Source organism: Heteronotia binoei, chromosome 10 (genome assembly GCF_032191835.1).
Source record: "Heteronotia binoei isolate CCM8104 ecotype False Entrance Well chromosome 10, APGP_CSIRO_Hbin_v1, whole genome shotgun sequence".
In the NCBI taxonomy this organism is placed as follows: domain Eukaryota; kingdom Metazoa; phylum Chordata; class Lepidosauria; order Squamata; family Gekkonidae; genus Heteronotia; species Heteronotia binoei.
The window spans coordinates 82219769-83220385 of NC_083232.1; the positions used below are offsets into that span (position 1 = coordinate 82219769).

Below are 1000617 nucleotides of genomic sequence, written 5' to 3' on the forward strand. Positions count from 1 at the left end.
CTAGAAGTACTACCGACTAGCAGAACAGGTCTTATGGGATCCAACCCTTTATCTTTTCCCCCCTCTTACACCACCAATAGTTGGATCCTATAGTTTGCTAGAAAAGGGCATGGAGACACCATGTCAGTGAAACAGCTGTCTATCACAAACCACTCCTTTGCATTCTGATATCCAGGACAGTGTCTGAAAGCAGATAGAATGTCATACATGTTTAGGCTAGGGATGTCAAGGCGTTATCAGATGGATAAAGATACCAAATCCATTCAGAAGCTTGCAGTTTTTGTTAGAATCATACATACACACACATAAGAGTAAGTAGACCAAGAAAGCAAAAAGGAGCTAAGAAGGAACAAGTAGAGGCGTGTCAAAGTACTCAAGCTATAACCAAAAAGAAATATGTATAATGCCTTTGCTCGTCTTCTCGATGCTGGACCAAAGCTCAATGTATGTAGGTATATGCACATTGTATAGATATGGCTAAATGTTGCTGACAATCTTGCAATACTAAACTGTTTAATATTTTAAGAAAAAGAAGAAATACAGAAAGGAACTGCTCATCAGTGTTTTACCTCAGCACTCTACTTGTACCCAGCTCATGAGAACACTGAATTAAGGAATTTTAAAGAAGAAGAAAAAAATTCCATGTAAATGTTTGCCTGTAAAAAGAAATCCGTTTCAGTAACATTTTTGTACTGAGCTTTTTTGTCATGTAGTTTGCTTGTTTCCAACTTGAGATTATGTGGGGCACATTTGTTTATTTATTGTTGAGAAAGTGGTTCTTTTTTAGTTTACATTTTTTAAAATATCTATCTATATCTCTATATAAATATATTTTGGTCCTATGTGCTATGGGGCGCAGTCTGCAATCGCTGCTGCTGAGTCACCTCCGTTCCCTTCACCGGGTCTGGCGCAATGTTCCCACGAACGTCCAGCCCCTTTGGAGAGGGCAGAGGGGTTGTGCGGCAGCAGCACTTGGGTCGTGCGGCTCCCGTAATCTACAGAATGGGCACCAGGGTCACTGATGAAGCACTGCAAAAGAGACCTGCTTTTCCATGGATGGCACATGCGGCAGGAAAGATGGCAGAGTATGAAACGGATGGACTGTATTGTGTTCTGCGTTTGTTTTTGTTTGTTTTTTTAAACAAAAAGAATCAAAGGAGTTGATGTGGAGAACTTGTGACCACGACACCAGACCTGGTTATTTCAAGCTCCTTACTGTTCTGACTTTGAAACCAAAGCTGATTTACCTGCACAGGTTGCTTAACATTAAAAAAAAAAAATTAAAAACTGACAAAAACTGTACTTTAACTAGAGCAATATCTGTATGGTCAGTAAAGCTGCACTTTGTGTATTTCTTAACAGCTTCAGATCTGTCACTTTTAATTTGTACCATTAAAAAAATAAAGAATTGTTTGACATGAAAAATAAGCTTCCTTCCCGGGTTTGTCTTAAGTCTCATGAATGATTCATACGATCAGAGCTCCTGTAATTCTACATCCGTTCGATACAAAAATGGTTAAAAATGCGTGGAAAAACCTGAAAGTCAACTTTCCACAGCGAGACTGGAGACGGACTTAAGGAGTCGAAGACAGCATGAAAGACCCCTCCTGGTCTATAGTATACACACTTTTTCTTTTTTTTTGTCTTTTACCCTGTTGCCATATTTTTGCCAAATGATGTTGCAGGTTTTCTAGCTCTACAAAAATGTGTTGGTCCAGAAACTATACCAGAACAAAAGCTCTATTATATCACCAACTGATCCAGTCCCAATGTTGCCAGCCCCGCCTCCAGTATGGCAGCCTGGTCCAAGCACAACTTTTTATGAAGAACTTCTCATCCTGGTGAAGAACCAGGTGCCCCAAACTGATTTTTTGCAAATCTTTTAATGCCATCCTAAGCAGAGTTACATCCAGGGCTTTTTTTTTTTTGTAGCAGGAACTCCTTTGCATATTAGACCACACGCCCCTGATGCAGCCAATCTTCCTGGAGCTTACACTAAGAGCAATATCTGTAGTGTACCATTTTTGTCCTCAGAGAGGGATTTTTGTGGTCCTGGATAAGAGTGTCAGCTTAGTCAGGCTTTAATTTGTCCTTTAGTTAAGTTTTGGTGTTGGCTTAGGGAAATAAGCTTGTTTCAGTGAAACAAACAAGCATTCTGTTAAACGGCCCTGCATTCCTAACTGACGACTATGGAAAGATTCTGTGGAAAGGAGCACTATGTGGTAAAACAGCAGCCTTGAACCTAGGGTTGCTACTCCTCCCTAGCCACCAGTGGAGGGTGGGAGAGTATGATTGCCAGATCCAGGTTAGGAAACTCCTGGAGATTTGGGGATGGACCCTGAGGAGGACAATACCATAGAGTCTACCCTCCAAAGCATCCATTTTCTCCATGGGAACTGAACTCTGTAGTCTTATGTGTAAGCTGGCATCCCTACGTGAACCTGCTGAGGTAACCTATCTGGAGAAAGGAGAACCAAATTTTTCCTCAGGGCTTTTTTATATTAACTGGGGTTCAGCTACAAAATTGTTACTCTCATTGGGGACAAGTTTGCAACCTTTGGGTGATGAAGTCGAGAACCAGTTTTCTTGATCTATTGAAGCCACCTATACATAATATTTACCCTATTCAATATTTTATTTTCTCTTATCATCATTTGTGTCTTGCTGTCAAAAGGAAAGTGATTTATATTTACTTCACAAATAATTACAGCCTTAGTCTAGTTGGTTCCCAAATAAGAAACCTTTCAGAGAATATAGCATATACATTACCAATCCTTTAATTAAAGTTTGTGCCCCCCTTTTCATCTGATTGTGGATGGTTGGGATTTAAAGAATTTATAGAAGAGGTCAGATATTCTTTAGAGGGACTGGATATTCTTTTGTCCTTGAGCACTTTGCCCTTTTCCCCTCTCTCCCCCATGCACTTGAGGATCTATGTTTCATCAGGGAAGTTCCATCACTTGACAGGACCCATGGTGGACCCCTAAGTACTGTGATGTAAGGTCCTCACAGATTGGCAGTGGAACCATGCCATGATGTCTCCCTAAGCATTGTGGGAGGAATGGATTTTCCTCACTCTTGTACCCACATTCTTCATAAAACTCATTACTTCTGTGGCCCCTATACCAAAGCCTTCTTTCCCTAACGAGTAGGAAAAGAACAGCAATTTGCAAGAATGAAGAATTTTATATAGCTTACAGTGTTTGCCTCACTTTCACCCTTTAAAGGATTTTGGAGGCGGAGGGGATGTCCTGTCCCATTAAGGGAAGCCTGATGGAATTTTATTTACCTTCATGTCATGAAAAGCTTCATCCATCCATTTGCATACCATAAGCCTCTACTAAAGGGACTGGGTATTTTTTTTTTTCTCCAGGTCCATCAGCAATTCAGCTTTAAGACCTTTAATGGGACATCTGTGCTGTTAACTCCCATCTTTACAAAAGGATGCAACATAAAACTGGCATAAATTTATATGCAATCCATCCGATACCATATATATCTAAGAAGGAGAGGTTAATGGACTGTTGCCAGTTTTTAACTAGTCCTCCTTGCTCCAGTGCCTTTCTTAGATACATGGCCAGAAAAAGGCAATGTGTTGCCACTTTTCCCATCACAGTGCTAGAGAGATGGAAGAATCTGAACATGCTAAACTTCTCTTATGTTTTTACAGATAGTTCCTATGGATAAGTATAGACAGGGCTTTTTTTGAGCAGGAATGCACAGAAATGCAGTTTCAGGTGGCTTGGTATGGTCTAATATGCTAAAGTTCCTGCTGGGCTTTTTCTACAAAAAGCCTTGTGCATAACAATGGTGGTATAAGGGAGTGTAACCTAATATGCAAATGAGATCCTGCTGGGCTTTTTCTAAAAAAAAAGCCCTGTGTCTAGATATTCTTTTTGTTTAGGATGCTGGCTTTTGTCATAAATGTTTGTCTGTCTGTCTGTCTGTCTGTCTATCTAAACTTCTCCATGTCATAAATCTATTAAATATGAAACAGCAGTATGAGATGCCAGTTTCTCAAAAATAATTAAGGATCGCTTTATATTCCCAAACTTACTTATCTAATACATTTTTAGTCTTATCTAATACATTTTTAGTCTTCCCTTCCCCCACGGAGCTCTAGGCAACATCCATTAGGGTTGCCAAGTCCCCTGTAGGTTCATAGAGTTTACCCTCCCAAATTGCTAGAGTGTCCAGGAAAAACATAGAGCTTTCCAGGAAACTCCTAGAGTGCCCGGCACACTTCCAGATGACAACATCAGCAGGTTGGGAATCTCCAGGGTGGGGGAACCCCTGTCCAGGCCGGGGGCTTGGTAGCCCTAACATCTATAGTTGTCTTATCCTCAATTTTGTACTCACAAGAATCTTGCAAAGTAGGCTAAGATGTGAGAGAGTGACTAGCCCAAGGTCACCCAGAAAGTTTCAAGACAGAATGGGGATCTGAAGCAAGATCTCTCAGGTTCTCCTATGACAATCTAACCCCACTTAACTTTTACACTGACTTATCTATTTTATTTATTTATTTTATTTTATTTCTTGGATTTATATCCCGCCCTCCCTGCCAAAGGAGGCTCAGGGCAGCTAACAACAATCAAACCAAAACAATAAAACAGTAAATAAACAATAAACATTTTAACAATTAATTAATACTAATTAAATAATATTAAAACAGTTTAAAATGATTTAAAACAATTTTGGTGCGAGTGTTGATTTCATTAAGTTCAGTGATGTTGGGCATCTACATCAGCTAAAGGCAAGTCGAAATAGGGCTGTTTTACAGGCCATGAGGAACTGAACAAGGTCCCACAAGGCCCTTACTTCTTCTGGAAGGTGGTTCCACCAGTGGGGGGGGCCGCAATTGAGAAGGCTCTCTCTCTGTTTAACCTTCCCTCCAAGACACAAATCTTCCCTCCAAGACACAAATCTCAAGTTATGAGTATTCGTTAACAGAACTGACTTGTATATTCAACTATGGGTAAATTCAGCGAAAGGTCATGGTTTATTTGTGTGATGCAAGTGAGCGTGTTAACATCTTGAGAGCATTTTTTTGCTATGAGATGGCACTAAAACATTGTAAATGAATAAGTAAATGTCTGGCATTAACCAATGCCTTAATTCTTTGATGGGGAAGGAAGGAGGGACAAAACAATAGCTCTTGTTGACAAATAGCTCTTGCTGACAAACATCAAGACATTCTGCTGCTTCTTGACAGCAGCCACCCAGATGCCTACAGCCACAAAGAGAATGTAAAGGTAGATCCTATACCTAATTGCTCCACCATCTAGTACTTAGAGATGGTGCCTTCATGGTTGGGCGCTTGTCAAAAATTCTCCTAGTCCATGTCCTTCATTTCCAGTAAACAATAGCCCTAACTCTCTGCTTGACATGTGAATAGGAAGAGATGTGAACAAGTGCATACAAATCCATCAATTTGGGCCTCAGCAGCTTGTTTTTCTAGGAAGTCTTCCAGTTGTGAATTTAAGAGCTGGAAGGGTTTATGTATTTGATACCTCAAAAAAGCCTGGAACTTGTGACTGCTAATGATTGAACCTGGGTTAACTGGTACTGCCTGGCAGTGGCAACTGGTGAGAAATGGGGTAGACAAGGACTTCTGTATTGGGGAAGGGGGGGGGCAATCAGCATCCCTGACACAATGATGTCACTCCTCATGTGATCCAGAAGTGACATCATCACATCAGGGTAAAGCTCTAGCATTTGCCCAAAACTCTATGCTTAGGGTTGCAGACCTCCAAGTGGGGGCTGGAAATCGGGGGTGATAACTGATCTCCAGGTGACAGAGAACAGTTCACCTGGAGAAAATGGCCGCTTTTTAAGGAGGACTCTATGGCCTTATATCACATTGAAGTCCTTTCCCTTCTCAAACTCTACCCTCCTCAAACTATACCCCCATAATCTCCAGTTCTTTCCCAACTCAGAATGGGCAACCTGTAATGCGACTTCTGGATCATGCCAGAATCAACATTTTTATACTGTGGATGCTGATCATGCACCCCCATTTCACCCTGGCATTTTCTCCCACCACCTAGCTGAGCACTGGCAGGCAGCAAGAGCTGAGAAGAGGAGATCTCCTGCCCCCCATCAGGAAGCTGAACCTAGCATTGAACCTTTCTGGGATAGGCATAGACCTTTGGCCAATGCTTTACCATATGAGTCTCCCTGTGCATTGTAGGCAGGATCTCTGCCTCAGCATTTTCAGTCCGTCACCAGAGTAGGTCACAATCGGCTAGTCTTTGTGTAGCCAAAGGAAACATATTTGTCTCCACCCAATATTTCAGTTCCGTACGAGAAGGCAAAAGAGAAAAACCAGACACTGGGGGGAAATCTTTTCTTCCATTTCTTCTGGAGTCCCAAGAGATGGCATAAATGTGCCAGTATCAGGGAAATGATATAAAATGTATTACATGGTAATAACCACACTGGTCCCTCAACAAAAAAAAATCTGTTTAAATTATTGTGATGACTACAATGTTAGGAACATGCAAGTGTCAGGTGTATTTTTAAGGCGCCTAATCTTGAGAACTCAAAGAAATTCAGATTACAAACAAAACCAACTGCAAATTCTAACAATGGCAAGAACAAAACAGCCACTATCAGTAAGAAGGAAGTTCTTGAGAGCAAAACGTTGGCATCTAGGCAGAGTCAGGGAGCTCAGTGGTTTTGGGTAGGTCCAGAGACAGAGCTTGGAGCAAAAGTTGTCCAGGCGCTTTAAAAAATGCTGATATAGGAAGATTTTGGTTTTACCTTTTGTTTTCAGAATAGGGTTATGAACAGGGCTTTTTTTAGTGAGAACTTAGTTCCAGCTGCCTTGGCATCAGGGGGTGTGGCTTTCTCTTTAAAAAAGCTTTGTGTGAAACAATGGTGACATAAGGGGATGTGGCCTAATATGCAAATGAGTTCCTGCTGGTCTTTTTCTACAAAAAAAAGCCCTGGTTATCAACCTCCAGGTGGGGACTGGAGTTTCTCCTGGAATTGTAGCTGATCTTCTGATCAATTCTCCTGGAGGAAATGGCAGTTTCAGAAAATGGACTCTATGGCATCACATTCCCACCAAACTCCTTTCTCTCCAAAGACTGCTCTAACCAGACACTGCTCCCAATTCTCCAGGAATTTCCCAAACTGCAGTGGCAAACCTGCAAATGGATCTGAAGTGGTGGGGGGGAGACTGCCTGAGGCGATCTTAACTGTTACTACAAGGGATGTAGTCTAATAAAATGTTGCCAACAATAAACAGTTAGACACGATTCAGGTGAGGTTGCTGTGTTGTTCTGAAACAAGCAATAGAACAAAGTTTAAATCCAGTGGCACCTTTAAGACCAACAAAGTTTACCTCTGGGTATAAACTTTTGTGTGCATTCAATAGTTAGACATACCTTAGACATAATAAGGTCCACAGTTTATTTCCTAAAATGACTCTGTCTCTTTCTCATCATAGAAAACAATGTTCATGTGGATGGCTGGATCTAGTCTCTGGGCCCACATTGACTTTCTCCAGCCTTCTCCTGCGAAGTAAAAAGGGCTCTTCCCCTCCATGCCTCCTGATGAAAGGAGGTCCAGTTAGGGTGAGTTGCACACAGTACCCTGCATATATGCTCAGCGCTGGCGCTAGGGGTTCTGCCGCTGAAGGCAGCCCCCTGCGCAGCACCCCTCCCCGCCGGCTCCTTTAAGAAAACAAATTGTGTGCACATGCAAAGTGCTCACACAGCGCAATGACATCACATAAGTGATGTCATCAAGCAGGCAGGGAAAGCCAATGCTTCCTGTCTTGCAGGAAGCCTGATCAGGGGCGGGGGGAACCAATGCTCACGCCTTCCCTCTCCACCACCACCACAGCCTTTTGGCCACAGGGCCACCACCCTGGCTGTGTACCACCTTCCAAGCAGGGCTGCCACCGCCAAGGCATTCTTCTCTGCCCCCGGCACCTTCGCACTTTCTGGCCCTCACCTGCCTCGGCTTCCTCACTGCCGCAGCTGAGCAGCAAAGGCTGGAGGGAGGCAGGCAGGTGGCTGCGGCGCGGGTGTTGCACAGGTCTTCATCCCTGTCGGCATTCTGTCAGCTTCGGGAAGATCCCCCGACAGCACCCACCTTCGCTGCTCCACCGAATATGAGACCCGGGCGAAGAAGGCCATGGGCAGGGCAGGAGGCAGGGCCCAATGGAAGGGCTGCTGTCCTGGGGCGCTCTCTGAACTCGGAGAGTGCTCAGGAATGAAAGGCACCACGTTGATTCTGAGTGCGCAGGGGCTGGGAGAGTTCTTCCGGGCCCTGTGCACCTAGAAACAATGCACACACCCCAAGAGCCAGCACCCGAGGCAACCGCTGAATATTGCCTTATGAGCACACCGGGTCTTTATGCCCATATAGTTTCTACCGGGTTCACTGTGCAGGTTAAGAAACTTCTGCTTCCTGGGTGATGATGGTCAAGGACCTTATCTGGAATTCTAGGACTGGAAGGAAGTCCAGGGTCACTACACAGAGGCAGGCAATGGCAAATCACCTCTGAATGTCTCTTGCCTTGAAAACCCTACAGGGACACCATAAATCAGTAGTAATTTGATGGCACTTCACACACGCACACACACGCACAAGTTAACGCAAATCATAATTAGGTGTAATTTTTAAACTGAGCCAAAATCTTATTTTTATAGACTCTATGTTTATAAGAAGTTTAGGAACATATTTTGCATTTTATCAGAAACACACACACACACACATACTGTACAATACCAACATGCAGTGAGAGAGAGGGAGAGATATGACCTTTTCAGATGTGGTCGGTTGAGTTAAGCCTGAAATCCATTCCTGAATTGATGGCTGACCCATTTAGTCATTTAAAAGAAATGGTTTCTCTGTTATTTTGGGCTATAGTTGCATTTGTAAAGTACTTAACTCCTAAATTGGAACTCTGCATGTTTGGGGAATAAAAAGCAAACTGCAAGTAGTTTTCAGGACAGAATCAGTCAGTATCCCCATGAAGCGTTACTTGTATGTGTGTTTAAGAATGTTAAGCAGCACAACAAAACAGTTGATTGTTTTTATGGATTTCTCTCTTTTTTTTTATCTCACACAAATATGCAGTTGGTTTTCATCAACCACAGCCTGCAGCAAAAAGAAATTAGCTCCTAAAATAAATGACATAACCCATCCCCCCCAAAAAGAAATCCTCTTCAGATTCTTTACTTCTCATAGAAAAGAACTGCACACTTCTTATGCCCTCCCAATCATTTTAGCATCTAATAACTTCTACCAAAAAAGAGGCCTTTGTGAGTATTACACTTGTGTTGAAAGGTTAAGAGCTTTTCACACACATTATCTTCATTATTCTAACAATAATCTAGTAAGGTTGGCTAGTATTACAAGGTATCCCTGTATTGCATAGTGAATTCACTACAGGTGGAAGATTTGAACCAGGGACCTACAGATTCACAGATCATACATTCATAGTCCTGTATTGCTAGTTCTGCCATGAGTGTAGGATTGCCAGCCTCCAGGTGGGGCCTGGAGATCTCCCACTTTTACAACTGATCTCCAGCTGGCAGAGATCAGTTCCCCTGGAGAAAAGGGCGGCTTTGAAAGGACTCTATGGCATTGCACCCTCCCCTCCCAAACCCTGCCCTCTCCCAGATCCACTCCCAAAGTCTCCAGGTATTTTCCAATGCAGACATGGCAACCCTACATGAGTGGTTTCAAAGCATGGAGACAGTAGGTTGGTCCCAAAGCACCAACAGCTGAGTGGGACTTCCTAGCTCCCTACATCCCGCTGTGGCTCATTATCCCCCTTAAATTCTGCTCATGAGGGCCAAGGACCCCTCTGGAGTAGCATGGGAGTAAAATTGAGGTTTTGGAGGAAGAGAAAAAATCGACAATTATCCTCCACTCCAGCAGAATGGCACCTTTAGATGCAACTCACTGACATCTTTTATGAATGAAATGAACTGGTAGAGACCAAAATCATGTATTTAGAGTAATTCAGGCACAAGGGCAGGTTTTGATTAAATTATGCTTGTGAGGTCTGCCCAACATAAGGGGAGCCAGTTTGATGTAGTGGTTAAATGGGCGGACTCTTATCTTGGAGAACCATGTTTGATTCCCCACTCCTCCACTTGCAGCTGCTGGAATGGCCTTGAGTCAGCCATGGCTCTTGCAAGAGTTGTCCTTGAAAGGGCAGCTTCTGGGAGAGAGGCCTCTCAGCTCTACCCACCTCACAGGGTGTCTGTTGTGGGGGAAAAAGATATAGGAGATTGTAAGCCGCTCTGAGTCTCTGATTCAGAGAGAAGGTTGCAGTCTTCTTCTTCTACTTCTTCTACATAATCCATGACTTTGTCCTAATTATGGAGGCAGCTTGGCACATGGTTTGGCCATTTGGAGCTCAAATTCAAATGATGAGATAAACTATATTTGACATGTTTCTTCCTCTTCTGTTTATTCATATAGACAATGCGGAGTTCCATAAACCACCAGCTGAAGATGAAAGTGGTTAAGGGGTAAAAGAAGAGGCTATATATGGGAGTTTTGTTAATTATTTTTCTTCGAAATGTATGGCAGGAAATAAATAATTTGGCAAATAATTCTAGAGTGAAGGGGCCACCACCCAAAAGACCTGTTTTATTCCCTTCTTGACCTCTAAGGAGGGGTGTATATGTTGTGGTTGGTATGCACTGACCTGTTTTTACTTGCATAGTGCTGCATATTAGAGTTCTGGCCGGAATATTTTTCATTGCTACTAAAATAATAGCATTCTGTTGGGATTGGCTGTACTTTGATGGCAGATTCCTCAAACCCATTTCCAGAATGAGATCCTTGTCATCAAAGCTGTCTAAAATATGGATTGAAAATTGTTGTATTCTTTTTGCTTAGCTTTGTTGATGGAGATTCACAGATGTGGCTGTTTCACCCCCTTTTGTTTCTGCTGGACTTTTCATTGGGTTCAATGCCGTGTTTACTTTATATAAGACTGGAATGAGGGGTGGGTGGGGAGGATGACTTACTTTTTCCTGAAACCTTTAATGCATCTACTAAGAAAGGCAAATATGGATCCACTTCCACAAACGGCTTCTTCTGCCCCTGAACTCAGGCAGTAAGTACCACCCACAGCTGCAGCAAATGGATTGTCTCAAGGTTTTCATGGTTTCTCTCCTCCCCCTCCCCAAGGGCGCAAGTCATTAATGGCTCAAGCCCAACCTCACCTCTTGGCATCAGGAACATAAGATTTGGATGAACGCAAAGTGAATGATCCAGAGCAGGTCTTCAGGGGCCAAATGTCTAACAAACTAAAACATTCATCTGCTGATTGTCTTTGTCAGCTCTTAGGAGACAATGTTTTAAACATTTACAGGTAACAGAATGCTGCCATTTCCAGTACATTTGCAGGGAGATCCTCTCTCATCATTAATACGGATGACTTCTGGAGATGTTAAAATGTTCTTGACATTTCAGACACACTGGTTCTGATACTGACATACATTTTGGGGAAGCTTTAGAAATAAAGTTCTAATGTGCTTCTGTTGTTGTTGTTTTCACTTTATGGAGTTCAGCATGATTTTGTATTTTTATTGGTTTTGCTTCCCTATGAAGAGAAACTTGGTTTAGGTGAACAAATAAATAGAAAGGTAGATGTAGAGAGCTTTCTGTGATCCTAAGACAGGATGAAGACTGGAGAAAGACAATGTTTTCTTTCATTGTGCCAAAGGAAGCCAATGCAGTGTGGACTAGGGGTGTACACAAAAAACCCCTGTCATTTTTTGAGTTTGGGTGTTTTAAACCTGAAAAATATTGATACTTCCTGATGTTCCTGAACTCCAATACTGAAATGATATTCACATTCAGTAAATATTTGAGATTGCTGATTTGGGATGGGGGGGCTCCATTATACCCTTTGAGACTCAGAAGAAGGTGCCCCAATCCTTCATTGTTTCCAATGGAGGGGGAATGTAGTTCTTTTAAATGCCTTTTGCAAGCTGTGACTGAACTCTGAAGGCATTTAAAGGGCTTGCGGTCCCTTTAAATGCCTTCTCCAAGGTATGGCTTCACCTGGAGGATGTTTAAAGAGACTGTGCTCCCTTTAAACACCCTTTAACACCAGCTACCAATGGCCTTGAAAATTCTCATAGATTATCAGGGTTTTGGGGAACTCAGCCATATCAGATAGCCAGAGAAGTACCCTGGCTGATATCTGTCTGAGAATATTCCACAAAATACCAGTAAGTGTTGGTTATTTTCCAAGATCAGATAAACCAAATGCACACCCCTAGTGTCAGCTCTGGAGTTTGAATGCCCATTATAGGTCTGAGTCCCCACAGGGTTGTTGTGAGGATAAAGTGGAGACGGGGATAATAGACAGACAGACAGGCAATACCTTTATTTGGCATAGAGGGGATAATGATATGAGAAGCTGCTTTGATCCAGATGGCACAGGCTAAATTGATCTCATCTGGTCATGGAAGCTAAGCATGGTCAGCCCTGGTTAGTACTTGGATGGGTGACCACCAAAAAGGTCAAGGCTTGCTATGCAGAGGCAGGCAATGGCATATCACCTCTGAACTTCTCTTGCCTTGAAAATCCCTATAGAGTTGCTCTAAGTCACCTGTGCCTTGATGGTACTTTCCACCACCAAGCTGCTTTGGAGAGGAAAGCATAGTAGAAATAAACATTGGTGACAACATGCATGGGAGACTCTGATGATCGCCATGTTAGTGGAGCCACTGGGTGGGATCAGATAAGCTGACTGCCACAACAGCCTCTTGATTTTTAAAAACCCAGTCCTGTTTGATGTGCACTGTGGCAATCAGACAGCAGTGGCAACAAAGTCACAGTCCAATGAGGTCAGAACAGGCCGCATTCACACCATTCCTGTGCTTCCATGGTGCACCTGGGCTGATCACATGACTGGAAATTCACCATGGAAGCACCACAAAAACTATGCTACTGAGAAGTTCCCGGTGCTCTTTAATCTGTTCCTGGGGTGTCCTACAATGAGGTAAGGATGAGCAGGCCATAGGGGACAGATATGTGTATATGATCGCACACATTAAATCCGAAGGTGGAGTTAGCTATGGCAGGCCAAAAAGCACCCCGTGACTATACTATTTGAAGTTGAACTATGTCTCCCACCCCACATCATTTCTTTTTTAAGCAGCACTGCCCCTTCTCACACTTCCTATGAAAACGAGCAGCAAGAAGACCTAGTTTTGCTTAGAGAGAGCAATAACAGCTAAAAGAGGATCACTGTTGTTGAGTAATTATTTGCCCAGGGATTGGGACACTTCTTACTGTATAAAAGTTGGAACATTTTTCATAGTTCAGGCCATGATTATAATTCTTTATATCACATGACAGGAAAAGAGTGGCCATGTTGAATTTAAAAATACTGGTTGCTTCCCCAGCATTAAAAAAATTAGACTGTTTGTAGAATGGGAAAGGATACCAAAATTAAAATGACCAATGGACCGAATCACCTTCCATAAGGGGGAAAGTTTAGGTTCCAGCTTTAAAATAGGTGTGTGTGATTGATATTTGTAAAGTGGTGACTGGTTGGGAAATGGTTGCTTGGACCTTACCAGTTTTGCACTTGTTCTCTTCCCATTCTTTCCGTCCTCCTCCTCCTGAGCCTATGTGGCATTTGTCCACACAAGTCCCATGATCCCTGAATAACTTTTTCAGTGGCCAAAGGGGTCTTTCTACACCATCTTTCACTAATGGAAAAAGCTGGTAGGATGCAGCCCAATCAACAGAATCCGCCGTCCCCCCTCCCAATCTTGTATTACTAGAGCATGGTGTCTCTTGGGGCTTTTTTTATAGCAGAAACTCCTTTGCATATTAGGCCACACACCCCTGATGTAGCCAATCCTCCAAGAGCTTACAGTAGGCCCTGTCCGAAGAGCCCTGTAAGCTCTTGGAGGATTGACTACATCAGGGGTGTGTGGCCTAATATGCAAAGGAGTTCCTGCTACCTGTCTCTCAATAAAATTGGCAGCAGGCTGAGTACAGTCAATCAGCAATCAAAATTAATTTGTGGACATTGTTAGCTGTTAGTTTGGGGCACATAAATCCTATCATGTGTCTGGAGAAGGATGTATGTGGATGTGATTCTTTCCCGCCTTTCCTCTTCCCTTAGCAGCACCATGAATCTCCAAAATGCTGAAATTGGAGTTTGCAGGATTCTGAATGGACAAAAAAGCTTTGTGGGCCAGGGGGGACCTGGACTGAAGAGGGAGACCACCTCATGTGCAAATGTAATTTTTATCTTAAGAAGAAGGAGGGACAATTTTACCCCTTGCTTACCTTCCTCACTTCAGCCCTTTCTATATGGGCAGGCATTTAGTTGTGGGGTTTAAGCAAAGACTGAAATCATTTTTGTATTAAATTCCCCCCCCACACACACACACACACAAATATTCATTTCTGACCTTCTAGAAAAGAGAATAAATACATGTGGAATCACCATGTGAATCACTAAAGTTCAAGCCAGTGTGAGTTTGAAGTGATTTGTGGACAATAAAGACTGAAAACTCCAGAATTTGTTTCACTTGTTTAGATTGTTCTGACCCAGTAAGACTTTTCTGATATGCTTGGGTGCAGAGGTTTATTAACATTGGGTGTATTTTAACCATTTGAAGGTCTTCGAAGGCATCCCTAATTTGAAAGTGCCTTTAAGATCAAACAACAGTTGGTTTTGAAATTTCTTCAAAGAGCCAAAGCAGCCTGTCTGATTTCCCTTCCCTGACAGCAAATGCATGGTATTGTCTTTGATATGCTGGCAGCTGCAGAAGTTTGAAGTTTTCTATTAAGACAAGCACTATTTACTTCTATGGCACTTACACATAATAGAGCACTTTTGACTTCTATAAAGTGCATGTTATTAAAGCACTTTGCTAATGTACTGAAGGTGCTTTCACAAAAACAAGATAAGACAGAAGCAACCCCTTTTCAAAATGTCTTTGGGAAATGAGATGAAAGTAGGAGGGGAAAGAGGGGGGTAGGGTTGCAAAGCCATTCTTTAACAATAAGAAGAGCTGTCTTAAAATGCTGCAATGCATGATTAAAGCCATCACCTTTCTACTTACAAGTACTTCCATAAACATTTGTAACAATTTAAGCATAGTCTGCCATTCTTCACTGTTCACACAAGGGCCCTTCATTTTAACGGCAACCTTTTAGATGAAGCCGAGGGAGAAAGAAACATTTATGCAGCAGCCTTCATGATATTCCTGACAAAAGTAAAACAGTGTCATCAAAAAGATAGGCTGACACAGTTTGCATTCCTAGGTAACTATTGTTGTTTGTATTTACTGGGGATTGTGATTTTCATGTTGCAACTCATGTTGCCAGCACATCCATCTGGAATTAACTTCACCCATTATTTGGAACGACAAGAAGTGTGAACTCGAGATGCATAGCGATTGTATACTGCATTGGGCTTATCGCAATAACATATGCCAATACAATGGTGGTCAGCTTTTGTCATTTCAGGCAACATTCAGGGAAATTAACAGAGATCATCAAGCCAATGTTAAGATCTTTCAAATACAGTCTTCTTTGTGTACCCCTACCTACCTATCATATTTTTATCCCACCTTTCTTTCAAGAAGCTCACAGAGGCACCCAGAATTCTCTCTTCCTCTGTTGTTGTAACCTCACAGCTAAGGAAGTCACTGGCCCCAAATCATCATATGAGTTTCAAGAGTGAGAAGAGATTTGAATCTTTTTTCAACCATCATGCCACACTGGCTCTCAAGCCCCAGCTTTATTTTCCTCTCAATTCTTTCAGGTTTTCTTGCAGTTTCTTCAACAATTCCACTAGTGCTTAGGGCTTCCCACCTTTGCAAAGAGAAGGAAAACTAAAGACCCAAGTTCAAATACACTAATTTCACAAAATTATACTGAGTAAATAGTGATGCCACCCTCTAGGTGGGATTTGGGAATCTCCTGGAATGATAGCTAATCTCCAGAAGCTAATCAGTTCCCCTGGAGAAATTGGATGCTCTGGAGGGTGGACTCTATGGCATTGTATCCCACTGAGGTCCCTGTCCTACCCAGGCTCCATCCCCAAATCTCTAGGAGTTTTCCAACCTGGATCTGGCAACCTTTTCCCTCCCCCCGCCCCCCAATAATCTGCTGGTGGCCAGGGGAGATTTGGCAATCCTATATGGAAATTAGGATAGATTATCAGAAACTCTAATTTCTTCTCACGGATTATTCTGCCCTACTGACATTCATTTACTAACCTTATTTATCTTGTAGTCCTTCTGATGGTATGAACTCAGAAATATTGGTGGTCTTCTTTCTCTACCTTATTACCTATTCACAGGGAAAGGAGCTGGGACATCAGTCAGAGGTGTCTCTTGAATTCATAGACTGTGTGTTGCATGGCATGCATGTTAAGGTGTTGGAGAATCCAAGGTGTGCTCTGTTGTGATAGATGTTGTAGTGCCACATGAACTAAGTGGGATTTGTGATTTCTGTATGTCCTTGCACTCTCGCTTTCTCACTGTAATCTTTTTTATTCAACTTAGATCTGCTGTTTTCAGTGTTTATACAGGTCTGACTCTATGCTGCTTTTTGAAGAGTCTTTTCTGGTAGGCCTTAGCTCATTCACCGTGTTCTTGCAGGTTGTGGAAGTCAAGCCAATATGGATGTAAATGGGAAAGAAAAATTGTGATTGTGGAATTTATCTTTTATCCTATTAACAGCTCTACTGGGCTAAACCCATTTCCCAAGGATGTCAACAAATACACTGAGTGAGGTAGAGGTCCAAATATTTAGGAAAGAATGTGCTTTAGGAATATGTGTTCTATTTTGTAATTAGTCTTTGAAAACAATTGGCTGTAGGCAAAATGCTGAAAACCATAGGCTTCTGTATATCTCCTAAAGGACAGAAATTGGATCCCATTATCAGAGACAATATACTCAAAGATGCCAAATCAGGCAAAAATTTACTTCATATTATCAATAGCTACTCTTGGCATTATACAAGTCTGCTTAGCAACTCTGATAAATTCGGAGTTGTAGTTTTATCAGAAGATGGGGGAAAAGCCTGTCCAAATTTTTTGTCAGGGCCAATTTGAGAGGGTTGAGGGCGTTAACAACTCAGAAAGATTTCTTCTTATGCTGGTATAGGTTTCAACTGTTTGAGCAGACCAAGCCACCACACAGGCTGTTTTGCTTCTCTTTGTATTTTGTGATACTTTGATGACCATCATGCACTGCAGTATTCTGAAGACGTAATGTTGTAATCAAGAGGTTGTCAAGCACATATCTGCTGAGTCACTATCCCCCATTACCCCAGGAACTGGAAAATTAAAAACGAAATGAGAAAATGGAAAGTGAATGCAGAGTGAGACCACAGGCAATAAGTAACTTCCAGAAAAATGACCAAATTTTGTGTAGTTCACTTCAGTCTTAGTGTTGAAACTAATTTCATTCATTTTCTGGGGCTAACAATCAGGCTATGTTCAGTTTGATTAGGTACATTCCAAATGCACACCTGTATGACATCTAATTTTCTACTTAAATTCAAATACTTTTAAAATACCTTAATTCAACATGCAAATTGCAATTTAGCTCACAATCCATTATGTTCATTGAATGTATTTAAAATCACAATCCCATTGCATATTGAAAATTAAGGCAAAAAAAAGAAAATTGCTATCAATGGAAATTCATGCAACTGCTGCTCATATAAATTCAGAGAAAGGGAGCTGAAAAAAGGCTTGTAGATTTTCAGCCACGACAATATACACTACAGATTAGGATGTCACCATGGTTAATGAGCAGAGACAAGGAAGACATGATAGCTTTCTTTCAAACTGGGAGTCCTGCTTAAATAACATCAAATATCAGCCCAGACTTTAGAAAAACAAAATCTGAATGGCAGAAGAAGAGAAGAGAAGAATAAGCATAACATCTGTTCTTGAAGTTCCATTGCAGTAAAACAGCTACTTTGAGGTCACCCACTGAATGTCCTGGAAGGCTGAAGATGTCAGTTCTCTACATAGGACAAACAAATCAAACCCTACGCCAAAGGATAAATGGACACAAATCTGACACCAGGAATCAAAAACCTGAGAATTCTGTAAGTGAACACTTCAACCTTCCAAAACATTTTGCTGAATTACAAATTATTAAAACACTTAGAACAAACACCTCTCCAGGGCTCAACAGAGATATTGGGGGGGAGGGGTTTAATCTCCCTATATATGCTAAACTCATTCAGTCCTGCATTCCCACCAAGAAGGGCTATACATCCTCTTTATTTTAGAGTATTTCTTATTTGAAATAGCAGATTACTGATTGTAATTGCAGTGCAATGAATCAGAATGGTATTTTGGAATGTTGCTAGACCACAGGAGACAACACCAGCATCAAAGCTAAGAAAAAGATACTCTCAGTTACCTTCACACTTGAGAGGGGACATGACAACAGAGTCATATAATTAACATTCTTAACACCCTGAGACATTTATTTGCCTGTTTTCTCCTAGAACTGAATTTAAACTATAATGATCTTATGAACTTAGCTTGTTTGCATCTGTTAAAACATTCATCATATGGCATGCTTTTATGTTAATTTGCTGTTCAACCTCTACCTAATATATCTATGGACAGGCAAGTCTGATTCTATCCTGTTTGACAAATTGTGCATGCACATGAAAGCTCACAACCTGAATAAAACTTTGTAGATCTTAAAGGTGCTATTGGACTCTAACTTAATCGAGAAAGGGTTCATGGCGGATAGCCCATTGGAAACTTCCACTTATTGTGTGGCAGCAGACTTGGGACATCCAATGAAATTGTTGGGAAGTAGATCTGGAAGACAGAAAAGAAACTACTTGCTCATATCACACAAAATTAATTTATAGAATTCAGAAGACATTGTGCTGACTTTTAGTTTAGAAGACTGTTCAAGGAGACAGATTCATAGATGATAGGTCTATCGGTAGGTATTAGCCATGAAGACTACATTGATTCTGCATAACGATTTGCTGAAGGAGAGAAGAGTGAATTTGTTGATTGTTCTTATGCTCTGCCTGTGGGCTTCCTCGAGCCATCTGAGTACCAGCTGTGGGAAACAGTATGCTCAACTAAATAGATTTGCTCTGATCCAACAGGGCTGTTTTTACATATAATTCTGCACTCTTCCAGGATATCCTGTATGTATGATGTAGGGTTCCTCTGATTTTGGGGACTCCAACCAACCAGCACAGGATTAGGCAGCGGGGGGGAGGAGCTCTGTTCTTGAAGAGCTCCAATGACACCTGACATGCCCAACACAATAACATCACCTGGAAGTGCCAGGCACATTGTGTGGGGATGCTCTAGCATTTGGGTATAAAACTCTATGGCACCACAGAGTTTTATAGCAAAATGCTAGAGCATCCCCTCATGACATGCCTGGTGCAATTATGTCACTTCTGGGTGATGTCATCACAAAACGCATTTGCTTTGCGTGCACAAGGGAAGTTCCCCCCCTGGCAACCCAAGTATGATGTGATGTTTGAGTGGAACCCATTGACTTATTGTGCCTGTGGCCATACCCAAACTTCATATATGGAGACAGTAAGAGCAAACAAAAAAGCACAGCTTAGCCATTACAGCTGAAAGCAGAGCTCCTCCTACAGATGGTTACCAACTCTGGGTTGAGAAATTCCTGGAGATTTGGGTGTGGAGCCTGGAGACCTCAGCAGGGTATCATGCCATAGAACCCACCCTCCAAAGCAACTAGATCTTTTTAGTCAGGACATTATGATTCTGGGAGACCTCCTGGCCTGGAGGTTGGGAATCCCAGTTCCTCCCCATCTGTCATCTATAGCATGTAATAATTACTCCACTTCTATTCATTTAATGACTTCATAAACTGCAAATGGAAAGAAAGGATGGAGAAACGTATGCAAAGTGACTCCACTGAAGAGAGTGAAGTTCTGCCTGGGCCTGGTCTGGCCTGGTTTGTTCCCGCCTGCAACTCACGCCTCAAGGCTTGACATCACCAAGCGATGTGCAGGCATCTGTGATCCTCCTCGCCTCTCTTTCTCTCCCACTCCCACCCACACTCCTGCTATAATCAGAACAGGAACTAGCGCAGGGCCCCCCCACCCCTCCCGTGGTGCTTGAATGGCTTCTTTTCTTTTGTCTTCTTGCTTCTCCTCCCCTCCCTTTCTCCTCGAAGACAGAACAGACAGCAAAAGTTCCTTCTGTGAGTTGCCAAGGTGCTCCCAGACCATTGTGCAGAATCGTTGTCAGGTTAAATTAGGGAGTACAGACTCCATGAGTGTAAAAAAATCAATACTTGATGGAAGATTGCTCCCCGGAAAATCTGTTTTGATTCCAGGATTAATTCGCGACCAAAGGCTTCTGCAAAATGACATGCCATTAGTCAGAAAATGAACACATTCTACCCTTGAAATTGGATGGAAATATGTCAGGTGATTGACCCATTCATTCTCTGCGCTCTCTGGGCAGAAAAAAGTAGGTGTGGTAACTGAGAATTAGGCCTGTGAACCAGGTCCATTTTCCGAATAGTAACACACACAAAAAATAAAAAAAAATAAGTCCAATGTGAATTGCAAGTATTCTCTGGATCATTGTTGTAAAGCTTTTGCAAATGCACTCAGTCAAGGCAAATGCATTTGTCTGGAAGGCTCGATTCTCTTGTGTTTTCTGAATCTCAGAATAAACCATACTTTTAAAAAAAAAAAAATCTTAAAATAAAGCAGGGATATTTTTTTCAGTGTCAAAAAAAGAGGTTTGCAATATTAATGACAAATGTAATTTGTTGGCCTTACATAAAGTAACACAACATTCCACCATCACTGAGTACATTTGTATGTTTTTTTCCCCCACTAGAAAAACTTATAAGAGAGAAACTCAAGTTATGATTTTACCATTTCTAGGTTTCCAGTAATGTTTTCAATAAGCATTCGCCCTCGAACTTGAGAGCTGGGCTTTGTGCTTTCTTCCCTGCAGAGTTTGCACCCATCTCCTCCACAGAAGGGGCTGACATCTAGGACAAAAAGGGCATTTTAATCTCAATGTTTATATATTCTGGACATGAACTGTGGCCACCCCTAATGTAAAAACATGCTGAATGTGTGGAACTGAAGGGTCGCAACATTAGATATGTTATTATTTGTCTAATACAAGATCCACCAAGGTGAATGTAACCTCTTGGTGCATAGACGTTTTCCAAGTAGAGAAAGACATCCAATTCATCCAGTGGAGGACTTTGGGCACGCACATTTGAACCTCATATTAGAGGAGTGGAGATAATTTTCACTCGTGGTGGCTTTATTGCAATACTCTTGTGGTACATCAAATTGTGATTTTCTGTAACAGAACTGACGCCTGCCCTGTTTGTATGAGATAAACAAGGATCACCAGGAAAATCACAATTCTGCTGGTGATTCTTCTCTCAGAATAAGTGAATGTGGTTGTACAATGGTAACCAATGCCCAGAGCAGGTCATGGAACCACCATGGTGCATGGGTTCAGCTGCTGGGTTTGAGTGAAAGAAATCCAAGTTCTCTGCTCATCTATCCAGTTCTTGATATATTTTTTTTGTTTTGATGTTCCTCCAAAGATGTCAGAGTAGAGTATATGGTTCTCCATTCCCCATTTTATGCTCACAGACTCTATGAAGTAGGTTAAAGTTGGGCTGTGACTCAGTGACAGAGCATCTGCTTGGCATGCTGAAGGACCCAGGTTCAATCTCCAGCCCAACAGACTCCAGGTCAAACAGACCCGGCATCAGGTGATGTGAAAGACCTCTGCCTGAGACTCTAGAGCTCTGCTGCCAGTCTGAATAGACCATACTGACCATGATGGATCGATTGGTCTGATGCAGTATAAGGCAGTTACATATGTACACATCCAATTAAATTAAAGTGACTTGCCTAAAGGTCACCCTGTAAGCGTCATGTCTGGTTGTGGATTTGAACCCAAGTCTCTTAGATCCACACCCAACATCCTTGGGTAGCTCAGAAGCTCAGTAAAATACCTGTTTGATCTTCTTTGAATGCCTAAGAACTGATTGATCAGTCCTTTCAAAATGAATCTATTTTCTATTTTTCTTACCTTACAAGCCAATAATGATTGCTTGCAACATGATACAATGTTAGGCAAAAATTATTCTTGCGACCACAGTAATATTTAATACCAGACAAGTCCTATGTATGAGCCCTTATAAATAACGTATTTTACATGGTATAATGGAAATATAATTGCATCCAGTGAAATATACCATTAATCATGTGATACCATTAATCATGATAACAATCATCATCTCAGGCAGTCTTGTATGTTAGGGTGCATTAATGTGCCATGAGACAACTACCAATGTACCATGCAAAATAAATTAAATAATTGAAGTCTTCTGATTGCCCAGCACATCCTTCCACAGAGAAGTCAGCCTGTTGCTTCTCTGTATGATTTACTGCTCGGCCCTCATCTTCTCCTAATCAGCTTCTCTTGATTCTGTAGGATCTCTGCTTCAAATGTACCTGTATCGTTTAATTATTTCCAGTGTAAAGGTTCAGCAAAACTACCTACCCATAGGATATGCTGCTTGCCACAGCTCTGTATCGCTTGCTGTGTCAGGATGGCCTCCCTCTGATGAGATGGTACATCAAGACTCATGGAAAAACACATGGAGAGAGCTGGATCTGAATGCACTAGGTTCTACTACTGCTGCAGTAAGTTCTACTACTACTTTAAGGTTCTACTGTACTCACATGAACTCTTCCACTGCAGACCAACATGGCTACCCAGCTAAAACTATGTACATGGACAGAAGTTCTCTGAGGGCAGAGAACTTCACACATTCTGAAAGCATATGTTTAGGGTGTGTAAAAGGAAACTCTTCCTCACATTTAAATTCAGAAGGAAGTGGGCCACAGGTCTCCATCTGGACAAACTACGCTCTAATTGGAAGGTAAACGTTTCTTCTGGAATGTACTGAGGAAACACATTTTTGTGTGGCAGCCAGGTTTTTCTGCTGTTTCTGACAGAAAACTTGTGAAATATGAAGAACAGACCTACACCTGTAAACATATAGTAGTTCTTTGCCAGGCAAAGCTGGCGTTTCCTTTATAGAATTGTGACATGTCATGTAAAATGGGAACGTGGCTCAATGGAAATCCCTGTGGAGTGGTGGGGAGAAAACAAGTTTACCTAATTTCTTCTCAGTATACCCTGGGTACGGCAGATTCTAAACCTCGTTCTAGAACTAAGTTCATATGACCTCTCAGGGTAAGTCTACAAATTACCAGGTCTTTATTAAATACAGACATATTTAAATAATAAATTCTACAACTATGTATCCTGTACAAGTCTGGGGTGTGTGTGTGCAAGAAAGTAACTATTGCAGATTCATTCCAAGCAGACAACCCATGGCACATATGCCAAACAGGTGCAAGTCAGGCCATTTTGTTTGGCATGCAGGGTGAATTCTCCGATCAAGCCAAACTCCTGAGATTCTGGAATTGCTGCTGGGGCAATCAATGCAGGACACTGTTGTCCTCCTGGATCCATGCAACCATCTGCCAGGGGTGAAGTGAGGTCTTGAGGCACCAACAGTGCTCTCACTTCCACTGTGTCTGGACAAGTATAATTGTTTTCTCTCTTCTTCCTATGGTCTCCAGCATACAGGTACAGCCTGAAGATCTGCTGCTTTTAAAATTGATCTCCATACTGCAGAGATCAATTTCCCAGGAGAAAATGGCTGCTTTGGAGAGTGGATCATATGGCATTGTTCTCTGCTGAGGTCCCTTCTTTCCCCAAACCCTGCCCTCCCCCAGGCTCCACCCCTCCAAAAAAATTATAGGTAATTCCCAACCCTGAGCTGGCTACAGGCAGATCCCTGTATGCTGGCACACCAGTATCTTCTTCCTAGGTAGACATTGCAGGGTCATTTGGCACTCAGACCAAAAACATTGCATATCTCTGAGCTAACACAAGAACTGAGAATGCCACATTTGACTTAATTAAACCACTTTGTAGGAGAATAATTCAACACTCCTTCAAAAAGTTTCAATCCCGATGTAGAAATTTGTAGGGCAAGTTGAATACCATGGTCTGCTTGGCCCTTGTTCATCCACTATACTTTCCAGCGGAAGAACTCCGTCTTAAAATTCCACCTAGCATCGGGGATGCCACAGATTTCATCACTAACATATTCAATAGTCAAATTTACCATGTTCAAAGGTGTCAATCAAGTGTGAGCAGATCGGCCTGCCTGTTCCGTTCATGCCAAACAGCCACAAGTGCCCGCTGAAACATTTTGCATTGGGTTTTAGCAAAACCATTCATACGCAAAGATATTATTAATTCAAACCTATCTTCACCCATTAACATTTCTGGGGACTACTTAGTTTAATACCAGAGGGCTCATTTTATCAGAACTCATTTATTTACATGATTTGTGACAAAATAATTCTCTGTTTAAATAACTACCTGCTGAGCAAAGCAGTTAATGCAGTAAGGACAGGGAGACAGTAGAACTAAGTTGGGCTGCTCGAGAACATGTGTGCACCAAAGGCAAATTGCACTGTAGTGAATGACTAGGGAGGAATACCATGAAGCCACCTGCCAAACATCCACAAATGGGTTGATGTACTCCTCATTGAAAAAACTCCTCATTGAAAAACTGAACTCCTCATTGAAAAACTGGCTCCCTGTATGCAGCTGGAAACACAGGAATCTCACTGTGGCTATTCATCTCCCCACCACCATCATGATTCAGTCTGTACTTTTGTTTTAAAACATTACCTAGACCTCCTTCTCTTCCCAAGGATGGTGGCTCAGTGGTAGAGCATCTGCTTGGTAAGCAGAAGGTCCCAGGTTCAATCCCCGGCATCTCCAACTAAAAAGGGTCCAGGCAAATAGGTGTGAAAAACCTCAGCTTGAGATCCTGGAGAGCTGCTGCCAGTCTGAGTAGACAATACTGACTTTGATGGACCGAGGTTCTGATTCAGTATAAGGCAGCTTCATATGTTCATATCTCCTTCTCCTTTCCTTTGTAGTTCCCCCACTAATAGCCCAATCTTGCTTAACACTTCTCAGCTGCATTTTCATATTTATAATCCTACTTTATTCATTCCTTTTCCTATCCCCATTTGGGAGAAAATTAACTTTATATAGACAGTCTCTTGTCAGATTTGTTCAATCCACATTGAGTTGTTCTATTCAATCACATTACACTTTTCCTCCCAAGAGGTCATCCAGTGACTACTAATCCACAGGTGTTTACTGACCGACACCGCCATCTAGCTCCACCTTGCCTGTGCAAGAAATTCAGAGCTTCCCAGGATTCTCCCCTTTCTTGTGCAGAGGAGTTCACAAAACAGCGCGCATACAAAGCTATGCCTGCCATTGAAATCACTGGGGTGTCTGCCGACATTGTCACTGCATATACATGGGAATAAAACATTATTTCCAGAGTAAGTGCAAAATCAAAAGCATGATGGGCACAATGGAAAGGGCACAGTGCATTTTATTTCAATGACCCTTAAGTACCCTTACCTTTCTTTAGCTATTCATACTACCTTCAACCTGGGCATTTGTATTTAAATGGTCTTGGAAAAACTCTGAATTAAAATGCACTCATTTTCCCAGGTACCCACTTATCTCAATACTATCAGTGCTGGAGGGGGTGAAATGTTTTCAGTGGGTTCAACTAAAGCTCAAAGTCTTCAATTAAGACAAGAATACACATGATGCACACAATTGATGGTGGGCAAGCTTTCAAACAAGTTCTGCACAATGTGTTTTTTTTTTTAAAGAGTGCTTAATTTTCGACACTGTCGTTTGAAAAAGGTGAACTTTCCATAAACCTCGCCATCGCGGCTTGTGCATAAGAGTTCATAAGTTAATGATATTTTTCTTCTCTCCAATTTCACATAGAAAGAAACGCTAAGAGAATTTGTCTATCGCATGATAAGTCCAGTCAATACCTCGCTGCTTGTTCTGTCAATGCCATCAAAATATTGTTTAATAATTTAGAAGCAACCATGTCATTTTCTTCCCAAGCACTAGCAAATTAGGCACTTACTAAATAATTGACAAAAATACTTAATTCTAGGGATGTCTTGAAAATGTGCTATTATTAGCTGACAGTTTTAAAAAAAAACTTTTTTCTTTGGCTCTGTATTTTTATACTTTTATTTTCATATCAAACAGAAGCCAAGGACATTTCACAGCTGCAGAGTTCTTCCTTTTTAACCACTTTCTGCCATTTTTAATACAAAAACTAGCAGGCGGTTCAAACAGGAATGACATCTACAAAGCAAAGACATGCCAAGGAAAGATTTCAGTCCTATAAAGGCTTAATATACAACTCATAACAATTTGGTCTGCTCACTGTAATAACCAGTTATTTAAAACTACAGATTCTCAGGAGCTGTGAGGTTTAAGGCATACTATTAACTTCTGCTGGCTTGAGGGGAGGGGTATGCCTTGGTTGCCATATGAACCCGCAAGCGCTCTGTGCCCCAAAGCCCGGGTGGTAAATTCAATGCTGTTATCAATACTGTGATGCAGAATTTTTGTGTATCTTGCTGTGAACATTACTTTTTGCTGTAGCAGGATAAAACATTTGTCAAAAAGGCCCTGGCTTAGCAGTAAAACATCTGCTTGACATGTGTAAGGTCCCAGGTTCAATCCTTGGCATCTCCAGTTAAAAGAACTTGGTTGTAGATGTGAAAGACCTCTACTCGAGACCCTGGATAGCTGCTGCTAGTCTGAGTAGACAATCCTGACCGTGATGGACCAAGGCTCTAGTTCAATATAAGGCAGCTTCATGTGTTCAAAAACTGTCTTTTGGGGTGTATATTTTCATGTATTTGCATCTGATGTTACTGCTAAGCCACCATCATTTGGATTTTACTTGAAAGGCCTTCTGTGCTGCACGATCACAACCAGTTAGGGATCACACAATGAACATGATGTCATGATGCCATGTAGCCAACTGGTGCTTTCCACACATGCTAAAATAATGCACTTACAATCTGTTTAAGTGATTGTTTTCAAGTGAATCTTGCCATTTTACGCAGCAAAATCCAGTTGCAAAGTGCATTGAAGGTGGATCAAGAGTGTGTTATTTAGTGTGTGTGAAAGCGCCTTGTGTGATGATGTTTCTGAGGGCAACAAAGCCCACCAGCTGCCCTTACTCTGAATGGACAGAGGGAGGAGAGAAACACATCCCACCCTGTTACCCAGCCAACTGAGCTGGCAGCCAGATTTCTTTTTTTTTTTTTGGGGGGGGGGAGAATAGGGGCAGTTTAGAGGAGCCCCATGGCGCAGAGTGGTAAGCTACAGCACTGCAGTCCAAGCTCTGCTCATGACCTGAGTTCAATCCTGGCGGAAGCTGGGTTCAAGCAGCCAGCTCAAGGCTGACTCAGCCTTCCATCCTTCGGAGGTCAGTAAAATGAGTACCCAGCTTGCTGGGGGTAAAGTGTAGATGACTGGGGAAGGCAATGACAAACCACCCCATAAAAAGTCTGCCAAGAAAATGTCATGATGTGACATCACCCCATGGGTCGGTAATGAGCTGGTGCTTGCACCTTTACCTTTAGGGGCAGCTTAGCACGGTGGCTAATTACTGGAGCTAATTTAATTACTGGGGAGCCTCAGGCTTGCCCCCCTCAATCAACAACAAGGCTGCAAGGGCGACAGGGAAGAAGGGCAGCTCTGTGCACCTCCTGGGGAGAAGGACTGGGGGAGGGACAGGGCAAATTCTGGAGGGGCATCACCCCTAAGACCCCTGGCTATGGGCCTGAGCTGGTTGCTTCATTATCTGGCAGCATTTCACAGCAAGATTGTTTCCTTGATTCAGCTCTAATTGTGCATTGTTAGATCTGACTAACATACTTAGGATAAATGGATCTAGGATAGAAAGTACCTATTGGAGGGACAGTTACAGCAAAAAGACCGAAAGCAAAAGAATCCTATGAGAGATGCATCTTAGCTGACCCATGTGCTCAGCAGAGGGAATATATAAGATGGTGAGATCAGAGGGAAGCAGTTTTGGTATTTTCTCAGAAGCATCTCTTTGATGACTGGAGAAAAAGTGTAATTTCAGGTATGCAAAAGATTTTTAAAAAAATGGATAAGGAGAGGTGGTTCATAGGGAATCCAAATAGACAATGATATGCTACTGGATCCAAAGAAGCTGGTTTCCACCTTACCAATGTGGATTTGTTACCTGCTTTCCAATCCTGCACTTAACCCCCTAAGGAGAGTTTTATACCTTTTTCCAAAGGGGTGAGAAAAATCTCTCTCAAAAAGGGGAGGCTAATATATCCATAAAACGCATCTTCCCATTTTAACTTAGCACTAATTACTGGGTTGAATCCAGTCATCTTTCAGTCCTCCCCAGTTCCACTCCCTACTACAGTATCCATCCCACATGGTTTTTCAAGATAGGAGGTCCCATGACTCCCAGAATAACCTTGTTTTGTAGTCAGACAACCCCTCTTTCTTTTCTGCGAGTCAAATAAGACCACCTCCTTCTTCTTTGGTAGTCAAAGAAAACACCTCCATTTTTCATCAGCAGAAAAGCTGGTTGTTACCACTTGTCTAGACAGGATATAAAAGAGTGCAACTGGAGTTTCATGAAGTCAAACATGGTTGTCTACAAAAAAAGAAAAAGAATGAAACCAGCAGCAGAATTCTAAGGAATATTTAGGCTAAATGGATCTAGAATAGCAGGTACCCATTGGAGGAATGGTTGGAGCAAGAAGACCGGAAGCAAAAGAGTCCTATGAAAGATGCAGCTTAGCAGACCTATGTGCTCAGCAGAGGAAACATTTAAGATGGTGAGATCAGAGGGAAGCAGGTTTGATATTTTCCCAGAAGGATCTCTTTGATGACGGGTGAAAAAGTGTAATTTCAGGTACACAAAAGATAAAAAAAAATGGATAAGGAGAGGTGGTTCAGAGGGAAGCACAAGAAATAAAATAGTGGGCAACAGAGCAATCTTCTTGATAGGAATTATTCATTAAATCCAACTCCTGGAGAGAAAAAGTAGTCCAAATGTACTTCAACCACCATCACTACCACCACAAAAAAAAAATTCCGGTACTCAGGGGGATGCACAAAATATAACAGGTTGCTTCAATCTTTCGCTCCTTTGAAAAATACAGCACCAAAAGAGTAAACTGAGCAGGGATTTAAAGCCAATGCTGCAAGCGTCAAGAATTACCCAGTCCCAAAGGCTAACCTCTGAATTCCAAAGAGAGTTCTTCCATTTCTGCTTTATTCTCACTGCTACCTCAAAGGCCTTATGAATATCTGAACCAGGCTGGGTTGTTTCAGCTTGAGAAATGAGAAATTCCGAGGCTGCTGATTTGAGATGAACCCGAGCAGAACTTAGCAGCAAGAGCATCCACACCGGGTTCTCTCTTTACCCCCCTGCAACACAGACTGCTTGTTCCGGCAATCATTTTGTAGTGAAATCCCAGGCAGAACAACTAATAGAGTCACAGCAGTCTACCTGTATTATAACAGGAGGGAGCTGCAGACACTGGAGGTGAAGTTAAACAACTCAAGATTAACTGATGCACTGGCTATTCCAGTAGACGCGAAAAGATCTCCAAGGACCTGAATGTTCCGGGCTTCAGAACTATTTCCTGTCAGAGGAATTTTTTTCTCTTCTTCCCCTCCTTTTTGCCAGGCTCGGTAAGAGTGTGATGCTCATAATAAATACTCACCAAGCAATCCCAATTAACGCGGCTTAGCAATATGAGCACATCAACCCACTGCTATGCAGTACAACAGTCCTATCAATGGGACTTCCTTTATACCATCGCCGAGTGCACTTGACAAGAATATGCAATAATAAGAAACACAGTGGATAGTAGCACTCAGTGGTGTCTTCCCGCCTGCTTGGCAAGGTGTTGTTTTCATTTTGATCGATATTCTTCCCTTCCCTAATCAGAATCTAAAGCCTGGGATGTCGTTTCATGTTTAATATATGACCACCCCCGCACATTTAGATCTATTGTGGTTCAGATTAGAGGAAGCATTATTGAAGCACCAGCGGAGATTCAAAGGTACAGACACAGCCCAAAGAAAGTTAAGTGCACTTATCTGTGGCTGAAATCAATGGGACTTATCTCTGCAGGACTGGCAAAATTTGTGACCAGCCAGGGTGAAAGCAGTCCACCAGTCAAGGCCTGTCAAGTATTTTGACAATCTTCCAGACTACCGGGGTGGGGGAACCACAAGAAATGTTCTGTGCCTCTGGAAGGCTTTGATATGTAGCTAATGAACTGAAGTTGGGGTCACAAGTTCCAAATTACTCTATAAACTTAACTGATGGTGGAAAGTGTGTCCAAGTCACAAGCGACTCAGGGAGACCCATTATGGGGCTTTCAAGGCAAAAGACATTCAGAGGTGGTTTGCCATTATCTTCCTCTGCACAGCAACCCTGGTCTTCTTTGGTGGTCTCTCATCCAAGTACTGACCAGGGCTGACCCTGCTTAACTTCTAAGATCTAATGAGATCAGGTTAGCCTCAGTAATCCAGGTCAGGGCATTAATTTAATCACACTGAATGAAATCCCCCTGGCTGTACCTACTGCATGTTATCCCAATGGGCTTGCCAACTTCCAGCTGGAGACTGAAGTTAGTCTCCAGACATCAGAGATCAAATCCCATGGAGAAAATGGCTACCTTAGAAGGTGGACTCTATGACATTGTATCCTGCTGAGGTCCCTCTCCTCCCCAAACCCCACCCTTACCGGGCTGTACCCCCAAATCTCCAGGATTTCCTAACCCAGAGCTGGCAACCCTAAATCCATCAAACTGATGCTCTTTTAGAGCTCATTCATTAGATAGGTTGGACATATAAGGGGTGGACTTTGCTATGGAAAACACTGGAGGAGAAGATTTGCTTTTCCTCCACCCAGCCTGCATCACCCCAAGTCCACTTTGATTAGTGTGCTTGTATGAACCATTTTGTGGATGGAGCATGGGCAATTAAGGTAGGGTTCCATTGCATTGCTTTTTCTCCTTAGGGACACATGGAAGGAGCTTTCTGCCTCTCCTGTCTTTAAGAGAATGGAAGCAGGAGTAGAGAGATTAGATGTGTTGAAGCAGGGAGAGGCACAGCACTAGTAAGAGCCATTCAGTACTAGTAAGACAAGAATGGTTTCATTTCTGATTCATTCTTGCCTGCTGACTCCGTAGACAGAGTGGGCACAAAATGCCAGTATAAAACAAACAGGGATTAAGCTAGGACATAAGGTTGCCAGCTCAGGGTTGAGGAGATTCCTGGAAATTTGGTATAGAGCCTGGGGAGGGCAGGACTTGGGAAGGAAAGGATCTTAACAGGATGTGATGCCATAGAGTCCGCCTTTTAAAGCAGCCATTTTCTCCAGGGGAACTGACCTTTGTCATTGGGAGTTGAAATTCCAAGAGATCTCCAGGGACTGCCTAGAAGCTGGCAACCCAATGAGGATACCACATTCCTTCCTACATGAAACTGCAGTTATGACTAGAATGCAACAAAGAATGCAGCACGCCCATTCTTTTGTTGTTGGGCTTCCATTGTGGTCATTCTGAACATGAATTGTGGAGGTCCCTGGACTTTCTCCTTTATATCATTTCCACAGAAAATGGGGTGCAAAGCTAAGCTCCATCTTCAAAATGACATCTTGTTTTAGCTCATTAGGGCTTTTTTGTTGTTGTTGTTGTTCCAAAATGAGCTTCAGGGTAGTTTTAACCACAGCTCTGAGGGCCTAACTCTGCTTTACATTTCCTGCATATCTTTCCTGGGTCCATTAGGAAAGCTTTTGATCTAACATGCACTGCAGGTTTCTGTATTTACAACTCAATTCCCTGGCATCCGGAGCTTGATTAGGATTGGAATAAAGACACATGGGGAGAGGGGCCTTAAGCCTTTCCCCTGCGCCATTTTATTAACCTGAACATCCCTCAGCAGCCAGAGAAGCTTGCAAGTACTGATACCTATACATAGCTTTCCCCATTACTTCCCTGGGGTCATTTTGGTTGGGAAAACGGGATCCAAATTGGACCTTCACGTGCTGGGGAATCAAGTTCTGACCATGGAATTTCCAGCATTCATCTGCTCAAAACTCCTCCTGAAAGACCAGAGAGAATACAATGAAAATGGAATTTGTAGCTAGTCCACAAAAGAGATTTGTGTATAGCACAAAAAGAGGATGGCTTGGGGTACAGAATACTAGATCAAAAGATTTATCTTTGTGTCAGTATTGTAAAGTGAGTTCAGCCAGCTCTGAATCAACCAAGAACACTATATTGCAAGATGAAACCGTCACAAACAGCACAGGCACTTCACTCATTATATACACTGTGGCTGAATTAACACACTCCCTTTATCAGGCAACAGTTACTCCTATTGACTCACTCCAGAATCCTTCATTTGCATCTCTTTGTTACAAGTTGTTACATGCCTAGCATCCTGATTGGCCAGCTCTTCCAGGCTTCAGGATCCTGGTTTGCAAGGAGTGCCTGTCTCAAGCTCAGGCCTACTAACAAAGCAAATACATAACAGGCCTACTAACAGTAAACACAGCAAATACATAACACAGCAAATGCATAACAGTCAGGAAGCCAGGCAAGGTGCTACTCGGGGACAGATGGTGGTATATCTGTCCTGATCACCTTGAGTATTTTCTTTAGAACATGATGGGGAGCATCTTTGTCAAGGGGCCTGTGGTGAGTCTCAGCAACTCTGATAGGAGCCAAGAATGTTGAAGGGACTAGAGTAGCTAACTGTGGGATAAGCAGTAGGGTGGAGAAATAATTGCAAATAGTTTTAAGCTATCTGTTCAAAGAATTGTGGTCCGTGGCTCCCTCTTTTCCTGGGAGTGCAGGTTTCAAAAGGGGACAAGGATTATATCCACTGGTTCCAGCCATTCACAGATATTACTTTAAAAGTTGAAACTAGAGCCAACTATGCTAGATTGCTCACATTAGTAAGGACATTTTCATATCTGTCCTTGGAACAATAGAAGATTTACTGCATTACTAGCCTGACAGCACTTTTTAACCAGTCAATAAAAATGTGCTGGATTCTGCCTGTCCTAGGGTGGCTGGCAGGCTGATTGCTGGCCTAAACAATGTGAATTCATATTGTCTACCAATTCTGCAGAGATAATTAGGTCACCAGTGAGGGTCCCCCCCCCCCCCCCACTCCACAGCTCAGCAAAACAACAAATGCTAGATATTTTCATCCTGATGGCTTTAAAAAGAATTTTATTGATTCTCCTTCACAGGGCTTTTTTGCTTGAGTATATTATTATGAACATATTGCTATTATAAGTTTGGATGGAGTCACTCTGCATTTTTATTATTCTATGCCAGCCTAAGTGTCAGCAAGGAAAGATGGAGTCAAAAGCAATCCATGACAGGTTTTCCTCCGTGGGTGTGAAGGTACAAACCACCTGGCTAGGAACAGCTGCCCACAGGAGTATCTTTGAAAAACTTGTTTGTAAGCTCATGATGGTTTTATTTTGAGAGCCAGTTTGGTGTAGTGGTTAAGTGCGCGGACTCTTATCTAGGAGAACCAGGTTTGATTCCCCTCTCCTGCACTTGCTCGAATGGCCTTGGGTCTTGGGTCAGCCATAGCTCTTGCAAAGTTGTCTTTAAAATGGCAGCTTCTGGGAGAGCTCTCTCAGCCCCACCTACCTCACTGGGTGTCTGTTGTAGAGGAGGAAGGTAAAGGAGATTGTGAGTCACTCTGAGATTCAGAGTGGAGGGTAGAGTATAAATCCAATATCATCTTTTTCTTCTTCTTCTTCATGGGATCATTGTGTTGTTGCTATGGTTTATCTGCTAATGCAATGAAGATTGTAAAGATGGTGATGATGTCACAGCTTGCATTTATAAAATCTGACTTTTAGGACAGGAAACGGCTGCTGAAAAAAACATTAGGGACAACTTCTGTTCCCCTCCCCACCCCCCGCCCTTCAAATTTGTCCCATCTGATCTGGCCACCCAAGGCTTACCTGACTCGGGATAGATTCAGAATAACTACTGACTTTATGTTTGACCAATCCTGACACAAGCCATTCTTCAGCTACTATAGCTCTGAGCATAGCAGGGTTCTCAGAGATGTTAATAACTTAAGAAAATTATTGTTTCTTTAAGGAAGATGCTGAGAGGGAAAGCAGCATAGTGTAGCCCAATCTCGTCAGATCTTGTAAGCTAAGCAGGGATTGTACTTGAAAGGGAGACCACCAAGGAAAACTCTGCAGAGGAAGGCCCCTTCTGCTTCTCACTTGCCTCAAAACCTCGTTGCTGGAGCCACCTTAAGTCAGCTGTGACGTGATGGTACTGCACACACAAACACGAGGAAGATGTTTATTATAAACACTTCTGAACTTAAAACTGAAAATTTGCTTGTACATTTCTGACAGTAATAATTCAACAGCTATAAAAGTAGGCATAGATCCTTGAGTTCGGTAACATAATAGATGCTTCAGCTGGTACAAATAACTCACAGATTCTCCGTTCATCCTTTGGAGGCTCCACCTGGAAACATGAAAGTTCCACATAGTGAGGAAGGCTACATACTGCCCTAAGGATGTAAGTAGGACTTGAACCGCATTTTTGTAGTTTGGTTCAGTTCAGTTCGTGGCAGAACCACAAACCAATATGCTGGTTTGCAAACCAAATTGGTTCGTATCAGTTCATGAGCCATTTAAAGTTTAAACCCTTGCTTTCTGCTGGGAGCCATTTAAACTCCCTGCTTTCTGCACCCTGCCACGCAGCTGTTTTTCATGAAGAGCACAAAGAAGGGGCTTGGAGTCATTTATACCCCTGTGTTTTGTTCTTCATAAACCATCATGAATCGCCATGAACTGCATCAAAATTTGTGGATGTTCGAGGTGGTTCATTTCACGAACATCGCTTTGTGAAGCAAGAACCACCCAAAATCCTTGATGAACTTTAGTTTGTAAGCTGGCTCATGCCCATCCTTAGAAGTAAGAAAAACTTTGCATATATTGTCACATCACAAAGATAACACAGAGTTATAGTTTATTATATGTAATGCCTACTGAAATGTTGCAACTGCAGGGGGGGAAGCTATCTAGTTATGGCTTCAAGTTCTCTTTCAAATTTTACTAGCCAGAACAAAATTATTTGGCAGCTGAGCTAGGAAGCTGATAAAGCTCCATTGGGGATGTTTGGTTTTTGGATGGCTGGGATTACAAAAATTGGATGACTTGTCTCTGACAGGCCACAGTACATGCCTGGGGGTACATTGAGCTTGGCTGGTCACCAATTGGACAGGATTGTGTTAAAAAAAATAGAACATCATGTGAAACAAAATTTTCTATAAGGCTAAATATAGCTAATGTTCAACAATCATATATAACCAATTTTGTATTTTTAATGCATGTAAATATCAATTAGGACAAAATGAAAGAATAGAGTCCTATTAATGATGGTGGAAGACAGGAAGGCCTGGCGTGACTTGGTCCATGGAGTCGCAAAAAGTCGACTGTGCGAATGAGCAACAAAATGATTCTCATATAGTCTAGGGGTGGCCAAACTGTGGCTCGGGAGCCAAATGTGGCTCTTTCACACATATTGTGTTGCTCTCAAAGCCTCCACCACCCCACTGGCCAGCTTGGAGAAGGCATTTCTCTCTTTAAATCACTTCTCCAAGCCAAGCTAGCTGGCAGCTTGGAGAATGCATTTAATTTTCTTTCTTTCTTTCTTTCTTTCTTTCTTTCTTTCTTTCTTTCTTTCTTTCTTTCTTTCTTTCTTTCTTTCTGTAAATTTATATTTCGCCCTTTCCCAAATGGGCTCAGGGTGGATCACATCCAAGTAAAACCAGTCAAAGTTAAAGTTGTTTTCTTTCCACCTCTCCCTCCCTCCCCCTCCCTCACCATCTATTTTCCTTCCTTCCTTCCTTCCTTCCTTCCTTCCTTCCTTCCTTCCTTCCTTCCTTCCTTCCTTCCTTCCTTCCTTCCTTCAGTTCTCAAACATCTGATGTTCATGTCTTGCAGCTCTCAAACATCTGACATTTATTCTATGTGGCTTTTACATTAAGCAAGTTTGGCCACCCCTATAAGTCTCTGTTGATTAAAGCCCCACCAGCAATGGTGGGCTAGTTCACCTTCTGTTTCCAGAAATCTTCTTCAAGAACTTCATGCTTGCACTTAAAAAAAAAAGGAGTTTTTTTATCCACTGTAGTCTTATTGGAACTATTTCTAATATAAGAAAGCAGGCTGGTTTGCTATTGTTGCTATATTGTTCTTTAGAGTACGCACTCTAAAATGGATTAAGGAGGAATATGTACCGGCAACAGAATAGATGATCTGCGTTCTGTAAAAGCAAGCAGAAGTTCTGAGGTTGCAGATTCCTTAAGGTAGAAACAAGTGGGGCATAAGAACCTATTCTTCTCTTCTAAATCAAGCCTCAGTTTTCATTCAACTAGAGAGGTCTTTGATATGTTGTCTGATGGATATGTAATTTGTATGTATTACAACAAAAAGGTGTTTTTTAAAAAAAAAAGCTGAGGTGGGAGGCTTTAAACAGTAAAGCAGTAACAATGATGTTTCATTTCTCTTTTGGAACAAAGTGAAATGCTTTTTACAGCAAGGTTTTACTCACTCTAGAATATGTTGTATGAAGATTTTAATCTGTGACAATCAACAGCATTAGGTAACATACCTTTCTGTTTATACTGTAGACATACACTACATATTGTAAAGTATATAATTAAGTGTGACTAATTTCGTTCATATATTAATATGCTAAAATGCATATACTATAGTGTTGAAGAGTTCAGTGTCAAAGATGAAGTCAGTATCCAGATATGCTCCCAGCCTTATTGTGGTATTAGATTGTTTCTCTCCAAATGACACACACACTTTTCTTTGCTAAAATGCTTGTGCTTTCTACTTTCAAGATTCATTTTTGCCCTGCAGAAACTAAGGTACATGTGCTAAGATATTGCAGGGTGCAGCAGTTCTCAACTGTCTTTTATAGCATTGAGCAAATTTGCAGGTTTGCTTGTAGAAAACCAAGACATTCATTTTTGTAAATTATATAAATATGCTAAATAGTAATTTTTATATGCTGATTTATAAATTATGCATTTTATGTTGGTTTAGCCTTGATAAGCTATTCAGTACTGCATATATTTCAATTTTCTCAACCTTTCAATTAAAAATGTTAAATACAGGGTTCCTGCCCTCCCCCTGGTTTCAAAATTCCCTGAATTTTCACATCACTAGTACTTCCAGACATAACAGAGAAAGATGCCTGACAATACCATATCGCTCTGTATTAATCATGTAGGCCAGATTCAGTTCCACAAGACAGAGAATATATCAGCTGTTTTATACTGTGTTGGAAGAATATTAAACTTTCACATAGATTCATTGTGTCCCAGTGAATTCTGGAAGAGGACACAAGTCTTTAAATTCGAAATCGTTGAAACGAGAGGGTTTCATATTTCCGCGTGCAAGTATATAACCAACAGTTTCTCTTTGAACATGAATGTACTTATGATGCTACCTTTTACAGTTACCTTCTACACTACACCAGTTTGGTGTAGAAGGTAACTGTAAAAGGTAGCATCATGAGTACATTCATGTTCAAAGAGGAACTGTTGGTTATATATATGTTGGTTATATATACAGTTTGGTGTAGTGGTGAAGCATGCAGACTCTTATCTAGGAAAATCAGGTTTGATTCCCCACTCCTCCACTTGCAGCTGCTGGAATGGCTTGGGTCAGCCATAGCTCTCACAGAATTGTCCTTGAAAGAGCAGCTTCTGTGAGTGCTCTCTCAGCCCCACCTACCTCACAGGGTGTCTGTTGTGGGGGAAGAAGATAAAGGAAATTGTAAGCCGCTCTGAGACTCTGATAAATCTACCTTCTTCTTCTTCTTCTACAAAGGCAGGCCAGTGGCCAACCTGGTTCAGTTTGTCTACTTTTACCAGCAGGAACACTCCAGAAGAGAAAGCACTCCCACCCCCCACCCTCCCAATTCTTGAAGACACCAGAGACAAAACTTGCTACCATTTGTGGGTACTTTACCATTGAGCCTCACCTTCTCTCAGAGTAGTTTCTTTTTTCCTGCTCAAAAGCTTAGTTTCATCAAACCCATTACAGGAATATTAGATAATATATGGAACAGATGTGTTACAAACATCATTTAAGTTACTTGGTACCTTCCAAAAAATGCTCAAAGAGGTATACAAAGCAAGGTACATTGGGACTAGGGTGTGCGTTCGGTAAGGATAAGATGTGGAAAAAAACCCAAAAAATGTCCTTTTCGGTAACTTTAGGTTTTCATAAAGCCGAGTCAGATTCTCCGATCTGACCTGGTAGCCGAATTAAGCATACCAGAGAAAAAGCAAAAAAAAAAAAATGGGTTTTTTTTCTTCGGGAATAAAGAGAATGGCAGGGGGAAGGGGGAGAAGAATACTCCTTTGGCTTCAGGGGAATCTTTCATCTTCCTTTGTCTCTACAATTAGAACCATTAAGAGGTGAAGATTCTCAATGTGTTCCTCAATCACTCAGCCATCAAGTTAACCGTTTTATCAGTATGAACTCAATCAGGGCAATGGGGGAAGGGAGGGATTTGTTGCAGCAAGTTATTTTACTGCAAATAAGAATAAATGCTCTAGAATGGTTAATATTTATAATTTCACGCATACTCAGGAATAGATTAGCAAAGGAATGGACTTCTGAAATAAACCAATAGCTAAAAACAAGACTAGTATGTAATTTATCTAATTTATCATGCCTCTGTGTTTCCTTTAATTATAAAGTATACTTAAATTGCTTTCCTTTGTAAGGCCTAGCAGCCAGCAGGAAGAGGGGTGGGGAGGGAGAGATGGACAATCTGGCCAATTAGGGCCTAAGAAGTGCATACCAGTCACAAGGGATTTTTCACATTTTGAAAATCTTCTGTGCATGCCCAGAGAGCATTACCCTGCTGCTGAATTCATTGAACATTTCTGAAGGAATACCCCTGACTCCTGTCCTGTCCCTGGCTGCAGGAAGAAGACATCTCCTGGTTTGCCTGGCAATGCTTAAAAATATTTTCCTGTTAGGTCTTTTCCTGTTAGGTCCTAGTGGGTTAAAGGGAGGGCTGTTAAGGGGGGGGGGCTACTTTGGGTTGGGAGGAAGGCTGTTCTTGCCTAGGCATTTTTTAAAAAAAGTTTAATTGCTTTGTTGGGGGGCATAGTTTTGACTTCCAGAAGGTTGTTTTTCAGGGGCAAGCTGGTTGGTCTGAGAGTTGTTCAGTGGATGCTTCTGAGTTTTTACAACTTAGTTAGGGCTGTTAGTAGGCTTTTTAAAATAATTAGGGTCTGAGGCAGGAGATTCTTTGAGTAACATTGGCATAGAGCTTTAACACTGCCCCTGTAAGTAGACCAGATAAGAACTTAAAAACAGGAGATCTCCTGGCCCCACCTGGAGGCTGGCAACCCTAATTTAAGCAGCTGTTTTCTCCAGGGGAGCTGATCTCTGTCACCTGGAGAGCACACCAGCCCTCACCTGGAGATTGGCAACAATGGTTCCCCAAGAAATCCCTCCTACCCAATTTGATCTTTGTCCTGTTGGGTTTTTTGGCAATGCCATAGTAGCATTGCCTCTGCTGGGCGCATGCACTGGTTCTGCTGCTGACTGGAAAAACACTGGTTTTAGGTAAGAGATTCTCTTATTTGACGTTAATCATTTTTTCCCCCACAATTGAAACTAATGGAGTTTTTGCAGCCATTGATTTCAATTGGGATAGGGGCACCCTCTTTGGATGCCCATAGGATTGGACTCCCTGGTCCAATCTTTTTGAAACTTGGGGATTCTTTTGGAGAGAGGCTCCAGCAGGTACCCAGCAAATTTGGTGCTTCCAGCTCAAACCTCTTCCCCCTCCAGCCCATGGAATGCACTCTGAGGGATTTTGCCATTGACTAAAATGGCTCATAGAGTATAATGGAGCCAAAAAAATTGGGAATACCAATTTTTTTCAGGTTTTTTCCCCTTTACCTAATATGAGATTCAGCTTTCCAAGGGAATAACGATTTTTTTTTTTGTTTAATCAACCCAAAACTGATTTTTAACTAATTTTTTTCCCATGCACACCCCTAATTGGGACATCCAAATGATCAGTAAAGTGAACAAACCAATAAAAAAGACTCTTGGATTACTATTGAGCTTTAATATTAGTATGATTTGCAGAAATCCTCGGGTGAATTCTTTCAGAGCATAGATAAATATTTCCAGCCAATTGATCAGAAGCCTGTCAAAGTGTAGCTGGCCTAACTAGAGTAAGTATGCTCAAGTACAATACCTAGAACCATTTTGAGAGGATTTCCAGATCTTTCTCCTCAGTTCCCTGCCAATGCTTATAGGTAAATAGAAGCTTCTGTTTGTATAACATTAATATATTGGCACATATCCTACCATTTCATTTAGCAAAGCCTTCCTATCTAAGTAGCTGTTCCTACAGGCTAAGGTCCACTTTCATTCCACTTTAATCTTGCAAAAGATCTGTATGGACTTTGAGGCAAACATAGCAGTTTCTTTGGCGAGGACAAATTTAGCTGCAGAAAGATACAACAATTTTTCAAAAAGAAATACTCATAAGTAATGCTGTTGACATATTACCCGTTGGGGACAGGAATGCCTCATGAAGGGTTGGATCCCAAGGCAAAACATATTAGCTGAGCAGAGTGATAGGATCCTACCCATTGTTTGCATACCTCAAAGTAACATTAGTAGGGTAGTTGAAATGAAGAGTTTTGATTTTCCTGTCATTTGAAAGTGAAACCGACAGTCTCCAGGCCTGGCAATAGTTTAGTACTGTATCCAAAGTGCTTTAGCACCATCTGGTGTTCCCTGTGAAGATCTCATCCTCATCTGAAACCCTTCAGAAGTCTGTCAATAACGAGAAAAGTCACTGTTTGCTGAGGGTAAATTTCCCTGATTTCAACAAGATTTTTGTCTGCAACCTGCAGATGGCAGTTTTAGTTTTAAGCAAGATCCTGTTTTCAATCCTGCTCCACCTTTTCAAGATCAGCCTCGAACATTAACGTACAATAATATGCCTTTTTCTTCACCAATTAAATATAACTCTTTATTTCAAATGACAACATTGACTTCATCCACATATTCATTTGGGGGGGTGGGGGGATGATGGGGTTTCCAAGGCAAGCATCTTCCTGTGATGGACACGTCTGCACAACAACAGTCTTCCTGAATGGGTGTTCCCAGCAGACACAATGATGTTGTCTCCTGGGCTTTTCTGAAGCACATCCTTCTAGGGTTGCCAACACCTGGATTTGGAAACACCCGGAGATTTGAGGGTAGAACTTGGAAGAGTGGGGTTTAGGGAGGGAAGGGAACTTGGTAGGGTATAACGTCAAGCAGTCCACTTCCAAAGCAGCCATTTTCTCTAGTAGAAATTGAATAAATATTTTAAATGAATAATTGATTAATTAATAAGCATTTATGTCATCTGGACATCAGTTGTAATTCCACGAGATCTCCAGACCCCATCTGAAAGTTGAAACTCTATCCTGCTCCAATGAGGTAGAGGAAAACCAGGTGACACTCCTTCTAAAACAGAGATGGTGACAAAAGTCTAGCTCCTGTCCCTCTGCTCTCCCTTTTATTTTCAAATATACATCCTTCTACTTTCCTGGTGCATAAATGGATATATAAAAACATAACAAGCTGCTTGACATACCTAGCTCAGCCCTTAATTCAGATACCTTTCTTTAAAAAGGGGTTGCCTGTGTTCTCCGTCTATGGGAGCCAATAGTTACTGGAGAATTACTTTTAATCTGGCAAAGAGAGTGAAGACTGTTTTGTTTCCTTTGACATCCCCCTGTGACCAATGTTTTCAGTTGGGAGGGGCTGTGGCTCAGTGGTAGAACATCTGCTTGGCATGCAAAAGATCCCAGGTTCAATCCCTGGTATCTCCAGTTAAAAGATCTGGCAATAGGTGATGTGAAGGATCTCTGCCTGAGACCTTGGAGAGCCGCTGCTGGTCTGAGAAGACAATATTGACTTTGATGAACCTAGCAGGTGTAGAATTCTAGCAGGAGCTCCTTTGTATATTAGGCCACACACCCCTGATGTAGCCAATCCTCCAAGAGCTTTCAAGGCTCTTTTTTGTAAGCTCTTGGAAGATTGGCTACATCAGGGGTGTGTGGCCTAATATGCAAAGGAGCTCCTGCTAGAATTCCTCCCCGGGACCAAGTATAAGGCAGGTTCATGTGTTCATGTTTTTATGTTGCATATGTGTTTAAACTCTGTTTTTAAATTGTTTTTATCCTGTGTGTTTGGGGGAGGAGTTGGTTAATGGTTTCAAAATGTGATTTTTCTCATGTATGTTTTAAACTGTTAACTGCCTTGGTGACCCTTTGTAAGGACAGAAAGGCAGGATACACATTTTGTAAACAAATACATACAATTTTAAAACTTTCATCAACCCCTTGCAGCTATCTAAGAAAATTTAAAGATTCTGAGAGCTCTTTGTTGCAAAGTTCTCATTTTTGGACTGGTTTAGCTGTATGCCTGCCTCTCTTGGGTTACCAGTTACAAGTAACAATGCACACACACAAAGGCAGCATTGCAAATGTCACCTGACATTGGGGCAGTAATATTTGCCTTCTTTCCTTCTCCTCCTCCAGTCTGCAGATGTGCTTTCTTCTGTTGCCTGCCACTAAAATGACTGTTCTTGGGCCAACCATGGACAGCCCAAGGAGAATGAAATAGCAACTGAATGGAAATCAATGGTTCTACAGAATCCAATCTAAGCCCTCCTCAGCCAGCAATCAGCCAGTGTGATTGGTATAAATGTTACTTTGTTCATGTTAGCATAATCCTCTTGATACAGATGTGTAACACTGCTGATTGGTCAACATCCCTGTCAGATGCTTATTTGCTGATTCACTCATATTGCCAACTGTCATTGTGTGTGTATAAAATGCTACCAAGTCATAGCTGTCTTATAATAAGCCTGTAGGGTTTTCAAGGCAAGAGATGAACAGAGGTGGTTTATCACTCCCTGCCTCTGTGTAGTGAGCCTGGACTTCCTTGGTGGCCTCCCATCCTAGTACAAACCAGGGCTGACCCTGCTTAAGCTTCTGAGATCTTACAAGATTTAGTCCGGGCCATCAAGCTCAGACTCAGGACACAGGCTGTCATTAGCCAATCCAAATTTTAAAAATTATAACAACCGTACAAACTGACAAATACCTTAATGCATATTCCTATCATTAGGTGAATCCTGGTGAACGTCTTAATGTATATCCTTACCACTAGGTGAATACATGGCAAAGGTGAAATCTGAACTGGAAACTCCCAGGTATATAAACTCAATATTTTTGCTACTGTAGGACACTATGTGACACAATGGTTTCTCCAATTACTTTGCTACCAAATTTATAATAAGAGAGGCTGCAGGTTATGCTGCAGCCAATTCCCTCAGCTTCCTACTTGAGATTACTAGTAGCCCGTTAGAAGTCCAGAGCCTCTAGCAATTAGACAGCGCCTTTGTAGATTAATACTGTACTAGAAAATTCTTCCACCAGTTACCTCCTCCCTCGCTTTCGTTGGCACCCCCAGAAAGGAACAACACTACCTCTGCTTGCCTAGAAAAAGACACGTAAGACTGATCTGAACCAGTCCCTGGGATGTATGGCTTGCTGCTGTCACTCCTTTCAGAGGAGCCTTTGTCTGGTAGACAGTTGCTACTGCTAGCATCAATAATTTAAAGTCACGGATACCGTGGTCATGTAAATAATTTAAAAAACTATAATCCTTCATACTCAAAATCAACTGGGCTCCCAACTTTTCCCATGCACTGACGTTTGTCAGAAGGAATCTGTGCCACAGTCAAGCCATGGATGCTGAAAATAATGTAGATTTGTGTTTTATATTCTTGAAGAACTGGGCTTTGTTGTGTTGGGGGGGTGTCTCCCTCCCCCAAGCCAATGAAACATGAGATTCTCTGGTACTACCAAGACACAGCACATCAGAACGAGAGGGGCCGAAACTCTGCCTGTGGAACTATGCTATAGAAGAATGAGGACATCATTAATTTGAAGGATAAATAAATAATTTGGGGGAGGGAAATCCCTAGAGATAGCTTGCAGCTCCTAGAACATTAATGCTTTGTATGTATGCGGAGGTACCTGAACAGAAATCAAGAGAAAAATAAGATTCCAAAGTAACAGGTGGCCTGAAGCATGTTGAATATATAACATTTGAATGTTGAATATATAACATTCCTTGCGGGGCATTTTCTGACCCCCGAAATTCATTAGGAAGAGCCTTATGCTAAGTCAGAGCAATGGCCCAGAAAACTCTCTAGCATTACTGGTTAAGGGCACTCTTACAATAAAAAGTGCGTCCGTGCAGTTATCTGGACTGGCTAATATATGGTACGAAGAAATGCATTTTCCTCAAACTTTGGAGGTTTGAAATGAGCAAAACCTTCACTCTGAGTTTAAAAGTTTTTTCCCAAGAATATAGAAGGAACAACAGAGAGAGACAACCAGACAGAGAGTTCCAATAATACACTGTGGCTAATAGCCACTGATGAACCTCTGCTCCATATGTTTATCCAATCCCCTCTTGAAGCTGGCTATGCCTGTAGCTGCCACCATCTCCTGTGGCAGTGAATTCCACATGTTACTCACTCTTTGGGTGAAGAAGTACTTCCTTTTATCTGTTCTAACGCGACTGCTCAGCAATTTCATTGAGTGCCCACGAGTTTTCGTATGGTGAGAAAGGGAGACCCAAGCTGGCTGACTCTCTGTGTAGAGCGATTTTTGTTCTTTGTATTTAGAGACTTTTAATGGGTCAGGGGGGAGGCACTAGTGTGAACGTTTGTAAACATCTGCAGACTTGCTTAGTATAAATGTCCTGGGAGAAAACTGTGTTTTAAGGGTTCTCTCTCAGTTACAAAGAAAATTTCACAGCCAACTGTAGAATAACACTCTGTGTGTGCTGATAAGCAAGCCAAATGAAAACAGCCTCACATACATGGTAGGCAACGAGGATTCCCTTGGTAGAAGGGAAAGAAGAAACAATTATGAAAAGAAAAGTATTTTAAAAAATTCCAAGTGGCCCATTCATTCACATGCAGTCCAACTCTGCCTATTTTTAGTGTGAACTGTCATTCTTTCCTTTTGCATACAGTTCTCTTTGCACAGTCTCATCAAGTTAGCAAGGACTCACCATTTGTCACTACCACCACAAATGCAGAGGCATTCATACTGTCAATGAAACACCCACACAGAAATTTTGTGCATGCTTCTCTCTATTCGCTTCCATTTGTCTTGCATTTAACCCTTGTTCCACCACCAAAGGGCGCTGTTTAATTGAGAATTTTATAACATAATGTTATAATGATCTATTGCTCCAAAGCCTTTCCCCTTATAGCTTCCAAATAAAAACCGATAGACTTCCTTTAAAAAAAAACAACTCGGAATTCAGCAGATCATTACAATGTTATTGCACCATAGCAATAAGATTACGTAACATAGGAATAACCTGCTTTTCAGACAACCCCCAAAAGCCCTCTAGTGGTATTTGGCAAAAAAGGGAAGGTGAACATGGGGCAGAGACAAAGAAGGTGGCACCTATGCGGGCTGGGCCTTCTAAAATGTGCGGTTCTACAGCCAGGCCTCTTGCTAACATGCTTGAACTTTGTTCTTTCTGGAAACCAAACCAACTTCGAGAACAAGCTTTCTAAGGATGTGGCAAGCGGGGGAACCAAATTTAACAATTAGAGGATGATGTCACATAGATGCTCCAAAAAGCAAGACAAAACCCCAGCTGGAGTTTGGAAGCCAAGTTGGAAAAAAACCTCCATGTAGACACAGCCTCAGCAGAGGATGGCAGTAGTTGCAATAGCAATAGCACACCTTTATTGGCATAATGCAGTTGTATCTTTTATGCAAATTTATAACCATCAAACTACAGAGTCAGTAATTTTGCACACAGGTGAAGCTCAGCTGAAATTGCTGATAGCAGAAGAGGGACAACAATATTTTTCTAACCTGTTTTTAGCAAATAAGATCAGCTTTTAAATCATAGCAATACAAGCTACTGCAACATGTCCTTATTTCCACTTGAGAAAGGCAGACGTTTGTGTATTTAAACAGGATGCCTCTCTTCAGTCAGGTCGAGCACATTCCCCCAGTACTGCTCAAAGTGGTAGTAGGCAGCCCTAATACAGAAGAAACCAGATCTATGGCTGCCCTCTTTTTCTAGCAAAATTCCTGTGGAGGGGAAGCAAAAATTCAACAGTAAAAATTCTCCCAGCGTGTAGGTATAGACAGTATGGTTACCAGCTGGACTGGAAGAAAATATCCTGTCTCTTTAATAGAATTTTAATTTATGGAGATAGGCAGCCGAAGCTTTTCAAGGCATGGAGGTAAATAACATCACCTGGGAAATAATATCCCATTGTGCCTCTGCTAAAGGAACAGGACATTTTTTGTCCACACCTGTTGAATTTCCTCCCCCTCTCACTTAATTTTTAATCTCTCACATTAAAGTACCTACAGTTATAACATAACAGAGTTATTATTTATATTGTATGTACTGCCTTAGAAGTCATTGGGTGAGAGCTGGGCTTCTTTTGTGGTGGGATATAATTTTGGACTTTGGCTAAGAAATGGGCTGCTTCTTCTCTTGGTGGGGTATAATGTTTTTAAAATACATAATTTACAAAGAAAAAAGCCTAAACTGAATACATTCTACAAAAGAAGCCATGGTTCTTATTTGTTTACTATCTGAGCAAAAGAGAATGTTAGCCAATGAATGAATTCTATCGTTAAAGGCACAGGGATTCAGCCCAAAACGTGCATTGGCACCTCAAAGAAGCTCTGGCCCAAAGAAGGCTCTGCAGGATCAAAGCAATAGTCCTTCTGATTCAGCTGCCAACTCAACTTTGGGAAATCCCTGGAAATTTAGGGATGGTGCCTGGGGAGGATGGAAGTTGAGGATAGGGTTGCCAAGTCCAATTCAAATAATATTTGGGGACTTTGGGGGTGGAGCCAGGAGCAAGGGTGTGACAAGAAGAATTGAACTCCAAAGGGAGTTCTGGCCATCACATTTAAAGGGACCACACACCTTTTAAATGCCTTCCCTCCATTAGAAATAATGAAGGATAGGGGCACCTTCATTTGGGGCTCATAGAATTGGACCCTCTGGTCCAATCTTTTTGAAACTTGGAGAGTATTTTGGGGAGAGGCACTGAATGCTATGCTGAAAATTTGGTGTCTCTACCTCAAACCTCCCCCACCCCAGAACCCCGAGGATCAATTCTCTATTGAATTGGTCTCCAGTGCCTTCCCTCCATTGGAAATAATGAAAGATAGGGGCAACTTCATTTGGGACGCATCAAATCAAATCAAAATACCTTTAATGGCACAACAGTATTAAAAGATACATTGCAACATATACTTCCGGTGATTAAAATTCATCCAAAAAAGTACGATTCATATAAAAAGCTCATAGAATTGGACCCCCTGGTCCAATCGTTTTGAAACTTGTAGAGTGTTTTGGAGACAGGGACTGAATGCTATGCTGAAAATTTGGTGCCTCTTCCTCAAACAATAGCCCCCCCTCCAGAATTCCAAATACCAGATCAATTCTCCATTGAATTGGTCTCCTTAGGGAATAACGGAGTGCCCAGCAGACATTTCCTCTCCCCCCTGCTTTCTAATGACCCTGAAGTGTGGGGAGAGTCCCCAAACCAGGGGATCCCCTGGTGATTGGCAACCCTAGTTGAGGAAGGGAGAGACCTCAGCAAAGGTGTGGTGCCATAGATGTTCCCCCCTCCATCTAGTTGGAATGGACTTATGATGACCCAGAAGGGTTTTCAAGATAAGAGACACTTGGAGATGGTTTGCCGTTGCCTGCCTCTGAATTGCAACCCCAGTATTCCTTGGTGGTCTCCCATCCAAATACTGACCAGGGCTAACCGTGCTTAGTTTCTGGAGATTTGATGAGATTGGCCTAGCCTGTGCTAACCATGTCAGGGCATAATGTATGCCCTCCAAAGTGGTTATTTCCTCCAGTGGAACTGATCTCTGCAGTTTGGACATCCGTTGTAATTCTGGGAGAGCACAAGCCCCCATTTGGTGGTTAGCAACTCTAGCCGAAGTGTGTGTGTGTGTGTGTACATACACACAGAATATTTGCTTTTTGCAAGACAGGCAGAAAGTGAGGAGGTTCAGCAATGATGATACGGTCACAGGGCAGGCAAGGTTGCACCTGATTTATAATTACCAGGCGGCAGCTCTTAAAGGCACAGGATGTCTGCCCAGGAAAACTAGTCACAATCTTAAACCATAGGTGCCTCAGAAAGGTTCACCAGTAGATTTCCATTTATTGATCATATACAGTTATTGTGTCTCTGAAGATGGAAGTAATGGTTTGGGCTGTATTATCTAAAAGATGACATTTCCCTCAAAGTTATTTGGCTATCCTAATAAAGAAGGGTTGGTGTTGTTGGGTTTTTTTACTTCCCCTGTGCTTTCTTCAGCAGCTTTATGCCAGTATGGAGTGGTAAAGCTTTTCATAGTATTTAAGTGGCCTAGAAAAGCTTCACCTGCTTGATGTTGGCACCTCAGGCTGTTGTAAAAGACACAGGAGCAAGAACAATATAACTAAAGTTGGCAACCCGAGGCCTGAAAGACTGTCTCAGAAAGTCATGTGACTAACATGGCTCCTCTTTATTTAAATCTCTGCTAATCCCGGCAAGGAATCGATGCTGTTATCTGTGGGGGATATGGTGAGCAAATAAGGATGGCAGTGTCTTTATTTATCAAAGAAAAGGAGAAAGGGCTGCAAGAAATTAGTAAGTAAAATGGTAATAGAAATATGGTGGCTATTTGTAGGGCTTGTACATGTTAAGTTCCGAGTTTGTGACGAGAGGCTAACTTTTAAGGGGTGGGTAGGTTTCTCTTCTATATGGTGGAGTTTTCTTGGGTGCTCTAGGTATGGTACTGTAGTATTTTCAGCAGTTAAGATGTTTACTGTTTTAAGGCTGCAACTATTTCTGGGGGGAGGATTGCCAGTCTCCAGGTGAGGCTTGGAGTTATGTGATTTCCAGACTACAGATATTTGGTTCCCCTGGTAGGGTTGCCAATCCCCAGGTGGGGGCAGGAGATTCCCCCAGTTTGGAGACCCTCCCCCCACTTCAGGGTCATCAGAAAGCGGGGGGGGGAGGAATATCTGCTGGGCACTCCATTATTCCCTATGAAGACTGATTCCTATAGGGTATAATGAAGAATTGATGTGTGAGTTTCTGGGGGGGGGGCTGTTTTTGAGGTAGATACACCAAATTTGCAGTATAGTATCCAGTGCCTATCCTCAAAATACCCCCCAAGTTTGAAAAAGATTAGACCAGAGGGTCCAATTCTATGAGCCCCAAAAGAAGGCTCATTATTTCCAATGGAGGGAAGGCATTTAAAAGGTGAATGGTTCCTTTATATGTGATGGCCAGAACTCCCTTTGGAGTTCAATTCTGCTTGTCACACCCTTGCTCCTGGCTCCACCCCCAAAGTCCACAGATATTTCTTGATTTGGACTTGGCAACCCTATCCCCTGTAGAAATGGCAGCTTTGGAGAGGAGATTCCATGGCATCACATCTCTGCTGAGTTCTTCTCCAAAGTCCATCCTTCTCCGGTAAGGTTGAGAGCTCTGGGCTGGGAAATTCCTGGAAACTATGTGGGTATTGCCAGAGGAGAGCAGGGTTTGTGTATGGACAACAGTAGGGTATAATGCTATATAGTCCACTTTCCAAAGCAGCTGTTGTCTCTAGGGGAACTGATCTCTGTGGCCTGGAGATCAGTTGGAATTCCAGGAGATTTCCAGCCACCACCTGGAGGTTGGTAACCTTATCTCCTCCCCCCATCTCCAGGAATTTTCCAAACTACATATGACATCCTTATCTTGGCTATTATGGAGTTACAAATAAATAGTTTTGTTGTTTAAAAAATTGACTGCCCCTCATTCTAGTGAGGAGTAAGAACCTAGACCAATGGAACTCCCTCTGCAGTTCACAGAGAGACACATTTAGTTCTATCCCCTAGCATGATGCCTGTAGCTCAGGAGGGCTCATAGCGTTCCTGTTTCCTTTCAAGGTGGGAGCCACCTGCCAACAACAGGCCAGGTTGGACAAGGGCCTTGCTCCTTTTCCTGAAACATGGAACAGGTAGCACAATGGGAAAAGTTAGAAGAGCCACTAGTAGCAGGGTGAAGGGCTACTGAGTGAGAATCACTGACCTAAGCTCTCAATCTCGCCAGTTGAGTCTATGCTACTTCTGGAACCTTTAGCATCATTTACAAATTATTTCTCCTAAACTGGATGCAAAGAATGGGAAATGTCTGCTAGATATGGTTTCTTTTGTTGGATAATACAGTGACAGTGAAAACACCACTGAATGGCATTCTCTTTGTCTCTCTGTCTTACGGAACCCTTGTAGCTTGGTCTTTTGTGGGTTTCTTCTTCAACAAGTATCCTGGTCCCAGAGGAACTTTGGTATTTAGGAATTGCAACCCTGAATAAACATTGAGGAATAATAGGTGCAGTGTGCATAGGATTAATGTTGTTTATTAAAACATTTATATCCCACCTTTACTCATATCTCAAGGTGGTTTGTAACCTGTTTTCTAAACAAATCTGTTGTCTCATCATAAGTGGCCATGCTGGTTTATAGTCATGACAAGAGGGAAATGCTTGCATACTTCTAGAGTAGTTAGAATTCTATGCAAAGGGCAGAATCTGTATAACAAGCTAATAGAAGCGAACAGGTGTATTGACAGATGCCTAATGCAAGCCTAAATTCTCCCTAGAAGCTTAAGTAACTCAGTTGAGGCTATTGTACTTTGGACAAAACTCACTGGGAAAGACAAGAATGCTAGGAAACATTGAGGACAGCAGGCAAAGAGGAAGACGCAACAAGAGATGGATTGACTCAAGACAAGGAAGTCACAGCTTCCAGTTTGCAAGACTTAAGCAAGGCTGATTCCGCACTCACCTTTCTCCGGGGCAGGTTTCCATTCTGGGCGGAGTAAGCTGCCGATTTCGTGCTGCCATTTTGTGCTGCCATTTCATGCAGGGCAAATCCGCAATTTGCCCTGAAAAAACATACATAAAAAAAATAATGCATTTTTTATAAAGTCTCTCTTTCATTAAAAGCTGTGGTGAATAGCCTTACAGCTCCCTCTGGAGGCTGGTAAGGACAACCCCTCCCCCTATACGCCTGTTGCAGTTTATGGGTATATGTAATGCTACCTTCTATCACTTGTCTATCTCTAGTTTATGAGTATATGTAATGCTACCCTCTATCACTTGTCTATCTCTACATGGTCTGCTTTGACTGGCTGTAGATTTTGAACAGAGAAAGGTCTTGCCCAACACATCCTGCATGAGATCTTTCACTGGAGATACTTTTATTCTATGAGAATAAATTGTATTACATGGAACTACAGCATTGCCCAAGCTAGCCTGATCTCATCAGATCTTACAAACTAAGCAGGGTTGGCCCTGGCTAGTGTTTGAATGGGGGGAGGGGGGGAACTAAAGAAGTCCTATGTTGCTACACAGAGGCAGACAATGGCAACCCACCTCTGACCATCTCTTGCCTTGAAAATCCTACTCGATCACTTTACATTGGTTGAGATTTGATGGCTCTTTCTACCACTATTGTTGTAAACGGTGTCCCTGTACAGTGGTCACAAAAGAATTAACACCTAACAATAGGAATGCTTTTTAATGCTTCCAGATTCTTTTGAACCTATTTCCACAGCAGCTCTAATGGCAAGGCTGCATCTGAAATTTTCGCAGAGATCATGGAGTGGAACTGAAAACCTTGTTCGTGCTTACATGGTAAGAAATGGTAGAAGTTCTGTCGTGGAACTTAAAAGAGGGGATTATTTTTGCAACATATAAAAGATGTCTTGCCTTCTTTATCTGTGTGTGTCTTGAGGAGAATAATAGGATGTACAAAGTACAAACCCAGTTTCTCCTGCCTAGTATACTGAATATTCTACCAAAAGAAGTTTTGTTTTTGGTCTGTGACACCCTTTCCTAGCTGATAGTCAAAGGACAAACATTAATGAAGACTGTTCCAGTTGGTTGGTTGATAGAGTGAGTACTAGTCTGAAAGAGGGGTAGAAACAAAGACACGTAATGTCATAATATAAAGTCATAGTCTTCCTTGTCAAGTCAAAATTGCTAGTGCTGAAGGTATGTGCTTAGCTTTAATAATTGGAATAGGCTGGGGCTTCTATCAAGGTAGAAAAAGCCCAGAAAGAACTCCTTGGCATATTAGGCCACACCCCCGATGCCAAGCCAGCCAGAACTGTGTTCCTGTGCATTCCTGCTCAAAAAAAAAGCCCTGGACTAAACATTTACCACTTCTACCAAAAATTCCCTAACTGAACTGATGGAGATTGTTTGAGACCAGAAGTGAAGACCCCCCGGTTTTATTGTCGGGGTGGGGAGAGCATGTGCTTCAAATGTCTAAACGACATTTTTGTGCATTCCTGCTCAAAAAAAAGCCCTGGACTAAACATTTACCACTTCTACCAAAAATTCCCTAACTGAACTGATGGAGATTGTTTGAGACCAGAAGTGAAAACCCCCCGGTTTTATTGTCGGGGTGGGGAGAGCATGTGCTTCAAATGTCTAAACGAAGATCGCATTGTGTGGTGTAGCTTCCCATGCTGCCATGACATCCATATGGCTACTCTAGTGAGTACCAAATCTGTAGCTGGGGATGAGTAACAACTAAAAATTGAAAAGATGGGAGAGGGCATAGATTTGATGGACTAGCTGTTTGAAGTGTAATTTAACCATTTCTCTCCAATACAGAAGTGAACAGTCCTCCTTCTAGTTACGGTTCAGGAAATACATTAAAGAGACCTGGGCCCTTATGCTTTGGATCTTTCACTTCCGGTTGGTTTGTGCTCCTTTAGAAGCGCTGTAGAACAGTGACTCAACCAGCCAGTCCTTTAATTGCAGGCTTCTGGAGGATAGATCTTATATGACAGGTGAAATATAAAAGATAGTTTGTTATCTCCTTCATGCAATTTTTATCCAAGGATAGACCCAAGACTCGTTCAACTACATCAAAGCATTCCATATCCTCTTGCCTGGAGAAACTGCAAAGAGCCATAAATGGTAATTAAATTGAAGAAATGTCTTCTGTTGACCATAGAATATAAGCCTTTCCCTGTTCATTATATGTGCTGTTGTTACTCTTTCCATGCATGAGATCCAGATAGCTTCCAGTTTGGATTGTACCCAACCATACTGTTCCAAAGATTTTTGAGACACTTCAGAAATGAGAGGGGTGGCAATTTCTACTCATTTCCCCTCCCATTGCAGATCCCTGCTTTCTTCCTAAGCTGTTCCTTAAAGTCTACTGTCCTAAGGAACACAAGTTCAGGAGGCTCCACTGGGAGGGGGAGGTGGGCAGGTCCTGATCCATGAGGTTTCCTGTATGAGTGGACCTCATTGGATTCAGCTGTTATTTTAGGGTTGCCAGCTCTGGGTTGGGAAATATCTAGAGATTTTGTAGGTGGAGCCTTGGGAGGGCAGGGCTTCAGAAAGGGAAGGGCCTTGGTGGGGTATAATGCCATAGAGTCCACCCTCCAAAGCAGCCATTTTCCCAGAGGAACTGATATTGGTCATCTGGAGATCAGCTGTAGCAGCAGAAGATCTCCAGGCACAACCATTCCTGCAAGCTGCAAAGTAACACTGTATTGTAATGTGTGAGCAATTGCCTTTACAAGTGTGGGACTGTCTATGTCTTTCAAGCAAAGGAGAACTGAGACAGTGGACTGTAAAGTACTACCTTACGAGAGTGATGTGAAATAACATTCTGATTTTGAAAGTATTACCTTACCAGAGTGGTGTGAAATAACTGATTTTTCTATGGATATTTAATGAATTTTGGTTTGTAATGATAATAATATAATCGCATCATTATGAAAGAAATTGCTTAAGCATTTATTTGCAACATAAAAAAGCAGTGGTTTATTTCTAGTGTTTGCACAGCCTGGAGGGTGGCAACCCTATTTCTATTGCAGTTTAGACCTCGGGATGGGCACTAAAGCTTGTGATGAATTTTGTCTGGTTGTGCTTTGGCAAGTCAGCTGGCATGGACTTCCAAGCTGTCTGTGGAGGTTCATGACTGTTCATGAATGCTTGTATTTCCAGAAAGACTCTCTTTGCTCAATCTAAATGTTACTAATTTCAAAGCAACCAGGGGGGAGTGGAACTCGGAGGGCATGCAGAGGAGCATCTGGGCGAGGTCCCCTATGACTTTGAAGTCTCTATCTTGCACAGGATCTAGCGTGAACCTGCACCTGTCAAAATAACCACCTGGAAGGTGTCCCAGGAAAGTGCTTTCTAGGAAGATGACAGGCAGTCATTCCCCAGAAAGCACTTTCCTGGAGGCACTTTGGAGGGCGGTAATTCCAATCCTGTAAATCCAGTTCTCACCAAACTTGCAGGGCAGGTAGAGCAGCTGGAGATCCTTGTGAGTTTGGTGCATTTAGCACACTGGGGGGTGTTCCACTGGGCCACAAACCCTACAAGCTAAACCAGTTCATTTGGTGCATTTTCCTGGTTCATGCCCATCCATAATTAGAACATGTATTCTCTGATCATAGGATATTAAAGTAGTACTTGAGGAGAAGGTATTCTGAAGTAAGTATGCCAGAAGTTTTGTCCTGGTGTCTTTCAAAAACACCTGAAATTCTGAATTGTTAAAATCTTATTTCTGTGAAATCCAACTCACTAAATTTCTCATGTGTGCAGCTGAACCTTTGTTTGCTGTGACGAGGAAATTGGAATTATTATCTAAACAAAAGCGGTAAGTTTATTTTTAATGTGCATGAAATGTAAGAATACAAACTATATGTCCAAAGAGGGCTGTTGTCTGATCCACTTCAGCTTGTACTTTTCTAAGGATGTCAGCTCTGGCTTGGGAAATTCCTGGAGATTTTTTGGGGGGAGGCGCCTGCAGAAGGTGAGATCTCAGCAGAGTATAAATCCATAGAGTGCACCCTCCAGAGCAGCTATTTTCTCCAAGCAAACTCTGTCATCTGGAGGTTAATTGAAATTTTGGGAGGTCTCCAGGCCGCACCTGGAGGTTGGTAACTTTATTTATAAACCCTTTGCCGCTGTTGCACAGCACAGCCCATTCAAATACCAATACGAATTGACACACCTGCTGTTTTCAGTCCTCTCTAGTATTTTTTACTTCCTAGAAGAATCTGTTGCAGAACTGGTTCCACCTTCCAAGAGGTCTCTGACAATAACACTGCCCCCCACCTCAAAGGAAAGGATGCTATTAGCTAATTCCATGCTTGAGAGGAGACAAATAGAGCACAACAGAGTCTCAATTACTCTTAACATTTAAGAAGGATACTTTTACACATTAGTCTCCTACTTTGACATATTTATTGCTCCACTGTTTTCCCCCGTAATCAAATCCTAAGTTATTGTGACCTATAAACTTATATTGTTAATTGATACTTAGACTTAGACTTTGCATATATCAAAACGTCTTCATTAACTTGTATGCTAATTTGTTGTTCACCTCTGTAGAGGCATCTGCCTCTATACATATGAACTGTTAACTTCCATTTCTACGTATCTGAGCAGGTGTGCCTGCACACAAATAAACCTTGAATAAACTTTGTTGGTGTGGTAACAAAAGATTCCCTCATGCTGCTTCCAACGTTCCTGTGTGCTCAGGACAACTGACAATGGCAGTACTTCTCAAATAATTCCCATACGGAGTTGCCAACAGCCTGTGGTCTAGTGATCTCTCAGAACTACAGCTGATTTCCAGAAGACAGAGACCAGTTCCGCTGAAGAAAATGGCTCCCTTTCCACCTCCAGATCTCCAGGAATTTCCCAACCTGGAGCTGGCAACCCTAAATTCCCCAGGCCCATCTTGCAAAAACTTGAAGTAAACAAAATGGTGACTGAAATTGCATTCAGTCAGTTCAAAAGTTTAAATGGAAGCAAAATATTGTTATTAATATTTTACTTTCCTCATACTATAAAGTTAACTTCTTGTTTTGTTTTACCATATGGTCTGCATATCTAAGGGAAAGAAATAAACATACACAATTTAAGCTCTGTGTGTGTGTAAAATGAATAAATGGAGGCACTCAGTAACTGGAACAGTGTTTAAGCCCAACCATGATAGCTCTGTGTGAGTGAGGGCTTGTTATTAAAGGGCACTGAGCTCCTTCATCTATGGATGTTTCTGTGAGGGGGAGAGAGAGGACCTGAGGTATGAGATGGTTATGGCTCAGTATTTTAAGAGATGAGATAGGTGGCAAATGTGACACCTTGACCTACATGTAACCCTTAACCTGACAGAGAAGTTTAAAAGGATGGTAGGCTCTCTGTGAGAATAGAGACAGGGAATCACATAAAGACAGAGCAAAAGTGTTTGCCTTTATTAGGGGCATATTGGAGACTAAAGGCTTGTCATCACTGGCATGTTATTGGTAGATGTGTTGCTGTCGTTGTATAATCAGCCATGGACTGGGTGTAGTTTAGTTCAGTATTTAAATTATAGCTCTCTATGATCATATCCTTGAAAAGGACATTGTAAACAATATGGGAGTTGAGTTTGCTTTCTGTCTCTTGGGTACAAAGAGCTGACAGGCATGTCCTTTCAAAACCACTGATGCTCCTGCACTCAGTGCAAGGTACTGTGGAACAGAACTTCCTTTAAGAGCAAAAATGATTAGAGGTGCTTCTCATTGAAGTGGCATTTCATATGATACAGAAACAAAGCACTTGGGTTCTGAAGTTTAATATGGGAGTTCTCATGGCCACTGGGAAACCAGAAGTCACTGAGTGTACCAAGATGAAGTGGCAAGCGAATCTGCTTCACATTCTGTTGTTTTTTTTAATACACTTCTCTTCCCTTGCCTCCTTTCTTTAGACTGAACTGTCATACTAGCCCCAATGGAACTGCTTTCTATATCACAACTGAAATGTTCTACATAGAGATTCAGTTGAAAGCAGATGGAGAACCGATAGAGATAAAACTGGCTCACCCTGGAGAATCTCCTCAGGTAATGTTTACAGATTTGGGGGTGGGGGTGTTCTGGTTCAATAAATTCCACAGAGAAATAAAATGAAGAGAGGACTGATTATATGCAGGTTCTCCACAGTGTTCCCTTTAAATTGTGTGTGTGAGCAGCCACTCATTAACACAGGAAGCCCCGCTCAACAGCAAAGTGCCCATTTTCAGATTACAGCAGTTTTGTTCTGCTCAGGATGTGAACTGTTCTGCTCAGAAGGGGGGATGAAATTAGAGGGAACATTGATCCTTCAGCTTGGACTACTATTACTACAGCTGACTAAACAGCTTTATCCAGGGCCTTTTTTGTAAAAAAATCCCAGCAGGTACTCATTTGCAAATTAGGCCACACACCCTGATATCACTATTGTTTCACACAGGGTTTTTGGTATAAAAAGCCCAGTAGGAACTCATTTGCCACATCCCTGACACCAAGCCTGCTGAAACTGTTCCTGTGCGTTCCTACTCAAAAAGAAATCTCTGCTTATTAAATGTTGTGGGAATAACCTAGGGTTGCCAGCTCTGTGTTGGGAAATTCCTGGAGATTTGGGGGGGGGGGAGAGTCTAGGAAGGGTGGGGTTTGGGGAGGGACCTCAGTAGAGCATAATACCATAGTCCACCCTCCAAACTGGCATTTTACTTCAGGGGAATGATCTCTATTGCCTGGAGATTGGCAACCCTAGAATAATCCCTTCTTTCACTGTTTTGAACATGAACATTGCGCCCAAGAACATAAGCTAAGTATGAGCCTAAACTTTAGCAAATGCTGCATTCATACCAGTCTAAGATGTCATTTTCCCATTAGACAAAAGGTAGAGAGAATACACTGCAGTTGCTAGCTATACTTTGAAAATCAATTTATTTGTTTTCAAATGTACCTTGTCATTGAAAATTTATTCATGGGCTGCATCTTTGCAGCCCATCTGGACAGTGTGAGTTCCTCTTTGCTCATTTAGCTGTACCCACAAAGGTTCAGTTCATAATAATTGGGAAAGGGTGGGGCTGGAAGGGCACACCCACACTTCTTGCAAGAAGGAACTTTCAACTTGCAGTCCTAGAAATACAAACTCCTGGAAATCTACCTGCAGTGAACCAGCTCAGCTACATGGTAACTTAGCCACAGAGACCACCCAAAGGGTATTTATTTTATATATTAACGTTTATACCCTGCCGTTCCTTGTGGATTAAGGAAACTTATAAACAGTGTTCCCTCTAAGCTGAGTTAGTGTGAGCTAGCTCACAATTTATAGGATTTTCAAGGCAAGTAATGAATAGGGATGGTTTGTCATTGCCTTCTTCTATATAGCAACCCTGGATTTCCTTGGTGGTCTCCCATCTATGAATGAACTAGGGCTGACCTTTTTTAATCTTTCAGTCTCCAACAAGCTTGGGGTAGTCTGGGGCCTTTAGGGTTGCTAAGCTAACCTGAATTTATGCAGTTTGTCCTTTTTGCTGTGTACCAGTCACTGTTGTGGATTTTATAGAATTACTGTACAACTTCTATCCCCTTGTCTTCTAGAACTGTGAAGACCTGCTGCAGGTTCTAAGGTATGTGTGTTCCAGCCAGGTGGATTCTTGGCATTTGCAGTTGCATGTGTTTGTCATCAAAGAATTGTTTCTGTGTCACTTGCCAGGTGATTTTCTGTGGTATTTAGTTAGAATTTAATTTCAAGGGTTGCCCACCCCCACCAAGATTTAACTCTTGTAAATGTCATGATTCAGAGGTCCATAGTAAGAACATCCTTTTCCAGGATCTATACACAGGGTCATGATGGTAGATTCAAAGGAGACATCTGAACTAAAGAATAAGGCGGAGAATAACCACTCCTTCAATATGCCAGCCTAGCGGCAAGTCATATTTGTTTCATTGTTTTTAGATGTCAACAAACCAGCTCTATGGCATTTTAATATTAACTATTGGGCTTTTTTTTTAAAGAAAGAAAGATTATGATACCTTTGGAAAGATTTTGGAAGAACTTCTCAGTATTTACCAAATTCCAGGAAGCAGGTTAGTTCATTACTTTATACGTTCTCTTTCATCTAAGACCTTTCCCCTCCTTATGAAGTCTCTCTTTCTTTGCTAGCAAAACAAAAGCCAAAGTGTTTCTTGCCCTGCAGTCTTTGGAAAGAGACATCACTTCCCTGTCTCTTTTGCCCAGGTGAGTTGAGCAGGAGAAAATGCTGTCTTACATGTTTGGGTTTTGCAGGTGGAATGCTGTGGAAACAGCTATTTGTCGGGACAGAGGATCTTCTTATGACTGGAAATGTGGGTCTTTAAAAAATATTTGTATGAAATAATATTTGAGAGGTTTCAGATAGTGTGCTACAGTATTTCCCCCCCCCCCCAGCTTTCCACACACTCATTTTCAAAACTATTGAACTTCAAATGGGTTTTAAATTGAGAACTTTCTTAAATGCTAAATGCCAATTCCATTGCGGTCTATCTCAGCTCAAGGCAAAAATTCTGTTCTGGTGTGTGTTGCATCTTTCCTGGGCCTTGGAGGAGGGGGGGGAGGGCGGTCCTTGAGCACAGGGTTGCTAACCACCAGGTTGGGGGGTGGGATGGTCTGGAGATTTCTTGGAATTACAACTGAGCTTCAGACTACAGAGAACTGTTCCCCATGAAGAAGAAGGTTGCTTTGGAGGTAGACTCTATAGCATTATACCCTAATCAATCTGTCCCAACCCTTGCCTTTGAAGTGCATTGATTTCCAAATCATGAGAAGCAGAAAAAAAGAAATGTCGTCTTCATTTTTTTGGATTCAAGGAATGAAAGGACTGAAACAAATTTTGCTATCGCCAAAGTAATCTTAGAGTCACTGCCTCTAAGCAAATAAAACAGATTCCAAAGTATAGTGTAGTGCCTGATCCATAGTAAGTGGCATGATGACGAGGAGGAGGAGGAGGAGGATTTGTTAACACATTAAAGCAAACATGAAATGTGCTGGTATTATTAAGGTCACAGGGGAAGACTGTGTCAGAGTAAGGACAATTCAAAAATCTTCCTTGTAGAACCATGGAGGGTAAACTATACTGTTCCACTCCCAACTCTCTAGGAGTTGCCCAAACTGGATTTCCTACTAGGGTTTCCAAATCCTGACCCTACCCCCACCCCTTTTCCCCAGCCACCACTGCAGGCAGTGGTAGAAAATTAATCTAAAAATATTGATGTTGGGCAATGGTGCAACATCACTTCCTGAGAAAACCCCAAAACCACACCAGTCCTCTTTAGGAGTCACCAGAAACAGCTATGGTTTTATCGTAGAGTTTTCTGGGATTCCTAGACAGGTGTGACCTCACTTTTGATTTTTTTTCCTGGAAGTGACATCACACCATCACTGATGATGCTCCATCTGTGTGCCCACCACCAAGGTCCCCCACAGATTGCCAGGCATTGCTCTGCTAACTTGAAACATGGAACTGAATTTCTTACTTTATTCTTAGCTATGGCTGCTTCCGTAGTTGGACAGCTGCATGCTTCTGTCCTCACTTAAAGGGAGCTTCCATGTCACATTAGAGAAGAGCCTCCTGGGGCTCTCTCCTCTGGAGCAGGATCCAAGGAGGAACTGCAAACAAAATATCCACGTGGATGCCCAGCCTGTGGTCAGTACAGGGAGAGGATGAAACTAGGCTCTGCATTCTCCCCCCACCCCTTAACCAACCTTTTCTTTTCCCAGCTGAGCTGTGGTATTAACCCTATATCATTGTTCAGCTGGAAAATAAGAAAGAAGGGAGTGGGAGGGGGGGGGGGAAAGGAGAGGTTGCTGGCCATGCTGGGGCCTACCATAATGTTGCACTGGGGCTTCTGCATCAAGGACACGACCTGAAAGAGACAGGGGCATGAAGGACAGCAGCAAGTGACATGGGCTCAGGAAGTGTGGACTCCATTCGTCGTGCCGCTTAGGGTTACCAGGTCCTACCTGGCAGCTGGCAGGGGGGGGATCCTTTGTACTTTTGGGGATCTCCTCCCTCATGAAACTCTATGGTTTGTAGCCAATTTTATTATAGAGTTCTGCTTGAAAACTAGAGTGCCGCTGCACAACATTGATGAGGTGATGATGTTGCCTTTTGGGCCAGTTGGGGGCAGGATTTTTCCCTGCCGGCCTGTGCCCCACAAAAGCAGGTATTCTCCCACCTCCCGCAGTAGGGGTTTGACAACCCTATTGCTGCTGCTGATTCAGTGGGGCTGCGCTTCTGTGTGGAACTTGAAATGTGTTTTGAGGGCCCAAAAAACAGCCAAGGAGGTAGGGATGCGAGCTGCTAGGTGGGACTTTGGGATCCCCTGGAATTACAGCTCCTCTCCGGGCTACAGAGGTCAGTTGCCCTGGAGGAAATGGATGTATGGAAGGTGGACTCTGTGATATTGTACCGCACTAAGGTCCCTGATCTTCCCATGCTCCAACCCCAAAATTTCAAGAGCTTTCCAGCCTGGCTCTGGCACCCCTACCACCCCCATTCCCTGCCTGTGGGGGGGGGGGGCATGGCAACCCTACATGGAGGGCATTAGTGTTGCTCAAAGCCATGGTGCTGGGGGTAGCTGACTAACCCTTGTCTTCCTTATGCAGTTTCCCTGATCAAAAATGCCTCCGGGCTGCTTTAAACCTCAGTGGGAAAGAAAACATATGCACAATACCAGCCCTGCTGCTCATATTACTTTTAGTGGGTGGGTGTGGGGTCCATTTCCAATTCAAGAAGTGGTAGGGGGGCAATAATTAAACCCTCTTCCACAGGACCACAGACCAAATTTATATTGGCTGGTTTTTATATCACCAGATCTGATCTTTTAAAGTGCCCGTACTTAAATGTATGGGTTAAAAGGACTGCATGCACAGCCTTCTTGATGGATTCTTTTCTGCCTGCTTTTTAGGGGTGGGGGGGGAAGGAGCTGTGAGGTCAGATGGACATGGGAGGGGGGCAAATCAGCTGAGCAATTCCCCAGTTGCCTCTTGCTTCAGGTGGGCAGAAGTCAAGGGTTGGCCTTACCGAATATTGAGGATGTTCATCCTTCACTACTCACTGTGCATTCTTTAAAAACAGAGCACTAGATACAGAGAGAACCACCAAAATACTTCATGGAAAAATAGGATACCTTAGGCCAAGAACTGCAGGTACGTCTTTTTTCCTTCCGCTTTGGAAAGTGTCATCAAATTGCAGCTGACTTCTGGCGACCTCATTGTGTTTTTGAGGCAAGAGACAAATAGTGGTGGTTTGCCATTGTCCGCCTCTGCACAGTGATCCCAGACTTCCCATCCAAGTGCTAACCAGCACCAAGCCTGGTTAGCATCTGAGATCGGTCAAGATCAGGATGGCCATCCAGGTCAGGGCTGAACGTCCACTAAAAGGTAGCCTTGAGCAAATCTTGGTAGCAAGCCAACAAAATTTAACAACCTGAAGGCAAACAGCTGAGGGGGGTTGCAGGAGTAGGCCATCCCGTGAAAATCCATAGCAGTAGATAAAGGCACTGTTGTCTGTGATTTGCATGTTCTTCCTGCTGTTATCTATGAGCAGGGGTGGCCAAAGTTGCATGATGTAAGAGCCACATAGAATAAACGTCAAGATGTTTGAGAGCCACAAGTCATGAACATCAGATGTTGAAGCCACATAGAACAAATGTCAAATGTTTGCGAGTCACAAGACATGAATGTCAGATGTTTGAGAGCCTCAAGGAAGGAAGGATGGGAGGGAGAGGAAGGCAAATAGATGGTGGAGGGAGAGGTGGAAAGAAAGCAACTATAACTTAAACTGTATTCTCCACGCTGCCAGCTGGCTTGGCTTGGAGAAGTGATTTAAAGAGACAAATGCCTTCATCCATTTGGTTATGGGGTGGCTGATGGGGGGAGGGGCTTCAAGAGCCATAAAATATGTGTGAAAGAGCCACATATGGGTCCCAAACCACAGTTTGGCCACCCCTGCCCTATACATCATTGGCTGTATGGGATAGTTTCTGCTTATGAGTAGACAATTCATACATATGGTAAGGAATTTCTCTTGGATTCCCCCCTTAATTATTGGTCTGGGAGTTTCTAAATATTATGGGACTATCTGAATATTTTGATACTCAAAAGTCAACATCAGATTTATTTCCCAGAAGCTATAAAAGCAAATGAGGCAAGAGAAAACATAAGAGAAGCCATGTTGGATCAGGCCAGTGGCCCATCCAGTCCAACCCTCTCGGTCACACATTGGCCAAAACCCAGGTGACATCAGGAGGTCCATGAACAGGGCCAGAGCTCCAGAAGCCCTCCCACTGTTGCCTACCCTCAAGTACAAAGAAAACAGAGCATCTCTGCCTCAAACACAGTGTTCATCTTAGCAGGGGCTTCCAAGCGGAAGAGAGAGGAGGAGGGCAAAATTCCAGGGGTCTTTTCCCATATATCTATTGGTGTCATATTATTCACTACTGCATCATTGTAACCATGATTTATCAGTCTGTGGTTTTGGATTTTTTAAATCTTGTAGAAACACCTATGAGTCTCGAATTTTATCTGTCACCCATGCAAATCTTGGAAGAACAGCTCACTCCAGGTAATTGTAAACGAAATAAAGTAGGTAGAGTCATAGTTGAATTTCTTGCAAGAGAAAGCCAAAGCTGGAGAAAGTTGCGAACCAAGTGAAACATTCAAAGCTGTGCTGATCTCCTTGGTAATGCCAGTCCTCTTACTGCTTTTGCGGGGCATCCACTTGCTGATGAGCTGCATTCGGACAAAATGGTGAGCCACAAGTTCCCATAACGAGAATGACTTTTAGAAGTCCTTGTTGTTATTATTATTATTGATTTGATTGAATGAATGAATGAATTGCCTCATCCCAGCTAGTGCTGGGCTCTAGGCAAAGTACAACAATAAAATACATACAATAGTTGATAAAATCAGTTAATTAAAAACAAATTACAAACCCCAATAGCATAAAGTGCTACCAATTCCTGCTTTCCAGACACTGCGTTGGGAGCAGAAGACTCCCCTCAAGGAAAAAAGGATGCCAGCCCAGCAACCATTCTGTCTTCAAACAAAAGCCTGGCGGAACATCTCAGTTTTGCAGGCCCTGCAAAATTGCAGAATATCCCGCAGGGCCCTAGTATATTCCAGCAGAGTATTCCACCAGGTCGGGGCCAGGACTGAAAAGGTCCTGGCCCTTGTTGTGGGCAGTCAGACCTCTTTAGGGCCAGGGATCACCAGCAGGTTTTGACCAGTGGAGCTGTTCCAGGGACATAGTGGAGGAGGCAGTCCCATAGATACATTGGTCCCAGACCACTCAAGGCCTTAAAGGTCATAACCAGGGTGCTTTTTGTAGCAGGAACTCCTTTGCCTATTAGGTCACACACCCCTGATGTAGCCAATGCTCCTGGAGCTTACAGTAGGCCCTGTACTAACAGCCCTATAAGTTCTTGGAGGCTTGGCTACATCATGGACGTGTGGCCTAATAGACAAAGGAGTTCCTGCTACAAAAAAAGCCGTGGTTCGTAACCGAAACCTTGAATCTGATTTGGTACTCAACCAGAAGCTACTGTGGCTGGTGCAGCACAGGTAGAATATGCACTGTCCGTGACATTCCAGTCGGGAGCAGATGTAACTAGGGTTGCCAATCCCCAGGTGGGGGTAGGGGATCCCCCGGTTTGGAGGCCCTCCCCCTGCTTCAGAGTCGTCAGAAAGCGGGGGGAGGGGAGGGAAATGTCTTCTGGGAACTCTATTATTCCCATAGAAAATCATGGAGAATTGATCTGCAGGTATCTGGGGCTCTGGGGGGGGCTGTTTTTTGGGGGTAGAGGCACCAAATTTTCCGTATAGCATCTAGAGCCTCTCCCCAAAATACCCCCCAAGTTTCAAAAAGATTGGACCAGGGAGTCCAATTCTATGAGCCCCAAAAGAAGGTGCCCCTATCCTTCATTATTTCCTATGGAAGGAAGGAATTGAAAAGGTGTGCTGTCCCTTTAAATGTGATGGCCAGAACTCCCTTTGGAGTTCAATATGCTTGTCACAGCCTTGATCTTGGCTCCACCCCCAAAGTCCCCAGATATTTCTTGAATTGGGCTTGGCAACCCTAGATGTAATTTACAAACTCTACTAACTCATCTAGTGACCCGCCAGGGGGCTTCGGGTTTTCTGAGTGTTAACTGCATATTTAATATTTAACCCGACCCAAACAGAAATGCAAGGCGCTCAGTAACATCTAATAACATCACAGTAAACAGTGCTAATCAAGAATTAATAATAACGCCATCTAGGGATTAAAATTGTATACGTTTGAGATGTTTTAATAATTTATTGTGATTTTATTAACTTAATTTTAGGTTGTTTTAATTGTTGTTAGCTGCCCTGAGCCTATCAGGGGAGGGTGGGATATAAATATAATAAAATAAAAATAATATCTGTATCAGACATTGCATTACGTTGGGGTTGGGTCTTTTTCTGTTTCAAGTACATATATATGCACACCATATGAAGCTGCCTTTTACTGTATTAGACCATTGATTCAACAATCTCAGTATTGTCTACTCAGACTGACAGAAACTCCCCAGGTCTCAGGCTGAGGTCTTTGACATCGCCTCCTACTGGATCCTTTTTTCAACTGGACATGCTGTGGATTGAACCTGGAACCTTCTGCAGCCCAAGCATATGCTCTCCCACTGCCCCTTTTCCTAGTCAAATACTTTTAAAAAAACGATTATACAAAGCATGCATATGTTATGGCGAAGGATTGACTGTGTCTTGCAAACTTCGAATGGCAAATTAAGCAGTTGGGGGGGGGGGGGTTATTTTTTAAAAAAAGCCCAAATAGATTGCCCTATTAGAAAAGTCCCTGCCTCTGAGCAACAGACTTGAAAGTCCTTGGGTTTAATGAAGGGGGTGTGCAGATGTCTGACTTCTTGCTTCTCCTTTCCATCAGGCTTGCAGGTACCTGGCATGAAGGTGTTTGTAACAATTGGAGGGTCTGATGTAGCTTACAAACTTCCTATCTATCCACTGATAGGGAACTCTTTGACAGAAACTGATAGGTAAGACCAGGGACATTATTGATGCTCATGAAGGGGCTAAGAATTTCCAAATCTAACCAGGGGCAGCCTTCAAATGGTTTTGGCGGAAGCTGAGTTGAGTGATCCTTGTAGCACTGCAAGGGCCTCTCAGTTCAACAACACCAACAAGGGGGAGGGGGAGTTCACCCAGTGCTTCCTTCTGAAAAGTGGTGGCAGTGTGGCTTCTTGCTGCATCTGTGGTGACAACTGGGTATGCACACAACAGTTTTCCTGTCTTCTCCTTGTCTCAGCTGCTCTCCAACACGGCGGGGGGGGGGGGGGGAGCAAGGAGAGAGAGGAAGGCTTTTATCAAGATTTTTTTTTAAGTAGTTGACAGATTACTAAAGCATTGTAACAATATAACAGCCAATCGTCATAAGCTGCTTGCTCCTGTCTTTGATTTTAACAGTCTTTGACTTTTCATGGTAGAGCCATAAATGTGCATTATTTCTTCTATCCACCTATATATTAATATAATTCTTATGCCACTCTTCGGGAACCTGCCAAAGATGGCTTATGAAATAAAACATATTAAGAATAAGTTATTCAACCAAATCCAGAATTTTAAAAACTCAGACAGAACATTAAAAACTGGATAAAAGTTGCATGTGCTCACCCTCTCAGTCTGTGTTGGGATTGACAGGACTATCTCACAGATGCTAAAATGTAATGGAGCCATTATTTTAACTGACCATCTCAATAAGTCCCAAGAGAGCTCTTAACGGTGGTTATACACTCCAGAGTAATTGGTGGAAGGGGAGGTTTTATCTTTCATTTTGTATAATGAGTTGCCTGTTTCTATAATGAGCAGCATGCCCTTAAGTACTTGGAATCGTCTTTGCTAAGTGGTCTGTGTGGTTGGAATGGAAGTGTGCACAGTTGCTATTTTCTGCCATAGTGGCTCCATAGGCCCCACTCTGCCTGTCTGGTCCAGGGCTGGCCCTGCCACTAAGCAAACTAGGTGCTTGCTTAGGGTGCCAGCCTTCTGGGGGCACCAAATTGGGTACCCCCATGTGACTTAGTGACATTATCAGTGTGTGGGGGGGGGGTGCCAGAAGTTAGCCTTGCCTGGGATGCCAGACAGTCTAGGGCCAGCCCTGGTCATGGCAAATACTTCCACTTCTTCCACTTCCCAGAGGCAAAAGTTCTGTTTCTGTGTGGCTGGCTTTATTTAGATCAGAGGTCCCCAACCCCCGGGCCATGGACCAATAACGGGCCATGGCCTGTTAGCAACTAGGCCATGAGCTGTGTAGTTATTTCATTATATATTGCAATGTAATAATAGAAACCATCCCCCTTCCTTCCAGTCCGTGGAAAAATTGTCTTCCACAAAACCGGTCTCTGGTGCCAAAAAGGTTGGGGACCACTGATTTAGATCCTTCAAAGGATTATGACTTCAGGTTGTGCTACAGAAGCCTTCACAAGACCAGCTCCCTTTTAACCATTGATCCCTCCTACCTCTGTTTTCCAGCCAACCTGTCTTCTTGCCCCTGACTGCAAAGCTCTGCATGAAATTCTCAGCTTGCTTCTTCCTGAAGTTCCATCCACCTTTTCCAGTGTCTTCATCCAACATTGAGAAGCTACAGAAGCTTACAGGCAAACTGATTTAGTTAGAATTTTGAGTTGTTCGCCTCCTCCTTCCCTCCTACATGACTGCAAAATGTTTAGTTAATACTTCCTTATGAAGTCTTCTTTAACATAAATGTTAGTGTGTGGGGAGACCTATATTTTGCCTACAAGCGTATCCCAGGAACACTAGTAGTTTCTATCCACATTCAATAGATTCAAGAACAAATTTTACTGACGTGACCTGACTAGCCCAGGCAAGTCTGATCTCATCACATCTTGGAAGCCTAAGTAAGGTCAACTGGGGTTAGTAGATGATGAGAGACCACCTTAAAATACCAGCAAATTAGTGACTTTCAGACACAAACACACATCCAAATACAAAAAATACCTCCCAAAAAAGAGTTAAAACAACAAATTTCACTTACCATGGGGAAACAATCCATAAGAATCTCTACACATTATTATCTCTGTTTTTGTGTGTTTGTTCCAAGTTGCTCTTACACAGTATTATTTCCTACCAATAATTCCAGTGAAATAGCATTCCATTTTTCCCGTCAGATTAAGTTATGCTCTATAGGCAATAAATGTGTTGTTTGTTTCTCTAGTCATGTCCTGAATGGCCCTGACGTATTGATGGCCAGTGAAAGTAAGTGACGGCCACAAGCTTTAAGACTGAGTGAAATTGATGCATGGAGAAGTCCATTGATGGATACTAGGTTTGTGACTGAAGGGAGCCTCCATCTACAGAGCCAGCAAAACTCTGAATAGCAGCGCTAGGAGGCGGCAACAGTAGGGGAGAACCTTGGCTTTTATGCCCTGTTTGTTTGGTTCTCCAGGGCAACTGGTTGACCACTGCATGAAAGAGGATGCTGGACTCGATAGACTGATGGCCTGATCTAGCAAGCTGTACTTAGTTTCAAAACTTGTCGTAAGAACCTATTTGAAACTTCTGTGAACAAACCTGAAATTTTGACTGGATGTCCTAATTTATTTGTCTGCCTTTGGAGAAAGGAGAAGCTTTAGAAAAGGAGCAAAACAGCTAAAAGTTCACCTTGGCTAAATCTAAGTTTGATCCTGAACATTTTTACTTGAAAGTTGATCCTTGTCAATACTTGTTTCCAAATATGCTTAGCAGTTCAGTTTTCTGTTGGAAGTAAGGCCCCATGGATGCATTCAAGAAATGGGGTACCTGCAGGGGGTTTTTTGTGCCAGAGCCCACTGGAGCACAGCTCCACCTGGGATAACCAGGGTTCCAGCAGAAGAGGACAGCCACATGCTCCTAGGCAGGCAACATTTGCCAACTGGGCTCACAGGCCCAAGCCATGCTGTGGTATGGCTTCCTTAGGCCCAGCTCACTAGCTGGGTTCGTGGGGCTGAGCCATGCTGTGGCATGGCTTCCCAGAGCTCCTGCTGGGCTTTTTCTACAAAAAAAAAAGCCCTGGGTACACACAGTACACTCCTCCACTTGAGTTTGATGGTGGCATGGTGGAAACTACAATCAAGTTGCAGCTGACTTATGGCAATCCCATTCAATTTTCAAGGCAAAAAGACATTCAGAGATTGTCATTGCCTTCTGCCTTGCAATCCTTGTCTTTCTTGGTGGTCTCCCATCCAAGTGTTACTCAGGGCCAACCCTGCTTAGCTTCTGAGATCAGATGAGATCAGGCTAGCCTGGGCTATCCAGGTCAGGGTTGAGTAGAGTTTATACATTTCTAAATCCAATGAGCTTGGCCAGGGGTGGAATTCTAGCAGGAGCTTATTTGCATATTAGGCCACGCACCCCTGATGCTGCCAATCCTCCAAGAGTTTACAAGGCTCTATTTTGTAAGCTCTTGGAGGATTCGCTACAACAAGGGGGTGTGGCCTAATATGCAAAGGAGTTCCTGCTAGAATTCTACCCCTGGGCTTGGCTCCCTCAAAGGCCAGTTGTGTCAGAGAAGGAGAAAAATCTTCTTTGTCTTGGATTGACTTATTCTATGTCTCTGGAGTTGGTGTTTCTTTGAGGCAAGGCAATGCCAAAGACAGCCATCCTGATGAGCATGCTAGGGTTTGACTTCTGGTGAAGGTGTTTCACATCTGATCATCCGCATGAGCTTGCCTTCAGGGTCAACTGGTTCTTTCCTGATGTTCAGGAACTTGAAGCTCAGCCCACAGAAATGGAAGGGAGGAGTGAGCAGAAGATGCAGAATCTAAAGAAGAGGCTGAGTGAATAATACCCACATCATTCTCATGCCCACATCTCCTTCTTTTCATGCATAGTTGAGAGGGTGACAGAGGGGGTCCTCACATGAAAATAGGAAGGGCAGGAGAAGTGGCAGAGGAGAAGATGCAGAATTAATTAAATTGATATTTGTGGTGTGGTTGATGACAATCTTGACCTTTCAGTTGCATAACCTTGTTGCTCTGTTGGCAGAGACCCAGCAGTCTCCTGGTAATTCTGTCACCAAGGTGCACTTGATTTTTGCTTTGATCTTATGGCCTAATCATTGTCATAAGAAAAGAATTTTGTTTCAGGAATTGCAATAGATGGCTTGAACCTAGCTCCTCTTCATGAGTTGATTGTTCAGCACGCCCTTTCTGAAAAACACAAATATAATCCAGCAGTTAACAACTTTTTTGTTGTGGTGAGTACCCCACTAATAAGAACCAGGACCTGGATGAAGAGGGATGTAACAGTTTAAATCAGATGTGTTTGGTTTTTCCCTCTCTTTTGGGTTTGTTGCATTTTGGAAAGCCATGTAGATTTTTGGAAATGTGCATGTTAAATAGACTTCTGCGGTACAATGCCATGACCTCTGACTTAGCCTAACTACATCATCTAAATTTGTGGGATCTACCATGACTCTAAACACAGCTGCAGTTCTGTACACAGTTTTAACTTTCATGCTACCCCGCCCCAACATAAATTCCATTCAGACTTTAATTAACAACATTGTGCGCTGCTGAAGACTATTTGACCTTCTTAAATAGGTGAGATGATGTGTTTAGCACAAACACTCACACATACAATTTCTGCAGACTTTTAAACCATTCAAATGCCTTGAACTGGGGAGATACTGACTCGCAAAGGCCTTGCACAAACCTGTCTGAAGCTACTGTAATGACTACGTGAATTATAGATGCAGTTTGGATAGTTACGAAAACTTGCTGATGGGAACAAGTGACATTAGAAATGAAGAGTCAAAGGCTGCTACTGACAGGTTCATGATCATTCTCACTTACTTTGCTTGCATGGCTTTCTCCTCTGCAACACTTTTGTGTGATCTTACTGTTGTCATTTCTGGAGGTGGGGATTGGGGAATGGACACATTGGTTTTCCCATAAAAGTTGCTTGACTTTGTGGTTGATGTGCAGCCTGGTTCATCAGATCTAACACCACCACATATAGTATACCACTGTAGCACTTGTTTGCTTGCCTATTTCAATTCCAAAATGTATCGGTTTCATATTGCAATAATGAGAGAAGCTTTCTTTGGGGTTTATGCCTTGGGTTTCAGAGTCGTTTGTACATCCTTTTTCTTGCCCAATGGCTTTTTGATCTTGAAGGGAAGCACCTTCTACTTTCAGCCTGGATTGTTGATGGTTGAACAAAGCAATCTGGAGAATTTATTTTTAACCTTTTATGCAAAGTTCTTACCCTTACATCCTTGGAAAAATAATTGTGAATCCAAGAATAAATCTTGCAATATGAGGAATGTGCAGGTCATTGATTTACAACATTTATGTGGGAAAATTAATTGTAAACTCATGCCATATATTTGGAGGAGATTGATTAATTGGCTTGATAAAAGTGATTCATGTAATTGGGCCTATATAAGATAGCCACGCTCCACCCCCCCCCTCCAAAAAAACACCCCATCTTTCAGATGTGAGTTGCATGAGACTATCCAGTCTTTCTGAGAGCACTTTAGTGAGAATCTCAGAAATTGTATTTTCTCCCTTAATCTTAAAATAAATAGGATAAAGGATGATTCATATGTCTTTCTGTCTCTGATTTCATTTATATATGCAAGCATTTTTGTATCATTGTGATTCTTCCATTTGTAGTCAGTTCAAGAGCAGTTAGACTACTTTTTAAATAACTATCTTAAAAGATAACATGATTTTTGACTGAGCTACAAGGTTTTCACTTGACATTTGGAATAAACAACCTTCTGATTTCTCTTCCATCAGAGGGCTGATAACCTGCAGAGATTGGTTATTGAAGAAAGTAATCACCTTAATATAGCCTGGTGGTTTAATGTGAATGTGTTGCTTTGGAACAGGCAAAGAGACTCTTGGTTTCCATACATCTGTTTTAAAGGGAATGCTTCCTTAACAAGGGGGTGGGTGGGGGGAGTCAGTAATACACAATTACAATAGCACTTTCCTATGCTATGCTAAAAGCTGGGGGTCTGTGTTATGCTAAAAGCTGAGGGTCATTTTATATTTGGTCTGATTAAGCAGAGAATTGGTGATTGCCTTGAAGTTCTTCCATGATTGAAATATGTACTGCTCTTCAGTGTCTTCCAGATTGCCCAAAGCACTGTTATTACATAAACAATGGTACAGGAGCATCTTGTTTGACCGGTGCAGTGGTCAGTAAACTTCCATTCACGCATCTACAGTATGTGCCTGATATAATTGAAGTTCTCCGGCATCAAGCAGCATACAACACACTTGTTAGTAGCTGCATCTCTGGGATTGCTAACTCTGAAGGTATAATTTTTACCCCTCTTTCTGTCATGTCCTGAGAAGATTATATGGGGGTGGGTGGAATTAAGGATCTGTTTAACTACCAGAAGTGAAACTTAAGGGTAATAATTATGGCCAACATGTAAAAGCTGGAAATGATTTCACTTCTGGCTAATTAAGAACATAAGGGAAGCCATATACCAACATGTACCACCACCACTGACCACAACTACTGACTCCTCCCCAGCACTATCAGCCTATCTAGACCTTTGCACCAAGCAGGCAAGAAGCAGGGTTGCTTTTTATACCCCACCTTCCACTACCCAAAGGAGTCTCAAAATGGCTTACAATCTCCTTCCCTTTGTCTCCTCACAACAGACACCCTGTGAGGCAGGAGGGGCTGAGAGAGTTGTGACTGACCCAAGGTCACTCAGCTGGCTTTATGTGGAGGAGTGGGGAATCAAACCCAGATTCGTGTCCACAGCTCTTAACCACTACCTGTTCACCAACTGAAGGGGTTTCTTCTGAGAGACACCTTCCACTTATCAGCACGGTGCCTGGTTTCCCTTTGACCCTCATGCTTTGTGACAGCGGTGAGGCTGCCGTTCTCAGAGTGGGACACCTTACAAGTCCCTGAGAGTCTTATCCATTTGCCTAACTGTCTCTGTTTCTCCAGATCAGCCACCTTGGCCTCATGGGTGTGAACTTGTTCCCTGAGAACCAGGAGGTCCTTGCAACGAGCACACACCCATGATTTGTCCGCTAGGCAGATAGTCATACATATGCAATACTCGTTATACTCAGTGCAATACACTGGATAGCCCCCGACCTCCTGCTGGCATTCTACCTTCATAACTGCCTTTTTATTATTTTTGTCTTCCCCTCCCCGCTTTTTTTTTTTAAGTTCTATTTATGTAGATTTGTTTGTGGAAAGTGTGCTTACCCTTTTAGGAATGTGGAGAGACTAGTGCCCTGCCTTCTTCACCCTGCTGCTCAACTTGCACCCAATTAGTAATGCAGGACTAAGGCTACGTTATCACATATACAAGGGCAGGGTTCTGTGGCTTGCACATTGCACTGTATTGACAAAAAGTTTCGATACAGAGAGAAAACTTAAACAAAACATTATTGAACACAGTTTTGAATCCAACAAAGTTTAGTTCTGGGTATAAGCTTTCACATGCATGCATACTTCTTCAGGTACATAGGAACAGACTTGCAAAACCTTTACATACAGGTGAGCAGGTTGAGTTACCAGGAAAGGGTAGCTAGCTAGAGTCGAGATGCATAAGTAACTGGGTGATAAGTATAGCTAAGACAGCTAACATTATTGAGTCCTTCTGTTTTAACTTGCAAGATCATCTAGAGAGCTTTTGGTAAGTTAACAAAACTTTGCTTGGGTTTTATTTTGAGGGACACCTCTTTTGGTGCGCCTCTCTCTTTTATTTCCTTGTGGAATCTAATCTCTAATAAAATAACTTCCTTCCAGTTTCTTCAGAGCTACTTCATTTTGAAGTTTGTCCGGTGAAAGCCAATAGCTTTTCGGTTACATTTCAGCAGCCTGGGGAGGAAAATCTAGCCTGTGGTATGTGTAAAAAGCAGAAAGGTGGTGGAGGTGACAGCAACTTCTGTACTAAAAACTGTTAATGATAACTGTGGGTTAGGGTGTTCTTGCTTGGACCCTTAGCAGATTACCAGAACTGTTCCTCCAAAGGCTGTTAAGACTTCTTTTTACCTAGCTTTCCCATTTGTTTTCTTCCCTTCCCTGGTTGGAACACACAACCCCACTACTTGTTGACTATAGTGTAATGTGATTGCTATCTCTATGATGCCACTTGTTTAATTTCCACATCCATTGGGTTATGTAATTTCCAAAGTGTAAATTTCCAAGTTTAGTAAAAAAAATCCTAATTGCGTATTCTTCTCTCCCTCCCTCCTGTTCAGTGTTGATTGATGTTCCCAGCTCAAAGGAAGTCATATGTACTCTTTATACACTTTCTAAAGACAAGGTCTTAAATGGGATTGAGGAATTTTTCAACAGAGTTTTGAAGCGGTAAGTGATGTCACATCCAGGGCTTTTTTTTGAGTAGGAACACACAGGAATGCAGTTCTGGCTGGCTTGGTGTCATGGGGTGTGGCCTAATAGGCAAATTAGTTCCTTCTGGGCTTTTTTTTTTTTTTTTTACAAAGAAAGCCCATGTCACATCTAATGGCCAAAGTCTAGCCCCTACAATGCAAATGGACGAGTTCAGAGAATGGCACCAGCCACTGTTACTCTTTTGGGGCTTTGCGACCTCAGGGTGGAACCCCTCAGGTTTGCCCAAACATCTTAAATATAAAAAATTAAATTAACCCTTGCAAAGACATACTGACATCAGTGCTGATATTACAGAAACTCAGCCACTGAACAAAGTCTGAGTCCAGGGGCACCTTTAAGACCAACAAACTTTAATGCCAGGTATAAGCTTTTGTGTGTATGTATCTGAAGAAGTGAGCATGCACGTGAAAGCTTATGCCCAGAATTAAACTTTGTTGGTCTTAAAGGTACCACTGGACTCAAACTTTATTCTACTGCTTCAGACAAATACAGCTACCCACATGAATCCAAGCCACTGAAGGCTGAGTGGTTTTTTGGCTTGAGGAGAGGGTGATAGAGGCAACCAGCAACAGATAGCGGTGGGGGGCAGGGCTGGAGCTGGCAGTGGAAGGAAGGTGAAAATTTCCCTTTTTATATGCAAGTTGTCACAGGTACCCTTCTTGTTTCTTATTAATACTAGAACACGGATTTCCTATTAAAGAGAATCTTTGTAATACTGAGAATTAAGGACCAAACTTTGTGTTGTCCTAAACGATGTAATACTGTTACTACCCTTCCATTAGGGAAGACTTTATTTAAGGAGTATGCATTTAGCTAGTCTGAGATTCATTGCAAAGATGTATCTCTCTTTACCGAATAAAATTATATTGCATGTTGACAAGTGTACTGAGTGAAATCAAAATAGTTGTTGCAGTGCAGGTTCAATCACTGGGGCAGGGCTTTTTTTTTTTTTTGAGCAGGAATGCACAAGAACATCATTCCGGCTGGTTTGGCATCAGTGGGTGTGGCCTAATACCCAAATGAATTCCTGCTGGGCTTTTTCTACAAAAAAAGCCCTGCACTGGGGCAATGCTTTAAGGCATCCAGTGCCAAAGTTGGCTACAGAATTCCAGGGCCCTTGGGTCTCGGGAGCCCCACTGCAGCTCCCTTCTTCCCCTCAAGCCTTACAGTCATGGCTCCCATTTACCCACTTGCTCCAAATGCAGCTACATTAGAGGAAATGGAATATGATTTTCCTCACCATCTTTTTAGCACCATCACAACATGTGGACCTAAGTTCCAGTGAAGCTGCAGAGGCTTCAGGGGCAGCAGCTCAATGGTAGAGCATCTGCTTGAGATGCAGAAGGTTCCAGGTTCAATCCCCAGCATCTCCAGTTAAACTGCTCGAGATGCAGAAGGTTCCAGGTTCAATCTCCAGCATCGCCAGTTAAAAGGATCAGGTAGAAGGTGATGTAAAAGACCTCAGGCTGAGCCCCTGGAGAGCTGCTGCCAGTCTGAGAAGACAGTACTGACCTTGAGGGACCAAGGGTCTGTTTCAATATCAGGTAGCTTCATATGTTCAACTGTGATGGACTCCTGGAAGTAGTGATTATGTGGAATGATGCTCTGTATTCTTGGTGCTTGGCGGGGGGCAGCAGTGGAAGGGCTTCTAGTGCCCTGGTCCCACTGATGGACCTCCTGATGGCACCTGGTTTTTTTTTGCCATTGTGTGACACAGAGTGTTGGACTGGATGGGCCACTGGCCTGATCCAATATGGCTTCTCTTATGTTCTTAATTACCTTGCACTTTGCTTCCACTGGGAACTGGAAGATCAACACAGCATCACCAGTCAGGGTGAGCACATTGCTAGGCTGAATCTTGGCGGGTGCCTAATCATCTTGCCTAAAACCTGGTGATCTCTCATTTTCATGGGCATGTGAAAGGAAAGGTTACTAGATGAGCAGCTCAGGACACTTGTCCCGTGCTTAGGGTATATCGGGACTATCTGCTTGAACTATCGTCAGTCTGGAAATAAGGGGACAGAATTTCTGGGCTTTAATGCCTCTGTAAGCTTCTCAACTAGGACACACAGAATGGTGGTGGAAAGTGTCCTCATGTCACAGCTGACTTATGAGCACCCTGTAGGGCTTTCAGGGCAAGAGACATTCAGTAGCAGCTTGCCGTTGTTTGCCTCTGTATGGTGATCACAGACTTCCTTGGGGGTCTTCTATCCAAATATTAACCAGGGCTGAACCTGATTAGCTTCTGAGATCTAACGAGATGTAATGTAAATGTAATGTAAAATTTTATTTATATCCCGCCCTCCCCCGCCGAAGCAGGCTCAGGGCGGCTAACAGCATTTCAAGTAAACAATACAGTATTAAAAACATTAAATTCACATTAAAATTCACATTAAAATAAATCAATAATTAAAACATTCCTAAATCAACACTGGCGGTAACCGTTATTAATCTGGCGGTAAACATTAATTCAGTTATTGGTGAACGCCTGTTTGAAGAGGGCAGTCTTGCAGGCCCTGCGGAACTGGTCTACGTTCCGCAGGGCCCGCACCTCCTCTGGGAGTTTGTTCCAGAGTTGTGGGGCCGCAACGGAAAAGGCCCGAGTGCGGGTGCTTTGAAGTTTGACTTCTTTTGGCCCAGGGATATTCAGTCTGCTTTTCCCCACTGACCTCAGTGCTCTCTGGGGCTCATATGGGGAGAGACGGTCCCTCAGGTAGGTCGGTCCTTGGCCATATAGGGCTTTAAAGGTTATGACCAGCACTTTGTACTGGATCCGGTATACGATTGGCAGCCAGTGCAGTCCGCGCAGCCCTGGCCGTATATGCTCCCATCTTGGGAGACCAAGTAACAGTCTGGCCGCCGCGTTCTGCACTAGCTGCAGCTCCCGGGTCCGGTACAGAGGCAGCCCCATGTAGAGAGTGTTACAGTAGTCCAGTCTTGAGGTGACCGTCGCGTGGATCACCATTGCTAGGTCCTGATGCTCTAGGAAAGGGGCCAACTGCCTCACCCGCCTCAGGTGGAAGAATGCTGATTTGGCAGTGGCTGTTATCTGGGCCTCCATTGATAATGAAGGCTCCAGTAAGACGCCCAGGCTCTTTACCCACTGCGCCGTCTTCAGCGGCGCCCCGTCAAAGGCCGGGAGAGATATTTCCTTCCCCAGAATGCCACGACCCACATGGAGAACCTCTGTCTTCGCTGGATTTAACTTCAGCCCACTCAGTCTAAGCCACGTTGCAACAGCCTGCAAAGCCCGGTCCAGGTTCCCCGGGGCGGAGGCGGGCCGTCCGTCCATTAGTAGATAGAGCTGGGTGTCATCTGCGTATTGATGGCAACCCAGCCCAAATCTCCGGGCAATCTGGGCGAGGGGGCGCATATAGATGTTGAATAACATCGGGGAGAGAACTGCTCCCTGGGGCACCCCACAGTCTAGTGTGTGCCTCTGGGATCGCTCACCCCCAATCGCCACCCTCTGTCCCCGACCCATGAGGAAGGAGGAAAGCCATTGTAAGGCCAGCCCCTCAACCCCTATGTCGGCGAGGTGGTGAATCAGCAACCGATGGTCGACTGTATCAAATGCAGCCGACAAATCTAATAACATCAGTATTGCCGCACCGCCTCGATCCAGTTGCCGCTGGAGGTCATCCACCAAGGCGACCAGGACCGTCTCCGTCCCGTGGCCCGGTCGGAAGCCAGACTGGCACGGGTCTAAGACAGAAGCGTCATCTAAAAATCTCTGTAGCTGCAACGCCACTGCCCTCTCGATAATTTTACCTAAAAATGGTAAATTGGACACCGGTCGGTAGTTTGCCAATTCGGCCGGGTCTGCTGTAGGTTTTTTCAAGAGGGGGCGGACCAAAGCCTCTTTCAGAGGCGTTGGAAAATGCCCCTCTAGGAGGGATCTATTTATGATGTCCCGTAGAGGACATCTAAGCTCCCTCTGGCAGGATTTAATCAGCCAAGAGGGGAAAGGGTCCAAATCACATGATGTTGGGCGAGCAGCAGAGAGAATTCCATCAACTTCCTCCAGGCTGAGTGGGTTGAAGTGGTCCAGTACTAAATCTGAAGACCGGCGCGGAGCCTCAGTTTCACTTACTGTGTCTAATGTGATAGGCAGGTCTTGGCGGAGCGAAGAGATTTTATCTGCAAAATATTTCGCAAATGCCTCACAGCCTATTTCTAATTCCCTAATATTTGGTTTGCCTTGTGGCAATGTTATAAGATCTCCAATTACTCTAAACAATTGTGCTGGGCACGATTTTGCAGATGCAATCTTGGCTGCGAAGTATTCTTTCTTTGCAGCCTTGACTGCCATCTCATAAGACCTCATAAGTGTTCTATAGGATGTTCTCGTCGCTTCGTCCCGAGTATGCCTCCACGGTCTCTCTAGTCGTCTGAGCCCTTGCTTCAGCTGGCGTAACTCCAAGGTATACCATGGTGCCAGCCTCTTGCGAGGGCGCAGAGGGCGCCGAGGTGCAATTTCATCGATAGCCCTGGATAGCTGGCTCTGCCAGACTTCCACCAGGTCATCGAGGGAATTGCCAGTGGGCCAGGAATCCCTCAGGGCTGTTTGGAACCGTTCCGGGTCCATCAAGCCCCGGGGGCAAGCCAAAATAGGCTCTCCGCCCATACAGGGTTGGGGCAACGTCTCCATACGGGCCTTAAGGGCTAGGTGATCCGACCATGGAACCGCTTCAGCTGCGATATCGTTCACCAAAATCCTGGATGCAAAGATCAGGTCTAATGTGTGCCCGGCCTGATGCGTGGGAGTTGTGACAAATTGAGTGAGCCCCAGTGTCACCATGGAAGACACTAGGTCCATCGCCTGAGTGGAGGCCGTGTCATCGGCATGGACATTGAAGTCACCCAGGACCATAAGCCCCGGGAACTCCAATGCCCAGCCTGCCACTGCCTCCAATAGTGATGGTAAGGCGCTGGCTGGTGCGCTGGGCGAACGGTACACTAGCCAGATCGCCAACCCCTCTCCAACATCCCACGTCAGGCCGGCACATTCAATGCCATCGATCCTTGGAGCCAGGAGAGCCCGAAAGGTGTAATCCTCCCGTATGAACAACGCTACCCCTCCCCCCCGCCCATTGTTCCGCGACTGGTGAAAGACCGAGTAGCCTGGGGGGGTCATCTGGGAGAGAGCTACTGTCTCTCCGTCCCGCACCCAGGTCTCGGTCATGCAAGCCAGGTCCACATCCTGTTGGAGTAGGAACTCGAGGGTCGAGGTCTTGTTGTTGATGGACCTGGCGTTGCATAACACCAGTGACGGAGACAGGCATTTCCTCTTGGTCCCACTACCTACCACCGTTGGGATGGGAAGTAGACTGGAAGGTGGCCGAGCACCATTTTGTCTCTGTCTCCTTCTCTTGTGTATCTGTCTATTCCGTCATATCTTCCCCTCCCCAGGAGCACTGGAATCCCTTGGGCAGGCATCCGCACTTGTCTGGATAGCTCACAGTATAACCTCTCGCGATTGATCTCCTAATCTATCCCTACCTGTCGTTTAACTTATCCCTCCCCTACCAACTCCTCCTATTCTTAGCTGCTAACTCACTAATTACATCTTAATTTAATTAATTTAATAACCCAACCCAATCTCCCCTTCTGATCAATTAATAAGAAATTATAAATTCAATCGATTCCAGCAGTTAATAAATAAATAAATACTCCCTCCCACCATTCCTAGTTACTGTGCTAAAATTTGTAAATATAGATATATATAAATTAATATATAAATATATTATACATAATCAATCATTAATTAATTGACTAAAATCAAATAAATTAATTAATAACAGTTTTAGTGAAATTCATTAGCGGTTAGCAGTCAGTTGGTTCCTAGTTTATAAGTCCAGATAATCAGTAGAGGGTGGTAGTATATATTGTCAATGGGGTGCAGATGCTAAAGTCATAGGTTAGTCTTGGGTGCTGATAAAGTGCAAGTGCCAGTGCAGTTGGTGTGTAAATACATTCCTCTTTCCCAGTCCCTTGTGGCTTGACACACTCCTGGGCTCCCCTGAACCCCGCACAGGGCTTCTCTGTCGGGGAGTATCCAGGCCGTTGGGTCAGCCCCTCTAGATAGCGTCCGTGGATGGAAAAGGTGGTGGGGAGATCAAGCTAGCCTGGGCCATCCAGGCCAGGGCGTTGGGAATAGTTATGCTAATAGACAGCACAACCCAGCTCTAAGTGGGACAGAATTTTACGGCTCTTATTTATATCCCACCTTGAATTTCTTTCAATAAAAACATGGGCTGTAGGGGAATAATGGAAGAGACTTTGGGGACCTTGTTGCCTTTCCCCCTCCCTTTCCTGAAAAATAAGGTGGCCACTGATTGATAGTTGAGTTAGAAACTGGGCACAGGCTGATAAATGGAAAAGACTTGTTCATTCTTCTAAGCTCCCTCTCCACCCCCATTTATGGAAAGGCTGGCCATTTAATGGAGTCTCAGTGGGAGGGGCTAAATAGCAGTTGCCTAATGGGAAAGGTCCACTGCAGAATAGACAGCATAATTTCAGCTCATTTGAGGATGGTGGCAAACAGTGAATTGTTCTTTAAGGAAGCCAGCGGGCTATCTGTGGGACAGACAAGGATATACTGGTGAATTCCTTGAATATTCATAGGATTGTTTTCACTCTTCCTTCTAAGGTGCATGTCTGTCCCTATTTTTATGAGAACAGTTTTCAAAAAGGCTTTCAAGCTACAGTCCAATGAAGCTGTGCAAGGCATGGAAGAAACATCTGAACAAAGCCCACAGGAGGCCTCCAAGATGGCAGACATGGACGGCAGTGGAGCCATCTTGCAAAACACTGGACTTGATTGGGAATCTTGGAGCCCCGACATCCTAGAAAGTCTCCCTGACCCAGGTTTCCTAGCTTCACTGAGTGAGGCCATGGATATCACTTTTGCGGAGCCACTGGATGACAGGACAGAAGCAAACTCTTCCTCATCAAGTCTCCCACCGCTGGAGCCACTGGATGACAGGTCAGAAGCAAACTCTTCCTCATCAAGTCTCCCGCCGCTGGAGCCACTGGATGACAGGACAGAAGCAAACTCTTCCTCATCAAGTCTCCCGCCGCTGGAGCCACTGGATGACAGGACAGAAGCAAACTCTTCCTCATCAAGTCTCCCGCCGTTGGAGCCAATGGATGACAGGACAGAAGCAAACTCTTCCTCATCAAGTCTCCCGCCGCTGGAGCCACTGGATGACAGGACAGAAGCAAACTCTTCCGCATCAAGTCTCCCACCGTTGGAGTCACTGGATGACAGGTCAGAAGCAAACTCTTCCGCATCAAGTCTCCCACCGTTGGAGCCACTGGATGACAGGACAGAAGCAAACTCTTCCGCATCAAGTCTCCCGCCGTTGGAGCCACTGGATGACAGGACAGAAGCAAACTCTTCCGCATCAAGTCTCCCGCCGCTGGAGCCACTGGATGACAGGTCAGAAGCAAACTCTTCCGCATCAAGTCTCCCGCCGCTGGAGCCACTGGATGACAGGTCAGAAGGAAACTCTTCCGCATCAAGTCTCCCGCCGCTGGAGCCACTGGATGACAGGTCAGAAGGAAACTCTTCCGCATCAAGTCTCCCGCCGCTGGAGCCACTGGATGACAGGTCAGAAGCAAACTCTTCCGCATCAAGTCTCCCGCCGCTGGAGCCACTGGATGACAGGTCAGAAGCAAACTCTTCCGCATCAAGTCTCCCGCCGCTGGAGCCACTGGATGACAGGTCAGAAGCAAACTCTTCCGCATCAAGTCTCCCGCCCTTGGAGCCACTGGATGACAGGTCAGAAGCAAACTCTTCCGCATCAAGTCTCCCGCCCTTGGAGCCACTGGATGACAGGTCAGAAGCAAACTCTTCCGCATCAAGTCTCCCGCCGTTGGAGCCACTGGATGACAGGTCAGAAGCAAACTCTTCCGCATCAAGTCTCCCGCCGTTGGAGCCACTGGATGACAGGTCAGAAGCAAACTCTTCCGCATCAAGTCTCCCGCCGTTGGAGCCACTGGATGACAGGTCAGAAGCAAACTCTTCCGCATCAAGTCTCCCGCCGTTGGAGCCACTGGATGACAGGTCAGAAGCAAACTCTTCCTCATCAAGTCTCCCACCGCTGGAGCCACTGGATGACAGGACAGAAGCAAACATTTAATCAAGTAGCCTGCCGGTGTCCTCTTGTGAAATGGAAGAGCTTCTGCTTTTTACTAGTGAGGATTCTTAAGGGACAAGGTGGACGAAGGCACCACGGATGAGTCACAGACTTCACCCAACAGCCCAGAAAGAAAGGAAATCTAAAGGAGATGGCAGTGGGAAGTCCTAGTGTCTTTAAGCCTAATTTTTATCTTCTAATACTTGATGATGATTAAAATTACAATAAAGGGGTTTTGTTTTTCTTCACAGGAGTTCTTAGGTTAATTTTGTACCTCAGCAACATACTCGTCTAGACTTCTGACAACATAATGTAGGGAGAGGAAACCTGTGAGAAGTTGCAGGGCATAGGAAATCCTATTCTCCCCCCCCCCCCCATACACACACACGCATACACACACTGCTGCTGCGCCTCTGCTGTCTCGCCTATGGCCTTGGCTGGCTGGCATCAGCTCTCACTGTCTTTGTCTCCACTTTCTCCATTCCTTCTGGCACTACCTCCTTTCCTTTTCCCCACCTCAAAGCCCACTTTCTTTTCTTTCCCCACTTCTCTGCTCGTTTCCCGCCCCCTCACCTCCCAGTTGTATCCATGGCCAAGATCATGTTGGGTCCATTTTCCTTTTACAGCATCTCTGCATTCACAAACATTGCTACCACCATTTGGGGGAGGGAGTTTAAATACTCTTTATTATTTGTGGGAAGGTAAACACTCAGTCCAACTAAACTTTGCAGTAGAGACTGTAGGCAGGAGTAACTGTCTAAGGTGCTTGACCAAGGTACAGCAAGATAGAAAAGGAGGTTCTTTGTAGTTGTGCAGCTAAAGCTTTTTATTGAGCTGTATAAAATTTTGAAGTGTTAATGTATCAGGTGAAAAAGAAGTGGGCTTCTGCAGAGTCCAATCTAGTTCCTGTTTTGTACTGCAGAAGAGTGTAAACTAAAGGTGCATTCACACAGTGACTGTTTGCACGTGGATTTACTACTCTTACACAGTAAAATCCCGTTGAAAAGCATGTTATTTAGTGTGTGTGAACACAACCTAAGACTCTTGACTGGATCATGAACCAATAGCTTTGTTTGAGGGATTCAGTTCGTATCCAGTTCATTTACACACACACACACACAGGGAGAGGGAGAGGGAGGGAGAGACTCTGACTATGTGTTTCTCCATCTGCAGACAAGGTCAGTAAAGTTCTTCCTGAAGTCTCCAGAAATTTATTTCCTGAAACCTCTCTAGCACCTAACACCACCAAATCTCTGCTCCCTGCTTGAAGTGGGGGCTGGCCCATCCAATTGTCTCTACCTAGACCTATTAGCATTAGTTAAGAGGGAGCTGAGTCTGAAAAGCCACTGATCATCTTTTCCTCCTTGCCTGTTTTCTGCCCACAGGAAAAAACCTTTTAAAACTCAGAGTGAAGGCTTTGCTCATTTCAAACATCCAAAAGAAAAAATGCATTGTTTCAAATGCTATATAAACAATCTGTACCAAAGCATGTAGGTGCCACAAAATACTTTCACAATTTCATATGCGGCATATGCTGTTTACAAGTATTGCTTCAGAAGGTAGCCATGTTGGTTTGTACCAGGAGAGCTAGATTCCAGTCCAGTAGCACAGTAAAACTAACAAGATTCAAAAGTCAAAGCTCCATCTGTCTTGTTAGTATCCAAAGTACAGTACTACTGGACTTGAAGCAAGCTCTAAAGAAGCATGTAGATCACCAGTCCCCAACCTTTTTGGCACCAGGGACCGGTTTTGTGGAAGACGCTTTTTCCACGGACCAGGGTGTGGGGAGGGGATGGTTTCTGGATGATACAATTGTGCACTTTATTTTGGTGTGGTTAAGTGTGAGGACTCTTATCTGGGGGAACCAAGTTTGATTTCCCACTTCTTCACTTGCGGCTGATGGGATGGCCTTGGGTCAGCCATAGGTCTAGCAGAGTTTGCCTTGAAAGGGCAGCTCCTGTAAGAGCTCTCTCAGCCTCACCCACCTCACAGGGTGTCTGCTGTGGGGGAGGATGATTAAGGCGATTGTGAACCACTCTGAAATTTGGAGTGGAGGGCAGGATATAAATCCAATGTCGTCATATTATTATTACTACATTGTAATATATAATGAAATAATTATACAACTCACGGCCCCGTTGCTAACAGGCCACGGACCGGTACTAGTTCACAGACCAGGGGTTGGGGACCCCTGATGTAGATGACATACAAAGCTGCTTTATGAACTATCACATTAGCTAACTCTGTAACATTGCTCTATCTGTCTGGGGGGTGTTTCTGAATAAATGCAACTGAGAAGTTTGGAACTATGACTTTGAGAAGTTTGAGACACTTCTCAAGGTGAGAGACTCTGGAATTCCTTAGTCTCCCATCCAAATACTAACCAGGGCCAGCCCTGCTTAGCTTCCAAGACTGGGCTGGCCTGGGCCATCCAGGTCAGAGTGACAGGATAGGACCAAATACAGCAGGAAATACTCAGAATACAAACACAGCAAGAAAGAGGCCTCCAGTTCCATCTTAGCTGAGATGGATCCAGGGATTTGTTAGCAGCACAACTTACAGACGTAGATTTTTCCTTGCTTTCCTCCTCCATCAGTCCTTTCTGGCCCTGCCGATTTTAGCCTCTTCTCACCTGAGCCCCTCAACCTATGTGGGACCTGCAACCTTAGGCATCAAGCGTTCTGGGACTTGGCAAGACTGTTATGAGGGAGGACAACAAAAACAAAGCCACACTCCTTGCAGCATTGGATCCACCTTCTTTTATGTACAAAAGGGAGAATGCCTCACATGGCTGCTATCCAGTTTTTCTAGCAAATCCACTAGGCAGCTGAGGGCATGTACCTTTGCTGCATTTACAAGTTTTCCAGCTGACTAAATACTGCAGGCTAAAAACTGTACATCAGAGAATGAGCAACAATACATTCTGACAATGGGCTTTGTCAGGGACCACAGGTGCCGGGTTGCCTTGGTGTATCTATGCCAGGATCATCTGAGTGATCTTGTCTTCCCCATCTTATGCCTCCCCCTCCCTAACATCTGCCATTTGGCTGGCTAGAAATTTATGAATACATGGACACACTTCCCATCTCCCGTCTTGTGCAGATACCACAGGCCCTTATTCTGGAAAATTCTAGACACTCTGTCTAACACTATACGCCTTGAAAAATCCTACTTTGTTCAATAAAAGTTTAGTTCCAGATGAAGGTGCAGAGCAATGCAGTCCTTGCCTTCTTACTTAGTGGTCTGGGTTAGCTCTAACATGATGGAAATTATGTTTAGCATGGAGGGTATGCATGCTGTTCTCTATGCACAAGACCTGAAAAAGGCACTATGACTGTGCAAGACAAAGTTTTCTATTTTATAAAAGCTCAACGTTTGATTATAGCAACCATATTTGTTTTCATAAATCCCACACAATTTGGAATGTATCCATCTTAGGGCTCAGGAATTCAGAAGTAGCTTCTGTAAAAGATTGCACTTTATTCTCCATAAATGATTCCTATTTTCTGCAATAAATTAACTTTGCAATTCCTAGATGTGTTCAGGTGGGCTTGGAGGCAAGCCTAATTGTTCCATTAAACGGACAGTTCTTTCTTTCAGCCAAGAAAGGCCTGGCTTCCCAGAAGTTGTGTGTCCTTTCGATCTTCTACAACATTCACTTTGGAAAGAAGCAGTCCCACTATTTGTGCAATAGTGTCCACAAAACGGGGTACCATTTTCACCAGTTTGTTGATCTTGAGCTCTATTAGGCTGCTCCTCTGGAGAATGTGGATGACCAAGGTCCATGTCCTCAACTGTATCCAGTAAGTCCGTAAGACAGGGTTGTGAGTGCGTACAGTTAAGATCCTTAATTGTATCCTCTTCATATTTGTTTATTTCATTCAGCAAATCAGTAACTCTCTTCAGCATTGCAGAATCACGTTGGTTGTTGTGACACCAAGACAAAAGAGCACTAAAAAAAAAAAAGCAGACATTTGAGACCAAGTGAAAAGTTAGATACCTACTGCATCATGGACTCTCCTGGAAATGGGTATCCTTCTAGCAGATACCTGATGTCTCAGTGCAGGTGCTTGCCCTGCACGGCTTTTCTTCTGTGAATTTGACAATCCCAGGAAGCCTTTGCAGGGGTTAGAAGGGCCCCCCTCCTCTTTTCACCAGCAGAAAAGCTGACTGCATCCAGTGATTTTAAACAGTTCAGGAGGGAAGTGGGCTTGCATTTATGGTGGATCCCACTTTTCCCAGCTCCAGAAAAGATACAGGCTTTTCCAGGGTGACCGCCTTAGGAGATGTAACCCAGAGGGGGAGAAGCAGACAGGAGTTTTAAACAGGGCTGCAGCCTGAAACATCTACTTTAAGTTCAATGAGGCATAGGAATGGTTGGGGGAGAGGCAGCTATAATCAGCACAGAGACAGAAATACTCTTGATTTAAATAACCGCGAAATACTGATTTTTCAGAGCCTACATTCAACGGAACATACATCCTGCCTTCAAGGTACTTTAAATGTATGGGAAAGCATTTTCAAAAGTTATTGCTAACTGGACCCCAAGTATATATCTGAAATAGATGTTGGGAAAGACAAGCTTGTGAGTCTCCAGAGGCATCGGATCACTGCTGGAGTAGCTTGTGGAGGCTTGTCCTAAACCTAAAAACCCTTTTTGATGAGATCTGTCAATTTTAAAAAAAATACTTTAGAACTTACCTTACATTACCTTTGAGCTGACCACAAGTGAACATGATCTTTGCTGCTTCTTCATACCCCTGATTAAAACCCTGCTGAAGTGTCAGTTCTTTCCCAGCCTCAACTCCTTCCCGATAGCCTTCCTAAAAGCCAAGGAATAGCAACATTAGGTACAAAGAATAGCTTAAGAGCTAAAAAGCAACTACTGTACATCAACATCTAATTGGCTTATTCAAATTAATGAAATATCTGAGTTGCATACTGTCAAAAATAGTTGTATATTTATTTATTTTGGGCAATTTATAGTCCGCCCTTTCCCAAGGATGGGCTCAGGGCAGATAACAACATTCTAAAAACAGTATAAATACAACGGTTAAAACCAGAGCGATGTGGACAATAGTTTGACAGATCATACAAATTATAAATGGCGGCTCAGTTGGGCACATGTTATATGAACCGAAGATAGTAAATAAAATAAATTTATGTTATGTTATATGACTATTGTACTGATAATGTATATGTTAAAAAGAAAATCCACTTTTTCATGAAAAAGTGCATATGTATTAGGTAAAAGTATATCATATGTATTAGGCAAAAGTATATCACCCAGATCTTTCCAACAGAATGAGCTGACAACTAACTGAACATGCATTTGCCATGCAGACATTAATAAATTAAAAACTAAGATAAAAGTATAATGGTTATACTTTAACCCGTTTCTCCATGGTGCTTTTCCATTCTTTCTGTGCTATGCCCATCTCATCTGCATCCTCATCAAACACATCATCATTGGCCTGGCTCACTGCTGACCGTACCCAGGACATTTTGTCTGTGCTTTTAACACTGAGCTTTTAAGAAAGCATCACAGAAACTCCAAGCAACCAGATGAAAGAAGGAATACTGTCTGAAGAAAATATCTTCAACAAGAGTAGATGCTGATGATTCACGCTGATCACCAAAACAGTGTACCATCACAGTTGCCTGCAGGAATAAGTTTAAAAGTACCAGTTTACTAATTTAATAAATTTGCAGTTGTGAAAGTGATTTTTCAGAGCCTACATTCAACACAGCATACATCCTGCCTTCAAGGTACTTTAAATGTACGGGAAAATATTTTCAAAAGTTATTGCTAACTGGACCCAAAGTATATATCTGAAATAGATGTTTGGAAGGACAAGCTTGTGAGCCTCCAGAGAAACGGACCTGTCCATCTGGCTACTGCTGGAAAGATAATGCTGGTCTATCTAGTCCTTGGTCAGATCTAGCCATGTGATCACATTCTTATGCACAAGGATTCAGCAATGCAATTACATTGTTTTGATGGGCAGTTACTAAAATCAGTAATCTGCCAAGCACTATGTGATTGTCTGGTGAAGGGGTGAATTAAATCTAACTGTTGTAGTTGTGTCTTCTTCCAAAGTTTAACAGGCTCAACTTTTTGTAAAAAAAAAACACAGGAAGATTTTATGGGTGACTAGCACCCAAGCCTAGACCAAACACCAGTGACCAATCACTTGTCAAACACCAGTGATGTGAAAACTAATGGGCATATAAACCAAGCCCCTCTTTTAATTCCTCCCTAGTCTTCCACAAAGGCTAGACAGATGTGTGATATCAACATGGTTATAATTTATACCTGACTGACAATACATAAGGCCAAGAATTCACTTTCTAGGTTCAGTTAGTTATGTCTTCTTTCCTACTACTATATTTTCCTTTTTTTTCTCATGGAAACAATAGCTTCTGTGTGCCGTGTCCCCTAACTATTCTCACCGCTCCCCTACAGAAAAAACATGGCCAGTAACAGGTATGACCCTTCATAAAACTTCATTTTTCGTATGTACAGGACTAGAGTACCCAATGGGCAATAAGTATTAACATTCTGAGTTGCATGGCTATCCATCTGTGTATGTGTGTGTGTGTGGGGGGGGAGTTTTCCTGGAGCCTAATCCGTGCCAGGGCTCAGATCCTGAATCAGTTTTCGAGTATTTCTTTAAGCTGCCTTGGTCTATCTATCTTCCATCAGCAATGCGATCTCTGGCAGTATATCTATAGGGCCAAGCAGAGTTTTTAGGGTCGCCTGCCACCAGATTCCTGTAACCCGACTTGCCAAGCAGAGGCTCTACCGTTTAAGCCCCAGCCCCACCCCAGAAAACGAGAGAAAAGGGGGGGGGAAGAGATGACATACTCAGTCGGCCGCTTAAGACAACACAAGGCAGGGCAGCTCTTGTGACCCGTGAAGGGCCTAGAAGGGCCGCATCGGCGACCTATAATGAAGAAACTCTCCACCCCACCTGAAGGTAAAGAGTCGTCACCGTATCCCCACCCCCAGCGAGCAAGTGCTGCGATTCTGACGTGGCTTCCTACTCAGCTCCCAACATCTCCGATGCAAAAGAACGCGTCGCACAACGGCCCGCCCCTTCCGGTTCTGTGCTGAAGCGGAAAGGGCTGAGCTGGGGCGGCGGGGCGGTCCTAGAGCCGGCGCGGTTTGGCTACCCCCGCATAGGAGGCCCGCAGGAGAAGGAAGCTGATGCGTTTTTTCCGCCGCCCAGGAAGCAACTGCGGCGGGTCCGTCTCCGAAACGGGGTTCCCCCCAAGGCGGAGGAAACCACCTCTTTGAGCAACGCGGAAAACGGCCCTCAGTCGCCCCCGCGGCCTTCGGCGGGGCTTTACTTCCCAGTACCCGGGAAAGCAAGCAGTGCAGCCTTTCAACCCAATGCGGCGTCTGTTTCCCTGAAAGTAAACCCCATGGGTCGCAAATTTGGGGCTTATTTCCGAGGAAATGCGCCCAAGACCGGGTTCGGCTGGACGTCAGGCGGGGACGAGTTCATTTAGCCTCCTCTCGGTCCGTCCTCCTCCTTCCCTTTGCTTCCCTCACAGACGTCCAACGGAATCCATCGACTGCCAGCATAGACAGCTTCGGGAAGGGATTGGATAAATATATGGAGCAGACGTCCATCAGTGGCTATTAGCCACCCCCTGTCTGGGCCAGTGATGCTCAGTATTGGTGCTTGGGGGGCACAATGGGAGGGCTTCTACTGGCCTGGCCCCAGGGCCAGCTGTAGACTGTGTGGCACCCTAGGCAAGGCTAAGTTCTGGCGCCCTTCTCCTGCACTTATAACATCACCCAGTTATGTGAGGGGCACCTAATTTGGCACCCCCAGAAGGCCTGTGCCCTAGGCAATTGCCTAGTTTGCCTAGTGGCAGAGCCAGCCCTGCCTGACCCCACTGATGGGTTTTTTTGGCCACTGTGTGACACAGAGTGTTGGACTGGATGGGCCATTGGCCTGATCCAACATGGCTTCTCTTATGTACTTAGGCGGGGCTTGAGCGCCACCTAGACCATCAAGTCCAGGGAGAAGAAGGCTTGGGGGGAGGTGCTTGGCAGAATAAGCCAAGGCAGGAGTAAGAGAGTGGCAATGCTGCAGCACACCAGGGGAGAGTAACTGCAACGGGAAGGCAATTTTCGCTGCCACCTATGGTGAAATCCCTCCACCCATCTGCTTCCCCACAAAAAAAATAACTCCTCAACTGTAAACAATTGCTCTGACAAGAGACCTCGCCCTCTGTATAAATAGTCTCATCTCTCCCCATCTCCACACAGACGCACACAATTGTCTGTGTCAGCAAGTGGTGTAGAGGGCTTCTGGGAGTTCGTAGAGTACCTGAGAGGCATGGATTCAAATTTGGCTTCAAAAGCGGTTGAGGTGGTTACTCTACCTTACTTGCTTCACAGGGTGATTGTGAAGACAAAACTTGAGGGTAGGAGGAGGATGGGTACCATCCTATAGTCTTTGGAGAAGGGATGGGGTTATAAAATCATAGAATTGGAAGGGGACCCCCAGGGCCGTCTAGTTCAACCCCCTGCATAATGCAGGAAATTCACGAATGCCTCCCCTTAAATCAGCAATTTCACAAATACTCCCCCCTAAGTCAGTTGGCAATTTTTCTCCAGGCTAGTTTGGCAAAGGATCCTGGAGCGGTTTTCTTTTTCCTTTCTGGGCATGGAGCAGGGCTCACTGGGGGTGCATGTGTGTGCAGAGGGTTGGACTAGATTACCCTGGAGGTCCCTTCCAACTCTGTGATTCTAAGATGCGCTCAGTAAATACTCAGATGCAGTTCAAGTCCAGTGGTACCCTTTAAGCCCAACAAAGTTTTATTCAAGGTCTGAGCTTTTCTGGTTGGATTTCAGAAACCTAAAAAGCAGAATTGAAAATGGAGCTGAGACACAGCTTAAAACATTAACATGGCACATTAATGCAGAAATTACATAATAGGCTCATACTTGTAGCAACAGAGAATGCATATTATAGAAAGTCCACAGTCCCTGTACCTTTATGAGAGCATATTTCTGAAATATTTCATTACAGTATAGTCCTGCTACCCATATAAAAAGGCTCTCCTGAATAATTAGATTGTTAATAGTTTGAGGAAAGCCAGGAGGTTGAGGGATTCCTGACGTTATTAGGTAGGTCATTCCATAAGTTGGGAGGCCAACAGAGAACACATTATATGGACAGTTGTTGATCTTCCCCATTTGATGGGTGGCACCTGCAGAAGCCTCTGATCAGATGAGTGAAGCTGTTGTGGAACATAGGGGGAGGGTTAGACCTACAGATATGGTGAACCTAAGCCATGGCTTTGTATGTGATGCCAGTATTTTGAACTTGTACCCAGTGAGTGATGGTCAGTTAATGGGAACAATATACATGCCCCACCTAGCTCCTGATAATCAAGCCATGGTGTTGTGTACAACCCAAGTAGAGCAAATTGCAGTAGTCTAGTCTTGATGTTATTGTGGTGTAGATTCAGGAGGCTAGATCAGATGTGTCAAGATGGTAGACCATCTTCTGAGCTGGAAGAAGGTGTTCTTTGCAGCTGTATTAACTTGCTTCTCCAGCAGTTGTATAGTATCCCAATGGTTTTCAAAGTGGGGGGTATTGCCCCCTGGGGGATGACCTAAAGGGGTGCTAAGAGACAAGGGGGCAGTGGAGGGCACATTGGAGGTAGGTCCCTTCAACTGCATTGTTTGTTCATTTATGATTACTAGGCGATGATGCCATGTTGGTGTTGGAAAAGCATGACGGATCACTACAACACTATAATGAGTCAGCTGAAGCCCCTGGGCTATGATCTGAACACCCACCCCAGGTTCACAGAACAGATTATGAACATGTAAGATATTCTCCAAGAGCAGCTGGATATGAGGGGCACAGATAGAGATATTTATAACAACAATACAACATAGTCCAAACCACTGTCCTTGTGCAAAAATGTGCTGTTTGCATGATGCTTCTCAATTGCCACCATAAAATGTCACAGGATAATGGGAAACTTTTGTTCATCTGCTGACAATCTGGAAATTCCTAGACAAACCATCTTAAGCTCAGTACTCCACAGATGAAACCGTCATGGGTCAGCCTGAACCAGCCAATCCTGATGAGACTTACCATGCTATCAACAATAATGAAACAGCAAAGGCCAGCTCCAGCGCACAATTGACTGCTGACAGTGCAACCTCAGACTCCATGAGCACTGAGGCCATTGAAGGGAGGTTAGCTCCCTGACATCCTGGGTTCCTGATGAAACTCCAGAGACAATGTCATTACCCCAATCCCCAGATCCACTGGAATACAGGCATTGGAAGGCATGGTTAGAACTCCTCAAAAGGAGGCAAATCATATGTCTGATCTCCTGACAACATCTGGGTCTGACAACTCAGACCTCTATCCAGTTTGACCCCCGACTGTTTGGCCAAATATCTCTATTTCCTGTTTGGCCAAATATCTCTATCTGTGCCCCTCATATCCAGCTGCTCTTGGAGAATATCTTAAGTGTTCATAATCTGTTCTGTAAACCTGGGGATCACCTGAGGCTAACAGCTTGCTCATGAGCTCAATGAGATCCAGCTGTGAGCATAGAATAAAGAAGGAGGCAGCAGATGGGCTGGGTGTGGAAGCAACACATTATGCTACTGCTGATGTGTGGTCATTGCACTGGTCTATGTTCTCTCCTTAGCCTTCTGGACGGCCTAACTCCTGATCCTGACCTTTGGACCTGCCTAAGCGACCACAACTCTTGGACCTCTGATTGAATAACCCTTGGCTCTCAGACAATCTCTTGGATTTTGACTGGACCCTCTAGGTCAGGGGTTCCCCAACCCCCAGGCCATGGACTGGTACTGGTCTGGGGCCTGTTAGTAACCGGGCTGTGAGTTGTATAATTATTTCATTATATATTACAGTGTAGTAATAATAAGATTGAGGAAGAATCGTACTGCTACAGCACCAACCCCAAATCAGACTTTTCCCTGCAGCCACTGTGGCTGGACCTGCCTGTCCTGCATTGGTCTTGTCAGCCACCAGCAAGCCTGCAGCAGACGTGGACTACTGCACCTTTCTTAAATCTTTGTTCGCGAAGTCAAGCCGAGAAAGAGAGAGAGTAATAATAAGACATTGGATTTATATCCTGCCCTCCACTTTGAATCTCAGAGTGGCTCACAATCTCCTTTATCTTCTTCCCCCACAACAGACACCCTGTGAGGCGGGTCTCACAGAAGCTGCCCTTTCAAGGACAACTCTGCAAGAGGCCTACCCAATCTCCTTTATCTTCCTCCCCCACAACAGACACCCTGTGAGGTGGCCATTTCTGCTGCACCAAGTCAGTGAAGTTCATGGTGTCTACTCAGGGGTCAAATAGAGTGGGCCACTCTGGAGACTTGCCTAATTCTACATGCACATCAGGTCTTATTTAAAATTTCCTGTTTGGCCAGATAATACTTCTGCTGTATCTGATTTGATCTTAACATATTCTGGTTTTAGGCACAAGTTCCTGAGTTGTGTTGCAAAGGGGCTGAGGTAAGAGGTGGGGTAGCTGGATCCTGGTGCAGGCCCTGAAGCATCTCACCCAAGACTTCACACCTCAACAAGCACCACAGACATCCCACTCTTATGAGTTCACTCCTTCCCTTCCTCCAAGGGCAGTAGGCATACCTGCCTCCCCGTTTTACTCTCACACCATTCCTGTCAAGTTGGTTAGGTTGCTCAGGGAAAAGAATTTTAAATGATATCTAACACCTTGGCAATCCCTTTCTTTATAATATCTCCTAAAGGAAATTCTGATATGCAATTTCTCCCTGGTGGGCCCATCACCTAACCCGCAAAGAAGTTCACAGTTGCCTCTCTCCTGCTGCAGGCCTGGCTTGTTAGAGGGGGGCTTGTGTAATGGGTAATATGAGCACAGCTGCCTATGCTCTGTGATACGGGCTGCTTGTGGCTTCAGGGTATGCCCCACCCCCAGCCCTGAGAGCCCAGCAAACACGGAAGCCACTTCACTATCCTTACCTTCCCCGCATTCAAGCAAGGCCCAAGGATGCTGGGGCAGGGGGAGGAAACCTAGAATTGCACCTCTGGCCCCCTCAGCTCAAAATGCCATCATCTGTACCTGTGTCTTTCATGCCCCACAAGGTTCCTGTCAGTGTTCAGGAAACCCTGGCATGAGAATCAAACTATTTATTTATGGTCCATCTCCCTCACTGAGACTCAGGGCAGATTACACAGTATAAATCGTAAATTGATGCAATTCATAGGATGTGATGTCTAATAAACAATGGAACAGGGCTAAGATTACTGGAATCCGTTTTCTTATGGAGGATAATTGAGGTGGAGTCCTGTTTCCATTGGAATGTAATTCAAATGATTTTTCGTGTTACAGATAACTGTCAGCAGTAGAACCAGTTATGTAGGGGGTAGAGGTCACATTTCCCGTACTGGAGATATACAGTGCTGGCTAGTCACCTTTCAACAATGCTTTGGGTTAGGTTTCCAGGAAGTTGTACTAGATAGCCTACAAGGCCCCAACCAACTCTAATCTTGCACATTAACATCCCTAACATCCATGCCCTGTGGGACCTGATGTAATTCCACAAGGCCTGTAAGGCAGTGGTGTTCCACCAGGCCTTTGGTTGAGGACAGCAACGGTTATCCATCCTTGTTGGCAGTCTCATTCTCTCCCCCACCCCGCCGCAAAGTGGTAGCACCTCTGGAAAAAATTAACTGCCACCTGTTTAAATTGGATTGTTAATTTTTATTGTAAATTTAAAAATTTTAACGTATGTTATATGTTGTTTTAATGTGTTCTTGTACGCTAACCCGAGCCCTGCTTGCAGGGAACAGGCGGTATAGAATTGAACATAATGAATAAATAACTTCATTTATACCTCCATCTTCTCCCCAGCGTGAAGGCAAAGCAGCTTCCATTGTTCTCTCCATTTTATCCTCATACAACCCTGTGAGATAGGTAAGGCTGAGACCATGTGATTGGCCAAAGATCATTCAGCAAGCTTCCATGGCAGAGTGGGGCTCTTAACCTGGGATTCCGGATTCTGAGCCAAAACAAACACTGGTATTAATTATCGTCAGGTGTTCACCTTAATAGTATAAGAGCATAAATGGCCATCTACAGATAAAAATGCTCCTGGTCTTTTTTGCTTTTTAGCTCCTAGGGTTTTCAGCATAAGCCAAATTGTGATTGGCTGTGGTCTGAAGCATTATTGGTAGTGTGTCCTGTGGCGCAGAGTGGTAAGCTGCAGTATTGCATTACACGCTCTGCTCACAACCTGAGTTTGATCCCGGCGGAAGCTGGATTCAGGTAGCTGCCTCAAGGTTGACTCAGCCTTCCATCCTTTCAGAGGTTGGTAAAATGAAAATCCAGCTTGCCGGGGGTAAAGCGTAGATGATTGGGGAAGGCAATGGCAAACCACCCTGTAAAAAGTCTGCCATGAAAACATCGTGATGTGACGTCACCCCAGAGTCGGAACGGCTGGTGCTTGCACAGGGGACTACCTTTACCTAACCAGATCATACTGGAATCACTGATGCATACTAGAAACAAAGCAAACAGCAGCAGTGCATGAACAGAGCAGTCAGTGGGCTTAGAAGCAGTGTTCCCTCTAAGCTGAGTCAGCCTGAAGCTCACACATTTTTGTCTTGGCTCAGGAAAAATGGCGCCAGAGCAAACTGATTTATGCAGTAGCTCACAAAGTAGAATTTTTGCTCACAAGACTCCACAACTTAGAGGGACTATTGTTTAGAAGGGTGTAACTGTTTTAAGATTGCAGTGTAAATACAAGCTCACCTGTTGCCATCACCAAGTGTCTTAGAAAAAACCAAGAGTTAGTAGTAAGGCCAGCATAGGGAAGTAAGCAGCATAATAAAACTTTTGCAGAAAGGTGTACAAGTAGGGATGAGAAGTTAATGATTCTCCAACCTGTACAAGAAATATTAAAAGCATATCCTGCAGGTACGGTGAGAATCTGTATGAAAGTTAATTTGTGGGTGTGGAGAAAGGCTATGTAGATGTTAATTAAGAGCTACATGGTTTTACTTTTGTTGCCAATAGCATCATTCTCAGCCTCTCCTGAATCTGACTTCCTCTTGGAGCAGTTCATTGTTACAGGTGAAAAGGGCTCTCTTCTATTTGGCTAAGTGCAGCAGAGTGGAAAAAATAGTATTTTCTCCACTGCCTTGTAGTCGCTTCAGTTTATTAAGACTTTTCCCCATCACCAGCAGGGATTTCAGGAGCAATTTCCTTGCAACTTAGCAAGACTCCACCGAAAGGATTAGTGTTTCCTAGCAACAAGTGAGGAGCATCTGAATTGGTATTGATTTTTTAGTGACAATTACATTGTTTTGATGAATTCTTCTCAAAGCCCTGTGCTGGGGTATTTATAAAGGGCAGCAAACAGTGATTATCAGTGACTGCCATGGCTATAAACGTTACAGCATTTGCTATCCTTGAACTCATGCAGCCCAATCCTATGCAAGTCTGATCCACTGTGCTCAATGGATGTGGTTCACCCCAAAGTAAGCAGAGCCCCCACCTTCTGAGATTAGATAGGTATCCCTTAGCTATAGGCCCGCTGTTGTGATGCCCCAATTATAGAGTATCTTTATGGGAGGGGCCATAGCTCAGTGGCAGAGCATATGCTTGGCATACAGACGGTCCCAGGTTGAACCCCCAGCATCTCCAGTTACAATGATCTGGCAGTAGGTGATGTGACAAACCACAACCTGAGGCCCTGGAGAATTGCTGCTAGACTGAGTAGACAATACTGACCTTAATGGGCTGATGGTCTGATTCAGGGCTTTTTTTTTTTAGCAGGGACTCCTTTGCATATTAGGCCACACCCCCATGATGTAGCCAATCCTCTTAGTACAGGGCCTACTGTAAGCTACAGGAGGACTGGCTACATCAGGGGTGTGTGGCCTAATATGCAAAGGAGTTCCTGCTACAAAAAAAAAAGCCCTGGCTCTGGTTTAGTGTAAGGCAGTTTAGTATAAGGCAGCTTCATGTGCGTTCATGAGTATACCTGACTAGGGGCATAGCAGGACACTCAAATGCCTATGGAGGTAGCTGAGCTGAGTGGCTCCTGTGTTGCTGGCAGTGCTGCTGGGGCTGTTCCACTCAGACCTGGGCTGCAGTGGCAAGGCAAAGGAGCACTCAGCTTAGTCCCAGGCTGTGGGGGTTTTGTAATGCCATTTTTGCAGTGGCTCCAACGGATCTCTTGACCCAGCTTATTTTCTTTGCCCAGCTTATTTTCTTTGCCTGGGACCCTGAAATGTACCTGCCAGGCAGAAAACGCGGTACTAGGCTACGTGGGCAGTCTATGGAGGTTTGGGGGGGATTTACAGGTGCACACACAGAAGCAGATGGAGTAGCCATGTTGGTCGGAAGCAGCAGAACAAAGCTTGAGTCCAGCGGCACCTTTACCACCACCACCATTTTATTCAAGGTATCAGCATTCATGTGCAAACACATTTCTTCAGATACAATGAAACTGAAGTTACCAGCCCATATATCTAGGTAGAGGGTGGGCAGCAAACTAGCATACAACTAATGAAGATATTTAACAGATGCAAGGACCAAACAGGAATAAAAAGCTTAGGTTGTCATTTGTTTGGGTTAAATTCTGGGGGGAAACATAGTGTGAAGGAAATGAAAACCTGTTTAATATCTTCGTTATGCTGTATGCTAATTTGCTGCTCACCCTCTACCTAGATGTATGGACTGGTAGCTTCCATTTTATTGTATCTGAAGAAGTGTGCATGCTCATGAAAGCTTATACATCGAATAAAACTTTGTAGGTCTTAAAGGTTCTACTGGACTTTAATTTCATCACACTGCTTTACAGACTGCCAATATCGCTCTGGATTCTTGCCTGCCCCAATGTTCAACTTGTTGGTTTGGAAACAAATGTATTGCCAAAACACTGTAGTCCTCTAGTGTTGGAAAGTGCCATAAAATTGCAACAGACTTATGGTAACCCTGTCAGGTTTGCAAGATAAGGGATAAATAGAGATGATTTGCCATTGCCTGTCTCTGCATAGCACCCCTGTGCTTCCTTGGTTCCACCAAGCTGGTGGTCTTCCCTCCAAGTACTAACTAGGGCTGACCCTGCTTGGCTTCCAAGAGCTGACAAGAGTCCTCCAACAGTCCCACTTTAAAAAGAAACTGATCCTGTTGCAGTAGTCTCTGACGCTTCTACCATGTGGTGAAGCATACTTTTACCTTGTGATGGTTGTGAATTGACTGTGCAATCTCTCTCGGGAAAGCAGGCATCCTGTACTGTAGCAGAACATCAGGACACCAATCTGATATGATCCCTGTTCACAGTTTGCTTTTACCATCCACCCTGAGGGACTTGTTAGTATGGGTTGCTCCTAAGCAACATCCTATTTTTTTTCCAAAAAAAGGGACACAGTGGAACTTTCCACTTCCTGCTGCCAAGAAGCTACAGCTGTGGGAGACATTGCCCAATGCACCTTTGGAGCTGTTCAGTATAATAAAGCATAGAACTTAAGAGCTTGTCATAAAAGGAACACCTGCTGCAGATCTTACTTAACTTGGGGAGGTATTTTCATCAATATTGCATAAATTATGAAGATAATGATAAAGTGCTTGGGGAAAGCACTATTGAACACACATGAACACATTAAGATGCTTTGTACTAAATCAGACTCTTGGTCCATTAAAGTCAGCATTGCCTATTCACACTGGCAGCACCTCTCCAGGGTCTCAGGCAGAGGTCTTTCACATCACCTGTTGCCAAACCTTTTAACTGGAGATGTCAAGGAATTAACCTGGGACCTTCTACATGCAAAACAGATGCTCTGCCACTGAGCAATGGCCCTTCTCTGTTGTTTTACAAAGCCTGATCAGAAGGTCTGGGGGGCTTTGTCTCTGGAAATATCTTTCCTTCTTGGATCTTACAAAATGTGTACATAATTTAAAACTGTAATGTCTCTGTGGTGATTTGTAGCATCAGTAAATGGATCTTTCACTCAAAATATTGCTTGGGAGCAGTGTTCCCTCTAAGCTGAGCTAGTTCACAGTTTTCTAGCCTCTGGCTCACACATTTGTGTCTCAGCTCAGGAAAAATGGTCCCAGAAGAAACTAATTTATGCAGTAGCTCACTATCTTAATGCCAGTAGCTCATAAAGTTAGAATTTTTGCTCACAACACAGTTTAGAGGGAATATTGCTCGGGAGCAATACTGTGTAGAAGCTGCCTGCATTTTCCCCCTTCAGTTTTGATACAGAGGGGAGCCACTCTTCCATGTAGCACACTCCTGTTCTGGCAGAAAATGTATAAATTAGACATCTGCTGTTTCCGTGGGTGGAGCAGCCTTTCCGCTGAACAGTGTTGTTAAAATGTAGCTGTTTGTGGCTGGAGAGGGGCTAAGCAGCATTTCCTAGCATTATGATTCACTCTTCCTTTTTTTTATGACCTAGCACACAACTGTATTTTTAAGATGCCACACTGAGTTCCAGTAATTCTAAGACTCTGATTCTGCCTTCTGGCAAGGAAGGCTGGGACTGGACAGGACTGGACTTGTTAGCTGTCGCCTGTCCTGCCTGCTATGGTGTGAACCAAGCTGTTTTACTGAAAAAGAACTGTTTCTCTTTTCAGAGAGCTGGAACAGCACAATGGAAACTGCATCTAGTCTGGATTCAGGGTATCCCCAGATCCTTGGAGGAAGGGAAAGGTGCAATTAAAATGCACTTAAAAAAAGGTTTGGCAACTTGGGCTTGTCCGAGCTCAGATGCTAAGTAGGGTCAACTGTGGTTAGTCTCTCTCTCTCGGCTTGACTTCGCGAACGAAGATTTAAGAAGGGTGCAGTAGTCCACGTCTGCTGCAGGCTCGCTGGTGGCTGACAAGACCAATGCGGGACAGGCAGATCCGGCCACAGTGGCTGCAGGGAAAAGTTTGATTTGGGGTTGGTGCTGTAGCAGTGCGATTCTTCCTCAATCTCCTTTTTCCTCAAGACGAGCTATGCGTGCGTTCTCAAAGGAAGAGACAGCCTGGTGGATGGTGTGCCTCCATGCTTTGCGATCTGAGGCTAGGTCAGACCACTGGTGATGGTTGATGTGACAGGTGCCAAGGGATTTCTTCAAGGAGTCCTTGTACCTCTTTGGTGCCCCTCTATTTCGATGGCCGGTGGAAAGTTCGCCATACAGAGCAATCTTGGGAAGGCGGTGGTTTTCCATCCTAGAAATATGCCCTGCCCAGCGCAGCTGCGTCTTCAACAGCAGTGCCTCGATGCTTGTAACCTCCGCCCTCTTGAGGACTTCAGTGTTGGTCACAAAGTCACTCCAGTGGATGTTGAGGATGGTGCGAAGGCAGCGCTGATGAAAGCGCTCAAGGAGTCGCAGGTGATGACGGTATAAAACCCACGATTCGGAGCCATAGATGAGGGTTGTCATCACAACCGCTTTGTAAACATTGATCTTTGTGCTTTTTTTCAGATGCTTGTTGCTCCACACTCTTTTGTGCAGTCGGCCAAATGCACGGTTTGCCTTTGCCAGCCTGTTGTCAATCTCCTTGTCGATCTTGGCATCTGAGGAGATGATGCACCCCAGGTAGCTGAACTGCTGGACCGTCTTCAGAACTGATTCACCCACAGTGATGCAGGGAGGGTGATAATCTTCCTGGGGTGCAGGCTGGTGGAGAACTTCTGTCTTCCTCAGACTAACTTCTAGGCCGAATAGCTTGGCAGCCTCTGCAAAGCAGGACGTCATATGCTGCAGAGCTGATACCGAGTGGGAGACGAGTGCAGCATCATCAGCAAACAGTAGCTCGCGGATAAGTTTTTCCATTGTCTTGGAGTGAGCCTTTAGTCGCCTCAGGTTGAACAGGCTGCCATCGGTGCGATAGCGGATGTAGACACCATCGTCATCATCTAGATCTACTGCGGCTCTTTGAAGCATCATGCTAAAGAAGATCGTAAAGAGAGTTGGTTAGTACTTGGATAGAAAATCACCAATGGCAAACTATCTGTGCTCATCCTTTGCTTTGAACACCCCATTGGGAGGTTATCGTAATTGCTGCAACCGGACAGCACTTAATTATCATCATATTAAATGCCAGTTTCATAACCTTTCCCCCAATTTGGGTGGATTCTAGTTAGAACATTATGAGGACAACTCCTTGGTGCTACATTTGGCATTTTTTCATCCATTATTTTATGGGAAGGCAGGCGGTCAATGGTGTGATCCAGTGCCTTCAGTCAGAAAGGCCTGACAGAGATCCAGTTGCAGGTTTATTACCTTAACTGCTATCTGTAAGAACTAGGTCTTGGTCATACAAGCACAACCTTGATATCAGTGTACTTTTAATGCAGACAATGATAGTTAACTACTAACTGTTTGGGATTTTCAGATTTCACAAACTAATCTACCTAAATTCTCTGAAAATATACCCATGGGGTCGATCCCGGACTTAAAAATGTATATATTTATACCATGTTTTCCTCCCACCTGCAGACCCAAAGAAACTTGCAATCTCACCTCTTCTTTTTGTTTTCACAATAACAAGCCTGTGAGGTAGGTTAGGATGAGAGTGACTGGCCCAGGGTCTCCCAGCAAAATTCTATGGCTGAGTGAGGATTTGATCCTGGATGCTCTTAATTCTAGTCTGCCTAGAAAGCTCTGCCAACTGTAGTGAAGTAGAACAGAAGGTACTTTTGTGGCAAGCATCTTAATGGCAGAACTTGGTTTAATCAGATCAATTCATCAAAGGTGCATTCACACTACACTAAATAATGTGTTCTGCAACTGAATTTTTGCTATTCTTAAACAGTAAAAATCCATCCACAAAACACATTATGTAGTATAGCGTGAATGCATCCCAAGACATGGCAGCATTCCCCACTATTAAATTACTTTGCATCAGTCCCCACAAAATGCATAATTACTTCTTGGAGAATTTATATCTGAAGATCTACTACACTCTGATATGTTCACAGAGAAAAAGGAGGTCTGGAGGAAGCTGATTAAAAAAAAGAGATACTGAGGGTCAAAATTACACTAGGATAGTTGCAGAGTGAGCAAGTACATTTTAGTGCAGGTTGTTTTTAAGGACATATACAAGTGATGGGCCATATCCTGCTAGACTATTTGCAGGTGGGCAACATGAATCATAAGAACATAAGATGAGCCCTGCTGGATTCAGTGGTCCATCTAGTCCAGTATCCTGTTTCACACAACAGCCAATCAGTTACTCTGGAGAGCCAACAAACAGATGCTGAGGCCTTCCCGGCACTGGTATTCAAAGACTTGCTGCCTCCAAATGTGGAGGTTTCTTTTACTCACCATGGATAGTAGCCACTGATAGATAGGAAGATATAGTTTTTATTTATTGACAGTCCTAACTGGAGTTTTAAAACTATGACTTTTTATGTGTATTTATAACTGTTGTTTTCTTTGTATTGTTTTTAAATCATTGCTTTGTTTATACTGCAAGGCGCCTTTAGTTTCACAAGGGAGAAAGGTGGCTAATAAATACTTTAAATGAAGAAACCAACCTATCCTCGATGAAGCTAATTCCCTTTTGAAGCGGTCTGTGTCTATCACTACATCCTCTGGCAGCAAATACCATGTTTTAACCACTGGTCGTGTAAATTAATATTGTCTTTTTTCCATTTTGCTTCTACTGCCCATCAAGCTCCATTCGAGGCCCTCAAGTTCTGACATGGTTCTGCAGAATTGTTAAAAACATGAGAAACTTAGGTTCTGTGGTATATGGTGTGATTCTAAGTAAGGTAATGGACTGGTGTTTCAGGTTAGTGTTAACATTTTCATCAATATCACCAACTCCTGCTCTCTAATGCAGCCTTGTCCTTCATCCTAAAGGAAGCTTTCATTGCTGCAGTGTTATCGTACTGTTTTATTACAGAGTCGCCAGATTCAGGTTGGGAAACTCCTGGGGATTTGGGAGAAAAGCATGTGGAAGACAGGAACCTCAGGTACATTGCCCCAGAGTCCACCCTTCAAAGCATCCATTTTCTCCAGGGGAACTGATCTCTGCAGTCTGGAGATGAGCTGTAATTCCAAGGGATTCCCAGGTCTCACTCATAGGCTGGCAACCCTAATTGAACCAGGCACCTTCTGCATCCAATATAAGTGCTCAGTGGGCTGCAGCCATTCTCAAACAACCTGGGCTGAAATGGTGGGATGGGATGGATAAAGGGAATTCAGCTGTAACAACCATTTGCCTTAAGGAATTATAAGATTTCTTTATAAGAATTATAAGATTTCTTTATAAGACTTTTTGAGCTACTGGCATTAAAGATCTTGGAGAAGGAGGAAGCCGCGGGGGGGGGGGGCATGCTGCAAGCAGGCTAACTGCACGTTTCCTCCTCATTAAGATTTTTTTTTAAGAAGAAACATTTTCTTTATTTAAACTCTAATATCAGGGGTTACATATTCAGCAATAATACGGTATACATTTCCGTGGTTCAGTTAGTGATACAGATAATTGTATATACGTATGTATATATACTGGCACACAGACAATTATATAAGCTTAAATGAAAATAATTCTTTATAAAACTCATATTTTGGAATTATACCTTGTTCAATTAGGTACCCAACAACATGGTACCATATTGCCTGACAAGTATAGTTATTTCCTAATTTTGATGTTGACAGGTTATCTGCAATTTTCCCGATTAAGAAATATTCCAGTCCCACACTGGAAGAGGTGAATTTTGTCCCTCGGATTTTGTCCCTCGGTTTAGTTGCAATGACTATTCTTGTTATAGCAAGCAAAATGGAAATGACAATATCTGGTTTTTTTAAAAAAAAATTATTTATTGCTGGGTGAATCTGGCCAGGAATACAGTAAAACAATTTCTAGCCCTGCAGGTACTGCCACTCCGGTTATTACCTGTACCTGCTGTTGAATTTATTGCCAAAAATAATGTATATGGGACACAGCCACAACCAACGTAAAAAATCTGCAAATTGCCCGCAATGTTTCCAACATTTTGGGCTGACATTGGAATATATTCTAAAAACAACCGACTGGGAAGGTGTGTGTCACCTATATAGCAATTTATAAGAATTAAACCTGATATTAAAAATGGCAGATAAGAGACTTGGAGAAGAATAAATCTTTAGCCAGTGTTTATTCTGAATTCTAAAATTCCAACCTACTCAATGAAATTTTCATTGCTTTCTTTAGCCGTCAAAAGCGGCGACTGCCTCCATCGAGACTGCCCACACCGAGCACGTCTTTTCTCTGCCTGCCCCGCCAATGGGCGGCTTCCCGTCTGGCCGCCGCTCTGGCCCTTCCCCCTCTATGGAAATACCCTCTCTCGAAAACAGGCCCCTCCCCCTCCTAGGCCCCGCCTCCCCAGGGGCGCCCCCGGAAGGAGCCGCGCGGCGTTTAGGCCCCGCCCCTCCCCCGCCTTTCTTCTCTCCCGGAGGGAGGAGGCGCTGCCGGACGAGAAGAGGCTTCCCCGCTGCCGCGCCTTTCGGACCAGCCGCCTCGGCTCTCGCAGCAGCAGCAGCCCGGTCCGAAAGAGAGCGAGGCAGGCCGCGTGAGCTCCCCCAGGACCGGCTCCGCGCCTGGGCGGCTGCTGTTGCCGCTTTTCGTCCTCCTCCGCCGCCTTCCCCCAGGCTGGGCCCGGCCTGCCCTCGGCCAGGTGAGCGAACCTTTGCCGCTTTGCCTTCGGAGCCTCTCGCTCGGGGTGTGACCGGCGGAGTCTGTCGGGGCGGGGGCCGCAAAGGGAGCCTGGCCAACTGCAGGGTTTCGCCGCCTCCTCCTCCTCCTCCCGCTCTCTGCTTCTGCACAGGGCGGCTCGTCGCCTCTTCCCCCTGCTTGTCCCCCTTTTCCCGCCCTCTTGTCGTGGCTCCTTCGCTCTAGCCAGCCGCTCCCTCTTTTGCCTTGGATGAGAGCCACCGGTTTGAGTATGTATGAGGCGGCTGGGATGAAGTGGTTGGGTGGGGGTTGGCTGCAGGACTCGCCTTCTCAAAAGGGTCGTGGGGACGTGGTGGAGAAGGCTGGGTTCCAGGCTTGCTCTGCCCTTTCTTTTTTTTTTTCCTTCGGATGCTTCTAACTTCAGGCCTTTCCGTCTGCGTTGCTGAGCTTCTTTGGAGGGGACAGAGGGCACTGCTCAGACTAGTTATCTAGTGGCCAAGCAATGTTCCCACTAAGCTGCAGAATCTTGTGAGCAATAATTCTACTTTTTGAGCTACTGGTATTAAAGTTGTGAGCTACTGCATAAATTAGTGTGATCTGGGGTCATCCTTCCTGAGCTAAGACAAAAATGTCTGAGCCGGAGGCTAAAAATCTGTGAGCTAGCTCACGCTAACTCAACGTAGAGGGAACGCTGGTGGCCAATATGGGGCATGATATTTGACACTCTGATGAGAGAAGCTCCAGCTGTGTCAGCTCTAAGATCCACCTTGATGCCACCTGCTTGCTGTTCTGGGAAGCCCCCAAGCAGGGCATGAAGAGAACAGCTTTTGCTGTTTCCAGCAGTTGCTAGCCAGGTTCTGTGCCAATATACCTGGGCTTGGTCGCCACAGGTCAAAGATTGCTAGTATGCAGCTTGCATGAAAGAGACATACCTGCATGAAAGAGACAGCCCTGCTGGATCATCCTAAAAGGGTGCCTAGTGCCAGCCTCCTTCCTTGTTTCCAATAGCAGCAAGTTACAAACAGGACATAAAAGTAACAGCCTTTTGTGGCTGAGTAACTAGTCTTTAGGAGATACTGTGCCTCTCAATATAAGGTTTTCATTTGATAGTCATGACTAATAATACTCTATGAGTCTGTCTAATGTCCTTTGTCTAAAAGCTATTCATGATAGTCTGATTAAATATTCTGCACTTGGAGCTTGGTAAAGTGAAGAAAGGCACTGGATCTATGAGTGAGCTTGAGTCACGCTTGTCCAGAAGAAAAACCTTCTCTTCTCTCTCTCTCTCCCCCCCTTCTTCCATTTTTCCTACAGAGGTGGTTTGCAGCTCAAACTTACTCTAATTACTTTTCAGTATTTGAGTATTGAGGTCCTTATAATCAGGACGGGATTGTAGTGATGGCTCAGATAGCTTCTCATGCTCTGTGTCTACAAATCGTAATTGTACCACTGAACTCAGTTAATACTACTTCACTTCTGCCAAAGCTGACATGAGGACAGGATGACTGGAACCTAGATACAAGAATCTGCAAGATTTACAGGGCTCTTAAAGCTTGTCTGTATTATATTTGCCAATGGTAAAGATATGTCATGTGGGAATGTTGAATATTACTCTATTTAAAGAAGTTTATTTTAGGTGGTTTGTATATCATGCTGCCTGAGACCATCTGTATGTAGTGATGCATCTTGACTGGTATGTTGTTGACATTGTGGTGTTCTGGAGAGACTTTTAGCATTAAATCAGGGCTCTTTTTCTAGCAGGAGCTCCTCTGCATATTAGGCCATGCCCGCTGATGTAGCCAATCCTGGAGTTTACAGTAGGCCCTGTACTAAGAGCCTTTTAAGCTCTTGGAGGATTGGCAACATCAGGGGGCGTGGCCTAATATGCAGAGGAGCTCCTGCTAGAAAAAGAGCCCTTATCATAAGAATCTGTGAGAGAAGATGAGAGAACTTCATGAAGTTGGTTTGGAGGGTAGCTATGTTGGTCTGCAGTATAGTACAATTGGTCTGTACCTTATCCCCTCATCTGAAGAAGTATGCCTGCATACAAAAGCAGAATAAAACTTTGTTGGTCTTAAAGGTGCAACTTGACTCCTACTTTGTTCTACTGCTTCAGACCAACATGGCTGCCCACCTGGATCGATCTGCAGTAGAACAGTTAGATTGGAGCACCTTAAAGACCAGCAAGGTTTTCCAGGTATGTTTTTGATAGTCATAGCCTCCTTCATCAAACAGGAGTAGGAATGGAGATCTGTTTTGATCCTAGGTAGATGGAGTATTGTAAAGAATGCAAAGGTACAATGTATATTGTAATCAGCTTGATTAGAGCAAGGGGAAATGCTTGGTAGAAAATTAGCATCTGTAGTAAGATAAGTATCCTATGTGTTTATTCAGTGCTCGGGATTCCATTGTTCTGAACTTTTTCATCAATCTCCCATTGTAATTTCCCCTCAGAGTTTCTTTGTTTGGAGACTGCTACTCTTAGGTCAGCAATGAAATGACCTGGAAGATTAAATTGTTCTCCCATTGTTTTGTTTTTTGAGTATTGTGGTTTTTAATGTTGGGTTTATGTCAGCGGCCCCGTGGCACAGATTGGTAAAGCAGCAGTACTGTGGTCTGAACTCTGCTCACGACCTGAGTTCAATTCCGGCGGAAGCTGGATTCAGGTAACTGGCCCAACATTGACTCAGCCTTTCATCCTTCCGAGGTTGGTAAAATTAGTACTCAGCTTGCTGGGGGGAAGGTGTAAAAGACTGGGGAAGGCAATGGCAAAACCACCCCATAAAAAGTCTGCCGTGAAAACGTTGTGAAAGCAATGTCACCCCAGAGTCGGAAATGACTGGTGCTTGCACAGGGGTCCTTTCCTTTCCTTATGTCCATTTATTCTTTTGTGTAGGGACTAACCTGTTTGATGTAAAGAGTAGAAGGGCATTGCTGAGATCTGATGGCTTATGAAACGTTGGAAGATGAACAAGTAAATGAACCTGAGATGGTATGGCTGGTGTTGTTAGGTCCAGTTTTTGTGTTGTTAGAGTGGATATGGGGACATAATTGGCATCTTGGATTGTTGCAGGCACTGGTCCCAGAGTCCATGTCTATGTTAAGAAGGGTATTGTGGGTGAGAAGTTGTTAAGGTCTGTGTGGGCAAGTAAAGGTTTGCCTCCCAATGCATGGGAGAGAGGAGTATCATTCCCCAGCATAGACTGAAGGGAATTAATAATGCATTGAACAGGTTTGAGTTGAGAACTGTATGTGACCACCAGTGTTCCCTCTAAGTTACAGAGTTTTGTGAGCAACAATTCTACTTTGTGAGCTACTGGCATTAAAGTTGTGAGCTGCTGCATAAATTACGGTAGTTTGTGCTGGGGCCATTTTTCTTGCGCTAAGACAAAAATGTGTGAGCTGGAGGCTAAAAGTCTGTGAGCTAGCTCATGCTAACAGCTTAGAGGAAATGCTGGTGACCCCCTGTAGTGTTTAGACCTATTTTGTAGCAGGTTATCCCTCGGTATCATTCTGGCTTTGTTGATCTGTTTCCTTACCACGTCAAGTGGGTATTGATAACCAAGAACGTCTCCTGTAGATTCTGCATGTGAGAATTTCTGTCTGAAGGATCAGAGTTGTTGTGGCGGTAGCACAGAGCTTGGCTGTAGACAATGGATCATTTGGTGTGTTGAGGATGGTGACTGGAGGCATGTAGATATGTTTGGGAATCAGTAGATTTCTAGCATAAGGTGGTTTTTATGTTTCCATTATGTATTTATGCAGTGGTGTCTAGAAAGGATGTTTCTTGTGTGGATTGGTCTGTGATCAAGTTGATGGTGGGCTGGAGGATGCTTGAAGGCCTGGTGAAATTTCTCCAGTGCTTCTTTCCCATGTGTCCAAATGATGAAAATGGCCTCAATAAATCTCAGGTATGAGTTGGGTGTTAACAGATGGGAGCTCTGAGGAAGCACTGCTCCAGGTTGGCCATGAAAGTTTTGACATGTTGTGGTGCCATATGGGTGCCCACAACTGTGCCATTGATCTGAAGAAAGAAATCTTCACCAAATCTGAGGTAGGTGTGGGTGAGGACAAACTGGCAGAGCCTGGTAGAGAGGTCGGCTGTGGTGTGGACATAAATCTTGTTGGTCTCTAAGGTGCTATGGGACTCAAATCTAATATAGTTGGATTACTGTTGTCTGTGATTGCTTTATCCATACTTCAAAAGAGATTGTCCATCATCTTGAGGACTCCTTAGCTGTCAGGCTGAACTGAATGAGGCTATATGTTAATTGCACTATGAATTCTTTTATCGATTCTATGGCATTAGTTAAAGAACTTTCCCTCTGCAGATATTCGAGTGACCAGCTCTCATTCAGAGTATTTAAAACCATACAGCAATGGGGGTCAAAAAGTGTGCCATTTCAATAAATGCTGAGCTGTTGTTATTGCCTAGTTTTTTTTTCAGATGCGTGACCCGACTTCTAGTGCTGCTAACAATTTCAGGCTGTCATGGATTGGACTTAAAAAAAAAAAAAACAACTATCAAGTTTCTTGTGTTTCTCACCATTTTGTTAAACAATGTCAAAGCTTGAGACCCTGGAGAGCCGCTGCCAGTCTGAGAAGACAATACTGACTTTGATGGACCAAGGGTCTGATTCAGTATAAGGCAGCTTCATATGTTCATATGTCAGGTTGATCCATGTTGCCCAACTTGGGATAGGCTAGTCAGGAGAGGCAAACCTTGTAGTTTATAATGAACAGGAACAAATTGGGAGATCACAGGTGGGAATAACAAACTTGGAAATCCCACCCCTCAAGTCCTGCCCCTCCAGGGTTCTAGAAGCACTCTGAGCAACAGGCAGATCTCTCCCCCCCCCCCCAATATTGTGTATCTTCTGGAACACATTTAGTCTTTAACATGCTTGTTTTTAATTTTTTTTCTTGATTTACACAGTCACATTTCTTGTCATACATACATTCTTGGGATAATCCAACACAGACCCATGTCTTGTCTATGCATGGTTTTTATATCACCACACAAAGGGCAGTCAGTTGATTATTATTATTAATATGAATTCTTATTGGGGTTAGTTCTTTTCTAGGGTAGTGTTCTGTAATTCTTCAGCATATCTAATAGTTCCTTGTGTCCTGAGCTTCTCAGTATTATGTCTCATAGAATGCAAGAAAAAGCTTCTTTAAGGAGCTGCAAACTTATCCTTAAAATCAATTCTTCCACACCTTATTCTGCTAATAGGTGGACATCGTATGTCATGCTGGGAAAGCATCAAAAGAGGCTAATTTTTTGAGGCGTATGTCCATGTTTGTTCCCTTTTGGGGAATCAAAATTATTTTTGCAGTGTTCTTGATACTTGTAGTCCAAGTATGTGAAGTTTCCATATCTTCTTGTCCACAGGGTTTTTGGGGATGAGTACATACAAGAAGGATGAGTAGGTACTATCTTGTTGGAGCAGATTTAGAGATGCACTGCCCTGTGCTTAAATGATGATGATATTGGATTTATATCCCGCCCTCCACTCTGAATCTCAGAGTCTCAGAGCGGCTCACAATCTCCTTTATCTTCCTCCCCCACAACAGACACCCTGTGAGGTGGGTGAGGCTGAGAGGGCTCTCACAGCAGCTGTCCTTTCAAGGACAACCTCTGAGAGAGCTATGGCTGACCCAGGGCCATTCCAACAGGTGCAAGTGGAGGTCATTTAACCAATCCCCATGATTTTCATAGCTATGTTACATCTGTGTTTGCTCTACAGAAGGTGGTCAGGAGAGTGAGAGCTGAGAGTGATTAGGCCCAAAGCTGCACCTTTACTTCACAGTCAGGCTTGGATCGGAAATGGGACTTTTATTTGAGACCCCCATCTGCCAGATGACTCTTATTTAGTAGAAAACTCTCAAGAAGGAAATAGTCTCCATATGAAAATGATTTTGTTTGCATGCATTTGAATTAGCCAGATGTCAAAAATCCATTTTAACACAGTGTGGCCTGGAACACTGTGACCTTATGTTAATGGTTCAAATAGCCTATCTCAAATATATCCTGTAACATATACAGTCTTTTGGTTCAGAGCAAAGAAAGGCAAGTTTGAAGTATGCTAGCTGTTAACTAACAAACTAGATGGTTGTAATGAATGTTTATAGCCTTCAACAACATTATTTCCCTGTTAAAAGAGGAGCTGTAAAAAACCCCCCAGTTCTCTGCTGATGTTTTAAAAATGCACATTAAACAGTTCTAATGCTTATCATTATAATAGTTTCTTTTAGTTTCATTTATAGTATATTGACTTTGTGCTTTAGAGGCATACCTACCATAATATTTTATGTTGTCACGCTAAAAATACGTGGACAAAACTTGTCAAAGTCTGTACCTGCTAGCAATAACAAAAGAAAAATGGTCTGACTTCTCAGCTTTTGAACACTACACATATGTCCTAAGCTTGTGAAACTATGCAAGCAAGAACTATAAAAGACAGCGCATAAATCTCTGGTATATATATTAAATAATTCAGGTTGCCCCAAACATTTTGTGCTTCATTTCTCCAGAGGTTTCTGTGTCTCTCTCCCCCCCCCCCCAACTTCTAGACTTCTCGCCGCTAAGGGCAATCTTAAGGACGGACAGGTTTTTAATCATAATTTTCCTTGCAGAATAGTTTTGCAACTTCCTTCAGCTGCAGGAATATTTTCTATGTACTGTAGTGATAATGGCAGTTACAAACAAATTGGATTTTAAGAACATAGACATGGGCTATATTTGAGACACTTTATGTGGCAGCCTAAGCATGTCAGTGGTCCGTGTGTGGAAGAAAGATGCATGTCTCCAAACATGTAGTGAGTTGGAGATCCATGGTGAGAAACCTTGAATGTTTGGGATGCATGATGCTATTCATGTTTTACTTTTTATTGTAAGAAATATTAGTGTGCCCAGGCTGAAGAATCAATTGTGATGTGGATCTTAAGCTATGGATTTTTAAACTGTCATAACGAACATCCGTACCTAGGGCATGTTCACATCAACACAGGTATAATGATTCACCTTGAATCTTCAGCTACAGGAAATGAGTGACAGCCTTAAACTGATCAGTAAATGTCTCCTGTAATTTTACTTTTATTTTTCAAAACACTGATGAGCCTGCCTCAACGGGGAGGGTGGGGTATAAATAAAAAAATTATTATTATTATTAAAGTGCTCAGGTGAGAAAAGAGCAGAGTTACTTGGAGACTTAATTGTATTTCTAAAGGCTAATCTGTGAGGTTGCAAAAATAGAACTTGCTTTGCTTCTTAAAGTATTATGGAAAAGCTGAAGTTTGCCACTTCAGTTGCTTGCTTAGGGGCAGTTGGTAAGCTGCTGGCAAGTAAATGCGTGCTAAATTGTACCTCTGATTTACTTTTATTTATCTCTTGGATAGTATACTAGACTGAGCTGTGACTCAGGATTCCTGGATTCCCTTCTCGCCTCTACTGTACACTTAGTAGGTGGCCTTTAGGTGCCTACTCTCTCAGCTTCCCATGTGCAATAAACACCTTAGAGTTGTTTATAAAGATTGTAGCAAGATACTGTATGCAAGATGTTTTATGTACTGGAAAGAGCTATATACATGTTAATGAATCTTGGCATCTCTGTGTCCCCGGAACCTTATATATAGAGCAGTGGGTATAATCATTTGTTGGGCATTGTCCTAAACAAATTAAATATGTGCGTTTCGGTTTTGTTGTTAAACAGGAGTAGTTTGATAGCCATATCACAGCAGTTCCACTTTTCAGAATTGTTTGTTTTTATCAGCAGAGAAAGCTGCACTGGGCAGATAGGTGGGCAGATCTTTAAGATAGGTAAGTGGGGATGCCGAAGCTCTTGTGCTATGTGAGAGGGACTGCTGAAGCTTCTAACTATGTGTAGTGGCGTGAAATGGGGATTTGAACCTAAGTTTTCCATACTGAAGAATCTGCTCACCATGTCAATCTGGCTCTTAGCATGCTGTGCTCGGCTTGTCAGATTTCTTCTAGCATTAAGCACAAAATCCACAAACATAATTCTTGATGTTGTGGATCATAGAATCATAGAGTTGGAAGCAACTTTCATGGCTATCTAGTCCAATCTCCATCATAATGCGGGAAATTCACAAATACCTCCCACCCCCAGTAATCCCTGCTCCATGCCCAGAAGATACAATGAAAAAAGAGGGACAGGGAGAAAGAGAGTGATCCCTGATCCATGCCTAGAAGATGGCAAAAAGCCTCCAGGATCCCTGGCCAAAATGGCCACGGCAAAAAGCCTCCAGGATCCCTGGCCAAACTGGCCACGAGAAAAATTGCTTCCTGGCCCCAAAGTGGTGATCAGCATTTCCCTGGGCCTCTATAAGAAAGGGCCATGAGAACTAAGCACTGATGCAACCTTTCCTGCCCTCCCTCTCATGATCTGCCTTAGTTCACAGAATCAGCATTGCTGTCAGGTGGCCATCTAGCCTCTGTTCAAAACTTTCCTGAGAGCCCACCACCTCCCAAGGAAGACTGTTCCACTGAGGAACTGCTCTAACTGTCAGGAAGTTCTTCCTGAGGTTTAGCTGAAAACTCTTTTGATTCAATTTCAACCTGTTGGTTCTGTTCCGCTCTTCTAGGGCAACAGAAAACAACTCTGCACCCTCCTGTATATGACAGCCCTTCAAATACTTGAAGATGGTGATTGTGTCATGTTTCAGTTGTCTCCTCTCTTGGTTAAACATACCAAGTTTCTTCAACCTTTCCTTAAAGGACTTGGTCTCCAGACCCCTCGCCATCTTTGTTGCCTTCCTCTGGACATGTTCCAACTTGTCTATATCCTTCTTAAATTGTGGTATCCAAACTGAACACAATACTCTAGGTGAAGTCTAACCAGAGCAGAATAAAGTGATGCCATCACTTGGCATGATCTGGTCACTATATTTCTGTTGATACAGCCCAAAATTGCATTTGCCATTTTAGCTACTGTATCATACTGGTGACTCAAGTTCAGTGTAAGTAGGGGTCAGTGTAAGACCTCTAGATCCTTTTTGCACATACTACTGCCAAGATAAGTCTCCCCCAATCTATAATTATGCATTTGATTTTTCCTACCTAAATGCAGAACTTTACATTTAGCCCTGTTAAAATTCATTTTATTTGTTTAGGATCATGTGATGTTTCTTTATTACCTTGAAATACTAAATTTAATTCATGAATGTTGGGAACAGAAACTGAATAGCTGATTCCACTCCCCACCCCCCAAAAAAGCTGGAGCAAACTTGAGCGTGGTTATCTTTGCTTTCATTAGCTTGAATAATAATGTGGAGTTAAAGGGTGTGTGTGTGTATATACATTGTCGGCTTCCTTAGCTTCCTTGACATGGAAAAAAAATATACTTCCTTTTTCATTCCTTGGAAACTGGATGTTTTGTTTGTCCTTTATCATACTTTTCATAGGTTGTCCTGATTTCTTCTTTCTGCAGTCTTTAGATTCACCTCTCCATGAGAATTATTGCTAAGTCAATAGAAACAGTAGACCAGCTGGGGCTTGTAAAAGTATACGCAAGCATTACAACAGGTAGTTTCAGTATAGACTTTCTCTGAGCTGATTTTTTTTCCAGATTGTACTCATAACCATGATCTTTTGTGTAGGGTGTAAAGTTATTTTATTTGTGTGAAGTTCTTCCACAGTGTTGCCACAACTATTTAGATGCCTCCGATGGCAGAATAAGCAGTTAGCTGAGAATTACAGCATTGGCATTAATTAGTAGGTAGTTGATAGCATTACCTTTGCCTGATCTTGACAGTGTTGGGCAGGCATTCTGTGCCATCCCTGAGTGTGTGCATTAAATCTTGCTGTTCACTTGCAGTGCAGTAACTGTCTGCTGAGCTTGACTATGATTCTTGCTGGATCATGTAATTAGCAAGATCCGAACTCTAATATATACTTAGAATTTGTCTGTGTGTCAGTTTCTAGGTATTCACCTGCATAAGGTAACTAGGGCTTAGCTAATCTTCTAAATGGTAAGCTTATCCTTTGTGGTCACAGAACATCAGGTGGGTCAACAGTTAATACATTTGCCTGCTCCCCCCCCCCCCAACTGCCTTTCCTAAATGTTTGCTGACATAAACTGCCTTTACCAGAATAACTCATAACAACCATTGTGGATTGCTTGTGTGCATGAAGCCTAGGATTGGAAAAACACTTTAAATTTTGAGATGCAAGTACCTGAGCTTTACCTGCCAGTCTTGGGTGGAATCAAAACAAACAACCATATATGCGAACATCATTACAAGGCACCTGAAATATTTTCCAGATCTGAATGGAATTCTTATAAAGTTATAAAGTTTTCATGGTTGCAGTGGAACAGCTTGTTAGAAATGATCCCTTAAAACCCCTGTACATATTTATTTGTTTGATTTCTGTTCCATTCTCCCCCATGGTTCAGAGCAGATTATAACATAAATAGACAATATAAAAACTGTTAAAATCTATATGTATAAAATCAACAATTCACTAGATGGCGTGTAAAATATTGTCACTGTTCCTGGGGGAAGGGAAGAAGCAGAGGTCAGTTGCTGTGTTGACTGTTAAACTGCAGATGCATATAATCTTGGCTTTTATGTATGTTTGTATTTAAACATATTTATTTTAACAAATGAAGCTTGAGTTGCATCCATATAGAACGAAGAATATTACCTATTTATTTCGCATAGTTGTCTTTTCATCATTAGGAGGATGGTTTCAATAATAGATCCCACCTGAACCATTTGAAATTCTCTTTGGTCCCCAATGAGGTTTTATTCACACTGCCAACACATTTTGAGCCCATCATAAGGATGAGAAAATTGCTGTTAAAAATGAAACCTTAATTTCTTAGGATGGTGACTTCTGTGGCTGATAAAAATTCTTCCCTTGGACCCAGAGTATACAGCCTTGGTTACAGTAGACTCTTCAGTTCAGTGCTCCTCTTCATTTAATGTTGATTGTGTTAATTCTAATCCCTGTTGTATTCTATTTGCGAGATTGAGGGAAATCTGTAATGGCATAAGAGCTCTTTTTAATCGTTGCCAATATTTAGCCTCTTGTGTTCTGAAAATTAGTGAATGCTTTACTGATTACAGAAATATTTCAGTTTTTGTCACAGATCTGTTATTAGTAATTTGACAACCATATGTCCAGATTCTAAGGCCTCCTATGAATTTAGCATTCCCAATTACAAACAGGAAGCACAAGTAAACAGCTACATACCTAGAGAATGTTCTTAGCAATCTCTTGTACTCCTCAGCCTTTTCCTTGCAGTAGGCAGTAAATGCTGACCTTGATGTTAAATGGGGAAGTTGTCCAAACTGGTTAGGTCATGTCTCCTCTCCCTGCAGGCAGGGCTATGCAAATTTGTGTGGACTGTTTTGGCTCAGAGTGAGGCTGACCCTTCAGTCTTAGTGTAGCCCAGCTCCGTAATGGATTTTGTGTCTGACTAGATTTTTTTTGATTTTTTTTGTGGTGAGGTGTGAATGACTTCACCCCACTGAAGAGAAGAAACTTTCAGGTAAGTTCCAATGTTTTGTTGCCCTTCAGTGAGGATAGTCATCCAAACTGGTTTTATGCCCACGCTATAACTTGGGAAGGATCCTTACTTTTAATTTTTATTCTGTTCCACCAATGTGTTGCACACCTTTTTACCATATGGAGCTTCCACATATTTTAACTCATCCTACCTATACCTATAGTAGATGACTGGGGAAGGCAATGGCAAATCACCCTGTAAAAGGTCTGCCGTGAAAACGTTGTGAAAGCATCGTCACCCCAGAGTCGAAAACAACTGGTGCTTGCACAGGGAACTACCTTTACCTACAGCAGGGGTCCCCAACCCCCAGGCTGTGGACCTGCACCGGTCTGCGGCCTGTTAGCAACCAGACCGTGGAGTGAGGCAAAGACCTTTGCCTACACATTTAGAGACCCCTATGGGGGAGCAAGGATGGGGTGTGGATGTGGGGACAGCCTGGGGCAGCAAATACTCCAGCATCCTCACCCCCACTGATCTGTGGAAAAATTGTCTTCCACAAAATCGTCCCTAGTGCCAAAAAGGTTGGGGGCCACTGTGTCTCACACAGGTATAAAACGTTGACCAGGTTGCAGTTCTACAGATTTCTTCCACCAGAACTCGGTGGAAAAGATCACTGATATTGCTGCAGATCTGGTAAAGTGGGCTGTAACATCTTCTGGAAGTTCCAGACCTTGTGCTTCATATGCCTTTCAGATACATGGCTCAAGACCTTTTTACCTAAAGTCTATGAGACAGAAAATCCTTTAGCCTAATCTGTGCTATCCTTTTTAAGCAGGCGCACGGAGCCCTGCGCGTGTCTAGAGTTTGTGCCAGACTGTCTCTTTGGGATAACATGGTGTAGGACAAAAGGACAGTAGTATCCACTCTTGGTTAACATGATAAGGGGAAAATAGCTTTGGTACAAAGGAAGGATCCCTCCTGAGTACCACCAAGACCTTGCAGAATATACACAATTCTTTCCTGGCCAATAAGCCCCTCATTCAGAAATCCTATTTGCAGAAGTTGTCTCAGCAGGAAAAAACGTCTTCTGAGAAGGAAACTTTAGATTCTGGTTATGGTGACATTGGGGGTGTGGCCTAATATGCAGATGAGTTCCTGCTGGGCTTTTTCTATAAAAAAGCCCTGGGGAATACTCAAACCTGAAAAATACCAGATTTTTTTTTTTTGCACACTCCTAGTATACATACTGCTTGTTTAGGGAAAGGAGTGGTATTCTCAAACAGCAGTGCAAAAACCGCCAGAGAGACAAATGTGAGAAATAGTATAAGGGCACATGAAATGGTATATTGAAACAGCAAAATATTTATTTAGCATTTATTAAATGCATTTATATAGTGAACTACAATGCAATTTGAGTCAAGTAATTAGCAATGCCAGTTGTACTAGGATAGAGGCTTATACAGCACTGCCGCTTGCCCAGTAATTTTTCTGTGAATAAAACAGTCTAAAGTTGCTGTTACCCTCCACATAATTTCCTCTAGACACACAACAATGCCAAAGAAATAAAATTTTCCATGGAACTAAAATAATATGGAGTCCGATAGAATCTAAGTGAAGTACTTTCTCATTGGCAGAATTAAAGGTACCCATTTCTGATTGGGATGGTCATCCTCTTCCACCGAGGGTGCAGCTTTGGGAGGGAGGCACATGGAGCGGTGAGGGAGGTAGGGGACACCTGCCTAGCCAGCCAGATCAGCTGAATCAATGGGGTGGCAGATGCTGATCAATGAGGTGGCAGATGCTGCAGCCAGATCGTCCTCACATCCATCCATTTCTGACTTGATTGGCACCATAATATTTTGTTTTGCTTTGCCTAGGTAAAAGGAAGTAAAATCAAATATTACTGCTTGTGTTGAATGTCTTTTCTGCTCAGGGATGGGATGCTGCAGTGGACTGCTTCTTATAGCTTGGCAAAACAAAAAATCACTGCCCTCTCCTGTACGTCTAAAGAGAATATTTCAGCTCAGATTGTTTTCTAAACCCACTTCAAATGATGGTTTCTGGACTGGTGAGCAAGTGCTAACACTGGTTAGTATGAAACAGAGAAAGCTGTAGGCCATCACAAGTGAAAGAGAGCATGCAGGTCCGTGGCTCATTCCTGAGCATCTGGAACAAACATTAGAAATGAATACTTTGGGTGCCTATATTTGGCACAGCAACTTGCTCATATTCTCCATCCTTTAATAGGTAATTTTGAGCTACTTGGTTTTCACTTGTTATTTTTAATAGCTTCCTTCATAGTTTAATTGGCATTTCTTATGCATGCTGCAGCATGCTCTTATACATGCTTATTCAGAGGTGAGGTCCCATGGAATTCAATATGATTTGCATCCCAGATTAGTTTGCACAGGACTGCAATGTTTCCTCTAAGCTGCAGAGTCTTGTGAGCAATAATTCTACTTTGTGAGCTACTGGCATCAGATTTGTGAGCTACTGCATAAATTATTGTGCTCTGGGTCATCCTTCCTGAGTTACGACAAAAATGTGTGAGCTGGAGGCTAAAAATCTGTGAGCTAGCGCAACCTAACTCAGTTTAGAGGGAACACTGCAGGACTGTAGCCTAAATGAAACTTCTCTAAATTGTTAGGCCTTATAAACAGTTCTTGTAATCCAGTGATACTTGTAGCACAAGCACTCCATTAAAAGTTTGTCTGCTTTTCCATACAGGACCTTTATGTACCAACATTTTGTTTAGATCATGGGCCTTGATGGTGCATACCAGTCTTTTTGCATTAATGCTTGATGTTTGCAAATACACACTGCTGCTACAAGGAGCCTTTTTTTTCCATGGTTGGGGGTTAGTGTTGTTGCTGCCTCTTCCATCTCTACAAGGCCTTTTTCTCCACCTGTGTCTAACGTGAGGAAAGCACAGTGCAGATGCAATGTCCTAAAATAGCTCTACTGATTCAACCATCTTGCTGCATATAAACATCATTGCAACATATAATAGAATTAGGCCACAAATTAGTAAGAGGCTTCAGGATGAGGTATTCCTTGCTTGAACATTCCAAAATTACTAGAAGTCTAATCAAATTACATCATATGCATTAGTGGCTTTCTACACATGGATTTGTAATTAAAAGTTTTACACAATTGGAATAACTTCATCCTCCAGTTTTATTTGTAAGACACAGTTCAGTAGTTCTGAAGCCTAAGTATGGGAAAGGAGTTCATTAATTAGGGTTTGTAGAATCTTTCGGGCTCAAGTGCCGTGTTCTACTGGAGGAAGTTTTTCTTCCAGACGTTTCGTTCTCAGCTGCAGAGAACATCCTCAGTGGTGTTGCAGCTCTCCAGCAGCCCTGGCCTCAGTCAATCCACAGCAGCCAAGAAGGTCAGAGTGCCTGCTCCGGCTGCAACGCCACTGAGGATGTTCTCCGCAGCTGAGAGCGAAACGTCTGGAAGAAAAACTTTCTCCAGTAGAACACGGCACTGAAAGATTCTACAAACCCTAATGATGTTACCGGCCGTGAAAACCTGAACTCTTTGAGTTCATTAATTGTTGGTGTAAATGTTTCCTTTAAATTTTTTCTCGCATACAAGGAGCTGAAAGCATTTGCTCAGAATTTTTTTTTCTTGTATCCACTAAACTAACTGGTTGTGTCCCAGTTTATTTCCATTGAAGGAAGTATAAGGGGCATATTGTATGGAACTACATGGCTGTTGACTTCTTGTATTTTGATTACTGAACTGAATCCTCATTAATGAAAAAAAAATCTTTTTTATCCAGGTTCTTCCTCTGCTTGTGTGAAATACCTGCAGTCCCAAAATGGCAGCAAATAAGCCCAAAAGCCAGAATTCTTTGGCTCTGCACAAAGTCATCATGGTAGGCAGTGGTGGTGTAGGAAAATCTGCATTAACGCTGCAGTTCATGTACGATGAGGTAAGAACCTAACTTCCATAATTGCACTTTTAGTTAGTAAGTGGACCATCTTCTCAAGTTATGTGTGAACCAGGGAGTCAAGCAATTACGTTGCAGTTTGCTCAACTTTGGTAATGACTGATGTGGTTTAGGTTCAGGCTAAGAAATTTGGATAACAAGAGAATTACTCAATGCACATATAAATAAAAATTAAGAGTACGCATATTGGATGTGTGTTCTCTAGCTAATGTTTCTCATGGAAACTGTGATACTACCTATTATAATACTTGAGTAGTTGTTTCTCTGTTTAGTTGGATAGTATTTTGTGTGAAGGGGGCAAGTTAGAAATGGATAACTCCTGTAGTGAACATGGCCTTTCTTACTATAAGTGGTGACACATATATGCTTTCTGGGAAAAAAAAGATGAACCAAAAATATTCAAGTATGACCCCTGGCTACTTCTAAAAAACTATAGGGAACTTGAGGTGAATCAGAGTTTATTTTTGGTTAACAATTTTATATTACCCTTTATTTATATTAATTTAATTTGCTGTTATGTTCATACAGTATTATAAGAGAACATCTGTGCATAACTAACTTTGAAATGTAAATAGATGATAAGAACATAAGTGGTCCATCCAGTCCAACATTCTGTCACATAGTGGCCAAAAAAACCGAGGTGCCATCAGAAGGTCCACCAGTAGGGCCAAGACACTAGAAGCCCTCCCACTGTTGCCCCCTCAAGCACCAAGAATACAGAGCATCATTTGCCCCAGACAGAGAGTTCAATCTATACCTTGTGGCTAATAGCCACTGATGGACCTCTGATGATGGCATCCAAGTAATATAATGTCACCTTGGCTGTGTACTCATGGTAATTACATAGCTAAATATACTAGGAATGGGAGAGTGGAGCCTAGGGTGGGAACATTAGATCACTGATTCCCAATATCTTTGATGTGGTGATCCACAAGTCCAAATTTACTTGGTATGGCAACCTACTTAAAAAAAAAGAGTATTCACAAATAAATTAAACTATTAAAACCTGGTGCCCACTTTCACAGGCTCTGTAGTCTGCTTTAGGTTTCGGAACCCACAGGCTGGGAAATGCTATATTAGATCAACATGTTGCTTTCTTGGTGACTTGATAGCGATGTAACGTTACTGTGGGGGAGGGTTATACCGTAGCGATCTTATATTGCCTGTTTGTTAAATCAGTTTTAGAACTACCCTCCCTTGTAGGGCAGGGCTCATGAAAACTCTACATGGATACAGTAAAGAACTTAAAAACATAAAAATACAACAATAATACAGTAGTAATTATCAATCAGATGAAGTGGCCAAGATATGCCACTGCCTTTTGGGGGTGGGAGAGGCAGGAGAAACAGAGTGCCAGCCAGATGGAAAGCCAGTGCTGTCCTCAACCAAATACCTGGCAGAACATCTCTGCTTTGCAAGCCCTACAGAACTACATTAAGTCCTGCAGGGCGTGGATGTTACATGGCTGAGAGTTCCACCAGGTTGGAGCCAGGGTTGAAAACACCTTGGGCCAGGGACCACCAGCTAGTTCTTATCAGCTGAGCATAACACCCTTTGGGGGGTATACCAGGAGATACGTGTTTCAAAGATACATGGGTCCCTCACCATTTAGGGCCTTGAAGATTAAAACTATAACTTTGAACCTGATGTGGTACTCCACCAGAAGTCAGTGCAACTCACAAAGCACAGGGTGGATATGTGCCACGTGTGGAGTTCCTGAAAGGACTTGCATTGCCGCGCTCTGGATCAGTTGGAGTTTCTGGGTCAGACTCAAGTGTAGCCCTACATAGAGTGAGTTACAGTAATCCAATCTGGAGATGACCATTGCATGGATTACAGTGGCTGAGTCAGGGCGAGAAAGGCAGGGGGCCAGTTGCCCAACCTGGGGTAACTGGAGAAACGCTAGTCTGACAACATTTGCAATCTGGGCCTCCATTGATAAAGAGGCAACCAGAATCACACCCAGGCTCTTGACAGCTGATCTACCTTTACAATGTCTGCACTTTATTTCAGGAAAGTCCCAAAATATTCCTCAGCGTTCCATTATTTCACTTAGTTACTGGCATATACCGTATTTGCCAGCGTATAAGACAACTGGGCGTATAAGACGACCCCCCAACATTTCCACTCAAAATATACTGAGCGGAGCCCTTGGGTGAAAGCTCTGGAGACCTTTTGTCCGAGAAGCGGCCACGATGGTCAGCCAGGGCAGTCTTAAGTGCCGCCTGGGTTCCCTTCCCGGGTTGGATACTGCCGCGCAGCTGGTTTGGGGATCGCACCTGCGCTGCTCCCCTTGCCCCCCCCCCCCAGCCGCCAGATGCAACAGGTTCGAGGTGGGGGCGCCGGTGAGAAGGTTCGGCTGGTCTCTTGGCAGTCTTGCTCGCTTCGGCGGAGGGGAGGGTCGAAGAGCCCAGTCCACCCCACCCGAGGACTTGTAGGGCCCGGCCGCACAGGCTCCATGACGTGCACCCCCCCTCCCTAGGCACACCGGCGGCTCCTGCCACCTCGCCGCCGAAGTTTCCTCCTGGCCCCCGAGTCCCTTTCAGGGCCCGCTGCCGGCCTGCGGGGGCGGGGTGGCTTTGGACAAGAGCCGTCTTGAGTGGGAGTCAGTTGGCGGCAGAGCGGAGGGGGCGAGCGGCACGCACGGGCCCGAGAGCCGCCCCCGGCCAGGCTCTCTTCTCCCTGTCCGGACTCACGCGGCCTGCAGGAGAACAGCTGGAGCCGCAGCCACATCAAGGCCTGTGGAGCCACTTGAGCAGCCGGACGGGACCCCCAAACCGCTGGACCAAGAGCAAAGCGCGGCAGCTCCAGCGGCACTTCCAAGGCAGCCTCCCGAAAGCCCGGCTGCTGCGTCTGGGGGACGAGCAGGGAACCCTCCTATTCAACTGAAGTGCACCCGGCGTATAAGACGACCCCCCCACTTGGAGGCATGTTTTTCAGGGCAAAAAAGTCGTCTTATACGCCGGCAAATACGGTAATTTCTTCTATGATGTAATTGGTGAGCATTCAGGATCAGCCAATTTGACAGCCTTGTAAAAAAGCCAAATTCGTTTTTTATGTCTATTCTGACACTTCTCAAGGATTTTTTTCCTCCAAAGCAGTGAAGGATATACTGACTTGGACTTCTGATAATGATGGTGTGAAGCTCTATAAACAAAACTGTGCATATAAGAACAAAAAAAGCCTTGTTGGATCGGGCCAATGGCCTGTCCAGTCCAATACTTGGTCTGTTACACTACACTAAATAATCCGTTTTAAATCCAAATTTTTACTGTGTAATAATAGCAAAAATCCAGATGGAAAACACATTTAGTGTAGTGTGAATGCAGCAACTCTGTGTTACACAGTAGCCAAAATCCAGGTGCCATTTTAACAGATGCCTATGTACTGGTACATTCATACCATGTTTGGCGAAAAGTGCTCTTCTGCAGCTGTAAGTATATATACCCTGTTGGCATGGCATTACTTAATTTCTGCCCTTTCTCCCTTCTGGAGATTTGATTTGAAGCTTCTTTACAAAGAAATGCAAAAATATACTGGCAATATATAGTACACCTCTAACATCCTGGGTTGGCCCACGATCCACTGACTAAGCTCACTCAAGGTCACAGGTCTGTGTGTCTTAAGAGCCCAGAGCCCTTTGGCTTCTGGGAATATCCATATTTAAACATTTGTAATAGGGGAGCAGAAGCTGAGCTTCCCCTTAGCATACCCCCTTTGCTATTACTGAGGGTTACCTAGAAGTAGAATTTTAGTGGGCTGCAGTGTGTGTGTGGAGGGGTGTTCTGCAAACTTGGTATGACTTGTGCTACTCTGGACCCTACATCCTGTTTTTTCATAATGTAATAGTTACCGCACACACAGAACTGATTCTTTCCTTCCTTGCCAGTTTGTGGAAGACTATGAACCCACCAAAGCAGACAGCTACAGGAAAAAAGTAGTTCTTGATGGAGAAGAAGTCCAGATAGATATACTGGATACAGCAGGACAGGAAGATTATGCTGCAATTAGAGACAACTACTTCCGAAGCGGAGAGGGTTTTCTTTGTGTGTTCTCCATTACAGAGCTTGAATCGTTTGCAGCTACAGCAGACTTCAGGTAATTAGAGGGTAACAGGTTCATCTTAATTACTCATTTGTCTGTCTGTATATTTATTGCTGTATGTTGGAACTCTGCTTGTTACTATTTTTCCATTTCAAAGTTGCCTTGTACTCTCTCTCAAAATGCCGCTATCCATATAGCAGGGACATGGGCTGTCATTTTTAGAAGTCACGTGTACATGGAGTTTCTTCCTTTCTTCTGTTGAGGTATTTTGTTGGCAATGTATCCTGGGCTGCCATGAAATAGATGACATTACCGTCTACATTTCTTATATTTTTTCCCTTTTTTTGTCCAGTGAGCTCTCTTGTGAGTGTTCTAGCTTAGCATCCTAAACTGCACTCTCTTAACACCCCAGGCCACTGTTGCAACTCTGTCTTCTATAATTTCAGTTGACCTACCTCTAATCTTTAAGGGAAAAAAGCTATGGGAGAGGGATGAGAGGCAGGTCTCTGGTGAAATGTCATTCTCTAAACAGGACCTTTGTAAATTGAGAGAGCAGACTCAGCTATGTGAAACATCTACAGTGTCTGTCTACACTATTCCTGAGCTGTTTCACTGGCCTGGGTAGGAAGGGCACTATTAGAAAACGATGGGTCCCAACTCTGACATCCTATAAATTATTCTTTTGCTATGTTCAGCTGTGCTGTAAAGAATTGTTTTCCATGGTGGGCTATACATGGGGATCAGCTGTGCTGAGGTATTCCTCAGTGGGCGGACAAGTAAAGCTTTTGCACACTAGTGTTTCAATGTGGAAAAGGCAATTCATCATTTATTTATTTATTCAATTTATATCCTGCTCTCACCAGGTGAGCTCAGGGCAAGTTACAGATCACTTCAGTTGTGACAGTACAGCAATACAGTATCACAGCTATCTCATCAGTTAAAATGATAATAAGACCAGCATAAGCCATTGACTTGGTGGTGATGCTGTGATGTAGCCTTCTGAGCAGGATTGGTGGCATTTGCCACTGACCACAAGGCTATGGCTACTTGTAGGGAAGGCTGAAATATGGAGGAATTTGAATGCCCGCTGCCTTAACATAAAGCCTGACAGAACCGCACCATCTTACAGGCTGTGCGGAATTGTAATAGATCCTTCAGGGCCCTGATCTTGTAGCTTGTTCCACCAGTCTGGGGGCAAGGCCCTGGTTGAGGTTAGTTGGACACCCTTCAGACCAGGGACAGCCAGAAGGTGTCACTCCATTGAGCGCAAGAAGATCGTAGATTTATACCCCGCCCTTCTCTCTGAATCAAATTCTCAGAGCGGCTTAGAATCTCTCTTCTTCCCCCACAACAGACACCCTGTGAGGTGGGTGGGGCTGAGAGAGTTCTCACAGAAGCTGCTCTTTCAAGGACAACTCTTGTGAGAACTATGGCTAACCCAAGGCCATTCCAGCAGCTGCAAGTGGAGGAGTGGGGAATCAAATCCGGTTCTCCCAGATAAGAGTCTGTACACTTAGGCACTACACCAAACTGGTTCTACGGGGCACATATGGGAAGAGATGGTCACTGAGATATGCAGGTCTCTGGCCGCATAGAACTTTGAAAGTCAACACTAACACCTTGAACTGGATCTGGTACTTTATTAGGCAGCCAATACATTTGGCAGAGCACTGGCTGAATGTGAGCCCGCACAGGCATTGCCGTCAGCATCCATGCAGCTGTGTTCTGCCCCAACTGCAGTTGCTGGGTCAAGTTCAAGGGAAGCCCAGTGTAAGTTACAACAATCCAGTCTGGAAATGACCATTGCATGGGTCACTGTAGCTAGGTCCTTGGAAGTAAGATAGGGAACTAGTTGCTTGACCCATTACAACTGGGTTTCATAGAGGGGCAGAAAGTGCTGTCAAGTCACAGCATATTTATGACGATCCTGTAGGGTTTTCAAGGCAAGAGACATTAAGAGGTGGTTTGCTGCTGCCTGCCTCTGTATCACACCCCTGGTATTCCTTGGAGGTCTCCCATCCAAACAGACCCTGATGAGCTTCCAAGTCTGATGAGACTGAGCAAGCCTGGGGTCTCCAGGTCAGGGTGAGTTTCAGAGGTGGCCTTTGGCAGTCAGTTTCACAAATCTTAGAAAGCTTTTTAACTCAAAGCTGAAGTATTTATATTTGTGTATGTTTTTGGAAGAAGGGCTTATATTAAAGAAGCCTCTATGAGAGAAATTCCTGGCTTTGAACTTTTGGGTGAAGCACTGGGCTCAGCGAGAAGCTAAGAAACAAATTTCTAGGGATCTTACTCTTATGTGAATCAGTCTAGAGCTTGGTGGAGGTATGGGGCTTTATGTGTTATACAGCCTCTGTGACTCTGCCTTATGTTTTACACATATTTATGGCTCTGGCTCATTAAGGTAATGTTTCTTCCTAGAAAGTAGATGCAGGTTCTGAAATTCAGCAGGAATAATGGAATGTGATTTGGTCACCCTTCTGTTTTAGCTTGTTGTACATGCTGCCATTGCAAGATTCTATAGTAGCCTATCCTTGCCAAAATTACTTTGCTAGTTGGACGGCGTGTGGAGGAAAAGCTGCTCTGTGTACGTTTAGATATATACAGCAGTTTTGATGCTGAACTAGTCTAATTTTAAAACAACAAGGAAAACCCCAAATATTACCTTCATTTCTACTTGACATCTGTGAGTTGAAGCCAGGCCCATAACCACAGGGAGGGCCTGTGGGGGGCCCTGCTCCCAACTTCCTGTCAGGATGCCTTTACTCAGGGCCCCCAGCCTTCCTTCTCTCCCCCTCTGCTGCCACGTGGGAGGGAGGGGGTGGCCCCCACCCTCTCAGCTTTCACCCTTGTGGCCCCTCAGGAGGCTGCAGCAGGAGGAGAACTGTTTAAATTGCACAGGAGGAATGGCAGGAGCAGCTGCCAGCCTCCCACATCGTTTAAAGGAGGGAAGGAGTGGGAGGGAAGGGAAGAACAGGTGCTCTGAGTTTCACATCCTGAGTCCCATGTGGGGGGGAGGGGACTGCTAAGTGTCCCCGATTAGTATCTGTGCCCCTCAGCCTTTAAATCCTGGCTATGGCCCTGTTCGAAGCCTCTTGCCAGTTAGATTTTTCTTTTTGGGGTGGCAAAGTAAACTGTTACTCAATCAAAGAATTGTGATCCCCCCCCCCCAATACAATTTCACTCTGCTACAGTGTACCCTGATGGCTGCACTTCTGTATAAAATTTGCATTTGTGCTTCTTTACTTATTAAGCAGGATCTCCTGCATCTTGATGGTAGTGGTCCTTGCATAGTTTGAAATGTAGCCGCTGATCTCTGTGGGGGTTTTTCGCCAAAACTACAAAAACAGCTGCTGCCTGCTGAATAATGTGGTTCTTGTATGTGGATCATTTTTCAAGGGCAGATATGAGAAACTGCGGAGGTGAGTAATTGACCAGAACTACTGAGTCAACAATAATTACAGAAATAGACAGTATAGGGTGACTCATTTTTTAGCCAATTAAGTATCTGTGTTGCAGCAGGAATCGGGAGCTACACCTAGTGACATGGAAATAAAGACTGCTGGCTGATCTATGGCAGTCTCTTTCTTTTCCCTTAAAGGAGAGTGGATTAGATACAGAGCAATACATTTTAATTTTTATACCCAAATCCTTTCCCTTCACAAATTGGTGACTGAGGTGACAATAACAATAAAAAATCCAATATACCCTTTTAAAAGCCAGTATAACATCACAGTGCAGATGAGATTTAAAAAGAGCAATCGATCATAACAACTCAAAAAGATAAAATTTCAGGTTTCTAAAATCAGCATTAAAAGTTTGAAGCCACAGCAAAGGGCATAATTATCAGCATGGTAGTATTAAAAAACCAGAACTGCAGTTCAATTTAAAACACTTGTGAGGACAAAAATGCCCTCTTCTGGCACCTAAGCTTGGCATCAGGAAAGCCTTTATGGAAAGAATTCCACAGTATGGTTGTTACAAACAAGAATGCTGTTCTTGGCTCACACCTGGCTCCGGTATGTGGGTGCACAGAGTAGTCCTATCAGTTACTTCAGTGGATGGGCAAGTAAATATGTGATAAAACCCAACTGAAATTATATGGCACGAATAACATTATCTGACCCATATTTGATGTGCTCGTTCTATAATGATGGGTTGGAAAAAATGTACAGCTGGATTGGCAGTCAGACAAAAAGTGGGGAAGAGTTCATTGGTGTGAAGAGTTGGCATTTTGAACAGAAACTTCCCTGGTGATTTTTACTGGATTGTTTTGGAAACATTGTGAGCAGAGTTCTGGAGGAGGGGAAATTTGAATTGGTTTGGGTTGGATCCAGCCTGTTTTTTCCTACGTAACCTCACACAGTTCCGTTTCATATTACAGTCCATATCCCACATGTCTTTTGTACATGTGGGTCCCATGATCCCAATGTAGCCTTGTTTTGGTGGTCAAATATTACTCCTCCTTTTTCAGTGGCGAAGAAGCTGGCTGGACTTAACTATTTTGCTGACACTCTATGGCGCACTAGCAGCTATTTTTTCTTTTTTTGTGAACAAGTGCCCTAAAACTTTCTTAGTTAAATACTGGTGATATTAGTCATACTTCAGAAATTATTTTCTTTTGACAATATGTGGCCTCGGAACACAGATAAAAAATATGCTTGGATGAAAATATGCTTGGGGAAAAGAGTTGTGCTTGATGCATATGGAACACACCTCACTATCTTATTTGTGGTATTGGTGCATCACTCTGAGGGATTTTGGGCTTGTGCAGAGTCGCAATTGGGAACCTTTTAGTCTAGAAGTTCTAGAGCTGGCTTTTAGGCAGATGCAGCTGTGATTATGCATGTCAGGGTGGAGTTGTGACTTCCTGTGCAGCCCTTTCATCTGTTGCAGCAATGCGAGGGAACTTACCTATGAAACTTACTTTTTCCCCCTTTTGTGTTCAAAAGAGAGAACACTAGTAGTTTCCCCCTCTTATCTCCATTTTTTCTTTTTCTGCCTTTTTGCTCTGTATTTAGCTTTTGCACTGTTCATTCATCTTTTGTGCTCTGGCTCTTATGGCACAGCAGATTATGTTCAAATATTATTGCTAGAGTACAAGAAGACTCCTTTTGAAGGACAATCACAGCCATCATTTCTGCTGCCTTGGTGAACAGCATAAATTTAGCAGTGCGCACCAAATTTTTATGAAACAGACAACACAGAATTGTGCCTCTCGTTTTTGTGCTAAACTCTAGAAGTTTAGCATTGCAGCATTGGTGAGGGTAGTGGAGGCATCAAAATCATCACAGGTTTTCCCCTGCAACTTCTGCATCTGTTAAAACTTTTTAGCCTTTTAGGCCTGACCTGTAAAAATATCATGACACATCACTCAAAAGGCTCAGGAATGCTGGGCTGGCTTTCTGGTTCCATGGTCCACGCTCCTGAATTATCTGAACAATATTCTTGCTTTGGTCACCTGCCCAAACTTTTCATGGATTGCTTGGCGTCCTCTATAGATTCTCATTCTCTCATAATGTTTTGAATTTCATCAAATAACAGCCTTGCAGACCTGCAGGCTTTCACCAGCTGAAGATCTGAGATCAGATCTCTGACCAGGGGTGCAGCTCACACTTCAGTCTCAACAACCTGCTTCCGTCTTCAGATTCAGGGATTCTGACTCACAAGCTTCAGTAGCACTTGCTGTGATCTCTGCATTGTTGCTAAAGATGCTTGACAGAAGCCAACCTCCACCCTGCTTGCCTGTAAATGAGATGAAAATCTCTGCAGAGTTCAGCAGGAGGAGGATTACAGATTTCTCTCTGCTCATCCACCCATCGAGTTCTGCAGTGGCTGAAGTGCCCAAAGGTAAGGACGAGGAAGTGCCCTATTCTGTCCCTAACTGATGAGGAAGGCAGGAGGCTAGATAGTATCATCTTCTACCATATGTCTCAAGGTAGCATGTTACCAGCATTCTTGATGGGAAGAAATATCACCTGCACAAGACCACCTGTCAAATGACGCAAGCCAGTGTTTCCAGGCCACTGTTTTTTGGAATGAACCCAATCTGACCCTTTTGCATGAGGTGGGCTCTCACCTGTAGGAGGAAGATATAGAATATTCCATGATCTCAAAGGTTCTTCTCCAAATACTTTGTTGTTCCACAAGAAGATGGTCTTCATTCCATTCTTAACTTCAGTAGCATCAACAGATAAATTGAACCAAAGAAGTTCGTGATGGTGAGCCTGGTTCATTTCTGTCTGCACCACCTACTGCTAATATTGCCATTGGGCCTCAACACTGCAAATTTGTCCAGTTTGCTGTGGGAGTTGGCCACTACTGGTACAAGGCCACCACACTGTTTAGCCTTGCCACCACACTGAGGGTTTTCACTGTGGTTGCAGCACTGAGGATTATTGCTGGTTTCTCTGCAACAGAGGGCACCCAATCTCCAAAAATTCAGTACTGAGGATTACATTCTTCTTTTATAGCAGACTGGCTTCTGATCTGGCTTTCTTGTCTTTCGTTCCTTCATTATATGGGAACTACTCTGCATATTCCATCTTTGCTAGACCTTGGGATGAAGAGAAGGAATCCTCATCTTCACTCCACAAGACTTCAATTCATTGGAACAGTTTTAGACTTAATTTTGGGGCAAGTGTATCCCACCCCCCCACCCCAACAGAATCATCACCACTGTCAACATTATATTTCACTTTCTCTATAAACTAGCACAGAAAGTAAAACTGTTTCGGGACTCATAGTGACATCTAATGTCATGGTGTGTTTTGCAGGATTGCGGATGAAATCTCTACAAGGCTGGTTCAGCAAGAACATCTGCAACTAGTAGGGCTCTCAATATGAAAGTCTGCAAACTTGGGTGTTACGAGCTCTGATGGTGGACTTGCCATTGCACTGTTAAACCGCAGTGCTACCTTGGCATTGCCTTTGCAATACTCACAAGCGAGGTTTCCTTTTGGAGATGGGATGCAGTGGTGCAGGGAAACAGTTAACCTTGGTCTCCACTGGAAAGAAAGCTCTGTATCATTCACCTGCAGCTGCTAGTATACAAGTGACTTAGTTCCTTTCTTTCCAAGCTGCAGAGCAAAGTAGTACAAGTGGTCAGACCATATGGCCTCCATGCATTACATCAGCAAAATGTGCCAGAGCTTCATCTGTCACCCTCCCTTCATACTGGCTGCATCCACTTTGGTTTATCAAGTGCCTTCAAGTGGCAGGTGAAACATCCTTCTTCTGCCCAAGGTTCCAGATCACCTGTCACAAAACTCAACAGGATCCTATAAACAGACACTTGAACCTAGCCTAGTGGCTGGCCAGATACAACTGAGCACCTATACCCCAGTGTTTTAAAAAGGTTCTCCTGAATTCCAGGAAGCTTTTCTATGAGTGTAGATGAAAATAATTTTGCTAGATGAAAGTAATTTTGCTGTGGAACCATCCACTTGTCTAACCTAGAATTAGCACACTTATCTCTTACAGTCCATCTGACTGTCATGTCCGCTTCTCAGACTCTCATACTGTGTCATTCAGTATTAAGTCAGCTCCTGATGGTGTAATTCAAGAGTCTTGTTTGTCTCCATTTTCTAGTCAAGCATCCTGGAAGCTAATTCATTTGATGGGCAAGCCATTGAAACCCTTGGCCACATATGATCTATAGCTCCTTTTCCTGAAAGTGTTGTTCTTAGAGGTATTCTGTTTGGCAAGGAGGGCCAGTGAATTCTGCACTCCTTGTTTAGACAGTCCTTAAGGTTGTCTTTCACCTAGATATCAATTCTCTACCTAAAGCTAATTTGAAGTTGCATATATGAACCAGGATTTTTTTCTTTGTCGGTGTTCCCAACTGCAATCACAGAAGCAGAGAGGGCTCTCCATTCTTTGGTTTTTGTGCTGCATAAAACTTGCCTACTTTATACAAAAAACCTCAGACTTCTTTTCATGCCAAAAAGAAGGGTGACAGAATGCTTCCAGCGCTTCAGCCACTGGATCACAGAGTCCATCAAGCCTTTCAATCCTCTTCCTGGGACTTGGACTTCCTCATACTTCCTGAGTTGTTGCCACATCCTTCATTTTTAGCAAGAGGAAATCTGGGGGTGACCATGCAGATTGCAGCACAGTTGGATTTTTGGATGTTTCATTAGTCCAATCTTGATTGTCTTGTCCTTCCCTTCCATTGTTCCTCAAGTAAATTTCTTTTTCCTTCACTCTCCCCATGCTGCCATTGTTGGCTCTGCACATATTATGGCTCTGCATTCATGTTCACTATCTGTGTAATATCTCGCCGCTGATTTTTACACATCTCCTCTTCTAAATTATCCGTTAGCCATTTTGTAAATTCACCCAGTTCTATATTTTGCTTTCTGTCATGTTGATTTGTCACCAAATTTGTATCCATAAAACCAAATTCTTTTAAAATCCCCCCTTTCTCAGACAACCAATTTTATAGCTTTTTGCGTTATCTCCTACCTGTTACTTGTCCCATATTTTCATCGTAATTCTTCATTAGTGTCTTATGTTCTCTGCTGTTACTGTCTTAGATTATAATGGCTGTGGTGAGTGGTCATGCAACTTGCTCTGCATACCAAGCACAAAGTTGAAGCTAAATTTATGATAAATAGCAAAATGTCCTTACTTCATTGAGACTGTAATTCAAATATCATCTTGTTTGTTTATGTTCTGATCAGAGAGGATTAAATTATATGGATCTTAAATCTGTGGTTTTTTTCTTTCTTTTTTCTTCCAGAGAGCAGATTTTAAGAGTAAAAGAAGATGAGAATGTTCCGTTTTTGCTAGTTGGTAACAAATCAGATTTGGAAGATAAAAGACAAGTTTCTGTAGAAGAAGCAAAAAACAGAGCTGATCAGTGGAATGTTAACTATGTGGAAACGTCTGCTAAGACACGGGCTAATGTCGACAAGGTACAACTGGAACTTTTCCAAATACATTTTTATAAACAGCGCATAATTCTTGTTAGAGCTAGGGAATTATCGGTGGTTTCCTGTCGAATGACATATGAATGACTCATGCAATTACTTGTTTATGGCTTGCTCATTCTTCAAAACGAGTATTTTGACATATATATGAGTGACAGGTAAACTTTGTGCATTTCAGCAGTAAGTTTCTTCTGTGTTTTGTGGACTTGATTAACTTTGTTTATGCCCCACCTTTGGACCCAGAGCCGCTTATATCATTCTCCTCTCCTTCGTTTAATCAACTGTCAGGTAGGCTAGGCTGACAGTATAGTATACAAGTGGCCACAACCACCCAGCAAGCTTCTACAGGAGAACCTGGGTCTCCCAGCTCCCAACCTTTTTGGTGCTGTGGGTTTTTGACACAGCATGGTGGATGCAGCCTTAAAATGGTTGCCATGGGAGGCAGAGCCTTCTGCGGTGGTAGCAGCAGCTGCCAATCAGAAGCTCTGGTGGGCAAAAGCCCCACCCACTTTCTAGAAAACACTTAGTAGGCACCAGGGAAGATGTTGGCAGGTTCCAAGGCATTGATGGGCATCACACTGGGGACCGCTGTGCTAGTCCCAACACTCAAACTACTATGCTGTGTTTATCTCTTTATTAATTCCATTTATGCTGACTGTTTGTGTCAGGCCAGGTATGTGTGATATTTCCTAATTTTGGAGTAGGAAGTGGCAATTCTCCACAAGGTTGGTTCTGATTTTCTTCAGTCACAGGAAATACGACTTAAAGAATAGGCAAACTGAGCGGGAGCTGTGGACAAGGAACTAGTGACTTCCAAGACTTAACAGTTGCTCTGCAGTATTCACATTCTTCAGTTGAATAATTTGAGTGTACAGTCCCCATGAAGAATATTAGTGCAATTGACTGGAAGTCTGGCTTTGAGGTACATAAGAGTGGAATTTAATCTCCTTACTCGATGCTGGATGATTAATCAGGGACAAAGCTTTTTTTTTTCATTTTTAAAATATTACCGACTTTTTCGAATTGCCAGAGTCTTGTGGTTCGATGTACTAGCTCTTGCCTTGAAGAAAATCTGCTGTTTGAATGGCAGAAGGTTAAGGGGCTTAGTGGTTTAATATGCAAACCTCTCCTTTCTGACCTACTTACAAACCTGACTGCATAACAGGAAAGTCCTTTTTAAAACTCACATATGAGAAACTGGGTCAGCAAAATGTGACTTGGTTTAGTTACTCTACACATTGCAATGCTGCATTGTTACTGACTGTACTGTGATAACCAGTGTTTCCTAGAAGTTTGGTTTTTTAACGCGTAACTGGAGCAACAGGTTCTTACTCTCAAATGGTAACTTCCCATATTCAGGCTTGTATTAGACAGTCCCAGCTCACTTGGCATTTAAGTGAAACCATTCTGAACCATGCATGTTTCTATGCTTAGATCAGGGGGGCCGAACTCATTTGCTGTGAGGGCCGAATCTGACAGAAATGTGACTGGGTTGGGCCGAGCCATGTCAGGCTGGGCCATGTGTGTGCCTATTTAAGATTAGGTAGCAGAGATATAAACTTTATAAAGGCCACAAACTCAATTAAACATATATATATTTAAAAACTTAAAACATGCTTAAAATGTTAACACTAATTGGTCTTAAAGGTGCTTTCTTTGTATTTCTCCCATGGGATCCAGGGAACTGGGCAAAGGAAGCTGTGGCTCTTTCCTTCCTTCCCAGGGGACTGCGGGGGAGGGGGGAAGAGCCTCAGCCAATAGAAGGAAGAGAGACTTGGCTCTGTAGCTCTGCTGTGTAATTGAGAGAGTCTGGAAAAACAAGCTCTGCCTCCTCCCTTTGTCCCCAAGGGAAGAGCCTTAGCCAATGGAGAAAATAGAGGCTTTGCTCTGTAGCTCCTGTGCGATTGAGTAAGCCTAGCAAAGCAAGCTGTGATGCCGAAGGAAGCCAGAGAGGGAGAAGGAAGCAGATGACAGCCCGCTGCTCAGGGGGCTGATAGGAGCCCTCCGGGGGCCTGATTTGGCTCCCGGACTGCATGTTTGGCACCCCTGGCTTAGATCATGTGTAAGGTAGTCTAGCAAGCTTCTCATTTGTAGGGTCACCATCTCCTGAGCTTTCATGAGGGTGTTACATCTTTACAAAGTATTTGTGCTTTATTGGATTAAAAATGGGCTGCATGTGTGTATGCATTACTAGGTTTAAGACAGGTAGGTATTATATCACTTTCAGCAAGTGGACAAAGTTTTGTGTGAGACCTTAACATGTAGAATGGGGGTCTTGGGATTTTAAGTAGCTGAACAGAGGGGTGGATTCTAATCTGTGATTGCAATAAAGTGTTTTGACAGTCTAGACAGACAGTTCTGTGTTGTTCATGGTTTCTAAGGAATTATACTAGAGGGGTAGGGAAAGTTCCAAGATTCCAGTAACCATGGGAGAAAGGAATGGGGGGAAACCCTCTTATTGGCTTACTAATTAAAAGTGCAGTTGGATACCTGATAATGCAATATCATGTTCATGCATGTGTACTGACATCTGTCTTGATCTCTCTAGGTATTTTTTGATTTAATGCGAGAAATTAGAGCAAGAAAGATGGAAGACAGCAAAGAGAAGAATGGGAAAAAGAAAAGAAAAAGCCTAGCCAAGAGGATCAGAGAAAGATGTTGCATTTTATAATCAAAGCTCCACACTCTTTTCCTATTTTGACCATCCTAATAAAATCCATAACTTATAAGCATGCCATTTGAAGGCTCCTATGACTGAAGTTACTCTTAACAGTTTGGGAATTGTAGGGTACCACTTAAAGCATGAATTGGGACAGCACTGAAAGTATTTCACTGAAAGTTTTTAATGTGGCTTCGAGAGAAGCAGAATTCATCCCATTTCATAATTGGTTGCCTCCTATCATGGTTCTTCTGAATGTAGAGTATTTCCCGTGGGCAATCTGTCCTGAACTGTAAACAAAAACTTTTAACTTTCTATGGCTTCTCCTAAAATGTACACTTTTATATCACCAAATCTTCACTGTTGTCTTCTACTGCCTTGAAAACTACTGCGGTGGTCAAAAACTAAGCAAAGGTGGTCTTTTGGTGGTTTTTTGTTTTGTTTTTGCTATTATAAGATTATGCAAATTAGAGAAGAGAACTGGGCTCTGTTCTCTGATGCTTCTATTGGGAGTCATTTATACATGGAATTAGCTTAGGCAAAATAGTATGTAGACTCATATGAGGATATTTGAATATGCCTTAATTTAAAAAAAAAACACCAACCTAAAAATTGATGTAGTCACGGGTATAACTTCATTGTGGTGCACTGAGGTGTTTGCATCATTCTCTGAAAGTATATCCTTTAGGTTGGAGTGCAGTTTGTGAGTAACCTTGCAAACTCGCCATTTGCTAGCAGTATCTCTGATCAGAAAAGTGTGCCATACTCTGGGTCTGGAAAGCAATTCAGAGCATACTGTTACCTTTGATTTAGTGGAGAGAGAGCTTAAACTGAAAGGGCCAACATAACCCATGTACATCTGATATTTAGATTTAAAAGTGAAGAGGGTGGTAGAGCACACTTCTTTTTGAAGTAAACATGTCTGTCTTAATGTGCACATATTCTGAACCTGTCCTCTGGCAATTACTAAATTGGGAAGATTATTTCTCCAGGGCTGGATATGCAGTATGAATTTTCAGTCTTTGCAGATGAGGTCTTAAGGATGTCTGGGAAATTCTGACCGTTTCCCTTCCTCATTCTAAGCCTTTGAGAACATGGTGTAGTGATGCTAAAACTGTTGTGATGTTACCTGTTCATTTCTTAGTGGGAAAAGCATTTTGGCTACATCTTGCTAGCTGATATTGAACAATCAGTCCTGCTGAGCACTATAGAAAGATTTACAGTGTGCTTCCAGTACTCCACATCAAGACATGGAAAATACGTTGTCATCAAAACTCTTAACGCATTTGAAAATACTAGCACAATGTTAGTATGTGGAATTGGGCTAAAAAATGTTAGTATCTTTTGAGGCTTTTTGGAGGAAAGCTGGATCCGTTCCAAATAAACGTTTTATATACCTGTGTAAACTTAAATTGACAGTTGAAAGTGTGTCTGAGTAAACTAGACAACACGTGTATGTAATATGCTAACAAGTAGTCATTAGAAATGTGGCTCTCTAGAAAAACTCTTGTTATTTATCAAGGAATTTTTTTGTATGTACATTATCCAGTAGATGCTACCATGTGCAAAATTAGTTTCTTGATGTGCCTGGCCAAAGCAGGTTGGTCCTCATTTTAGTGTGTATCCATTTCCAGTCTATTTAACCAGGGAGTTTAACCACTAACATTGTGATGTTGTCTGTGTAATGGGAACCAAGGTGTTATGAAGCCAATGGACACACAGAAATAATTGTCATAGGCTGATGCCTTATCAGATTCTTTTTATTTGCTATTTGAGCCATTGACTATGAATAAACTTTCATTTTTTAAAAAAAAGTGTTTGTGGAATGCTAATTATGAAAAAATAACCTTTCCATTCTAGTAGAACAACTTCACCCTCTCTGTCAAGCTTGTCCAGTTCAAAAGTTGTATTGAATCTCATAACGGGCCGGGGGGGGGGGTGCTGTATGACAGAGGTTGTACCCTCTTCAGAGAGGGAGGCCCTAAATTTCTGTCTGGGAAACTAGCATTTATTTCACTTGTATCCCTCTTTTCTCCCCAGTGAGGACCCAGAGTGGCTTACAACAGTCTCTTTTTCTGTACTTTTTCCTCACAACAACCCTGTGAGGTAGTCAGTAATATGTGCTTATACTTGGCAAAATGCTGTGTAAACAGCTCCTTGCTTTTGCTTGTGGCCCCTTCTTGACCCTTTTCTCAACCAAAACAACTGAATTTCATTTCAGTAATGCAACTGAAACAAATTGCAAACTAATCTGTACAAATGTACCCTGATTTCCACTGGATTTTTAGTGCAGAATGTGTAAACCTTGGTTAAAAACAACTTGGTAAAACAGCAGTGTTGATACTTTGTTGGTAGAGTGGCCTTGGGAATACAGTAATGGTGTTCAGTGTATCATATTGGTATGGTATAGTGTTAAATTATATGGAATAAATGTTTTAATCACATGTTTTAGGCACAATTATGAAACTCTCAACAACCACAGGTATGTGTATGTACTGTTTCAGTACTAAATCAGGAGTGCTTTCCCCAACTACCCAATTTTTTTTAAAAAAAATTAATTTGACCAGTTTGGTGTAGTGGTCGGACTCTTATCTGGGAGAACCAGGTTTGATTCCCAACTCCTCCGCTTGCAGCTGCTGGAATGGCCTTGGGTCAGCCATAGCTCTTGCAGGAGCTGCCCTTGAAAGGGTAGTTGCTATGAGAGTCCTCTCAGCCCCACCCACCTCACAGGGTGTCTGTTGTGAGGGAGGAAGATAAAGGAGATTGTCAGACACTCTGAGACTGATTCAGAGAGAAGTGCAAGGTATAAATCTACCGTCGTCGTCTTATAAAATAATGCAATATTAACAAATAATTATTACTTCTACATTATAATGTTAAAAGCATTGATATGTCTAGAAATATATTAATATTTTATAATATGAGTTTGTTGGAATGATATCATGCTCTGCTATGTAATTCAGAAGAGGATACCATATTACTGTCACTTTAGTTTCATATTTATCAGTTGGTGAACTTGATATATAGACTAGTGTATACATAAGAAAATCTTCCCAAATTTTGTCATACCATTATTCTAAATTAGGTGGGAATGGTCAGTCTATTTTGAGGCTAAAATTCTGGCTGTAGAAATTAGGATTGAACATGGATTCACTTACACATATGTGACACTTCAAACCTACATGTGGATATCCATTCAACCCAGGCTTTGCTAAGTAGACTCTTCCATTGTTAAAAACCAGTGTGTACTAGCTACTGCCTATAGCTATGACAAAACTGTTTCTGATGCAAATGATACGGCCGGCACAGTATGCTCACGGTCTTTGACCAAAAGAGGTCAGGGTCTCTTATCCCATCTGATGAAGGAAATGATGAGTAATGGGTGGTTTAAAACAAGGAAAGAGCACATTGCACAGGTTTGTAACTCCACTTTTGCATCTTGGAGGCTCTTCTTTATATCATAACTTAATATGATGCTGTATTTCTAATAATATTCTGAAGGGTTTTTTTTAAAATCTGTCATTCCCCATCAATGAAGGAGAAAATTAGAACAGAAACATCCAGAGACAAATTACACTGCTGTAAAAACTGACTACCAACAGAAGTGGCCTGACTACTCTGATCTCATCTGAGCTTGGAAGCCAAGTAAGAGTTGGCTACAGTTAGTACTTGGCTGGGAGACCACCAAGGAAGACTAGGGCTGCTAGAAGAGGAAGCCAGTGGCAAACCACCTCTGATGATCTCTTGCCTTGGAAACCCCATGACCTAGGGGGTCACCCTGAATTGGTTGTGACTTGAAGGCACCCAATAATGAAGTAAATTCCATTTATAAGTAAAGTCCTCTAACTGCTCTGGCAATTCTAAACTTTTTAGTGTGCTTAAAAGATGCGATTATTGCACCAAAACATGGCTATTTCTTTGAATCTAGTTAACAATGTATTATGTTTCTTTTAGAACAGAAATCTATGCCAAATTTGAGTGAAATGAAATAGTTCCTATGGAGAAGTAAAAAGTAATTATGGCCTGACTTCCAGGTTTGGTGCCTGTTGGTTGAAGACCTTGTTCTGCATATCTGAATAGAATCATTCAATGCTTCTGGAAATCCAGAAACCAAGTAGTAGATCTAGGTATATAACAATCAGTGCTTCTGGAAATCCAGAAATCATCTAGTATATCTAGGTTCAGAAATCCAAAAACCATCTAGGTATATAAGCAGAATGACAAACTTGGGTTTAAGCCCTCAGTTTTTGAACAGAAACTTAGTAAGACAAGTGGTCCATAATTCTACAGAGCTGTAGTTTGGGTTCAGGAGTGTAACTGATGGATTACTGGAGATCAGTGTGCTTTTCTAGCCTGTGGCTTAAACCAATGCTGCCAGGTCTCAAAAAAAGGCTCCCGGCTTTGGCATGAATTCATTAGGCTAGATTCAACTTCCTTGCCTCCCACTACAGTCCACGGATCTCCTCAAAAGGCTACTCCTGGGGGACGGAATCTGGATAAACGACAGGGATGGGTTTTTAGGGTCATTTTTCAAAGAAAGTACTCCTAACTATTTATGAAACCAAAATACACTGCCATCTGCTGGCTATGATAACTTATAACCACCCTCATACTGTTTGCTGAGGAATATCAAGGTTAAAATACTGTCCTGGCAGTCAGCTTTGATAGACAATTGTTAAATATCTAGTAATGTTACAAAGAGACCTGTGCATAATCTGCTTGCCCATCTCAAACAACTGTCCCAAGCTGTTGGGTAAGACCTTTTTTTGCGCTTTGTCTGTTAGGCTGTTTTAACAATTGTCAGGAAGAAATTAAAGGCACAGCATAGTCCTCATAGGCAGCGAGTTATCTTTAAAGTGAGGCTGTTATCGAGATCTTATTTCACCTTGTCTTGCTGAAGCCCTGTAGCGTATTTCCTTGGGCTAGTTAAAAGAAAAAGAGGCTGCCTTTGACTTACAAAACCTTAATTCTCTGTTGGTTTTCCCCGAACTTCTCTCTAGTGCCATCTGTTTTGAACATGGAGAACTTCAGTATTCCTACTTTGGAGCACGGTGGCTCTAGGATCCTACTGAACATAAGAACATAAGAGAAGCCATGTTGGATCAGGCCAACGGCCCATCAAGTCCAACACTCTGTGTCACACAGTGGCAAAAAATTTTATATACACACATACACTGTGGCTAATAGCCACTGATGGACCTGTGCTCCATATTTTTATCTAAACCCTTCTTGAAGGTGGCTATACTTGTGGCCGCCACCACCTCCTGTGGCAGTGAATTCCACATGTTAATCACCCTTTGGGTGAAGAAGTACTTCCTTTTATCCGTTTTAACCTGTCTGCTCAGCAATTTCATCGAATGCCCATGAGTTCTTGTATTGTGAGAAAGGGAGAAAAGTACTTCTTTCTCTACTTTCTCCATCCCATGCATTATCTTGTAAACCTCTATCATGTCACCCCGCAGTCGACGTTTCTCCAAGCTAAAGAGTCCCAAGCGTTTCAACCTTTCTTCATAGGGAAAGTGCTCCAGCCCTTTAATCATTCTAGTTGCCCTTCTCTGGACTTTCTCCAATGCTATAATATCCTTTTTGAGGTGCGGCGACCAGAACTGCACACAGTACTCCAAATGAGACCGCACCATCGATTTATACAGGGGCATTATGATACTGGCTGATTTGTTTTCAATTCCCTTCCTAATAATTCCCAGCATGGCGTTGGCCTTTTTTATTGCAAACGCACACTGTCTTGACATTTTCAGTCAGGAAAAGAGTGCAGTTTAAGAAGCTGGTTATAATATGGCATATTAGTCTGGGCTTGAAAGAGTCTGAGGTTTCACTGTATATGTGAGCTCTTGAGTACTCGTAAATATGTAACCATTTGGATATAACTTAGATAACACTGACTGTGTTCAAGTACTGCTAAAACAAATGCAGCTGTGCACATGTTCTCATGTCCATGTAGCACAGTACTATATGTATTTACCTGCAGGAAAATCTCATTGTGTGCTTGGAAACCCTGTGGATTGTACCTGTTCTCTTTGGAGCATATCTGCTTGTGAGAAAGATCATCTGAGAAACTCCCTGTCCTAGAGCACGACTTGGGTGAAAAGGCAGCATTTTAATCCATAAATAATTGGATCTCCCTTAGACATGACCAGACCTGTCAGTGACAGCTTGCAGTACAACACTGGGACACACCTTCAATGTTATCAATGGCACATCAAATCAGTCTCCAAATGCATATTCTCAAAGTACATGGCTAAAGTAATTAAGAACATAAGAGAAGCCATGTTGGATCAGGCCAATGGCCCATCCAGTCCAACACTCCATGTCACACAGTGGCCAAAAAAATAGGAGGTTCACAAGTGGGGCTAGAAGCCCTTCCACTTTGCCCCCCCTCCCAGCACCAAGAATACAGAGCATCACTGCCCTAGACAGTTCCAATAATATGCTGTGGCTAATAGCCACTGATGGACCTCTGCTCCATGTTTTTATCCAAACCCCTCCTGAAGCTGGCTGTACTTGTAGCCGCCACCACGTCCTGTGGCAGTGAATTCCACATGTTAATCACCCTTTGGGTGAAGAAGTATTTCCTTTTATCTGTTCTAACCCGACTGCTCAGCAATTTCATTGAACGCCCACGAGTTCTTGTATTGTGAGAAAGGGAGAAAAGAACTTCTTTCTCTACTTTCTCCATCCCATGCATAATCTTGTAAACCTCTATCATGTCACCCCGCAGTCGACATTATAAATGCATAGAGCAGCAATTTTGTCTTCCTGTAGGAAATTGTTCCCTGGTTAAGTAGTTTCTTAGTAAGTAAAAACATGTGCACAAATGCCTGTCACTGCTTGGACAAAAATATACTTTTGTAAAGTTACTTTTTGTATAGGAACCTGGAGTCTAGCCAGAGAAGTGGAAAATATACATTGGATAGAAATCACAATCAAGTTAAAGCACAGCAACCTGCATTTCTACATATATAGCCATCCTGAAAGTTTATGTGGCTAGCTGTAGTTGCTTAAAATGGCAAACAGTATGCAAACAGGTAATTGCAAGGATGTATTTCTTCCTTGGGTATTTTAATCACCTATTTTATGAGAGCTCTTTAATCTTAACTTCCTTAACAGAGACACTAATGCATGCTTTAATGAGTCAATACCTAGCTAACTGATTTAAGCTCTAACATATGTTATCTTCAGTATTATAAGTGTTGTCCAACAAGGCTGGGCAGGGTAAAAGATCCTCCTGCTTGTACTTCCCACTGTGACTAGCAACCCTCCCCCCTCCCAAGTTGGGTCTTCAAGGATGTTTGTAAATCCAACTTGTTACAGATTTAAAATGCTTGGATCTATATACAAGCTATAAAGGTAGAAAGGTAGTCCCCTGTGCGAGCACCAGTCGTTTCCGACTCTGGGGTGACGTTGCTTTCACAATGTTTTCACAGCAGACTTTTTACAGGGTGGTTTTGCCATTGCCTTCCCCAGAAAGCTGGGTACTCATTTTACCGACCTCGGAAGGATGGAAGGCTGAGTCAACCTGAGCCAGCTACCTGAAACCAGCTTCCGCCGGGATCGAACTCATGTCTTGAGCAGAGAGTTCAGACTGCAGTACTGCAGCTTTACCACTCTGTGCCACGGGCTATACATGTTTGGAAACTGACAGAAAATGGACTTCCACAACATGGTATTGGGGGGGGGGGTTGCATTTGGCTTATGCTTTCTTAAGGCAGAAGCACAAATAGATTCAGATGGGTAGCTGTTGGTCTGGAGCCAAATTTGAGTCCAGTGACAACTTTAAGGCCAACAAAGTTTAATTCTGGGTATGAGCTCTTGTGTGCATACACACTTCATCAGATGAAGTATACATGCACGCAAAAGCTCATGTGTTGACCATTTAGTAGTGGCCAATTCTTGGCCATTCTATGGACCAGCTCTCTCCATGTTTTTCGAACTTGCACTGTTTCTTTGGGTTGTTCCATGCTCAGGATGGTGTCGACTTTTATGGTGTCTAGTCACCGTGTTCTTTGGCGGCCTGGTTTCCTTTTGCCACTAACCCATTGAAGCATAATGGCTTTTCTAGTGAATTCTTCTGCATAAAATGACTGAAATAAGTCAGTTACAGTTTTGTGATTTTTCCTTGTCTGGTTTTATGCATTCCAATACTTGTTTGTCAACTTTGTTGTCCAAGAAATGCGCAGGAGCCTTCTCCAGCACCACAGATCAAATGAGTCAATTTTCCTCTTGCCTTGCATCTTCATGGTCCAACTTTTGCAGCCATAAAGAATTAAATTTCATTGGCCTTAAAGATGCCACTGGACTCAAACTTTGTTTTGTGGCAACTTGCATGAATGATGCTCTGACAAGATCCAAGAACTTGAGCATCCACAGAAAGGCTGTTTCATTTATTTTATAAGATAAGTTGTGAGCTTCCCAGAGGAGCAAGCCTTATGTCAGGGATGGCAGTAAATGTGGCTCTTTTGGTTGACGGTGATCGCAGATGTGGCCCTCACTGAGCTGCTGAGTGAACACCATTGCTCAAACCATTACACACACTGACTTCCAACTGGACTGTTTCAAACTGTACCATGCTGAGTTGAAAGAAATGATGCACATTTTGATGTAGTGGTTAAGTGCACGGACTCTAATCTAGGAGAACTGGGTTTGTCTTCACCCAACGGGTGATTAACATGTGGAATTCACTGCCACAGGAGGTGGTGGCAGCTACAAGCATAGCCAGCTTCAAGAGGGGTTTGGATAAAAATATGGAGCAGAGGTCCATCAGTGGCTATTAGCCACAATGAGTGTGTGTGTGTGTGTGTGTGTATATATATATATATAAATTTGCCCACTGTGTGACACAGAGTGTTGGACTGGATGGGCCATTAGCCTGATCCAACATGGCTTCTCTTATGTTCTTATGTGACACAGAGTGTTGGACTGGATGGGCCATTAGCCTGATCCAACATGGCTTCTCTTATGTTCTTATGATTCCCCACTCTTCCACATGTACCTGCTGGTGTGACCTTGGATCAGCCACAGTTCTCTCAGAGCTGTTCCCTCAAAAGCAGTTCTCTGAGAGTGCTTGCAGACCCACCTACCTCACAGGGTGTCTGTTGTGGGGAGAGGAAGGGAAGGAGATTGTAAGCTGCTCTGAGACTCCCAGTGAAGGCCGAAGTATAAATCCAATCTTTTCTTTCTTAACAAGAGCCAAACTTGAGTCCAGTAGCACCTTATAAGAGAGCTTTGACTCCTGAAGTTCATATTGAGAAAATCTTGTTGGTCTCTACAGTGCTATTTGACTTGAATCTAGCTCTTTTACTCTACATGCTACCCTATGTGCCAACATGGCATGCTAATTTACTAAAAAGGTAAAGATAGTCCCCTGTGCAAGCACCAGTCGTTTCCGACTCTGGGGTGACGTTGCTTTCACAACGTTTTCACAGCAGACTTTTTACGGGGTGACTTGCCATTGCCTTCCCTAGTCATCTACACTTTCCCCCCAGCAAGCTGGGTACTCATTTTACCAACCTCAGAAGGATGGAAGGCTGAGTCAACCTGAGCCGGCTACCTGAAACCAGCTTCTGCTGGGATTGAACTCAGGTCATGAGCAGAGAGTTCAGACTGCAGTACTGCAGCTTTACCACTCTGCGCCATGGGGCTCTTCTGCTAATTTACTACCCACTCTCTATACATAAGAATGCCATCTCTGATTCAATTTCATCATCTGACTAAGTGTGCTTGCATGTTAAAGCTGCATACGTTGTTCTGCTGCTTCAGACCAATGCAGCTGCCCACCAGATTCTACAGCTGCCCTATGAAACTATACTTGTCCAGGTGTATGTTTCATAGCATCCAAGACTGACAGTGCACAATGACTGCACTATCCTACTTTTTTTGCTGTTTATGACTCTGGTTGCGAAAACAGTAATCAAGAAGTAAGCATTAAGTAAGCAGCATTCTGCTTTTCATGCAAGTGTCTTTCGAAATGGCTCATATTAATCAGACACAGGGTTCACTTTCTATAGTGTTAATGGGAGCTTTTCTGCCTTCTGAAGACCAGTAAACTCTCCAAAAATGGTTCAGCATTTCAGGGAGATTAGCAAACTGCAGAGCAAATTAATAAAGTACTAACAAAAACTCTAGGCACAGATTTTTTGGGGTGGGTGGGTGGGTGGGGGAGGACTAGACAATGGTTTTTCTAGGAAGGAAGGGAGCAAAGAGAAGGGGGTATTTGGCCAGAAAATAAAATGGGATTGCTGAGCAAATGTCTGACTGGTCTGTGATAAATAAATACACAGTCATAAATAAGAGCCCTGTGGTGCAGAGTGTTAAAGCTGCAGTACTGCAGTCCTAAGCTCTGCTCATGACCTGAGTTCAATCCCTGGTGGAAGCTGGGTTTTCAGGTAGCCGGCTCGAGGTTGATTCAGCCTTCCATCCTTCCAAGGTTGGTAAAATGAGTACCCAGCTTGCTGGGGGAAAGCGTAGATGACTAGGGAAGGCAATGGCAAACCACCCTGTAAAAAGTCTGCCGTGAAAACGTTGTGAAAGCAACGTCACCCCAGAGTCGGAAACGGCTGGTGCTTGCACAGGGGACCTTTCCTTTTCCCATAAATGAAGCAAAGAATTTATATAGAGCTGCAATGGGTAGCTGTGTTTGTCTGCCTGTAGTAATCGAGAAGCAAGAGTCCAGTAGCACTTTAAAATTTGTGACAGGGGATGAGCTTGCTCTTTTTTACTGCTGCAAGGGAAGGCTCACCAAAAGCTTTTTGTGGCATAGAATCACAAAGTTGGAAGGGGCCACACAGGCCATCTAGTCAAACCCCCTGCTCAATGCAGGATCAGTCTAGACTGAGTATCCCTGACAAGTGTTCATCCAGCTGCTGCTTCCAGACTGTCAGTGAGGGGAAGCTCACCACCTCCTTCGGTAGCTGATTCCACTGTCAATTCCCAGAGAAACTGTTCTGACTTTAAAGTTTACGGGTGGTGACTCCATGCCTACCAAGGGGTCAGTGATGGTTCTGAACTTTGTTCTGGTAGGTGTCTGGAGCACCATCATCCTAGATGTAGGTTTCTGCTGCTTAGTTGGTATTGCACACCATGCAGCAATAGATCAAAGTGCGGAGAGGAGATGCCAGCTTTTGATGGTGAGTGGCGGTAACGGGAATTGTGGTTGCAGTTGCAGTGGAGACAGCAAGCCCGTTTGTGGCATCTACTCCTTCAATAAACTTGTCGGGTTCCCACATTCCCAAAGCAAGAGTAAAAGTAAGCTGCCTTCTCAAAGATGGTGCCTTCAGGAAGAACAAAGGTAAACCATGATGGGCCTGCTTCGGTTTCATCAGGGTAAAGTCTGTTAAGCAGAGCTATTATAGGCTGAGTTGCTTTCTGACCTTTGATGTATTTTACTGCAATACAAATCTCCCCACCCAATTTGGGATAGGGTCAGGTGTACAGAATATCTTATTTCTTCCTTCTCTGTGAGTCCCCCCAAGGAATGCTCATTTCTTCTGATAATGGCACACTCAGCTAGGTATTGTCGAAGTTGGAAGCAGACACCTTTATTCACATTTTTTTTCCCAGATATCCCTAATTCTTGCTCAACATATTTGCTAAATGACCTTAGATTCCATTGTGTGTCAGAACTCTTTTCCCATATCTTTTTGCCATAAACTTTGTTCTCCATTTTTTTTTTTGGCCAGCACATTGCCAAGCTTAGTTTTGCATATAATTCCTTCTCAGATTTTTAGAATATCCTCAAAACTGGTTGGCAGTGTACCTCTGTGCCAGCTCCATGGCTGTATCAGCTGTATCCTGATTTTTAAAAATCCTTTTCGGCAATAATACCGCTGGGTTTGTTGGACGATTTCTCTCTTTTAACCCCTGAAGGGCCAGCTTCTACATCCATTTGGGTATTGCTATCTGCAATGGAAATGGTCATGTGAGCCCACTCTTGGATCAGAGAAAGGGGAATATTTACTCATCTGGCACTTGTATACTGGACTTTCTGGCTCAAATTAAACATTGTTGGTATTAAATGGGGGTGGCCAAATTGTGGCTTGGGAGCCCCATGTGGCTCTTTCACACATAATGTGTTGCTCTCAAAGCCCCCAGCACTCCATTGGTCAGACTGGACAATACATTTGTCTTTTTAAATCATTTATCCAAGCCAAGTCAGCTGGTGGCTTGGAAAATGCATTTAAAGTTACTTTCTTTCCTCCTCTCCCCATCTGTTTTCCTTCCTTCCTGCTCGCAAACACCTGACATTCATTCTATGTGGCTCTTACATTAAGCAAGCTTGGCCACCCCTGGTCTTAAAGGAGCCACGTGACTCTATTCTATTGCTTCAGACCAACAGGCCTACCCACCTGGATCTAACATAACTACTTAGGCGCTCTCAAATATCTAGGCACCTGTTCCTTCGGACCGGGATTTTCGTGGGAGATTCCACAAACTTCCGGCACTGACCTCGAACAGTAAGGCTGGGACCGGAAGTCCTCTTCAAACTTCCGGTATAGAGAGCTGGGAAGACAGCGCGAGAATGAGGGAGTCTCGCGAGACGCGGCGGGTTCCGCTCGGGGCAGGAGGGCCGCGAAGCCTGCCGCTCGGAGATAGGGTTCTCTTTGCTTACCTCAGCGCGGACGCGCAGGCGCAGTCCCGCCAGCCGCGCCGGCCGTCTCCCTTCGCTCGATCTCTGTGTGAGAGAGGCAGAGCGGAGCGCGGACGACGGAGACGGTTCGACGACGGCGGCGGCGGCTCTTTTCTTCCCACCCACCTTCGGCTCGCGAGGCGGAGGAGGAAAAGGAGAAGCGGCCGGGAGTAGCGGCAGCGCCGAGGGAGCCAGGGAGGCGACGCTGGCGGCAGAAGCTCCGTGAGGGAAGACGCGCAGGCCTCAGTCGGGGCCCGGCCGGGCGATGGGGCGCGTTTGTGTCAGGCGACGAGGCGGCCTGCGGAGGTGGTTGTAGGCGCCTGCGGGCGGCAGCTTCTCTGTGGCGTTTAATTGTTTGGACTCTTTCTCTGGGAGGAGGCCCGGATTCGTCCCGCGAGGAGGAGGCGGCCCTCTCCCCCGAATGGCGCCCTACCTCGCCGTCCTCCTCCCTTCTCCATCGCCTTCGTCCTTCTGCTGTTCTTTGTGGGCGCCTTGACGAGTCCTTCTCCTTTCCCGATGCCGAGCACCTCGGAGGCGGCGTCCGGAGGCGGGAGCGGCGGCGGCGTGCGGGGCTGGGGCGGCTCGGAGTCGCCGGTGGCGGAGAAGAAGCGGCTGCACCACCGCCGGCGGAAGCGCTACGCCTCGGCTCCGCTGCCGCCGCCGCCGCCTCCTCCTTCTGCCGGGGTGGCGGGCCCGGCCGTGACTCCTTCGCTGCTGTTCCCGCTGCTGCAGCCCTCGCTCCTGCAGCCGCCGCTGCCGCCGCAGTCTCTGCTGTTCCTGGCGGCCACCGGCGGCGCCGCCTCCTCCTGCTGCGGGGGGGAAGGGGGGGAGCGGAAGCGGCGCGGGAAGCGGCGCTCGGGCCCGCGGCACAAGCGGCGGCGCGGCAGGGTGGGGGGCGGCGGCGGCCTGCTGGCGGCCTCCGAGCGGCGCGGGAGCGGGGCGGGCCTGGGGCCGCTGGTGGAGGCGGCGGCCGAGGAGTACGACGACGTGAGCTCCCAGTCTGAGGGTCCGGGGGGCGGCGGGGCGGCCGGGGCGGGGAGCGGCGGGGGGAGCCCGGCCTCGTCCTCCCCCGGCGGGGGTGTTGGGGGCAGCCAGGCGCGCCCGAGCCGCTCGGAGTCGGAGCGGGGCAGCCGGCGGGCGCGGAGGGAGCACCGCAGCAGCAGCGGCCGGCGCTCCCGGGAGCGGCACCGCGAGCACCGCCGGCGGGGGGAGGACAAGGAGAAGTCGGCGGCGCAGCAGGAGGGGGCGGCCGCGGCCGCCAGAGGGGGAGTCGAGGCTTCCTCGTCCTCCTCCAAGTCCCGCAGCCGCCACAACCACAGCGGCGGCCAGGACCGTGAGGGCCCCCGGAGCAGCGGCGGCGGCGGCAGCGACGGCCGCAGGAAGGGCTCAGTTGCCTCGCCCAGCAGCGGAAGGAAGGACCGGGACAGTAAGGCCCACCGGAGCCGGACGAAAGCGGCCAAAGAGACTCCCTCGGCCTACAAGGACCCGCCCAAGGCCTACCGCGAAGACAAGGCCGAGCCGCGGGCCTACAGGCGGCAGCGGTCGCCCCCCAGCCCCTGCCGGGATGACAGCCCCCCGGCCCACAGGGCCTCGCAGAGCCAGCGGAGTCGCAAGTCGCCCAGTCCCCGCTCCTCTCTCAGCCCTTACCGCCGACGATCGCCCAGCTACAGCCGTCACAGCTCCTATGAGCGGGGTGGAGAGGTGTCACCTAGTCCCTACAGTAGTTGGCGCCGGTCTCGCAGCCCCTACAGCCCTGCTGTCAGGTGAGTCCCAGTGGGGAGAGGTGTGCTTGAGGGAACACAAGATGCAAGGGATCTCCCCCCCCCCCCTTAGTAGCTGTTAAAGTATGATAAGAACCCTCCCCCCCCCCTCAAGCAGCATGGATAGGCAGACTGCTTAAAAGGGCTTGCTATCAGTGGGGCTACTCTTCTATGTCTGGTATTTAGTTGGTGCAGTTTGACAGATTTGAGTTCCCATTTATTTTGACAGACAAACTGATGTGTTATCTGCAAACTGCCACAATTAGAGGGGGAGGGTCTTGGTAAAGCAGATCTCATTTAGGGTTGATTGTAAATGCAAACATATGCAATGTATTTTCTAAGGACATGCAGCAAAATAAAGATTTACTGATAGGAGTAATGTCGCTTAAAATATATAAAGTTCTTTTGGGAACTGAGAAACTATCTGTATCATTGCACTTTAACAGAGAGCTCAGTTAGATTTTGCGGCTGGAGTTCAGATTGCACTGCTTTACATTAAACTTCTCAGCCAACTCTAATGACCTAAGTACATTTTGTGTTAGTGATATGGTCTTAAAGCATAAGTTAAGTATAAATTATTTGTTAGATTTTGTCAAGAAGCATTGAAAATGTTATTCATAGAAGTAGTGGGATAGGGAAATTCTCTAAGCAATTCTGAGTTAATTGAATCTGTGATCGCTGGGTAGTTTTGACCATGTTATGTTTGATAACTTGTATATTAAAAAGTCTTTGTCTCTTCATAAGAAGATAACAATAACAAGGCAAGAAATTTGCTAAAAATGTGCAGTGTGATCTTGTGCATGCTTATTTGGAAATAAGTACGATTTGGATAGACCTTATTCCCTAGTAAATATTCATAGGGCTATAACCTTAGTTGAACAGGCTTTGAAATAGCCACAACCATAAAGCAGTGAATTGTTGATTTCCTGTCTTATAAATCGGATAGGTGCCTACTTTGCCAATGGATGTTGCTTTTTTCCCTTCTTGAATAGTGTCTCTTAATCTTTCTTCTGTATGCTGAAATGCCTAGGAATGATTTTGCTGAGCTTTCCACTGTTCTTTGGCCTGGTCTTGTCTTTTAGTTTTTCGGACTTTGTGATTGTGCTATGAATGGCAGTTTTTATTTATGGAACTGCCATGGAGGTGAACATTGTGAAATGCTCTGTATTGGGATATTTGAGCCTCTTTCACCTAGACATGCAATTAAATTTTCCTCATGAGCACTCACTCATTTCAACTCATTAACGATCAGAAGTCCAGAGAGTTAGAGAGGTGATCTTCAAAACTCTTCTGTATTACCCCCCCCCCCAAAAAAAACATTGATTTGTGCCTCCTTCATCTGAATTTTAATGGGTGACCATATTTTTATAACCAGTTTTAAACCCCCACTTGTGATTGAATTTTTCTGGTTCTGTAGAAAAAAGATAATAGTTGTCTAGCAAGGATGATTCAGTTTAGAGCATTCTTTTATCATTCAGTGGTTTGTTCTAAGTTCAGTGTATTGCAAATACAAGTTTGCTGATCTAAATGGGAATGAGGACAGTTGTTATTTGTATGAATTATTTTTTGCATAACGAATGGGATATGATGTGGGTGGGAGGAATGCAGCTAGAACTGATGTCAAGAACATCGTGTTTTGCGCTTGAGTATACTATTTAATCAGTGTGGATCATGCTACAACAAGGTAGGGTATGAGGGTAGACACCTGTGTTGGGGTAGATACAGTTTTCACATTTCTGCTGTAACTCTCCTTCCCCTTTCCACTTTTCTTCCTCCCAACACCACTAGAGAAGGTTGTTTATAGTGCCAGCAGATACTAAAAGTGTACACCAAAAATTGGTCCATGTACTAACTTTGAGTCATGTAGTACTACACACTAACTCCCCAAATACATTATGTTTAATTTGCCTTTGATCAGATGTCATTGTTTTCTGAAACATTTTACCCTCTTATCTAGTTAAAATCCAGTCATCTGTATTCTGTGTATTTGTTGCCCTAGAAATGTGTTGGAAATTAAGAAGATACAGGGGAATCTATTTGTACTATTAAATCTGAGGAAGTCCTTCCTGGCAAAACGTTTATTGTTCAGAAGTTTTTTTTGTAAGGGCAGCAGCCTTCAGGACAGGCCCTGATCTACTACATGTTTTTTGAGGGGGTGGCAAAATAAAATTTTGGCCAATTTGGTGTAGTGGTTAAGTGTGCGGACTCTTATCTGGGAGAACTGGGTTTGTTTCCCCACTTCTCCACTTGCACCTGCTGGAATGGCCTTGAGTCAGCCATAGCTTTCGTAGGAGTTGTCCTTGAAAGGGCAGCTGCTGTGACAGCCCTCTCAGCCCCACCTACCTCACAGAGTGTCTGTTGTTTGGGGGGAGGGGGGGGAGGTAGAGGAGATTGTGACCGCTCTGAGATTCAGAGTATAGGGCAGGATATAAATCCAATATCATCATCAATTAAAAGATGACACCTCCCTATGGGCCTATTCTATCTATGGGTCCATAGAATAGACTCCATACCTACTTTGGCGCGTTCCCACCCTCCGGCAGTGCCTGGGGCAAGAGCCCCCTCTGCTCCCCCCTAGATCGACCCTGCTTCAGGAAAAGGGCAGGGGAGAGGCTTTTGCATGCAGAAAGTCCAGTCCCTAGGATCGCCAGCTAAAAGGCTGTGGAGATATGAAAGACATCTATCTACCTGAGACTCTGGAGGGCTAGTGCTAGTCTGAGTAGACAGTACTGATCTTGAAGGACCCAATGGTCTGATTCAGTATAATGTGGGCTACCTGTGATTATGGGACTGTTTGACATGGTTGTCATAGCCCTGGGGATTTGTCCTAGGCAAACATGCTGGTATTTTGACAGTGCTTTCTTATAGTGGCTTTTAATTTCTTCCAGATGGTGGTTCTCTATGTTGTATTCTGGAACTGCTGTTTGCTTCGCAACTTCTTATTCTGATTCTTAACAGGGCTGCATGACCACTCAGCAGTAACCCATACATCTTGAGTGGCATTCAAAACTTACAGAAGTGGGGTTGGCACTCAAGACTTTTATTTGAGACTTGGGGAGCGTATGATGATACTGTCGGATATTTGGGCATTAGGTAATAGTTTAAACATGAAGACTCTCTGCACCAAGTTAAGATGTATGTATGTATGTATGTATGTATGTATTTATTTATTTATTTATTTTATTCGATTTATATCCCGCCCTACCCCACCGAGGTGGGCTCAGGGCGGCTTACAACAGTAAAAGCTAACAGAAATCGGTTTAAATATGATTAAAATTATACAATAAAAACATAAAAACCTAAAAATACATAAAACTCACATCGGTATACACTATGCTACATTTTCCTTAAATCAGTCCTTCAATTTCCAATATTCAGTAATCTGATGTTTGAGATTTAGTATTCGGCATTCTGATCACAATTAATTATATATCCTGAAGTCTTGAAAACATCCGCCTTGGGTTTGCCACATTGTTGATCAACAGAGGCCTTGTATGAAATGCTATAGACCTAAAGGATAACAGGAACTCTGAAGGGTTACTTTTCAGCCTGCACCCCTTCAGTTGTTCTCCCCTTGCTCCCAAACTATTGTATGGAAGTTGATGGCAATAAATGCTACACCACTGGTGTGCCAGATCACCTCTCCTTTGAGTATTTCATCAAGGTGAATTGTTGGAGGGAGATGGAGGCCACTTCTGAACTCCCATGTAAATGGCTCCATTGCTGTTTTTGTTTAATAAACACATCACCGTTTGATAAGATACTTCTTGAAATAGCACAACTAGAATGATAAATGTGTTTGTTTGTATAGAGTTCTATAAAATTTAAGTAAACCATGATATGCCATTCATAATGTAATTGAGTTTCTGGTCAGAGGGCCCACCCAGAGATGCTCTGTAATGTATTTTTAAAAAACACGTTCAGCTTTTGAAAAATCTTTTTCCTTTACCTCATTATTGAACTAGAGACATTCCTATGAATCTTAATTTGTAACAGTGTGAGAGAAGGCTTTATCTTGACTGCTTAATTCTTCAAGTAGGTAAAAGCATTCTAATGTACTTGAACAATGCCATGGTGTTAAATTGCTTGCTATTGTTCTTTACTAATGCTGATTTATCACTGTTATATCTAATCTGCTTTGATCCCATTTGTGAACTTAATTTTTGAAAATCATTTGCGTATTAGCTTTGCTTTGCAAAAGAGAACACCACTGTTCTTGAACATGCTTATTAAGAGACAAATTGGAATCTGCAAATTGTTTGCGTTTTTATGAATGAGCTCCACAAGTGTACAGTACATGGCGGGGGCAGGGCAGTGGATAGAAGTTCTAGAGCTGCTTCTTTTTTTGCCACTGGCAGCACTTTCCTTTGGATAGATTCTGATACAGAGTGTCTCTTGGCCTGATATTCAGAAGAAGCTGCTCAGGGAGGTGTGAGGTGCTGAACAGGGAAGTGGGACATTGAAGCCTTTTTTGCATGTGTCATTTGATTCAAGTCTCCACTGCGAAAGCAAAACACTTCATTTGGGCTGGATCATATGCCTCCTTTCTGCCAGGGCAAGAAGCATTCTGTTGGCAGAAAGGGCTGTTCTGATGTAAGAAACAGTACTCATTTTGTGTGGCTTTAGTCCGTGCAGGTACCTCAGCTCCTGGCATCAGCATTTCTGTGCTAAGTGGCTGCTGAGAGAAAGCAGGACATTTGTTCCAATACAGTACCTGCCTTCTAAGTATTAGCTTATATTGAAAGTATTGGTCACTGTTTAGCCAAATCTAAGCTGTTAAATCTTATTGATTTCAATGTAATAGCTGATGGTCACAGGGAATCCAATTCCAATTTTACTTAGAAGTAAGTCCCAATGAATTCTTATTTATTTATTTATTTATATTTAGACTTATATCCCGCCCTTCTCACCGAAGTGTCTCAGGGCGGCTGTAGGAACGAATCTGTTTGCATTGTGTTTCTTAATTTTATCATGTGTACACATGTTTTAGTCACATTCTCATAGTATTAAAATATATAATTCTGTTTAATTTTTGCAAAATATACTTTTTTCTATTACCGTAGTAGAAGATATGATGGAAGTTTTACTAAATTTGATCCATCTGAGAGATTACCTCCATTTACTAAAATGGTGCTAGTTTCAGTACAAAAAAAAAAGAAAAAAAGATGGCGTTCAATGATCTTAAGCATCCACTAGATCTAACATCTCGGTGATAAGCAGACTTAATAGCACCTCCACTTTGTTGGCCCTCATTCAGCCTATTATGCCCTCTCCAGGCACCTGTTTAGAGCAGTATAACATGTGAATACATAGTCCTTAAAATGCCCTAGTCCCATACGGTGTAGAGCAACCAGGGTACCTGTCAGCACCTTTCCTGGTGTCCACCAATTGTTTTTACAAAGTGGGTGGGGATAGGTGGGGCTTTTGCCTAGCAAGGCCACCGGAGATTTGATAGGCTGTGCAGATATTTTCATAAGTTGCTTTGGCAGCAGCTGCCACAACAGCATAAGGCTTTTCACTGTGTGACAGAAGGTAAGCTGTGGCTGCCATTTGCATTGTTGGCTATTTTGTGGTTGCACCCACCACAGTGTGTTGGAATTCCAAAAGTGCCCACAGGCTCTGTAAAGTTGGGGATCCCTGATGTAAAGTGTAAATAGTACTTTAAATTAGAACATTTGGTGGTCATCCATGTCCAAGTAGAATATATACCAGACAGTAATTTTACCAGATGGTAATTTTGCTGCTCCACTTGGGACTAGTGGAAGTTTCCAAGTTGTCTTTTATAAAGACACCCTCCAGCCACCACAGTATAGCATGTGAATGATCAGTATAGCACGTGGATGTGGATGATCATGGCCCCCATCACCCTTTTTGAAGGTAGGGCTGCATCCAGTGAACCACCTGAAAGATGACAAAGGTGCACTGTATGAAAGAGAGGATCTGAGCCTCCAATAATAAACACTGACTTAATAGCACCTCCAAACTGTGGGCTTGTCCTTTCAGGAGGAGTGCGGTCCCATCCAGAACAGGCTGACTCTTTAATGGCACCACTGTGTTGTACAGATTGAGCTTCAGTTTGTTGGCCCTCATTCAGCCTATTATGTCCTCTCCAGGCACCTGTTCAGAGTATCCACTTGCTTATTATTGTAGCTAAGTATCACAACAGACATGTTCAGGATAAGCTCTGGAGAAAGTAATCCAAATGTTGCAATAATTGAAATCCTTTTATTAGGATCAGCTAGCACTTCAGCAGGATAGTATGCAAGCTATCAGGTTCTCCAGAAATCTTCATCAGGTTGGATGTTCAGTATAGCAAATGGATGGGAAGGGAATCATGCCCTGACTCATTTGTTTCCTCATTGGGTTGTGTGGTGCAAAAAAAGTGAGGATGAGAAGTGGAAAAGGACATATGCCTCCCCTAACATTGTACTGAACTTACTAAAGAATTCTGGAGAACTTGGAAGCTTGCTTGCTACTGCGTGATTCTGGATTTAATAAAAGGTATTATACTACTGCTGCAGATGAAAATCCACAGCTTAGTGAAAGTGCACATTTTAGGTTCCACTCACTAGTTAAAGGACCTCAGGTAGCAAATGCCGGGAAAAGTTCTGTTTTGTCTGAGGTTCTGGAAAGCAGCTGCCCATCAGAGTTTACAGTACTTAAAGATGCCAGTGGTCTGACGGTATCAATTCTTATTTGAAGGGGGTTTTTTACCTTATGGATGAACATGGTTGCCTGCAATTTTTGCATGTTTCTTCGTGAAGGAATTTTGAGGAAGCTTTTCTGTAAATGTTAAAGTCATAAGATGAAGAACAGATTAATAATTGAAATTACTGACATGATGAGACCCTTTTAAAATTAACACCTGCAATGCATATAATTTTGTTGAACCCTAAAATTTGCTCTTTGCTTGTGACGTTGGAAGTACATAAATTGATCTAAGGTGGACTTGCATTGTTCAGGTATTGTTTATTGAACTCCCCTTAGATAATACAGTTTATTTTTATGTCTTGTATAGCACTGTGGTTCTGTTAATTGACATGCATCAAGCTCTTGTAGCAGCATCAACCTGAAACATCTATAGCCCTTACAATTATTTTATAAATTGAGTTTTAGTTAATGAAGACTCAGGTTGTAACTTCATTTCAGTAAACAGAGGATTCCTGATAAGGAAGAGAATAAATGGACTCAAGCATGAGCAGTGCTTAAGTCCTACTGAATTGCTCTATATGAGTGATTTTTAATAGATATTGATTTAAACCAGGCTTCAGGCTTCTTACTAAGGGTTAGGTATTTGACTGGTCCAAAAGGACTTTTTCAGTTTCCTGGGAACAGGTTAGTATTTTTAAAGCAGTAATCTTACTGGGGGAGTGGGGGCGGGGGCTAAAGACTGCCTCTCCCCATATATGCCTTGTTGAGCCTTGTGCTCATTGGATCAGCATTTACTGGTGATCCCCAGCCGAAAAGACATCTGTTTAACCTCAACAAGGGCCAGGGCATTTGTCTGAGGTTCTGGAAAGCTGCTGCCCATCAGAGTTTATAGTACTTAACTAAAGATGCCAGTGGTCTGATGGTATCAGTTCAGACCTTCTACAGTTCTTCAGGGCTTGTAGGATTGAGCTATTCTGCCAGGCTTTTGGGTGAGGCTGCGGACATCAAATGCCAAATACCATCTGCCCTCTCTGGTTATCATCTGTCATCATTTATAAGATCGACAGATGACAGTCCTCGTCTTGGCTTGGCTAAGAGCAGGGCATTTACTATCTTTTAAACTAGATGTTATTGGGACATCATTGTCTGAACGCCATCTTATTAGGGTGACAGTTTTATCAATTTTAATGTTTGATTTATTGTTTGACTCTAATGTTGTAACCCACCCTGAGCAGAATAGAAATTGAATAAAATAAATAAATAAATAACAACAGCCTATATGCTTGATCCGTTTGTTTTTGTAGTTAGCATCCCTATTGTGAAACAATGAAATTAACTTTAAAAATGAAATTGTAGCTTACCTTTGCCATTGCTGTTGTCCATATTTGGAGATGGCTGCAGAGAAAGCAGGCAGCCAGTAGAGAAATTGATATGTTAGGTTGCTCCTGCCTACTGTGGTTCAAGTAGCCCTCATTAACAAGTGCCAATAGTAAAAAGTTAAACTGTTATCTATACAGTGGCATTATTGACATAATTGTGTATTTGATGGTAGAAAGTGTGGTCACAGCCATCTTATGCTGACCTGGTAGGGTTTTCAAGGCAAGAGATGAACAGAGTGGTTTGCTATTGTGCCTGCCTCTGCACAGCGACCCTGGGCTTCCTTGACTCGGAGTCTTCCATCCAGGTATTCATCAGGGCTGACTCTGCTTAGCTTCCAAGATCCAATGAGAGCCTGGACCATCCAGATGTGTAGCCATTATATATTTGGTTCCACTTACATAATAGGAGGGCAGGTGACCAGCGTACCAATCTTATTCCTCCTTGAACTTAAGACATTTCTTCAACAAAACTGCATACTAATTACTTGATGGGCCACATTACAGTGATGATTGACAACAAAATATACCTTTGAGTGAACCATGAGAATATGCATATGCATATGTATTTTCTATACATACATTGTCTTTAAGGTAAGAGTATTTAATAAGGTGGAATCTGTGATTTGAATCCCAGCATCTGTAGTGATTTGGAAAACTTTGACATTAAATGAAGTCCATCATACAGTGTGTGTGTGATCTTTTGCAATTTCACTTCCAAAATACAAATAATTGTTTGCATATTTTGTTTTTAAATTATGTAGAAAAATAACTTTTATAATTCTGGGTCATGTTGAGGACATTGATTGTTTTAATATTATAAGTTTTACCTTTGTTTGTTTTTTGTTAAAACAATTTTCATTTAGTAACAGTATGGTAACAATATCTTATTCCTGCATCATTAATAACTTCTTTTTATCTATCCCATATATTACTTTCTAACCACCCCTCCCCCCGTTACTTGACCCCCGCCGGTGTTATTTACTTATAATACTAATATTAAAAGGTATCCTTAACTAATAAAAACAAAAATTTACATTCTTCTTCCTTCCAAGACTTAATGATCAAAAATTGTCCATTGTCCTTTTATTTTCCACTCTTTTTCTAAATATCTTCTGAACCTTTTCCACTAAAGCTTGGACTCTTTAGCTTGGAGAAACGTCGACTGCGGGGTGACATGATAGAGGTTTACAAGATAATGCATGGAATGGAGAAAGTAGAGAAAGAAGTACTTTTCTCCCTTTCTCACAATACAAGAACTCGTGGGCATTCGATGAAATTGCTGAGCAGACAGGTTAAGACGGATAAAAGGAAGTACTTCTTCACCCAAAGGGTGATTAACATGTGGAATTCACTGCCACAGGAGGTGGTGGCGGCCACAAGTATAGCCACCTTCAAGATGGGTTTAGATAAAAATATGGAGCACAGGTCCATCAGTGGCTATTAGCCACAGTGTATGTGTGTATATAACATTTTTTGCCACTGTGTGACACAGAGTGTTGGACTTGATGGGCCGCTGGCCTGATTCAACATGGCTTCTCTTATGTTCTTATGTTCACTCCATCTTAAAAACTTCTAAGTCATAGTCTCTTAAAATTCTTGTTAATTTGTCCATTTCACTCCATGTCATAACTTTTACAATCCAATCCCATTTCTCTGGTATTTTTTCTTGCTTCCACAACTGCGCATATAATGTCCTAGCAGCTGAAAGCAAGTACCAAATTATAGTTCTATCTTTTAGAAATTTTTCCATTTGTAATCCCAACAGAAAAGTCTCTGCAATTTTCTTAAATTCATATCCTAAGATCCTAGAAATTTCTTGTTGAATCATCTGCCAATACTTTTTTGCTCTTTCACAAGGCCACCACATATGGTAGAAAGAACCTTCATGTTTTTTACGTTTCCAACATCTGTCTGGCATATTATTGTTCATCTTTGCCAACTTTTTAGGAGTCATATACCATCTATACATCATTTTAAAACAGTTCTCTTTAATACTATGACACGTCGAAAGCTTCATAGAGTTCTTCCACAAATATTCCCAAGTTTCCATCTGTATTTCTTTATTTACATTTATTGCCCACTTAATCATTTGAGATTTCACTACTTCATCTTCTGTAGACCATTTTAAAAGTAATTTATATAGTTTTGAAATTAATTTTTTTATTGTCTCCAAGCAGAACTCTTTCCATTTCTGTTTGCTCTTTTCTTATTCCTTCCGTTTTAATATCATTATACACCAAGCTCTTAATTTGTTGCATTTGGAACCAATCATATTTATTATTCAGCTCTTCAGCAGTTTTCAATTCTATTTTGCCACTTTGTATTTTTAATAGTTGATTATATGACAACAGCTTTTCTTCACCCGTCTCAGCTGTTATTTTTATTACTTCTGCTGGCACTATCCATAACGGTTTTCTCTCATCTCCATATTTCTTATATTTCATCCATGTTTTTAGCAAATTATTTCTTATATAATGGTGAGAGAAAAAACCATCCATCTTTTCCCCCCCATAATACATTTAAGCGTTCCAGCCAAATTTATTTCCATGACCTTCCAACGTTAAGAGTTTTTTGTTTAACAGCATCATCCATTCTTTTATCCACACTAAACAAAGTGCTTCGTGATATAATTTTAAATCTGGTAATTGGAATCCACCTCTCTCTTTTGCATCTGTTAAAATTTTCATTTTAATCCTTGGTTTCTTCCCAGCCCACACAAACTCTGAAATTTTTCTTTGCCTTCTATTAAATTGTTTACTGTCTTTCACAATCGGGATAGTTTGAAACAAATACATTATTCTTGGTAGAATATTCATTTTAATTGCAGCTATTCTGCCCAGCAATGACAAATTAAGTTTATTCCATTTTAACATATCTTCATCCATTTTACACCATAGCTTCTCATAATTATTTTTGAACAAATCAATATTCTTCATTGTTATCTCCACACCCAAATATTTTACCTTAGAAGTAACTTCACAACCCGTTAGCCTCTGCAATTCATTTTGCTTATTTACTTGCATATTTTTACATAGAAGTTTTGATTTTTCTTTATTAATACAAAGTCCCACCAGTTTCCCATATTCTTGTATTTTAGCTAACAACAAAGGTGTGACTTGTATGGGATTTTCATTTATAAACATTATATCATCTGCAAATGCTCTATATTTGTAAATAAATCCTTTTACTTTTAATCCTTCTATTTCTTTATCTTCTTGGATTTGCATCAGTAAGATTTCAAGAGTCATTATAAACAACAGTGGGGAAAGCGGACAACCTTGTCTTGTACCTTTGCTAATTATCATGTCTTCTGTAAGATCTGCATTTATACATAGCCTTGCACGTTGTTCAGTATATATTGCTTTTATCATCCTTATAAAGTTTTCCCCCAACTCCATTTTCTCCATTACTGCAAACATAAAGTCCCAATTTAAATTATCAAATGCTTTCTCTGCATCCGCAAAGAATAATGCTACTTCCTTTTCTGGATGTCTTTCACAAGCCGCCCTGAGCCACTTGTGGGAAGGGCGGGATATAAATTCTAAATAAAAATAATATTCTACAATATTTACAACCGTTCTAATATTGTCTCTTATTTGCCTTTTGGGGAGAAACCCCGCTTGATCTTCCTTTATAAGACTGCTTTGAACGAACAAATTGGGACATCTTTGAACATCCAGACCTAGAGTGTTATACAGATACAGTTTTGGGGTATATGGCCCACTGTATTGATACTGTTACAACAAACAAGTGTATTCGAACCTATCCAAATCAAAAGCCATGGATGACTGGCACTGTTAGGTTTCTCTTGCATAGGAGATATAAGGCTTTTAAGTCTGGGGATGCCTCACTTTACAGTGTGGCCAGAGCAAATTTGAAGCGGGGTATTAAACAGGCCAAAGCTGCATATAAGGGCAGGATAGAAGAATGGCTTTCTCAGAATAATTTGAGACAAGCCTGGCAGGGGATTCAGCAGTTAACTAATTTCAAGGCGCTAAAGGCTAGTACGAATGGAAAGCAGGAGCTGGCAGAGGAGTTAAATACTTTTTATGCCCGGTTTGAAGTGGATCAAAAGGAAGCGGAATTACTAGTAACATCATCATTGGGGACCGAGCAAGGTGCTCCTTTCGTTGTGAGGGAGCACGATGTTAGGTGTATAATGAAGGCAGTAAATTCTAGAAAGGCTGCAGGTCCTGATAATATCCCTGGTTGTGTGGTAAAGGAATGTGCAGGGCAGTTAGCCGGGGTGTGGACTGAGATTTTCAATCGTTCTTTGTCACAATCCATTGTTCCCACTTGTTTGAAGGCTTCCCTTATTGTCCCAATACCAAAGAGGACGCCAGCAAAGGTTTTAAATGACTATAGGCCAGTGGCCTTGACTTCTGTGATAATGAAGTGTTTTGAACAATTAGTTCGAAAATATATTATTTCCTGCCTTCCTGTTATTTTTGATGAATATCAGTTTGCTTACAGGAAAAATAGATCTACTGAGGATGCTGTTAATACTGTTCTTTATACTGCTTTATCGCATTTGGATAAAAAGGGGACGTATGTTAGAATGTTGTTTGCAGATTTTAGTTCTGCTTTTAATACAATATCACCCCATAGATTGTTGTCTAAGCTTAAAGATTTGAAGCTGTCGGACTCTATATGTGAGTGGATTTTGAATTTTTTGTCAGGTCGTTCACAAAAGGTTAAAATGGATGGATATATTTCCTCCGTGAAGATCTTAAATACTGGCACCCCTCAGGGATGTGTCTTGAGTCCACTTCTTTTCACTATTTACACATCTGATTGTGTTTCCAGCAGTCTGAGTAACAAAATCATTAAGTATGCAGATGATACAACGTTGGTAGGGCTCATCTCTGAGGATGATGAGTCTGCGTACAGGAGGGAAGTTCAACAGCTGTCCCTTTGGTGTAAAGTAAATAATCTTATTTTAAATATAAATAAGACGAAGGAAATTATAGTGGATTACAGGAAGAGTAGTTTGGACACCCAGCCGTTGTTTATTGATGGTGTTATGGTAGAACAGGTGACAGAATGGAAGTTTCTGGGAATTACCATGAAACAGGATCTAACATGGGGGGCAAATACTTTAGCTCTAGAGAAAAAGGCCCAGCAACGACTATACTACTTAAGACTCTTAAGATCACTACAACTGTCAGGGAGTCTGCTGGTTGCCTTTTATCGTAGTTCCATTGAGAGCATTTTATCTTATTGCCTCTGCGCGTGGTTTGGGAGCTGCACGGAAGCAGAGAGAAGGGTGCTCCAAAGAGTGACGAGAAGAGCACAAAAGATTTGTGGATGTTCTCTCCCCTCATTGGTGGATCTGTATAATATGGCATGTAAAAGGAAGATACAAATGATCCTAAGGGACCATACACATCTGGGCCATTTGCTTTTTGAGATCTTACCGTCAGGTAGACGATATAGAGTGTTGAAGGCTAGGACAAACAGATTTAAGGACAGTTTCTATCCAAGTGCTGTGGTTAGGTTAAATGCAGGGTTATGAAGGATTATCTGTTTTAGATGTATTTAATGGTTTAAATGGTTTTAATGGTTTTATGAATGTTTAATGGTTTTATGAATGTTTATTTAATGGTTTAAATGGTTTTAATGGTTTTATGAATGTTTATCCGTTTTAGATGTATTTAAATGGTTTTAATGGTTTAAATGGTTTAATGGTTTCAGATGTATTTAAATGGTTTATGAATATGTGTGTTTGATGTGTTGGTATGTTTGTGGAAGAGCACCTCATTTCGTTGCTCTCTTTTTGTTGAGAACAATGACAATAAATTCATCTATCTATCTATCTATCTATCTATAAAATTTGTCAAATGTTGTTTAAGCCGTTCTGCCAAGATTCTTGTGTATATTTTATAGTCATTATTTAATAGTGAGATTGGTCTATCATTTTTTACATTCATGACATCTCTTCCTTTGGAATCAACAAAATAACAGCTTCCTTCCACGTATTTGGTATTTTCCCATTTTTTCTTATCATGTTAATCAATTTCTGACATTTCGGTATTAACTCCTCTTTGAAGGTTTTAAAAAATTTAGCTGTATATCCATCTGGCCCAGGTGCTTTTCCATTTTTCATTGCATTAATTGCTGCTTCAATTTCTATTTTTTCAATTGGATCATTCAAAACTTTTCCCATATTTTCTGTTAAGGGTGCTATTTTAATCTTTTGTAAATACTCCTCCATCTTTTCTTTTCTTTATTTTAACACCCTTAAATAATTTGGCATAATACTTAAAGAATTCTCTTTTTATTCCTTCTTGATCTACCACCTCTCTTCCCTCCACCACAATTTTATTAATAATTTTACTTTCTCTCTTTTTCTTCAGATGCCAAGCCAAATATTTTCCAGGTTTATTTGCTCCCTCAAAAGATTTCTGCTGCAATCTTTTCAGATTCCATTCCAGTTCTTTATTTAACAAATGACTCATTTGTGTTTGTAATATTGTAATCTCCCTCATAATTTTCTTTTTCCCTGGCCTTTTTCTCAGTTCCCCTTCTTTTTTCTTTATTTCATTTTGAAAGTCCAGCATCTGTTTTTCTTTTTCCCTCTTGTCTTTATTATTCAATGCAATCAGTATTCGTCTCATTACTGCTTTATAAGCATCCCACACCGTCTGAAATTCTGTATCTTCTTTATCGTTTATTTGGAAGAAAGCTTTAGTTTCATTTTCTACAGATGTCACTATTTCTTCTGTAGTAAGTCTTCATTCAATCTCCATCTTCTCGACTTTTTAGACAATTTTGTAATCCACATTATTAGGTTATGATCAGCCCCTATTTTAGGTAAAATCTCTATTTTCTTTGTTATAAGGCCTAAATCTTTAGTACCCCACAACATGTCAATTCTGGAAAAAGTTTTAGGTCTTGCTGAAAAAAAGGTATAGTCCCACACTTCAGGATTAAATTTCCTCCGTATATCCTCCAAATTTTCTTGTTTGACCAATCCAAAAAAAGACTTTGGCAATTTTCCTTCCTTATTATTTTTTTCCCCCAGACCTATCCAGTGTGTTCTTAATTGTTCCATTAAAGTCCCCCATTATCAAAACTTGATCATATGTTACTTCATCATGTTGTTGTATAATGTCTTTTAAAAAAGCATCCTTTGCTCTATTTGGTGCATACATTCCCAGTAACAACGGTTTTTTGCATTTAATATTATTTCTACCACTACAAATCTTCCATCTTTATCTTTAAACACTAATTTTGGGTCCAATTCTTGTTTAATATAAAAAAATCACTCCCCTTTTCTTCTGTTTAGCCATTGAATGAAATTCTAGTCCCAATTGCTTATTCCATAAAAATTTGTGATCCTTTTGTTTGATATAAACTTCTTGTAAACAACCTATATTACAATTTTGCTTTTTAATCCAATGAAACGTTGCCTTTCTTTTTTGTGGTGAATTTAGTCCATTTACATTCCAAGATAATAATTTGTAATCCATCATGGTGCAAATTCTTTATGTTCTTCATAAAATCCACGCAGTTCCTGTGTGCTTGTAATTGTAATCCTTTTTCCTTGTAGCTCAGAGCTCAAACCTTCAGGTATTATCCATCTATACCTCATTTCATTGTCCCATAATTTTTCTGTCAATTTCTTATATGCTCTTCTGTCATTTATCACTTTTCTTGGCAACTCCTTCATAATTCTTACTCTGTTGCCTCCGACTATCAATGTCTTTTCAAAGTTTTTATTCATGATTTTCCCCACCATTTCTTTTGTCATATATCTTATAACCACATCTCTTGGTAGATTATTTTTTTTGGCATATAGTGAGTTCACTCTATACATATAGTCATACATGTTTCTAGTCCCTTCAGGATCTTCCTCCAAAAAATTCTGCAATTATTTTTATTATATATTCTTTCAAATCAATTTCTTCATCCTCAGGTACTCCTCTCAAACGTATCTGGGTCTCCATCAATTTGCAGTCATTAATTGCCACTTTTTCTTGTATTTTTAACAAGGTGGAATCATGTACTTTCACTCTCCCTTCCACCTCTTGCACTTTTTTTTGATGTTACCACAGTCTCATTTTTGAGATCCTCTATATATTTTTTTAGCTCTTCAATATCTTTTCTGATTTCTTCTTTGGAAGCGGTTATCATCTCTTTAATCCCTTTCATTATCCTGGCTTCCATTGCATCTAATTGGTCCTGCATTTTCTCCAGTGAAGCAGTCCTTGCACGGGTTTGCTTGTGGTCTGACATGTAAAAACACCGAAAATTTTGACCTCACCAAATTAAATTTCAACTATCAGATTTAAAAGAGTGAGGCTTGCTCTTTCCAATAAGCTTAATTTCGCTGTCCTCAGAGCCTCCTGGGCTCAGATATTAATTTTTAAAGTTTTTATTTTTTCTAAAATGGCGGTCGTGACTTTCTGCCTCACTTTAAAAATTTATTCCTTTTTCCTCTAGAGGCTTCTAAAATGGTTATTAACAGTAATGTTCAATAGTATTTACCTTATAATCGTCACCTCTGTCGGCTCCACCAATTTTTAATGTCCCGAACACTTTAAAAAAATTATTTACATTTTAGCCTCCTAGCAATGGCTGCCGATGTTTTTCTATGATATTATAGTCCTAGAGTAGGCTGGCTGCTTCAATGATTTCCCTTTTCCATCTGATACTTCCTGCTTTGCTTGCCACCAAATCCTGTTTTCGCTGGTAGAGAGATCTCACAATACTTGACGTATTTCCTGTGTTGGCTGCGGGAGCTGCAAATCTATGATGATGGGGCTTTTTCTCCAAAACTGCAAGTAGACAAAACAATAAATTCCTTTCTAGCACTGTCCTTTAAATTTACAAAGTCCAAATTTTGCCCCTTCTCCCCTTCTTCCAAGCTTTCTAGATTTCAATTTCCCACCTTCTGATTTTATTTTGTTTAACTTTAATTAGTCCTGGAATGAAAGATAGCAATCTGTACCTTTTCTGTAGTTATCCAGAGCATCACCAGTCTTGTATAGCTTTAGATGTTTAGCCGTATCAATGAAGATTAGGATCCTGTCGAGCTTATGTCAAATAAATTACTCTGGAAACTTCTGCAGATGATGAAAATGCAACTCATCTCCGGAGACCCCTCAAAGGAGGCCCCCCCGGGACTTCCTTTTAGCCAAGGTAAATCTCCTCAAAGTTTCCTGTGCATATCTTGGACTGATCTCTGACTGAGAAAAGTAGGCAGTAGGCATTAGATTGCTTTCCACTACCTCGAACAGAAGTTCCAGCTTGCTCCCCTTCTGAGAAGCAGTTCAGCTCGGCATTTTCCAACCCCGGAAGTCTCCGTTTTACCTTAGTTTGTTGATGCAGTTACTAAATACAGGCTATTTTAAAGGTTTATAAGTAGCAGAAAAGCCTTTTAAATAAAACTCCAGTATATCTACCAGGTTTTCTTTCTCTCTTTAATAAATTGTTTTCAGTTGCTGTTATATAAAGATGTTTGCAAGTTACAATGATTATTCAAAAGACCTCTATCTTCTGAGCTAAAGGATTGTATAACATAAGTACTCTGACATAGCAATCTATTTTTTAAAAATCAAAATTCTTAGGTACTAAAAATTACTGAAGCAAATTTCAGATTTCAGGTTGGTTTCTGCTCTTAAGAATTTCAAAATGAGATATGTTCTTAATTTTCTGTCAACATAAAATCTGAGATACTTTTCCAATAGTGAGGCAGAGTTTAAAATAAATCAGAACTTTTTAATATCCCCAACTGCTGGGTAGATTTGGTAGCAGATTCCTACTTGCTAAATGATTCTGGCAAGGAATCCATTTCTCCTAAAGCATGGTAATTCATGGTTGTAAAAACTGTTCAATAAAGAATAAGACTGCTGAGTATAAAATGGACTGTAACTAAATCTTTACTCTTTTGAGCAGAAGATCAGCAAAATCCCGAAGCAGAAGCCCTTACTCGTCAAGGCACTCAAGATCTCGCAGCAGGCACAGATTATCACGATCCAGGAGCCGGCAATCGAGTATTTCTCCTAGTACTCTGACTTTCAAAAGTAGCCTGGCTGCAGAGTTGAACAAGAACAAAAAGGCAAGGGCTGCAGAAGCAGCCAAAGCCAACGCAAAAGCTTCAAATGCCTCTACGCCAACAAAGGGAAATGCTGATACTGGGGTGACCCTGCCACAAGCAAACAACCTAAAGGAGCCGAAGAAGCTAAAAACGGAACATGCACCTTCTCCTTCAAGAGGTCCAGCCTTGAAAAATGACAAGACAAAGACAAAAGTCCCAGTTCCAGAGGCAAAGGGAGAGAACAGTTTGATTGTAGAGAAAACTGTGAAGCAAAAACCTGCAGTGGTGAAGGAGAGTAAACCAGCCCCAGTGAAGCAGCCCACACCTCTGCCACCGCCACCACCACAGCCTGTTGCAGTAAAAGAGAAGAGCAAGCCCCTCCCTCCAAGTGCAACACCTAAGGAAAAGGAGCGACATGTTCCTTTGATGACTTCCACGCTGCCGCCTCTGCCCTTTCCTCCGATGCTGCCTGAAGATAAAGATACAGATAAGTGAGTTGCTGCTTGTTATGGTATAAATTCAAGTTGTGGACTTCTTTGTTTTCTGAAGATTTTTTTAAAAGTAAAATTGGATGCTCTCCTTTGTAATGAAGAGTGCTTCCGCTATGGAGGCCTTTGACAAACCTTCTCTGGTTCCAACTCCAGGCCCCAGATCCTGGCCACCAGTGTTTCTGGGGGTCCCCAGGCACATGGATGCAACTAATAATGCTCCTGCTCAGCCCTTTTACTGTCCAAAATCAGTGTCTATCAAAATACTAATTGTGGCTAGTGAAAGTAAGAATATAAATTTATTGACTTGGATTTCCAGTCTGATTTTCAACTTTGAAACCACCAAGAGTTTTCTCTTTTCCTCTTTCTGCAGCTTACAGGGGCACATGTCTGTGAAAGCAGTTAAAAAAGAAGTGGAGAAGAAATTGCGCCACCTGCTTGCTGACCTGCCACTGCCACCTGAGTTGCCTGGAGGAGATGATTTGTCTAAAAGTCCTGAAGAAAAGAAAACGCCTGCTCAGCCCCACATTAAAAAGAGGCCAAAGTACGTTTGTGTCTCCCTTTTTCTATAATGTACCTGGTTGCTGTGAAATACGTATCTAACTTTGACATCTGTATTTCACCTGTGGAATAAATATGGTAAATTGGTTATTCACCATCAGTGGGGCTTTAGTAAAGTTACGGTACCTTTCAATATTTTCACTCTTGCAGTAGGTAATTTCTGGATGTGCTGGCAGGCTGTGAAAGGCTTGTCATAGTAGCTCCCTGTGTTTTTTTCCTTCGTGCTCTGCCATTTATTGCCTTTCATTGTACCAAGGCTTTCTCTTCATTTTGCATCTATGGCTGTGAGCTCCCCCCTCCTCCCATTTTCAGTGCTGGAAGCTTAATTTTACAAAATGCTTCAACTCTGTCCTGTTTTATTTTAAAAATGTTTTGACTGGCTTGTTAAATGCTTGCCAACTGTGAGATTGTATCTTTTTTCTCTTTCTGTTTTGCAGTTCCAGCACACTGTATGGTGCTGGTTGCTTTTTGAGTAAGAAGGGAAGAATAGGATAGATACAAAGATTGAGACGTCTGGCAAATATGTAACGGAACAATTCAAAAGCTGTGACTAGGATTCAAGGGGTTACTTGGCCAAGTGCTTGGCCATGCTCAGGGAACTTACTTTTCTTCCACACTATTTCTGAAAATCCCCTCTATTTCAAAAATTACTTGCCATGCTTATGGGTTGTAGAGTAGAGAGCTGTTGGAGCAAAACAAGCTCAGAGGTGCATGAAACCAGTTGCATGATTTTCTGGGTGTTGGACAACAGTTAGAATTTTGCAGCAACGTTTCCAGTATTGTACTCAAGATGATACAAATCTAACAATCTTCTGAAGTTAGCTGTATCAGTAGTAGTAAAAGCAAATACTTTTTTATGATGTCACATGGAAATTGTCTTCTTTCTCTTTGTACTGTACTGTAGATAGTGTCACTTGGTGCTCATATTCAAGCGTTGATGTACCGTTTTCATGCTAGTATGTGAGAACTGTGATGTTATATTATCAGGGAGGAAAAATCACCAGTGGGAAAGGTTCTTAATGGCTTTTATCTAGACTGAAAGTATGTGTTGCTGTTTAACAGACTTTGGACTGTGAGGATGAGCATGATTTACATGGAGAAAATATGAAAATCCACTCATTAAGGTAGTGTCCTTGTTTTATTAGAATTTGTGGGCCACGCCATGGTGAAACAAAGCAAAAAGAAATTGACTGGGGAAAACGTTGTGTTGATAAATTTGATATCATTGGCATTATTGGCGAAGGCACTTATGGACAAGTTTACAAAGCAAGAGATAAAGATACAGGTAAGCACTGAAAATGTGATTCACACAGGAGAACTGAAGTTGAACAGGTTTTTTAATAGTCAAGATAATATACATCACTGTAATTCTTCATCGCTACAAGTAATCCCTTAGCTCTGCTGCTGAGCATAGGTAAAGTGTCTTCCTCAACAAAGCTATGCCACTGTTTTCGAAGAAGGGGGTGTGGGTATTCCACTGAACAGCTGTGAGCTCAGGAATACTGTATGTATTAGATAAAGAAATGTGAAGATTAATTCCTACATTAAAGCTGAGCCTGTCCACTGAAATTCCTGCAACCCAGTGTCATTTTTTTCTCTCCTGCAGAGGCAATTCCATCTGGTCATTGCGGAATAGTTTTGCAAATTATCTAAATGTTTATAACTGTGTTTGGTTATCTCCAGTTCCATGCTTATCTCCTGTCTCTTTTGAGTTGTGTACATTTTTATATTGTGGGCACTTTTAAATTATAAACCACTTTGGATGCACTAGTAGGAAGCCATATATCCTCAAATAAATGTCCAGTTCCATACAGTCAAGGCATTGGCTTCCCAGTACAATGCAAGACGAACAAATTGTGCAATTGGGATAGCTTCAAGAGCTCAGTGGAAGCATGAATAAGTATATCTGAATAAAACCGGTGAATGGTTTGTCTTATGTGAAACATGCAGCTGGAAGGCATAGAGAAATGCCACAGCTAAAATTAATATTTTCTGTTAGTAATTGGGGGGAAATATCTAATGTTTCTTCACTGGGGAAAACATGTTGATAAATTTGATATCATTGGCATTAGTGGCGAAGCCAGTTATGGACAAGTTTACAAAGCAAGAGATATACAGGTAAGCACTGAAAATGTGATTTTTGGTCATTAGCCAAAAGTTGGGATCTGATGAAACCAGATCTAAATACTGGACTTGACAAAAGACCTGTGATTTAGTGATAAACCTTTCTGAATAAACAGTTCAATCCTTTTGGAGGTCTGCAACTCTAAAATTCTTAGGTTCATGTTCCATACTACAAACCAGTTATTTCCACTTGCTGCATAAAGATATGTACACAGCTTTGGGCAGAAGCAGACAGTGGTTTTTGGAATCATGGTTATGTAGAAAGTTGTGTGCAAAACAACAACTTTTGTTATGCTTTTTTGTATGGTGGTCTGCAGCCACACCATGCACTCTGAAAGAAAATGAGGAAGTGATGATTTTGTTGCAGGGCCTGAGGGGTTTTTTTAAACTTATTTGCATATTTGTAATGCTGAGACTTGGTGTGTGAAGTATTCCTAACCATTTTTTGTTCTGCAAACAGAGTGGCCTGAGTAGGTAATAATAGTATTCTAGTTTTAAACATGACTTTGTTAGTCTTGTGGTGCTTTACAAAGAAGCTACAGGATATCCTGAATTTCATTAAACTGAATGCAGTTTTGTTACTGATTTTTTTTTTCTATAGGGGAAATGGTGGCATTAAAGAAGGTACGACTAGATAATGAGAAAGAAGGCTTTCCAATTACAGCTATTCGGGAGATTAAGATTCTTCGGCAACTTACTCACCAAAGTATAATAAATATGAAGGAAATAGTGACTGATAAGGAAGATGCTTTAGATTTCAAGAAAGACAAAGGTATGCTCACGAGCATTTTTTGGTATGTGTGTGGGGTGGTCTTTTAATGCTTTTATTTCACTTTAAATGTATATGAGCTGATAAAGCAGCAGCAGGCAGGGGTACGCTGTCAGGCAGCAGTTGGAATGCTTCCTTGTAGCAGGAACGTGTTAATGTCAGTCTCACCAAAACGGTTGATCTTCACAGTAGCTTTGCCCCTGCCTTTTGTGATAAAGGACAGTGTGACACCATTCTTGAGCTGCTCATGAAACTTACGTTAATGTAGCTTGTCTACTTTTCATGCTGCACAGATTTTCATGTTTTTGGGCTATGGGAAAGAGCTATCAGTCTTTTCTTCACTTGCTATAAAAAATTCTTCACTTGCCATAAAAATCTCTTCTTAGTCACAAAAAGCAAGGCTGTGGCATCATGATGATCCCAGGATTACCCATATGAGAATGCTGTCCTGTCATAATTCCATAATTAATTAGGGGAGGGATGGTGGCTCAGTGGTAGAGCATCTGCTTGGGAAGCAGAAGGTCCCAGGTTCAATCCCTGGCATCTCCAAAAAAAGGTCCAGGCAAATAGGTGTGAAAAACCTCAGCTTGAGAACCTGGAGAGCCGCTGCCAGTCTGAGAAGACAATACTGACTTTGATGGACCAAGGGTCTGATTCAGTATAAGGCAGCTTCATATGTTCAGTCTTGTCTAGAACAACATCATGGGGAAATCCTTGGGGATTTCACTAGTATTGAGATAAGATCTAACCTGGGTGTGACTGTACCAATTGTGCGTCTCAGGACTAAAATCTTTACATTTTTTTCTGTGGGTTGCCATGTCTGTGTAATGGCTTATGAATTTGCTTGTTGGTCTGGCTGTCCTGTATGGCCCTTTGTGGCAGACTATCAAAAGTTAATGCCTCACAGAGTTAGAGAACCTTTGAGTGACAGGCTGCTCAGACTGATTTCATTGGATAGCGGCAGTTAAGAAAAGAGAGAGTTGGGAACTAACTGTAGAAGACAGTTCAGCACTGACTTAGGAGGGGATCAATGGAGAGACCTCCCATTCAAGCTGGAAAAGGGACAGAGCTTCTAGTCTAGAGAACTAATTCCCTGCCCAGCGAAAAGGAGAATTGCTTTAAAGAGAGGAGTGAACCTTGGTTTATGTAGAGAGAAGGATTTTGGGGTACTTGGTTGTGCATCCCTGCCTTCTAAAACTTGAAGTGTCAGTAGAACTCATGAACTTACATTGGAGTTTTTAAACAGATACTGAAAATAAAGTCTCTCTCCTCAAAGATTCAAAGACCTTGTGAAAAGCTAAAATACATACTTGAAGGCAACAAATTATCTGGAGTTTGTTTAATTACTGTTACCTCCGTTATCATCCATTCACTTTAGACATCTTGACTCTGATTCCACCTAACCTTTTCCTCACCAAGTCAAATAAAATGTTATTTTTTGAACTTTTAAGAGCCTTTCATGTGGCATTTCAAAAGAGTATTAGAAGGTGATTTTGTCTCTTCCCTCAAATTCCTCAGCTGGACCATCACCAGAAGATTTAATAATGTGGCAGGGTGGGACAGCCATAAGAAGAATATAGACATTGGGGCTGCTCAGCAAGAAAGAAAGAAGAAACAGAGGGAGGGAAGAGGGCGAGATTGCCATACCCTCACATCTTGAGAAACTAATTGTTGAGAGATTGGGGGAGGCGGCTCTGTTGGATTTGCCTCTATTACTGTTTGGAAGATTAAATTGATTTGTCCAGTGTTGAAGGGAGGGAACAGCCATTAATGACATATGATAGGATTCATATGACCTTATGAAACCTTAGTTTGGAAGATGCCATTAGAGAATTGGAAGGAGTGAATAGTGAACTGCAGGGAGAGGAGGCCAACGTATATTTGGATTATAGTTAGGGCAATAGGAGTACCACTACTGTATTAACCCATTCTTTTGAGATTAGCTTTTCATTTTTGATTTGTAGCCAGAAGGAAGCCGTATTCAGAGTCAATAAGGAAAAAGGGAACAAAGGTAATAGTGAAGAGTACATCTTTCAGCGGATGACCTCTGAGTACATAGCTGTGTGCCTAGTACAGTTTTTCTATAGAATAAGCTTGGTTTGCCTGGTATTTGCTTGCAGTTTACCTGTTAATATTTAAAATATTTGTGTCACCATAATTTAAATAGCCCAAAACAGCATACAGACATGACCATAATTTGCATATCAGTTTTAAATAATGCAAGAGTCCTGTGGCGCAGAGTGGTAAAGCTGCAGTAATGCAGTCTGAACTCTCTGCTCATGACCTGAGTTCGATCCCAGCGGAAACTGGTTTCAGGTAGCCGATTCAGGTTGACTCAGCCTTCCATCCTTTCGAGGTCAGTAAAATGAGTACCCAGATTGCTGGGGGAAAGTGTAGATGACTGGGGAAGGCAATGGCAAACTACCTCGTAAAAAGTCTGCTGTGAAAACGTTGTGAAAGCAATATCACCCCAGAGTCAAAAATGACTGGTGCTTGTACAGGGGACTACCTTTGCCTTTTTTAAAAAATAATGCAGATATCACAAAACTCTCCAAGGAAGGCAGTATCTATGTTAATTGCTTGACAACAAAAGCAGTGCATTCTCAGGTTAAAAACATCACAAAAGCCAAAGCTGGTGAAAAGTTTCCCTGGCCACGGTTGCCGCCTGTTTTTCCGACAGGAGACCCAGGTCCAGGGACATCCACAAGTTATCAGTGTCCTCCTTTAGGGAAAGTGCAACCTCGTCTAGAACAGGAGATATTCTGTTTCCTGGGCAACCTTCCCCTCACCAATAGCAGCACCTCTGTTTTGTCCAGATTTAAGTTTCAACTTGCTAGTACTCATTCATTCCAAAACTGCCTCCAGGAACCTGCTCAGTTTCCACAGCCTCCCTGGCGTCTGATGGAAATGCAAGAGAGCTGAGTGTCATCTGCATATTGGTGGCAACTCATTCCATATCTCTGGATGATCTCTCTCAGTGGCTTTATGTAGATGTTGAAAAGCAGGGAGGGGTCAAGATGGAACTTTGTGGTACCCCTGAAGCCAAGAGGGAGGAACAGCAGCAATCTTCCATCGAGACATTTTAAAACTCACTTTTGAGGTAGGACCAGAACTACAGCAGAATAGTGTCTCTCAGCCCCAGCCCCAAAAGGCAGTCCAGAATGATACCATGATTGATGGTATCAAAAGACACAGAGAAGTCCAAAAGAATTAGCAGGGTTGCACTCTATGAAATTAGTGATGATCAACATTATCCTCTATTGTATGTATTATTTGAATGTATTATTTTCGAAGTGGTTTAATTCACATGTTCCCACTCATATGTTACGCCCTTCAATACTTCTGCGCTTCATTTTCTCAATCCATTCCACAGTATAAAAGCAAGCAAAGATGCCTACCGGAACGGAGAGAAAAACTTTTTCAAGGAGTGCCGTTGACACAGAGATTGATACAGGAAGAAATGATCTTTCAGATATGTAGGTCATGAAGGACGTTAAAGATCAAAACTAGCACCTTGAATTGAAATCAGAAGCATATCTGTTTCAGATTTCATGTTATGTGGCAGCTGGATTTCTTAAGTGAAAGTTTGGCCATATTTTGCGCCAGTTTGAAGGTTCTGAGTTATCTTCAAGAAAAGTGTTATAGGAACAGAGCTTGAAGGGGTATCCAGCGTTATCTAGTCCAACAGGAACTTCACAACACAGCAGGAAATTCACAACTATCCTCCCTACACTACCCCAGTGACCCAGGCTCTGTGCTCAGAGGAAGGCAAAAAACCTCCAGGATCCCTGGGCAAATCTGGCCTGAAGGAAAATCCCTTCCTGACCTCAAAAGGGGTTATCAGCCTTAAAAAGGTAAAGGTAATCCCCTGTGCAAGCATCAGTCGTTTCCAACTCTGGGGTGACGTTGCTTTCACAATGTTTTCACTGCAGACTTTTTATGGGGTAGTTTGCCATTGCCTTCCCCAGTCATTTACACTTTACCCCCAGCAAGCTGGGTACTCATTTTACTTACTCAGAAGGATGGAAGGCTGAGTCAACCATGAGCTACCTGAACCCAGCTTCCGCAGGGATCGAATTCAGGTTGTGAGCAGAGCTTAGACTGCAGTACTGCAGCTTACCACTCTGTGCCACGGGGCTCTTCTTTATCAGCCTTACCCTGGGCATATAAGAAAGGGCCACGTGAGCCGAGGGCTGGCTTATCCCTTCCTGCCCTCCCTCTCATGATCTGCCTAAGTTCACAGAATCACGTAGAGCATGCTGTAGTAATTCAGTTTGGGGATCAGGAAAAGCATGAATCTAGACAACTAGGTCAGCAGAAGACTTTTTTTGTATTAGTTGTAGATGAAAGAAAGTACTCCTAGCAACAACCTCAGTCTGTTTTTCCACTAAGGTTGGTCCAGCAGCATTCCCAGATTCTTTACCTTATCCATAAACGATGGAACAAAGTTTGAGTCTGATGGCACCTTTAAGTCCAACAAGATTTTATTTTGGGTACAAGCTTTTGTGTTCATGCACACTTCTTCAGATACATTGAGTCACAAGCCATTACATATAGGTAGAGAGTGAGAAGAGTATTGCCAGGAAGGGCCAATGAGAGTCAAGAAAGTGAGCAGTAAATATTGCTAAGACTGGATGAAGGCGATTGGTAAAACCTGTGAGTAGCAGCAAATTAGCATATAGTCTAATAAAGGTGTTTACAACAGATTCAGGGAAATGGCAAGTGAACCCTCTCAAGAGCCTTTGCTTTCCCAAACCAGCCTCACCTTTGTCTTTTCTGTATTCTGCTCTGTGCTGGGGGAGGCACTATTTTGCTAGATCAGTCTTGATTGGATGAATGAATGGTTGCGAGGGAGGGTTGTACTGGGTAAGTTTAGACTCTTCTCAGATTCTGATTTAGTAATTTAGCCTTTATTTATGTAGATGAATACTATTTACTATCAGTTACTATTTGTCAGTATAGGTAGTCCCACATGGGACAGTGCGTGCACAGGCCTGCCATGGAGATAACTCTGCAAAGCAGTAGAACATTATAATCTGTGAGAGCACTCCCCCCTCTTCCTGCCCAAAGTGGCCATGTGGCTGGAGGGGAGAGCAGCTGGTGCCCCAGGCCAGGCGCCCCTGCCACCCCTTGCCTCCTCAATGAAGGCGAGCTCGGTGGCAGCCGCCACAGGGATTCCAGGCTCAGCAGGTGTGCATGCATGCCGGTTCTCCATCCCTCGTGTATGTGCTTGGAAGCACAGACATGAGGGATGGAGCAACAGCGAGTGGTGAGCATGTACACTGAGGCCGGAAGCCCTGTGGCAGTTGCTGCCGAGCTGGCTATTTCCCTCACCTAACCAGCGCCCTCCCCCCAGGGCCGCGCTCCAGGCAGCTGCCTTAGGCTGACTAATGGTCATGCTGGCTCTAGGGGGGAGCAATCTCCCGTCCGTCTTTTGTTTGCTGCCATAAAGAGAAGACATCTACCAGTGAGCTCATCACCATGAATAGTTTCCTAGACTTCTAGAGTCTCTTGAGTATTTGAAGTTTAAGTTGTCTTCCTTATGGAATTATTCAAAAAATGTGCAGACCACATCATGAATATAGTCCTGTCTGATGACCACCACTCATACTCGCTATCTCTGGGGGAGCTGTACAATACAGCGACCTGTGAATTTTGTCTACAGTTCACCTCCAAAACCAGGCCAGAGAGAACCCAAAGGCTAAAAAGGCTACCCTGTGGGAGAAGGTAGTGGGAATTCAGTCTCTCTTGGCTGAGAAGTGCCTGCCTTTCCCTGAGAAAGTAGCCTCAACCTCATCTACCACATCTACTACGCTGGCCTTATGTTGGATCTGATGACTGTTTTAATGTTGAGGGCAGCTTCAGAGCCACCAGCTAAGAAGAGGAAGAAGTCCAAACATATATCTTCTTGATGCCGGTCTTCAACACTTTTTCTCTGAGGCTCCCCTCCTATTATAATTATTATTTATTAGATTTACTTAATCGCCCAATCCTGGCAAGCTGGGCTCTGAGTGATGTGACAGTGATCACTGGTTCTAACAGAGTCCTTTCCAAGAGTAAGGATACCTTTGCTCTTGATTCATATTTGCCCTAGATGAAGTTTTAGAGGTTCTGACAGAGACCTTGGAACTGACCAGACCAGAAGCTCCTCTGAGCCTTCCTTTGGATCAACCTCCATCCAGTTTTCCATGGAGATCCCAACAGATGGCCTGATTCCCGTGGTGCCTTCCCTCATGGAGCAGTGGGGCCTACAGTCTTTCTGGCAACATACTCCATGGGATCTGAGCACCACACCAGACCCTCCATGTTGAGGTCCAGCCAAGGCATTCCTCCTCTGTCAGAACACTATCATTCTTACTCCAAGGAAGTTATTGCCCATGGCTCCAACATCCAATCTGATGCACAGTCCAGCATGCCTCCAGATGTCACTGTGGGATCTGCCCTGGTATCTCCTACTGTGGACATATGCCTTAATGCAGAACAGCACTTGTGCTTGGCCAGAGCCCTTGACTTTGATGTTGTAGCTTCAGATCCTAAGCCTGTGGACCTGATACTGCCAAGTATTGCATACAGAGCAAATGGGACTGGTTGCCTTCCCTGTGCCCTAAGGACTCCTAGAGATGACAAAGAATGTTTGGGCCAAGCCAGCCTGAGCTTCTCCCACTGCACGCAAGATGGAAAACCTCTGCAGAATAAAAGAGGAAGGCTGTGAGTTCCTGATGCAACATCCACCTGCTAACTCACTGGCCGGTGAGGTGCTGTTCTCCAGATGTCATGTGGGTTCCCTTCCATCCCTGCAGGATAAAGAGGGCTGTAATTAGATGCACCAAGCAGAAAGATCTATACATCGGGGGTGATGGGGTTATGGGTCACCAACTTTCTGGCAGTGATGGGAGGATATCTGGGAGTGAATTAGCCGGTACCTGGATGTCCTCCCTGATTAAAAGAAGGCCGTGGTCTAGGTGATCCTTGCTGAAGGTCTTTATTTAGGCAAGCAGCAACTCAGTTGCATCAAGACATGTATTTGACTGCTCTGTCAGAGTCGTGACATTGAGCATTGTCTAACATGGTCACTCCTGCCTCCCAAGCATCAGCTGTCTCCACAAATACTAAAGCTAAGGTGGAGGATGTGCCTTTTGAAGGCAAAGACCTGCTCAGCAGCCAAACCAACACTGCAGATGAGGAAGAATAAATTCACTGCAAGATCTCTGGGCCTAACCATCCCTCCTATTGCCTTAGGCAATCTGAGGTACTTTCTGAGTCATGCTGGCCCATTCTGTAGACAGTATCAGAACCCACCTCTTCAGTATCAACTTCTGTGCCCCTCCCAGGCATACCAAAGCAGAAAACATCAAAATAAGCAACAGGGGGAAAAGTATGCTAGCCTTACAACAGAGCAGGCTGGGAAAAGGAAGTCATTCACATTACTTTCACAGGTTGCTGTATTGTTCACCAAGTTTTGATAACCATTTATTATAATTTGTTAACTGTTTAAACATTACTAAAGATTGTTGGGTTCTTTCTATAGCATCTAATTGTTATTTTCTGGAATTTGATTTCCCTTCTCCACATAACTGGCCTAATCCCTCAGTGAGAGTCCCTCCAGCTTTACTGGAGGACAAGTTAGCTCCCTTTTATCGAAGGGTGCAATTATAAAGATTTCTTACTGGAGGACAAGGTAGTTCCCTTTTATCAAAGGGTGCAATTATAAAGATTTCTGGGGAGTATGGTGAGGATGGTTTCTTTTCCAGATACTTTTCTTTATAAAAAAAGAAGAAAGGGGACTTAATGCCCACAGAGGTGGCAAAATTTAGAATGTTGTCTTTGCAGGACATCTTTCCCTTTTTATCACCAAGAGTATGGTTGGGGGTCTTAAAGGATGCCTATTTTCACACAGCCATACATGAGTCATGCAGGAAATTTCTTAGGTTCCAATGTGGCTCTTCATATTTTGAATACTGTGTCCTACCTTCAAATTGGCTCTGGCTCCCCATGTCTTATCAAAGTGTGCATTTGTTGTCATCTCACATCTCAGATCGCAAGGGTATATAGCGTATCTCTTCTTAGAAGACTGGCTATTTGTAGGGCCATCTGAACAAGGACTACAGTCCTCAATTTCGTTAGCATTACAAACCCTCACAGACCTTGGCCTTTTCGTTAATTTTGAAAAGTTTTGCCTTGACTCTGTCCCATGCATAGAGCTAATTGGAGTGAGGTTGGACGTGAAAAAGGCTCAAGTCTTCCTGAAGATGAAAGCATAGTTGCACTTACCTGTAACGGATGTTTGTCAAGTGGTCTTCTGTGCAGGACCACATCCCTCCCTGCCATGGGCTGCCCTGCATTCAGGGCCAGACCCGTACAGCAATGGTAGGAAGACTGAGGGAAGATTGCTCCCCCTCTCCAGTCATGGTTTGGGTGGGAAGAGCCGACTCATTGGGGGGGGAGTATTTGCAGATTAGAATGTTCTAGAGCTTTGCAGAGTTATCTCTGTGGCAGGTCTGTGCATGTGCAGTCCCATGTGTGCCTGCACCACTCAAGGAACATCAGTTACAAGTAAGTGCAACTATGTTAAACACTTATTGAAGTAACATCACTTTGCTGAAGTAATAAACCATGTTATCTAATGCTTATTATTTTTCCCCCAAAGTCTGAAAACACTGGATAGAAAGTTTTAAGAAGTTAGCATGTTGAACCGCTGTGAGAATTCAAGGTTAAAATTAATACCTAGTCCTCGTGGAAGGCTTTGGTTCACTTGCAAATCTCAGCTTAATTCCAAAGCATAAAGCTTACCATCATAGTGGTGAAGTGAATGTCTCCTACAGCTTCTGAAAGGGACTTCAGTCTTTGTTCTGTGAATAGAATTGGAACATCGTCCCTGTGAACTTTATACATTGCTTTCTTCTGCCGTCAAGTGGATTTTTGGTGGTTGTCTTGAAAGCCTGCAGCTTGGAAAGCTGCTCTGGCATCAGTCACGTAACCAACAGAGAATGCTTCGTTGCAGAGGGTTTTCCACCCCTCATTGTACCCTGGTTACTTTATTCAGGTCTCTCGGAACTCTGTTGGGGTTTGTAGTCACTCTGTTGGTGTTTGCATGGTCACTGACAATTGGATAGTCCGTAAGATGTTTTTATTCAGTAGTACTGTGAACATAAATGGAGGGGGGGAGTATAAAAGCAGTAAGTTTGTCAGGCTGTCATGAAACTGCTGCCTCTGACAGAACGTTGTGTGCTGGTAAAATAATTATGGAGATTTCTCCCTTACTTCTGCTTAGGTATGAGAAGATATACTTTGGGAAACCAGACCTCTGTCAGCAGCAGGCTCTGGGGGAAGTTAAAAATGTATCAGCTGGTCAGATTTCCTTTCTTGCTTTCTTTATGCCTCTGTTTCCTGTCAGTTAAGTCTTGATAATCATTTTAGAGAATAAATGTGAACTTAGTCTGGGTTGTTAGACTCTTTCGAGGGCTTTCAAGATCTAGTTGTATGATTTTTCTATATAATTTTGAGTATGACGGAAGAACAGAGATGCCTTTCTGCAACCAAAAATGTTCAGCAAATTAAATGTTACAAATTATAAACCCTTTTCCAAAACAGGAAAATGAAATGCCTTCAAATTGTCTGTACTCCAAGCAGGAACAACATTTTTAAACCAGCCGCTAGAACTGAAGACTCTTCTTTGTAATACCTTGTATTGAATACAAAGTGGGTACCAAAATTGGTACCAATTTGGCTTGATCCCCCTCTTTGACAGCAGAAAGTGACTTACTGATTTTTGTGGTAATTTGAACTCTAAAAGAGAGGTGCTGAACTCATCCTTTACAAGTGCTGGATCTGAAATAAATGTCACTTTGTTGGTCTGGACCATGCAGTCCATAAATTGTAAAACAAGGTACGAGAGATATAAACTTTATAAAGGTAATTTCAGATGTCAAATGGCAATAGTAGGTGAATGACAATAGTAGGCTTGATTGGATTTGGTGTGATATGCAGAGAGGTAGCTGGTGTGGAGAAATAAGCATTGGTAATAAGACAGGAAACCTAGGTCTCCGTTCCACCCAGGAGGATGCAAATAATAAATGGACTTAAGTCTGACATTAGAAACCACAACATTCAGTTGCTGACCTAAGAACAGCAGTGCTTTTACAAAGCAGTTTCAAAGAGAGATTAGAGAGACTGCTGAATTGCAATTGATAATGAAGCTCAAGGCCATCCTCCTGGACTGAACTGAGAGCTAGTTTTCCAATCTCTTTACCAATCTGTGCTATTATCATTTGGCATCTGAAAACACTCCACTCTCCAAAATATAAGGACTAGTCCAAGCATTCAAATTCCTTTCTGAAAGAAAATCAATCCAGATAGGAACAGAGAAATCCAGTCTTAAAAACAACTTTTTAGAATAAGCCAAATTAATTTCCTCAATATACACTGTACTTGTCAGAACATATCTACCCACTCTCCCTCCCTCCAAAGAAGTGTGCATGCACACAAAAGATGAAACCTTGAATAGAATATTGTTGGTCTTGAAGCTGCCATGGAAATCTTTTTCCTGCCCCTCCCTTCCTCCTGAAAAGAGGAGGAACAGCCCTGGATAAGGGAGCAGAAGCTCTGTGTGTGTGTGTGCGCACACACACATATACAATGGGGGGCTTGTCTTCGTATCTCTTCTGCAGGAAACAACCACAGAGCTCTCTGTGAGTCTGTATGTGAGAGAGGTGGGGAAGGGGAGGGAGGCAAGAATTAGGAAGCAAAGAGCCACTGAGGGAATTGGGAAAAAAGCAAGATGCAGTGTGGCTGCAATAGCAGCCCTGACAAAGGAAGCAGAAGGAAATTGCTTGGGGCCAGATTTTAGCCCTGCATGGGTCACATCTGTCTTTCTGGCTGCATGTTTGACACCCCTGTACTAAAACCTTGTGAGTCATGCTGATCCAATTCTGATTATTTTGCATTGTTTGTGAGAGGTCTTTGTTTAGCATTTGGGGATCCGTATCACAACACATTTGCGATCTGTTTTCAGTCCAAACAACCATCTTTATATGGAATACTCTTTATAGTGGAAAACCATGTTTGAAATGGTTCAGGGGTCACACTGATAGTAGCATGTTCTGTCATATTTTCAACTGTGCCTGAAAAAGACCTAACAGTGCGTGTCTGGGAGAAGTCTATTCATGATGGAGAGTGACTTGTGCCCTGAGCTGGCTAGGCATTTTTGCCTCTGCATTTCTGAAACCGTGTGCTTTGGTACTATTTGTGAGAATGAGTAATAGCAGAAAGGCAGAGATTATTGTAGTAAGTTTTGGAAGACACACAGTCTCCTTTTTGGCAGGTGCTGTGGTTGCACTGATTGCATATTTTTCATATTTTAATTTTCTTGAAATTTTTTATACTGTACTTTTCCCTTGTGGCTCATGATGTCATACAATTCCAAGACTGAAAACATACAAAATAAAATGTCTGCAGCTTTACCCACATTCGAAAAGGCTTTGCAAATAAGGCAGCTATACAGAGTCCTACTACAAACCATTCCCCCCTTCCCTTTCAGGAGGCTTGGGGACACTATAGAGGGAGAACGGATTCTAGTAGATGCCAGATGGGCTGCCTTATGCTAGCTAGAAGGTGGTAACTGGAACCATTTTTGTTGCATGAGTATATATACGAGGAAAGATGGTCCTTCTGCTGTGGAAGTATTAGACTGAGGGGCTTTAAAGATCATAACCTCACTACCTTGTATGGAATTTGGAAACAAAACTCATGGTTAGTGTAGCTGTTTTAAAATAGATGAGAGATATTCCGATCCTTTAGCTTGTAACAAAAGTTGGACTTCTGCATTTAGAACATATGGTAGTTTCCAGGTTGTCTTCCATGAGTAGCCCAATGCAGAGCATATTACTGTAGTCAAACTGCTAGGTTAAAGTATGACCTGGTCATCTGAGTTCAAAGAATGGGAAGTGCTGGCAAACTAAGCACAGCTGATAGAATACACTCTGGGCTGCTGAATTACCTTACTTTTCAAACTTGTTTATTGATTACTTCTGTTGTTTTTATCCTTGCTATGCTCTGGAGACCAGCTTTGGCCATTCGTTTTAATGCAGTATATCTATGGGCCCTGGCTTTATATATTTACACACACACACATAAAGCTTTTTGGTAGCTGGGATTTCTTTGTATATTAGGCCAGACACCCTGATGTAGGCCAGTCCTCCAAGAGCTTACAGTAGGCCCTGTAAGAAGATCCCTGTAAGCTCTTGAAGGATTGGCTGCATCAGGGGAGTGTGGCCTAATATGCAAAGAAGTTCCCGCTACAGACAGACAGAGTTAGCAATGTTATTTGATTGTAAAATCTTTTGTAAGCTGCTTTTAGAATAGTTGTTGAAGTCATAATATGATTTTTAAATACTGTTCACAATATGAACGACTGCTTTAATAATCAGGAAAAAAGTGTTCAAAACTATGATGTGCATTCCATGAAAATGTTATCTATGCTTGAGACTACTTGAGTTGTAGGACTGCTTTCTCCTTGTTTTTTATTGCATGGCTTGCAGTGTGTCTTGAAGAGCTGTACCACTGGTAACCATTATAACATGGGGGAAACTTCTCAAATCTTTATTATAGAACACACAATTAATGCATCATACAGGAGTTCAATATCTATGTTTGATTAAACTGTATGCTGGTTTTAAGACCGTAATAAACCAGTCAGTCATTCCAGCATAAGCTTTTGTGAGTCAGAGCTTACTTCATCAGTGCCATGAAGTGTCCACCCAAAATAGGTGCTTCAAGACAGGCAATAGTCCCGACTGAACCAGCATAAAAAAAAAAGTGAGGCTGAGATGGTATTCAGAATTTCTTTCTCAGTACAGATGGGAGAGGCTACATTGTTCAGGAGATGCACATGGTTGAATAAACCAGTTAAACCAAAGGTATTACTTTTTGCAATCAGTTAAAGGGTGCTGATGAAACTGATGTCCAACCTGAATGTGTGCAGTCAAGCTCTGAATACTGCAAAAAACAACAAATGTTTAGTGCGTTTGAGCAGTGTTAATTGAGTGAAATGTATTTTTGTATGAATTCTTTTTAAAATTGCCCAGGCACAGGGAATCATTAATTCATGGTCAGTGTGCAAAATGTACTGTGATGTACTCCAGAATAAACATTCATAAAACTTATTTAAATTTTCCCCAGGCGCCTTTTACCTTGTATTTGAATACATGGATCATGACCTGATGGGGCTCCTGGAATCTGGTTTGGTTCATTTTGATGAAAATCATATAAAATCCTTCATGAGACAGTTGATGGAAGGCTTGGATTATTGCCATAAGAAGAATTTCTTACACAGAGATATTAAATGTTCCAATATCTTACTAAACAACAGGTACGTATCCAGATTTAGCAATTCACAATCAGCTAGATAAATAATGGGCCAGTTCACATCTGATTTGTAATAGCCAGATTTCAGTTGCCTGAGTTGGCACTTCCTTGAAGTCTGCTTCACGGGTTAGACTTTCCTGCACAGAGCTCAGTCCCTCTGTCTGAAAGAGTATATTGTTTAAGTATACTTTTTAATATTGGAAGAGTAGTTCATCTGATCTCTGTTGCCAGTAGGACACTGATACAGCAGCTGATATGAACATACTTTTCAACACATTATATTGTTGTAGGAAACCAACATTTGAATTGGCCCTTATTGCAGACTAGTAAAATTACTTTCAGTTTGACTTATGTAATGTTTTGTGACATTTTTATATGAAATGCTGTTGTATCTATCTGTTGAGTGATATGAAACAGTTGCAGAAACTGGGAACGGGTTATTTTAGTAGTTTTTGTTCAAATCAAAGTACACAATCTAACAGTGAGCAGACAAAATAATACATGTAGTTTCATGTAATGGCGTTGGGAGGAGGCTCATGGGTCAGGCTGTTTGCATCTGTGTTGATATACCAATACAGTTGTTGTGTGTATCTGTGTTGATATACCAATACAGTTGTTGCATTTTGCTGTCAAGTCACAGCTGACTTACAGTGATCCCATAAGGTTTTCAAGGAAAGAGATGTTCAGAGGTGGTTTGCCATTGCCTGTCTCTACATATCAACCCTAGTATTTCTTGGTGGTCTCCCTTCGAAATACTAACCCTGCTGGTTTCTGAGATCTGACAAGATCAGGCTGGCCTGGGCTGTCCAGGTCAGGGCTATAGCAATACAGCTTGCCTGAGGATCAGTGCATTGATCATGACAGCTAAATGGAACCTCTCCATTCAGCAGCAGTATATCTCGAATGCCAGATGCAGGAGACAAACCATGGGAGAAGAGTGTTCATCCCATGTTTGTAGACCTACTGAACTACGCAGCTCTCGTTTTGATTCAGGAAAGTAGTTCTCACATTCTTCTTTTAGGTTCAGTTGCATACAGTGTTCAAGATATGCACAAGTTTGGTGTGCAGGAGGGGAGCCTCCTCTAGCGCATATGTAATGTTAACTGACTGGCTCTTGCCACTCTCTTCTACAAAGCTGGGAGCCTTGCTCAGAGTCTAATGGAGAAGAGACTTGTAAGAACCAACCCAATCCGGTGTGCATGTAAAGCATGCCTGTGCACTGTCCAGTAGCCAAAAGACTGCCTGCTTCTGCATATGTACCTGCTTGGGCATTTGGCAGTGCAGCAGAGAACTTCTGAATTCACATAGATTTCTTGATGTAATGGGAAGCATGTGTAAATGGATCTGCCCCTTTCCTTTTTTTCTATACGCCACGGGATCCTGTGTGGATCTCTTTATAAAAACAGGTTTTCTGTGCCTGCAGCGGGGGAGCCTTTGGGATTGGAGAAATATACTGATTTTGAAAATCAGCAAAGATGGTTTTTGTTTCATCTTACTTTTTGCAATTAACATTATTTTCACTGTACAGCTTTTCAGATGTTCAGTACCATTCTTAAGAGAGAAAAAATCACTGTTTCAAAATGCTTTTAAGTACCATTTATTCCTGCTTTAGGAGCATCAATTGCAGACAAGCCATCATGATTCTGAAGCTCCAACTAAGGTCTTGGTTAATGCCACAAAGTAAAGCTACGTGCTAGAAAGTGGAGCAACAAGTAGTCAGAATGGCATCTAACCATTGTTAACTCTTCCATTTTAATTTACAATATTTGCAGTAAGCAAGATTTCTTGCATCCTTTGTTTTTCAGTTTAATTTCTGCACGCCTAATTAAACACCATGAAGCATACAAAATAGCTGTTCAGACAATTAAGAATTGTGTCCTGACAGCAGTCAGATCATCTAATTGTTCTTTTTAATTTTTAAAAATTGTGTAAAATTTTTATTCTTTCCACTAGAGGGCAGATCAAACTTGCAGATTTTGGGCTTGCTCGGCTGTATAGTTCAGAGGAGAGGTAAGACAATATAGAGCAATAGCAGTAGTACTTTGGGGGAGTTTTCTGGGGAATATTTCATAAACATGTTTAAAATTCCAATGAACTGTGCTAACCATTTCTTACAGTTTTTAGGTTTTCCATAGCTTTGCTTAGATACATGATTTTAATAGAATAAGTTGCCTAATCTCATGTCAGTTTGCTCTATGTACGTTTAATTTAAGATAAAATTTAATTAATATTGGAGATATTTTGTGTTCTGGATTGTTATCCTTGTTAAACTAAAGTAGTATGATGCTGGGACACAGAATGTCTGCTTGCTTTGTAGACAGTTTAACTTCTTAAATGGATTGGGGGGGGGGAAATAGAACAGATTTTTAAAAATTCTTCAAAGCATGTTTTAGTTGCCACAGTTTAAAGTTGCTGTCTGCATATTTAAAAACCATCCTAATAGAATTTGAGGGGGGGATAAAAAGGGCAAGGTTTATTATGTGAATCTCTGGACAAAGTTGCATTCGAATCTTAGATTATTTTGTTACGTCAATGGAGTGTCATTCTTCAAAACTGTTCAGTGACTGGGGCTTCATACCTTCCTACAGTTGCTCCTGAGGAGATAAACAATGGGTCTCAACTTCACATCTGGTTGTGTGATGAAATGCTTCTCTGTGCAAACATTCCATCCACAGACACAACTGAATGTCAGGGAGTAGGATTTCTAGCCTTGGCTTGCCTTCCTCCTCCTGACATGTTGGTTTTCTGTGTCTTATGGGGGGGGGGGAGTGTTAACGTGGAGGGGGGCATTTCTGACATGTAAACTGAAGTGGTATTTTCAAGACACAGCTTTTATTACCTTAGTAAAACTGAGCCAGTGCTCCCAAAATTTCTGGTAACTGCAGCACCCCTTAAATTAAAATTAGAGGCGATTCACTCTTGCATCCAGAGAGGCTGGTTTTTGAGCATGAAAGTTGACAAATAGCTGGCCCTTGAATTTCTGCATGAAGTACTGCTCTGAGTGTGCCTCCTCAACTAGGAAGGAAAGAAGCCCAGAGCAGTGGCATCCAGAGGTACAACAGGTAGCTTCCTTTTAAAGACCAATAACAGTATTGGTAGTGATGTGGAATTGTACTTAATACCAAGAAGTAGCAGAACATGTATCATTTAATTGGGAGAAGACTGAGTAGTAATCATGTAGGGAAGTGGGCTGCCTCCCCTGGGAGGGAACTCATGTCACATTGGCATCCTGGCATACAGATGGGAGTTACTTTATCACATGTGCTGTATTCATCCACTCATGTAAGCAGCACAAGTCATTAACCGGTTAGATCTGGAGTTGCTTTTTGCAGCCAAGCTTAAATTAAAATACACTGCAAGTCATTTTTTCTATCAGCTGTCCCACCACAGAGAGTAACTTTCTCCAGTAGTTAAATATTTTCCATCAACGATCAGCGTGAAGAATTGTATATTTGTTTCAACGTAGCCAGCATTTATGTGCTACTATAAGAGTATTCTAAAACGGTATCATTCATAGCAGTAGCATGGAAAGGATCCCATTAAGAAATCTCTGTTAGTTTTCTGTAGGTGCAGTAGCATTGTTCAGATACAAGCTACAGGTCTTATGAAGCAATGTCTGAAAATTCCAGTCAGAAGCAAAAGAAGTTAACATCAAGATGTTTGTGGACCCAGCCCTGTTCAGGATAGTCTTCTGTGTCTTGAGTTTGAGTTGTTTAGGGATTAAGGCCGGTGTTACAAGAGGAACCTGTGAGAATGATTAGACAGCTACAATCGTATGCTTTCAATCCCACAGAGAGATTGTGGGGGGAAGACCATGGTCTAGCGAAGGCTGTATCTGTTCTCATGCTGCTTCAGGCATCCTCTGACTGTGGTCAGGAGCCCTAAGTGATACTGTTTCACTTTGAACCCCACTTAGATCTGTTTGGGGGGAAAAATGCAGCTTTGTTTTCTTTTCCAGTCGACCCTATACCAACAAAGTTATCACATTGTGGTACCGTCCTCCTGAACTGCTGCTAGGCGAGGAACGATACACACCTGCCATTGACGTCTGGAGCTGCGGGTAAGACTTTTGATTCAAAGAAGGTTGCGAAACAGTGTCAGAGCATGCCGTGATGATGAAACGGCTGTATGTTCTTTTTCAGGTGCATACTAGGAGAACTGTTCACTAAAAAGCCAATATTTCAAGCGAATCAGGAACTTGCTCAGCTGGAACTGATAAGGTCAGTTATGTTGCTTAACAGAAGTTCTCTGAGAGGCTTTCATTTTAAGCAAATTATCACCAAGTTTTTATCCCCAGTTGCTTTTGGAAGGGCTGGACTTTGGCATTTTTGAGGACTGGAAACTGAACTTCTCCTGTGAAGTCCCCTTAGTGTAGTTCTTAGTGGATCCTGCTTGCTTTTTGACTTGGAAGTTGCCATTTAGTGAGGGGAATATGCCATACTCCTCCGTCATCACCAACCTAGAAAGCATGTAGCAGATGCAGATGTTTAGAAATAAGGAAATTCTTAGAGACTCAGAGGCAGCTCTTTGTGTAACTTGTCTTGGGCTTCCAGAACAGGAGGAGGAATAATTTTCCCATTGCGGGCTGCTCATTGTGTTGGAAGAGAGGCAGGTATTTCTCTGCTGCCTCTGAGTTGTTTAGCCTCTTAAGTGGCTGCTATGTAAAGTAGTTTTTTGTATTTTAGCAACAGAGTGACTTCTTGTCCACCAATGACAGCTTGCATTAGGGTTCTCTCCAGGTTGCCTCTCTCCAGGAGATCTGAATCTAGCCTTCAGTGCAATGTGTATTAAAAAATAATCCATAAAATCCACGTTAGTGTGTAAGAAAATAATTTTCCTGTTGCTTCTTTATATTGAAATAACATTTTACCTGAAAAGACTAATTTTGGTTATAACCACTAGATGGCAGCAGAGCATTAAAACATCTTGGTTTTTCTCTTTGCTTTGTCTGGCTGAAAACAGAACTCTCCCCCCCCCCCAGTTAAATACCGAAAGTGTGTTCTTCATTAGCCAGCATAGAGTTTAATAATTTCATTAATGTGTCCGTAGATATCTCAAACCACCTTAAATGTTTACTGTAGCTTTGTTAACTTTAGTGAGTTTCTTACTGCCAAAAAAAGAAGCCTAGCTAGAGAAGAACTGGGAAGACTTCCACTTTCAGATAATCTCAGTATGGGTTTCCTTTGGTACAGCAGATCATCTGTTGCTCCCTTGATCTTCTCTTCTGCTAGCTCAAAAGACATTGTAGACTAAAAATGGGTTAGAATAAGACTTGATTGAAAATATTTCTGTACATTGATCCCAGTACATTTCATGGAACATACTCCTCACTGGTTTCAGTATGGCTAGGGTTGCAGTGTTAAATGCAGAAGAAAGAAACCATGCATAGAAGCACTGGCATACTCTGTATGTCACTAGAAGGGGGGTGCCAAGCTTTGTAGACGATATCAGTGTGGCTGATTCCTCCCTTTGGGAAACAATCACTGAATTAACACTTAGATCTTATGGATTTTCTCATGCTCTCCTTGACATATTCAGATTTTAAATCAGAAGAAAAGATGCGTCTCACTTGGGCCTTGTCAGATTCAAAGTCAACAAAAGATTCCTACTCAATGGGATAGTCTTACTATCCAAATTCAGTCTATCCTTTGTTTCTTTCCAGATCACCTTACTTATGATTAAATTAATGGACATGGTCATCATTAAATGCTTGTTTGAATCTGTAGCCTTTGGGAATTCCCTGAACCATTAAGTGGGGGAAATCCAAAGTTAAAGGAAAGTGACCCTTTTTCTGTATATATGAGGCCACCCACTGGAACTGCTGCACTATTGCTGGTTTGACTTTTCAAAGTCTGTTAATGGGATAGTTTTTGAGCTAATGCCACCTGGTGTTCCTATAGCTGTATGCATTCATTGTTTGACTTTGGTGTTTTTCATATAGCCGCATTTGTGGGAGCCCTTGTCCTGCAGTATGGCCCGATGTGATAAAACTGGCATATTTCAACACCATGAAACCAAAGAAGCAGTACCGTCGAAGACTGAGAGAAGAATTTGCTTTGTAAGGAGTGAGCCATTTAATCTGCAGTGTTTGTTGAGTTTAGGATTTTTGTTTGATCCCAAGTTTGAGTTCTGGATCCTATGTGAAAATGTGGCTCATGATGTTCTGTTGATCTGTCTGCAAATAACAAGGCTTATGGCTGGGCATAGAGTCACTGGAAAAGACAATAGAGCTAGGAAAAGCTGGAAGGCAGCCAGAAAAGAGGAAAACCCACCATGAGTTGGAGTTCGAAGTCACAGTCCTCAGTTTGCAAGACCTGAGAACAGCGGTTAACAACAGAACATTTTGGAGGACATTAATTCATAGGATCATCCTGAGTTGGATGTGTCTTGATGGCACTTACACACACAGGTTTGGGCATATGTGCCTTAACATTTGTTGTTTGTCCCCCCCCCCCTCAAAAAAAAAATAAGCATCATAATATTGCTACTGGATCTTCTTGTACTGCTGTCAGATTATAAGCATTCTGCTCTTATTCAGTTATTTTGAGACTGCCTTCTCAAACATTGTTCAGGCAAAGGCTGTTGGTGTTGCTTCTCACACAGCTGGCTTTTGAGCCAGGCAGGCCTTCAGCCAGTATGTGAGAGCACTTGACCGGCCTATAGGTCCCCCCTGCATGCTCAAGCAAGGGTAGCTAGTTTGGATGAGAACCTGGACATATGGAAGGCCACAGGAGCCATTTTTTTTGCTCTAGCCTAGCATGTCAGGGAGAAAACTGGTCCAGAACTGCCTTCCTGTTGTCTTCTGTGTTCAGGAGCCCGCACGTGCAATCTGAGTGAGATTGTCTGCTGGCAGCTTTATTACATTTCCTACTAGTTGTGAAAAGGGGGTCATATTTTATTTTTAACTTGGTCTTTTTAACTTAAGTCATAATCTTGGGATTCATTATAAGCTTAGAAGTGTTGCTGTATTTTGTTGTGTCATACCGGGCCCTGTGTAATTTAAACAAGTTCTCTCTCTCTCTCCCCCGCTGCCTGTCCTTCACACCATTCCTGGATGTCTACCCTTCACTGGGAACATAGCAGGCTGTGAGGAGAAAACAAAGTTTGCTTCTGCAAAAGTACCCTTTTATTCACACAAAATAGGATCAAGCCAATTTTTTGCCCATTCTTCCTACAATCCTCAAGTATGTAGCATCGAACCTCCACATGAAGGATGCAGGCAGAGGCTAGACTAGGGTTTTTAAAATGCGCGTTGGTTATGCATAAAAACAAGTAACAAAATGCAGCATCTTTTCCTGGATTCATTTCCTTCATCCTCTTGACAGTATTCCCTCAGCTGCCCTAGACCTCTTTGATTACATGCTTGCTCTGGACCCCAGCAAGCGCTGCACAGCTGAACAGGCTCTTCAGTGTGAATTTCTTCGGGATGTGGACCCTTCCAAGATGCCTCCACCAGAGTGAGTATTCTCTCTTGAGTGCCTCTGTTACAACAGGTTGCAGTGGTCTGCCAGCTACTAGTGGAACATCAGTGCATTGTGTAGCTGTGATATGAGCATATTGCTTAACTTCCTAAAAACCTGCCAAGTTTAATGGCCCTTATGCCAGTAAGAGAGTAGCTTTGTAGCATGCAGAAAAGAAATGCATCCCATATTGGAGTAAGAATTTGTCCTGATTTTATCATTAGTGTACTAACAAATAAATTTAGAATGTGGCATCTGGGTGAGAGCATTAGGGAAGTATAAAATCATGCTAGTGTAAATTAAAATACGGTACTATAGATATGTAATATTAGAAAACTTCACCAATAGGAAAATATGCTTAGTAACCTGTGCATATGTCTCAAAGATACTGTTGTGGTGCAGCTTGCTGCATATGATGTATGTAAGGCCTGTGCTTGCTCATAGAAGTATGGTGCTAATTGCATTCTTGATGTAAAGGTTGTGAAGTCTAGTATTAAAATACTATAGCTTCAGTACACATTTGAAGTAAGGTCCAGTAGTACAGCTGGCAACCAGAATATCATAGTGGTACAGTCTGTTACAGAATTTTACTGTCCCATAAGTTCCTTTTCAAAGTGTCCCCCTTGGCACTGGAGTATCTTTGTAAACAGATGAAGTGGTCATTCTTAGTTGTAAGCAGGCCTTGAATTCAGCAGGAGCTCACAGGAGTGCAGCTCCTGAACCTTTCTGAGGGTTCTCCCTCCTGCTACCTACCTTGTCCATTGAATAGTAGATGCAGCTGCATCACAATCCCTGGATGAGCTCCACCACCTATTTTTCTACAAAACGACCCCTGGTTGTAAGAATGCACCTTTAAAAGTGTCTCTCCTACATGTCATGGAGATATGTAAATGAAAATGTTGGTCTACATGCTGTTCCTACCCTTCTACAACTAAGGATAATTTTCATTGTCTGAAGTAATTTAATGTAGCCCCAGTCCAAAGAGAGAACTGGTAAAATGGAACGATGATCAGAGAGATCATTTAATTCTTGGACTATCCAGTAAGCAGATCGAGGATTGGCAGAGCTTGGCACTAGTACTCTTTAGACAGTTGGCCCTGTTGAAAGGTGGAATTTCTTCCATTTTGTAATCCCAAATTCATCATTGATCTCCTGTGTAGTCCCATATGGCTTACCATCGGGTAGGTCTTTACATCAGGTAGGCCTTTACAGCTAAAAGCTTCTAGAGGGTGCTGCGCGCTGGAGCCAGAAGCTTGTTCCTGCCTAGCAGTGCCCCCCCCCCAGACAGGAACTGACAAAAACCTGTGTCTCTCCAGCCTACCTATAGAAGGATAGAACATTTTTATAAGATAAAGAAGAAGTCATTTGACTATTTGACAGCTCATCCTCCTTGGTTACAGAGGAGATACAGCCAAACGGCTATTAGGCCTACCACTCTGCTCCCACAGAGAGGGAAGCGAGAAAACTGGATGTTCTGGGTCAAAAATTGTATTCTTCAGCAGCGTTAGGTTTCAAAATTGCTAACTATGAAACCATCGTGGCTGCTTATTAGCTCTTCTTGTGGGAGAGGATTATTCTGTTCCTTGAACTCCAGCCAGAAGATAAGCATCCCTTTGCTAAAGTTCTGCATATGGAAGCCATTAAACTTTTAAAGCAGGCAGCTAATACAGGATAATTCTGCAGATTCAGCTGTGTGAACCACAGCAAGCTCAGCAGCCTTGCTTATGGAAACCAGGCTTAAACCTGAGGACTCCCTTCTCTTTCAAGGCAGGCTAGATGCTTTCCCTGATAAAGAACAAGCAGACAGCTAAGTCCTTCGCTGTCCTAAGTCCTTAGGAGTCTCACAATTGTTCATGTTCCAATTTAAGCAGCGGTCCTTGGTGAGACAGCCCTTCAATGAGGTGTTTTGGCCAGTATCCTAACCCATTTACCTCGCAACAGGGTTACCCATAGACATAAAGGTTCCAATCACCCTAGGTTGAATCAGCAACCTCCCTCTTCCAGAGAGGTAACTTCATCCCAGAAGTCATCCTTCTGACTGGGATCGTTGCCAACCCCTGTTAAGTTCGGGGACAGGCTAGCTCACTTGCTACAGCCTTGGAAGGCTATTATTACATCCAACGAGTGTAGTTTGTCCATAGTTAGATTTGGTTACAGATTAGGATTTAAGTCTATTCCCTCTTGTCCAATCAAGCATCTGTTAGTCTTGCCCAGGTTTTGGCCTCCTTGATTGACAAGGACACCATAGAAGAGGTTACAGTGTTTCAGGGATGAGAGCGTTTCTTCTCTCATATGTTCCTAGTGGATAAGAAAGATTGGGCAACAAGGATTCCACGTGGGAAGATAAAGCCAAGGAAATCGAGACCAGATGGAACCCTTATTTAGAATGGATCTCAGGAGAAACAAGGAAGGACATTCAGTGGAAGATCAAGACTTTGTGCCCTTGGCTGAGGGGGAAAGACTAAGAGAAGATGGGGAGGGTTGGGGGGGGAGGGTTATTTGTAATTCCAACATTCATGCGTTGTAATGGTCAATTTTACAAGAGTCAATAAAACATAAAAATATTTATAAAAAAAAAAGAAAGATTGGGAGTTATAGACCCATTTTAGACCTCAGAAAATTAAATGATTTTCTTCATGTTTCTAAGTTCCATATGGTGTCTGTTCCTTCAGTTTCCGCAATTATTAAAAATTAATTGTTGGTTTATCGTTATTGATTTGAAGGATGCCTGTTTTCATATTTCAGCCTACCCTCAACATCGCAAGTTCTAAGTTTTTCATGTAGGGAATGAGTGTTTCAGTAGATTGCCCTACCCTTTGGTCTAATCACTGCACCAAGTTTTATTCAAAGTTTTTAGTCCCTTTTGTTGTTTACCTCTGCATGCAGGGTTGCCATTTATTCCTTTACTTAGATGATTTGTTATTTGTGGTGGATTCCAAGAGCTGATTGTTGAGTCAGTGCATTCTTGTCCTGGAGACCTGTCAAAGATTAGGGCTCCTGGTAAATTGGGATAAATCATGATTGGTTCCCATTTCAGAGAGTACAATTTATTGGAGCAATGCTAGATTCCCTAGTGGGGAAGGGTTTTCTACCTCCCCAAAGGGTATAGGCTATCTTTGCCTTGGTGAAACAGTTCAGATCTCACCAGTTCCAATCCATTTGGAAAGTTCTATTCCCAATTGGGAATAGGAATTGGTTTCCTAGGGGATGCATTTCAGCTGCATAGGCAGCAAAACCTGGTCAGTGGCAGACACATTTGTATGTCACATGCTTTGATCTGCAGGCAAGACTTGAGGTTCAAATGGACAAGGCAATTCTTTATTCAAATGAAGAGAGCAGACCCCACTTCCTGTTCAGTAACTTGCTACTCTCCCATGTGGGACTGCACAACAGATTGATGATGAAAACTATTGTTCATCAAGTATCTTCTGTGCAGGCACACATATCCACCCTCCTTCCCTGCTGTATGCTCTGGCTTCATTGGTGCTAAAGGTACTGAGGGTTTGGGGCCACTAGTGTTCTGGAGCATGTGGTCCCTGGGTGGGAACAAGCTTCTGGCTCCAGCATGCAGCGCCCCCTGGACGCTTTTAGCTGCAAATACCTATCCAGTGGCAGGCCTTCTCATGCGCAGTCCCATGTATGCCTGCACAGAAGATATCCAATGAACAATAGTTATAGGTAAGTCCAACTTTGTTTCCTTTAGTGGCAATAGTGTAAGATAGCTGGATCCCTTTCCTTGAACAAAAAGAAAGACAGAAGACTGTGCTGTAACCCTGAAAGTACTCTTTCGTTTCGGTTATGAAGTTTAGCTAAAACCAGAATATTATGAAATAATAAATGTTTTTGTTACAGCCTTCCTTTATGGCAGGATTGTCATGAGTTGTGGAGTAAGAAGCGCAGAAGGCAGAAACAGATGGGTATGACTGACGATGCCACTAAAATTCCAAGAAAAGATTTGTCTTTAGGCTTGGATGACAGCAGAGCCAACACCCCTCAGGGCATGCAGACCTCTTCTCAACTGAAAATGCAGGGCAACTCTAACATGGCACTTGGTCAGTAATTTTCATCGTTCTTAATTGCATATTTCTGGAGTAATTACTTATGGGGTGTAACTACATACAGTCCGTTACATTGTACTTACAATATTGTTGTGTGGGGGCGTATTCAACTGAATTGAGGGTTTTGGGTTTTTTTTTAGGATTGGAGCATTTATGAAGATCAAATTTTCTTGTCCCAGGATACTTTTGTAATTTCGTAACAGTGGTTCAAGTATCTTGGGTATCCATATTTTCTTCTCATTATAAGAAAATTATTTTCATGCAGAATATGGAAGTAACCTGGAAGTTTGAAGTTTTCTCCTGCAGGTTTCTCAGTCTTGTGATCCTTGATGTCAGATTTGTGTCATTTATCCTTTGGCGTAGGGTTTGACCTGTTTGTCCTGTGTAGAGAACTGAAGGGCATTGTTGGCATTTAATGGCATATACAGTGTTAGAAGATGAGCATGTGAATAATCCTGAGATGGTACCAGTGTCCATGTTCGAATTAGATGTTGCATTATTGTGGGTGAGTTGTTTTGAGGTTAGGGGGCTCGCTGTATGCAAGGAAAGCTTGCCCCCCAGTAATTGTGAAAGAGAACTGTCATTATCCATTAGAGGTTGTAAGTCGCTGATGATGTGTTAGACTGTTTTGTGCTGAGAGCTGTATGTGACCCCTGCTGGTGTTCCACTGTTGTCTCTTTTGGGCCTGTCTTACCACAGGTTTTCTCTGGGTACTATTCTGGCCTTGTTAATCTGTTTCCTGACTTCATCAGGTGGATACTTCATTTCCCAAAAGGTTTGTTGTTGATCCCTCAGGTGAAAATCTCTATCTGTAAGATTGGAGCAGATGTGGCTGTATGGTAGAGCCTGGCTGTATACAATGGATTGTTTGGTGTGTTTTGGATGATAGCTGGAGGCGTGTAGGCATATTTGTTGGTCATTAGGTTTCCGGTATAAGGTCATGTCTATGCATCCATATAAGCATCTAACAGTAAGTTAACTTTTTTGTTTGTGGCTTATGTAGGAGCATACTAAACTCTTTTTTGTTTGTCTTTAGCAAAAGGAGGCAGCGGTCAGCCATTGAATCAAAATGAAGTAGCTATTCTTCTAAACCTGCTTCAGTCTAAAACCAGTGTTAACATGGCACAGTTTGCTCAAGTACTGAACATTAAGGTGAACCCAGAGACGGAACAACAGCTGAATAAAATAAACCTTCCAGCTGGCATTTTGGAAGCAGGAGAAAAACAGCCAGAGCCACAGCAGTTGCAGCCACAGCAGGCACTACAGCCTCCCTCGCCAGACCAGGAACCTATAAAACCAACTGCAGCCCCTCCGCCTTCTGTGCAGTCCACTCAGTCGACCCAAGCAAAAGTTGACACTGAGGTCACTCAGGCGACTGTGCAGAATGCCTTTGCTGTTCTGTTATCTCAGTTATTAAAGGCTCAGCAAGTGAAGCAGAAAGAAAATGCGCTGGAAGAGAAGGAGAATGGGTCAGGGAATGAAATGCCATTACACCCCAGGCAGCCTCCAGAGCCAAGTACACCTGCATCTAGCAACTGGGAAGGTGCAGAATCTCCAGCATCCATTTATCCCCATCTTATTGAATCATTATACGCATGTGCAGGTATGATGGTTTTTGGCACAGGCAAATTTGCATGACTTGAGAATGTGTTTTTCCTTTGTTAACTGCTGCTTCTAGATGTACTTACCTGTGAGCTTCACAAGCTAAGACTAATATCTGAGGAGCTAATTACGGCTAGCCCAAAGACATGTGCTCTCACAGTGGGATTTTTTTTCAACTTTGAGCCCCATTCCATATTTCAAGCTTATTTTGAGACTTTTCCCACTTCCATAAAAGGCTTGGAATGCAGCACAGGGGTCCAAAAGAAGCAGCCCCCCAAAATCCATTCTTGGGACATGGGGATGTAGTTGAACACTCTATCAGTCATAGAGTTGTATAATTTCTTATCATTGTAGTCAATACGTGCATTCTGATGAGTGGCAAGATGTTCAAGTATCTGCAAAGAACAAGGTCTTGGGAAGAAATACCTTGTTTTAATCTCTGAACATTTGTGTCCAACTTTTCCTGCTTGCAGTAATTGAGACGATCATGTTATTACTGATATAACAGATAATGTACAACAGGCTGTCTGAAAGTGAAGGTTGGCCATCATGGTAACAATTATAATGTAATGTTTGTTGTAAGAATTCCTAGTTACACCTCTCACTCTAATGCCTTTTGAAATCCATTTAGGACAAGAGGAGTTGGTTAGGGAGCCTGAGATGAGGCCTCAGACACCAGAAGAACGACCTCGTATATTACCCCCGGACCAGCGGCCTCCTGAGCCGCCAGAACCACCTCCTGTCACGGAAGAAGACCTTGATTATCGGACAGCAAACCAACACTTGTCTTCTGTTAGTGGCTCTTCAGGGATGGATCCTCACGCTGGGGTGAAAGCAGCTCTTCTACAGCTGCTAGCTCATCATCAGGCTCAAACAACTGAGAAGCCAGCAATGTCTACTGTGGATTTCCAGCCAAGAGACTCCTTCATAGCTGCTCCAGACTATAAGGATAGCTTTGCGTCATCTATATTCTCTTCAGCACACTACAGTAGTAGCGATGGAATAGGAAGTGGGTCATCTGGGGCACTAGAAAGGGGAAATTTTGTTGGCAACTCGGAAGTTCAGCCCTTGGAGAACTACAGCACTGCTTCATCTCACTCTAGTAGTGCCCCTCCACCTCCTGCCTTCTCAGAATCATTTCATAGCTCAGTAACTGGTTATGGAGACATTTACCTCAACACTGGTCCCATGCTATTTAGTGGTGATAAGGACCATAGATTTGAATATAGCCATGGTCCTATCACAGTTCTGGGTAACAGTGGTGACAATTCTGCAGGGTCAGAAAGTACTCATTCTTTGTCCACAAAGATGCAGAACTATAGCTATGGAACTAATTTACAAGAGCCCCCTGGCAGCATCAGCCACCTGCATGGACAAACTTGGACTTCTCCCGTCCAAGGCCCTGGATATTCACAAGGATACAGGGGACATATTGGCACATCGACAGTCAGAGGTCGAGGCAGAGGACTGCCCTATTGAGCATCTATTTTGTTTTTCTTCCCCTTTCCCCTCAGGCACATCGTTTTTACCTGGAAAGACTTTGTAGCTGTGATTTCAAAGCAGCATCCAACAGACTTGAATAATGTTAATTCAACAGCTTTATTTTTATGTGGGAAAGGGTCTTGCGTACAATAGGAAACTGCTTACAATTCATGCTGTTCTGAGAAACCAGATAATTGATTGTACATCTTTGCAAATTCTAGCTATAAATTTTATATTTTGGCAATTTTAAGTCAATGCTAAATTTAGGGACATCAGCTTTTTATGGCACTCTTGTCAGTTCTGAACTATGCACACACTTGTGCTTTTTTTTGTAAGTTTGGACCAACTTTTATGTAAAGATTTTACAACAATCAAAGCAGGGCACTGATTTATTTGGTATTTCTTTTTACAAAACTACCTTTACTCAAAAAGTCACTGTCAGTCTTTGCACTGCTTTCAGTGTTATCTGTGGAAGGTGTTCTTTGTGCTCATTTCAGACAATAAAACACAGTCTCTCTTGATACAACAGTTTTATATATATTTTGGCATTGATTTGATTTACTTCAAAGTCGGTCATTCATCGAGTAAATTTTCCTGTCCATCTTCCCAGTGTTTGTATAAAAACTGTTTTACTTGAATGGTAAGTGCCTTAACAATGTAAGCTTAAGGTCTGAAGAACATTTCATTAAATTAAAAAAGCTGTTTAAAGGGTACTTTGTAGTTTAATACAAAGATGTAATATTTACACTACATTAATAGTAATATATGGACAGATGGGATAGATGGCATTTTTATGGATTCTCACAAGCCGTTGTTATAGGTGAGTCCAATTAAGAAACACTTAGCCTTTTCTTTCCTCAAATTACCATCCCTTACTAAATGAGAATGTGTGGACAATAAAGAAAGGTAGGTTTCCTTCAGTTTCTGTAAGAGCTTGTTCAAATTACTTTACCAAATAAAATTTAGTGTCCTGTTTTATTCAGTCTTATTATTTAAGGAGCAGCATTTTGTTACACATCAAGTTACAGTAACTAGTTCTGTGTTGGAAAATTGCTGTTTTCCAAATAATGTAACTAAAGTTACATAACCATAATTAGTTGAACAGAAGCAATAAGCAGCAGTTAAATTTTTGGAAACTGGGACTGTGCCAACCTGTATTAGATTATTCCACGGATAACTTGCCTCTTGATTTGGATGTTTTGGAAAATCCCGTCACATGTTCAACCTTAAAAGCAAAAATGGTTCCAGAAAGTATCACTGTGGCTCTATAAAGATTATGCTCCCCAGCATTATAAACTTGTTTTGTGAGAATGTCTTGCGTACAGAGTTAGGGCACTGGGTATGTTTTCCATGTACTGAAATGTTTTTAAATGCCCATATTGGAGAAAGTTTCCCAACTGATTATCCAGTTGACAAGCTAGTGCATATGTAGCTATTTTTAAAACCTGTAACGTTTCTATTAACTAAATCAACTGTAGTCTTGTTGGCAGTGATTTGAATCTTACAAAAGCGAGCCTAACAAGGTCTGCTTTAACTTCATTCTGATTTCAGTGATTACTGCATTGTAGGTGTCAGTTCTTTTGAAACTTCCCTGTAAATGACATTATGTCATCCTCAGTATCATTTAGAGAATCCTGACTGAAAATAAAAGCAGCTAAACTGGAAGAAATTATGTCATCTGAACAGCTTGTGTCGATATTTCGTATCTTTCATTTCATCAATCTTCCTGTGTAAAATAAGTTTCAGGCCCACTTAAGAGAGCAACATTGGCTTTGTAGTTTTTTGCTAAAATTAAAACTCAGAAGAAACATTCAGAAAAAAATAATAAAGTGTATGGCTGGTATCCAAAGTGTGTGCTTCTGTCCTGCAGCATTCCTGACTTTTTCTGACTGCAGTTTTGTGTTGCATTGGATGGAGGCAGCTTCAGATGGTTCCCTGAGTTTCTCTGGTGAGTTTTCCTGAGGTATAAAGGCTGGTGGGAAGGGGCATCTCAGAGTGCATGCAAATCCTCTGTCTTTTTTGGGGGGGGTATTCCTTCAGTTATAGCATATTGCAGAGTCGAAATGGAATTTTACATTGGCAAGGCTTCTAATGGCGGGTCTGAATCTGAATTTACTCTTAAAGGGCAGTCTCTCTGTACAAAGAACTCAAGGGTCTTTTAAGCAGTGAGCCCAGTTCTTTGTAATGCTCTCTCAGATCTGAAGGAGACAGGTGGAGAGTGGTGCACTCAGCACTCATAATGTTGGGAATAAAGGGCAATGACCTCCAAGGTATAGAAACCAAATATGAAAAGGTATTGTCATACAGTGAATCTAAAAACGTCTTGTTCAAAATCTGGTCAAATGCATATTTTAATGTCCTTAGAAGTTTCTAAGTCTTCAGAAAGTGGGTAAGTGAAACAGAAAGTACACTGTAAGGCGCAACTGCAAAACAAGCACTAAAGCTTTCAACACAAGGAAGCCATCTTTTCTGACTTCAAGGTAAGTGTTCTTAGATATTCCATGAATACCTAGAATGTACTGATAGGAATGAAACTTCAGAATGTAAGTTAGCAACAGCTTGAAAAAACAGCTGACATACAACTAGGATGTATTATAGCTGTGTGCACGTCCTGTTAATGCAAGTTGCACAATGAGTTTTTGAGAGTGATACTTCCTGATAAGGTTTGAAGTTGCTTCATCCTTTCATTGGGTTGGATTTGCTGGTTCCCTTCCAAGTAAGAAATCTGTTAAAGAAAAAACTCCACTATTCCCAATGTTTCACTGCACCAAAGGGTCCATTAAAACTATGAAGTGATGTTGATTATTTATAGTTCCAGTATTTTAACGCAAGACTCATACAATTAAGAAATTGTTTACATATATTGCTAGTCAAACACCTAACCCAAACACAACATGTCTCTCTGCAGCTTGCTTTGAACAAAGCCTCAATGGCTGCTTAGTCAATTTCAAAATCTCTTTCCTTTAGCATCTTTTGGTTGGTTATACAGACTATACTGTTAAAATACCATCAGCTAACAGCTTGCAGTAATAAGATGCTGTAACATTAGCCAAATAAAATTAAAGCTAACATAAAGGAAACTGAACAACAAAATACGATTGTGTGTGTGTCCCAATGCTTTAAACTAGTGTTTATCTCTTAAAAAGCAGAATATTCTTATAAATGCGAGTTTCATATGTATTCTCTCTTCAATAGTTGCAAAAGGCTGAATTGGGAAAATGTTCTTGTCTCAATGCAAAACTAGTTTTCTTGTTGAAACACTAACTGCAGATTGGTGGCTATTAGCTATTTGCAGGGCAGTCCCCGAATTTTGCTTAATAGGACACCAACATAGCTCATTTTCTGCAAAGCTAAATAGGGTTTTATATTGGAAAGTAAACTGAATTGTGGTCCTAAGTTCATTGTTCAAATAACTGGTGGAATAATTTACATGAGCACATTTGGCTAATACTTAATTATTAAATGAAGGCAACTAAAGGATTAAACATGCAAAAATGGGAGGGGGGTTAAGTACAGTGAATTCAAGAATATCTTTTAAATGCTTTGTACTTTTAAGTGTTAAATGTAGTTTCTACTCTAAGGGTCACAGTATAGTTTAGAATGCCAAAACTAACTTCAAAGCTTTGACTGTTTAACTGGCTGTATAGATGTAATCAGATAATTAGTTAATAAAATGTTGTAAGAACTTAAAACTTCTTGGCATTGTTTTCCCTTAGGTGCTGTGCTTAAGTAATAATGCTGCTTCCCTCTCAGAGGATTCTACACCTCCCCTGTTCCTCAGGCAGTCAAAGGATATGAAATCCAACTGGAGAGGGTTCCAGTTAGCAAAACTAGTTTCCAGGTTATTTCTGCTCATCCTAAATGGTTCAGTCAAGGAGGGCTTTCCTGGTGAACAGTGTTCCCTCTAAGCTGAGTTAGTGTGAGCTAGCTGACAGTTTTTTTAGTCTCCGGCTCACACATTTTTGTCTTAGCTGGGGAAAAATGGTTCCAGAGCAAACTAATTTATGCAGTAGCCAAGTTGCTTGCTCACAACTTTAATGCCAGTAGCTCATCAAGTAGAATTTTTGCTTACAAGGCTTAGAGGGAGTGTTGCTGGTGAATATACCTTTTGGTCTGGCTGAGGTGCCAGTATCATCAATTGTTTTAGCATCATACATGCTGTTAGATCACGTGCTTCATTTAAGAGTTGGCTCCTGGCAAGGTATTGATCATTTGCCAATAAATGTAGGATACAGATTTCAAAATATATCTGAGAAATTCAAGGCCAGAGGTATTCTATGATTTTCAGTATAAAAGAACCAAATGGTTGAATAAAGTAGACAAGCAATCTAAAGATTTCTTTAGTTCTGATAGGATTGGCCAGTTCCCCAGTCAAATGACTGTGACTGCTTACTCAGAGGTTCCCCCAGAATCCTATGTACAAATCAAATGATTGGTAAGATTTGTTTATGGCCAATAACCCTGCCCTGGAGCCTTCTCAGCCATGGTTTGATCATGAATGTCTAAGCAAAAAAACAACTAAGTTCGATAGCTATAAGACATAGAACTTGCCATTGACACCGCTTGTCCTATGTGCTTTAAAACAACTGGAGACATTCTACAAGCGGTTAATATTTTAAAGTCAAGTCAAAGAGGATTGTAAACCATCTGAACTTTTATTAATTAATCACAACCTTTTTTGTGTCATATCTGCAGATAATAAAAAAGCAAGTTTTAGTGGAAATATGCATGACAGAATGGAAAATTTCTGTACAGGTACAGCCCCCAAAGTCCTTTATTTCAAGAGTGAGATACAGTGCAATCCTTAGCAGAATTATTCAATAGGTTTAGACTGGAGTAACTGCAGAGAATAAGACTTAATTACTATAGGCTTGTGAAAGATTTTGTATTTCAGACCCTCTCTGCCTATTCTCAGTACCAAATTGGACTGCTACCATTTTGCTGCTGGATGGATGGCAATATGATATTAAATGAGTGTGATCTTCTATACAAACCCAAAGTATTTTAAGTAAAGAGTCTTGTCATCTTTAATTACAGAAGCATCATATTTAATTAAGCTTGCACATTCTCCCTGGCAAATAACTCACAGAGAAATGGCTCAGCAACTTTGCCCTTTTAAGATATTCATAAACAGTGGCTCTGAAGTGGACTCACTTCCTGTTTTCGTTCTGTTAAAGGCACTTCAGGCATAATTTTTTTTTCAAAATTCAGTTTTTCCATAGTGGTACTATTTTGTCCAAAACAATGTAACAGGTCTTTGTAAAGTACTAATCCGTGGAAGCATTAAAGTATTATAAGTGAGTTGTCCAGGCAATTGGCTGCACTGGAAAACATTTCCGTCAACCTGAACAGACATACTTGCTTGGGAAAGAAAAACCATCCCTCAGATACCAAAAACGTTAGTCATGATTAATTTTTAAACGGGTCTGGAATATTGCAACAGATGCTGCATTCTCCCACAAGCAGATATTGTTTGATATTTTACTACCCCCAAATACACTGGAAGTTGGCTTAGGATACTTTTAGTATAATGTGTATTTTTCACGCTTCCGCTGGAAGGCCTTCAAAACCAATAGCTGTTCTTCCATTTATTTGTACATGCCTTGTACCTTAGTAGCAAATCATCTGTCTTGATGAAGATAACAAGTGGAAGTTTTCTGGCTTTCAGTATGTTAAGCAGATTCACTCCCCTCAAGAGATTCTTGAAAAGCCAAAGGCATCCTATCTTCCTACTTATAAGCCTTGCTGTGTACTTTTTTGTGGTTGTTACATCTCGTTTCAACAGTGTACTACTGTATTCTATCCCCCCACCTATTTAAGAAACTCTGCATAGGCTTGATGACTGAAAGTTTAAGAGATTCACAAGGATATGTTCTCAAGACATGCTCATACCTAGGATAATCATCAGATTATGAAAGCTTCTCATAGAATGGCAAAATTAGAATTTCAAATTCCAAAGGATAAGATCTATCTGTTTAACACCCTGACTTTAATTACTGTATGTCATACAGGCAAAATTAAAATTGCTCTATGGAGATAAGATGAAAAGAAGGTACACGAGACATAATTTTGATTTGCCTGTTAGTAGATCTAAATTAACAGCATGTTACAAGGGATGTAACATTCAAAGCCACGGGGGAACTTTTTTAGAAACAAGTTTTTGAGTAGAGCCATTAAGTCTAAACTTGCTTTGCCACTTTAAACAAAGTGTTTAGTACATTTGGCATATTTATGAAATAAGGAGTATAAATGCCTTTGTTTTCTGCAAGCAATGTTGAAAACAACCAATCCTGTAAGGAAGTGCTGCTGCACTTAGAACAGATGTCTTTGTTCTTGCCATCTGAGACAAAAGCTGAAAACAAGATAAAAATTTGTAGTAAAAATGTCTCTATTAAAACTGCTTCTATTATGTGTATAACAGCATATATGGATATCAAGTTGAATTTTATAACATTGAAAATGGGGAATTCTTCAGTAGTGTATCATTATAGTGGACATAATTTGTATGCGTCTGCAGAATGCAAAGGAATCGTCTAATGCTGAATGGTATGCTAGGAGTCTTCAACAGCACATTCCAAGTGAGTAAAACTTTGAAAAAAACATTTCCGCCAGTTTCCATAAATTTCCACATTTTCTGTTGGGGAAAAACCAAAGTTGTGGGGAAGCGAGTCAGGAGCATTTTCCTAGAGCCTTCAGATATTCATAACTGACTGGAGATTATTTGAAAAATGTATTAGCTATGCTTCTCCCTTGCAGAATTCAAGGTGACAAAATACATCAGTGTCAGCTGATCAGAGTATACAATGCTTAATATAGTGAGCAAAAAACCCAGCAGCCTGGTGGAAGAATATATGGGTATTTTACAGCCTGTCAAAGCTGTTTAGATATGAGCTAACCAAACTGCATAGAATAACAAGAATACAACTGCTGTTAATGAAACACAAAAGTAACTTACCGTTTTTGTTAGCTTTCTGGAATAGCATTTTCATCTCTTTAAGAGGCAGCCTAATTCTCTTGGCCAGCTGTTTCAAGTTAATCATGCTAACCCAGTGGTGGCCAAACTGTGGCTTAGGAGCCACATGTGGCTCTTTCGCACATATTGTGTGGCTCTTGAAGCCCCCCATTGCCCTGTTGACTGGCTTGGAGAAGGTATCTGTCTCTTCAAATCACTTTTCCAAGCCAAGCCAGCTGGTCCCACTTAAAGTTGCTTTCTTTGTACATACTTTCTACCTCCCCTATTTTCCTTCCTTCCTTCCCTCCCTCCTTCCAGTTCTCAAACATCTGACATTCATGTCTTGTGGCTCTCAAACATCTGACCTCTATTCTGTGTGGTTCTTACATTAAGCAAATTCAGCCACCCCTGTGCTAACCTGTCAAATACTCAAGTTCCCCAGTATTCTAAAAGAGCTTTGCCCCAAGCAAACGAAGGTATACAATGACTAATACCAAAGAATGACCTCAATGTTTTGCTAGGCAGATTAACCACCACCTTCTGTTACAGGCCTTGAGCATGCTTTATGGCCAATAGCTGCTTGTCAGATAACTGCGTAGTAGGAATGTCAAAATCTACCTTGATGCAACTGAGCAGCTTTTACAAAGCAATCTAAACCAACTTGGTCCAAATCAAGCTCAAAATTTCCCATCTTCATTGTATACATTTTGAGCATGATCAAATGACTGTTTAGTATCATGGCAACTGTTCAGGTCCTTTGCTTCTTGATGTTCAGCAAAGATACTGTGCAAGATCACTCGCTTAAAAGTCAAGGCAGAAATTCAGCATAGCAAGACTTTCTAACCATGCATAATGAGGCTAAAAGCTACTGGTCCAGTCAGTGTTTCTAGATGTGATGTACAATATGGAGTCATTAGTAATTCTGAATTCAAAATAGGGCAGATCTAGGGTAATCTGAGCAGCTGAACACCTGCCAATCTCCAAGACAGTAGAAAGCCTATAGTTAATGTTTTGCATTTAGATTTTAAAGCAGGTTATTTTTAACTCAAGCATTTCCCCCAATCCGTGCACTACCATGCCTAATTCAGAATGGTGCAACTTTCTCATATGCAAGTTGCTACTCGGTTGTGCTCCAAGGGAAAGGGCCACAAGGCTAGAAGCCTGTCAACTGTATAACTAGCTTCAACATGGAGACTCACCTCATGGGGAAGAGGAAACATGCAACTTTCTTCAAAAAACTAAAACTTCCATGGCTTGAGCTCTTGAAACTTTGTGTTTGACCAGACAGAAACAAATGCTTGGCTCATGCTGACTTAATGGCAAGAGATTAGCGTGTAAACTACCACCAAACATTACTTGCCATTGACTAAAACACATGCTGCTTTAATCCCAACATCTTAATTTTCATTTCCCGCCCACTGGGAACATTTTATAACAGAAATCTAAAACAGCTGCACCCTGTTTGGTTTACCCAAGGAATAGCAAACAGTACCTACACTGGTATCTCCCATATAAAAATGAAACAGAAAAGCCGTAACTTTGAATTTCACAACTCAGGCTATGACAGAAGCACGTATGTGTACTGGTGTATTTCAGCAACTCAATTCATAGGCAATTGCTCTGTAAATGCACAAGTTTTCATGAACAATTCTGGCATTACAGGTGAGCTACTGAAACAAAGATGTGAGAAGTACATCCATCACTGGTATTCAAACATGACCAACACATTCTTTTCCTGGTAAATATATTTAATTCCTTCAATAGATTTAAATGAATAAGATTTTGTATGCTTTACATTCTAGCTGGTATGACCACAGTAGGTTATATACACACACAAGAGACAGCCATAAGTTACAATCAACAGGTGGCAGCAGCCAAATAAATTGATTTTACAAAGTGTTGCATTCTCCATTTACCAGCCTTGTTTGCAGTGCCATCTTAAGCAGAGTTACACCCTTCAAGAGACTTAGAAAGGTGTAACTGCTTAAGATGGCACTGTTAAATATCACAAATGGTTGTGCCCTCTTCCTCCTCACAGGCTGTGCCAAAACTGAGGACTGCCTGGGTTAGAACTGCAAACCGTTGTGCCATCTGACAAACTGCTGTTTGTTCCTTCCCCAAAAAATCAGGATTAAACCCTGTTAACCAACAAACTGCTAATGGTTCAATTGCCACATTTGCATGGCACAGCTTGTGGTTGAGTCTGAGGAAATCTTCATTCTTTACATGCAAAGAGAATGGGATGAAGGTGTGTGAGCCTGAGGGCTTGCTACCATCATGAGTCAATTGTGGTTTCTGACATCTACGTATTGCTTATGTTTCACTGCAGCAAAGTCTATTTTCTTGACAGTCAACAAACCATTACAAAACTTGTTATAAGATTTCTGTAAATTACATTTGAAGTAAATGATGTCACTCCAATTAACTTATTTTCCTGAGAAACTCAGTACACCTTTTTAAAATAAAGCTTATAAAATAACCATATGGTTATTGGTTAACTTTTTAAAGTATTTATCTCAACTGATATTTTAACCTGACAGAGATGCGGAACTCTTGCTACATTTCATTCTTAATAGGTTTGTTCAAACAAAAACTGTCATTTAATAAACCTAAAGAGTTACTTAATGCAGCCAGGCAAAATTTATACTTGTTTACCACCAGGTTTAAATAATTCTAAAACGTGTAAAGCATTCTTCTTTATCCATTGATAACTGGATGCAGGTTCAACTTAACTGTTTGTACACTGCAGTATCCTGCAGTAACCTGAATGGGTTATTTCAAAACAGAACTTGGAAATACAAATATAAGCAATTGTAAATATTTCTAAAGAGAATACAAGATTGCTAAAATCATTTAACACTAGGATATACAAGGCTGTATAAAAACATTCACCATAGCCTACAAAACTTTAAAGAAAGCACAAAATTTCAGTTGTGTACTTGAAGCATGGCTTAACAAAAATAGTGAAAGGTTTGTACATACTTACAAAACGCTTTATTTCAAAGCTGCCTTTGTTCTAAAAATGTTGAAAAATAAAAATATAGTACTTCCTAAAGAAGTTAACAATAGTAAACATATTGTACAGTCTGGCACAGAAAAGGTAAATCTCAGAAATGGTCACGAGAATTTGCTGGTGACTAAAGAATATTTTGTTCTTCACAGCTGGAAGGCCCCAGGAGCATTACGAGATCTCTTTACTGCTTTCTTCGCACTCATAAAAATACACAATGCAGTAAAAAAATGGTAAGTTAAAAGAACAGGCAGTTCAAATAAAAGCACTGCCCATGTCCTTGATTAGCTGTCATCAAGTATGAAGATTTTGTCCCAGTTTTTCACAACTGGTGTTAGTTCACTTCTAGAAATGTTAACTGAAATACCTCCCCTTTTTGCCAGTGTATGTTGTTTGCTCCTTGTCAAATTGCTGATTAACATCTGTAACAGATACTGGCACTAGGCCAGCCCATGGGTCCTCAAGCATTGAAGATTTGTAATAGCTTTCCACATCATTAGACACTCCTCTCTCTCTGCCACGTGGTGTACCAAATGGAGTAGATGTCTTGGGCGATCCCTTTGGGGGGAAAGGGCATAAGGCAAAAGAAAATAGATTAATTAAAACATACGTTTTCACTCTGTGTTCAGATCATGTAAAAATCAAATAATTTTTCTCTTTTGTAAGGTTTGATTCTACATTTTCCTGTAAAAAGCAGTGTTTTCTCTAAACTAGCATGAGTTAGCCACAGATTCTGAGCCTCCAGCTCACACATTTTTGTCTTAGCTCAGGAAAAATGGCCCAGAGCACACTAATTTATGCAGTCGTTCACAACTTTAATGCCAGTAGCTCGCAAAGCAGAATTTTTGCTCACAAGACCCTGCAGCTTAGAGGGAACACTGGTAAAAAGTTACATCTGTTGCGCAAGTATTGTGCTTCTTATTTATCCTAGTAAATAAAACCAGTAGAACAAGAGTGCCCAATGTGGTGCCCACCAAGTCCTTTTTGACAGTGGGCAGGGCTAGGCTTGCGCTTCTGATCCGCTGTGCAGATTAAAAGGCATCATATTAAACAGCTCTTCTATCTAAAATGTTGAAGAGATGCTGTTACAGTTATGTGTTTACCTCACTCGCCAAAATTTTGTGATTGGTTTCACCTCCTGAGGCAGCCGTTTTGTGATTTTGCCCTCTGCCAGAGAATACCAAAGGTGCCCACAGGCTCAAACTGCTGGAGACCTCTGCACTAGAACTAACATGCTCAAAGAAGGCCAATGCTAAAGCAAGAATGGGTTATAAACAGCTGCATTTATATGCTTTTATTATGTTTTACTTTGCGAGCTACCTACATCATCTTCTCTTGAGAGATTTCATAGAAATCATTCAAATTAATTAGGCACAGCTTCTATTTGCCCTAAAAACTAACTGGTGAATTAATTCTTAAAAGAAAGCCCACCATTCTAGCATTAAGCTAGTAAAGCCCTGTGTTAACAAAAACTGCTTAGCTGCTGTATGAAGCCAGACTATCTCTGATTCAGTAAATATTCTAAGTGAATCTTATTTTCAAATGGAAAACTGCTTAGTGGTCTTTGAATGTCTGCAAAGGTCAGCCCTGCTGTCTATTCAAATTTAAACACTCAAAAGAATGTTACAAGCATGTTTCTTACCACGGGTTCACCGAGTCCAGCATATCATCTCTACCCGGGGAAAGTCACATGCCATAGAGAAGCCAACAAACAGGACTCACAGACAGCAGCGATACCAGTTTTTCCTGGTGATTCATTATTTCTATGAGAACCCTTAACTGGTTAAAGTGCCAGGCCATCCAGCGCCCAGCCTTTTAATTGGTAATGTTTGCAGTGAGAACTGAAACAAACACACTTAATTTGAAATCATACTTAAGAAACCTGCAATTAATTTTTGTACCCTAAAATGATGGATTCTACTCAAAATCTGCTGCCTCGTGGCCAAATTTCATTACTGAACTAGGAATAGCTCTGCTTTTAATTCAAAAAGTCTTCTACCCATCAACAGGTTTACACCACAGCCCTTTTACAGGCTTTGATACATCCCACTCCAACAGCCCCCGCCCCCATAACATGCACCAGAGTCTCAACCACACAGAAAGTCATTTTGGGACAGGCTTTACAGAGCTCAGTCAGACTAGTGTTCTCTAACTTTTTTTCATATGACACCATTCTGTGCACTCACTTTTAAAACAGAAAGAGCCCCTGTACCACTGATTTTTAAAAACAGATGCAGAACCTCTGTTCCAAAATCCCCAAAGCATCAAGTTACTTCAGAAAGCTTCAGTGCAATGCACACAAGGACCACTGGAAGCTCTAGAGTGGTGGCTGCTTGACTTCATCAAGTTTTTTCATCCTGAAGGGATTTTCCTTCAGAATTAAATTGAACTGATTCCCAATTGAGCCTTCAAGTCCTACATGTGCCTCCCAGTAAGTAAAGGTCCATACCACATGATGAGATTTGACTTAGAAGTAAGTCCCGCTATGTTCAGCAGAGTTTACTTCCAGCAAATATATATTAAACTACTCATGACAACTGTTAGTCTGTGCAGCGCGTGTATACTTAGAATTGTTAGGCGAGGCTACTGCAGAATCCAACTGTGTCCCATTAAATTCAAAGAAGAAATTGGATTTATATCTCAAGAGCGGTGGCACTGTCCTTTACCTCTCCCTCCAAAGACACTGTTGTGGGTGGGGCTGAGAGAGCTCTTACAGCTGCTGCCCTTTCAAGGACAACTTCTGCGAGAGCTATGGCTGACCCAAGGCTATTCCAGCAACTGCACGTGGAGGAGTGGGGAATTAAACCCGGTTCTCCCAGAAAAGAGTCCACGGTAGCGCCCCGCCTAACGTCCACTGGCTTTACTTGCGAGTAAAGAGGAAGAGGACCGGATTCCACCTCTCCTTTCCTCGCCTGCTCCCCCCCCCCCCCATATATATACCTGGCTGTATCTCTGGTAGCCGCCCGAGTGGCGCTGCTTGTAGGGCCGGGACTGGTGGGCGGCTCCACTGGGGGACCAGCCACCGCTGTAAGGAGCGGAGTATCTGGGGCTGGCACTCTGGGGCCTGCGCGGGGTGTGCGCCGCCGCCGTTCCCCCCAGCCACTCGCCGCCTTGCTGGAAGTTGGCGGGACTGTCGTAGGGCCGCGGGCGGTGGCCGCAGGGGGGCGTGTGGCGGGGGCTCCCGTAGCCCTGGGGAGAGACTGGCGGAGGGCCTCCGCCTCCTGAGGGAGGGCTGCGGAACCGCCCGCCGCCGGCCAAAGAGGGAGGCGTCGGGGGACGAAAGTTCTGGCGGTACATGGCGATGGCGCAGCAACAGCGACAGCCGCCGCGCTCCCAACAACAACCGGCCTGAGGATGGAAAGGGCGCAAAGGATTGTGGGTTGCGGCAAGCGTGTAAAACCCCGGCGCCTGACGTGACGTCACAAACGGTCGCGGAACGTTCTGAAGCAAAGACGTTTCGAGAAGTCTGGCGGAAATGCAAAAGGAGACCGCTCAGTGGCTCTCGGCTCTGGCGGGGAAGGTGGAGTCCTCACACGGGGAAGGGATAAGCCTTAAACCTCCCACCTTTTAAATACTGAGTCTGATAACCAATTATGGAGGATTGGATAGGTGGGCTATTTGGGTTGGTCTTAATTTTTTTTTTTAAATATTAAATCCCTTTTGACACTGCTGTGGGATTCAGCAGGGCTAAGAAAACCACGGCCGTCAGAAAGCCAGTTTGATGTAGTGGCGAAGTGCGCGGACTCTTATCTGGGAGAACCAGGTTTGATTCCCCACTCCTCCACTTGCACCTGCTGGAATGGCCTTGGGTCAGCCATAGCTCTGGCAGAGGTTGTCCTTGAAAGGGCAGCTGCTGTGGGAGCCCTCTCCAGCCCCACCCACCTCACAGGGTGTCTGTCGTGGGGGAAGGAGATAAAGGAGATTGTAAGCTGCTCTGAGACTGATTCAGAGAGAAGGGTAGGGTATAAGTCTGCAGTCTACTTCAGTTTGCAGGACCTGAGCCAGGCCAGGCTGCTGATGATATAACGTTTTGGTGGTCATTAATTCATAAGATCGCCTTAAGTCGAAAGCACTTCACATACAGCCCCCAATCAACTTGGTTTCTAATTCTGCCTTGGGTAGGTTGATAGGTTTGGGGACTGGGATTCAAAAACTCAAAACATGGTGTTTGGCATCTTTTCCCTGCATAGCTGGACTCCTAAATGTGTTCATTCGGTATTCACACTGAAATCATTGGTGTTGTTGTTTTAATGTTTCTACAAGTATCTACACAGTGGCATACATAAATAACACCAATCCAACAATAAAAATCTTCTAAAACACAGTATCAGCAGCAACACTAGAACAAAACAAGTTTACTTCTGAATACTAACTTTGAAGGTCCTCATCTCCAACTCACACATAATTTCTCTATAAATGCTGAGTATGTCAATCAATAGAGCTAGCATATTTGGAATTCAGATTTTGTCCAAATACACTTGCAGGTTTCCCTGGATTCCTTAACTATATTCAACACCAACAACTAATTTGTACTCTAAAAGAACTGCTTTTTTCAGTAAGGGTTTGTCTCTCCAGCATCAACTCCATCTTCCTCCTTTGCTGCCCCTCTGGCCTGTGAGACCTCAGTCTTCGTGACAACAGCAAGTTTATAACTGAGCTAAGTAAATACTCCATGCATGCTGTGCAGAGTTACTCCAGTGGAGTAAGTGAATAGGATAGCCAGACCTCATTTTGGACAGGAGCACACAGAACAGAGCTCTGCTATTTCTTTCCTACCTCCCCGCTCCCTAAAAAACCCTTGCTTCTGAGCTCCATTGTTCAACTCCCCTGTGAGAATTTTGCTGAAGATTTGACCACCTTTCTAATATTTTTCTCCACAAAAAAATGGGGAAATAACTAAAACATATCAAGCAGGCAGATGGAAATTACTCCACTGTGGCCACATAGGAAAAAGTAGTTGAAAAAAGTATGATGGGAGTAGGGTTTGATTATGACAATTCTAATTCAAGAAGCATTTTAAGGTAGATGCTGAGCTGATATAATTCAGTACACCTTCCGGTGATGTCAGGGGTGTGTGGCATATGCAAAGGAGTTGTGCAAATGCGCTCTGGCACCTCTTTTCCTACAAAATGACCCCTGAGGATAGCTCTGTAAGCATGCAGGATGCACCTCTTTCTTGTCCCTTCCTGCGGGCTCAAGGCCCACACTTTACAGTTCACTGAGTAGTAAACAGGCACTCCCGTCTCGACAACCATGCGATAGAATGGAAAAACAGAAGCCGGACCGGCAACCTGACACCGCCCTCCGAGGCAAAAAAAAAAATGTCGAGATTTGCGCTTGCGCACTTTAAAGAAAACTTCCCCGCAGCCGAGTGGAGAGGTAAATTAGCTGAGCCCGGCGCACTTGCGCAGTGTACGCCTGTGCGGGCGCGTAGTCCAAGAGTCCAAAAGTTGAGCTGAGGGCTGATAGCAGTTGTTGGCCAGGCATTCCTCTGTGGCCGGTCGCAGCTGTGGCGGTGGGCTCTTTGTCAGCCACAGAAATGCTGACGGCTGTGTGGGGAAGGAGGCTCTGCGACGTGTACCGTCTCGGGAAGAGCCTGGGTCCGGCTTTACTCAGCAGCCTCGACTCCGTTCGCCTTCCCCTTTGCTGCCCCCAATCCCTCAGACCTCCCGCCTTCCTTGGCAGCTTCAAGGGACTGCGGCAGGAAAGCTGCCCCCATGCAGGTAGCCGCTTTTAAAATTCTTAAGCTCGCCCGAGCCCTCCAACTGCTAGTCGGGAGGGCTCCCAAAAACATTCACACGTGCCTGGTGTGAGGATGAGTCGGCACTGAGGAAGCACCGAGGTTTTAGCTACGTTTGCAGTCCCGTTCCAGACACAATGAGAATTTTCAAGAAGTTTTAGCCACGTTTGCAGTCCAGTTCCAAACAGAATGAAAATCTGCAGATCCTTTGAGTGAAGTTTAGAACTCTCTATTGTTGTAAGCCGCCCTGAGCCCGCTTGCGAGATAGGGCGGGATATAAATCTAAAAATTAAAATAATTTAGGACTGCAGAGCAACTACATCAAAGTTGTGGGACTGTCTTGTCCATGTCTACTTGAAAAGTTAATGGTGTTTGCTCCTCAGTGTGGATAGGATTGCAGCCCTATTTGCTACTTGCCGGAAGAAGACCACAAATAGATAGAAGAGCTGTTTAAATCCTCTCCTTTATGCTATGCATGGGCTGCAGTCCCATGTACACTTACCTGAGAATATGACTTATTGAATGCAGTGTGGTTTGCTTCTGAGTAGACCTGCTTAGGTTGCTCTCTGGTAATCCCTTCTGAATAAACCCTTAGGAATGAGTTTGTACATTACATTTAAACAATACTTGTGGCTGGAATCTAAGGCTAAAGTCATAAATTACACAGGGAGAGTAATCCAGGTGGGAAGCTGTGTTGGTCTGAAGCAATAGCACAAAGCTGGAGCCCAGAAGCACATTTAAGACCAACAAAGTTTTATTCAGAATGTAAGCTGTTGTGCGCTGAAAGCACACTTCATCAGACAATAGTATGGGATGGAATTAGCAGTCCTATATATCGAGAGAATGGGCAGTGAATTAGTATACAGAGTAGTGAAAATGTTTTTAGCAGATTAAAAGAGTAATCACTGGTTTGGGTTGACTGGTAAATAATTGGTTTGGTTGACTTGGAGTCATTGGTTTGGGTTGACTGGAAAAAACCCACAAAGGCAATAAATGTCAGTGTCCCCCATTCATACACATACCTAAGGAAATTTTACTGTAGTTTCCAATCCTCATCTAGCAGATTAGCTCTCTTTCAGTGTATTTTGGAACGGGGATTCTTCAACACATTTGTGATGGTGAGCAAAGAAGTAGATGGTGGTAATTGTTCAGACAAAAGAAAGCACTTCTTCACCTGATGCATAATTAACTTGTGGAACTCAGTGCCACTGGATGTACTGATGACTCCTATAAAAGAGAAGTTAAGAAAGGGGTTGGCCATATTCACAGGTAACAGCTACATGGAACCTCCAAGTTGAAAGATAATATACCTTTAAATAGTGATTATTGGGAGTAGCTTCTGAGGCACTTGATTTCTCTTTGTAGGCCTTCTGGGGCATCTAGTTAGCCTCTGTGGGAAACAGGATGCTGAGCTAAAGAGCTAAAACCTTTTATGTTCTGGATTGAATCATCTGCAATAAAGGCAGTATGACCTTCTATATCAGGGGTGGGGAACCTTTTTTCTGCCAAGGGCCATGTGGATATTTATAACATTGTTCACGGGCCATAGAAAAATTATCAACTTAAAAAAACAGTAATCCACGGAGGGAGAATGATTCAGGCCAGTAAAATTAATGCAAATAATTGTTTTTCTATTTGAAGTCATGTGGGGAGAGCCTAATCTGGCACACACACACACACCCGGCCCGCTGCCATAGGCAAATGCATAGGTCCACGGCTTTTTCATAGAAAAAGCCCAGCAGGAACTCAGTAGCATATTAGACATCCCTTAATATTAGCATATTAGGCCACACCATCTGGGATAATGAAGTGCAAACTGAACTGTGACAGTAACTTTTCCAGGCCCTGCAGCAATTCTGGCCAGCCAGCCAGGCCCCAGGGAGGCTGCCACACAGTACATCTGGGCCCTGTAATCCCTGCCTGGCCCTGGGGAGGCTGCTGCACAGCACGGCTGGGCCCCACAATCCTTGCTGGCCAGCCAGGCCCCAGGGAGGCTGCCACACAGTACATCTGGGCCCTGTGATCCCTGCCTGGCCCTGGGGAGGCTGCTGCACAGCACGGCTGGGCCCCACAATCCTTGCTGGCCAGCCAGGCCCCAGGGAGGCTGCCACATGGCTCGCTTTGGCCCAGCAATCCCCGAGAGCCACATCAAGTGACCTCCCTCGGAATGGGTTTTCCACCCCTGTTCTATATAAATACTTGCAGGTGGAGAGAAAATTCTGTGTTGTGAATTGAAAGTGTTGTTGTATTTAATAATTTGGAAATGTTAGCATAATTGTTTTCCGCTTCTCCTTTGTGCTGATTTCTTTTGAAGTTACCACTATTTATTTCTCATTCTGTGTTTTTAAAGCCATTTTAGGTTTTCATTCTTTACTTTCCAGTTAAAATTTTCCAAGGCTTATCTATTCTTTTGCAAAGCAGCCGATTAGTGGCTCTATTAGTATTTACCGGAAAACAGTTCCTCTCTCTCAGAAATTATTGGTATATGGTGTAGTAGTTAAAAGTGTTGCACTAGGGTCTGATTCAGATGGGTAGCTGTGTTGGTCTGAAGCAATAGAACAAAGTTTGAGTCTGGGGGCACCTTTAAGAACAACAAGGTTTAATTCCAGGTGTAAGCCTTTTTGTGCATGCACACTTCTTCACCCTTCTTCAGATCTTATACCCGGAATTAAACCTTGTTGGTCTTAAAGATGTCACTAGGGTTGCCAGGTGGCCTGGTGATGGATCTGGGGGGGGAGTGCATTCCATGAGTGGGCAGAGATGTCTCCACTCCACCACGATGGCATCATGTGGATGTGATATCATTGCATCAGCAATGCTCTACTGTTTGAGGCAAAATTGCCCAAAAAACAGAGCATTGCTAAGCAAAGTCACCTTCTCATGTTTGGGACGTGGCTGTTCAGGGCGGGATTTCCCCTGTTAGCCAGGGGCAACAGGGCTGGTGGTAGGGAGAAGCCCCCAAAACTGGAGGAACCCCTGCCTGGACCTAGGGAAGCTGGTTTGAATCCCCACTCATGCCATGGAAGCTTACTGGATGACCTTTGGCCAATCACACGCACTCAGCCTAACCTACCTCATGGGGTTGTTGTGACAATAAAATGGAGGAGAGGAGAATGAGGTAAGCTACTTTGGGCCACCATTGAAGAGCAAGGCAGGATATAAATGAAGTAAATGAATAAATAAATAAAATGAATATACAGAGCAGTTTGGTGGATGAGTTATATTAGTATGTATGAAAAAAATGACAAACTTTTTTTTTTTTTAAATACCCCTTTCTTTATAGAAGAGATCAAAAATACTAGTTTGGGAAACAATTGGACTATGTAGGCCTTTCAAGCCAGTTTGGTGTAGTGCTTAAGAGTGGCAGACTCTAATCTGAAGAACCAAGTTTGATTCCCCATTTCTCCTCCACATGAAGACAGCTGGGTGACCTGGGTCAGTCACAGTTCTCCTAGAGCTCTCTCAGCCTCACCTACCCCACAGGGTGTCTGTTGTGGGGAGAGGAAGAGAAGGTGATTTTAATCCACTTTGAGACTCCTTCAGGTAGTAGGGTTGCCAGCCCCCAGGTGGGAGAGGGGCATCCCCCAATTTCATGGGTTCCTGCCCGCTGCCAGCCAGCTGGCCTGTAGGGGGAAGCCTCAACATCAACAGCCACCATTGATGATGTCTCAGGTGTGATGATGTCACTTCCATGTGATGCCCCCCCCCACTTCTGGAAAGCTCCTCCTCACCCACCCCCACCCCCACTGGCAAGAACCTAGGACCTGGCAACCCTATTGGTTAGTGAAAGGCAGGGTATAAAACCAACTCTTCTCCTTCTCATCCTCACTTCCCACCCCTGTATGGCTTTTATAGATCTGTCTGCCTTTAAAAGAGACCCTGGCACAGAGTGTTAAAGCTGCAGTACTGCAGTCCTAAACTCTGGTCACAATGTGAGTTCAATCCCCAGTGGAGGCTGGGTTTTCAGGTAGCTGGCTCAAGGTTGACTCAGCCTTCCATCCTTCCAAGATTGGTAAAATGAGTACCCAGCTTGCTGGGGGGAAAGTGTAGAAGGCTTGCGGGCCTAGCTTGCCTGGGAAATTATAGATGTTTGTATGCAAATGCTAGAAGTGTTCGAAGTAAAATTGGTGAATTGGAAGGTTTAGTGTTGGGAGAAAATATAGACATTGTGGGAATTTCAGAAACTTGGTGGAATGAGGAGAATTAGTGGGACACGGTGATTCCTGGATATAAGTTATATCGGAAGGATAGGGAGGGAAGGGTTGGAGGTGGGGTGGCTCTGTATGTCAGAGAGAATATACAGTCCAGTAAGACTGAGGTCAGAGAATTAGATTCCCTTCTAGAAATGCTTTGGGTCGAAATAGAGGGCCCAAAAGGAAATTTAACTATGGGAGTTTGTTATCGCCCACCAAATCAAAAGATAGAGGACAATTATAATATGATGGAAGGATTAAAGATAGCGGCTAAATGTAAAAACTGTGTCGTAATAGGTGATTTTAACTACCCGCAGATTGATTAGATCAATATGTGTTCTGGTCGAGAGAAAGAGATTGAGTTTCTTGATGCTCTCAATGACTGTGCTATGAAGCAGATGGTCTCAGAACCTACCAGGGGTGGGGCGAGCCTGGATTTGGTCCTAAGTAATGCCCAAGACTCGGTGAGAGATGTAAAAGTGATCGCACTGCTTGGGAGCAGTGACCATAACGTTATTGATTTCACCGTTTGTATACATAGGGAGTTGTCCCAAAAGACCAGCACAACCACGTTTTAACTTTAAAAGGTAAAGTCTCTGAGATGAGGAGGCATGTGAAGAGGAAACTGAAAGGAAAGGTGAATACGGTCAAAACCCTTGGGGAAGCTTGGAGGCTATTTAAAACTACAATCCTAGACGCTCAGATAAAATATATACCACAAGTTAGGAAAGGCACAAACAGGTATAAGAAAAGGCCTGGTTAACAAATAAAGTAATGGAAGCTGTAAAAGGTAAGAAGGACTCCTTTAAGCGGTGGAAAACCAGTCCAAGTGAGATTAATAAAAGGGAACACAGGCTGTGGCAAATCAAATGCAAGACTGTGATCAGGCAGGCAAAAAGGGACTATGAGGAGCATATTGCAAAAAACATAAAGACCAACAATAAAAATTTCTTCAAATATATTAGAAGCAGGAAACCAGCCAGGGAAGCAGTGGGGCCCTTGGATGACCAAGGGGTAAAAGGATTACTGAAGCAGGACAGGGAAATGGCTGAGAAGCTGAATGCATTTTTTGCCTCCGTCTTCACTGTGGAAGATGAGAAGTGTTTGCCCGCTCCAGAACCACTAATTTTGGAAGGGGTGTTGAAAGACCTGAGTCAGATTGAGGTGACAAGAGAGGAGGTCCTACAACTGATAGACGAATTAAAAACTAATAAGTCACTAGGTCCGGATGACATACATCCAAGAGTTCTGAAAGAACTCAAAGTTGAACTCGTGGATCTTCTGACAAAAATATGTAATCTTTCATTGATATCTGCCTCCGTTTCTGAGGACTGGAAGGTAGCAAATGTCACCCCCATCTTTAAAAAGGGTTCCAGAGGAGATTCGGGAAATTACAGGCCAGTCAGTCTGACTTCAATACCGGGAAAGTTGGTAGAAACCATTATCAAGGACAGAATGAGTAGGCACATTGATGAACACGGGTTATTTGTCATCTGCAAACTTGGCCACTTCACTGCTCACTCCCAACTCCAAATCATTTCTGAACAAGTTAAAGAGCATGGGAAATGGCTGAGAAGCTGAATGCATTTTTTGCCTCCGTCTTCACTGTGCCGCAGGGGTAAAAGGACAAGTCCTCTTGTGGATCAAAAACTGGCTAAATAATAGGAAACAGAGAGTGAGTATAAATGGGCAGTCTTCAGATCAATAACCTTTTCTGTGTTTGATATCCAGGTGCTAATACTGTGAAGCCGCTTGATGGTGTGAGGATTCTCGATTTAACAAGGTATGTGCATCTTCTGACTTGTATGATAAGCACAATTTTTAAAGTTTCCTGTTGTGACGACATGAAAGTGATTGCTCTTTTAACATTGCAGAGTGCTTGCAGGGCCTTTTGCTACCATGAATCTGGGCGACCTTGGAGCTGAAGTTATTAAAGTAGAAAAACCTGGTAAGGTTATGAAGTTTACTGCTTTTCAGTACCACATGATTTTGGGATAATTGTTTGGTCCCAGGGAAATGGAGACAGAATATATAGTTAGAGGGCACAAGCCAACAGAGAGCAAAGCATGTGTAAACCCGTTAATTTCAGTACACTAAGTTCTTTGTTTTATGACCTATAAATTGGATCTATGAGCAGAGTTCTACTCATACGGACTTTCTTAATTTTGACCACAGTTCCAGTGTTTCTGAAACGTTCCTCCTGAAGTTCAGGAATAGGATGACGTAATGTCATTTTCCTCAGATGACAGTCCTTATTTGGTGGGCCTGCCCTCTCTTCCTCAAAATGTCTGGGTTTGGCTTCAGTCTCATGAGTGCTGCTGAAATGTGTATGTTTTTTCTTGGAACTTTTTCATAAATATTTGAGAGGCAGCCTGTCCCCCAGGGATCTTAGCTCTGCCTGTTGTTTCTGACACAGCTAGCATTATCAGTCAGTCAGTTTATTATTACAGTCATTGACCAGAACATGTAAGTCATTTAGAACAACCTTAAAAGTACCTTATAAAAAGTCCCACAAAGAGTCTACATATTAAGATTTGATGACTCGAGGGTTATAACAGTAAAAAGGAATATAAAAGATTATTATTTAACCCATTAAACCTTTTAAAAATTCACTTTAAAATTTTGTTAAAAGAACTAGCATTATGAATGCTAGCATTATAAACCTTTCACTTCAGAAAAGAGACAACAGAGGAGGAGGAGAGATTGGATTTATACTCTGCCCTTTACGTGGAATCTCAGAGAGGCTTACAATTTCCTTCCCTTCCTCTCCCCACAGCAGACTCCCTGTGAGGTAGTTGGGGCTGTACGTGGCCATTGGCCATTACAATATAAAATCACAGTATAAAAATTTACATTCAGAAATATCGTACTTAAAACCAAATCTTTAGATTAGAACTGTACTCTTCTAAAATTTCATGAGTACATCGTTGATATATTAAAAATCATAATAACCATGCAGAACTGTAGAGCTCAGTGTGATGGGTAGTAGGTTTAAGATGGACAAAAGGGAACACTGTTTTAATAGAGAGTGATGCAGACGTGGAATTCACTACCAGCAGATGTAGTGATGGCCACAGGAATAAACAGCTTTAAAAGGGCATCAGATAGATTCATGGAGGATAAGTCTAGCCATGATGACTGAGGGGAGCCTCTACATTCAGAGGCATCAGTGCTTTAAATCCCAAAGCCAGGAGGCAACACTAAAGGAAGGCCTTGGCCTCTGTTCTATGGTTGGCCCTCCAGAGGAACTGGTTGGTCACAGCGTGGGACAGGATGTTGGACTAGATGGACTATTGACCTAATCCACCAGGGCTCTTCTTATGTACTCATAAAAAGCTATATTTTTATTTACATTGTAGCAGCTATGTGTACCGTTTTAGCTTTGTAAATTAACATATGCTAACTTTGTCTTCTTTTGGGGTGCTCTTGAGTCCTTTTCTTGTCATCTGCAGATGGCCTATAACCCCTAATTAGGAACCCTTTGACCAGTTCCTTGGTAGCACTTGCTGCACTCCCAGGCTGCTGCTTTCCTCAGAGCAAGCGATTGATTCCCTACTAGTCACTCAGTGGCTGCATATTGACTTGCGGCTCCCTCCAATTTCCCTTGCAGCTTCTGGATCTCCAAAAATCCAGAGCAGGATTCTGCAAGGGAAATTGGTGGGAGCTGCAGATCAAAATATGCCTGGTGGGGAATTGATTGCTTGCTCCAAGGAAACAGAAGCCTGGAGGCAGAGCGACTGCTGGTGAGGAGTGGGTCCTAGAGTGCTATAATATGTGTGTTTGGGTGGAGGGAGCAGTAGTTGTCTTGTGCAAAGGAGTTATTTATATTTTTCATGTCAGAATGGACTATTTGAACAACTAGACCAAGAGTGGCCAAACTGTGGCTCAGGACCCATATGCGGCTCTTTCACACATACTGTGTGGCTCCCAGAGGTCAAAGAGGAACTTAATGCATGCTTTCTTTCAAATAAGCATGCCTAGCATTGGGATCTCAGTCAGTCTCTGATCCATAGGTAGGTGACTATTTCCACCGTATGTGAAGCAGGGAAGGAGGGGGAAATAAGCAGGCTTGCAAGCTCTTCACCACCACAGAGGTCGCCTGGAGATCTAGAGCAGGGAAAGAGAGTGCATGGGCCAAGGGAGCCAATAGAAGGAGGGGCAAAATTAAAGAGGGCAGCAGAGAGTTCCCCCTTAGTTTCATAGCTCTGATAGGAACTGTATTTACTAACTTTGGTGTCAAGGCAAAGAGAGATGCATAATGATGCAAACGGTGGTCAGTGTTTCCTTCTCCCACTGGAGCAAAAACAACAACAACAATTTCCTAGCCTTTCCCTATGCTGATCTCATGGGGACTGTTATTCCCAGCGTCTGTTTTTTAAAACATCTCCTAGCACAGTTGTCTTGTATAGTGCATACATATTTACTTTATATTTTGGTGCAAAGAAGGTATTAAGAGTTTTAGTAAAGTTGTGTGTATGTGATATTTGTTCATGTCTTGTGACTCTCAAACATCTGGCGTTTATTCTCTGTGGTTCTCTGCAAGTTTGGCCACCCCTAAACTAGAGTTTCCTTAGACTGATTAATTTATATAACACTTGGCTAATTATTAGATCTTCTAATTGCCTTATTCATGTGGTATTTGACTAATCATGATTTTTATCCCCAATATTACCAGTGCTTATTTACTGGCTCTGTTGGCTTTTGTTTTGCCATCTTTTAACTGTATTTTTAATTTTCTTAAAGCTTGCTCTTGATAAAAGAAGTAACATTCTGGCTGGCTCTCCAGAGCCATTGATGAGATTGCACTTTGGCGCCCTCTGCACCCTCGGATTAAGCTGGCGCCGTGGTATACCCCGGAATTGCGGCAGCTGAAACGAGGGCTCAGACGGCTAGAGAGGCAATGGTGGCATGCTTGAGACGAAGTGACTAGAACATCTTATAGAGAGTTTATGAGATGGCAGTCAAAGCCACAAAGAAAATTTGCTTTGCGGCCAAGATTGCGTCTGCAAATTTGCGCTCGGCACAATTGTTTAGGACAGTTCGGACCCTTACAACACTGCCTCAAGGCAGGCCAAATGCTAGGGAATTGGAGATAGGCTGTGAGGCTTTTGCAGAATTTTTTGCAGATAAAATCTCATCGCTCCGTTGTGACCTCCCCGCCACATTGGAGACAGTATGTGAACTCGAGGCTCCGTGCCTGTCTTCTGGACCAGTTCTGCATTGCTTCGACGTGCTCAGCCTGGAGAAAGTCGACAGAATCCTCCTCATTGTATGCCCAACAACTTGTGATTTAGACCCTTGCCCTTCCTTGCTAATTAAAGCTTGCCAGAGGGAGCTTAGATGTCCTATACGGGACATTGTAAATAGATCCCTCTTGGACGGGCTTTTTCCAACACCTCTTAAAGAGGCTGTGGTCCGTCCACAGTTACAGAAAAAAGTTACATCAGATTCGGCCGAATTGGCAGATTACCAGCTGGTCTCGAATTTACCATTTTGGGTAAAATTATTGAGAGGGCAGTGGCACTACAGTTACAGGGGTTTCTAGATGACGCTTCCATTCTAGACACCCACCAATCTGGCTTTCGCCCAGGTCATGGGACAGAGACAGTGCTGGTCACCCTGGTGGATGATCTCCAGCGGCATCTGGATCAAGGTGGCTTGGCAGTGCTGATGTCGTTAGACCTATCGGCTGCGTTTGATACAGTCTGACTCGCTGACTCGCCGTGGGGATTCAGGGGTCAGCCTTGCAATGGCTTTCCTCTTTCCTTGATGGTTGGGGACAAAGGGTGGTGATTGGGGGAGATCTGTCCCGGAGGCTCCCGCTTAATTGTGGGGTGCCACAGGGGGCGGTGCTCTCCCTGATGTTGTTCAACATCTACATGTGCCCCCTTGCCCAGATTGCTGGGGGGTATGGGTTGGGTTGTCACCAATATGCTGATGACACCCAACTCTATCTACTAATGGCCAGCCTGACTGTGTCCCAGAAAATCTAGATCTGGCACTGCAGGCTATGGCGCGGTGGCTCAGGTAGGTTGAAGCTGAATCCAGCGAAGACAGAGGTCCTTTGCCTAAGTCGAGGCGGTCTGGGAAAGGAAATCCCCCTCCCAGCGTTTGACGGTGCGCCAATGAAAACAGCGTGCAAGGTCAAGAGCTTGGGGATGCTACTGGAGCCTACCCTGTTAGTGGAGACCCAGATAACAGCCACTGCTAAATCCGCTTTTTTTCATCTTAGGCGGGCAAGGCAGTTGGTCCCCTTCCTGGACCATGACGACCTGGCAACAGTGGTCCATGGAACGGTCACCTCGAGGTTGGACTACTGTAATGCCCTTTACATGGGGCTGCCCCTGTGCCGAACCCGGAAACTGCAGCTAGTGCAGAACGCAGCCGTCAGGCTGTTATTGGGGCTCCCTAAATGGGAGCACATACAGCTGGGGCTGCGGGAACTGCACTGGCTGCCAATAGTGTACTGGATTCGTTACAAGGTGCTGATTATTACCTTTAAAGCCCTATATGGCTAAGGAACTGCTTACCTTAGGGACCGTCTCTCCCCATATCTTCCCCAGAGGGTACTGCGATCTGGCTTGCAAAATCTATTGGTAATCCCCGGGCAGAGGGAGGCCAAACTGAAAGTCACCAGAGAAAGGGCCTCGATTGTAGCCCTCCACTGGTGAAACCAATTGCCAGAGGAGGTGTGGGCCTTATGGAGCCTTGCCCAGTTCCGCAGGGCCTGCAAGACTACTCTTTTCCAGCTGGCCTATACTTAAGAAGGAATCTACTGTGGAAGGAATACTGTCACCACGGAAAAACTGTAGAATGCGTAATATCAAGATTTTAGCTCCAAACCAATTTAGATGGTTCTAATGTTTGATTTATAATATATGATTTCAATGTATGATTTATAATATGTATGTATGATCTATTATATATATTGCTTTATTGTTGAAGTTTTTATGCTCTCAGTCGCCCTGAGCCTGCTATGATGGGGAGGGCGGAATATAAATCAAATATTATTATTAACATGCTACACTAGTTTGTTTATTTTTCTCCCTCCTAACTTTTAAAAAAAAGTTCTGGCAATTGTATATTTTTGGAAGCATTAATAAAATTAAATATAGACATTAGACTGAAGATGGTCTGATGTAAAAATTAGCCACATCCTCCCACCATCCTAACAAATCGAGGAACTACAGATTATGCCCTTCTCCCGTAACCACCAGTGTCTGATTTTTTCCAGGCTTTGCTAGCAAAGGAGTATAAATCTGAACATGTATTTCAGTTTAATAAAATATATGCCCATACCCTGTAAGACACATTGCCTGGGATTTAGGAAGGGAAAGCAGGTGTTTTCCCTTGATGATATAGTAATAGGAAAATATACCTTATGAGTGAAAGCGTTCATATATAATTTGGATCAGAGGTATCCTTTCCTATACAGGAGGGCAGATTCCTTGCAAACAATTTGAACATATGAAGCTGCCTTGGTCCATCAAAGTCAGTATTGTCTACTCAGACTGGCAGCAGCTCTCCAGGGTCTCAAGCAGAGGTTTTCCACACCTATTTGCCTGGACCCTTTTAGTTGGAGATGCCGGGGATTGAACCTGGGACCTTCTGCTTCCCAAGCAGATGCTCTACCACTGAGCCACCGTCCCTCCCTTGTATGGTTTCTGTACCAGTGTTTCCTCTAAGATGAGTTAATGTGAAGTGGCTCATAGTCTTTTAACCTCTGGTTCACACATTTTTATCTTAGCTCAGGAAAAATGGCACCAGAGCAAACTAATTTATGCAGTAGCTCACAACTTTAATGCCAGTAGCTCATGAAGTAGAATTTTTGCTCACAAGACTCCACAGCTTAAAGGGAGCACTGTTCTATACCATTAAAATATAGTTAAACAAACTAGTGAGATTGAATGTGAAGCATAGTGGAAAGCGTACTTATTGATTGAGATTTTTGAAGCCGGAAAAAGCTTATGTGTGAAACAGGACATTAAACTGGTTTTGCCTGTTGCTATACAGGTTGAGTGGAATATAAAATAAAATATTTTTGGATGTCATTTGGAATTTATATTACTTCCTTTGGTGGAATATTATAAATGTGCAAATTGGAATTTTGTAGACCTGTGTGCTTGGGCACTCTGTGAGAAGTAAAACCCCATTTTCATATTGAAGAATTTTTTGTGCATTATTGGAATATTTGTTTGACATCATGAAGAGGTGTTTGTACACAGAGCCTTCGAGTTTTTGTTTTTAGTAACCTCCAGGTGGTGGCAGGAGATCTCCTGGGATTACAGCTGATCTCCAGGTGACATATCAGTTCTCCTGGAGAAAATGGCCCATTTGGAAGGCGGACTCTATGACATTGAAGTCTTTCCCCTCCTCAAATCCCACCCTCCTCAATCTCTACCCCCAAAATCTCCAGGTATTTCCCAACTCAGAACTGGCAGCTGTAGTTGTACTTAATTGTTTCTTCACTATTCTGGTCATAAGTTTTCTTAACATGTATCGTTAGAATTTTTTTTAAAAATAGAAAAGCAGCTTCAAGAGTTTTAGCTGTTTAAAAACCTGCTTTCTTATATGCTGCCCTACAGAGTTCAAAGTCTTCTTCTGTTCAAAGGAGGCTTCCTTCAATGGAAGTGGCTCTGGTCAGAGAAAGGCTCCAAATTTGGCAGGGTAGGATAAAGGAAACTCTGAAACAGAGGGTTGTGAGTAAAGCCTGCTGAAAAACGGGTGTGGTTTTATTAAAGAAATGCTATGGTGACTTGTTTGGTTGCCAGCAACCTGGAGAAAAATGTCCTGCCTCTTTAACAGAGGCTTAATAGGATGTTATTTACCAGGTAATATTATTTACTTCTGTGATGTGAAAAGCTTCAGCTGCCCATTTTCACACATGAAACCTCTATTAAAGGGGCAAATTGCTGCTTGCAGTCCCAGCGCTTAAAGAAGTGGAGAGCTCTGTGAAGGCAGTTGTGTATGTGGACCAAAGTGGAGACTATTATGTGTCTATTATTCCTGCCTGGCTCATTGGAGCTGTAAGGATTGAGCTTGGGGACTCAGGAACATTGGGCAGCAGGATCCAAATACCTGTTGCCCTGCTCCAATCACGGGCCCCCTGCCAGTTTCAACAATCCAATGGCGTGCTACTTCGGGAACCTTGAAGTGTATATAAGTTGGCCCCGTTGACCCAGTTCTCCAGTCTTAGAGTGCAGCCCTATATTATGCTGTACTGAAATAAAGAGCTACGATCACTACCACCTCGCCTCTTCCTTGCGTTGAACCCACTATATTATAGCAGTGGACCCCCCTTTTCCATAACCCATCAATAACACAATCATGCACAGCATTTGGAATAAGTATGGAATAAAATGGCCACAACTTTTCTTGGTTACAGGCAATATTCCCTCTAAACTTGTGAGCAAAAATTCTACTTGGTGAGCTACTGGCATTAAAGTTGTGAGCTACTGCACAAATTAGTTTGCTCTGCGGCCATCCTTCCTGAGCTAAGACAGAAATGTGTGAGCCGGAGGCTAAAAGACTGTGAACTATCTCATGTTAACTCAGTTTAGAGGGAACACTGGGCTGTAAGAAGCCTTGGCACAACTTGGGTCCACCAGTCCCACCATCGACTGACCAGCTGGGCAGTTGACATGCCCAGACCCACACAGTTTGCCAGCTTGGGTGGGGAGAGCCATGAGATGGCAGGTTGCTGGATCGCCCCTTGATGGTCTCCCCTGCCAGCTAAGCATGAGGGCAATCCGTTTGTTAGCCACCAAAGTGGGCATGCCCCGTGGAAGCCCTCACCCCAAGATCCCTTAAGGGGATTGCCATATGCTGGGAAACAGCACACAAGCTGATTTCCTAAAATGAATCCGGCCCCATGCTGACACCATCCTAAAGTTGTGACCAATATGTGGCCTCCCTGTCTGCCCCGACCAACCCACTGTCTCTCGCCTTTGCACGGGCCTGCAACAGGACCCATGGGTGAGTCAGGGTCCCCACTTCTCGAGGTTGCTAGCAACCTGAAGGTGAAAATCATGGGATGTGGATGTACAAAAGCCATGTAGGATGTATGAAAGGCAATTGGATGAGAAGTCTTGCTCAGTTTTCAGCTTTGTAGGCAAATATTTTAATATTAGGGAGTGCCACTTTTTTTCTTAAGCAACCGTGAGACCTCCCTCTGAAGCACAGCCCTCCATTTTCTGGAGTTGTAAGTCTCTGTGAGCTTCACACAAAGCGATTAGTGAAAAGGAGATTTGCTGGAGATAGGGCTGTGAGGTCTGAACTTGAAGATTCTGCCCTGTACTTTAAGAACTCCAAGGCAGGGAGAGAGCTGGTAGTCACTGAGTAACTTGTCCTCTTGCTCCCCAGATCCCTTTGTCCAGCAGGGGAGGAGGTAGGTGAAGGCACTGATGGGAAGCAACCTCAGTGCCTCCTGCTCATCTTGTTACCTTTGAGTTTTTAAAGGTACAGGCTCCCATAACTGGAAAGCTTGACTGCAAGAGGGAGATCCTGCTCCCCGTCCCCAGTTTTCTGTATTCATGTACAGGAATAGAGGAATAGACTGTTTGTTGTTTGTCTCATAATGTGTTTCTAGTTAGTTTTTTGAGCTATCAGTGATAGGTTAACAGTACTGTTCTAAAATGAGTGACATTTCTCTAAGCCCATTGGCCTCAGTTGGAGCCAGTTTGGTGTAGTGGTTAAGTGCGTGGACTCTTATCTGGAAGAACTAGGTTTGATTCCTCACTCCTTCACTTGCAGCTGCTGGAATGGCCTTGGATCAACCATAGCTCTCGCATTGCTCTTGCAGAGCTGTCCTTGAAAGGGCAACTTCTGTGAGAGCTCTTTCAGCCCCACCTATCTCACAGGGGGTCTGTTGTGGGGGAAGATGGTAAAGGAGATTGTGAGTCACTCTGAGACTAAGATTCAGAGTGAAGGGTGGGATATAAATCCAATATCACCATCTTCATCTTTTTCTTCTTCATAATTTAAGGGTGCATTCATACTACACTAATAATGTGTTTTGCAACTGGATTTTTGCTATTCTTACACAGTAAAAATCCAGTCTCAAAACACATTGTTTAGTGTAGTGTGAATGCACCATAAACGTTTGAAGATAAGGTCTCTGGTTTTTGCAAGTTTGCACTGCTGTGCAGAATTTATTTATTTAATTAATTTATACCCCACCCTATTCCATGAGTGGGCTCAGGGCACCTTACAATATAAAAACTACTGATGCTTCTGAAAGTATGCTAACAGGATGTTATAATTTCCAGGGGCAGGAGATGATACAAGATCTTGGGGACCACCCTTCATTGGAACAGAAAGCGTTTATTTTCTCAGCGTAAACAGAAATAAAAAGGTAAAAAATGGTGTTCTGATAATGGTGTGAAGCATTTTAGAAGTCTAGTTGTGCAGTCCTTGTTTTGTTTTATACACACCCACACACACCTACATATGCATTATTACTTAAAGAAATTAAGCCTTCAGTGCATCTCAAACATGTGCTGGAATTGATTTCTTTTTGTAATGATAGCTGTCAGAGTGACTTGTTATTGTAACAAAATTTTTATGATTTCTTTTTCATTGTTAGAGCATAGCAGTTAATATGAAGAATCCTAAAGGAGCAAAGATCATTAGAGAGGTATGTCTTAGATTTTTTTATTTTAAATCAAGTGTTTATCCTGTTGTAACTTAAGTTCCTTTTCATATCAACTGTGCAACAGTTACGGAATGGTTGCTCAAGACCCCAGCAGCATTCTGCCATCTAGTTAATCTGTTGTGGGAAAATTGCCTTGTCTTGAATCTTTGTTCACTCTTTTGCTTTAATAAGCTCAGTGTGGCTGTCTGAGAATTGTTGATATGTGTGTTTTACTCACTAAGCTGTGTTCAGCTATCCCGTTTATGAAACTCGGAACCAAGCCTTAGCTCAGATATTAACTACAGGCAGTTGCTGACCTCTACAGCAGAAAACAGAACTTTCATTCGCAGACACTAACAGCTGGAGTCTCCATTTGAATTGTCCATGCAGCTGAGCGGAACCAATGTTTTTAATGTTCTGCACTTGATTTAAATCCTGGTTTGTGGGGGAGTAGAAACACAGATGCCAGTTTACTCAGGCGCCTCCATTTGGATGTCGGTGCAAACTGGAGTTTGCTGTGAGCCTCTGCAAATCATGAAGATTTCATTTGCATTCCATGTGCACTAGGAAGAAGGAACCGGAGAAACAACGTGTGCATATAAGGTGTGGAAGCAACCTATGTTTGTGCCCATTCTGAAGAAACATTTGTTTGGCTATGTCATTGGAATGCAGCTATTAAGCGTTAATGGATAGCACCATTTTTCATCCATCCAGACGTTTAATGGTATAACGTACACATTTTGACATATACAGAGCAGTACCATTTTCCTTGAGGGTGCTAAGCTATTCTTCAGTCATACGCCTTGTTTTTCTCTAAGTTCCCATCTGCCGCTCTGAATATTTGTTGACCTGGCTTCTTCTTTCATCTTGAGGGCAGCAATACAATCCACAAGCTAGAGCAATAAGAGTTGTGATTGCTGATACGATGACACCGGTTTACAGGAACTGGTTCCAGTGTATTCATACTAATCAGCCAGATATGTGATATTTTCAAAAAGTAGGATTCCTTGGCCAATTTTAAATAATCTAAAACAGGTCACTTTTGAACAAAATTTGACCTTTAGCATGAATATACATATGTATATGCTGACTAGAAAAGGTACTCGAGCAGTGGGAAAGATGGCCTTGAAATGTTAAAATAATAGATTACTGTTTGGAGAAGGAAAGCATTGGTGTTCCCAGGGTAATGGGGGATAGAATTCTTGTAAAATCCAGGTGAGCATTTGTATCTGGTGCTCCTATTTCAGATACCAAAGGAGTCACAGCTGGGGAAGAATCCCAATAGGGTCAGACCTGTGCAGCCAGGTAGGAGGAGGAGAAGGAGTTCAGTTCTTGGTTATTAGTCTGATAAGATTCATGTGTTTACCTCTCATCTGAGCTTCTCAGGACCAGCAATGTAAAAAACTGAAAAACTAATTTTAAAAATACCTTATGTCCCCACTAACAGGTATTCCCTCTCTGCCCAGGCTTACACTATCCCATAAGATCTCAGCAACAGTTCTATTTGCAGTCGCACCTGAAAGCAAGGAAAGTAGGGGGCCCCTAGACCTCTTTTGAGTGGCTGTTCCAGAGGCATAGGGTAGCCATTGAAAAGGCTCAGGCACATGAATACTGTTTCTGAATATTCTTTAGACAAGGGGGTTATGGACAGTAGACTACTGGGAAGAGCAAAGCTGCTGCACAGGAATATGGTGGGGAAAGTAGCCCTCCAAGGTTGTGGGCACCAGACCATTGAAGGTCTTTGAAAGTCAGCACCAGCTCCTTGAATTGGACCCAGAAACCGGTAGCTAAAGAAGGATGCTCAGGAAAGAAGTGGCATCTCCAAATAGCGGTTCTGCACTAGCTGCAATTTCCAGATCAGTGGTATCACCATGAAGAATATGTTGCAGTAATCTAGCCTCAAGGTTATTGAAGCATGAAAGAAGCATAACTAGATCAGATGCCTAAAAATAGGGAGCCATTTTCCCAATATAGGTGCAATGGGAAAGAAACTTTCTTTCACTGTCCTGGATACCGGTTTCTTGGCAGGATGCCAAGCTCCTCACAGAGTCTTTTAACGAATACCACATACATAATAGGAAATGCGATACCCAGGGCCAGTGCCTGGATTTCTGGTGCCCTAGGCTCCGGTCCCTCCTGCCTCCGCACCTGCAGCGGTGAGGGCGAGCATGGCAACAGCAGGTGGCGCAGCATCTAGCATGGCATCTAGCACCTATGAGCACACCCGCTGCCATGCTGCCCCTGCTCAGCTTCCCAAATCTGTGCTTCCACCAGAAGAACAGACCCGGGAAGGCTGCACTCAGAGCCTGGCCCTGGTGCCCCTTTCCTGCTGCTGTCTGCCTGACCACAGGTAGGCAGCCAGGCGGAGGAGCGTGGTGGAGAGGCGGGTGGCAAGGGTGAGTGCGGTGGGGGGGGAGGTGCACTGGGGGCAGGAGGGGGTGCCCACCGACTGCCCCTGAACCCAGGTAGCACCCTAGGCAGCTGCCTACCTGGCCCTGGCAATATCATTTAAAGCAGTAGGGCTTGAAGCCAACATTGCCACTTCCATTTTATCTGGATTCAGCTTCAGTTTGTTCTCCCTCTACCGCTTGGCCACCACATTAAGATAGCAGGCTACGAAGAAGAAGAGTAGGCTTTTATACCCCACCTTTCTCTACCTTAAGAAATCTCAAAGCAGCTTACAATCACATTCCTTCCTCTTCCCACAACAGGGACCTTGTGAGGCTGGGGCTGAGACAATTCTAAGAGAACTGTGACTAGACCAACATAACCCAGCAGGTTTCCTGTAGAAGAGTGGGGAATCATATCTTATTCTCCATATTAGAGTTCACTGCTGACAACAGGTGGTGACATATTCAGAGTAATATATAACAAGCACCATGCCTATACCGATGCCAACCTACTTCACAGTTTCAGATGATCTCCTTAAGAATGAGATATTGGATTTATACCCCGCCCTATATTCAGAGTCTCAAAGTGGTCACAATCTCCTTTACCTCCCCGCCCCCCCACAGGAGATACCCTGCGAGGTAGGTTGGAGCTAAGAGAGCTCTTACAGCACCTGCCCTTTCAAGGACAACTCCTACAAAAGCTATGGCTGACCCAAGGCCATTCCAGCAGGTGCAAGTGGAGGAGTAGGGAATCAAACCCGGTTCTCCCAGATAAGAGTCTGTACAGTTAACCACCACACCAAACTGGCTCTCTGGAGCTTTACATAGATATTAAACAACATGGTAAATAACTGACCCTTGTAAGACTCCCAACAAGATGATTCAACATCTCCCACTGCAGAACAATAAGCAATACAAGGAGCATTTGTGAGCAATCTGATAGAAACGGCCATAACTGTCTCAATGCTGCTCCACCTAACCCACCTAGGTGCCTCACCAGTATAGCACAGTCTGCCATACCAAATATCACTGGCAGATCTTTCTTCATATGGTGGTGGAGACTAGGGCTAGGCATGAACCAGGGGAAATGGTGGTTCATTTCATTTCATGATTCATTTGATTTCTAACCCAGTTTCATTGGTTCATTTGATTCAGGTGGTGCAAAACTCACTGGGAGTCTTCAGCAGGCTCTCCTCCACCCACTCTCCAAGTTTGGCAAAGATTGGAATTGGAATGGCTGAGTTATAGCCCCCCAAAGTAGGTGCCCCCAGAAAGCTCAACTTCAGCTCTCACAACAACAACTCTATGATTGGCTCCTGGAGCTGCCAGCCAAGCTGCTGTAGGTGTTTCTAGGGCTCCTAGAAGTTTGCCCCCATCATTGCTTGGAATTGATTGAGTCAGCACCAGGCTGTCTGGGAAACTGATCTGCAAAAACGAATGAAATGAAGCACCAAGGTCTGGACCAGTAGGGAATGAACCATGAATCGGCCTGATTCATGTACAAATCACAGTTCATAGTTCATTTCATGCCCATGCCTAACGGAGACCATCCACAAGCTCCCCAAAAGCCATCTCAATCCCAGACCTGAAACAGATGGAAAAATGATATTAAAAGAATTGTTTCACAGCAACCTCTTCCTTGGTTTCAAAGGAGTCCAGTCTTTCTGAAGCAGCCAGGAAGATGGCTTCAGTACAAGCAGTCAGAGGCTCATGATGAATCTGTCCCAGCATGCTTTAGAGTTATGGTGTCTTCCCTGCCGCGTCTGCCCACTGGCAAGGAGCACTGCCTGCATTGCATTATCTGAATTGCATCCAGCTGTACTTTTCTGTGAGCGTTTGGAACTTGTTAACCTTACTGATGCTCAGCATTACAATTTTCTTGATTGTTTGCTAATGAAGTTGCTTAGATTTAGACTGGCTGCTGTTGGGATGTATCCAACCAGCTTTTCTGTTGGTGAAAAAGGGAAAGGAGAGTCTCCTTTGACCTACTAGAAGACATAGCTGGAGATCATGAAACCAGCCTGAACAAAGAGCCCATGTGACTGAAGCTGTAGTAAGGAGGGGAACTGGAGGATATGGGGCGGGGGGAGCTGGATGGATCCAACCCACTGAAGTGTCAGATTTCATACTCGTTCCTGTTGCTTGTTTAAGTGTTGATCACTTTAGCTCTTAGAGCATCCTGGCTCCAAGAGTCTACACAATGGGGAAATTATCCTATTTGAAAATACTAGCTATAATATTTAAGAAACCACTGTTGCCAATCATAGCTTTTTCATTAGTCAGGAAGGCACATTAATAGATGTTGTATTTTCATTCCACCTGCTCCAGATACAGTGATTGACAATTGCAATGTAAGCGCTTACCCTATTAGGCGGAGACAACCTCATGGCAAGTTGCCACAGTCAAGCCACTGCAACAGCATCTATTTGACAAATTCAAGATTTTTACTGTAGGATCCCCCTGAAAGGCAGACACTGTGTCTGCTGTGTAATTGTCCAGGGTGTAAAGGAAAGCACACATGCACACACAGTTGTTCAGGACTGTAAATTTTAATTATGCAAGACGTACTTGACTTGTATACCGCAACTATGCCGGAACGGTCTTGTTTACTGAAATTTTAAATTAAGTTATGTAGGGAACTTGTTGAACTTTTGAAGTTCATTAAGAATCTGACTCATCTTCATCTTTTATTTTAGCTTGCAGCTGTCAGTGATGTTTTTGTGGAAAACTACGTCCCTGGAAAACTGGATGAAATGGGCTTAGGATATGAAGATATTAACAAGATTGCTCCTCATATTGTTTACTGTTCAATAACAGGTATTTTGACTTGCGTTATGGCTCAGTGATAAAAGTATTTACTACATTTTCTTCATCCTGTCTGGTATTTTTCAGTAAGAAGTAAGCCATTCTTTTTTTTTTGTCACTTCCTTCTGATTTTTCATTCTCATTCAAATTAGTCGAATGGGGATTGCAAAAACAGAACTTGCCCCCTGAAAACAAATTTCAGAAATGCTTACAGTCACTTGATGTGGAAGCTTTTGTTCTGACACAAAGTCCAAGATGGAGTATGGCCATATTTTTGTCATACTGTTTTGGCAATGAGAACCTTGATGCAAGCCTTAAGTATCAACTGGGACACTTTTCTTACCTGATAATGTTGAGATTTTGAGAACCAATGTTGTTACTGCACATGTTCAGGAAACAAAATCTAGTTCAGGCTCACTTTGAGGAAGCTTGAGATTTTCCTTTTGTCACCTCTCCTTTGCTAAAAGGACCGCTGACTAATATTTTGCACCTGGTTTGAGAGGGTAAAAGACACACAAATAACTATGGGATCATTTCTGACACAGTAGTGAGTTCCCAAGGAGAGTAGTAAAGATCCCTAAGACCTGGATATAGTGAAAACAGAGTTCTTATTTAGGGGAATAGTAATTACATTCTAGCATACAAAAATAACATAAGATACTAGGATGCTGAGATGGAAATATTTCACACATCCATCAAGAAAGAGAGGCAGGGGTGCTAGAGAAGGAGAGCAGAGAACAGAGGCTTATGTCTACTTATCAGCAAGTTCTTGAACTGAGATTGCTCTGATAAGAGTCCCAGTCACCTGAGTAGCTAATAGTTCAGAAGGGACCTGTGGAACCACTTGAATGGGAGCAGGGGTGTGTGCGCAAAAGGAGATATTTAGAGCCAGAGCAAGATGCAAGAAAAATCTAAGCGTACATCCAAAGATGAGGGAGAGTAGAAGGCACTGGAGTTTGTCATCCAAGGTAGGATTGACCATAACAAGGGAATTTAAATCAGGATACATGGCAGAGCAGAGAATGAGTACACTTCAAGGATAGTTTCTGGCTTCAGTTATAGGCTTTGGAAATGAATGTAATTCTTTTGCCTGGACTTTGTGAAAAAGGAGGAGATTCCAAGGATGCTTCCACATGGAGATGATTGTCTTTGTAGCTGCTGCAAATGCAGAGGCATTCACTTGCCCTGCCTGAGTCCCTTGCAGTCTTTAGACACATTATGTATATCCTGCTGTATACCAGCTGATACATGGGAAGTGCCAGGTAACTAATGTCAAGTACTTGTAGAAGCATTTACAGCTTTTCCTTTCTCTGGTGCTTTTGGCCTCAGAGGCTCTAGTGCTTTCATGTGTCTGCGCCCTGTTTATCTTCATTTTTGTTATATTAAATCAAAGGAAACAATACAGACAATGTTTTATGGAACCATGGAACCTTGTGTGCCAGTGTTCTGTAAACATAATCCAGTTGCATACAAGTCTATTTGACTAAGGTCCCCCCCACCATTTCCCATTCCATAATAAGCCAGTTAGAAGAGGCACAGTCCAGATCTTTTTGTACTGGTCCATTATTGTTCCTGTTTATCTTTTTTTTAATCATGATGTTGGAGCAGTCAGTAGATGAACAAAGCCAGGATTCAGGCACATTGCTTTTGTCTGTCCCCTTTAATTTTGGTTCCCATGTATTATATCATACTGAAACTCTGGCCTGCGCCTTTCTTTCTGCTTTCTTGTTCCAGCCCCGAGCTGCTTGCCCTTTTTCACAAAATCTGTGCCATTTTGTCCATGTGTCCAAAAGCAAGAATATGTTTTAGCATTCATATATCTTCTTTGACACATCCTCTGGGCTGGATGACTTCCCGTTCATGTGTACAGTTGTTGGTGCATGTCTGTTGTTCATTGCTTCAACTCTGGAGGTTTCTGATCTTGGGTAGTCAGTGTGACTCTGGCATGTGCATGTAGGGAGAAGAGCTGGTGCCGAAAAGTCTAGTCCAGTTGCTGCTTTGATGCTTCAAAGGGTGTGGTTATCCCGTAGAGACTGCGCCAACCCAATGAATTCTTTCTGTTACTATGACAGGATTCCTCATGTAATAGCGAAAGAACTTGCACAGCTTCTAGGCATGTAAAATCCATTTTTGTTAAATCCCATTTCCAGCTTTTTAAAAAAAGTCTGACTTCTAGTTTGTAGAAAAGTTACTTGTGAAATAAATAAGATATGGAGACAAGAACTTATTTTTAATGTTTGTGTGTTAGGGGGGGAACCATGTGTTTGAATTTTAAAGGTACCCAGGGAATTGCTCTCAAAGTATTAAACTAGATTTGTGTGAGATTTAATCTCCTTTCAGTGTTTCCACAATTGTGTCGTCTTTTACTGACAACTTTCACTTAGTTATTACAGTGACTCCAGAGAACACTGTTGCTAAATCACTGCATTCCAATGTTATCCCTGTTGACTTTCTGTCTTTTAAAGACTCAATTAGTGGAATATTTCTGACTTCTAATGCAGTTGCAGTGTAAGTATTTCACGCATGAGCTAGGAAAATACTTTTGACTTAACCTAACGCGGAGGAATTGTCTGTAGTGGTCTGATTCTGTATATAAGGGAGTTTTCAGTGTTCTCATGTGCTCAAGGGACTTGACGGTGGAAGGATCCCTTCTGACAACTCACAGTTGCTGTTGAATTCATAAAGGTATCTGCCATAAAGGTAAATTTTGCTCAGATGTCCATACTTTCAGTAGTAACAAAGAAATAGAAAGAAAGTAAAAAAGAAGGAAGGCACTTACCAAAAGGTTTGAGAAGCAAGATGAGCTTTCGGTGGCTGTTTACGGGAGGAGAAAGAGCTGGGCAAACACTTGTGGAGGGGTTATACTGGTCGTATGACAAGACCAGTGAGTAAAGATGACAGTAGGAGTGGAGATATAAATGTGAGCCTTTCCAAAGAGATTAGAAGAAGGAGAGCATTGAGCTTGCTGGGGATGGTGAATAGACATGACCAAAGTTAGTTGTGGAAGGAATCTGGTTGCAACTCCTGAAGGAAAACCTGGTTAACTATCACCATGATGTTAAGGATGGTGCCAACGTAACATTTAACATTGCTTAATTTGTGTAAAGGACACACTTGAGAGGGCAGAGATATGAGGAAGGAGCACAGAAACCATAGCCTGCTTCCAACCTAACTGTGGAGCTCTAGGAGCATTACATCCTCACCACCCCTACATGAAATGGTGGAAGCATAGCAATTTATTTAACCTAAATTGTGTTTGTCTTTTTCTTGTAGGATTGGGGTAAAACAGTAAACAGGTGCACTTCAGTGTAAACTACTGAAACTGATTTCAAAATCCCTTTGTTTTAGGCAAAATATGCTTGGGTTTGCATAAGCCTACACTTTGGTTAGCTATGAAACAATAGCCTAATTGTTACGTTCCTGACACTTCAGAATGGATTCAGCACATCTGATCGGTCTAATAGGTGCCATCACTTTTTCTTCTGAAAGGGACAATGTGTGGATTTTCTGCCTTGATACTCACATACAAGATTCCTAATTTGGCATCTGGTATACACGTTCTAAAGCTGGAATATATGCATGTTGACCCTTTTGGAAGATTCAGCCATGCCTATTGGAAGGATCCCCTGTAACACATTTGTATTTTGCACAGAATCAAACACAACAACTGAACAGGACTAATGAAGTTTTAGAATAGGTTAATTTCTACTTTATTTGCTCTGCAGTAGTGGTGACGGTTGACAACCTTGGAGATGTGACATTTCAGAATGTAGAAGTCCTGTGTGGGAAAAAAACAGTTTGTGTTGGTAACCCAGATGTGAACTCCTTCTGGAATTTCAGAGATTTTGATTAGTAAACTCTTAAATGTCTTATCTAAATAAGCCTGATTGAATCTCTGTAGCCCCTTGCACTGATGATTGCTTCTATGCTAGAATTCCACGATCTTTCCCAGCATTCTTCCAGCTGTAGTGAATGTTCTCAGGGCTCTCCCTGCCTATTTTTGCTTACCGGTTGGCTCCATTAGTGCAGAGGGAGTAATCTTAGAAGCAGGGTTAGCTTAATATCTTCTGACAGCCCAGGGATCAATGTTGGTTTTAAGTTTACTGTGTTTGTCCAGATACAGTGACCCAGAGATGGTCACCAAGGAATGAATTGGTAAGGTTTGGTTTAATTAGAGGTTAAGCAAAGAAAGTAGATCTGTATACCATACTATAAAGTTTAGAGGGACAGCTTCAAATAATGATGTTCCTAGCTAAAACAGGTAGAATTTGGTAGATTTATCTATTTAAAGCATTTCTATGCCTCTTTCTAAGATAAAACATAATTAGATAAAACATAATATAAACACATAAAATATATAAACACATGGTTGGAGGAATCAACTGGTTAGTCTTTGGGACAGACAATAAAGATTCATAGTGGATCACAAGCTGAACTGGAGGTAAATGTTACTCCAGAACTAAGGCCATTTTCACACATACTGAATAATGCACTTTCAACGCAATTGGATTTTATGACGGGAAATTCCACTTGCAGATTATCACTAAAGTGCATTGAGGGTATTGAAGTGCATTGCGTGTTGGAACATCAGAACCATGCTTGACACAGTAGACAGTGGTCGCCCTGAACGACGCTCTGCTCTAGTTGCCCATGAACTTCTCAGGTTGAATATCGACATAGCAGCTCTCAGTGAGGTCCGTTTCCCTGAGGAAGGTAGTCTTCAAGAATACGGTGCTGGCTATACCCTCTACTGGTCGGGTAAGTCAAAGGCTGAGAGCCGCCTTTCTGACGTTGGCTTCATGATCAGGAACTCCATTGCCTCTAAACTCGAAAACCTGCCAACAGGTCACTCGGATCGCATCATGTCTATGCGCCTCCCACTTCAAAACAAGCAGCATGCAACCATCTTTAGTGTGTATGCCCCAACCCTTCAAGCAGATCCTGCAGAAAAGAACAATCTATGTAACCTCGTACGGAAGACCCCTACAGAGGACAAGGTGATCATCCTTGGCGACTTCAATGCCAGAGTAGGTAAAGACTCGGAAGCCTGGAAAGGAGTACTTGGCAAACACGGCATTGGCAACTGCAATGATAACGGGCGCCTCCTGCTAGAATTCTGCACGGAGCATCAGCTCACCATTACTAACACTATCTTCCAGGCACACCAGGCTGTCTCTTCCTTTGAGAACGCACACATAGCTGGTATTGAGGACAAAAGGAGATTGAGGAAGAATCGTACTGCTACAGCATCAACCCCAAATCAGACTTTTCCCTGAAGCCACTGTGGCCAGACCTGCCTGTCCCGCATTGGTCTTGTCAGCCACTAGCGAGCCTGCAGCAGACGTGGACTACTGCACCTTTCTTAAATCTTCATTCGTGAAGTCAAGCCGAGAGAGAGAGCATTGAGGGTAGATTAAAAGTGTATTCTTCTGCTTGTATGAAAGTGCGTAGTAATTTATGTTTCAGGGCTAGGAACTGAATTCTGTGAGCCAGGAATTCTCTAGATTTAATCTCATCTCTGTCAAAAGCTCACTAGACATATTTGGACAAGAAGTTATTCTCTCAATGTACATTGTACCCCACCCGATGATAGAGGAGAGCCGGTTTGGTGTAGTGGTGAAGTGTGCGGACTCTTATCTGGGAGAACCGGGTTTGATTCCCCACTCCTCCACTTGCACCTGCTAGCATGGCCTTGGGTCAGCCATAGCTCTGGCAGAGATTGTCCTTGAAAGGACAGCTGCTGTGAGAGCCCTCTCCAGCCCCACCCACCTCACAGGGTGACTGTTGTGGGGGAGGAAGGTAAAGGAGATTGTGAGCCGCTCTGAGACTCTTCGGAATGGAGGGCAGGATATAAATCCAATATCATCATCATCATCATCATCATCATCATCATCTTCTTCTTCTTCTTCATCATACTGTAGTGATAGCATTTATAATTTAGAGATGTTCACTGATAGCTGATGGTGTTGGGGAACTGGAAGTTTTGAGGGCTAGCACTAAGATCGCACAACTGTAGTTCTAGAGTAGAGTCCCCAGTGTCATGCTCATGGGTGCCATGGCAGCTGCCAGTGCCTTTCCAGGCTCTCACCAAATGTTTATGACAGAGCCAGGTGCAACTTTGGTCTAGCAGAGCTTCTGACTGGGCATTGGAGATCTGATAAGCTGTGCAGAATTTTAGAAACATTGCTTTGGCAGCGGCTTCCAGCACAGCACAAGAATCTTCACTTGTTAAAAAAAAATATGTTAACCGAAGCCATAGGTGGCTCCGCCCCCTGTGACAGCCATTTTGTGCGTGTGCCACCTTCCTGTGTCAGAATTATAGACTCAAGAAGGTTGGGGAGCCCTGTTCTAGAGCAAGGCTTCGAGACTGCTGTACATTGTCTTTTAGTTGCTATTCTTATTGCAGTTGTTTGAAGTCTGTTAGTCTTTCTGTGGACCTGGAAAATATTGCACATACTCGTCTCTCGTATGTGAAGTGCTTTGATGCGAGGCATCTGAAGTCCATTTTGCCCAACCTTCTCTCCACACAATGGACAGCATCTGCACTATATATTAATTTACCTCTCCTATAGACTCAGTATACATCATCTTGGCTTTTCCTTCTTTAATAGTTAAACAGAATTATTTATGTTTCGGAGGCCATGTCCTTTTATTTTGAAGAGAGTATCTTGCAATGCTTTTGTGGGGAGCTGTTTTTGAGCACAGATAAGAGGCTTGCTGCCATTTCTACCCAAAGGAAGCCTTCTCTTCATCCTCCCCTGCTAAGACTGCCCTTGGCACAGAGCTGAGTTGAAAACTTGAACAGCGGGAGGAACTCTTTGTCTCTTTTGTGCATAGGTCGAGAGCGTTTCATGCACATAAAGCATGGCGATAGCTTCAAACCAAAAATGAATACAGTAGTAGTAGGATTTAACCTACCTGAATATTTGTCATTTTAATATTTTAATGGAAAAGGTTTTGTGTGGCTGTGTTTGTTCTAAAGTACAAGTACAAGATGAGAACAGAACTTTTCAGCTGGGATAACCTGCTTCTGTGTTTCACAGTTCTCATAGTCACTGGCAATGTTAAGCCTTTGCCAATCTCCTGATCGTATTGAGGAGATTATGAGCATGCTGTGACTCATACACTTCTTTCCCCTTCCTCTAGTCATTTTGTTCCCAAGTTTCCCTTCGCCTTCCATAGTTTGCTCAAGCAGGTGTAGCATTATGTGTGTTACCAGCACTTAACATGGTAAATTGTAACCAGGGCTGCTCTTGTAACAAGGATTTGAAGTGGGCATACAACCTCAGGTTTGAGGACAGTCCTGTGCTACGTTCAAACTTCATTTTGTATTGCATATTGTGACACTGTAACAGTCATTTGCAACTGGACTGGCTTGTCCAACCAGGACAATTCAGTTGTGAATGGAATGAATGCTGTAGTGTAATATGATGCACCTGTCCACTTCCTTCCCTCAGAGGCAAGATTTTCTCTCTGCTTTTCTTTCCCTTTGTGACTGAGCCACCCTAGTTATCCATTTTCTTCTTTCCTGAAGAAGTCTAGCTGTCTCACATTGGTCCTTTCTGCACTTCCATTTCCTTCACTTTCACTGTGCATCACAATTGGGAGACACCCCCCCCTCTACATTCCCCTGTGCATTTCAATCACATTTTGATTTTCTTTTTGCATTGATTCCCGCCCCCCGCCCCCCTTTTAGCTCTGAGTCTGCTTTCAGTCTGCATTTCCCCCGGGGCTTCTCATAGTCCTTTTGTGACAATTTATACTTTTAGTTCACTTCCAAGCCTTTAAAAGCATACACATTTCCTTGGACTTTTTCTCCCCTTGCAGGTCAGTTGGCTTCTCCTTATTGGTCAATTTTGCACTAGGCATGTCTTTTGAAACAGGAGATACAGGAAAGTAATTGCCATTGTTTGCAGGAATAGCCAGTTAGTTTGTTAAGTTGCAGTGGTATTAATAGCAAGGTTTATAGTTTTATTCCCCCTCTGGCCATTTTTTTTGGAGGGGGAAGCTTTTCTGACCACAAACATTTTAAATGTGAGGATAGTGCTGTGGAATCTGCTCTGGGTCAGTTGCAGCCTGTTCCCAAAAAAAAAAAAAGTCTGTCTCAACATCTGGTCTTTTGTCTGATTTCCAAGTAACAATGGGAGGGGGGGACTCAGGCTGCAAAGCACTGATGTCTCCACCTCCCCTCTCATTAACCTCCACCAAGTGGCCACATAGCACCCTCCCCACTGCCTGTCTGGCTAAGTGGTTGGTATCTCCTCCCACTAAATTTTTAAAGCAGTCCCTGCCAACAATTTCCCCCCCTCCAGCAATCCCAAATTAGTGTTAAACTCCTTGACTACTGATGGGGGGAGGGGGGAGAACACCAGTGGCAATGCCATAGTCAATTCAGCTGGAAGAATCTCTTTTTTTCAAAAGACATGACCAGTGGAAAACAAACCAGTCAGGAGAGACCAACCCCACAACAGTACCCAGATTTCCTCATTGATATGCAGAATATATACTCTGCACTCTGAGAGAGAGAGAAAGATGCAGCATTCAAAGTAAACCCCAACCAACTCCACTTCCATGAAAATCAGAAGTAAGTTTGTATGCAGAAAGGACCATTGTCGCAGTGGCCCTTTCTGCATATAGAACTTCTGATTTTTACTGCTGGCTCAGCCCAGGAACCTGAGGGAAGCACTGAGAACCCCCTTTAACTAAAACAACTGAAATAGCACTTGAGGCTTTTGGAAGTTCAAAAATAACAAAATATTTTATTCAACATGGAGGGCGGGAGGTCAGGTGAAATCATGTAAAATTTCTGAGGTAACTTGAATAAATAACTCTGAGGTAAAATCAGTAGATGCTGGAACAACAACCACAAAGGCTCACAGCACCTAGAATCACAGTATGAAAGAAAAATGCTGTGCTAGCTGAAAAATAGTGCATTGCACTATATAATCATCGATGCTTATTATAATTTTACAAAATATCACATTACATCCCTGTTATATTTACAAAACATCCAGAACACTATGTCGGGGTGGCCAACGGTAGCTCTCCAGACGTTTTTGCCCACAACTCCCATCAGCCCCAGCCTGCATGGCCAATGGCCAATGGCTGAGGCTGATGGGAGTTGTAGGCAAAAAACATCTGGAGAGCTACTGTTGGCCACCCCTGCACTATGTCATATTCATTTCAATTGGCAATAGAACAAAAGTTCACAAAGGACCAATATATGCAACTCTCTATAATAATAGTAGTCCACAATGATAACTCCACATGTACTAATTTTCAACAGGGTCCAATAGGATCCAAAAGTACAATAAATCCAGTCTCTGTGTTACTTCTCATTTTGTTTCAGTACTTCACACATAAAGTACATATCAGACTTCCAGAATATCACCTGGACTACATTTACAAATCAGACTGTCAAAGCCAGAACCAGCAAAGCCAGAACTGGACTAAACGTAGTGTGGAGGACAGATATCTTTCCTGCTCTTCGACTGGCTATCAAGCCTTCCGTTGTGGAGTGAAAGTCCTCTCAGTAGATGCACAGACTACATTTCATATGTTTCTTAAGCTATTCACAGTGACTTAAAATCTTTCTGATGAGAGGCTTTTGTTGCACTGTTTCCCAAACACTCCAGCACACTTTCCTTGAGTATTCACTGACACTTTTGATTTCCAGAAGGCTGGGACACTATCCAGTACCCAATCTAAACACACTAGTACTCTTCTTGAGTTTTAACTGACTTAAGATTTCACAAGGCAGACTCTAACCAGACCGGACCAGGGACCTTTCCACTCTTCATAGCTATCTCCCTCTTTTTCCTTTCCTGGGTAGGAAAATTCTTCTCTCATTAGAAGAACTGCCCCCTTTCCTTGCCCCGAATGGAAGTCTTTGGCTAACTATCCACTAGCTAGAGTTCAACAATAGCAAGGACTCCACAGGAGAAAAGGAGCCTTGTGTAGCCAGCCCTGAGTTGACAGAAGCCGACAAGTAGGAAAATGAGCGGCAGGTGTGTCAGGATTTACAGCCAACAGCTGTTGCAGAGCCAGCACCATCCTCCAGCCCTGGCTCAGCTGGTGAAAATCAGTTGGCCATTCCCAGCACTTTGGTATTACCTACACCCTTAGAGCACTGCAGATGGAGGCTGAGAGCAGAGCTGCAGGAGAGGTGGCAAGGTGCACACCTCCTGGTCTGACACCAGCTGCTTGCTGATAACAAAGATGATTTATTGCAGGACCTTTCCTGAGTTAGCTAGGTGAAGGCTTGATAACTGAGCATACAGTTATAAAGTTGCCCAAGGGAGGCTGTTGGGTATAGACACAGTACATACATTCAACGCTGACCTGTTGCCACTGCCTTGCCTGATTCCTGGAGTACAAGAGGATGCAGAAAAGTGTCTGCATCTTGAAGAATCCATAGAGCATTCTATGTCCACTTCAGATAAACATACATTTTGTTTTATTGGAGACCAGAAAATAAAGGATGGCATGGGAACTAGAAGCTGAATGAACTCTGAATCATACCTTGCTGCTTTTGTTCCTTGTATTCATTTGCTCGTTCCCATTGTTAAATGAAACATCTGGTAATGTATGTTGGCAGAGAGAGATAAACAACGTTCCTGTTCTGCTAGGGAGCTAACTTGTTTGGCATGCAGCGGTAGATTTTAATATAGATGATGTTTCTCAGAGTTACTAGAAACCAAATGTGTTTTGCTATTTCTGATGATAAGCAGCATCATTTTCTGATGGATGAATATCAGGAATGTCCTGCAAAGCTGCTGAGAGGCATTCTTATAACTTATGCTTTTCAAGAGTTCCACAGATAAAACTTTAACTTGCTGAACAAATGTTGAGGTCCATTTTTATAATGAACTGAAGTGGAAAAATTAACAGTTGGTCAGATACAAATGAATCTGTCACTCTCTTAGTGGCAAAATTGATAGGCACAATTATCAAGTACATGTGAAATACTATGAGTTAGGTCTTTTAAAATAATTTTTGATTCTAACTTCTGCTTAAGGCAATAGGTATATAAGTGATGGTGGGTGAGTGGACAGACAGACAGACAGACAGACAGACAGACAGACAGACAGACAGACAGACAGACAGACAGACAGACAGACAGACAGACAGACAGACAGACAGATAGATAGATAGATAGATAGATAGATAGATAGATAGATAGATAGAATTGGTCATGTTGTATGACCTTTTCAGAGGTTACATCCATGCAAACCAGGAGCCTCTCGGCTGTGTGTAGAATCTTCCAGTAGAAGTGGTTGTCATGTTACCTGAACAGGGGCAATGTGTTGTTGTTTTTTGCATGTGTGTACAGCTTCAGTATGTGCAGACTGACCCCTGGATTTTTAAGCATTCTGGTTCACATGTAGTGAAGCTATATACACCTGCCAAAAATGTAAATTGTTCCAGTTGGATTACATGATGATTGTATGTATTAGGATAAAGGAAAAAAGAAATATGGTAGGGGACTAAGAGCCAAATATAGAGAGCATATGGAGCATTTTTTTTATGAACAGCAAGATATGTGAATGAAGGGAACAGATATGGTCTTGGTATTTCCACATGGATGTTTTCCTCCATCTTGGCTTTTTTACAACAGTGCTGTTTGTGGGGGCATTCACAATGCTGTCCTCTGTCCTGCTTTTCTGTTTCCTCCTTGCTTTGCTGCTATCTTTCCCAAACCTGATCTGGCACAGTGTTTCTGGAAAGATTGCAGTCAGAGTGTCTTTCAATACTGTGTGGGTGGGAAGGTGCACATTTTTGCAAGTCCAGCCCACATCAGTAGTATGTTCCCTCCTGCCCCATACCATTTTCCCCTGTCACCAGAGGACTAGCAATGGCTGACCCAAGGCCATTCCAGCAGCTGCAAATGGAGGAGTGGGGAGTCAAATCTGGTTCTCCCAGATAAGAGTTTGAACATTTAACCACTACACCAAACTGGCTCTCTCAAACTGGAGGGGGGAAGCTGCTGTTTGCTCCATAGCCGTTGCATTTCCAACAGCAATGAGAGCTATGCTGAGAATTCTCTCTGTATGGGAAGCAACCCCAGGTTGTTTATAGAACGGCATGGAAAGCCCTCCATATTTTCCTATGGAGAGAGAGGCTGAGTTTCAAACTACACATTATGTTTTATTTCATGATAATTTTGAAACATGTTGTGTTCTTTTAAAAATATTTTTCAAATGCAGGACGAAGGTTGGTAAGGAACTGTTCAACCTTATTTTTTCAATTAAAAAAGACACAAGAGCTGCTTGTAGACCTGTAGATGAAATAATGTGGGTTCCAGTAAAAAATGATAATGAAAAGAATAACACGTAACTCAAGCATGCATATGTACAGTTAGTTGAATGAGAAGCAGTTTAATAATAAGAATAGTGTGTTCATAAAACTCTCTTTAGTTACGGACCAGCAGGGCTTTTTTTTAAGCAGGAATGCAGTTCCGGCTGGCTTGGCATCAGGGGGTGTGGCCTAATATGCAAATGAGTTCCTGCTGGACCTTTTCTACAAAAAACATTGTGTGAAACAACGGTGCTATCAGGAGGTGGGGGCTAATATGCAAATGAGTTCCTGGTGAGATTTCTACAAAAAAAGCCATGCAGACCAGCATGGCTTTTTTTTGTTATACCAATCAAACAGTAGGCATGTTTGCTTAGACAGTATATGAGTTTCAAAACAGGAAACTTCATTTGAGTTTGTTCAGTAGAACATAAATTCAAATGCAAATGCATAGTATTGTGGCCTTATCCTTCAAGTAAGTCATCTTACTTAATAGCCTTACATTTGAACAGAAGAGCCAAAGAGAAATCTGTCATTTTTATCTTAAAGGGATTTTTTTTTTTGAGCAGGAATGTACAGGAATGCAGTTCAGGCTGGCTTGGCATCAGGGGGTATGACCTAATATGCAAATGAGTTCCTGCTGGGCTTTTTCTAGAAAACTCTGCCAAGAAGGTATAATTTTGTAGCACAGATGGTATTTGTGGCCAGAGGTTTTGGGTTCTGCTTCTAGGCTGCACAGAGTCTCTTTTTAGTTGAAAAACAATATGTTTTGTTTTGCAGAACAGTCAAATACCCTTATTTTAAAAAATATATGAATTTCAAAATGGAGAACTTGATTTATATAGTTTTTATTTCATTCTGGCCACCTTCCCTGTAGCCCTTTCCTAGATCCATGTCCACAATTAGTTTTCAAGGTTTTTTGGGTGTGTGTCTTTGTTTATGTTATTTTGTGTTATGTGTGAGGGTATATAAAGTAATAGGGCTAATCCATATTATCTTTTTCACAGATTGAGAGACAAGTCACAGACAGTAGTTTTCCTCAGGCCTGGCCCAGGCAGCAGCGCTGAGGTGATAGAATGGACACTACCACTTTAGACAGTGGGGGTGGATTACATGTTTCAGAACTCCCCCCCCTCTTTAGTAATTCTCTATAAGAAGGCTAGTAAAGCACTGTAAAGAGCTAGGCCGCAAACGTTTTCATGTACTGCCCCTTTTTAAAATTAGTAGGGTGTTATTATATGGGGAATTGGGGGGGGGGGGGGGTGTGCATTGAAACGTGACTTCCCTACCTCCATTTGAAATGGTATATCACATTCAGTTACCTCAGAATTACATCACCTCAGTCTGCTGTGTCTGTAGGCCAGGCCTAAAGGTTATGGCTGAGCTGAGGCTTGAATTGGCTGCTTTCTTAGCTCAGGGAAGGGAAGATTTTATCTTCCTGGGATTTACCAGTCACAAAATGGGGGCTTAGTGGGTGGAGTCTGTGGTTTGGACAAAAAAATTAAAGCATTTCAGAGCAGGTCTGCGTTGCTTGGGTGAGAATAACTTTGGTTTGCTGCTTTTCGAAAGCAAATTGCCTTTACCTACTCCACATTGTAACTTGCCCTTTTCACATGTTATGCAGTGAATACACATACATCCTGCTTGTGCATATGTACATTTATTTTATTTTACTTTTTTTTTTTAATTGCACATAAGAGGCAAAGCATAATCACTTTACAAATGAAACTAGGGCCCAGTCCCTGGATAAATGTAGGTTTTGTTCAGCTGTATATGCATTGACTACTGTGAGAATTACTCAATACGTGTATAAAGAACAATCAAGTGTACACTGTATACATATTGTGCAATACATGGATTGTATGTGTATTCATTGTGTATTGTGAACAGGGCTCTTTTTTTCCCTGGAGGAGGGATATAGCAGCTTTGATTCAGGGGAGAGAGTCAATAGTGTTCCTTTCCAGAGAAAGGGAGTATATATGTACATATAAAGGAGGTAGAGAAGAAGAAATGCCAAATTTTTGTGAACGTTCAAATAAAAGACAGTGCCTTTTAATTGCTTGGAACCTGATTGGTCCTTCTGAGTGACCTTCTGCCAACCCATTATAGCTCATGTGTTTATCCAAATGCTGCACCAGCTCTGGTATCACAATGCTGAGGCCTGGCTTTCAAAGCATATCCATGATTTCCCCCTGATTCAAATTAAACCCAGATTAATTTTTCCACAGGTCACACACACACACTTTATTCATTAGTTCATCTCTGTAGTTTAGATCATTGTGCTTGTGTCTGTTCTGTGGTATTTAGGCCTGCTTTTCTAGAACATTCTACTCGTTCTTTGTAGAGATCAAGATGTGACCAACATTTTTTAAAAGCAATTTTTCATTTGAACGTATTTGGCAGCTCTGTAATTATAAGGATGCATTTGCTTAGAGTTTGGTTTTTCTCATCATGGACCCATTGCTTGTGTTTTTCCTTATTTTATTAATCTTTATTAAAGAAAGATGTAGTATGCTCATAATGGATAAGGATGATATTTGGCAGAACAGCAGGTTTTAAAGGTGTTTTGTATTAATTTGGCAGGATTATTTAGCTTTCTGGATTGAATCTGGATGGTAATACACATACCTGTTTGCAAAAATATCTGCATCAGATTCTACCATAGGCTTGCCAATCCCCAGGTCCCAGCGGGGGTTCTTCCGCTTTCCCAGGCTCCTTCCTGCCCCCAGTCAGTTGGCCGGTGGGGGGAAGCCCCGCCCCCAAAGCCACCATGTGACTTCCCACCTCCGGAGGCTTCAGTCTCTGATTGGAAAGGCTTCCTCTTGGGATGGTGTGTCTGTATTACTTTGAAGAAGTTGGCTGCAACTCATGAGTAGAGATGCCATTCACTTGTTTCAGAGTTGCCAGAAATGGGAGGGGGGGGGGGGGAAGGGAAGGAAATGTCTGCTGGGCACTTCATTATTCCCTATGTGGAGATGAATTCTCATAGGGTATAATGGGGAATTGATCTGGAGGTTTCGGGGGCTCTGGGGGCTGTTTTTTTTAGGTAGAGGCACCACATTTTCAGTATAGCATCTAATGCCTCTCCCCAAATTACCTCCCAAGTTTGAAAACGATTGGACCAGGGGGTCCAATTCTGTGAGCCCCAAAAGAAGGTGCCCCTATTTTTCATTATTTCCTATGGAAGAAAGGCATTTTAAAAGGTGTGCTGTCCCTTTAAATGTGATGGTCAAAACTCCCTTGGAGTTCAATTATACTTGTCACACCCTTGCTCCTGGCTCCGCCCCAATGTCTCCTGGCTCCACCCCCAAAGTCTCCTGGTTCTGCCCCCAAAGTCCCCAGATATTTCTTGGATTGGATTTGGCAACCCTATTCTACCACCACCACCCCCCCACACACACACACTGCAAAAAAACCCTCCACTATTTTCTTGTGCAACAGCATCTATTTGTGTAACGATACCAGAATGTAAAATGTATATTGCATGAATTGTAGAGGGAGCATATTTATTATTCAAAGAATACCTTTCTTAAACTTAAGAGACTGCGACTGAAAAGGAACTAGGCCTCCATTTTGTTTCAACAAGCAAAAAATACATGTTTGTCTTTTCACATTTGATCTGCACTTTCGTCTTTCCACTTGGGTGTCTCTAACTAAGTAGGCTAAATGTACTTAGAAAACAATTTGGTCCCATTGCACTGAGAGCAGTGCTCATTTTTATGGGGGTTACACAGAATGGCTTTCTGGTGGATTATGTATATTATTCCATATTTTTTGGCAGGAGTGTCACAAATGGTATAAATGTTAGGTGGTTTTGTAGCCAACCCTTCTTCCTCCTAGCCTATAGGAAACTACTAAAATCTACATCTCCCTCCTAGGTAATTTAGATCAATCCATCCTAGTTGACCTGAAGCACACTTAACCAAAAAGACTGGTTACCACTGTTCTATGCATTCTGCTTTAATTGTGTCCTTTCTTTGTTTTAGGCTATGGTCAAAGTGGTCCAAAGTTTCAGCGAGCAGGCTATGACTCTGTTGCAGCTGCTGTTTCTGGCCTCTTGAATATCACAGGGCCTGAGGTATAGTACTGCAAATTTTGAAGGGTGTTTCTTTTCTTATTTTAAAACTTGCTGCAGGGTATGATGACATGGTGCAAGACAGTGGACAATATGCATGAGGTTCTGGAGACAGAAAAGCATGAGATAAAATAACACCATTTGGCAAGGATAATTTTGGTATACTGTCATGATACAGTACAGTTCTGTGCAGGGTAATTCCAGTAGGCTTAGACTGGAGTAACTCTGCATTGGATTGCAGTGTAAACATCTAAAATGTGGTACTATTTTCAGAAAAGAATAAAGTGCCATCCATTAGCAAAAGAACCTTGATAGTAGTGCTAAGAACTGTAAAATGAGTGGATGAAGGCACTTAAAAATTCACCTGGAATGCTGCCCTTTCAAGGGCACCTGAAAGCAGGGACAACTGCAGATATATTTGGCCTTTTGGCACAGGGTGCTTATAGACTCCACACACCTATTTTATACCTCTAAGGTTACCAACTCCAGCTTGGGAAACTCTTGGAGTTTTAGGGGTGGTGCCTGGGGAAGGGAGAGGGGGCACTGGGATTTGATGCCATAGGGTTTGCACTCAACAGCTGCTATTTCCCCCTGAGTAGTCTGGAGATCAGTTGTAATTTTGTAGAACTCTAGGGCTCAACTTGAGGTTGGTAACCATACATCTGTTCCCACATCCCTCCTCACTGCTTACTGCCTTTTGCACCACTAGGGGAGTAGTCACTTGACAACTGACTGCCCTTCCCTTCTTTTCAGCGCTCCTTTTCAAATAGTGTGTTCAAGATGGTGGAGGTCTATGTGGCACAGAAAACGACTAGCAGGATCAAACATTTTAAAGCATTTTTTTTTTAAAAGTCCACATGCATATTCTTAGCACAGCACCAGATTGAGCAAGAGATTCAAAAGAAAAGGGTAAAATGCAGTTCCTCTGTCCCTACCTCTGTACATGCCCTATCTCTTATTACAGCATCTTTTTTAAAAAATTAAACTTTTAAAAATGATATCCAACAAGTGCAGTCAAATATTCACAAACCTAAGGCAGGCTCCTTGGTTTAGAAAGCCACCAGATGTTCCTTTACCTTCAAGCCAGCACGTGGCAATGGGCACCTCCTCCAGACTTCAGTTAAGAGTTCTATCTGATTTGATGAAATCAGCACCCAAGAGGCCCTCTTTCTTGCTTCCAGGAATTTTATCCTATCTCTTTCTCCACCCATGATCAAATCGGGCTGGGTCAAATAAGCTTTTCCTGAAGTCCTTCTAGTACTTAATACCTTCAGATCTCTGTCTCCTGCTTGGAGCGGGGAGGGGGGGAGACTGGACCATCGTACTGTCTAAACCAGGAGTATCAAACATGTGTCCCATGAGCTATGTCTGACCCATGCAGGGCTCAAACCTGAGCCCTGAGCAATTTCATTTTTCTGCTTCCTTTTGCAGAGCTGCTGCTGCAGTTGCACAGGAGCTTGCTTCCCCTACTAGCTCCCTCAGTGGATCTTTGGTTTCTGCTTCCTGTTTCCTGCCTCTTGCCTCCCTTCCCTCTCTCTCTCTCTTGCTCTCAAACACATACACACACAAACAAGAGAGCTCCATGGCTGCTTCTTGCTTTTTCCCGGAGAGATACAAAAAATTTCAGATGGATGGCTCCTTAGAAAGTGCTTTGGGCATCAGTTATTCTTTTTTATATAAGGGATAGGTTGTGTGAAAGTGGTCATATGCCTGTGAGCCAGGAGAATTTTCTCTTAAACATGATTGGCTGATGGCATGTATCCTTGGGAAGACTAACCTTCCAGCCTTTTACGTGGAAAGCAAAGAGTAAATAGCTGTGCACTGGTGTCGCGTGGAGCCGTGCACTGCGCCAGAGCTTCTGTGCCACTGGAGCTGAATGACTGGGGGCAGAGAAGGGCCCAGTGTACCACAGATTGCATTCACCCATGGTTGGTTATTGTGCTGTTGGGTGCAATAGTAATTACCCACCACTAGATATTCCTGTGCAGAGACAATCTCATAATGAATTATTGCCAGGAGTGCAATATCCAGTGATGTAAGAATATGATCACAGTTGCCAAGGATGTGAAGAAAGTGGTTAATAGGTCAAATGCAGTGGTGACCTCCACCACCAAGTGTGGCCCAGTGATGTCATTGGTTTGTGATTCATTTCATTACTGGAACCCATTTTGTTCCTGGGCTATTCATACCCTTCCTCACCCTTCTGTCTTTGCCTCAATGTCACAATGTAAAGATAATAATACTGATCTACTTACAAACATCTGGGAAAATGTGATACACTTTAAACATCCTATGGTAGGGCTTCCAGACATCCCACTATGGTGGTAGGCCTCCTGCCATCAGCTGCTGTTGACCACTGCTGCAAGTAGCAGTGAGAGAATTTTTGTTTAATTAAACATTGACTTCCTGCAGGCCACTATGTCACTTCTGGGACAAAAGTGATGTAGTGGCCCAGAGGACATTATACCCCCTCCATATCTGCATCCCCAAACCTCCCGCTTGGCCTAGCAACCCCTATGCTACAGTGGTATATGGATGCTAAATATTATATTCCACACATCTTGAACTAAGAACTTCAAAACAGCTGCTATGTCTTTGTAAGAGGTTGTCTGTCTATGCAGTGGTTAGGTGTTCCGTTTCCCCCCCCCCCCTGCATTGTCATTGTTTAGAAATGTAGTTCATGCATATATAGAGCTGATTACGGATGATGATTTAAACTTATCAAAGGTATGTGGAATTCTAAACAGTGTTTATAAAAGAATGGAGAAGACAATCATCCTATATGCAGGAAACTCATCTAATCATACAGAATTTTGATGGCATTAAGAAAATATGTAAAAACTTTTCTAAGAAATTATGAATCTTGAGTTAAGAGGTTTACCCTTGAAAAATGTATATATAAGGTAAAACAATATGCTATTTATGTAATACATTTAAATGGTACTTTTACTTGGGTGAGGAACTTTCATAAATAAATAAAAAATCTTGGGCAAGTGTGAATGCATTACAAAAGCCAGTATAAAAAGGTAAAGATAGTCCCCTGTGCAAGACCCATGAGGTGATGTCACGTCAGGATGTTTTCTTGGCAGACTTTTATGGGGTAGTATAGTGGTTAAAAAGCTGTGGACTCTAATCTGGACAACTGAGGTTGATTCCCCATTCCTCTGCGTGAAACCTGCTTGGGGCAGTCCCAGTTCTCTCAGAGCTCTCTCAGCCCCTCCTACCTCACAAGGTGACTTTTGTGGGGGAGAGGAAACAAAGGCGATTGTGGGCCACTTTGAGATTCGTTAGGGTAGAGAAAAGTGGGGTATAAAAACCAACTCTTGTTCTTCCACTAGAATTGATCCCAATTGAATTGGATCAGACTTCTAGGTAAAGTACAGATGATTCTACATCTGGTATTATCATTTGGTTATCAAACTTCCCTGCAAGGCTTTGATCTTGAGCCAAAAAAAATTGGACAAAGATTAAAGTCAAAGCAGGATGGTCTAAAATTCATGAAGAAGAAAAATGGTGGCACACTCAGAGAACGCAATAAATCCAAAAGAGAAAATTGCTAACAGTTTCCAAGTCTGCTTCTCTTGAGTGTACCTTTCTAATGTTTTTTATTAGTAGTAGTACTAGGAGGTTATTATCTTATGAGCGCATTAACCTATAGTAGTACCATGAGTAACTAATTGGTTTGAAATGTTCACATGGCATCATTTCTTTTTAAGGTTATTAATTGTGTTTAATTATGAAGATGACCACATAACTGATGCAGATGCTTTTGTTTGGCTCCTGGCCATTTAAGAATAGCTCACAGGAATACAGCCTGAATGATGCCATGTACTGGAAGCAATTTTAAACACTCCAGCCCCAGCTATCATGACTTCCCATGTTGCACTGGTTTTCCCTTCCATGTGTGCTGTTGGTTAGCAAAACAAGGGCTGGGATTGATATGAAATTGGCTTCTAAATCTGATTTTCTGAATGATGACTTGGGTGTAAGACAGTGAAGCAAAGTACAGATTACCTTTTCCTCAAAGCATTTGGCATAACATGCTAGTTCTCTTATCCCCTGCCCCAATGAAACCTTAAGTATGTGTAAATGTATTTACTTACTTTCAGTCTCTGTTATTCTTCTTTCTCCTTCCCCTTATTCTTTCCTTTAATTTTTGAAATTTAGGTTGAGTTTTATTGCATTTAATGAAATTGAATGCACTGATCTTTCTTGTTTATTACATGTACATAAATGTGCTTTTGTACATGCACTATATATATACTATATACATATACTATATACCTGGAATCCCTTTTTGCAATTTGACTATTAATACCTACACAGTCAACTGAATTTTCTCTTGCACTTTCTGATCCTCCTTTCCCCTATGGTGTTGTGTGTGTGTGTCCCTCTGTCCTTTTCTTTTATTAAATATATATTCCTTTTTCCTACTGCATGGATCAGTGGTCCTATTATGCTGTTATTGTTGTTGTTGTTCAGTCGAGTCCAACTATTTGCGACCCCATGGACAAAGTTACGCCAGGCCCTCCTGTCTTCCACCATCCTCCGAAGTCTGCTCAAATTCGTGTTTGTTTGCTGTTATACAAAGAAGAAATTGTAGTTGGAGATGAATGTTTTAGAGTTGAAGATGATGTAAATTGAGTTTGGTGCCTGAAAATAGAGTGGTTGTTTTGTAATGGGCCAGGAAGGGGGGTGGGTACTGTTGTTATGGTCTGTTTTAGAATTTTAAAACCATATTTCAGTAAAATAATTAATAAAGGAACAAAGATAAATAGAGAATAATTTCCAAAGGAGCAGAACCTAGAGATTGCCTGGAATTGCAACTGATCTCCAGATGACAGAGATCAGTCCTGCTGGAAAAAAAACAGCTGCTCTAAAGGATGGACTCCATGGCATTATACCCCACTGAGGTTCTTCACCTCCCCAGACCCCACCTTCCTTAGGCTGTACTCCCAAATCCCCAGGAATTTCCCAGCCCAGAGTTGCCTACCCTATGCTCAGGAGATGTGCAAGCTCTCCTCATATTGGGATTTTGAACACTTCCTGGATGTGGGAGATAAAATTAAAAAAAAACACTTGTCAGATGTATAATAAACATGTGAAGAGGGAGCCATTCTATTTAACTATTTATTTGTTCATCCTCCTTTCTCAGATCTTAGTCGGACAACTCTGACCACTGTAGTCATAACTGAAGTCACTGGTAGTATTCTTGGATGGTGCAGGAAACAAAGTAGTCCTTTTCAATTCTTGATATAATGACAGCGTCTTGTGATGTGGGATTATTAAGGTCTTATAGCGAGCAGTACAGTGCATAGTATACAGTACCGAAATGTCAGTTCTTCCTTTCTTGTTTTCTTCATTTAGGAAGGTGAGCCAGTTAGACCAGGAGTAGCTATGACCGATCTTGCCACAGGACTGTATGCATATGGAGCAATTATGGCTGCACTTCTTCAGAGTCATAAAACAGGGCAGGGTATGCACATGGATTGCAATTTGCTGTCCTCTCAGGTAAGGGCTTACTTTGCTTATTGGAATCTTAATACAGAGGCTTGAATCAAAGTAGCATGAACAAAATCAAGCTTAATGAAGGCAGTTTCCCAGCCTCCCCTTCTCCCACCACAATCTTCTGCATTCCCCCCACCCCACCCCAAATTGTTATTCTGTGAATCAGTGAACCCCAAGGAACTGTGTGCGGTTGGGGGTCTGTAGTGAGGGGGAAGTAAACAGAAATTGCTCTCAAACATTTCAGGTTTTCTCGGCTGGTAACATCATTAGGGTTTGTAGAATCTTTCGGGCTCAAGTGCCGTGTTCTACTGGAGAAAGTTTTTCTTCCAGACGTTTCGTTCTCAGCTGCGGAGAACATCCTCAGTGGCGCAGCCAGAGCAGGCGCTCTGACCTTCTTGGCTGCTGTGCATTGAGTGCACAGCAGCCAAGAAGATCAGAGCGCCTGCTCCGGCTGCAACGCCACTGAGGATGTTCTCCGCAGCCGAGAACGAAACGTCTGGAAGAAAAACTTTCTCCAGTAGAACACGGCACTTGAGCCCAAAATATTCTACAAACCCTAATAGAAATTGCTCTTCTTGCACCATGAATGGAAATACTATTTTTTTAAAAAAATTCTTAAAGAAAGGTAAGCTTTAGTGAATTTTATCCCTTGTTTTCATAATAAAACATATATGGCACTGATTATATGCATGTTAATGAGATTCCAGAGCTTAATTGTGTACTAAGGATTTCAGATAGTAATACCTTAGCCACTCCACACTGAGCAGGCAGTACCATGATGAAGGGTCAACAGCAGTATAAAATGGATGAACTGCCTGAAAGTGAGGCATGGGAGGGCACCACCTCAGGATGCTGTTTAGCAGAAACCAATAAAATTAATTTCATTGTGGAATTTTTATGGAAAAGAAAAATTTAAGTGGATTTGGAACTGTGATCCTCAGTGAGAGGGAACAGTATGAGTTTTGGAGGTGGGATCATCTGGGGGCGAGGGGAGACTATGTGAGTGGTAAGAGGAGAAAGAAGAGAAATTGGATTTATACCCTGCTCTTCACTTAGAGTCTTCAAACAGCTTACAGTCTCCTTTCTCTTCCTCTCCCCATAAGAGGCACCCTGTGAGGTAGGTGAGGCTGAGAGAGCTCTATTGAGAACTGCTCTTGAGAGAACAGCTCTGAGAGAACTTGTGACTGACCCAAAGTCTCCCAGCAGCTGCATGTGCAGTACTGGGGAATCAAATCCGGTTCTCCCAGATTAGGGCTCATAACCACTACACCAAACTGGCGAACTATACAAAACTGGGAAAAGGGAAGGAGGAAGGAGGGCATGGCAACCAAAGCCCATTGGAACTGTGGGTTCAGGTAGAGTGTGTTTGTCTTGTTGTTCCTTTCCCCATAGTTTCTAGTTGTCTAGAAGCTTTAGGCAGTAGTCAATGGATATATTTTCATAGGATAGCCATGGTCTGAGGTAGCTTTGAGTCTAGTAGCACCTTATACACCAACAAGATTTTTGAGTGTTCAAAGCTCCCTTTGGCAGATACATCATTAACAAGTCTGAAAGTTGTAGCATTTTAAGTTTCACCACCAGAGTTACCCTGTGAGATGCTTACAAGCACATCTTAATATTAACAGTTAACCATAAATATGGAAATCCAGCTGTCAGATTTGTCTAGAGTAAAGGATATATTATTTGCTAATTTTAACTGCATTTTGTAGGGATAATAAACTCTAATGTCAGCATTCAAAAATGTCTGTAGAAGCCACTGCTCTGTAAGATTTTTGCGATTATGTGGATTTAGCAAAATCAAACCATGGCTGAATAGTGCCTGATTACTAATTAAGAACAATGCCTTATCCACAAAAAAGAATGAAATCAAGATTCTTTTTAGAAAAAGGTCAATCCTAAAACAAAAGCTGTGGGTTTCCAAAGGGCACCAGCATTACATGGTCTCTTGACTATGAACTTTTACCCTTTGACTTAACATTCCTTTGAAACCTTTCCCTAGAACTTGATTTAGGATAGTGAGCTCCAGTCCTTTTCGAGTCAGCATCTAAACAATAATCTTTAGATGATGGTAAATAAGAAGGAAGCGGTTTCTGGACTTGTTTCCAATTATAAACTGATCGATGTCTTCTGTTGTGGCCTGAAAATAGCTCTTGGAAGTTTTTTATATCAATCCTGCATTTGATTATAACCAGTTGAGGAACCAACAAATGAAACCAAAAAAAGACCCGAGCTATCCCAAACTCCTGCATCAAATTAGTGTGCCTTCGTCTGACATTAAGTAAGAAACCTTATGCTTCCATAAAATACAGTCCATGTTCAGAGGCAGTGTATATTGGAATACCAGTTGCTAGAGGGAAATTGCTTCTTTCCTGGCTTCTGGAGGCATCCAGTTAGAGCCAGTGGGAAATGGGGTTGCAGACAAGGCTCTTCTCACGTTCTGAGCATTCTGTCTTTCAGGTGTCACAAGACTTTTAGATATATTTGCCACCGCTGTGACATTTTAACCGTATTGTGCATTTTCGGAGATTGTACAAACAAAAGGTTTTGGCCTTCACCCACAATTATGCCCTGTAAAATGCCTCCATTACAGTTTTCAGGAAGCATATTTTCCTTTAACCCCTTGTTACAGGCAGGCTGCCTTTTAAAACTTAGGTGACTGTCAGAAGATGTTTGCAGTTGAATTGAATAATAAATAAGTGCAGTATGGGATTTCAAAGAGAAAAAAGTCAAAAGATGCTGGGGCATACATAGGCCTTTGGTTTCCATGAAGGAACTCTTGGGATTGTGGCCTGTGGTTAGTATAGTTTGTGTTACATGATTGCTGCTAAGCCTCTTCTCTGCTTCTAATTATTGAATCTCAACAAGTTTACATTATTAAAAATATATGTAGTATCTTCTTTTAGTTATACAATAACCCTGGGGAGTCCTGACAGCTTACAATACATTTCTTACCCTTGGTAGAACTTTATTGGTAAATATTAGAACTGTCAGCTGGCTAAAGATTTTATCAGACTAGAAATCTCTGCTGCAATTAATCAGTGTTTCTCTCTCTCTCTCTCTCTCTCTCTCTGCATGTATTCTGGAACCCCCAAAGATTATAGTTTTTCTGTGTTGTAACAAAAAGTAAAATAAAACCATTTGCAACTTTACCACATAGTTATAAATAAATCTTTTTTTCCTTAAACCATTCTTTCCTCCTAGTAGGTCCAAGTGGGCAGCCATGTTGGTCTGAAGCAATTGAACAAAGTTGGAGTCCAATAACACCTTTAAAACCAACAAAGTTTTATTCAGAATGTAAGCTTTCATGTGCATGCACAATTTGTCAGACAATGTCTGACGAAGTGTTTATGCACACAAAAGCTTACATTCTGAATAAAACTTTGTTGGTCTTAAAGGTACTACTGGTCTCCAACTTTGTTCCATTCTTTCCTCCCTCAGCTTTTTGCTTTACTTCTTTTCTGCTATGTATTTCCTCTTTTACACTGGAAAACTCTGTGGTCTGTAAAGGAAATCTACAGTGCCTTTGTACAGCATACATATAAACACCACAGTGAGTACATTCCAGTCCTTTTACTTACTTTTCTACAAATTTATCCACACATATGGGTTCTTTGCAGATAAACTTATCTGTTGGATCCTACCAGCTTTTCTTCTGGTCCTAGTAAAACCCTATTCACCAGTCTACAGTAAGGTTGTGGGATCCATGTGAACAAAAGTTGTGCAGACCAGGGTGCTGCAATGAAGAGAATCGAGTGAGATCACCTTTCTTCCTTCTTGTGTAAGGGGAACAGCTGTAGGATACAACCTAGTCTCTCCTTAATTCATACTCATTCCGTTCTTGTTTTTCTCTCCCTCATCCACATGTGCAAAGGTGTGGTTTATGAAATCATGACATTGCACTCTAAATGAATGATCAGGGGAATCCTTGGAAAATCCCCTCCCCCCCATTAGATAAAATACAAATATGAAGTTACTGATTTATATTTTGCAACATTTATGTGGAGCATTTTGCTGAAAGAAATCCAGGGAATGGCCAGGAACTGTCATTCAATAATATCTTTTCAATTAAAGAATATCTTGGCAAAGACAGAAGTGAAAATATAGGCTTGGGGGGAGTGTGACAATCTTTTTTTGTTTTTGCTGCTGATAATTTGGGGCTTTGCCAAGAATGATATCACTGGAAAATGCCATGGATATAGTTTGACTTTGGGTGCAATGAAAGTTAATATTAATTGAGTTATCTTCCAGATCAAACGGAATCTTAGATGGCACTTTTCTTTGAACAGTGCTATCTTTTGACATCTGAACAGCTGAAACTGTATTTGTTCTGAAGACAACACAAAGCATTCAAAGAAATGTGAAAGAGGGATTGAACAGTGGGTGTTCATCAGTGCTGCAAAGATGTAAAGCTGAATTTCACACTTAAAAAAAAACATGTTCTATTTAATATATTTCACCTGCTTCCAGAGATATGTTTTGTGTTACAACGGGACAAAAACTGCTTAAATAATAGGCCACTTTCAAGTGCCTTTTTAGTTTTAAAACTACTTTATGTTCATTCAGCTATCACAATGTAGGATTTCCTTGAATGCCTTGGGCTTCCTTGATCTCTCTCCCTATATATCTGTAGTGTGAAGCAAGAGTTTGTAGCACCATACTGTGGCATAGACAGTTGAAAGTAAATTTCTCTTTAGAAGTTCTTCTGAAATATTTCTCTTAAAAGGTGTTCAGTTTAAAGCAAAGGTTTGTTGGCCTTTGGTGATATTTAACTATGGGAAGATATTGCCAGATTAATGGAAATAAGCCAAATTCCTCCGCAGATGAAGATACATGCTATGGAAAAACTGACCACGAGTTTAAGTTCACCACTAAGCTAGAGTATGGAAACATTCAAACACAAATTACTTCTTTATCTTGGTTTTAATCTGGGAATCTTCTTTGCTATCTACTAGCTATTATACAATTTCTTTTACACTACAGTTATAAGCCATTCCCTGTGAGGCAGTGATATTGGTGTCAGTACTTCATACATGATTTACTAACCCTCATGTGCAGTGCAGCCAAATGCAGATGTTGCTGCAGTCACATAGACTGGAACTCTAACCATCTGTAAGCGGTTTTTGGCAGCAATCTTGCAGTGTTGTTTGAATCAGCTACATACCAGCAAGGAAAAGTACCACACGTCCCTGCATGTGATACAGAAGATGCACCTAAATTAAACATTCTAAATTTAACCTCAGTATCACATTATTACAGGTAGCATTCTGAGCTCCAGATAGAATCCAATAATATAGAATAAAAATGGTTCTTGTCCTCCTTGTGCAATTGAAGTGATATTGTAGAACTTTGGTCAGCAGATAGTTTTAAGGGGGAGACACTTTAAGGAGGAGATGTAAAACAACAACAACCAACAAGACTTTTGACATAGCTATCAATGCCCTCCGTGTGTCACTTGTACAATTAGTACTTTTGATGAGGTCAGATTTGCCTCTGGGACTTCCCAGTAGCTGACTGTTATTCCAGAATATTCTTTGCAAGACTTCCAACTATAAAAATTAATTAGGCAATATGCCATTGATATATTTTGGGGTTCCCTAATGAAGCCTGCCAGTATGAGGAATGGCTTAAAACAAACTTGAATATAAAGAATAACTAAAACATTTTATAGCAATCTCTGAGTGTTGTTCTAGAGCTGGTTCTGTGAGGAAAAGACCCCTCTTTCCCCAATATCATAGTCACCAGCATGGTTGCCAGGGCGCCTGGAGAAGTGAGCTCGCATACCTTTGGCCAGAGGGTGTGAGCAAAACCATCCAGGGACTAAAAGGGACTCATGTGTGCAAACAGCCTAAGTGTGCAGGCATTCTAAACCAGTATAGAGTGCTTGCCAACGTGCACGGACGTTTCCTGTCACTGCGTGGGTCCGCCATGGTAGGGAAGAAGCTGTGCCACCACGGAGCTCTCCAGGCGACTGGTGTTGAAGCGTTGAGCATGGAATCCACTGTGTCTCGCTAACACCACTTGTAGCCATCTTCCTGCCAGGCTGGACTTCATTCCTTCATAGTGGAAAGCTCACGTACACACCTTGAGTCACCCTTAGCCCGCAAGCAACCCATTTGCTCCATGAATGGATTAATAACTCAACTGTTAGTCCTGATTGCCTAGCAATACCCTAAACAATAACTCTTGCCCAGAAGACAATGAGAAAAGAGGAAGAACTTCTCCCGTCACAACCAAGTCCTTTTGTTTCCACCGGGGATACCTAGGTCAACATTTGATTCCCTATTGTCACCTTCCCAGATAAGCCCACTTAATCCCAAGTACCTAGCCATTTCCATACTGACACCTTTGGAGCCACCCCAGGCCCTGTCGCAACCTGGAAGTTTCCAGGGTGCCCAGGACGAAGGTGAAGTTCATTGGTCAAAGCGAACACCCAATCAGGTGTCACCAAAGGACTCGCCATTGGCTCTGCTAATGTCCAGCCTTCATGGTCATCACAGAGCCTCCCATTCCTCCTCCCCATTGCCTCCCATCCCCTAAGGGCTCAGGTGAGGCCTTATAACCTGTGGACTAGCTACCCACAGGTGTGCTTCTATTCAGCAACCCACCTTCTGCTGCATAGATCCATCCCCGATTCCTGATCAGTTTCGGGTCCTCCCCCATTCCCTCAACTGTCGCCACCGGAGCCTTCCTTGAAGTCTGCAAGAGGTAAATATTACCCTGTCTGTATACCCTTATATGTTCCCCTATCAATCTATCTGTGTTTCTTAGACCTGTGTGAATGTGTGATTGTTTGTATTTTTTATCTTGTGTGGAAGAACTATTATTCTAAATAAATTACAATTGGTTTTATCAAATTAGAGTCCTTTTATTGAGCAATTACCCTCTGGATGGTTGAGCCTGGTATAAACTGGTAAAAAGATTCCTAGTGAGCCAGGTGCCCACCTAACTAATTCCCCAACCTCGTTTTGAGGGCATTTTGGCTAACAGTTCTAAATTACTAGTTTGATAACACTGTTAAATATAAGGGAATGTCTCTAAATTATTCCATTACTGATGGCACATGAATATGGAATTGTGAATGTGTTTTTGCAGTGTTTCTTGCTTCTCTGAAACACATTGAAACTTTTGTTAATTCTTCTTTATATACGAAGTGATGTGCTTCATTCCTTTGAATATGTGGAAACAAATCTATAGGACTTGCAGAGTGATACTGTACTTAGACGCTGAGTGTTCATATGCCTTTGTACTGTCAATTGTGGTTGTCCGGCTGAAAGGAAATAACCATTTGGAGCTGGAGCCCACCAGCTTTTCTGCTTGTGAAAAATGAAGGAGGAGTCCCTTTTGACCATAGTCAGAAAGACTATGCCAATAATTACAGGGTCTGAATGAACAAAAATTATGTGCAGTGGGATCTCTTGTATGAAGGGGAAATGGGTGATGCTGAGTGAAAAAGCTTGCTGGATCCAACCCTTGGGGTTTCATCAGTGCATGTGAAGAAGCAGTAGGTAGCCTTTGGTCATGGAGCTAATAACAAGAAAATGTAGTACAATTATTATTACGCCTAGACATCTGCAGTCTCTCATCTGATATAATGAACTTAGCTCTAACCCAGGCACATAACACCTTAAGATCATTGAGATGGTGTGAAGCCATTGAGGATAAAGTGAAAGTACAAATGGATTTGATAAAAACCAGGTATATAGGTTCCCAAAAAAACTAAGAACATGGGAAATCTGGGGGTTTTTTTTACCGAATTAATTTATTCTTTTGAGCCTCCTCTGGTAACAGCAAAACCCATGGGGCAGGGCACACCCAGCAGAAATAACTGGTATGATTCTGACTGTAAGGTACTTAAAAGATCAATCCAGGAGCCTTCATAGACATCTGAGCAGAATAGAGGTATTGCCAAGTATTCTGAAATTGAAAAAAAAAGAACACTAAAATTATTTAAATTTTAAAAGTATGAGGCCCAGAAAAGAGATCGGAAAAGCTTACCATTGGCCATAAAAACAAGCAAACAAAAAGATAAATTTTTCTGAACCTTTATTGCAAAAGGATCAAATATACGGTACCCAGAACCTTGTCATATTCTGACAGTTGTGTGGGAAGCGTATAGAAATATGCAAATAGAAATGGAGATATACCAGAAGGTAAACTGATGCTGCCACTGGGCACAAAGAAATGGTCCCACTAAGCTTGCACAGGGGGACTACCTTTACCTTTTTAACAGCCAGTGAGGTTAGGGCTTTGATTAAACAATTAAAAAGGAGGAAAACACTTGGCCCTGATTTAATACCAGCAGAATTATTTAAAAACAACCCAGACTGGTGGGCACAGATTTTGGCTTCAGTTTTTACTGATATAAATTAGACGAGCAGTATTCCCAAAGCCTGGCATGGTGCAATAATTGTTCCAATTATAGAAAGGGGGATCCGATGGATCTGATGAACTTCTGCCCAGTAAGCTTGCTGTTTATCACAGAAAAACTATATGCCGCAATGCTTATTGAAAGGGAATAATATTCTGGGAAATGAACAGGCTGGTTTTAGGAAAGGAAGCACCGTCGACCACTGCCATACTCTCCAGTACTTGGTAGACAGATAGGCATGTTTGCAGCTGCTCTCATAGATGTTAAATCAGCATTTGATAATATTTCTAGATCCTGGCTATAGGGAAAGCTGAAGAACTACATCATTGAACTGTGTCTTCTTTACCTAATCCAACAACTTTTCAACTACCTTACTGCCTGGGTTAGATGTGGGGGAGTCAGGTCAGCTATCAGCTATAGAGGAGTTAAGCAGGGATGTGATGTTTAATTTATATACAAACTCTCTTAGATCCTGCCTCCTGAGGGAAGCTTGTCATCTTCCACATTTATCTAAGTGTGATGTTCTAATCTTTCTATATGCTGATGATGCAGTGATAATGTCCAGATCAATTGTGGGCCTCTGTAAGCTGCTAAAAACTTACAGTATTACTGTAACCGTGAAGACTTGTTTATTAATGTAGTGAAATCTAAGCATATACCAGTTAGTAAAAAGAAAAAGGGGAAATGTTTAAATGGGACATAGGAAGTCAATCTATGGAACAGGTTAATTAATTCAAATACCCGGGAATCCATTTTGAAGCATCTCTCATGTTGAAAATGCATCTGGACCTTGCAAAAAATACCACCTTGAGTTTGGGGAGGACAATTGTAAAATATGTATATATAGTGGGAGGTAAATTTGTTCCCTCAGCCTTAAAGGTATATAATGCTAAGGTTTCTAGCCAATTCTTGTATGGTGCTGAAATCTGGATTCAGGCTGCTTCTGAGAAAATGGATTACATCCAGCATGATTTTTCCCAGGGCTTATTGACTACTCTCAGGTGCATCTTGGGTGTAGCATTGAGAGCTGAATTGGGTGATTTTTTTAAAGGTTTATATCTGCTTTATTTTGATTCATATTTGTGTATAAGCAAATCCAAGTATTTAGTTGTTCATACAATAAGTACCAATATCAAGGTAAGGAGAATTAAAACAGCACAATATGATTAATAACATAAATAATAGTTGTGGTTAACCAACCTTATAGTAGTTGGTTAATCACAACTATTATTTATGTTATTAATCATATTGTGCTGTTTTAATTCTCCTAATTATTGTCAATATATCATGTTAGTAGTGTCCAAAGTCAATGCATGCTGATCTTTAGGTGACAAATATTAGAAGAAAGAGAGCCATGTAGATAGAAATTTTGATATTAAGGATTCAGAACATTGAGATAGAATTGACTCAGTAAGTAAGTTTGTCCAATATGCAGAACTCACAGACCTTGTCCATCCAGGTTGAGATTGATAGTTTTATTTGTTTTCCACGATCTGGCTATTGTGCATATAGCTGCTCCACATATTGTCTGATGAAATGTGCTTTTAGCACATGAAAGCTTACATTCTCACTAAAGCTTTGTGGGTCCTAAAGGTGCTAGTGGACTCCAACTTTGTTCTATAGAATTTGTGTTAGTTCCCTGTGACATGAATGACAAATTTAAAAGTAGTATGTTAGCTTCCAGATAAATTTTGAAAGCCACGATGTTATGAATGTGTTGAGCAACTAGATGCTAAAAAGAATGAATATATGTGCAGTTCCACCAGCAATGCAAGTACAAACCAACTTCCCCAGAAGTCTTGCCAATAAGCTGATAAGGGTGTTGTGTTCCCATTAGGTGGATGTCTACCCATCTGTAACTGGTTGACAAATCGCACCCAAAGAGTGCTTGTGATGGTTCCTCATCCTCTTGGAGAGGAGTGACAAGTGGAGTGCCTCAAGGATCCAACCTGGGACCTGTTTCGTTCAACATCTTTATAAATGATTTAAATGAAGGAATAGAGGGAATGCTTATTACATTTGCTGATGATACTAAATTGGGAGGGGTTGCAAATACAGTAGAAGACAGAAACAGGATACAGGATGACTTTCACAGGCTGGAAAACTGGGCTAAAGCCAATAAAATGAATTTTAACAGGGATAAATGTAAAGTTCTGCATTTAGGTAGGAAAAATCCAATGCATGGTTATAGGATGGGGAAGACTTGTCTTAGCAGTAGTATGTGCGAAAAGGATCTCAGGGTCTTAGTGGACCATACGCTGAACATGAGTGAACAGTGTGATGCGGTGGCTAAAAAGGCAACAGCAATTTTAGGCTGTATCAACAGGAGCATAGTGTCCAGATCATGTGAAGTGATGATATCGCTTTGCTCTGCTCTGGTAAGACCTCACCTGGAGTATTGTGTTCAGTTTTGGGCACCACATTTTAAGAAGAATATAGACAAGCTGGAACAGGTCCAAAGGAGGGTGATGAAGATGGTGACGGGTCTGGAGATCTATGAAGAAAGGTTGAAGGAGCTGGACATGTTTAGCCTGGAAAGGAGGCAGCTGAGAGGTGATATGATTACCATCTTCATGTACTTGAAGGGCTGTCACCTAGAGGATGGTGTGGAATTGTTTTCTGTGGCCCCAGAAGGTAGGGCCAGAACCAGTGGGATGAAATTAAATCAAAAGAGTTTCCAGCTCAACATTAGGAAGAACTTCCTGACCATTAAGCGATTCCTCAGTGGAACAGTCTTCCTCGGGAGGTAGTGGGCTCTCTTTCCTTGGAGGTTTTTAAACAGAGGCTAGATGGCCATCTGAGCAGTGAAGATCCTGTGAATTTAGGGGGAAGTATTTGTGGGTTTCCTGCATTGCGCAGGGGGTTGGACTAGATGACCCTAGAGGTCCCTTCCAGCTCTATGATTCTGTAAGAAATTGCTATTGGGAATGAGTAAGAATGAGATGCAGTCCTTATACCAGTACTTTGTCTAGGATGGCACTGGAGGATATTGAAATCTAAGTAAGATTGATTATAAGGTAGAAAGTAGATGTTTATAAGATGTCCCTGGTGTTTTCATCACAACCTCAAAATCCATTAATGGATGTGACAAACCTGTCTTAATGCTAGGCATGTTCACTAGATGAGCAAGTTGTAGATACTGGAATCACTGAACCTTAGTTTGAGATTTGACATCAAGCCCTGCTTTTTCTAGAATTGGGCAAATTATTGATGGATACTAAGGCTTGGATGTAGGCATTTCTTTTTAGAATAAAGATTTTTAAATCTGAAGGAGGGCCTACCTTATGTGGTCTTATTCAGACAGACAAATACAGTAGTCAGTGGGATCTACTTTTGGAAAAGCAAATCAATAACTAGGAGTAACAGATGACATGGTTAAAAACACAGAAGCTAAAGATATAATTAGGCAAATAAAAATGTGTGTTAGACATACTAGTAGAGTTCAGCTTCCTATCAGGCTATTTAGGGTATGTTCAACACTTTATGTCCTCCTGATGAAACTGCTGAAGTGTTTTTTTTTTTCATTTGACAGTACCAAAGCTCAGAAGAGCTTTTACTTTGGCAAGAATAAATGCCCTTCCCTTGGTGATTTTGGAGGGTAGATATAATAAAGAACCATACACAGATAGAACATGTAGATGTTCATATAACAGAATCCACTAAGCATATGATTATAGATTGTCCTATATACAATGAGTTGAGGACTAATTTAATCACTCCTTTATTTAAAAATATGGAAATGCTTAATACAAGAGCCCAGGTGACATGGCTACTATTGGACGCAAACGATCTTGTCACCCTTTCGGTGGCAAAATTTACAGGAGCAATAATTAAATACCAGCAAAATAACATTAAGTAAGGCCTTTTCAGTTTTTATTTTAATTTCTGCTTAAGGTGATAGCTGTATGAGCAGTAGCAGATAGACAGGAAGAAGAAAGGAAGGAACAAGAAAATGGCTTGTTTAATATTATTAATATTATTCTCAGGGCTTTTTTTTTTTTTTTTTTGAGCAGGAACGCTCAGGAACGCAGTTCCGGTTGGCTTGGTGTCAGGAGGTGTGGCTAATATGCAAATGAGTTCCTGCTGAGCTCTTCCTACAAAAAAGCCCTGCAAAAAATAATGGTGATGTCATTGGGTGTGGCCTAATTTGAAAATTAGCTCCTGCTGGGCTTTTTCTACAAAAAACCCCTGATTATTCTCAACTAATGCTACAAACTACACACGTTTATGGGGTGGTGGTTTACACATCTTATGCTGATGAAATCAATTTGATTACTGTAAATTCTGCTTTTTGGAGCCTCTTGAAAAGCTATCCATCTCTGCTGTCTAGTTCTCCCTTTGGACACTTCATATTTTGTTTCCCTGGCTGATTGTTTTTGTTTCAGCCAAGTGGTGATGCTATGCTTTCATATTGCTGTATGTGTTACTGTATGTTACTGTGTGTGTGACTTGATCATCTTTGTGTTCACACACAAATAATTCAAGTGTGTCTGTGTGTGTGTTCTCTTCACTGAATTTAGAGAGAATGTTGGGAAAAAGTAGACAGATGTGATGATACATATTTACAGCAGGTAGATCTGTCTACACCAGTGAATGAATGCTGAGACTGTGTCTTTGTGGAACATCTGTTTTAATGTCTAAAGGCCACCCTTGTGGGGTGTTTTTCTTGAAACGGAAATAAAACATGCCTCGTAGGCTTTAAAGAAAACAGTACAACCTGCAGACTAAATAGCATTTAGTAATGAGATGTGTTATTTTGTCTTCTCTCCTCAAAGACTGCAAAGCATTTGGACGCACTGATGAATTTCAGTGCTCTCTTTTGGCACTATGGCAGGAGGAAGATAGTTGCTGGAGAACTGGGCTCACAAATCTAAAAAAGAACACATTTGTCACAAAAAACATTTTTTTAAAGAGTACCAAGGGTTTCTTCCACAAATTCCTTTCTCGTAGAAAATGAAAGGCTGAGATCCAGTAGTGTCATAATAGGTTCTGGGAGACCACCCTCTGCAATAGAAATTTGCTGGGTGATCTTTATTTATTTTATTTATTTATTTATATTTACATTTATATCCCGCCCTCCCCGCCTAGGCGGCTCAGGGCGGCTAACAACATTTCACATATTTAACAAAAGATAAAACTTTAAAATTTAACAATTAAAGAAATTAAACATAAAAACCAGTTAATTAAGTTAAAATAATTAAAATACATGATTCATTACATAGAATAAATCTGGCAGCAATAAACTTGTTTGGCGCTGGTTCTGCCAGTTTAGATGGTTCCATAGTCGTATAGTAGATGGCGGCTCCTTATTCTTGGCAACTCAGCAGATATCAGCATAGGCTTGTCTAAAAAGAGCGGTCTTGCAGGCCCCGCGGAACTGGTCAAGGTTCCGCAGGGCCCGCACTTCCTCCGGAAGCTGATTCCACAGTACAGGAGCCGCGGCTGAGAAGGCCCGAGTTCTGATGTTTTGAAGTTTGACCTCTCTCGGCCCAGGGATAGTCAATTTATTTTTGCCCATCGACCTCAGTGCCCTCTGGGGTTCATATGGGGAGAGACGGTCCCTTAGGTAGGCTGGTCCTCGGCCATATAGGGCTTTAAAGGTAATAACCAACACTTTGTACTGGACTCGGTAGGTAATTGGCAGCCAGTGCAGTTCGCGCAGTCCCGGCCGTATGTGCTCCCATTTTGAGAGCCCCAATAATAGCCTGGCCGACGCGTTCTGCACCAGCTGCAGCTTCCGAGTCCGGCACAGAGGTAGCCCCAAGTAGAGGGCATTACAGTAGTCCAGTCTTGAGGTGACCGTTGCATGGATCACTGTTGCGAGGTCGCGACGCTCCAGGAAGGGGGCCAGCTGCCTTGCCCGCTTCAGATGGAAGAATGCTGACTTGGCAGTGGCTGCTATCTGGGCCTCCATTGACAATGAAGGCTCCAGTAAAATGCCCAAACTCTTTACCTGGCGCGCGGGTTTCAATAGCGCGCCGTCGAAGGTTGGGAGAGCTATTTCCCCTCCTAGGGCGCCGCGATCCACGCAAAGGACCTCTGTCTTCGCTGGATTCAATTTCAGCCCACTCAACCTGAGCCACGTCGCTACAGCCTGTAAAGCCCGATCTAGATTCCCTGGGGCGGAGCCGGGCCGGCCGTCCATTAGCAGATAGAGCTGGGTGTCATCAGCATATTGATGGCAACCCAGCCCAAACCTCCGGACAATCTGGGCAAGGGGGCGCATATATATGTTAAATAACATTAAGGAGAGAACTGCCCCCTGAGGCACCCCACAATCAAGTGTGCGCCTCTGGGATCGCTCCCCCCCAATAGCCACCCTTTGTCCCTGACCGGAGAGGAAGGAGGAAAGCCATTGCAAGGCCAACCCCCCAACCCCTATGTCGGCGAGGCGGCACTTTAGTAACTGATGGTCGACTGTATCAAATGCCGCCGACAGGTCTAGTAACATCAGTACCGCAGTGCCGCCCCGATCCAGATGTCGCTGGAGGTCATCTACCAAGGCGACCAGCACCGTCTCCGTCCCATGGCCCGGTCGGAACCCAGACTGGCACGGGTCAAGGACGGAAGCGTCATCTAGGAACCTCTGAAGCTGCAACGCCACTGCCCTCTCAATGATTTTACCTAAAAATGGTAAATTGGACACCGGCCGGTAATTCGCCAATTCGGCCGGGTCTGCTGTACATTTTTTTAAAAGAGGGCGAACCAGCGCCTCTTTCAAGGGCGTTGGAAAGTGCCCCTCGGTGAGGGATCTATTTATGATGTCCCGTAAAGGACATCTAAGCTCCCTCTGGCAGGATTTAATCAGCCAAGAGGGGCAAGGATCCAGATCGCATGTTGTTGGGCGAGCAGCAGAGAGGATCCTATCGACTTCCTCCAGGTTGAGTGGGTCGAAGTGATCCAGCACCAAATCCGAAGACAGGCCCGGAGCCTCAATTTCGCTCACTGTATCCAAGGTGGTAGGCAGGTCTTGGCAGAGCAATGAGATTTTATCTGCAAAATATTTCGCAAATGCCTCATCTTGGACCAGTTACACACATTCTCAGCTTGACTTACCTCACAGGATTACTGTGAGGATTAAATGGAAGAGAGGAGAATTATATAAATCATTTTGGGTCCTCATTGAGAAGAAAGGCAAGTCATAAATGAAGTAAATCAGCAGATAAATAGAAATTGAAAAATAGGGAAATTATCACACAAAGCAATGAGGTTTAAAGTTCCTGATTCTGTCTTCAAGGAACCCTTTGCTAAATCAGTTGATCTTCCAATTAATTCCTGCCTGTTTGCCTAAGAAAGAATAGGCACTAAAAGAGAATTATGATGCAGTTTAGGGTTTATTCTCGGTGTACACGGGGTGAAGGGTACAATGAGTATAATTCTTGGGCCAAGCTGTTGATTGATCTAAGATCAAGATACCTTAAATATTTTAATGAAGCAGCATATTGCAGCCCTATGGAGAGTTACTCCAGTTTAAACCCATTTGTTTAATGGATTTCTGGTTGTATTCTGCAGGACACAGCTCTAGAATATTATAAACTTGTGTTTCCTTATGCTTTCAAGGAGGCAACATGGCCCACCTTACTAGAAATGTGTATCCCTACAGCTTTTCATTCTGAATCCTTGAAATCCTGAGCTACAGTTGGGGATGATGGTGTGTAGAGTTTGGATTTTTACAGCATTGTAAGTGGCAGGCAGCAGAGATGATAGAACAATCAAAGATTCTGACCTTTTGAATGTGTCCCCTATGGGTGGCAAGAGAGCTATCTGGAAAAAGGCTTTTTGGGGGGAGGTTTTTTTTTTGTAATTTTCACTGTTAAATGTAAGGAGCTGGGGAACCAGAGACAGAGCTTAATAATACTATTATCAGTATTGCCCAGAGTGATCAACAGAGAAACAAATATTGGGGAAACGTTTTAACTTGCTTTAGAACATAAGAAGAGTTCCTGCTGGATCAGACTAATAGTGCACGTAGTCCAGCATCCTGTCTCACACGGTGGCTGACCAGTTCCTCTGGACAGTCACCAAGAAGGAACAGAGGCCAAGGCATTTCCCCTGATGTTGCCTCCTGGCTGTGGGATTCAGAGGGTTAGTACCTCTGAAATGTGGAGGTTCCCGTTAGTCACCATAGCTAGTAGTCACGGATAGACTTGTCCTCCACGAATCTATCATATTCCTTTTTAAATCCCCCTAATAATCTTTGTTGTCTTGTTCTGTATTTTTTCCAGCTCTGCAGTGTCCTTTTTGAGATACAGTTATTGCATTACCACATTTATGTTTGGCTTTCTTCCTTAAAACTGAATTGTTGGTTCAGAATGAAGTGTTTGAGGAGATGGATTTCAGCCTTCGATGTTTAAGTGTTTAACTGCATTTTAAACTTTTTATTTACTCTCTATTTATGTCTTCAATTAAATAAACAAAATATTCATAATTTACAAAATGCTAGAATCAGGTAGGTAATCATTTTGGTCTGAAGCAGAACAAAACTTGAGTCCAGTGGCACCTTTAAGACCAGCTCCATCCTCCCCGGCCCCCTGTGGCTTCTAGTCAGTTTCACTGGAAACTGAACAGAAGCAGGGGTCAGGAGAACAGAGCTGCAGCATCTAGTCAGTTTTACTGGAAACTGACCAGAAGCACATGGGCTGGGAGAGCAGAGCTGTGGCGTCTAGTCAGTTTCAGTGGAAATTTACCAGCATTGCAGGCTCTGGGTTGATCGGAGCTGCCACTTCTAGTCAGTTTCACTGGAAACTGACCAGAAGTGCAAGGGCTGGGGAATCATGCCAGTGCCAGTCTGTCTGGAAAAATGAAACAAACGCGAACCAAATAACATGCCAAGAAAATGGCTGGTTCATGTTCGGGTGCCGTGGGATCAGATTAACCAGTTTGGAAGGAACCACCAATTGGCCATTTTTAGCATGAATCATGATTTATGATTCAGTTCGTTCCCATCCCTGATCTTCACTCTGCGCATTACTAAAAATAGCTTATAAGCTAAGTGAAACTGGGCATGTTCCTTGAAAGATCTTAATTCTTCCTGAGATACTTGAAAATGCCTGGGAGGCAAGCAAATGAGCAAGCAGAAACTTCTAATGGGATGTTAGGGATCTGGACAGTCAGTCTATTCGTTGTTCAGGAAAAAAAAACCAACAGGCCTGACCTGGAAGTATTTATATCCAGGCTAATAGGCCACATGGGTGGAATACAATTATACCTGGGGAAAGAATATTGCTCCTATTTCCTTTATTCTGCATAGGTTGCACAAGTGGTTTGAACCCTAGCTTGTCCTACAGATGCAATTTCTTAAAGTGTCTCCAGTGACACTATCCAGTTCTGTGGTTTCTGAATTCTGGGTCACCACTTAGAATTCTGGGACACTTATCTCTCATAACCTGAGACGGCAGTTAATGCCTGGATGGAAAACTTTTTGACCAGAATCTGGAGCATAGATGCAATTTTGAGTTAAAGATGTTAAGAGTGTGTGGGGCATATTCGTAGGGCCCCAACATTTGTCTTAATGTGTATTTTCTTATTTCTGCAGGTTGCCTGTCTTACTTACGTAGCAAGCAATTTCCTAAATTGTAAAATGGAACCGAAACGATGGGGCACGGCTCATGCCAGTATTGTTCCTTACCAGGTAAGTAAATGCGAATCTCTCATTTTTGGGGGCTTTAAAGTAATGTTAGCATGGAGAAATGCCTTGCTTTCTGAGATAGCATTCAGAAACCCTTCCTTGTCTGGTTAGAACAAGATTCTGTTCTTTTTGAACTTTGCATTATATTCATCCACTGCAAACTAGTGATAAGAAATAGCATTTGAATGGATCAAAGAAGTTAGCTGAAGTTTAACTGATGATCATGTATGAGTGGGTAGTCTTAGCAGAAAAACTGAGATATTGGAACACAGGTGAAGATTGTTCCTGTTGTGGAACTTTTGTTTTGAATTCATGATGGTGGACATTCTTTTAATATTGGTTTTCGATGAATTCAGATTTTGGGTTGTTATAGTGGCGTGACTTTGTCCATGGGGTTGCAAAGAGTCAGACTCAACTGTGCTACTGAACAACAAGTTCTCTGATTTATTCCCCGAGTTTAGTCTGCTAATTGTTCTGTTCATTTTGTATTTTGTTCTCTGCTATGATTTTAACCTATTGTAGTTTGCTTGGGTTTTTTTAATCAAAAAGAAGGGCGAATTTATTAACTTAATGAATATGTTGCTAAGCAGTTTCTGTGTACTTCTATGAGCCAAGCAGATGGGAAAAGTGCAGTATTCTTCATCCCCTGACGGTATCTAACTTGTGCTTCATGCCCATGGCGATGATTCTCTATGGTTCAGACACTGTGGCATCCCAGTGCTGAAAATGAATTCATAAATGCAACAGAGAGCCCGCATGGGGATATTCTTTATATTTTCCTTGGCCATCCCTATGTACATCCTTGTCTCTGCATCACTGCATGGCTTTTTAAAAGGATAATCTGTTTTTAAGAACCGGCAAAAAGCCCTCTGGTGGAATGGGAGGGGAATGGCACCAGAGGGCTTTTCATTGACTTTTTTTCTTTAAAAGATAGCTCAAGATGGGTAGCCGTGTTAGTCTGTCTGTGGCAGTAGAAAAGAATAAGAGTCCGGTAGCACCATAAGGACCTCAAAATTTATGGTAGGGGATAAGCTTTTGTGAGCCACTGCTCACTTCTTCAGATACAGCTAGAATGTGAGTCCACCTGTTCTATATATTGGAAAGTGGAGTGATTTCAGATGCCAAATGCCATTAATAAGCAAATGACTAGCAGGTGTGATTGGATTAGGTGTGATTGCAGAGAGGTAGTAGGTGTGGAGAAATCAACATTGGTAACGAGAAAGGAAATCTAGGTCTCGATTCAGTCCAGTTGGATGCATTGTTTTGAGCTTCATTATCCGAAAAAGAGAGACTACTTCATTGCAACACTCTGAATCTACTCTTTTCTACTAAAAAAGGATAGCTACTACTTATAGAAGCTACTTTTTAAAAAGCTCTCCATCAGCATGAGGAGAATGGCAAGTGTGTGAAAGGATGATAGCAGAAAATGTTGCAGATTTCAGTAAATTGTTCAAAAATAAAGTTTCCTATCAACATGGCATGGTTACCCACTTTGACTGCAGTCTTTCAGGAAGGGTTATAGCAGAGCAGGAGAAAAAACTGAGAAGTAGTTGATTAGTGGACAACATTGTGTGTGAATGCTCTGGAAAACACTACTATGCCTTGGACACCTTGGCAGAACTGCTAAATGGTTCTTCCATTCTCACAAATTGCTTTCTCAGGAGTCCCTTTGTTTTAGAGTATCCACAAGGAGAGAGCTTGTGTGTTCAGAACTTTGATCCCTGGCCCTGTACACTAGTGGCAATATGGCAAAGGGCACTATATACTATAGTATGATCTATTCAGGGTGAGCCCAACTAGTAGATTTAAAAGATTATTGGAAGTTCATTGAATTATCCCTTGGTTGCAGATCCTAATGAGCACTGCAAATATTGCAATTGCTAAAAAGTGTTCAGGTGATGCTATGTCCAAGCCATTCTATGTAGAATGAGAATTTTTCAGCATGATTGATGTGGTGAGCCATCTGTGAAAGTGACTGTACTGGCAGCAAATTTGGATTATTTAACAATATTTTGGATATGCTCTTGGGAGGAGATAGTTAAATGTAGAAAGAATAGAGAGTTTAAAGTTCTTTCTCAGTTGTCAGTAACTATAAAAGAACTGTGCAATGTAGCGACACTGCTGTATAGAAGAATGTGTTTTGTGACAAATGTGAAGTCCAAAATGGCTAGGAAAGGCTATATTTTAATTTATTAATTAAAGTATTCATACTGGGCCTTTTCTTTTTGGCTCAAGGTGGCTTTCAGATTTATATTTAAAACATGCATGGTACAGTAAAACCCCAAATAACCTTCTCCCTGCACATAACTGAAGCATTAAAAGCCATAGTATATAAAGTATCTTCACAGTGCCTCCTGAAAATCTCCAGAGACGGAGCCTCCCTCATGTTCTCTGGGAGCCTTTTCTGTAGGGTGGAAACGATCACTGGAAATTCACAGGCTCTGATAAATGCCCAGAGATCTACCACAATGTACCTTAAGTGGAGGAACAGTGAGTAGGGGATAACCTGAAAATTTAGTTTTATTTATTTCATTAAGTTTCTATATTGCCCTTCCCACAAAGCAGGCTCAGGGTGGTGTACAACAGAAACAAAGAAAAGTTAGAACAATCAAATATATTGTCACAAAACACAAGCCTAATGGGGAAATAGACCCCCATTAACATTAACATGGGGGGAGGAGAGTGAGGAGGCAACTGATAGATTTGATTGCTGTTAAAAAGCCGTTGCTGTCCCCCATACTTGGTGCATGGGGACATATGGGGGAGGGACAAGCAGAACATTGTCCCGTTAGAGAGAAATATGCATGCAAAGGAGAATTCACTATGCTAGATAAAGAATGGTTTAGTAAACCTAGTATGTGTGATTGGAATGTCGGGTCTATGGAGAGAGTTTCCATTTCATGGGCAGGTGTAAAATTTGGAGAGGAGCTACAAAAAAGAAAATCCCATCAGACCATACTGGTGTAGCAATGAGTGATGATCATACAATGGATTCTGAAGGTGAAAAAAAGACATAATTATCTTGGACCCAGAATGTATTGCACTAAGTAGGGCTGTATGAACTGCCTGAGGATGGTGCAGTAATTTGCAGGGGAAGAATGTGGAGTTTTCACGTCTGCGGTTCAGATAGATGCTTCCTCTGTCCTAGATAAAATGTCTCTGCATTCTTTTACCAGATGGCTGTACTGAGGTTCAATGAGTCTGTGACCAGACAAAAGTAATGAGTTAGTCTAGTGCCTTTTGGAATAGAATCTAAGAAATTTAGTTATATTCCCCAAAGATAGGATTCAGTATATGCTACCTTTTGCTTCCTGAAATATGATAGTGTTTGGAGATTATCATCTTTTAGGAAAACATTTGTTTTCAACTGCTTTGAGATGGCAAAAAGTTCAAATAAGCTAATCAAATTTAAAATTATGCAGAATATATACCAGCAAAGCTATTTTAAATCTAACAGGCCTATGCAGAATTCCTCCAGTCTACTTTAATCAAGGCTTAGGCTGGAGAAACTATAAAAGATTCCACCATAAGAAACTCTGAAGAGAAATGAGTTCTTTGTTTTTTAGAAACTTTTTAAAAAATTTAAAATTAGCATGAGTATGCATTCGGACAAGTTTTAAATTAGAATTGTGAAAAGATGTCAGCTTTGCTATGGTACTTCCAGAATGTCAGAATGTCATTAAATCATAGAGGATTAGGAAACTTTTGGGAATGGCTTTTTAACAGATGTTGAGATATTTTAAAAAGTCAATATTTTCAACATCTGTGTCTCTGTACATGACAACTCTGAACAGTGTCATATGAGAAAAGTGTCCAGTACTAGCATTATTTAACTCTTGAAATGTGTTAGCGATTAACAGCTGTGTTTGTCCTAATTAGTCCTTGATATTATTGAATATGTTCCATTTTATGTACAAAATGCTATCTTGGTTCCAGTTTCTCTGAACTGGGGAAAGCTTAAGGGAAACTATAATAGAAATTGGAATGCTGCAAAATGTGACATGCAACCAAGGGAGGCTCAACAGACCGTCCCTCCCATTGCTGTCATCCTCCCACCCAGAGGAGCTAATCCCCATTCCCCGGCTGTTTTAAACACTACAGCAGGCCACACATGCCCATTAAACCATCCTGAATACTCATCAGAATCTCCCAAGATTTCTGGAGGCCTTTTTGGATATGCACTTCTTGTGATGTGTTTAACACAGAGGTGGATTGAGGAAGGTTATCTGCTCTGATTCGGGAGCAGGAGCAGCAAGGAGGGGATAGGAACGCCTTGTTATAGACTCTATAGAAGCCAACCCTAGTGTGAAACTTGTTATCTGATGGGACTCCGACTCCAGCTGAAATATAATTTCTTCTCTGAACAGTTCCATATTTGTGGCCATGCTGAGTATATTCATACCAAGTCTTTTCCCCATCCTATCAATTACTCCCTGATACCTTTCTCCTTCCTAATACCAGTTCTAGGTGCCGGGTGGTTTTCATTGAAGAAAACAAATTAGAATAAAATGGAGAAGAGAATGATGTAAGCAATTTTGGGCCCACATTGGGGAGAAAGGTGAGATATACATACATACACACATTCATTCATTCATTCATTCATTAATTCATTCATTCACAGGCACCATCCCCAAATCTCCAGGACTTTCCTAGACCAGAGTTGGAAACCCTACTTAGGCTACTTGTTAGCATTGCCTAGAGTGGCCCTCCCACTAGCAACATTTCAGAAAGAATTCTGTAGCTTACTAATAGTGCAAAGTCCATTGACTTTAGTGGACCTACAAGGGTGTAACTCAGTTTAAGATTCCACAGATAACCACAGCTTTCTGCTATTGAAAGCTTTTAGTTAAACATTTGTTTTGATGAAGTGGGGTTGTCAGTGCATAATATCATTCTGTGGAGCTCTTTCAATTAGCTCTTCAAATATCACTCAGGGGATATAAAAATGCATATATACCACTCCAGCCTATTTCCATCTCGGTCTGTAATAATGTATTCCCACTAGGAAAAAGAAAGGCTTAGGATGGTTGAAATGACAGTGAATCAGCTAGGGACCAGGACTGCCAGATGCAGTGAGGCATGCAGCTGTTTGCAATCTTTCTGACAATTGCAGTCCTCCTGAGCCATTGCTCAATGGTCACCCGGATTTCACTTTACATTTTGACCCAAGCAGAGCATTAGCCTTGTTGTAGAAGACCTCCATTTCACAAAGTTTTCTGTAGTTTCCTTTTATTGCTGTTTGATTTGTCTCTCTCGCAGGGGAAAAATGATAGTTGCAATCCCATATTCCCTTAACGTGCTAGCAGTGATATGATTCTCCTTACAAAGGAATTTACTAGGTGTTTCCAGGCTTGCTCATCGCTTCAAAGCACCATGAGTGGTCTTGGGATAAAAATGGTACTTTCTCACACAATGATACTGAAGACCTGCTTGACTTGCTTTCTTTGTAACTTTATTGTTGTTGTTGTTTCTAGGCTAAAAGCTCTGTCCTGTATGGATTCATTCATTTTAGTGTGTGTGACATGATCAGGTCTAAATGTATGAGGCTGCCTTATGCTGAGGAGTCATGCCACTGATCCACCTCGCCCTGGTGATTTGTACAACTCACTGATCACAACCTTAGGTGGGTTGTAGAACCGCATTTGCTGGGCTGCATGGCCTTACAGAGCTGTCTTTTTTGTTGCTGATGTTTGGAGGGATCTACTGGTACAGTGCATGCCTAAGGAGCAAAGGTATCATACTTCTGTGTCTACTTCTATGTGCTAAGAAGAGCAATAGAATGACAGAGATGGGATCATTCAGTGATGGAGAGGGTTCCTTTTTAGTATGGACAGGCTTCAGCTCCTCCTCCTCTTGCTGTTATTGTTATTTGACTCTATCTCACTCATCTGTCATGATTTCTTGTTTCTTGATTGCCAGGCTCATTCTGCCATCTTGGAATTAGAGGTGGTTTTCACACTTAGAAAGGTGGAAGACTGCTGATCTAGCTCATTATTATTGACTTAGACTGGCAGTGACTCCCACGGCATCGGCCCATGAAAGTTCTCTTTGTGATGGTAGGTTAGAATTAGGAGTATTGTTTGAATTATACCCACGATTAGAAGATGTAAGACATAAAATACTCTGATGTATGGTTTGTAGGCTGTTAAGTCATGGGAAGAGGAATGAAGGACTGAGAAGTTGCAAAATGGTGTTTTGATGCTTTGCTGTAGCTACTCTATGGAAGAGCAAATCTGGTGTTCAAAACCATTGCCAAAACAACAGAATTCTAGGTTCCCATTATATCTCTCCTATGTTCCCATTAGAAGAGACAGCACACTGGCTACTTAATCAGTAGTTTGTTAGTTTCTGTAATTTTTTAAAATAGAAACATTTTTCGTTGCAGTATTTATGGCAACCTCCTCTATTTCCATTTCTTAAGAAACTGTGGAGTATCAGTAATCTTCCACATTGGCTAGTTTGCTCATGGTAGCTCTTTTGAGCTGAACAAAACATCTGTGTCCCGAATTCTAGATCCATTTCATACCCCTCCCCAGGATTTTATTTGTTCTGGGTTCACTTTTTGTACTAGGGAAGATTTTCCTGTTGAAGTACAGGATGGCCAAAGTAATATCATCCATTTAGAAACTTTACACTCTGTAGTGCTCCATGCATCACCAGAGATTGCAGCTGCTTGGCTGTTTCTGTATCCTGCCTTGAGGAGTATCCCAGGGGATTGCTATTACCATACGATGCAACGTTTGTTAGTACTTTCTCAAGTCAGACTCAGTAAAGAACAAAATAAAAACAGAGTGCTAAGTCTTCTCACTCAGTATGGAAGCTGTTATTTGTCCTTGAAGCATGAAAGTTTTTTTCTCCTAGGAGTAAAGGGCACCCTTCTATTTCCATCCTGTTGAATTATATTCCTTAGAATTGAGGCAGGCTAGGGGTTTGGACATAGGCTGGGATTCAAATGTTAGACATGACCCTTGGCCCTGCCCAGTGGGTTTTCTTTGAATAGCAGACTTACATTCTATCCCAAGCTGCTTTTGAAAGCTCTTGTCAGTTCTAACTTCATTCTTCACTGTTTTTGGGGGAGTCAGGGACCAGCAAAGAGAAGACTGAGGAGTTAGCCATCCTGTGTTTTCAGAGCAAACAAAATTAATTAAGAGTTTAGATGCCTGTAAATTTCGTTGAATGTCCCATAGGTAGCAGACTGATGTTATAGATATAGATAGATCAGGCAGAAGGATTCCTTAGACTAAAACTTAAAATTAATATCTTATATATGCTAATCACCAATGTATGGTGAGAGTGTTTATTTTTGACATGGCCTTCCCTTGTTCCCCTTCAGGTCTAAATATCTCATTCATGTCACGGGGAAAGGACCATGAGGCAAAAAATGAAGACCAAGTGCATGGGTGCAATTTCTTGCCAAAAGTATAAGTGGCTGTAGTGGGTTGCAGATTATTCTTAAACTACCATTTTCCACCCTTCTACCATTTTAAAATTCTCTTAACCCGAATAATTTGGTCCATTTAGAACATTTTCAAGGCAAGAGACCTCTGCCTACTGCTCTGAGAAGATCAGTACATTTCAAAACAAGTAGGCATTTTTATGGATTAAGTGCAAATATTTTGTAATTTTTTCTCCTTTTTGTTGGATTGCCTTGATACCTCTTTGTGTTTACTCTGGGATTTCCTGCTGCTGTAGTTTATCTGTATGCAAACTGAAGTGCAGGAAAAAGCTTTCAAATTCGGAGAACTATTGATGAAATCTCATCCTAGCCATTAGAGATGATACAGGATGGATAGTTCTGGCTCAGCTCTATTAATGCTGAAAATAAACTGCAGCATGTAAATTGATCTGAGATCCAGATTTATATAGCTGTGATACTGGTGCCTGAATAAGAGCAACTGTTGTGTGGCCAACCAAATGACAGCATTGTGAAGATTCAGGTTTAATGTTGAGAATGTTACTAGCAGAGATGAAAGACGCCCCCCCTCCTTTCTTTTTCAAGTGAGTTGGAATAGTAACAGATCTGCACTATTTCAATCTAAAATTTAATTTGATTTTTAACTTCGATCTGGAAACAATTTGTCTCCTTTTTTTAATATACAGTATCTTGCTGGAGTACTTAATTGTCATGAAGCAGTATGCCCACTAGATGTCATTCATGTAATCTGGTATTGTAACAGTCATTTTGTGATTGAGATTTGTTATCAGGGCAATGACAGAATTACCAGATTTTTTAAAATACAACTTGAAATTTGAAATGATATATTATGAGTGAATAAATATTATTATTCTGCTAATTATTTCATCTCAGCAATAGAATATTGGACAGTACGTTAAGTAACTGAACAGAAACAGTTACCATAATGTCAACTTCAAATCGCCCCCCCCCAAAAAAAAATGTACTAGAAATTTTAGTTTGAAATGCAGGACAAGAATTAATTTTGATTCTTACAGTGGCTGTTGAAAGGCTCAGCTTGTGAGTCACATGCAGAACTGGTATTAAATTAACGGGGGGGGGGGATTGCTCAGTTGTAGAGCATCTGATTTTGATGTAGACAGCCTAGAGATCAGTCTCTGGTGATGGTGTAAAGTTGCAGTCAGCTTATGGTGATTCCGTAGAGTTTTCAAGGCAAGAGACATTCAGAGGTGGTTTGCCATTGCATGCCTGCCTCTGTATAGCAACCCTGGACTTCCTTGGTGGTCTCCCGTCCAAGTACTAAGGCCAACCCTGCTTAGCTTCTAAGATCTGATGAGATCAGGCAAGCCTGGGCTATAAAGGTCAGGACCAGTCTCTGATTTGCCCAGTTAGAAGGATAGGAAGAGATCTGAAAGACTTCTGGCTGAAGCCCTGGAGAGATGCTGCCAACTGGAGTAGACACTACTGAGCTAGATAGGCCAATGGAGGCAGCTTCATATATCCGTTAGGTGGTTTGACTTACAATGGGCAGAACTGACAATATAAGCGGAAAGTGGACTTTTTATGTATTTAATTTCCTGCCTTTTCTCCAAGGTGCTCAGAGCAGCATACCTTTGATCCTTAAAACAATCCTGTGAAGTAGGTTAGGCTGAGACAGAGTGATTGGCCTATGATGACCGAGCAACCTTCATCTCAGAATTGGGATTGCAACCCTGATCTCTCAAGTTTTTAGTCTAACGGCTATATCACACCTCACATAAGATATTATATTTATAATACATCTCACATGAATGATGAATGAATGGCTATCACTGTGCTAGAAAGTTTTAGTCAGACAAATTTTGGGCATCTTTGAAAAGTTTATTATGCTATTAGCCTAGATCAGAGTTGCCTTTTAAAATTGTTGTGCTAACACCTGTTAAGCTCTTAGTTATCATTTTAAATCTTACATTCGAGGGGCTGAAGATTACCAGTGAAACGAATTTCTGGGAAGTTCGTAAGACCCTGCAAGCAGAGTTTGTGCTTTACCTTTCATAATGTGTGAATATTAAAAATAAGTATTTATTTAAGAAAAGTTATTTTAAAAGCACAGTATATATACTCTGTTAAGTGATCTTTTAATCATATTTCCTGTTTCTAAATGCATCTTTGTATCTTCACTTGCCTGCTGTCTTCTCCCCTTCTTACTCAGTGGCAAGTTTGTACTTTTTAAAAGGTTGGGATTCTAAATTACACAAGATTGCTGTCATGTACTGTTCATTTTAAATGTATTGGATTTGTGGTTATGCCGTCACAAACATTAGATAAAATTTTCTAGAAATTCCTTTTACTAGCTCTTTCTGCTTTCCGCTCTGAAATTACTAACCAATATTTTATGTCTATATTCACCTTTCTCGTAAACATCTCTCCAACATCTGCTAATCTCATCTCCTCACTTACTTTGAATCTCTCATCCTTTGTGTGTGTGTTTGGGGGGGCTTGGCTAAATGCCCCAGATAAAGTTCTCATTTCTGTTATGAAATCACTTCATTAAGAACTTCTCTGCTCTTAATGTAAGGGAATGAAAACACATATCAGACTGCGTTCTTATTTGATTTATTCAACAACCAGCAAAATAAATACAATAAAATATTAAGATAAAAATGCAATATTACAGTTATGTATACTAAGAGTCATTTTTCAGCATTAACATTTAAAAAGTGCAGTATTCATTCTGTTTCTCCAATGAGGCTTGGAAAGATATTGCTTTAGTACAATACTTTGCAACTTTCATATTTTTATTTGAGAACAGGACTTTTTCCCCTGGAGGAACGCAGTGGAACGAAGTTCTCAAAAAATGTTTAAAGGTTAATGAGGGGGCACCTGTGTATTTCTGCTTAATTTCCCTCTTGAGAGTTCGAGCCAAAGATGGTCTGTCCACTAGGCAGACCCACCAAATTGGGCCCTCTCCCCACCTCCTGGATGATTAATATCGCCCGGGAGAAAAGGCCCTCTCAGAGCTGGATTTTTCTTTTCTGGAAAAAGAGGTGCTGGAATCAGGGGAGGCCCTAGGGTGTCTGGTGCCCTAGGCATGGACAGCAGCACAGCAAGACTCTGAGTGGCGCAGAGAGGTTGCACCGCCCAGTTGCCATCGCTCCACTTCTGCTTCTGGAAGGCAAATTGACAGTGGCCAGGTGGCTTGCAGCCTCTCTGTGCCACTCAGAGCCTTGCTGCGCAGCTGTATGTGCCCTCCCTGCCCTCCGGTTTTGCCTGCAGGGGTGGGAGTGGGGCCTTACCTAGGGCAGAAGACACCCTAGGGCCTCCTCTGGTTCCAGCACCTCTTTTAACAGAAAAAATCCTGTTTGAGAATAAGTCCTACTAAACTCAGTGGCACTTGCTTCTGAGAAAAACTACATAGTATTCAGTTGTTTTAGAGATCGGCAGTGTTGGTCTGTAGTAGAACAGTTAGATCTGAGTCTATTGGCAGAGACTAACAAGATTTTTAGTATATAAGCTTTCAAGAATCAAAGCTCTCTTCATGAGATGGGAGTTGGAATTGAGTTCCAAGTCTTTTTATCCCACTCAGAAGCTGGGAGGGATATTGTAAAGGATGCAGAGATGAAATGTATATTGTAATCTCCTTGATTAGAGCAGAGGGGAAATGCGTGAGAACAGAAAATTAGCATCTGTAATGAGATAAAAATCCTGAGTCCCTATTCAGCCCGGGGGGGGGGGGGAGGGTGTCTGTTCTTCTGAATTTGTCAATGAACTCAAGTTCAGCAATCTAGTGTTGTAATTTCCTTTGAAGTTTCTTTGTTTGAAGACTGTTACTCTAATGTCAGCAATGGAATGACCTGGAAGATTAAAATGTTCTCTTGCTGTTTTGTGGGTGATGTGGTTTTTAATGTCAGAATTATGTTCATTTATTCTTTTGTTTGTCTAATGTAGAACGTGAAAGGGCATTGCTGCTATTTGATGGCATATACAGGGCTTTTTTTGAACAGGAATGCAATTCTGGCTGGTTTAGTCTCAGCGGGTATGGCCTATTATGCAAATGAATTCCTGTGGGGTTTCTTCTACAAAAAGCCCTGTGTGAAACAATGATGACAGCAGAGGATGTGGCCTAATATGCAAATGAGTTCCTGTTGTGCTTTTTCCACAATAAAAAGCCCTGGGGATATATAATGTTGGAAGATGAACAAGTGAATGAACTTGAGATGCTATGGCTGGTGGTTAGGTCCAGTGACTGTTTTGTTAGACTGGGCATGGCAACAGAGTTGGCATCTTGGTCTGTTGCAGGCCGTCGTCTCAGAGTTTATGTCCATGTTAGGAATGGTATTGCTGTGGTAGCATAGGATAGAAAGGTAGATTGCATACAGTTTGATGTGGCACTAATGCAGAGGATTTCTTCAGACTGAAGATGTTGAGTGATTTATGCTGTTTAAAGGTATCTTGTCATCCATGAGAATAATTTGGGGAGGGCATTTTGTGCTGCACCCAGGTAGGGAAAGGTGAGAAAGTCACCCTGTGCTTGCAGAAATCTTTCTGTCTACAGATTTTTTTGGGATCCAAGCCCCTCTGTCTAAAAGCAAAGTTGGTTGAGACAGAATCCTGATAAGATGGAGGTTCTAAGGCTGGGTAAAGGAGGCACAGGTCTGAGAGGCTGACTCCTGGCTCTCGATGGTGTGCCCCTATCACCAGCACCCACTGTCAGGAGCCTGGGTTTGATTCTGGATGCCTCCTCAATGAAGGCCCAGATCACAAATGTTACCAAATTGGCATTCTTCCAGCTGTACCATGTCAGACAACTGGCCCCTTACCTGTCTGTTTCACCCTTAGCTAGCTACATTAATTCATACATTGTTCACCTGCAGGTTAGACTACTGTAACTATGTAAGATGGGAAGCTGACTGGAAAATTCCAACTGGTCCAGAATGTGGCTTAATGATCTTTACTGGGACCCTGCTCATGGCACGTATTCAGCCTGTGCTGCACAAGCTGCACTGGCTTCCAGTGGAGTACTGGATCAGGTTCGTTTCTGGTGCTATCCTTCAAAGCCTTTGGAACCATCTACCTGGGTATACCCCCAGAAGAGATTTACGCTCAGATAAGAACTTCCTGGTGGTCCCTAGTCCAAGAGATATCTGGCTGTCCTCAGCTTTTTTTGCCCTGGCCTCTACCTGGTAGAACTCTCTGCCAAATAATATCTGTACCCATGTTGCCATTCCGCAGGCCATGTAAGGCAGAGATGTTCCACCAGACATTTGGTTGAGAACAATGATGGTCCTCCATCTAGTCTAGTCTCCATCTAGCTCTCTTCTTTCTTCCCTCGCCCCCCTTCTCTATGAGGCAATGATATTTCCAGGAATCTATTGCCGTCAGACTAGCTTAGGCTGCTGTAAGTTGTATTTTATATATTATTTTTTTATTTTCTTTGTAAGATTTGTAAATTTAGTATGGTTGCATGCCACCCTGAGCCCTGTTTTTTGGGGGAGGGCATCTTAAAAGTCAGATTTAGCCAGTTCTCATCATCATCATCACTATCATTTAGTAATATATAAATTGTGCATAATTTATTTCAACAAAACCCATAGTGGGATCAATTAAATGCTCTGAAGGCTGTCCAGTTCAGGTGGTATTGTCTATCCCAAATTCTCTAGGTAGTGACTTATTCTGAGCATCGTAAGTCTGGTGGATTTTTTCTCAAAAAATTCTGTAATGATTCATATCTCTCTTGTCATAGCAGTTTAATGAGCCGGTAGTACACTTGGTACATCCTGCAGGTCTACTATGCTCACCACAGCTCTCAGGGGGGTTATCACTGTTTTAAAAGTCATTTTGAAGTTGAAGGGCCGGACAGCACATCAGATCATATTGGAGACAGCTGTCTTGTGTACCAAGGGTTCTTAAACGTCACTAATGCTGAGAAGCATCAAAGCTGAAACTGATTTTTGAACTGTTGTGATTTGACTACTGAAATTGTATTATGTCTTTATTTTAATTAATTTTATCATAGAAGTACTCTGGACACATGAAAAGGTTTTTAAAATGAAACAAAGCAGAATATAGCATTGAAGGTAAATATGACCTAGCTTTTTTGCAATGCCAGAATAATAGAATCATAGAGCTAGAAGGGACATCGAGGGCCATCTAGTCCAACCCCCCCACCGCACAATGCAGGAAATTCACAAATACCTCTCCCTCACATTCCCAGTGATACCTGATCTATGTCCAGAAGATGGGGAAACCCCCACCACTACCACACACACAACCCTTCAGGATCCCTGGCCAAACTGGCCAGGAGAAAAATTGCTCCTTGACCTCAAAGTGGCAAACTGCATTTCCCTGGGTGCATAAGAAAGGGTCACAAGAACTAAGCACAGATACAGCCCATCCTGCCCTCCTTCTCATGATCTGCCTAAATTCACAGAATCAGCATTGCTGCCATATGGCGATCTAGGCTCTGTTTAAAAACCTCTAAAGAAGGAGAGTCCACCACCTCCTGAGGAAACCTGTTCCATTGAGGAACCACTCTATCAGGAAGTACTTCTTAACATTTAGCTGAAAACTCTTTTGATTTAATTTCAACTCAGTGGTTCTGGTATGACCTTCTGGGGCAACAGAAAACAACTCCATACCATCCTCTATGTGACAGCCTTTCAAGTTCTTGAAGGTCATATCACTTCTCAGGCTAAATATGCCCAGCTCCTTCATTGCCCTCCTCTGGGCATGTTTGGTGTAGTGGTTAAGTGCCAGTTTGATGTAGTGGTTAAGTGCGTGGACTCTTATGAGCCAGTTTGGTGTAGTGGTTAAGTGCGTGGATTCTTATCTGGAAGAACCGGGTTTGATTCCCACTCCTCCACTTGCACCTGCTGGAATGGCCTTGGGTTAGCCATTAGCTCTGGCACAAGTTGTCCTTGAAAGGGCAGCTGCTGTGAGAGCCCTCTCAGCCCCATCCACCTCACAGGGTGTCTGTTGTGGGGAGGAGAAGATATAGGAGATTGTAAGCCGCTCTGAGTCTCTGATTCAGAGAGAAGGGCAGAGTATAAATCTGCAATTCTTCTTCTTCTTCATGTTCCAGCTTGTCTATATCCTTCTTAAATTGTGGTGAACAAACTGAACAAACAGGCCTGTGGCGCAGAGTGGTAAAGCTGCAATACTGCAGTCCGAACTCGGCTCACAACCTGAGTTCAATCCCGGTGAAAACTGGGTTCAGGTAGCTGGCTCAAGATCGACTCAGCCTTCCATCCTTCCGAGGTCCATCAAATGAGTAGCCAGCTTGCTGTGGGGAAAGTGTAGATAACTGGGGAAGGCAATGACAAACCACCCCATAAAAAGTCTGCCATGAAAACATCATGATGTGATGTCATCCCAGAGTCGGAAACGACTGGTGCTTGCACAGGGGACTACCCTCTTAAACTGAACACAATATTCTAGGTGAGGTCTAACCAGAGCAAAGTAAAGCAAAAGCATCACTTCTTGTGATCTGGACAAGGCACTTCTGTTGATACAGCCCCAAATCACATTTGCCTTTTTAGCTACCACATCTCACTGGTAATTCATGTTCAGTGTATGGTCTACTACAGGGGTGGCCAAACTTCCTTAATGTAAGAGCCACACAGAATAAATGTCAGACGTTTGAGAGGTGCAATATTTGGATGTCAGGTGTTTTGAGAGCCGCAAGATGGGAAGGGGGGGAAGGAAGGAAGGAAAATGATGAAGAGGCAAAAAGAAAGTAACTTTAACTTTAAATGCATTCTCCAAGCCATCAGCTGGCTTGACTTGGAAAAGTGATTTAAAAAGACAAATGTGTTCTCCAAGCCGGCCAGCAGGGTGAGGGGGGCTTTGAAAGCCACACAAATGTTTGAAAGAGCTGTATGCGGCTCCCGAGCTGTGGTTTGGTCACCTTGGTCTACTAAGACCCCTAGATCCTTTTTGCACATACTACTGTCACAACAAGTCTCCCCCATCCTGTAATTACACATTTGATTTTTCCTACCTAAATGCAGGACTTCACATTTATCCATGTTAAAAATGCATTTTATTTGTTTTAGCTCATTTTTCCAGCCTCTCAAGACCATCCTGTATCCTGCCTCTGTGTTCTACCATATTTGCTACCCCTCCCAATTTAGTATCATCTGAAGATTTAAAAAGCATTCCTTCTATTCCGAATCATTCATGAAGTTGTTGACCAAAACAGGTCCCAGGACTGATGCCTGAGGAACTCCACTTGTCACTCTTCTCCAAATGGATGAGGAACCATTCACAAGCATTATTTGAATACGATCTGTCAATCAGTTACAGATGCACCTAACAGTAACTTTCAGAGAGAGAGAGAGGTTAGTCTGGCATGACTTGTTTTTGAGAAACCCATGCTGGCTCTTAGCAAGCACAGCCATCTTTTCTAAATGCTCAAGGATCAACTGGTTGATGATTTGTTACTTTTCCAGGTATAGACATCAAGCTGAAGGTTGGTAGTTACCTTGAGCCTCCTGTTTCCCCTTCTTGAAGATGGGGACAATATTTGCACGCCTCCAATCTTCTGGCACCTCACCCGTTCTCCAAGAATTCTCAAAAATAGTAGACAGAGGCCCAGAAATTACGTCTGCAATTTCCGTTAGTACCCTTGGATGCAGTTCATCTGGCCCCAAGGACTAGGTGTTTATGTAAGAACATAAGAACATGAGAGTAGTCATGTTCTGCCCTCTCTTCATCATCAGTTACAATTTCATTTTCCTGTCCCCCATGTTCTTGCTCTGTTTCTTACTCTGAACATCAGAAAAGAACCCTTTTGGGGTTTTTTAGCACCTCTCACTAGCCTAAGCTCATTCTGAGCTTAAACTTTCCTAACTTTCTCTCTGCAAGCACTGGTTATTTGTTTCCTAAATGAATCTTTTTTATTTCTCAAGTCCTTAGAAAGCTATTTATGGAGCTACCTTGGCTTCTTTAGGCTCCTCTCATTTTCCCTTCTCATAGGAATTGTTTGTGATTGTGCCTTCAATATTTCACTTTTAAGAAGGTCCACCGCTCTTGAACTCTTTTCTCCTTAAGTATTTCTAGTCATGGGATTCTAAACCCAGCATAACTTTAAGTTTGTCAAAATTTGCTTTCCTAAGGTCCAATTTATATGTCTGACTTCATACAGCTACTCCAAATTCCAAATTCTCATGGTCACTACTACCCAGGGTGCCCACTACTTTCACCTCATCAACCAGTTGAACGTACGAACATATGAAGCTACCTTATACTGAATCAGACCATCGGTCCATCAAAGTCAGTATTGTCTAAGACTGGCAGTGGCTCTCCAGGATCTCAAGCTGAGGATTTTCACACCTACTTGCCTTGACCCTTTTTCGTTGGAGATGCCAAGGATTGAACCTGGGACCTTCTGCTTATCAAGCAGATGCTTTACCACTGAGCCACCTTCCTCCCCTTCTCTGTTGGTGAGAATCAAGTCCAAGATAGCAGATCTCCTTGTTTCTCTTTCCACTTTCTGGAAAATGTAGTTGTCAGCAAGACAAGTCAGGAACTTGTTTGACCTTTGGTTTTTAACCGAGTTGGACTCCCAACAGATATCTGGGTAATTAAAATCTCCCATAACCACTGTGTCCCTTCTCTTTTAGAACTTCATAATCTGTTCTAGGACAGCCTCATCCAAGCCCTCTGCCTGGCTTGGTGGTATATAGCAAACCCCCATCATAATATCGCTATTCTTTCTTTTTTTTATTTTTACCCCAAGATTCTCAACTGAACTTGCATGCTCAAATTCCTGTACTTCTTCACAAGTTTATACCTCTTTTACATATAATGCAACTCCTCTGTCCTTCCTTATTTGTCTGTCCCATTTAAATTTAAAGTTCCTATTTGTCTGTCCCATATAAAGTTCCCCATCCCACTTTTCCACACATTTTGGTGGGACTGGGCAAATATTTTTGTCCAAGGATTCAGAAGTGTATTTTCAAGGAAAATAACAGCCCAATCCTAATTTAGGTGGCGCCCAGCCATGGCATAAGTGTGGCACCACTAGTAGACACCCAAGGACTTTGGCCCACTTGGGCATGGGGGCAGGTGGAGGGAAGAAGTGTAGCTAACCACATGGGAGACCGTTGCCATGGCAACACCACTGGCATGGGACCCCCGGTGCGTGTGAGGCAAAGGCAGCAGGAGGGTCGGGCCAGCACCGGCTTCCCCGGATTGGCCAGTCCTGGCACAGGTGCTGTGGCAGATGACAGTCAGGGGTGTGGAAAAGATGCCCTGGAGAGGCTGATTGCCGTCCCCAACCGACCTCATGGCAAAGAACTGAGCCATTCACAGGCAGACGGGCAAGGCCAAAGGAGAGAGGTCCCACTGACATGGGGAGTGGAAAGGAGTGAGGTGCAAGAGAAGCGTGACTCGCTGCCGGGGGGGAGGGAAGGGGAAGGCTGGAGATGCAGGATTGGCCAGTCCAATGTGCCAGTGGCAGGCAGACGAGCAGAAGCATGTGACTCCCTGCCAGCGATAAACAGGAAACACAAAGTGCAGGAATCTACATGCAAAGACCCCAGGCAAAATGTCTGTTTTGGAATGAGCAGACAGAGTCCAGGCATGCCACCAAGCCCCACAGGGAAGCCGTGCCTGGCATGGACTCGGAGTCCCTCCAGGATGCCCTGATGCCCCCTGCTGTGTGCATTGAACCCCTCCCCCGGGGCCCACAGAACTCAGAGTGTGAGGCGATGGCCATACAGCCACTCCATTAGGGCCCCATCGCTCATTGTAGGCCAGCCCTCCTCCCATGAGATGAGTGGGACAAAGACCCCCCCCCTCCCCTGTCCAGCCCTGCAGTGGCAAGGTGGCTCATAGTTTGTTCACCCCTTGTCCCCTCCCCAAGGAACGCCGCCCTCCAAGACAGTCCCTTGGGGAGCCTACTGACAGAGTGGTAGAGGGGAGTGGGAGGGGCACTGTCACGGCTGGGGCCGGGTCAGGCAAAGTCCAGAGGCAGTCCGAGGTCTGTAGCCAGTAAGCAGGAGGGTCTGAGGCGCCAAATCCAAATCAGTGTACAAGTATCGCAGGTCCGGGGTCCAGAAGCCGAGGTCAGGGAGTCCAGAAGTCAAAAGCCAAAGTCAGGGAGTCAGGAACCAAAGTCAAGCCGGAGTGGATGCTAGGATGTCAGGGAGATGACTAGTTGCTTCCACAAAGCCTCCTCCCAAAGCCCACAGCTATATAGCCCTCTGCTGGCTGTTGCCCGTTTGGGCTAATTGCTGGCTCAGGGAGGCAGCCAGGATCCTGTCATAACTCAAGCATCCTTGCTCTTAGGAGGGCCAGAATCCTCTCAGAACTCAGGGCTCAGGGAGCGTCTTGCTTGTGAGCGTGCCGCCCTCCTCCGATCCCTGAGGTCCTGCCGGAGGCGGTCACGCACACGAGCCACCCGAGAGGGCGAGGCAGGGGGGCTGGGATCTTCTCCAGCAGGAGGCAGGGGCACTGGTGCAGGTGGCAGGGGCACAGTTTCCTCGTCAGACTCAACTTCCTCTGCAGGGTCCCCAGCACCCATGACACTATCCCCCCCCCCAGGGCCCCCCTCTGTCGAGGGACCTGGAAGGTCGGGGTGGTCGTTGTGGAACCGGTGCACCAAGTCCGGGGCATGAAGATTGTCCTCGGGCTCCCAAGACCGGTCTTCTGGGCCATATCCCTCCCAGTCCACCAGGTATTGGAGGCCTCCACGATGGTACCGGGAGTCCAGGATCTGGCGCACCTCATATTCTTCCTCGTCATCCACCAACACCGGTGGTGGCGGCGGTGGGCAAGGAGGCCGAGCTGGGTCAGGGGGTGCAGCTGGAACAAGGAGGGAGCGATGGAACACAGGGTGAATGCGGAGGTGGGGTGGCAACTGGAGCCTGAAGGCGACGGGGTTTATTTGGTCCGTGACGGGGTAGGGTCCAATGAACCGCGCATCCAGCTTGTGAGACCGACCAGGCCGGCGCAGGTAGCGAGTTGAGAGCCACACTTGATCCCCTGGCTGGATTGGGGGGCCTTCCTGCCTCTTCCGGTCCGCAGCCAGTTTATAGGCTTCCTTGGCCCGCTGTAGCTGCTCCCGGAGCAAGTCTTGGCTGGCGCGGAGTTCTTGCAGGTAGGCCTCGACGGCGGGGACATTCGTGGGTGGCAGGATCGCCGGGAAGAACCGAGGGTGGTACCCGTAGGTTGCAGCAAACGGGGTCATTTGGGTGGACGAGTGGACCGCGTTGTTGTATGCAAACTCCGCTAGCGGCAACAGACTGGTCCAGTCGTCCTGCTGGTAGCAGGTGTAACAGCGGAGATATTGCTCTAGCGTGGCATTGGTGTGCTCTGTCTGACCATCAGTCTGTGGGTGGTAGGCTGAGGACAGGTGCACTCGAGTACCCAGGCTGGAATGGAGGGCTTGCCAGAACCGAGAGGAGAACTGGGGGCCCCGGTCTGAGATCAGGTGGGCTGGGAGTCCGTGCAGACGAAAGATGTGTTGCAGGTAGAGCTGGGCTGTCTCCTGAGCTGTGGGAAGTTTCGGACACGGAATGAAGTGGGCCATCTTGGTAAATAGGTCGACGACCACCAAGATGCAAGTCTGACCTTTGGATCGTGGGAGTTCTGTAATGAAGTCCATCGAGATGGTGTCCCAGGGTCCTGAGGGTGTGGGCAAGGGCTGTAACAACCCCGAGGGTTTGGCCGGGACGTCTTTGGCCCGCCGACAGACATCACAGGAGCTGACATAGCGGGCAACATCGGAGCGCACTCGTGGCCACCAGAATTCTCGCGTCAGCAAGTGGGTGGTCTTATGCTGTCCAAAGTGCCCGGCGGGTAACGAGTCATGAGTCAGGCGTAGCACTTCTGCCCGCAAGGGCCCGGGCGGCACATAGAGGCGTTCGCGGTGTAGCAAGAGACCGCCTCGAGTCGTGAACTCGCCTGCTGAGTCGTCTTGGAGTGCCTGGAGGTGTTGCTGGACCCAGGGATCGTTGGCCTGGCTAGCACGAATGTCCTCCACGAGTGTGGGTGAAGTGGAGGTGGCTGCAAATACTGAGGGCGGCAGGATGGGAGCAGCGGGCGCGGCCTCAGTTGAAGCAGGGGCGTATTCCGGTTTCCGGGACAGCGCGTCTGCTTTCCGGTTCTGGGTATGGGGGATGTAGGAGATCCGGAAGTCAAAGCGAGAGAAGAATAGGGACCACCGGATCTGGCGCTGGTTGAGACGGCGGGTGGTCTGGAGGTGCTCTAGGTTCCGGTGGTCAGTGAGCACTTGAACAGGGTGGCGAGCCCCTTCGAGGTAGTGCCTCCAAACCTCAAAAGCCGCCTTGATCGCGAGCAACTCCCTCTCCCAGATGGTATAGTTCCTTTCCGCAGCCGTGAGCTGGCGCGAGTAATAGGCGCAGGGCTGGAGTGGCTGAGACGGCTCCTCGCGCTGGGACAGCACTGCTCCCAGGGCCACGTTGGAGGCATCAGCTTCCACCGTAAAGGGAAGCTGGGGGTCAGGGTATCTCAGGAGTGGCCCGGTGGCAAAACGGGTCTTCAGGGTGGAGAAGGCGTTATCGGCCTCTGGGGACCAGCAGAAGGGTTCTTTGGGGCGGAGTAGTTGAGTCAGGGGTGTTGTCAGGGAGGCATAGGCTGGGATGAATTGCCGATAGTAGTTGGCAAAACCAAGGAATCGCTGCAGGTCTTTGCGATTCTGAGGAGCCTGCCAGGTCAGGACCGCTTCTACTTTTTTCGGGTCCATGAGGATCCCTTGCGGGGACACAATGTGACCGAGGAACTCGACTGAGCGCAGGTCGAAGTCGCACTTCTCCAGCTTGGCGTAGAGGCCATGGGTTCGTAGGCGCTGCAGGACCTGGCGGACGTGCTCGGCGTGCTGGGCAGGATTGCGGGAGTAAATTAGGATGTCATCTAGATATATGATTGCGAAGCGGTCGAGCAGGTCCCGGAATATGTCGTTCATGAACCTCTGGAAGACAGCGGGGGCGTTGGTCAATCCGAAGGGCATCACCAGGTGCTCGTACTGCCCGTACCGGGTCCCAAATGCGGTCTTCCATTCGTCTCCAGGTCGTATGCGCACCAAATTGTACGCTCCACGGAGGTCCAGCTTGGTATAGATTTGGGCCCCCTTTAAGCGATCCAAGAGTTCAGGGATCAGTGGTAGAGGGTACCGGTCGCGGATGGTGATCTTGTTCAGGGCCCGGTAATCATTGCACAGCCGGAGCTCCCCACTTTTCTTCTTCACGAAGAGGACTGGAGCAGACAGGGGAGAGGTTGAGGGTCGGATGAAGCCGCGTTTCAGGTTCTTATCTAGGAAGTCTCGCAGAGCGGCCAACTCAGGCTCCGACATTGGGTACAGACGCCCCACCGGGAGTGGTGCCCCAGGTACCAAGTCAATGGCACAGTCATAGGGCCGGTGAGGGGGAAGCTGATCCGCTCCCGTCTCTTCGAAGACATCGGCGAAATCCGCATACTTCTGAGGGAGCTGAGGACCACCACTCGGGATGCCAGCTGCCAGAGTGGTGGGAGGAGTCAGATGGGGGCATGGGTTTTGGAAACGTAGTTCCTGCTGGGCCCAGTCCACGATGGGGTTGTGCAGCTTCAGCCAGGAAAGGCCCAGAATCAGTGGGAAGCGAGGCATGCGGGCGACATTAAACTGCAGCTGTTCTTGGTGCTGCTGGACGTGGAAGGTGATGGGACAGGTCTCCTGGGTGACAGGCCCAGAACGGAGGAGGCGCCCGTCAATAGCCTCCACCAGCGACGGAGTCTCTTTTGTCTGCACCGGGATCTGGTGCTGTTTTACAAAGGCGGCATCTATAAAACAGTGGGCTGCTCCCGAGTCCAGCATGGCATACACGAACAGCCAGCGTTCGTCAGGCAGACGGAGTTTGACTGGTAGCAGGAACGGGCCCGGGGTATCAGCCCGCTGTTCGGAGGACCCAGCTAGTCGCCCCAGGCTGGGGGGTCCACTTACGCCTGGGGCTGCCCTTTTGGCGGCGGTGGCGGTGAAGGCCCGGGTATCTGATGCTTAGCAGGGCAGCCAGAGGCATAGTGGCCTGCCGTGCCGCAGTAGAGGCACAGATTCTGTGTGCGGCGTCTGGCCTTTTCCTCTGGGGTCAGGCAGGGTCGAGCAGCTCCAAGCCGCATAGGCTCGTCCTCGGCGCTGGTACGAGCTGAGGATGGGCGAGGAGCCAAGTGGCACGGCGCAGGGAGCTGGCGCCCTCTGATCTTGGCTTGGCGGCGACTTTCCAGGCGGCCATCGATGCGGAGGCAGAGGGTGATAAGTTGTTGAAGCGTGGGTGGTGGCTCCACCCTGGCCAGTTCATCCAGGACCTCCTCTGCCAACCCCTCGGTAAACTGGTCCATCTGGGCAGCCTCATTCCACGCCAAGTCTTGGGCCAGGAGCTTGAATTCGGTGGCATACTGAGCCACCGAGGATTTGCCTTGTTTCAGTGCCCTGATCTTCCGGTTGGCTGTGGCTGCTTGGACTGGGCTAGAGAAAGCAGCAGACAGGTGGGCCTCAAACCCTTGGTAATTAGTTAGTAGGGGAGAGGATGCGACCAGCAAGGGTGTGGCCCATTTGGCCGCCTGCCCCTTTAACAGACTGATGATGAAACACACCTTTGTCTTGTCATTGAGGAAGTCCTGTGCTCTCAGTTCAAAGTACAGCCGACACTGTGCTAGGAAGGCAGGAAATTCTTCCACGGCACCCCCAAATCTGTCAGGTGGGGAAACTGGGCACTTGGCTGGAGCACTGGCCGCAGGTTGTTGCTGCAAGTGCACTACTGCCTGTGTTAGCTGCTGTACCTGGGCTTGGAGCGCAGCCAGTAGTTCTGTGGTTTCACTTGCTTCAGCATCCATCCTGTGGAGTGGGTGGTTGTCGGGTGGAAGCAATCTGTCACGGCTGGGGCCGGGTCAGGCAAAGTCCAGAGGCAGTCCGAGGTCTGTAGCCAGTAAGCAGGAGGGTCTGAGGCGCCAAATCCAAATCAGTGTACAAGTATCGCAGGTCCGGGGTCCAGAAGCCGAGGTCAGGGAGTCCAGAAGTCAAAAGCCAAAGTCAGGGAGTCAGGAACCAAAGTCAAGCCGGAGTGGATGCTAGGATGTCAGGGAGATGACTAGTTGCTTCCACAAAGCCTCCTCCCAAAGCCCACAGCTATATAGCCCTCTGCTGGCTGTTGCCCGTTTGGGCTAATTGCTGGCTCAGGGAGGCAGCCAGGATCCTGTCATAACTCAAGCATCCTTGCTCTTAGGAGGGCCAGAATCCTCTCAGAACTCAGGGCTCAGGGAGCGTCTTGCTTGTGAGCGTGCCGCCCTCCTCCGATCCCTGAGGTCCTGCCGGAGGCGGTCACGCACACGAGCCACCCGAGAGGGCGAGGCAGGGGGGCTGGGATCTTCTCCAGCAGGAGGCAGGGGCACTGGTGCAGGTGGCAGGGGCACAGTTTCCTCGTCAGACTCAACTTCCTCTGCAGGGTCCCCAGCACCCATGACAGGCACATGGAATGTGCAGCAGACGCCAAGCACCAGTGACAAAGTAGGGCACATTTCAGACTTTATTGTTCAGGAACTGAGTGCAGCAGTTTCCCAGAAACAACCTGGACCGTCTTGCAGGGCATGAGGCTCCACTCCAAGAGGAAGGCAGGAGCAGCTGACCAAGTAGAGTGCAGGAGGGGGGGTGGTTTGAATCACCACACACGCAAGCTTCTGTGTTGAATCCCCACCTGCAATACAGAGACAGAGATCAAGAGCACTCAAAGGGGCGGTAGCTGCAGCAAGAGGCTGTGTCTTGGTCTTAAAGGGATGGTCTCTGATCCACCTCACCACAGGCATCAGGGCAGCTGTCAGATCCCCTCCTCCCCCAGTGCCCTGCAAGGGGTGGGAACAAGGCAGAGGACAGACTGGGGGGGGGGCCCTCCAGCAGCATGCAGGGGCCGCAGCAACCGGTCCCTGCCTGAGCTTGCAGTCCAGGTCAAGTGCCGGAGATGCTGTCACTCTGCCCAGCTGTGTGAGAGGGGAGGGAGGAGGAACTTTGAGGTGCAGTCACACTTACCTGTTCATGTGCGACCACCGTTGCATGCTGGAAACGAGAGGTTAGCTATAGAGGAGAGACCTTGCTCTCTTCCTCGCAAGTCATAGAGCTCACCCTGTACTGCCTAAGCACGCTCGCTGTGCAGTGCCCGTCACCAAAGTTCTTTATTAGAAAAAATATGAAAATTGAATCCTGCATTTCTCTGTACTCAGAAACACTTTACTTACAAATGTATTCATAAGACAGAATTTAAAACAAAAGCTCTTTGGGTCAGAACAGGAGATTTCATTCTCTTCTAGTGGTGGTGCCATCAAGTCACAGCTGTCATGGCGACCATGTAGGGTTTTCAAGGCAAGAGATGTTTAGAGGTGGTTTGCCATTTGCTGCCTTCATGTCACAACCCTGGTATTCTTTGGAGGTCTCCCATCCAAACAGTTGCCAGGGCCCACCTTGCTTAGCTTCCGAGATCGGGCTAGTCTGGGCTATTCCGGTCAGGATCATTCTTTTCTGTGAGAATATGAAGAACAAACTCTTCTTCTTTCCCTCCTCCTCCTCAGCCAACATTGTCTATACTGTTATTCTTCAGTTTGGTAATGACAAATTTTAAAAATGTTATAGCACTAGAGTACTGCCACGGATCACTGAGTAGTCAGGCAACTGTGAATTTCATTGCTGTTCTGCATCCCTGTTTCTCAAAATGAGTGGCAGACTCTTCAAAGTATAGACAAGCAGTTGCTTAAGGCAGAGAGAGTTTACCCCAGACCTTACCAAGAGCCCCTTTATGATGTCCCTTCAAAGAGCTGGAAAGTGGATAAAGGCTTTTGGGAGCCCAGTTTTTATTTTAACAGGCTGCTGCTGTGCAAATAGGTTGTTTTAATTGACTAAGCAGGTTTTATTTATGTTCAAATCATGATTATGTGACTTAACAGAATGGTTTTATGTACTCATTTACTGTATGTCTACTTTGCTGCAGATCCCAATAGACTTACAAAAACCACAGTCAAGAAGAAAATATCAACAAAATCAATTTTAAAGTAGTAGCACATTTTCCCTCAATAAAACAGACTCCATAGTTAAATCAATAATAAAAAATAATATTAAAATAGTTTAAAACAGCAACATAACATGGGATAGAATACCTACCCATTCAAACACATAGTACAGCAGTTTGCCTCACTCTCTGAATGTATGATAAAATAAAATAAAAACTTAACTAATTTCCATAATGTGAAGATAGAAATTCCTTGGAGAGGGAATTCCAGAGAAGAGGCACTACTGTTGAAAAACTCTGCTCTTTTTTATCAGTTTGCCTTCATATAAAGATAGGGCTTTAAATAGAGCCTCATTTCAAGATTTTGGTGTTCTGACTGGTTAGACCTTCCTGTGTTCAGATTGGCTTTCAATGTTGTGACATCTCTTCTGGGAAGAGCCAGGAAATGATGCTAGACCCAGGTTTGATTCCCCACTCCTCTACATGCAGCTGCTGGGTGACCTTGGGCAAGTCACAGTTCTTGCAGAGCTGTTCTCTCATGAGCAATGCTTTCAGAGCTCTCTCAGTCCCACCCACCTCACAGGGTGTCTGTTGTAGGGAGAGGAAGAGAAGGAGATTGTAAGTTGCTCTGAGAGTCCAAGTGAAAGGCGAGGTATAAATCCAATGGTGTTCGTTTATTCACCCACTTGTATGGATACAAGTGTGAATCTGGTGGATCACAAGAGGACAGATGCCAAGAGACACTACGAGAGACTTGCAGCACCACCTCATAAGATCTATCAAGTAGATAGGACTGAAACTATTGTAGGGTGGGACCTTGATCCCTGCCTTGCTGCACCCAGGTTAAGCAACTCAGAAGGGTACTGTGGGCAGTCAATCTGAAAACTCATGTGAGGTCCAAGAGAATCAAAAGTTACACCTTCTGGAGTGGATCCTGTCTAAATTCCATGCATAAAAAGAAAACTGACTTCTCCCCATCACTGTCATGCTGCAGACTGAAATAATACCCTGTAATCCTGTTGCTGGTGGATGCAGGATCCTCACTAGCAGCATCCAGAGGGAGTTTGAATTACTTTAGCCAAGGGCCAAGTGGGGGGAACAAGTGAACTTAAGAAGAGCCCTGCTGGATCAGACCAGTGGTCTATCTAGTCCAGCATCCTGTATCACACAGTGACTAACCAGTTCCTCTGGAAGGCCAACAACATCCCCTGATGTTGCCTCCTGGCTCTGGGATTCAGAGGTTTACTGCCTCTGAACGTGGAGGTGCTCTTTAGTCACTATTGCTAATCACCACGGATAGACCTATCTTCCATGAATCTATCTAATTCCCTTTCAAAGCTGTCTGTGCCTGTGGCCATCACTGGGTCCTCATTTCAATTCCACATTTCAATCACTCTCTGAATAAATATCTCCTTTTGTCCATCCTGAATATACTGCCTATCAGCTTCATTGGATGCCCTCAAGTTCTAATATTTTGAGAGAGGGAGAAAAATTTCTCTTTGCCGTCTCTCTCCACCATGTGCATAATTTTATACATCTTTATCGTGTCTCCACTTCGTTTTCTCTTCTCTAAACTGAAGTCTCAGACTCTTTAGTCTTTCCTCATAGGAAAGGTGCTCTAACTCTCTAATCTTGGTTGTCCTCTTCTGTACCTTTTTTTCCAGCTCTGCAGTGTCCATTTGAGATGCAATAACCAGAATAGTATAGTGTATTCCAAATGAGGCCGCACGATTATCTATTCAGGGGCATTATAATATCAGCCATTTTATTTTTGAACTCTTTCCTAATAATCTCTAACATGGAGGTTGCCATTATTACTGCTGCCACAGATTGTAAACACAAATAAAGCAGAACATAGTAGAAGATTCCAAACAAAACAATAAAGCAACTGTGTAGCCAAAACAAATCATTTAGTATCTTAAACAAGTTTATTTGAAAAACTTTCTCTACAAGTGTCCTATGCAGTTCAAAGTGCCAAAAGGCACCACATAAATAGTCTTGAATTCCAAAAACTTGTAAAAAACTCCTAAGGTGTGGTCAAACCAAGGCTGTTTCAAACATGAACGAAACGGTGGAAATGTGTTCGGAGGATGCCTGTGACACGGCGTACCGCAGCACTCCTTCTCCCTCCTCTCCACCTTCCGAAGCACGAAGACAAATGTGTAGAAGCTCTTAACGCGTTCGACTTGGCTTGCTGCGCATTTCGAATAACCGCCCAAAGGCAGTTTCAGCTTTTTCAAGAGCAAATCAATGAAAACATCCTTCTCTGTACTGCATTTGCCTTGAGCATGAGCCACTGTATAAATGTTTTCCTAAATGCAGTACAGAGAAGGATGTTTTCATTGATTTGCTATTTATGTGGTACCTTTTGGCACTTTGAACTGCATAGGGCACTTTTGTATAGAAAGTTTTTCAAGTAAACTTGTTTAAGCTACTAAGTGATTTGTTTTGGCTACACAGTTGCTTTATAGTTTTGTTTGGTATCAACAAAACGCGGCCTCCAAAATAAGCAAGAAGATAGGGAATATCTTGACCAATGAGAACGGCACAGCAGTAGCCTCCCAATATCACCTGCTGGTGCTGTAAATTGCTGACATTGACTAGGATTGTTTGAGCATTTGCCTTGAGCGTGAACCACTGTTGCAAGGTGGCCACCTGGAAGACACTATTGTATAGATAGTGAGCTTTGGCTGAGGTGGCTTTTGGTAGAAGGGTTTTTCAGCACACCATCTAGACTGGGAAGTTGTTGGCTCCACCCTGGGGCACATTGCTTTTTTATGACCCAGAAGTCAAGGACTGTCCCACTCCCATGACCATCGGATAATGGAAGATTTGTATACAGGTACCGTGAAGCTTCCTTCTTGGTGGTCCAGCAGTGGGCAGTCCTACCCACCCTTCAGAGGACGGCAGCTTCCAGGTTGCTGGATCTTCAAAGCAGTTTCCAGTATTAGTACTCTTATCTTAGTCGGGGAAGGGATTTTCCCCAAAAAGAAAAAGAGAGAGAGAGAGAGAGCTACTAGAGTGAGGAGTTAAGGAGGGCAGAAGTTTTCTCCCGTTGTTAGTTGGGTTGAGACTACCTTCATATTGGTCTTTGGCCTTAGTAGGGTAGTAGTTCATTAATGTTTACTGGTCGGGGGGAGTGGGTTTTTTCTTTCTTTTGTGGTGAATAGTTCACTAAGGGAGGTGAGGCTTGGTGAATGACTGGGAAACCAGGGGACAAGCCCCTCCCTTCAGGGGTCACATTTTCTGCCAGCCCTGCCTTCAGAGAGGAGGAGCTATGTTCCCAAGAGTCAAGGACTACCCCACTCCTGGACCACCAAGAAGGAAGCTTCATGGTAAGTGAATAAATATTTCTGTTATCTACTTTAGTGACCTCTCATATTTCCTTCTTCTCCTCAAGGTCAGTCTGAAAGGTTTGATCACATGGGAGTAATGCTCTCCCACTTTTGAGTAATCCTTAGGGCCTAGTATTTCCAGCCATATCACTTCTGTTGAGGAGTTAATTCCCTCATGTTTTCTAACTTATTTGAATCTATGCCTTCTTTTATGTACAATACAACACCTCCCCCCAACCTATTCCTCCCTGTCCTGGCTATGCCCAGGGACAACTGTATCCCATAGATTGCCCTCCACTATGTCCTCCACTGGATACAACCTGCTATGTTTATCTCAGAGATCAGGTCATGCAGCAAGATGACCAGGGTAGTTTCAATTCCAATATTGTAATAATTTGGTTTCAAGCCTGGATCTATATAATATATCTAAAATTTTTAATCATTTTATTGTAAACTGTCTGAATAGTCTGTATTAGGTTGAATGGTTAGCTTTTAAAAAGTTGGGAGAAAGAAACATTGTGCTTTGAGGTCAGTATTATCTTCAAGCAATTTCAAGTGTCAGCCTCATAATCTGTGAGACTGAGAGTATCAGTTTACTGCCGTGGAATGTTTTTCTGAAAGCTACTGGCTTGATACCCAAGTTTCGACAGTCATGAACCGCAGGGAGAACTAAAAATGAGAAGGCTTGTCTACCTAGAATGTGGTTCTAAATCAAGACTGTCTTGACCTGCCAGAGGACCTGGATCAGTGTATGGATGTAATCTGTGACTTGAAGTTTAGCGTATGCTCCTGTGTAATTTACTTGTCTCTCCTGAGCACCTAATTGTAGACATTAAATAGGCCAAGGGGGTGAATGAGAAAATTCAGCTTTCTGCTTTCAAACTTGAAAGCTTTGCAGCTTTTCCCTTCTTCCCCTGCGTGCTCCCCCCCCCCGCCCTCCATTTCACAGCTGGTCAACACATGTAAAATAATTGGTTAGTTCAGGTAAAGGCAACTAGGGAAGGATGCCCTAGAAACACAGCAAATCCAAACAAGATTTCTGGGAAGCAGAAACAGGATTAACCCATCATAGTTAAAGTTTTGTGTAAAACAAATCATAATAGCTAAGACAGCAAATTAGTTTTATAGCTATTATTTCTTCTACCACTGCTTAAATGAGCATGTTTGGGATGTTGCCAGTCTATTACATATTGCTGTGCAAGATTACAAAGAAATCCCAGACATGCTTGGGAGAGCTATTTAACATTTCTAAAATATATTTTCAACTGTTAAAAGTATTGCTTCACCTTCTGTATTCCCAGTTTACTAATTGTTAGAACCCTATCAGAGATAAGATTTCCCAAATTTTATTAGCATATACTATAGAATGATTTTACAACCCAGTTCACTTCCTCTTGTGTGTTAAAGGAGAATCTTCAGATTGCTTTGTTCCTTCTTTGGAAGTTGTCGTTTTCAGAAAATATGTCATTATTTTAGGTAAACAGGAAAAGTGATCATTTGTTTTGGGGTAAATGTTTTTAGTAATGTAGACTAAGGGGCTTAGAAGTGTTAGTGAAAAGCGATCTAGGGGGAATGGAAAATGTGGTTTGAATAAAAGTTTGCTTTGTGTCCGTGTGTGTGTGTTTGATGATCTTAATATTTGAAGGTTTTATTATGATTTGGCCTTTTCACTTTAAATGTTTTGTGAAACCCCTCCCCCCATGCTTTTACTATGAAATCCTGTATATTCTTACTAGGGCAGAACTCAGTAAATCACTTGACACTGGGCTACCTTAATATTAGGCATCAAAATATGGAGGCAGCACAGTTTCAAAGAGGAGCATAGTAAGTCCAGTTCTTTCTCTGTATGGATCTGCAGTGACAACAGGGCTATGGCGCCCTAGGCAAGACTATCTACTACCCCAACCAATTTAAAAAAAAACATCTTCCAGGCTCAATGTGGCAGTATTGATGGCAGTAGCTAGAAGCAAGCTGGTGGCTGGTTTGGAGAGCCATGAAAGAAGGGCAAGGTATGAGCCAGGCAGATCAGATAAGCAGAGGATCTGTTCTCCTGTTCAGGTTCCACCAATACAAACAGGAACTGCACAAGAGCACAGTGCTGTTGCTCCTTGAGAACTGTTAAGGAAAACCTGGTCCCATGTGAACTTCATGAGTGAAAATGGCATCCTTTGACTTTTCTACTTCAGAAGCCAAAATGGACGTGTGTGTGTGTGTGAGAGAGAGACAGACCATTAGCCCATCAGGAAAAGTCTCTATCACCCAGGGGTGGAATTTTAGCAGGAGCTCCTTTGTATATTAGGCCACACACCCTTGATGTAGCCAATCCTCCAAGAGCTTACAAAAATTTGCTCCTTCCCGGTGGAGTTTCCCCCGATCTTTACTGGGATCAAAAGCAAGGACAAAAGCAAAAGTAAGACAAAAGCAAGGAAATTAATCACATGTTTTCTGATGAACTTATGGATAAAAGTACAAGCCAAAAAAAAAAAAAAGACTGCTCATTATTATTATTAAGCCTAAATTTTGAGTGCATGATGCATCCCATCTCCCTGCTTCTCCTCCGCCAGATTTGGCTGCCACCTTGGTCCCTGAGGGGGCTCTCAAGGGTGAGACAGGGGAGGAGAAGAGGCAGCGGTCACCCTCACTTTGGAGAGCTTCTTCCTGGGTCTCCCACTTGGGGTACAGCCTGTTTTCTACTCACCACCACAGCCCAATGATGTTGGCTGGGCAGAGCAAGATGAAGAAAAGACCAGTTGGGTCTAGGATGAGGGCAGCATCCTGGGGAGGTGGCAGTGACAAGGAGGAGCTGGCTGCTGGCTGCACCAATCCCTTCTCCAGTGTAATGTGGCATCCCGGGGGCCCTGGGAGACTCAGAGAGAGTGTGTGCAGGGCAGGGCCAGCCAGATTGAAAAGCTGCAGGCTGGGCTGAGTGTGTACATGGCTGTGCTACCTTCTGGTGAGTCCCATCCCAGGTGGTGAAGGAGGAGAGGCAGGCAGGGAGGCAGTGAAGCGAGGGTGGGATGGATGGACCAATGAGGCAGCCTCCCCTGACAGCACCTGGTGCTGCTGCTGTTCTGCAGGAGGCCAGTCTGGTGGTTGCAGCTTCCCACTGGTCTTCTTCCAGGCCGGCACTTCCTTCCAGCCCACCCTGGCCGGTGCCCTTGTGGCAAGGTACTGCTCTAGGCAGTGGCCTACCTTGCCGACTTGCTGGCTCTGGCCCTGAGTGACAATTTATTTCTGCCTGTTCAGTTACCAGAATTGGGGGGAGGGGGGTGTCTTTTAATATTTTTGGGAAATATTAGCTCTTTGGAGTTCTTGGCTTGCAAGAGGCAGTAATGCAGGATTTTTACAAAAATTGTATGCCAGGATTGTTTCTTTAGAGAACTCTCAGAATTAACCAGACCGTTGCTTAACCAAGTGAGGTTGTTTTATTAAGAAAATAATGCACACAAACAAACACACAAGCTTAATAGAAACTACAGGGATGAGAGGGATATATACCAGGGATTTTGGGGAGATATAGTTACCATCCAGAGGTCCAGGAGTCCATGAAGCAGAGAATGTGAATATGGAAAGTGGCCCAAACAGAGTTTGGGGTGCAAGTCTCTAGCAAGAGAAGGCAAGACGCACACACAATGGGAAGTGGTAATCTAGATATAGGCTAAAATGTTACTTGGAGGCACGCTGATGTACCTGCTCACAAAAGCAATGTACTAATGGGACTAAAACAATATGCTGGGGAATGTGTGCAAGGAAGGGCAGTCTAGAAATCTGAAGAATAAACAAATAAATGCTGAATGGGGTTCCCAGGAAAAAGACAAAGAAGTTGTCATAATTGCATCTGTGTGAGAGGATGGGTTTTTGGGTGTAAGGAGGAATGGTAAATGTCTCCTGATGTAATTTGTCCAAGAAGGTAAGAATGCTAATGTTAGCTGATGATCCTAGATTGATGAAGAGAAAAAGGCTACCCATCTGTGGGAATAGCCCATCAATTTGGGTGATTGGATTAGGAAGGGAGGAAACAAGTGTTGGACTTTTGTGCTAAGGAATCTTAACTTTCCTGTGGGCTCCAGAATGCAGGATACCTCTTTTGTTTTTAGATGAGGAGAAATTATTAACATGACAGATACCCTGCCACCACCTCACAAAAATAGCAAGTCAGACCTGTGCTTGCTGCCAGGAACCATTTTGTTCTGTCTTACTCCATCTTAGTTTATACTGTACACTTCCAGACCTCACTCTGGCCCACTCGTGGCCTAACAAAGCTAGCACTTGTGAAAGAATTGGGGATGAAAGATGATGAGAGATGTCTTTTCCCCAGTGTTCCCTTTGCAGGGGTACATAGGAGGCCTAACAGTTCCTTCCCACACCAAGTCGTGAAGTCTAAAACTCTAGTCCGGATTAAAAGAACAGAGTTATCAAAACACCATACCCCATGTCAAGCTTTCTTCCCCACTTGTCTGTGTCATGACAACATGCTTTTTCTCACCTGTGTTCTTAATCAGTGGCTGGTAAGGACTGGGAAGTGATAATGTCACTACATTGAATGTGCTTAAAGTTTGAAAACATTCTCTTCAGATCCGAATGTGATTCACATTAATGATGAATACAATGCTTGGCAACATGGGATGCTTATAGCCGGTAGTAGTTAAAAGCAAGTGTACACTGTAATTTGGATGGTATGGGGGTTTTTTTGTCATTTATGTTCATGGCATCTTCAGAAAAGTTTAGAATCTGATATATCATGTTGACAACTTATGGCCTTTAACAGCTCTAACGGGAGGGTGTAACTAAAAAACAGTAATTCCTTTAGCAGATGTCTTTACATTAAAGGTGTTCAGAGAAAACAAAGTGAGAAATCTTGAGTACTTTCCTCCTTTTATTATTGGAGAGAATGACATTAAATGGTTTTATTTCTAGTCATAGGTTTCAGAATACTTCAGTAGTATTACTACAGCAATGTATTAACTTTATTTCTGATGCATATATCTTAAAATTGAATAGTTTCATTATAGCAAATGCAAATAGGGTTTGTGTATCTGTATATGAACCACTGCGTGAACCACTACAGGGCATTATCAACAGGTGCCTGACTAAAGGGATCTTTCCCACACCTCTTAAAGAGGCAGTGGTCCGTCCCCTCTTAAAAAAACCATCGGCAGACCATATTGGCAAACTATCGGCCGGTGTCAAACCTTCCCTTTTTGGGTAAGGTCATAGAGCGGGCGGTGGCAATTCAACTGCAGGGATTCCTGGAGGACACTTCCGCACTGGAGCCATTCCAGTCCGGCTTTTGGCCAGGTCACGGGACAGAGACAGTTCTGGTCGCTCTCATAGAGGACCTCATGTGACAGCTGGATCAGGGCGGCTCTACGGTGCTGTTGTTATTAGATCTGTCAGCCACTTTTGACACGGTTGACCATCAGCTACTGACTAGCCGCCTTGCCGATGTGGGGATTCAAGGATCTGCCTTACAGTGGCTGACCTCCTTTCTCCAAGTTCGGGGACAAAGGGTGGTGATAGGGGAGGAAGCATCCCAGAGGCACTCTCTTAGTTGTGGGGTGCCGCAGGGAGCGGTCCTATCCCCGATGCTATTTAATATCTATATGCGCCCCCTTGCCCAGATTGTCAGGAGGTATGGACTGGGTTGCCATCAATATGCGGATGACACCCAGCTCTATCTACTGATGGGTGGCCAGTCTGACTGTACCCTGGAAAATCTAGACCTGGCGCTACAAGCCGTGGCTTCTTGGCTCAGACTGAGTTGGCTGAAACTGAATGCGACGAAGACGGAGGTTCTCTACCTGGGTCGAGGCGGTCCGGGGGGAGAGATCCAGCTGCTGGCTCTTGACGGGGTACCATTAATACCGGTCCCTAAGGCCAAGAGCTTAGGCGTGCTTCTTGAGTCCTCCCTTACAATGGAGGCCCAGGTAGCAGCCACGGTTAGATCTGCCTTTTTCCATCTTCGGCAAGCGCGGCAGCTGGCCCCTTACCTGGAGCGCAACGACTTAGCAACGGTAATCCATGCTACGGTCACCTCAGGAATAGATCACTGTAATGCTCTCTACATGGGGCTACCCTTGACGCTAACCCGGAGACTACAACTAGTGCAGAATGCTGCGGCACGACTGTTAATGGGGCTGCAGCGATGGGAACACATTCAGCCAGTGCTGAGGGAGCTGCACTGGTTGCCTGTTGTGTTCTGAGTTCGCTTCAAGGTGTTGGTATTAACCTTCAAAGCCCTTTATGGTCAGGGACCTGCCTATCTACGGGACCGCCTTTCCCCATATATCCTCCAGAGAGCACTGCGATCAGGGGCAAAAAATCTGTTGTCTGCCCCTGGCCCAAAAGAAGCCAGGCGCTGTGTGACGAGATCCAGGGCTTTTTCGGTGGCAGCACCAGAACTTTGGAATACCCTTCCAGAAGCCATAAGGGCCCTGCGGGATTTGTCTGCGTTCCGCAGGGCCTGTAAGACCGAATTATTTAAACAGGCTTTTGCGGTTTGAAAAAGGGCTGCCGCCGGACATCTTACAGAATGCTGGCAATCACAGTCGAGAATTCGATACCGCCTATATTGTACTGAAATTGCGCCATAGAATGGTTTTAAAGTTGATATATGTAAATTATGGTTTTATATGTTTTATGGATTGATTGTATTTTATGATGTTGTGAGCTGCCCTGAGTCCGCTTCCGGAGAGGGCGGGATATAAATGGAAAGTAATAAATAAATAAATAAATAAATGTGTGTGTGTGTGTGTGTATATATATATATATATATATATATATATATATATATATATATATATATATATATATATATATATATATACACACACACACACACACACACACACACACATATATATATATGCATGCACACAATATAAGGAAAGTTTTATAGTTATATGTAACGTCGCCATAATATGTGTGCTTTTTCAAATCAAGTTGCCAGCCTCCAGGTGGGACCTGGAGATCTCCCTGTCATGACCCAGGTGGGGGTGCCCCCTGACGCTGCCACCACTCTGGAATTAAGGTCCCTTGGGAAGGCCAGAATCCCCTCCCAAGCCCTTCAGATCCCTTGCTTTGGGCCAAGAAAATAGGCATGTATACCTGGCAGAGTAACAAAAAACAACAAAGTTTATTTTATATAGGAAAATCAATAAAAGGGAAGTGAACAGAACAGATATGCTTTAAAACTCTAGTAACATAAATAAACTTTATGTTTAAGTCCCTTACGCAACTACACTTAACTGTTCCTAGTCTGTTAGGCCCCAAGCCTTGGCCTGCTCACTCTCCCTCAGAGTTGAGGGTCTTCCTCCTAAACAGCAGCTATCCTTCGTGCTTGGCCTCTCAGGAGGAAAGAACAGTATCTGTCTTCTGAGAGGGTTTTTAAACAGTTTCCCTCAGAGCCTACTTGGACACCAGTTGGCTGAAACCAGTGCCAAGCATTCTAGGGATTGTAGGCTGTCTCTTCCTACTGCAACACAGGCTTCACAAGCTCCCTAGGTCCACTAGGCCTCTGTCTCACAGCACAAATCATCTCCCGCTTTTACAACTGATCTCCAGCTGGCAGAAATCAGCTCCCCTGGAAGAAATGGCAAATAAATATAGAACACTCTGTGAGGGTTTTTACTAATGCATGTAATACCAAAAGAATTTTTATACTAAACAATATTCAATAGTATTCCAAAAATTCTCTTCTATAAAAAATTCTACAATGTTCTATCTTTGTTTGCAGAGCTACACAAAGTTAAAGAAATTCCAAAATGAATATGATTGCTTCCCAAAACAGCTGTGACTGCAAACAGACTGCACTTCTGTCCTCTTTTCAGAGTTTCCTTCTTCAAGCAGCTTCCCAAGGGCAATCCAACAGTCTCCAAAAATTTGTATATTTTAAGAGTTAAGTAGCCCTTTGGGGGGTTATCTACCCTTAAAACATGAGATTTCAGGAGACAATTGAATTGCCATGACTGCAGGGGGTGCTGGAGTGCCTCCCTCCCCTGCAGGTTGGGCTGTTTTGCTGTTGAAGGCCAGTCTGCAGTTAGCCCTGACACTTCCATACCACTGCTCTCCTGATCTCATGTGTGACTTCACCTTGAAACACGAGATCTGAGGGTACCCTTGGGAAGGGGATGAGTGGTCGTGCTTCCTCTCCCTGCCTGGTTAGGGGGTGACTTCCCTGGTGTTCCAAAAGTGCTTCTATGACGACAATCCCAAATGCAATCAAATGGTCTCCAATAATTGTACGTTTCAAGGGTTAATTAACTCTTTGGGGGGTTAGTTAACCCTTAAAATGTGAGATTTTAGGAGACAGTTGAATTGGCATGGCCGCAGGGGGGCGTGGAGTGGCTCCCTTCCCCGCAGGTTGGGCTGTTTTCCCAGTAAAGGCAATCTGCAGTTAGCTCTGCCACTTCCATCCACCACTTTCCTGAACTCACGTGTGACTTTACCTTGAAACATGAGATCTCAGGAGGGGGATGAGCGGTAGTGCTTCATCTCCCCACCTTGTCGGTGGCTGACCTCCCTGGTGTTCCAAAAGTGTCCCTATGGCTACCATCCCACATGCATTCAAACGGTTTCTAATAATTGCACATTTTAAGGGTTGTAACCCTTTTGGGGGTATTTATCCATTAAAATGTGAGATTTTAGGAGACAGTTGAATTGGCATGGCTGCAGACTGGCCTCCAGTGCCTCCCTTCCCCGCAGTTTGGGCTGTTTTCCCAGTAAAGGCAATCTGCAGTTAGCCCTTCCATTTCCATCAACCGCTCTCCTGATCTCATGTGTGACTTCACCTTGAAATATGACAACTGAGGGTACCCTCAAGAGGGGGATGAGCAGTAGTGCTTCATCTCCCCATCTTGTCGGTGGCTGATTTCCCTGGTGTTCCAAAAGTGCTTTTATGGCCACAATTCCAAGGGCAATCCAATGGTCTCTAAAACTGCACATTTTAAGGGTTAAGTAACCCTTTAGGAGCCCCGTGGTGCAGAGTGGTAAAGCTGAAGTACTGCAGACGGAGCCCTCTGCTCATGACTTGAGTTCAATCTCAGTGGAAGCTGGTTCAGGTAGCCGGTTCCAGGTTGACTCAACCTTCCATCTTTCTGAGGTCAGTAAAATGAGTACCCAGCAGCCGGGAGGAAAGTGTAGATAACTGGAGAAGGCAATGGCAAACCACTCCATAAAAAGACTGCCATGAAAACGTTGTGAAAGCAACGTCAACCCAGAGTCGAAAACGACTGCTGCTTGCACAAGGGACTACCTTTACCTATTTAACCCTTGAAATGTGATGTTTTAGGAGACAGTTGAAATGGCATGACTGCAGGGGAGCACTGGAGTGCCTCCCTTCCCCGCAGGTGGGTCTGTTTTCTCATTGATGTGCTCCTATTGTCAAAATCCCAAGGGCAATCTGATGGTCTCCAATAATAGCATGTTTTAAGGATTAAGTAGCCTACAAACTAGGCTTCAGCAGTATGTGGATCAGGAACTACCAGAAGTTCAAGCTGGGTTTTGGAGAGGTAGCTAGAGATCATATTGCCAACACACTAGATTGAGAAAGCACGGTAATACCAGAAAAACATCTATTTCTGCTTCATAGACTATACTAAAGCCTTTGATTGTGTGGATAACAACAAACTGTGGCCTTAAAGAAATGGGAGTACCAGACCACCTCGCATGTCTCCTGAGAAACCTGTATAAGGGTCAAGAAGCAACTGTCATAATGGAACAACTGATTGGTTAGAATCGGAAAAGGAGTTCGACAAAGATGTATGTTGTCAGCCTGCTTATTTAATTTATATGCAGGGTACATCATGTGGAATGCTGGCCTGGATTAATCACAAACCGGAATTAAGATTGCTGGGAAAAACCTCAACAACCTCAGATATGCAGATGACACCACTCTAATGGCAGAAAATGAGGAGGACCTAAAGAACCTCTTGTTGAGGGTGAAAGAGGAGAATGCAAAAGTAGGCTTGAAACTCAGCATCAAAAAAACTAAGATCATGGCAAATGGCCCCATCACTCCACTCCTTTGCAAGTAGAAGGGGAAGACATGGAAGTAGTGACAGACTTCACATTCCTGGGATCCAAGATCACTGCAGATGGTGACTGTAGCCATGAAATTAAAAGACATTTGCTCCTTGGGAGGACGGCGGTATAATAAAAAATAGAGACATCACCCTGCCAACAAAAGTCCATATAGTCAAAGTGATGGTATTCCCAGTGGTAATGTATGGCTGTGAGAGTTGGACCATAAGGAAGGCTGAGCGCAGAACAATAGATGCTTTCGAGTTGTGGTGCTGGAAAAGGGTCTTGAGAGTCCCTTGGACTGCAAGAAGATCAAATCAGTCAGTCCTAAGGGAAATCAACCCTGACTGTTCCCTGGAAGATCAAATGCTGAAGCTCAAATACTTTGGCCACCAAATAAGAAGGGAGCACTCACTGGAGAAGACCCTGATGCTGGGAAAGACAGAAGGCAAAAAAAGAAGGGGATGGCAAAAGATGAGATGGCTGGACAACATTACTTATGTAACTAACATGAATTTGTGTGGAATTGGTGGAAGACAGGAGGGCCTGGTGTGACTTGGTACATAGGGTCATAAAGAGTCAGACTCGACTGTGTGACTGAACAACAACAAAAAGGTTCTACAAACAATCCAGGAACTCTGGGTTTGAGCCTGGCAAACAGAACATCAGAAAAAGGGTGTATGTGAGGTTTTTAAATATCTTTTCTCTACCCTAAGGAGTCTCAAAGATACTTATAATCTTCCCTTTTTCTCCCTACAAGAGCCACCTTGTGCAGCAAGTGGGGCTGAGAGAATTCTGTGTCTGGCCCAAGGTCACCCTGTGCTGTCAGGCTTCATATGAAGGAATGGGGAATCAAACCCAGTTCTCCAGATCAGAGTCTGCTGCTCTTAAGGATTATACCATGCTGGTTGTCTTGTACTCATGCTTGATGTCCATTGAAACTAATGAAAGTTATACTCCCTTTGGCTTTCTTCTTTGGGACTTAGAAAGAACCGCTGGTTCAAATCTCTCCATCATGATTTTATAGAAAGTTTGTTTTGGCTACTTGGAACCTGAGGAAGTATCTTTTTCTCCCAAAATGTCATATGTCACTGCAAAGCTGGAGCATTTCCCAGTAACTACTAACACTAGGATTAAATATTTCCACAATTTTACCCCATCTCTTTGCCTGGTTTCATGTTGGCACGGTAGTTGTTGTTTTTCCATTCCTCAGATGCACCCATTAAAAGGCCCTAAAGGAATTGGGAGATAAAAGGGAAATAAAATCCAGTTCTGCAAGTAATGCATATATTCTGTAAATAATAAATTGCAAACTTTTAAAGGGCGGGGGAAACCCCTTCATAACAGCAGTTTTCTGTAAATCTCAAAATTCCTTTTTAATGAAATCCATCCGTCATACAAATGACGAGCACATAGTTGTTAAAAAGAGTATCCTGCCTGAAGACAGATGGCATGACTTATTTGTAAAGGATAGCCCCATTTCCTAAATGAGAGCATTATTTTATAGGACAACAGCCCAGAGCAGAAACAGTAGAAATGTACTCTTGACATGTTTGTAAAATACTGTAAATCTGATTTACCACATAGTATTTAAGGGACTAGAGTTGATAGAATGCCTGAAGAATTCTGGACAGAGGTTCATGACATTGTACAGAAGGCAGCAACCAGCACCATCCCAAAGAAAAAGAAATGCAAGAAAGCAAAGTAGCTGTCTGATGAGGCTTTACAAATAGCTGAAGAAAGAAGGAAAGCGAAAGGCAAAGGTGGAAAGGAAAGATTCACCCAACTGAATGCAGATTTCCAGAGAACAGCAAGGAGAGATAAGGAGGCCTTCCTGGAGGAACAATGCAAAGCAATAGAGGAAAATAATAGAATGGGAAGGACAAGAGATCTCTTCAAGGAAATTGGAGAAATCAAGGGAACGTTCCATGCAAAGATGGCCATGATAAAGGACAAAAACGGTAGGGACCTAACAGAAGCGGAAGAGATCAGGAAGAGGTGGCAAGAATACACAGAAGAATTATACAAGAAGGATCTCAATGTCCTAGAAAACCATGACAGTGAAATCGCTGACCTTGAGCCAGACATTCTGGAGTGTGAAGTCAAATGGGCCTTAGAAAGCATTACTAACAACAAAGCTAGCGGAGATGACGGTATCCCAATTGAGCTATTCAAAGTCCTAAAAGATGATGCTGTTAAAGTGATGCACACATTATGTCAACAAATCTGGAAACTGCAACAGCGGCCACGGGATTGGAAAAGATCAGTTTATATTCCAATTCCAAAGAAGGGTAATGCCGAGGAATGTTCAAACTATCGCACCATTGCACTCATTTCACATGCCAGCAAGGTCGTGTTAAAGATCCTACAAGCTAGGCTTCAGCAGTATGTTGATCAGGAACTACCAGAAGTTCAAGCTGGGTTTCGGAGAGGTAAAGGAACTAGAGATCAAATGGCCAACATTCGCTGGATTGTGGAGAAAGCACGGGAGTATCAGAAAAAGTCTATTTCTGTTTCATTGACTACACTAAAGCCTTTGATTGTGTGGATCACAACAAACTGTGGCAAGTCCTTAAAGAGATGGGAGTACCAGACCACCTCACATGACTCCTGAGAAACCTGTCAAGGGTCAAGAAGCAATGGTCAGAACGGGATATGGAACAACTGATTGGTTTGGAATAGGAAAAGGAGTTTGACAAGGATGTATATTGTCACTCTGCTTATTTAATTTATATGCAGAGTACATCATGCGGAATGCTGGCCTGGATGAAGCACAAGCTGGAATTAAGATTGCCGGGAAAAACATCAACAAACTTAGATATGCAGATGACACCACTCTAATGGCAGAAAGTGAGGAGGACCTAAAGAACCTCTTGTTGAGAGTGAAAGAGGAGAGCACAAAAGTAGGCTTGAAACTCAACATCAGAAAAACTAGGATCATGGCATCCAGCCCCATCACACCTTGGCAAATAGAAGGGGAAGATATGGAAGTAGTGACAGACTTCATATTTCTGGGATCCAAGATCACTGCAGATGGTGACTGTAGCCATGAAATTAAAAGACGTTTGCTCCTTGGGAGGACAGGTATGGCGAACCTGGGCAGTATAATAAAAAGTAGAGACATCACCCTGCCAACAAAAGTCCGTATAGTCAAAGCAATGGTATTCCCAGTAGTAATGTATGGCTGTGAGAGCTGGACTATAAGGAAGGCGGAGCGCAGAAGAATAGATGCTTTTGAGCTGTGGTGCTGGAGAAGAATCTTGAGAGTCCCTTGGTCTGCAAGAAGATCAAATCAATCAGTCCTAAGGGAAATCAACCCAGACTGTTCACTGGAAGGTCAGATGCTGAAGCTGAAACTGAAATACTTTGGCCACCAAATGAGAAGGGAGCACTCACTGGAGAAGATCTTGATGCTGGGAAAGAAGGCAAAAGAAGAAAGGGACGGCAAAAGATGAGATGGCTGGACAGCGTTACTGATGTAACAAACATGAATTTGAGCAGACTTTGGAGGATGGTGGAAGACAGGATGCCTGGTGTGACTTTGTCCATGGGGTCGCAAAGAGTCGGACTCGACTGTGCGACTGAACAACAACAAAAATTTGTCATGATCTTTTTTTTTTTTTTAAACTCAAAATTTTTATTTTTCAATAAACAATACTTTTCAATACAAATACAGCTTAAATTCAAACACTGACACAATGTATAGGGAGAAAAGATCTTTTAAGTAGTTATTCTCCCAAAAAAGTTATATATACATACATGGAAAAGTAGAAATTACTGAACTGCAAAAATCATCATTTTTTTAATCCCATCATTTTCCTACAAGCTCAGGGCACAGTATATGGTTAAACTCTCCTCCATTTTACCTTCAGAACAACCTTACAAGGGTAGGGTAGGATGTGACGGGCCCCAGATCACCCACTGGCCTCCCATGGCAGAGTGATGATTCAGAGCTGGGTCTCTCGGATCTTAGTCCAACTCTCTAACTATTGTACCACACTAGTTGTCCAATAATTGTAAAGCAAATCAATTACACTAAAATAGTTAAAATAACCACAACAAACTTTTAGAGGACGGCAGGATGGGTGCTTTTTGCAAGTTCAACACACACAAAGAAGTAATATATGTTTTCTTCAACAATCTCCAGTTCCTCTCCTCAGTTTATATGTAAGAATCTCCTGAAAGGTGGTAATCAATACCTGTCTTTCTACCAGGATGGCTATCTACACACTAGGGCCACCAGGCCTCCCACCAAGCAGCACTTATTGCCCGCTGCTGCTTAGAGTGGCTGCAGAAAATTTTTAAAAGTTTCTGACAATTCCTAGAGCTACCAGACATCACTGCCAAGTTTCTTCAAGAAGTGACATCAAGGTACACATAGTGCCACACACCCCTGCACCTCAGCTTCCTGCCAGAACCCTACCACACATGCAGGTAAGATCTGTATAAATGCTAGAAGTGACTTGCACCTTGCATATCTATTGCAGTGTCCTAGGAAATTGGTGCTCTGTTTCTTCTTGTATATGTAGATACATACAGCTGCCATATAGGGAATCAGATCACTGGTCCATCAAGGTTCCTCTGACAGTGGTTCTCTGAGATCTTTTATGTAATCTACTAATTTACCCTTTTAAATGGAGATGCTGGGGACTGAATCTGGTTCCTTCTGCATGCAAAGCAGATGTTATACTTCTGAGCTACACCCCCACCCCTAAGTTTTAATGGCCCATCCCAGTATCCTTGCTCTTCCAGTAGTTACTGTAGCAAGAACTAGAAGCAATAGATCTGTGCACTGTAGGGACTGGATTTGATCCACATTAAATTGGTATTTTGTTTTGCTTCAGACCTCCCTGCAGGGACATGGAGGGGGGGGGGGGCGTGAAGCTTATGTGTGCCTTCCTGTGGACTTTCAGGGTCCCATTTTCTGGGAGCAGCATTTTGTAGAGATCAGCGCACATGGGGGCCAGGGGAAGGAAAGTTCTGTTCCACTGATGTAAAATTTACTCTGGATCCAACCCTGTGCATCTGCTGTCAAGAATAAATGTTGTTGTCCATTGGACAAATGTTGTTGTCCATGAAGAAGGAGCATTCCCACCTCCTTCGGTGAAGATTGCATTTTACCAGCAGAATCTCTTTTATGTCAGATTAATGTTGCCTTTGGATGCATCCCATTGTTTGCCGATCAACTGCTTTAATTATGGTGAATTTTGAGAAGCATTAAGAAGAGCCCCGTGGCGCAGAGTGTTAAAGCTGCAGTACTGCAGTCCTAAGCTCTGCTCATGACCTGAGTTCGATCCCCGGTGGAAGCTGGGTTTTCAGGTTGCCGGCCCGAGGTTGACTCAGCCTTCCATCCTTCCGAGGTCAGTAAAATGAGTACCCAGCTTGCTGGTGGGAAAGTGTAAAAGACTGGGGAAGGCAATGGCAAACCACCTCGTAAAAAGTCTGCCGTGAAAACATTGTGAAAGCAACGTCACCCCAGAGTCGGAAACGACTGGTGCTTGCACAAGGGATCTTTCCTTTTCCTTTCCTTGAGAAGGATTACAGATAGGAACACTGAAGCTAGCCAGTAGGATCCTTCCTAATGCCATCACATTTATGGTTGGTACCATACTGTAGCATGGTCTGACCTGGCTTTATCTGCTAGCACAGCATTGTTGCCAGTGTAAAAGGCCATGTGCTTGGGTACTCTAAGCAACACTCTTGATACATCTAAAGTACAAGTCCACTGAGCCTGACTAATATGAATGGTGTTGAAACTCAGATGAGATATGAGTTCTTTCATTTCAATTATATTCATTTCCTGAAAAAAATGATACGTGGTTAGGTCTTTGCTGTCCTTAATGTAATGTTCCATATTTTTGAAAGGGCAATTAGACAGTGTAAAATTTATTTTCTTTTTTAGCATCAGGGTCTTAATTTATCCATTGCTATGACTCATCAAAGGTTTGTCTTTCCAGCCTGCTATCCTTTAAAAATTATTGTGCTGTCTTCTTGATATCTAGCCATATGTCATGGATGCTTTGCTCTTTGTTGCTAATTTTGTTTCTGTGTGCACACGGCATCGTAGTAGAAACACCACTGGCTCTAAACAGTGAACATCTTTACAGTGAACATTAACAAATCTTAATTCTTAAGGCAGCCTTGCAATTTCTTGTCACTCTGACTCTCTGCCTCTTTCTCACACGTATGAATTTACAGTTAATAGAAGAAAATCTATGATATCATAGTATAATATTTACAGCTTCTCAGCCTAGTATTCCAAACATGAATGGCTTAAAGCAGAGGATCATCTTTCTTTACCTCAGAATTTCTTTCAGGCCAGCAAGGCAACAATGCCCCCAAAGTATCTTCTCCAGTGCTCAGATATACTTCAAGGAGTGTCATCATTAACGAATCCAAAGTAACATTAGCAGCATGTGGAGTAAAGGTGATGGAATGGGATTTTCGCACCTCCCCATTCCTATTGCAATTCACTCACCCCACACCATCTACTTCTGGAGGTTGAGGGGCACTTAGGAACATTGGAAAGGCACAGTGGGAGTCTGTAGTGGGAGCATTCCCTCCTCCTTCAGTGAAGGCTGCATTCTACCAGCAGAATCTCTATTATGTCAGATTAACATTGCCTTTGGACCTAGCTCACTGTTTGCCAATCAACTATTTTAATTCTGGTGATCTTCTTTGAGAACCATTACAGATGGAGAGCCATATTTAAGTATAATAAACTTTCTTATGTCTCCTTTGAATAATTGCTTGCCTTTCTTTTCAAAAAGAAAGTCTGTGCGGCTCTACACTGCAAATAGCATGTGTCTGTTTTCCAGCATGAGTGTAATTGCTTGATTTCAACACTTTTATCAAGCCCACAGATTACTATCCTTTCTTGTTGATCCACATGGGAACAAACTATACTGCCTGTAATAGCCCTGAACATATTAGAAAAGACTATGTGGCTCTGGGTCAGAAGGTGAAGGAGCTGGGCGCACAGGTTGTGTTCTCATAAGTGCTTCCTGTTGAAGGCTGTGGCTTAGGATGAGAAAGAAGAATACTTCAAATAAACGACTGGCTACGTCAATGGTGTCATCAGGAAAGATTCGGATTTTTGGACCATGGCTTATGCTTTCGAGATGGTGGTCTTCTGTCGGGAGATGGTTTGCACCTTACGGCAGTAGGAAAAAGGGTGTTTGGTAACAGCCTTGCTAACCCAATAAGGAGGGCTTTAAACTAAATTGTATGGGGGAGTGAGGCAATAACGCAAAGCCTCGTATGATGGCAGAAACTGGGGATAAGAACATTAAAGATTTGCAAAGATTGGTGCATACGCTAGGTAATGTTAACTTGCAGACTTGTACGGAAACTAAACCCTCGGGATGCATAAAACGTGGATTCCAGTGTCGCTACACTAATACAAAGAGTATGGGAAACAAACAGGAGGAACTGGAAATCCTAATAAAGGAAGGAGACATAATAGGCCTTACTGAAACTTGGTGGGATGACACTCACAACTGGAATATTAGGATTCAGGGATACAACTTATTTAAAAGGGACAGGCAAATGAGAAAGGGCAGAGGCATAGCAGTGTATGTGAAGGAGGTATATACTTGTGAAGAAATATGTGAATCTGAGCATGGCAGCTCAATTGAGAGTCTCTGGGTAAAAACAAAAGGAGTAAGAAATAACAGTGATATTATTGTGGGGGTCTGCTATAGATCACCAAGTCAGGCAGAGGACTTGGATGAGATACTTCTACAGCAGATTGCAAAGTTCTCCAAGAGAAGGGATACTGTGATCATGGGAGATTTCAATTACCCAGACATCTGTTGGAAGTCCAACTCTGCTAAAAATGAAAAGTCAAATAGATTCCTGACTTGTCTTGCTGACAACTTTCTTTTCCAGAAAATGAAGAAGGAAACAAGGGGATCTGCTATCTTGGATTTGATTCTCACCAACGAGGAAGAATTGATTGAAGAAGTGGAAATAGTGGGCACCCTGGGCAGTAGTGACCATGTGATTTTGGAATTTACAGTCTTAAGGAAGGGAAAAGCTATACGTAGTCAGACTTATAGGTTGAACTTCAGAAAGGCAAACTTCGATAAACTTGGAACTATGCTGGGTAAAATTCCATGGTCAGAAATACTTAGGAGGAAGGGGGTTCAGGAGGGTTGGGAGTTTCTTAAAAGCGAAATACTGAAAGTGCAATCTCAGACGATTCCTGTGAGAAGAAAAAATGGAAAAAAGCCTAAAGAAGCCCAAGTGGCTCCATAAACAGCTCTCTAAAGACTTGAGAAATAAAAAAGACTCCTTTAGGAATTGTAAGGAGAGCTTTATAACCAAGGATGAATTTAAACAAATCACCAGTGCTTGTAGAGAAAAAGTTAGGAAAGCTAAAGCTCAGTATGAACTTAGGCTGGCCAAAGATGCTAAAAACAACAAAAAGGGTTCTTTTCTTATGTTCAGAGTAAGAAAAAGTGCAAGGACATGGTGGGCCCATTGTGAGGGCAAGGAAGTGAAATTGTAATGGGTAATGAAGAGAGGGCGGAACTACTCAATTTCTACTTTTCCTCAGTCTTCTTTTCTGAGGGAAATTGTACTCAACATGGCAAAAACAGAACATATAAGGAGGGTATGAAGTTCCAACCTAGGATCAGCAAAGGGGTAGTACATAAACACCTAGTTTCTTTAAATGAAACTAAGTCCTCGGGGCCAAATGAATTGCAGCCAAGGGTTCTAAAAGAGCTTGTGGATGTAATTTCTGAGCCTCTGGCTATTATTTTTGAGAATTCTTGGAGAACAGGAGAGGTGCCAGAAGATTGGAGGTGGGCGAATGTTGTCCCCATCTTTAAGAAGGGGAAAAAAGACGATCCGGGTAACTACCAACCCGTCAGCTTGACGTCTATACCTGGAAAAGTTTTAGAACAAATCATCAAACAGTCGGTCCTGGAACATTTAGAAAAAATGGATGTGATTACTAAGAGCCAGCATGGGTTTCTCAAGAACAGGTCATGTCAGACTAAGCTGATCTCTTTTTTTGAGAAAGTGACTACCTTCCTGGATCAGGGGAATGCTGTAGACATCGTTTATCTTGATTTCAGTAAGGCTTTTGATAAGGTTCCCCATACTATCCTTGTTGACAAGTTGGTAAAATGTGGTTTGGATTCTGTTACTGTTAGGTGGATCTGTAACTGGTTGACAGATCGCAACCAAAGAGTGCTTGTGAATGGTTCCTCATCCTCTTGGAGAACAGTGACAAGTGGAGTGCCTCAAGGATCTGTCCTGGGACCTGTTTTGTTCAACATCTTTATCAATGATTTGGATGAAGGAATAGAGGGAATACTTATTAAATTTGCCTATGATACTAAATTGGGAGGGGTTGCAAACACAGAAGAAGACAGAAACAGGATACAGGATGACCTTGACAGGCTGGAAAACTGGGCTAAAATCAATAAAATGAATTTTAATGGGGATAAATGTAAAGTTCTGCATTTAGGTAGGAAAAATCCAATGCATGGTTATAGGATGGGGGAGACTTGTCTTAGCAGTGGTATGTGCGAAAAGGATCTAGGGGTCTTAGTAGATCATACGCTGAACATGAGTCAACAGTGTGATGCAGTGGCTAAAAAGGTAAATGCAGTTTTGGGCTGTATCAACAAGTATAATGTCCAGATCATGTGATGTGATGGTATCGTTTTACTCTGCTCTGGTAAGACCTCACCTGAAGTATTGTGTTCAGTTTTGGGCACCACATTTTAAAAAGGATATAGACAAGCTAGAACGAGTCCAGAGGAGGGCGACAAAGATGGTGAGGGGTCTGGAGACCAAGTCCTATGAGGAGAGGTTGAAGGAGCTGGGGATGTTTAGCATGGAGAGGAGACAACTGAGAGGTGCTATGACCACCATCTTCAAGTACTTGAAGGGCTGTCATATAGAGGATGGTGTGGAATTATTTTCTGTTACCCCAGAAGGTAGGACCAGAACCAATGGGTTGAAATTAAATCAAAAGAGCTCCAACTCAACATCAGGAAGAACTTCCTGGCCATTAGAGTGATTCCTCAGTGGAACAGGCTTCCTCAAGAGATGGTGGGCTCTCCTTCCTTGGAGGTTTTTAAACAGAGGCTAGATGACCATCTGACAGCAATGAAGATCCTGTGAATTTAGGGGGGAGGTGTTGGTGAGTTTCCTGCATTGTGCAGGGGGTTGGACTAGATGACCCTAGAGGTCCCTTCCAACTCTATGATTCTGTGATTCTATGACTAATTAGTAAATAAAAGTAGAAATAGTAGTAGGTTTTGGAGTCTGGATGAGGGTGAACAAACTGAAACTTTATCCTGACAAGACATATATTATCTGGGTTAGCAGAAAGGCAGACTAGGGACTTGAGATCCCTGTTGTTTTGTATGGGGTTACACTCCGCTTGAAAAGCTAGGTTCACAGCTTGGGAATGCTGCTTGACACAATGGTCACCTTAGAAAATCAGGTGGCTGCAGTGGCTTGGAATGCTTTTGCCCAGTTTTGGCTGGTGCATCAGCTGTGCCCATTCTTGGTTCAGTCAGATCTAGCCACAGTGATCAATGCCTTAGTCTGGACTGTTGCAAAGCATTCTGCTTGGAACTGCCCTTGAAGAGGGTTTGGAAGCTTCAGCTAGTACAGAATCTGTGGCTAGACTGTTGGGGCCAGCTGTCAGGAACACATGACCCCCGATAACGCAGCAGTTACATTGGCTGTTGATCCACTCTTGAGCCCAATTCAAGGTGTTGATTTGGTCCTTTAAAGTCCTGCCTGGTTTGGGACCAGAGTATCTGAAGGACCATCTTCTCCCATAGGTACCTGCCTGAAAATTAAGATTGCAGGGAGAGGCCCTCCTAGTGTCTCACCAATCAAAGAAGCTTTTCTGGTGGGCACATGAGAGAGTACATTGTGACTGTGTATGGATGCTTATCATTGTTGTTTTATCTATATTGTTTTCATGCTTTTTAAATACTCATTTCAGTTATATTATAAATCGCCTTGAGGGAAAAAGGTGGCTAATATTTTAAATATTTTTTAAAAATCAACTACTAAGCCTGAAATTCTGGGGGAGAGAATAACATGTGCATGGGAACTTTGCAGCAGTTATTTCTGTCCACAGATTCCAGAGGGAAAGCAACATGAAACACAAGGGAGTCTTGTAGCACCCTAAGCGTAAAAGATGTATTGTATGATATTTGTTTTTGTAGAGCCTATTTAATTGGCGGTATGCAGTTGGTGAGAATTTTCTTTGAAGATTTTCATGTGTTAGTGCAGTGTAAAGAAAAAATAATTCATGAGGAAAAATTCTCCCCAATACATTGCAAAAGAATTGGTCAACCCCCCCCCCCCCCATTCATGTTATGAATGAATTGAACATCTGGAAATCCATGCATTTAACATCTGCTTATCTTTCCCTGCTGATTAGGAATATCAATTAAACTCTGAAAGGTGCAAAGTGGTTCTCATCAAAACTTTTTAAAATAACATTTGGCTCTATCACAGCCCCTTTTCCAAATTATTCTCGCATGTGGCAGTTCCCTTGGCTTCCAACAACGGTATATGTATCCAAGAAGAAAACAAAACATTCTTATAGGAAAGATCATGAGGTTGCATAATTTGGAACCCAAAGTGATAAATGTAGCCAGACCTGTTGTTCTAATATGTGGCAGTATAAAAATTATTAGATTACACTGACCTTGCAAACAGGTGCTTATACAAGTTTTGTTGGCCATAAAAATGGAAAAGATGTGAAATTCCGATCAGTATTTTCTACTCATTTTCTACTCATTCAACAAAGTAAAAAAATAAATATCTTCACATGCTCTTGAGAAAAAGAAACAGAATTAGTTGAATCCCACTAGCTACAACAGTTAAGAGGTAGACAGAAAGAAGGGAAAAGGAAACAAGAAGAAGCAACCCCCCCCCCCAACCCAACATGAATAAAAAGGCATATATGATAGGATACAATGAGTATGGAATTAGATTAGATCCTTCTCTTGTGGAAAAATGGCTGGTCCAGCCCCAATGGAAATTACAGTGACTTGTAGAGTTATGAGAGATTTGACAGCATTTACCTGGAAGTCAATCCCATTTGGCTTTTTGGATCTTAGCCTTAATTACCTTACAAGAGGTCTGTATAAATCTAATTAGATTTTTAAACTTCATTAGTGGGACTTCTTTGTTTGATGGCCCTGCTACTTGTTCTTATTGTTAAGATTTAAAATAAAAAAGTGTCCTATTGTTCCATACTTTCTGCAAGAAGTCTTAAGGGACGATGTCCCTTAGTTTCCTTTCCCATCAGAGAACATTGGAGAGTTAGAGCATAGTGAAGGCAACCATACATTCCTATACAGATAACAAATTGGCTAACCCTATATTAGATTCCCAGAAGGCAGTTTGTGTCAGCACCTTCTTCTCAGGGCAACATCCCAGTTTTAGCTAACTGGAATCAGCTAGTTCTCCCATATTCAAATTGAACATCTGTCCCCAACTATTTCCTTTCCTTTCAGGTAGAAGATTTACTTATTACTTAGAATATTTATAGACACTCATCTCGTGCAGACAACTAAAGCATGTCACTTTCTCCAAAGCCTGGTAGATATTTCAGGGTTGGAGAAAATCCAATAAAAAAGGGACATAATTAGTCTTTTGTTAATCTCCTGAGTACCCACAGAGCAATGCAATGGCAAAATATATCAAAAGAATCCTTCCAGGTAAGTGACAGAATTTGACTGTACAGCTTTCCCTGGGGTCACCAAGTGCCACTTCTCAAAACAGACTAAGTACCTTACAAAGATTAAGAAGAAGGAGGGGAGAAAGACCAAGAAGCTGAAAGGGAAAATAAATAAATGTAGAGGAGGTCTGAGCAAAAGAGTCTTGAAGTGTTGGAAATGGAGGTGGGAAGGGAAGTCCATTCAAGTTATGAGGGGTAGCCAAGGAAAAATTTAGGTGGAAATATTGAATTTAAAAATAAATTTATTGGCAAACAAGAAAGATGAAGAGGTAGAGGAAAAAAATAAGAAGAAATGAAATAATGAACTCTAATATATGGTACCTTTTGCAAAATGTTCTATAGTCTTTGTTATGCACCCTTCACAACTGTCATGTGGAGTTTGTCATTGTTGTTTCCTTATGCAAAGTTGAAGCGGCTATTTTCCCAAAGCCAAATCAAGAGCCAGTGACATAAACGTATTTTGAACCCAGATCTCAGTTGATTCCATGCTACCCCCTGCGGGTTCAAAGCAGGTCCCAGTTCTGGAAAAGTTAAAGACGACTATCTAGAGCACTGTCTGGTTCCCAATACAGACTCCTTGATAGGGTTGCCAGCTGCAAGTTGGGAAATTCCTCGAGATTTGGGGGCAGAGCCTTTGGAGGGTAGAGTTTGAGGAGTAGAGGAAGCTCAGCAGGGATGGCATCCCATAGAGTCTGCCTTCCGAAGCTGCCATTTTCTCTAGGAGAACTGATCTTTCTAGTCTAAAGAGCTGTATTTCTGGAAGAACTCCAGGCTCCACCTGGAGGTTGGCAGCCATATTTCTTTGGCAACGTGGAAGGGTTTCCTGGCGCATTTGACACTTCAAAAAGTAGTGCTGCTTTTTACTTTAATATGATACTAAAATTGAACAAGTCAAAATGTGTTTGCTGAAATGTACTCAAAATCTTGGGCAAGAAATAACATTTCAACAATGGGAAAACTGTGGATGAGAGGTATAAAATTTACTGTGAGTCAAACACTGAAAGAAAACTGGTACAAGATGTTCTTTCAATGGTATATAACTCCTAAAGATATTAAAAATATGGACAAGGACTATATTGGGTGTTGCTGAAAGTGTAAAGAGGCAGAAGGCACTTTTTACCATATGTGGTGGACTTGCAAAAAGGCAAAAAAAAATTTTTGAAATATGTACATGCAGAGATTTAGAAAGTTTTAAAAATTAATTTTGAAATGAAATCAGAGACTGTGCTACTGGGAATTTTACCAGATAAAACTGAAAGAGTACATGCTAACGGCGCCCAGAATAATATGGGCAACCAAATGGAAAGCTGGGGAGAGTCCAAACAACGAAAACCCGAGAGATAAAATGGCAGGATATGCCATTATGGCCAAGCCAACTATATAAATAGATTGGTCAAAGAATCTGAAAAAAATGGGAAAATTTCCATGCTTACTATAAGTAAAGACAGAAAATGAATGATAAGTATTAAACTACTGAAATGCTTTCTGTTATTTCAATTATTAGTATAAAATTAGCATAGGCATTAATATAGCTGTATTAATATTTTAGGCTGTTACATGATATAATAGCACAAATATAGGTATTTTCTGAAACAATGTTATACTTCATGATATAATGTTACACATAAAATTACAAAAAGTTAACTTTGATGTAAATATGATCTTATCATTATCTTTTTACATTGTTAGAAATCCTTTTAGAAATACTCTCAGATTTAAATTTGACTATGATTGTGATAGTACTAGGATGTATTAGGCCAAGGGTGCTGAACATTTGCTTTGAGGGCCGGATCTGACATAAATGAGACCTTATTGGGTCAGACCATGTCTGGCTGGGCCATGTGTGTACCTATTTAAGATTAGGTAGCAGAGATATAAACTTGATAAAGGACACAGACAAACAAAATTAAATATATATATATTTTAAAAAACAAAATATGCTTAAAACGTTAGCACTAATTGGCCTTAAAGGTGCTTTCTTTGTATCTCTCCCATGGGATCCAGGGAACTGGGCAAAAAAAGTTCTGCTTTTTTCCTTGCTTCACCAGGGGACTGGGAGGAGGAGCCTCAGCCAATAGAAGGAAGAGAGGCTTGGTTTAGTAGCTCTGCTATGAGATTGAGAGAGTCTGGAAAAACAAGCTCTGCCCCCCTTCCTCCCCAAGGGAGGAGCCTGAGCCAATGGAGAAAATAGAGGCTTTGCTCTGTAGCTCCTGTGCAATTGAGCAAGTCTTGCAAAGCAAGCTGTTATGCAGAAGGAAGCAAGACATAGGAAGAAGGAAGCAGATGACAGCCAGTTGCTCAGGGGCCTGATGGGAGCCCTCTGGGGGTCTGACCCTGGACCTCATGTTTGACACCCCTGAGCTAGACAGTTTTCAGATTTTAACTCCCTGGAACCTCTCATATTCCCTCCCTACATTGTCTAGACCAAATCTATCAAGTAAAGCATGTAAATTTGGGAAACATGCTGTTTTATTTTAATGGATTGCAATTTTTTGCCTCATTAATTAAAGGGCTTGGTTAACTTATCATTGTGATTTGTGATTTGTTCTTTGTATTTGTTATCCATTAATAATGAGGTACAGATTATGGTTTTCATTACTTAGTCTAAAGGACATTCAGTACACTTGGCTTGCCAACAGAGATTATCTTCCTTTGATGTTGAGATTTTTGGCTAATATTTGTAGTAATAAAACACATTGTTTTCAGAATAATTTCTATGGCTTTTTAATTTGGGCTTTTTGGCATGTCATAAGCAAAACATCAGGAAATCAAGTAGGTTTACTTGAGAAAAGACTAGTCATAATTTGATTCACATTATGAGAAACCTTAATAGAACACATGCAAAATTACAAATGCTGTAAAATAGATGCTTTCTGCTGAATAAAGCAACAGCTGTGTTTCTTAATTGCACAACAGCACAAAGGAAATGCAAGACTGTCTCACTGAGTGCTTTTATTAATCTATTGTCGAATATTTTAGTGCTTTGGTCTGTTTTGCATGACAGCTTCAGTCTTTGTTTTATTGAAGAAATATATATTTGTAATCTTAATCAAAAGACTATCTTACATTAGTAAAAGAAAATCAACATTGTAGAACTCTGTGTTTGTTTTCTTTTATTAGAATGCAACCATCTCCAAAAAGGGGAATCAGAATTCACAATATCATATATTATAATAGTGAAGCTGACCAAATTTGAGGATACTTCAGTCTGGAGACTGGACCTGTGAAGGGCCATGGCAGATCTTTCAATAAGCCTGAAAAGCCTCCTAGGTTTGCATAAAAATCTCAAACATTTAAAAAATATAAAGATGGAGGATTGAAAACCCCACAATTATAAAAGGAGTGATATAGCTTTTTTAAAAAAAAGATATCCTCAATTCCTGTCACTGGGCAAACACAACAGTTCTGGTTCCTGTCAACAAAAGGAGGACCTTTGAAGGAGGACTTGCTGGACCACTTGACACCCTTTTCGTGACTCACCTTAGTCTTCACTGCTTGTTTATGTTCAACTGCAGCCACCCCACAAAAACCAGTGTGATGTAGTGGTTAGAATTTCAAATCAGGACTTGGAATCCCCATTCTACTCTAGAAAATCTTTGAGTGGTGTTGGACCTGTTACACATACTCAATCTAAGTTACTGCACAGAGGCAGGTTCAAGATTTACCATTAAGGGCACCTGGATACCTCCTATTGGGCTAATAGTCTGCCCCTCCACCTGGGACAACCAGTCTTCTGACAGAAGGGCTGAGTTTGACCTACTCAAGCACCGCACAAGGTGGGAGGGGTGATGTCCAGCCATCCAGGGGATACAGAACCTGGCCTGCCAGAGCCTATGTGAGAGGAGGTGTTGGGGAGAAGGTAAAGGTGGAATGAATAGGAAAGAGAGGAGGAAGGAAAGGAGAGTCAATGGAGACTTTTAAGAAAGGGGAAAAAGGAAATAGGAAGAGGGAAAATCACCCTGCAAGTTCCCAATTGTTTTATTTTTCTCAGAGAGCCAGTTTGGTGTAGTGGTTAAGTGTACGGACTCTTATCTGGGAGAACCAGGTTTGATTCCCCACTCCTCCACTTGCACCTGCTGGAATGGCCTTGGATCAGCCATAGCTTGCATAGGAGTTGTCCTTGAAAGGGCAGCTGCTGCAAGAGCTCTCTCACACCCATCCACCTCACAGGGTGTCTGTTGTGGTGGAGTGGGGAGAAAGTAAAGGAAATTGTGACTGCTCTGAGATTCAAAGTATAGGGTGGGATATAAATCCAACATCATCATCATCATCTTCATAATTCTGAAGGTCAGAAGTAGGCTAATGTGGTAAGCCTTCCCAGGGAAGGAATTCAAGACAAAGTAATTACTAGCCAAGAAAGTTTTAAGCAAGGCTCACCCACTATCAGTTGGAGGTCTTGTAGCAAAGATTCTATTTAAAATCTCAATATATAGTCTAAAAAGTTCTAAATGTTTTAAGAAGTGTGCAGCCTTTTTAGATCTTATTTGGATGAGAAATTTAATTATTGCTTCAATTTCAGCAATATTTCATAATTTTTTGAGCATCTGCAACCCTTTGTACAATGTCACACAGTGTGCTGTCTAAGTACATTCTAGATACAAGCGCCATATGATGCTATGTGATAGGTTGTGCAGGCCTTACTGAAGACTCCAGAGCTCCTCTCTAACCATGGCAGCTGATCTGGAGCACACAAGAGAAACGATATCATAAAACACCCATGTGTGAACTCGCTTTAAAACTTTCAATCAGAAGAACATGTTTTTAATATGTATTTCTAATGGCTGAATGCTTGGAGGATGAAAAATCCAGAAATCTCTGGTGTGGGGGTATATACAATATCAGAGTTTGCAGTCAAATATATATATTATATGCTAGAATATATAGAAGAAGTTGAGAGATAAAAATGACACGTATAAATATAGTGGGGTTATTTCCAGTAGAACATTTTAAGTTAACAGTATTACAAAGCACTGTTAAAGTGAGCAATACAGTGGAACAGAACATTAACATTAAATATCTTTGCATAGTAATCCAACACAAATTAGTGCAGGGTCTGACTAGATGCATTAGTAAAAGGTACATGGAGGATAGTTTCTGTTCTGTGTAACATTGTTCAACGTTCTTCATACTCACAAAATAAACATTTGTTTTTGTCACACGGAGAACAAAAAACATTTGTCACACGGAGAACATTTTCACATTTTTATTATTATTATTAATTTTATTTATATCCCGCCCTCCCCGCCAAGGCATTTCTACTGATGCAGTAAATGTTTTAGTTACAAAAAAATGAGCCATTGAAAATGTTGAGGATCAGAGGTAATCTGGTCCAAAAAAATTATGTAATCCTCCTCCTCCTGCTTCCCCAGTTGACAAGATAAACAATTGTGTCCTCCATCAGGAATTGATTGCAAATATGCAGAAGCAGTGTGGCTGTGGTGGTGGTTGTGGTTTCCTTGCTAACTGAAATGTATGTTTTTATATTGGTTTATTTATTTGAAAATTTGATCTCCAGAGACTGCGTGTGGAAGTTAATTATCTTGCAGAGGGTTAAGTATGATAATAAGTCAACATAATGAATTAGGACAATGGAAGCATCACTGATTGATGTGCTTGATATTATGTTCAAGGTGTGTTCTCTGGTGAGACCATGTGCTTGGCATGCAGAAGGTCCCAGGTACCATCCTCAGCAATTCTAGTGAAAACAGGGTTTCTTAACTTTTTTTTATGCCACAGACCCTTGGGCAGTCTACTGAAGATTATAAACCCCTTGATCACATGCAGTCTAGCGACAGGTCTAGTAAGTATGGCAATTTTGAAGCAGCAATGAGCATAAACAATATTTTGATACTGTAATATGATATGAAATATGAAATGTAATATGATATGAAAATATCTGTGATTTCTATTGGTGGCAAAGTCACAGGTACTACTTATACTACTATGGTTTGTTGCCTACATTTGCAATTGAAGGAAATGCTACATTCAGTTAGAATTTAGTGAAAATAAAGATGTAATTTTTTCCCATACAAGTTCATGGACCCCCTTAAAATCTGTCTGTAATAATTCCACAAGCACCTTGTGCCAGAAGGATTAAAGGTTTGGGGGGGTTTTGTACAAAAGCAGGGCCTTTCCTGGTTTTTGCTTGAACAAAAACTAACAGCCAACAACCAACAGAGGAAGTGAAACCAAACTACAGTACAGGCTTTTTAGCCCTAAGGGACTAGGGGAAAATAACTAAACAGTTTAATAAGGGAACATCACCAGATTCACAACTTGTCACAAGACCCATGGGGGGGCGAATCTGTGGTCCCCAGGTTAAGAACCCCTGAGTTAAAAGATCAAGTAGCAGATGACGTGGAAAACCTCAGCCTGAGACCCTCAAGAAGCAAAGTATACTGCATTGACCTTGGTAAATCATCGGGTGCATTCACACATACTAAATAACGTGCTTTGCAACTGGATTTTTACTGTGTAAGAATAGCAAAATCCACTTGCAAACAGTCACCATGTGAAAGCACCCAATGATTTGACTCAGAAAAACCCAGCTTTATGTATTATTTAATGGTACATTTATGTCTTTGAACAACACCCATGTGTTCTGCATGTTCTTCTTCCCTATTACAATAAATGAAACTGACTTGTCTCAGAGAATAGAAAAACAGAAGTTAGTTGATGGTCTCTTGAAGCAGCTGTTGAGAGTCTATGTGATAAGCAGAGTACAATTATTTTTTTCCACTGACAGATTCAGTGTGTAACGGCTCAGTATATCATAGACGACAGAACACATAAAGAACTATTATAACCCACACCTGAATCCATCATCATATGGAAATTTTCTTCCTTCAGTGCTGGGAGGCATGGAAACCCATACTGCTGTAGTCTTGTGTCAGTTTCTTCATCTGATGACAGTGATATGATACCGACGTTAAGATATACCTTCCATGTGCACAGCATATTTTCTTCTGAAGATTTTCTGTCTCAGTGACATTTTTGACAAGTAGCGTAAGCAATAGGTCTTTATTTTTGTGATCTGCCAAAAACATTATAGAACTCCAGCAGAATCACAGCAGCCGGTTTAAGCAAGTTCTACATAGCCACCTGCTTCTGATGTATAAGGTTTTAAACTTCAGGACTGATAGTGCTTAAAGACATTATTGAGTCTATCAACCTTTCAGAGTCTTGTACAATGAAGTACCGTACTACCTTCCCTACTTGTGCTATAGAAAAGTCTTTGTTACACCAGGTTCTACCGTATGTACTAACACAGCACTGTCAGTGATGCAACTTGGCCCAGTAGGATATTCCAGAAGTAAGCTTTCTGTTGTTCTGAGCACAACATAAGGTGTCTTTCATAGATCATGGTTGCCTCATTCCTCCAAATTCCAGTATGCATGATAGTTGGAGGGTAAGCAAAGGCCTTTTTACAGGAAAGCTTTCTGCACTTTGCAGACTTTAATTTTGTCTTTGATATCTTGAGATGGAGGATTTTTGAACAACAGCAAATTGTTCTTTTTGGTAATATGATGGATGGCCTGTGTACAGTGTACAATCTGCTCATTACCGTAACTTTGTGGCACTGTGTTGTTAGCCAGTGTTACATGTTACAATCAGGGCTTTTTTTGAGCAGGAACGCAGTTCTGGCTGGCTTGGTGTCAGGGATAATATACAAATAAGTTCCTACTGGTTGGATCCAACTCAATACTTTTTAATTTAGACAAACCAGAATAACACAACACAATGTGCCAATTTAAGGGTTCATCAGGCTGGACAGGAATTAGATTGAGGCAGCTTTTCCATTCAATTTTACTGAATTCTCTTCCCTCCCATGTGGGTTTTGTCCATGTAGGTCCCATGATCCCTTGCATAGTTTTTTTGGGTTGTCAGAGGGAATACCTCCTTCCATTTTCATCAGCAGAAAAGCTGGTTAGATCTAACTCAGTACTTTTAATTTAGACAAACCAGAATAACAGAACACAGTGTGCCAATTTAAGGGTGCATCAGGCTGTGTGAAACAATGGTGATGTCAGGGTGTGTGGCCTAAGAACATAAGAGAAGCCATGTTGGATCAGGCCAACGGCCCATCCAGTCCAACACTCTGTGTCACACAGTGGCAAAAAATTTTATATATACACACACACTGTGGCTAATAGCCACTGATGGACCTGTGCTGCATATTTTTATCTAAACCCCTCTTGAAGGTGGCTATACTTGTGGCCGCCACCACCTCCTGTGGCAGTGAATTCCACATGTTAATCACCCTTTGGGTGAAGAAGTACTTCCTTTTATCCGTTTTAACCTGTCTGCTCAGCAATTTCATCGAATGCCCACGAGTTCTTGTATTGTGAGAAAGGGAGAAAAGTACTTCTTTCTCTACTTTCTCCATCCCATGCATTATCTTGTAAACCTCTATCATGTCACCCCGCAGCCGACGTTTCTCCAAGCTAAAGAGTCCCAAGCGTTTCATCCTTTCTTCATAGGGAAAGTGCTCCAGCCCTTTAATCATTCTAGTTGCCCTTCTCTGGACTTTTTCCAATGCTATAATATCCTTTTTGAGGTGCGGCGACCAGAACTGCACACAGTACTCCAAATGAGACCGCACCATTGGTTTATACAGGGGCATTATGATACTGGCTGATTTGTTTTCAATTCCCTTCCTAATAATTCCCAGCATGGCGTTGGCCTTTTTTATTGCAAACGCACACTGTCTTGACATTTTCAGTGAGTTATCTACCACAACCCCAAGATCTCTCTCTTGGTCAGTTTCTGCCAGTTCACACCCCATCAACTTGTATTTGTAGCTGGGATTCTTGGCCCCAATGTGCATTACTTTGCACTTGGCCACATTGAACCGCATCTGCTACGTTGACGCCCACTCACCCAGCCTCAACAGATCCCTTTGGAGTTCCTCACAATCCTCTCTGGTTCTCACCACCCTGAACAATTTAGTGTCATCCGCAAACTTGGCCACTTCACTGCTCACTCCCAACTCTAAATCATTTATGAACACGTTAAAGAGCATGGGACCCAGTACCGAGCCCTGCGGCACCCCACTGTTTACCGTCCTCCACTGTGAAGACTGCCCATTTATACTCACTCTCTGCTTCCTGTTACTCAGCCAGTTTTTGATCCAAAAGAAGACCTGTCCTTTTACTCCATGACTCTCAAGCTTTCTAAGGAGCCTTTGATGAGGAACTTTATCAAAAGCTTTCTGGAAGTCAAGGTAAACAACATCTATCGGGTCTCCTTTGTCCACATGTTTGTTCACCCCCTCAAAGAAATGTAACAGGTTAGTGAGGCAGGATCGTCCCTTGCAGAACCCATGCTGAGTCTTCCTCAATAACCCGTGTTCATCAATGTGCCTACTCATTCTGTCCTTGATAATGGTTTCTACCAACTTTCCCGGTATTGAAGTCAGACTGACTGGCCTGTAATTTCCCGGATCTCCTCTGGAACCCTTTTTAAAGATGGGGGTGACATTTGCCTACCTTCCAGTCCTCAGGAACGGAGGCAGATTTCAATGAAAGATTACATATTTTTGTCAGAAGATCCACAAGTTTAACTTTGAGTTCTTTCAGAACTCTCGGATGTATGCCATCCGGACCCGGTGACTTATTAGTTTTTAATTTGTCTATCAGTTGTAGCACCTCCTCTTTTGTCACCTCAATCTGACTCAGGTCTTTCAACACCCCTTCCAAAATTAGTGATTCTGGGGCGGGCAAAAAGTTCTCATCTTCCACAGTGAAGACGGAGGCAAAAAATTCATTTAGCTTCTCAGCCATTTCCCTATCCTCCTTCAGTAATCCTTTTACCCCATGGTCACCCAAGGGCCCCACTGCCTCCCTGGCTGGCTTCCTACTTCTAATATATTTGAAGAAATATATGCAATATGAAGAAATATATGCCTAATATGCAATTGAGTTCCTGCTGGACTTCTTCTACAAAAAAAAGCTTTTCCATTCAATTTTACTGAATTCTCTTCCCTCCCATGTGGGTTTTGTCCATGTGGGTCCCATGATCCCTTGCATAGTCTTTTTGGGTTGTCAGAGGGAATACCTCCTTCCATTTTCATCAGCAGAAAAGCTAGTTGGATTCAACACAATACTTTTAATTTAGACAAACCAGAATAACACAACACAGTGTATCAATTTAAAGGTTCATCAGACTGGACAGGAAAAACGAAAAAAGAAGTTGGTAGAAGAAGAAGAAAAAAAAAACTCTTTCAGGCTATGCTCTTAGGGTCTCTTTGCCAGCATCTTGTGTAGAATGCTTTCTTGGCTTCAGTGATTGTGACTCAGAACCCCTGCTTTGTAGCACATTCCCCAGCATGAGATGTTCTCTTTAAAAACATAGTTGGACATAGACACTCTTGAGTTTAATGTTGATTCAACGCTTGTTAATTTTTGTGCCAGTAATTTCATGCTGGAAGCCTCCTACTTTGTCTTGCTACTTGTACCTTTTTGCTCAAGACCTAGTATGTTAACATAACTTCTCACAACAGACTGTTTGTGTTCTGCGAGTGCAGTCTCTGTCTTTGGAAAGAGCTCTCTTCTCCTTCTGTTTACCTTTTCTGAGTCCTGAGACTGTCATGGAGAAAGGTGTGCATTCTAATTAGCTCTTCTCATTTGCTGTACTTGCCTTAAGAGAAAATAGCTTGGATACTGCCCATGACTGGAATGTATTTAGTACTTTAGGCCAGACAGCTTATGATTACTTGGTAAGATGGACTTTTTACTATGAACATTATTGTTGGACTAAACCCTAGTAAGTAAGAACAAGTTGCAATCCAGCCAACCCCGCCTCAAAAGGGGTGGAGAGGAAAGTTCTGAAGGATTGTAAATGGGTGTCAGTTCTGTGAGCCTATGAGTTCAGGAGAAGGAATAATGTCTCTGTGTTATGTGTGCTAGGAAAGTGTGAGATCAAATAAAATGAAACAAAATCTAATGGTTGCTGATTTGGGCACACCTTTCCAATGAGAAAGCAAACACAGTAGAGCTTTACAGATATAGTACAGTTTTACTGTACTATAATATATAGTACATAGAACAGTTTTACTGTACTATATGCGCTAGAGCAGTTCCAGTCAAACCATTTTACCTTTTAACATCTTGGATGCTGTGTTTGGCTTTTTCTCCCTGAACCTTTTGTTGCCAGACAAGAAGCAAATGTTTCTTATACAAGAGTGTAAAGTAGTTAACATTCTCTTTAGAGGTTCAACGGCCTGGCATCCTGCAGGATGAAGCCATGGCTTGCTAGCACATCTGTTCATCATGAGAAATGTGCTGACTACAGTTCAGAATGACACTGTGTCATCCATGGAGTGATTTCAAAGCTACTGTTGTATGGTTGCTGGGAAATTCTGATTAAGCTGGTGCACAAGCAGGTGTTTTGATGCCCAGACTAAGTTTTTAAAAGAGGATCCCAGCAAAGGGTGTGGTGATAGTGGTCTAGGGTTGCCAATCTCCATGTTGTGTTACCCAAATTGTTTATTATTTAGTGGGGAGAATTAGTTTAACAAGAGGTGGGTTACATGGGAATCTTCACCTATTAGCTTAGCGAGATGTGGGTTACTTGGGAATCTTCATCTATGTATACCAGTCAGATGTTCAACTGGAAGTGTTTTTATTGAAAAATAATAAAAGAGCAAAAGGGCAAAAACATATACATAAAACATACCATAAATCACACAAGCTAGCTAAGAGAAAATAAAGGGAGTAGTGGATGAGATAGACTTTGGAATGGGTAATATTTACCTGTATTGATACTTCAGGTCCACAGAGGAAGGAAGTGACCAGCACTCCACTAACATGGGATGTGGAGTTGAAATTGAGAACACACACTGTTTCTAGAATTGCTTGGGTGTACCCTTTTGATGGGGAATTAGCAAGAAATAGATCATAGGTAGAGTGATTTTTGGAGCAGGTTCTCTCACCAATAATATGAAGGCCCGATATCAGAAAGAAGACTCCAGATTTAAATAGTTTACTTAGAAAAATGTGTAGGAATACAATCATACACAAGCAATCAAAATACACACACTCAAGAGGCTAGGAAAAATAGAGGTGAGGAATAGAGACTTTCAGGGATTGTTACAGGGGTGATATTTACCTGTCCAGATGTGCAGAAGTCCATGTGAAGAAAAATGGAGATGGGAACATGCACAACCAGCGTGACCCATCCAAGAGACCCAATTACATAGAGTGACAGGGGGTACAACTGGCATATGGCACCCATAGAATGCTCTCATGTTTTATACTGTTTTTGAGAGGTGGTCTCTCCTCCTGGAACATCATTGAGTTAATGCTCATTGATGGGCTTTCCTGGGTACCCTGAATAGATTTCCAGTTTGAAACAAAAGTGAGACTGTGTCCCTGATGGGTGTCAGGAAGAGCCATAATGGTTTAATTTTGATGTTAATTTTACCTGGTACTCTGGTGAGGAGGCAGGATGGAAAGGGGGTTTGTACAATGAGTTTGCACATTAGCATAGGGCAACGCAATAGTTATCAGGGTGAGGTACTGAAAAGCCAGAGAGGATTAGGCAGATGTTGCCAGACATATTTAGAGATGGAGAAACTTACCTGGTAGAACTCATTGATACAGACATTCCATTGCAGGATTGGTGGAGGGGGGGGGGGAGGCAGGAGACTGGAATTAGCCTTGAGGATGCTGTTTTGCAACCTTAGACAGAAACCCTTTTGAAGAGCCTTGGTTGGCTTTTGACCCAAGCAAAGAGTGTTCTCACTTGGCCTGTTTTTACAGGGTCTCTGGTTTAGGTCGGAGCAAGGGATCCCCATTAGTTATTGGGGTGCTTCCACAAGTCAGGCAGTGCCTCCTGGCTACAAGACACAGAGAGCTCTGTATCTGGGTGCTATTTTTATATCCAAGAATGATACCTTAGAGCAGGGTTTCCCAAACTTTTCTTTCCTGTGGCCCGGTTATTTTTACACTTCTCCTCCGTAGCCCACTAAAATTTGGGGGTGGAGCCAGGAGACTTTGGGGGTGGAGCTGGAAGACAGGAATTATGTAATTTCCTGTGCTGTCAAGGACCAAGTGATGTCACTTCCAGGGCACTCCCCCAAACCTGCCTCTTCTTTGGAAATAAATTCATTTTCAGAAAAATCGCTCTGAAATTCATGCTGAGCCAAAATGGGGGTGGAAAGTGGGTGGTCCTCTCTTTTCACCCCAACACCTGCATGCACCTGTCTGTGTATTCTCCAGCTTGCAAGCACTCCTAATCCCCACGATCTTCTTCGTGGTCTCTGTGCAGTCCCACATATGGGTTTATCCGCCAGGATCGGGCCCACCTCGGAGAATTCAAAGCAATCCTTAAGCGTTAATTTTGGCGCGCCTTTCCCCTCATCCCGGGGAGGAGGCAGCGTCTGCGCATGCCTAGACGAGGGGGAGGTGCCCAACCCACTCAGTTTCTTCTTTACCGCCGTCCGGAAAACACCTACCTCGCTGATCCCCCGCTTTCATTGCAGTCCTTTGGATCTCTATCTTCTTGTCTCTTCAGTCCTTCGCTCCTCTTCACTCTTCATTCTGGTATCGTAAAAAAAAAATTTAAAAATAGTCTTTCTCTGTCTTTTGCTTTTTCGTCCTCCTCTCCCCCCCCCCCTCTTTTCGGGCGGATGGAAGGGAAGGAAAAAATAACTTTTAAGAGGTGTGTTCGCTGTGCTGCGAAGATCCCGTCTACTGACGGACACTCCCTTTGCCTTTTCTGCCTCGGCGAGGCGCACCGAACAGACTCCTGTGTGCACTGTAGCCAGTTTGGCAAACAGGCGAAGAAAAACCGCGTGGCAAGACTCAAAAGCCACTTGCTAGAGTCATCACTGCGCCCAGTAATGTCGCACGCATCGGGTTCGCAGACCTCTCCGTCTTCCCTGATCCATAAGGGAACGGCTCAGCCGGTGGCTTCCGTGGCGCAGGCTCCCAGTAAGCATAAATCCGGCAAACACCTGAAGAAGTCTGACAAATCCAAGAAGCAGCACTGCACTGAGTCGACCTCGAGAGACCCTTCGGATCCGAAGTCTCCCAAAAAGCCCAAGTCCAGCCATAAGGTCCTCGACCCGATCGCCATGACCCGACCTCCAACGCCTCATCCAACCACGACTGTTACTACCTTGATACAGACTACTCTGGCTTCGAAATCGACCGCGACGCCAGCCATTACGCCACTAGAAATTGTCCGCATCAGCTCCAGATCACCGTCGGTGCACGAGTCGCTGCCTGATCAGATCCTCAGTACGGAGTCTCCGACTTCGACAAAGAGCCAACACCTCGACATTTTAGATGCTCGCTCCTTTAGAGAAGTCCCAAATCTCCGGCAGACAATCGTGGCTCCGTCACTGACCAGAGCACCCTCGACTCCGAGAGAACCCCCTCTGCGCCTTCGAGAAAAAAGATCCAGAAGTGGTCACAGAGACCGCTACTACTATTACACTCCTTCGAGGTCAAGATCACCATCTCCTCGTAGATACCGAAGGTCGCCCTCTCCCGGCTTCTTCAGACACCGCACTCGTGAGCATTCTCGGTCCCGTGAGGACTCTCGACACCGAGAAAGAGCCTACTACAGGGATCACTCTCGTGAGGATATCCCTCCTCGATACCGAGACACCTCTCTGCATCGTGAGCACCCTTACCACGAGGACCACCAACGATTCCGTGAGGATCACCAACGGTACCGTGAATACATCACGCTACCAAAACCACCTTCTCCAGTTGCCTCTACGGCTGTAGAGCCCTCTAAACATATCCAACTCCCAGGGCCAGAACAAATTAGGAAGACCCCAGAAGTGGATACCCTCGATGACTCAGAAGCAGAGCAATGTGTGTCCTCACATTCTTCAGCTTCCGGGCTTCATTCTCCAGCATCAGACATAGCCAAACCGGCAGACCTCTCTCCATCTGAAGGGCCTAAGTCATATTTAGATCTACTATCTAATATGGCTAACTCCCTCAATGTAAAGCTAACAACAGATGTGCCCAGAGTCTCAGACGTGGTCTATGACCTAGTACACGCAGACCTCCCTATCGGCTCTTCATTTCCCATGCTCCCAGTTCATCTGGAGACATTGAAGGAAGCCTGGGACAAACCAGCCTCTGTACCACCAACGTCTAAGAGGGTTGAGGCACTTTACAAGGTACATGCTCCTGAGTCGAAGTTCCTTTTCAACCATTCGGCTCCTAACTCGATGATAGTACATTCTTCATCAAAATCCAAACAGACCAGACATCCCGTCTCTCCCGAAAGAGAGGGCAAGAAACTTGACACCATTGGAAGAAAAATTTATTCGCTCACCACTGCCACTACCAAGATCCATAACTATATGGCATACTTCTCCGCGTATGCTTACAACCTTACCACCCAGCTAAGTTCCTTAGTCACAGCCCTTCCTGAGGCTACACAAAAGCAGGCCACTCACGCTCTGCAGGAACTTTCTAGGGTCAGCAAGCAGCAGATAAACACCGCTCACCATGCAGCCCAATGTTCCTCCAGGACCCTCGCTTCAGCTATCGCCCTGCGCAGACACGCCTGGCTCAGGTCTTCTTCCGTGCAACCAGACATCAAATTTAAAATCAAGGATTTGCCGTTTGACGGACAGGGCCTCTTTAACGCCACGACAGATGATATCCTCACCAATGTTGACGACAGCAGGAAGAGGGCTAAAAGGCTAGGAGTCACAGCCAAGTCAGCTATAAAAGAAAGATCCTGGAAGCCAAACTACTTCAAAGGTTCCAGATCTCCTCGCCAAAACGAACCTTGGAGACGTAAACCTCCTCAGACTAAACAGCCTTTCCAACAGAGGGCACGCCCTCAAACCACAAAGAAGACAACGCCGACCAACAAACAGTCTCTTTGACTTCCCTACTCCACTCCTACTACAACACCGCGCAGACATCAGACTGCAGCCGTTCTACCACAACTGGGAAGCCATAACCTCAGACTCTTGGGTACTGTCAATCATTCAAAATAGATACTCCATAGAGTTCAGTTCGACTCCAAAACACCACAGGTTCATAGCGACCCCTCTGTCCCCCCCTCTGCTCCTAGAAGTAGCAACCTTGCTGGACAAGGGAGCTATAAAACCAGTCCCTCCTCAATATCACCACACCGGATTCTACTCCCGCTACTTCCTGGTGCCGAAGAGAGACAGTGGGCTGCGCCCCATATTAGATCTCAGAAAGCTCAACCTCCATATCCATCACAAGAAATTTCGGATGGTTACACTCCAATCCATTCTTCCACTGATTCCAGAACAAGCATGGATGGCATCAATAGATCTTCAAGATGTCTACTTTCACCTCACCATCAACCACCATCACAGGAGGTTCCTCAGATTCGCCATAGGGAATCAGCACTATCAATTCCGCGCCCTTCCCTTTGGTCTCTCAACAGCTCCGAGAGTATTTACGAAGTGCATGGCGGTGGTAGTAGCAATTCTGAGACAGCAACGCATCTCCATCTACCCGTACATAGACGACTGGCTAGTCATCTCCCAATCCAAGGAACAGCTCCAGACCGATGTCTCCGCGACCCTCTCCCTCTTGGCCACCCTGGGCCTCCAGGTCAACGCCACAAAATCCAATCTGACCCCTACTCAATCCATACAATTCATAGGGGCACACCTCTCAACCGTTACATGCAAAGCATACCTGCCTGCAGACAGTGTACATCACATCAAATCTCTGGCCAAAGAAATAATTGTACATTGCTCTCAAACAGCTCTCACCTTTCAAAGGATGTTGGGATTAATGGCCGCCACTACATCCATCCTCCTATTTGCCAAACTTCACATGCGCCCTCTTCAGTTGTGGTTCGTAAGGACATTTCATCCGCAATGTCAGCATCAACTCACTGTACTTACAATCAAATTTTGACTTACACTCTAACTCTCTCCAATGCTGGACTGTCCTACTCTTCTCTGAAGGTCCATCTAGCAGCTATCTCTGCGTTCCACCCACGTATTGAGGGTTCTACTGTATTTTCACACTCTGCCACCAAGGCCTTCTTGAAGGGGATCCTTCACCTCCACCCTCCAATCCGCAAAATCCAACCAGCTTGGAGCCTGTCTCTGGTCCTCAGTCAGTTAATGAAGTCACCCTTCGAGCCCATGGCCTCTATTCCTTTACATCTCCTAACCTGGAAAACGGCCTTACTAGTAGCGCTTACTACCAGCAGACGAGCCAGCGACATCTGCGCTTTCAGAGCAGATGCTCCGTACACAGTTTTCCACCACAACAAGGTAGTACTACGCCCTGACCCCGCATTCCTACCTAAGGTGGTGTCACCTTTCCACCTAGGAAAGCCTTCTGTCTTGCCTGCATTTTTTCAACACCCTACGGATACGGGACAACGCACTTTGCACAACTTAGATGTACGAAGAGCTCTAGCCTTCTACATCGAAAGAACTAAGCAGTTCCGTAAGGACAATAGACTTTTTGTGACTTATGCTACCCACAATCAGGGTGCTAGAATCTCCACCCAGAGATTCTCGAAGTGGATTGTTACCACTATTGCACTATGCTATGAACTGGCAAAGCAGCCCATACCTGAGCACTTGCGAGCTCATTCTACGAGAGCCATCGCAACCTCAACAGCCTTCTGCAAGGGCATTCTGATGGAGGACATCTGCGCTGCTGCGGTTTGGTCGTCCCCATCCATGTTCGCCTCGTACTACGCTTTGGACGTCCGTGCTCGGCGTGATACCTCCTTTGGCCAGGCAGTGCTGCGATCAATCTTCGACTGATGCTTTCTGCTACCTATTTGTGAGTACAAATTTATTCATTACAGATCCAGCACCCGCCTCCTGACAAATAGCTTGCCAGTCACCCATATGTGGGACTGCACAGAGACCACGAAGAAGATGGACAGGTTTCTTACCTGTAACTGATGATCTTCGAGTGTTCATCTGTGCAGTCACACATACCCACCCAGCCTTCCCCGCTGCTGGACGATTATATCAATGCATTTACTACACCTCTATGGCAGCGGGAAGAAACTGAGTGGGTTGGGCACCTCCCCCTTGTCTAGGCATGCGCAGACGCTGCCTCCTCCCCGGGACGAGGGGAAAGGCGCGCCAAAATTAACGCTTAAGGATTGCTTTGAATTCTCCGAGGTGGGCCCGATCCTGGCGGATAAACCCATATGTGGGACTGCACAGATGACCACTCGAAGATCATCAGTTACAGGTAAGAAACCTGTCCTTCAGTTGCCTGCGCCACCTACACATCCCTTCCTCAACAGCACTGGCCAGTGTATGCAGTTGGGAGTGCTGTTGCCATTGCCATCAGGAATGCCAGCAATGTGTACCACCCACACTGGGCCCTGGCAGCTGCTCTACCTCAAAATATGCTGACACATTTAGTAAGCCCTTCCTTCGGCTGCTACTACTGGAAGCCTGCCTCAAGCTACAACTAAGCTTGCTTGGTTTCAAGAAAATCTTTCGACAGCTATTTTTCATACTTTTCTTTGGTTGAAACACTGGGAAATTGCTGTGAAAGGTAGCAGAGAATTGTACTGCAATTAATGAATTCAAGTTATATGAAGTTCATACAAGTTTTTCTGCAGTTATCCCAAAAAGGATATTTATGAGGGGCTTGCATCTTTTTACTGGCTGTGTTTCCCATGCCTTTAAAAGCAACCTGTTGTGCAGATACTTAGCCAGTGAACTACTTTCATCCTTTTTAATATCTACAGGAGGAGTTTAATTTTGGTGTCAGACAGCTGTTAAAAGCAGGACCAGTAAACTGGTGCCAAGTTCATAGTACCATCTCTTCCAGTGCTGTTGAGATATACCACAGTAATCTCCAATAATCTCTTTCTGCCCCACACCTCTTAACTCTCACTCACTCACACAGAAATTTCATAGAAGGTCACCTGGCTACAACTGGGGGTGCCAACTTTTCATTGGCAGAGCTCCTAAGTCTGCAACAACAGTATGATGAACAGAAAAGTTTCATCCAGTAAAAATGGAAGGAAAGAAAGAAAGGGAAGAAAGAAAGAAAGAAAGGAAAGGAAAGGAAAAGAAAAGAAAGACATGGAAAGAAAGAGCATAAACATAAGAGACGCCATGTTGGGCCAGGCCAGTGGACTATTCAGTCCAAAATTCCCTCATACAATGCCCCAAAAGCACCAGAATGTCCACCAGTGGGGCCAGGGCACTGAAAGCCCTTCCACTGTTGCTTTCCCTCCTCCAAGCACCAAGAAAGAAAGGAAGGAAGGAAAGAAGGAAGGGGGAGGGGAGGGGAAAAAAGCCTTCGTCACCATCAGATGACCCCAGCCAGCAAAAATTCTGCCCAGGGGTCGTTTGTTAAAAAAAATAGCTACTGGAATGCCCACTCCCCACCCCTCCCAGCTGAAAAAAACACACACATCCTTCTTTGCTGCCCAGGCCCCCCAGGGAAATCTCCCCAAAATAACATACTGCAAGGCACATGAAAGCTCATACCTTGAAGAACACTTCATTGATCTAAAGTGCCAGTGGATGCCAGCTTTTCTCTCAAACACTGGGAGCGGGGGAGAAGGAAGGAGAGGCAGCCCAACTCCTCTCTGCACAACACAAAGATGGGGTGGAGCTAGCTTTGCTTGGGGCAGGGCTAGCTTTATTTATTTATTTATTTATTTATTTATTTGGGATTTATATCCCGCCCTTCCCACAGATGGCTCAGGGCGGCTTCCAACAATTAATCAAACTTAAAATTAAACAATTTCAAATATAAAACAGTTAAATAGTTAGACAGTTAAAACATTAAAACAGAGTAATTCAGTTTCCTGTAAACAGATGGCTGGCCAGTTACCTCAAGTTGTTATCCTAGCTAAATGTAGGCTAGGTATAGGCTAGCCGGAAGAGGGTCGTCTTACAGGCACTGCGGAACTGCGCCAAGTCCTGCTACCCCTGCTACTTTGGCTTTTCTTGTGACCTGGTAGTGAGGCTTCCATGGCCCAGTACCGCGTCACGACCCTGCAAATAGGAAACACTGCCTTAGAGCATGCCTACATTTTTTTAAAATCTCAAAACAATTACTTTTGTTCCAGAAACAATGGCTTTTCTGGAGATACCTTTGATGTGATCCTGGAAAATCTTTGATGTGATGTTGAAACCCTTTTATTAGTGATCAGTGTATTAGTGATTGGTGTATTAGTAATTAGTGTATTAATGATGATAATGAATTTATATCCCGCCCTATACTCTGAATTTCAGAGTCTAAGAGTGGCTCACAATCTCCTTTATTTTCCTCCCCCACAACAGACACCCTGTGAGGTGGGTGGGGCTGAGAGGACTCTTGCAGCAACTGCCCTTTCAAGAATAACCTCTGCCAGAGCTATGGCTGACACAAGGCCATTCCAGCAGGTGCAAGTGGAGGAGTGGGGAATCAAACCCGTTTCTCCCAGATAAGAGTCCGCACTCTTAACTACTACACCAAACTGGCCCTCTGAGTGGAAGATTAGATGTTACCATTTTTGTTAAAGGTGTCCAGATCTGAGATTTTGCTTCTTTGGGAAACCCATTGTCTTGATAATTCATCTCCCTTTGAGATGGGAAGGAGGATGTCAAGAGGTCAGCCGTTACAGTTCACATTCCAAAACTGTTTCTTGGGCTTTTGCCTGGCAGTACCAGTTTGGGCATTTCAGAACCATTTTGATTCCATTTGCTAGACCAGGCAATGCCCTGTACAAATGATTTTGGGGTGATATTTATATGAAGGCTGTTGGGTCTTGTTTTCTCTCTGTATGACAAACTATCCATCTGCAGGAGGGGTCTGAGTGCTAACAGTTGGGCCTGGAGTTTCTGAGAATTAGAACTCATCTCCAGGCCATGGAAGTCTGTTCCCTTGGAGAAAAGAACAGCTTCAGATTGTGGATTTTATAGTATCATATCCTTGTAGAGCCTCCCCCCCCATCTGCCCTCCCCAGACTCTGTCTCCAAATATCCAAATGGTGGCCATTTTGCTCAGAAAACAGCACCATTTACCACTGTCCTACAGTAGCAGGGGTAGCAGCCCTATTCTCAGCGGTGAGAGTTTGAATAAATGCTAGCAGGCAGACCTCACATTGTAGAAAGCAGATGCCCATTGGACAGTATAAAAAATTTAGAAAGATAAAAGTGTGAGTGCTTGAAGAGAAGATGTTAATTGAGGTCCTGCAGTTTTGCTTAACAGAGAAATCCCATGATTGATGAATGGTTTGGATTTTTTTTCCTTGTATCTCAGATGGTGCTGAAAACACCAATAATAATTGTGGAAAAACTGGTAAAGTGGTCAGTAAAGTGAAGCCAGCTTTCCCTTCCCAAAGTCTCCAGGTAAAATGCAAGTTAATGTTCTTGTTAGTTCACCAGTTCTAAACATGTTCTGCGCTAGAGAGATCTCCTGCAAGAAAGAGAGAGGAGAATTGGAAATGGTGTGATATGGGATGGATATTTTTTTTTGGTAAAACAAATTCAAACCAGGGTTTAGCTGAATTCCCGTTTCAAAAACTTTTGCAGGGGGAGACCACATGAAGGCATCAGGTTGACTACTGTAGTGGCCATCAAGAGGAATCAATACCTGAATGACAACACAACTAGTTTCAACACATCCCCAGTTGTATTAATTTGCTCTAAAAAGTGTCTGACAGATCTTCAGTGACAGATTACAGTAGTAATCCCTGTTCATAAATAAGTATCTCACACACTGAGAGAAAGAAAAAAAAAGCCCTTCAGTCTGAACCAGCTTCTGAATTATTGCCTCTACGTTTGGGGGGGGGGGGGCGGGGCGGGGGAGAGATTGCATCTTTGTATTAAAGTAATATAACTCATCTGACTTGCTTTAGAGTTCTTTGGACAGTTTTATATCTTTAGAATTTATATCTGCAGAAAATTACTCAAACAGGTTGTTTCCTAGAGCAATAAATACCTTTAACAAAGACCTAATTCTCACTGAAATTGTAAATGTGTGTCTCTGGACTGCACCATTTCATCCTTTAGAAGGGGGCTCACAGAATTGAATGCTCCTCCATTTAAAAACAGAAAAGAAAAGAAGACTGTACATAACAATAAAGTAGATGCCGGGGATTAGGATAGAACCCTTTTCTTTGATGTCTGTAGATGACACATTTGTTACTTTGATATACAATCAGTATACATACAGGGAAAAAGATTGTGCCCAATGGCATTGGCCCCACTCCTTAATATGTGTTCAGCATAATTTCTGTAAGATGTGTTCATAGGATCAGCATGTATGATTAAAGACCCTGTTTTTTGTTTTCTAGGGCTATGGTTATATGTATAGAACCTGCTTACATACAGTTAGTATGCACATGGGTTGTTGCATGTGTGCAGGGAAGGAATAGTTTGTACAATCCTGCTTCCCCCTGTTCATGTTGTGTAATATGTTTACCATGCTTAGATGTAGCTGGCTTGCATCCTAGCATCTCGTCTCCAGTTACCTAGAATTTTTGTGTGGAGAAACATGTGGTCACATCACATCCCAGATACAAATTTTACCTCTTCAGTGAGAAATAAAATAAACCCCTTGCAATGTTGCACTGCTAATTCTTGTTTTTAATCACTTGCTTCATATGATTTTGGCTGCTGCATTTATATGTGAAAACCAAATCTGTTCCACCATGATACTCTGGAAGCTACTTTGGTGTGCTGCAACTTATTCCTACTTATTGCCAGATTGTTTTTGTTTGAGCTATTACATTTGAAGAGCCCTGTTTTAGGGCTGCAATCTTATGAAGTTACTCCAGTCCTTTGAAATAAGTTCACTTAGACTAGAGTGACTTTCCATAGGATTATCATATGACTGTCAGGATGATAACAGACCAACATTTTGGGGCAGTTGGGAGGAATCTCGAATTGGGCTGGCTCAAAAAGAGCCATCCTTAAGCCTCCGCACACTCACCCACAAGCTGTCCTATCCCATCCATTCAGACGGCTGTTGTGCACCATTCCTGTCACTCCACTTCCTCATACATTTTTAGTAGTCATGCGCATCAGTGTTCATATGTGCGCATGCACACACACGTGAACACATGCACATTGAACAGTTTTTATTTTTAAAAAAACTAGATGCAACTTGGGGTGTCTTGGCAGTTTCACACCACCGAGGCACCTCACTTGTGCCCTTCCATATACGAAGGAGGCTACTGGCATGCGGCTTAAAAATTTGCTACTTTGGAAGTGGTAGCTTTTTGAGTCACACTTCGGAGGCCAGAGGACAGGGTGAGTACGGGACGAAGATGGGCGGCAGATGTTTGTGTGTGAAAGGATTTTTTGGGTTGATTTCAGAGGGTTCTCTGAGTCACCCCAAAGTGCCAGTCTGTTAGCAGCCTCAGTGACCTTTCTTGGTCCCTTATCGGACCCTATTAAAAGTGAGCAACAACTAGAGGTATCTTCTATTTATTATCAAACTTACAGTGCAATCTTAGGCCAAGTTAAACACCTTTCAATGTCAGTTGAAATCAATGGTCTTAGATGAGTGAAATTCCGCTAAAACTGGAATGTTAAGAGTAACACTAGTGCATAATGGTGGAGTCACTGAAATAATCAAGAGACAAACAAAAGTGGTTTGCCATTGCCTGCCTCTGTCTAGCAACCCTGGACTTCTTGGTGGTCTCCTATCCAAGTACTAACCAGGGCTGATCCTATCTAGTTTCTAAGACAGGGGTGGCCAAACTTGCTTAAATAAGAGCTACATAGAATAAACATCAGATGTTTGAGAGCTAAAAGATGTGAATAAATATCACACATGTCTTTTTTAAGACTCTTTAATAATTTCTTTGCGTAGAGAGATAATACATATGTATAGCATTTTACAACACCACCATGCTAGAAGGAAACTTTAAAAAAAATAAAGCTGGGAATAACAGTCCCCATAAGGCCAGCATAGGGACAGGTTAGGGGATTATTTTTTGGCACCAGTGGGGGAAGGTAACACACGTGTACCCTATAAGTCACTGACCACTGTTTGCATCATTATTCATCTCTCTTTGCCTTGACACCAAGGTTAGTAAATACAGCTCCTACAAGAGCTATGAAACTAAGGGGGAATCCCACACTGCTCTCTTTAATTCTGTCCCTTCTTCCAGTGGCTTGCTTGGATTTTGTACTCTCTTTTTCCACTCTAGGTCTCCAGAAGACATCTGGTGGAGGAGAAAAGCTTGCAAGCCGGTCTATTTCCCCCTGCTTCATCACTTCACACATGGCAGAAATAGTCACCAACCTATGGGTCAGCCCTCAGAGGCTGACTGAGGTCCCAATGCTAAGCACATTTACTTGAGAGTAAGCCTGCATTAAGTTCCTCCTCGATCTCCAGAAGCTGCACAATATGTGTGAAAGAGCCACATTTGGCTCCCAAGCTGCAGTTTGGCCTGTTCTAAGATTTAATAGGATTCAGCATGTTTGAGCCAGCCAGATTAGGGCATTCCCAAAGCACCCAGAAGTATGTCCCATTTTCTGCATTATCAAGGAAAGAACATGATTGTACAAGGAGAGATATGCTGGTGCGGTTGCCTATATCCTAGAGCTGGTAGAAGGTTGAACAACGATGTCTGCTTATTTTATTTAGCAGCACGGTCAAAATAATGAATCCTGGAAACAGAATGAAGGAAAGATACCATAAACCTAGTTATGGGTTTCTTTCCGTTAGGAATTGTGTTTTCATGTTGTAGATTCTTGGCCCATATGAACAGGCAGGGATCACACATATATCTTAGTAGGGAAAACCATATGTGGTTTATTAATTACAATTGTAAATGGTTGTGGAAATGAGAGTAGCAGAGCTGGAAATAAAAGTCTATTTTTGTTTTTTAAAAAACTCATAGTCTGTAAAATTCTTCACGTTGACTCAGCCTCATTCAACAGGATGCACCCTCTTCAGGGTGAGAGGAAGTTCAGTTTCTATATAGCTTAAATCCTGGTCTCTTTTGAGTAAGAACTGCCAGCTCTGTAAATTATGTGTGGTTTTAGTGATGATGTCTACTGTCTTTTAATGACTGAGGTGCGAACATCGGTGTTTGCACCAGAGACCTCAGATTAACATCATCCACTTCCCCATAATCCAGAAGAGGCTGAATTGCAAAACTGTAGCACAACAATAAGTAGGCTCACAAATCTTTTTATTTGTTCAATACATCTATGTAACTCAGATTCCTCCCCCCCCCCCAGTTTACTTCTTGTCTGTTTTTTTTTCTCCTCCATCTTCAGGGTCTCAATTTTTCATACTAAAATATCCATTTCCCTTTGGACACTGCTACATTTATAGAATATGTTTTGAATGCATTAATTTTCTCTTTGCTGTCATTTTCCATTATTTTATTATGTTTTCTACTAAAGTGCAAGTTGCTTTAGCCGCTGACCTGGCAGAAAATATAAGGATGTGGATAAGCCAAACAACATTTTAAACCTCTCTTGTCTGAAATTAAAGAGTCTCGTGCAAGTTTTGTTCGCTAATAAATAAAGACCTGTCAGCTTGAACTGAAGCCGTGTGTAGAGTTTCATCTGGTATATGCTTGCAATAAAATGTTACAGTGCCATTGATTAAATGTTTTATACTTGCTGATGAAGGGAATCCTGTGAAGAATGAAGAGGATACAATTTCGGAACATCTGAAGCTCAGATCAGATAAACATTTGGAGTTTATTATTATTTGTAAAGCCCATTTATGCACAGGAATAAGTTCTCTCAGTTTGACCCGAGACATTTGATTCAAGTCATCTGGAGGACAGCAATGCTGATTTCACATGATGTTTATATTTTTGTTTCTGCACAAACATCAGCAGTTTCCCCTGAAAATCAGCTTGTTCTAAAAACTTGTGGAACGAATATTGAAATTTGCACCCAAATAATCTGTTCAGAAGCACAAGTAGATTTGCTTAGTGAGACATTTTCCCCAGTGCCTAATCTTTAACAGTTGCTTAGCAAAGACTTTTTTATTGTCTTGTGTGCATGGTCTTCAACCAAAAGGAAACAAACAAAGCCTGTTCAGGTTCCTTCGTGCCAAACATTTTCTGATAAAAGGGAAGTATACCATAGCACTTCAGTTTAGCTGCAAAGTCTGTGGGTCAAGGATAATGGGATTCTCAGAAGGGTCCCTGCCCCAGTTCCCTGCAGCCACATTACCCCTGGAATCCTGGTATGAAGTGTTCCCTTCACTATTTGACTGATACCTTAGGATATTCTCCAGACTCTGTGTTTATAACTTGAGTACACTATGCACACTGTTGTTGCCAGCCGTTAACACACTAGCATTCTAATGAAACTGCCCCAGGCAACCAGAAGGGAAGATGGGTGGTACATTTCTTGGGCTGTGGTCAGATGGACAGTTTTGCTTGATATGGTTTCTGTTCCCTTAAGGATTAAACAAGCTTGGTCAATCAGCCACATCTGGCACCTGTTCCCCAGTCGTATTCACAGTTGTATTCACAGTTGGATGTGGAATAAATAGCCACTGGAAAAAGTCTAATATTTATTGATGTCCGCACATCCATCCCATTTTTCCAGATATCTGAACTCCCCTGGTGCACGCTCAAATCCATTCAGAAGTGTGAACGATTAATTCCTGTTTAAAAAAAAAAACTGATAGTACACACATGTGCACCAAACACTTTTTAAAAAAAATCAAAGTTTTTTTTTTTAAGAAGACCAGCTTGCATGCTCTGTGGTTGATGCACAGCACTAACCCAAACAGTCAACCATGGAAGAAGCGTGCGGTGAGGTCAGATCAGGGTAGGAGTCCATCACAATGTCTCCATCACAAAATGCAACAGAGTAATTAATGGCGCACCCAAACTGCACCATCCTTCCAGTCTGACCGCAGCCCAGGAGTGGTGCAACAGCACTTTAAATAGCATGCCCCCTGCGTCCTACAACTGAGCACAGGATTGCAGGAATGTGCTTGTGCTACATTCTCTGTGGGCTTCCCAAAAGTACTACCCACCTTACCCACCCCTTGCAAGGAAGAGTAGCAGTTTAGCCATGAAGCAAGGGTTGGATTAATCATAATATCAGGGCAAACCTGTGCTGTGGTTTGTTTCTCTGCCCAAATAATATCCTCAAGTTTGGCACCTATAAGAAAATAAGCTACTGTACCTTCCTCTGCTTCCTACTCCCAAGTTTTTTGCCTGTTCCACTCCCAAGCATGTGTGGGAGGGAAGGGAGGACCTTCAGTTCTCCCCCTTCCTGTAGAATTTCTGGAAATGTTGTATGGCTAAAGAGCTGTCATAAAAGTATGCACTTCCAACATTTCAAGTTGGACATGATGAAAATTGAGTTCCTAATATTTCCATAACTAATTTTTGGAAAGTCAAATTTAATGCATTGGAGCCAGGAAAATTTTTCTTCCTTCCGAACCTGCAGGCTCTAATTTTGAGTTTTCCTTCTGAGGTCGTGTCCTGCCAGTTATAGGGATCTAGTCTCAGTTAAATGTTTTTAAGGGAATATTTTAAAACCGTGTAAAGGGCTGAGGAGTAGCAAGTAACTGTATTGTTTACAAGAACTTCTATATATTATTATATTGTTAATTATTGGGGGGGGGGAGTTAAATGCACCTTAACTTTTCAAGTTACATTGCCAAAATTTTCAGCTGTTCATTACCAGATGATTGGGGTGGGGGGTAATCAGGAATGCTGTTGTGTACAGAAAGTTGTGGATTTTCCTTCAGTTTAGCACACCTCTGCCTCTTGCCTTGCGTCCCCCTTACCTTATTATGATTAACTCCACCAAGAATTTTTGCCTCCATCTTTGACAAAGCTTTTCTTTCCAACCCAAACCTTGCTGTTTAGTTTCACCTGTCTGTGACTATGGACTTACTTTCTGATTTGACCTTCTCTCATGACACATTTCTGTCTTCAAAAAATATCTCTCTTGTTCTGACCTGAGTGGTTCAAGCTAGCCTGATCTCATTAGATCTTGGAAACTAAGCAGGGTCAGCTCTGGTTAGTTAGATGGGAGACCACCAAGGAAATCAGGAGTCACTGTGCAGAGGCAGGCAATGGCTAAACCAACTCTGAACGTCTCTTGCCTTGAAAACCCCAACAGCATTGCCATAAGTCATCTGCGACTTGATGGCACTTTTCACCACCACTTGAAAAATCTCACTTTGCAACTTTCTAGCATGTTCCTGCACAGCAACTAGCTATTAAGAACAAAAAAGAGTCCTCCTGCATCAGACCATGTAAATGGATATGTTATTTTCACAGGAGGCTGGGCAGGTGTCTCTGTGAAGCACAGGGCACAAGGGCAATGTGCTGAATTTAATCTTCCATCCAATTATTTTGTGTTTGCTTGTTCCTGTGACTTTAGCCTTGACATTCCACATCAGTTTCATTCCCTATAGTTCTGGGAGAGAGCATGACAAAATAGAAATAAACTAACACTAATCCTTATGGTTATGGAACAAACCCTGCACTTAAGTCCATGTTTTGTTTTGTTTTTGTTTACGATATATGGTTGTTGCTTTTAATCACAGTTACACAGTTAATGCAATTTTGTATTATTTTATCAATAGCATTTCAATGTCATCTCAGTGCTGGGAGCTGATAATTTTGAAAATTGGGAGCAATAACATCTACAATTGCCTCTTTAAGCTTACGTGAGTGTGCGCCATTTCATGTGGCAAGTCATTCATATAGCAAGGCTGGGCTGCGGTCAACAGGGGAAAATGGCCACAGCCATGAATGCAAAAACTTCATAAAACTGGCTTCACGATCCTCCATGTAGGATTTCTACTGATAACAACCAGCTAACTCTGTGTGCGTGCGTGCGTGTGTATAAAGTGCTGTCAGGTTGCTGCTAACTTATGGCAACCCTGTAGGGTTTTCTAGGGAGGAGAAGGAGGAAGAGAAGGAGAAGGAGGAGATTGGATTTATACCCTGCCCTTCACTCAGATTCTCAGAGCAGTTTACAGTCTCCTTTCCCCTCCCCTCCCCTCTTCACAACAGATATCCTGTGAAGTAGGTGGGGCTAAGAGAGCTCTTTTGAGAATTGATCTTGAGATAACAGCTCTGAGAGAACTTGTGACTGACGCAAGGTTACACTAGCAGCTGCATGTGCAGGAGTGGGGAATCAAACCAATTATCCTAGATAAAGTGTATGCTCCTAACTCCAGGGGTGACCAATGGTAGCTCTCCAGATGTTTTTGCCTACAACTCCCATCAGCCCCAGCCATTGGCCATGCTGACTGGGGCTGATGTGAGTTGTAGGCAAAAACATCTGGAGAGCTACCATTGGCCACCCCTGCGCGTCAACCACTACATTGAACTGGCCCCCAGACTAACAGCAGTGGTTTGTCATAACCTTCCTTTGCATAGTGATCCTGGGCTTTCTTTGTAATCTCTCTTCCAAATACTAACCAGGTCTGACCTCTCTCAGCTTCAAAGATCTGATGAGATGGGGCTAGTCTGGACCATTCAAATCAGGGTAACCAGCACAAAAGAAGTGAGCCCAGGACTGAAGGTCTGGATCCCAGGTTCATAGCTTGTTTTAGAACTAAAGCCTGCTGAGTTCCCTGAAATGCAGCTCCTGGGGGATAGGGAATACTCAAAAAGCTGTTAGTAGAAGACAGCCTTTGTGTAGGAGAAAGGAAAAAGATGGACTCAGAGGCACCATTATGATAGGGCAGTAAATTGTGATGTCAGTCACTGAGAAGTAGACATGCTACTGTCTTCTCAGCCCGACCCACTCATCAGTGCAGCCTCATCCTGAGTTGAGTTTCTTGGTTGCACAAAAACATAATGGAATGTTTGCCGTTTAAATGTATAATGAAGATAAGCGCAATGCAGCATATCTAGAAAAACCTCAGAAGTCCCCTCCCCCGCTTTTGTAATATGGTTTCTTTTTTAAAAAATCTGACTTAACTGTTCTCCTGGAGTTTTTCCAGAAATCCAGAAATGACTGTAAGAAAATAAATCTTTTCCTCCTCTCTGTATTTTCCCAGCCACATCAACATGTTTTTGCCCCCATGTTACTGGAAGTAAAGTCTTAGAAGCAGCTCATGGGAAGCCAATGGAAATAATTGTAGGAAAGATCTACACAGCGAGATCAGGTTTGTATGTATTACAAACTGATTTGGGGCAGCTGTAGACAGTTTATTTTCCTTTTATGTTGAGCAATTTCCATTCCTTTTAATATCCAAGTATCCGACACACATTCAAAGGGGGTGGAGGGAAACAATACCCTGACAACATTTCCCTTCAAGGAAAGAACAAATGTGTAAATCAGGTTGGGTCCAAGGCAGTTCTAGTGAACAAAGAGTACCAAACATTTCAGCTGGCTATGCCACACCCTAATCGAGCAATACTTGAAAAAGGAAACACTTTGTAAAGTAAGTCTTCTGAATACTAAAGGACAGTTATTACGAAGGAATAAATAACATGTAACTAGATTAAACACATTTCATTACTTAATTAGCTTAGATTAGAATTTCCTTTGTATGAAACACATGCTGTATTTTTGAACCATGATCTTAGCTGCAGCCAGGAACGTGTGACTCAATGCAACAAAAGGCACAAGTGAGCTTCTTGTACAAGAATACCATGCTTGTCTCGTGGGTAGTACTCACATGTCTCTATTGAGTGTTTGCACATTTCCGCAATCCCCCCAGTATATGCTTTTAGACTAAGTGATGAAAGATATCCAGCCTAACTTTGAAGTCCTGGATATGTAAAATCTTTGCAATCCATTTGCAAGGCCACTGTTTTCTTATTGTTGAGCTCTTCTTACAGTGTTTGTTTTAAAACAATTTTATTTAGTAACATATGGTAACAATATCTATTTCTTGCATCTCTAATAATTAGTTTTTATCTATCCCATATATTACTTTCTAACAACCCCTCCCCCCTTTACTTGACCCCCGCCGGTGTTATTTACTTAAAATACTAATATTTAAAGGTACCCTTAACTAATGAAAACAAAAATTAATATCTTTCTTCCTTCTAATAATCATTATCAAAAATTGTCCAATGTCCTTTTATTTTCCACTCTTTTTCTACATATCTTCTGAACTTTTCCACTCCATCTTAAAAACTTCTAAATCATAGTCTCTTAAAATCCTTGTTAATTTGTCCATTTCAATCCATGTCATAACTTTTACAATCCAATCCCATTTCTCTGGTATTTTTTTTTTGCTTCCACAACTGCGCATACAATGTCCTAGCAGCTGAAAGCAAGTACCAAATTATAGTTCTATCTTCTTTTGGAAATTTTTCCATTTGTAATCCCAACAGAAAAGTCTCTGCCACTTTCTTAAATTCATATCCCAAGATCCTAGAAATTTCTTGTTGAATCATCTGCCAATACTTTTTTGCTCTTTCACAAGTCCACCACATATGGTAGAAAGAACCTTCATGTTTTTTACATTTCCAACATCTATCTGGCATCTTATTGTTCATCTTTGCCAACTTTTGCAAGGCCACTTTTGCAAGATCCATTTGCAAGGCCACTGTTTTCTTATTGTTGAGCTCTTTTTACAGTGTTTAATCTAAATCTACTTGCCTGCAATTTAAACCTACTCCTCCTTGTTCTGTCTTCAGTGGGTGTGCCAAGCAATTGTTCTCATTCTAAATTTGGTAAATATTTCTGAGCAGAAAAGGCATACAGTGGCAAAGCTCTGTAACATGACTTCCATGGGCATCATAGTCCCCGCTGATACTTTTCTTGGCACACACCAAGTGTTTTTAGAAAGTGGGGGAACCATTTAGGGCTTTTGCCTCAGAGGGCTTCTGATTGGCCACTGGGGATCTGATTGATTGTGCAGAATTTTTAAAAGTGGCTTCAGCAGCACCTGCTGCTACAGCTCTGATTATAAGCTGTGTGTGTGCTCTGTAAACCATAGTTTATTTAATGCAACCATGGTTTCTCATGATGTCTCAACTGAGTAGCAATCTTTCTTTCCTTAGAGATTTAATACAGATTTATAAACTCTTTAAAATTATCAGCTGTGTTAGTTTTGTAATAATGGGTTTTAAAAAAATTGATAGGAAATATAAATTGGTTTACTCGTTTACAGAATTGTATACCTCCTCACTGCCCAATGAGGGTTACCAAGGCTGATAACAGTTTAATTTTTTTAAAAAGCTTATAAAAACAATTCATAAAACCAGTTAAAAGCTAAACTGAAATGTATAGGGACCATTTCACTCTAGTCTTGTTCCACCTACAGTGGCTTCTAATTTGCTTCTGGGCTCAATTCAAGGTGCTAGTATTGACATTGAAAGCCCTTTATGGCTTGGAACCATAATGAACCTTCTGCTCACTCCAGTCATCATTGGAAGCCTACTTTGGATATCCCACAATCTGAGGCTTTGTTGTTCAGTCGCACAGTCAAGTCCGAATCTTTGCGACCCTTTGGACAGAGTCATGCCAGGCCCTCTTGTTTTCCACCATCCTCTGATGGTCTGATCTGAAGCTAGATGGGTGTTAACCTGAGAAAATGGCCTTCTCCACTGTGGCACCAAAATGTTGGTGATTCATCTGTCTCCCTCTATTGATGTCTTTGCCAGCAGATGAAGAACTTTTTGTTTCATCTGGCATACCCCCCAATAACAGTTGTTGACCCTCCTCCTAGTGTTGTTTATGTGTTTTTAGTTGGATTATATATTTTTATTTATATTTTAATTGTTTCAGTGTTTTTAAATTTGACACATTGTGGACTCTGATTGGGTAGAAAGGCAGCATTAAAATGTTTTAGATAAATCAATATATTAAAAGCACATAAAACAGTAATTAAAACAGGAAGGATGAGAGACCAGTCAAGAGCGTGGCCCAAATATGGAAGCCTTATCCTTACAACTAACATTCAACATCTGTGAAGAGGAGTATTTTTCTCAGACAGAGCCAACAGCAGTAGCTAGAGCAATGGAGTCAGCTAGAGGTTCAGGGAGAGGACGAGACTGTTGTACTTTGGGTGCGGACTGAGGCTGCTGTTATCCTTTAATCGTTGTTTCTCTCACTGTAACACATTCTCCTCTGAAGAATGTCATCCATCCAACAGAGGCACGGATTCTCTTTTTACTAAAAGCTAAACTGCTCAGTTTTCTCTCTAAAAGCTAAACTCTGCTCTGTCAGTTCTGTTGTTGCTTCAATGTCCCATACTTGTATATTGTGATGGATTTTAACTGTAAACCATTTGGGGAGCCAATCAGGCTTGAAGAACTAAGATGGTGCAATAAATAGATTGAATTGATGAGTTAACGGCTGCATTTGTTATAGCTGATGATACCAGTCAAAAATATGGGTTTTGTAGTGTTTACAATTCAAGAGGAATGAAATGTGTTCTGAGGGAAATAATCTTACTACTTTCATCCTGCTTTGGAGACTTGGAGATTTCAGTTGATGTAAACTAGAATACCACCGCAAAAGCCAATGGAATAATGCCAGTTTTTAATAGCTAAGCCTTCTGTCCCGTTGTCTCATACTATTGAGGTTGACTTCCATAGGGGTGTTTAGGCTTCATGAATAACATGCATCCTATGGCCACATGAATGTCTGAAAAGGATTGTTTGAATGATTGCTCGAGTAAGGAAGACAGAATGTAATATCTCTGCCATAAAACATAAATGTTTTTTTAAAACCAAAATATAAATAACATAAAATGGAAATGACTTCTTTCCTTAGGTATTTCCCTTCCTTCTGACCACCAAGCATTCATGGAGCCATTTATCTCGGTAAAAGAGAATGAGTTTCAGGCCTCCCTGCCAGTTCTTTTTAATTACCACATGTAACATTGGTCATGCCTGTTAGGAATAATGACTGAACAAAGCTTTTCCTGGAGTGGCTTTTAGCAAAGGAGGCTGTGTTAGATTAGAAATGATTGGCAAGATGTTGATCGCCCTTTTATTGAAATCTTTTCTTTGTTTAATTTGGTTTGAAAGGGTGTGGGGAGAAACAGCCATATCAAATAACCAAATTTTGGGCAGGGCACAGGTCTGACTTGCTACAAATGTTTATATAAAAATTTGATTGTGTTAAGTACAAAACCAGAATGATGTGTTAAGAATGTTCAAGGGCTTCAGATCCGAACCTTGGTTGCTTGCGATGCGATCTGAAACCTCTGTAGCATCTGACGATGTAGAAAGAGACTACTCACTAAGCACTAAAAATGCTGTCTCATCGCCTGGGCAGTATCTTTCAGGAAAGAATTATCAAGGCAGATTGGTTAGGAAGTGTGGAGAAGCCTAGCACTGATGTGGCTGCATCTCTGATTCTTGATTTGGAAGCATAAGAGCCTTTAAAAAAAAAAAAAAAAACCTTGTGCAGGCCCCCTGTTCTTGAAGCTTGTGCTTGAGGGGACTTTATGGTATTTTACTGTCTGAGGGTCAAATGAGATGAAATACTTGGAGATCCTTGAATGGACCTTCCTGACATTTTAAAATGAAAATAACTGCTAAAACTATTAAATGTCATAGCTGTGATTTAGTACTTTTCATTTAATCCTTCCACATGTGTAAAAATTTACAGGAGTTTATTTCAGGCCAATGAAGGCTAGTGTGTTGTGCTGGCTTAGAGTTTAGAACCCTGGATTCCATTTTCCACCCTTGAGGCTCACTGGGTGACATGAACCAAAGCATTAACTTCAAGCTCAACTGATCATGAGGTCTCTTTGTGATTAAAATTCTGTAAACACTGCTCTGACCTTCTTAGAGAAGGGCAGGATTAAAGTATTATAAACTAATAACTCATCTATCTATATGTGGTAATAGTAATACTGTGAACTATTTGTATGATCTTCCCAGAATAATTAAACAGAAATAGTAGAACAGAATACAAACAGATTCAATGGCTTGTGTACATAGGTACATGCATGCATATTAATAAATGATAACTTCTTTATGGGTCTAACTAACCTCTCCCATTTACACTTGCTGAGAGCTATCCACATATTGATTGAAATGAAAATGTAGAACTGAAATGTATAGGTAGTTGGGGGGAAAGGGCAGTGTAGCAGCCCCTAATGCTGGAGCACCATAAACTAATTTTGGGGCTAATAGGTTGGGAATAGTTGTATATATCACTACAGTTAGCCGGGACATGAAAAGCTGTTTTGGTCCATGCTCTTAAGAGGATCATATAGAGTTAAAAGACACGTCTTTGATCTGTTCCAGTGTTGGGGATGAAGTGCATACATTTGAAGAGTAGGAGGAGAAAGGACTTGTCGAAAAGACAAAGAAAATGAATTTAGTATCAAGTGTAGTGGTGAACAGTATCGGGTGAACAGTGTAGCGGTGAACAGTCAGATATTACTGACCCAATAAAATGCCTGACATTTTGGGTATCAAGTTGGGTCAGCAATATCTGACACTGAGTTGTTTCTCTGACATGAGTCTGGAAATCTGGATTCTTGCATCACTCCTGATAATATCAGAATCAAGAATCCTGTGGTAGGGAGGAGGGAGAACTCTACAGCTAATTGGACTGTAGATGCTTGGTCTACCATCCATAGGAACTAATGGGTGGAGGCCATCTGGAGGTGTGGTCTGGCTCCCATTATTTCAGCACCTTACAGCTGATTGTCTTCAAATTCACCCTTTAAATGTTATTTATTTTCTATCAGGGTAAACCTGGCATCCCAAGTCTGAGGGCTAGATCTTCTCATAGAAAACAACAATCCTTTATAATTTAAAATGTGGATGGGATAACATTTAACTATAAGGTGGGGGCCTCTCTCTTCCTTACACACCCTCCCTCCTCCTTTTAATTCTATATGGGGAAGTGGGAATGAACATGAATTTAGCTTTTATTAAATTGGTAGTAGTGTTCTGATCTTTCTGGAACAATAGCAATATTCCTGAAATTTCACTAAAATGCCCCAATACAAAATTTAAATAATAAATTTTAAATGCACACCCCTAGTTGAGTGCTATATGGATCATACATTCTCTGGATTATTAACACATACTGGTTGAATACTGGTTCAACATCAACAGTTTGGTGTAGTGGTTAAGTGTGCGGACTCTTATCTGGGAGAACCAGGTTTGATTCCCCACTCCTCCACTTGTACCTGCTAACATGGCCTTGGGTCAGCCATAGCTCTGGCAGAGGTTGTCCTTGAAAGGGCAGCTGCTGTGAGAGCCCTCTCCAACCCCACCCACCTCACAGTGTGTCTGTTGTGGGGGAGGAAGATAGAAGACATTGTGAGCTGCTCTGAGACTCTTCGGAGTGGAGGGCGGGATATAAATCCAATATCATCATCATCATCATCTAAAAACATCTAGCAAAAGTAAAAAAAATCACATTATACAGTTACTGTAAAAATGAGCATTTTAGGCATAACTGCTGAGAAATAAAGTCCAATAAATATACAAATCAGTACAGTACAAATTGTAGAATAAGTCCAAAGCCAACAAAAGTAAAAGTCTTCACCTCCAGTCACTGGACTTAATACATTGATCTTTCAGTGCCTCTGGAAAAGAGTAGCACTGGGCATGTACTTTTCAACAACAGATTTCCCAAAACCCATGGAACCCTGCATTTTCAATTTACTTTGTAGATTAAAAGTTTAGATTGTGGTGCTCTGATTATTGAGGAGTTCATTTTCATTTAAGATGAAGAAGTCATCTTGTCATGCTTGTGTATTTCAGTCATCCAAGGAAGTAAGGAATAGGTAGTTTTTTCCACTCCTTATGTGTAAGGGAGTGCCTCTTTAGTGCTTTTCTTGCTCATGAGAATATATGCATTTGGAAGAGCTCTGTGGGGCTATTTTGTTTCACAGACCACTTTGCATTGCAGGATCTTTGCCTTCATGTGTCTTACCCTCAGTTTTGTCCCTTCTTCATCTCTTTTGAAGAAAAAAAAAGGTCTTATTTTGTAATCCTTGCCTAACCTTCCCCCATCTAGCTCTGCTATCCAATTGGCGTCTCTTCAGCCAGCAACAATGTCATTAGCCAGAATGAAGTCTGTACCTCACTGTTCCTCTTCCTGGGAGCTTGTGTGGTCTTGTGGGCTCCTGTACTTTTTTCTTCCATCTGGAATAAAGGGGGAAGACACTGGTTCCCTCCTCAATGGAACCATATTCTTGTGAGCCACAGCTTCCTACTCAGCCCTCTGGCACCTGAGGCCTGGGGATTCAAAGCCTTTGCTGGGCTTGTAGGCTGTCCCTGCTGTGCCATGTTAGGTATGGGTGTTTTGGGACTAAACTGCACCTTGCCACCTTGTTTGTCAGCAATGGTTGCTTCACAGCCTATGGCTCTTTGGTGGGGAAAAGAGGTACATGATTGTGCAGGTCCCTCCTCCTTCACAATCAAGGGAGTGCTAATCATAGTCCCCCCTCAGAAGACGGCACAGACATTCTCCACCCCTGCCTCATATGCAGCCAAAGCGCCAAGCTATCCATTCATTTGGGAACCTGGGCCCCAGCAAAGCTTCTGCCTGGCCCAACAAAACAGCTACATGCCTTTGGGCAGACACTCCCTTTTTCCTTATTAGATGTCCAAGGAGGGAGGCTTGTTATTTGACTCAGAGGCTCTGGATGATTCTGGCAGAATGGAAAGGGAACACTCTGAGGGCAAGCCTGTCACCATCAGCAAACTAAACACCATCTACCTGGAAGAGCTTCCCCTATTAATATTATATATTGCACAACTGTTCTACCTTCCAAAGGTAGGCTTTGGAGAATGAAGATATGGATGGGACCCCCAAAATATTCTCTAAAACAAAGGAGCTGGGATCTTTCCCTTTTCCAAGGGTCCTCAGAACAGAGATAAAAGATAAGTAGGTTGCTCTATACCAATGCACTAATGTGGGGCAAACAAAAAATATACACTTCTTCTGCCTGACTTGCTCCCTATTCCAATGGTAGATTCTTCAGTATTAGCCTGACTTCTGGGGTGACATTGCTGAAGCAGCAGAAGGAATGCTTAAAGATGCCACCAACAAGAGAAGGGAAGCAGTATTTTAAATCTCATGAGGCTATAACACTATCCATTCAAGCAACAATAGCTACTTCTATGTAGCTAAGGTGTAAGTTATGTGGCTTTGGAAACCAATGATAGAGTTCCCAGACTGGAGTAAGAAAGCTACTGTCCATCTCAGCAGACTAGAAAGAGCGGCTGTGGTTTTGTCTAATGTCAGACTGAGTTCAGTGAAGTTCTCCACAAGTTTGGTGGTCCAGTGCTATTTATGGCTGAAAACAGGGGTAGTACACACCTTATCAAAATCTAATGCAGTCTCTTGCCCTTTTCAGGGAGAGAAGCTATTATGTGAATGGTTTCCATGAGATACTATTAGAAACTAAAGACAAGAAGAAAGCAGTGTTGTGCTTGGAAAAATGAGATGACAGGCACTCTTAAAGGTTTTGGTCCTCAGTCCTTTTGAACCAGCAGAATTCTGTCGAGGTTTTGAAGTAACTTCAAAAGACCATCCTAGAATAAGACCAGAAAAGTTACAATGTCAACAAGCAGTCAAAATCTTGAAATGTGAAGACTGGATAACAGCAAAACCAGCATAACTGATGCCATGTTAGTACTTGTAGGGAGAGATTTCAGGATTTCCATTTAATATGGCAAAGCTCCAGTTCCATCAAAGTGGGTGACGGACACTGTCTTGAGAGAATGGCTACACCATGGAATTCTCCACTCTACTGTGCCACATGTTTCTGAAATTGATAGTTTCCCAGTCCCTAGAAATAAAAAACATGCTCAGTGTGATAAATCATATCCTAGATATCAACAAAGTAAGCCAATGTCTTCACTGCACAGTTTTATGGATTTTATTCTATTTTTTCACCATTCCAAAGGAAAATGGGTACCGGAGTGCTAGACATAAAGTTTTTGAACAGGTACAGGTGTTTTAAGATGGAAATGCTAAAAACCATTTCAAAGACTTTGCAAACAGAAGATCCTGTGACAGTGATTAAGCTGAAGGAAGTGTACCTCCATGTTCCAGTTTTCCATCCACTTCTATGCTTTCTCAGGTTCACCTTTGAAGATTAGCAGTTTCAGTTCAAGGCCACACTCTTTGGACTGGCATCCACCCCTTGAATATCCACAAAAACAATTATCCCAATAGTAATGCACCTGAGGACCAAGAGAAACCATTTACACCCCTGCCTGGATGACCTGCTGATCAAGTCACCTTCATATGTGAATGCAATCAAGCATCTACAGTCTACATTTTAGCGTTAGATAGATCACAGATTCATAGTAAAATTTCAGAACATCCAAGTAGTTCTATGGCATTTGGTAGTGATCATTTACTCTAGTTACTGCCTTCTGCTGGAGAGAGCTGAGAAGATAATGAAAGCAGTGCAAATGCTACCGATGGTCAAAATGTTGGACCAGATATTTTTAGCTCAATTACCAATTTAAATCATTGTAGTGAACAGTTCAGTACTATCCTTTCTGTTTGAGTTTGTTTATCAAATTTTGTATTATTGGAAGCAGTGCGAAGGGATAATGCAGTCTTGATGGCCATGGGTTCATCAGTGCATCTATTCATTCCACTTGTGAGCAGAGAAAATAGTAGAAGAAGCAATGCACTCTGGTGTTTGAGTACCTGAAGGCATCCAAAGCAGGATCACTGGATTGTCCCAACATGTCCTCTTTGCTTTGATGTTTGGCTTTATAACATAAGAGCCATGACAGTCCTCTTTGTCACAAATAAAAATAGAACATTGGATTTCCCTTGAGGATTCCTTTGATATGAGAATTAGGAGGACAAGCTGGACCAACCTATATAATGTATATGGTTTGCTTGAAGGAATCATTTGTCAAATGGGACACTTTGAGTGATAACAGACAGGCAAGTTAGGGATGACTCAGAGACGTCTCAGAAACCGACCCAAAAAATCCTTGCAAACGTGAACATCTGCTGCCTGACCCCCATCCCGTACTCACTCCATCCTCCAGCGGCCTCAGAGCGGCTCAAAAAGCTATGACTGTCTAAGTGGTAGCAAATTTTTGAACCACACACCAGTTGCCTCTTCAGCGTCTGGATGGGGAAGTGCGCAAGTGAGGTGTCTTGGCGGTGTGAAACCACCAAGCTGCCCCAAGCCGTTTCCAGCTTTTTGTTGTTGTAAAAACTACCCAGAGCGCATGAGTGCTTGAATCGGTGGGGAGAAAAAGAGCAGTCCGGCCTCTAAGGCGCCCCCTCTATCTGATCATGCCATGCCACCTCACAGATGAGATGGGACTGCCTCACCTGGGAGCGTGTGGAGGGTTTGGAATGGCTCTTTTTGAGCTGACCTGATTTGGGACGCCTCCCATCTGCCCCATCTGTGGCTATTACTGGGTAGGAAAGATCTTGCCACTGTGGCTCATGTCCTGTAGTGTATATATTAGACTACTGTGGTGTACTTTAAATGGGACTGCCTTTGAAGACTGTATCTTGAAGTTGGTACAGAATGCTGCAGCCAGAATGTTGACTGGAGTGAATCCTTGGGGCCATATCTCTTCCTTCTTATTCTATCTACATTGGCTCCCAGTTTGCTTCTGGGATCAATTCAAGGTATGGGTGTTTACCTTGAAAGCCCTATATAACTTGGGGCCAGCATATCTGAAGAATGTCTTTTTTCATATGAACTTATGCATCTGTTCTGGTAATCTTTGGAGGCCATGCTTCAGGTGCTTCTACCATCTGAGGCTAGATGGATGGGAACCTGAGAACATACTTTCTTAATTGTGGCACTGAAACTTTGGAATTCCCTCCCCAGGAAGATTTGCCTGTCTCCCTCTACTGTTGTCTTCCACCAGGGAGTGAAAACTTTTTTTCTTGTTTGATATACCCCCAGTAACTCTTATTGGTCCTTATTACAGACCCCATTCACTTTTAGGCTAGATTTTCCCTCTGTTTTTCTTTTGTGTCCCTTTGTTGACTGAGCCCTGGTAATGTGTATTCTTCCCTTTAAAGTAGTTTTAGCAATCCCACCTTGAGATTTTTGTAGATTTGTAACAGCCAATGGCTAATTACAATAAATGAATTGGAACTGGAACAGTAAATAAGTAATGGTTATTTTCTCAGCCCAGGACCTGAAGGAAGGCTTAAGATCTTCCTTTAACTTAATTGACAGAAAATGGCATTTGAGATGTTTTTAAAAGTAAAAAATAACAGGTTTTATTTAACATCAAGGGGAAAGGTCAGGTGAAGCCAGGGGCTGAAAATACTGAGGTGAAATAGTTTTTGCACAGACTTTAATACTTATGTACAGGCTAGTGAGAGTTTCTTGAGCTTTTTAGCAGTTTCTCAAAACTTTGTATTGAGAGGCTTTTGTTCCTGGGGTTTTCCAAACCCACCAGTACACTGGCTTCATATTTCTCTTAACTATTTTGGTTTCTCAGAAGGCTGGTGTATCCTTTTCAGTACCTAACCCTCTTCTCTTGAAACACTTGTTTTTGACTAAGATTGGTAGCCTTGTTAGTCTGTCTGTAGCAGTACAAAAGAGGAAGAGTTCAGTTGCACCTTAAAGACTACCAAAATTTGTGGTAGGGTATGAGCTTTGGTGAGTCACTTGTTCAGGTATCTGATGAAATGAGCAGTGATTCATGAAAGCTCTTGCCTACCACAGAATTTGTTAGTTTTTAGTCTGCACAGGTACTGCTAATTTTTGACTGACTCTTTAGGTCTCTCCACCCAGTTTTTAACCACACAAGACCAGCATCCAGCTCTCTCAAGACCCTGTCTGCCCAGCTGATGCTGACCAATCAGATTGCTCAGAGCAGCCTTTCTGGCTTTCAAGGCTTTCTGGCTCTGTGAAGAATTAGCCCTTCACATACCTTTCCTCTATTTATACAGCACTCTGAGGCTTTTTTAAAAAATGAAGTTTGTTGCAGTTTGTCACAGCCCTTCTCCCTGGTTGCATTGTCATGTGCATTTGTGTGTCTGTATATTTTTTATCAAATTGTTTAAATATTTCACCTATAACTCATTTTAAATGCCTTGGCGACATTATTTTGGTGAAAAGGTGGCATAGAAATGTTTTAATCAATAAAGTGTGGGCCGTTCCATAGCCAGCAGTTAGAAAGCCCTGATTAGACTCACAGTCATCTACTTCATTTGGGTGATCCTGTTATAGTGAGCAGTGATTGATCACCTAAATAATGTTAGTGAGCTTTCCACTATAGGAAGTCATGCCTGTGTTATAAATAGATGTGCCTTCAAGTTCTTCAGAAAGGGAGAGACCACCATTATTAATCTGCTTCCAAATGTGTAGGAAGAAGTGGCATTGCCAAGAATAAGGAAACTGATATCTCATTCATCATGCTTGCTCCTGGAATAGGATAGAGATCAGATTTAATATTACTTAATGTATGCAATAAAGGAAAGGAGAAATATTGTCATGATATCTGCTAAATCTGCCATATAGTTAATGGTTTGTTAGCATTTCCCTCATAAAATTTTATTTTCAGAGGTCTGTTTCTTGGCCATGAATGTGAAACTAGGTATGCCTTAAGGAGGAAGTCATTCTAGGCCCACGTCCCACCTGCCAAGATTATTGAAAGAAAATTTATCATGTTTTACAGTTACTTTTCCATTCTTCGTTAATGCGACATTTAGTTCCAAATTGTCTGAAAAATGAATCCTCATTTTTTTCATTGCTTGCATGCTAACTCAACTCGAAGGACACTCTCCCCACCTCCAGCATTGATGGGAAGATATTTTCACACATATTCCCTGCTGCTACGTTTATTAATACAACTGTTCATTATGGGGGAAAACAACAACAAAAGCACTATGGGCAGAACCAGATGTCATGAATGACATGGGCCACCATTGAAAATGGCACTTACGTGTCTCTTGTTATCCCCATCTTCTGTAACATTCAGGGATACCAAGCACATCATGCTGTTAGCTGCCCAGTCTCCAGAAGTAGATCTAAATTATACACTAACAAATGGTGGAAAAGTAACTGTAAAACATGATAAATTTTCTTTCTGTAATCTTGGCAGGTGGGATGTGGGCCTAGAATGACTTCCTCCTTGAGGCATACCTAGTTTCACATGCATGGCCAAGAAGTAGACCTCTGAATATAAAATTTTATGAGGGAAGTGATAACAAACCATTAACTGTATGGCAGATTTAGCAGCTATCAGCAATACTTTTTCTCCTTTTCTTTATTACATACATTAAATAATATTAAATCTGTCATGTCACACATTGAAGATTGCTAGACATTTCAAGGGTGAGAGGAAAAGATGGCAATTGCTGTTTTCCACATCAGCCTCATGTCTACAGCAAAGTCTAATTTTGTCTTGTGTCTCTTATGGAAAGTATATATCCCTGTTCTTCAGTATTATTGTCGTGGAAGTATGTGCACAGTGGTTTGGGGCATGGTTTTATAATTAAAAATTCCGATATTATTAAGAAACATGAACTCTGAATAAAACATAATGAGAAGAAAAAGTATGTCAATACATTTTTCTTTTCCAGTTTTTCATGGTGAACCATTCACAGATTACCTGCACCATTCATTTCAAGAAATGTGTGCTCTTCCTCCTTATTACGTTACAGTTACTTACAATACCATCCTAAATTTATGATGGTGCTATTAGTTCAACATGTTAAGAACCTAAGTGTACACATCAAGTTAGTATATTGATACTGCTCTAGTGAAATGAATAATTTATTTCAGACTGTTTTGAGGAACCTAAGATAATGTTGGCTTTGCATTGTACCCCAAAGAACGTATAGGGTAATAAGAATTTTCAAAGTCTAATGGAAGTAACTTACATTGTTCTTTGCTCCTCCATTTTATCCTTACAACAGCCATATTGGATAGTTTAGGCTGAGTTTGTATGACTGGCCAACGTTATTAGCAGGATTGCATGGAAGAGAGGGTATTCAAACCAGGGTCTCCCCAATCCTAGTCAGACTCTGATCACTACACCACTCTGGTGCTCAATAAGTCTAGGTTAAAACTCTGTTCTTCACATATTTTTCTATATGGAAAAAAAGAAAAACTTTGATTGCTATGTATAATTCTTAACCAAAACCATTTACACACTTTCTGCAGACCTGGCATATTCTTTGGTACATATTATAATGTGATTTAACTGTCTGTGTATAATACCAGGTTAACAAGACATGGGGCTTCTTTGAGTAGGTTTGCAACTTACAGATACAAACCTGTACAACTCTTAAACAGCGTACTCAAAATTACAGCAGCACAGACATTGTTTCCAGATTTTGGTGCAATAATTCAGAGCAAGAAGTGTCAGTTATCAGAGATAAATAAACAAAATATTGCAAGAGTGCTGATATTTTAAGCATGTTTTAAGTTTTTAAAAAAATCTTTAATTGTGATTGTGTTTTTATAAAGTTTATACCTCTGCTACTTGGCATTACATTTTATGACATACATGGCCCAGCCTAACAAGGTCTCATTTATGTCATATCTGTCCGTCATAACAAATGAGTTCGACACCCCTGGTCTAAACCAAGCCTCCATTTCTTTATGTGTACTGGGGAACTGGAGAACTTTCGTAATATATATTCACAAATAGACTTGTTGAGAAGGTAGCAAGCAAGTTAAAGCAATTAGAACAGCATCAGTGTATAAAGCCTGCCAAAATCCTCCTAAACAATACTCCCCCTCAATTGCATTATATTGTCTTCTGGTCAGATTCAAACTGGTCATTTTCACTCTCCATCCTACAGGTAGTTGCAGTTTGCACAAAGTTTTTAATGTTTAATTCACAATGTTTTAAAAATAAATATAGTAATATGATCTGATCTCTTGGTACAGAATAATAGCTTGGGCCATTGCTTTGTTCACCAAGGTTTTCATTTAGTGCCTTTTGGCATGGGTGTGGGTTATATTTTAAAAACTTGCTGTGAATCTTTGTGTTGTCATTCCATATGAAACTTTGGTTATTCAGCTTACAGTGATGTCATAGCATGTGTGGTAAACAGATGGAATTAGTCGATGATGTGTTAGTTAGTTCCGTCAGTTGCTGCTGTGTGGTTTTAAGTAAATAGTTAAAGAAAAGCCCAAGTAAATTCACTGAAGGCAAGATTAGAATCAAACAATTGTTCTTTGGCTTTAGATCATAAAGGAAAGAAAATTCAAAGCAAAGAATCCAAACCTCAAATATCTCAGCACGATGTCATGCCAACCTTAATTTTACACAACTGCACCCTATTGTGAGTTGATATTGGAGGTTGGATTCTGAACTAGAGATTTTATTGCTTATGTGAGTTTCAGCCAGAACAATAACTCTGTTTTAATGGTTGCCTTTGTTTTGTTGAAAAGCTCCTTTTGGCATAATTTTAATTGCTTCCTTTGGAAATTTTTTGCCAATCAAAATGAAATGCATCCCTAACAAATGATACAGCCTAGAAATATACAAGATTTGGTTCTAACGGCCATGAGAAATTTGTAAAAAGTATCTACAATGAAGATTAAGAAATGCAAAGGAATTTGGAGATACTTACAAAAAGTTTGTTGCTCAGAAAACATCAAGGCTAAGAGAAAAATATGTTAACAAAATGAACTGCTGCTGGTTTTAAGTAATGTCTCATTACTTAAGTGTCTCAAAAATGCCTTTTCTCCATTGACATTCTGCCTCACTTTTGCTTAAAGAAGTTCACTTTTGTGATTGAAAATAATCCGATTCTTAGCAAATTTAATGACAGTAGCAGAAAAGATATGTCTATTTCTGTGCCAGCTGGGAAAAAAATATAGAGGTTAACTGGCAGTAGTATTGACATTGTATCAAGGAATGTACCCTGAGGATGTAACAGAATTGATTCCAAAATGAAGGACTGACAGATCTTTGTATCTGAGAGTTCCCAGGTCAAATCACAGTAAGGTTTTGCAAATCAAAAACCTGAAATTGATATGGCAAAGAATAAAATCTGCTGTTTACACAAGTGAAACTCTGAGATGTGCATTGCTACAGCTGTACTATTGGGTCTCTAAATTAAGAATTTGACATCTCTAAGGTTAAGGCAACCTTTCTTATGTCATGCTCAAATAATATAAAATGCAAAAAGTAGCATTTTCAAGGTAATTTCTTGGCATTTTCTAATTTGCATATGTTATTACAGTCCATTTTTAATTAAAAACAAAATGAATGCTAAACATCTTCCAAAGAATTGCCCTGATATGCATTTGGAACTCTGAAGACAGGAAGTCTTCATTCTTGGGAGAGAAGAACAATCTGCTTCATGTCCTGGTTTTTTCCCCAAATTGTCGAATTGAGTCCATAACCTTCCTTTTCCTAGGATTAACCTTTAACTCCCAAGAGGCAGCAGTGGATCCACTGAACTGCAAGGTGATGGGAAGTCATAGGACATCACAGCAGATGCCAGGAAGAAAATGAAGCCAGATCTATGATCTCACCGCCTTCAAAATCAGGACCTTGGATAGGAGACCATGAGAGCCAGGGACAAGAAGCACAAGCTCAGCGCCAGTCATGAAGAGAGGTTGTAGGCACGTTGTACGTTCATGGATACAAGCATTTCCCTTTAAAATAGAGCATACAAAAGTCCTCCAGCTGGACAGACCAGCAGTTCTTAATTTTCCTATGCCTGTGGTTCGTAATGGCAGATGGGAAGGATCAAGCAGGAGAAAGACTGGATGTTCCTCAGGAATGGCTGCTGAAGGGTTGGAGCGAGTTCACCTCATTGGCATAACCTGTGTGGGGCATGCACAGTAACTGGATATAAGAGACAAGAGGTGTGATGCTAATCAAAGTAGCTTCTGCGCCACAGTGGCTTACTCCCAGTAGTGCAAGTGATGTATGTGAGAACTGGAGATGATGGTCTGGCACAAACTGGCACCTATGGTGGTCACAAGTGGGTGCAATCCGAAAATTGCAATCTATTATTTAAAGACTTAGGACCAGTTATTTAGATGACTGGGAACAGGAGGTATTCAGTCTCTTCTGGTATACCTCTGTCTTTGAAGCATGGTTTGCGGTGGCATGGGGAGGGAACATCATATACTCAGGCTCATTCAGTAGGTCATATTTGCTGTTCTCACTGTTGCTTTAGGTGTGTGTACATTTTCTTGCTTTGTTGAAGCCACATTCAGAAATCACGATAACCCTTGCTTGAAAAAACAGAATTTGGACAAACTCCCATGAATTTGGATGCCTAAATGCAGATACTCTTTTGGGGTTATTTGATTGGTATCACAAGAGAGCTTGTGCTTTGATTGTTAACCACAATTTATATTTGTCGTTTATTGTGAAATCTGAACTCTTTGCACCATAGTTTGTTGAGTAATACCACTCTTTGCAGCTACCTGCTTACAGAATTTACTGTGTAAGGTGAGTGTCCTCTCAACAGGGAGACAAGAAGCAAACCAAGATTAATAAATTATATTTGGTAAGGTAAGCAGAATCTGTTGCATGAAGCACAGTTTAAACAAATCATGCCATCTTAATGGATCCTAACATCTAGGAATAGGCAACACCAACCAGTTTTAAGAGAAGGTCTTGAGAGAGGTAGCATGCATATTTTCCAAATAAATTAATGACTATTGTGCTGGAGAGAGAGAAAAGGTATCCATATCTGACCTTACCAGGAATACTGAAAGAAGTGGGGTAGATTTGCCAAACTGGAAGTTGGAGAGTCACATAATTCCTAAAGGATGAAATTTGCTAAGGTTCCCATTAACGTTGTATAATCATCTCTCATGTTTGGAACTGAGCATCTGGCAGAGTATGAGGACTGGAAACAGGAAAGTGGGTAGGCAAGGATAAGAGATTTTCACCTGCTCTCTGATCCCCACAGACTAGTAACAACACTCCTGTTACAGAGACAACTGAGAGGCAAAGCTGAGGGGCTGTAATGCTCAACTATTTATTTCTGATTGTTATAGGTCCAGGATAGAAATTTCCTGGACATAACATAAAGTAGTAAAATATTATGCTGCTTTTGTAAGTGTTGGATGTCAGGCACTTTCTCTTTCCCTCCATGGACCCAGTTACTGACAAGTTCTCTGACTGATGCTGTACCTCATAGTACATCCTGGTGACCTTCTCTTTCCTTCCTATTTTCTGCATGTCTTATGCAAGAAGGTTGGGACACTGTCTTGCTGATTTTTTCTGTTGAAGGAGGTACTTGGTATGTATGTGATCCAAATGATCCATACATGTGATCCAATTCCATCTTGGATCAAGTGACATTATGCTGAAGGGAATATACTTTCCAACGGAAAGGGAATAGTTGAGAGGTTATTTATATTACCTGTACAGGTGGAGGTGTGACCATTCAAATTGTAAAATGGTAGTTTGAAGTCTGCCCAGAACAGGGATGAAATTATCTGTGTAGAATTTCTTAAAGACATGGAAATTTTTAAATATACTGGCCTCTTGAGCGTTACATTGTTATAGAAAAGTCTCTGACCCTCATAGTCTGAAATTATAGCTAGAGAAAGAGAAAAAACATGTGTTCAGTGATAAATCTTTTACAATTCAGTCTGACTGAAGGTGTCACTAAAAGATTTACTCATAAAATTTGAACGTCTGGATTTGATAAATACATTAGAGGATAGTGATACTTTGAGATGTACTAAGAGTACGTAAAGACTTCGAAAATGTGGAGTTGTGGTGGGACAGATAGTACATTTCCCAAAGGATTCGCTTTGTCTGGGTTGTGAGGTATCCATATTAGCTCATTTCCTGTTCTTTTTTCAACTATGGTAATCTTTTTTTATTTTGTTCATTCAGTGAAGCATAAATTATCCACTATTATGCCTAAGATGTGGCAATGAAGCCCATGAGGTTTTTCCTAAAACAAAGCAGGGTGAAGTGGATTATGCTGGGCAGCAGAATTAGGTGGCCACTAAGGGAGTGGTAGATTGTCAGGAATCATACATTTGATTTCTTGTAAACAAATTTCAAAAGCAACACATAGATATAGTGGCAATTGTGGTAACATGGGCTGTAATAAAGAAAAATGAACTGGTCTCTCCATATACCTAAGTTAAGGAATAACCTATTTTTTGCCTATTACATATAACCTCATGAACTGGTGCCTCTGGTAGTTGGAAAGGACTAATCACAGCACTGACTGACACCTATTTCATCCATAATCCCTTTCCTATATAGGAATCATTATCTTGAGAGCAGGGCATGGATTCCTACATCATGGGTGTATATATGACACATTGGTTAATCCTACCTTCTAGTGTAAGGAGGTGATCCTAACGTGGACCAAAAGACAAAAATAACATCAATATAACCACTGGGGCAAAATTTATTTATATTTCCTCATTTATTCAGACAGGAAGCAATGTATGCATTTGAGAGAGAGCATACACATCCATGTTTTTGCAAATGTTTTCACTAGCCAAGCCACAAATCACTTTTTAAAACTTCTTTGAGCTTACATAGCAGTTGGACTAAGAACCTGCTGAAGGAGAAAAAAAGGGGTGAGGAGGGAAACCCAGGTGCTTCTGTGTACACTCCTGGGGAATTTTGGTCATCATGTGTTGGTGTCAACACATCAACTAAATTGCAGTGAACAAATTAACCAAACTTATTGTTTCATGGTGCAAGTTATAATTTATAGTATAAAAGTCTATAGCAGTTGAAGAAGGAATCTGTTTAATAGTTAGGGGGCCTGTTGAAAAAATATTTTTTGTTGAAAAATAATCCTTACTTTTGTATCACGCATCGTAAAAATGATTCAAAGCCTATGGAGAAGGGTTCACATGTTTTCCTCCCTTACAGTCACTCCCAATTTACCATAGGAAGTCAGAGCTGCTCTTTGTCAAAGATTTGGCCACTGAGTAACACCAGAGATGGTATCAAGTAGGTAATGTCAAAGGGTTCAGGGTTTGTATAGTCAGTACTGTTGTTTAGGACTTTATACAGAATGGGCACTTATCCAGCAGCCAAGAGAACACCATGTCCAGTGTTCTCTAAATCTGGCTCAGGTTTCACATTTTAAAAGACGAAAGCCTGTTGACTATATATGAAGGACTTCTTCTTGACTATAGAACAAGTTAATGACCAGTTGTATGCCTCGCACAAATATTAATTAGGACTTTAATAGTGGAAAAATATTGGTGGTATTTCATAGAAGGCCAAGAATATCATAAATCTCAATAGGACATAGAAATTTCCAACATTTTTGAAGCCATGAAGAAAGAGGGGGATGGAATTTGAAGAAAAATTGAGGAAAAGTTTAAAATATGCGCACTGCTTTTACAAACTCCAATATAGATATATCCTACTGCTTTAACAACATAACATTCATTATTTATAACTGAGCACATATATTTTACTATTGGACAAACTGTGGACAAATTTTGTTACTTTTAATTGGTAAATGTATCTTTGAATATAGATCTGAAGTATACAGAGGATTTACCATTTTCTAATGCTCTAGATTGCTTTATCAACCCACCCTTAATATTAAACAGTTGAGCAAGTGAAACTTTATCCTAAAAAGCATTTCAGTCATTCCAGAATAGGGAAATATTTCATTGGAGCTTGTTTTTCAATCAGTCCCCAAAAGCCTTTGAAAAGAATTTTTTCATGAATTATTCTGAGACTTCATATCACTGAAAAAACTTCAGTAAGAGCCTAACTACATGAGGCACATTCCTGGGCCTGTCTCAAGGACTGCCATAGAACAAAGATTGAGTCTAGTGGCACCTTTAAGACCAACAAAGTTTAATTCTGGGCATAAGCTTTTGTGTCCATGCACACTTCATCAGATACTTTGAAACAGTTACTGCTAGTCATATATGAATTGCAAGTTCTGTGGTCTCCACACAGTGATGCTTTAGGAATTTCCCCTAGTCTATGTGGTAAAGGCCATAGAGACTAGGGGAAGGCAACCAAAAGTATCACCTGGAAGTAGAGTTCCCATTCTCCTACCCCTTGTCGGGGTTCCTCTGATTTTGGGGCCTCCAACCTGATGGCACGGAGATGACCAGGGAGCCCCAACCCTGAAAAGTTCCATTGTCACCTCTGTGCTTGGTGCGATGATGCCACCCAGAAGTGATGTCATTGCTCTGGGCACCTTCTGTGGGGGACATTCTAGTACTTGGATTAAAAAAAACCCTCTATGGTGCCATAAGTTTTTACCCAAATGCTAGAATGTCCCCTGTGCAATGTGCCTGGTGTGATGATGTCACTTCTGGGTAATGTCATTGCACCGGCGGGCACATCAGGTGACAATGGAGCTCTTTGCAGGAGGAAAAAAGTCTCCTGCTGGCAGCCGAGGTAAGACCTGGGAACCCTACCTGAAAGTGATATCACATCTTTCCCAAAGACTGCCCTCCCCAGGCATTGCCCACCCCCAAATCTCCCAGCATTTGCTAAAGCAGTGTTGGAAACCCTAGGAGAATGGGATTATGCTTTCCCTCTCTATGGTGTTTTTTGACTTGAAATGGTTCCAGGCAGGGCTTTTTTTTTTTTTTTTTAAGCAGGAACGCAGTTCCGGTCGGTTTGGTGTCAGGGGGTTTGGCCTAGTATGCAAATGAGTTCCTGCTTGGCTTTTTCTACCAAAAATACCCTGGTTCCAGGGGAGCACTGTTTGCCCCACTGGGGAAAATGCTGTTACTCTATGACCCTGAGATGTCAATCCAAAGAGAGATCCTACAGTATCTATTTTGAAGACAGTGAGGTGTATATTTTCCCTGAAGTAAAGTGTGTGTATGTAGGAAAGCCAGATGAGTCACTCAATAGACACACCATCATCTGTATGCTTCACTTTACTGCATCCTACATAGTAGTACCATACTATGTATGCTCCAAATACACATTATGCCCCTTTCAGAAATGACTTTAATTGTGTGGTTTCAGAGAATCACAAGTAGTGTGTTTTCCTTGTGCATACAGTTGCCAGGGACACAACACATGTATAAATGCAAAAAGGTCATTGTAAAATATGTAACTCATTTGATTTCCAGTTACATATCTTTAAAACAGAAAGTCAGTTTGGTGTAGCAGTTAAGTTTTGTGGAGATTGTGAACCGCTCTGAGATTCAGAGTGAAGGGCGTGATACAAATCCAATATCATCATCATCGACCTGTTTTTCTATTTTTTTAAAATCACAAAGATGGGGTAAGGAAATTCTTTAATTTTGACATTAACATAGCCATTTGCCATTCACCCTAAGCAGCTAAAAAGAAGATAAAATAAAATGCAACTCATAAAGCAATACATTAAAATACATTTAATATAATCTTCATCTAAGTAATCCAACCTGGTAAGAAGTCTTTTGATATAATTTGCAAACATTTACTATTAGCTGTCATTCTTGCACATTCATTTGGAACAGATGTTTGTGCCAATGACATTTTGGTGCTTGTGCCAACGAGTTTCAGTGTTTGTAATTATTAATCATTGGGAAGGTCTTTGAATTTTTTAATTGCATTGTTTTTTGAGAATATATTTGAACAGGCAAATGTTAGGTTGGCACAATGTACCACTGATGTATGGTTTGCTACAAAGTGCCCTTTGGTTCTTATTCTTATTTCTTTTGATGGAATTATTTTGTACCTTTGTGCCCAGTTTCCCAGAAGCATGTCGTTTTGATGTTCAAGTGAAGAAAGTCTGAGGGATCTTTGCATTGTTAGCGTGGGAGTTGTTTAAACAGAAACTTGGGGGAAAGAATCTTAGGCATATTGAATTCAGTTTCCATTTAAGAAGTTTTCATGTCGAACATCTAAATTGCTTTTTATAAATTCATGTGAGAATATATTACACCAAGTTTGTTTGCATATCTATGTAATGTGGGTTCCTGGGATCTAACTCTGCCCTTTTGAGAGTGTATTTTCTTCAGGCCGAGAGAAATATAACTTCCATGTCTTTAAATTTGGAGCATGACCTTGAAGCCGAATAAATTGGCTGACTGTGATGTAAGTTTTGGAGGACATACTCTGGATAGCACCGTTTTGCATCTTGAAATGCTATTCTAATTGACTGCACACAGGTTGCTTGGAAAGGCAGTTATAACAGATTCCATGGGGGAATGTAGAGAGCCAAGAAAAAAGAGATGCTTCAACAATGGTCAAAATTCTAATCTGTTACTCCGCTGTAGCCCACCTCAAGGTACACTTAACTAAAGTATACTGAACTCACCCCTAATTTGGCTGGAATCAAGATTTGGCTATTACTGTCCAAGTGCAGCCAGCCAAATTCAAGTATAAATGTCTGCAAAGTTAAGTAATTATTATGATTTCTATAGCACACGGTCTCCAGCCCTCAGCGTTTTGTGGCACATGGTGTTTGATTTTCCAAAGGGAATGTTCCATTGCTCTTTCTTCTTTCAAATCAACACAAACATAACGCCGGCAGTCTCAAATCACAAGGGTTGTTACAATAAGCACTGTGTAGAGATAAAAGGGGAAAGAAACAAAATTTGGTTTCAAACTTTCAGTACATTGTTATGAATAGTGGAGGGGGGGGAAATGTTTTTAAAATAGTTCAGTGGTGCCCTCTAAAACCCGTAAACTCTGATTTTACCTCTCCTGTAAGTAGCAAATGACTGTACTGTATGTGCATGCTTTTCTTCTGAAAATATTGCTTAATGTATAAGGCCTTGTTTGCTTAATTTTTCAGTGGAACTGAAATTTTATGATCAGGTCATAAACCTCCTGAACATAGTAGTCTAAATGGAAACACTGACACAACCTTAATTGCTCTGGCTCCAGCAAGATACTGCGATTAAACTCTGTTTATTTTGCACAGCACTCTTTGTGTGTGTGTTCGTGTGTGTGTGTGTGTGTGTGTGATTTCATTGTTACTAATGGAAAAGTAATGTGGCAGTGGAGAATATGATCCTGTATGTGACACTTTATTCCTTTGCTGTAAAACACTACATATTTTCAATCTTGTGGGACTTATTTATTTATATGATGTGTAATTTAAGCATAGTTAGACTTTTTAAAAAAAAAATGATGAAATTGTGATGGTTACTCACTTTGTAATTTCAGCTTTCTTCAGTGTGGCTGTTCAGTTGTATGGTAGATTCTTGTCCCCAGTGATCATTTTGTAGAAAAAGAGGTGCTGGAGTTCATCAGCACAGTTCATTTGCATAACTCATTTGCATATGCCACAAATCCCTGGCATCACCAGAAAGTGTACTAAATTATATCAGCTCAGCATTACCTTAAAATGCTTCTTAAATTATAATCGTCATAATAATACCTTACTCCCATCATACTTTTTAAATTACTTTCTCCAATGTGGCCGCAATGGCATGATGAAGATTTCCATCAGTCTGCTTTATATTTTTGGTTATTTCCCCTTTTTTTGTGTTGGGAAAAATATTTTTAAAAATTCAGCAGACTTCTCACAGGGGGGTTGAACAATGGAGCCCAAAAGCAAGTATTTGGGGGGGGGGGGGAGAAAGAAAGAGCACAATAAAATTCAGAGGTTCCAGAGTTCTCCTCTGTGCTCCTGCCCAAAATGAGGCCTGCTTGTCCCCTTTCACACATTTGCTAAGTTGCATGGGAGCTGCTTGGTACTGCTCTTTTGTGTATCAGTGATCTTCAGACTTTTCAGACCTAAGACCTATTGAGCCATCAACATGTGACACCTAAGTCACATGACAGGAAATATGGGAGACCACTGGTGTTTAGATGAGGAGCTGGAGTCTGGAAACACAAGATGAGCCCTGGAAGGTGTATCATAGTAAAGAAAAAGCCAAGTCAGAAGCATGGTGGAATCCTCCCCACCATTTAGTAACCCTGTTTCTTCAGCTTGCTGCTTCTCTGAGCATGCGTGCATGACAGAAGCTGTGGAGCCCTTGCTCATCATGTATGTGCATTAGCAACAGGTTTTTCCAAAAATTGTAGATGGGCTCTGTAACTCACTCTAGGATTCTGTCCTATAGGTTGAAGGTCATGGATGTATATGAAAACTGTAAGCTGTAGGAAGAGCTAATGACCTGGGTTTTCCCCAAGTGATTGGTATCTTCTATCCTGGTAGGATGGGAAAGACTCACTTAATTCGTTCTGCCACTTGATTGTTTTACTCTCTTATATGCAGGGCTTTTCTTGAGAAAAAACACACAAGAATGGAGTTCCGGTTGACATGACATCAGGGTGTGTGACCTAATATGCAAATGAGTTCCTGCTGGGCCTTTTCTGTTAAAAAGCCCTGTGTAAAACAATGGCGATGTCAGGAGGTGCGGCCTAGTATGCAAATGAGTTCCTGCTGGTTTCCCCCCACAAAAAGCCTTGCTTTATATATATATATATATATATATATATATATATATATATATATATATATATATATATATATATATATATATATATATATATATATATATATATAAAATCTTATCTCATATTGTTGTTGTTGTCATCATCATTGTATATTCTAATTCTCAACCCAATCAAATTGGAAGATACATACATTTGGTGACTGGAGCTGGGAATGGACAAAACAGAACTTCCTGCAAAGCTGGAAAATGCCCTATCTAAAAAACCCTGAAATCTTTTTTTTTTTAAATTCAGGAGTTAAAAAACCTGAAATGATAGAAGGAGCAGGTGTAGTTTTAAGAAGCGGATGCCCTCAGTGGCCATTGCCAGGCAACCACAGCACTTTGGTGAGCATTCCAGGCTTGAGATTTGTCAGTGGGAGAAGAGGATAGGGCCCTTTCCAGGGCTGTTCACCAAGGCCAGGCCCAGCAGCAACCACTAAGCAACTTGCTTTCACCTGATTTGCATGACTCACCTAGACCTGGCTGCTTGCTAATGTTCAACAGCAGCAACCCTATGAACACCACCAGTGTGATGTAGCTGTTAGAGATTCATACTAGGCTGGGTCTTGGACCAGTCATATATGTTCAGCCTAACCTACCTCACAGGGTTGTTGTGAAGCTAAAAAGGAGAAGATAACTATGTAAACATCTTTGGTCTCCACTGGAGAAATGCAGTGTATGAATGAAATAAATAATAAATAAAGCTGAAGATGGGAGACGGGTAACAGATAGGTTTGTTAATATCTGAGAATGTATGAGGCAGGGAGAGAATATGTAAGTTGCCAGGAGGAGGGAAAGAGGAAATTGTGCAGGGGGGAGGATACAGAGGAAAGGGAGGTACCCCCCACAAGTCCTTGTGGTTTCCCTATCATGCAAGTGGGCCTTGCCCTGGCTCAGTGGCAAGCACCACCATCTGGGCCATAGAGGCTGCCTGGGTGAAGGGAAATCTGAAGACGGGACAGAATGACATAGGTTGGCTGTTGGTGTGAAGGAGAGATAGAAGCAGGAAAGGAAGAGAGGCTATGGGGGTTTTCAGGAAAGAGAAAGAGAAAATAGCGCAGGAAGAGAAAATGAGATGCCCCCCTGCCTGTACATATATAGTTGTAGTATTCATATGAGGGAGAAGAGGCCCCACTGTACTGCTGTATTATTTTCTAAACCAATCCAGAGAGTTAGCTTTCTGGTTGGACTGTTATATTTTTTAAAATGTTCTTTGTGTCCGAAGAACACTAGACAAGAAAAATATAATACCTCTAAATAACTATAAATCTTCAAACATACCACCATTTACATCAGGGGTGGCTGATAGCTCTCCAGATGTTTCTTGCCTACAACTCCCATCAGCCCCAGCCATTGACCATGCTGGCTGGGGCTGATGGGAGTTGTAGGCAAAAAAAAATCTGGAGAGCTACCATTGGCCACCCCTGATTTACATCATGTAAAGTTAAGAAACCTTTATAAATCTATTGTCAACATGCAGTTGCCTTTCCTTATGTAGACACATTTCTGACAAAACACAAGAGATAAATAACTCAGAGCACTGAGAAATAATTTAGTAGATAGCACAGCAGGACAAGTCTGAATGTATTACAAAATAAGCTGTAATGTATAATGGAAGTGTTGGTTATCTATATATTCTTAAATATAGCCAGACTGACTTGTATCAACTTTTAGCCGCATCTTGTCTCAGCATTGCTTTCTTTCTTTCTTTCTTTCTTTCTTTCTTTCTTTCTTTCTTTCTTTCTTTCTTTCTTTCTTTCTTTCTTTCTTTCTTTCTTTCTTTCTTTCTTTCTTTCTTCCTTCCTTCCTTCCTTCCTTCCTTCCTTCCTTCCTTCCTTCCTTCCTTCCTTCCTTCCTTCCGTCCGTCAAGTTGCGACCAAGTTATGGCAACCCTGTAGGGTTTCCAAACTAAGAGGCGGTTCCGAGGTGGTTTGCCTTTGCTGTCTCTGCATAAGACCCTCGTTGTGTATGCAGACCAAAGGGAAGACTTATATGAGTGTTCCTGCTGGGCTCATTGGAGCCAGAAGGATTGAGCTTAGGGACTCAGGAACAAAGGGCTGCAGGATCCAAATCCCTGCTGCCCTGCTCCAATCATGGGCTCCCTGCTGGTTTAAATGATCCAATAAAGTTCTTGCGTGGGAACCCTGAGTTGTATATAGTTGGCTTTGTGGACCCAGTTAGCCAGTCTTTTGAGTGCAGCCCAATACTATGCTGTATCTAATAAAGAGCTATGATCACTACCACCTCGCCTCTTCATTGCATTGAACCCACTATACTATAACCCTGATGTTCCTTGGTTGGACTCTGTTTAGCTTTTGAGGTCTGACAATATCATGTTATCTTGGTCTCTCCTATCTTGCCACTGTATAATTAAAGTGCAGTTCTTTTACTTCATTAAGACACAGGAAGTTTGCTTTGGGATGGGAGAAAGAACTGGAACCACTCAAGATGGGTAGTATCAAGGTGGTACCATTATACAACACTTTACACTCTCTGCTGAATGTTTACAGGTTTCACATTATTTATGTGGCTGCCCTTAAGTTTCGCCAGAACCCGCCATGGCTCTATGGCACACTTGGAAAAGCAGAAAACAATACAGAGCTCCTGCTTTTGGCCATATACCCTGGTTAGAAGGAAGAAAAATGGGTTGCATGTGGGGAAGAAAACTCTACTTGAATGTGTGATTCAAAGTTGGAGAGGGACCATGGTTCAGGAGTAGATCATCTGCTTTGCATGCAGAATGCCCCAGGTTTGATGCCCATCATCTCCAGATAAAAGGATCTAGTAGTAGGTGATGTAAATAGTTTCTGCCTGAGTCCCTTGGAGATTGCTACAAGTTAGAACAGACAGTACTGACCATGATAGACCTGTGGTCTAACTCACTATAAGACAATTTCTTATAAGGCAATGTGTTCATGTTTCCTCATGTCATTGCTCAGCAAACAAAAGAACTTTGAAGCAGTTAGAAGCCCCCCTCTCTTCTCCTTTCATGGCTGTTTCTGAGGTATTGTAGTTTTTCATGAAAACCAAATCACAATGTTTCTGGCCTGTTTTAGAGGCAAGAGAGTAAGCCACAGTTTGTCATTTTGTTGCATTGAAACATAATGGCAAACTGTGGATATCTTCAGTATCCAAGCCATGCATAAGGGAAGGAAAGAAGAGAGGAAGTTTGTGACAAAAGGGCTTCTGAAGTTTTTTTTCTTGTGATATCTGAATTGATCCAGAGAAGCACTGTATGGCAAATCTCTTGTTCAGAAACAAGCTAGAAGTGTTCTACATCCTGAAAACCTGATCTGTTCAAAAGTTAAACACAATGCAAATTCCATGCCTCCGTAATATTCCCCTTTATGAAGTCTGTTTTGCTGAAGATTTGGATGGTAGTTGCAACCTTAAAAATAATTTGGCAGCTGTTACAGTAGATCTCTTTTCTATACTTGTAATGCAACTTTGAAAACACAACTTGTCACTGAAGCATGCAGAACTCAATGGGATTGTCTCACTTCCTACTTCCACTTTTTCTTGGCAAGAGTTTGTCTCGATGGCACCACATTTCATCTCTCTCATTGCCAAAGGTGGATTTCAGCAAAGAATCCCAGACTAAATGCTGTCAGCCTTTGGGATGGTCCAGATGTGATCCAGGTTTGTCTATATTTATCATGTGTTTTGGAGGCTGAAGGATAAACTAACATCAAAGCCAGACACTGATGGCAGTTTTGGAAGGGATTCCAAAAAGGACCCTCAGCCTGGTCTTGTTTTTCTTTCTGCTGCATTTCAAAAATGCAGTCAAAACACAAAGAGCTAGGATGGCCTGCTTGCTTTTTAAAATATGGAATCGTGCAAATCTACTTTTTTATTGGAATTGATTCTCAGCTGTACAAAAAATAGTAAAGTTTCTATTTGCATCTTTTAGTCACTAGTAGGCTGCTTGAACTGACAGGAGACCTTTAACTGACCTATTGAACAGCAGCAGGTTGGGTCTATACATCTCTTTGGAAGCCTCCTTGTGTTAATGCCTTGCATGGTTTTTATCCAGGTTGGATGATGGTCTCCCTCTCAAGTTGTAAGCTATTGTATACTGATATGTGAAGAATGGACTAGAAACAAACTATTCCACAAAATTGTCTATTTTAATTAGGGTTACTATACTCTGAGAATTCTGTATATGCTCAAGAGGCCAGGGGTTAATTTCTAAGGAAAATGTTAGAGCTTGAAACTGTAAAGCTGCCTGAAGATCTTGCCACTTCTCTTGAAAAACCTGGTACTTCAGTTGATCTATAGTAGAGTTCCAGGGCTATCTGGGGACGGTGGAGAGCCTGCCCACTGAAGATGCTTAGAAAGTCCAGAGGGAGTTTATTATCAATGACTCAATTTGATACTGAAATCAGATTGCTTCAGGGCTGAAATTTGGCACAGACTAAGATATAATTATAATTCTAAAATATCCTTTTTGCAATTGCAAAAAGTGTCTGAGGTTTTAGTGTCTGATTTTCCTTTTTGTTTTTGTTTATTAATTCATGATTAACTGATAGGTAGTAATTTTGTTAGATTTGTAACTACTATAAATGTATTTGCAAGGCTATATTAATTCCCTCCCCCTTTAAGTTTTAATTATTCTTGCTTCGGACCAGCTGTTGTACCTTCTATGCAGTAAAGAGGCTGCTGTGTACAGGCCCATTCAAATGAGAATATAGAACCCAGTAACAATTCCTTCTTGGGGGAAGTACTTTTTTCTCAGCGCATTTAGCCAATAGCTGCACCAGTCTTGATTATCTGCAAAACAGTCTTTGTCAGCATCTACGTTTTGTCCAAATGCAGGCTTTGTTTCTTCATTATATTACCACCAAATCAGATAATACAGTTTTCCGTAAAAAATGTACAGTCATCTAGTTTTGGTTAGAATAGTGTATATATGTATCTGGAAGGGGAAAAAGTCATGAGAGCTGATAGACATTGGAGAGGGACAGGAAATATTTTATCCCAAAAGTATTAAATTAGACCAGATTTCAGTACTCTATGGGTTTTTTCCAATCATTTTAATCCTTGTTGCTCCCAAATTAAATTAGAAAGTATGACATTTCTAACATTCAAAACTCCTCTGGGATGTAATCTTTGAAATAACAATTCAAGAACATGTGAGTGTCCTAGAAGGTGCTTATCACTGAGATAAGGCAATATAGCCCAGTTTGCCACCCCCACCATTCCTAGACATCATTTATACCAGCCCCTTTTTTGTGGGAGTCAAGTTACAGTTTAACTACCATTGCATTTTGCACTGTTTGTCATCAGCGCTATCTGCCACTACTTACTAGGTTCTTATTTATTTATTTACTTTCTTTCTTTCTTACATATATTATATTCCATTTTCCATCACTGAGCCTACAAATGGTTTCCTGGAGGTCATCCATCCAGGTTCTATTGAGATCTAGATCTGCTGAACCAGCTTGCTTGGTATGGTTTCCTGGGGGTCTCCCATCTAAGTTCTGTTGAGATCTAGATCTGCTTAACTTTACTAGCTTGCTTTGTACCACATACCTTCTACTTGCAGTCTGGGGCCAATTAGTTTTCATGCCAATACTCTCTGTCAAGAGCATTTCCTGTCCTATCACCCTAGATGTGTCTGTTGAAAGAACTCTAGCCCCTTGGAAGCTAAAGGTGAGGTGTACTCCCAAAGAACAGAGACAGCAGGTTGGACACGGAGTCTGAGAATCCAAACAAGAACCAATGTCTTCTGTTCTGTGATCACCCTGCTGAGAAAAGCATCCGACATACACACATGCATGCCTTAAATACATAATTTTCTTTTTTTTTTAAATCAGCAAAATGTTATTCTTAGAGATGGCTTTGCTAATGTTTTGCTTAGGTAGTTTACACATAATTTTCATGATAATTGGACATGGGGGAAGCAGCCTGGTATGGACTAGTACAAAGTACTAGTACAATGTACCATAAAAGAAAAAAAAACACAAAAATCATACCTCCCATTTTCAGCTTTGAGTTCCTCAAGCAAGACAGAATGAGTAAGAAGTTTAAGGTTCTTTCCCACTGATATTCATGACACATTATTATGGGTAGAATTTTTTCAATACAGTTCCACTGATTTTCATAAAAGTCCTACAACCTCCTTTGCTGTGATATTAGCAGTGGATATTCCATCCAGTGCCAGGCCTTATTTTTGAAATCCATTATCAGCTCCATTTTAAAGAGAGCCCTGAATAGATTAACACTTGCTCCATGACCACTCCTCCTCATTTCCTTCCATTCCTCCACAGTGATTATTTTGTGATGGTTACAAATTTTCCAGTAATGGTTAACACAAATTATTTCAAGACAAGAGGACCTGCTTTGGAAGTTCACTATGTATCCATTCCCACAATGGGAATTTTGTTCCCGCTGCTCAAAACAATTTATAGTAAAATTCCCTGGTAGCTTATTCTGAGAGATCCTGTAATTTGGGGCATCAAGGTATAGGGATGGAACAGGCAAGTCGGCCTTCTACCAATATGCTGCTATTGTATTTCTAAGTCAATACCATAATTAGGCAGTAATTATACTTTTCTTTGATTTCTGTGATTTTGTATACAGGGCACAAAATAAATCTGTGTATTTGTTGTGTGTTTGAGAGTTGGTGTATTCTGTTGTTAATGAGATTAGTTTAACTCCAAGGAACAATTAACATTAGACACTTATGAATTGGTGATGGTAGGGTAATTGCCAGAAATTTAACATTCTTCAATGTCCATTTGATTTACCAAGAGAGACATAGCAAAGATACTGGTCTTTCAGCAACATTTACATTTTTAAGTAATCATTGGGCTTCCCTTAGTAGCCATTTTTCAAGAGGAATGCCATTTTTTTCCCCTGGCTACGTATAATGAATGGAAAAGAAGCAAAAATGTGATTTGAACTTTTGGAGGATGTTGGGAAAATACTGTCCTATTGGTGCTTTTGGTGGCTGATTTTTCTTCTGTATACTTTCTGGGTTTTGATTTGAGCTATCATGGCTTCAGTTTTTATTTGTTCTGCTGCTTTGAATATTTTGTAATTGCTGGTACTGCTATAATTTAATAGCTTATAGTTACAATGTGTAACTTTTTGGATGCGATTGTGAGCTGCCTTGACCACCCATTGTACAGAAAGGCGGAACATAGTTCTTAAAAATAATTTTTTAAAAAAGTATTATGGATGTAGGCACTTTTGCCAGACACCATCTGACCTGTAGATGGAGCACAGACAGAGTGTGCTGGGAAAAAAAGTTTGCAGAAATATGTATGTGTCAGGTGTCTCAGATACACAGATGTGGGCTGACAGTGTCATCCCTATTAGCAAGTTGTGGACTCCCCCAAAATCCCCATCTGTCTTGACTTGCTCTGTTAAGGAAACTACCGGTTGCTTCCCAACTCACATTTAGATTTTCCCTTCTGAGGTCAAACCTGGTAAGGGACAGTTCTGTCTCAAGTCCCTGGGTGCACTGTCCTACCTAACCTGCCAAACAGCATGAGAGATAGCCAAGAGTTCTGCAAGGCCTCTGTTTGCCAGGGCTTTTGCAGGGGGTTAAATAGCAGGCTTCTTTTCAGGAAATAAGGGATTTGGGGCTTGCTATTTTACCTTTGGTTTTAGCTGGGGATGTTTTAACTATTATTGTAAGCTACTGTGAACCAACAGGAAAGGTGGAATATGTTTTTTTTTAAATAAAAATAAATTAGACTACTGTGAAGCTTTTAAAGAGTCAAAGCCCCCTTCATCGTCTTTGACTCTCGAAGTCTTATAGATTAGAAATCTTGTTGGTGTTTAAGCTGTTAGTAGACTCAAAGCTTGTTCTTCCACTGCAGACCAACGTGGCTACTTACCTTGAAACTTTTTTCAGAGGGTTGTATATCAATTGTTCAGTTTTCAGATTCACAGTTTCCACTGAGCATGGGCACAAATCAAACTACAAACCACAATTCCTGCATGAATCAGGCCAGTTGGTTTTCCCTGAACCAATTGTTTGGAACCATGCCTCTCACAAACAATCGCCCAACTTCCCAAAGGTTCAGAAGGTTCAGGGACAGTTCCTGCCCACTTGGCTTCCTCAGGCACCAAGCAGCTGCAGGGCACCTGAGGAGGCCAAGGGGAGGCAGTTTAAACTGCCTTCCTTCCAAGCCCCAGCTGAGCCCACAGGGAGAGGTCTCCCCACAGGACCAGTTGCTTTACCAGCTCTGCTGGGGTACCCGGTTGAAACTGTGCAATGTAGCAGAGCTGGCAAAGCAGCTGATCCTGTGGGGCAACCTCTCCATACAGGACAAGGTGTTCTACAGGCTCTGCTACACTGCCTGTTTTCAATTGGGCAGCCCAGCAGAGCCTGCAGAACAGCCAATCCTATGGAGAGACCTCTCCCATGGACTCAGTGCTTTGTCAGCTCTCCTGGGGTGTCTGGTAGAAATCATACAGCCCTGCAGAGCCTGAGCTAAGCCTGCAAGGAAAGGTCTCTCTGATATTTTTTCACTTCCTCAGCCAGCCTGCCAGGGCTGGCTGACTGGGGAAGGGAAGGGAAGGGAAGGGAAGAACAATCAGAGAGAGATCTCTCCGTTGTATCTTATGGGCCCATAGGATATAATGGAGAGATCAAGCCCAGAGGATGGGCCCATAGGATACAATGGAGAGCTTGTGGGCTAGAGAAGGGAGGGGGTGGCATTGAAATGCCTCCCCTCCCTTCCCCAGCCATGTGGTTGCTGCAGGCCAGCTGAAGAAGGGGGGGGGCATTTACGTAAATACCTTCCCCTTTCTCCCCCAGCCATGAACCACAAAGGGTTTGGGAAAATTGTGGTTTCATTGGTTCATGGTTCATTTGGTTCATGAAATCACAAACCACTTTCCCCCCTGGTTCATGTTCATCTCTAGTTTCCACCCCTATTCTTTTGCAGTGGATAGAATAGTAATACAGTTGCTTCCCATGTTTGTGCTAGCCAATCATGGTCCCAAATGGGCCCTACCATGTGCCTGCCCACCCCATTTCTAGCCAAACATCATGGAGAATTTTAGGTATCACTTTCATTCATTAATCGCCTTCCAGTTTTGTCATCCTGAGTTTTGCAGCCCATCTTTTCTTCAGGAACTTCTTGAATGGCTGCTATGTATGAACATCTGGATTTGGAATCTGGCTTTGCCATTCTTCCAGTTTCCAAGGACCAATCTGGAGCATTGCAGGTGACTTTTGAAGAGCCTTGGGCAGAGCAGTACAACCAGAGGAGAATTTGTGACTTCAGTATCACTTCATGATAATCAGGCATTAAGCTAAAATTTCAGCCATCCTGCTAGGAATGTTGGCCCAGAATTCTTGAACTGCAGACGTTTTGAAATACACTTGAGGATGGAAGAAGCAAGCCATGCATGTAGATGGGCACTCTCAACAGCAAATTGTTGGCAAATGCCATTAATGATCCAAACTGTTGGTAAATGCCATTAATGATCCAAAACTTGCTCATTTTACCAGTTTTTTGGCACAGCTCCTGTTGTAATTTTTACTCATTTCTTTCTTTGATGTCTACTCATTTATTTGATGTTCACTCATTTCTTTATTTGATGTCTACCCCACTAATGACCTAGAAGAATCCCTAGGATAGTTTACATAAGATAAAATCAGGTTTGCTTTCATCCCCTCTGATACACAGAATTGCCCTGGGGTGACCATCTCTCCTCCATTCTCATTAAGTCATTGAAACTGTTCCCATCCTATTACATTCTGATAATTAGGGGAGCGCTATGATATTTACCCAAAACTTGCATTTTAAGTTCATTAGTCTTTGTTCCTTTATTTATTATAAAGTGTTTTTCAGGAATATATTTGCAAACTTTCTCCCTTTGTTTCAGCAGAACCCCCCTGGATCTGTCTAGTCATACACATAGCTGTGTTTGGGAAGTTGCAGCTTTCATCTTCATTAATTTTCCCTAACTAGTTCTGAAATTATTTCCTCATCTGTTTTCATTCTGGCACTTTCTGTCTTCACCTACTCTATGCCCCAAGCGTTCAGGATGCCAAAACTGGAAAGGATTTTGCACTCAGTTGTTTGTCTTCTTCTTACCACAAGCCTTCATTCTTTATAAAACAATAAGCCACCCACGAAAAAGGACTTCTGCCTTGTTTGAACAAAGTAGACTTTGGTGCACTAGTTTAAAACGATTCACTGAGATAGACAGTACTTTATCAAAGCAAAATCTAATTAAAATTTGTTTGCATTTTGTCCTGCAATCCCTTTTGTGTTAAAAGATAGCAGTGCTTTCTGTGACCAGACAGTAAGCTGTGGTAACTTGTGGTGTCTGTATACTTCTGTGTATGATGAATGAAACCATTGTTACCGCTTGTAAATGTTGGGGCATTGCTGTGCTAATAATGTTTGCAAGTTTCTGCTTTATCAGCAGCAATGACTAGCAAGTAATCAGCTGTGCAACTGTGTGTGTATGTGTTTGCAGGGGAGCCGAGAATAGCTGCAATAGAAGAGAGTAAATTTCATTCAGAGAAATTTTGCTGCATTTGCTGCATTTTTATGACACTGCTTTTTAGTAAAGCTGACATTGCTATTGCTTTTTCAAAATCGCATGTTAGATTTTTCCACCTATACTCTAAAGCCAGAAATACCACAAAAATATTACTGACCAGCCCTTTATTTATTTGTTATAGTGGCTGCTTTCCAGACTGTGGCCTCCAAATGTAGCTAAAATCAGGTAAAGAGGAGGAAAATTGACTTGAGAATGTCAGAGCAAAGTTAGAATTTAGGAGTGGGCTCTAGCTTAGTAATAGAAGTCATACTTTGTATATAGAAGGTCCCAGGTTCAATACCTGGAATCTCCAGTTGAAAGGATTGTGTGTATAAAATGCCATCAAATTGCTGCTGGCTTATAGCGACCCATGCAAGGGACTTTCAAGGCAAGTGAGAAGTAGAAATGGTTTGCCATTGTCTTCTTCTGCAAAGGCTTCCATGGTAGTCTCCCTTCCAAGTACTGAATGTGCTTAGCTTCTATCTGACAAGATTGGGCTATATCATGCTGCCTTCCTTCTCAGTTAAAAGGATTAGATAGTAGTAGAGAACCAGTTTGGTGTAGCAGTTAAGTGTATGGACTCTTATCTAGGAGAACCAATTTGATTCTCCATTCCTTCACATGCATCTGAAGAAGAAGCAGAAGATATTGGATTTATATCCCACCCTCCACTCCGAAGAGTCTCAGAGCGGCTCACAATCTGCTTTACCTTCCTCCCCCACAACAAACACCCTGTGAGGTGGGTGGGGCTGGAGAAGGCTCTCACAGCAGCTGCCCTTTCAAGGACAACCTCTGCCAGAGCTATGGCTGACCCAAGGCCATGCTAGCAGGTGCAAGTGGAGGAGTGGGGAATCAAACCCGGTTCTCCCAGATAAGAGTCCGCACACTTAACCACTACACCAAACTGGCTCTCCATCTGCTGATGTGACCATCATCTGATGTGACCATCTGCTGATGTGACCTTGAGTCAGTCACAAGTTCTTGCAGAGCTGTTCCTCTCTTACCAGTTTCTGTCAGAGCTCTCTCAGCCTCACTTACCTCACAGGGTGTCTGCTGTAGGAAGGGGAAGGAAAAGGAGATTGCAAGCTGCCCTGAGACTCCTTCTAGTAGTGAAGGGCAGGATATAAATCCAGTCTTCTTCTAGCGCAAAAGCTCTACCTGAGATGCTGGAGAGATGCTGCCCATCAAGTTGACAGTACTGACCATGCTAGACCAATGGTCTAACTTTGACTGAGACCCTAGAGGGCCACTGCCAGTCAAAGAAGACAATATTGATTTTGTTAAACCCTACTAAGTATAAGGCAGATTCATGGCTTCTTTGTTGTTCCAGTTTGTACTTTGTTAGGCCAGGTTGGTTGTCCTTACTTAGATGTAAGTAGGTGGAATAACCATCCAGTGGTTTTTAATCTTCTGTCCAGCGGCAGAAGCTCGTCTGAGGTCATCTGGCAGTTAGAGCAGAATTCTTTCAGGCTGGAAGGGGGAAACCCTGCAGCTGCTCCTTCTCAGATTCATGGCTGAGGCAAGTGTATTCTTCCATGCAGACAAAGGAAGTAACTCGCCAGTGGGCCTGAGTCTTCTGGCACGTGTCAGAATCCAGAGAATCCACCCACTCCTTTTGCAGTGGTGACTTCTTCAGCATTAAGCATCTTAGGGGGCATTTGAATGCTTCTAAGTGGTCTGCTCTGTGTTCAAATTAATAGTTGTTGGCACATACAAAATTAGGCATATGTTTGCTTTAATAGGATTTTTGCAAAGCTAGGAAAGAGAATCATCTCTGTATCTCTCTTAAATATTTACTTTTGGTAGACTGTTTTTTTTCTGTGCACACTGATACAGAAATTGAAGCTTTGTATGTTTCTCGTTTCAGAGTTCCTTAGGCCGAAGACAGATAATAGTTTTTCCAGGAAGCTGATGCAATTGAAAAGAGAGAACTTTTAGAAGTGAAATGGCTATTTAACTTATGGAGAAAGTTCCTGGTGGGCTGCTGTCCTGGAAGCTTGCCAGTAGCCAGGAACAAGCAGAGTGAAATCCTAGCAGTTCCACCAGCACAGCAAATGTTGCTTGGCTTGGATCCTTTAGTGGCAGCAAAATGATCAGTGTAACTTTGGCCCCTCCTGCACTGCCCTCCAAAGCCTTGAGTGAGCCAGTTCCTGTCATTGCTGCTGCTGATCGGGTCTGAGCTGAGTGGCTTCTTAGTGGCTTGTAGCTCTGCATGGGATGCTCATTGCTCAGCTTGATCTTCTTCGTGGTCTCTGTGCATCACACTGATGGGATATAGGCGCCCACGCCGATCACAATCGGTATTCTTGAAAGCTGCGGATTTCCGCGCCCCAGACCCAGTGCGCATGCGCAGAAGCTCCACCGCGCATGCCCACTGGGACCGGAGCGGACATCCCGCCAGTTCTCTTCTGACCGCCGCTTGGATCAGTCGATCATTCGCTACGGTTGGTAGATACCCTTCTTGTTCCTGGGTCATTGAGAGAGCAGTCCTAAGCACATCTATTCAGGTCTCTTCAATCTGGCTTATTCCCAGGAAAGCCCCTGTGATTTCCAGTCTGCCCCTGCGATTGCTGCTCCAAGTGTTCACACACTCATCTTACCTTTCTCTCCAGTAGACATGTATGGCAGGTTTTGGTATTTTTAAAACTTTGCAAAGCTTTTTTGACCAAAGGTCAAAAGGAATAGCATGTACATCATGGAGAGTTAAACATAGTTCACAGTGCCTTCAGTGCTTTTAAAAGAGTACTGTCTGTTTCAAGCGCAAGGGACTCTGACATGAGATCATTTAAAACCTACACCTTGATCTAGTGGTCCACATGCTATCTAGATGAATGGAGGGATACAGACCACATGCGCATTTCATTGCCATTAAACATTTACTGGATGCTAAAGGAGAAAGTAACTTATTTTCATGATTTTATTGTACTGATATTGCTTTGAGCTGCCTTGAGGAGGTCTCTGTGTATGTGGCATTTATGTACATATACAAATGCTGTGAAGTAGCTACTGATTTGTGGTGACCCCAACAATGGGCACTAATCCATTTGAGGTGGTGATAAGCAATATACAAAGTCCATCTGTGATGGCTCTTTCACACATGAAGATGATGAAGATACTGAAGTCATCAGGTGATCTACATTCATAAGTGAACCATCCCTTAATATATCTAACACTCTTGGCTTAGATCCATTCAGTTTTGTTTAAATACTTTAAAATGCTGGCATAATTTGCAGTTGATAGGGAACCATCTGAAAGCCCACTTGTATCCCTTCAGTCACCTGCCAGATTTAACATTTTTAAAAGATTGGAGGAAGAAATCTCATGTATGTCTTTGGAATTGCTTTAACAACAGTTTCTTAAAATGATAAAATAATTGTTGTATATAATTTGGTTTAATAGATCTTCAAAAACATGCACTCAGAGCTTACGAATGCTAGTTTGAAAGAGGACAGATCTTTAGAAATGACCCCAATGTGTGTGTGATCAGGCGTATTAAGAGGGTATCATTATTTTTAATTCATTACAACTTGATGTCCCTTTACTGTTTTTCTAGGCTTTCAAAACAAAGGATGGCTACCTCGTAGTGGGAGCTGGAAATGATCAACAGTTTGCCACTGTCTGCAAGGTAAGGGAACTCAAATAATAATTCTCCATCTGGAAAAGTAAAGGGTTTTGTGGTCAGACATTAGACAATCATTGATGACTAGGTGGTGAGAATTTCAGTGTTGAATACTGATTTCTGTAGCAATGAAAATCAATCTCTGCTAGCGATCATTCATAACCCAAGATCATATAGCCATCCATTTTGCTTGCTTGATATCATTGGTTTGAAAGGAGCTGTCCTGGAAAACAGCAGTTTTAAAGGTACACTTCCAGGTTTCTGTTAAAAGTTTTTAAATCAGCTACACCAGGGGTCCTCAACCTACGGCCCGCGGGCCAGATGCAGCCCGCTGAGGACATTTATGCGGCCCGCCGGGTTATGGCAAAATCAGACCGGAAGTGACGTCTGACCTAAACTTGCGTTAGCAACGCACACTTCCGGCACTGGGCTGAGGCGGCGGAGACAGAGTGTGAGGCGATACCGAGGTGAGGTGAGTTCCCAGGCCGGGGTGTGTGGTGTGCGGAAGGGAGAGAGATGCAGAAGACGGAGCACTGACGGCCCGCGGCCTTGTACAGTAACGGCAGCCACCACAACAGTCCGGCCCTCCAACAGTCTGAAAGACAGTGAACTGGCCCCCTATTTAAAAAGTTTGAGGACCCCTGAGCTACACTGTTGCATCATTATAACATTATAACAATCTGTGTATCAGTCTCACTGAATCTCCAGCTTACATGACCATATCTGATCATGTGCCATACTCAACCCAGATCTTTTCAGTTCATAACTTTGACAACCATATACTGTAGTCATGTGAATTGTTTCACATATTCCATTGAGACCTGTGATTTTTCATAATTAACTGATAATGTTGTTTTTCAGTTATATGGTTGCCAGCTCCAGGACAGGAAATTCCTGGAGTTTTGGGGGGTAGAGTATGAGGGTTGCATTTGGGAAGGGCAGAGATTTCAGTGGGGTATAAAATCATTGAGTCCAGCTTCCAAAGCAGCCATTTTCTCCAGGGGAATTGATCTCTGTTTCCTGGAAATCAGTTGTAATTCCAGGAGACCTCCAGCCACCACATGGAGGTTGAAGTGCAAAATAAAAGACAAGTTCCGGTGTAATGACAATAGCAAATACTTCACCGAAATAAGTAATATTCCTTCACAGACATGAACGATCACAGCCCCATGTTGGTGGAACCAGCTGCCGGAAGAGGTGAGGGCTCTGCGGAACCTTGGGCAGTTCCGCAGGGCCTGTAAGACAGTCCTCTTCCAGTTGGCATACAACTGGCCGGCATCTGAATCTGAATTTTAAGGAAGACTGTAGGATAGTATGCTGACGAATTGTGTTTATTTTTACTGTGTAATGTATTTTAATTCTTCATTTTATTGTTAGAATTCTGTGCTGTGAGCCGCCCTGAGCCCGCTTCGGTGGGATAGGGCGGGATATAAATCGAATGAAATGAATAAATAAGCAAACAATACTTCACTCACTAAATTTATATGAAAAAAAAACAAACACACTAAATGACAGTACAAAATTTAAGGAAGAATACTGTCACGGCTGGGGCCGGGTCAGGCAAAGTCCAGAGGCAGTCCGAGGTCTGTAGCCAGTAAGCAGGAGGGTCCGAGGCGCCAAATCCGAATCACTGTAGAAGTATCGCAGGTCTGAGGTCCAGAAGCCGAGGTCAGGGAGTCCAGAAGTCCAAAGCCAAAGTCAGGGAGTCAGGAACCAAAGTCAAGCCGGAGTGGATGCTAGAATGTCAGGGAGATGACTAGTTGCTTCCACAAAGCTTCCTCCCAAAGCCCACAGCTATATAGCCCTCTGCTGGCTGTTGCCCGTTTGGGCTAATTGCTGGCTCAGGGAGGCAGCCAGGATCCTGTTACCACTCAAGCATCCTTGCTCTTAGAAGGGCCAGAATCCTCTCAGAACTCAGGGCTCAGGGAGCGTCTTGCTTGTGAGCCTGCCGCCCTCCTCCGATCCCTGAGGTCCTGCCGGAGGCGGTCACGCACACGAGCCACCCGAGAGGGCGAGGCAGGGGGGCTGGGATCTTCTCCAGCAGGAGGCAGGGGCACTGGTGCAGGTGGCAGGGGCACAGTTTCCTCATCAGACTCAACTTCCTCTGAAGGGTCCCCAGCACCCATGACAAATACACAGCTATAACATATGAATATATGAAGCTGCCTTATACTGAATCAGACCCTTGATCCATCAAAGTTAGTATTGTCTACTCAGACTGGCAGCGGCTCTCTGGGGTCTCAAGCTGAGGTTTTTCACACCTTTTTGCATGGACCCTTTTTTGTTGGAGATGCCAGGGATTGAACCTGGGATCTTCTGCTTACCAAGCAGATGCTCTACCACTGAGCCACCATCCCTTCCCTATCAGTTCATTCCCAATAGCTTCCAGGATTCTGTGGATCCACTGTCTCTTTAAATCCGTATGGAGCAGGGCCAGCGTGAGGGGAGATCACACATTGTATTCCCCAGTCATCTACACTTTACCCCCAGCAAGCTGGGTACTCGTTTTACCGACCTCGGAAGGATGGAAGGCTGAGTCAACTTTGAGCCGGATACCTGAACCCAGCTTCCACCAGGATTGAACTCAGGTCGTGAGCAGAGCTTGGACTGCAGTACTGCAGCTTACCATACTGCACCACAGGGCTGTCTTCTGAATATACAGTCATACAAAAAAAGCCACCACCCGCTCTTGGTCAAATATGCTCCAGTATGCAGGCCTGTATCTACAGTGGGGCCCGGGGGGGAAGCCACTCCATTCAACCCCCCTCCATTGGAGGCCCTCTATGGCCCCTTCATTAGAGGGCCTCTAATCTGCACCCTTTGCTCACTGCCACTCACTGCTGCTGTGAACAAGTGCCTTCATTGTTTGAGAGGGAGATGAGCTCTGCCATTTCTTTTGTGAGTTACCCCCCCACACACACACACACATGACTTGGGGACTTTCCTGATACAGTTTATGCTTTCAGCAGTGAGCACAGCGAAGTCCTGCTTGCAGCCCTCTAAGTCAGATGTCATTTTGGGCCCTGTGGCCCCCCCCCCAACTTAAATTTTCTCCCCTGGCCCCCCCATCTAAAAATTTCTGGCTACAGGCCTTCAGAACAGTAGGATAAATATATACAGATGAGAATCCACAGGGAAAACACATTCAAGAGAGAAGACTTGTCAAATCTGGAACTCGATGATGGTTTCACTGCCTTCATCTGCTTTATCTCTCATGGCAAAATCTGTGAAGAATTTAGTGAGTGACATATTGTTCATGTCTATGAAGGAATATTACTTATTTTGGTGAAGTTGTTGCTATTGCTACTACGTGGAGGCTGGCAACTCTACTCAATTGCAATTCTTGTTTTCATGTTAACTGCAAATAAAAGTTTAAGAAACTCTCAGGTGCTGGTGCAGAAGCATGAGCAAGAGGGCAGAACATAACCACTGTATGCTCATTTCAGAGCTGGGGTTAAAAGGCATGTTCTTTCTGTTGCTGCTGTGCTATGAGTGCATTCTTTGTAATCTAGATCCTGAATTTGCCTCATATCAGCCATGATACCCGATATAAAAATAACAAGCAACGTGTGCTGAACAGGAAGGAACTCATTGGAGTTTTATCAGCCAGGTAAGTTTTAAAAATTTTCAACTGTTTTCTTTGACAATTGTAGTGTTATATTAGCTCTTTGAAAAGTCCAATCTGGACTTCATAAGTGTGTGTATGGAGGTCTATTTCCCCATATATGCCTTTTCTGTTTCTTTAAGTAGAGTATAAATTGGCTTAGGTCCCATGGTAGATCTCTGTGGGATCTAAACAACTAAATTAAACAAGTCTGACAGGGCATGGGTGTCATCAGAGATTGCATTCCACAAGACAGGAATTACAAGGCCCTTCCCTTGGTGACAGCTAACTGAGCCATCCTAGGGCTGGGTGCCTGCAAGAGGCCCCCAGAGCAGAGATGTTGAACCCATTTGTTATGAAGATCAGATCTGACATAAATGTCATTTTTTAAATTAAATATGAAAAACAATGTGAATAATAATATTATATATAGAAATTTGCTAATATTTATCCCCAAAGTCCTCAAACATTGTCTTCTTTTGGAGATTTACCAACAATAATAGATGTTCTTCAGAGATGCATGTCAACAACAGTCAAGTAGTTGATCTGAAATGCCTTATTGTATTGAAGTTCAGCCGTTTAGAAGGGTTTCTACCCAAATGAATCACCATCTAGGCATTTTCTGTTGCTGAACTTCAATATAATAAGGCATTGGTTCCAGATCAACTACTTGACTGTTGTTGACACACATCTCTGAAGAAGAACATCAAAAACATACTTATATCTGGAATAGCACATCAGGTCCCTGATGGCCTCCATGAGATTCTGCAGTGAACAGAAAAGAGACTTGTTTATAAGAGTATCAAGTACTAACTGTTTTGGACTATTTACCTAATGCACTTGTAGTATATTGAATTGTAAACATAAGGACTGAAGTTTGCATGTAAAAGTGGGTTTGATGAATAGTATGTAATTTATTTATTTATTTATTTATTTATTTATTTATTTATTTATTTATTCTATGACTTATATCCCGCCCTTCCCATAAAATGGCTCAGGGCGGCTCACAACAATTGATAAAACAATAAACAGAATGCAAACTTATTACATTTAAAAAAGTCGAAGCGTTTAAAACCTAAAAACCTTAAAATCTTAACGTTAAAACTATGCAGTATATTTCACTGAAGTCTGATAAGCTACATTTATCTAGTCAGGCGTAAGCTAACCGGAAGAGGCTTGTCTTACAGGCCCTGCGGAACTGAGTAAGATCCCGCAGGGCCCTCACCTCTTCCGGCAGCTGGTTCCACCATGTGGGGGCCATTGTAGAAAAGGCCCTGTCTCTGGTTGTCTTGAGACGGACTTCTTTGGGCCCGGGGATGGTGAGAAGGTTTTGCATCCCAGACCTCAGTACTCTCTGGGGAACGTGTGGGGAGAGACGGTCCTTCAGGTAGGCAGGTCCCAGGCCATATAGGGCTTTAAAGGTAATGACCAGCACCTTGTACCGGACTCGGTATATTATTGGAAGCCAGTGCAAAGTCCGAAGACCCGGCCGAATGTGCCCCCACCTTGGGAGGCCCAATAACAGCCGGGCCACGGCATTCTGCACCAGCTGCAATTTCCGGGTCCGGCACAGGGGCAGCCCCATGTAGAGGGCATTGCAGTAATCCAACCTCGAGGTGACCGTAGCATGGATCACTGTTGCTAGGTCGTCGCGGTCCAGGAAGGGGGCCAACTGCCTTGCCCGTCTAAGATGAAAAAACGCGGACTTGGCAGTGGTTGCTATCTGAGCCTCCATCTTTAGGGACGGCTCCAGTAGCACCCCCAGGTTTTTGACCCTGTCCGCCGCCGTCAGCGGCGCACCGTCAAAAACCGGCAGGGGGATTTCCCCCCCCGGTCCACGACGGCCCAAACAAAGGACCTCTGTCTTCGCAGGATTCAGTCTCAGTCCACTCAGTCTGAGCCACTCAGCCACGGCCTGTAATGCCCGATCTAGGTTTTCTGGGGCGCAGACCGGTTGACCGTCCATAAATAGATAGAGCTGGGTGTCATCAGCATACTGGTGACACCCCAGCCCATACCTTCGGGCAATCTGGGCAAGAGGTCACATATAGATGTTAAATAACATCGGGGAGAGAACCGCTCCCTGGGGCACTCCACAATTAAGTGTGTGCCTCCGGGATAGCTCCCCCCCAATTGTGACCCTTTGTCCCCGACCTTCGAGGAAAGAGGAAAGCCACTGCAGGGCCAGCCCCTGAATCCCTGTGTCGGCGAGGCGGCAAGTCAGTAACCGATGGTCGACCATATCGAACGCCGCCGATAGGTCCAACAGCATTAGCACTGCCGAGCCACCCCGATCCAGATGCCGTTGAAGGTCATCTACCAGGGCAACCAACACCGTCTCCGTCCCGTGACCTGGGCGAAAGCCGGACTGGAGTGGGTCAAGGACGGAAGCGTCCTCCAGGAAAGTCTGTAGCTGCCTCGCCACTGCCCTCTCAATAAGTTTGCCCAGGAAGGGCAAATTTGAGACCGGCCTATAGTGTGCCAATTGGGCCGGGTCTAAAGATGTTTTTTTTAAGAGGGGACGGACCACAGCCTCTTTAAGCGGCATTGGAAAGAGCCCTTCCGTTAGGGATCTGTTTATGATATCCCGTATAGGATATCTGAGATCCCCTTGGCAAGATTTAATAAGCCAGGAAGGGCATGGGTCCAATTTACAATTATTGTATAGGCTAAGGAAATATCTATTATTGTTGTTAAATCTCTAAAAGAAGGACAATGTTTGAGAACTTTTGGGATACATTTTAGTAATTTTTAATATATAATATTATTATTCATGGTGATTTTTTCATATTTAATAGTTGCAGGTAAGACATCCTGGCCCTGTTATTTTTTTTCAATGTCACTTTGTCAGGCTGGGCCATGTGTGCCATAAAATGTAAGGTATAAACTTTATAAAGGACATAGGCAACCCAATTAACAATATTATTTTTTACTTAAAATATAAACATGCTTAAAACATTAACGCTCTTACATTTTTTCCTTGCAGTATCTCCCTGATGCCCACCCTCCCACTTCCACCTCCTGTTATTCATTAACACTGGGACAGTGTATAGGGACATAACACACAGCCTCTGTCATCTGGCAATAAAGGTTGTTTGCAGGCCACATAAGATCCCTGGACGGGCCAGCTCCATCCCGTGGGCAATATGTTTGACACCCTTGTTCTAGAGGATGACCAAAGGCAGTGTGGCGGGTTGTGGCACTGCTAGCATCTCAGGGTCTCATTTTGATTGTTTGGGCAGAGATCACGCCTGCTTGCTGAGCAAAATGGTCTGGTGTTGTTCAGCATGTATGTGAGCAATTACCTGCCATCTATTTCCATGTGCTCATCTGCTCCAGTTTTGGTGTCCCAGGTTGTTGTAGGAGGAGTGGTACAAGTTCATTTAATTATTTTTCAAAGTCTCAGCTAGGTTTTTCATGAAAGACCACATTCTGTTCTTCATTTTATACAAATAGCTAGCTGTTATTTGGTGACCTCAACTGCTATCTCATACTCTGTTCTTCAGCTTGTTTTCTAAATGTATGTTAGCAGAGGTTCCACAAAATCTCAGGGGAACTGCAGATACTATCTATACAGACCCTTTCTGTGTATAGAGCCTTTCTATATTTCATATGCTAATAGAAGAACATGCTTTATTAAGTGTCATGTTAGCTTGAATGAATCTGGCACTCAATAAAGAAAGACCAATTGTGATATAAATCTTCATCCATGATCTTAGAGTCATATGTTTCCATTCCTGTACCTTGTAATTTGGCTTGTAGTAACTAATAGACATCATTTGTAGAGTGATCACATTTTACATGGTAAATTCTGAAAGACAGGTTGTATGGGACTTGTTATTCTTTGTTGGTACAGGCAAAATAATATTCCTTAGAGTCTATAAAGTAGTTTTGAAAACAGAATCACTGTGGAAAACAAATTAACTGTCACAAGGAAAGCAGCTGAGTTGATTAATAAATATTAAATATGCTTTATGGAATAGACATCTGCAAGGTTTCTTGAGGAAAAATCTGCTAAATTTGCATATGATTCTTACAAGTATCTCAAAGGCAAAACTAAATAATCATTTATCTAAGAGAACTTGATGTGCTAAGTTTTATCTGCAATTATGTCAGTGACTGCATTGACTCCAGAGGCCTTCCATTTATTAAAGAAGTTATTACCGTACTTGCTTCATTTGTGATCACTGCACTGAACAACATTTGAAACCTTGCTTCTCCCTCAGGAACTTTTCCTCTAATGTAAGCAGCTCTTCCACTGGGGGTGGGTGGGTGAGACAGTTACATTGGAAGAAGGCTTCCTAAGCGGGAGGAAGGCTTCCTGGAGAAGGTTGGATCCACCTCAGTAACTAGAAATCTGGTTAGGTATTCATCCAATAGACTATTGAATAAATGCAGTAGTAGCTGTTTTGAAAAGTCCATTTCCTGTACACTAAAGTTAATGCACAGCGGTTCAACCATATGCAAATATATTACATACTTTTTATGATGGTACATAGTGTCTTTTATGTGAATGATATCCTAAAAGTCTGTAGTAAGTTTATGTTGAATTTGCACAGCTTAGAGGGGTGTCACAATGAAACATGAGAGACCAGTCAAATAATTAATCATGCAATCCTAACCAGAGTTCCCTGCTCCTAAACCCACTGACTTCAGTGGACTTAGAAGAATGTACCTCTGTTTAGGATTAGATTGTAGGTTTGGGAGAAAAAGCAGTCTGTCAAATGAGATAGACAGGAACTTGCCACAAGAGAGAGAAACCAAGAAGGCAATTTACTTAGTTTACTTCTTAGCTGCCTCTCCAGAAAATTGCTTGAAGGGGGAGCTGAGAACAGCTCAGAATTAAGCAATCAAGTTAAAATAAAGAGCACAATCGGCACAAAAATGGCTCAAACAGCATAAACAACATATAGCAGGGGTGGCCAACGGTAGCTCTCCAGATGTATTTTGCCTACAACTCCCATCAGTCCCAGCCAGCATGGCCAATGGCTGGGGCTGATGGGAGTTGTAGGCAAAAAACATCTGGAGAGCTACTGTTGGCCACCCCTGACATATAGCAGCATCCAGGGGTGGAATTCTAGCAGGAGCTCCTTTGCATATTAGGCCACACACCCCTGATGTAGCCAATCCTCTAAGAGTTTACAAGGCTCTTTGTTGTAAGTTCTTGGAGGATTGGCTACATCAGGGGTGTGTGGCCTAATATGCAAATGAGCTCCTGCTAGAATCCCATCCCTGGCAGCATTTGGGAAAAATCACGGGAGGCAGCATAAAATGCATAACAATTGACCTGGTTCAGAAACAAATATAAAGTTTTGTACCTTGGTTAGCTTATTTTTGGTTATAGAGTTCATAATACCATTGAATGAGACAAGCTATTATGAAATAGCACATCAGGTGAAATTAGAACACCTTTTACAGTGAAAGCCCAAGTATGTCATTTTAGCTTTATCCAGTAGCAGCGCCATTTTAGCTTTATCCAGTAGCAGTAGCCTTAGGAGAGTGGCTGTATCTCAGATATACTTACCTGTTAGGGCTATTAAACCTAGCCATTTAGACGGAAAAGCAATGAAATGGGAATGGGATCAGTGTTAGAGTATCTGCTTAGGATGCAGAAGGCTGCAGGTTCTGTCCCTGGCATCTCCAGTTAAAAGGATCAGGTAGCTGGTGATGTGAAAGACCTCTGCTTGAGACCCTAGAGAACTGCTGCCAGTCTGAATAGACAGTACTGACCATGATGCAGCAAGGGTCAAATGCAGTATAGGGCAGCTTCATGTGTTCCTGTGAAACCAAAATAAATTAATGGCTGTGCATTGAAATAAATTCCCTTGAAATCTCAGTGCTTAATCACAATTAGACTGCATTGTCAATTTTTCAACTTTTTAATGTGTGTGTTTTTAACATTCTGTTAATCCATAGAATTATAGAGTTGGAAGGGACCTCCAGGGTCTTTGGTATCTGTTGGGTAATGATGTCATGATTGAACATTAGTTTACTTTTCATTATGTAATGAATTATTGCTAAACAAATACTTTTAATTGGATAAATGTGTTTAGTCACTGACAGGTGAAAATTACTGTCCTGTCTTTCCATTGGTGTGTTCAAGCTGGCAAACAAAATGTGCATTGTACAACAACACGCTTAGATCACAGCAATGCATAAAAGTCCAATGGGAAAGTGAGGGCTATTGCTCTTTGTGCTGCTGCAGGCAGTTTAGGTTGCTCAGAGGACACAGCAACAGAAGTAGTCATGGCTGTCTGCTGGTGATTGAAGTGACTTGAGAGAGCAGTAGGGATGGCAATGGTTAACTTTTGGGGATATGATGTCCCAGAGTTTGTGACATCACTTCCAGATGATGTTCAAGGAATTCATCTAGCACAGAGATTGTGGAATTTCATCATCAATAGTATCCCCTCCCATATTTTCCCCTGCTCCTTAAATCAAGGTTGGGGACTGCCTGCTGTCAGTGGGCGAATGGCAACTCTAGTTGCGGGGGCAGGGGAAGACTTTTGTAAAACCAGTTTTCCCAGTTTCTAGCTAACTGGAAATCTTGGAGAATATATGAAAACCTTCCCAAGAAATATTTCCTCTTTTGGAATGAAGGAAACTCAGTTGCTAACAAAGTTTTGTTCAAAATGCTTTCTAAGAACTGTATAAGTAAGAAATTTTGTAAGACAATTTGTACCATTAGGTAACGATAATGTCTTTGTCAACACATGCAACATATTTTGTTCATTGTTCAAATGTGCCTAATTTTGTTCATAATTAATATTACAATGTGTACAATGATAATACATTCTTCAAGAGGTCAGAGCCTTGTTTTAAATTTAACTCAAGAGACATATCTGCTGAGAATCCTATAAGTACATGGAGACTGTCTTTAAATCCAGATAATAATCCTCCTTTTGTTTACTATAAAATGTATGGTTACTGTCTTCAGTGGCTCCTCCCCACTTCTCAGATGGCAAAGACTAAGCCATATCCATTCATGTAGCATAGGGTGCATTTGCTTGCTTGCAACTCCCCCCTCTTTTCCTCTCTTTATCTAATACTGGGCATATTTGTGGTTTTCTTTGATCAAAACTAAGACAGTTCCACTTTTAAATTTCATTAATAAGCCATGTAGTACCATTTTATATACTAACAAAGTTATGAAAGATGCACTGTATTTTCTTAAGGCAGAAAAATGTGAGTATTGTGTGTATTTTAATTGTTCTCCAAATCCCCCCCAACCAGAGAAAACCTTTTCTCCTTATTTCTTCAACATTTCTGGAAAATTTACATCTTTGTGCAGAAACTTTGGCTGGAACTAAGCAAATGTAATTCTAGGCAGTTCCTGATCAGAGACTGTTTGGACACCCTGTCTCAACTGCTTTGAGTTTCATGGAAGAAAGGCAGGATATAAATTTAATGAGTTCACGGTTTTTGTTCACAGTTGCCCGGACATTCCGTTTTGCTGTGGAGTAGTGCTTGAATACAAACTTATTGGCATTATTGCCCTTTTGCAAGTACATTCCAGTAGCCCAGACTGCAAACAGAAATGCTGATTATGCACAAGAACTTGGCCAAGTTCTTCAACAGCATCTTCAGCCCTCAAAAAGACCGTATGTAGTATGGTAGTTGCCCTGTTCAACTTATTCAGCTCATAAGATAATGAAGCAGTGTATATGCATGCTGAAGGATTAGGTAATCGGCTTTGTTCTTTGATTGAAACATGATGCAGGAACCAAACAGTCCCAACCCAGTTTTTGCCTCTGACTCAAAATGTCAAAAAGAGAGGAGAAAAGCAATACTAATATAAATGGTTTGTTTCAGTGTTGATTCTTGTTTGTATTTGTTCGGAACAGTTTGTGCACAGCTACTAAGTAATTCCAACTATTGAAGAGGAAGTAAAATTGTACTAACGAAAACAGGAAATGTGTAGCTAATGATGTGAATATGGTAGTAAAGTAGGATTCTCTATATGACCCCAAGGAGGCAACCAAATAAACCAAGGAGTTCCAGTTTGTACAGGATAAGTATAGTATATCATTTGCAAAACCGGATGACCCGAGGACAGATATTACAATCATACAACACATAAATATGTAATCAATGTTGTTATCTGACCAACAATTGTGGTTGTTAATTGGGACATGTGTTTTGGATGTAACAGAGGAGAAAACTTTGGTAAGCTTTGAATTGGATCTTTGTGTTTAAAAATAGGACAGCTTTTTCATGCATAAGACTCATAACCACATCACATCTATCTTTTTTGTTGTGAAAAAGAAAGACATGAAATAAAAAAATGTGAAGCTCATTACGGTAATTAAGAATGGGAGGAAATGCACTGGCTTACATTTAAACTGCTGATAATTTTGGTTTGTGTTGCTGCTGGGTTGCATCAGAAAATCAGATAGAATTGTAAGTAAGTCTAACCAGGATTTCTGCCTCAAGGCACGGTCTCTGAATTTCCAAGGAACACGTGCAGAACATTTTTACTGTATTATTGACTGCTTGGATAGGAGTTAGCTTTTTTTCTTTTTTTTTAAAGATTGCTGGCTGAAATGGTAGTTCAAACTGCATACTCATTTATTCCTAGGTTTTTAGAAAAAGAAACCACCAAATGGCTAGAACTCTTTGAAGGCAGTGGTGTTCCATATGGTCCAATCAACAGTATGCAGCAGGTGTTCTCGGATCCACAGGTCAGATTTCTTGGATATTTTTAAATGTTTATTTATAAGTGCTCAAATGCTTGCCGCCTTCCTGCTCATCTAGTGACTGTTAATGCTGTTATGCAAACAATTTAAGATCTACTTTCCAAACCCTATTCTCCATGCTTCTGCCTTCAGTGGTGAGGCAGATGGCAGCCAGCAACATGACATTTTCAGTGGTGGCACCTTATCTTGGGAATGCCATTTGCTTTGAGGCTCACCCATCTTTTAAGCACTAGGCCAAAACATTTCTTTTTACCAAGGCTTTAAGGGATTTGATCTTTTTAGCTGTTTTATAGTCTGCTTATGGTCTGAGGTCTGCGTTATGGATATTTGTAGGTTCTCATTGGTGGCTTTTTGTTCCTTTTAATGAGAAGTTCCTTATATTGATAATTTATAATGTTCCTATGACTTTATGATATTGATTTAGGCTTGCCAGTCCCCAGGTCTGGGTGGGGGATCCCCTGTTTTTTTAGGATCCTCCCTGCCACCAGCCAGCTGGCTGGTGGGGGAAGACTCGCCCCAACAGTCAAGAAGAGGTTTAGAAGAGGTTTGCAACTGTTTGTGTTTCTGAATGTGTGTACCTTTAAATCTCATCAAGAGGAAAACTGCAGGGGGATGGGGTGAGCAGGCAGAGCCATGTTGTTCTCAGTCCCTCTGTTTGTAGGAAAACGCCACCCTCTGGGCTGTTTTTTTCATTTTGTTATTAGTCTGAAGAAGTTGGTTGAAATACAGCATATGGTTATATTCAGCAATGAGAGTAAATTGCTCCAGTGAGATCACAAAAGTGTGTGCTTGCTAACTGTTTATTTTGACTGCTTTATGAGAGAGTGTGTGTTCACTTTCATTTAGTGGAATAGGTGCTGGGGGACGAGGAAATGAAGACTGTATTTAGGGAAACTGCACTGCTGTTCTTTATTTATTTATTTTAGGGAATGGGAAAGTCTCCTGGCTCCACCCTCAAAGTCCCCAGATACTTTCTGAGTTGGACCTAGAACCCTATTTGTTTTTACTTGTAAGCCACTTTGAGCAGAAGTCTGGAGAGGTGGCATGTGAATTCCCTAAGCAAATCAACAAATACATAAAATAGTCTTATTATAATAACACTAGCAATGAAGTTTAATAAATGTTAGATTACTGGGGCTATTTTAAAAGTGAGATCCTGGGAACTGTTGGCTTTCCTTGGACTTGCGTTACAACTGTTCATCAGAGCTTGAAAATGGTTAGTTTGGCAAAACTTTAGAGAACTGGGATTGGATTTGCCAACTCTGGAATGGTGTGTTGCATGAGTGTGGATCTGTGCCATCCAACATCACACATTACTCACCTTGTGGGCTTGTGATGTGCTGGATAATGGCCTGGTTGTCCAATGTGGTCAATTTTTGATATGCTTTTTGCTCATTTATATGTGGAACTGGTTTAATTAAATGTTTTCATGTTTTTAAAGTGGGGAAAAAATAGGATCTATGTGAAAACTCACCAATTATAATAGTATAAGCCTCAGAGATTCAGGTTTGCATTTAATTTTTTTGGTAGAATTTTAGATATCCTAAAAGGTGACATCCTTTCTCTTGTTGTGTGATGTTGCATATGGTTTCAATGCTAAAGTGGCCCATTTAGAGTACAAAATATTAATTCATTAAAGATAAAATGAATTTAGGGTTTGTATACCTTTTTTGCATTATCCTTCCAGTTCCAAAATTTAAAACTGCTTGCATTAATAAGGCTTTCCCCTCAAAAAAATTCCACTTTCAGAAGTATCAGAACATTTCCAAGATGTTTCTGATTAAGCCAATTTCATTAATTGTTCTAAAACTATTACTGTCCCAAATTCTGCAAATTGTATTTTGAGGCAAAGTCAAGTAGTTTTGTAGTTAATACACACAACAGAACACATGAATTCAGCAAAGTCTGTTAAATGGCAGAGATATAAATGGAAATATTTTTGTCAATTATGTGATAGAACACTCAGTATTCACTCTGTAAAAATAGGCTAAATCATGTTGATTGTAGAAGCAAACAAGCAATCAACATGGGCAATGTATACCTGTCTGTCATGCTTATCAGCACACTTATTTATTTTAAAAAACATATTTAAACCAAACTTTTCTCTTATGGCTGAATGCAATTTACAATTCTAAATTAAAGTCATCCATAAAAATTAGACCCGATTAACTGCACCCTGAAGGATGTGTTTGTGGTTCAAACTCCAAGGGCAGCTCAGGCCTGAGAGCTGCTGTGGTAGTGGTGGCCAGCCACTGATGCAAAAGCAGCTCCATTAGTCCATTTCCAATGGACATTCTGCATGGGGGAATAGCACCATACAGCAGGGGTGGCCAATGGTAGCTCTCCAGATGTTTTTTGCCTACAACTACCATCAGCCCCAGCCAGCATTGCTAATGGCTGGGGCTGATGGGAGTAGTAGGCAAAAAACATCTGGAGAGCTACCATTGGCCACCCCTGCTGTACAACCTACTACAAGGCACCAACAGTATAGCAAGCACCTTGGTTCGCACAGCAACCCAATGACACCTACCAATCAGATAACCCACTGATCGGGCCACTGCCTGTCAATGCCACTCCCCCTCCCACAGAATGGCAGTAGACAGGGAACAAAGAGATAGCAACAGCACAAATCTAACAAAGGTATGTGGCCCAAGAATACCCCCCCCCCGAAGCCCTGTGAGAGTACTTTAACCTCATTAATAGCATACATTCAGCCAGTACTTCACCAGCTGTACTGACTCCAGGTTGAACACTGGATCAGGTTCAAGGTTTCGGTGTTAACCACTAAAGGATTTGGGACCAATATACCTACAGGTCCACTTCTCCTGGTAAAGCCCCTGAAGAGCATTATGCTCTGGGGAAACAAACCTCCTGGTGATCCCTGGCCCGTAAGATATCCATCTGTTGTTGACCAGAGTCAAGGCTTTTCTGGCTCTGGCACAGGCCTGGCAGAACTCTCTGCCTAATGACATCCATGCCCAGTTCTGTAGGGCTTGTAAGACAGAGATGTTCCACCAGGCTTATGGTTGAGGACAGCAATGTTCTATCATTGAGCCTGGCCTCCTCTATTCCTTCCCTATAAATTGATAAGCAACACCATCTGAATTAGTCTATGGTTTGTTAGTGTTTTATTGTTTTGAATTTAAATTAAATCAATCACAACCAGTGTTCCCTCTAAGCTGCAGAGTCTTGTGAACAAAAATTCTACTTTGTGAGCTATTGGCATTAAAGTTATGAGCTACTGGCATTAAAGTTGTGAGCTACTGCATAAATTAGTGTGCTCTGGGGTCATCTTTCCTGAACTGAGACAAAAATGTGTGAGCTGGAGGATAAAAATCTGTGAGCTAGCTCACACTAACTCAGCTTAGAGGGAACACTGATCACAATTGATTCCTACATATATTTATTGAATGTTCACTGCCCTGAGCCCTTTGTGGGAGGGAGGTATATAAGTCAAATAAATAATAATACTAAATAATAGGGATAGGGCATCTGTGAGGCAGACAGGACATGCACTCCTTCCCTGGCAAGGGTAGGGAGGGACATGGAGCTAGTCTTATCTGCTCACCGACAGACAGAGTTATAGAACACCCAGCAGAGCTCCCATCCCCACCTTCAGGACTGTGTTATCAAAGCTCTGGCAAATAAAACATCTTTATACCACCTCCTCATCGCAAGGAGCCCACTCCACAAAATGGGAGCCAGTATTGAAAAGGAACAGGCTCCGGCAGATGCCAGGTGTGCTACCTCATGTGGAGGGAACAGTCAGAAAGTTGCTGCTAGGTGACTGTGCTTAGCTCACAGGGACATAAGGTGAGAAATGGATCTTTATGTATCCATGCAAATAGCCAGAAAGATAGCAAATTAATGACTAAGACAGCACATTGCTGGCATGGTTTGTGGTCAGTAGGGAAGCCAGATTTCTCACTTTGGAATTTTCACAGTGATTCAAGCCTTGGTTGTGAATACTTAAAGGAGTCTGATTTTACAAGGGTTTGGATACTGGTTTATATACACAGTGGTGCTAAAACAGCGATCTTACTGTGACTTCAAAGGGCTGTGGAACACAAGTATTCATAACACACTGAGAGGTTTTATTTAAAGATCATACTGAAGACTGGGTTGTTAAAAGTCAACCTTCAGGAGTTCAAGATTAAATATCTTCATGCAAACATTTTAACTTTCTACTGTTTTCCTTTCTTGTGGTCCACCTTAGCTTCTAGTCCTGATATTAGATGGTTTCCACTTCTACTCTAATATAACCTCACCTTTCCTGCCTTCTGCCAGTAGTCTTCTCCTTCATTCTTTTATTGGTACATCCAGGAATCCAGGCAAAAACAGTGCTCAGCAACTTACAGTGCATATTTTGAAGTCTCATCTGTTCACAGAGACAGGAAAACACATGTCCACCAGATCACTCAAATAAAATAACCACATTTGCAGAGATGGTTATTTGAAGTAAATTAGCTTCTTTTAACTTAAGATACTTCATCAGCTGTATTTACAAGATTAATAAGCCCCACATGGAGGTGAAATTAACACTCTTCACATCACGTGTGAATGTAGCCTCTGCCATTAATTGATGAACCATACCATGTGACTTTAGGCTGGGATTGAGAAGTCATGTAAGGAAAATTTCCTGATTATTATCTTTTTCTACCCTTACTTGATTGTCTACATGAGAACATAAGAGAAGCCATATTGAATCAGGCCAATGGCCCATTTAGTCCAACACTCTGTGTCACACAGTGGCCAAAAAACCCCAAGTGCCATCAGGAGGTCCACCAGCGGAGCTAGAAGCCTTCCCACTGTGTCCCCCACAAGCACCAAGAATGCAGAGCATCACTGCCCCAGACAGAGTTCCAACAATACAAGGGTATTGAGACACATATGAGACAGCATGGTGTAATGATTAGAGTGTCAAATTAAGATATGGGAGACCAGGGTTCAGATCCTTAATTTGTGGTCATATTTGCTGGGTGACTTTGGACCAGTCACATACTGTCAAGCAGGCCTCTGTTGGCCCTGGAGCTCCCTGGAATGGCACTCTGGAAGCTCTGAACAGCTGGCCCAATCTCTCCATTCTATGGGCCCATAGGATATAATGGAGAGATCGCGCCACCGCTGTGGCGCAATGCTAGAGAAAGGGGTTTTAAACTTTCTCTGGGGTTGTGCCACCGCCACAGCCCAATTTCTCCATTCTATCCTTCTTCTCTGGGGTCTAACCCCTTCTCTGGGGTCACACAGCAATGTGGGCCCATACGATAAAATAGAATAGAGACATCTCTCCTCAATCTTTGTTCTCTTCCCCAGCCAGCCCTGCAGAACCACAGCAAAAAGAAAAAACTCTGTGTAAAATGCAATTTTAACTTGTTGTGAATAATAAGTATCAAAATACAAAACAAATATTATCAGTACATATCACCAAGTTAAAACCTCATAAGTTACTCAGTGCTCCTACTGCCCTTATGTGGCTGAAACCACTAAATTACATTCAGTCCAGTATTAAAAATAGGTGGTCCAATGGAGAACTGGTCCACTTTGCAAGCCGTTTTGGATCTCAAATCCTTCTTCTAGGGACCATTCTTATGAGTGTACAGTTTTCCAGGTCCAGTAGTGCCAAATGAATACCTAGCTTTCTTTAATTAGCACGCATAATAGCGGAAACGTCATAGTAAGTACTATCCTTATCAGCAATGCAGGCATCTCAAGGATAGTACGTACTATGGCGTTCCCAACACCCCAAAAGCTTCTAAGGAAGCTCTGATTAATGTAGCCATTATTAAGTGCTCTAGAGAGAGAGACCTTCATGAAAACCAGAAGACCCTTCTTGACAACCTGGTGAATATTTACACTCCAAGTATCAAAACATTAGGATTTATTAATTTTAGAATTTTTCCCAATTTTTTTTCATTTAATTCATGAAAGTTTATGTTCATTCTCTAATACCATAAGTTCAGACCATAGTATTTATTGTTCTAAATAAAATAAAAGTTGTATCTTTGTAAATGAACTGTACTGGTGTGAGTTATCCAATATGCAAAAGGGGAAAGGTGAATCTATGCAAAAGGAACATTCTACTTCATGTCAAAATGTATTTTCAAGCTCTGTGGGGTTTAGTATGGTGCAACACAATGATGTATGCAACCACAAACAAATTAAAAAGAGTTTTTCTACCCAAAGATAACCTTAGAATTTGCCTTGAAGTAGAAATTATACCCCAAATGCAATGTTGTTGTTTGACAGTTAAAGTCTCTGCCTTTTTGTATTACCCTGTTCCATTGAACTGCAGCTAAGCCTAAGGCCGTAAGCTGGGGCACTGAAGTGCAGACAGGCTTTCTAAAAGTTTCAGGTTGGGATGTCTTTCTTTTTAAATCTGATTTTTATATAATGATCATAAAAAGAAAGAATATGCTTGGCATTAAATGGCATATCAGGATTTGTTTGTTTTTCTAAGCAGAACTCTGAAAAGTTTCATTTATTAAAAAAAATGTACTTTCTGAGTTTGTCCCCCTAGAGTGTGACAGAAGTAGAGAGATGTCTGGTAAGAGGCCATGCATAGTGTGGATGAAGGCTGCTTTCCCCAAGACCACACATGCGATCTATTCCCACCAAGCAGCCAAACTCTTTCTTTTCTTTTCTTTAAGTTTAGAGTGCTTTTTTTTTTTTTACAAAAGGAGATTGTTGTTAAGTGTAAAGGTTAGTGAAATGAAAACATCAGAATGTGATCTGGGTTTGTGTATGCAGCATCTAATTCAAAGATTCAAAAGAAACAAAAAGGTTTCTTGTCTTCCCCACATGTGGAAATCTAGCACATCCAGCAAGATGCTATTTCAGCTAGCATTTAGCTGAATGGATCTGAATGGATGTTTTAAGATTATTGAATGCCATCTTTGAATTGTATTGAAATTAGCACCAAATTGTTTTTATCTGTTTTAAGTTGAATGTTTTATTGTTGTTTTATTATGAATGTGTGAGCCTGCTTCAGTGGGGAGGGAGGGCTATAAATAAAATAAAGCTAAACCAAGATGAATCAGCTAGACCTCTTTTTGATACTTAGGTTGGAGGATTTTTTAAAAAAATGTAAAGAGAAATCCAACATGAATTGTACATCCTGAAATAACATGTTTCTGGCAGGACTATAACATATACTTCTTTTGAGACTAGGGTGGGACCTAGAGTTCTTCCAGAATTACAATTAATCTGAAGGCCACAGAGATTGGTTCCCCTGGAGAATAGCAGCTCCAGAGGCTAGACTCTGTTGGTATCACATCCTGGCTGAAATCCTCCTCTCTCCAGACTCCACCCTTCCCTGAAATCCAGGAGTTTCCAACTCAGAGTTGGCAATCCTGTTTGGGCCTGTAAATAAACCGGAAATGGATTTTCTAAGTTATGACTTTAAAGAAGGTATTTAGTTTTTGTAGGTTCAGTGACATATAGTAGTGTTGTGGAGGGGGCAGGGAATCAAAGACTCAATGTATTTGAAGATAACTTATTTTGGTTTACATATAAATGAGACAACGTGTTTGTAGAACTTTTTGCAATCAGGAAAATTACATCAGTGCTGGCCATTTTCAAGCAGCTTTTTATAGCTAGACAGTTTCCAAGCTCTCATTCACTTAGGAACGGGTGTGGGGGGGGATCTCCTTTTAATTAAGCCAAGATTGTGTGCTGCATTAAAGGAATTCCCTACAAGTTTTAAACACTTGCTAGATGATCTCAATATGGGCCTGTTCAGTGTACTCGTGGGAACTTGTGCATGATATACAATGTGGAATTCAGATTTTTCGGAACATAAACAAACTTTGTGTGTGTGTGTCTTTTTAAAATTCAATTTAAAATAGGCATTCTTACATTTTTTTCTCTCTCCAAAAGAAATAACAGAAAAACCAAACAAACAAAGCAGGTATTGCGCATCACTGCAGCATCAAGATGTTTACCTTTCAAGCATGTGGAATGCAAGCAGATGTCTGATCTCTGTAGAAGGGGGTTCATTGAAATGCCGCTCTGTAATCGCATGCATTTTTGAAGGGACGGGGTGGAAAACAAAATAAGAAAATGACTCATGGTAGATCGATAGGGTCTTGTGCTTTGGCTACTTGCATTATGTTTGTGGCCTGTTCAGATTTTTTTAAAGAAACCCAAAAAACTAATCCAAGCGTTTTGACGTTCACAGCGATCCTGCTGCTGTGAGTTTGGAAATATAAAAATGAAAGCCAGTAAAATGGGGACAGACTTTTTGTAGCAGCCCGGTTAGACATACCACACAAGTTGAGGCTATCAGGTGTAAGACATCACCACAACTGCATCACTTCTGAGAAATATGGGGAGGGAAAAGAGCAGATCTGAACCATCACAGCTGTCCTGATTTTCAGTTCATGCCAAACACCTGCAAGCTCTAAAAGGATACCAAAACAAAGCTCCACCCTGTGGCGGGCAGCCAGTCTTTAATAACACTTCCCTGACTTTGCATTGCCATAAAAATTAATTTTAACTTTTTTTTAAAGTACAGGAACAGTATTTTTCCTCTCCCAGAAGTCCAGTTCAGTTCCTTTAACCAAAGAGGATAAATATGCTCCAGAAATAACCGCACAGCTGAAGCAGTAAAAGTTTTTGAACACTGTAAAATCTCTCTTGTTTTCCTTTTTTATTTTTTTTATTATCCCTTGGAAGTTCTGAAGTGAGTTGACTGTGTTTAAATCTGTCTGACTCACCTGTTGCTTTGTCAGGTCACATCTGTATGGCAGTTGCCCATACATATGGGGAAGCATGGAGCGTGTCCTTGGAAAAAGCAGGAAGCTTCTCTCCCCGCCCCTCTGGATGTCCCCATCCTGAAAGTGGGAAGCCAGACATAACAAGAGCACAGCCTCTGCTGGCCTGACAATTCTCCTCCTTGGCTGTGCAGAGGGGAATGGAAACAAATACGAGCTGGTGTAGGTGAAGTATATCGACACACACCAGTGGCTCAATGGAAGAGCATGCAGAAAGTCCCAGGCTCAATCCATGGCATTGCCAGTTAAGAAGGTCAGGTAGTAGGTGATATGAATGAGTTCTGCTCGAGACCCTGGGAAGTCATGGTCAGTTAGAATAGAGGCAATACTGGCCTGAATATATCAGTGGTCTGACTCAGTAGAATGCAACTTCATGTCTTCCTACACTAATGTTTAATGTTATTCCAAAACAGAGGTTGGAGGTGGAAAAGCAGTTTGTTATCCAGACCTACATGTTACTTCATGATAAGCATGGTCCTTTCAGTTCTGCCAGAGATCGGTGGCACTTACTTTGGAATATAGATACACCTATGTTTGGATCCTGCCCTTTCCAGTAACAAGGATCTTGGATACTAGGACTGATAGAGAATCCCTTCTGGAGAACTTTTGCCAAGCAGTAAGCAATCAGGTGGTGCCAATAGTTCTCTTTGTTACAGATGCCTACAAACTGGACATGGATGTATTTATTTATGTTTGCTTCATGTATCATCCACCTTTCTCAACAAGGTTCTAAGCAAATTACTATATCTATCTACAGATGGCATAAGCCATCCAATAAGCGATGCAGTAGGACTGCAGGTACAGAATTGGAAAACAAAGGCAAACAACCCCCCCCCCCCCCGTGTAAGGCGTTATAATGCAAAAGTGGGTTCTAGAGGTGAAAGACTACACAGTATTAGCAAGATGATGAAAACAATAAGCATTGCAATGGATAACAGCTCTATTCCCTTATAAAAGCAACCTGAGCATTTCCATTTTCAACAGTTCTAATCCTTTCTGTTTCTTTTTTGCACATACTATAAAATGAGAGAAATGTGGGGACTTTTCTGACTTCCTCAAGCAGGTTGTCTCACAAGGTGGGAGCTCTTCCCTACTGTTGCTTCTCAGCGACTGGTATTAGTGGCATATTAACTGTCTGCAAAGGCGAATGTTTCATATAATTATCATGGCTAATCATTCCCACTAGGGAGAAAAGTGAGATGCAGCTATCTAAATAAACAAATAGAATCCTTTCTGTTCCATCTCCTTTTGCAGCCATCTAAACTCAGAGGCCTTAGTCATCTGTGTACATTAATTATGTGTTGTGCAAAGGAGTACTTTGGAGTACTTTGTTTTGTGCTCAGTTGTTGGCCATATAGCAACTCGTATTCAGAGGGCATTACTACCCCATGAATGTCAAAGTTCTAGTTAGTCACTGTGACTAATATCCATTGAGACCCCCATCCTTCATGACTGTTTAATCCCTTTTAAAAGAAGAAGAAAGAAGAAGAGATTTGAGTTATACCTCACCCTTCATTTGGAGTCTCATAGTGGTTTACAAACTCCTTTCCCTTCCTCTCCCTACAACAGACACCCTTTGAGGTAGGTGGAGCTGAGAGAGCTCTTTCCAGAACTGCTCTTGAGAGAACAGCTCTGAAAGACTTGTGACTGACCCAAGGTCACTCAGCAGGTGCATGTGGAGGAGTGGGGAATCAAACCCAGCTCTCCCAGATTACAGTATATGCTCCTAACCACTGCACCAAACTGGCTCTCAGTTAAGTTTCTCCAAATCCTTGATCAGCGGTGTTTACTTTTTCTTTCCACCTTTCAAAGCTGTTTTTAAAGTATTCCAATATGTCCTTTATAATTTATCTGGAGGAAGGGGGTGAGGATATACCCAGTGTCGTGTTTTGAACACTCTAAGGGTGCATAGTGAAAGTAGGAAAGCACTGACACAATTTCTCTTTTTCTGGAACTGCAGAACCCTTTGCATCATTGTTATTAGTAAATGCTTGTTCACTCTTATACAAAGGAAATTAATGCTTTTCTCTACAGCATTGCCAGGAATCTTTGACTTGCAGACTCTTATAAAATGGGAAGATGGGTAATAAAGCATGAATGAATGCATTCTGTCTGGATGCAGCACTGGGGAGGGAAGTGAGGGTATTTTAAAAGTGTGCATATGTATTATATATTGTTATGTGCATACATTAAGGTCTAAGTTGATTTTGGAGTATGTATGTATGAGTGTTGTAGGGACACCCTGTGACATCAGATCATAAAATGATACTGAAATTTTAATTTCATTTGAAGAATGACATTTGGAGATGATGTATCAATAGCGTTTGATTACTGTTCTTTGTTTTTTATTGAGTGTTCTGCTTGATATTTTCTTGGCATTCTGTCATGCAAGTGGCGATTGGGGGAGATAAAGCAGAGGAAAAAATATTTTTTCATGTGTTCTTTTGTTCTTCTCTCCCCTCATATGTGTTTACTATCATGTTCTTGTGGAACACTTCCATTGAAGGGCTCAGTTATTTTAGAGGGACCTGGCTGCTGCCGCCTCCAATATTTACCAGTATTTGTTAGTACATTTTCATCCTGACTTTTCCTCCAAATAGCTCAGAGAAGTGTGCATTGTTCTTCATTCCTTCATTTTACCTTCTCAGAAACCCTATGAGCTATAGGTTAGAGCGAGAGAGAGTGCCTGGTCCAAGGTCACCTAGTGAACTTCATGGCAGAACGGGGATTTGAAACTGTGTCTCCTGGATCCCTGCCTGACAGTCTATTCAGTATACCCCATTGGCTCTGGAAAGTCTTGGGTTTGCTGAAATAGCAGTCAGATCTTGTACCTGCCACCTTCAAGAACAAGGAGAGAACAACAATGAAAGTAAGGTTGCCAGGTCCCCTATGCGATGTGTCCTCTGTGATGACATCAGTTCCGGGTGACATCATCACGTTGGGCACCAATGGAGCTCTTTGGGGGTGGGGCTCCCCCACCGGCCAGTTGTGTGCTGGCAGGTTGGAGACCCTGTAATCGGGGAAACCCCTGCCCCCAGCAGGAGGCTGGGAACCCTAGATGAAAGAGTTGCCTGCTTCTTCCTAGATTATCAGCATTGTTATATTGTGGGTAGCTGTGAGTTTGTTGGCGTTCATTTGTTGTGTTGTATGGTTATTTTAACATGATCTCTTAAGGAAAAAGCCTTTTCTTTAGTTTCACTTTTTACTTGTTATGTTGGTTGCTGGCTGTGTCTGGTTATGGCCTAGCAGGGCCCAGAACAGGCCTAGCCTATGTTCTGATAAAGTTCTGTTTTGTTTTGGTACCAGGTGCTTTGGCATTACTACAAACATAATGCCTAGAAATAGTATGGGTAGTACAGTAATGATCCGGGGGCAGGGGATTGCAGTTAGGTAGAATAGCAATGTGTGGCAGACCCGGCCAGGTTCATTTCCGATACATTTAATCTAGATTTGGTTGCCAAGTTTTCTGGAAATTTAGGCTTAGACATGTTGATGATGAGGCTGGAGACTGGGTAGGGTGGAAGAGGTTGTTCATCAAAATACATTTTAAGCCAGATTTATGGGATTGCTGGTGGTGGTAACAGTCACTCAAAAAGCCTCTGTGCCTCTTCAAGCTCATGTTGTTTTAATCTCTAAATCCATTACATCCTAGATTTATTTTTTGTTTTGATTACTCTTTGCATCCTGCATAATTTTCTGATCCTGCTTTGTGTCATTGATGCTTTCTAGCTTGGTGTCATCTGCAAATTTTTATTAACACTCTCCTGCCTCCCTCCCCCAGGTCTCTAATGACGAAATGTAGAAGAAAATAGACCCTAAGAAGGATCCCTGAGGGGACTCCATTGGCTGCTAGTCTCCATTTAGAACATTTTATTCTGCTCTTAACCTTTCATTCTGACAAATTGACTTTTTGGTCCTGTCTTCCACCTCTTGGCTTCTGTTGTTGTTGATAAAGTCACCAGTAGGTCTATTAATCAAAAAACTGACTTGTTGGTGAATTGCAAAACCAGGATTAGTAACTTAGAAAATGTCTCTGTGCTTCAGCAGCTGCAAAACATAAGACACAGTGTTATTCAAATGAATGTTGTCAGCTGATGTAAACTATGTTGATGTATTCTTTTCTGTTCTGATCATTTCAAAATTTGTTTTTAAACTCTATGTGGAGACATACATTAGCACATTATCCATTAGGTTTTCAGAATGAAACCAATGCTAATATTTTTATAGGCAAGTTGTTAGTGGTTTTTTTTATGGCTTTTGGCAACAGTTAAATAACATTGATGAATTTATTGGTTGATTGATAGGTGCTGCCTCCACTGCCCATAAAGTGTGTATGCCCCTTTGTCATGTCAAGTGACTGGGCCCACTCATAGAATTCCTTTGCAGTTCTAACTTGATTTGGATTGTTTATTCAGAGGCTAGTGATCTTAAGACTCTTCCAAAGCACAGTTGTAAAAACATGCCACAGCCTTAATTGTAATGGTTAACTCCAAAAACATCAAAGGAGTCCCCAAATCACTACAATAGCGTTCTTCCCCTCAGAGGATTAGTTTGATAAAAGCAAACTGAAGGGTAGAATTGACAATAGTTATGTAAATCATCAAAAAGTTTGCTTGTAGAAGGGGGAACAGAAACTTAACTTTACCACTTCCTTTCTTATTTAATTTTGACTCAAATATGTTTAGGGGGCCTAGTTCCACAACATTTGTGTGTGTGTGCTTCAAATATTGGTTTCCAACATACAGGTGGAGCCTGGAATTCTCCCAGAATTATACCTGATCTCCAGAACTGATCTTCAGACTGCAGAGATCGGTTCCCTTGAAGGAAATAGCAGCTTCAGATGGTGGACTGTCTTGGAATTACATCCTTGCTGAATGCCATCTGGTTCTCATCCTTTGCTGTTCCCAGGCACTGCTCCCAAATCTCCACGAATTTGCCAAAGCAAATTTAGCAACCCTAACATAAAGGCACAACTCTACTCATACTGATATGAATATAACTCTTAATGAAATACCTTATCATTGGCCCTCAAAATTCTTAATATGCTTACTTACAAAATTTACAGAAAAACATAGGGCTATATTGGCTGCCTGTGTGTCTGATACCCTTGTAAATTCTTATGACATGCTTTGGATGATCCACAATTTATTGCAATTGGGGTTTCAGTTTAAATACATAATCTTGATGCATGTATAGAGTAATTCAAGCCTGTGGAAATTCATGGAATAAACTATTTGAAGTGAATCACTGACTGCATTTTAAAAGAATAAATACACTAGACGAAAATGCACATCAATGGCAATTCATATACACAGTATTCTTGTACATATTTTCCATTACCATATCACTTGTTATTGATCACAATATGAAAGCTGAGGCTTTGGGGGAGAAATTCCTTTTTAAAAGAAATGAATATGTTATTAATAAAGGGCATTTCCCCCCACATTGCTCTATTTTCTGTAACAGTTCATAAATTTCCTTCTGAGAATATATATATATGTAAAATATTTCTCTGGGGGGGCACTGAAAATATTTTTGGATGTCCAGGATTTCAAATAAAAATGAGAAATTGTCAGGAAGCTTTCTGTAGTTTACATGACAGGTCTGCTTCTCTGGATCGGAGTGAAATGCTTCTAATCCTCAGTTTTATGAAAAATCTCCTCGGCATTTCTTCAATGGCTCCTAGAGACTGAAGTTGTTGGGCAGCATTTCAAAGCTGTTGTGGTACCATCTTGCTTTAGGCACATTGCTGGCTATGTCAACCTTTGCTTAGAAATCTCTGACGGTGAGGCAATCACTCATATTTATTTATTTATTTGCAGCATTTGTGCTTCGCCTTTCTGCTAATACTGGTACCTAAGGTAGCTAACAAAGCTAACACATTCCTTTTAAATATTATAACAGAGAGTCAGTGTGGTGTAGTATTGGATACACTACTAGAGTTGGATCAAGGAGACCTTGGGTTGACAGCCTCCAGGTGGGGCCTGCAGATCTCCTGCTTTTCCAACTGATCTGCAGCTAGCAGAGATCAGCTAGAAAATGGCTGCTTTGAAGTGGGGACTCTGTGGCATTATACCCTGCTGCCTCTTATTTATTTATTTTTATTTATTTATATTTCGATTTATATCCCGCCCTTCCCACCGAGGTGGCTCAGGGCGGCTTACAACATATAAAACTTACATAGGTTTGGCTTAAAAACAGTTAAATAACAACAGTTAAAACAATAATTTAGTAAAATGTAAAACATAGAAACCAGCGGACTATCAAAATGCATTCTAGCTCCATCCAAAAATTTTCAGTGTCAGTTAGTTGTTGTAGGCCAGCCGGAAGAGGACTGTTTTGCAGGCCCTGCGGAACTGCCCTAGGTCCCGCAGGGCCCTTACCTCTTCTGGCAGCTGGTTCCACCAGTAAGGCGCCGTTACCGAGAAGGCCCGATCCCTGGTGGATTTCAGACGGGCCTCCTTTGGCCCGGGGATTACTAGCAGATTTTGCGAGCCCGATCTTAGTACTCTCTGGGGAACGTACCGGACCTTGTACCGGACTTGGAATATTATTGGCAGCCAGTGCAGATCCCGAAGCCCCGGCCGAATGTGCTCCCATCTTGGGAGCCCTAATAACAGCCGGGCAGCGGCATTCTGCACTAACTGCAGTTTCCGAGTTCGGCACAAGGGCAGCCCCATGTAGAGGGCATTACAGTAGTCCAACCTCGAGGTGACCGTAGCATGAATCACCATTGCTAGGTCATCGTGCTCCAGGAAAGGAGCCAACTGCCTCGCCCGCCTAAGATGAAAAAATGCAGACTTGGCAGTGGCTGCTATCTGAGCCTCCATTGTCAATGAAGGCTCCAATAGTACCCCCAGACTTTTGACCTTGTGCGCCGCTGTCAACGGCGCCCCGTCAAAGACTGGTAGGGGGATTTCCCTTCCTGGGCCACAACGACCCAAGCAAAGGACCTCTGTCTTCGCCGGATTCAGCTTCAGCCCACTCAGCCTAAGCCACCTAGCCACCGCCTGTAGCGCCCGGTCCAAATTTTCTGGGGCGCAGGCAGGCCGGCCGTCCATAAGTAGACCCATACCTTCAGGCAATCTGGACAAGGGGGCGCATATAGATGTTAAACAACATCGGGGAAAGTACCGCCCCTTGAGGCACTCCGCAATCAAGCGTGTGTCTCTGGGACAGTTCGTCCCCAATCGCCACCCTTTGTCCCCGACCATCAAGGAAGGAGGAAAGCCATTGTAAGGCCAGCCCCTGAATCCCCGCGTTGGCAAGGCAGCAAGCCAGCAACCGATGGTCGACCATATCGAACGCTGCCGATAGGTCTAACAACATCAGCACCGCCGAGCCGCCTTGATCCAGATGCCATTGAAGGTCATCCACCAGGGCGACCAGCACTGCCTCCGTCCCATGGCCCGGGCGAAAACCAGACTGGCAGGAGTCAAGGACAGAAGCGTCCTCCAGGAAACTCTGTAGCTGCAACGCCACTGCCCTCTCAATAAGTTTGCCCAAAAAGGGCAAATTCAAGACCGGACGATAATGTGCCAATTCGGCCGGGTCTAACGTTGTTTTTTTCAAGAGGGGACGGACCACCGCCTCTTTAAGCGCTGATGGAAAATGCCCCTCCAATAGGGATCTATTTATGATATCCCGCACAGGATATCTCAACTCCCTCTGGCAGGTCTTAATAAGCCAGGAGGGGCACGGGTCCAATTTGCAAGTTGTTGGGCATGCAGATAGGAGGATCCTGTCAACTTCTTCCAGGCTGAGAGCACTGAAGCCGTCCAGAACACGATCCGAAGACAGGCACAGGGCCTCAGGTTCGCTAACTTTATCTAATATGACAGGGAAGTTGGAGCGGAGCGACGCGATTTTATCCGCAAAGAAATTCGCAAAAGCCTCACAGCCAATTTCCAATTCATTAGAATTTGGTCTGCCCTGTGGCAGTGTTGTAAGAGTCCGAATTATATTGAACAGTTGTGCCGGGCGCGAAGTTGCAGACGCAATCTCGGCCGCAAAGTATGTTTTCTTTGCGGCCTTCACTGCCATCTCATAGGACTTCATAAACTCTCTATAAGATGTTCGAGTCGCTCCCCAAACCTTGCTCTCTCCCAGATCCACCCCCAAAGTTTCCAGGTTTTTTCCAGTACAGACCTGGCAACCGTAGTGAAGTCTCAACTCAAACATGAAGCAAGTTGGATGATCTTAGACCAGTCACTGCTTAGGGGACCATATGTCACCCTGATCTCCTTTAAGAAAGAAGGGAAGAGTGAAAATGTAATAATTTTTTTCTTGTAAATGATGTGTTGGTTGCTGTTTCTTCTCACAGCCCACCAAATCTGTGGACAGACCCCCCCCCACACACACACACAAAGGTTAATTAGTAAACATGAGTGGAGGTTACCATGTTACCACTTCCTTTCATATTTAATTTTGACTCAAAGTAGGGGGTCTACTTCCACAACATTTCTCTCTCTCTCTGTGCGTCTCTCTCTCTCTTTCTCCCTCTCTGTACGCTTCAAATATTTGTTGCCAACATACAGGTGGAGCCTTGAGTTCTCCCAAAATTATACCTGATCTCCAGAATTGATCTCCAGACTTCAGAGATCAGTTCCTTTGAAGGAAATAGCAGCTTCAGGTGGTGGACTGTCTTGGAATTGCATCCCTGCTGAATTCCATCTAGAAGAATTCCATCTAGAAACTAGAACTAACTTCCCATGCGGTGTTTTTGCTGAGCCTGTAGACCGAGCAGTGAGGGCAGGTGGGCAGCAGTGGCATAATGCATGCACGGAGCAGACAACCAGCATCCTTAGGTAGATGCCATACTGGGGGATAGCGCCCAAAAGAGTCACAGATGACTCCTGAGCCACTGAGCATCAGTGCATTATTGCTGCGGTGCATATCGAAACTCACTTCTAAGCAGCCAGCATGAGGAAGAAGTTGCAAGTTGATAGGGAGGTCTTCTGCTCCCCTTTCAGGTTGCATGCAATCATATAGACTGCCAAACTGGTAAACAGTGGTGTATACTAGCAATGTTTGGTGCTCAAGGAGGCACATCAGCCTTGCAAAAGCCTTGATAGTACTTGTCTAAAATTGTGTTTCTGTTGTAATCCCCAGCTGATAAATTGTAAGGAAACAGGAAACTATTTCTCACTAGAAGCATGCAGCTAAGTCACTGGTGCCAGAAACCTTACAAAATTATGCAGCAAAACATGAAGAGACCTTCACCCTCCCACAGCCTTCCATATGTCAACACCCTTGATCACATGTTGAAATCTTCTCCCTCCAACTTCCACAGGCTGTTTGGCAAGTCTAAATTAAATTGGAAGCAGTTGTCATTTCAAGACTTCTACTTCTTTGGTTCTATTTGTGTTTACTTGGGTCTTTAGTAATGATATATTGGTGATATCAACTGAGCTTTGAAGCACAGCTTTTTAATCCTTAAAAATAAAAAAAGAGATGTGATTCTTGATCATTGATTAAAGAGACCTTTGAGATGATCCAAATTAGTTTCACATGGTTAAGGATGACACAGGAGGTGCATTGTAACTTGCAAAAGAGGAGGGAGGAGAAATCTGCCAGGTGTTGTGGTTTCCCACGTACCATTGCGTTATTTGCAGTGCACATGCAAGGGGAAGAGAATGATCTGCGATTAACCCCATCAGGAAGAAAAGTGAAGGGAACATAAGTTGCCAGTAATATAGTTTGGAAAGGATAAGAAAGCAGGGCCCCGTCATAACTACAGCATTATGGAAAGCCCAGCAGTATCTCAGCAAGGCAACCTCTAGTCTAGCTCCCAACCAGCTCCTATTAAAAACAACAACATGCAACTATGCCTGTGTTGTCCTTCCAGATATACTCCCCATCTATCACTGCTGGTCTATTATCATGTATCATATTCTTTGGATTTGGTAGTTTAGGATTGTGGATTTGGTGGAATGGAACAAATACAGTGGGTGTGTTCACACACATTAAATAACGTGCTTTGCAACTGGATTTTTACTGTGTAAAAATAGCAAAATCCTCTTGCAAACAGTTGCCGTGTGAAAGCACCCATTGTATCCTCTTTATGGTTTGCCTTATCCTGCCTGCATTCCATTCCACCTGATATCTAATAGGGGAGTTGGAAGCTGAACAAGATCAGCCTGGGAAATATTGTTAGCTTTTCTACTTTGATCTCCTATACTTTCTTTTTCTGTAATGTTCTCTTTCTAGCCTCTTAAAGGGCTCTAGTTTGGGGGCAATTCATTTGGCCACTCCTAACTTGGTTGCATGTGCTGCACAGAGGAGCACAGCCATGAGTAGATGGTTGCAAACATCTGGACACACTTACTTTTGTGTGAAAATTCCAGCAGATGATATGAGCAAAGAGCCATGTGCCACCTGCACACATGGCGGACAGAATTATACCCTTCTAAGTCAGTTGATTTCAATAGCTAGTAGTTGGCAAGAACAGCAGCTATTGCCAGAGACAATTGTGAGAATCAGTCCCCAGAAATGATACTGACAAATGGTCCAAAAGCCTGTTAGCTATGAATCAGCAGTGCCTCGCTTGTGGTTGGGCTAAAGGTCATACTTCATAAGATGCAACAGATGTCTTCACCATTGAGTGTCCTCATTATTTGCCATTCTCTTTTGCTTCAGTGTTTATCAGTTTGTATATTGCTTTAGCATGCTGGAACTAGAAAATGGATAACTGCTTTTTCTGGATTTCAAAAAGAGCTGCCATAGCTGCATAGCTTTTGTTTCTTTGAGTGTTCTCTTCTCTTTCCTCCAACAATGCCTTTTTGTAGCCTCACCAGTAAGAGCTGAGGGAAGGAAAAAGCAGGGAAAGATAAGCTTCTATCCAAATAGAATGTTAGTATGATTTAACTTGTCAGGTAGTGAGGTCTTTCACATCACTGATTACCTGATTCTTTTACCTGGACAGGCCAGGGATTGAAGCAGATGCTCTTGTACAGGTAGCCGGCTCGAGGTTGACTCAGCCTTCCATCCTTCCAAGGTCGGTAAAATGAGTACCCAGCTTGCTGGGGGGAAAGTGTAGATGACTGGGGAAGGCAATGACAAACCACCCCATAAAAAAAGTGTGCCGTAAAAACGTTGTGAAAGCAACGTCACCCCAGAGTCGGAGACGACTGGTGCTTGCACAGGGGACCTTTCCTTTCCTAGCACTGAACCATGTGCTCTTAACCTTCTCATGGGATCTCTATTAGACTTGGCTTCAGCAAGGGAGAAGAACTAAGTGGTTGTTTGAAAGGCTTCCTTTTAGCAGATAATGTGTTAATTCATGGAAGTTACATTCAACCTAGAAAACTGTAGATCGGGGTGGCCACATGTGGCTCTTTCATACATATTGTGTGGCTCTCGTTGGTTGGTGGAGAATGCATGTAAAGTTAAAGTTGCTTTCTTTCCTCGTCTCCCTCCTTCTCCCCATCCCTTCCTTCTTGTCTTGCAGCTCTTCAAACATCTGATATTCATGTCTTGCGGCTCTCAGACATCTGATGTTTATTCTGTGTGGCTCTTAAGCAAGTTTGGCCACCCCTGCTGTAGATGATGAGAGTACCAGTTGTTGCCACAAGATATTTCTTTTGAACTTGGAAATCATCAGCTCCACCTAGTGTAGAAAAATGCATGAAGAACCTGCTTATCTTGGTGCAAAATAAGAAGTTACATTTGCTTACTGAGAGATGATGGATTTTCAGAATATATCACTGATAAAAGACAAGCAGTTTAAGCCACCCCAGGGACGGGAGACAGGTGGATCAAAAAAGCGCATACACACACGTACATCTGTCTGCTGTCCCCTTCTCAAACGCAGCCCGCCTGGGGCTGGATCAAAGCCACCTCAGAAATTTCAAGGCACTTCCCTGGCCGTCTGGAGCGCTCCAGAAGCTCCTCTTGAGTGCAAGTAGCCCGTCCCTGTTTCAGGGGCAGGCTGCATGCCATCTGGAGGCTCCCGGCCACTCCTTTTCCAGCCAGCTCTCAGAGAATTGAGCTCCCTTTAATAGTTATATAGAAGAGAGAATGTTGGCATGTGATGCTTGCTGCACATAGATAAATTAATGTGCACCTACTGAAAATCTTCCTCCTCAAGCAAGAGTGTCGTCAATTGCAGCTGGTCATTCCAAAAGACTGGGGCAGTGTATAAGGGGGCCAAAGAGACTTTGGTTCTACTTCTAGATAAGATTTTGAAACCTAGTAGACTTGAAGTGTCCTGTTATTGATAAGACCTGTGGGTAGAGGGTTTGGGAATAATTGTTTTACTCTGATTATACATACATGTTCTTTGTTTTGATGTATGTAATACGTTTAAGCCCATTGGCTCCTTGAACTACTATTCTTCTCACGGTCTCCCAGATACCCAGTAATTAAGTCTAAGCTGCAAATGGTGTCAGTTATAAAAGCACCTGGAATGAATCAAAGCAGCATAACACTTGGCTGCCGTGTTATGAAAGTTGAAAATAGCTGGTTCTCAGAGTAATAATTGCTCATGTCTTTGGTCCCTAAATAGGTTCTTTTCATGATGGTGGAAAAAAAAGTGCAATGTGATCAAGTAAACTTCGTCCCTCTAATTGAAATCAAAGGCACAAAGAAACAGCTTGTAACAAAGAAAATATGCGGCTTTCTCCCATGTGTCACTCTTGGCTCATAAAAAGAGTGGCAAATAGTCGGGTCACTGAAAGAGAGTGTCTGCCCCCACAGCACTCTTGCTTTTTTGCTGTTTGCGCCATTGTCCTATGGCGTTAAAGCTAAACACAGACACTGTTCCTCTCACTGTACAAACTTTCTCTACCTCTCATTATAGGCAGCTGATGGAAAAACAAACACCAAATAACGCATCTGGGGATGGTTTATTTCTTTACAAGTTGACTAGGAGACAATGTTGGGTGAATTTTGCCAAATCAGACACTGCTGTCATTTCACAATACAGGAAATTTGGAAAAGGTGTTGCAGATGTTTTAAATAATGTTCCGTTTTGAGCATGGCAGTGATGGGTAGATGCCTTCCCTCCTCCTTCAGGACAAGACAAAAAAAAAAAAACCCCAAACCATAATGGTGCAAGTAAATTTAACTTCACTGAGCAATCTGGGATCTGGATGTGCCTGATTACACATGTGCATAAACTATAAATTGTCATTGCTTCATGCCAAATCATGCAAAGATGCATTACTTCATTAATTTCTATGGGTTGGATCCCAAAGTACTGTTGCAGCACACCAGTTACATGGCTCTTTCATTGGAAATATTTGACAACACCCCTCCTATGCAGATCCCCACTTTGCCTCACATGCTGTTCCTTCTTTGGCCCTCATGAGCAGAACTTCAGGGGGCTTGATGGCTGCAGCAAGAGGGGTAAAGTAGGAGAGTCCCACTCCACTAATGCTTTTTTGGAACTAACCCCAATATATCAATTGATAAACTCAAAGCCAACTTGGAATTATCTTTGAAAACGCATAGTGAGAAGTACCCAACATATTGATGCTTTTGTCTGGGATCGACGGATTCAAACCCTTGTGGCAACCAATGCCAGGAAACACTGGTTTTGCAGTTCTGTATGAGAAAAAAAAACAGTCAAAGTAGACTAGAGGAAGACTGAAATACCTGTTTTCTTGGCAAACTCATATGGCAAGGTTATGGAATCCCTTATGTATGTGATTTGTAATATAAGAACTGTTAAGTATTTGTAGGGCTATTTTTGTAGAAAAGTCTAGCAGGAACTCATTTGCATATTAGGCCGCACCCCCTGATGCCAAGCCAGCAGAACTGCTTTCCTGCTCAAAAAAAGCCATGAGTATTTGCTATAGATACCCAGAACTGCTACTGATACTGTACTCTTTTTACCTTGTAGAAAATGCCACTCCTTTATGGAGCAGCACTAAGCAGCGGTACAAAAAGAACACAGTTTTATTTTGTTTTTAATCCACTATATAACCTTTGTAGTAGTGTTACAAATTCCCAGATTTATATCTGCAAAAATGTACTCTATAATGAGATTTCAAACAGGTGGTTTTAGACTTCAGATGTCCCAGAAATTACAGAACGATTCACACAACTGTTCAGGTACTTTTGGACATTTTGTTATGAATCAGTGAAGTGGAAAATGAGCCATCTAACATATTTATAGGATCAGGAGTGCAAGGTCAAGCAATAGTAGAGAGCAGTATTTTTTCACTTTGCTGGTGACAAAGAACAAGTGTACCTTCTTCAGCTGGGAGCAACACACAGTCATAAACACATAATCATTAACACGAAGAAGACTTTTAAGTACATTTTGAAATCAGTAGACTTACAATGCAGTACTAAGAACATTTTTCTGGGTATAAGTATCACTGAATAGACTTTGGAAGGATTCTGAGTAGACCCCCCCCCCCCTTAGGATTGCACAGTTAGACAGGATAACTGTGTTAGGAATGCACTTAAATACTGCCATTTATAAAAAAAAGCAGGATAAAAACCCATTTTAAGAAAATGAGACCAAATTTTCCTGTCTCAACTATTCATTGTATTTGCTGAAATCTTATAAGGCTGTTTTTGCTTTTGTTAATTTCTTGCCTGTGCCTGGTATTGGGTTTTGGGTTTTAGTGGTGCAAAGGGGAATTGGTGGCAAGTTTGCAGAACTTCTTCGTGGTCTCTGTGCTTCACACTCATGGTATAGAGCGCCTGCGCTGATCCCCGAATTGGTATCTGAAAAGCCCGGGATTTTTCTGCGCTCGGCGCCAATGGGCATGCGCAGGCGTCCCAGTACGCATGCTCACCGGCGCCAACGTGGGGATCCCGCCAGTTCCTTTCTGACTGCTGCGCAGAGAGGTTTGCCTTTCATGTCCCCAGTCGGTGAGATATCGGTCTTTTTGCCTTTATCGTTGTAAATAGCCTGTTTGTTGTTTTTCTTAGCGTAGATAGTTAGTTAGTTTAGATAGAAAAAAAAAGTTTGTGTGTGTGTTTGTTGGACTGCCCTCCGGGGCCTTTCCCACCGTTTGTATTCCCCCAAAGTTTTTTTCCCCTCAGAGGACTCTGAGCGGGTTTTTGGTGACTGGAGTCTATGGAAAGTCACTGGGGGTTTTTCAAATGCTGCCGCTCCTGTGGGAAGAAGATTGCCCCCCCAGACGGCCATTCTCTGTGTCTTCTCTGCTTGGGTGAAGCGTACCGTGTGTAGTCCTGCCCACATTGCCTCAGCTTCTCCAAGCAAATGAGGAAGAACCGGGCGGCGCAGCTTTTGGCTGCTCTAACCGAATCGGCACTCTGCCCTCAAAAATCAGCATCGGGCCCATCGGCATCGACCATGACAGACACTCCGGCCCCGACGGTCACATCGGCTGATGTGACCCCGATCGTGACCGAAATGCCGATTGAGCGAGGCTCCTCCACAAAACGATCCCATGACGGATCAGTGGAAATGCCCGCTAAGAAGCGTCGGGATGACTCGGGGACCCGAGCATCCGCCCCGAAGAAGGCCAAGGAGAAGCAGAAGAGGCCCCGCACTCCATCGCCCTCACGTGACGTTTCGGCACCGACTGCTCTGCCGAGGAAGATCCTGGCATCCCTGTGCCACAGCCCATCGGCATCGAGAGGCAGTACCCAACAACACCGTCTCTCGATGTCTGAGCAGGAGATCGACCTCATCACAGCGATCCTTGTCATCCGGGTCGCGGCGTCGCAGTAGGGGCGGGTCGATCTCAGAAGTGGAGGCTTCGGCGCTGATGGATCCGTCTCCTCCGATGGAACCCAGAGGCAGACAGGAGCTAGAGCCCTCCATGGCACCACGCCGTTTCCCACCGCTACCATTGTGGGAGCAGCGTCATTGGCCCCCCACCTATCCCTATCCTTACCCTCCTTATCAGTGGTATCCACCAAGGGAGTTTGCGAAATGGGATCAACAGTCGGAGGCATCCTGTATGTCGAGGCTGTCGCACCATTCCCGAAGACCATTGGCATTGATCCCTCCGGAGAGGCGCACTACCTCACAGGCTGAGACTCGTCGGCGACCATCGACGTCGATCCGCTCGCCGATCTGGGAATCGACGCCGATCCTCTCTGAGCACTCCGTTCACCGGGAGTCTTCTTCATCGGACTCTGAGAGTGGTGCTGACACCCAAGGTGCTTTGGAGCCTTCACCAAGGTCCCAGACGACCGAAGATCTTCTGATTTCGCCATTGGAGGACCTGAAGTCCTATGGCGACCTAGTGAAGAGGATGGCAACCTCCCTCTCCCTGCCTGTGACGCAACCACAACCCGTCGTGGATGATAATGTCTTTGACATTATGCAAAGGGACACATCCACATCAATCGCTTTGCCGGTCACCAAAGTGATTCTGCAGGCAGTCAAGGAGCCCTGGAAGAAACCATCTTCGACTCCGGTGTCATCCAGAAGGCTGGACCATATGTACAGGGTCCGGGAGACGGGCACTGAGTTCCTTTTCACCCATCTGAAACCGAACTCAGTGGTCGTCTCTTCTTCCTCCAAGGCACGAAAGGTCCACTCATCCCCACCCGATAAGGTGGGAAAGAAGCTGGACAATATGGGGAGAAAGGTATACTCTGCAGGGGCCCTAGGAGTAAAGGTATCTAACTATGCGGCTTGCATGGCTAGATACCAGTACTCCTTATGGGAACAACTCACCCCTCTCCTCTCTTCCCTGAGCGAGGACAAAAAGGCTGCTGCCAGGAAGCTGTAGAAAGAAGGCTTTGCTGTGGCCAAGCAACAGTTGGCTGCAGCAAAGCACATGGTGGACGTGTCGGCAAAGGCAATCACGTCCGCTGTGTGCATTTGTCGACACTCCTGGCTACGATCAACAGCCCTGCAGCAGGACACTAGGGCTTTTGTTGAGGACTTGGCCTTCGAGGGGGATGGCCTGTTTAGCACTATCACAGACAGTGCACTGCAGGAAATAGATAAGAGCCTGAAGACCTCCAGGAACCTGGGTGTGCAGGCCACCTCCAGGGCCCCTAAGGCAAAGCAGTGGCACAAACCGTGGGCCAAGAAGCCTTACCAAAAGTTTTCGCCCGAACAGCAGTGGCGACCTCGCTCCACCCAGCCTGACAGACCATCGTACTCAGGCAACAACAGGAACCAATATGGTTCTCAGGCCACTGGCAAATCCAAGGGTGCTTGCCCTCAAAAGCAGGGCCTTTGACTTTCTCGTGGCACACGTCATCGCCCCTACTTCAACATCTCTCCGCCTCCGCCCTTTCCTACCTGCCTGGGAGTTGATCTCTACAGACAGGTGGGCTTTGTCCATTATACAAGAGGGCTACAAAATAGAGTTTGCTCAGATTCCGAACCAATCCGTGGTGATCACCACTCCCCCTTCCCCACCTCTGCTGGCGGAGGTGAACAACCTCCTACAGAAACAAGCCATAGAGAGAGTTCCGATGGAGGCCAGGACGGGAGGTTTTTACTCTTGCTACTTCCTGGTCCCCAAGAGGGACGGGGGCTTAAGACCAATTATAGATCTTCGGAATCTGAACAAATTTATTCTGTACCAGAAGTTCAGAATGTCCAAGCTGCAAACAATCGTGCCCCTCATCAATCAAGTGGACTGGATGGCGACCCTGGACCTCAAGGACGCCTACTTCCATGTCAGCATCCATCCGGCGTTCAGGCGTTTCCTCAGGTTTGCAGTGGGTTCCCAGCACTTCAAGTTCAAAGCCCTTCCGTTCGGCCTGTCCACTGCACCTCGGGTGTTTACGAAGATGATGAGCGTTGTGGCTGCCCATCTCCGTCTCCAGGGAGTCGTCGTTTTTCCATACATCGACGACTGGCTCCTTGTGGCGAAGTCGAGAGAAAGTTTGTCAATGCACATTGCCATCACTCTACGTCTTCTCGACACCTTGGGGTTGCAGGTCAATTTGGAGAAATCTCACCTTACTCCGTCAAGGACAGTGCAGTTCATAGGGGCTTTGCTGGATATGAACCAGCATCGTGCATACCTGCCTTCACAGAGGGCAAAGGACATTGTTGGTCTGGTACAACTGCTTCAGAGGCGAAAGTGGGGCACAGCACAGCAGCTTCAGCAGATATTGGGGCTGATGGCAGCGACGACAAGCGTGCTACTTTTTGCGAAACTGAGAATGAGAGTTGTGGTTTCTTCGCCAGTTTCGCCCACTCAGAGACTCACCTCGAAAGAGGTTCACCATCCCATCCGGGACTCTTCAGACGCTACAGTGGTGGGAGTCAGAGAACAACATCTGCCAGGGAGCTCCCTTTCATCTCCCAACTCCCACTGTGACTATCACCACGGATGCTTCCTTGTGGGGTTGGGGGGCCCACATGGAAGGCCTGTGTGTGGGGGGCCAGTGGCCGCCAAAACTGACTCAGTTCCACATAAACTACCTAGAACTGCCCTACGCTCTTTCCGCCCCTTAGTGGCGGGGAAGACTGTAGCACTGCTTACGGATAATACCACTGTCCTGTGCTACATCAACAGGCAGGGAGGGACAGTGTTGCGTCGGCTCTGCGCATTGGCGATGGATCTCTGGTCGGAGTGTCTCCAGTACGACATCTTTGTGAAGGCGGCACACCTTCCGGGGGTCCTCAACATTCAGGCAGACTCCCTCAGCAGGGGTAAGGCTTCCCCACACGAGTGGGAACTGCAGTGGCGTTTTCTGAAGCCTGTATTCCAGCTTTGGGGGTACCCGCAGCTGGATGTCTTCGCCACGGCCGAGAACAAGAAATGCCCCATGTTCTGTTCCAGAAGAGGAGCGGATCCAGCCTCTCTGGGAAACGAGCTCCTGTTTCCTTGGGAGGGCTGGTTCCTCTACATGTTCCCGCCTCTGCCGTTGTTGACGAAGATGGTCAACAAAATAGCACGGGAGAGACCATGCTACATCCTGGTGACTCCCTGGTGGCCTCGCCAGAACTGGTTCTCGATCCTGCTCCAACTGTCGAGGGGGGTCTTCTACCAGTTTCCGGCAGAACCGGACCTTCCGTCAGCTCAGGGCGGGCATGTATTCCATCACAACGTGCCCCATCTGAAGCTGACAGCGTGGTTCATCAACCAGTAGGGTTCTCTGACAGGGTCCAGCAAGTCCTTATGAACAGCAGAAAACCGTCCACCCGCGCTTCCTATGACAGGAAGTGGTGGAGATTTACTAAGTTTTTAGTTGACCCTTCGGTCTCACCTAGCAGGGTGGGATTGTCGGCAATTTTTGATTTTTTGTTGTCCCTAGTGGATGCGGGCCTGGTTTTCTCCTCCATCAAAGTTTATTTGGCGGCAATATCTGCCTTCCATGATCCGGTGGAAGAGTACTCCGTTTTCGCACACCCTCAGTCCAAAAGATTTTTGAAGGGGTTGTTTAGGCTGCACCCACCATCAAGATCGCCCCCACAGTTGCGGGACTTGACTTTAGTGCTGGACAAACTAACTCGTCGTCCTTTTGAGCCGATGGCCATGTGCTCTTTGCAGCTCTTGTCATGGAAGACTGCATTTTTGGTTGCCATCACATCAGCGCGTCATGTTGGGGAGCTCATGGCGATATGTTGTGATTATCCTTATCTTGTTTTTCGAGAGGCTGGGGTTTCCCTGGCGCCGGACATTAGTTTTCTTCCGAAAGTGGTCTCTCAGTTCCACCTCAATTTAGAAGTTTGGTTGCCCACTTTTTACCCTAGCTCTTCCTCGGACGAGGAACGTAGGTTGCATGCTCTGGACGTTAAGCGTGCTTTGCTGTTTTATTTGAAACGTTCAAAGGTTTTTCGTAAGGACAAGCAGCTTTTTGTTTCGTATGCTGCTCCCCAGGATGCTGCTCCCCAGGATTTCGTCTCAGAGGCTCTCAAAATGGCTCATTGAGACGATTAAACTCTGTTATTTGTTGGCAAAGAAGCCGTTACCTGGACCTGTTCGTGGACACTCCACAAGAGCGATGACCACGTCGGTGGCGTTCCTGAGAGGCGTGTCCCTTTCTGATGTCTGCAAGGCTGCCACCTGGTCTTCTCCGCATGCCTTCATGAAGCACTATGTGCTGGACGTGCATGCTCAGCAGAGGACTCGGTTGGGAACTGCGGTGTTGCAAGCTGTTTCTTCCGGTTGACCATCTTCCCGCCTCCAGGTATGTCTTGCTTGCTAGTCTCCAATGAGTGTGAAGCACAGAGACCACGATGAAGATAGACAGGTTGCTTACCTGTAACTGTAGATCTTCGAGCGGTCATCTGTGCATTCACACTACCCACCCTCCTTCCACACTGCTGACGGTCTCCCTCCAGTAGGGGCTTCCAGCGGTCAAGAAGGAACTGGTGGGATCCCTGCGCTGGCGCCGGTGAGCATGCGTACTGGGACACCTGCGCATGCCCATTGGCGCTGAGTGCGGAAAAATCCCGGGCTTTTTAGATACCGATTCGGGGATCGGCGCAGGCGCTCTATCCCATGAGTGTGAATGCACAGATGACCACTCGAAGATCTACAGTTACAGGTAAGCAACCTGTCTTTCCAGTTGTACTGGAATTGCACAGGTTCTTATGGATTCAGAAGATTTCTAAGAAGCATGAGGCTTTTTCAGGCATGTGCGGAGCCTTTCCTACATAGCTATAGGCTGATGATGTCATTATGCTCCATCAAGTGCAGGAAGGCGCTGCACATGCACATTGCGTCCTATTGTATCTCTGAAGCCCCCGGAATGTACCTAACCTGACAGAATCTGCCATGTTTGACAACAGAACTACCAGGCAGTATTCTATCACTCTGTGCAGAGAATTGACAGCTTTCTTGTGTCCTGTGCTGTTCCTGAAGCCCCTTCTGACTCCAAAAGGATCATTCCCAGCTGTGTGGGACTTGTATGAAGGAATAGCTGTGCAGGTTGTGGGACTGGAGTGAGAAAGGACAAGGGTTTGAAATAGCTCATCTTCCAAAAGTGATGTTCCCCTGAGGAAAGGAGTTGATTCCATCCCCTTGTCCTTCCTCACCCCAGCCCACTGACCTGTATGGCTGTTCTTCCACATGAATGCCATGACCTGAGAAAGGGGCTATAGGAACAAAGAGGAATGTGGGAAAACTGGTGTGAGTGGACAGTTAAATACTACCACTATAGCTCTTTGGTGGGGACTTTCAGATCTCCTAAATTTCTGAGGGTATATGTGATATTCTTCTCTACTTGTCAGAGAATGCCATCAATAAATATTACTTCCCAAATATGTAAATATTTTAAAGCATATTTTCACTGTCTCTCCTACACACAAACATTGTGTGGATACAATATACGGACTGCAAGTGCATATTTCCTTATTTTAACTCTTGAGGTTGAGATACATCTGTTTGGTATCCTGTGGTTTTGAGAATTCTGCCTTGAAAACTTGCTGTTAAGGGGACACTCAGAACAAAAAAGTTATGTTATGACTTGCAGATGCAAACTTTTTGAAGGCTTATCTCTTGGAATGCTGTTTTTATTAACCACTTAATTGCTACTGTTTCAGTGTTGAGGTTCTCCCATAGTTTCTGGAGTGGGGATATATTCTGCAGAAAATACATTTTAGACCAGCATTAGAGGTTTCTGGAAATTGTCCTCGCTGTAACGAAACTTGTCTCTCCATTTCAAGTCTTAGGCAGGTTATTCACCAAATTGCAGCCAAACTTGCATCAAGTATTTAGTTTTCATTTGTAGTCGGTACCTCTGTTGCATCAGTTCTGTTTTAGTGCAACAGTGCACACATCAACTGATTTTTTTGTGGGAATAGGGTGTGGAAGATCAGTTTTTAATTTATTTCTGTAAGCAATTAGGATCCTGTAAAAGAGGATTGAAGAACTCTGTGATGCCAAAGAGATGAATGTGCTTTTGTTGGATGATTAAACCCCCAGCATATGACACTTGAACAAACAAATAGTAAACAGGAATGTAGGAAATCTTTTCTTCATGGGGAGTGGTTGTTCTTGCAATCCTGGCTGTTTCCTTTGAAGTTGGATTTGGATGTGAGGAGGGGGATGAGAAATTTCTGGTTTCATTCCCTCATGGATCCCAGTGAACTTTCATCTACGTCTTTTCATTATTTGCTTATTCCACTACATCTCCCAGTAGGAATGACCATAACTATGTTTCAGTGGTTCCAGGCTAAAACATAGGAGGCATTTTTTTAAGTCATTAAATATTTTCCATAGCTTGCTGAATTGTACTATGTTTCATCATGTTAGCATAATTAATGACAGCGTTTTCAGGGTGTTGAGTCCATTTATTTCTACTGATAGCAGTCTAGAGTCTTTTCATATATTCTGAAAAATCATGCGGTAATTGAATACAACAATCCTCAAGAATATAAAAAATGATATATTTTGAGGTATCTGGTTCAAATCTTAGGAGCCGAATAAAGCAGAATATAAAATCCATCCAAAGACTATCATAGTAGCTGAAAAACATCGGCTACTTAGTATAAAGGACAAAAATTATTAACAAATATTTCAAATAGTAATTACAATAAATTAGTTAATCAAATGATAGATACTAGAAGTTTTGGTACAATGCTTAAAATAGAATGCTCCGATTCATTCAATAAGGGTTTAAAAATAGGCAAAGATACTTTAAACTGGCATCTCCTTCTGCAGCCACAGTTAAAAAGTTGACAAAGGTCAAAATCCAACATCATATCTTTTGGCAACATTTAGAGAAAAAACAAATAACATTTTGATTTTAATATGTATCTGAGAGAGGAACAAATCTTAATTTAAAAACATACAACTGTTTTCCATACATTATTTATTAGGACCAATCTTGAGTACTTAAATACAACAGATATTAACAGTACATGATTGTTACATGATTCAACAATATGCTCTGTATCCTTATTAAAATACTCTGCTGTATTTCTTGAGCTCCGAGCTATGTTTCTTCTTTAGGCAAACAACTAAATACTGCTGTAACACCTTTCCAAATTCCCCTGCGTAATACACATGGAAAGGAATTGAATAATATTAGCACAAGAAGTACTAGCTTGGATCCAGTCCATGGGAGTCTGACTTCCTTGCCCCCGCTATTTCCTACAGCCCCCCCAATACTGCTCCTGGGTTATGGGAAACCCTAGAAATAGCTTGGAGGTGGTTGGATGCCAGGCATGAGATGGGGAAATCATATTCCTCCCTTGGGTGCACAGAAATCTGTGTGGAACCCACTGTGCCATATAATCCAAAAGCAACATTAGTGAAACTCTTAGTAGAAGCAAATAATGTCACAGTGACATCCAAGCTTTCCTCAGAACTCTTATTCAAATGAACACATGAACATTTGATTCTGCACTCCTCCACCAGCAACTGTTGGAATGGCCGTGGGTTAGCCATAGCTATCACAGGAGTTGTCCTTGAAAGGGCAGCTGCTGTAAGAGCTCTCTTAGCCGCACCTATCTTACAGGGTGTCTGTTGTGGGGGGGAGAAGATATAGGTGATTGTAAGCCACTCTGAGTCTCTGATTCAGAGAGAAGGGCGGGGTATAAATCTGCAGTCTTCTTCTTATACTGAATCAGACCATTGGGCTATTGATACTAGTACTGTTTGATCCTTTTAAGGGGAGATGCCAGTGACTGTCCTTGGGACCCTAAACATGCCAAGGAGATGATCTCCCACTGAGCCACAGTGTCTTCAGACTGAATGGTTAATCAAAATAAATAAAAGAGGGACAGAACAGATCTATTTTCTGCTAGAAAAGAACAGATCTATTTTCTGCTAGATAAACCTTACTGGTCTTTTATGAATCATTGCAAACAACAGGAAACTGATCATTGCAAACAACAAGAAAATTACTGAGAGGATGAGTTTTCGGAGAGGGGAGCGATTGGCTGCATGGCCTATAGCAAATAGGTATGTGAAAGCCAAAGAGATAGCTATTTCCTGCAGAGACAGACACACCCTGTGACCCAGACTGGGAAAAGGATTTGCTCTGCACGAGGGCTTTTGCTATTAAGAAATTTCCACACGATTTTCATTATGGCACAGAGCAGAGCGGTAATATTAAGTGGACTACCTCTTCTAAGCTTTTCTCCCTTTCCATTCTCTCTGTAAGAAAAGTGACATAATGCTGAGTTAGTTAGGTAAACAAAATTATTTGATTGCAGGGTTGGTTCTGGTTGCAGATGAAGTTTGCTATGTCCTTCTCAGCCTTATTTGGGATGTATGTATCTGGAATGATTACCTGCACATTCAGAGATGAGCACATTCATATTTGCTAAGTTAGTAGGCAATAGCTTTTGCTGGGAAAATAAATTCCAGTGCTAATAATACAATTTTTTTTTCAGGGGGGGTGGGGAGCGAAGAGTAAGCTAAGTTCTCAGATGCATAAGATACACGAAAACAGATGGTCTTCATCATCCCTTTAAACAGGAGACATGGTCTATTTTCTATTAGGAATGAAGCTTACAGCAAATCAGTAAACACACAGCAAAAGTTTCTGTGCCATAACAACATCATATTCTCTGGTTTGGCATATGTCTGTGTATATAACTATCTACAAGAACATATGTAGGGACATTCCCTAGAGGTGGTAAGCATTGATTGCACCAACATCAGCTGTAAGCAAGCTGGCAAGGCAACTTGGCTGATGACAGAAATCCCCAGGAAGAAGAGTGACGTCTCTTAAGAAATCTTGTTTACTGTTGCATGTGTGTTTTGTGTGTATTTTTTTAAAATGTTCCTTTTCCTCTTGTCTTTTGGCGGCCAGAATTCAGTTAAAATTAGATGGTGACATGCCATTAGGATGAGCAACACAACTACAATTTTCTATAATTATATTCACTTTTTCTGAAATAGAAGCATTATTCTGAGCAATATTTGCCTTTTTACAAAGCACATACATCTTGAAAGATGGGCGAGGTGGGGGGAAGCTTGGTTTTCTTTTTGCTTTCTGATTTCAAAGGATGCAGCATTTTTGCACAAGAGACCAAAGCAGTAATAAATAAAGAGCTTCTGGTTAGATAATGTTTACATTTTATTTATTTATTTATTTATTTATTTATTCGATTTATATCCCGCCCTCCCCACTGAGGCGGGCTCAGGGCAGCTTACAACATAAAACACCAGAACAATGAAATTAGTAAATATTAAAACAAATTCAATAATTTACAATAATTAAAACTATAAAACCAGAAAAAACAGTCTAACAGTGGTGCTATTCTAACGGCCTTCTTCCGCAGTTCTTAAATACCGGTCAGTTGTATGCCAACTGGAAGAGGACAGACTTACAGGCCTTGTGGAACTGCCCAAGGTTCCACAAGGCCCTCACCTCCTCTAGTAGCTGGTTCCACCAGCAGGGGGCTGTGATTGAGAAGGCCCTATCTCTGGTTGACTTCAGACTCCTTCGGCCCAGGGATTACTAGCAGGTTTTGAGATCCAGATCTAAGTACTCTCTGAGGAACATGTGGGGAGAGACGGTCCCTAATGTAGGTATGATGCCCCAATGTCTGGGATCCCCAATACTTGCTGCACAACTGTATTATTTAATAATATAATTTCAAATACGTTGGTGCTGTAATGGGCATTTGGATTCTTACTCCCTTTCAGGTTTCCACAAATGTCCAGCATCAGCTCAGAGGTTTGTGACTTGACGGCTCTTGCATGGTCTGTTTCTGTGCACGTTTGAGAGAAAAAGCTGCTCAGCCTTTCTCGATCCTCTGTCCAGCCAGGCTCGCTCTCTCTTTCTCTGCTTCCCTTTTTTGTTCACTCTGGGTTGCCGCTACTTTCTAGCCTTAAAATAGCATTACTTGCTCTGAAGGGTTAGTGCTTCAGTGCTCTTTATGTGTTGCCATTGCAGCTGTGGGGACTAACAGATGCTCATCCACACTCTTAAGGATGAAGGGATCACCTCTGGCCTCTTGCCTTTTGCTTCTTCCTGTTAATCATGTCTAAATTGGGCATGGAATGATTAAAGAGATTAGAATAGCAGCCTCCAACTTATAAAAAGGTTTAATAAAGCAGTAGACACACACACATGCCTATTTATACAGCAAATCTGAGCAAGGATGAAAAGTGATAGAAATGCAGATCATCTGACTTCTCTTATCCCTCAGTTGTTAAAATAAAAATAGGGTTTTTTTCCTCTTGGAGTTACAAACATTCAGAATTGGTTCAGACCTCTTTTTTAGGGATGGGGCTTCATTCCCTTTGTCTAGCAACACATGATCATGATGGCCACATCAGTACAGCAGGTGCTGCCCAGTCAAAGGCTGGATGGCAGAGAAAGAAAACCCCTGTCACTTTGTGGGTCTGCATATAATCTTCCTTTCCTCCTCCCTAAAATGTGTTGTCTTTCCTGTTTTCAAAGCAAACTGACACTTTGCCATGTAGAAAAAGTTGAGTCCAGTGGCACTTCTAAGACCAGCAAAAGTTTTGTCCTAGGTATGTAGGCTTTCCTGTGCACAGATATTCAAATCTTGTATTTGAGGTGTGACTTTCACTGCATCTTTGCTTCTGGCTAAATTATCTGCATATCTAAAGAGCTGGATGGCTCTTCTTTTGAGAGAAGTGTCATACTCACCCCACCATTCTGTTTAAGTTCTGTTAGCCAGTAAAATTAGGGACCATCTTTCCCAACATGTTCCCCAGAGGGTACTTAGATCTGGATCACAGAACTTATTGTCAATCCCTGGGCTGAGGGAGGCATGCCTGAAGGCTACCAGAGAAAGAACTTTCTCAATGGCGGCCCCCCACTGGTGGAACCAACTTCCAGAAGAAGTAAGGGCCTTGCAGGACTTTGCTCAGTTCCGCAAGGCCTGTAAAACAGTTCTATTTCGACTTGCCTTTAGTTGAATTACAGTATGATGCCCAACATTGCTGAATTTAATGGAATCAACGTTAGCACCAAATTGTTTTAAATCATTTTAAATTGTTTTAAAATTATTTAATCGGTACTAATTATTGTTAAAAATTTTAAACTGTTGCTTACTGTTTTATTGTTTTAGTTGAATGTTGTTAGCTGCCCTGAGCCTGCTTCGGCAGGGAGGGAGGGATATAAATTTGAGAAATAACTAAATAAATAAATAAATAAATAAAATGTACCTCATATTATCTGATCATAGTATGGACCTATTTACAGTAAACTTTAAAGGAAACCCTTGGGTGTAAGGTGTTTATTCACATCATACCTTCTGCTTGCAGCAAGAAGACACTTTTGGGCTCAGGATAAATCCTTTCGTTACTGAAGAACTTGGTTCAAAATCTCTGTTTGCCCTTATTTTATGTATTTATTTGCTTTATTTTACTTACATTTAGGTTCCATAAATGTGGTTTTCCTTGCATCCTTGATCTAAAAAAATGCAAAATACCATATCATTAAAAGATGATTTTGCTTTCCAAATATAACATATGATCATTTATCGGTGCTAGATTTAATAACATTTGGTTTAATCATACCAATTATTGAGATGAGTTAGAATGGAAATATGTAGGATTTCCTAATAAATTTTGGTTACTTATTAAAACCAAAAATCGTTTCACGGGCATCCAATATAATTTGATAATTATGGTGTTTATATTTATCACAGACCAATATAGGGTATCTGGGAGAAATGTAAACACTTAGTACATGGGAAGGAAATATGAATATGTATTATGATAAAATAGGGCAAGATGGTATCTAACAATGTGAGGAAATAGTCTGTTATCCTAAAGGAAAGTGCTTTCTCTTGTTCCAGCTTTTTAAAATCAAGTATCCTTTGTTATAACAATGATTGTGCAAAAAAAACCCCTATCTCATTAATAATAAAGGGTTGTTCAGAATGTTTCTCAGACTGCTGAATAATAAAATAAACATTGAGAAGAAACACACCATTGTGGCTAATTTACCTCAATATTTAGGAATGTCTATGTCAATGAACAGATGGCAGTATCTCTGGAAAATAGAACTCAGGTGTATGTACTGAGGATGGTTTAAACTCTATTTACTGGTACCAGATTGGATATCTATTGGAAATGTGGGTTAAATAAAGGTATTTTCCCCATATGTTTTAAGAATATTCTGTGGGGTTCATCAGTACTTTGGGAACATTATTTCAATAAAAACAGAACTAAGCATGCTGCTCTTTCCTCAGTTATTTTTATTTGGTATAATGGGGAGTTTTGGTACCAAATATAGTTGTTGCTGCCAGACTTCTATTAGCCTAGCACTGGCAGAAAAATGCTGTTTTAAAGATGAAAAAATGGAACATTTTTATTTTATAAAAATTGGCTCACTGTATAAAATTGCTGAGAAATATGGAGAAAGGATTTTTAATTCAGAATTGTTAAAGAAAACTTCAGTGACACCCAAAGACTATCAATATACTCCAGCATAAGGTTTTGTAATTTATGAAAACACTAAAATAAGCCTTTAAGGTGCCACTAACAGAAACTGTTTAATTTTGTTGCTGTAGAGCAATACTAACTTCATCTAGGATTAATATAAAATTGATCTCCTTTTGTTTTGTATTGGAATTCTAGATATAGCAGAAAGCCTGATGTGAGCTCAGTGCTATGAATCATTCTATGTCAGGGGTGTCACTCATTTGTTATGAGGGCTGGATCTGACATCAGTGGACCTTGTCGGGCCACACCATGTGTGTCATAAAATGTAATGCCAGATAGCAGAGATATGAACTTTATAAAGGACATGGACAAACACAATTAAATGGTTTTTAAGTGCTTAGAAGTTTAGCACTCTTGCAATATTTTGTTTATTTAACAGTCTTTGATAACTGACACCTCTTGCTCTGAATTATTGCATCAAAATCTGGAGACAATGTTTGTGCTGTAGCAATCTTGAGTATGTTGTTCAGGTGTTGTTCAGGTATGTATCTGTAAGTTGCAAACCTACTTTTGATTTACTGACATTCATTACATAAATCTTATGGCCAATGCTTTGAGCCTATGACTCACAGGAAAATATAAAATGGCTGGGCATTGTGAGCTTTTTTGCATAAGTTGCTCCATGTGCTGGTCAACCAATGAAGAAAATAGAGGCTTTGCTTTGTAGCTTGATTGAGCAAGGCTGGCAAACCAAGCTGTGATGCAGAAGGTAGCAAGAGAGGGAGAAGGCAACAGACAACAGTGAGTTGCTTGTGGGCCTGATAGGAGCCCTCTTGGGGGGGCCTGATCTGGCACATGGGCCACATGTTTGACACCCCTGTTCTAGACCATCTTTCTTGCACATTTGGAATTTAATTCATTGAATGAAAAAAGAAAGAAAGAAGCATAACTGAAAAGTAATGTTTTGCATTGCTTTCAAAAAGTCCAATCTATAGGATTCAAACGGCTTCAGGAAGAAAGTTTTAAAATATGGACATCTCAAATGAATACCAAAGTAACTGAAGTGGTGGCAAACAAACTGAGTGGCATTCTAATCCGAGTGTTATGGCAACTGAAAGAGCATCCATGCTTCATTGTCTCTTGAGAGGAACCAAGGCTTTGGGATGGGAATTGGTTCAGCTTGTCATACAATGTTTAAACAAAAGAGGGAAACCAGAATAAATTAGGGATCCAATTTTTGGAGCAAAAGAGCAGCCGGAATAAGAGGAGGTGAGTTGTCCTTGAATCTGATTTCCTTGTAACCTCTTCCCATAAGCACTTTAACTCACTTCCAGTATTGACACCACAAGGGAAGAGAAATGCCCGGGGATGGAAGCCAGTGACAGGAAAGGAAAGTCTTAAATGCTCAGGAGAGCCCTTTTTGTCTAGGAATCATACCCTTTATCCAATTCATATGTGACTGGACTGTTGTTGTTACATCCAACTTCGCCTTGATCGAGTCTTGCTTCATGCCCAGATAGCACAAACAGATAATGCTCCGAGTAGATCTCTTTTCTGCAGCCCAGACTGGAATAGGAACCAGCTGGAAGTCAGCAAGGACCAGCTAACTCCTCGGTTGAGCCCATATTGCCTCAAAGCTTCAGTGATTACCAAGATGGCTGGATAGTTGTAATGTCCCAACGGAGTGGCATTCTAATCAGAGTGTTATGGCAACTGAAAGAGCATCCATGCCTCATTGTCTCATGAGAGGAACCAAGGCTTTGGGGTGGGGATTGGTTCATTTTATCATACAATATTTAAACAAAAGAGGGAAGCCATTGAAAAGAAATATCTCTGTGTCATCGCTCAGGGTATCCCTCAATTGCCATCAAATGTGAGGCTGAGAATGGAGTTGTAGGAAGAATGCAGAGCTTCTCCCACAATGTGAGGAGGATTTGTGGTGAGCAGAGAATCCCACGGCCTTATCTGAAAGTCCTCATGCAAAGGAAAGAATATAATTCAAGGGAGCCCCCAAGCTACACAAAAGACAGCCCATGTAGAAATTTGGTAGGTCAAAAGCAGCTTCTTGAATTGTTGCTGAATCCTAACAGGCACCCACCACAGAGGCAGTAAGACACTAAGATATCACTACAGGATACCATAGCACATGCTACAGACTCCTGTCAACTTCTTGTACTGATCTTTGCTAAAAAGTTGCTCTATCAAATTCTTTTTAAAAACAAAAACAAAAAACAGGAGTGTGGAGGGGAGGGGTCCCATTGGAACTCCAAAGCAGCCCTTGGTCTTTTGCTAACACACTGCACTACAGAGAGATAACACTCCAGTCCAGATGGAAGTGTTCAGTTCGTTGTTCATTCATCATATTTAGAATTTTCAAGGGGCCTTTTATGCTTGCTTAATTTATCCTTATTGTCAACATGGCTGAATGATTCCAAGTGTGGTAAGATGCACAAAGAATAACCTAGAACTTAACCCTTAGCTGTAGGCCTAGAATGAATTTCTGGCTCTGCTGAAGTTACAGAATGCCAGATCATATCCATGGGTCAGGGCTCTGCACTATATTCCCTTCCCTTCCTTAACCCTCCAGAGAGTCTCTTTAAAAGAGATAAAATTAAAGAATGTGTCTGTCTTTCTCTCAGACGTTGCCTCACTATTAGGATTTATGCTGCCTGTTCTCTCTCTCTTTCTCTTTCTCTCCCTGACTTCAGTTTATCAAAACAATAAGTTGTTTTAGTGTCCTCATGTATATAATTTCCCTCTTTCATTAAGAACATCTATGGTTAATTAAACTTTTCTTTGTCAGTTTACTGAGACCCTTGTCCCAAAGTTCATCTCTTAGTGATTCTTAGCTGACTACTGAGGTAATCTTTTTTTAACAGAATGATTCACACATAGATCAGAAGGACACTGAATTCAGCTTTCTTTTCTGGGAGAGTGAGTGGCAGATTATCCATCTACCAGCCCTCACAGTGCAATTTGCCTAATCAGTCTAGACTTCAACCTGTTCAGAGCAGAGTGTCTGCCACATGGAACCCATGTTTCATTTTTTACTATAGATGACCATCTTTCTTTCTCTTTCTACCCAGCTTTCTCATTATATTTCCCTATTGTACATTTCTGCTTTCTTCTTTTCCACACCTTCATTGTAAAGAAAGAAAATAAATTATTCCTATGCCCCAGGGGCAACCCATCTTGGATTGTTCCGCAACCCAGTTTTGGATCTCAACCTCTGAGTATCAGTTACCCAAATCAGACTGCATTATAAGCAGCAATCAAGAATACCAGAATAGAGTGGCTGCCTCACAATAAAATTTCCTGGCGGGCTGCTCTCCTGGAGGGCCACTGTTAAGCAGGAATAAGCCTTGTCAAGGAACTTCTGCAGTGCCGCAGGGGCCACTTGGCTCAACCCAGTTTGGTGTAGTGGTTAAGCGCAGACTCGTATCTGAAAGAATCGGGTTTGATTCCCCACTCCTCCACATGCAACTGCTGAAATGACCCTGGATCAGTCATAACTCTCTCAGAGCTGTTCCACTCAAAGAGCAGTTTGTGTCAGAATTTCTGGCTCAGATGAAGTTACAGAATACCAAATCATATCCAGTCAGTTTATTTATATGGCATCAAGCCAACAAAAAGCCTAATAATTAGACAAATTTAAACATTGAATGGCAAAATTATCAGTGGTTAAAACAGGATAGTAAAATTAATAAAAGTATCAATAAAATATCCATGTCAGAATACTGAATCATATCCTTTTCAGAGCTCTCACAGCCCCAACTACCTCACAGTGTCTGTTGTGGGGAGGGGAAGGGGAAGGAGATTGTAAGCCGCTTTGAGACTCCTTTGAGTAATGAAGGGTGGGGTATAAATCTAATCTCTTTCTCTTCTTCTTCAAGCTTGAGCCATAGTGACAATAATGGGCAAACCTACATCCATGGTTATTGTAGCTGCTATTGCCTTGCTCCTTGCACAGTTGTAATGTTCCATCTGCCTCTGAATAGCACTAAAAGAAGATGTTTGCAGGGGAAATAGCAATTTATGCCAAATGCAATGAGGAAAAATCTAAGAACTTCCATGTGACCTAGATGTTAAACCCTTCCTGACCCCAAGTATGATAGTTTGGTGTAGTGGTTAAGTGCATGGACTCTTATCTGGGAGAACCAGGTTTGATTCCCCACTCCTCCACTTGCACCCGCTGGAATGGCCTTGGGTCAGCCATAGCTCTGGCAGAGGTAGTCCTTGAAAGGGCAACTGCTGTGAGAATCCTCTCAGCCCCACCCACCTCACAGGGAGTCTGTTGTGGGGAAGGAAGATAAAGGAGATTGTGAGCCACTCTGAGATTTGGAGTGGAGGGCAGGATATAAATCCAATATCATCATCATAGTCATCATCATCATCATCATCATCGTGATTGAGCAGTGGGTCTTAACAAAATCCACTTGAATATCATTCCAAAGGAAATGCAACTGGGTCTGTTTCTATATTACCACCATCCTCTCCCTGGCTAAACTTCCTTGTTCAGTCAGAGCTGTTCAGAATCCTAACCTTAGGGAAGGTCTTAACCAACATGGGAAGGATGCCTCTGGAACAATGTAGAACTTATCATAAGAATAGATCAGTATTCACAAGTATAATTTTAACAGTTCGTTAGTTAGAAGCTTGGTTTCTGGTGAGTTACCTGGATAGTTAGCATGCTACTTTCCTGTCCAAGAACCTCCAGTTAAAATATTATTTTAAAACATTAAAACTAAAATACATATTAAATCACATAAAATAGTATTAAAACAGGACAGGAAGGAGGAACATGAGACAAAACTAAGAAGTCTCCATTTACTAGCAGAAGACAGTGACTGAAGGGATGAATATTGATGGGGAGAGGGTTTTAATGTTTGGTGCTATAGCCAAGAGGGCCCTCTCTTGGGTTGCTACCCATCTAATCTTAGAAGGTGGGGAAAACCTAAATAGAGGCCCAGAAAGTGACCTTAGTGGTTGCGTAGGTTCATATGGAAAATAGGCAGTCTTTCATGTATGCTGATCCCACAACATATAGGCTTTAAAGGTGAATACCTGCACCTTGAATTGGGCCCAGAAACAAACTGGAAGCTAGTGTAGGTGGACCAAGAGTGGGGTGTTATGGTCCCTATGACCCACATCAGTCAACATCCTGGCTACAGCATTCTGTACCAATTGATGTTTCTAAGCAGTTTTCAAAGGCAGTCCAATAAACAGCACATTTTCAGCAGGGCTTTTTTTGTAAAAAGAGCCCAGCCGGAACTTATTAGTATGCGAGGCCACACCTCTGACATCACATCATTTGCATACTAGGCCACACCTCTGACATTATCATTTGCATAATAGGCCATATATCTGACACCACCATCATTTGCATAATAGGCCACGCCTCTGACACCACCATCATTTGCATAATAGGCCACGCCTCTGGCACCACCAAAAGTATGATCATCTAGCCATATCCACCTCTAAGATAAGTTAGTGTGAGCTACCTTGTAGTTTTTTAGCTTCCGGCTCACACATTTTTGTCTTAACTTGGAAAAATGGCCCCAGGGCACACTAACTTTTGCAGTAGCTCACAACTTTAATGCCAGTAGCTCACAAAATTGAGTTCTAGCTCACAGGACTACACAGCTTAGAGGGAGTACTGCTTGGGAGGTCCTCCCATCTAAATACTAACCAGGATCAACATACAGGAGCACATGAAGTTGCTTTATACTGGTCCATCAAGGCAGCAGCTCTCCAGGGTCTCTGGTAGAGGTCTTTCTTATCACCTCCAACCTTATCCTTTTAACTGGCTATTGCACCTAGGACTTTCTGCATACCAAGAGGATGCTCTACCATTGAGCCACAACCCTTTGTAGTTTATGAGATCAGGATAGTCTGGGCTATTAACATCATGGCTTAACAGGAATAAGGGCTAGAAAACTGCTTTTTGAATGAAAGTGGGAGATTCTTAGGAAACAAAATTCTTCAGTATTTTCATGTTCCTTTAGAACTGTGCCATATAAACATACACATCTACACAGTCCTCCCATAATTTAACAAGTTACTCCAGGAGATTTCAGTGCAATCCACTGAGATAATTTCTCCTTATTCTCATTGTGTCTATAATTCACATTTTAGGATATTTTCAGAGGCTAGCTGTATTGGTCTGCAAGAGAACAGCTAGACTCAAGTCCATTGGCATCTTAGAGACCAACAATATTTTTGAGGTATAAACCTCCCAACTTTGATTCTCAAAGCTTACACCCCAAAAATCTTGTTGGTTTCTAAGGTGCTACTGGACATGAATCACAACTGAGTAGAGTTCAACAAAATTCTGAATAGATCTGTTTAGGGTTGCACTGTTTTTTACTTGCAAGTGGATACTGGCACCCTGGCAATTCAGTTGTGGACACGTTTCTTTTTTGACAGTATTCATATATGGACATGTGCTGTATCATAAGGAGATGCAGCATCTGGGCTGACATCTTAGCAATCACTTGGAAGGCACTGGCTGTGACCAATGTTCCCTCTAAGCTACAGACTAGAGTCTTGTGAGCAAAAATTCTAAGTTGTGAGTTACTGGCATTAAAGTTGTGAGCTATTGGTATTAAAGTTGTGAGCTACTGCATAAATTATTGTGCACTGGGTTCATCCTTCCAGAGCTAAGCAAAAATCTGTGAGCTGGAGATTAAAAATCAGTGAGCTAGCTCACACTAACTCAGCTTAGAGGGAACACTGGCTGTGACCCAAAAGAACCCTTAGCACAGGGGTGGCCAAATTTGCTTAGTATAAGAGCCACATAAAATAAACATCAGATATCTGAGAGCTGTAAGACATGAATGTCATATGTTTGAGAGAAGGAAGAAAGAAGAGAGAGAGAAAGAAAGAAAGAAAGAAAGAAAGAAAGAAAGAAAGAAAGAAAGAAAGAAAGAAAGAAAGAAAGAAAGAAAGAAAGAAAGAAAGAAATTTTGCTTGATATAAGAGCCACATAAAATAAACATCAGATGTCTGAGTGCTGTAAGATATGAATGTCATATGTTTGAGAGGAGGAAGGAAGCAAAAAAAAGAGAGACAGAGAGAAAGAAAGAGATTTTTTTTTTTTTTGCTTAATATAAGAGGGCCAATATTGGTGTTTCCAGGGCTGCAGAAGTCCATCCCCCATTGCTTTGAGAATTGTAGTTAATCTACACCAGAATCTCTGCTGTGGATGCAACTGACATGTACTGCCACAAACCGCCTTAACCTCTGAAAACCACATGGATGATTGTGGGAGGTTCAGCTCATGAACCTCAGCTCATAAACCTCAACTCATAAAGCACAAACCAGGCAATTTTTTGTCATGAATTTAGGTTTATGAGCTGGTTTGTGCCCATCCCTAGTGGTGACAGCAGGCTAGATAGGAGATTCAGCATGGCTAATGCTATCACTTGAGGCTTGGTGTGCCTTTTTTGTAAGCAGTGATGATTCATTTTTATTTATATTCATTCTGTGCTTATTATTTTATTAATATGTGCTATTTGCAAAGAACGACCATACTATTACAGTGAATGTAAGTACAGAGTCCAAGGGTCAATTTGTCACATTTTCCATTACAGGATCTCAGAGAAAAAGATTAGCCCAATTGCTTGGAGAGCTGCTGCTAGAGTAGACAGTACTGGAGTAGATGGACCCAGTGGTTAGCATAACATACCTTTATATGGTTTATCATGAACATTTAAAAAAAGCCACTGTGCTCACTAAAGTGAATATGCCTTCAGACTCTTAAGTCAGTGAAGGAATTTTAGAAACTGTTGAGTTATGTCCCACTTATGGGCAATTAACAAGCAGAAAGAATGACCTTTGGAATGCTCTCTTAATATCATACTGCACTGCAGCTGAAAATGAGAGAGATAAACATGTGTAAATAATGAAGCGATTAGAGTTTGTGAAAATTGTTTAGATTTGCTTGGAATTTGCTATAATCTGCTAATGGCAAAAAAGCACTGTTGGATTCTGGATGCCAAAACGAAGGGCTGGAGATAGAGAGGGGATTTTCTGCAGCTTTCTTGTACTTTTTATGATTTCCTAAAAGCTCTGTTTCTAGATCCTCTTGTTCTGGATTTGCAGGCAAGTTGATCTGCAGTCAGATCCTTCATCTTCTTAAGCTCTGATGCCAATGAAAATGTTTTGAGAACCAGCAATAAATAAAACTTTAAAACATCTATTGTTTTGTCTCTCAGTGGCTGTGCTATGCAGTTGCATAAGCATTCTTAGGCTAATGTAGTGAGACCTCATATTGGATTACATTGGCTAAGACCCCCCTCCCCCAAAGATCCAATTTATCCTCCTTTATATCATAAATAGAAACACGAGGGAGGGCTGCATTATTTTATGAGGAAAATGTCCCAATAAGGAATTGGTTCTGCTAAAAACATAATATTTGGTTAATATGCCACATATATAGATATAGATATTTAGAATTAACCAAATATTATGTTCTTAGCAGAACCAATTCCTTACTGGACATTTTCCTCATAAAAGCTCTCTCGGACAAATCTTCTCTGGAGAAAACCTCTCTTCATAGAAGAAGATTTGTGCTTGGTATGATATGAGAATAAATTGAAATGGTTTGGAACTTGTAACAGAATGGACAACTTTTCTACCCCTCCATGAGGAAGGTTGAGTGAAACGTGCTGATCAGTTAGTGAGTGATGTCGGAGGTGGTTCTGGGACATTCAGCACAAGATTTTGGGATTGATACCATTCAAAAACAGAAGAGACATTGCACAAGCACTTTATTGAACTGGATGAGCATCAGTATATAGGAATTAACTGAATACTGTTGTGTTGTATTCTAAGTGAATTTGGAGATTAACAATACCGAAGAAACATATATAAAATCATAAATATATTTTGGAAATAGCTAAAATTCTATTTTTAGTAAGTTAACCACATTCTATCACTGTATCATTGTTGCTTACCCTGTGTTTCTTTCCATTGTTGGTACAACTGAAAGAGCCTAGCAAAGCAAGCTCTCTCTCTCCCTGCTTCCTCCCCAAGGAAGAGACTCAGCCAATGGAGTAAACTGAGGCTTTGTTCTGCAGCTCCTGTGTGATTGAGCAAGCCTGGCAAAGCAAGCTGTGATGCAGAAGGAAGCAAGAAGGAGAAGGAAGCAGATGACAATGAGTTGTTAGCAGGCCTGACAGGAGCCCTCTGCGGGCCTGATCTGGGCTGTGGGCTGCAATTTTGGCACCCCTGGTGTAGATCAACTTCCCCATACAAATTAAAGGAAACTTTCCTATGGCTATATTGAACATTTATTTATTTAAATAATTATTCCCAGTGAGGACTCAGACTAACTTACAGCACCATTATCTCTTCCACTATTTTATCCTTGCAACAGCAACCTTGTAAGGCAATTTAAGCTGAAAGTGACTTTCCCAATGTCACTCAACAAGCTTCCACAGCAGAATGAGAATCTAAATCTTCGTCTCCCAGATTCCAGTCCAACACCCTGACCACTACATCATGCTGGCTCTCCAACTCAAGTCTAATGGAATCCACCTTGAAAATATGAAGCAAGTGAGCACTGATCCTACTCATGTGGAACAATGGCTAGTTTAGTTTCTAGGAGCTTTGAGTGAACTAACTAACTGTTACTGGAAAGCTTTAATATTTTCCTCATATATATACCTACCATCAAATTGTCATGATATTCCTTGGCCTGTTCTAATAGGTCATTTGAAAAATCATTATTTGTTGCTCCCTTACTACTCCAATACAATTACTATTGCTTCTCCTCCTCCTTCTTTTGAACAATTTGGCTTTCCTTCAAAAGTTATTGGATTTGTAGATCTGAAGCTGGAGATTTTACAGTGTTTCTTCAAAAAAGTTCTGCTTCTAGTTAGGCTAAGACAGGCTGTTCTCCTGTGGAATCTTGGGAATTCTATTCCTAATCCTAGCTGGAAACAAGAAATCCAGAACTGGCTAGCAGTGTCAAATTAGTATGGGTGAGGTGGGGCAAGCACAGGCAATTCCATTGGAAGATCTCCACAGAAAAGAGGGTGGGGAATCATAGAAAAGATATTAGATTTTGACCTTAGTTTACTGTTTGTTAGATTCCAATTCATAACTCTTCAGATGCAGAGGAATGTGGAATGTGTAACATTTTCTCACAGGGACAAACTGATCACATTTATCTGTGTCGTCATTCTTCCAAAACCAGATCCTAAGTATACAACACAGATAGTTCATCTTCAGAACGCTATACAGGATATTTGTTGGGACAGAATAATGCCTGAATGCCTGTCCACTTGCCATCAATTTTAGATCTGTATTGGCATTTTGGCTAGCAATACCAGTAGAACCCCTTGTTGTGGGTAGTCAGGATAGATATAGAAATGAGGCACATTCTCATTTGGAACTCTATGTACAGTTTTGACCATAATATCTCAAAAAAGGATATAGTAGAGCTGGAAAACAAGTCTAGAGAGGGCAACCAGAATGACAGATTGGGGCACCTTTCCTATTCAAAAAAAGATAAAGAGTCTGGAATTTCCAGTTTAGAAAAAAATACATCTCAAGGGCAACCTAATAGAGGCTTATGAAAGACTGCATGGTATGGAGAGAGCAGAGCTTATTCTTCCTCTCCCAAAATACTAGAATTCAGGGCACTCATTTAAGTTGATGTGATTCCGGGCAGACAAAATTAAATAGTTCTTTACTCAATTAGTAACTCAGCTGTGGAATTCACTGCCAATGGTCATGGTGATCACTATGAGCAGATGGCTTTAAAAGACAGATTCATGGATGATAGGCCCATCAATTGCCACAGTGCTACTTGCCACAATGACCAAAGAGAACTTCCATATAACAAGGCAGCAGATCTCTAAATACCAGTGCTAGGAGGTAACACAGGGAAGGCATTGGCCTCTCCGTCCTGTTTGTTGGCCTTGCAGGACAACTAGTTGACTGCTGTATGAAAGGTTCCTGGACTACATGGATCAGTGATCTAATCCAACAGGACTCTTCCTCTGTTCTTACATTTTTAGGTTGTGGACTTAGTTGAGTAGTTATTTATTCACGGTCATCCGACCAGCTTAATACAAACAAAAACAAAACCATCACCTCTTACACAAAATTCCTGACTCCTACTATTACACATATTGTTAAAACTCATAACCAAGATTTACACTCTCAATTTCCCTCCTTTCCAACTGAGCAGCGTAACAGAAACGGGCAATCTTAGATGAAACATCAGAATGAATGTCAGACAGGAGGAAGGCAATTTGCTCATCCTCCTGCCTGCCCGCCAAGGACCCGAGAATCGGAGAGATTAGTCTTGCCCTCAAGTCATTGTAATTAGGGCACTGCAAAACAATGTGGGGAGTTGTTTCAGCCTCATTGCAATTGCAGGGGCACAATCTTTCCAGATATGGGTACCCAGCGTAACGTCCCAAAAGCATCTAAGAGAAAAGTGCATTGAGTCGTGCTTTTGAGAAAGCTATCCGATATTTTGGGATAGTGATGTTGAAAAGATACCTGGCCGGGGACAGTACTTCGGCTTGCTTCCCTAAGAAAATGTGCGCAGAAAGACTAGCTCTAGCAGATCTCAGTTCAAGCTCTACCAACCTCAGGTGCAGAAGTTCTTTCGCATCCCTCAGTTCCATCATTGCTAAGGACTCAGGGGAGAGATCACAGAGTCTAAAAAGATCTAGACACCTTTTCTCCCAAGTTCCCACAAAAGAGTCGAAAAAAATCAGATGGGGAAGACCACCTGGCTTTGAGAGAACCTTCAAGAAGTAACAAAAGGTGTTTAACCACATAGACGTCTCGATGCTTGGGATGCCAGATTCCAACCTGATGGCAGTGTTTGGCACACAACTGGGAACAAACAGAAGCTTGCGCAGGAGTTTAGTTTGTACTATCTCCAACGGCTTGGTGGTTAAATAAGGGGCAATTTCAGCGCCATAGAGTAACTGGACCCTGGTCTTTGCAGTATGCAACCTTAATGCTGCAGGCAAGAATTTGGCCTCTTTGGAGATATAAAAACGGTAGATGGCATCAGCTGTTCTTTGCGCAGATTGTGCAACATAGTTCTTATGTGCCAAACGCTTTCCCTGATAATGAAAAATCAGCCCCAGGTATTTAATAATTTTTACTTGCTCAATGGGTTTACCATTTAGAAACCAGCAATGAGCCTTGAAACATTTGGCGAAAACTAAAACCTTGGTTTTGTCTAGATTAATTTCCAACTTTTTCCTGCAGACTGGTCAACTTAGTTGATGATTTCTGTCTAGATACTAATGGTTTTCCTAAGATGCCATTGATAACAAAGATGTGACTGACACTATTTAGAGCAAGGATAGGAATCCATAGACTGCTTTTGAATGATGTTATATTTTCCTGTCTTGAAGTCTGTAGAATATTATGTGGGTTCTATTCCATCCCCCCTTCTGTTCCATATAGAGAAGATTGTTATGTGAGATCATATGGAAGTTTGAAGTTTGGTGCCATTGCATGTAATGAATGCCTTGCTATTTATTTATTTCCCTTCTGTTCTAGGCCTTGTACTCTTGATTAGTATGAATGAGGCAAGGGAAGGAGGCATGGTATAGCCCAATCTTGTCAGATCTCAGAAGCCAAGCAGGGTCAGTACTTGAAATACCACCAAGGAAGACTCTGCAGAGGAATGCAGTGGCAAACCACATCTGCTTCTCACTTGCCTTGAAAGCCCCTTGCTGGGATTGATGTAAGTCAGCTGCAACTTGATGACACTTTACATGTACACATCAATGAGTCAGGAATGTTCTGCTTTGTGGATCTGACAAGGGTAGGTGTTCATAGAGGTTCTGAGTTCATAGAGGCATTCCCTTTGACTTCCTAGAAAATCTATGCTGAGAATCATAGCGCCTGCATGGACAAAACTGATGTGGAATGGAGTTCCTAGTATGAAGGGTGAGATTTAGTGAAGAGGCTGACTGGATCAAAAACACACTCAAGTAGCTGAGACAAGTCCTTGGGGTCTTGAAGTAGTGTTCCACTTGTTTTTTCTGGTTGTGATGGCCACAAATGCTTTGTTCAACTTTGTTATATATGGAGTTGCTCAGGAAGGTATTCTAGATTATCCTCATAGCTTGGAATAATTTTCTGTATGCCAATTTCTGTGTGATATCCATCACAGAAAGTCTGTCCCCTTTCCCTTTTTATAGAGTTACATGCAAGTGAACCAACTGTATTTTATTTTTCCTGCGTATTCACCATTAATTTACCATACACACCTGGGGGAGAAGTGTAGACAGTGAATTAATATTTGTTGTAGATGGAAAGATGAATGAATAGCATTTGGTTTCTCTTACTCTTTTTTTTCTCAGCCAGTACAGGCAGACAATGAATTAGTATCTGTTGTGGATGGAAGGATGAATGGATAGTTGTTGGCTTCTCTTATTTTCTTCTCTCAGAAAGACCCACTGCGACTAAGCCAAAATGGGAAATCCTTGTGGAATTTTCTTTAATATATGGTCCAACCAATCAAATTGTATAGATTGGAACATGAAACTTTTAAACATTCCAACATCTATTTTTTTTCCCCTTGAAGGGAGGGAGAAAAGAAATCTCAAATAAGAGTGAAAGAAATATTTCCACCAATGCAAGCACTATTTATAATCCAGGTCTCCTGGCTCTTAGTCCAACACTCTAACTACTGCACCACACTGGCTTAAGAATTCACCACTCTGGTAGTGGGATGCATTGCTTTACTGAAGTTAAAAAGTAAATAACAACAAAACCACAGGATGAATTATCAAGTGCAAACACAGATTTATTAAAAACGTCGGTGTCAAAGACTCCAACTCTATTTGAACTGTAGCCAGCTTGTCATCATAGGCTGTTGAAATCCCAAAACAAATCTCTGGAACATGTGAACACATGAAGCTGCCTTATACTGAAACAGACCTTTGGTCTATCGAGGTAAGTATTGTCAACTTAGACTGGCAGCAGTTCTCCAACGTCTCAGGCAGAGGTCTTTCACATTACCACCTATCTGATCCTTTTCACTAGAGATGCCAAAAAGTACTTTCTAATATATTTATTTCACAGTTCATGTTACACAATTAATGAAGCAAGGGGATAGTTCAGACCATGTGCCAATCTCTTGATATGATTGGAAGCAAGGGAGAGAGTGCTCCTGAACTCCCTGCCCACCAGATAAAGCTCTTCTTCCTCTGATGCCCCATGCTTAATATGCAAATGGATCCAAATTCAGTGGAGGTAGGCTCAAATCATGCAGTCAATTTTGGGATTTTTTTTCTGGGTGACTATTAATGCAAATTGAGCTGACATAGTTGAAGCAAGGTTGGGACTGAGTGAGAAGAACCCTACAGACATCAGATGGCGAGGCCTCTGTTCCCATTATTCTTCCCAAATGATTCTGGTGTGATTCCTATACTGTTCCAATGGCACTGGCATAGAACTTTTGGAGCTGTAACCCTATCAGTCTCATTACATTAGAATTCTGTCCTTCTTCCATCCAGATCCAGCATGATGTAGACGGCTGGACTTGGACTAGGATCTGATGAACCAGGTCTGAAACCTCATTTTGCCATGGAAATCCACTGGGTGACCTTGGCCCAGTGTTCTCTCTAAGCTGCAGAGTCTTATGAGCAAAAATTTGTGAGCTACTGGTATTAAAGTTGTGAGCTACTAGTATTAAAATTGTGAGCTACTGCATAAATTATTTTTCCTGAGCTAAGACAAAAACATGTGAGCTGGAGGCTAAAAATCTGTGAGCTAAGTCATGCTAACTCAGCTTAGTGGGTACACTGCTTGAGCCAGTCACACAGTCTCAGCCTAACTTACCTTACAATGTTATTATTGGATGAATAAAATGGAGAAGGGGAGAACAGTGCTGTAAGCCATTTTGGGTTCCCATCAGGGAGACAAGCAGAGTATATATCTAAATATAGATTAAAAAGAAAATCAGGGAGCCAAAAGGCTAGAGCTAGTCCAAGGAATAAATTAAAAGACTGAAGGTTATAGTGCTTTGGAAATGTGGAGGTACTGAGAAGAAAGTCAGTGTTACCCACATTTTAAATCTCCCGTTGTCCTCGTGGATCTGCTAGTTAGTCTTCTGTTGCATTTACCTGAAAGGAAGATGACCTAAATGTTAAATCATCCCTCTAAGAAAAGTTTATATGCAAAAGGTTTTTTTTTAAATAGTATGCATAACTGTAAATTATATAGACATTTGAGATGGTTCTCCCCCCTTTTTGATAGCATATGTGGAAAAAAATCAGGTACATAGAGTATATATTTTGAAAAGGTCTAGGACCTGGCTGCTCTCTCTGATTTCAAACTCTTCTTCCTGTGTACACTATGACAAGTGAACTCTGATCAGGTGGGAAGGCAAAATAAAAAATGTCTTAAATAAAATACAACAAGAATGCTCAGCAAACCAGACTGTTATTTGATTGGCTGCCTTAACTCTCCATTTCTGTTCTCTGTTTATGGATTTTTTAAACATACAATGTGACTTTGAAATGGTTTGGATGTGCCTGTAGTTTCTTAGGCCAGTGTGTTTGTGTAGCACTCTGCAACCTGATCAAACATAATTTCTTAAATAAAAAGTGATAACAAGTACAGCCAAATTTATGTATTATTAAACACATTCCAGAAGTGCCTTTGAAAGTTTTCTTGAGCTTTGTGAAAATATTTTAATATGTGCTAAATCCAAAACACCTAATAACAAACACCTAAAGAGTTTGTATGGTGGTGTTATTCAACAGTGGTTTGCTTGAGTTTGCATTGTAATCCCTGGTTGTTTTCTTGCCATAAAATTCTCCTTTCTTTTTTTCCCTTTGAAATCTCAGTTTCTGGATGAAAAAAGCTTGCTGGATCTGCTTTCCTTAGCTATGTGGAATAATATTATAATATTCCGACTTTTCATTTCTAGGTTTTATATGTATTACTTAGGTTGTGATAGTATCATTGACTCCGTTCAATCTTCTTGCAGAATCTCCTTCAAATTTCAGATCCACTGCAAACAGTATAATATAAGGTACAATTATGAAAAAATGGACCAATTTCACACTAGATCTTTAATCCTGGTTTAACTCTGTTCCCAAACTGATATTCTACACTAGAATCAGAGAAATCAACTCTGTGACTCTATGATTCTATGATTTTAGTGTAGAATGTCCGCTTGGGGACAGGGATAAACCAGGGTTAAAGGTCTAGTGCGAAATTGGTCATGGTTTGTCAGCTTTTAGAAACACCCTGCAAATGCAGACACAGGAGACTGAAAGAGTTTGCCTGGTCCCTGAGGCCAGTGTCAGCCGGCGGCTAAGGGCCCATTTGTCTTAAAGGCATATCAGAAACTCTTGAATGACCACTGCACTGCAATCTACACCCTTCAGATCTTGATATTAGACTGGCTGTTAACCAGTCAACACTGTGTGATTCCAGGGTATTGTAACTGACATAATAAGTCATATATGTAGTAGTATCTTGCTTGCATTCTGTAAGGATAAGCAGATTTCTGGTGCTTTTAGCTCCGAACCAGAATGCTGAAGAGTTCTATTGTGCAAATCAAATTAATTTTCCAAAGATTATGATGCAGATTAACATGTGGTCCTAAAGGAGCAGTACTAGTGAGAATGAAGAAGATACTGCCCCTTTGCTGATTTCAGTTGAAGTAGGGAGAATAAAAAAGCTCCATTGCCTGCTTGAGCCTACCTGAATTGTAGAACTTTGTCCCATATCAGAAGTTGTCAGCCCCACCAAGCTTCACACACCATTTTGCGAAGCATTTTAACTCCTTTGCTTCTCTCCAAAGCCAAAATCATAGCTGAGCTGAATCAAGCTGAAACTCTGGGACTTGGGAGGGAGGGAGGCCTGTAGGGGCGATATAATTTGATGCCTTTTCTGCCATTGCCTCCAACAGCTCCAATAATTTCTCCCTTCTTCCACTGGTTACTGCTTCATTGTCTGTTCACCCTCTTCCAATTTTAATTTTCTAGGCTTGACACACACAGAATTTAAAAGGAGGGGGATCTTCATTATGGACCATCAGACAATGGCATCATTTCTTTCTCCACCCAATTGAATTTTTTTAAGTGTTGTAGTCTGGCTTCCTTGTATTCCCTTCTTATCAATATGGAAGCGCTACAGGAGATATAAAACATCTGCCAGGGTATATGCACAAGGAGAATTGTATAATGAAATGGTCTGTCTGGAGTGTTTCAAACTGGGATTTTCTACAAAGGCCAATGGATGTCATGATGTAATACCAACACAATAGAATTTTTAGGTCTCCTGGTACTATCTCCTCTCCCCAGCCTTCTAGCAACATAAAACAGACTTCACAGGAGTCTGGTCGGGGGTAGTTTTCTTTTTGTTGACTGATGTTAGAGGCTTTCAGTGCATCCATCTCTGTTTCTCCAAACAACAAAGAGAGTTGAAGGGTGGAGTGCCACAATCCTCCTCCTGTCAAAGAATGCATTCCCTTAACCAAAGCTTATATGAAACCCAGTAAGCCCATGGTTGGCTCACTTGCACTGTCCGCTAGCCTTGGAGGGAAGACCTCTTTGGCTTATCTTTGAAAAGGGAGCCGTAGGCCGCATACTTCCCTTTTCCAGCAGGGATGTATCTTCTGGAGGAGACTACTGAGAGGAAATGAACCACAGAGCTCCTGTTCCGATAGGGAGATTTGCAAACCACTCTCTATTTTTAGGCTGCTGATCTTTCCACATCTGGAAAAGCTTTGCACACATAAATAATCTCATCTGCCTCTCTGAAACATGTCCAGGCAAAAGCAGTTACAATTGTCTTTACAATAGAGATAATTAATACATGAATATTGGCTGTAGCATGCTTCAGTCCAGAGCCAGGGATCTGTGGCCTGTTACCTAATGAGCATATTTCTGAGTCACTGCCAGCACTGGCAATGCCCCTCTCATTAGATAGATACCTTTCTCTGGGATCCAGATGGAGACCACCAAGTGTCAGCCAATGATCACCAAGGACTTTCAGTAGATGTGAAATAGCATTTCAAAGCCAGAGGATTAGGGTTTGATATTACTTCCCAAACAACCCAAGCCAGTCTAATGTAATGACATACCCCATAATGTTGCTATCTTTGAATAACTACTTTTAATAGACTGAATTCCAACACTTGTAGGTGAATATGCGGGCCTACTCCTGCCTTATTGGCCCCAAAAGTAACATGGAAAAAAGCCATCAATGGGAGAGAACAAACCTTCAGCCACCACTTGTAGGTCATTACCTGGAGCTCTTTGCTATTCTCAGTCACTCCAGAGATACCCATTCCATCGGGCGCCAAAGTACTGCCCTTGGCCAAGAGATCATGAAATGGCTCAGATTTTTCAGAGTCATTTCTCCCTCTCTACTTTCCATTCCTTGGGGAAATTCATGCACTTCTGGCTGGGTAGTCCAGTTGATAGCTGCCCCACGTTTTGACAAAGTGCAGAATTTTCTGTTTCTCGTTGCCTTCCAGGAGCAGATCATTCCTTTCTAGGTTCTGCTTCTCATTCTCTTCTGTTGTGCCTCTGGAGCATAGGAGGGAATCCCTGTGCATGCAAAGAGCATAGAGAAGAACAGCAAGGCCATATGCATTTGGACCGTTGGACTGTGCTCTTAAGTCTCCCAATTGTAGCTCTATTGGTTAAGCATGACATTTATTTATGGAAAAACTAATCTCTCAAAAATATATAAAAGCTTCAGCCAATATTCCGCTTCCTTTCTTTTATGCCTCTCAGATTTGGATAAAGTCCTTCAATCTTTTATTAGCGCAGTGTGCAAACCAAAGTGCATGCACATTTGTACAAGTTGCCTTGCAGGTGACATGCCCTCATCCTCTGGCAAGCTTTGTTTGGCTTTTTTGTCTGACAAGGTGATTATTACTCATAAAGTGTAGCTTTAATTCACATTTAATTCTTTTGTGTCACAAGTGGCCTTGTTGCTTGTATAAAGCTGCAGGCCTTTATGTTATACGACTCCTTCTTTTAGCCCCCTTAGTCACATTGGGAAATTACTGAGGATCTTTGCTGTCTCTCCCCCCCACCCCCCAAACTCGCTCTGCATGTATGTCATTTTGAACTGCTAGCATTGTTGAGTGGATAACAAAAGTGTTTGAAAATGATCTCTTCCTTTCAAACCCTGACTCCACCCCTTTTAAAAAGCCACCTCTAAGAATGATCATAAAAGGAAACAAATAATTCAGATAATCTCTATGCTGTATCTAAGATCAACATGGACACAGATGTTTCAATTTATAGTTTGATCTGGCATAATATATACATTCAACAAAATCCTGTTTTGTATGGCTTCTATAAACACTGACATCCGATAAAAGCATCTTGGCTTAGCTGCCATCTTCTTAAAACGAAGGCTTTTGAACCAGTGCTCAGGGGAGAGTTTCTTATTTTTAGAAGACCCAAATTAACTCTTTCGACCTTTGAATGGGTTGGGGGGAGCTGACTGTATTTTTCTTGCAAATCCACTTGTGGCCTTGTAGCATGTATAAAAATGCATGTGTCTGTGTTATATGACTCTATTTTAAACTGTTTTCAAATGGTTGGGGGAGGGGAGGTAATTATTAGATGTTTTTGCTGTATTTAAGGTTGAAATGTTTCGACACTATTTCTTGCTGTAACTATTACACTTCTGAGATACTATCTGAGATGTTATAGAAATTGTAGCCTGTGGAAATGACTTAATGACAATCTCACCCTTGCTGATTTTGTAAGGTCATATGTTTTCTTGCTAGTTTGCAGATATGGTGGGCATCTGTTATTGAACATGACTTGGTGACTTTTGGACTTATAGGGGATGAAATCAATGGGTGGGATCCAGCCCTCTTTTCTGCTGATGGAAAAGGGAGGAGGGAATCTCCCTTGACTACTTCAAAAGGCTATGCAAGGGATCATGGGAACTTTATGGACAAAAGCCATGTGGGGTGGGGACTTGAGTAAGTATTAAAAGTCAGCAAAATTTGATGAAAACATTGGCTCAGTCCCACTCAATATGTTTTGATCCTGTTCCGTAGCCAGTAATTCCCTTCTTGAAGAAAGCTGTTGGGAGATGACACAATACTTTCCTGAGATTTGCTTAAAGTTGGAATGTCCAGGTCAACCATTTAGTACCTTTGTAAATTTTACTTCAAATAGATAGTGTGATTGTGAGTGGCAAGTCATTGAAGTCACTGTTATAATTATTCATGTTGCTTAGTTTACACATCTCCTAGAAAGACATGCTGATGTCCATTTTTTGGTCAAGGTTGCTCTTGAGGGGACCATCTTTTCTGACAAGGTTGCTCCTTATCAGTAGCTGCATAGTGGCTTAAATGATTTTTTTCCCAGCCGTCATTTCCTCAGAAATCACTTTCCTAGGGGAACCTTCTTTTTGGGAGGGGGGGGGTCATAACTTGGAAGCCATAAATCCAATCCTTAGTAAACTTGGAGGGCAGGTAGAGGAGAGTCAGCCAGAGATCCCATGTGAGTTTGGTATCACAGGGTTCTTTTTTTATACACCATGAACCATCTGAACCTTAGCCTGTCAAAACGACCACCTCTTAATGACAAGCAGTCATTTTGACAGGTGCAGGTTCAGGAGTGTATAGAATGGATCCTGTGCAAGCTAGACACATTGAGGTCGCAGGGGATTTCCCTTTGATGCCCCTCTACATGCTATCCAAGTTTCAACCCCCCCCCCCCCATTGCTTTGAAATTTTGTGAATATTTAGATTGAGTGGAGACCAGCAGTCTGGAAATGTATCTATTCACCAACTGACAAGAACTTCCACAACAGCTTGACAGTTTGTGGAAAATTTGTGCCAGTTGACCTGTCATGAACTTCACTTCGCAAACCATGAACCAGCTAAAAAATTCCACGAACTTGTTCTCCTTTCACTCAGCTAAGCTGAGCGGTAGGATACAAGCCATCATGGTTTAACTCTGTTGGGATATATTTTGAACTGTATAGAATATTTGAGAATTTCATAGTGACCATTTTATTAAGCAAATACACGAAGAGGAGGATTTGTTGAAATCAGCTCATGGAACTACTTTAAGCATGTGGATGGTATACAGACCATGAGATGCCAACTTCCTAATGATGAAAAAAGGAAAGATCCTCTTTGGTTGCCAAAAAAGAGGCAGTGCTTCAAATCATGGGACTGGCATGTACAAAAGGCATGAGGCATGTGAGCTAAAGAATGGAGGGGAATGGGGCAAGATTGAGTGCAAAAGCTGGTTGTATTCAACCCTGTTTTTCCACTTGTCTGCATATGTTGTACATATATGCATATGTTTTAGGGAAGTGGCTACCTGAACCCATCTTCCACTGGGATCAAACTCAGGTTGTGAGCAGAGCTTGGCTCTGTGCCAATCTACCTTCCAGAATTGCTGCCTAGACATGTCTGTGATGCCTACCTTTCCTTTTATTTGTTAGCTTCTTTGACCAGTGGGCTTAAGGTCAAGATAAAACAAGACAGTATATACAAAACAAATTACAAATAATGTATAATGTGCAAGTGGCTTTTAGGGAACTGAGTCCTTGAACTCTGAATTCTTGCACTCTTGCATTGTGGGATTTTCATTTGTTGTTCAGGAAAAAAAAACACAGGACAGAAAGTGTACCTTATGACCATTGCAAGAACTCTGAAAGCTGTCAGGGTTAGGTCTGGCTATTGAAAGGTAAATATGGGAAGGGGAGATGAGGTTATGATGCTGGTGAGACTAAGTCCAAATGGAAGGGGTTGGATCTGGGATGAGGTAGCCTGATTTTGGAGGCTTATTGTTGTGCACTTATGCATACCTTAGGGTGGGGAAGAGGTCACAGCATGGACAGACACCTTGACATTCTAAAAAAATGGTAGTCCCCTGTGCAAGCACCAGTCATTTCCTACTCTGGGGTACGTCGCTTTCACAACATTTTCATGGCAGTTTTGCCCACCTACCCCTCAAATGAAACACTACACAAGTTATGGGTTAAACTGGGAATTTCATTTACACATAAGTTGATCTGTATCATTACATACATCTTAAAGCATAGGTTGCATTGAGCTTGCAAAGCAAGCTTCCTAACAGGGCAAATCCATCCCAACTCAGGGCAGGGTCTGGAAGCTTCCAGACTCTACCCGTCACTGCACGTCAGTGCATACAGGGGATTGGGAGAGCATATCCCAGCCCATGACTACGAAGCCTTAAGGCCATTCGTATACTCCCCCGACCCCAAAAAGGCCCCCAACCAGGCCACCTGGACTGCCAAGCCTCTAGATAGTCCAATTGAGGACCGCCCCCCCCCCCTTTATCGCTGATATCTCAGGGTGCTCGTCAGCTTGAAACCCCTTCAACCCATGCTTTTTCCACCATCCCAGTTAGGGCCTAACCAGTGATACCAGGCCTATTTATGCCTCACCCTCTCTGACCATGCAGAGCAGATGAAAAAAGGCCCCTTCACAGCCAGTTGAAGTGAGGCTCAAAAAATTCCTGCTCAGTCCCATAACTGGTGACTAGCTAATCCCACATGGTCTTAACAAGAGGCCAGGAGGGTGGGAAGCTTGTACTGGACCAGAATGATCAGGGATGGCGGTGGCTGCCAGACCTGGCTGGCCAGCCCCTCTCTGATTTGTCAATTTTCCGGCCCTGAGCCTGAATAGGCTTTCCCTCACCCTTGTGATTTCATCCAAGGGAGTGGGAGGTGGGCAATTGCTGGCAGCTGTGCAATAGCCTCCACCAGTTTTTACAGGGTGATTTGCCATTGTCTTCCCCAGTCATTTACACTTTACCCCCAGCAAACTGGGTACTCATTTTACAAACCTCAGAAGGATGGAAGGCTGAGTCAACCTTGAGCTGGCTACCTGAACCCATCTTCCACTGGGATCGAACTCAGGTTGTGAGCAGAGCTTGGCTCTGTGCCAATCTACCTTCCAGAATTGCTGCCTAGACATGTCTGTGATGCTTACCTTTCATTTTATTTGTTAGCTTCTTTGACCAGTGGGCTTAAGGTCAAGATAAAACAAGACAGTATATACAAAACAAATTACAAATAATTTAAAACCAAATAGCTCTGTGATGCCTACCAGCGATTTTGTGTACATTTTGTTCAAATTCCTGGCAAGTGATATCTTGGTGGCACAAACTACCCCTCAGTGAGAGGAGAGGGTCTGCCTACTTACAAGGTCACTCCATGTTGTGCCCCGCCTCCTTTTGCGGCCCTGCCCCACTGGTGGCTGTAGTTCTGTTTCCCCCGGAGCCCCCTTCTTTAGACTGCTGGGAGGCCTCAGACCAGGTGAGAGGCTAGGTTAAGTACACCTAGCCTCTGGCTGTTGTCCTGCTGGTGGCTTGGCCCCCTCTCTCTAGGTCTCTGCTTCAGCCAGTCCAGTCTCCAGTGTCACCTCTCCCTTCCTCATCACTGCCTCCCCTCCCTTTATACCTTCCCAGCTTTCCTTGCCTCCTCCCCCTTGCTCCCCCCTTTGCCCTGCCCCCTCATAAGCCTGGAGGACACTTAGGCTGGCTATGGGGTGTGGGCGCTCCTTCCAGCCCGGCACATGTTGGGGTGCTTCTCCTCCATCTTGGGCCTGCTGCGCCTTTGGTCTGTGCGCCTGCTGTGATTTCGGACTGTGGGGCGGCACGGCGGGCATTTGCCTCTCTTGGAGGTGGTCGGAGTCATCTCTTGGAGGTGGTCGGAGGCCTTCTGGGGTCTGTCAGCACAGCTGCTGGGGTGTGGTGAGCCGCCCAAGCTTATGGTCTTGCCAATGGGCTGTGGCCACATTTCTCATGAGCCCCAGGTCTCTTGGGAAGCCCAACATCTTCTGTCGGCTGAGCTGGCGTAATGGTGAGTGCTGGGCTCTCAGGGAGCAGCACATGGGGAATTCTTTGGAATAGGAATTAAGAGTCTGATTAATCTGGGAAATGAAAAACCTTCCCTTCTGAATGACAAACCGACTAAATAATTAAAAATCATCAAAAAGGAGGGAAAAAACCAAATACCACCAATAACCACCAGTTGCCTTTTTTATAAAAGGTAATGTGAACATTGAATGGCTGTGTGGGCAACATGCTGACTCCCCTTGACCTTGTACTATAGTTCTTAAGCAGTAGTGTTATTATGGTAGTAGAAAGTGCTGTCAAGTCACAGTCAATTTACAGGATTTTCTAGGCAAAAGAGATAGTTCTTCATTGCCTGCCTCTGCGTAGTAACTCTGGATTTTCTAGGCAATCTCCCAACCAAATTTTGACCAGTGTTGGCCCAACTTAGCTTTTGAGATCCATTGAGATCAGGCTAGCCTGAACCATCTAGTTCATCACAGTGTGGATATACTCATGCACAAAACAGTGAGATCATTTGGAAATCCTGATCCCTCCCTCTCAAGCATTCACATATGTTGCTTTCAGTTGGTGAGCCATATTCAAGCTGGGGGGATGACCCCTACTAAATAGCACTGCCTGATGCCTTCACACATACAAAAGTACTGATTTTGCAACTCATGGCCACCTCTGAAGTGAAAGGTATGAGACAGATGCTGCCTTTTCGCCATTTCTCCATCTGTCTCCTTAGTTGCTGAGTTCTAAAGTCTGTTTCTTTTTTTGTACTTAAATGTTCTGGTGTCTCAAGAATCCCTTTAGCTTGTTTGCTATTTTTGTAATTGATAGAACAGTTGCATATGCTCGAATACACCTAAGGGGCTTTTTGTATTGTCGTCATGTTGCAGCACTCAGCAATGTTTTGAATGAATGCCAGTGATAGCTTTGAATAATTTGCTATTGGGTACTAATGAGCTCTGCAGACGTCTCAAATAGTTTTCTGTCTATAACCCGGTAGGTCTTTACCTAGCATATTTTCCCATAATTAATCTAGTGAACAGTATACAATATATTCTGATTTTGAATTGAAGGAGTGGGATCTGGCTTTAGCAACAAAAAAGAGATTCCGCTAACTTCCTGTTTGTGATAGTGATTACTGCTTTACAGTCTTCCTTAAAAGCAAATTATGAGAGACCAGGCATCACCTTCATTTCCTTATTCTGATTACCATGTGCTTTGGGGGAAGTTTAATTCTCTCTAGGTGAGGCAAAGGGTTGATATTGTTTATTTTATTTTTAAATAAGATGTTTTTGCCCTTAAAGACCCTCCAGGACAACTCACAAAATTAAAACTAACTACAACAATGAGAAGAAATTGCAATAAATTCAACATCAAATGTTCTCACGTAAAGCATGAGACAGCACTAAGGCTGCCATCCCACAATCAGTCAGTTCAGTTTAAACACCTTCTGCAATACAATTCTCTTCAAGAAGACATGTAGAGGAAATGTCACTACCACCTTCATATAGAGGGAGTTTCAGAATCTGAGGGCAGCCACTGAAAGGCTTTCTTTTGGATCTCTCTCTTACACAGACTGGTGGAGATGGACAGTTATGGGGACATAAGCAGGGCCAGCCCACCCACTAGGCAAATTAGGCATTTGCCTAGGGCACCGGGAGAGGGGGTGCCGAATTGGACTCTCCCTGCCTCCTGGTGCCCTAAACAGATGTCTAATTTGGTTGTCCACCCACCAGCAGGCCATCTTCCGCACACACACACACACACCCCGTGCCACCACCGCAGCCAAGGGCACGCTCTGAAGAGTGAAGCCAGCCTGCTCCTTGCCAGCCTGTTTTGATGGTGGGCCTCTGACTGTGGTACTCTCTCTAAGAGCACGCAGGCTGGAAGAGCCTCGTTCCCCCTCCCTTCCGGTTCCCAGATTGAAGAGTGCCACAGTCAGAGCCCCATCAAAGCTGGTAAGGAGCAGGCTGGCTTTGCTCTTCTGAACGCGCTGTATCTGTGTGCGCTTGTGAAGCCAGCCTGCTCCTTATCGTCTTCAACAGGGCTCTGACTGTGGGCTGGGAGAGCCTTGCTCCCTCTCCCTTCCAGTTCCAGAAGGGAGGGGGAGCAGAGCTCTCCCGGCCTGTGCACTCTTAGAGAGAGCACCACAGTCAGAGCCCCACCAAAGCCAGTAAGGAGCAGGCTGGCTTTGCTCTTCTGCGTAGAGTGTGTGCGTGCTTGCACTTGCTGGCGTGTGGCACCTTGTGGCACTGTGAACAGAAGCAGGGGGAGGGGGGGCGGCAACACAGAGGAGGCTGGGGAGCTTGGGAAGGACCCCCGCAGTCCTCAAGTCTATCTAGTCCAGTATTCTGTTTCACACAGCAGTTACCCAGTTGCCCCAGAGGGCCAAGAAACGCCTTTCACTGATGTTATGTCTTAGCCCTGATATTCAGAAGTTTACTGCCTATGGATGTAGAATTTCCATTCAGTCATCATGACAGTATCCATTGATGGGAATATTTTCAGTGAATTTGCCTAGGCCCTTTCTAAAGCCATCTATGCTTGTAGCCATCACTGGTAGTCAATGGCACAAATTAATTACTTGTTGAGTAAAGAGGTATTTCCTTTTGTCTGTCCCAAACCCATTGCCTATCAATAACATTGGGTACCCCTGAGTCTTAGAATTCTGGAAGAGGAAGAAAAATTATCTCTATAGACTTTCTCTACCCCATGCATAATATTATAAATCTCTGTCTTAGCCATCTGTTTCCCTTCAGGTACTGTTTCCTTTTCCTAGCTCATGTTTCTTCCCATGCTCTCCATTTGAGATGTTCTTCTGTGACTTTGTGAAGCAGATCCACCCTTAAAGGTAGGAATTAAAACTACTCCCAATTATTGATCTTTTAATACTGTCCAGTTGCATGTTCACCTTTTAGTCATATGGTTGGAAGAAGAAAAACAGTTAAAAACATTCTCATGGTTCCCATGATTAGGCTGAACCTCTGAAGCACAAGAAGTTGAAACCACAGAACTCACCACAAGAATTACAAGGGAAGTTCGAAATATTTTAATGGGGTGACTTGGTAATAAGCAGCGCAGAATTAAGATTCACCAGAGCTTTTTAAAAGTTATTTTTTTAAGCAGGAATGCACAGGAATGCAGTTCCTACTGGCTTGGTATCATGGGGTGTGGCCTAATATGCAAATGAATCCCTGCTGGGCTTTCTCTTTTTAAAAAAGCCCTGAGATTCACAGAATTAGTTTCATGACCAACCACAATAATAAATGCCAGAACATTCTGATTGGGTTTTAAACCCAATGTTAATAATTGATTGTTCAATGAAACCAGGCATGTGAAGTATTTCTCTGCTTTTAAAAACTACTGGAAATGGTTTTTAATTTGCTGTACAGTTAATGGATTTCAATAGAATTCACCAAGCTGTTCACTCTCTGCCCACCAGGTATTTACCAGCACTCAGTTCAAATAAATATTTTTGTGCTGCAAATGATGTCTCTTAAATTTAATATTCTACGTATGGGATCAACTAAGACAAAGCACAACAGGTCTCAACAGTGACATTTCCAGTATATATACTTCAAATTTCCCTGACCCAGATAGCCTAGGTTAGCCCTGTCTTGTCATATCTCAGAAGCTAAGCAGAGTTGGCGCTGGCTATTATTTGGATGAGAGACCTCCAAAGAATACCAGGGTCATGATGCAGAGGCAGGCAATGGCAAACCACCTCTGAATGTCTCTTGCCTTGAAAACCCCACAGATCTAATATAAGTCAGCTGTGACATCATGGCAAAACAGACAAACAAACCTTAAAATTAGTCTATCAGATTCTTATGCTATCAATGGAATTAAATAATTTACATGGCCATATCTTAAATGATTAAAGAACGCTTTTAATCAAACATCTGCAATGAACTGGACCAATCAAAGATTTCAGGTTTTCACAGCTGGTAACATCATTAGGGTTTGTAGAATCTTTCGGGCTCAAGTGCCGTGTTCTACTGGAGAAAGTTTTCCTTCCAGACGTTTCGTTCTCAGCTGCGGAGAACATCCTCAGTGGCGTTGCAGCCGGAGCAGGCACTCTGACCTTGGCTGCTCAATGCACAGCAGCCAAGAAGGTCAGAGTGCCTGCTCCGGCTGCAACGCCACTGAGGATGTTCTCCGCAGCTGAGAACGAAACGTCTGGAAGGAAAACTTTCTCCAGTAGAACATGGCACTTGAGCCCGAAAGATTCTACAAACCCTAACTGGACCAATGTTGATTGTTAGTGAACTTGAATAAAGAAGTTGATGTTGCCATGTTGACTGTATTGTGGTTGCTTAGTGCTGTGAACATTGTGTTAATTTTACATAAGACCAGCGCACATTATAGTCTCTTTCTTACCAGTTTCTGTTTAATATAGTCTATTTGTAGAAGGCTTTCATCACATTCTGTATTTGGCTGATTGACAATGAAGACCTTTCATTCCAAGTGAGCATTCCTGTAGTCCTCTTACTAGTGAAGAATAAATTTGGTCTATCAGACCAAAATGTAAATAGGTCTGATCCTCAGTTCCCAAATTACCTTTTTTGTGAGAACAGCCATCAGCTGTTTTGGTGCTACTAGAAGGAAAAATTCCTTGCTGTTTTCCCAGCTGTTTTCCCAGCTGTTTACTGGTTCTTTTCAGAAGAATTCCCCTCCCCCTTAATCATACTATTATTACTGCACTGGAGAGTTTTTTTTTTTAAATAATTCTACACACACAAGACACAAAAATGTATGAAAGTGAACAGACTTTCAAAACAGGTAGCAACTGTTGTTGTTGTTGTTGTTGTTTGTTATGAATTGACTGCATGAGCGTGACTGAAAACACCTTAATTTTTATTCTTGTTAATTCAGGAAAGAAAGGTAAGAAGGAAGAGAATTACATGGTTTTACAAGAATGGAAACGAGCCCACAGTGTGTTTGCACTCTCTGCCCTCCCTCCCTCATTTGATTCAGTGGAAGTGGATTAGTGTTACATCCTGTAATTTATGTAGGTACTGAGATGATAAAAGAGCAGAAAAGGGTTGAAGAGCAGGAAGGTAGAACATCAACTTGAAGCTGAACTTTCTGTGAAAGAGATAAGATTCGGCTCAGGAAAATAAAGTCTGTCACCTGGGGGTGGGGAGGTGCCATTTCTCATAGTCCTGAGGCTTTTTGACATCCTGAAATAGTGTGGAACTCTGGAATGGCTGAAAAATAACAGCATTGGCTTCATGTACATATGTAATTTTGTTTGTGTGTCTCTAGACCAAACAAGAACACGAAATGTGAGAGGTCTGACTGAATAATATCAATCAGACTTCATGGAAAGCCTATTAGCATAACTCTCATTCAAGTTTATGTTCCAACTACAGATGCTGATGAGGAAGACATTGAAAGCTTCATGCATGTGCCCTGGAAGAAATGAATCACACACTTAAATATGATGTGCTGGTAATCATAGGTGGCTGGAGTGCAAAAGTAGGAAACAGAGCAGAAAAAAAATTTTGTAGGACAATTTGGACTAGGAACATGAAATGAGAGCAACTCATAGAATTCTGTAAAGACAATAGTTTGTTCATTGCAAATGAATGTGAGAGCCAGTTTGGTGTAGTGGTTAAGTGCATGGACTCTTGGAGAACCGGGTTTGATTCCCCACTCCTCCACTTGAACCTGCTGGAATGGCCTCGGGTTGTCCTTCAAAGGGCAGCTGCTGTGATAGCGCTCTCAGCCCCACCCACTTCACAGAGTGTCTGTTGTGGGGGGAGAAGATAAAGGAGATTGTAAGCCGCTCTGAGTCTCTGATTCAGAGAGAAGGGTGGGGTATAAATCTGCAGTTCTTCTCATTCTTTAGGCAACCAAACAGAGTGTGTGTACTTCACCAGACAGCCAATATAGAAATCAAATATATTACATTATTGGAAACAGAAAATGGAGAAACTCTATTCTCTGCTATGATTTGTTTTTTTTAAAAAAAACATACTGTATACTTACTTACTTCTATGTATGTTTACCGAAGAACAATAAATGAAATTTTAAAAAGAAAAAAATTGTTAATATCAAAAATTTGAATACAGCTGAATAAAAACATAAAAACAGTCATAATGCCAAAATACAACATTCCTGAAGAGTTTTAAAAACATGTAAATAACAAGTTTGCATTACCAAGTTCAAGTGAATGTGAACCAGAAGAACTATGATTTGAAACCAGATATATGATCAAGGAAGAATGCACAAAGACTATTTCTGTAGCCAAAAGAAAATAAAAACTTTATAAGAACATAAGAGAAGCCATGTTAGATCAGGCCAATGGCCCATCCAGTCCAATACACACACATACACACTGTGGCTAATAGCCACTGATGGACCTCTGCTCCATATTTTTATCTAAACCCCTCTTGAAGGTGGCTATGCTTGTGGCCGCCACCACCTCCTGTGGCAGTGAATTCCACATGTTAATCACCCTTTGGGTGAAGAAGTACTTTCTTTTATCCATTTTAACCTGTCTGCTCAGCAATTTCATCGAATGCCCACGAGTTCTTGTATTGTGAGAAAGGGAGAAAAGAACTTCTTTCTCAACTTTCTCCATCCCATGCATTATCTTGTAAACCTCTATCATGTCACCCTGCAGTCGACGTTTCTCCAAGCTAAAGAGTCCCAAGCGTTTTAACTTTTCTTCATAGGGAAAATGTTCCAGCCCTTTAATCATTTTCTGGACTTTCTCCAATGCTATAATATCCTTTTTGAGGTGTGGTGACCAGAACTGCACACAGTACTCCAAATGAGATTGCACCATCGATTTATACAGGGGCATTATGATACTGGCTGATTTGTTTTCAATTCCCTTCCTAATAATTCCCAGCATGGCGTTGGCCTTTTTTATTGCAAACGCACACTGTCTTGACATTTTCAGTGAGTTATCTACCACGACCCCAAGATCTCTCTCTTGGTCAGTCTCTGCCAGTTCACACCCCATCAACTTGTATTTGCAGCTGGGATTCTTGGCCCCAATGTGCATTACTTTGCACTTGGCCACATTGAACCGCATCTGCCACGTTGACGCCCACTCACCCTGCCTCAACAGTTCCCTTTGGAGTTCTTCACAATCCTCTCTGGTTCTCACCACCCTGAACAAGTTAGTGTCATCCGCAAACTTGGCCACTTCACTGCTCACTCCCAACTCTAAATCATTTATGAACAAGTTAAAGAGCATGGGACCCAGTACCGAGCCCTGCGGCACCCCTCCACTGTGAAGACTGCCCATTTATACTCACTCTCTGCTTCCTATTACTCAGCCAGTTTTTGATCCACAAGAGGACCTGTCCTTTTACTCCATGACTCTCAAGCTTTCTAAGGTGCCTTTGATGAGGAACTTTATCAAAAGCTTTCTGGAAGTCAAGGTAAACAACATCTATCGGGTCTCCTTTGTCCACATGTTTGTTCATCCCCTCAAAGAAATGTAACAGGTTAGTGAGGCAAGATCTTCCCTTACAGAACCTATGCTGAGTCTTCCTCAGTAACCCGTGTCCATCAAACTTTGATGGATGACTGACAAAAGTCTTAAAATTGCTAAAGGTGGACGGGAAGCAAAAGTAACAGGTGACAGAAACTGAATCAAAAGCCTAAATAAAGCTGTTCAGTGGCTCACACATATAGACAAAGAGAACTATTATAACGACCAGTGCAAATAAATAGAAGAGAACAACTGTGACGAACTGTAATTTTCAAAGCTTAGAAGAGCCGTGTATACAGATAAAGGACTGTGAAGGGTTAATTCTTCAGAGTCAGACAGGCTATTCCATGAGATCTGAGTGCTTAGCATCAACTCAGCAGAGAAAGACTTCTTAACTGGATGCTGGGGAGAATTCTGTCTGATTTCAGCCCTAGCTGAGGAGAGTTGAGTACTGACAGTTTGGGAATTCAACCTTGATTGAAATTTAACACAGACAGAACTGGGGAGAGTTGGCAAGGACAAGTGGGTAGTTAGATGAAGACTCCCATTTGGGCTAAAGAAAGGGGATAGGTCTTCTAGTGATAGGAGAGATAGGAGAGTCAAACAGGGAGTTAGCTCTGAAGAGTATAGAGATCTGTAGTCTGTTGTGGTTAGAAATTGCCTTTAGAGTTGTTGAGCCAGTTAAAAACTCAAGACAAGTATTGGTGTTTCAAGAGAAAGGGTTTAGGAATGGGGAAGTGTGTACCAGCCTTCTGGAAACCAAAAGAGTCAGAAAACACTTTAATAAGGTATACTAGAGTATTTGGGGGGGGGAAATGAAACAAAAGCCTCTCAACATAAAGATTTTAAGTAACTGTGACTAGCTTAAGAAACTCTAATTAGTCTGAAATATAAAAACTAAAGTGCGTGCATGTGCTGATTTTACCTCAGAGTTATCTATACTGAATTACCTCAGGAATTTTACCCCTGATTTCACCTTCTCTTTCCCCTCTATGTTGAATAAAATATTTTGTTAATTTGGAATATAAAGACTTCTTGAGTTCCACTTGAGTTGTATAAGTTTAAGGGGGCTCCCATTCCTTCCCTCAGGTTCCTGGACTGAGCAAACAGCCAAAATATTATAGTGTGGCAGGGTGGGACAGCCAGAATTCTTCAGGAAAGAACAGATAACAAGGGTGGCTCAGTCACAGATGAGAAAGAATAACAGAGGGAAAATCTTGTCCCTGAGGGAGGAAAGTGGATGGAACCATCATAACAACAAAAAAAGGAAGAACACAAGATTTGTTCCACATGATCCAAGAAATCACAGTTAAGCATGCTGAAAGATCAACATGGAAATACATTAACTTAACAGGAAAAAATAAAGGAAAGATTGAAACAGTACACTGGAGATGACACAGTACAAAAGAGATGAAAGGATAACAGATTCCTTTCAAGAAGCATCTTTTGAAGAAGAATCTACAGTTTTAGAAAGTGAAGTGAGAGCTACACTGAAAGCAATTGGAAAAAAACAAGTCATCAGAAGTAGATGGCATATAAATGGAGATAGTCTGTCACAGAAACTGAGTCCATCAAAATCTTAACAAGATTGTGCCAGCAAATATGACTCACAGACTGGATATATTATATTTGCATACCAGTTCTGAAAAAGGAGACATTAAAGATTGCAGCAATTATCAGACCATCATGTTAATTTCTTACACAAGTAAAGTGATTCTCAAAATCTTGCAACAAAAACTGTTACCATATATGGAACAAGAAAATCCAGATGTTCAAGCTGGAAGAAACATTACAGATCATGGGTGTGCTACAAGCATTTGATTATTTTGATGTGCAATCTGTACCTGAGGGACCGTCTCTCCCCATATGAGCCCCAGAGAGCACTGAGGTCAGTGGGGAAAAGCAGACTGAATATCCCTGGGCCAAAAGAAGTTAAACTTCAAAGCACCCGCACTCGGGCCTTTTCCGTTGCGGCCCCACAACTCTGGAACCAACTCCCAGAGGAGGTGCGGGCCCTGCGGAACTTAGACCAGTTCCGCAGGGCCTGCAAGACCGCCCTCTTCAAACAGGCGTTCACCAATAACTGAATTAATGTTTACCGCCAGATTAATAACGTTTACCACCAGTGTTGATTTAGGAATGTTTTAATTAACTATTGATTATTGACTGATTTTAATGTGAATTTTAATGTGAATTTAATGTTTTTATTACTGTATTGTTTACTTGAAATGCTGTTAGCCGCCCTGAGCCTGCTTCGGCGGGGGAGGGCGGGATATAAATAAAATTTTACATTACATTACTTTGGACCAGAGACCACTGTTAGAATAGAATATGGAGAAACAGAATGGTTTCTGATTGTCAAAGGTGTCAGACAATGATGCATTTATCTTTCCTATCTCTTCAGTCTGTATGCAGAACACATCATAAGGAAAGCAGTATTAGGTTTAGATGAAGGTGGAGTGAAAAATAGTGGAAGGAACATTAACAATTTGAAATATGCAGATGACACCACATTATTGGCAGAAAACTTTAAACAACTACTGATGAAGGTTAAAGCAGAAGTGCCAGAGCACGATTACAGCTGAACATCAAGAAGACAAAAGTAATGACTTATGGGCAATTGGACCACTTTAAGGTTGACAATGAGGAAATTGAAATTGTTCAAGATTTTCTATTCCTTGGCTCTGTCATCAAGCAAAAGGGAGACTGCAACCAAAAAGTCAGAAGAAGATGGAAACTGGGGATAGCAGCTATGAAGGAACTAGAAGGAGATCCCACCACCACAAACGCATCTACAGCAGAGAACAGATTTGGTTTTTACCAGCTGATTTTCTGCTGACTGAATGACGTTCCTCCTCAGAGAACTGGGTCCATTTTCTTGTAAAGATCAAGGCTGAATTTTTTGTGTTGTAGGACAAATGTAGACAAGAGCACAGGCCAATTGTTACACTACATATGCTTGTGAGTGAGAAACCCTCAACTTTATAGTCCACAACATGGTTGAGATGCAGCTCAACTTGTAGGCCAGTGACTGACATGCTGAAGCTATCTTGTTACTAGATCTGACGCTTAAGAGGAAGCTCTCCTCTCCAGATTCACTTCCTTCTTTGTGCACCTGGTCAGTTGTGCAATGCTGACCAATGAACAGCTGCTAACAATGAGGAAATTGTGCTTTGTAAAAAAAGTAACTCAGGATCCACCGGCAACTCTCTTGGGAGACTTTTGAAGCAGGAGGGAATTCTTCCTTGCCAGGATGGGATATTTTTTTCAGTTGAAACTATTGTCTCTGTATTAAATTAGTCACTTTTATCTCCTTTTTATAGCTCTGTGGGGCTGATTTCTTTAAAGGAACCCTCCTCCCTCTGCCATATATACATCTGGGAGTATTGGATGTTTTATAAAAAAAAATTAGATTGGAATTTCAGGGACTATTTATAGTATGAAGGGTAATTTTTCTATGTTTAAGTTTAATGCATAATGTTCTGTGTGAACTTGAAAAACTTGCTCGTGTATGGGTTTTCTAGGAAGCATGGTTATAGATATCACAGAGGATGTATATTTTAGAGGCACTCACATTTACTGAATGCCTTCTTGCAAACATCTTGTAGTACTTTACCAAAAAAAAAGTGAAAAATTAAACCAAACAGGATATGAAATGCAATGCCAAAGGAATGAGTCTTTAGGCGTGATTGAAATTTAGCTAATAACATAAAGAGCCTAATCTGCGAAGGGAACTAAATTCCTGCGTTAGAGAAAATAAGCAGAAACTGTTAAGCCCTAATGACTGCAATCCACAAACCGCTTAGAAATCAAGTTGTCCTGAAGTACTCCCATAGACTTCATTGGAATTTCTCAGAATCATTTCAGCAGTAAAATGGTTTCTTGTTTGCAGATTGTGTTTGTTAGAAGCTCAAAAACCACCTGTTGGTCTCCAGAAACTTTAGACATATGACCAAGGTTTCCCATAAAAAAAACCCTCCAACATTAATTTCTGCATATCTAGAGGAATCCATGTATGTGTGTGTATAACAATTTTGTAAATTAAAAATAAAAAATTCCCCCCTCCCATCAGCATGATGGACTGAACTTTCTCATTGCGCTTCGAAGGAAAAACTTGGGTGGGTAGGTGGGAAATTTTGCCTGTTCAAGCCCTTGAGATCTTCATCTGCCCTGGTGATTTCTCCCAGACCCCCAAATATCTAATTCTTTGAAACTGACTTTTCCCCAAAATATGTTTGTTTTCTGAGTCCTCTCTCTTACTTTTAGCAGTGGAATAATCCACGTATTCTGTGTTCTCCCTTTGTTTCTGGCAATATTTAGAATTCAATATCCTTGAAAAGGTCACCATTCAAGATTTAAGTTCCTGTCCTTTTTCCTGAGCAAAAATTAAAAAAGGTAGTCTAATTGTAGTTCAGGTAGCTGGCTCAAGGTTGACTCAGTCTTCCATCCTTCCAAGGTCAGTAAAATGAGTACCCAGCTTGCTGGGGGTAAAGTGCAGATGACTGGGGAAGGCAATGGCAAACCACCCCGTAAAAAGTCTGCCGTGAAAACGTCATGATGTGACGTCACCCCAGAGTCAGAAACAACTGGTGCTTGCACAGGGGACTACCTTTACCTTTAATTGTAGCTATAGCACTGTAATCCTATTTATACTACCCATAATTTATAACACTCTAAAATAATTACTGTAAATGAAATAAAGTTCCTGCATTTGATCTGTGTTTCCTACATACAGGGCTGTAGTTTCTGGTCATGTCATGAAATCTGCAAGGAATAATATGCTACCTGGAAATTAATTTATTTCAATTTCCCCTTGTTAGTATGGAGTGATGAATTATTTCTGTATTTCCACATATATTCAATTTAAGCACATAGGACTGGATCCAGGCAGCTTTTTCACTCACCCCATTACCCTTCATACTACAGCACCCATCCCATTCAGCTTGTCCATAGCCTTTAACTTGTTTTTCTTCACATTCATAATTTAACCAAATTCTTAATTCTTTTTTCATTTATCTACATATGATGTCAATTGCAGATATTCAGATCAAAGTAGATTTTGATTCTCCATCAATCCTTTAATATTGCTTTAAGAAAAATGACGTCCCTGTGGAAAAGGTCTTTTCATCTGCATAATAGATTCTTTGTAATTTAAAAAAACCTAATTTGTGTGGGTTGAAATGTATATTATTTATAACTATGGGCAGCAGTGAGATAGATTAATGGGGTTGGATCCAAACTTTCTATTCCACTGATAATGGAGCTTTCCTCTGATGCAAAAAATCTGCCTCTGGTGGAACATGCCTTTTTCACCAGAAATCTCTTTGCACTGTAGGAAGGCCCCATCATTAAGGGAATAGAAAATTTAATTCCAGCCTGTTCCATGTATTGCATTTATATCTCCTGCTTTTACAACTGATCTCCAACTGGTTCAGGTACCCTGGAGAAAATGGCTGCTTTGAAGGGCATTTTACCATGCTGAGGCCCCTCCCCTCCCCACATCCCATCCTCTCCTGGATCCACACCCAAAGTCTCCAAATATTTTCCAGCACAGACCTGGCAACCCTATTTTGTCTAAAGGCCAATGTGAATTACAAAAAAAGAGAAATAATAAAACGCAGAGTACAAAGATACACCATAAATGACATAAGTACAACATAAATAACATAAAAATTTATAGTATCAAAACAATGGACAGTCTTAAGCAGAGCTGCACTCGTATAAGCTTATTGATTTCCGTGGGCCTTAGAAGGGTGTAACTTTGCATAAGACTGTACTGCAAATAAACAACGTATAATTTAAAAACAGTCACAAAGACTCATCAAATCACAGACCACTATTTTTGTCCCTTTGCCTTGTCCTGTGGTAGCGCTACTGAAGTCCTGTTCCCACGAGCCTCCTCTCTCTCAGGAGCAGGATTTCAGGGGGCATTTCAATCTGCCTTGGTGCGGGCAGCTGCAAGAGTCATGCTTCAAGTGCAGAAATCCTTGCACCTGTGGAAATACTGCACTGAATCATCACCATGAAACAGTACACTACTTTAACTTTTAAATGTTACATATATCTCTGTGTTGTTTTTTTGTTTCCTGGTTTACACCAGTGTTTATAAATTGTATTTTCATTTATCTTTATACCTGCTACTGACTCAGATTTTTCCAGATGATCTTATTGAATCTGTGATCAAAGCTACAGCATACTCTGCAAGTGTTATCTTTGATCTCTGCCCTCCATGTTTTAATCAGTGGTAGTTCTGGGAATAGCATAGATTCAAAACTGTCCTTGTTTGACACCATTTGAAAGGAAACTAATCAGAAGGACACCCAATAATCAAAATATTAGGTTGAGGAGCATTGTAAAATGCCTCTATCCTTATTATAAAATTGGTACAAAAATCAAATGCATCTAATGTTTCTGCACAAAGTAACCATTCCTTCAAATGCTTTTTGGCATAATTAATATATTCCAATTTTAGAGGCATTTTTCTAGCATTATGTTTTAATTTAGCAGTCAAACTGATCAATATTTATGTATGTAGCTGTAAATATCCTGGCAAACATCTGGGTTTATAGAATGAGACATTAGTTGCCTCTTTATCTGGTTTTGGGATTATAGCAATTTTGGCCTTTTTCCAAAATCCAGGTTTTGAATTGTTAATTACAGTAGACATATCTATCAAACATTACAGTTAGACCATCTGATCCTGGAGAGTTATTTATTTTTATCCTTTCATTGCTCCTATACCTTCCTTTCCTGGGACTGGGTTTTTATGTTTCATATTTTTGTTGAAGACTGAATATGATAAAAGGTTTTCAAAAATGTTTTTAAGTACTATAACAAGCATATGGATTTGCAAGCATGTGGGCCAATATGGTGCAGTGGCTGGGAGCTGGGAGCCCCAGATTCAAATCCTCACGAAGCCATGGAACTCAATGGGATTGCCTTTGGCCAGTCACTTTCAGTCAGCCAACCCTACATTACGGGGTTAGTGTGAAAGTATAATGGAGGAGATGCGGATTCACCATCTTGAATTCCTGATAAAAATATTACTGTTTCTTTAGTTTAAAATTCAGTAAGACGACATAGCTATAGTGAGCAATACCAGTATGCTCTTTAGTCTTCTATGTCTATTTCATAAACCTGCACAACTTGGTATCTGTTTGCATGTTTGCCTCTCCCCTTCTTTTGGCCCACTACTTATTTTTTTCTCAGTTTGTATATTAAAAACTACAGTTTGTATATTAAAAACTTTATACTTCTGTGATTTATTCATTATGCAATCATTTCAAAAGTTGTTTCCCCTCCTTCACTATCACTGAGCATACAGCCCCTGTGCATATTCACATAGAGAGGAAGAACATGCATGAACAGAGTAGACTTGCTTCTATCTCCACACAGTTGCCACCTCATCAGCTTCTACATGGAGGAGAGCAGCATCCATGACTACAGGGAGAGAGTGTATGCCTGCACACTTCTTTTGTGCCTGTTCACATGCTCAGGGCTTCTGTTTTGGAGCATTGCCTCATCTTCTTTAGTCACTTCCTCTCCCCATAACAGACACACTGGGAGATGCAGAGGCTGAAAGAGCTCTGAGAGAACTACATTAAATTGTGTGTTGTTTTTACTGGATGCTTATGATATTTTTATATCCTCACAGCTGTTGTGCTAGCTACCTTGAGTCTGAGAAGATAAAGCCAGGGTATAGATATTCTGAATAAATAATTTTGTACAGGACTGTGGTCAGTCTTTCTTATGAATGGTTGTGGCACTGGGGCCAAATGTACCCATGTAGGCAGAGTATATGTTTTGTGTGAGTAGTATTTTTTATATATATATTAAATGTAGCCAGGAATACTCAGCGCCTAAAGGGAATCACTTGACTGCTTTCTTTCAGAACAAGTAGCATTATTTGTTTTACCCCTTTTGATGTAAAGTAATAAATTCATATCAGCTAGAAAAACTTACATACTTCTAAAAGAAACGGGTGTTATTTTAGGCTAGGCAAACTAACTGGTGGATCCTGTGTCTGTGTTATAACAGCTGTACTTCACTCATTTTCAAGAGAGTTTGGAGTTTAATGAGTTTAGATAAACTGATAGAATGCAAAACCTTAAGCAATGGGTGTTATTTTTCATTTAGTCTGGTGACAATCACGATTGGTAGTGCATCAGTCAGAACATCAGCTACAGTTTCTTCAGTGCTGCACATGGCCATATTTTTACATAACTGTAAAGCTTGGTTGACTGCCCCCCTCCAAAAAAAACCATATTTAAAAAAAATTAAGTTTGAATTAAAGTTTAGCTCCCTAGCTTGAAGAGAAATTTCCAAAGAAACCGAAAGTGTGAATGAAAGGAAGCCAGGCAGACAAATAATAATAAACTTTTATTTATACCCCGCCCTCCCCGCCTAGGCAGGCTCAGGGCGGCTAACAAGACATGGTAAAACCATGATACAGTTAAACAATAGATAATATAATTAATAATTTAAACAATAAAACCAATAAAACAAAGAACTTTCCCCATCACTTTCTTGCTAAGATAATTTCTTTCCATTCAAGGCTTTGAAAAATCATATTTTTTTTTAAATACTAACAGTTAACTCAGTCATTGGCAAGACTTGTAGGTAGTCTGAAGATTAAAGTGACAAGCTTGCATTTTTTGTTCCACTGTTCATCTTGAAATCTGGTTGGTATCTAGTATGGTTTAACCCAGTTCATGCACACCCATTTTAACATTGTTACAAACCGTGGACTATGGGGCAGTTCCATTAGCCCCTGCAACATCTCTTTGTCCCTCCACCAGCCCATTTTGTACTGGCCAGAAGATGAGTTCAGGGGAATTCAAAAGTTTGATTGTTACCTTGTGGCATTTTTGGTCCTGATAAAAAGATATCACCATGACACTAAAATGTATAAATACTATTGCTTCTGGATTCTCCTTCCTCCCATAAACCATTATGACTACCTTTAACCCTCCATCTTCCATATAAATTACATATATATAAAAGAAACCTCAAATTAAAACCAAGGATCAACATAATATTTCCCTGTTTACCACAGACTATAGAACCTTAGAAGCATTCAAAGATCTATACAGTTTCATAGATTGCTCACAAAAATATTCTAAACTTTCTGAACTCCTATGTTTATTGCAGTATCAATGCTGCAAGAGTCTTCTTGTGCTTGTTATTGATACTAACTACAGGTAACAAGAGTTAAATATAAGGAAGAACTTCTCAGTGCTGAAACAATTCAGCATTGAAATTAACTACGTGGAGAGTTTTCTAGATTCCTCTTCCCTGGAGGTTTTGTTTTGTTTTTTTAAGGTTGGACCAACATATTTCATGGATGCATTCAGTATAGAATGTCCCATGTCAGAGCAGACCATTGGAGCCTATGACCATTGTGTTACTTCCAACTCTGTGATCTTTTATATTTTTGAGTAATTGATCTGCAGCATTTTTATTCTTTCCTTTTCTCCATTTTTCCTCTTATAAGAGTATAATTTTTTCCTTCTCTCCTCTTCTTTGAACACTTTAACTGTGGCAATTCTCGTGAGAGGAAGCAGAGTACATTCATGTTACAAATAGATTCTCTTTTTTTTACACTGGAAAACTCAGAATCCCTATGGAGGGGTTTCAGCTGTGTTCCCTTCCTAAAAGTTTGATATGTGTCTGGTCATCGTCACTTCTGTTATTTTGCAAAGAAAATAAGGGAATGGTCAAAAAACTTCCTGTGTGACCTCTTTATGAAAGCTTCCAGGGCCAGAAACAAGTTTGGCAGATTAAAGAACAATCCTCCGTTTTCAAACTAATGGATCTTTGAAAAACTATATAGCATTGACTTGCATTTTAGTTCATAACCTTTGTGGTATCTTTATCAACATGGGTGAGCTCATTCCAGGAAAAGCAAAAGGCACCTCAAAGACTAGTGGATTTACAGTGTGATCCTATGTAAGAGTACTCCAGGTTAAGCTTTTGATTCCAAATATTGACTTCAGTTAATTTAGCCTCAGTCACCATTTCCGGGTTCTCACCGGCTGACTCCCCTGTCCCCTGCCTACTGCAGGACCAGGAACACTGAACAAACCACCGAGTCTTACCTCAGAGACAGACACATCTCCAGTGTTTCTCTATGTGCTCTCCGTCAGCCGGCCTCAGCAAGGGCTGATGAACTACTGTGGTCTCACAAAGTGTTTCCTCAGAGGTCATGGTGACCACCTCTTTCCTGTCACTCCCTCCCTCCCTCCGCCTTGCCCCAGGACAAATGAGGATTGGGCCACTGGGGAAGCTGCTAGCCAGAGTCTGTTGCTAGGCAGTAAAGGTAGAGGCCTCAGCTGAATATAATGCCATAGAGTCCACCCTCCAAAGCAGTTATTTTCTCCAGGGGGAGAGAGATCTGTTATCTGGAGTTTAGCTGTGATCCCAGGAGATCTTCAGGCTCCATCTTCATACAATTCTCATTAGGCACAAGTTCCAAAGCTTAGTTGACATCAATTGGTTTGTATCACAGATTGGCTCTATGAAAAAGCACTTGTCACAAAATGTGGTCCATTAGTCGACTGGTACATAAGGAAAAGGACCCTTGAGAGCCAAAATTATTAAGGAAGTTGGATCCCATGCAGAGAAATTCATAAGGAAGAATGAATGAATGATCATGTGTCTCTTATGAACATGAACAATTGACTATATGTCTCTTATGAACATTTCTGGATGTTTGAATATATAGTAACTCTGTAGTGGGACCTTCTCCTTCTTTGGAAATAGGTTTTGTCTGTACTGTGTATTGGTATCATTATAGAACAAAGACTTTGGGAAATTTTGAAAATCTTTATTGTTTTGATATACAGTTGCTTTTTTTTCAGTCTCCAGGTGAGGGCTGGAGATCACTCAGATTTACAGCTGCTTTCCAGATGGCAGAGAGCAGCTCCAGTTGAGGTGGTGGTGAGGAGTGAATACCTTCACTTGGGTGGGTGGGAAGACAGCAAGGTTGGGGGGGCACTCACCCCAGGGCCTCTTTCTAGAGCCCTTTGTATTTTTCTTCACAACAGGCCTTATTCCTAGTTGGAGCATAAACTTCTGTGGAGTAGCTAAAGTATTGAGGTGTCTTTTCTGTGGATAAATGATCAAAACAACTTCTGGATTGTAGTTTAGGCAACAAATCAGAGTTTTATCATACTGGTTAGAAGCTTTCCCCCCAATAATAGTTCTGAATAGCTAGGAGATTACACTGATGACAATTTTAAATTCTGGATGCTGTCAAAAACTTGAATTCTGTGTGTTTTTCTACACAGGTAACAGGGCTATACTGTAACAAATTGAAAGATATACTTGGATAAAGGGTTAGGGATTGCTGTATGATCCTACTGTATATTTTTTGAATTGGTTAATGTGTCATGTTAACACTTACAATTTGCTTCAGGTCTGTTTCAGAGATCTGCTTGATTTCAGATTTCTATAATCCAAATTATATTTTATTGTTTATTAGATGTCCCATCCTGTTGGTTATATTGGCTTACTCTGTGTAAATCACCTTGAGTCGCAGTGAGATAGGTAGGCTATAAATAATGTAATGGAGGACAGGTATAGAGAACCTGGGCAGTATAATAAAAAGTAGAGACATCACTCTGCCAACAAAAGTCCATACAGTCAAAGTGATGGTATTCCCAGCAGTAATGTTTGACTTTGAGAGCTGGACCATAAAGAAGGCCTAGCATAGAAGAATAGATGCTTTTGAGATGTGGTGCTGAAGAAGAATCTTGAGAGTTCCTTGGACTGCAAAAAGCTTCAGTCAGTCAGTCCTAAGGGAAATCAACCCAGACTGTTCCCTGGAAGATCAGATGCTGAAGCTGAAGCTCAAATACTTTGGCCACTAAATGAGAAGGGAACACTCACTGGAGAAGATCCTGATGCTGGGAAAGACAGAAGGCAAAAGAAGAAGGGGATGGCAAAAGATGAGATGGCTGGACAGCATTACTGATGTAACAAACACGAATTTGAGCAGGCCTCGGAGGATGGTGGAAGTCAGGAGGGTTCGGACTCAACTGTGCGACTGAACAACAAAAAATAATGTAAACAAATATAGTAGCTTTTGCTTTTCGAAGAATAATGACAATGTAATGAGGGACCCAAAAGATATACTTTGATATTTAGACACAGTTCCTTCCCCATATGATCCCAGATACATTGGGAGTTCTGCTCTTAATGCTCTTAGCATTTTAAAATTTAATTATCTGGCATTCAGGGCATGTTATCCCCAAGAGGATATCATGAAAATGGCACAGGGGAAAGTTGTAAGCACTCCTTTCCTCCCACTGTGCCTCCACTCAGAATAAAGGCCCTTATATCCCTGAAAATTAACTTTTAAAAATGCTATGAAGCTCTGATGATGGAATTCCCAGAGTTTCATCTATTAAAACCCCTAGTGAGAAGCTGTTGGATGTTTAATAGTCTTATGATATTGTTAAAACACTCTGCCTTCAGAGCATCTATATAATAACCTATGATTGGTTATACAGTTGTCACTGCCACCATAACCAGCTATCACTGAGCAAATCTTGACAGTCTTGTTGAACACTAGAAACGGATAGATCCAGGTGGGTAGCTGTGTTGGTCTGAAGCAACAGAACAAAGTTAGAGTCCAATGACACCTTTGACAGAATTGAATGAAACTCACCAGTTCATACATATAAGGCATAAGTATTATATGCTTGCATGCCAATTGGCTGTTCAACCTCTGCCTTATATGTATGGACTAGTAAGTCTCATTCCATTCTGACAAAGTGTGCATGCCCACAAAAGCTCACACCTTGAATAAAACTTGGTTGGTCTTAAAGATGCCATTGGATTCTAAGTTTGTACTAGAAACAGGTAACAGGACACACCTGCCCAGAAAGCAGCTAGAGTGGACAAATGTTTCAGACCAGGTAAAAAGTAGGAAGAATATGATAGGAGAAGCTAAACTAAGGAAGAGACTTGCCTTTGCTTTCCAGGATGATCTAGCTAAATGCAACTTCAGTTACTGCATCCTGTCCAAGGCATTAACAACTAAATATAAATGGTTAGTTTTGGTATGCCTAAATTACTTCACAAACTTCAAATTCATGATTGAATTTTAAGCCTTGAAATTATGACTTTTTAAAATTTAAATCTGACCGATTGATTCTTATTAACCACATGTTACTACTGTTTCATCTCTTCCTTCTGTTATGCTAAGGCCAGTATCTCTCATTCACATAGCTGAGCCAAAACAGATGTGGACAGTGTGAGCCAAGTTACAGGTAAGCCAGGATAGCCGCTCTTATTTTCTGCAAGCTTATTACCATTGCTCGTAAAGTTTATGAGGTTGTTTAGGAGAGTGCGGACAAGATTGTAAGATGACTATGGAAGGCATGATGTAGTAGATAAGACAAAATAACAAAATGGTAAGAGCCCTAGGATACACAGTTTAGGAATCTGATCAGTGTTTGGACAAGATTCCATTCCAGATTCCCGCCTGTGCTTTTGATAATCACAGGCCATTAAGGATTTCCCCCCCCCCTGCAAAAGTGGTTGGCTTGCTGAGCTTTATTAGCTGTGTTGTCTGATGGCATTAATGGTATACTGCTTCTGCCTCTTCGGATTTATAACAACCTCAGTCAGCTAGAGCAAGTGCATTTCTTTAAAAAGTTCCTTTTGTAATTGAGCAATTTTGCTGCCTTTTAAAGAGAGCATTCAGAATATTTGAGGTCTTAAAAGAAGTGGTGTTAAATTTTTTCCTTCTGCTTCTCTATGAGTAGACACACTCTGTCACCTAACTGGGGATGAAATAATAATAAATCCTTTTGTCCCTTGGACCATCTTCCTTTCCAAAGCTGGCATGACTGAGATCTGGAAGCCAATCGATACCTCACTGTAAGCTGGAATCCCACAACAAAGGGAACATAGAGCATCGGAGGACAGAAGGTCAGTGCAGTGACCTAGATTAATTTGTTGAGCTAGTGCAACAGCTCCAGCCGGGTTTACTTACTATGGAGCATCAGCTTGTGGTGTGAATATCAGTAGCAGAACTCCCTCTACTGGAAAGAGCAACATATATGGCTTCCTTCTGGAAGATGGTAGCCTGATTTGTTCATATTTATCATACATCCAATGATTTTTAGGGATGTGTACTATTGGCAGGACCTGACTGTAACAGTTTTTAACATATGTCCCTTACCTGTCCACTGAAACTTCAGCAGGACTGCAAGTGATGAAAGAAGAATGGAATAATGGTCATCCTCTTATCAGGTTTTCTAAAATCATATTTATAAGAGGCCTTCTGAGAATGTAGGGATTTAGGAGTGAACAGTGTTCTCCAAATCAGTTTGACAACTCTTAATAACAGATTCATTAGAAACTTTCCAGAATTTGGAAACTGATATAGCAATATCTTCAAGCAAAATGTCTTTGATCTAGCAGCTCAAGTTTTGCAAGGTTATTTAAGAGGAGATTCAAAGGCTAGCCTTCTCTCTTGGGGAGAAAATTTCCATGTGGGAGCGTATTGGAACTAACTGTTGTCCTCAGACATTCTGAGAAGACTATACCACATGAGCACCTGCATATTTTATTTATAGTCTGCCTTTCTCACTGAGACTGAAAGTGGATTACGCAGTGTAAATCAATGCAGTCAACAGGATGGGACAGCCAATAAACAATGCAATTGGATTTGAATTACAGAAATCTGAAACAGAGCTGAAACAAAGCATACACATGAACATTATACATTAAACAATCCAGAATTTACATAGTTGGATCATACGTATAGCAAAAGCATGTGCTATGTTGAGTAGTATAGTCCACAGTCCCTATTCCTTTATGAAAGCATCTTTCTGAACAGTTTTGTCCCAGTATAGCCCTATTACCTATGTAAAAAAGCCCTCCTGAACAATTTAGTTTTATATAGTTTGCAGAAAGCCAGAAGAGTGGGGTCCTTCCTGATCTCATTAGGCAGGTCATTTCATAAGGTGAGGGTCACATATTATGAGCTGTTGTTGAATTTGTCCATTTGATGGGTGGTACCTGCTCAGATGTTCAAAGCTATTGTTGTGGCACATAGGGGAGAGGCGGTCCTGAAGATATGAGGAACCAAACCATGAAAGGCTTTGTATGTGATAGTCAGTAAATTGAATTGAGCCTGGTGACTAATGGGCAGTGAATGGAGTGACTGCAGAATGGAGTAACATGCATGCTTCAATTTTAAGCCCTCCACTTAATTGAGTTACAGCATTCTGCACCAGCTGGAGACTCCAAGTTGACTCCAAGGGGAGATCTGCATAGAGTATATTACAGTAGTCTAGTCTTGATGTTACAGTGGTGTAGATCTAGGTAGCCAGATTCAGGCATGTCAAGGTAGGAGCCATCTTCTGTGTTAGACTGAGTTGGAAGAAAGAGGGTTTTTGTATGGTTTTTTTTTTTTTTTGCAGTTGCATTAACTTTCTTCTCCAGCTGCAATGATTAATTCAATATAACCCTGAGTCAGCAAGGGTCAGCTGAACCTCATCAAAAGTGGGGAACACAGTGTCCTTGAAGATCTCTGCCTATCCAATAAGCATTATCTTTCCAGGATTTGGTTTCCATTTGTTCACTCTTAACCATTTAACTACAGCAGCCAGACAGTGATTCAGGACTTCTACTACATCACCAGGAGATTTGGATAAGGAGATAGAGGGCTGGGTACCAGCTCACCAGCCTGTGGTTAGGTCCCTTGGGTATCTTCCTTGGCCTCTACTTGTGTTTACTGAAGGTGCTACCACCAGTACCCAGATCTGCTTCCCATCAAATATTCTCTTCACACTGCCATGCCCTTCACTTCCTGGTAAGCCTGCTGTTAGACCAAAGACCCTGTTGCTGGTCCACCCTTTCAAATGCTGTTGGGCTCTGAGGCTCTTCCTCAGTTTTCTGCCTGCCTCCCACAACCTGTCCTGACCCCACTGGTTCTTTTTGGTCCTTCTGATTCTCTGGCTGGAGTGTTGGTTTCTGGATGCCGTCCTGTGCTTCTTCAAGTCTCTGCTGTCTTCTTCAGCTCTCACCCTCCTTCCTCTGGCTCCTTACTGTCTTTTGACAGTGCAGCTGGCTGAAGTAGGTCCTTCCCTCTCAGCAGTCACCCTTCCAGCTTGCTTGTGTTTTCTTCTGGCCAGGATGTCCGGTGCACCCCAATGCCATCCACTTCAAGTGTCAATATAGTTTTGCTTTCCAGGTCAATTCACTAGATTTTTAAAAATGGTAAGGTAGTAAAAAGGGTAGTTTTGATGGCAAAATGGAGGAAAGAACCATATATGCCACTTGGACTTCTGTGAGGTAAAAGTAGGGGAAAATGTATGACTGGTTAGAAAATGATGGGTTTGGTTTGAGAATTGAAAATGTTTGAACTGGTATGTCAATGAAGTCTGCTTTCCAAATAACAGGTGAGAGACATTAAAAATTGCTTGTTTCCTTTTAACTGCAGAAGACAAAGTCCACAATTTAACACATGAAGCTGCCTTAGACCCCTGGTTCATTATTGTCTACTCAGACTGGCAGTAGCTTGCCATCTTCACTATTGCAGCATCAACATAGGTCCCTGTGTGCCAGCTAGGGTCTTCAGGTTGTTGCCTACTTACAGTTCCCCTATTGACATCAACCAGTTGCCTTGATTTCTCTGTAATCACTCTATGGAGTCCCCGAGGCTATTGGGGGGGGGGCGCTGTCTCTAGTGATGTTTAGAGAGTGCTCCAAGGCCATTTATTCGATAAGTCTTTTAAGGAGGTGAAGGCTACATCCATTTTGTTAGGGGGAATAGGAGTTATTTGTGGTTTTGTTGTACTTGTATTTTTTAAATTTGGATTTGTAAGCCACCTTGAGCCACAAAGAAATGGCTGGGCACCAACCTTCTGGGGGCACCTAGCTGGGCACCCTCCATGTGATTCAGTGATGCTATCAGTGTGGGTTGTGTGTGCCAGAAGTTAGTCTTGCCTAGGGTGCCAGACAGTCTAGGGTCGGACCTGGGCTGAGTATAAACATTTGAAGGAATAAATCAATTATAGCCACTAGGCGGCTGTGCTGGAGGAATATGGAGGTTTGGCAGTGGCAGTGCAAGCAGAGGTTGTGGTCACAGGGACAGCATAGGAACAGAGCAGCAACCATGAAAAGTCAGATCTCCCCAATACAAATCCAGAATTCCAGAGCCCCAAATCCATGTAAGTAGATTATGCATTTCTTAAACCTCTGTTTCTTGTTTTAGGCTTCAGATGTTGTTTTTAGTGTCAGCTAGCTCTCAGAAGCTCTATGTCAATGTCTCCCCTAGGATGACTGCAGGGATTTGAAAAGCTTCAAGGTAGTTTTGGCAATCGGACACACACCTTTCACAAGGCCTGCAAAGGGAATAAACCAGTGCAGTGATTATTAGCTGCTTCTTCTTTTAAATCTACTTACTGCGGTCAGTAATGTGTGGTAGCCATATGTAGATACCTTCAGAAATGTAAAATAGCCACAAAACAATCAAAAGCAGCTGAAAGCAGAACAATAAAGGATGTTGTTGGGGGGCAGTTTGGGGGGAAAGCCCTTATTTTCCTTTCAGCTGTGCTCAGCTTGAGACTTTCTATTGAACAGGCAGGCAAGGGATCCTACCCCCAGCATGTTTTAAAAAAATGAGTAAAAACATGGAGTGGGAGAGCAGGTTTAATGGAGTAGAGACAGTTGCAGAAAAGAACTGGGAGAGGAGAGTGAGTGTTAAAGGGGAAAGTGACGTTTTAATGGCTATCTCCCACTCGGTCAGGCTGAAATTTCAGTAGTGAATTAGAATCTTTCCAAGCGTTTCTCCAACGGTAGCTAGGTAGCAGTGTTGGCTACTGGGCTGCTAAGTAAGTGTTGCTGCTATTGAGAAAGCAGCCAAGTATCAGCATTTTGGCAATGGGGAAATATTGAATGTGGGGAGACAATAGGGAGGAAGTGCTGTCAGTAAAATTTGTTTACAGAAAACATATTGCCTTAACGACATATAGCCGTAGTTACAGGACATCAGCACAGAATCGGAAAGCTGTGGTAGCTCCAGAGCCTCTGTTGAACCAGTGCCTGTTTTATGGATGAGAGAGGCTTTTACAACTTGTGCCATAACTTCTGGAAAAGTTTAAAGCAATAGTCCAATAGTCCTCAGACTGTGGGTCAGGACTCTGCAGGGGTCATGAGACGCTGTGCAGGGCAGCCCTGAGTGCCAAGACTTTGAAAGTGATCTACTGCTGGAAGACGAGCAGTGGGCGGTCACACTCTCTCCAGCCTCACTTGGGACAATAATTCTGTAAATAGCAGCTGGAGGTAGGAACTACTCAATTTCTGTCATTCAGGTTTTTGGTTTTTTTTAAACCCTTTGACATCTCAGGGGGTAGAGTTCAGCCTAGGTTTCTTTCTCTGTACTAGTTTTTTTTAAAATGGCTTTTTCATGGCAGAGTATTCAAACATGTAGTCCTCACACATACATATACACCTGCAGCCTAAAGTCACACCTATAGACCAGAAACGATTCTTCTGCTTGATTCTGTGGACTTGTGAGTCACTGCTCACTTCTTTAGAGCAGTGACTGATGAAAGCTCATACCCTACTATAAATTTTGTTAGTCTTTAAGATGCTACTGGACTTTTCTGCTGCTACAGACAAGCAGAGCTACCCGTCTTAAATAGTAGTTAAATCAGTCATAGAAATCAGTTCTATTCAAAGGTTGTGTTCATATAAGTAGTCCTTAGAAATGATAATGGCTTCTGTTTGGATCAGGAATGTTTTTGTGCATGGATATTTTTTGCTAAAATCCAATGCAAGGTTATTTCATAGGCATTTAAGCTATCTATGGATAGTAAAACAGCTTATTTGATTCCGGTAGATCTGTTAATTCCACTTTCTCTTCATGTAATAAATAAACCCTATGGAGAAGAGTGCTAAAATAGTATTGATTAGCCATGGATACACTGGCACTTCCCCACTGCACAAGCAATCTTTGAGTCAAAATAGATGACTCCAGACTGACATCAGTTTAAATAATGACCACTTTCCCAAGCTTAAGAGCCTTTTCATTTTGATGTATGCTGAGTAATATGAGCAGCTTAATCTTTCTTTGCAACTGCTGACTTTTCTAAAAACTCTGCTGTTACACACCTTGTTTTGAATTCCTTGGACCATAAGTTGCATTTTATGGGCTCTGTGCATTGTATTTGAACATAAGTTTTTTGAATACCCATATGTTTTGATGCAAAACACTTTTCCTTAGAGAGAACATAAAATATAAAACATGAAGTTTATTTTATACTAGAAATCTGAAAACAGTAATATAGTCTTTAGTTCAGTGAGGTTAATGTTAATTTTAGCAAATTCCATTTGCTTTCAAGGGAGTGTTTATATGCCCACATTGTATTATAATGATAAGTAGTATTATATTGGGGAATGTTATTCCAAGAATGTGGCTGTCTTCTGTCTTTGACCCTGGGAAAGGATGAAAAGAGAAGTACAAAATCTACAGTTTCCCATGATACCTAGTATACTATACACATAAGACTCCTTTGTGGTATGAAAAGCATCTGTAAAATTAAGTATTTATCCTACCTAGAAAAATTTCATCACTGCATTCACACATTTCTCTCACAAATAGCCAGATTGCTGTGTTGCAACATTCAAATAGATAGCTAGAATTTTGAAAGTAGTAGTGCAGACTGTCTAGAGCAGGGGTGGCCAAATTGTGTCTCTTTCACACATATTGTGTTGCTCTCAAAGTCCCCACTGCCTTGTTTTCTGGCTTGGAAAAGGCATTTCTCTCTTTAAATCGCTTCTCAAACTGAGCCAGCCAGTGACTTGGAGAATGCCTTTAAAGTTAAAGTTGCTTTCTTTTCACTTCTCCCTCCCCATCTAGCTTCCTTCTTTCCGACTTTCAAACATCTGACATTCATATCTCGTGACTCTCAAACATCTGACATTTATTCTCTGCAGCTCTTACGTTAAGCAAGTTTGGTCTAGAGTCAATGGCTTCCTAGTTAATCATAGTTATAGTAAAGAATACAGAAAAAAACTAATTAATGTTTAGAGGAGGGGTCATCTTCCTGCTGGTGGAATCCAGGAGGGAAAAGCAGGAGGAAATTTGGGAAGATGGCTGCTGGCGTTATTGCAGTTAGTATTTCTTGTATGATATCTAAAGGAAACACTTGATTTGACTCATAAGTAGCTGTGGTCAGTTCTTTTTTTTGGGGGGGGGGGTGCGTGTGCTGGAGGATATCTCTGAATTTCATTAAAGGTAAAGGTAGTCCCTTGTGCAAGCACCAGTCGTTTTTGACTCTGGGGTGATGTTGGTTTCACAATGTTTTCACGGCAGACTTTTTATGGGGTGGTTTGCCATTGCCTTCCCTAGTCATCTACACTTTCCTCCCAGCAATCTGGGTACTCATTTTACCGACCTCGGAAGGATGTAAGGCTGAGTCAACCTGGAGCTGGCTACCTGAACCAGCTTTCGCTGGGATCGAACTCAGGTCGTGAGCAGAGGGTTCCGACTCCAGTACTGCAGCTTTACCACTTTGTGCCATGGGGCTCTTCTGAATTTCATTACAACACTAATTAAAACAAACAGGTCCCTAAGCAGCTTGGCTGGGCGAATCTCTATCTTTGAGAGAATCCATTTCTTTACACACCAAGAAATCAATTGGGTCTACGATGTACAGCATAAAAATAGACTGTTTCTGAGATAGTAAAGATGGTGTGTTGTGTTTGTTTGTAAATTTTGGAAAATCTTTTATGAATGTGTCATATCTTCTACCAGATTGATTATTTCATACCCTTTTTTTAAAACAATATGCCGCTACTTTAAATAGATTGATATATTTCTGCAGCTGCTAAAATTGTGGAAATATTACAGCATATTTGAGGACAAAGGACAGAGTGACAAAGGATTACCCTTTGGTATACCACCTATAACACTTCATGATATCACTATATGTAACATACAGACTTCAGTGCAAACACTTGGCCCTGTAAGTGCATTTTATGTAACATACGATAACATTAAACAGAGATGCTTGCCTCCCCAATAATAAAAAACGATTGCATCCTTTTCTTTTATATATTGCTGCACTGTGTCTGTGTGTGTATACACACACACAAAACATGGCAGGTTCTTCTGACAGATGCAAATTAAAAAGTACTAAATGTCCCAGCATTAAACATATTGATTTAAATAGAATGAGATGTAATTGACAGGGTTCCAGTATAAAAAAAAGAAAAGAAAAAAAAGAAACTGTCAGTACAATCCTAAACAGTTATACCTTGTAAGTCCATAGAAGGTTATAATAACTTTGTTTAGGGCTGAACTTTGTATTAATCAGTAATAGTGCAAATAAACTGTTCCATCTCAATTACCCAAATGTTTTCAGAACATCATTAATGGATATTTTTCTTTCACACACTGTTCTTTGGACTGAATCTATGTCTTCTTGAACATAATATTTCTTAACATTTAAATATACTTAATGTAATCTGAAAAAAAAAATAACCAGCAGTTCTAAATGAATTGTTGCTCTCTTATTTCGTAAACACTATTCTATTCCATAGGTTGCTATGCTATATTATTAAGCCTTTCCCCCTGTATGATCTGCATTTTGAAATTAACTTTTCTATGAAATGACTAGATACTGGAAATATAGCGAAGGCAGAGAGGTGCAAGTTGTGCAGAAATCTCAGCTCAAATTAATCAGTGTGATCTTCCCCCCTCCTGGGTTTCAGTAAATGGTTTTGTTTTTCTTTGAAGAAATAAAACTCTAACTTGGAAAGGTAGTCTCTTCTGCACCATCGGGATTGCGTAGGGCAAAAAACAAAACAGAGTTAAATATTGTACAATATTGTTTCTCATGCCGCTTCTGTATTCTGTACAGATGTTTATTTTTTCAGGCTAGAAGGTTCTTATGCCCAAGGCTGAAGAAGTATTTTGCATGGGTGGGTGGCTTGCAGTTACCTGCTTTGATCAGCTGCGCTGTAAAGCAGCCTGGAAGACATTTCTGTCATACAGGTTACCCAGTACCAGCCCTGCAGCATTTGACATCAAGACTTGGATCCTATACCTTATTTCTGCTTGCACTCCTCATCCATTGAGAAGGCAGTCCTCCACTCCAGAATGCGTTCCCCTCACCCTCAGGATTTTTCAGTTCCTTGAAAGGTGATAGTCTTTAAAGACTGGAAGTATCTAGTGCCCAAGGAACGTGCATCCTATACCAGAGGACTACCTCCACAGTGAGAAAAGAAGAGCACAGGCAGAAAGAAGATATAAAATCTAAGCCAAAAGCATGTTTTTTTTCTGGAAAAACTGGAGTGATAAAGATGATGCATGATTCTAAATATATTTATAGCTTCTATGAGGAATTCATGCTGATTTTTAAAAGAGCGAAAAACCATGTTGAGGAAAACATAATAAATTGCTAAAGAACAGAGACCACTATAAATTTTCTTAATGATATGCGTAAAAAGGGTTTTGTCTAAACTATTACTGGTTGGAAAGTGTCAGTGAGCATTGTCCGTATTCCAAACAGCTGCTCAGTTCAACTGTGTTTCAATATCATTTTATTCACCATAGACTCAATCCTGAGAGGGGTTTGGTGCTGTAAATTTGAAATTTACAGAGAGGTTAAATGATGTATATATTAAGCACATGCTTCTGTGCTGTGCCAAATCAGGGTCAGGCCCTTTAGGACTGTATTCTTTTACAGCTGATAATAAACATGAAGACATGTTTGGGTGTTGGGTTTTATCTGTGGAGGGTTTTTGCCCAAGAGGTGACATGAAAAATTAAAAATATGGAATATTGTTCTGCTCTGAAAGTGATAGAGTAGTAGATCATAGTGTTCTGTATATTTTATTTCTTGGACTCACCATGTACTCACATGTATCTTAAGCACTGTCAAGTCACATCCAATTTGTGATGATCCCAGTCAGCTGCTTTTGTGGCAAGTGAAAAGCAGAGGTGGTTTGCAGAGCCTTCCTTGGTGGTCTCTCATCCAAGTACTGATCTTGCTGAACTTCTGAGATGGAGCAATACCATGCTGCCTTCCCTCCCTGTGTATTCATACAATGCTAATTTTCTTTGTCTTGTTGCTCTTGACATACGATCCATGCACAGAATAGGTTTCTATGTGTCCTGTGGTAGATGTTTGGTAGAAAGTAACCACAAAAAATATGTCAAGTAGGTTGGCCGTGGTCTATGCTAAATAGTGGATTTGATGTATTGATGTTCAAACAGGAACACACTTTATTGATAACTGCAGAGCAAGACAAAACGGCAGGGCTGTGACCCTGCTTATATGCATGCAAAGGAAACACATACCCCAGCTCCCATACCAAATCATAGCAGTTAAGATTTGCGCCAAATCCACTCATTGGTTCCCCTAAGAGTTCAAATCTCTGTTGTGGCTAAGAGTCTCAAGCGTCCTGTGGCTGCTGTACAACATTGGCATCCTGACAGTACCATCTTAAGGCGAGTTACACCCCTCTAAGCCCATTGACTTTTAGTGGACTTAGGAGAGCATAACTCTGTATATGATGCCATCGCAAGATAACAAAAATAAAGATGTTATATGTTAGTTTTATGAGTTTCCCATTCTCTTTACTTTCTTTTTATATTTGATCATATATTTATGAAAGGGTTATGTTCTATGGTTTTCATTGTTGACTTTTGTTTCTGTGGAGTGTTCATGTTGTATGGTTTTTATGTAGGGTTGCCAAGTCCAATTCAAGAAATATCTGGGGACTTTGGGGGTGGAGCCAGGAGATATTGGGGCGGAGCCAAGAACAAGGGTGTGACAAGCAGAATTGAACTCCAAGGGAGTTCTGGCCATCACATTTAAAGGGACAGCACACCTTTTAAAATGCCTTCCTTCCATAGAAAATAATGAAGGATAGGGTCACCTCCTTTTGGGGCCCCCTGGTCCAATACTTTTGAAACTTGGGGGGTATTTTGGGGAGAGGCACTAGATGCTATACTGAAAATTTGGCACCTCTACCTCAAAAAATAGCCCCCCCAGAGCCCCCAATACCCGCAGATCAATTTCCCATCATTCCCTATGGGAATCGTTCATGGAGGTGCATAATGGCTGTGGGGGTGGGGCTTCCCCCGCCGGCCAGCTGGCTGGGGGAGGGGGGAAGCATGTAAAACCGGAGGATCCCCCGCTGGGATCTGGGGATTGGGAAGCCTATTTTTATGCATAGTGCATTATCCATACAGTGTATGCAATTTCTGTGTGCAATGCTGATTTATTGTCATAATCCATACACTTTGTGAGAGAAAAATGGAAATGGAAACAGAAATAATGACTCTCAGGGCTAAGTAACACCAGAGAGAACTGAAACTGGAGTGAGGAATTTGGGGCTTAAAACAAGCAGGGATAAGATTTTTTTAGAATATCCCCACTACAGTGAGAGAATCACTATCAGTCTGTCTAGGCTCAAGAAAACATTAGTGGAGACTAGTAGGGTGACACATGCAGTGAACATTCAGCTATGTGTGTGTCATAGCTGCTTGAATAAGTTGATAGCCATCAGTGATATGTGGCAGGTCCACCTAAGAATGCTTCAGTCATTTCTAAGGTAGTAATTATTTCATCATATACAAAACATTTCAAACTCAAAATCTATCCATTTAATATTTATCTGTATTCAGTAATTTTAAAAAGCAATGGCAAAACAAGAAAAACAAGTAAATCTTATTTTAGGGTGTCGACACTAATACTTCATTTGAGTAAAAAAAGCAAATCTTTGCTCCTTGTGGAATTGTGTGGTAAAGTGGAATTTTTATGGTTAGCCAGTTCAGCTCAAACACAGCATTTTTACAAGTTATAAGTATTTCTTTGAAGATTTTTTAAAAAACATTTGTCCTATTTACTTTTTGTATTTTACCTTAGAGCACATTGTCCCATAATGTCTTTCATTGAGTTGTGACATAGAATAATGAAACCTAGCATGATTCTTTCATTTATGTCATCGTAACACTGGCTCTCTATGCATTCCAGCCCCTTTTACTTTTATGGGTGGGAGAACAACCAGAGTCTTCACAGCGCATACAGTGAGACAGTGATTGCTGTATGTGGGTCAGACAGTTCACTCTTAGGTGTAAGAACACACCAAGTTTCATGTTAAGTCATACTTATATTGCCATGTGGTAAAGTCAGGTCAAGCTGGCACTTTGTGGGTGAGAGATATTTCCGGAACTCTGAGTTTAGTTAACTAAGTTAACTAAGCTTTTAGTTAAGGATCATTTTTAATTTTGTGAATATAATTTAAATAGGCGTGATGGTTGTGCTTTTAATGTACACCAGAAGATTAATAATAAATAAGAATACAGTTTTATTTTTGTTATCATAGTCAAACACCCTTAAGTTGCATGTGCCTGCCTTGTATCTATTCAGTTCTCTTACATCTTTGAGTGAAAATGACAAATTGTCCTTTGAACTCATCCATATTCATATATTAATTTGTTTATGCCCCTGCTTTCTTCCCCAATGGGGATCCAAAGCAACTTAAAACATTGCTCTCCCCTCCTTTACTTTATCCTCAGAACAACCCTGTGCTGTAGGTTTGGCTTACAGAGCGACTAGCCCATGCTTAGCCTGCATGGCAGGGTGGAGATTTGAACCTGGGTCTCCAGATTCTAGGATGACACTCTAAGTCCTCATTTTTTCATCTTAGGCGGGCAAGGCAGCTGGCCCCTTTCCTGGAGCACGGCTGTTAATAGGGCTCCCAAGGTGGGAGCACATTTGGCCAGGGCTCCGGGATCTGCACTGGCTGCCAATAATATACCAAGTCCGGTACAAGGTGCTGGTTATTACCTTTAAAGCCCTATATGGCCTAGGACCTGCCTTCCTTAGGGACCGTCTCTCCCCACATGTTCCCCAGAAAGTACTGAGATCGAGCTCTCAAAATCTGCTTGTAATCCCCGGGCCAAAGGAGGCCCGTCGGAAATCTACCAGGGACAGGGCCGTTTCGGTAATGGCTCCTTGCAGGTGGAACCAGCTGCCGGAAGAGGTGAGGGCCCTGCAGGACCTTGGGCAGTTCCTCAGGGCCTGTAAGACAACCCTCTTCCGGCTGGCCTATAACTAACTGACATTGGAAACTTTATGGAAGATTGTAGTGTAGCACTTTGGCAGATCGTTTGTTCTATATGTTTTACTATTTTATTGTTTTAAATTGTTGCTAACTGATGTATTTTAAAACCAAACTCTATGTTAGATTTTATATGTTGTAAGCCGCCCTGAGCCACTTCGATGGGAAGGGCGGGATATAAACTGAAATAAACTGAAACTGAAGCTGAAACTAAGCACTACACCACACTTTGATAATTTTACTGAGTTTAACCCTGTCTGATTCCTTAAACACAGACTCTTTAATCTCTGTTTGACAATATTATTGATCAACATCTCACACTTATCTGGAAGGACTGTGGCTCAGTAGTAGATCATCTTTGCTTTGCATGCAGGTCTTCTGTTTAATCTCCGGTTAAAAGGACAAGGATGCAGGTGATGTGAAAGATCTCTGAGTAAAACCACAAGTTGCTGCTGGCATCGAACACTGATCTTGACAGACCAATGGTCTGAGTTATTAATCATCATGGCTTCTTTCCAGGTACACATGGGGATTGCACAGTCACAGTTCAACCATGGAGAAAGTGTTTCCAAGGAAGGACAGAAACTTGTTCAATTTTTTTAGAGGTCCAAATAAGGAGAAAGCAGCATCCACTCAGTCTCCTTCTATGTGGATGGTGTCAGCAATCAAAACAGCATACAAAGAGGCAGGCATACCTTGCCCCATTACATTTAGGGTGCACTCCATGAGGACTCAAACTTCATTGGCAGCATTCCTGTCCAGGCTACCCTTAGATGATGTCTGCAAGGCAGTCACCTGTTTAACGCCCTCAGCATTTGCTGGCCACCACTCCATGGACATGGACTCAGTCAGTCAATATTTGTTACGGTCAAAGACCAGTACAAAGCAAGAAAGAAGACATCAAAGCAACTCATAGATGTACAAACTGTCAATAAAATCAAGGATCTTCCAAATATTTCTGCTTGCAGATTACAATGTTACAAATTTTTGCTATAAAGCTCAGTGCATCTTCCAGTAGGAATTTCTGAAGTACCTCAGTTTTAAAGTTCATGTAAAACTCTAAAGATTTAAATTTAGATAAAAGTGGGGTAATTAGTTGTAATCTTTCATCTTGCTAAAGTTCACAGTGCAGGAGGATATGCGAGACTGTTTCAACTACTTTTTCTGAGCAAAAACAACATCATTTCTGCATTGGCAGATGGGAGAACCTACCAGCTAATACTGCAGATGGAAAAACATCAAGGCGTGACCTTGAGAAAGTCCATCTATGTCTCGCATAGGTTATATTTGACAGATAAAGGGCTATTTGACAGATAAAGGGCTATAATCTGGCTATGATTTTAATCTGGAATTATTTGCAGGGAGCAGCGCATTATCATTTTGGAGTTCAATGTCACTCAGTCTTTGCAATACCAGAGCTTTTGCTTTTGGACGTGGACTCTTGGAGTGAGGCAGCTGTTGGGAAGCAGTCCTAAAATCAGTCTTCTGCTGAACAGCCCACAGCCACCTCCTTGGTAAGGGAGTTTGCTAATCTCTCTTGTGGGACTGCACAGAAGCCACAACAATAAAAATGGAGTTGCACTTACTTGTAACTGTTATTCATAGAGTGGTCTTCTGTGCAGGCACACATCCTTCCCTCCTTTTCCGCTGTATCATGAGTCAGCCTGGACTTTGGCTTGGACTGACCCTAGATTCTGACACACTGTGGACTGCTCTACTAGTATCTGTCTGTACCTCTTTATAGTGGTGAAGGGAGAACTGAGGGAAAAGTGCCCAGCCTGCTTGTGCCACATGATCCTTTTGGTGGGAAAGGGGTTACTGGAAATGGAGAGATGGGGGAGCACTCTCAGGCTCTGGAAAATTCTATCAAAGATTGGAAACTTTGTTCGTGACTGGCCTGCAACTGCACTGTCTCCATGTGTGCCTGCACAGAAGACCACTTGATGACCAATGGCTACAGGTATGTGCTACCCTGTTTTATGAGGCATCTTCATGTGTTCATGTGGACTAAGCTTCAATTTATTAGTCTTTGCTGACTCCTGGCACTGAGTTAATGCCTCCATTGTCTCAACTCACTGAGCCGAACAAGAAAAATAGAAGAGTATCATAAAGAGAAAACCATTCATAAACTTTATTCAAACCATAAGAAACAGATTGAATTTGGTAATGAATTGGAACTAATACTTTTCCATTCCTTTATTCTTTGAATGGCTTGTTTATTTAAGTAGAAATAGGTTAAGTGATACTCCCTACAGTTTTTGTCTTTTCCCATTTTAAATTTTTATTTGTGCTCATTCTTTTACTTTGTGTTAGACCTGTCCTGATTGGCTCTTGTCAACTGATGAAAGGTGCTCCTGGTGAGTAATGGCAAGGATGCTGTCAGAAGTTACACCAGTCAATGTACTCACGATAATAAGGCTCATCTTGTTAGCAGTGTCCATATTCTATCCTGCCCACTCGGTTGTATTTCTCCCTTCTCATCTGTAAGCATTCTCTCCTTAATATTACTGGACACTGGTGTGTTGTTGCTAGTGTGGAAATGTTAAAAGGACACATTTGGGCATTCTGCATTCTGAATCTTGCCCTCTTTCACCAAAGTCAAATATAGTGGTATTTGGACTCAATTCAGATGTCTTCTACCAGCAGGTAAAGACTTTTTTGTTTCATTTGACATACCTCCAGTAACTATTCTTGGTCTTCTTCCCTGGTTCTGGAACTGCTTGTTTTTGTGTTTTTATTGGATTACTTTATAATTTCAGTTTATTTTTATTTTTTCAAATGTTTTAATGTTTCCTTGGGGACCCTGATTGGTTGGAAAGGCTACCTTAAAATGTTTTAAATGAATAGATAACAAAAACAGAATAATTTTCTGGGGGGGTTTCTGTTAAGCTCTTTTCCAAAGTCAAATGAGCAACCCTTAGTAATATTATCTGTGAATATGCAACAGTATCTACAGATTCAAATACTTACCTGCTGAAAGTAAACATACTGCTCCTACCAGAGCACTTTAATGTGGCTCGAGAACAACAGTTTATCCTTCTCAGTATATTCTCCTTTCCTCCCATCACCTCTAACTGGTTCTGAAGTTGGTTCTTTATTAATACCCTCAGGCTATGTCTTAAGAACTAGATTCTGCACACATGTGGGGGGGGGGATGATTTTTATTTTCCTAAACATTAGTTGGGAAAAGATTATTGAATTAAACTATCCATTGCCTTTATTAACATTTTACCTTAATTATCTTGCCTATGGTTTAGTAACCTTAAACACCTAATTAATAGACTTCCTTTGAGTATGATCCAGTTGCTTACATGGTTTAGTGTTAGGGTTGCTAGGCCCCCTGGCCACCAGTAGGGGATGGAGGAGTAGGGTTGCTGGATCCATGTTGGGAAACCCATGGAGATTTGGGGATGAAGCCTGAGGAGGACAGGGATCTCAGTGGGATACAATACCATAGAATCCACCCTCCAGACCATCCATTTTCTTTTGAGGAAGTGATCTCTGTAATTTGGAGGTGAACTGTAATTCCTGGGAATCCCCAGGTCCCACCTGGAGTCTGGCATACATGCATGGGAACTCAGGTTTCCATTCTAGACATTTCTTCTGTGGATCTAATTTACTCTGTATAGTCATTAGAAATGTTTTTTAAACTGTAATAATTTCACCCATATTACTTAATTTCTGTATAAAGTTGTGTCAACAGTGGAAAATAAATTCTGAATACTAGTACCATGTGATTAATTTGCTTTCAGTCACCAATATCCTTGTTTAATCCCCTTTTCATATAAAAAATCATAATTGTGTTTTTCCCTCTTCTTGTTTGCTTTTTTGTTGTGTGCTGAGTATGTGAAACTTCAGGACACAGCCTAATTCCTTTCAAATTTATAAGGAAGACATGTATCAAATTAGTGTGTGCTCCAGACCCCTGAACAGAAATTCTGGGGGGATTTCGTACATGCTTTTTCCAACAGATTGTTGCAGTTTTCATTAGAAAGTGGTGCAGTGCCTTCCAAAGATGAAAGAACAGCTCTATTATTTCTTTTTCTCCACCGAGAGCTCTGCTTTCCAAAATGAACATTCTAAGTAAGCTGCAGCTGGGTTAACATTTGCTTTGGTGGATGAGCTGGTCAGTACATGATGGATGTAAGACCACCATGGGAAACTTAGAGAGCGGCAAAAAATACTACTGACTTTGTCTTGAGCTATGTCCTCCTAAGCCAGGGGTGTTGAACTCATTTGTTATGAGGGCCAGATCTGACATAAATGAGACCTTGTTGGGTCAGGCCGTGTCGGGTTGGGCCAAGCCATGCTGGGCCATATGTGTACCTATTTAAGATTAGGTAGCAGATATATACATTTTATAAAGAATACAAACATATATATAGATTTTTAAAAAACAAACATGCTTAAAACGTTAGCACTCACTGGTTTTAAAGATGCTTTCTTTGTATTTCTCCCATGGGATCCAGGGAACTGAGCAAAGGAAGCTGCAGCTCTTTTCTTTCTTCCCCAGGGGACTGGGGGGGGGAGCCTTAGCCTGTAGAAGGAAGAGAGGCTTGGCTCAGTAGCTCTGCTGTGCAGTTGAGAGAGCCTGGTAAAGCAAGCTATTCCTCCCCCTCTTCCTCCCCAAAGGAGGAGCCTCAGCCAATGGAGAAAATAGAGGTTTTGCAATTGAGCAAGGCTTGCAAAGCAGGCTGTTATGCAGAAGGAAGCAAGAGGAAAGGAGAAGGAAGTAGATGACAGCCAGTTGCTCGGGAGCCTGATAGGAGCCCTCCGGGGGCCTAATTCGGCCCCTGAACTGCGTGTTTGACACACCTGTGTCACAGCCATTACTAAATCGATGTGTTTATTCTGTCTCAATGGCTGCTGTTCTAGTAATGTTTGAAGAGAAGTAATCATGTGGTGTGTTCGGAACTTAGGAGACTGAACAAAGACCTGAACCATGGCCTGATACTTGACCTACAGAGTTGCCTTTGTAACAAGTTCTTGAAGCACAATGAGCAGGTGAACTCCTTGTAGGAATGGCAAGATAAAATTATACTAGATAGGGAGATGGTATATTGCTGAGGTGACCCAAATTGTAAACTTGCAGTGATAATCAAGTGACCCTGACTCTTGAGTAGATGGGAGGGGATAACTCAAAGTATAATACATGTCCTCTTGCCTCCCTTGAAGACAGCAATTTATGGTAAATTCATTACAATCTTCTGTTATGTATTCCCAGATGGTGGGGATGATGTTGGTTAGGCGTGCTCTTCAGTTGGTATTGTTGGCCTCCTCTTGTGATTTCACAGGGGTTTTTTCTGTTTTTTTCCATGCCTCCCTCTCCTGATAGTGTTCTGAACTATCTGACTGTGATTACAGGCTGTTTTGTTGCCTGGACCTGTCCTCCGCTTTTGTGAGAGAGTTATCTTTCTCTTTCATTATTGTTAATCCTAATAATCCAACAGACCCTTTTGAGATTAAGGCTATGTTTTAAGCATACTGAGAAGGAGAGAAGGTCCCATTGAACTCTGAGGGGCCTGCTTTTGAATCAAGATGTGTAAGATTTTTCTCTTAGGCTCTTTTGTCTTCATATTCATGTGCAGAAATATTTTAATCCAATATTACAATTGTATAAAATCCTTAAGGTAGCTTTGTAGCCCAATTCTAATTGTGCATTTTTTCGTCCAGAGTAGTAGTGGTAGTAGTTACTATTTTCAATGAGCTATATGGAAGCATTATGCGGAAAGTAAGAACAAAGTTGGAACAGTGAGAAAAGGAATATTGCTTGAAGTTTTTAAAAACTGCTGTCTTGAGAGCCAATATGATGTAGTGGTTAGAATGCTGTACTATGATGGAAAGACCTGTGTTGAAATTCCCACTCAACCATGAAGATCTCTCAACCTACTCTACCTCACAGAGTTGTTATGAGATCTGTTGGGCAGGAGACCATGTACCCAACCCTGAGTTTCTGGAGGAAACCCTGAACTATTTGCAATCACTGCCTTCACATCTTCAAATGTATAATACATAATACATTATATATTATGTATTATACTATGACTGAAAGGGCCACAAAATTTGAAATTCCCAGGAATCCAAATTTGGCAGCAGATAACTGGATCCCACCTTGTATTCCATATTGAAGTAAACCAAATAGCCCTGCTAATAGATTCGGAAGGGTCTTAATGGCAGAAGTCTCAGCTGAGCAATTAAGGAGAGTGACTGCTTGTAAACTGTGTGTCATGGGAAGAGGAAGATGCATTTCACCCGAACGATTGAAAATAATCACATTCCGATTTAGCAGTGGGACTGTTGTAATACTCTCAGACTCATACAAACTTCAAGATTCCCAGGATGCTTTCAAGCACCTTCCTGCCATTGTGGGAAACCATGTTTTCAGACCAGGCTCCCATTTCCAATCCTTGATATTGTCTTGTGAAATAAAGGTTCCCCTCTTAGAGTGGGGGAGGGAGCAAAATGTATTATATTCTTAGACAAAAGATTACATTTTGATTGGCTGCTTTATCAGAAGACTGAAGTACTTAGTTGCAGATGTCCTGGGAGGCCTTCTATAAAATTGCAGGTGTTCAGTTTTAGCAAATAGTTGTTATTATATGGCTCAGTTCTTGGCAGCTAATAACAGTGTTTCCTGAAATTGAAAAATGATTTTCTACCTTTAGCAGTGGTTTTATATTACTGGGCTGTTGAAACGAAAAAGAAAACCGAATCCCTGTCTCATCAAGACACACTGGATTTTGGTTTTGCTGGTTGTATTTCCCACTTTAGTATATTTTGTTGTTGAATGTATTCTTTTCCCTTAATCGATGTGGTTACATCTTAACCTTTTGCTAAATCAACTCAAAATATGGAGCGTTGAAGTAGCATCAAGAACTAGGTTGTCACCTCCTCTCAATTCTAAAAGAAAACCACATCTATGCCCTTCTTCCCAGCACTGGATTAAGCTATATGGAGAAAGTGATGTTAAACCATATTTCAGAAGGCACTGCTGCTCAAACATCCATGCTGTAACATCTTTGAAGGTCATTCACACAAGTACATGGAGCTGTTTAACAATAATTTAATGTACTGTAATTTGGTGCACAATAAAGTATTGCAGTGGTCACAACTCTGGGGAAGGAAGGATCCCTGTGCGCAAGGGATAAAGGTAGACTCATTCCTTTTTCAATGCATAGTATGTAAGTGGGGAGGGCCACAATAAGCAGGGGAGGGAGCACCTTTTCACCTCGTGTGCAACTTAGGAAATCAAGCAAGGTAAATTCATGTTCATATTGGAATTCATTGCATGTTTAAAAGGAAGCTCTGAGAGGGGAAGCATGTGATTTTGCTTCTCTCCACACTTCCAGATCTGACCCAAAAGTGGGGGGAGGGATGTGCATTTCCCCAAAGGACACATGTTCTTGTGATGCAAGGGAAGACATGTGCATTTTGGACAAGACCCTGAAACAATCAAGTGTCAATTTGATTTCTCTGTGTGTGACCAGTTCAGAATTTCTTTAATTAACCAACTTTGAGATTAATTTTAGGTTTTGCTGTAAATAATGTACCAATATAAACCAAATCATGTAATATTGATAACTGGACAGCAAACAGTCCCCATAAATAAACTCCCACTTGAAGATCATCTTCCTCCAGCTGAAGAATCATTTTGGCGCTATGGACTTTGAAGAAAGATGGTCTTCATATATAAAATTGCATTTGATAGGCTGCTTGATCTTTTTCCATATAGGGACTAGAATATTCTCCTTTCGCTTTCTGCCTTACAAAGAGAGCCCTCTGTGTTTCTTTTAGTGCTGGAGATACATGTTACTGTGAGCCTTTACATTCTCAGAATGGAAAAGAACTATCTTTTTCTTCTTCTTTGTCTTTGATGTATTGCAACTTTAAAAAATCTGATGCCACCAAATGCAGCATATGCCATATTCTAAGTGTCAACACAGTGCCCTCCTGAACAATTCAGTTTTAGACATTCTGTGGAGTAATAGTGGATAGTGTTATTCATTTGTGGGATACTTCTCCTTTTCCCCTGGTTTTCTTCATAACAACTCTGTGAGACAAGTATTTATTATTTAGCTTAATAAATGGGGAACTGAAGTTGAGAGGCACTGGGGACCCAGCACTGTATACTGTGAAACTGGCAGGAATGTGTCTTCCATTCTTGTCAACCAAGTCCACTGTGTGGGCCACTTGGGCTCCCACTGGAAGTCAAATATCACTTTCATAAATAGCGAGTTCCTTCCAACTAGATGATCTTTTGTTCTCTGAGTTCCTGTTACAAACCACTTCAGCATGAGAATGAAACTAAAGAATATCTTTTGCAAGCAATGGAAAGTTGTTTATTGCATTGAAGAATGATTGGCATGCTGTTAATACATGCATAGATACAGACATCCATTCAGGACAGCTAACAAAATCAAATAGTAAAGTGAAAAGAGTGCCATGGTAGGACCTAATTTTGGGATTTAAAGGGCTGAATCAAAGTAACTATGCAGATAATTAACAATAAAAAGCATAGAATCTTCATGCTTTGCCCCCGGCAAAAACAAGAGCATTCTTTTTTGCAGACTTTCCAGGAACAAGAAGGTACTAAGTGCTCCACAAACATCAGTATCCACTTTATCTGATGCTAACTCACTCTCTTTTTACAGACACAAGTTACAGTTGATGGCATAGAAATGTTCATTGTGGAGGTTTCCTTTTATCTCCTTATCTGTGCATTTCTCACTCCCATTTGTAAAGAGCTCGCCAGGTTTACTCCATCACACAAATGTATCACTTTCAAAGACTTTGCTTTTCATGTCCATGTCAGTCTCAGAGATTAGAATGTGATATGAATCCTACGTTGCATAGTTTCTTTAAACCTGAGCCAGTAGCGCAGCACAGTGTTGGGGAGGGCACTCTTTCATCTTGCAGAATCCAGCACTTTAAAGTTAAAGGCTTGTTGATGTAATCCTATTTCCAGTCTATACAGGTCACCTGTAATGTGTTGCTTTAAAGATAAAATGTATAAAACTAGTTTATGTTAGAGATGGCATTTTTTTTAAAGTGGGGAGGGTTTCACTTGGAAATGTAATGATATTTTAGTTGGTAGATTGATTTTTTCCTGGAATGCCAGAAATTCCACATTTTGTGTGATAAAGCATTTTCTGCTGCAAGGATGGATGATGATGATGATGATTTATTAATTACATTTATAGATGTAATAAATACAGATGTTAAAATAAAATAATAAAACATACAGCTGTTAAAATGAATAGAGAATTAATAACAGATAAAATCAATATCATCTTCTAAACATGATGGCATAGCAGTTTTTGCTCTCTCCATGGGTGGATCATAAACTGGGCATGGGGGAAGCCATAGTAGAATGGTACTACCCAGCCATTGCTGTCCTCAGCTGTAGGCTCAGTAAAACATCTGTTTTATATGCCCTGCAGAACTGATTAGGGCGCCCTACAGGGCACAAATGTCACCAGGTAGAGAATCCCACCAGACTGGGGCCAGGGCTAAGAAGGCCCTGGCTCTAGTTGAGGACAGCCAGACATTTTTTGGGCCAGTGATTGCAGATAATTTTTTTAAAACCCAGGAATTAATAGATCATAAGTACTATCCTAAGCAGTGTTATATCCATCTAAGGTCATTTACTTCAATGGACTTAAAAGGGCAAAAATCTGCTTAGGATTCCATGGAACCTACAAGTTTAGGCTTATACTGGCCTGTCTTCAGTGTATTAATTTACTTCTCTTAAATGAATAAATGTACGACAGCCATTTAGCAAAATAAAAATTTCCCCACAGTGTTTGGCAAAGTAAAAGATGCCGTGACATGTAATGGCCCTTCTAACTTCGATAACTGATTACATTATTTCATCTATTTGTAAATTCCTTGGACCAGGGAAGCCTATCAAGCCTCTGGTCCTCTCATGAGCCACTAAGCACCTTCAACTGGAAGCACTGTAGAGTAGCAGGACAAAACAGCATTGAGGCCTTTCTGACAACTTCAGCATCAGTTAGTTTGGTCCTACAAAGATGTGGATCACCAATCAGTTTATGAATAACTTGTTCAGGTACCTGTTGCCAAAATTATATGGCAATGGATGTTACTTCCAGGGCACCTAGGAAACAGATAAGAAATCTTTTAGAACAACAGCATGGCGTGAAAGTATCCATGCCCTTAAAAGGCTTCATTCCTCCAATCATATATCTCAATTCTGTCCTCAGCAGAATTGGATCCTAACGTAATAGGAAATTAAAGTAATTGCCATTGGCTATTTAGAATCTCTTTTGGTATGAGGTTTCAGACCCACAATGACTAGATTCTGTATGGATTCAGATAGTAGTTACAATTATTACTAGTTTCATGTTTAATTCTAGTTAGTTTAGTAAGGTATTTAGGTATGATCTGTTTTAATGGAAAACATAGGGCGTTTTCGCACTCACCTTCAGCCAGCGCGACCCCCCTCTTCACTGCGCAGGATCTGCACGGATTTCGCACTAAACGCTGCGGAGCAGCCGGAAGAGCCGGAAACTCCCGGCGCAAAAGCCGCTCAAACGGAAACCGCCAAAAAGCAGTTTCCGTTTGCGCGGCTTTTGCGCCGGGAGTTTCCGGCTCTTCCGGCTGCTCCGCAGCGTTTAGTGCGAAATCCGCGCAGATCCTGCGCGGTGAAGAGGGGGGTCGCGCCGGCTGAAGGTGAGTGCGAAAACGCCCATAGTTATTCTCAGCTTTATTTGGAAATTGGGGGGGGGGGAAGCCCCTGGTTTCATACCCCTCATTCTTACTATTCCACCTAACTATGGGCTCAAACCATATTACACTGATCTGCTTACAAAGTTTAGTTTCAACATCCATTTCTAGCAACAATAGGAATAAATATTAGCAAAGGAAATATTGAAAATTCAAATCTACTTTTGATTGTAATAGCTGTTTTGCCTCAAGTCCAGCAATGAGAGCATTGATAATTTGCTTGCTATCCAGAACAAACAGCATTTCCAGTAGTTTTGCATCTGTGCAGTGGTAGCTTTCACTGTGGGAGCTCTCTGGCTTCTGTTGGAGTGTACTCACAATTTAGAGTCTTGGGGTGCAATCACATGGGAGATTTGGCCTGACATAGCCTTGCCTCCCCTCCAGATTTAATGTGCATGATCACAAACATGCATCTGCTCCCCGAATCCTGCCTGTGCTTGCCTCATTTTAGGATGGGCTAGGGTTAAATAGCTATCTGGGATTAAGTAGCTATCAGGAACTTCCCAGTAGCAAATCTCTAAAATGCAGCAGGGTGCATTTCCTGGCTGTCTGAATGGCCGGGGTGCTCAATGCACAGGTCCCGCATGCCTAGCAGCAGTCTGAATGCTCCTCTTGTGTGTGTGCAGTCTGAGCCTCTCCCAGCAGCAGGGTGGGGGCTGTGTGATTGCCACAGCATGTATCAAAGAGAACCAGCTTTTTCAGAGCCAGCATACTGCCACACCAAATTCCCAGTGTGATCCCATCCTTGCTTGGATTACATACTCTTCTGAGTAATCATGGGCAAGTTAAGGATTCTTTAACATTAACTCTGCTTCAGCGTCTGTCCTGCTTCTGCATCTCTGCAATTGGTGCCATTTCTTAGCCAGTAGCATTCATCATATTGGCATGTGCTCAGAACTGGTTTGAACAACAGTTCCCAGGCAGCAGTGTGAGAATGCGTGAAGTATTTGCATTCTAATGAATATTAAAAACACACTCCTGTTTGGGAGATGGTCAGGTAAACATAATGGTCAAAGCAGAAACAGTAGAGAGCCAAGCCAGTCAGCTTCACCCTTGTCCCATTCCAGCAGGTTCAGGATAGTCTCCTTCAAAGTGCATCTGTCATGAGCCCTGACGAGGAGGAGCTGGAAGGGTTAACAGACCTGGAAGAGTTGCCAGCCAGTTCCTCAGCTGAACAAACAGCAGCTGACCCATCAATCACTCTCCAGACACCAGTGTCAGCTGTTGACATCGCCAGGCACCAGTGTCAGCTGTTGACGATCAATTTCCTCCAAGCTCTCCTCCTTCCATCTCAAGAGTTCGAAGCAGGCTCCAGAAAGAACTTTCAGAGCGAAGACATGAGGCACGCCGATGCTTCAGTTCTCTCAGCCCTGAGTTCTAGTAGTCACTGCCACCCAGGGGAGCAGTCTGATTGAGACTCCCATATAGCTCCCACCCAGGATCTGGTAACCTTGTGGAAACTACAAGTCTATTCTCTGGCTTGCATCCACGCTCCTTCCTGATTACTGATCCTGACTTGCTTGATTTTTTTGGCACCCTGAGCTTTTGGTTTTTGGACATTGACTTCTGATTCCGATTTGTGATTTTGCATTGGTGACTTGTCTCCTGCTTGACTTCCTGGACTTTGACCTTGGACTGGCTTTGGAATCCTGCCTGCCTGCACCCTGAGAACATGACAGATTGCTTCCACCTCACACTCACTCCACAAGATGGATGAGGAGGCAAGAGGAGGCTCTGGGCAGCTAGCAGCCTTGCTCTCTCAGGTACAGCACCTCATTCAAATGGTGGCTTACCTGCAACAGCAGCAGCAAGCCACTGTTGCTGCCCCACCCAAGTGCCCAGTGCTTCCCCCAGAGAAGTTCACTGGAAAGGTGGAGGAGTTTCCTGCATTCCTGGCACAGTGCAAACTGTATATTGAATTATGTGCCAGAGATTTCCCCAACGACAAGACCAAGGTATGCTTCATTGTCAGCCTCTTAAAGGGGCAGGCAGCTAAATGGGCTACCTCCTTGCTTCTAGCCCCATCGCCCCTGCTGAGTGACTACCAGGGCTTTCTGGATCATATGGTGGTAGCCTTTGCTAACCCCCAGTAAGCAATCACCGCCATTTGGAAGATCCGGACCCTGAAGCAGGGTAGAGATTCAGTTTCCCACTACTCCATTGAGTTCAAGCTTCTGGCCCAAAACCTGGCCTGGAATGAGGCTGCCCTCATGAACCAGTATACGGAGGGGCTGGCTGACGAAGTCCTTGATGAGCTGGCACGAGTAGACCGACCGGCCACATGCAAGGCCTAATCACGCTGTGTCTCCACATCGATGGCCACCTGGAAAGCTGCTGCCAAGCGTGAAGCTGCGCCCATCCCTCTCAGCTGCCCCGCTGCCAAGCAATGGTGACAACCTTGATGCACACCAGCCCCGAGACTGATGACACTGAGCCCATGCAACGCGGGGATGCATGGCCGCGGCTCACCTCCGAGGAAAAAGCATGGCGCCGCTCACAGAATCTCTGCCTGTATTGCCAGTAAAAGACCAGCCCCAAGTAAAAGACCACCGCCAGTAAAAGACCAGCCCCAAGTCTGAGTGGACCCCCCGACTTGGGGCACCTAGCTGGGTCCCCTGAACCCTACGTTACTGGCCAGGGCCCGTTCCTCATACCGGTCACACTCAGCTTGCCGGGCGAGCACTGGGTGTTTGTCTATGCCATGGTCTACTCCGGGGCCACCCGCTGCTTCATCGACATGGCCTTTGTGAAGCAACACCAGACCCCAGTGCAGGACAAAGACACCTCGACCCTGGTCGAAGCCATTGACGGGCACCTCCTCTGATCCGATCCACACTGGCCTTATGACTGTGCCATCAATCTGGTACCGAGGCACCCCTGCCTATGGGCCGGCTCTACCCCATGTCTGAACTGGAGCTAGCAGGCCTGTGGGACTTCCTCGCCAAAAACCTGGAATGGGGTTTCATCCGGCCATCCATGTCCCTGTTGTCTGCCCCGTTCTCTTTGTCAAGAAGAAAGGTGGCAAGCTGCAACCCTCCAATGACTACCGGGCCCTGAATAAAATCACCGTCCAGGACCGCTACCTTTTGCCACTGATCCCAAAACTACTGGATCGCCTTAAGGGGGCCCAGGTCTATACCAAGCTGGACCTCTGGGGCACGTACAACTTGGTGTGGGTCCGTGCAGGAGATGAATGGAAGATGGCTTTCGGGACCCGCTGTGGCCAGTACGAGTATCCCGTGATGCTCTTCGGCCTGACCAATGCCCCCGCTGTCTTCCAAAGACTGATGAACGATATCTTCTGTGGCCTGCTCAACCGCTTTGTGATTATTTATTTAGATGACATTTTAATTTATTCCCAAAGCCCCGCCCAGCACGCAGGGCACGTCCGCCAGGTCCTGCAACGCCTGTGCGAGCATGGTCTCTACGCCAAGCTAGAGAAGGGTGCCTTCGACTTAACAGCAGTCGAGTTCCTTGGTCACATCGTCTCACCCCATGGAACTCGGATGGACCCGAACAAAGTCAAGGCGGTCCTGACCTGGCAGATGCCGCGGAACCACAAAGACATGCAGCGGTTCCTTGGCTTTTCCAGTTATTACCGCCAGTTCATCCCTGCCTATGCCGACGTAACCACGCCTCTGACCCAGATCCTCTGGCCCAAAGAGCCCTTTCACTGGACTCCAGAGGCAGACCATGCCTTCACCACCCTGAAAACCTGCTTCACCACCTAGCCACTCCTGCGTTACCCAGACCCACAACTGCCGTTCACATTAGAGACTGATGCCTCCAGCGTGGCCCTCTGTGTTATCCCAGTGGGAGGACCCCTCCCAGCCGCTACAACCCTGTGCATACTACTCGCGGCAGCTGACACCTGCAGAGCGCAACTACACCATCTGGGAGAAGGAACTCCTGGCCATCAAGACCACCTTCGAGATTTGAAGGCCTCACCCAGTGTCAGATCCGGTGGTCCCTCTTCTTTTCCCAGTTTGACTTCCGGATTACCTACATCCCATAGAACCAGAACCGGAAAGCGGATGCCCTCTCCCAAAAACTGGAGTATGCTGTGCCTCTAACGAAGGAGGCCCCAACTGGGCTCATCTTTGCACCCTCAGTCTTCACTGCCACCACGACTCACCTGACCATGGCTGCAGACATCTAGGCCAGCCAGGCCCAAGACCCCTGGGTTCAGCAACATCTCCTGGAAGTGCAAGATGGCCTGGCTGGGGACCTCTCTATCCACCAAGGTCTCTTCCTGCATTGTGGGCGCCTATACGTGCCTCCGGGGCCTCTCCGGGCCGACGTGCTCCGCCTGACCCATGACTCCCCTCCTGCGGGGCACTTCGGCCAACACAAGACCCTGCACCTGCGGGAGTTCTGGTGGCCTCGCGTCCATTCCGATGTAGCCCGTTTTGTCGGTTCCTGTGAGGTCTGCCAGCGGGCCAAGGATGTACCGGCCAAGCCCCCAGGTCTTTTGCATCCCCTATCCATGCCTGCAGGACCCTGGGATACCGTCTCCCTGGACTTTATCACCGAGCTCCCCAGGTCCAAGGGGCACACTTGCATCCTGGTGGTGGTGGACCTCTTTACCAAGATGGCTCACTTTGTTCCATGTCCCAAGCCACTCACGGCTCCTGAAACAGCCCAGCTCTACCGCCAGCGTGTCCTTTGCCTGCACAGCCTCCCAGCACACTTGATCTCAGACTAAGGCCCCCAGTTCACCTCCTAATTCTGGCAAGCCCTGCACTCCAGCTTAGGCCCCCAGGTGCATTTGTCCTCAGCGTACCATCCCCAGATGGGCAGACCAAACACACCAATGCCACGCTGGAACAATACCTGCATTGTTACACCAGCTACCAGCAGGATTACTGGGCCGCCTTGCTACCCCTGGCCGAGTTTGCCTACAACAACACTGTACATATGTCCACACAACAGACTCCATTTGCCGCCACCTATGGGTACCATCCTCGCTTCTTCTTCACAGTCCTGCCCCCCACAGCAGTTCCTGCTGCTGATGTACACCTGCAGGAACTCGGGGCTCTCCAGCACTTGCTCCGAGAGCAGCTCCAACAGGCTAAAGAGGCCTATAAGCCAGCCGCTGACTGAAAGCGACAGGTGGGGGCCCCACTGAAGCCCTCTGGCTCTTCACTCATTACCTGCATTGGCCTGGCTGATCTTGCAAGCTGGACCCTCGCTTCATGGAGCCTTACCTGATCACGGACCAAATCAACCTTTTGCTTTCCAGCTACAGCTGCCGGCCACCCTCCACATCTACCCGGTCTTCCACCAATCCCTCCTTGTTCCTGCTACACCATCGGATCCCATCCAACCGCCGCCTTCAGCGCCACCTCCTCCTGTCCTAGTCGATGACGAGGAGGAATACGAGATCCACCAGCTCCTGGATTCCTGAATCCACTGCGGGGACCTCCAGTACCTTGTGGACTGGGAAGGCTATGACCTTGAGGACCATTAATGGGAACCCGTGGACAACCTACACGCCCCTGACCTCGTGTAGCAGTTCCACACGGCCTACCCTGACCGGCCTGGCCCATCTGGGGGGGGGGGTCCTACAGGGGGGGATAGTGTCATGAGCCCTGACGAGGAGGAGCTGGAAGGGTTATCAGACCTGGAAGAGTTGCCAGCCAGTTCCTCAGCTGAACAAACAGCAGCTGGCCCATCAATCACTCTCCGGGCACCAGTGTCAGCTGCTGACGATCAATCTCCTCCGAGCTATCCTCCTCCCATCTCAAGAGTTCGAAGCAGGCTCCAGAAAGAACTTTCAGAGCGAAGACATGAGGCACACCGATGCTTCAGATCTCTCAGCCCTGAGCTCAAGCAGAGTCACTGTCACCCAGGGAGCAGACTGACTGAAACTCCCATATAGCTCCCACCCAGGACCTGATAACCTTATGGAAGCAACAAGTCTATTCTCTGGCTTGCATCCACGCTCCTTCCTAATTCCTGATCCTGACCTGCTTGATTTCCTTGGCACCCTGAGCTTTTGGCTTTTGGACATTGACTTCTGATTCCAATTTGTGATTCTGCATTGGTGACTTGTCTCCTGCTTGACTTCCTGGACTTTGACGTTGGACTGGCTTTGGAATCCTGCCTGCCTGCACCCTGAGAACATGACAGCATCTTTCATAAGTTAATATTTGTTTTCTGTCAGGTATGTTGGATGAGCAAACAGGTGAGGGGGGATAGTTTTGGCAAATCCAAACATGTTCCACTGAATTAACAAGCCAGCGAGGAAAAATGGGCTAGGATAGAAAGACAGACTGTGCAGCTCCCACTCCCCAGAAGCAGTCAAGGACCTTTTTATATTTTAGAAATAAAGGATATGGAACACAGTATGAGAATATGTGCATGCAAAACATTTGCAATTCAGTTTCAAATTTTGGGGGTAGCAAACTTCTTCAAGTGTTTAACGTTGCTCATGATATTCCCAGTTATTCCTGAATATTTTCAGGATTTTTCAGGACCCGTTTCCTGAGATCCCAGAAAATCTCAGCTACCATTCGGAGACCCAAGTATATCCAGATGATACCAACAAGGTGTGTTTTAGATATATATCCATGTTGGAAATATATGAATGCACATCGCTGTTATCAAGTTGTGATTTGAACAGGGCAGTTGTTTCCATAACGAGTGAGCTCCTACGATGACAGCTTGACAGATGTCTCACTGCCTTTTTCTTCAGTGCATGGTTGCAGGAGCATATTGGGCACATTTTTAGATATCAGGCTCAGTTTCTGTGGGGCAACAGCTATGTCTAAAAGACCAGGTAGTTTCCATATGTGTATGTTTGTGTATATATTCTGGCTGATGGTATGTTCCAGAATAACTTTCAGTTCAAACAAGTTTCTGAATAAGAAATCAGGTAGGAGTTCCTTGACAGACAGTTTGATGTGGAAAGAACTCCATCATTTTAGAATGACTGAAAATGAGTAGGATGGAATCTCTCTGAAATCTTCAGTGAATAGGACCAGTTTGGACTCGTGTGTTGCATCAGCTGCTGTGGCTGGATTGTTTGTATAAAAAGAAATTTCAGGTGGCATTCAAGCTATACCTGCTTTGTCAGGGGGAGGGTTTGTGTGTGTGCGTGTGTGTGTGTGCGCGCAAGTGCATGCAGGCGTGCATCTGTGTCCCATTCTTCCTTAGGTAAATACATAATCTCTAGAAATTTGGCTCCATATGAAAGTTGAGTTCTTAATACTTGTGTTGTGTATGTGTTTTTCTTCTCTTTGTCATTAAGATAGGGCATCTGCTTTGAGAATAACCTTTCATTTGATAAGATTCATTGGCTCCTTCTTTTATTCCTTTGTCTGAAGTTCTAATCCTCCATCAGTCATAATTAGTTGCTGTGGATATACTCCCACAAACATAAACAATTGGCATATAAGTACTAAATGATCTCCAAAGAAACAAAGATTGTTTTAAAGTAAGTGGACTAAAGCACCTGACGACAAGAATAATTATTTCAACAGTGCCTTTTCATCTTTCACAGTGTATCGCAAATATTAATAAATTAAAAACATAGCACTCCTTTGAAAAGTATCTCTGTAATAATAACTTGTTTATTTTCCAGCAGAAACCAGATCAAATGTGTTCAGTTTACCTCTTGAGATTAAAAAAAAAAACTTCGTAGCAATTTAGTCTGAGTTTGTAGAGTTAAGGCAGGTTATTCTTTTCAATCTTACCTCAGAGTTCTGCAAATCATGTTATGTCTGTGCTTAAACATATGCAAAGCAAATGTTTCTTCAGTGTGCACAACATTGTTGAGGGAATGTATGTTTCCACTTACGTTGCTTTGATTACTGAACAGCTTTTACGCCCCACATTATTTCATTGATCCAGCATCTGAGTTAACCTGTTGCTGCTTTTGGTAGAGTATTTGGTCCAGAATGGCACTTCATTAATGACAAGGCAGGCAGGAATCCCCTATGAGACAACAGTGCAATCCAGAACCGAGTTAATCTTCTAAACCCATTGACTTCAGTGTACTTATAAGGATGTAGGTGTGGTGAGAATTGGATTTTATCTTTCTATAAAGCTAATGTGTACTTACTGATAGCAAGAACAAGTTCTTCAGAAAACCAGTGCTGCATCCACATATCATTGGATATTGCACCATCATTGCACTATAGCAGTTGTTCACCTTCGGGATTGTCTTGTTCACCCTTGTGGATTATCGTTATAGTTCAACAGTAGCAGAAGACCAACAGTTATGTGGGTGCAGCCCAGTTGTTAGTTTCTTTCCAAACCCAGAAATCAGCCCTCACAAAGCTCAGATTCTTTAACTGGAAAATTATATAAAGAGATTTTGTATGTGCAGCTACGAGTTAATTTTGTTTACAAAACTTGGCAGTTGGCTTGGTGAAAGGGAAAGGAACATATGACACACTAGGAAAAACCACTGTGTAGCGGAAGGGACACAGGCACTGCCTTCTGTGTGGGAATTTGGTAATGTGCAAAGTGGCCTCAATTAAAACCAGACAATGGCTTTGAATTGAATCTCTTCTTTTTTGCAGAGTGAATCATGGTCCTCGGATGTTGGTGTAATGCCATAGAAATTATTTCTGTAGAATTTGTATAATATTGGATTTATATTCCGCCTTATACTCTGAATCTCAGAGTGGTCACAATCTCCTCTATCTTCCCCCCCCTCCCCACAACAAACACCCTGTGAGGTAGGTGGGGCTGAGAGTGCTTCCATAGCAGCTGCCCTTTCAAGGACAGCTTCTATGAAAGCTATGGCTGACCCAAGGCCATCTCAGCAGATGCAGGTGGAGGAGTGGGGAATCAAACCTGGTTCTCCCAGATAAGAGTCCGCATATTTATCCACTACACCAAACTGGCTCTTAAAAGGCTAATCTTACAGAATTAGCTGTATAGATTCAGGATCCCATAGAGATATATATGGATAGTGTTGTCTCCAGTTGTTTCTGTTTGATCAGGTTATCTTTGAAATATCAGCACCACCCTCACCATACTTACTAGGAAGCAAATCCCCAACAATTTAGTGGCACTGGCTTAGCTTGTTTTAGGATGAAGGTCCCAGTTTTGCAGGCTTAGATTATTAGAAGGCGTATGTTGTGTTAGATGTAATATTTTAGCTACCAATGGCAAACTCCATAGGAGCATATGTGTGGCAGTATTTGCCATTTGAAGCAAAATTACATCCTTCCAAGCTAATTAACTCAGATGTCAATTTATTCCTCTGTAGTAGTTATAGTCTCTGAATTGCCCCATTACATCTACTTAGAGTATCTCATGCTATATTTTCTATAATTAGATTTTATGTTTATCCTATCCCGCCAGTTTGTCAACAGTTGTGAGTTGTTCTCACCCATTCTGAATGGATTGATTACTGTTGGATTGTTTCTGGTTTTATACTGACCTCTCTTCATAAATCACCCCCTTTTCTGTTGCTTGTTTGGTATGCTGTGCTGTTGCTTGTGCAACACAGCTTGCACATCACACTTGCCCTCAGTTCATCTCTTTATTAGATCCATATACAGAAGAATGATTCAAGGATCCTTCACCCTGTGTTTTGTACAAGTAGGACATTTCGCCAAGCATCCTCCAAAAGGTATGCTCCTAAAAGGACGGGAGAGTAAACAAAGAAGCAAAGGAGAGATGACTTTTTAAAATGCCTTCTGGAGAAGCAGATGTTACAGAGCCATCAGTGTGAAACAATGCATTGGAATTATCAAAAGGAAAGGGGTTGTTTGTCCACATTTTTAAAAACTCATGGGATATTCTTAGGCACTTAGTTGTGGTCTTTCTGTGCGCGAAGAACACAGCAAACGCCCTTATAGAATTGATACTTAAATGACACACATGACATGGGAACTGCTTGATGTGGTTGAGCATTTGCTCTTGTTACACTCTGTTCTGACTATAAACATTCCAGCTGTGTGAATAATATAAAAACTATGCACAAGCCTTTTGCCATTTCTAATGTATCCTCCTGCTGAATTTCTAACTTCTATAAACTTGTCATGAATTCTTCTTGATATAAAAATGAAAAATATACTACTGTACAGTACAGTTCCAATGGCAGATGTGAGCAGCTGATGATTTCATAACACATCCTGGTCTTTAAAAAATTTAACAGAAGCCTAAATGGTTTTGTTAAAATTGATGCAAACAGAATCATTCATCAGATTTTCATTAATGTGAAAATCGTGCACAGACATTGTTGCTGCAAATGTGGTTGGCATTTTGGTTTCATTTGATACATTTGATAAATAGATGAATTAAACATAATTCCAGCAGTACTTTAAAGACTTAACATTTATTTCACATTACTTCATCAGATGTATTACAGATAGGAATGGGCACAAACTGGCTCATGAACCAAAGTTTATGATGAATTTTGGCCGGTTTGTGAAGTGACGTTCATGGTAGGTCAACTGGCACAAACTTTCAAACTGCGGCAGTTTGTGTCAGTACTTGAATGGATACATTTCCAGACAGACTATCTCCGCTCAATATAAATGTTTAGAAAGCTTCAAAGCAACTAGGGGAGCAGACTTTGGAGGGCATGTAGATGAGCATCTGGGGGAAGTCTCCTGCAACTTTGAAGTCTTTAGCTTGCACAGGATACACTCCTGAACCTGTACATGTCAAAATGACTGCCTGTCAATAACTGGTGGTTAATTTGACAGGTGCAGGTTCGGGAGTTTATAGAACAGACCTTGTGCAAATTGAAGCCACCAAACTCACAGGGGATCTCTACCTGCTCTACAGGTTTGGTAAGGATTGGATTTACAGGGTCTGAGTTACAGCCTCCCAAACAAGCTGCCCGGAGGAAAGTGCTTTCTGGGGAGATTGTAGGCAGTTTGTAGTTTTAATCTTTGATGGAAAGGAGCATATATTGAATATTATTGCTTTTAATATATAATTGGTTTGGGATAATTTCAGTATTTATTGGGAATGGTACAAATGGCAAGAAGGGGGGAAAGACTTCTAGAAAATTACTCTGGAGTATAAAATAATGGATGCCTGGGTAGTTTTAGATGCTTGACAGGGATCCAGGGAAGTTTTGGTTTCTATGGCCTTTTCAAGTGTGGCTGTAAAGCAAGTTTCAAAACATAGAGAATGCAGTGTTCTGAAGGTCTGTTTAGAGATGCCAATGAAGTGGCTAGTGACAAGGAAATGACACTTCTCCAAGAACCAAAAAAGGAAGAGGACATCAAATGATAACCCCAAGCAGGCCTTTTTTTGAGTGGGGACACACAGGAACGCAGTTCCAGCTGGCTTGGTGTCAGGGGGTGTGGCCTAACATGCAAAGAAGTTCCTGCTGGGCTTTTCCCACAAAAAACCCTGTGCGAAACAATGGTGACATCAGGGGGTGTAGCCTAATATGCAAATGAGTTCCTGCTGGGCTTTGTCTACAAAAATAGCCCTGACCCCAAGTGATATCCTGACACATTTTGATTTATTTTTTTTTACAAGAGTGACATTTGTTGTAAAATTACAGGCATCTTAAGCCAAATGTTCTGTGTTTCAAATTAGCTACCTGAGAATCCAGAGGAAAATAGGGTCTGTGAACTCAGTCCCTCTCTGCTCTGTTAAGCAGAACATACAGGGCATATAAGAATGTAAGAAGAGGGAGTCACAAGAGCATGTGCTTCCTACCAGCAGGTTTCAAATCCACTAAGTGAACTAGTCATTCGTTTTAACTTTAGATTCTAGACTAGAGGGGGGAAAGAGTGGAGAGGTCTCAGTGGTGTTCAGTTGTCGAAATAACTAGTGAAATGTTGCTCGCAGCTATATGGCCTGTGTGAAATTTTGACACTTATTTGGTAATTTGTGCTCTTCTGAGTGCATCCCAGCTGCCCTTGAGGTACTTCTGCCTCCCTGTGTGTGTGTGTTCTCAATCATTAGACCCCCAGAGATATTTCTACTTGCTTAGCAATTCTTCCCTGTTGTGTGTGTAACTAACAAACACCACCCCCCCCCCCAGCACAACTTTGTGAACTGGAAATCCTATTTATGTGCAGATCACACTCATGTTAACATCCTGATAAAAATACATATTTCAGGATGGGGGTAGGTTTGGGGGGAAGAGGAATGGTGAATTCCTGTTGATAACAAACTATATGAGTTCTCTCCCCCCTCCCCCATATGACTTAGTCCCTCTTCTGTACATTACTCTCATCTGGGATTTTCTTGGCTTTTCTTCCTCTCTTTCCAGTAAGCTTTTATTTCACACATCATTATGTGAAGCGCTGCTTACAAGAGATATGCTGCCCTTGTCATAGCAGGACTGTTCTGTGTGCACCTGCAGTTTGAAGGTTGGAGTTATGGGAATATTTTGGAAAAGGTTGGAATCATTCACTTTTGTGTATGTGTGTGTGATTGCACCTGCCACCATTTATTTACTTATTTCTCTTGGAACACACACATACACAAACATACACACATATCCTGAAGGTGTATTCCTGGCTTTAGGAAACAGACCTAGTGTCAAGCCACAAGGTTTTTAAAAGGAGATGACAAAAGAACTCGTAATTTATCTGGTGCAAATACCATGATGCTTGAAGAGAAAGGAAAGAATAAGGCATTCATATATTGGAATGGGAATGTTGTGTCAGCATGCAGATATTGTCCAGAGCCAGGGGTGCTCCCATAGGTGTTGTACTGGATATGGACCCAAGAGGTCTGATTTTCAAATTCCAACGGAGCTCTGCTTGTAAAATGGAAATAATAATGTCCCTTGTTGGTGTTATGAATATGAATTGGATACGAGTAGAATGCATGTTGTACATTAAAAAACTATTAGACTTGAAGCAATGATATATAGATCAGAGTATAGTTAGGTTCATATAGCAGTTATGATATTAAGAGCTCAGCTGTCTGTGCCCCTGCCCACACAGGTGAGGTAGCTGGCAAGTAGAATCTGAGGACTGGATCTAAAGGCTCTTGATGTAAATGCAGCTGCTGAATTCCCCCAAATGGCCCATCCCCAAGAATCAACATCTTGGAAAGGTCAGCGGCTATGGCTGAAGCAGGAGAGGCAGATATGTTCCTTTCTGTGCATGGAAGTGATTTCTGCTAACAGAAATTATAATCTAGATCCAACGCAAAGCCTTTTATTTGTCTGTTTGAAACATGCCTATCTCACCTTATCTAGGGTGTGCACAAACTGGGGAAATGAAGGTTCAGGTTCATTTTGGTTCAGTTTGGAGAGCCAGTTTGGTGTAGTGGTTAAGTGTGCGGACTCTTATCTGGGAGAACCGGGTTTGATTCCCCACTCCTCCACTTGCACCTGCTGGCATGGCCTTGGGTCAGCCATAGCTCTGTCAGAGGTTGTCCTTGAAAGGGCGGCTGCTGTGAGAGCCCTCTCCAGCCCCACCCACCTCACAGGGTGTCTGTTGTGGGGGAGGAAGATAAAGGAGATTGTGAGCCGCTCTGAGACTCTTTGGAGTGGAGGGCGGGATATAAGTCCAATATCTTCTTCTTCTTCTTCATGGTTTGTGGGGCCATTTACCAAACCAGGTTTTCAGGCTAGAGATGCCAAATTTGCAGTGAGTCTCTGGCTGACTCTTCTCTACCTGCCCTCCAATCTGGTGAAAATTGGATGTAGGGGGGCTGAGTTATGGCTCCCCAAAGCAGGTGCCCCCAAGAAAGTTCTCACTGGGTAAATCAGATTCTGGAGTGTGGCATCAAATTTGCAGTGGACCTCCCCAGAATGCCCTTCTACCTGTCCTTCAAGTTTGGTGAGAATTGGCTTGGGGGGGGGGGAGGTGTGGAGTTGCAGCCCTGCAAAGTAGGTGCCCCAGGAAAGTGCTCTCTGGGGAAATCACTGCCATGGGTCCAGGAGTATATAGAATGGAACCCTGCAAGAAGCATCAGACTTGTAGAAGACCTCCCTGGGATGCCCCATAGAGCAGAATGGGAGCACTGCTTGTTAAGCTTTGGAGGGCAACTATTAGTGTTTCCAGGGCTGCAAAAGTCTACCCTCCATTGTTTTGATGATCATAACTGATTTGTGCCAGCATGCCTGCAGTAGACGGTACTGACATGCACCGCCATGCACCGCCATGAACCACCTGAATCTCCAAAAACCAGATGGAAGGTCGTGGGAGGTTCAGTTCATGAACCTTGGTTCACAAACCTCAGTTCATAAACCATAAACCAGGTGATTTTTATCACAAATTAGGGTTTGTGAGCTGGTTTGTCCCCATCCCTAACATTATCTCCTCAGTTTAAAGGTGGTTGAGCTATTAGCACTGGTTTGAGAGGGCACAAATTATAATAGTTCAATTAACTGTTAAAGAAAATATTAAAATACAAAAATTACAAACGTTAAAACCAGGGGTCCTCAACCTACGGCCCGCGGCCAGATGCGGCCCGCTGAGGACGTTTATGCGGCCCGCCGGGTTATGGCAAAATCAGACCGGAAGTGACGTTCAACCTAAACTTGCGTTAGCAACGCACACTTCCGGCACTGGGCTGAGGTGGCAGAGACAGAGTGTGAGGTGATACCAAGGTGAGGTGAGTTTCCAGGCCAGGGTGTGTGGTGTGGGGAAGGGAGAGAGATGCAGAGGACGGAGAACTAACGGCCCGCGGCCTTGTACAGTAACGGCAGTCCGGCCCTCCAACAGTCTGAGGGACAGTGAACTGGCCCCCTATTTAAAAAGGTTGAGGATCCCTGGTTAAAACAGTCAACATTTAAAACATACAATATCAGCAGTCATTCAGGAGAACAAGCACAGACAAATCTGCTGGAATAATTCTTCCTCTTCCAAATGCTCTCTGGAATTTTACATTTTACATGCCAGTGTAATGTAGCCAGTGAAATTCCATCCTCACCTATACTGTAGGCCATCTCTAAGGACCATGGCAAAAGCCCAGGATCTCAGCTAAGGTGGGACACCTTAAAGAAGATGCTAAGAATTGTAACTGGCACAGAACAATATACAGGGAGATGTAGTTCTATAAGTGTGAGGACTCTAGGCTGTGAAAGGCAGTTTAGCGGTAATAACTAGCACTTTGAATTGAGCCTGGAAACAAATAGGTAGCAAGTCCAGTTGACACACCACAGGAGTTATGTATTCCAAAGAGGAGTCTTACTGCCACACTCTGTAAGTTGGAGTCTCCAAGGCTTCTTCAAAGAAAGCCCCACTTGGAACATATTGCCCCCCTAGTCGGAATAAGGAGACAGACATCATATATGGGTACTAAAGGGCCACTTTATTTAAACTCAACATAAATGGCAAGGGCAAACTGATGTAACAGGACAAGCCAGGGGTCATCCTTCAACCCCTTGTCTTGGCTGTGGGCGAGCACCCTGCCCTTGGTTTGAGCCAATCTGCTATGGCTCCTACCTGGCCGGCTAGGCAATAACAATCCCCACCTTATGAAGCTTCATCCTCCCGACTCCGTACAACATGAGAAATGGATCCATCTTGGTAGGGTCTCCAGGCAGTCTGCAGTCAATGCCATGAGCCATACAGTGCCATAGCTGCTCCAGACAGCCCACTACACCACTTCCTCTTCCAAATGCTTTCTGGAATTTTACATTTTACATGCCTGTCTAAATGTAGCCAGTGAAATTCCATCCTCAATATTGCTCTGTCCTAGGTGCTCACCAGATTCCATTTCTACCATGTGCGCAACTATCTCCTGCCAGTGACCAACCTATTTAAACAGCACCATCAAGCCAATTTCCACAACCACAGCTTCACCAGTGCAGGATATGCCAATTAGTTGGAGGTGAAAAATTCCTACCCAGTCTCAAAACATGGTGGCCAGCTGAAGTTTGCACTGAAACAGGGTGGGCCAAGAGCGGCAAAGCAATTGCACCCCCAGGGGTGGAGCCACCTCTTTTAAGGCAGTTTGCTCTGCCCCCGCTAGGATCCTGTATGCCCAGGAAGGCGCGCCTGCCTCACATCCACCCAGGGAGGCAAAGGACAGCCCCTGGCATTAGCGGCCATTAACATAGTCCAGTCCAGAGGTTGTAGTAACTTGGATCAGCATAGCCAAGTCAGCAGAATCTTGATAAGGAGGCAGTTTAAAGCTAGATATAATTGAAGGAAGGAGCTCCTAGCAGCAGCACTGACTTGTTTATGTATTAACAAGATGGGGGCCTGGAACACTCTTGCAACAGTCAACTAGGCCTGCCAGATCAACACCAGCCAAGCATTCTGTCTTCCCAGAATCACCTCCATCCTGTTTTTGAAATGGCCTTCCTTTAGAGCTTTTGCTGATGCCTGTGCTGTTGTATCTCTCCATTTGGAAGAGGTTGTTTCAAGCTCTTTATGAATTTTATGGTCTGCATTCCACCTGTCTTGATGACTTTTGGTATACTTTTATGTTGCTTGTTTTGATTGGCTTGACTGCTGCTTTAATTATCATTGTGTTTATTATTTTATGTCGTCAGCTGTCTGGAGTAGTTTCAGGAAAAAGGGCATGTAACTATTCAAAAATAAATATTCCAGAACAAATGCTTCATATGCATTATATCTTGTATGATCCATCAGCATCCATGCAGAGGGGGGAGCTCAGCGGCTTGCCTAAAACTGCTTTAATGTGATTGGGGCTGAAAGGGAACCATGGATGTGGTCATGGTTCATAGGGCTCCTGCTCACAATGCTGCACTGGCGGTCAGTCATAACATTTCTTTTTTAGACATAACTCACGTTGTTTACCGAAAGGTGTGGTTGAAATACAAAGTTATCCTTGTTAGATACCAGTGGTTTTCGTAGGGCTGCATTTTTTCCTCCTTAAAACAAAAGCCTTGTTGTTTTATAATCAAAGCAGATGGAGAAAACGTCATACAGCTGATGCCCTGCTGAAGAACTACATTTGAAACTCATAAGATCTTAGCTTTTGAATAAATCTGTTGAGAGTCCTGGTGAGGTTGTAGCTCTGTGATCATTCTTCTCTGCTGCAAGGATAGCCTTTGTTTCTTGCTTGCTTGCTTTTTTGTTAGTTTATCAAAGTTTCTTTTTTTGTTTTATTCACTATTAATCCATCATTTTAAACGAGCTCAGCATAGTGCATGGTGTGCCAGACCTATGACATGATCCACTTCCAACATTAGCCATGCAGTGTATCATACATTGTAAGAGAAATGAGCTGCAGTAATTCTTTTTTACAAAGTTTGTTTCTCTGGTCATAATTGGCCCTTATTTTTGCAAGACGTTTTAGTGTCAGTGCAGAAAGCAAATAGCAGCAATGCACTACAAAAGTGAGCAGTGTGTTTCCACAGCGCAGATCCTGTGATGAAAGCTCCTCTCTGAAATAGTCACTCTTGGTAAGTAACGCATTCTTTCAAGACCCACATGGCGTTTTATTCTTTGACAGGTAATTACAAACTCTGGCTTGGGGAAGAGTGAGGAGGATCCCACAACATACAGTAAAGTTTTTACGCATAGTTTATCATTACGCTTCTTTAATCTCTGGGTGTGTGTGCACATCAGAACAGTATAACATGGATGTTTAACACAACCAGAGGTTCCAGAAAGTCACCTCCCAAGTATTTCCCCCTGGAAATTAATCTTTGGGCCATAGAGACTCACTAAGCTCTGACAGTGGAAATCAGGTGGGTTTCTACTATGCGAATCATGTATCTTTATAGATGTCAGTAACTGATATTACAGGCCACTTGACAAGTGTCAGCCCCTTATGAGTCATGTGCATTTTTTTTTTTAAAAACCCAGCATTCTGGTTAAAATGTTCATGTTTATTATGTGACATGTGACTGCAAAAGAACACCTGTGAGGTTTTTATCCCTTCGATTTGTACGTTGTATTTCACCCACAAATCTCTTTACAGACAGCTATGCAACTCATGTGTTTTTTATATCCTGCATGCTTTTAAATGCACAGGATCACAAAACACTTCAGCCCTAAGCTAAAGAAAATAGGATGACTTTAAGGTGAGACGGAAAGGGAGGAAGTGACTCAGTGGTTCAGGGGAGCATTCCAGATGGACGGAACAACGCTTGAGTCTGAGAGTGACACCCCAACCGTGAAAAGCCAGAGGGAGAAGGTAGACAAGAGGCCAAGAGTGGAGAGGCAGGAGGAGGTGAGATTTAGGTGAGCATGAGGTCATGGAGGTAGTGTGGAGTGAGGGATGTTTGGAGAAACAAGGAACGGATTTCTGAGCTGAATTCAGATCAGATAGGGAGGTGTGGGTGGTGCGTTCCCCCATCTCTGAACTCTGTGCCACTTCTCTTTTTTTTAGAGGAATGATTGATTATGAATTCTTTCCACATGCCAAGTTCTGTGTAATGTTATTAGCTGATTGCCACTCATTGCTGGTAATTTCCAAGGGAAAGCAAATAGACTCATGATTCATACAGGCTTGCTTTTTCATTCATCTCTACGAAGTGGGGGTGGGGCGGAATGCTAGTTCTGGTCTTTTGTGGCTTCACATCCTACATGAACTCTTTTGTCCCCTTCACACCCCCCTCCAAATGTTAGCTCTTTTGTATGAAACACAGGCATGGCTTTTGGGAACTGAGAAGTTGTTAACAACTCAAGCTGAAAGGAGTGTGGGGGGGAACTATAGCAGAAATCTGGAACACATATGAGAAGAATAAAAGTAGCAGTGTGTTGAGGTTGGAGAGGTGCTGGCCCATTCCAAGAGAATATGGGGTGTGTGTGAAGTGGGGAGAGGAGATTCACTCACCTCCGCTGCCTTTTGCATGCCTGCAGGAAGAAAGATGAGATGACCTCTGTTGCCATACATCCAGCCCCTTTGCTCTTTCTCTCTCCTGTTTAGCTTGTATGGCATTCTGGTTCACAAGAAAGGAATGAGGGGGAAAGTGTATTAAATCACAGGAAGTGCTCAGGATTTGGCAAATGTCATCATTTATGTGCAAATAACTGACAATCCCAGGCAGATGTTGCAAATGCGTAAGAATATTTATCTGCTTTTTTAGACAGATGCCTACAATGGAATCTGTCTTGCAGTCAACATTCACAGGTGAATCTCTGCTAATTAAATCTGTGTGGTGTTAACAGCATTTACGCATCAGTGGTGACATTAACCAAACTTTGGACGTTGGCTTAACATAGAATGGCCTGCTTTGAACCTGAGCCTGGATAGCAATGTAAGGCTTTCCTTGTGGCTGAAGTTTTTTGAGCCAAGGTAGGTTGCTAAATTAGTATATGGAGCTTTTAATACTGGAGTTTTTCTGTTGGCTTCAAAACATATACATGATGTACTCCAGATGAAACTTTCTAGAAGTGTAGTATAATTCGGGATCTGTGATTAGCTCTTCCATCCTAAGCAGGTTTACTCAGAATCCTATTCAGTTGTATGTAATGGGGCTTGCTTCCAGGAAAAGATTCTTAGGATAGACCATATGATGTAGCTTTAGAATTCCATCCTGTGAGAAGTTTGCTTTGCTCCATCTCTGGGTGTTTTTACACTGACAGTTTGTGACTCTCTATCCCTGCATTGGAAACTCACCTTTTACTAACGTTCTCACAACTGTTTTGCATCGTTGCTGCCCGAAGCATCTACATTTGTTTTGGTGAGATGAGTTTTGGAGCTGCTGCTGCAATGTTTTTCTTCACACTATTTTGGTCTGGTCTTTTCTCTACAGGCATTTCAAACTTGTATTGTAGAAGTTTTCATGCGTTTTAAAAGACTCCTCCAAAAGCCACCACAAGGTGCAGTAATTTGCATGAGAACTGACAGCACTTGAAATTTTTACATATCATTGCTTGCCTCATCTAGTAATTTAAATTTGTATTGTTTTTGCAGTGTTGACACGATTTCCAAGCAATCGTATACATCTAACTAAGCACTGGTATTCTGGCTGCCCTCTGATCAGAGACACCCCCCCCAAAAAAAAATTGAAACACTTAATTGTAAGAAGAAAATAATTAAAGCGGAACAGTGGCAGGCAATTTGAAGACTCTAAAACTCTAGATCAAACTGAATGTAAAAACACCCCTCTGTTAGCATTCCATATCATGCATAAGTTGGTACTTTTGGCTAGTGCCTTTTGCTGGTTGACTGCTTTCTAATGCTTGTCTTGGCTTTTTAAAGTGTTTTTTTTTTTAATTAAGCTGATTTTAATAGATGATAGTCATGGAAGATAGTTCTACTGTTGTTGACTTTTATAGTTAAAAGGAGAACTGGTACAACGCACAGGTTCATCACTTTGTTTTATTGTAATTTTATCAGTGTTGTTTCTATTTGCTGTAATTTGCCCTGTGGGTTCATGTTATAGATGGAAGGCCTGGCATGGCAATTGGTGGGAGATGGGGGAGGCAAGAATTTATAGGTGGTGGTGGTGGGGGGTTGATCAGCATCCCTGGTGCCAGTGGCAACACTTCATTTAATTATAGTGTTTAATTATGAAGTTGTGGATAAGTACTAGAGTATAACCTGATGTGATGATGCACATTCCAATGTAACACAGAAATGACATTGCACAGCTGAGTTTTGGTGAGCAGCAACAGTGGAGGTAGAAGAACTCCTACCATATATTTGCCCTATAAGGCATCCCTAGATAGGATAGAAATGAGTTAAATACTTTTTTCATGGACTAGATAGATCCTCCTTCATCAGAAGGAAATGTAATGATATATTAACTTACTTGGAAAAAATTGTAAATTGTGTCAAATGTCAATAAAAAGAAAGAGGTACTTACTGTATAATCCCCGTGGAGAATCTGTTAATCTTAATTAGAATCATTTTCTTGTCCCAAGCTCAATCCCTGATATCTCCAGTTAAAATGATCTGGTAGCAGGCAATTTGAAAGACCAGCACCTGCTGAGACCCCTGGTGAGCCATTGCTGTGATAAACAATATTGAACTTGATAGACAAATGGTTTGATTCATCAAAAGGCAGCTTCATATGTTCATTTAAAAAAAAATTAAATATACAAGCTTCATATGTTCATGACCTGGCCAGTTGTGAGGATTTAGGGCCTGATAATGAGTTACCTTGCTTCTTTATTAAATGCACAGTATTCTGTATGAATTTATCAAAGAAATGTTTACTTTAAAGGGCTGTAAAGAAAGGAATGGTTACATTTGCAGTTTAATAACCTTCCCATTCAGATGTGTCTGATAATGTGGAAAGCTGTCTGATGGATTTAGCCAGTTTTAGATCACAAATTCATCCATATGCAGGCCAAATGTTTGAAAGAGGTCCTTTGCACACACCCAAAGTATTTTTTTAAATCAAATGCATTTTCTAGCACATTTGCTTTGAAAATGATGAAGGTACATCTAAACACTGAAAACTAATAAAGTTGTGGAACATATTAAAGGTTATCAGCTGGTCGTAAATTTTGTGAGCTGGAAATGGTCCTTGCATCTTAGAAATCATGATTTTTCCCCTCCACGTCCAGAGAAGTTGTGGCAATAGGGTTCATACTTTTAGCTAGTTTTAGCCAGGAATCAATTAATGATTTTCACTAACAATAAAGTGAATTCTCTTTGTTGTTAGTGGAAATCATTAACGCTTTCTTTTTTGTAGCCCTATGTAGCCTATTTATTTCTAATTAATTACCTGTATTTCACTTTCATAAATAAACCCTTCTAATGAGGCATGCTTTTGGCTCAGTTAATGCCAGTTGGACTTTGCTTCATATCTAGCACTTTATGTCAGCATATCCCAGAAGAATGAATCTGGTTCATAATTATCCCCAGCTGTTCTCTGCATAGGATGGAGATCTAAGTATTTTCACCCCTCCACTCCTCAGTGCAGATGGTATTATATATTAAGTAGGTGCTTAACATTGATCAAGGCTCTCAGGTGAGTTATAGAGCCCCACCTCCTGGATTGCAAGTCGATATAGAGCTACCTTTGGGGGGATAGTTTGGAATAACCTCCTGCTTACACATGTGTGCAAAGGTTGCCATAACTCCTGGCTGTCTTTCATTCATGTGGTGAAGGGCACTAGGACAGCAATGTGAAGTCATTCATTGATAGAGAAAATTCCTCCATGGCCTTGATCGTCCCTTTGTATCTCACTATAGTACATCTTGTGGAGTTCACCTTGCTGTTCTTGTCCCCAGGTCTCTTGGTCAACTACTCATGGTCCTATCCTTGACAACAGTGAGGTCATGATTGTGGCTCAGCATTCGGATTTGTCATATGACTTTCTGTTACATGCTTGCAACTCCAGGGATCTTGTACTGCCCCCTAAGAGTTAAAGGTGGTTCCAGATCTGGAAAGATCACTGCCACTCAAGCAGAAACCCAACTGAGATTATTTTCCCTCAAAAAAAGAATGGGTGAATTTGTGTGAACCAGTGGCCCACATGATTGGGTCACAACGTGGAGCACACTGGTTTTGTAATATATGATAACTTGTATGATGGGGCAGAACACTCATTGACTGTACAGTTATAAAGTGTCTTCAGTTACTAATTACTTGGACAATAGCTACATCCTGATTTAACAAGTATTGTGAGAGACAGGTTGTTAGCAAGTATTGTGAGAGACAGGTTGTTAGCACAGGTTGTTGGGGCAGATGATAACTTGTATGATGGGGCAGAACACTCATTGACTGTACAGATATAAAGTGTCTTCAGTTACTAATTAATTGGACAATAGCTACATCCTGATTTAGCAAGTATTGTGAGAGACAGGTTGTTAGCACTGAGAACTGAATCTGGTGATATAGTGTAATTTCTCATATTATTGGCCGTGAACAAAAAATACTGGGCAAATTAGCATACAGAGTGTCTCAATTTAGTGCAACTGCCAAAATTTCCTAGTTACCAGGCAGTAAAATTACACAAAAGTAGTCTGCTATTCAACTCAGATAAAGCAACAGATCCTGCTTACTATGTTACCTTATATAAGCACAGGAAGTAAAAACAACAGACATCTTTAAAAGTTTGCAGTCGGTGCACATGCTTTTGTAGAGAAGAGCCTAGGAATGAATTTAATCTCCCTGTTTCTGTTAAATATTACAAATTTCCATTTGTATTAATTATACTTTTTAGTCTATAGGAAAGGATCCCTCATGACTCATATGCAGTGAAACGAGATCTAAAAACAAACAGATGCATCAAGTGGAATTTTTCATTCTACCAAATGAAAAACAATTTTTTAAACATATTCTAGAACAAAGACATGCTTTAATTGAATTAAATAGTAAATCGTAATATTTGTGGAGAATTGCATTACAATTGCATTTTCAGAATCTTACTGGATGACTTTTTAAAGAATAAAATTACAAGCTCACCAGAATGATATGATGTGATAATTGCATCAATTATTTTGGGAGAAGGAATTCATTAAAAAGATTAGTCTAAAGGATGGTGGAACTGAAAAATGATTTTAAGCAGAATTTTCTTCATGCGTGTTTGGCAACTGGGAAAGGGGGGAAAAAGAGATGTTTTTATTGCATGGTGCTGAAATCCAAATTCAAGTTTTCTTTAAAACTCATTGTAAGTGGGAGAGTTTGTGAAGGCCATGAACTACTTTAATACATATTCCATCAATCTGTGCTGCATTTTTTCATGTTTGTATTCATTTTCAGCATACCAAATGATTGAAAATCCAGCTACTGCTAGTATAAGCTTCATTGTTAGAAGTGAAACCTCAGATGTGTACTTGAATGGCAAGTGGTGTGCCCAAAAACATCTAGCCGTGCCTGAGGGAAAGGGCAAGAGTCACTGGATGAATAAGTAATTTCTTATGTCTGCTGTGTTTCTCCAGTTAGCACAGATCTCAGAGTGATGGAAGAAATAGATGGCCTTTCCAAGAAAATGATTAGTTAAGGAGGAAGAAAGGTTCAGGGCAAAACTATACAACTCAGGGAGCAATAGATCTGGCAGTGAAAAGCTATCTATTTAGTAGATGTTTACCTCGCCTTTTTTCTAAGGAGCTTAGGGTGATATATTTTGTTCTCTCTTCTTCCGTTTTATCATCACAACAACCTTGTATATAGCTTTAGGTGAGTAGCCTTGTTGCTCTGAAGTAACAGAACAAAGTTTGAGTCCCGTGGTGCTTCTAAGACCAACAGTTTTATTCAAGGCATCCAGGGTATAAGCTTTCATGTGCAACCACACTTTTTCAGGTATCTGAAGAAGTGTGCTTGCACACAAAAGCTTATATCTTGAATAAAACTTTATTGGTCTTAAAGGTGCCACTAGACTCAAACAATAGGTTAACATTTTGATAGGCTCACTATCACTAGACTCTAGACTCAAATGATAGGTTAACATTTTGTACTCAGCCTCAGTTCACTATGGCAGCCATTTTGTGATTGTCCTCAATGTGATTGCACCATTTGAGGCTGGTGCCCACATCCAGTCCTCAAAATTCCAATTAAGTAGGTTGGGGATCCCTGACACTAGCTTTTGTAAAGTTCAGAAATGCCATGTACAATCCCCCCCCACATACACCCATTGCTGGTGGGGACAGGAAAGTTACATCAAGACATGAGGTAAGTGTGAGGGTCAGGTCTCCCAGCAATGATCTGCACTTCTCCGCCATTACTTCACAGATCTGTGGCAGAAAAAATGAAGGGGGCTTGCCAGAATTACGGTGATGCATGATACCACTTCAGGAGCAAAACTGAAGGTGCCATTATCATTTTGGGGCAATGGTCTAGGATTTGCCTAGTTTTCAAGTGTCATCCCTATATGTTTATGTCAGTTCTGGTTTTGCACTGGAAGTGACGTCATAGATCCAGCAAACCTGTTCTCACCTCCAGTTTTTTTCCCTGACAGGTTGCTGGCCATACGTGGCAACCCTATAGGTGAGTTGTGCTATGAGTTACAGATGTGTCTGCAGTGAAAAGGGGATTCAGATTTCCAACAGTTGTGCAGTTCTTGTGTAGTTCTGCGCTCAGAAAAAGTATAGTGAGAAAGTAAATAATAAATACCCATAGTGCCATGGAAAACGTATGATTCCCTTGTGCCTTGTAGAAGAAGAAGAGGAAGATTTGTATTTATGTCCCCACTCTTCACTTGGAGTCTCAGAGTGGCTTTCCTTCCATCTCCTTCCCTTCCTCTCCCCACAACAGATGCACTGTGAAGTAGGTGGAGCTGAGAGATCTCTGAGAGAACTGCTCTTGAAAGAATAGCTCTGAGAGAACTGTGACTGATTTGGTAACCCTGCTGGCTGCACCTTGAGAAGAGGGGAATCAAACCCATTTCTCCAGATTAGAGCCCACTGCTCTTAACCAGTACACCAAATTGGTGTAAAAAGAAGAAAGAAAGAAAAGAAAAGAGTCATTTTCTGCCCCGTCTTAGATTTACAAGCACCCATGATTGAATCCCATCTGATTTCCTTTGTTTAAGAGTAGGGAAAGAAGAAAGCTGGATTTTGAAACTGTTTAGGATTAACTGTACAGGTTTCTTTGCTCAGAACAATATTACTTTGAAAATGCCTGCGTTTTTAACCTCCAGTTTCATGTTTGAACAATAAATTGGTACTGTAAATTACCACTTAATAAGGACAGTTCCTCATGTCAGAAATCGAAAGTATTCCAACAGAAAAAGGAAATGAATATTTTGCTTCCTATTTTTTTTTAACGTTGTTGCTGTTGAAGGGTGGGGGTGGAAATTGGTGCATATGGTCACCATATTAACCTGTGATTTTTGCCCAGTGTTTCCCCTCCAGCTTCTTTTTGATGAATGGATTTATACTTGTGTTACTTAGTGGAGAGCCATAGTAAAGGAACAATAACATTTAATTCTACACTCCTGAATGCATGTAAGCTGCCAGAAATGGGGGAGGGGGGAGGGATCTATATTTTGGCACAGAATCTTGGCTATTTAGTGCCTGTTATCCTGTGCAGAGTTGTTCTGGTTAAACTCCATTTATTTCAGTGGGTCTTGCCTGGAGGAACTTTGCAAAGGATTGCTCTCTAGCTCCATGCAATTGCTCTTTTTTGGCCCTCTTTCTTATATTTTCTTTTAATAACACCCGGCCTTTCCACACTGCAGTCCCTTGTGTGCTGGACTTCCCACCCACTATACACATGCAAACAAGAAGATAAAGCTTCTTTTCAGGAATTTTTCTGGGGGGACAGACATCTGATTGTTGTGTTTACAGTGAAACATGGAAGTAATTTTTGAGTATATGAGAATCTGTTCCTTCATAGCTCTGCTGTGCCCTGTTAAATTATTGTCTCTCTTCTTAGATCAGAGTTTTCATTGGCCTTTTGTTTATTTGACCAACTTATTTTTATCGATGCAATTCTTTTTTTTATATGTCTTATAAATCATGTTAATAGAACAATCTATCATCATCCATCCCCTGCTATGGTTTAGTGGCCTTTGGTTTGCCAAGATTATCTTTTGCACGTGGACTCTTTTTTTTGTTATTAAAAAAAAAAAGCTTTATTTTTCCCCTTTTCGGTAGCATAGGCACATACAGCTTTCAATTGCTGCTGTGTGGTACGTGAATGAAAATAATAATAAAGTCTTAGTCAGTCTGAGTGTTGTTAATAAGATATTTAAAAAGTAACTCATAAATTGAGGAGCTTGTTAAACTGATTTTGATTTTGCTGTTGATGTAATAATCTGAGAATGACCCTTTGACAGCTGCAGAACAGTAGAGAATTTTAGACCTTGTTTATTAAATATTTGGACACGCTTGCCAGGCGTATACAGCACTTAAGTGTGGTAGGGGGATGACTCCTGCACGTTTCTGTTGCTATCAAAAAGACTCCCCCATCCTTTTATTTATATGTGGTTGGGATACATCTATGTTTTAAAACATAGCTATGCTGCCTTCAATCTTATTTGGCCATCAGATATTATGTCCTAATCAAGGATATTTCAGAGATCCCTCTAAACTGGTGAGTGTATAGGAGTGTGACCCTCCCACATTTGAGGGCTCTAATTTGTTTAGTTAGCCTTGATTTGTGGTCTGCTGTGGCCACACTGTGGGTCAGTGGAACGTCATAAATGTTTCCATGGCTGGCAGAGACCAACCCAGGCTCACTGGTGCTCATTAAGGCTTGCTTTATTGCCAGAATAAACAGGCCAAGATAGGTTGCCGCACAAGCGTACTTCCCTTCACTTGCCCAGTCTATCCCTTTAAAACCAAAGGGGGCTGCCTCCTGCTCTTGGTTTCTCTCCCTCCTTTGCCTGTGCCTTATCAGTCTCCCAGACAGCTTGCCCTCCTGCCTCTCTTCTCTGTCTCTCCACTTTCCTCCCTTGACATCTTCCTTTTTATCCTGGAGTTCCACTCATGCTAGTTCTGGCCCTCCCTTTTCTGAGCCTCATTAATCTCTTTACCCTTTTCTTGTCTTGCCCCACCCTACTGGGTTTGCACAGGGCTAGCCAGAGCCGGGGTGGTCTTAGCCAATGAGCAACAGCAAGGGTCATTTCATAGAAAAAGAGGTACCAGGGCTCATTAGCACAACTCATTTGCCTAACTCATTTGCACATGCCTCACACCTCTGACATCACCGGAAGATGTACTAAATTACATCAGCTCAGCATCTACCTTCAAATGCTTCTTGAATTATAATTGTCATAATAAAACCTTACTCCCATCATACTTTTTAAAATTACTTTCTCCTAAGTGGCCACAGTGGCATGATGAAGATTGCCATCTGTCTGCTTTATATGTTTTGGTTATTTCCCCATTTTTTTGTGGGAAAACATATTGGGAAGTTTGTCAAATCTTAAGAGTTCAACAAAATTCTTACAGGGGGGTTGAACAATGGAGCCTCGAAACAATTACTTGGGGGTGGGGGAGAGAAAGAAAGAGCAGAATAAAATTTAGAGGAGCTCTGCTCCTGCCCAAAACGAGGCCTGAGCAACAGTGCCAGCTGATGTGATCCTCATGTTGCACTGGACCCTGATCACCCATAGCCCTGACCTCCCTCGAGAGGGTGGAAACAAAGGAGAGGAAGAACAGGTGTCTGCCACCACTTACAACTGTCCTGTCTGGGGCTCAGGAAGCTGGTTTCCAGTGGCAATGGCTCTCACCCACCTCATATGGATTTAGGATCTTGCTTAGCCCTGTTGGGGGTGGGGTTTGGCAGTGATTCTGGGTTCTCATCCTGGACTTTTGTCCAGTGCCCCCAAACCACTAAGTCTGCCCCTGGTCTGAGCTTCTTGCTGCCAACCCTGCTCTGAGCCAAAGCCTTGAGGTAGTGAAACTCCTGCTCCTATGCTCAGCAGGCTTTCTTGTGGGTGGCACATCCCTGCTCCTGTTGGGGCCATTGTGTCACTACTGCCATCCCAGGCTGTGTCCTGCCCTGTCTTGGAGTAGCTTTTGCCTTCAGCCCAGTATGTTGGGCTTCATCTGGCCTCCACTGCCACCTCCTTACCACAGCTGCAGTTATCAACCCACTTAAATTATAACTTTGGAGAGAAACCCAAGCAAGTACCAAAGCCTCTGCATTCAGGTACCATCAATATGTGCAATGTTTTCCAGAGTAACTTTGACACAGTTATAGCAGTTTTTGCTTTGTTTCTCAAAGAAGTCCATGTTAAACAAAGAGAATTCCATTTGTACCAGCAGGTGTATAGAACAGATGGGGCCTGGTAACCATTTGCCATATATGGTAATGATTAAGGCTAATAGAAATATCACTGCCAAGTGAGTCCAGCATCAAAGACATGCCCAGTATTGAACTTGGATTGGTATAGAACACAAGTGATTCATAGTAATTGGAAGTGGAGGGATGCAGGAGTTGTTTGGAATGGTTGTAGGCATATAAGTATTAACCCTTGTCTGCGCAGTGACATATATCCATCAATTTTTGGACTTTACCTGTGAGGTAAATTTTGGACACCCTGTGAGATCGGTGAGCCTAAAAGAGCACTCACAGAAGCTGCCCTTTCAAGGATCACTCTCTGGGAGAGCTATGGCTGATCCAAGGCCATTCCAGCAGCTGCAAGTGGAGGAGTGGGGAATCCAGCCCAGTTCTCCCAGATAACAGTGCATGCCCTTAACCACTACCGCCCCGCTGGCTTTAGTGACTTTAGTGAGTGTGAGCTCCACCCCCACCCCCCATCTAGCCACATCAGCATGCTCAGTGCTTGAACTGTGCACCACACGACTAGCAGGTGCTCTGTGGCTGAACTGCCATTCTTTGTGGGGCGGCATTTGTCTCACCAGGGTAATTCACACTGAAAATAGACTTTCTGGTGCCTAGCCAGCCCTCCTCTCAGTATCTTATTAATGCTACTATTAATGTTATAATCATACTTCCTTTCAAAATGCTTTGGATTTTGATTGACTTTTAAAGCAAAGGTATCAGATATTGGATTCAGGTTACTGCCATTCCATCTTTCTGTTGCATGTAGAGACATCCAGACATTTATGCAAGACTTGGCCTCAGTTTTGGCAGAATTTGGATAATCCAAATTAAGTGTACCATGCTGCATTCTGTCTTATCATTCAATTGCCTTTAGAGGCACAAGATAATTAAATGAGGATTGCCTTTCACTGGACACATCCTAGATCTTACACAATTTAGATGTGAAATCAATGCTGTATGTTAACATTGGCGCAACTGAAAGACTGATGAGGTGAATGCGGTGACTTGCCATTGCATGCCACTGCGTTGCCACCTTCCCATCAAAATCCCACCCTGACCTAACTGTGCTATGCCCGCAAGGTCTGCTGAGATTGGTCAGGCCGTCTTGATGACGATCTATATTCTGCCCCTCCATCTGCCTACCCTGTTTAAATACCTATCTACCCCAGTCTAACTAACTACTTACCTAACTACCCCCCTTCCATCTATCTGACTAACCTCCACTATCTAGTTATCCCTTACTGTGAATCCCAAAACTGTCTCCATTAGCCGCCAGTACCCACCAGTAGTGCTGGAGCCTGTCACCCAATGGTTAAAGGTAAAGGTAGTCCCCTCGGAAAGCACCAGTCGTTTCTGACTTTGGGGTGACATTGCTTTCACAATGTTTTCATGGCAGACTTTTTACGGGGTGGTTTGCCATTGCCTTCCCCAGTCATCTACACTTTCTCCCCAGCAAGCTGGGTATCATTTTACCGACCTTGGAAGGATGAAAAGCTGGGTCAACCTGGAGCTGGCTACCTGAACCCAGCTTCTGATGGGATTGAACTTAGGTTGTGAGCAGAGGGCTCTGATTGCAATACTGCAGCTTTACCACTCTGCACCACGAGGCTCTTCACCCAGTGGTTAGGAGCCTATGAATGTGCATAAAACTAATTCTGGGAAATCTCCAGTCAGCTCCTGGAGACTGGTTTATACAAAATTTATGCCTCTCTCAGGTTCATACAAAGTTCTGGGCAATCCCCAGCCACCAACTGGAGATTGGCAAATGTGTATCTGTGCATTACCAATTCTGGAAGATCCTGAAGTGGGGGGGGGGGGGGCGGGGAAAGTGTCTGTAAGAAATTCTTGTGCCTGGGAGATGCCCTGGAGGGAGTTGGAGTCCCAGCCCTGGGCCCAGCTCCACATTCCCCCCCCTTCTTGCCTACAGGTGTGGCCATGGGGGCAGAACTAGCCACAGGTGCCATCTTCCTCGAAGTTCAAGCAGGTGCAGATGTGGTGGAAGCGGCTTTTGGCTGGCATGTAAACCTTCTTAGCGGCATGTTGCTCTGAACTCAGAAAAGACAATATTTAAGTGGTCCCTCCCCCACCTGATATAGAGCAGGGGTGGCCAGTGGTAGCTCTCCAGATGTTTTTTGCCTACAACTCCCATCAGCCCCAGCCATTGGCCATGTTGGCTGGGGCTGATGGGAGTTGTAGGCAAAAAACATCTGGAGAGCTACCGTTGGCCACCCCTGATATGGGGGACCAAGTGGAAAGCTGAATTAAAGCTGAATTAGAGTTATAGAAATGCCACTAAGATGCCAAAGCTGAATGAGTTATTGAGATGCCACCTTACCAAATTGACCTGTCGTCCTATGCCTGAACGAGGAAACCCATAGCACCGATCGTTTTCCCCAGACTGGAGAGCAAGGCCACAGCATGACGCTGCCTTATACTGAATCGGACCAAACTGCTTTGCCCAGAAAATGAACTGCCACATCCTGAATCAGATCCCTGCAGCCTAGCTGCATAATCAGCTGCTTTATACTAAACAGAACTGCAAAGGTGCTGTGTACTGATTTGAAACCCCACTGCCTTGTGACAAGCATAATTGAACTCCAATGGGAGTTTTGGCCGTCACATTGAAAGGGACGATCCAATCGTTTTGAAACTTGGGAGGGTCTTCTGAGGATTCTACTGGATGCTATGCTGAAAATCTGGTGCCTCTACCTCAAAAAACAGCTCCCCTCCAAAGCCCCAAACACCCACAGATCAATTCTCCCATTATACCCTATGGGAATCGGGTTTCTCTAGGGAAAAATTGAGTGCCCGGCCGACATTTTCCTCCCCCCCCCACCCCGCTTTTGGTGACCCTGAAGCAGAGGGGGGGCTTCCAAACAGGGGGAACCCCTGCTTCCACCTGGGGAGTGGCAACCCTAGTCATATGAGCTCCAAGCCACTCAGCAGCAGCGCTGTAAAAAAAAAAATTGACTCATCGAGGCAGATTTAACTCCTGGTATGATCTCCTCCCCCACCCTTTTCCTTGCTCAACTGGGGTTACAGATCTGGCCGCGGAATAAACAGAGCTGCTGGGGGGCCCCAGGAGGCTGTGGGTGTGGGTGTTGTTTGTTACCCTCCTGGAGTATCCTTGCAGACCGTTTCTGTAAGTTTTTTTCCAGCAAGCTTGCTCCACTTTTCTGCTCTGTCCCTTCCCTCATTGGTTGCGTTCTTCTCCTGACCTCTCATGTGCTCCTGAGCAACAAAGCCACGTGCTTGGCCTGGGACTGGAGCAGCATGCGTGCATGTGTATCCAAGCAATCCGATGGTCAAAGAGGGCAGGAAGAGGCAGTGCTGCACCCTAAGTAGCTGGTGGCCATCCCTTGCCCTCTGACCCACCCCAAAGACATCCTATAGGGCCCACATCAAGTTAGGGCGGGCCCCTGCTTCCTGTGCTTGGTCTGGCCCTGCCCCTCTCCATCAGCAAAAGGTTGCCTTGCCTCTTACCCCTCCCCTGTGGCCCCACAAATGGGGATCAGGGTGTATCCAGATCTCTGCATGTAGGAGTTGTTTGGAACGGTTGTAGGCATATAAGTATTAACCCTTGTCTGTGCAGTGACATATATCCATCAATTTTTGGACTTTACAGACAAGTCTTGTCTTTTTGCTTTGGCTTCCTTTTCTTCCTCCTGTAAAGTCCAGGGCAAGACTTCTTCCACCTCCTGTCGTGGAAGGAATCAGTGAGAAGGAGTCACTGGAAATCACTGCCTGTTCTTCCACAAATTGAAATATTATTCTGTTGGGGGAACAGTGCAGTTGGATATGGGACAAAATATTTAATCTTGACAGTGCGTATACATTTCCACTGCTTATTAGTGCAAATGCATATTGATGGCTGTCTTTTGAGACAGTCAGTGACTTACATGGGAACAATATCCACTAAATGCTTAACTTTTTTTAAAAATTAATATTTTATTAAGTATACATATATCAACAGATTTATACATTTATACGTCTCTCATTAATACTTTTCATTTTTTGCTTGTTGGCTTCTACAAATTAAACTGAATACTAATAACAAATAAATAAACTTCTGCCTCTTTATCTTTTTTCCTTTCTTTACCTGATTTCACCCGATCCTCATGCCACTTTTCCTAATTCTTATTCTAATCATATATTCTTTTGTTTCCAACACTTCTTTACGAACTTCCATCTTATCTCACTTAATTTTTAAAACTTTAGCTATCTTCTCTCATACCTGCAAAAGAAAGCTGGACAGGGTTACCTCCAGAACTGGGTGCTGCAGAAAATCTCTACAGTTGGAAGTCTGGGGGGACACACCCACCACCTCCTTGCTAATCCATTGGCTTTAACAATTCAATTCTATTTTCTATTCCAATTTATCATATCTACTAACTATATACATATACTCCTAATACTTACTCTCCTCCTCAAGAAAACATAATTTCTTGGTTCAAACTCTTCCAGACTTTTGCTTCATTACACTGTCAATTAGTTCCTTGCCAGATGCCTCATTATATGCAGTAAAAGTTTGATTTTCCATATTGACCACTAGGTGGCCTAGCGGTAACCATCTATACTGAATTTCTTTATCGCATAGAATCTTTGTTGTGTCTCTCAGTCTCTTCCTTGTGTTAATGACTTCAGCTGGGATATGCGGAAATAAAAAAAAAAACTATTGTGTCTTCAAGGCACAGTTCATGTTTTTCCCTGGCAAGTTTAAAAAGTTTATTCTTCCATCTGCAGTTGTTTAAATTCAACAACAATGTCCGGGGAAACATTGTCAGGAGCCTTTTTGGAAATGTTTAATCGGAAGGCAGAGGTAACAATCTCTTGGGGAGACTCTGCTTCTCCTTCTGGGAGAAGAATCTGACTCAGCCATCTGTAGTAAGGTTTCTGTCTTCCCCAAATTTACAGATATTTCACAAAGCTTGGCCTTTCTTTCTCTTAGTTTTAACTCCTGTATGATCTTGTATTTGGGCCAATACTCAAAATCTTTAAAGTGTTTCAAATCCTCTGCTGTCTTTTTTGTTGTTTGATATGCAACTTCAGCTTTCTTATCAGTTGTTTTCAATGCTGCAGTGAGTTCATCAATTTCTTATTAATTGGTTCGACTGACGGTTTGAGAAGTCCAAGTTCTCTTGTTAATTTTCAAACCTCTCCCCTAAGAGACCTTATATCATTCTTAATTTCATTCTTTATCTGCGTTAGGGCGTGTAGTATCTCATTCTGTTTGCTTTGGGGAGGGTTGCTACCTCTCGCTGCCATTTCCTCTAACAGAGAAGTCTCCCAAGTCAGAATGATCAGATTCTTCTAAATCAGTTTTACCCTTTCTAGGTCTATAGGGAGGGTTTTAGTACATTTTTTTTGCTCTGGTCCTTCCCATACTTAACTTGATGTTCTTTCCATACTTGGCTGTGTTATCTGGGAATAGTAGTTAATTTTCCACAGGGATAGCAGGAGCGTAGGAGGGATGCAACCAACCAGAAGCTCAGTTGCCACCCCACCCCCCCAAAATGCTTAACTTCGTTGAGTTGCTGAGCGCTAAACTAACACTTCATTTGAGTTTAAACTTAACTTTCAGTGATTTTCCCTTTAAACTGGTAACACGATTCATGTTTCTTCCTCTGTCATAGTGTTCTGCTTAGATACCATTGGGGAGAGAATTAGAAATATCAAGTTAATATAGGATTAAAATCTGGACCCTCCTTTGGAAGAAAGTGAATAATCACCATATGATAGTCCTTTTTACTTAGTGTATTTATTTTTGTTTATTGTTGTATAATGTTCTTCCTAGACTTGGGCCCTGCCTTAACCATCTTGTTCCCCTTACTACAGCATCAGAATTTCAGTGAAAAGATTATTTCTTATTGTTTAAGATATCCAAAATGATATTAATAGACTTGGTTCAGCACCTTGTCTGATCAAATGTCACTTATTGTATTGCTTGGCAGTTGTCTTCTCCCTAAGGACATGAGAGGCGACAGTCTTGATCAGACAAGAGGCGCCCAATTGCCCTTGTTGGCACATCAACAGATGCTCACAATTTTGTGTTATACAATTTCGCCAGAATGTGGGCTTATTTCTTTTGGAAAAATGTGTAATTTAAGCTTTTCTCTGTTTGTGATGTTACATTTGGCTGAACACCATTCATGTGAAAGATGGCCCTTGTTACATGTTGGATGATTAAACTTTTTTTTTTGGTGTGTCAAAGAAAGTGTCTAGTTAATGCTGTGAGGAGGGCTCTTTTTTGTCTTGTGAAATATGATCTTGATTAAACCCTTCACATTAGGAGTGAACCCTTCTTTTAGGGAAAGAAAAAGCTCATAATAGCCAAGATGCCTAACATGGTCTGAGCACTGTGCTCTGTTTATCTGATCTCACTACCAACTTCACATCTGTTATTTATGGGGAAACATATGTTTCCACTGGGCTGACAGCACTGTCAAGTCAAAAAAATCGGCACTGCTAGATTTCCAACGGCTTTCTAAACAGAAGAATACATATACAGGTACTTGTGGTTTTAAACCAGCGCTCTGTTTATTCGCACGGGGCCCGTGATCCAGCACACTTAACAAGATTTTCATTGTCTTCAGCCGATTTTAAGTTAGCCCCTTACACTCCTTGTCGAAGTTATTGAGAGAGCTTGGAACCGCGCAATACATTCCATATGCAGCATTCGCTGGGATAAACAGTGCACAGGAGACTTGTCAGATGTACATTCATTGGGGAGCTATTGATCTCCATGTGATTTTTGCACATTCTTCTGCTCGTTCAAAAGTACAAATGCAAAATCCAGCACATGCAGCTTTCATCAGTATTTGTGATATTCTTCTGGGGATTTGACCTGCAAGCTCATTGTTGGATTGAATTTGTACTTATACTAACTGAAAAGTAATATCAGTGTTTTGTTTTGTTTCTTCTTTTGCTCTTCTCCAGGCAATTCAGGACAGTGTATATCATTTTCTCTGCCCTTTTTCCAGTTTTATTGCCACAACAGCACCAGGTGTTATCTTACCTTGAATTGCAGGAAGTTCCACCAGTCTAAGAAAATTTCCTGTAACTCAAGTGGCCTTTCTGTGGAAGGAAAAACTGCCTAAGTTGGCTCCTTAGGGTGGAGAGAGGCTCCAGACTTTGCTTAGTGGAGTGGGTAGAATACAAGCCACTGGAAAATAATGTAAGGCTGAAATATAGCATCTGTCCCAAGGTAGTCTAGTGAGCTTCATGGCTGAATCAAGGCCCCCCCCCAGTTTTGGCCAGATGTCAGTTCTTGTCGACAGGGCTTTTTTTTTTTTTTTTTTTAGAAAAAGGCCTGCAGGAGCTCATTAGCATATTAGGCTACATACCCTGGCATGACCAGAACTGTCATCCAGTCACACCCATCTCATAGAGTTTATGGTGACTGATGCTGGAAATTCTAGAGAGAGTAAAGACTTCAACCTCACACACCTTTCCTCCCATGAGGTGTCTCCCCCAACTTCTGATATACATAATTATATGCATACCCCAAATAAAGTATTCACATTAAAAATATTAGCATACATTTTGGACCAGTGCAGTAAATAACTGAAGATTTCAATAAATCTCATTACTGTGGACAGTACTAGTACAATAAAAACTTAAATTACCTGAAATATGCTATGCTATTCATATCCTAAATTCACCAAAGAAATGCTATCAGTTCTCTTAAATTTTGCATTGCAAGTGTTAGGGAAAGACTGACAATTCTTTCACACCAAATACGTAAACTTAAAAACACCAACACTCAAAAGTCCTGCTGAAAACCATCCTGTAAATAGCATTCTGAAATGAAAGGATTTTGACAGCAATTTTTACAGCCAAGTAAATTATCGCATTAATGCATACAGCTGAAATACAAGATGAGAAATCTAGGTTGTTATATTAAGATGGACTTCAACCCTTCTTCCACACACTGCTAACATTAACTACTCTAAGGATGCAAACCCTTTCATCACAAGGCCTGTCTGAACCCCTGCACCAACTTCCCTGCAAAATGCTGCAGCCTTTTCTTTTAACAGAGTTTGAGGACTGGGGCACCTTTAAGACCAACAATATTTATTCTGGGTATAAGCTTTTCCATGCACCATAGTTGCAAGTTGCCACACAGAGTGCACACACAAATGCTCATCCCACTGGACTCAAACTTTGCTCTGTTGCTTCAGACCGAGATGGCAACCCACCTGACCCTTTCTTTTAAGAATGCTTCGCCAGAGTTTTTCCTAACAGGACACAAAAGCTCCTCAGAGCAGACACCAAGCTGGCATGGTCTTTGGCAAACCACCCACAGTACCACAATCAATAATATGGAGACGAGAAAGCTCTCCATGCTGCAAACTCCCCCACAGTGCTGCACGGTGAGCTGATATGAAGGAAGAAGAGAGAAGTGGAAGGTTACCCATAATGCCCTGGAGGTGGGAGATGCTCAACAGGTGCTGTGACTCTCTGAGTGAAAATTACCTCTATAAGAACTTCTTGAGCATGTGTGCCTCTTCCTTGCACCCCGCAGCCTCCTCCTTGGTGTACAGCTGGAGCTCAACACAGCTGCTGCTGTTGTCTAAGGCCTGCTTGAAGTCAGAGGAGGGCAGCAAATAACCCAAGCCAGAGTCTTGGCCAGGCAAGAAGCTTCTTAATCTGCGCCAAAAAGGCAGGTGGGGGGGTCCTCTTTCCCCCCAGAAGTGCCCAGTTATCTACACCACCCTGCCAGCCAGCTGGACCCCACACACCATGCCAAGAAACCCCCACAGTACAATCCTAAACCTCCATGCACACTTTGGTATCTCCTGGGCAAGCAAGTCCAGAGATAATGCCTTTCCCCCAACCACATTGACTGCCTAGCCCATTACCAGCAGTAGGAGGAGCCCTATGGTGACAGGAGCAGAGGCTATGCTGGTTGCTCCAGTCCAACCTGGTCCCTGGGGAAAGCTCATGTTCCCCTTGATCAGCAGGGTATTTCAGTGCGGCAGCTGGCCAGCCCTCCCTCCCCATGGGCAGGCATCTAGTCTTCACAACGGCTTGCCCTGTCTCAGACTCACCTTGCCTCCTCTGCACAGGTTTGGCAGGTGCGCAAATGGAGAAGTGAAAGGAGAACCTGCAAGTAGGAAATGAAGGGAGGGCAGCTAGTTAAGTGTACAGCGCTAAAGCACCCTGGTGGAACATGACAGTAATTGCCTAGCTGAGGGAAGGAAGGAGGGTGGGACAGACAGATAGATGGATGGACAGAGGCTAGTGGGAAACAAGCACACTTTGTGGATGAGGGAGCCAGAGCTTTTTTTGAGCCAAAACACTGGCCAACCCAGCCGGAACACTGTTCTGGTGCATTCCAGCTCAAAAAAAGCCCTGCTTACCAATATGATTAGAAATTCAGGTGCAATCTAGATATGCAGTTTACTCAAACACATGTAATTTAAAATATCCTTTATCTCATTGGAAAAGCAGCTTTTTTAAAGTCATACCTAAAGGGGAACAGACCTTTACAACATATAGGCCCTGTTCACACAGTGTGTTGAGTCTGTGTTAAACTGACCCAGTTCTGTTCCAAATATCTTTGTTCCGGATATTATTGATCAAACTGCCATAATGCAGTTCGAATCACTCCGTGGTGAAACCGTCTTCTGCCGTCCACACAACGGCACCATGCAGTTCTTTTCTCTCCACTTTTGTGCGCATTATACGCACGTGTGCATTATGCACACGTGTGCATGCGCATAGGTTAAAACATTATGTGGTTATGCAGTTATGCGCATATCGCTAAGTAGTAAAAAAAATGGTGACCATAAACGGGATGTCTGAGGCTTCTTTTGCTCCAGGACAGCCTTCAGACATCTGGAAGTTGGTCAAGAACTATCCAGACAGGGAAACTACGAGGTGAAACCGGAGAACTCAAAAAACACCGCAAAGGAGCAGGTAACAAAATACTCCGGTTCCGAGAAGGATTGGGAGGGGGCTACTATGAGTTAATACCGGGAGGCAGATGTTGCTGTCTGATCAGCCACTTTTAATCCGGTATGAAACAGCAGCGACAACTGATTATACTGTGCGTCTGAACAGCCCCATAGTCAGGTCAACTCTCCTTATTTCTCCATTGTCATGTGGTTGCTTGCTTCCTGACCTAATATCTAGAACAAACTACCCCAAGCGGGCACTCCTTCATACTCTGAGCTTGACTGATGGGACACTTGCCTAAAAGATTGGCCACCACTGCTTTATTATGTTGAACTGCATTAGAAAGTCACAAACTGGGGGCCTGCAATGAGGGTTTGGACACAGGGTGGTTGGAAAATTGTAGGGTGGTTTATGAATTGATAAAGTCAGTTGAAATACCACTGGGAATACCAATCTTAATTCTGGCTTGTGCTTCATCCAGGCTGGCATTCCGCATGATGTACTTTGCATATAAATTAAGTAAGCAGGGGGACAACATCTCTCTCTCTCGGCTTGACTTCGCGAACGAAGATTTAAGAAGGGTGCAGTAGTCCACGTCTGCTGCAGGCTCGCTGGTGGCTGACAAGACCAATGTGGGACAGGCAGATCCGGCCACAGTGGCTGCAGGGAAAAGTCTGATTTGGGGTTGGTGCTGTAGCAGTGCGATTCTTCCTCAATCTCCTTTTGTCCTCAAGACCAGCTATGCGTGCGTTCTCAAAGGAAGAGACAGCCTGGTGGATGGTGTGCCTCCATGCTTTGCGATCTGGGACAACATACATCCTTGTCAAACTCCTTTTCCTATTCTAAACCAGTCAGTTGTTCCATATCCTGTTCTGTCATTCACCCACTATAGCCATTTGACATCTGAAATCACCTTTTAAAGTCAGTATCTCTGGTAATTCGTGTTACATTTTATGGCACACATGACCTGGCCCAACAAAGTAACATTTATGTAAGATCCAGTCCTTGTAACAAATGAGTGCAACACCTCTGCCTTATCAGAACCTATAAGCCTGTGGTGGTACAGTGTGAGGCCTACTTTCCTGTCTGCCAATTCCTTGGATGAATTCTGTCCTCTTCTTTTCCCATGTCTCTGGGCATTGGCAAGCTGAGAGTGCCCTCCATTTTATGTCATAGCCTTTTCATGATTCTTTGACGAGAGATCTTTTTCTTTCTTCATAATTCACTTGTTCATTTGTGCATTTACTCAAGGCAAAGGCATCTTTTGATAGAATAGAAAATAGGAACTAATTCTGTAAATGATATTGTCCCTTTCATTCTCCATGCAAACCAATCCAATTCAGAGTTTGCATTGTGAGTAAGGAGGGTGTTTCCAGATGTTAAAAATCCTATACTTATAGCTGTCAATTTTTCCATCATAATATTTGAATGTTGTTAGTAGTGGGTACAAAACAGATGTGAATTCAGTCTAAAGATGGCAGCAGATGGATGCATTGCAAAAAAAGTCAGTTATTGAAAGGATTATCATGCAGGAATAGGTACTTTAATCTTACTAGACCCCAAGATTCATGTGCTGCTTATGAGCAATATTATTATTATTTATTATTATTATTATTTATTTGATTTATATCCTGCCTTACCCCACCAAGGCGGGCTCAGGGCGGCTCACAATACAAAGATTCTAACATAAAAATTCAATTTAAATATAATAACAATTTACATAATTAAGAAATTAAAACATTAAAAACATTAAAAGCAGTGCATCCGTTGACAACGTGCAATCCAAGCACTTCCTTCAGTTTTTGGTACTTTAGTGGTTTGGTGCTGGTCAGTTATAGGCCAACTGGAAGAGGACTGTCTATCCCCGGGCCAAAGGAGGCCCGTCGGAAATCTACCAGGGACAGGGCCGTTTCGGTAATGGCTCCTTGCAGGTGGAACCAGCTGCCGGAAGAGGTGAGGGCCCTGCAGGACCTTGGGCAGTTCCTCAGGGCCTGTAAGACAACCCTCTTCCGGCTGGCCTATAACTAACTGCCATTGGAAACTTCATGGAAGATTGTAGTGTAGCACTTTGGCAGATCATTTGTTCTATATGTTTTACTATTTTATTGTTTTAAATTGTTGCAAACTGATGTATTTTAAAACCAAACTCTATGTTAGATTTTATATGTTGTAAGCCGCCCTGAGCCACTTCGGTGGGAAGGGCGGGATATAAACTGAAATAAACTGAAACTGAAACAGGCCCTGCGGAATTGTCCGATATCCCGCAGGGCCCTGACCTCTTCCGGTAACTGGTTCCACCAGCAAGGGGCTGTTATTGAGAAGGCCCTGTCCCTGGTTGACTATTAAATGCAAAGTGGAGGGACTTTTGATGCACCTGGTTTTACCTGGGTGCAAATAGGAGAAATAGTACTTTTTGCTGAATTTTGCACAGAATTAGCGTCCACAATGCTACTGGGTCAAACTTCAGGATCCATCTGGTAATGGAAAATATGTCTGGTAGCAAATGATTGAGTGGTAGGCATGACTCAGACCTGTTGACAATGGTCAATGGATGAACTGATGACCCTGTATTGTGTGCTTGAGTCTGTTAAGTGGACTTAGAGATGCTCAGCAGCTGCCAGCTCAGCTCACGTCTTGCTGGGCATTGGATTAGATGAGCGAAGAAAATTCTCAGGGGGTCGGTTATTGTCCTGCAAGAATGGCTCATTACTCAGTGACAGTGTGTGAGGAGTCAGAGGCTCACAAAAAGAACCTGAAATGATGTGCTCCTGAAGAACTTACGGCAACCACAGAATCTGAAAACACCTGGGGAAATATGTATTAAAATTGAGATACTCTGACATGATGTCAGAAGATAGACTTCGCAAAGTAGAGGATCTTGGGGTGCTCAAAAGACAGGTCTCAATTGGTAGGGGGTCATGGATACATTTTTAATGCAAAAAAGGTTTATTGAACATTTGTTTTGTGACAACATAGCCAGGGTATTAGGACATCAATTTACCACATATCTAACATTTCGAGATTTCAGTCTGTCTCTTGGTACCATATCTGATTGCTCCTTCAAGCCCATAATGGATTCCTGACTTCTTATACTGGAAAGGATCCAGTGCTCTGCCTGACATCGAGTTGCTCTATGAAATGAAGTGTAGAGATATCCCCCTCCCTAGAGATTTGACTTAGCTTGCTGGTCAATGGAGGATAATCACCACTGATGAATGAACAATTAGCTGTAGCAAGAACTCTTTGGTCTCAAGCATCATGGGAAGTAACTTAATCAGACCAACCTGAAAGAGGTATGGGCTGGAGCCAACTTGCCTGGAACTGCTAAGTGTTTTTGGCGAAAGAGATCTGGAGATTGCTGTGTTACATGCCGACTTTCCAAAACTGGCTTCTTAAGTTACTTCAGTGTGGGGTCCAGTATGCTCTGCTTGGGCACACCAGGGCTCACAAGTGCGCATGGAAACAGAAGTGTGAAGGAGCTGAGTGAGCATGTGAATGCATGGCAGCCAAACGTGATTTCTCAGATGCAGCAGCACTTTGCGTGATCATTATAACTATATATGACATTTGGGGGGCTGGTTTTTTTTCATTCTTCATTTTTGAGGGATATCAATAGGATGGTATGCATGCACTACCCAGTTTGCACTTCCTTTTCCCCTCGTGAATGTATGCCCAATTACTGATCAGAACTGTTTGCATGGAGGGGCAAGGGAGTTCAAACCCAGTGGTTCTTATTTTGATTTAGTGCTCAGGAATATTGTAGATGATAATTCAGAAAGTACGTTGCCATTTGATTTGGAAGCACAAGAAGCAATGAAATTGTTACAGTATTCTGGAGATTTTCAGTCTGTCTTCATGAACTTGATAAAGTGGCTCATGAAACTTTATGTCATAATAAGTGTATTAGTCTTGAAAGTGCCACAAGACTCTTATTATTTCAGCTTCAGTGAGCACCGTCAGCGATGCGTTTTTCAGCTTTGAGACATCTCAGTTTCCATCTGTGCATGTGCAGTGTGTACCTCACTCTTTTCCACACTGTTTTCAAGGGAAGCTTGTAGGTATTAAATTTAAACTTCAGGGTTTTTTTGACATGCCTTAAGGACTGCTTCAGAAGGCTTATTCTGCTGGGATCGGAGTACCATCTCCCCACTCCAAACATAAAGAACTAAAAGTTTATTCATAACATTTTCCATGATCTGTTTCCCAGACTTAGCTTTGCAAATAGTTTCCTTTAAAAAAATACTTGCTGTCTTGCAGTTCAATTTCCTGTAGCACCAGTTATGCTGAGAATCACAGTCACAATATTATCTCCAAATTTCTGGATTGTAACGTGCAAACTTAGCTGGGAGAGGGTAAGAGAAAGGAAGGAGGGAGAAGGTTCCTTCCATTCAGAAAAGTAATTGTCTTGATGTGATGGATATTGCAGTTACCTGTCTGAGGCTGGAAAATCTCTAGCTCAGGGAAGTCTACAGCAGCATCACTTCATTACTGTTCCCAGCAACTTTGTGCTGGCAGCTGCTAAGATGAGAGCCAGTTAAAGCAGTGCCCTGCAATGACAAAAGCATTTTTGAGGTCAGCATTATAAGATAGGGCAGACCCACATGCTTGTGATTTGGTATAAAGGTATTAAACTTAAATTTTAGAGTTGTGTCTCCTCCCACCAAATGTGGATGATTAGAGAGAGGGTGATGCATGATCAGTCGATGGCAATTTTTTTACTGTGTGCTTCAGTCTATTGAGTGGACATGGAGATGCTGAGCACCTGCCAGCTCGGCTCACCTCCATCAGAAGCAGAGCCCCGATAATTCAGTGGGCAGTTCAGATTCAGTGGGCAGCTAGAGACTCTTGTCTGGTCATGCCACTCCCTGAGACAAAGTAAAGAGGGCTGTTTTGGTTGTACTGCCATGTCTTTTGAACATTTGAGGTTTGTCTGACACTGGCAGTATCCACATTTAGGTGTTAGGAACATAATACACATTGATGGATCAGTCCTCCATGGATCTTTCTAATCCTCTTTTAAACCCTTGCATGCTGTGTGAGCACCATCAATACATTCACTGGCAGTAAAATCTACACCACCAAGAAGTACTTTCTTGAGTTTGCCCTAAATATACCACCTATGAATTTCACTGAGTCCACCTCCATCTTCCTTATGGGAAAATTTCACCTCCATCTTCTTTATGGGAAAGTGGCAAGTCCTGTCCCATTTCCTCTTTCTACATCATGCATAATCTTACAAACTTCTGTTATGCAAAGAGGTACGTGCCAGTTGGAGGGCAACGTGATCAGCAGGAGATTTTGCATACAAAAATACAACATGAAGTAAAACTTCCCAATTTGGCCTTAACTGACTTCACACATTGTGCGCCACCTTGAATTTATATTTAATTAATGTATTTTCTGTGCTCTTTTCAAATATGGGATTTGTACCTCCTACCTGGTTTTAGAGGAATAATAGAGACATTGGCTGGACTTTGTTTTACCTGTGGAGAAAGAACTCTTTTATTGTTTAAATAAACAGAGCAACCTGATACCAGCACCATTTTGAATGTGCATGCCTGCTCAGCAGCTGTCATGAACAAGATTAAACATCAAGGTCTGATATATTTGTTTTCCCCTCCCACCCTCCTTATACATTAAAAAATAGCCTAATGAAGAATTTTGGCAAACTCAAAAGCTTGCACATATATCACAAGTGGAAACCCAAAATGACTTGTGGGAGACATCTCACTTCCCCTCTCCCACAGTTTCCTCTTTACCTTTTCTGAAAGCCTCCACAGTCTCTCCCCTTGTCCTGTTTCCTTCTCTCATTTATGGTTGCCAACCTCCTGGTGGGGGCTGGAAATCTCCTGGAATCACAATAGATCTCCCAACTACAGAGATCAATTTCCCTTAGGGTTGCCAGATCAATGTTGGAAAATCCTGGAGACTTCGGGGTGGAGCCTTGACAGAACAGGGACCTCAGTGGGATACAATGCCATATAGTCCACTCTCCAAATCAGCCATTTCTCCAGAGGAACTGCTCTCTGACATCTGAAAAGCAGTTGCAATTCTGGGTGATCTTCAACCCCTGCCTGGAGGTGGGCAACCCTAGTTCCACTGGAGGAAATGGATGCTTTGGAGGGTGGAGTCTATGACATTATAATGCTCTGAGGTCCCTCCCCTTTTCAAACCCCAACCTCCAAAGGAATTTTTAGGAATTTTCTAACCTCTTGGCAATCCCCATATCTTCTCCCTGCCTCATTCTCTCCTTTACCAGCTCACCTTTAATATGCCTCCCTCTTCAGCTACATGTATTCTTTATTTACTAAATTTATACCCCACCCAGGACTGTAGCCAGGATTTCAAATTTGGTGGTGCCACAGGCAGGATTTTTTCTATAGGGGGGTCACCTCCTTGCTCCCCCCACTTATTGGAGGGGTCATAAATGTAGAACAGGGGTTTGATTGGAGGGGCCTGGACTAGGGTTGCCAAGTCCGATTAAAGAAAAATCTGGGGACTTTGGGGGCGGAGCCAGGAGACTTTGGGGGTGGAACCAGGAGACTTTGGGGGTGGAGCCAGGAACAAGGGTGTGGCAAGCATAATTGAACTCCAAGGGAGTTCTGGCCATCACATTTAAAGGGACAGCACACCTTTTTAAATGTCGTTCTTCCATAGGAAATAATTAAGGATAGGGGCACCATCTTTTGGGGCTCATAGAATTGGACCCTCTGGTCCACTAATTTTGAAACTTGGGGGGTATTTTGGGGAGACGCACTAGATGCTATACTAAAAATTTGGTGCCTCTACCTCAAAAAATAGCCCCCCCCAGAGCCCCCAATACCCACAGATCAATTCCCTATTATTACCTATGGGAATCGTTCTCCATAGGGAATAATAGAGTACCCAGTAGATATTTCCCTCCCCCCCACGCTTTCTAAAGGGGGGGAGGGCCTCCAAACCAGGGAATCCCCTGCCCCCTCCCTCTCTCTCACACACAAATACTTACTAGATCTTCTTCCTGCACAACTCTACTTGCTGTGAAAACGAAAGCAAAAGAAAGGGAGGGGCCTTTTCCATGGAAACTATTACTGACCCTTTCCAATGAAGCCCTTCCTGTTTTCTGTTTCCTGCACAGCCTTGAAGGCCCACATTTTACAAATGGATCAGGAGCTCTACAACTACATGATGCCTACAGGCATGTTCTCCCCCCCCCCCCGCTTCCGGATTTTTGGAGAGTGGGGGAGGAGGCTGCAAATATGGGGGTCCCCCACCAGGGCGGGGGGGTTGGGAAGCCTAGCCTGGATCCCCCAGCCCCTCCCGGTAGCTATGGGCCCACCCACCTTTCTCCACAGTGGGGACCAAAGCAGTTTACATTATTTCTCTTTTCCTGCTTTTTATCCACACAACACCCTGTGAGATAGATTAGACTGAAAGTATGTAACTGGTCCAAAATCATCCAGTCAGCTTCCAGGGGTTTGAACCTGGGTCTCAGAGATCCTAATCTGAAGCTCTTACTGCTACATCAAACTGGCTTTCATAGAGTGGCTGCTGTTGAATAGTAGCTAGCAGCCAGGCTTACTCCCTCCCACTTCTTTTTACTGACCGAGCCAACCTTGGAATACTGTGGTTGTCTAGCAACAGCCACTGAGGGAATCCGTTGCTTAAAGCTACAAACACTCCTTTTGCAATTTTCAGATTTTTTAAACTGCCCCCAGTGTATTTTGTTTAAATTTCACATTTTCTTGAAGTCTGGGGCCCTTTTCAGGTTTGTAGAAAGATTTGTCTTGCTTGTTCATAGTTCCAGTCACCAAATTTAAGTATCCACAGATATCCAGACTTCGCTATTCTAATGTAAGATTTGATTGGTCTTAATAAAAGGATTGTTTGGGGTTTGGATGTTCCTTTTTAGTCATCTTTTCCTTGAAATGAAAGCCCCCCAAAGCTTTATTCTTTCCTCATAGGAAAGTTGCTCGGAACTAGTACTGTTCTGTACTGCAGCTTTCCACAGTAGAGATTCTTAGAATTGGACGTGGTAATTCTACTGTATCTTTTAGTGGGACCACTGATTTTTTGTTGAGAAAACCATAAAGGGGTGATAGGGAGCTGCAGCTGCCTTTGAATAACTTTCATTTTCAAAAACGGGGCGGGGGGGAGAGAAAAAGAGTTTCCCACATTAAATTTAGGAGCAATCAAAATAAAACAACTTCTAAAATTACCCAATTTGCCCCAAGCTTTGTGCTGAAGAATGAGCATGTAATTATCAATTAGCAAAAAGTGCTTCGGAATGTAGGGTTGCAAGGGGGATCATTAATTGAAAGGTTTCTCTGAACGCAGTACTTGAAAAAGTGCCATCTGAAATGATTTCAGGGCTGCAGGGGCTGCCCGTTACAGATGGGTGGGAAACTGGCATGCAGCACTAATGAGTTTAGAGGGTGAATGGAGTCCACTTGGTTACTGAAAATAAAACAAAGCACGATCAGAGATAGGATGATCCTGTGTCTGAAGGTGTAAGTCAGGCCCTGCAGCCAGACTTGTGGCTGTTTTCCCCCATTGTGGCTGTTTTTCCATATTATATTGGGAATTAAAAGTCTTACAGCTTCGTAAAACAACTGGATTTTAGTTGCTCCGTCTAAATGTTTTCCCTCCTTCTTTGATTGGTTTAGGGATGTAATATTAACAATCACTGGACAGAAGGTGATATTTGAAGCTCAGACATGTTTATCTGAATTTTAGTGCAGGACTCCTAAAGTGTCTGGTATACTATACTTATTTATTTTATTCAATTTATATCCCGCCCTCCCCACGAAAAGCAGGCTCATATGAAAAAATGGGTTTTAAAAAATCAGTTACCATGTAATGCAAAGGAATAAAGTGATCCATTTTTGAACCTTTTAATATATGTATTTGACCTTAGAAATTTTGCTCATTGTTCCTGCTTCTGACCACAGATGGATGAATTGATTGATCTGGAAAAAATTTACATTGCTTCTCCTGAGAACTGCTCAAGGTAGCTCACAGAGTTAAGACAGTTCAATAAAATAATAATAATAATAAAAAAAGTAACAGACATGTTACATACAATGTTCAAATGTTAGCCAGGTAGGATCTTTAGCCTTTAGTCATTAAAATTGTGCATAATATTACCAGAAAGTCATAAATAATAGTAAATACTTGCATTGCATAATAATTAAATTTTTAAAATCCATTTCTTTGCATAGTACAGCAGATATTTTAGGAGTCCTGCACTAAAATTCTGATAAACAAGTCTGAGTTTCATATACCATCTTCTGTCCAGTGATGGTTAAAGAATGTAGATATTCTAATGGATTTTCTCCATTGAGATAAGTTTTCCTATTTATTTCAATGGCAATGCATGTATTCATTTGGTTTCACAGCTCAAATGAATAGGAATTCCTTTGTGCAACCCAGTCTTCTTGTCCTGTGTTGTTAATTTTTAAACCTATGAATATATCAGTTTCCTTCAGTATAACACAATCTTGGTTACTTTGTGTGGGTGCCTCATAACTATGGATCTGTATAAGGGATTATAGCATTTTTCAGACTAGATTCCTGTATATGTTTCTTTGTTGAAGGAACCTCACAGGTCATGATATATGTAGAAGCTTAAAGGAGTGAATTTGATTCAGTAGCAGTCTTCCTATTTTTAATTGCTATGATCAGGAAAATATATAGACTAAAAATATTCACAAAGATTTCTTGTTCAGAATTCTGCCTGTGAATATATGTTTTCCCCAGCCTTCATGACTTTGTAAGAATGCTCATTCATTACCTATGTGAAGGTTCGTGAAGAAATTAAAGATGGACAAAACTTTGAAACACATGTAGTTGAAGGTGATGAACATGAATGGGGAGAGCTCAGAGACCATTTTAACACTCAAGAAACAACCGATAAGGGTTTCAGGAGGTACTCCATGCAGAATTACTAGGTTCACAGCATACTTGAAAAGTTGGCTTATAGTTCGGAAGTCTAAATTTAGACCCCAGACTTGCTTTTCTTAAATACTCAAAACTTTAATTGCAAGACAATACTCCCTGGAAGCTGTGGAGTTTTGTGAGCAAAAATTCTGCTTCATGAGCTACTGCCATTAAAGTTGTGAGCTACTGGGGTCCTTTTTCCTGAGCTAAGGCAAAAATGTTTGAGCCGGAGGCTAAAAAACTGTGAGTCAGCTCACATTAACTCAGCTTAGAGTAAACACTTATTCAAGGTAGTACTTATGCCTCTTCATGATGATATAGAACCAGCCAGTTCCTACCAAAACGAAGGCTGCATTCCTGTGAACCCTTACTGATTTCAGTGGGTGTAAATTTGTTTAGGATCGCACTATAAATTGCATAATAACTTATTATTGTAGGTAACCAAACCTCAGGTATGTGAATTATATAGTTTATTCTAATCTCAGTAAACATTACCTGTCTTGGCCAATGTGTAAGAAGACAGTATATCTACTACTGATTTCATGAGTTAATAAATTTGCAGTGTTTTAGGGCTCAAATGTAACATTCTTGGGAATAGGATTATCTTGGTGGCATTTGCTCATAACTAGATGAATTGTTTTGTAACCTGAATTTGGATATGGTACTTGGTTGGCGTTAAAGTGATAGATTGATACTGAAACAGATTTATTTTCACATTTACTTGAAAGTAAGCCCTGCCTGATAGAAATGCCAATATAATGTCAAATACAAAAAAACATTTTTATTATACTCTGATATGCATTGCCTTCTGTGTATAAACAGGAAGATTGCCAAGCGTATACAGAGTTCCACTTGAACAGCAGTCATTCAGGTTCTGTGCGGTTTCTGCAATATGGGTTATGGTGTCTGCATGCAGCCACTAGGACATTTTATTGTGGCCACTAAGCTGTGGATGCCAAAGTGGGGGCAAACTGGGAGTGGTAAGGTAGCATAAGCAATGAAAAATGACTGTATCCAGACATGAGTGGCTAGTCAACCATTGGTTGTAGGGCTGCCAATCCCCAGGTGGGGGCAGGGGATCCCCCGGTTTGGAGGCCCTCCCCCTGCTTCAGGGTCGTCAGAAAGCAAGGGGAGGGGAGGGAAATGTCTGCTGGGAACTCTGTTATTCCATATGGAGATTTATTCCCATAGAAAATCATGGAGAAATGATCTGCAGGTATCTGGGGCTCTGGGGGGGCTGTTTTTTGGGGTAGAAGCACCAAATTTTCAGTACAGCATCTAGTGCCTCTCCCCAAAATACCCCCCAAGTTTCAAAAAGATTGGACCAGGGGGTCCAATTCTATGAGCCCCAAAAGAAGGTGCCCCTATCCTTCATTATTTCCTATGGAAGGAAGGAATTGAAAAGGTGTGCCGTCCCTTTAAATGTGATGGCCAGAACTCCCTTTAGAGTTCAATGATGCTTGTCACAGCCTTGATCCTGGCTCCACCCCCAAAGTCCCCAGATATTTCTTGAATTGGACTTGGCAACCCTAATTGGTTGTCATGAGTGGCTAGGCAACCATTGGTTGTGTCCCTTTCTAATGGATCAGGGGAACAATGGTGGGCCACCTCAGCAATTTACTGAATTTTAATATTTTTGTGCTGGATTTTATTATTCATTTTAAAATTATTCATATATATATAATTGAAATTTTAAAGAGACAGGGTAAGGGGATACAGAATAGGAAAGCGGTCATTTTAAAATTACTGTTAGCCACTTCGGGCCATATGGCAGAAAGAAGCATAAAAATATTTCTGATAAATAACAGTACTTGATTGGATGAGGAATTAAGGCCCCCCACTCACTGACTTCCTCTTTCTCCAGGTATACAATTAGGGTTGCCAGCCTCCAGTTGGGGCCTGGAGATCTGCTTTTAAACTGATCTCCAGTTGTCAGAGATCAGCTCCCCTGTAGAGATCAGCTCCCCTGAGACACCTAGGTGAGAAGGGCGGGGTATAAATCTTAATATAAATAAAATAAATAAATAAATAAAATTGCTGCTTTGAAAATGGCTGCTCTGTGGTATTGTACCATGCTGAGGCCCTCCCCTCCCCAAACCCCACCCTCTCCCACATCCACCCCTAAAGTCTCCAGGTATTTCCCAACACACACCTGGCAACCCTAATACAAATACATCATTATCCAGATTATTTATTATGTGACGAAAAAGAAGTTTAATCAGTACATCCATATAGAGAAAGCACATCTATGTGGATATTTGTATTTACATTTCCTGTCCTCCCTCCCTCCCTCCCTCCCTCCCTCCCTCCCTCCCTCCCTCCCTCCCTCCCTCCCTCCCTCCATCCATCCATCCATCATCTATCTATCTATCTATCTATCTATCTATCTATCTATCTATCTATCTATCTATCTATCTATCTATCTATCTACCCTACCTACCTACCTATCTATCTTGAACTACACTACCATAAAAATTATATTCCAACACAGTAGATGCAGGTTATATTGATTAGAGGAAAACCACTGGCATGAAAACGTGGTAGCCCCTTGTAGTGAGGGAAGTTGGCTGTAATTCTGAATAAATGATGCAATGCGTTTTAGTTGTGTTGTACGTTGAAAAAGTTTTCCTTGATATATGCATTGTGTGCTGGGTTCTGTATGTCATAGGAATACCTGCCATGATGCATCTCCATGGGAGTTCAGTTGTGTATACAAAATTAGAATAGAAATAACCAGTAATTCTGGCCAAAAGTCATTCTGCTATTCAAGCCCCTGGCCAGGAGTCACAAGAAGTTGAGAAGATGAATCATTTTCTTTATCTGTCCATCTGGAAGTTGACTGGAAGAATCCGAGGGAAAGCTTCTGGATTTGTAAAAGTTAGACACATCTTAAAACATACGAATGACTTCCCTTGCTGACAGGATTTAGTTAAACCTCATTATGGAGAAAGGTGCTATGAGAAAATTTTATAGAGTGAATGCTCTTTATAAACTATATGTTAAAGTTCATACAGTTTGCATTTAATCCATCAGTACTGCCTGCAGCAGAAAGTACATTTCATGGTATATTCTTGGACTGGGGGGGGAGCAAAATGAGAACCATGTGCCTTTTTTCTTTTCTTTTAAGCAGCTTCCTTCCTTCTTCTCTGGTATTTTAAGGACTTTCATAAAATTCACAAAATCAGATCTGCAGAGGCAAAATATTCCATTACTACATAGTGACACTTTTACAGGTGTTGAAAATATTGCTAAAACTTTGCAAAGGGTGTTTTCTGAGGAGACTGTTGAGCAAGTGTATCGAGGGTGAGTATATCCAGTAGCAGATGCACAGCTAATTCCAGCTGCAGGCTGTCTTGAAGTTCTCTGTGTTGAAGTGCTCCATGTTCCCATTATAATGTTTGTATGAGTATATGTTAACCAGCCATTACCTACACCCTTATTTAGTTCCCACCACCACCGGCATTTTTTGGTGATATTCCGTGTAGGTACTTCATATGTTAGAAAGAGGTAGAGATAGAGAGTTGGCTTTTCCCACCACCACCAGCATTTTTTGGTGATATTCCATGTAGGTACTTCATATGTTAGAAAGAGGTACAGACAGAGAGTTGGCTTTTCCCATGTCAATGGGATACTTACAGTGAGACAAGTCACATATATACACACTAGATACTAGAGATCATGGGTCTTAACTATGCATAAATCCCCCAGTTGAACTAAGAGAGAAAAACAAGTGGCTTATTTTGTGTAGCAGGTAATCGAGCTATTAAATGTGGTGAAATAAAGTGATACGGTCCTTGATCTTACATTCAGTCAGAGGTGGTACTCAAAGAGCCTGGTGGCTGTACAGTTGGGACAAAAACAGTTGCTATGATAGACTAGCATTTCAGTTTGCTGAAAAAGGACAGTTTTAACTGATTCTTCTGCTTCAAGCTTCTAGTTTCCCCTTGCACTGTTTTGGGTGGGGGTGGGGGGAGGCATTCATTGACTTGTAGGAGCACAATTTCAGGGGGTACAAAAGGCTACAGTGGGAGATGAAGGCAGGAAAGTTGCATTAGAGCAGGTAGTTGAAGATAGCATAATAACGGTATCTTTTGCCCATCTTTCTTTCTTTTGTCTCACTGTCATCTGTGGTCATTTTTTGTTTTGGAAAAAATGATGAAAGAGGTTATAGCGGAATGAGTGTGCACAATGCAGACAATGATATTTCTATCATGATTTATATCTTTGAACTTTTAAAGTCCCCTGTTGTCTGTTGCATTAATCAGAAGAAACTCTGTTTCAGTTGCCATCACCACTGGTGCTAACAGACAGTTTTGGGAGGGATGTGGAACTTATATAGTGGAACTTCCTCACAAGTGAGATCCAGCCACAGCTTCTAAACAAAATTATTAACATTAGAATTGTGTTTTGTCATAATTTTAAATTTAGTTTTATAATACTATTTTAGTTGCTTCTCAAGGGTCTTAGACATCGAGCAGCAGTATGATGTTGCAGGGTCACAAGCTTTCCTAGCATCACAACGAGTTAGATATACAGTCATTTCAGCCGAATATTTATTTCAGCTGGAGATCCCATGCCATCAGAAGGCATTCACTCATGCCAGATGGGAAGCCCTCCTATCAGTGGTAGTAGCAGGGCGATATAAAAAGATTCATTTGAATGAGAGATTATGCCCTTTTGGCAGAGGTGAGATAGAATCAACAGAACATGTCCTCCTCTGCTGCCCTTTTTATCAAAATAGCCACTCAAAGTATATTTCTCCCCTCAAGAGAAATCCTGGACGTTTAAATCCAAGATATGTTAAAATGCTGCTTGTGGGAGAAAATCCGCAGGTTGACTGCACTGTGTGCGAAATGCTGTGCTGCAGCTTGCAAAACTCGACAGAACATCCAAGGAAGAAAGGAAATGTCAAATAAGATACAAGCCAACTTAATTCACATAGTTTCGTAAATTTTAAGTCATAAAAGGTAATACTCTTTTATTAATTTCATCATTTTGTCAAAAGCTTTTTATACAATATATTTCTACGTACTTTTGGAATATGACTTATAATTTTTAACAATTATGGACTACAGCTATGGCATTTTTTATTTTGTGTTTTATTCTGGTTTAATACCATAATAAGTGATTGATTTTTTTGTTTCTCTTTGAAACACTTCAAGCCAGAAAAGTGGGATTTAAATAAAATAAATACATAATGCCTCCTTCAGCTTTTCTTTGTGTGTGTGTGTGTGTGGGGGGGGAGAATCTATTATCTGTCTCTCATTTCAGACAAAGAACCTATTCAGAATGAGAAGTTTTAAAGTCCTAATGTAAGAATATGCCCAGGGACAGGGCAAGTTGCTTTCTTTGGGCCAAGATTTTAATACGTCCAAAGAATGTTGACGAAGGCCCTCCTAGGATAGGTGACTTTGCAATACTTTTTGATGAACTGATTCCTGTATCATCAGGGTGGGGCTGGTCACCAGGGTATCAAGTCTGGCTGAACCAGGCTGCTGTTGGATGCTCAGGAGATGGCAGTATTTAACTGTCCAAAAGGTTTTCTACCTTGTAATGTTTGTTTACTGAGTAGTCATAGAATCTTCCTTCCCTTGTTAGGAAATTCAGCAGAGCTTTAATGTAAGTTACCTTTGCAATAATACTAAGAATAAATATATAATGCAAACAAAATTTATAGTGAATGGATCAACATTTAATGTCACTTTCTCTCTTCTGTTTTCTTATATGAACATATGAAGCTGCCTTATACTGAATCAGACTCTCGGTCCATCAAAGTCAGTATTGTCTACTCAGACTGGCAGCGGTTCTCCCAGGGTCTCAAGCTGAGGTTTTGCACGCCTATTTTGCCTGGACCCTTTTTAGTTGGAGATGTCGGGGATTGAACCTGGGATCTTTTGCTTACCAAGCAGATACTCTACCACTGAGCCACCATCCCTCTTCTTGGCTGATTCCTTTTTGGTCACTTTTTATGCTTCTTGATTAACAACTCTTATTTAACATGTAGTTGTTACAATGCAAACATAATTCCTTCCATCCAAAATTCAATGTTATGATAATGCCAGCTTTCAAGACCCAAGATTTGCATCACACTGTGTATAAAATCTCTCTGTGGTAGTTTTTCAAAATTCTGTATTGTATGAACTTGGCAGATCTTGCCCATTTCAAGAAAGCAGTCAGTGCAGTCCTAAGCAGACCTGCATTCTTCTAAATCCAGTGAAGTAAATGGACTTGAAAGGATTAACTCTGTTTAGGGTGGCACTGAATATTTCTAGCTTTCTGCAGTATTCTATATGTATACAAATTAATGAAACCATGAATATTGCAGATTACAGATCCAGCTTTTTTTTATTAAAGATTCTCTTGCATGCTTACATTCAGATTTACTGGGGGGGGGGTGTTACTGAAATTATTATGTTTCCAAGATGAATATGTTTTTAGGTAATAGACCATTCAGAGGTAAATGAGATATTCTGAAATACTGTTTCTCAGGATTAGTCTTCTACATAACATCAGGTATTTCCAAAATTAGGCAGCAGGGATTGAAGCAGCACCTACTCTGAAGACCTAAAGTAGATGGGAGGTTAGAATGTGGCAGTCATTTAGTAATCCAAATCAATGCTTTGGGATTAGATTGCGTTTTTTGTTCACTGCTTAACATCTTAATTGCAAGTAATTTGTGCATATTGTCCCCAAAACCAGGTGATGTAAGGATTTTTTTAAAAAATTAGTAGCTTGTGAGAGCCCTCCTATTAAAAACATAGAATAAATGCTTAAAAATAAATGCAAACTCAGGTGGAATATGGCTATGTGTTAAAAGCAGGAATTCAGGAAAGATGGAGGAGGTAGTTAGTGATTATTTTGCCTTTGTATTTTTAATAATTGAGATGAATGGATGAGCTCTGCTGTTTATTTTTTAAATGCATGGTTTGTGTTTAGATTCTGTTCTACCAGAGGCTGCTGATTCCCTATTAGTGATTCTCCTTTCATTGCTTGCTAAACTTATTAATGTCAATTTCATTGCCAATTTCTGGACTCTTCTCCCTTGTGTTCATCAGATTGTTTTGTTAAATATGTAAGATGATGTTGGGAACATTTTACATAGATTGTTATGCAGCTATAAAAAGGGGAGGCGAGAGACAAACAGGTACATATTGTAATTTTCCCAGTAATATATGGTTTTATGTCCATTCCTCAATTCATCTAAAAGTTTTGGCATTAATTAACAAGAGAGGGAAAAACATCCTTCAAAAGTCATCACAGGCTGAAAACAGTAACGTGAGCCTGATGTATTAGTATGTGTTGTGTTACACTGTATAAACATATACATTCTCAAAATACAGTTGTAGCATTTCTCCAAATCGTAATCCATCAAAAATGATATGTTTTTTCCCCTTTCTGAAAAATGAACCGTTAGCATTTTTGGCCAGCTTCCCATTACTTGGGGTGGGGGAGAGAAGTCTGCTGCTTCAGGTTTTCAAGCTAGTTCTTGATTCTTGTCAGTTGTTTAAATAACTGTCTCTCTCTTCCTGTTCTCTCCTAAGATGCTGAACAACTTGTTTTTTTTAAAGCTGTACGGATGTATTTGCACTGTCACCTATCCAAGGGTTGATGTTGCATTGTATACAAGCCTATCTGCAAGCTTTCACATCCTCGTGATACAGATGTTGTGATGATTTGTCAACACCGTGTTAAGTCATTATTGCCATGGACTATACTGTTCCTGTGGTTACAGTCTCTTACCATCACTGTTCCTCTTACCTTGGAGTTTTTCATGTGCAAAATGTTACATGACGTCACATCCTGAATTAGTCAGATTGTCCATGCCCATTTTATCCACCATGAATATATATAAATCCTTTTCAGATGTTTTATTTTGGGGAACCTACTCATTCATAGTAGTAAACTGTGCTACTCATGATCCTCCTGACACCATTTTGTTTGAACAGTGTAACTTGCATAGTTTTCCATGTGCATGTAGCTTTACTGTGCGCAAATGCATACCCTCAAAATTCCAGCATTCAATACTGAAGTGTAAAAATGCATTCATTGCTCTATTAACACAGAATTGCAACTGCAGTTATCATGATGATTGTGTGTAGCACATGATCCCTTTATGGGTGGTTGTGCATCAAAACTGAATGACTGGCAAGGATTTTGAAAGTATAAAGATGGGTATGAGGGACAGTGAATCCAGCATCTTTTCATGAATAAAGACTCATGAAAAATTTGTTGTGTAAAACTGTGGTAACAACATCTTGGAGCCTAAGGTAGTGTTCTTTCTGCTTAGCAACGTCTCCTTCAATGGAACAGCTTTTCCTTTCTTGAAGGATTTTATGTTCTGTGTCATGTAAATCTACACAGCCAATACAGAAATTGTTTAAAAAAATCCCCCCCACAAAAAAAACCCCCTCAGTCTATTAAGCTGAATGCATTACAGGAAAAGGAAACATTTTCTGGTATTGTAGCTTTTCCTACACTCATTTACCCTCCTTCTATTCATTATACCCTCATGCATCAAACTAAATATTTCCTCTCTACCTGTGTGCTGACAGCTATTTAATATCTATAAACACACACACATTCTTTTCTCATAAATCAGTCCCTATAATTCATATGAATGGTATGGGAAGCTGCCATTTGAGTCTATCAACAGTGATTCCAGTTCAGCCAATACATTTGAAAAAATATAACTTTGGAAAATATCTTAGGATCAAACTAGACAAGACACTGGGAGATCCAGGAATCTTGGACAGGTAGTTCTTAAGACAGCACATCACATTGGGAAGCACAGATCTCATTCTTGCTCTCAGACAACAAATTCTAGTGTAGCTGCAAGGAGAAGAACCTGTGATGGGACAGCAAATCATTATTCAGAATACTGTTTAATCTGATCTGAACACTGTTTCTTATTGACTTCAACAAAAATTCTTTTCTAAGTACGTTAGTCAAGGAGGGGGGGGGAGTATTAGACCTCAAAGGAAGAAAAAAATCTTGACATAAATTCACAAGTTCATATTATTTGTAGATTATAAAGAATAAAAAATCTCTGAGAAAAAAATCTGAAAAATCAAGATAATATTACCCCTTTCTGAAGCCATCCATCAAGAAGAATAGTGAGTGTTTTTAATTTTGTTTGCGTCTTTTCTGGAATATTTCTACAGGAGGTTTCGGGTTTTTTACATACGAAGGCCTTGTTGAGATATTGTTGGCTGTGTTTCATGTAGCATCAGTTTTTATAAATGTCACAAATAGGTCAAGAGCATGTGCTGAATTCATTTGCATTACATAAAAAAATTCTAAAGCAGGGTGTCGAAAGTTTAAATGGGCTCTTTGTCTATAAGCAGCGAGTTCTGGTAAGTCAGCAGTAGTGAGACTGAACACCCAAAGGCTCTTTGCATATCAGTAAAACAGTACTTTTGGGAAGATTCTCCCTGGACAGAAGCATGTTCCAGCACTGTTCTTGGCGCAGGTTGTAAGATTCTCGTTTGTGAAGCTTTCTGACAGCAATGCTCTGTAGGGCTAAATGTGTTAATGAGAAATGAGATTGGGAAAACTGTGTTCTGAAGCCTACCATCTATAGCTGGGATTTTAAATCTTTACAGGTATAATGAATGGGATAGAGTGCTCCATTGTATGAGTTTATTGATGTTACTAAAACGTTAAACCTAGATTTGTCACTAACTTTATATTTATGGTCACATTATTTGATTGAGCAAGCGTGATTTGGAATAGCAGTACAGATATAGCAGTACAGGTACAAAGCACCAGACCTAGATAAAATTAATAAAGGTCAAACTGACACACAGTTATCTGTAGAACAGAGGATCCTGTTTAAAAGCATCCTCAATGCATTCAGTACAAATATACCTTTTTCCATCCCAAGGCAAGCTCTGAAAAGGTAGTTTTGCTTTCCAGTGCATGTTTATGTGAAAACCTAGCTATGAAGGGTTCCTGTTGGCTAGTGCTTGGAGAATATTTGCAATCATGTGTATGTTGTTGTTGCTACAACATAAATGAATACATATGTGCCACCTTTTAGTGGTTCTCTCACTTAAGGTGAGAAGAGCCCTGTGGCGCAGAGTGTTAAAGCTGCAGTACTGCATTCCTAAACTCGGCTCACTACCTGAGTTCGATCCCTGGTGGAAGCTGGGTTTTCAGGTAGCCGGCTCAAGGTTGGCTCAGCCTTCCATCCTTCCGAGGTCGGTAAAATGAGTACCCAGCTTGCTGGGGGGAAAGTGTAGATAACTGGGGAAGGCAATGGCAATCCACACCGTCAAAAAATCTGCCGTGAAAACATTGTGAAAGCAATGTCACCTCAGAGTCGGAAACGACTGGTGCTTGCACAGTGGACCTTTCCTTTCCTTTCCACTTAAGGTGGTTCACTTGGGACCAGTCTGAGCCAGTTCCTTCTCCATAGTGGTTCTCACCTTGTGGAACAGGCACCATGAGGAGATGAGAGGAGCACAGTCTTTAGGAGGCTGTGTGAACATCTGGCTTTTTGGGCTTTTAATGGGAATTAAGCTGCAGGTATTGGGGGGGGCAGTAACCTGCCTTGAGCCACAAAAGAAGGGGTAGCATAAAGTTTTAAATATAAATTAATTTATATATTATTTTATACAAGTTATATTACTTTATACACAAGAGACTGGGTGAGTTTGATAGCTCATTCAGCACATGACTACATTCCAGGAACAGTGTACTCAAAACACTAGAAACAAAGGATGTATTACATATTTATCATATATATTTATTACATACTTATCAATGTAAAGCTTTGGAAATGCTCCCCTCCTGTCTCATTTGGCTCCCCTCCTGTCTCATTTGGACCTAGCTATCCATGTGACGGTAACCTCCAGTTTAGACTACTGTAATTGCCTTTATGCTGGCGTACCCTTGACTTTGACCTGGAAACTCCAACAGGTCCAGAATACCGTGGCATGTGTCTTGATGGGAATGCCATGGACAGCACATATTCTACCTGTGCTGTACCAGCTACACTGGCTTCCGGTTGAGTACCGAGTCAGATTCAAGGTTTTGGTTATGACCGTTAAGGCCTTGAGCGGTCTGGGACCAATGTATCTACAGGACTGCCTCCTCTGCTATGTTCCTGGAAGAGCTTTATGCTGTACTGGTTAGAATCAACTAGTGATCCCTGGCCCTAAAGAGATCTGGCTGTTCTCGACAAGGTTCAGGACCTTTTCAGTCCTGACCCCGACCTGGTGGAACGCTCTGCCGGAAGATACCAGAGCCCTGCAGGATCTTTTACAATTTCGCAGGGCCTGTAAAGCAGAGATGCTTTCACCTGAGGACAGTGATGGTTGTCATGCTGGCATCCCTCCCCTCCACCCCTTGAAGCAGATCCCCTGCCTCTGATGCAGCCTCCAGAAAGCAGGAATAGCGGCACTTTAATATGACACCATCGGGGTTTGCAATCTGTATTTGAATGAATTGGTTTTATTAGTTGATTAATGTATTTTTATCCATTGTTGTACATCACCTAGAGCCTGGCTTCAGCCAGGATGGAGCAATTAATGGAGCCTAAACAACAACAACTACTACTACTACTACTACTACTATTGAAAGAGACTTGAGGAGTTTTATCAAGGAAATCGCAGCACCCATACAACATCAAAATTCCTAGTGCTCTTTGGGAGTAGCTTTGTCCATTCCAAATTTAATTTATAGCTTATATGGGAGCACTCCTGAGCATGTCTACTCAGAAGTAAATCCTCTGTCATGTTTGGATTGCAGCGGATGTATCCAAAGAGACAGAAATAAAGAGATAAGTATATTTGGGGAGTGAGGAAAGAACACACCATATGTAGCAGCTTCAGTTTAGCATTTATGCAGTTTTTTTATAAGTCCTGCCGAGGGAAGATAGAATAGAACACTAGCGAAGAAAATTGTTCAAGACAGTTCAATAAAAATATATGGGCTTTCAAATGTAAAATGTGTCATGCTGTGAAACACAGATATAGATACAATGGGTATGTTCCTATGCTGTGGTCCCCATATGGGAGACAATAAAACGGGCAGATTATATGTTGACTGTTCAAGATCACGTGCTTATGAATTGTAGGCAGTAGAACAGCTTGAAAACGTAACTGTTTATTTCTGTACTTTTAAATTGTCCACTGCGCAAGGAATGACTTATCTGGTGGTGGGGTTTTTTTTGGGGGGGGGGAGGGAGGGTTGTATCAGGTCTAGACTATTGCAGGAAATAAATTTATATTAATCATCATACTTAAGAAATTATTTCCTCAATTTGTATGATAGATGTCAACTTTTACTCCCTTCCAGACTTTCCAGGAAAACAAGTAAGGGAAAAGTCTAATTTCAGAACTTTATTGTATTTTGCTGGAATGGGGGGGTGGGCATGGCTCAGTGGAAGAGCCTCTGCTTTGCATGCAGAAAGACCCAGGTTCAATCTCCAACATCTCTGGTTAAAACGATATGGCAGTAGGTGATGTGAAAAGACCTCAGCCTGAGACCTCTGCCACTCTGAGTAGACAATATTGACTTTGATGGACCAAGGGTTTGATTTAGTATAAGGTTGCCTCATGTGTGTTCACCACTCTTTCAGGAGTAGAGGGGATTACCTTCAGTAAATATAAATTTTTAAAGACTCAAAGGAATGGCTTCCTAGATTTAAAGATTTAAGCAGAACCGTACCAAAATTCTCATGGATGTTGTACATATATGGTGGAATGTTACTTTGTGTATTCATACATGTGTATGTGTGTGACAACGTACTCTTAAAAGGCACTGTATATTCTTAATTTTTTATTCACTAATAAATAATATAATCATTTTGCTCAATAATAATAATAATTAGACTTGAGAATACTTTGGTATTCTTATATTGTTATATGGTAGCAGTGGCCAACATTTTTGACAAGAGTGCCACAACTCAGGGTCAGTGTATAATATGTTTTCCATGGAGAATCGGCACAGTGTTGAGAAAAGTATATTTTAAATCTTGATGTTAGTCATTTAGTTATTTATACCCTACCTTTCTCTCCACTGGGAATCCAAAGTGACTTACAACATTGTCCTGCCTTCTCCATTTCATACTCACAATCGCCACCTGCTAAGTTAGGTTCAGAGAGGGTGACTAGTCCAAGATCACCCAGCAAGCTTTCATGTTAGAGTAGGGATTTGAACTCAGGCATCCCTGATCCTAGTCCAGCTCTCTAGCCACTATACCACACTAGTTTTTAATTTATAGTATTATAACTTAGAGTGATGTCCCATAGATACAAAGCTACTCAGAGCTAGATCACATAGCAATCAGTACTCTGAATCTCAGGTTCACTGAGGGTGCCTTGCTTCCCAAGCATTTGTGGCTCTAATCCAGGTTGCAATCACAATATGTGGGGAAAAGGGTCTTCAGCCTCTCTCACTCATTTTCCCAACCTGAAATAGCAGTGGGGAGCCACTGTTTTCCTCATTGGGAAAACTTATATGTAACCATCATTTTAATGTGTGAATCAACCCTTCAGTCAGGAGGAGTTTGTTGCCCAGGTACTTCCACAGAAACATGAAGCAAAGTAAGTTCATGTTGATTTGTACTTCATTTTAACAGAGTTTAAAAGACTAGCCCTCAGGAAGAAGAAAGCACTTACTTCCTTTATTCCCAGGTTTTCCCAGAAAAGTGTATGTTTCCTTTACAAAGCGTTTTTATAGCAAACAGGACTCCTTCACTCAAGGCCAGAAGGGAGCAGCAGGGAGGCCCATCTGATGTACAGTGATGTGTCTAGATCACTGCCCACATGACCCAGAATTGGCATCATCACATCTGAAACTTTAGGGTGACACTTTGGTATTTGGGTAAAAACTCTACGGTAAATTCGTCTTCTATCGCAAAATTTTTGCCCAAGTAACAGAATTTTTGCCCCAACATCCCAGATGTGATGACATTACTTCTAGTCAGCGATATAGACATGTCACTGCACTTTGGATGGATCGCTCTCTTCTTTGGGGTAAGTTTCCCCCCAACAGCTAGCTGATCAGCGGTAGGGAGGTGGGGCTTGATAGTGGGGGACCCCTGCCTCCTGATCTCTAACCATTTCATCACAATGGTTCTTCTGTCTCTGGGGGCTTGATGTGACATGTTGAAGTCCAGAATATGTTTAATCTTATATTTATTTGTTTAAAATGTGCGTGCCACCTCTCTAGAGACATACTCAGGATAGCCCAACAAAGTAAAACATGGTGACAAAATATGATCATAAAAACAACAGCCATAAAAATTACTCATATTAAAGCTGGCGTAAAACAGCATAAAATAACATAAAATAACATTAAGCTTTCCAAAATGACATCCATTAAACAGCCCTAAAACAAGAAGCAGACTATAAAAACAACTTTAAAAGATAGACTCCAGTTAAAAGCCTGAATAAAAAAAAAGTTTTGGGCTGGCACCTAAAGGATAGTGAAGTAGGCACCAGGCCTCAGACAGAGGTTTATGTTGAATATGAAGTTAAAAACTAGAATTAGAATTGGATGAATCAAGTATAAACTACTGCCAAGGATAAATGTCAGCAGAATATACTGAACTGTGTGAGGAGAATATTTGTTCTTATGTATCTGCAAGCCAGATCAAGTTGATGTGCATGCTTCCACAAAGCACTGCAGCTGCCACAGAGAGGAAAAGTAACTGATGATATGGGTACCATCAAGATATAGGAGAAATAGGGTTGCCAGGTCTGTGTTGGAAAATTCCTGGAGACTTTGGGGGTGGATCTTGGAGAGGGCAGGGTTTGGGGAGGGGAGGGACCTCAGCATGGTACAGTGCTATAGAGTCCACCCTCAAAGCAACAGTTTTCTCCAGGGGAGCTGATCTCTGCCAACTGGAGATCAGTTGTAAAAGCAGGAGGTCTCCAGACCCAACCTGGAGACTGGCAACCCTAACTGGAGTGTCAGGCCCCTGGGGCGTCCTTGTCCGAGGGCTGCTGGGGCATCTGCTCCTGCAGCAGTGGGTCGGGGCACGGCGGCACTAGCTGCTGCGGCTTGCGCTGGAGGCCCTCGCCGCCTCCTGGCGACCTGCAGCGTCCTGGCCTCCTGCTCCTCATCGGTGAGCCAGGGACCGCACAATGTCCCACAGGGCTTGGCAGGCTTCGTCGGCGGTGGACCGCAGCTCCCTGGCTTGCAGGTGGGTCGTGGCTTTGTGGCTTCGCCTCCCAGGGTGGCCGCGAGGGCAGCGTCAGGGGGCGAGGGGGGTTGTCGGTCGTGGGGGGGACCCCTGGGCGAGTACCAGCCCAAGCTGGGCGGGACATGGAGAAAAGTATAACCTACTGCTTCTGCTGCCTACTCATCTGGGCTCTAAGCATAGAGGCCGCTTAGGGTTGTCAGGTCTGATCCAGGAAATATCTGGGCACTTTAGGGGTGGAGCCAGGAACAAGGTTGTGACTAACATGACTAAACTCTGAAGGGAATTCTGGCCATCACATTTAAAGAGACTGTACTCCTTTTAAAAGCCTTCATTTAAATAAAAACCATGTGTTTAAATGGTTTTAGATGTATTTAAATAGTTTATGAATATGTGTGTTTGATGTGTTGATATGTTTGTTTGTGGAAGAGCACCTCATTTCGTTGCTCTCTTTTTGTTGAGAACAATGACAATAAATTTATCTATCTATCTATCTATCTATCTATCTATCTATCTATCTATCTATCTATCTATCTATCTATCATTTCATTGGAAATAATGGGGGATAGAGGCACCTTCTTTTGAGCTCATAAAATTGGATTCACTGGTCCAACCTTTTTTAAACTTTGGGGGGGGGGGGTGAGGAGAGGCACCAGGTGCTATGCTGAGAATTTAGTACATCTACCTCAAAAAACAGCCCCAGAAACCCACAAATTGATTCTCCATTATACCATAAGGGGCCAGTCTCCATAGGGTATAAAGGAATGCATTTAACCCCTCCACACACTTTCTGATAACCCTGAAGTGGGGTTAGGGCATCCAAGCCAGGGGATCCCCTGCCCCCAACTGGGTATTGGCAACCCTAAGGCTTCTAATGGGGGATAATTTCTCAGAAGCATGGGGGAGGTCTTCAGAAGCCCTGAGTTATGCACAGAATCCACCCCCGTGTTTCTATAGTCCTGGAAATTCTGATTCTTTGATTCAGTTCTTATTCATTCTCAGCATAGTGAGACAAAATGGGTTCCCTGAAGCTGTCACACTGGCTCTGGTGCATCGTAAATGATACATAAGCAAACCACAATGATTTCTTGGCAGGTGAAAGATGGATGGAGTACTTAAAGAAAAGGCTCTTGGGAGTACACTGTAGTGTGCAACATTGGATAATGTATACTGATTATATATACTATTGGCATGGAGGAACAGGTGAGGCCTCTGTGGACTGTCAAAAATCCAGTGAAATATGAACACAAATGGTACAGTGCTATTGTGATTGGTTCCTTTGCTTGCTGTTCGGTCAGGCAGTAAGCTGGTGAGTGTTCAGGACTTCCTGGCTATTGAGATTTGTATTTTCTTCTAAAAATCGGTGTTTTTATAACAAACATATATACAAAAAGTTGCATGTGATTTCTTTCACATCTGTTACAGCAGAATTCTAAGGGCACAAACAGACACAATGAAGGCTGTGGTTCTTGGTCTGTCCGTAAAAGGCAACTAGCACATGCAGTCTTGAAGAGTTAATTCTTCAACCCCACACTTGGTTTCTGTAGTAATAACTGGGTTCCTTGGGCTGGTATTAGCATCTGAAAGGGGAAAGATATATTTCCCCCCAAAGATAGGTCTTCTCCCCCCCCCCTTTAAAATACAAATAACTGCCTGGAGACACTGGTTTTGATTAGCAAAACTGAGTAGGATTTGAAGAGTTAAATCCTCTTTCCTTTTCCCACATTCCAGCTGCCTATGTGCATAATTTCTCTTTTACAGACTTATGAAGATCCTAATGGAGGCTAATCTGTATTAATAAGGATTGGGGGTTCAATCCAATGTAGGCATCAGTGGAAGAAGCGCAGATACTTGCTGTTTTTTCATCTTCTAGCAGTCTAGTCTGACTTCAGAAAAGTTGATTCCTGGGGCCAGAGGGCCCATGTGTCCTAACAACTACATGGGTTGAGAGGCTGCAGTGCAAAGATATGAGATCACCTCCTCCCTCTTCCACAAGTGCTCCTCAGCTGATGGAAGAGGCAGGGGGAGCAATTTCTGTTCCCCCCACCCCCCATAAATCATTTTCATAGCTCAGATGGTTGCAAAGCAGGAATCAGCTTTCCCAGGGTCAGAAGGGACAGCTGCATGGAGGGAATGCAGAAAAATCCATGTCTACCAGTCCTTCAACTGATAGATTTCTGCATCCCACCCATCAAGTAGCATATTCAGACCACCCCTCATTTTTCAGACCACTTGAAAATGGAGTCAAAGAGTTTTGCGCAATTGTGAGGTACCATTTTTAGACCTTCATCACAGTTTTATGTAACAAACATAAGAATGTTTCTCATAGCACTCTGTTTTTACAGACATATAAACAGAGAAAGAAATATGGTATATAGCTGATCTATTAACTTAATTATCCCCAATAGTGCATATACATCCAAAGGGGTTGGTTTTCTCAATATATAGATTGCTTTTTACACAGGCTGAGTAACAAATATTACCAAATATATCTCAAGCATTGGGTTAGATCCATTCATCTTTTCTAATGGTGGAAAAGGAAGGAGAGACCCTCCTAAATATGATATGCTGTGGATCATGAGACCAGCATCCGCAAATAGCCTGTGGGGCAGGTGCTGTACTAGGGAGGGAAGTGGGTGAAATTAATTGAAAAAGATCCAACACAATAGCTTTAACACTGTCAGTGAGTTTTGTTCTCTGTTTTTTTTTTTAAAACGTGAGGTGCAAGGAGTTAAAATAAATATTTATTGTATGTACATGGATGTCCATAGGCCCATGAGATTTCTCTTCCAAGCTTTTCTGAAAACAAAAGTAGCAAGATTTTTTAAAAATACAATCATTACCTTTGTCCGGGGAAACAGTAAAATTAGCCTTTGACATGGTTATTCTCTAGCCATTCCCTCTTAGTTTCACTCCAGTTGAAGCAATATATCCGTATGGGTGTTTTCATCACAAGCCAAGAAGAAATGATGAAACAGTTGATAACATGCATGGTGAAATGTATTAAATTTCCCTTTGTGCTTTATTTAAATCAACTGTAAGGTTCAGTGAAATAAATATTGTGCAAGGCAGGTTGTAGGTAATATTGGGTGACGTATTCTTTGCCGTAAATTAATCGCTGACCATTTGATTGGGTGGGAAAGTCTTGCTACAAAGATTAAGCTAAATACTGCCTCTTGGGAGCAGTCACAAATAAATTGCAAAGTTTAAGGAACTGGGCAAGTACTAGCATTGCTACTCACTGTTTTATATAAGTAAGGAAAGTGGATTATTACCTAATTCAGGGATGGCCCATGGACTGCATCATCCTGAAAAATTACTTTGTCTGGATTGGGAGAATCTGGAGGTTCTGGGCAGCATTTTTTTTTAAATCTCATGTGAGGAAAGCAGAAACAGCTGTAGGAACAGGTTCCTATAGGAACAGCTTCTTCTCCTAAACCTGAGGGAGTAGCCTCCCACTATTCACAGTGGTTCTAGGTTCCTCAAAGAAAAGAACCTCAGCTGGTCTTGGTGTTGACAAAGTTCTACCTTATAAAATGAGTGAATGGGGTGCCCTCTAAAAAAATGTATTCTGAAGTATATAATCCTTCTTGTAGAAGAATTGACACCTTTGGTTAGTAAGTAACTGAGAAGTGATACAAGGCATGATTTTGGATTATCTTGTGGAAAGTAGTATGATTGCTTATTTGAGACCCTTGGTTTACAATGCCACCTCCAGATGTCTGTGGACCCAAGTAATAGAGCATCAATGAGGTCCCTATGCTGTTTTTTCCAGTCATATCTCCCTATTTTCCAGTAGCTATCCATCAGGACTAAGGATGGGCACAAACGAGGAAAATGCAGGTTTGTGAAGGTTCATGGTTTGTGGCATCTCATGGTTTGTGATGCGGCACAGCTTGCAAGAGCCTTTTTAAAAGAACAAGTTTACATGGCTTTTGCCAGCTGCGTGGCATGACAGTGAAATCCAAGCAGTGAGTTCACCCACTTCTGGGTGACATTGCCACTTGGATGTCACTTGCACACTGTACAACTTGCAAAAGACATTTAAAGGGGATGTGTTTCCTTTAAATGGCTTTTGCAAACTGTGATGCATGTAAGTGCAGTCCAAGCTTACAAAAGCCATTTAAAGGGCAGTGCCACCGCAGCAACACAACTCACAATGGATCTCTTTAAATGGCCTTTTTAAGCCACATCGCTGTCACTGTGCAAATTGCTAATGAACTCAAAAGGCATTTAAATGCTTTCTGAGTTCACTTGCTAAGTTACGCCACAGGGGTGGTGCAGCTTGGAGAAGGCATTTAAAGAGACCACTGACTCTTTAAATGCCTTCTCCAAGTCCTGGCATGACTGTATCTGCCAACATGAACCATGTGAACATTTCAGAGCCACCTGGGAAGGTCGTGCGAGGTTTGTGGCAGCAGGATGGCACAAACCTTGGTTTGCAAACCACAAACCAGGTCTGGTTCATTACGACCTTAGGTTCATGAGCTGGTTCATGCTCATCCCTAATCAGAACCTCTTACATAAGAAATTTGAGAGATGTTAATTATGAAACAGAGATTAAAGGAAAAAAACATCATCTCATCACCCTTTCCCTGCTTTGTGGGAGCACTTCTAAACCTTGACCTAACTATGGATTTTTCTCAATGGGACTTTATTCCTGGCCCCATAGGTTTATCTCCTGGTACTTGTGTGTTTCAAAGTACTGCATAAAATGAGAAGAGCTATGCTGAATCAGATCAATGGTCCATCTAGTTTAGCATCCTGTTTTACATAATATTCAGCAAGCTCATATGGTATAGTAGTTAAGAGAGTCAGACTAGTATCTGTGAGACTGGGATTTGAATGAAGCTTGTTGGGTGACTGTGGCCCCCTCAGAGGGATTTGGGACATCATAATTGACTTCCATAATCATCAGAGACTCACCACAAGCAATATCGTTCCTTAATTGTCTCTCTACTGGATGCATCAAATTATCCACACAGGCTTCCTCTTAAGCAGAGTTCCCTTCACCTACCCATCTCTGCCCTTCAAACCTCTGCCTGGTGGGGCTGTTCCATGAGGCCTATCTCAATTTGGTAACTCTCTTTTGCCCTAGGCTCCAGCTTCTCCTTCAGGTTCTTCTTCCTTCCTTCTTTGCACCTTCTCAGCTTTACTCAACCAAATTGCATTCCCAACCTCCTCCGGCTCTTCTGACATTGTCCTTTTTATCCATGGGGCTCTGCCCTTGCTGGTCAAGCTCAGTTCCACCCCTCCTTTCTCAGAATCTTGTAACTCCTTGCCTTGCCCCACTCCAGCTGGATTTGCATAGGGGTGCTGCTGTCTTCTCATGAGGTGCCTTGCCCTATCCCGGAGCATCCTCTGGCATCTGCTGCTGCATTTCTGTGACAGTGACCTTATGCCAGTCACACTTTCTCAGTGTAACCCACCTGACAGGGGTTATTGTGAGGCTAAAGCGAATGCAAGGAGAATTATGTAAGCTGCCTTAGGTCCCCATTAGGGAGAAAAGAGAGGTAGAACTGTGTTGGAAAAAGCAATGTCTGGTGTACAAACCAAAGGACCCTGCAGGGGGACAGCAAGAAGACAATTAGATAGGATAGTGCGATCAGCATCTTCTCTTTTTTAAAGTGTTATTCCTTGTCTGTCTCCAGATTGCTGCTGTCAGGACAATTTCCCCCTTCTCCTTGGAAGTGCCACACTCAGTCTTATCCTCTCTTTCCACTAAAAATGTAGTTAGGAACCTATCTCTCTCTCTACTCTTTCCTATCGAGTATGTTAATTGAACTAGGGTTGCCAGATCTAGGTGGGGAAATTCCTGGAGATTTGGAGATGGAGCCTGAGGAGGACAGGGACCTTAGTTGGCTACAATGCCATAAAGTCCACCCTCCAGATCTTCCATTTCCTGCAGGGACCTGATCTTAGTAGTCTGGAGATGAGCGGTAATTCTGGGGGAGACTGGTATCCCCAGGGGTTGTTTTGTAGAAAAATAGGTGGTGGAGTTCATCCAGGGGTTGTTATGCAGCTGCACATACTATTCAATGGACAAGAAGGTGGAACTCTCAGAAGGAGGAGGTGGAACTCTCAGAAAGGTTCAGGAGCTGTGCTCCTGTGAGCTCCCACTGAATCTGAGGCCTGGGTATCCCTAGTTACTTCCTAAATAAGCCTTTATCTACTCTTCAATCAAGTTGTGCACCATTGCTTTGTTAATTATTCTGCCAACAAAATGAAATAAAATAAATAAGCAAGCTGTCCCGAAGAGCCATCAATACATTTATAATGCTTCTAGCTTATATGTATAATGCTGCAAGCATGATTGCATGCATTGCCTCTGATGTGTGCTTCGTTTGGATCATAGCCGGTGTCAAAGGGGGGATTAGGTGGTCACTTGCTGACCAATGAGAGCTGTCAGAAGGCCCACTCACAATGGTAGCTTCTTGCTAATGAAGGAGGGAGTCTGGAGATATCAGCTGAAGGTGGGGGATGGGTCAGCTCCCTTCCCAGCTCCACTTTACCCCTTCCTTCTCCCCAGCTTTCCCCTCACAGTCTGCTCCTTCATGCTTGCTCCAGGATGTACTAAAATGAAGACTAAGATAGCCCATTGGGAACTGTGAGCGTCTTGAAAGCCTGTTGGATATAATGGGAGACAGGAATGCCAATTGACTTGCATGGGCTCCAAAAGCAGCAGTGAGGGCATGACTCAGCAAGTGAACTCAGCAAATGAACTCAGAAAGCATATGCCTTCTGTGCACTCAAAAAGCATAAGCACAGCAAATGAACTCAGAAGGCACTAGCTAAATCATGCTGCTGCCATGGTCTCTTTAAATGCCTACTGCCTTACCTAAGTGCAGCAGCGGCGGCAAGACTCAGCAAGCAAGGAGGAGAGGGCTTCTCCATATAGCTGAATGCACCTGAATAAAAATCGGCTTTTTCGGAGTCAGCTGTATCAGTAGCCGAATACAGAATAGAATCTCTGATCTACATTTCACTTAAAAACACTAGAAAATATCAGTAAGGGGTTTCCACCCCCCGCTCAGGTATTTTTAAAATTTGTACAAACCAAATGCACACCCCTTGTATTTTATTTCTCAGATTTTGTTAAATATGAGGGTTTGGAGTTTCCTTCTACAGTCGCAAGTCACTGAACACCATGGCATGTATCCATTTGGAACAGATTTTATGGTTCATAATTCTAGAAAGTTTTCTTCCTCACCTTGATAATGTGACAGATGTCAACAATAAAAAAATTATACTTTGGGGGATCTTTATTTTCTAATTAGAAATGCCAAGGAGAACATTTAAAAACAGAACTATTGTAGATAAGGCAGCCAGAAAATTAAGCAAAGTAAAATAAAGAAAAATTATATTGATTTGCATGATATTTCATAGTTAACTACCATAAACTGGTTCTAGCTGACATGGAGAGACAGGAATATGTCATCTAAAATTACAGCTGTGCAGAGAGCCCTGTAATTCAATTTCCGAGCACAGTGCAACCAGCCCCATGAGCATGGAACTGGACTTTCAGATTTGGACACTTCTCCATATTATGAATAATGTTTTAAATACTCTCTGTTGAATGTTTTACATGTAAATATATCCATGCCGAACTGGGAGGCCAATTGGCTAACCAGCAGCCTACCAAAAGCCCAGGGTTCATCCTTGGAATGCATAAATTTTACAGCACCAGAAGTGCCTTTGGGAAGTAGCAACTTGATTCCTCTCTAGACCATCCCAGCTGTGGCACACAGCAAACAGCCTTGCATCTGAAATCCAACATGACCCAATAATCTTATTTGATATACTGAAGTGCAAAATGAGAACTTGCAAGCATTCATGAGAGCAGTGGGGAATCTCATGTGGCATTGATGATCAGCATAATCTGGAAGAATAATTGGGAGGTCCAGTCCAGTTCATACATTACCAAGGTGGTATAGTAAATATAGAAAAACTCCTCCTGGTGGTCTAAGTCCCCCGTGTTGTGGGACTACAATGTTGTGGAAAGCCATGGCCACATTGCTGTTTCTCATACCAGCATCTCTTACCACATTGGAAATAATACAATCAGGCAAGGCCTGATCTGCACGCTGCAGTCTTAACATATTCTCACTGGCGGTTTGATATCATGATAAGAATACTTGCCATGAGTGTTGATCGTTGCCAACTATGATACGCATTGTGTGGTATAAAACGAGTGTAATGTAGTCAGTGCTTTTTTTGTAGAGAAAGCCTAGCAGGAGCTCATTTGCCACACCTCCTGGCCTGGGAGCACGTGGAAGGTCAGGCCAGCAGAAACCCTGGCCTGGCCAGGCAGAGCTCCACTCCTGTGGGCTCTGGCAGAAAAAAAAGCCCAGATTGTAGTGACTAGAGGGTCCAGCAAGGATCTGGGAAGTCCAAGTTTGAATCACTACTCTGCCATGAAAGCTTGCTGGGTGTCTTCGGGCCAGTCACTCTTGCACAATATATATATATATATATGTATATGTATGTATATGTATATGTATGTATATGTATGTATATGTATATGTATATGTATGTATATGTATATGTATACACACACTTGTTTCTATCCTTGACAACCTTGTACAGTATGTTATCTGACTAATGTTATAGGTACTTTGGAGAAATAATTATTATCTGTGTGGCCTGAGCTACAGAAGATTGCCTTTTTAAACAGTGCTATGCTATTCAGAGATTCATCCTTCTAACACCATTGAAGTCAATGGCCGTGGTCACACTCACCATTAAATCCATCCCTAACCCGTCGCTATTATACCCTGCAGCTTTTTTACAACAAATTTCCTGATCAAACATCCCTCCATCCTTCAGTTCTAAGCAGCATTGATCCCGTCGTTGGTTGATCAGAGGTCTCAACCGAATCTCATTTTTTGAGAGGGCATTTCCCACTCACGCAAGCGCAGTACCGTGGGATATTGTGCTTGGCCTTTTTTTTTAAAGGTACCAGAAAAGGTGGGCGATCTGCCCCGCCCATTTAAACACCCGCCCAGGAAAGGGAAGCCCAGGAGTTCTCTTTGCTGTCTCTCTGCCTGGCGGGGAGACAGCAAAGGTGGGTGATCTTCCTCCCCCCCATTTAAACATCCCGCCGTGGTATTTAAGTAGGGGGGGAGCACGGCAACTCTCTTTGCTGTCTCTCCGCCTGGTGGGGAGATGGCAAAGGTGGGTCATCTTCCCCCCCCCCCATTTAAACGGGACAGGGTAAAAGCCGGAATGGGCCGGAATGGGCATCAAACAACGTAGACTGTCACAAAAAATGAACACCCCACCAGGGTGTTTAAATGGGAAGGAGCACAGGAACTCTCTTTGCCGTCTCTCCGCTTGGCGGGGAGAAGGCAAAGATGGCCAATCTGCCTTTTCTTCACATTTAAACACCCCACCTGGGTGTTTAATGGGGGGGGGGCGGGAAGCCCGGGAACTGCCTTTGCCATCTCCCTGCCTGGCAGGGAGACAGCAAAGGTGGGCGATCTGCCCCCCCCTTCCCCATTTAGGAAAGGTCCCCTGTGCAAGCACGAGTTGTTTTCGACTCTGGGGTGACGCTGCTTTCAAATAATATAAAGAACATACATTACTCATGAGACTTAGACATGATACAGTACATATTGTCAGTCTGATGATCTAAACAAACTCAAAGATTATGCAGGTATTACTTTCCACAGAAGAGGTGACATATAAGATAAAGGTAAAGGTAGTCCCCTGTGCAAGCACCAGTCGTTTCCGACTGGGGTGACATCCCATCATGACGTTTTCGTGGCAGACTTTTTACGGGGTGGTTTGCCATTACACATAAGATGCACCCTTGTTAATTAACTGAGACCCTATTACACTCCATCCGCCTCCAGAGTTGTTCGTTAAATATTTTGACCACCTCGCACCCAGTTAAAGGCATGATCAAAACCACTGGAAAACCGAAAGGACAAAGCTTTATTCAACTCACCATATGGTTTGCCAAGATAAATGTTGTAGCATGAACAGTATGAAAATCTTTCCACCATTATTTGTAGATATGTTACATGTACTCTGGTATTCATGACCAAATAGTTAAACACACCAGCAACAAGAGTCAAATACTGAAAGACTCACTAACTTCCAGTCACAGCACTAATTCATCCTGCCATTCTAGCATGGAGGCTGTGGAGTTTAGTTATCCATTTGTATTATGAGTGTAATGTTGTCCAAATGCCACTGGTGCTTATGTTATTATATTTGTTTTTGTTTTTTGTTTTGTGTAGGTTCTGCACAATGGTCTTATCATGGAGATGGATCATCCAACAGCAGGCAAGATAGCTGTCCCAGGTAGGCATATATATTTCCTTTCCTCAAGGTGGTATGTTGTGAAATTCAGCTTCGGAGACTACTGCCCTATTTCAATGAGGGGTGAGGCCTTTGTGGATGCAGCACTGTAGAAACACATGACGCGAGGATTTTGACCCACCCCTCTCCCCTGAAAAGAAGAGATTAGTGTATGTTTATTTCAGATGTATGTATCTGCATGATGTGGAGCACATGTACATACATTGCAATGTGAAAGTGATGGTGGGAAAGTGATTTTGCAGCACGAACCATTCCTCTGGCATAACCACATGGTGGTCACAATAACGGGAATTGTATTTAGAACAGCAGTGCATATAGTAGAACTCTCCCATTGTCATCTGGAGGTTGACTCATATGCTCTGCACTCCCTTGTGTTTTCTGAAAATCATTGATAGTGGTATCTTAGCTAGAGTTACACCCACTGAAGTAGATTGGACTTTGACGGTTGTGACTGCTTAAGACTTCACTGTACCTGCAGCCCCAAGTAAATCACATTATACCAGTGTATGACAGTCTTCTTATAAAGGAGGAGGGAATGTCAGAGTCCTTCCAGGTTAATTTCTTGGCTTTATGAAAGGCTCCCTTTGACAAAGTATGGGAACCCTTATCTGGGAAGAAAATCTGAGCATAGGTTTGATGAAATGGCCGCTCTTTATTTTTACAAATGTTTCTGTTAAACCATCTATGACGGCAGTCCTCAAACCATTTATTCCACAGTAGTCCTTTTGAAGTTAATTGCTTACCCTGGAGTCAGTTGGACTAATCGGGGAAGAAAGCAGTGTATACATGCACATCTGTGTTTGTTTTAGGCTTACCTTGAGCCTTACATAAACGGTGCCTTGATGTGTTTGAATAAAATGGTAAAATAGAGCTGGGTAACAGAGGGATGTTGAGTGGAGTTGGTCATGGGGACCAGATCACTCCAGCCTTGTTTCATCTACATTGGTTCCCAAGGGATATTCATTTGTCTCCTATTATTGCCTTCCTTCATTGCCAGTCTAGATGGAAAGATGGCACGGAATTTTTTTTAATCAAAAATAAAATAATATACCCCGAAGATGTTTCTGCTACTGGAAGACATACTACACTTTCTCAGGATCCTCACAGTCGTAATCATTAATGGTACCAAAATTTTCAAAACAGAACAGCACAGCCTCCAACAATAACCAATGTGATGCAAAAACTATTTCTAATTAGGCTTACAGAAAATTAGGTAACAGCAAATCACAGCAATTAGGTAACAGCAAATCACATGAACAATCATGTCTTCCATTTTTCTTTCTCTCAAACTAATAACAGTAGTTGCAAAGCTGTTGTATGTTTGGAGCACTTCTCTATTCCAGCAAATAAAGTGTTTTTTACATCAAGGGTAGAAAAACATTTAGAATGGGGGTTTTTTAAACGATGAGGTAAACTCAAAATTGAGCATTGGTGCTTTTATATATAAGGTAGAAACACCAATCAGATGGCTACAGGAAAGATACATAACATTTTTTATGTTACATGCAGCCCACAATCTATCTTTGGAAAAGGAAATACTCCTTCAGGGATAAGGTTAAACTGCACAAAGAGGAAGGAGATGAAAAGAATGTCCTAATGGCTGTCAGCAGAGGTAGGAAGGATTGGAAGCATTGTCCACTTTCTGCAGTGCTCCCCAAACCTTAGTTATTTTAAACTTTATTAAAACTCAAAATCTGTGACAGTGCAGTGAATCTAAAATAAATCATTTTTTTTCTCCGATGGTTGCTCATTTAGTTGGACTTCTGTAAAGGTCTTGTATTGAAGCAGATGGCTAAAATGATTTTATTAGCGGTATTAGACACAAGTATTTTGTTTCCTGCGCCAGAAAAACAATGTTGCGGCACTGTCATTTTTGAATCTGTACAGTGCTCTTAGGAGAACTTTCCATTACACATTCCTATATCACACGACAATGAAGATAATTACAAAATTATTGGCAGTAGTCACATCCTCAGTGGCTGGTATTTCATATGTGTGTCCTCTGTCAGTCTATAAATGTACATTTGGAGCCCTGCTCTACCTTGTGCCCAGAGGAAGCAGTTACTCCTTCATAGGTGGGGGGGAGTGTTGTCTACTGGGAGGGCAGTGTCTACTGGACAATCAGTAGAAGTCACATTGTAGCAAAACTTTGCAAGAGCTGGACACAGCATGCCCATATTCTATGCTTACAGCATAGAATATGGGTTCATGGGGAGCAGGAAAAGGGAACCTCTTTGCTCAGCAGATGTTTTTTAATTCCCAAAACAGGAAGTGTAGAATGTTATCCAGGGCTTTTTTTGGTAGAAAAAGCCCAGAAGAAACTCATTAGCATATTAGGCCATACACCCTGACATCATCTGAAGTGTGATCATCTAGCCACTAATGGTTAGTATAAGTAAAGAAAACAAACAGAATAAGGTGAGTGTAAGTAGCTTTGTGAACAGATGGGTGTTATGCATCAACAGCCCCCACCCCCACCCCATCCCAACACAGATTTTCACCAGCAATACACTTTCTTGGGACAGAACTATTTCCCTTCTTTCTTCCCTCCTTTGCTGGCACTTTGGACCTGCTCCGACAAGAGATGCCATGGAAGGGAAGAGCCTGTGGCTGCTTTCCAGGGCTATTTTTGAGCCGGAATGCTGACCAAGCCAGCTGGAACTGCGTTCTTGTGCACTCCTGCTCAAAAAAAGCCCTGGTGTTATCCAAGAAACAAGGAAAACACATGTGTGGGCTTCATATGTGCAGCTCCAGACCCAGGCTGCAAACTCTTTGGATATCTTCCTCAGTGATGCTGAGAAATATGTGGATGAACCAATTGAGTCCAATATGATGATTTTTTAGTTGACTACAAGCAGTAGGTAAAAGGTATTTAAACTGGGTTCAGATAGAAAATGTATTCATGGTATGAGTAGCAAAATTACGTATTTATATTATTTATATATTTATTTATTTAAAACATTTATTTATCTGATGTTTTGGGTCCCTAGACTTCCACAGGTTCGGGGCGGGGGGGAGGGAAGAGAAGCCTTTTGCAAAGGTTTCCCACAGCAACAGGACTTCCAGATGCAGAGCAGCAAAAGCATTCTGTTTGTAACTCAGGATTTTGCCCTCTTACTCCTTTCAATTGTTTTATGATGTGTTTTTGTGTTGAGGCAAGCACCAAGTCTGTGTGGGCGTTTTTGTATGGGCCTCTAGGCCACCTCTAGCCTTGAGGCTGATTATGTTCCGGAATCATTGCAGCAAGTGTCTAATTTATAAAATATGGCCCTATCTGTGGTTACTTAAATTCAGAGATTGGGACCATGAACAAATGATGTTTGTAATGGAAATATCTGAAATGTAATAAACAAAGGCAAAATACATGCAGTGCTATAAACCCTCAAAAATAATAGAAGCGTCACTGGTAACTTTAATAAATGAATGTCCTCTCAGTACGACAGTATTACCAGCCTGAACCCTCAGTTGCTAACAGTAAAAGGCACTGGAAGGGGGCAAGGTCCTTTCCTGTGCTGTTCTGGCCTTTGAGGGAGACTCAGATCCTCCATCACACCCATCACACCATGGCAAATAGAAGGGGAAGACATGGAAGTAGTGACGGACTTCACAATTCTGGGATCCAAGATCACTACAGATGGTGACTGCAGCCATGAAATTAAAAGACGTTTCCTCCTTGGGAAGACAGCTATGGTGAACCTGGGCAGTATAATAAGAAGTAGAGACATCATCCTGCCAACAAAAGTCCGTATAGTCAAAGTGATGGTATCCCCAGTAGTAATGTACGGCTGTGAGAGCTGGACCATAAGAAAGGCCGAGTGCAGAAGAATAGATGCTTTTGAGATGTGGTGCTGGAAAAGAATCTTCAGAGTCAAATCAGTCAGTCCTAAGGGAAATCAACCCAGACTGTTCCCTGGAAGGTCAGATGCTGAAGCTGAAGTTCAAATACTTTGGCCACCAAATGAGAAGGGAGCACTCACTGGAGAAGACCCTGATGCTGGGAAAGACAGAAGGTAAAAGAAGAAGGGAACAGCAAATGATGAGATGGCTGGACAGTGTTACTGATGTAACAAACACGAATTTGAGCAGACTTTGGAGGATGGTGGAAGACAGGAGGGCCTGATGTGACTTTGTCCATGGGGTCGCAAAGAGTCGAACTTGACTGTGTGACTGAACAACAAGATAGAGCCAGGCCCAGCAGCAACTGCTGGGTACTTGCCACCATGCAACTTGCATGACTCACCCAGGCCTATTTGCTCGCTACTCAAAAAGGATCTAGGGGACCACACAGTGCACATGAGTCAGCAGTGTGATGTGGTAGCCAAAAAGGCTGATGCTATTTGGGGCTGTATCAACAGAAGTATCTTGTCCAGATTGTGCAAAGTGATGGTATCACTTCACTCTGCTCTGGTTTGACCTCACCTGGAGTATTGTGTTCTGTTCTGGCCACCACAATTTATGAAGGATATAGACAAGCTGGAATGTGTCTAGGAGGAGGGCAACGAAGATGGTGAGAGGTCTGGAGACCAAGTCCTACATGTTTAGCCTGGAGAGATGACTGAGAGGTGATATGATCACCATCTTCAAGTACTTGAAGGGCTGTCACATAGAAGATGGTGCAGAGTTGTTTTCTATGACTCCAGAAGGCTGCACCAAAACCAACGGGTTCAATTTAAATCAAAAGTTTTTGGCTGAACATTAGGAAGAACTTCCAGACAGAACAGGCTTCCTCGGGAAGTGGTGGCCTTCTTTGGAGGTTTTTATACAAAGGCTAGATGACCATCTGACAGCAATGCTGATTCTGGCAGATCACGAGAAGGAGGGCAGGAGGGGTTGCATCAGTGCATAGTTCTTGTGGCCCTTCCTTACACACCCAGGGAAATACTGATTGGTACTTCAGAGTCAGTCAGCAATTTTTCTCCAGGCCAGTTTTACCAGGGATCCTGGAGGGTGGTTTTTTTGGGTTTTGGGTTTTTTTTTTTTGCCATCTGGGATGGAGGAGGTGTCACTGTGTGAGGAGGAAAGTATTTGTCAATTTTCAGCATTGTACAGGGGGTTGGACTAGATGACCCTGGGGGCGCCTTCCAACTCTATGATTCTATTATTCAGCAGCAGCCACTGTACAAAAGCCAGTGTGATGTAGTAGTAAGAGTTTCAGCTAGGGTTGCCAGGTCCAATTGTCCTGGCGGTGGGGGTATAGCAATGTCACTGTGTGCAACATGGTCAGTGTGATGATGTCACACGGAAGTGATTTCATCATGCCAGGAATATCACATGTCAATGCTCTAGCATTTTTGCCAAAATTCTATGGTTACCCTAAAGGTTTTGGCCAAAATGCTAGCGCATCAATGTATGACGTCCCTGGCATAATGATGTAACTTCTCTGTCAGTTCTGTGGAACATCATTGCACTGACCACGTCGATGCACAATGAACCTCTTTGGGTGTGGGGTTTCCCCACTGGCCAGCTGGCCGGCAGCAAATTGAAGCTCCAAAGACTGAGGAATCTCCTAGCTAGACTTGGGGGTTTGGCAACCCTAGTTTCAGCCTAGGATCTAGGATTCACGTGTTTGAATCCCCATTGTGCCATGGAAGCTCAATGAATGACCTTGGGCCAGCCACACACTGTTAGCCTAAAATACTTCACAGAATTGTTGTGTGAGAATGAAATGGAGGAGAGGAGAATAAGCTGTTTTGGGTCCCCATTGTAAAGAAAGGCTTGGTATAAGTGAAGTCATCTCAAGACAGTAGAAGCCACACACACAGAGTTCTTAGCCATAGTATCTTCTTCTAGAGGTGGATGCACCCCCATCCCCAGCAATGTCTGGCAAGTCTCCAATCTGGACCGGAGGATCCACAAAGACATCAGTAATAAGTACTGCATGCTCTGAGCAGTACTGCTTTTAAGATCCCCGGAGACAACAGTTCTCCCATACTGCACATGAGTCTTTACGTTTGTCTTAGTAGGGTTAAATCAGAGGCACTAGCAGCAGCTTTGAGAACCAGTGAAGTGAACACTTGCTAAGCCATGAAATTTAAATGAATAACCTTGGACAAGTCTCTCAGCCAGGACGGGATCTGCATGTTTTTTGAGGGGGGGCAAAATTAAAAAATGACACCCCCTTATGGACTTTTCTATCTTATGGCCCCATAGAATACAATGGACTCCATACCCAATTTGGCGCTCCCCTCTCCGTTGGCGCCTGGGGCAAGCACCCCCCTCTGCCCCCCCCCCCCCCCCAAGATCCAGCCCTGCTCTCAGCTCAGCCTGCCTGAGGAGATTCTGCTTTGAGCACATTGGAAGAAGGGCGAAATGCCAAGATGACCCATGAAGAAGAAATTTTTAAATTTCATCAAGTAACAACAGCAGTCTGTTTCTCACCTACAGTGGGCTCATCCAAAGGCCCTCAAAAACCAGTTCGTTTCTGCACACCTGAAAGTGTGATGACATATTGATTCCCTTTAGGAGCTCTTTGTGAGATTTCACATACCATTAATGAACACTGCATTTAAAATGATTATTGCTCACTAGTGTTGTTAGCAGTAATATTTAGTCCTCAGACACTGAATATTAATTGAAAAATGGGGGGGAGGGGAGAGGAAGAAACCTTTCATTGGACTGAACTTAATGATATATATACTTAATTTTAAAAACTTTGTTAATAGTAGGCGTTCTTTTATAGGCTTCTAGAAAATGCAGTGGGGGACTGGAATGTTGATGGTAAGGAATATAGGGAAGGTCTAGAAGGATGAGGTATACATGCATAGAAGAATGTCACTTGAAAAATGTTGTCTTCCATTGGGGGATTTTGCAGGAAATTAAGAAAATCTGCACTCCATGACACAGTTTCCTGCAGCTAGGAGATCTCACACAATAGGAACAACAACAACAGAGATTTGGGGGGAGGATCTTACATATCCCTTTCCATTTACAGTGAGCACCTCTGCCTGAACTTCTGATCCTGTCTGCTTCTCATCACACATTCTCTCTCTCTCTCTTTTAGTGCATAGCTGAAGTTGCTTGAGAAATTTTTAATTTCGCTTCACTATTTATGGCACATAGGAGACAAACAGCCTCACCAGCATAACCATTACTTCATTCGTCTTTTTTAGTCATCAGTCCTGGCTGCTTATGTCTTTTACATTTGCAGGGCTGATTTCAATTTTAAGGAATTCAGTACCTTTTCAGGAACTCAGCAGAAATGATGCATGTCAACTCATTTGGCAGTGGTCTAAATGCTGGGGGAAGGAGGATGGTGGGGAAAGGAACTTTAATAAAGATGTAATAAGTTTGCTGACATTGATTAGTGATCCTACATCTGAAAGAGAAATGAAAACTTAACTGTTTTGTATTTTTGTAAAGTTTTCTCCTTGCTGTTTTCTGATTTTTACCTGATGGTAATTGTGGATTTTTATCCTTTGTATACTTAAAATTTAATAGGTGTTTGTAGCTGCTTCTGGAATGTTTTTGGTTGAAAAAACAGGAAACAAATATTTAAAAATATTGTTTAATATCTGGAATTTTAACTTGAGGCACTGAATGTTTGCATTTTTAGGGAAATGCACAGCTAGTATAGTTATGCTTCTTTAGTATTCTGCACTTTCATTTTTAGGAAGGGCCTATCTGGATTAGGAATAATTTGGACATTATTTTACTTGCAGGGGCTACAGCTCCTGCCACAGCAGTCTCTTCCCCAAAACCATTTTCTGCCCAATGGAGAAAAGTCAATTTATGAAATGGTTTGCCTCTACATTTGTTAATTTCTATATTTCCCAAGAGATGAAGGTGGCATGGTATTGCCGGATCTCATCAGATCTCAGAAGCTAAGCAATGTTAGTATTTGGTTGGGAGACCACGAAGGAAGACTCTGTAGAGAAAGGCAATTGCAAACCACCCCTGCTTCTCTCTTGCCTGGAAAATCCCTTGCAGGGGTCACTATAAGTCAGTTGCATCCTGACAGCACATACAAACATGTATTTTGCAAAGGTGAGTGCCTTTGTGGCTACCATACTAATAGCAGGGATGCACAAACTTTGTGGCAAATATGTTGGGTAGGAGAACATACAGTGTTTGACAGCTGCAATCGCTTGTGAGCTGAGCCTTGGCTCTCTTCACCTCTCCAATAAGAACCAACGAGTATAAGAAGAGCCCTTCTGGATCAGACCAGTGGTCCATCTAGTCTAGCATCCTGTCTCACACAATGGCCAACTAGTTCCTCTGGATGGCCAACAACAGGGCATAGAGACTGAGGTCTTCCCTTGATGTAGCTTCCCAGCTCTGAGATTTGGAAGATTACTACCTCCAAATTACTACCCCCTCATTCATCATGGCTTGTAGTCAGGGACAGATTTATCCTCCATGAACCTATCTAACCGCCCTATAAAGCCATTTGTTCCTGTGGAGATCACTACATCCTCTGGTGGTAAATTCCATATTTTAATCACTCTGTCTCAGATAGCTACCAAACAGCATTGTGATTGTGCAGTGGCTGTGGTAGTGATGGTTCATTTCCTTCTCCTTTGTAGCCAGTTTTGTATCTAGAACTAGGGACGCCAGACCCTCTGATGGGGGATGGGGTCTCCTGTTTCCAGCACTGCTGATCAGCTTATGGGTGGAGGGGGAACTTACTGTAAAAAATGAGAGTCTCACCCAATGTTTTAGCAACATCTCCAATGTGACTTCAACATTATCTGGAAGTGACATTGGGACATCAGGGCGATGCTCTGGTTTTGGGGCAAACACTCTATGGTAGAAGCTAATTCTACCATAGTGTTTTAACGCAAAAACCGGACCATCATCCCAATGTCCATGACATGTTGATGTCATTCCAGGTCACGAAGTCATGTCAGGGATATTGTTGAAACATTGAGTGAGACTCCTTACTCCCAGTAAATGCACTCTCTATCCCCTGCCGGCTGCTAGGAGAGACCCAAGCAATCCTAGCTAGAACTCAGCCTGAGTAACAATGTGAGAAGGACTATTAATGGTAGTAGCCAGCTAAAAACTCAAGAAAAATACAACCAGAAAAGATCCACTAGCAAAAATAAATATATAAATTACACTGCTAGTTTGCCTTTTAAAATAATAACTGCTCATAGTTTTGTGGGACTTCAATTCTAAATGAGCAGGCAGAAAAAGACTATAAGTAGATGGTGTTTTCTCTTTCATTGTGTTTGTCAAATGCCCACCATGGGTTCATGCAATTCCTCTTTCTCCATTAGATTTTTTATTTTAGCTCACCAATATTTCTAAAAGTGCTTTATTTAAAACATTGATCCATTCTCAGTCTTCATACACTTAACTTCTTTAATTATGTGCTGCAACATGGTAGTTTTATTTTCTTGTAAGGGGCAGGCCTAGCCATAACATTAGGCATGAAGAGATAAACCAGAAGCAGATTTTGCAGTATCGTTAACGAATAGCTACTTTTCAATTACTTCGTTATTGTTATTCTTTCACCATCATGGCAAGTGTGTGTGTTTTTGGTGACATTTGTTTTCCTACCCCGGGCCCTAAAACATCTCAGTCTGTCTCTACCAATATATTAAACTTTACCATTTGCATTGAACTATCAACATTTCCAGTGACATAGATTAGCAAAGAAGAGTTGCTTTGCTTCACTGTGTTCTATATCTTAATAAAACCAAGGAAGCTGAATTTGTTTGACAGATCTTTTAGCTGAGATAGCCTTCCACTGAAGACGACGAGTTCAATAGAAATGTTTATTCCTTGGAATCCAATTCTTTCATAAGTAAACATTTGTAATAGAGCAGCACCTTGATCCTAAACATTTGCTCTGGCGTCGCTGTCAGCAGCACTAATCACTGACTTCTTGAAACATTTTTTTTATTGTGTCAGTTTTTTAAACCATCAGCATATGGTACATTGTAGTATAGCAATCCTTGAGTGTGTTTTTTTTAATGCCCTGTGCCAGCCAATGTATTGTGTGATTCTGTTCCCTGTCGGCCAGCGCTGCTCATCGTATATGTTTTGGCTGGTACAGTAGATTTTGGTCTCTGTTTTCCAAAGTTTCGTCAAGTACTTTCTTCCTCTTCCTTGCGACAAGCTCCACCAGGTGCTTGTATGGTCCTTTGTGGGCCATTGTTACAACATGCGTGTGTGTCTCACGTGCATTGTAAAATGACCAAATTACTTCAGCACACATACATTTTAAAGTATTGTTATGATCTTTAATAATTAGTGGAATAGGAAAATGTTTTCCACTGGCTGCAGCAAAGCTCCATTCCATTAGAAGTAAGAACATGTTTTCAATATTTAGATAATTTTCCTCTAGTATTAAGACACTGGAGATTGACTCTATGCATTCTTTCATGCACTCTCCACATATTTCTTTTTAATGGAGTTCAACACAGTCTGTTTTTCCCCTAAGAAGGCAAATCATGCAATATGATTTACAGGACATGAATCTTTGTGCGTTAGCAAAATGTTGCATTGGCTTAAAGTTTTATTCCCACCTTATTTCCTTTGTTCACTATTTGAAAAAAAAATGTAAGCAGGACTTAATATAACTGAGAGCTTATAATGTTTAGGCGGCTTAAAAACAACCAATCTCCCTTCCAGAACTCAATGAAAAAATACCATAGGCTTTTATTTCTTCATGATAAACAAATAAAAGGCAGTGATTTGGGCTGAGCCTGGACCATCTTTCTTGTTTGCTGCCTTGTTGGACTGATGGCATTTGCTTTGTTCACCTATGAAAATAATACTTTCCATCATGTATCATAGGTAGGACACCTTTATGAATGTCATGTTCCTGATGGGGCTGAGGTGGAAGGATCTGAAACTAAGAAAATAGTGGTTTCAAAGCCAACAAATATTGTTCTGAACTATTAATTTTTTCACTCTTAATTATTTCACTATTTTCTACTACATTTTTAATAACAGAAGAGTACTAGTACTGGAAAGAACATGACAGTACTAGAAAAGTCCCCGATTTTACCCACACAAAAATCCTGTGAGATAGGTCAAGCTATGAATGAGTGGCTTTGAGCAAGATCACCAAGCAAGCTTCATGGCAGAATTGAGTTTGAACACTAGCCTCTTAATCTAACACAGTAAACAATTATGCAAGAGTGTCATATACACCTCCTCCTGCACTACATCTCCTCATGAACCTGACTGGCTAAATCAATAAGCAGCTGTGTGATAAGATGTGAATGTAAGTAGCTCTTGGCTGCAAGTAAGGAAGACGCTGACTATAACACTTCCCATACAATTCTAATGGAAACACATTCCAGCATATGCTGAGGTTGAATGAACTTTTTCTTCACCCAGTGTTTGCTTTATAGCTAGCCACATGGTCCTAAACAATGTAAGATGCATATATCAAACCAAGCAGCCCATCAAAGCCACTTGTCTTTAGAGGTCTCATTGCCGTTTGCCAGCATCTGCTTTGCATTCAGAAGATCCCAGGTTCAGTCCCCAATATCTCTAGTTAAAAAATATCAGGTAGTAGGTGATATGGAAGATTTTTCTACCTGCGACCTTGAAGAGCTGGCACCAGTCAGAGTAGAAAGCATGAGGACCTCTTCTGTAGTTTTCTGCCTCTCCTTCCTTTCCCCCAGAGTACAATCTAAACTATGCTGAGACATTCACACCGATTTGACCATGATGATGAACCTCCAAGCAGTAATGGAGACATGTGACCCTCTTGGGAGAAAATATGGCAGTGGGCAGTTTTCTCAGAGCTGGAGTTTCTGGCAACTGTGGAATAATCTGGTGGTGGTCCTTCCACATATGGAATCAGTATGTATGGGAAAGGTATCCATTGGGTGCTTACACACACACACACACAATAACACACTTTCAGTCCACTTTGCACCTGGATTTTACTGTGTGAAATGGCAAAATCCACTTGCAAATTATTTCAGATGTGTGAAAGCACCCTATTCTGTCAATAAGGATCTTATTTGTATTTGTAGATCCTTTCAGAAGTTGTACACATTCCACCCAAAGTCACATTTGGATTCAATATGTTTGAAAAGAAAGGGTAATCCTGGCAAGCATTCAGATTTCTGTGTTTGTGGCCACTCCTGGGAACCTAGAAGCTAAGGATGAGGCATGGGATTTAATAGTGGTAATATATTTACTTCTGCTACTTTCCTAGCTTGCTAGTCAAAGTTTAGTGGTTTAATTCCTGAAAGAGAATTTTTACTTCCTGGCTTTCATTTGCTCCACAAATCAAAGTCCCTATAAACTCTGCTGTAGGATCTATTCATTGCCCCATTTTAAACCTGAAAACAGTTTTTAATAGACTGCTCTTCAAATCCTCCTTTTTCTTAGGATTTCCTGACAGCAAGCATGTGACTTTCAGAGAATTTTTTTCATAGTTGCCCCTCTTTCCTGTTAGTTCTAGTTGCATTCTGATTCTGCCGGACTTTGTGGAAATTTATTAATACATGGTTGATAAAGGACAAATTCTCTACAAAATTTACATGCCAGATAGAGAAAAAAATTGTGAGTGCAAGCAGCATACTTTGCAAATATGAACAAAGTAATGTCCATTTTGTCCTGAAACACTGTTTTAAATTAGCCAATCATTCAGACACAGGCGGGCAGTTATATTTAATGCCATGGTTATTCCTGGATAGATGGATGTACTTTGTGTTTTATTCCAACAGCCTCTGAAAGACTTGTGAGTTTTGATTATGTTCTGGCTTATTCTGCAGGTCTCCAATTTCCAATCTTTTCTAAATACAGTAACTGTGAAATATAATGATTGAGACATGTTGGCATAAAACACAGATTTGTCCTAAACTTCCTGATATAACGGATATGTAGTTTGTCTGCCAGCAGTGCTCTCCCACTATGTAATCTTTAGACTGTAGTTTAAAATAAAAAAGAGAGGGGAGGCTGAATTGATGCATGTCATTGTGGGGGAAAAAATTGCTGAATAAAATAGTGCAACAAGTCACTTCCAATCTATTTGTTTAGAAAAGCAGACTGAATAAATTCTTGGGTCTAGGTTAAGTTTGTGTGCTGTTCCCGAGACAGATGCCAGGACTTTGCAAACAAAATAAAACTCAGTTATTTTGGCAGACCTAGAGTGATCTCTATAGGTAACAGAAATGATGATGGGACAAATGCAGACTAGCAATGCCATGAGTTTCTCAGCTGACATGTTTGGCAGTTGAACTTACCTTGTTCAATACTCACAGTCGTCAGACTGTGAGCCAGTCAGGGTTATGTTCAGATTTTATCAAGGATCTCGAACAGCTGTCCAACTAGTTTGCAACTTCCTGTTGGTCAGAAGCCAAATCCCAGCATATTGGGGGAAATCAGCTGGGAGTTGGGTTCTGATTCACCTCCCCATTAGCAAAATAGCTGTACAGTGAAGTTGTAAAAGGAAGAGGAAAAAGAGCTCAGTTCTCCTGTCCAAGATGGTGGGAACGAAAGCAATGCTTCTGAGCTCCCCATTGCAAAATGGAATGCCTCTCCTTTTCATGTGTAGCCCATGCTGACATTTTGGGGTGAGGAGAAGAGAAGAAAAATCACCTGGACACCCCCCCCCCCCCCCCCCAAATCTGCTTCATTTCAACAAGTATGGAAAACAGCAAAGTTTCAAGGAGAGGAGATGAGAAGAACCTGACTTCCAACTGGTCAAAAAACCTTGCTAAGTGCAAAACCAAATTTTCCTAGTAGGAAATTGGAAGCTGACACTGCGCTGATGCATCATCAGCTGGGAGTCAGTTTCTGGTAGTTGCAGATGCACATGGACAAGTTGCAAGCAGGCTGCAGATTAACTAGTTTCCTGATCACCACTGGCAAATGGGAAGTGAAGTGACCTGGCAGGTATGCTGAGCATCCCTAATGCAAACACAGACATAAATACAGTGTTTGGCTCACAAACTTTTTGTGGACTGTGTATGTACATTGTTGGAGCAATTTAAAGTGAGACTGGTAAGGTGCTTCTCTGGACTTTGTGTTCTGATGGTGTGTGTGTGTCTTTCATATACTTTACTTGGTTTTATTAGGCTTGGTTATGGTACAATCAACAGCTGAAGATATTAATTAGTTCCATTCCATTGTGTTTAAGTGAAATACATGTTCTGTCTATGGTCTATGATGGTCCACTTGCTGGCATTAATTCATCTCAGTTGTGGAATACATGTCCATGTTTCTTGGGTGGTACAATGCTCCAGGGTAGTGCTGTATGTGCACTGATTCCTTTGGAAGGAGAGTGCACTGGAGAGACATTTTAAGGTATTTACAAATAAACAAGTGGAGGTACAGATGCACTCGTGTGGGGCAACAGATACACTACCCCATATAACATCACCAGATAAAGATCCTGTATCTCCAGGTCCTTCAGCCAGCTCCCAGCAGTGGCTATCTGCTTCTTTCTGTCTACCTCTCCCAGCATCTTTTTAAACATATCTGCTGGGTCCTGAGCCCTTCCACTAAATAAGCAGGAAAGGTCACCTATTCCAAGCTGTGAAGGCACTTGAACAAAACTATTTTCTGACCACAAAGGCCCATTAAAGAAACATGTAAGACACATTGCTTTTCCTTTCATCATGTAGGGTAGACTGAGCCCTAGTAATCAGGGGCCAAAGCCACAATACACTATGAGAGCCAGAGAAGGAGTAGGACCTGGGGCAATTCAGTTCAGATCCCTCCTCTGCCATGGAAACAAGTTGGTTGACCTTGGGCCTGTCATAGTTTCTCAGCCCTACCTACATCACAGAGTTGTTGTGAGGATAAGGTGCAGGAAGGAAAAACAATCTGATGAGCCGCTTTCAGGCCCCATTAGGAAGAAAAAGCAGGATATGAATGTAAAAATAATTTTATAACATGATTTATAATACGATTGTAATATCATGCAATGAATCAAGGGCATTTTTCCTTACTCTTGTTTTCGAGATAGCGACCATTAAAAAAAAACCTGCACAAATTCAGCAATCGTTCATACTTTGGATCTCTCAACTTGCATGTCATTTTGATTCTGTAATTCATTCTGCAGTACCCCTGTGCTGGGCTCTGCATTCTTCCTTCCTGTTGAAAGAAAGGTAATGTAGATTCTAAGTGACAATACCACATCTGTCTGCTGTCAAGCAAGGTGGGATTTACAGTGGCCCTCTTGGGAAAGATCAGAGCATATCCTTTCACCGTAAAACTTCACAAGGCTTCTGGGAGCCTTTTACATGTATCTGTACTGTGTACAGCCAGAACATACAGGACCTTATAGGAAACACTCCCTGGATCTTAAATGACGAACCTTATATTTTACCTTATGCATTAGGCATATTAAGAACAAGGCAGGATTAATCTAAATTACATTATATCTTTTAGGGAAGTAAAAGGGTATTAGCATTAAACATGGTGTAGATCCTGTTAGAAGTTCATATGGATTGAATATGTGAAAGGACCATCATTTTTTTTTTGAAGGAAGGGTAGCTAGCCAGGACAGAAATGCAATAAAATTGTTTACTGGCAATAGGCAGTTGAGTTTTAAATTTATTACTTTTAATTTCTGTAGTGTTCTGAGCACCCTTTACTAACAAGAGGAATTTAATCAGTACTGGTCATAAACTATTCTAATATTTTATTCAGCAATTTAGATCAATAGCATGAATGTTTTTGTAAAAAAATGAACATCAAATTTAGACAAACAATATACAAAATTCTGTGTTACGTTGGCCTAATCCCGTTGCACCACTATCTTGGTATTTAAGATTGGCTGTCAGGGCTTTTTTTTGGTAGAAAAAGCCCAGCAGGAACTTATTTGCATATTAGGCCACATCCCTGATGTCACCATTGTTTCATGCAGCAGGAACTCATTTGCATATTAGGTCACACACCCTGACACCAAGCCAGCCAAAACTGCATTCCTGGGTGTTGCTGCTCAAAAAAAGGCCTGGCTGCCTCACAGTGCAGTTGTAAGAGTTACACCCTTCCAAATCAGTGGTCTTAGAAGGGCATAACTAGGGTTACCAGTCAAACACTGGCAACTTCCTAGAGGTATAGTGGGATGAGGACACGTAATAGGCACCACACTGACACTGTGATATCACTTCTGGTGCTAACCTGGAATTGATAACATCGTATCAGCACAATGCTCTTGGACTCCACCAAAACTCTTACCTTTATCATAGAGTTTTTTGGGAAGCCTGGAGTATAATGCCAATACAATGACATCACTTCTGGGTTTGCACTGGAAGTGACATTATGGTCTCAGCACAATGTCTATTTCCCCACTTTCCTCACTTCTGCTGCTTTATTAACTGGTGGCACATAAGCAGGACAGCAGAGTGTACCGCTTTATCCATAACTCTGTTTAAGATTGTACTGCAACTCTCTGTGCCTGTACATCATCAAATACCAAATCTCATCATTCTTCTGGTATGACACAAAGACATCAGGCACAACTAGATTGCAGTTGGGAAGGCAGGGGCTAAACTCCTCCGCTAACCTTGCCTTCAGTTTTTCTGGTACAATGAACATTCCAAGGACATGACAGGCCACATTACCAATTTGGGAAGTCAGAGGATTCTGCAGATGCTTCTTGTAAGAAGGCAAGAACTGCATAAAGAGCCATGGCAAAGAAAAGATACTCCCATCAAGATAAAACTAAAACTGCCTAAAAGAAAAAGTAGGTGAAACCAGATATTATTTACTCCCTTTACTGTAATTCCTCATCGTTTACACAGGCACTTCAGCAGGGCTTTATTTGTAGTAAAAAGCCCAGCAGGAACTCATTTGCATATTAGACCACACCCCTTGGCAGCATCATTGTTTTGCACTAGGTTTTTTGTAGAAAAAGCCCAGCAGGAACTCATTTGCATACTAGACCACATCCCTGACATGAAGCCAGCCGGAACTTTGTTCCTGTGCGTTCCTGCTCCAACCCCTCGCCCTGCACTTCAGTAAGGTTCTTCTTTCTGGCGCTAATGGCTCTCAGAGTTTGTATCCCCAGTCTTCAAGACTTTTAGCTGAAGTTCTCCCTTAGCACACACCACCATCTTTATAGATAGTGCCACAGCCCTGCCTCCAGTGTAATGAAGTCAGTACAGGGAAATCTCCTCTACCTGGGTCCTAGCTTTCTCTTGGTTTCAGTGTTTTGCACAGTGCATACGCTTTGTAGTCAGCTGTCAGCTACTCAGGCCTGTGAGGGTGTGTTTTTGGATAAGACATTTGAATGTATCAAGTGTTTTTTTTTCTAAAGAAGAACAAAAGATCCAAAGCTGCCCTTTCAGTAAGCTGCCACTTTTTTCACTCCAAAGAGGTCAGGCAGATTTATGAAACAGAGCAAGACTGAGTTCAAATAATGTGGCTGTGACTTGGAGTAAACCACATGCTGATGCCAAGTAAATTTTAGAAATTCTTCTCCTTTGCCGGCAGTATTCTCATTACTGATTGTGCAAAGTAATTTATCAGACATTTCTTAAAATAAACCATTTGCTTATGCTAATAGGACTTGGCAGGGAGGAAGAATTGGCAGGACTGGAAGTTCGTGGTGTTTTGCCTTTGAAAAACAGAAACTATAATAGTTTCTAAGCATTTTGAGGAAACCGTTATCAGAGGCACGCATGCAGTTGAGTCAATCGCCAATTAATTGTGTAATTTTCAAAATGGGAGGACAGGACAATTCCTTTGATAAGTTGACCAAACTATGAGCTTGCCAGCATGTTATAATGGATATGACCCTCCTGTGCTCCTCACTTACTCAGCAGATTAGGTCCAACTAGCTTTTTCTGATGGTGAAAAATGGAAGGAAATGTACCCTGTGACCAACCAATAAAGTCGTGCTGAGACCTTCATGTCCAAGTGGGACAAGGGCTTTAGTATGGAGGAGTATTGGGCATGATTAAATGAAAAAGCTGGCTGGATCCAACCCAGGTTTTCGTATTGGCCATAATACTTTACTCTTAATAGCTGCTGAAATGATTTTTTTAATCTATTCTCTGCGTCACACCTAATTTAGAAATGTCTTGTTGCTTTTCTTTCAAGCAAAATATTTTCTTCTATTTTGTGCATTGGCCTTGACCAGTAACTAATATATGGTCGTCTCATGCAATATAATGCTGTATTGGATGAGAATACTGAACAACACAGAGGGAAGCTCCCTTACAAACTTACACATGGTTTTTTTGCCATCTAAAAATTGTTCTGTTAAAACAAATTGACCATTAGCACTCTCCTGTTTATCCCCCAGACATACAATCAGGGCTCTTTTTCTAACAGGAGCTCCTCTGCATATTAGGCCACACACCTCTGATGTAGCCAATCCTCCTGGAGCTTACAATAGGCCCTGTACTAAGAGCCCTATAGGGCCCTGTACTAAGAGCCCTGGAGGATTGGCTATATCAGGGGGGCATGGCCTAATATGCAGAGGAGCTCCTGCTAGAAAAAGAGCCTTGCATACAGTCAACAACATGAACTACATAATCATAACTGAAACCTATGGAACCTATGGAATATAACAGGGGTCCCTAATCTTGTTGAGCCTGTAGGCAGATTTTGAATTTTGAGAAAAGCATTAGATGCTGCAACAAAATGGCTGCCACAGTGGGCAGTCACATAATGGATATAATGGGGTCCAGGAACCAAACAGAGAAGGCTGGAATACTGCAAACCAAGTGTACTTCTACAATGGAAGCAGCTGTTTGAATGAGCTCTCTCTGCAGACACAAGACAAGAGTAATGCCTCCTGGGTTCCTCCAAAGCGTGTTCCACTCCAGTGATGAGAAGGAAACCAGAACTAGCTCTTTGCTTTGGAGAAGAGAAGCTTCGTCAAAGAAGCCGGGGCGGGGTGGCAGGGGGAAGAACCAGGAAATCCACTGGCGGTGGCTATGATATCCATGGGCATTGTGTTTTAATGCAGAAGCCTTTGAACAGATTAAGTCCAAGACCACAATATAGTGCCCTGATCTATCTGGCATGCTCACAGTGCTGTGTTTCCCAGATAGCGATTTAAAAACATGTGTAGGAAAACAGCCAGGAAAAGGTCAAAGTTTTAAAAATACAAAGAAGGAACTGTAACTGCGGAAATGACCCTAGATAAATAGGAAGCGTTCTATTGGCTTAAATGAACATTGCATATGGTTTCCATTGACACTGATGTGCCACAGGAGTTTCACAGTAGCCGCACTCATTCATAGTAGCAGCGCTCTTTTCATTCATGCTTAGCAGCTGCAAGGCTAAGAACAGTGAGGGCCATGGTACTAGATAACTGTTTCACTGCATGTAACATCAACTATTGTTTTGCTGCTTTAGAAGCAGATGCCCTCAATTGCACATTTTCTTGAGGTTTCAGGAGCTACTGGCAGGCAGTTTCCAAGATAAATGGGGGAGAATAAATAAAGTGAGGATTGAAAAAGAAACAGAGCTTTCAAAATTGCATAATTGCACAGCATGCTTTTTTAGAATATAAAATTGTACAATTAGTTCAAAGAGTCCACTGGACATATCTGTGCAAGCTGAGGCTCTTGCCATTAACAACTCTATCTGATGCCTATTCCCCTTATTGGCACTAGTGTTACCTCCCCTGAATTACCCACTCTGATAATTCAGCCACCTCGTTATTGCAACTTTTTCAACTGCTAGGGAATGGGCTGATAACAGGGTGAGTTGTCTTTTCTTCTCCCCAGCATACATAGGCATTAGGACTCATACAATACTATCCTAAGCAGTTACCTCCTTTAAAAGCCCATCGACATCAGTGGACTTAGAAGACTGTAACTCTGCTTAGCATGACACTACTGGACTGGAAACAAGCAATGATTTTTAAGAAGGCAGAAACTGGTGCATTATTGCTCATCATTTCCTTTGTCCTCCTACAGTTTAGTCAAACACATTTTTGGAAGTTCTTCAAAAACCTACTTGCCAGTGTCAGTAGTGGGATGAGTGTGCACGCTGAAGGTAATGACATCTCTGCCTTACCACTTGCAGCTCTCTGCAAAGAAAGGTGGGCTTTTATGCTCAGTTGGTGCAGGGAGAGAATGAGGAAGAGTTGCTCATCAGTGGCAGGGGAGATAGAGAGATGACAAAGGGCTAAATTAGCATTCAGTTTGTTTATGTCACTCTGTCAGTTCAGTTGTAAAGTCAGGTTTGTGGCATGGATGAGGACCATGTACCAAGCCTTTTGTTGATACAATATCTGACTTCTTTCTTGAAACACGCAAGAACCCAATAGTAGCTGGCTTTTCAGAAAAGACAAAACTCCCAACTACACGTCAATGGAAGCTTCAAAGAGATGATCGCTTAAAAATTGAACTTTGTTTTATTTCATGTTTCTCCATTGTTCGGTGTTTACCAGAGCAACCCTAAGCAGAGTTTTACCCTTCAAAGTTCATTGGCACTGAAGTTCTTGTTGGCTCCTTTTAGTTCCTTCTTTGTGAGCCATTTTGAGTCCTCCACAAAAAAGCAGAAAAGTGGGATAAAAGTATGCTTTTAAAAAATAGGTTATTAAAAATGGGAACCAGTCACAACTAAGCTAAACAGACTGCTTTATCCAAGCTCTTCATCTATATAATCTTCAGAAGAAGAAAACCTGCCGTACTTGTAAATGTCTTCAGGACTGCTGAGAGCCAACAAGGGCTCTTGAAAGAAGTTCCTTCCATCTTTTTTCCCGCCCTGATCCAAAACACGTATCATAACAAAACTACGGTAATCACTTGGCTCTCTGTTACTGTAAACAGAGACATAATTGTTCATTAGGTAGAAACATTAAAGGAAAAGTGACAGTATTATTAAAGGATAAATTCTATTTCATCTCATTCAGCAGTTTATAAACCTCTATATTTATATAGCTTAGGTCAATAAGCATTCATAGTTGCATAAAAGAAGCAGGGACAGCTTTCCTCACCTCTTTTCAGCCAAACTATTACTTCCAAAAATGCCCTCTTCTTCCATTTATTAAAGATTGTGAGAGCTCCCCTGGTCTTTCTGTATCAGCCCTGAAGATTATCTATATTCAATTTCCTCAGTCTGTGCATCTCAATATTTCTCTCTTTGGCTTTAAGTCTAATGTTATTTTATATTTACATACATGCATATAGATGTCTGTCAGCATAGGATATACTTATAGTTCTGGACTCTAATCTCATCCTTTAACAGAGTCTAAAACAAGATGTGTGTTGAAAACCACAAATACAAACTATAGGGTGCGGTCACACATCACATTAAAAGCGGGTGTGTAGCACTCAAATTTGAACCGCTCAATATTGATTCGATGCAGGGTCGTTCAGACGAGTATCCAAGAATGCTACTCATTCTGTTGTTGAGAGTTCAGACATCCAATACTATCACGCTCTTTTCTTGGAGCATGCGTGATCAGATGGTGATTTCTGGGGGGGGGGGGGTCCATTGAACATGCGCCCAACTGTTTGGAGTTGGGAAATCAAACATTGCTTCAGAGGCGGGGGAAGGGGGAAAGTTTCCGGAATTAACGTTGCCGATTCAAACCAAGGAACTGCCAGGAATTACTTTCCTAGAAATTGGCAGTGACAATGATATCTGGAAATCCTCCACATTGAAAAAAAAAGATTTTTTTTCCTATTCTGAATAGTGGGATAATGTCCCCTCCCCCCTCCCCCCCGATCCTGTGTTGATTGGAGAAGCAGAAGCGTCACCTCAGATTCCCGGATGATCTGGCAATGCGCATGTCTGCTGAGGCTTTAAAAAAAAAAAAAAGGTGGGAGGGGCGGTAAACATTCCAAGGGGCAGTATCGTGCGTGAGCTGTCCAAACAGGAAAAAGCCGATCTTGTGCTACTTTTTTGAAAAAGGGCCGGACTTTCTGCACTGTCAAATTAATGCGGCACTGATACACAGCAAGTCGGGATGATGCTCGACTGCCAGATGTGGATGTGTGGATGAACATATTTAATCCGTCACCGAGACAGAGCTGTGTCGCCACTAATGGTACGTGTGACCGCACCCATAGTCACATATATAAGCTAAAGTATTGTTTACTTTGATAGAAGGTGAAACAAAGGCATCCACTATTCCACACTGATAACCTCTAATACAGATTAATACAGAAAGCATGATGCATGTAAAGTGTGTGTGTTTACATGGAGTAGGGGAATCACCCTTTCTCTGCCTTGATAGATTCTTGGGAAATATTAAGTTTACACCCTCCCCTTTTGTAATATTAACAGAGGTTTTCTTTTCTATTGTTATGTATGTTTTAACTCCTCAACCAGGGTAGGAATTAATAGGAATGAGTCAGGAAAGGACCTCCTCAGTGGTCCTGAATTTCTTATTGCTTTTTACTTACACCTACATTTTTCTTGTTTCTGCTGTGAGTGTGCTAAATATGAATCACTGTGTTTTCAAAAATAAAAAAAGCAAAAGGAGCAGAAACCATAGCTAAAATTGTTAAGCAATTATATTAATAGCCTTTGATTTATGCCATGATGCAAAACTAATGGAAGAAATTGGGCCTGTAAAAGCAAAGACACTTAAGAATCATGGTCTAAACAGAATATGTTCCTAATAATTTGTGACAAAATCCTTACACCTACACCCCAATCCTGGGGAAAAAAAATGACTTGAAAATTCCATTAATTTAAGTGAAGGGGTAACTGGATTTCTCCATCTTATTCCTTTATTTTCTAGAATTTCACAAGGCATGTAGTTTGAAAGAATTTTCAAGTCATTTGCAGTGCAGTTATAACCTTATAAGCAGGGCCTTTTTTGTAGAAAAAGCCCAGCATGAACTAATCTGCATATTGGGCCACACCCATGATGTCACCATTATTTTGCATAGGACTTTTTGTAGAAAAATCCCAGCAGGTACGCATTTGCATATTAGGCCACATCCCTGGCACCAAGCCAGCTGAAATTGTGTTCCTATGCATTCTTGCTCAAAAAAAGACCTGCTTCTAAATCCACCAAAGTGAATAGGGTTTAGAAGGGTGTAACTGCTTAGAGTTGCACCGTCAGGTTCCCCCCACCCCATTACCAATGTAGTTATATCCATGGATAACAACTATTAAAAAACAAAAAAGATGTGATCATAATAATTGCATAATAATACTTTTGTTGTATTTTACTGATGCTCATGTATGTTTATATGCATTGGTGAAGCGCCATACAAAATATCTCCTAAGGCAACTGCTGATAGAATCACACAGAGATTGTCTTTCTTCAGTGTTTCATCAATGCACACGTGATGTAGAGATCTGAGGGGGGGGGGGAGCATGATCCCAAAGGAACTAAAAGCTGGACCAAGTACATTACTGATCTCAGTGTTTGTTTTATTAAAACGTTTGTACCCTGCCTTTCTCCAAAGACTCGAGACAGCTTACAAAAGCAACATGTGTTTGCAAAATGAAATAAAACCACATCAAGATGAAATAAAATCACACAAAAAATGAAACACCAGCCTTATTAGAACAGCCTGCAAACTTCTGTCTGCCATAAAGCATACTGTTCCATTTCCTCCCCTCAAAGGCTCTCTAGGGAAGAAACGCCTTCATAGACACCACACTCCAGTAAATTTTAAAATGAAAATGTATATACTTATTTAGTTATTTTGAGACATTTGGTAACCTGCATACCTGCAAAGGGCTGTGAACCACAAGCTATGAGCCAAGAGCCCATAGGCCATTGCCCTTTGCCTTGCACCCAAGGCAATGAGAAGGCGTTAGTACCTACAACAGAAGTGAGCCACTCAGCCTAGATTCTATAAACGGGCAGCCATCTTCCTACAGTTCCCCTTCTGCTTCCAACGCCCCCCCAGCCCCCGCTTCAACAGAGGTTTGCATGTAGCATGTGTTGTAATCAACTGTCAACCCTTAAAATCATGCGAGAAAAGGAAGACGAGGAGGAGGAGATTGGATTTGTACCCCACCCTTTACTTCGAGTCTCAGAGTGTACAATCTCCTTTCCATTCCCCTCCCCACAACAGACACCCTGGGAGGTAGGTGGAGCTAAGAGAGCTCTTTCAAGAACTGTGACTGACCTAAAGCCTCTCAGCAGCCACATGTGGAGGAGTGGGGAATCAAACCCAGTTTCCCGAGATTAGAGTCCATGCACTTAGCACTACACCAAACTGGAAGCACATGTGTATATGTGAAAATTATTACCGGGTCGATGGAGTACAAAAGACAGAACTGAAATAAATAGATCAGTTAGGAAGAACTCTAAATAGACAGTTAAGGTTTTGATTTCAGAAGGATTTAACAGCCAAGCTACATGGGGGAGCCTCTAATGTTTACATATGTGTTTTAAATGGGGAACAGGGTCAAGTTTCCAACAAAACAGAGCCACAGAATGGGGCCTCCCCCAATTTACCTGCATCTATCTGTTTGATCCATTTTTATGTCTCCCTTCATCCAGGGAGCTCAAAGAGCAGCAAAGGTGGTTCTTCCTTCCTCCATTTCATCCTCATAACAATCTTGGGGGGGGGGGGCGTTAAACTAAGGGCTGGTAAAGATATGAAGGTGAATGAAAGTGGTAAAATGAGCTATACACTTCAAACAGCAAACATGACTGCTTGTCACATCTGGATCTGTTATGTTGTCCTAAACTCTTTGGAAGAATCTCAAGATAAAAATATGATTGATTGATCCTTTGGCTTTTATGTATACTAAAATGTTTGACAAATGAACTTCTTGGCCATGATTCGGCGAGGCCATAAATACCAAGCCTGATTTTGCATTCAAGAGCTTGTCCTCCATTCTTTCAAATCCCTAACTCTTAAAAAAAAAACTTGAAGGAATTCACCTTTTGCAGGACGATTGTAATTTAAATATAGTAATCTTTTTGTACACATGGAGCTAGTTTGGTTTTTACTTCCAAAATCTTCCTTGCAAGTGGTTGCCAATAAATAGTACGGTGTGGGAAACAAAAAGCATTGAGGATTTGCTTCACTTCCTACTAATGAAATGGAAATGAGATAAAGTCTTCTAAGCTTAATATTTGGGAACACTGTGATCTGTATACAGAATACCTTCCGTCAGAGAGGTCACACTTTTTTTTCTCGGCTTAGTCAGTTCTTTATAGAACTCAGTCAGTTCTTTCAGAAGCATATTATTTCAGAAAAGCCCATATATATATATATATATATATATATATATATATATATATATATATATATATATATATATATATATATATATATAAAACCACTTGCAAGGAAGGTTTTGGAAGTAAAAACCAAACTAGCTCCAAGTGTACAAAAAGATTACTATATTTAAATTACAATTGTACCCATCTCCCCAGATGGGTACCCATCTCCTGCAAAAGGTGAATTCCTTCAAGTTTTTTTTTTAAGAGTTAGGGATTTGAAAGAATGGAGGACAAGCTCTTGAATGCAAAATCAGGCTTGGCATTTATCCTGTATGTTTTGCATCACTAGCAGTGTTGTTGCAACCCTTGTCTTGAAAAAGATGGAATGCACACCATTCCTGGTAATGGAACCACCTTGCACTCAACGTTACTGGAGAGGGAATAACTCATAAAGTCCCAATCAGATGGTCAGCCTCATAACTTTGGAAAGCAACAGTTATCTCTTTGGAGGACAGGTTACATTCTCACACAAATGGGCAGCTTAGACCAAGCTGAACTGCTGATTTCTGGGGAGATGGGTGCAAATAGGTCAGCTGTGGACCATCATCTGTATACAGAGGGCTATGTCTTTTAGCAAGAAACAACATGGCAGCTAAAATCACATTACAGAGTTTCACTTTGCTCTGATCTTTGAATGTCAACGGTGTGTTAGTCTATCAGTATTCGAGAAGGATTCATAGCTCAGTGGTAGAGCAACTGCCTGGCATGCAGAAAGTCCTGGGTTTAATCCCCAGCATCTCCAGTTCAAAGGATCAGTGAGACCCTGGTCAAGACTGACCTTAATAAAAGGAAGTACTTCTTCACCCAAAGGGTTAGTAGCACATGGAATTCACTGCCACAGGAGGTGGTGGCAGCTACAAGCATAGCCAGCTTCAAGAGGGAATTGGATTAACGTATGGAGCAGAGATCCATCAGTGTCTATTAGCCACGGTGTATTGTTGGAACTCTCTATCTAGGGCAGTGATGCTTCATATTCTTGGTGCTTGGAAGGAGCAACAGTGGGAGGGCTTCTAGGGTCCTGCCCCCACTGATAGACTTCCTGATGGCACCTTGTTTTATTGGCCACTGTGTGACACAGAGTGTTGGACTGGATGGGCCATTGGCCTGATCCAACATGGCTTCTCTTATGTTCTTATGTTCTTGATAGACCAATGGTATGATTCAGTTGAAGACAGAGTCATGTGTTCAGTGCTCTTAAAGGTTTAATTTGAAAATTCTTTATGTGAACATTCAAATGTAGTGCATTGTTGCATTTTCACATTTCCTCTGGAGGAGGGGAAGAAATTTTGTTGCAGAATGGATGAGATTCACAGCTGGGTTCACTCTTGGATATCTTAAGGATTAGCAGTGCAATTCTGAAATTAATAGCAGCCTCCTGAACCCATTGACTTCAATGGAATGGCATGACTCTGTTTAGGATTGTGCTGTAAATTCCTAAGAAGCATTACAATCATTTGTTGTGGTTACTTTTTTATTTTTAATCAACCAAAAATATAAGTAAATAATCACATATGGTTAGAAATTGGAAAGAAGGGGGAGCTCCCCTCTTTTGTTCCCTCCCCAGAATAAGACTGCAGATTCTGCATAAACTTGGGAAAATATCTTTTTCCTTCTCTATACAGTTATTTTAATGCATCCTAATCTGTTTATGATTCTGTGTGGCAGTGATGATGTTTTTGTTTTGGCGCTTTTCAAAAATTCTCTCCTTCCTCCAAAGAATGTTTTTGAATGGCCTCGACATCTCCCAAAATACTGTTCTTCATTTTGCCTCAGCTGTAAACAATATGGTTTTTTAAAAAAAAGTTATGTTATTTACTGGTCAAAGAACATTAGAAATGACGAGGGCTTTTACATATTTAAAAAGAGAGAGTTGAGAGAATTATTCTCATTTGTTCCAGCTGAAACTTGACTGTTCACAAATTACAGAGTGAGTATGCATTTGAAAGGCAGAAACCAAAATCTGTATAAATATTTGTGTGAAACTATGATATGGAGTCAGATCCCATGCTCTGCTATGTGCAGAGAGTGGAGAAAAAGGTCAGGACAGGGCTTAAGGAGACGGGCTTCAGTCTGGTGCTGGGAGCTGACTTTTTTCTCCCCAGTGCCAGGTACTCTTGGGCCCAATTTAGTGAGCTACAATGCACTTAAAGAGCAGGAAGTGTGCCGCACTTGGCCCTGGCAGTTTGTGGAATTTATAGGACAGGGATCATCACCATAGATGCCTTGCTGCCCAATGATCCCTTTCCTGCCATCCACCAGGTATTTTAAAATGTGGGTGAGCCTTTTGCCCTGTAGGGCATCTGATAAGCTGTGTGTATGCAATAGAATTTTCATTCAGAAAATATGATGTTAAACAGAGCATCCGCCTGAAATGTTGAAGAGTCACCATATGAGTTATGCATAACCTCTGTCCCTGACGCTTTGTGGTAGTCACCATCTCTTGAGCCTGCCATTCTGTGGTTGTCAGAATTTGAAAAGTGCCCACTAGAAATTTGAAAAGTGCCCACTAGTCTAGAAAAGGTGGGAGATCCCTGATATAGGGAGCGTCTGGATTGGCCAGATCTGGTATAAATACCAGGGCTCTTTCCACACCAGGATGTTTTCTGTGGTGATCTGGTTGCTAATGTGGTGGTGTGTGAAATCACACTTAGAATCATAGAGTTGGAAGGGACCCCCAGAGACCAGTGTCATCCAGTCCAACCCCCAGCACAATGCAGGAATTTCACAAATACCTTCCCCATACACATACTCCCGCTCCATGCCCAGACGATCCTCCAGGATCCCTTGCCAAACTGGACTGGAGAAAAAATGCTGACTGACCCCAAAGTGTCAATCAGCATTTCCCTGGGTGTGTAAGAAAGGGCCATGAGAATTAAGCACTGATGCAATCCTTCCTGTGCTCCTTCTCATGATCTACCTAATTCACGGAATCAGCATTACTGTCAGATGGCCATCTAGTCTCTGCTTAAAAACTTCCAAAGAAGGAAAGCCCACCACCTTCCAAAAAAGCCTGTTCCACTGAGGAACCACTCTGTCAGTTAGTTTTTCCTAATGTTTAGCCAGAAACTCAGTTTCAACTCGTTGGTTCTGGTCCAACCTTCTGGGGCAACAGAAAACAACTCTGCACCATCCTCTATATAACAGCCCTTCAAGTACTTGAAATGGTAATCAGATCACCTCTCAGTCATCTCCTCTCCAAGCTAAACGTACTCAGTGACAGTGCCTTCAACCTTTCCTCATAGGACTTGGTCTCGAGACCTCTCATCATCTTCGCTGCCCTCCTCTGGACACATTTCAGCTTGTCTATATCCTTCTTGAATTGTGGTGCCCCAAACTGAACACAGTTCTCAACATAAGAGAAGCCATGTTGGATCAGGCCAATGGCCCATCCAGTCCAACATTCTGTAACACAGTGGCCAAAAAAATTATATATATATATATATATATATATATATATATATATATATATATATATATATATATATATATATATATATATATATACACACACACACACACACACACACACTGTGGCTAATAGCCACTGATGGACCTCTGCTCCATATTTTTATCTAACCCCCTCTTGAAGCTGGCTATGCTTGTAGCCGCCGCCACCTCCTGTGGCAGTGAATTCCACATGTTAATCACCCTTAGGTGAGATCTAACCAGAACAAAGCAATGCCATCACTTCACTTCTGTTGATACAGCCCAAAATTGCATTTGCCTTTTTAGCCATCACATCACACTGCTGACTAATGTTCAGTGTACCGTCCACTAAGACCCCTCGATCCTTTTCACACATACTGCTGTCAAGTCTCCCCCATCCTATAATGATGCATTGGACTTTTCCTACCTAAATGCAGAACTTTACATTTATCCCTGTTACAATTCATTTTATTTGTTTTAGCCCAGTTTTCCAGCCTGTCAAGATCATCCTGTATCCATCTTCTGCTTTATTTGTGACTCCTCCCAATTTAGTATTGTCTGCAAATTTAATAAACATTCACTCTATTCCTTCATCCAAATCATTTATAAAGATTTTGAACCAAACAGGTTCCAGGCCAGGACAGATCCTTGAGGCGCTCCACTTGCCACCACTCTCCAAGAGGATGAGGAACCATTCACAAGTACTCTTTGGGTGCAATCCATCAACCAGTTACAGATCCACCTAACAGTAACAGGATCCAAACCACATTTTACCAACTTGTCAAGAAGAATAGTATGTGGTACCTTATCAAAGCCTTACTGAGATCAAGATGAACAATGTCTGCAGCGTTCCCCTTGCAGAAAAGATTCTAGATTGCAGAGAGTAATCCATTGGCTTTCATTTGCTATCTGTGATTTCCCTTCCACACCAGATGTGCATTAAAGCTCCCCCTGTTGTGTTCTCATGTGACCCTCAGGATTCTGCATCCACCCTGTTTTAAGTCATCTTATTTTATTTTGAGGATCTCTCTTTCTCTTCCCCACCGTCCAGAAAGCAAGCTGAGGTATCTATCTATCTATCTATCTATCTATCTATCTATCTATCTATCTATCTATCTATCTATCTATCTATCTATCTAATCTAATCTATCTGTCTGTCCCGTCCGTCTTATATATTTAAAAAGCATCACAAACATGCCTAATGGGAATAATGCAATGCATTTTACATTTAAAAAAACAACATGTATTTATAGAGGCACCTCTGGACATCCCCCCCCCCCTGCTTAAAAGGCAGTGAAGGAGGATCTTTGTGGGTCCCCATGTGTCCTGCAACTTATTTATCATTATTGCTCGTTCTTCCATTAGGGACCCAACGCAGCTGACAGCATCATTCTTCCCTCTTTCCTTTTATCCTCAGAACATCAGTCTTGTGAGGTAGGCTAAACAGAGAGGGTGGCTGACCTAAGGTCATCTGCCAAGGCTCTATGGCAGAGTGGGGATCTCAACCTGCATCTCCCAGATCCTAGTCTGACGCTCTTACCATTGCACCATATTGGTCCTCCAACACTGCCAGAGTGGTGAAGGGTAAACAGAGGAGCAGGATGAGTTTGGATTTATACCCTTCATTCCAAGCTGTTTACAATCTCTTTTCCCTTCCCCTCACTGCAACAGACACCCAGCATGGTAGGTGGTACTGTGGGAGCTCTGAAGCTGCTCTTGAGAGAACAGTTCTGATAGAACTTGTGATTGACCCAAGGTCACACGAGCAGCTACATGTGGAAGAGTGGTGAATCAAACCTGGTTCTCCCAGATAAGAATCTGCACTCTAACCACTATACCAAACTGGGTCTCCGTTGCATCTTATTTGTTTTTTATCCAAGCCCAGAAGTGAGTCGTTATGGGTGTGTTAGAATAAGATATTGAAAAGAAAATACTGACAATAGTCTCTGTCTTTTAACAGTGACCAGGCACAATCTAGCATGTATTTAATTCTATTCCGTTCTGTTTTGATTTAGCTTTGGCTGGTTCATGCTCAGTGGTAGCTTTTATTTAGTCCTTTCACTTGGGCAGTGGAAAAGGAAAGGAGAGTCATGTATGCTGCTCTGTGCTCCTTGGAGGAAGAACAGGATAAAAATATCAAAGAAAGTTGTACACAATAATTGTGATTTTTCTCTGATGGCCTTCAGTATCCCCTAAAGGAGGGAAGTTTTGAAACATGCACAAGAAGCTCAACATACTTGATTAATCCAGGAATCATCTAAAAGGCAGGTGATTAATCCATTAAAGTATTTAAATGGTTGACAACCCTAGTTTTTCTTTATCCCTTGGAAATGTCAGCATTTATGTTGGAGGGGAAGTCTGCAGACCTCTGTGTGGCGAGTATTTAGCACCACTAAAAATCAGGCCAAAGTTGATTTCTTCAAGGCGACAAAATAAATCTGCAGGAGAAATGAAAACAGGAACCAGATCTCCCGCCACTCAGTCTTTCCCTGACTCTAATTACAAGCAATTGTAATTAGAAGAGTGTCCGATGAATTGCTTGTAAACAGTTGGACTGTTTTCCCTTCCTTGGTTGCCTTAAAATGCATTTCCTCAAGAATGTTCAATACATAAGAAGGCAATTTTCTTCTGATATATGAAACTCCTCACTAGTCATAAGAAATTTGGGGTATTTGAGAAAAGAGGAAATTGCTAAGGATTAGCTTTATAGCACTCGAACATGTCTCTGAAAGCACTATTCCGTAAAGTTTGTCAAGCACAGTCAATAAATAAATAAATAGGAAAAAAGAAAGAAACCCCAATGGGATTACAGAGTTGTGTATCCTGTAGGTTATTAATTTTGTCAAACTAAAGCAGTGAGGGATTAGGATAGTGTATTTAATAATCTCTGGAAATCTTTGCACGGAATCTTTGTCTTTAAAAGTTTAGTGGAAGTATGGGGTAGGAAATGAACACAGTATACCTGCACTAGAGAGTGATTAGTTCTCTGTGCTCATTTAAAATAATTCCTTGTAAACCCTTGGATGTTGCTTGCTGTTTAGCCTGTTTAGCATAATCCTGTGCAGTTACTCCAATCTAAAACCAAAGAAATTAGTAGGTTTAGAATGGGATAGCTCTGCATAGGAATGCTCTGACTTCCCCTGTATTGTTCCCAGGGGAATAATATCCCTCAGCCAACGTCAATAACTGGAACAAACATAATGTATAGGAGAAAGGTTGGCTTGTTTTCCTTTCCTAACCGCGGGCACTTCCTTAGTCCTATACATGATGTCAGTGGTGTGATGAAATTGACTGTACCAAATTACAAGTTGGTCGTGGTCTAGATGATTTCATTCCTTAAAGGGGAACTGCACTTTATCATGTACGTGATTTTTCTCACTAGTTCCAATCTGGAGGTGATTTTTGATTGGTCTATGGGAGGAAGCTCCAAGAATGTATTTAAGAGCTCCTCTTCTATGGTATTATCTAATTCAAAGCTTTCCATATCCTGTGCAGCTTGTATAGATAAATCCATTTGTTGTATTGGTTCTTGTTGAGGGTCCTCAGATGAGCAGCCTGCAGTTGGATTTGGGCTTTATAGAATTCTGTTGTTTTTTCAATAACGGAAGTATGACCTGCTTTTCAAAGGTGTGGATTGGTGAAATTCCTTTGGTATAAAGATGAAATTTCTGATGATGGTACAATGAGAGTACAATTCTCCAAAGATGTCTCAGGCTAGGTAGTGGTTTGACACAGATTAAATCCAGACTGTAAGCAAACAAAGCTGGATGATTTCTTTACTTTTAAAGGCACCCTCAAAAGTAACTAATTGTTTGAGATACCAACTTCTCATAGATTTACCCCACTGGCTGAGCTTACATCTGAAGACAGTAGTGAAGCTCATTACATAGAAGAAGGTAAAGAAGAAGAGGAAGGGGTCGCTACTATAAGATTACACTAGTTTGTAAATAGAATTTTTGGTGTATTATGATTTGGTCTCAGATAGTATATGTGTGTGAAGTACATTCAAGTTGCAGCCAGCTTACAGTGACCTGTATAATATAAGAACAGCCCTGATGGATCAGACCAGTGGTCCATCTAGTCCGGCATCCTGTCTCATACAATGTCCAACTAGTTCCTCAGGATGGCCAACAACAGGGCATAGAGGCCAAGGCTTTCCCCTGATGTTGCTTCCTGGCTCTGGGATTCAGAGGCCCTCTAACCAACCCACTCATCCAACCCTCTGTAGGGCTGTCAGGGCAAGAGATGGTTAGAGGTGATTTGCAATTGCCTTCATCTGCATAGAGACCTTTGTATTCTTTGGTGATCTCCCATCTAAATACTAACCAGGGCTGACCCTGCTTAGCTTCTGAGTTCTGATGAGATTGGGCTAGCCTGGGCTACACATTGTCATTTATATTTCTGTTCAAATATATGTTGTTTACAAGTGAAAGTATTGGTTTCCAAATATTTTTATATCCAGTATTTTTCTTTAGCATCTTCAAGCCTTTGTAACTGTGTCAGCTAAAACTGGTGGCTTGGTAGCTTACAATAATAAACATATTGAGCATAAACCAACTAAAATTTAGTACTTTAAGGTTTGCAAGAAAACATGCTTAGAATTTTAGGGGGCAAGTCCCATTACTTTCAGTTGTACTGATTCCTTGCTAGCAGTTGCTTCACCCCTGGGCTTCTGCTTTTCCCAGCTCAAATGATCAGTTCCCCACCAGTTGCTGTGCAGGCACATTTTGGTCTGCAGCTCCCTCCAGTTTCCCTCTTGGCTTCCTGCGCTTGTTTTTTCAAGATCAGGAAGCCGTGGATCAAAATGCACCCACATGGCAACTCATGGGAAATTGATCACTTGAGCTGGGAAAGGCAGAAGCCTAGGGGCGGAGCAACTACTAGTGAAGAATTGGTTCGGGAGAAATTTCAGCAAGTGATTAACAGTGAATGGGCTTTGAAGGGTGTAATTCCATAAATTCAAAACTCTTTAAATAAACTGGGAGCTGGTGAAGATCTTTTCAGTACAAGAGAAGCGCATTTGTTACAGCATGGACTGGAGAATGGTCTAGACCTACCTCGGACCAGTTTTTATTTTCCAAACATTCAATTTACAATCAATTGATGTTTTAGACACATGTGAAGCTACCTTATGCTGAATCAGCCCATCATTCCATCAAGGTCAGTACTGTCTACTCAGACTGGCAGCAGCTCTGCAGAATCTTTCACATCACCTATTGCCTGGTCCTTTTTTTGTTTTTAATCTGGAAATGCCAAGGATTGAAACTGGGACCGTCTACATGCAAAGCAGAGGTTATTCCATTGAGCCACAATCCCTCCCCAATGACTTGAAGTTTGCAAAAGCTCTTCACAGCCAGCTCCATGTTTCTGATTGCTAGAAGGTCAGATAATACTGTCAATGTCATGCTTGGTGGTTTTCAGTAGACCATAGGAGGTTGAGTGATCCTGGCCATTGTCCTGGCCTACTGTGGCAATTATTTTTATTAGAACAAACTGCAAATGTGAGAACTCCTGTGCTAAGCCATAAAGAATGTCTTTTGGATAATTAAACCCACTGGACAAGCTAGAAAATGCAGCAATGAATTAGCACCAACACTAACTGTTCTCAAGTCCAAATGAAATAATATAATTCCATTCATTATTATTGGAATGCCGTGAATAGCATTAAAAAACCACTTCCAGAGGTGTGAAAGCATTCTGTCTTGATTTGAGCCATACAAAATCTATGTGTGTGTCTTAATATTTTCTTTTCTTGATCCAAATGTGTTCTTGCTTTTGTGTATGGTCAGCCATCAAAGCATTTGCACAAGAACATGCTTTGGAAATTAAGCTGGCATTGCATCTTCCAGCTTGAATTCACACTGACACTTTTAGGGATCACTCATTTTTTTCCTCTGTCGAGCTTGCTCCCACTGGCTTTAAAGCATGTGAGTTGGAGTACATCCTGTAAAGTACAGTCTGCATAGCTGAAGTTATGGCTTGGTTCACACTGCAAAGATCTCTCTGGGCCACAAATAAGATTGAACAAAGGGGACAAGAATTGGCTGTACCTGAACGGTTGAATTTTCAGAGTTGCTTGAATGTACAACTTGAATGGCCTATTTAAAATGTGATAGAGTGCTGTGGGGAGTCTATTATGAGGAATTCAAAGGAGATGGCAGTGTAGCTGAGTACTGGGGCTGGCTACCTGGGGCTGGCTACCTGGTGGCTTTAAAAAAAATAAGGTTTATATATATTCCATCTGTCAACTTTATTTTCCACAGATTCTTCTTCGGTAGGTACCCTGTTTCCCTGAAAATAAGACCTACCCAAAAAATAAGACCTAGCAGGATTTCTATGCATTTGTTAAATATAAGCCCTACCCCGATAATAAGACCTAGTGATAAGACCATGCATTTCGGCGCAGAGTGGTAAGGAAGACTAAAATACCTGGAGAGTTATGACAATGTTCCAGAAGATGACTGTATTTGAATAAATGTAGATTGTTATATCATACTTAATAAAAAATAAGACATCCCCTGAAAATAAGCCCTAGTGTGTGTTCTTGAGAAAAAAGCAAATATAAGACAGTGTCTTATTTTCGGGGAAACACGGTATTTTGTTCCGTTTGAATGCTAAAGAATCTTCTTCGTGGTCTCTGTACTTCACACTCATGGGATAGAGCGCCTGCGCCGATCCCTGAATCGGTACCTAAAAAGCCAAGGATTTTTTCACGCTCAACACCAATGAGCATGCGCAGGCGTCCCAGGGCGCATGCTCACCGGCGCGAGGATCCCGCCAGTTTCTTTCTGACAGCTGCGCTGAGAGGATCTCCTTTCGTGTCCCCGGTCGGTACAGTAATAGTAAGATTGCCTTTTCTTGTTGTATATAGCCCGTTTGTTATTTTCTTAGTGTAGTTAGTTAGTTAGTTGTTAGATAGTTAGTGTTAAAAAAAAATTGTTGGACTTTGCCCTTCGGGGCCCAGTTTTTCCCCTCAGAGTTTTGCTGTGTGGGTTTTTCCTTGGCATCTATGGAAAAGTGTTGGGTTTTTTTTAAGAGGTACCGTTCCTGTGGAAAGAAGATTGCCCCTCCTGACAGCCATTCCCTCTGTCTCTTGTGTTTGGGTGAGGGACATCGTGTTGACTCTTGCGTTCACTGTCTGAGTTTTTCCAAACAAACGCGCAAGAATCAAGCAGCAAGGCTCTCGGTTGCATTGTTTGAGTCGGTGCTTCATCCTCAAAAGATGGCATCGGTACCAATGGGAGAGGCTGCGGCCCTGACGGTCACATCAGCCGATACATCGCCGATCAGGACCGAGATGCTGGTCAAGCACGAGCACTCCACTAAACAACCATCTGAAGGGTCAGTGGACACGCCAGCCAAGAAGCGTCGGGATGATTCGGGGACCCAATCATCCGCGCCGAAGAAGGTGAAATCCAAGGAGAAGTGGAAGAAGAGATCGTCCCACACTCCTTCCCCTTCTCACAACGCTTCGGCATCGATGTCGACCACTCCACCGAGGAAGATCTTGGTGTCCCCATGTTTTAGCCCTTCGGTGTCGAGAGGCAGTGCTTCGCAGCAGTTGCGTCTATCGGCATCAGAGCAACCTTACTCAGCGTTCCCACTCTTCAGGATCGAGGCGTCGGAGTGAGAGCGACTGTCTCAGAGGTGGAGGTGTCGGTACTGATGGAACCGTCGGCTCCGCTGGATCAGACAAGGGGTCGGAGAGAGCTGGAACCAACTACCATAGCTCGCCGCTTCCCACCGCTTCCACTGTGGGAGCAGCGCCAATGGCCTCACTATGCCTATCCATACACGCTGTACCAATGGTACCCCCCTCGTGAGTTTGCAGATTGGGACCAGCAATCCGAGGCATCCCATATGTCGAGGCTTTCTCAGCACTCTAGGCGGCGTCCCTCGGCATCGATGTCCGTTCCACCCAAAAGACGTGGCGAGGTGGTGGAGGAATCCAACCTAGATCGTCGGTCTCGATCCGGTCACCTGTAAGAGAGTCAACGCCAGTGCTCTCGGAACATTCCTTGAGGAGGGAGTCTTCATCGGACTCCGAGGTCGGTACCGACGATCTGGACTGGGCTTTGGAATCTTCGCCAGTAGCTCATACTGCTGAGGATCTTCCCATCTCACCATCGGAGGATCTAAAGTCGTATGGGGACCTGGTGAAGAGGATGGCACTCTCTCTCTCTCTACCAGTGACACAACCGCAACCCGTTGTAGACGATACCGTATTCGACATCATGCAGTGAGATACGTCTACAGCAGTTGCCCTGCCTGTAACGAAGGTCATCTTACAGGCGGTGAAGGAGCCTTGGGCGAAACCTGCTTCTACACCTGTGTCATCGAGAAGATTGGACCACATGTACCGCGTCCAAGAGGCTGGTGCTGAATTCCTTTTCACGCACCCGAAGCCCAATTTGGTGGTCGTATCCTCCTTATCAAAGGCCCGCAAGACTCACTCCTCCCCACCAGATAAGGAGGGAAAGAAGCTGGACAACGTTGGGAGGAAATTTTATTCGGCTGGAGTGCTGGGAGTAAAGGTATCTAACTATGCTGCATGCATGGCTGGATACCAATACTCAATATGGGAACAACTTACCCCTCTCCTGAATGAGAAGAGGTCTGCTGCAAAGAAACTGCAGAAGGAAGGCTTTGCTGTAGCCAAGCCACAACTGGCTGCAGCAAAGCATATGGTGGACGTCTCAGCGAAAACCATCACGTCTTCTGTCTGCCTCCACCGACACTCCTGGCTCAGGTCAGTGGCCCTCCAGCAAGACACCAGGGCCTTCGTTGAAGATCTGCCCTTCGAGGGCAAAGGCCTCTTCAGCTCGACCACCGACAATGCTCTCCAGGAAATGGATAAGAGCATAAAGACCTCCAGGAACCTGGGTGTCCCGGCATCTTTCAGAGCTGCTAAACCAAAACAGTGGCACAAGCCCTTGTTTTTTCCTCCATTAAAGTTTATCTGGCTGCAAGAAACAATATCAAAAGTTTTCCCCGGAACAGCAATGGAGACCGCGCTCTGCTCAACCTGAGAGTAGGTCCCCATACATGGGGAACAACAGAAACTGATACGCTTCAGCACAGACCACTGGCAAGTCTAAGGGTGCTCGCCCCCAAAAGCAGGGCCTTTGACTTTCTAGTAGCACGCATCACCATCCCCACTTCTTCTTCTATCCGCCTCCGCCCATTCCTGCCGGCCTGGGAGTCCATCTCTGCGGACAGATGGGCGCTTTCCATCATCGCAGAAGGCTACAAAATAGACTTCGTTCAGATTCCGAACCAGTGGTAATCACGACACCCCCTTCCCCACCTCTGCCAGCAACCTCCTACAGAAACAAGCCATAGAACGGGTTCCGGTGGAGGCCAGAACGGGAGGCTTTTACTCTCGTTATTTCCTGGTTCCCAAATGGGATGGGGGTCTGAGACCAATCATGAACCTTCGGAATCTGACCAAGTTTATTCTGTACCCGAAGTTCAGAATGTCCACTCTGCAAACAATTCTTCCCCTCATCAACCAAGGGGACTGGATGGCAATGCTGGACCTCAAGGATGCATACTTCCACACCAGCATTCATCCTGCATTCAGACATTTCCTTCGGTTTGCAGTAGGTTCTCAACACTTCCAGTTCAAGGCTCTTCTGTTCGGCCTGTCCACTGCACCTCGGGTGTTTACAAAGATGATGAGTGCTGTGGCTGCCCACCTCCGGCTTCAAGGGATAGTCGTCTTTCCATACATCGACGATTGGCTCCTTGTGGCGGAATCAAAGGAGAGTTTGTCAGATCATATTGCCATCACTCTTCGTCTTCTTCACACCTTGGGGCTGCAGGTCAACCTGGAGAAATCACACCATCACGGACAGTGCAGTTCATAGGGGCTTTGCTGGATACAAACTTTCATTGCGCTTTTCTGCCTCAGCAGAGAGCGATGGACATTATCAATCTTGTCAAACTCTTGCAGAGTTGAAAGTGGGGCACAGCGCAACAGCTGCAGCAGATGCTGGGACTGATGGCGACGACTACAAGCATGCTGCTCTTTGCAAAGCTGAGGATGAGAGGCCTACAGCTTTGGTTTCTTCATCAGTTTCGACCGCTAAGAGACTCACCTCAGAAGAGGTTTGTAATTCCACCTGTGACACTACGAACACTGCGGTGGTGGAAATCAAAGGACAATATCTGTCAGGGAGCTCCCTTCCACCTACCTGCAATGACAGTGACGATCACAACAGATGCATCTTCGTGGGGTTGGGGGGCTCACATGGACTCTCTGTGTGTGGGGGGCCCTTGGCCTTCTCAATTGACTCACTGTCATATAAATTTTCTGGAACTGCTGGCGGTTCACTTTGCTCTTCCGTCCCATGGTGGAGGGGAAGGTTGTTGCTCTGCTAACAGACAATACGACTGTCCTGTATTACATCAACAGGCAGGGAGGAACAATATCTCGACGGCTCTGTGCCCTGGCACTGCAACTGTGGTCGGAGTGCCTGGAGCACAACATCTTTGTGAAGGATGCACACCTCCCAGGGGTGCTCAATCTACAAGCAGACTCGCTCAGCAGGGGTGCAGCTTCCCCGCGCGAGTGAGAGATACAGTGGCGCTTCCTTCAGCCGGTGTTTCAGCTCTGGGGGTACCCTCAGGTGGATGTGTTTGCCGCAGCCAGAAACAGGAAGTGTCCTCTGTTTTGCTCCAGGGGAGGCTTGGATCCAGAGTCGTTGGGAGACAGTCTGCTGTTCCCATGCGAAAGTGGGTTCCTTTATCTGTTCCCACCTCCGCCACTACTGACAAGGGTGGTCAACAAGATCGCAAGAGAGAGACCATGCTGCATCCCGGTGACTCTGTGGTGGCCTCGGCAGAACTGGTTACCGATCTTGCTCCAACTGATGAGGGGGGTCTTCTACCAGTTTCCGGCAGAACCGGACCTTCTGTCAGCTCAGGACGGTCATGTATTCCATCACAACGTGCCCCACCTGAAGATGACAGCGTGGTTCATCGACCCTGTGAGTTCTCCAGCAGAGTCCAACATGTTTTCCTGAATAGCAAGAAGCTGTCTACCTGCGCTTCCTATGATAGGAAGTGGCGGAAGTTTCTTCAGTTTTTAGTTGATCCTACAGTTTCACCCCAGAGGGTGGGGCTGCCGGTTATTTTTGAGTTTTTGTTATCTCTGGTGGATGTTGGCCTTGTTTTTTCCTCCATTAAAGTTTATCTGGCGGCAATATCTGCATTCCATGAACCAGTGGAGGGGAATTTGATTTTTGCACACCCTCATTCTAAGAGATTTTTGAAGGGTTTGCTTAGGCTTCATCCTCCATCGAGATCACCCCCACAGTTGTGGGATTTGACTCTAGTGTTGGACAGGCTGACTCAGCGTCCTTTTGAGCCAATGGTCACATGCTCGTTACAGCTTCTATCTTGGAAGACTGCTTTTTTGGTAGCCATCACATCAGCACGCTGTGTAGGGGAGCTCACGGCTATGCGTTGTGACAACCCATAACTAATTTTTCAGGAGTCTGGAGTGTCTTTAGCTCCTGATATTTCTTTTCTCCCCAAGGTGGTTTCTCAGTTTCACCTTAACTTTTGGTTGCCCACGTTTTATCCTACACCTTCCTCAGATGAGGAACCTAGGCTGCATGCTCTAGATGTTAAATGTGCCTTATTGCTTTATTTGAGTCGCTTCAAGAGTTTTTGTAAGAACCAGCATCTTTTTGTTTCTTATGTTGCTCCTAAGTTAGGTTCCAGAATCTCGTCTCAGCGGCTTTCAAAGTGGCTCACTGAGACTATTAAACTGTGTTATTTATTGGCAAAGAAGCCGTTATCTGGGCCTATTCGCGGACACTCTACAAGAGCGATGGCGATGTCGGTGGCATTCTTGAAAGGTGTTTCCCTGACGGACATTTGCAAGGCTGCCACCTGGTCCTCTCCGCATGCCTTTCTCAGTTTTACCTTAACTTAGAAGTTTGGTTGCCTACATTTTATCCTACACCTTCCTCGGATGAGGAACGTAGGCTGCATGCTCTAGATTTAAGCGTGCCTTATTGTTTTATTTGAGTCGCTTCAAGCGTTTTCGTAAGGACCAGCATCTTTTTGTTTCTTATGCTGCTCCTAAGTTAGGTTCCAGAATCTCATCTCAGCGGCTTTCAAAGTGGCTCACTGAGACTATTAAACTGTGTTATTTGTTGGCAAAAAAGCCATTACCTGGGCCTATTCGCGGACACTCTACAAGAGCGATGTCGATGGTGTTCCTGAAAGGTGTTTCCCTGACAGATGTTTACAAGGCTGCCACCTGTTCGTCTCCACATGCCTTTATGAAGCACTACGCGCTGGATGTGCATGCTCAGCAGAGGACTCGTCTGGGAGCTGCGGTGCTGCAAGCTGTTTCTTCTGGTTGACCATCTTCCCGCCTCCAGGTATGTCTTGCTTGCTAATCTCCCATGAGTGTGAAGCACAGAGACCACGAAGAAGATAGACAGGTTGCTTACCTTTAACTGTAGATCTTCGAGTGGTCATCTGTGCATTCCCACTACCCGCCCTCCTTCCCCACTGCTGACGGTCTCCCTCCAGTAGGGGCTTCCAGCGGTCAGGAAGGAACTGGCAGGATCCTCGCGCTGGCGCCGGTGAGCATGTGCACTGGGACTCCTGCGCATGCCCGTTGGTGCCGAGCACGAAAAAATCCTGGGCTTTTTAGGTACTGATTCGGGGATCAGCGCAGGCGCTCTATCCCATGAGTGTGAATGCACAGATGACCACTCGAAGATCTACAGTTACAGGTAAGCAACCTGTCTTTATGTTGCTTAAAGAAGTGGTTTTCAGATTGTAGGTCAGGACCCAAACTGAGTTGGGATTATTTCCGAGATAAGGGAGGCGTTGGGTGTGAATTTATGGACCTTGGATCCCTGCCCTTCCTGATTGGTGAATCTTGCAAGGAGTTAGTAGGAGGAGCCCTGAGAGAAATTATTAATCTCTCCCGCTTTCAGAGTTCTTTCCCTGACTCCCTTAAGAAGGTGGTGGTGACACCTTTCCTAAAAAACAAAACATTGTTAGATGTTTCCTAAAAAACAAAACATTGTTACCTGGTGCCAAACTTTCTATTCCTGAGAAAGATGATTGAGTGAGTAGTTGCCAAGCAGCTTCAGGATTTCCTGGATGAAACATCGACTCTAAATTCCTTCCAGTCTGGTTTCTGGCCAGGGTTTGGCACTGAGACAGCCCTGGTAGCCTTGATAATGACCTCTGATTACATCTTGACAACGGCAGGCCAGTGCTGCTGATCCTTTTTGAATCTGTCAGCTGCTTTTGACACAGCTGATCATTTGGTCCTGGTCAACCACCTAATCTCTATTGGGCTGAGGGGCCTTCTCTGAACTGGTTCTCCAGGGACACTCACAGAGAGTAGTCGTTGGTAAAGAGAGGTTGCCCTATCAGGCCCTAACTGTTGGAGTCTTCTTCCCAATGTTGTTTAATATCCATATTTGCTCTCCGGTGGAGATCATCAGTAGATCTGGTATTGTGTGCCACCAATATGCAGATAACACCCAGCTCTACCGCCTGCTTGAAAAGCAGCCAGCTGCCAGGATCTTGGCTCTGGCTTTGTGTCTTGACACCATAGTGAACTAGTTAGGTGAATGCTGGTTGAAGTAAAATCCTCCAAAACAGAGATCATACGGCTGGGTAGGTCCAGGGCTCAAGAGTGGCCAAGTCTCATTCTCTGCCATGGACTCTGTTAGCATCTTAGGGATGTGGCTTAATTCTTCCCTTACCCTGGACAAACACATTCGAGGGTGATGAAGACAGCGTTTTATCACCTACACTGAGCCCACCAGCTGGCCTCCTCCCACTCTGACCTTGCCACTGTGACCCACACCACAGTGACCTCCAGATTAGACTACTGCAACACTCTCAACATAGGGCTGCCTTTGAAGACACTTTGGAAGCTTCAGGTGCTTCAGAATATGGCTGCTAAATTGCTGACTGGGTCCTCCTGGTCTGCACATAAAACATCAATACTTCGGCACCTGCACTGGCTGCCATTCAGCTCCTGGTGCAAATTTAAAGTGCTGGCTTTGACCTATAAAGCCCAAAATCAGGGGTGCCAAACTCATTTGTTAGGAGGGCCATAATTGAGACCTTGTCGGGTTAGGCCATGTGTGTCATAGAATGTAATGCCAGGCAGTGGAGATATAAACTTTATAAAGGATACAGACAAACACAAAGATTTTTTTCAGCTTAAAATAAAACATGCTTAAAACAGCACTCTTGCAATATTTTGTTTATTTAATAGTCTCTGATAACTGACAACTCTTGTTCTGAGGAGCCTCAACCAATAGAAGGAAGAGAGGTGTGGCTCAGTAGCTCTGCTGTGTGATTGAAAGAGCCTGGCAAAGCAAACTCTCCCTCCCCCCCTTCCTCCCCAAGGAAAGAGACTCAGCCAATGGAGAAATTAGAGGCTTTGCTCCATAGTTCCTGTGTGATGGAGCAAGCCTGGCAAAGCAAGCTGTGATGCAGAAGGAAGCAAGAGAGCTTCATGAGCCCTGACGAGGAGGAACTGGAAGGGTTAACAGACCTGGAAGAGTTGCCAGCCAGTTCCTCAGCTGAACAAACAGCAGCTGGCCCATCAATCACTCTCCAGGCACCAGTGTCAGCTGTTGGCGATCAATCTCCCCCCCCCCCCAGCTCTCCTCCTCCCATCTCAAGAGTTTGAAGCAGACTCCGTAAAGAACTTTCAGAGTGAAGACATGAGGCACGCTGATGCTTCAGATCTCTCAACCCTGAATTCTAGCAGAGGCACTGTCACCCAGGGAGCAGGCTGATTGAGATTCCCATATAGCTCCCACCAAGGACCTGGTAACCTTGTGGAAGCAACAAGTCTATTCTCTGGCATTCATCCACGCTCCTTCCTGATTCCTGATCCTGACCTGCTTGATTTCGTTGGCACCCTGACCTTTAGGCTTTTGGACATTGACTTCTGATTCCGGTTTGTGATTCTGCATTGGTGACTTGGCTCCTGCTTGACTTCCTGGACTTTGACTTTGGACTGGCTTTGGACTCCTCTGCCTGCCCGCACCCTGAGAACATGACAGAGAGCGAGAAGGAAACAGATGACAGCGGTGATGACCAGTTGCTCATAGGCCTGATAGGAGTCCTCCAGGGGCCTCATTCGGCCCTTGGGCTGCATGTTTGATACCCCTGTCCTAAATGGTCTTGGACCATCTTGCCTTCAGGACCACTTCTCTCAGTATGACCCTTCTCGCCTCCTTAGCTCCTCATCAGAAGTCTTACAGATGCCTAGCCTGTGAATTGCCCAGCTGTCAACCACCAGGGCAAGGACAGTTTCAGTGGTTGCCCCTTCACTCTATGAACATATGAACATATGATGCTGCCTTCTACTGAATCAGACCCTTGGTCCATCAAAGTCAGTATTGTCTTCTCTAGAATCAGCTCCGCAGGAAGTTGGTGCACTGCGGGATCTTTCTTCAACACATGTGTCTTTCTCAGCTCAAACACTGTGGAATGTTTTCTTCACATCATTGAAACAGGAGGTTTCCAAGAATAATTTAAATTGCTAGTTTTTATTTGTAAGGCCTTTAGTAGTTCAGTACTTGAAGGACTGCATCCTCCCACCTTGTCTCACCTACCAGTTAAGATCCTGTTCTCAAGTACCGCTATCTGTGCCCCACCTGCAAAGATAAAGCAAGTGGTGACCAGAGGCAGGACTTTTTGAGTGGTGGCACATCACTTTTGTAGGTGGGTGTCCCCCTTGAAGTTCTCCTGGCACCTACCTCACTTTCTGTTACGCACCAAGTCAAAATGTTTCTTTTTGCCCCAGTTTCTTCATCTGTAGATTTTTTTTTGTCTTCTCCTAGCTGTTTTATTGACATCATTTGGGCTGTTCTGACCATTTTATGTTTGTTCATGCTATAGCTTGACATTATTAGCATGTTTTGCTGACTTGTTTTTTACTTACTTATGTTGTTGGCTTGGCTTGTTTTTATTTGTGTGATTTGTTTTCTGTTGACTTATTTTTAATATCTTGGTTGGGGTTTTGTATGGTTTTAGTTTAGTGAGCCTCTTAGAGCAGATGGTATACATATTTTATAAACAAATAAGCCACTGAAATAAACTCCAGAGGCTTCACATTTGTGTCTTAAGGGGGTATCCATTCAGATGCAGCTGTAATATTTGCCTTGCAATCTCTGATTCTTTGATTCCCTCCCATGGGAGTCATTTTGTAGTCACACTTGTTCCCTACCCTCAAAATTCCAATAGCTCCTACTGGATCAATAAGACTGGGGGTCCCTTTACTGGGGATTATCTGTGCTCATGCTTCAAATCCTCTTTGGATGTAGAAGAGAGAGATGCATTGGGGAAGAACTCTGGCTCCTCAGATTTAAACACTTGAAGTTTTGCCCTACTTTGGCCCACTGTCACGTGCCTTACAGCTCTTCAGCATCTCTAATTCCCAGCTTCTTCCATTGTTCTGAAGTAAGCTGAACTGATGAATCTGAAGTATAATTGCCTGTAGTCTTGGTCAGGGGTGGAATTCTAGCTGGAGCTCCTTTGCATATTAGGCCACACACCCCTGATGTAGCCAATCCTCCAAGAGCTTACAAGGCTGTTTTTATATGTGGCCTAATATGCAAAGGAGCTCCTGCTAGAATTCCACCCCTGTTCTTGGCAATGAGTTTTCCCCCTGATTGGTCATTAATAGACTTCAAAGACACTAGATATCACCTTAGTGGTTCAGGGTATGGCCTGTTCCTTACTACTTTCTGAAACAAAGAGCAAGCCCACTCACTTAGGGTTCCTTCTGCTCCCATCATCCCTGAATGCATACTTCTCCTCATTTTCCTTTAAATCAGAGGCTGCTGAATGCGCTTGCGTGGGAAGTTCCAGATTTAAAAAAACCAAAACAAAAGAAACTGTGCTTTCCTAGCAGGCTGCTTTGGCAAGTGAAAGTCCTTTCTGTTCCTGCTTTTTCTTGGCTCAGCCAGGTGCAGCTGTGCTCATCCGTGCTTTTCAGAGGGCAGTGGCTTCCTCTGCAGACAGCTGAATGTCCTTTGCCAGTGCAGCAGCTGTACAGGGAGAGGGTGGGACTGCACTTTCCAGGGAAGAAGAATAAGGGAAGGCCATCACCTTCGTGCCTAGAGGTCATTGTTGGACACAGAAGGCTTAGCTTGATGGATCCGGGTCTGACCCAGCCAGGATTTTCTGATGTTCTTTGGTAAAAACCAAATCCAGTGGACACTGCTCTGTAGAGATTTATTTTCCTTCTTGAAAACCTGTTCCAACAAAAATAATTCTTCCCTAATACATTTCTCCTTTCAAAAAATCTGATTGATTCCCTCCCCTGCATTATTTTCCCATTGGGTTCCCTTCAAACAGAATTGCTCCCAAAAGTCCATGCTTCCAAGCAGGACACTTCATTGATGACCTTCCCTTGTTTGTCCCTAGCACTGGTTGGATCCAGCCAGTTTTTTCACTCAGTTTCCCTCTGTACTGCAGCCCCAATCCCACATGATGTTTGTATATGCAGGTCCCATAATTTTCAATATAGGCTTTTTGGATGGTCAGACGGAACACCTCCTTTCAGTTACTGCAGCAGAAAAAAATGGTTAGATCCAACATCACCATCTCTTAACATGGAGGATCCATTTTGCTATAACAGGTGTGTAGAGACCTGCCCTCCATGCCTTAGCTAAAGCCATTGGAGGTAGCTACTGTTACCATACTTTACAGGAGTGAACTCCAGACACTGAATTATAAAATTTTTGAAGAAGTACTACGTGCAACACTGCTTTATGAGGCTGCCAGAATCTGCTGCTCTCTCTCTCTATAGATGCAAAGACAAAGTTGGTTTCCACATATCCTTTCTGCTATCCAGGGCTTTGTGAGGCTGCCGGGATCTGCTGCTCTCTCTGTAGATGCAAAGACAAGGTTGGTTTCACAGATCTTTCCTGCTATTTAGGGCTTTTTCTTCTGGTGCGAGGCAGCTTCCCGAAACAAGAGGGCTGTTGTGTCAAGGGAAGGTGACTTGTACTGGAAGAGAGCATCACTGGTAGTAGAATGAAGCAATCTGCGACATCCAACCAATGGTAAATATTGAGAGTAATTCAGATTATGACATACTCTGACATTGCAACATTGAGGCAGGAGAATGTTAAATGGAGCTCAGATTCTTCTCTGCCTCGTACTTTCTTTGTTGCCTCTATGGTGTTGTTTCCATTTAGAATGGCTCTCTGTTTCCTACAGTGGCCAGCCATAGACTTCTAGAAAGCTTACAATCATGGCAAGAGGGCAATGGTGTCCTCTGTCTACTTGCGATGGACAGCAGGCAACTGCTTGCTTGGAAGCAATGCTTCTTGGATGAAAGGGAGTTGACTGGCATGATCGACAGCTAATAAAACTCACTCTGATCTGGGGAAATTCTGCTGTCAAAAGGAGAGAGACAATTAGGCACCTGGGAAGTGAGTTGCTTTAAAAGTGTATGGCCCAGAGAATGATTGCTTTTGAGAGTCTCTAATGTAGGAGAGCCTACACCTGAAACAGATTTTGGTTCAGAGCCAGAGTGGTGTGACTTTGTACTTAGAAGGGGCTCTGGTCAGAGATTGTTCCCAACAAGTTAAACAGTCTCTGTGTGAAAAACAAAGAAACACGTATCTTGAGAGGAAATTGTAGTTCTCCAGTTCTAAGCTTAAGGTCCAGCATACAAAGACTGTAAGTCTAGAAGAAAAGGATTTGGTAAAGGGTTTAGAGGTGGCCTTGAAAGGTCCTAAATATCCCAAAAGACAGTTATTGCTCTTAATGAGAAGAGAATAACTATCCTGCCAGAGGAAAAGTAGAGAGACCTTAGTCTCAACAGAAGGAACAAAGTGGAGTACACTCAAGACTGTGTGATAATAATGGAGGGTGTCCTATTACAATCTAGCTTAAGTAACCTAAGACAAAACCTTTTAACCTCTGTAATACCTGTTGGGGAAGTCAAACAGCTTTATATCTAAAATCATCTTTAGTGAAGCCAGCAATCTCAAATGCAATTCTGTGTTCGTATTTAAATTTCTGCCTACATAATCCGGAACCCAAAAACCTATGTACATATTGATTCCCTTCCCTGCCCATGCATTTAAATAAACCAAATAAACCATGCCATTTTCTGAAGGGTAATTTTTAGAAGTGAATCAGTGACAGGGTGATCATTTTAGAGGGGTGATTACTAAGGTGGTTGCCTTGTCACACTACTAGTGTTCAGAGGTTTTCATCTAAACATGGAGATTTCATTTAGGAATCATATGTGGTAAGGCAGCCTTAGGTGGATGGAACAAAATTTGAGTCCAGGGGCACCTTTAAAACCAACAAAGCTTATACCCAGAATAAAACTTTGTTGGTCTTAAAGGTGCCACTGGACATAAACTTGGTCCTGCTGCTTCAGACCAACATGGCTACCCATTTATATGGGTATAGTTAGGGTGCTGTGCAACTGGGGAGATTTGTGTGAGTGGAGCTGGGAGGAGCTCTGGGAGGAGTGCCTCAAGCGGCTCAGTTTTTTGCCTTCCCCTTTTGTTTTCCTTGTTTGCTTGTGGGTCCCAGTTATGGTATTGAACATTCCATGGATCATAGGAAGTAAGGACTAGCACTGAAGCATCCTTTCTGTTAATTAAAATGACCTTCTGAGATATGATATGAAGAGCAGGTGGAGCTGAAGAGCAGCTGGAAGAACAGTTTTTTTGGGTTTTTTTTTTAAAAAACCCAGATAGATATAAATCTAGCAAACATATTATAGCAAACAATGTCTGTCAGAATTGTTATGACACACAAAGTAATGTGGATTTTTCAAAGAAAAAAACAACAGCTGGTTTAAAAATTAATTTTCAAATAAATATAATCTGCAACAGGTACATTTATAAAGGGTGAAGTAATTCTTGGCATTCTTGGATTGATACAGTCTCTGAAAAGTTAGAGGGAATATGTTTGAATCCAGGAACACAACCCAAAGTGTTGCATTTTATATTTTCTCCTGCAAGTGGATGAACAAGCATTGCAAACATGCCCTCCACCTGTAAGATCCCATTATTTGGCAGGTAACAAGGGAATAGCCAGAGCATTAAGATGAAGTCTGCACATTGAATTGAGCAGAAAACAGCTGGTGTAGAAATCAGCATGAGGATCAGAGCAATCTGGGAAAGGAATCTGAGTTCACATTAAACATTTTTGTACCCTGGCTGGGTTGAAAAGCAGGTCTGGACATTGGACATATTTGTACAAGGGAAAGTGGTCTTCTTTATCTGTCCCCTCTTAACTATCTTCAAGCAGACAGCCACATTTGAAAGAGACATTCAATGCAAACAAGTATTTGTGTCCTAGGAGTCATACTGCTTTACGGTACCATGTCTGCAGATTCGTAGGAAGAAAAGTTGATTAGAGATTAAAAACCATTTTCTGTTCTGACTCATGAAAGCTTGTGGCATGATAAATTTGTTTTTCTTGGTGGTGATCACACATACTTAATAATGCAGTTTCAATCCACTTTTAATGCACTTTCCAACTGGATTTTTCTGTGTGAACTGGCAAAATCCAGTTTGAAAGTGGATTGAAACTGCATTATTTGGCATGTGTGATTGCAGCCTTGCCAAAGACTCTGTTACTTTGGATTCAGGAGACTAATGCTGCTGCATTTGTGGAATTTTCCATGTTTCTTTCTTTGAGCATTTTTGACACAATCCAGGATTATGTCTGTCCCTTAAGGCTGTCAGCTTGGGGTTCGGAAATTCCTGGAAATTGGGGGTGGGGGGAGTGTAACCCTGGTAGGACAGGGGCTGGGGAGGGGAAGAACTTGGTTGCCAGCCTCCAGGTGGGGTTTGGAGATCTCCCGCTGTAAAAGATCAGTTATCCTGGAGAAATAGCTGCTTTTAAATGTGGACTCTATGGCATTGTACCATGCTGAGGTCCCTCCCCTCTCCAAACCCCACCCTCTCCTGCATCCATCCCCAAAGTTTCCAGGTATTTTCCAACACAGACCTGGCAACCCTAAACCTCAGTGGGACATAATGCCACAGTGTCCAGCTTCCAAAGTGGGCATTTTCTTCAGGGTAACTGATCTCTGTAACCAAGAGACCAGTTCTAGTTCTGGAGGATCTCCAGGCACCATATGGAGACAAGATTTAACACCTACAAATAAACTGTGATATAAATAATGAAATTGATTTATAAAAATCCTGTGCTATTTACTAAATAAATTCATAGAAAAATTGTCAAATTATTCACTGGTCTCCTAGTGAATGCTATCAACATTCAAAATTCATTCCACTAGTGAAAAATTCCAATTATAACATACATTTGATACAAGAATAAGGGAATCATCAAAGTCACAAAAAGTCCTATTTCAATCTTATAGAGCAGGGAGAAGTTGGACCTCCAATACCTATAGTCAGTAACCAAAATGTTATTACAATTTAACAGTTCAGTTAAGAAGAGTGTTATTGGATCTTTAAATCAGACACCTGAGACCTAATGGCTTCAATAACTATAATGACTTTTCATGTTTTCTTGTAAATTTAAATACTGTGATATGTCTCGGTTAGAATGGTTTGATGTTTCCTAAATTGTTTAATATACCTTTAAGAAGTTAAATTGTATTTTCCGGTTGAAATGCATTAACTGAGAGACTTTGATGAGAGTGCAAGCAGGGTGTGTTGCCTTTGCAAGAATAAAGAGCACTTTGAGCACTTTATGAATAATACTTTTGGAGTGGAACATTTTTTGGAGGACCAAGTCATCAAACCACAGGATTTGTGAACTGTGAGATATATGTGCTAAATGGAACTGAACTGTTAAACTGTAACAAAATTTTGGTCACTAACTGTAAGTATCGGAGGTCCGACTTCTCCAGAAATGTGGGTTTCTGTTCTATAAGATTGAAATCGGACTTTTGCAACTTTGATGATTTTCTTATTCTTGCATCAAATGCATATTGTAACTGGAATTTTTCACTAGTGGAATGAATTTTGCATGTATGCTGAGGAGACTAGTGAACAAGTTGACAATTTTTCTATGATTTTTTTTAAATAACAGGATTTCTATAAATCAATTTTGCTATTTAAATCATGGTTAATTTGTAGGTGTTAATCTAGTTGTTTCCATGATTCTCTCTGTTGTTTTGCTACCACCTGAAGGAGGAGGAGGAGGGAGACCCAAAGGAGTCTCAGAGTAGCTTACAATCTCCTTTCCCTTCTCCTCCCCACAACAGACACCCTGTGAGGTAGGTGGGACTGAGAGAGCTCTGACAGAAACTGCTCTTGAACAGAACACTCTGTTATGACTGGCCTGTGGTCACTCCAGCAGTTGCATATCTGGCAGACTGGCAACGCTGCTGTCATCTGAAAAGAGATCTTCACTCACTGGGCTTTTAAAGTTACAGAACCATAGAATCATAGAGTTGGAAGGGTCATCTAGTTCAAGCCCCCAGGCAATGCAGGAAATTTACAAATACCTCTCCCCCACATCCCCAGTGACTCCTGCTCTATGCCCATAAAATGGCAAAAAAAGCCCCCTCCAGGATCCTTGGCCAAACTGGTTTGAGTAACTAAGGACCACTTTATTTATTAAAATAACAACAAGGGCTATGAACATAACCAGCAGCATGGCAGGGCCAGGGGACGGAACATCCTTCCCCTGCCGCATGATGGGCGAGCCATCCTGCCCCTAGGTACAGCCAAATGAATGGCTCATACCCGGTCGGCTTAGCAAAGATTATGCCCTGGAGTTCCAACCCCCAGCCGCACTGCTGATGGGCAGATCAATCCATGCAAACCCAAGGCAGTCCGCTTCATCACTCAACCAATCCACACGGTCCAGGAATGATTTAACTAGACCCCGTGCCCCCAACTGGGGTGCTATTGATGCTCATAGAGCTGCATAATGCAAAACCCAGCCAACCTGAAAAGTGACCAACCTACTTAACCAGCCACACCCCAGTAAATTCCACAATTGCTTCTACAAGCAGTTCGAGGTAGGCGAAAAACACCACTTCCAACAGCCAAACCGGAAGAGGTGAAAAAATTCCTACCCTGCCCCATAATAGCAACCAGATGTCGCCCACACTACATCAAGGGCGGGAGGGTGAGCTGAGCATGAGGCGAAAACTGAGAGGAGGGAGCGGAGCCAGCCATTAAGGCATGCTGTTCCGCCCCCACCTCCCATAATGCCCTGCCCGCTCCTCCTCCTTACGAGGATGCAAAAACGGCCCCCGGAGACAAGGTTATTCAGCCTGCCTCTGGATGGGAGCCGCATTGGTTCCACAGTGGGATAAGCAGCTAGGTAAGCGCAAGCAGAGGGGGCATCCCTGAGTTCTGTCCTCAGATGTCTTCTTCTAGGAGGCAAGGCCACATATCAGCAGCAACATTTCTCTGGGGACTTGGGCACCCGTTTCTTTCAACTCAAATTGATAACAAGCCTAGCTGAGTTGAAAAGGAAAGGTTAAAGTATATTTTGTCCTGAAATATTTTGCCCAGATTCCTCAGTGGAGTCAGGGTTTCATTATCCACTCTGGCTGGTTGTGTTCAGGGACATGTTCATGTGAAAAATAACAGCACGTGTCCTGCTAACATCCAGCTGTCGCTACTTGGAAGTGATTAACATAACTGAAACAGTGAAAATATGCTGCTATGGTTGCACAGATTGCTACAGCAAATCTATGATGTCACACTGCCCATATGTTCTCTGGGTAACACATGACTGTGATCAACATGAATCCACTTAAGGACATAACATGTAACAAACCCTTCAAAACTGGCCTTTAGCTAAGAAATGTGAGAAGGAAGAGGGATGTGGTCATTACATTATCCCTGTTCAGATGTTACAACCACACCAGTGGGAGTGTGCACTACCTGTGATACTCCTGATATATGTAGTTGCCATAGCAAAACATGCAGATTTTCTGTACAGTGTACAGTTTTCAGGCATGTGAACAATTATTGTGTGTACCAAAGCTATACAGACATGGAAAATCTGTGCATTGCCCTATACATACAAATAACTCAAGTGCATCTCGTGGGTATCACATGGTTGTAATGCCCCAGATGGGGAACCAAAACAGAATATGGTTGTCAGAAATCAACATGTAAATAGATATATCCCAAATTATTGTTTAAGCTGAAAGACCATAACAGTTCAACTATTTGCAGCACATATAAAGATAACTGGAAGAATCATATGGATTGAAGAATTGTTATAAAATGCAGCAATTTTATATCATAGCAAGTATTTTCAGAACAGCATGTCACCCAGTTATCTCTCTCAGATCAGCAAGTCCCTCATTATGGCATATTGCATTTCTCTTTACAAATTATTCTCAGGTTTCTGCTGCATGGGCAAATGATAGTAAGTGGTCTGCTGGTAAGCATACTGACCTGGATCTAGCCACATGTTTCAAAGACTAAGGCAAAGGTCTCCAGCAGGAAGCTAATGAACTACCAGTAGCTCACCAGCTGCCGCTGAGTAGTTTATACACCCCTAGAAGACCCAAGGAAGAGGTTGCAAAAACATCTGCTCTAGACTTTTTTTAAAAAAGGTTTCTATTGCGTAGGATTGTGCTGCTTAGCTGATAGCTTAATTTCTTGTCTTCTTCATAGTCTGAGTTCTGTTTCTTGGACAGAGCAAAACTTGGTAACATGCTGAGGAGGGAATAGCTCAGAATATTTTTCATTATGCAAAAGTAGACAAGATTTACAACTCCAGACTTAAGGGCACTTATGTTTTCTATTGTAATTGAATAGTGGGGCTGGAAAGTGCCTTCAAATCACAGCGGACTTATGGCAACTGTGTAGGATTTTCAAGGAAAGAGATGTTCAGAGGTGGTTTGTTGTTGGCTGCCTCCATGTCATGACACTGGTATCCGTTGGTGGTCTTCCATCCAAATACTAACCAGGGTCAACCCTGCTTAGCTTTTGAGATCTGACAAGATGGAGCTAGGCTGTGTAATATAATAGGATTTAGCATTTCTTTGCCAGTCCCCCACATCAGTGGCAGCTACTGTTAGCAGGAGAAGCATATGTCAGGTCATGGAGTAAGTGTTACTACATGTTATGTAGAGGGCAGGAGAAGAACTTGACACTGGGATGCTGCTTGGGGGTCTGGTGGAAAGTTAAGTGTTTTACCAACAGGACCTTTTGTCTGAACCACAAAATACTTGATGTCATGAACACATGAAGCTGCCTTTGGAGCTAGGCACTTGGTCTGTCCAGGTCAGTAGAGTCTGCTCTTACTGACAGAGGCTCTTTAGAGTCTCAGGTCAGAATCATTCCTATCACCCTAAGCCTTTTCAATGGAATTGAACCTGTGACCTTCTGCATACAAAGCGGGGACTCTACCAGTGCGTCAAGGCCCCTCCTCAAATATCTTTAGCATCAGGTTCCGTGATAGGAGAAAGTGGTATGTAAATGCAATAAATAAATAAGAAGTCCTTGAAAACAGTGTGTTCTTCAAACCTTTTTTCAGCATTGTTTGTGTAGAAATCAAAGTCTGAGTTCAGTTATCATGGCAAAAGGAAGATGCATTACCGGGTAATGCAGAGGAAAAAGAAACACACACACGTTCTGGAAAAAAAGGAAAAAAGTCAGTCAAATGTGAAACCCACAAGTGCAAGTGGCAAAGGATCAAAGGTGATGGGGTGTGTGGGAGGAAGGTGCTGTTGATGATCCCAGACAGTCATGATGGAAAAATTCCACTTAAACCAAGCACCTGCTGCTTACGATTAGGACTTCAAAATTACTAACTCAAGCAAGTAAAAGCACTTTGCTCCGCCGTTAAAGGAATATATAAAAAAGGAACTATTCCAAAGCATCAGGAGGTGGAAAAAGTCAGGGAGAATGGGGAATTGCTTTAATGAAACTGATCTGTGCACATTTGAGATGGAATATTGCTTATGCATGGCTGGTTCCAATCTGATTCTAATTTATACTCTCAAGCTTTTTAGTTGTATTTTTGGATGCAAAGTCTTTTCTCTCTAGCAAGGGGAGGATAAGCAAAGGGGTTTTTGGATAGCGGCCTAGCCTTATACTTCATTCCTCTTCATGGGTGTGTCTGGTTCTTACATTTCAGTTTCTCTGTCTTCCTTTAGGGGCAGAGGAAGGCGATTTCTGACTCTTGCGCCTTTCATAGGATAGAATGTTTTTTTTTTAAGTCCCTGCTGGAGACTGGCAAATGTTTACAGCCGCAAGGACTTCAAATGCAGGATCTACTCTGATTTGGTTTCTGCACAGGCACCCAGGCAACTCAACATATAGGCTGCCTGGTTTACAAGGCTCACATGCCCCATATTGCTTTGATATTTCCCTGTTTAGATGAGCAGAATATCACATGACAGGGATTGGCAACAGACAACGGAAAAGCCAAACCAATTGCTTGCCTTTCATACAGCATTGGTATTGATCAAATTGTCAGTTGCGAATTCATCTGAATAGGGTCCAAATGTGGAATTTGCCCTTCCATTGTTCCCACCCAGACCCCAATGCAGAGTGTTCTTTTAAGAATTTAAAAATTAAAACAAAACAGATGATTTCCTGGAACAGGAAGCAGCAAGAGACTAGCAGCAGCTTGACAGATGGGCAGTCCAAAACCCATGATGACACTTTAGCTGCCACACTGGCAAAGAAGGGATTGCACTATTGCAAACAAAATGGCAGCCTGTGCTAAGAAAATGGTGGCACAGCAATGCATTTCCATGACACTGGATGTTTAATTGAACTTTACCTGTATCAAGAGTATTAGACCCAATAACGATCACTTACAATCAATAGAAAGTGGTCATTAAAAGGAGATGTTCACCTTTTTAGAACAGCATGATTTCTGCTATTGAACTTGAGATAAAATTGAGATAAAATTATTACATAGTGGGTCTTTTAAAAAGTGAGCAAGTAAAGAGAAAGAATATTAAAATGTTTCATTCTTGTTATAAATTTACTAGTACATCTGCCAGTTCCTTGTGATGAGTTTCCTATATCACTATCACAATGTATAAATGAGCACCTTGTTACATGAAGGTGTCTTTTAATGAAAATACCACAAACACATGCTTCACATTAAAGATAGCTATTGGTGGTGGCGGAGAAACTCACTATTTGATGGAATTTCAATATGCTATCTTGGGCTGATGGAAACTTTTAATGAGGAATATCTGGCAACATTGTCATTAGTATTTGTCCACACCAAAAATGCAAAACCACCAACACCCCAAAACTTCAGGAGCAATGCAGAACCCAGGTAGATACTGTCTTCAGTGACCAATGAGACCTTTTCTCTATGCTGATATATGAGATACTAAAATGAATGAAAGTACATTGTGCATTGAGAGCCAGTTTGGTGTAGTGGTTAAGTGCACGGACTCTTATCTGGGAGAATCGGGTTTGATTCCCCACTCCTCCACTTGCACCTGCTGACATGGCCTTGGGTCAGCCATAGCTCTGGCAGAGGTTATCCTTGAAAGGGCAGCTGCTGTGAGAGTCCTCTCAGCCCCACCCACCTCACAGGGTGTCTGTTGTGGGGGAGGGAGATAAAGGAGATTGTGAGCCGCTCTGAGACTCTTGAGTGGAGGGCGGAATATAAATCCAATGTCGTCTTCTTTTTAAAAATAACCCAATTCCAGCATCAGACAGGTCTCCTCTTCAGCATGGTGGGGGGATTGGGGGGGCATTCCAGGGGTGGGAGAGATGTCATGTGCAACATCTCTGGTGCGATGACATCAAGTGATGTCATCACGTCAGGAACTTTGCATGATGATGTCACTGTTTGGTGGTGGGCAGCTGTCCGACAGTGGACAGAAGCCCCCCAGAAGTGGGGGAACCACTGCCAGGCCCTGGAGCCTGGCAACCCTACAAATATATGGAAAAACCCAAATAAGTATTTTTTAAATAAAAACTTAGATTTCCAGCAACACTAGTCCTGTACACATGATCCTTCTGCATGTTCAGTTAGTGTGCGTAGGAGAGTGGTATGAGCATGCTGGCCCTGCCTCTTGCCTTCATGTGATTGTTGACTTATGAGCACAATGTCTACCATATGCCAAATTTGGGAAACAAGCAGCATTGCTGATTATTGGGATGGTGGTTTATGGACACACTTCCTCTGTGTGTGGACACTGTGCTCACAAGGCAGTGACCCTCCCCCGGTCACAGGGCAGAGCTGGTGCAATCATACCCATTCTTTGTGCATCAATCGACTGCCCAACTGGAATGGGTGTACAAGGTTTTTGTTATACAGTGTTGTATTTAACCCTTTTTTGTTCTGGAAACGTTGAAGGTTTCAAGGGTAAATGCAGAAGTGTACAATTAATCCTGACCAGGAGGCATCTCTTGATATTTGGGAAGTGGCAGCCACACATACCCCTTTGACTTGGTACTCTTTCATCTCAGAAATGTTCCATAAATTCCTGAAGACTGTTTAACCTTTTTTTTTTTTTTTTTTAAAAAGAAAAGATTTGGGGTCTTATATAACAAAACAATATTTTTTCTGTCTTATCTGTATTTTATATCTTATGTTTTAATGTGTTTTATGTGTCTTAACTTTATGGCTTTGTTCGGCGCCTGGGATGTTAGGGCAGAGAGGCGCCAAATAAACAGAATTTATTATGATGATGTGGAGTTCAAGTACTAGCAAAGACTCAGAGACAATTTGGTAATATAGCTGAAACTGAAATAATGTTTATCCAACCAGCTGCCCTATGAAACCTTGGAGATAAAGTAATATCAGCAGCCTGTATCACAGCAACTTGCCAAGGAAGTCAAATAGAACTATTGATGTACTAAATTTCACATATAGGAAAATGGTTGTTTGGTTATTCTTTGCATAATATGTCTCTCTCTCGGCTTGACTTCACGAACGAAGATTTAAGAAAGGTGCAGTAGTCCACGTCTGCTGCAGGCTCGCTGGTGGCTGACAAGACCAATGCGGGACAGGCAGGTCCGGCCACAGTGGCTGCAGGGAAAAGTCTGATTTGGGGTTGGTGCTGTAATATGTATTGTTTTATCATTTATTTTATTTAAAATATTTCTATACCCATCTTTCTCCTGAGGATCGCAGGGCCCAAGGAAGGTAAACAACAATATAAAAATAGATTTAAAATTTAATTGCTTTAATTTTGTTTACAGTTATTAGTTTAAAAATGAAAAAGATATAAAACAATTGAATAAAACCATAAACATTAACAAATATAAACTACATTAAAACCATATTAAAACATGTATTATATTCAAAAGAGTGTCTCTGAGAGAATTATACTTAATGCAACTAGTTTTCAAGATGTAGTGAACATATAAAGCAATTTGAAGGCAGAAATCTAAAAAGGGGGTCCGATTTCACCATTCATTTGGATCACATTCTTAAATGGAAAGTGTAGGCTTATTGTGTAGGCTTATCACTTTTTTCCCTCACTTTATGCACAAGCCATGGACTGTAGAATTTGGTTTGTCCATTCTAAAAGTGTAGTCTCTGAGATGAAAAGCTGCATAATTACATATTTATATACCTGATGGCCACTGTCTCCTGGAGTTACTCCACAGAATGCAGGTCCCCTGCATATTGAGGTCCTCAGACTGCTGCTCCTCTGTATATCTCCTGCAAACCACACATGAGTAGTGAGAAGCAGTGAGAAGTTTTACTTATCTGTTTTGGCCTTTGGGCAAGAGAGCAGTTGCAGTAGGTTCGTAGTATTTGCTTTGTATACAAATGGTAAAAGTCCTGCCCAAATCTGAAAGATCCTCGTAAGCAAGGGGCACTTGTGTACTCCACCCATGGGTCTCAGACTGAGAGGGAGGGAGATTTCCATCACCCTGGTTCTTCACCTCTCTCCTGACCCTGCTCTTCTCAGTCTCAGGAGCCAGTGCCAGTGTGTATTTTCTGACCTGTTTTCCTCTGCCTTATTAAGGGCCTGGCTTGTCATTTGGAAGTTCTACCCTATGGGGTCTGCGCAGTTCCTATGGGAAGCTGTTGCCATCCCCACATCGTAGCTGCAACTCATCTCCTTGTTTCCTCACCTCAGGTTCAAGGCTGCATCCCAGCTGCTCATCAGGTTTGTGTTGCTACTTTAGCTTATGAACACCAAGGGTAGTTCCCTGGCTTCCTTCGAAGTCAAGGAGCCTGGGGTTGCTCAGGCCCCCAACTCAAATATACAGGTGGAGGGACAAGACCATACTAGACATGATGGCATCCTTATGGTTGCTACATGGGCATGACTATCATTTCAAAGTCATTTAAAAATGCCACAAGGGGCAAATACTGATTAGCCCTGCTGTGCTGCAAACTGAGGTGCTCTTGTTCTTCCTCTGTACTTTATCAAGTTGGCTGCACCCCATCCTCCATGACTGTTTTGGCACTTGAAAACATGTGGGGGGACAATAAGAATGCTGCGCTGTGGGCTCAGTCAGGCTCTGGCCCCTTGCAGCATTTTTAAATTACTTTAAAATGGCAGCAGTGTCTTTTGGAGATCACACGTATATCTTAGCCCACACAGTCACTCCTAGAGGTCACTCCTGCCAGATCCTCAAAGAAAGAGAGTTCCAGCACCCCAAGTCATTCTGGCCAAATTTTTCTCAATTGTTGAACAGCTGTTCAGAACCAGCAGATTGATGGAACAGTAATTTTATCATCATCATCACCACAAGTTCCCTACGCTAATTCACAGCAGAGCCAATCTGTTCCTTTCTCTGTATCATTCAGCATACAAGACTGTGTTTCCTTTTCACATGATTACATAGATGCTCACTCCCTTCTGCCCAGCCCCAAGGGCTACTTGAACATCCCATTTTCTATCGTAAATAGATCCCTCTCTGAAGGGCTTTTTCCAATGCCTCTTAAAGAGGCAGTGGTCCGCCCCCTCTTGAAAAAACCAACACTGGACCCAGCCAAATTGGCAAACTACCAGCCGGTGTTGAACTTACCTTTTTTGGGTAAGATAATTGAGAAGGCAATAGCACTACAGTTGCAGAGTTTTCTGGAGGACACTTCCATCCTTGATCCCCATCAGTCCGGCTTCCGCCCAGGTCATGGGATGGAGACAGTACTGGTCGCCCTTGTGGATGATCTCCAGCAGCGTCTGGATCGAGGCAGTTCAGCGGTGCTGATGTTGTTAGACCTGTTGGCTGCATTTGACACAGTCGACCATCAGCTACTGACTCACTGTCTCGCTGATGCAGGGATTCAGGGGTTGGTCTTATAATGACTTTCCTCTTTCTTTCAAGGTCGGGGACAAGGGTGGCAATTGGGGGACAGTCATCTCAGAGACACCCACTTAACTGCGTTGTGCCTTAAGGGGTGATGCTTTCCTCGATGTTGTTTAACATTTACATGCACCCCCTTGCCCAGATTGCCCGGAGGTATGGGCTGGGTTACCATCAGTATGTGGATGACACCCAGCTCTATCTACTGATGGACGGCTAGTATGACTGTGTCCCAGAAAATTTGGACCTGGAGTTGCAAGCCATGGTGGGATGTCTCAGGCTGAGTTGACTGAAGCTGAATCTCATGAAGATGGAGGTCTTTTGCCTGAGTTGCGGCAGTCCTGGCATGGAAATCCCCCTACTGACTTTTGATGGTGTGCCACTTACAACGGCACCCAGGGTCAGAAGCTTAGGGGTGCTACTGGAGCCTTCCCTAACAAAGGAGGCCCAGATAGCAGCCACTGCCAAATCACCTTTTACCATCTTAGGCGGGTAAGGCAGTTGGTTCCCTTCCTCAAGCATAGCAACCTGGCAACTGTGATCCATGCTACGGTCACCTTGAGATTAGACTACTGTAATGCCTTCTACATGGGGCTGCCCTTGTCCTGAATCTGGAAACTGCAGCTGGTGCAGAACGTGGCAACCAGGCTGCTATTGGTGCTCTCCATGTGTGAGCACATACAGCCTGACCTGCGGACACTGCACTGGCTGCCGGTAGTATACTGGATCCGCTACAAGGTGCTGCCTATTACCTTTAAAGCCCTATATACCCGAGGACCTGCCTACCTTAGGGACCATCTCTCCCCACATGTTCCCCAGAGGGTACTCAGATCAGGGACACAAAACTTACTATCGATCCCCGGGCTGAGGGAGGCAAGACTGAAAATAACTAGAGAAAGAACCTTCTCAATTGCTGCTCCCCACTGGTGGAACCAACTGCATGAGGAGGTCTTTGCCCAGTTCTGCAAGGCCTGCAAGATAATATTATTTCAGTTAGCCTTTAACTGAGTGATGACCACTGCTGAGTTATTAGATCTAAATGAATGTTTTAAGACCATAGAATGCCATCTTTAAACTATATGGAAATTAGCACCAAATTGTTTTTAATTGTTTAATGTTTTAATCTAATGTTTAGTCTAACTGTTCTCATTGTTACTCTACTATGTATCGTGAGCCACTCTGAGCCTAAATCAAATAAACTAAACTAAGAGTTGAGCCCAACAGAGGAGATATTCATAAATGACAAGACACTGAATACTTGCACATGCAGTCCCTGATGCAGCAAATAATGTCCCTCAGTGCCATTTCAGCTTGGGAAAATGGCGTGGAGGGACCCCCCCCTTCCTCCCCACATGCACTGATTCCAATCAGTGGTGCTTCTAAATGGATTTGGGCTTCTCTGGTGCTTCTAAGTGGACTTGCTATCAGAAACTCACGGCTGCAATATTGGGTGCAAGTCCCCATGATGAACCTGTGTAACTTTTAACGTGTAGTTTGGCTCTGAGCCACAGTAATCAAAACCCAAATTCCTTACAAAGCCATAGAAAGAAAAAGAGGATTACTACTGATCATATACTACATAAAGCTGAACTGGCGATATCATCGTGGGTATTGGCCAGACTAGGGGTGTATCTTCTGAAGAAATCAAGAAAGCAAGAAGATACTATATCAATTTGGGTTCCAGCAGTCCCAAACAAGTCTCTGGGAAGTGAAAGTGAGATGGAGAAGGAAAAATCAAATCACTGTTTATTTGGTTTGTTTCTTTGTTAAAAGCCTCAACACTGATAACAGTATTTGAGTTCAACAAAATGAGCATCTAAGTCCCAAATGCTTCAGACACAAAGAATAGTGACATTTGCCAAAGCTCCAGGCAAGGATTTATCTCACAACTAAGGTAACAAAGATAAGCTTTTAAAAAAGGGTTGAGTTGCCCGTCAATGAAGATTAGAACTTCTAAACAACACAAAGTAAGAAGAGTTTGAAATGGCAATCCGTCTCAATAGTTTTGCTTTTGACAAATATTTAGGAGAGCAGTCTGAAGGAATGCAAGTAAGAGTCCCACTGATGTAGCTTTACTTCTAATGAGAGAGTGTGAGAATTTATAATGGCAGGGAGGAATTCTATCCCCGCCTGCTTTTTCCTATTGATCAGCATGCATAGCTTTTGAAGCATATGAAACCCAATGTCAAAATCCCCATTCAGCCATGAAGATCGCTGCTCTGGCAGAGCATTGTCTCCCAGCCTAACATTCATCACAAGATAGTTGTGTGGATTAATGGAATTATTACATCTGAGGATGGATATAGCACTCAGTTTCATATGACAGCCTCCATCCCATATAGCTTTTGTACATACAGTCTCAGTGTAGCATTTTGGATGATCCAATCTATATGCTGCTCCTGAGCTTTTTGGAGGAAAAGTGGTAAACCAGTATGAGTAATAATGATTCATTATGTTCTTTACACTTCAAGAACAGATCCTTAAGTCTTCGTGAGTCCATTCCAGCTTTTGCTGCGGCAACAGTTCACCTTTTGGCTTTTCAGAAACTTCAGGTGTTCCAGAATATTCCAATCACAGATGAGATTTTAAGGCTATATGTTAGGAGACCAGTCTATACAGCTGGTAACAGAGCATGTTATACTGGAATTCTGTGGATCTATCTCCCATCTTTTACCAAATCTGATTCATAATCTCTATACAAAATGTCCTTCTGGAATTTCTGCTGGAAGTAAGGAAAGCACAAGCGTAAAAGAATCCCCAAAGCCGCATAATCCGTACCTAGAAGCTTTCTGTTAGTGATTCTAGCTCAGCAAATCCATAGGCTCATTTGGATATTGTATGACAGCAGATAGAAAGAGAAGGAATTTGTATAATATACATAAACCCAGAAATTCTCTGTGAGAAAATTCAGAAGAAGGAAGGAAGGAAGGATGTGAACATTTCACTAAATGATCACTCAAGACTGCTTTTCATTTTACAATGTAAACAAGCACAAGGGCACTTTTGCAATTTAATTTCTTATCTGAACATAGATACAAAGCTCTGATTGGAATGATGAAGGCTTATATCTTTCTTTGAAGGACCCATGAATTACAGGAAATAGGGAGATTTACAGCTCTGGCTTGAAGCTAGATGTGCATATTACCTCATTTCCCAGACTGATGTAAGGGAGCACTTGCTTCCGAAGGCCTATTTGCACACACTGCCAGAGAAGCAGGAGCAAGTCTATATTGTTAGCTTGGCTGAAACTATCAGTCTAACCACCCTACATTGTGAATGGAGACTGCAGCTTCCCATTACTGCTGTTCTGTTAGGACTGATATGCTAATTCATGCACATCTTTACTCAGCACAGGTTGTAGCTCAGTGGTAAAGCATTTGTTTTGCATTCAGAAGATCACAGGTGAATCCATAGGATCTCCATTTAAGGGATCTCATGTAGCAAGTGGTGGAAAAAGTGTTTGTCAGCCATAACCCTGTACAGCCAATGCAAGTCAGAGTAGACAGTATTCATCTAGATGGATCTATAGTCTGATTCAATATAAGGCCACTTCAGATATTACATGTGAAAAACTCACAGTTGAATATATGAACTGCCTTTGCTGAAGTAAGGCGGTGATGGCAGCCAGTATGAATTTCTGATTGTTATTCTGTAAACTATGAAAGCTGTTTTTATGCATGCTAGTTGCAGTGAAGAGAAAAATACTCATGAAATGAACTCATCTTCCGTTTTGGGTAGCAGAACAGAATCGTCTTACTGCACTTGGTTCATTTTTGCTGTGTTTAGACTTTGCCTTCTGGCCAGTTCAGTATCTCAATTGAATTGATTTTTCTAGATCTGTTAAAAACTCATAATCTGTGACTGGCTCAACAAATGTAATGTATTCAAACCCGCTAAGAGACAAACAGCATCATTGTTTGTGTAATTTCAGGTGTGATGGAATATGGAAGGACTATTCAGGAAAATCAGCGCAGTAAGAGACCATACATACTCTCTCAGTGCTTGCGGTCTCTTGCTGTAATGTCCAAAGCTACTCTGCACTTAATCTGCCTCTCACAGTCATTATGAAGATAAAATGAAATAACCTCATGAATGCCCATCTAAACTCTCCGAAGGATTACTTGATTAAATAAGAGCCATTGTTGGGTTCAAATCCTAATTCTTTCAGCTGTGAATCTTACTGTGTGCCCTTGAGCAAGTCATTTTTCCCCCTTCAGCCAATCAAAAGACTGCTGTGAAGATAAAATGTAAGAGGACAGGACAGCCTACTCTACCTATATCTTTGGAAGGAACCATGGTTACAAACAGAGTAGTTAATAATAGTTAAATAAAACAGCTGTATAAATAAAATGTAACATGGCTACTTATTACAGGAGGAGGACATTATATACACAATTAACCCTGACAATTATTTCCTTCCACTTGTCTTGTTTGACAGGTCCAGCTGTAAGGTACAGCCAGTTTGAAGCCTACGTAACAAAACCGCCTCCTCTTGTTGGTCAACATACAGTGGATGTATTGAAGACTGCTCTGGGATATGAGGATGATACCATTCAGGAACTGCTCAGCTCCCAAGTAATAACTCAACATGAACTCACATAAATGGATTTGGTTTCCATTTCTGATGGAGAAGAAACTTCCCTGACTCCTGCTAGGATTTCTTCCATTTTGACAACTTAATGATGATTAAGTTATCTCCTTTTTTTTTAATCTGAAGCACATGCTGCATAAAATATCAGCCTGTAAGGTTCCCCCCCCCCCCCAAGTAATCCAGTGTTGCTGCTTAAAAGGTAAAACTGTATATTTGGGTAACATTCAGTTGCCAAATTATTGTGTTGCTAATCACTTCCCAGATTGGAATTTGTGCCAGAATTGTAACTATCCCCAGCATTAGCCCTCCATAAAGACACATCAAAAGGGGCAAATACTTGTAACACTTGCATTCCTTCTTTGCTATCTGCTTCTTAAACCCTTTCTTATATGAAACCAAGATTGTGAACAGACAAATGTTCTCCGTGAATAATTTTAATAGGAGGCTGAGAGCACATTGTTAGTCTCTAATGTAAGCCATGGAGAAAGAGGCCGTTGTAAAATTAACCACTTTTAAATTGAATTAACCAGGTTCTATTTTGGAAGTGTTTGTTTTCCTATTCAATGATAATCTACAGCTGTGCTGTGGTAATGAAGCTAGAACATTGCTTTTCTCTGTTTCTGCAAAGAAGAGAACACATTTGACTCCCAAATGAGTGCTAGAAGACTCTAAGAACTGCTAAATTTTGCCATATATAAGGTTGTTTTTTGCACTTTTGTGAGCAGCTTCATCTTCCTGGAAATATGGGTTTGGATTCAGACACCAAGAATCATTAATGTTTTATGCATAATTAATGTTTGGTACGGCATATCTGATGAAAATTAAAAGCAACATTCAGTCACAATTTCCAGGTAAAATTCTAAACTCCCAATTACGACGGGGGTGGGGGGTGGGAGTAACTTAAGAACAGGGGTGGGGGGGGAGCCATGCCCTCACACACTGGTCAACCACCTGACCGGGAGAGATAACCAACATGGTACAGAAGCCAAAGCCTTCTCCTGATGTTGTCTCCTAACATGGGTGTTAGAGGTTTACTGCCTCTAGATGTGGAGGATCTCTTCATGAATTTGCCTAATCTTGTTTCAAAAGCTGTCTATGCAGGCAAGTTCCTTCTATCAAAATCCATCTATGCTGGCAAATTCGTCCAACATGGAATGCATTTACTTCATTCAAACTTAACTTGAGCGCAATTTGAATCATGCCCCATTAACATCTTCACACTCAATATGGTTCTGATCCAAGGCCCCATTGTAATCCTAATGATGTCATCAGGAGCACAAAGACCCTATGGCTCCTTATGGTAGCAGCTATGGGTGTTCTGGAGTGTGTGAACTAGAGCATCCCCTGCTACCAGGATGCATGGAAAGTGCAAATCCCAATGGCTTCCAGCTCAGTTTAGAGTTGGGAGCATTTTCAATTATATATCCTTGATTTCCCAGTGTTAATGAAGGAGCATTCAGGACAGATCTACTGAACATGTACGTACCTGATTTCCCATTCTGAGCCACAGAAGCATATCAAGAGAACATTATGAGCCAGCAAAATTCATTTATGAACCAGATTATTACAAACTTTGGTGGCATCAATACTACCAAGACATTCAATCCCAACATGCCCTCCATTGTCAGATTTTCAACAGGGCCTTTCCTTAGAAGCCTATTGGTGAATTTCAGAAGGCCTTGCCATCGTTTCGTGACTGATTGTGCGAATAAAGCTCATTGAATCGAGCCCATGATTAGCAGCATGCAATACATGAAAGCAAAACCACTTTGTGTATACAAAGCAATGTGGCATTTTTTCAGGCGGGGTGGAGGAGGAGAAGAGACCCAGGATCCTCAATCTCGGAGGCATATAATTTACATCAAAAAATACATTCTGAACCAGAGGATTCAAAACTTGTTTGTGTGTGTTTGGCTAAGGTGAAGTAATGCTCTCCTTTCCATGAAACTAAATAAAACTAACCCAAACTGACACTCAGCAAATAACGAACATATTTCACTCAAAGGATCAGAAACAGGCCTGCCATTGTAAGTGGCCTGTCACTTTGTTTCCAGTTTAACAAACAACATCCTCCATGTTAGATTTGAACTTCACAACTATAGATTACTTTCCAGGAGGGGGGAAGAAAATTATTACATAATTAAGTTGAAATAGAACTACACTGCGGTTGCTTGCATTTGAAGTTCTGTGGTGAGGGTTTCCTTTGTCAGTACATTTAGTATATCTTTGTGCATTCTCATTCTCTGATCTCTTGCTAATCTTTTTTTCCTCCCTGAACATGTGTGTGTGTGTGTGTGTGTGTGTGTACTACGATCTCAGTACCAGAGTCAATAGCACTTTGCCCAGATGCTGAACACAGTATGAGATTTCAGAAGAGACGCCTCTTAAATTCCATAGTTTGTTTCATTTGGGAAATTTATGTCACCCATTCCAGGGACCTGATCGAAGTGGCTTACAACTCAAACAACACAACCGAGCCATTAAAAGCCAGCCAAGGCATGACAAGAACATAAATAACATACTGTAGCTAAAATGACATTAAAGAGTCCTCACACCAGAAGCAAATCGTAAAACAGTTAAAAAGGACAAAAACCTCTTAATTAAAAGCCCAGGTAAAATGTAGGGTTGCTAATGCCAGCCTGAGAAATTTCTGATCAGCACCTGTGGAGGAGAGAATATGGGAAGGGATTTCAACCTAGGATCTGTGGTATACCGTGGAGTTTGCCCTCTGAAGCTGCCATTTTCTCCATGGGAACTTATCTCTTTAGTCTGGAGATCAGTCATGATTCTAAGAAAACAAGAGGCCCAACCTGGGGGTTTGACTACCCTACTAAAAATAAATGTTTTGACTAGGCTACTAAAGGAAAATAAGGCTGGCATTTGACAAGCATCAAGGCAAAGCAAGGTGCTACCCAGTGTGTTTCATTATATGTTACAATTTGGAGACATTCTTTTATACTTAACACAATGAGGTATCCCTAAGATCACTTCACCTTGCTTTGTTCTAAAGCAAGGTTAAGAGCAGGGGTGTCAAACTCATTTGTTACAAGGGCTGAATCTGACATAAATGAGACCTTGTCGGGCTGGGCCATGTGTGTCATAAAATGTAATTTCAGGTAGCGGCAATATCAATTTTAAAAAGGACACAAACATAATTAAAGGGGTTTTTTTAACAAACCAAAATAAAACATGCTTAAAGGATTAGCACTCTTGGCAATATTTTGTTAATTTAACAGTCTCTGATAACTGACATCTCTTGCTGTGAATTATTATATCAAAATCTGGAGACAATGTCTGTGTTGTAGCAATCTTGAGTATACTGTTCGGGTGTTGTTCAGGTGTGTATCTGTAAGTTGCATACCTACTTGACAGTGAGTTGCTCACAGGCCTAATAAGAGCCCTCCAGGGACCTGATATGGCCTTTGGGCCACACGTTTGACACCCCTGGTTTAGATACTGCTATGCTGTACAAAATGTTTTAGTTTCTTTGTACAATAAAGCTGTTTTAAGTTATTCTTCATTCTGGGGTCTTTCCTGCATTCTCACTTTCCTCAGTTGCATGCTCCTGTGGCTTGGGGGGGGGGTGTTGTTCTGCATATGTTTTGCTGCCTGAAGTGCTGGATTTGATGTTATAACATTTTTATGTCCAGCACAAAAAACTGAGATAGGCTGGACATAAAATTATGTTATATTGTAATATTGAGTCAACCACTAGAGGGAGCAAAACATGCATAGAACGCAGGCATCCCACAGGCATAGAACACAGGCAATAGGAACACACAAGAGAGGAATATGAGAATGCAGAAACGCTCTGGTAGTCCTTTTCTGTGGACATGATAATAGAGTACACACATACAAATATAAAATGCATTATTGTTTTTGTCAGGCTTTAATTTTGCAAAGATACACACTGTTTTTTCAATGTCGGTGTTACTTATAGCATCATCAAAAACAGGATTAACTTTTCTAATCCCATTTATTTTAATAGAATTGGAAATGTGTAACTCCATTTAGGATTGCTCTGTTAATGACTCATTCAAATTATAGGACCTTTACAGTGGAATCCTAAGATCACAGCTAGTTAAATGGAACTTCAAGGCAAGTTTGCTCAGGATTGCACAAGGTATTCAGGATTCCAAAAAGAGTCTGTAATATTCTCCTATAACTTTGTGCATTATTTGCTGGAGCTTTCCTAAATGGAAAAGTTCTTTATCAGATGCCTGAATAGAGAAGATATGTTATACATAAGCCACTGCAATATATTACACTGCACCACACCACAGAAGAATGAACTTAAGTTTATTAAACCTTAATGGAGAAAAGATATATATATATATATATATATATATATATATATATATATATATATATATATATATATATATATATATATATATATATATATATATATATATATATATATAAAATGTTAAATGATATTCATTTTTTGCTTTGACAAACTGTTACGTGAGTCTTATTAGACCCCACACACACACATGGACCTGTTAAGAAAAACAACACATTTAGCATAAAAAATATTTCCCTTCCTCAGTTTGGCTGATCTAGCTACACTGAACCCTGCTTTAGGAACCTCAAGACTAGACTACTGTAACATGCTTCACATGAGGTTGTCCTTGAAGGCAACCCTAAGACTTCAATTAGTTCAGAGTGCAGGAGTTCATTTGTTGTCTTGACCTGGCCACTTGGCCCATTCACACATCATAATGTCCTCATGGCCACCATGTTTTGTGCCTTGCAGGCACATTAATAATTGTTATTATGTTTTAATGCTGTTTTATCTTGTTCGGTCATTGTTTGACCCCAACCTGTGAGCCACCTTGAGCCTGACTTCCCTGGGGAGGGTGGGATATAAATTAAATAAATAAATAAATTTGGGTCCAGTTTTGACCATGATCCTGGCATATGTAAAGAAGGGGCTTTGGCCTCCCTCAGCCCACAGCAACATTTTCATTTTTTTGAAACCACTTCAGGGAGCTGCTGTTTGCTGCATTGTGTATATCAGGGGTGGCCAAACTGTGGCTTGGGAATCACATGTGGCTGTTTCACACATATTGTGTGACTCTCAAAGCTCACACTGCCCTATCAGCTGGCTTGGAGAAGGCATTTCTCTCTTTAAATCACTTCTCCAAGCCACACCAGCCAGTGGCTTGGAGAATGCATTTAAAGTTGCTTTCTTTCTTTCTATCCTTCCTTCCTTCCTTCCCTCCCTCGCTCCCTTCTTCACATCATCTATCTATCTATCTATCTATCTATCTATCTATCTATCTATCTATCTATCTATCTATCTATCTATCTATCTATCTATCTATCTATCTATCTATCTATCTATCATCTATCTATAAAAACTGTCCCTAGGTATTCAGGAAACCCCCACCCAGAATAGCATGGGCTGTGATACAGACTGCTGTAGGAGGAGTGATCAGTGAAAATCATCTCCTGATATAAGCTAGCTGCCTGATTCACACCTGGGAATTCTGAACACCTGGAATGGTGGTCTGCAAACCCCACTTGGCTTGTCAAAGTAAACATATGACTAATATATGAAATTACCTCTTTGCATGGGGATACTAAAGTTTCTATTTTTATATTTATGTCATTTTTGGTCATTACCATTAATCAAATGAAGGCTTGGGATTAAAAGGAGTGGGAAAACGGAGCTGCCAGTCATGGTCAAATCCAACCTTCTATTTCAGCCTTCTGCTCACAATATTCCAGGTGAAGTTTAACATAAATTAAGTAGAAATCAGTGATTTCCTCATAAAACCAAAGGAAACCTCTATAACGTGGCCAGCAATCCCAAGTGTCTCGGTGTATGTGAATATCTGTAAATTGTTAGCTACAGAAAAGCTGAATAAAACCAACTATTGCTATGCTCAGAAAACATTATGTGCTTATAATAAACACCTTCTTTAAGTCAGTAGTTACTACTTTGTTACCTCTTGCCCCCTTAAGTACCTTGCTATTCTCACAGTCATAAGCTTAGATCTAGCCAGCTCAGTTTCATCTAATTCCCTTCCATTCTACATTTTCTGCCCCATGTAGCTTTTGTACAGTTTCCATTATTTTCAACATTGCCTTTTTTGGTGGTCAAAGAGGACCATCCCTTCCTCTTCCACTAACATAAAAGCAGTTGGATCCAACCTGTAGTAGCTAAAGAGCCCCCCCACCCCCAACCAGGAAACATGATAGTTGGTATATTGAAAAAAAATCTGCCTTCTGCCAAAGGGAATTTAGTGAGGGCAGGTGCATGAAGCACTATAAATGTAGGTAGAGGACATCAGGTCAGATTAACTTTAAAAAAAAAAAAAAAACAGAGATTTTTCCATTTAAAAAGCTGTAGATCTTTCAGGGGAAGCAATCATGTCCCAAATTTTAAAGCAAGTTTCTCTAAATAGAGATTGGGTGAATTAATGTCCCAGTGGAGCTTTAAATCATTGTCCTCATTTTGCCACTAAAGAAGTCAGTTACTTTCCTGGGCTGTCATCACATCTGAAATGGAGGACTAAGCTTAGAACCCTTCTTACTGTCATCTAGGTTAATGTGGCGAGGGATTTTTACTTGCAGCCTGAAATGGCATAACCAAGGCCTCAGTTTAGCACAGAACAGAACTTAAAATACAGAGGAAGGAGAGTGCGTGTGGAATTTGAAGAAGGGATGCTATGGGTTGGATCTAGCTGGCTTTTTCATTCATTCACATGTAATTTCACTTCCCTATACAGCATCTGCCCCATGTAGCTTTTGTACATGCAGGTCCCATGATTCTGACCATAGCCTTTTTGACTGCTTAAAGAGGATGCCTATTTCTTTCTCACCAGCTGAAGAGCTGACTGAATCCAACCCTTACATCTAACATTTTAGATCCCATAAGGCAGTTGGAGAATGAGAGAGTTGGAGAATGGATGAAGAAGAGAGTGGTAGCTTGTGAAACTCTCTAGTGTGAGAAGAGTCTATACAGCGGAGTCTGTTTCAGAGCCAGTGTGTTGTGACTTTGGTGGAGACTGGCCCAGTAATCTAAACGGTCTCTCTGTATGAAACAAAGAAACACAGTTTGAGATGGAAATTAGTTTTCCAGTTCTAAGCTTAATATCCAGTGGGAAAAGACTGTCAATCTGGAAGATAAGGATTTGACAACTGGTTTGAAGTGGCATTGAAAGGTTCTAAATTCATTAAAAGGGCCTTAAAGAGAAGATAATAATGATCTTGCCAGAAAAAAACCCTAATCCTAAACTAAGGGATAAAGTACATTCTCAAGACTGTGTACATTCTCAAGACTGAGTACATTCTCAAGACTGTGTGATTAACCAGTGTGACGTTCAAAAGGCAAATTTGTCTAAATTAGGGCCTTAAAGAGAAGATAATAATGATCTTGCCAGAGAAAACCCCTAATCTTAAACTAAGGGATAAAGCTGAGTACATTCTCAAGACTGTGTGATTAACCAGTGTGACGTTCAGAAGGCAAACTAAAACAAGCAATTTCTAAGAAAAAGCACTGTAATATCTGTTATACCTTCAGTGAAAGCCAAACGGCCCTGAGTCTAAAAAGTCTCTTGTTTAGTAAGTAACATAAGATGCAGTTTTGTGATTATATGTAATGTTGTCTATCAATTTCAAATCCCAAACACTGAGTAAATATTGATTCCCTTCCCAGCCAGTTTGCCAGTTAAAACAAAAGAATGGCCAAGGGTTGGATCCAGTGATGTGCTTCTGCTGAGCAAGGAGTTTTTTGTTGGAGGAAGACTTGTTTATTCTACCAACAAGAATTTTCCAACAACATAAAGATTTTTCTTCCAAAATCTTACTGGAAGGTCTGGTTTAGTTCTCAGCTGGTATAGCTCAGTTTTGCACAGTTGAGTAAGAAATAAGTAATTTTTAAAATTGGTATTAGCAGATTGAAGTTCAGTGCCTACCCAGATTGCATACTGTTACTCAATATGTGCCCAGCCTCATTAGTTCAGACTAAAAACATCAGAAACCACAGATTTAAACCACCCATCTACTGAAACTGAGTGTAACAGTCTCAGCTGCTAGATTGTGAAAGACTTCCAGAAATTGTTCAGCCACAAATATCACTTCAATTGTACATAACGCTTTAAAATGTTAAAATTCCAATTGGATTTTAAAATTACTGCAGCACTACTCCCAATTATTATTTTTTTGGAAGAAAGTGAAAACACCAAGGGTAAAATAGTACAAACACAGTAATACCTAGCAGTTGTCTGTTGTGTGCAATATTTATTAGTAACATTCTTTGCTTTACAAAGTACTAGGAACACTGTTGGGATTCCTGAAGTGTGAAGGCAGCTTGGGATGCCATCATAAACCTATTATGTAGTAGAGAAGCCAAGTTAGTACTGAAACAAGATCTGTCCCCACAATGCATCAGATTCCATTCTCTGGTCTTCCTACTGTAGCTTTCCAGCTCTGAAATTTGATGGAAATGGACCATCATATGGAAAACAAAACATGAAATCAGATGATGTACTGTTGATAATGAGAGGATATATTTTAAGTAATTCAAGACAGAAAGCTTACATTCTGAATAAAACTTGGTCTTAAAGGTGCAACTTGATTCCTGCTTTGTTTCACTGCTTCAGACCAACACGGCTGCCCACCTGGGTCTATCTGCAAGACTCTCATAGTGTCACATAATGGCTGGCAGTGCAATCCTAACAACAATAAGAAAGGTGAATAGAGCTTACTAGGATTCTGAAATCCTAGGGTTGTTCTCTAAACTTCCTTGGTGATGCTAATGTGTTCCAAGCTGAGTTTAGCCATGTGAATAAAGTTGGCGGAAAACAGAGGAATTCCCTTGCTACCCCAATACAGCTGCACAATGTCAGCTTACCAGGTGAGTCACATGCCCAGCAGCTGCCATGCTGTCAAAATGATAACAGGATTTTGTACAGACTCGTCTCCCTTTACACCTTCAGACTAGTCGCTGTTAAGTAGACAGCCCAGTTATTTAAGCCATATTGCACACATTTAAAAATCGAATTAAGTTGTGTAATATACTTGCGGATCAGGATATCTGTCTATAGCAATCTACTGTCTACTCATGATGGACTAATATTGGATCCTGACCACAATAGGAAGCCCCAGTTCACAACTCCTTTCATCTGCAGAATCGGCACACACCCCCTTATCTGTTTTAGGCAAAAATGTTCACAAGCCACAAAGTGGCACCTATCAATTTAAAGCAGGAAATTATGTCACTCGCCTTTCCTTGGGAAGCCCTTTGTGAAGTGAGGAGAGATGGAGATCCTCCTGTGGACCAGCATCATTAAAGTCATACTTGTGAGAGGAAGTGGAATCAAAGTGCGCTTTCTTTTGGCATGCAGAGTAATTTTCCATGAGGGTTAGATGGCCCTTTAGTGGAGGGACTTTGCCTCCTTTGAAAAGACAGCATGGCCAAAATCAAGCCTGGTGAAAGCATAGCACTAATTACAATCAAATTGTAGTGATATTATTGTAGATTATACTAAAGGTTATGGTAGAAATGTGGCTCAGTGGTACAACATCTGTACTGTGTACAGAACCCAAGTTCAATCCTTGGCATTTCCAATTAAAAGGATCGAGTAGTAGGTGATGTGAAAGATCTATAATGGAGATTCTGGAAAGCTGTTGCTTGTCAGAGCAGACAAGACAAGCCCTGATGGAGTAAACCTTGGTCGTTTTCGCACTAGCGTTTACTCCGGGGTGGCATCCTGTTTACCTCCGGATCTTTTCCTGGATTTCGCACATGTTACTCCGCGGTCGCGGTTTGCTCCGGGGCTTCAGGGGTTTCACCCCGGAGTATCTTGATCCACATGCTTCCGGAGTTTCCGAAAACCTGCGGATCCACACCGGATCCACTCCGCGGAGTTTGCTGTGGGAAATTCATCCACCCCGCATCGACTGCTTTGTGGGCGGCACCCTCTGCCTTTCCATCCTCCCACTCCATCCACCCCCTTGGCCAATCATCAGCTGTTTGCGGCGCTTCCCAAAAGTGCCCGCACGGCCATTTTTTTTTAAAACTTCATATTTCTTGCGTAATAGCGATATTTCGAAATAAATAATAATAATAAAAAAACCCTGGAATAGCCTCAATTGCCACTTCACTGTTCCTGTAGTTTTACGCTGAGTAATCCAAAACCATTTTTTAGGCGGCTTTGGTATTTCTTATGTTAGAATTTTTTTTTTATTAATCATTTTAGTTGCGTTATTTCGCTGAGGCCAGGTGGTATTCATTATTTTCTATGTAAGGGGCACTTTTTTTTTAGTTAGTTTTACTTAGTTGCGTTATTTCGCAACAACGAAATTGCGCTTAAAAAAAATGATTGACACGAAGCGTCACGTGATGGTTTGCCCGCGAAAAAAGGGGGTTCTCTATTGCGTTGTTACGTAATTACGCAACTGGAATTGCGCTTAAAAAAAAAAGATTGACATGGCATCGAAGTCAATTCGATGCCAGTGCGAAAACGATTTGAGCCGGGGCTTCATGGAAAGCGACTCCGCAAAAGAGTCACTAGTGCAAAAACGAGGGAAATGGTCCGGACATAATTGCTCCGTGGAATATCAGTAGCAAACGCTAAGTGCGAAAACGACCCTTGATTGTCTGACTAAGTATAAGGCAGCTTCATGTGTTCGTATGTGTGCTTATCAGGTGCATGCGATTCCAGAGTCGCCTCTTAACTGTTCATGACTGAAGCCTGCAGAACACCTGTCCAATAGCTGGGAATGTAATGCTGTGGAGTACAGATCAGTCCCAGAGCTTAGCAGGGCAAGTGGTATGCGGAGCATGCAATGATAGCCGGACTAAACAGAACTCTGTAAAACCTGGATGCAAAACAAAGCTAACTGGCAGGGCCTAGGCTAGAGAGTGTGTAACCTGCAGCATTACTTCAGCAGTGACCTGAAATCTGTGGAGAGTTGAAAAACTGCTGCAGGGATGTGTGTATTCTAAGGGGCCGTGTTTGGTTTCTGAGGGGTGCTTTCCAGTGCAGCCAGGAAGTACATTTCACCATAGGGATGTGCTTTTCACAATGTGGCCATTCTGCATTAAGTCTAGTTGGCTTATTCCATAGATCAGTAAGTTCAGAACCAGAAATGGGACTTGCCTAAACCCCCCGATAAGCAACACAACATGAATTATGGATATTCCCAATTCATGAGTGATCCATAAACTCAGAATTATTTGCTGATGGTGCAAATAACTTAATCTAATGAATACATTGGAGAAGGCTGTGATCTGGTATCAATCAGTTCTCCAGCACCAAATAAGTAAGGCTGCCAGATAAATATTATGTGACTAATTATTCACCTAGCTCCGTTTTACACTTGTAGGGCTCTTTTACAGATAATGTTTCAAAATTGTTCACAAGGAATTCATTGCAAATATCTCATGGGTCACTTAGTTTCCTGAAAGCTGGATCACATGTTCAAAGGAGTACTGTGGAAAAGGCCAACCATTGTACTTAGTATTTACAAATATACTGCTGTGCTGAGTGAAGTGGGGGGGGGGGAATCAATGTAACTTCCCAGGCAAACAAAGTGATACACCTATAACTTCTGAGAATATGGTGGGATAGGAATGGCACAGTTTCCATATCTTCATGGGAATGGCTAGCAGTATGACCAGTCATGAATAAATTCATAGGCTGCAACTGAACATGGAGCTGAAGGAAATTTCTCACCGGCTCCATCCTTCATATTGAAGAACAGCCAGGAAAGAAGCCAGGGGGAAGCAGTCTCCTACAGTTCTATAATGATGAAAGAATCAACCAGTTACAGAGAAGAAGAGTACACAATGTTGGAAAGATGTTTCCAAATTTCCTTTGCCTTGAATATGCATCTTTATCATTCTGACAACAGGAGAGTAAGGGAACAGAGGCAAAAAGCTGTGTTCTGACATAGTGAAAAACAAAAGATAGTCCATAACAAGTGCAAACACAGGTTGTTGCTGTGGCTAGGGTTGCTAACTCTGGGTTGGGAAATCCCAGGAGGTTTGGGGGTGGAGCCAGGGGAGGCCAGGGACCTCAGTGCGGTACAATGCCATACAGTCCATCCTCCAAAGCACTCATTTCCTGTGAGGAGGGCTAATCTGTGTAGTCTAGAGATCAGTTGTGATTCTAGGAGATCTCCATACTCCATCTGGAAGTTGGCAAATCTAGTCTGTGTTAACCTCCTCCCCCTTGGTCCTCCCTCATCTTCTTCTCCTCATATGTGGAATGTAATTGAAGTCTTCTGGATTCTGGAAGCCTTGAATCAAATTCCAATTTAACATGAAGTCCAAATGCGTTTTTGGAACACTCTTCTTTTTTTTCCTACTTTGGCGTAATGCAGCAATAGTACCCTCTCCGGTTTTTTTACACATGGCTGATATATCCTCTGAAAATGTTAAGAAAGCTAGAGGATGAATAATGTGCTGTTGAGTTGTAACCCTCATCTGTGAGAATTGAGACCAACATTAGATTGATCTGTGGAGAAGACACAAAGGAGCACATGAAAAGAAGAACGGTCCTGATCTCAATTCATCCCACGCGCCCCACTCTAGATGATCTATCTATTGATAGAAGGGTGATCCCTTTACCAACCTTCGAAGGGGTGCCGTTGATGCCAGCGCCGAGGGTTAAGAGCTTGAGAGTGCTCCTGGAGTCCTCCTTAACTATGGAGACCCAAGTAGCAGCCACTGCCAGACCTGCTTTTTACCATCTTCGGCGAATATGGCAGTTGGTCCCCTATCTTGAGCACGGTGACTTAGCAAGGGTGATCCATGCCTCAGTCACCTCAAGAATAGATTAGTGTAACACCCTCTGCATGGGGCTGCCCTTGACTCAGATTCGGAAGCTGCGACTGGTGCAGAATGCTGCAGCTGAGCTACTAATGGGGCTTCCCCAGCAGGAGCACATTCAGCCTGTGCTGAGAGTACTGCACCAACTGCCTGTTGTGTACCGAATCCATTTCAAGGTCCTGTTATTAACCTTCAAAGCCCTATATGGCCTATCTATCTGCAGGACTGCCTTGCCCCGCATATTCCCCAGAGAGCACTTCGATCAAGTTCTCAAAATATTTTGGTCATCCCTGGGCTAAAAGAGGCTAGGCTAAATTCCAACAGAGTAAGAGCCTTCTTGGTGGCAGCCCCAATAATCTGGAACACCCTCCCAGAAGCCATCAGGGCCCAGCAGGACTTATCACAGTTCCTCAGGACCTGCAAGACTGAATTGTTCCAGATGGCATATGACATCTAAATGGGAGAGGGCTGCCACCTCACCAGGATCTATCTCGTATTAGTACCAACTGCCTAGAATCTGATTGCTTTGGAGAAAGGAAGACATTCTATGATCCTGCCTGGAATAGATGACGTAGCACCATTGTGATTTTATCTGATTATTTTTCTGTTTTACTGTTTTAATATTGTTTATTTTATGTTGTTAACTACCTTGAGTCTTTGTAGAATGGGCAGAATATAAATCTAACATAATAAATAAATAAATGATATTCAAATAACTGGGATCTGTTGTTTTGTATAATTATTCCCTTTTATAGTGCTCTTTAAATACCTGAACTTACCCACTTTGTCCATACCTGCTTTGATTTAGCACTGTTCTGCCCAACAAAATTTGCAGATAATACTAAATTGGGAGGGTTAGCAAATACAGTAGAAGGGAGAGACAGGATACAGATGATCTTGACAGAATGGAAAACTGGGCTAAAACAAATAAAAGGAAGTTTAACAGAAATAAATGTAAACTTCTGCATTCAAGTAGGAAAAATCAAATGCATAATTATAAACTGGGGGAGACTCTGTGAACTTAAACAGATCACGATAAGGAGAGCGGAGTAGATATTTGTGATTTTCCTGCATTGTGCAGGGGGGTGGACTAAATGACCCTGGAGATCCCTTCCAACTCTGTGATTCTAATGAAGTTTTGTTAGAATAAGAAATGTAATTATTTGGAATGGTTACAGTGGAGCATAGCTTGTGGTTCTTATTCTTGTGTGATTTGTCCAATATAAACTGCTTTAGACAAACTCTCTTTTCTGCATCTTCAGCACACTTTTGCAGAAGAAGGTCTCCTTTGGCTGAAGTGACGGACCGCCTAGTTTTTGTTTAATGGATTATCTTTGAGGCATATAGCTTAACTATTCCATCAACACATAATATTTCCCTGAGGGAGGTGAAAGTGTTTGTACCTCTTGGGGAGGGCTTTTTTGTAGCAGGAACTTATTGGCCTATTTGGCCACACTCCTCTTATGTAGCTAATCCTCCAAGAGTTTACACGGCCTACTGTAAGCTCTTGGAGTATTGGCTACATATTAGGTGTGCGGCCTAATATGCAAAGGAGTTCCTGCTACAAAAAAAAGGCCTGCTCTTGCGATATCTTACAGCCAGGGAACAGGCTTCATTGTAGAAGTTTCTTGCCTTTCTTTCTCTTCTACCAGATTAACACTCATAACATTTCCTCCGTACTGACAGTTACGTAAGATTATGACCAAGAGAAGCAGCAGTCAGAGCTTCAGACTGCTAGGAGCTCCTGCTTTTTTAATAGCCCAGAACCTATGTATAATCTTAGCAGTAAAATTATTTATATTTTAATATTGTAACAAGACCCTTCTACAGATTCTGGTTGCCTTCATAGACAAACCTCCTATTTCTTGGTGAGTAGGCAACAGATTTCACTGCTAAGCTTGAGGGTTTTGCCTTTCTCAGTTTTTGGGGTTTTTTAAAAAAATCCCACCTTTAATCAGGATTCTAGGTAAGTGCCGTCCAGTTACAACCAACTTATGGTGACCACAGCAAGAAACATTTGATCTTGACTGAAATACACAGAAAGCTGGCCCTTGTAAATGCTATTTGAATCAATGAGATTTAATTATAGTTGCTTTAATTGTTACTAATTTCAATCCATAGAGGATCCAGAAAACCTAAGTGTGCAACTGAATGCTTAAGTTCCTTCAGTTGCTATAAGACTTAAATCCGTGACCTGCCTTGGGGTTGTGATCCAGGGAAATTATTGCTTGTATGCAAGTATAATATACATGCAACAGATGTATTTCTTTATTTGCTGAGTTTCCTGTTCAGCAGATCCCACAGTGGAACTCCTGTTTGGCTCTCAAAACATGGAAGGAGGTTAAAGATCAGTCTATGAATTCTGTTGGGGACCTGCCATACGGATCAAAATCCTGAGGTGCATGTGCCCACAGCTTAACTGGGTGCGAACTGGCAGAGGGTTGTTGATTGCAGGGGAAACTTGATCCAGTTCCTACTGGCAGAAGCTTCCAGGCTGGTTTGATCCTCTCATTGCAGAGTCAGTCCCTTGTGAAATGGTTTACTGCTGCCTTGCGCTGACGACATTGCATTCCCACTGTTTGCTTTCCTATGGTGATTGCAGAAGAATGCTGAGCAACCACTGGGGTGTGTGCCAAGCTTGACTATGCAAGGTTACCCTTAACCTCTCCCTCTTTGTTTGCAGGAGTTCCTCTGGCAGCCGTCTTCCTAGGAATTAGCTTTTCATCCAAAAGAGAAAGAGAGAGAGGGCATTTGTTTTCCGTAGCAGTGCCACAACCAAATCCAAATGCAAGCAACTGGGAATTTAACCAGAAATCCAGCTTCTCTGCATGAGAAATAAGGCATCAAACACAACCCCAATTGTGTATTGACCCTGTTAAATTACCATGGTGTAGGAAGCAGGCCAAGACCTGGGGGATCCATGACTCAGGATGTTGCTGCAATCCTGGAGACAAATGTCCCACGTCATGAAGTTACCATATATGAGGTTGGTTTTTTTTTGGGGGGGGGAGGGGGGGATGGTGTTGTTGCTAGTGACCCAGAAACAGGGCAGGGCCAGTACAGAAAGCCAAACCAGAATCTGAACCAGGGATTGAATGGTTTAGCTGTTGCTCACAGAGTCTTTTCATTCGCTCTTTGAATAGATGTTGAAAACATCTCCCTTGGGGTTTTTCGTCAGCTGACGGGAGGGCTTCTTCTGTTTTCCAAATGACATTCTTATGTTCCTTTATCTTTAGTGCTCGACTAATAGACCTATTAAAACAGCCACGTAAAGGGGATGAAAAGGTGGGCAAATGGGTCTAGCCCTTCGTGTTTCAGGAAATATTAAACATCCACTTGTCTCATAAGGGGGAAAGGCTGTACTTGTTAGCTGGTTTCTGTGAATCATTGAAAAGAAGGGTAATTTAAGCACCATTTCCCAATCTTTAGCAAATTCTAATGTGGGGTAAACTGCAACCACTGCAACATGCACAACACCTGTTGTCAGCTTTACCAAATGTAGCTCCATAGAGGCCACAGTTCAGTGACAAGCACTTGGTTTACAGGTCCCCAGATTCACTCTCTGGCATTTTCTAGCTAAGATGAATATCAAGTACCAGGGATAAGTGCTTTGAAGAACAGCTGCCTATTAAGACAGTATTGTAGAAGATGAACAAACAATCTAACTCATAAGGCTGATTTTTCTACTTTTACAAATCTAGTTCTGTTGGGATTTAGGATTTGGACATATGAAGCTGCCTTATACTGAATCAGACCCTTGGTCCATCAAAGTCAGTATTGTCTACTCAGACTGGCAGTGGCTCTCCGGGGTCTCAAGCTGAGGTTTTTCACACCTATTTGCCTGGGCCCTTTTTTGGAGATGCCAGGGATTGAACCTGGGACCTTCTGCTTACCAAGCAGATGCTCTACCACAAGGTGTGTTTTAGATCTGATACAGGGAACTTAATCTGAACATTGCCCTGGGTCCTGTGGACTACCGGGGTGGGATTTAGATTAATGCTATGCATCATTTCTGGATGTACCTCTCCTAGTGTTGGACCAGACTGAATGAGAAACCATGGTCTATTTAAGCTAACAGATGAACTAACTGGACTAACTGATTTCTCTGGGCAACTGTACTAAGAGTTAGCGTCCTTCAAACTAGGATCCAAAGTTGGTTTATTAGTCCTAGCTGGTTTCATGTTACTTGTGGAAGTTATATCCTGACTTAATCCTGGCTTAACCTTTTTTGTGTCCTGCCAATGTTCTGCACCTGCTCCAAATGAGGGTGCCTGGCAAGAGTGGTTCAAAAGTCTAACCACTTTAAATCTCATTAGTAGGCTGACTGCCAACATGCTCCACCACTGCCTCTACCCTATGACTCTCCTGCCGTACGTATCTTGGGGGGAAAGTAACACCAAAGGAAACCCAGCTTTCTTAATAGCCTGTGTTTTATACTTATTCCAGTGTATATTTAGTTATGCTTTATACTTACTTATGGGTGATGGGCAGGGTTGTGTATTTCTACACATCACAGTGCCTCTACCATTCACAGATGCCAGCTAGTAGAGGTGTGGCATACAATAAATGTATGTTGTCAAGCGATCAGTACAGCAAAATGTAGATATTAAGAAGGTGGAATAAGCTACTGAATGGACCTTTGAATTTCAGGGGATGATTTATACTAGTGACCCCCACTATAGTGCCCATCAGTGCCACGGTGCCTGCCAACATATTTCCTGGTACCTACCAAGTCTGCCCAGCAATGCTTCTGATTGTCCATTGGAGTTTTTTTTTTAACATTTTATAAATAATACAAACCAATACATTTACAAATATTCACAAAACAACAAATCAGTTTACACAAAATAAATCAACTAACAGAAGACTCAAAAGTATCTGAATAACACATTAATCAAACGCAAAACTCATGAATGAATGAAATGTTATTACAGCATCCAGCCAGAGCAATCCTAACACTTCAACAAGGGACGCCAGAATAAAATACTGCACGGTATAGAATACAATATACAAATATAAAATAGATATAAGACATTAGCTTCAAAACCCCGATTTACAATTTAACAAATTAAGCTGTACTTTTCGAATACAACAACATGCCACCCAGTATTTAGCCACTGTAATAAAATGATTCTCATCAAATAACAGTTTATTACAGCAATCATAGTCTGTAATGGTGTTGTGGAAATAGCTACCAACATAGCACAAGGATCTTCACTGTGTGACTGAAGGTAAGCTGCAGAAGTAATTTCTGCGCCTGTCACCACCTCATGTGGCAGCCATTTTGGGACAGTGCCCACCATACTTGTCGGAATTCCAAATATGCCTGTAGGCTCAAACAGGTTGGGGATTCCTGACTTATACTTTTTCATGACATAGATTTCAGAGGATGATTTATACTTTTCAGGTGATTACTTATTTACATTAGACTTTTTATTAATACCCCCCCCCCCATTTTTACTCACATAGGCCCCTTATTTCATCAATACAATGATGAGTGTGTTGCTTCTATACAAGGGTTAAACAGCCTATTCTAGTTGACAAGTAAAATAGTGTAGAACTGTAACTATTTTCAGAATTGTATTGTGTCATGGGGACAGATTCAGGCCTCAGTTATAAGACAAGTAGCAGAGCAGAAAAATGAATGATTATTTTATTTCCAGGCTTAGCAATATGGAAGGGGACTGGATAGGGCTCTGGTGTATAACTTGACTGGTCAAAGAAGAAGGGGGTGGCCCAGATCCTGAAAATAATCCAAATAAGGTAAAAGGAAGAGAAGAGTAGGAAGGAGCAGCATGGAAGAAATCTTGGCCTGATCAGTAAAGTGGGACTTTGGCATGCAGTTCAAATAGTGCAAACTGATTTATCAGGACAGGCTGGAAATGGAACAGAGGCTTGTCCTTATCTGGTCACAGCTGCCGTACTTAAGTGATGGGAAATGCTAATTCAACAGGTTCTGCTTCTTAATTAATTACAAGGGGATTCTTGATGAATAGTCTGGAGCTGCGGTCATACTGGAGGCTTGGTGTGATCTGGCTGTGCTTCTATTTGTGGCAGTTTAAATACTTGTAAGGAATTTTGATCACACACCCCACTGTGAACCAGCTTCACTGCACACTGGCCCCATGGTCGATTGTTCAAATTGTTGCAGTATTTTTTTTTTTCACTCATGCACATAAGTGTATTCAAAGGTATGGCTCCTTTTTGACAGCTCTGCAGTCTCTCTGCCAAGAACTCTGGCCTCTCTCAGCCTCCTTCCCTTTGTCTCTTTTTTCTGTGGAATACCGGGGGGGGGGGTAAAGTGCAGATTTACATGTGAGTATTCCCATTGACTTTGGCGCATTTACTCTTGTGTCAATCATGGGAGGCTCTCAGACTCTGACACAGAAACAGGAGACAGGGGTTTTTAAGAGTGGTTTTGTTGCTGGAAAACAAGTCCCCTGGGGACTCCCAGTCCAGAGTGATTACTTGACCATGGTGATTGACAACGCCAGAAGCAATAATGTGCTTATGCGAATATCACTACCTAATTTTTTTTAAAGGAGAATGGGGATGGAAGGAAAGATTCAGACTTCACAGATGGCTTGACTTTGCAAGAGGGGAGTTCAGACAGCTGGAAACACGAATTGGAAATGCTGGAATCTATAAATACTGGACTTGCCTAGTGCCCAATTACTCTGTTTCCAAAGCGAGGCAAAGCTGGGCGCTGCCGGCTGGGGCACAGAAGGCAGATGTTTTTGTCTGATTGTGCTCTTTAAATCTGCATAGGTGACACGACCATATCAGTGTGAACTGCTTGTGTGACTACAGCCTGATTCCTAAGCACTGGCAAGGAAAGGCTTCTCTCTGGAATAATTTTACTCTAATTAGCATGATGGAATTAGATGCAATCATGGTTCCTCTGCTCTCTGCTGGTTATTTGTGTGATGGCCATAGATCTGTTTATTGCTTTGATGTGAAAGGTAGAGGCAAGCAGGTTTCAATGCCAAGGTGAGAAACGTGTGAGAGAAAAACAAAATGGAGGCAATCTTGTAATAATGTGTGCATTTGCTAATGTAGAAAAAGGAGGGGGTATAAATACACTGAAGAAACTGAATGCTTTGGCAAGATGGAAATGTGTACAACACTCTATACAGAAGTCAGAAATTCAGAAATGAAAAAAGGGAGGCTAATGCATCTCCTCCACTTTAGAACCAGGTCCAAATCTGGAGAAAAATTTGGATGAGGAGACATTTCAGAAGCATTCCCAGAGTGATCAGACAGAGCATACGCATTCAATTGTAGTTTACTAGCTCCAGTTGCCAGTTAGCTTCTGGACAGTGTTGGTTTGGACCTATGAATCCTTAAATGTGGTAGTATACAAGTGAGAACCATCTTATGATTTAAGGTCAGTGCGTGGGAGTATTGTACTACTATTCCTGTTTACACATGGAGATCTCTGGGGGGAAAAGTTATATTGAAGAAGATGTATATAGCTCTTTATATTCTTTTACAGAGAGCTTGAAAATGAATCCTCCAAGCTGTTGGTCTTGGTTGAAGCTTATGCAACTTTCTGTCTTTCCTTGTTTTATAAGCTGGTAGAACGAAAGTCAGGGAATGCTCCTGTAAGTACCAATTGATCTCTCCACGTTTTTTTTTTTTAATACTTTATTTGTTGATCTGGTGAAATTATGAAATTTTCACTTAATCAAATCGTTGGTACACCTAGATCAGGACTGCTACCCTTGCTGATAGCAGGTAGTAGAAAGAGGTCTTGCTTTCTGAGTGTCTTTTTATTTGGAGATGCTTGAGAAGGAACCAGGAACCTTCACCACACAAAGCACTGCACTAAATCAATCTGATTTTTCTGGCATATACAAGATGCTTTGTTTGATCAGACATAAACTCATTTGAACCCATTCCTCAATGTGGGAGTCAGTCTTTATCTGAAATATTAAATGGGAAGCCTCAAAAACTACAGTCGGGATGGTAGGAAATGGTCTTCAGCCAATAACTGCAGGAGTTAAAGGCAACTTTGGCCCAAGATTGAAGTAAGCTTGAACCAAGCAGCTGTAAGAGCTGTACTAAATTGAAGAAGGTTATAGGCCACTGGAGTAGTCTGGGAGGATGGAGGAGTGGTTTTCTAGCTCTCATACAATTAAGCATGCCATTTAAATGGAAAAGGAATTTAAGACCTCTTCTGGGAGAGATAGACAAAGGAAATTTCACATTCGTGTCTCTCACGAAAGGACTGGAGATTCAAAATGGGTCCTTTGGATCTGTAGACATAATGGAGTTTGGACAAGTTAGCTAAATAACCTTTTTAAAATTCAGCTGTTCTTAGGGAAAAGATCAAGAAACTGTATTGTTTGTAGCAGAACTGTATGTAACATGTCCAACGGTTTGCGGAAGGCACAGGAAATGAATGGTTGCAATCTGCCCTGAATTTACAGATGCACTAAACACAGAAGGGGAGTTTTGAGTGTGTACGAGTCACTTCAAGTCAAATTTATTGATGCATTTCAGATTTTTTTTTTTAAATATGACTCCTGGACAATACTTACGCAAAGCAATTCCTTCAGGAAAAATGTAGTTTGTCTTGGCAAGAATCAAGGCTTTTCATTCTGAAGGAGACAAGCTAGCTCTGCAAGTCACTTTTCATTTTCTCACTGAGCCATGAACACTGGTTACTGTACTCTTCATTATTTATTGTATTCCAGGGGCAAATAACTTTTTAATGTGCTTACCCTCTCAACAACCCTATGAGATGGGTCACTGGGAGGATCTGAAATTAAAGAGGCCACTGGACTACAGCTATCAAATGAACGGGTGGCAGGGGTGGCTTTTGAACCCTTTTCTGCTGCATCAAAGGTCAACTTTTTACAAACTTAGAATGCACTCAGCAGCATTAGCCATACATAGGGGGTTCTTTTTTTAAACACAGTTTCTTTTTATCAGTGACACATGAAGATGAAAATGGCACTGCCTCTTGAATTTGCTGTCTGAAATATCAAATCAGAGAGCCAGAGTGAGCAAGTTTGGTGTAGTGGTTAAGTACGCGGACTCTTATCTGGGAGAACCGGGTTTGAGTCCCCACTCCTCCACTTGTACCTGCTGGAATGGCCTTAGGTCAGCCATAGCTCTCGTAGGAGTAGTCCTTGAAAGGGCAGCTGCTGTAAGAGCTCTCTTAGCCCCACTTACCTTGCAGGGTGTCTGCTGGTGGCGGGGGGGAGGTAAAGGAGATTGTGACCGCTCTGAGATTCAGAGTATAGGGCGGGATATAAATCTAATTTCTCCTCCTCCTCCTCCTCGAAAAGGCTTATAGTTGTGGCAAGCTAATTTTTCCCATTTCAGGCCTGACATGGTATTTTTCCCCTTATTATAGAGGGCACAGAAGATGCTGGATGTTTTTTAGGGAAAAATAATTTGCTGCACTGCTCTCTTAAGACTATTGTGGCACTAGACTCTATGCCGATATTAACATGCCATAAAAGTAGCTTCTCTAGCTTCTCTTTAGCTTCCCTAAACACTGCAGCTATCTTGAGCTGCCATCCCTTTCCTTCCTGCTATCTTCTCAACTGGGCAGCGGAGCGGACTGGCACAGTTTGCTGTTCACCTGGATAAATGAGCATTTTCTGTTGCTTCTGCTCCCTGCCCCCCTCCTTCTGCCACGTGATCCTCAGTTGTATGGACACATGGGTATCAGAATGAGTGAACTTAGGAAAGTTATCCAGGTTCTCCAAAGAACTAAATTTATTTTATTTACATATTATACAACTTGGGTCTAGAGACCCTACCTGCAACAACTCCAGCAGCCATGTTAGCAACTAGATTTTTCCCAGACACCACCAGGAGGCAGAATGGTCTCACCTTCAAACGTTAACTCATAAGAACATAAGAGAAGCCATGTTAGATCAGGCTAATGGCCCATCCAGTCCAACACTCTGTGACACACAGTGGCAATTTTTATACACACACACACACACTGTGGCTAATAGCCACTGATGGACCTCTGCTCCATATTTTTATCTAAACCCCTCTTGAAGCTGGCTATGCTTGTGGCCGCCACCACCTCCTGTGGCAGTGAATTCCACAGGTTAATCACCCTTTGGGTGAAGAAGTACTTCCTTTTATCCGTTTTAACCTGTCTGCTCAGCAATTTCATCGAATGCCCACGAGTTCTTGTATTGTGAGAAAGGGAGAAAAGTACTTCTTTCTCTACTTTCTCCATCCCATGCATTATCTTGTAAACCTCTATCATGTCACCCCGCAGTTGACGTTTCTCCAAGCTAAAGAGCCCCAAGCGTTTCAACCTTTCTTCATAGGGAAAGTGTTCCAGCCCTTCAATCATTCTAGTTGCCCTTTTCTGGACTTTCTCCAATGCTATAATATCCTTTTTGAGGTGTGGCGACCAGAACTGCACACAGTACTCCAAATGAGACCGCACCATCGATTTATACAGGGGCATTATGATACTGGCTGATTTGTTTTCAATTCCCTTCCTAAAACTCCTTCCTGACTATATTATCCTTTGTAATTCTTTACAACATTAAGTTCTACCTGACTGTTCCCGCCGTTACATGTTTGGAATTCATTTGCATATTAGGCCACACCCCCTGATGCCAAGCCATCTGGAAGCACTCTCTTGTGCATTCCTGCTAAGAAAAAAGCCATATCTCTCCTACTTATTACCGTTCAAAGCCTGCTTATGGTGGTCTAACAACAATTTCTTCCAATCCTTTCTACACTGCAGCACTTACATGAGTTTCCTTCCTATGCATGATCACAGCTTTTGCATTTTGATGGCTTTGCAATATACCATTCTCCTTCAAGAAGTCCTTCTCATCTTTACCCCTCCCCCCAGGCATTTTTTTTGCTGCACAATCCGTCAGAACATGCAGATACTTTGGGGAAAGTCGTGCTTTGGTAGTTGCCAGACCTTAAGGCAGATCCTGCAAATTTAGGGCCCTACAATCAAGTGGATATCTGGATAGAGCGCCTGGAATTAAAGGATTTGGCAGTTTCCTGAGTTCATAACTAATGTTATTTAAAACTTCCTTTTGCCTCTTAAATAAATGAAGACTCAGTCCTGTAATTCTGAGTCACTGATGGTTGGTATTTTTTATTTTATTTTTTTTTAAAGCCCTGTATACAATGTTGGTTATTATAGTTATTTAGTGCCTTTAACAAATGCATAAATAACATCTGTTTCAAGAGGTCAGGCCATTCCATCTATAACTGAAAGATATTATACTACTCAGGCCCCCCCTTTCCTGTTAAATGTGCAGCTTTATGCTACCAACACATCCATCTACTCAACTGCTTACAAAGTTAAGTAAATTAAGTATTAAGTACCATTGTGAAAGGATTAGGTATTAAAGTAAGTATAATACTTAAAATACTTAAGTATTAAGTGCTTAAAGCTACAGCTAATTCCTGCCTTTTCAGCAAATGGCAGTTCTCTCTCCAATGGGACCCCGAGAGACCCTCTTTTGGTGTTCATTTATCAAAGATGCTGTATTTGTTTTCTGTCTATTTAGACTGTGTTGGTGCCACATTGTGGAAATCCTTGAAAATGGTTTTATCAAGATGCAGGAAGCATATGTAAATTTTCAACCTGAGAACAGGATATACTAGCCTTCACAGATTGATTGAATCAATGACCTAACAGTCTTCCCCATCCCAATGGCTCAGAATGGATAGAAAAAAAACATGCCAACAAATCTGAACTGACTCATGGCATCCCCCAATCCCAGAGCATTCCAGGCATTGCCTTCCTCCCCATAGCAACCCCAGTCTTCCTTGTACTAATCCAAGTACAAACCATGACTGACCCTGTTTAGCAGCCCAAGGTCTGACAAGGTCAGGTTAAGCTGAGCTATCCCAGCTGCTGTAGAGTAGATAACAGGATGCTAATTATTCTTCCCTATCCCTATGTGTCTCTGACTATCAAAAGTCTTATCTTATTTCCAGAAGACAGACATGCTTGGCCTTGAGCAAGTGTGCAGGAGAAGAGAATTTCTAAGTCTAGAGAAGCCACCCAGAATGCCTGTCCACTCTCTTGTACCTGATGTAATACATAGATGGTGTATTTAAGAGAGTGTGCTTGGTTATTCTTTAAATCCCAAGTGAGACAGAGAAGCGGAGATAATCTATTTAGCATAATTTTGTAAACAGTATCTCATTCCTATTCTGGATTTATTGCACAGGTTGCCTTTATGTATTCAGGCCCAATCCAAGGAGCAAGTTCATGGTCTGGAGGCTTCCTTTCATTAATTTCACCTTGCTCCCACCTAGATATGTTGCCCCATATTTAGGATTCTCAGGTCTGGATTGGATATACCTGGAAACTTTGGGGGTGGGTCCAAGAGAGGGTGGGGTTTAGGGAAAGGAGGGACCTCAGCATGGTACAATGCCATAGAGCCCACCCTTTAGAGCAGCCATTTTCTCCAGGGGAGCTGATATCTGTCGGCAGGAGATCAGCTGTAGAAGTGTGAGATCTCCAGGTCCCACCTGGGGACCCTATCCCAGCTGTCATAGATACAAAAGCTATAAGAATACGGAGTTGACCTTGTTTGTGTTAGTAGCCGCATAGTTGAATTAAGGACGCTTCCCAGATTCTCCTCTGTACATTTTTGTATTCCAAATTTCTTGGTTTCGGGAATAAAACCAAATGCATTTAGAATCGTCCATTGTTTCATTTTGTTGCTATTTTACTGCCAAATGACGCTGCAGCAAACCATGCACCCACAACACTTTATACACTGCCTATAGTTTACATAATAAACCGCCCTGAGCCCGCCTCGGTGGGGAGGGCAGGATATAAATCAAATAAATAAATAATATAAAATACATAGAATTCAATTATCATATATTATTATGGGATACTACTTATCTAAGGTTAGCCACATCTAGCTAGATTTTCCTCCTATTAATAGCCACCCAGCCATATTTTGCCACTTTAAAGATAATTTCCCCATTCCTATCAGCTAACATTATTAAAAGATAATCCCTTCTATCTTTGCCCAACAGGCTATCAATTATGGGTTTAATATATATTTCTCTGATATGAAAAAATCAATATTGTCATTGCTGAGGGAGCAGACGCCTGCTGACTGAGCTCCGTCGAAGGAGAGTACTATTGTTTGGTTTTATTTCAGTTTTAACCTTTATACTCCTATAGTAATCTTATCTGCAACCTTTTATAATGGTTGCAGAGATGGGGGAGGAGTGAGGGCTTTTAATGAGCAAACAGTAACGAGACTGCTGCTCCTCACTTCCCACGGACTTTTTGACTGCATTACATTTGGTCTCTGTTGGAGATTTTAGCCTTGAGATTTATACCTCAGCAGAAGGAAAGCCTTTACTCAAAAAAGTTGAACTATGGACTAGCTTTTCTTTTCTTTTTTAAGAATCTCAGTACCTTGTGTCTGGCTTTGCGGCTTTTAGAGTTTTTTTCTCTCACCTCCTGAGCCTAGGTCTGAATCCCGGTTCTTCATTATGGGCGTCTGCAAAAGAACTCGTGACCTTTCAGCCAGCACATAAACAAACTAAAATCAATTATTTCTATGCTTCAAGTCTACTCACACCAACCTGTGATATTCCAACTTCCAACTGCTTTACACCCCTCATAAATCTCGAGGAAGATACCAACTCCACTGACGGGAGGGAAGATAAATCTCTCCTACTGCAAAAAGGTGACAAAGACTTCGAACTTGCTACAAGTGAACATATACAGCTAATTGCTAAAACTGTTGAATCTATTTTTGAGAGACTTAGACAAATTGAAAATAAAATTGACCACTTGTCTCAGAAATTCTTGCTAAATACCAAAGTTAAAATAAACCCTGGGAAATTAGCAAGTGAAGAGGTGAAGAGCCCGAAGAAGAACATGGTACAGCAGCAGTGTGAGGAGGGAGCCCAATTAAAATTAAAGCAGCGACCTTCCAAAGTGCGTTTAACTGTTAACAAAGTGTGTTTGTAAGGGCAGAAGTTCTTATGGAACTCAATTCGATGAGCTATTTACCATCTAAAAGCCCTTCTAAGGGGGAAATCACCATCAATTGACTTAATTATGGTGGAACCTCTTACCAGCCCAAATCAGGCTCAAAGAATCTTGCTCACTTTCAGCAGTTCCAGGACCCCCAGTCTGCTGCAGTTCCAGAAAGACTTCTTTCACACCAAGGGGATTTTTCTAGCTAGGGTCTTTGTCAGTTCTCTTATAAACCCCCTGCTACCCCACTGGCAAAAAGAGGGCTCTTTGACAGAGGACATCGATTTCAAGGCAGGAATGACGAAAGCTAGAGACCAGAGTGACTTGGCTCAGGGTCCTGATTCATCTTTCTATCTGAACCCAGCTTCAGATCATCTCCTTCTTGAGAACTCCATAGAACAGAATCTAATTAACTCTTTCACAGCCCTCCCATCTACGGAGCAACTTGCAATCACAACTAAACTCAAAGTGTTGATAGACAAACTTTTGAAAACAAAAAGTGATCACACACAACAAGTATCTAATCTGCTCATGATGCCCAACACTCTTGAGAATGGTTCAGCTTTATCAGTCTCTCTAACTCCTCTCATTTCTATGGAGGTACACCAAAGGAAAACAGGAGTAAACCACTCACCCTCCCAACAAGTGAATCCTGAAGAGAAGACTGATTTAATTTCCACCATAGAAGGTAAATTGGATCTCAAAGAGAACCTAGAGTCATCAACACAAGCTGAAGTTCATATGTCTCCAGTAACGGCTGAGAACCCCCTTCTGAGCAGCAATAGTGAGATTGTGTGGCCAAATAGAAGTCAACTAATTAAGAACATCTCGAGCGGCTTGAGTAATGGATCTGTGTTTCATGATACCAATGGCACCCTTGAACAACCAACTAGAGAAGACTGACTCACCACCCCTTTCATACTCTCGCCATCCAAACCCTTCATCGTCTCCTGGAATGTGGCCGGCTGGCAGAATAAGACCAAGGATGCTGAGGTTATAAGATATCTTAAGGGGTTTGATGTTATACTACTACAGGAAACCTGGATTTCACACTAGATCCAACTAGAAGGTACAAGTCCTATTGCCTCCCAGCCTTCAGGAGTAATACAAGGGGTCGTTTTCAAGCAGGATTGTCTATACTTGTCTGCTCACATTTTGCCTTGGAACACATCACTCTAAAGGCAAACAGCTCTATGGTGCAGGTAATCAAGCTTCTCCTCAAAAAATTCTCCTTAATTATTGTAAATTTATATGTACCACCCTCGCTAGATAAGCTAACTCGTTTGCAATATTGGGAACACTTGGAATTAGAGAGGAAATTTCCAACCATAGAAGTAATTCTAGTGAGCGACTTTAATGCTAGGGTAGGAAAGGACTGTAGCATATTTTTTAAAGCTCTTGATTTTAACCAAGACGACACCCTTCCACCCATTTTCTCCTATCCAAGATACTCCAAGCATAGCCTTCTAAATTCAGCAGGCATTTGTCTTGCCAAATTCTGTACGCAGTACAACAGAATTTGGATAAATGGTTTGATTGGCTACCCAAATTCAGAAGAATTCACCTTTGTCTCCCTGAGGGGCTATAGTGTAATTGATTACATTTTAATCTCTCCTTTATTGAAACTTTATGTCAAAGATTTTACATTGGGGGATTTTATTATTAGTGATCATTTTCCCCTCATTTTGACTCTTCAAATTGGTCCTCACATTTATCCCTCCTGTAACTTGTCCTTGCAACCTTACAAGACTGACTTATTGCCCAGAATTCCATGGAACGATCGCACAGTTTTGAAAACCCAGCAGCTTTTTAGATCTGGTCCCGCTGTAGAATACAGATCTTCTTTAATATGTGCAAATGACCCTAATGTATCTGTATCAACTTACAATTCTTTAACATCTTATATCCCTGAATCACTGAGTGTCAGTTCAGGGTGCCCAAGGAGAGGTGCAACTATTCTAGTAAACTCTACACACCGATGGTTCGACAGAGAATGTAAAGAAATAAAAACTCTACTGCATAAAGTTTACAACCAATACCGCAATTCAAAGGCCCTGACCTTTCCATCACAATACTTTGAGCTTAAGACTCAGTTGCACCACCTTATCACAAAAAAGAGGCACAATTATATTAAATCAATGGGAAGAGCTATACCATTTTACTATCTTAAAAAATTCTAATAAGTTCTGGGCCATAGGGTGCATTCCGGGCCGATGACCCATCTATGTCTGCCATTTCCTCTTATGTTTAGTTTCAGCACTTCTCAGTTCTGTTCCATCAAGATTTAACTTGTGCTGAACCATCTGATTTTCCTCTAGTCGATTTACCTGACTGGCCTCCTGTCCCTCCAGAGGAAATAAAAAAATTAATTACACAACTGAAATTAGGAAAGGCTCCTGGCCCGGATGCCATTTCCTTTGAAATCTTAAAATTAGATCCAGACTGGTGGGCTTCTCCCCTTGTATCTCTGTTTACAATTGTAGATCGAACTGGCACAATTCCCTTGGCATGGTTGAATGCAATAGTGGTCCCGCTATACAAAAAAGGTGATCACACTGACCCTACCAATTACAGGCCGATTAGCCTACTCTCCATCATTGGCAAGCTTTACTCCAAACATCTATTAGTCAAGCTCAATCTCTGGATGTTGCAGGAAAAAATTCTTGGCCCTGAACAGCTGGGCTTCTGCAAAGGGAAGACCACTTTAGACCACTGCATTACCCTATCCCATCTAGTCAACAAGTACACTGTGCAAAATAACCAGAAATTATTTGTTGCTTTTTTAGATTTAAAAGGTGCATTTGATTCAGTTGACAGGGACCTCCTCTGGATTAAGCTAGATAAACTAAACATGGATAAAAGACTCCACAAGAAGTGTGTAAAAGAGATTACACACTTCTACCACCTGCCAGATCAAATGCTCATTAGCAGGCAACCTAACATCGAAGATTGCTTCCAATCAGGGTGTCAAACAGGGTTGCATTTTGGCTCTCTTCTTATTCAATCTCTTCCTTAACGACCAGGCTATTCAGCTGTCTGGTCCTGACTGCCATAGTCCAAAACTCGGTGCATTACATGTACCCTTGTTACTTTATGCTGACGATACGGTGCTGTTGTCCTGCTCGAGAGTGGGCTTAAGACGTCTGTTGTCCCGTTGTGTTCTGTATTTTACTAGTAATAAGCTCCAGCTCAATTATGAGAAGTCCAAAATCTTAGTTTTCTCAAAAAAGTGGAGACTTTGCAAATGGGTTACCGATGGTAAAGAGATAGAGCAAGTCAAGTATTTTAAATACTTAGGTGTTTATTTTCAATATAATGTGACTTGGTCTTCACTGCAAGTATGCAGTGAAGATAGCTAACATCAGTGCATCTGTCATAGCTCATTTTTTTTATGGCAGAGGTAACCAATTTGTGCCAGCTGCAATAAAAATATTCAAAGCCAAAGTGATTTCACAACTTCTGTATGGCATCCCAATCTGGATTGGATCTTATGAATGTGCTATCGAACGTGTCCAATCCAAATTCTTGCGTAAAATTCTGGGCATGCCAAAATGTGTCCCATATGCAGTTATCTGCTTAGAAACTGGCATGTCTTTAATGGTTATTAGTGCATGGCTCATGACCTTCAAATTCTGGCTACGCTTGCACTACAACTCTGAACTGGGAAGCTATATGTAATGTACTCAGTGACGAGATGTGTTGAAGGCAACATACTTTATTAGTGGGTACATCACAAGAGGGAGAATGGCGGGCTGGGTCCCGATTATGTACATGCCCCAGAACAACCCTCCGTGAGGCCAGGTCCAATCCTGGTCAGTTAAACTTCCCGTCACAGATCTTGATTGGCGGTGTGTATTAGCGAGCTACATCTGGGGACCAGTGGGGTTCCACTGGTCGCCTCTGTAGTGTGCGCTGTGCTGTACATAGGGATTAGAATGCAGGACATAACACTATATCTCTCAAATGCTCTCTGAATTTAATTTGTCAAATTGGTCAACACATATTGAGAGAAAAATAAAAGCAATGGGTTTATCCCTAGAACTATTGTCCATGCTGTCCTTCACCACCGCAGTCCAAAAAATTAAAAACAGGTTGCTAGATATTGACCTATACGTCTGGCTAAGAAAACTTGTTCCCCACTGAGTTTGAGATCTCTCTTAGTACTGGGAAAATGGCCTCATATCTATCCGTCTTGCAGGTGCCACAGCAGCGTAGAGCTTTTTCCCTTGCCAGATGCAACGGCATGCCCTCTGCCATTCTTTATGGCAAATTTAACAAGACAGCCTACTCAGTCAGATACTGTCTCTGTAAGCGAAAATGTGTGGAATCTTCTTTATTGTAATTTGTATACAGATCTTCGTCACAAGTATTTACATCCTCTTTTAGTTAGCATGGTTGATTGTTCTGATGCACTTAAGGTCTGTAGACTTTTGAACGATACTTCATCTAGTGTCACTGAGAAAGTGGCTAAGTTTCTTTATTCGGTTTTAAAGGCACGCCGGAGGAACTCATAGAAATAGTTTATGTTTATGCTTTTCCTGATGTATATGTATGCAATCGTTCCATTTTATCTTTTTTTTTAACCAATTTGCTCTGATATATATATCTATATATTTTATGCCAATAAAGGATAACTTAACTTAACTCTCTGATATGATCATATATTTTATAGTTAAAGAGAACATGCACTAGTGACTCAACACTCCCATCTCCACATTGCCATGGGCATTTTTCATATGGTATCTTCTTATAGACCCTTCCAGGACTGCAGAGGACCTCATACAGCAGTAGAGAAAATGCTTACCTATGGTCAGGATTTTCTAAGCTGTTTATATAAGGCATTGATGAGACTTCATTCATAATCTATATTCCTCCAGTAAATAGTTTTTACCTCTAGTCCGGTCATGTTCCCTTTCTACGTCAAAAATTGGTTATTTAACCAAGATCTTAACCTGTGTCATATTCATGGACAATAGATATTGTTGAGACAAACCATAACAGTCTAATTTATTCCTCTGCAATCTCAACCAGGGAGGGACAAAGTTATCATTCAAAATTGGATGTACAAGGCCATTGGCTGTAGAGGCCAATTTTAACCAGTATAATACCACCACAACCCATAATCTGGCTTCCACCATTACCATCCAGCTTCCAATTTTATAGCTGCACCAAACACATTCCTTGGTGTTTGAAGACTGTTCTTAGACATTTGGACTGTATTCTTTCAATCAGTGTCCTATTCCTGGCTTTAGATGGTGGCAGGCTAACAGTACCCTTGCAACTCACTCCGGAAGCTTTGTTTTATTTGAGGGCCTTATCTGCTGTTATCTGCTTTATAATTGGGTCAAAGTGTCACAGCTTTCTTGTTTGGAAAAGGCGCCTCCTTAATACATTTCAGTCTTTAATTTCAGGGGTTTAAGGTGCAGCTCTAGCTCTTTTTGACCACAAAGTTTAATGTTGGTACCTAAGTGTCTCATTTTACATGGCAGTTGTGCTAGCATCATTAGAAAAATTTCACAGAGATAGAGGCTGGGAAATGAAAGGATTATAGGGAATTGCTTGAATACAGAAGATGATGAAATATGTCAGAATTTTACAAATGGTGTTTCTTGATGTTTGTTCCAGAGTCCTGTTCACTGTGTGTCCCTGTCCTTTATAATTTAGTCACAGACTGTGCTCTGCAGTTAATTGCATTTCATTCATACTGAGGGCCAATTCAGATATGATCCTGTTCCAGAGCTCTCAGCAATTTCTAAAAACTCAGTTCTCAGGCATGTGGGCCCCCACACCTTAGAACTGGGTTTTTATTCTCTTAATTCCTTTAATTTATAATAAAAAAACGAAAATAAAAACAGTAACTGTAGTTTACAAAGGTTCATAAAAAGCAAACAAACAAGTAATTTCTCATTGCTGAACAGAAAAAAACCCATATCCAGTGCTTGTTAAATTGAACAGTCATTTGAAAATTACTCCTGTGAGTTCTCCGATAGTATGCCAGTTTCATCCATAAAGCTATCCAAAATATTTTATTAAGCTGTTCATTTATAGTTCTGGTTTAGAAATGAGTTCTCATTTAGAAATGAGATTTGAAAATCACTGGGAGCTCAGAATTCACCATGTACTTCTGGTTTGACCCTCAATCACTGTTTATTTTCTGTATGCTTCCAAAAAATGGGAAGGTCATCATAGGCTTCCGAATCCCCAGGTCCCAGTGGGGGATCCCTGGTTTTACAGGCTTCCCGCCGCCCCCAGCCAGCTGGTGGGGGGAAGCCCTGCCCCCACAGTCACCATGTACTTCTAGAGCTCCGGCAGGTTTACAAACCTGCAAACAGGTCCGTTTTTAAAATGTGTGCCTTTAAAGTTGAGCAGGAAGCAGGAAACAGGAAGCACTTCATGGGGAAGGGTCAGTAGCAGTTTCATCAGCACACAGACCCTGTGTTTGTTTTGCTTTCGTTTTCAGAGCAAGTAAGTGTGTGTGTGTGTGTGATAGAGAGGGAAGGGTGTAATGTACTCGATGATGAGACGTGTTGAAGGCAACATGCTTTATTAGCTGGTACATCACAAGAGGGCGAAACGCGGGCCAGGTCCCGCTTTATATACAATACCCGAAACAGCCCTCCAACTGGCCCAGTCCAATCCTGGCCAGTCAAACTTCCCGCCACAGATCTTAATTGGCGGAGTACTTTTGCGCGCTACACTGAGTAACCAGGGGACTTCCTCTGGTCACCTCTGCCGCGTCGCTGCACAGTACTTCCGGATTTCTGTGCAAGACACAACAAGGGGGCAGGGGATTCCCTGGTTTGGAGGCCCTCCCCACCTTTAGAAAGCTTTAGAATGCAGGGGGGGGGAGGGAAATGTCTACTGGACACTCTATTATTCCCTATGGAGAACAATTCCCATAGGGAATAACGGGGAATTGATCCATGGGTAACTGGGGCTCTGGGGGGAATGGTCTTTGAGGTAGAGGCACCAAATTTGCAGCATAGCATCTGATACCTTTCCTCAAAACACCCTCTAAGTTTCAAAAGGATTGGAACAATGGGTTCAATTCTATGAGCCCCCCAAAAAGGTGTCCCTATCCTTCATTATTTTTAATGAAGGGAAGGCTTTGAAAAGGTATGCAGTCCCTTTCAATGTAATGGCCAGAACTTCCTTTGGAGTTCAATTATACTTGTTCCAACCTTGCTCATGACTCCACCTCCAAAATCTCCTGGCCCCACCCTCAAAGTCTCCTGGCTCCACCACCAGAGTCCCCAGATATTTCTTGAATTGGACTAGGCAACCCTATCGCATCACAACTTTGTAGTGAATTTTATTTTTAAAGAAAAGCTAGTGGTTTAGTTTGGTTTTGGCATGGTTATTATGGATGACATAGTGAATAAGATCTAGTATACATCTCCAAGGGTTTTCTTTGGGGGAGGGCGTGATTTGGAGGTGCTGTGTCTAGGAAAAAGAACTGTGTGGCACAGAAACAGCTCCCATCTGAACAACATCCACTGGCCACAGGATGAGAGCCAAGGGCCATGAGAGCCAAGGGCCATGAGACCTTTGTCTCTTGCACTTCAACTGATGCTAAAGGGCTCCAGCCTAAGCCCAAGCCCAGGATTTTAATACCTACGAACAGAAACACATCTGAGACATGCAGCTGGCAAGATATGTCCCCAACAGTTCCCTTCCCTGTGGTCTTTCGTGCATCTGGATTGGATTTCTTAGAGCATTTTCACTGCTGTAGAGAATTCCATAACTGTAGAATAGATTCCCACCTGAAATTTCCTGTAATTCCCCTTTTAAAAATGCATCTTAAAATGAACCTCTTAAGATGCATTTCTTTCTCCTAGTTAGTTTCTGTGTGCAACATCAAATTTGATTCATGTTTTCCTTCTCTTTCTAATTTCTCTTTATTCTTCAGCAATTGTTTTTAGTTTTATTTCTTGCCCCCTTTAATATTTATAGGTTTATTTTCCACTCTGTTGTCTAAGGTTAAGGCATGCAGGCAGTTCCATTGTCCACCTTTTCTTTATTTGGATACTTGATAACAGGAATAATAATGGTTTTAATAATAGCTATTACCGTATTTTTCGGACCATAAGACGCACTTCCCCCCCAAAAAAAAAGTGGGGGGGGGGGGAAAGTGTGTGCATCTTATGGAGCGAAGGGATGATAGGATGTACCTTCCTCCGGGGGGGGGGCAATCCGTTGCCTCCGCCTCCGATCCCGGCACTTCCCCCACGCCTGCCTGCCTGGCTCCAGCTCTGCTTCCAGCAAGCGCTGGCATCGCTCCATGCAGCCCCCACCGCAAACCCAGTGTTTCGCGAGCGCCAGCTGCGGAGGGGGCAGCGTGCTTCCTCCATGCCTGTCTGCCTGGCTCCAGCTCTGACGCTTACAGCAAGCGCCAAGATCACTTCCTCCACCCTCCGATCCCGGTGCTTGCTTTAAGCATCAGAGCTGGAGCCAGGCAGACAGGCACGGAGGAAGCACTCCGCCCCCTCCGCAGCCAGCGCTCGCGAAGCGCTGGGTTTGTGGTGGGGGGCAGCGTGGAGTGATCCCAGCACTTGATGTAAGCGTCAGAGCTAGAGCCAGGCAGACAGGCACGGAGGAAGCATGCTGCCCCCTCCACAGCCGGCGCTCGCGAAGCGCTGGGTTTGCGATGGGGGCAGCGTGGAGCGATCCCAGCGCTTGCTGGAAGCAGAGCTGGAGCCAGGCAGGCGCAGGGGAAGCACCGGGATCGGAGGCGGAGGCAGTGGATCGCCCCCCAGGAGGAAGGTGCGTCCTATGGTCCGGAGTGTCTTATGGACCGAAAAATACGGTATATCATGCTTTAGTGCAGGTGATGATTTGGAGTGTGGAGCAACCTGACATAGAATGCCTGGCTGGACTTCACAAACCAGTTTACAGGTCAAATAACTTGCTAGAAGTGCGACCTTAAGCAGAGTTCCATCCTCCTAAGAACGTGGAAGTCAATGGGTGAAGCAAGGTGTAACTCTGTTTTAAAATGATGCTGTAGATCTGGTAAAAAGCAAGACTTAGGTTTGACATAACTCATACAACAGTTTAATTGATTTAAGGGTGGTAAGATTGATGGTCTGAACATGGTTTCAATTAATTAGAGCATTCCATAGTTAAGGATACATCGATCTCCAATTTTGACATATTTATTTCCTTTTCCGTTTTCCCTCTGGAATTGAACCCAACAAATGGAAACCATATAAACTAAGCTTATTATTCCTGTTTGATCCCTGAATTTGTTAAACATCATTATGCTGTATTATAATTTACCACTCATTCTCCAACAATATGTATAGACTAGTAACGTCCATTTTTTTTTCTGTCTCTGCCTTTGATTCTAATTGGTGGTTCCTGGCAACCTCACGAACCCTCTCTCTTCCTATATGTAACGGTTGAGAAAATTCTGTTTCACTGTATCTGAGGAAGGTATGAAAGCTCATACCTTGAATGAAGCTTTGTTGGTCTTAAAGGTGCCACTGAATTCAAACTTTTACTGCTTCAGACCAACACGGCTTCCTACCTGGATCTATGGGCCCATTCATTATGGATGGATAATTAAGAGTTGTAGAGCAGGTTTTAAAGGTGGTTTATTAGCCACAGTTAGTCCTAATTCTGTTTTTGTGTGATATACAAACACAGATGCCCTGGCTAAACTCTGTCTTGTTTCCCCAGCATCAATCTCCTTCACTCCCTAAGTGCAGAGACCCCTAGCTAGAACAAAGACAATGAAACCACATTATGTCAGTGAAAACCAGGATTTGAGTGATCATTTGAGAGATGAATGCAAGTTTCACAAAATTTGCATATACGATTCACACGCTGGTTGTTTGCCTTGTCTTGAATGCTGTTGGGAAGCAGTCCCTCCCTCACCCATTTCCTTACAACATTGTGGTGCTTCCATGCCCCTGCCAGGTTTCCCCTGACTTTTCTGAGGTCTTTCCCAACTCAGCTCTTTTTGGCTGCTATGTGAATAGGAAAGTCCAGATGGTTCCATAGTTGCCAATATCAGCATCATTTTCTCTGCTTCAGTCTGCCAGGGGGCACATGCCCCCACACCACTCAGGGTGCTTTTCAGGGTTATACAAATTTGTATCTGACAAATAAATATATAAATGCATATTGACAAGTCCATTAGTGAATTTTTTTAAAAAAGAAAAAAGCCCTCTGATGGTTCAGGGGAGGGGAATGGCTGATGCAGAGGACTGGGTCAGGGAAAATGTGGGGAAATTTGCCATATGGATTACCACTGTGCTGATTTGGCAGCTGCAGTAGGAAACGACCGAAAGTTGTTGTTGTGCAGAAGACACCACAGGTAAAAATAAACCATGATTCTGTGTTATGTTTGACCTGAGTCAAATACATGTGTTTTATGTTTCAAAGGGACATTTGTGGCCTGAAGGAGAGTGCTTTTTTTCTTTATTTTACCCCTAGTTTCTGTTGCATTTTAAAATGGATATTACAAGACTTCATTATTAGCAGGAAAGCTAGGTACTTGAATTAGTAGAAGGAATGATCTCATCCACAGTGGCTGCCCCTATTCAGATCAGGGATGGGGTGCATTTGGGGAGACTTTCTGGGGAGGCACTTTACAGTTCTTAGCCTCGTATTACCTGTGTTATGGGGGAGGGGGAATCAGAAGAATTCTGTCTCCTGGTCTGACACTCTAGCACCTTTAAAAGGGGGGGGGGCACTGAAATTCACCTTTTTAAAAAGTCTGCTCCTATGTGGGCATGACAAACTTTGCTATAAATGGCTTGTAAGTGTATAATTACATGATAGACCCAAATAGTTCCAAAAGACTTGCTCCAGGCTATTGTGTAAGCAATACTCCTTTGAGAAATGTATAAATACATGTAATTCAGTACATAATACACATGTTTAAAAAACTGCCTAATTACGTAGTTTCCCAGGAGACTGCAAAGGCTCCGAAAGAGCTGCTGCAGTCTATCGCATACACAATGTGTGTTTTATAACCTTCCATGAATCTCTCCCATTCTCTTTCCTTTCAGAGGGGAAAGAAATCACGGGGAAATTAAACACAAAACACCTACTGTATATTTAATGTAAAGGACAATGGACAATGTTGATCTAACTCACGTCTTGCAACAAGGAGCCTACCAAGTGACAGCTGACACTGGTTACTTAAGGCCCTACCTGGTATCCTTTCTGTCCATCGTCACTCAGCTTTTTTATGACAGCTGCTAAGCCCAAACATTCGAAAGGCGGCCATTTCTTGTCTCGTTTGACATTTATGAGCCTCCACTGTTCGGCTGCACAAGTGGTTTGCAAATGCATACAGAGATACAATAGTAATTTCTCTGCCTTCCTTTCGAGCTAGTAGATTTATTAATACTAGTCAAACCATCCTCCTGGTAGGGTCTGGAGTTCTCCCAAAATTACAGTTGATCTGCAGACTACAGAGATCAGTTCCCAGGAGGAAGCAGCTTTGGAGGGTAGTTTCTGTGGTATCACATTGTCCCTCCCTCAAACTCCACCTTCCTCAGGCACACACACCCAAATCACCAGGAATTTTCCAATCCTGAGTCGGCAAGCATAGCATAACAAGATAATTCCGGATTAGTAGCTGTGGTAGTTTGCAGCAACAAAATGAAATGAGTCTAGTGGCACTCTGAAGACTAGCAACATTGATTCCAACAGAAGCTTTTGTGAGTCAGAGCCCACTTCCTCAGATACTAGGAGGTGTATATTGATTAGATCAGGAATCCCCAATGTAGAAACCAAATGCCCCCTCCCAGCACATTTCTTGGCACCTGCCAAGCATTTTTAGAAAGTGGGTGAGGTCAGGTGGGGTAGGGTTGCCAGCTCTAGGTTGGGAAATACTTGGAGATTTTGCAGGTGGGGCCAGAGAAGGGTGGGGTTTGGGAAGGGGTGGGACTTCAATGGGATATAATGCCATAGAGTCCACTTTCCAAAGCAGTCATTTTCTCCTGGTGAACTGAACTCTTTTGCTGGGGACTAGTTGTTATCCCAGGAGAACTCCAGCCACCACCATAATGAATGAATGCCATTTGTCATGAATGAATTGTTGAGAAGCAGGGCTTTTTTTGAGCAGGAACACACAAGAATGCAGTTCCAGCTGGCTTGGTGTCAGGGGGTGTGCCCTAATGAGTTCCTGTTGGGCTTTTTCTACCAAAAAAGCCCTGTTGAGAAGTATTGCTATATGAATAGACTTTTCTTGGTTAGGTCCCTACTTTGATAAAGTTTCAAGCGAAACAAGCAAGGAGTCAACTGCTTGGCATCAGAAGAGCTTTTTTCCTCACATTTTTTTGGCATTCTGGCATGAAGAAAATGGACTCATTTGTATTTCTATGAAATTCCAGAGGTGCCCACAGGATCAAAAAGTGTGGGGACTTCTGCATTACAGTGATACTTTTATATTCACAACAGGACAGTGGGGGTAGGGTTGCCAGCGTCCCGGTGGAACTGGAGAGAAAACCCAAAGGCTCCGTGTATAACTGGGTTTTCTCTCCAGTGCAACTTTCTGTGTGACTCTTGGTTGCTATAACCTCCCAGTGGAAGCTGGATTTCTCCTGGAATTACAACTGATCTCCAGACTAAGTCAATAGTTTATTATTAATTTATTTATTTTAAACATTTATTCCTCTTTTCCTGGAGAAAATGTCTGTTTTAGAAGGTGAACTACATGGCAATATATCCTACAAAGGTCCTTCTTCTCCTTAAACCCCACTCTTCCAGGTTTAGAAGAGCTACACAGGAGGCATGCCAAGGAGCCACATGTCTCTTGAGCCACAGAGTCACATTTTTAGAATTTCGTGGAGCAGGAGCCTGATTCTTCCGCTTCTCCTTCTGACTTAAGCTTTTGAGAGCTGCTGGAAATGGAAGATCATGCCATTACTTTCAAAAATTATTTTATGGAGTCTTGGGTAGTGCCATTATGACTAAATTAAACTATTTAGAAGAACAGAACAAAGTCTGAGTCCAGTGGCAGTTTTAAGACCAACAAAGTTTAATTCTGATTATAAAGAAGAATGAAAAGGTAATTGTTTTAGAGGAAAGGGGCAATTATTTATGATAAATTATGATAAATTAGAATGATGATAATGTAGATAGATTTGCATTCTTCTTGCAGCTTCATTTGGATTCTTCTTTAGCATTCTTCTTTGTTCTTCTTTGACAGTAGCTGGTGTGGTTTAGTAGTTAGAGAACTGCACTGGGGTTACCTGGATGAGTCTGCTATAATGTTTGTGTGTCTATCATATTGTCTGTGGTTCCTTGCTACTTTGTTCTTTTTATTATTGGGGGGAATTAAAAATTTAATAAAGATATTAAAAATCCTGCAACCAGAGTAATAGGAACTGTATCTTTCCTCCCTAGCCTCTTATGGTACAGCCTTATTTATGCTAGCCCTTTCCAGTTTTTCTCTTTAGAGGAATGTTATCATGTAGTTAGCTTACGGAATGCTACTTGTACAAGGTCACTCGAATAATGTTTAATTCAGAGGCAGGAAGTTAACGCATTTTTCAAATACTTGCCTAATGCACTGAAAGAGCAACCAAATTGTCCATTAAACATGGAATGTTTTTGTACAGGAATGAAATTGAGAAAATGAGGCATGCCTAAATAAAACAATTTGGATAATTCTTTTTACAAGAATCCTCTCTCATGTACAATTTCAAATGTGGCAGTCATCTTAATAGCATGGTTCACCCCCCCTCCCTTTTCTGATGATGTCACATGCAATTCAGCTGTGCCATTTAATGAAGAATTGCTTTCACATATCAGATAGGTTCTGAGATAGCAATGGACCCATTAGCTTTGTTTTATTAGGAATCTTTGCTGTTAGATTTGTATGCTGTTAGCATTCAAATGCTATCGTATTTTGTAATAGGGTTACAATTAATCAATTAATCGGTCCTGGGTGAGTCATTATAAATAGCCAAGAGCTAATGTGGTGTAGTGATTAGAGCATTGGACTAAGATCTGGAAAAAATAGGTGTGAATTCTCATTCTGTCATGGAAACTTGCTGGGTGTCCTTTGACCAGTCATACATTCTCAGCCTAATCAACCTCACAGGATTGTTGTGAGGATAAAACAGAGGAGAGCAATGTAAGCCTGGTCGCTGTTGTGGAGAAAGACAGCAAATAAATAAATAAACCCTAGAACTGAATGTGGAATCTATCCTTGTGTCTACCTAGGTCTGAAGATTCTATAACATTGACTAACTTGACAGAAGTTGGTCCTACCAGGTTAATACTAAATCTGTTTCTTGCAGCTTTACTGTTGAATTTGGTATGAAGGGCTTTTTGAGCACGCTTCGCTGCTCAAAGTCAGATGAATATGCTATTAGGAAGGGTTTGTACATAAATCTTTAATATGAATGATGCCATAATTTATTTTTTCCCTTCCGTTCCCAATTTTGGGAACTGTGCACATCTTTAGCTTTAAAAACCCTGCTTGTGGGCAGCTAGAAACTACAGATGATTAATTGTATGGTTGATTAAGCCATCTAACAGTGCAGTTTTAAGCCAATTTCCATCAAATGTGATTCGTCCTCCAGTCCTTCACAGAAAGGGGGTGCAGTATTTTTAGTCAAATGTTGACAGCTTTAGCAGCAGGATATTTTCCTGAATATTTTTCCTAAACTTGAAAAGCCCCAAACTTTTCATGTTTTGAAGTAGTCTGGAAGTAGTACTCCGTGTGATTACAAGAACTATCAGTGTGAACTAAGTCTTGCATGAAGTACTGGTGTAAGTACTGGTGTGCCTCTATAAGCTTGGAAAGAATATTGAGGATCTGGTAGAAACTAGAGTTATTGAGAGGAACTGTGATACAGATTTCTGGAAAATTAGCAAACTCTAGTAGTCACAATAATGCCAAGCTTTCAGTGAAGCCCATGTCAAGAGTTAGTCACTCCAAGCATTCAAACATTGTGCTAATTCCAGTTATGGGGGGAGGTAGGAGGCTAAGCAGTAAAGTGAGAGCCTTGACGACCGATTTCTCACTCACCTTGTTTCAGGCTTGTTGCTCCTTTTCCTTGAGGGGCTGCTGCTGGATTTCACACAAGCTGCCTTGAGCCAGTGAGTTGTCCTGACCCTTTTCAAGTTCCCTCCGCTGCAGACAGAAACCGGTTTTCAGAGGATCCTGCCTGCTGCAGAGGAAACTTGAAGAGAGATGGAGCAACTTGCTGGTCCGGGGCAGTTTGTGTGAAATCCAGCAGCAGCCCCCCAGAGAAGAGGAGAGTGAGAGTGGTGTACGTTTAGTGGGAAATCGGTCGACATTTTCACAGTGTTGTCTAAAGTGATCCCAAGATCTCTTTCCTGGTTAGTAACTACCAGTCCAAATTTCATCCTTGTATATGAGTACTTAGCATTTTTTTTTTTGTCCCATTGTGCCATACTTTGTGCTTACTTATTAAACCACATTTGCCATGCTGCCCTCTGCTCATCTTATCTAGAAAGATGTTCTGGGACCTCTTCACAATCTACTTTGGTTTTCAAAATCCAAAGTATTTTGGCATCATCTGTAAACATGAGCACTTCGCTGCTTACCTCTTATTCTATTCATTTGTAAATGAATTTAATTTCATGGGTGGAATACCTGGAGAGCCCCACTGATTACTTACCTGCAGAGGAAGTCCACATTCTAGCCACACCATGGCTAAGGGTATTCTGGTTGGAAAAGAAAGGATCTTATGGAAGATCCACTGACCCAGATTGGGGCAGCATAAAGCAACTTAGGAAGAATGACGACATTATATAATTTTAACAAAAGCAGGATAAGTTGGCTACCTTTGGTATAAAAAGAAAATATTGAGAGTGATTAATATCATTTGGGTCTTTCTTATGACAGAATTTATATGGGAGTTCCAGGATAAACATAACACTGAGATATTTAAACTGTCCAACTTATTTGAAAATTTATCCATATTTAAACTGCCCAATTTATTTGAATGTTTCTCCATTTGCCAGGGATGTTCCTTCAAATGCCTTCACTTAGAAAATCTTAAGAACTTTGTTCTGGCAAATTAATTGTCAACAACTCCTGAATGCAAAAGACAAAAATTTTTCATGACTTTCTTCAAACAGTTCGAGGTTCAACTGAGGAGAACTAAATCATCAGCATATAAAAGCAGAAGTGTGCAAGGATTTTTTTTTAAATGGTCTATTGGACTAGAAAATATAAGTATTTCCCAGTATTCTCAAATCCTAATATTGGTTTGATTTTGGGATTCAGGAAATATTCAGGAAACCTGAATTTATTCAGTTCCATAATGGAGAATTGATCTGAGGCTCTGTAGAGGATATTTTTGAGGTAGAGGCATCAAATATACAGCATAACTGCTGTGGCCTCTCCTCAAAAAAAACCTCTCCCAAGTTTCAAAAAGATTGGATCAGGGGGTCCAATTATATGAGCCTCAAAAGAAGGTGCCCCATCCTTCCTTATTTCCGGGGGCGGGGGGGGGGGGCTCACAAGCCAACTTTAATGCAGTGAGTTCACATAGAAGGTGGATGGCCATTAAAAGCAATTTAAAGGGAATATTCCCTTTAAATGCAACAGACATTTAAAGGCAAGTATACTGAATGCACACCCTATATAAAAGCATTGGTAGAGGATGATTTGCTGAATATAGTACATGAGTATTATTTTGCACACTTGAGAATAAATTATTTATATATAAGGTTTTTAAAATGTATTTGTTTATATATAAGTTGAGTAAGTGTGGACCTAAGACTTCCTTGCTGTACATCTTTTTGATTCTTGTTGATCTCAAAGATGAATTCATATTAAAAGCTTTTAGCTGTAGTAGATTCCCAGGATATAAGTTCTTAATCCGAGCCAATAGCCGCTTAGGAATAGAGGTGGATTTCAACTTTCCTCTTAAACAAGTATGGGATACTGAATCAAAACTTGCTCAAAGATCAACAAAGGCAGCAAATACAGATTCTCCGTTAGTTTTAATACATTTATTAACAAGGACTGATAGGATCAAAGAATGCTGCATGCATTTACAGCCTTTCCAAAAGCCACACTTCTGCTGCCAACTTATGTTGTATTCTTCCATTAATCAATTGCCCATATACTTTTTAATTGCCCCGTTATATCTCACTTGGTGACCAATATATTAGTCCCTAGACTAACCATCTACGGAACTTTATTCCCGTTCACCGTTTTTTATTTTATTTTAGCCATTACAAATCCAAAGGAAGACCTGTCCCCTTATCCCATGACTGCAAAATCTTTTCAGGAGTTTTTGCATGAGTTAATTTGACAAAGTATTTTTGGAAGCCTATGTCTGTCAGTTCACCTGTAACTAGCTACATGCTTAACAAAGCTGGTGATGCAAGACTTCCCTTTAGAGAAATCATGCTAATTCTTCCACAGAAGGGCTTGTTTCTTTCTATGCTTAATAATTCTATTTGTAATAATGGTTTCCACCAATTTACCCATAACAGATTTTTCACTAATTTCTCTGTATAATTTCCTGATCTTCACCACCACCCCTTCCAGCAGCATTATGTTTGCTACTTTAGAATCCTCTGATACGAAAGCTGATTTTAGTGATAAATTGTGTAGTATTGTTAAGAGATGGATACTTTCACATTTGAGTTCCTCAGGAACCTCTGGGTGTAGGCCATTTGGACTCAGCAACTTCTTATTTCATACTAGCTTAAAACTTATCTGAGACTTTTTGCTACTGAAATCCAGCAGTAGAACCGGTCTCTTTTGTACAGTGTCAGCTTCTCCCCAGACTTTCCCAGTGTCTAACTAATCTAACATCTAGATCCATTTCAAAGAATACTACTCAGAACCTGTTGCTTAATGATATATCAGACTTGTGTGTGTTAAATGCTAAGATGCTTCCAACTGATGGCAGCGCTATGAATTAATGACCTCCAAAATGTCCTATCATTAACAGTTTTGTTCAAATGTTGCAAACTCGAGAGCGGTGGCTTCCTTGACTAGTCAGTCCATTTCATGTTGCCTTCAACTTGTCAGTCCGTCTAGTGCTGGCTTCAGCTTTTCTTAGCATTATTGTCTGTCCCAGGGAGTCTTCTCATAATGTGACCAAAGTACAGTAACCTTGATTTAGTCATTTAAGCTTCTAGAGAGAGTTTAGGCTTGCCCATATATTATATTTGTCTTTGTAAATTTTCAGATTTTATGTAAGGACTGTGTGCCAGGTTTCTTAGAAAGTTATCAGGGACTTCTCAGTGAACAGTTCACTGCTGAGTGGTGAGCTTCCCTAAAAGCCCCATGACTATATCTGATGATATGCAGCTATTGAGGAGTGCTGAGTATGTTCTAGATCTGGGGTTCCCCACAATTTTGAGCCTGTAGGCACAATTGAAATTCTGAGAGGGGGTTGTGAGTGCCACCCCAAAATGGCTGCTATAGGGGGCAGAGCTGACTGAAATACCTCTCCTCATACTTCCTGGGAAGAAGGAAAACATATAGGGGAAATAGAACCACACACTGACTAAGAAAAGCTCAAGTGCTTACTAGTCTTCCTGATCTTTCATTGGAAAACCCTTTCATTTGAGACCTTACTTTACAATGGCCTCACCAACTTTCTTCAAAGCTTGGTGGGTGCCACTGGAAGTACTGGAAGGCTTCATGGCACCCTCAGACACCACACTGGGGAACCCCGTTTTAGATCATCTTCTCAGTTCATACTGTTTGATGGTTGGGGGTGGGGTTACCTTTAAATAACTGGGGCTGTGTTCTTCGGCAAAAGAGGAAAAACAAATGACCCCTTAAAATACCCCCCAGGCATTTTTTTTTATCATCATTCATGATGAATGAATCATTTATCATTCCAGTTTATTGTAGTGTTTTGAATGGAAGACCCAGCATATGTTGACCGTTTGACTGCTTTATAGTTCAAAATATGAAATAATAAATAAGATTTTATTCCAGAGTAGCTGTGAGATCTCTCTAACGATGAACAAATGTGAAGTTTGCTGTCATCCACTGAACTGCATCTCCATTATTATTGGAACAAAACCTGCCAACAGATTTCTTCTTTGAACTTTTTATTAACTTCTTTGCAGAGAGGCTTAAATGTCATGCTGCCCAGTGTGCACTGATAGGATTATTATTCCCCAGGGCATCTATTTATGAGGTGAGAAATGCCATGGGCCTAGGCCAAGCTTTCACATTTCTTACTTCAGAGGTTGCTTCTCATATAGATGTTGGCAAGCCAACACATGCATAGTTTAAGGAGACTCTCGGAACTGAGACATCCTTGACTTGATCTCTTTACTAGTTCTTGTGTTCTGCGTTGGTTTCCTTTAGTTTTATGGGACGGTCAACCTAGACAGATAATATCCTGCAAGAGCACAGCAGATGTAATTATCCTCCTCTTGTCTTCCAGCTGAAACCAACAGTATGTTTGAAACTGGAAAGGATCAGTTATTGTAAACACTTTCCAAGTGTTCCATGTGTCTAAGAAATGCCTGAGCCGCTGTTTTCTACACTGCCTGAACTCTACAGGCACTGAGCTCAGTCCAGAGAAAGTGAAGCATGTCCAAATCCCTTTGAAATCAGTGAGATGTCAAGCTTAATAATAAGGCTTTGGATAATGAAATTAGTGCAATCCTAAACTGACTTCAATGGGTAAGACTCAATGAATGGGTAAGACTCAATTTAGGATTGCACTTTTAGCCTTTTCTTGGCATTGTCTTGCCAGTTTTTAATTTGTTTATTTTAGTAGTACCAACCTTGAGGAAATGTATTCAGTGTTCTTTATAACTATACCATCTGATAGTGTAGCCTTAAGAGCCTTTTTAAATGCCTGAGGGGAGATTAGGATATGGGAGACCCAGGTTCAAATGCCCACTCTGTCATGAAACATGCCAGGTCAGTCTTTCTAATAATCTACTTTACAGAGTTGTGAGGATAAAATGGAGGACAGCAGAATAACATACACCAACCTGACCTCCTTGGAGGATGGGCTGGACTGAAATATACTAAAATAAATAAATGGGAATTGGCGGTGATTTTATCTGCCTTAGCAAAATTTAACAAAGAGACAAATCCTGTAGCAGATTTCAGCTAACAGGAGTAACATTTTAAAGAGAATTTAAGCTGCAGTGGCATGGAAAAAGCACGGTAGTAATCTTGCTTCAGCACTACCATGGAGCAGGCTCTGAAATGTGTTCTATATTCTGCACTGTTGTTCTTGCCTCGGGTTTTTCTAAATTGGCAGTCAATCCCTGTTGCCTAGGCCACTTTAACCGTCCAAGAAATCCAAGTACTTGCTTGGGGTGCTGCAACCTGATCAGGGTGCTGGTAGCATGCCCCTGAAGTTCAGCTAGCTCTCAGGCACTGCCTGCATTAAATAGGGTTGCCAATCCCCAGTTGGAGGCAGGGGATCCTCCAGTCTTCAGGCCCTCCCCCTGCTTCAGGGTCATCAGAAAGTGGAGGGGGGGAGGGAAATGTCTGCTAGCCACTCCACTATTCCCTCTGGAGATTGATTCCCATAGGGTATAATGGAGAATTGATATGTTGGTATCTGGGGCTCCCAAGGGGGTGTTGTTTCAGGTAGAGGCACCAAATTTTCAGCATCCAGTGCCTCCCCTCAAGACACTTCCTAATTTTCAAAAAGATTGGACCAGGGAGTCCAATTCTATGAGCTCCCAAATAAGGTGCCCCTACCCTCCATTCAGTGGTGGGATTCAGCCAGTTCGCACCGGTTCTGCCAAACCGATACCTAATGTGCTATTGGTTCGGCAGAACCGTTTGTTGGCTGGGCGCCTGCTGTTAATTTTTATTACTTTTTTGTGTGAGCTTCACTCCGAGCCCCAACTTGCGGCCACCAAGTGTGCACTACGCGTGTGCCTGACGAAGCAGCTGCTTTGCCAAAGCATTCGTCATCCTCTCACACGCGCGCTTTCCTCAGACCGCTGGTTTGGCTTCGCCCTCGCCTTCCTCTCCCCCCCCACCCCATTCTCCTTCAGTGCGCGCACGCCCGACCGCATCTAGTGCGGCGCTTGGGGCACCTGCTTGTCTGGCTGCTGTTTGCTGCTGCTGCTGCCTCCGCCGCCGCCAGCGCCACGCAGGGCTGCCGAAGCTAAGACTCCTTTCCATTCACTGCCGGCTCCAGTCTCCTCCTTCCCCCGCCCACTTCCCCTCCATCACCCAACAACATAGAACCTGTTGTTAATTTATTTGAATCCCACCACTGCCTCCATTATTTCCTATGGAAGGAAGGCATTTAAAAGGAGCATGGTCAATCATGCTTGTCGCAACCTTACTCCTTGCTCCACCCCCAAAGTCCCCAGGTATTTCTTGAGTTGGACTTGGCAACCCTTGCATGAAAGGATGCATGAGGCCTAGCTTCACTGCCTCTAATGGTCCAATTAAAGTTTCAGAGGCCAAAAAACCCCACCAGTGACAGGGCTAATTTTTTATAATCTTTTCATATCTGTCAGTTCCCTTTTAACTGTGTACTGGAGAGGCCAGAATGAGCCCATCAGTTCTTTAATCCTAGTCTTGCTGCATTGTTTATTTGAGGTGCTTACTGTCTGGTTGAGTTAGGATTGCCAGGTCTGACTTATGAAATATCTGGGGACTTTGCAGGTGGAGCCAGGAAACTTTGTGGGGTGGAGCCAGGATCAAAGATGTGACAAGTGTGATTGAACTATGAAGGGAGTTCTGGCGATCACATTTAAAGAGACTGTACACCTTTTAAATGCCTCCCCTCCATTTGGAAATAATGAAAGTGGCACCTTCTTTTTGGGGTTAATAGAATTGGACCCCCTTGTCCAATCTTTTTTTAAATTTGAGGGGATGTTTTGAGGAGAGGCTCCAGATGCTAAGCTAAAAATTCGGTGCATGTACCTCAAAAAACAGCCCCCCAATTCACTATTATACCTTATGGGAATTGGTCTCCATAGGGTATGATGGAGACATTTCCCTCCTGCCCCTCTTTCTGATAACCCTGAAGCAGGGGGAGGACCTCCAAACTGGGGGATCCCCTACCCTCAACTGGGAATTGGCAATCCTAGGTTGAGTTGTTTTTAAAAATTTGTAATCCACCTTGACTCTCAGCAAGAAAAGCAGAGTAGAAATGAGTGAATACGTATCTTCAGGCAGAAGCAGACTGGTTTAATGTGATTGCCAGGAAGGGCACACACAGCTTGTTAAGCTCTAGAATTTAGTCATCCTACAAAGTAGGAAACTAAGGATCAGGTTGAGTGTCTGTGCGTGTTACTAGTGCCAGAAAAATCCAGCTAAGGTTTGAGAAACCTGAGAGAAACTTGTTACACTCTCGCACAGTAGATGGAAAGCTTCTGGCTATCTTTCACTTTTTGAAGAAATATACTTTAAAATGAAACTGTTTCCCCATGCTAGGTCTCACATGTTGCTGCAAATATATAGACTTTAATATTTAACTTTATTATTTTCATTACTTCTGGTCTTCGTCTTGGTTTTCATGAGTGGACAAGGTTATTCCATCTTGACTACCAAGGCAGAGGAAAGGTGAAATGTATCTTTGCAACACTATGGAAGGTGGGAATGTACATTTAAATATCAATATAACTTACCTCACTGGTATTTCTAGGCCTCTTCCTAGATAATTCTCCGGCCACTTGGTTATTTAAGGCTACCCTGTGACGTGGGCTTGTGGTCAGAGTTAATCTTCAGATTTCCAAAAACAAAATCCACACAACCACAAAGAATGTGCAGGCAGGACTAGATGTCTCCTAGGTGACCTGCAGTACTGCAGCCCATAGCCACCTAAGTAAAGGTATAGACTCCATTGGTCCCATTCTCCCAAGCACACACAGTCATGTAAGCCAAAATGCCCTCAAAACGAGGTTGGGGAATTATCAGGTGGGCACCTGGCTCACTGAGGATCTTTTACCTGTGTATACAAGATTAACCGTCCAGAAAAGTAATGCTTAAGAATATTGGGACTCTAATTAAGTAAAATCAGTTAAAATTTATTAAGAAAAATATAGGCTTCCATACAAGATAAAATACTCATAAAATCACACATTCAGTCCTAAGAAATATAGATAGATAGGGGAACACATGGGTAGACAAACAGGGTGATAATTACCGATCGTAGTCTTCAAGAAGGCTCCAATTTTTTATTTATTTATTACTTTGCATTTATATCCCGCCCTCTCCGCAAGCGGACTCAGGGCGACGATAGAGGACAGGGGAAATGGGACCCTCAACTGTGGCCAGAATCGGGGATGGATCTAGACAGCGGAACTGGGGTACTGCTAGATGCACACATGTGGGTAGCTAGTCCACAGATTATAAGGACTCTCTTGAGCCCTTAGGGGATGGGAGGTACGAGGGAGGAGGAAGGTGTTCAGCTGGTGCGTGACCTCATAAAAAGGGGAGGTTTCGCAGTGACCATAAGGGCTGGACTACTGCGACAACCAATAGAAAGTTCATTGGTGGCACCTAATTGGGTGCTTGCTCTTGACCAATGGACTTGCCTGGATCCTGGATCCCTGAGTGAACTTTCAGGTTGAAATGGACCCAGGGGGAGGCTCCAAAATGACAGTTGGGGAGAAGAATAGAGAGATTACTTGGGTGGGGAGATGCTTAGGACTATTGGACTTATCTGAAAGGGTGACAATAGAGAGTCAAATCATGGCCTAGGTAACACCCAGTTTGTACAAAGGAACTTGGCTCTGGCTGAAGATGGTCTTCCTCTTCTTTAGTCTTCTTCCTGGCACCAGTCTTTGTCCTGAGTTCTGTTGGAAAAAGGCTTGAGTGGTCTGGCAGGATCCACACCTAAGATATGCTTGATTGCCTTATGCAGAAGTTGAAGCAGCTGTTGGATATGGAGTCAGGAAAACAAGATGGATTCTGGTGGTATTAGCCTTTGGTTCATGGAAACAGGCTGGAAACGGTTTGCCTGTACAGTTCATGGTGGCGTGGCTTCTTCTCCCCCGCGGATGGCTGAAAAGGCAGTCTAAGCACACAAGGAGCAGCTGAAAGCTTGTCTGTAGTTCTGGCTAACACCCATCCAGAGATGTAGAATGCTGCTGCAAAACTGAGGCTTATAGTATCCACATAAGCCTTAGAAACCGTGGCCAAAGTCCACTTCTTAGAGCAGATGTGTGCGAGTCAAAACTCCAGGCACCCTGGAAACCATACTGGTGATCACGATGTCCATGTGTATGAAAAGTAGGGGGCTTTTCCTTACAGTTCAACCAGTCCCCTCATTATTCCACCTGCCATCCCCAGCAAGCCTCTACCCTGCTGCTTTTAAGCCTTGTCTTAACAAGCACCCAGGCTTGGCTGACCTGCTGCTCCACCTATTCCCAGCTGCTGGCTCAGCCTGCTGCCTCCATGGTTGTTAGCCCTCCACAGGCTGACCTGGGGGTTGTCTTGCCTTTTCTGTTCAGGCTTCTGATTGCTGCTACTGTACTTCTCTGTTTCCAGCCAGGCTTGTAGCCAGAAAATTTTGGGTGGAGGACCCCGCCAAGGTAAGAATTCTGGTAGGGAGGGCGCAGAGCCAGATGGCCCCATTTGCACGGAGGTTTGTAAAATTCCACCAGTTTGCCCCCTGTGCCTCCTCCCTCAATTCCCCACCCCGTGTGGATTTCCAAGCCGGAACCAGTTCTAACGCCACGTTCCGGCTATCTAAAGCCCCCCCCCACCGTGAAACAGCAGATAAAACCGCACCACAGGGCCACTCTCACAGTCTATCAGGACCAGGAAGTGGGGAGGGGAGGAGTCAGCAACAGCGAGGCGGCACTTTCAGGTCTCCGGTCCTGATAGACTGTGAGAGTGGCCCCGTGGCGCGGTTTTACCTGCCTTTTCAGCCATCTGCGGGGGAGATGCTTTAGATAGTCAGAACGCGGTGCTAGAGCCCGTTCTGGCTTGGGTGGCGAACAGAGGGAGGAAGAGGAGAAGGCACGGCGGGGAGGTGTGGGGGGAGGCGATGGGAAGGGATGGGGAAGGAGGGGTGGATGGCAGAAGGCACAGGCTGCCACAGCGGGCGAGCAGGCGGCGCGCTGGGGTGTGTGTGCAAAGGGAAGGGGTTGGCAGCGGTGGGGCAGCGGAGAAGGCACAGGCCGCAGTGGGCAACACGATGTGGGGGGGGGGGTTGCGATGGGAATAGAAGAAGTGGGTGGCAGTGGAGGCACTGGATGGAGGGGTCCTACAGGGGAAAGGGGGGTTAATGGAGGGGCCATGCCCCCCCCACGTGGCTACGAGCCTGTTTTCAACTGCAGCTCAGGGTTTTTGTCACAAAAAACACCTCCTGTCTCTGGTAAGTGGGTTTGCTTTCTATCCTATTCCTGTAAAATTCTCTAATTTTTTTTTTAAACCTTACAGTTGGTCCTGCAAATGCACTCTGCCATCACAACTGCCCATAGTTGATCTTGAAAATCCATTGTGATCTCTTGCTATTTAATTTTTCACTTCATTTGAACTTGTGAGAAAGCAGTTGTTGTCGTTTTTTTTAACAAAATGGACTCTTGCTCCCTTTTTCACTGAACTGGTACATTTTGTTAGCTCATAGTAGCATGCTAGGAGATTTATACCTGGCTAAGGTCATTGTGGTAAATTCATAGGGTGGTGTACTGTTGGCTAATGTCCTGGTTCAAATCTCACCTCTGCAATGAATTCAGTAGATGGCTTTAGAAAAAGAATGATTTCAATACCCTATATGTAATATGGGATGATACTACTGATCTCTCTTAATGGGTGTTCACGAAGATAATGCACGTGAAGTTTGAATATTCTCTTCAGAAGTACCATAAGATTCAGAAGCATTATTAAAAGCTTAGTTAAAGCTTGGGGAAGGTGCATTTTTCTATTTATTTCTTTTAATGTTCTTTTGCATCCTCTCAGCTCTAGTTCTTTTGATAGTCTCTCTAGAGAAATAGATTTCCTAAAAACACGCTGTGCAGGGGGCCTTGAGAAGTGCCTAATGGAAACCTGGTAACATTTTGGTCCTTTTTTCACTTCGAAAGACTAACATATATTTGTGTTAATCGGAAAAGGTGACTGTTTTCATATGCATCCATGTATTTGTGTATGTGCTTTTAATGAGATTTCAAGGCATGAAACAAAGCTTTATTCCTTGGACTGGTTTTGTCAAATAATAAAATGACTTGACATTGTATAATTGAAAACATGTGTAGCAGTATGGAATATTTAACAGCTATTCTATTCTCTGATTTTGCCTATTTGTGCCAGAAATATTTTTGTTTTGTTGTTTCCTAGTTCCTACCTATAGGAGCAGGGAATGCTGGGTAGCCTGTGAGAATTTCTTTCCTAGTGGAATTTGAATACCTTTAAAGGTGTGGGGAAGGGCACTAGGGAAAAAAACTGAAATGAAGAGATCACTCTTTGTACTGTTCCTGCTGAAGGATGTGTGGTTCAAAACCGCTCCCTGCAGAAATTTGGACTGTTTACGAGGGCTCCTTGATTATAAATCTGTCATACTCTATCTCTTCCCAAATGCAAGTAACCTCAGTTGTGTTTTCACCTTCCCTACTTGGCAGGATTGAGTAAGTGTGAGGTGGAAGAAATTATAAAGATGGAGGCCTCTCCAAACACATATGTCAGTACAGCCACAGACAAACGTTTGTGGCTTCCCTCCCTACCTCTGGAATTTTTGACTGCGACGTACTTCTTAAAAGCTGTTGCTTGTGAGAAAACAAAATAATAGCCAGGGAAGTGCTCATCAGTTGGATATTATTTCAGTGGCAACAGTGGATGACTTTTTGTGAAACAGCTCTTTCCTCTAGGCTGAGCCAGAAATGTCATGCTAGAAAATACAGATATCACTGAGCAACTTAAAAGACAACTAATTTCTGTTGGGAGCTGGCCTACAGGAATGACCCATATCTGAGAGGAAGCGGGCCAATGGAAAGCGCTTACTCTTAACTTTCTGCACAAGTAAACTGCAGAGACTGTGATCACATAATGCACTTTCAATCCACTTTCAATGCACTTTCCAACTGGATTTTGCCAGTTCACACAGTAAAATCCAATTGGAAAGGGCAATGAAAATGGATTGAAAGTGCATTATTTAGTGTGTGTGATCAGAGTGAATTAAAAATGGTGATCGGTAGCAGCTGCCTAAAACCCATTGCAATAAATAAATAAACAAAATAAGCAGAATGGGTTTTTCCAGAGCCAGGATTCCTTTAATAACAGAATTTCAGGAGGCATTTTGGGCCATGGACAGAGAGAGGCAGAGAAATCACATTTTGCAGGTGGGAGTCCTTGTACCCATAAAGATATTAGTCTGGATTCAAGATCTAGTCTTGCTTGCAGAGTTTAGGACAGGCCTCATTTTGGACAGGAGCTCACAGGAGCGGAGCTCCAAAACCTCTAAATTTTATTATGCTCTTTATTTCTCTTTCTCCCTCCACCAATACTTACTTCTGGGCTCCATAGTTCAAACCCCCTGTGAGAATTTTACTGAACTCTAAGATTTGACAAACTTTTGAATATTTTCCCCCATGAAAAATGGGAAAATAACCAAAACATATAAAGCAGACAGATGGAAATCTTCATCATTCCACTGCAGCCACATAGGAGAAAGTATAATACGGATTGTGACATATGCAAATGAGCTGTGCAAATGAGCTCCAGCACCTCTTTTTTTACAAAATGACCCCTGGGACTGAAGTAAGCACAGTATACTGTATCCAAACTGCCATGGTAGCTTGCCTTGACTACCTCTGAAATAATCCTTGCTGTGAAAACAAGGCAAAATGCTGAGTACACCAGTTGGCATTTCAACTAGCATGATTAAGGTGGAAAAAATGGCAAATGTAACTAACACTGAGAACTTTTATATAATGCTTTTTTAATATAATGTAAAATTGCAAACAATGCCTTGGAAAAATTCATACTGGCTGCAGCTGGCTCCACTCCTGGCTTTTCTGCTCAGCTGAAAAGTCTGAGCCAAAATTGCATAGAAAACTAAGATCTTGGAGTTTCTGGGAGTCCAAAGTGTGAGTATTGAAAGAGAAGCAGCTAGCTCCCTTTGTGCCTTCTAGCTAGAAGGCCATGTTCTGTACAGACTGTAGTATTATTCATAGTTGGGAAAATAAAGGGTGTTTTATGGCCAGAAAAATTCAGAAGTGCCCAGAAATGTTTTGAATTTTTGTAATTGCTTATTTGAAACACATAGAAAAGATTCCATATTCAAAGGCTTTAAAAATGTCTTGATGCTTTTGAGGTACATGAGAGGGGTCATTTTGTAGAAAAATAGGTGGTGGAGTTCATCCAGGGACTGTTATGCAGCTGCACTTGCTATTCAATGGAGAAAGTGGGAAGGAGGAGGGGGAACCCTCAGAAAGGTTCAGGAGCTGCGCCCCTGTGAGCTCCTGCCTGAAACAGTTGTGCTTTTTGGATTCAAAGCAAAGTCACTGGTTCTTATAGATTCAGAGTAGGGAACCTATGACTTACCTAAAGGCAGAATCCAGTTGTTGGGGGAGTGCTTCTGGTGGAAACATTTAAAAGAAAACCAGCATTTTAAAGATATGTGTTGAGAGGTAAAATCAGGTCACAGAGCAGGAAATGGAGTATTGGGAACAGGAGAAGTCAGAGGAGATAATCAGTGGGTTTTTTTGTTCTAGAGGCCTTTGAACAGCTATTTCAATTGCAGTTGACTCCTGGAGCTCAAATAGGGATGGCTTTCATGAAGCAGAGTTGCTAACCTCCAGGTGGTGGCTGAAAATCTCCTGGGATTAAGTGCTCTCCAGGTAACAAAGATTGCAACTGATCTCTAGGCAACAGAGATCAGTTCACCTAGAGAAAACAGCCATTTTGGAAAGTGGACTGTATGGCATTATACCATGTTGAAGTCCTTCCCCTCTCCAAACTCTGACCTCCTCAGGTTCTACCCCCCAAATTTCCAGGTGTTTCCCAATCCACAGCTAGCAGCCCTGTTAGTGATTACCTATTCTCTGTTATGCTTGAAAACCAGAAGCTGTTGTGCAAGATGATGCATGAGTTCATTGCCTTTAAGCAAATAAATGACCCATGAGAATGGTTTATAATGAGACAAAGATATTTGTACTTGTGTATATCTCTTAAATTATGGGCCATTTCATTGGTGTCCCTCAACCTATTGCCCTCCCAAGGATCTTTTTTGTACTGTAAAGTAGACTCCAATATAGCTTCCATAGGAAAGGACAACATAGTCCAACCATATAGCTTACAGCATTAAAGGCATGGTAATCTTTTTCTCCACAATCAAAGTAATTGCCCCTTGCACAAGAGTAAGAACAAAAACAACCATCAGACCAAGCATCTGTCTAGACCAGCATACTATTTTCTACAACTGAACACATGAAGCTGCCTTACACTGAATCAGATCCTTGGTCCCTCAAAGTCAGTATTGTCTACTCTACTCAAACTAGAAGAAGCTCAGGCAGAAGGGTCTCAGACTAGAAGGGTCTCAGGCAGAGGTCTTGCATATCACCTACTGCCTTTAACTGGAGATCCTTTAACTAGAGATGCTAGGGATTGAACCCAGGATCTTCTGCAAGCTGAGCAGATACTTTATCACTGAGACATGGCCCCTGATGAGCCCCCTTCTCAGCAGCTGTCATGGGATATAGAGAGCTACAAAAAAGCCCTGTCCTTACGCATTTGACCAGTAACACTCATGTTCTTCAGTCACACAGTCCGGGAGAGATCTGCCAGAGTGCATCTGAGATCTCCTGAAGCTTTAGATTAGGAGTCTCCTTCAATTTAGTCAGACAAGCTTGGCATTTACAATTTTTATGCTGTTGTGGGACCAGTTATGATCCCTCCAATGGTATAACTATGGTGATCTATAGAATGGGCCTCTCTGGCAGTAGGTGGGCAGCTCTATCCTAATATCCCCCAAAACACCATTATGACTTGCCGCCAGCTTTTCCCTAGATATGTTGGCATACCTTAGAGATAGATTAGTTTTGCACTTGGTCTACATTCTAAGCCCCTTAGAGGTGAGGCTTAGGATGGGGTTGTGAAACTCTGAAAGTTGATGTAATGGTATTCTTTGGAGCATTTTTTTCAAAGATGCAGGCAATGGCAGTTCCACTGTACTTGACACTGATGAGAGACACAAAATTTAACCATTAGGGCTACTTCAAGAATAATTGGTATGTTGGGAGTTGGGGGATTAGATTCTTTCTCATGAAGTCTTCATTTAGAAAAAGCCCAGCAGGAACTCATTTGCATATTAGCCGTACCCCCTGAAATGCATTCCTGTGCATTCCTGCTTACAATTATATAATTTCAATTTTTTTTCCACTGGTTTACCAAACTATTTTTTCCTTTACAATTCTTCCTTTCCCGGAAATGAAATTGGTGAATATTGTCAGCCATGCTACTTATTTTCAATTAATTTCTGATGAAAATGAGTTGGTTTTGTTCTCAGCACAAACTCAGGGTTCTTCCGAATTTTTCATATTGCTGAGACTGGATAGCTTTGTATTTTCTATTTACTAGATGTATAAATATAGCTGAAATGCTTATTCATTATGTTAGAATATACCTGGAATGGCCAGCGGTAGCTCTCCAGATGTTTTTTGCCTACAGCTCCCATCAGCCCCAGCCATTGGCCATGCTGGCTGGGGCTGATGGGAGTTGTAGGCAAAAAACATCTGGAGAGCTACCGTTGGCCACCCCTGGAATATACAATACTCCATATGCCTGAGATCTGGAATGCTGAAAGGCACCCAGAGAGATGGTAGTAGGTGCATATAATCGTGATGATTCAAGGGTTAGATAAATTTACTGTTGTGGGAGGTACAGCTGGAAGAGGCTGTGCTGATATAAATAGAATTCTTATAATTAAAAAATTGTAGACTACCTCTGAATTACCTTGTTTTCTTGCATGAAACTTTTCATCCTGCATAGGTCTGAGTAACACCATTTCTGCACAAGCGCAAACCTCCACATCAGCATTCTTAAATAATCAAAGTCTATAAAACTTTCTGCACAACTTTTTGCAGTAGGTCCAAATTTAGAGCCTCGTGTTTTCTGAATCCACTTTCCCTGTGATATTTTCGCCCTTGGGATCTGAACTCACAGTTTTTCAGTGAGGAATTCCCAATTTTGAATTTTTTTTCCTGCTGCCGTTTTGCGTCATCAGTCATGTGTTCACCCCGCCTCCAGACCGCCCCCCATACGCCTGGACAAGGACAAGCTGAGCACACCCTCCAAATGCAGTCACCACTGCCCGACCACTTCCCGTTCAGCCCCTTCCCCTGCCTGCAGTACTCCTGGCAGGCCACCAGGTTGGATGGTGAGGTGGAGAAGGGCAATGAAGAGGTGGGTGAGGGCGAGCACATCATTGTCTGAGTAATAGTAGTGGCCCTGGCAAGCAATTCTGGCTGGCAGGTAGGCAGGAATAGGCAGGCTGACTGGGCTTGTATGGCACTTGGCCTGGAGGAGGTGTCCTGCCACTGCCTTACGTCATGTCCAAGTGGGCAGCTCTCCATCTAGGCACTGCCGTCCCTGCTCAGCTCCTTCCCTGCCGCCGCCACCCGCAACGCTCCTTGTAGGCTGCCAGGATGGAAGGCAAGGTGGAGGAGGGTGGCAGAGAGACAGGCAGGGGCAAGGGCAAGTGCAGCAGCCCTGAACCAAGAGGATGGTGGAAAGAGCCACACGGGGAGTGGGAGGGGTGCCAGGTGATGCCCTGTGGCCAAGTGGCACCCTAGGTGGAGGCCTACCTGGGCTACTTGGTAGTGCCAGACATGCTTACAGGCATCATGCTGGGAGAAAGTATGAAAGCCCACTTTGACTGGCAGCAGTTCTCTAGTCTCAAGTTGAGGTCTTTCACATCACCTTCTACTTAATCCTTTTAACTGGAGATTCTGGGGATAAAACCTGGGACCTTGGTTCACTACTGAGTGACCGTGACCCAGGGAATTTTGTACCTCGAATCCCCCTCTGCATCAATCCTGCTATAGTATTAAATCTGCAAGACACAGCCACAGGAAGGAAGTAATAGTTGATCTGGTGGTTTCAATTGCAGCTACCGCTTCTAGGAAACAATATTTGTGAGATGGCCTTTGTCTTCATATAGCGTTGCCAGATCCTCCTCAAGAAATATCAGGGGACTTTGCGGGTGGAATCAGGAGCAGGATTGTTGTAACAAGCATGACTGAACTCTGAAGGGAGTTCTGGCCATCACATTTAAAAGGACTACATGCCTTTTTAAATGCTTTCCCTCTGTTTGGAAATAATGAAGGATGGGGCACCTTCTTTTGGGGCTCATATAATTGAACCCCCTGGTCCAGTTTTTTTGAAACCTGGGAGTTGTTTTGAGGAGAGGCACCAGATGCTATACTGAAAATTTGGTGCCTCTACCTCAAAAAACAGTCCCCAGGGCCCCAGATGACCACAGACCAATTCTCCATTATACCCTATGGGAACTGGTCTCTTTAGGGTATAATGGAGTGCCCAGAAGACATTCCCTTCTGCCCCTGCTTTCTGATAACCTTGAAGCAGGGGAGGGCCTCCAAAGCGGGGGACCACCTGCCCGCAACTGGGGATTGGCAACCCTATCATCATCCTGTCTTTGTAAGCCTCCAGAGATAGCTCACTGGCTGCTGATAGATACAGAATACTGGGTGAAAACAACCATGATTACAGTTGCTGCCAATTTCGCCACAAACTTGTCGAAACTGGTTTATATCATGTTTTCCCAAAGCAGTGCATAATGTAAATATACTGTCAGTTCAGACTGATCAATGACCATCAGCATCTCTAAGGGATATTAAATGAACACTGAAGGGCAGGATTTTAGCATGTATTGATGACTGGTTTATATAATTTGCAAATGATCTAATTGTCTACTTGAGCAAAGCAGTTATGCTTTATGTTATACATTTTCCATCTGGGAGATGGGACTGCAGCTCAGGGAAGAACATCTGCTTGAAATGTCAGGTTTAATCCCTGGCATCTCCACTTAGAAAGATCAGGTAGTAGTTGGTGTGAATGTCCTCTTCTTGGGACCCTGGAGAGCTGCTGCCAGTATACAATACTGTTCTTGATTGTCTGATTGAGTATAAGGCAGCTTCATGTGTTCACGTGTGGGGGGATAGTAGAACTCAATTTGGCTATGTGAGAATGTACATGTGCAAAAAGCTAATTGTGCATGGTTAATAAAGAATACAGTGGGAAAACCCACTGTTCATCAGTTAACAGATTGATAATCAAATATAGTAAAAAAAAAAAATCAGGTCTCTCTTCTCAACTGGTAATCATGAAACAAGTCAAATTGGTGGGTGTTCAGGCATCCCTAAACTTGATATGATCTGGTTAGACAATTCTTAATGTTTTTCTGTTTTTGGACAGAGGTTATAAGCACCTTTTATCTTTTATGATCACCATTGTGATCACCTTAATCTAGATGGAACACAGCCCGCTAAACTGGGTAAGTTTGTGTGCCCTCACTGTTAGCATTATATTAAAATCCTGATGGATTTAAAAGGGTGCTGGGAGAAAGGGATGCAATAATAGTTCTTCGAGACATCGCCAAAATTGAAGTGGCTATGTCCCATCTTCTGCAGATGCTCTTTGATCAAAAGGCAGTGCTAGCCAGTCCAGGTTTCCCAACAAGCAGATGATATTCCTAGCACAAAATGTCTCTGTGTCATAAAATTCTCTTTTCTTCATGCTTCAGTGAGCCCATTATCCCCGTGGTTCTCAAACTGGGCCAGGACTCAAAAGTGCTTTGCAACTCTCTTGCAGGTGGGCGGCAAGGCCAGGAAGGAGTAGAAGGAACAGGGTGAGCTGTGAGAGAAAGCTCTCAGAGTCTTGATGTGAAATGGCCATGAAATATAGCCTGTTTCTCATTAATGCTATTATGTTGAGATTTTTGAGTATATAAAAAAAAATAAACTATAAACCTGTTCAGTGTTAACTGGTTTTTTCCCTAGTTAGTGGGAAAGCAACATATGAACATATAAAGCTGCCTTCTACTGAATCAGACCCCTCTTGGTTCATCAAAGTCAGTATTGTCTACTCAGACTGGCAGCGGCTCAGACATAGAGTTAATTCATCAATGGACCCAAAAATACAGTAAGTTTAGAGGTGGGACCCACTTCCACAAAATTGAGATCCAATGCTTTTGGCTTACTGCTTGAAAACTAACCCCTCACCTCCCATTTTAAGGCTCAGTTCAGGTTTATTTGAGAATATTTTAAGGAAAGATTATTTAGAGAGGCAGTGGATGGCACTGTTGGATTATAATTATAAGGCAATAAACTATGCAAATCTGAAGAGGCAATGTTTCACCATATTACTCACTATTTATGGGACACTTCATAAAAGACCCAAAAGGGAGTAAAAATTAGTAACCGGATGACCAAATGTGGATTTTCTTGATGGATGCTTTGTAATAAAAGATATTGGAGGGAAATGATAGATATATAGGTCTGGTTCTTTATCAATAACACAATTTATAACATCTTCTTGCAAAGTAGACTAGGAGTTGATATGCATCTGTGAAATCATGACTGACAGTAGAACTGAGCTGTTTAATACCAGCCTCAACTTGTAGCCAGCCATCCCTTCCAATATAGTAGAGAATAGCAGTGGTTTGTATCCTACCATTAAGGCAAGTCGGAAGCCTTCCCCCAATAGAAGAGCCTCTTCCATCAGTAAAACCAGCTTGGGTTGGAGGAAGGCTTCAGAATCAGCTGTGTAGAGTGGTTGAATACAAGCAAGGATGTCATTGACTGAATCTAAAAGATGTTTGTTACTACTTCTTGGAATATACAAATAAAGGGATTTTGCTGTTCAGTTGCCTTCTACATTAAAATGAACAAGCCATTAGCTCAACCACTAAGCCCAGCATGAACCAAATGGCTTTAATCTGCTTATTATCTTCAAGAATGCCATGAATTTAATGTGGAATGTCTTGAACAATGAAACTTGGCTTATTCGGTTATGATGATGGGACAAGAGCAGACCACAGGGTTTATCCAGTTTGGCAACAAATAACTCTTAACACCGACTGAACAGGTTTGTGTTGGTTTTTCCCCAAAACTCTCTATATGCAAAAACAATGCTGATCTAAACAAATAAGCAGCCATCAACGTCAGCAGGAGCAGGAGGATTGGCTACATCAGCAGGAGTGGCTACATCAGGGGTGCATGGCCTAATATGCAAAGGAACTCCTGCTAGAATTCCACCCCTGCATATAAACAAGATCTATCCTATTTTCACCCATAGGGGTGCCAGGGAGTATGTCATGGCACATGGGAGGACTGTGGATAGGTATCTCTTCCTTGCTTTATAATGCTACTAAGCCTTTACTGCTTCATCGCCATGCCTGCTTGGTTAGCTTTGTAATTTTTCATAAAACTTTTCAGCAAGTTAAGCCTACACATAATATATTGAAGCATATTAAGCCTACACACACATATAGAATTAAAAGACCTGGAAAATCCATGCCACGCAAAGTTGTTAGTGATGCCTATATTAGTCACTTGACTTTCTAAAAGTTGTATCGTGCCAGTTGTTTGCAGAAACACTGGGATGTTCTTCTGCTTACTATACTATCTCCTTTATTAATCTTGCAGTGCAATCCTACACAGAATTACACCCTTCTAAAGCAACGGCTGTCAGTGGACTGAGCAGGGCATAACGTTACATAGGATGGCACTGTTAGTCACATCTTAGTCAGACCACCCCCAAATGAAAAAAGCTCTGCCTCCAGTATTCTCATTTGTGTTATGCAGCCTCCAGAGTAAGCAGGTTTACTTTATGTACCTTACAGCTCTGCATTAGTCAGAGTCTTTAGAGAAATGTCAATAGGTATCCCTGCTTGATCTGGGAGAAAAATAGTAAGCCTTAGAGCCTGTTCCTTTGCATGCATATGCAAGAAAACGGCCCTCTGACCTCCTTGGGAATTACTCCCAAGGTTTTAAGCCTTAGGGTAGCTATAAGTTTTCAGTGTGATCTGCAAAATCCAAGCAGGGAAAACAAATTATAGGATCTTTCCTCTTGTGAATCAGTTGTGCTAGAGATGCAACAATGAGCTTTATTTTAAGGTTTCAGCATACATCAATACGCCAGCACTCCCTTAACTTTGCCACCTAGGCTCCCCCTCCTTCCATATGCCACCAGTGCCACCTCACTGGTTTCTCTGTGTCATCTGCATGTCTTCTGCCATCCAACTGCTCAACACAATTGTTTGTAAGTCCTCGCCTGGAGCTGAACTTGCACCTGGGTAGCCTGGGAGAGGCCCAGGCCCACACTGCTCCCATGCAGCTCTCTGAGTTACATGTTTACTGTCCTAGGTGAGCCCTCTTATTGGTATTATAAAGGCGACTCACCCTGTGGCGCAGAGTGTTAAAGCTGCAGTACTGCAATCCTAAACTCTGCGCACGACCTGAGTTCGATCCCCAGCAGAAACTGGGTTTTCAGGTAGCTGGCTCAAGGTTGACTCAGCCTTCCATCCTTCTGAGGCTGATAAAATGAGTACCCAGCTTGCTGGGGGGTGGGGGGAGTGTAGATGACTGGGGAAGGCAATGGCAAACCATCCCGTAAAAAGTCTGCCATGAAAACTTTGTGATGCAACATCACCCCAGAGTCGGAAATGACTGGTGCTTGCACAGGGGACCTTTTTTCCCCTTTTCCACCCTTCCTTGCTTCCCCAATACCACAGTGGTTACAGAAAGAAACTTAGAATCATAGAATCATAGAGTTGGAAGGGACCTCCAGGGTCATCTAGTCCAACCCCCTGCACAATGCAGGAAACTCACAAACACCTCACCCTAAATTCTCAGGATCTTCATTGCTGTCAGATGGCAATCTAGCCTCTGTTTAAAAACCCCCAAGGGAGGAGAGCCCACCACTTCCCGAGGAAGCCTGTTCCACTGAGGAATCGCTCTAACTGTCAGGAAGTTCTTCCTAATGTTGAGCCAGAAACTCTTTTGATTTAATTTCAACCCATTGGTTCTGATCCTACCTTCTGAGGCTTCAGAAAACAATTCCATACCATCCTCTATATGACAGCCCATCAAGTACTTGAAGATGGTGATCATATCACCTCTCAGCCGCCTCCTCTCCAGGCTAAACATCCCCAGCTCCTTCAACCTTTCCTCATAGGACTTGGTCTCCAGACCCCTCACCATCTTTGTTGCCCTCCTCTGGACTCGTTTCAGCTTGTCTATATCCTTCTTAAAACATGGTGCCCAAAATTGAACACAATACTCCAGGTGAGGTCTTATCAGAGCAGAGTAAAGAGATACCATCACCACGTGATCTGGACACTATACTTCTGTTGATACAGCCCAAAATTGCATTTGCCTTTTTAGCCTCTGCATTACACTGTTGACTCATGTTCAGCGTATGATCCACTAAGACCCCTAGATCCTTTTTGCACATACTATTGCTAAGACAAGTCTCCCCCATCCTATAACCATGCATTGGATTTTTCCTACCTAAATGCAGAACTTTACATTTATCTCTGTTAAAATTCATTTTATTGGTTTTAGCCCAGTTTTCCAGCCTGTCAAGGTCATCCTATATCCTGTTTCTGTCTTCTACTGTATTTGCAACCCCTCCCAATTCAGTATCCTTGGCAAATTTAATAAGCATTCCCTCTATTCCTTCATCCAAATCATTTATAAAGATGTTGAACAAAACAGGTCCCAGGACAGATTCTTGAGGCTCTCAACTTGTCACTCCTCTCCAAGAGGTTGAGGAACCATTCACAAGCACTCTTTGGCTGTGATCTGTCAACCAGTTACAGATCGACCTAATGGTAACAGGATCCAAACCACATTTTACCAACTTGTCAACAAGGATAGTGAAACCTTATAAAAAGCCTTACTGAAACCAAGATAAACGATTTCTACAGCATTCCCCTGATCCAGCAAGGTAGTAACTTTCTCAAAAAAAGAGATCAGCTTAGTCTGACATGACTTGTTCTTGAGAAACCCATTCTAGCTCTTAGTAATCACATCCATTCTTTCTAAATGTTCCAGAACCTACTGATGATTTGTTTTAAAACTTTTCCAGGTATATACGTCAAACTGACGGGTCAGTAGTTACCAGGATCCTCTTTTTTCCCCTTCTTGAAGATGGGGACAACATTCGTCCGCCTCCAATCTTCCGGCACCTCTCCTGTTCTCCAAGAATTCTCAAAAATAATGGCCAGAGGCTCAGAAATTACATCCACAAGCTCTTTTAGAACCCTTGGATGCAATTCTTCTGGTCCTGAGAACTTAGTTTCATTTAAAGAAACTAGGTGTTTATGTACTACCCCATGCTGATCCTAGGTTGGAACTTCAAACCCTCCTTATATGTTTTGTTTTTGCCATGTTGAGCACCATTTCCCTCAGAAGAGAAGACTGAGGAAAAGTAGGAATTGAGCAGTTCCATCCTGCCTTCATTACCTGTTACAGTTTCACTTTCTTGCCCTCGCAATGCTCTTTTTCTTACTCTGAACATAAGAAAAGAACCCTTTTTTGTTGTTTTTAGCATCTTTGGCCAGCCTAAGCTCATACTGAGCTTTAGCTTTCCTGACTTTTTCTCTTCTCGTAGGAATCGTCTGTGATTGCACTTTCAGTATTTCGCTTTTAAGAAATTCCCACCCCTCCTGAACTCCCTTCTTACTAAGTATTTCTGACCATGGGATTTTACCCAGCATAGTTCTAAGTTTATTGAAGTTTGCCTTTCTGAAGTCCAACCTATAAGTCTGACTACATATAGCTATTCCCTTCCTTAAGACTGTAAATTCCAAAATTACATGGTCACTATTGCCCAGGGTGCCCACTATTTCCAGTTCTTCAATCAATTCTTCCTTGTTGGTGAGAATCAAATCCAAGATAGCAGATCCCCTTGTTTCCTTCTTCACTTTCTGGAAAAGGAAGTTGTCAGCAAGACAAGTCACAAATCTATTTGACTTTTCATTTTTAGCAGAGTTGGACTTCCAACAGAAGTCCGGGTATTGAAATCTCCCATGATCACTGTATCCCTTCTCCTGGAGAACCTTGCAATCTGTTGTAGGAATATCTCATCCAAGTCCTCTGCCTGGCTTGGTGGTCTATAACAGACCCCCATAATAATATCACTGTTTTTTCTTACTCCTTTTATTTTTACCCAGAGACTCTCCACTGAACTGCCATGCATATTTCCTCACAAGTATATACCTCCTTAACACATACTGCTAGGCCTCCACCCTTTCTCATTTGCCTGTGCCTTTTAAATAAGTTGTACACCTAATATTCCAGTTGTGAGTGTCACTCCACTAAGTTTCAGTAAGGCCTATTATGTCATAGTCTCCTTCCTGTATTAGGACTTCCAGTTCCTCCTGTTTGTTTCCCATACTCTGTGCATTAGTGTAGAGACATCAGAATCCACGTTTTAGGCATCCTGAGGGTTTAGTTTCCATACAAACCTGCAAACTTGTCCTATTATCACCATGATCTCCAACATCGAGACAGCTTCCATTTTGAAAAGGGGTCTGTTTTGAAATGAGCAAGCTTGAAAAGTGTGTGTGAGTGAGGGGGGGATAGATCGATCTATCTATCTATCTATCTATCTATCTATCTATCTATCTATCTATCTATCTATCTATCTATCTATCTATCTATCTATCATCTATCATCTTCCATCCATCCATCCATCCATCCATCCATCCATCCATCCATCCATCCATCCATCCATCCATCCATCCATCCATCCATCCATCATCATCCATCATCTATCTATCTATCTATCTATCTATCTATCTATCTATCTATCTATCTATCTATCTATCTATCTATCATCTATCTATCATCTATCTATCTATCTGGTTTATAGGCTGCCCTTCCCTAGAGCAGGGCTCAAGGCAGCTAACAATATAATAAAAATATAACATCTTAAATTAAAAAAAACCAAAATAGTAAAAATCTTTCTCCTATCCCAAGACATGTGGGTGAGAGGGCAAGGAAGTTATTACCTCCTTCAACACTGATGTTGTGCAATGCCAGGTCCTTTAATAATAAGACTTCAATGCTGCAAGTTTACATTGCAGAACAATATGTGGACCTGGTGTGTGTGACTAAGACCTGGACCAAGATCTGGACCTAGACTTTCTTTCTAATTATCACCAATCCTTTATCAGAATTCATTTGTGTATTCTACCAGTATGTTGTGTCACATGATTCCTCTGCAATGGCATAGTGTTAGAATAGGACCAAATCCAACAGGTGTCAGATCAATGGATGGCCTTGATTTCCCGGACAAAATCCAGGCGTTAACTACAGAGGCTGAGCATCTGCATTTGATTCCAGTTTTTACATCACTCTGTAGAAGGCTGGTGGCACTGAAGTCAGTGTAGCCATGGTCTTGGCATTGTGAGACCTGATGTTTCACCAGCAACTGTGACTGGCATCCTCAGAGGTGTAATCCAGAAAACTGAAGTTCTCTCTGGGTCAGGTCTCACAATGCTAAGACCATGGCTACACAACCTGGAAAATCTACAACAACCAGTGGATTCTGGCTGTGAAAGCTTTTGACAACATATTTTATTTATGTTTGCAATGCTGCGTGAGTTTCTTTTTTTCTTAAAAGTAAGCATATTTCTTTTTGTCTTACTAACTTTTGTTATGATGCCTGTCAGTACCCTCTGTCCACCTATGCATAACTGCTCCACTTATATTCTTTGCTATTGATAACCAAGAGTTGGATCCAAAGGGGACTGTTCCATTTGTGTAATAGTGTTTAAGCTAGTAGAACAGCATTTCTATTGGCAGAGTGGGAGGGGTGTGTGATTCTTCATCCCACTGCAGACACAGACCAATTTTGCATTAAGCTTGTTCCCTTTTGCCTCTGGCACTTCTCTCCGTTTTTTACACAAACTGCAGCAGAGCTGTGAGTTGGTACACAGCTTTCCCGCGGCAAGCAAGATCCTCTTACAAGCTGTTTCTGCTTACTGAGGGAAAGCAGTGTGCCAGCTTGCAGCTCCACAGCAGCTTGTGCAAAAACCGAGAGAAGCACTGGGGACAAAAGGGCTCTCCACCCGGAACAAGCCCTAGTGCGAAATCAGTCACAATTTGCAAAGGCCCCCTGACTCCTAAGAACAGAATTGGGGGGGAGGGGTTTCAGTGAGCTGCAGGGGTAGGTGGGTCAGAAAATCCTGCTTTACAAATTTCACACTACTCATGATCTAACTCTGGGTATTTTTGTTTTCTTTACAAAAGAAACTGAGATATCCCCAAAGACCTAGAGTCAGTTTGGTGTAGTGGTTGTGTGCGGACTCTTATTTGGGAAAATGATTCCCCACTCTGCCACTTACAGCTGCTGGAATGGCCTTGGGTCAGCTGTAGCTAACGCAGGAGTTGTCCTTGAAAGAACAGCTGCTGTGAGAGCCCTCTCAGTCCTACCTACCTCACCAGGGTATCTGTTATGGGGGGAGAAGATATAGGAGAAGCCTCTCTGATTCAGAGAGAAAGATGGGGTATAAATCTGCAATCTTCTTCTTTTGTTGGTGTGGTGGCAAGAAATCACTGGGGTGTATTATTTACAGTGTTTTAGGGCAACGAGCTGCTGATACAAGTGCAGGAGATTAGTAAAAGGCTTGAGAAGGTTGCCTGTTACTGTGTTTCAATTTCTGTCTGCTTAAACTGTAATAACTGAAGCTTCCAACCATGTAGTTATGCCCATCAACACAGTAACTTACAGCATATCAGTTGATAATGCTAGATAGTAGGTAGCCATTTTGCAAGCGAATATATATTCTAGACAATGTAGATTCTCCATTGTAGATATAATTGCAGAAACTACAAAAAACTGATTTAAGACCGAACTCCTATGCAAATATTGTAGTGGATAAATTCTATAGAACAAAAGGTGACTTACTTCCAAATAAATGTGCATAGGATCTGCACAGAGGACTGTGCTGCAATTGTTGCTTTCAGAAATTGCTTCTATCCCTGGCTCTGTGTGTGTGCTCCACTGGAGACAACTGATTTATATTCCCTTATGAACAAAGTGGAAGCTCATTAATGAAAATGTCATCACTGCAAACATTTGTAATTCTTCCAAAACCACAGAGAGTAGCATGTAAAAAATGTACTGACAAGCTTCTTGCACACTCAAACATTCCAGCTGAGGCACTCTCCCAGTTGCACTCAGCAGTGTTACTGATGCTGTGTCTCATTCCACCACCCCCTGCATATTTCATTTTTCATATTTTGCTTGAACTGTGGCAATCTACAATTAGGGATGAGAGGATTTCCTCACTTCCATTCCTTTATTCTTTTTTTGGAAATTTGTTGCTTTCTGTCTTCTCCATTTCAGTTAGAAGAGAATTTCTAAATTATTTCTGGAATTGGATCAAATGCCGTTTGCTACACCTTCCCATTACTTCAGTGGATTTGTGTGCCTCCCCACATCAAGATTTTTTTTGCAAAAGGTATTGGAAAGGGTAATATAGATGAGGGAGTAAAACACAGGGGGACTGAAGGAAATGAAAGCTGTGGGAAGACATAAGGAGGAAAATGAATTCTGAATTCCTGATGTATTAGTTATACCTGGGGAACATGCAGGTGATAAATTCAAGAGAATTCCTCTCAGTAGGGCTGGTTCACTGGCCAAATGGCCCAAACAGGTGCCTGGGGCTCCATTCCACTGAGGGCAGTGGTCGAAGAGTACTGATGGTAGCAAGGAACAAGGTAGCAAGCTGCTGGATCCTGGCCTATAGTTAGAGGCTCGGGTCTTCTCTCTGACACATCATGCCTGATATGCCAGCTATGGCACTTCCTTGGAAAGTGTGATATGGCCCTGGTGATCCAAGCTGCGACCACAACTGCATTAGATTCCTATCCTCTATATGAAGTTGCCTTTGAAAGCAATTGAGAAACTCCTCTAGTCCAGAATGCAGCTTCAAAGGGCTGGATACAGATATCCCAGCACCCTTTCTGTTGAAAGATCTACATTGGCTACCTATCTGCTTCCAAGAACAATTTAAGGTACCTTTAAGTTTCTCAGTGGCTTGAGCTCTATGTACTTGAAGGACTGCCTCCTCCCATACTGTCCTGCCTACCAGTTGAGAGCCACTTTGTGTAGTGGTTAAGAGTGGCTGCAGGACTCTAATCTGGAGAACCAGGTTTGATTCCCCACTCCTCCTCCACATGCAGCAAGCTGGATGACCTTGGGTCAGCCACAGTTCTCTCAGAACTCTCTCAGCCCCACTTATCTCACAGAGTGTTTGTTGTGGGGAGAGGAAAGGAAGATGATGATAAGCCACTCCAAGATTTCTTTAGGTAGTGAAGGACAGGGTATGAAACCAACTCTTCTTCTCCTTCCCTCTGCCTATCAGTTGACATCCTTTTTTAGCATCCGCAGCTGCAGAGGAACAGCCATGAGAAACAGAGACCGATTCTGCATTTTAGCACTTGCCTCCCTTCTGTGAGGGGGAGCACGGGGGTGGGTGGGGAGGTTCCTCACAGTGATTCTTTTCCCAGATTTGGCATGGACATCTCTGGAGCGGGGCTGCGTGTTCCCTACTTGCTCCCTGCCCCAAGCAAACTCAAGATCTGAGAACAAAACCAGGACAAAGGCTAATGCAGAATCAGTCAGAGATTTTTTGGCAGTGGCATCTTGCTTTTGGAATGCCCTTCTCCTTGAAGATCACCTGGCCACATGTATTATTTTCCTTTAACTGCCAGGTGAACATATTTCTCTTTAGCCAGGCTTTTAACTAAGGATTCAATCATTTTTAGCAGTGTCCACTCCTAGCCTTAGGATTGTTTTAATTAACATTTTAGACCATATTGTAGAGTTTAGGGTTTGGGTTGTTTTTAGTGATGTTTTTATTGGTATGTTTTATTATTGATGGATTGTTTTATTACGTTATAATTATTATTTGTTTTATTTTTTAATGTTATGCTTGATTTGTTTGCTTTGTCATGACTTATGGAGGTCTGTAGAGGTGGCACACAAATATCCTAAGGATACAAATAAGGAAAACAAATAAGAAGGTGGCAATCATGGCTTGCACCTGTAGTCATGTCTCAGATCTGCCTCACTTCTGCCCGAGTCCAAGGTGAGCTCGAGAGATGCTGCCAGTATGTTTGGAGCTCCCCTTTGCTTGGTGTCATTTTGCCTGGTGGCGGTTTGTGCGTAGCCTGTTTCCATCCCCTCCCAGACCCATGCCCCTACCAGCTGGGTCCAAGGCAGCAGCAAAATAGTTTGTCCTGTCTGCATTGTTCCTGTGCTGTGCCTATGGCTTCAAAGTGCAAAGCCCCGCTGAAAGGCATTCTATTAAACAGAAAGCAGGCATATTCTGTGGCTGGAATCCCTAATTCTGTACTTGCATCAGGAAACCCTATCAGATTTTACATAATTACAGTGAAATCCTAAAAGCACTTTCCTGGGAATAAACCCCACTGAGTATACCTGAGTTGATTCTGAGTAGACCTGCTTGGAATTGCTAAATTGGTCTACGTGCCATATACATAAGCAGTCTTGCACATGTGTTGGGCACAGATACAGTGTTGGGAAAGATACCAAAGTGGGAGAGGACTGCTAATGAACTTGTGCTGAGAGGGGAAACCAACAGGGAATCAAAGGAGGAGGTTCAAAAAAGGATTGGGATGGAGGGGTTAAGTGTCTCAAACAGAGGGACTAGAACCTTGGAACTGATACAGAAAGATGAAGATGGGGCAGGGGTCCTATCCTACTAATGGGAGAAAGTTTGTCTAAACATTTGGGTGGTTCATTTGCACACTCTCACACTGCTGAATTGATTTAACCATATCCTTTAATATTCCACAAAGTGGTGTTCCTAGTGAGCAGCAAAATAAGTACCCTTACAGCTTAAAACTTCCATTGTATTATTTTCTCACCAGGCTGAAGGGGAGGGGGAATCCCATCCTGAAGTGCTTTTAGTTTCCGCCAAAGTGGGTTCAAGGAGGAAACATTTCTCTAGTGCTTGATGTGCATTTTTTAATAGTAGCTACTTGAAACCATCCAAGGGACTGGAATGTTAGCAAGAATGCCTGGGGATGTAATGGAATGGGCAGAGGTCAAATGAGGCCCTCCCTGGTCCCCTGCCAGTATGACACCCACACTGGACCCTGACTTGCTAAGAAGAAAGGTGAGCACATACATAATTTAAGTAAATAAATAATTGTAGAATTTCCTCTACATTGGGCTTTCCTGATTCAAACCAGGTGGCTCACCATTTACTTGATGCCCCAGCATGGCAAACATAAGAGTAACTTCGCACCCTCATATTTGTTCCTTAATGACAGCTCAGCTGAATGGATTGTTGTTATGTGTGAAACCACCATTTCAAATCAATCACTCAGGATCAAGACTTTCTATCATCTCAAACACAATGCTGCTCATGTTTTATTGATTGAGTAATGTACATGCAAGTGGGAATCGGTTCTTGGGCGTATGCATGCCAGCCAACTCTTTGGAGATTGGAGACATTTCACACCATGGGAGCTACTGTTTTTACATGATGGCATACCAGCACAGGATTCTGTGTTGCCACTGGCATGTGAAGAATGGGAATGCCAAAATTGGAAACAAATGTTTAGATTCTCATGCAGCAAGCATGTCTAAGTAATACAAAATCTAGAATAAAGATTTAGATAAATTTTAGCTAAGGTTGCTTTTGGAGAGAGACCAACATGAGCTCTGTCTAGATTTGGCTCACAACATAGACTGCTTGGACTGCTTCTTAAATTATATGTGATTATATACTGGGATATAGTGAAAACAAAGAATACAAGCATTAACAGATAACAAACAAAATAGACCGAGAATGTAGTGGAGAGGGATTGGTCAGGCCTTGCTTAATCCTTAAAACCTGTTTTTCATCTGGCCAGCACTACAGTAGTTTCTGCTTGCTGATTTTCAGGTTTCTGCTCCCTCCTTCAGTAGGGTTGCCAAGCCCCTGGTCCAGATAGGGAATGTCCCACCCGGGAGGTTCCCAACCCACTGGCCCACATTGCACTGGTGGGGGGAACCTCCCCCAATGTTGCCAGCACGATGATGTCACCCAGAAGTGACGTCATTGTGCCGGCAACGTCACGCGGCGGCCACTCTAGCCATCAGGGAGGGGAAACTCTATGGTAGAAGAGGTAAGTCCCCTGCCAGAGGCTCTGGGGGACTTGGCAACCCTATGCTTCAGGCTTCCCTGCACCAGGCCTACTTTTGACTATGGTTAGACTCTGGCTAGATTGGGAACCTATGGGTCTGCCACAGAACCAGTCAGGCTATTGATGCATCAGCCTCACTCTTGTCTATTCTTACTACCTCTTTGTCAGTAAATGTTATTGATTATTTAAAATTGCTGTTGTATTGTATTGTTTTATTGAACCATGGAATTCCATGCTTGTGAGCCGCCCTGAGCCCGCCTTTGGCGGGGGAGGGCGGGATATAAGAATAAATTTATTATTATTATTAAAAAGTTAGATTTTTTTTTTTACTGGAAATACCAAGAATTGAAACCAGGACCTTCTGTAAAAGCCTGTGCTGTACCACTGAGCTACAGCCCTTCCCTTGAAGACTTGACATTGTGGTATAAAGCAAGATGAGAATTAAAGACACCCTGAATACATAAAATACATCCTGGTAGCTGGAGATGTATACTGAAGTATTTAAAAAGGATATTGGCCAGTTCCTTCTCCACTAATCATAAATAGAACCCCCAACCCAAATGGGAAATAATTAGTCTTTTAGATCCACCCATAATCATTACCCTTTTCCAGATCTTGATAACAATACTTGGATTTATTAACAAGTGCTGTGTCTGCAACCTTTACCACTCCTTCAGAAAAGCACTTTCTTAAAAGTTTTGTAAATCCCAGGTTACAGACAGAGAATAGAAACCTCTGTTTCTGGTTTCTGTCCATTCTTTTGGTTCTGCCAATGGCTAATTGACATTGCAGACAGGACAGATGATGGCAGAAGGCATGCAGAGGAATGAACTTTTAATAGTACCATCCTGCCAAAACAGATCAAGGTCTTGAGCTCATAAAACATCTCTTGATTTTGACTGCATGCATTTGCAGATACTACATGAACAAAGCAGGAGTAAGGCGCACCTTTAAGACCAACAAAGTTTTATTCAGAATGTAAGCTTTCGTGTGCTCTGAGCACACTTCATCAGACAATAGCTTACATTCTGAATAAAAATTTGTTGGTCTTAAAGGTACTACTTGACTCCTGCTTTGTTCTACTGCTTCAGACCAGCACGGCTGCCCATCTGGATCTAGATACTACATGGTGCGTGGAAATACAACTTGTGCTTCTATTCAATGTGACGTTCCCACCCTATGACATCACAAGTCTCCACTCCTTGAAACTCTGGGTTTGGGACTCTGAGGGCTTGGCAATCCTTCCCTGAGCAGGCCTAAATCCTGCTCACTTGGTGCTGCGTTCTCTCTGTGTCATCCAGTATCCCTTCAGGTAAACTACCCTCAAAATGGCATCAAAGAGCCCTATCACATAAGACTGAGACATAAGAGTGACTGGAAAAGTAATTAGGATGAAGTCAGTGAAATAAGGCTTTTTTCCTAGAAGTTCCTAGTTTTAAGAGAATCATAGCATAATACTGTACAGACAAGGCAGATCCAGTGGATTATATTTTTATCTGGCAACTTTTGTAAATACAAAGGAAAGAGAGCTGGGATGCAGAAAAGGTTTGTTGTGCAGGGACTTGATTCTGAGAATGGAAAAATGAAATTGATACGGAATGTAAAAAGGGAAGCCAGCTGAGAAATATGAAAGGAAAAGCAGCAAGGCAAGATTGGAGAATAACAAAAGTAATTTTGGCTGTGGGACTCAGGGAAGGAAAGAGGGCAGAAATTGTAACCATCCGGGTTTGGGGGTTTTTTTGTTTTGTTTTTAAAAGATCATCTTAGAGCTATGATCTTATCATGAAGCATGTTACAAACCTGTGACTGCAGTAGCCATCCAAAAATAGTACAGTTGCATCTGTAGAGAGTTAGGCCCAGTAAAATCCTAAACTTCAAATGGGACAAATGAAACTCAGCTTGTCTTGAAATGAGGGGTATGAATTTTACTTACTGATTCTGAATTTTACTTACTGAATATATCCTCCTGTTTCCCCCTACACTTCCATCTAAGCATTTAGTAGCAATGAATTCTGCTTAGTGAACAATAGCATTATTCTAAAGCTTGAGTTAATTTCCACACAGCTGCAAAGCAAGGAAGGATGCGAGAACACATTCAGACACCCAAGTCCCCTGTGTGCTGTAGTGCATTTAGAGAGCTCGTGAAAATAGTCTGAACAGAACTGAATAAAAGTGAGTGCAGATAACGGGTGCAATCAGACTGGGAATTTGCCATGGCAGACTCTCAGCTTAAAAAAAAATCCTGTTTGAGACACGCCATGGTGAGCAGATATCTCTGGCAACACAGTTGTGGTCCTGTGCAGTCAAGACAGGCTGCACATGTGCAGAGAGGAGCGATCACACCATTCCTGCACTTCCATGGTACACCTGGCTGATTACATGGCTGGAAATGTGCCATGGAAGCGCCTCACTGGGAAGTTTCTGGTATGTGTTTAATGCATTAGGGAGGCATTGCAGCACAAGGTAGGCATGAGTGGGCCATGGGGAACAGATGTGCACATGTGACTGCACCCATTAAATCCAGAGGTGGGGGCGACTATGGTGATGCAAAATGTCCATCTAATCACACCCAATGAGTGATAATCATAGCCAGCAGTTATATAGTGCTTCTAAGGTGTCCACAGGACATTATACTTCGGTAATTTATTGATCACATCTTAATCACAGTCTTCCTTCATGGAGGCCAACTTGTTTATGCGATTAGTCTGTCTATCTTTCTATACGCTCAGAAGACAGACAAACTACATGTTATGCTTCTTCGTGCATTTTCACGTTCTTTCATGTGTTTCACGTGCCTCCATTGTTTTTCTTCTCACCCTACTTTCTAGGTTCAAAAAGGTCTTGTGGGCTTTTGTAATACTTCCATAAACCAAGAAATCCAGTAGTGACAGTGGACTAGAACCAATGAGCATGTGCATCATGGACAATAATAACATTGCATATTAAGTTCCCTGAAAATCTGAGTGGAAGTAGATTATAGGCAAAAATGATTTAAGAGGCAAAATTTTCTGTTGTCTCATAGTTGCCACTGGTCAAACAGGTTTTACAGGTTTTTGAAATAATACAAAACCTGCAAGATCTGTTTGTCTGCTGAAAAAGCTGCACATCATTAGTTCTCTTTTTTCCACACCCAAATAAGCTGTTTTTGTTCATCAGCATACATTTTCTCACCTTCACCCCTTGTTTATACCTCCTCCCCTTCTTCTGATGTCTCTTGTCAATTCTGGGGGGAAGGCCAGTGTGGGGTAGTGGTTAGAGTGTTGGACTAGGATCTGAAAGACCCAGGTTTGAATCCCCAGTCTGCCACAGACCCTTGGGCCAGTCATATACTCTCAGCCGGATCCACCTCACAGAATTTTTGTGAGGATAAAATGGAGATGAGAAAAATGTAAGCTGCTTTCAATCCCCATTGGGGAGAAAACGGGCATAAATATCTAAGTAAATAAGGATTTTCCTGTTTTGCTTAACATGATGGACACTGTTATCACCATATAAATTACCATGGAGAATAGTAGGAGGGCTAATTGGATAGATCCATAAACCATCCCAGTGGAAAAAAGCAATATGGGATGATGTTCTGTAGTCATGGCTCTGAACAGGCTGGCATCCTTTGGAATAGGCAGCAGAGAGATGGAGAATTAATAACATCAGGCAAGATATTTTGTCTGATCAGAGAACAGCTGCATTTTCTCAAGACCTGCATCATTCTTGAGAACCGGAAAAGTCCTTTTGAGCCCTGGGCTTATATACTGTACCATCTTTCGTACAGCTGTAATTTTGACATGGAGAGCCAGCTTGAACTTCTGTAATCCTCAGCCCCAGACACCTCCAACGCCTGAGACTCTGTGTTTTTTCCAAAGGTTTTTCAGCTGCGCTGTTGAGAAACTCTATTCAAAGGGGAGGGGAAAGAAAAGGGAGGGGGGAATCAAAAAACATCTGTCTGACTTGGTCCAGGAGATTGTTTCTATAGCTGTCACACTTAGAAGAGCTCCGAATAATGTTGTTTTTCCAGGATGGTCTGCTTTTTCGAATTCCTTTCTCTGATGGATGCTGTTTCCTGCCCCTCCCTTTTTATTATCCACCAGATAATTTTTTATGGACATCAAAAAAAAGGGGGGGGGGAAACAATAATAAGGAAGTTGAAGGAAACAAGACTTGTAGATTGCACAATGCTCTTCGACGTTCCCAAGGAATTAAATTTTAGGAGGGAGCTGGTGGGGGTTTTTTATGAATGGGTATAAGACTGACACATGAAACGCGTGGGATCTGTCTGAGTGCCTTGTCTGGGTCAGCTGGGACATCTGGCTGTTATGAATTTGGCATAATGTGATTCATTAACACACAAATAGCAATCCTTGAGACGATCCTCTTATGATTCCTTGCTGGTGTTGTCCCAAGCAGTGTCAAATGCCAGTGAACTGCCTTTGCAACTGAACTGCCGGCTACTCTTCCAGACTATGGGTTCCCCCTCACACAAAGGGATCTTGTGTCATCACACAAGACTAATGCACTTTCAGTACACAGTCATGAAGGGAATGACGCAGGCATTGATTAATGTGCCAGTTTGTGGTTCAGACCAAGAAGGTGTTCCCTGCTCTGAGCTGCTGGTACTTCGTGCATCAGAGTTTACCCTCCCTTCTTCCCCTTGCCTGTCTTTTCAACAAATGCCAATTCTGCATAAGATGGGTAACAAACTTTTCAGGTCCTAAGCCAGTCTACTCACAGTGAAGTCTTGTTTTATTACCTGGGGCTTCCTCTTAGGAAAATGTTCTTATGTGTTGTGGCCGTAGCTATAGGGAATGCTTTCAGCTAAGTGTGCAAAACCTTGATTAGTTGGTTCTCCTTAGCACTTAAGGGGAAGAAATCCTAACCTTATTTTCTAATAATACTGATGTTAGAAAATCAGCATCTGGAGATCCCTAAGGTGAACACACATGAAGCTGTTTTTGTCTTATTCTGAATCAGACCTTTTGATCCATCAAGGTCAGCCTTTTTTCTTCAGATTGACAGCAGCCCTCCAGGGTCTCAGGGCAGAGATCTTTCACATCACCTTCTACTAGGTTCATTTAACTGGTGATACTGGGGATTGAGCCTGGGAACCTATTGATTCCATTGAAAATTATGAACTTTGAGTCTGTGTGAGAAGCTATTGAAATCGGGTTCCATTTTAACAGCCTGATAACTGAAGATCAGTATTGAAACGTCTTGAAATCTAGAGAGGGCGTCTTATGAAGGCTGTAAAGATTTCCTGATCCTTCTACCTGGAAGAATTTTAGAACACATTATTTACTGTGTTATGGACTTTGCTTATTGAAGGATGTATGAAGACTACTAAACCCTCTATTAGAAAAATTTTGGGAATTAATCGTTGATTGTAATGTCTTGTAATTTTTTGGAAGGAAGAGATTGTAAAGTTATGTTGAAATTGAAACTGAAATTGTATGCACTGGAAAAAAGATTGTATAAAAACAAACATAAGGATTTAAGTATACATTTGTTGTGGTATTCCCACAAGTTAGCAGCAGTGGTGTAGGGGAGTCAATATGCGCCTTTATTGCCAGTGAAAAATCCAAATAGCAAAATAGCCCTGAAGCCACAGTTGGAGGAACTTGGTCCTGTTTGCTCCTGGCCACCAGTAGACCACCAGGAAGTTTCCCCTGTATGTTAAAGGACCAACCCCCCCCCCCCCCCGCCAGGAAACCACAAAGGCTATGTCTGGGACTCTCCCACGAGCCTGTTGATGGGTCCCACATTACCAAGCCAGGGTCAGGAGACTTGGAATAATGACTCTGGCAGTAGTCATCTCGACTTGAGGGGGTTGATGGAACTGGTTTTCCAGGACCCCTTTCTACATGATGTTCCAGTAAATTTAGATGCTGACAGGGGTTCTGTGTGGAAGTGTGTGTGAGCTTAGCTGTAGAAGTCCTGCAACTAGTTGTGTCACCCTCCCTGTGTGAGCTGGCCTTTGTCTGGAGTTCTTGAGCATGACTGCACCAAGACGTCAGAATCTTAGCCAATGAAAGGTCAGAGATGAATAAATGTCCTTTGAAGGACACAGGGCTACAGTTAACATTCAGCAGCTGCAGTGATAGCAGCCTGATTCATCCCTCTGATGTAATAAGTGACAGTGATGTGGAAAACTGCAGTCAATTAAAAACAGCGAGATCTACGGTATTTTTCATAAGAATTTCTGTAGCCTTTTAGATCATTTTCATATTGTTCTGACGGCAAGAATGCAGTGGTCCTTCCATCTTAGAATCTTTGGAATCCCTTCTGGCCTGACTCTTCAGTTGCAATACAAAACACCCTTACTAGAAAGCAAGTCCCAAGAGAGACGAGAGAGATTTTTACCCTGCTTTTCTCCCCAATGGGTGCAGAAAGTGGCTTAAAGCAGCATTCTCTGTTCCATTTTTTCCTCATAACAACCACCCTTTAAGGTAGGTTAAGCCAAGAGAGACAGAAAGACTGGTCCAAGATCACCCAGCAAACTTCAATAATAATAATAATAATAATAATACTTTTTATTTGTATCCCCGCCCTCCCCGCAAGCAGGCTCAGGGTGGCTCACAACACGTAAATACAGTGTACAATAAAACCATATACAATAATTACAATTCCAGTTATAAAATCATCCTTAAAATCATTAAAATTACATTAAGGTTAAGATTATGGTGCTATAGTTAAGATCTTCCATAAAATCCAGTGACTAAAACATAAAACATATCCAGCAGGACTTTCTTGGCTCGGTATTAGGTGAAGGCTATTTTAAAGAGGTGGGTCTTGCAGGCCCTGCAGAATTGGTCTAAACATCGCAGGGCCCGTACCTCCTCCGGGAGTTGGTTCCACAGTAGGGAGCCGCTATGGAGAAGGCCCGATCCCGGGTGGACTTCAATCTGGCCTCCCTTGGCCCAGGGATATTCAGCTGGTTCTTTCCAGCTGACCTCAGCGCTCTCTGGGGTTCATACGGGGAAAGACGGTCCCTCAAGTAGACAGGTCCTCGGCCATATAGGGCTTTAAAGGTAATAACCAGCACCTTGTAACGAACTCGGTACACCACCAGCAGCCAGTGCAGTCCGCGCAGCCCCGGCTGTATGTGCTTCCATCTTGGGAGCCCCAACAACAGCCTAGCCGCTGCGTTCTGCACGAGCTGCAGCCGCCGAGTTCGGCACAGGGGCAGCCCCATGTAGAGGGCATTACAGTAGTCCAGTCTCGAGGTGACCGTAGCATGGATCACCGTTGCTAGGTCCTGGCACCCAAGGAAGGGGGCCAACTGCTTCGCCCGTCGAAGATGAAAAAACGCGGACTTGGCAGTGGCTGCTATCTGTGCCTCCATTGACAATGAAGGCTCCAGAAGAACCCCCAAGCTCCTGACTCTGTGGGCCGCTTTCAATGGTAGAGAAGGAATTCAAACAGGGGTTTCCCCAGATCCTAAGCCAGCTCTCTTAGGAGCTATGCTATGCTGGCTGTGTGTTGCAAACAGCTGTGAGTTTGGGCATAGAACAAGGTGTAGTGGTGGAGATTGCTTGTGTGGAAAAAGACAGGGAGATCTTGAAGCTGAAAAAGAATCAAAGGAAGATATGCAGTTTGGCGTATTAAAACTGTGTTTTTATAATCTCTGGTGCTAGTGGGAGAGAGTGTCAGTGTGTTGGTGTGAACAGAACTTTGACACAAGAGACCTGGACAAAAATAATTTTTTTTCCCACCCATAAGTGGTATGGAGGGGAGGTGTTCAAGTGGATTAGCTGCCAACTCAGCTTAGTGTTTGATTAGCTTCATTCAGGCTGATAGCAGTTGCATGACTTCTCCCTCCCACCCAGCATTTGCTCCATCTGCAGTCACCTGTGTGGCTGCATGCCGAGGAGAGATTAGTTTCTCTTTTGCAATGGAACAAGCTTTCATGGCGTGCATTACCTCAAAAAGTGGAAGATGTTGCTGAAGTCGTCAGATGGCTGGAAAAGGTACAATGTGTCCTGAGTAGAGATGGGCACAAACCAAACCACTAACTGTGGTTCAAGCAAGAACCAGGTTGCTTCAGGAGAACATGACTCCCACACACCCTCCCCTAACCTCCATGGAGGTTCTTGAGGTTCAGGAAGGGTTCATACAGATGGCTCAGAAAGCCTTCAGAGCTTTCTCTCGGAGCTCACTCTTGGAGCTTTTATAGACCTTCAGAGCCCACCTCTGGGTGGAGCCTGCCCTTATAAGGGCATGTATGACCAATCAAATTGTATGTATGTTTAATGTGGTGCTGCTTTGAAGCTGTCCCACATAATTGAACACACGAAGTTAGGGTTGCCAGCTGGTAGCTGGCGCCTGACAGTAGAATGGTAGGCAGGGGGATAGGAGTACCATTGCATTTACAGGCAATTCTGGGGTGAACCTGGAAGTGACATCACTGTCTTGGTGTGAAGCTCCATAGAGTTTCCATTGAATCCTAGATCATTGTGCCAGTGATTTTTAGTTCATCTTTTTTCCTGCCCCTTACCAAGCAGTGGTGGGGGTTGAGTGGGAGGCCTGTCAGCCCTACACGAAGCTGTCGTCTGCTGAGTCAGACCATTGGTCTACGGAAGAGAATATTATCTACTTTGACACTGGCTCTCTGGAGATGCCAGAGACTGAAGCCGGGACCTTCTGTATGCCCAGCCAATGTTCTTCTACCGAGCCACAACTTTCCTCTAAATATGAAGATTAGATTTTCCCAAACAATAAGCCAAATAGAAGTAATATACCCATCTTGATGGAGTGCTGCTATTACACAGTCCATTTTTTGGCAGCATCCACTTTGGGCAGCATGAATTGTGAAGGGATTTCCTGACCCTATTGAAGACATGTACCTACATGTACCTACCCTCTTCTTCTTTATAACAATTCTTGTGCTGGTTGACAGCTTAAACTAATTATCTGTACCTTGAAAGTATTGTGTGGAAACTGATATTTAACTGAATAAAAGCGAGAATTAATATTGTTTTATTGCAAAAGAGTAAGCTAGCCCATAGTAGAATAACAAGGAAGAGTAGTCCTTTCAAAAATAATGAAGGTACTAGAAACATTAATGAACGTGTTCATGCTGCATTCTGCATTAGATTGGGAGGGGCTTGCCTACCATATCTCATGCCACTGTAAATTCAGGTGAGGGCCCATGGGACTCTCTGTGGTTCTGATGCACTGCTCTAATGAACTCCTCAAAGCAAGAACAGACAGATCACTAGCTCTACCTGACAACCAAAGTGTGGCACAGTATGAATGAGCTGTGAATTACAAGTGCTAAACCAGAAGGGAAGCTGTATTTCTGTAACCATTTAATTCTATGTTCACACACGGAGGGAGACAAATGAGCATGAATGGGCCAACAAACCCATTTTTGCAAAAATGTTTTACACATTTTTTTACACATAGAAAAACTGTGCTCTGGTAAGTCACAAAGCAGCTTAATGTGCCTTGTGGAGTTGCAGATGCCGGAGCTCTTTGCCTTGTTACATAACTGCCACATATGCTTGGACCTTTTTCCTTGCACAGATTTGCCATACGGAGAGATCAAATTTTGTATGGCAGAAACATCCAGAATGCAGGCATGTTTGAACAACCTTATACTAGAGAAGATTGCCCATGTCTCACCCTTTTATTGTCACATGGGAGCATTAAAGAGCTAACTATCTCTCATTCCCACTTTCTCCCAGCCCAATGTCTTTGGCTCATGGAGTGTGTGTGTGTGTATACATACGTACGCATAAAGACACACTCTAGCATACATATATTTTACAAGCAGCTGTTTTTTCAGCTGACATTTAAACTCTGCTCATATCCTTGCAGTTGATTTTCTGATATTCCCTTGGAAAATGAGGGAGAGAGAGAGAGAGAGAGAGAGAATATGCACCCTCTACTGTACCGAGTCTTGTGTTGAATCCCAATAACTTAAAGTATAGTGACATTCACTGGTTGAGAGACGAAGCTGGAATTACCGGCTCCTATTTACACTGATTAGCACTGTGTCTCAGGAGGATCTAGTAATGGAATATATAGCTTTCCATCTCTAAGATGTTGGTTCAAGTACAACTCAAACCTGTGGTGGCCAAGCTTAGTCCTTGGAACAGGTGGCCAGATCAAACATAGGAAAGGAGGGAGTTGTGGTTAAAAAAAGAATCATTGTCCTAGACCTCGGGATGGATTGGTCCTGTTCCCAGTTCTGCTTCAAAATTGCGTTGTTTTTGGCAAGGAACTTGCAAATGGGGTAATAATACTTTACTACCTCCTTGGGGCATTTGGAGGATGGACTCGCTACTGTTGTGAGAGGCTTGGATTTTCTGGTAACTGGGCCACACAAGTACCAAGATTCCAAATGCCGCCAATCCCTTTCTTGTCAAAACATCTCCATAAACTGTTAGTAACCTTTTATTGCAAAGCTATACAGTCTGGCGTTGTCCTGGATACCCTCTAGATTGGATTTTCCAGTTGAAAAGTAGCAATATCAGTAGGTGGAAATTTCTCCCCAATGACATACAAATATTCATGGACGGTGTTTCTGTTTAGCAATATTTTTCTACTGCAGCTGTTTACTCACCACTTTTTCACTACTTGATACTTCTTCTTTGTTTTTGGGTTCATCACATGGGTGATCATATCCAACTGGAGATTGCATGGTGAATGGGAAGATGTTGCATTTCTCTGTCCTTTTACATTTGGCTGTATGATAACTTTATTGAGTGCAAGTAAGAGTAATTGAGGGTAAACCAGCATTTTCACATTGGATTAACAAGTAGTTGGAGGAAAAGATTACATTTGTCAACATTACTAAAAAAAGTTCATGAAAAACTATTCTTTTGACTCATCTTAGAACATTCAGCCTGCAGAAAGCTGAGAAGTGCCAAATTAGATGCTGTATATTAAAGAAATAATACTGTTCATCATATAGTCGGCTCTTAATGTGAGATTTGTTTTATCAGAGACATCAGGTTCCCCCTTCCCCAGGAGAACTGCAAATTTGTCATTCTGACTTAATCATCATGCTTCCCTTAAAATATAGTTTCAGGTGAATTATGGAAAAACCAGGCATTCTGGTGCTGGATTTCCTGTAGGATTTTATGAAAGGGATTTACACTGCTCAGTCAAAGGTTTCTCAAGGTATTGAATGGTCTCCCTATCATCAGGGCACACCAAAGTATGTTCAATTATTGAGACAAGCCACGGTTGCACATTCATGTATCTGGGTCAAAATCAGAAGGCCTATCCTTGAGCAGTGGTATCTTTACCCTGATCCAGCAATTATTTATATATACAAAAATTTGAATATATTAATGGAGCTTCTTCCTAAATTTACGCATGCAAAATAATGACTGTGATATAGTTTTGAGCACATACGTGCATGTGCACATATGTCAAGTACTGTCAGGTTGCTTTTGACTTTCAGCAAACCCTATGAATTAATTAACTCCCAAATGTCCTCTCATTAACAGCCTTTCTCAGATCTTGCAGGCTGAGGGCCGTGGCTTCCTTGATTGAGGCAATCCATCTCATGTTGGGTCTTCCTCTTTTCCTGCCATGTTCAACGTTTCCTAGCATTATTGTCTTTTGCAGTTAATCCCATCTTCCCATACCAAAGTATGATAGCCTCAGTTTGGTCAATTTAGATTCTAGGGAGAGGTCAGGCTTGATTTAATCTATAACTCTCTTATTTGTATTTTTGCTGGACCACAGTATCTATAAAACTAACCTCCAACACCACATTCCAAATGACTCAACTTTCTTTCTGTCAGGTGTCTTCATTGTGTAGCTTTCACCCCCATTCATAGTAATGGGAAATACTGTGTTACAAATTATCTTGATCTTGATCACTAGCAATACAACCTTAAGGATCTTTTCTAGCTCCTTCATGGCTGCTTTTCACAGTCCCAACCTCCTGATTTCTTGGTTGCAGTCTACCTTTTGGTTGGTGATGGAGCCAAGAACAGAAAATCTTGAAGAATTTCAATTTCTTCATTGTCAACCTCTTAAAGCTGTGTGATTCCTCAGTGGTCATTTTTGTTTTCAGCTTTAGTCCTGCTTTGGCACTTTCTGCTTTAAACTTCATCAGTAATCTTCAGTCTTCACTATTTTGTGCCATTAATGTGGTGCCATCTCAATATCTCAAGCTGTTAATGTTCCTTTCACCAATTTTCACTCCCCCATCATATGACCCCAATCCAGTTTTCCTTATGATATGTTCTGCATATAGATTGACCCTGTGGAATAGTAGATGGCTAATAATTTTGATACTATGCCAATCTTTCCATTATTTCAGTAACTTTGATTTACCTATGCAAGCCATTAAATAACAAACGGGGGACCAGTACTATGTTCCCATCCATCCAGTTTCTCTTTGCTTATACAATGGGACAAGTTGGGTTGCTTAGATAAGCAATATAGCATAAATCAAGTTTCAGCATAATTTTATTGGCAAATATAATGAAAACAATTTAACTCTGTGGTTCCTAACCGTAGAGCTCTTTTTGCATTAAGGTTATTTTAAGAATATGAAGGACTATTGTTGCCATCATTACCAACCTTTACCCAGCTATTAAATGAAAATAAGGAAAAACTCTGTGGAATGGGAAAAAAATATGTTTTGCATGCCTTACTTAACAATACTAAGGGTCATTTCTACAAGCATGCTTGTGTTAATTTTTTACTCAATTCATTCCCAGTCAAAATTCATCTGGAATATAATGTTCAGCTTTGGCCTCAGCTATTTTAGAAAGATGTTGACTCTGAAGAAGTCTTGGAGGGAACTACAAAGGTTTAATTTCCCAGATGTTTGAGGAAAGGTTAATGCAACTGGATCTTCAAACCTCATGCTTGGACTCATAGATCTCAATTACTTACACTCATAGATCAAGTATCGGAGATGGGAAAGTAATGAGGAAACATGGTATTCTTATGTGTTTCTGCATACATGTGAATGAAAGCGGAGAGTCTTAACCCTGGGAGAAGGTCTGGAGAGCACACAATGTAATGGACTTAAATGAAGTGGTTTCTTAGTAGATTGTGGTCATATTACTTTCTCTGATTACCTTCAGTTGTTACTTTCATGTTGTCAATGATGGGAATGGTGGGAGGACAACTTCTTCAGATATTCCCAAGTGAACAGTGGGAGAGCTTCACAAATCTCTCCATCACCACAGTTCCGTACATATTTTTGCTTTGTTTCTAAAACCTTTAATTGAAAGACATTCCAACTAAATTTATTTTGTGGAAACTTACTTTCAAGGAAGTGGTTTAGATGGAATTTCAATATGTTTAGGAACCTAAATGTATAGTGGGAAGACTGAAACAAGCCAAATATATCTTAAATCCTGTTTTCATTGTCCAAAGCAAAAATACGGAAATCTTACTAAATCCTTGATGAGCCATTGTTCATAGATAGTGGGCTGTATGTACAGTGCTACAAGGGTTGCCAGATCCAACTCAGGAAATATCTGGGGACTTTGGGGGTGGAGCCAGGAGACTTTGAAGGTGGAACCAGGAGCAAGGTTGTGACAAGCATGATTGAACTCTGAAGGGAGTTCTGGCCATCACATTTAAAGGGACCAGACTCCTTTTAAATGCCTTCCCTTCACTGGAAGTAATGGAAGATGTGGGTGCCTTCTTTTGGAGCTCAAAAATTAGACACCCTAGTCCAATAATTTGAAACTTGGGCTTGTTTTTTGTTTGCTTGTTTTGTTTTGAGGAGAGGCACCAGATGGTATGCTGAAAATTTGGTGCCTCTCACCCCAGAGCCCCAGATACCCACGGATTGATTCTCCATTATATCCTTTGGGGACCAGCTCTATAGGGTATAATGGAGTGCCCAATGGACATTCAAACCCAACATTTTCTGATAACCCTGAAGCAGGAAAGGGCCTCCAAACCAAGGGATCCCCTGCCCCCAGCTGGGGATGTGTGCAACCAAATAGAAATTCACGGCAGAGTCACTGGAGAAAAACTCAAGGGAATATAAAATACGACCTCATAGCTATGGTGCTGTGTTGTTGAGACAAAGTTTGGCTCTGGAAAACATTTTTGTACACCTCAGAAGGCCTATTGGTCTGAAGTTTCCTGTGAAAATGTAGGACTGTATGCTTACAAACGGAAATTAACTTGGACTTTAAATGGAGATACTTCATTCCTCATATTTTGTAACTTATATTTTTCCCAAATATCAGGATGTGTTAGTAAGAGTGTTATTTAATGAGAGTGTTTGAATATATTGTAATTTTGCCTTTATTATTGTTCAGTCACACCCTTGGCGACCCCATGGACCAAGTCACGCCAGGCCCTCCTGTCTTCCACCATTCTCCAAAGTCTGCTCAAATTCATGTTAGTTATCTCAGTAACACTGTCCAGCCATCTCATCTTTTGCCATCCCCTTCTTCTTTTGCATTCTGTCTTTTTCAGCATCAGGATCTTCTCCAGTGAGTGCTCCCTTCTCATTTGGTGGTCAAAGTATTTGACCTTCAGCTTCAGCATCTGACCTTCCAGGGTACAGTCAGGGTTGATTTCCCTTAGGAGTGACTATTTGACTATAATTGGTTTAATTTTGAGGCTGGAAACCCTGAGTTCTTCTCCAGTCACCTAATTGGGGATTGGGAACCCCAAGTGCTTCTCTGAGCAGAGTTTCACTCTTCCGAAGCCATTTACTTTGTAGGGGCTCACAAACTGTAAGGCTATTGCTTTTATTTTGGGGGAAGCCAGCTATAAATCAAGTACCTGTGTGTGTGGGGGGGAGGGGGGACAGAACAGCACTGCAGATGAAAACAATGTGAATCGTGTATTGTATTACTAAGATTACTAAGATTCTTCACATACAGCCCATCAGTTCCAGGCACATTTCTTGTCCCAGAGGTGTTTGGATAAAGAATGTTGTTCTGGAGTTAAATTTGAGTCCAGTAGCACCTTTAGAGGTGAGCAGAAGTCTCTGAGTTGCTACTGGACTAAAATCTAACCGGATAAAAAAAGATTTCTACTGTAAAATGTCTGTGCAGGAAAAGGGAAGTAGTGAAGAAAACTAGCCTCAACACCCTCCCCTCATGTTAGAGGCTTGGAAGCAATCCTGAGCTGGTCTACTTTAAAGTAAGCCCTATTTTATTCAGTGGGTCTTACTCCCTGGAAAAATGTCTTTCAGACTGTAGCCTTTGTGTCATCAATGCACGTTAGACCATATGACAATCTCCTCCTCTTTTTATGTATTTTTCTGGGAGTAAAGATGTTTATTACTCAGTAGTTCATTATTACATAACAAAGCCAGTGAAATCCCCAGCCCGTAAGATAGATTCTGTGTGGTTCTGTCTTTATGCATGCATTCTTTCTCTCTCCCGTTTCATTCTCATGCTCTGCGCAGGTTGGGAAGGCCGTGCCCACTGACCCACTGATGACCTCCATCCAAGACCAAGCCAGGGTGGGGGTGGAGGGGGCGGGAAATCACACCATGAGCTGGCTCTGACATTATTTATTTTGCTCTATAACTTAATGACTTTCCGGGTTTTGCTCACATCCAAAATATCAAGCACAATCTATGCCAAAGATATAGAAAATAAATTAGAGCCAGAAAGTCATCCAAGAAGCATTACTAGACATAACAAAAATTCACTGGCTCTTAAATAGGCCGTGGTAATGCAGGAAATATCTGTGTCCAGAAAGGAGGAAAACACAAAGGTATTCAGCCTTCAGCTGGTTTGTGTAGCATATTCACAGGTGGCACGTTCTAGACAAACATTTGAGCTTCCTGTACTTCTATGTGTCCCCCTCAAAATTGTAATTGTCCAATGGTCACGTTTTTGTGCTAGTGAAACATGCTCAATATTTGTTACAAACTATGTTTGAATGTATCACTGATGTGTATTCTGTGATGGTTTAGAGACTACCAATTTGTTTTTTTAGTTGTCTGGAGGTAAAACAGTGGAATCCTAATCAGTGTTACTAAGAGCTTGCTAGGTCCATTGCAATCAGTAGTTCTGCTTACGATCCCCTTGAAGATGCCATAGTGTACAATGTCCACTTGCTTGACTTGGTAATTATTTAGGGAAAATAGATGGCAATGACCCCCCCCCCCCACATACACACCCAGTGCTTATTTCTAGCAATGCGGCTCAGATTTCCTTTTTAAACTCCCCCCCTTTTATTTATTTAGGTATTTGGGTATTACCTTTCTGCTCAAGAGCTGGTGTGGTATCACAGTTTGGATGCTGTTCTTTGTGAGGGGAGACCTAGGTGGCAAATTCCTCATCTGCCTTGAAGCCTACTGGGTGACCTTTGATCCAGTCACATTCTCTTAGTTTGATGTATTGAGAGGGTTGTTCTAAGGAGCCAATGGGTGGGAAAGAGTTGTATCTGCAGCCTTGAGTTCCTTGGAGAATGGGTGGAATAAATATCTAATAAATTAGGAGACTTTGGACGGTGGTGACAAAACCGACTAAAAACAATATGATATCCATCAATGCTAACACTGTTGTCCTTAAATGCACGTTTTCGTAGGAAAAACAAGGGAATTGTCTTGAAATTAAACCTGCTGGCAGAAAGCGGGAATATGGCAGTTCTTACCAAAGAAGAAATTCCAATGTGTGGATGCCACACACCCCCTTACACACTTGTTTTCCTATCAGCTTTACTTCAGTAAAAGAAGGAACCTAAAAATAAGAGAGAATATACAAATAAGAATGTGTTTCCTGATATTGGCTCCTGAGAAAGATTCCGTTATATAACATGCAATCAATTAAAACTCTAGCTGACAACCAACAACAATAATAATTTTAAAAAATCAGTGAATAAAATCAGGCGGCATTGTTTTACAAGGGGTCATCTGTGAGATCCAGATTGGAGGGAATAACAAAACATGAAAGTCAACAAAAATTCTAAGAACACACAAAAAAATTGTTATCTGATGCCCAAATCTCAACAAGCTCAGCACCAAGCAAACAGCTGAAGAGGAGTTTCATATTTGAGGTGCCATAACAGAAAAGTCCCTGTCTCTGACATTCTCTCACCTTCCTGATTATGAAGGTAGGGTACACAGAGCAGGATCTTAACTATTTGGTATTCTTAAAAGTACTTATTGGCACTCTCATTTAGACCCAGGTGTGACTAAGCAGTCAGTGCCACTTAGTCAAACAAGAATGATGAGTTCCCTCTATTTTGTCCTAGTTCCCTCCATTGCTCTGTTCTGATTTGGAGATTAAAATTACTGCTTTCAGGGGATAGACATATTGTCCTTTAACTGAAAAAAAAGTGCACCTTTTTAAAATACAGTTTTCTTAGGCACATTTTTTTTCTGGTTAGGGATTGTTTCTAGCTCCTGGAGTGATTCCAGACAATCAGGGATGGTGCTAGCCAGGGCTCCCTCTAAGCTGAGTTAGCGTGAGCTAGCTCACAGATTTTTAGCCTCCATCTCACATATTTCTGTCTTAACTCAGGAAGGATGACCCCAGAGCACAATAATTTATGCAGTAACTCACAACTTTAATGCCAGTAGCTCACAAAGTAGAATTTTTGCTCACAAGACTCTGAAGCTTAGAGGGAACATTGTTGCTAGCCAATTAGATACAACTGAAACTAATTCTGAGTAAGGGTGCTGCTTTCTAGATTACTCGCATGGAGCTGACCACACAGGGAGTCGCATGATGACCACATAGGGGGTCACATGATGATTGCTACATAGCCAATAAGATTTGGCTATGTGCAGATATTTATTTATTTATTTATTTATCGTTGAGGGAAAACAAAGTCCATTCAGAGAAGGGGTAATGCCTTCTGACCAGGAAAAGCGTTTTATCACCTTTTGAGCAATTTGTGAAACAGGAAGGGGGTGGTTGATGAAAATGTTCATGAGGCCCAATTAATCAGACTATTGGGCTGTGCATTAGGTTGTCACTGTCACCTTCAAGGGCAGCCCCATGTAGAGTCTATTACAGTAGCCAAAGAGAGATTACTAACACAAGGACAACAGTAACAACTTTGTGGCAACTGACTTGCCTGTCAAAGGAGGTAAAAGGTACCCCTAGATTTCACTCATTACTTGAGTTTTCAGGTGGAAAACCAGATCCCAGAGCGTCCAGCTGCTACCAGTAATTCTCTAACATTAGCATTATATCACAATTTCTAAAGTTAATACCTTAAAAATGTCAGAGTATTAAGCATGACATTATGATTAAAGATATTAACATAAACACAGTACCAAAAAATGCACATTCATTGAATTAAATGCTGGCAGCTGAAAGATTGTAGTAAGAGAGAGAAGATGTATTGAAGGAGGTATTCCAAACAGAAAAAAACCCACAGCATTATTTTAAGCACACGTATACCTATTCCTGCCAGTGTTTTGCATTTTTCAAGCACTGGTTGTAAAATCCTGCCAGCCTGGAGAACTGAACAATCTATGGATGAGGGAAAACAGGCAGATCCTTTTTTTCCTGCAGTGTCAATTTATTATTTGCATGTGCCAAACAGTCTAAACAGTGGCACACAAAGATTCATATCACCAAGGATACTCAGTGACCCAGTGATCTCTCAGTGGTAGGGGAGGCTCAGTGGCTCAGTGGTACTTGGCATGCAAAAGGTCTCAGGTTCAACCTCTGGCATCTCCAGTTTAAAGGAACAGGCAGTAGATGATGTGAAAGACCTCTGCCTGAGACCCCGGAGAGCTGCTGTTAGTCTGAGTAGACAGTACAGATTTGGATGGACCAATGGTTTGATTCAGTATAAGGCAGCTTCGTGTGAGTGTTCAGTGATAGGTGCAGACCGCTGTGCATCTTTCTCACTCTTCCCTCCCTCGTAACCATTTCTGGGGTCACAGGATGCATATGGGCTAACAGACATGCCGAACTGTGGGCTGTAATGAGGGGTTGGGGGTACAATTTATTTATTTTATTGGGTTTACATCCCACCCTATCCTGAGATGGACTCAAGGCAGTTTACAGTGAATGGAAGCAATAACAGTACAATATAGTAAAATTAGTTAAAACAATCAACGATAACAATAGATAATAAGAACAAGATGGCAGAAAATCAGTAAAAAAAGTAATAAAACAACCAAGGCAGTCCTTAATGTCTCCTGCAAGATTACTATTCCTGCAGAGATGGGCTGAACAGCCTCTGCCTCAGCCAAAGGCCTGGTGGAACAGCTTTTTTTTTTTTACAGGCCCTGCAGAACTGTGTAACATGCCTCGCAGGGCCCTGATCTTACATTGGACCATGTTCCACCAGGACAGGGTTGAGGCGAAGCGGATGTCTTTCGGGCCAGGGACTACCATTAAATGTTGATCAACTGAGCACAAGGCACATATGAGGCACAACTAGGGTTGCCTGCCTCTAAGTGGGGCCTGGAGATATCTTGCTTTTATATCTGAACTTCAGCTGGCAGAAATCACAGCTCCCCTGGAAAAACTGACTGCTTTGAAGGGTGGACTCTATGGCATTGTGCCATGGAGAGCCAGTTTGTGCCATGTGTGCCATGGAGAGCCAGTTTGGTGTAGTGGTTAAGTGTGCAGACTCTTATCTGGGAGAACCGGGTTTGATTCCCCACTCCTCCACTTGCACCTGCTGGAATGGCCTTGGGTCAGCCATAGCCCTGGCAGAGGTTGTCCTTGAAAGGGCAGCTGCTGTGAGAGCCCTCTCCAGCCCCACCCACCTCACAGGGTGTCTGTTGTGGGGGAGGAAGGTAAAGGAGATTGTGAGCCGCTCTGAGACTCTTCAGAGTGGAGGGCGGGATATAAATCCAATATCTTCTTCTTCTTCTTCTTCATGCTGAGGCCCCTCCCCTCCCCGAACCCTGCCATCTCCTGGATTCACCCCCTAAGTCTCCAGGTATTTTGCAACACAGACCTGGCAACCCTAGGCACAATTACACTGCTTGACTCTACTGCAAGTGGAGCTCTGTTGATAGAAGAGAGACCCGCTGGACCACCTTATTCTCCTCACTGCAGGTTGAGAAACATCAGCGTCACTGTTCTTGGTAGGGCCCAAATAAAAGTATTTGGACAGGCCTTGGATTTTGTTTTTTTAAAGGTTGTAAACACCGATACCGGTCCATCCGAAAACAAGAATGAAGTTATGACCAACTAAATTGACACAAAACATTGTGAAAGTTTGCAGACTCAACAAGAATTCTTCATCAGGCTGCACATTACAGAATTTCACAAGACAGAAAAGGTCAAAGGCATATTTTCCAGGCTAGGATATTAAAGTCTGATGCCAAGCAATTGAGACTTGGCTAGACATAGAAGCATCTTTCCAGCGAAACCTGGGGGTTGCCAGATATTAACCACCCCGTGCCTATGAATAGGAGCCCCGTAGCGCAGAGCAGTAAAGCTGCAGTACTGGAGTCCAAGCTCTCTGCTCACGACCTGAGTTCGATCCTGGTGGAAGCTGGGTTCAGGTAGCCAGCTCAAGGTTGACTCAGCCTTCCATCCTTCTGAGGTCAGTAAAATGAGTACCCAGCTTGCTGGGGGGAAAGTGTAAATGACTGGGGAAGGCAATGGCAAACCACCCTGTAAAAAAGTCTGCTATGAAAACGTTGTGATGCAGCATCACCCCAGAGTTGGAAATGACTGGTGCTTGCACAGGGGACTACCTTTACCTTTTTACCTATGAATCATTATGAAGCTCCCTCCCCGCCAGTTCTGTGGTCCTCTTTTTATTTTTTCATGCTGGTTCAAGGGAAACACTCCTGTTGCCATATAGTGAGTGGGTCCCGAGATTGAGTGACAGGAATGCAAATGGAATGGGGCCAGAGAATCTATGACTGTATCCTCCTTTAAAAAGACAATTAAATAACATCACCTGGCAATTAGCATCTCATTAAAGGATATTTTTCTCAAGACTGTTGGCAATCCTATACCGTTTTCGCACACAGCTTACCTCGCAGTCACAATCCTGTTCCCTCCGCAGTGTCCAGTCGGATTTCCCACCATCTGCGCCAGAGTTACAGGAAGTGCCGCAGCTTCTGCGTAGCAAATGTAAACTGGGTTTTAGCTGTTTACATTTGCTACACAAAAGCCGCAGCACTTCCTGTAACTCCAGCGCAGATGGTGCAAAATCCGACCGGACGCTGCAGAGGGAACAGGATTGTGACTGCGAGGTTAGCTGTGTGCGAAAACGGTACTAATTCAATACTTCTGGGTTTGATGATTACACAGGTAAAATGTCTCTGTCATTTTGCTATTCTCATGGATTTGTGCTCTTTACTTGGTTTTGATTGGGGACTCTTTTTTTTGTTTGTTTGTTAAACTCATAAGTGCCTTGAGTTTTCTGTCCACAAACTGCTTTGTAGATCTGGAGTGGCAAATTGCAGCTTCCTTATCCTTGGGCCTTCAACAAGAAAGCTTCTTGTGTGCATGTGTGTGCAGTGAAGCTATGCTAAAAAAAAATAATAATTCATAAACACTTAAAGATTGACAAGGGAGTGGGTTGTCAAGGAACCTTGTCTAGAAGGAAGTACTTGAATGAGAGTTGTAGTACATCAAAAATTGTTCTTACTTAATAAGAAATGTTTAATAATTTTTAGCAGTTGGATAACTAAGTTTCACCTGCTATTCAAAGGGTTGGGCAATAGAGGGGGCTGTTGTTCACAGGAATTGATGAGGGATCTTTGTATAGGAATATCTGGAGGGGAGGATGTACCTGTACGGGATATCACAAATAGATCCCTCTTGGAAGGGCAATTCCCAACATCATTGAAAGAGGCTATGGTCCGCCCCCTCCTAAAAAAAAGTACAGCAGACCCGGCCGAATTGGCGAATTACCGACCGGTCTCGAACTTACCATTTTTAGGTAAAGTTATTGAGAGGGCAGTGGCGCTACAGTTACAGAGTTTTTTTTGATGACACTTCCGCCTTAGACCCCTGCCAGTCCGGCTTTCGTCCAGGCCATGGGACGGAGACAGCGCTGGTCGCCTTGGTGGATGACCTCCAGCGGCATCTGGATCGAGGCGGCGTGGCGGTGCTGATGTTGTTAGACCTGTCGGCTGCGTTCGACACGGTCGACCATCGGTTACTGATCCGCCGGCTCGCCGACGCAGGGATTAGGGGGTCGGCCTTACAGTGGTTCTCCTCCTTCCTTGATGGTCGGGGACAAAGGGTGGCAATTGGGGGAGAGCTGTCCCGGAGGCACCCACTAGTGTGTGGAGTGCCACAAGGGGCAGTTCTCTCTCCGATGTTGTTTAACATCTACATACGCCCCCTTGCCCAGATTGCTTGGAGGTTTGGGCTTGGGTGCCATCAATATGCAGATGACACCCAGCTCTATCTACTAATGGATGGCTGACCTGACTGCGTCCCAGAAAACCTGGACCTTGCATTGCAGGCCGTGGCTGGCTGGCTCAGGCTGAGTGGGCTAAGGTTGAATCCAGCGAAGGCGGAGGTCCTTTGCTTGGGTCGCGGTACTCCGGGAGGGGAAATTCCCTTGCCAGCTCTTGACGGTGTGCCACTGAAAGCGGCCCACAGGGTCAGGACCTTGGGGGTTCTTCTGGAGCCTTCATTATCAATGGAGGCACAGATAGCGGCCACTGCCAAGTCCGCATTTTTTCATCTTCGGTGGGCAAAGCAGTTGGCCCCCTTCCTGGAGCGCCGGGACCTGGCAACGGTGATTCATGCTACGGTCACCTCGAGACTGGATTACTGCAACGCCCTCTACATGGGGCTGTCCTTGTGCCGAACTCGGCAGTTGCAGCTGGTGCAGAACGCGGCGGCTAGGCTGCTATTGGGGCTCCCAAGATGGGAGCACATGCGGCCAGGGCTGCGCGAACTGCACTGCCTGCCAGTGGTCTACCGAGTTCGTTACAAGGTGCTGGTCATGACCTTTAAAGCCCTATATGGCCGAGGGCCTGCCTACCTGAGGGACCGTCTCTCCCCATATGAGCCCCAGAGAGCACTGAGGTCAGCTGCTAAGCACCAGCTGAATATCCCTGGGCCAAGGGAGGCCAGATTAAAGACCACCCGGGATCAGGCCTTTTCCATTGTGGCCCCACTGCTGTGGAATCAACTCCCGGAGGAGGTACGGGCCCTGCGATGTTTAGACCAATTTCGCAGGGCCTGTAAGACATACCTCTTCAAAATAGCCTTCGCCCATACCAAGCTAAGATAATGTCGCTGTGTATGTTTTCTTTTTCTTCCCACTGAACTTATGAAGACCTATTTAGCACCTTAATGTTAATTTTAATGTAACTGTATATTGATTTATGATGATTTTATTGCTATGTATGATTTTATTGTATTGTATTGTATTGCATTTATACGTTGTGAGCCGCCCTGAGCCTGCTTGTGCGGGGAGGGCGGGATACAAATAAAAAGTATTATTATTATTATTATTGTCTGGGCTCCACAGTGACTCGCACTAGTGTGATATGGTTAATCATTTGGGACCTTGCCTTAAGGCCCTTACATGGGTTTTAGCGAATGCAGACCTGCCTGAGCAAGGTCTGAGTTAAACATGACTCAGGCTTTGAGCTTTCTCTTGGCCACACTGGCTAAAAGGCTGTGCAAACCCAAGAAAGGTTAATGAATGGGAGTATGTCAGCAGGCCATCCCCACCAGTATATCTCATCAGCTCTGCTTGGGGGACCATGTAACCCCAGGTGCTCCCTCCTTCCCCTGATGTAACATATCAATTCCCTTCTCTCCTGCCTGAATTTGTTGTTCAGTCGCACAGTCGATTCCAACTCTTTGCAACCCCATGAACAAAGTCACGTCAGGCCCTCCTGTCTTCCACAATCCTCTGAAGTCTGCTCAAATTCATGTTTGTTACATCAGTAACGCTGTCCAGCCATCTCATCTTTTGCTGTCCCCTTCTTATTTTGCCTTCTGTCTTTCCTAGCATCAGGATCTTCTCCAGGGAGTGCTCCCTTCTCATTTGGTGGCCAAAGTATTTGAGCTTCAATTTCAGCATCTGACCTTCCAGTGAACAGTCTGGGTTGATTTCCCTTAGGACTGACTGATTTGATCTTCTTGCAGTCCAAGGGACTCTCAAGAGTCTTCTCCAGCACCACATCTCAAAAGCATCTATTCCTCTGCACTCGGCCTTCCTTATGGTCCAGCTCTCACAGCCATACATTACTACTGGGAATACCATCTTTTTGACTATACAGACTTTTGTTGGCAGAGTGATGTCTCTACTTTTTATTATACTGCCCAGGTTCACCATAGCTGTCCTCCCAAGGAGAAAACGTCTTTTAATTTCATGGCTACAGTCACCATCTGTGCTGATCTTGAATCCCAGAAATATGAAGCCTGTCACTACTTCCATGTCTTCCCCTTCTATTTGCCAAGGTGTGATGGGGCCAGATGCCATGACCTTAGGTTTTTTGATGTTGAGTTTCAAGCCTACTTTTGTGCTCTCCTCTTTCATCCTCAGCAAGAGGTTCTTTAGGTCCTCCTGACTTTCTGCCATTAGAGTGGTGTTATCTGCATATCTGAGATTGTTGATGTTTCTCCCGGCAATCTTAATTCCGGTTTGTACTTCATCCAGGCCAGAATTCCGCATGATGTACTCTGCATATAAATTAAATAAGCAGGGTGACAACATACATACTTGTTGAACTCCTTTTCCTATTCTAAACCAATCAGTTGTTCCATATCCCATTCTGACAGTTGCTTCTTGACCCTTATATAGGTTTCTCAGGAGGCATGTGAGGTGGTCTGGTACTCCCATCTCTTTAAGGACTTGCCACGGTTTGTTGTGATCCACACAAAGGCTTTAGCATAGTCAATGAAGCAGAAATAGACGTTTTTCTGATACTCCTGTGCTTTCTCCATAATCCATTGAATGTTGGCAATTTGATCTCTAGTTCCTCTACCTCTCCGAAACCCTGCTTTAACTTCTGGTAGTTCTTGATCTACATACTGCTGAAGCCTAGCTTGTAGGATCTTTAACATGATCTTGCTGGCATGTGAAATGAGTGCAATGGTGAGATAGTTTGAACATTCCTTGGCATTACCCTTCTTTGGGATTGGAATATAAACTGATCTTTTCCAATCCTGTGGCCACTGTTGTGTTTTCCAAATTTGTTGACATAATGTGTACATCACTTTAACAGCATCATCTTTTAGGACTTTGAATAGCTCAACTGGGATACCATCATCTCCGCTCACTTTGTTGTTAGTAATGCTTTCTAAAGCCCATTTGACTTCACACTCCAGGATGTCTTGCTCAAGTTCATCAATTTCACTGTCATGGTTGTCTGGGACATTGAGATCCTTCTTGTATAATTCTTCTGTGTATTCTTGCCACCTCTTCCTGATCTCTTCTGCTTCTGTTAGGTCCCTACCATTTTTGTCTTTTATCATGGCCATGTTTGCACAGAACGTTCCCTTGATTTCTCCAGTTTTCTTGAAGAGATCTCTTGTCCTTCCCATTCTATTATTTTCCTCCATTGCTTTGCATTGTTCCTTCAGAAAGGCCTCCTTATCTCTCCTTCCTGTTCTCTGGAAATCTGCATTCAGTTGTGTGAATCTTTCCTTTTCACCTTTGCCTTTCGCTTTCCTTCTTTCCTCAGCTATTTGTAAAGCCGCATCAGACAGCTACTTTGCTTTCTTGCAGTTCTTTTTATTTGAGATGGTGCTGGTTGCTGTCTTCTGTACAGTGTCACGAACCTATGTACATAGTGCTTCAGGCACTTTGTCTATCAACTCTAGTTCCTTAAACCTATTCTTCACCTCCACTGTATATTCTTAATGGATGTGATCAAGGTCCAACCTGAATGGCCTAATGGCTTCTCCAGTTTTCTTCAGTTTAAGCCTGAATTTTGCGATGAGTAGCTCATGATCTGAGCCGCAGTCAGCTCCAGGTCTTGTTTTTGCTGACTGTAAGGAGCTTCTCCATCTTTAACTGCAGAGTATATAATCAGTCTGATTTCTGTGTTGCCCATCAGGTGATGTCCATGTGTAGAGTCACCTTTTAGGTTGTTGGAAGAGGGTTTTCGCTATGACCAGCTTGTTCTCTTGACAAAACTCTACTAGCCTTTGCCTGGCTTCATTTTGTTCTCCAAGGCCAAACTTGTCAGTTGTTCCGGTCACCTTTTGACTTCCTACTTTGACATTCCAGCCCCCTATGATGAGGAAGACATCTTTTTTTGGTGTTAATACTATAGAACTGGTCCACTTTAGCCTCTTCTGCATCAGTGGTTGGGGCATAGACTTGGATTACTATGATATTGAATGGTTTGCCTTTGATATGGTCCAAGATCATTCTGTCATTTTTGAGATTGTATCCCATTACTGCCTTCCTCACTCTCTTGTTAACTATAAAGGCGACACCATTTCTTCTACGGGACTCTTGGCCACAATAATAGATGTAGTGATCCTCTGAGTTAAATTCACCCATTCCCGTCCATTTTAGTTCACTGATTCCCAAGATGTCGATGTTCACTCTTGCCATCTCTTGTTCGACAACATCTAGCTTACCTTAATTCATAGATCTTACATTCCACGTTCCGATGCAGTATTGTTCTTTGCAGCATCAGACTGTTCTTTCACCATCAGACACATTCATAGCTGAGCGTCCTTTCGGCTTTGGCCCAGCCGCTTCACTCTTTCTGTGGTTACTTGAATGCTCTTCCCCAGTAGCATATTGGGCACCTTCTGACCTAAGGGGCTCATCTTTCATCGCCATATCTTTTAGCCTTTTCTGTTCATGGGGTTTTCTTGGCAAGGATACTGGAGTGGTTTGCCATTTCCTTCTCCAGTGGATCACATTTAGTCTAGGTTCTCAGCTGTGGCCTGTCCATCTTGGGTGGCCCTGCATGGCATAGCCCACAGCCTCATTGAACCGTGCAAACCCTCTTGCCATGACAAGGCAGCAATCGATGAGAGAATTCAGCCATGAGTGGAGCTTCTCCATCTTTGACTGCAGAGTATATAATCAATCTGATTTCTGTGTTGCCCATCAGGTGATGTCCATGTGTAGAGTCACCTTTTAGATTGTTGAATCCTGCATTGAATCCTGGCTGAATACATTGTCCATAATTCGGGCTGTATGTATTGCCTTGACTTCGAAGCATGTTTCAGTTGCAGCTCCCACATAAGGCTGCCAAATCTTAAAAAAACCCTGGCCCCCTGAGTAGCACAAGTTGGGCTGTGCCACCTCTGGCATAGTTGATAAAGTTGTGCAGCTGGCCAAGGGAAGGCTGGTGCATTGGGGCAGATGCTTCAGGAATCAGGGGCAGGGTACATTTCATCTATATATTACATCTTTCCAAACTGAACATTCTTGGGATATTGCATCAACTCTGATTTGAAACCTCTTTCCTTACAAGTAAGTCATTTCAGTTGTGTTGGATCCGGCCATCTTTTTTGCTCCACCTCACCCAGTTCTCTCTGCTGCAGCTGCTGTCCCACTTTCTTTTTGCACATAATTTTCAACATAGCCTTTTAGGGAGATCAAAGACAGTGCCCCATTCTTTTTGCATCAGCAGAATGGTTGGTTGGATCTAACCAATTTGTATCCAAGAAAGTGTTTAGAACTTTTTCTTTTCTGAAGAGAGCAATAATTCCTGATTTTTCTAGAAGTAGGTGTTGTCCAGAGGACGTGGATACACTTTAATAAGCGCAGGACAGAAATTTAACTGTCCCCAACACTGAAATGCAGTGATGGCATGTTACCTTTCTAGCTGTTGAACGGCTGTTAAAACTGCAGAATATGTGGCAGAAAAAGGAAAAAGTAATATACCAAAGTGTATCAAAGATGCCTTGAGAAATGCCTCAGCAAAACAATCCTGGTTGCATGAGAAAGTGAGCCAATCAGCACATCCAGAGAGTGTAATGGGGACTATGTTTTGATGAAGAGGAAGAACAGAATGGAAAGTCAAAGGCAGGGCTTTTTTTGAGCAGGAACACACAGGAATGCAGTGACATCAGGGGGGAGTGGCCTAATATGCAAATGAGTCATTGCCAGGCCTTTTCTACAAAAAAGCCCTGTGTGAAATAATGATGATGTCAGGGGGTATGGCCTAATAAGCAAATGAGTTCCTGCTGGGCTTTTTCTACAAAAAAAGTCCTGGTCAAAGGTAAAATCCACCTATATGCAAGGCCACCTCCTTTTATGATATACATAACATGGAATAACTAACTACCTTTTTGGAGAGGCAGTCATGTGTTCCTTTCAGAACTTTTGCATTTGAACCTTCAGAGACCCTCACTGCTTTGCAGACAGGGACTGATTTCTCACTAGCATTGCTTTGCCCCCCAGGCTTCTGTTTCCTCTGGCAGAAGCGATTGATTTCCCGCCAGTTGCTCTGCGGGCACATTTTGATGCAGGGCTCTCTCCAGTTCCCTGTGTGCTTTTGTGATGCTGTCTTTTAAAGATTATGATGCCATGCAGGGAAGTGGAAGGAACCACACATCAAGATGCACCCACAGAACAACTGATGGGAAATCCAATTGCTTGTGCCAGGAGAAACAGAAGCCTGGGGGTGGAGCAATGCTAGTGAGAAATTGGTCTTAGGGTCTCCAGAACATTTGATCCTAGAGGACATGCTGCTAGGGAAATTAAATAAGGTGGATCAGCAGTATGTGGTGGGGCAGAGGAGAGTAGGGTTGTCAGATGAAGATCTCCAAAACAAGGAGTACTTGGTGAGACCCTAAGAAATATCATGTGCCAGAACACTTACAGTGCTTTATTAGAATAATATTAGAATAATAATGCATTAAAGTTGCAAATTGCAGTTAATGTACATCTTTTGTTTTCTGTCAGTGTTTCTATTAATACCAAATGAGGAATGTTTCCTTGAAATAATGAAGAGGTGGGAAGTGTGGAGGAGAGGGAATTCCTGGAATCTCAGTTTGGGATCTTCGCTTTGCTGTTGTGGACCCAGGTGGGCAGCCATGTTTGTCTGAAGCAATAGAACAAAGTTAGAGTCCAATGCCACTTCTGAATCCAAAGAAGCTTAATTCAATTTCTTTATCAGGTGCTTGCACATGAAAGCTCACCCCTTGAATAAAACTTTAGTGGTCTTAAAGGCGCCACTGGACTCTAACTTTGCTATATAAAATAATGGCAATAGTGACATCCGCAAATAAATAAAAATAAAGTCAATGACTAAAAAGTGGGAGAAAAGGAAGTACTTCTTCACCCAAAGGGTGATTAACATGTGGAATTCACTGCCACAGGAGGTGGTGGTGGCCGCAATTATAGCCACCTTCAAGAGGGGTTTAGATAAAAATATGGAGCACAGGTCCATCAGTGGCTATTAGCCACAGTGTGTGTGTATATATAAATTTTTTTGCCAATGTGTGACACAGAGTGTTGGACTGGATGGGCCATTGGCCTGATCCAACATGGCTTCTCTTATGTTCTTATCCAGTTGAAAATCTGGGGAAACAAAAAATGTTTAGGATTGGATCCAGTCCATGTCTAAAACATCTGTGCCATAGAAATGTGAGTTCCCTGTTGAAATGTTCCCCTTGGAAGATGGCAGATCTCCCTGGGTAGATGAGGGAGGAGCTGAAGGGCTGCCACAGGTCACCGGAGGGATGCATTTCATAAGCAAGGTGCTACAACTGGGAGGGACACATTGTCTCTAGTTGCCACTCACCTCATTTTCATGAGTTGGGGACACAGCGAAACAAACATCTTAACCATTGATCAGGACAAAATGGGAAGGAGGCTGAACTAAGGTGGAAAGCACCAAATAGTTTATCAGTAAAAGGGTGAACTACTTGATCACCAAGTGCCTCAGCTATGCTTGCTGGATATAAACATTCATGCCAAAGAAAGAACTGCTTGTTTATTGCTTTGTTCTCCATACTGCTTTTTAAAATTAAAGCTGGACTGGTGTAATGCAGCCTGATTTAAAATGATGTCTTCTGTAGCAGGGCCCTGTTTCCACCTCACAGAAGAAGTTTCCCGCAGGGTACAACATTTTTGTTGGAAAATGTGGCCATTTGTGTAAATAATGACCTGGGTTTTCCTATTGTAAAAAGTAGGGTGCGGGTTTCTTGTACCTCCTGCCCTAAAAAGTAGCAAATTGGATCCAGCCAACTCTTTTGCTGAAGAAGAAAAGACGAGTTCCTTTTGATGGCCAAAAACAGGCTGTGCTGAGAATTATGGGACCTGCGTGTACAAAAGCCTGTGGAACAGGGCTATAGAAGGGGGGGGGGGGGGAGGGAATTGGATGGGACTGAGTAAAAACAAAAACAAAAAAACCCAGACTGAATACAACTCATTGTTTAAATGTGTTGCATTGTGGAATACAGTCCAGCCTGTTCATTCTTTGCAGACCACCATCTTTTCTTATGTCATGTGAGAAATTGCTTGACTGGCTTACAGATTACAACAATCTATTCTATTTCTGGTACACGTGAATCTGGTACATGTGAACTGAATCAGAAAGTGCTAGGGCGAGGAGGGTAGGTGTCACATTCTTTGTATCACTGAGATGCTTGCTGGTAAAGATTATGCTTTGTGGTTTACTTCAGTCTCTGTTTGCTTTGTAGAAGACCTTCTGCATCCCCTTGTTATTGTTGTCACGGGCCTCTGGAAATATTTGAAAGACCAGCAGTCCTCTGCAAATTCAGTGTGGATCTGTGTATGGGGTGGAACTTTTCTGCCTCCTGCAGTATCCCACAACAACCCTGGAAATTCTGTCCCCAGGTTTCAGGGATACTCTTGGGAACAGCACTGAGCATGATGTATGAGCAGCACTGTAGGGGTCTGCAGGGGTAAAAAAAACACCTCCTTCATCTATCAGCAGCTGATAGAAAATCACCATAGGTTCCAACCCATTCCTTTGGGGAGGTATGTTGTTTCCAATATTTTTTGGTTTAAAAAACTCTTATAAAGAAACTATGGGCAAAATCTGTTTGGAATGACTATTACGCTGCAGTGCTATAGGTTTCTGGCAAGATTAATATTTACTGCCCCTTTAAATTCCTGTGGTGCATCTGAGGTCGCAGACTGGTTGATCTTAGCAGGAAGCCGAAGGTTATGATCAGGCTATAGTTTATCAGAACTGGAAATGTCTAGGAAAACTTGTGTTTTGTTTGTTTTTCTCTGTGGAGATTGGAGAGGACAGGGCAAAAAAACCAACAACCACTGCTTAATGTTATCAGTCTGTATCCTGTGCCCAGCAGTGAAGCATGATGCAGAAAAAGAGAGTAAATAGAGTATCCCCCCCCTCCTTTGAAACATCGGCCAGAGAAAATCCTCCCTTGTTAAAAGTAGAGAGAAAATCCAGAGGAAATTTCAACAAATTTCCATTTTTAAAAAGCCTGTGGTTTGGCTGCCTGCCATCTAGTGACGTGGGGGTTCACGAGGGCCATCAAACACGTGTAGCATGCTGAGCTGTCAGATAAGTCGCCATGGCTAAAAGGTGACCTGTATTTGTTATGTTTATAAAACAAATAAGCCCACGGACCAGACAGGGCAGGGTTAGACTGTGGGGGCGAACAAGAGAGGGGAAAACCAAAGGAAGGAAAGCAGTCTTTGCAAATAAATAGAGAAGGTTCAGTGATTACAGCCTGGGTGTGCTCGCTTGCTCATAACTCTTCTTTATATGACGAGCAGGCAAGAGGCACAGTCAGACCAAAAGCAACTACTTAACCTCCACCGTTGCCAGTGGGTGTCTGTATTGTCTTAGGAATTAATTTTTAAACCTTCGTTTGCTAAGAGCCAAAGCCATATCTTGCCTTAACAAACCACTGTAAAATAGGCTGCTGTTGCCTGCTCTCTGCGGTTCACAGTACCCACACAGGATCAGGCTCTTGAGCCCAACCAGTGTGGCTTCCAAGTTGACAAGATCTAGATAAAACCCAAGAATTTGTGTAACACAGGCTATCAATAAATAGTTTCTTGCCTGTTCAGTCCCAGTCTATAGTTTTTTTATGGATCTGAAGAGTTTGCATGTATGCAGGGGGGTTTTTTGAGCAGGAACGCACAGGAATGCAGTTCCGTCTGGCTTGGCGTCAGAGGGTGTGGCCTAATATGCAAATGAGTTGCTGCTGGGCTTTTTCTACAAAAAAAGCCCTGTATGAAACAATGGTGATGTCAGGGGGTGTGGCCTAATAAGCAAATGGATATCCTAAGTATAAAGCACAACTGTGTCATATATAAGACAGATGCCTGAATTTTCTCCTTAGGGAAAAAGGCTTTTATGACCATAGATATTTTGTGGGTTAAAGGAACTGTAGCCGGTTTTAAAAGAGAAAGATATGGGACCAGAGTTCGCAAAGGGTTATATTCTCCCATATGAACCTGCCCATGTATTGGGGTCCTCATCAGAGACCTCCTCCTGCATGCCATATGTCCTGAAGTGTTATGACAGATAGCCCTCCTGTCTAACAGGGGAGCTGATCTCTGCCAGCTGAAGATCACTTGTAAAAGTGGGAGATCTCCAGGCCCCACCTGGAGGCTGGTAACCCTAATACAGTCCTATGCACAGTGACTAATTCTGCATATGGGATTGCACGTGTAAACTATTATCCTGTTTTAACATGATTTGTATTATTCTGTCTCTTTTATGTGTCTGCTGTCTTCTATTTTTTGCTGTTATATGGTTTTTAATAAACAGACATGGTATTGACTGATGTGGGCCACCAGCTCTGATACTGGTGCCACTAAGACTCAGGGTAATTTCAGAGATGTATAATCTGTGTAGAAGCAAATATGTGGCCCCGTTTTTTAGGGTTGGACCTAGATTTATCTGGTAAATGTTTATGTCAATTAACTATCCTGTTTTAACTAGTTAATCCATTATCTGATTAAGCACAGACTGCAGAATTTCAATATGGATAATGTTCTCAAGGTCTTTAATAAGGTACTTGTTTTTCTTGACTGGGGGGAAAACATATGCAATTTATTGTTAGGAAAGTCATCTTAAATATGTTGCTCAGATCCAAAGACATTTCTATATTACTTTCAACAGTTTCATTATCACTCATAAGTTTTTACAAGAGACAGCTGCAATCTGTACATTTGTTCTTTCAGCACAGAGCTGAATTCTAGATAATCTTCTCATTACCAAATATTTTGGTCCTTTATGAACACTGTGCTTCTCTCAGCAGAAGTAAGATAATGGTGTAATTGCTCCCTTAAATTGTTTACAGATGGCAGTCAGAAGTTCATTCTGGGTCTGAAAAATATCTTAAGGTTCAGATGTCTGGCTATCAGGCAGGGATACATCCAGGTGGGATTTAGGGGACAAGATCTGAGAGAGTTCAAAATAGTATGCAATTAGATATTTGTTAAACTTGTAGTCCACCCCTCTTCCGAAGAGGTCAGAGCAGCTTACAGATGGTTCCCAAGCACAGCATTTTCATCCAAAAACTGCTCAAAGTGAGATGCACTAAACTTCATTATCTGTAGTTCCTGGAAGATCAAAGGATAAAACGGTCTGAGTAGATCTACCCAGTCTTGACATGGGTCATTTACAGTTCCATCCTAAGCAGTACTGCATCTTTCTGATTAAGTTGAAGTTCATGGACATCGGTATGTGTAACTGCTTAGGATCACACAGTTAATCCTTTTTCATCCTCTCTTGCTGTAGTTTATTCCACATATCAGAAATCTGGTGGAATGGTGAAACCCACTGGACGTAGTTATTGCTGCATATAAAATCTATAGAAAGGACAGAAAAGGACATGGCAGTATGTAATCCAGACCAGGGGTCCCCTATCTCACTGAGCCTGTGAGAACTTTTGGAATGTTAAGAATGAGGAGTAGGTGGTACCAGGGCCGGATTAACAATTAGGCAAGCTAGGCACCTGCCTGTGGCCCCCCCATCTTTAGGGGCCCCGGGGCAGCTCTCCCCCCTCCCAGTTTTCATGGCCGGCATGTTCCTCACGTGCTCCTGCGGTCCTTGCGCCCCTTCGCCGCAGCTACCATACTCGCCCTCCTTGCTGCCACCCACCTCTCCACCTTCCAGTAGTGCTACGGGGACAGGTGGGGGCGGGTAAAGCATGTCACCCACCCTCCCCTGCGGCTGGATCTGACATGGTGGCCCTTGGGGCTGGGCTGCAGCCACCTGCTCGGCTGGCTTCCATAGAGCAGCTGCACGAGCGGCTAGCAAAGTGGCCACAGAGAGCAGGCAGACAAACCCCACCAAAAGCAGAGCTGCTCCCATAACCTCCTCCTCTGCATTGACTCTGGAGACTTAGCAGCAGCAGCCTGCGACTCTGGGACTGCTCTTTGCCGGCAGCACAACTCTGCCTCCCCTCCTGTCCTGCTTTCCCTTCCCTTGTGCATGTAAAGCAGGCATGGAGGAGGGTGGATAGGAGAGAGCGGGCGTGCCTTGCCCAAGCTAAAGGAGGACATCATATAATAATAAGCTGCAGCAAGCTGTGGGGGAAGATATCAGCAGACAACAGGTAACTGCGTTTTGGCAGAGAGGAGGGTTTGAGATCACTTAGTCTGCTCCTTCCCAGCCTAGACCTATGGCAAGGGAGGGGGAGCAGTGTGGGCTGTCGTGACTTCTTGGCCCGATACAGGGGAGCTTGTGCATTGCGAAAAGGAAGGAGCTGCAAATTTCTCCAAGAGGCTTGTTGGGCAGAAGGACTTGTGAGTGCAGCCCCTGCTGCAAAAACTAAGTGATTGGCATGCACATGAAAGCTTACATTCTGAATAAAACTTTGGTCTTAAAGGTGAATCTTGACTTCTACTTTGTTCTAAGCGATTGGCTGCTTGGAGGGCTTGGAGCTGAGTTGTTTACTTTTGACCTCCTCATGCTCTCTCCCTTCTACTCACGAGTCACTGGATTGGCTAAAGCGGATCAAGGTTCACTCGCACTGCAGTCGTGTCAACAAATAAGCAGCCTCCTTCCCTTACTCTCGCCTCCTTGCACCTCCCTCCTCCTGATGGTGCTGCTGCCCACCAACCACCCACTCCTTCTCCGCCCCCCCCCCCCCACACTTATGCCCATAGCGTGTGCAGCACGTGCTGGCTGGTTCTGGTTGAACCATCTCCAGCTGATTTTTCCATTGTTTTGTACTGACTTTTTAAAACTACCCACCTCCAGCATAGCACATTGGTTGGCTCATGGCTCTGGTTGGCTACAACTGTGCAACATATATAGTCATCCTGTTGGTTCTCGTCCTCCACCCTCCCTTCCCCCCCTCCATTTCCAGCCACTGTGTGCCATTTGCTTTGCTATACATCTGCTATAATTGTTCTGCTAAGCTTTCCACCCTTGACATTCTCTGCTCCACTGTTCAGCCAACATTGTCACCATGCTGGCTTCTTATATTTTGCTGAACTCTATTGCCCACTGATTTGAGATCAGATTTGTATTAACCACTTTTTGAAAAATGTATGGCACACTTTAAAAACAAGGCAGCACAATTCTTTCATGACATCTGTTTTAGCCAGCTGAGCTGAATCCACACAGGACACTGATGCCCTTGAAAGGATTGAGTTAATTTTACTTTATAGCAAAGGTGGCTAAACTGTGGCTTGGGAGCCACATGTGGCTCTTTCACACATATCTCAAAGCCCCCGCTGTCCCATTGGCCAGCTTGAGGAAGGCATTTATCTCTTTAAATCACTTCCCCAAGCCAGCCAGTGGCTTGGAGAATGCATTTAAAGTTGCTTTCTTTCCACCTCCCTCCCTTCATCTGTTTTCCTTCCTTCCTTCCTTCCTTCCTTCCTTCCTTCCTTCCTTCCTTCCTTCCTTCCTTCCTTCCTTCCTTCCTTCCTTCCTTCCTTCCTTCCTTCCTTCCGTTTTGCAGCTCTCAAACATGTGACATTCATGTCTTGTGGCTCTCAAACATCTGACATTCATGTCTTGTGGCTCTCAAACATCTGACATTTATTCTATGTGGCTCTTATGTTAAGCAAGTTTGGCCACCCCTGCTTTATAGTCATTAGCAGACCATGTTAAAAGGCTAGGGGTCATGGTTAGCATTGTGATGCTGAATATCTGAAAGACATCAGTCTCTGTGAATCCACATGCCATCAGTGTGCTTCTAAGATCAATATTGGTTAGTGTCGCCTTCCCTGAGAGTGACAGAGCTGGCAACCAGATGCTCATGAACTTTTTCCTGTTCTGGCACCACTTCTGTGGAATAGGCTCCCTGTGGAGCTAACAAGGATTACATTGTTGTTGGTCTTAAGAAGGACAAAATTGTTTTGTTTCTGTGGGCATTTTAATGAAGGTTTTTTGTGCGTGTTTTGAAACCTGACAGGTTTTATGTAAGACGTCTTTAGAAATATACTGATTGCCTTAGGTGGAAAGGTAGGATATAAATGTTTTAAAATAGAAATAGAAAATACCTGGAGTACATAGAATACTCTCATTTGAATATGAGGCGCCTTTTACAAGAAATGGAGTACATGTGATCCATACCAATATGAGAACCAATGCACAGTGCAGTTTTTGAGCACCTCCTTCCTATAGAACATGTATGCATGCTTACCTTTAAATAGGATGCATATCTATTGAAGGTTATTTTTACTTGCAGTTCCAATCAGAGTAGTTAAAGAGTCACAAAATGGTTGAAGCTCCCTCTTCCACACTTACTTTTCAGTGCATACCAGATATTGTGAATTCTGTTCTGTGTTAGTCATTATGTGCTAGCTATTCATCTTCAACATGAAATGTAAGGATATTCTCATATATGTGACATATGGCAAATTTTTAAATAACTTTCCCAGTCCTTACCAGTCACAGAGTTATAGAGTTCCAAGGTCATCTAGTCCAAACACCTGCACAATGCAAGAATTTCACAAATACCCCCACCCCCAAAATTCACAGGATCCTCATTGCTGTCAGATGGCCATCTAGCCTCCATTGAAACACCTCCAAGGAAGGAGAACCCACCACCTCCCGAGGAAGCCTGTTCCACTGAGTAACCCCTCTGTCAGGAAGTTCTTCCTAATATTGAGATGGAAACTCTTTTGATGAAGTTTCAACCCGTTGGTTCTGGTCCTACTTTCTGGGGCCACAGAAAACAATTTTGCTTTCAGAAAACATCCTTTATATGACAGCCCTTCAAGTACTTGAAGATGGTGATCATATCACCTCTCAGCTGCCTCCTCTCCAGGCTAAACATGCCCAGCTCCTTCAACCTTTCTTCATAGGACTTGGTCTGCAGACCTCTCACCATCTTCATCGCCCTCCTCTGGACCTCTTCCAGCTTGTCTGTATCCTTCTTAAAATGTTGTGTCCAAAACTGAACACAATACTCCAGGTGAGGTCTTACCAGAGCAGAGTAAAGTGATACCATCACCCCGTGATCTGGACACTATACTTCTGTTGATACAGCCTAGATTGCATTTGTCTTTTTAGCCACTGGTGCCTGCAGGCTGCAGCAGGGACCGCAGGCAGTGGGGCAGGTATTCCAACTCTGAGATAATTTGCAAGGGGGCCCCCTGAGATTTTGACTGTCTAGGGGCCTCCACAGGGTTTAATCCAGCCCTGGGTGGTACCACAAAAAATGTCCACCATAGGGCGCAGAGCCAATTTAAAAAATGGCTGCCGGGGGACTACAATTACCAGAGATCATGTTCCCTGAAGGAAATGTAGGATTGCCAATCCCCTGTTAGGGGCAGGGGATCCCTTGGTTTGGAGGCCCTCCAGAGTTATCAGAAAGCAGGGGGAAGGGGAAATATCTACTGAGTACACTATTAAACCCTATGGAGACCAGCCCCACAGGGTACAATGGAGGCTCGGTCTGCAGGTATCTGGAGTTCGGGGCGGGGGGATTTTTTGAGGTAGAGGTAAAACATTTTCACATAGCACCTGGGGCCTCTCCTCAAAAAACTCCCCAACTTCCAAAAAGATTGGACCAGTGGGTCCTATTTTATGAGTCCCAAAGAAGATGCCCCATCCTCCATTATTTCCAATGAAGGGAAAACATTTAAAAGGAGTGCAGTCCCTTTAAATGTGATGGCCAAGTCCTATAAAAAGTATTATAGCAAAGAAGAAACAAAAAATGAAGAGGTTATGGAATGAAATATCTTCATCTAAACAGAAGATCACCAGGCAGTTTTGGAAACTGATCTCAAATAATTCTTACAACTGTGACTCCCCCATTGGCTCACATATTACAACAGAGAAATGGGAGGAATATTTTGAAAATCATTTGCCATCACTAACTCAGAAACAAGAGGAGTTACTGTCTTGGCCACCAATGTCAGTCCTGGAGATTGAGTCCCTAAAAGGAAAGCTTAAGAAGGGCAAAGCGCCAGGCCTAGATTTTATTCCAACAGAACTATTGATTGAGAACATGACCTGGTGGGCCCCTCTTTGGCTGCTCTCTTCATTTATATCGATTCAACTTGAGACATTCCCAAGATGGGGAGAAATACAGTGATTGTTCCTTTTTTTAAATACACGTCTAATAGCAGTGTATCATTGTATGCAGCTTTTGTAGATCTAAAATCTGCATTTGATTCTATCCCTAGGGTGAGACTTTGAGATATGCTAAGTAGCACAACAACTGACAGGTGACTACTATTCCTGATACAAGCCCTATACACGGATACAACCATCAGGATTAGATGTAGTAAACAGGGGCATCTAAAAAATGCTATCCCTGCCAAGAAGGGAGTCAAGCAGGGTTGCATTCTGCCCCCCTATCTTTTCACCCTTTATATAAATGACCTGGTCAGCAATCTCAAAACAGTTGATAGTCACCCCCCTACCTTAGCAAATTATCACGTAGTAGTTTTACTTTATGCTGACAATATGGTTTTATTATCTAGGACAACAGTTTGCCTTAAAAGAGCACTAAAACAGCTTGGTCTCTACTGTGATTTAAATTTGCTAGAGGTTAACTATCAAAAGACCAAAGATAGGTCCTTTTATAAAAGGCATAGAACAGAAACATGGACTATAAAGGGCCACAGATTTAAATACTGGGGTCATGTTCCAGTGCACCGGGGTAAAGAAGATCCATCATGAATATACTGCAAATAAAGGATGTACATCTGCAAATAGTGTTGTTAAATTTATCTCAACAAAGGAGGGGGGGATTTTATTCCTGCTGGTCTTAAACTATTCCTATCTAAACTGATACCACAGCTCATGTATGGTGTCATGTTGTGCCCTCCTTCCTCAAGCTTTGCGTCCCTGAAAAAGATTCAACAAAAATTTTGCAATACATTTTTCAATTCCCAACTAGTGCCACCAATGCCAGCCTAATTGGATAGATTAGGTTAGAGGCTAGGATAACTCTGGCCTCCATAAATGCCTGGCTGGGACTATGCCATAATTCCTCAAATATCACTGCCCTAATCCTTAGAGATAGTTATTGTGCAGTCTGGTTCAGGGCTGTATATCAGAGGATATCTCTACTCAGGTTCTCATTTGAGTCTCTGCAAATAATGTCGATAGAAAAGGCTAAGGCTATAGTCAAACAAAGAATACATGATACAGAAAGGCAGAAGGATATAGCAAAGGCTCCATCCTATTTGGTCTCACAGAAAACGACATATACAGAAGCCCCTGCAACGTATTAATCTCTTCTAGTGATTCCATCTCATTGCAGGGCTTTTTCCATGGCCAGATGCAATATCTTCCCCTCAGCGGTAGCAGAAGGCCTGTATAAGAAGATACCATTGACTGTTCTGCCTGTGCGGTTCAGGGAATATAGAATCGATAGAATATATACTACTATACTGTGGTTATTATGAAGACAGCAGAGAAAAGATCATCCATCCTATATTAAAGAGGTTTTATGGGTTTTCAGACGTGGAAGTAAGACGGAAACTATTATTTGATCCTAATCCGCAGTTCATATTGAATTGTGCTAAATTTTCAGCCATAGCTCATAAAATTCGCAAAGATAAAGTCCAGATGTAATTTAGCGGTAAAGTGACTCCATGAGGTTTATGTTTTATATGACTGCTTTCAGAATTGTGTTTTTAATGTAAACATTGTAGACAAGATACTCATTTTTTTTAAATCTTTGTATTGTGATGGTATCCACAATGTTACTATGGTTTCAATGTAGAGATTTGTGCTGATTATATACTGAATAAATATTTTTATATAACTAAGAAAGTACAATTTGGTAGATTTCTCTTCACCAGGGTAAGCAAATTGAAATGGGAAAAGGGAACAGTTGAAGAAGAAAAGGCAGAGCCAAACTGAAGGAGTGTTGTAAGGGACAAAGTAGCCATACCAAAAGGGAAAGGGCCCCCGGTTATACTTGCTGCCCAGGGCCCATGCAATCCTGGAACTGGTACTGTTTCTTTGCCTGAAAATGTGCTCTTGCTTTCATTTGTCAATTTTAACTTGACCAACAGCCTTTTCACAGTAGAACCCCAGCCAGCACGACTTGTGTCTGAACTTGTGACAGGTTTTGCCCTAGAGCAGTGTTTATTACTTCTTCGTCTGGCAAAACCAGATTCCAGTGACATCATGCCAATCTGTTTCTCTTTCCTCCGGTGACCTGACAATGCAGGGTGCAGCAGCTCAGCAGAATCAAGACTTCTGAATGGCTGTGTTTGAGGTTTTGACTGCTTGCACTCTCTTGCTGCAGGCTATCTGATTCATTAGCCTCATGAGATGCATCATGATTATTTCTTCCTTAAACGCAGGTAATCCCAGTATAAAGAAAAGCATTCACACTCTCACTCTGAAGCATGGCAGGAATAGGGTTGCCACTTTTCTTTTCAGACAGCGCTTCTGTACATATTGCAGCTTCACAACAAGCTAAATTCTAACAAGCAAGGCTTTGGTCATTGTTGCCCATCAGCAAAAAAACTTTACCTGTTCAATCCTTCTATATTTCAAGGCACAAGAATTCCATCTGAAAAAGCCAGCCCTAGCACTTTGAAATGGGAGACTTCCTTTATGGAGGAATTTCTGAGAAGGAATGAACAAGGAATAATGTGAGTTTAGAGAGATACTACCCATCCCCACCCATCAAACTGAAGATGGTTTGAAAGAGAGATGACTAGTTGCACACTCTCTCTTTGACTTTTGGTAAATAGGCGTTATAGGATTTCAGGTAATGTTTCATAAATTTTTGAAAGCAAACCTTGTTTGGCCAACAGTTAGGCACAATAATTTTTTTTGGCTATTGGATAGATTTTCTCAGTATAGTGTTCTTAAGTGCAGGCCAATTTAATTCCGCACTAATTTATACTAAACTTGATGTCTGCTGCACCAAACATGAGAATCCAAGGGTCATTCATGCAGCAGCCCTTTCTGTTTATTCTGTTTATTCCTAAATACATGTTTGGACAACATCACATTTGAATTGCAGCCTTCACGATGCACATTCTCCAGTCATTCTACTGAACCTGGTAGTTTGCTGGTTCTAAAGGTAAGGGTAGTCCCCTGTGCAAGCACCGATTGTTTCCAACTCTGGAGTGACAGTCTTTTCCCCAGCATCCACATGGATTCATGCACCTTCTCCCCACCCCCACTTTGCAGCAAGCTTTCCTGAACACACTTTGGGACACTCATATTTGACAGATCACTGCCCATGTGTTTGCACCAACATGTATGGGAAGATTTCTCACACTGGCATAATGCTATAATGATATGCCAACTATCAATTAATGCAACATCCAAAAGCTATCTGGTGCTCTGTATGTGCAGGGACTAGGACAAGAAAAGTGCAAGGGATACTGCCATGTGGACACTCCATTGTTGCTGTGAGAGCACATGGTGAACCACTGCACATGGACAGGGCTGGTTCCACCTTTACATGGGCTCTGGGCATTACGGTATAATTGGGCCCCCTTTCCCTCTCTAATAGGGTTGCCAAGTCCAATTCAAGAAATATCTGGGGACCTTGGGGATGGAGCCAGGAGACTTTGGGGGTGGAGCCATAAGCAAAGTTGTGACAAGCACAAATTAATTCCAAAGGGAGTTCTGGGCATCGCATTTAAAGGAACCGCACACCTTTTAAATGCCTTTCCTACATTAGAAATAATGAAGGATAGGGGCACCTTCTTTTGGGGCTCATAGAATTGGGCCCCCTGGTCCAATCTTTTTGAAACTTGGAGAGCATTTTGAGGAGAGTGATCAGATGCTATGATGAAAATGTGGTGCCTCTACCTCAAAAAACAGTCCCTCCAGATCCCCAGATACCCCCCAGATCAATTATCCATTATGCCCTATGGAAATCGATCTCCATAGGGAATAATGAAGTGCCCAACAGACATTCCCCCCCCCCCATTTCTGAAGACTCTGAAGTTGGGGAGGACCTGCTCCCATCTGAGGAGTGGTATTTCTACTCACGAGTTGCTGAACTTCCAACTTTTTCAAAGTAACACAGAGCAACCAAAGGTTCAAGTTTACCTATCCTATGCAAACAACCTCTGAAAAGATTGTACAACCAGCAAAGGGTCTGGGCTGCTTTCACAGTCACTGGGAGCAGCCATATTGTTCTACCTCCTCCCCCCTGCCCCCATTCAGCCTTAAAGACACAGACCCACCATCCCAAGAGGAAGCCTTTCCAAGTGGAGTCTGAAGCCTCCTGAGGTGGAAAGGCACATGGTGGCTAAGGGGGTGGGGCTTCCCCCCACCGGCCAGCTGACTGGGAGTGGGAAGGAGCCTGGGAAAGCAGGAGAACCCCTGCTGGGACCTGGGGATTGGCAAGCCTACCCTCTAACCACACCTCTTCCATTTTCCCCCTCTCCTTTGCATCTACCTTTTCTTCTTCAGCTACTCCCATTTCCATTTCAATTTGTGACCTCTGGTGATACAATATTTGGTCATACAATTTGTGACAAGCGATCATACAATATTTTGGTTTTGTTATTTTTATCACTTTATATAAAATCAGGGAGGAGAAAATATGTCTTCCATCATCATATTTGGAGCACTATACAATAAAACTGATATCATTTCTGTAAAAGAAATACAGATATTGTCCTGGAGGAGCTTGGTCTAAGGGACTACATAAATTTTTCTCTAAAATTCTGCAGAAAAGTTTCTCTGCTCTCATCACTGAGGAGGCCAATTCATATCTTGTCAAAATGCTTAAGCAATTGAACAATCACAAAATACTAAAGATTTTATTTAGAACCATTTGATAGATAGAAGGGACCTTAATTTTATTATTCAACATAGGATCAAAGGTGCCATAGCTAATACAAGAAGAAAACATATGTTTAATCTTGAAAAATGAATCACTAAGGGGTTTTTTTAAACCATGATTTACATCTTTGATGCTGCTAATTTAATCCTCCAAAAAAATCACAACTCAAATATTTAATCGTTGTTTGTATCCAAGTGCATTTTTAAAAACAATGTTTTTAAACTGTTGTCTTAAATAAGAATGGGTATGAACATAGAAATTCCAGTTTGGTTTGGGGTTCAGAACAGTCCCTGAACCAAGTAAAAAATGCCCCGAACTGGTGTGCCGCATCTAGGAGAAGGTGTGTGTTGTACTGTGTATTTGGTCATGGACCGTAATAAAGCAAATTGAATTGAGATGGTGTGTAGGCTTCCCAACCCTCCCGCCCTGGCAGGGGACCCCAGAATTTCCACCCTCTTCCCCCGCTCCCCCAAAAAACAGAAGTGGGGGGAGGGAGGAAATGGCGAGCCGCCCCATCCCGGTGCGGGCGAGGCCGCCACGCCGCTGCCGCCCCCTGCTCCTCCTGCGAGCCGGTCTTGTCCAGGGCTGCCGGGCCCGCACCCCCTCCTCCTCCTGCTGCCGCCGCCACCGCACCAGCCATCCCAGCCGAAGCCGCAGCTGCCCTTTTCCTCCCTCCCTCCCGCCAGTCGGCCCGGCCTTTCCCACCTCTCTGGTGGGACCCACTCTTTATCGGGCGGCGGCAGGAGCCACTGCAAGGGCGGGAGGAGGCCCCAAGGCGGCCTTCTTTCCCACGTGTATTGCCCGCCCTGCAGCGATGCAACGCAGGAGGCTCTTTTCTCAGGGAAGTTCCCCAGTCATGCTCTCCCAGGGGTTCAACGCCAGCAGCGTGGACCAGCATAGTGTCCTTCTTTTCTTTTCCCTTCCCTCTCTCCCTTTCTGCGGCTCCAGGTAGCCAGCGGCAGCAAAGACAAGCGCGGTACTCTTTCCTCTTCCCCCCTCCCCCTCTCTGGGGCTCCACGCGGCCAGCAGAAGCAGATAGAATTGCCATGCTCTTCCTTCTTTCCCCCCTCCCTTTTCTCCCTCTCTGGGGCTCCAGGTGGCCAGCAGCACTGGCGGCAGCAAAGACAAGCACGGTGCCCTTCCTTCATTTTCCCCTTCCCTCTCTCCCTCCCTGGGGCTCCAGGTGGCCTGTAGCAGCGGAGACAAGCGTTCTTTTTTTCATTCTTTTTCCTTTCCCCCCTCTCTCTCCCTGGGGTTTCAGCAGCGGCAGAGGTGAGCACGGTGTCCTTCCTTCCTTCCTTCCTTCCTTCCTTCCTTCCTTCCTTCCTTCCTTCCTTCCTTCCTTCCTTCCTTCCTTCCTTCCTTCTCCCCTCCCCTCTCTGGGGCTTCAGGCAGTTTGCAGTAGCCGCAGCAACAGCAGAGACCAGTGCGGTGTCCTTCCTTCCTTTCCCCCTCCTCCTTCCCTCCCTAGGGCTCCAGCAGCAGAGGCCACAGGGATAGAGACAAACACGATGTCTGTCTGCCTTCCTTCCTGCCTGCCTGCCTTCCTTCTTTCCTCCCTTGGGCTGCAGAGACCCTAATGCCACTGCTGAGACTTGAGACCAGGTGCAGGAAGCTAGAAATGATCTCCCCTCCCCTTCAGCCTGAGAAGAAACCCAGCGGCTTCTTGAAGCCCTGTGTAGGGTGATCTTTCCAGCCACTGAGAGCAGGCAGGTTGGGATAGGGTTGCCAATCCCCAGGTGGGGGCAGGGGATCCCCCGGTTTGGAGGCCCTCCCCCCACTTCAGGGTCATCAGAAAGCAAAGGGAGGGGAGGGAAATGTCTGCTGGGAACTCTGTTATTCCCTATGAAAATTTATTCCCATAGAAAATCACGGAGAATTGATCCACGGGTATCTGGGGCTCTGGGGCGCTGTTTTTGGGGTAGAGGCACCAAATTTTCAGTATAGCATCTAGTGTCTCTCCCCAAAATACCCACCAAGTTTCAAAAAGATTGGACCAGGGGGTCCAATACTATGAGCCCCAAAAGAAGGTGGTCCTATGCTTCATTATTTCCTATGGATGGAAGGCATTGAAAAGGTGTGCCGTCCCTTTAAATGTGATGGCCAGAACTCCCTTTGGAGTTCAATTATGCTTGTCACAGCCTTGATCTTGGCTCCACCCCTAATGTATCCTGGCCCCACCCCCAAAGTCTCCTGGCTCCACCCCCAAAGTCCCCAGATATTTCTTGAATTGGACTTGGCAACCCTAATGGTGTGTGTGATGGATAGCAGTCATATGCATGCTTAGAGGCAGTGCATATGAGTGACAACTAATGGAACTGCAAATGAGTGACAACTAACAGAACTCACTCTGATTGGGGAACTGCAGCTAACTGTTGAAAAGAGGGGTCACTTAGGCAGTTGGAGAAGCAATAGGGAGAGTTAGAGAGTGGATGAAGAAGAGGGTTGTTGCTTGTGCAACTTGCAGGGCTTTTTTGCATATTAGGCCACACACCCCTGATGTAGCCAATCTTCCTGGAGCCCTGTAGGCCCTGTACTAGGCTTGCCAATCCCCAGACCCAGTGGGGGTTCTCCCGCTTTCCCAAGCTCCTTCCCGCTCCCAATCAGCTGGCCAGCAGAGGAAGCCCCGCCCCCACAGCCACCATGTGCCTCTCCTTCATTATTTCTAAGGTACGAAAGGCACTTAAAAGGTGTGCGGTTCCTTTAACTGTGTTGGCCAGAACTCCCTTTGGAGTTCAGTTGTGCTTGTCACAACTTTGCTTATGGCTCCACCCCCAATGCCTCCTGGTTCCACCCCCAAAGTCTCCTGGCTCCACCTCCAAAGTCCCCAGGTATTTCTTGAATTGGACTTGGCAACTCTACCCTGTACTAAGAGCCCTGTAGGCTCCTGGAGCATTGGCTACATCAGGAGTGTGTGGCCTAATATGCAAAGGAGTTCCTGCTACAAAAAGAAAAGGCCTGGCAACTCAAGTGTGAGAGTCTAAAACAGAGAGTCTGTTTCAGATCCAGAGTGGTGGGGCTTTGAATCTAGAAGAGGCTCTGCTGAGAGACTGTTCCCAAAAGTTAAACAGTTTCTCTGTGCGCAAAACAAACAAACACATCTTGAGAGGGAATTTTAGTTATCCAGTTTTAAGCTTACTGTCCAGGGTGTAAAGACTGTCAATCTGGAAGATAAGGATTGGGCAAAAGGGTTTGAAGTGGCACTGAAAGGCCCTCAACACACCAAAGGTCAAGGTTATTTATCTTAAAGAATAATGATCTTACCAGGAAAAGGGGTCTAGTGGGAAGACCTTAGTTTTAAACACAGGGACAAAGTGAGTGTGCTCTCAAGACTGTATTTTTATCAAGCGGGACGTTTCTAAGGAACTCCGTAACAAGAAACCTCTAAGAATAAGTCTTATAACATCTGCAGTACCTTTAGTGAAAGCCAAACAATGTGAAGTATGTAAATATTGATTCCCTTCCCTGCCAGATTGTTCAAATAAAATAAAAACTGTTTCAATCTTTACCTGTTAACTACCGTGCCAATTTCTAAAGGGAAATTTTCGACAACTGAAGAAACAACAGGGTGATCATTTTAGTGGGATGACTAATAAAGCAGTCACCTTGTCACATTGGGCATCACCCAGGAAAGGTTAAATGGCTGGCAGCCATTTAAACAATCTATTTTGCTTTTCCCCACTTCAAAGTGGGGAGGGGTAGCAAAACTGACAGGTTTAATGGCTTGCAGCCACTTAAAACCTAACAGCTAATGAGTGGATGTGTTCTGCTGTAAGCTTTAAATGGCTGTGAGCCATTTCACTGGTCAATTTTGCTTACCCTTGCTTGGAAGCGGGGGAAAGCAAAAATGACCAGTGAGATGGCTCACAGCCGTTTAAACCTAACAGCGATGAGGGTAGAAGCAGGAGGGGGGAACAAAACCAACTAATGAAATGGCTGGCAGACATTTAGACCTAACTTGTCAGCTGTGGACCCATGCTGCTCAGCTGTTAGGTTTAAATGACCTGAATAGCCAAACTGAACCACACAAAAGTCAGGTAAATGTTCATGGGCTGCCTTCCTTGAACATTGGTTCAGGGGCTGTGAACCGAGCCAAGTTCGTGCCAAATTTTGGCTTGTGACTCATTTTGTGCCCATCCCTAATCTCGAAGGGATTGATATCAACTTGATGCATTTTAAGAACAAAGATGGCTAAGTATATTTTGCCTGCAGGTACATGTGGTGCACAAAATGTGTACCATGGGAAGGTACCTTTAATGCATTATTAGCTAGTTGTAGTAATTGCAGCAAAACCAATTTGACAGCATCTACGCCAACATATAGCATCCAAAGATGTCTTAAGACAGTGCTTTCAGGGTCTGTTTTGGCTAATTCTGTAAAGCTACTTCTCGGCATTTTGTTTCTTCAGAAAAAATTTAATAAATATGATCAAATAATCCAAAAAAGTTACTTTGCCTCATCAGAGCTGCCTACAGCATGCAGTAATGCATGGTTCTAGTTGTGTGGAGAGCTCAGTAACAAACAAAATCTGAGCATTTTTTTTTTTTGCTGAAACAGAGGCTTGCACTCTTCTGACACTATTATTATATCACTGGTCACAAATATTAGACACCAACAACCCATACTTTTCTATCACCCTGTCACAATGCTTGCAAGATGTTTTCCCGTTGTATCTGTGACATGGAGAAATTCCCAAAAAGTCCAGTGATTTGATGTTAACAAAGAAAGGGGAAAATATGTGTGAACAGAGAGAGCAAGCTGTCCCTTGGCACCTTAGTGCCCATCACCATAAAATAATAAAGTTGCCGTTTTCCACTTTACTATGGTGTGAAATTGGCAGTATGACCAAAACCCACAATTATTTAATAGCAGGAGTGGGCCTTGGCATATGGCAACCCCACCCACTTCTGACACCAACACTGCTAGTGGGACACAGCCTAAAACTGAAACACTCAGGACTTAGGTTACTAACACAGGGAGCGTCTCCCTCAGCTCAGATTCTGTTGGGAAGCAGGTTTTCTATAACACAGAGATGCTTCTGTGCATCTCCTTGGCTTTCCTCTTCTTTCCAGTGATTTTTCTCAAACCTGCTTTGCCACAATGATTTGCGTAAGATTGCAGCACAGGCAAGGTGACATTAGGCATGCCAAGTGACCCCTTTGGATGGGCAGTCTCCTGTCAAAGGGCCCTCTCACCCACCCTCTAAGGCTGGTGGGAGAATTAGCTGCATCGAGTTGACATCAATCCCATTGATTTCAGTTACGGTTGCCAAGTCCAATTCAAGACATATCTGGGGACTTTGGGGTGGAGCCTTGTGGGTGGAGGCAGGAGCAAGGGTGTGACAAACATAATTGAACTCCAAAGGGAGTTCTGGACATCACATTTAAAGGTACTACAAACCTTTTAAATGCCTTCCCTCCATTGGAAAAAAATGAAGGATTGGAGCACCCTCTTTTTTGAGGCTCATAGAACTGGACCTGGTGGTCCAATCCTTTTGAAACTTGGAAGGTGTTTTGGAGAGTGGCACTGGATGCTATGGTGAAAATTTGGTGTATCTATCTTAAAAGACAGGGCCCCCCCATGAGTCCCAGATACCCGTGGATCAATTCTCCATTATACCCTATGGGAATTCATTTAGGGAATAATGGAGTGCCCAGCAGACATTTCCCTCCCTGCTGCGTTTTCTTGTGACCCTGAAGCAGGGGGAGGGCCTCCAATCCAGGGGATCCCCTGCCCCCACCTGGGGATTGGCAACCCTAATTTGAGAATAAGCTTCAGTCACTAAAGTGTCATTTACTTAATATTGGTGCATAAAAACAATCAGAAACTTTTAAAAAAATGTTTCTATTCTTCATCAAAAAACACAATGTGTGTGTGTGTAAGCACACACAGTAAACAAATAAGCCACTAAGCATCAGCATATGTAACCCTGAATCCACTAGGGGAGGGGCTAAAGAGCTGGGCTACTCCATATAAAGGGAAAAAATCTTTTCAGGGTGACTGGAGGGCCTGAAGCAGCAGGTAGTTTACCTCAGAAAGACTCCAGCTTCTCTATAAAACAACACATTAATATTTTAGGTTTGAGAATTTCTGACTTATACTGATGACCAGAAGAAAGATTGTATTTTTATTAATTTACTGAATTATGCTTGTTGTTGTGAATGGTTGTTATATGAATCTTCCCAGAGTGATTGGAGGGCCTAAAGCTGCAGGTAGTTTACCTCAGAAAGACACCAGCTTTTCTATAGAACTACACATTAACATTCAAAGGCTACAAGAGACTCCTGAAAAGAAAGAACAGACAACACAGTAATGCTGAGCAGAGCTGAAAGTCAATTCATTTTAAGGGACTGGCTAGACAGAAATCAGAAAAGACTGAGACCTTGGTGTACTTGACCGTACTGGACCTGAACTGTTGCATGTCAGTTATTGTTACACATACTTAATTGTTGTTCCATGTATTATGTATTATGAAAAAGGAGACATTTGAAGTTTGTTTATTATTTTTCATAAATATAAATGTCACAAGGTGGGATTTCACTGTCAAAGACATGAACTTCATTAACGGAAAAAAAACACAACTTTGCTAGCCTTTGAATTGAATAGAAAATACAACAACAAAAAAGTGACACCCAAACAGAGACAAATCTATTTTACTGCTTTTAATCAACTTGAAGAATAAAATGGAACTGTGTAAATTGTACAATTTGGATCCAGATTATTAGGCTGAGTGGAGTATTATCAACTCTGTCTGATACACACTGGGGACACCGTTACACATACACATCCAGAAGCATCTCTATCATAAAACAGAGCAATAAAATATAAATACTAAAACCAGCAATAAGATATGAATGCCTGAGCCAGAGGAGATAATGATAGGGTTGCCAGCCTCCAGGTTGTAAAAATGCACAGGTGAGAACCACAGAATAGATAACCAATTGCACAAAAGCAGACCGTGGTGTGATTACTGAGGAAAAATTCTTTTCCAAAATAATTTATAAATATTATTAGAAACTTTCAAAGCCCTTAATAAGTTCATACAAAAGTTCAAGCCAATAATGTGAATCCTGTTCATTGGTATAATAAACCTATCCAGTCCAATAAAGTGCTTGTGTTGAATTTCTTCTTAAAATATATTATTGGTACATCTTACATGGGACACCCTGGATTTACATTATTGACTTGAACTTTTGTATGTACTTGTTATGGAATTTGAAAGTTTCTAATAGTATTTATGAATTATATTGGAAAATATTTTTTTTTGTCAGTAATCAGACCATGGTCTACTTTTCTGCAATTGGTTAGCCTCTAGGTTGTAGCTGGAAGTTTCCTGGGATATCCAGAAGACAGAGACCAGTTACCCATGAGAAAATGGCTGCTTTTGAAGGTGGACTCTATGGCATTATACCCCACGGAAATTCCTCTCCTCCCCAACCCCCTTCTCTGGGTCTACCCCCAAATCTCCAGATATTCCCTAACCTAGATTTGGCAACTCAGATGATGGGTGCAAAAAAAGAACATCCCAAATTATCAACCTAGTTTAAAAATAAGCCTATGTTCCTCATGATGAAAACCACTAACAAGAAATACAGACAGCAAAAATTTCTGATTCTTGGCTGAAGTCTGTGCTCATGAGGGAATAATAGTGATCAAGACTACATTCACCAATACTACCAGAGAGAGTTCTCTCGCTGCTGCTGAATAAGGTTTGTTATTAAAGCCAAGATGGTGATGGCTCAGTTGTAAAAGTCCAGAGATATACCAACCAATATAGATTCAATGGTACTTAATAATTGTCTGCTGCTCTATAAATCAGTGTTTTCACTTAGATGGGTTTCACAGGTACTGTTGTAAGTGCATCCACTGGGTTTTTTTTTTTTAACAGGAACGCACAGAAACACAGTTCCAGCTGGCTTGGCATCAGGGAATGTGGCCTAATATGTGGCCCTTTGTGAAACAATTTTGATATCAGGGGATGTGGTCTAATATGCAAATGAATTCCTGCTGGACTTTTTCTACACGTGTATCTGTATTTGCAAAACTTCTGTGGAGGACCTCTTCTATTATGTTATGGTTTGCCCACTGTATTCAGAACCTAGACACAAGTTTCTGACTGAAATGACAACAGCTTCTGATATGGATAAGCTGATATTTCTGTTATCAGATATTGACTCTACGGTTTCTTATAAGGTAGCACTTTTTGCTCTGGCTGTTAGTAAAATCAGGGCAAAGGCAATTTCCAGCAGACAGTAAAATGATGTTGTTAACCGGACTATTAGAACCTGACTATGGAATCACGGGGTTGCTGTATGTAAATAAGATTTTGAATAATCTAATGTATTCTTCTTAGAGTCCTTGACTGCTTTTAACTTTTTTTAACTGACTGCTGTAATTGAAATTGCAATAGCCAATGTTTTTATGCAATATTTTTTTTACTGTACTGTACAAGAAAAGCCCTGGCATCCACCTTCTAAGATAAGGTGGCTTAGCATTAGAGACTGAGCCTTATGAACAGTGGCACCTTAGTTGCAGAAAACCCGCCCAAGCAGGTTTGCCTGCTGCTTACCCTTTTGAGCCATCAGGGAGAAACTCTTTTCTTTTCCCATGCTTTTTATTAAGATGTGGTGTATAGCAGGAACTTTGTTTGCTGCTTTTCCTTCTCCTGCATTGCTCTTTGTTACTTATTTTTCTACCATACTTCCAGTTTTCTTGACATCTGTTCTTGGGATGAACTGCTTAACCAATTTTTAACTGCTGTTTTTAATGTTACGGGTTTTATTATTTACATTTATTTGGTCTCATCTTGTTTTCTACAACTAAGTTGTACAGAAGCTGCCTCTAGGACATTGTGCTGGGAGTGTGGAATGGAAGTGTTTTGATTATTGTTAAACAACATGCATGTTACGTTTTGTGTTCACAGAGTCTTCAACTTGGCTAAATGCTTGGGGCTGCTAGACTTCAGGCAGATAGTTTCTAATACGTTTGTACATTAAAAGACAGCATGTCTGAAGTTTAATGTTCAGCGGAGACAATGATTCACGTACCTCTAATACATTTGTAACCTGTAGCCATAAGAAGTCTCCTATTTGAATGCACAAGAGATCAGAAACTGTTTTTTTAATTTATGAAGTATAATCAAAATTGTATGTCAGCATCTTTTACATTGCCTCTTTTGTGAAGCATCTATTTTGAGTCTTACCCTGCCTCCTTCTTGTCTGATTTAATAGCCAGGTAATTTTCTGATGCTTTCTGGGAGCCAGCTCCAGGCATTTTGTTGCTGCAATCCTTGTCAACGTGTTCTGGAATTTTCTGTCGATGATAGAAATTTTTAACTCTGGTTGAAATGCTTCAGGTAAGCTGCAAATTTCAAAATAACTTGAGAAGTGCTAAGCAATGAGGAAAGTTGATTGGCTATTTTACAGAACTCCTGTCATGTTCTGCGGGTGCTCTGATAGCCTTTGTTGAATGTGAAAAGCCACAAGACTTTGCCTTCACTCGTGCCCAAGCTGTTTACAACTATTTTTGTGTCTGCTATAAAATGCTCTTCCAGCTGTGGATTACCATTCATTAAGCAAACGTTCACAGAAATATTTTACCTTCAAAGCTAGAGTTAAATATTTCTGACACCTGAACTTCAGTCCAGCAAGGGATTGCATCTTGCCTAAAAACTTTTAAAGCCCCTTTTGAACATCTTCTTTTCTATCCTCTTTGTTTGCTGGCCTCTTTCAACTAGATTTAGAAAAATTATCATAGTGATTTAGACTGCATATATTGTGATGACTTAGAGTTTGGCGGCTTGTTAGGACCAAACATAATACTATCCATGTCTGTTCTCCCCCCACCCTTTAAGATGTGAATGAAACATTGATACCCATTTTCAAGTGCAATACCTGCAGATCTCCTACTGCAGATTTCATAGCGGTGTTTTCCTTTTCAGCAGCCCATTCATGTTCAGATCCCTGCTCTGCCATGGAAGCTTGCTGTGTGACCTTGGACCAATATCACTCTTTCAGCAGGCCCATAACTACAGTGGGGCATTTTGTGACCCGGCCCCGCAACTTACTGCTTTGACCAGGCCCCCCGATTTCAAATTTATTATTTTATTCATTGCACTCGTTGCTGCCACCAGCAAGTCTCAACACCCCTCTCTTGCTGGCCAGTGGCTGCTCTCTCTTGGCAAGGCAAGTCCTGCTCTCTCTCTCAGTGGGCAGGAGGTGCACAGAAGGAGCCCAGGAAGCTGAAGTAAGCGCACCTCCCCTGAATGCCCAGAGGCAGCCTCAGACAGAGCTTTCCCACCTCTCCTGCAAGCACTGCCTTCAGGGGCCAGAAGACTGGCTCAGGAACTCATGGAAATGACCAGTTTCTGTGGCAGCAAGCTCCAGCTGTCCAGCCACCCTAAACAGCCAACTCCCATCAACGATCTGGAATGGGACTCCTTCTCTGCTGCCTGCCAGGGCTGCTGTCACAGCAAAGTTGGCACTGAGAATGCAGGAGGGAGGGAGGCATCTGGCTGACCTAGATCAGCAGTCCCGTCCCCCCCCCACAGCCCAGATAGTCTAGTGGTGGTGGCAGCCTGCCCCATGCCACATGGCTCTTTTTGCTGCAGCTGCCACCCTGGCAGGGTAGCTAAGTCATCCTGTCTTTCCTTTACCACAGGGTTGTCTATAATGTTCTGCTAGTGGGACATTACAGTGTTATCCATACCAACTGGTGAGAGGAATTTTCTACTTATCTTCAACCCATCTGAAATCCATGGAATCAGTGCCGGATTAAACCCTGTGGAGGCCCCTAAACAGTCAAAATCTTGGGGACCCCCATGCAAATTATCTCAGAGTCTGAGTGCCCACGCCCCACCAGCCATGGCCCCTGCTGCAGCCTGCAGGCATCTTCTCAGATGCCCCTTTGACAACACTGCAGGGGAGAGGCAGAGAGAGGCAAACTTGGCAACAATGCCAGCTGCAGCTGCACCAGGTAAGTCAGGCAAAGAGTGGCTCAGTTGCTGGCTGTGCATGCAGGCTGTGAGGGCTGCAAGCAGGGGAGAAACCAGGGGGAAAGCTGGCCTGCGGCCCCTAAAGGAATGGGGGCCCATAGGCCAGTGCCTGCTTGGCCTAATTGTTAATCCAGCCCTGCATGGAATAGTAAAATTCTTCTCACCCTTTGGCACTGACACACAGTAATGCTTAGTAAATCATACAACTGCCACATTATTATGCCAGGTTTGATTTATTACATAGATATGATTATTTTGTGAATGGTTATCCTGAATTTTGGCCCAGGCTAGCCTGATCTCAGAAGCTAAGCAAAGTCATCCCTTGTTAGAATAACCCCCCTGTGGGCTAGAGACACTAAACTCACAGTGAGTCTCCAGTGACTCTTCACTACCTGCCCACCAAGTTTGGTGAGGATTGGATTGGGGGTGTTTTGCTAGAGACAGTCTGTGCTCTCTGAGGCAAGGGAGGGGAACCCACTACAGGACTGCACCCAGCTACATAAAAGCTTGGAGAAGTAGGGGGGGCTTTCTTCATTTTGCATTATAGAACAGCATTGCAGCAACCATAATCAATCAATTTATTTGGCCAATGACCGAAGCAAGAACTATTCAGTAAAACATTTAAGAATAAAATTGATCTAAATATAACAGGAATATCTCTAAAATTTAACATTTAAAATCCATACATAAGAACTTAAGATCTGCACCTATTAGATATCTCTAAAATTTAGAATCTATACATAAAATTTCATGCCAAATTCTACGATCTGCTGCAACCATAATAAAAGTTCTATTTTAATTGCATTTCTGTGGTACCAGTGTATTAGAAACCAGCCTATGCTGTCCATGTTTAAATTTCTGGCATGTATGAATTATTTCTACCATGCCCATTGACAGCACATGATTTTGTTAATTGGCAAAAGTACAGCAAAAAATGCACAGGGAAATCCTCAGCTTTAGAAGTACTGGAGTGTGCTGAGATGGCAAAGAGTTTCTGAGATGTATCAGATGTATTCCGTCCGCTAATGTCTTGTGTGTTAGTCTGACAAGAGTTTAGAGATGAGCATGCTAATGAATCAACAAGCTTGGACATGGTCTATATAGCACCCTGCACAATTACTTGACCCTCTGCCCCAGTAGACACAATTTGGCGAGCAATTGCATTAGATTTCAGGAAAGTCAGTTCTGGTTCAAAGCAATAATTGCTCACACAGGCAGAATTTGGTCATAGCCTTTGCTCAGTGGTGTCTGATCATCTTGTCAAATGCATCTCTGACCTGGCTTGAAGCAATTTCTTAATATATTGGTCAGTTGGGTGGGTTCCCATCTCATCTTTGTGTACTGAGATAATTGAGAACTCCGGTGTGAATATTGTGGTGATAACATATTTTAAAATAAATAGCAGTAACTAAGTTGTTGTTTTGGCTTTTATTATCATAATAGATATTTCTAGATACCAGCTTTAAGAGGTTATCTTTAAGGAGAATAATATTTTTAAAATGCTCTGGTTTATTTTCAGCCACCCTGTGATATGTTTCCAAATAGGGTCTTTCACTAACTACAGGCAGTTTTTAATGCTCTGGTGATATTGGGACTTCTGATTTCTCTCTGAAACCTGGCTAGTATCTGAGCCTTTAGACCTCAGCTAAACATTTAAAAATGTACCAGTTTGTACCAATTTGTACCAGTTGCCACCAGAAACTTTCTGCTAAAAAAAAAAAAACCCAAACAAATTGTCATTTGGCATTGCTTATGGCTGTGTCACAAATTAAAACATCTGCTTTTCAAAAAATCTCTAAGTGGAACTGGACCTGTGTTTCAGGTGGGGCTTTGCAGTTATTATACTTGCCCTGTCTGTGGCCTTATTTGGAGACAAATATGTGGCTAGTCAAAGTTTCTTGACTAAGATATGGTAGGAGATTTCTCTAATGAAAAAATCCCCTATCTCTAGTAGCCCTGGGAACTCCCACCTTCCATTCTAGGATGTCTTAGCTTTCTATACTCTGAGATCATGTTGTTGATGGGATTAGTCATGAAGACAGCATAGGTATTCCTAAATTTTGATTGTGAGTCGTAGGAACTTTTCCAGACAATGCAGGAATGATATGTTTTGTACTCACTGCTAGTTTAGCTCTCATGGAGCCAGGTATAAGTTATTTATCCTCCATGTGTAAGTTATTTATTATTTTATTTACTTCATTTATGCCCCATATATTTCCTCAACATGTATTCAAAGTAGCTTTATCATATGCCAATAAATGTGTAAGTATGTATGTAGCTTTATACTGGTTTTGGACAAATAGCTGAGCCACCTTGATGTAGAAAGGATATACATACATGCTCACCCTTGCTGAGTTTGGGTTGGAAAGGATGGTCCTGGTTTGAGAAAATAGCAGAGGAAACATTTCCACACCTGACCACTGCAAACCAGCCATCTAACACTTATTTTTTTGTACCTGCTGTCATTTTGGGACTTGCTTTACCCACTGAACTTCTGATTTGTGACTAGTGGCTCTAGGCTCTTGTGGGGGGGACCTAATTAACTCCTGGAAATATGAAACATCTCCTCCCCTAGTTTACAAGACTTTGTCAATGAAGGAAAGTAATATGAAAAATGAAAGAAAACTGCACTGTAGGTAAAAACAAAACAGGATGAATATAAACACTTTGGAAAGTAAATTTTAACAAATATGCACATAGCTATGGTTTATAGCATTTGTTGCAATGTGTTTTATTCTTGATGTCTCTGTAATTGCAACCCTGTAATTAAAGCATTTCTTATAGTTCAGTGGAACAAAAACGGTTTTGATTAAATCTTCAAAATTGGCCAAGGCACCAAGCACGGTTCATTGAATTTCCCTTGGGGTTCAACATAAATGACCCAATAAAGTGAGCAGTGACAGACGTTCCCAATCACTTGAGGTTCTCAATCACTTGAGCTGCACAATAACAGAGATTGCTAGATTGAAAAGATCTTCTGACCACCTCTGAATTATTGGATAGGAATCGCAATGCAAAGGTGATTTTACAATTCCCCTCCATACTACCGTCCTCATCCCTCATAGCTTTTGTACATGTATGTCTTATGATTCCCAGCACACCCCTTTCCTTCCCTCCCCCCCCCCCAGAAGAAAAACTGGTTGGATCTAACCGAATGTTAACCTCCTGTGATTCTGATTCTTCCCCCATCCCCATACTTCATCCATTTATATTCAACTTCCCCATTCCACTTAGAAGATGGTAATATATGGATCCACTAACACAGATGATGGTTGTTTTCCATTAAATGTTTAAATCAGGGTTTTTTGTTACTTTAAATATTTTCACAAAGCCAGAGGCAAAGCTGGTTAAGGGCCAGCTAGGACAGCCATGGCATAAATAAGTGTCAAGTGTTGTTTTTTTATGTATGCCCCCAAATATCTGAATGATTCTCTATATGCACAAAAGCATAAATTTAAGCTCATCTTTTATGTGCCATCAGGATTAACATAGTATGGTGAAGTCTCATATAAATTATGAAGATTTACCCAGTGCTCTGCAGTTTGAGAGAATCATTCTTTGGGAAACAAACAAATCATTATGAAGGTCTTTAGGAAAACAGAAACCTCCTCTTTTTTCTGGTTGTGGTTTATTTTGTTAGAGAAAGCAGCAGTTGTTCTTGTTTCAGTAGTGTGACTGGCTAAGTATATTTTTAAGAGCACTTTCTGTGCTTTTCGGGGTGAGAAGGTCAAACCAGACCTTTTTTAAAAATGAGCAAAAAGTTGTAATTTTGTCTTGCGTATGAACTGCTGTGCTTTGTGTCTTGTTTAGCACAACTGCTCAAAAAGAGGATAAAAAAACATGATCTCATATTGCATTTTAGCACAAATTAGTTTCTGTATTGGAATAAATAACATTAAGACATCTACTTTCTGTTTTTGTCTGATTAAGATGGGCATTTCTTTGTTTCTGTTCATTCTTATGTTTCCAAGGTGAATGACTCATAATTACATCTAGGACCATCCAGCAATGGCGATGTGACCAAATACACATTTATGTATTCCTTTCAGTGGACACAGACTGCTACAGAAGCTTCAAACTGCCCTTTGATCCCCACCTCACCCTGTAAGTGTGATTTTTAAAAAAAACCTCTACTGTAGTACAGCAGGATTATTTGCTTCGAACCAGTAAGATCTTTGCAATGCCAGATCCAATTAACACCAGAACTTAGTGGAGTGGTGGAAACCGCTTTGCTGTGGGTTCTTTCCAGGCTGCTTCAGTAAGGTTTGTGTATCAAAACTAAAGGCAATAACGTAAGACTTGCTCAGTCATTGTAACCTTTCGCACTCCAGATATGAGTGGCATCTTTTTTCCAGGAAAAGGGCATTGTGCATAAATCAATACTGTCAGAAATCTGAGTTTCCAGTCATGTGTTCCAAAGCTGAAAAAATGAACATTGTTCTATTCGCACACAATGGTAACTGTGCTTGTTGAGAGGATTGTGCATATTTCAGCCTCTCCTAATGCACAGCTGAATTGCCAAAATCCTGATGACTGAACAGAGCTTTATTTATTTCCATTTATATTCTGCCCTCCACAAGCGGACTCATAGTGGATCACAGAATAGGAAATAAATAGAATTTTTAAATGCCAATTCTCCAGGAACCTGCCCAGGTTTTGCTTATAAAATAACAACCACTACCACCACCACCACAATCATCATCATCAATGGACATTTGAATTAAAACTCAGCCCAGTGTAAAACAGACAACTGACAGCATTAAATAACAATTCCTAGACTAAAATATCATTAAAAGATCAATCCCTTAACCCTGGGTGAACAGAAACATTTTTCTCCTGGCATCTAAAAGAAACCAGTGTAGGTGCCAGGTGAGCTTCAAAGGGAATAGCATTCTATAAGTGAGGTACCACTATTGAAAAAGTCCTGTCTCTGGTTCCCAGTTGACTCTTCTTTGAAGATGGAGGCACAAAAAACACGGCTTGTTTGTGTAAGAGATCTTAACTGGGAGAATGAACAATATGGGAAGCGAGTGAAACGGGATGAGTAGGCCCTTCCCAATGCAAATATTGCCCAGATGAGAAGGATCCATGGCACTGTCCTAGTCCATGTACATTTTAAAATTAGGGTTGCCAAGTCCAATTCAAGAAATATCTGGGGCCTTTGGGGGTGGAGCCAGGAGACATTAGGGATGGAGCCAAGATCAAGGCTGTGACAAGCATAATTGAACTCCAAAGGGAGTTCTTCTGGCCATCACATTTAAAGGGACGACACACCTTTTCAATTCCTTCCTTCCATAGGAAATAATGAAGGATAGGGGCACCTTCTTTTGGGGCTCATAGAATTGGACCCTCTGGTTCAATCTTTTTGAAATTTGGGGGTTATTTTGAGGAGAGTCACTAGAAAATTTAGTGCCTCTAACCCAAAAAACAGCCCCCCCCCAGAGCCCCAGATACCTGCGGATCAATTCTCCATGATTGTCTATGGGAATAAATCTCCATAGGGAATAATAGAGTTCCCAGCAGACATTTCCCTCCCCTCCCCCCGCTTTCTGATGACCCTGAAGCAGGGGGAGGGCCTCCAAACCGGGGGATCCCCTGCTCCCACCTGGGGATTGGCAACCCTATTTAAAATACATTTTAGCAGAGCGGTAGGAAGTGGTGTGAATTGAACCATACTTTGCTCAGATAAGTTTTCTAGTTGAAGTTCATTTAATTAATGCTGAGGCTACTGGTCATTGCTTAGAATATTGTACATTCTACAAAAATATATCAAAATTTAATTTTTAAAAAATGAATTCTAAAAAAAACCCAGTTAAATGTTTAGAATACACAGAAATAATATTTGACAATAGTTACTGTCTATTCAGCTTAGATTTCACGGCCCCTTGAAAAAGCTCACAGGAAAAAAAGCCCTCAATATCTATGGTACTTTAAATGGTATTTTTTCATGTGAGCTTCTTTCCATGTGGGTTTTTTTCCTGTGAGCATTTATGACTATGGTTTTTTTTCTGTGAGCTTTTATCCTGTGGGCTTTTTTCCGGTTACCAGATTTCGCAACTGCATGGATGAAGAACTCAGGTTCCCAACCTCTTTGAGCCTTTGGGCGTCTTTGGAATTCTGACACAAAGAGGTAGGCACAACTACAGAATGACTGCTGCAGAAGTCGGAGCCAACCACAAAATGTCAGGTATGCATAACTAATGGTATCTCCTCCACATTTCAGGCAGAAACTCTGTTTAACAGGTTAGCTTTCCAAATGAACATAATGTGTAAAATATTTTCTTGCATATTTACAATTTATGGTTAATAGGCATACCAACCCCCAGGTCCAGGTGGGTAATCCCCCAGTTTCAAGGTCTTCTTTCCACTGCAGAGCAGCTGGCAGGTGGGGGAAGCCACTCCCCTAACCAAGAACTTCACTTTGTGATGTCCCTGTCATGATGATGTCACCTGGAAATGATCTCATAATGTTGGGGATGTCACATGGGGATGCTCTAGTATTTGGGCAAATTCTATGATTTTGAGGGCAAAACCCCATAGATTTTTCACCCAAATACCAGTACACACCCTGTGATGTCCCTGATGAGATGATGTCATTTCTGGACAATATCGTCACCTTGGGGATATCACATGTGTCCGTCCAAACCCCCTGAATGCCACCACTGGAACAAAGGTAAGACATGGCAATCCTAATGTTCAGCAACACAAGGAAGACTGTTGTGCTGTGGTTACAGCTGCTGCTGGAAACTTTTTAAACATTGGCACAGCCAATCATGTATCCAGCTGCTGATCAGAAACCCTGCAGGGCAAATTCCCCTTTCACTTTCTAAAAACATTTGGTAGGCATCAGGAAAGATGTCAGTGGGTGTCATGATGGGAACCCTGATGGGGGATGTCGCTGTTGCTACTAACATTGTAGAGGGGGCCAATTTTTGAAGAGTTATCAGTCAAGATAATATAAATGCAATTGGTGTTTTTTGAGCAAAAAGAAAAAAATCTAGGCAGCGTTAAGGTTCATTCTCAGCCCTAAACATCTTACCATAGTACTGGAGTTTGCTGTTATTTCCTGCAGTAAAGGCTGTTGGATACAATACGTGTCTGAGAATAGCCCCTCTCTGTGGAAAATATAAATAATCCCATTGTCATACAACTCAAATATTGCCAAGTATACTTTTCTAGTATTGGTCTAAGGAAACAAACAAACATAATTTTGTGGTTTGGGCTCAGAATGCCAAGTTTTGGTATAATGAATTTAGAGCACAAAGAATTGCTTGTAATAAAAACAATGAGACACATTTCTGTACAGCAGCATAAGTAAACGCCACCAGAAAGTAACTCATAAAATTTGATTAAAGAGAACCAGAAGCTATAATACCATGGAACTAGAATTACTCAGTTGTGTAAATCTGAATATGGATGCTTCTAATATGGGGGTTAAATGAATATCTTTGCCTGATGCTAGGCCTTGTTTGCACTAAACCTTCATGCTGTGAACAGTGATGATACTTGTCTCATGTATATATTTATATTGTAACAAAGACAAAAATCCAGTGAGTGAGAAGCATGGGTGTATTGAACTACATTGCAGTACAGCTGATTCAAGTGAAAGGCCCAAAACAAATTCAAAATTAAATAAGGATAGTTGCTGGGGTTGCCAACTCTGGATCGGGAAATACCTGGAGACTTTGGGGATGGTGATTTTCAGCCTCCACTTGGAGACTGGCAACACTAACAGCTGCTAAAATTGTTATCAATAAATTAACTAATGCAGGGATGGCCAAACTAGCTTAATGTAAGAACCACATAGAATACACATCAGATTTTTGAGAGCCACAAGACATGAACATCAGATGTTGGAGAGCTGGAAAGGAAGGAGGGGGAGAGATGGAGGAAAATAGATGGAGGAGGGAGGAAAGAAAGCAAAATGCATTATCCAAGCTGCTGGCTGGCTTGGCTTGGCGAGGTAATTTAAAGAGACAAATGCTTTCTCCAAGATAGCCGACAGGGCAGTGGGGGCTTCAAGAGTAACACAATATGTGTGAAAGAGCCACATGTGGCTCCCAAGCCGCAGTTTGGCCACCCCTGAGCTAATGTAACATTTATGATTACCAGCTCTAGGTCTGGAAATACCTGGACAGGGTTTTTTGTAGAATAAGCCTAGCACAATCTCATTTGCATATTAGGCCACACCCCTGACACCAAGGCATCCAGAACTGCATTTGTGTGCATTCCTGCTCAAAAAAAGCCATGCACCTGGAGATCTGGTTGCGGTGGAACCTGTGGAGGGCTGGGTTTAGTGAAGGGGAGTGACTTCTATGGGTATAATTCCATAGAGTCCATCTTCCAAAGTGGCCATTTTCTCCAGGGGAACTGATCACTATGGCCTGGAGATCAATTGTAATCTCAGGAGATCTCCAGCTACCACTTGGAGGTTGGCAACATTAGCAATAATAGATATTTAAGCTGACCACTGATATCAGAAAGGCTTAGTATTTCCTGAAAAATTATTCTTCTCAGGTTTCTGTTCCTTTCTAGCAAGGTGCAATGACATTTTATTCATTTTTAGCTTTTACATTCTGTATCATTATTATTATTTAAACCTGTTCAGATTTTTAACTATTTTCATTGTTTGATTTCATTTGGTTTTTTTGGGAAACATAATTTATTCATCATTCCAGCCCATTGAAAGTGTGTTCTTGTACTGTACCCCTGTACTCCTGCAGTGTTTACTTTTCAAGAAGGTTTGAGGAAGGGTCCTTGCTGTATGGACAGTTACCCTCTCATCTGCTTGTGGAGGCCTGGATCAGCTGCAAATTTGCCTCCCAGAATGCAGCTCCTTGTTCCTATGTTTTCCCTCCCTTACCACACATGACTTTGAAAAGTAGCTAGGGAGGCGCCTGAATGATGGTTACTTCCAGATCTGAAGAACTTTTGGTTCTTTCACACAGGCTAAATGATGCCATTTCTATCCACTTTCAGTGACTGTTTGCAAGTAGATTTTGCCATTTCACACAGTAAAATGCAAAGTGCAATGAAAGTGGATTGAAAGTGTAATATTTAGTGTGTATGAAAGCACCCTTTGGCTGCAATCACATTTGCTAAATAATGCAGTTTCAGTCAATTTCAATGTACTTTCCACCTGGATTTTACTGTGTTAACTGGCAAAATCCAATTTGAAAGCACATTGAAAGTGGATTGAAATGGCATTATTTAGCATGTATGGTTACAGCCTTACTGTTGTTATTCTTAGTGATCAGTTCTATTTAAGATATTAAAGGATAGAGGGGATTTGATGTGAATTTTGATTGCTTAATTTCTTAATAATAACCCATAAGAGGTGATCTGGTGGTTCCGACCAGTGTTCGCTCTAGTTCAGTGTCCTCTGCCATGCAGTGACTAACCATCTATATACCATAGATCTATAAAAGGGTGTTACAGTATTAACTGTTTTTCTTTTCTGTCCCTTTCCTAATCCCAGTATGGGATTGGCCCTTTTCACTGCTGCTATCATCTGAGTTGACATTTACATCAAGCTATTCAGAAGCCCCAAGTTTTCCTTTCCCCTTGTTAGTTATCATCAGATGAATGTCACAATTTTTCCTTCCTTGATGCGTCCCCCCCATTTTTGTAACTCTTAGTCTATACATTCCCTTTATCCAGAAGACAACAGTATATACCAGCTGAGTTTCCATGAAAATCTAGTTTACTGTACATCCCACTAACCAGATTAATACAGCACACAGCTTTGCTCAGCAGAAGGCAGTACCTAAATGTTGAGATATTAAATCATAATGCTGCTGCTAAGTGCTTTGCGTAATACATCACAAAGTATGAATCAACTCCAGGAGCTTCTAGGCTTTTGGCTTCAAAATCTAAAATACCTGTGTTTATGGGTGGGTTTGGTCTTTCTGATACAACATGCAAAACACTTTGGGTTTTAAGAACTCTTCAAGCTATGATGCTTTCAAACAATAACCCTTCAGGCTTTCTTTCAACATGAAGGGGGAGGGGAAGCAGGCACTGAAAAAATGTCTGAAGGGGCTAATTTAACAGGCTTATTGGGTGTGTTTGCATTTCCGCAGGTGATGAATGATGGAGGACACCCTCAAGGAACCATACTGCACAGCCAGTTAACAATTGTTCATGTGATCTTAGAGCATGATGAGGCACATTTACTGGATTTACCACACAATGTTTACTAGTACGCATACCAAGAAAATTGACTGGCAAAGACACATGTATCGATCCAGAGCCAGTAAGTTCTTGTATTTGTAACTTACTGAATTTATTTAAACAGAGGAAGAAGATGCATGCATAAAAAGAAGTTTTGCTGCTCTATAGTTACGTGAGTGTCAGTGAAAAAAAGTGCACTATAAATACAGTCAATAAATAAATGTGGGTTGCAGCCTGACCTGGATGGCCTAGGCTAGCCTGATCTCAGAAGCTAAGCAGGGCCAGCCCTTGTTAGTATTGGCTGGGAGACCACCAAGGAATACCAAGGTTGCTACACAGAGGCAGGCAATGGCAAACCACCTTTGAACCTCTCTTGCCTTGAAAATCCTGTGGGGTTGTCATCAGTCAGCTGTGGCTTGATGGCAAAAATCCTTGCAGTAAGGCTCTGGGTACACCTCAGAGAAACAACTAGATCAGGTAATTTTCTAAAGGGAATGTAATCTAAAAATGTTAGCTCTCAAGAAGCAGAAAAAAATATGAAAGTGTTCTAAAATTTCAAAATCTTCAGTTTAATAGAAGAATGGCTCTTACAAGAAAAAAAAAAGTACCTTTTCTGTGGTTCTATGCAGAGAAGACTTTCCGCCAGGAAGGCTTATCCCTATGTCTTGATTAAAATGGAGAATGCTACCCTTGCAAAAATTTATGATTTGTGGCTTTTATTAATGTTGCTGTGCAAGGCAACCAAATAGGTTGGAACAAAGAAAAAGAAAGTAATAAATAACTATGCATGTGGTGAAAATGTACAAAATATTAATAATACACTTAGAAGGGCTAAAATATTGTTTAAAAACAGCAATCCTCTGGTTTTGCACAGGGTTGGATTAACAATTCGGCCAAGTAGGCACTGGCCTATGGGGCCCCATGCATTTAGGGGCCCCGGGCCAGCTTCCCCCCACTGGTTTCCCCCCTGCTTGCAGCTCGCCCAACCTGCATGCGCAGCCAGCAACTGAGCTTCTGGCATCATTGCCAAGTTTGCTTCTGCCCGTCCCCCACAGCTTTGTCAAAGGGGCTTTTGAGATAATGTGCGAGGGCCCCCCCAAGATTTTGACTGCCTAGGGGCCTCCACAGGGTTTAATCTGGCACTGCTTCAGCATGTAAGTACTTAATCCCAATACAATGATAAATATCAATTGACATAAATACAAGTTTAAAAGTACATATTGTCTCTATATACAAGAACCAACATCAAACACGTTTCAGCTCTAGGCCTTCCTCAATAGTATAATTAAAACTGAGCACTCCATTAATTTTACAGACATACATAAAACTAACCATATACAGATGGACCTGAAATTATCTTAAAAAGAGATAGAGAAAAAGAGCATTATCTGTATGTCTGTTAAGTAACAAAATTGATTGATTTTTTTTTAATTCATGGAACAAGGATGTCTAATGTACTCACACAAAGATATTAACTCATTGAGTAAGTGGTGTCAAATATTTTTGTGATTCAACATGAGCAACTCATCAAGATGTAAAATATTTCCTTTGCCCATGGATCTAAAATACACATATGTTCATAGCTATTCTTTACTTTCTTTTTCTTTGTTCCAAATTGTTGATTGCCTTTCTCTTGCAGGGTTGTTTTTTTCTCCCTTGTTTTGGTTGTACAAATGTTTCTGTGTAAAAAACTGAACATCATTCTTAAAGATCATGTTCTCTTATGTGGAATACAGTGTTGTGAAAATGAGTTTTTTTAAAAACTAAACATAGACTCTGTGTCCACACCTACACAGTTTAAATGTACAAAGGTAAACATTCCCCACCTTTTCCTTTTGATTCCTCCCTAACTGGACAAATACAATCTTACTTTATATATTTTACTCCAATGAAACTTAAACAAGACTGTTCATTCAAACATTTCATTTTTTACAAGTGAATGCCCTAACACTTTTGATCGATATTAGAGGAAGAAATTCTTTGAAGAAATACAAGTCTAGCAAAAGTGTTTTTCATAGCAAAATTAAAGGAATTCCATCATATATAGGCAGGGGATAAGGAAAATGTCTTTCCAATTAAAAATACCTCTTTTGCATTAAACATTGTTAAAATATGGGTGGTGCTGATTGCTTAGGTATTTAATTAAGTGCTTAAATGCAGTACTCATGCTCAGGTTGCTGACATGTCTCCAGTAATTGAAATCTAGTCACTGGTAGTTTCATAAATCAAAGTTGATTATTAAAACTTAATTGATATAATTATAACCTAATTGCAACAATGTTACTGTGTCTCTTATTATTCAATTATAACTTTCTATTTTATTACCATATACAACTTATGCTTGCTGTGCTCAAATAATTTTATCAGGCATAATAAATACTGTAGTTGTAAATAGAGCTGTAGAATTTTGTTGCTTTGTTCTCTCTCATCTTCTTCTGTCTAAGTTGTGTTGGCAGAGATCCCCCCTCCCCACTTTTTGAAGAACACAGAATGCTGTAGCTATAGTTCCTGACCTGTTGAATCCAAAGATTTGCTTGGTAGAATCTTATTTTGTTGAAAGGTTACTACAGATAGGAAAGCTCACTCCTACTCACTTTGGATTCTAGCTCAAATAGGCATAGCTTTTGAGGGACGAATAGTCAAAAATGTCATTTTAGTGGAGCTGAAATCTTGGAGAGCTTGAAACACCATGTGCCGTATGGTTTTAGACAAGCCCCCCTGGATTATCCTTGTCCTCTTCTGCTTTTCCAACTGCCTTGTTGATGGAGAACAATAGGGTGGCAAAATGAGGAATCTGAGAGAAGAGAAACTACTTGCAATGTCTCCCTTCAGGTTCCCGACCCCTGCTGATGGATTATGAAAATTGTGCCCAGAATGCCTATTAATTCTGTCAGGCTTTCCAAGAAGCTCCTAGTCTGAGTCAAAAGGGTATGACCTTTGTCAGCATCTCTAGCATTTAATGAACTAGCACTGAGTCATTAATGAACTAGCACTGATTTGTAACATTATAGTAGTCTCCTGTGATATATATGATAGATACAAACACTTATTTCACCACATCTTCACACTATTGAGTGACAGGGCTAGTTATTTTTCCTTCCTACTGACACATGAAATGTACATGCAGTTAAATCAACATGAGTTCTCTTAGGGATATAAGATGTAGAGATAAGTTTGTGAGTTTACATATTACCTTATATAGAGGGTGAATTAGAGACATCTTTTTTCTTTATCTTGCTCACTCCAGCCAACTCTAATTTGAGATTATCCAGTGAAATTAATACAAATTGTGGCATGAAGGTGATTTTTTTAAAGCTGCTACATTAGCTTTGATAATGACTGCTGGAGCTTTTCTTCTTCTAACTACTGCTAGATACGTGAAACAGAGGGTCGCTAGCCCTTATCAGTTTATATCTTGCTGAGAAACATTTGGCTGTTTCCTGTAGCTGAATGTAGATCTGATTCAATTGATCACTTACAGTGCAGTTATGTTTACTTGGAAGTAAGTTCCAATCCATTCAGTGGTTTATTCCTGAGTATGAGCATATAGGACTGCTCATAAACTTGATCGGTCGTGGGCTATAACCGATGAAATCTGATTTTAGTTCTTCGTAATGCCAACTACATTATGTGAATCTAGAGCTCCACTAGAAATAAGAACATAAGAGAAGCCATGTTAGATCAGGCCAATGGCCCATCCAGTCCAACACTTTGGGTGAAGAAGTACTTCCTTTTATCCGTTTTAACCTGTCTGCTCAGCAATTTCATCGAATGCCCACGAGTTCTTGTATTGTGAGAAAGGGAGAAAAGTACTTCTTTCTCTACTTTCTCCATCCCATGCATTATCTTGTAAACCTCTATCATGTCACCCCTCAGTCGATGTTTCTCCAAGCTAAAGAGCCCTAAGCGTTTCAACCTTTCTTCATAGGGAAGGTGTTCCAGCCCTTTATTCATTCTAGTTGCCCTTCTTATATTTCTTATGGCTTCTGCCAATAATTGGCTTCTGCCAAATTTGACCTGGTTATCACATAAACCCAGGCTTTTGAGACCTTTGGCTAAGTACTATGCAAAGATAATTACGTTTTCATACCTATAGAAACCATTGTATGATCAGCATGTGATAACAATACATTCATTTTGTATGCATGTTTGAACAGATATTTAAAAATTCCTAATCAAGTATCTTTGATTTATGATCTTCTGGTATGTATATATCAGAATTACATCAGAATTCTTTGGCAGAGATTGGAAATAAATGGGTAACAGTCAAGACTTTTGGGTTTGGAGCACAGCTAAGGTCTACCTTCCAGAACAGTCATTTGGGGCACTTGGTGGGGGGGGACCTGCTTCCCTCAATTCATATGCACTATATATTAATTTTATTTATTATTAGATTTAAAATGTTTTTAAGGCACCTTTCCACACACAATCAGGGTCCACAAAGTGGCAAGCATAACAAACAGTGCAATCCTAACAACACTTTCCTGGGAGTAAGTCCCACTGAGCAGACTTCAGTATGGTACTACTACAGAGTATACTTTGCCCTGCACTAAGTTACTGGTGACTGCATAAAGGAGAGGATGAATAATGTTTTGTTTGCAGATCTGGCTGGACAAGAAAGAAGTCAATCTGTGCAGGATCCAGGCTATTTAGAGATTGAAAGGAACTATACAGCAAATTGGAAGCATGTAAACGTGGACCAAAATTGCCTTAACATACTCCTGTCAATCTCTGCTCATCAGTGGACAGGTCACAGAATTCTGCAACAGTCTGAAACCTCCAAACTGTCTTCAAGGGTTTCTTAGAATAAAACACTATGTTATAGTAATTCTATTGAAAGGATAATTAGAGTTGGCAGGCAGTGGGAAGGTTGTGGTGGGGGCAATATACTAAGGTGCCACATTGGAGACCTCAATATATAGAAGTTTTGTTGTGAGTCTTTTTGTTCTTTAATTTTTTTTTTAAATTAATTTTCTTTGTTACTCTGGTTTCTTTTTCCATTGGTTTTGAAGGAACACACATTTTTCTTCTAACATTTTTTTTGTTTTTAATTTAGTTGGGATAAAATTCGTTTCCAAGGAATCATCCCTGCAAAATTTCAGCTAAATATTCAAAAATATTCCTGTTTTAGTGGCAAAATTCTCTCTTGCATCAGGAAGTGTGAATTACTGTGAAAGTGAGCCTTTTCTTCCTTTTACTAAGATCCTCAAGGACAGGATAAAGGTATATTTTAAAACAAAAATTAAATTCTCCATCCTTTGCTGAGTTGATGGCAACATTTTTCTTCCAGGTTCAGCTGACTTCTGGTCTTGAAGCTTGTCTTGAAGAAAAGGCCAGATGTGAAAGTGGTAAGGTTTTCCTTTTTCTTGTGGGTGACTTTCTGTAATACATTTTTTAATTTATTTTTTATTTACCTTAAATTTCTATCCCGCCCTCTCTGCGAGCGGACTCAGGGCAGCTAACAACATTTGTATTTACAATTTAGAAACCAATAAAATACAGTTACAATTTAAAACCATTATGTGGTGCTGTACCACTTCAATATAAGCGAGTTCTTCTTTTCTGATGGTGATCACATAGTATCGTAGCTCTATAATGATGTGGGGTGGCAGTCCTCTCCCGGTTAGGTATTAAAGGCCTGTTGGAGCAGTTCAGTTTTGCAGGCCCTGCGGAAAGTAGAGAGATCCCACAGGGCACTTATACATTGTATTTTCCATGCACCTTTGGATCTTTTCTTTTTTTCCCTTCCCATCATGGATTGGAGCTTGTGTCTACCATTGCCTCTTGGAGGTGCCAGTCACTGGCTGTGTGATGGGTGAAGCCTGGGGCACTCCCTGTACCCCCATTCCTTTTGTGGATGATTGTAGGCAGTGCTACATTGTTGGCTGACTAGCAGACAGGCCCACCTCCAGCAGCAAAAAAGCTGACATGAATAGGTCCTGTGCTTATATAGAATTGGAAATCTCTCTTGATGTCTGAGATACTATAGTGGTTGATGAGAAAAGGGATATACTCATTATGGAAATCCTGTTCAGCAGAAACATACAAAAACTCTTGTGGTTTGACAGTATCCCTTTTAAATATGCACCAGCTGGTTCACTCTTTCCCCTTTGCTGTTTTCTGTCTAGTGGAACAGAAGCAGTACCATGATATGCCAGAAAGCAGACGACCTTTCTTCATGATTTCTAAATGTAGTTCCCCCGCCCCAGTTTGGCATAGTTGTAATAATTTACATTGATGAGTGATTTCTGTATGGGCCATATTTTGCTTAATTATCGCCTGGAAGCTGGGTGCAGACAGCTCTCCCTGCAAGACGCCAGTGAAGAACAAGGTATTCTGTGAACTGAGTTTTATATATTGTGGAAGGTTTAAGGGTAATGAAAGCATCTCTTTCTCTATGCAGTCAGAGGTGCCACTAGGACAGTGAAGTGACTGGAAGCCTGTTGTATATTTATCCAGTGCAAATTAATGAAAAGCAGTTTCCAGTATAACAATGGTACTCACTTCTATTTGTTCCTCTTGGTTCTGTATGAGGTAAACAGGAAGCTGATGTTGATAAGGCTCTTGATGACTTAACTGGAGTGATCGTTACTTCCTGTGTGTGACACAAGAATTACTCATTGCTTGAAGACAGCAGTGTGTATTTGCACATTTTCTGTGCTTTTGTTGTGAAGGAAATTTTAATCACTTGATTTCTTTATCAGTCTCACTATGACCGTCTTCTTCCTGACTGTCTGGGTAGGTTTTATGGTTCTAGAAAGATGTCTAGGCTACAAGACCAAACAAACAGTTAGACTGATCTAGGATGACACACATGTCCCTTTAAAAAAAAACACAACTTGGAGAAGAACAAATACCATTAATTTTCACTTACAATGGTGAGAATAATTTCCTAGAGTACAAAGTGAAATTATCTGAACAACTGATCAGTGTCTGATAAATGAGAGATTTGAATCCAATTATCTTAGAGGAGCAGCTGCCCAGGGGCCTATCAACTGTAAAGTGTGCGTGCCCAGGAAGAGATTTCTGGGAACCAAAATTACTGTGTGCTTATTCAGAGCTCACTGAAAATCATGTCTGTGTTTGGAGGTGAGCCAGCTTTCTGAGTATTCCATATGGGTCCAGATGGGTAGTCGTGTTAGTCTGTTACCCAGACTGAACCCAGAGAATGGGAAATTAGCATTAAAAGGGTTCCAGAAAGGAATAATGCAGGACTTTGGCCTATGTATACCAGGGTTGATCTTGGTAGGGGTATCCAACAGTAAAATTATGAAGACAGCAAGAGAGAGGCTTTAAACAAAATACAATAAAATAATATGTAAAAAACATACACTAAGTATCTGAGATCTACAAGAGAGTGCACTTTATAAAAAGGAAAGGGGGGGAATTGGGATGGAATGTACAACCTGAAATCCTGGGGTTGAGGTCTGGAGACTTCCAAGAAGCAGAGTGAGGAGCCAGCTAAGCCAAGAGAAAAAGCTTGCAACACAGTTGCAGGGGTATTCAGGTAGTGGAAAACTTGGCGCACTTTTCATTGACCTTGGATGGACCTTGGAAGAATCCTGTAGCTAGACATGGGAACCACTTTTCCAGGTACACAATTGGTCCAATTTTTAAAAAAAAAAAAAATTGGGGGGGCAGAGGGCGACGCGGAAGATGGCAGACGCTTGAAGCGGCAGCTCCCGGCTCACAGTCCCTTCCCGCTTCTCCTGCTCCCGTTCCCAACTATTTCTTTCACCTGGCATGGGCAAACGAACTGCAGGGAACACCAAGGCAGCCAAGAAAACTCCTGCGAAAGCCACACCGACGCAGCAGGTACTAAACTTTCTTCCAACAAGCCCCGAGCCCTTACCTCTCTCTGAAATGGAGTCCAGCCCTTCCCCTGGCCCTGCTCAGGAAGAGGGCTCTTTATTAACAACTCAAACATTTCAAGCGGCGATTTCACGCTTGGAGGACTCAATAGGGGTCACAATGGGGGAAAAGATCAGCAAAGCTATTACCCCCTTACAATTAGAACTAAAAAAAAATCACTTCCGGGTTCCTGTCCTGCATCTCAACCTGTGTTATTAGTGACAGACTGCTTCGGCGTGCCGCTGCGCCGGCCCCCTGGGTCCCACAACGATGGGACCGATGCCACAGGGACGGGCTCGAAACACTCTATAACCCCTCAAAAGAACAGCAGTCTAGCTCGCTTCCCCCGAGCCCTGCCGCCATAAGCCTCAAGGGGGCTCATTTTGCGGCATCTCCCGGCAGGAGGGTGGCATCCGCACGGGACACATATCAAATGAAAGAGGGGGCGCAGGGCTATCAGAAACAGCTGGCGGCGGGAGTCAGGAGACCACCCCACTGGGGGATCCACACCCCGAAAGTGATGAAGGTGGCGCAGATAGAGCCAACAGAGCAAACAGGACAAAATAAATAGGCTGCATTATGCAGCACAGTCTCACTGGAATCTCACTGGAATCTGACTGGCTTCTCAGTGTGGAACCCGTTCTCTCTAGTCTTCTCACTTTGAAAAAAGTAAAAAAAGAGTTTTATTTAACTTTATTTCCCCCTTTCCCTCTCTATAAATAATCTTGGTGTTTCCGGCGGTGATATTTGGGGGATTTTTGGGGACGTCACAGGAAGTGCTGTGAAGTCACTTCCTGCTTCCGGCAGTGGCATTTGGGGGAAATGATGTCATTTGGGGGAAATGATGTCACAGGAAGTGATGTCACTTCCTGCTTCCGGCAGATGGCGCGGGGGAAATGATGTCACAGGAAGTGATGTCACTTCCTGTTTCTGGCAGGTGGCGCGGGGGAAAATGATGTCACAGGAAGTGATGTCACTTCCTGTTTCCGGCGGTGGCATGACGTCGCCAGAAGTGCCGTCACCGGAAGTGACGTCACTTCCTGTTTCCGGCACCCCCAACCTTCCCCCCCCCAAAGGTGTCCCTGGCTGGCCTTTAGACATTATGGCCACCCTATTGTGAGGATAAAATGGAAGAGAATGATGAAAGCTGCTTTGGATGCCCACTGGGGAGATGGTAGGGTATAAATGAAGTATGGTGGGGATACATTGTCTTTAATTTGCTATGTGTATGTATGTACCATCAAGTTGTAATCAGCTCCACCAAGGGGCCATCAATGCAAGTGAGATGCAGAGGTGGTTTGCCATTGCCTTCCTCTATAGAGTCTTCCTTGGTGGCCTCACATCCAAGTACTGCCCTGCTGGGCTTCAAGACCTGATGAGATTGGGCTATACCATACAATGCCACATCCTCTTGAATATGTTAATGAATACTAATTCAGCAGTTTATTGTTGCATTTCCCCTCTGAATTTCTTTGTAAGAGAACTATAACTTTACTGATTGGTTTGGAACCATTCGATCGCATAATAGTAGCATTGTGAACATTGTGGCAGGCTAAAGAGAGTCTGTCAGAAGTCAATCTGGAAATCTTTTGAGGCCTTGAAAGACTAAGTGTAACAAGATTATCAGAAGAGACCACTTTGGATAAAGTTAATGAGCTGATTATAAGTTAAAAAAAAATAATATTCTTGACTGGGGAGCAACTTTAGAGAGGTGAAATGGAGATGGCATTTGTTCTTAGAACAAACTTCAAGCCAAGCAGCCTACATTATTTGTCAGAATCCTCTAGAAGATCTTTCAGCAAAGGTTATTTGTGGCTTCCATGGGGGAAAATAGAAATGTAAGGGAGATGAGAAGAGCTGTCAAATCTTCGCAGGCATTTGAATTTCATTAGTTGTAGGTGTGTTTCTTGGGGCCTAACAATAGGGGAGAAATAAAGTGTAGGCTGTGAATCGTAGCATTAAAAATTAACAAAATGAATTATTGGCATGACTACTGTATTTTGGACTTGGTTAGGTATGGAAGGCAAAAATAAAAAAAATAAAAGTGTCAACCAGTCAACTGATTCAAGGAATGTCAAGTGAGGCCATGGACTTTAGTCAGTGTCAAGAGAACATTGATTCTGAAAATGGCTTTGGAATAATGTCAGTCATACTGAGCCACGTGGCAGACTCTACCCTCCTCACCTCTCCCTACTCATTGGATATTACTCATGTTTTGTTTAAAACTGAAGCCTTTTGAATAATAAAGAAATGTGGCGCTTTGCTCAAACAAGGCATCTGTTCCAGCAAAATGTTATGTTTTGATCACTTAAAAATGAGAATTTTTTAATGAATCCATGTGGACGTGAGGATGACTCAACAGGTGGAGTGATTACTGTATGCAAAGTTATTTTGAGTTGTGCCAAAATTAAAAATATGTCGAAAGGCAGTCGTGTATCTGAAATATTATTTTATTTTACTATTTGACACAGTGTTATTTTTAATCTGTACTTGACACTGAGCTGGAAAGATTTTTTTTTTAATACTCTATTACCCAAGGAAATAGTTATAGACTGGTAAGATTTCTGAATGGAGGTTAGTTGGGAAATGCTCTCTTTTCAGCATTTGCACAATTTAGTGTAACTGCTAGTCTTTTGCATCCATGCTTAGAAAAGTAAGCCCCACTGAGCTGAAAGTAGTGTTCTCCCATGATGCATGAATAATTGGGTACCTTTGTTCCTGATAAGAGGCATGAGAATAGCACGCCCTTCATTCACCATTCACTTTAATGATACACAGAGGTGCAAGTTGGAGCCACGAAAAAAGCCCCCAATGTGAGTGAGCCTGCAAGGGTACATGCAATTTCAGGGTAGTCAGGGTTTCTAACATGACTTCAGCAAATGCTAGGAGATTTGCCTGGGGAGAACAGAATTTGGGAAGGATGCGATGCTCCTACTGGGTCATGGTCTAGGTTGCCTCCCCTTGCCCCTGTGGTCTTTACCACAGAAACTAGGGGAAATTCCTAGAGTGCCACTATGTGGAGGTAAATTTTTCTCCTGCTCCTCAGTTCCTTGGAGGATGAGTGTGTACATGGGAGTCCTAATGGTAGAGTTAGCCATCCTTGTAATTTTTACCCAGCAAAAATGTGGGTGTTGGTCAAAGACTTATTCTCATTCTTCTCCCTCTGAGATGAAGGACATCTTTATTTTATTAATTTATTTTATTCAATTTATAACTCACCCTTCCCACAAAGCGGGCTCAGGGTGGGTTACATCATCACATAACTGCAATTCCACCAGACAGAGGCCAGGGCTGAGGAAGCCCTGGCCCTCATCAAGGCCAGTTAGATGTCGGACTTCTGGGGTTGGAAAATGCGGAGCTGAGCTGCTTCTCAGAAGAGGAGCAGGCTGGAACTTCTGTTCTGGGTAGTGGAAGGCAATCTAATGCCTACTGCCTACTTTTCTCAGTCAGAGATTAGTCCACGATATGCACAGGAAACTTTGAGGGGATTTACTTTGGCTAAAAGGGAGTCCCGGGGGGGGGGGCTCCTTTGAGGCTTTGAAGGATCTCTGGAGACAAGTTGCATTTTCATCATCTGCAGAAGTTTCCAGAGTCATTTATTTGACTTAAGCTTGACAGGATCCTAATCTTCTTTGATACTACTAAACAGCTACAGCTATACAAGACTGGTGTTGATCTGGATAACTACAGAAAAGGTACAGATCGCTGTCTTTCATTCTGGGACTAATTAAAGTTAAACAAAATAAATTCAGGAGGTGGGAAATTGAAATCTAGAAAGCTTGGAAGAAGAAGGGGAGAGGGGGCGAAATTTGGACTTTGTAAATTTAAAGGACAGTGTTAAAAACTGGAAAGGAATTTATTGTTTGGTCTTCTTGCGGTTTTTGAGAAAAAGCCCCATTGTCGTAGAACTGCAGCTTCCACAGTCAACACAGGAAATACGTCGAGCATTGTGAGATCTCTCTACCAGTGAAAACGGGATTTGGTGGCAAGTAATGCAGGAAGTATTGGATGAAAAAGGGAAATCATTGAAGCAGCCAGCCTACTCTAGGACTATAATATCATAGAAAAACATCGGCGGCCATTGCAAGGAGGCCAACATTTAAATAAAACTTTTAAAGTGTTCAGGACATTAAAAATTGGTGGAGCCGACAGAGGTGATGATTATAAGGTAAATGCTATTGGACATTATTGCTAATAAACATTTTATAAGCCTCTAGAGGAAAAAAGAATTTTTTTTTTAAGTGAAGCAGAAAGTTGCGACTGCCATTTTGGAGAAAAGAAAAACTTTAAAAATTAATATCTGAGCCCAGGAGGCCCTGAGGATGGTGAAATTAGGCTTATTGAAGAAAGCAAGCTTCACTCTTTTAAACCTGATAGCTGAAATTTAATTTGGTGAGGTCAGAATTTTCTGTGTTTTTACATGTCAGACCACAAGCAAACCCGTGCAGGACTGCTTCACTGGAGAAAATGCAGGACCAATTGGATGCAATGAAAGCCAGGATAATGAAAGGGATGAAGGAGATGATAACTGCTTACAAAAAAGAAATTAGAAAAGATATTGAAGAGCTAAAAAAAGATATAGAGGATCTCAGAAATGAGACTTCAAAGAAAGTGGAAGGTATATGGAGAAAATTTAACCCTGAAGTGCAGGACTATACCTTTTTTCCAGCAAGTGCAGGACTATACCTTTTTTCCAGCAAGACATAATACTTTTTCCAGAATTGACATGTTGTGGGGCACTAAGGATTTAGGCCTTATTACAAAGAAAATAGAGATTTTACCTAAAATAGGGACTGATCATAACCTGATAATGTGGATTACAAAATTGTCTAAGAAGTTGAGAAGATGGAGATTAAATGAAGATTTATTACAGAATAAAGAAATAGTGACATCTCTAGAAAGCAAAACTAAAGCTTTCTTCCAAATAAACGATAAAGAAGATATAGAATTTCAGAAGGTATGAGATGCTTATAAAGCAGTAATGAGAGGAATATTGATTACTTTGAATAATAAAGACAAGAGGGCAAAAGAAAAACAGATGCTGGACATTCAAAATGAAATAAAGAAAAAAGAAGGGGAACTGAGAAAAAGGCCAGGGAAAAAGAAAATTATGAGGGAGATTACAATATTACAAACACAAATGAGACATTTGTTAAATAAAGAACTGGAATGGAATCTGAAAAGACTGCAGCAGAAATCTTTTGAGGGAGCAAATAAACCTGGAAAATATTTGGCCTGGCAACTGAAGAAAAAGAGAGAAAGCGAAATTATTAACAAAATTGTGGTTGATGGAAGAGAGGTGGTAGATCAAGAAGGAATAAAAAGAGAATTCTTTAAGTATTATGCCAAGTTATTTAAAGGTGTTAAAAGAAAGAAAGAAAAGATGGAAGAGTATTTACAAAAGATTAAAATAGCACCCTTAACAGAAAATATGGGGAAAGTTTTGAATGATCCAATTGAAAAAATAGAAATTGAAGCAGCGATTAATGCAATGAAAATTGGAAAGGCACCTGGGCCAGATGGATATACAGCTAATTTTTTAAAAACCTTCAAAGAGGAGTTAATACCGAAACTTCAGAAATTGATGAACATGATAAGAATAAAAGGGAAAATACCAAATACGTGGAAAGAAGCTGATGTCACGAATGTAAAAAATTACAGACCAATCTCACTATTAAATAATGATTATAAAATATATACAAGAATATTAGCAGAATGGCTTAAACAACATCTGATAAATTTTATAAAGGAAGATCAAGCGGGGTTTCTCCCCAAAAGGCAAATAAGAGACAATATTAGAACTGTTGTAAATATTTAGAATATTATGAAAAACATCCAGAAAAGGAAGTAGCATTATTCTTTGCGGATGCAGAGAAAGCATTTCATAATTTAAATTGGGACCTTATGTTTGCAGTAATGGAGAAAATGGAGCTGGGGGAAAACTTTATAAGGATGATGAAAGCAATATATACTGAACAACGTGCAAGGCTATGTATAAATGCAGATCTTACAGAAGATATGATAATTAGCAAAGGTACAAGACAAGGCAGTCCGCTTTCCCCACTGTTGTTTATAATGACTATTGAAATCTTACTGATGCAAATCCAAGAAGACAAAGAAATAGAAGGATTAAAAGTAAAAGGATTTACTTATAAATATAGAGCATTTGCAGATGATATAATGTTTATAAATGAAAATCCCATACAAGTAACACCTTTGTTGTTAGTTAAAATACAAAAATATAGAGAATTAGCGGGACTTTATATTAAGAAAGAAAAATCAAAACTTCTATGTAAAAATATGCAAGTAAATAAACAAAAGGAATTGCAGAAGCTAATGGGTTGTGAAGTTACCTCTAAGATAAAATATCTGGGTGCGGAGATAACAAAGAAGAATATTGATTTGTTTAAAAACAATTATGAGAAGCTATGGCATAAAATGGATGAAGATATGATAAAATGGAATAAACTTGTCATTGCTGGGCAGAATAGCTGCAATTAAAATGAATATTCTGCCAAGAATAATGTATTTGTTTCAAACTATTCTGATTATGAAAGATAGTAAACAATTTAATAGATGGCAAAGAAAAATTTCAGAATTTGTGTGGGCTGGGAAGAAACCAAGAATTAAAATGAAAATTTTAACAGATGCAAAAGAGAGAGGTGGATTTCAATTACCAGACTTAAAATTATATCATGAAGCAGTTTGTTTAGTGTGGATAAAAGAATGGATGATGCTGTTAAACAAAAAACTCTTAGCGTTGGAAGGTCATGGAAATAAATTTGGCTGGCACGCTTATATATATTATGCAAAAAAAAAGATGGATGTTTTTTTTTCCCTCACCATTATATAAGAAACAACTTGTTAAATACGTGGATGAAATATAAGAAATATGGGGATGAGAGAAAGCTGTTAAGGATAGTGCCAGCAGAACTAATAAAAATAACAGCTGAGACAGGTGAAGAAAAGTGGTTGTCATACAACCAACTATTAAAAATACAAAGGCAAAATAGAATTGAAAACTGCTGAAGAACTGGATAATAAATATGATTGGTTTCATATGCAACAAATAAAGAGCTTGGTGGAAAAGGATATTAAAACTGAAGGAATAAGAAAAGAGCAAACAGAAACGGAAAGAGTTCTGCTTGGAGATAATGAAAAATTAATTTCAAAAATATATAAATTACTTCTAAAATGGCCTACGGAAGATGAAGTAGTGAAATCTCAAATGATAAAGTGGGCAATTAATGTAAATAAAGAAATACAGATGTAAACTTGGGAATATTTGTGGAAGAATTCTATTAAGCTTTCAACATGTTTTAAAATGTTGTATAGATGGTATATGACTCCTAAACAGTTGGCAAAGATGAACAATAAGATGCCAGATAGATGTTGGAAATGTAAAAAACATGAAGGTTCTTTCTACCATATGTGGTGGACGTGTGAAAGAGCAAGAAAGTATTGGCAAATGATTCAACAAGAAATTTCTAGGATCTTGGGATATGAATTTAAGAAAGTTGCAGAGACTTTTCTGTTGGGATTACAAATGGAAAAATTTCCAAAAGAAGATAGAACTATAATCTGGTACTTGCTTCCAGCTGCTAGGACATTGTATGTGCAGTTGTGGAAGCAAGAAAAAATACCAGAGAAATGGGATTGGATTGTAAAAGTTATGACATGGAGTGAAATGGACAAATTAACAAGAATTTTGAGAGACTATGATTTCGAAGTTTTCAAGATGGAGTGGAAAAAGTTTAGAAGATATGTAGAAAAAGAGTGGAAAGTAAAAGGGCATTGGACAATTTTTGACAATGATTAAGTATTAGAAGGAATAAGGATATTAATCTTTGTTTTTATTAGTTAAGGGTACCTTTAAATATTAGTATTTTAAGTAAGTAACACTGGCGGGGGTCAAGTAACCGGGGGAGGAGTGGTTAGAAAGTAACATATGGGATAGATAAAAAGAAATTATTAATGATGCAAGGAATAGATATTGTTACCATATGTTTCTAAATGAAATTGTTTTAACCTAAAGCCAGTTGGATGTCTCTGAGGCCAGAAACCACCAGAGGATGTTGAGTAGCTGACCTTAAAGACCTGTGGGGCTCATATCGGGAGAGGCAGTCCCAAAGATATGCTAGCTGCTGGCCTAGGGTTGCCAAGTCCAATTAAAGAAAAATCTGGGGAATTTGGGGGTGGAGCCAGGAGACTTTGGGGGTGGAGCCAGGAGACATTGGGGGTGGAGCCAGGAACAAGGATGTGACAAGCATAATTGAACTCCAAGGGAGTTCTGGCTATCACATTTAAAGGGACAGAATGCCTTTTTAAATGCCTTTCTTCCATAGGAAATAATTAAGGATAGGGGCACCATCTTTTGGGGCTCATAGAATTGGACCCTCTGGTCCAATATTTTTGAAACTTGGGGGGTATTTTGGGGAGAGGCACTAGCTGCTATACTAAAAATCTGGTGCCTCTACCTCAAAAAATAGCCCCACCAGAGCCCCCAATACCCATGGATCAATTCCCTATTATTCTCTATGGGAATCGTTCTCCATAGGGAATAATAGAGTGCCTAGTAGACATTTCCTCCCCCCCCCACGCTTTCTAAAGGAAGGGGGTGGGCCTCCATACCAGGGAATTCCCCCCTCCCTGCCCTCTCCCTCTCTCTCACACACACACACACAAAAACACTTACCTTACTTGGTCTTCTTCCAGCAGAATTTGCTGGCTGTGAAAAAGAAAGTAAGACTGCACAGGAAAAGAAAGGGAGGGGCCGTTTCTGTTTCCTGTGCAGCCTTAAAGGGCCGTTCCTGTTTCCTGTGCAGCCTTAAAAACGGATCCCAAGCTGTAAAACATGATTCCTGCAGGTATGTTCTCTCTCCCCCGCCCCCAGACTTTTTAAGAGCGGGGGAGGAGGCTGAAAATTCGGGAGTCCCCAGCCAGGGCGGGAGGGTTGGGAAGCCTATGCTGGCCAGATAGGACTTTAAAGGTTGATTGGGTGATTCCCACCAGTGGATTGAGGGAGGCAGGAATTAATTTTCAAACTTCCCATCTCTTGCATGGATGGAGTCACTCTTTCCTGTTTGTTTCCAGTCTCAGAAGGAAGAGCAGCATCAGAGCTGAGCTCTTGCTTTAACTCTGACCTTTACTTTCTCTTCAAAGCTTTTCTGCTTAATCTCTTCTAGCCTCTGGCTGTATTACTTAATACTCATTGTCTGCCCCTTTTGTCAGATCTTGCACCTTCTTTCAGGCTTAGACTCTTCTTTTCCCCCCACCCCCCTTGGAAGGGAGAGCAGGGAACAGATCAGTGGCAAGCAGGAATCACTTCTGCAGAAAGTGAGTGTGCTTTTCAAGCCACAGTAACCGCACTATACAAATAGTGTGAAGGAAGGAAGAGGACAGTTTTCTTTTGGCCTGGGAGGTCGATTGAGTTCAGACTGCTGAGGCCAACATAGTCCTGCTCTTTTGGCCATGACTGACCCCTTGGTACTGAAGAAAAGGTGTGTGAAGAAGAAGAGCACACTGAGCCGGATCAGCTGGATCAGGACAGGAGGTACAAAGGCAACCATTTTGATCCCAGTTATCAGATGGGGCCCTTTCCCCAGGTGAGGAAGCAAATTCAGGGGGAAAGTGTGGGGGCTGTGGAGAGTGTCTTTGAGTGTCAACACAGCTGGTTGTGGGGCCTCTGGTAGTCTTTTCAGACCAAGTTAGGGGACAGCATCTTTGAGATGGTGGCTGCTGGTGAACAGGACATCATGGTCAACAGAGAAACTAATTCTGGCAATTTAAGAGCTTCAGCCTCTGTTTTTTATCCCCCTAAACTGGTGAATTTTCTCAAGAAGGTGATGAGGGAGGAATTTCCTCAGGCATAGACTTTCGCCCAGCTCCCCCAGGGGTCATAAAAATCTAGGCATCTCATTAGGAGATGTCATTCACCATCATTTCATCCTCCCCTAGGGATGGATCATGTGTTGCCTCCTACTCTCCCCAACATCCAAAGACCAGAGAAATGATGAAGAACCTACAATGTAATTCAACAACTCCTCTCCATACAGCTCATTGAATCAGTGCCTCCCTCAGACAAGAGATCAGGCGTTTACTCTCTATTTTTTACGGTCCCAAAGAGGAATGGAAACTGGAAGGTCATTCTGGATCTAAGATTTCTGGACAAGTTCCTTAAGATAAGGAGCTTCAGGATGTAAACCCTTTGGTCCATCATGGAATCACAGGGAAGTTTCTCACTGCCATTGATGTGACAGAGGTCCCAATAATTGTCCCAATACTTCCAGGTCTCAGAAGATATCATTGTTTCTGTTTAGGAGAAGATCATTTTAGTTCAGAGTGCTCCCATTTGGTCTTGAGAGTTGTCTCCAAGATGTTAATAACTCCAGTAATCCATCTGAGACAGCAAGGGATCCATATCCATCCTTATCTGGACCTGCTCCATCAGATCCAGTACCAGAACCAAGGTGCAACTCGATACACAATCATCCAGAGCCTCCAAGACCATAGTTTTATTGCCAATTTTCAGAAGAGCCTTCACATTCCCACCCAGTGCCTAGACTATCTGGGAGTCATTATCAACACCTCCTCCAGGCATCTGTTCCTACCCTGTGCCAAAGCTTAAAAAAAAAGGCAACTGGCAAAAATCATGATCAAAGCCAGGTACATTCCACTCATAACCCTGGCTAGAATGCTGGGGTTTATTATTTCTGTCATGGATTCTTTGCAATGGGGCACTTCTACATGCAAGACAATTACAACTTCTTTGAACCTATCAGTCTCAGATTCCTGTAAAAGAAAATCTACTAATTTGAGTGTCATCTCAGGTAAAGGCCCAGCCTCCGGTGGTAGACCAAGTCGTCCAACCTACTCAAAGGCAAGGCATATTGGAAACAAGAAATACTTCATGTATTTTTCGAAGCCAGCCTCTCAAACAAACTGATTCAGCATCTGGACAAGTTTGGAATCCAAGATGAATATCAGTCTCCTGGAATTGAGAGCCATAAGGCTAGCCCTGAGGTTTTTTCATCTGAGCATTCTGTTCAAGCATGTGCTAATAAGAATGGACGACATTTCAGCCAAGACCTATATAAACAAACAGGGAAGGTCAAGATCATCAACTCTACATAAGGAGGCAATGAAAATATTATCCTGGACTGAGAAGAATGTGTCATTAATTTTAGTGGAATACATCAAAAGTTCCACCAACAAAGCAGATTGTCTCAACAGACAGACCATATGGGAGGGGGAGTGGTCTCTGGAGTTATTTCTCCAGATCACTGATCAATTTGGGACTCCAGAAGTCAATCAATTCACATCTCCAGAGGACCACTAGGTAAGGCACTTTTACACAAGGTTTTACCACCCATGGGACAGAGATGATGAATGCACTTATGTCTCTGTGGCCCAATGAACTATTCTTCATCTTTCCCCCTCTCCCAGTTCTCCCAAAGTTATTGCAGAGAATCAAGGATCAACAAGTGGAAGTTATTCTGGTGGCTTCACATTGTCCATGAAGACCTTGGTTTTTTTAACACTCCAGGAAATGGCACTGAAATGCCCATGGAAGTTACCAGTATTTCCAGACATGTTGCAACCAGGCCCCTTCTGGCATCCAGACCTTGGCTGGCTTCATTAGATTACTTGGAATTTGAGAGGAGACACTTCTTCCTATGTTTTGGATATGACTCAGATGTAACAGAAACATTAGTGGCCTCACAAAGTAAGTCTGTTAACAGGATATGTATAACACTTCTTGGAAAGCCTTCATTCACTGGTGCAGGAAGAACACCTATCCTTTGCTTACCTTTGTTCTATCCTTACTGCAGAATTCTTACAGAGGAAATGTAAGGCATCAACATTAAAGTGACAAGTGGCAGCCTTGACCACTGTCCTTCTCCAAATTAAGGGCATGAACATCGATATCCACGCATCATTTGTTTTCTGCAAGGAGAAACCTTAACAGGTGCACCTCAAGTTTGCTATTTTATTTTATTTATTATTATTTTTTTTATTTTATTACTTTAAATTTCTATCCCACCCTCTCCGCAAGCGGACTCAGGGTGGCTGACAACATTCATATTCACAAGTTAAAACCAGTAAAAACTAATAAAACGTAATTACAATTTAAGATTTTAAAAACATTTTGTGGTGCTGTATCACTACAATATAAGTGAGTGCTATGTGGAACAGCCTTTCTGCCCTTACCAAGCCTGCATTCAAACCCCTTAGAGAAATATCCATGAAGCGGCTGAGGATGAAGACTCTTTTCCTCATAGCTGTCACTTCAGCCAGGAGGGTATCAAAATTGAGACCATTGTCAGTAAGGAAAGAGCTTTGTATATTCCATAAGGATAAGGTGGTTCTTAGACCAGACCCTACATTCATTTCTAAAATTAATTGAATGTTCTACAGGTCCCAGGAATTATACTTTCCATCTTTCTGTCTAAAACCATGGCACCAGAAGGAGACAGCAAAAGGGCCTTGAAGATTTACATTAGGAAAACTGACACCTTTAGAAGCACCAATTCATTTCCATATCTTTTCCAAATAAAAGGCAAAGAATGTTTAGGTCAGCTGTAAATAGTACCATTAGAGTTTACAAGGCAAATAACATTCCTGTCCCTCCTGACATTATCACTCATTCCATCAGTAAAGCTGTTACCAATGCTACCATAGCCAAGAACACATCTGTTGAAGAGATATGCAGAGTGTCAACCTGGTCTTCACTATCATCCTTCATCAAACATTACAAGATTAACACTTTCAGCTCAGAGGACATTGCCTTTTGTAGATCAATACTTCAAAATACCTTGAGTGACAATGACTCCACCCCACCCAATAACTGAGGGTACTGTTCTGGGAGGTCCCACTCAAGATGTCCTCCACCGCAGAGGGAGAACGGACCATTGGATACTCACAGTGAAGGACGCTTCTCCTCTGAGGAAAGGGGACATATTTCCCCTCCTGGAGTCATCACTAGGAAAACATCATACAGAAGTTTTCCTCTTGTCTTGGCTTTTCTCTCGCTTTTCTTTTTCTCTTGTCTAGAGATTTCATACTTTACAATTGACTGCTGCTGGAGTCACCAAACTGGAAAGGGTGACTCCTGCAACACCAGAGACCGGATGTTTTTAAAAAAATCCTGCCTGCCTTAATCCAATGGTGGGAATCACACAATCAAGATGTCCTTCTTTCCTCAGAGGGGAAGGACCCTTCATAGTGAGTATCCAGTGGTCTGTTCCCTAGAAGTTGTGTCTGAAGTCTAGTTCCAGGCGTGGGTTTTATACCGTCATCACCTGCGACTCCTTGAGCGCTTTCATCAGCGCTGCCTTCGCACCATCCTCAACATCCACTGGAGTGACTTTGTGACCAACACTGAAGTCCTCAAGCGGGCAGAGGTTACCAGCATCGAGGCACTGCTGTTGAAGACGCAGCTGCGCTGGGCAGGGCATATTTCTAGGATGGAAAACCACCGCCTTCCCAAGATTGCCCTGTATGGTGAACTCTCCACCGGCCATCGAAATAGAGGGGCACCAAAGAAGAGGTACAAGGACTCCTTGAAGAAATCCCTTAGCACCTGTCACATCAACCATCACCAGTGGTCTGACCTAGCCTCAGATCGCAAAGCATGGAGGCACACCATCCACCAGGCTGTCTCTTCCTTTGAGAACGCACGCATAGCTGGTCTTGAGGACAAAAGGAGATTGAGGAAGAATCGCACTGCTACAGCACCAACCCCAAATCAGACTTTTCCCTGCAGCTACTGTGGCCGGACCTGCCTGTCCCGCATTGGTCTTGTCAGCCACCAGCGAGCCTGCAGCAAACGTGGACTATTGCACCCTTCTTAAATCTTCGTTCGCGAAGCCAAGCCGAGAGAGAGAGAGAGAGTATATATTCTCAGTCTGCCCATAAGGTCTCCCCACCCCCTAATTTTATGGGGCTTTTTGAATAAAAATATATTTTGATATACTTAGGAAACTAAGAATTGGAGAGATGAAACAGCCTGTTTCCACTCTAGAAAAAGTCCATGATACCTGCTCTAACTCATTGCATGAGGCTTCCTCTTATGCATAGCAATGCCTTCTGAGATGAAGTAGTATGGAGATAACTGAACTAGAATCAGGTCAGTTCCTGGCCTATTCTGGCATGGTTCTTGCATGGATTACTGCTGTAGACTCACTGTTATATTCCACTGGTGTCAAAATTTGGCAGCATCTCTAATAGTAGGGTTTAAAGGTGAAGGTAGTCCCCTGTGCAAGCCCCAGTCATTTCCGACTCTGGGGTGATGTTGCTTTCACAATGTTTTCACAGCAGACTTTTTACGGGGTGGTTTGCCATTGCCTTCCCCAGTAATCTACACTTTACCCCCAGCAAGCTGGGTATTCATTTGACTGACCTCGGAAGGATGGAAGGCTGAGTAGGGTTTATCAATATATACGTAAAACACAGACAAAAAGGATACTGGCTTTGCTGGATGCAGTGCATTTGTTGAATGCTTCAGAGTATTATCCATAGGTTGTCCATTGTTTCAGACAGAAAAGAGATATTTGAAGAATGATTGTGATTTGACTTGTGGTGCTTGTGGGGTTTTCCTAATTCTTTGGTATGCAGGAATGTCTGCATCTAGAAGATTTTCCTGTGAGGAACATATGCAGACTGATGGGGGGTGGGCGGGCAAGGTTTGCCAGAATGCAATTGCATATAGCATCAGTATTTTTGGACATCTATTGCATATATACCTGTGTAGTTTTTACCAACTGTAATTAAAGGTATTCCTTGCAAGCAAGAATGCCTTGATTTGCTAACAGAAAAAAAGGTTTTAAAAATGCACATGCTGATCTCATCTCACCTTTATTTTTGGAAGTTTTGTGGCTCACTAGATGATGAAACAATTCCTTTTTAATTCTCCTCCCCCCCACCCACCCAAATGACAAGCATTTAGCCTCAGTGGCATTCTTGGTAGAGAAACACAGGGTCTGGTCTAATGTGCCATGGTATAAAAACCTTTAAATTATGATTATTTTAAAAAGGCAGACCTACAAGTATAGGAAAACTTTCATAAAGCTTTCTGTTCCCATTCTTATATAATGTGAAGTATGTTTATGTGATGTAATATGTAAAGAGAGGTGACAGGTCCATGGGATGGAACATTCTTTGCATGCAGAAGAAGAGAAGAGGAGAGTAGATTGGATTTATATCCTGCCCTTCTCTCAGAGTGGTTTACACAACAGACACCCTGTGAGATAGGTGGGGCTGAGAGAGCTCTGAGAGAACTACTCTTGAGAGAACAGCTCTGAGAGAACTGTGACTGACCCAAAGTCACCCAGCAGCTGCATGTGGTGGAGTGGAGAATCAAACCCAGTTCTCCAGATTAGAGTCTGCCACTCTTAACCACTACATCAAATGGACTGAGAAGTGAAAAGCAAATTTGGGAAGGATCTCTGCCCAAGACCATTGAGAAATGCTGCCAGTGAGAGTAGAGAGCAGGGGTGGAATTCTAGCAGGAGCTCCTTTGCATATTAGGCCACACACCCCTGATGTAGCCAGTCCTCCAAGAGTTTACGTTCTTTTTTGTAAGCTCTTGGAGGATTGGATTGCTACATTGGGGGATGGGGTGGCCTAATATACAAAGGAGCTCTTGCTAGAATTCCACCCATGTTAGGGCATATTGAGCTAGATTGGCCAATTATCTGGCATGGTATTGGGCACTCTTGTGTGTTTTTCATATGATCATTGCTGTATGTTAAATTGTTCATATGTGGTTAAAGTCCCTTTTTAAAAAAATGGAACAAGGAATCATCAAGAAAGTGATCACAGATCTAATTAACTTGTGTTTTAAATCTGATTCCAGCATAGCTTGCAGTGTTGCTGTCATAATGCATACAGGACACTTGGAACACTGTTGTACAAATGCGAAATGATAGTATATCCTTGTGTTGAAGATTTTTTAATTATTATTTACAATATATTAATTCCACTTTTCTGTTACAAACAGTTCTGAAGGGATGGCTGTGGGATGCAATTTCTCTGTCTCCCCACTCCCCCAGCCGGTTCAAAATGACCCTTCATTTTGGGGACAGGATACTCCCAGGGAATAATGAGGAGTCAGATTTGCTGCAGGAAGGAGAACTCTGCAAATATCACACACATGGAAGTCTTCTGGTGGGTTCGAAATAGAATCATAATAAAAACAAACATAAACAACATTAAGCTGGTTACTTCACTTGTCTGCTCCCAGCTCCCTCCGTCACTGTGAGACTGCAGATATTTGCTATAAAGTGAACTTTCTGTGTCAAATTGATTAGTGGTGAAAAGTGCCATCAAGTTGCAGCTGACTTTGACCCCATAGGGATTTCAAGGCAAACAGATGTCCAGATGTGGTTTTCCATTGCTTGCCTCTGCGCAGCAGCCCTGGACTTCTTGGTGTTCTCCTGTCCAAGTATGAACAACCTGCATAGCTTCTGAGACCATGGGGCCGCAGAGTTGTCATAAATTGACGCTCAGCCATTCCATGTATAAGAAATTAGCAGTGCCATCCTTAACAGACTTTCCCCCTTCTAAGCCCATTGGCTTTATCTGACTTAGAAAGGTGCAACTATGTTTAGGATTTCTCTGTAGACAGCACTTTTCTTTTTAAAAAATCCCTTATACTGGACTACGGTAATCCCATAGAAAAGCATGACATTCAGTGAAGAGGAAATACAAATATTTGGTGCATCACCCACAAGTCTGTGCAGCTGTCCAGACATATTACGTACACAGCATTTTGGCTAGAAATGTCATGAGAACAGACTTTCCCTTTAGAAATTCCTGCTACTGGCCAAACCATAAATACCAAGCCATAAATACACCTATTATGTCACTCTATATTTAGCACCTATTCTTCCAAGTTTGGTTGGAACTAGCAAATCCTTCAAACAGAAAGCACATAAGTGAAAAAAAGCTTGAGAATTCTTTGGTAACTTTTGGAAATGTGTGGTAGGGTTGATGTAGGAGAATGTTGTGTATGCTGTTGTCCATAGACCTAAATTAATATTTTTTACAGTATATGAGTAACTGAAAAACAGGTAATGATTCATTACACTACTCCCTACTCCTCTATTATTGGGCTGTCAACATGCTGTATTAGATCACTTCTCTCTCCACGAATACAAGTAAGGAGGTAGGGAGTTTACTGACATGTGGATGGAAGCGTAGGAAGCTGTGTGTTTTTTGTGGCTTTCATATCTATATGTGGAGTTAAATATATGGACTGGGATAGTCTCCTCTGTCCTGCAAACTATGCACGCTGTTTTTATTCATTAGCACCTCCAAAGGACTAATTGCCATCAGGCATGTAGGTGGTATTTCTGGCAGGGAGCAAGAAATGGAATAGGCTTGATGACAACCAACGATATGCCAAGGGCTTGTCAGTAGAAGAACTCCATCTTGCTGTCACTCCCCCATCCATTTAAATTCAGACACAGATGCTTCCAGGGGGTGTGCATCATCCATCCAAGTTGGCATTTGAAACACAACACAGACTATTCTGCAAAGGCATGCTATTACTGCTCCTAAAATTATCTGGAACCAAATGAACCTCTGCAGTTGCAGGTGGAAACTAGCAGCATGCTAAGGATTACAGAATGTGCAACCATGGTGACAACCCTGGAGGCCTGTTTAGTCTATCCAGTATGTGGGACATCCTCCTCAAGGGTTCTTAATTCGTGGCCTTCCACTTTTTAGCATTTTGAGTCAGTTGGAACTACAGCCAAGATGACCCAAATATTTACATCTGATGCAGCAAAACTGCAGCATGATGTCATTTCTGTGCATATAGAACTGTCCATGAATCATCAATATTGTAATTCATGTCCTGACCTGGATAGCCCAGGCAAGCTTGATCTCATCAGCTCATCAGATCTCAGAAGCTAAGCAGGGCTGCTGGCCCTGGCAAGTCCTTAGATGGGAGACTTCCAAGGAATACTAGGGCTGGGACACAGAGGCAGGCAGCAAGCCACCTCTCTGAACATCCTTATCTCTTAGTCCCTCTAGGGGTTACCAGAAGCCAACCATGACTTACAAACACACAAACATGCGCACACAAAATTTAAAAACGATGTAATTCACAAAGAGATGCTGCTGTGGCTTCCATCAACAAAGGTTAGCTTTATTTGAGTAGTGAACTACTCTTAAAAGTAGTGGCTGTTAATGCTGGCATCTTAATAAAATTTCAGCCTAAGACTCTGGACTCAGGCCACCAGTGAGCAACACAAATCTGTAATGAATAGGACAGGTCAATTTGTAATACAGGTCTCTCTTTTTCATTCCATTCCTGAATTGCATTAGATGATTAAAATAAGTGCCTGGCTCTTGTTGATAGTACGCTTGGCAAATGATTGGAGAGGACGGAATACAGTTGCAAATGATCGGTGAGGAGAGATGAATAGGGGAGGAGATGGCTCACAATAATTTATCTGTATGAAGTTGCCAGGCACGTGATTAAAAAAAAATAAGATAGATCCTCTGATTTATAGAACTGGTCTAAGATAACTGCATCTGCATTTACACTAGCAAGGATTAAGTTACAGATTCTATTAATCTTTGTGCCTCAGGGCATAAGTTGATTACCAGCTGGGGTCAGGAAGAGCTTTCTCCCGATGGCATAATAGATCACAATTAGGTACATTATGAGTGTTTTATGTCTTCCTCTGAAGGAGGCAATTTTTTTTCTTCTCTGAAGTACTTGATGAAACATTCTAACGACGAGATGCTACCATTTTAGGGAGACCACTGATGTATTATGGTACAAGAGCTACTCTGCTCTTATCATTCTCTGCATAACTTGATCCATTTATATTTCTTGGTCATTTCACAGGGCTGGCAAATTCCAGGCCCCTGGCTGACCATTCCCTTGAAACATTTGATACTCCTACCTTTAAAAAAAAGCTTAATTGTGTTACAGATTTGAGTATGATAATGAATTTTGCCTAAAATGAAATTTCAAAGTGAATTTGGAATCTCTTTTATGAGCAAAGTACCTGAGAATTTCAGACAAAACACAGACAAAAAGTCTGCATTATGCAAATGTGAACTCAAGCTCATGTGCAGATAGGAAATATTCCTTACAAAGTCCTTCTGAAATTACTCTCTCGAGGTACTACAGCCCTGAACACCAGAAGTTACTTAAGTAGGTGCTAAATATGTGGAGGTGGGAAGAGTGCTAAATTGCCTTCACTCGCCACTCAAGCAAATACAGTGAAAAAGGGAACTAAACTCAGTGACCTAAATTGTTGTTAAGTCATTTATCTTCTACTAGGAATCTCAGAGTAGAGAGGGTTTGTCCCATCACCACACGAGGATCAGTGTTGTCAATACTTGCCAGAAACAGGAAAGAAATAGCTGTCTTGTAGGAGAGCCAGATTTTATCTAACAGGATTCCTATCCTGAAGCCTTGAGAGCAGAACCCTTCGTCTGACAATTGTTGTTAACCCCTGCCTGTGATTCTTATTTCTCATTTTTATGTCTTCTAAAGAGCTTTAAAGAGTACAACCTCGTAACAATCCTTGATGACTAACAGGAGTCAGACCATTGGTCTGTCTAACCCAGTGCTGACTGCTTTAACTTGCTGTAGCACATCTGGGTCTCTCGTGTGGGGTTGGGGGGTGTCTTCCCCAGTACTACTTTTGAATTAGAGATTTGAATCTGGGATCTCCTGCATGTAAAGCTTGTATTCTCTCAGTATTGAGCTGAGGCCACATGGATCCCATGGAGGATTTCCACAGGTAGATGGAGAACTTCCACCAATTCGTCCCTGCTACAGACTTCAGACTCCTCCTCTCTATCCTGTTCTTATGGAGCCATTTGTCCAGATGGGCTGCAGCCAGAAGGGGGAGGTAGGGAAGCCATCTTTTGCAAAAGGAAAATTTTCCATCTGAAGAAATCTTGTATTTGACTGAGAATTAGACTTGTCCTAGTCACTCATTGTGCTTCACAGCCAAGGATGGATTTGAACCATAGTTTCCAACATCCAAATTCATTGTAACTAGTGCTCTCCAGTCCCCATTAGACCTTGCTGGCCTAGTACTTGTAAGGTTGCACCATACAGCATGAAGTTTGGTTGGCTGGGGTTGGGAGTGATGGATCAGTGGCGAAGAAAAAAACCCTCAGTTTTTTCTTCAGAGCCAGTTTGGTGTAGTGGTTAAATGCATGAACTCTTATCTGGGAGAACTGAGTTTGATTCCCCTCTCCTCCACTTGCACCTGCTGGGATGGCCTTGGGTCAGCCATAGCTCTTGTAGGAGTTGTCCTTGAAAGGGCAACTGTTGTGAGAGTCCTCTCAGCCCCACCTACCTCACGGGGTGCCTGTTGTGGGGGAGGATACTCAGCCCTGCTCTGAGACTTGGAGTGGATGGTGGGATATAAATCCAATATCATCATCTCCTTCTCCTCCTCCTCCTCCTCCTTCTCATGCCTCTGTGATCTCTAATGTACTTGAAAAAAGCATTCATTATCATTCATATCCTCTTTCTGAAACATAACAAGGAAGGAGTGTGGAATCCCTGCTCGCTCTGTTATGTTTTGCCAGAACTGTTTAGATTAGGACAATCTGTTTGAATGTTGAAATTCAGTTTGCTTTTCTAACTTTGCGGTTTTATCATGCTGTAATATAACACCTTTAGTCCTTTTAGTTTCTGCAGTTCTGGCACCCCTACCTCCCTTACTGGAAGAGCAATTGTCTTGATGCCAGTGGTCATATATAAGGTTGCACTGGTTTCCATCAATTCTTCCTTTCCTCTGTACATCCCCACTAGACTGTTCCTGAGTTTTTCATCTCTTTGGCTGTGGGGCGGGCTGGTACATGAGGATCTATGTAAAGAAGAGCCTAGAAAAGATGCTGGTACTTAGTACTATTGAACACTAACACAAAAAGCCCTGTATGCAGATACAGTTTACATGTGATTTGTCATTCAATCTCCATATCAAAGTTCCAAAAAGTTTTGTAGAACCAGGCAAATACAATCTCTGTGTAGCCTGTTACAATGGCAGATAACAGTCTACTATAACTAGAGTAATACCCACTGAAAGATCATTTTATTTTTGTTTCTGGTGTCTACTGCAGACTCAGAATGGACTGAAATAGATATCCATCCATCAGGGAAACATAATAAAACTGAGAAATCAATCTGTAAACAGAAGAACAAACCCCATTAGAAATTTCCGTTATACTATCACTAGGTGTTCATTGGAAAGCACCATGCAATTATATTTTCCCCCATGGCTTTCCCCCAGTTTCTGGTAATCATTTAACAGTGCAGAATGGATTGCAGAGAGAGAGGGAACCAGTGTTACTCAGTTCCAGCCCTGATAGGTAACTGTGGGGATAGACAGGTGGGGGCAGGTAGACTGTAGGCCTAGGTGCAGTTTCAGCACACCTTTCTCAATGAATGTGGTTTTTCTTCCTCAAGAGCCAATTGATTCTGTGCAGACTGGGTGGGAATCATTATGTAGACACTTAGCTCATGACTCATTCTCACAACCACAGTAGACAACTAGCTTCATATAAAGCACTGCACATTTTTGTGAAATTAATCACACAGATGTGATCTTATGTGCTCAGAATGAGTTTTTTCCCCTTTAAAAAATTGCAGGTAAAATAGAACCAATGTTTACATGTCATCAGTGAAAATGAAGTGAAACTTCTGCTTACCTGCACTGAAAGACAAAGCTTTGTTGTCTGCAATGGGAAAACAGTAAAACAATCTCCCAGATCTGGACTTTTTTTTGGACTCAGAATCAAGAAAGGATGTTTTCCTTTAATGATCAAACTGAGCTCAGACTCTATTTTTTTACTGATGCAACACTGGTATATTTATACTGCCATACTAGACATATCTGTCATAATATCACATCCACAGATACCTTATTTTAATTACAAGGGAATTTTTACAGCTGATGTAAGGTAGTAGATTGTTGGTGCATTCCAATGGTAGTTACTGGATATGTGTAACTTTATTTAGTATTGTGTTTATACCCCATCCTTCCTACAAGGAGCTTAGGATGGATCATATAGCTGATATCTTATTTTATCCTCACAACTACCCTGAGAGGGAAGGTTATGTTGTAAGACAGTGTCCCAAGATGTCCTGATGAGCTTCTTAACAAAATGTTGTTTGGAAGCTGGGACTCTTTGGGCCTAGTCCAACTGCTGTACCTCATAGAAACTGTTTGATAACAAGAAGCACAAGTCAAAATATTATACTCTGGTATTATGGGGAGGGGAGGAGGAGGTCTTTTGTCTTTGAAGCCAGGAATGCACCAAAGTTTTGCAGAGTATATCACTGAAGAGGTGACTTGATAGAAGTCTACTGTCTTTTCCATTATATAGAAAAAGTAATCTGAAATAGTCCTCCTCCCATAATAGTAAAACCCAGGGCCAATCTATGAAACTGTTTGGCAGCAGATCAAATATGTAAGTACTTCGTCACACAGTTGACTTGATCTCATAAGAACACAAGAGAAGCCATGTTGGATCAGGCCAATGGCCCACCCACTCCAACACTCTGTGTCACACAGTGCCATCAGGAGGTCTACCAGTGGGACCAGAACTCCAGAAGCCCTCCCACTGATCCTCTCCAAGCACCAAGAATACAGAGCATCACTGCCCCAGACAGAGAGTTCCATCTATCCTTTAAGCTAATAGTCACTGATGGACCTGTGCTCCATATGTTTATCCAATTCCCTCTTGAAGCTGGCTATGCTTGTAGTCACCACCGCTTCCTGGCAGTGAATTCCATGTTTTAATTACTCTTTCCATTATTCTTTGCCTCACTGCCCCAAGATGTGGTGATGGTCACTGGCTTAGATAGATTTAAATGGAAACAGGACTAATTTATAAAGGATAGGTCTGTCATTGGCTACATGGGCCCTATGAGTTTGGAGGTAGAAGGCTGTTGTTTCCAGGCCCTGCTTGTGGACTGCCTGGCTATTGTTGGAAACGGGATGCTGGATTTAAGACAGGTGATGAGTCTAATCCACCATGGGTTCTTGTGATCTTAAATGTTCACAGAGAAGAACATGCCTTGACTTTCAGGTGAATTTATACCAAAGATTTTTCCTTTTATAAAGATGGAGAGCCTTCACATCTGTCTGTGATTAAATACTGAACAGTTCAAAGTTTGGAGGCGTGTTTCAGGGCCAAGACTGAGATCCGAATTTATCTGATTAGGGGAAGTCGTTAAGGGGGAAAGTTTGGCAAAATTATTTTAATAGTTGCCAAAGAAAAATTATTCACATTTTTCTTTTCAGTGTTCAGTGAGATCAACTAGCTTGTAAAGAGCCTCAGAGGAAATGTGTTATATAAAAGTAAACTATAATTTATTCGTTTGTCTAGTCATCAAAACATAGTTCGAAAAGCCATTTGGCGGCCATATGGCATAATGGAAGTGCATAGTACTTACGGATGGGCAATCGTGTCCATGATCCAGAATTTCTCTGTTCCTCCTGCTGAGGCTTTACCAATTGGAAGCCTTTAGGCTCCATTGCTCCAGAGTAAAATAAATACATTTTATTTTCCAACTTCAAACATTTTGCTTTCAAGTTTTATATGATAAATATGTTTTAGCAATAAAATGAGTGCCTTATGGATGTGTTGTCCTTGTATGATACTTCATATTTTCTGGGATTAGAATGTAAAGAATTCCCTTTGGGTTTTTTTGGGGGGGGGGCGGTTTGCCCAGAGGCAGGCCCGCCTCCCCTTTTTCATGAGACTTTGTCATTCTGTGCCTCCTACAATGAATTCTAGGCTCATTTGGCTGTGGTAGTTCCACTCTAACAATATAACCTTGAACCCATTCTTTGAAGGTTTTAGGACAACTAAGCCCTTTAGACCTTGAGACAGCATATATTGAAAATATTCAGTGGGAGATATTTATTTACTATGTTTATGTACTGCTTTCCCCCATTGCTCAAAAGTGGTTCACAATAAAACAAGCAAATCACACCCTACTGCCCCCTTCTCCAGGTTCCGATATAGTTCCCCCCATGCTGAGAGAGTATTTTAGTTCCTTCTCTCCAGACAAGAAGTCTTTAATGTTTTGAAGAGCAAATGTTGCTTTGCCTCTAACAGTAGAAGGACAGTTGCTAGGATACTGGGCTCTCTAGCCTTCCTCCTCCAGGATTTGAGATCATCAATGTCCTGAGAGATACCCAGGGCTTTTTTGTAGCACGAACTCCTTTGCATATTAGGCCATGTACCCCTTATGTAGCCAATCCTCCTGGAGTTTACAGTAGACCCTATAAGCTCTTGGAGGATTGGCTACATCAGGGGTGTGTGACCTAATATGCAAAGGAGTTCCTGCTACAAAAAAAGCCCTGGAGACACCACAGTATATCTGGAGATATGTCAGCATGAAACTGCTAGTCTAATTCTGGTGCTGATGTAGAACTGGACAGCATAGGTGCATGTGTGGAGGGAAGCATTTTTTAGTTGCCATCTTAAAACCTTTCCAGCCCCTGGCAAGTAGCTATGTTGGTCTGAAGCAGCAGAACAAAGTTTGAGTCTAGTGGCACCTTTAAAACCAAAGTTTTATTCAAGGTATGAGCTTTCACGCGCATGCGCACTTCCTCAGATACATTTCCAGCCTCTGTCCTGCTCCCATTGCCAGTATAACATTATCCCAGCAGTAAACCCAGTGTAGCTTTAAAAATCCTCCCAGAACACATGGAGAGTGAAAATACAAGCTCCCTTCCCCGCCTTCCACCCCAGCATGGGATACTGTCTAGATGTGCAATGAACCACTGCCCTCCCAAACAAACATTGTTGTAACATATGTCTAAGTACTGTTTTCAGAACCCTGATAATGCTGTCTTTCCCTGCAAGGGAAAGCCCTGGAGAGACCACAGTATATCTGTGGTCTCTGTCCCACAGTCTCTGTCCCAAGCTGTGACAGCTAGAACTGCTTATGCTGTCACCTTTGTGCATCGCTCCAACAACTTCCTTCTCTCAAGTTTCTAGCTGTAGCTGTATAGAGTACAGATTGGGGTGAGGCAAGGCTTACAAATATGCTGATCTGAATATGCTGGTATTTCAGATCTATCTACACATTACAAAGCCCTCATACTGTTTGGGGAACATCATAAGGACTTTGCATCAGACATATGATGGGAGGTTTCTGGTACAGACACAGAAACTTTCTGCTTGTAACCAAAGCAGGCAGAGGTAAGGAGCTTTAGCCCCTTCTTCCCTTCTGTTTTTGTATTTGCTGGTGGAGCTGCTATTGGCTGTATTGTGAATCTTATGTGTAAGTAATATGGCTTTAACAATGGAGCCAATAGCAGCTCCACTGGGAGGTCTGCAGGTGCACGAACCCACAGCAGAGAGAGGCTAAAGCTTATTGACTGTATTTGCTTTGGTCACAAGCAGAAAAGAAGTGTGTTGTGTGAGACAGAAAACTCCCATCACACGTGATGCAAAGCCCATGTGTTGTTCCCCAGTGAACATGAGGACTTCATAATGCATAGATAAACCCTGTGTCACTGCTCTGTCAGTGTATGGTGGAATCACTTTCTTGCTAGTGCTGGAAACAGGAAGCACAACTCACCGTGGGGTTATAGATTCAGTGGTTGGATTATGTCCTATAACAGGTGTCTTTCATGTGGGGACACTCAAGACATAGGGGGAAGCTGAGGAAACTACAGGAACACATATCTCGTATTCTGGATGTAATATTGACAAGATTCAGTCACCAGTGGCTTATGATAATGGCTTTATGATAGGTTAGAGTTGCCAACTCGGGTTGGAAAACTGAAGATTCTGGGTGCAACATAGGTGGGGCAAGGTTTGGGGAGGGGGAAAACCTCAGCAAAGTTCAGCACCACAGCATCTACCTTCCAAAGCATTCAGTTTCTCCAGGAGAACTGATCTCTCTATAGTCCTGAGATCAGTTGTAATTCTGGGAGATCTCCAGGACCCACCTGGAGACTGGAAATGCTGTGGTAGGCACGCAGCACTTTAAGCTATACTTCAGTTTCCAGAGAATGTAAGCTTTAAATCACTAACAAGTTTCTGAGTTTGGAGGCACCACTTACAGCCTCTAATGTTATTGTATTTTTTTAAAGAGTGGCCACTGTTCATGAGTTACACATTTGTATAATTTAAAAAGTTGTTTTGCTTCATGTTGTCTTCTATGCATGACTCAGGTCTGGCAGTTTTCCCCCAATCCAATCCCAGGCAAAGGTAGGCATGCTTAATCCCATTGATTTCAATATATGCCTAACCATGCATCAAATCTGGCTGCCTGTGGTTTAAACAGAGATGTGGGAACATTTTTGTTCTCATTTTTTAAACGTAGGTTTAAAACAAACAAATCCCTGTGGCTTTACCTTCAGGTGCTTTCTGATTGGCTTATGTTAGGGTGTAGCAGGAATCTGTATCTCCTGGGCAACCTGTAGCACTGGGGCCCTTAGCAAGCTGGGTAAGGGTCTAGATTCCACTGATCCTGTTCCCCCCAAGCACATGCCAGTCGTTCAGGTCCATTCTGTCAGCCTTTATACAGTCAGACTTTCACGCACACAGGGTAAGGAAGTGGTTAACGGCACCCTTCCTGCCTCATGGCTCACAAGTTCCCCTCACTCCCAGGAGCATCTGGCTGCTGCCTTGAAGCCTTGCCTCAGCAAGCCCACTGCTTAGCTGACCTGCCACTCCACCCACTCCCAGCTGCTGCTAATTGCTGCTGGTTTGCCTGCTGCAGGGTTGTTAGCCCACACTGTCTCCACCTGGAGTTTGCCTCGCCTTTCCCCAGCAGGTTTTTTCAGAGCTGTTTGCCCACTCTTTTGCTTCCGGCAGTGTCTCAGGGCTTTCCTCATGAGGTGAACCTTCTGGCTTCAGGTAAGCCTTACAGGCCTGTCCCTGTCAAACAAGGGTTTAAGATTCTTATAATTTATTATTTGGACACTGTCCTCATTTTCAAAGTATATCTCATGGTCGATGGCAAAGTACGTTTTCTCCTCGTGTTCTTATAAACTTAAGAGCTGCCAATTATAGCCCACCTCTTCCTGCACACTCATAAAATGAGTTGTTGTAGCATGAAAGTTCAGCCTTCTCCCCCTAACATCTCCATATGAGCTGTCCTCTTGTAGTCACTCTAACTGGTATGTCTGACTTCGTCTGCCTGCTTCAGAAAAGATCTAGATAGACAAAATATGATGGCCCTTCTCTCCCTCAGAGGCAAGATTTCCCACCTGTTTTTCCCCCTTTCTGACTAAGCAGCACTAGTAGTCTGCTTTCTTCTTTCCTGAAGAACTTTGTTTGTTCAACCCTTATCAATATATTTTACTGCTGGCTCAGCATCACTCTTTAACTTGAAAATAGCACTTGAGACATTTTAAAATTCAAAATTTAACTAAATACTTTATTAGAGATAGAGGGGAAAGGCCAGGTGAAATTGGGCTGAAATTTCTGAAGTAACTGAATATAGATAACTCTGAGGTAAAACCAGTACATGCACAGACTTTAATTCTTATGTTTCAAGCCAACAAGAGCTTCTTAAGCTATTCAGAGTTATTTAAAATCTTTATGTTGAGAGGCTTTTGTTCCAGTGTTTTTCAAACACTCCAGCACACTTTCTTTGAGTATTCTTTGGTTTCCAGAAGGCTGGTATACTTTTTTCAGTACCCAAACACTTTCTCTTGAAACACAAGTACTCATCTTGAGTTTTTAACTGACTTGTAAGATTTCTAAAGGCAGTTTCTAATGACACCAGACCAGGGATTTCTGGACTCTTCAGAGCTAACTCTGCTTGGATAGGAAATTTTCTTCTCTCTAGAAGATCTACCCCCATTCCTTGGCCCAAATGGGAGTCTCTGATTTCGCACTAACCTTGCTCCATGGCAGGCTTCCCTTTTTCTCCAGAGCAAGCTAGCAATTTTGCACAAGCTTCTCTGCTCCACCATTTTTTTTGTTGCGGCAACCCCTGATTTGATGCACAGCAATGTAAACCTGTTTTTTCACAATGGCTGCGCAGAGCAGCTTGTACGAAATCGCTAAGCTTGTTCTGGATAAAAAGGGAAGCCTGCTACAGAGCAGGATTAGTGCAAAATCAGTCTCTGTCTTTGCCAACTTTTCCCAGTTTGCCTGTCTGTGTTAAACTGCTCTCAGTCAGGGCTGAATTCCAAAATTGTCAGTACTCAACTCTTCTCAGCTAGGGTTGAAATCAGACTGAATCTTCCTCAGCATCAAGTTCAGAAGTCTTTATCTCATCAGATGGTGCTAACCAATTAGATTGCTTGGAGCGGCCTGTATAACTCAATGCTCTCTGTTTCTGTAAAGAATAAACCCTTCAAAATCCTTCAGCTGTTTGTACAGCACTTCTAAGCTTTTAAAAAGTGCAGTCTGTCACACAAGCTCTCAGCCAAAGCTAGCAGCATTAAGTTTGACTGTGCCTACACCATCACATACCTGACAGGGAGCCCAAGTCCCTTTATGAGTTTATAATAATTGTTTTTAATATCTTTGCAGTCTGCCCATCGATGAAGAATAATAGGTTTTTATATCCTGCTTTTCTCTACCTTAAGAGATCTAAAAGTGTTTTACAATCGCCTTTCCCTCCTTCTCCCCACAACAGACACTTTGTGAAGTTCGTGGGACTGAGAGAGCTGTGAGGGAACTGTGACTGGCCCAAGGTCACCCAGCAGGGTTCATTTGGAAAAATGGGGGATTAGACCCAGTTCTCCAGATTAGAGCCCACCACTCTTAACCACTACACCACACTAGTTCTAAAACATTGTATGTGTCAATTCTGCACACAGAATAATTCCATGCTGCTTGTTATTTTCTGCATCTCCATCATGAAATGTAACCATCTCATGTCATTTAGCTCTGAACAGGCTTACATTTTATTTTTTAAAGGTATGTTGCAGGATTGAAAAGAATATTGTTCCAGAGTCAGCTGGTCAGAGCACAACTTTTAACAGATCAACACTTGTTCAGATTTGGCAGATTCATGTGTATTCAGATATGAATATTGTCCCGCATTGACAGGTCACAACAGCTTGCTTGTGCTTCCATGTTTCATGTGCTCAACTCTGTCCCCTCCCATAAGACATCCAGGGATCTGAAGCCTGTTGCACCATGGTTTCTGTGTTTCATTCATTTGCTTATTTACTATACTTATAGCCTTCCACAGTGTAAATCAATAACAGTCCATGTAAAAAGACACTAGGACAAGGATTCCTGAAATCTGAGGCATGATTCAGTGTAGGGGTATAATGAAGAAAAATGGCATTATATCAGAAGAAAACAGTGAAACAATAGCAGTGACTTGGATGGCCTAGGCTAGCCTGATCCCAAAGCTAAGCCAGGTTGGCCCTGGTTCATACTTGGTTGGACACCAACGAAGTCCAAGGTTGTTACACAGAGCAAGCAATGACAAACCAGCCCTGAACATCTCTCGCCTAGAAAACACTATACATTGGCTGTGACTTCAAGATGCAGTCTCTTCTCACCTTTTGCAGTGCAGTGTAATGGCAGTGTCCTGTCTGTCTTTTCTAGCTTTGGCAGCATATTTGTTATCTTTCTTATCAATCCTAGTTTAGTTGACATAGCAACTGCAACATCTCAGCAGTACTTGGGAAGGGAGGCTAAGTTGGGGGTATATCAAGCCCTGTCTGGCTCAGGGAATTAGGAAGCCCACAGCTACAGTGTGTCTAAGTAGGTAATAAGTTGTGCACTCCGCAGCAGTCCCTTAAAGAAGGAGAAACAGGGAACAAAATGTTGCATTCCGTCCCTGGAAGTTTGAGAAGCTGTGTCAAGAATGGATGGAATGTTGGGAGCTAGCTTTTATGTATGCAGATACATGATGACATTTTGTTTATACATAAAACAGGAAATATAGTGTGTCAATATTTAACATAACTTGTTGCCATTCTGTTATGGTACAGCAAGATAAAGTGACAGAACCCAGGATAGCTCAAGTGTAGTTTAAATGAGACAATTTACCATGTCCTTGGTTGTGAGGGGATGTCTGGTATGAGTATTCGTTTAATCTAAAGTGAAAACAATCAACCATCCAAAAAACAGAACTTTCCCCAGAGCTCAGAAAGACTTGTCCTGTAAGTCATTGCAAGCTTCCTAAAGGAAAATCGAAGTCCATCGGAAAAAAAAACCATAGACACAGATGGCTAGATACTCCCCATCAGGGCTTTTTTGGTAGAAAACGCCCAGCAGGAACTCCTTTGCATATTAGGGCATACCTCTGACATCACCATTGTTTCACACAGGGTTTTTTGCAGAAAAAACCTAGCAGGAACTCATATACATATTAGGCCACCCTCCGGCACCAAGCCAGCCAGAACTGCATTCTTGTGTGTTCCTGCTCAAGAAAAGCTCTGGTTTTCATTATTTGACATTTTAGAATAAGAATTCTATGGTCAACTAGTCCTGACAATTTATTCAGTCTATATTCTTCTTTGCCACGGCAGAGGAGAGGGAACCACAGGAACTCCATCACAATTTACCTCATGAGTGGCTAGCTGTAGATAGTGCTAAGTAGGGATGGGCATGAACTAGGAAAATGGAGGTTCATTCCAGTTCATAGTTTTTGGGATCTCACAGAAAGGCTGCAAAAGCCCACCCCTATTGCTTTGACAATTAAATGATCAGCACCAGCGTGCCTGCTGCATGAACCACCAACTCAGACTGCACAAATCTTTGTAAAAAATCCATGGAGGTTTGTGGGAAGCATCTGGATTGAGGTGGTTTGGCAGTGCTAATGTTGTTAAACTTGTTGGCTGCATTCAACACGGTTGACCATCAGTTACTGACTCACCACCTTGCTGACACAAGGATTCAGGGGTTGTCATTGCAATGACTTCCCTCTTTCCTTCAAAGTCAGAGACAAAGGGTGGCAATTGTCCCAAATACAGAAGCTGCAGCTAGTGCAGAATGCGGCAGCCAGACTGTTATTGGGGCTCTCCATGTGGGAGCACATACAACTTGGGCTGTGGGCGCTGCACTGGCTGCCTGTGGCATACTGGATTTGCTAGAAGGTGCAGGTTATTACCTTTAAAGCCCTATGTGGCCTGGGACCTATCTACCTTAAGGACTGCCTTTCCCCACACATTCCTCAGAGGGTACTTCAGTCAGGATTTAAAAATGTGTTATTGATCCCTGGGCAAGGGAGGCAAGACTTAAAACATGTGAAAGAGCCTTCTCTATTGCTGCCCCTTACTGGTGGAACCAACTTCCAGAAGATGTCAGAGCTTTGCCGGAGCTTGCCCAGTTCTGCAAAAACCTGCAAGACCACGCTATTCCATCTGGTGTTTGATTGTTAACTATTACTGAAGCTAGCTGAAATTATAACATCAAACCTGCTATACCATCACCAGACACTAGATGTGAAGCATGTCTATTAATATTATTGAAATGCCACCTATTTATATATTTATTTGTTTATCCAAGTTCTATAACCAGCACTTGATCATTATTTTTTAGCTTAATGTTTTTATATTGATGTTGTTTTATTATTGTGAGCCGCCCTGAGCCTGCTTGGTGGGGAGGGCAGGATATAAATCGAATAAACCGTAAACCATTGAAGGTGCAGTTGTACGACCCTCAGTTCATGAACCACGAACTGGGTGATTTTTGTGATGAATTTAGGTTTGCAACAAGGTTCATGCCCATCGCTTGTGCTAACGACTGGCAGGCCAGTAAATAAATATTTCTTTAGTCTCTCTCATAGCTGTGTATTATGGTGTGGTGGAAGAAGTGTGGTGGTGGCAGTAGCCTTCAGGCAATTCCAAAATAAATACATGCTGCCATCATAAAGGCAACGGGAAACCACCACAGTAAGCTGTGTGGGGGTTTCCCATCAAAAATACTTTAGTGCCCACTCCTCCGCCTCCTGCTTGTCACAGTTCTCCGTTCCATATGCAGAATCCCTACTTCCATTTGTGGTGATTCCACAGCAGCCCTCTGTAGCTGATTTGGGGAGGGGAGTTAATTTTTTAAAAATGTTTCTGTTGAAAATAATTAATGCTAGTGTTGCCTTTGGTCTGAAAGTGAAAACGAGCACTTAACCCAGAGAAGGCATACTCTGTTATTCTTGGTGAGTGATGAGGAAGATGAAAGACCAAGTTAAAAGTTTTAAGGCAATAGGCCAAATGTTGCTTGATTTGTGGAAAGAGCTATGTACGTATGGGGTGTTCTGGATGAGGGTTTTCATCTGAGTATTGTTGTACATAGAAACACAGAGCAGCTTTACCACATTACTTAAGTTGTATATTTTTGGAAGTAAAACCTGCAATTATTGGTTCCAGAACATGCGCATGAGGCACATAACACTGCAGCTTTGTTGAAGCTAAGCAGGTCTGAGTCTAGTTGGGACCTGGATGGGAAATTGCCTGGCAACCTTACGTGCCTTGAACTTCCCAGAGGAAAACCCAGATTCAAATCTAAATAAACACAACCTTCCTCTTCCCACCAACACAGTTTGTCCAAGGTATTGGGGGGAGGGGGAAATGAAGCCTGCTGAGAACAGTAGTAAGATATTCACCTGCTGGTTTTAGACTGGCTGCTGGCCTGTTACACCTAATCTCTGTCAATAAGCATCCCACCTCCAAAAACTTGAGTTTGAACTTCACACTGGGTTGTCATGCTCTGTGTTTTATATACAGTTAAAGATGTGCTCTATTCTGAAAAGCAGATTAAAAAGTCTTGGAAATGTAATAGAATAGATTACATTAATACCATAATTGTCCTATGCTAATAAAGGCTGTCAATGTCCATAGATGTAAAAGAGAAAGGTAGGTTATGTATTTTATTTGTCTTTGTATTTTATATTTCCTTTTGTTGTTTGTTTTAGTTTTTTTTTTTTTAAAAATACTGAACATAGCTTTAATAGATCCTTGCATGAGGATTCAGCAGGTAAACCTTGTAGATTATGTGGGACTTGGAAGTGAGAGAATTGACAGGGCCATTTCAGCCTGTATGCCTGATTTCAGACTCGTGTGCAAACGTGTCTACAGGATTGTTTCATACATTCACATACATCACTTGAATCTTATCTCTCAGGGTTCCTAGATGATGGCCTGGAACTGTTAAAGGCCTCAAATGAAAAGTAATTTTTCAGGAGATGCCAAGTAGCCGGAAAACTATGTGTTGTTGGTTTTTTCATACGATTCCTTGATCATCAAGTGATGTGAACTCACTGAAAAATCATTGTCTCTCAGTCCCATTTTTTGTCTCTATTATGAGCATTACCATGTATGGATGTGAAAACTGGACAGTGAAGACGCTAAGAGGAAGAAAATGGATTCATTTGAAATGTGGTGTTGAAGGAGAATCTTATGAGTACTCTGAAGCATGAAAAAGACAAATAAATTGGCTCTAGATCAAATCAAGCCTGAACATTCTCTAGACGCTGAAGTGACCAAATTGAAGTTGTGATACTTTGGTCACATCATGAGAAGACAAGACTCTCCAGAAAACTCAATAATGTTAGGAAAAGTTGAAGGCAGTAGGAAAAGAGGAAGACCCAACATGAGATGGATTGACTCAATCAAGGAAGCCACAGCCTTCAGTTTGCCAAGACCACAGCAAAACTGTTAGCAGTATGATGTTTTGGAGTTCATAAGACATAGGGTTGCTGTAAACTGGAAATGAATTGACGGCACATAACACACCCACCCATTATAGGCATGATAATAATATGGTTTACATGGAATTATTAGTAGAGTTCTAGCTTTGCCTACAGAAGGGTTCAGGTTCAAACTCCTGCCATTTCCAGATTGTGCTGTAAAAGGCCTTTCTCTGCCTGAGACCCTGGAAAGCTGATGCCAGTTGGAATAAACTGTTCTGAGCTGAGTGGTCTGTTTCAGTAAGAGGCAACTAGCTGCGTATGCTAATGTATCCACATATTTTCATGCATTATTTCAGGGCAGCTGTAGAGAAGAATGTCAGAGATTTCTAGAGAAGTTTCTAAGCTCTGGAGTGTTTCCTCTACTTTCTGTCTATTGAGATCCCTTTTCCCACCAAAGAGTCACATGATAGAGGCAGAGCAAGCACTCCTTCCTCAGTTTCTTTCACTATCGTGAGAAGACCCCTGCACAGTCTGCAGTCCAGTATGGAGAAAGGAAGTAGAGAAGTGTGCCTGCATAGAAGGCCACTCGATGAACAACAGTTAAAGGTACGTGCAAGCCTGTTTTCATCATCATGGCTTCGGTGCAATCCCAGATGGGAGAATAGCAAGCTCAAGTTACCAAAGGAGGCAGGCATGGGCTGATCACTGAAAAATAGTCTGTAATACTGCATTTTCCACTGCATTTTCTTTTGCCGAGTCCACATACATTGGGTAGTGTTTGACTAACCTAGAGGGAATGGACCACATCATAGCTCTGCAAATGTCCTCCCATGCAAGTCTGGCACAGAAAGCTGCTAAAGACAAGAAAAGAGATCTCTATGTCTAGGGCAGGGGTGGCCAACGGTAGCTTTCCAGATGTTTTTGCCTACAACTCCCATCAGCCCCAGTCATTGGCCATGCTGGCTGGAGCTGATGGGAGTTGTAGGCAAAAAACATCTGGAGAGCTACCATTGGCCACCCCTGGTCTAGGAGATAGGGAGCACTTCCGAACCTAGAAACATCTCTGGAACGCTTGGAAGCTCTTCTCTGTGGCTGGCTTGCAATCATGCAGTCCAATGTGTGCCTGCACAGAAGGCCACTCAAACAACAGTTACAGGTAAGTGTAACCCATTTTTAACAGCCATCAAACAAAAATTTTCATGCTTCCTGAATTTATTCATTAAGTTTATATGTCTCCTCTCTAGAAACTTGCACAAAGTAGCTCTCAGAGTTAAAAAGGCTACAATAAAACATAAAATATATGAATTATGAACCATATCAAAACAAACCAGGGGCATAAAACAACATTCAGTAGCCTGAAATGATATTCATAAAACAGGCACCACACAGTAGGGTGCAGGAGATGTTCATTTGAAAGTCAAGAGAGGTCACACATGTATACCACTTGAAGATCATAAGGATTCTGTTTCAATGAATAGAAATAAACAAACAATAAATTAGGCTGTCCAAGACTGTAAGAATGAGGTTTGGAAAATGCATAATGACACCTCAGTTTGCCTTAACATTGTAAAACAGTAGGGGAGACCTTTAAGGACTGCTGTACAAAGGCCAGAAGTATGACCTCTTGTATGGGAATGAATAAGAATATCTTGTTCATTTGGCTTGTTTTCAACAGCTAATATCCAAAATTTGTTTTAATTACCGGGGCATGAAAAAGACGCATGAATGATTGGAGATTTCATAAAAAGACAGAGGAGATGCATTCCCTCTTCTTTAATTCTCTTTGAAGTTGCTGGAATTCTTTGGGGGTTTGCCATGTTTTGGGTCAAGGAGGGAGAAAAAAAGCACAGTTAGTCTATTATTATTTCCCTTTTTAATGAAGTTTCCCCAGTCTATATCTGTTTTGCAGGCCACTGATTTTAGGCTGGTGAATTATGTCCTAGTTAAGGAAATGCAGCCCAGAAGACAAAGCTGCTAAAATATTTTGGATTGGGACTGTGTTTTTGTTTTGGGTACTGCTAGAAATGCTAGATTAACCTTGCCTCAGGACATTAATTAAGGCGGTCATTAATTGCTGGTAGCAGCAGATTTTTCAAGGGTCATTAAACTGCCTGGTGTTGGGGGGGGGGGACATGCTTGGAAGAGAATGGTGCTCCGTCAGATCCTTTTCTCCTTTTCTCAAGAAGAAACAACTTTAGCATAAATGAGTGAAAAGGAGATCAGCCTTCTTTTATTATTTTAGGCTTGGGAGGTTCCCAATCATCAAAGTTCTCTGTGCATCAAAGAAGCAGCTAGAGGTGTGCATTTGGATCTACCCAAGCCAAAAATATACCCCCCAAAATACCTTATTGGTATTTCTTTCTTAATGGTATTTTTGGGTATATTTTGGCTTCCCACATATATCCTGGTTTTCTCTGGAAAACTAAACAGAATTCTGAGAAAATCCCAGATTTAGGAATTGCTGGTAGATCCAGTAATTCATAAAGTGGTAGATATCATTATGGTGGAGGAGATAATCAAACTTCTTTTCATTACAAATAAAAATAATGCCCAGTTATTTAATTATTTAGCACATTATTTTTAATAATGTGCTGAAGTTGTTATACCATCCTTCGCAACTTTGGTGAGCCTCCCAGCTAGGTAAAATTATACAGATAGCTGACTAACTTGTAGGACGCCTATTATCTCTTACATTCCTATCTTGACCTTCCTCTTAGGAGCTTGGCATAACATACATGATTTGTCTGTCCTGTGCTCACAACAACCCTGTGAGGTAGTTTATTCAGGTCATACAGTGAACTTCATGGCTGAATGGAGAATTGAACATGGGTCTAGTACACTAACAACTGTACCACACTGACTTGTGTTTTAGACCAGCATAATTCAGAGTAGCAATACTGAAATGTGTACATGGAATCCGCTATTTTTCTTTCTGCTTCTTGTCTGCTGTTGGATTTGGATTTATTTGTGCTTTTCGGCTATTTTAATACCCTTGGGAGTTAAAGACAACATGTTATATCTGCAAAAAGAAACAGCATGATATATTTTTAACCACATTTTTCCCATGCCTTGGTATATTAATTTTTGCTTACATAAGAAAGTATCTAAACTTTAAAATGAATAATTTGCAGTCTCTGCAGGATGAATGATGATACAAATGCTAATTGTATCCTAGGTTTCCCATTAGTGTGCTAGCAGAATTTTGCATTCCCCCCCAAAAAATACTAGGAAAGAATATTTTTAATTCAGGTTTTCTCAGCAAAATTACATTAGCATATACTTATGTTAAAATAAGGAAAACCCAATATAAAATCTTAGATTTCAATCTACTCTGGGGGAGGATTTTAAGACTAACAGGGCTGGTTGAAAGGGATTTCCCTTATCAGGATTGAATATGAGGAGGAGTATGAAAAATGTGGGGATCAGGGTTTGCTGATAAGCTTGGAGGAATAATGGTGAGATCTCTCGATAGGTGGGTGGGCAGCATAAAGGCAAAAGAATCTCCTTTTGTGTGTATATACAAACACACACACACACACACACACATTGGAATAAACAAATTTTAATTTTAAATGTATGCTGAATTTTTTCTGAATTGGCAAAGAGAATTACCGGTCACTCAATAAAGTGGATGGGCAGTACATTCAGGACAGAAGTATTGCTTCAAGTCAACAAGTAATTAAATTGTGGAACTGACTGCCAGTGGATGTTGTGATGGCTCTTGGCATAGAGTTAGCTCTAAAAGGGGCATAGGACAGATTCACAGAGGAGAGGATCTGACAGGTGGATACTAGCATGATAACGTATCAAGAGGCAGTAAATCTCTGTATATCTGTGCTAGGATGCAATATAAGGGAAGTAGTCTATGATAGTAGTCTATTGGGGGAGCTCCCCCAATCCCTTAAAGCTCAGGGTGCCCTCCCCTGCCCAGCATGCTCCAACTTGGGACCACACTGGGCAGGGGAAGCCACGTTATTTCTCGGCTCTGAGGGATCGGGGGAGCTTCTCTGACCCCCTCAGAGCCAAGAAAGGCTAGGGGACGGTGTGAGTGGGGAGGGGGCACTTGCCCCTGCCCTCATCCCTGCTGGGAGCTGGCACCCCAGGCCGTGGCCTAGTTTGTCAATTCCCACGCGCCAGTCCTTCCCAGAAGCTGCCCTTTCAAGGAAAGTCTTGCAAGGCAATTCCCACAGCTGCAAGTGAAGGAGTGGGGAATCAAACCCGGTTTTCCCAGATGAGAGTCCATGCACTTAACCACTACACCAAACTGACTATAATGAAGGACTTGATGTTCTACTGTATAGTTCAAAGAGAAAAAAATCCCATGGAATATTTTGCCTAAAGCAGCTTTATTCATTAGAACTATTCTTCTCTTCATCTGCATATTCTCTTCATTTTAAGGCCAGTGCATTTCTCCCTTTCTTTGGACAACTGTTCCATGCTAGTTTTTCTCAAGATATAAAGCTATGGAGGTTTAGAGCAGACAGTTCCAAAATATATAGTAGGTGTTATTTTATGTTGTGAACAGTTGGCCCCATGCATTCATGTTTTTCCTTCCAAAATGTGCCTAGACTGGGCAAAAGTCAGTACTTAATTTCTGTTGATAGTTGGAATCAGTGGAGCACAATATATTTTTACCGATTACTTTGCTTACTGGACAATTCCAAGCAAAATTGTATGTATCAGTGTCACCTGAAGACAGAGTTGTATGGATGATAAAATTGAAAGGGGGGAGGAAAGTGATATAAGCTGCCATGGGTCCTCATGGAGAAGAAAGGCAGGTAGAAATGAATAAAATAAAATAAATAACTCGGAGTTTTGGTGCTTCCTCTCCCTGACTGGCCACTTGATCCAGCTAGTGCTGTTGTTGCCCCATGCTCTCTCTTCCCCACACCAGACAGATGATCTGGGAACCCCCTTAGCTGCTGTGGTGCTTCTTGTCTTACCCCCCCCCCCAATGAGCAGAAGTTGGGAGGGTCCAGGTTAAAAGCCCATTTAAAAAGCAGGCAAGTAATCACTGGCCCTACCCTCACAGTTCCCTCCTCCCACTTTCCTGAGAAAGTGCCTACAGTCACCATGACACCTGCTAATGCCACTCCGGAGAACCCTGAGTATCTAGTAATAAAGGACTCTGTGATCTGTGCTCGAATCACAGTTTGATTAGATTGTGAACAGCACAATCAAGCAATTAAAATGTATATTTTTCACTGACTGTTCAAAATTGTATTGCAAATTGTTTGTGTGTGTGTGCTCTTGTGCTACTTTCCCAGAGCTGTCCTCTCCCTTTGTCTAGCATCTATTGTCCACTTAACCCACCAGGTGGTGGGGTGGGGAGGAACAGTGCCAACAACTTAACAGCAGAGGTTTTTTCCTTGATTGTCTTGATTCTGCTGGGGGTAGAAGAGAAGAAAAGGGGAGGATGCCTCAATAACTCAAGAGCATAGAGTTTTAAATGCCTGTGGGTGTGCGTGTGGGTGAGTGTTTAATTGAACACTCAGAAAAAATGTAAATATTACCTTTCAGTGTATGGTTAGGAGGAACTGCAAGGTGGTTAGTAAGAGCACACCAAGAGTGGTTGGTTCCTGTAAACTGCCACAGGATATGGAATTGATTTTTCTTGTGCCCACAAGCAGTCTAAAGGTGAATTTTTTTCACCTCCTCTGTGTTTCCTTCTCCTCTAAAATTGCATTAGGAAACCAAAGGACTGTTAACAGTCTGGGAGTTTTATAAGTTAACAGCGGGCTAGTTGAACTGTGGGCTGAAGGGCTGACAAGACAAATATTTCAATAAAACTTTCTTCTGTCTGGCTAACAGACATTCAGGTCTGCCCAGTTTATGAGTAGCATGGATGGAAGCTATGCAAGGATTCAGGATGACTGGGGATTATGAATTCCAAAACATGCATTGTCTTTTGATCCACAAACTTTTAATTTTCCCTCTTTAAAGCTGAACATTCAAAAGAATGTCAAGAAATTTGGAAGCTGGTTTTTTTTAAAGGTGGGTAGGGAAGAAAAACCTTTCAGGTCTCTGTGTAAGGTCTCTGTCCATCATGTTGAATTACTGTTCATGCCCCTGATTCTTGATGGCTACTGGTGAGGTATGGGCACTGCACACGAAATTATGTTTCCACTTAATGAGACATTGCATATAGTATTCAGAAAGTTTGAAGACTTAAATGTGTGGATGTCATTTTTGGCAACCTCTCTATGGCAATTTTATGTTGCTACTACTATGGTGGTGTAAAGTTACAGCTATGAATTAGGCTCCAATATGTGTAGTAGAGTATTACTGTAAACCAGGGGTGGAATTCTAGCAGGATCTCATTTGCATATTAGGCCACACCCCCGGATGTAGCCAATCTTTCAAGAGCTTACAAGGCTCTTTTTTGTAAGCTCTTGGAGGATTGGCTACATCAGGAAGGATTGTCTATATCAGCCTAATATGCAAAGGTTGGTTACATTAGCCTAATATGCAAAGGAGCTCCAGCTAGAATTCCACCCCTGCTGTAAACTACGAATATATGGTGTGCTAAACACAGTCAAAGAAAAACTTTTTTTCTGATTGTCTCAAACTCCCTTACAGCAGTGAGAAAACTGCCCCCCCCCTCCGGTTTTGGATACAATTGCTGTGCACACATCCTTAGGTTAATTTTTAAAAGGGCAATCTGATCATGAAATGCTTTAAAATTAAGGCAAACATTTCTCCTGTGGAATGAATTAACATCAGATGGGTAATGCTGGAAGAAAGGCTGGACAATTGCAAGATAACATTCCTCTTGTCAGTCTGTGCTGCTATTCTTCTTATCGTTGAGCCAGCCATTAAAATGTTGTCATCCAGACCACTGGATTGCTATCCCAGTGGGTGGGAGTCTATTTATAGAGTCCAGCTTTAATGAACTAGTGTAGCAAACTCTGGTTCCCAGAAATTTTACTGAAGGGAGGGGGGGAAACCGAGTATGGTGGAAAGGGGGCAACTGTGTAATCCATTGCTCATATTAAGCAATGATTAGCAAAAATAGTTTTGAAAAAAGATCTAATTTTACTCTGTTTGCCCCAAAGGATTTGGGGCTTATGCAAGGTTTTTGAAAACAACACTATGCCTGATGTGCTATCAAGCTTCCATTTGTGTTAGCTTAGTAGAGGGAAAGGGGGAGAGGGTGTTTTTGCCCCCCATGCTCACTGAATTGTTACAGTGAAGGCTATAACAGAGGCTACCACTCTGCTACCATGTGGAGACTGCAGTAGGTTAGCTGAGTAAGTCTTTCTTGTTAGGCATGTCATTACAGGCAGATAATGAAAAACAGTATCCCATACCCCTCTGCTACATGTGACTAGGAGGCCCTGCTTTTTCTGCTTATTAAGAACTATTGAATATAGTTATAGTATACTATCTTTTTCAATTTAATATTGAATATATTCAAAAAGCTGAAATGAACAGCTATTAAAAAGCCAGTTGCTAAAACCCAAATGTGTAAAAGTGCATGAAGAAAGTACTCCTAAGCACGTCTAATCAGAATCTTACTCAGGTTTCTTCTGGGTACTTCCAGGAAAATGTTTTTTATTTATTAAGTTTATGAATTGCCCAATCCTTGCTATTGCAGGGCTCTGGGAGATGTACAACATAGTAAAAAAAATTAAAATTTGAATAAATATTTAAAATTCTACAATAATCTGAATAATCAAACAGTGACATCAGCAATTACAATTCAGCCCCTAATTCTGGGCCATGACCGCCTCCTAGGAGTAGGGAGGGGAACAGTCTGAGAGGGAGGAGAATAAGAGAGAGTGCTAGCCAGAATGGAAACCATCACTGTCCTCAACCAAATGCCTGACAGAACATCTCTGCCTTACAGGCTCTGAGGAATTGCATAAGATCCTGCAGGGCCCTGATGGTTTTGGCAGAGAGTTCCGCCCGGTTGGGTTTAGCATTATGCTGAAAAGCCCGGAATCATAGGAGCGATTTTAAAAATCTTGGTAGAAATATTTGGAGATTAAAATGTTACTTATTATTTCCAGGACGCTTTTTTGTAGGAAAAGCCCAGCAGGAACTCATTTGCATATTAGGCCACACCTACTGATGCCAAGCCAGCCAGAATTGTGTTTGTGTGCATTCCTTCTTAAAAAAAAAAAAGCCCTGATTATTTCAAAGATTTCAGGTCACTTTGTTTCTTTAAGAGGCAGTAGTCTAAAGACATGTCTGCTAGTATAATAGCAGCACTACAGTGCTGCCACTTAGGTAGTCTTCTAATGCCAGCTTAAGCCAGTTCTCAACACTAGTTCATCCTCAAGATCAACAGGAATTCATAACATTAACTAAAGTTTAGGACTGTGTTGGTAATACTACAGTGTTGGTCACGGGTCTCACTGGCTGCTGCAGAGTATCTTGTGCATACCTTAGAAGGTCCAGGAAAAGATCCGCTGTAGACTTTTTAAAAAGCATATGATTTGTTTCTGTTTCTTACTGAATAATTTCTGGTACTCTGTCTAGTCCATATTCAGTTTCTAGGGCAGCAAAACTTGATAACATGCTAGCGTGTTGGGATGCGGGGAGGAAAGAAGCCCAGGATATTTTTCATTACTCAGAAGTAACTCTCATTAAAGAAAAGGTGTGGGTGCTAGGCTTCTTTGAGAGCATCCAGTCATAAGTTCATAAGGTGGTCATTATACCTTTTTTTGCATTCACCTTTCAGATGTACTCATTGCATACATGAACACTTTGATTCATCAAACCGTTTTAGGGTCTGAGATCCAGGGTCATAGCTGGCAGGGGGAGATATGGGGCGGTGCCCCATATAGAATCTGTAGCACCCCCCACCTAATCTTCCGTAATCTTCCATTTCAGTGTAAGGGAAAATTGGGGGAGATTGCATGGGGGTGCTGCAGTTTCTATAGGGGACACTGCTCTTGTACCCCCCCCATGCTGACTACAGCCCTGCTGAGATCCATCTAGATACCTATGTCAGGATCAGGACCCTATTGTGGCTGGCATGAAGCAAGAAAGATGCAGTTCATTGTTGTGGTATCTCTGAGGTCCTACAAGGGTACTACTGCACATATGCCAGCTTACTGTGGAGAGGATTTTTTGAAGCTCAAAACACCTAGAGGCACTTTGTCCCCCTCCCCCGTGCTGTTTCCTGCCTTTTCCAGTGTAATATAGAAAGGCTGAGAATCTTTCCTTTGATTTTCTCACTGCTGCCAACAAGAGAGGTCCATTAACAGAAGCTCTGTTCTTTTAAGAATCAACCACTGCTGATAAATATACCTCATCAAACTATCTAAACCCATAGCCCATGGAATGAAACAGAAAGCTCTCTTTAAGAAATGCAAGTCTTGTGGGTAAAAAATCCTCCACTTGGATGACCACAAACTATGCCTGTTATCCCTTGGCAGGAAACACAATGGGTCATGTTCTCCAGTTCACCTGGAAGGCAAGCCATGATAAAGCCACGCTTTGGATCCAAGAACTGCGTTGACTTTTGTTACTGATAGAAGGATCTGAGCGTCCTCAGTTCCAACTGTTCAAGACTGAAACTGACCATTCCAGACCCAGATAAGCCCATGGGAAAAACCGCAAACTTGGTCCTTTAGTTCTTGGAGCAAAGCTGCTCAAAACCACAGTTGCAGAAGACTCATCCTAAGCATGCAGAGAAGTCTCTTAAATTGAAGTAGTTCTATACTCCTTCCCATTCTTATCATAAATTTACCACCTCTATGCAATCCAGATTAAGAAGATTCTAGGAACCCAATGATACCATTTTAAAAACTATGTATACAGACAAATAGTGTGACCTGTTTTAATCTCTGTTATTTAAAACTGTTTTAATTATTCAGTAAAATTGTATTTCATATATTTTAGAATCTACTTTATAATTCGTCCTAAACCCACTTGCAGGGAGGGCAGAATATAAATAAAAATAATAAAATAAAAATAAGGATCTGGTCTCCCACAAACGTCTGTGGAACTGGTCAGAGAAGAATACCTCCTCCATTGGTAATTCACTGTCCTGTTCCAGGAACCATCCATCCCTTGTTGTCAGCCCCCCTCATCCCATTGTTTGGAGCCACCTCCCTTGTCGATTTTGATTAAATTATGTCTGACATTGTCCTTTCCAGTCAATTCTGATGGAACTATGTTTGACATTGGGATTATGTCAAGAGCTCTAATGTGACTACTGTGACTAAAGGTTGGGATGTATATATTTCTCTCAGTTCTGGCCAAGTGGAAGTGGACCTATACTACATAGATTATTTGGGTCTTCCACAAGAACCCTATGAAAAAATGAACACACAAGGAAAACTCAGTGGTTATTTTAATCCTGGTTTTGATTATAAGGAATCAAACTACACCTCTGAGTCTTTCTCTGAAGACCTTGTGGTAGAACCACCCATGAATTTCCCCAGCAAAGACCTTAGTATCTGTAACAATTTACTGAACAGCAAGATAGATTATGAGCAATCTTGTGTGCCCCACCGTGGCGATAGATCCAGTATTCAGAGTTATGCATCCTGGTAATATGGGTCCAATCGAATTTCCAGTCATGGAAGATCTGCTTGAGGACACTCTGGGTCCTTGGCTATGCCAGGCATTGGTGTCACCTTCTGCTAAACCAATACAGAACCAAGCAGGAGGGATTCCCTTCCCTTTTCAATACCCGCACTACCAAATCTCTGTTAGTGGGCAACACCCAAGGAAAGAATAAATGCATTTGACATTCAGCTGAGAGGACAGTAAACTAGATGAAATAGGCAAGGAAATCTATGGCTCTTGGCTTCAAAATTGCCAAATTCATCATGGCTTGGCTCTAGCTCTTCCTGTGGGATAGCATTGCCCCTTACTTAGAGATGCTGCCTGAAAGCAAACACAAGCTTGCAAAACTTAGACCCAGAAGCATCAAATCTGTCCAGACACCCAAAAGATTGACAGTTGGGGGTCTATTCCAGTTTCTTGTCAAGAAAAAAGGAGGAATGAGACCCATCCTAGACTTACGGTAGCTCAATTTAAAAAATTCAGAATAATATCCAGGGCACATGATTTAATAATATCCAGGGCACAACATGTAACACTGGGTTTACTAGATGTTTTCCCCCCAGATCAAGATAAGGCCTGATCGTTGCAAATACCTCTGCTTCCAATGTGGTTTTAGCCAGTTCCAATACCTGGTCCTCCACTTTATACTCACAATGGTGCCCAGGGTGTTCACCAATGTGGTAGCAGTAGTAGCAGGCCCATAGCCACTGGAGGGGGTATGGTCCCTCCACCCAAACCCCTTGGGCCTTTATGGCCCCTCCATTCCCCAGCCCCTGCTCTCTCCGTGCCGCTTTGGTGACCCCCACCCCACTCCGTGGGTGCCTCCCCCTCCCTCCCAAATCACCAATGTGGCGAAACAGTGAAGAGAGGGCTTCAGGGGTTCTTTCAAGGTGGCCTCCTGCTGATCACATGACCGATGGGAAAAGCCACTCCGAGGCCGGCAGTTCATATGCTGGCTTTCCAGCGTACTCAGCAAGTTCAGCGCTGGCTGCCCCAGCAGCCGACAGAGGCAGGGGAGGCTTTGAAAGAGCCCCTGAAGCCCTCTCTTCACGGTTCGCCGTGTTGGTGAGTTGGATGGAGGGAGGAGTAGGGGTCACATGGAGGGAGGAGTAGGGACACCAGAGTGGCGCTGAGATCAGGGCCAGAGCAAGGGTCGCCAGAGGGGGGCCCTTCCATGCAAAATTTTCCCCATAATTAATGATTGGCTATCTGTAGCCAATCTGAAATTAAAGCTCCTGTCCAACTTGCAGTTTACACTGCAGATACGCCAAGTTCTAGATTTATGTATGTGAATATTCCAGTGCCAAAGGTCATGCTTCCAACTTGCTGCCCTGATCCAAAGATTACTGGAGTTATTGGCCTCCACCCTACTGGTGGTGCCACATGCAAGGCTATGTATGTGCTCACTCCAGTCATGGTTTATCAGAGCCTTCAATCCCCTCTTTCATCACCACTCCAAAAAACTGAATATTCTGATGGTACAATCTCTATATTTTTTGACCCTAACCCACAACCTCTTTGCAGGGATCCCGTTTCATTCCCCGTATCTCAAACTGTCCATCAGACAAGGAGCTTGCTATAGGCCTTCACCCTCTGTTACCACTATTTCCCAGGATCCTCTACAAAATGAGACTCTTGCCACAAGCAAAACCTATTCCAGGGTCCCTTCCTTCATCCAAACATTTGAAGTCTACATTTAACAGCATAGCTCATTCAACAATTAACAGGCTGTTTTCTGAACCTGTGAAAGAATTCTGGAAAACCTTCCACTTAAAGTTCCTGTTCAGCCAAGTGGTAACAATTCAGTAGATGGGACACAGAACAAGGCTTGGACCCAGTCTATCACGCAATAGGAAAGATCTTCAAGAACCTCCTAAATGTAGTCAGAGGAAGCCTCACATCCACCTCTACTCAAATTCACTTAGGTGCTACAGCATGCTTCCATATTCAGGTCCAGGAAGTCCCTGTTTGCCCTAAGAGAATCAAAATATTTCCTCAGAGCCATGGAACCATTTTCCACCAGTTCAACCCTACAGTTCCCTAGTTGAGCCTCTCACTGGTGCTTTATCAACAGGGGCAAATCATTTGACCCCATGGCCACTTGCTACATTCACCTACTCTCTATGAAAACCATTTTTCTAGTGATGGTAACATCAGCCAGGCATGCCAGAAAACTATAGGCACTGAGACATGACCACTCCTTTCTGAAAATACCAGAATAGTCCTTTGCACTTCTATGCAGTCCAAAGTAACTTCCCAGTTCACTAGGGCTCTCCAACCAGAACAAGCCCTAGTGCGAAACTGGTCCCTTTTTACCCATTGCTGCCACAGGCTAGCCTTTTTTGACAGCCTTTATAGGCTGTTGATGTAAAAAGCAAAAGAAACTCTAGTATCACCAATGAGTCTAATGCAGCCAGTTGACAAGGAATCAGAATAAATCCACATGCACAGTTTTATATTTGTTATAAGTGTACATGGAATTTTTAAAGGTGAAAGGAGAAAGCATATACAAAGTGTCAATCTGTGTAAAAATACAGAACCTTAAATATTTGTAACTTGTCTTGTGCCAAGCCAGATTCAAAGATTACTGCCAGGTTGTTCTTGACATCATTTTCAAGATGGCTTCTAACAAAGAAACAGCACCTTCACATCCCAGGTTCTGTTACCTGCCCCCTCCCCATCTTCTTGCTTTTCTCTAGCTAATGAGAGATATTTTCTTTCAGGTGGATTGAAATCTACATCTTGGATTGGCTAGCAAGTAATTCTTTTTGGCCATTGAGAGGGAGAGGGTAACCAATAACAAGAAGAAATACTCAAGAGGAAGGTAAGTCTCAACTGGACATCTGTAAATTGCTTATGCGTCCCTGTGATCAGGGCTGGATTAACAATTTGGCAAAGTAGGCACTAGTCTATGGGCCCCCACACCTTTAGGGACCCCAGGCCGGCTCCCCCCCCCCGCCCGTTTTCACCCTACTTGCAACCCTCCCAGCCTGCACATGCAGCCAGTAACTGAGCCACTCTTTGCTTGATTTGCCTGGCATGGCTGTTACTGGTGTTGTCACCAAGTTTGCCTCTCCCCCGCAGCTTAGTAAAAGGGGCTTTTAAGAAGGTGCCTGCAGGCTGCAGCAGGTCCATAGGCAGTGGGGCGGACAGTCAGACTATGAGATAATTTGTGAGGAAGCCCCCAAGATTTTGACTGCCTAGGGGCCTCCATAGGGTTTAACTGGCACTGCCTGTGATTGAGTGAGGTAGTTGCCTCTGGGCATCTGTCAAGGGCAGGAAGGATCTTTCCACCTCTTTGACAATTTGGCTGCTGAATGTGTCAGAGATAGGAAGTTATTGTAAAATAGGTTCATTCTCAAGGTGGAGGATGAGGAAGAGAAGTTTCTGGCCTTAATGACCAGTGGATTTGGATCAGCTTGGCCAGCTTAAGCTGATGAAAGCAATGGATCCTTCCATCCCTGACAGACCGTATCATTCAAGCACATTCAGAACTGGGCAAGATTAAGGAAAGGATCAAGAACAAAAATATCATTGGCAGTACAATTGAGGATTACAGAAATTTCCATATAAATAAAGAAATGTATGATTAAGCAAACCGTATTTTCAATGGCCAGCATAGTTAAATATTTAAAATGTTTTAAGTAAATGAAATAAAATAACTATTATGAGTTTGAAATAGAGAATAATGATCAGTGAATACTTGATTTAGTCAGTTCCAACTATTTTTGCTTTTTACTGAATTCTCAGGATTGTATCATGTTACAAATGTTTTGCATGGGCACATTCTTGTACCTATTTCCCACATTTGGTCCTGTCCCCCTCCCCCATCTGCCATTTGCAAATCCCATCTGACAGGAAAAAAATATAACTTTAAAAAGAAGGTGATTTCCCTGGTTGTTTTGATACTGGTAGGGTGATGATGGGCAGGGCAAGAGAATGGCTTAATAGCCAAGATTCCAGTCTTGTCTGTTTTTCTTGTCTGATTTCCAAAGCCAAGTGTGTTTGTATTAATTAGGTGTTCTAAATAGGATCACACATACTTTGTGCATCTTTGCACTGTTGCTTGGGACCTAGACATTGACTTTGTAAGTATATGCCATGTTGGTTAAAGCTACCATGAGTGCTGTCTACTACACAGACACGAAAATAGTACATCCGTGTGCTTGAATCCCTCGTAAAATTTCTACTAATGGAAGGGGGTGATTTTTGCTTATTCCCCCCTTCTGCAGCAGACTTCTGAGTCCCCCTATCTATGCCTGGGAGTATCCCATCTCAAACAAGCAGCATTTTGGGCTGCAATGAAGGATGGAAGTAGAGAAGTCACTGTTTAAGTTCAGAAGTCCACCCCTCCATGGAAATTTTAGAGTGGATCCAAGCCACTGAAAATGCAGCTCATTCTAAATGATGCATGAAGCATCCATGGTGATCCGGGGCATACATAACCTAAGCCAACTAATAAATTCTGAGGGTGTGCTAAGCACTACCATGCTGAATGTGTAGATGCAAAATTTCTTGAACTGCTGCTCATTTTAAATGGCGACGAGATCTTCAGTGCATTCATATGGAGTTCTTTTTACTTCAGAGAAAACGTACATTGTGAATGGTAAGTTCAGTTTTTTCAAATTAAATCAGTAAATAGCAATAGATTCCTTAATAAATCAGGACCTGTGCATCTGGAGAGTCTGTGTGAGTGGGGGGGAGGTGGCTAGTACAGTACAGAGAATGTGGTTGGTATTCTAGCATCCAAAGATCTCTGGTTCAGTGAATACTTTTTTATTGCCCTCTTCTCAGCGGTTTGGCATAAATTGCAAAAGATATTTTTATTACCCTCTTCTCAATGGGTTTGGCATAAATTCCAGAAGATATTCCAGGCTGGCTTCTGTGATCCACTCTGGAGTTTGGACAAGGCAAAATAAATTAATCTTGATCTCTGCCAAAGTTCAAAAAAGCAGAATCCAGCATCCTTGTTGTTTTCCAAGACCTGCATGGAAATCACTCGACCCCATACAAATGTTATTGAGATGTTTTTAACACTGTTATACTGCAGCATAAATCAAAGTCCTTCCCAATAAATTTTCTTTATAAGAGACCTCTTTTTTTATGCTCTCCCGTGTCACATAGAGGACATCTAAAGACTTCTGCCAATGTGGGTACATCTAATTAATACCACAGTTAGTACCACCTCATAGAGAACATAATTTCCTAATGGCCCAGACATTGCTTGTATGGTTGTTAATAACTTCACTATAGAAACTGTATGGATGGAAGTCTTCAGATAATGGCAGGAATTTCTGCACCCATCCCAGCAAATGACTATCTAAAGATGCAGCAAAATAGCTCAGTAGTGAGAGTCAGTTGCAAACAATTCTAGAGGTTCAAAGCACACTCTAGATAAGTACTTGTTTGACTAACAGAGCTGGTGTTTAATGTGAAGACACGTCAATAAAGCAGTCATGAGTTGTAGTCCTAGCAAAATTCTTTTGTCTTCCAATGAAATTCTTCAGCGCCTTTTGTTCAAAGAGGAAACTCCAAATTTATGTTTGGTTCTTCTGTTGGTTAAATCTGGTGATACCTTCAGAGTGTGTGGAATTTACCCCAACCTAAAACTTTTCGCTATACTTACTGAAGCAAGTTTCTCATGAAGTGCCTCAGAATTTTACTAGATCCCTCCACCTCCCAACTTGCTTGAAATTTCGGTTCTGGTAGAGTTTTGGAGCACCTGGGTGCTCTGGCAAAGGTGAGAGGGGGTACAAGCAGAACTGGCCCAGGTTGGCTCAGAATGGCCCAACTACTTATCAAATAAGCCTATAATGAAACCTACAGAAAAATAAATTGTCAGAAATTCTGTGGTAGCCAAGTGAATTTGTATCTTCTCTCAAAACAAGAGACCCCCTTTCAAGGACAAGCCTGTGTTGCTGTAAACATTTTAGTCATATTTGTGAGTCAGCCTTTACAATGATGTCATGCTATCTAATTTAAGTTACCCAGATTTCCTTTGTTTTCTTTTTTTCAAGAGAGATTTTCTTGTTCCAGTTGGGGTGATTACTATATTTATACATAGGAACAGGCTTCTAAAGAAACTTGCTAAATTTAACTAGAACAGTAGCAGATTTTCCTCGCAGCAATGTTGTCAACATTGGCAGTAACCATTTTCTTACACAAAAGAGGAGGTTGGAGGAAGACTGGTGATTTTTCTTTTTATACTTTGATTACTGTACTAGGGTTTGTGTGACATTTTTAGATGGGGGGATAAAAAAGCCATTTGTTTTATTATAAAGGCACAGGCCTCAGTCCAGAGAAACATGAGCATATCAAGAAGTTGCGTACACACTGTAATTCTCCCAGGTCTGTCATGGCCACCACGGAGTCATCAGGTAGAGTAGGGTAAATCTTGGAAAGGTTACTGGAATTCCATACCTCTGCCAACACTGCACTAACATATTGGCTGTATGATAAGTTCTTGATGGAGGCTTATTCTGTTGGGGAGAAGATAATTCTTGGTATCCCCAGTGGCCCTGCTTGAGTACCGACTGTTGATTGCCAGGATGTGTTCTCTTAGAGATCCCTTTTGCCCATCTAGTAAACCTGATTCATATACATAGCCCTTCTTCTGTCTGTGAGTTAGTTTCTAGATCAAGGACTTGAATAATTAGAGTTGATGAACTAATGTGACTTTATACGAAGGCACTCAACCTGTTTCACTTCAGGCTGACTGGAAGCTTATAGTAGCAAATCCACAGATTTCATGAAGAATTCAAAATTAACATAAAAACATTATGAATGCCTATAGCAGGCATTGCTGAACTTAGTGCTGTATTTCGTTTGCACTGTGCACTTTTATGCAAAGGGAATGTTCATAAATAGGTAGAAATTACTTTCCCCAGAATTCACATTTTATAGTAGATTAAATTATGGATCGGCAGTAACTGGGAAAATGAGATGCCTGTAGTAGGCTTGCCAATCCCCAGGTCCCAGCGGGGGTTCTTCCACTTTCCCAGGCTCCTTCCCACCCCCAGTCAGCTGGCTGGTGGGGGGAAGCCCCGCCCCCAAAGGCACCATGTGATTTTCCCCCTCCGGAGGCTCCAGTCTCTGATTGGAAAGGCTTCCTCTTGGGATGAGGTGTCTGTGTTACTTGGAAGAAGTTGGCTGCAACTCATGAGTAGAGAAGCCAATCCCTTACTTCGGAGTCGCCAGAAACGGGGAGGGGGGAGGGACATCTGCTAAGCATTTCATTATTCCCTATGTGGAGATTGATTCTCATAGGGTATAATGGGGAATTGATCTGGAGGTTTCGGGTGCTCTGGGGGAGCTGTTTTTTGAGGTAGAGGCACCAAATATTCAGTATAGTATCTAGTGCCTCTCCCCAAAGTACCCCCTCAAGTTGCAAAATGATTGGACTAGGGGGTCCAATTCTATGAGCCTCAAAAGAAGGTGCCCTTATCCTTCATTATTTCCTATGGAAGAAAGGCATTTAAAAAGATGTGCTATCCCTTTAAATGTGATGGCCAGAACTCCCTTGGAGTTCAATTATGCTTGTCACACCCTTGTTCCTGGCTCCACCCCCAAAGTCTCCTGGCTCCACCACCAAAGTCCCCAGATATTTCTTGAATTGGACTTGGCAACCCTTGTGGTTCGATTGATTTCCTGAACTGGTTTGTGGTTTGTTTGGTCCATTAGTTTCAAGAAATGGTAGAACAACCCCCTCATAAGCTAGAGATGCCAAACTCACAGAAAGTCTTTAGCAGGCTCTCCTCCACCAGCCCTTCAAATTTGGTAAAGATTGGATTTGGAATTTCCAAGTTATAGTCCCCCAAAGCAGGTGCCCCCAGGAAAGCTAAGCTCTAGCTTCAGGTTTGGTCCCTGAAACCACAGCAAGGAACACCTTCCCATCCGGAAGAGGTGTTTAAAAAATTGTCCCACTGTGTCGGGGGGAAAGGAGTCCCTCAAAGCCTCTCCAAAATCAGCCATGCAGCAAACAACAGCTCTTCTCTCTTCATGCTGCAAAGTGAAAGCAGTTGAGTCAAGATGTGATATTAGACTAGTATGTAATCTGTTCCCATAGAGCAGAATGGGTGCCCTATGGTTGTCTCCCAGAGCTGCCAGTGAAGCTATGGATAACAGCTGTGGGGTGTTTCTAGGGCTCTCTCCAAGCCTACCCCCAGCATTGCCTAGGAATTGATTGAAGCAATGCCAGGCTGTCTGGAGAATGAGCCCCAAAAATGAACGAAATGAGCAACCATGGAAAAAATTATGTTTCTTTTTTGGTTGAGGAATGATGCAACCAGTTGAACCAGTTTGAAATGAACCATGGAGCAGGCTTGAACTGCATTTTGTTTCTTGGTTCATGCCCCTCCCTAGATGACATTAAGTTGTGCACCATGCAAATAGTCCTGAAATCTGAACAGTTTGCTGAAATACTGCTGAGAGGTTTCTGGTTAGTGAAAACCATTTTGAGGATCTTAACGTTTTGATGTTGCTTTGGGGGGCTTTCTACTGTATGCTTGCTTCTCTAACTGCATAAGAGCAGCTCAGTTGAGTACCTGTAGATAAACAAGTTATTATAAAAATACTATTAAACATCCAGGCTAAGCTGGCTGACCTTTGAATTTACTATTAAAAGTAGGAAAGCAATTTGTGAAAACTTGTGTGGATGTTTTTTAAAAAATAATTCCAATTATTTGTAATGTTTGCATCACACACAACATGTAAAATTAGTAGAAAACAACAGCTAGTTTGACCCAGAGACTTCAAGGAGAACAGCCATAGAAGAGATGTTTCTAATTTGCATAATTATAAGGTAGTAAAATATTTGTTAACCTCACTGTATTATGAATTAATTACTTCCAGATAGTTCTTCATTAGCCTCACACATCATTTCAGTGCACCGTACTATTAAACACTGGAGTTAGTATTAGGGATGCCAGCCTCCAGGTAGGATCTGGGGACTCCTTCAGAATTATGGCTCAATTCCAGACTACAGAGATCAGTTTCCTTGGAGAAAATGGATGCTTTGGAGGGTGGATATGACACTATGCCCTACTTTGGTCCCAGTCTTTCTCAAGCCCCACCCTCAAATCTCCAGGAGTTTCCCAACCTTACAGTTGTAAGGTCCACCACTTGCCTCCTAGATCCGTGTCCATGTCAACTAGAAAGTGGATGTGCAAAGTAATATGCTTTATGTTTAGATTGAACCTGAGGGTTGCCAGGTCTGTTGGGGAGGGGATGGGGGGAGACATTCCAGGAGCAGGAGGGGATATTGTTTGATGTGCTCACGTCACCCAGAAGTGATGTAGGCACTTCGGTGATGACACTCTGGTTTGAGGGCAAAACCTCTGGTTTTGGGAGAGCCAGTTTGGTGTAGTGGTTACGTGTGCAGACTCTTATCTGGGAGAACCGGGTTTGATTCCCCACTACTCCGCTTACACCTGCTGGAATGGCCTTGAGTCAATCATAGCTCTGGCAGGAGTTGTCCTTGAAAGAGCAGCTGCTGTGAGAGCCCTCTCCAGCCCCACCCAACTCACAGGGTGTCTGTTGTGGGGGAGGAAGGTAAAGGAGATTGTGAGCCGCTCTGAAACTCTTCGCAGTGGAGGGCGGGATATAAATCCAATATCTTCTTAAAACTCTATGGTAAAATCAGCCTTAAACTGTAGAGTTTTGCCCCAAAACCAAAGTGTCATCCCCCCCATCCACCCCCCACCCCTAGACATCATCAACCTGCTTGTGTCACTTTCAGGGACTGTAGGCATGTCATGTTTCTTTCCAGTATAATCAACAAAAAGGGATCACAGTTATAAGACAGGTAATACAAGAAACAACTGCTGAGATGTGCTGGTTAACAATATTTATTAGAATCATTTTAAAACCTTTGCAAATATCTTTACAAATATGAAGTACAAAAAGATATTTACAAAGATTTTAAAATGATTTTAATAAATTTTGTTAGCCAGCACATCACAGTAGTTGTTTCTTTCCAGTGACATCATGGTTTCTCACACCAGCCAACTGGCCAGTGGTGGGTAGGAGCCCACAAAACCAGAGGGTCCCATGCCCCCAACTGGGAAATGGCAACCCTAGTAGAATGTCCTGATGGATGCTTGGTGTTTAGCGGCTCATAGGAAACATAAATCTGAAGTATTTGCTTTCCTGTCGATCTGTCCCATCATAAATGCATATATTTTCTCATTGGGTGGGGATGACTTTGCTTCTTTGCACTATTAAGTGAAGTCTGTTATTTTGCTATTATTATGGGCATGGATGGTCAGTGGCTACAGTGGCAGAGACTGAACATGCTCTGTTCTTTCAGCCCTAGAGCTGTTTTGCAAGAGTACAGATTTTATATAATAAAAAACAACATTTACTCTCCATCTTCAAGGAATAGATTTTTGTCTTGTTTGTTAAATAACACTATGCAATCTCTCATCCTCTTGGTTCCAATTTAGAATTCTTTTGACTACATTTCATATAAGTTAGCTTAATACATTTCATATATGTTGCTGCTACTGAGCATGCTGTATTGTCAGTAAGCATGCTCAGCTGATTTTGCTGTAAAATCTGAAAAGCCACTGTGTTTGTTTCTCTATTGGCCATCTTGTGATATAGTACAAAACCCTGCAATCTTTGCCAATATAACAATCCAGGGAAGGAACAGTAGGGTTCCCCCTCCCCCATCCTTTTCATTTATCGGAAAGAGCTATAGTTGTAATGAGCATCTTGGTTGGTTTATGATGCAGTCTCATTATTCATCTGATGCTCTGTATAGGCTTGAAACATTGTAGATGTTATTATAACTCTTACAGCCTAATCAGAGTCACACTTGCTCAACTGTATGTCCAAGGCAGTTCAGTGGAATTTACTCCTTAGGAAGTGAGGACAGGGCTACAGCCTTAGTATGAAACTGCTTTTCTAAGTAGCATCACGCCTTGTCTCCAGCACTTTAAAAAAATAAAAAAACACCCTTTTAATAAGCAGTTATGTGTAAAATAACTGCCTTGAATAAGTATGATAGCACTTAGGAATATGGGTATGAATGATTAGGTGAATAGATTCTTTTCTGTTTGTTTGCTCCTTTCTGCAGTTTCTGATCATTGTCTGTTCCACAGAAGAAATGTAGCATATGAGCTCTCTAGCTCCTCTTGAGGGTGCAGTAAAGGTTCGGTATTAATATGCTTGGAAATAAGACTTTTCCTGGCTTACAATATCAGTCATATTGAGTGCTGAGCATGTTTGCTCCAAACTTCCTATATTGAGAAATATTATAAACATATATACCAGATTTGTATTTGCCTAGGCAGCATTAATCAGACCAGCTGCTCAAAGCCAGTAGCTGCTTTAGTGCATGCTCAGAAGATCAATTTAATCTCTCACTGTGAAAATGTCCTGAAATTGACTTGAACTTTTTTAAAACCAGGGTTAGTTTGCAAAACAGAATCATGATTTCTGTTCTTAGCAATCAATTTGGACAGGATTCTTCAAGTTAAAAAAAAATCTGAAATACACAGCAGCTGGATTGGTGTGATGTAAATTTGACCAAAACCCCCAGAAGTTCTACTCTTTGAGGGTACTTTAGAGGGTTATTGTTATAAACTTTATTCTGCCATCTTTGTGACAAAATACTGGTTTCCCTCATGCTGAAAAAACAAATATGTTTTATACAATTTTATGCCTGCATGGAGGCAGTGTTCCCACAGCAAGACATAAAACCTAGCCCTGGGGAACCTTGCGGATGTCATACCTTGTACAGGGAGAGGCACTGCAACCCCTTTCTGACTTGACTGTGCATAGTTTGTGGAAAATGTGTATGTACTGGCTCAGTGACATAATGGGGCCTTTTAAAATTATCATTATATACAGTTGATCTGTCCATGCATGGCTGATGTAGTAGATGCGGTCATGAGTAGCATAGCAACTGAGAGCATCTGTCGGTGTCAGTCTAGGCTGTCACACTTTTGACTTTGCTGCTGGTTGAATATAGGATTGCAGCAATATTATGCCATCCTTGGTTTTTATGTACTACTCATTGAGTGTATATGTACCTCTGGTTTGATCTGGAAATATCTCCTGTGGAAACTAGAAGGTTGGGGATTAGATTATCAATTTAAATCCTAATACCTCATAAGAATAGTAAGGTTGGGAATTAGATTGTCAATTTAAGTCCTAATAACTCATAAGAATAGTAGGAAAGGATAAGAATAAATAGATTACCATGAATAACCCAATGAGATAATTGGTAATGACCAGCCATATAACACTGTCAGGTTCAGCCATATCAAGTGATATGGCAATCAGTCGGTAGTTCACTTTGAAAGTGGCATACTGTTTAGACTGCTGTTTGTATTCAATATCAGACTGAAACAAAGCCCAATTGAACTTGATTTTGATAGATGATGTGCAAGAGCAAAACCCAGAACAATTATATACTGCTTTCCAACAGCGTGTCTTTAAATAGTACTTGAATCCTTTGCGGAGAAAATCTCAGTTACCTACTGTTTTACAGTTACATTCCTTCAAAGGCCTGTTGAAGTATTTAGTGAGGACTTTTGTCGTGTTCAGAGCAGGACAAAGTGCCAAGTATGTGACGTTAACTTCATTTCAGTGGGATGTGGGTTACCTTGTAAAGTCTGCTTTTACCACAAAGAAGGAACTGTTTTTGCCACCTCTGTGATGCCATCTACACTGCTTTGCTTTCTCCCCATAACAACTTTAGAAAACAAGGTACCCTCACTTTCAGACACATGCCAATCCACATAAACATAGTCAATTTTATAAACTCCTCCCTCCCCCAAAAAATTCCCACTAGGAGCTGAGGGCAGGGGATTGTCCTAATTTCTCCTCCCACAAACTGTTGAGAAAGGTCAGGCCGAGGGAGAAATAATCATTGAAGATTACCCAGTTTGCTTCATGGCTGAATTTTTGCCATTATGCCATTAATTTGGGGGGGGGGGGGTGGTTTTGTTGGTTTCAATTGATGTTTTATGCTTAGATTGTGAGCTTCCTGAAAGAGGTTGAGTAAGGAGGGATATAATATTATAAACAGATAAAGAAGTAAGAGAAAAATAGCTGGGCAGAAATGATTACGGGAGGAGGAAGATATATTCAGTTTCCACAATATTTTTTTTAAAAAACCACAACAACAACGGTGTAGCACCACAAATGGATAATTGTTGATCAAAATACTCTTAAGTTGCTGTGTTGATGTATTTTGAGTATGAATGCCTCCTTGGCTGTGTTCCTGAAAGAAGAGTGAAACAACTTTTAAGAGGCATTGATAACACTTGCTCTGTTCAGATGCATTATCCGTGTCACCACTGCTTGTGTTTAAGTGATGTATGAGACAGCAACTGGAGGAGATAGCAACCAACAGCTGACTGCCTGTGTTAGGCTCCTATGTTGGAACATTCCAGGAAGCTTCTTTTGGTCCCCTTCCATACCAGTTTCCTCCCAGGACACCTGCAACCCTTTTCTCTGCCAGCCATGCAGTTTTGACTGAGACCATGTTTAAACAATTTAAAAAAAAATTTCAACCAGGATACATAATGCTATGAAGAAACAGCGTTTTACAGGTACCATCTTTGTAGGAGGCATTACTCTACATTATTGTTCAGATGCACTACAATGAGCAAATGTTTTGATGCTTAATAATCCCACTTCATCCATCACAACCTGGTATGGGTCATGTCACAACCATCACACCTAATTGCGCCCAAAACGCAGCGCTTCCCTGAGGCCCCAACTTTGTTACATTTAACATGTGATTGCCATGGAGACTTGCAGCCATGCAGCAGCTGTAGGTTACCCATAGGGCCAATTTGGATTGGGACCATGGTGTGTGGGGAAGAAGGGCTCCAGCCTTCCCTCTGTGCCATTTTTCTGATCCAAAATGCCATAGGGAAGGTGCTATTTGCCTCATTTGGGTGAGGCTGCATGTGCACTGAATGCTTGCACATGCAGCCCCCTCCTACAGGACAAACAATGCCCAAGGCATCATTTGGGAGTAAGGAAATGGCATGGGAAATGACTGAAGCCCCTGCACCATGATCCCAACCTGAATCAAGCTGCTGTGGTGGATAAGTACTGAGTTCTGACAGGGAACAGACAGCTGGCATCCTGCTGCAAGTCCTTGTGGCAATCACATGTTAAATGTAATGTATAGTTTGGGCCTGAGTCTTCCCCTTTTCTGAACTGATGTCACATTCTTTTTCTGGGCATGAATGACATCACCACACTCAGATCTGGCTCAGGTCCTGAAGAGCTCTCAACAGGCTCACACTGTCAGTGAAGCTGCACTGAGACAATGGTTTGAAACCACAAGGGGGGTTGCCTTCCAGTTCAGTTTTGAGAAACCCCAGGAAGATGTTGTGGGAAAGTGAAATGGCTCATGCCTGCTGTGTACTTGGCATCCTGGGTCTATAAAGGGCAGCTTCATCCATTTGCTTCTACTTTTCTAAGTAACCCCCCCTCCCCCCTCCCACCGCCTTAAACCTATATATGCAATACAGAAACAAACAGTTGGTTTGAGGGAAATCATGCAAAGCATGACATGTTCCTGGACCCCATTCTGTTTTTATCACAATTGGAAGAAAGAGCTGCAATGTTGTTTGTTCCATGTGCATTCAAGTAGGGTATTTAACAAAGGACCTCTCCTTTACTGTTGTTGCGATCCATGACAGTTTTAGACTAAACTATGGAACTGAACTTTCCCTGACAACAGCAGATGAAAAACAATGAATAGCTTAGTCAGCAACCACAGTTGCTTGTTCCACAAAGAAGGGTCGTGTACCATTCAAGTGAGCAAACCGCAGTCTTGGACACCTGATCATACGGGTCCGGGAAATGTAAAAATCAATGTTCCAAAACAGAAGAATCAAGCTGGGATCAATGGGGCAGTGTTTAAGCCTTGGCTCATACCTCCTCAAAGAAGCCTATCTTAAAAACATTTCCCTTCAGCTCTGACGTTAAAGAAACTTGAAGATAGAGTCTCGGAGAGGGTCCAAATGCAATTTTCCTGTTTCCTTCTCAGAAGTATCTTTAACAGCCTTATGGAGAACTTGATCTTCAGCTGTTTTGTGAGAGCGGGGAGCCTCTGATCTTAGAATTAGAGCAGAATTGTAACACAGCCCTTGCATAATCTCAAGATTATAGTTTTCTATGTTCTCATTTCATTCTGATAGAGTGACTTAGAGTTCATAGTAATGGGCCTGATAACTGCCAATGTCAGATTTCTTTGTAGGCTTCAGATTTGACTTAGTGGGTTTTTTTGTTTTGTGGGGGGGGGGATCACATGGGCTGTACAATTAAACAGTATGTCCAGTGCCATAGTAATTTCCTAAATTAGTTTTGGAGAGTTGTAAAGTCCCTTGCAAAGTTGTAAAGTCCCCCTGATTAGGGGTTCATCAATGAGAAAATTAGCACTGAAAGGAGTTTGCCAGTGTGGTGTAACAATTAACAATGGTGGACTCTACTCTGGGGAACTGGGTTTGATTCCCCACTGGTCCTCCACATGAAGCCTGGTGGGTAACCTTGAGACAGGCACAATTCTCTCAGAATGCTCTCAGCCCCACCTACTTCACAAGGTGCCTATTGTGGGAAGAGGAGGGGAATGTGATTGTAAGTGCTTTGAGACTCCTTAAGGTAGAGAAAAGTGGTACATAAATACTTTTTTCTTATTCTGTTTGGTGTTGTAGTTAAGTGCACAGAGAACAAGGTTTGATTCCCCGCTCCTCCACATACACCTGCTGATGTGACCTTGGGTCAGACACAAGTTCTCTCAAGGCTGTTTTGCTCAGGAGCAGTTCTGGGAGAGCTCTCTCAACCCTACCTACCTCACAGGGTGTCTGTTGTGGGGAGGGGAAGAGAAAGGAGATTGTAAACTGCTCAGAGACTCCTTTAGCTAGTGAAGGGTGGGGTATAAGTCCAATCTCCTCCTCCACTTCTTCTTTACCCATGGTGTGCAGCCATTCAGAAGGGAGAGTTTCCTTGGACTGCTGTGGTGCAGTGGATTGAACAAGTGTTCTTTGTGCACAGGGTGTACCCCCTAGGTAGGATTGCTAGCTCCAAGTTGGGAAATATCTGGGGATTTGGGGGGGGGGGGTGGAGCCTCAGGAGGGTTGGATTTGGGGCATAATGCCATAGAGTTCAACTTTCAAAGTAGCCATTTTCTCCAGGTGAACTGATCTCTGTTACCTGGAGATCATTTGTAGATCTTCACCTAGCACCTGGAAGTTGACAACTTTACTCCTAGGGCATGCCTCAGAATCATCTGCAAACCAATGTGAAAGTATTCCCTGAATGTAGAAAGCCATTGTGTTGTACCATCTTAACAAAGCCAGACTGCACGTGGGTAACTCCAAGAAATTCACAGCTTTTTCACAGATACTCACAGAAAACTGCACCTCTTTTGGTCTTCCTACATCAGAGAAATAGAGTTAGAAATTATGTTTCCTATGAAGCATAACATACCTTGGATTACCGCACAGAAGAGAATGACTCATAAAGCTAGAAATAGTGCTATAGTCTCCTACGGTAATGGGTAAGCAAGGATGAGCTTGCTGTAGCATTGGCAAGCCAAAGCAACATAGAGTAGGGAATAGAGAATTCATCAATATGCATCACTATGGTTACTCCCATTTATCTTTAATAACTTTGGGTTGGTACTCTCAAGATTATTGGGCAGGAACAGATAGTTATGGTAACATGTTAGAGACCCAGAAAAGCATTTCCCTCACGCAAATCACTGAGTTTGTGTGCTAGTTCTGGCAAGACAGAATTGCTGTTTTCAAAATTATGGGCATGATCCAGCCACGACTGTTTTGAGTTCTGTTGATTTCTTGGGGAGGGGGGTATTTCATCAGAGGCATAACTCTCCAGTTGAAGCCAGTGTGGTTAAACTATGTTTAACCTTGGTTTGATAGTGTGTTCTGTCTTTGGTTCTTACAGAGCAGTGTTTACTCCTCTGTCTTTGTATGCTTAGGACTCAGATTGGCAATGACTTCGTAGCTGATATCTTGATATTTTGAACTGATCAAGTCTTGAAGATTAATTATAGGCTCCAGTTGCTCCTGTTCAGTGCAAAGGCATATGAAGAAACTTGAAAGAGTCAATGTTGCTGGTCATGTCAGAGTGGAAAACTCTTTGTCTGTGGGCTAAACAGCATAGGAATGCAAGACTGGTCCAAAGGTGCCCAGCAAGCTTCGTGGAAGAGTTGGGATTTGGACCTGGGTCTCCCAGATCCGAATTATTATGTTCTGGCCATGCTAGTAGATAAACCTGTGCTTTCTGATTGACTGAGATGGTGGTCCAAGGACTGAGGATTCTAAGGCAGTGTCTTCCATAGACGTTTGTGGTCACAGGGCATGCATGGGCATCCTGGGCATGAGAGGTAAGTGTGAGAATGGTGTTCTGCTATACTTTTGCAATATGTTTCCTGCCAATTCCTAATATAACTTTGGAAAGGCAAGAGGATTCACTAAAGGAGTGGTTTGGGGCCTCAGTTTCGTTGCAGAGCCCTACCTGCATAGTTGTCAGCCTCTATAGGGATGCTGTGTTTTGTAGCTTTTTGGAAGGACCTGCTGCTGGTGTGCATGTGGATAGATCAAGAGCACCTCATTCAGCCTCTCCAAGCACAACTAGTAAGAGGGGTGACAGGATGACCAGACAATGTTACTGAGTTCAGAAAGCCTCTGGAGGCATTGTCTTTTCTCGTGAAGCATCGACAGACCATTTCCTAGGATCATCATCCATTGACATCTACATTTTAATTTTGCCATTCCTCCACAGAACTCTAGATGGCATACATGTATCCAGGGGTCGTTTTGTAGAAAAATAGGTGGTGGAGCTCATCCAGGGATTGTTATGCAGTTGTGCATACTATTCAATGGACAAGGAGGTGGAACTCTCAGAAGGAGAAGGTGGAACTGGTTCAGGAGCTGTGCTCCTGTGAGCTCCACGGAATCAGAGGCCTGCATGTATCCCCCTTCCTTCATTTTACCCTCCCAGCAACTCTTTCCCATTCCACTGAGAGAAGAGGAGGTGATTTGATTAGCAAATAATTCCACCCTGAAAAGAGGGGATGAGAGGCTTACCCTGTTGTCCCCCGGTATAGGTTGGCCAGCTTGACCTGGTATAGTGAGAAGTTTCCTGTCACCACTTCCAGCCCTTTGCTAATGCTTGAATGAACAGTGGAAGGAAAATGGGGGTGGTGTGGTCAATTTCAGTCCCTCTGAAATGATGATTTTACATAGATCAGTGTTTCCTTTCTCTATGTACCGGCCCCAGAAAGCTTCTGGGGGTTGAGAGTAGAGGCCTGGTGACCCTACAACAGCACTTTTCCTTCCTGTATTTTTTCTTTTCTACAGCTCTGAAGTCAAGAGTTAATTCCACCCTTCCCCCTATCATCACATGGTTGAAAACTGGCAGTTTCAGAGTGGTTGCTAGGCCTCCGTTCAATATCCAAAAGCTCCTGAGAGAAGGTGGCAGAGAGACACTGACTCAGGCCTTGCTGTGCCCAGCAGTTCTTGTTTTGTTCCACAGCGTTTCTCCTCTTTCTCTACTCAAAATGAGAGAAAATGACTTTCTCTGTTAGCTGCCAACAGCCGTTTGTTTTACATTCTGTTATTCACTCTATAACTAGTTCAAGCCATTGACTCTTGTGAGGCTGCTGTTTTCCTTGATTTTTAAGGCAGGTTATTAGAGGTTAAGTGGCTTCTTTTTAAAAAGGAAGGGATTTTTTAAAAGGATTTTCTTTAAATTATTGACTTTTAACATGAACCACAAAAATATGTATAAAAAGCAAAATTGTTGTTGGGTGGTAAGCATAGATACCAAATTAAATAAGGAAGAGTTAGTTCCAAAACCCATTAATGGCACTGATTTCCTTGGACTTTGAATAGAAAAGAGGAATTGAGTTATTTTTTTTAAGGCACAAGAAGTTCTGCATGGGGAAGTAAATCCACAACAATGGTTAGATTCTCTGTTGATTTATTACTGAGCTCTAATGCGTCTGAAGGACTTTGAGGAACATTTAAAATGGGTTCTATCATCATTTCTATCATTGCTATGTCTATAGAAGGTGCCTCCTTTGCAGATGAAAAGAGCCACTGAATAGGGCACACCACAGAGTAGGAAGAGGGCTTCTACATACTTAGGCATGGGAGAAAATATAATTATATAAGCTAACTAAAAGAAAAAGAGATACACTTAATAAAAACTTCCTGGTGAGGACTAAACAGGTCCAGAGGAGTACAGTGAGAATCATGAGAACAGCTGAGAGTCATAGGATGAAAAGGAGATTGCCTTCTCAACCCCCCTGAAATTTCACTGAATTTTTGAGGGTGAGATAACTCTGTATTGGTTATGTGCAAGTATTGGTAGTTTCCTTCTCCCAAATTAATTAATTTAGAAAATGTATATGCTGCTTCTCCAGAGACCTGCTTCAGGTTGCTTACAACTAAACTGGGCCATTAAAAACAAGCTAATATAAACAACAACTAAAAAAGAGCATAAAAACATTATATAAGCTGCAAAAATTATACTGATAAAACACTCCTCAGACTGTAGGAAAGGAAAGGTCCCCTGTGCAAGCACCAGTCATTTCTGACTCTGGGGTGATGTTGCTTTCACAGCGTTTTCACGGCAGACTTTTTACAGGGTGGCTTGCCATTGCCTTCTCCAGTTATTTATACTATCCCCCCAGCAAACTGGGTACTCAGACAACTAAAAAACCAGTCAAAACCTCTTATTTAAAAGCCAGAGTTAAAATAAGTATTTTGGCTTGGAATCTAAAGGAAAGTAGGCTTGCTCCATTCAAAGCTAAAATGGGGAGAGTATTCCAAAGGCAAGGTGCTACCACTGAAGAAGCCCTGTCTCTTTGCCATTCATTCATCCCTTTGATTTCTCATAGCCCCCCCAGCCTGTGATGCGCCAGTCACAGATGATGCGCCAATCACAGCTCTTTCAGAGCTCTCTCAGACCCTAAAACAAGTCTAGCTCACCACTGCACAATGCTAAGAGAACTTGTGGCTGCCATCTAATAACGGCCTTTCCAATATAGCAATGAAATCAACTGAGAAAACTTTGGCCCATTGACAATGGTGTACCCAAGGGACTTGAGAGGGGACCTGACTTTCCATGGCATACTCTCTACTTTCCCTGCTTCCTCTCACCCAGCAACCAAATCTATTGTTATCTACCATACAAGAGAGCCAGTTTGGTGTAGTGGTTAAGAGCAGCAGATTTTGATCTGGAGAATTGGGTTTGATTCCCCACTCCTCCACATGAAGCCAACTGGGTGACTTTAGGCCAGTCACAGCTCTTTCAGAGCTCTCTCAGATCCTAAAACAAGTCTAACTCACCACTGCACAATGCTAAGAGAACTTGTGGCTGCCATCCAATCTAAGGATCGCCTGGCTATTCAATGCCACACAATAATTTATTTTAATTTGTTGTGCTAAGCATCTTCTGCTAAGTTTATTATTTATTTACTTCATTAAAACCTACTTTTCTCAACACTGAGGACCTATAGCAGCTCCCCCCTTACATTCCAGATTTTTCTGTTAACCTGGGTTTTTCCCCTCAGGATTGTCAAAACATCTGTCTGGTCTTTTCATGGCTCCAGTCTCCAGATTTAACTGTCCACAGATGGTGCCCTGTTGAGAGCTGGACTGAAATCAGGATGTTTTGAATTTGTTCTGTGGTGCTGAGGAGTGGAACAGCAACTGCTGAACATGTTCATCTCCCAGGTGCAAGGACATTGTACCACATTTCTGTTTTTGAGTGCGCTGTCCTTTTGTTTTGCTCTTGTTGTTTGTCTTTGTTTCTTTCTCTTGTAACTTGGTAGAGCCATTATGGCCCACTGCTGGGAATATTACCTCAGGGTTCTTATCAAACGTCTCATTGTGATTTTTAACAGAATTGTTGTGAATGGTGTTTGACCAGATCTTTGCTGGGTTAATGGCTCAGAATGACTGGCTGATATTCCTCAGTGGGCATTGTTTGTCCAGAGACAGCCCTCTGCTGGTTAGAACCCAAATGTGTAATCCCCCAGGACTAAGGGGATTCTATGAGGGGCGTATTGCAAAAAACATAAAGACCAACAATAAAAATTTCTTCAAATATATTAGAAGCAGGAAACCAGCCAGGGAGGCAGTGGGGCCCTTGGATGACCAAGGGGTAAAAGGATTACTGAAGGAGGATAGGGAAATGGCTGAGAAGCTAAATGAATTTTTTGCCTCCGTCTTCACTGTGGAAGATGAGAAGTGTTTGCCCGATCCAGAACCACTAATTTTGGAAGGGGTGTTGAAAGACCTGAGTCAGATTGAGGTGACAAGAGAGGAGGTCCTACAACTGATTGACAAATAAAAAACTAATAAGTCACCAGGTCCAAATGGCATATATCCAAGAGTTCTGAAAGAACTCAAAGTTGAACTTGTGGATCTCCTGACAAAAATATGTAATCTTTCATTGATATCTGCCTCCGTTCCTGAGGACTGAAAGGTAGCAAATGTCACCCCCATCTTTGAAAAGGGTTCCAGAGGAGATCTGGGAAATTACAGGCAGGCAGTCTGACTTCAATACCAGGAAAGTTGGTAGAAACCATTATCAAGGACAGAATGAGTAGGCACATTGATGAACACATGTTATTGAGGAAGACTCAGCATGGGTTCTGTAAGGGAAGGTCTTGCCTCACTAACCTGTTACAGTTCTTTGAGGGGGTGAACAAACATGTGGACAAAGGAGACCCAATAGATGTTGTTTACCTTGACTTCCAGAAAGCTTTTGATAAAGTTCCTCATCAAAGGCTCCTTAGTAAGCTCGAGAGTCATGGAGTAAAAGGACAGGTCCTCTTGTGGATCAAAAACTGGCTAATTAATAGGAAGCAGAGAGTGAGTATAAATGGGCAGTCTTCTCAGTGGAGGACGGTAAGCAGTGGAGTGCCGCAGGGCTCAGTACTGGGTCCCATGATCTTTAACTTGTTCATTAATGATCTGGAGTTGGGAGTAAGCAGTGAAGTGGCCAACTTTGCAGATGCCACTAAATTGTTCAGGGTGGTGAGAACCAGAGAGGATTATGAGGCACTCCAAAGGGATCTGTTGAGACTGGGTGAGTGGGCATCAACATGGCAGATGAGATTCAATGTGGCCAAGTGCAAAGTAATGCACGTTGGGGCCAAGAATCCCAGCTACAAATACAAGTTGATGGGTTGTGAACTGGCGGAGACTGACCAAGAGAGAGATCTTGGGGTCGTTGTAGATAACTCACTGAAAATGTCAAAACAGTGTGTGATTGCAATAAAAAAGGCCAACAGCATGTTGGGAAGTATTAGGAAGGGAATTGAAAACAAATCAACCAGTATCATAATGCCCCTGTATAAATCGACGGTGCAGTCTCATTTGGAGTAGTGTGTGCAATTCTGGTCACCGCACCTCAAAAAGGATATTATAGCATTGGAAAAAGTCCAGAAAAGGGCAACTAGAATGATTAAAGGTTTGGAACACTTTCCCTATGAAGAAAGGTTAAAACGCTTGGGACTCTTTAGCTTGGAGAAACATCGACTGCGAGGTGACATGATAGAGGTTTACAAGATTATGCATGGGATGGAGAAAGTAGAGAAAGAAGGCCTTTTCTCCCTTTCTCACAATACAAGAACTTGTGGGCGTTCAATGAAATTGCTGAGCAGTCAGGTTAGAACGGATTGAAGGAAGTACTTCTTCACCCAAAGGGTGATTAACATGTGGAATTCACTGCCACAGGAGGTGGTGGTGGCTACAAGCATAGCCAGCTTCAAGAGGGGATTGGATAAAAATATGGAGCAGAGATCCATCAGTGGCTATTAGCCATAGTGTGTGCGTGTGTATTTTGGCCACTGTGTGATACAGAGTGTTGGACTGGATGGGCCATTGGCCTGATCCAACATGGCTTCTCTTATGTTCTAAGGGGCATCTAGAGAACAGAGAGAGGCAATGGGGAAAGCTCTCTTATGCCCAAGAAACAAGTCTAGCAGATACTGTCAAGGTGAATGGCTGCCCAAACACAGACCAAGTTTAATTCAGATATTTTTATGAACTTACATAAACAGTAAATAATGACTCAAGTGTTGGGTAAATAAACAACGTGGGTGCCTGATAAATGTGAATACTGCTGAACCTATGAGGACAATCGTAGACTGGGAATATTGCTGCCAATATTATCTCTTGTGAGTTTTGACGATTTAGGTGTGTAAATTTTCCATATATACAGATCCCTAAAAATTCTGTACATGTTGAGTAAATAACAGTACAACCTTAAACAGAGTTATGCCTTTCTAAATCAAACCTTTGGAGTCCAGAATGTTTCTTACAGCAGATCTGATTTCCCTTTCTCCCCAAATCTAGTATCTGTGGGGTTAACAAAAAATGCCAGTACTGAGTAGTATAGAAGTTTCCTTCTCTCATCTACTGTCTATTAACTATCTGTGAGAATAAACACTGTGTAACTCAATTATTTGTGACCTGGGTCTGATTTAATTCAATTCTACAGTGGCAAAGAACCAACTGTTAGAAACCAATGAACCATTTATCCCCACTGAGAAAATAACTCTTGTGCAGTTATTAGTTAGGGTGAGACAAGGGCCTGATTTCTCTTCCTTTGGCAAAGATCATTTTCATGAATTCAGTCTGCTTTGTTAGATCCCTGATGCTGGCAGACTGAGAGGATTCTTGCTTGCAGATATTAAAAATACATATAGTTGAGTGAGACAATTATTCAAGTAAACTTGATTTGAATCTGGGAATGGTTATCATAGGTGGGTACTCAAAGGTTGAGTGTGCAATGGTTTGCTACCTAATGTTACTGTCATTACATTTTAAAAAATCCCAACTTCCCAACAGTCATAAATGCACAAACAGTTGCAAATAATAGAATGTTTTGTTAGAAATAGAGAAGTGGATAAGGCCTGTTCCTATAAAGCATCTTTCAAACCTCAGATTCTAAAGATATTATATTGCCTTGAAAATCCTATAGGCCTCCATAAGTCAGCTGTGACTTGATGGCACTTTCTACCACTAATGTGAGGAATGGCCATGTTACAAGTAATGCTGTATGTTTAGGAATATAAAACATGAAAAATAAAATGTAACCTTGTTAAATTATGTCAAATTCTTGTGCTTTATGCTGGGGGAGGGGATGGAATAGCCTGGACTTACTTTGCAAGTTATTTTCAAAAAATAAATAAAAGTGTATAAGTTTAGAAGTGAATCCCATTTCAAAGCATGTGAGAAGTGAACCACTGCTCTAATGCATTTCAGTTCTGCATCTCTCTCTTAGAAGTATGCATTGCATCTAGATAAATGAAGCTGAAGGTTTGGAATGTTAAAGGAGATGGATATCTTTCTTGCATCATTGTTTGTGGCTATAAAAAGGTGATTCTTCTATTCTTTGTTGTATTGTGAGCCATGAATCTGGTTTGCTTGTTGCTATAGACCTCCCTGTGAGACAACCAGTGTTCCCTCTAAACTGAGTTAGTGTGAACTAACTCACAGTTTTTTAGCCTCTGGCTCACACATTTTTGTCTTAGCTCAGGAAGGATGGCCTCAGAGCAAACTAATTTATGCAGCAGCCAAATCACTTGCTCACAACTTTAATGCCAGTAGCTCACAAAGTAGATTTTTTGCTCACAAGATGGCACAGTTTAGAGGGAACATTGGAGACGACATATTGAACCTTTGATGAGTAATTAACTAATATATCAGTAGTAAGATGACATGCATAAGTTTCTTTAACTGAAAGCTTCTGACCCCTAAACCTAAAATCATACTGAAGAAGTGACACAACCCCACTGTATTTTAATTCATCTTACAAAATTGTGCTGGATCCAAAGAATGACTTCAGACATGCTCAGTGGCTTGAGTACGCCAAATGAAATTAATGTCCTCCCCAATAGTTTCCTATGCCATATCACAAAGTTCTTTGGGAAGCCTTCAAGAATGATGCAGAGTTGCTCTTTGGGAAAGTCAACCAATAAAATCCCTTGGCCATGAAGAAGAAGATGAACAGTGCTTTGGACAGTGGCCAATGTCACTGCAATTTTACCCTGAGATATCTAAGTAACAGCCTCTAATAGGTGATGTATTTGTCAAAATACAGATGTAGTGTTGACTTGCTGAAAGAGACTGATGTCTGTTAGCTGTTTGAGAATGTGCTATACCTTAAGTACATTCAAGGCTCCAAAGATTTCTTAGGTGGTCGTCTTTCTCGAGTATCAGAATTTCAATGAGGTTGCTGCTGTAGGATGATGGCCTCTGCCAAGAAACCTGCTACACAGTTAGAAGATAAATCAACTGCTAGTGGTGCCTCCTGATTAACTTCTTCTTTAATTTGTCAAATATTCCCAACATAACTACTTGTAGGATTTTTTTAAAAAGGATTGGAAATTTTAAAGTAGGAAACCCAATTCCGTCGAGTTGGACAGTGAGTGAATTAGTGATTTTGTGGTTTGACCTTCATATGGTACATCAATCATGGCAAAGTTCTTTTCCCCTCTGTCCAAGGAAAACCACTACTTCCCACGCAACATATCTTTACCCTCACAATAGGATCTGCTCAGTAACAGCATTTGGAATAGATCTTTAACTTTAAAGCAGTGTTGAAAATCAAAGCTTCCTTCCTGTTGCAACTTAACTTTAAAACAGACTTCTGTGCTTTTGGCACAATTTCTCACCTTTACTTTTTTTCTGCAGTTTCGTTTCTGATTGCTTTGCCTTGGATTGCTTTGCCTCTGATTGCTTTGCTGTCATTATGGGTTGTTTTTTTTTTCCAATTTACTATTTCATAAGAAAACAGATTATTCAATGATATCACAATTCAGACGTCTGAATTTATGATAAGGTATTATTTCCCCCCAAAGGCATTAATTATTTCAAAACCTTCATGCCATTTAATTGGAAGTAAACTCTCCTGTATTTTCAAATCACATTAAAACAAAGTCAGAGTCAAATTCACATTAAAACAAAGAGAAGGAAAGTTTGAATAAAACCCATCAAAAGAAAGAGATAAATAAGACTGAAACCAACCTATTGGGTTGGATCTAGGCAGCTTTTTTTCTGTCTCACCCAATGCTATATTTCAGGGGTGGTCAACAGTAGCTCTCCAGATGTTTTTTGCCTACTACTCCCATCAGCCCCAGCCAGCATGGCCAATGACTGGGGCTGATGGGAGTTGTAGGCAAAAAACATCTGGAGAGCTACCACTGGCCACCCCTGCTATAGTGCATATCTCACATGGGAGGTCCCACGATTCTCCGCATAACCTTTTTGCTGATCAAAGAAGAAAAAGAATTGCAGATTTATACCCCGCCCTTCTCTCTGAATCAGAGACTCAGAGCGGCTTACAATCTCCCATGTCTTTCCCCCCCACAACAGACACCCTGTGAGGTGGGTGGGGCTGAGAGGCTCTCACAGCAGCTGCCCTTTCAAGGACAACCTCTGCCAGAGCTATGGCTGACCCAAGGCCATTCCAGCAGGTGCAAGTGGAGGAGTGGGGAATCAAACCCGGTTCTCCCAGATAAGAGTCCACACACTTAACCACTACACCAAACTGGCACTCAAAGAGGTGACCTCCTTGCTTTTTCTCCAACAGAAAAGCTGCTTGGATCCAACCCATTGTTTCTAGAAGGATTGTTTCTAATTATATATTAAAAGTACTGTACTGCTATCCTGTATGGATTTGAATTCAGCGGCTTTAGAAGGGTGTGACTCTGTTTAGAATTACATTGGCAGGGCTATTTTGGGGTAGGTTTGTTCCCATAGTAGTTCTGTGATTCTCTACTGTGGAGCAGTCTTTATATGGGGTTTGCCAGACAACCTGACTACTCAGTTTTAGGTAGACAGTCAAGACTCCTGTTATCTGAATGTTTTAATTTAAGCTTCTAAAAGGATAGTGCTGTATATTAATTATTCCTACCTGTATTGGCTTGTTTTATAGATATAAAATTAATGTTCTGATACATTTTCTCATGTTAATTGCCTTGAATATTTTAGGATGCAAATGTGCCACATACGTTTTACAGGTAAGTACATACATACATGGTGAGGAATTTCACATCTGACATGGAAATTGGTGGAAAATGTTGATATCTGATATTTCTTTCATTCTGGCTGCCATCTGAAATAAAGGATGTGCTGACTGGCACTTGGGAAGGGCATACATTATAACAAAGTCATTATATCCTAGGTAGTTCATATGTTCACATGTATGTACTTACAATCAGAAGAAAAATAATGGATTAGATCCACTTGTTCCCTTTGACTAAGTGAGGGATCTTCTTTTGGATGAGGAATTCCCATGGAAGAAGATAACCTGCTTTGTGGAAGGCAACCATTGGACCCAGCCCAATGCGAAAGACTTCAATCCATCTTAAAAGTATTGGACCACATTCTTACATTTCACTCATGAAAGCAAAGTCGCAGTTGTGACTCCTATTCTCACACCAAGCACCAGAGTTTGTCCTTTACATACCGACAAAGATTATACCCTACCCTGAAAATCTTGTTGGTTTCTAAGGTGATACTGGACTTGAATCTAGCTGAAACTATCCTTTACATCACCAGGGCTTTTTTTGAGCAGGAATGCACAGGAACACAGTTCCAGCTGGCTTGGCATTTGGGGGTGTGGCCTAATATACAAATGAGTTCCGACTGGGCTTTTTGTTCAAAAAAGCCACGTATGAAACAATGATGACATCAGGGGTGTGTGGCCTAATATGCAAATGAGTTCCTGATGGGCTTTTTCTACAAAAATAGTCCTGGTTATCACCCTTTGCTGAAAGTTCTTTTCCACCTGATGCACTCTATACTCATGTACCCTGAAATACCCTGTGATGTTGCATTATCTGAGACATATATATATATTTTAAAAAGTATATGTAACAGAATGTTTAGTTGTCTAGAATTGATTGTATTTGTTCTAGAATACTTGCAGTCAAACTTTTTCATCATACGTTATCATCCAGATAGTCAACTGAAGGAATTTTGGAAGAAGGGGAATCACACAATTACATTTTAAAGTCATGCATCTCCCCTATTCCACCTTAGAGAGAGAGAGTTTGGAGACCTGGGGAGAGGCTGAAGATCTGAAGGACCCTTTATATAGGCATACTCACTGTAATTAAATTATAAAATGGCACCAGTATTTTCACCAAAGGCAAAATAGAGACTATTCCCTGATAAATTAGATAAACAGTTGGAGAGCATGCAGAACATCCATCACTCTGCTAACTGATTCTGGTTTGTGAGTGTTCCAATGTGGTCAGTAGTTAAAGGATGAATTGCCATTGGAAGTAGACCAAAGACACTCTGACTTTGTCTTTTATATGTAAGTGTATACTTTTGGGATTTGACATGTTATGAAAAAAAATAGTTGTGGCTGTTTTTGTACTTTTCAAAGCATGAGTAATACAGGGTTTCTGCTGTATTACAGTAATACAGTGCAATCCTAAGCAGAGTTAACTTTTGTAAATCCACTGAAGTTTTTGAACTTGGAAGGGTGTTGCTCTTTTTAGGGCTGCATGCTTAGTTGGTCATTCAAGGCCATCAGATTGCTGGAAGGATAGTGCAATTGGCATAGTTACTCATGGCATTAGTTACTTGTTTTTTGGAAATGTAGAGTGTTCCTACTTTTATAGCTGAAATTTAAAATGCAGGATACTGTGCATGCAAATAAAATGACCATTAACTGAAAACGTTTCAATTGGTTATACAAGAGCTGCCTTCATTAATGTCTTTCTTACAGTGAACCAATTCACATCTGACACACACAGACAAAAGAAAATGGATGATGGTGCAAATATGTTTTAAATTACATTGAGAGTTTGATTTGGCTTTGAGTTCGAATGATATCCTGTATAAATGATGAGAGGTTAAGGCATAGCCTGGAGCTGAACTCTGTATTAAAGGATGGAAAATCTGATATAGTTCATGCGTTGCAGTCAGATGGATTCATTCACTGTAATTGTTACAAAAGCCTTCAGTATTATAGGACCAGGTCCTACATCTATTAGTGAGATCAAGTACTTACTACTATGAGCAAGGGTTAAAGGATCTTTTGAGTTCCTTAGCTGCATATGCAAAGGCACCTCAGTTTGTGTATGTCTCCAAAAAGGCAGATATTAGGGTCTGTCAACCCAAACCAGGGGGTTTTTTTTGTCCATTTGCTAATCGGATTTAAAACTTACTTGATTCACTTTACATCGATTAACATAGAATGATTTTTATTTTATTTTTTGCAATATCTATAACAATATAACGTGACATATTATGCGTTGAATCCAAGCAGCTGTTTTGCTGTTGGAAAAGATTTCATTTTTGATTACTCAAACATGCTGTGCTGAAAATCATAGTACCAACATGACCAAAAACCACTGGGGGTGATGGTAATATTGAGGAGAACTGGGTGAAAAGCTGGCTGGCTTCAACCTTATACTGCTTTGTGAGTTGAACATACAATGATCAGTTGATTTACTGCAGAGATCATCAGACTTTTTGATCCTGTGGGCACCTTTGGAATAGACATACTAACATAGCTACACATCTTGATACAGAAAAAAAAAGTTCTGAATTATGAGAAATGTACCATAATGAAGAACTTTGCTTCACAGAGACTGCTGCCCCCCCTCCCCTCCCCGCCCAGGAATTTCAGCATATATTCCTGTGAAAGTAGATGCTCTGTAAAAGTCCATTATTGAATCATGAACTGAACTGTGTAGTCTCTGGTTCCACATAAATTGTGTATATAGAAGAGGGACCCAAAGATCATGGTTACTCTTTTTGGTGGCAAATACTGAGCCTAGTTCCATACACATTTCTCTCCTTTTGAATTCTCAACACATTTCCACCAGAAAAAAATATTTCAATAATTCCACTGGTGAATAAAAAGCCTTCATTGTCATACTTGTTGATGGGAAGGACAGTCAGTACAAATCTGGAGAAGCAGATCAGCTGCTTGATATGAATCCATTTATTTGAGATCATCTTCAGCGGTTCAGTTGTGATGCCTTCTGAGTGCAGGAAGACAGTGACCAGAGTTGAGTAGGAAGTACAAGTTAGCACATGTTCACAGAAGCAAATTAACTGCTTGATTCTTCCAGTCCAGGAATGAAAAATGCAATTAACACAATTGTATTTTTAAATAAACAAAATGGCAAACATGCTGTTATGTAATTACTGACTACCACTCCTCTCTAAAGAGTAGTTAGTAAGAGCATTTGCAGTTTTTGATTGCCTGTGGAGAGGGGATTGAAAGAGCTTGTTTTTATGAGACTAAGTCCTGTGCATATGAATCATGCTCACTGCTTAGCTGTGTTCCCTTGCAGCTATGCTGTTTCTTGGTCCTATGCAAAAAATCCATCATACCTCCTCTGCTGCAGAGTACCAGAAATCATGGTGCAGAGTGAGGTTGCCAGCCATGTTTTTTTTCAAATGTTGATTTTTATCCACATTCTTTGAGAACAATTACCCACATTCTTTAAGCCACTGGAAAACCATTGCATCTGGCCTAGAGAACAAAGGAATAGCAGTTATGGTCCTGATATATAAACATCATAATTTAAAACAGCAAGGTTTGGTGGAAACAAAAACTCAGCAAGAGAGACAGAAAATTTTGAGGACCCAATATCCATGCTTTCAGTAGCACTTCTCTACCCGCTGGAGATGGCATTGGAAGAATCTGTCACACTTAATCATCCTGTTAAATTGTTCTGATGAGCTGTCTGTCTTTGAAGAGAGCTTGGAAACTTTCATTCAGTTCTGAATATGGCAGCCAGATCGATACCGGGGGCTGGTCCAGTTGGATTATATTGATCCACTATTAAAAGACCATCACTGGTTTCCAGTTTGTTTCTGGGCACAAGTCAAAGTGCTTATTCTGTGATCTATAAATCTCTTCAAACTAGACTGTCTAAAGGACCACCTCCTCTCCGTGCCCACTCATTAAGATAATATTTGGAAATTCATCTCTGGTGCTCTGTCTTTTGAGGTCAGGCAGGTAGTGATCTGGACTAAAGCTTTTTCTGTAGTGATGCCCCAGATCTGGAACACCCTTTTTGATTCAACTGGTGTCATGTTTACTATCATTTTTGGATGTCAAATTAAGATCTTTCTCCTAAGCATGAGATGTCCGATTGCTTTCTTTTTGCCGCAGTCTCCCTATGCTGCAATATAGTGTTGATAACTTGATCGTATAACCATGGATCCAGTGTGCTGTAGTGGTTAGAGAGAAGGTCTAGGAGACCTAGATCTGAATCCCTTCCACCATGGAAGCTTGCTGGGCTACCTTGGACCAGTCACCTGCTCCCAGCCTAATTTATTGTTGCAGAATTAGGGCTGGATTGAGCCTCTGTTGTCTGCTTATACTAAACATATGCATTTCTATAGTAATTAGCTTCTAGTTGAAACTTTGGTTCTGTTTCCCAGGGGGAAACTTCAGGTGATGTGACCTTCCTGGTACAGACACTTCAGGTGATGTGACCTTCCTGGTACAGATAATGCTATACATGTCTTTTACCTCACATGACTTTTGGCTTTTGGAATGTTTATATACTATCAAATTCTAAACAGATACAGTATTAGAACCTAACTTCCTGGGTCTCTCTTAGTCAGCCATGACTCGCAGAGGCAACCTAGTTTAACCCTGATTTCCTTGGCCTTCTTGATCGTGAGAGATAGAGAGAAAGGGCTGAATTCAGTGGTGTAAGTCACTATATGTCAGATGCTTCTCACAGAGTTGATTGGCAGTTACACTAGCTCCTGTGGATGGAAAAAGTTACTTAATGAATGAATTTAGTCTTGTTCTTTGTTGCTCTGATCAACCACCCTGTTTTATGGGACTTGTCAGAATAATCAGGATATATCCCTTATAAAATTACTGTGTGCTCTAGCTGGGTATTTAAGTAATTTGATTAATTTTGTATGCTGCATATTTGATTCTTATATGTTCTAATGAATTTACATTTGGGATTGAAGTTAAATAAGAGATTTTTAAGAACAACTGTCTCTCTTTCTTGATGCCATTGGAAACTAGCTTTTCTCCCTTCCCTGATGAATACAGTGCGTATTGAAGTGTGTGAAAAGGTTCCTGCACTACTCATTTCCCCAACAGTTATCTAACAAAGATAAAATGGAGGAGAGAGAACTATGTATGCTTCCCTAAGCTTCTCAGAAAGATGGGTAGGATAAAAATGTACCTATATTTATATGTAAAAATATAAATAGATTTATTTAGCAAAGTTCTATTCTGTCATGCTGTCAGTCACCCAGCAGCTCTGGCTTCTAGGACTACTGTACTTTAACTGCTAGCACTACTTTACTCTTATGCTGTTTTAAAATGTTTTAATTACAGCATGGGCATTCTATGCATCTGCATCAATTATACTGCCAGCTATATGGAAATATCTTGGCAGGGGGCGGGGCCTTGGATGTGGTCTGGGGACAGGGCTGAATTTAAAATATCAAAATGAAATATTTTTATTATGAAGGTTGTCTTGGACAAGCCAAGACCACTCCTGACTTAAGTCTCCTGCCAGAATAGGAGGGCTTGTTACTAGTTGTCATTCTGAGGTTTTTTGCTGAATGGCTGCTAAGTAAGGGAGTGAAACTTTCAGGCAGATATGTATGTAGAACAAACACAACAATTTGCTAACAGGTAAGCAGAAGACTGTGTACAGTTCTGGTCACTGCACCTCAAAAAAGATATGATAGCATTGGAAAAAGTTCAGAAAAGGGCAACATGAATGATTAAAGAGTTGGAACACTTTCCCTATGAAGAAAGGTTAAAAGGCTTGGGGCTCTTTTGCTTGGAGAAACATCAGCTGAGGGGTGACATGATAGAGGTTTACAAGATTATGCATGGGATAGAGAAGGTAGAGAAAGAAGTGCTTTTCTCCCTTTCTCACAATACGAAAACTCAATGAAATTGCTGAGTAGTCAGGTTAGAACTGATAAAAGGAAGTACTTCTTCACCCAAAGGGTAATTAACACATGGAATTCACTGCCACAGGAGGTGTTGGCAGCTGCAAGCATAGGCAGCTTCAAGAGGGGATTGGATAATCATATGGAGCAGAGGTCCATCAGTGGCTATTAGCCACAGCTAGAACTCTCTGTCTGGGACAGTGATGCTCTGTATTCTTGGTGCTTGGGGTGCACAGTGGGAGGGCTTCTAGTGTCCTGGTCCCACTGGTGGACCTCCTGATGGCGCCTGTTTTTTTTTTTTCTTTTGCCACTGTGTGACACAAAGTGTTGGACTGGATGGGCCATTGACCTGTTCCAACATGGCTTCTCTTATGTTCTTATTTCACCCCAAACTCAGTAGACCAACTCCCTCAAGTTAATAGTGAATAACCTATGAATTTTGAAACCATGGGAAAGATGTGAAAAAAAACATAAACACCCCCCTTTCTGGTGTTTTTAAACATCAGTGTTCCCATGTGGGAATAACCACATGGTAAATTATTAAGGTTGCTGCAGAGGCAGTATGTAGGTAGGGGATGCCAACCATCCTATATTTTACTAACCTAACTGGTAAAACCATGTTCTGGTAATCAGTACTGCATTCTGAAGAGCTGGCAAGCTCATGATTCTGCCAAATTCCACTCACAGTCTTCTGGGTTGTATTGTCCTAGGCCACTTTAAGCAGATTTCTCACATTTTGATTTTATCCTTCCTTCGAGGAGCTCATGGTTCTCTCCTCCACTGTCTTTCTCAGGAAAACCCCCCTACAAAGTAGGTTAAACTGAGAGAGACTAACTGCCCCGAGGTCACTGATTAAGCAGCTGAGTTGAAGTTTGAATCCAGTTCCCTCACTCACGCACCTGCCCCCCAATCACAATGGTTAGTGGTTAGTACATATTGTACTGTGGCAGTTTGCTCTTTGTTTGGACAATAAATCTCTGCAGAAAGTATCAGCTCCTTCTTCCTCATTCACTGAAGAAAAAAAAATCCTTTTTTTTTATATGGGTACTGGACAAGTTATAGAAACCACTTCTTCCAAACCACAAATTGCTTACCCATATTATAAGAAAAATATCATTCATCAAAACTGTGGAGTTGATACACTGAAGGTGGTTAAGAGCATGAATTATGAGGTGGAAGCCTGTGTTTAAAATCTCATCTCCGCCATGAACACATGCTAAGCCTTAGGCAAGCCGTGGTCCATCAGTTGCTATTTTCCATCCGTTGTGATAATACTAGCCTACTGTTCAAGATACTGTTGTTGAGGCTGTTGAGATGTTCGTGAAATGCTTTCAGATCCATTTTCCCAACTTCCATCCACTTACTTCTCCTCATTACACTTTAATGGTGCTGGATCTGCATTTTTTCCCTGGTCTTCTATTGCTTCCTGGTGAGATCATGAAATGGAAACTCTAAGGACACTCTCTGTTTTCTGAATGGGTATTTTGTGAAATTGTGTCCTTCAAGTAACAAGCAAGAGTCAATTCATTATGGTTTGGAGGGGGCACCACTGGAAAGCCAGCTTGCTGGTTATGGTGAAGTAAGCTAATGAGAGTGTAATACCTCTGTGAGACATTGATTTAATTGCATTGTTTCCACTGTTTTCCTACACAGTGCTAAGTAATAGTATCTCTGGCTCCAGTATGATTTTTCATTGTTTCCTTTCTCGCTATATCAAACATACAAGCTTTTCCGTTGTACATGGGTTTTCTCTTTTTTCTTTTTCACCTAAAGGTAGAAAGTAGGGAGGATTTTTTTTTTTTTAAATCTGTGTCATGTTTTGGTTCATGACAATAGCGCATTTTCAGGACTAGCAGGGTGTAACCAATATACTCCCTGTAGGTTTTAACTGACTTGAGCTGAAAATGAAAACTCCTTCCATATGCTTGTTGTTCTGTCACAGAGAATGTAGGAAAAATCTGTTTCCTAATTTTACTTACCTAAGCTTCAGATATAACTTTCTTGTTAGAGCTTATTTATGTGTGTGTGTGTGTGTGTGTGTGTATATATATATATTGTTGCTTAACTTTTCAATATTATCCATCTGTATTTGCAGAAACTTGCACTGCAGCACTGTACTTGTAGTATTTGAGATACTGGATAAGATGCTGGACAAGATAATTTAACATGAAGGCTGTTTTAAATTATCTTGAGAATATTATCACTGTGAGAATGTAAATACAATGATCAGCACCAAGGGTATATATCCTTGTATAGCCCAGTTACAAGACTGAGGGCTGTTCTTGGGAAAAAGAAATCCATTGGACTGTATAACGTTACCAGTGTTACAGTGACTGAGAGTTTAGTTTTTCACGAGGCCTTGAAAATCAGATTAACTGTGCTTTGTATAGGGTAAACTTGAAAGTCAGAACAATCAACAAAAGAAAACAGTGACAAAATAAGTACATAGCAGTCCAACATCCCTTAAAAGAGTTTCAGAAATGTAGCAATAATCTAAAACATGCTTTAGGCAATAACAAGCGGGGAGAGCCTGAAGGACTTGCAGGGAGAGCATATCGTTTCCCTCTCCTCCATATTTTCCTTTCCCCTTTCTGAAAGCCCCCATAGCTTTTCCTGCTTCCTTCTCTTATTCTCACCCAACAGCCAACATGTTTTATCTGCCCACTAGCTCCCCCCCCCCCTGGCAGATTGTTCTGCAAACCTAGTACTTTTCTTAGATTTTTAGAAAGAACTGTCTATTCATGGTCCAAATTTCTGGATTTCAGTATCCACAGATGGGGCCATGTTGAGGATTAGATATGATGATTTGACCTGGTTATTTGAAAACTGTCAGAGGGACAAAGTAAGGTGATGAAGAAATGGTAATTATTATTGTTCAAAATATTGCTAGGATAAAGCCTTTAGATTTTATTAATAGCTTGCAAATGAGTGCAGAGTGGCAAGCCAGTGATGAGACAGTGTTACAGCAATCTCTGGAACATTGTACCCCTTAAGCAAAGGAGCCCTTTGAGACTGATCAGTTTCACATGAGAACGTAGTGGGAGGTGACTTGGCAAATGGAGCAGTCACTTACAAGATTTCCTTCCCTCCAATAATTAAGAAAATAAGAAATCTGACCAGGTTCCATCTAATCTAGTATCCTGTTTCCAACAGTGGCTAGCCAGATGCTCCCAGAAGATCACAAGCAGGTCATGACAATGATGACCTTTCCCTGTTATTTGGCCCTGCCATCTGGAATTGATTTCTTTAAAAAAAATTGTGAACACTTACAGTTGAACCTTTAAAGATTTATCTTTTAGATTCCTAGAATTTGGATTCAGAAAATTGTTACCAAGAGTCACACTCTATCAAGATAAAAGTCATATAAAGCATAAATTCTGTTTTAGAAGCAGCATAGCATTTGTGATACCTTACAGAAGTCTTATTTCTTAGCATTTCTTAGCATTCTGGGTGATCCAGAATCACTGCATTATGGGTTAGATGCTGCATAGCGTGTCCATAGAAAGGGGGAGGGGATGCACCAGACCTCCCTTTCACACTGTTCCTAGGAGTCCATTGTCCCCCAAGAACAGCTTGAGGGGGGATTTTGGGGCACAGTAGTACGTGGGAAGTGAGAAAGTTAAAAACTCTACTGATGGAAATTGTCCCATCAGCTGATCTTTTCAGCAGGAGGCAAGCCTATAACCACAGAACTGGTAAACACATCTAAGAAAATACTGATTGTTATTATTGTAAGAATGTGTTTGGTGTCTAATGGAAAATAATTGTTCTTTGTAGATCATAGCATTATGGTGAAATGACACCTGACCCTTTTGACCCTTTTTGTATAATATGCAAGTTTAGTAATAAAGTAAATACAGTAAGGTGACATTTTCAGAGTATTGTTGCTACATTGTTACCAGTGCAACTATTGTAAAATGTATCCCGTGTTTCTTTTCTTATAACAGTGAGAGATAAAAAGAAGGACCTGCTTTTTTAATAGTCCTGTCCATTCAAGTCACTCCTCAAATGCATTGTAGAACACATCCAAAGCATCACCATTACAAAAGCTTCCTATGGTGAGAGGAAATATTGTGTGTGAGGGCAGTTCCATTTGAGTACAAGAAGCATTCAATATGATAGACAACAGATGGATAACTGGAATCAAAGCCATGATCTCCAGTGAAAGTACAGTGATGTGAAAAATAGCCCGAGATTCTTCATTTTTTTTTGTCACTTATCATAATGGTATGGCGTTTGTTTTCCATTGGTATAGAGAAGAGTCTTCTTGCCATTTGAAATTCCAGAAATATCTGACTGATTACTCTAATGTCACATGTGCTGAAGCTATTTTGGGATAATGAACAATTTTAATCTGATTTAACCAAGCGCTTTTCACAGGGCTCTTTAGGGGATCTGCCAATAAGTGGCTTTACTCGACCACTTTTTCTTCTTTGGTGTTCATTCAAGGGTATTCAAATCCTGAAGACTGGCAGATGAATCTAAAAGTCAAAATGGTCATAGCCCTGGACTTAATTAACCGGTAGCTTCCACCCAAAAAATACCTGACTAAAGGGATAAAAATCGTATTCTTTAAAGCTTCCTTGTGCTGATTTGAAACAGGACTAAGGATGAGTGTGCTGTTGCCCCCCCCCCCCCATCAAGTTGGAAGACAGAGAGACACACAGAATTGGGTTTAACTCAGGGATACTTTATTAATTATATAGGCCTTTTGTGGCAAGGGCAAACACCAAGTACAGAAATAGGCCAAGGCCAGGGATAGCCCCAGACCACCTCCTAGCCACCTCTGGGTGGGTGCAAGCCATACTTTTGGCTCACCACCAGCCAGCATGGCAAATGGAGTGCTGGCCTGGAGCTCTTATGCCCAAGCTGTGAAATTTAGAGTGAAGGAGCCTAGCCAGGGCATTCCTAAAGGCAGTACTCATTCCCTGCCCTTGGCTGTGAAACCTGAAGGCTGTTCCATGATAACCTGGTGGACCCCTTGTCCTTCAACATGGAAGCTGCCATATGGAGCTTACTGGATCTGCTTTTCCATTTCCCATACTACCCTGCCACTACCAAGGCCAAGCCTCTGGTTGGGACCTTGTGCCCCATTGACTGCCTAACACCACCCACATGCCTTGCCACATGTCTTCCAGGAATATATAATTGTCCTTTTTGAGAGACATATCCTACCATCTCTGTACAGTTCAATCAATTCAGCTTGTATCCCAAAATGAGCAAATTTGACTCAATCCACTTGCTATTGCATTCCTTAATTCCTGGTTTGCCTTCCAGTGAGCCCTGTCCAAGCATCAGAATCCCCCACGCTGCACCACATACAGCATGGCAATATAGCAGATGTGCACACCAGGCCACACGCTCTTGATGAGCTCCAGGTCAGCTTTTGCCTGAATCACCGAGGCCTTCTTCCCTTCCACAAGGCCAAGATCATTTCCACCCAAGTGGCTCAATAATACCTGAGGTGGAGGACCTCATCTCCTCTTGAATAACAGTAGGATGATGCCAGGCCAATCTAAAGCTCTGTTGCCCCAACCATTCAACTGCAGCCAATACATTGAGTCCCAGTTGTGAAACAGTGAGCCTCCTTCTGGCCCGGTAGGCCACCCAAAAGACCATACTGTGGCCATAAATAGTGACTTCTCATCTCTCATGGCAGCTGGCCAAAAAAGGAAGAGAGGGGGTGGAGCCTTCCTTAAATTCATGCTGGCTCTTCCCCATGCTGCAGTGCCATGATGCTGGGCATCACTGGAATCCTGTCTCTTCTTCCTCCCAAAGAGGCAAAGCGGCCCCCACCCACAGTCACCATTGGCTCTGTGGCTGGTGGGGAGCTGAAAATCCATCACAGGTCTATAGCAGAGGGTGACTGTCATATGTTTATAACAATTTGGACCCATTTATTGCATTCTAAACAACACAAGCAGTTTGTCATAATGCATTTTTAAAATTTGGTTTGGTGTTCCTCTTGAAAGCAAAGAGGAGTTGGAAACTGTTAGCAAGAGAGATGCAACAAAAGCAAACTTTGAAGCAAATAAAATACTGAACATCATAACAAATTGGCTGTAAAAGTTCAAAAAGAACTATGCAATTATCAAGTAACCACTTTTGTTCCATTCAGATGTCTGCAAATATTTCCATTCCATTCTGGGAGAGAAGGAACAATTAACCACAGTAAAACAGACCTTGACAAGCAGATTTCTTTATCTGCCCTGGTCAGAGGCCTAGCCAGATCCGAAGGTTGTTCCAGCTGACTCTTTGGATACATGCATTTGTCTTCCAAATATATCATCCCTTTCTCCATTTTAGGTGTGACTACATTTAGTGTTATCTACATTCTCTTAAGGGGGGAAATATGCTGTTTCCTTTTCACAGTTAATACAGTTAAAATTACTATCTCCGTTTCTTCGGACTGCATGATTTCTGTAGGAAATATGGGCTAGATATATGTCTCAAGGATATATTTTCTGTACATCCCTTTTTACTCACATGTCAATGTCATCTGCCAGCTTAGGCCTGCAAAATGCTTTAAGGGGGAAAGGCTGTTAATTTCTCAAGTGTCTCTTGCCACGTACATAAGTCTTTATTACTCGTTCACACACTGCATTGATAGGGGAAGCCATTCGTGTTCCCATTCAGGCTTGGAACTACTTCTCTGAAATGGATGCCTTACCAGTATCTCTCATTCATTGAATTTGGTTACAGGGTTGTTTGTTTTCTTTTCCCCCTGTGCTTGTTTCATTGTTGGGTTTTTCTTAAGGCAGTGGCTTTTTATTGGGTTGGTACCAGGTCCTGAAAGAAGCGATCAAAACTATGCTAGTTTCCATGACAACAACAAATCGCTAATCTGTGACACTAAACTTCATGGTCTGTAAACTGTTAGTGTACTCTAATGTCTCAGTCACTTACTGGGTTCATTCTTTTTATTGTTACCAATTCAGCCACGTGAGTTCCCTGTTCTGTTTTTCTCTTAGTAGCCCATATGGGCCTTATCTGTTTCAAAGCAGACAGATATATTGATTTCCATCATTGGTTTTGACATCTCTGTTCCATGATAGGTAAAAACAAGTTCTCCCTTCCCCAGTTTTCTGGCATAAAATAAAGTGATTGTATTTACCACTCTCTTGCTACAGCTTGATACGTTAAAAAAAAGCTAATGAAATTACAAACAGCAAATGGGAGGAAACAATATCACAACTAGTTTGAATGACATACTTCATTGTGATGCATCATTTGTAAAAGCAGTAAGTGAGAAAGAAAGGCATCAAAAAGATGCGGGTATTGCATGCTGCTTAAGTTAAATGAGTTTTACAGAGCTTCCAACATTTCACCATAGCATAGCACTTGTTTCTTATATTTTGATCCATTTTTATTCTGCCTTTCTACCAAGGAGATCAGGCAGTGGATGTTGTTTTCCTTGCCTTTACTTTTTGCTCACGATAGTCCTGTGACATAGGTTGGGTTAAAAGTGTTGACAGGCCTAAGGTCAGCCAGCAAACTTCATAGCAGCGTGAGGGATTCAAACCAGGGTCTCCCAGATTTACTCCACTCTCTAACTGCTAACTTGGGTTTCTGGCATAAAATAAAGTGATTGTGTTTTCCCTCACTTTCACCAGTCACGTCTGTCAGGTTTTCTTTGTTGCTCTGCATTGATTTTCCTCCTTTCAGTGATCAGTTTGCTTTTTTATCACTGTTTCCTCAGGTTTTCTGAGAGTGCTTTTGTGCCAGTTTCCCCCTTGTTTCACTTCTAAGATGAAGGTAATTCAAAAGCATACAGATTCCCTTAGATTTCCCCTGTCCTTTTGCCACCCCTTGAGGGTCACTCCCCTATCCAGATCAAGGACATTCTGCTCACTCTGCCATCCACCCCCTTTATTGCTGTACATGCTCCATTTTCCCCTTGTTTAATTTTTTTTTAATTGACAAGTGGCATGAATCTAGCTATATGAGATTATTCAGGGCTTTTTGGGTAGAAAAGCCCAGCAGGAACTGATTTGCATATTAGGCCACATCTCCTGATGCCAAGCCAGCCAGAACTATGTTCCTGCTTTAAAAAAAAAGCCCTGAGACTATCACTAGTCTTGGATCACTGATTTTTTTTTAAATTAAAACAATGGGAGGGAAGTTTAAAACAAGCTGTATGAGGTTTAGTTCCCTGCTGGTATTAAACTTGAAAGGGGATTGGAAAGGAGGCAAATGGCAACAACCGTAGGGCAAAAACAGCAACAACAGTGCTGCATGCAAGCAAAATGGGAGGGGAGTCTTCAGTGTGGAATGATATTGATATGAGATGTAAAGAGAAGCAGACACTGAGATGGGAAGCCTAAAGCATTGGAAACATCTTCCCCTTTCATGCTTTAGTGATCAAAGTTGCAGGGCGGGGAGTGCATTTTGGCAGTCTCCAGAAGCCCAACAATATAGCAGCTGAGCCACAAGGACCTTCTGCAAACTGCTTAACAAGAATTGATTGGGATCAATCCATTTGGAGGACAGAGTGCAATCCTCACAGGAAAGACTCTTAAAAATGAGCAAAATCATTACAGGTGTGCAGGATCAAATTAGAGAATCAATGAGAAAACCACACAAATTTGCAAGGAAGGGCAGGAAATTAGTATTACTATGCAGCTGCGCTAGGGCATTGGAGGAAACACCCTGTCATTTAAAAAAAATTCTGGGACAAGACTAAAAAAGTTCCCCAGAGCTTCTGCCAGAGGATTCCTCCCCCATGCAAATTACAGCCCTGTGCAAACTGCTGTAGAGTTGTAGCTGACTTTGCACAGACACATGTGCTTGCACACAGAGTCTCCGATATATTGCTAATGATCACAGCTTGCAATGCCAGTGTCATTTGGTTCAACCATGCATTTTGTATACTCAACATGTTTCCCCATATTATCAGATGGCATAACTCTTTCCCATTTTTCACAGTGGCCAGTAACACAGCAGAAAATCCCATAGTGCTTGGCAACATGGAAAATAGGGCTTCACAGCTGTTTTTCAGTTTCAAAATAGTCTGGACAGTTTCAACATCAGTTTTTCCCCCTTTCCCTGCACACCTTTCTGTTCAATTTCATTCAGTGAGCTAACACTAAAATACATGCCTAAAACCTGAACCAGGAGAATTTAAATAGAAGAGGCTTGCTGGATACTACCGCGCTGCTACGAAAGGACAATTGTGTAAATTTAAAAAGAATGGATGCCACCCTCAGCATGTCATGAGTGACATTCCACCCTCATTTAGAAATAAATTTTGTTTATTGTAGTTACAGAATAAATTCGCTGGAGGAGAAAGAATGGTGTGAAAGGCAGATACAGAATCCAAAGTCAAGATTCAAGACTTACTGCTCTGAAAATCTGCAGTAAGATGTGTCTACTTCATGAGCCTTGATTTAAGGCAGATCCATATATTTGTACATATTCTTATAAGCTGGAAACTATTTGACAGCACACAACACAACCCTTGCTTTTTAGTACAGGGCTCTCTGTCTAGGAAACAATTATCTGGGCCTATCATTTAGCATTGTCAGCCTCCCGATAGCACCTTGAGATCTCCTGTTATTACAGTTGATCTCTGCACAACCCCTGCCTAAAATAGCTGATGTGGAGGGTTGATTCTATGGCATTATGCCCTGCTGAGGTCCCTCAGTTCTGAAAATGATTCTGAAAATGAAGAGAGACCATTTCCCTGGGAGAATCTGTTTTGCTCTTGAATGGAAGGGAAAGAGCACAGCCACATGACCTTCTCATATTATATTAATGGGGGGGGGGAGACTTGTAATAATATAGAACTTCCCTGTTGGTTGTTAGCACATGCAAGGACACAGCACAGTCTTTTGAATTGGTTGGTTGCACTGGCTGGGTGGAAGCTTATGGCTGGAATTGTAGGCCCTTATTCATATTCGTGGAGGCATATTTCATTCTGGTGATGTGCTATGATACTTACAAGGTGATTTTGTGATAACATGGCACTGTGTAAAACCCCAGCACAGCCCCATAAAGAACATTTCATGTATTATAAACCCTACAACATGGGTGGCTAAACTTGCTTAACATAAGAGCCACATGGAATAACTGTCAGATGTTTGAGAGGCCCAAGACATGAACATCACATGGAGGAAGGAAGGAAGGAAGGAAGGAAGGAAGGAAGGAAGGAAGGAAGGAAGGAAGGAAGGAAGGAAGGAAGGAAAAATGGAGGGAGGGAGAGGTGGAAAGAAAGCAAATTGAAATGGATTCTTCAAGCCACCTGCTGGCTTGGCTGGGATAAATGATTTAAAGAGAGAATGCCTTCTCCAAGTCTGCCAACAGGGCGGAGGGGGCTTCAGGAGCTACAAAATATGTTCAAAAGAGCCACATATGGCTCCTAAGCCATAGTTTGGCCACCCCTGCTCTAGAAAATTGTGCAAGTGTCTTGTTTATGTATTTCAGCTTTTTGGAAGCTTTAAACATGATCTGTTAGAAGTTAATAAGCTAGGACAAAGGGTACAATCCTATGCACATATACCTTGAAGTAATTAGCATTGAACATAGTATGACTTACTACTAAATACTTCTAAATAGACATCCAAGTGAGGCTTCTTGGTCTCTACATCCCACATGGCTTTTTTTGAGCAGGAATGCACAGGGACACAGTTTTGGCTGGCTTGGCATCAGGGTGTGTGGCCTAATATGCAAATGAGTACCTGCTGGGCCTTTCCCACAAAAAAAACAATGTGAAACAATGGTGGCATCAGGGGGTGTGACCTAATATGCAAATGAGTCCCTGCTGGGCTTTTTCTACCAAAAAAGGCCTGATCCCACAGATAAATCACTGAATATGGTCATAAAGAATTTTGGCATGTATGTGGATATATCCCTGCACAGATCAGCTAGGAGGCAAAGAGACGTGAGTGGATGTGCCTGATTCTAGAGCACTGTATGCTTTAGAGCAGGGATGGCCAAACTGCGGCTCAGGAGCCATATGTGGCTCTTTCATACATATTGTGTGACTCTTAAAGCTCCCACTGCCCTGTTGGCCAGCTTGGAGAAAGCATTTGTCTCTTTAAACAATTTTGCCAAGCTAAGCCAGCCAGCGGCTTGGCTAATGCATTTAAAGTTGCTTTCTTTCCACCTCTCCTTTCCCTCCCTCCCTTCCTGTCAAACATCGGACATTTATTCTATATGGCTCTTACATTAAGCAAGTTTGACCACCCCTGCTTTAGAGAAACCCTAGTTTTCCTGGGAAAATAACACTCAAGTGACATCATAATTGGCTCTGAGTGTGAGAAGCATAGTTACACTAATTACTAATTTAAAAATTTGGAGATTGATCTTTTGATGCATGTTAGATGTATGTGTGTGGGAAACATGATTAAAGGGTAATTTTTTGTTTAAATATAAAAGTAATGCATATTGATGAGGGGAATTAGAACTTCTCAGGATGTCTTATTGGTGCAAAGAAAATGCTTTCACACCATACAAAATTTGCATGTGGAAGTCATTGTAGCAACTAAGCCAAGATTCCAACTGAGTTTAAAAGTGTGCTAGACATTAGCATGAACACTGGACATTCAATGTCAAATATTAAATTGACAGTTTATTAGAAATATCTTTTGAAATTGTGAAGACTGAAGCTCAATCTCTCACTGTTTTGGAAAAAGATCCAAATAGGCAACCATGTTGATCTGAAGTAGTAGAACAAAATAGGAGCCGATTGCACCTTTAAGACCAACTTAGTTTTATTCAGAACATAAGCTTTCGTGTGCATGTTCTGAATAAAACTAAGTTGATCTTAAAGGTGCAATTGACTCCTATTTTGTTTTGGAAAACATCATGTTCTGGTTTATTTTGATTCCTGACCTATGAGCTATGCTCCATTGCAAATTCTTGAGAGCAAGTGTATGGGCAGGATTAACAAAGAAATAATTTATCTGTTTATTTAGATTATAATCCTGCCATATTCCAAATTCCCCACATGCTTCTAAGCTTCTGTGTCCAAAGTTTTCTATGAAAATAAGGGGTGGAAAGCCCTATTTTTCTTCTATATCAGGCCTGCCAAAAGAGAAAATGAAGGAAATAACTGCCTGCAGGTGTGTCTTGGCATATAATACCACCTTCACCGCTTAAAATACCATCTGTCAGGACTCTGACAGCCAAACAAAACTTCCTGGTACTACTTCTCCTTTGTTGCCATACCAGGACATCTTATGTGGTGGTTTACTGGAAGGGCTATAGCTACCACCGCTGGGTAGCAGCTGTGGTTCAGTGGTAGAACATGTGCTTTGCATGCAAAAGATCCCGGGGTTCAAACTTTAGCATCGCCAGTTAAAAAGGTAGTTGTTGATGTGAAAATTGCTGCCAGTCAGAGTAGACAATATTAATCTTTATAGGCCAGGGCTCTGACTCAGTGTAGTTCATAGAACAAAGCAGTAGTCAAGTAGCACCTTTAAGATCAACTAAGTTTTGTTCAGAATGTAAGCTTTGTGTTCTCTAAACACACGAAAGCTTACATTCTGAATAAAACTTAGTTGGTCTTAAAGGTGCTACTTGACTACTGCTTTGTTCTATTGCTTCAGACCAACACGGCTGCCTACTTGGATCTATCTAAACGTAGTTCATAGTTCACGTGGATACCACCAGAGAGGGGGATTTGGCACCCTTACCAGAGGGCGTCATAAAGCAGCAACAGACATACTGGGGCTGCTCGCACAGGACTTTGCAGGCAAAAAGCTGTTGAAATGCTAGCATGGGTACAAGTGATGACGTCGCTGGTCAACACCTGAAGTTGCTGCCATGTTGCTTGCAAGGTGCTGCAGGAGAAGCTCTATTGCCAGCCTTCTGATGACTTGTGCAGAATCTTCCTCCTCTTCAGACTTGCTCAGCATTGGTATCCTTTCAGTGATCTGCCTCACGAGCCTTGCCACATGACAACAGTGTGACATCATGTTCTGTTTCTAGAAGCCCATTCTGCTCTTCTCATCAAAGTGATGTCATGTATTTTTCATATAGCAGGAGAGAATGGGAAAATGAAGTGAGGCAGGGCTGGTAAAAACTAGCAACAGGAGCCCTCTCAAATTTGTTCAGAGGTCCATGAACCCTCTTTTTAGTTCCATTTTTTCATAGTGTTACCTTTCTCATTGCTTTTGTTTCTTCAAAAAAGGGGGGGGGCTATATTTCTAAAATTAGTAGTTCCAGTTTGCTTCCCAGTAGACTTTTGTATAAATTCCAAATGCAGGTTTGATGTGCCCCATGTAAATCAGGTACAGCTGTTTCCTAAATCTGATCTTCCTTTCATTTTTAATATTTTCCAGTAATTAGCTTGTCTACAAGAAATACCATACTCCCCTATAGCACTCTAGAGTATAACAAGAGAGTGATTGCTTGCTCATGATCTATGAATACCTACATCTTCCAAACATCCTAAGTAATTACCCTAGAAGCTTTATTCACCTGTTACAAGATCATCAATGTTACCAGTGTTTGAAAAGAAACAGTAAGTGAGCATCTTGGCTAAAGGTTTCCCAATCTCTCTTGCTGTCTGCCTTCTGAATTCCGAAAGAGATTTGCTGAAGACCCCGGAGTCCTGTCAGTTCCAAGCTGAGACGTAATGTCTTGATCACCTGTTCCACGGTGATCATAATTTCTTTATGTCAGGTCCTTCCTCCCCTGAGAAATGCATGTCTGTTTCTGTCATCTAATCCGGACTCTCTCTCCTTTTCCTTTGGGAAGGAGGAAATACTGGGGGGAGACATTAAAATAATGTATTTAGCAATATCTCTTCCCCTTATTTAATAAATTACCTCATCTCTGTTTATTCCTAAGACTCCAATTACACAGATGAACTCTTGTTTTACATTTCATTTTACAATTACAGAGCTTTAAAGTTTTCAAAGAGTTTCACATACATTCTTTCATTGCTGTCATTACAACAACCCTATGTGGTAGATCAGTGTTATTGCTCCCAGTTTGTGCATGAGGAGCTGGGGATGGCAGATTGTGGCTTGTCTAAGCCAAACTACATTACAATCAGAGTTTCTCTAAACTGAGTTAGCGTGAGCTAGTTCACAGTTTTTTAGCCTCCAGCTCACACATTTTTGTCTTTGCTCAGGAAGGATTATGCCAGAGTACATTAATTTATGCAGTGGCTCACAACTTTAATGCTAGTAGCTCACAAAGTAGAATTTTTGCTCACAAGACTGCAGCTTAGAGGGAACATTGATTACAATTGTTGAAAAGTTGGATCTGGCTGCCTTGTACCCAACTCACGTTCTCTGCAGCCACACAGCAGGTTTTTTTTTTTTTAAGTGAGCCCAAACAAGCTTGGAATGGCACCACAGGGGAAGGAAGGCTTCCCCCTGCAAGCTGCTGTTCTGTGTGAAAATTGTGCTTCGGGGATTATTTCCCTGGTTTTGCTGCTTTGCATGGATTATCTGTGCACATAGAATGACAGAATTGGTAAAATAACTCCCCCAGCACAATTTTCAACTGGGAAAATGGGTTTTTTTTTAGGGGGGGAGCAGGAGCCCCTCCCTCACCTGGAGGACCCCCAACTCTTTAAAAATCATAATGTGTAGTTTGACTCTGGGTATGTTTTCACTCATGTTGCGTAATGCACTTCCAATGCACTTTAGCAATTGTTTGCAACTTGCAAGTGATTGCTAAGGTGCATTAACGAGCATGCGTGAAAACTGCATAACACACCTGCTACGAAGTTTTTGGTAGAGGCAATATTCCTACTGGGGATGTTCATATGAAAGGCCAGACTGTTCCAGAACTCTCCCACGGTCTTCCCCAGCATCCATTTCAATGGGAATGGAACTTAGAACTCCTCGACATCAGAAAATGATAATAGGACTTATGGCCAAAGAACACCCTTAACCCAAGGAGCCACAGTTTCCCATCCTCTTAGTTTATGTTTCACAAAAGAAGTCATTTTCTTAGTTGCCACAGTTCTCCGTCAGTAAACTATCATCTCAGTATAATAACTTATTGTGCTTTATTCTTGTGCACATGGAACAAATAATATGCTATGTACTTTCTTATACAGATGTACTATGTTTCTGTTCCCTTCTGAAATCTTTATTTAAAAGCACTTGGTAGCCCTTTTAGTTTTTCAGATGAAATGTGTCCTACGTGCTGTACTGCCTCCTCCTTTTTTGGTTATTTTTGAATTGCAGGGAATATACCCTTTGACTTGGAAAGAAGGAAGCCCACCCCTAGCTACAGTTGCTTGATTTAGAAAGTTCTGGGTTGTACTCCATGGAAAAAACCCAAAGAGTAAATACAAATTTTATGACGGCCCTAGCGATTTCAATGTGGTTTGGCTCTGGTCTTCAGCTATGAATGGAATAAAATGAGCCAAACTATCTAGAAATCAATTTTAATGCTTGATTTGCCATTCCCTCCTGGCAGACGATAAGTTTTCTCTTTTTCTTTCTGTGCTGGGGTAACCCAAATCCCCTGTGGGGCTCCGCTTAGAACTAGAGCACACTCCAAGTGCTGGCTTCTCCTCCTTCCCCAGACTGTAGCAAGCTGGCTCTCAGAATCATCTGGTATTTCCCTCAAGGTGAGCCAGAAGCTGATGTTACATATGCATGGAGTTTTCTAATGCCTGGCCGGTTTTTCTGCTTCTGTATCAAACCACAATTTTCCTGGCATCCCACTCCTAAGTATACATACCTGGAAGGAAGTGTAGCTCATTTAAGTGGAAATGACCTCTAAGTAGATTTAATTAGGATACTGCCTTCCAAGCTGATCATGGGGATATGTGTGAACTTCAGTGACTGGCGGCATTACTCCTGCTGACTTACCTTCAGCAACTTCTTCCAATTAGCAAACCAAGTCTATGCTGCTATTGCGTCAATCAATGTAAAATAAATTAAATAAATTTTGGGGCTAGATTATATATAGAGCGTTTGGCAGGAGGAAGAGAGGAATATCCACATCTGCCACGGAGAGGAAAGGTCCTGTCCTCACGGATTAGTCAGTTCTTCCCTGTCTAGGCATTGCTTCCGTGGCTTAGGGCTCAAACATACATGAGAAATTTATCCTGTGACATGGAAGTCTCTCCAGTGATTTCGAAGTGGGGCCCTGATTCCTAAGTGGGGGTGAAAAGGTCCTTTGCTTATGTTCCTGGCCACACTGTTGTTTCCTGATCTTGTTTTACCTTCTTCATAGCTCAGTGAGGCTGAGATAGAACATGAGATTCCTCCTTCCCTCTGGCTCTGGTTACCTGGAGCCAGAGCATGTGCAGCTTGCCATGCTAACTTTAAAGAAAGCCAGGGCAAAGAGGGGAGGAGAGTAATCTCCTCTGACTTATTTATTTATTATTTAATTCCATTTATATCCCGTCCTTCCCGCCGAAGGGGGCTAAGGGCGGCTTACATGCTCATGCGTATGCATGGGTATAAACATATAATAAAACAAAAAACCATAAAACATTTTAAAAACATAGAAAATCAATATTTTGATGCTATGGTCTTACATTCAGATTTATGTTCTCTGTAGGCGAGTCTTAGATGGTCCTTTCCACTGCTGCTGTAGAGCAGCTTGCAAGAGGTGGTCCAGATGTTTCCTGAGAACTGTAGTGGCCAGCAATCTAGTTTGCAAATGCCTGGTGGAAGAGTGCCATCTTACAGGCCCTGTGGAACTGTATGAGCTCTTGCAGAGCCCTAACTTCTTCCAGCACTTCCAGGTGGGGTGGGTGGCTGAAGCACATAAGGCTACTACCCACCACTGCTGGCAGTATGTACAAATTACTTTTAACCAGGGGTCATTTTGTAGGAAAAAAAGGTGCAGGAGCTCAGTAGTATATCTTATTAGCATATGCTCCAGGATCTGTGTGCAACAGGGAGAGAACTCCCCACTGCATGCAGACCCTGACTGGAGGTTCAGGGGCTGCGCTCCTGCTGAATTCAAGCCCTGCTTTTAACAATTCCATTTTACTGAATATCTCCCTTTTTACTACCATCCTATTCCCTTAACAGAAATGCCCTCTTGCACAACTCCATCCCACACATTTTGCTAAAAGATGAGCCTTCCTAAAACTACAATCCTATTCCTTTCCTAAAAAAGAGCCCTCTTGAACCATTCCTTTTTACAGTTCCATTGTACTTCCATTGACTAATCACCCTGTTCCTCTTTGTACAGCACAAAGTTGTTTTGTTTCAAATTATATATATATATATATATATATATATATATATATATATATATATATATATATATATATATATATATATATATATATATAAAGCATGGAGGAGGCTGGAAAAATTGGTGGAAATGAATGGACTTGAGGTGAGAAGAGAAATAGTGAAGGAAATGTGTAAAAAGAGTAAACTAACAAGTGGGGGGAGAATTAAGACAGCAAAGTGGGAGTGGGGAACATGACAGGGGAGAGAATTGTGTGGGAAAAGGATGTAAGAAGAGGAGGCAGCCAGGAACTCATGAGAGAAACATAAGTCTGCTTCCCACTTCCTCCAACCAACCAGATGCCGTCACTAGGCCCAATCTTTAAGCTGCCAGTTGTGGCTGGCCTTCTGGAGTTTTGCTCTCGTGCTTCCCAATATTAGACACGTAGGATAATTTTGTGACTCGGTAGTGAGTGAAATGCCTTTTGGATGCTCTTCTTCCAATTTTTTGTTTGTTTGTTTCAACAGCCGAATAGCTGTGATGTCAAACCCTTGCTGTGTAGTTGTATCCTAGTAGGCTGTCATGACAGCTGCTAGTATAGTGATGTCAACCCATTCTGTGCCATCATGAAGTTGCTGTGCCACATCCTGGACATCATTTGCCAGGTCATTTGTGTCTCAGACTTTGAAGTCTTCTCCTCCGCCCCCCCCCCCCCCCGGCCGTTGAATCTGGAATACTGGGAAACAACCAGAAAGCATGTTTCCGTCTTCTCTACACCCGCCCTGGCTCTTGCAGACTGGCAAGAAGAAGCTGTTTTATTGCTGCAAATTGGTCTGGGTCTTCATTGGGGAATAGTACCTGGAAGGGCTCTTTATTTAGAGCCACTTCCACATTGAATTAAAAACATCTGTTCTTTTATTTTAACAAAATTATTTAAGGGTGGTTAGGGGAATACATTTAAAACCACTTCACACTTCCCCCCCACCCTTTCCAAAAAGATGATGGAGTTCTACTGTGTAGTTAAATTGAATGGATGTGGTAGCATTTTCAGTGTTTGAAATGCACATTCTATTTTATAATCTTGTAGTGGTTTAGAAAAACCTAGTTGCACAAGTTTCCCTAGTGGGAGCAATTTTAAGCACCATATTGTTGAAGAGCGTTTTTGAAAGTGGCTGATTATTAATCAGGTGCTCTATTTGCATTGCCCATTTACAGAAGATTCAAGTCCTGAGGCACTGAAAAATACATGCATACTTAGGGGCAAAATGTAGATTATGTAGTAGATCCGTGATCCGATCAGAGGAGTGAGGAAGCCTGAATTCCCATCCTCATCCCCAGTTCCTATTCCTCGTCATCATTTCCCATCATCTGAGAAGATCCACATTCAGGCAGGTTGGATCTACACGTTGCAGGATATTGTGTTGTCACTGCAGTATACCATACAATTGGATGGCTTCCCCACACAGAACAATACAGTCTCAAAGACTGCTATAGTTGCACACCGTGTTCATCAATGTTTTTATGCAGCCCCTTCTGGCCTACTGGTAGGCCAAAATACTGGGGACAAACAAGGAAACCATATTTAACAGAATAATATTATCTGACTGGCTTTTCCTCTATGCTGCCCCCTATAGGAGTTTTTTTCTTGTGCACTAGATGTTGTGTATTCCAACATTACACAGTTGTGACTTTGAGTGTTATTATGTGAAGGGTGACTCCCCCCAGAATTTTTTTTAAAAAAGATATAGCCACTGATTACACTTATTATCTGTTTTCTCTTTTAAAAGAGGGTTTTTTTTATTTCATTTCTCTTTGGACGGAAAACAATGCATCCTTCTGTACCTTCAACCCTTGCAGTCACCTATTTGCTTAGTGGCAGGGCTGGCCCTGACAAGGACTTTATATAACATGTAGCATGACTCTGAAAAATGTAATGTCAGATAGGCTATTAAAAGCTGGAACAAAAATGTGTGAGAGTAGCTATAGTTCACTTACAAGGGCTGCAGCAGTTATTACATGTTTAACAGAGAAATATCAGGTATTGATTTCATTTGCTCCTCAAGAAGCTTTGGATCAGCACACATGTAGGATAGTCTATCCTATCCACAAAGATATCTGAGGTAGATTAAGCTGACAGACATTGACCGTTTTCGCACACAGTTTACCACGGGGTCACGTTCCTGTTCTCTCTGCAGTGTCCGTCGGATTTCCCACTCTCTGCGCTGAAGTTACAGGAAGTGCTGAGGCTTTTGCATAGCAAACATAAACCGCTAAAACCCAGTTTACGTTTGCTACGCAAAAGCCGCGGCACTTCCTGTAACTCCGGCGCAGATAATGGGAAATCCGACAGACTCTGCGGAGAGAACAGGAACGTGACCATGTGGTAAGCTGTGTGTGAAAACGGTCATTGACTAGCTTAAGTTCACTGATTTGTTGAATAGGGTTTTTAAATAGGTCTAAATTGTAAATTGCCTTTTTTGGACTTAAAGGGGCTTTTGACTCGGTTTCAAGGGAATGTCTCTGGGTAAAGCTTGAGGGGATGTCTTTAGAGGCTATTGTTTCTTATCAAAAGACTCCACACCTCCACATCCTGTCAAGTCAGGTGTTCTTCATCAGGGAGACTCTCCCCCAAGATCTGCATTAGGAAAGCGGTTAAGCAGAGGTGCATTTTAGCACCCCACTTGCTTAATCTTTTTTTAAATGATCTTGCCCCCTTCTTGTCTTTAGTTGATGGTCACAGCCCTAGACTTAGTTTTGCTCACATTCCCTTGTTTTTAAATGCAGATGATATAGTTCTTTTGTCTACCTCTCATGTTGGATTAAAACACTTACTGAACTGTTGTCACAAATACTGTGTGACTAATAGACTGGAACTGAACTATGAAAAATCAAAGGCACTGGTATTTCCTTTTTCCCGAAGTCCTCTCAGCCCCACCCACCTCACAGGGTGTCTGTTGTGAGGGAGGAAGATCAAGGAGATTGTGAGCTGCTCTGAGACGCTGAGATTTGGAGTGGAGGGCGGGATATAAATCCAATATCATCCTCTTCTTCCATCAGCCATTTTATCTGGCAGATTCCAAGGGACTCCCTATTCAAGTAGGTGCTGTCCCTGTAAAATGGATTGTGTTGAGACTGTCACCCATGTTCTACTTCAGTGTCCCCTCTATTTGGCATCCCTCCAGGATCTTTCATACCCCATACTGGCCCAAATTTTAGATACCTCTGATGATTTTAAGGTGATTTTTTTTGCTTGATAATTCTGATCTGGAAATAACTGAATTAGCAGCAAAGGTTTTTTTTAATAGAGCTATGGTTACTCTTCCTGATTAGTACTATGTATCAGGTTTACTATGTTGCTACTTTGTTTTTATCTTGTAATCCTAATTTTATTCTGTATGGATTTTGTACTCTTTTAATCTGTAACCTGGCCAACCCTCTAGTTTATATTTTTATATATGCCAATAAAGGCTGTCTTTTGTGTGTGTGTGTGTGTGTGTATCTACCCATTGGGGTTACTACTACAATGGGATGGATAGCCTAGTGCACTCCTTCCTTCCCTGCCATTTTCTCTTTGTCCATGGCCCTTTAATTGAATGGCTTTCGTTGTTGTGGTAAGGCTCTGTTTGCTGTTACAGACAAACCACAAACTATGATTTGTGTTCTTCCTTACAAACCTTGCAAATTTAGATTTGATTTGGTTTGTAGGGAAGAAAATTTGGTTCATATATATAATAGCAAAAAAGAGTTTGCCATAAAACCATGAAAGTTTATTGAACTTCACGTAAGGTAAGGTGTTGAAGAGAAAAGCAATGAGTCCAACAATCCTCCAGTGTAATTCATGAAGCACTAAACCACAGTTTGCTATTATGTCTGAATCATGCCATGCTGCCTAATAGCACTATTATTAGTATCTTTGTAATATGACAGTTACCATCAAAAAACAAAAGTGACTGAAATACTAAGGATATATTTTAAAAAGAAATAAAAAAATCATATTTTAAATGGGGTGCCTGGTTGTTTGTACATTTCTCAGGACAGCATGTCAGCAGCCTACAGTATATTCGCTACATATCACGGTCCTTGGAAAGCTATCAAGTGTTCTAGTTATAGATCACGAATAGAAACGTTCCAGATTGATTCATGAGCATTTCCAAAATTTGGACCTGTATTGTGTCACTTGCAATAATAAAAATGCCAACTGTATTTGGTTTCCGTGGGCTGCCAGGCTCTGAGTAATGCCATGTTGTATATTCTATATTTTGAGTTCTGCATTTGTTGTTCCAAGTCGTGAATTTGTGGGTGCACAATCAGACCTTCATTTATTGTCCTCGTTTCTGTTGTTGTTGTTTTTTGAAGTCTCAGCCAAAAGAATAGAGGTGATTTTGTATGAAAAATATCAAGCACAACAAAAACCATCAGAGAATTTTCTGTGTCATGCTTCCCTCCTTATTGAACATTCAGCTCACACAAGACATTTTCACCCCATGCAAGGCTTTTCTTGGACAAGTACTCACACCATGTGCTAACTGGCATAAAACCTCTGACAAATTGAAAACCCCTCTCTGAGGTAATTTTCTAGAACCTTCTAATTATGGAGAGCAGGCACTGCCTGTTCCTTGTCCTAGACTTTCTAAAAAATCCATGAAACTCAATATGAGAACTGCAGCCTCTTTGTGTGATAAGGGAGCTGTAATCGCAACCCTGGCTATGGGGAAATGCTGAAATAGCACCAGCTTCTCAGCTCAGTACCTCATTACCCCAACATTGCAAGATTAAGACACATCTTCTGAACAATGTGTGAAAATAATCATAACCCAGATGGGTGAAGTCTATAAATACAATTAACTTCCCTTTATTGTGTACCTTACTCTGACTGTGAAATGAATATTTATTAACCCCTTCATTAAAACATAATATTCCTTATTCAAATACAGGTGGCAGTTTACAGTCATTTAGCAGTGTGTACAAAGCTAAACACATACTTTTTATTGCCTTGTCAAAGCAAAGTCTGTCATTAATTGAATCCTGTTCTTTCAAAGTAAATAGAAGTTGCTGATTAATGGGAAAATAGGCCTGTTGTTTGTGTATAGGGTAATTATTATCTAATTACAGTTTACCAAGCAAGGGGGTTGCCAGCAAAAAAAAATTGACCTATAATAATTAATACAAATAATGTATCCATCTGGAGAAAAATAGTAAAGATAACTTGAATGTCAATATTTAACAAACCCACCTGGTTCTCCAAATGAGCTGAATGGAATTTAAAGACGTTAGATGAAAGGGTTTTCTTTATATAAGCTGTCAGTAATGCTTTAATTATTAACCAAATGTAGTATTTATCTAAATTGGTGATTCTGTCTTATGAAATTCAGGCTACACTTCTAAACACACATAGTAAGAATCCTTTAGGCCATTGGCATTTAACTTTCGAATACATGTTTTGAATTCAGGCACTATCCTTTCTTATATCTTCAGCAAGATTTTGATGAGTATATTATTTATTTATTTCTTCATATATGGGCTTTTGTGCATTTTTCTTTTCCTTGCATCCCAGTTAACTTCCCTTTACCATTATCCCAATGCAAGAAAAGAGAAATATGCACACATTCATAAAGCACACAAAAAAGGTCATATTCTACTTAGATGGGTGTATTCTACTTAGGCAATGCTCTATCAAGGATTCTTAGCAGATTCTACATAACATGCATACAGATGTATCTCTTCTTTTATGGTGATAAACCTGCAGCAGAACTGTGACAGAACCTGGGATGTCCTCTTTAATAGTGTTTGGAATAAGAACATAAGAGAAGCCATGTTGGATCAGGCTAATGGCCCACTCAGTCCAACACTGTGTCACCCAGTGGCCAAAACCCAGGTGCCATCATGAGGCCTACCAACAGGGCCAGAACTCCAGATGCTCTCACACTGTTGCCTCCCCAAGCACCAAGAATATGGAGCATCACTGGCCCAATCATTATGTTCCATCTATAAGTTGTTGCTAACAGCCACTGATAGACATATTTATCCAATCCCCTCTTGAAGCTGTCTATGCTTGTAGCTGCCACCACTTCCTGTGACAGTGAATACCATGCGTTAATTACTCTTTAAGTGAAGAAGTACTTCCATTGTGTAGATACGTGTACAGAGGCAGGAATGACTCAGTGCTGTTAGGCAGGATAACAGATACATATCTGATCAGATCTAATGTAAGGAAACTCATCTTGTATGAGTTTCATCAGAGGTTCCCTCTTACAGTGATCTGTTTACCACTTTCCTTATATAAATGGTCAGGCTCCTGTTTGCTTTGCCAGGTCCAACTCAGGAAATATCTGGGGACTCTGGGGGTTGGAACCAGGAGACTTTCCCATTCCAAATAAATAATAAAAATACAGCAGTGCAGTTCCCCTGAATACAGTCTCCATTTCTTCCTCCTTTGTTTTTGCCTTCAAAGGGTTCCCCAGCAGTTGCACTTCCTCTAAATGAAAGTAAACACATACACTTACAAAGCTGCCAAAATAAACAGTTTGCAAGCCCACATTTTTGTGTCACTGGGGCAGTTTACTCATGGGAATTGTTGGATGTAGTAGTCTGCTGTATTTCAGCTAGCTTCTTCATACTAACACAAGAAAATGCAAGTAGGGTGGCCATAATGTCTGAAGGCCAGCCAGGGACACCTTGGGGGGGGGAAGGCAGGAGTGCGCGCGCGCGAAGCGCGCGCGCCGCCGGAAACAGGAAGTGACGTCACTTCCGGCGACGTCATACCACCGCCGGAAACAGGAAGTGACATCACTTCCTGTGACATCATTTCCCCCGCGCCACCTGCCGGAAACGGGAAGTGACATCACTTCCTGTGACATCATTTCCCCCGCGCCACCTGCCGGAAGCAGGAAGTGACATCACTTCCTGTGACATCATTTCCCCCAAATGGCATCATTTCCCCCAAATGCCACTGCCGGAAACAGGAAGTGACTTCACAGCACTTCCTGTGACGTCCCCAAAAATCCCCCAAATATCACCGCCGGAAACAATTTTGTTCTCAAATCCTGTATATACTTCATCAGTATATGGGATAAGGCACTTTCTCAACTGTGCTGCATAATGCAGCCTATTTATTTTGTCCTGTTGGCTCTGTTGGCTCTATCTGCGCCACCTTCATCACTTTCGGGGTGTGGATCCCCCAGTGGGGTGGGCTCCCGACTCCCTCCGCCGGCTGTTTCTGATAGCCCTGCGCCCCCTCTTTCATTTGATATGTGTCCCGTGCGGGTGCCACCCTCCTGCCGGGAGATGCCGCAAAATGAGCCCCCTTGAGGCTTATGGCGGCAGGGCTCGGGGGAAGCAAGCTAGACTGCTGTTCTTTTGAGGGGTTATAGAGTGTTTCGAGCCCCTCCCTGTGGCATTGGTCCCATCGTCGTGGGACCCAGGGGGCCGGCGCAGCAGCCTGCCGAAGCAGCCTGTCACTAATAACACAGGTCGAGATGCGGAAGTGACTGACAGGCTGCTTCAGCGGGCCGCTGCGCCGGCCCCCTGGGTCCCACAACGATGGGACCGATGCCACAGGGAGGGGCTCGAAACACTCTATAACCCCTCAAAAGAACAGCAGTCTAGCTTGCTTCCCCCGAGCCCTGCCGCCATAAGCCTCAAGGGGGCTCATTTTGCGGCATCTCCCGGCAGGAGGGTGGCACCCGCACGGGACACATATCAAATGAAAGAGGGGGCGCAGGGCTATCAGAAACAGCCGGCAGAGGGAGTCGGGAGCCCACCCCACTGGGGGATCCACACCCCGAAAGTGATGAAGGTGGCGCAGATAGAGCCAACAGAGCCAACAGGACAAAATAAATAGGCTGCATTATGCAGCACAGTTGAGAAAGTGCCTTATCCCATATACTGATGAAGTAAATACAGGATCTGAGAACAAAATTGCACCAGAAGACACAAACACAAAGCTCCCTTACACTGAATCAGTGCTTGGGTCCACCAAAGTCAGTATTGTCCACTCCAGTCACAAACACAAAGCTCCCTTACACTGAATCAGTGCTTGGGTCCACCAAAGTCAGTATTGTCACATAAGAACATAACAGAAGCCCTGTTGGATCAGGCCAGTGGCCCATCCAGTCCAACACTCTGCGTCACATAAGAACATAAGAGAAGCCCTGTTGGATCAGGCCAGTGGCCCATCCAGTCCAACACTCTGCGTCACATAAGAACATAAGAGAAGCCCTGTTGGATCAGGCCAGTGGCCCATCCAGTCCAACACTCTGCGTCACATAAGAACATAACAGAAGCCCTGTTGGATCAGGCCAGTGGCCCATCCAGTCCAACACTCTGCGTCACATAAGAACATAACAGAAGCCCTGTTGGATCAGGCCAGTGGCCCATCCAGTCCAACACTCTGTGTCACATAAGAGAAGCCCTGTTGCATCAGGCCAGTGGCCCCTCCAGTCCAACACTCTGCGCCACATAAGAACATAAGGAGGGAAGGAAGGGAGGAGGGAAGGGAGGAGGGAAGGGAAGGGAAGGGAAGGGAAGGGAAGGAAGGAAGGAAGGAAGGAAGGAAGGAAGGAAGGAAGGAAGGAAGGAAGGAAAGGAAGGAAAGGAAGGAAGGAAGAAGAAAGAAAGAAAGAAAGAAAGAAAGAAAGAAAGAAAGAAAGAAAGAAAGAAAGAAAGAAAGAAAGGGAGGGAGGGAGGAGGGAGGGGAGGAGGGAGGGAAGGAAGGGAGGAGGGAAGGGAGGAGGGAAGGGAAGGGAAGGGAGGAGGGAAGGGAGGAGGGAAGGGAAGGGAAGGGAGGAGGGAAGGGAGGAGGGAAGGAAGGAAGGGAGGGAGGGAAGGAAGAAAGAAAGGAAGGAAGGGGGGAGGGAGGGAGGGAAGGAAGGAAGGGAAGGGAGGGAGGGAAGGAAGGGAGGGAAGGAAGGGAGGAAGAAAGGAAAGAAGGGAAGAGGGAGGGAAGAAAGGAAGGCCGCCCCCCCCCGCTTTCGGCCCCCTTACCTGCGGTGGCGGTCGGCGGCGAGTCGGGCGGCGGCGGCGGGTCGGGCGGCGGCGGCGGGTCGGGCGGCGGCGGCGAGTCCAGCGGCGGGGGCGGCGGCGAGGCCAGGGAGGCGTCGGAGAGGCCTTCCTTGGCCGGCGCTGGCCCGGGAAGGCCTTCCAGAGGCTCTGGAAGGCCTTCCCGGACAAGCGCCGGGTGCTCCGCGGCCTCCCCGCGGCCTCCGCTGGTCGCTGGGGGCCTTCCAGACACTCTGGAAGGCCCCCAGCGACCAGCGGAGGCCGCGGGGAGGCCTTCGCTGGCCGGCGCTGGTCCGGGAAGGCCTTCCAGAGGCTCTGGAAGGCCTTCCCGGACCAGCGCCGGGTGCTCCGCGGCCTCCCCGCGGCCTCCGCTGGTCGCTGGGGGCCTTCCAGACACTCTGGAAGGCCCCCAGCGACCAGCGGAGGCCGCGGGGAGGCCTTCGCTGGCCGGCGCTGGCCCGGGAAGGCCTTCCAGAGGCTCTGGAAGGCCTTCCCGGACCAGCGCCGGGTGCTCCGCGGCCTCCCCGCGGCCTCCGCTGGTCGCTGGGGGCCTTCCAGACACTCTGGAAGGCCCCCAGCGACCAGCGGAGGCCGCGGGGAGGCCTTCGCTGGCCGGCGCTGGCCCGGGAAGGCCTTCCAGAGGCTCTGGAAGGCCTTCCCGGACCAGCGCCGGGTGCTCCGCGGCCTCCCCGCGGCCTCCGCTGGTCGCTGGGGGCCTTCCAGACACTCTGGAAGGCCCCCAGCGACCAGCGGAGGCCGCGGGGAGGCCTTCGCTGGCCGGCGCTGGCCCGGGAAGGCCTTCCAGAGGCTCTGGAAGGCCTTCCCGGACCAGCGCCGGGTGCTCCGCGGCCTCCCCGCGGCCTCCGCTGGTCGCTGGGGGCCTTCCAGACACTCTGGAAGGCCCCCAGCGACCAGCGGAGGCCGCGGGGAGGCCTTCGCTGGCCGGCGCTGGCCCGGGAAGGCCTTCCAGAGGCTCTGGAAGGCCTTCCCGGACCAGCGCCGGGTGCTCCGCGGCCTCCCCGCGGCCTCCGCTGGTCGCTGGGGGCCTTCCAGACACTCTGGAAGGCCCCCAGCGACCAGCGGAGGCCGCGGGGAGGCCTTCGCTGGCCGGCGCTGGCCCGGGAAGGCCTTCCAGAGGCTCTGGAAGGCCTTCCCGGACCAGCGCCGGGTGCTCCGCGGCCTCCCCGCGGCCTCCGCTGGTCGCTGGGGGCCTTCCAGACACTCTGGAAGGCCCCCAGCGACCAGCGGAGGCCGCGGGGAGGCCTTCGCTGGCCGGCGCTGGCCCGGGAAGGCCTTCCAGAGGCTCTGGAAGGCCTTCCCGGACCAGCGCCGGGTGCTCCGCGGCCTCCCCGCGGCCTCCGCTGGTCGCTGGGGGCCTTCCAGACACTCTGGAAGGCCCCCAGCGACCAGCGGAGGCCGCGGGGAGGCCTTCGCTGGCCGGCGCTGGCCCGGGAAGGCCTTCCAGAGGCTCTGGAAGGCCTTCCCGGACCAGCGCCGGGTGCTCCGCGGCCTCCCCGCGGCCTCCGCTGGTCGCTGGGGGCCTTCCAGACACTCTGGAAGGCCCCCAGCGACCAGCGGAGGCCGCGGAGAGGCCTCCCCCACCGCTGCCGGCCCCGCGCGCGGGCGGGGAAGGCGGGGAGTGAGGGAGGGAGCGTCCCTGCGCGTGCGCAGGGGCCCTGCGCAGGCGCAGGGACGCTCCCTCCCTCACTCCCCGCCTTCCCCGCCCGCGCCCGCGGCCCACCGGCTCCTGGGCTGCCTAAACCGGGACCTTTAATGGTCCCGGTATAGGCAGCCCGGGATCCGGGATTGGGTGGCCAGATCCGGGAATGTCCCGGGAGACCGGGACGGTCTGGCCACCCTAAATGCAAGTACTGAGCAGAGCAGTCTAGGGGGTGGAGTTTTCCTCCATCCCATATTCAGGTTCTAGTTAACCCTTTACTTTCCCTTTTACTGTGTAAATGACTTCGGAAAGGAATACAAAACAGAGAGACTGTGCTCTCTCTCTTCCTCTCACACACACTGGGAAGAGCCACATGGCTCTGCCTCTCCCCTCCCCGCAGCAGCTTTAGTCTCACAGAGATTTAAAGGCGCACACACACCTTCAAAACACAAGCAGTTTGCAAGTTTCTAAAACCCCTGAGATGGAAAGGCACATCATGGTTGTGTGGAAGGGCTTCTCCCACTGACCAGCTGGCTGGTGGCATGAAGGAGCCTGCAAAACTGGGGGATCTCCCACCGGGACCTGAGGGCTGGCAAGTCTGGCTCCTATGGTGATACTATATGTAGTTGTACATGCATTACTAATTACAGCAGCTAGATAGGATGTAACTACATGTGATGTTTTTCCTAGGTACATCCATGGATTGAGTCACAGACATGTTTCGGAGCTCCAGACTTCCCAGGTGCTCAGGGCCTGATTTGGATCAGTACTTTAGCATGTGGTCATATCAGGCTATTTTTCCTGACCTGTAACAGCCCTGGAGAAAAGATGTTTGCCCAGCTGGGGAAACTGCATGTAGCCATAGCAGTCAGTGCCCATGCAACCCCTAATAGGACACAGTGGATCACTTTTCCTCAGATGGTGAGGCCCTGATCTGAATTGGTCCCTCATGCATCTAAAAAGCATGGAACTCAATCTGTGACCCAACCTGGGGACATACTTGGAAAAACTAAAGTGGAGTTAGGCCCTTAGAACTGGGGCAAAGTATAAGAAGGCCAGCTAAAATGACGAAGGGACTAGTACTTCTTTGCTGTGAGGAAAGGATAAATCATCTGCATATTTTCATTTTATGGGAAAATAATGAGCATGGGAACACCACAGAGATTTATGGAAGTATAAACACTATGTGTACGTCTTGTAATTCTAGAACTCAGAGCCACCTAATGATGCTGAGCAGATTGTCAGTAGTTCAAATAAGAAGAAACCATCATGCAGCACACAAGTGACTTGTGAATTTGCTGTCAGAAGTGTGGTTTTAGATTGCTTAAAAAACAGATTCAATGAAATCATGAAGCGTGGGTCTATCAATCATTATTAGCAATTACATATAAATGAAACCTCTGGCTTGATAAAGCTTCCCTCTGTATTTCAGATGCACATCACCTAGGGCTGCCAGGCTCCCGCTGGGGTGGGGTTTCCCCTGGTTTGGAGGCCCCCAACACTCTGACACAGAGCAGGCTGCTGAGGGGATCCTCACCCCGAAAGAGCTCAGTTGTCGTGTGATGTGTTCTGCATAATGACATCACTTCTGGGTGACATCATTGTGCCAGGCACATCATGTGGGGGACGCTCTAACATTCGGGTTAAAACTCTATGGTACCATAGAGTTTTTACCCCGGAAGCTAGAGTGTCCCCTGCACAATGTGCCTGGTGTGATGATGTCTCTTCCAGGTGATGTCATTGTGCCATGTGTACAAAGCAGGACTCCCCTGAGAGGACTCCCCTGCCCCAGCCAAGGTAGGACTTGGCAACCCTAACATCACCAGCAAAGAGGCTAAGCAGAAGCTTCAGAACTTAATTTTGGATTTCCCAGTTATATTTGTAAGGTCAACCTTAGAGGCAAGAATAATTTTATTATCTCTGCTTTTGTAGCTTTTTCAGTTTCTTCTCCATTATAATGTATGGATTTTCCAGCAGTATTTCTGTGTCAGTGAATCAGTAATATACATTATGGCTTCTTTATATAAATCTATTGCACTGTATATTATATAAATATATGTACATTATACATATGTGACTTGTGCAAATTATACATTATGCATCTTTATAATTATGCTATACATAACATTCCCTGATCTGGATAGATCAGGCTAGCCTGATCTCATCTGATCTTGGAAGCTAAGAAGGGTGGGCCTTGGTTAGTATTTGGATTGGAAACCATCACAGAGGCAGGCAATGACAAACCATCTCTGAATGTCTCTTACCTTTAAAATCCTACATGATCATCATAAATCGGCTGCAATTTGACAGCACTTTCCACCACCACCATATTGTATAAGCTGCATGTAAAACCATACAGCATGCATGCACAATATACCGTAAATGTATCAACAAAATCAAGAGCAAAAAGGCAGACAAACAAAATCATTGACAGAAATCTGAACAAAGATGAAATGAAATTAAATAGAGAAGTGTCACTCTGCAGGATACTGGTTTAGAAGAAACCTTGGTCTGATCCATCAGGGCTCTTATTTTCTTAATTATTGAAAAGAGGGGAATCTGTTCCATCTGCCAAATTGCCTCCTACTATGTTCTCATGTGAAACTGATCTCTCTCAGAGGCTTCATTTGCTGGAGGGGTACAGTGTTCCAGAAATTTCTGTAACACGGTCACATAATTAAGCTCATTGCTCTTCACTCAGTTGCAACCTATTAAATGAAATCTAGTGCCACTGGCCTAGTATTGTTTAGAAAAACTATATGATCTTATCTTCCTTTGAAACTCCACTTGCTTTCATAAAAATAAAGCAAATTCTTATCTAAATGTTTTCTACTTTTTACTAATTCTCTAAGGATATTACTGTTACGTTTATAATAATAATAATAATAATAATAATAATAATAATAATAATAATAATAATAATAATAATAATAAAATTATTTATATCCCGCCCTCCCCACCTAAGCAGGTTCAGGTAGGCTAACAACATTTTGTTGTTGTTGTAACTATTTTCCTTTGTGAATTCCAATTTCCAGCTTTCCTGGAAGCACAGTTACTCCAGTTTCCAATACACTTACAGTGTCCAGTGAAAAAATAGCCTCTGAGGTACTGAAACTATTACTTACTTTCAGTGCTCTAGCAGTGTCGTGCAATTCACTGGATATCCTGATAATTTCCCAGAAGTGCCCCTTGGTGCTGTAGCTGGGCAGTGTAGGAGTACACCGCCCCCAACACTGTCACAGAGCAGGCTGCTGAGGGGATCCTCACCCTGAAAGAGCTCAGTTGTCGTGTGATGTATTCTCATGACATTTTAAAAACTGCCTTCATAAATCTTGTCCAATACCTTAAATACTGCAATAGCATTGCTCTTGTGCAACTTTCAACACGTTTCTGTGCCCGGGTTGGAAATGTTAAGCAACAGTTGGAAAGATGTATGTCTTAGACTTAAACTTCTCAGTTGCCCGGGCCCTAGATGAGTAGAATTAGGAAATAGTTGTCACTTATGAATTTCCATCTAGCTCTAATATAACAGTAGACACCTTTAAAAAGATATAAAATTTGTGGTAGAATTGTCTGCCTGTCACTCAGAAGTTAGAATAGCTGCTGAGTTCTATATCCTCCTGCATTGCTTTCATTAGATTTGATAGACTTAGAGGCGATAAAAAAGACTTCTGTTGACTTGGATAGTTCAGTCCCCATAACCTAAGAAATGCTCTACATTAGTGTAATTTGTTTGGAAGATATTTCAGGCCTGTGCCAGATTCTCTTTCTTTGACACTCAGAATAAAAGGCATGTGGAAAAAAGTGTTCATTTTCAGCTGTTGTAGCTCAAAACCTAATGGGAAATATTGGAAACAGAATGCTGGACTAGCTTGCCCTTGGTCTGATCCAACAAGGCAATTAAGTTCTTATTTATGTCCTAGGTTTACCATACTGCAAAATTGGCTGGATCTATCCTGAAATGGTGCATATCACCTTTTCCGAATTAAAAGCGAGAGTATTTTCAATGTTTTTTATTCTAGCCTGTGATGGGTCCAGAGCAGCTTAAAACAGGGAGAGACAGGGAGAAACCACAAACGCCATCTTCCCTGTAACCAAAGCTCTTTTCTCATATACCAAGTGGCAAAGCAGACAAAAGAGCTTTGATCACTTTCAGTCTGTCTTAACAAGATGACTTGTTTTAATTATAGAATACCTCGGCTATTACTACACATTTGCCTGGCACAGTTGGCATATGACATCATTGTACAAAAGCTTCGGGTTTTTTTCTTTAGAGCATTCCAGCCGTAGGCTGTTCTTCTCAGAACTAAAGAAGCAGCCTTATTCGCAGCCAAATGAAGAAGGTGTCTTTAAATTAGAGCCAATAAAAATAAGATAGTAATCCGGAATCATTCCCAACGAATGACCACAAAGGCAACAGCCACCTAATGAAGACGTGTTCTCATTCAGCGTTCAGCGCACTGATTTCCGGCAAACTCTCAACAATACTGCAGATTTCCCTGCTGCCTCTTAGAAATAAGAGGAGGGTTGAATTTCCAGTAATCCCAAGGCTAACATTAATTTTACAAACTCGTATTGTTCTCTACAAGGAAAAAAAATTGTTTGGGAATGTTTTTCTTTCCAAGCCACTGTGACATTCTGTATGGCAAATACGCTGCAGATTAAATACCAGATGAGGTCAGTGTAACATGAAAGGGACCCTGCAAGGATCTCATAATCATGACCTTAAGTGTCATAGAGATACAGCCAGATACTCTTTAAAACTGTGCATAGGACTGTATTAGTAATTAACATGGGAGATGTCTGTGAACTGCTTTAATTTCACCAAAGAAAGGACATTGTGGATGTATGTTGTATGAAAGATGGAGTTCTACAAAAGACCATGTTTACTTGCATTACAAAAATATTTCTTTCTTTCAAAAAAATGCTTATTTTCCTATCTGACAACATTTTTTGACAGCCATTAACTGTTCAAGCCCCAGGGAAGAGTTGCATTTGTCATTTAAAAAAGATAATAATGTCACATTATACTTTCACAATGACTTTCTAGCAAATATTTTGGTCAGATAATAATTATTTCTTTGCAACTGTCATGTAAATGTGGTGTTTAGTCTGTTACCATTATCAAGAGATGGAGGTAGTAAAAACCACATGTTGGCCCTGTTCACACAGCGTGTTGAGTCCGTGTTAAACTGACCCGGTTCTGTTCCAAATATCGTTGTTCTGGATATTATCGATCAGACTGCCATACTGCAATTCGAATCACTCTGAGGTGAAACCATCTTCTGCTGTCCACACAACAGCACCATGCAGTTCTTTTTTCCTCCACTTTTATGTGCACAGGTGCATGCACCTAGGTTAAAAAATTATGTGGTTATGCAGTTATGTGCATATCGCTAAGTATTAAAAAAAAAAATGGCGACTGTAAACTGGATGTCTGAGGCTCCTTTTGCTCCAGGACAGCCTTCAGACATCCAGAAGTTGGTCGAGGACTATCCAGATGGGGAAACTATGAGGTGAAACTGGAGAACTCAAAAAACACCGCAAAGGAGCAGGTAACAAAATATTCCGGTTCTGAGAAGGATTGGGGGGGGGGGGGGTTTACCACGAGTTAATACCGGGAGGCAGATGTTGCTGTCTGATCAGCCACTTTTAATCTGGTATGAAACAGCAGCGACAACTGATTTTACTGTGTGTCTAAACAGCCCCATAAAGTCAAGTATCTTATTTATTTATTTGTTTGTTTGTAATTAATTTATAGGCCATCTTTCTTTCTTAGGTTCAGGGCTGATTACAAACCATAAAAAAACTAGAAAAGAGCAAGAGCAAACTTGAAGAAGTGAGAACAGTGACTCAGGAAAGCTCATACCCTGCCACAAATTTTGTTAGTCTTTAAGGTGCTTCAGAACTTGCTTTTTTCTGTTACCACAGACTAACACAGCTACCCATTTTGATCTATAAAAATAATGTAATTAGCCAGCAAAAGACCAACAATTAACAATGCAATAGGATTAAAAATTAGAAGACAATGCAGGCAAGAAATCCAGTCTAATACATGACACGACATACCGTAAACACTACAAAAAATGGATTACAGAACCAGACAAGGCAGCAAAAGCAGAATGGATAATGCATATATCATCATCAGCCTTTATTGGCATAAAAGAAACCAGTTATACAGAGTAAGATGATTACCAAATTATACAGAATAAAAATTACCCATAAAATACAAAAATACAGTTAAAATTTAGAAAAATCATCACCAGTTAAAACTGTGGTTACAAAATCCAGGACTTCCGGGGTCGGAAAATGCCGAGCTGAATTGCTTCTCAGAAGGGGAGCAGGCTGGGGCTTCTGTTCGGGGTAGTGGAGGGCAATTTAATGCCTACTGCCTACTTTTCTCAGTCAGAGATCAGTCCAAGATATGCACAGGAAACTCTGAGGAGATTTACCTTGGCTAAAAGGGAGTCCCGGGGGGGGGAATTACCTCCAAGGTAAAATATTTGGGTGTGGAGATAACAATGAAGAATACTGATTTGTTCAAAAATAATTATGAGAAGCTATGGCGTAAAATGGATGAAGATATGTTAAAGTGAAATAAACTTAATTTGTAACTGTTGGGTAGAATAGCCGCAATTAAAATGAATATTCTACCAAGAATAATGTATTTGTTTCAAACTATTCCGATTGTGAAAGACAGTAAACAATTTAATAGATGGCAAAGAAAAATTTCAGAGTTTGTGTGGGCGGGGAAGAAACCAAGAATTAAAATGAAAATTTTAACAGATGCAAAAGAGAGAGGCGGATTTCAATTACCAGACTTAAAAAGAAGCAGTTTGCTTAGTATGGATAAAAGAATGGATAATGTTGTTAAACAAAAAAACTCTTAGCGTTGGAAGGTCATGGAAATAAATTTGGCTGGCATGCTTATATGTATTATGGGAAAAAAAGATAGACGACTTTTTCTCTCACCATTATATAAGAAACAGCTTGCTAAATACATGGATGAAATATTTGTGGAAGAACTCTATGAAGCTTTCGACGTGTCATAGTATTAAAGATAACTGTTTTAAAATGATGTATAGATGGTATATGACTCCTAAGAAACTGGCAAAGATGAATAATAAGATGCCAGACAGATGTTGGAAACGTAAAAAACATGAAGGTTCTTTCTACCATATGTGGTGGACTTGTGAAAGAGCAAAAAAGTATTGGCAGATGATTCAACAAGAAATTTCTAGGATCTTGGGATATGAAGTTAAGAAAGTTGCAGAGACTTTTCTGTTGGGATTACAAATGGAAAAATTTCCAAAAGAAGATAGAACTATAATTTGGTACTTGCTTTCAGCTGCTAGGACATTATATGCGCAGTTATGGAAGCAAGAAAAAATACCAGAGAAATGGGATTGGATTGTAAAAGTTATGACAAGGAGTGAAATGGACAAATTAACAAGAATTTTAAGAGACTATGATTTAGAAGTTTTTAAGATGGAGTGGAAAAAGTTCAGAAGATATGTAGAAAAAGAGAGGAAAATAAAAGGACATTGGACAATTTTGATAATTATTAAGTCTTAGAAAAAAGAAGAATATTAATTTTTGTTTTTATTAGTTAAGGGTACCTTTAAACATTAGTACTTTAAGTAAATAACACCAGTGGGGGTCAAGTAACAGGGGGGAGGGGTGGGTAGAAAGTAATATATGGGATAGATAAAAGAAGTTATTAATGATGCAAGAAATATAATTTGTTACCATATGTTACCAAATAAAATTGTTTTAACCAAGAAAACTGTGGTTACAAAATCCTTTGGCGTATCATGGTGGCCAGAAAAATGAACTTAGCTACTATTTCAGTGTCTTTCGAAGAGAAACCACTCAGGAACCTACATGCTTTCAAGACATCCGAACAGTCTCCTGATTTCTCTAAAATGGAACACAGAAGTGAGTTACAAAGCTGTGAATATAGCAAACAGTGGAGCAAGACATGAGGGACTGTTTCAACAGATGTGTGGTCACAAGGACAGTATCTAAGAGAGTAGGTGAAGCTGCAAAGCACCCGTAACCGGGCCTTCTCCCCTATAGCCCCGAGCCTATGGAACCAACTTCCAGAGGAAATGCGGGCCCTGCGGGACCTAGAACAGTTCCGCAGGGCCTGCAAGACCTTCCTCTTCAGACTGGCTTTCCCTGATGAAAATGGAAATTGCGAAGGAAACCGCCATCAGAAAAAGTAAACATAGCACTAGCACTTTTAAAAATTAATTAATTTAATTTTAAAGCTTAACCAGATTTTAATTAAATGCTGATAATGTTTAATGTAGTTTTATTCACTTGTATAATTTAACTCTGAACCATGTTGTTAGCCGCCCTGAGCCTGCTCCGGCGGGGAGGGCGGGATACAAATAAAATTTGTTGTTGTTGTTGTTGTTAGGTTGTCTTGTTAAATCTGCTAAGAAGTATGGCAGAGGGCAGAGCATTACATCTAGCAAGAGAGAAAGCTCTTCGGTGCTGGGGTGTCAATAAAAGGGAAAAGTATAAGGCCATTTCCCACGTGGTGAGAAGAATCTCAAAACACAGTGGAGAACAAGTTTTATTGGCTAGACTATATAATTCCTGGCACTCAATGTCCAAAAGTCTACTTTTAATTTGGTAAAATGCTGCCGAAAATGACAGCATGGGCAATGATTCCAGGGATAGGCCCAAAAACTTGATTTTCCCTGCAATGTACTCTGACCATGTGGAGAATTTATATTAAGAGAGCATATGGTGGGAAAAACATTCAGGTTCAGAGATGTAGTGTAGACGGAGCCAGAAGTTGACAGTAGCGAGCCAAACTCTGATCACCACCAATAGAGACATGCCAGTTTCCAAGCATATTACTGCGTATGGAACGCAGTTTGGCCAGTCCAAGACTTTCCACAGGAATTTCAATTGGATCCATTCGATGGATTGGTCAAAAGCACGGATCCAGATTGCGATGCCATAAAGTAATTGTGCAATCACTTTGGTCTTAATGATCTTTATGGCCGCTGGCATAAATTGATTGCCTCTGCCATAGAAAAATCGTGCTATGTTCAGTTCATTTGTTGTAATTAGCCATTGGCTGCTACAAATATACAAAAATCTCAAGAGAAAGGAAAGTAAACTAGAAGTTAAAACATACTAAGTATCATGTAGGTATAAGAAGGGTATAACAACAGATGCAGTACAATGGCAATAACAATAAAGATGTAGACAGAAATCTAAAAGTTATCCCTTCGCTTTGCTATGGCTTACATGCTAACACTGGCAATTTTCATAGCATTTTCAATGCAGACCAAGACGCATTATTCTGGAAATTAATGCCTAAATATTTAAAATGCTTAAGTTCTGTCCTTTTCCCCCATGATGAACCAGCTAAAGGAGCTCCTTTTCTTGGAGAAGACTACAATTTTAGATTTCTCATAGTTCAGCTGGAGCTGCACATCAAGACAACAACCGCCTTAGACCTACTCTAGAACAGGATAAAAGCACAGTGTCATCTGCATAAAGTAATAAAGGGATGTGGATTGCTCCAAGTTTGGGGCTATGACAGTTTGAGTCTGTTAGGTGCATAGCTAGGTCATCAAGAAAAAGGTTGAACAAAGAGGGGGCTAGAATGCAACCTTGCTTAACACCTTTATATAATAAATAATGAACAATGCAATAGACTACAATCCTTCTGAACCATTTCATTATACTGAAGCCTTATTTCCTTAACAACTGTGCTTTCCTGAATATTCTGCAGAATGACAGAAGTTTGAGGGCCTTCCTGACCATGCCATGCAACAGAGAAAGTTTTGGTATGGGCCACTGTTGTTTTACTCATTTGCAGAGTACCACTTTCAGAAACCTTAGCTCATATGACTAAAGCTGTTGCAGGAGCGCATAGCAGGAGGGGCAGTCCTGCAGATATGTAGGTCCAAGGGCCATGAACCTGGTAACCAATAGAGTGATTGCAGAATACTCCACCAAGCTCCCAGTAATTTAGTTATTTATTTACATTAGACATTTATCCCGCCCTCTCCGCAAGCGGACTCAGGGCGGCTTACAACAGTCATTTACACAATTTAAAAGAATATGTCAATAAAATCTATAAAATATTAATACAATTAAAATTTAAAAACTATTCCACGGTGCTGTACCATTACTATTTTGGTGGTTCTGCTTTTCAGACGTTTGGTCACTGGGAACTCTAGCTGATGTCAGGTGGCAGCTCTCTCTCAATTTAAGCATCAAAGGCCTGTCGAAACAATTTGGTCTTACAGGCCCTGCGGAATGTAGGAAGGTTCCGCAGGGCCCTTAAGGCCAACGGGAGAGCATTCCATAACTCTGGTGCTGCCACCAAGAAGGCCCTGGCTCGTGTCAAACGCAACCTGGCCTCCTTTGGTCCAGGGGTGGACAGCAGATTTTTTGTCCCTGAACGCAGTGCTCTCTGGGGGATATATGGGGAAAGGCAGGCCCGCAGATAAACAGGTCCCTGTAAAGGTCAATACCAACACCTTCAAACGGATTCGGAACACAATAGGTAGCCAATGCAGCTCTTTCAGCACTGGCTGAATGTGCTCCCATCGAGGAAGCCTCATTAACAGCCGTGCCGCAGCATTCTGTACTAACTGTAGTTTCCGAGTCGGCATCAAGGGTAGCCCCATGTAGAGAGCATTACAGTCATCTATTCTTGAGGTGACCGTAGCATGGATCACCATTGCTAAGTCATTGTGCTCCAGAAAAGGAGCCAGCTGCCGCACCCGCCGAAGATGAAAAAAGGCTGATCTAATAGTGGCTGCTACCTTGGCCTCCATCGTAAGGGAGGACTCAAGGAGCACGCCCAAGCTCTTGACCTTAGGGGCCTGTATCAATGGCACCCCATCTAGAGCAGGCAGCTGGACCCCTCCCCTTGGACCACCCCAGCTTAGATAGAGAACCTCCGTCTTCGGAGTGGCAGCTGCAGCTACTGAGGTGATTTCAAGGGCAGACCCATTTAAAGTGCATTACAGTAGTCAAGCCTCAAGGCAGCTGTGGCATTGATGAACAGAAATAAATTTAAACTTTTAAAGTGAGTCTTTTCAGAAATGCCTATTTACTGCAAGGAATAATAAGAGAGGTTTTTCACTGAAAGCCATACGATTTTGTATTGTATGAATTAATGTATTTTCAAGATGCAGGGCTCTTTTTTTAGCAGGAATGCACAGGAATGCAGTTCTGGCTGGCTTGGTGTCAGGGTGTGGTCTAATATGCAAATGAATTCCTGCTGGGCTTTTTATACAAAAGTCCTGTGTGCAACAATGGTGACATCAGGGGGTGTGGCCTAATGTGCAAATGAGTTTCTGCTGGGCTTTTTCTACAAAAAAAAGAATTAACCATTGTATGGTTTTCCTTGAGTTAGGGATTAGAAAACAAGTGTCCAAAAGGTGGTTTAAAAAAAGTATTGTGGTTTCATTGTACAGTAGGTCCCCTACAGTAGGTCACCAGCCTGCATCTCTCATTCATGGTCTGACCATGTGATGTGGCTAGCCTTCAGCACACAACTACTTCCTGTCTACTCATTAATTTGACAAATAGAGAAAGACAGCAGGCACTGGTGCTGGCTCCACCCCTTCCCCTTCATGACCACCTCAACTCGGGCAAACATGCAGACATCTCGTGCAGCCCAGTCTCTCTGATGGGCATGGACTGGATTATTTGTAGGGTTGCTGTGGCTGCCATACCTGGAGGACTCAGTAAAAAGTTGCCAGCCAACCCAGCAACAATGCTGTGGCTAAGCCAAGTGCCACAAACAACTTGCCCTGGCCAGGCATTCATGTCAGAGGGCCAAGGGGAGAAGAGGGAATGGAGCAGGGGAGGGCAGAGCCTTTAACAGTCCACCCTTACCAGTATTTATGGATTCCACCATTTGTGGTGATCGTGGGAACAAATCCTGTGCAAATAGTGAGGGGCTGCTGTAATTATCCTAAGGATGCCAGTAGTTTCTGAACTTGTATGTATGCCCAGGAGGATAACAAAGCAAGCAGTAGGGGTCTCTCTACAGGAGGGTTTCCAGTCTCCCACCAGGGGGTTCCCCAATTTCAGGGCTCCAACCCACTGCCATCAAACTGACTGGCAAGGGGAGCCCCGCCTTTGAAGAGCACCAGTGTGCCGCGATGTGCCTGGCACAATGACACTGCCAGGAGCTAGGTAAAACCTAGCCTAGCCAACCCAACTCTACAGGTTGCAATGCTGAAGAGAAAACTACTTTTCCATTTTCAGTTTAAACTGATAACTGGCTTGCTTCATCAGGAACTTCAGTGAAAATCCTCCATTATTTTTACTGTGGTCTCCGAGGCCATTTGAAAGAATCCTAGAAACCGCTGATGATCTCTAGACGAGTATTTCTTGTGTTGACAATTTCACAGACTCCATGGATTTGTCTTTAATTGTTAATTATAATATACTTGCATTCTTATACATCACATTTCATGCCTATGCTTTCCGGTTATATCCAAGGCATTAAATCTGGAATTAAGAATTCATAACTTATTGACTTGGGTGAGATTGGCAGCAATATGATATCATTTTAAATTGGAGACTTTTCGTCCTCTATTTTTGTAAGGCCTGAGGGAAGCTTGTTTCCTAAGCTGTGGATTTCCATGCCTCCATTGCAATCACTCTATTATATGGAAATATTTCTCTGCTTGGTGCATCTGCAGGGCAAAGTGAAATTGCAGAGCTCTCTATTCATCTTTATTGCACTCCTTTGTCCTCAAAGATTAAGGAGGTATTTATCCTAGCATGTGATGCCTTTCTGTGTATTTAACACAGTATTCAAGAAAGTATTAGGAAAGGCCTTACTTATAACTGGTAATGAGTAGTGAGCTTGAAGTTGCTAAATGCTATTTTTATTTCCTGCTAAAATCTCTTTCTTCCTCGTGTCCTTGTAAGCCATTCCTAGACTCCATCACCAATGTCCCAGAGAAGTAGTTCTTGGGTTGTAAAGGTAGGCAAAAGGTAATCCCCTGTGCAAGCACTGGGTCATTACTGACCCATGGGGTGACGTCACATCAGGACATTTTCATGGCAGACTTTTACGGGGTGGTTTGTCATTGCCTTCTCCAGTTATCTATGCTTTACTCATTTAATCATTGTATGGTTTTCCATGTTAAAATATTGGTTCCCCAATTATAAAAGAGTTAGGGATTAGAAAACAAGTGTCCAAAAGGTGGTTTTAAAAAAGTATTGTGGTTGAGCAAGCTGGGTACTCATTTTACCGATCTCAGAAGGATGGAAGGCTGAGACAACCTTGAGCCGGCTACCTGAACTCAGCTTGTTTTGGTTTGTAGATGAAGGCAATTTGTTTTAGGATGAAGCTCCTCCTTCTGCAGCAAAGACCTTTCTTAAGGAGGAAGTGGAGGAGCAGTCCCAGCTACTAGGTCTCCAGTTGGGGGCAGGGGGTCCCCTGGTTTGGAGGTCCTCCCACCCACTTCAGAGTAGGGTTGCCAAGTCCAACTCAGGAAACATCTGGGGACCTTGGGGGTGGAGCTAGGAGACTTTGGGGTGGAGCCAGAGGCCAGGTTGTGATAAGCATGATTGAACTCCAGAGGGAGTTCTGGCCATCAGATTTAAAGGGACCACATGCCTTTTAAATGCCTAATGGAAGATAGGTGCCTTCTTTGGAGGTTCATAGGATAGACACCCCAGTTCAATCTTTTTGAAACTTTTTTCAAGGCGTGGCACCTGATGCTATGCTGAACATTTGGTGCCTCTTCCTCGGAAAACACTCCCCCCTCAAGCCCCAAATACCCACAAATTATGTCTCCATTATACCCTATGGGGGACCAGTCTCCATAGGGTATAACGGAGTACTCATTCCCCCCTCCCCCCCAAAAAACCAGGGGACCCTCTGCCCCCAGCTGGGGATTGCCAACTCTACTTCAGAGTTATCAGAAAGTGGGGGGAGGGATGTCCATTGAGCTCTCCTTTATACCTTATGGAGACTGGACCTGGCAGCCGTACCCTGATCATTCCCAAAACAAATTGCATTAAGGATAGTTTCTCTAGATTACAGAGGTAATCTTCTCCCGCTGGCGTAAGTTCCTTTTTTTTAGCATGAGGGTTATCACTTCATCCCTTCATGTATAGGGAAGACTACAGTATGTCCACCCCCCCACACTTTTTTTGTTCTCACTTGTTGAAAAATGGTTTACTTTGGTATATTCAAGAGAAATATCATTGCAAGTGTGAGAGTTAGATTATTCCAAAATGTTTTGTGAAATTTAATTTCTGTTAAAGGTGATAAATAGTCACAAAAATACCCATCCCAGAACATAGATGGGGATATATTTTTGTGACTATTAATATTGATCATTATTGGATGTTTATGTGGTACTATCATTATATGTAGTGGTTTACAGAATAAGAGAAATAAAAGAGAGATGTTCCTACCTCAAGAAGTTTACAGTTTAAAATTGGAAGTGTGGGAGATAACAAAGGAGGTCAAGCATGGCTATAGGGACGGTAAAGAAAAGCCGGATGATGGGAGATTCAAGAATCACAGGGATGCATGTCTTTCTGAAGATCTCTGTTTGTTTTCAAGTATAATCTCCTTCAGCCTCTGGATGTCAGCAGTTTGTTGTGTTTCTCCCTTTTTGGCAATACCCACCATATCTTGCAAGCAATATTTGTTCTACTGGAGTTTAAGTACATTTTCTATATTTGGTGGGCTTTATTGTTTTTACACAACACACTGAAAACATTAATGGCCAGATTGTGAAATCATTAGCCTTGCTTGTTTGCAGTAACTAATTTACTTCATGGGCAGTCTCCTTTGCTTCCTACAGAGTTTCCTGTTTTCCAGTGTGAAGGGATCACATTCTGATCCTAGTCAACATGGAACCCACTTTCTTTAGTGTATCTCTTTGCTCATTTAGATTGTGTTGCAATTCTACATATGAAACAGAAGATTACAGTTTACTGGAGGCTTAGTTTGAAATTCTGTTTTCAGAGTGAGTTCATTGGAAGAGTTCCAGTTCAATTGACATCAGCTTGGTAGAAATATCCACAGGAATTATGACTAATTGCTAAGTGAGGACACTCAAATTTTGTAAATTTTAGCTTGGAAATAATGTGAAGAGACATAGAAAATAGGCTGTTTGTATGGACAATGATGTCACATCAGCTCATTTTGGTGCATCTGGCCTTGAAAAGGCCTAATGTGTAAAATCTTTCTGGATGCTTTTCCAGAACCCCGTACGTATCCCATCAGATAAGTGTAAAATTAGCAGATCCACAGATTACACTGTACAATTTTACATCAGTAAAATTAATGTACAATTTTGCATTAGTAAAATTGTGCATTATTAAAATTAGCAGATCCACAGATTATGCTGGGAAAGTCAATGACCTGTATCCACTAAGTTTGAAACTTGCTTCATATTAAAGAATCTTTGTCTGTCTTAAGTCTGAGGGAGGCTCCCTAGGCTGGAGGAAGCTTCCTTAGGCTAGAGGAAGAGAATGCTGTCTTGAGCTTGAGTCTGAAACTTACTTGGGCCCAGAACAGGGGGTGGGGGGGAGACTTGCATGGTAAATTGCCTTCTCAGTTTATAGATGGTCTCGTGCAGGGGTGTCAAACATGCAGCCCAGGGGCCAAATTAGCCCCTGAAAGGCTGCTATCAGGCCCCCTGAGCAACAGGCTGTCATCTGCTTCCTTCTCCCTCTCTTTTGCTTCCTTCTGCATCACAGCTTGCTTTGCTAGGCTTGCTCAATCACACAGGAGCTACAGAGCAAAGCCTCTATTTTCTCCATTGGCTAAGTCTCCTTCCTTGGGGAGGAAGGGGGGACAAATAGCTTGCTTTGCTAGGCTCTCTCAATCGCACAGCAGAGCTACTGAGTCAAGCCTCTCTTCCTTCTATTGTCTGAGGCTCCTCCCCCTCTTGGTCCCCTGGGGAAAGAAGGAAAGAGCCAGAGCTTTTTTTGCCCAGTTCCCTGGATTGCATGTGAAAGCACCTTTAAAACCAATGAGTGCTAATGTTTTAAGAATGTTTTATTTGAAGCTTTAAAAAAATCTTTGTGTTTGTCTGTGTCCTTTATAAAGTTTATATTTCTGCTACCTGGCATTACATTTTATGACACACATGGCCCAGCCTGACAAGATCTCATTTATGTCAGATCTGGCCCTCTGTTTTATGTTATGCATGGCCTGACCCCACAAAGTCCCTTTTGTGTCAGATCTGGCCCTCATAACAAATAAGTTTGATACCCCTGATGTAGGCCTTATTGTGCATGTTATAGGTACATATTATTCTTTTTCATAAACAAAATGTTTTTAAAATACTGAAGAGGTTCTCTCTTATTCTTAAGCTTCCCTTTCAATTTGCATTAACAACTATATACCAAGCAAATATCTTGTGATATCATTGCTGTATCTCTTCTGTTGAAGGACTACAGATGTTACATAAATGTAGCAGCTTTGGTCATGAAGATTAACACTTTTTAAGTCTGCATTTGGAAAAATAGCTTTTATTTTGCCTGAAATGTAGAGTTAAGTATCAGAATGTGACCTTGCCATTCATGGGCTTACTAAAAGCTACCATCTACTCTCCCTCAGTATCTATCCTTGCTAACCAGATGCTATAAGAGGCGATCACCTTGGCCAAAAGGTCGCCTGGGATGCTACAAATACTATCTACACTACTATTTATGTCTGAGGAGTAATTACAATGGAATTCAAAGACCTGGTTTTTATAGACAACAGAAGATGTTCTGTGTATATTAAAACAATGAATCCTTTCCAGACCCTCTTCTTATTTGGCTGGAGAGGAAATTCATGAAGTTTCTCATACAGTCAGCCGAAACCATTTACAGAAAAGCCCATGGTGGTATTCATGGCGCTAATATCTAAATATAAAGAGGGCATGGTTTCAGTTTTTACATGGTTACTTGTTTGTACAGTTATGAAAGAGTTATGAGTTAGCTTAGACATTTTTAGTGACGTAAAAGAGGATAGTATAATGACAGGAGCCAGCTGCATTGATGCTGGGGAACAAAAATATTTTTAGGAATATCTTGGTGGAACTAGGTAGTTTATTTTGCAGTTATTTGGCTGGCAGTTATGTGCAAACAATATGGAAAGAAATAGGAAGGCAGATGGTAAGAAAGTGGATTTGTGTGTACTCGTAATGCTCAGTTTGACTTCAAATGTATGCTTATGCCACAATGAAATATGTAACTGTCACAGAACATGTCTGGATGGCAACTTCCTGTCTTCACCACTATAATGCACCCCAGGATTGTCAAAAATGCATTCATAAGAGGACCCATTTTCAGCATTGGGATTTGCACCTATTATGTCACTGATTGCAGTGGCATTTAGGAGTCTTGTTTCCAGAAACAGCAGGTAAAATTGTAATACTGAACCGCTGCATGTTTTGCATGCTTCCCCTTCCAGTTAGGGCAGGGGTGTCAAACTCATGAGGCCTGGATCTGACATAAATGCGACCTTGTTGGGCTGGGCCATGGAAGGAAGACCGGCTTGGCTCAGTAACTCTGCTGGATAATTGAGAGCGCCTTTCAAAGCAAGCTATTCCTCCCCCATTCCTCCCCAAGGGAGAAGCCTCAGTCAATGGAGAAAATAGAGGCTTTGCTCTGTAACTCCTGTGTGATTGAGCAAGCCTTGCAAAGCAAGCTGTTATGGAGAAGGAAGCAAGAAAAAGCGAGAAGGAAGCAGATGACAGTCTGTTGCTTGAGGGCCTGATTCCCCTGGGCCACATGTCTGACACCCTTGAATTAGGGTGTTTGTGGAGAAAAGCTTTTTATTTGGGGTTTGGACTTGACACTGGACCCCAGCATTTAGTTTTAAAAGTTTTTCTCTCACCTGGGAGAAGTTGGGCAAGACGGGAGAAGTCAGTTTGTTTACTTCCAGGTATTGTCCAATACCAGCTATTAAAGTTTTGGAAATGCTAATGGATGACCTGGTTGGAGACAATGAAACAATTAGCTCATACCTTGACTGGAACCTGACATCTAGAAAGACACAGATCTTACTCAATATGCCAGGAAAGACCCACAAGTGGGCTAGAAAACAGAAGAGATAAAATCCCTGGGCACAAAGAAAGAAGGGCCATTTTGGTGGATCCATTCTGACTGAATACATCTGGAAGAAAGTGTTCTCATCCCTTCATTTTAATGGCTGCCATTGCCATGTGGAGCAGACAAAAAACTGGCTGTCTAGCTAAAGACTCCAAGGTAATGGGAAGCTTTTAGCAAACTAACAAGTTAAAGAGCCTGCCTTAGAATAAGATCAGCTTGGGCACGTACAAAGTAAGGAACAGGACAATTGCATGTTTATACATGCTAAAATGGGTGCCAAGAGAAGAGAGGCATTCAGTCGCTAAATCATTGTTTCCCCAGCAGTGTGCTGCCATCATAATATCCGGTTGCTGGGCAAGAGGAGATGTAGTCACTAGGCAGAGCCTTAAAATGGCAGTGCGGGAAGTGAAGCTGGGAGCATTGACCCTTCGGCAGCCAGTCCCTATAATGGCCAATGTTTAATGGTGTAACTAAAGGAGAAGCAGGAGAGGAAAACCTTGCCAAGGGCTAGGGTTGCCAGTTCTTACCTGGCTCTGTGCATGCAGTGTGATGACATCACCCAAAAGTGATGTCATCACACAGAGGACGATCTGTCATTTGACTAAAAACTCTGTGGTGCCATAGAATTTTTACCTGAATGCTAGAGTGTCCCCCGCATGTTGTGCCTGGCGCAATGATGTCACTTCTGGACTCCGTTGTTCAAACCCCTATGAGAATTTTGCTAAACTCTAAGATTTGACAAACTTCCTAATATTTTCCCCACAAAAAATGGGAAAATAGCCAAAACATGTAAAGCAGACAGATGGAAATCTTCATCATGTCACTGTGGGCACATAGGAGAAAGTAATTCTAAAAGTATGATGGGAGTAAGGTTTTATTATAATTATAATTTAAGAAGGATTTTAAGGTATATGGTGAGCTGATATAATTTAGTACACCTTCCGGTGGTATCAGGGAATGTGTGGCGTATGCAAATGAGTTATGCTAATGAGCTACAGCACCTCTTTTTCTTCAAAATGACATCTGTATGTATGTATTTTTAGTAGAGTGCCTGTTATGGAAACATTATGGTCACCTTATTTATTGCAGACTGTGCAGTCATGTTCCCTGAATAAAAAAAAAAAGTAGGCTGCATCCATTTATTTTACTTGCTTTATTTCTCATCATTTGCAGTGATTCTCTATTTTCCTTTTATCACTGCTAGCAGTGACACAGCCACACAGGAATTTTGCGTGCACTTTCCAGCATCAGCCACCAATTTGCCTACATGTTTCACCTGCTCTGTCATGGCTTTTTGAGGGCATTTAAAAAGTCAGTATTTACTGTTTCACTCTAGAACAATAACACTGTAACAGTCTGTTGCTAAGATTTACCAGTTGCCTCAAGTTTCATTGCAGAAATATAAGGAGAATTATGTCCACTGTGAAAAGGTTAGAGACTTTTTTAAAAGAAAGAAAGCTGGGTGCTCAGAGGAATTAGTAGATTATAGCTATATTGTCATAATGTTATTTCATTGTAGCGTAGTAGCAGTTCTTCTTAAGACGTTCTCATGTGCATGGCAGGGGAAATGAGCCTGAGTAGCTGATGGAAGGAAAATGGCAGCAAGGTGAGTGGGGCCTTAAAAACTATGCACCTCCCTGTTCAGACAGCTTGGTAACACTGTGCTTCCTTTCCTGAAAGATTGTACCAAACAAGGTTTGAGAAAGAAAGTGCTAAAGATGTGTTAAGCCTGGAAAGTGGACAAATAGAGGAGAAAACTGCTGCGTTTTGGAAGCCAAGGTAGAGAAAAAACTTCTATGTGAATACAGACCCTTTCTTGTCTGCAGCCAATGAGTCTGTTAAGAACACTGATTGTATGGTCTGTGCAATAATCAAGAAAATATCTCCCCTTATGTCCTTTTTTCAGGGTAGGAGGACTACAGGTTTAATTTCTGGTTCCCCCCCCCCCCCAGCATAAACATTTTAGGTCCACATTGCATTTCTATATCAGCAGTAGAAGTCCTGATTGTTGACCAATGCTGTGTTTGTTATGCTTGGGATTAAGAGGATAACGATTTATTTCATTTCAGTGAGGAGGGGTACACTCCCCCGTTAGTGTTCCCTCTAAACTGAGTTAGCGTGAGTTAGCTCAGATTTTTAGCCTCCAGCTCACACATTTTTCTCTCAGCTCTGGAAGGATGACCCCAGAGCACACTTATTTATGCAGCAGCTCACAACTTTAATGCCAGTAGCTCCCAAAGAAGAATTTTTGCTCACAAGACTCTGCAGCTTAGAGGGAACATTGTCCCCCTTCTGGGTGTACAGTTCTTCCACGAAGATGGTATGGTGAATGGACTCTGAACGAATACCTGAGCTGTGAGACCAGTTCATCACGTTGACTGCAATGGATACATAGTGATGCATCGGCTTTGCTTCTGTACCTTCTCAGTGAACTCATAAGGAAGCATTATGTCTTGGATTCTTCAGGATATTTAATGATTTATAGGCAGAGACCACTCATGGGATTGTTTAAATACATGACACGTACAATGAATGTTTAACTTTCCCCACAGAACTTCCTATTAAACAGCTTGCCCTCCCATATTTCAACAGTACTAAATTAACCTGAGGGGATGGCAGAGGCAGAGATGTTTTGGACTCTGAGGTAGAAAATCCAAATGGTGGTGATACAAATGCAACATTTTTTCACACATTGGTGTGACCAAGTATCATTGGGATATGAGCTTTGGTCCCAATCTAAATTGGGCCCTTACACACCTTGGAGTTGTATTCCCAGGAGGGAACTTCCAAAACAGTGTGTGACTGAAAATCCTCACTGCACAGCCAAGAAACAACTGTAATGTGTGGCTAATGCTGTCCCTTTGCTTTCTCTTATATGGAGGAATGGTTGCCATTCACTTCTAAGGAAAACGTAGAGCACTACAATTGGGAACACTGTAGAGTAAGGGCAAAACATACTGTCCATCACTGATGCTGAATGTCACAACCCTCACTGGCAGTATAACTGTGCGTTGTAAGTCTGTGTTCAGAACATCTCCCCCGGCTCTTGCAATGTAGAGGTCTTGTCATACTCACAGGGATATTGCTAGTGAGCTATAGAAATGCCAGTTTGCTGCCCTTACATAGTATCAGACCATGTTGTTGCCTGACGTGCGCCCCCTCACTCTCTGTGATAATGAGGCTGACCATGGAGGGAGGAGTCTTTGGGCTGGCAAAGGTGTTTGGGGGAAAACATGCTAGTGGAATGAACAAACTCAGAGCAACAGTCTCTACTGTCAGTCAGCCAGAGATTTATTGCATATAGCCATTGGCCGTTACAAAACAAAACAGAACCCAAACATCAAAGTTTCAAATTAACACCTTAAAAGTTCCCCAGAAAGGCCAACCTCAAGAAGGTACAGCATTTGAAATTACTCTACTGAAAGCAAGGGAAGACCTCCAATATAGTGTGACAAATAAGATGGGAAGGTTAAGCAAGGCAGACATGTCAGAGTGCAAACTTAATAATGCTTTCCTTCTTGGTGCTTTTTTTTTAAAAAAGGGGTCTTGTGTGAGCTAGATTGGGCATTGAGTGTAAAGACCATCTGTTGCAGGGGTTTATACCATGATTACGCAGAAAATTGAGTTTTTGTGCCAAAAGTGACAGACTTTCAATTATTTTCTCTCTCTCTTGAATTTATGGTTTAACTATGGTCAAATACAGATGTCCATGTTAGCAAACAGAAATGACCGCCAGGAAGCAAAGAGCTATTAGGAGAATATAATTCAAGTGCAGGGAGTACCTGAGTTCATCCTAATGATACCTGTTTTGCAGCTTTGCTACCTCCTGACCTTGTCACTCCACTTTGCTCCCATCATTCAAATGAGACCCAGCAAGCTAGTGCTTGAAAACTTTCACAAACTTAGTCAATATTACTACATCTGTGCTGATGGGAACTAGAAATGGCATTTGAGGTCAAAGATTTCTTGTTAAGCAAATTGTTATGACCCCTGCTGACACAGCTTATTTTCCATTTTCATTGCTAAAGCAAGTATTAAATTGTGCAGATTGAAAAAATCCAATTCACAAAATAATCATTTGAAATAAATGGTGGCCATGAGACTTATAAGTCTTTATTTAAAGTACTGGAGCTTTGTTCTCTCTACAAAGAAAAGATGGGATCCAATGAGAATCCTGCCCCCTGCCTTGTGCATGGTTTGCTGCTTGTTCACACTGGTTTTGTCCCAATGCAATGACAAGAAGCTGGCAAAATTCCTTTTGCTTGTTCTACTATTGAATTAAGTATTTATTCACATGCTATGAATGGCAAGATAATATTAATATGTTTAATTAGTGTATAGATTAAGTAATTAATAGATTACATAAGTATTGAAAGTTTTGTGTGTGCCCACACTGGGGACTGTTCATTGTGTCTCTGCATGATTCCTTGCTTTTTCCTTACCTCATTTCCATATCTGTGACATATTCGGAAATGGAAGAGGAGTTGCCGCATGAGAGGAGTTCATAGGGCCAAATGGCATGTGGCACTAGAGATCCATGATAGGGACCCCCTCAACATACATTTACACCTCAAAAATCAGCTGTAGGAGGGGCCAGAATGGATTGGGGTCATGACACTAGGGAAGAAGGCATTAAGTACTTTTCCCCTTCAGTTTCACTAGTTGGTTGAAACTGGATCCTTGTAGCAACTGTTGGCTCTGCAGGGAAAGAAGACAATAGTCAGTTAAGTTGACAGTGGATCCCCAGCATCATGTATAATTTGCCCCAATACCACAAGTGAGTTATATGAACAAGACGAATGGCTTATCTGCACCTCCCGGTTTGGCAGGTAGTTTAAGCCTGGATTTATGCAAAGGTGAATTTGATCTTTGGGGCAGGGTTTGGATGCAGAGTGTAGGAACCGGCATAGAGAGATAAAGTAGAGTTAATATGTGCTCCTTGTTTTCCAGTTTGGGAAATCCATTGACTCTGGCTGATTTTCCTGGATGGAGCTAGCTATGCTTGGTGATTGTTATTACAAACTTGAAGGGGACATTTTCCTGGGAATAAGCCCCATTGATTGACCTGAGTGAGATTCTGATGTATTTAGGATTGTTTTCTTGACGTACCATTGATTTGATTTCTTTGTGTTGTCTGGAAGGAGTAAGGTTATTTATTTTGGAGTTTATACTCTGCTTGTCCCTCAGTGGGGACCACAGCTGTGTACAAAATCACTCTCCCCTCCTGGTTTTTATCTTCCAACAACAACCATGTGATGTAAATTAGGCTGTCCTGAGAGAGAGTGACTGGCCCGAGGACATGCAGCCAGCTTCTGTGGCAGAGTGGGGGTTATGTCTATTCACTCTGCCCTCAACTTCTCAGACTGCTCATTGGAAATCTCATAAATTGGGATTTGATCTAGCAAGCAGTCTGCAGAGAGGGGTATTCCTTGACTTAGTTGTGAATGTAGTTTAGCTACATTCACAACATTAGTTTGGCTGTATGTAGTTTACATTAATTTGGCTGCATGTAGTTGAGCTCTGCCAGGGCAATGGAGGAAGAAAGAGTCTGCAGGTGCAAGCTGTAAGGTTCCCCTAGAGGTCTCAGAAGACTACTAATTCACATGAGATTTTAGGGAAATTGATTGAGTATGTGTACCCTGCTGCATTGGTGCATAAGGGATTTAGAAACAGGCCAGTGGAGATGTGATAGGGTTCTCTCTCCAGACTGCTCAGAAGCAGGTGCTGTTTTGTAGAAAAATAGGTGGTGGAGCTCATCCAGGGATTGTTTTGCAGCTGCAACACTATTCAATGGACAAGGAGGTGGAACTCTTAGAAGGAGCAGGTGGAATTCTCAAAAAGGTTCAGGAACTGAGCTCCTGTGAGCTCGCACTGAATCTGAGGCCTGCTCAGAAGAGACCCAGTGGGGGGGAGGAGGAAGATGTATACTTTGCTCTTCACTTGGAGTCTCAGAGAGGCTTACAGTCTCCTTCCCTTCCCCTCCCCACAACAGACACCCTGTGAGGTAGGTGGGGCTGAGAGACCTCTTTGAGAACTGCTCTTGAGAGAGCAGCTCTTTCAAGAACTGTCACTGATCCAAGGTCACCCAGCTGACTGCATATGGCAGAGTGGGGAATCGAACCTGGTTCTCCAGATTAGAGTCCGCTGCTCTTAACCACTACACCAGTGGTGTTGAACTCATTTGTTATGAGGGACTGATCTGACATAAATGAGACCTTGCCAGGCTGGGCCATGTCTGTCATAAAATGTAATGCCAGGTAGCATACATTTTATAAAGGGCACAGACACAATTAAAAAAAAAATTAAAATAAAACATGCTTAAAACATTAGCACTTTTTGGTCTTTATTTATTTTGCGAATTTATAGTCTGCCCTTTCCCAAGATGGGCTCAGGGCGGATTACAACACAATAAAACAGTTAAAATTGCACAATAAAACAGTTACAAATTAAACAAAACCATTATATAAAATGAAATAAGGCGGTGTCGGTGGTATAAACATCATTCACAAATTGAGGGACAGGGATCATAGATGTCTTGGATGTCAATTATCAACAGGGTCGACCTGGTCCCTGATTATCAGAATGGTAGTCAGTGCAGTCAGTGCAGGGAAGCCGATTAGATGGTGTGAGGACGCCCGCCTGCCTCATCCAAAAGCCTCTTAAAGATGCTTTCTTTGTATCTCACATGCAATTCAGTCTGTCTCAATCGTACAGCAGAGCTACTGAGCCAAGCCTTTTTTCCTCTATTGGCTGAGGCTCCTCTCCCTCCTGGTCTCCTGGAGAAGGGGGGAAAGAGCCAGAGCTTCCATTGAAGCAAGCTAACCCTCCTTCCCATCTTCTCCAAGAGAGGAGCCTCAGCCATTGGGGAGCTATTGTAGCTCCTGTGTGATTGAGCAAGCATGGCAAAGCAAGCTGTGATGCAGAAGGTAGCAAGAGAGAGGGGGAAGGAAGCAGATGAGAGCCAATTCCTTGGGGGCCTGATAGGAGCCTTCTGGGGGCCTGATTCGGCCTCCAGGCTGCATGTTTGGCATCCCTGCTACACCAAACAGACTCTCTACACTAAACTGGAGGAGCAAAAACTTGAAATAGAACCAGAGGAAAAACCAGGTGCTGCAAACCCACTCCCCTCTTCAGTTCTGAGGCTATGAAACTCCAAACAGAACTCAAAAGGCTTTGATGGATAAGGGAGCCACTGAGGACAGCAGTGTGGAAGCTGCTGAACCCCACAACTACATTTTAGTGACCTACTGTTTTCAGAAAATGGACCACTAAAGGAAAAAAATATAGTCTAGTGCTATGCCCACTTACTTAAACAGTACAAGGGGTTAAGAAACTAAAGACAGTCAAACCTGGGAAAACAAGAGCACAAAGAAATGTTGTTGCAGTGTGATGAAGATTACCAGACCACCACAGAAAAGCCCCAAAGCATCCTTCAAACCTCAGGGAAAATGCACTAAAAAGTTACCATGGGAACAGCCAATTAAACGATGCAATAAAAAAGGACAACTATCTACACCTCAACCAACAACACAAACAAACAATAAAAACAGAACTATAAATCAGCTAAACTCTAAAATTAACTGGGAAATGGAAAAAAACCCCAAACCAACCCCCTCCTCCCCACCCCAAACCCTCCAAACCAAAACCAGCCTTGCTTTTCTAAAAACCTTTTCAGAAGGAAAGTGAAAACACAAAATGAAGATATTCACAAATATCATGAATTCCATCCAGCAGATCAAATACGTCTTGGAAAGCGTGCCTTGTAAAATGATAGCTTTCAAATCAGCTAGTAAGCTTTCTCATTACAGAATGTAGAGCAGGCCTGCTCAAGTTGTAACCCAAGTTGTTGGCTGCGCCAGCAACATTAGACATGGTGAGTCACAGCTTGTGCAGACCTTCAGAAAAAACATTGCCATTCCCTAGCCTGTCACAAGAGAGCCTGCTGGGTAATTTGAATGCTATTGCTTTTACACAGCAATTTTTACCCTTTCCAAGATTCATTTTGAGACATGTCCTATGATTATTCTAGAAAACTGTTTCTTTTGGCCTGCCACATGCTTGACAACCTTGCAGCCCCAACTGAGCAGCAAAAACAGGTGGTATCACAAGCACCTGGTGAGCCTACATAACTTATCCATAGCTGATAGTCTGTGGTCTACGTGGTCAGTCAGAAACTAATAGAGGCGCATGGGAAGGGGGTGTTGTTTGAGGCTGGGGCATGTTGTCTTCTCTAGTGTTTCAAATACATAACAGCTCCAGAAGGGCTGATATTTATCAGATACTGGATATGGTTTCCTAAGTAAAGAAAGTGAGAAGAAAGCATGCCTAATCTTTAGAGAGCTGGGATATTTATTGGTGATACAATATACGTATAGCTCTGAAGAAAAGACCAGTGCCCGCCTTCATCTCCTTGGAATGATAATGAGAATGGGGGGGGAGCCAATAGAGGTTCATTATGGGAATGCCAACCAATGGGGAGGTTGGCTGGCCAGCCAAATTGGCCAGCAGCCACCTCCTTTCAATTAGACAAAGTGTGACACTGGTTGAACAAATTTATAGGCCAATCATGATCTCAGGGTGTGCATGTGGGAAAGTGATCCTACGCCCTGGGATCCAATTCTTGTTGCCACTTCTGTTCATGCTTAATGGGGATCACTTGTATGTGACTGGGATGGACATCTTCTAGGCTGATCTGCAGGCAGGGCTCCATAATCTGCTAGTATGCACGGAGTGGGAGGGCTGTTAAGCAAAGGCTAACCCTCTCCATGATGGGAAGAGCACAAGCTGAGGGGATTTCAATTTGGCAAGCACCCTGAGATATCAGCGATTGGGGGGGGGGGTGGTTCCCTCAAGCTGCATGCTTACCACTTGGCAGTTTGGGTGACTCAGTTGGGGACCTCTCTGGGGTTTGGGGGACATATGACAAGGCTTAAGGCTTAGCAGTCATGTGCGGGACCGTGATCCTCTGTCCTCTTTACACACTAGTGTGTGGGCCATGAAGAGAAGGTTTGGAAGAATTCCAGACCTTGCTCTGAGCCAGGGTGGTTTTACCCTGTTAGAAAGCTTGCATACAACCCATGCTTTAACATGTTAATTGAGTGTTGCAGATCAGCCTATATGTAAATAAAGTCTCAGTTTAACCCATAACCTTTGTTGTGCCTCATTCAGGGGGTGGTTGGGCAGGCAATGGCACACAATGAACAATGCTCGCTTAACTTTAGCAGGAGAAATTAATCACATTCTCTCAAATTATTCTTCAGTATGTGGCTATCTTGTTTCCATTGGATTAGGAATGTAGATGTTCCCATTTGCACAAATGTTATGTAAACTTTTCTGAAGTATTTTCACACGTACTCCCTTTTTCCACTCATTGATAAGCACCTTAGTGTTTTTCTGGTAAAAAATAGGAAAGAACATGAGGATGTAGATCAGTTATCCCAGGCTTGATAGTAGTTGTGGCTCCTCAGATTTCTACCCAGTTTGCAACACAGGGAGAAAATTATATTTGCACTCATTGCTTACCATAATTATTCTCCAGAAGTTGCCTCAGGTGTTCTTGTAGTACCTGTATGTTTCCTCTTCTGGGCAAATAGCTCTGACTGAACAGAAGTAGGAAAACAGTTCAACAGAACTTAATTGCTGTGGAAACTCTCTGATCCCCCAATGAAGCTTTTACAGTGAAATGCATAGGGGCTTTGTAGAACAATAAAACTGTCACCTAGCATCCCCCCCCCCTTTTTTGTTTTGTTTGCTATTTATACCACAGCTCCAGTCTGCTCATAGGCCCTATGGCTGCTATCTAGGCCCGGGGGGGGGGGGGGACACCTTGTAAAGGAGATCCATTCACCATGTCCAGATCTCTTGATTTCACATTCAGTTTGGTCTTTAGGGATAAGGAATAAATCAAGCAATAAGGAGGCTTAAATCAAGCAATAAAGGAGAGGAATAAATCAAGCAATAAGGAGAATTCTGCTGTAATATCCTACTTTAGCCACTGCTGTTGTACAGAGCATGTCTTCATCTTCTCCCTGTATGACCTGCAGCAGGTCTTATCCTATCTACCTAAAATCTCACATGAATCTCTAGCAGCTGTAAGTCCAACGGCCTTAAAAACCAGTTTGGCACCAAACTCTACGTGGTGTGTGGAGATGTCCTAGAATTTAACTGATTTCCAGGCATTTCTTTCTCCTTGAGGAAAAGGCTGCCTTGGAGGCTGGACCCTGTTGCATTACATCCCTGCTATGCTCCTTCCCATTCCAAAGCTATTCCCTCCCCAGGCTTCACCTCCAAATTTCCATTAATTTCCCAAGATGGAGCTGGTGACCTTAGCTATGGAAGCTGGCTTGATGACCTTCAGCCAGGTGCTGTCTCTGAGCCTAACCTACTTCATAAAATGGAAGGGAGGGATGATGTAAGTTTCTGTGGGGAGAAAAGCAAAGTATAAATTGCTGATTAAATCAGTGTGACAAAGCCTTATCATATTGCTTTATATTGGCATCATGCCATGCGTGCATGCCATGCTTGCAAGATATCATACAGTGGAACTTGGGCTGGGAGTTAAATCTTGAGATATTTTCTTCAAAGGGTTGAAAATCATATAGGTCCACCTGGTACAGTAAAGGAAGCACAGATATTAAAACTGACTGAAACAGAAGGGTCCATTTCCAAGCGTGTTGTAGGAGCATGCAGACTGGGTGCCAAAGGGTCAGCTTTGTGTAACATAGCAATTTGACTGATCTTTGTGAGTTCTGGAATATGTCCTTTGACCATTACAGTGTAGATAATGTACTTGTGCCCACTGAGAATTCAATAGAGATACAGCCTAAGTCTCACAGGTACATATTTGGAATGGCAGTAAACTGCAAAAGGATTGGTACAATATACTCTTTAGATGATGCTTTTGGCTCCTCATAATGTTGTCCAGAACTTCTTTCCTCCCTGTTTAGCCTCATGTTAGGGTATCATATTCAGTGTTTTCGAGTGTCCTGTATTTTGTCTGTCTCTGTATCACGTTAGTGTTTCTATTTTAGTACGTTCTCACAGCACCCCAAACCTCAGATCAGGAGATTTTTAGACAACTGTTGTGTCATAAACTAGTGTCCTATTTGTGTGAAGTCATGTGGACCCCTGCGCCCCCACCAGCTGTTCTGACGCATGGATTATTGCTGTGGGAGCTCCAGGAAACTCATCTGAAGCAACAAAAAAGCCTGTTTTGTAATTTTAATACCCTGTGCCTTCTGTTTTTCCTCTTCCATTGTTATCCAAGGGGGGAGTAGTAAGCAGAAGAACATGGTCCAACTTATGGCTGGCCTTCCTTTGATTTTGCCCTGTTCAGTGTTAGGGTCTGTTTTTACTGCAGGCTTTTTCTTTTAATTAAAAATTGAGCAGATTCCTCTTCTGGACGTAGAAGAGAATAATAAATCACAGAAAATTTGGAAGTTTTGGATTGTACAAACCTATCTGTCTCAGTGATGGAACACAGGGATGGACAAATCAGTGGAACAGTAGCAGAGCCTATCTCTGTCCTGGTCTTGCAAAATAAGTCTGGAGTCTGGACTCACCCATGCTGCATTTCTAGCAATGTCTTCTAGGATAAGACAGAATGGTGAGGACCTTCGTCGTCTTCTTTTTTAACTAATTCAAAAATAGTAAAATAGTATTTAAGAGCAAACATAGCGTATTAGTTGAATGTTGGCCCCCATTCTGGGAGATTATTGTTTGAGGGGTTTTTTGCCATCTTCTGGGCATGAAACAGGGGTTGCTGGGTGTGTGTGGATGGAGGTATTTTGAATTTCCTGCATTGTGTGGGGGGTTGGACCAGATGACCCTGGAGATCCCTTCCAATTCTTTAAATCTGGAATTCTAATTACAGAAACTTGCTGAGTAGTCTTTGGCAACTCTATCTTACAGGCTAACCTAATGCACAAGTGCTAAGCTGTCAAGAAAGATCTCCAGAACAAAACAGGGTGGTTGTCATAACGATAAAATGGAGGAGGAGAGAACATTGTTGTAAAATGCTTTGGTTCACCACTGGGGAGGAAAACAAGGTATAAATACATTAAAATAAGTAAATAAAAGGTTTATAGATGCACACGTAGTGGCTTGGACTAACTCCAACGAAGAGTCATCTCTCCTAAGGCAAAATTTAACAGCTTTAATTGCAGATGTGGGGGCCTCAATTTAGAGATTAACATATATGGTAATAGTTTAGGGATTTGTTTCTGATAGATTTTTAATTAAAATGACATTGTAGGATCCTGAGGCACCTCCCACAAGATCCTGTGTGGCTAAAAGAAACTGGGTTCAAATTCTCCTTGAGTAAATATGGCAGTTTCTAGGTTCTAAATGGGAAGTTGGAGTAATGAGGCGACATCTCAGAGATGTTATAATAAGAATTGCAGTAACTGTTGTGAAGCAACATGCACATTAACACTGCCATAGGAATTACAGATGTCTGTACTTGGTCACAGAAATGCCAGGATGAACAAATATATCCCAGTTTCTATTGAAATGCATGGTGTTAAATTTTTGAAGCATTGTTTTTAAAAAGTCTTATTTTCTAAAAAGACAGTCAGTCTTCATTTACCTCTATTTGTAAATTATGTCAGCTTGTTTATGTAAAACCTTTTTGCCCTACTTTCCTCTTTTAAAAGGACCCAAAGCTTAGATTTCCAAAAATGGTAGTATTCTGTAGTACTATTCTGTGAGAGTACCATCGCTGTTTAAAGCTGATTTATTTGTGATGTATTTTTAGTCCATCGTTCCTTTGAAAATTTACCTGGCTCTCCCTTCCTACTTAAGGAGCCCTGTGGTGCAGAGTGGTAAAGCTGCAGTACTGTGGTCTGAACTCTCTGCTCACGACCTGAGTTCGATTCCGGCGGAAGCTCGATTCAGGTAGCCGGCTCAAGGTTGACTCAGCCTTCCATCCTTCAGAGGTTGGTAAAATGAGTGTGTGACAGTCAGAAATTAAACATGGAACAGTGAAGGATTTCAAATGCATTGTTTCCACTTTAGAAACAACATGAGGGACTCTGGTATACCAAAGTTCTTGGCGAAAGTTGGATGAGGTGGTTTCTGCAGCATCCCTATGACTATATTGACTGAACAGAGCTTTTTTCTCTTTTTTCTGGTTCTGTTGCTTGTTGTTTTTTAACCTTGATGCATTTATATCCACAACTGTCAAGATAGTATCAATAAAAGAGTAGGACTGAAACTTAATGTTGCTGTTGTTATAAATTGTCAGTGTCTTGTAGAAATATAATACATTTTGAACTTTGCTGATACCCTTTTGGCAGAGAAGCTAAAGGAGACACAACAGCAACATAATGATAAATCATTATGTAAGTTTTATCAGTGACACTGGATTTGTTCCTAAAATTCCCATTCCTGTATGGTAAACAAAAGCTTATTTTAGCACTGCCATTTGGTGATCAATCCCCTATGTCAGGGGTGGCCAACGGTAGCTCCAGATGTTTTCCCCTACAACTCCCATCAGCCCCAGCCATTGGCCATGCTGGCTGGGGCTGATGGGAGTTGTAGGCAAAAAAACATCTGGAGAGCTACTGTTGGCCACCCCTGCCCTATGTGATTATCTATTATTCTCAAACTCTGTTGCCTCTAACATCTTTTGTTGCACAGTCATGATGATGAACTTGGCTGTGATTGAAAAGTCATGTTTGGGAAGCAACTGAATATAAGTTGTCACAGTTTGCAGAGTGCACTGTGACAAGCAGACCTCAGCAAAGGTACAGGGTGCCTCCTTGATGGTAATCAGGGCTCCCCCCTCCTGCTTATTTAGTCTAGTAGAATGCAAGAAACACATGCACAGACAACCTGGCGTCCCATTGCATTCCTCCAGGGTAAATAGTTTGTCATGACTAAAGCTGATTAAGTGTAAATGAGAGGAGTGTCAGGAGTCCAGGTAACACCATGGCACGTGCTGCTTTTTCACTTCCAAAGCCTGTGGGTCACATGTCAGCCTCCAAAGCTCCCTTTTGGAGAAGGCTTAATGGACTTGGGAACGCTGATCTTTCTGAGGTGGGGAAAAGAAATAAACTCTTATCTCTTGTATCACAGCAGAGTGAATTTCTGCTCATGCAGTCAATTAGGGGATAATTGCACTGGCTGGGATATCAAAAGAGACTGCAGATCACTGTGTGTAGAATGCCAGTTTATGAAGGAAGGTGTTCCTCGTGCTTACATTCACACAGATACTCATGTGCATCTACCCCAGGAGAAATGCAGTGCAGGTCAGCTTCAGCACAGGGTGTGTATACCAGGGGCATCCCTGCCCATCATCTTCTCTGGTGTTTTGTCATGTTTGCAGTTGCTGAGCAGGTACCTGGAAGGAATAGTGGGTCATTGCTGTGGTCAGGCCTCAGATTCAGTGGGAGCTCACAGGAGCACAGCTGCTGAACCTTTCTGAGAGTTCAACCTCCTCCTTCTGAGAGTTCCACCTCCTTGTCCATTGAATAGTATATGCAGCTGCATAACAATCCCTGGATGTTTCTACCAAACGACCCCTGGCTGTGGTAGGTTTTAAAGTCATAGGTTTTAGTATACCTTGCAACCTATTTCCTGCCATACGTAGCTTCTGGGTAGTGGAGGATTCAATCCAATCCAAATCCAAATACCTTTATTGGCATAGAAATAAAAAAGTACAGCATAGCAAATTTACATGGAGTTTCAGCTATAAAAACTGGTCAAACATCAAGAAGGGGAGCTAGTCTTTTGCTCCCTGATTGTTATGGCAGCCAAAAGGTACTTTGCAACCAGGCTTGTGATATGGGAACATTGGTCAGATAGTAGAAAAAAAACTAACTTTGCTTAAGGTAATCCATAAAAATTAGACAGAATAGGTTTGATTATGCAGTCCCGCACTTCCCCATAAAAAGCACAATAAAGTAAGACATGGGCGACCATTTCAAGGTGCCTTCCATTATATGGGCAGACTCTATCCTGATAAGGGATGTTGGCAAACCTCCCAGATAATACCGCTGAGGGTAGAACATTGAGTCTTGCTAACATAAAAGAGCAGCGTAACTGGGGTGAAGTAATCTGGGAAAGGTAGGCAGCAGGCAGCCCATGATCTGGGAAGACACCAAATGTTAAAGGGGAACAAGTTTTATGCCCAGAAGAACAAAGGGACTGTTTCTCAATGTCTAAGATCCTCTGTTTCAGGATTCTGAATGCCTGCATTTCACTTAGCATACAGAGGTTGTCCAAGGGTACACCTATGGAATGTATTTTCTTCTGGATCTCACTATACCAAGTGGAAACGAAGGAATCCGCTAGCATCATATGGATATAACTAGCGGGGTCTGGCCTAAAGTGTAGCCGTAGCCAGAACTTTATAGTTAGTAGCCATGCCCTGGTCTCAATCAAATGGATTCCAGTCTCTAGGGACATTGCAGCACAGCTGACACAGTTGGGGACCCCTAAAATACGGCATAAAAATGCTGCCTGAATTTGTTCAAGTTGGAAATTGAGGGTGCAAACCCAAACGGGGATCCCATATAACAACAGAGAAACTGTTTTAGCATTAAAAACATGAATGGCAGCTGGGACAAATTGATTGCCGTTCTTGTAAAAAAAGTTAACCACCGCAGACGAACTACACCTTGCTGAGATGACTGCTTGTTTGCATTGTACTGTCCAGTTATGATTATATTGGAAAAAGACCCCCAAGTATTTGAAAGATTTCACCTGTTCAATATTATTTCCTTTGAGGCACCAGCTCTGTGGTTTCCAGGACATTGAAAATACTAAAATTTTGGATTTTACATCATTTATAGACAGGAAATTTGTCTCTCAGTATGACGTAAAAGCAAGTAACAGGCGCTTGAGGCCCTTCTGCGAACATGACAGTACAACTGCATTGTTGGCATAGAGCAATAAAGGAATAGCAAATGACCCAAGTTTAGGGGAGTGACCATCAATAGCATTTAGAGAGGGGGCCAGATCATTCAGGAATAAATTAAACAAATAGGGGGCTAGAATACAGCCCTGTTTGACTCCCTGATTGGAAATGATCTTTGAAGTTAATGCACCTAGGTCATCATATTGCACTTGGCAGCTATTAAGGGAATACATTTTACAAATAAGAAAAAGTAGGCGTTTATCCAGACCCATGATGTCCAATTTGTTCCAGAGAAGATCTCTGGGAATAGAGTCAAATGCCTTTTTTAAATCAAGGAAGGCTGCAAACAACCTTCTTCCCCCTTTACCACTGTATTTCTCTATCAAATGGTTAAGAATTATACAATGGTTCATTGTAGACTAGTAGTGTAAGATATTCTTATTCCTGGATGAGAACAAGGAGTCACCATATCTTCAGTGTTACTAAATAGGTTGTTTTCCAAAAAATCAGAGCATTTTAGAAGGCAGAGATTGAGACAAATTAGATCATTAGTAGTCACAAGCAACATTTATGAAGTTACAAGAGAAAGCTTTGACCTCATAGAACTCACTGAGCAAGGCTGCAATTACAATGTTAAGTGGCTCATCCAATGTGTGGAAGATGAAATTGACCAAGAGTTTCAGTGACTAAGAAAGTCTTGGCCAATGTCAAATCAGTATGCTGGATGAGTAATCTTTCAGTACTAAGAGCTAGATTCTTCTAAGTCCACTGAAATCAGTGGCATTAGAAGGGTGTAACTCTGTTCAGGATTGCAGTGTTGGTTTGGAGGAGTGTAGTTTTGAGTGTAGGACTCAGAAATGAAACTGAAGGTCCCTAGGAAGGGTAGGAGAGGGAGGAATACTGCTAACTGCTCAGGTACAAAAGCGGCTCATACAACCTAACAGCTGCTTTTAAAAGAGAGATCTCATGATCACTTGGGCCTGCCCACCTCTGCCCCAGCAAGAGCTGCTGTGGTTGACCTCGCCATCTCCATTCTTCAGTACCACAAATGGGACCCATGGAGAGTCTGGGCCCCAGTTTACAGAGCATCATGCATACATCTAAAGAACAAGGGAAGACTGAGAAAGACCAGAGGTGTAGATTCAGTCCACTCTTCCCTCTCACCAATAGCTGATCAGTGGTTTAGAACTAGCAGTGATTACTGGTGTAGCACTATGTGATGAGTCAAACTAGTTTAGTGGTTAGCATGTTGGAATATGATGACAGAATTTTTAGTTCAAATCTCCACTCAGCAGTGAAGCTCATTGGGTGACTTTGGCCTAGTCACTATAGTTGAAAGGCTAAATTAAGGTCAGGGATTCTGAAAACTTCAGTACAGACATGAGCATCCACTAAAGTTACCTCAATTGAACTCACTGGAACAAACATCAGGCCCTCTCATCAGTTTACCTTGATATTATTAAACACTTTCCTCTCTTTTGTATGATATGAATGCTTTCCCAGGGAATGATAGCTCTTCTCTAAAAAATAAAAATAAGTACAGCTCCCACAGGGTAGGAGAAAGCTCTCGTATGAATTTCTGTGATCAGGACAATTTGGCTACCTTTACATTAGTTTTAATGTGGGTGATAAGTGCCAGGAACAGCACATCACAACAAGCCCAAAGAGGCATCTTTAGTTGTGGAAAAAGTTTTAAAACCTTTTTTTAAACAAGAGGCTACAGATTTTTTTTCAATTCAGAAAAAATAGCGAGAAACTTGATAGAGCAGGGGTCCCCAGTGTGGCACTCATGGGTGCCATTCCACCTGCTGACACCATTCCTGGTGCCTGCCAAGTGCTTTTAAAAAGTGGGAGAGGCTAGTGGGCATTTGGCCAGTATTTGGCCAGCAGGGCATCTGATTGGTTGTGAAGATTAAAAGGCATCCTGCTAATCAGAGTTTCTGCCTGAAACTTCAGAGTTATTATTACAGTTAATAATGTTGCTTGACATTCTGTGGTTGGTTCCACCCCCTGCAGTAGCCATTTTGTGATTGGCTCCACCTCCTGGAGAGCCAGGTTGGTGTAGTGGTTAAGTGCGCAGACTCTTATCTGGGAGAACTGGGTTTGATTCCCCACTCCTCCACTTGCACCTGCTGGAATGGCCATAGCTTTCACAGGAGTTGTTCTTGAAAGGGCAGCTGCTGTAAAAAGCTCTCTCAGTCCCACCTGCCTCACAGGGTGTCTGTTGTAGGGGACTGGGGAGGTAGAGGAGATTGTGACCGCTCTGAGATTTAGAATATAGGGTGGGATATAAATCCAATATCTTCTTCTTCTCCTGTGGCAGCCATTTTGTGATTCTGCCCACTATGTCGGAATTCCAAATGTGCCCACAGGCTCAAAATGGTTGAGGACCTCTGTGATAAAAGTTTATAAAAACTTCCTAATTGTTCTGAGAAATTTAAAAAAAAAAAATTTCTTCTGTCTCCCATAATTAAATAATGGACTTTAACATATTTCTTTATAGGTGTGTAAGAGGAAAATACAGTTTCCATGAGGCAATGCAAGAATGCTGATGTATAAACAGATGCAATTCCCAACAGAAAGGCATCTATTGACAAATGCTCTCATAAGCCATATAGTCAGAGCTACATGTAATAAGTCTAATCCCCCAAAGTGCCAGTTTGTCCTGGACACACATTTGGCCTGGGTTTCAGTGGAATAATGGCAATTATGCCCAAAATAAGAGGAGGGTACCTTTATGATACCTCACCTGTTGATGGAAATATTCCCTTGGTAGAAAACATTGCCTGGCAGATTGTGTTGGTGCAGCAGTAACATCCAATGACCTCACCATTTGCTTGTTCTTTTTAATTTGCTCCAAAATCTCATTTAAAACAATTCATCTCCTTGAAATGACAAATATTCTGTTTTATCCTGAGTATCTGGAGAAAGGGAAGTGGAGCAGCACAGCCATGCAAACCGGTGGAATGTAATGCCAGATGCCATACAGTGTGCTGAACAGTCTGTTGCGTGTTTCCCCACATTATTCTGCTGTTTAGAAAGGTGTGTTGCCTTAGCATGCAGATGTTTGGCCACTGAACATTGTTCTTCTGGTAGCAGTGCTGGTATGCAGCTAAAGTTTAATAGCTGAACAAACTTTTTGGCCAGGGACATCAGTCTTACAGCCCTTTTTGTCTACTGGAAGAGAGTGAGAACCATGATGGTGGTTTGCCTGTAGTTCCTCTGTCACTAATGATGAAGGTGCTGGGTGGAACAACAGAATGCCACAATATGTCTACCATACTTTATAAAGGTTCTCTAACCTCTTGGATATGGAGAGGATAGTGAACAGACTGGCACCTTTTCTGAGCTCGTGGGAGAATATCACCACTGATTCCTGCGCTTTGTTGTTAAAAGGGGATACAATTTGGAGTTCACTCACAGTCCCCCATTGGGCTTTCACCCTCCTTGCAGAGAGGAGAGTGACAGTGACCATTTAAGTGACACTGTCATAGAACTCGTTCAAAAGGGTGCTGTTCAGCCAGTTACTAGTTCTGTTGCTCCAAATGGTTTTTATTCCTGATACTTCTCTGTTCCTAAGAAAGATGGAGGCTTTCACCCCATTCTAGGTAAGTTTTTATCTGTTAAAAAGGTTCAAATGATTTCCTTCCTCAGGTCTTGCAGTTGTTAAAATTAAATTGGTGGTTTGCAGTTTTGGATTCAAAAGATGCCTCAGTCCACCCTGACCACAGAAAGTACCTTCATTTCCAGTGTAGGGGCTCCTACTATCAGTAAACAGCCCTCCCCTGTGGTCTGGCCATCGCACCTCATGTTTTAATGGAGTGCATGGTAGTGATCACTGCTTTTTTGAGATCTAAGGGTCGTATTGTCTTCCCCTCTGGATGACTGGTTGACTGGTTACTAACCTCACCCTCTGAGGACTTGATGTAATACCACCTGTTGCTTGCCCTTGCTGTGGTAGCTGAACGTGGACTAGCAGTTAATTGGGGAAAATCTAAACTAACCTCTTGTCATTTAATTTGTTTCATTGGGGCAGATCTAGACTCCTCTGTGGGATGGGCTTACCCAACACCCAACAGTACTGCCGTTAAAGCCTTGATTTCCACATTTCAGTTGAACCAGTTCCAATGGCTTTTGGCCTTTATTGCCTCAACAACTGCAACAGTCCCCTGACCAGGCTGTGTTTACACCCCTTGCAGAACTGGTTCTTATGGAATTTCAATTTGTCTGCAAGCCAGCATGATGTAGTGGTTAAGAGCGAAAGACTAATCGAACCAGGTTCAATTCCGCCCTCTTCTACATGAAGCCAGCTGGGTGACCTTCGGTCAATCACAGTTCTCACAGCTCTCTCAGCCCACCTCCAAATAAGTCTAGTTAGAACTTAAGGCTGCCAGACAATCTTCCAATCTCCTGGCTATACTACACAAGATTAATTAATTAATCAATTAATTAATTCAACTTGTCTTTCCAAGCTCAGTCCACCCATCTATTCCCAGAGCTATAATTAGATCTCTGTCATGGTGGACTGTAGATGCCAACAACAGATACCCTTTGGGATACAACTTCCTACCCAAATGGTTACTACACATAACTTCCTGCTGGATTGGGGCATGCATTGAGTCTAACATATCAGCTTTCTTGAACTAAGGGTGATCCATTATGCTCTTGCTTCTTTTGCAGACTTATTCCACAATGAAAATGTATAGGTGCAGACAGACAACACCACCTCCATGATTTATCTCAATAAGCAGGACTGTACAGGGTCGTTATGTTTCTGCAGAGAATCTACAAAAATCTGGAGAGGGGCAAATCAGAACAGCATCTGCCTTCACACTCGCCATATTGCTGAAGCCCACAACTCCACAGTGGATGCACCAAACAGATTCACCCTGCCTCATCATGAATGGTCCCTTTTAAGGAAGTATATCCTTCCCATATTCCAGAAATGGGGGTTCCCATCTATAGATCTTTTTCCAAAGCAACACTTTTCTGCTCTCTGGCAGGGCACCATAGAAAGTCACTGGGGGATGCCTTCCAGATCACTTAGACAGGAGGCCTCTACTGTGCTCCCTCCCCACTCTACTTCCCCTGATTGGGAAGATACTTAGTGGGACTCAGGCACTCACTGTATTCTGATCATCCCCTTCTTCATCCCCTTCTAGCCTCAGCAGTTTGGTTCACAGATTTGCTGCTCCTATCCAAGTGTCATTACATTCCCCTGGAGCCTGCGCCAGATTTTCCCCTCAGACATCAGGATGTAGTCCAACTTCATTTGACAACATGGTTCCTGGACCCTCCTGGTTAGCTTCTTCTTCAGGGATACAGGAGGTACTCCTTCACTCTTGAAAGCTTTCTATCTGCAATTCCTATGCTCAGAAATGGGATTGTCTTAATGAATGGACAAAGAAGAAGAGTTGGAATCCTTCGCCTTGCCCTTGGTCCCTTGTTCTGGAGTACCTTCTGTTCTTTAAGGATTTAGGACTAGCTCCCTCTTCTTTGAACTTGGCTGCAGTTTCAGCCTTCTATGATTTTGACAATTCCTGAAATCCTCAAGGGCCTCTCCAAGGCCCCATGTGGTGGCTAAGTTGTCCTTGGTACTGTCTTGACTAAAGTTGCCTCCCTTTGAACCACTTCACAGTTGTTCTATCTCTTTGTTCTCTGTCAAGGAGTGTTTTGATTGCCATCACTTCTGCTAGGAAGGTTGAGGGGCTAGCTGCTCTTAGGGATGACCAACCGCTTGTTTAATTTTTCCGTAATAAAGTTGTTCTCTGGCCTACTTTGGAATTTCTACTCAGAGTTGTTTCCAAGTTTCATCTGACCTAATCTGCCACATCTGTATTTTTTCCTAACCCTTCATCCCCAACAGAAAAAGCATTGCATGGGTTGGATGTAAAAAGAACTTTATTGTATTACCTGCACCACATAAAGCTGTTTAGGAAGTGTCATTCTTTTTTTGTTTGTTTTGCTGGCTCCTGGGTGGGATGTGCTGCATCTTCATAGAATATATCAGGGTGAATAGTTCAGGCTATTAGACTACGTTATGAACATGCTGTGTTGTGTGCCCTTTATTTCTTTGAGTGCATTCCAATATGGCTCAAGTCTCTTAGACAGCATTCCACAGAAGTATCCCATTGTAAGAAGTCTGCAAGGCCCTTACCTGGTTATTTGCGGAGATGGTCATTCAGCAGTACACTGTTGACATGAACTCCCAAGGAGATGCTGCTGTTGGGAAACAGTCCTGCACTTTCTGTTCAACTAGAGCTGTATACCCATCTCCATATGAGTAGCTTAACGCTCTCCCCAGTGTGGGACTGCACAGAAGACTGAAGACAAAAACAGGGTTGCACTTACCTGTAATTGTTGTTTGTCAAGTTGTCTTCTGTGCAGGAACACATTCCCTTCTTCCTGTCCCACTGTGAGTTCTCTCTGTGGACTGCACTGTGCACCTCAGGGGGGTTCAGTGATGTGGGAAGGACTGACCAGAAATGGCGCCCTTCTGCCATGACATGGTTTCAAGTTAGGAATGCTCCGGGCATACAATGGGAGCGTGAGGGATGCACTCTCTACTCCTAAATCTAGAAATCTCTCTGTGTTGGCAGGCCTGCACATGCACAGTCCCCCCAGTGTATGCCTACACAGAAGACAATTCAATGAACAGGTAAGTTACAGGTAAGTGCAACCCTGTTTTTTGTGCATGGGGCACTGAATCCAGGATGGGATGTGTTCTTAGACACTTGGTTCCCTTGATTGTTCCATTGCTGAACTAGGCAGTAGCCTATCTAAAGTACACTCAGGTGTAGCAACTTGAGCGCAATTCTAGTTCTTTACTGTGTTGGAAAAGTTAAGAACAACAGTCTTCACCAGAAAAATCAGTATTCTGCATTGCTGTTTTACAACACACAACGTATCTGAGTATTTATTTACAAAATCCTCTCCCTTGGAAGATATGCACGGCACCATCACAGTTTTCTTTAAGGTGCTATGAAGTGTTTGGGCCTTTTTGTTTGTAAGTATTCCTCTCTGGTTTTGCAAATCCTACAGCTGAGCTGTACTGTTGCCGTTGGCCTGGTTTTCTGATCTTCAGCTTGTGTAAAACTAGTTTAGATTTTTTTTAAAAGATATATTGTGTTGTTTTATTGAGTATTCTAAGCCATCTGAAATCCCACATTGAAAACAGGCTGTGTTGCAACAATAAAGCAAGTAAATAGAAGACCCTGCTATGTAATGCAAAATGTGCATAGAAACTCAGACCTCTGCAGTTATAATGTGCTGAGGAGCACTTCCTTTTGGATTCTTGATACCTGCCTATGTAGAGGTAAGGCATGAAGATAAACACTGCTGTCAGCCAGCAATAATGTCTCACATTTCATATGAAGTTCAATGTCGCCCCAGGGCCCTGTTTTTCATGACTGATATCCTATCTGTCTCATTACTGAGAAATTACCAGGACAGTATATCAAAAGTAAAAAATCCTGTTACATACGGTAGGTCTTTCTTCAACAAATCGTAAAATGCAATAACTTGCTTGCATATACCTGATGTAATTTCTTTACTTCATTATATGCAATTACAGTTTCCAGAGTATAAAATTAAATGACATTAAAATACACGAATGCTTAAGGGAAACGTCCCTTTGAGAGATAATACCGGCACATCTCTCATCAAACAGACTAAGAGTGCAAGCACATACCCAGAGGCATAGTATTATGTAAACTGAATCCTTTCCTTGACTGAAGCCTATATGGATAGTAATGCAGGGTTTATCTTTGATTACACTACATTACCGTCCATGTGAAACTGCATTTTCACCATTGCGTGAAAGTACTCTAAGTAGGCAGCAGATATATAATTATTATTACATACAATAAAAAAGCAGTGACTTAATTGTGCATGTGATACGCAATAGTTATTCAGATCTTCCAAAATGCAATAAAAATAGTACCAGAGGGGCTGATTAGAGTCACTTTTGTTCTTTTAAAAAAAAATCCAATGCATTTCAAGTTACAAAATTCCTCCAAAGGTATATTACTACACAAATTATGCATTTTTGCATAATATTTGTGTGCTAGTAAAGGTTTTTAATTTAACATTCACATCTTAACAGTTCCAGATAAATGTACACAACACCAGTGAAAACCAATATTGCGCAGTGGTTAAGAATGGTGGACTCTGATCTGGAGAATCCTCTTCCACATGCAGCCAGCTAGGTGACCTTGGGTCAGCCACAGTTCTCTCAGAGCTCTCTCAGCCTCACCTACCTCACAGGGTGCCTGTTGTGGAGAGAGGAAGGGAAACAATTTTGAGAATCCTTCAGGTAGTGAAGAGTGGGGTATAAAAACCAACTCTTCTTCTGCTGCTGCTGCTTCTAATGTAATCTTCTTCTATGTAATCAGCAATGACATACATAGTCACAAAATTCAACCAGGACTGCCAGTATTCACATGTGAATGTCTACATTTTAGAAATTTGGCTTGTTGTCTCTGTTATGTCTCAAATCTCTACATCATGTTATATACTAATTTTCCTCTCAACCTTGTCTATAAATTTGAATGATTTTCTTCGATTGCATTTTATCTGAAGAAGTGCGCTTGCACATGAAAGCTCATACCTTGAATAACTTTGTTGGTCTTAAAGGTGCCACTGAACTCTATTCTGTTGCTTCAGACCAACACAGTTACCTACCTGAATCTCTCTATGTTTTAGAAATTCACTGTAACATGTTATATGAAATCTTAAGAAAATCTTTTACAACAGTGGCATGTATCGCACCACTCTTCTCCACAATGTTTGAACCTAAGAAGCCTTAGGAAGAGTCACAGGTTAGTGTAAGGTCTTGAGGTTCAAGGAAGGCTTCAAACTTCTCTTACTGGAATGGTAGGATATCTGACAGCAGCATTTCCCCATACTAGAGTCCAGGGAGCCCAGTATGTATGTGTGTGTTCATGCATGTAAGACTACTACAGGGGGTTCTCAGGTTCTAAGGGCAAACTTCAGTGTTGTCTAGCAATTAGGGCAGGGAATCCCAGATGAATAGACTAGATTCTGCTTCCTCCTGTTTTGAAGGGAGTTCACAGTGTTTCCACTGCCTGCAGTCATCTTGCTTTTAGGTCACCTAAGAGCACTAGCCAGAATATAGGTGCATTTGTTTGTAGGAGCAAATAGCTCATCCCTAAAAACTCTAGTTAGTTAAGTGGAAGCAGGGTGACAGAATTTCCAGTATAAAATTGAACTGCCTTTTAACTTTATTTTTTCAGTGCAAAGAATTTCAACAGAAGGATGCCATTCTGCATCCATAGACTAATAGCCAGTGATAGCTTTTAGCTCAGTGCTGGAAATTCAAGTTTTACGTGACATTGATCTCTTTCTAAGGACGCTTCTGAAGGTTTTCTCTGTCTTCTCTCTACCCCATGTCATTCAGCCTCTATCTAAAAGTTGTTAACCAATGAGGAAGTTCTTTGCTTTCTCCAGGGCAAAGTTCCTTTCATCCAAGGGTTCCACTGAAATTGAGTGGAACCTGGGTAATGACCTTTTTGAGTTGTGGTCCTATAGAATTAGCTGTCCTCAGCAATGTGACCTGGTAAGCTGTGTACAGCCAATAAAGACATTTTTTTTCTTGAAATGACTTTGAAAGTGTAACTGGTAACTGTCTCGCTTGTATTCTCTGGAGGAAACAAGAGAATGCAAGCCTCCACAGCTTTGTTGTATGTGTTTTGAGAAAGGATTGTCTGATATGTGGTGAAGGAGGGGGGATATTAGCTGATGAGGGAGGGGGGATGTCTTGGAGTATGTGAAAAAATTAATCAAGATGGGGCTCCTCAGGGTACTAAACTTTGAGGGCCGGTGTTTTAAACAATATTGTTTTAATCACCATGTTCACACTGTCTGCAGTGTTGGTGTAATTTTTCAGACTATGACTGGTTTACTTCGCCCTTTGTGAATTACAAATCTTATACCCATCAATTTTATGCAACAACTCACCAGTCAGAGTCCCAGATACATAAATTGTTTGTAGTCTTTTCATTTCCAGACGTGATGCTACAGTTAGGTCAGGTCATTAAAAGCCCACAAGTGATCTTGCCAACCTTATTACAAGAAAAAAATATTACAGTTTTGAGTTACTGTTTTCAGTGAAATCAAACCACTTCTGTGCTATAAATTAACTGGGTGAGAATATGGTACTTTGGGACCATCTTACATGATTTTGTTGGTGTTACTTGCTAGTCAGAGGTGCTTGCTTAGATCTGAATTAGCATAGTCCAGAGCTACAGAGTAAGCTCTATTTGCAGTGACATATTGCAAGTCAACACACATGGAATTCTCCATGTCCTGTTAGCATACCAGGGATCAGTGGTTAAAACTCAACAAAAGCAGCAATGAACATGTCAGAGGTGGGGTTAAGAATGGGATTATGCTGAGAATTTCCTGTATCTTTTCCATCCTTTTATTCCCTTAGAAGATCACCGATTTACAAATCTTGAGCAGCAGAAAATTCTTATTCATCATTTGTTGACACAAAGGATAAAAGAACTGAAACAAATTTTGCTACTACCCAAGTAATCTTGGTATCACTATCTCTAAGCCTCAAAGTATCAGGAAATAGCATATGAAAAGAGGAAGGAGATCCATGACCCTCTCGCTCACTGTCAGTGTAATCTTCTGGGTTCATACAAACAGAAACATACAAGTGTGTAATCAAATTAATGCACCAGTTCCATATGAACCAGAGATGTTACAGCTGTACACAACCTTCATGCAATCTTCGTATTCATCAAAGTGGAAAGATAACATGGAGAAGTGATTTTTTTAAAGATGGTTCTTTCAGGGAAAAACATTCATGATGATATTTCTGTAGCCATCATATTCAGAATGTATCATGAAAGCATTATGTTATGTCACCTCCCTACACAATCCCTGAACTTGTGTAGGGTGGAGGGGTTGTATGAAATCTCATTTTACGTGCTTAACTTCCTCACATAAATCAGTGAGGCTTATAAGAGGCAAACTTTAAGTGGGTGATACTTGTTCCTTTAGAATTCATTTCAGGAGAAAATTCAATCATAGGAAAGTATTACCTACTGTCATCCTTTATTTTTAAAGCATTTTACTTTCAATATATTTTAAAGTGTTAAATAAATCCTAAAATGTAATTTCACACATAAATATATTGAGAGTGAAAGGCTTTTAAATCCGAAAGAGCTTTAGGGAACATACTGTAATAGCCAGTTTACATTGTGGGCAGGCCAGAGAAGTTGCTGCAGGGCTAGAATCTGAAAACAGGAGCTGAAATTGGATCTCATGTTGTTTACAAGCCCGGACACAGGTTTTTATAAAGTCAGGATCATGAATTATGATCACTGGTGACAAGTCTGTTTTGTCTCTTGAACAAGATTTCTGTTTAACTGCAGTATATTATATTTTATACATACAAGCATTCAAAACCCTCTTTCCTTCCTTGACAAACTGTTCCTTTACATTGATAATTCAAACCTGCAATAGCCTTCTTAATAAGAGTGGAGCTTACTTAGCACTGACTTACTGCATAGAACTTGCAGATATCCCTAAATGTGGTATGATTAGCTTTGATTTGACAGAGAATGCAATACTGGCTTTTTGAAAAGATTTATAAAGGGAGGAACTCTGTGATTATAATAAAACTTGTTTATCACAGAGTTCCTCCCTTTATAAACCTTCTCATACTTTTGGAAGTTGTATGGTAGTGGTGGAAAGTGATGCCAGGTCACAAACTCTAGGGTTTTCAAGGCAAGAACATAACACAGAGGTGGCTTGCCATTTCCTGCCTTTGCGTAGCAACCCTGGACTTTTTCGGTGGTCTCCCATCCAAGTACTAATTAGGGTCAACCTTACGTAGCTTCTGAGGTTGGGCCACCTGGGACCATGTAAGTCAGGCTCAAAATCTGTATAATAGGAAGAAAATAAACTGAAATTATTTCTGAATTTCCAGACATTGTAACTTCGTGGTGGTGGGAGCTTCTCCTGGTGAATTTCTCCCACAGCAGTTAGGTTAGGTTAGGTTTATTTGATTTATATCCCACCCTCCCCACCAAAGCAGGCTCAGGGCAGCTTACAATTCACAATAAAACAACAAAAACATTGGGTTAAAATGACATTCAGGTTCTAATTTCTATACAATTAAGTAATATAATAACTAAATACATAGATGGTATTCAGTAGCCTTAAAACATCCATTCAAATCTAATGTCCTCGGCAATGTTAGAAGCATGGTGGTGCTTCCTGGAAAGGGTAGCAACCTAATTAGAATATGTTCCACGTATTAGAATAAAGTGTTCATTTATGTGCTGTCCTATATGTTCCTGTAAAAGTAGATGACAGGAAAGTTTTACTGCAAAGGAAAAGTTGGGATTCTTCTGTGGTATAGTAATTCTAAGCCTGCAGCAGACGTGGACTATTGCACCCTTCTTAAATCTTCGTTCGCGAAGCCAAGCCGAGAGAGAGACATATGACCTTCTAATGGAGGGACAGGAAATAGGAAGGGAATTAGAAAATCTTTTTGTTGAAAATACAAAGAAAATGCAGAGGCCTTCTCGGTGATGATTTCCCAAATAGGTTAGGTATGGGAAGGCATAGTGAAAATGTTTAAAATAGGGTCGCCAGGTCCCTCAAAGGTGATGACAGGGGGATATGTCTGCATCAACCAGAAGTGACATAAGCACATCAGTGACATCAGGGGTGATGCTCTGGTTTTTGGGGAAAACTCTATGATGAAATCCACCTCCAACTATAGAGTTTTGCCCAAAAACTAGAGTGTCACTCTCTGATGTCACTGATGTACCATGTCATTTCCAGGTGATGTTGGCTTGTTGTGTTTATTTCCAGTGATGTTGCTGTGTGTGTGTGGGGGGGGGGGTTCCTCCTGAAGGCTAGCCTGCCGATGGTGAGCAAGAGCCCACAAAAGTGGGGAATCCCTCACCCTCGACTGGGAAATGATAACCCTATTAAGGTATGAAAAAAACCCACAAGAAAAATGTTGTTAGTCTTCACAACATTCTTTCAACTCCTTCAAAATTCCGGTCCTGAAATGGAATGTCAGACTGTTTTTTGAATTTTGCTTTACGGGAAACTTTGAGAAAACCTGAGGATTGTAGACTCTGTTCCCTGAAAAATTCTTGTAGTCTTAGAACACTCTTAGCTTCCCTTAATTTGTCTGGCATTTCTCTCTAAACCTATCATAGTACAGCCACATGACTTGGAAAACCAATCAGAATTCTACAGTAGACTCTGAGATAATCACCAAAAGTAAATTGACTATAGTGACTGTTTGCTCTCTTAGTCACAAACAACTATGAAGATCATTATAAATTCTACTGGCAACATTATACTTTCGTTTTCCATAAGTTAACAACCAGAAACTGACATAAAGAACAATAACTGAAAACCAAGGCTCTATTGTTTTGTTTATAGTTGCTAATGTGTTCAGAGAAGTCTGTGCTTTTCCATATTTTATTGAGAGGATATACAATATATGCTCTATGGGAGGCATATATGAATTCTAACATTGCTCAGAAGGACAGTTAAACAAATGATTCTTCCAGTCCAGTCACTGAACCATCTGTCTCTGTTCAAACTTTCCTTACCAGGACAGAGCGTGGTGACAGCCATTATATCATCAGCAAACTCAAAAAGCTGAGAAGGCTTACGCCAGTTTTCAAAACGACTTATCTGCCCTCCTTCCAATTGTCACTTCTGTTTACCATGAGTTTTCTTACATATGGTGTGAGTAAACCAACAATGATAATAAATGCAGATGTTATGGAAGCCCTAACAGAAGTTATTCAACCCCTAAGAGAACATTGTTCTTTTTTTGTAGTTCCAAGAACACAACTCTCAAATTGTCTTAGGCTTTGGAATAGAAGTTTCACAATCATCTGGCCATATTTAGCAATAAGCATGCCTCTAATAGACTACTTGCTATCTTGCTGCTCCAACCCACAAACAGGCACTCAGATCCCTTTTGGGAAGTAGATACACAGGCTCTTTCTGTAGTATTCATAACCGCTGTTGTTTTTGGTGGGGGAATCCTAGACATTAAACAAGCATGAGAGATCAGCACATGTTAATAGCATTCCATAGGCATTGTCATGAAGATGCAAAGACTCATTGTGATACTTCTCTGAGCCCTACTGGCTGGATGTATCTTTTGATGCAAATACAATGCAAATCTTTCTCCTGGGCCAGCACTTGTCATGCATGACTAGTTGCTGATAATTAGCTGGATTGCAAATACTGGGGCATAAAATAAAGGCAAATAACTATGTGCTGCAAGGAAACAAAAAAAAAAGGGGGAATTTGTCTCTTCTAAGCTGAAAACAAACAAAAAAGGGAAGTTGTCTTTGAAAAACTGATATTTTGCAAATGAGTTCAATTTAGATATTGGTTTACAAAAAATATTATATTGGTTTCTTACAAAAAGACTGTTATTGTCATCTGACATGCTATTAGAATTCAATATATTGAAATGAATCTCATATGTACTTGGGTAACAGTTCAAAGTTCTGGAACTACCATAAGAGCTGACTGTTTTAAACGACTGATTAACACACGATGGTTTAGAGATACACCCAAGTACCCATCAAAATGTAATGCACAAATGAGATAAACATGGTTGAAAAATATGTGTACTGTATACATAAACTCTTCAGAGAATGAGAACTGGATTCAGTTTCATGCCAAGTACACATGTGGTCACAAAATCTGAGGATGCTGTCCTGTAATAAGTGGAAAGGCATAATGAACCAAGTCCTTGTTTTCTTCTTGCACAGCAGATATGTCCCCAAAATATTTAGTCTGCTTTAACTGCTCTCTATATAATGAGAATAGCCTAAAATTCCATTCTATTTAATTTCCTTTGTTTTAACACTGAAGCTGCCAGTCTTGTACCCAGTTGTGCACTTTTCCACCAGAACAAAAACATCATTCCTAGAAGTAAACTGCCATTGATCTCAATACCATTTATGTCCATCCATTTATTCCCCCAAAAGTATTTCAAGGAAGATGAGAGATCCCCCCCCCCCCACACTCACTCACTGGGGTCAGCTGCAACTGAGCACATCACAGGCCAGTGAGATGTAATTGTTATGGAGGTGCTTCAAGATATTGTACTGATTTACAATGTCTGGTCAAGGTCAGAGTGTCAATAGTGCACAACACTGATGCAAAACGTTATGGGAAGTATGTCAGAAATATACCCTGCCCATTTAAAAACTTGGTAATGGCATGACCCTGTCTAGACAGAGAAGCGCTCCAAAAAGCTATTGCTGATGGTATTTTGCATAGCCCACACGGTCTCAGCTTTAATCCATGCTAAGATGCTTTCCAAAGACAACTGACTACTGTGCAGCCTGTGGCATTTCTTTGTATTATTTCAAGAAGGTTTCACACTCTTTACAGAGTTCATATGTAGTGCCATTCTTTGACTCATGCTGGCAGGAAGACACTTGCTCTGGGGTTCCCCTCCTCCCCTACTGTATTCCATAAGTAACATATCATGCTATTATAGTATAATCAAGGTTAACTGTGAACATTCTTTCAGAGCACAAAACTATGAGTTGCTCTCTGCCCACCGTCCGGTTTAGTAACAGACAGGATTATTTTTTCCTCCAGTGTCTTAATTTAGCTTTAGACAGGATTACAATAGGATAGACCATTTGCAGCCTTAAATAATTGCTTGATTTAAAATTAGACTGCAATTGCCTTGCGTTTGTGGAAAACCCAGAGCTAGCCCCAATTTTGTAATGGATGTTGTAGTAGAAGTTGGAGATCCTAAAGCTTATGCTTGGAGATAGACAAGTTCCAATTCATAGTCTGAACTTTTTGTGGGGCTACAGAGGAGAGTTTACATATATATATATATTTAGCAGTAGAAAAGAGCAAGAGTCTGGTAGCACCTTAAAGTCTTTAAGGTGCTACTGGAATTGTTCTTTTCTATTGCTTTGGACAGACTAACATGACTACCCATCTTGATATATTTTTATTTGTCTTTTTTTTTTTTAGATTTGTATAATACCTATGTCCAGCTACAACCAGCTAGACGGATTATTAGGTATTCCTGTCGCCTTGGTATCAAAATTTTGTCTAAAGCAGCATTCAAAATTAACTTGTTTTACCTGAGGAATTTCAAAAGAAGTTAGGAGTGTTGACAGAATATTTGAGAATTAGTACCTTGCTGTTTTCCTCAGTGGGGACTCAAAACAGTTATAACATTATTCTAACTTCTTCCATTTTATCTTAGCAGAATTACCAAATAAATGTTTGCATAAAATGCTAACAGTGGGGTTGGACAGTATATGGCTATACACACAATAGGAACACATCACCTGACACATCAACCTCACCTGTGACCATCCACATTTTGGCATAATGTGAATTTGGTATAGGTTCTATATACCTGGCCAATATCCTGGAAAATATCTAGGGATCAACCTGTGCTTGTTGGGTTGTGTTTGTGTAAAGTGCCATCAGGTTGCAACTGACTTATAGTGACCCCAGCAAGGAGTTTTGAAGGCAAGTGGGAAGCAGAGGTGGTTTACCATTACCTTCCTCTCCAGTGTCTTAATTAGTACCAGCCCTGCTTAGCTTCCAAAATCTGATGAGATTGGGCTATACCATGCCACCTTCCTCCCCTAAGCTCATTGGATTTCGTCAAAGTCACTTAACATCACTTACCAGAAGATGCTGGCATGCCAGGTGGGGGAGGTTACATGTACTCCTTTCTTGTTCATGGAGATCATATATCATTCAGATTGATTTAATGATGAAACAGAACTTTGTTGTTGGCTGCTGATGTAATACTGAAGTGTATTTTCACTTTCTCCATGTCCAGAGGAGGAACTAGTACATTTTGTCTGTAACTAGAGAGACTGCACTTACATTAAAAAATGCACCATCTTCTTGTGGAGGAGATGGATCCTTCCTTTGCTTGTTACCACAGAATTGGAGACAGCAAGTGCATGTCATAAGGACATGGAATTTATTATTGTTGTTGCTGCTGCTGTTGTTATTTTGCTCCATCTGTAAGAAGTCATTGTTACAAGTTCCAGCTGTCTTTCCTCTAAGGGCTGGTGTCTTCATCTGCCATGAATAAAGCAGATGAAAGGAAGGATTAGATTAGGGCATTTTTGATATGCAAGGATGAATGACTAGAAGGTCCATTAACCATGAAGTGCTAATACCATTAGAGAGGAATGCCACTGAATTTTTTGGTAGTGGAGTTCTATAAAAACATCCATTTCCACCAAAGTAGAATGTTTTCTCAAAATTACAAATAGTGTTGCAAAAATCTGCAGTCTTTATTGTTAAAAGATCTATGATCTGTCTTGAAAGACCTCTAGTCTTGAATCTTGTTGTTCATATAGCAAATGTTGGTGATTTCAAGTTCAGGAGCCAGATATGCTTATAAAATAGTAAAGAAAAAAAATGTCGAAACAACTTCTGTGATCTTACTTTATAGTATGATGCCACTTATAATCAACAAGATTTGTTTCATTGTAAATCTACATGATACAGTGAGGTTTTGAGCAAACTGTATAATAATTTTTAATACTATGAAACCCATAATGCAGAGTAAAAACATGCATACAAAACTTTTTCTGATTAAGGGAAAGAACCCAAGAAGTATTGAACAATGAATGGGAAATGGATAAATCTGAAACTGCACCATTGATTTTCGGTGGAAATAGATTGCTTGAGACTAGGAAACGGGATGGGGAACAGAATTCCTCTTGTGAGTTTTGCGCATCCCAACTCATAAAAGCAAGTGGCTGCTTCTGCATTCCTATTGGCATGTCAGTATAGGCTGCCATACTCAAGCACCAGGCCTTCTAATAATGCTGAGCCTCCTGGATAACACCCCCCTCCCTTGCCGTGCTGCCTTAGACTTGTCATCACTGCATATCACACCGAGGACTAAACAGATGCAGCATGCTGCCATTTCAGACAAAATTCCAACATGATGAAGTAGGCCTTGGATCTATTTTTATGTTTCATTTTGGACAATGCTCCATCTGAGTAGGACAGCTTGAATTAATATCTTTTTATAAGCAACACAGTGGTTAAGATTTTTATTGACTTCCAGACACAGTAGTATTTTTTTTTTAGTCTAGCAGCCCACCACACAAAACAACTTGTCTACAGGCCATTAACAGATGGGACAGGCATACACATATCAGGTGCCCTGCACATTTTCATTTCTCCATTGACAAGATTCATGGTTTGTGTTGTCCTTGACCTTTTCTTTTCCCTCTCACCAAGGTTCACATGGCTTTTAAAAAACAAAGCTAGTATAATGCTCATTGCTATCTGTGAGGGGTGCAACAATTATCCATGGTTTTCTGATTTCATTGTTACAAAGCACATAATTACATTTTAACCCCCACTCCCCATAAGTAATTAAATTTCTTTTAAAAATGGAGTTTCACTAGTTTGCAGGCTGTTTCTGAGCACAATTCATAGTGCTGCCTTAAATCTATCACACTACATGGTCTGTTAAGGAACACTTACAGTGTAATCAACTTCACAAGCCTTTCTGCATATGCCTACCTTCAGAGGTCAGGTGGATGGATTTTGAAGAAAGGGCTTTTAGGGGGCTGGCTTCCTTCCTGGTCAAATTTGCATGATGCCACCTTTGAACTAATCTATACAGCAGGGGTGGCCAACGGTAGCTCTCCAGATGTTTTTTGCCTACAACTCCCATCAGCCCCAGCCATTAGCCGTGCTGGCTGGGGCTGATGGGAGTTTTAGGCAAAAAACATCTGGAGAGCTACCGTTGGCCACTCCTGCTATACAGTGTTTCCAGTGTTCAATGGATTTAACATATATTATCTTGAAATAATCCTTCCTGCAGTTCTAAGATAGAAGATGATTATATTGGATTTATATCCCACCCTATACTCATCTCAGAGTGGTCACAATCTCCTTTACCTCCTCCCCCCCAACAACAGACACCTTGTGAGGTAGGTGGGGCTGAGAGAGCTCTTGCAGCAGCTGCCCTTTCAAGGACAACTCTTATGAGAGCTATGGCTGACCCAAGTCCATTGCAGCAGGTGCAAGTGGAGGAGTGGGGAATCAAACCCGGTTCTCCCGGATAAGAGTCTGCACACTTAACCACCAAATTGGCTCTCAGACAAGGTTTGCCAATCCCCAGGTGGGAGCAGGGGATCCCCCGGTTTGGAGACCCTCCCCCCACTTCAGGGTCATTAGAAAGCAGTGGGGGGGAAATGTCTGCTGGGCACTCATTATTCCCTATGGAGACCGATTCCCATAGGGAATAATGGAGAATTGATCTGCGGGTATCTGGGACTCTAGGACGGCTGTTCTTTGAGGTAAATGCACCAAATTTACAACATAGCATCTGGTGACTCTCTTCAAAACACTCTCCAAGTTTCAAAAAGATTGGACCCGGGGGTCGAATTCTATGTGCCCCAAAAGAAGGTATCCCTCTTCATTATTTCCAGTGGAGGGAAGACATTTAAAAGGTGTGCGGTCCCTTTAAATGTGATGGCTAGAACTCCCTTTGGAGTTCAATAATGCTTGTCACAACCTTTCTCCTGGCTCCACTCCAAAGTCTCCTGGCTCCACCCCCAAAGTCCCCAGATATTTCTTGAATTGGACTTGGCAACCCTGTCTCAGACTTATACCCATAGAGTAGATGTTTACCCATAGAGTAGGTAGGGTGTTTGGCTGGTGCTGAGTTGGTGAATGAATTGCATAATGAGTTTTTGGGTGAGATGAGATTTAAACTAGCGGCTTGGTTCAAATTTTCTTAGCTTGAAAAAGTTCTGCATTTCTGTACTTTTAGCTCCATTCCTAACAATTTTTCTGCTATTCCTGTTTTATGTATATATTCTTTGTGGTCTCTGTGCTTCACACTCATGGGGATAGAGCACCCGCGCCGATCCACGAATTGGTACCTAAAAAGCCCAGGATTTTTTCGTGCTTAGCACCTATGGGCATGTGCAGGTGTCCCAGTACGCATGCTCACTGGAGCCAGCGCGAGGATCCTGCCAGTTGCTTCTTGACTACCGCGTTGAAAGGATCTTTCCTGGACTGCTCCAGTTGGTGCCTGGTAATCCTTCTGGATTTTCACTTATTACCCGTTTTTTTGTTTTTCCTAGTTCTAGTTAGTAGTTTGAGAAAAAAAAAAGAACTTTGTGTTGGACTTTGCCCCTCGGGGCTTTATTTTTCCCCCTTCTGGGTTTCGGTGCATATGGAAAGGCGTTGGGTTTTTTTCAAAAGCTGCCTGAAGTGTGGTAGCAAAATCGCACCCCCTGATGGTCACTCTGCCTGCTTGTTGTGCCTGGGCGAGGGACACCGTGTCAACTCATGCCCGCATTGCTCGAGGTTTTCGAGGCAAATGCGGAAAAATCGGGCGGCAAGGCTATAGGCGGCCTTAGTTGAATCGGCTCTTCGTCCGCCGAAAATGGCAACGGGCCCGTCGCCATCGATGGGGAATGCTACCAAGTCTATGGCTTCAACATCGATCGATCCATCGTCACCAGCACAGACGGGTATGCTGACTGAGCGGGGTCGATCCACAAGACGACCCTCTGAAGGGTCAGTGGAGCCCACGCCGACTAAGAAACGTCAGGACGATTCGGGGACCCGATCATCCCTCCCAAAGAAGTCGAAGGAGTCAAAATCGAAGGATAAGCGGAAGAACAGACTTCCCCACACTCCTTCCTCTTCTAGAGATGTTTCAATAGAGTCGGTGTCAGTGCAAGCTGCTCCACCTTGGATAATTCTGGCGTCTCCCAGTCCCCGAAGTCCATCGCTATCAGGAAGACGCGGTTCTCAGCCAACCATTGTTCGGGATCGGAGCAAGAAATCGACTTAATCCAGCAGACTCATTCGTCCAGGTTGGGGTTGTGTCGTCGGAGCAACAGTGGTTCGGTATCGGAGGTTGAGGCTTCGGCGCCGAGCAAACCTTTAGCACCACTTCCGTCTACTACAGGACGGAGAGAGATTGAGTCGAGTGCTGTGATTCGATGGTTCCCGCCACCTCCTATGTGGGATCAACGTCAGTGGCCTTGCTCATTTGGACCTTACCCATATCCATCACCATATCCTTGGTACCCTCCCCGTGAGTTACCGGAATGGGACCAACATTCAGAAACTTCGCACTTCTCGCATCACTCAGCCACTCGTCATGCACCTTTGGCATCGGTGTCGATTCCTCCTGAGAGACGCAGAGAGCGGTCTGGGTACCTGCAGGCTCATCCATTGGTATAGCTCCGGTCACTCGAATGTGCTTTGACCCTGATGTTATCAGAACACTCTGGGAGGAGAGATTCTTCGACATCGGATTCTGAGGTCGGTACCGATGATCCAGATAAGACAATGGAACCTTCTCCAGACTTGCATATAGCTGAGAACTTTCTGATATCCCCCTTGGAGGATCTCAAGTCATACAGGGATCTGGTGAATCGTTTGGCACAGTCTCTCTCCCTCTCGGTGGTCAAACCATAGCCAGTCATCGATGATACTGTATTCGATTTAATACAGAGAGACACATCGACGGCTGTGGCCCTTCCAGTGACCAAAGTCATTCTGCAGGCAGTGAAGGAGTCTTGGGCAAAGCCGGCACCCACACCAATTTCTTCACAATGCCTGGACCACATGTATCGTGTCCAGGAGGCTGGTGCTGAGTTTTTGTTTTCCCACCCCAAACCCAATTTGGTTTCTTCGTCCTCGAAGGCGCGCAAGACCCACTCTTCCCCATCTGACAAGGAGGGCAAGAAGATAGATAATGCTGGCAGACGGTTCTACTCAGCGGGAGCTTTGGGAGTAAAAATCTCCTACGCTGCATGTATGGTATGCTACCAGTACTCAGTTTGGGAACAGCTCACGCCATTGATGCCATCCATGAGTGAGGAGAAATGGGCTTCACTGAAGAAGCTGCAGAGAGAAGGATTTGCTGTGACTAACCAACAGCTGGCTGCATCAAAACACATGGTGGATGTCTCTGCCAAGACCTTCACTTCCGCTGTCTCTCTGTGCCGTCACTCTTGGTTATGGTCTATGTCCCTTCAGCCTGACACCAGGGCCTATGTTGAAGACCTTTCCTTTGAAGGTGAAGGTCTGTTCAGCTCCACAACTGATAGTGTCCTACAGGAGATGGACAAAAGTATAAAGACCTCAAGGAGCCTTGGCGTCCCTGTGTCTACTCGGGCTGGCAAGCTTAAGCAGTGGCACAAACCTTGGCCCAAGAGGCCTTTTCAGAAATTCTCCCCTGAACAAGCCTGGAGACCTCGCTCTTCACAGAAGGAGAGTAGATCTCCTTATAGAGGAAATAACAAGTCCCGTTTTGCCTCGGCATCTGTGGCTACTAACAAATCCAAGGGCTCCCGCCCTCAGAAGCAGGGCCTTTGACTTCTCTGCCGTACACATCAAGAAGATTGGAAGATGAAGATATTGGATTTATATCCCGCCCTCCACTCCAAAGAGTCTCAGAGCGGCTCACAATCTCCTTTACCTTCCTCCCCCACAACAGACACCCTGTGAGGTGGGTGGGGCTGGAGAGGGCTCTCACAGCAGCTGCCCTTTCAAGGACAACCTCTGCCAGGGCTATGGCTGACCCAAGGCCATTCCAGCAGGTGCAGGTGGAGGAGTGGGGAATCAAACCTGGTTCTCCCAGATAAGAGTCCGCACACTTAACCACTACACCAAACTGGCTCTCCACATCACCACCCCTTCTTCTCAAATCCGCCTCCATCACCATCTACCGGCTTGGGAGTCCATCTCCACAGACAGTTAAGTCCTTTCCATCATATCAGAAGGTTACAAGATAGACTTTGTTCAGGTTCCGACTCAGTCAGTGATTTTCACCACACCTCCTCCCCCCCCACCCCCGCTAGAGGAGGTGAGCAACCTCTTGCTCACAAGCCATAGAACCAGTCCCTGTAGAGGCCAGAATGGGTGGGTTCTATTTTTGTTATTTCCTGGTCCCCAAATGGGATGGAGGATTGAGACCAATTATGGACCTTCAAAATCTGAATAAGTTTATCGTGTACCAGAAATTCCGGATGTCTGCTCTGCAAACAATCCTTCCCCTCATCAATCAAGGGGACTGGATGGCAACCTTGGATCTGAAGGATGCCTACTTCCATGTCAGCATCCATCCATCTTACAGGCATTTCCTCTGGTTTGCGATAGGCTCCAACCATTTTCAATTCAAAGCCCTTCCATTTGGCCTGTGTACTGTACCGCAGGTGTTTACCAAGATGATGAGTGTTGTAGCCGCACGTCTTCGGCTTCAAGGCATAGTCGTTTTTCTGTATATAGACGACTGGGCCCTTGTGGCGGATTTGGAAGAATGTCTATCCGGCCATATTGCAACCACTCTTCGTCTTCTTCACACCTTAGGTCTGCAGGTCAACATGAAAAAGTCCCATCTGATACCATCAAGGACAGTTCAGTTTATTGGGGCACTGCTAGACACGAACCATCATCGTGCTTTTCTGCCTCAGCAGAAAGCGATGGACATTATCACTCTCATTCGTCTTTTTCAAAGCCAAAAATGGGGCACAGCACAACAGCTGCAGCGGATGCTGGGGTTGATGGCGGCGACTACCAGTGTGCTGCTGCTCGCGAAACTGCACATGAGAGAGCTTCAACTTTGGTCCCTCAGAAAATTTCATCCTTTATGGGACTCACCTCGAAAGAGGTTCACAATTCCGCTTGCAATCCTTTGGTCCCTGGAATGGTGGACATCCAGAGACAACATCTGTAAGGGAGCTCCCTTCCATCTGCCTGTGACGACGGTTACGATCACCACAGATGCATCTTTATGGGGCTGGGGTGCTCACATGGATACTCTGTGTGTGTGGGGGGGGGTCCATGGCCTCCACAGCTGACTCGTTGCCATATAAACTACCTCGAACTGTTGGCAATTCATTTTGCCCTTCGGTCCTTCCATCCCTTGGTGGCGGGGAAGGCTGTGGCCCTGTTGACGGACAATACTACAGCCCTTTGTTATGTCAACAGGCAGGGCAGAACAGTCTCCTGATGACTCTGTGTGCTACAAATACAACTGTGCCTGGAGTATCTGGAGCAGGGCATCTTATGTGAAGGGTGCACACCTTCCAGGAGTACACAATCTCCAGGAGGATTCATTGAGCAGAGGAGCAGCATCACCACATGAATGGGAGATGCAGTGGCGCTTCCTTCAACTTGTGTTCCAGTTCTGGGGGTATCCTCAGGTAGATGTTTTCGACACAGCCCTGAATTGGAAGTGTCCCCTGTTCTGCACCAGGGGAGGAACGGATCCAGCATCCTTGGGGGACGGTCTAATATTCAAGTGGAAGGGTTGGTTCCTGTATCTATTTCCGCCTCTTCCACCGCTGACAAAAGTTGTCAACAAAATAGCGAGAGAGAAACCGAGGTGCATACTAATCACGCCGTGGTGGCCTCGGCAAAACTGGTTCCTGATTTTGCTTCATTTAGCAAAGGGAGTTTTTTATCAGTTCCCGGTGGAACCAGACCTTTCGGCCAAGGAAGGGCACGTGTTTCGTCACAACGTACCTCATCTGAAACTGATGGCGTGGTTTATTGACCCTGCGAATTTTTGAGCAGAGTCCAGCACGTCTTTCTGAATAGTAGAAAGTTGTCTACTCGTATTTCCTATGACAGGAAATGGGGGAAGTTTCTTCAGTTTTTGGCTGACCCTGTAGTCTCACCCCAACGGGTGGGCCTACCAGTGATTTTTGACTTTCTGTTGTCTTTGGTGGATGCTGGACTTTCCTTTTCTTCTGTTAAAGTTTATTTATCAGCAATATCATCGCACCATGAGCCTGTTGAGGGGCATTCAGTGTTTGCTCATCCTCATTCGAAGCAATTCCTAAAAGGATTGGTCAAATTGCATCCTCTGTCTAGATCATCTCCACAGCTGTGGGATTTGCTGTTAGTATTTGAACCAATGGCAACCTGTTCCCTACAGCTTCTATCCTGGAAGACTGCCTTTTTGGTGGCAATCATGTCAGCACACCGTGTAGGGGAGCTCATGGCTATGCGTTGTGACCACCCATACTTAGTTTTTCATGAGTCCGGAGTGTTGTTGGCTCCTGATGTTTCGTTTCTCCCTAAGGAGGTTTCCCAGTTTCACCTTAAGTTGGACGTTTGGTTACCTACGTTTTACCCCACGCCTTCTTCGGACAAGGAACGTCGGTGGCATGCTTTGGATGTCAAGCGTACGTTATTTTTTTTACCAGAGTCATTCTAAGAGTTTTCAACAGGACCAGCATCTTTTTGTTTCCTATGCTGCTCCTCGGTTGGGTTCAAGAATTTCGTCTCAGCGGCTGTCAAAGTGGCTTACTGAAACTATTAAGCTTTGCTACTTGCTGGCAAAGAAGCCGTTGCCTGGACCCATTTGTGGACATTCTACTAGAGCAATGGCGACGTTGGTGGCGTTCCTGAAGGGTGTTTCCTTGACGGACGTATGCAAGGCCGCCACTTGGTCCTCTCCTCATGCTTTCATGAAGGATTATGTTTTGGATGTGCATGCTCAGCAGAGGACTTGTTTGGGAGCTGTGGTGCTGCAAGCTGTCTCTTCTGGTTGACCGTCTTCCCGCCTCCAGGTATGTCTTGCTTGCTAATCTCCCATGAGTGTGAAGCACAGAGACCACGAAGCAGATAGAAAGGTTGCTTACCTGTAACTGTAGATCTTCATAAGAACATAAGAGAAGCCATGTTAGATCAGGCCAATGGTCTATCCAGTCCAACACTCTGTGTCACACAGTGGCAAAATTTATATATATATATATATATATATATATATATATATATATATATATATACACACACACACACACACACACACACATACACACACACACACTGTGGCTAATAGCCACTGATGGACCTCTGCTCCATATTTTTATCTAAACCCCTCTTGAAGGTGGCTATGCTTGTGGCGGCCACCACCTCCTGTGGCAGTGAATTCCACATGTTAATCACCCTTTGGGTGAAGAAGTACTTCCTTTTATCTGTTTTAACCTGTCTGCTCAGCAATTTCATCGAATGCCCACGAGTTCTTGTATTGTGAGAAAGGGAGAAAAGTACTTCTTTCTCTACTTTCTCCATCCCATGCATTATCTTGTAAACCTCTATCATGTCACCCCGCAGTTGACGTTTCTCCAAGCTAAAGAGTCCCAAGTGTTTCAGCCTTCGAGTGGTCATCTGTGCATTCACACTACCCACCCTCCTTCCCCACTGCTGACAGTCTCCCTATGGTAGGGGCTTCCAGCGGTCAGGAAGGAACTGGCAGGATCCTCATGCTGGCTCCAGTGAGTATGCGTACTGGGACGCCTGCGCATGCCCATTGGTGCTGAGCACAAAAAAATCCCAGGTTTTTTAGGTACCGATTCGGGGATCGGCGCAGGTGCTCTATCCCCATGAGTGTGAATGCACAGATGACAACTCGTAGATCTACAGTTACAGGTAAGCAACCTGTCTTTCTCTTCCCTGGCTGTAATGGAATCCAAACACTCCTTGTTAAATTAGAATGGTGGCTGTCCTGCACACAGGTAGCCTACTTAAATCCTGTTGAATTCAACAAATATTGACAGTAAAAGTTTATATATGCTTCTGTGCAACTGAACTAGTGGTAGAACATGCATCATTTATGGCAACAAAATGTGGCAACAAAATATAAGGAAAAGTCTGGGTGTGGAGAACTAAACTGTTGTGGCCCAAATATATCAACAAAAATCTATATGTGAGGATGCTGGTGTGCTGGCAAACAGAGGGGGAGCGGGGTGTGTGTGAGAATTGTACTTGGCCAGACAGACTGGGAACAGGCCAAGCCCCAGTGGCACTAAGCTAATGGTTGGATAGGTCCAGAAAGTGATAACAGGCATAAGTTCTTTATTATCTCCATTCTCAGCTTCTCTGAAGGTTAGACTTATCTATTAGAATAAGGGGGGGGGGAGGTTGTTGGGGTTTTTTGCCATTGCTGTTTTCCTGCTGGCCTAGGCAGCTGTTTTTGAGTTCTTGGTATGCTACTGTATTACTAGAAGCCTGTTTCTTCTATGGGCTTACCAAAATTTATATTGTTTCCATGGATTCTACTGCACATTCAATCAGAAAATTTGTCATATATTTGAAATGTTATGTGTGAGATTGTCTGTTATATACATTAAGACTACAAAATCAATGATTCAGTGCACCTGTGCATGCCCAAGTAGACTAGAAGGCATGGCTAGGGAAAGGACGTATGGGTAGAACAAATACATTTCTCCAGAATCCCAAAGGGAGGCTGATTTTTCTGTAGAAATCAACTGATATAGGCCAGGAAAATATATTTCACAAAGGAAATTTTTCCTGGCATAGATACATCACACAATCACACTGAAATTAGAAAAGGGGGAAACGGATGGTCTAGCATCACAGATGTAGGCTGCTGTGTGAGATGCGGGAACAGTTTGTGGCAACTTACCAGTTCTGACCACTTCTGTGGTGTTATAGGTGCAGGCCATATGATTCCTTCATTACAATATTTTTTGTAACACACTGAGAAACCGCTTGTAGGAGACTAATGGGACTGAATTACCCTGCTATTCAAAGCTTATCTCTAAATATCCACACACACAGTCAGATTTTCAGCATTACTCCAAAGCATGAATGCTTTGTATCGTGTCAGCTTGACAACTTTCCATAAAACTACATTGTTGCTGCAAAGATGTTTAGACTAAATCTCAGACGGAACCTTGCTAGGTCTGCTGCTGTACAATATCAGCCTTATCAAGCCCTTGGCATATAAAGATTTTGATTTACGCTGTTATAAGTGATGTCTAGTTTCTTGCTTGCTGCCATGGTGCCTGATCCAGTGAGTCCAATGTATGTGGTTCTCTGTCTGTCAATTGGGAGGGGGGGGGGTCAGCAGGATGAGGGCAGAAAGGAATGGGTAAGGAAGATGCAAAGGATAGCTGGGTGCTCAATGGTAGAGCATCTGTGATAGGGGAGGGACGGTGGCTCAGTGGTAGAGCATCTGCTTGGGAAGCAGAAGGTCCCAGGTTCAATCCTCGGCATCTCCAAAAAAGGATCCAGGCAAATAGGTGTGAAAAACCTCAGCTTGAGACCCTGGAGAGCTGCTGCCAGTCTGAGAAGACAATACTGACTTTGATGGACCAAGGGTCTGATTCAGTATAAGGCAGCTTCATATGTTCATATGTGGCATGCAAAAGGTTCCAGGTTCAGTCCCCAGCATCTCTAATTAAAAGGATCAGATAGCAGGTGACCTGAGACTCTGGAGACTTGCTTCAAGACTGAGTAGGTCATACTGACTTTGATGGACCAGTGGGCTGATTCAGTATAAGGCAGGTTCATGTATATTTTGATTAAGGACAGCAATAGGTGGCACCTTTCCTTCCTCCCCTCCACCTGAAGCTCCCCCCCCCTCCCAATATGCTCCAATATTCTGGATGAAGAACAAAATTGCCAGAATGCTATCAGGGTTTTATTATTATTGAACTTTTCAAATTCAACAGAGGGTTCTCCAAGTCTGTGTTGTACTAGTTGCTATTTGTTCAGAATCACTCCCCTTCGCCCATGTTCAAACCACCTGATTAGTCTAATAACCTGCAACTTTTGAAGATTTGTTTCAGTTGCAGAAGAATATATGCGTTCGCCAAAGAATGTGAAGAGGAATAATAGCCAAGTATAGTTGGCAACTGTTATTATTTAGGAGATGGAGAACAATGTGGTAAAGACATAGCTCAGGGTAAAAATAATTGCAGTCCTTTAAAGTTAGGATTCTAAATATGCAAGCATTAAAAATCAATGACTGTTAGGCTCTGACTTGAAATAGAATGCAAATTGTGCCTCATAGGCACCCAAAATTAAATGCAGTTGATTATATTGAATTCTGTGGAAAAATGTAAATTTGGTAGCGAATATATCCTGATTTTTTTCCTAAATAGGCATAATGAGGGACAGAATCTTTGCTGCCTCAGTCATTCTAGGGCAGGGCAGGGGTAACCTACCTCCTGCATGCATGCCAAACCATAGCGCTCCAGACCATTTGGCTTGCAATTTAGGTCTTGTTCTCCACTCAAGCAACTCAAAGCCCCTAAAGTATTGGCTCCACTCAAGCCCCTAAAGTATTGGCAGCACCTCTGGAGCTGATGGCATGACAGAAAACACCAGGGATTACTTGTTATCATCATTGCCTCCTGGTAAGCCCCTGAGGTGCTTGTGACACTGCTGTGGCTCAACTTGTTCCCAGACTCTGCTCAAGGAATCCCCTCCCTTTGTTTTAATTAATTGGTTTCATTAAGATATGTATACCCTGCTTTTGTCCCCCAGTGGAGACCCAAAGCAGCTTACAACATTGTTCTGAGAGAGGGAATGACTGGCCCAAAGTCACACAATGAGTTCCTCTAATGGAGCTGGGATTTGAACTTGGTTCTCCTGGCCCTAGTTAGACATTCCCAACATCTACACCATTCCAGGTCCTAACAGGTTGACTTTCCCAACCACTGCAGAATTCTAGCCAGGTTTTGTAATATTCTGACATTGTTACAGGTAATGTTGCTTTCTTTTTGGCACCCAACTGAAAATGGTTGTTTAATCCTGTTTTAGGGCATCAGGCCACTTGGCACAAGCATGGCTTCATATATACACACACACACACACACACACACACACATATAATTGCTCTTTAAGAGTACATTATTGAGATTTCTACAGACCATATTTTGTGATGCTAAAAGATACAACACATGCACACGTGTACACAAGGAACTGAGAAGTGCAGTACAATCTTAGTTTTCTGATCAACAAGAGAAGGGTGAATGCGATGAATGGCTGGCACAGAAATTCCCAGATGTTAGACTGAGATACATCTGTAGACTGAAGAATATTTGAGTGTTAATAAGGAACAAAGAGGACGAAAAGCCCGGTGAAGAATTTTGGTGGAGGATCTTTTGTAAACCCTCCCTTCCTTACAGAACTTTAAAAACCTCAGTACAGTAAGAGTATGGAACATTGTAACAGCTTAGTAGTCAGGGAAACAGCCACATCAGTTAGAATCAGGGGTGGAATTTTAGCAGGAGCTCCTTTGCATATTAGGCCACACACCCTGGTGTAGCCAATCCTCCAAGAGCTTACAAGGCTCTTTTTTGTAAGCTTTTGGAGGATTGGCTACATCAGGTGTATGTGGCCTAATATGCAAAGGAGCTCCTGCTAGAATTCCATCTCTGGTTAGAATCCAAATTATTGAATTTCTGTCCTCTGAGGCATGGCTGACATCCTCTTGCAACCATCAAGTTTTTGCCATGCCCCTCCTGAAGGCTATGGGGATGCCAGTTGTCATTCACACAGGAGATGTTCCATAATATTGGTACTGCTATCACCAAGGTCCTGGTTTGACATGCTGAACCTCTTATCTTGGTCGTGCACAAAACAATGCCTCCCAAAAGTGTCTTGGTAGGCTCCTAGTGTTGAAAGCAGCTCTAGTCCAAAGCCATTTAGGGCAGTAAAGGTTAAAAGTGCCACTGACTTTTGCCACAGACAGTAACTGGGCAGCCACAGTTTAGACTAATTGAAGTGTCTGATAACTTTTAAAAGGCAGCCAGACATAGATTCAGTTACCATAGCTGACCCTTGAGATCACCACAAAGCATGCATAATTCTAGCCATAAAAAGCTGCAGCTGATGTAGCTGCTCAGGATGATAAAGACTAGGTCATTTCAAGGCATGAAGATCCAGTGAGGGGGAAGATGCACTTGCTGAATTTTGTCTCTTGTGCTCTTGTTAAAGGTATGGTGGTTCTGCAAAACAGAAATGCTGGAAATTCTGTTCCTGAGAGATTGTTAGGTTACAAGGCTGAGAGGTGCCCTTTACTTCAGATATTCTTACCCCAACCATGGCTTCTTTTGCCCATTATTTTCATGGTGCTGTTGTATACCTCCATATGTTTGCTGTACAGCACACCTAATCTTCTTCGTGGTCTCTGTGCATCACACTGATGGGATATAGGCGCCCGCGCCGATCTCGATCGGTATTCTTGAAAGCTGCGGATTTCCGCGCCCCAGGCCCAGTGCGCATGCGCAGAAGCCCCACCGCGCATGCTCACAGGGACCGGAGCGGACATCCCGCCAGTTCTCTTCTGACCGCCGCTTGGATCAGTCGATCTCTCGCTACGGTCGGTAGGAATCCTTTCTTGGAAGTTGCTATCGTTGGATTATCAGATATTTTATTTGGCTTAGTCCACACAACAGTCTTTTTAAAGACTAAGAGGCGGAAAGAAACATTTTGTTTCGGGACTTTTCTCCTCAGTTCTCTCTTCCCGCCCTTTCCCCCCCCCCTCCTCCCCCCCGCATGGAAAAGCGGTGGGGATTTTTCAAGAGGTGCAGGAACTGCGGTAGCAAAATCGCTCCCCCAGACGGGCACGCTCTTTGTCTTTTTTGCCTGGGAGAGACACACATCCCTGACGCGTGTGTTCACTGCGCGAAGTTTTCCCGCCAAACGAAGAAAAACCGCGCGGGACGTTTAGCGGCGGCACTGATGGAAAAAGCTCTGTCGCCTAAGAAGATGTCGACGGCGCAGCACAAGCCGTCAACGTCGGAGTCGCTCGGCACCGACAAGAGCGCCCCCGACGCCGATCGCCCCACGAAGTCGGGCTCGGCATCAAGGTCCGCCTCCTCCACTCCTGCAAAACGGCCAAGGGAGGAGAAGGGACCTCAGCCGGAAGCGAAGAAGAAAAAGTCGGATAAGCATCGGTCGTCCGCGACTTCGCTCCCGACATCGCCATCGCCATCGGAATCGGCAGCGAGAGTTCCACCGTTGAAGCTATTCGCCTCCCCTCGCCGCCGTTCAAGCCCCCCGGTATTGGCATCGATGTCGACGCAAATCGCCATATCCTCCGACTCGGACCGCGACTTTGATCTATCGCAACGATCGGGGGCGGAAGGTAGTCCACCAGATACACATATGGTGGAGGACACTGTTCAATCCCGAACACCGACCCGAGACCCATCGGTCAGCCCCGATCATCGGCGGAACCGAAGCCCCAAAAAGGATCGACCCACTACACCTAGAGAAGACGGCGGGCGCGACTACTCAACCAGCCCTCGGCGTAGTCCCCGGGGTCGACATCGATCCCGAGATTCAGAGGAGAGATCCCGCGTCAGAGATCGATCTCCTCGGAAACCACCGCCCCCAATGTCATGGGATCAGCGGCAGTGGCAATACCTATACGGGTCGTGCCCTATGCCCTCCATGTTCCCCTGGTTCACACCCAGACCTCTGGATTGGGACCAGCAGTCTGAAGCATCAGTACGATCCCGGACGTCGTACAAGCCGAGGCACACTCCGTCGGCGTCGGTGTCAAAACCACCTGACACGACACCGCCAAGGACACAAAAGACTTCCCCACGACGGCGAAGTTCGGAGAGTCGAAAGACCCCTGAGTCACCAAAGGCTCCAGAGACGCCCAAACATTCCTCGGAGCACTCGGGCTCGGTAGAAGGCTCCCCCAGATCTGAGGAAGGTTCTCCCCGGGAAGACCAAGACATCTCCTCCCCAGAGGAACCGGCTCCATCAAGTAAAGTGGGCGAGGAGCTCCCCATATCCCCATCCGAGGACTTGAAATCGTATGGGGATCTAATTAGAAGGATGGCACACACCCTGTCGCTACCGACGGTCCAACCAGAGCCGGTAGTCACCGACAACGTGTTCGATGTCGTCCAGCTAGACACCTCGACGGCCATCGCCTTACCGCTTACAACGGTCATGCTCCACACCACAAAATCGTCCTGGGACAAACCAGCTTCAACACCAATAAGCTCCCGCAGGCTGGACCATATGTATCGAGTCCAGGAATCCACAGCAGAGTTTTTATTTACCCACCCGAAACCAAACTCTGTAGTAGTGGCATCGTCCTCAAAGGCCAGAAAGACAAATGCTTCTCCCCCAGACAAAGAAGGGAAGAAACTAGACAACCTAGGCAGAAAGTTCTACACAGCAGGTTCGTTAGGAGTAAAAGTTGCAAACTATGGAGCGTGTATGGGCCGTTATCAATATGCCCTGTGGGACCAATTGTCGGCTCTACCAGACCTGTCAGAACAAACCAAACAGGCAATGAAGAAAATCCAAAGGGAAGGCATTGCATTAGCAAAACAGCAAATCAATTCTGCCAAACACGCAGGTGACATTGCAGCAAAGACACTTACCTCAGCGATCACCCTAAGACGTCACTCTTGGTTGCGGTCCACGGCGCTCCAGCAGGATACACAATCCTGCATCGAAGATCTCCCATTCGATGGAAGCGGATTATTCAGCTCCAATACCGATACCATACTGCAGGAGATGGATAAAAGTATTAAAACGTCACGCAATTTAGGGGTCCCCATCTCATCTAGGCCCCAAGGGAGACGCTCCTGGAACAAGCCGTGGAACAAGAAGCAGTTCCCCAAGCAGCCTACAGAACAACAATGGAGACCCAAGGGCTCCACACCTTACTCCAAACCTCCGTACACCCCCAAAACGAAGTACTCACCTACTTCATCACAGTCATCCAGACAAAAGGGGAGTAGACCGTCCAAACAGGGTCTTTGACTGCCCTTCCCCCTGTTTTATCCCTTCCCCTTCGGACCCGGACCATACCAGACTTTTCCCTTATTTCCAGGCATGGTCCATAATCACTACGGACAAATGGGTCTTGTCGATAATCCGGATGGGTTATCAAATAGAATTCAGAGAAAACCCTACAGTTCCCACCGTCATCCACACCAGGGTGTCCCTCACACTACAGACAGAGGTTCAATCCTTGCTCGAGAAAGATGCAATAGAACGGGTACCAGTCAACCAGATTGGACAAGGTTTTTACTCCCGATATTTCACCATCCCCAAAAAAGATGGAGGCCTTCGGCCCATTATGGACCTACGAGGCCTGAACCATTTCATACCAAACCAGAAATTCAGAATGGTCTCCCTACAAAACATCCTACCCCTACTGAACCAAGGGGATTGGATGGCCACACTGGACCTGCAAGATGCCTACTTTCATGTAACTATACACCACGACTACAGGAAGTTCCTCAGGTTTGCAGTTGGAGACTCCCACTACCAATACAAAGCCTTGCCTTTTGGCCTCTCCACGGCACCGAGAGTTTTTACAAAGACCATGGTGGTGGTGGCAGCTCATCTACGTCTACAAGGGATCACTATCTTTCCTTACATAGACGATTGGCTGCTGGTGGCGAGTTCGAAACCCCTACTACTACAGCACATAGAAGTCACCTTAACCCTTCTGCAAACCTTAGGCCTACAGGTCAACCTAAAGAAATCGGCACTGCAACCCGCTCAGAGGGTGCAATTCATAGGGGCCATTCTGGACTCACAAGTTTGCAGGGCATTCCTCCCAGCACAAAGAGCGGAGGATATCCAATCCCTAATACATGTGTTCTTAGTCAACCATACAGTCACAGCGTTCCAAGTCCAACGCCTCCTGGGCTTAATGGCAGCGACCACGGCAGTACTGAAATTCGCCAGATTCCACATGCGAATGCTACAGTTATGGTTTCTGCGCGTGTTCAACTGTCAGACAGACCTCCCCTCACGCCAACTGACGGTCCCAACGTCAGTAATCTGGACTCTATACTGGTGGCAGGAAAAGCAGAACCTCCTCCAGGGAGCCCCATTTCACAGGCAGACTCCCACATTCACCATAACGACGGATGCATCCTTATGGGGCTGGGGAGCACATGCGAACGATATGTGTGTGGGGGGCAGATGGCCTCAGGGCCTTCTGCGCTGCCACATCAATTTCCTAGAGCTGCTGGCCATACATCATGCCATTCTCTCATTCAGACACCAGATTGTGGGGAGAACGGTAGCGATCTTGACAGACAACACCACAGCCCTATCTTATGTAAACAGACAAGGCGGCACAGTCTCAAGGAAGTTATGCCTTCTAGCGCTACAGATTTGGGAAATTTGCAGAGAGTCGAACGTTACCCTAGTAGCCACTCACCTACCGGGCAATCTGAATGCCTGTGCGGATTACCTCAGTCGGGGAGGGGCCTCACTCCACGAGTGGGAACTCAACTGGGAGTTCCTCCTACCGGTGTTCCAGAAGTGGGGCACACCGGAAGTGGATGTCTTTGCCACACGCAACACCGCAAAATGCGACAAATTTTGCTGCAGAGGGGGTGCAGACCCTCTGTCGTTGGGAGATGGGTTACTGATCCCATGGACTCGCTTGCATGTGTACCTCTTTCCACCAATCCCGCTAATTACGAGGGTGATTCACAAGATTCAACTCGAACACCCCAAGGGGATTCTCATCACACCGTGGTGGCCCAGACAGCAGTGGTTCTCTCCGATACTGAGGCTGTCTCGCGGAATGTTCCACCAATTTCCGATGAGCCCAGACCTTCTACTGTCACACGAGGGACGAGTGATTCACCACGACGTGCCTCACTTGAAACTCACGGCATGGAGGCTGGTGTGACGACATTGTCCGATAGAGCCCGGGACGTTATGTTGAATAGTAGAAAATCATCCACGAGAAAATCATATGATTATAAATGGACAAGGTTTATCCAATTTGTGAACAAAACTAACAGGGAACCCAAGACAGCAGGCCTCCCACTAATCCTGGACTTTCTGCTCTCACTCCTTGACAGGGGACTAACGGTGTCATCTGTGAGAGTGTACTTAGCAGCCATATCGGCTAACCATGAACAACTTGAAGGCCACTCTGTGTTCTCACACCCTGATACTAAACGGTTCTTAAAGGGCTTGGCCAAGTTGTACCCTGCGGTGCGAATCCCAGCCCCTGCTTGGGACCTCCCAGCGGTACTACGGGCATTAACGGGAAAACCCTTCGAACCCATGGCGACATGTTCCTTGCAATTACTGTCCTGGAAAACAGCCTTCTTGGTGGCCGTTACCTCTGCTCGCAGGGTTGGTGAACTGGCAGCGCTGCGCTGCGACGACCCATATTTAAAATTCAGTACGGAAGGAGTGTGCTTACGTCCTGATGTAACATTTCTTCCGAAAGTAACGTCTGCTTTTCACCTGAATGCAGAAATATGCCTACCCACATACTTTCCTAATCCAAGTACAGACTCCGAAAGGAGACTCCATACACTGGATGTGAAAAGGGCTCTCTCATTCTACTTGCATAGAGTGGGACCTGGACGAAGGGACCCTAGACTCTTTGTCTCGTACTCCACAACATCGCAAGGTGTAAGAGTTTCGTCGCAGCGAATCTCTAAGTGGTTAACCGAGACTATAAAACTGTGCTACCTGTTGAACAAGCAACCTCTGCCAAGACAGATTAGAGCTCATTCCACGAGAGCCCTAGCTACTTCGGCAGCCTTTATGAGAGGAATACCACTGAAAGACATTTGTGATGCTGCCACTTGGTCCTCCTCGCATACGTTTATCAACCATTATGCGCTGGACCTGAACTGGCGTAGACGCTCATCAGTGGGCCGTGCGGTGCTTCAAGAGGTTTCTCGCTGATGGACCGTTGCACCCTCCTCCAGGTAGGACTTTGGCTTGCTAATCTCCCATCAGTGTGATGCACAGAGACCACGAAGAAGATAAACAGGTTTCCTACCTGTAACTGATGATCTTCGAGTGGTCATCTGTGCAGTCACACTACCCGCCCTCCTTCCCCTCCGCTGCCGGTCCATCTATACGGGCTTACGCAGCGGTCAGAAGGAACTGGCGGGATGTCCGCTCCGGTCCCTGTGAGCATGCGCGGTGGGGCTTCTGCGCATGCGCACTGGGCCTGGGGCGCGGAAATCCGCAGCTTTCAAGAATACCGATCGAGATCGGCGCGGGCGCCTATATCCCATCAGTGTGACTGCACAGATGACCACTCGAAGATCATCAGTTACAGGTAGGAAACCTGTTTTTCAATGAAGTGTAAATTGGGGTATATGGGGAAGGAACAAGTGGAAGAACTGCACCTGTATGTTGCACCTGAAATTGTATTGCTGGAGGTGAATCTCTGGGCTAAAATTCAAATTCCCAAGCCAAGATTTGTTTTATTCATTTAGGTACTTATACACTGCTTCTCTCCCCCTTGTGGGCCCAAAGGTGCTTATATCATCATTCTCCCTTTCCGCCAGTGACCATTGTGTAAGGTAGATTAGGCTGAGCGCACATGACTGGCCTAAATTCACCCAGTGAGTTTCTTTGGCAGAGTGGGAATTCGAACCTGAGTCTCCCAGATCCTAGTCCAACACTCTAACCACTGCACCACACCGGCTTACATTTTGTTGTAATTCTACAACAAAATAGCTTCAAGTGGAGACTCCAGCATAAAATAGCTACTGTGTGCTAAGAGATTTCACACCCTCTTTCTCTCCCTTAGTTGAACAAAGACTTAAGAGTTCTCCCTCATTTCAGGTGTTAATTATTTAAAAATTCTGGGACTTCTCAACCAGTACAGGTGTTAACTATCCCAGCATAACTTGTAAATGAAATCAATTAGATTTGAATCTTGCTTAGTTACATGTTACCTTGTACTTCATGCATTTCCTGATCCCTTGACCCCCTAGCGAGGATCCACTTGCTACATCTGAAGAAGTGGAATCTAGTCCACAAAAGTTTCTGCTGGAATATCATTTTGTTAGTTTTTGAAGGTGAAAACACATGAATTTGCCTTCTACTGAGTCAGACTGTTGGTCTATTAAAGTCAATGTTTTCTGCTCTGATTGGCAGTGGCTTTCCAGGATCTCAAATAGAGGTCTTTCATATCACCTCTAGAGACCATATCTATCTAGTGGTAGAGCATCTGGTTTGGTATAAGACAGCTTCATGTGTTCATTTGTTTAGATCACTGACTACCAGAGTTTTTAAAACTGGAGATGCTAGAGATTGAACTTGGCATCTTCTGCATGCAAACCAAATGCTCTACTGTTGAGCCACAGCTCTTCCTCAAGGGGAGCACAAGACTCCCATTTATTTTTGATGCCAGACTGACACAGCTGCCCTTCTAGACTTGTTCAGTTGCTTCACCCCATAAAGGGAAAGTTGTCAAGTTCAGATTCTCTGGTGTCATTTTATAATCATATTTCTGTCCTCTTTTAATTGTTCTGATTTTTACCCTTTCACCATCTTTTTTTTTTTTGCAACTAGGAACTTGGTGATGTTATCAATACCTCAGGGTTTTATGAGATCAAACTGTGGAAAGTATTTTTTTTTTTTTTACGCTTGGCTACAGGGATCTTTCCAGGGTGACAAGGCCAGCTGAAAAGCCCCGACAAAAGCGTCATTGAGAATGCAAAAGAATTCCAGAAGATAAATTCTTGAGCCATGTTCTTTTTTTTCCTGTTTTGGCTTAGCTAGCTACTTTATTTTATAGAGGCAAGATGCCTGGGCTCTTCTTTCACTAAATGTGTGAGCAGAGCTGCTGACCTTGTATGCTGTCTTAAATTTTAGGCTGCCGGAGACCTTTGCAAGTCAGTGAGTGGAGAGACAAAGAGAGTGAAATGGCAAAGGTTGGCCTTAGAAGGGAACATTTATTCCCCCTCACAATAGCTCTTTTGTCTCTTTCTTGAGTTTGGACGAGGGTATCCAGTTCAGTCTTTGGATACACTAGTTCCTGGCACCTGACTTTCTCAAGGGCAAAAATTCTATGAAATGCAAAGGTGTACTGTAAACGTGGGTGTGTTAGAGCAGAGAGGAGCAAAATCTGTAGATTAAACCATGAGCTAATCAAGATTCCTCTCACTTCATCTGCCCATTGAAACAAGTCCTTCCCACTCACAGTATTCTTACCTTGATAATATACAGTAGGACGAATTGTGGCAGGCTCCTGACACCAAACATATGAAAAGGAGCATTGTAATATTTTTAAGAGGGGGAGGGCTTAAAATGTTCTTTCTAAAGATTTACAGTAATTGAAAGGCGAAGTGTATGTGCGTGCATGCATGCATGGAAAGACAGTCTTCACTTTTCTTTTAGCTTTTTATATTAAAAACAACTGAACCAGCACCAATGAGAAAGGAGCCTGTTTTCTGAATTAGTGTCATAGAGTGACAGCAAAACTAGAATTTCTCTTAAATATTTCTGAACAGAGCCCAGGTTTTTTTTCTGTTGGATACTACTTGAAAGAAAATTCTTCTAATATTTTGTGGATGAATTACCATCTTTCTTTTTTCTTTTTAGCATGAGGAGTAAGAGAGGGTATATGAGCTTAGAAGGAGGAGGACAAAGGAATGCAACAGGAGACTTACATTTTAAAATGACTCAGCTAAGGAGACCTTCCACAGTGTCCTTGGACAGCCTTCCTGGGGCAGTATCTTCTCACTGATGTTGTTCTCAGCCATGCCACCTGGTTGCCTTTTTGGCACTGATTTAGGCAAGGGGTGATCTATATGTGATGTGGATGCAAGGGAAAGGGCATACATATACAGGGTTTTTTTTAAACACTGGTGTCATCAATAAAGTATTCATGACCCTGTGTGCAATGACAGTGATTTGTGGCCCAGAGAGAAGCTGTACTTGAATGTGAATTTGTCTATACAGACAGATACAAAATAACAAAACCCCTGAAGGAGAAATTAGCATCTACATGCTTCTCAGATAGGGGGAGGGCTTCCTTTTAATGAGACCAGAGACAACCAAGAAGAAGGTCCTGTGTGTCTTCGTGTGCAACAAATACAGTTTGCAAAACCACGATGTCAGTTCTGTATGTCAGCATTTTCACAAAAGCATAGTTTGATTCTAGAATATTTCCCATATTTTGTTTGGAAAATGTAGTGACTCAATGTGCAAGTCTACGCATAAGAACAGTAAATTGCAAGGAATGGATCCCTTTCCAAGTTCTCCTGACTATAAATTTCAGATAATACACCTGTGTTTCCTCCAGTGGGTTTAGAGATGTGCTTCCCAGTAAGGAACATGATGTGGCTTTAAGCCAGTTTCAAGTAATAACACACACGCATGTGCCACAGTGGAGGCAGAACAAATCCAAACTTTGTTTCATGGGTCTCTGACCTTGAATGGAAATTATGCAGCCCTTGTTCTGTTGCTGCTTAGTCTAGCCTAGGGCTTAGGGAATATAACAAAACACATGCATAAAGGGGATTGGTGCTGTGTGCATTCACAGCTATTTGAAAGGATCATAATACCTAAATATGTTCATTTTTGGTGGGATAGGTTTGTATGTCCAGCTTCCCCCTGCCCCAACTGAGGCCCAATTCTTATGTGTCTTTGAGATATGAAGAAGAAGAATTGCAGATTTATACCCAGCCCTTCTCTCTGAATCAGAGACTCAGAGCAGCTTACAATCTCCTATATCTTCGCCCCCCACAACAGTCACTCGGTGAGGTAGGTGGGGCTGAGAGAGCTCTCACAGCAACTGCCATTTCAAGGACAACCTCTGCCAGAGCTATGGCTAACCCATGGCCATTCCAGCCAGTGCAAGTGGAGGAGTGGGAAGTCAAACTTGGTTCTCCCAGATAAGAGTCCGCACACTTAACCACTACACCAAACTGGCTCTCTCCGCACCAAACTGGCTCTCTTCTTCCACATGGTCAGGAGACCACCACACCTGGAACTGAAAACCGTATGGTATTTATTGTTCGTGATAATGCTATTTGCTGTAAGAATGGGCTGTATAGTGAAAGGAAAATCTCCATCTTCCTGGTCTATACACAATGCTCCATATCATGAATACATATACATTTTTGGTGCATTCACATTACACTAAATAATGGGTTTTATATCTGGATTTTTGCTATTCTTACACAGTAAAATCTGGATGTAAAATACATTATTTAGTGTAATGTGGACGCATCATCTGAGTACCTGCCACTGCTAATATACTAAAATAATGTGCCACAGAAACAGCCTTGCACCGAAATCAGAGTGGAAAGTGCACATATAAGTTTCCCAGAATAAATTTACGCTTAGGCTTCTTGCGGTTCCCCCTTCAACACCTTCGCCAATGACTAGACTGGAGCTATCTCTACCTCAGATAACTACTTTAGTTTATAAAATAACTAAAAATATAAGGCTTTTATGGTGTAATCCAAAGCAGACCCTACTCACTTAACTGGAGTAAATAGGCTCAAAAGGGTGTAACTCAGTTTAAGATTGGAAGCTAAAGAACATTATTTTTAGCTCTAAATAATGATTTGACTCAGCTGGAAAGCTTTAGTATTAAATCAACAGTATGTTAATGGCAACCTCCTCTCACATGATTGCTAATTTCATATCACTCTTTTAGATCACCACTGTGTTTTAAGTGGCAGTATTTATAGTGAAAAGGAAAGAACTAGTAAGTGAAACACTGGTTGGAAAAATGGGTAATTATTTAAATATTCTTTATGAAACAATAATTTAAAACTAGCTTTATAAAGGGAACTAGTTCAAGGGTTTCTTTCCACTTTAGGTTTTTGTATTCTCATGAGGCTATTTCTATAACGATGGAGGCAAAGTTTAGTGGGGTCTCTGTGCCATAATGTAAGAAAGCATCTAATGTGATGGCTGAGAACCCCTTCCCCGCCCCATTCCTGTTTTGTTTATGCAAGGTTTGCCATCCTATGAAATTTCCATGACATCAATGTGGCAGTTGTTGCAGCAAATCACACATCATTCAGCCACTTTACAGAATTTGTTTGCACCACATTTTGAAAAAATAAGCAAGCCTCCATGGAAAGAGTGAACGTATACCCAGGAAATAGTTTACTGATAACATAGGAGCCTTCCAGTCTGCTGGGTGTTGCTCAGAGTTTCCCTAACAAAGGACTAAGTGTTGCTCCGTCAAATAAAAATGACTTTTTAGATTCATGTAGGAGCCTGGGAGTTTCCAATGTGAAAAAGGTTGACTTTTGGTTTATATTCATATATATGTTTTTAAGGAGGGTATAATTAGAATGGGATCTCCTCAACCATACCCCCCAAGTTGGTCTCCCTACTTTTGGAGGCCTACGTAACCTCTAGTAACTCTTTAACCCTGTGCATTCAGAAAGACGGAATGCCTTTGCCTTATGAACTGAACACAGATTAGGCTCTGGAGGTCCTTGAAATTGTTCTTTCTCAACCTATCCCCGTCAGGTTATCCACACAGCTTTGCTGTTTAGTGCAGGGTCAGAGTGATGAAATTTATTTGTTGAGTCTCTTTGGTGCCAGAGCTATTGCTGGTAATCTGATTTACCTGATAGTGGTGCTATTTCAGATATGTCCAAGTCAGGAGAAGAAATGCAGTGACTGTAGAGTCTCTGTTTACAGAGCCCCAAGATCCTGAGTAAGGAATAGCTAAGAGAGAGAGAGAGACCCTTCTTGCTCTCTCCTTTCATGACTACTTAAGTCAATTTGCCTTTATTGAAGATCTACAAAATGCTGCTCTTCGTTTCATGTTCTTGTCAATACAGACTACTGTATACTTTTTTGTTAAAGTTTCATCAATACAGTGCTGGATTGCTCCTTTGAGCTAAAATAAGGATGCTTAAGCTGTATTCTCAGCACTACTCACCCACAGTGCTCATTCCAGTTGCCTGAACCCACCTGTGTGCCTTGCCACAGTGCCTTTTACTATCCTGGTTTATATGTTGAAGGCATTTCAGTCCCAAATACCTTTTCCCAGGCCCAAACAGGGCTCAGGATGCTCAGTGAAATAATAGGTATCATAGCCAATATCCACCTCTACACAGCCACTATTTATAGCACTTGGCATAGAAATGGGGCTGACTTTTGGGCCAAGCTACCCAAATGTTTTTTTTTAAAGGAAGGCATAACTTCCTTAATTCTGGGAGACAGTTTTCATTCAAGGTGGTCAGAGGCAATAGAGGACAAACATCAATGTTTAGGTTTTTCCGACATAGCTCTCTTACATCCTGGCTATCAAGGAGCTAAAACTATAACTGAGCAGAAATTATGGGATATCTCCTTTCAGTTGAACAAAGTTAAAGCACATCTTGTCCTGGCTGTTGGGAATTGCATTGAAAACTTTGATCCACCCATTACCTCTCTGCTGAAATATCCTAAACATCTCAGAACCTTTACACTTTCCCAATTAACTATCCTTCCATATGTCCCTCTTGAAGGGAGGTTTGCTTGAATTCTGTATGAGAAACATCTCTGCCCATGCCACTCAGATATGGTAGAGACAATCAAGCATGTTTTATTATACTGTTAATTTTACCAGAATATTAGAAATATGTATATTACTCCCATTTTTTATTATATTTCTCCCAATCAGTTTTATTATATTTCTCTCCTTCTTGGAGATTGCTGTAATGAAACAACCCTCAAAGTAGCTAGGTTTTGTGCTCAGGCATGTTTAATTAGACAGAAGTGTATGACCCAGTCTTATTATTTTATCCCAGTATTGCATTTTATGTTTCCTGTATCTAGTGTATTAAGATACGGAACCAATGAAAAAATTTGCGGATGACTTTTGATTCTGAATTCTGATCTTTGATCATAATAAACTTGACTTTAGGAAGGCATAATGAGAAGGGTACCAATGAGGTTCGGCTCACCCCCAGCCATCAGCAACATGGAAGGTGACTGGCTACTGAACGCCTTGTCGCTGCCAGCTGGGTCCAAACCAAGTCCCTGTGGCTATGCTTAGAGACTTGACTTGTACCTGGCCTGCAGTGGCATGGGAATGGGGGAGATGGGACAGATGTATCTTGTTGGGGTAGGAAAATACCTTGAATGGGCCCTGTGTAGAAAGCATGTTATCTGCAGTATGCTCGAGGAAGAAGCCTCTGTAAAGTAATGAAAATATAGATTGGGTTACAGTTGTGTTGGTTTTTTTGTGTCACTTCTTTATTAGCTTGTATTCTTGATATAATTACATTTTTTGTTTCTGTTCCCTCCCTTCCTGAGAGATGCAGTTCTCTTGCTCTTTCTGGGTCTAGGTACCTGTTTTCCAGCCTTTCTGAATCAGTGTTCCCACCACTAAACATAATTTTGTCATTCTTGCTTAGAATGTGTGCCTTCTGTCTCCTCCCTGCTCATTTCTTGAGCAAGATGAGAAATTGGGTGCTTTAAAAATAGGCAGAATGAGGTCACATGCCCTTAATTCAAACAAAGAAATGGAGATGCATAATAAAATAATTAAAGAATGTCAGGACTGCAGACCTCCCTCGAGGACTCACCAATTAGGGTCAAAGAAACATAACTAAATACACAAAGTCTATTAATATCATGCAGCATCTACCAGCCTAGCTGGAAAGAAACCATGCAAAGAATTGTTTCAAAGTTTGGGAAACCCTATAATTAATCATCACAATCATAAATAGAATTCTTCATCACTACAAACCCTATAATTAATCATCTTAATAATACAAGATGCCTTTTTATTGTCTCTGCGGTGACTCACTGGGAATCCTGGTAGTTGCACATTCTGGTCTAATTCATATGACCCAAATATTGTAACAAGTAATTGATTTGATATAGATTTCACAAGTGATAAGCATATTTTGAATTCTTGGGAGGAAAATAGTGGGTTTTTAAATAAATAAATAAATCAGAACACGTACAGGGGGGAAACCCAGGAATTTTTTTTTATTATTCAGCACTTATTGTATGGCAAATGTACCACAGTTTTAAAAAACACTATATTTTATACAGGTTATGCAGATTGAAATAAAACACACAGTGGGTCTAAGGGTGGACATACAAGATAGATAGGTGAGCACCAGCCTTTGGGAGCTTGAGGAGATTTGAGGATCAATAGAGAACAGTGAGGGGGGATATGCAAGGCGAAGCAGTGCTGGCAGAACTGTGGACTTGAAGAAACTGAAGGTGGAAAGATGAGGCTAAAGAGATTAACATTTTGCCAGAGGGTATCAAGATATTGCACATACCTTATTCGTTATATTAAGGCTTGCACAGGAGAATTTCTTAGGGGAATTTGACTTTTGTTTCTAAAGCCGATTTTATTCCTATCTCCTTTGAAATTCAACCTGCTTTGCCTTCTCTCCAAATAATCCACCAATTCATTTTTATGACTTCTGTAACCTTGATGGTGGTGGTGGTAGTACATACTTGGTTACAGTGGTTCTAGTTTGTATGAAAGATCGTTAGAAAAATCTATAATAGCGAAAGCCTATAACAACATAAGGATGTATTTTTAGTCCATCATTCCTTTGAAAATTTACCTGCCTCTCCCTTCCTACTAAGGAGCCCCGTGGCACAGAGTGGTAAAGCTGCAGTACTGCAGTCTGAACTCTCTGCTCACGACCTGAGTTCGACCCCGGTGGAAGCTGGTTTCAGGTAGCCAGCTCAGGTTGACTCAGCCTTCCATCCTTCCAAGGTCGGTAAAATGAGTATCCAGCTTGATTGGGGGGGGGGGGGGAATGTAGATGACTGGGGAAGGCAATGACAAACGACCCAGTAAAAAGTCTGCTGTGAAAATGTTGTGAAAGTAACATCACCCCAGAGTTGGAAATGACTGGTGCTTGCACAGGGGACTACCTTTTTATAACAATATAGTTGTGGCTTCAAAATCATGACTATATCAAGACTAGTTCTTATAGCACAGCCCATAATTTCCTGATAGCATAAAAGACAGCATTTGAGGCAACCATATTCCTGCTCTTCACTGAATAAGTGGGGAGTGGCAGTACCTGAGTGCCAGCTATATAAGAATTGCTAAGTGTACTTCCATTCCCATTTACATATACAGTTATATATCCCTGTTCTATCCTGCCAGCTAGCCAGGATAGAACAGGGATTCTGTTGGTGTACCCTGCTGCCTAGCAGTCTGCCTATCTAAGCAAACAGAGGTGGTCTTGGATTTGTCATTGAGGACCTTGGGCTTCATTGTCCTCCTCAGGGACTTTAGCATTCATGCCAAGAGCATGGGCTTTATTTGGTTTTATCTGGAGGCAAAGTGCATGGTTTGGTATGATAGTGTTTCTCCCCCTACCCTTGTCATGAACTGACAAATACCTGATGTGGCTTAGACTCAGACACTCAGAACCTCTGTAAGGATTTTGGGGGGGGGCTTAGGATGGTCTGTTCCAGAAGGCTGATGGATCCAGAGGACTTCTTGATATATTTTGGGAATTTTCCAGTCACCTTTGGAGAGATTACCTGAGCTGTGAGAATGGTTGTTCCTGAATGTTTTCTTCCCTCCCGTGGGTTCCAGATTCCAGAATGCCCCTTGGTTTATTGAGGAGCTTAGGATGACAAAACAGTTGGACAGACAGAGCAGAAGTGGAGATGAATTTGAAACAAATGTGACTGTTCATAGGTGAGAGCACATTATCATGCCTGCTCTGTAATGGTAGTGGCAGTGATGGCTGTTGAAGTGAGCTCACATCTCTATCACTATTATGTTTGCATTTTGTGGATAAAATTGTTATAAAATTGTTACCATAACATCTGATGTAGATGTTATGGTTGGTTCAGTTAAATCTCAGCAGCCTCATTGTAGTAATAAACACTTAGTGATAAACACCTCTCTAGGTGAAGATGCAGTTCTGACTTCTTTGAAAGAGGCTGTCATTAAATTGCTTCTGAAGAAGGCATCTCTGGACTTGAACAGCCTAAACAACTGCTGACTACTGGCCAACATTTAATTCTTAGGAAAGGTGCTTGAATGTGTGGTGGCTCTACAACTTCTACAAATTATACAGCTTCAACAGAGGAAACTAGACCCACTTCAATCAGGACTTAGCCCGGGTTGGAATGGAAACAGCCTCAGTTGCCCTGACTGACATCCTTTGTTGAGAGAGTAACGGGGGTGGGGGAGTGCATCTCTTTTGATTCTCCTGGACCTCTCAAGGGCTTCAGTACGATCAACTGTGGTGTCCTCCTGGAGAGGCTGGCTGAGTTGCGGGGGGATCACCATGCGCCAGTGGTTCTACTTGTACTTGGCTGATCGATTCAAGAAGGTGGTATTGGGGAACTGCTTGTTTGGCCCTGTGGCATTTGTGCTGTAGAGTTCTTGGGGATTTGTCTGGTCTCCCATGCTGTTTAACATCTATCTAAAACCATTTATAGAGATTATCCATGAATCTGGAATGCAGTGGTAACAGTGTGTAGATAACACACAGCTGTTCGGATGGGTCTGTGTAAATCCTGAACAAGGCTCCTGGAAAAGATAATGGGATAGATGAGTGCTGTGTTAGGCTGATTCCGCACTCACCTTGCTCCGGGGCAGGCTTCCATATCTGAGTGGAGCAAGCTGGCGATTTCACACCAGTTTCTCCACACTGCCATTTTGCATAGGGCAAACCCACGATTTGCCACGCCGCAGTGTAAACCTGAAAAAAACAGGTTTACACTGCAGCATAGCAAATCGCAGGTTTGCCCTGTGCAAAATGGCAGCACGGAGCAGCTGGTGCGAAATTGTCAGTTTGCCCTGCCCAGAAATGGAAGCCTGCCCCAGAGCAAGGTGAGTGCGGAATCAGCTTTGGTAAACAGTATTCCAGGCTATACTGAGGTACTGCAAGACAATGACAAAGCTACCTGAGGACTGAGCAGTCAACTTGTTGCAGAAGGGGTTTACTTATTTATTTATTAAATTAGATTTGTGGAACACCCAGTCCCTGCTGCTAAAGCACTCTGGGCAATGTACAGTATCATTAAAACAAATCAGTTAGAATAATAAGCAATAGTTAAAATACATCGTAAGAAAGGTTTGCCCTGTGGCATGTAGAACTTTCTACCATCTTTGATATACACCTGTTATGGCTCTTCCTGGAAAAGTTTGATTTGGCCACAGTGGCCCATGCTGTTGCTCCCATCCAGGTTATATTACTGTAATGTGCTTTATGTGAGACTGGCTTGGGAAACAGTTCAGGAACTTCATTTGGTTCAAAATGCAGCATTGTTATTGTTGGGGGCTGAGACACACAGAGCCAGTTTGGTATAGTGGTTAAGAGTAGCGGACTCTAATCTGGAGAACTGGGTTTGATTTCCCACTGTTCCACATTCAGCTGGCTGAGTGACCTTGGGTCAGTCACAGCCCTTGAGCTCTCTCAGCCCCATCTACCTCACAGGGCGTCTGTTGTGGGGAGAGGAAGAGAAGGTGCCCCAGTGGGTGAGGGCCACCAGCGCCGGCCCAAATCAGACCCTGTTTGCATGGAGGGCTCCCCCCCCCACTCAACCTTCTCGCTCAATGCTCCCCCCCCCTCAGTCAACATTACCACAGGACGCTGGGGAAGAGAAATGCTGCTCTGAGGGATCTGGGCGCTCCTCCAATCCCTCAGAGCCGAAAGCTCTGAGAGGACCCAGGTTGTGGGACCCAGGGGGCCGGCGCAGCGGCCCGCCGAAGCAGCCTGTCACTAATAACACAGGTCGAGATGCAGGACAGGAACCCGGAAGTGACCGACAGGCTGCTTCAGCGGGCCGCTGCGCCAGCCCCCTGGGTCCCACAATGATGGGATCGATGCCACAGGGACGGGCTCGAAACACTCTATAACCCCTCAAAAGAACAGCAGTCTAGCTCGCTTCCCCCGAGCCCTGCCGCCATAAGCCTCAAGGGGGCTCATTTTGCGGCATCTCCCGGCGGGAGGGTGGCACCTGCACGGGACACATATCAAATGAAAGAGGGGGCGCAGGGCTATCAGAAACAGCCGGCAGAGGGAGTCGGGAGACCACCCCACTGGGGGATCCACACCCCAAAAGTGATGAAGGTGGCGCAGATAGAGCCAACAGAGCAGACAGGACAAAATAAATAGGCTGCATTATGCAGCACAGTTGAGAAAGTGCCTTATCCCATATACTGATGAAGTAAATACAGGATTTGAGAACAAAATTGCACCAGAAGACACAAACACAAAGCTCCCTTACACTGAATCAGTGCTTGGGTCCACCAAAGTCAGTATTGTCTACTCCAGGGGTGGCCAGAGTTGCTTAACAAAAGAGCAACACAGAATAAAGGTCAGATGTTTGAGAGCCGCAAGATATGAACATCGGATATTTGAGAGCCACGGAAGGAAGGAAGGAAGGAAGGAAGGAAGGAAGGAAGGAAGGAAGGAAGGAGGGAGGGAGGGAGGAAGGAGGGAGGGAAGGAAGGAAGGAAGGAAGGGAGGAGGGAAGGAGGGAAGGAAGGAAGGAAGGAAGGAGGGAGGAAGGAAGGAGGGAGGGGAGGAAGGGAGGAGGGAGGGAGGGAAGGAAGGAAGGAAGGAGGGAGGAGGGAGGGAGGGAAGGAAGGAGGGAGGGAAGGAGGGAGGAAGGAAGAAAGGAAGGAGGGAGGAAGGGAAGGAAGGGAGGAGGGAGGGAAGGAAGAAAGGAAGGAGGGAGGGAGGAAGGAGGGAAGGGAGGGAGGAGGGAGGGAGGGAAGGAAGGGAGGAGGGAAGGAAGAAAGAAAGGAAGGCGGGAGGAGGGGGAGGGAGGGAAGGAAGGGGGGAGGGAGGGAAGGAAGGAAGGAAGGATGGAAGGAAGGAAGGCCGCCCCCCCGCCAGCCGCCCCCCCCGCTTTCGGCCCCCTCCCTCCCTGCCTGCCTGCTTACCTTCTTCCAGGGCGGGTGGCGGCCTCCCCTCCGGGCGTGCGGGCTGGCCAGGAGGCGCAGCGGCGGCTGGTGCTGCTGGCGGGGCTGGCGGCGGCTGCGGAAGCCGGGGAGGCGGCGGAGAGGCCGGCGCTGATCGCTGGAGGGCCTCCAGGGACCAGCGCCGGCCTCCGCTGGTCTCTGGAGGGCCTCCAGGGACCAGCGCCGGCCTCTCCGCCACCTCTGCTGGTCTCTGGAGGGCCTCCAGGGACCAGTGCCGGCCTCTCCGGCGCCTCCGCTGGTCTCTGGAGGGCCTCCAGCGACCAGCGCCGGCCTCTCCGCCGCTTCCGCTGGTCTCTGGAGGGCCTACACGGACCAGCGCCGGCCTCTCTGCCACCTCCCCGGCCTCCGCCACCGCCACTGGGCCCCGCGGGCGGGGAAGGCAGCGAGTGAGGGAGCCAGCGTCCCTGCGCGTGCGCACGGCGTTGTGGCGGGCCCCGCGCATGCGCAGAGCCCGCCACACCGCCGTGCGCACGCGCAGGGACGCTGGCTCCCTCACTCGCCGCCTTCCCCGCCCCCGCGCGCGGCCCACCGGCTCCCCGCTGGCTCCCCGCTGGCTAAACCAGGACTTCTAATGGTCCCGGTATAGCCAGCCCGGGAGGCGGGAATTGGGGGCCAGAACTGGGACTTTCCCGGGTGACCGGGACGGTCTGGCCACCCTACTGCTTTAGACCAGCACAGCTACCCGCTTGGATTTGTCATTATCTTAGTTGTAAGCTGCTTCTGAAGAAGAGGCATATACATTTCTCAAAACATATAAATGTAGAAGTCACTGGTAAGAAGCCAAACATTGGACACAGTTTCAGAGCTTGCAATTTTTTAGGCATTTTTAAGTCTCCACAAAGCAACATGAAAGCAGTTATGGAATAACTTGCCTTGAGAAGTAACTAGAGTATCTTTTTTTTACTGTGCCTAATAAATGCTCTAAATGATCTTTGCAGTGATCACCTGCTTTTTGTAGCACATTTGATCTGGACAGGTTGATCAGTAGGAGTGCAAAAGCAGACAGTACTGGCAGAAGAATCATCCTGCTTTGCAGCAGGGGACTGCAGAACTTTTAAACACACAGTTGCCTTATACCGAATCTGACCATTGGTCCATCAAGGTCAGTATTGTTTACTGAGACTAGCAGTGGCTCTCCAGGGTCTCAGGCAGAGGTCTTTCACCTCCCTCACCACCTGGTCCTTTTAACTGGCTATGCCATTTCCTTGAATTCTCCCAATAATAAAATTTGGTGGTATTCGCCAATGGAATCATGGGAGAAGACAATCATTTTCCTTAGTACTGAGTATCACTGAAATCTGTTCTGCTCCAGTTTTGTAATGCTGCCAAGACAACACTGTTCATATCTTCGGATCCTCGAATGTGGAATTCAGGAAGCATTCAGGAGTTTCTTACTGTACTGTGTTACAAGGAGAAAATACATGCCATTATGTGAAAAAGTTATTTTGCACTCATGCAGCTAACAAGAAACGCACCATTAAAATGCAAAGTGCTTCATGATTTATTTATCAGCTTGGAGAGGTCATGTCATTGTGCTGTCTCTATCAAAAAAATCTATGGTTCTCCTATGAATCCTTATTTATTCTGGACCTGTCTTGTGGCCTTCTCTACAAATATATCTCTGTGACTTAGACCCTCCAGCGTGTCAGCCAGACTTGGGAAAGCAGGAGATCTCTTGCCCACAAGGGAATGCAGCCTCCGTTTCAGCCATAGCCTGAGCTTGGAGAGGCCAGAATGGAAGGGAACCCTGGAGCAGGTGGCATCAGTAGAAATACAAAATTCTCTCCATGCAGAGTTGGAAACCAGCAAGTGACAGATAGTTTCTTGAATCAAATCTTTCAATCGGCTGTGGGCAAAATTAACTGTAAAAACAGCAAAGGCGCAGCTGTCTGTTGATAATTGATCATTTCATGTCTGCGGTTTCAACATACTTAAGAGAAGCTGCCACTTGCTTGGGCCAAAAAAGTCAGGTTCCTAAATTCATTACTGTGCCCCATGCTGGTTTAGTGTGTTGTTGTCATTATAATTTTGTTAGCATGTAGCTATGAGCAATGTATATCATTAAAATATTTTAGCTTGGAGACTATGAATTAGCGCCACTTGGCTGGAGCTGCTTTTGCAAAAACTTTTTTTTTTTTTTTGCTAAAGGAATGCTTCCTTGTAAAGGCTGGCTAGACTAAGTCTTGAGCACCAGCCAAACACTAGGAATGACAGTTCTTTCCCAGTTCCCATCATCTTCAGAAATCTCCTCAAACTCCCATCAGTCATGGGGTTGTTGATCTCGGGCTCTGAAGGGTAAACCACATGCTTCATGATCATACAAGATACTGTGGCTGGAATTAAGGAAAGCTTGCAAATTTACTGTAGCAATTCCCACCGGGGTGGGGGGTGGGGGGAGTTTGAATCACTAAACTAGGCACGCCAGACATCACTTGAAACAACCAGATGATATTGGCTCCTTTCCAGAGGGTACAAACCAGCACTGGATTTCATTAAGAACTAGTGAGATGTAGTGGTTAAGAGCATTGGACTAGTATTTGGGAGATCCAGGTTAAAACCCCAACTTGTGCCATGGAAGCTCCCAGAGTTACCTTGGGCCAATCATACTCTCAGTTTAACTCACCTAAACAGAGTTGTTGTGAGAATATAATGGAGGGGAGGAGAATGATATGAGCCACTTTGGGTCCCTGTTGGGGAGATAGGTATAAATAAAAAAATTAAAAATAATACATACATACAGAGAGAGAGAGAATTTGAATCCTACCATTCCTCCAAAGAATTCAGTTCAGTGTACATAGGAAGTATAATATTTAATGTTTATAGACTCTTCACAAAATTTACTCTTGAAATCTGTAATCTCTCTAAAGACCCTGTAGGGTAGGTCAGTACTTCTATTCTCATGTGGCAACTGAGAAATAAAGGGTGACTGCTGAAGTTAATGGTGTACCAGAAAGCATTCTACTGCATTGCAGGTTGTATTTCCTTAAAAGGTGCTTTTGTTGTCTGCACCTATTGCTTGGCTTTCATCAGTGAGAGATGGTGTGGAAGTTCTGGACAGGGTTTTGGATGTGAAGTGTGGGAATGGACAGTTAAATAGAAATACTAAAGTTTCCCATAACCTTTGGATTCCCATTTGATTTGGGAAATACCAGCAGCAAAAATGTGTCACAGAATGGCAGGTGGGTAGAAGAACTTTTGACTGTATGTAAGGACAACCTTTGTTTGCACAAGCCATTCCATGATCTGAAGCTGTACACCTGCTAGACTGGCTTTGCGTCTTACCCCCATGTTATATAATGTTATGCTTAGAAATGTTTCCCATTCAATCTAAAGGAAATATCTGTTGATCTGATTTCCTGATAGGAGTCATTTTAGTTCCATTAAAAAAAGGCTTTAAAAACAACGTTAAGCATTTTTTCTGCACACCTTTACTAATTAAACATATCAATTTTTATTTCTTCTATTTTTGTAAAAACAAATTAACAAAAGAGTTGTAGAGACAACTTTCTTAGGCCAAGGAAGTTTGGCTTCTGGCCCTATTTTATTTTCCAAAGGCACGTGGAGGGGATTAATTGTACTCAATATTTATAGATTGAGGAACATTTCCAGCAGGAAGCAGGCATTTTAATAAGGAAGGAAAGAGGCAGAGTATTTTTTTTTTTTTAATAAGGAGGGAAAGGTGATGTACTCAGGAAGCAAGAAGGTAGTCACCTAGTTTGGAGAGAGATTGTGAATTTTCCTAATCCTTATTGCTGAGAGCTCTCTAAATTTCACATTCACAGCTCTAACTGGTTTAAATCATAACCTTGCTTCTGGGAATGAATGGTTTCCTCCTGTAGTGACCATTTTAAGAACGTTTTCACACAGGAGGTGTTGTTAAACTGGAAGCTTTACATCTTCACCAGCTAAAATGTAAATTCAGTTCCTCTTCCACCTATAACCTGCCTGCAATAACTATGCCGACACCTCACACAGGTAGTACAGTACCATTACAAGCAGGGCTTTTTTTTGTAGAAAAAGCCCAGCAGTAACTCATTTGCATATTAGGCCATACCCCCTTATGCCAAGCCAGCTGGAACTGCATTCCAGTGCATTCCTGCTCAAAAAAAGGTCCTGATTACAAGTATAAAATTCCCTGAAAGACTTTCATGGACTGATCCAGCAAGGGTCTTGTCTTCTTATGGTATTAAATCAGTTTATAAAAGAAATTGATTCCCCCCTTCCCCAAAGATTCTGGGAACTGAATTTTGGTACAGCTGCTGTGATGTCTAATCCTCTCACAGATGTACATTTCCAGAATTTAAATAGAACAAAATTCGAGTCCAGTGGTACCTTTAAGACCAAATAGTTAAGATTTAAATAGGTAAACCATAGCGTAGATAAGCAAATGAAGTTCTATTGGTCTGTCAAACTCACTTTTGTATTTCCAGAATGAGCAGAGAAAAATGAGTCTTCCTTTGTCTCTAGAGAGAAATGCCGAGTTTAGTGATGAGCAGGACAGAAACACGGGGAATATTTGTGGCTGAGAAGAAGACATAAATACAGGAAGTCTAGGAGAAAAAGAGGCAGAAAAATAAATGAAACAGGGGAAACTGGGAGAAATAAAAACAGGTAGGCTTGTACAAAAATAGTACCAGACAGAAGACAGCTTTTGAGACCAACACTGAGCTGCTCATGCATCTGTTGGGCCTATGTGGGTAGATAGGGGAAGAGGGCCAAGGCTTGGATGCAAACTACAGAAATTTCCAAGAGGAAAAATGTTCAAATGCCATACAAACTGTGAGAGATGGAGGGATGAATCAGTCTTCCCTCTCATTTTCAGAAGGATCCAAGCTCTCACATCCCAAGATAGTTTTCTTTAGGGGGACTTGCTGGCTGGCTTTTTCGCTCAAGCTCAGGGTCTTTAAAGTACAGGGAGCCTTTGTCTTTATTTGGAGAACACTTGCAATCTGATAGTATGTATACTTTTATGTAAATACATTTTACTGAGTCCATTTGAGCTCCATCCTAACTAAGCATTTGGAAGACTAAAACCTTGGTTGTATCATATGAGTAGTTTGTTCTTCAGTGATCTAACCTTTTCACTTTTCAGTGATCCAAGTAATCTAGTCTTTTCACTCCTAAAGTAATCTGGAGGAGAAAAGAATTTGTGCAGTTGGGTGAGCTTGCTTTAGGATTGGGCAGAATTCATGACCCTTGTACATTTAATTCTAGGATCCAAACTACAGTTTTTGTTATTAATTGCATCCAAAGAGGACATCTTCATAAGCCTCCAAAACCCACAGACTTATCTAAGAAGTATAGACAGATGGCTGGATAATTAAAAGCATTTTGGAGACTGAACATGTTTTCAAAATGAAATATATTTTATATTCAAATAGAAATGCCCATATAAACATTCTTCTTTTGACCTCATACAAGTGAATGTTTTTGGTGTGCTGATTCCAGATTGCTTGGATGTCATGAATATAAATTTCAGAATTATTAATGTCAACATCTTGTCATTTGGCCTTCGTCTGAACTCTGTAAAGAAAATTAAAATGCATTATGTGAGTCCTCCCAAAGAGCAAAAAAAAAAAAAAAATAGTGGTCAAAACTTGAAATGTAGTTTTGAACAGAAAGTTGTCTGTCTGAAAAGCAGAATGGGCTTGACAATTAAGGTTCAGATGACCTGAAAGAGTATTCCAGAACATCTGCCCAACCCATCAGAATCCACAGTTTCTAGAAATATTCTACACATGTACTCCATTTATACTGCACTGTATGATATGGCCTGTTCAGATGATGAGGAAGAAGATATTGGATTTATATCCCGCCCTCCACTCCGAAGAGTCTCAGAGTGGCTCACAATCTCTTTTACCTTCCTCCCCCACAACAGACACCCTGTGAGGTGGGTGGGGCTGGAGAGGGCTCTCACTGCAGCTGCCCTTTCAAGGATAACCTCTGCCAGAGCTATGGCTGACCCAAGGCCATGCTAGCAGGTGCAAGTGGAGGAGTGGGGAATCAAACCCGGTTCTCCCTGATAAGAGTCCGCACACTTAACCACTACACCAAACTGGCTCTCCATGACACTGTGCTGATCATATAGAGGTATTCAAAAGTACATTGATGGAGATGGGATCATGCCTACTAGCCCCACCCTTGGATACCTATATGTACAGCTGAATGTCTGAAATACATACACGTTCATACTCCCCTATATGCATCAAATGCATTTTGAATGCCTACATCAAATGTATTTTGAATGCCCGAATAGAGCTAACGTGATTGGCTATGAAATGTGCATCCATGGGAAAGTTCAAGACGTGAGATTAAGCCTTCCCTAGGACTAAGCATGCTCTAGATCATCCATTGGTGGTAGTGCTGAGAAGTCCCATTGTGTAGGATGGAGCCTTTATAGACATCCAGACAGTTGTGTCAAATTGCAGAGAGGCTGTGGCTCAGGGGCTGAACATCTGCTTTGCATATGGAAGGTTTGATCTGCAGGGTTTCTATTTAAAAGTATCAGTTAGGGTACGTGGTGGTGTGAAATATCTTTGACTGGGGGGGGGGGTTGTTGCCAATCAAGTGGACTGTACTGTCCTTGATAGGCCAAGGATCTGATTTAAAAGGTAAAGATAGTCCCCTGTGCAAGCACCAGTCGTTTCAGACTCTGGGGTGACGTTGCATCACGACGTTTTCATGGCAGACTTCTTACGGGATGGTTTGCCATTGCCTTCCCCAGAAGGATCTGATTTAATATAAGGCAATTTCATTTATTGGCTACAAAAGCCTCATTTGCATAGAAGCCCAGTGAAACTAAAATGTTATTGAACTGATGTGTTATTCAAATTGGTCAATATAATTAGAGTCCAGATCATTCTCATAAGATAATATGCGAAATATGTTTGGTAGTAATGCAATTTGAAAAAGTCTTGGCTGTGACAGGTCTGCTCAGCTGACCAAAGTATTTTCTGAATTCTATCTTGTAAATGACCAAGAACTGTATCCACTCATACTGGAATGTTTTCTGCAGTAGAACCTACCTGGTGAAATGGCCTTCCTAACATGGACAGCCTTTTTGATTCTGGGGCCCTGAGCAAAACTCAAGGATGGGCAGCAGGAAATGAGTGAGGAAAATGAACTGTTAGTGGCCTCCTATCTTTACATGTTTTGAGAGCTGGGCTGGAGAAACCTTGGAGTACAGGAGAGGGTACAGCAACCATCCAGTTGCTCACAGCTCTCTTTAGCCAAGGTATTTTGCTAAAAAAAATCACTTCCCTCACATGCCACACATTCTGTGTGGAGCAAGTGATGCACAAGAAGGGATATGTGCTCTTTAGCCAGAATATATAAGGGTAAGAGAGCAGGTGCTAAACTGTCAGTAAGTATCGTTAATGGCAATGAGCTAGGGAGAAGGGAGGCTCCCCTTCGACCACTGTCTCATCATATAGCCAGCTGTAGAGCAGAATCATAGAATCACAGAATTGGATGGTGCCAGATAGGCCATCTAGTCCAATCCCCTGCTCCATGCAAGATCTGTAAAGGCCTGACCTTTCCCTACTGACCAGCACATGCCAACCACTTGCTCCCTGACATCCAGACAGGACTGGCAGCAACAATGACATGGGTAGCTGGAGAGGCTCCCATAGGGCAGCTTGGCAGTCAGAGGCTTGCCAATGTAGGGGCCAGCCAGCTTGAGGCCCTGGACGGCTGCCCTGTTTGCCCTCTGCCTAAGACTGCCTCTGCTTCCTGAGCAGGTGAAGAAATGCCTCACATTGTTGGCTGGAGGCTCTGTATGTAAATCTCCACTTTTTAGACAGGTTTTTTTAAAAAATAAAATTGAGCTGCTCAGTATCTCAGGTAGGGGATAAGAATAAGTTAAGAATGCATTTTCATTTGGAGTTATGTTTGGTTGGTTTTCTTGTGATTTTGAATAACATCATAGTCTGCCTTGCATCCTTTAAAAAGAAAAAAGGGTAAAAGCATTGCACATAAATGGGAAATTAGATCTGTTACTTTTTAACTTACTGCTCATAGTCATTGCTTCTGTGGAGGCACACATGGGGACTGCAAGATTACAGACCTGCGGCAGAGAAGCAGTCCCAAGCTTTTAAAGAAATTTCTAAGCTCTAGGAGTGCTCCTTCCCCCCTCTGTCTGCAGAGATCCTTTTCCTGCCCAAATGGTCATGTGTCAGAGGCACACCAAGCACTCCTCCATCAGTTCTCTTCCTGCCACCAAGTGGAAAGGACAGCTTTCTAATATAGCTGCTTCATGGGGCCTCAAAGATGAGGTCCAGTGAGGTTTTCCATGAAGATCTTCAAAAATTCTTACATACAAAATTGGTAGAATGTCTCTTTTCAAAAATCGTAAGAATTGTGGAGTGAAAATGGCCCAGAATGACAATCAGATTGTTGCATCCAGGGGTGGAATTCTAGCAGGAACTCCTTTCCATATTAGGTCACACACCCCTGATATAGCCAATCCTCCAAGAGCTTACAAAAAAGAGCCTTGTAAGCTCTTGAAGGATTGGCTACATCAGGGGTATATGGCCTAATATGCAATGGAGCTCCTGCTAGAATTCCACCCCTGGTTTCATCTATGTCTGGGAGAGGACCACAACATGGCTACTTGTCTAATATACTGTTGACTTACCCTTAAAACCCAAGCAGGCACAGTGACAAGACTAAAACCTGCTTTATGGGAGAAAGTCCTGGGTGCCCCAGACCCCTGCAGGGTAAAGCGGCTCCAATTTGATAATGGAATGTGGGCCCATTTGGTGACTTCAGCACCAATGTCCTCAGCATTAGAGGTGCAAGCCCAATCAGCTGTTGTCAGATCAGCTTTGGAACTGCCTCCAGCGAAAGCTAAGAAAAAGGCAAAACATTCCCACAGAAATCCATCTTGATTGCCATCATGTTGATGCCATTCCATCTCACCTCAAGACTAACAGTCTCAGTCACGTGAGGATGATTGACAGTCCTCCCTGTCTTGGCACTGAGAAGCTGGCTCCCCTCAGAGTCAAATGTCAACACCAACAATATGTATGTTGAGATCCCTCAGACACCAGAGCTCACCACTGAGAGTTGAGATCAACCCATCTTTGCACCCATCCCAAGAGCCACTTTATGATCCCTTTTCTGGTGTTCTATCACCAACAACCTCTTCAGAGGAAACCCTCTAGGGGTGCAATCTCATGACATGCATTTGCTTACTGATGCATCCCCCACTGAGTGGGGGAGCTCATTGCCAGGGACTAAGAGCAAAGCCGTTATGGACTAGGAAAGAGTCTATCTTTCATATCAATCTGTAAGAGCTGAGACCCATCAAACTTGCTCTTCTTTTACAGAGATGACCAAAGGGCACGTTTTGATCTGTGGCTACCTCCCATTCCCCTCGCAGCGACCAGATCTGAGATCTGGTACTCACAGCTAATCTTTATTGTCCCTCCTCCTTGTCCTCCTAGAGAAGATTAACAGAGAAAAAGTGGGGGAAACTCTTCTCTTGGAGTATAGAACAAGGCCAGGAGATAATAGTGCTTCAGATCCCCCTACCTTTTTTTTTGCTTTCAGGGATGGAGACTTCAATGATATAAAGAAGACAGAATGTACTGATTTCCATCTTAGAAAATTTGATGTGTATGCCACCTATTCAGGGTCAGTGGAAGACACTTTTTGAGATGATGAGGAATGTATGCTTGTGAGCTGTAAGAGAGCATAGTATTGTATTGGTAGGCCCTCACTTTGTAAAGAGTTGACAGCCAGGATAATGCATCATATATCTTGGGTGCAGTACTGTATTCTCTTGATTAGTGATATTCATCATGTGGAGGCCTTGATGAAAAGGTAGCTTACCCTCAAATTTAGCAGACCTGCTTTTACTCCTTGGCCCTTTTTTCTCCCTAGACAAGAGGATGGTGATCAGATTAATGTTCCTTACCATGAAATGTTACTGGTTTACCAATTATGATTAATTTGTGCATGAAAAAAAGAAGTGGGAATAACAAACAACATTGATTCATATCATGGCCTTTCATCTTCTTGGCTCCAGGAATTATTACTCTTTAGTTTCCATGTGTTCTTTCCTACAATATTTCATTTGCACTTGTTCTGTGTTCTTCCTGCGATGGAAGTCCCAGTGGAAAGTACTATGTCATGTAAATAATATACACATGGCAGTCTATTATTTTGTATGGTTATTAATCCCTATGGAGATGAGAGTTTTCTGCTTTGCCTTAATGCAAAATCCATAAGTATGTTCCCTCACTGAAAGTGGAAAAGAAACATTCTTTTTGGCCCAAACATGTGCTTTATAAAAACTATACAAGAACACCCATGAGTTATGTACCATTTTTAGCTGCAGGATCCAGATTTTCTGAAAGGCCGTTATCTCTCTGTTGGGTAGAATTTAAGACCAAACGTATCTCATGTAGGCCTGTAGCCATAGCAGTTCTCATACAATTTAATTCTAGCATGTGGACTGTTTTGCATTTTGGTGACCTGAGTGAATCAATCCTATGATGTGTGATTACAATTACTGTTCTTGTTTCGTAATTCAACATTATTCAAATAATTTATTTTTAAAAACAAGTCAGCTGACTTCATTTGACTTGTGCAGAGAGGGTAGAGTTACCAACCTCCAGGTGGTAACCCTAACCTCTCCCCAAATCACCACTGATATCCAGGTGACAGAGATTACTTCCCTTGGAGAAAATGGCAGCTTCAGAGGGCAGACACTATGGTATACAACCGATTCTAGGTGAAATCCCTCCCCAAGTTCCTCCTTCATAGGCATCTCCCCCAAATCTCCCTCCTCCCCTTAGCCTTGCCCCAGGACAGCCAAGGATTGGCCCACCGGGGAAGCTGTTAGCCAGAGGCTGTTGCTAGGCAACCAAGGCTGTTTCTGTCAATAAGGGGAGAGGCTCCAGTTGAATAGAATGCCATAGAGTCCACCCTCCAAAGCAGTTATTTTCTCCAAGGGGAGAGAGATCTGTTGTCTGGAGTTCAGCTGTGATACCAGGGGATCTTCAGCTCCACCTAGATGTTGGCTACTTTAGGCATGGTAGTACCCTCTGGGTGACTTGACTTAACTAGGCCCAGCTGCTAGCTTCTCTTGAGCAGCAGCTCCACTATGACAGCCAGTGTGTCTTAGTAGTTGCCAACTCTAGGTTGGGAAATTCCTGGAGGTTTGAGGGGTGGATCCTGGAGAGAGTGGGTTTGAGGAGGGGTGGGACCTCAGATAGTTACAATGCCATAGATTCCACTCTCTAAACCAGACAGTTACTCCTAGGGAAGCACTGTTGCCAATCTCCAGGTGAGGGCTGGAGATCATTCAGAATTACAACTGCTCTCCAAATGGCAGAGATTGGCTCCGCTGGAGGCGGAGGAGGGAGTGAATGCCTTCACTTGGATGGAAGGGAAGACAGCAAGGATGGGGGGCACTTGCCCAGGGCCTCTTTCTAGAACCCATTTTATTTTCCCTCACAAGGGGGCCTTATTTCTAGTATAGAATAAACACTTAAAGTGCAGTCCTAAACAGTGGTATGAACTCTTCTAAGTCTACTGAAGTCTTGGGATTAGGGTTGCACCGCTAAACAATATTAAGTATGGGCATGAACCAAACCACGAATCGTGATTTGTGGTCAGTGCTTCATTTGTTTCATCTTTGCAGTTTGTTTCCCAGGTAGCCTGATGCTGCTTTAATCAATTTCTAGGCAATGCTTGGGATGGACATCTGGGAGTCCGAGAAATACCCATAGCAGTTGTCCTTAGTTTGATTGGCTGCTCCAGGAGCCAGTCACGGAGCTCCCATTCTGCAGCACGAAGAGTTGTCAGTGAGAGCTGAAGCTGAGCTTTCCTGGGGGCACTTGGATTGGGGGGGGGGGGGGGCTATAACTCACAAATCCAATATTTGCCAAACTTGGAGTGCAGATGGAGGGGAGCCAGCTGAAGACTTCTGGTGAGTTTTACCCCTCCCAAACAAAACAAACCATGAACTGGGTTAGAAATCAAACAAATCACAAAATGAACCACCATTTTCACATTCAGGCCATGTAGAATAGTGTAGAATTTCTACTTTTATGATAATCTTCTTTTTGAAGGGGAAAAAAAAAGTAAGTAGAATGTTCATTCTGCAAATATGTACCCAGGGTTGCCAACTCCATGTTGAGAAATTTGATACTTAATTTTAGCATGAATTTTCAATAGGGATTTTTGTTGTTCAGTCGCACAGTCAATTACGACTCTTTGCAACCCCATGGACCAAGTCACACCAGGCCCTCCTGTCTTCTGCCATCCTCCGAAGTCTGCTCAAATTTGTGTTAGTTACATCAGTAATGCTGTCCAGCCATCTCATCTTTTGCCGTCCCCTTCTTCTTTTGCCTTCTGTCTTTCCCGGCATCAGGATCTTCTCCAGTGAGTTCTCCCTTCTCATTTGGTGGCCAAAGTATTTGAGCTTCAGCTTCAGCATCTGACCTTCCAGAAAACAGTCAGGGTTAATTTCCCTTAGGACTGACTGATCTGATCTTCTTGCAGTCCAAGGGACTCTCAAGAATAAGTACACAATATATAGGCAGTTTTACTAACGTGAATGCTGAGGATATTTCTTATTCAATGTACAAATATGTAAGAATAGTTTAGGCCATATATGACATGACATGATATTTTAGCATAATAACATGAAAGTATTTCATGAGAAAGTATATATATATAAGATAATATATGTATAATGTACTATATTGTGACTATTTAAAAATCCAATATAGCCTCCTCCATGTTGAGAAATTTGTGGAGATTTGGGAGGTGGAGCCTGCGGATGGAACTCGGTGGGGTATAATGTCATAATGCCATCCTCCAAAACAGCCATTATCTCCAGGGAACTGATCTCTATCCTCTGGAGATCAATTATAATTCTGGGAGATGTGTCAGTTATCAATCATTACTAAATGAAGCTGAAAACATTAATTGTTGTGGTCTATTATTCAGCAATGAAGTTGTGATCCTGCTCTATCCTGTGATGATATTCATCAAGAAGTAGACTGGTTTTAAGTCTGTCAAAAAAGAACAATGTCATCCCACCTGACTTTGAGCATCCAGCTAACCCTTTCTAAAATGGAGGGATGTTGTGAATTTGAACACTATTCAAAGAGTAGTTTACAAAGTAAGGACTTCACAATCTCAAGCCCCACTTCCTGACTTAATGTGCCATTTGATTCTCTCATTGCACCAGTCTGAAATATAACTGAGACTTCACAACTTTTCAGAGCTTTCAGAGCTGCAGCTGCATATGTGCAAAGCACTGTAAAAATTGCCTCTTTCTGCTATTTTTACATGTCTTTGCTTGGAAGAGTGTGGAAATTAGAAAAAAGCAACAAAGTTACAATGGTTTTAACATTTTCGGCTAGGGTTGCCTCTAGTGCTTTACCCAGTATTTAAAAGTGCGCATACATATGTGATTTTGTGCCCAAGTGGCCCAAATATTCAAGCTGACAGGAAATGCATTAGTATTAGAATGACCTTCTCCTGGAACCCTGTAATTCTCTTCTTAGCAACAGCATAAGATCCTGTGGATTACTTCTTTGGGGAATTGTTTTTCCGATTCCTTCCTCCCTCCTCTCATACACTTTCCTCTTCTTCTGCCACCATCTGGTAAATTAGATTTTCTTCCTGTCATCCGGCCACGCCTGCCTTAGAGTCATTTTCATACCCTCTTTTTCACATTCCATCTTCCAAACAACCTCATGCTCAGTGCTCTCCAGTGATACTCCAAGCAAGCTGGGTTTTCTTTTTCTTTTTTTCTTTTGTTTTTAATTGGCTTGGTAAGCACACCACAGAGGATGTTTACTTCGGAAGGAAGCCTGACGTACATCTAATAGGAGCATGGAGGACTGGTCCCAGATTTTTTAAGAGAGTCTAGAGGGGCTTCTATGCCAAAATTTCATCTCTGGTGGATGGCCTGCTGTGTGCGAATGGATTCCTGCACAGTGTCTTATACTGATGAAAGGGATGCATCCCAAAGAAACGTAGTAATCAGAAGAAACCATACATGTATATGCACAAATGGCCTTGAAATTACTGCAGTGAAGTACATCATGCCTCAGCTCTGCATAGATCTCCAATTAACTGTTTTACCAGAAAGAATCTCTCATGACATCAGTTTGTTATCCCCTGATTAATATTCCTTTCCTAAAACAAATTTTTAAAATTACTGGTTTCAGAGTTTAAATAATAGATGACTAAAGGGATGGGATTCCTCTTGTTTCTCAATACAGTATTTACATCCCAACAACTGTGTGACATCAAAATGGAATTGGCATCCAGCTGGGCTGGATCCAGCCAGCTTTTTCACTCAGTCTCACCCAATTCCCTTCTTTACTACAGCCTCCATC

General features: G+C 42.5%; 6 protein-coding genes across 10 annotated transcripts; 4 read left to right on the forward strand and 2 right to left on the reverse strand.

The window, feature by feature from the left end:
- Nucleotides 1-48745: 48745 nt before the first annotated feature.
- Nucleotides 48746-82851, forward strand: LOC132578249 (mediator of RNA polymerase II transcription subunit 1-like). Of its 2 annotated transcripts, XM_060248165.1 has the most exons (18): nucleotides 48746-48838; nucleotides 51772-51875; nucleotides 53093-53171; nucleotides 54816-54870; nucleotides 56968-57100; nucleotides 58628-58656; nucleotides 59045-59116; nucleotides 59193-59267; nucleotides 62146-62216; nucleotides 63568-63633; nucleotides 65992-66100; nucleotides 67590-67714; nucleotides 70202-70311; nucleotides 72190-72385; nucleotides 73851-73946; nucleotides 74306-74414; nucleotides 81112-81960; nucleotides 82018-82851. In XM_060248165.1, exons 1-18 carry the CDS (start codon nucleotides 48787-48789, stop codon nucleotides 82604-82606), a joined length of 2919 nt encoding a protein of 972 aa, XP_060104148.1. In that variant the 5' UTR covers nucleotides 48746-48786; the 3' UTR covers nucleotides 82607-82851. The 2 variants fall into 2 exon arrangements, with proteins under 2 accessions (XP_060104148.1, XP_060104147.1); XM_060248164.1 differs by having other exon boundaries at nucleotides 81112-82851.
- A 3212-nt stretch (nucleotides 82852-86063) lies between these two features.
- YAE1 (YAE1 maturation factor of ABCE1) lies at nucleotides 86064-89733 on the reverse strand. Of its 2 annotated transcripts, none has more exons than XM_060247657.1 (4): nucleotides 89472-89733; nucleotides 87991-88264; nucleotides 87305-87426; nucleotides 86064-86555 (listed from the first exon to the last, which is right to left on the reverse strand). In XM_060247657.1, exons 2-4 carry the CDS (start codon nucleotides 88105-88107, stop codon nucleotides 86135-86137), a joined length of 660 nt encoding a protein of 219 aa, XP_060103640.1. In that variant the 5' UTR covers nucleotides 88108-88264; nucleotides 89472-89733; the 3' UTR covers nucleotides 86064-86134. The 2 variants fall into 2 exon arrangements, with proteins under 2 accessions (XP_060103640.1, XP_060103642.1); XM_060247659.1 differs by having other exon boundaries at nucleotides 89578-89730.
- A 15265-nt stretch (nucleotides 89734-104998) lies between these two features.
- RALA (RAS like proto-oncogene A) lies at nucleotides 104999-138150 on the forward strand. Of its 3 annotated transcripts, XM_060247662.1 has the most exons (6): nucleotides 105037-105269; nucleotides 116744-116784; nucleotides 120530-120682; nucleotides 124590-124798; nucleotides 133488-133662; nucleotides 136226-138150. In XM_060247662.1, exons 3-6 carry the CDS (start codon nucleotides 120569-120571, stop codon nucleotides 136346-136348), a joined length of 621 nt encoding a protein of 206 aa, XP_060103645.1. In that variant the 5' UTR covers nucleotides 105037-105269; nucleotides 116744-116784; nucleotides 120530-120568; the 3' UTR covers nucleotides 136349-138150. The 3 variants fall into 3 exon arrangements, with proteins under 3 accessions (XP_060103643.1, XP_060103645.1, XP_060103644.1); XM_060247660.1 differs by lacking the exon at nucleotides 116744-116784 and having other exon boundaries at nucleotides 104999-105269; XM_060247661.1 differs by lacking the exons at nucleotides 105037-105269; nucleotides 116744-116784 and adding an exon at nucleotides 118865-118885.
- Nucleotides 138151-149492: 11342 nt separating this feature from the next.
- On the forward strand, nucleotides 149493-201692 carry CDK13 (cyclin dependent kinase 13). The gene is made up of 14 exons (XM_060247663.1): nucleotides 149493-150739; nucleotides 168667-169299; nucleotides 169670-169840; nucleotides 171003-171142; nucleotides 172583-172753; nucleotides 185927-186116; nucleotides 188066-188122; nucleotides 190071-190172; nucleotides 190255-190332; nucleotides 192054-192170; nucleotides 193438-193569; nucleotides 197425-197624; nucleotides 198667-199233; nucleotides 199864-201692. The coding sequence occupies exons 1-14, from the start codon at nucleotides 149493-149495 to the stop codon at nucleotides 200709-200711; spliced, it is 4653 nt and encodes a 1550-aa protein (XP_060103646.1). The 3' UTR covers nucleotides 200712-201692.
- A 7704-nt stretch (nucleotides 201693-209396) lies between these two features.
- MPLKIP (M-phase specific PLK1 interacting protein) lies at nucleotides 209397-213977 on the reverse strand. Its single transcript, XM_060247664.1, has 2 exons — nucleotides 213617-213977; nucleotides 209397-211234 (listed from the first exon to the last, which is right to left on the reverse strand). Exons 1-2 carry the CDS (start codon nucleotides 213971-213973, stop codon nucleotides 211031-211033), a joined length of 561 nt encoding a protein of 186 aa, XP_060103647.1. The 5' UTR covers nucleotides 213974-213977; the 3' UTR covers nucleotides 209397-211030.
- A 2111-nt stretch (nucleotides 213978-216088) lies between these two features.
- SUGCT (succinyl-CoA:glutarate-CoA transferase) lies at nucleotides 216089-654189 on the forward strand. The gene is made up of 14 exons (XM_060247665.1): nucleotides 216089-216399; nucleotides 222341-222392; nucleotides 222484-222557; nucleotides 231877-231962; nucleotides 232194-232244; nucleotides 237328-237448; nucleotides 253717-253808; nucleotides 259173-259316; nucleotides 277217-277312; nucleotides 397934-398005; nucleotides 401512-401609; nucleotides 410182-410284; nucleotides 589021-589084; nucleotides 653193-654189. The coding sequence occupies exons 1-14, from the start codon at nucleotides 216216-216218 to the stop codon at nucleotides 653354-653356; spliced, it is 1401 nt and encodes a 466-aa protein (XP_060103648.1). The 5' UTR covers nucleotides 216089-216215; the 3' UTR covers nucleotides 653357-654189.
- The last annotated feature ends 346428 nt before the right edge of the window (nucleotides 654190-1000617 follow it).

Coding starts and splice junctions, on each gene's coding strand:
- LOC132578249 (XM_060248164.1), top strand. CDS start 48,787: ATGGCAGTGTCTTTATTTATCAAAGAAAAGGAGAAAGGGCTGCAAGAA. Junction 57,101..58,627: donor ACCCTGGAGAATCTCCTCAG/GTAATGTTTACA, acceptor CTTGTCTTCTAG/AACTGTGAAGACCTGCTGCA. Junction 66,101..67,589: donor TCTTTGACAGAAACTGATAG/GTAAGACCAGGG, acceptor TCTGTTTTCCAG/CCAACCTGTCTTCTTGCCCC.
- YAE1 (XM_060247657.1), bottom strand. CDS start 88,107: ATGTCCTGGGTACGGTCAGCAGTGAGCCAGGCCAATGATGATGTGTTT. Junction 87,427..87,990: donor CCATGGAGAAACGGGTTAAA/GTATAACCATTA, acceptor CTTGGCTTTTAG/GAAGGCTATCGGGAAGGAGT. Junction 86,556..87,304: donor CAGCTCAAAGGTAATGTAAG/GTAAGTTCTAAA, acceptor TTTTTTTTTTAG/TGCTCTTTTGTCTTGGTGTC.
- RALA (XM_060247660.1), top strand. CDS start 120,569: ATGGCAGCAAATAAGCCCAAAAGCCAGAATTCTTTGGCTCTGCACAAA. Junction 124,799..133,487: donor GCAGCTACAGCAGACTTCAG/GTAATTAGAGGG, acceptor TTTTTCTTCCAG/AGAGCAGATTTTAAGAGTAA. Junction 133,663..136,225: donor CACGGGCTAATGTCGACAAG/GTACAACTGGAA, acceptor TGATCTCTCTAG/GTATTTTTTGATTTAATGCG.
- CDK13 (XM_060247663.1), top strand. CDS start 149,493: ATGCCGAGCACCTCGGAGGCGGCGTCCGGAGGCGGGAGCGGCGGCGGC. Junction 169,300..169,669: donor GAAGATAAAGATACAGATAA/GTGAGTTGCTGC, acceptor CTCTTTCTGCAG/CTTACAGGGGCACATGTCTG. Junction 190,333..192,053: donor GCTCAGCTGGAACTGATAAG/GTCAGTTATGTT, acceptor TTTTTCATATAG/CCGCATTTGTGGGAGCCCTT.
- MPLKIP (XM_060247664.1), bottom strand. CDS start 213,973: ATGTACCGCCAGAACTTTCGTCCCCCGACGCCTCCCTCTTTGGCCGGC. Junction 211,235..213,616: donor GCTACCAGAGATACAGCCAG/GTATATATATGG, acceptor TTCCCCCCAAAG/GGATCGCCCAAGACATCTAC.
- SUGCT (XM_060247665.1), top strand. CDS start 216,216: ATGCTGACGGCTGTGTGGGGAAGGAGGCTCTGCGACGTGTACCGTCTC. Junction 231,963..232,193: donor GCGTAAACAGAAATAAAAAG/GTAAAAAATGGT, acceptor TTTCATTGTTAG/AGCATAGCAGTTAATATGAA. Junction 589,085..653,192: donor AGGCAAGATAGCTGTCCCAG/GTAGGCATATAT, acceptor CTTGTTTGACAG/GTCCAGCTGTAAGGTACAGC.